Source organism: Schistocerca nitens, chromosome 1 (assembly GCF_023898315.1).
Source record: "Schistocerca nitens isolate TAMUIC-IGC-003100 chromosome 1, iqSchNite1.1, whole genome shotgun sequence".
Lineage (NCBI taxonomy): Eukaryota > Metazoa > Arthropoda > Insecta > Orthoptera > Acrididae > Schistocerca > Schistocerca nitens.
In genome coordinates, this window is record NC_064614.1 from 773,301,274 (window position 1) to 774,454,706 (window position 1,153,433).

General features: G+C 42.6%; 4 protein-coding genes and 4 non-coding genes across 9 annotated transcripts; 7 read left to right on the top strand and 1 right to left on the bottom strand.

Annotated features, from left to right (window-relative positions):
* The first annotated feature begins 60,060 nt into the window (after positions 1–60,060).
* On the top strand, positions 60,061–687,225 carry LOC126261604 (ankyrin repeat domain-containing protein 29-like). The gene is made up of 8 exons (XM_049958554.1): positions 60,061–60,211; positions 238,690–238,800; positions 541,795–541,893; positions 663,866–663,964; positions 664,299–664,397; positions 674,461–674,658; positions 674,913–675,008; positions 684,503–687,225. The coding sequence occupies exons 1-8, from the start codon at positions 60,200–60,202 to the stop codon at positions 684,710–684,712; spliced, it is 924 nt and encodes a 307-aa protein (XP_049814511.1). The 5' UTR covers positions 60,061–60,199; the 3' UTR covers positions 684,713–687,225.
* Positions 554,657–554,729, top strand: Trnaa-cgc (transfer RNA alanine (anticodon CGC)). The gene has a single exon. It is a non-coding gene; the product is annotated as a tRNA-Ala (tRNA).
* Positions 687,226–687,695: 470 nt separating the features above from the next.
* On the top strand, positions 687,696–769,802 carry LOC126261620 (syntaxin-like). Its single transcript, XM_049958555.1, has 9 exons — positions 687,696–688,615; positions 726,969–727,049; positions 744,310–744,409; positions 744,490–744,564; positions 754,293–754,484; positions 754,805–754,878; positions 754,963–755,100; positions 768,224–768,346; positions 769,144–769,802. Exons 1-9 carry the CDS (start codon positions 688,583–688,585, stop codon positions 769,195–769,197), a joined length of 870 nt encoding a protein of 289 aa, XP_049814512.1. The 5' UTR covers positions 687,696–688,582; the 3' UTR covers positions 769,198–769,802.
* Positions 769,803–797,391: 27,589 nt separating this feature from the next.
* Positions 797,392–798,517, top strand: LOC126203146 (protein diaphanous homolog 2-like). Its single transcript, XM_049937421.1, has 4 exons — positions 797,392–797,517; positions 797,689–797,852; positions 798,020–798,099; positions 798,274–798,517. Exons 1-4 carry the CDS (start codon positions 797,394–797,396, stop codon positions 798,515–798,517), a joined length of 612 nt encoding a protein of 203 aa, XP_049793378.1. The 5' UTR covers positions 797,392–797,393.
* Positions 798,518–824,612: 26,095 nt separating this feature from the next.
* LOC126261636 (phosphoenolpyruvate phosphomutase-like) lies at positions 824,613–877,840 on the top strand. 2 transcript variants are annotated; one of them, XM_049958557.1, is made up of 8 exons: positions 824,613–824,704; positions 826,554–826,616; positions 828,349–828,498; positions 828,582–828,794; positions 842,960–843,060; positions 856,750–856,947; positions 862,764–862,940; positions 877,697–877,840. In XM_049958557.1, the coding sequence occupies exons 2-8, from the start codon at positions 826,568–826,570 to the stop codon at positions 877,778–877,780; spliced, it is 972 nt and encodes a 323-aa protein (XP_049814514.1). In that variant the 5' UTR covers positions 824,613–824,704; positions 826,554–826,567; the 3' UTR covers positions 877,781–877,840. The 2 variants fall into 2 exon arrangements, with proteins under 2 accessions (XP_049814514.1, XP_049814515.1); XM_049958558.1 differs by having other exon boundaries at positions 824,674–824,697.
* A 45,527-nt stretch (positions 877,841–923,367) lies between these two features.
* Positions 923,368–923,441, top strand: Trnai-aau (transfer RNA isoleucine (anticodon AAU)). The gene has a single exon. It is a non-coding gene; the product is annotated as a tRNA-Ile (tRNA).
* A 637-nt stretch (positions 923,442–924,078) lies between these two features.
* On the bottom strand, positions 924,079–924,150 carry Trnad-guc (transfer RNA aspartic acid (anticodon GUC)). The gene has a single exon. It is a non-coding gene; the product is annotated as a tRNA-Asp (tRNA).
* Positions 924,151–944,711: 20,561 nt separating this feature from the next.
* Trnae-cuc (transfer RNA glutamic acid (anticodon CUC)) lies at positions 944,712–944,783 on the top strand. Its single transcript has one exon. It is a non-coding gene; the product is annotated as a tRNA-Glu (tRNA).
* The last annotated feature ends 208,650 nt before the right edge of the window (positions 944,784–1,153,433 follow it).

Consider the following 1,153,433-nt stretch of genomic DNA (forward strand, 5'->3'; position numbering starts at 1 on the left):
ACCAGAATTATGGAATAGAAATTTGGGGAGCAACAACCAAAGCAGATCTAAATAAGTTATTGCTACTTCAAAACAGGGTTGTAAGAAACATGTGCATAGTGAAATATAAGGGATCATGCCATGACTTGTTTCCAAAAACTATTGTGCTAACTGTAGTAAACAAGTACATTCTAAAAGCCATATTACTTGTTAAAAGACAGCAGCCCAACATTTGCTCTGATTTGCATCAGTAAAATTGCAGAAATAAAGAAAAAATTTCATAAACAGCCACAGAACAGAACTCTATGAAAAGGATCCACAATATGCAGGTTTAGAATTAGCAAATGCACTGCCCAGTACAGTAATGACCCTTCCTACAATGAAGCTTAAATTTCAGCTGAAGAAACTCCTTTTACAAATTCCCTTTTACCACATCAGAAGAATATCATCCTTTCATGCAAAATAAGAAATGCTTTCAAAAAATATGTTAATAGTGTTAAGCAAACCATTTTATTTTTTGTAATCTAATCATTTTGTTAATCAATGACATATTCAGAAGAATGTATTATTGTATTATGTGTCAAGAATTCTAACCTGTATTTGTACATAACCAATGAATCATATGATGTTAAATAAAGTATTATTATTATTATTACTGAACTTAAAAAGGATCCCATAGCACATTATATTATAAACTACGAAAACAGTTGAAGTAAAAACGTAACTAATGAGCTCAAAGAGGATTCCAAAATCCATGGTACACTACCACCCCACAGTGTAAGATCACTAAGTTGACCAGTGAGATGATGCCAGGAGAACTTCATGATGAGACAGTAACAGGTCAGGAAGCCTGATACTTGGAAGGATGATGATGATGATCTCTGTGTGACTTTCACAGTTACAAAAAATTATCTGTTGTGTAAACAGTCCCTCTGTGTGTAAATATACTGTATCCATCTATGAGAGTTAATTAGAAAGTACTGAAGAGGAATTAATCATTGGTTTTATCTTTATTTACTTCAGTGTATCATCAGTAGTTCCACTGTTAACACATGTGAACTAAAATTCCTTTTCATGAATGTTACATCTGTCTTGTTTAACAATATTCTAATGTGGACTGTTCCTGTTACCACTGTATAGTACATGTCTTGCTTGTTTTGTAATACAGATGCTGGTAATGAAAATGCAATCCTTGGCTACAGTCTGTCATCAGAATTAGATAGTCTCTCTTCCTTGTAAATGTTAACTATATTCACTTGTCTATACTTCTGTTTATTTTTACATTTATATATTTAGCAGAAAAGTCATATATTTAAGACAGGTTTTTTTAGAAATACAGAAACTGCTTTGTTAATCTCTTTCCACTGTTCCTCTCGTAAGTTCTCTCCAAACATAGTCTCATTTTGATTCTTTTGTAGAGCATTTTACTCCTACAATCCTAATTTCATTAGTTTACTGGTTTTATTGGTAATATTTCTTTTGTAAACAATTTTCTAAAGTGATTTCTTATAAATTAATTAAGGCATTTAGTTCTAATAATAATTGTTGTTGCATGCTTGCTGATCATCTGTCCTCATTAGGAATTTTACTATGGTCGATAATCCAGAATTTCATATCAATAGCTCGGCGATTGATCTGTGCCATCTGTCCACAAATTGATAACAGTGTGTTGCGGAAGGAATGGTTAATATTTAGAGATACTTGAACGATCATTTGAAGCAAAAAATTGCAGTAAGCATTGGATCCAAAATGCATAGTTTAAGAACTATGTATGCTTCTTCATCTATGTTACTGTGAAACGAATCTTTTCTACTGCAAGCTCTTTGTTTTCCATGTTTTTAGAAGTGATAATGTGGATCAAAACATAGGCTAATAAACATAGGCTCTAAAGTGCATACCTTAAGAGCTATGAGCACTTGCTCATCTTTGTACTGTGAAATACATCTCTTCTACTGAACCACTACTCTATCTCTTAAGGTTGCATTTTAGGGTCTATGTTTCCTAGACAATTTTTTCTTGTTTTGGCCCATACTACCTCCTCCCCAAATATGAAAAGCAAAGAGATTGCAATAGAAGTTTTGCAGTACTGAATATAAAGACGTGCTCATATGTCTCAAGGTATACAATTTAGATCCCATGTTTACAGAACTTTTCTGCTTAAAATGATCATTTCTGTTGACCATTCCTCCTTGGACACACTGTATAGTTAGCAGAAATAATTAGGTTATTTAAATCACTTGAAGTTACAAAACTTTTCACAACTATTTTATCAAATTTACTGTGAGTGTCAGGGAGTGTATCATTGACAAGCAAGTGTGAATACCCCACTCTCCTGAGGAAGCTTATCATCATGGGCTCAGTCAGGTCTGTTGGTGTACAGTACAGCATGTAAAAAATGCATAACTGCTCCCTTATTGGAATTGGTCAATATTTCCACCACCATCATCATGACAAAGTGTAGTGTGATGCACCATCAACTCTCATATGTAATCAAGAATTCAAGGAGATGGCTGTGATAATCCTAGCAACCAGGTCCATGTGAGTTTAACCATAGTCTTACAATTTAGGCTCTTCATATACACACAAAAGAAGTAGTCCATTGGTGTCAAGTCTGGTGACCAACCTTACCATGGGAAGGAACCACTGCAATGAATCCCTTGTCATCCATAGTGTTTTTAAATGTGGTTCCTGACATCAACTGCAAAGTGTGCTGGCAACCCATCGAGTTGAAACTGCATGCACTAACAAATTACAAGCATGACATCTCCTAGGACCTGAAGGTGGACATTCTGAAGGAATGTTTTGTACATGACTCCATTCAACGTATCAGGAAGTAGGTAAGTTCCAATCACAGAATAGTTGACAACACTAGGCCATACATTCACAGCAAACTCCTGTTGATAGGACTTACACACCAGTGTGTCTCAGTTTTTGTCATCACACACATGGCAGTTCATACTGCTGAACATGCCCTCTCTTGTAAACATGGCCTCATCTGTAAGAAACACAGCCAGGAAAATTGCATTCCCTTGTAGATTTCTGTAGGGACCAAATTGCAAATGCCACTTGAAATGGAAAGTCTGCTTGCTGCAGTGATTGCACCTTCTGTGGGTGACAATTTTTCTTCCTGTGAGACTCTCAAAAAAGTTGATTGGGTTGTTTTCAGAGCTTGTGCAACATGCTGACTACTAGATGCAGGATTGTCACCAACTGTGAGTAACATATTCTCTTTCATACTGGGTGATCTTGCATACCTCACACAGCCAGTATCTTCCATTGTTATGCAGAAGGATCTAGTTTCTCGTAGGCGGCTATGAACAGACGCAAAAGGTGTGTGATGTTGCTGCAGTCAGTACAGAAACAGCTCAGCATAAAGTCATTTTGCCACTCTGCCATCGCAGTCAGTGAACCCATACACAAAGGGCATACTGCCCAACCCTTCACTGCAAACCTATCTATAGTACTGTTACATGTCACTGTTAACGTGTAGCTAACACTGACGGAAAATAATATCCTGGACAGAACCGAGCAGTACAGAATGCAAAATTGGAGTCCACAAGGTAACAAGGGCATTATTGTTGTCAACAGCAGGTACTATGTGATGGAAACAAGACACCCAGTGAATACTGTTGACATCTGCCTTTTGTGCACTATTTTCGGTGCAGTATAGACACAAGGGTAACTGGAGCAAGAAACCACATGAAATGCAATAACTCTGTAACATGCTGCTAAAGGCCATGGGTTCCTTATAGCAAAATATTCAAAAGGTACCACAAAACATAGTTCTTACTTTTACACTAACTGATTGTTGTTATTACCAATGGGCTTGCCGCAGTGGTAACACCGGTCAATGCCAGTTCACCGAAGTTAAGTGCTGTCGGACTGGGCAAGCACTTGGATAGGTGACCATCTGTCTACCGAGCGCTGTTGGCAAGCGAGGCGCACTCACCCCTTTTGAGGTAAACTGAAGAGCTACTTGACCGAGAAGTAGAGGCTACAGTCTCTTAAACTGACCGAATGACTGGGAGAGCAGTGTGCTGATCACATGCCCCTTCATGTCCACATCAAGTGATGCCTGTGGGCTGATGATAATATCGTATCCAGTTGGTACCATTGGGCATTCATTGCCTGTTTGGGTGGTGATTAGTTTTTAGATTGCTGTTATTGTGTTAGCCACATGGATTGTGCTAAGATAGTGTCTGGAACAATGGGCAGAGATGCATATTTGGTTTTGGACTGCTGGAAGGCATATTTCAGTATGTTATGACTTACGTTGTAGAGTGGGCTTTAACATCCACAATGCTTGACAATGACAAATGTTGAAGTTACAATCACAATAAATATTTTTAACAGCAGTATGTAGAATCATTCAATTGAAATATAAAACTGCTGGTGTAACAGGCTCACATGAGAGTGATGTTCCATTCTCATCACTGTTTTCAAAAACAGTACTGCCATAATAGCAAATGTACCAAAATATAATAAAATTCATGACATATTGGAATACGCCACGACTTTTTTCTATTAGGTAGATATGCTGCTACATCAGTAACACTATTTAAATTATCTTGGATATGGATAAACTGCTCCAGCTGTATTTAGTCCTTTATTTTTAGATCACTACTGCTTTCATGGCACTAAGAGCCACATCTTCAGGTGAACATATAACTGAAACATTAGAGTTGAAAAAGCTTGGAACTTTGTACCCAACATTCATTGTCTGTCAGAACAAAATAATGCTAAAAGGCTGTATGTCATTGAATAAAAACAGTCAGATTCCAACCCAATATGGTGGACAAGTCCTAGAGCAAACCTGTTAAGTAAATAGCTACTGACAAAAGTAGAACCTGAAGATCACACTCACTGCTTCTCTGGTCAATACGCAATCGCAAACAGGGGTGCGGCAGCATGCTGTGTCTTACTGATGGCAAGAAAGTAAACAGCTAGCCTACAGATGACATGCACATACACTAACACTGCATGGGCTCAACCGAATGATTGGTAGTCTTTTGAGAGACACCCAAGGTGATTACTCATAGCAAGGTTGCCTGCACTTTTAAATTGTTGATGAATATATGACATTATTTCTCCCCATAGCTAGACAGGACACAGTTATCATGGATGTAGCTGAACGACACATTAGGTTTACAATGTGCCAAGTCCAGCAACTGTCTTTCAAAATTTTTGATGAAGAAATAGCTGTTGTTGCCCTACCTACAAGGTTGCCTGCACTTTTAAATTGTTGATGAATATATGACATTATTTCCCACATAGCTAGACAGGACACAGTTATCATGGATGTAGCTGAACCACACATTAGGTTTACAATGTGCCAAATCCAGCAACTGTCTTTCAAAAGTTTTGATGAAGAAATTGGCAGCCACCAGACTATGTAGACTACCAATGGTGATGCCTTCTAGCTTTTCACAGATCTCTACATGTGTAGTCTAGTTGTTTCACTAGTTGCAGTTTCTTCATGGAGCATTTGGAGACAGATGCTGGACCTGACATCTTGCAAAGCTAAGGAGTGCTACAGGTACATCAATGACATCTGGAGCCGAGGTCAGGAACAACTCAGTGACTTCCTAAGACATCTAAATAATATCTGTGCCAACATTAAATTTACTGTGGAGGTTCTAATGTTCAGGTTAAAATAGTTATCATGTGATACTCATTGTAATGTGAGAGTGATGTACTTTTTGCAGGGTAATACTTAGCTCTGAATCATCAAATCTCCTTCATCAATTAAGTCCATTAGGGGGTTATATTGCAGATTTGCCTGGATTTTGGACATGATGAAAACTTGGATGTTAAAATAATATTTTCCAACACACTGATGGCTCCTACTAACAGCTGATGAATTTTCCCAAAAGCATTTACAAAGACGTTCACAGTTCACAAGTAAACTGTTTTCTACCAACACGACTGACAGAACAGCAGCTGTCCAGGTTTTGCATCATTACATTGGACAAACTGCGACTGACTGCAAGTGCTTTGCACTGCTCAATACATATCCTATCTTAACTATGTAAGTTTTTTGGTTTGTTGTCGAAAACACATTTACTAACTTATAATGAAAAGTTAATGATTTACAACAAACTGTTATTAGAGTTTTAAAGACAATAAATGATTATTCATTCTAAATACATTCCTAAGTACTGATTTTTTGACTTATGTGGAAATTTGTTTATGGGCTTGGCTGTACAATCTCCAGTTACCTGATGGTTAAGCTCTATTCCCAGAATAACACAAGAACCATATTTTACAAACATGTAATAATGTATATCCACAGAATGAACTCGGGATACCTTAAGAGGTGATTTTTGGCCAGTTAGTGAGCTTAACCAGGGACAAGTTTTCAAGGTGACAGGAACAGTGACAGATGCAGTTGCAGACAGCAATGACAAAATTTTGTCTGATCTGTTCATAAGAATAAGGAAGAAGAAAATAGTAAAACAATGCCAATTCCAAATTTATATCCAGAGTTTGCTTATCAGAGGCAGCCGTACTTCACCTTCTCCATCTTGTACATGAGAAATTGGAGCATATGATAGAAAGGTGAGACCATTTCTCTGCTTCCTGAAATAATACTGTTTATTTGTAGTAGTATACATTTGATTTCAGTGGTTTGTGAATTCTGTCGTGTTATTTATGTAAATTAGGCAATTAAAATGACGATTCATGCCAAAATACTCTTATTTATATGGCATGTGTTACAATCCTGCAGTAGTGGAAAGGACTGTTTCGTTTTATTTTGCAGTGCCTTAATAGACTTAACCAAATTGAAGAACCACACCAGTTATGAGTACTATTTTTATTAACAGCTGTTCCAGTTTTAGACACAAACATTTATTTTTCATACAGCAAAATGTTTTGATAAAACTGTAATGTTTCAATTTCATTCAGCCACACCAGTTCAATAGCAGAAAATGTTTTTTGTTCCACTCTGTTTTCTACTAGGAATGACCCTTTTTGTAAGCATCACAGCAGTATCACAGCAACTTTCGCATTTTAGTGAAAATATTAGGCTTACAGGCCCATTAATGCTTGAGAGAAATAAAATTGTCTCCCACCTACCATTATTCACTGAAGCCTGTGAACTACCTGTGCTTACTCAAGCTAAGTTTAATACAGAAAAATAAAAGGAAAGTCAGTTGTTTTAAGAAAGCTGTGGGATATAGCTGTTATGTTTCTCAGTTATTAGTATTAGCCACATAACCACATCTCTGTTTTAACATAAAATAATAGCTACATATGTATGCTATAAGAGCAGAACAGTAGGGCCTAACCTAGTTAATTAATCTATGTAGTTGCAGCATGTGGAAGGGTGACTGGAATGCTATGTTTTTATCTTTCCTTGTATATCAAGTTATTTTCCATGTCCTCTTTTATGTCAGATTGTAGCTATCTGAAGGTAACTTAAACTGAAATATCTTATATTGCACTTCAGTGAAGTACAATTTTTCTGAAATTGATGGCTTATTATGACTGTTTAATGAAACAAAAAGTTTGATAGTATACTAATGTCCAGAGTCCACTCAGCCACATTTATAACAGAAAACATTGTTCACTCTTGTCTCTCACTGGGACAACAACGTTCCATCTTTCATTGAATACTTCAGAGCAAAAAGATTATACATCACCTAGAACTATCCCTACAAAGAATGAATTATTTGCACTTACTCGAGCTACATTTAACACAGTAAAATTAACAGGAAAGTCAGTTTTTTAAAGAAAATTATAGGATATGGCTGTTGTGTCTGTCGATTATTAGCATTATCCACATAACTACATCCATGTATTTATATTACACAGTAATTATCTGTATGTCATAAAAACTTATGTGCTTGTAATTCAGGTAACAGGGAATCTTGAGTTATTGTATCAACATAATCATAACAGTGGAAGGAATGGCTAACAAGTTATGTTTTTAAATCTCTCTTTAACTGTCAAATAAATTGTCTCATATCTTTATTTTTCTTTATTTCAGAACTTACTCTGTTCCACCAATGAAGCAGCTGCTACTAACACCCAAATATTTTGCCTCTAGCGACTTTTTCTGTCCCTTGAACTCTAGTGGTATTGGCAATGGGGTAGCCAGCACGATAATCAAAAGGATGTGTGTGACACTGGACAACCTGAACAAGAGACAGTTTTGTTGATTGGGGCATCATGCCTCCAGTTACATCCCCTGTATAACCCAATATAATTATCAATAATCACATCATAGAGAGGATATTTATATGTGCCTAGTAACTGCAAAAGTGAATGCACAATGTTCAGTATTTCGGCAAAGATACTTTCTGTAGAAACCCCTTACTGCTGTAATGAATGAATCATACAAGAGCAAGCTAGCCAGTAACACCTCTCAGGATTGTCAGTCAAATCAATCTCAATGATGTCTGTGTTGTCACAACTGGAGGCTCTGAAAAGACCAACCATTTCACAAAGCAGCCACATTTCACAGTTGCTTTTATATTATGTCCCTACTTGGACTGTGGCATCCTTCCCTTGACAACTTTATCAAACTGTAAATATTGTACACAACTTGGAACTTACATTCGACATAAGGGGTGCCACTGATCTCTAGCCTCTGCTAACTTTTTTTAGGCATAATATTTATGTTTCTTTCTTGGGAAAAAAGTATGTCTGTTGTAGTTACTCTGTCGATCTGTGTGAAGATGTTTATGAATGGAAACTGTTGGATTTTTCCCCATACTTTATTCAGAAATTTAGGAAGATCTTTTACTGGTCAGACAGCAAATACCTGATCCTTTAACAGACTTTACAATAGATCATCATACTGCTGTACATGTAAGTACCCTACAAACTTAGTTAGCTGAAATGTTTTGCTCTTATGTTTCCACTGAATGAGACCACAGAAGTTTGTGTGTTTCTGCTATTCTCTTGAACTCGTCTACAGTGTCTACCAGCCTCAAAATATCCTCAAACAAACAATTTTGTGATCTGGAATGCTTCTCCCTCATGTTAGACATGTATATTTCTGCAAATGACAAAGGAAATATGAAATGACATATGCATAAATACTCAGTGTGCTCATAAATTGTAGCCAACTGAACTGGATGGGAACACTATTCTGGGAACAACTAACCAGTGAATAATATGGTGTTGTACAATGCACACTCATGGAATTTCAGGTTAAAGTTCTGTATCATAACATCGTGGTATCAAAATGACTGAAAATCATTACTGTTTACATCACAATATTCGAGAATCATTAACGAAAACGTTAATTACAGTTAATTACAACTGCAGAATTGGTTTTTTGTTAATGACATGATACATAAAGTGTGTAAGTCACATGAAGTACATCAGATGAGTGATAAATGTTCCAAAAGTCTGTTTTCGTGTAAACTGAAATTAAGAATTTCGCTGTTTAAATATTGGTTTAATTATGACCTAGATATTTCTCCTAATATTTCAATCGGAATGTAATAATGCATTCATGAGAATGAAATTATAAATTTTGCTGAAACTTATGACAGTATGTTAACTCACATCATCAGGTTTTCTAACTAATTATAACTTTCTGTTAATTACAGTTGAATGATGTGAAGAACAGAATAGATTAGAATAGGCCATTAAGGCAATAGATAAAGTCATACATATAATACAATATAATGCATACAAAATTGTTGAGGCTTTCGTGGCCACTTGTTGACAAACTGCCTATTGGCTTCTGTCTCGGGTTCTTCGGCCGACGTTCATCTAATGATTTTTCTGACGTTTCGCCAGCACGAGTGGCTGGCATTGTCAAAGCTTCACCCTCCATTGCCGGTGGTGAACTGGAGCCGAGCTCGCGGGCGCAGGCTATATGTACCTGGCGCGCCAACGTCCGAGGGCTTCTCCGCGGTCATTTCCGGTGCGGTTCTCCTCTTGCTACCTGCGACGGTCGTTCGCTGCAGTACGGGAAGCCAGGATCCGTTGACCTTAAGGCTTTCCTCTTTCTTGTTCAAACTGTTCGCGTGTTTTTGTATTTCTACAGCTTCTCTGAACAAGCGCGTGTGATAGTGCTTCTCTACAGCCAGAACTTCCGTGTCGGCGAATTTTATTACATGGTCGGTCTCATTCAGTGCGTGCTCTGCCACGGCCGATTTCTCCACCTGCCCCAACCTGCAATGTCGCTTATGCTCTTTGATCCTGGTGTTAATGGATCGTCCAGTCATTCCGACATAAACTTTTCCACATGTGCATGGTATGCGGTATATTCCCGACATTGCAAGTGGGTCTCTTTTCTCCTTCGCCGATCTAAGACACTCTTTGATCTTCCTTGTCGGTTTGAAAATCGTCTTTACGCCATGTTTGCGCAATATACGGCCGATTCTGTCCGTCACTCTGGGAATGTATGGCAGAAAGGCCGTACCCGACAATTCTTTTTCCGGTTCCTTACTTCGCCGAGGTTTGGGCTCTGTTACACTTCTAATATAATTTGTGGAGTAACCATTGCTCCTCAGGACAGTTTCCAGGTGTTGCATTTCTCGTTTGAGGTGTTGCGGCTCACATATTCGTCCTGCTCTCGTTACGAGCGTACTAATCATGCCTCTTTTCTGGCTCGGGTGGTGGTTTGACAGTTTGTGCAGGTATCGGTCCGTGTGAGTCGGTTTTCGATACACGCTGTGTCCCAGATCTTCGCCGTCCCTTGTGACCAGAACATCTAGAAATGGCAGTTTCTTGTCCTTTTCTACTTCCATGGTAAATGTTATGTTGGCATGGAGGCTGTTCAAGTGTCTTAGGAAGTCACTGAGCTGTTCTTCACCATGGCTCCACACCACGAAAGTATCATCGACGTACCTGTACCACACCTTAGGTTTGCAAGTCGCCGAGTCCAGTGCCTGTGCTTCGAATTGTTCCATGAAGAAGTTGGCCACCACTGGACTGAGAGGACTACCCATGGCGACGCCTTCCAGCTGTTCGTAGAAATCGCCATTCCACGTGAAATAGCTCGTGGTGAGACATGCATGGAAGAGCTTTCTGATGTCTAGCGGACATACAGAGAAACCTGCGCAACACAGAATCCCTACCACCTCGGCTGTATGGATTACCCAAGATCCATAAGAACAACGTTCCACTGAGACCGATCGTTAGCGCTCCTGGATCACCGACATATAAACTGGCAAAACACTTGGCCTCTCTGCTCCAGCCACACGTGGGGAAGACCGACACATACATTAAGGACTCAGGACATTTCATTGAGAAGCTGAATAAACTGAAACTTGCACCAAACGACATCCTGGTCAGCTTTGATGTTGTTTCGTTATTTACGAAAGTGCCACTCAGTGACGCTCTGGAGCACATCGGTTCCATTTTTCCGCTAGACATCAGAAAGCTCTTCCATGCATGTCTCACCACGAGCTATTTCACGTGGAATGGCGATTTCTACGAACAGCTGGAAGGCGTCGCCATGGGTAGTCCTCTCAGTCCAGTGGTGGCCAACTTCTTCATGGAACAATTCGAAGCACAGGCACTGGACTCGGCGACTTGCAAACCTAAGGTGTGGTACAGGTACGTCGATGATACTTTCGTGGTGTGGAGCCATGGTGAAGAACAGCTCAGTGACTTCCTAAGACACTTGAACAGCCTCCATGCCAACATAACATTTACCATGGAAGTAGAAAAGGACAAGAAACTGCCATTTCTAGATGTTCTGGTCACAAGGGACGGCGAAGATCTGGGACACAGCGTGTATCGAAAACCGACTCACACGGACCGATACCTGCACAAACTGTCAAACCACCACCCGAGCCAGAAAAGAGGCATGATTAGTACGCTCGTAACGAGAGCAGGACGAATATGTGAGCCGCAACACCTCAAACGAGAAATGCAACACCTGGAAACTGTCCTGAGGAGCAATGGTTACTCCACAAATTATATTAGAAGTGTAACAGAGCCCAAACCTCGGCGAAGTAAGGAACCGGAAAAAGAATTGTCGGGTACGGCCTTTCTGCCATACATTCCCAGAGTGACGGACAGAATCGGCCGTATATTGCGCAAACATGGCGTAAAGACGATTTTCAAACCGACAAGGAAGATCAAAGAGTGTCTTAGATCGGCGAAGGAGAAAAGAGACCCACTTGCAATGTCGGGAATATACCGCATACCATGCACATGTGGAAAAGTTTATGTCGGAATGACTGGACGATCCATTAACACCAGGATCAAAGAGCATAAGCGACATTGCAGGTTGGGGCAGGTGGAGAAATCGGCCGTGGCAGAGCACGCACTGAATGAGACCGACCATGTAATAAAATTCGCCGACACGGAAGTTCTGGCTGTAGAGAAGCACTATCACACGCGCTTGTTCAGAGAAGCTGTAGAAATACAAAAACACGCGAACAGTTTGAACAAGAAAGAGGAAAGCCTTAAGGTCAACGGATCCTGGCTTCCCGTACTGCAGCGAACGACCGTCGCAGGTAGCAAGAGGAGAACCGCACCGGAAATGACCGCGGAGAAGCCCTCGGACGTTGGCGCGCCAGGTACATATAGCCTGCGCCCGCGAGCTCGGCTCCAGTTCACCACCGGCAATGGAGGGTGAAGCTTTGACAATGCCAGCCACTCGTGCTGGCGAAACGTCAGAAAAATCATTAGATGAACGTCGGCCGAAGAACCCGAGACAGAAGCCAATAGGCAGTTTGTCAATATAATGCATGTTGCAATAGGACAATAGGTTTGTCATTACAGTGTAATATTACAATTGATGAAAGCCTACAAAGTCATACAACACAATATAATTCCTGTTGCAAAAGAGTGTTAATGGCATTGATTCGGTCTATATGTGCTGACAGGAATTAAGGGAAACTATATTTATTTTTGCCCATTACATATTGTGGACAAGGTAATATACAAGTTGCTAAACAGTTAGTAGTATCAAAGCATTCATTAACTATCCTATAACTAGTCTTATTACAATGTAGACAAGGACGAGCAGCTACCCTTTCTAGATGTGCTGGTTACGGAGGGTGGTGAGAACCAGGTCATAGTTTCGATTAGATTTACTTTCATTCCAATTGATCCATAGTGAGGAGGTCCTCCAGGATGTGGAACATGTCAGAAAAACAACAATACATGACAAATATTTACTACTAAAACAAATAAGCTAATGTACCATTCGACAGGTCCCAAGTGGAATGATCATCATTTTTTTAATGAACACTACATGAAAGAGTCATTTTACAAATATTAATGCACTGAATTTAAAATTAAAGAGTTTTTTATTTATTTATAAGGTAATAAACATGTAATACAACTACTAAAATACTTATTTACAATGAACACATTACTGCACTGAAATGGTCAGCATTGAAAATTCACACTCGTGGATCGGTATTCGTACAATCTTTCAAATCATCATCCATACCAAAAAACAGAAATGGTTAACACATTCGGAACAGGCGCAGGGCAAATGTGTGAGCCATAGCATCTCTGACGTGAGATGCAACATGGTGTGAGGAACTATGGCTACACCATCATTATACAAGAAACATCACAGAGCATAGCATTTGGCAAAGTGTCACATCAGAGGAAAAAAAGTCGGGTATGACATATCTGCCTTACACCCCTAAGCTGACGCTCAGATTTGGCTGTGTACTCTGCAAACACAGCGTAAAGATGATATAGAAACTGACCAAAAAGATTGGAGAACGTCTCGGATCAGCAAAGGACACATGGGAACCACTCACAATGTTTACAGTACACGGCACCCTGCACGAATGCTCGAGCGATCCATCGATGTCAGGGTCATTGAACATAAATAGTATTGCAGGTTGGACAGGTGAAGGAATCGTCTGTGACAGAGCACACGCTATGGGAGGGGGAACAACTGAAACTCATAAAAATGGCAAGTGTTTTAAGAAGAAAGAAGAAAGCCTCAAAATAACGTATCCTGGATTCCCGTGCTGCAATAAACTGCTGTCGCACGCAGCAACGGAAGAGCTCCACCGACAGTGGAGGATTTAAAAATTTTGCTCCCCTAGGCACACCATATTATATGCGCCTCCCCTCCCCCACCCCTCCCCCCACACATACAAAAAAACATGTTTTAAATAATAACTATTACCCGATCACTTCACAATTGCCGTTTTGGGTGGGAGCGCTGTGAGCTGTTCCCGTACTCTGCTATTCATTGTTCTGAAGGACGCGTCAGCGGTCTAATCACGCTCAATCAAAATGTAATGTGGTTCCTGAACTGTACTTGGTATACGGCAGCGGATAAAACAAACTTAAAACTGCATTGTGTTAACACATTCTTCTGTCAAAAGACAACAGAAACGAACAAAAAGAAAATAACTTTTCTTTTATGGCCTATAAATTCAGCAGAGCATGTAGGAGACAAAGGATTTTTGTTACACATTCACTTTTAATATGTTCTTTTACACGAAACCACTGAAAATTAAAACAAAAAAGTTGTGTTACGATCTAAAAATTGAAGCGAACGTGTCATACATTAGAAATTAATACATACTTTTATAGAGATGCGTTCAAAATTAAAATTAAACTGTCGTTTTACGATCTAATAACTGGAATGTGTATCAGATAATTAAAAAAACACTTTCGGTATTAATACGTAAATCTATAGGAAAACGTAAGAAATGAAAATGAAATAGAGATTTCGGTGCACGAACTAATAGCTAAATACAGACGAACAAACACAGAACTGGATTTGCTATTATATAATTTTACAGACTAGTGTGGAAAAATCAAATTTGTTTTATAATCTAATAGTTAACGTGTAAAGCATTAGAGTCTGTGTAGCAAAATGCTGCATAATAAGCGTACACAATACCTTTAACCCATGTAAGGGATGAACAGTTCTACTGCTGCTACTGCTCTCAACATAGCTCTTTCTCACGGTATTAGCAAAGATTTTACGTATTTATCGACAGACTGAACTACGTTATTACCACTTTTTCATCTGAGCGTACTCTCCGATAACGTATATTTCCGCGATAACTATACATTTCAGCAGACGCCAAGAATACGCATCAGCTGTAATATACTACAGTATCAATATGACTTGACTGTACAACGCCGAGCGGCCTGGCTCATTCGGTATTGTTTAGTATTGTCGGGCGCCTACGGTCACATCTGCACATGAACGAAGTTTAGTTCCATGTTCGGAAATACAGAAGCGTCCGATCTTACCCGTCGGCTTTGACCCATGACGTCACAAATACCGCGGAAACGACCATAAACAACAATTCCAATATGGCGGATATAAAAACATCGAATACGTATTGTAAACACTGAAATACACAAGTTTCACAAAAAGCCTAATGACTGTAACGGGACAAGCGTGGGAAATTGGGGGTTTTTGGGTGGGGAGAAACTAAATATGTCGTTATGCGGTGGGGGGAGTCTGCAGTGCCCCCCCATCCCCCCACAGGCTTCATTAGTGTCAAATCAATATTTTCGAATCATAGGCGGCCGCTGCCGCGGCCGCATTCCAAAAAAAAAACTCCCAACCTAACCTCAAGTGGGCTACGCTACAGATCAATATGTTCATCAAATTGCTTCATATTACGTATACATGTTCTTTAAACAAGAGTACATCAAACCATGTATTAGGTTTTCCGCGCCGTAATGACGTCACACACCACAACACGCTTACGTCACGGGTCAAAGCCGACGAGTAAGATCGGACCTTTCTGTTGACCCCCATGTTCTGCCATCGGCAATTGTAAAATAAACAGGTAATACGTAGTTTGTAAATCCAATGAATGTGCTCTAAGTTATAATAAAAATCACATTACAATTTTAAGTTTTTAAACCGAATATGAATAAATAAACAAACTCACCAGTCATCAAAGTTTGCGACTGGCTTTGACGGCATTAAACTCGTTGACCATATGTTCATAGTTCAGGTGGTTATTAGTTAGGACTTAGGAGGTCGGCTTCATGTGATGAATGGACCAGACGTTCAATCTCGCCTCAAACAACGTAGAACGTAGGTACGATTTCAGTTTTTTAAGAACCGAAAACGAGCCTTCTGCTGAACAATTTGTAAGTGACGTACATAGAAATATTCTAAGAGCAATGTCAACATTCGGAAACACGGACTGTAACCTCTCTTTTCGTAAAAATTTACTTATTTCGACTGGTATATCACTAATCTCAGAAGATTTCAAAAGTTTTGCGAAATGTACACATTCACTAGGGAAGGATGGCTCTAAATCTGTCATATGACACTTGGAGTCGAACCAACACTTTTTTTTGTGAAAAATTTATCTACTCTGCCAAACGTTTTTAGAACATTGGCTTCTCGATCTCGCCTTTCCTTCGATAATTTCCGAAATGCCGTCCCACTAAATTTTGCACGTTTTCTTTTTTCACTGTTATTCATGTTAAGGCACTTACAAAATTGCCAACCAAAAGCCAAAACAAAAGAAAAAATTGTAAAAGGAAAGAAAGAAAGACTGTATTCAGTTCCAATCGAAGTACATCGCAGATGAGCACAAAGCTGTTTACTTCACACACGGCACACGAACAAAAAAATTTTCCTTTACACACGGAGCGATGACCTGACCAACTCAGATGACTCGACGTAACTGTGCTATGAAAGAATGACAATGCAGAATAATTTAATTTCAGTGTCGCCTGTTTCTCTGTTGTTAGTGAACAGTAGAAGCACACCTGCCGACTGGAGTTCGTCTCGTAAAGAAAATGGGACAGTCCCTTTTTTTGTCTTCTGTTTCCCGCGTCCGCGGAGTTTTAGCTGGGACGCACATATGTTCTGAATAATCTTGACACTGTTTTTCTAATTTAAAAAGCAAATAATTTTTGCAGTTTCTTGCAGTGAGGTATGCTGGATCGACTCTTATCCCACTCATTCTTATAACATTTTAGCAGTTTCTGTGGGCAGAGAAGACAAGACTACAAAGTTTAAGTAGTCTTGTTGGCAGTTGTGGTGTGTTGTCATTTGTGTGAACACTGCTGTTATGCGTAAACGCAAATGCTCCTTCTGTCCCAACATAAAATAAAAATAACCTTTCCTCGATGAAAGAAAGCTTAATTAAGAAGTTTAATATAAAATTTGCAATGCCACGTACTCGTACTATTCTATTGCACAGAGTGGGAACTTTGATAGTGTTCAGGCTGCAGCACAATAAACGAGCAAACGATAGTTGATTTCTTCTTCTTTTTTTTTACCAAAATAAGTAACTATGCAAATACATAAATAAAATTTTAAACTGTTATGAAATGTATTTCACACATTATTACACAGTCTGCTTATGTTCTTTTCGTATAAACATGTTGCGGCGGCGCGGTTCTTTCCGTCCCTTTACGACGAACCTGCACCTACCTGTGAACATAGTCTCAGCATTTCATCAGTAGGGAAGCCGAGCGAAACCTACTGTACCTCGACGTGAACCAGGCTGCAATTAAACTCACTAATCTACGTTTCGGGAGAAAGTTTTCACAAGAAATGAAAGGTTGGAAATTTTGTCCTCAATATATTCTGAAGCTTAGGTGAACAAGTATCACTGCCAAGCCCGTGCTAGTCTTAACACAGTCACTCACAATCCCTTTCACTCACGTTAGCAAGTTTATGGTGTTGCATTTCCCGAAAACGTAATAGCTATAAAAATACTGATTGTTTTTAATTGATAATGCTCGCCAAATATTAAGTCTGTCGGTACCAAATGCAGTCACAGCTTTTAGCCAGCGACCTGCTCAATACGCCACGTGGAATATATGTCTTTTCTCGTCACAAAATTCACTTAAAAATTCCAAACTTTCTACACGCCCATCACAATAATTATGCCGTCACTTTACCACACTTTTGATGTATGAAACACTGCTAGATCCGGCAACTAATCGTTTCCATAGGAACTACTACTACACACGTCCGAACTGTTTCATGGCTAGGCTCCGACCCTCCTCTAGAATACTCTGTCTTCTCCACCAGCCGAGAAAGGCGCGCGAAGAATATTGCTTGGTCAGTTTACTCAACAGCCAATAACAAAACAACATTCTCCCGCGTCAATCCGCGCTTTTCATCAATAACCAGTCGCCAAATAGTAAACCTAACGACTGCACTTTTTACCAACGTACTTATCTAATATGCTGAAGTTTTGCTTATGCATAAAGTTATTTACTATTGTTATTTATACCTGAAATAACTTTCCCTTTACCATAAACTTACTTTACAAATTTATTCTACAAAAATCCCCTTTGTCCATATCCATACTTCTTCGAAATGTTCCCACACTAAATCCTACTACATAACTCGTTAAAGAATTATCTTCATATTAACCTTAAACCACAGGCATGCATCATTCATACTGCTGAAACACATTTATAACATTTTACATACACAAGAAGACATAACAACATGAATTTCCCCCTCTGTTTATTGATTGGATAGCCACTGAATTGCTATTTATTTATTTAATGGGATAATAATAATTATTAAAAAGTGGCAATTTTATTTAAGCACTTTTTTTCTCTTTCGATCGTTGCGAGTCAGCGATTAGTGCAATGCTGCTCGCTTTGGAGAATACACATTTTATAAGAATTATTCGGTCCAGGAAACACTTTTGCGATCACGGTTGCGATTTAGATGGTATTCGCGTAATTGTACTGATTAAAAGTTACCGTTTCCGAAAGATGCAGGTTCGTTTAAAGCTGTGTGCACTTTTGCGCGTATAATGAAAATATTCATAACACGTCGCGTAACAAAAAGAAACATGCGAATCACAACCGTGATCAAACGAAGAAAATATATGATAACATAAATGTTCTTCGCTGTTATTCAGGACAGGCTCAGATTAGATCTTGCAAATTTCAGTTATAGGAAATGACAAGACGTTACACTTGGAAGATATTCGTTTTGAATAACTTGTAATTACCTTCTCTCTCTCTCCTTTTTACAGCCTTTATACCTTCACATCGATTAAGGAACTTTTTCTTCTCTACCGACCAGTACGAGAACAAAATTCAAACTCCACAAAATGTCTTACATCGAATTATTACATGCTTAACCCTTAACAATCATATATAGTTTCGTAGTACAAACTATGCTAATTTATTCCGTGCACTAGAAAGTCTTTGATACACTGAGCACAAAAATGAAAATAATAAAATTATAATTACATTTTTAATATCATGAATACTTCTTTAAATCATGAAAATAAGGTTTGACATCGTTGTAATATTAATTTTCATCGTTGTAGCACTACATTGCCCCCTTCGGGTGTACAGTCACACTTGTTTGACTGGACATCCAAGCAGGTTTATTTTCCTTGTCTGTTCTGTTTAAAGGTCACTGTGGTCTTTCACTTGAAAGCATGTGCTTTGTTTACTTTTGAGTCTCAGGGATTTTGAGTTACGCTCCCCCATTCGGGCAAAGGCCAATGGGAAAAATCCCGGAAAAAAACCACGGCGGAGCGAGCACATATTCCATACCCTCTTTTTTAATTTTTACATTTGAATATTCACTTCGTATGATATTTAATAATGGCACAATTTCATGATAGTGCTGCTGGTGAATTTCCCCCTCTGTTTATTGATTGGATAGCCACTGAATTGCTATTTATTTATTTAATGGGATAATAATAATTATTAAAAGGTGGCAATTTTATTTAATCACTTTTTTTCTCTTTCGATTGTTGCGAGTCAGCGATAGTGCAATGCTGCTCGCTTTGGAGAATACACATTTTATAAGAATTATTTGGTCTAGGAAACACTTTTGCGATCACGGTTGCGATTTAGACGGTATTCGCGTAATTGTACTGATTAAAAGTTATCGTTTCCGAAAGACGCAGGTTCGTTTAAAGCTGTGTGCACTTTTGCACGTATAATGAAAATATTGATAACACGTTGCGTAATAAAAAGAAACATGCGAATCACAACCGTGATCATACGAAGAAAATATATGATAACATAAATGATCTTCGCTGTTATTCAGGACAGGCTCAGATTAGATCTTGCAAATTTTAGCTATAGGAAATGACAAGACGTTACACTTGGAAGATATTCGTTTTGAATAACTTGTATTTACCTTTTTTTTTTCTTTATTGAATTTCAATTCCCCCCGAAGGGGGCGGGATGGCAGCAGCTTAGTATGCCGCTCTTCAGCCTACAGACTTTGTTAGAAAGATGAAGAGAATAAATAATAAAAACAGGCGATAAAATCGGAGACTTAAAGAGTAACATGGCGAAAAGAAATCGTGGAACTTAAAACAAAGAACAGAGGGATGATGATGCTAATAAAATACATAGGAAGCAGACAGGTAAAACAATAGACAGACAATTAAAAAACACGGCGACAGTCTGGTTTCTGTTCGCAAAAGACATAAAATTCACACTTAGCGACAGCATGGTTTCTGTTCGCAACACGAGAAAGACGAACAACACTGAACTGTCACTGGAACACTGCACTAAAAAGTTGGCAAATGTGACATACCACAGCCGAGAGCAGGTGGGGGGAAACTGGACAGATTATGGGAAAATAAAAAAGGGGGGAAAGGAGAGCAAAAGCGAAGGGGGGGAGCCGGGAAAGGAGCTGATGGAGGATGAGGACCCATAAGAGGGGTGGGGGGCGCTGGGCAGACACGACAGGGAGTGGGGTAGGCAGAGGAGGGGAATACAAAAGGACTCAGGGGGGGAGAGAAGGGAGGTAGGGAGAGGTTTAGTGGGCAGAAAACAGGACGGAAGGGGGGGAAGAGGGAGCCCAGGGAAAGGACAGAGGAAAGGAGGGGGAGTGAGGATCAGAGTTGATAGGAGGGATAAATGGAGGGAGAGAGGGCATCATCCGGGAGGGGGAGTTGATGGAAGCCACCTTGGGAAGGAGATGTAGGGTGTAGAGATGGAGGGTAGGGGGAACACAACGGTGAAGATGTGGCAGGAGGCGGGGATGGGAGAGGAGAGGAGCAACCAGGGGGTGAGGGGGTTCAAGACAGCGGGAGGTGTAGAGGATGCAGATATGTTCGAGGAATAGGAGCAGATGGGGGAAAGGAATGAGATCATAGAGGATCCACATGGGGGACAGGAGGCGTATACGGAAGGCGAGGCGGAGTGCACGACGCTCAAGGATCTGGAGGGACTAATAGAATTTGGGGGGGGGGGGGGGGCAGATATCCAGGCAGGACTGGCATAACAGAGGATGGGGGGGATTAAGGATTTGTAGGTGTGGAGGATGGTAGAGGGGTGCAACCCCCATGTCCGGCCAGAGAGGAGTTTGAGGAGTCGGAGGCGGTTGTGGGCTTTGGATTGGATGGAGCGGAGATGAGGGATCCAGGTGAGGTGACGGTCAATGGTGAGGCCAAGGTAGGTGTAAGGGAGAAATCCAGGAGCCGGAAGGAACGAGTGGTACGACCTACAATGATTGCCTGGGTCTTGGAAGGGTTGAGTTTCAGGAGCCACTGGTTACACCATGCAGCAAAAAGGTCAAGGTGATTCTGGAGAAGGTGTTGGGACCGTTGGAGGGTAGGAACTAGGGCGAGGAATGCGGTGTCATCAGCATATTGCAAGAGGTGTACTGGAGGGGGGGGAGGGGGTTGGGGCATATCTGCCGTGTACAGGAGGTAGTATTTACCTTCTCTCTCTCTCTCCTTTTTACAGCCTTTATACCTTCACATCGATTAAGGAACTTTTTCTTCTCTACCGACCAGTATGAGAACAAAATTCAGACTCCACAAAATGTCTTACATCGAATTATTACATGCTTAACCCTTAACAATCATATATAGTTTCGTAGTACAAACAATGCTAATTTATTCCGTGCACTAGAAAGTCTTTGATACACTGAGCACAAAAATGAAAATAATAAAATTATAATTACATTTTTAATATCATGAATACTTCTTTAAATCATGAAAATAAGGTTTGACATCGTTGTAATATTAATTTTCATTGTTGTAGCACTACAAACACTTTACGAAAATACTAGAACAGTTTATGAAAAACATTCTATTACTTTAGTGCATTCTAGTGGCCACAATCGAAACTAAAATCACAGTCCCCCTATCCAATATTGTCCTCAATCAGCTGATACATAAACTACGTGCGCGTCCAGTCTCGCGTCACCATCTGTCACTATCCAGCTCTGAGACACATCTCCCACTTAAACCGCCTCCAAGGCAGGATCGTAATACGGCGCTACGGCTCAATGTGTTTAAAAATGTAAAACATTCCAAGTATCAACACGTTTTGTTAAAATAAACGATTTATTGCAGCAAAATAGCCATTATAGATATACATTAAATTACAATCATTTGAGAGTGAATTACAAGGATGTATTGAGTGTCTGCATAAATCTTAGTAGTAGATCACATTCAGTGCAGGTATTATAACAGATTATCATTTGAACCATTTATTGCATAGTCTCTAATTGATATGGTCCTCTTGTTGCATATTTCTATATGGTATCTCTCACAAGACTGTCCACATAGTGTACACTTGCAAAGGTTTGACGGTTCGTGGTATGTTGTATTTGCACAAATTTCATGGTGTAATCCGTGTACTGCGAGTCTTGTAATTACGTGTCTCATCTCAGAATTTGCTGCTGTCCAAGTGCGGTCGATCATGGCCCCGGATCCATAGAATTCCGTTGGTACTTCCTCTCTTTTCTTGAGTAGTGATCTTAGTAGGTTCTCCGATGCTGATGTGTTGGGAAGTAAGAACCTTGTCCTTAGATCCTCTATGAGGAAAGATTCTCGGGCGAGAAGGTAGACTAATCTTGATCTTGTGGATTTTGCTACCCCTAATGCTCTTTTGATATAGGTTGCTTTTACTCTTTCCAATGTTTCTAAGTTCTTTTCATTTAGATGTATCCATATGATTTCTATCCCATAAGTCAGTATCGATATTATTTTTGATTTGAAGAGTGCCATAGCTGTGTCTAGATTTAGTGTTCTGATGGAACTTATTTCGTTTATCGCTCTGATGGCTTGTGTCGCTTTCTCTGTTGTGTGTTTAGTGAAGCACTATGCGGACGGCTGGAGTGTTATCCCTAGATATTTGTAATCTTTTGTGATAGATATTTGCTTTCCTTATAATGCAATTCTTGTCGTTTTTGGGATTTGCCCGCCTGGTCTGAATACCATCATTTCCGTCTTGTCAGTGTTGATTACGAACTTGTGTTTTGTGCACCATTTTTCCACGTCTTCTATAGTCTCCTGTAGTTTCTCTAAGTTTTTTGAGCCTATCACAATGTCCTCCGCGTAGGCATATGCTTCGACATCTTCGTCTTGAGGGATTTCCATAATGTCCTTTGCTGCCAGAATGAAGAGGAGCGGGCTTAGTGGGTCTCCTTGGAGTACTCCGTTTGTTTGCCTTATTGGTTCGGACAGGTCGAGGTTGTCCGAGACCCTTATCTCGTTCCATTCATTTATGGAGTTTATGATCCTCGTCCAGATGCTCTCTCTTCCCAGGGTTTCGTCGAGCATCCTTTTTACGAGGAGGTCGAAGGCCTTTGTGAAGTCTATGAATACAGCATAATATTTTTACTTCTTATCGATGGTTTCCCATATGTTTTTTTAAAAGCAGCTCCACTGCTGTGATAGTGGATCTTTTTTCCCTGAACCCGAACTGAGATTCTGGGAGGTGGTCTCCCAAAGTGTGTCTTATTCTTCCTGTGATTAGTTTTGTGAATACCTTAAAAGGGTTCTTTTCCAAGGCTATTCCTCTGTATTTGTTTGTGTCCTTTGGGTCGCCCTTCCCTTTGTACATTACCCTTACTATTGAATTTCTCCACTGGCCTGGGATTTTTGCTGTTTCAATGCATTTGTTATAAAGTTTTTTCCAGGTTGGTGCTAGCAGATGGGCTGTGTCTTTAAGGTATTCGCTGTAAAGCATGTCCGGTCCCGCTGCTTTTTTCCTTTATGTTGATTCAGTGATGTTTCGGACCTCATTTGGAGTGAGTGGGGACCAGGTTGGCATCTCTTGCAGTGTGAGCTCTTGACTTGCTACCTGTGCTCCTTCTCTACCATCTTTGTTGAGAATGTCTTTGAAATGTCTCGTCCATTCTTCCATGCTTATATAGTGTGACTGTGCCTGCTTTCGGGGGCGGATTGCAATGAATGGGTCTCTCCTGGCTTCTTCAGCTAGTCTTCTTCCCTCTTCTTCCCTGTGTGCCATTCTCTTCTCCCTTGTTAGTGTTTTGTAGGATCTTCTTTTCTCAGTGTATGTTTGTAGTAGTGAGTGATTATCTGTGTCCGTTTTTAGTCGGTGTAAAGCTTGGAGTACTTCTTTTCTTTGCTGATAATACTCCGGTTTAGCTCTTCTCACTTTCCTGGGGGTAGTTGCTTGTTTTAAGAGTTTCTCCAGTTCAAGCGCTGCCTCCTCTACATTTGAGTTGTCGATTAAGGACTCCAGTTGTTCTATCTGGTCGTGGTATTCTTCCACTTTCCTTGGATCCAGTCTCCTCGAGAGCGGTCTCTTCTCTTGGTTCTCTCTTGCCTTCCAATCACTTTGTATGGCTATGTTCATCGTGATGTGTTTCCTTATAGGCGTGTGGTTTGCATTACAAAGGGGGCTTATGTCCCCTTTTATGTTTCCTCTTATGAGGGCGATATCAATAGCACTTTTGCCATTATGGCAGAAGTACGTAGGGACGTTTGTGTCGTTTAGCAGGATGAGGCCTTCTTCTTGTAGTGATTCGATTACTAATTTTGTTTTGTGATTCTGTACATCCAACCAACAGTTTAGATCCCCTGCGATAAGTAAAGGGATGTCTTTCTTGCTCCGTCTTATTTGTTAAACGGGTGTCATTAAATCGAAGCTCAGACACTGAAGACCACAACGCTTTCACATTAATTACAGTAATGGAGGGATGACTTGATACTTCCCCATAATTTCTACAAGAAATTTAAGTAGAGTCGGGTTTTACATACTGAGGTCCACACATGTTACAGTATTTAAGAAACTGCTGATTAGTCCATCACAGATTTTCAGGGGTCCCGGTATTTTCACGGAGAAAATATGGTAGGGTTAAGTAGAAGCCGACAACATTCTCGGAATAATGTTTCAAACTTTGTATTGTAGAGTGCCGTCTTGCAGCTGACTTCAAAATATTTTGAAAAATCATGAAGATGATACCAGACAGAAACCCAATGTTAAATTTCCATTCAGTCGCCAAGTAAACTACGTATGTGTTCAAGCTAGTATCGTCGAATTTCGTTCCTCAGGCTTATTTAAACTAGCAAGTTGTTTAACAACACCGAAATTTTTTGTCGTTTGTAAGCCAGTTATTTTAAAACGTAATAGGTTAAAATGAGTACAGAACAAAAAATGCCGACCCCCCTTTTTGGTGCCGCCCCTAGGCCCGTACCTAGTGGGCCTATATATAAACCCGCCACTGTCCACTTATAACGACCAGGGAAATGCCTCCTGCTGACTTTAGTACATAGAGTACTACACTGACTGAGACAAAATCGCAACTCAAAAAAATAATTGAGGTAGAGTAATGAAATTATGGGGCATATATATGTCTAGGTATCGTCTTTAAGTTTATCATTACAGTTTCACATGTTAATGTACGTGCAACATAAGCCATTACAAATGTGAAATGCTGGTGCATTAATTACCGATGTAATCGCCAGAATGTTGAATGCCAGGCACGCAAACGCGCATGAATTGTGTTGTACAGGTACAAAATGTCAGTCTGTGGGATGGAGTTCCAAGCCTGTTGCACCTGGTCGATCAATACAGGGACAGTTAATGCTGTTAGTGGATGACGCTGGAGTCTTCGTCTCATGATTGGAGACAGATCTGACGATAGAGCAGGCCAAGGCAACATATCAACTCTCTGTAGAGTATGTTGGGTTACAACAGCGTTATGTAGGCAAGCGTTATTATGTTGGTAAACATCCCCAGAATGCTGTCCATGAATGGCAGCACAACAGGTCGACCCGACCAGACTGATGTACAAATTTGCAGTCAACCTACATGGCATAACCATGAGAGCACTCCTGCTGTCATACTAAATCGCGCCCCATGCCATATCTCCACGTGTAGACCCAGTCTGTCTAGCACGCAGACAGGTTTTCTGCAGGCCCTCAACTGACTTCCTCCTAACCAACACATGGTCATCACTGACACCGAGGTAGATCCAGCTTTCATCAAAAAACGCAACAGACCTCTACCCTGCCCTCCAATGAGCTCTCGCTTGACACCACTGAAGTCGCAAATGGTGGTGAATTTGGGTCGGACTACAGGCAGTATGGCTCGGAGCTGTCTTTGAAGTAACTTATTTATAACAGTTCATTGCATCACTGTGGTGCCAACTACTGCTCAAATTGGTACCACAGATGTAGTACGATGTGTCAGAGCCACACGCCGAACGCGATGGCTTCCCTCTCAGTAGCACCTGGTAATCACTGCTACAAACTTACTTATCGCCAAAGTGAAACACAATATTAAACAATTACGACTATAATGTAAGCCACATTGCACACAGTGTCATTTGATCGCCGAAGTTGGCAGCAGTAGCAGTTTCTCTATCGAAGAAACTGTCAGCACACAGTACTGGGATGTAAGATACCAACTGCACTGGCAGAAAGACTGAAGTTGATCCATCTTATTTAATTATATGTAAGCTGAAACAAATTCAAATCACATTTCATTCCATTAATACGAGACCTACGAGTTAAATGAAAAATTGGTTTTCCAACAAAATTCAATTTGATGTTTGAATTCATATTTATTCGTTATAAGTTCTCATAACATGAGTTATTTTTTATAATATTTTCATGGAAAATGTGTGTTTCAAGACGCAGGTAACACTCTGACCAGCGAATACAGAGATCACTTGCCACAGAAACTTCGCAGGAGAATATATAATTTGCAGTATTCTGAGTTTCCTGCAATTACAGCATTTATAAAATTTTCACGTGTCCAACACGTGATAAGGCGACCAGATTTTGCCACCATACATTTAATATTGTTGTAGATTTATATTTATATTAGATCACTGTTTACGATACACAATCGGATTATTAATCTTTTCATCGACTGTTACTGGCTAGCTCACATACTAACCATTTCTGGTGTATTGCATATCTGTGAGTAAGACGTGAGCAAGGACTTCCCTCTGAGAATTGATCGAGAGTACTTACCGGGAGCGATCGAAGACAGTTCCCTCCGTGGATCGAGCTAACGACTTTGCTGGCGTGAGCCACAGTGGAGAATTTGGTGGCTGAACTGTGAGAAGTGTTGCTTCCCGCACAGGGAGCGTGTGAAGTCATTTCTCAATGACAAGGTTGTTATCCTGTTTACTCGAGTGAGATTCTTTAGATCTCTGTGGAGTCTGATAGACACTGAAGTTCTTCTTCACGGTCGAGAATACTTGAGCCGAATTTCTATTCCTGGTTAGTGAGCAAACAAATCTTGACACGTGTTCAGTCTTATACTGAGGTAATTTCAGGCCTAGGAGTTTGCGGGCGGCATACTGCGTCCTCTGTGAAGACATATAACTGCAGGTAGGCCACGACGCCATCTGCACAGTGGGCAACGCCCCAGCGAGTAGATCATTGGTGCAGTACAGCTGCTGTCCGTACTATAGGCGACATGCACACTCCGGTTCGGAGGATACGGAAACACTCAAAGTAAATGTGCTGCGTTCCATTTGCCCGCCCACTGAGTGTTTCCTGAAAAAGCCAACAGAGTGAAGGTCTTCTGTATCAGCCAACTTTGTGTCTGTCTAATATTGGCATGCTTTTGCCAATTCCGAGATTACATGTAGGGTAGAATCATATATTGTGTATTTCATATTCATAAAATTTTTGCACTCTACATGCTTTTTGAGAATAAATAATTTATAGTATCCACGTTGTATTTCGTTCTTGTGGGGTCCCGATAGGAGTGATTGATTTGAAGTGCTAAACTGAAGAGAAGTAAAACCACAACACAAGACTTTGTTTTACGGAAATGCTTAGTTGTAGACTGTCTGTGGTAGGGTCATCTTAATCATTTGTAAGCGTAAGGCGTGAGAATTTGGTAATTTCCAAGGACGCTTGCAAGCGATATACATCGAACGAGTGACTGTCGCGGAGCAAGATGTCTATTTGGTTTATAGTGATGATACATTATCTGCGGCAAAGTATCTCGCTTCGAGCGACAGCATTGACACAATAGTAAGTGGTAAAGAATATTTATTTTCAGTAGTAGCTAAAGTTTGCAATAGTATTAGTCTCTCATGGCGTGATTTGATTCCTAGGTTGAGTAACGTTGAAAATTTTTTAGACCATTTGCTATTGAAACACGACCCTAGAAAGTGCGTGGATTATAATGGGGAGAACTGCGTCAAACTTGGTTCATAAAGTTGCGATTGCGAGTTCCCATTACTGTTATATTGGCCGGCCGGAGTGGCCGTACGGTTCTAGGCGCTACAGTCTGGAGCCGAGTGACCGCTACGGTCGCAGGTTCGAATCCTGCCTCGGGCATGGATGTGTGTGATGTCCTTAGGTTAGTTAGGTTTAATTAGTTCTAAGTTCTAGGCGACTGATGACCTCAGAAGTCGCATAGTGCTCAGAGCCATTTGAACCATTTTTCGAGTGATTCGAAACATACAGGGCGCTATACGGACAAACACACGAAGTCCCGAGAACACGTGACTAGGCCGGCGATGTATGTTGACAACACAAAATCTGTTCTGCGCATGTGAATGCTCACTCCAGAGATATTTACTCTGTGGATATTACCGAGAATTCCATTGCGGGGATGACATAGCAACCAAACATACGTACGCCATATGTTACAAATGTCATAGGGGTTTATAAAGTACTAACCCAAACAAACCTCTATAAACAGTCTGGATGACTGGTTTGCAAAATCAGATTACCCTGAATATAACTGCAGTGTCAAACATATCTACATTCATTAAATATACATGCTTGTGATTATTTAGTTTTACGCGTCTAGCCGGCTGGGGTGGCCTAGGCGCTACAGTATGGAACCGCGCGACCGCTACAGTCGCAGGTTCGAATCCTGCCTCGGGCATGGATGTGTGTGATGTCCTTAGGTTAGTTAGGTTTAAGTAGTTCTAAGTTCTAGGGGACTGATGACCACAGCAGTTAAGTCCCATAGTGCTCAGAGCCATTTGAACCATTTTTTTACACGTCTACAGAAAATCGTTTTAAGCAACGAATTGGTGGAACTCAGATGCTTGTTCATGGCCTACCTTCTGGCTGTTATCTTCGCTCTGCTTTCTTACCCCATTTTACGGTTGTCCTAAGATTTTGCTGGCTGAGGATGGATACATTCATGTCATCCACCAGTCGCCTCGTCTCAAACTAATGCTAAGCAACGATTTGGTCCACTGCGGTGACAACTACATTGTTGAGAACTGCATCGTGTCACATGTCCTCGTAAGACGAATGTGGAAAATAATCATCGCACATTTAAAGAATCTATCCAGCGATAGTACCTAGTGCATAACTACCAGGTAGTATAATTAAAGTACAGCTGCTCACGGAGATCCAGTGTGGGCTGTCATTACCGTATGTCAACGAAACTTTGTAGATATGCCAATGCGTTAGTGCAGAATCGATTTACTCCGGAAAAAAAATAGTTTCAGTTTTGGCCACGAGGTGCAAATCTGCCGCTGTAAAGCATCTCGCTGGCGTCTCTGATGCTCATTCTGAACGAACTGTGTAAGTGGCAGTTAATAATAAAATCAACATTATGCCTTTCTCACTTGTTTGACCTTTTCTGTCCACCTCCCATTCATAATCCGGTACATGTGGAAACATTTCTGTACGTACACTCCTGGAAATTGAAATAAGAACACCGTGAATTCATTGTCCCAGGAAGGGGAAACTTTATTGACACATTCCTGGGGTCAGATACATCACATGATCACACTGACAGAACCACAGGCACATAGACACAGGCAAAAGAGCGTGCACAATGTCGGCACTAGTACAGTGTATATCCACCTTTCGCAGCAATGCAGGCTGCTATTCTCCCATGGAGACGATCGTAGAGATGCTGGATGTAGTCCTGTGGAACGGCTTGCCATGCCATTTCCACCTGGCGCCTCAGTTGGACCAGCGTTCGTGCTGGACGTGCAGACCGCGTGAGACGACGCTTCATCCAGTCCCAAACATGCTCAATGGGGGACAGATCCGGAGATCTGGCTGGCCAGGGTAGTTGACTTACACCTTCTAGAGCACGTTGGGTGGCACGGGATACATGCGGACGTGCATTGTCCTGTTGGAACAGCAAGTTCCCTTGCCGGTCTAGGAATGGTAGAACGATGGGTTCGATGACGGTTTGGATGTACCGTGCACTATTCAGTGTCCCCTCGACGATCACCAGTGGTGTACGGCCAGTGTAGGAGATCGCTTCCCACACCATGATGCCGGGTGTTGGCCCTGTGTGCCTCGGTCGTATGCAGTCCTGATTGTGGCGCTCACCTGCACAGCGCCAAACACGCATACGACCATCATTGGCACCAAGGCAGAAGCGACTCTCATCGCTGAAGACGACACGTCTCCATTCGTCCCTCCATTCACGCCTGTCGCGACACCACTGGAGGCGGGCTGCACGATGTTGGGGCGTGAGCGGAAGACAGCCTAACGGTGTGCGGGACCGTAGCCCAGCTTCATGGAGACGGTTGCGAATGGTCCTCGCCGATACCCCAGGAGCAACAGTGTCCCTAATTTGCTGGGAAGTGGCGGTGCGGTCCCCTACGGCACTGCGTAGGATCCTACGGTCTTGGCGTGCATCCGTGCGTCGCTGCGGTCCGGTCCCAGGTCGACGGGCACGTGCACCTTCCGCCGACCACTGGCGACAACATCGATGTACTGTGGAGACCTCACGCCCCACGTGTTGAGCAATTCGGCGGTACGTCCACCCGGCCTCCCGCATGCCCACTATACGCCCTCGCTCAAAGTCCGTCAACTGCACATACGGTTCACGTCCACGCTGTCGCGGCATGCTACCAGTGTTAAAGACTGCGATGGAGCTCCGTATGCCACGGCAAACTGGCTGACACTGACGGCGGCGGTGCACAAATGCTGCGCAGTTAGCGCCATTCGACGGCCAACACCGCGGTTCCTGGTGTGTCCGCTGTGCCGTGCGTGTGATCATTGCTTGTACAGCCCTCTCGCAGTGTCCGGAGCAAGTATGGTGGGTCTGACACACCGGTGTCAATGTGTTCTTTTTTCCATTTCCAGGAGTGTATTTCTCCCATTCACAACGTCAGATTTGCACCTGATGGCCAAAATTGGACTAATGTTTTACAGCATAAATCGGTTCAGCATTAGAATATCTAACAAATTTCGCTGCTATTCGATAATTACAGCCCACACTGGACCGCTGTGAGCAGTTGCGCTTTAATTATGATCGCCCAGTAGGATGGGGCGACCTGGATAATTCGTCCGAAGATGGGGTGCCTCTGGAAAGAAAAAAGTAAAACTAAGGAAAAATTAAAATAGTAGGAAAAAATGGAAAAATTAATGTAATTAGTCAAGAAAAGTCTTTCACTATGTTAAAATAATCAAAGGTCCTTTTGGTAGTCATTCAGACATAAAGCTATGCGAATCATCTACCTCCTTTACCCAAGTCAAAAGTCTGAGTCCAGTAGGGGTGTGGGGGGGTTGGGTTGTTTGGGGGAAGAGACCAAACAGCGAGGTCATCGGTCTCATCGAATTAGGGAAGGACGGGGAAGGAAGTCGGCCGTGCCCTTTCAGAGGAACCATCGCAGCATTTGCCTGGAGCCATTTAGGGAAATCACGGAAAATCTAAATCAGGATGGGCGGACGCGGAATTGAACCGTTGTCCTCCCGAATGCGAGTCCAGTGTGCTAACCACTGCGCCACCTCGCTCAGTGACTCCATTAGGACTTGAACATCAGTATATGAATGAATCTATAGAGCGAAAGGTATTAGCTGTGAGCAAGTGTTCTGGCCAAGGCTATGATGGAGCATAGACCTTCAGAAACGTTGAAATTATGAACATAAACAGTATTAGTCGGAGATCCCATACTGGTCATTGACTACAAGTAAATAAACTGGCAAAAGCATGATAACCAACATTGTGACCAAAAAGCAATGTAAATGCTCTGCATCATCAGGTAATCTTGTGATTGAGGATAAATCGACAAACATACTAAAAACTTACACCAAGCTTTCAGAAGATATCGTCACCAGGAAGAAAAAGAAACAAGTACAGGTATAGAAGCTGCTGGGCAAGTGAATGCCTTACAAGAAGGTGAAGGTCAAATTAGTGACTCAACAAAATGTGCAGAACAAGTCGATGCCCCACCAAATGCTGCAGAACAAATGGATGCCTTCCGAAATGTGGAGCAGTCAACATTGGAAAAGTCATCAAATGGCCGTGTACTTAGAAAGAGGAAAGCAGCAATTCCATCCCACTTCAGTTATTTTTCCTGGAGAACTACAGGAAAACCACAGTAAGATAAGTACAAGTGTAATGTTTTAACGTATTAACGTGCAGTCTCTAAATAATAAACTTAATGAACTTCAGTACTGACTGGAAAACTGAAACTGCTTTGTGACTTCAATACGTGGACACTGGTTTACCACCGAAGAACTAAAATTAAATGTGCCATTTGGTTATGAGTTGGCATCCAGCTACTGTAGAGGAAGTGTTAAACATCATGGCGTATGTGTATATGTTAAAAATGGTTTAAACCTACTCTACCAAGTTATATATGTAAGCGGGCTATAGATAGAAGCAAAATTTGAAGCTGCAGCCGTAATGTTGTCGAAACAGGAAATTATAGTAGCTTCAGTATACCACCCTCGAAAACACAATGAAAACCTGTTTATGGAGCTTCTGGAGAAATTAATAGTCTTGCTACTCAAGTATAAAGATTACAGAATACTAATATTTGGTGATATGAACATAGACATTAGGCATAACAATAGAAATGTTGATCACTTGCTAAATACATTAAGATCCCTTAACTTCTGTTACATAAATTACAAACCCACAAGCAGGAAGCACGTCTAGATAATACAGGATGTACATAAAGTCCGGGAACACTTTCAATTATTTATTGCACAAGAACCAAACATTGAGCAGATATCATACATACGTCATTTTTAAGAGAAACCCTGACAGGTTTTTTTTATGTATACCGCCACAGCGTAGATTGGTAATTTGCCGATAGTCAGCGCTAGTCGCAAACATGGCGAGTTCAGGTGCGGAGCTACAGAAGGGGACAGCTGTTTCATGAATAGGCCTCATGATCACTAGATCTCACTCTGTGTGACTTTTTTCTGTGGAGGCACATTAAAGATCTTGTGTATGTACGGCCTCTATCACGTGATGTAACAAGATCTTGTGTATGTACTGCCTCTATCACGTGATGTAACAGAGCTCCAAGAGAGGATACGGGAAGCGACTGCCACAGTTGACGATGCTATACTGGGACGGGTAGGGTACCGCACTGACATCTGCTGGGTCACTCATGGTTCGCATATCGAATGTTTGTAAAAAAATAAATAAAAAAACTTTCAGAATTTCTCTTCGAAATGCAGTGTGGATGACATCTGTAGAATGTTTAGTTCCTGTGCAATAAATAATTGAAGGTGTTCCTGGATTTTATGTACACCCTGTATAATATATAATTTTCATCGAAACAAAACAAAATTTGGCACAATCAAACTATGAATTTCTGATCAAAATGGTTCAAATGGCTCTGAGCACTATGGGACTTAACATCTGAGGTCATCAGTCCCAATTTCTGATCATTAGGGACTATGTCTCAGGCAAACTCTTAACAATAAAATGATTGAAACTTGCACTAAATGCAGAAAAATTGTAAGACCAATTAATTAATCAAAACTAAACAACTTGACAAGTAAATAGAATTTAACATAATGGCATAAATTAATAATCACTGCAGATGCAAATGAAACTACCAACAAATTTTTAGAACTGTTAACAGAACATTTTGAAGTAGGTGGCCTAAACGCTACAAGAAAATATCAAAGCAGAATCGCTGCACCAAACTGCAAAGCCTAGAAAACATGGTACACACCACTTCTAAGTAGAATAAGAATCATAATGCTGCTCTGTCATAATAAGTCTAAGCATAATAATGCTGACAAGGAAATGTACGTGGAAGTGAGAAAGATTTACAGGCGTGAAATCAAGGCAGAAAAGTGCAAAGCAAATGATACATATAAACTGAGCTCAGTGAATAAATGCAAAGCTGCAAAGGAAGTTATTGAAACAGACATAAACTTTGATGATAAAGTATACCAGATACCAATTACACCTGATATTCTAAATGTACATTTCGTCCTTCCTCAGTCAGATGTCAGGATCATGGAGGATGTGAGTAAAGCATGGCAGGGACGCTGTTGTGAGAAGTGAACAGTAAGCAGACAGACAGCTTTTGCAGGACTTTTGTAACTGAGAAGATGGTCAATGAATCAGCAGCTAAGCTCAGTAATTCTAGAGCAGAGGATTAGTATGGCCTCTCAAATTATGTTATTAAATAATCAGAAATCAAATAGTAATATCATTGACTAAAATAATCAATAACATTTTAAATCAAAGTATTTATCCAGAAAGTTTAAAAATATCTGTAGTTAAAATAGTACATAAGAAAGGAGAAATAGCATCTCCAGATAACTAGCGATCTATATCACTTATATAACAAAATAATATCAAAATAATAGACTACTGCATGTATAAACAGATGAGTCAATATTTTGAACATAATGATATACTTCAGTAGAGTGCCAGATCCAACCATTCTACAGTCAAAACAGTTGAGGGCATGGTAGCAAAGACATACAACTGTGTTGAAAATAAATATTTTATGTGTGCAACACTACTGGACCTAAGGAAAGGTTTTGATACAGTCTCCCATAATATAATCATAAAAATCTCTCCCATTATGGAGTGAGACAGAATGCTCTGTGCCTAATGTCAGAGTGTCTTCCAGCTGTAAAGTGTGTATCCCAAGGATCTATTCTTTGATCTCTGCTTAGCATCATTTATGTAAATGATTTACCCAGAGTTGTACCATTTGATGCAGTATTATATACAGATGACACAACACTCATCTCATGATTTCATGTGATACCAACTTTGAAAATGTGCAACACACCATGGCAGTAGCAACAGAGAAGTGTATTATATGATTTTAGGCAAATTTACTGCAGAAGAATGATAGTAAAACTAAGACATTGTATTCAGTCTCAAAGCTCACGCCGGCCGTGGTGACCGAGCGGTTCTAGGCGCTTCAGTCCGGAACCGTGCGACTGCTACAGTCACAGGTTCGAATCCTGTATCGGGCATGGATGTGTGTGATGTCCTTAGGTTAGTCAGGTTTAAGTAGTTCTAAGTTCTAGGGGACTGATGACCTCAGATGTTAAGTCCCATAGAGCTCAGAGCCGTTTGAATCATTTTTTCAAAGCTCCCAGTCATGATAACAAAACAGTCAAATTATTAGGATTTCACATAGATCAAAAGCTCAGCTGGGATCCTCACAAAGGGAAATTATGTGCCTGACTAGCACTTGTCATCTATCTGCTGTACAAGCTGAGAATCAGAGTCACTAAAAAAAAACTCTTATATGCACAGTTCACGTTCTTCCATTCCTGATTATGGAATACTATTATGGGGCAACTCTCTAGTCTCAAAATTAGTGTTTAAAGCTATAAGTTGCATTGCAGGGCTTAGCCCATATGGATCATGTGGAGATTATTTTGCGAAACTGAAATAATGACAGTACCTAGCCTGTATATTTACAGGTGCCTTGTCTTTGTTAAAGAGAATCTAAGTAAACTTGATCTAAGAAGTGCAGTTCATTACCATAACATAAACAGTGGACGTATAATTAATGTGCCATACACAATGCTTGCAAAGACTCATGTTGTTGTTGTGGTCTTCAGTCCAGAGACTGGTTTGATGCAGCTCTCCATGCTACTCTATCCTGTGCAAGCTTCTTCATCTCCCAGTACTTACTGCAACCTACATCCTTCTGAATCTGGTTAGTGTATTCATCTCTTGGTCTCCCTCTACGATTTTTACCCTCCACGCTGCCCTCCAATACTAAATTGGTGATCCCTTGATGCCTTAGAACATGTCCTAGCAACCGATCCCTTCTTCTAGTCAAGCTGTGCCACAAATTTCTCTACTCCCCAATTCTATTCAATACCTCCTCATCAGTTATGTGGTGTCCGCAGTTCGTGGTCTTGCGGTAGCGTTCACGCTTGCCGCGCACGGGGTCCCGGGTTCGATTCCCGGCAGAGTCAGGGATTTACTCTGCCTCGTGATGACTGGGTGTTGTGTGTTCTTCATCATCGCCGACATGGCGTCAACTAAAAAGGACATGCAATACGGCGGCCGAACTTCCCCGCATGGGGCCTCCCGGTCAACAATGCCATACGATCATTTCATTTCAGTTATGTGGTCTACCCACCTAACCTTCAGAATTCATCTGTAACACCACATTTCGAAAGCTTCTTTTCTCTTCTTGTCTAAAATATTTATCGTCCACGTTTCACTTCCATACATGGCTACACTCCACACAAATACTTCCAGAAACGACTTCCTGACATTTAACTCTATACTCGATGTTAACAAATTTCTCTTCTTCAGAAACGATTTCCTTGCCATTGCCAGTATACATTTTATATCCTCTCTACTTCGTCCATCATAGCAAAACTCCTTTACTACTTTAAGTGTCTCATTTCCTGATCTAATTCCCTCAGCATCACCCGATTTCATTCGACTATTCCATTATCCTCGTTTTGCTTTTGTTGATGTTCATCTTATATCCTTCTTTCAAGACACTGTCCATTCTGTTCAACTGCTCTTCCACGTCCTTTGCTGTCTCTGACAGAATTACAATGTCATCGGCGAACCTCAAAGTTTTTACTTCTTCTCCATGAATTTTAATACCTACTCCGAATTTTTCTTCTGTTTCCTTTACTGCTTGCTCAATATACAGATTGAATAACATCGGGGAGAGGCTACAACCCTGTCTCACTCCTTTCCCAACCACTGCTTCCCTTTCATGCCCCTAGACTCTTATAACTGCCACCTGGTTTCTGTACAAATTGTAAATAGCCTTTCGCTCCCTGTATTTTACCCCTGCCACTTTCAGAATTTGAAAGAGAGTATTCCATTGTCAAAAGCTTTCTCTAAGTCTACAAATGCTAGAAACGTAGGCTTGCCCTTCCTTAATCCATCTTCTAAGGTAAGTCGTAGGGTCAGTATTGCCTCACGTGTTCGAACATTTCTACGGAAGCCAAACTGATCTTCCCCGAGGTCGGCTTCTACCAGTTTTTCCATTCGTCTGTAAGGAATTCGTGTTAGTATTTTGCAGCCGTGACTTATTAAACTGATAGTTCGGTACTTTTCACATCTGTCAACATCTTCTTTCTTTGGGATTGGAATTATTATATTCTTCTTGAAGTCTGAGGGTACTTCGTCTGTCTCATACATCTTGTTCGCCAGATCGTAGAGTTTTCTCAGGGCTGGCTCTCCCATGGCTATCAGTAGTTCTAATGGAATATTGTCTACTCCCGGGGCCTTGTTTCGACTCAGGTCTTTCAGTGCTCTGCCAACTCTTCATGCAGTATCATATCTCGCCGGTCTGTCTGATGGCAACGTGGTTGATGGCAACGTGGTTGATTGCTGAAATATTGTGTCCTATTCACACTCATACCAGGCTGTTCACCCGAGATTTATTTCGTCGTAAAATACGCCTGGAGAAATTGAAGAATCACATTAGTTTCCTCGTACTTTCAAAAATGTCTTTATGCTGTTCAACTACAAGGTTTTCTAGAACATTGTCTTGTCTTTCATTTCTTTGTCTGCATGCAGTTAAATGGGCATCGGAATTCCTATGTTTATGAATTTTTTATATCTCGGTGACGTTAACAGAGATTGTTTACTTCCACAAAATGGACCCACCGAAATAGTACTCCATTCTTTAAAAATGTACACTCCCTGTGATTTACTCACTCTAATATTCTGCGCATCTTTACACAATGAACAACTCAACCTGCCTTCCCTACACACTAACCACACATGTTTCGTCTTAAATTCTCTCCACATACTGCCGTTCTAACAAAAAGTATAATTAGATACGGGGGAATCCAAATAACAAGGAATTACTTCACATGCTTTGCTTTTATCGCAACAATACCTACTCCGGTGCTACTATTTGTATATGAATTAGATAAGCCATTAGCAGCTTCACGTTTTTTTCGAACCACACTGACCATCTTCTGTAGCTGAAACCTCGGAACTAGATTTACTGAAACAATCTACTATACTGCGTTTCATACTGAAAAATTGCACATTTCAATTATTAGCACAGTTTATATGTATACTTTTCATTTAAAAATGTAATATACCAGACTTTAAAACGGCAAAGTAATTCGTAGAAGCGAAGGAGTCTGTGGGGCGGCGGTTGGGGAAAAATAATGATTGCTGTATAAATGTTTGAATGTTGAATCAGTTTCTGGCTTTTAGAATGTTGTTAATGCTGTCTTTCGCCATTCTCAACACTGGCTATCTATTTACTTTTTAGCACCCAGAAAGTGATTTAACAAAACGTGAAGCCTGTAATTAGAGTTCCTAGTGCCCACTTCATCTGAGAATACAATTATAGCTGCAGCTTATAGCTCTGAGGAATTAGGAGATTGTCCGGGATTTCTAATCAAAAACGATTTTCCATAATAGTTCAGTATATTCTCAAAGTCACAGATAAAAAAAAACACACACACACACAAGTATCCCTACAACCTAACTATCAGAGCAGTTCAGAGTCTAATGCGCTGATGCAACTATAAATGTCCGAATTAAATGTTGAAATGAATGCTCGCCATAATTTGATGAGAATGTTTCATCAAACGCCACGCTAAATAATTGGTAGAATGTCTGTCCTGCGACGGCACGTGAAAATACGACAATACGCAAACTGAAGCTAGATAATGAAAAGTCAACCCAGAATTAACACTTCACTTGAAAATGATTTCCTGGTTACGCGCATCTCGACTAACTGAATACGGCATCCGAGGCTGTTTGTAGCAGTGATACCGATGCGACGCGACTCCCGACACAGATGGTGTGTTATTCAGCGTCTGGAGAGAACTGGGGCCTTGCTTCCTCGCGCAGCGTTCTTATATATAAAGCCGCGGTGCGGACGGCTAAGGGAACGCCTGATCAAATCGGCTCTCCCGACTAGCCGCTGGGCTAGTAACGCACCACTTCAAGTTACATAATAAATTATAGCTTCTTTTGCTGATGGCCGATGAAGCTCTTAATTTAAATGTGCATTCAGCACGCAGGTAAGTATTGATAATAAATTTTTGACGTGGCTAAGTTAAATATTTTGGGCGAGAGAATTAATTAAATTACACTGCACGCAGTAGATGAGCTCTGAACTGGCCCTTTTGAGATCCGCTATCGCTATAATTTTATAGGTATTCAAAAGAAACTTTTCACATCTTCATAGTCATAGCGGACCTCCAACCTATTTAAATGTAAACATCCTAGCCTTATTTATTAGCCTACTTAATCTATCTTGCTTCCTTCAGTTTTGAGACGAAAACCACAAAATCATGAATTTCCACTAAAATCTTAATTTGTGAAATCCAAAGTACTGTTTTTATTAAATCATTATGAAAGATGAATCTAAATATAAATTTTGAAGTCTCTAGCTCTTTTCTGTTGCGCCAATGATTTTTACAGAAAAAGTCCAAATTTCAAAAATGGCTAAAGTTACCGAACTGATATTTAACACACATTAATTTAGTATTATTTCTGACATGCCAGAAAAGTTTTAGGTTATTTGCTTGATTTTTAAAGTATTGCGCAACATTTATGACCGTCAGAGCTAGTTACAGCGGACTGGCTGGCACACAATGGAACGACTGATGTGAGTTTATTTCACAACTAAATTTTACACACTTGGTTGTAGCCGCTTTGGCTGGCGTCCTACACTTCCATTCACAAGGGTAGAGGAGGGGAAGTTGCTATGGTGTGCGCCCTTCACGTTCACTCTAAATTACATGGGGAAAGGGGAGGGGTCACTGCGAGTTGTGTCCAAGTCACTCCACACTTTCACGCAGCGACCAGGCTGCCATTATCTGGTTTGTCCTGTAGAACAAACAAAAAGAGTGCCTCAGAGTCTGTTCACTTAATATCTAAGGGTGGGTCACAATGAAATGGGGATATATACATTTAATCCTTCAATATTTTTCTGGAACAAAGTTAACAGAACTTTTTCAATTTTACTCTTACGGTTACTTAACTGTCATAAAATCGGTAAACAAATGGCTCAAAACGCCTTTAGTCATGTACTAGAGAAAATTTATGCTCTTAAGGCATACAATCATAAATCCCATTTAATCTGAATTTATTATTTCTGGGCCGGAACACTGAACCAATGCTCGGTACATTCCTGATACATTTGTATTTTATTCACATCGCTGAATCTTTGATTACCTTATTCTTAGAGATAGTATGAGTACATTTGATTAGTAGTTTTTTCTCAGCTTCTTTGTACAAGTGAGTAACTTTTGGTAATAGTACAGTTCTGAGTGTTCAAAACACACTACATTTAGTTGACTACTAAATCCACTTATTGGTCCTCTGCTGTTGTGTCAGTTCCACATCTGTAATTGTGTACTTACTTACTTTGAAGTGTATTTATGCTGAGCTAAAATTAATGTTTCACGCCTGTCATTATGTTACTTATTTACGTTGCTAGTGTATGTACTTATTTAACACTTACTCTATTTACATTTAAAGCATAGGGTAGCACATTTATTTCATATCAATAGTGTATTGCAGCTGATCAGCTTGCTCATGTGGCAATCCATTTCCACTCGATCGGACGCTGAAACCACAGGTAGTCTCTCTCGACCTACCACTAATATGCATCAAGTAATTATGGACCAGCGTAATGCTAAATATCTTAAACCTATAGGACACCATGAGCTGCTCTGTCTCATCTAACATAAGGGTACCTATGGTCGCATTCACGCCTCCAACTCATAACCTCAATACGTGTAGGTGTATCCTGTCACACACTACACCAAAATAATGGCCATCTCCAACCTTATAAATATTTCAGGGACGTGTCCTTCACGTCTCAACCACAAACACTGCTCAATTCTATTACACTGCCATTCCTTGCTACACCCGGTGAGCTTATTCTTACAACTTATCTGCATATTTTTCCTAACACTAAGCAATCTCTTTTACTATTTATTAGTTAGCTCTAATGCGTACACTAGGTTTCACTACCACTTCAGATCCTGCTTGTACATGAATTTGTACATCTTTTTAAAATATTATTGTCGGTGGACCATTTCCAATAAAACAACACTTTGTACTTACAATATTACCAAGGTTCTATAAATAATTGTTACTCAAATACATTTTATCTTAATTACGTCATACTTCTCTATTGTTTGTCACTATTAGGTTTGTCACATTAGGTATTTTTCTTTTTTAATCGGTGGATAGAATGGTTCCAGAACTCATGGCTTGATAGCCATGACGAAAATTTTTGTGTTGGAAAGAAGAGGTCGAAATTTTTGTAGACAGGAAAGATGAAGAATGAGTGAGACCTGAAAGGGAAAGAAGATCTCACACAGCTGGGACTGCACAGCTGCCACACTGTGTAGAGGTTACAGAACAACCTCCTCCCTACAGCATTCATTCACTACCTTTGACCATGCCACGTCGATCTGAAAATACTTTATGATGCCTTTTTAGAACCTGTCTCAGTTCTTCCTTCTTATTGGCGGAAATTTTATCGATTTCTTGCAATTTAGCTTCTATTTTGTCCAAAATAATTTTTCTTCTTCTTCTGTGTTTAGCTTACTTGTACTAAGATTAACACCTTCGTCCCAATACCTCCTATTTTTCAGAACTCGTATAGGCAGCTCCCAAGTTACATGTTTACACATGTTTATCACTAAAAGGTACTATAATTACTCCGGTTGTTGGCAAGACCATTTTTAACTGGCTTCTTTCAAAGTCAGCAACACTCTGATATTTTGACAAGAAATCTATGCCAATTAAAACCTCAATACTGAGATTGTTTACAATTAAACATGGATGATCAATTAAATTACCATTAATGTTAAAGGGCAGTAAAGCTTCTTGCTTTACCGTTTTTGACACCTTGCCAGTAGCACCAATTATTCTTAATCCTGATACCCTCATTACTGTAAGCTTGTCTTTACCAGGTAATGCATCAAAGAAGGACTGAGATATTGCACTCACCTCACTTCCACTGTCTAAGAGATACGTACATTGATACCCAACATATTCACTATTATTAGAGGGTGGCTTATTCTAGGTTGTACAGGTGGTTCCTCAAATTCATCTAATAGTTCCTTTTGGATTTGTCTCCAACTAAAGTGATCGACATCTGTCTTCATTACATTTAGGTCACAGTGTGTAGGGGTTTCCTGAATTACATTTTCAGCTGCCTTTTCCAGTCGGTCTATTAATTTTAAATCGAAACACCGCACGACTTCATTACATTTAGTTTGCTGAACATAACCCAAATTACTGTAGTCTGAGCGATTCTGCGCCTCCAGACCGGGCATAACATTAGTTACAGCTAAACCATTTTCACCATTATCGTCGGTTTCCTTCTCAAGTGACAACTGGCCACAGCTACTGGGTTCATCGACCCCCAACAGCCTACCCTCTACATTCTCACTTATCTCCTGTCCTAAATCTATTAGTACATTATCAACATCCTGCACAGGCACTTTAGATAAGAGTACATCATCTTCATCGTAAATATAAGCATGAATTTCTTCTGCTTCTTCACCTGACAATTCAGTATTTTGTAGCTCTTCCCTACCATTAAACTGCTGCGCCTTCTCTTTCTCCTCCCACTTAGAAAGCGTCTCTAACACGGTATCTATCAAATACTGTGAGTGATCTAATATTTCTGTTGTATCCTTAGATGCTACCGACACTTCATCCACTTGTTCAGTTTGAGTATTCTGATCTGTCTTACCAATTATCGTAACTACTGGCTTAGGAAAAGTGACCGCCTGGTGAGCGCCAGTGTCCTCATAGACGGGAACTAGTTTTCCTGCCTTGGCCTACTACTGTTTGCTTTATTTCCATTATAATTAACTGGCACAGCATTGCCTTCCGCACTGTTGTTTACCTGCATAATTTTGTTTGTAACAACATTACTGTCATTTGGATGCCATTGTTGGTTTTGATAATTATTTCCCCAATTCCTACCTCTCTTATGATGGCGAACACCTACTGTTCTGATGTTTACATTGCCATTTTGCTCGTTCCTAAAATTACTACTATTGTTACTGGCATTTCTGTTATTACGTGCTTGCTCCTCATTGGCAGCAACACGTTCTACACGTTCCAAATATTCAATGAAACGATCCAGATTGTCTCTAGGGGCAGATATAATTCTAGTTTGCCAATACCATGGCAGTTTGGCTTCAAGACCTAGTATTATCATTTCAGGTTTCAGCTTTTCGTCCAAAAGTGACAAACGTGAAATCCATGACCTAGCAAACTCTTTGATTCCTTGCCTGCATTGAAGCATTTTCCACTCCAAAATTCTCTCAACACTTCATTTTGCTTGTTACTAGACCAATACTCATTAATGAAAGCTGCTTTAAACTCCGCTAAAGTTTTACACTTCAACATAACATCAGCTGACCAACGCATGGTGTCACCTGCTAAATGGCTTCTAATAAATGAGATTTTCTCTCGTTCAGACCAAGTTGGTGGAATCACATCTTCAAAATTGTTCCAGAAATCTAGTGGGTGGATATTTTTATCTGGATCAAACCGCAAGAACTGCCGACACCCGATAAAAGCGGCGTTTGCAGCTACAACTTGTTGTATACTACCATTACCAGAAGTTACTGAAGCTACTTTACTCTCAATGTTAGTACTTATATATTTTCTACTTTCATTTCAACATTATCTACTCTTTGTACAATATGAGTAGTATCAGTTTTGATTGCATCTATGTCTGCTTGACATATGTTTACTTTTATATTAACATCTTTAAACCTATCTGAGCACAGTTCAGACTCCGCCTCGATCTTTTCTGTTAACTTGTGCTCCAGCTTCGCATCTTCCATTTGGAAGTCTTTGCGAACCTCAGCAACTTCGGATTTTACTGTTTTATACATTTCAGAAAACAGTTGAGCAACCTTTTTCTTAATATCCTCATGATTGTAATCAATTTTATAATTCAAACTGTCTAGATCCTCTTTCAACTTATTGCAACCAGCCTTGAAGGTATCGTCCATTACCTCCAATCGTTTATTAAAATTAGATTGACTGGCCACAATCCTGTTATTTACCTCAATTATATTAGATTTTAATTCAGCATTACTGGCTGACAATTTTGCATTACTGGCAGCTATTGCCTGTAATATAACATTTAAATCAACAGCCCCAGTATCTTTGGGTTGCTCACTAGCCGGCTTTTTATCACACTCAGGTGACGAAAAACTAGCTCCAACACCAGAATCATCAAAACTAAATGAAACTTCTGATTAATCAGTCTTATCTAACTTCTCCTGTTTAAGCTCTACCACCTCTGTTGACTGATTCATTTTTAACTCATCAGATAAACTGTCATCCAATAAATTAACAATTTCTGATTTCTGCTTAACTACAGGGGTCTCTATTATTGAATCATTGCCCCTTTTTAAACTACTGTCAGGAGACAATATTTCATATTCCACCTCAACATTACTACTTTCATGCATATTTACACTTGAATCGTTGTCTGAATTTACAGTTCCCTCAACAGACATAGGTTCTAATTTAAGTTTAAACTCGGTTTCTTTTGGCTGTTCCATCGCCGACAGTCTTTTAGTGCAGGTTAGTAAAAATTTTAACAGCTTTTCACTTAACTTAGTTCCTTCTGCACGACGTATGGCGATGCCGGCGCGGCATACCAGGATTACTGATGCGACGTGGCACGTTGAACTGCAGACGGCACTCCGACGGCTGTTGTGTGTTTGCGTGGCCCGTAACTGCAGGCGCGGCTCCGGCTGCTGCGGCGGATAACTGTGGTGAGGCGAAACTGGCTTCTCTCGATGCCGGCAGCGCCGCTAGACTCAGTGCCAGCTCCGTCAATCCAGATGCGTTGTTAATCCAATTGCGTCGTCCACATGCACACGTAACACTTTCACTGTTCTATTACTCAGCTGCGTGTCGCATTTCACTCGCGAATCCGAATAGTTAAAAATCACTTTCACTTAGTTGGTTTCCCGGCCGATGCACCATATGTGGGGCGGCGGTTGGGGAAAAATAATGATTGCTGTATAAATGTTTGAATGTTGAATCAGTTTCTGGCTTTTAGAATGTTGTTAATGCTGTCTTTCGCCGTTCTCAACACTGGCTATCTATTTACTTTTTAGCACCCAGAAAGTGATTTAACAAAACGTGAAGCCTGTAATTAGAGTTCCTAGTGCCCACTTCATCTGAGAATACAATTATAGCTGCAGCTTATAGCTCTGAGGAATTAGGAGATTGTCCGGGATTTCTAATCAAAAACGATTTTCCAGAATAGTTGAGTATATTCTCAAAGTCACAGATAAAAAAAAACACAAGTATCCCTACAACCTAACTATCAGAGCAGTTCAGAGTCTAATGCGCTGATGCAACTATAAATGTCCGAATTAAATGTTGAAATGAATGCTCGCCATAATTTGATGAGAATATTTCATCAAACGCCACGCTAAATAATTGGTAGAATGTTTGTCCCGCGACGGCACGTGAAAATACGACAATACGCAAACTGAAGCTAGATAATGAAAAGTCAACCCAGAATTAACACTTCACTTGAAAATGATTTCCTGGTTACGCGCATCTCTAGTAACTGAATACGGCATCCGAGGCTGTTTGTAGCAGTGATACCGATGCGACGCGACTCCCGACACAGATGGCGTGTTATTCAGCGTCTGGAGAGAACTGGGGCCTTGCTTCCTCGCGCAGCGTTCTTATATATAAAGCCGCGGTGCGGACGGCTAAGGGAACGCCTGATCAAATCGGCTCTCCCGACTAGCCGCTGGGCTAGTAACGCACCACTTCAAGTTACATAATAAATTATAGCTTCTTTTGCTGATGGCCGATGAAGCTCTTAATTTAAATGTGCATTCAGCACGCAGGTAAGTATTGATAATAAATTTTTGACGTGGCTAAGTTAAATATTTTGGGCGAGAGAATTAATTAAATTACATTGCACGCAGTAGATGAGCTCTGAACTGGCCCTTTTGAGATCCGCTATCGCTATAATTTTATAGGTATTCAAAAGAAACTTTTCACATCTTCATAGTCATAGCGGACCTCCAACCTACTTAAATCTAAACATCCTAGCCTTATTTATTAGCCTACTTAATCTATCTTGCTTCCTTCAGTTTTGAGACGAAAACCACAAAATCATGAATTTCCACTAAAATCTTAATTTGTGAAATCCAAAGTACTGTTTTTATTAAATCATTATGAAAGATGAATCTAAATATAAATTTTGAAGTCTCTAGCTCTTTTCTGTTGCGCCAATGATTTTTACAGAAAAAGTCCAAATTTTAAAAATGGCTAAAGTTACCGAACTGATATTTAACACACATTAATTTAGTATTATTTCTGACATGCCAGAAAAGTTTTAGGTTATTTGCTTGATTTTTAAAGTATTGCGCAACATTTATGACGTCAGAGCTAGTTACAGCGGACTGGCTGGCACACAATGGAACGACTGATGTGAGTTTATTACGGCGTGAGTAGGCTGCTTCCCTACAAGTCTACAGAGCTGTTCACTACAACGCCTATTACTTCACCGAAAATAAAACTGAACAACAACATCCGTGCCGGTTTTGCAGTGGATAACGATTAATGCTGTTAACAGTCGGACTGTAAACGCACAAACGAAAGGCACGACAGTGACTCGAAATAATAAATACGGCGTTTGTAATAATATCATAGCAGATGTTAAAGTCAAGAGCCGACATTCGATACTGTAGTTGGATCACTGAATATTGCAATATCAGCATAAGGAAGCAGGAAATGTTTTTATTTTACTTATATCTTACAGATTAGGTTTCAGATAGGAGTCAGGTTTTGTTGTACTATCAAAGAATACACCATCAGTGTTTTCAGACATTATCATCATGTCACGCGATGTGAGCATCTTCAAGGCAAGTCGACAACGGATGTGTAATGCATCGCAACGCCGCTCAGGCCGGCACAGAACAGTCCAGAACTGCCAAGGATGGACCAGAGGCTTTGTGGGTATAATCCGTTCATCATAAGAACAAACTTATGAGCTGGCCGGAGTGGCCGAGCGGTTCTAGGCGCTACAGTCTGGAACCGCGCGACCGCTACGGTCGCTGTTTCGAATCCTGCCTCGGGTATGGATGTGTGTGATGTCCTTAGGTTAGCTAGGTTTAAGTAGTTCTAAGTTCTAGGGGCTGATGACCTCAGAAGTTAAATAAGTCCCGTAGTGCTCAACACTGGTGTTGTTACGCTCTTGGAAGTAAGTTCTACTTATGTATTAGATATCTTATTACTAAGTTACGTTAAATGAAACTTTAAGACATTCAAATGTATTAACAGTCATCAAAGTTTTTCTTAATCACGCTTGAGCTACGTAGTTTTTTTGTTTCAAAAATCGTGTACCGTCGCAGCCTCTGCAGCGTTGTGCTCTGACTGTCGCGCTGTTAATGCGCAGTATGAAAATGGCTGAGGCTGCATTCTGTTCCGCAGTGAAACACGCGCGTGGAATACGGTTAAAAAGTGCCGAGAAATAGGCTGTTCTTAATGTCTTTCATAAATTTATGGAGGTAATCGGCTCTGAAGTTTTCCCACCGTTATATATACTGCAGTTGAGGAATTAGCTTATGTCGAACGTGTAGCGTAGTCTGTAGCGTAAATGAGTGTGAATTACATGCATTTTTTCATGTGTTGGTTCAAACTTCCTAATTTTCTTTTTTTTTTACTCGTTCAGTTCGAAATCCTTCATCACGTAATTATAAAACTCATCGTCATTTTTTATGAATAATGCACATCTTGTTTCTAATTACATATTGGACGCGAAATTCCTGTTTCCACTTAAAATACATAAATGGTTCAAATGGCTCTGATCACTATGCTACTTAACTTCTGAGGTCATCAGTCGCCTAGAACTTAGAACTAATTAAACCTAACTAACCTAAGGACATCACACACATCCATGCCAGAGGCACCACTTCAAATACAAATTCTTAATTATAGATGTTCTATGAAAGACTGTTCATAAAAGTTGTTTAACTTAAGAAAACATAACAATTTAATTTTTAAGGCAAAAGTGAAAAACCAAATCCCCTTTATTAGGACCATGTCCATCGTTTTACACCACAGAGGTAGATGAGTATCGTAGAAACATGAATGGCAATCATTTTCACAGCATCGAGCACATCATACAAATGCTGCATTTTTACATTTGCTACTGTACCATTATGATATGAACACAACAGAAATGATTTGGAGCCAAGCTGTGCGATTTGGCCCGAGAAGTAACAAGACGGTTAAACTGCCAGACGTACTGAAAGTAACGCACCCAGCTTTTTCACACGTCACTGCCGAACGCTGTGGAATATAGAACAGCTCGCCATAAAAGAAGAAGAGAAAATGCAGTTCCTGGTTGGCTTCGAGGATTCTATTGTTGATAGGCTCGTTATCACCGTAGCATGTGACACTTCCAGAGCATAAATGTATTTCTCGGATAAAGAAGGAACAAAGAGATTACCAGACGACTGACTGTAAGTAATATCTTCAGTGGCTTCAATATTTTACTATACGGTGAAATCCTTCAGTTCTCTCTAACGTTACACCCAGGTTATTGCAGAAAAAATTACCGTGTGGTTAAGTCAGGAATTTTCATCATTCTTGTTTTTTGTTACAATAGTACGTTAGCTAAAAACGATAACGTGTTGCGGTTTTCGTCTAGTCGTCTAAGGAGCGTACTGTGGGAGATTTGCAGTGTATTATTTCATTCTTCTTAAAAATTAAATGACATTAGAAGCTTTATTGCTCCTCTTCTCGTCTCTTTTTACATGTGAACTGTAGCTGACCTCGTCACTGCAGGCTATCTGTACCAGCTGCCCGGCCAGTACTGTCCAAGTTAAATGCGCCGGTGAAGCGCTCAGATGGTTCTAAAATGGTTCAAATGGCTCTGAGCACTATGGGACTTAACATCTGAGGTCATCAGTCCCCTAGAACTTAGAACTACTTAAACCTAACTAACCTAAGGACATCACACACATCCATGCCGAGGCAGGATTCGAACCTGCGACCGTAGCAGTCGCGCGGTTCCAGACTGAAGCGCCTAGAACCGCTCGGGCACCAAGGGCCGGCTTATCGCTCAGATGATGTGCGCGTAACGCACAGCACAAAACGTACCCTTATTATCGTACTAGACAGTACTCCAGACAGCTTGGCTGCAGTCCCACATGAAGCGGAAATCCAATGAGGTTCCAGCAACCACGGAAGAATACTTAGTGCAATGTTTACATCAGGTTTATTCTTATGATGAACGGATTATAGTCAGCAATGCTCGAGCGTGCGCGGGCGTGTCAATAATAATGGAAAGCGTGAAATGCTGTCCAAACAGAGCGCGCATTTCCTTTCGTGTTCAGACACTACTCCGAATTTTCATTGTTGTGCCATCCACACCGGCCGCTCTGCACCAGACCTTGGCTTAGTGCGGATGCTTGACCCCAAGCGCCTGATGTTCATTATCCTTTTTTATTGCGTTGTTTGTTGGGCCATTTATCAATACTCAGTTCATTTCTCAGATACGTTCTATGAGTTATAGCTCAGAATTGATGACAATTTAATTTAGACAGACAGTGAAAGAGAACTATTGTAATAAGAAAATATTCTCCACGTAAAATACACTCCTGGAAATTGAAATAAGAACACCGCGAATTCATTGTCCCAGGAAGGGGAAACTTTATTGACACATTCCTGGGGTCAGATACATCACATGATCACACTGACAGAACCACAGGCACATAGACACAGGCAACAGAGCATGCACAATGTCGGCACTACTACAGTGTATATCCACCTTTCGCAGCAATGCAGGCTGCTATTCTCCCATGGAGACGATCGTAGAGATGCTGGATGTAGTCCTGTGGAACGGCTTGCCATGACATTTCCACCTGGCGCCTCAGTTGGACCAGCGTTCGTGCTGGACGTGCAGACCGCGTGAGACGACGCTTCATCCAGTCCCAAACACGCTCAATGGGGGACAGATCCGGAGATCTTGCTGGCCAGGGTAGTTGACTTACACCTTCTAGAGCACGTTGGGTGGCACGGGATACATGCGGACGTGCATTGTCCTGTTGGAACAGCAAGTTCCCTTGCCGGTCTAGGAATGGTAGAACGATGGGTTCGATGACGGTTTGGATGTACCGTGCACTATTCAGTGTCCCCTCGACGATCACCAGTGGTGTATGGTCAGTGTAGGAGATCGCTCCCCACACCATGATGCCGGGTGTTGGCCCTGTGTGCCTCGGTCGTATGCAGTCCTGATTGTGGCGCTCACCTGCACGGCGCCAAACACGCATACGACCATCATTGGCACCAAGGCAGAAGCGACTCTCATCGCTGAAGACGACACGTCTCCATTCGTCCCTCCATTCACGCCTGTCGCGACACCACTGGAGGCGGGCTGCACGATGTTGGGGCGTGAGCGGAAGGCGGCATAACGGTGTGCGGGACCGTAGCCCAGCTTCATGCAGACGGTTGCGAATGGTCCTCGCCGATACCCCAGGAGCAACAGTGTCCCTAATTTGCTGGTAAGTGGCGGTGCGGTCCCCTACGGCACTGCGTAGGATCCTACGGTCTTGGCGTGCATCCGTGCGTCGCTGCGGTCCGGTCCCAGGTCGACGGGCACGTGCACCGTCCGCCGACCACTGGCGACAACATCGATGTACTGTGGAGACCTCACGCCCCACGTGTTGAGCAATTCGGCGGTACGTCCACCCGGCCTCCCGCATGCCCACTATACGCCCTCGCTCAAAGTCCGTCAACTGCACATACGGTTCACGTCCACGCTGTCGCGGCATGCTACCAGTGTTAAAGACTGCGATGGAGCTCCGTATGCCACGGCAAACTGTCTGACACTGACGGCGGCGGTGCACAAATGCTGCGCAGCTAGCGCCATTCGACGGCCAACACCGCGGTTCCTGGTGTGTCCGCTGTGCCGTGCGTGTGATCATTGCTTGTACAGCCCTCTCGCAGTGTCCGGAGCAAGTATGGTGGGTCTGACACACCGGTGTCAATATGTTCTTTTTTCCATTTCCAGGAGTGTAGTAAGGAGACAGTGCACTCCTCGGAAAAATGGTTCAAATGGCTCTGAGCACTATGGGACTTAACTTCTGAGGTCATCAGTCCCCTAGCACTTAGAACTACTTAAACCTAAGTAACCTAAGGACATCACACAAATCCATGCCCGAGGCAGGATTCGAACCTCCGACCGTAGCGGTCGTGCAGTTCCAGACTGTAGCGCCTAGAACCGCGCGGCCACCCCGGCCAGCTCCTCGGAAAAAAGTGAGGGTTGGGGGGTGTGGAATACGCCTGCTTTCTCCCTCCAAAACGGCCGTGCATTCAGTTCAGTTTACAGTACGATAAAAATGAGTCTGTCGTGCTTTTAGCCATTTGATTTACTTCACTGAGAAATAAAACCGCATTGTGAAGAATTCACAATTGAATCATTTGGTCTTGGAAGTGGTGGCGTAATACTTTTTCAAGTTCAAGTGGTTCAAGTGGCTCTGAGCACTATGGGACTTAACATCTATGGTCATCAGTCCCTTGGAACTTAGAACTACTTAAACCTAACTCACCTAAGGACATCACACAACACCCAGCCATCACGAGGCAGAGTAAATCCCTGACCCCGCCGGGAATCGAACCCGGGAACCCGGGCGTGGGAAGCGAGAACGCTACCGCACGACCACGAGATGCGGGCTAATACTTTTTGTGTGCTTAGTAAGAAATGTGAAACTCGAACAGAAAAGGTAATTAGGCACTTTTGAGTAAACTGGGGAAGTTCGTGGTCTCAAACATCGATGTTCGCAATGAATCCATTTTAATATATACCACAAAACTCCTACAGCCAAGTTATAGTAATAACATGCAGATCGCTGTTATAAGAGAAATTGCCATGGATGCGCGTCGTACAGGTCAAAGCCTGGCTAAAAGATATATTTCTCCACTATCATAAAACTTGTTTCAGTCCTTGCTAGTCCGGTTGGTCTCGGCGGAGGTTCGAGTCCTCCCTCGGGCATGGGTGTGTGTGTTTGTCCTTAGGATAATTTAGGTTAAGTAGTGTGTAAGCTTAGGGACTGATGACCTTAGCAGTTAAGTCCCATAAGATTTCACAAACATTTGAACATTTTTGAGTCCTTGCTAGTCACTTCATGAAATGGAACATTCACGCAGGTTTAGTCACGAGTAAAGCTAGTGGCAGGAATAGATTCATTGATAGAACATTCAAAAACTGGAAGTGGTCTGCCAAATACACTAGCGTGCAAAACTTCAGAACGAAAGCAACTTTTGCATGATGTATCACTGCAAAGAAACGTAGATTGATGAGGGCCATGTGTAGAAGCAACTGCTATAGAATAGTACAGAAGATAAATTGAAGAAATAGGTAATGAGACGAACAGAAATGACACTTTTATTGGAAGACAATTATTGCTCTGAAGTCCCTTGGACACAACAAAAGGCGAAATAAGATTCTTAATACAGTGTGTGATCACCACAGAGAGCAGTACGTGTTCTGCAAAGTACTCCCTTATTGGTGACAAGGCTGGTGACGTCCCATTCCTCCATCAGCTCGGTTAACAACTCCTGGATGGTCGTCGGTTGCAACACGTGTCTCCAACTCACCCCACACGTGGTCAATGGGATTTAAGTTGAGTGAACGGGCAGGCCAGTCCATTCGCCGAACATCCTCTCGTTTCAAGAGCTCCTGCACCTGCATATTTGATATGGTCGTGGGTTGTCATCCATAAAAATGAAAGCTCCTCTGAACAGGCGCACATGAAGAATGAGCACAGTGTACAACAGCGTTGACCAGCACGCTCAAAGATTTGGAGGACAGTACACCCATACTTTATTATGACTCCCCACAACATAACACCTGGGCCACCGAAAAAGTCACGGTTGACAACGTTCCTGGGTGCATACGTTTTCCCGCTTCTTGTCATATAAGAGTACGTCCACAATCATTTAACTCAGACTCGAACTGCTCTCGTCCAGTAAGAGCACGCGACTCCACTTCTTGCTGGTTCAGTCCCTACACTCTTGCCACCATCGCAAATCGCGGATGTCAACGAAACGCAGCCTACTGGCTGTAGTGAGAAAGAGACCAACCTCACCGAGTCGCCGTGCCACTGTGGAACATGTTATTGCGTGCCTTGTAGTCCTGCTTAACGCGGTTGTAATGTCACCCGCTGTTTGACATGAATCCCTTCTTATCTGTAGCACAGTATAGCGGTCATCTGCTGCTCTGGTTGACGTTGGTCGACTACCTCCTCTCCTTAGAGCAGCAATGCGTCTGGTTCGGAACGGTCTCCATGGATGTGAAACAATGCTTTTAGCAGTACCAAACTCCTGGGTAGCACACGACACACATCGTCCTTCTTCCTGGGTCCCGTGATTCCTCTCCGCGTGAAGTCATCCAGATGTTGTGTCCGGGCCATGTTGTAATGAAAAACACCACCACAGTGCACCGTAAGTGCTTGCTGACTAACGTACATTGTTTTTCACCGTTCCTTCAACTGTCTCGTGTTGTGAGGCCTGCCACTTTTGCCGCTATAGTTACGTTGACTTCAAGCCATTTGACATCCAACTTCCTGCGCACGACTGGGAGACCTCTGGCAACATCCTCCTGGACTTTCATCCATTCGTACCGAGCAGTTATTATGTTATGTTACTGCATCTAACTCGTCCTTAAGTTTTGCAGAGCTCAGCGTATCACACATAAAACACTTTTTTAGACTACCTTGAAATATAGATCCATCCGTGGTATCGATGTGGATCAGTCTCAGGTTGGACAGACAATGGACACTGCGATCGTAAAAAGAGTGACAGTGCCTAAAATCAATCGATTCCTCGATTTACTGGACACTGATACTTAAACACTGAGATTTCTGAATGGGCAGTCATTCGCAGAAGAAAACTACTAGGAAAATTTTAGAATTGGGTTTTTATTGGGAAATCGTGGAATATCCTCCATGTCCAAACTTATTACTAGATAGAGACTGTACCACTAGATTAGGCTAATTACTATTGATAGACACTGTCTGTAATAAAATAGAAACAAAGCTAGAGAATAGAATAAAAAGTACTGTGTACAGCGCACATAATGGTGTTTAGTAGACCTTGGAAGTTAATAAAAAAAGGTCACCCATTGATAGGTATGGCAATGGCGTTTCTGCATCATTGATAACAGCAAGAATTGATACGGTTATATGTGTTAGATACATGTACCTAATTCAGCCTGCATCAAGTAGAATCTCTATCGAAAAGTCTCGTTATTAAGACCACGATTCTCTAATGAAGTGGTTGCTCGGTCTACCCTGTGCATACTGATCAATTTTAGCTGGTGATGACAATGCCTAAGTAGGGTTGACTTCAGTTTACATGAGCTGTTCTTCAAGTTACACCTGATCTAATCTACTTCGAAATTTACCACATCTAGATCAAGGATAACTATGTAAATTAGAGGTCGAACTCCAGCTCTCTAAGCTAAGTAAGGTTATCATGCTTCATATCTTGCACAGTAACAATATGGCTACCACACAGCGAGACTAGAATGTAACAGAAAATACTTTCCGATTCTGTGCTCACATGAGCCTATTACATGGCATGGTCCCGATTTCTGCAAAACAACAAGACAGACTGTTTCAAGACTAAAGCAAAAACTGTGACGATTCTGTTGTATCACTTAAAAAGTCTCCTGTTAACCAGACATTGATAGGAGGGTCAGAAAACTCATTCTGATTTATTTCACTTATGTTTAACTCATACATTTCTTTGTAGAGCAAGGAATATTGTGATATCAATAATTTAGCCACAATATTAACCAAACCTCGAAATACATGTAATTCGCAAAATTGAGTGTTGTGATTATAGTTGACATCATTTATTCAGACATACCAATACTAGCAAATATTATGTATGAACAAACAATGTACTTATTAAACATAAACTAATATTAAAATAGGGAATTGCATCTACCTCTCGGACTAAAACGAACACAATTTCACAAACTTTACATCTGAAGTGATGCACAGCCTACTTGCGCTTACGTTACCACTTAATGACTTAGGGACATTACTCTAAATACAACATTTTCCTTCAGCGGGGCTTAAATATCGAGATTTTAGGAAAATTATCTGCATATGTGGGTGACAACAGAGATGCATATACAAGTGACAGATTTCGGAAATAGTATTTTAAATGCTTGTCAGTTTCTTGCACGTAATACATATTAAGCATACAAAGCACACGAAATATATCTAGGGCAGTAAATTTTTTGTTACGATTTGCAGAAACAAAACCACTAGAGATATCGTAAAAATTGATGCATACATCAAGGAAGCAGATGCTGTGGTTATGTAGGCCTCTTCTAGTGAAGTACTGTAATATCCTGCTGATCTGACAATTCTCTGTGTCAGTCACTGTTATAGTCCATGACATAAAGCTTATAATCTGAAACTGAAGATATTCCTCAATGACGGATAGACCAATCGAAATCCCCTGCCCAACCGCAAGACGGCGGATGATCCAAAGCACAGGAGTCAACAAGCACGTAGAAGTTCTGTTATGAGAAACCATAGCAGTACATCCAGGTAGTACAGGGATCGCACAATTCTCAGGAAAACCAAAAAGTTTACATGCCTCATTTGCTGTAAAGTATCTTTGGTTTCTGAGTTGACGTCAGCACGATAATAAGCTACTGTCTGATCAAACGAGAGCTGGATACAATAAATCTGTCTTTGTGGGTAACAACATTGACATGGGAGACTGAAAAGTGGCATAAGTTTAATTTCCACACAGTAACACTTCTGTTCTTTCCAGTACATTTGAGATTTCGTATTCTCTAAAAGACAATTCAGTTACTTTACATTGTTTGTAAATGTAATTTTATAATATTTTATGTATTACTTATATCTATTTATATGAAGAATATTTATTATTTCCCAATGAATTTATGTACTATACATTTACACTATGTGATCACAATTTTGAGTTTCATTCTATGACAACAGTCTCTGGGAAAGTAAAGGAAAAAAGTTCCATACTTATAGCAATGCTAACTACATTCCCTCCATCTCTGTACTAGAATTTATAGCTGTCATCGTATCTGCATACAAATTGTAAACATAATTATTACCACAATTTAGTGTTACTCAAATGTGTCACACATAGTAAAGTTAATGCCCTAATGTGAGAAACTTAAGGACGAACTTAACTTAAGGACATGACTGTCTATTAACAAAGCTCTATGAAACTTGAATCATACACAGAAAGAACAGATCAAGCGCAGTATAGAAGGTAACAGAAAGAAACACGCAATGAGACGAGCAGTTATGACACTTTTAGTGAAAGAAAATAGTTTCACTGAAGTGACTGAGATTTATGATGATCCACCTCACATTACAAAAGGCGAGACATGGTTCTTAATACGTTGTGTAATCACCACGGATGTCAACGTATGATCCGGAACAAAATTCCATGCTGATCTTGTGGTAGGGCGTTCCATTCCTTCATCAGCACGGTTTACAATTGCTGGATGGTCTTTGGAGCATGCGGACGTCTCCCCACACCATCCCATACTTGCTCAATGGAATATAAGTCGGCCAGTTCATCGGCGAATATCCGCTCGTTCCAAGAGGTTCTCCACCTGCGCTGTTCGAAGCGGTCGCACATTGTCATCCAAAAAAATGAAGTCAGCGCCGAATGCGCTTCTGAAAAGATGAACATGAGGCAGGAGTACACTGTCACAATAACGTTGACCGGTCAGTGTACAAAGTTCTGGTGGTCAGTGCAACTATACAACATTATGCCTCCCAGCACCATAACACCTGGACCACCAGAACGATAATGTTCGATAATGTTCCTGGGTGCATTTCGCGTTCCCATCTCTCGCCGAGGGAATCAATACTCAGACTTAATCTACTCACATCCAGTAAGAGCACGTGATCCCACTCCTCTTTGGTCCAGTACCTGTACTCTAGGCACCATTGCAAACGGTGCCGCCGACGTGGAGGTGTCAACGGAACACGTAGGGCAAAGAAATAACGCCTATGCAGTCGTCGTACCACTGTGGGGCGTGATATTGCGTGCCTTGCAGTCCTATAAATGTGATTGCAATTGTACCCGTTATTTGACGTGGATCCCTTCTTGCCTACTGCACAATGTAGGGGTCATCTGCTGCTCTAGTTGAGCGCGATCGACCACCTCCTCTCCTTCCGACAGTAGAGCCTGTGGTTCGGAACGCTCCCCGTGCACTTGATACAAAGCTACGTGCAATACGGAAGGACTTGTCCCATTTCGTCCTTCTCCCAGTTCCTGAAGAAAGTTTCCCGTGTGTGGTCATACAAATGTTGTCTCCGGACCATTTTATAATGAAGAACACATCGCAGGGCATTGTAACAGCTCGCTGATTGACACAACTGCGTTTTCCCATTCCTTCGACTGCCTCTTATTGCGAGACCAGCCCCATCTGGTTCTATAGCCACGCTGACCTCACGCCTTGTGACATCCAACTATCTGTGTACGACTGGGAGACCTCTGGTGACATGCTCGTGCACTTTCATTAGTTTCTAGCGACCACACCGAGTATTTAACATGTCATGTTGCCTTATACAGCTCTTCCTTAAGTTTTGCAGATTAGTGTATTAGAATGTAGCACTGCAGTTAACTAATTGGAAACGGAAGTAGCACTGCGTTGTCCCATGCGACCTTGAAGTTGACTTCCAATATTCATGCAGTGGCACATCAAAGTAGCTGTACGCTAATACATGGTAAGACATTTGTGCTTAAGCCTAGATTACACGACGACATTGGGTTGCGCCACTCGTTGCGTGGAATGAGTTGCACGCAAATGGTATCATATTTGTAGACACGGCGAAACCAGTGTATACTTCAGTTTCGTCGTTTTGTGGGTCCCTGAGTCGTGACTGAAATGAAAGTTTTTGCCGCTGCAGGTCGCACGAGATGTGATGGAGTTAAAGTTTGTTGCGTGGAATCGGTGCATAAGAAAAAAATAAGAAACGTCTTTCGATTCGTGACTGGATGAAGTAAAGACGTCAGCTCGGTTGCTCAGCACCCTTGCTGAAATAATTTATAACGGAAGATCCCAGAAGTTCTTTTAATTATCTTAGAATGTCACCAGAACTGTTCACGTTTCTTCTAGAGTTAATTATGCGATAAGGAATAAAGGTACTGTAATGCATGAAGCACTGTCGGCAGAACTGAAATTATATATCATATTGCGTGCATTACAATCGAGAACACTCCGCATGCTATTAGGTACGGTTTTAGTTGGTGATGACGCTATTTCATTAGCACCAATAATTATTAACATTAACAGTAATAATTATTAACATTAGCAACAATGATTATTCGAAGCAGGCCGCATTAAGAAGAGAATGGTTTGCAAACTACTCACTTTAAGACAGATCTGTACAGTGGCAACATTTCAAAATGCTATCATATGTGATTGGGGAGCACTGCGGCGACGTTTTAAATAGGTGAATATTGAATAAAGAATGCAGCTTCTTGAATTTGTTATAGCCTTCCCTCCTGTCAACAATATTCCTTAACAAAGAGTTGGCTAACTCGAACGACGGGATTCGAACGACGGGATTTTAGTTTTGTAGACGAGAACATTGCCACAGCTAGAATTACACTTGCTTGTATTTTGCTTAATTCAGTTATATATGTGCTCCTGACTCAATAAATTTTGCCCTGCATCCCAGATATTGTCAAATCATCTATGTTATGATCGCACATGACATGGTCTCAGCGGCAGCAATATGTTGCTTATTTTTGTAATCAGCGTCACTGAAATCCCACAAACACCTATGCAAAGCAGAGATATCCAAAAAGCTAACATTGATCTCCGTTCCCCACTTCATATTTCAGCTTGTCTACATTCTACGAACACACATAACCTCAAAACTCATGCAACTAGTGTCGCCAAATTTGGAACACGCCGAAAGTGTTTAGTTTAACTAACTAACGAGTAGCGCAAACGCATGGCGCACATGCGCAGTGGCCGGTAGCGCAGTTGCCTGCAATCCAGTGTCGTCGCCTAAACTACGCTTTAGAACAGTCAGTTAGTAGACAAAGAATTTTTCAAATAATGATTCATGAGAAGATAATTGGGTATGAGCCACAAATTAATAGTTTTGCTGTTGTAGACATAACGAGGGCCTTTGGGCTGGCTCTAGGGTCGCCTACCCAATGAGACCTGAAGGAAACTACGACCCATTGTAAGTACTGGCCAGTTATTTAGATGTAAATTATGATAACTACTTATAAATGAGAAACCATAAGAAGTTGTTTTCAATACGTATCTAGCTATCTGAATATGTACCGGTATTTTTTTTTTTTTTATACATATGTGAAACATTCTTCTAGACCTACAGGTTGCGCGGTACTGTGCTGCTACATGTCCAGAAACAAGTGACGGGCTTTCATATATTCTGGCCATGAGTTTAAACCACCAACAATGGAAACTTAGTATCCCAATGAATGGTATTTTTCTACAGTTCCACTTGAAATGTGGCGCCTCGGCCATGTCTTCAGGTAGGCTGAGCTAATATTCTAAAATTTATGAATATGGATCATCTTTTGTAGCGCGTCACGCGGCAAACGTAATTACGAAACAGCTTCCAGTACCGGCCTGTAGATGGCAGTGCCAGCAAAAGAACGTGACTTTACTCGTTAGTTCGACGTTACCGTAAGAGATGGCAGATGCGGTGCCTGGTACTCGGAACGCTTTTGGATCAGCAGTTGGCGTTCTAGTAACCATGGAGTGCGAGTACTCGACGGCAAGTGGGGGGAGTGTTTCCTAGCAGTCAGTCTGTCGCTTCGATCTGTAGCGCGCGGGAAACTCACGTGTACTTATGTAACAGGTGAGAACGGGCCGGGTATGCGGTGTGACATGCGACTTGCTTCCGTACAAGTGCCAACATATTTGCGAAGATAACAACACGCCGAAAACATCATGTCAATGAAGGTAAGACCTCATTGTACCGGCATCCTGCAATTGTGAAGGGCAGATCCCGCCGTTTGCGAACAGCTGATTGTGACAGAACGTTGACATCACTGACAATGTGATATTTATTCAGCTTATAAATTTCCCAGATTGTATTTGTCAGCTCTTTATTTTGTCGGCTTCCTGTATAGTTCTTGGGAATATGTTTGTTTATTACTTTTTCCATATAGAATGTTGAACCAAGAGCCAACCATTTCTAGAGCGGCGTTCATTAATTGTTGCTGCCTCTCTCAGTGCATATGACGTTGGTGAATGTTGCCGGTACTATACGCAATGCCGACAGTTAATCATGTTTAGTTTCAGCGTTTTGTATATTTGTGCCACGCAGTTTATTTTGGAAAAGTACTCATTTATTCGTAGAGCCGCACTAATACGTGGAACAAGTCTTCTTGTCTACCTTCATTAACATCCGGTACGAAAATACCTTGCTGTGTAGAAGAAGGCACGTTTTACGAAAAGAACATCTACGTGTTTCTATAAGCAATACATATATTTCCCGATCTCGAATAGTATGTCTTGTTAATTAACTATTTTAAAGCCGGTTGTCGTTTTGTGTGCATGGTGTTTCATGAACGAAGATTGGCGCCAGCATTAAACAATGCGGTAATATCTTTGTTCACCTTTGAGAGTAGCATTTCGCTGAGCAACAGTTGTGCGTATGACCACGCTAAAGCATTGTTTCTGCAGTGCTCTGTTGGTTTATCATCGTTATTTTGATGGATTTGCGAACCAGTGGGCATTGATAAAATCCCTTATTTCGCTTGCAACGAATTTTTGTTGTTATAGTTTGCCTGCGACAATCGTGCTGAAGGAAAGCACAACGTACAAAACCAGCGAGATACATGGATGCCGGTTACTATTGTCGCATGAATTTACATGCATTGTGAAAAAGAACACTTCGTGCGATTGCGGTTTCTTGTCAAATACTACTATTGTACGGAAGTCAGGTATTTCAGGTTAATGTTCATAAGACAGGGTGTTGTTACCATTTAGAGAAACAGAATCATCGTAGAATTTGTTTAGAGATTCAGTTGTTCGACGCTAACTAGAATTACGTTATGTATCCTACTCGCAGAAGCAAAAACGCTGCAAAATACTGAGTAAACAAAGGCAACCCAAAATTTGCTGTATCATTGTACGTAAGTTTTCGTAGAAACACATCATATGACTGTGAAGTAGCAAAACATATAACGCAATGCAACGTCGTGTGAAATAGTACTGGATATAACACTGTTTAACGTTAAGTCCTTAGGACGAAGGAAGAAAATACCCAATACGAGACTGCTGATTAAATGTGCACAAATCGCTTAAACAGTGTAACGTTATAATCAATGTAAAACTGGTAACGAACAGCCGATATAACAAGAATAGCCCACAAATAATCTCCGTTCTTTACTATCCTATTACGTTCAGTACCTCACACGTTGCTTATTCTTAACAGTAAGCGTTAACCAGATTAAAGTTACTTACGTGTTCAGAACACTAAGCCCTTCAAGTACTAAGAGGACCAAAAAAATGGACTGTGAATAACAAATTAGAATCGGAAGTGTGTTGTTATATGGGTCGAAATTATTCATTCCTTAGGTGTTGGTGTAAATCAACTGCCAAATAAGTAGAAATATTTTTATTTTTCAAACGTAATTTTGTTGTCACAACGATTTTCGCTACTTTTGCGAAGAATCTTACAGTTATAGACAGTGAATCTGCTGGAAACTCCAGGAGGATGGAAACTTTTCGTTTCAGGAATTATTTCACAAATTTCTTTGAGTGCTTTGACAATTCCGAAACCCAGTAGCTACGGCGGTCTCCGAACTTAGCCATAGCCCGTTAAGTTACGCCCCCACTGCCCCGCACGTGCTCGTTCATCCCAAGTGTGTGCGTTATTATGGCCATTGTTTTCGGCAGCTGTACAGAAAATAATTTCTACCAAAGTTGTTGCTATTTCAGCTGTAACTGTTGATGCAAATTGCTGTTATTACTCGTATAACACACTCTTAAAACATAAAAAACGACGCACCAAGAAGGAATTATCCGAATGGGACAGAAATCGGCAGAAGTTGTGTACATGTACAGACAAGCAAATGATTAAATTCCAATAAAGCTGGATAATTTATTGAAGAGAAAGATATGCACAAATTGAAATGGAAATAATCGTATGGTGTCAGTGGCCGGGAGTTCCCAGGCGGGACGTTTTCACAAATTGAGCAAGTCAATAACGCGTTGGACCACCTCTGCTTGCATAAAGCAGCTATTCAGCGTGGCATTGATTGATACAGTTGTTGTATGCCCCCCTCAGGGATATCGTGCCAAATTCTGTACAGCTGGTGCGTTAGATCGTCAACATCTGTAGCTGGTCAGAGGGGCCCTGTTTCTAATACTTCTCAATAGCGGAGAGATCCGGCGACCATGCTGGCCAAGGTAGGGTTCGTTGAGCACAAAGACAAACAGTAGAAACTCTAAAGTGTGCGGGCGAGCATTATCTTGCTGAAATGTAAGCCCAGGACGCCTTGCCATGAAGGGCGATGAAACGGCCCGTCGAATAACGTAGACATACCTCTGTGCTGTAAGGGTGCCGCGGGTGACAACTAAAGAGGAGTTCGAAGGGACTAATAGGTTGAAGACAATTCAGTAAGTGAGGTTGCAGGTCGAAGGCGTGTGTAGGTAGAGTCATGCCAGACATCGGTGGCACGCCAACCCAACATTCGCCCGTCATACGTCCCGGTCACCAGGACTGGTGGTCTGGGGTGCCTCTTCTTTTCATAGTACGACCCCTTTGTCAACCGTTGTACTCTTAACAGCACAGCGATACGTCGACGATATTCTACACCCTATTTTATTGCCCTTCATGGCGAGCTTTTCGGGGCTTACATTTCAGCAAGATAAAGTCATCCAGCCAGCTCGGGATGTTGGCGATCTAACGCACCAGTTGTACAGAATTTGGCACGATATCCCCAAGAAGGACATCCAGCAACTGTATTAATCAATGGCTAGCGGACTATCTGCTCGTACAGCGGCCAGAGGAGGACCAACGCGTTATTGACTTGCTCAGTTTGTGAATCTCTTTCTCTTGAATATATCATAGAGTTTTTTTGAAATTGTAATCATTTGTTTGTCTGTACATGTACTATACGCGCAAACAATATTTGACACTCGGCGCGGTAGCTGATGAGATCGATTTACAGTAGCTCCCATCGGCCACCGCACCGAGAGTCAACTTTGCGCGAATATTACATCACTTCTGCCGATTTCCGCCCCGATGGGACACTTCATTACGTCGGCCTCGTTAATCTTACAAAAAATTTCTTTTGTGTCAGTGTCTCTCTTAACGCTAATTTTGCTGTTTGTAGAGTGCTCTTGAAAAGTGATCAGGGAACCTAATTTTGTTACATAGCTTGGCTTTTTCTGAAAGTTTTATTGCTATCATAAAGTTTTTGCATATTGTCACCACACTTCTCAGGTAAAACACATTTAAGTGATTGTTAACGGCCGAAACATTCTAAATATTGTAGCGTTGTACTCCATAGGCCCCGCAGGCGAAGGGCGCGTAATTTATTGGCCCCTTTCCTATTTCAGTCGTAGATATCGCGCTGTGAGAACTTTTTTGCCGTTAGAGATGGAGGCAGGACGAAGTTATACCTTGTGTAGTTGAAATCGGCGAAAATTATATTCATCTTAATTTGAAAGTGACTGTAAAGTATTCTAAAATACAGAAAATTTCTTGTGGAGATAGAGGGTTAAAAATTAAACACGGTGAAATGTTTAACTTATTAAACCCGAAACACACAGGATAAACCAACTACAATGAGACACATGAAAGTCTTTTGAACATTATCATTTGCTCTTAAGGCTGTCAACAACAGTTATTTGCTGCAAGCGCATTTCAGGCTTCTTTTTGTTACCTAGTGTACGTAGCGAAAGCTATAGCAAACACTGATAATGCTGTAACTGACGTACAGTGTACGAATTCCAACCTAATGGTGGTCCAGGTAGCTTACTTATTGCATTACCATTGGCTGCTGTAATCCCATTGTGTGTGCTCTGTAGTGCCAATCAGTCGAAATCACAGTTTCAACCAACACCATTTGTCGACAGCCACAAGCGGAAATGATCTTGATCTGATGTTGTATCAGGGCTCTTGTGAAGATAAAGCGTTAAAAATTAATCATGCTGAAATGTTTAACTGATTAAACACGAAACACACAGGTAGGTTCCTGTTATCCTGAATTTTAACTGGTCTATCTCTTCTGCGTGCTCTCACCCCCCCCCCCCCCCCCCCTACAGTTCAGATACCTCAAGTAAATTCTCCTTACCTTCCTGAAGAAGAAATCTTTGGTTGTGAGTAATAGGATAGCTGCTGTTTTCCGTAGTAATGAAAGCTGCGCCTATTGAAGTACTTGCCTCTTCGTAAATTTCCTTCGTCCTCTCACCACCTAAAAAGATTTAAAATAATAACACAATGTTAGTGTAGAAGGGTTTCACCAAAAGCCGTAAGTAACAAGTACACGACAGAAGAATTGTTTGCACTGGAGTACTACCTTAATGGTGTGTCACTGGTGCGCAGACATAATGTTGCAGCAACTTCGTCTCTTTCTTCGCGGCCAGATCATAGTCTTGTGGGCCTTGCGTGGAAGCTTTTTGTCACAAACCCCGAACTGCGTTTTCGCGCTTGACTCAACAGCGTGTTGGGGAACGTCACGTCGGTCTCTGGTTGGCTCCCTGCATTGCCCTACGCCACTTAAAACAGTTATTTAGTTCCTTCGATTCCCACGTTGTCAGGCATCCGCGAATGCTAACACCTTTCGGTAGTACTTTGTTAGATCAAATCGGCACGGGCCTCACACCGACGAACACCACTCAAGTATCGATCGGACGAGAAGATTCCTCCCTAGATGAACCACACTTCCGCGTGATTCCTACGAAGCCTTGTTCTTAGTCTTTTTACTGCGTTCATTGGAATACTAGGGGGCTTGCTGAAAAGTAGTGCCCCCGAATTGTTTATCCTCTTCTCTTTGGTTGAAGTATTACTTGTTATTCGTATTACTTGGTCTAATTTCCCGATTTCCAGACAAATTGCAGCCCTGTGCCGCTAGACAGCTCCGAATTGCAGCGTGTAACATTGCAGTCTGAAACGAAATAATGTCGAGCGTGACAAACCTTCAGAAAACTGAAAGCACGAATACGAAGAATTCGTCCACACATGGAGCACCCTCTCATTCGGCATGCGAGTGCCAGACCACACACGACTGCTGCGACATCTGAAAAAATCCGACGCTTCGGACGTCATTGATTATGTTCTGTATAGTCCCGATTTAGCGCCATCCGAGTTTCAGTACTCTCACATTGTGGCGATTAACCTTTCGAGATAAACGGAAGGTTGATTCTTCGCAGAATATCTGTTTGGACATGAAATGTTCATCGTCAAGTCCTTCCTGCATTGTGATGCAAAACTGAAGGCGCCGGCCATAATCTTCGACTTTTAATTGTTGCACAAGCTGCAGACGGTACGATCTCAAATGTAAACGCCATCACAAATCTTTCGCTCTGTTTGCTACTGTATTCCAAGTTCGTGGCTTCGCAGGCCTATGATTTTCTTGGACTACGTACGAAAATTTCCCGACCTCTCTACGGCTGCATCTGGCACACTCGTTTGACAGGTGCTTTTCTGTTTACAGAGGCACCCAGTGCCACTAAATTATCGATACGTGTGCACAGTGCTCTGTTTATATGGCCCTTCTCTCCCATAATTTCTTCAGAACGCACACTGCGCTGTTGTAGCAGATAAACATCTCGCATGTTCCAGCACACAAAAACTTTTACCTTACTTTGTCGTCATTTTGTCAAGGCACTGCTCTCATGGCACCAACTGGTGTGCACAGTGCAAACTCTGTGTGTTTACGGTTCTATTCATGCTTCAATAATATTTCCAAGTAATCGTTTGGAAAGTATAAGAAACATAGTAGTCCTTAATCGTTTCTGGAGTACCGATGCTACCGCGGTATCTCTGATTTACATATCTGCAATACTGTAATTTACCCCGCTCCTCTTACCACTGCTGTTTGAGGTTCTGTTTTAGTATGACATGACGAGTACTATCGTAATTTTTTAATAACGCTTTCGTCTAATATTGGCGTGACGCCTACTGCCAGTTAGACTGCCCGCCAGGCTGTAACTCTGTACCACGTTACCGCCGTCCGCCCGTGCAGCAGTGTTTTATGTTTTGTCTGGAGAGCATACATCGTCAAACTGTGTTTACGTAAACTCGGAATAAACATTGTGCCAAACTGTACGAAGGTTTTACACACACCTTCCCAACGACAGTACACCGCTCAGATATCGGTCTACGAGTATTGAGTTTCTAGCAGTGAATCCAAAATCTCAGTCGGCCGCTATGGCCGAGCGATGCTAGTCGCTTCCGTCCGGAACCGCGCTGCTGCTACGGTCGCAGGTTCGAATCCTGCCTCGGGCATGGATGTGTGTGATGTCCTTAGGTTAGTTAGGTTTAAGTAGTTCTAAATCTAGGGGACTGATAACCTCAGATGTTAAGTCCCATAGTGCTTAGAGCCATTTGAACCAAAATCTCAACGAATACTCGAAGCTGCCCAAAACATACATTCTCATCGTGCTTTGATGTTACAAATACTACTTCACAGACTACTTATGACCTTGTACCTTTAATGTCCCATTTGTAACCGTATAAAATAATCCATCCACTTTGGGATTCTCACCTTCCGTTTTGCTACGCGAATTGTCTACGGTTAGCGAGGTAGCTGATCTGTCATTGCGATTGTCACCGAGGAGTTATCGGTAAATGCTGCGGCATATTTCGAGACGCTACTCAGAAAGCAGTACATTGTGCAGGACTTTTTTCTTTTATATATATATACTTACATTGCGCTCTTTCAACCCTCCATTACGGTTTATGCATTCAACGCTGAAACGTTCTGGAAAAAAAATTGGTTCAAATTTCCGTCTGGCCAACTTGATTTAGAGTCTCCACGGTAATTTATTCGATCGAAAGATGCCGGCCCTCAATCTGCAACTACATGCAGTTGAAAATGCAACAGTCTACGGGCCTTATGCATACTGTGATCAAATCGTCTTATCCTTTTGTATAGACTACACTGAAAGTGGCTGTTCGCTGAGGTGTGCGAAAGAATGTTTAGCAAATCATGTGGATGGTGGACAATAAAATATGTAGGCAGAGTCGCAGTTGCATTTTTTCTACGGTTAACTGGTACATTACTATTTGACAATACATCACGAAATTGTCAGCTGTCAAAAATCACTAGATGATGACCCACTGAGATACGAACCCGTTTGTAGACATGTGTTGAATCAGCAAAGTGTAAAATCTTGGGTTCACTTTGGACGTTCATAGCTTCATCAGTCCCCAATATACACGCATCAACATAGTTTTCTTCTGTATTGCAACAGAATAGCATATCTGTACGAGACAAATAAGTGATATAAGTGTTTTGTAAGTCTCACAAGAAACTAGAGTGAAATACATTAATTGTAGGCATTTTTATGTTGTTATTTTGACCGTCTGAAAGGCCTTTCATAGAAGATTTTCTTCGTCCACGTTTATGACGGAGTAACTATCAAGTATCGCTTGCCTCGTCGACGCTAGTTTCCGTAGAGCAGGAGTACCCAACCCGCGGGCCGCATGCGGCTCAAAAAGCGAGAATCTATATCACGACCGGAAAAAATAAATAACTAAATAAGTTAGTCTATAAAATTCCGTTTATGGAAAGTTACGATACACACACACACAGCGGTTATTGTTAGTATTGTCAAGTATACTATGTGTGACCCTAAACTACTCATCTTCTTGTAGTGTGGTCTAGAAAAACTGAAAGGTTGTGCACCCCTGCCGTAGAGAGTAGCGTAAACTTTCGGGCGACGCGCCGAGCAGCCCAAACAACAGCAAAAGATCGGCAAATACAGTGTATTTTTTCTCCAGAATATCTTACAAGACCTACAAAAGTTTGCCTCATACAGATCTGTTATTATGGCATAATAATATCACATTTCCATTACAAAGTCCACACCTGTACGTAGGTGATTAATGAATTTGTGAAAAAGCTTTGCTTCATGAACTCATGGTGAAGAGATTACATATATCTTTAACGAATCAAAGGTGAACTGTTGTGAAAAAAATAGACACCTGGCCCTGTATATCTAAATTTCTAGTGTACATCATGTGAATTATCCCAGGTACAACGACTTGAGACGTCACATCCGTGAGACATGCTGAAGGAAGAAAGACAAGGGCTTAATGCCCCGTCAATAAAGAATTCATCAGAGACAGAGTACACGGTCGTCTCGGGGAACGAGATCGCCCATACGCCTTATCAAATGTAAGGAAGGACCACAGTCTTATTCAACAGGTAACTGATTTCGGTCTGTGATGAACATCCGAGACCGAAATTAATTACCTCTGCACATTCCATAACTGGAATGAAGACATAAACGCTTTCCTGTATCGCTGTCAATATTGCTGCATTTCATGAGATGTAAAAAAGGCACGAGAAATCTAAATCTGAATGGCCTGACAGGGATGTTAACCAACGCCACCTAGAGACAAGGCCAAGCAACCGTATCGTGACGTCATAGCCAAGCTACAAACGAAATACACTCCTGGAAATTGAAATAAGAACACCGTGAATTCATTGTCCCAGGAAGGGGAAACTTTATTGACACATTCCTGGGGTCAGATACATCACATGATCACACTGACAGAACCACAGGCACATAGACACAGGCAACAGAGCATGCACAATGTCGGCACTAGTACAGTGTATATCCACCTTTCGCAGCAATGCAGGCTGCTATTCTCCCATGGAGACGATCGTAGAGATGCTGGATGTAGTCCTGTGGAACGGCTTGCCATGCCATTTCCACCTGGCGCCTCAGTTGGACCAGCGTTCGTGCTGGACGTGCAGACCGCGTGAGACGACGCTTCATCCAGTCCCAAACATGCTCAATGGGGGACAGATCCGGAGATCTTGCTGGCCAGGGTAGTTGACTTACACCTTCTAGAGCACGTTGGGTGGCACGGGATACATGCGGACGTGCATTGTCCTGTTGGAACAGCAAGTTCCCTTGCCGGTCTAGGAATGGTAGAACGATGGGTTCGATGACGGTTTGGATGTACCGTGCACTATTCAGTGTCCCCTCGACGATCACCAGTGGTGTACGGCCAGTGTAGGAGATCGCTCCCCACACCATGATGCCGGGTGTTGGCCCTGTGTGCCTCGGTCGTATGCAGTCCTGATTGTGGCGCTCACCTGCACGGCGCCAAACACGCATACGACCATCATTGGCACCAAGGCAGAAGCGACTCTCATCGCTGAAGACGACACGTCTCCATTCGTCCCTCCATTCACGCCTGTCGCGACACCACTGGAGGCGGGCTGCACGATGTTGGGGCGTGAACGGAAGACGGCCTAACGGTGTGCGGGACCGTAACCCAGCTTCATGGAGACGGTTGCGAATGGTCCTCGCCGATACCCCAGGAGCAACAGTGTTCCTAATTTGCTGGGAAGTGGCGGTGCGGTCCCCTACGGCACTGCGTAGGATCCTACGGTCTTGGCGTGCATCCGTGCGTCGCTGCGGTCCGGTCCCAGGTCGACGGGCACGTGCACCGTCCGCCGACCACTGGCGACAACATCGATGTACTGTGGAGACCTCACGCCCCACGTGTTGAGCAATTCGGCGGTACGTCCACCCGGCCTCCCGCATGCCCACTATACGCCCTCGCTCAAAGTCCGTCAACTGCACATACGGTTCACGTCCACGCTGTCGCGGCATGCTACCAGTGTTAAAGACTGCGATGGAGCTCCGTATGCCACGGCAAACTGGCTGACACTGACGGCGGCGGTGCACAAATGCTGCGCAGCTAGCGCCATTCGACGGCCAACACCGCGGTTCCTGGTGTGTCCGCTGTGCCGTGCGTGTGATCATTGCTTGTACAGCCCTCTCGCAGTGTCCGGAGCAAGTATGGTGGGTCTGACACACCGGTGTCAATGTGTTCTTTTTTCCATTTCCAGGAGTGTATAAAGCAACCAGCACAAAAAGAATTTTGTTCGTAATGTTTGCGATCTTTGAGTTGATACTTGAATGTGGTTAGTTAACATTGAAAACGTCTATAGACGTTTATGTGAAAAAAGAGGCAAGAAAAGATTAAGAGCGCCTAACTTAGTCCAGAGCATGTACAACATGACTAGCAAATATGTAAACAAAACTGCTGATGTCTTTGGAAAAATGAGTTGTTTTCGATCACATGAACTGTTAGGAAGATGTGGGGCGTTTTTAAATGCACAGTAGTTATTTAGTAAAACTTTCACGCATTTCCAAACATTTTCGTACAAAAGCACTGAGGTACAGACATCACAGTCGGTTGTATTCCCACAGTTTTATGTTACCGGTACCACTTCAAGAGCAAATTAGGCGACTAAAATTTTGTTTAATGTAACTTCTTTTTGAATACATCACGCTGTTTAAATGATTACCAATCACAACATACACTAAGTAATGGGATTGCACAATAAAACCGATACACACAAAAATATGCACTCTTCGTTCACTATTTTCACTCAGTTCTTCTGTAAGGATAACACGCAACTTTATCTTTCAGTTCCTGAAGGTGTTATATGAAATTATTTTTAAATATTCGTTATGGCTGGTTATACAAATATTGATGCTTTCCTGCAATACTGCCACCTCCAACGTGCTCTATTTTTCTTATGGTACCTCTCTGGATGCACCTGCAACTGAAGATATGTAAGCTGGACAGATCGGACAAATGTCTGGCAAGGCATTTGAATGAAGCAATTATGATTTTTGCGTCTGTGGCAGTTACTTCCCTGATAATGTCGCTTAGAAATGCCTGTGATACACCCGAAAAATGAACAGTGAATTACATTAATCGTAACGTATTCAATTCCGTTGAAAGGCGAACAATAAGATACCTTAATCTAAAGCATGCTTTACTAAATTACATTCAGAACAAAAATTACCACTGAGTAATTAGTAACTTCGAAATCCTGCCTTTGAATTGATTGGGCTTTTTATGCCTCATTGCATCGTCTTTAAGGAACTTGAACACATGAACCTTGTTTCCTGCTGTGTAATTTCCATTACATTTCGATACGCAACACTTCATGACCGAAGATTAAACTGCATGAATATGTATCATTCTGCGTCAAAGTCACACAAACACTACTTAGTAACACAATATGAGTTCTGGGTAGTTAAATAACAATCTCGAAGCAATTACACAGAAAAAAAGAGTTTTTTTATACCCAAAATGTTGTTGATACAAGACAATTGTTGACTTTCGCTGTTTGTCGCAGACGTCACAGCTTCAAATTCTCGCAAGTTGTTCGGTCTTTCCATTTAGCTGGTGGTGTTTGAACCTCCATCCTTCCGAATAAGCGTCCAGTCTTGTGACTGTCCCACCTCGCTCGCTGGTGCTCATAACGATATGATCTGAAAGCGTACTGGAGCTCGAAATCAAGTAGATATATTCTGAATGGGGCGTAGCTGATGTTGCCAAACAAAAGTGCATTACATGTTCACAGCAGTGGAAAATTCGTCGTTTTAGGGTATGGGAGGTTAACAGCGAATTGAATCGAAGACACAAGCCAGGAGTGTGGAAAAATAATAGCCACTGCTTTCATCTTGTTTTCTGGTTGGATCTATTTTTTCTCTCTTCTCTCTCTCTCTCTCTCTCTCTCCCTCCCTCGCAGCCTTTTCATTACAAGTTATTGGAGGAGGTCACGTAAAGGGTAGCGGCAGGCGCAATTAGAGCACAAATTAAAACCACCCCACTCGGAGCGTTTGAACTGGCGTCTGCAGTAGGAGAGGTCTGCGACCCTGACCTTCCGCGGACCGTATTTCAGTGATCTCGCGAGTTAGACGAAGCATCGTTCTGTGCCGTGTAGCTGTGTGTGTGTGGGGAGGGGGGGGGGGGGGGCGAGTCCTACCCGGGAGCCATTAGCAGATTGGTGCGCAAATCTGCAACAGCGGCGGCAGTGGCTAGCGCGGGGTGTGGAGCAAGTCACAGCCACAGCACACCGCGGTTCGTGACCAGCCGCCATCTCAGGGCCCCATTTTGCTACGGGAACTCTAAGTGAGCTCTCTCCCCTGTGTGTTTGTGTGTGTGTGTGTGTGTGTGTGTGTGTGTGTGTGTGTGTGTGTGTGTTCCACCAAACTGTGGCTTAAGAAAAACACCAGAAAAAGACACCCACAGGATACATAACGCGAATATCGTGAAACGCGGCCGTAAGCTGATAAAAGTATCAATACGGCTAGGAAGTGTAGCCACAAGTGTATTCAGGTATTTATTTATCTGCTGTTTAATACAAAATTTCAAATGTATTAGTGTAACTCACCAGTATTGTTCCAAAGGCTTTGCCGCAGTGTTAATGCCGGTTTCCGTCACATCGCCAAAGTAAAGCGCTATCGCTCTTGGCTACGACTCGGATGGGCGATCGTGCGGGTCTGCCCGGCGCTGTTCGCAAGCAGGTTGCTCTCAGTCCTCGTGAAGGCAAGTTGAGGTGCTACTTGACTGAGAAGGAGCGGCTCCGGACACGAAAGCTGACAATAGCTGGGAAAACTGAGTACTGGCCACATGCCCCTCCGCATTCGGGAGGACGACGGTTCAATCCCGCGTCCGGCCATCCTGATTCAGGTTTTCCGTGATTTCCCTACATCGCTCCAGGCAAATGCCAGGATGGTTCCTTTGAAAGGGCACGGCCGACTTCTTTCTCCGTCCTTCCCTAATCCGATGAGACCGACGACCTCGCTGCCTGGTCTCCTTCCCCAAACAACCCAACCCCAACCCAACCACATGCCCCTCCTTACCCGTATCCAGTAACCCCTATCGGCTGTTGATGACCACGTCGATCGGTACCGTTGGGCTTTCCAAGGCCCATTCGCGTAGAGTTCAAGATTCCACTTTATTGTGTTTAAGAGAAAAAGATCGGTATCTACATTACAAAAATCTTCATGCAAGTCTCTGCCAATCTGGCACATATGCTCATCCTGAATCGAGAAGACATACGCTGTTGCCTTGCTATGCTATACCCCATTACTACATAAAGGTTTTGTCATTTATAATATTATCAACTACGCTATATTACGCAACACTGGACTATACTACACAGCAAAAGAAAAAAATTGCACTAATGTGCTTGACATCCCAAGCAAAAGTTTATTTTCTCTTTTTGTCGGGATGGTCAGGCCCTGCTATGTAGACTAGCGACATAAGTCAGAATTCACAGGGGGTGGATTGCCATACCACCAAACGAGTAGAGATTGTGAAATGCCTGTCAGGATTTCAGGAGGTCCTTCCTGGTCTTCCCCGAGGCTAATGTCGCTACTTCCAAAAGGTCGTTGTAGTTGGGTGTTCTGCGATGGTGTGTCTTATGATGTGTGGCCTCTTCTAAGTTGCCTTTCGGCCGTGACCTTCCAGTCTGTAAGTTGATATCTCGGCTGTAGGCTTTTGCCACGGCTCCTCATTCCTTATTGTGCTATAAACTGCTGTATTAGCAATTATTTCTTTGAGATGTCTGTTGGCATACTCCCAGATGATGTGATTCGGTGTGCTATTACTCAGCATTCGCATTTGCCTGCTGTGCGATAGTGTACCTCGGTAAGTAGCTGGGATATGGACGATATCTCAAGATGTAGTGTGTTGCTCCCTTGATCGGGTTGAAGTACGGCATTCTTGATGTTTCTTTTATTTTAATAAGGAACTAGTAGGTTCATTTCTTGCCGTTCTCTCTCAGTGCATGCCTTAATTTCCTTTTTCAATGTGGCCGTTGTGCCCACTGTCTCCGTTATCATATTCGCCCTTTTGAGTGCAGGAGAAAACTTCACTGTGCTCGCCGGAAATTATGTACTGTCTTTATCTTTCTGGCCCTATGACGCCCTGTCGTCTGTCAGTAGCTCACAATAGAGATTGAGAATGCGTTGTGGTGCGTTTTTATTGCAGTTACAGGCAGCTAATAACTTCTTTGACCAGACGTAGCTTTCTGTTCTAGATTTTAATGCTTCTCTGACAAATGATTTCCACGTGTGCATTGAAGTTTTGATTTTCGTAGAAGTTATACAAAGGTAGTCCTTTTTTCTGTTCACAAGTTGGTCATTTATTCTGATAGTGGACTTTCTCGATCTTGACGATGTTCCTTTAGCGTAGCATGCTATATAAACTGATTTGTGTGCTGCTATCGTTAATTTATTTTCTGCACACAAACTATTTTCTGCATACAAACTGCTAAGTGTTTCAGGAATTTCCCTACTATTTTCCTCTAAAAAATGGTTCAAATGGATCTGAGCACTATGGGACTTAACATCTATGGTCAGCAGTCCCCTAGAACTTAGAACTACTTAAACCTAACTAACCTAAGGACATCACACAACACCCAGCCATCACGAGGCAGAGAAAATCCCTGACCCCGCCGGGAATCGAACCCGGGAACCCGGGCGTGGGAAGCGAGAACGCTACCGCACGACCACGAGCTGCGGGCTATTTTCCTCTAAAACAGCCCTTTTGTTGGCAGATACTATAAATAGATCATTCGAGTAAACTGAGATCGGCCTGTCTCGGCACTACTCGTTACGTCTCGAGTATGCTCGATCCTTCTCGTAAATACTCGGTACAGTCCGACCTTTTTTCTTCCGGCATTCGGTGCAGCATTTTTCGGTCGGCATGACTGTCTTCATTTCGGCAGAAATGTTGTGGTATAAATGACGTTCAAAGATCCTATGTCAGTTTACGCAGAAAGAGGCTGTCTCGCAGTCCATTGTCACAAGCCTTGAAAATTCATAATGACTATTATGCAGTTCTATACTCGATGAATACTGCAGGTTTGCAACAAAATGGCATTTAAACACCATGCACAAATAATTTAAAGACTTAGTTGACGATGAAAGAGGAAAAAATACATTTATCAACAATGATTTGTCCGCATCTCGTGGTCGTGCGGTAGCGTTCTCGCTTCCCACGCCCGGGTTCCCGGGTTCGATTCCCGGCGGGGTCAGGGATTTTCTCTGCCTCGTGATGACTGAGTGTTGTGTGATGTCCTTAGGTTAGTTAGGTTTAAGTAGTTCTAAGTTCTAGGGGACTGATGACCATAGATGTTAAGTCCCATAGTGCTCAGAGCCATTTGAACCATTTGAACAATGATTTGTGTGGTATTCACTGCTTAGTAATCATGAAGCTTTTTGAGCTAAATTAGCAGGTATGGAGTACGTGATGAAATGTTCTTAAGCCGCACACATTATTACAGCGATAATTTCGACAATTTTTGCTGGAATCGAAGGAAGAATATGGAGACGTTATACTCCGTGATACGTTATTCCTTAATCGTACCACACTTACACACCACATCTTAAATATCATAAGAGAGGAAGCGGGATAGAATCATGGTTCGTAGTCACAATTTATAATTAAGACAGTTTATTGATATTACCCCTTTAAAACAAAATTGACAAAAATTGTGGACGAGCCACTAGATAAAACTTTGCAAATACAATTAGAAACTCAACGTACTCAGTACTCTAACAAACAATTCCATATTAAGAAAAGGGGCTTACTGACAAACTTGAGAACTTCAAACTCCCATATAGGACTTACCTCAAAATGGGTATAATGAAACAATTACAGGTAAAGGGTGACTTAATAACACTTGAACACTAGTGCCAAACTAAGATGCCATTACATAACATGATAGAATCACTTAATTTAAAAAAAAAACTACAAGAGAGACACTGGTCTTAAAGAAATAAATGTTTACATACTGAGACATGTTAATAAAAGATTGCTAGAAAAAGCTGCGCAAGGAACTCAGTAGGTGCTAGTTTAAGGTTTAGCCAGTTCGTAATATTAAAGAAAACAAGTTTATATACAAACACGTTACATACAAAATATATATCTACCAGCTTAACCCGCCTTGACGGAAGGAAGATAATTACTAAACTTTGGAAAGGGATATTTGACCAACTCCGGTAGTGGCCAGGTTCTTAAACATTGCCAGGCCTAGACCTCGGATGACATTTCACTCCCCGCCAAGGCGCTGGCACAATTAAAAGTTTCTGTCCGAGTCACAAAGACGTCCCAATAACTCTGAAACATAGAAACACTGGGAAGAACCTTTGACTCACTTATACATGGACAATTGTATTAATAGAGTGCAGGCTTTAAAAAGAGCAACATAAAATCATTTGATTGCAAGAGACACAAAAAACTTATGAGAAAAATTTCAAATATCGGCCGCCATTTAACTAGGCCAAGAAAGTCTCCCATAATAATAATGTATAAAATCTCTGGGGCAACGGCCTTGCCGCAGTGGCTACACCGGTTCCCGCCAGATTACCGAAGTTAAGCGCTGTCGGGTGTGGCCGGCACTTGGATGGTTGACCATCCGGGCCGCCATGCGCTGTTGCCATTTTTCGGGGTGCACTCAGCCTCATGACGTCAATTGAGGAGCTACTCGACCGAATAGTAGCGGTCCCAGTCACAGAACACCATCATTACGACTGGGAGAGCGGTGTGCTGACCACACGCCCCTCCTATACGCATCCTCAGCTGAGGATGACACGGCGGTCGGATGGTTCCGATGGGCCACTTGTGGCCTGAAGACGGAGTGTTTTAAAATCTATGAGTGCGTCGGTGAACAAACAATTATGACGACTTACTCCATATCAGGTACATAATACGAGGGAGCGGGTTCCACAGCTTCACCACTTCCCAGCGAAGTCACAGAACTAGTATCTCCAAGCTGTCCATGTCGGCAAAACGCCCAACTAATTTCACACCACAGCGTGTAACGGTCATCACACTCGTTCGGCAGCTGTTGACAGTCGTCTCTCCCACGAATGACACGAGATCTCGAGGGTTACCCGTCGAAGGCTAACAACCAACTCGCTTCACCTGCGAAGCCCCAAGATAAGACACGCGAAAAGCAAAGGTAGTTTACTTCAACCACCATCGATCTCGACGATACATGAACGAAATAAGACTGGCGCCAGCTCGCCACGGCTCACAGCGTCCAGACACATTAATGTGGCCGTTTGTCAGAAGCCTAAATAACCACCTTTTGCAGCGCGGACCAATGCGAGATGTGCAGGACGAGAGTCAGTGAGGCACTGGAAGGTACCGACGAGGATGTGGACCCACGCCGACTCCAGTGCTGTGGCCAGTTGCGAAAGGTGTTCTCGGTGGAAAATCCACGACGTGAACAGCCCATCGAGGTGGTACCACAGATTCGCGATTGGGTTTATATCCGGGGAGTTTGGTGACCAGGGGGATACAGTAAACTCACCCTGGTGCCTTTCGAACCACACAGGTACACCGTGAGTTGCTTGACATGTTGCATTGTCCTGTGGGTGATGTTACGGTGCCGAGGAAAACAAGCTGCATGTAGGGGTGGACGTGGCCACCAAGTTGCATGCTTGTCTTAATCCACTGTGCCTTCCAGAATGATGCGATCACTGAGAGAATAACTCAGAATCATTCTCCAGACCATAAAGCATGTAGGAAACTTGTTTTCAGACATTTCACGCCGTACACGTCCGACAGTGTACGATGGTGCAAGATGCTCGAAATTCTGAGAAAAACAGGGGTAAGCTATAGGGAGAGACGGGTAACATACGACACGTACAAGAGCCAAGACGGAATAATAAGAATGGGCGACCAAGAACGAAGTGCTCGGATTAAGAAGGGTGTAAGACAAGGATGTAGTCTTTCGCCTATATTGTTCATTCTGTACACCGAAGAAAATAAAGACGGAAATAAAAGAAAGGTTCAGAAGTGGAATTAAAATTCAAGGTGAAAGGATATCAGAGATATGATTCGCTGATGACATTGCTATCCAGGGTGAAAGTGAAGAAGAATTACATGATTGCTGAATCTATCCGTTTGGCTTTAGAGAAGGTAAGGGCACCAAAGGCAATTCTGAGATTGCGGTTGATAATGAAAGCAGGACTAGTCAAGACACGTCCGTAGGATTTGTCGACCTGGGAAAAGCGTTCGACAGTGTAAAATGGTGCAATATATTCGAAATTCTGAGTAAAATAGGGGTAAGCTATAGGGAGCGAAGGTAATGTGCAACTTGTACAAGAGCGAAGTCGTAATAAGAGTGAAAGAACAAATAAAAAGGATGCAAGGACGTAGTACGTCTTCCCTACTGTTCAATCTACACATCGAAGAAGCAATGTTGGAAATAAAAGAAAGGTTTAAGTATGGAATTGAAGTTCAAGGTGAAAGGGTATCAGTGACAAGATTTGCTGATGACATTGCTATACTCAGTGAAAGGGAAGAAGAATTACAGGTCCTGTTGAATAGAATCAAGTCTAAAGAGTACAGAGTATGGACTGAGAGGGAATCGAAGAAAGATGGAAGTAATAAGAAGTCTCAGAAATGAGAACAGCGAGAAAGTTATCAGGATTGATGGTCTCGAAGTAGATGAGGTTAAGTAATTCCACTACCTAGGTAGCAAAATAACCAATGACGGACGGAGCAAGGAGGACATCAAACACAGAATGGCACTGGCAAAAAGGGCATTCCTGGCCAAGAAATGTCTAACAGTATCAAACACTGGCATAATGTGAGGAAGAAATTTCTGAGAATGTACGTTTGGAGCACAGCATTCTATGGTAGTGAAACATGGACTATGGGAAAACCGGAACAGAAGATAATCGAAGCATCTGAGGTGTGCTGTTACAGACGAATGTTGTAAATAAGGCTGACTGATTAGGAGGTTCTCTGAAGAATCTGAGAGGAAAGGAAAATGTGGAAAATACTGACTAGGAGAAAGCACAGGATGATAGGACATCTGTTAAAACATCAGGGAATGACTTTCATGGTACTAGAGGGAGCTGTAGAGGGCAAAACCTGTAGAGAAAGACGGAGATTGGAATACATGCAGCAAATAATTGAGGGCGTAGGTTGCAAGTGCTACTCTGAGATGAAGAGATTTGCACAGGAGAGGAATTTCTGGTGGGCCGCATCAAACCAGTCAGGAGACTGGTGACTCAAAAAATCAACGGCATCAGTCTGAAGGAGCATAAAACGTAATTCACCTGAAAAGGCCACCTTTTACCATTCATTGAACGTCCAGTTGCGGTATAAATCTCAACCTTCGTCGCCGTTCAACAGCAGTTAGCATGGGTACATGAACTAGGCGCTTCCTGTGGAGGCCCATACATGCCAACAACGTTCTCTGAACCGCCGTTGAGGACAGTCGGAGCCCCTAGGTTCGCCTGGACAATCAAGTGCTCAACATTTGCACGTCTATTCGCCCGTAAACATCTCAGCAGCCATCGTTCACCCCTGCCTTTGGCCCGTAGTGCATCTCAGTTGCCTCGGCGCCAGTTTTGGTCCGAAAGCCAATGATCAGGCCCCTTAGCACGTCAAGTAAATCACTCCGTTTCTGCATTAGACTGCACTTTTTTCCGTTCACCTCCTCCGACACGCCGTATATACCCTCCACCGGTAGTTCTGCCACCTTCTGCTTGTGAGTGGTTGTTGCACGTTGACGTCGAACATTGACGGTGGTCACGTTAATGTGACTGGACGGTGTGTATTACTGTGAAGTACGTTGATTAACTCTAAGAACATGTCTGGAACTATTTGTCAATTTATGATCCGTTATTGTTGAATTTCAGAAGAAAACGGAAAGCTGGAACCAAAATTGGCCGTAATCGATTCCAGGTGTCGCGTATTGTTCATATTGTTTACCACTCAAAGAGTACAATTGTAACGAGTGAATACTGCACAGTTATTCCGAATCAATAGATTAGTTACAAAAAGTCTTATTTATCGAGAGAATTTGTACCTGTGTGCCCGCGACGAGTGTCAACGCCGAGGAAATCTGAATTTCGCAGTTCCTCAACGAAGGCACTGCCGCCAGGTAATGCGGCCAGGCTGTCAATACGATTTTGGCGCATGCTCGGAATACTCGCAGCGCGCAATGCGTGGTGGTCAGAAAGTCTGCAAAGCTTCTAAGAGCGTTGCATGGGAGTCTGTAGTGAGAAATAATTGTTCAGAAAAAAATTGGATACATTACGCCGTTTCCGAGCTATTTAGCATTGAAGTTAGCCAATCAGGTCGTTGCGCACGCAAATTCAAGCACTTGTGCGCACCAAGATGTGGTATTGCACAATCATCTGTGGGGCCATGAATTATGACTTGTTCATATGCTCATTACCAGTTAAAATGTGCATTTACGGAATCGATAAATTTAAGCCAGGTGAACAAAAGCTACGTTTGTTCGTTTCGAAGAAACCAAATGAAGAAAATGTGTGGCGCCACTGTCTCTGGCAGGCTGCTTGAATGTGTGCGCGACTACCTGATTGGCTAGCTTCAATGCTCCATAAATCGGTAACGGCGCAGCGTATCGATTTTTTTTTTCGTAACTATTATTTATCAGTACAACCTCCCCTGCAACATCTTTACAAGCCTTTCAGACTGTTTCTGACCACACTGCATGTTACGAAAAGGAGGACGTCAGTGTCACTTCGATGGCTCCCCTGCGGATGACTGGCAGGTGCCCAGTCGAAATATCGCGGAGTGTTGTTGACGCCGACCGGCTGCAAGTCCAAAGTTTTTTCGAGAATTTGTACCGGACCATCAACGTGTTTTGGCAGTCGGAAATTTCGGTGATTCCAGTTACGAATTGTTTGAAAATTCCTCGTGTTGAGTACACAGAGCAGTCTCTGACTTCCATTTAGTCCAAATCAAGAAAAATTTCTGGTTTGAAAATGTGTAGACGCCAATGAGAAGGTTATAGGATCCTTAAATTGGCATTTTTCAGACCTTGAGTCCTTGGACGTAGTGTATTTATCTAAAAATAGACAGCGCCGAAAACTTTTGGCACAAGAAATTGTCTTTCAGTGCCACAGCGAAATATTTTCTTGTTTCCCTCGTAAATTGTGTACGCTCATAGGTGTCCTGCGAGTCAGAATATCTATTACAACCGAAGACAAATGCAGAAAAAGTCATTGGATCGTCACTGATTCGTGGCATCGAAATAAGGGCAGTGACTGTGACACATGAGTAGCATTATTCGTGCTGGTATTTACGTAGGGGCTGTCAGCAAGACTCGTCGTTATGGATACATGTGGAGTAGTTTCGGAGTCGCCTAATATAGCAAATTTGTCTGAATATTGAGATAGTATGGTATGTTTTGGATAAAAGTCGTGAAGAAAAAGTTTTTCCATCACTGTAGATAGGTCTGTAGCTGCCTGGCTGTCAAGTATGGAAAAGGAGACATAAAAATTAATGAAATATACCAACGAATCAAATTAGGTCGCAGAATTTAGAAGGCTGTGTCCATATAGGAGGAAAAGTAGCGACAGAATGCTAGACATTAAACTCTACAATGTACGCCCATGGGTATGCGCGGTACGCGTCCTCAGCTAGCCGTTTTCATGTCGCTTGTTCTCAGAGCAACAGGTGTCTAGCGGTTGTGTAGACCGTTAAGGCAGAAACCCCTGTGCCAATAGAGACAGCTAATTGCTGTTCCGGCTAACTCTAAGTGCACAACACATATGCAGAGATCGCAGCTCTGATTCCTTTCTTCCGATTCTCATTGACACATAACAGCATTTCAATCTCACATTTTGTTAAAAAGCTTATACATTAAGAAAGTAAGTTCAAATACGTAATATAAATAGAGTACACTTTTTTTATTGTTGTGCGCGCTTGATTTTAGTCGGTAGGTTTTTCACTTTATATGCATTTTTTAATGTAATTGAATCAAATTTTATTGTGAAGACACTGCACAACTAGTTTCGCGGCCAGGTTACGCGAATCACCAGTGTTTTGGACCTGAGAGTGTGTACAATTAAACATTGTGAGCAATCAGTCGTTTGAGGAACGTGCTAGTACTGAATTTACTGAGACTAGTAGCCAAGAGTAACATTTCATGCTTGGCACAGCAACGTTAGCGACTCCGTAAGCAGAGGCAGAACATGCTGTGAACTGCCCGACTCCTGCGGTACTGACGGATCTCACAAATGCGGCAAGAAGAGTAACAGCTGGCCTTCATACGTTGTGATATCGTCATCCTGTTCGACTTAACATGTCACAGGGCGATGTTCGCTTCTGTTATAAATAGCCGGAAAGTTGAGCCATCGTACATGAATATGAACGGAAACATGGAAACACAGCGAGAAATGTATGCTTGAACATAAAAGCAGATCTAGCCAAGCTTTCAGTTGTGCTTCTATATTTGACTACGAACAGCACCAGTACAGATTCCTCAGTACACTGCAATTGTCAGTCAGTCATAACAGAGTTCAGTGTAGTTGTGAGTGCTTCATGTCGGACCTAAACGAATTTGAAAAAATGGTTCAAATGGCTCTGAGCACTATGGGACTTAACATCTGAGGTCATCAGTCCCCATAGAACTTATAACTACTTAAACCTAACTAACCTAAGGACATCACACACATCCATGTCCGAGGCAGGATTCGAACCTGCGGCCGTAACTGTCGCGCGGTTCCAGACTGAATCGCCTAGAACTGATCGGGCACACCGGCCGGCAAACGAATTTGAACGTGGGCAAATTGTTGGTACTGGAATGGTGGGTGCTTCAGTAACTAATGTAGCCAAAGTCTCAAGAGGTATCGTATCGGAGATTTAGATCGCGTGCAGTGAAAGCGGAAAAACATCATCCGCTAAGTCACGACGCGGACAAAAGCGTGTTGAGTGACGTGGGGGACGAAAAATAAGAGGACCACGTTGCTGAAGTCACTGTAGAACTGAATATCTCATTTCCGAACCCTGTCATCACAAAGAAAACACCAAGGGAGCTCCATAATCAGAGGATTGCAGGGCGAGCTGGAATCCCAAAACCACACAATAGTGATGTAAAAGGCTATAAATCAAAATGTTCAAATGTGTGTGAAATCTTATGGGACTTAACTGCTAAGGTCATCAGTCCCTAAGCTTACACACTACTTAACCTAAATTATCCCAAGGACAAACACACACACCCATGCCCGAGGGGGGACTCGAACCTCCGCTGGGACCAAAAAGACCATAAAAGAGAACGTGATGCCGAAGCCATAAAACTTGGAATGTGGAGAAATGGAAGAAAGTAATTTGGTCGGATGCGTCTTGCTGCGTTCTCTTTCCAACTTCGGGCCGCGTTTGTGTTCCAAAGAGCGAAACATGGCGGGACTGGGTGATGATTTGGGGAGCCATACCGTGGTATTCCATGAGTGCTCTGTAAGGTCGCATTCCTGTCAAGGATTAGATCATTTTGGCTGATCAAGTCCGTGACCGTGATACAGTCTTTGTTCCACAACGGTGATGCTGTGTTAGAAGACAAGATCCCAGTTCACACGGCCCGCAGGACAGGTTTTGTGAGCACGAGGGTGAAGTGTCGCTTCTCCCCTGGCCACCTCAGGCACCAAATCTCAATATTGTTGAGCCTTTGTGGTCTACGTTGGTGTGGGGTGCTTGACTGCTGTCCACCTCCATCACCGTTACCTGAACTTGCCACCATTTAGCAGGAAGAATGATGTATAGACTTCCTTGAAAACCATGCAGAATCTCTATTCATCCATCCCGAGACATATTGATCCTAGAACACTTCTGTCTACTACTGATTCGCACACAGATGAAATTATACATTTACATACTAATTTAAAATGATATTGCAGCAGGATATCAGAAAAGGCGCCATGGACACTGATGTTCTCAGCTTAAATATACACACCATTTTCAGGCAATGTAACACATTTATCATAAAAAATGTAATTATTCATAAAACTACCGCGATCGAGTGCGCGTGCACTCAGAGTATGTACGACCGGACGCCAGAGAATGCTCACGCATAATACAGTAAGTTTGAAGATAAGAAACTCGAGGCCAGCTACACACGTCCCGGTATACTCATCCCGTATACTAATACAATTAAAACTGATCGTGTATTCCTTCAAGACCGTTCAGGAGAACGTTACTGTGAAGCTGACCGGAGAGTAATCGAAATTCAGGTATTTGCTGCTATGCTGGAATACATACCGGAGCGTATATGCGACTGGAGGCTTAAGGTCTCAACCTCTCAGCGCGCTCCTTGTCTTGCTTTCAGCGCATGAGTTCTAAAGTGAATTCTGTTGCTTGCGTACTTTGATTTTGAGATAGGACTCTCTTGTCAGCATGGTACATCGTAAATGGAACAACAACACTGAGTAATTCATTGAAATTTATAAATCGGAACCTTCGTTACGGAACGAAGAAAGATAGTGCAAGAATGACATTTTCACTCTGCAGCAGAGTGTGCGCTGATGTGAAACTTCCTGGCAGATTAAAGCTGTATGCCGGACCGAGACTCGAACTCGGGACTTGCCCGGACAGCCAAAGTCCGGCACACAGTTTTAATCTGCCAGGAAGTTTCAAGAAAGATAGTGATTGGCACTACCGAAGAAAGTGAGAATCTGACTTACGATTCCGACAACAGGGACTCCATCGTTAAATAAAGTTGCAAAGCAATCATTGCAAATAGAGAGGAAAAGATCACGAAGTTTCGCTAAAATATGGAGCATCTACAGACGAGCTGTTGTGATGATAGGCTTATCATCTATTTGATTTTTCGAAGCAAGTAACATGTCTACACGGCCAAAGCATCCTTTTTTTTCCGAAGCCACTGACGTAACTGAAGTTGAAAACCTCTGAGCCGTCTCTTCGCTTGCTGTGTTGATAAACCTGTGCAAGTAAACCGGAACGTGTGCAGGGTACATAAATCTAAGACTGCAGTTTTTATATAAGGAACCACGGAAGTCGACAGATTGGCTACCATTTTTGCTGTTCGTTGTGCTATTTTGACTCAGCGTATAAAGTTCTTCCTTTTCGTGACTACATTGTTACCTAGTGCGGCTCTGTTGCAACTCTCGCCACATATCGCCACATATCATTATGACTGCAGTCATTTGTCTAAACACTACTTGCTTGTATTTTGTCATACATTTTGGCACATATGGAAGCTTCACATCGTTAGGATCGATATACAAGACATTTCGCCTTTTTTGTGGGCTGATGAAACGTGCTTCTTCAACCTACCAATGTTATTTGGAGCCTGGAGACCAAAACTCTGCGGTTTGCGTTATCTCACCTGCTAACGAGAAAGATAAAAAAATCTTCGTAGAAGAGTCCTGGGTCGACTTGTGGTCCAAAGGTCGGAGAGCAGTACCGAATTTTACAGCGTTCGTCCGAGCGAGAAGCGTGTGGCAGGTCTGCCTAGCAAGCTCTGCCGTCGTGGTGCGTCCGTAATGGCGAGCGCGCCCGGCCCTCCGCCACACCGTGAAATGAATGTACAGCCTCCTTCCTGCCAGCGCCAGCTTCTCTATGTGCTGCAGTCGGGCAGCGCTGAATAAAACATCCGCCCGCAACTGGCGACACAGATTTCGTATCGGATACACTCTGCGCCTCCATCTCCTCGACCGCTGCGTCGCAGTGACCGGTCGTGTTGTTGTGGTCTTCAGTCCAAAGTGTGGTTTGATGCAGTTCACGACGCTAGTCTGTCCTCTCACAACTCTGCATCTCTCCATAAATACTGCAGTCCATTCATCCTTTGGTTTCCGCCACAGTTTTTATCTCCCCCTTCTTCACTCCACTACCAAACTGTTGCTTGAGGTATCAACCCAATTCCATTTCAACGGAGACGTAAATAAACTAATGTATTTGAGGTACTGAAAGTCCTAATGTCGTTAAAGCAGCCTTTACATACTCAACGAACAGTCGCGTTTCAGAATGACACTGTTGATGTAGTAACAGGTACTGTAGAACCATAGTGCAGTACGATGATTAAGTATCAGGTGTTATCAAAAGAACGGCATAACCATTCATACTGCACGTGAAAGAGTTGCTTACTTGTTTAGATTTAACACCTTATTTCTGAGAGTGGTCAGAAGTATGTTGTAAGTCTGTTGAAAATTTTGCCGGCCGGTATGGCCGAGCGGTTCTAGGCGCTTCTATATGGAACCGCGCGACCGCTACGGTCGCAGGTTCGAATCCTGCCTCGGGCATGGATGTGTGTGATGTCGTTAGGTTAGTTAGGTTTAAGTAGTTCTAAGTTCTAGGGGACTGATGACCTCAGAAGTTAAGTCCCATAGTGCTCAGAGCCATTTTTTCGTTGAAAATTTTGAAGACACAGATTATACTCGCTATGAGGATTCAACGGAGATGATTGAATGATACAGTACTCCATATTTAACACTACCATAAAATCTGTTACATTTAATAAATAAGATTCTTTTGAAGTCACTAGTGCCTTAAACGTTTTGACACAATCCTCCATTTTTTCATCTGTACAAATCAGTTACATCCAAAATCTTCAATAATGTGTTTTAGACATTGTAATCTTCATGTGCTCCTACTATTATTCCTTCTACTACGCCCCTTGAAGTTCTAGAACTGACAAAACTATTTCTAAACACCATAGAAGATGTCTCACCAACGTGTCCCATCTTACAGTGAGTGTCGTCCATATACTGTACGTCTTGCCTGTTGTAAAACACATTTCAATGGGATTAATATTTACGTTTAACATAAACACGTGTGGTTGGTTGGTTTGGGGGAGAGGACAGCATAGGTTCCATCGGATTACTGAAGGATGGGGAAGCAGTCGGCCGTGCCCTTTCAAAGGAACCATCCAGGCATTTGCCTGAAGCGATTTTGGGAAATCACGGGAAACCTAAATCAGGATGGCCGGACGCGGGTTTGAATCGTCGCCTTCCCGAATGAGAGTCCAGTGTCCTAACTACTGCGCCACTCCGCTCGGCGAAAGCGTTTGTGTAAAATGATAACTATTGTTTCGTATAAATATGTAATTTAACTATCAATCTCTCTAATACAGTAGTTACACAGAATAGTATAGTGGTTACAGAATAGGATCACAAGTTTAATGCATGTACCATCAGACGGCAACACGACGAGATTTGGTGGTCGCTATACGTAATCTCCTGGTGCTGCCACTTTGCCATCGACGTCGGCACTGTCACTCTTATTCATACTGCCTTCCAAAGACGCCTTCACGTGATTCCTACACGTTCGGACTGTGGCTGCAAAACTGATGAGGCGAATATTAGTCAAGTCGACCGCGGAAGATAATAACCAACTGATATGTTGAGAAATCATTACAATTGGCCTAGCACAACAACTGGTTGGCTGCAGATGTTCAAACGAAACTTTTGTGATCTTTTCCTCTCCATTTCCAGCGTCTTTTTAACGGCAGCGTCCTTGTCGCTACAGACGACAAGATCGCTGCCGTTAAAAAGATGTTACAAAGCAATCGTCGCAAATAGAGAGGAAAAGATCACTAACGTTTCGTTTGAACATCTGCAGACAACCTGTTGTGCTAGGCCAATTGTAACGATTTTTCTACATATCAGTTGGTTATTATCTTCCCCGGTCGACTTGACTAATATTCGCCTCATCAGTTTTGAAGGGTGTACGGAGCAACCCGTTTTGTAACTGTAAGCTCTATGGCACTCATCTACAAATGTTTGGATATTTTTGTGATGTACTATGCTGCATGTCCTATGGGCCGGCTACGTATTGACTTTGTGCCTTTTTCTTCCCTCGCAACCGGAAAAGAACCTAAATTCAGTTATCTGCACCTGTGCTGGTGTACAGAACAGGAGCGAGCAAGAGAGTCGAGATTTAAGTTATCTAGCTCTCAGAGCGCTCTTTGTCCTCGTGTCAGCACATGAGAAGGTCAGAAGTGAGTTCTGCTGTATTGCGTTGTACTGTTAGCAGCGTACTTTAGTTTTCGAGGTAGTGTAGTCTTTTGCGAAATTCTTCATTTCGTACTTTCTCTATCTACTTGATTCCTAAAAAGTTTTTCGACATCACCACATTTCATACATCGATAAAACAAAATAAATAAATGAAACATAGTTGACTGCTGTCAATCGCGTCATACAACGCTACCTAGCGACGTTGTGGACATGCTACGCGGAAGAAAGTATATAAGCGCTGCAGAGATGAATGAAAAATTGTTGTAGACACGATACGGGCGGCAGATGGTGAAATCCGCTGACATAAATGACTTTGACAAAGGGCAGACTGTTAAGGTCCGGCGGCTGCCTAGGTGTAAGCAGCGAAGCTGGTCGGCTGTTGGCGCGCTGCTGTCGTCTGCACCTGTGGAAACTGGCTGAAGGACGGTGAACCCACGATTAGGGGACGAGGCGTTAGACTGGCAGGGCTGACGACGGGGTGCGACCCTGGTGCAGGGACAAGTTTTTCGGAGCGCGCCGTTCAGGGTGCGTGTTGAAGATGCGGCTCTGTAACAGGCAGCCCCTGCGTGTTGTCACGTTGTCCCAGCTACACGGTCAGCTAAGATTGCAGGGTTCACGGGATCATCAAGAGTGGACCGTGGATCAATGTAAACGTGTCGCCTGGCCATCCGTTGTAGTGCCGAATGGCACAAGCCCATATCCTGAAATATTTTTATGAAGTAACGTAGCAATGAAGTACAAAGCTTCTTTTGCTTTAAAAAGATTAAAAATTTGTTTTCTATTCCTGTGAAATAACAAGGGGAGGAAACTGTGGTAACAGTACAAATTAAAAACTTAATAATTCGTTCATAGCAGGCAACAAAAATACAAACTAACAAAAAAAAATGGCTCTGAGCACTATGGGGCTCAACATCTTAGGTCATAAGTCCCCTAGAACTTAGAACTACTTAAACCTAACTAACCTAAGGACATCACACAACATCCAGTCATCACGAGGCAGAGAAAATCCCTGACGTCGCCGGGAATCGAACCCGGGAACCCGGGCGTGCGAAGCGAGAACGCTACTACACGACCACGAGCTGCGGACTTTAGCGCTTACTCTCCGTAATGTCCAAGTAGTGTTATAATCCCCAATCAGACACATTGTACGCTACCAAGCGCTAGCTCCATAGCCACAAGCCACCGGCCCGTAATTTACGGGAATTGCGTGACCTATGCGCACACATCTGGTGCCACATACCTGCGGAAACCAACGAAGGACTTGACGAATCCATGCCACGCTGGATCACTGTCGTGTTGCATTCCAAATGTAGATCGACACGCTATTAAGCACGTGCTCGTAATGTTTTGTCGCATCAATGTATGTTTCCAGTTTCTTGTTCTTGGGATTTCCTACGGTCCCCGTTCTGCTGTAACGCAATGTTGTACTCCAGACATACACTTTCAAGAAGTCCTTCCTTATTTCCATATCAATATCTGACAGCAGTAGATGCCTCATAATGAAGAGAGCTTTTTGGCCTGTATCACTCTACTTCCGATGCGTCCGCTGCTTCAGCCATCTTGTGTAATCCTGCTTCCTAACACAATTCTTTTAATGCTTTCATCGTTGTGTCATTTCCAGTTTTGATGTGCTTCAAATACTCATTCTCCTTTGGTACTCTTCATCACCTCCACATTTCTACGACTAAATCCCTACTCCGCAAGCCACATGGCAGTGTGTGACGGAGGGTACTGTCGGTATCATTGAATTCCTCCTCCCTCTTGCCCCTTCAGCCTGCTCTCCCCCCCCCCCCCCCATTCCTTGTTCCGTTCGCTAATGGCAAATAGGAAAAATGATTGTTGCAAACATCCATGTTAGCTCTAATTTCTCAGAATTTCTCGTCATGGTCGTTGTATGTGGGAGGAAGTAATACTCGTATGTTGTCCGACTCTTCTCAGAAAGGACTATCACGAGATTTCAGCAGTAAAGCTCTCCGTGATCCACCACGCCGCTCTTGTAGCGTCTGCCTTTGGAGTTCCTTCGGCATATCGGTTATGCTCTAGAGCCATTGACCCCGTGATCAAACTCGCCGGTCTTCGTTGGCTCTTGTCTATCTTTTCTATCAAAATCTAACACGGAAAGGGTGCCAGGCTGATGAGCAATGCTCAAGAATATGTCGCACAATTGTTTTTAACTCACATCTTTCTTGGCCGAATTACATTTCCTTAAGATACGAGGACTCTCAATTAGCAATGCAAGACCTTTCTTTTTTTACTCAGTTTCGGTTGAAAGAACGCGGAATTTGTATTCCCACTGCAGCTCTATAGTCCTGTGAAGTTCCGATAAATGACGGTGCTATACGTAGACATTCAAAATGGCGTCTGTAACGGAGATGCATTTCAAGCAGAGAGCTGCCGTCGAGTTTATTTTGGAGGAAAACCAGAGATCGCAGCATATTCATAGAACATGCAGAATGTCTACAAAGACATAGCAGTGAACTAATCCACGGTCAGTTGTTGGGCGATGTGCCTTTACTCATCGCAGTAAGGCCATCTGCCCGATCTCCCGCGTACCAGCAAGCCGCACATAGCTATGACTCCTGCAACGCCGGAGCGTGCACTGTTACTCGAGATGATCGACGGATCACAAACAAACACCTTGCTGCTCAGCTGGACGTCTCTGTTGGTGGTACTGACATTGTTGTCCACAAGATGTGTGCCCGCCGGGTTCCTCGCCGCCTACCGGAATACCATCAAGAGCAACTAAGGACCACGTCTGCGGAGTTGCTCGCGCATTACGGGGACCATCATGACAATTTTTTGTCGAACATCGTCACAGTCGATAAAACATGGGTTCATCACTTCGAACCGGAAACAAAACTGCAGTCCATGGCACAATACCACTTCTACTCCGAAGGAAAAGTTCGAAGACGCTACCTCAGCCGGTAATGTCGTGGCGACGCTCGTCTGGGACTCTGAAGGAGTTTTCTGTTTGGTGCCCTCCGTCATGGTGCAACAGTCAGTTCTGAAGTCTGTTGTGCTACCGTCAGAATATCGAAGAAACGACTCAAAGGTCTTCATCGCCACAAAAATGCAAACCAACTTCTCCATCACAGCGCAAGGCCTCTCACAAGTCTGCGCACACGGGAGGAGCTCACAAAACTTCTTTGTTCTTCCTCATCCCCCTACAGCCCGGATCTCGCACCTCTCGACTTCCATCTGTTTGGCGCAGTGAAGGATGCACGCCACGGGAAGATGTATGTGGATGATGGGGAGGTTATTGATGCAGAAAGATGTTGGCTCCCACATCGACCAGTCGAGTGGTATGATGCGGACATACAGGCCCTCCCAGTAAGGTGGTGTAAGGCCGTCACATTGAACGGGTATTATGTCGAAAAACAGGGTTTTGTAGCCAAAGGAGTGGGGTATAATATGGCGTATTGGGATCCTGAATAAATCCGCTTTCAGAAAAAAACGGGCACAATATTTCGGCGATCTGACGTCAGCGTACCTGATGATGGCGACATGTCTGATCGCCGAAATATTGTTACTGTTGGACACTGTGAACGGGCAGTACATCCGTGGACTGTCCGAAAGAAACTAAAGAATGACACCTGAAATGTTAACTTCATTGTGCTGTTGTAAAAAACATTTTTGCTAGACTTAATATTTACGTTTAGAATAAAATTTCATTGAATTATCGATCAACTGAAAATTTCTGTGTGCGCAGTGCGGGTCCGCGCTTCAAGTTTTTCTCGGAAACGTCAGGGTAAAATTAAGTAATATGCAATTTGAATACTAATCACTTTACTGCAATAGACAATACAGAGTAGTATAATGGTTACAGAATAAAATCAAAAGTTTATCGCATTTAGCGTCGGCTGATAACACAACGATATTTGGTGTTCGCGATGCTTAACTCTTATGGCGCTGTCACCTTGCTCGATGTCTATATTATCAGTTATGATGCCTGCACATGATCCGTTGGCGTTTGGACTGTCGGTGCCCGCTGTATGTCCGCAGGGCCAGCCACGTATTCGCTCGGCGTGGGACTTTTTAGGCACTTCGGATTCGTTTCGACTCGAGCTTTCATCTGACTTTTTTTTTTTAATAATTCCTAACTTATTTACCAGTTATATAAGACGGCATCTTGGTAGTTATAATTTACAATGTGATACCGATTTTCACCCATATTCTGGCGAATATTTTCAGTATCTCACTTTGACTCCGCTTCATAAACTTTTCATAATGACACCTGAATCATTTTCGTAGCTAAACACGTTTCCACGCTAAACCAATTTGTAACTTTGCAAAGCCAATTCGTAACAATCATGCGCATGCGTGTACACTAGTATGGTGACGTCAGAAGCAAGACAAATACCGCGCGACAAACAGGTATAGAAATGATCTATCCTTTGCGGGCGGGCTCAACTGTCGTTTACGCATTATTGGTCTCGTAGTTACTAGCGATTCAAATCTAATGGTATTTTGTCATACAAGTAAGTTCAACCGACTACCCCTGTAAGGAGCGTGTAGTTTTCACGTCAAAAACGTGTTGTGTGCCACGTAGTTTCGCTATGACAGTCGCAGCGTACTGGGGCGATAATCGGCGTACTCTGTTTAGCGGTAGTGTGGAGAGTCCTACGCGCTGCTTGCGGGGCATACTGTGGGCGGGCGGGCGCTGGCCAACTCATTTGCAAGTTTGGCGCAGGGAACGTGTCGTCAATCCTCCGTAAATAAGTCAACACACAGACACACACACACAGGAGGGTGCGCCCGCGCGAGGTGCAGGGTCAATGGCACGCTCCGGTTTACCTGCCGCGGCAGGGTGACGGCGGCAGAAGTGTAGGCTTCTGGTTTTGTGGTAACCTTGGACTTTTGGTACGTCGGCACGCTGTGGGCGGAAACGTTCCGACTCTCTGTCTAGCGTGAACCAGTGCCACTGATTTGTCTTCCCTTTCTGCTTTGCTTCTGGAGGCCACAGGGTCTCAGCTGCAAAAACTGATTTTGGATTTTGCTTACGCTAAACAGTGCAGTTTCGTTATCAGGACAAGGTGGAACCTTCGTTAATCCGCATTATCAGAAATGTGAATTATGCGGAAATTCATTAAAAAAAATAAGAATGACGTGTATTAAATGTCATAAACAGAAAGGTTAATTTTTTTTCACGCAAACACACAAACTACACATTATTTTCACACAGATTTTGACAAGATATTAGAAAATAGTGTTTTTATACGCTGAAATAATCAGTAAGTTGCTTTTGAATTAGATTCGTATGTTGTCAACCCTTAACCACCCAGGTATAACTACCCGAATATGGTCTGGGATACCTTAAAAAGTATTTATTACACAGAAAGTAAATAACTGCCATGGAACGCTTAAACATTTTTTTATTAATACCTTCAAATACATACAACATGAATTACAACGTTGAAACTTCAAAAACAAATTAACTGAAAATATTAATGACCATAGAAGACCAAAACTAAGAAGTTGTTTCTTAACCATGTAAAACACCAAATCGTTATGCTTGTAACCCCGTTTTTTTATTCGTTATTCATAGAAACTATTAGTTTAAGAACATGTTTATATAATTCAGATAAGAATTTGAGAATACATACATTTATTCAATAAAACTGCAAACAACAGGTATTAAGGATTTAAATTCAATTAGCACTTTTTAAAAGAGTAAACTCCATTTGACTCTGTATTATTACAGTTGTCTTCTGTACTATCCAAATTTCGGCTTTTATGTCATTATCAAGTACAATGCTAAAAGTCGGTAGACCAGTATTAATAACTCTTTTAAAAGTATTGCATGACTATAGCTCAACACTATCGAAAACTTTTCAGTTAGCGCTGTTTATTACATACTCCCTTTGTACATGATTACAAATCTTCTTTGCATTGCTTGTCGCAATACACAAACAAAGAATATCTTCATGTGGTGCAGTTTTTACTGTATATTCCACATGCCTTCAGTTTTTCTTCTTTTACGGGAAGGACATTATAGCACACTTCACGATTCTGGAGTTTCTCATCAATCCACGGCAGTTACCTTCAATATCTAAAACTCTCCTAAAGCAGGTTCGAGTTTCGATAGACAGCTTAATTATTCAAATTTCCGTGGTCTAACGAGCTCCATTGCATGCACTTTCACGAAATCTATTCTTGAAAATGGCAGATTTTTGTAAGAGCCTTACATCACATAGGCATTTACTGCAGTTATGTCAAGAACTCCGTAGAAAATGGTCACAAATGGCTAAATGGCTCTGAGCACTATGGGACTCAACTGCAGTGGTCATCAGTCCCCTAGAACTTAGAACTACTTAAACCTAACTAACCTAAGGACATCACACACATCCATGCCCGAGGCAGGATTCGAACCTGCTACCGTAGCGGTCGCGCGGTTCCAGACTGTAGCGCCTAGAACCGCTCGGCCACTCCGGCCGGCAAATGGTCACAGAACATTGGAGAGTTCGAAAACCACTTCTAGACTTAGGACATTTTCATCTTCATTGTAATTTCTCTCATCGTCGCTCGACTCTAGTAGAGATGTCAATTTATGATCAGTGCTTAGTAAAAATTCTTCATCAGTCATAGTCACAGTCACATGCTTCCTCCTTTAACCACTGCAATACTGTACTATCAAATTCGGATTCATTCACCTTAATCCCTCGTCAAGGACCCGCCGCCGATGACATAGCTAATAGCCAGATGTGGCCTCTCTGAACAAGCAGAAAAAATCGCAAGCCAGAAAGTTGCACTTACTGCGAAGAATGCAACCAAACATACAAGAACTAGCCCATGACGATAAAGGACTGTGTGTCAGCACGGATGTGTAACTCGACTAGTTTAAAAGAAACAAACAGTACTACCAATCTCTGAGGTACGACAGACCACACCAGGGTGATTAAGGATTAATGTGAGACACGATCACGGAGGCCTTTCACAACATTAAGTTCGGCAGAAGTCGTTCCAGATAAACCATTTTGTCCACCTGCGTGTTGCCTTTGTGTCGTGACGGAGAGAGCTTTTTCAGATAATCCATCATCGTCTCTGCAGATGAGTAAACGTCATGAATCATCATTTCGAAAGAAAAGTCTTCATTTTCCTTCCCGTTATTTCCACAATCTGACGTGCTGAAGTTCGAACACGAAATTCAGTAAAAATTTTGTATCAGTTCTCTGCAGTGCATCTAACTCTTACGCCATGGACACTGCCACCTTCTTTCTCTCTGCTGTCAGTTTACACTCGCAACAAACGGGAAAATACGGCATTGTACACTACTCAACGCAGTGTTGGCTTGTTCGCGAACAGTGTGCCAAGATCGATGTTGTCAGTGTTTTCCGTATATTCTTTTCCTCGCCGGTTCTGCGGGGAACCTTCTCAATCCTTATGTTATCAGTCAACTTAATTTTCAACATTCTTCTGTCGCACCTCATCTCAAATGCTTCGATTCTCTTCTGTTCGTTTTTGTACAGCCCATGTCTCACTACCATAAATACTGTGCAACAAACGTAGTCTCAGAAATTTCTTCCTCAAATCAAGGACGATGTTTGATACTAGGAGATTTCTTTTTGCCAGGAATGCCCTTTTTGCCTGCGCTGGTCTGCATTTTATGTCCTCCTTGCTCCAGCCATCACGGTTATTTTGCTGCCCAGGTTGTAGAGTTCCTTAATTGCGTCTACTTTCTAATCATCAATTATGATACTAAGTTTCTCGCCGTTCTCAGTTATACTGCTTCTCATTATTTTAGTATTTCTTCGTTGTATTCTCAATTCATATTCGTACACGTTAGATTATTCGTTCCCTTCAACAGAACCTGTAATTCTTCTTTACTGTAACTGAAGATAGCAATGTCATCAGCGAATCTTACCATTGATATGCTTTGACTTCGCATTTTAATCCCACTCTTGAACCTTTCTTTTCTTTCCGTCATTGCTTTTTCGATGTGTAGATTGAACCGTAGGGGGCAAGAGCCTACAATCTCTTACTCCCTTTTTAATCCGAGCACTTCGTTCTTGGTCTCCCACTCTCATTGTTCCCTCATGGTTCTTGTACATATTGTATATTATCCATCTTTACCTGTAGCTTACCCCTATTTTTCACAGAATTTCGAACGTCGTTCATCATTTTAGACTGTCGAATGCTTTTTACAGGTCGACAAATCCTATGAACATTTCTTGGTCTTTCTTGTGTGACTTCCATTATTAATCGCGCCAGAGCTGTGTCTTTGGTGGCTTTACCTTTCCGAAAGCGAAACTGATCATCATCTAACAGATCCTGTTTTCTTCTACATTCTTCTGTATATTATTCTTGTCAGCAGCTTGGAGGCATGAGGTGCCAAGCTGATTGTGCGATATTTTAGCACTTGTCGCCTCTTGCTATCTTCGGAATTGTGTGGATGATGTTTCTTCCGAAAGTCTGATGGTATATCACCAGTCTCGCACATCATGACTAGTCGTTTGATTGCCAGTTCCTCCAATGGTTTTAGGAATTCCGATGGAGTGTTCTCTCTCCCTTGTGCTTTATTTGTTATTAAGTCATCCAAACTTCCTTTTAAATTCTTATTCTAATATTGGATCCCCTAAAACTTCGATTACCAACAGCTTCTCAGCTGGCTTTCCTTTTCTGCAGAGGATTTCAGTTATTTATTGCCTCTAAATATTAAGTCAGGTGGATAAACATAGATTTAAAATCAAGTAGTATGAGGCGGGAGAGGATCAAACACATGAGGCTTTTACCAACATGGTTGCCATTTTGGAAGCAACCATCAAGTTGCGAAGCGGGAAATATGGATTTGACTTCAGATCCGGCACAAATTTTCATCTGCCACCGTTGAGTCTGCTTAGTTCCCAACTGCAGCTAAATGTCGGACATTTCTTTCCCTAAAATTCTCATTATTGACGTACGGCTGATCCCAGTGTCCTGCGAGACGCAGTGATTACTGTGGGCAATCACTGAACTATACCGGAACTACGATTGATATTGCTTCATCCGTAGCCGTTTTCGATCATCCAGCTTTCGGTTTGTCTGCTACAGAGTCAGTTCCACAGATTTTCGCGGGATGTTGCACCACCGTCCTGTAGGTAATGTTATGATCTGTCTGGATAGCGTTGCTTGAAACTATCTGCGATAACAATCGTTCTTCTAGTATAAGGACGAGCTTAATGCTTTCGGCTTATGTTCACGCCATCAGCTTTCACGACACCGAAACATGAATCATAACTCTAGGATGAATAAAATAATGCTTCTCTGTTTGACATGTAGCACGGCACTCTCTCGATTTGAAAATCACGAGTTACATCCAGGGTGATGGCTTCCAAAATGGTCTCCTTGTTGGTCGCCCATTTCCTACTACTTGTCTTTCTTTAAAGCCAAACTGATAATCATCAATCATATCCTCAGTTTTCTTTTCCATTCTTCTGTTTATTATTCGTGTCAGCAACTTAGATGCATGAGCTGCCAAGCTGATTTTGCAATAATTCTCCCACTTGTTGACTCTTGCAATTTTGGGAATTGTGTGGATGACGTTTTCCGCAAGTCTGATGGTATATCACCGCAAATTGTAGACAAGCAGCTTCGTCCCGAAATCACATCACTTGCCCGGTCTGATGTTGAGAACGTGCGCAGTAGACCCTGCTCACTCCGTAGATAAACATACTACTCGTATATGGTCGGAGCAGATGTGCCTACAGGAAGTTGGCAGACAAAGTTCATTTAATGAGGTTACAGGCCGCACAGCACGGGAAGCGTCCCCTGTCGTGCAGCAAATCGCAGAGTCGTGCGGCCGCCCGTTGGACCCATCGATCGCTATCGACGGCTGGCCGTCACGGCGGGCGTGCTGTCGGAGTGGCGACGGAACGGACTCGTGTCCGCAGCCCCTGCACCTGCGCGTCGGGTCCCGCTCGTTACGTCGCCGTCCTGCCCGACGGAGGCTGCGCCGAACAATAGGCATCGACGCGGCGGCGAGCCAACGTGCCGCTGCGTCCGTGTCCCCCAGCCGGCGCGCGTGTTCTCCGCGGCGCGGCCGTGTCGCACGTCTGCATCGAATTACTTCGCCGGGTTCGGTGCGTGTCCGAGTTTCCGGACAGAGAAGCAGTGGAATTTTTGTACGAGAAATGCCGTTAGCCGGCCGGAGTGGCCGAGCGGTTCTAGGCGCTACAGTCTGGAACCGACCGACCGCTACGGTCGCAGGTTCGAATCCTGCCTCGGGCATGGATGTGAGTATCGTCCTTAGGTTAGTTAGGTTTAAGTAGTTCTAAGTTCTAGGGGACTGATGACCTCAGCAGTTAAGTCCCGTAGTGCTCAGAACCATCACCACTTTTTGAAATGTCGTTAAGTAACGGGAACTCTGAATCTACAATGCCTGACAAAAAACTAAAGCATCTAGAATGGAGAAGGAAGCGAAATGAAACGGAAAACGTTAGCAAGTGAGGAGGTGGGAGTGTCAACGTGTCAGGCCGCAAAAAACGTAGCACGTCACTCAGAGAAAATAAACCGATTTATTTTACACGTTGTACAAGCTGTTGCTATAATTTTTACACATGAAATTTGACAAACGCAATTACATGCAATTATCTATGACAATCCAAGAAAATGAGCAATAAACATTTAGTATTTCATAATTGATCAATATTCGTTTGAGATTTAAAATCGGGGTATTGCGGAGAGATTCACGTCTCTCAGGTGGTTCTGCCTCAAAATTAATTCTATAAATGAATGTAGGTACTACAAGAACAGACGTAACAAATGGTTCAAATGGCTCTGAGCACTATCGGACTTAACATCTGAGGTCATCAGTCCCCTAGAACTTAGAACTACTTAAACATAACTAACCTAAGGACATCACACACATCCATGTCCGAGGCAGGATTCGAATCTGCGACGGCAGTGGTCGCGCGGTTCCAGACTGAAGCGCCTAGAACCGCTCGGCCACAACAGCCGGCAACAGACGTAACAACTTTTCACTTAACAAATGTTCCAGAAGAACACATCACGCATCTAAAAACAGTTAACACATTAGTTAACAATCGTAAGCACGCCAAGTCACAACAGGCAATGACCAATTACAAAAGCAATGTGACATAACGTTTACATGAATCAAATGAACATTATTCGATCTCTCAAATAGGTTGTTTTGTAAAAAGAGACTGAGCCCGCATCTCGTGGTCGTACGGTAGCGTTCTCGCTTCCCACGCCCGGGTTCCCGGGTTCGATTCCCGGCGGGGTCAGGGATTTTCTCTGCCTCGTGATGGCTGGGTGTTGTGTGATGTCCTTAGGTTAGTTAGGTTTAAGTAGTTCTAAGTTATAGGGGACTGATGACCATAGATGTTAAGTCCCATAGTGCTCAGAGCCATTTGAACCATTAAAAGAGACTGAGGTCAGGAACAAATAGCCAAACATGGAATCATGTTGAATGCAATTCTTTAATTTCTCCAGGCGTATTTTATGACGAAATAAATCGCGGGTGAAAAGCCTAGTATGAGTGTGCTCAGGACACAATATTCCGGCAATCGACCACGTTGCCATCATCACCTGATATTGTCTCCTATGCACACTCATACCAGGCTGTTCACCCGAGATTTTTATCATGTAGAATGCAACTCGCAGCCGAGATACCAATGTATGTAGATTAATTCTGACTTGTGATAACTCGAGCTGGTTCTACAAAATAACTTATAACTAAACTTAAAACAACGACGCACACTATTTACGCAGATAGTAAAATTGAACTTATATCAATCCTGAGTACCAAATAAATTACATGTAACCAGCACATATATGTCAAGGTGACAAAAGTCAGGGGATACTTCCTAATATCGTGTCGGACCTCTTTTTCCCTGCATAGTATAGCAACTCGACGTGCTATGGACTCAACAAGTCGATGGAAGTACCCTGCAGAAATATTGACCCACGCTGCCTCTACAGTCGTCCATAAATGCAAAAGAGTTGCCAGTGCAGGATGTTGTGCACAAACTGACCTCTCGATTACGTTCCATAAATGTTCAATGAGCTTCATGTCGGGCGATCTGAGTGAGCACATCTGTCTCTCGAATTGTCCAGAACCAAACTCGAACAATTGATGCCCGGTGACATGACATAATTGTTTAGGAACAACTTGATCGCTGCAAGGGCTCCCCAGGTTGCCGAACATTACCATTTCCAATCAATGATCGGTTCAGTTGAACTGGGGGACCCAGTCCATTCCAAGTAAACACAACTCACATCATTATGGAGCCACCATCATCTTGCACGGTGGCCTTGTTGATAACTTCGGTCCATGGGTTCGTGAGCTCTGCGCCAGACAGACTCTTAGCAACTGAAACTGGGACTCACCTGACGGTTTTCTATCCCTTTGGGGTCCAACTAATATGACCACGAGCCCGGGAGAGGCGGTGCAGGCGATGTCGTGCTCATAGCAAAGGCGCTCCGTCGGTCTTCCGTTGCCATAACACATTAACGTCAAATTTCGGCGCACTGTTCTAACCGGTACGTTCGTCGCAAGTCCCACATTGATTTTTGCGGTTACTTCACGCAGTGTTGCTTGTCTGTTGGCACTGACTACTCTGCGCAAAAGTCGCTGCTCTCGGCTGTTAAGTGAAGGCCATCGGCCACTGCATTGTCCATAGCGAGACGTAATCCATGAGAGTTGGTATTATCGACACACTTTTGACACTGTGGATCTCGGCATATTTAATTCCTATTTCCGAAATGGAATGTCCCGTGCGTCTACTTCCAACTAAGATTCCGTGTTCAAAGACTGTGAATTCCCGTATACTACCGCCATCTGTATGTGTGCTTATCGCTGTCCGATTACTTTTTCACCTGTGTATGCAGGGCTCAAACCCAACAGACAGGAAATACGCAACCCGCCCCGAATAACTGTGGCATGAAAAATTTTAGCAACAAAGTTCCCAAGCCGTCTTCCACGAAGACCGAGCGATGTGTTTCTTAGGCGTGTTAGTTGGTAGAATAGAGAATCTCACAAACGTTCAAAGTCTCATTCAGGTTCGGCAAACGCTCAGAGATCGATATACCCCATGACTGACAGCACTTGTCCTAGAATGATGGGTCCGGTTGCTTACCTACACAGACAAAGGGGTTATACCGCGTTCTCTATTTCAAATCGAAGCATTTCACGGATCACTGGTTTAGAGGACATGTGATGTAGTTGCAGTGATTCCAAAATCAAGTCAAATGCACAACGATCTTGGCAGTATGAGCCCACTTAGCAGTGTGACGCTGTACCTCCTCTAGCCTGGACGTATGCACTGGTTCGGTTGGAAAAGATGTCATAAAGCTGTTGCATCCTTTTCTGAGGCAACCTGTTCCACAATTGTTGCAACTGATCCTTGATATTCTGGCTATTGGCACTGGGGCGGAGTTATCGTCCAAACTGGTGCTACAAATGTTCTATCGGGCACTGATCCCGGGATTTTGCTGTCCACTGGAATACCCCAACGTCACGCAGACAGTTCGCAGAGGCATGTGCCACGTATGGACGAGTATTGTTCTCTTGAAAAATGTCACAACGATATTGTCGCATGACAGGTAAGACACGAGGACGCAGAGTCTACCATTGTACTGTCAGAGTTCCCTCAGCCACTACCAGCTCTGCCGTGAAGTCATACCTGACTGCTCCCAACACTGTGACGCCAGGAGTTACAATGTTGTTAGTGCACAATTGGAAGATCCTCCCTCACGGTGGTCAGAGGTAGTCGACAGGAACCTTAACGAGGAGTATGCCTGCCCTCACGTTCCCATACAGTCCAGCACTGGACCACAGTAACTTCCTACTGCCCCACAAATCTGCAATATTGCACGATTCGACCAGCCAGCCAAGTGGAGAACCACTGTGAGGCTCCTTTCAAACTGCTAACAATCTCATACGATTTCGCTGCATCTACATGTCCTTCACAGTGAGCATTCAACAGCTGACACGGTTCCCTCATATGCCACATCAGGCCTGATAACAACAGTAAGCACTAACTAACAAACTATCCACTCTGCTGGCTGTTCTACCTACCACAGAGAACTGAAGCTGTAATCATTTACATACCCGCCGATAATGTGTACGCACACGAAATGACATTCATATCCGACCATGTCTTCGGGGTGCTTCACCTTTTTTGGCAAGCCGTGTACATTGTTTTTTTTGCTAAACAGTATACTATTCAGAGTCAGTAATCATGACTTGCAGCAGACCATGCATTTTACTAGAGTAATCATAAAATTGTCCGCCTCCGTAGCAGCCGGTACGTTAGCTCAGCGTGTTCGGTCAGAGGGTTAGCTGCTCTCCGTAATAAAAAACTGAGTCAACGGCTCGACACTGAACGTGAAGGGGTGTCATGGGAACTTCGCAACGAACAAAATCTAAGAAAATGAGAACAATTAAAAAAAAAAAACATAGGGCAGCGGTAGCGTTACCGCCTACCGCGCAAGTGGACCCGGGTTCGATTCCCTGCAGGGGGCAGGAAGTTGTGTGTCCATCATCATCATTGGCACGCAAGTCGCCGAAGTGGGTTCAACTAAAAAGACTTGCAATACGGCGACCGAACCCCGAAGGGGATATCCCGGCCAATTGATGCTACACGATCACTTCATTCTTTTTATCATGAAATTGTAATTACCACCTCAAATATATCCTGCTGCGACTATTGATTTACGTAATATGCTAAGTAACTGTATATTCGACTATCAATGCGACACATTTTTCCCAGCGCTTAATGACTTCTCGGAGATCTTGATTGTAGACTTGTGAAAACGTTCCAAATAGAAAATCACCAGGGGGTCATTCTGAAAATGCCTGGAATGGTTTCTCCATCCGTGGAAAGAGGAAGCGGTCACTGGATGTCATTAGATGCCACGTCAAGAGATTACGAGGGTCGAGGAAAAAATTTGATACTCCAAAGAAGCAGTGAATGTGTGTCATTTGCAGAAAGAGCAGAGGTGTTGTCATGGAGCATTAACATCCTATTAGGCAGCATCGCATGAAGCACCGACATCGGTAGCATACGTAATATTTATGTAATCAAATGGGAAACAAGTATTACATTAGTCCTCTGGATTTCCGCAACTTTAAGGACTCAGTAATTCTAGGCAAATATGCCTCGAATCAGTATTTGTCTATCGCCGCAGGTCCAGGTCCGTGCCCTCCTTGGAGCTGGCCGATGGTACCATCGCAAGCCTTTCAAATTGAAAAATACTCACCCGTTTCGTTGCTTGGTGTTTTTTTTTTCAGCTAGTTTGCTCAACGTAAGTCTACTCATTTCGAAGGAGAGAAAAAAAAAACATAACTGATCCTTTGACCTCTTCAACAGGTTCCAGTATTGCGTGTTGCGCGATAAGATTTAAAGAATGTGTAAAGCATGAGAAACGGGGAGGATTCAAAACAATGGCTCCTTAGTATGGCAGTGATTTTAAATTTGATATTATATTTGGTGATAACAGCCTTTATCCAGTTTGAAATATTTTCTGCAGTGTGTCTTTCTTCACGTTGGAAGCAATCTAGAAGGTACGACTCTGAGCCTTCTCATTTAAGAATGTGGCATGAGTGGATAAAAAAAAAAGTTATTTGTGGGCACCCACCCGTCGATGCTTTTGCAGCGCTGAGATCAAATATCTTTTAATTTTATGAAGTAAATGGTCATTAGACAGTTTGATAACGATTTTAGAATTTGGAAGTTATAATATTGGCCAAGAATATTTAGGTTTTATTGAACTGTTGTGTGTATCCAATACCATAACTTTATTTTATGTGATCGACTTTAATTGACTTTTAGGTTGTTGCAAAGTAAAATAGTTAGAGGGTGAGTTCATCAGAAACGAAACCTAATCGGGATCTGGTCGGGAACCAAATGACAATGGCTGCGTGGATACAGATTAAGACTCAACGCCAACGTCTTGAATAAAATAACTGGTATATATTGTGAAATTTCACCTAATAGTCTGCCTGGGGCTCAATATCTGAGCCACGTTCAGTATCTGCCCATTTCAACCAACAGTGCCTGATGATGATCCGACACCTCACGTATCACTGCACGGACTACTTGGAGTGAAGACGGCAGATCAGTATAATTTACACAACTCTGGAATCTTCTCTGACGCCGTAAGACCGAACTGCGACACCGACACAGGTCTAGATACGAGTGAGACCAGTGTAGCGGGCACAGTGGTAAAGTTTGTAGGAGAAGTGTTTTTATAAGTTACCATCGTATGTTATTCGTAGAAGTTATGACAGTTCCGCAATTCTTTCCTTCTAAATTCAAGAAGTGAACGTCGTCTATAAGCAAATAAATTAGTGGTTCAAATGGCTCTGAGCACTATGGGACTCAACTGCTGTGGTCATAAGTCCCCTAGAACTTAGAACTACTTAAACCTAACTAACCTAAGGACAGCACACAACACCCAGCCATCACGAGGCAGAGAAAATCCCTGACCCCGAATAAATTAGTGAGAGGGAGGAAATACGTTCAAGAAGAGGCGGTGTAGCTATCGGAACGTAGCTTACGATTTCTTTTCTTAGTCTTCCGTAATTCCCTTGAATTGCGTTTGATCCGTTAGATCTAAAAATGTAATTTCAGTTAATTATTTAAGGAAAGTAGCTAGTCAAATAACGCTCTTCCTGCATGGCCTGCTTTCGTACTGCAGTGAAGTGAATTACAGCCACCTGTGACCGGATCAGGATGACGACTCATGACGTATACTTAATGTCCAAGGAAGAAATGTCGGTTGGAGTGTAAACTTGTTCACTCCACAGCTGCTTTCTGTTGACCGCTTACGGCCGCTCGTACCGTTGCATTCGTCGTTCATGTTTGCGCGTGAATTATCTAGAAGACGGCACTTCAGGTGACATCACCGTAGGAGAAACAGCAACGGTTTGCCTTAATGGTGTTAGTTTTCAAGCACATATTTGGCTACGTTACTCGTTCCTGTCTGAGTCGAAGAGGTCCTTTTAAATACAAGATGTGTCTGCGAGTACTAAGAAAGCGCAAACAGAGGTGGGAAATATCTCCACAAGATAACTCAGAAATTGGCTATTACTTCAAATATTGGCAATCATGAATACTGGTTTCGCACCTCTGACGCCGGAATCTTTTGCCTTTAATAGAAGGCAGGTGCAATCCGTTGCCTATCCGCATAGCGGTCATAGACTGTAACATCTATCAAATCTTTCCGTGTTGTCTCACAACCTGAATATTTCAGCTTGATTTATTGTCAAACTGCCAGTGTAACGTCACAAACAGCGGGGTGGAAACAAGTTTTTCCTTGGAGATGTAGCGTGGGTGTCGCCAGAGTATCCCAAACGCACCACAATTGTACTGAATATAGGTAAGGTGGAAGGAAGTATTAAGTGTTGAAGTTTAAAGTCGATTCGAAACTTACGGTGGACGGAGGAAAATTAATTTACCCGTTACCTGAAAATTTACTTACCAACTTTTCACCAAGGAACTTCATGTTTCTCCCAGCAGTTTGCCTCTAAATACATCTCATAAGTCGCATATGCCGAATGAACTGGATTTGGTACCAGTTTCGCGAATCTATATTATAGTTTTAAATCTGACGAGCTCGTCGTACATGCCACGGTAGTTAATCGAGCATTAGTATGAACCCTTCTGCTGATTGAACAAATCCTCTTTATCTTATCCACAAAATGTTGTGCTGGGTGGTTACAAGTAAAGTGCAGCTGCTCGCAGAGGACCGGTGTGGGCTATAATTAGAGTTTGGCAGCGAAAGTTGGTATATATGCTAATGCGTTAATGCGGAACCGATTTGCGTTGGAAAAAAAATAATTTCAATTTTGGCCACCAGTGCAAACGCTTTACAGCTTCTGTCGATATTTTCAATGCTCATATTGAACAAACTGTGTAAGTGGCGGTTAATAAGAAAATCAACATCGTGCCTTTCTCACTTGTTTGACATTTCCCGCCCCCGCCCCCGTCCCGTTCCTAATACGAGCACATTTCACATGAAAACATTTCTATATGCCTCTCTTGCATTCACAGCGCCACATTTGCACCCTGTGCTCAAAACTGGAACTAATTTTCTTCCAGCTTAAATGTCGCTAAGTGTTCGTATGGAAGTGTTATGACGAACGTGTGATTCTGTGTTATCGTGTTGAAAGATCACGTCACAAAGATCTCGACGATAGGACACAACCACCCGCCACATCGTCAGAGATGTTCAAATTATCGGCTATGGCTACCAGAGGTGATAACGTTTTGTACTCGATGGCTTGCACCGTGCCGCGCCCGAATGGCAATGAAGAATGTGTCCATAGTGAAGCAGCACGTCCGGAAAGGGACGAGGTGTCACCTCTGTGTCCAGTGTAGTCGCTGGCCGGATCAGCAGCGTGAAGCGTTAAACCTACAATACGCATCGGCTCCAAACGAAAGTGACTCAGTGCCACAGATGCAATATTTATTTTGCCATATTTAGTTGTTTTGTATTATAACTTGCAGTATGCCGTTTCGTAATGGTGCACTGAACATATAGCACAACCCGTCGTCACGATTATTATTAAATGTCAGTTAACGACGCATCAACGATATAATCATGCAAGAGACGTTATGATATCAAAGACGAAAGACGGAAATCATATGACTACGCTGGAGCTTAATGGATCAGGGCTACGTCGTAGAGTACAGTGGCGAAGGAAGTAGATTCCCATGTTCGCGTCCCAGTGTATGCTTTTTCCGCATGTCAGCGTTGTTAACACATTGGGGAACTTTGTTATGAACGTAATACAAGTATGTTCTGCAGTATTCGATGTTATTTAGATTTCCATCTGAATATAAAACGAAGAATGAAATAAATATTTCGCTCTTTATTTTCGAATTTGCCACTATATCCGGAGGCGTCGTTAGTCAGGAATCCACGAGGACAGTTTAAGTTGCTGCTACTGAAAGGAGCAGAAATAACATACGAGGGTATAATCTTCGTTGTCACAGATATTTAGCTTATGCAGAGAATTAGTAGACATTATGCTGCATGATATTTTAGTTTGTATATAAACTTATTTCGGATTTATTTCCTTTATCAGTTCATCTGCAAACAATAGCATTTAATTATATTTTACAATAATATATAATTTATAATGGTTTTATCATCGGCTATTGTTCTCAAGTCCTGTAAACGGACATACGTCAACTTTCGGTAAAATATTGCAGCTGTTAATAGTTGTTGGATGTAACATTTTTTCAGTAACGTTTTAACGTACACTATGTGATCAAAAGTACCTGGCCACCTACTGCCAGGTACTCCATATCAACGACCTCAGTGGTCATTAGACATAGTGAGGGAGCAGAATGGGGCGCTCCACGGAACTCACGGACTTCGAACATGGTCAGGTGATTTGGTGTCACTTGTGTCATACGTCTGTACGCGAGATTTCCATACTCCTAAACATTCCTAGGTCCACTGTTTCCAATGTGATGGTGAAGTGGAAGCGTGTAGGGACACGTATAGCACAAAAGTGTACAGGCCGACCTCGTCTGTTGACTGTCAGAGACCGGCGACAGTTGAAGAGGGTCGGAATGTATAATAGGCGGACATGTATCCAGACCATCATACAGGAATTCCAAACTGCATCACCATCCACTGCAAGTACTATGACAGTTAGGCAGGAGGTGAGAAAACTTGGATTTCACGGTCGAGCGGCTGCTCATGAGCTACACATCAAGCCGGTAAATGCCAAACGACGCCTCGTTTGGTGTAACGAGCGTAAACATTGGACGATTGAACAGTGGAAAAACGTTGTGTGGAGTGACGAATCACGGTACACAATGTGGCGATCCGATGGCATGGTGTGGGTATGGCGAATGTCTGGTTAACGTCATCTGGTAGAGTGTGTTATGCCAACAGTAAAATTCGTAGGCGCCGGTGTTATGGTGTGGTCGTGTTTTTCATGGAGAGGGCTAGCACCCCTTGTTTTGCGTGGCACTATCACAGCATAGGCCTACATTGATGTTTTAAGCACCTTCTTGCTTCCCACTTTGAAGAGCGGTTCGGGGATGGCGATTGCTTATTTCAACACGATCGAGCACCTGTTCATAATGCACGGCTTGTGGCGGAGTGGTTACACGACAATAACATCCCTGTAATGGAATGGCCTGCACAGCCCTGACCTGAATCCTATAGAACACCTTTGGGATGTTTTGGAACGCCGACTTCGTGCCAGGCCTCACCGACCGACATCGATACCTCTCCTCAACGCTGCACTCCGTGAAGAATGGGCTGCTATTCCCCAAGAAACCTTCCAGCACCTGACTGAACGTATGCGTGCGAGAGTGGAAGCTGCCACCAAGGCTAAGGGTGGGCAAACATCATACTGAATTCCAGCATTACCGATGGAGGGCGCCACAAACTTCTAAGTCATTTTCAGCCAGGTGTCCGGATACTTTTGATCACATAGTGTAGTTCGAAGACTTGATATTGCACTTGTAATACCTTTCTTAATATTTTTACAGTTGTAGAAATTAAAGTTTGACAACTAGTTGTTTACTAAATGATTTTATGTTGTGTTATCACTATCACCCCGTTTACACGGGGCTCCCAAAACCGGATTTCGTAAACCTATTTCCCAATTCCGCTTCTGGTTGGTCATGTAAACACTTAAAAATCTGTCCTGGAAATCCTCTTCTGGTTGCCGGTTTTCCAATTCCATAATCGATTTTCGCTCCCATATAAACCGGTTTTGAGACGTGCTTGGGTTGTCAGTTTTCGTCTTGTTTTTAAACACTTTCGGCTAATATAGACGGAGTGACTTTTACAGTGAAGGATAAGTAGAATTATTAGACTGAAGCTGTTGGCCCTTCGTCTGATTGAAGAGAAGTAGCGATTGCGTTGACTAAATCGTGAACTGTATCAGCCGTTTAACTGGACTAGCAAACCAGCTTCAGACCTTAAACATGTGAACACGACAGCGAATAACGGTTTCTGAAATTGGGTTTTTGTCATCTGGAAGATGTTTCACAAGTAAACGTAGTCTGTGTAAAATTTGAATAAATTTTTTTGCCAACTCTGTGCGCTTGAAATCGTAGTATGTATGTGTATTTCAAATTCCTCCAAAATATTCGTGACTGGACCTTTTCCGATGTTGTGCAGGATTTGTAGTGCTTTTTCATTATTGTCAACTTCGTGTTTCTCATTTTTAATGTATGGAAAGAAGGTGAATTAAGTGTCATTTGTTTTTTCGTGTGTCCTCTGAATCTGGAATTTACAAAATTAACTGCAATAAATGCACAAGATTTTATGTAGGACAGACGAGAAGAAGTTTCATCGTTAATGAAAAACTATTACATCCAACAACAGCGGACAACTAAGTACTTTACTTAAAGTTGACATATGTCCATTTACAATGCCTCGTCGGAGTACAATATCCAATGTAAAAAAATCTTTCTAAATTATGTATTGTGTAAAATATAAAGAAATGCGATTGTCTGCAGGTGTAACTGACAAAGGCAATGAAGCTAAAATAAGGCTATATACAAAAATAAAATATCAAGTCGCATACTGTCTGCTGATTTTCTGCGTAATGTCCTATTGTGACTTAATACAAACTGCAGCTCCCATAATAAAGAAATATTTAGCTGCTTGAGAAGAAGACGGTAGAGCAGGCATTGCTCATGCACAAGATGAGGTGCTTCTTACGTCATAGAAGGGAAGCCGCATGTATGGCTGTACAGTGCTGCACGAGCAAATATTGTGTCTGCCCTCTGTGGCGCTACTCTAGTGGGGCATGGCGTTGAGTATCCTGAATGCACAAAATCCATATTCACATGACTGTTGTGGTATCCCGACCAACGCCAGAAGCAATATCGCGGAATGACAAGCTGAGTTCTCGATAGCCAACAATCCTGCCGTTGTTGAACTCCGACACGTACTAGGAGACGTTTCTCCTTACAGGAGCTACACTACTGGCCATTAAAATTGCTACACCACGAAGATGACGTGCTACAGACGCGAAATTTAACCGACAGGAAGAAGATGCTGTGATATGCAAATGATTAGCTTTTCAGAGCATTCACACAAGGTTGGCGCCGGTGGCGACACCTACAAAGTGCTGACATAAGGAAAGTTTCCAACCGATTTCTCATACATAAACAGCAGTTGAACGGCGTTGCCTGGTGAAACGTTGTTGTGCTGCCTCGTGTAAGGAGGAGAAATGCGTACCATCACGTTTCCTTCTTTGATAAAGGTCGGATTGTAGCCTATCGCGATTGCCGTTTATCGTATCGCGACATTGCTGCTCGCGTTAGTCGAGATCGAATGACTGTTAGCAGAATATGGAATCGATGGGTTCAGGAGGGTAATACGGAACGCCGTGCTGGATCCCAACGGCCTCGTATCAGTAGCAGTCGAGATGACAGGCATCTTATCCGCATGGCAGTAACGAATCGTGCAGCCACGTCTCGATCCCTGAGTCAACAGAAGGGGACGTTTGCAAGACAACAACCATCTGCACGAACAGTTTGACGACGTTTGCAGCAGCATGGACTATCAGCTCGGAGACCATGGCTGCCATTACCCTTGACGCTGCATCACAGACAGGAACGCTTGCGATGGTGTACTCAACGACGAACCTGGGTGCATGACTGGCAAAACGTCATTTTTTCGGATGAATCCAGGTTCTGTTTACAGCATCATGATGGTCGCATCCGTGTTTGGCGACATCGCGGTAAACGCACATTGGAAGCGTGTATTCGTCATCGCCATACTGGCGTATCACCCGGCGTGATGGTATGGGGTGTAATTGGTTACACGCCTCAGTCAGCTCTTGTTCGCATTGACGGCACTTTGAACAGTGGACGCTACATTTCAGATGTGTTACGACCCGTGGCTCTACCCTTCTTTCGATCCCTGCGAAACCCTACATTTCAGCAGGATAATGCACGACCGCTTGTTGCAGGTCCTGTACGGGCCTTTCTGGATACAGAAAATGTTCGATTTCTGCCCTGGCCAGCAAATTCTCCAGATCTCTCACCAATTGACAACGTCTGGTCAATGGTGGCCGAACAACTGGCTGGTCACAATACGCCAGTCACTACTCTTGATGAACTGTGGTATCGTGTTGAAGCTGAATGGGCAGCTGTGCCTGTACACGCCATCCAAGCTGTGTTTGACTCAATGCTGAGGCGTATCAAGGCCGTTATAACGGCCAGATGTGGTTGTTCTGGGTACTGATTTCTCAGGATCTGTGCACCCAAATTGCGTGAAAATGTAATCACATGTCAGTTCTAGTATAATATATTTGTCCAATGAATACCCGTTTATCATTTGCATTTCTTCTTGGTGTAAGTAGTGTGTAACACGATATTCTCAAACAACTAACATCCTTTGCGATTTGTGAATGACAAACGCGGTGCATGATTTTTATTCATATGCAGAATGTAGATGACGTTAACCCATTGCACTTCGTGCATTTGCCCTAAAAGTTAATCTCTTGCATGTTTCACGTTTGTTGCATGCCGCTATTATTGCCTTGCAATTTTAATGGCAACCGTAAACTTGCATACGGGTAATGTTCAAGAGAGACTAGCCGAAAATGCACGCAAATGTCGAACATAAAAATGCGTTCCTTTCAACACAAGTTATTGAGGATATAGTGAGCTTATTAACAGACAGGCCGGATTGACTTGAATTGGTAATATAGTTCTCTCTCCTTTTTCCCGAGCTTATCCTGTGCCTTAACAGGGTGACGCGTTAATCTGCTTTTCACAATGTTAGATACGCTTCCTGTCGCCGCTCTTTCTCTCCCAAGACGACAGTTTAAATATGTTTCTTCCCCAGGATGACATTTTGTATCCAATCTGTCTGCGTCTAATGGGGAAGTCTGACAACGTGTTCGAAAAGTTTATGGATCGTGTAACTGAGACGGGATATGGGTTCCAGCCCGGTATTCACCTTGTCGGATGTAGAAAACCACCGATAAACCACATCGAGGTTGACAATCCGACTGGTGGATTCACTTCGAAGTCAGCACGATTCTTCGAATCCCGGAAGCGGCGTGTTGGCAGGCGATCTATACCGGGCAGGTCAGTATCGTTCTGTATCTAACGTAATACATTTGCATTGCTGGGTGCAAATTACACTTTTTGGACTATATATTTTGAAGCACGTTGAAGGAACTGACCTGTTTATAACGCAAGTTTGAAAGGCTACGACTCAGGACAAAATTGGGCCAGGGATGGCGGTTATCGCTGAAACAACTGGTTTTCGATTATATCTGTATCATTCCAAGCCAATTTATGAATGTCCATCTTATTGCGTGGACGATGAGATTGCGTTGGTGACAACAGATTTCGAGTATAGACTACTGATGAAAGCTAGCCCCCGTGTGCTACTAAGAAGGATCCCACAGCAAATGCGCCAAAGAAATCAAATACTCTTTTGGCAGTGGTGGGGCCTGAAGATGGCGGTAATGTCAGCCGAAACTAGTCGCGTGATAGAATAAAGACGTTCTCAAGATACAGCTGTCGTGGTACTTTTCCTCATACATACTTAGCCAGATTAACCTGCCTGTTAGAACTGCTCAAAATAACCGGTTTCTGAAATAACTGATTTTCAGTTTTTATTTCCAATAATAAACGTAGAAATCGAACACATATTGAACAATTTTAACTCTCTCAGTTCCAAGATTAATAGAATCAAAATATTAAATAAATAAGCAAATAATATAAAACTTAGTCTGTCCACCGTTCGCCGCATTTTTCTAAGTGTGACAAGCGGCTGAATATTAAAAAAATCTTCTATCTCCTGTTGACTGTAATTTTGTGAAACTCTGCTCAAAACTCATGTTGTAGTCGGGGATCACGCCACTATTTGCTCATTACTAATAGTCGGTGCTAAAGGGTGAAAATTGAGGTTGAAGAACTCTTGTTTTTCGTGTTAATTTGTCGGTTTTCAAGGTCTGCAAGCACATAAAGGCATATTATCAATACACAGACAGCTGATCAGCTACTTTCTATTGTTATTGTTTACTCCCAATGAGTTGTTCCTAAGTTTTTATTTTTTACTTTTACCATAACTTCCTTCTTCTTTTACAGTTTCATAGAAATGGCAGACAAATCTTTAATCCTTTAATGCAAATGAAGCAATGTGCATCATTGCTACGTCACATCATAAAAACATTTCAGGACTTGAGTTGGTGTCATTCTGCAATACAACAGATGTCCGGCGATAGCAGCGAGAAACTACCGTATAGACCAGGTGGGGACTAATCTTGTACACTGCTCGTACACGCGTACCTTAATCCATGACGCACGGCAACAGGGACATTATTGTCCCAGCAATTTTGTACCAATGCTCACGCCATGTGCTTGTTGCTCGTTTCTGTCGGCAGTGTTATTCGAATAACACTCATCGCTTTTTCCGCTTTCAATAATGACGCCATATTTCAAATGAATGCAAATTTCACGAATAAAAATTCGTCCTTTTTTTCAATAGCACTAGACTAATTAATATTTCGGTTTTTTACTCGGTTATTAGTAAAAAAAATAAAAACACCCGTTACGACCGAGACCAAACACATACAGAAAAATACCGATTGATCAGATCTGAAATATCTGTATCGGTTTTTTCCATCCCTAAGTTGGGCGTGCTCCGCTCTATATAAGCGCTGTGGCTGGTGTTGTGCCCGGAAGCGCTACGCCGGCCGGATCGCCTGCCGCCGGTTAACCGGCAGCTCCGAGCGATCGTCCGCGACTACCGGGGCAGCTCGTTAAGACGGCGGTAATGAGCCCGCGTGGGTAGCGGGCCGCTTGATGGGCTGGCGATAAGCAAACTCGCTCACCGCTGCTTTCCTGCTTACCAGCACTCCGAATTTCCTCCTCACCCTCCTCCTCCTCCTCCCCCCTCCCCCTTTTGCTCCATTTCTGCGACTTTCCGGACTAGACTGCGCGTTTCCACCACACTCTCTCGCGGAAAACGAATAACCAGAGCGGGAAAGAAAAGACGCGAAAGCTGGTAGCCCCTTAGCTGCCAGCAGTGCATGTTTACGAGCTCGAGCGCGTGTAGAGAGAAAAAAGTATAATTAACTGAGTCGTCTAGTTTTTTTTTCCTGGCGAAACTTAAAAATGATAACCTGCGTTTTAGGCGAGATCAGGAAGATCCCTTCAAATAATGGTCAGGTGGAGAGCAATTATGATTTAACCCCGTCGTGGCCTAAAAATAAACAGAGGCGGAACATTAAAATCTCAGTGGCCGAATAGGGCTCCATTCCAATAATTACTTGTGTCAGTAGAATATACAGGTAATAAAACGGCCGCAGCTCGTGGTCTAGTGGCTAGCTTTGCTATCTCTGGATCACGGGATACCGGGTTCGTGGGTTCGATTCCCGGCCGGGTTGGGGTTTTTCTCTACGCGGAGGCTATATGTTTGTGTTATCATCATTCATGAAAGTGGCGCCGGCCGGTGTGGCCGTGCGGTTCTAAGCGCGTCAGTTTGGAACCGCGTGACCGCTACGGTCGCAGGTTCGAATCCTGCCTCGGGCATGTATGTGTGTGATGTCCTTAGGTTAGTTAGGTTTAAGTAGTTCTAAGCTCTAGGGGACTGATGACCTCAGTAGTTAAGTCCCATAGTGCTCAGAGCCATTTGAACCATTTTTGAACCATGAAAGTGGCTAGATTGGACTGTGTACAGGTTTGGAATGTTTACGGGCGCAGATGACCGCGCAGTTGAGCGCCCGACAAACCAAACATGAGGCGCATTGTCTCGGTTCGCGTGGCTCCACCCGTCGGACCACAAATTACAAAAAATTCAAATGCTTAAAGTCTTTTCTTTTGCGGTTTTCCCACCGTTCATGATTCACTAACATACAACGTTGTGCTCCAAACGTACGTTCTCAGAAATTTCTTCCTCAAATTAAGTTGGGTGTGTGATACTAGTAACCCTCTCTTGGCCAGGGATATCCTCTTTGCCTGTACTAATCCGTTTTTTACGCCACTTGCTGTGCCCCTTATTGATGCCAAGAGAGCAGATTTCCTTTACTTCCGTGTGCTTCGAAGTCCCTACTTTTGGTCGCTAATCTCATTTCTGCTACTGCTCCTTACTTCAGTCTCTTCGATTTACTCTCAGTCCATATTCTGTACTCAGTAGACTGTTCGTTCCATTCGACATGTTCTGTAATTCTTTCTCGATTTCACTGAAGTTAGCGTTGTGATCAAGCGGCCCTTTCTATTAATGTTCTTTTACCTTAACTGTTAATCCTACTCTTGAATCTTTCTTTTATTTCGGTCATTGCTTCTTCGACGTATAGATTGCACCGTGGGGGCGAAATACTGCGTGCCTGTCTTACATAATTTTTAAATTCGAACACTTAGTTCTTAGTCTCCTACTCATTTTTTCTCCTCTTGGATCCTTTACATACTGTATATTACCCGCCTTCCCTTATAGCTTACTTCTATTTTCCTGATAATTTAGAACAACTTGCACCATTTTGTATAGTTGAATGCTTTTTCTTGGTCGACAAATTCTATGAAACTTTTTTAATTTTTCCCAACTCTTGCTTTCGTTACCACGCACGAAGTCATAACGGTTTCTGTGGCACCTTTACCTTTCCTAAGCGAAACTGATCGTCATCTAATAGATCCTCGAATACCTTTTTCGATGTTCTGTATAATATCCATGCTAAAACTTAGTTCCAACGTTATTGCTCCACTTGGAAATGATTTTAGATTTATGGGATTACAACAGCCGTCACCACATTGCAGCACTGTGCGGTATCTACTTCCAGAGTGACAGTTATTAAACTGTATGAAATAAAATCGTCGTAACTTATGAACGGTTAGCGTTAGGACTTCAAACTGCTCGATTAGCCGCGAGGCATGATGGGAATTAGTATGGCATGCGCACGCGCCTTGTTGTCATCGACCATTTATTTGCACATGAAAATGACACGGTGCCTGAGAGTATAGCGCCTGTGAAGTCCCAACGCGCGAGCAATAACAGCCCAACTGCAGCTCAAAGAAAGTTTGCGATCGAGTTCAAGCTGAAGACAACCGGGCCAAGTGTGCTAACAATCAAGAATTTGATTTGCAAGTTTGAGAGATAAAAGTGTTGGCAATGTTGGTCGTCCAATAAGGGTGTAACCCAAACGCCTGAAAACATCGAGAAGACACGCGCTGTGTTTCAAACCAGCTGCAGGAAATCGATCAGACGAGCTGCAAAACAGGTGGGAATCAACCGGGAGCCACTGCGACAAATTGCTGAAGACCTACATCTCTTCCCATACAAAATTTAAACCCATCTGCCATTAAGCCCCAGGGACATTGAACAGCGGTTGTGTTTCGCCAACACTATTGTCCACAGAATTCACTAATACACTCCTGGAAATTGAAATAAGAACACCGTGAATTCATTGTCCCAGGAAGGGGAAACTTTATTGACACATTCCTGGGGTCAGATACATCACATGATCACACTGACAGAACCACAGACACATAGACACAGGCAACAGAGCATGCACAATGTCGGCACTAGTATAGTGTATATCCACCTTTCGCAGCAATGCAGGCTGCTATTCTCCCATGGAGACGATCGTAGAGATGCTGGATGTAGTCCTGTGGAACGGCTTGCCATGCCATTTCCACCTGGCGCCTCAGTTGGACCAGCGTTCGTGCTGGACGTGCAGACCGCGTGAGACGACGCTTCATCCAGTCCCAAACATGCTCAATGGGGGACAGATCCGGAGATCTTGCTGGCCAGGGTAGTTGACTTACACCTTCTAGAGCACGTTGGGTGGCACGGGATACATGCGGACGTGCATTGTCCTGTTGGAACAGCAAGTTCCCTTGCCGGTCTAGGAATGGTAGAACGATGGGTTCGATGACGGTTTGGATGTACCGTGCACTATTCAGTGTCCCCTCGACGATCACCAGTGGTGTACGGCCAGTGTAGGAGATCGCTCCCCACACCATGATGCCGGGTGTTGGCCCTGTGTGCCTCGGTCGTATGCAGTCGTGATTGTGGCGCTCACCTGCACGGCGCCAAACACGCATACGACCATCATTGGCACCAAGGCAGAAGCGACTCTCATCGCTGAAGACGACACGTCTCCATTCGTCCCTCCATTCACGCCTGTCGCGACACCACTGGAGGCGGGCTGCACGATGTTGGGGCGTGAGCGGAAGACGGCCTAACGGTGTGCGGGACCGTAGCCCAGTTTCATGGAGACGGTTGCGAATGGTCCTCGCCGATACCCCAGGAGCAACAGTGTCCCTAATTTGCTGGGAAGTGGCGGTGCGGTCCCCTACGGCACTGCGTAGGATCCTACGGTCTTGGCGTGCATCCGTGCGTCGCTGCGGTCCGGTCCCAGGTCGACGGGCACGTGCACCTTCCGCCGACCACTGGCGACAACATCGATGTACTGTGGAGACCTCACGCCCCACGTGTTGAGCAATTCGGCGGTACGTCCACCCGGCCTCCCGCATGCCCACTATACGCCCTCGCTCAAAGTCCGTCAACTGCACATACGGTTCACGTCCACGCTGTCGCGGCATGCTACCAGTGTTAAAGACAGCGATGGAGCTCCGTATGCCACGGCAATCTGGCTGACACTGACGGCGGCGGTGCACACATGCTGCGCAGCTAGCGCCATTCGACGGCCAACACCGCGGTTCCTGGTGTGTCCGCTGTGCCGTGCGTGTGATCATTGCTTGTACAGCCCTCTCGCAGTGTCCGGAGCAAGTATGGTGGGTCTGACACACCGGTGTCAATGTGTTCTTTTTTCCATTTCCAGGAGTGTATGACTTTGCTGTGAATATTGTTTGGTTTAGCGACGAAGCCGACTTTCACTGAGACAGGTTCGTCATTAAGCAAAACTGGCGCTTTTGGGGCCTGAGAATCCACATTTCGCGATCGAGAAGTCTCTTCACCCTCAGTGGGTGACTATGTGGTGTGCAATGTTCCGTCACGGAATAAACGATGCGGTATTCCTTAAAGACACGGTGACTACCGAACGGCACGTGAAGGTTTTGGAATGTGATTTCATTCCCATTATCCAACGTGACCCTTATTTCGACAAGATGTGGTTCATGCAAGACGGAGCTTGATCCCGTCGAAGCAGGAGAGTGTTTAATGTCGTGCAGGAGCACTTCAGGGTCCGTATTCTGATCGATGCGGTATTCCTTGAAGGCACGGTGACTACCGAACGGTCCATTTTAACACGGGTAATGTATCACGAAGCAAATACCGTCCGCACTGGCGGAATGTTTCGTGATATCACATACTTATACGTTTGTGACTATTACAGCGCCATCTATCACAAAGCGAAAAAAGTGGTCCAACTAAAACATTCATATTTCTTTACGTACTACACGAATATGTAATAGAAATGGGGGTTCCTATTTAAAGAAACGCAGTTGATATCCGTTTGACCAATGGCAGCGCCTTTTAATGGGCCAACCATAGCGCCATATGTTTCTCCCTTCAAGCTAGACGAGTTTCGTTTTTTGTAGTTTTTTCGTTTGATGCTTATTTCGTGAGATATTTGGCCCGGTCACTATCAATGGACCATCCTGTATATATTAGAAACTGAAGTCCTCCGCCTTGTTTTTCCGTTGGTATTTGAAGACTAATAATCTCTGGAAGTTCTGTAGGGGATTTGCTACGGTTCTGCTAATAGATTGATTCACGAGGAAGGTTTCTATATTATTTATTAGCGCTACTGTAGACAAGTCCTCCGCCCGTAGACTCGTGCGACGCTAGTCAGTTACACAGCGCAGATGTTGCCGACACGCATCAGTAGCGCCGCTTCAGAGCCAAGATTGCGCGCAACTCAGCCACGAGCGCCCACGGCGCAGTTACTAGAGCGCAGTGGGAACAGCGAAAGCAGTCCTGGAGTGCATTTCCCTGTAAACGGCCTTTCACCTGCTCTCCTGCTTCGTTCCGCACAGCCTGTGAATGCTCGGCTGTTTTGCTGCTGCCACCTAATTATGTTGTCAGCCAGACACGCTGTTATATTTTTAAACTAGCTTAGTGCTCGCTGCTTTGTTCGGGTAGTCTGTATGGTCTGTACTGGGACTATTGATATTTTTAAAAATATTCGGGAATCCGATATATCTATATTTAGAAAAAATACCGTTAACGGCCGTCGATATTTCTAAAAATTTATCGATATAGCGACGGAAAAAACTGACGTACCGGCCAAAAAGTTTCCGCTGCACATTGTAAATACACTGCCAGTTTTAGAGCTGTACATTAAGTATTGATTTATTATTAGATATTATGTACAGCAACAAGCTAGCTGTCTGCCTATCACACTTAGAGCAAGAATTGAAAGGAAAATGAGATATGTTCACGCTTGGCGATAATCACTTTCCTAACAGTGGTAACTGCAGGTAAAAGGTGCAGTAAAAGGTGTCCGATGGGCCCGTCGTTCGGGTTCGTCACATTTCGGATTTGTCTGCAACACTTCATGTCGACTTCCCTGTTTTATATATATTTCTGCAAACGCCGGTGTCAAACTTGTGTATCTCTGCCCAACGAAGACCAGTCTTTTCACGTAGATTTTTGTTCATCGGTTACAGGAACTGCTCAAAAGAACGCCGATGTGAAGAAATAGCACACTAGTTTGCTGGTTCTTCACATTGGATTTCTTGTTATTACATTCACCCCCCCCCCTTTCTTTTTGTGTCATTTATACATGATTCACACATTCAAAGAGAAAGACTAGACCTGATGAAAGCTCTAAAAGTAGTAGGACTCCTTCACACAGTGAAAGTAATGTTCTACTACACTTTCAAAGAACAATTTCATGTATTTATCGAAAATTGCGGGAAAAAAATTATATAAAAATATCGTCCTAAGTATTGCCATTCGATATTTTATCAACAGCCCTAGTCTGTCCAGATTTTCTTTTAAATTGAATATTTATGTTGTTCACAAATTGCAAGAGCTTCTAAATTTTTCACGCTAATTAAGGCCAGAGAAGTATGGGTTTTTGCGGTTCTGATAGCTGGAGTCCTGCTTTTTGAATTATTGTGATGATATTTCCATAGAAACTTTCACCCCCTAACGCAAATTTCTGTAGAAGTCAAATACCAATTCTTGTAGTTTTAGCTTTTAAATGTGTTTTAATACAGCGAAATATTTTTCATAAAAATTTTCATCTCTTATTTCTCTCCCTTAGGGATTGATTTTCAAAAAACACAGAAAAACCTATGTTTTGTTTCTAACTGAGAAGTTAAATACCAGTGTTAGAAGTTAAATAGCAGTGTACTTGGATATATTTTTAAAAATTCTTCAGTAACACGATGTATTTATTTTCAAAATAAACTTCAGAGATTAAATTTTAAAAAAATGCTGATGCATGTATTCTTTTCCATTTCTGACAGAGAAACGAAATACCAATTTTCGTAGTTATAGCTTCAAGATTGGCTTAATAGCGACATATTTTCAAGAGTCCCTTCAGCCCCTACTTCACTCCTTAGGGATGGAATTTGCTAAAATCCTTTACTAAACGATGCTTATAGTATAACATCAATACTCTCTCCAGATTTCAAGTTTAAATGTTCAATGGTTCGCGTGAGTGATGAGTGAGTCAGTCAGTGAGCACATTTATGTATAGAGATGTATAATTTTGAAACTGTTGAAGATTGTCCTAGAATATTAATGGTATTTTGCTTTCTGTTTTTCAGGTATGTGGAAACCTCGAAGCCGTACTCCCTGTTTTCCCTCCGCCGTACGCTTCCAGATATGTAAGTCCCATGAACGGTGTCCACTAAACTTCCCTTTTAACGCAGAACGTCGATGTCCTTTAATATGGCCGCGTAAACGTTAAATCAGATAAATTGACCTGAGTAATATCATCGACGATTTTCTGGCAAATAGGGCACGGATTGTTAATTTCCAAGGGGAGATGTAGAAATAGGTATGGACTTACTCGAAGGAAGTTTTTGTGCCATTACTGCACGCGTTAATTATGAATGTGGATAATATCTGAAGCAGCATGGGCTGCTTGTGTATAATGCTGTTGCACGTATAGTGGTCGCAATGTCAGAAAGATGTCGAAAAAAAGACGGAAAGAAAAGCAGAATATCAACGTTTGTGGGTGGAAATCGGCAGCTGACATTAAAAAAAAAAAAAAAAAACTGCATATTGTGCGTAAGTAGGTGGAAAGACCCATTAATTTTTGGCTGCACAGTTAGCGATAAATCGCTGGAAGCAATTACACCATTAATTTATCTAAGGAAGGGATTCAAAGCAATGCCAGGGGGAACGACCACTAGTCACTATTGGCAGGAAAAGTAAATGTCAGACTGAAAAATTGGATAAATTCCAAACAGATTTAATTCAGCCAAGAAGGTGGTACATTGCAAAAACCAACGTTGTAGGCTCTGAGCACTATGGGACTTAACATCTTTGGTCATCAGTCCCCTAGAACTTAGAACTACTTAAACCTAACTAACCTAAGGACATCACACACATCCATGCCCGAGGCAGATTTCGAACCTGCGACCGTAGCAGTCTCGCGGTTCCGGACTGAAGCGCCTAGAACCGCACGGCCACCGCGGCCGGCAAAAACCAACATTGTTCAGGTGATTCTTGAGTACTGCGCTTCAGTGATGCCTCCACTACATCGATTTAATAGAGCAGATCTAGAAGATTCAGCTAAGTTGCGTCATGGGTTATTGTAGTCAACGCAGTAGCGTCATGGGTTTTCTCGACAAACTGCAGTGTCAGAATCCGTGTGGCATACCGTTTCCTAGCCGCGTTTGCGTGTTCGTCTTGTGGCTAGCTGAATGCCACAAGTTATTTCCGTTGAAGGAGGCTTTCTCCAGGCTGGAGGTGGTGAGCTAATCCTCCTAAATGGCCTTAGGAGACCTTAAGGGCCCCTATACACAAGTGGACCAGCCCGCGGACTTGTGTGCCGAGTGCGCCTGCCCCGATCCATTCACTTTTGTGTGGGCGATGGGCTCTCATGGGGTCCGTGGTCAGGGTCCGTTGATTCGACCGGCGAACCTCTACCTGCTAGCGCAGCCACTACCTGGAAGCCGAAACTTCATCAATGCAGGCAAGTGGGGTCCACCAAGCAGTCGCTGCTGTCCACCAACAGTCGGACGGATCGGTGAGCGAGTCAGTGCAGCTGTCGGGCTGTGAATGGGCACCTTGAGAGGTTGTGGTTATCCCAGGTTGGCAGGTAATTCCCAGCACCTGTCGGAAATAAACTTTTGGAAAGCTCTGACAGGAAGCAGCAGTTCGCTGGGGTTATCAGGCGTTGGCACAGTTGTTTTATTAATCTCCATTGCATGATGTAATTTTAGATTTTTTACTTCTGATGAAGGTATATTTATATATACCGAAACCTTGGTCAAGAATTTTAATAAATTTTTATCCTGCAACCGTTTTGTCTGTCATCCTTTATCGTGAAGAATTTCAACAGTTGCTGTTGCAGCCATGTTTAAAATCTTGAGATGTTAAAACAATTTCCTGTAGAAGTTTGGAGTTGGAGCTGAAAGTGGCGGAGTCGGCCGGCAGCCCTCTTGGGGTTGAGGTGACCAAGTATTGGGCCTTATAACGTAGGGTTCAAGCAGCTTTTAACAGAAGTTGGGATTTAGTGATCCTTACTGATCAATAAAGTTAACTTTTAAAACACGGAAAGACTACAAGAATCAGAAGGGCGTTCCCGTGCAAAAGCATGGAATTTTTTTTAGTCAAAATGTTCAAATGTTGTGTGTGAAATCTTACGGGACTTAACTGCTAAGGTCATCAGTCCCTAAGCTTACACACTACTTAACCTAAATTATCCTAAGGACAAACACACATACCCATGCCCGAGGGAGGGCTCGAACCTCCGCCGGGATCAGCCGTACAGTCCATGACTTTTGTTTAGTCCTTTTCCGGTTTTTCTATGCGAGAGTTTCCTTAAATAGAATAGGAAGGGACATTAGCGTTCACTAAAGGAATCGCACTTGGTGAGGTTTGTATGAAACAAATAAATTCGATGTGTTCACTTGGAAATTTGACTGGAGAAATTTTACATCTCCTCTGACCTACTGACTTAGACTTGTACCCTTGTTTTGTTGTATAGATTACCATGGCGGCCTAAAGTGGTACAGAGGCTTACAGTTCTTCACAATTAATCATAAAACAAATAAGCATACGACAGAGGAAACAGATCTTAAGTCCAGTTCTGTTCATAGATTGGATAAGCTACAATGAAATAAAATAATGGGTGAAAAGTTGCACTAAATGTTAATACAATTTGTAGTTTCTTCTGTTAGAGATGACTCGAAAATAATACCACCAATCGCTCCCATTTTGTGAGTGAAAAAGGAGGGAAATGATAATGGCACACGATAAACCCCTGTCACACACTGTAAAGTGGCTTGAGGAGTACAGATATAGATTCATGTTGACGACTAAAAAAATAAATGTTGTGTGACTAGGGCCTCCAGTCGGGTAGACCATTCGCCGGGTGCAAGTCTTTCGATTTGACGCCACTTTGGCGATTTGCGCGTCGATGGGGATGAAATGATGATGATTAGGACAACACAACACCCAGGCCCTGAGCGGAGAAAAATCTCCGACCTAGCCGGCAATCGAACCCGGGCCCTTAGGATTGATATTCTGTAGCGCTGACCACTCAGCTACCGGGGGCGGACGTGTAAACGACTAAGACTTCAGGATTAGCGAAAATGTTGACGAATTCGCACTGCATTCGGGAGGACGACATTTTAAATCCGCGTCCGGCCAGTCTGATTTTCCGTTATTTCCATAAATCGCGTCAGGCAAATGCCGGAATGGTTCCTTCGAAAGAGCACGGCTGATTTATTTCCCCATCCTTTTTAATCTGAGCTTGTAGCCCTTCTCTATGACCTCGGTGTCGACAGGACGTTAAACACTAATTTTCTCCTCCTCCTGCTCCTCATCGTCCTTGAGTTTCTTTACTAGGCTTTTTAGTTTCGCTCCCTATTATTCGTGCTGCGTCAAAAGTCTTACACGGCAACGTATTCTTAAGAGAGCCCCATCAATATTGTCCACTCGCCCGGAGAATTTATCGGGAAACACGACAGCATAAAGTAGCTAGTTGGTCCTGTCACGGTCACCAGGTTGAAAGACTATAGCTACCGACCTGCCGTTACGCAAAGCGCGTTGTAACGCGATACAGATATGTTGGGTCTAAGTCACATCAGTTGTAGTGGGCACTTATTTTGGACGTCCTGGGACATTCGTCTGCATAAGTCTGGTAAAACCGAATTGGGATAACATGATGTATAGCATTCCTCACGCATTCCTCACGCATTCCTCACGACGATTAACTGTGTTTAACTCGTTGATGTTCCTGTTAGTCATTGATGGCAGAGGGAATGGACACGAATATAGATATTGTTTTATCGAACACATGGCTATGTAGAATAAAAATATACGAATTTGCTTCGTTTTCATAATCCTAATTTTTGTGAAAATCGAGAGCCTGCTAGATAAACATACGACGAAGGAAACAGAACTTTAGTCGAAGTCAGTTCACACCATAGATAGCCACAACGAAATGAAGTAACAGGTGTGAAGTTGACCTTGTGATGTTAGTTTAAAAAAATAAATAAAATAAAAAAAAAACTTTTTGGCGCCGTATACTTGTGACCTTGTTACCTGCCGGCGGACAGTTCGGCAGCGTGCCTTCCTCTGAACTTGTTTCTTCTACAGGCTATTACTAGTTTATGCATTTGAACCACCCAGTAAAAGTTCCCTCCACCTACTATTGGGCACAAAGTAATAAAAATAATAACAGAACTAAAATAAAAAATCGAGGGACAAGAAGCAAAGTAAAAATGGGAAGGAAAGAGAGAGATCAAAAAATTTTTGACTTTTCAGAGTTCATGATTAATCTGATTTGATGACGGTCATTAAGAGATCGAAACCAGTAGTGATTTGTGATAATTTGCAGCTGAGGCTATTGAAATGCTAGTAAATATATTTTTAAATAGGTTTGCTATTTTTACACACAAATACGACAAGTGCTTTACAACTATTTTTTTAATAATAATGTTAGGTAGAGGGCGGCGCAGATAAAAGTAGCCCGTATCAGCATACAGGAAATGCAGTGAAATAACAGAAAAAGAGCTGAAATGGACTTACCATTTATCTACAGTGAAAAATACACTTGTAGAAGATGCTGAAAAGTGACCGCCTGCAACATCAGTACACAGCTGAGCACGTGTAAGCATATTCTGACACAGGTGGCGTTAAGTTCGGATAGCTAGGCGGTAACTTTACGGCTCACGTTGTCTTTCAGTTCCCGTGTTGTGTGTGGAATTTTTGACCGACCCTGCTCTTCAAGTGTCCCCACAGGAAAAAATGACATGTTAGATCCGGCGGATGCAGTGGCCATAAATATCTGCTGACATTTCCTTCCTCAGTGAGGACATCATGCACTCGTTCCAGAGACACCTTAGACGTGTGGCATGTTGCCCCATCTTGCTGGAAGAAACAATGTTGCCTTCCATATTCAGTGAACTTCAAATTCAAATGGCTCTGAGCACTATGGGACTCAACTGCTGAGGTCATTAGTCCCCTAGAACTTAGAACTAGTTAAACCTAACTAACCTAAGGACATCACAAACATCCATGCCCGAGGCAGGATTCGAACCTGCGACCGTAGCGGCCTTGCGGTTCCAGACTGCAGCGCCTTTAACCGCACGGCCACTTCGGCCGGCTTCAGTGAACTGAGCACAAAATGTATCAAAAATTTTCATATATGCAACCGTGTTGAGGGTAGTGTCAAAACGTAACGGTCCAGTTATACGCCTCGTTTCGCCGCACCAAACGTCGAATTTTTCATCGTGGAGTGGCTGCTGACAGACGGTGTTAGGGCGCTCCGTTGCTCAGTACCTCGTGTGCTGCGAATTCACATGACCGGTAAGATAAATCCATGCTTCGTCTCTCATGAGCTAATGGAAAGGGTCTAACAAACCATCGTTGATGTTATTGAAAATCCACGTGCAGTAATTTGAACATTTCTATCAGCCTCCCGTAATTGGTGAACAATCGTCATACAAATTAAGACTTTTCAGTATCCGCCAGCAACTTCTATTTACTGGCCTGTTGAGCCAATTTACGTGTAGACTTCTTTGGGCTCTGAATAATTCTTCCGCGAATGTCTGCATTAACTTCTGGCGTGCGAACTGGAAGGATTCTTTGTCGTTTTACATTTTGGCAGATCCATAGGTGCGCCAGTTTTTTTTACAGACTGTATTGCTCTCTTTGCTGGTAGTCCTCTATCCGGATACTTGAGCCTGAAAATTTGGCGAGTTTGCTTGATCGAGCCTGTTTTCACATACGATTCCACAATTTCAATTCTTTCATCCATCGTGAAGGTAATTTTGTAGACGTTCACTGGTGAAACTGAAATGCTCACAGGAGAATACTAACAATCGGTTAGTGCATAAAACTGTCCATTGTATGTTTATTTCTCAAGTCGAAATATTGCATTCGTATTCCAAGGGGGGGAGGGGGGGAGGGGTGTTACTTGTAACTGCGTTACTCTGAAGTTCCAGAATCTAGGAGCCGGCCGCGGTGGTCTCGCGGTTCTAGGCGCGCAGTCCGGAACCGTGCGACTGCTACGGTCGCAGGTTCGAATCCTGCCTCGGGCATGGATGTGTGTGATGTCCTTAGGTTAGTTAGGTTTAAGTAGTTCTAAGTTCTAGGGGACTGATGACCACAGCAGTTGAGTCCCATAGTGCTCAGAGCCATTTTGAACCAGAATCTAGGATACTCTACATCCAGCTTCCGTATGTTGGGCTTAAGAGTTTCGTGGATGTAAAAGATAGTCTGCGGTGTAGAGGAGTATTTCCTTTAGTACCACCGGTATGGTAGGTGAGGTAGTGAAGACCCAGGCTCCCTTTCAGACTCGACATCGGATCCGACGGCAACTCGGCTTCGGAAACGAAGACAAGTTGACTGCGACTAAAGCTGCTACCCTCCATTATCATCGTGGTATTTAGCTGTGAGGGCACGGGGTGGGCCCGCCGCTTCCTACGAGGGAGCAGAGGAGAGTCGGTGTGGTGCAGCGCGGCCGGCACGCGGGACCGCCGGAGGCGCGGTACAGTTAGGGCGGCCAACCGGCAGCCGCCACCGCGCAACGGGACCGGGCACCGCCCACGCCGCGCCGCGCCGCGCCACAGCCCGCGGGCCACGGCGGCACTCCGCACCAACCGTCCGCCCGGGGTCGGGGAGCCTGGTCCGAAGAGTCGCGCACTTGAGGTCGCGGGAAACGTAGGCACACACAGGGAACAGCACGCTTACCCGGTACCACCACCTCTAGCCCTGACCTTGTAGAGCTGCCAGACTGCGAGTGTGTTGATCGCTATTTTTCCTCTGCTGATCCAGATAGGCCCAGGGGATTAAGATCGCCAGACTGATAATAAATTAAAGGTGTCATGAGCTTGTGAATAAGCTAACCAAAAGCTTAGTTCTGCTGGCTTTGCGCTGGGGAATGCCTCCGCTGTGTTGACCTGCTAACACTCAATTCATAATCATCTAGGGTATTGCAGCTAAGATGAAAGAAGTGTTCATTAACAGCGTCGTGTGGAGACGACAACCGAACGCTTTGCAGAAACCTCTTCAGAGACCAAGAGATTCTTCACTTTACAAACCAATACACTATTGGTATTTTTGGTTAATAGCAACACTGAATTTAGTATGAACTCAGCTACTCTCAGACATAATACTAGAAGCACAAATAATTTCCATAGAAGAAAATACTTATCTGCCTCTACGATTCAGAATGGTGTTTTAAATTCTACTGCAGGTACAATTTCCGTATGAAGTACGTATCCCCCTCTACGGTTCAGAATGGTGTTTTAATTTTTGATGTAAAAGTGCGTAAGAGGTTGCCAGTGGATATCAGACAGGAAATCGAAAATCTCCAAATATTTAAACACAAAGTAAAAAAAAAAAAAAAAAAAAAAAAAAAAAAGCCCCATTAGCCTTTATTCATACAATATATCCAGATAGTTCGCTGACTTAAGTAAATTCCGTGTATATGTAATATTTTATCAGATAGATCCTGATTTTGCCAGTGTATAGGCAGGTAATACTGACCTCTGTAAAGTTAAAATGCAATGTTCGAAGTGTTAGATATTCAACTTTCTGAGTAACACAGGATCAGCAGTGGCTTTCTTCAAAGTAACTGATTTACTCCTAACATTTATATATAAAGTAATCTACAAGTAAGAAGTGTTAACTCTACGGCGCTCAACCCGTGAGCTGGCTTCTGACCTGACAGCTGGTTGAGTGCAGCCTTGCGTTCGCCCTTAGTTCGCCATGGCGGCGGAGGGAGACGGCGCGGGCCCAGCTTGCCGTTAGCGGCGTAATTACACGAGCCGGAAGTACCAGTAATTGTTTGTAACATGCGAAGTATCTTCTCTCTATGATCTTTGCGTAGGTACGCTAAGCATCGCCCGTTTCACTTGCACCAAGCTGTCCCTTTAGCTTCCTGGCTAACCGCACACTCGGAAATCGCCATACATTCGGAAATAAGGAATCAGATATTTTATTTCATCCTTCGCTTTCCATTGTTACAGACGTCATATATATAAAAAAAAACTCATTCCTCAGAGAGCGCGCATTAATACTACAGAACATACTTGTACTAGATTCGCAAGAAAGATCCACATGTTTTAAAAATGGTTAGGTGAAAACAAAAATTTCATTTAGCTCCAAGGCTTATATCGTTGATGTATCATTAACTTTAATTATAGGGGTGACGTGTTTATGATAAGTCTTGAATGCGCCGTTGTCTTGAAACGGTGTACTGCAAGTTATAATACAAAAAAACACGTGCGGTGGGTCGTCGTGCACATATTTCTTCACCGTCTCCGTCAGTCGACCTTACCACGTAATTCAACAACACGTTTCCAACGATATTTGTAACTCTGATGCTATTCGTTGACCTGTTCGGTCGTTCAATGCTCTTAGCAACGTACTAGTCTTCGCATTAGCTAGTAATCTTATCTAGCTAAGGCCCTAACTTGAAGAGAATGTTGTGAACTGTTCCACTAGTAGTGATTCGGTCGGTATACCGTCGCCTCTTCCGAAGAAATATTTTATCGGAGCTTCTTCTTTAATGTAACTAGCGGGCATTAATTGTGTAACTTAGAGAACCAGCTATTTTAGGAAATGCAATTAATCAGTCGTGAGCGCAACAATGTAACTCGTATCTCTGAGCTAACGTTACCTCATTGTCAAATATTATGGCACCTTTTCACTTTTGAAAACTCTAGATCACTTAAAGAGCATGTAATTGGCTTTCAAAATTGATCTTTTGGATGTTAATACTGCCTACAACACCCAAAGTCACTTCACCGAAAATCATCAGTCTCGAAGATAGTTTACTTCCCTTTTCAATGATTTATCTTCTTGCAATAACATGATCTGGGTAAGATGTAATACGGTGATCATCAAGCACAAACACACTTGCAACAAGTAACTTCTGTACGCAGGTTGTAAGTTTCAAGGTGAGGTACTGGCAGACATAAAGCTGTGAGGACGGGTTGCGAGTCGTGCTTGAGTCCGCGAAAAGTAAGTGCTCGACCGCCAGTCTCGGTCCGGCACACAGTTCATAATCTGCCAGGAAGTTTCATACCGGCGCACATACCGCTGCAGAGTGAAAATCTAATTCTGAATAACATTTTCTGTTCAGTTTTCATTCGTTATTCATAATACAATTGTATCGTTAATGTAATAACACAGACTGTGGTTAACCACGGATATGAGTGTGACTTAATAGCTTGAAAACAACCAGGCAACAACTGATATACGAATTAAGATCATACGAAGCCTATCATCAATTTTTCTTTATACAATACAATACGATATAATTTTTTTTTTTATACTAACCAAAGTCCACTGTCCCAACGACGACGTCTTTCAACTTGGCACGGCCGTCGGCTTCGCGTGTATAATGACCAGCTTTCAGCGCGTATGGTGACCAGCTTTCGACACCCTACGTTGTTGCAGCACGTCCGCCGCCGTTGTCACAGCGTCCTCGAAAGCATATTAACAGAAGGAAACTACAAATCGCAGTCTAAGGCGCTGCAGTATGGACTGTGCGGCTAGACCCCGGGGGAGGTTCGAGTCCTCCCTCGGGCATGGGTGTGTGTGTGTTTGTCCTTAGGATGATTTAGGTCAAGTTGAACAACAACGCGCACTACATGCTATTTCAAACATAAAACTACACATGTCACAGTTATATTCATTTTTTGTATTACGATTCGATACAGCTGAACTACGTTTCCTTTAATATGAATATTAAATACTTTGTATGTCACAAACCATGATTTGGACCGCGTCACTGAAGGAAGGCAGTGCTGGACAAGGATTTGCTATATTCTCTCATGAATATAAGCACATACGCCAAAATCGATATTGCCTATGCCGCACCTAATGATGTCTTTTTGACATCACTTCCGAGTGCGTAATTATTTCAGGCCCTAAACGGAAGTGGTATAGCTCTGCCGTTAATGTATATTGCGAGTACGTCGGCTTTTACTCCCGAGAAAGATCCACGTTACTGAATGTGATAGCAGGCTGAGAGAATATGGTGCTATCCTGTACTGGAACTAGGAAACATCTCAACCTCTCCCCTTTTCTCCATGACTGGAGTCTGGTGTTCTACCACGGCCGCAGTCTAGACGTATTACCATAATTATTAGTTCGAGTAGATTAGTGCTAGTCATAATTTGTCGTTAGTACACTTCACTGAAGTAGTCAGCAGCGCTTCCTTCGGCATATTAATGTGTATCATGATTCGCTCCACGTGCTCCACTTGACGGAACACGACGTGTGAGTGAACCAACGGTCATTTATAGGCCCAGTTGAGGTGCGGTAGATTCTCTGAATATTAATAACGCCACAAACGCACCACCACTGACAATATTAAAATGCACACTAGCTCATGTTCACAGTAAACCGAATGATTGGGCCCAATTCAGTCACCCCAAAAACATCGCAGAACACGTCCGGCCTGAAGTACACCCTACGTATAATGGTTAAAAGCCTCATTGGCGTCGGTGCACTTTAGGCCTTGCTTCACTCGAAATCGTGACTTTTCGAACCATACTACACCCCAGTTGCTCTGTGGTTTGGCCCATTGCAGACGTGCAGCTCTTGTGTACTGCTATGAGCACCGACCTTTTGCGCGGAAATTGACTCGAAATGTCCATTGCATGAAGTTCCCTTCGCAATGTTCGATTGAAAACTGGCCGAGTAGGACACGGAATGTCTTCGGCAATGCGTGTGCCTCGTCAGGATATTTTTACGACCACTTGTCTTACGCCGTGTTACGTGACGACTGCTTCAACGTGCCTTCTGCAGAGGTTGAATAGTCCGCGTTTATACACTAAAAAGTTGTACCAGAACGAGTGTCACGCCTTGTCAGTGAGATTGCGAAGGAAATTGCATGCAGTGGACGTTTGGAGTCGGATATTTCGTAAAAGGCCATTGTTCACAGCGCCACATACAATTCCACGCCTTCAGTGAGGTAGACAATACAGAAACTGGAAAAACTGAAAAATGTTGTCCGACGAGTCGATAACAGTTCGATATGTGATGCAGTTCATTGTTCGCTTCGTAACGGACCCTCACAAAGCCTGTCATGAACAGTGTATACCCCTGCCTTTACATAAATATTAATGTAATTCGACTTTTACACCAGACGAGAATAGAATGAGTGTAGTGCATTGAATCAGGGACGGTCAATAAATGTATTTATTAGTGTGTCTGGTATCAAACTTTATAAAATTAAGCGCTAAATTGTGGCGTCGTCATAAATGTATGTTAACGCACAATCGAACCTGAGAGCTTAAAATTCTCTTAAGGAGGGTGGATGTGAACAACATAAAAGCGTGACGTGCTTTCAGTCAGTGAAATAGTACTCAGAAATTTGGAACTTAACCCAGGACACTGGGGCACAGTCTAATGTTCCGAAATAGTACGCCGTCACCTCCCTATCTCTTGCTGCAAGATAGAGGTGTGAAGGAAATCTCTTCGAAAGTTGGAATTTGAAGCGGGCGCCTTCGGTTCGAGGGCGCCGCATCGGAGACTGTTAGCTAACTAGGCGACGAAGGATGTGCGCTTAGCGATAAGCCGGCCATCAGGAACACTGCCGCGTCCCTCGCAGACTCAAGGCCGGCAGCTCTTAGCCGCAGCTCCTCCGCCCACTACGTGCGACGTGCGCTGCCGATGGAAGCGCGATGAATGCGGTACGATGGTCGCGCGAAAACTTCCTGCAGCCATCCTCCTTCACCGTTAAGACTCTGATCTACATTCTGCTGCTCGGAATGACTGCAAGTGTCAAGTGAATCCAAAGATGAAAACGTGGTTTGTTTCGAGGTATTTAAGCAACATCTATGGTCTCGATGTATCTTTATTGCTTCGTGTTATCATTCGACTCCGCCACATGTAGTGTCGCGAATTTTAAATCTGCTGCTACAATATACTTCTAAAAAAACTTGTAATGTTGTGGAATTAGTTTAAGTAATCGGGCCTCTCTAGTCATTTTGAGCGGTAGCTGCTGGGTCACCGCGACGGATTGCTAACCGAAGGGGCTCGTTCCCGGCCGTTCGTGGAGATTTTCCGCCGCCCGGAGACTGCGTGTTGTGTTGTCCTTATCTTTGTATCGTCATAATTGACACGAAAATTTTCTGTATAGCGTCACATGACAAGTCATGAGAATATATCCTGGTACATCCCGAAACCCAATTTCTCTCTTTGGCCTTTGTCTCGCGTCAGTGCGGGGTCGGCGTTGTTATTATGGATTTGGCAGTGTTAGCTGCAGAGGGTGGCCGGGTGCCGTTCCTGCTGCCAACACAAACCCCCCTGGGACGTAAGTACTGTACCCCAGCTGTCTCCGTCTAGTGTAAGCCATGAAATAGTGTGAACGTTTTCAAATGTCTCTGAGTCGTGTAACTGAGGCGGAATATGAGGACCAGCCCGGTATTCACCTAACGGGATGTGGAAAACCGCCTAAAAACCACTTCCAGGCTGGCCGGCATATGGGCCCCTGTCGTTAATCCGCCGGGCGGATTCGATCCGAGGCCGGAGCGCCTATCCGAGTGTAGGAAGCAGCGCATTAGCGCTGTCGGCTACCCTGACCAGTACATCCCGAAACCTAATAATTATAACAATAGTCCTTTTGAGAGTGATGCTACTCGGGCGGGGAAATAGTCAATATATAGTTTACAGAATGCTGATATGGAAATTTATAAATAAAAAACTAATAATTTACGGTAAAGCAGAGTAGGCGAATAAATAACACATTTTGGAGAAAACTATTGCGGGGAATTCCTGTACAGCATAGGAGTAGCATTCTACAAGGAAATTTTTAACTTGATTTTGAGGGTTATCACTTTGAAATATGCTGAATAGTGCACAGCTTTCTGTACAACGTTTATAGAAGTGTTATGCTCGTGTACATAGCTTCTCCGTCGAGTGTTCAGTGAACGAACTTCGTAGTTTTTTCTAAGTGAGTCAGTATGTCAGCAACAAATCCCATGACGAAATGTATCTACGCACATGGCAGAGTTATAATTCCGAGAAATCTGAACAACGGTTTACACAGAGTCCGCCAACTGACGCTACAGATCAATCTGACAGCCTGCTTCTGGGCCTTGAATACGAGTAGTCTTGATGAGTGCACAGAGTTGCCCCAGAGGCATAATGCCGTACGACACATTTGAGGGAAAGTAAGCCAAGTCTAGTGATAGCGTCTTTGACTAGTTACCAAAATGTCCTTGACCCCGACTTAAATTTTGTATAAAAATCAACAGCAGTGATGACCGAAGACTTCGGCGTAGGCAACGGCTTCGTCAAAGAGGGTGCACGAGCGGACAGAAATTGGGAGTACTCTCTTGCCCTTGGGGTAGGAAACTACATCGAAAAGACGGGGGAATCCACAATGATCAACGGTATGAGAATACAGAAAGCAATGGAAACCACTGAATTAAAGACATAACATGTATCCACAGGACATATGGCCTGTGATTGAAAAAGTGTCGTCGTGATCTCTCCATTGGCAAAAGATGCCGGTCTAGCCCCCCTTTCGGATGTCCTGGAGGGGACTGCCAAGGCGGAGATTACCATGAGAAAAAGACTGAATAACCAATGAAAGAATAACGTTCTATGAGTCGGGGCGTGGAATGTAAGGAGTTTGAACATGGTACGGAAGCCGGAAAATATGAAAAGGGTAATGCTAAGGTTCAGTCTTAGATATTGTGTGATTCAGCGTAGTGAAATGGAAAAAAGACAAGGAGTTCTGGTCAGACGATGTAGGGTAATATCAACAGCAGCAGAAAATGGTATAACGGGAATAGGATTCGTTATGAATAGGAAGGCAGGACAGAGAGTAACTTACTGTGAGGGTTGTTCTCATTATACAGCATGGTCAGGCAGAGATTCGGAAATCAGATGCTAGATTGTAAGGCGTACCCAGGAGCAGATATAGACTGAGATCACAATTTAGTAATTATGGAGAATAGACTGAAGTTTAAGAGACTAATCAGGAAGAAGCAATGCACAAAGAATTTGGATACGGAAGGAATGAAGAGATACACTTGAAGTTCTCTGAGGCTCTAGATACCCCGATGAGGATAGTTCAGTTAAAGACGGAAGGCCATCTCAAAAAGGGCCATCACAGAAGTTGAAAAGGAAATCATAAGTACTAAGAACGTACCCGCGAAGAAACCATGGATAACAAAAGAATTACTTCAGTTGAATGACGAAACAAGGAAAGTGCAAAAATGTTCAGGGAAATTCAGGAATACATAAATAAAAGTCACTTAGGAATGAAATAAGTAGGAAGTATAGGGTAGGTAGCTAAGGTGAAATGGCTGCATGACAAATGTGAAGAAATTGAAAAAGAACTTATTCTCGGAAGGACTGACTCAGCATATAAAAACGTCAAAACAGCATTCCGTGAAATTAAAAGCAAGGATGATAACATTAAGAGTGCAATGGGAATTCCACTGAGAAATACAGAGGAGAGAACAAATAGGTGGATGGAGTCCATTGAAGGCCTCTATGGGGAGGAGGACTTGTCTGATGACGCAACAGAAGAAGCTGGTGTCGATAGGGAAGAGATAGGGGATCCAGTACTGGAATCAGAATTTAAAAAAGCTCTGGAAGACGTAAGATCAAATAAGGCAGAAGGGATAGATAACATTCCATCAGAATTTCAAAATTCGTTGGGGGAAGTGGCAACAAAACGACACCAAACATAGTTGTGTAGCATATTGGCTATATATCATCTGGATTTCGGAAAAACATCATGTACACAGGGCCAAAGAGAACCGAGAAGTGCGAGAATTATCGCACAGGCAGCTTAACAGCTCGTGTATCCGAGTCGCTCACAAGCATAATTTACAGAAGAACTGAAAGAAAACTGAGGATCTGCTAGATGACGATCAGTTTGACTTTTAGGAAGGTTAAAGGCAGTAGAGAGGTAGTTCCTACGTTGAGGTTGATAATGGAAGGCAGACTCTTTCATGTGATTTGTCGACCTGGAAAAAGCGTTAGACAATTTCAAATGGTGCTCGAAACCCTGAGAAGAATGGGGGTGAGCTATAGCGAGGAGATAAGAACCAAAATGGAAAAATAAGCCTGGAAGACCAAGAAAGAAGTGCTCAGATTAGAAAGGATTTAAGACAAACAGGGTGGTCTTTCGCCCCTACTGTTCAGGATACATCGAAGAAGCAATGACGGAAATAAAAGAAAGGTTGAAGAATGGGATTAAAGTTAAAGATGAAAGGATATGAACGATGAAATTTGCAAAATTTGCTGATGGCATTACCAACCCCAGAGAAAAAGAAGAAGAATTAAAGTATGTGTTGAATGAAATCAGCGGTCCAGTGAGTACAGAATATGGACAGAGAGTAAAGCGAAGTAAGACATCAGAATTGGTAATCACGAAGTAGGTGAAGTTAAGGAATTCTACTATCTAGGCAGCAAAATAACCCATAACGAACGGAGCAAGGAGGATATAAAAAGCAGACTAGCACAGGCAGAGAGGGCATTCCTGGCGACGAGAAATATATTAGCATCAAACATAGGCCTTAATTTGAGGAATAAATTTCTGAGAATGTGCGTTTGGAGCACAGCGCTGTATGGTAGTGAACCATGGGCCGTGGAAAACCGGAGCGGAAGAGAATCGAAGCATTTGAGATATGGTGCTAAAGAAGAATGTTGAAAATTAGGTGGATTGATAAAGTACGGAATGGGGAAGTACTTCGTAGAATCGGCGAGGAAGCGAATATATGGTAAACACTGACAAGAAAATGGGATGGGATGGTAAGACATCGTTAGGGTATCAGAGACTAACTTCCATGGCGCTAGACGCAGCTGTATAGGGTAAAAAATGTGGAAGAAGACAGACATTGGAATACATCAAGCAAATAACTGGGAGTGTAGGTTGCAAGTGCTACTCTGAGATGAAAAGGTTGGAACAGGAGGGAAATTCGTGGCGAGTCACATCAAACAAGTCAGAAGAATGATCAAGCCTCGATGTTTCATTGTCAGAGACACTGGAGATCGTTCTTACAGTGAAAACAGCAGCATTCAGTTTCTGCACAAATATTGAAAGTGATGAGAATCCCTTTCATCAACCATCAGTCCTAAGGACTTGAAACGGTCTCATTCACTGACTGTTTGACCATGTTGAGGCAATAAAATCTCCGTTCACAAGAATTTATTATGAGAAACTGTATGCATGGTGTTTTGCTACAGTTGAGGGTTAATCTTTTCTCTGAACACTGACCAGCCTATTAGCTACATTATATACAGGGTGTAATGGTACAAGTGCAGATATTTCTATTAGTGACTGAAAACGATGTAGTGAACATCATTTCAACACTATTTACGTCATTTGCAGACTAATAATAACAGCCATTACAAGCCATGCGTTTTTCCATTGGTTACTACCTCCTAATACATGTGGCAAGATCAAGCCATTAATGCTTATTTTCCCCTGCGCAGCGGGTCAACTATAATTGTGGACGCATGATGGTTAATCTATAGTGCCAGGCGTAGTCCACTTTGTGGTGTAGTACAACCGTGCATCAGTTCGTAAAGTCTGAGACGTATATGTGGGACATCTATTCAGCACAGAGTTAAAAAAACTAACACACTGATGTGTGTACATACTAAGGTGCAACATACAAAAATGTCGGCCTTCATATCCGTTACACCATCTATACTATGGTCCACGTCTTTCACAATAAAACTTGTATCTGCACAGAGAGCAGTCTTGTGTCATCTGCTATGTTTAGTGGTAGATCATTATATATATATATATATATATATATATATATATATATATATATATATATATACCGTAGGCAAATATCCTGCACATAAATTTACCAATAAAAATGGTACAAGGCTCGTCGAACTATGTAAGCAGAATAACCTGAAGATAATGTCAACATCTCTAAGAAAATGTCCAAGAAAACAAAAGACATGGAGATCTCCTATATAACAAATTGGCGAGTTTCAAATAGATCATGTGGCGATTTCATACCCAGTACAAAAAGAAATTTACGACGTCCAAGTACGCAGAGGAGCAAACATTGATTCAGACCATTACCTAACTAGAATTAAAATCAAGTTTACAGCACGAAGAAGTCATCAGAAGAAACTACGGTCGCAGGTTCGAATCCTGCCTCGGGCATGGATGTGTGTGATGTCCTTAGGTTAGTTAGGTTTAAGTAGTTCTAAGTTCTAGGGGACTGATAACCACAGCAGTTTAGTCCCATAGTGCTCAGAGCCATTTGAACCATTTTTTCATCCGAAGAAAACAGAAATACAGAAATATGACACCAAGAAGATTAAAGAATCTAAAGTAAAAGAAGAATGGGAGAAGGAAAAGGCAAACACATGGGAAGAATTTCATTCTAAAATCACGCGAATAGCTAAGGAAACCATTCCCTTGAAAAAGATATTCAAACACCCTTGGTGGGATTCAGACTGTGAAAATGCATTGGAAAGGAGAAAAAAGGCATTTCAAGAATATAACAGTAAAAAAATCACAAGAAAGTCTACATTTATTTAACGAGGTTAGAAAACAGGTTTCAAAATCTATTAGGCAAGCAAAAAGGAAGTACACAAAGGCACAACCGGATGCCATAGAAGAAAATTTCCAAAACTATAATACAAGAGACTTCTACAGAACTTTCGCAGATAAAATACGAGGATATATCCCTCAAAATTTATGTTTCAGAAAACCAGATGGTAAATTAGCCCTAACAAACCAGGAAAACTGTCTAGTATTGGCTCAATATTTTTCTAACCTACTAAATTCCCCAGAACCTAGTTTAAGGTTTCCCAAAGAAATCTGTGCCAACGCTCAACCGGATTCATTACCACCAACACAGGAAGAAATCAAATGTCACATTAAAAACTTAAAAAAAATAATAGAACATCTGGCGAAGATGGCATTGTTGCAGAGCTATTAAAAAACCTAGGACCAAAGACGTTGCAAGAGCTCACAAAAATAATAACAAAAATATGGGAAACAGAAAAATTACCGGAGGAGTGGAAATGTGCCCTTATTCACCCGTTACATAAAAAAGGAGACAGAACAAATGTCAATAACTACAGGGGAATCTCACTTTTACAAGTCACCTACAAAATTCTCTCAACATGCCTGCTGAAAAGAACACAAGAGCAGCTGGAATGCCAAATTGGTGATTATCAAGCAGGCTTCCGCCCCGGTCGCTCATGCATAGAACAAATATTTAATTTAAAGACAATATTAAAACACAAAGCAATTAGAAATGCCCCCATAATTTGTACATTTGTAGATTTTAAGAAAGCCTATGACTCAATTGACCGGCAATCTTTGTTTAACATTTTAGAGGAACTTGGACTTGACTCCAAAACACTAAGGCTTATCAAAGAATCACTGACAGACACTGTATCTAAAGTTAAATTCAGGGGAGAAATCTCTGAACCTTTTCTCATAAAAACTGGAGTACGTCAAGGTGACGGGCTATCTCCACTTTTGTTTAATATAGTCCTGGATAAAGTCATTAAGGAATGGGAAAAAGAATTAAAAAATCAATCCTACTGGAAACCAATCCATCTTGGTAGAACCAAAGACAACGTGGAGATATCTTGTTTAGCATTCGCGGACGACTTGGCCATACTTGCAGATGATGAAGAAATCGCCACCAAACAAATAGAGATCCTTAAGGAATGCGCGGATAAAGTAGGTTTACAAATTTCGTTTCAAAAGACAGAATTTTTCTGTACGAAATTCCATATACACAGTTTGAACACAAAATGTGGAAAAATAAATAGAGTAAAACATTTTAAATACCTAGGTGAAATTTTGGAGCCAACCGGAGGAGAGAAAGTTGCACAGAAGATCAGACAACAGAAAATGAAGAGAGCATATGGTATGACACATGAAATATACAATAAAAAATGCATCTCCTCGAACACAAAAATCAGACACTACTGCGCAGTAATTAAGCCAGCAGCACTATATGCTAGTGAAACGCTCACACTCCACACAAAATGTGATTTAGAAAAAATACTAAAAGAAGAACGAAAAATTATGAGAAAGATTTTAGGTCCAAAATTAACCGAAGAAGGATACCGGATACAATCAAGAAGAACCACAGAAACTATATCAAACCTGGCAGCAGACATAAGAAGGCGAAGATTAAAATTTTATGGACATGTCACTAGACTTCCCCCCACACGACTCACCAACAGAATTCTCACTTACATAGAAAAAGTCAAATCAACAACACCATGGATTAGCCAAGTAAAATTAGATTTACAAAAAGCAAATATTGAACTTAAAGATGTCAAAGATAGAAAAACTTTTAGAAATAAGGTGGAAAAGTGGAATTATTGTCGGAGAAGGAAGCACTAAAGAGACCAGGAACAAAATGGACAGAAGAAAGAAAAAGAAAACATGGAGAACGAATGAAAGAAGTATGGAAGAAACGACGTCAGAAAGCTTTGCGTGATCCTTCTGGGTCCATTCGCGATAAGTATATATATATATATATATATATATATATATATATATATATATATCTCAAGAAAAGCAGTAGATCCAAAACAGAACGCTGTGGCACCCCCACTTTCCATGGTCCTGTCAGTGGACACTGCAGGACAACCTTTTGCTGTCTGTCTCGCACATTTTTCGTATGTGCAGAAGACACTGGGTTTATGGTGTGGAAAGTGTATGGGCATGGAGACTGGAGTAGGGAACCAGCGCATGTACACACTCTTATATGATGATTATCAGGTCATTGCAGCCAATGATGAGTATATTATATTACGAGGGTTGAATGAAAAGTAATGCCTCCCTTCACCTTCGTTAATTGGGTTTGGATGGTAATATTTTAGTAAATCAGACGCAGAAACAATCCTTAGAATGTGATCTTTAATTACCAATATTCACTTTTCGACATAATCACCAGTCAGTTGGATACATTTCCGGCAACGATGAACAAGTTTTCTGAAGCCGTCCCGGAAGAAGTCGACACTCTGTTTCCGCAACCACAGTCTCGCAGTTCTCTCAACGTCTTCATCAGAAGCATTATGATGTCCCCGCAGATCGTATTTTATTATCGGGAACAGATGGAAGTCAGACGGTGCTATATCTGGACTGTATGGAGGATGCTGTACGGTGGTGAGATTCAGTGTCTGAGTTTTGCTGTGGTGCACAGATCTTCCGGTAGCCAAGCAAAGCAATAATGTGACCCACCCGTTCTTGTGAAATGCCGATTGTGCTTGCAATTTCTCTCCAAGTGATACGACGATCGTCCTGAATCAGTCTGTCAGCATTTCGCTTGTGAAACTCGGTGGTTGCTGTCACAGGACGTCTAACACTTTGTTTGTCACGCAGGTTAGATGTTCCTGTCTCAACATCTTTAGACGTACTCGCCCAACGACGCACAGTACTCACATCAACACAATCACCATAAACTGCTTTAATTCTGCGATGAATCTCCTTTGGGGTGACACCTTGTGCTGTCAAGAATTCAGTGACTGCACGTTGCTTAAATCGCATTGACCGACCGTCTGCGCAGGGTTCCACACTTTACACTGTAGCAACACAACGGTTCAATGCTAAGGCTTCCCACCAACCGGAGCTGTAGAGAAGAGGCTACGGAACAAGCCAGTACCTGCCACACACCAAAGCTGCCAACTGTTGAAGAGTTACGAAAGTGGAGGCATTACTTTTCAGTCAACCCTCGTACATGCAAGGAAGTTGTTGGAAGAGTATAAAAAGTAGGGTTTGCAAATTGTGAGAGGACGGAATATCTATGCTGCGGAGACGAGGGAAATAATTTAGACACTGTCGGTCATATTATTTTAGTCTGTCTAAAGAGTTTAAATACCTAGGTAGTATCTTATCACATGATGGAAGATGTGACAGAGGTATCCAACAACGGATGGGGCAGGAGAGGGCGGCTATCTGAAAGATGTCCTTCAGTTTTAGTCCTGAAAAATGAGATTAAAAGTTAAAATTCAATTATACAAATCCATCGTCGTAGCAATAACAGGCTATGGGAGTGAGTGCTGGAGCTCACAGAAAGAAATAAAAAGAAACTAAGAGCTTTATAAATGGACCACTGGAGAAGAGTATCTAGAACTTACGAACTTGACCACTATAAGGAAATAAGAGGAAGGTCGGAGACTCATTATAGTATTACTGACAGAACAGAAGAAAGACAGTTTGGGCATGGAGGGAGATTCATTATAGTATTACAACAGAACAGGAGAAAAACAGCTTGGATGGTTTGGGCATGTCAAATGAATGGTTGAGGAGAGATGGCCCAAGAGAGTAATTTCGCGGCAATTTCCTGAAAGGAGAAGAAAACGAAGAGCACGAAAAGTGTTGCTAAGTGGTATCCAGAAGCGGTGCAGAGTAGAGGAATAGAAGGGATGAAGAAGAACGGTGTGATTGAGGCGTTTAGCAACAAAGATGCGGCGACAGGGGTAGCATCTCCGTGACGAGATGAAGACAAGATCATCACTTGCTTCTACACCATACATACTTATACCTACCAATAATCCTGCCGGGGACAATGGATCTACAGTGAAACATGGAACCCGGATCTCGTGTCGTTCCTATCGAATACATCATTGAGAGGGAACGCCAGATTTAAGATTGAAATGTTGCGGTCTGGTCGGGATTCGATGCCGCGACCTTCGGGTATCCAGGCAAGTACTTTATCGCTAGACCATCAGTCTCGATGATACAGCAGTGAAGAGGATTAAACATACAACAAAATCACGTTTCCTTCTGCGTACTGTCATTTGCTGAAAACCACGTTTCGATACCTTGAACCGCCCACGAAATAAGTGGTGTTTGTGCCATATGCGACTCGCCCCGTGTGTGTTGTGTGTGTGTGTGTGTGTGTGTGTGTGTGTGTGTGTGTGTGTGTGTAGGAGACAGTAGCGTAACCTAAAACTAAATGCCATGCGCCTTAAAGTATGAAAGATAGTAATTTGTCGGCTCTCCTGAGAGGCCACGCTCTCCTTTCGTAGCGGCGCTTTTCTCGATTACTAGAGAGAGGTGACGTATACTCGTATCTGCGAGTAGTTGCCGTACGTGCAGGCCGGTCACTGGCGGGCCTGCGCTTTATAGGCGGAGGTGGGCCGGCGGTAATTGCCGAGCGGCGCTGACCTTTGAGCACAAGGCTGGTCGCCGCAGCCCAGCTGGCATTTGCTGGAAGCCGCGATCCCGGAGCGGTCGGGCCGAATCCGGAGCCCTCGGATTAATGCCAGGCTTGGTCTGCCTTGTAAGGCGCTCCGCCGAGGACGACTGGCCGCGCGCCGGCCGACACCGCAACGTCTGCAGGTCTTATAAAAGGAGCGAAAAAAAGTGTCGCCTATGTTGTAACGTTACTGTCTTTTGTAGCCACGATTGCTTTATGTCATCCAAAACGTTACGTGCTATAGCAGGCAACTGACGCCACACAAAAATGGCCGGTGTTTGTGACCATAGAGGAGACTGACCATAATGTGTAGGTTTGCAGCCGGCCGAAGTGGCCGTGCGGTTAAAGGCGCTGCAGTCTGGAACCGCAAGACCGCTACGGTCGCAGGTTCGAATCCTGCCTCGGGCATGGATGTTTGTGATGTCCTGAGGTTAGTTAGGTTTAACTAGTTCTAAGTTCTAGGGGACTAATGACCTCAGCAGTTGAGTCCCATAGTGCTCAGAGCCATTTTGTAGGTTTTCACACGGCAGTACGGTTTGGTGAGCTGCTGCCTTTAGCTGACGTGGAAGCAATGGAGAACGCTAACAAGAGAGCCGGACGAAATTCCCTCGCCGACTTGATTCATATTGACAGGCCTTGCAGAGCACAAATAGGACTTTAACGTGTGTAAATAGCAAGACGCAACTCTCAACTTTTTCCGAGAAAATCGAATCTGAACGTCTTAAGCGTGCTTAAATACTTCCTATGGTCGCTAGTAATAAACGACTCAGCAGCCAACCACATAAGCGCGGGTCTGTGGAGCGAATCTCTCTTCCCGTACTCTTTTTTACTAGCATTTCATTTCCACGTAATTCTAACAACCGATATGTGTGGTACGCCACGAAATTGTTTGATGACCGAGCACTGCTTACGAATGTAACGCAATTTTGTTTTGCAGCAGACACATTGAAAAAAAAAAAAACAATCGCATGCAAAGATTCGGCGTTCGTTATAATTTCTGTACGTCGCAATAATTATTGTTTCCCTTATTTCTGTTAATATCATCCTGATTCGTACAATGCTCCGTAGACTACACATCATACTTGCCAGTGTAGATAAAATAATATAAATACAATGACTACACTGATTTGTTTGAAAGTTCTTGTGTATCCATTTTTTCAGCCTTATTACGAGAAATTTTTTCTGCTTTTTCCACGATAAATATTTTCAAAATAATAAATGAATCATTCACTAATGATAGCATGCACAGTCATAATTATGTGGGAAGAAAAAAAAAATGGAGGCCGGATCATTGGATACATGGATCTCGTGCTCCTGAAAATAACAGCGTATAACACGCTCTGCTGCCCAGTAGCCAAGCGGGTAGAGGCACCATGTCATGGATTGCGCGGCCCCTCCCTCGAGTCGTCCCTCAGGCATGGTTGTGTGTATTGTTCTTCGCATAAGTTAGTTTAAGTAGTGTGTAAGTCTAGGGACCGATGACCTCAGCAGTGTGGTCCCTTAGAAATTCACACACATTTGAACAATTTTTGCAGAGTTCTTGAGTACTAATGACCTTAGAAAATACATAAGTACGAGTAAAATTTTCAAACTCGATTTTCTCGAAAGCGGTCGAGAGTTGCGTCTTCCTGTTTACATTTGTGGAAGTCTTAATCGTGCCTTACTCATCTTGTCAGTATGAATCAAATCGGTGATTGGAAGTTCGTACGATCCCCGGTAACCTTTGATTAGCTAATGGGCTACGGCTAGCGCGCCAAAATCTGTAACCTCAGCACTATTTATTAATTAAACAAGACGTCACATAATAATTTGCAGAAGAGTGAAATATCTTTCTTCAGTGAACTCATTAGGCAGCACTTACTGAAATGTTGATACTATAGATTTTGTAAAATAAGGTATGAACAGTCCGAATCATTTCGTGCGTCGTCGGCTTGTCTCTAAGAACGCCCCTAGAATTGATCCGCATTGGCAGTTGATCGTGGTGCGCGCGCCTTAACGGCGGCAGTGCGGTTGGCGCGAGTGCGTGAGCAGTGCAGGCTAACTGTTCATTACAAAGGTAATTTATTGCTCATTGTGTCTGACAAGTATTCTTGTAACATTATGGGTTACGTCATGTGTGGATTATAGACCGTTGACCGTTGTGAGGACACGACTTCGTGATCATAGTTCTGTTGACCAGTGCTGTTTAGGCGGTGGTAACATTTGTGGGAGGCTGGTTATCGTCTAACGAAATAAGCTTAAACCTTCGTAATGTTATGCAGCAAGAAACACTGTAGATCGTGGGCGACAAACATGAAAGTTAGCCTTGGAAACCCGTTACTTGAACTCAGGTTTAATAAGAAGTCACTTTTGAATTTTCAATGACACGTGGAAATCGACAACGTTATCTACGAAATAGTATATAAAACAACGTAACCATGAGTATTCGCTTAAGGTACATTGCCCCTGGAAACCAACGATGTCCTGTGCAACTTCGTTGTGAACTTTGTCAAAGAGGACTTCAAAAATGGTTCAAATGGCTCTGAGCACTATGGGACTCAACTTCTGAGGTCATTAGTCCCCTAGAACTTAGAACTAGTTAAACCTAACTAACCTAAGGACATCACAAACATCCATGCCCGAGGCAGGATTCGAACCTGCGACCGTAGCGGTCTTGCGGTTCCAGACTGCAGCGCCTTTAACCGCACGGCCACTTCGGCCGGCCAAAGAGGACTAAATTTGAGCTTAACAAAAGGACTGCATGTATGTATTTCTTCATTGTTGGTTACTTGGGAGCAATGGCCCTGAACTAAGGCCCACAACTAAACACTGGAAGTTCATTGTGCTGTGGATCGAAGGCTCTGAAACGCATCGTAAATGGAAAGAAAATTTAATTTTAATGGTTGGTTACTTTGTGTTTTATTTATATTTTAAACTGTCAACGAAACAGCCTAACAAACAAAAGTACGTGTAAAAAAAGTTGCCTATGCTTTACATAAATGGCGATATCGCTGACATGGTACAAAGTCATCATCTGCAATATAAAAACTGTTCGTCCTCATCCCTAAAAATTTGGTGCCTAATCATAATTTCCTACAGGCTGTCGCTACCTTTTGTAACTACTTGCTGTATTAATTCGAAAGTTTCCTTACCTTCTTTCGCCTGTAATTTCCTCATTAATTGTCAAACACGTAAAGTATAAACAGTCTACAGTTCATAATTCTTCACTTCACAAACAGATCGTCTACTCGGCGTCACGGTTTAAGTTATGTTATAAACACCACGAACCACAGGTGGATGTCTTTCAACAATTAAACATGCCGTTGTAATGAACGTGTGACATATATACTACTGCCAACATGAAACTGCAACAAAATGAAGGAAGCATAAATTATATGTGACTTACAGCACATGGTTTTTGATGTGTTGGTGTTTGTGCCAACACCTTGTAGATAGAGGAGGCCGAAATGCACGCTATCTAACGCAGACGGGCGTGAATTCTGGAACAGGATAAGTAGTGAATTCTAATAAGAAAAGTATGCAGCTCCTCTAATACTTAACTTTTATTTATCCTTGTTGTGAATACAGCATTCTTGATGAGACATTTCATACGATAACTATCAAACTATGTAAGGCTAATGGCGCCTTGCTAAATCGTAGCCATTAACTTAGCTGAAGGCTATTCTGTCTCTCGGCAAATGAGAGCAAAGGCTTCGTCCGTATAGGCGCTAGCAACGTCGTCGTACAACTGGGGCGAGTTCTCGTACGTCTCTCGAGACCTGCCGTGTGGTGGCGCTCGGTCTGCGATCACACAGTGGCGACACGCGGGTCCGACATGTACTAATGGACCGCGGCCGATTTAAGCTACCACCTAGCAAGTGTGGTGTCTGGCAGTGACACCACAGTTTTTATAGATTAATTATAGAAAACTAATGTTTAATTGTGAAAAAGGTAAGTAACTTGCAGAAATGCTAGGCACAGCACTCAGTGAAATATATCTTTAAGTTCTATTTACAAGTGTTCAGTGGGGGTACCTTTTGTAACAAAAATGCCTCACCTGCAATCAGTTTCCTGCCAAATCCTATGAAGCAAGTCTTGATTTTTGGTGGCAACTGCCTTTGTTATCCATTGTCGCAGCTCGTCGACGTTACCCGGAAGAGGATGAATAAACACTCTGTCTCTAATGTAACCCAAAACACAGAACTCCATTGGGGTTAAATCAGGCGATCGTGGTGGCCAGGATATTCTTGCACCACGTCCTATCCAAGTCTGCTCATTCGTACGGATATACACGACAACTTCACGATGATAATGTGGTGGCGCGTCATCTTGCTGGAAAATAAAAAAATTAGATAATATTCAGCCATGTCTAGGTACGATATGCTAGTTACCGACCCTGACCAGGCGTTCTGTGTGATACAAAGCCTGTTTCGGTGTAACGATTGTACCAATTAATAAGTTTTTTTGAGTTGGTGGATTGCGATATTTAATACTGAATTGTCAGTGAACTGTAGTAGCGGATTTAGATACATGAAACCGTAAACAGCGCTGCGCACGCTCTGCACCGTTATACGACTCCATGACGACTTTGGAGTAGCTTATTCGCGCATGCCACGTAGCGGCAACATCGGGAACTAACATTGTTAGACAAAAACAAAAAACGAAAATATACTGCGTTCAGTCCTGTATCATACATTTCTGTAAGGTATTTACCCTCTTCATAATTACATGTTACTTTTGTGTAACTAATTTATAAACACTCTGTATACCTAAAACAGATTATAACTTGTAAGGTATTATAGCTGTACTGTAGTGAAACGTTAATGGAATATATTACACGAGTGAGTTAGAATTTAATTGTTAAGCACGTAAAAGTGTAAACAGTCCACATTTCGTAATTATTCACTCACGTCTTTGAACCGACAACCGAATGGGTGAAGTCATTGCATTATTTTTCCAGAGCTCTGAAAGATTGTTTAGCCGTTCATTTGGTAAAGTTTTCCTTCGTTTTTCCTTCCTTGCACACAATGACACCTGTCCTATGCGAACCGTGTTTCGTGTTACTGTGTGTGCCCAGTGTAAAGGACATTGATCAGTATGCTGGTTATGGTCTGAACCTCAGTGAGAGAGAGAGAGAAATGCGGAAGAGGGTGAAACCTTGTGCCAGCGCATAGGCTGCTCCTATTGAATGACACCATTAGGGCTGCTGAAATTTCGTTGACACCTCCAATAGTTTCACGTACCCTCACTCGTCACTGTGGGGAAGTTTGGATTTCTATCCAGGACATTGGCATAAAATCAGGTGAGAAAGAACCACCTTCTCTTTCCAGTTCTGAAAACCTCTTCTGTCACAAGTATTCGAACCGACTACCGAAACAGTGTCAGATAAATAATATTACAGACTTTAGGGAGGGTTTCCTGAAACCAAAAATGAAAGAAGTTGATGCATACAACATGACCAAAAAATAACTTCTGTATGATGATATTATTTTGCACAGCTAAGATGGCACTGATGCACACCATGAAGCTTTTAAAAAAAACATTTGCAAGCATCAATTAACAAGTAAAGTTCATTTAGAAAGTTCACGACGATGGTCGTTTTTTGACTGAGGCGGACTGAGGTAGCTACTCCAATCAACTGCACGATCTCGCACGGTATTTCGATAAGATTTAATGTGGTTCATAACAGAACAGGCATCAGCCATTTCCTTCGTGATGTGCAACGACACTTATATGTACGTGTTAATGGTACCTCATACAATGCAGCCAAACATTAGGAGTTACTAGCCAGCTTAACAATCTTATTATAGATCGCGTTTCTCTCGGAGGCACTCGAAATATGGTGCACTTAATCGCTCAGTTTAGCTAATCACGAAAAATTCAGCGTTTTACTCAGCCATATTGCTGGAGAGGTTCTGTTGAATTTTTATTTTTACCACTAACTCAAGTCATCTAAGTGTAGACTTCGAAATACTCGTATTAGAACAAATAAGATAGTGGTATCTTCAGAGTATTCATCACTATCTCTCAGCATCTAATAGTAATGTTATATACTGTAACGGCACGCTTAACGACAGTAGAAAATATGAAGAACGCATTTAAAATTACATTGGACCAGTGGTCGTCAAACTTTTTTGCTCAAGAACCAGTACTAGCGTTGTGCGGCGGTACCTCGGACCGTATATGTACCACTCTTACTATTAATTGGTAATCTATATAAATTAGTGTGTTATGAGCCCCTAGTAGACTAGCTATAGCAAGGCCGTCGGCCTCCCTAGTACTGCTCGTTAAAAGTCGGCATCATTCGGAACTCTTCGTTCGACTGTTCACTATTTCAGGTTGCTGCCACCCTTAATTCAACCAAAGCTGAGACACTGTAATTATCTAAGAAGTGTTGTTCTGTGTGAACAGATGATTAATTGATTAACATTTCGATTGGCAGCCAAGTAAAATTTTTTTCTTAAAAATAAAGAACACTAGAGAACATTTAACAGTGGTACTACCCTTTTATGAAATCCCGAAACTACTGCATCTGGAGTACATACAAACTGTTACTTTTCTTGCCATTAACATATTTAGGAGTGATACCACTGTCAGTTTTGACAGTTCCAGTACCTAGCAACAGATGGCAACACTTTCCCTAAGCTTTTACATTGGAGGTTAACCCGTTTTTCCTCACATGTCTTCAGTTTATTAATTTTCTACCGTTTCGGTCAACGACCAATATCTGATGTCTGAACCAGCGTTAGAAAACAGGAATGACAACATAACTTCAATACAAAAAAAGTCATAAATACACGAAATACAGAAAAAGAACTTATGAAAAATTGGCTACTGCAAGTCACATGTCAATGAACTCATGCTATGTCCTAACTACTTATGGCAAGTTTCCCGTTGTATGTGTACAAGGAAGATTACTGATGTGTGAAAATTATTTTCTTTCTGTATCATTACCCATGAAATTGATAGTTAATGCGACTGTATGGTTCAGCATGATCGACCTGTGACTTGCAGTAGCCATTTTTTCGCAAGCTACGTTTTTGTATTTCGTGTCTTTATAGCATTTTGTACATTGAGGTTTTGTTGTCATTTCTGTTTTCTGACGTTGATTCAGGTGTCAGATGATAGTCATTGACCGAAAAATGCAACAATTAATGTATTTTTCTAATCCAGCCAAGTGTCATGAATTTGATGAAACATATCTGCTGCTGATAAATGCCAGAAGAAAACATTTGTTATAATTTTTTCTGTGAAACACTGAAACAAGACGTGTTGCACAAGAATATTCGCACTCACTGGAATGGTGTGTAGTGTTTCTTCTTACAGTGTTTCAAGGTTCAAATAACGAAGAAACATCAGAAAAGAATGCAACGTTTCAACCAACTTTGCTCAAAGTCAATGTCATCGTCGGTATCGTCATCGTCACTGCTATTTTCAATAAAATCTTCCTCCAGCTCACGTAAAATTTCGCCCTCCGTAAGATAACGTGAAGTCATGTCATTTCTTTTCTTACAGAACGAACATCTTCCTCCCTCCACCAGCTTGGCTTCATGCAACAAATGGCGTTTTTAGAAACTGCATGTCCTTTGCAACACAATGAAGATCAGTCGAGCCCGTCATCATATGTGGATCCATATTTAAAAACAGGAGAAGTTCTACGCCGTCACATCTCAGGATCGGCAGTCTACCGAAATTTTCGCGTACCGTCAATTGACGGGGTTGACAGTCAGTGTTAGTAGCAGTAATTGTACGTACATTTAACTGCATTATGCAGTATGAATACGATCTCAAATTGATGAATTCTTCTCGGGTTATCAGCCGAGTGGTGGCGTCGTCTTGTCTCAACGTTTCAATGAGTTTCGTACCCACCATCCTCGCCAGAAGATGATGGGTTCGCCAGAAGATGATGGGTGCGAAACTCATTGAAACGTTTAGACAAGACGACGCCACCACTCGGCTGATAACCCGAGAAGAATTCATCAGTGGAATAAGCCGGGAAAGACTGCAATCGCATAGGATCACAAATGTTTAATAAATTTTGTAAATGTAGCTTTTCTTCTACTCATTGCGTTGTATTACAGCAACCTTGATTTAATTTCAAATTCCTTGCTAAAATATTTACCGTATTTGAAGACGACTATCTATAGAATGCACATTCGCGAATCCATGTTACCAATGTTGTCCTCCGACACGTACCAATGCTTCGGGGTCATCTCTGTTCACCATATGAAGAGACGTGGTCTGAAGACGATTTTTGATAAAACCGAAACCGGTTACCATTATGACGTTGACTTTTAATTTTCAATAAATCATTTCGATCAATACCTATTAGTATTTTAATTATCTATCAAACGATTGTATGGAGTGTAGCCATGTATGGAAGTGAAACATGGAAGATAAATAGTTTAGACAAGTAGAGAATAGAAGCTTTCGAAAATGGTGCTACAGAAGAATGCTGAAGATTAGATGTGTAAATCACGTAAGTAATGAGGAGGTACTGAATATGATTGCGGAGAAGAAGAGTTTGTGGCACTACTTGACTAGAAGAAGGGATCGGTTGGTAGGACACGTTCGGAAGCATCAAGGGATCATCGATTTAGTACTGGAGGGAAGCGCGGAGGGCAAACATCGTAGAGGGAGACCGAGGCATGAATACACTAAACAGATTCAGAAGGATGTAGGTTGCAGTAGCTACTCGGAGATGAAGAGGCTTGCACAGGATGGAGTAGCATGGAGAGCTGCATCAAAACATTCTCTGGACTGAAGACCACAATAAGAACAACACATCAGATCGCTGTTAATTTCCAGTAATGCTTTCAAAATTTATTCATGGTACTTCCGTTTACATATTATACCATAGCAGCTGATCGGTAGGAGGCACATACGCCTGTGAATTGTCAGCGCCGGAATGGCAAACAATGAAACATGCCCCGTCTCACATCCTCCAACTCTGGCGGCACTCTGCATATCCGTCTGCATCTGCCCCTGAGGCAAGCCGCTAACTTTGCTTAGCTCACGGCCGATTCCACCCAAGTGAATTAAAATGAAGCATATCTTAAAATTTATTATTTTCTCTGTAAGTATTTTTGTTTCTTACTGAGGAGGAAAAAAAACCCTTTCCCAAATATCTTAATATTAGCTTTTGTTTTTGGATTCTGCTTTAAGTTGCTAGATTCATACTACTGTAAAATACGGCCGATAACCGCGGGCTGCACGAATCCTTACTCGACTGCGGCCGCATCGGCACTCTGGCAGTGGTTTGACGACCGCTGTACTAGACTGATAATTGCTGTGTACGTGTCCTAAGAGGATGGAACCCAAGAGTTCATACACGATAGGATAGAGTAATGCTCACCGACCACCGAGGAAAGAAATGCGTAGGAAGCGTAAAAATTAAACTGCAGTCGTAAATTAGTGGCGCGCTATAGCAGTTGCAGACAGAAGAGCGAGACATTTTTTACGCGACCTCGTTAACCCCCTTGTTTTTATTCCACTGGGAAGCTGAAGGCCTTTGCAGCTGTTTCCCCTTTGTGCCGCTTCATTAATTTCTTTTCTTTTGTTTTCCCTCTTCCTTCGTTTTAACTCTGTATGAATCCTTGTGGTCGCGTCCATTTTCTCTCCAATATTTAGAAGTTAATATGTTCAAAGCTTCCGCTAGGTCAAATGACTATGAATTTTGTTGTTTACGGTAATTCATTTATGAAACTGCAACTTAAATGTACTACCACTAATATCTGTACTAATAGCACTACTACCCTCACACAGTAATCTTCCATTACACACTTGGAGAGGTCTTTCGGCTCGCATTCATAACATGGGAATGTGCTCACGACTTTAATTTGTTCATTTAGAATAATGTTCATTCAGAAAGCAAACAAATAGCGAAAGTGGTCGCATTTAGAGTTACTGTTACACTCTAGCCCATATCCATTTGACAGCGTTCGATCTTTCACAATCACATCGCGAAATACAAGTCCAATACTCGATCTCCTTATTTACACGAAACGGTAGAGTTCACGCCAGGCGCGCTGCTGCTCACCGCTCAGAGACTGTCCCGTGATGCCACACAATGCGAAATTTTGTTAAGTCGTTTCACTTTCTAGCTACCTAGAGACCGACTGTCCGCTTTCGCGTCTCAGCCCGAACTGTCCGTCTCCCCGTCTCCGGCCGCGTCTCCCGTGTGCCGAACATCGTTGCTCAACTGACTAGTGCAGTACCCTTCCCTGGAGCCGTCCATCTGATTGGCTATAGCTTATTCTATATTCTGCTCGCATTCATAACATGGGAATGTGCTCACGACTTTAATCGCATACACATCGCGAATCTGAGCAAGTCTCTAAAATCAGTAAGAACGAAGTTTTTCACTTATAAAAGTTTTCTAAATGAAAGGTGTTACCACAAGGATTAGTGATTGTTATCAAAGAACTAATTGACTAATATACGCTTCTGTGGCACTGTTTCATTACATGACCATTGATGGCACACAGCTTTCAACTTCGATTATTCGTGGCCTCCGAAGATGCCTGAGGATGGAATTTCAGTACCCTGAAATATTTTGAAACACAACTCTGTGGGCAAATGCATGGAATAAACAAAAGTTATGTGAAACTGCTCTTTTTTTGCATCCTGCTGTTGAATCTGCAAGAGACATTAAATTGTTTGTTCATAGTGATTGATTGGTAGGCTCGTTTCTTGAAACGTACTATGGCACTAGAAATTATTTCTCTCCACGAAGAGTAGCGATTTCCAGCACCTCGCCACGTTCTGCTAACCTCTGTTTGAGGGAAAGAAATTTAATCAACTGACAAATTTATCTCATGTAACTTTAAGTAGTGTATTACAGTAAAATACATATATTCTGAATAGTTGAGCATCGTTTCATTATGATGTTTATTTGAGCTGCGTGTGAGAACTTAAACGTTAATAAATCATTTGTATATAGTTTTACGTTGAGCCATAAAACTCTTTATACATGATCGTTATTTAAAGAGAGCGAAAACGGTGTGCGTACAGTTTTAAAAAGAACATTTGTAATTTTTCATAACAAGCACTTATTTTTTGAAATGCCTGGAAAGAAGTGATCAGCAGTTTAGATTTTCACTAAAATAAAAATATTAGAAATCATTCAAAATATTGTGACTGCAATCTTAAATTTATGATGTACGAAAGTGTATTAGGGCATTGTCGTGAACTTGTGCAGCTAATAAAAGCTACGGGGAAAGTGACTTTTCGTACAGGAAGAAGTTGGCGAACTACTGCATTAGTGGAGTATATTACGATTAGGAATGGTGACTGTTTCCTCGTATTGATTTCAGTCGCAGAGGCTGTGAAATTAAATCAGGACGTTTCGCATAGTTTCAGGTTTCTCAAAATAACAACCGCAGTTTTGGTTGACACTGCAAGCAAGCGCTAAAACATTAACTTGTGCAATCACAAATAAGACTGTAAAGGATTAGGTTTGATGTCTTAGTCATTTACTGAGAAAGTAAACAAAAGGTACTCGTAATACATACATGTATCATTTATACATGTGCATCCACTAGACTGCGAATCATAAAGGTTGTCTGGAACCGATAAATTGCGTTGGCTACATGGGGAGGTAGGAGGTATCTCCCAACGGTGGATTTTTCTGTGAATCGATACGAATGTTTATGTTGGTAATATGTAGAATAACTGTTTAACACGTTCATTTTCTAAAATGATATCGCGGATCAAGAAAATATTTGACGCTGCTAAGTATTGACTACGCACTTCGAATATCACAGTGTGTTATTTCTAGTCAATTATGCGTCGCTCCCCCCCCCCCCCCCCCCTTGTATATTGGGCAGTGCTAATGCGCTCTGTCGGCATTCATTACATCTTCGCCACAGACAGCAGAGTCTGCGATGAATGTTGCAGTTCCTAAAATTTTCGGATTGCATAAATCCCATAATGTCAGCCTACATCTGAGTGCGGTGACCGACCTCATTACCACGAATCTTGACATCCATTACGTGAGGAGGCCGCCAGTATTAAAGTCTTAACGGCATACCGAAGACAGAGAATGCCTCTCGGGCAGCCACGTAACAGCTGCGTGCGGTCTGTTCGCTAACGTTTTTACTGTACGAATTATCCACGCACATAAAAGCTAAGGACTGTCGTGATGGACTTCGCTAGTTACCGACCCAAAGATTCCTTAGAATTTTTTCGATCGGAGCGCCTGAAACGTAATCTAGTCGCCCTTCCTCTTGGTGCCACATAAGAAACTTATTGATTAAATAACTCGTGACACTAACTCAACAGCCGTCCAGGTGCTTTTTAAAAGGCTGAAAACGACACAACATTTACTGAGATCTTCGAGTATCAGAACAGGGTGAGACTAACGTAAATCTCAGACCCAACACCGAATGATGTGTCGCGTTAGTTAAAAAGAACAAACCAGTTTTCTTCGAAACACGGATTCCGGTTCACTGTCCGGCTATCTGCTCTTTTTGCCGAATATCGGAAGGGTTAAATCCTCCCGAATATAGGATAATTATTATAACTATTGACGTTCCACAGCTTACGAAATACTTAGAAATTAATTCGCTGACTTCTTGGCTTCAGCTGCATTAAGTGAAGATATACTACCCAATATTGACATATGAAAATTTGTGCCGAACCAGGACTCCAACCTGTATTTCTCGCTTACCGCGAGCGGTCGCCTTAACCATTTCGGCTATCCGTGCTAACTTCAATAAATTTTCCTATGCCACTGTTGGGTAGTAGATCTATATCTAACACAGCAGATGTCAAGGATTTCGCAGTCAGCGAATAAATTTCGAAGAACATCTTAACTGTATGTCTAACAGCAGTCTGTTCCCCAAGCTGAGTGGTCCGCATGTCTGAATTCGATGCGGAGAGCCCAGTTGGAGTTTCCGGTGCTGTCAAAGAGTTTTTCTTGGTGGGCAGACTGTTATAGGATGATGTCGTTTACAGAGCTACTTCATTTCGGAAGTAATAGCTACAAGGTCTTGGAAGCTGCCATACCGTATCCAAATGGCGCCATTGGCAGACAAGATATGTCAGTTGGTTGATTTGGGGGAGGGGACCAGACATCGAGGTCATCGTTTCCATCGGGTTTCAAAGGAACCATCCCGGCATTTGCCTGAAGCAATTTAGGGAAATCATGGAAAACCTAAATCAGGATGGCCGGACGCGGGATTGAATTGTCGTCCTCCCGAATGCGAGTCCATTGTGGACAGATGAGATGGCGACACTGATGCTCCCTCATAGTTGGAACGTTGAGTTGGTACCTGTAGAAGTACGAATTCAAGCTTAAAACGAGTGAATAAGTCTGCGTTATTGGAAGACTAGAAAGCCGTTTGACTTGTTTTGATATTATGTGGCAGTCAGAGACAGTTCAAAGTCTCACAATATGCATTTATTTTATTTCTTATTTTAATAATCGCGATGGAATCACTTACATTGCTTCTGCAGGATTATGGAAAGTCAAGCAAGATAATCCGAACAGATTTCTTTGTGGAAAATAACAACTTTCCGCACTGCATCCAGTCATTCCTAATCACTTTTGTATAATTCGGACTGCTTGAAAAGTCAGAATTACAGAAGTACCATAGCAAATATATAACAGTATGATTAACTTTCGCCGGTCAGGGTGGCCTAGCGGTTCTAGGCGTTACAGTGTGGAACCGCACGACCGCGACGGTCGCAGGTTCGAATCCTGCTTCGGGCATGGATGTGTGTGATGTCCTTAGGTTAGTTAGGTTTAAGTAGTTCCAAGTTGTAGGGGACTGATGACCTCAGAAGTTAAGTCTCATAGTGCTCAGAGCCATTTTATTTGATTACCTTTCATTTCTTCATTAACATTGTGTCGTAGACTCCATTACTTAACAATTTTCCAAGCAAATGCCAAATTTGCATTGTCTGCGAAACTGATTCGCACTAGTCAAAAGCAATATACAAAGCGTATGTTTTTGAACCACCATTTTAAAAAGTGTTTTAAGCTTATGGTTTGGCACATCATGTTACTGACAAGGGGCGATACATTTTCTTCCAAAAAATTTAAATCAGAGATATAAATTGTGGGATTCGATGATTCGTTAGTTTAGTGGTTGCTTTCACAGTTGCTGAAAGTGGGAATATAATTTCTTATTTAGCAAATTACGAAACCCTGTTTTTAATTTCGGTAATAGCATTTTCACTGGAAACATTTTGTTTTACTTATATATTCTGTGTTGTAAACAGTAGCTGCAGTGTGGCTCTATCGGGTTTGCAGGAAGTTTGTTTCTTGCTTAGCAGGTTGTTTCGAACTCCTTCTTCTTCCTTTACTACCAGCCAGTACCTTCCTTATCCCGTCATCCGTGACTATACTAAAAAGACCCGGGTTCAAAGAGTCATCTTGTCTAATACCACTGTTAACTGCTATGCAGCTATAACCTGTTACCCTGGAACCAATTTTCGCCTGGATGTAGTTATTGAAATAAGTGTCTTCAATTGTTTTTATTAAGTTGGAAGGAATCCTGCGATTTTAGAGCAGGTTTAAAACATCTGTTAACTGAATTTTGTCGAAAGCTTTTGTAAAATAAATTGTATTCAGTATTTTTCTCTACAACATGCCACTTGTGTAAGACTGAATAATGCATCTGTGCATGATCTACCTGAACTAAAGCCATAATGCTCCTCTGTGTTTTTTATTTTACTGCTCATTATTTTTGTTATGAGTTTGAAAACTGAAATCAGTAGATTTATCTCTCAGTAATTGGATGGGTCTTTCTTATCTCCTTTTTAGTACATGAGAATTGTAATGGTAGTTCACCATTCATTTCGAGTTTTATTACGAGTGATAACATTAATAACCAACTTGGATAACTGTTCAGCTAGTGGATATGCTCCATATATTAGTAATTCAATGGAAATCTTTTCTTACCCTACAGACTTCCTGCATTTGACATACAGCAGCTTCTAATTCTGCAAGTGAAAACGTTACACTATACATTACTTTTATATTGATCTCAGCTCTCTTTGTTTTCTGGCGATTTGTTATCTTTATACAACTCTGTTAAATGTTTAATCCATGATCCGTCATTTATGTCGTTCGTATAAACTCGAATATCGCCGTTCCTCGCAACGATAGGATTCCAATGTGCTGCTAGTTCTTTTAAGTTTTGACATTCGTATTTGTTACGCTAACTTTATCTTAGCTATCTCAGGTCTAAGAAAAGGCTCCTTACGAGGTAGTCTCAAGCAAGAACGAAAATAGGCGGATTTGATTCTACAGTGGGTCTTAATATTTCTGTTGCTCATGCAGGCATGCGCCGAAGTTGTGTTACTCAGTTCGACTTTCTTCACGAGGCAAGATCCAAAGGAGACGCGGAGGTTCTGCTACGTATTCAGCTGGTAGTAGGACACGGCACATAAACCCCGGGCCAGTGCTGGGTCCCAACAGCGCCAGCCTTGAAATGTGGCTCAGTGAATGCATTTCGCGGTCCGCGAGTTCCGCGCTTGCCAACAGATCACACGTAAACGTAAAACTGGTGCACAGACTGCAGTTAACCGGGATGCATAGTTAGTGCGCTTCATTTATGCAGTCTACTACAAAGACAGTCTCTTCCAAAATGTCGTCCACTTGTTGTGCGTTGCCAGGGCGACGACTCACATTGCTATGTAGGGAACACAGTTGTGAGCATCACAAAATGTGATCTCTTCCGTTCCATATCCGAATGAAAATTCACGTGAGGCAGAACAGTATACACACACGTGTATTTTACTCATTTTCAGTTTCTAGAAATATTTTTAGTGAAATGGAAGGTCACAGATTTTGATCTCACATAAACCTACACGGATGGAAAGAAAAATATGCAGTGATAATGTTTCAGCTAGCTCTGGTTATCGTAGGCATAAGATCCAGAATACATATTTTAAAAAAACCATAATAACAAATGGAATCTACATTCACACATAGCAAATCAATGACGCCGTATCAACCAGTTACTATTCGCAAGCTGCTACACTGTCGCGAACAGAAAGTGGACCAGGAAGTGTAGCGCATATTTCTTTTGTTTCCGTCTATAATCACAAAGTTGTTAGGTCCTTAGACTACCCGCTTCGGTTAGCGAAGGCTATCTTCAGATCTGTTTTAAAACACTACCGAATGTAATGAAGCCAAACTGGCAGTTTTTTTATGAAGAATAAACACCGGTATTGTTCCTGTGATAGTCCCCATGGCCGGCCGGAGTGGCCGTGCGGTTCTAGGCGCTGCAGTCTCGAACCGAGCGACCGCGACGGTCGCAGGTTCGAATCCTGCTTCGGGCATGGATGTGTGTGATGTCCTTAGGTTTGTTAGGTTTAATTAGTTCTAAGATCTAGGCGACTGATGACCTCAGAAGTTAAGTCGCATAGTGCTGAGAGCCATTTGAACCATTTTTAGTCCCCATGAGTCAGGTAGAAAAGACCAGCACTCTACCCAAAGCCGACATTGGCCATCGGGCGCTGTGCCGTCATCCTCTCGAAGATCCCGAACGATCCGCAGCACGAAATCAGCACCCTGGAGGAGAGGATAGCGAGCTCCCTCACCTTGAATCCTAGCTTCAAGAGGTCGCTCGCGTGACTGTGGCGACCGTGTCCTCCTCCAATTCAACGTGGCCGATGAAAATAGGCATCTGTTATTCCGGGACGCAGGTCGATGATGGCACGCCTGATGGACGGCATGTTTTATTTCGCCGCCATCTCCTTGTGGCACCAGTCGAGCCGAAGGCAGCCGCCAACTATCTGCGCGACGACTGTGCGGATTTCGCCGTCTTTGGCCACGACGGTGTCAGGCTTGCGGACTCCTTCGAAGGTGGGGCTCCACCGAGACGTCGAAGCGCTTTTGTACGAGTCCAAGCGCGAGATACTTGACGACAGCGTCGTGAAGTTTCAAGCGGACCCTTGCGTTTTTGTTTTTTATTGTTATCGTAACTATCTTTTTTTTTTTACAGTTTCATAGAAATGGCAGACAAATCTTTAATCCTGTAATGCAAATGAACATAGTGCTTCATTGCTAAGTCACTTCATAAAAATACACTACAGGCCATTAAAATTGCTACACCACGAAGATGACGTGCTGCAGACGCGAAATTTAACCGACAGGAAGAAGAGGCTGTGATATGCTAATGATTAGCTTTCAAGAGCATTCACACAAGGTTGGCGCCGGTGGCGACACGTAAAACGTGCTGACATGAGGAAAGTTTCCAACCGATTTCTCATACACAAGCAGCAGTTCACCGACGTTGCCTGGTGAAACGTTGTTGTGCTGCCTCGTGTAAGGAGGAGAAATGCGTACCATCACGTTTCCGACTTTGATAAAAGGTCGGATAGTAGCCTATCGCCATTGCGGTTTATCGTATCGCGACATTGCTGCTCGCGTCGGTCGAGATCCAATGACTGTTAGCAGAATATGGAATCGGTGGGTTCAGGAGCGTAATACGGAACGCTGTGTTGGATCCCAACGGCCTCGTATCACTAGCAGTCGAGATGACAGGCATCTTATCCGCATGGCTGTAACGGATCGTGCAGCCACGTCTCGATCCCTGAGTCAACAGATGGGGACGCTTGCAAGACAACAACCATCTGCACGAACAGTTCGACGACGTTTACAGCAGCATGCACTATCAGCTCGGAGACCATGGCTGCGGTTACCCTTGACGCTGCATCACTGACTGGAGCGCCTGCGATTGTGCACTCAACGACGAACCTGGATGCACGAATGGCAAAACGTCATTTTTTCGGATGAATCCAGGTTCTGTTTACAGCATCATGATGATCGCATCCTTGTTTGGCGACATCGCGGTGAACGCATATTGGAAGCGTGTATTCGTCATCGCCATACTGGCGTATCACCCGGCGTGATGGTATGGGGTGCCACTGGTTACACGTCTCGTTCACCTCTTGTTCGCATTGACGGCACTTTGAACAGTGGACGCTACATTTCAGATGTGTTACGACCCGTGGCTCTACCCTTCTTTCGATCCCTGCGAAACCCTACATTTCAGCAGGATAATGCACGACCGCATGTTGCAGGTCCTGTACGGGCCTTTCTGGATACAGAAAATGTTCGACTGCTGCCCTGGCTAGCAAATTCTCCAGATCTCTCACCAATTGACAACGTCTGGTCAATGCTGGCCGAACAACTGGTTCTTCACAATACACCAGTCACTACTCTTGATGAACTGTGGTATCGTGTTGAAGCTGCATGGGCAGCTGTGCCTGTACACGCCATCCAAGCTGTGTTTGACTCAATACCCTGGAGTATCACGACCGTTATTACGGCCAGAGGTGGTTGATCTGGGTACTGATTTCTCAGGATCTGTGCACCCAAATTGCGCGAAAATGTAATAACATGTCAGTTCTAGATTAATATATTTGCCCAATGAATAACTATTTATCATATGCATTTCTTCTCTGTGTAGAAATTTTAATGCCCAGTAGTGTATTTCCAGATTAGGGTTGGTGTCTTTCTGCAATACGACAGACGTCCGCCGGTGGCAGCGAGAAACTACCGTATAGACAAGGTTGGGGCAATTCTTGCTCAGTGCACGTGCACGCGTACCTTATGCCACGACGCAAGGCCATAGGGACGTTATCAGCAGTACTGTACCAATTCTTATTCCATGTGACTGTTGGTCGTTTCTGTAGGCAGTGTTATTCGAATACCACTGGTCGTTTTTCGTATTTTTCTATAATAACGGAAATTTTACGAATAAGTCACTCCTTTTTTTTTTAAAAAAAATCGGTAACTTTTTCCCATCCCTAATAGAGCGTTGAGCGGTTTTACAATCGATAAGCGGGTTTGGGCAGATTTGAGCAACTTAATTTGTGGCGACAGACACCGTCCCACTTGCCCTCCAGCAAGGGCGGTGATGACCATGCTACTGAGCGCCCCATATCCATCTACATACACGTTTACAATGCACAAGGCACCTTATGGTGTGTGGCGGCGTGTACTTTTTGTATCACAACCACTTGTTACTTTTCGTATACCGTTTGCATATGGTTCGCGGATAGGATGATTGCTGGTAAGCCTCCGTGTGGGATCGAATGTCACATCTGTTGTGGCCACATGTAGTAAGCGTTGCTTCACGCAGTGGAGAATGGCAAAACAGAGGCACGCTGGCGACCGAGGCGTTGCGAAGTAGGCAGGCACAGATAGCCTTGCTGACAGCAGCAGTCTACCAGCAGGCTGAGGCAAGGACGCACACAGACTGAGCGCCGAGCGAAGCCTGGAGAGTGCTGAGTAATCCGGAAGTGAGACCAGCACGCTAAGTTACGCTGCAATATACTGCGGGAGTAATAACAAAAAGCTAGCACCGAGGTTAAAAACGTCCTCCTGCCGGATATAAATAGTGGAGCACAGGCAGCAACAGACAGAAGCCATTAGGAAGCAGTTCGGATCTGAGGATGGACATGGTCCGTGTCCGAATGTTCAATCTTCGTAGGTGACGTTTCCGGAAGTCTGTTCCAAAGGAGTCTTCCATTTGCTGCCTGATGTCAACTTCAGCTCTGGAGGTCGGCCCGAGTTCGGTTGGCACCATGGCTGACTAACTACAGCGAGAACTTCCAGCAGGACCGGCCGCAGCTGGTCTTGGTCACAGGCGCCGCTGGGGACTTCACGGCAACCCGGCCCCACGGCGCGTGGTCCGTCCATGATGGGACCTCGCAGACATCGCGACTGACGGCTTTCCAGCTGCTGGTGCAGCAGGCGTCGGCAGCTGACCTCACAGCGGCGAGTTCATCTCAACCACAGGGCATCCTGGCTTCAGCAGAGCGCTGGTGGACTGAGGCTCCCGAATGTGATCAGTGGCGCGCGTTGCGCGCATTGTCGGAGAATCTACAGAGCAGCAGCCAGACAGAGGGATCCACAGGGCTGGGCAGCGACGACGAGGGAAAAATTGTAAAGAAAGTTCAATAAATAATTGTTAAACTCCAAGCCGTTTCAGTCTTTGGCATAGCCACTGTGTCTGCTGCTAACAAGTGGTGCAGAAGTCGTAACACATCACACACTCGCTACACAAGTAAGGGGTAAGGCGAACTCTAGATTTCAGTTTATTGGTAGAATCATTAAACGATGCAGTCCTTCAACCAATTGGGTCTGATTCAAGAGATTGAGAAGGTCCAAAGGAGAGCGGCAAGATTCGTGACTGGTACATTGAGCCATCGCGAGAGCGTTATAAATCTCATACAAAGTATGAAGTGGGACACACTTGCACATAGATGACGCGCTAAACGGAAGGGGCTGCTCGCTAAATTCCAAAATGCGATCATCGCCGAGGATGTAGAGCATATATTATTACCACCAACTTTCAAATTGCGCAATGATCACCATTCAAAGATAAGGGAAATTAGAGCTCGTTCTGAGGCGTTCAGACAGTCACTTTTCCCCACCGCGATCCGCAAGTAAAACAGATGGGAGTAATACGATATGCTGTCCGGAGTGGCCGAGCGGTTCTGGGCGCTACAGTCTGGAACCGCGCGACCGCTAAGGTCGCAGGTTCGAATCCTGCCTCGGGCATGGCTGTGTGTGATGTCCTTAGGTTAGTTAGGCTTCAGTAGTTCTATGTTCTAGGGGACTGACGACCTCAGGCGTTAAGTCCCATAGTGCTCAGAGCCAATTTTAATATGACTTTGGCGCGAATAGTGCTCTCCGCCACACACCGCTTGGTGGCTAGCGGAGTACATATGTAGATATAGAGCATTATCTTGTTGAAAATTACGGGCATATGTGGCATGTTAAAACTGTTGGTCGTAAGTTTTATAATGCCAAATTGGAGAGCAAGTAACAGTGAAACAGAGCGCTCACCTGCAGCCCCCTCCCCGCCCCCTCACCCCCTTCCTCGTCAACCAAACATTTGATCCACGCTTGTGCACAGTGAATGGCGAAGGTATTTATTCGAAGAATTCTTTTTTTTTTTTTTTTTTTTTTTTTTTTTTTTTTCTTTTTTTTTTTTTTTTTATTGGGTGTAGGAAATCCATCCGCGGCAGGCAGCGGGCCTTCGCACGCTGCTCCTGTGAGCGTGCGGTGCCGACGGTCCGCCAGCCATCCGCCGGTGAGAGGCGGCGTAGCGTGTCCTGCTGCGGCCGCGGCTGCCCCCGTGTTTCCGGCCCGTTTGCTGGGCTAAGCGGCGGCCGCCACGGCGGGCGGTTTTTCCGACCTGCCGGCGCCGAGGGCGCAGCAGTGGGGGAGAGGGCCCTGCGCTGGCGCACGACTGCAGGGGCACGGACACGGGACTGCGTTGCCAGCGGCCGCCGGGAACCTGGCGTGGCTGCGCGTTTTTGGCGCAAATGCTCGCTTCCGCCATTTCTTCCCCGCCCTGGTGACACTCTGGGCCCTCTGCCAACGCCGCTGGTAGGTGGTCCGACTTCTTAAAGCTGCCGTTCCTTCACAAATCTCAAATATAAGACGTCACCAGCACGCTTATTACACTGAGCCATCGAATTTGAGCTATGGCTCCAAACATCCGTAGCTTATCGGTCCAAAGTCCTCCACCGTGTAAACTGAAATGGTGAAGGCCACCTACGGCGGTTGGACAGAATTGTGGAAACAGTTAAAACACAACGCATTCCGATCCCTAGTACTCCGGCTTCAGGCCACAAGTGGCCTACCGGGACCATCCGACCGCCGTGTCATCCTCAGAGGAGGATGCGGATAGGAGGGGCGTGGGGTCAGTACACCGCTCTCCCGGTCGTTATGATGGTATTCTTGACAGAAGCCGCTACTATTCGGTCGAGTAGCTCCTCAATTGGCATCACGAGGTTGAGTGCACCCCGAAAAATAACAACAGCGCATGGCGGCCTGGATGGTCACCCATGCAAGTGCCGACCGCCCCGACAGAGCTTAACTTCGGTGATCTCACGGGAACCGGCGTATCCACTGCGGCAAGGCCGTTGCCTATGATCCCTAGTACGGTTAGGAAAACCGTTGGCATTCAAAACAGGTTCCAGTCGTCTATGAACGGTCAACTACAAGTTCTGCAAGGTTTTCAAGACAATCTGATACCATTCTTCCTCCAAAATTGTGGCAAGTTGAGGAAACGATGATGGAGGTGGAACAGCGACCACGCACCCACCTCTCCAAAGTCGACCATAAACAAATAATAATATTGAGATCTGATGACTGTTGGCCAAGGGAGATGCGATAATTCATCCACACGCTCACCAAACCAATCCTGTGAGATGCGATCTGTGTGAACAGGAACCCTGTCATCTTGGAACACATCTTCACCACTGGGGAACAAACTTGTAGCTTGTGACGCAACTGATCAGCCAAAGCGGTCACATAATCGTTGACAGTAATGCGACACTGCAGAGTTATCCAGGAAATTGGAAATTTGTGGTAAGTTCCTATGGGGCCAAACTGATGAGGTCGTCGGTCCCTAGGCTTACACACTACTTAGTCTAACTTACGCTACGAACAACGCACACACCCATGCCCGAGGGAGGACTCTGAACAACCGACGGGGGGAGTCGCGCGAACCGTGCGGCTAGTAACCCTGGGACCCATGGAATAACATAACATGGCTGCCCAAATTATCTCCGAAACCAGGCCATATTTCACTCTTGGGACTTAAACTCGGTCAGTATCTGTAAACAGTATGCAACAAGACTTATCCGATCAAATGACTTTCTGCAACTGGACCGTAGTGCAGGTTTTATGATTTCGCCACCACGCCTTCTTGTTACGGGCATTTACATCATTGATGAGTGTTTTTCAATTACATCTCGCCAAGCAATTCCCTGCTTCTCGAGCTCCCTTCCGTATTGTTTTCGTGCTGACTGGGTTCGCGTTTGCGACATTCAGTTTTGCAATGTCTTTGCAACTGTCGTCGTCTTATTGTTGGTGACAATCTTTTTCAGCAGCCGTCAGTCACGATCACTCAACACACATGTTCGTCCGCCGTATGATTCAGTAGATGATGTTTTTCCGCGTCCCCTGTGAGCGGTATAAATCTTCAATATGCTGCTTCTTGAAACACCAAATACTTCGACTACATTGGTTACAGAAGCACCTACCACACGAACACCGACAGCTTTCCTGTGTTGCATGTCACTCAGCTCCGACATAACGCATTCACAACTACGCAGAACACTGTTCTCAATATGACACACACTTTTAACGTATTGACGACATTCCACGGGTGCCGTTCATAGTCAAATAAACAACGGCATGCTTGGCTAGGACGTGCATTTATGTTCAAGCACGCATTTCCTGCGGTGTTCCCCAGTTTTTGTTCAACCCATGTATTATACATTTGATACCGCAGAAAGGTTCTTACAAAATTCAGAACCACCAAGAAAGTATCTCATATAATTCTTCGCGATCCATTTCTTATTCACTACGTTTAGATGCGAAACAACTACCAGAAGACTAAAACCGAATTTCGGACCCAGTCTTCCATTTTCGTGTTTGCATGTTAAGGTCTGAGGCGGTTTTGCTACACCTGTCGAATACGGTGTCTGAAATCAGCTGTTACGTTTCCTGATTGAGGAAGCACAATGGATCTTTCTCCTGAGTTAATTGTTAAAGAGAGACATTTTCATGATCGGTCTAATTTTTCTGCTTTTCTGTCACTGCATAAAACGTCACTCCGTCCAGATTAGCTGAAAATTTGTAAAACTAAGACGTAACTTGACAAACTAAGAACATTTCAGAAACGGTTGTGCGAGTACATCGAAGCGAAAATTGATCATAGAAGTGGGAAACCGGCAGCTAGAATCGATATTGCTAGTGTTCACACGACCAACCAGATGCGATTAGGAAACCTGGTTTACGTAATCAAGTTTTGGAAGCACCGTATGTAAATAGTGGTTGTTGCCGGATTTGACCGAATTGACCGGACACAGCATACACTTCAGTCTATACCAAAGATGTTGCACGGCCTTCATTCTGCTGTCATGAACGGCCTATTCCATCAGATACAATTGTTTTCTTCTAACCACGACGGAATGGCTCTTTCTTTCTAAACACTATCGTGTTACCTTTATGAATTTTCGCTCTCCAGCTGCCGTGCAAAGCCATTTCTCCGTAATATCATTTCTTCCAAGAGTGCTAGTACCACAAGCTATGCTGCAGAATTTCTGTGAAGTTTGGAAGGTAGCAAAAGAACTGGCGGAAGGGGGGGGGGGGGTGTCAGAGCGGATCTTGAGCCTTGCGTCGATCGCTAAGTCGGTAGATCACTCGCCCGCGAAAGACGAAGGTCCTGGGTTCGAGTCCCGTTCAGGCATACAGTTTGAATGTGCCAGGAAGTTTCAGAAGCATATTACGTTCAATAGGGACGTGAGAGATTCCAAATTGTCCCCACAAAGTGACAAACACGCTGTTGTGTAGAAAGTGTTGGTATATGTAGGGACTGATTTTGCCATCGTTCAAACCTAGTGGTAGTTCACTCGCCACTCAGCCCGGCAACATACAGAAGCTCGTTGGCCACGCATCCGCCACATTCGCAGATACCAGGTGCTGCCTCACGCACCGTGACTGTACTACCCAGTGACAACGTTGTTCTCGCTACTCTTAGATGACGTCTCGCTTTTGTTCTTGTTATCTACCACTTACAGACGGTAATACGACTACTGAAACAATGACACAACTGAATAGAGTTGTTGAATTGAAGAGCAGTAGTAGTCGTATCTCCTGCAAAGTCGATAGCCGATCATGCGGTCGTCGATTTGCGTGTGCCGTCAAAGTACCGTCACGTTTGCGGGAACTGTTGTGAAACGAGCATTACCCCACATCAACGACCAATAACAACGTGGAAAGAGTGAAAGAAATGAGTATAAACCTTCGCCGAATTACAGTCAGAGAAGTTCCTGATATTGTTGGCATATCAGTTAGCTAATGTCTTGAAATACCTTCGGATGTTTTTGGATATGAAACAAGTGACAGCAAAATTTGTGTCAGAGATGTTGAATTGCGAGCAAAATCACCGGTACCTGGAAGTTGCTCAGGAGTCTCTAAATGAAATCAGCAACGTTGTAGAGTTGCTGAAATGTGTCATGACAGGTCACGCTACATGGGAGTAAGAGCACGACGTCGAAACTAAAGCTCAGTCGTGCCGGAGGAGGCATTCTGGATCGCCAAAATAGAAAAAAGCTCGAATGCGAAATTTCTGCTCAGTTTACTTCGATTTTAACGGCATAATGCATCACGAGTTCTTGCCAAAAGATCAAACGACCAATAAGGAGTACTACGTACAAGTTTAACGGCGTTTGCGGGAAGCAATCCGGAAACAACTCCTGGACTTGTGGCGAATCATTTCACGGCTTTTGCACTACGATAATTCACATGCTCACATTTTACTGCTTTTTCGTGAACTTCTGGCGGAAAACAACACTGTAATGACGCCACAGTCTCTATATTCGCCAGATTTACTCTCTGTAACTTTTTCTGTTTCAAAAATAAGGAGAACCTTAAAAGGATCGTCGTTTTACTAGCTTAAATGAGATTAAACGCGCATCACTGAAAGAGCTGAGTGCTATCCCAAAGATGGCATAATATCGGGATTGAAAGAAGTGCTAGCCATTATCTAATGGGAACTATTTTCAAGAAAATAACATTAATGTAGACGAGTAAATAAATTTATTTCCAAAAAATGACAATTCCCTATATTTTTGGAATACACTTCGTATATGCGATGCCATGTGCTACGAAATTTCACCCCTGATGTCGGAATCGGTTACCATCAGGTTATTTCTCTTATTACACTATAAAAAGTGTGCTTCGAAGAATTAAATGATGTTAAATCTCCAGTCGCGTATGATTGCCGACTTCCTACGATCTACCGTTTTGAAAAACACCGAGAACAAATATTCAGTGACAGTGCATAACTCGGAGGTTGAAAGCCTTCAGTGGAAACTGTCGATGGAAATTAGCACCAATACGTCCTAAGCTGCCGTAGTAAGTACTAATTTAACTTTGTACATAACTTGCAGAATAACTCTCACAGAAGATGCTAAATGTACCTTCACTACCTTTTGTCACAGTGTAGTTTCCTCCAGTGCACAGCATGATACTCGCATTCGGGAGGACGACGGTTCAATCCCGTCTCCAGCCATCCTGATTTAGGTTTTCCGTGATTTCCCTAAATCGTTTCAGGCAAATGCCGGGATGGCTCCTTTGAAAGGGCACGGCCGATTTCCTTCCCACTCCTTCCCTAACCCGAGCTTGCGCTCCGTCTCTAATGACCTCGTTGTCGACGGGACGTTAAACACTAACCACCACCACCACCACAGCATGATACTTTAAAAATAACCGTTAGCCTCTGAAATCTTCGTATGAAAACAAGCTTGTAATACCCCCAAACTATTTATAAAAATCAGCTGTTTTGATATGTGACCGCTCACAACTATCTGTAGCTTTAAATCATGTAATATTCGAAGGGCGCTCACTGACTAACGCAAGACTTTTTTCTCGGTCATTTTCGGTTGAAAAATGCAGGATTTGTTGTGGGACACCGTTGAATATTCCCGTTTCAGCCCCTGTAGTTTCATGTCTGGTTAAGGTTAGCCATTAATACGCGCTCATCTGGAGATAGATTGGGTCGAAAGTCGAATGAAGGGTAGCGGTCTGAAGGGCAGTGGAAAAAAAGTGCCAAGGCAAGAGCCAAGGAAAAACAAACCTCTGTGATAGGTTGGGTAGTAAGAGCAGTAGCGGATGTCTTGCTACCTGCGACAGGTCATGCAAGGGTAGGCTCTGTTAGTAGTGGGTATCATGCATGTCGATACCTTTGTATGCGGTGCTGTTACTCGGCGGCTGCCGCTGGATGCCGGTATGGAATTCTCGGCCAGCGTCAGCATACCTGTAACAGGTTCATCATTGTTTTGTGTCCGATAGATCATATGTCAGATGGACAGTGTAGGGTGATGTTGGCGATTTGTTAGTGCGTCAGTTTCCCTGCTGTAGTCTGTTGGTCGGCTTTAATAGCAGCTGGTATACCGAGTCAACGCTGCTGATATGCAGGGGCTTGTCGGCCTTTGTCGCTTGTCAGTGTGTGTTAGCTTGTCATAGGTGCTTATACCCTAGCTAGTAGTGTCTTTGGCAGGTTATGCTTCCACCTATGGTTGTGATAACATATGGCGGTGATATACGTAACCCTAATAAAGGCGTACGTAGCAGAGGTGTGTTGAAAGCAGAGATCCGTCAATTTTTTGCAGAAAGCCAGATCAGCACAGATATTCATAGCCGCTTGCGGAATGTCTACGGAGACCTGGCAGCGAACAAAAGCACGGTGAATCGTTGGTCGAGGCATCTGTCGTCGTAGCAATAAGGTCGCCCATACTTGTGAGATCTCCCGCGTGCTGCCCGGCCGCACATAGCTGTCACTCCTGCAGTACTGGAATGTGCGGACACTCTTGATTCGAGGCGATCGAACACCTCGCTACTCGGCTGGACGTCTCTGTTGGTAGAGCTGACACACTCGTCCACCAGTTGGGCTACTCAAAGGTCTGTGCCCGCTCGCCATCTAACAGAAGACATGTGAAGAGCAACGAAAGACCATCCTTTACGGCTAGTGAAGCACGGGAAGCAGTACGTGCGTGATGGGAAGTTTACTGATGCAGTAAGACTTTGGCCTCGATATCGGCGAGTAAAATGGTACCATGCGGGCATACAGGCCCTCCAAGTGAGGTGGCGCAAGACCGTCGCATTGAGAGGACATTATGTTGAAAAATAGGGTTTGATATCAAAAGAGTGGGTAATAATGTGGTGTATTTAACTACTGAATAACACCAACCTGCTTACAGAAAAAGTGATATGTTGCATTACTTATTGAACGCCCCTCGTAAAATCAAAGCTTTCAAAAATGTCCTTAATCGAATACCCGAATTTACCAAACTGCACTATTAAGTTTTCGCTTACCGCTGGACATTGCAACCGCTTTAGTTAATTGGTTATAAATGCAATCATGCAATGCAGAACGTTACTAACGCTTTTTAACCCAACTCATGCGGGAGAGTGGAATACGTTGTTTCACTTGTTCAAATGTTTCAAATGGCTCTGAGCACTATGAGACTTAACTTCTGAGGTCATCAGTCCCCTAGAACTTAGAACTACTTAAACCTAACTGACCTAAGGCAGGATTCGAACCTGCGACCGTAGTGGTCGTGCGGTTCCAGACTGTAGCGCCTGGAACCGCTCGGCCACCCCGGCCGGCTTCACTTGTTAATCTTGCAGTGTGAAACCGCGCTTCCTGACAGCAGTTGCAATGTAGCCGCACGGGATTAGCCGAGCGGTCTGGGGGGATGCAGTCATGGACTGTGCGGCTGGTCCCGGCGGAGGTTCGAGTCCTCCCTCGGGTGTGGGTGTGTGTGTTTGTCCTTATGATAATTTAGATCAAATAGTGTGTAAGCTTAGGGACTGATGACCTTAGCAGTTAAGTCCCATAAGATTTGACACACATTTGAACATTTGAGTTGCAATGTAAAATATTTATACGGCACTATTTAGAAGCACTGAAAGTATGTAATGGTATTTAAATTTGCAGACTGTTTCTGTCTACTATGTCTGAGAGATTCCATCGGATTTTGCATATCAGAAGACGAGTATCTGGCATTAATCTCGGAATCACAATAGGAAATTTACGAAAGGAATATGAAAATGGGAAGGAAACGTAATGTATCTTGGTCCTTCATGTTACAACTACGCTGGAAGTTTATTGGGCGCAGTGCCTTCTCGACAGCACGATCGATTAAGGGTCTCAGCCGTCGTATACGGTATATGCCTTAAACAAGCTGCGGAATACAATGGAGAGTGGCGCTCCATAATCAATAAAGCTGGCGTGTCGCCCACCTGCCTATTGTGTAGGCGGGCTCGCATCAGTCACGTTAATGTCCCGCCCGTCACAAGCGGAGCTGGACACGCCAGCCGGGCAGTACTGTACGGACGCATCGCACTGCGTGGACGGCACGTCTGAAAGAATTACGGAATGAGGCGAGTCTGTAAAGCGTTGCGGCTGAATCTCGATTAACGGGAGAGACACGGGACAAGGGGAGGCAGAAGGCGAAGCGGGCCGAAGAGACCTGTTGCTGCCGTGTGTATAGTGTAGGCATGCTGAATGCTTAAGAATACCTGTGCTCCGAAGAAGCATACTGGTTTCTCGTTTATATGGATTACACGTGTGGGAGAACCCACGAGATACTGATTGAGATGCGAAGAAATGAGGGAAGTACATCGGTATCGGGACGTCTGCACGTGAGAACAATGCAGAAACAGGATTTAGCACGTATCACGTCAAGAAGTCAAATATTGAGCTGGTGAAGAAGCTCTCGGAAATACACCGACGGAAAAGAAAAAAAACTCTCAGCACCAAGAAATAATTAATGTAGAGTAATGAAATTTCGGGAATACATTTGTCTAGGTAGCATATTTAAGTGATTAACACTGTAAGATCACAGCTTAATGTAAGCGCAGAAAAGCCATTTCACATATGAAATACTGGTACCTTAATAACTATTACAACCGCCAGAATGTTGAATGAAAGCATGCAACATGAATGCATTTCCTTTTAGCAATTTTCGTTTTCACTTACTACAGAAACAGCTGTCTTGGGACACACTTAACGAGGTTTACTGTTTATACTACTGCTGGTTGTATTAGTGCTGGAATTTTCATTCATGTTCAGAACATACAAACAAATGTCGTGTGACTAGGGCCTCGCGTCGCGTAGACCGTTCGCCGGGTGCGTCTTTCGATTTGACGCCACTTCGGCGACTTGCGCGTCGATGGGGATGAAATGATGATGATCAGGACAACACAACACCCAGTCCCGGAGCGGAGAAAATCACCGACCCAGCCGGGAATCGAACCAGGGCCCTTAGGATTGATAGTCTGTCGCGCTGTCCACACAGCTGCCTGGGGCGGACTGTTCAGAACATAAAAGTAATGCAGAGGCGTTACTTCAAATGAAGACAGTAGGCTGCATTAAAATTTAATTTACGCAATTTTTTAAATTAGGTCCAGACATATTTTATCTTTTTATATTCAATTTTTATGTTAATTTCATTGAAAATAAACCGAACTAGGCTCAATATATTGTATTTATCGGTATTTTCATAAAAAGCACAAAAAGGAAAGGCAAAGGAAAAATATAGGCATGCCGTTTTTACTTCATCAAAATCTGGGAAACTTAAAACAGCCTTATATAAATTTTTAGACTGAGAACAGATTCCTTCTGTTAAATGACTCGTGGGGAGGACAAACAAATAAATTATACGACGTGATTTTTCAAGATGAAAAAGGATTACGATCGTGCCCTATTAGTGATTCTACGGTAGTCCGAAACTGCAGTGTCTATTTTTGTCGTCAGGTGAAAAATTTTATCACAGACTTTCAAACCTGCTCTTATCAAGAGAAAAAAAGAAATCACATCCCGAGAACACTGTATCAAAATACATTCAACAACTTCATTGGATATATTCGCCAGTGTTAGGTGAGATGATGAGTTACGTGTGGTTTGCTGCCAGACTGTGCGGTGAGGGATAATATTTTATGAACGTAAGCCAGGTTTGTTTTTCTATAGAAATTTTAAAACAACAACCATGTCACTGGAAAAGCACGACGTTGACAGCGTGTGCAGCACGCCGAGAAAATTACTGCTGCCCTATTTTCGCGATAAATATCACTAGCACATGCAAATCATCAACTGTAAAATAATGATAGCATCTAATTTTATCTACGAAGTTCTCGTGAACAGCTTACAACCGCTTCCTGGGGAGTTACATGCAATCCCAAATTTTACTTTGCCTTTCCTTTTCATGCGTTTTATAAAAATATTAATAAATACGATATATGGAACGTTATATCTGTTTATTTTGCAATGTAAATAACGTAAAAACTGAAAATAAATAATGTAATTTCCACATACAGACTCGAACCCACGACCCTCAGCTTGTTATATCACACTCTGTCCACTGTGCTAAGAACTGCCAAAAAACTGTGCTGTTATAAATTTGCTTATGCCTCTCCCGACCCGCGCCAAACATGCGATTTTTTTTTTAAATGCTTGGCCACCTGGAGCTCCCACTCCGTCACTTTCATTTCTGACGAAGCCCTGCATATACCATAAAAGTTAGAAGAAATCGGTGATGACGAGTGGACGCGGTCCCATAGTGAGCTAAACTTATGTTTTCTCCGTACTGTAGTGAGGTGTGGCTTTCCTTTCAGCTTTCAAAACAATTAGGATATATTAGCTACATTTAATATAAGGCAACGTGTCATCTAAAATGAACCGAACGTAAAGTAGCTAAATTTCGAAAATACAGACACTTCATCTTATAGCTGCGATATGAAACTACTGTTTGATACAGGAAAGAAATCACTTTTATGTGCCTATTAGTTTTCTCGGGATCGAATGTGAGATATTAAACATAGTAGTGAAGAAGTCGTTTTCAGTTTTTTTAGAAAAAGAAGAACCTCTACCGAAAACCTGTCACCAGAAGTTGGTTTAGCTGTACTTCATTTACGTACATCATTTTTTCAGTTAATGAGCGTTCATTGTTCACAGAAAGAAAATCTAATTTCACATTTTTCTCGTGTACTGCTATCAGCCGCTTCGTGGGAACCGCTCGTTACTTTCCTGTGTGGTCTTTACTCTTATTGCTGCTCATTACATATTTATAAATATTACGGTACTTTAAACAACTGTTTACGTGTAAATAAGTCCAGCAGCTAAAATGCACAATTAATAAAATAAACACAAAGTATCGGTTCGCCTTTGTTTTCAAAAACAGCTATTTACTCTGTTTCAACGTAGCAGACTTCACGCATGCCACAAAATTTGGTGCACGGATTGGAGCTGAGATTCCAATCTGTTTGCTATCTATTCTGTGCCTATGGTTTCGTCTACTCCTCCTAATGTTTCTTTACATCTGTATAAAGATGAGTTAGTGGTTCGTTCTAGCTAACTGGGCGTTCAACTTCAAGGAAAGGCTAAATCTGTGAGCAAATATTTCCTTCTATCTACTGTAATGGTTCTCATATTTATGAGAATCTAGCCATACGTCAGCGACCGACAACCCATTTCCGGCAATCAGCTCATTTGCGATTCTCGGCTGATCTATATACAGGGTGTTCGGAAATTTCCGTCACAAACTTCTATTACTTGTAGGGGGGGGGGGGGGATAAGTACACAATATTTTAAACAGGAACACATGTCTGGACGAAGATTTCAATTTAGATTCGTAACGATTCCACATATGCTTATGGAAAGAGAGAACTCTCAGAGCTGCTTGTCTTGGTATGCAGTAGGGCTGACAGGATGACGTGTACAATGTCCGTAACAACGTTGGTTGTCGTCACATCAAGCCGCTGCTCTAATGCATCACAATTGTTCTACACATACCGTATGCTAAGTTCTTTTTGCTGGGATAATGTAAACACGTATTTTTTAAGTCTTAATACAAACAAATGTGCTTAAGTGATAAATGGATGTTCATTATGTTTTCTTTCGTACAAGATTCTCATAAATATGAGAACCATTACAGTAGGTAGAGGGAAAGATTTGCTCAGAGATGTAGTATTTCCTTGTAGTTTAACGCCTAGGCAGCTGGGACGAACCACTGGCTCATCTTTATACACACGTAGAGAAACATTAGGAAGAGTAGAAAAACTATAGGCACAGAACACAGAGCATATAGAATGGAAACAGCTCCAATCCGTGCACCAAAATTTATGCGCATGCGCGTAGTCTGCCATTCTGAAACCGAGTGAATAGCTGCGTTTTTGCACCTGTACGGAAAACATCGAATAACCAACGAATGATAACGTTATACGAGTCGTGGCGTGGAATGTCAGAAGCTAGAACGTGGTAGAAAAGCTAGAAAAACTGAAGAGGAAAACGCAAAGGCTCAATCTAGATGTAGTAGGGGTCAGTTAAATGAAATGGAAATAGGACAAGGATATCTGGTCAAATGAGTACAGAGTAATATCAACAGCAACGGAAAATGGTGTAACGAGAGTAGGATTCTTCATGAATTGGAAGGTAGGGCAGAGAGTGTGTTACTGTGAACAGTTCAGTGATAGGGTTGTTCTTATCAGAACTGACAGCAAACCAATACCGACAACGGTAGTTGTGGTGTACATGACGACGTCGCAAGCTAAAGACGAAGAGATAGAGAAAGTTTATGAGGCTATTGGAGGGGTAATACAGTATGTAAAGGGAGATCAAAATACAATAGTCATGGGGGACTGGAAGGCAGTTGTAGGGGAAGGAGTAGAAGAAAAGGTTACAGGAGAATATGGGTTTGGGACAAGGAATGAGAGAGGAGAAAGATTGACATCTGTAATAAGTTTCAGCTAGTAACTGCGAATACAAGAAGAGGAGGCATTCTTGGAAAAAGGTCATACGAGAAGGTTTCAGTTACATCACTTCATGGACAGACACGGATTCCGAAATCAGTTCCTGGATTATACTGCGTACCCAGGAGCAGATATACACCATGTGATCAAAAGTAACCGGACACCCCAAGAAGTCGGCCTGTGTGGCCGAGCGGTTCTAGGCGCTTCAGTCTGGAACCGTGCTACTGCTACGGTCGCAGGTTCGAATCCTGCCTCGGGCATGGATGTGTGTGATGTCCTTAGGTTAGTTAGGTTTAAGTAGTTCTAAGTTCTAGGGGACTTATGACCTCAGATGTTGAGTCCCATAGTGCTCAGAGCCATTTGAACCATTTGAACACCCCCAAAAACATACGTTTTTCATATTAGGTGCATTCTGCTGCCACTTAATGCCAGGTATTTTATATCAGCGACCTCAGTGGTCATTAGACATCGTGAGGGAGCAGAATGTGGCGCTCCGCGGAACTCACAGACTTCGAACATGGTCAGGTGACTGGGTCTTACTTGTGTAATACGGCTGTACGCGAGATTTCCACATTCCTAAACATCTCTAGGTGCACTGTTTCCGATGTGATAGTGAAGTGGAAACGTGAAGGAATACGTACAGCACAAAAGCTTACAGGCCGACCTCGTCTGTTGACTGACGGAGACCGCCGACAATTGAAGAGGGTGGTAATGTGTAATAGGCAGATATCTATCCAGACCATCAAACAGGAATTCCAAACTGCATCAGGATTCACTGCAAGTACTATGACAGTTAGGCGGCAGGTGAGAAAACTTGGATATCATGGTAGAGCAGCTGCTCATAAGCCACACATCACGCCGGTAAATGCCAAACGACGCCTCGCTTGGTGTAAGGAGCGTAAACATTGGACGATTGGTTGAAAAACGTTGTGTTGAGTGATGAATCGCGGTACACAATGTGGCGAACCGATGGCAGGGTGTGGGTATGGCGAATGCTCGGTGAACGTCATCTGACAGTGTTAACGTCATCTGCCAGCGTGTGTAGTGCCAACAGTAAAATTCTGAGGCAGTGGTGTTATGGTGTAGTCGTATTTTTCATGGAGGGGCTTGCACCCCTTGTTTTTTTGCGTGGCACTATCACAGCACAGACCTACATTGATGGTTTAAGCACTTCCTTACATCCCACTGTTGAAGAGCAATTCGGGGATGGCGATTGCATCTTTCAACACTATCGAGCACCTGTTCATAATTCACGGTCTGTGACGGACTGGTTACACGACAATAACATCCCTGTAATGGACTGGCCTGCACAGAGTCCTGACCTGAATCCTATAGAACACCTTTAGGATGTTTGGGAACGTCGACTTCGTGACAGACCTCACCGACCGACATAGATACGTCTCCTCAGTGCAGCACTCCGTGAAGAATGGGCTGCAATTTCCCAAGAAACCTTCCAGCACCTGATTAAACTTATGCCTGCGAGATGTGGAAGCTGTCATCAAAGTTAAGGGTGGACCAACACCATGTTTAATTCCAGCATTACCGGTGGAGGGCGCCACGAGCTTGTAAGTCATTTTCAGCCAGGTGTCCGGGCACCTTTCGGTCACATACTTTAGACTCAGATCACAATGTAGTAGTGATGAAGAGTAGGCTGATGTTTAAGAGATTAGTCAGGAAGATTCAATACTCAAAGGAGAGGGATACGGAACTAGTAAGGAAGGACGAGAGAGGTTTGAAGTTCTTTAAGGTTGTAGATACAGCAATAAGGAATAGCCCACTACGCAGTGCAGTTGAAGAGGAATCGACATCTCTAAAAAAATCACAGACGTTGGAAAGAAAAAGATAGGTACAAAGAAGGTAACTGCGAAGAAGCCATATGTAACAGAAGAATACTTCAGTTGATCGATGAAACAAGAAAGTACAAAAATGTTCAGGGAAATACAGAAATACAAGTCACTGAGGAATGAAATAAGCCGCGCGGGGTATCCGCGTGGTATGAGGCGCGTTGCCCCCTGTCGGAGGTCCAAGTCCTCCCTTGGGTATGGGAGTGTGCTTTGCCCTTAGCGTAAGTTAGTTTGATTAAGTAGTGTGTAAGCCTAGGAACCGATGACCTCAGCAGTTTGGTCGCATAGGCACTTACCACAAATTTCCAGAAATGAGGGGGGAAGATGTGTCTGATGTGATTGAAGAAAAAACAGTAGTCGATTTATAGGAGATAGGGGATCCAGTATTAGAATAGGAATTTGAGTTTTGTGGCTTTTAAGAACAAATAAGGCAGAAGGGATAGATAAGATTCCAGCAGAATTCCTGAAGTCGTTGGGAGAAGTGGCAACAAAACGATTATTTACGTTGGTGTGTAGAATATATGATTCTGGCGACATACCTTCGAACTCTGGGAAAATATCGCCCACACAATTTCGAAGAATGCAAGAGCTGACAGGTGCGAGAATTATCGCACAATCAGCTTAACAGTTCATGTATCCAAGTTGCTCACAAGAAAAATATACTGAAGAACGGGAAAAAATTTGAGGCCGTGGTAGATGACGATCAGTTTTGCTTTAGGAAAGGTAAAGGCACTAGAGAGGCAATCCTGACGTTGCGATTGCTAATGGAAGCAAGAGTAAAGAAAAATCAAGGATTTCTTGACCTGGGAAAAGCGTTCGACACTAAAAGGGTGCAAGATGTTCGAAATTCATAGAAAAATAAGGGTAAGACGGAGGGAGATACGAATAATATAGAATACGTACAAGAGCCAAGACGGAATAATGAGAGTGGACGACCAAGAACGAAGTGCTCGGGTTAAAAAGGGTGTAAGACAGGGATGTAGTCTTTCGCATCTACTGTTCAATCTGAACATCGAAGAAGCAATGACGGAAGAAAGGTTCAGGAGTGGAATTAAAATTCAAGGTGAAAGGATATCAATGATACGATTCGCTGATGACATTGCTATTCTGAGCGAAAGTGAAGAAGAATTGCTTGATATGCTGAACGGAATGATCTAATGAGTACAGAGAGTAAATAGAAGAAAGACGAAAGTAATGAGAAGTATCACAAATGAGAACAGCGAGAAACTTGACATCAGGATTGATGGTCACGAAGTAGATGAAATTAAGGAATTCTGCTACCTAGGCAGTAAAATAACCAATGACGGACGGAGCAAGCAGGAGATCAGAAGCAGACCAGCAATGGCAAAAAGAGCATTAATGGCCAAGAGAAGTCTACTAGTATCAAACATAGGCCTTAATTTGAGGAAGAAATTTCTGAGAATGTACGTTTGGAGCACAGCATTGAATGGTAGTGAAACATGGACTGTGGGAAACATGCAACAGAAGAGAATCGAAGCGAACGAGAAGTGGTGCTATAGACAAATGTTGAAAATTAGGTGGACTGATAAGGTGAGGAATGAGATGGTTCTGCTCAGAATCGGAGAGGAAAGGAATATGTGGAAAATACTGACAAGGAGAAAGGACAGGATGACAGGATATCTGTTAAGACATCAGGGAATGACTTGCATGGTACTAGAGGGATCTGTAGGTGGCAAAAAGTGTAGAGAGAGACAGAGATTGAAATACTTCTAGCAAATAATTGAGGACATAAGTTACAAGCGCTACTCCGGGATGAAGAGGTTTTCATGGGAGAGCAGTAATTCCTGGCGGGCCGTCAAACCACTAAATATAGAAACTTGAAATTTGCGATGGTATTGATCTTACGCTACTGCAGGCGCCGTTTAAGATGGGATTTTTCGAAACTCTACTCCTAAGGGATTAAAATTTATATTTGGTTTCTCACTCAGAAATAAAGTAATACGTGTTTCAGCATTTTAGGAAGTTCAACCTCTATGGGGGTGAAATAGTGGGTGGACGTTTTGTAAGAGATCATTATTAAAGAACTACTAACTATTTTTAAAGCCGCATCTACGAAAATTTGTATTTGACTTCTCGGTTACAAATAAAAGAATTCGTGTTTCATTGTTTTTCGAAATTCTTCCTCTTAAGTTTTTGGAAAGGGGGTTAAATGTGTTATGAAAATATTTCATTACGACAGCATTTTTATGGATACATCTATGAAACTCTGAATTTGGCTTCTCGGTTAGAAATAAAAAATGTATGTTTCACAGTTTTTCGGAATTCAACACCTATGGGGTTCAAATTGAGAATGAACGTTTTTAGGGAAATATTTCATTACGCAAGCATTTTTTGAAGGTAAAACTGTGAAAATTGATATTTCACTCCTGGTTGGATATAAAGTGGTATGTGTTGAGGGAAGAACATTCCTATGGAAATACTACCAAAATAACGCAAAAAGCATGATTAGTAAAAACCTTGGACCTCAGGTACCAGAGTCGATTTTTGGTAAGCAGTATTTAAATTCGGAAAATACCATGCTTGCATCGGCTTAATTAGCCTGAAAAGCTTAGAAGATGTTGCAATTTGTGAAGAACATAAAAATCCGATTAAATATCTGTGCACATCATAGTCTACGACAACGAAGCAGTGGGCGCTAAGTTAGTTTTCAATATTGCCTCGTGTTCCTTTTTGAATTCGACACCCCAGACACTGATTCGCTACCAACAGTTCCCGAATCTTACTTGTACGAAAGATCCGCTTTATTACGCAGAGGATCTTGAGTGTCCCATATCGTAAATTACAGTGGGGAAATGAAGTGGAGGCAAAAAGCTGCTCTTTACACAGCATTAATAGACACCACGTCGGTACAACGCAACAAAGCGACCAAAATAGTGTGTCTTTGTGTCAGTGACGGCAGGAAGGTGGGCGGCAGCCGTCTACTTTGGGATTCGCTGAGTGACGCGGCCGAAGCCCTCGGAATACCGAAGTCGTTAAAGGGTGCGCGCATCAGCTCGAGCGTAGTGATCGATCTCGTTACGAGCCACTAATCTCATTCATGCCTCCAGCACACTCAGACTAACTTTTTACATTCTCAATTTCGTCTTTCCGTGGTACCAGTCATCAGTAAAATTTGTCTTCTTTTCTTAGCTCTGCAAATTAAATGCATGCCAACGAGCGAGATGACTTTGTGGTTAACTCGCTAGACTCGTGTAGTGTTGGGGAACGCCGGGATGTTTTCCTCCAGCATGGCCCTAACAGATTCGTTTCCCTACCACACTGAAGTGACAAAAGCCATGGCATAGCGATACGCACATATACAAATGGTTCAAATGGCTCTGAGCACTATGGGACTCAACTGCTGAGGTCATTAGTCCCCTAGAACTTAGAACTAGTTAAACCTAACTAACCTAAGGACATCACAAACATCCATGCCCGAGGCAGGATTCGAACCTGCGACCGTAGCGGTCTTGCGGTTCCAGACTGCAGCGCCTTTAACCGCACGGCCACTTCGGCCGGCCGCACATATACAGATGGCGTTAGTATTGCATACGCAAAGTATTAAAGGGCAGTTAATTGGTGGCGGGGCGGGGGGGGGGGGAAGCTCTCATTTGTGCACTAGTGATTCATGATTGTGACCGCAAGACGGGACTTAACAAACCTGGACGGCTTTCACTAACGATCGAGAGCAGTGGCATTTGCGTAGAGTTGTCAGTGCTAACAGACAAGCAACACTGCGTGAAATAACTATAAATTACTGTGGGACGTATGACGAACGTATCCATTAGGAAAGTGTGTCGAAATTTACGTTAATGGGCTTGTGACCATATTCTTTCGACCCGATACAGGATAACCGTGGCCTGGTCAGATGAGACCCAATTTCAGCTGGTGAGTGTGGTGCAAACCCCACGTAGCCATGTATCCAAGCTGTCAACAAGGTATGTGATAGCTCCATAATAATTTGATCTTATAGCCGACGTTCAAGCCAGTGGGACGCGTGAGTTGATCATCGTCTCAAAGGAGGACTTTCGAGACAGTTTCGTATGGTTTGTAAAAAAGAAAGTAATTAAATTAATAAATATTACTAAATATTATTGACTATGCTATGAAGACACATTTGTAGAATCAAATACGATTGCGTAATTAAAAATTTTCTGAGCTTATTTGTATCTTTTGGCGACCGGACTTAGCTTACCTTTTAATTGTAGCTGCAGGCGGCGGACTGAGAACACTGGCGCTTGTCGTAATCAAGAAAATCCTCCATGTATGTTCTTCACTTACTTCAATAAATAATAAAATACTTGATACTGTTGGTCAATATAATATTATTCACGCACACATATGATACATAGAGCTTGCAGCACTTCATCGTCCTTCTACATATTGCGCCTTACCGCGCATTCATAATTAACGTCTTTGCTAACTCTCTGGTCGCTCGGTGTTTCACTTTTTATTTTTTAATAAATCTTAATTTTACGGCATCCTGGAGGTGGGGGTTTCATCATGTACCTACACAATTGCCCCACACTGTACGTTGATACGGTACGGAGACGTACAGTGTTTTTATTTTTGCCGATAGGGGCGATGTCCTTTATTGTCGGCTTCCTTTTTTATTTAATGGAATGGATATGTCAGCTTATCCTATGTATGTTAGAATTCTACAAGAAATGAAAAGACTGTATACATAATATGACAGTCCATTACATATTTGAATGTAGCGCGCCTACAATAATGTTCATTTTGCTTCATTCTCTGGAGGTGGGGGTTTCATCATGTACCTACACAATTGCCCCACACTGTACGTTGATACGGTACGGAGACGTACAGTGTTTTTATTTTTGCCGATAGGGGCGATGTCCTTTATTGTCGGCTTCCTTTTTTATTTAATGGAATGGATATGTCAGCTTATCCTATGTATGTTAGAATTCTACAAGAAATGAAAAGACTGTATACATAATATGACAGTCCATTACATATTTGAATGTAGCGCGCCTACAATAATGTTCATTTTGCTTCATTCTCGCTGCCGGGTTGCGCGTTGGCGCACTGGCCGATTTGGCGGCTAAGAGCTAGACGGTAACGGTCAGCATGCTAGAAGCTACCGTCGCATGTGCGTGCACTCGCTTTCTTAGTGTTGATTTCGCATTGAGTATCACACATTCACCTGTGTGTCACTTATTGAAGAATTGCTGTGGCGTTTATCTTCATTCTGGGTGCAGTGTGTGTGTGTGCTTATTTTTCAAAATCCGATGCTGTGGCAGATCATCTCAATTTTTACGGTCCGGCCGTCATTATTACCCGTCTCGTATAGTTTTTCATAATGCTTTCTTTTGCCTTTCAATACGTTGTATATAGCTTAGTATTTAATTAAATCTCTGTGTATATACACTCCTGGAAATGGAAAAAAGAACACATTGACACCGGTGTGTCAGACCCACCATACTTGCTCCGGACACTGCGAGAGGGCTGTACAAGCAATGATCACACGCACGGCACAGCGGACACACCAGGAACCGCGGTGTTGGCCGTCGAATGGCGCTAGCTGCGCAGCATTTGTGCACCGCCGACGTCAGTGTCAGCCAGTTTGCCGTGGCATACGGAGCTCCATCGCAGTCTTTAACACTGGTAGCATGCCGCGACAGCGTGGACGTGAACCGTATGTGCAGTTGACGGACTTTGAGTGAGGGCGTAGAGTGGGCATGCGGGAGGCCGGGTGGACGTACCGCCGAATTGCTCAACACGTGGGGCGTGAGGTCTCCACAGTACATCGATGTTGTCGCCAGTGGTCGGCGGAAGGTGCACGTGCCCGTCGACCTGGGACCGGACCGCAGCGACGCACGGATGCACGCCAAGACCGTAGGATCCTACGCAGTGCCGTAGGGGACCGCACCGCCACTTCCCAGCAAATTAGGGACACTGTTGCTCCTGGGGTATCGGCGAGGACCATTCGCAACCGTCTCCATGAAGCTGGGCTACGGTCCCGCACACCGTTAGGCCGTCTTCCGCTCACGCCCCAACATCGTGCAGCCCGCCTCCAGAGGTGTCGCGACAGGCGTGAATGGAGGGACGAATGGAGACGTGTCGTCTTCAGCGATGAGAGTCGCTTCTGCCTTGGTGCCAATGATGGTCGTCTGCGTGTTTGGCGCCGTGCAGGTGAGCGCCACAATCAGGACTGCATACGACCGAGGCACACAGGGCCAACACCCGGCATCATGGTGTGGGGAGCGATCTCCTACACTGGCCGTACACCACTGGTGATCGTCGAGGGGACACTGAATAGTGCACGGTACATCCAAACCGTCATCGAACCCATCGTTCTACCATTCCTAGACCGGCAAGGGAACTTGCTGTTCCAACAGGACAATGCACGTCCGCATGTATCCCGTGCCACCCAACGTGCTCTAGAAGGTGTAAGTCAACTACCCTGGCCAGCAAGATCTCCGGATCTGTCCCCCATTGAGCATGTTTGGGACTGGATGAAGCGTCGTCTCACGCGGTCTGCACGTCCAGCACGAACGCTGGTCCAACTGAGGCGCCAGGTGGAAATGGCATGACAAGCCGTTCCACAGGACTACATCCAGCATCTCTACGATCGTCTCCATGGGAGAATAGCAGCCTGCATTGCTGCGAAAGGTGGATATACACAGTACTAGTGCCGACATTGTGCATGCTCTGTTGCCTGTGTCTATGTGCCTGTGGTTCTGTCAGTGTGATCATGTGATGTATCTGACCCCAGGAATGTGTCAATAAAGTTTCCCCTTCCTGGGACAATGAATTCACGGTGTTCTTATTTCAATTTCCAGGAGTGTATATCAATAGGTTCCGTAGTTCTTAGACAGTAGATGTATTAGCGTACTATTTCCGCTTACTTTGTATTTATGTTAGGTACATACTGCATTTCTATTTTGGTTGTGCCTTTCGCCAGTCTGCCGCGCATGTGCACAGGTCAATGTCTCCCCTCCTGCTACTGACGTCAGCGCGTATTGTTGAGCGCGCGACAGCTGAGCGATAAGCTAATTTCGTTTATACGTTCGCTTCGCATGAAGCGGTGTGTTACTTCTCATTACTGTTAATTTTTAAGCTTCACATTACTTTTTTTCAACCTTCGATAGGCTACAAATAAAAGACAAGTTCATAGAAACCAATTATTTTATTACCAAAAGTTTTGTACACTTATGGTTACTTTTCAACATAATCACCGAAAATATTGAAACATTTATCGTACCTGTGGACAAGCTTTGCAATACCCTCTTCAAAAAATGTTGCCGCCAATGGCTTCAAATGATAATTGACGTTGCTTTGAAGATCTTTGTTGGTTTGAAATTGCTGCTCTCCTAGCACGTCTTCAGTTCAGGGAAAAGGTGACGAAAGTGTCCCATTGAAATTGTTCAAGAAGCCGTTGGGTTGTGCCAGCAATGTGTTGACGAGCTTTGTCATGGCTCAACACAATTCCTGAAGTCAGCATTCCTCTTCTTTTGTTTTGAGCGACTCTCCGCAAACGTCGCAAAGTTTCACAATAAGCAGCTGCATTGATAGTGGTTCCGGGCTGCATAAATCTACTGACCATGCTTCTGGATGAAAAAGGCTTACTAATATGTGCTTTATGCCTTGTGATGTCATAAATTGTTCCTACATTTGCCCACCGAAATACGAAGCATTATCATTTAGTAGTACCTTTGGTTTACCTACTCTTCTCAAATTGTCTCCCTCAATTCTCTTTCTGATATTTGTGGCTGTCACATTTTAGTGGCATATATTTTGATGTGTTCCGAGAAAATATCATATAGTGCTACTTTGTATTTCACTCCTCCTTTACTTCTTGGATATGGACCAGATATGTCCAGTCCAGGTATACTATGTCTAAAGTGTTTTTTTGTATTTCACTCCTTTACTTCGTGGATATGGACCAGATATGTCCAGTCCAGGGATACTATGTCTAGAGTGTTTTTTTGTATTTCACTCCTTTACTTCTTGGATATGGACCAGATATGTCCAGTCCAGGTATACTATGTCTAAAGTGTTTTTTTTTTTTTTTTGTATTTCACTCCTTTACTTCGTGGATATGGACCAGATATGTCCAGTCCAGGGATACTATGTCTAGTGTTTTTTGTGAGTGTTGGGTGTATCTCAGTATATTTTGACACATTGGACTGTTTAATTTTTGACATATTACACACTTTCTTAATACCTGTAGGACTCGCCTCAAATTTGGAAAATAACAGTGTTACAATTTTTTCAGTACATTTGCCTACTCCATAATGTCCTCATACTTCATGTGCGTGTCTTATAAATTCGTCGATATAATCTTCAGGGATGCACAAACGCCATTGATAAGATTTTTTATGTTTCCTATGAAACAAAACGCTTAAGATTTTGCATGATTTTACTCCATCTGCGATCTTGCTGTTGTATAATTTTCATTTGCGTACAAAACTTATGGTAATCAGACTCTTGTGCTTTACCCTGCATTAATAACGTTCTAATTTCTGCATCCTCCTCTGTTAATTCACCAAATTCCTCTAAACCTTGTGGTAACGTGGACAAGCCATCTGCAATAACATTCTGACTTCCTTTAATATAAATGTTCTCGAAATTGAATTCTTGTAAATATAGACACCACCTAGCTAATCGATGGTGTAATATTTTAAATGTTAAAAGAAATGACAGTGAGTAATGGTCACAGAACACTTTGGTATTTTTGCCACACAAAAAATATTCAGACGTTTTAAATGTCCATATTACAGCTAAACTTTCCAATTCTGACACAGAGTAAAAAAAAATCTTTCTGCTTCTGATAAAGTGCGACTAGCAAAACTGATGACCTTGGGTATAAAGCCCTCTTGACACTTATCATCCCATAACCGAAGCCAATTTTTTCGTAACAAGTTGAGCAATGCATCACTGTTCTTCAGTTGTTGTGGTACGAACTTACGGAAAAAACGAAACTAGTCCTAAAGAGGCTTTTAGTCGTTTTGTGGTCCTTGGGGCTGGACAATTGCGTATTGAATCAAGTTTTTTCGGATCAGGTAATATATCTTGTTCTGACACATGTCCTAACAGTTTGACCTGCTCCTTACCAAAGGTAGACCTTCTAAAATTGGCTGTTACTCCGTAATCTACAAATCGTTGAAGCACCAGTTCAATGAGCCTGGTATCTTCTAACCAAGTGGGCATGGCTATTAGCTTGTCGTCTACATAAACAGTGACTTTGCTAAGCAATTCTGGTCCTAAAACCTTGTCCAGTGCAGATATAAACACTCCTGCGTTAATGTTCAGTCCAAAAGGTAGAACACGGAATTCGCAACTTTTCCACTACAAACAAATGCTTTGTATTTTCGACTTTCTTCGTGGAGCTTTATTTGCCAGTAGGACAGCTTGAGATCGAGTATACTGAAATATTTTGTATTATAAAACTTCAGAAGCTGTTCGTCCAAGTTGTCTGGTCTTATGCGTACTGGTACTATAATCTTATTGATACTTCTAGCTTCGAGAACTAATCTTACGAAACCATCTGGTTTTCTTACTGGTAATATTGCACTACAATAGGGTGAAGATGAAGGTTGTACAATTCCCCAATTAATCATACGATTGATCCCTTCCGTTACTGCCTCTCGTTTTGCCCATGGAATAGGATATGACATTACATAAAATGTTTCATATGGATAGATTTCAAATTTGTCTTCAAAGTCTTCGATTACTCCTGGCTCCTTACTGAAAACATTGGCATATGTAAATACCAAGTTAGAAAGTTACTGTCGTTGCATCTCATTTAGTACCTGTGATTCATTTAGTTTCTGCGCTACCACTTCGTAACAAACCTCAGTGTTTCCTTCTTGTTCAGTATCAAATTTGTTAGTGAAATATACAACTGGAAAGGAATATTGTGCCACTACATTTGCCTCTGGTTTGTTTTTGTTACTTTCATCAAGCGGTCTGACTAAATCAATAGAAAAAATCTGATCCTTTACATAAAAGTGGCATTTACCATTACCTATGTCAATCTGTGTTTTGTATGTTCTATATGTGTCAATGCCAATAAGACAACTATAAGTTTGTCAATGATAAGAAAGTTGCACTTCACTTTAAAATGTTCAATTTCGTAATGGAATAAGTTTAACCAATCTAATCTTACTGTCTGTAGCAATTTGCACCTTTCAATTTTGGACAGGACATGTTGGGAATTTGCAACTCTTCTTCAATTCACAAAAAAATGCATTTGACATTAGATTGGTAGTTGAATCTATATCTAAAATTAACTGTGTGTCAATGTTAAATATTTTCACCTTAATGGTTGCTTGTATTTGTTCTTCCTTGACTTTATCCACTATATCTAACTCATGCTGCTTCAAATCATCCTTGATGTCACCTTGTTTGTCAAACCTTATCACATCTTATAAAACATGTTTGTAGTTCTGCCTTGCCCCACCCCCCCTCCTTAGAGTTCAAACCGGATGGTCTTTTCCGACGGATTAGTGTGACTTAATTCGTTACCTGGAGAAATTTCAGTTGCACTGTGTGGGTGTGGGTACTTGGCTAATTTGTGTCGTTAGCTGCTGTGCCGCTATTTTGCTGCCCAAAGGTCGGCTGCGGTACAGCGTAAGGCATGGCATTGTTGTCGCGCGTCTGCCACTGCTGCGGCTGTTTCTATTCATGTTCGGCGCAGGGCCTTGTGATGGTGAATTGTAATTCGCTCGTGCGTTGAAATTACCTGTGTTGTTTTGGAAATGTCTTTTAAATCGTTTGTTTCTTCCGTTCCCGTTACCGTACTCATTACCTCTGGGTATGTAATTTTGCTGTAGTTTGTACCATCCTTGCTGTGTGTTTAGATCACATTTTACTGACTGGTTTACATAACTATGTTGTTGTTGTGCCTTCTTTTCTGTTGCTCTATTGGGTACAGGTCTTTCCTCATAGATTAAGTCGATAGAATGAAGCACTGACAAAAAATATTCAGTGTCGTGCTCTGGCGTTGTGACTAATTTTTATTAACTCGTCTGCCTGTGATACTGGGTTCGTCCAGTTGCGTATCTCGTTCAGGTATTTTTCTAAGTATCTCGGTAGACTACCGTATTTGCCATTGTATGGTGCAGGGTTGAAAACCTCGCGTCTGAGTCTCTTGCACTGCCTCAGACCAGTATTTGTCGAGGAAAGCTCGTTCAGATTGTATACAGGGTGTTACAAAAAGATACGGCCAAACTTTCAGGAAACATTCCTCACACACAAATAAAGAAAAGATGTTATGTGGACATGTGTCCGGAAACGCTTAATTTCCATGTTAGAGCTCATTTTAGTTTCGTCAGTATGTACTGTACTTCCTCGGTTCACCGCCAGTTGGCCCAATTGAAGGAAGGTAATGTTGACTTCGGTGCTTGTGTTGACATGAGACTCATTGCTCTACAGTACTAGCATCAAGCACATCAGTACGTAGCAACAACAGGTTTGTGGTTTTGCAGTCAGTGCAATGTTTACAAATGCGGAGTTGGCAGATGCCCATTTGATGTATTGATTAGCACGGGGCAATAGCCGTGGCGCGGTACGTTTGTATCGAGACAGATTTCCAGAACGGTGTCCCGACAGGAAGACGTTCGAAGCAATTGATCGGCATCTTAGGGAGCACGGAACATTCCAGCCTATGACTCACGACTGGGGAAGACCTAGAACGACGAGGACACCTGCAATGGACGAGGCACTTCTTCGTGCAGTTGACGATAACCCTAATGTCAGCGTCAGAGAAGTTGCTCCTTTACAAGGTAACGTTAACCACGTCACTGTATGGAGAGTGCTACGGGAGAACCAATTGTTTCCGTACCATGTACAGCGTGTGCAGGCACTATCAGCAGATGATTGGCCTCCACGGGTACACTTCTGCGAATGGTTCATCCAACAATGTGTCAATCCTCATTTCAGTGCAAATGTTCTCTTTACGGATGAGCTTCATTCCAACGTGATCAAATTGTAAATTTTCAATCAACATGTGTGGCCTGCCGAGAATCCGCACGCAATTGTGCAGTCACGTCATCAACACAGATTTTCTGTGAACGTTTGGCAGGCATTGTTGGTGATGTCTTGATTGGGCCCCATGTTCTTCCACTTACGCTCAATGGAGCACGTTATCATGATTTCATACGGGATACTCTACCTGTGCTGCTAGAAAATGTGCCTTTACAAGTACAACACAACATGTGGTTCATGCACGATGGAGCTCCTGCATATTTCAGTCGAAGTGTTCGTACGTTTCTCAACAACAGATTCGGTGACCGATGGAATGGTAGAGGCGGACCAATTCCATGGCCTCCACGCTGTCCTGACCTCAACCCTCTTGACTTTCATTTATGGGGGCATTTGAAAGCTCTTGTCTACGCAACCCCGGTACCAAATGTAGAGACTTCGTGCTCGTATTGTGGACGGCTGTGATACAATACGCCATTCTCCAAGGCTGCTTCAGCGCATCAGGGATTCCATGCGACGGAGGGTGGATGCATGTATCCTCGCTAACGGAGGACATTTTGAACATTTCCTGTAACAAAGTGTTTGAAGTCACGCTGGTACGTTCTGTTGCTGTGTGTTTCCATTCCATGATTAATGTGATTTGAAGCCGGCCGCGGTGGTCTAGCGGTTCTAGGCGCTCAGTCCGGAACCGCGCGACTGCTCCGGTCGCAGGTTCGAATCCTGCCTCGGGCATGGATGTGTGTGATGTCCTTAGGTTAGTTAGGTTTAAGTAGTTCTAAGTTCTAAGGGACTGATGACCACAGATGTTAAGTCCCATAGTGCTCAGAGCCATTTCAACCATTTTGTGATTTGAAGAGAAGTAATAAAATGAGCTCTAACATGGAAAGTAAGCGTTTCCGGACATATGTCCACATAACATATTTTCTTTCTTTGTGTCTGAGGAATGTTTCCTGAAAGTTTGGCCGTACCTTTTTGTAACACCCTGTATAAGTGCTGCAACGTTGTGCCACTTCAGAAAAAACACAGATTTGTCTGATTTTCCGTGCTTCGTCCAGTTGCGTGGAAATACATAACGAAAAGCACTGATAAATACTACGGGATTCATTCTTTTACCTTCGGTAGTGAATGTAGGAAACTGTCGATGTCTCAGCAAACGTTCATCTGCAAAAATAGTTGTTAGGCACATGGCAATTTCGGTCATATTTAGGTGATTATTGTAGTACCTGTAATCCCGGCTGCCTTTAATCCCGGCTGTTAGTTGTTCAGTTATTGTAATTGTAGGTATGTTTACATTTTGCACTCTACAACTGTCATTGGTATCTGCTGTGGGACTCGTGACAATTCGTGGATAAATACCAACGGGTTGTGGTTTGTTCACTGTAGCCTATGTATTATTTACGAGCATATTTCGAGATCTGGTAATATTTTCTTCTAAAAGATTGCGGATCCTATTTTCCGCGGCTTTTGGATTAATGTTTACCTTACCTTGTTCACTATTTCACAATCTGTTACTAACTTCTGTGCAATGGTATTACCCTTATCTAACGCACCTGCTTCAGTTTGAATAATGATATCGCCCAAATTTTCATTGATCTTCTCTCTCTCTCCTTCTTAGCACATGCTGAGTCAACTTCTAATGTTGTTACCTTTAAAGTAAGCTCTTCTACAGCTAGAGGTACACCTTCGTAGTCTTTATTTAGTTTGTTAACGACAGTGGTTAATCTTTTTTACTGCCGAAACCATCAAGTTTTGTGTGTCTTCAATGTTTGTGTTTGTGTCTGTGACTTTATCTGTTACTCTACTAGATCATTATGGTTGTTAAAAGAATCTACCTTCTGTTTTAACTCCGTAATGTTACTATTAACTTCAGAAAGATCCTCATGCGTTACCTGTGTTTTCATATCATTCACTTTTTCGTCGATTTCAGTGCGAAATTTTTTTACTAAATCATCAAATTTCTGTGAGGCCGTCTTTTTTAAATACTTGAATACTTGTTAAGGTTCTTGTTTCATTGTATTTAGATCTTGTGTGACGGTGTTCAGATTGTTTATTTATTTATTGTTCCGTGGGACCAAATTAAGGAGAAGTCACCATGGTCATGGAACGAATCAATACATGAAATTATAACACGATATTAGAAACAGATAAAATGAAATATAAAAAAACATATTCAGGTGACAAAGTTTAAATGAAGAAAATCAACAATGTAACACTGGAATTTGCTTAATTTTTTAGCTCTTCCAGGAGCTCCTCGACAGAATAGAAGGAGTGAGCCATGAGGAAACTGTTCAGTTTAGACTTAAAAGAGTTTGGGCTACTGCTAAGATTTTTGAGTTCTTGTGGTAGCTTATTGAAAATGGATACAGCAGAATACTGCGCTCCTTTCTGCACAAGAGTCAAGGAAGTGCATTCCACATGCAGATTGGATTTCTGCCTAGTATTAACTGAGTGAAAGCTGCTAACTCTTGGGAATAGGCTAATATTGCTAACAACAAACGACATTAAAGAAAATATATACTGTGAGGGCAATGTCAGCATTCCCAGACTATTGAATAGGAGTCGACAAGAGGTTCTCGAACTTACACCACATATAGTTCGAACAGCCCGTTTTTGAGCCAAAAATACCCTTTTTGAATCAGAAGAATTACCCCAAAAAATAATATCATACGACATAAGCGTATGAAAATATGCGAAGTAGACTACTTTTCGTGTTGAAGTGTCACTTATTTCAGATACTGTTCTAATGGTAAATAAAGCAGCATTTAGTTTCTGAACAAGATCCTGGACATGGGCTTTCCACAACAGTTTACTATCTATCCGAACGCCTAGGAACTTGAACTGTTCCGTCTCGCTTATAATATGCCCATTCTGTCTGATCAAAATATCGGTTCTTGTTTAATTGTGAGTTAGAAACTGTAAAACTTGAGTCTTACTGTGATTTAACATCAAATTATTTTCCACAAGCCACGAACTTATTTCATGAACTACATTATTTGATACTGTTTCAATATTACACACAAGATCCTTCACTACCAAGCTGGTGCCATCAGCAAACAGAAATATTTTTGAATCACCTGTAATACTAGAAGGCATATCATTTATATAAATAAGAAACAGCAGTGGCCCCAGCACCGACCCTTGGGGAACGCCCTACTTAACAATGCCCCATTGGGACTGAACATCACTACCACTCTCAATATTGCGGAGAATTACCTTCTGCTTTCTGTTCTTAAAGTAAGAGGCGAACCCATTGTAAGCTACTCCCCTTACTCCATAATGGTCCAACTTCTGCAGTAATATTTTGTGGTCAACACAGTCAAAAGCCTTTGTTAAATCATAGAAAACACCTACCGTTCGCAACCTTTTATTTAAACCGTCCAAAACCTCACAGAGAAAAGAGAATATAGCATTTTCAGTTGTTAAACCATTTCTAAAACCAAACTGAACATTTGACAGCAAATTATGGGAATTTAAATGCTCCAGTAACCTTGTATATACAACTTTCTCGATAACTTTAGCAAACACCGATGGCATAGAAATAGGTCTATAATTGTCAATATTATCCCTGTCTCCAGTGGCTTCACTACCGAGTACTTTAATCGGCCCGGAAACCGACCACCCCTAAAGGAAAAGTTACAGATATGGCTCAGTACTGGGCTAACATACATAGAACAAGACTTCAGTATTCTGCTAGATACCCCGTCATATCCACGAGAGTTCTTGGTCTTTAGTGATTTAATTATTAACTCAATCTCCCTCTTGTCAGTATCATGGAGGAGCATTTTAGGTAACAGTCTCGGAACACTTTTTTTCTAAGAGCGCTATATGATTCCCTGTTGGGACTAGGTTTCTATTTAGTTTACCTGCTATATTCAGAAAGTGATTATTAAATACTGTACATATATGCGAGTTATCAGTAACACGGACATTCCCACTACGCACTGATTCTATATCCTCGACCTGTCTCTGCAGACCAGCCACTTCCTTTACGACTGACCATATGGTTTTAATTTTATCCTGAGACTTAGCTATTCTATCTGCATACCACATACTTTTTGCCTTCCTAATAACATTTTTAAGTACCTTACAATACTGTTTGTAATGGGCTGCTGCATTTAGATTCTGACTGATTCTAACGTGTGTCAGACTATCAATTTTGGTATCCATATCTTGTTTCATATCACTGAAATTCGTGTTCATATTGTGTTTCATATCATCGAATTTCACGTTTATGTTAGATAATAACTGCCATAGCAGTGCTTCAGTTGTATTACCGTGGTTGCTGTCAGCTGTATTTCCCAAGTTAATGTTTGTGTTGTGACAAAGTGTTATTCGTAACGTGTTGTCAAAATTCATATTGGAATCGCTCTCCAATGTTTCATTCATGAGTGATATGTCGCTCTGGGGGGTGCAAGACATTGTCTCGTCAGTAGTAAACATTGTGTCGTCAATGTTGCTCTGCTGTGCAGTGTCACTATCATTTGTCACTCCTGCGGCACTCATCTCTGACCTACTTAAACCTTCTGCAGTATTCGTGCATGGCGCCTGAACTTGAATTGTTTGATCTCACAATTCTACGCCATCTTGGCAGATTGCGTTTTCGCTATTGTTATCAACAATGGGCATATATTTTTCGGCCGTGTTGTATGTATATGCAAAAAATTAAATTCTCACAAAAATATTAAAATTTTCATATGCCCACCATTCACTTGACAAATGCAGTTCACGTGATGCCAAAGCCTGTTTTACTTCTATTACGGCCGGCTGGAGTGGCCGTGCGGTTCTAGGCGCTACAGTCTGGAACCGCGAGACCGTTACGGCCGCAGGTTGGAATCCTGCCTCGGGCATGGATGTGTGTGATGTCCTTAGGTTAGTTAGGTTTACGTAGTTATAAGTTCTAGGTGACTGATGACCTCTGAGTCCCATAGTGCTCAGAGCCATTTGAACCATTTGAACTTCTGTTATGATACGCAAACTATAGTGTCACAATTCTTTACGTGTTACTGACATTATGTATCACACTGAAAAATTTCAGTACATTTTTCGCAAATCAAGTTCAAGGAAGGGAATAATGAGGAAAAGATTTCTATCTACATCAAAAGAGGCGCTGCAAATGCTTGCAAGCAAACTGCGTAACCGTCCTACCTTTGCTGCGCCGAACAAAACAGCTTACTATGGAAAATTTTACGTGACCTGGGTCCAGTTCATATTCCTTTCAATATTTTTCTCCTCAATATTTGCCTTTTTGTTATACTTGTTCCCAGTCGTGATTCATACAAACAGAAAATACAGGCAATTAGTTTTTATGATTCATAACAGTGTTTTGCTGTAACAATAGTTAACAAACACTACTCACAACCGATGCCATGAAGTCCTAGCACACAGGTCTACAGTTGTAATAAAAAAATAATTAAATTAATAAATATTACTAAATATTATTGACTATGCTATGAAGACACATTTTTGTGGAATATAATGCGATTGTGTTACTAAAAATGTTCTGTGCTTTTGGCGATCGGACTTAGCTTACATTTTAATTGTAGCTGCAGGCGGCGAACCCCGAAAACACCGGCGCTTGTCGTAATCAAGAAAACCCTCCATATGTTCTTCACTTACTTCAATAAATAATAAAATGCTTGGTTCTGTTGGTTAATATACACTCCTGGAAATTGAAATAAGAACACCGTGAATTCATTGTCCCAGGAAGGGGAAACTTTATTGACACATTCCTGGGGTCAGATACATCACATGATCACACTGACAGAACCACAGGCACATAGACACAGGCAACGGAGCATGCACAATGTCGGCACTAGTACAGTGTATATCCACCTTTCGCAGCAATGCAGGCTGCTATTCTCCCATGGAGACGATCGTAGAGATGCTGGATGTAGTCCTGTGGAACGTCTTGCCATGCCATTTCCACCTGGCGCCTCAGTTGGACCAGCGTTCGTGCTGGACGTGCAGACCGCGTGAGACGACGCTTCATCCAGTCCCAAACATGCTCAATGGGGGACAGATCCGGAGATCTTGCTGGCCAGGGTAGTTGACTTACACCTTCTAGAGCACGTTGGGTGGCACGGGATACATGCGGACGTGCATTGTCCTGTTGGAACAGCAAGTTCCCTTGCCGGTCTAGGAATGGTAGAACGATGGGTTCGATGACGGTTTGGATGTACCGTGCACTATTCAGTGTCCCCTCGACGATCACCAGTGGTGTACGGCCAGTGTAGGAGATCGCTCCCCACACCATGATGCCGGGTGTTGGCCCTGTGTGCCTCGGTCGTATGCAGTCCTGATTGTGGCGCTCACCTGCACAGCGCCAAACACGCATACGACCATCATTGGCACCAAGGCAGAAGCGACTCTCATCGCTGAAGACGACACGTCTCCATTCGTCCCTCCATTCACGCCTGTCGCGACACCACTGGAGGCGGGCTGCACGATGTTGGGGCGTGAGCGGAAGACGGCCTAACGGTGTGCGGGACCGTAGCCCAGCTTCATGGAGACGGTTGCGAATGGTCCTCGCCGATACCCCAGGAGCAACAGTGTCCCTAATTTGCTGGGAAGTGGCGGTGCGGTCCCCTACGGCACTGCGTAGGATCCTACGGTCTTGGCGTGCATCCGTGCGTCGCTGCGGTCCGGTCCCAGGTCGATGGGCACGTGCACCTTCCGCCGACCACTGGCGACAACATCGATGTACTGTGGAGACCTCACGCCCCACGTGTTGAGCAATTCAGCGGTACGTCCACCCGGCCTCCCGCATGCCCACTATACGCCCTAGCTCAAAGTCCGTCAACTGCACATACGGTTCACGTCCACGCTGTCGCGGCATGCTACCAGTGTTAAAGACTGCAATGGAGCTCCGTATGCCACGGCAAACTGGCTGACACTGACGGCGGCGGTGCACAAATGCTGCGCAGCTAGCGCCATTCGACGGCCAACACCGCGGTTCCTGGCGTGTCCGCTGTGCCGTGCGTGTGATCATTGCTTGTACAGCCCTCTCGCAGTGTCCGGAGCAAGTATGGTGGGTCTGACACACCGGTGTCAATGTGTTCTTTTTTCCATTTCCAGGAGTGTAATATTATTCACGCACACATGATACATAGAGCTTGCAATACTTCATATCTAATATCGCACATCTTCATCGTCATTCTACATACGTGAGAGTGTAAGAGGCTGTAAAAAAAAAAAAAAAAAGAACTGTACAAAAATTGAATGTTTTACTTTTATTTGTCTGCGCGTTACCACGCTTTCATAATTAACGTCTTTGCTAATTTTTTAATAAATCTTAATTTCACAGTATCCTGGTGGCTTTCATGTTGCATGAACGTTTTGTGGGTTTTACTCAAGTAAGGAGCACTACGCAGCATACTTGAAGCATTAAAAAACACCATCTTATTGTTCTTTTGTTTTTTACTAATCCAGTTACAAAACCTGTTGGAATGATAGTTGCTTCGATATCACTATTTTGCGTGTAACAGTAATTACTCGAAAACTGGATATCGATAGTTTCAACAGTTTGTGATGTTTGTAGGAGTGTTTCGGGAGGAAGTTACTGACTGATTACATTGACTCTGCGACGTGTAACTGTGGAAAGTGTGTTCTGTCTTTGCACTCTTCTTCTAAGCATTTCCTCAAAATTGTTCAAATGGCTCTGAGCACTATGGGACTACTGTGGTCATCAGTCCCCTAGAACTTAGAACTACTTAAACCTAACTAACCTAAGGACATCACACACATCCATGCCCGAGGCAGGGTTCGAACCTGCGACCGTAGCGGTCACGCGGTTCCAGACTGTAGCGCCTAGAACCGCACGGCCACTCCGGCCGGCCAAGCATTTCCTCATCTCGCCTCAGAATCACCCCTCGGACATAAACATCTCATTGAACCGCTAATTCCATCGCTCCGTTTCTGGAACCTCGCCATGAAAAACTCGTAACACCATTGCGGTTTGTGTTTTTCTGTGTGTTTGGCGCGGACAGGAATTCTCCGATCCAGTTTCGGCGAGACAAAAACTGGATATGGCCAAGCACCTGCAGACTAATTTGTCAGCCTCTGCACGCATGATGCGATGTTTTCTTTTCTGCCCTCGCTGATCACGTTCGCTACAGTACGTGAGCCCGATCCAAGTCGCTCTGACAGCGGAGGAATTCATTCTGTTATTGTCATCACCACCCGTAGTCTACCCACCTGCGTAGACGGTCACTGAAAGGCTATCGTGATTTCAATTACTCACAGATTTCAATTACTTATCACAGGCACACTATAAAAGATAGAAAAACATTGCGCCTTTCGCGGGTTCAAAGTTTTGACGCAGCTGCGTTGTTGTTTGTAGCAACATGGCGACTACACCACCAGAGAAATCATTTTGTGTTTTGGAATTTGCGCGAAGTCAATCTGTTTAAGTGCAACGGGCATTTCGCCATCGATTCAGCAAGAAGCTGCCTCTGCACTAGCAGATTTATGACAGGCATAACAAATTCTCGAAAGCTGGTTGCATATGCTTGACGCACGACTGATGAAAATGTGTAGCGTATCCGAGACGCGTTCACAGGGAGCTGGTCCACAAGACGAGCAGACCAGGAACTTCAACTTCCTGATACAACGATGTGCCGTGTTCTGAAACGACGACTGCATATGAAGCGATACAAGTTACAGTTGGTGCAGCAGTTGCGTCCAGGCGACCATAGCAGAAGGTACGAACTTCGCATTTCAGTTCCCCACTGCTTGAATACTGCTCAGCGGTGTGGGATCCGTACCAGATAGGGTTGATAGAAGAGATAGAGAAGGTCCGACGGAGAGCAGCGCCCTTTGTTAGAGGATCATTTAGTTATCGCGAAAGCGTTACGGAGATGATAGATAAACTCCAGTGGAAGACTCTGCAAGAGAGACGCTCAGTGCCTCGGTACGGGCTTTTGTTGAAGTTTCGAGAACATACCTTCAGCGAGGAGTCAAGCAGTATATTGCTCCCTCCTACGTTTATCTCGCGAAGAGACCATGAGGATAAAATCAGAGAGATTAGAGCCCACACAGAGGCATACCGGCAATCTTTCTTCCCACGAACAATACGAGACTGAAATAGGAGGGAGAACCGATAGAGGTACTCAAGGTACCCTCCGCCACACACCGTCAGGTGGCTTGCGGAGTATGGATGTAGATGTAGATATGGCAGAGGACACTTTTTCCGAACGAGTCATCTTTTCGGACGAATCTACATTTTATCTATAAGGTAAAGTAAACAGCCTAAAGTAAGAATTTGGGGGTCACAAAATCCTGGTGTATCGTCGGAAGAGACTCACCAAAATTATTTTTTTGTGTGCTGTTTCTGTTCACTGACTTTATGATCTTTCTTTCTTGCGGAGGAAACTAGGACAGCACTGTCATAGCAGGACGTTTTGTTTCCCTTAACCTCACGAAGATTCCAGTGATTTCATTTTCATGCATGACGGCGCCCCACCTCACTTCCACCAAGCGGGTTGCAAGAGATGGGCAACAAGGAAGCGTTCATTGGTTTCGGCCTCTTATCTTTCAGACCCCACACCCTGCGATATTTATTATTATTATTATTGTTGTTGTTGTGGTCTTCAGTCCTGAGACTGGTTTGATGCAGCTCTCCATGCTACACTATCCTGTGCAAGCTTCACCTCCCACTACCTACTGCAGCCTACATCCTCCTGAATCTGCTTAGTGTATTCATCTCTTGGTCTCCCTCTACGATTTTTACCCTCCACGTTGCCCTCCAGTACCAAATTGGTGATCCCTTGATGCCTCAGAAAATTATTATTATTATTATTATTATTATTATTATTTTGGAGGTACGTTAAAGACAGCCTTTGTCTCAACTACGGCAGCTACTCTTACAGAGCTGAGAAATGGAATTATTGAAGCTGTCGATTCAGTAAACAGGACCCTGTTGATTCATGTGTGGAATGAAATGGTCTACCGTTCCGATGTTTCTCGAGCAACACATGGTACTCATGTTGAGTGTATGGTATAGTGCCTGTGCATACATAAAACTTTGAACCTTCCTCTGACTAGTGACACGGGCAATGTGTTCCTGTCTTTCCTAATTTGTCTGTAATGGACAGTTGAAATCTATTCTTTATTTTGGAATCACCAGTATATGCTATTAGAAAGCTCTGCTCTGAAATTAGGAGCAGCATACTTACTTCTAGAAAGTAAAGCGTAGTGGTGATCGTCTACTGCACTATTTAATTTGGTTATATTATATCACAGAGAAACCTGTTGAATTAAACAGGGCCTTAATTTGATACCAGGGTGTATACGACCCGGGACAACCGGGAGATCCGGGAATATTTTCATCCGAGAGAAAACCGGGAAAAAGCCGGGAATTTTTTTGAATTCCGGGAATTTTTCATTGTTTAAGTTTTCAGTTAAATTTTTGTGATTTTAACTGGTAAGAACCAATACTCTAACAAAGAATATTACTGTATCCCGCTTCTGCAGAATAATACTGCATTAACAAAACATGAACGAGAGAAAAAATGGTTCAATTGGCTCTGAGCACTATGGGACTTAACATCTGTGGTCATCAGTCCCCTAGAACTTAGAACTACTTAAATCTAACTAACCTAAGGACATCACACACATGCATGCCCGAAGCAGGAGTCGAACCTGCAACCGTAGCGGTCGCGCGGTACCAGACTGTAGCACCTAGAACAGCTCGGCCACCCCGGCCGACCTGACGAGAGAAAAAGAAACGAAAATAAAACTTAAGTCGGAAAGAAAATGCGCCATATTCAACAACAAAACACAGTGCTCACACAAGCGTCTGCCAACAGCAAACTGTGTCATAGGCATTAGGAAGACTAGAGAATGCTTCGTAACAACAAATTGCCTCCGATGAGCGTGACGTGACAGCTGTTTACAATAGATTAGTTTTAATGCAAGATCTTTTAATGTTTTACACGTACAAACATACGGGCTTCCTGCGTCGTCGTAGCTGCGCAAGCGCAGTGACGCCTGTTACCTGGCGCTCTCTGGCAACTGCTGAAACGAACATACTTCTTACAGGTGACGGGAAAATATTGCGAATGGTGGTTTGAAAAGCGTTACTTTCACTGTAAATTTCCTTTTATGCAAGATGAACTATAATGCGAGAACGTACGACGAATTTCTTGAATAACAGAGCGTTTGACTCTCATTTAAAAATCAGCTCTTTGGGGACGACCATCTAGAAGTATTTCGAGCCCAGAAGATCTGACATTTACGTCGTTATTAAAAATTTTACTGGCACATTTGTATTATGTATCTTAAAGTGTAACACGCGCAAAAGAGATCAACATTATATGTGGAAGCTTAGCTTCTCTAGCAACTTACTAATCTTAGAGAACAATATTATGTGTGAAAGCTTTGCTTTTCTAATAGCAACAATATGTATATTAATTTAAACCATTAACTTTTCTTATTTGTGTGTTGGCGCTACTTAAGAGTGATCTTGCTATTAGCTGACTACATCACGTTTCCTATGCTGTCATCAGCTGGTGAGATCACGTGACATGAGCTGTGGCTGGCTTACAAAAGCGCGTCGCAATCTCGATTACAATGCTTCGGAAAGTAACATGCGGTGTTTGGTGGAATTCGAATTTATACCTTCGTAACACTAAAATATGCAGTCTAAATGTTGCTTCACATCAAAGATCTTTCCAAAACGTGTTATTTTCCCCTGAGTTTCATTTTCTAAAGTGCCGGGAAATTCTATGTAGGTGTATAAAACCATAAACATTCAAAGGATTGATAAATTTTACAGTGTCGAGGAAAAAAACTGTGACTTGACACGGAAAAAATGTTTTTTCACCCGGGAGAAAGGGTATTTTCAACCGGGAAATCTGGGAATTTTTTTCCATGTACATGTATACACCCTGAATACGTAATTTAACATGTAAGTGTAACAGTGTGGTGAACGACTGGAGCTATGTATTAACATCATAACCTGGTAACATGAAAGACATAACCAACCCCCAAAACTCACGGAACCCTACAAGTGCTGCCGATCAGAACTTTCAGAAAATCTCACAATGGTATCAGAAATCTTCGTTAAGCCTGCATGTGCAGAAGCAAAGCAGTGTAATGAAAACTTAATTTCCGAAGTTAGAAGCCTAATGACGAATCCTGCCAACATAATTTGTTGCAGTTGGCTATGTACGTCTACATCTACATAGATACTCCCCAAGCCACTGTAAGGTGCGTGGCGGAGGGTACCATGTATCACTACTAGTCATTCCATCCCCTGTTCCACTCGCAAAAAGGGCGAGGGAAGAGAGACTGTCCGCATGCCTCGGTACGAGTCCTAATTTCTCGTATCTTACCTTCTCGTTTCCTAAGCGCAGTGTATGTTGGCGGCAGTAGAATCGTTCGGCAGTCAGCTTCAAATTCCGGTTCTCTAAATTTTCTCAATAGTGTTCCTCGAGAAGAAAGTTTCTTCTCCTCCAGAGATCCCATATGAGTTCCCGAAGCGTCCCCATTACACTTACGTGTTGTTCGAACCAACCTGTAACAAATCTTGCACCTCGCCTCCGAGTTACTTCGGTGTCTTCCTTCAATTCGACCTGGTACGGATCCCAAACACTCTAGCAGTACTCAAAGAATAGGTCGCACCAGCGTCCTATATGCGGTCTCCTTTACAGGTGAACCAGCCGGCCTCTGTGGCCGAGCGGTTCTAGGTGCTTCAGTCCGGAACCGTGCTGCTGCTACGGTCGAAGGTTCGAATCCTGTCTCGGGCATGGATGTGTGTGTGATGTCCTTAGGTTAGTTAGGTTTAAGTAGTTCTAAGTGTAGGGGACTGATGACATCAGATGTTAAGTCCCATGGCGCTTAGACCCATTTTGAACAGGTGAACCACTCTTTCCTAAAATTTTTTCAGTAAACCGAAGTCGACCATTAGCCTTCCCTAACATAATTCTCACATGCTCGTTGCATTTCATACCGTTTTGCAACGCTACGCCCAGGTATTTAAACGACTTGACTATGTCAAGCAGGACACTACTAATACTGTATCCGAACGTTACAGATCTGTTCATCCTACCCATCCGGATTAACTTAAAATTTTCTACATTTAGAACTAGCTGCCATTCATCACACCAATTAGAAATTTGGTCTAAATTGTCTTGTATCTTCCTACAGCCACTGAACTTCCACACCTTACTGTGCACTCAAGCATCATCAGTAAACAACTGCAGATTGCTGCCCGCCCTGTTCACCAAATCATTTATATACACTATGTGATTGAAAGTATCCGGATACCCCCAAAAACATACGTTTTTCATATTAGGTGCATTGTGCTGCCACCTGCTGCCAGGTACTCCATCTCAGGACCTCCGTAGTCATTAGACATCGTGGGAGAGCAGAATGGTGCGCTCTGCGGAACTCAAGGCCTTTGAATGTTGTCAGGTGATTGGGTGTCACTTGTGTCATACGTCTGTACGCGAGATTTCCACACTCCTAAACATCCCTAGGTCCACTGTTTCCGATGTGAAGGGGCACGTACAGCACAAAAGCGTACATGCCGACCTCGTCTGTTGACTGACAGTGACGGCTGACAGTTGGAGAGGATCGTAATTGTAATAGGCAGACCTCTATCCAGACCATCACACAGGAATTCCAAACTGCATCAGGATCCACTGCAAGTACTATGATAGTTAGGCGGGAGGTGAGAAAACTTGGATATTACGGTCTAGCGGCTGCTCATAAGCCACACATCACGCCGGTAAATGCCAAACGACGCCTCGCTTGGCATTTACGACCTAAACATTGGACGATTGGTCGATAAACGTTGTGGGGAGTGATGAATCACGGTACACAATGTGGCGATCCGACGGCAGGGTGTGGGTATGGCGAATGCTCGGTGAACGTCATCTGCCAGCGTGTGTAGTGCCAACAGTAAAATTCGGAGGCGGTGGTGTTATGGAGTGGTCGTGTTTTTCATGGATGGGGCTTGCACCCCTTGTTGTTTTGCGTGGCACTATCACAGCACAGGCGTAGGTTGATGGTTTAAGGGGATACGGAATCACCTATCCCCGCAATGTTAATATATGCCTACTATAGGGAACATTTTCTCACAAACTACTGGAGACAGAGAGGTAAAAATTTTACTGTATGTGCATTCATATGTTACAACAATACTGAAACAACAGTTTATTGTCAAAGTATTTTCTTACAGAGATATTGTACATTTATTTTTAAGTAAATTTTTTCCATCGCTTTTTACTAGACTATCACCCCTAAGTCTTTTGTAAATCAAGTAATTAAAAAATCGTTGTTTCAGTATGTAATAGGGACCTATGTCACTACTTCATAAAAATTTCAGACTTCTAGGTTGACCAGTACCTGAGATAATGTTCCTAGATGAAGTAAAAAGTAAACTTACGGGAAACGGAGAAAGAAGATTAAAACATTCCTGATCCGTAGCTAATACCCCCTTCACAGTCTTCATAATCATCTTCAAGTCTTCTTTTGGCACCCCTCTGCACCTGTCTTGCTTTTTTCACTAATGTCTTGATTATATTATCAGCATGCCTTAGTCTGTGCTGATCTAAAAAGAACATAGCACGTACCGTACGGGAACCAACACACATACCCAACTTTTGAAGGACCTGGCATTTAGTTATATTTCCAAGATTGAAGGTTGCCACAGCATCATACACACCAAAATGTAGTGTATTAATTCCGACAAACACTGTTTTTGGGAGACGATGCCATATCACACTATTCAAGCACTCGTTGGGGTTCTGCGTTTTTCCGTGAAGACATTTCATCAGAAGACTTCTGTCAGCCAGATCTCTGAAAATGGGCTTTATTTCTGCCATGATGGCTGATGGTAGACTGTGGTGGTGAATGTATTTCTCTCCTGTTGTTAGTCCCCTATTGTATTTACACCAGCTGTTTTCACCTTTGGGGCACAAACCATGTTGTGGATGCTCATCCGTGGATGCGGTGTGGAAATATAAAGCCCATATAGCTCTCCTCATTTCTTCAAGATTGCCTGTATTTTGCCTGATTGCAAGGGCATAGCAGTTCTGAATGTGGTCTATTATGGAATCAGTCAATCTTCCTCTGCCATCCAAGGTTTTCCCATCATCTAGTTTTTTCCCTTTCATAACTGATTTTAACCTTCTCAGCCTGGCACCCATTCTCTTCTGCACATGTCCTATACATTCAAGTTTGCTTATATTTACACTGTTCCCATGTGGTTTGCTTTCCAAAACTTCTTTGAATGCTTTAGAGTCACCATCTCCCAGATATTTGACATAGCGAACATTATACCACTGTGAAGAGCGCAATACCCGATCTCACAAATATATAAAAATAAAATAGTTATAATTGTAGTAGAGCTATGTATGATACGTCATTTTAAAGAGGAAACATGGCAGAATATAATACGCCAATAAAAAAAATTCGATTTTTTAACCCAAAATCCGATTCCGTATCCCCTTAAGCGCTTTCTTACTTCCCACTGTTGAAGATCATTTCGGGGATGGCGACTGCATCTTTCAACACTATCGAGCACCTGTTCATAACTCACGGCCTGTGACGGACTGGTTACACGACAATAACATCCCTGTAATGGACTGGTCTGCGCAGAGTCCTGACCTGAATCCTATAGAACACCTTTGGGATGTTTTGGAACGCCGACTTCGTGCCAGGCCTCACCGACCGACATCGATGCCTCTTCTATTTGCAGCACTTCTGATCACATAGCGTATATATAGAGAGAGCAACAGCAGTCCTATCAGACTTCCCTGGGACACTCCTGACGATGCCCTTTTCTCCGATGAACTTGCTTTCTTGAAAATATTTTATTTTTGTTGGAGGCCACTTTCCATCCGTATGGAATATAAAATAAACTGTTTTTAATTTCAAAATTAAGAAAAAGAAATATATGCAAACTGCTAGAATTGCAATTGGTCGACATGTAAGAATGTACAAAATGACGCAAACTATATTATCTTATTTGTTCTCACATTTTCGTTGATTTCACTTTCATATCAGAGGTGCTTTCCTTTCTGTTATCGTTTTCAAGGAACACTTTCCAGCATTAGGCGATGCTGTTATTTGTGAAAATATCTCTTCAAAGCTGGTTGACGAAAGCAATAAAAATCGGCGTGTTTAATTTGTTAGGGTTAATAGTGTGACGAGAGGAGTCTACAGAATTTAGAAGTATGAAATACACTCCTGGAAATTGAAATAAGAACACCGTGAATTCATTGTCCCAGGAAGGGGAAACTTTATTGACACATTCCTGGGGTCAGATACATCACATGATCACACTGACAGAACCACAGGCACATAGACACAGGCAACAGAGCATGCACAATGTCGGCACTAGTACAGTGTATATCCACCTTTCGCAGCAATGCAGGCTGCTATTCTCCCATGGAGACGATCGTAGAGATGCTGGATGTAGTCCTGTGGAACGGCTTGCCATGCCATTTCCACCTGGCGCCTCAGTTGGACCAGCGTTCCTGCTGGACGTGCAGACCGCGTGAGACGACGCTTCATCCAGTCCCAAACATGCTCAATGGGGGACAGATCCGGAGATCTTGCTGGCCAGGGTAGTTGACTTACTTACACCTTCTAGAGCACGTTGGGTGGCACGGGATACATGCGGGCGTGCATTGTCCTGTTGGAACAGCAAGTTCCCTTGCCGGTCTAGGAATGGTAGAACGATGGGTTCGATGACGGTTTGGATGTACCGTGCACTATTCAGTGTCCCCTCGACGATCACCAGTGGTGTACGGCCAGTGTAGGAGATCGCTCCCCACACCATGATGCCGGGTGTTGGCCCTGTGTGCCTCGGTCGTATGCAGTCCTGATTGTGGCGCTCACCTGCACGGCGCCAAACACGCATACGACCATCATTGGCACCAAGGCAGAAGCGACTCTCATCGCTGAAGACGACACGTCTCCATTCGTCCCTCCATTCACGCCTGTCGCGACACCACTGGAGGCGGGCTGCACGATGTTGGGTCGTGAGCGGAAGACGGCCTAACGGTGTGCGGGACCGTAGCCCAGCTTCATGGAGACGGTTGCGAATGGTCCTCGCCGATACCCCAGGAGCAACAGTGTCCCTAATTTGCTGGGAAGTGGCGGTGCGGTCCCCTACGGCACTGCGTAGGATCCTACGGTCTTGGCGTGCATCCGTGCGTCGCTGCGGTCCGGTCCCAGGTCGACGGGCACGTGCACCTTCCGCCGACCACTGGCGACAACATCGATGTACTGTGGAGACCTCACGCCCCACGTGTTGAGCAATTCGGCGGTACGTCCACCCGGCCTCCCGCATGCCCACTATACGCCCTCGCTCAAAGTCCGTCAACTGCACATACGGTTCACGTCCACACTGTCGCGGCATGCTACCAGTGTTAAAGACTGCGATGGAGCACCGTATGCCACGGCAAACCGGCTGACACTGACGGCGGCGGTGCACAAATGCTGCGCAGCTAGCGCCATTCGACGGCCAACACCGCGGTTCCTGGTGTGTCCGCTGTGCCGTGCGTGTGATCATTGCTTGTACAGCCCTCTCGCAGTGTCCGGAGCAAGTATGGTGGGTCTGACACACCGGTGTCAATGTGTTCTTTTTTCCATTTCCAGGAGTGTAGATCGGAACTCCGCCTATGTTGTTCAGTGGTTGCAGCGCATTTCTCAGCGCTAGGGATTTCGGCATATTTCCCCATTCATTATAATGTAATTTAATTTTTAGATAAAAGCTTACTATCTTAGCAGTTGATTGAGAGAATTGAAGTACGGTGACAGGCGTAGATGCACCGCTTCTTCTTGCAATCCAGTTTTTAGGAAACGCGTTACTGATGTGGTTGCTGACAAATAAAGTAATTTATCACGCGAGAGCCACGTCTTCTCGCCGACGGCTATATCTACAAACAACTCGCCCGAAGCCTCTTCTTGACATATTTGTAAACAGTACTTCCACTTCATGGAATCGGTAAACGAGTAACATTTTTCGTTCGTCTTCATACCACCTGTGACAGTGTCTTCCAGTGAAGTTCAGTTGTTCATCTGTGGCCCGAGGAATGACGTGTGCACCAGCAGTTCGTGCATCTGAATGTTCGGCTACATCCACAACTGTACTCAGCAAGCGACCTCGCGATGTGTGGCGGAAGGGACTGTGTGAACCACTGTCAATTCCCATTTTTTCTGTTCCTCTCGCGAATAGTTCGCAAGAAGAGTGATTGCCGGTAATCCTGTTACGCGCTCGAATCTCTCTAATTTTACTTTCATGGTCTTTTTGGGAGATGTACGTAGAAGGAAGCAATATATTTGTTGACTCTTCTAGGAACGTGTGCTCTTGGAACTGCAGCAGAAAACCACACCGTGACGCAGAACGCCTCTCTTCCGCTTTGGAGGTAGCTGATCATCTCTGTCTCTCTTTTGTGCGTACTAAATATACCTGTAACGTCCATCGTGTCAACTGTGTTGGGCATGTATTCGCATCTGAGACGTTTTTGATTCTGAGACGAGGATACGAAACAAGTCAGGTAATTGCCCAGCAACCCAGAGTGTCTCGCTCCGGTTAAACTCCATAGAACGCCTGGCCTGATGCTCTCTGACGCCATTGGCTACCACACGTTGCAAGAAGTGTAGCAATAATTACATGTCTGCGAGGTATCTCCTATTGGCATGTCGGTCATTGTCATACCTGGAATTTCATTGGCCGATGACTCGTACGCCAACAAGTTGTTACCCATTAACACTGCCTAAGGATCACGTTCTTTCTCAGCCTTCTTTCTTTACAAAAAGTGGCAAGTTAAAAGTTTTGTGATGATTTTTCCGCACAGAATCAGTAAAAAGCTCAATTCATTGTTAGAAAACTATAGTAGAACCAGGAGCCAATGTAATATTCGTTCAGTTGTGGGAAACGCACACTGAGACGTCAAAATCTAGTTAACAAGTAGTACAATAACACCAAACATCTAAATCTGAAACAGAAACGATACAGTAATTTGTAAAGGGAGAATGTGTGTTCTGTGTGTAAAACTACCGCACCGTTCGATATAACAGTCTTTCTGTGAAAAGACATCAAAAAAAGTTTTGCATCACCTCGGTTCCGAGAGTTCCGGAACCTGTACACAAAATTGGAATAGAAATCATCATAAACATTATTTCCTCCCTTTTTTATTGCCCATGAAAACCACACATTGCATGTTGTACCATCATACAGCGAGACCTTCAGAGGTGGTGGTCCAGATTGCTGTACACAGCGGTACCTCTAATACCCATTAGTATGTCCTCTTGCATTGATGCATGCCTGTATTCGTCGTGGCATACTATCCACAAGTTCATCAACGCACTGTTGGTCCACATTGTCCCACTCCTCAACTGCGATTCGGCGTCGATCCCTCAGAGTGGTTGGTGGCTCACGTCGTCCACAGACAGCCCTTTTGAATCTATCCCAGGCATTTGCGATAGGGTTCATGTCTGGAGAACATGCTGGCCACTGTGGTCGAGCGATGTCGTTATCCTGAAAGAAGTCATTCACAAGATGTGCACGATGGGAGCGCGAATTGTCGTCCATGAAGACGAATCCCTCTCTAACATGCTACCGATATGGTTGCACTATCGGTCGGAGGATGGCTTTCGCGTATCGTACAACCGTTACGGCGCCTTCCATGACCACTAGAGGCGTACGTCGGCCCCACATAATGCCACCCCAAAACAGCAGGGAAGCTGCATTCGCTGGATAGTTAGTCTAAGGTGTTCAGCCTGACCGGGTTGCCTCCAAACATGTCTCCAACGATTGTCTGTTTGAAGGCATATGTGACACTCATCGGTGAATAGAACGTGATGCCAGTCCTCAGTTGTCCATTCGGCATGTTGTTGGGCGCATCTGTACCGCGCTGAATGGTGTTGTGTTGCAAAGATGGATCTCGCCATGGACGTCGAGAGTGAAGTTGCGCATCATGCAGCCTATTGTACACAGTTTGAGTCGTAACACGACGTCCGCTGGCTGCACGAAAACCATTATTCAACATGGTGGTGCTGCTGTCAGGGTTCCTCCGAACCATAATCCGTAGGTGCGGTCATCCACTCCAGTAGTAGCCCTTGGGCGGCCTGAGCGAGGCATGTCATCGACAATTCCTGTCTCTCTGTATCTCTTCAATGTTCGAACAACATCGGTTTGGTTCACTCAGAGACGCCTGGACACTTCGCTTGTTGAGAGCCCGTGCTGGCACAAAGTAACAAAGCGGACGCGATCGAACCGCGGTATTGACCGTCTAGGCATGGCTGAACTACAGACAACACGAGCCGTGTACCTCCTTCCTGGTGGAATCACTGGAACTGATCGGCTGTCGGACCTCCTCCTTCTAATAGGCGCTGTTCATGCATGGTTGTTTACATCTTTGGGCGGGTTTAGAGACATCTCTGAACAGTCAAAGGGACTGTGTCTGTGATACAATATCCACAGTCAACGTCTATCTTCAGTAGTTCTGGGAACTTGGGTGATGCAAAACTTTTTTTTGATGTATGTAAATAATTAATAAAAGTAGGCTAAAAAGAAAGGTGCTACCCAGCAGTCACTAAACATTCTTATATTCGACAGATAGCCACATTACAACTTATGGACTCAGAAATCTCAATAATTGAATCAAGAATCCTAAAATAATTTTCCAGTGACTTACGACACATACATATCTATACTCAATAAAATCCAAATCTTGTTTGAAAAAAAAAATTGCAGTCATGCAATCACTTCATCGCACCTTTTGGAAGTAATATTCCCAGGTATACCACCTGATTTCCTGGGCTGAACTAATGAGGTCATGCCAGTCTGAAGAAGTACGGGTACCGTGATATATTTTAAACATCAATCTCAATTTCCGTTATCAGAAAATTCCTGTGATGTCCTTGGTCTTCGAAATTCCGATCGAGCAGTGTGGCACAAAGGTGGCTACAGAGGAATCGCACTCGGAGGGACTGTCGTTCGATTCTCCATCCGAGTACCACCATTCAGGTAACTCATGGTTTTCTTAAGTAATTTCTGGCAAATACTTGGATTGTTTCTTAAGGAGGACACAGCAGTTTATTTGTACCTCGTATCGCACCTCACGTATACTGAAAATCATGTAAGCAAGTCATCTACTGTATTTTGTTAAACACATGAGGCCTCCATATGTTTGTGTAGGACATAGGTATTTATGAAAGCGAAACCAAAATATCTCCATTGCGCTGGTTCCGACTAAGGCCCATAAGGTTTTTCCGGCTTGGTTGAACGCAATTGCCATAACTGGTAATCACATCTCAAATATTTCCAACTGGAAATGCCCCTTCAAAATGGTTCAAATGGCTCTGAGCACTATGGGACTCGACTGCTGAGGTCATAAGTCCCCTAGAACTTAGAACTACTTAAACCTAACTAACCTAAAGACATCAAACACATCCATGCCCGAGGCAGGATTCGAACCTGCGACCGTAGCGGTCGCGCGGTTCCAGACTGTAGCGCCTAGAACCGCTCGGCCACTCTGGCCGGTGAAATGCCCCACCCCCAGTCCCTGTTCGCTGGGATTATCGTAAAAAGATCCGAGCTGTACGAAGGAGCGGACGTCCAAAAGTCATACATTAGAGAACGAAGGAGAAAAAATCCTTATCCCTCTCACTGAGCTACCGGAAGGGTAAGGTAGCCCAATAGTTACCACACTGTACTCGCACTCCGTATGGCGGTGGGCCGAACCCCCGTTGGGCCATCCAGATTTAGGTCATCACTCGTTTCCCTAAATCGCTTTGCGAAGCTCGAGTATGAGTTCATTGAGAACAACAGTGCGCATTTCTTTCTGTAATCTGTGTCCGCAAGAACATCACTGTAGACGGAGCTTTAAACCCATTTCTTTCTTTTTGTCTTTCTTCGTACTGAACTAGTTCACCGCCTCTAGCAAAATCCGTCAGTGTGTTAAATACACTTCTATATCTACATCATAATCTGGAAAGGATTCCCCATAGTACCAGTTGTTGGGGTTTCTTCCTGTTCTGTTCATGTATCGTTAAACGCAACTATGCGCGCTGTAATTAACCTAATCTTGTCCTCGTGATCCCTACTGGAGCGATACGTAAAGGTTATAATACATTCCTAGACTCTTCATCTCAAACGGGTCCTTGATACTTTGTAAGCAGGGAAAGTTTGCGTCTTTCTTCAGGCGTCGGTTTCTTCGGCATCTCCGTGACTCTCTTCCATGGTTGAAACAAACCCGTGAGCGTTCGTGCTGCCTTTCTTTGTGTACGCTCAATATCCCCTGTTAGTCCTGTTTGGTACGGGCCCCACACACTTGTGCAACAGTTTAGCCTGGGTCGCATGAATGTTTGTAACCAATTTCCTTTTCAAGCTGCGTCCCCTAGTGATCTATCACTGAACCGAAGTCAGCCACGTGCTTTATTGACGAGGGAGGTACTTGACCGTTCCAGTCCACATTCCTACAAAATTTTACATCCAGGTATTAGTATGAGTTGATCGACTCCAAATGGTCAAATGTGTGTGGATTCCTAAGGGACCAAACTGCTGATTTAAGCTAAGAACAAGACACACACCCACGCCCGAGGGAGGACTCTTTTAACATCCCGCGGGAGGGGCCGCACAGCCCGTGACAGGGCGCCTCAAACTGCGCGGCCACACCGCGCGGCCATCGATTCCAACTGTGACTCGTATCGACAAGTGTAATTATAGGTTACTACGTTTTATTCCGTTTTGCGAAATACACAGTTTTACATTTCTTAACATACAAACCAAGTTGCCAGTGTTTGCACAACTTAAAAATATTAAGAAGATCCGATTGTTTATTTGTGCAACTTTTCTTCTAGCTCCCTTCTGGAGCATCATCTGCGAGAAGTCTAATGTTGCTATTATACCATTAACCTTTTCATGGCCAAAATCTATTTTGCGTATATTTGAAAAATGAAGGTCAGAAACTGTCTTCCTTTGTGATAAACAACACACTTTCACAACCAAAAAAATTTTAAGCTGGCTGAGTTTGAAAATCGGCGAAATAGGACGATAGATCCATGTTTTCATGTCCTAGGATTTCCAGAATTAAACTCATAATTTTACAGTGATTTTATCAGGATAGCAACTAGGGATAAAAGTATAACAAATCAGTACCAAAACACATTTATTCTCTTGACAGTGAAAAACATGAAATATCGCACAAAAGTTATCGATATAAAATTTGGAAAAACTTGGAAGTACCAAAAATAGATGTTTTCTACGTTCTGTAGAGCTTTCTGCGGCATATGCGTCCCACTGCATACAGATTATGTACAGACCACATGAATTGCTGAGGAGTGTAGTAGTGTCTTAAAACAATGCCTATGGTGTGTACGAAAACACAGTTACCTCAAACATTCTGTATTGGAGAAGCTGGTGATTTGATTTTTGTGAAACAGGCACATTATGTACACAGCCTCCTACATATCCACTCCGTGGTCTGTAGTATTATTCTCCAAGCTCCGAAAGTATCGCGGTACATGCTACTACTGGACAGATGTGAGATTACTTTAGCGGTACATATCCCGTCAACTTAGAAAACGGTTAATATAGTCTGCAACGTCATTAACATACAATATGAACATTAAGGGCCCCGACACACTTCCCTGCGGAACCTTCTTCTTTTGTCAGTGACTCTGCATCCGAAACAGAATAAATGGCTCAAATGGCTCTGAGCACTATGGGACTGCTGAGGTCATCAGTCCCCTAGAACTTAGAACTACTTAAACCTAACTAACCTAAGAACATCACACACATCCATGCCCGAGGCAGGATCCGAACCTGCGACCGTAGCGGTCGTGCGGTTCCAGACTGAAGCGCCTAGAACCGCTCGGCCACATCGGCCGGCGCATCCGAAACAACATTCTGCGTTCTCAGTCCAGTCACAAATTTCTCTTGGTGCCCGTTACGAACGTACGTTTAGTAATAACGTAGGTGTCGTACCGACTTGAATACTTTTGTATTTTTACTACGTCCTCTGACTGACAGCTAACCGTTGTGGCCGAGCGGTTCTAGGCACTTCAGTCCGGAATCGCGCTGCTGCTACGGTTGCAGGTTCGAATCCTGCCTCGGGCTTGGATGTGTATGATGTCCTTCGGTTAGTTAAGTTTAAGTAGTTCTAAGTCTAGGGGACTGATGACCTCAGATGTTAAGTCCCATTGTGCTTAGAGCAATTTGAACCATTTTTTTAACCTGACTGACACGGTCCGTTCGGTTTCACATGGTTGATGTTATCGGAATCCATACTGTTATCATGCATGAGGTCATTGGGTTCGGAATATCTCATTACATCTGAACTCTTAATGTATTCTAAGGTTCTACAACAATTAGATATCATGATACTGCTCGGTAGTTTTGAGAATGAGTTCTGGTGCTCCTCTTTTAGACAGGTGTGACCTGTACTTCTTCCAGCTACTGGGTACGGTTTTTTTGTTCCAGAGATCTACGGTATATTGTGGTTAAACGAGGGAGTAACTTGGTCGCAGGTTCGGTATAGGAACCTGAGAATTCCATTGAGCCCTGGAGCTTCCTACAATTTAGCGATTTCAGTGGTGCCAAAATTGGGCCAGCACTCATGGTTTTACCTCTGTTAAGGAACATTCATAAATGGAGTTCACTATTTGTGCTTTTTCTTTATTACCTGCAGTTTCAGTTCCTATTTCGTTGATGAGTTTCGTGTCAGTAAGTTGTTTGTCACTAATAGCGTAACAGTCTTTACATGTCACGAGAATTACTTCGGGTTTTGTCAGAGGTCTTTCGAAAATATTCTGTTTCAATGGTTATTCAAGGTTTCTAACATTGATCTTCTGACAGACAAACGCGTTTCATTCAGCATCTTTCTTTCTATAGCACTGTGCCTCGTTTTATGCGTGATATGCACGAGGGACGTTAAATAAGTAATCCAACACTTTTTTTTCACGGCCAATTTCGGCTGAAAATCCGTAATTTTTGTGAGATAACGTGGTACATTCCCGCTTCAGGCCATATAGTTCCGTGAATTTCCGATAAGTGGCGGCTCTATACGCAGCCTTCAGAATGATGTCTATAACGAAGGAGCGTTGATGCAGAGAGCTGCAACTGAGTTCCTTTTGGCGGAAAGCCAGAGCACTACTGATATTCACACGCGTTTGCAGAATATCCACAGAGACCAGACAGCGAACAAAAAAACACGGTGAGTCTTCGGGCGAGGCGTCTGCCATAATCCCAACAAGGTCGACCAAGCCTGTCCGATCTCCCACGTGCAGACCGGCCACACACATGTGTGACTCGTGCAATGTTGGAACGTTCGGACACTCTCATTCCAGGTAATCGACTGATGACAATCAAACACCTCCTCCTTCTCCATGACGACGCAAGGCCTCACACAGTTCTGCGCACCCAAGAGGAGCTCACTAAACTTCATTGGTTGCTTCTTCCTCGTCAACCCTACGGTCCAGATCTTGTACCTTCTGACTTCAGTCTGTTTGGCCCATTGGTCCAATGAAGGATGCACTCCGCGGGAAGCAGTGCGTGGATGATTGGGAGGCTGTTGATGCAGCAAGACGGTGGCTTCGACGTCGACCAGTACAATGGTACCATCCCGGACATACAGGCGCCACCAGCAAGGTGGCGGAAGTCCGTCACATTGAACGGAGATTATGTTGACAAATACGGTTTTGTAGCCAAAAGAGCGGGGAATAATGTAGTGTATTGTAATACTGAATAAAGCCAGCCTGCTTTCAGAACAAAATGTGTTGCATTACGTATTGATGGCCCCTCGTAGTAGTCTATTTCTAAAGAAGCTTCTGTACAGTGACTGTGTATCATAGAGGGTCTACAGTGACTGTGTGTCATAGAGGGTCCTTCCCGTCATGGACTGCTCTACTAGTCACTGTGCCGGCTAGATGAGTCGTCGCGGGAAAAGGGGGGGGGGTGTACTAATATGTTCACCTCTGAACACCTCTGAACACACTGAACAAAGAACAAAGGTGGCAGTACCCTCCGCCCAAAACAATACAAAATGCAGCAAGTGTACGTTTAACCAGTAAATTATTCATAGCTGAAACAACTGCCAGCGTACAAAGCCTGCGTCTTTGTCACAGACTCGGAGAGACCTTCATGGTGTTAGTTCACTATGTGGTGTTGAGAATTCGCTGGTAAGCTCTGTGCATTACCATATTTATGCGCAATAAGTGCTAATATGTGACCTAATACACTGTCTTGTCGCCTATTCATTATTTGCGTCATACTTTATGGCGACGTTCTTTTTGATTTTACTTTCGTTTTGCGGCAGCGACTTTCCAGTTGGTAGCGGGGCGGATCAGGTTCTTCTGCATTCCCACGCGGAGCCAGTTCTGCAGGCGACTTACGCGGGGCAGCCGCCGAGTTACTAACCAGACCCAGACACAGGCCTGTGTTTCGTCCACATGTCATACCTCACTGCTCGAAACCAGGCAAATGTCACTCATTTCGAGGAAAAAAAAGTCATCCCAGGACTAAATGTCCATAGAAGATGCTATTTTCCAGTTCGTTACCATATAAATATCTTCAAATAACAAAATGTTACCACCTAAACTTTTTCGTTGTCGCGTAAAGCATTTGAGTGTGTAAGCTGGAATTATATTTTAGCGAAGCTGAGTTTTAAGTCGACAAAAGGAAGTTACGCCACGGTAGCTGAGCGGTCGGCACGGTTTAGTGCCGCTCGGACGACGAGCGTACGGTTCTTGGTGACGTCAGAATACTTTTTCCTTACTTTTGAAGTGTGGAAGGGAGGGGCTCAGTCTTGTTGGAACAAGTGAAGAGTTAAGAAGGGTCGCATCTCTGTTTCTGATCTCACATTAACAGCCAGAATAGGGTTGTGGTGGGTACATGCCCCTCCTTACTGACGTTCAGAAGACGGTCGGTAGGCATTGCCAAGGCTCCTGCGTCTGCCAATGTCATTCGAAAAATTCTTCTTGAGGGGAACCGACCTCCCGTGGTGTAAATACGTGTCTCGATTTGAAAATATTAGCACATACGTACTGTGTATGACGTAATGGATGTTCTGCCAAACTATATGAACTCTTGTCCGTTCCTGAAGAAAAATGACCTGACCACCTATATGATGCAGTTGTTATGCAAAATGACACGAATTCCCACAATACGAATTGAGCGTGAAATCTGGGACATTGTCTCAGAAAATTCCAAGTTGTCCAGGTTAATCAAGTATGCTCCCTGCTCCAAGCCATTAGCAGTCGCCAGACAAGAGCTAAAGATTCCATTCATCATACATAAAAAGCCGAACAATGCCCATTTATACCAATTCAAAGAACCCTCGAACCATCATTGGCCCACGACGTCATCAACGCATTTATTCCACTCATGTCAGATATTTATTAAGAAACATTCAGGCAAATTATGCACACTAAAGACGAACAAAAAGTATTTGTATTCCATCATTTTGAAAAACTTTCGCTGTGACAGAAGACAACTAAAGAAGTGGCGCACTTAAAAAGGAAAGTTCGCAGGAGGCCAAATGTGCCCGTTTCACATTTATGCTGAGTCTGAATAATGTACAACGGAGATATGACTGAAAATGGAGGCCGAAATATTGTGTGAACTACCAAATTTAATCTGGTGATTTATAAGCTTCAGTTGTCAAACCAGTCATTCGACCGTGGCGTATCCCCATCCAGTCACTCAGATCAGAATGAGGTTGTTCTACAAGTAATCCTTCAATATAATATTTTCTCGACTCTCTTAATTCCTTTGAGCCCTGAAGAGTCATCAAGACGTGATGTCTATGACATCAGTATAGCAATGTGCCACATTTTGATCGGTTGTGCTTTGTATGCATAGGAATGGAGATGATGGTGCGAATCACTCACTCCTGAAATTCTGTCACGAAACAAATTGTTTCGCAAAGTCGTAGAAAGGCTAATATGATTAATGTCTTCGAAAGTAGGTTGTTAACATCCAGGGTAGGTTTCACAGTCATATTTAGTTCTTTATATTATGCTTCGATGTAAAATGTTGTATGTTTCCTATTTCTCAACTAAGCATTTTAAGTGATTAATCGATATTTGGCCCAAGATCCAGTTCAGCATAGAGGCCATAATTCACCCTACGTACTCTTGTATGTAAGACATATTTGCTAAGAGTATTGCTTGAATTGGAATATTATGGTCTACATAAGCATTTTTGTTGCTGACTGGAGTATATATGTAAAATAACTCATATAGTAATCGTTGGCAGCATAAAACGCCACAAAAAGATTGAAACCGTAGCAGACGAGTGCCATTAGAGCTTTCAACTGCAGTATGGACTGATCCGTACATCCCTGATGACGGCATGGGGCGGTGAAACGTCGGTTTTTATCTTGCTGGTTCTGGAAAGCTGCAGCAGTGTTTATGTAGCATCTGACCATCTGCGAGAGTCTAGCGCAATATTGCTGGGAAGAACCGGCTGGAAACCCAAGTAGATAATAAACAACTGATATGTTGAATAATTAGCGTTGTTCTTCGTCGTTTATGAGGAATGATGCATGAAAATAGTCATTATTGATATAGATGATTGTAAATTGAAGAATCATGGAATTCGTTATAAAATTAAGTAGATTCACACTACTGTTTAGCATAACGAGTACCTGCTACTTGAGGGTTTATCGTGTTTATGGAGGTTATGCACGCGAAAAGCCGGTAATCTGATGCTTATTAATTTTCATAGTGCGTCTTGTTTCGTCCAGCACTTTAGGTAATAACAGTTAATATTCCGACAGCGCGTAAAGGGCCCTATTACAAATCACCGCGACTATTTTGATGAACCGTAGCTCTACGATGGTGAATTTCATCAGACAGATAGCAAGAGGGACGACAGGTTTATTGCTATTGCGGTCAGTTAACCCCACTCCAGATATATATTCAACGGCAATAGCGACCTCATTCAGTGGAAATCGAAACAGCAAGCATCAACTAATCTGATATGCATACGAAGTCTTTCGTGATATAATTGTTCTCGGTTAATTTGCCGCGTCAGATTCTGATAGAATCCGAAGCTTTCGATAATTCCACCCTTCTGTCCTTCCAGTTCGCATTTTTCATATAACAGACAAATCATAGTTTTTTTTAAGAGAGACGTTTTTTTGTGAAGATAGTAAGAAAGAGAAATCAATGCAGGTGCTCTTATGAGTAAGGATATTGTACATCAAAGTCATTGTAGGCGTCTCTCTCTCTCTCTCTCTCTCTCTCTCTCTCTCTCTCTCTCTCTCTCTCCCGCCCTCGCTTGCACCCCCTCCCTCCTTCCCAGCGTGGTTCTACAGCAATACTATATACTATTAGACAGGAAGTAGTGCTCGCCTCTCTGTGAAGTATCGTCTGTAATTCTTGTCCTAAACTGTGGAAAGGTAAGGAAAATAGTTTTTCGTTTCCTATATTTCCATAATATTTAATTTTCTTGTTTTAGCTCTTTTTCTTTCCTTTTCCGTTTGCATTTTTTCACTTAATTTATGTTCTAATTCCTCTTTCGTATTTGTGTTTTCACTGACCACGACATTTCAGTTATCTACACAACAGTGGACATACTGTAGATCAATTTGAGCTACACTGTATGTCTTCCAGTCGTACTACTACCTCGCAGCCCTGGATCTACGATATTTCCGAACTGCGGCAAAAGCTTGGTCGTGGCGCCCTCCCCCTCCACTAGAGCATTTCAGATAGACGTCAAAAATTTTTAAAAATCGATTTTTCAAAAATTTGTTCATTTTGTTGCGCACATCTTTCTGAAGAGTTTGATATATAAATCATATTTGTTCAAGGAAATGTAAGACATGTTATTTGGTCCAAGTGGGCCAAAGTGCAGTGCCACACCTCTTCACACAACATTCTTCTACCGCACGTCACTGTATTTCGCTCTGTGGAATTCAAACGTGTCTATTTTGTAATGGAAGCCATCAAATCTATATTGAGAGCAGTGGGAATTAAAATGTCCTGTAATGCCTCTCCTACTCCCAGTCGGCCGGTTTTTACATCCTGCCTCATTTTCTCATTTGTGTGACATAAAATTAAATATAGGAAATATAAAACAAACAAAGGCAAGAGACAAGCAAGGCAGTACACATTTCTTCAATCCTTATGTCCCAGCAATTTTTTCTGTCTAATCTTGCTACAGTTTTACATGGCGAGCTTTCCTTTCTGCAAAAGAATCTATTACGTCGTCAAAGTTCGTCAAACGTTTTGCTACATGAAAAATCAAAATGTTTTTGTCTGATACTGAAAAAGCTGTTAATACGAATAGTACCCAAGGCAGGCTGGTATGGTTTCTCGGTTTGGTTACGTCTATTTTGTCATTGTCTGCTAGATAAAACGAAATAGGCCTTTCTAATATTGCAGCATCTGTAACACATGCTAAATAAGCGAGACGTTTTGACACAGATGGTCATTTTTTCCATCTCATTTACGTAAACAACACAACAGAATATAATCCATGAAGTACCAACATCAAATGCCTATTACGCCTCTTATAAGCAAAAAGTTTTATGTTAGGAAATAGTTTTTACATTTCATTGATATGCTCCAGTTCCTCAAGCATGAGATCGAAAAGTGGTAGTAGTAGTAGTAGTAGTAGTAGTAGTAGTAGTACAAATTTAGATTCGTCATATTCTTCCACATAATTTGTGTGATGTCCCCGTCTCTTCTCTTTCCTCGTTTTAACAAACAATGTTGTCATCACTAATTCTGTAAATATTCTGTCATTGGCTAAACCGGAGGACCAAAGTTAGTCTCGGTCCAGCAACAGTTTTAATCTGCCAAGAAGTTTCATATCAGTGCAGATTGCGTTGCAGGATGAAAAATCCGTTCTGGAAACATCCCCCAGGCTTGGCTAAGCCATGTCTCCACAATATCCTTTCTTCCAGGAATGCTAGTCCTGCAAGTTTCACAGGAAAGCTTCTGTGGACTTTAGGATGTAGGAGATGAGATACTGACGGAATTAAAGCTGTGGGAGCGGGACGTGAGTCATGCTTGGGCAGCTCAGTTGTTAGACCACTCGCCCGCGAAAGGCAAAGGTCCAGAGTTCGAGTCTCAGTGTGACACACAGTTTCAATCTGCCAGAATGTTTCGAATCACCGCACACTTCACTACAGAGTGAAAATTTCATTCTGGACAGTGTTGTTGCCATTTAACGTTAATGAGATCGTACACAAATTTTTGTCCATAGTGGTTTCATTTGTCAAATAACACAGTGAAGAATTTATTATACGAGGCAAGTTAAATGGGCGAATAAACCAACGGTCGTGGCCTCAGTGAGTAACGGGAGATGCTGGACCGGAATGTAAAGATACTTCCTGTTGTACGAGCCTGCGCTGTGCTAAAGGTGTTGAACTCTCGTTCAGGAAGAACTGTATTCCAATCTCCACTGGGCCATTCAGATTTAAGTTTTCCATGTTTTCCGTAAATCGCTTGAGTACTGGGAAGATTCAACCAAATGTTCCCTATGCTGTCTTTCTACTGTTTCAGTCTGTTGACTAGTTCACCGGAGTACCAAGACATTATAATGAGCACTCCAGCATCCAAATGTTTATCGTTACTTTTCCCTCTCTCTACCTCACGATATCTTTCTGTTCCTTCTTTTGGTTTGTACTCCTAATAATTAGACGGCACAAGTTGTCTAGTGTGTTTTTGGAGGATGCTGCCTTTATTGCGAGAGTGAAGCAGGTATAACAGCTCAACTACAAACGCGACTCACTTTCACAAGTATTACTAGACACGTTATTGGCCCGTGTGTAAGATGACTGCTATCTAAAATTTCAGCTCTGGTCATTATTTATAGTGCAAAATGCGTATTCCATGGGTGTCAAGAACTACAAAACAAAATTCTTACGTAGAATAGCACCATCAGCAATCGATACAACGTGATATTCAACAGATTATACACTGATGTGCAAAACTTACGGATGAATGTACGAGGGGTGACTGCAAAGTGATGCGTCCACCTTCGTAACACTTCAACAGTTGCCAGCGTTGGTATGTGGCAGGTACTGGCTTGTTCTAGCCTCTTCTCTACAGCTCCAGGTGGCGTGAAGCCTTAGCATTGAACCGTTGTGTTGTTACAGTATAAAGTATGGAACCCTGCGCAGACGTTCGGTCAATGTGATTTAAGCAACGTGCAAAAAAAAAAAAAAAAAAGGTTCAAATGGCTCTGAGCACTACGGGACTTAACATCTGAAGTTATCAGTCCCCTAGAACTTAGAACTACTTAAACCTAACTAACATAAGGACATCACACACATCCATGCCCGAAGCAGGATTCGAACCTGCGACCGTAGCGGTCGCGCGGTTCCAGAATGAAGCGCCTAGAACCGCTCGGCCACTCAGGCCGGCAGCAACGTGCAGTCATTGAATTCTTGACAGCAGAAGGTGTCACCCCAAAGGAGATTCGTCACGGCCGAAGTGGCCGTGCGGTTAAAGGCGCTGCAGTCTGGAACCGCAAGACCGCTACGGTCGCAGGTTCGAATCCTGCCTCGGGCATGGATGTTTGTGATGTCCTTAGGTTAGTTAGGTTTAACTAGTTCTAAGTTCTAGGGGACTAATGACCTCAGCAGTTGAGTCCCATAGTGCTCAGAGCCATTTGAACCATTTGAGATTCGTCAGAGAATGAAAGCAGTTTATGGTGACTGATGTGACTACTGTGCGTCGTTGGGCGAGAAGTTTGAAGATGTTGAGGCGGGAACAGCTGACCTGCGTGACACAAACAGCGTTGGACGTCCTGTGAAGAAACCAAACCACCGAGTTTCACAAGCGAAGTGTTGACAGATCGATTCAGGACGATCGTCGTATCACTGAGCGAGAAACTGCAAGCGCAATCGGCACTTCACAAGAACGTGTGGGTCACATTTCCTGCAGCATGACAATGCCAAACCACACACTTCACGTGCCACCACTTCAGAGACTTGAATCCCACCACCGTACGGCATCCTCCATACAGTCCAGATTTCGCACCGTCTGATTTCCACCTGTTCCCGATAATGAAAGACGATCTGCGGGGACATCATTATGCTTCTGATGAAGACGTTGAGAGAACCGTGAAACTGAGGTTGCGGAAAGAGAGTGTCGACTTCTTCCGTGACGTCATCAGCCAAAGTGTTCATCGTTGGCAGAAATGTATCCAATTGCCTGGTGATTATGTGGCAAAGTGAATATTGGTAATTAAAGATCACATTGTAAGGATTATTTCTGCGCTTGATTTATTAAAATATTACAATCCAAACCCAATTAACGAAGTAGGAGACATTACTTTTCCTTCAACCCTCGTAACTTTGGTGTGATGTATCACTGTCGAGTAATACAGCTCCATGGAACTTGGACCGTATGCTACGTAGAAACAACTGCCATATTATAGTACAGAAGCTAAATGAAAGAAATACGCAATGAGGCGAAAAGAAATTACATTTTTATTTAAATACAATAATTACACTAAAGCTATCGCAATGCATGACGGCCCCCTCAACATTACAAAAGCGAGTCGTGATTCTTAACAGGGTGTGTGATCGCCACGGACGGGGATGCGAGCCCTGCAACACCGCTCCCACGTTGCCCACAAGGTTGCTGAGGAGTTCTTGTAGTGGGGCATCCCATTCCTCCACCAGCACGGCTCTTTTTTTTTTTTTTTAAAGATCTCGTACTTTCGAGACTAAGCGCTTATTCGCCCTCATTTCTTGTTCACTCACTTACTCACTTTCATGATTATAAAGGAACGCACAAAAAGGTGTGTGTGTGGGGGGCGGGGGGGGGGGGGGGGGTGAGCAGGCCAGTCCATCCGCAGAATATCGTCTCGTTCCAAGAAGTTCTCCACCTGTGCTCTTCGATGTAGTCGCGCATTGGCATCCCTCCGAATGACCCCTGCAAAGAAGCTGTGCTACGAATACATAGAAAGAAAGATCCTTTATCATTTAGCTACAAAATAGCAGGTCAGCAACTGGAAGCAGTTAATTCCATGAATTAACTGGGAGTAGGCATCAGGAGTGATTTAAAATGGAATGACTATATAAAATTAATCGTCGATAAAACAGATGCCAGACTGAGATTCATTGGAAGAAGCCTAAGGAAATGCAGTCCGGAAACAAAGGAAGTAGGTTACAGTACACTTGTTCGCCCACTGCTTGAATACTGCTCACCGGTGTGGGACCCTAGATAAACTCCAGTGGAAGACTCTGCAAGAGAGACGCTCAGTAGCTCGGTACGGGCTTTTGTTGAAGTTTCGAGAACATACCTTCACCGAGGAGTCAAGCAGTACATTGCTCCCTCCTACGTATACCTCGCGAACAGACCATGAGGATAAAATCAGAGAAATAAGAGCCCACACAGAGGCATACCGACAATCTTTATTTCCACGAACAATACTAGACTGGAATAGAAGGGAGAACCAATAGAGGTACTCAAAGTACCCACCGCCATACGCCGTCAGGTGGCTTGCGGAGTATGGATGTAGATGTAGATGTAGAAGAAGCACAGTGTCGACTGGCGGGAGTACCGCGTTCAAAGATCTGGAGCTCAGTACACCCATACAACATTGTGCCTCCGCATATAATAACACGTAGACTACAAAGACGATCACGTTCAACAAAATTCGTGGTCGCATTACGTGTTCCCACCTCAAGCTACAAGAGCGTACGTCCAGCACTGAACAGCGCAAGTGGAGGAGAACTTGGAACGACAGGACATTCGGCGGATGGACTGGCCTGCCCGCTTCCCCGACCCCCACTTAAATCCCATCGAGCAAGTGTGGGGTGCATTGGGGAGACATATTCTGCACCTGCACATGCAGGAGAGATCATCCAGCAGCTGTCAACAGCGCTGGGGGAGAAATAGAGCGCCATACCGCAAAGACTCTTTATTAACCTTGCGGTCAGAATGGGAGGACGTTGCAGAGCATGCACTGCTGCTCTATATGTCATCATTCACCCTATTAAACACAATGCCCCGCCTTTTGTAACGTCCGGGGGACCATAATGTCTGCGGTGACTTAAGTGTCATTACTGTCTTTGACCGAAAGCGTCATTCGTGTTCGTCTCACTGCGTATTTGTTTGTTGTCTTCTGTACGGTCAAAGTTTCATCGAGCTATGTTGCTTGGTACTGGCACATCACGCAAAAGTTAGTTAGTTTTGCAAGCCGGTGTATTTTATACTGAACAGGTTGAGGTCATCGAAGCTAAGTAAAAACACGAAGAGCAACTTCCAGTTGAGAAACCACGGCAGCATTTTGAACATCTGTTTCTGAGAGCCTTCAGAAAGTCATCCTCCAGCTGCTACACTTGTCGCGGTATGAAGCCAGGTGCGCGTGTTGTGGGAGAGCTGTCGTCAACTGGAGCCGCTGGCCAGGTGCTGGGCGCTCCCTCTGCCCTCGCATCAATCAATTTCCCGCGCTGATTGGCTCCTGCCGGCGGGTCCGCCGACCGCACTCGCCAAATAGGTTTTTGCGTCAGCCTCGTTGTCTTTTCAGGCACCAGTACTCCCACACGGCTTTGTTTCTATTCAGCATCGCGCCTGACTCAAACCACTATTCAAACACCGCTCCTTTTTTTAATTTTTGTCCCCTGTGAATTGATTTACTGGTTTAAATAATACGATAACGATTTTACCTCGTAAACGGCAGTGCGTCATCCGACGCTCCTCTCCCTCCACCTCCCCCACCACCGCTCTCTCTCTCTCTCTCTCTCTCTCTCTCTCTCTCTCTCTTTGTATTGCGATTAACATTAATTTTCAGCTTTTCAACGAATCAACGTGCAGCAGTAACGAAACGCAAATATGAACTTTCGCATTGCAGAGAGAGTTAGTTTAAGTCCTCTGTAAAACTGACTTTGTACCAATACTTAAAAGTGACCCTTGTATGTTTATAGACCAGCAGAGGCAAAGAGAGCATTCCTGCCCGTAAGAAGCCTACTAATACCAAAGACAGACCGTAATTTGAGGAAGAAATTTCTAAGAATGTACGTTTGCAGCGCAGCATCGTATTGTAGTGAATCACGGGCTACGGGAACACCTAATAAGAATATCAAAGTGTCAGAGATGTAGCACACAGTGATCCGTGGGTCTTCTACATCTACATCTACACTCCTGGAAATGGAAAAAAGAACACATTGACACCGGTGTGTCAGACCTACCATACTTGCTCCGGACACTGCGAGAGGGCTGTACAAGCAATAATCACACGCACGGCACAGCGGACACACCAGGACCCGCGGTGTTGGCCGTCGAATGGCGCTAGCTGCGCAGCATTTGTGCACCGCCGCCGTCAGTGTCAGCCAGTTTGCCGTGGCATACGGAGCTCCATCGCAGTCTTTAACACTGGTAGCATGCCGCGACAGCGTGGACGTGAACCGTATGTGCAGTTGACGGACTTTGAGCGAGGGCGTATAGTGGGCATGCGGGAGGCCGGGTGGACGTACCGCCGAATTGCTCAACACGTGGGGCGTGAGGTCTCCACAGTACATCGATGTTGTCGCCAGTGGTCGGCGGAAGGTGCACGTGCCCGTCGACCTGGGACCGGACCGCAGCGACGCACGGATGCACGCCAAGACCGTAGGATCCTACGCAGTGCCGTAGGGGACCGCACCGCCACTTCCCAGCAAATTAGGGACACTGTTGCTCCTGGGGTATCGGCGAGGACCATTCGCAACCGTCTCCATGAAGCTGGGCTACGGTCCCGCACACCGTTAGGCCGTCTTCCGCTCACGACCCAACATCGTGCAGCCCGCCTCCAGTGGTGTCGCGACAGGCGTGAATGGAGGGACGAATGGAGACGTGTCGTCTTCAGCGATGAGAGTCGCTTCTGCCTTGGTGCCAATGATGGTCGTATGCGTGTTTGGCGCCGTGCAGGTGAGCGCCACAATCAGGACTGCATACGACCGAGGCACACAGGGCCAACACCCGGCATCATGGTGTGGGGAGCGATCTCCTACACTGGCCGTACACCACTGGTGATCGTCGAGGGGACACTGAATAAGTGCACGGTACATCCAAACCGTCATCGAACCCATCGTTCTACCATTCCTAGACCGGCAAGGGAACTTGCTGTTCCAACAGGACAATGCACGTCCGCATGTATCCCGTGCCACCCAACGTGCTCTAGAAGGTGTAAGTCAACTACCCTGGCCAGCAAGATCTCCGGATCTGTCCCGCATTGAACATGTTTGGGACTGGATGAAGCGTCGTCTCACGCGGTCTGCACGTCCAGCACGAACGCTGGTCCAACTGAGGCGCCAGGTGGAAATGGCATGGCAAGCCGTTCCACAGGACTACATCCAGCATCTCTACGATCGTCTCCATGGGAGAATAGCAGCCTGCATTGCTGCGAAAGGTGGATATACACTGTACTAGTGCCGACATTGTGCATGCTCTGTTGCCTGTGTCTATGTGCCTGTGGTTCTGTCAGTGTGATCATGTGATGTATCTGACCCCAGGAATGTGTCAATAAAGTTTCCCCTTCCTGGGACAATGAATGCACGGTGTTCTTATTTCAATTTCCGGGAGTGTACATCCATACTCCGCAAACCACCTGACGGTGTGTGGCGGAGGGTACCTTGAGTACCTCTATCGGTTCTCCCTTCTATTCCAGCCTCGTATTGTTCGTGGAAAGAAGGATTGTCGGTATGCCTCTGTGTGTTCTCTAATCTCTCTGATTTTATCCTCATGGTCTCTTCGCGAGATATACGTAGGAGGGAGCAATATACTGCTTGACTCTTCGGTGAAGGTATGTTCTCGAAACTTCACCAAAAGCCCGCGGTGGTCTCGCGGTTCTAGGCGCTCAGTCCGGAACTGCGCGACTGCTATGGTCGCAGGTTCGAATCCTGCCTCGGGCATGGATGTGTGTGATGTCCTTAGGTTAGTTAGGTTTAAGTAGTTCTAAGTTCTAGGGGACTGATGACCACAGATGTTAAGTCCCATAGTGCTCAGAGCCATTTGAACCATTTTTGAATTAACTGCTTCCAGTTGCTGACCTGCTATTTTGTAGCTAAATGATAAGGGATCTATCTTTCTATGTATTCGCAGCACATTACACTTGTCTACATTGAGATTCAATTGCCATTCCCTGCACCATGCGTCAATTCGCTGCAGATCCTCCTGCATTTCAGTACAATTTTCCATTGTTACAACCTCTCGATATACCACAGTATCATCCGCAGAAAGCCTCAGTGAACTGGTTGCTTTACTAAGATCTTACTGATTCGTTGTTATAGTTATCCACAGACCTTCACTTTGTGCGGACCCGACGCAATCTACAATCTCTCCATCTTCAACTATCAGTTTTAAGTGAAGCACATTCTATTCAGGAAATATACACATACATTACCCTGTGCAATTAATCATAAGAAATGCTCTTAGTTTTAAGTTAGAATATTACTTTCTTCCTTCCTTATGTACTACAATATTCAGCACAACTCATTTATCGCAATGTCTAGCAACCAGTGATATTAGTAGCTTTGTTGATCAGCTCACCTGTACGCAGTTTCATTATGTTTACGTGGGGCTCCCAAAACTTCATTTCGTAAATAGATTTCCCCATACCGCTTTTGGTTGCTCATTTAAACACTCCAAAACCGATTCTAGAAATGAGCTTCTAGCTGCCGGTTTTCCACTTCCACAATCGATTTTCGCTACCATGTAAACGCACAACCTTTTTTGGCACGAGCTTGGATTGTCAGGTTACGTCCTGTTTTCAAAATATTCGACGAATATAGTGCAGTGAAGGAGAAGCAGAAATTATAGACTGAGCATAAAACTGCCTACCTCTAATATTTAAGTACGAGAAATAGCGACTGTACTGACTAAATCGGAAACTGGAAAAACTGTTTCTCATACGCCACGTTTAACTTGGTTACAAATCCGCTGCAGAACCTTAACATGTAAATACGAAAACGAAAAACGGTTACTGAAATTTGGTTTTCGCTTTCGGAAGTTGTGTCGCATGTAAACACAATGAATGATAATCTTTATTCTTTTAAATCGTAACTGTCACTTCAGTACCTACCCATATTTATTCCCATAGTAATAGATAACCAACCTTTATTTTGGGAAATAACCTCCAAGATCAAAATTTGAGAAATAAGGTCACACACAATTCCATAGCATACTTTCCCTAGTTTCAGAGCTTCTATTCTGAAGACTCCGCTTTTTCGTGTTATACTTCAGAACATCATGACCATCGACCTACTATCGATATAAACCCGTCCAGGCGATAGCAGCGTCACCAAGCGAGGAATGACTGCTAATCAGACTAACGCACGGTGCATGTAGTATCAGTGAGTGTGCTGTCCGTGTGTAGAATGAGGACGGCGCGCGATCTGTGTGAGTTTGACCGAGGGCAAATTGTGGAGGCTCGGCACGAGCATTTCGGAAACTGCACGACTTGTCGGATGTACGAGGAGCGCTATGGTGAGTTTCTTCAACAAATGGCGAAACCAGACTTCGTGGTGTTGGGCGGCCGTCGTCATTACAGATGTCGGCTGTCGTAGGCTGGGCAGACTGGTAAAACAGTACAGGCAGCGAACTGTGGCGAAACTAAAATCAGACTTCAATGCTAAGCAAAGTACAAGTGCGTCTCAACACGCAGCGCACCGAACACTCCTAACGATGGACCTCCGTAGTGGACGATCCGGGCATGTGCCCATGTTAACACCGAATCGGCAACTACGACTGAAATGGTCACTTAACCATTAGCACCATTGGCGCAGTGGCAGAGCGTTGCATGGTCTGATGAATCTTGATAACTTCTTCATTATGCCGATATGAGGGCGCAAAACCACCGTGTTCGCCGGCCGGTGTGGCCGAGCGGTTCTAGGCGCTTCAGTCTGGAACCGCGCGACCGCTACGGTCGCAGGTTCGAATCCTGCCTCGGGCATGTGTGTGATGTCCTTAGGTTGGTTAGGTTTAAGTAGGGGACTGATGACCTCAGATGGTAAGTCCCATAGTGCTCAGAGCCATTTGAACCACCGTGTTCCAAGGTAACAGCTCCTTGACACATGTACTGCGGGACGGAGACAAGCTGGCGGCGGCGCCCTTATGCTCTGGGGAACATTCACATTGGCATCCATGAGTCCATTGGGACTCTTGCAGGGCACCATGACAGCGAAGGAATACCGTCCACTGGTTGCAGATCACGTACACTCTTTCACAACGCTCATGTTTCCCGACGGCAGTAGCATTTTTCAACAAGATAATGCAGCAGGTCACAGGGTCAGGAATACTATGGAGTGGTTCGAGGAACACAGTGGCGAGTTCCAGTTGCTGTGCTGGTCCCCCAACTCGCCAGGTCTGAACCCGATCGGACAAATCTGGGATGTGACTGAATGTGGCGTCAGGGTTCATCGCCCCCCTCCCGGGAATTTACGGAAATTAGGTGACTTACATGTGCAAATGTGGTGCCAAATCCCTCCAGCGACCTACGAAAGGCTCCATTACTTCCCGATGCGTCATCGCCGTTATCAATGCCGAAGTTAGACTTACCGGCTGTTAGGAAGGCGGTCATAACGTTCTTCAAGCAGAAATTAAAATCTTCTGAACAACTTTTCACATTCTTTAAAATATTTATTACGTATACCTTACTACATACTGACGAGTTTGCCATGTCTAAAATGCTACTCAGATTCCTCATTAGTTTACATCTAAGCTTGGCTGAGGATGAACATGAACTTAAAGCTTTTCTACCATGTTTTATTCCCTTGTTTTCATTGTTGGAGCAGGGTTTGCCGAGCTGCTTCGGGATGTCTTCCATGGTAAATGGCTGTCGATTAGGTGTCAGTGGAGTCCGGCGACTGTTGATTTTCGTCTGCTTGCACCTCTGGTAACGCCCCCCCCCCCCCACCCGTGAGGAGCAAAGCGGCGGCACGCAGCGCCGTTGGATAAGCAGCTGCAGCAGCAAGTCGTATACTCCTAGCTCACTCATTTGTTACATAGTTTAATTCTTAATTTCTTTGCGTGTTTTTGGTACTTGAATTGTTTAATTCATAAATTTCGGGCGTATTATAATATTTGAGAGTTGTAGCATCGCGTTTTAGTACCTGAATAGTGTAAAATCGCGTAGTCTCCTTCCGCCGCCGAGCAGCCTGTCAGCAGTGCGCAAGTAGCAGCATTACTGCATTTACTAGGCAATCCTGTATTTTAATAACCGTTTAAATTTTGTCGATTTGTTTGCGCTCTCTGTAGATTAGTTCAGACGTTCTTTGCACAACAGTTTTTAGCATGGATAGGGACTGCAACTGCTGTGTTCGGATGCAGGCTGAGTTGGCATCCCTTCGCCCCCAGCTTCAGGCAGTGTTGGCTTCGGTCACACAGCTTGAGGCTGTTGCCAATGGGCATCACAGTGGGGGTCCGGATGGGGGTTTGTCGGGGACGGCCAGCTCGTCCCACGCATCCCCCGATCGGACTACGACTGTGGTTGCCCGGGATACTGCCCGCATTGAGGCTGATCCCTCACCTGTGATGGAGTGGGAGGTCGTCTCAGGGTGTGGCAGGGGGCGAAAGACATTCTGGAGGGCTGAACGGAAGGCCTCTCCAGTTTGTCTGACGAACCGGTTTCAGGCTCTGTCTCAGGCTGATACTGACCTTCGGCCTGACATGGCTGCTTGTCCTGTTCCAGAGGTTGCCCCTCAGTCTGCAAGATCCGGGCGGTCGCAGAGGGTGGGCTTACTGGTAGTTGGGAGCTCCAACGTCAGGCGCGTAATGGGGCCACTTAGGGAAATGGCAGCAAGAGAGGGGAAGAAAACCAATGTGCACTCCGTGTGCATACCGGGGGGAGTCATTCCAGATGTGGAAAGGGTCCTTCCGGATGCCATGAAGGGTACAGGGTGCACCCATCTGCAGGTGGTCGCTCATGTCGGCACCAATGATGTGTGTCGCTGTGGATCGGAGGAAATCCTCTCTGGCTTCCGGCGGCTATCTGATTTGGTGAAGACTGCCAGTCTCGCTAGCGGGATGAAAGCAGAGCTCACCATCTGCAGCATCGTCGACAGGACTGACTGCGGACCTTTGGTACAGAGCCGAGTGGAGGGTCTGAATCAGAGGCTGAGACGGTTCTGCGACCATGTGGGCTGCAGATTCCTCGACTTGCGCCATAGGGTGGTGGGGTTTCGGGTTCCGCTGGATAGGTCAGGAGTCCACTACACGCAACAAGCGGCTACACGGGTAGCAGGGGTTGTGTGGCGTGGGCTGGGCGGTTTTTTAGGTTAGATGGCCTTGGGCAAGTACAGAAAGGGCAACAGCCTCAACGGGTGCGGGGCAAAGCCAGGACATGCGGGGACCAAGCAGCAATCGGTATTGTAATTGTCAACTGTCGAAGCTGCGTTGGTAGAGTACCGGAACTTCAAGCGCTGATAGAAAGCACCGAAGCTGCAATCGTTATAGGTACAGAAAGCTGGCTGAAGCCAGAGATAAATTCTGCCGAAATTTTTACAAAGGTACAGACGGTGTTTAGAAAGGATAGATTACATGCAACCGGTGGTGGAGTGTTCGTCGCTGTTAGTAGTAGTTTATCCTGTAGTGAAGTAGAAGTGGATAGTACCTGTAAATTATTATGGGTGGAGGTTACACTCAACAACCGAGCTAGGTTAATAATTGGCTCCTTTTACCGACCTCCCGACTCAGCAGCATTAGTGGCAGAACAACTGAGAGAAAATTTGGAGTACATTTCACATAAATTTTCTCAGCATGTTATAGTCTTAGGTGGAGATTTCAATTTACCAGATATAGACTGGGACACTCAGATGTTTAGGACGGGTGGTAGGGACAGAGCATCGAGTGACATTATACTGAGTGCACTATCCGAAAATTACCTCGAGCAATTAAACAGAGAACCGGCTCATGGAGATAACATCTTGGACCTACTGATAACAAACAGACCCGACCTTTTCGACTCTGTATGTGCAGAACAGGGAATCAGTGATCATAAGGCCGTTGCAGCATCCCTGAATATGGAAGTTAATAGGAATATAAAAAAAGGAAGGAAGGTTTATCTGTTTAGCAAGAGTAATAGAAGGCAGATTTCAGACTACCTAACAGATCAAAACGAAAATTTCTGTTCCGACACTGACAATGTTGAGTGTTTATGGACAAAGTTCAAGGCAATCGTAAAATGCGTTTTAGACAGGTACGTGCCGAGTAAAACTGTGAGGGACGGGAAAAACCCACCGTGGTACAACAACAAAGTTAGGAAACTACTGCGAAAGCAAAGAGAGCTTCACTCCAAGTTTAAACGCAGCCAAAACCTGTCAGACAAACAGAAGCTAAACGATGTCAAAGTTAGCGTAAGGAGGGCTATGCGTGAAGCGTTCAGTGAATTCGAAAGTCAAATTCTATGTACCGACTTGACAGAAAATCCTAGGAAGTTCTGGTCTTACGTTAAATCAGTAAGTGGCTCGAAACAGCATATGGTTCAAATGGCTCTGAGCACTATGGGACTCAACTGCTGAGGTCATTAGTCCCCTAGAAATTAGAACTAGTTAAACCTAAGTAACCTAAGGACATCACAAACATCCATGCCCGAGGCAGGATTCGAACCTGCGACCGTAGCGGTCTTGCGGTTCCAGACTGCAGCGCCTTTAACCGCACGGCCACTTCGGGATGCTGATGGCATTGAAACAGAGGATGACACGCGTAAAGCTGAAATACTAAACACCTTTTTCCAAAGCTGTTTCACAGAGGAAGACCGCACTGCAGTTCCTTCTCTAAATCCTCGCACAAACGAAAAAATGGCTGACATCGAAATAAGTGTCCAAGGAATAGAAAAGCAACTGGAATCACTCAACAGAGGAAAGTCCACTGGACCTGACGGGATACCAATTCGATTCTACACAGAGTACGCGAAAGAACTTGCCCCCCTTCTAACAGCCGTGTACCGCAAGTCTCTAGAGGAACGGAGGGTTCCAAATGATTCGAAAAGAGCACAGGTAGTCCCAGTCTTCAAGAAGGGTCGTCGAGCAGATGCGCAAAACTATAGACCTATATCTCTGACGTCGATCTGTTGTAGAATTTTAGAACATGTTTTTTGCTCGAGTATCATGTCGTTTTTGGAAACCCAGAATCTACTATGTAGGAATCAACATGGATTCCGGAAACAGCGATCGTGTGAGACCCAACTCGCTTTATTTGTTCATGAGACCCAGAAAATATTAGATACAGGCTCCCAGGTAGATGCTATTTTTCTTGACTTCCGGAAGGCGTTCGATACAGTTCCGCACTGTCGCCTGATAAAGTAAGAGCCTACGGAATATCAGACCAGCTGTGTGGCTGGATTGAAGAGTTTTTAGCAAACAGAACACAGCATGTTGTTATCAATGGAGAGACGTCTACAGACGTTACAGTAACCTCTGGCGTGCCACAGGGGAGTGTTACGGGACCATTGTTTTTCACAATATATATAAATGACCTAGTAGATAGTGTCGGAAGTTCCATGCGGCTTTTCGCGGATGATGCTGTAGTATACAGAGAAGTTGCAGCATTAGAAAATTGTAGCGAAATGCAGGAAGATCTGCAGCGGATAGGCACTTGGTGCAGGGAGTGGCAACTGTCCCTTAACATAGACAAATGTAATGTATTTCGAATACATAGAAAGAAGGATCCTTTATTGTATGATTATATGATAGCGGAACAAACACTGGTAGCAGTTACTTCTGTAAAATATCTGGGAGTATGCGTGCGGAACGATTTGAAGTGGAATGATCATATAAAATTAATTGTTGGTAAGGCGGGTACCAGGTTGAGATTCATTGGGAGAGTGCTTAGAAAATGTAGTCCATCAACAAAGGAGGTGGCTTACAAAACACTCGTTCGACCTATACTTGAGTATTGCTCATCAGTGTGGGATCCGTACCAGATCGGGTTGACGGAGGAGGTAGAGAAGATCCAAAGAAGAGCGGCACGTTTCGTCACAGGGTTATTTGGTAACCGTGATAGCGTTACGGAGATGTTTAATAAACTCAAGTGGCAGACTCTCCAAGAGAGGCGCTCTGCATCGCGGTGTAGGTTGCTCGCCAGGTTTCGAGAGGGTGCGTTTCTGGATGAGGTATCGAATATATTGCTTCCCCCTACGTATACCTCCCGAGGAGATCACGAATGTAAAATTAGAGCGCGCACGGAGACTTTCAGACAGTCGTTCTTCCCGCGAACCATACGCGACTGGAACAGGAAAGGGAGGTAATGACAGTGGCACGTAAAGTACCCTCCGCCACACACCGTTGGGTGGCTTGCGGAGTATAAATGTAGATGTAGATGTAAATGAAACATATTTTAAAACATCACACATTCATACTGAAAGATACTGATCCTGTTAATACTAGAAAATTCATTAACACCTACTTGTATGTATCGTGTGGCGAAAAATTATTGATAAAGCACGGTATCATCATAGGTGTTATAAAAAAGGATGTTTGGACCAAAAAAATAAGAAATTAAGAGGTTCTACGCGGAATCAGCGAATAGAGTAACAAGCGGAAAACAGTGACAAGAAGAAGGGACAGGATGATAAGACATGTGTTGGAGTAACTTTTGCGGTATTAGAGTGCGTCGTAAAGAATGAAACCGCATGTGAAGGCAGAGATTGGAATCCATCCAACAAATAATTGAGGCGTCATGTAACAGACTGCGTGGCCCCTCCCGCCGGAGGTTCGAGTCCTCCCTCCGGCATGTGTGTGTGTGTGTGTGTTGTTCTTAGCGTAAGTTAGTTTAGTGTGTAAGTCAAGGGTCCGATGACCTAAGCAGTTTGGTCCCTTAGGAATTCACACACATTTGAAATAATTGAGGACGTAATGTGCAAGTGTTACTCCGATATAAAGATCTTGGCACAAAAGGTACCGGCTAGCGGCTAGCGAGTGTTGTGACTGTTTGCAGATGATCCAGAAGTATATTTGCAAACAATTGCAGCGTCTGAATGCAAAAACCTCGATTTAATATGTGTGAACAGTTTGTCACTTACGGTGGGTGCAAACATATAGGTCACGAGACCGCAGTTCACAACTACAGCTAGTTTATCATTTTTTTTTAATGATGCGAAATTTATATAGACTGGGAAAATGAACTGTAGTAACCAAGCGTGGACAAATACAACCCCTCGTGCGATCATGGAAGGAAGGTTTCATATTTCGTTACTAACAATGTATCGGCAGGATTTGTGGGTAACAAACTCAAAGGTCTATACAATTTATCAGACTCATTAATGGGTTCTCTTTACCGACAGTTCCTGCGTGACAAATAACTTCGTCCATTCGACAACTACATCCTTGCAGTACGAAAACATTTTATTTACGGGAGACAGGGCAACACTTAATATCCTAAACCTCTTACCGCAGTACCTACATGAAACACTTAATGAGCGTTGTATTGATTGAGGAGATTCAGCATACCTTCTCCATTCACCTGACCGTAACCCATTCGCTTGCTGGCTATGAAGACGTAAGAGATCATTCGTGTATCCCGCACTCATCGACCATGTGCGCACGTTGTACAACGGGTCTCCCCAGCACCTCACACAATCCGTGGTCGCACAGGTTCCTACTCAGAGGTTCGGATTCTGGTAAGAGATCTGAAGGATGTGTAACCACGAGACGCACTTCATGTAGTGCCAACCCACGGCCATCACAGAGCAAAATAGCCCTTGTATCAATAATTTTTATTTCCGGATATACATTTATTTAGCTTTTTTCTTATTTTGACCAATTATAGCTCCTTCAAGAATAAGCGACACTCTTTGAGCACACTGTGCACGTCTTAATGGAATGTTTACCATCCTGTGCTGATGTGATCCTAATGAATGTATCACGTTGATCCATGTGACGGCTCATAGACCTATCACCTTGTTCAAACAAACATTACAGAGAATTCGAGGTTCAAAACTCGTGCATGTCGTACCCAGTGTCAAACCAGCAGTGAAAGGTCTGCAGAAGACGACGTAAGCTGAGGTGCAGCAATCGTTATATCCTAGTCAGTAGGTAAAGATATCAAGTCTGGAGAGTTACAAAGAAATCCCTCACCTCCTCTGCCACGTAGGAAAAGTTTACAAGTTTCGTGGCGTACCTGTTGCGCTATGTACTTAAAATTCTAAAAGTAAGCTGTTGGCTGCAAGCCACTGATTCACACTGAAAACTGTTTCGAAATCATATGGAAATGCTCGTCAATGGCCGAATTACTGTTCGGATCACAATACCTGACGCTCCTTCACTGCTTCTTGTCGTGGATAAGTTTATAATATAAATCTATTTTACTATTTAGATCGACGATGTAGCAGAGGAAAAGTAGATAATTTACGAAATGGTTATCCTTGACAAGAAGGGACCGGTTGGTAGGACATGTTCTTAGGCATCAAGGGATCACAAATTTAGCATTGGAGGGCAGCGTGGAGGGTAAAAATCGTAGAGGGAGACCACGAGATGAATACACTAAGCAGATTCAGAAGGATGTAGGTTGCAGTAAGTACTGGGAGATGAAGAAGCTTCCACAGGATAGAGTACCATGGAGAGCTGCATCAAACCACTCTCAGGACTGAAGACCACAACAACATCCTTTCTGACATCGTTTACGTATGTCATCCTAGCTAACATGTTATTACCAACGCCTTGAAATAATCTAACACAGTTACATGGCATAATTAGTAAATCTTGCAGATTTGTGGTGGGTATGTATGCTTTTATGCTTTCATTGTTCAGAAGTAATACATGCGTAGTAATATGTCCTGAGACAATTTCACTTTAATTTAACTTTCTTCGTTACAGAAACATTAGGTGATGAGACCGTATTTGTAAGTAGCCACATGTCCTGTGACATGAAAGGTGAACAGTGGCACATTTGGTAACTAGTTGTTGAGTTTAACAGTGTTAGATTTTCTCGCTGCTCGTTGCAGACCAACATCTATTGCTTTAGAGACAGACGAAGAGAGAAGGAGGGGGAAAGGGGGGGGGGGTTGAAGTGGTCTGCCAAAGCATATCAAGTGTCGCATCTTTGGGATCTGCGAATTCGTTGGGTTGTTTCCGCGGTAAAGGGGTTTGAATAAGGCAACAGTCGACTAGACTGTGTATTTCTTTCGCGTCTCTCTCTTCGAAATGAAACGATGGAGTGAAGCTCAGTTATTCCGAAACATACCCTGACAATATCAGCTCTGATGCTGGTGTGTAGTTTGCCAAAATATTTTACATCTGTCTGGCAAACAGAGCTCGTGTGGCTACGGTGGGCGCACACCTATCGGAAACAGTGAAAATTAATCACAGGAACAGTTGGGGTACGCAATGGGTGGCCGAGTGGTTCTAGGCGCTTCAGTCTGGAACCGCGCGACCGCTACGGTCGCAGGTTCGAATCCTACCTCGGGCATGGATGTGTGTGATGTCCTTAGGTTAGTTAGGTTTAAGTAGTTCTAAGTTCTCGGGGACTGATGACCATAGATGTTAAGTGGTGGTGGTGGTGGTGGTTAGTGTTTAACGTCCCGTCGACAACGAGGTCATTAGAGACGGAGCGCAAGCTCGGGTTAGGGAAGGATTGGGAAGGAAGTCGGCCGTGCCCTTTCAAAGGAACCATCCCGGCATTTGCCTGAAACGATTTAGGGAAATCACGGAAAACCTAAATCAGGATGGCTGGAGACGGGATTGAACCGTCGTCCTCCCGAATGCGAGTCCAGTGTGCTAACCACTGCGCCACCTCGCTCGGTAGATGTTAAGTCCCATAGTGCTCAGAGCCATTTGAACCATTTGATTTTTCCATACTACAGCAAACTGTTGCCCAAATTGAAGACAGTTCATGCCAGTATCTTGTATTTTCTATTGTTTACAGTTCTGACGTCAGATTTCCTTCTCTTCTTTTGTTTGCTGTGATATACTTGTAGTGTTCATTTTAAGTTTGAACCATTTCAGAATCGTTGCAAATGTACATATTCTACATATGATTTTCGCAATCATACCAATTTGGAAGTTAAAAAAAAGTGTTGGGTAACGCGTGTGGTGCCGTGTCGTGTTGCAGAAGGAGTCTCCGTGGGACGTGCAGCTGCACCTGGCGGCGCTGCGCGGAGACACGGAGCGCATTACCAGGCTGCTCGACACGGGCCGCGTCCACGTCGACTGCCGCGACAAGGTGAGGCCAGGCCCAGCCCAAGCGGATGCCGCTTAAAATCTGCGTTTCTTTGGGATTATGTTAGCCGCTTTTGTCTCACTCCTTCAAGCGAAGAAGACTTTTTGAGTGACTCATCCGTGAGGGGGGGGGGGTATAGTGGTTCTTCGGACGTGCTCTCACTGCCGTTTCATCTTCTTCTGCAAAACGAGTAGAGAAACTGTGCTTTTCTATGTTGTATCGTGAGTGGAGGCAAAAAGATGTTTTATGTTAGATACCTAAAAGTGTAAATGAGAAATCTAATTGCTACCTATACTCATTATTATTATTGATTCTCGGAGCATTTGGAAAAGTTATCTGTTGCATGGATTGATCGCCGTGGTCTCATTTTGATACGTCGTGGCATGGGAAAACTTAACCAAAACGTAAGGTAGGCAGATCTCAAAGGCTGCAGGGAGTGAAAGCGTAGACCCAAATGAGGTTACAGTTTCAAACACAATTTAATTTTATTAAACATTAAAAAAAACACTTGTACCATAAAATTTCTTAAATTCCAGGCCTGAAGGGCCGCTGAACATTCACAACTGTAATGTCAGAATGACAACCTTAAGATTCAACATAAGGAGATAATCACGATCTGAAGGACCCGACACTTTTGATTAACTATTGACCAATACAATAAGTTACTGAAAGGAATGACTTTAATCATTCGGCCAGAAGGGCCAATCAAATATAACCACAAATGCTGTTTTGATAATGCTACAAGAATGCAAAACCAACAGTTAATTTACTTCGTCCAAAGGAACAGTAAAGACCAAAAGACAAATTCATGTACCAAAGGTTTTTTTTAATGAAGCAAGCTAACAAGATAAAATTAATAACCAAAAAGGGGTAGTGACGTTGCCACTCGGCCTGAAGGGCCTGAATATCAGTAGCGATAAATATTTGAAAATGGTTGAAGTTAGTGACTTAGCACTTAAAACCAGCCGGTGCTCCTCACCACTAGGAAAAAAATTTACAATCAGCTGTGCTAGAACTGCCTGCTTTAGCAATATGGCACAGACCAGCAGAACAACTAGAAACTTGACCAACGTGGCGAATCGTCCACATAGGGCATCACAGCAACTCTCTATAACACATAAAATAAAAATTACTAAACATTGAAACACATGCTTCTAAATTTAACGCGTATCTAGGCAGGAACTGTTAATGACGCCCACTGGCCTTCGTAAATCTTCGACTTAGTAAATGTGACGGACAGTACTAAATAATAATACCACTCAACAAATTGTAAAATACAAGATCGTTATTGCACTTGGGTCAGAATATAATTTCAACCACAGATAATATTTTAGGTTCCGTTATTAAGGCACAGAGAGTTAACACTCTTTTCTAGTGATAGTTACACTTGACAATATAACAGCAGATCATTGAATCGGGATTTCTCGCACGCCAGAGCCTACTAAAATTGCGAAACACCATGGCACACGACCTTAGAGCAAAACACACCCGACGACACGGGCAGAAATTGAGTGAGACACATCAAGTCAAGAAATTCTCATCGTTAGTCCAGAAGGCAGACAAGCATTCGGCGACAGGTAGCAACCTGCACCAATTCGAGTTATGTCAATCGCCCCAGTTTCGCCATAGCAACGCGGACACGCCGCGTCAACAGTTGCCACGCCGAGCTTCCTCATCACACAGCCCGTCCAGAACGACTGCCGCCGTCCCGAGTACACACGCTCGTAGCAATCACGTGCGTTTACAGGAATTATACCACCTTTCCCGCAACATTGCGCTGCCACACAACCGGAAACTAAACTCTCCGTCTCACTCCGGCAGCAGCACTCGATACTCTCGTCGTCAGCAGGTCTCTCCCCAGAACGCAGCGCCCTCCGAAATTTAAAAGCAAACGGACCAATAGCGGCAGAGCAAAGCCAAGGCTGCGGAAGACGACACGTCACACCTAGGCAAAGATGAAGATGATACGGTTCAATTTCATCGACATGCTGTCTGTGGCTCCTGAATAGCTGGCCACATGAGTGGATTTCCGTGACGGGCCAAAACTGCTGGCCGTTTCTGCGGATATCTGTAATGGATAGGGCATGCCGATCTGAAGCCATTCGGTTTCCATTAATGTGCAGGCCGTGCCCGTCAGATCTAGTCTCACCATTCTGCCCGCAGGCGTAGTACAGCAGATTTTCATTGTTTATCCATGGGCCCAGGACTCAGCAGGCCAGGGGCCATGGGCGATGATTTCAGGAATTGCTCACCGCAAGTACATTGACCAATGTGGTGTTTAACAGGCACTTTATTTGCTCTTCGCGCAGTCAGGAACCCCGCGGCTGCTGCGGTCGCAGGTTCGAATCCTGCCTCGGGCATGGATGTGTGTGATGTCCTTAGGTTAGTTAGGTTTAAGTAGTTCTAAGTTCTAGGGGACTTATGACCATAGATGTTGAGTCCCATAGTGCTCAGAGCCATTTGAACCATTTGCTCTAGTACATTTTGGTGCTTCAAAAGCAATTTATATGTTAGAAAGTATGGACCACAAGAAGAAGAAAATTGTATCAGTCGCTGGCAGCTTTTACCATATATATACTCATGTTTCTCGAAAGAAAAATTACACAATACGTGTAAAATAATAGATATAACACAGTAGGTAATTAGCGACAATAACGAACAAGGTAGAACCAACATTTTATTGGCTGTCACCTACAGTGTTGTTTCACACAATTTTTCCCCTCCTTATGCACTTGTTTCAAGAGGCCTACTTTTTTCTGAGGTTATTTCTGAAATCAGTGAAGGTATTTTAAATCTGTCTTGCGACTCCAAGGAAATGCATATTTTTGTCACTAAACGTGTTTCGCTTTATTGAAATAAAATAATATAAGTGGTCTTAACGAAACACATATACCATTCATCTAAAAACAGTTTCTTACAAAATATGTTGGTGTTAGTACTTAAGATTTTTGCTCACATCAGGAAAAGCCATCTGCTTGCAAGTTCTTCTTTTACATATTTCCTCCTTTGCACTATTGTCTCTTGTATCATGAACGCAAATACAGATTGTCAACTTACGTCGTAACTTACTGTTGAGATCTCAAAATCTGTCAGGGAAAAATGCTAAAACTTGTCTGCAAATCAGGGAATTATCAGGGGATTTCACTTGGGGAAACTTGTGGCAGCGCTGATATCTGCTTGAGTGGACTCCATTGCCAAATTGAGTTTTATGCCTAACATTTACACCTAGTCCACTTATGAATGACAGGAGAAGCTTCAACTTGTATGGTTATCTCTATGTAAAGCAGCTACCGTGCAATGACGAAGAATACTTACGTCAAAGGTGAATTATTCTTTTCGCTGCATACATGATGTAGACTATGTCATCAAAAGTATCTGGACACCCCCAAAAAATACGTTTTTCATATTAGGTGCATTCTGCTGCCACTTACTGCCAGGTACTCCATATCAGCGACCTCAGTATTCATCAGACACCGTGAGGGAGCAGAATGGGAGGCTTCGCGGAACTCACGGACTTCGAACGTGGTCAGGTGATCCGGTCTCAATTGTGTCATACGTCTGTACACCAGACTTCCACACATCCCTAGGTCCACTGTTTCCGATGTGATGGTGAAGTGGAAACGTGAGGAGATACGTACAGCACAAAAGCGTACACGCCGACCCAGTCTGTTGACTGACAGAGACCGCCGACAGCTGGAGAGGGTCGTAATGTGTAATAGGCAGACATCTATCCAGACCATCACACAAACTGCACCAGGATCCACTGCAAGTACTATGACAGTTAGGCGGGAGGTGACAAAACTTGGATTTCAGGTCGAGCGGCTGCTCATAAGCCACACATCACGCCGGTAAATGCCAAACGACGCCTAGCTTAATGTAAGGAGCGTGAACATAGGACGATTTAACAGTTGAAAAACGTTGTGTGGAGTGACGAATCACGGTACAAAATGTGGCAATCCGATGGCAGGATGTGAGTATGGCGAATGCTCGGTGAACGTCATCGGTCAGCGTGTGTAGTGCAAAAGTAAAATTTTGAGGCGGTGGTGTTATGGTGTAGTCGTTTTATTCATGGAGGGGCTTGCACCCGTTGTTATTTTGTGTGACACTAACACAGCACAGGCCTTCATTGATGGTTTAAGCACTTTCTTACATCCCACTGTTGAGCAATTCGGGGATGGCGATTGCAGCTTTCAACACTATCGAGCACCTGTTCATAATGCACGGCCTGTGGCGGACTGGTTACACGACAATAACATCCGTGTAATGGTCTGGACTGCACGGAGTCCTGACCTGAAACCTCTAGAAAACATTTGAGGTGTTTTGGAACACCGACTTCCTGCCAGGCCTCACTGATCGACGTCGATACCTCTCCTCAGTGCAGTACTCCGTGAAGATTGGCCTGCGATTCTTCAACAAACCTTCCAGCACCTCATTGAACGTATGCCTGCGTGAGTGGAAGCTGTCATCAAGGCTAAGGGTGGGCCAACACAATATTGATTTCCAGCATTACCGATGAAGGGTGCCACGAACTTTTAAGTCATTTTCAGCCTGGTATCCAGATACTTTCGATCACATAGTGTATGTAATGCGAGTTTTGTGCAACGTATACATTTTCCATTCCAGCTGACAGTTCCTCTGAACTGTTACTACTGTCGACGAAGGAGAGCGGCATCGTAGAGCCTTAACGTCGCTGTATTTTCTTCGTTCATTCGTGTTGAGTGCACCTATCTTCCTCAAAATTAATATTGCCATAATTGAGCAGTAGGTGTGATGCACTGCGTTCCAGGTTACACGCTTTTGTCGCCCTCGCCTGTCGCTCATGGTTCCAGCTGTTGTTAATCTCATTTGGTTTCTGCGGGTAGCCTACGATACCTGGAGGTAGAGTCCGCACAGGACACAGTGACCGATGCACATTGACCAGTTTTCGTCCAAGGCGCTGGGCCAGTTCATTCGTTTGTTCAGAAGGGTGGCTTGACTGTATGCCACCTTTCGGCCGGTCGGCGATGACAGAACGAGGCGCAGCCCTGCAACCTTTCTCAAAGAATTTTACGGAAAGTATTCAGTCAAAACAATAGTTTTCGTTTTACTTGTAGTTTTAAATGTCAGGTTCATTATGAAGTACTTATCATTTAGTTAATGATCACAGTTATTATGATATTTATGAGGAAATAGGAAATTGCATGAAATTCCAAGAAGTTAGCAAAGAAAAATAGGGATCGCTATCAATTGAGTTTTGTGTATATTACATAATGTGTTGCTGCGTATGAAAATTAGCAAATATATCGAATTTTTCTTTAGACTTGGGTGGTGGCTTCTATCTGTCAGCAAGCTCGAGAAAATTGACCTGATGTAGCACACTCATTTGCGATCATGCCTTCCAGAATGAAATATCCACAACATTTCTCATATTTCATGAATGGTTTGAGTTATCGAAAGGAGATTTTGACAGATGATAGTACGCGAAGAGGAAACTATTCTGCCATTTGGTTATTATGCGAAACTCCATTATTTAACGCGTTATTCCACTAACTACATATTTTTTAGATGAAAGAATGTGATTTTAAGGCCCACCAATAGCTGGTGAAACGAGAAATTGTGTGTGTTTTGGAACGACATAAGTGAAGACATTACACTTTTGCTTGTACCAAAGATGTGCTTTTTTATAATCTAATTTTCCTCAGTTCCTTACTTAATAAAATTCATGAACCAGTGTTTCAGAAATCTCTCGCAGTTGGGTCCACACAACGTGGTTGTGGTGTGACATTTTGTAAATTCAGCTGTGAGTTTGCAAAAAAAGCAAATTTTAACATTTCTATAAGAGAAATGTGGGTTTTACTCTAAATTCGTCAGTCATGACGTTTCTCTGTAAGTTAGAAATGTTTACAAGCCATTTTCAGCGGAATTATTTTTAAATGCTAACCAAAGCAGTGTTGACTGTAAATCCTTTTTGAATGGTCACCAAGCAAGCGTGGGCATGTAGGTGCTCCGTTTGATATTTACAAAAAATGTGGGCGTACGCTTCAGCGCCCGCCCCCAACACACCACACCGCTCCCCGCACGCGCGCTCTGCCGATTGCGCATCCACCGGCCACGTTATTCTGCCTGCACTCTACCGTACAGACAAATAAAACAAAAAAAAAGGCTCTTTGTCAAAATCTTGTACGGCAGAAGTTATTAAACGAGATCTCTGAAAACTGAGTTTGCTACTCCACAAGTATGAAGACGTCCTTTAAAAAAATGGTTCAAATGGCTCTGAGCACTATGGGACTTAACATCTGAGGTCATCAGTCCCCTAGAACTCAGAACTACTTAAACCTAACTAACCTAAGGACATCACACGCATCCATGCCCGAGGCAGGATTCGAACCTACGACCGTAGCGGTCGCGCAGTTCCAGACTGAAGCGCCTAGAACCGCTCGGCCACAACGGCCGGACACGTCCTTCAACAGCGATACTCCACCTGTAAACGGATCGTTAAACACGGTGTCGCGGTGGAAGAGGATCTAGCCTGTTTATCCAAAGCGACCCGCACCCACGTCCCACCGACGCTCAATCAACGCCGGCCGTTGGCATCCCTCCGTTGGAAAGGAGGTCAAATGGCCCTCAGCGCCGTCAAGCCGACGTGTGACCTAGAATCTGTGGGCGGATCCATTTTGTTGGGACTGAAATAATCTCGGCGCTGCACGTCACGATATGCTGCATCTTGCCATGAGATTTAATGCATTGTCGTGACGGTCTCTCATTCACTGAACGAGAAATATTCATCTGCGCCGTCTCCCGTTGTGCACATTCGATATCCACGTTTAATACAGCCTAAATTCCACACACTTGGCGAATATTCTGAAAACCTATATGCAAAGAATTTTAAGGCGGTACCTTCTGCAAACAAACTCCTAACATAAGAGAGGAGGAAATGATTTACTTACGCCACAATTGCATTTGCGTAATCGTTCAGTTTCGTAATAATGCGTGTTGCTACCACGATTTGGAGTGACTGACTCTATTTGTTATTCTTTTAGCCAGTAGTACGTCTAAATGCACGGGGTGTCTATGAGGCCAAGTGTTTGGAGATATTTCTCATCATGAAATTTATGAGACACTTGTGATCAGATCGCTAGCTATCGAGATTCGCAATGTGATGGCGAGACTCCCTTCATTGTTTGGCAACATTCAACTTAAGAAGCCATCAGGAAGTAGGTCTGTAGCTGGGCGGAATAATTTAGAGAAGAAACAGAAATTTTAAAACCAGACGGCTAGATTAAGACTGGATGCGACTGTCTGGCAGAGCTATTGTTTGCACCAACAGGAAACTTTGCACTCTGCAACTGCGTAGTCCTGTGAATAAGTATATCGAAAATGGCGAAGGTGGTTGAATGTTCGCGTGTTACTGCCGTGAGGATCTGTGGAAAGAGATAGGCCAGTTAAGCTACCACTTGGCGCTAAAGGATTAGTCGTCCACGACTCTTCTCGGAACGTGGGGTTTGGAGGCTTGTCTGCTCTGTGAAGTAGGATAGGTGGTGATCTGTGGCATCTCTTCCTAAAGAGCACAGTGCTGATGCACGCACGTTTCGGAGCACACTGTTCATCGTACATTGTTGAACACGGAGCATCGCAGCAGACCACCCCCAACGGGTTTACCTGTTGACCCAGAGACATCGTCAGTAGCAGGCGCAGTGGGCACGGGACCATCGTGGTTGACCGTCGATCAATGGAAACGTGTCGGCTCTTCGGGTGAATCACATTTTTGCTACCCGCCCTTTCATGGGACCCACGGTAGTAGTCGAAGACGCGTTGACAGCTGCGAACCACCTGCATCCCTTCATGCTTGATGTCGTCCCCGAGGGCGATGTCATCTTTCAGCGGTGTAATTGTCCGTGTCTCTGAGTAGCTTGAGAAGCACTATAGTGAATGAACACATGTTGCTATCTCGCGAATTATGACTTGTACGTAAATACACTCCTGGAAATTGAAATAACACCGTGAATTCATTGTCCCAGGAAGGGGAAACTTTATTGACACATTCCTGGGGTCAGATACATCACATGATCACACTGACAGAACCACAGGCACATAGACACAGACAACAGAGCATGCACAATGTCGGCACTAGTACAGTGTATATCCACCTTTCGCAGCAATGCAGGCTGCTATTCTCCCATGGAGACGATCGTAGAGATGCTGGATGTAGTCCTGTGGAACGGCTTGCCATGCCATTTCCACCTGGCGCCTCAGTTGGACCAGCGTTCGTGCTGGACGCGCAGACCGCGTGAGACGACGCTTCATCCAGTCCCAAACATGCTCAATGCGGGACAGATCCGGAGATCTTGCTGGCCAGGGTAGCTGACGTACACCTTCTAGAGCACGTTGGGTGGCACGGGATACATGCGGACGTGCATTGTCCTGTTGGAACGGCAAGTTCCCTTGCCGGTCTAGGAATGGTAGAACGATGGGTTCGATGACGGTTTGGATGTACCGTGCACTTATTCAGTGTCCCCTCGACGATCACCAGTGGTGTACGGCCAGTGTAGGAGATCGCTCCCCACACCATGATGCCGGGTGTTGGCCCTGTGTGCCTCGGTCGTATGCAGTCCTGATTGTGGCGCTCACCTGCACGGTGCCAAACACGCATACGACCATCATTGGCACCAAAGCAGAAGCGACTTTCATCGCTGAAGACGACACGTCTCCATTCGTCCCTCCATTCACGCCTGTCGCGACACCACTGGAGGCGGGCTGCACGATGTTGGGGCGTGAGCGGAAGACGGCCTAACGGTGTGCGGGACCGTAGCCCAGCTTCATGGAGACGGTTGCGAATGGTCCTCGCCGATACCCCAGGAGCAACAGTGTCCCTAATTTGCTGGGAAGTGGCGGTGCGGTCCCCTACGGCACTGCGTAGGATCCTACGGTCTTGGCGTGCATCCGTGCGTCGCTGCGGTCCGGTCCCAGGTCGACGGGCACGTGCACCTTCCGCCGACCACTGGCGACAACATCGATGTACTGTGGAGACCTCACGCCCCACGTGTTGAGCAATTCGGCGGTACGTCCACCCGGCCTCCCGCATGCCCACTATACGCCCACGCTCAAAGTCCGTCAACTGCACATACGGTTCACGTCCACGCTGTCGCGGCATGCTACCAGTGTTAAAGACTGCGATGGAGCTCCGTATGCCACGGCAAACTGGCTGACACCGCCGGCGAGGTGCACAAATGCTGCGCAGCTAGCGCCATTCGACGGCCAACACCGCGGGTCCTGGTGTGTCCGCTGTGCCGTGCGTGTGATCATTGCTTGTACAGCCCTCTCGCAGTGTCCGGAGCAAGTATGGTGGGTCTGACACACCGGTGTCAATGTGTTGTTTTTTCCATTTCCAGGAGTGTATCTTATGCCACATACCTCCATAAACCTATTAACAAACTGTCGGATACCTGATATGCAGAATCTGTTATGTATTTCGTTTCAAAGACGAGGAAATAAGCCATTAAGCAGGTGGTCATAATGTTTTGGGTCATCAGTGTATTTGCTGTTATTACTTTATAGTTTGAGCTCGAGTATCACTAACACTTGTGCGAGAAATTAAAGGGAGTAAAATACAAAACCACTGCATATACAAGGATTGTTTTCATAAGTGCGAAATGTGAGTTCGAGAATCAGAGTGGTATACCCGTCGACCAACATTTTTGGCTTTTGCGAATGCCTTCATTCCAAATGACCTAGATTTTGCTGTCTGTCGAACTCTAAAGTAATATGACAGCAAAGTGTAGCCTTCCATTTTTCCCTTCTAAGAATCTAGTAGAAGTGCCCCTTTCCTTTACCGGCAGTGGGAAATCCGTTTCTGATAATTCCCTGTGAAAGTGAATAGACAAATATGAAGGTGAAGATACCCGACTCTCATGATACGTTCCCTTTTCGTGTACGCAGGAAGTATGGATTTTGTGTATTCTAATGTGCCATCTTGTTACTAGAGAAATATGCGTAAGTGGTGAGTCACAAATAACTAGTAAAATATTTCGTGCATCGTTTCAGACTTTGACATACAAACATGAAATGGTTTTTCTCCTGTCCCTACGTCCATAAATGGTCCTGTAACTGAATTTACACTACTGGCCATTAAAATTGCTACACCACGAAAATGACGTGCTACATATGAAATTTAACCGACAGAAGGAAGATGCTGTGATATGCAAATGATAAGCTTATAGAGCATTCACACAAGGTTGGCGCCGGTGGCGACACTTAAAACGTGCTAACATGGGGAACGTTTCAAACCGATTTGTCATACACAAACAGCAATTGACCGGCGTTGCTTGGTGAAATGTTGTCGTGCAAGGAGGAGAAATGCGTACCATCACTTTTTGAATTTGCTAAAGGTCGGATTGTAGCCTATCGCGATTGCGGTTTATCGTATCGCGACATTGCTGCTCGAGTTGGTCGAGATCCAATGACTGTTTGCAGAGTATGGAATCGGTTGGTTCAGGAGGGTAATACGGAACGCCGTGCTGGATCCCAATGGCCTCGTATCACTAGCAGTCGAGATGACAGGCATCCGCATGGCTGTAACGGATCGTGCAGCCACGTCTCGATCCCTGAGTCACCTGATGGGGACGTTTGCAAGACAACAACCATCTGCACGAGCAGTTCGACGACGTTTGCAGCAGCATGGACTATCAGCTCGGAGACCATGGCTGTCATTAGCCTTGACGCTGCATCACAGACAGGAGCGCCTGCGATGGTGTACTCAACCACGAACCTGGATGCACGAATGGCACAACGTCATTTTTTCGGATGAATCCAGGTTCTGTTTACAGCATCTTGATGGTCGCATCCGTGTTTGGCGTCATCGCGGTGAACGCACATTGGAAGCGTGTATTCGTCATCACCATACTGGCGTATCATCTGGCGCGACCTCTTATTCGCATTGGCGGCACTTTGAACAGTTGACGTTACATTTCAGATGTGTTACGACCCGTGACTCTACCCTTCATTCGATCCCATCGAAACCCTACATTTCAGCAGGATAATGCACGACCGCATGTTGCAGGTCCTGTACAGGCCTTTCTGGATACAGAAAATGTTCGACTGCTTCCCTGGCCATCACATTCTCCAGATCTCTCACCAATTGAAAACATCTGGTCAATGGTGGCCGAGCGAATGGCTCGCTACAATACGCCAGTCACTACTCTTGATGAACTGTGTTATCGTGTTGAAGCTGCATGGGCAGCTGTACCTGTACGCGCCGTCCAAGCTCTGTTTGACTCAATGCTGAGGCGTATCAAGGCCGTTATTACGGCCAGAGGTGGTTGTTCTGGGTACTGATTTCTCAGGAATTGCGTGAAAATGTAATCACATGTCAGTTCTAGTATAATATATCTGTCCAATGAATACCCGTTTATCATCTGCATTTTTTCTTGGTGTAGCAATTTTAATGGCCAGTAGTGTAATAAAATCGAGAAAAGTGAAATTGTTGGTTGTTTCTTCAAACCTCCATAAACCAGGGGAAACCAGCGGTAAGACTGCACAACTTGAACGCATTGTAAATACTATTCTTCCAAGGGGCCGCTCTTTCCGTTCATACTGTACTCTGGGATGAGTTTTTGCGGTGTGACTTAGGAAGTCGGGATTAGCATGGAAGGTCAAGGCCCCTATAATGTCACTCCTTAAACACAACAAGTAGGAGATCAATAAATTAACAATTTATTCAAGAACACATTTATAAAACAGCTAACATACAATCAACACGTGGCCGTGTTAAAGACAATATCCAAAATGACAAATTAGTTCTTTCTCAAGCAAGCAGCAAATAGAATTACTCAATGAACAATATATTACAATCTGCAGTAATTTAAAAAAAGTGGCTCAGATAAATGTTATTTAGCAATAACACAACCAGCACAATAGATTACACTTAATATGATTCATTGGCAAGTAAATTAAAAAGTTTTTTTTAATGTACATGAGAGATGTTAAATGTTTATCAAATGAGCAGTGACGCCAGGCTGCCCTGGGCAAAAGATGACTTAACTTCAAATGCCGGAAGCAGCAGACCAGCCGTCCAAAACAATACCTAAACGCCGGCCCCCACGGGAGTCACTTCCCATTAGACGCCACGTCACAGCTTCAGTGCACCGAAGCGGAACGTGGCACCGCTCCCACACTTCCCAACTCGCAGGAAACTGGAACACAAGCAGACCGCAGAAAACACGGCAAACACCAAGCAAACATCAATTAATATAAGTTAAGAGATCGATAAACAACAGTGTAAGTTTGAAAAACCAATAAGTGCTTTCAATGGAAACGACTTAAATTTTGCAGCAATATCAATGCTATAAAACGTTTAAACTAAGACTTATACACAAATGCAATGCTGTAAAATAGTATCAGACTTTTACACTCTCATAGTTTACCAAACAATATTTGCACATACCTTAAGGCCGACAGTGTGTACAAAGACGAAATGGAAATAATTTCAAGATAATATCACGTTATTCAAATGCAATACTTCACAACAAAACTATGTTTTGTGCACTTTAATTCGTTGCATAGGTCTGCAATGTAACTGCCAATTGTGTAAGCTTGGTATGCAGAAAATTACAACTAGACTATGACCTAATATCTTCAATACGTTACAGTTACTACATTTTTTGGGGACGCTGATTTCCTAAAAGGAAGTAGCGACTGCTGGTCTCCATGCGATCACACACCTTGCCGGCTGCTCTTACTTCAACAACACATACATACCAACCAACAAGTGACAGTCGCTACAATGCAAATGGTTCCTCGAAACGAAGGCAACAAAACCACTTACACCTTCGACGGAGAGCGTTGTTCGAGATGGTCTCGAGGAATGGGTCAGTCCGGGAAAACAGGCACCAAAGCAGCAATGCGACGAGCAGCGCCCGGAGTTGACATCAGGCAGGTGCTCCACAAACTCGCGACCGTCCTGCACGGTAGACCGGCCGCGCCGCTGCTGGCCGAGCCCGCGTGTTTGGCTCCTTCGTCCCCTCAAGCACGTCCTAGCGCCTCGTAGCGAGTCCGACGACCAACTCGCCGACCGCAAATACCCACCGCCAGATCACAACAGGGGCAAAGATCGAAGTACAGCCGGGTAATCGATAGTCGTGCCAAAGAGCTGGTGAGTCAGTAAAGGCGCACCACGGCGCTTTCGGTATCTACCCTGCGCCAGCGGATACAAATCCATGCCACCCGATCAATCGGTGGGAGAGAAACATGCCAATATATTGAATTTTGGGGATATTTTTCCTCATTTATGGCTCCCCATGTATGTAAGTTGCGGAAACTGAAAATATCTGACAGTATTCCAACAACAGTCCCATGACTTACAATAAATTAGTACAAACAGCCATTCAGTTGAAGTAAAGGCAGGAGTCCATACCCACTACGTAATGAAACTTCGACTCCATCAATGAGTTCACAGTGGTTGTATATGTCCTACCTCAGTCTGCAGAACTCTCACAGTGCAAGAGATCCTCAGGTAAGGCGTAACAGATGGACTGCTTTTATGCAAAGCTGCTCTTTGTAGGTCTCAACCTTTCCGATGCGTTTCACAGATAATAGCTTACTGGCTGGTAAACAAGAAATTTATTACGTACACGCTACCAGTGATCTAAAAGAGCAAACCAGGAGGATCAAAACTTAACATACCACTGAGAATGATTTAGAAACCGCAGGAAAATCGTGTTGGCCTTCGTAAGGGGATCACCCCTGTATTTGCTTTAATCGATGTAGGGAAACAACGGAAAAGCTAAATCTGGATGTCCTGCATGTTAAACCTGGTGTTAGATGAATACCTCTCCACTTATTTGGTAGTGAAAGACGAAATGGAAGTAGACTTTACGGCGTTACACTCAAATGAATGGACACACCCGATTTTTCCATAAAAAAGATATTTCATTTATATTTTCCTACAAGTCCTGAAGATGACTTTTAATAAAACTCTCGCTTGACCACAAGTGTTCATTATATTTCTTTTATCTTTGTGTGTTTCATCATTATGCTGTTTCCAAAGGAACCAAATGAAAAGAAAAAGCCCACAATGGGAAACATTTGAACAATACCAGTGTAATCCAATACACACAGAGCAGAATTTGCACCTACCGAAATCCTATTGAACACAAAATGTCGCGTCAAAGCTAATCAAATAAAGCTTAAACACAAATTGGCTTGTGTGTGGCCATGGAACGATAAGGAAAGCAGCTCCGCAAGATGGTACTGACGTAGAAAAATGGCATTGCCTTGCAAGGAACACATGTTGTTTGCATTTACAAAAACAATAAGCGAACCGTTTTCTGCTGTATGTTTACTTTGTGTATAAATAACATAAAAATGTAGAGAATGTAAAAACAGCTATAAACGAAGCCGAAGCCAATCTATATATAAAAGTTAATTGGGAGCACGTATAATACGTTGAACATCGGTAGATAGCGTCTTGCGCTACCAGAGCACACACATCGTAACGGCATGAATGGCCTAAAGCAGTGCCTAAAGGTTAAGATGAGCCGTAACAACATTCAAACAGTAGCCGTCTCTGTTTCTAGGTGAAGGAGTCTGAATCATCATTTGGTCGCTGTCTCACTGACATTAGTGTCCTTATATAAGTGTGAATTGTACACATTTCTCTAGATGCAAACAGTGTGTGTTCGTTGAGAGAGAATGCTATTTTTCTACGTTGGCGCTATGGCCACCTATAAGCCAGTCACCGCTTACGCTTTGTCTAATTAACATCGACGCGATGCTTTGTGTCATTAGGATTTTGGTAGTTGCAAGCTCTGCTGGTGCATAATGTTCTCAATTGGTATTGCTTAAACGTATTTAGTTGCTTTGAAAACGGCCTAATGCTGCGATCTGTAACGATATAAGAAATATAATAAATAGTTGTGGTTAAAACTCGAATTTTATTGTAAGAACAGATTATGATCGACATGTCTCAAAGTTTGTAGCAATATGTATCTCAAGATAACCTTTTAATATTGTTGCAACCGATAAATTTGCACAGTTACAGACCTTAACTGTGCATTCTCACCAAAATGATCTTCGGACGGATTATGGTCTCACTTACTTGTACTGCATATTATTTTTTTCCCTTTTGCAGAAGCGGAAATGTTTCTTGTACGTGCTACTCCTTCAGTAACGTGAGATTCAACTTCTTTCATGGACAGAATACATGCCACGAAGGTATTACAATTACAATATTTTGGTTTCTCGAATGTATTCGGAAGTTTTACTTACTGGCATGGCGCACTGTTTAAGGCATTTTACTTCCAGTCAGAAGGAATATTTACGAATCCCGAGATAAACAGTATACTATGAGCTTTTCCGTGACTGCGCTGAAGCAATGAAGCCGAATTATAGGATGGTTCCTTTGGAAAAGACACTGCTGACTTCCTCCCCATCTGCGTCTAATCAGAGCTCTTGCCTCGTCTCCGATGTTTTCCTCGGCGAGAAACGTTAAACTGTATTCTTGCCCTGCTGCCAAAAATACCTGGACAGCTGCTGCGGTCTCATCTAGCTGAAACGTAAAACGTTACTTTCATTATAAATCTGGTGCCTAGATTTTGTTCAAATGGATCTAAGCACTATGGGACTCAACATCTGAGGTCATCAGTCCCCTAGACGTAGAACTACTTAAACGTAACTAACCTAAGGACATCACAAACATCCATGCCCGAGACAGGATTCGAACCTGTAACCGTAGCAGCACCGCGGTTCCGGACTGAAGAGCGTAGAACCACTCGGCCACAGCGGCCGGCCTAGATTTTGTGTTTTCCGTCCAGCACCAGACGCTTCAAATGAGAGAGAGATAGAGATAGAGAGAGAGAGAGAGAGAGAGAGAGAGAGAGAGAGAGAGACGGAACAAGTTGTCGGAATGCATAATCAGTAATTCACAGTGAAACAAAAATAGTAACAAAGCAGCCGCCATCTATGTACATGGTGAATGCTATGCATACGCATACTGTCTACCGATGTCCTCAGTGCCTTTTGTAATTTGCATATCCAATTATTTTGGCCTCGTGAATTCGAAGGTGAGGAAACGCATGGACTCCCATCGCGCCGACAATCGTTAGCTTTAAAAGCAGAACTTCATTCCACGAGCTGAAGAAATACAAGAGCCCGCAGCCGTTGCAGGCAGCGACCGTTCAACGAGCTGGACGCTGGTCCGGTCTGGTGTGGCCGCAGCCATAAACCGCGCTCCCCGATTGCTTTCGTTGCCAGATTTGCAGCGAGCGATGCCGTTACCGCCCGTTGTGCCATTGGCCGGCCGCACTGCGGATATCGTAAAAATCTCTTTATGTGCCACCGCCGATTGAAGCGGCCGTCCGCCTGCTACGTGCTAATTGGCAGCGCTGGTTGTGTGGCATGCTAAAAAGGTAGTTTGATGAACATTTCGTACAGATTGGAATTGAAATAATCACAGAACATTCTTTCCTCGGTTGTTTATTGGACAAGAAATCAGGTCTACGCAACCTAGACAGTTGTGATAGACTTCTATTTAGACTTCTATCCCCGTTCCCCTCCCATGTGTGGTTTTTGTAACATTACAACAACATGTCCTGTCGTAACAGAATGGGGTACCATGTCAAATTACCTTCAAGCGTAGCTTACGCACGTCACCAAAAAATAATAAAAAATCCTTAACTACTATCATCAGTAAACACTTCCGGGCTAAATTGCCGTGGTCGATCTGTAGAACTTCATCTCCCTGACGTTTCGTTCTCAACTACTGAGAACATCTTCCGAGGTGAGTCGACCTCGGAAGATGTTCTCCGTGGTTGAGAACGAAACGTCAGGGAGAAGAAGTTCTACAGATCGACCACGGCAATTTAGCCCGGAAGTGTTTACTGATGAAGACGCCGGCCGTGAAAGCCTACATGGGATGACTTAACTACCATTTTGGTGTTTCCATGTCTAGCCGCTTCAGCGGCAACCTTCTTCATTCTTTTAGAATCCAAAATTTTGTAGCAAAATCAGGTTATTTGAATACTGAACGTGCGTTATACCTTCATGCCGGTAGCACCAATTAATTTCCTAATCGTCTCTCGTAACGTGTGTGTTGTGGTACATTGGTCTTAAAGCGGAGTAACCACAGCGTTGAAATTCGCTAAAAGAATTCTTTCTAATGATATCACGATATTTTGACATTAATATTGCGGTCGGTTCATCGTTACTGTAGGAGTCGTTACTGTTAGAGTCGTTACTGTTAGATCACCAGGTGCTTGTAGATTCAGTTTGGGTGCTCCATGGCGTTATACTGTAGTTGCGAAAATGTCTGAAACAGAGAGAACTTCCGGAAGTGGTTTGATACATTTCCGCTCTGTCACTTAAAGATGGGAATACGAACGTACGGCTTTGTAGTTGGATTGATCACTTCTTAGCAAATAGAACAAAAATTATCAATCTTTACGGAGAAGATTATTCTGACGAAAAATAACGTAGGGCGTACCCCAAGGAAATGGAATGTAGTCGAATTAAGTCGGGAGGTTCTGAGGGAATTAGATTAGGAAATGAGACACTTAAAGTAGTAAAGGAGTTTTGCTATTTGGGGAGCAAAATAACTGATGATGGTCGAAGCAGAGAGGGTATAAAATGTAGACTGGCAATGGCAAGGAAAGCGTTATTGAAGAAGAGAAAGTTGTTAACATCGAGTATAGATTTAAGTGTCAGGAAGTCGTTTCTGAAAGTATTTGTATGGAATGTAGCCATGTATGGAAGTGAAATATGAACGATAAATAGTGTGGACAAGAAGAGAATAGAAGCTTTCGAAATGTGGTGGTACAGAAGAATGCTGAAGATTAGATGCGTATATCACATAACTAATGAGGAGGTATTGAAAAGAATTGGGGTGAAGAGGAGTTTGTGGCACAACTTGACAAGAAGAAGGGACCAGTTGGTAGGACATGTTCTGAAGCATCAAGGGATCGTAAATTTAGTACTGGAGGGAAGCGCGGGGGGCAAAAAATCGTAGAGGGAGACAGAGACATGAATGCAATAAACAGATTCAGAAGGATGTAGATTGCAGTAGTTACTCGGAGATGAAGAAGCTTGCACAGGATAGAGTAGCATGGAGAGCTGCATCAAACCAGTCTCAGGACTGAAGACCACAACAACACAAGCCCAAGGAATTGTTTAAGGACCGTTACTGTCCATGATACGTACAAATGACCTAGTGGATTTCGTTTTAAGTTGCTGCTGTTGTCGACAGTGAATTCGCGACGTTAGGAAATTGTATGAAATGCAGAAAGACCTGCAGAGTAGCTACACTTGGTGCAGAGATTGGCAGTTGACCCTGAGCGTAAACAAATGCAACGTACTGCGCACAAATAAGCGGAAATCACCGTTCTGTATGATTACACAACTGCCAGACAACCGTGGAAACAGTCACATCCGTCAGTTATCTCGGTGTAAACGTACGGAAAGATACAAAATGGAACGACTGCGTAAAACTGAAAGTGGAAATGGCAGATGTCAGGCTGAAGATTTATTGGAAGAAAGCTGAGGGAGTTCAACTTAAGAAGAATGTAGCTTAGGAAACTCTCATTTCACAGTTGTCGAGTATTGATCATCAGTTTGCGATCGATGCCGGATGATATTAATATTGGAAACAGAGAAGATTCGAAGAAGAGGAGCTCGTTTCATCAAAGATTTAGGAAGCGCGAAAGCGTGACGCTACAAGAGATGCGTCGTGCTTCACGGTGTCATTTACGGTTAAAATTCCGACCACGTACATTGCTCGGCGTGCCAGCGAGTATATTCCCTCTTCCTTTCGTAAGTGTAGTGAATCTCGCGTATATCAGTTACAGGCTGCGAATTTGGCTTTCTCGGTGCATATCACTATACGAGTGCATCTGGTCTGATGCAGCGTATGTAGAGCTGCGCTCAACAGAAAGTACGGTTCGGTAGTTTTGGCAATGGTAGGGAAAGAGACATAAATGATTGTGTAAGAGAGAAACTGGGAGTCGACGACTTCTTTTTTTTTCCACATACTTAGAACTCCGCATCATTCAGTGTTGGTCCATTGTGTATTCTATATTCCTAAAGAATATAAATTGCATTTTATAAATAATGAAAATCGGCTGATCGCGTAACTTTGGCATTTGCATGTAACCAAAGCAACTAACTTTTGATGCAAGTACAGTTTACATGCACAAACATAATAAACATCTGCGTAACTAAAACATGTTTCATATAATTCCGACGAAGTATTGAAGCGATATTTGATATATTTTTGTTTTGCGGTTTTTTATTTTACCGTTTTGTTGAGGAAATTCCTTTTCTAGCGCCATATGACATCTGTGTTGATTTCTGTATTTTTACGCGTCCCTTTGTTTCACGTTACAAATCAACCATATTTTCAAATAATACCTGAATTGAACATTCGCCATTTCAATTTTGTTTTTAGCACTGTTTATTTTTAAGTAACAGACAGGAGGATAACTATGTAGAACAAAAGTGTAGAGTAGGTTAGCTAAGCCTTTATATATATCCTCCCTCAGTTTCTAGACACTTCACCGCTTCCGGTGATTAGGGGACTCTGGTAAGACACCGACTACGTACGTAAAGAAAGCAATCATTATGAGGTAACGCTTGATGGGTATACAAAATACCTAACGTACAGGCATTGCGGGTGTGATATTGAGTGACCAAAACAACTAGGAGAACTATCATAGTCTGTGGTTGCTTACACTGATAAGCACGGGCGGCTTCTGAGGTAGTGCCGCTGTGCCGTGGCACGACTTGTATGAAAAAGAAAGAAAGAGGAATCTATGCAAATTGGGCATAAAATATTGTTTAAGAGTATGTATTTTCTTACAATGAAATGAACACCCTTAGCTGCTTACAGGCGTTGACATACGTCAACGGGGACAGACGAAAATGTGTACCCCGACCGGGACTCAAACCTGGGATCTCCTGCTTACATGGCAGACGCTCTATCCATCTGAGCCACCGAGGACACATAGGATAGTGCGACTGCAGGGATTTATCTCTTTCACGCCTCCCGCGAAACCCACATTCTCAACGTATTGTCCCACACTGCATTCGTAGTGACCCCGCCCATTATACTTATTACTCGCGGCGCGTTGCCGATTCCCGTAAGAGTTCGGGCACTGTTTGTGCATTCGCACAGAAGAAGAAGATGGTCAGTTGGCCGGTGAGCCTTAACTATATATATACTAAGATGGTATCTGTTCTTTCGGACATGTGCGGGGGCACTGCGAATGTAGTGCGGGACAATACGTTGAGAATGTAGGTTTCGCGGGAGGCGTGCCAGAGATAAATCCCTGCAGTCGCGCTAACCTCTGTGTCCTCGGTGGCTCAGATGGGTAGAGCGTCTGCCATGTAAGCAGGAGATTCCGGGTTTGGGTCCCGGTCGGGGCACACATTGTCATCTGTCCCCGTTGACGTATGTCAACGCCTGTAAGCAGCTAAGGGTGTTCATTTCATTGTAATTTCATTCTAACGAGCTGCATGGTCACCGATGGTATCTGTTCTTTCGGACATGTCCGAAAGAACAAAAAAAAAAATGGCTCTGGGCACTATGGGACTTAACATCTATGGTCATCAGTCAGTCCCCTAGAACTTAGAACTACTTAAACCTAACTAACGTAAGGACATCACACAACACCCAGTCATCACCCGAAAGAACAGATACCATCTTAGTATATATATGTATTTTCTGATTTGAAGAGGCGCAATTCGCCGCGCGCACTCTCGCGGAAGTTCTATGAAGGTTGGAGCCAACTGCAGATTGGCACCGTCTGCCCTCATAAACACTGTGTCAAAGGCTCGGCCGTCGGTTTCTATACGATTCTTATGGCGGAGGTCGAGCCAAAGCTGCTCTGACTCAGAGCTGTGGGTTCGTTCCGCCAGAGTGCAGAACCTACAGAATCACAATCTGCTATCTAGCGATGATGTTAGAATACATCGGGGCACAAATTTCTTGTAACCCGTTTTACAATCTTTCTGCAAGTTAATGTTAATGCATTTGTAAAGGTAAATTAATGCCTAATTAAATCAAACACAGAAATATATTTAAAATTATAAATAGCTATATATAATTTGAATATAATTATCCCTTTGATTTTGACATCAATTTCAGTATTGGTGTATTTCACAACAGCCGGGCTATCGCTACAGAACAAAAAAACTAACCTGTTTTCCAAACAACAACATAGTATTCCTGTTTATACTCGTTACGTTTGTGTAATACAGATCTGTGCAAATACGGTGTAGTTATTGTGGGGTCAGGTAATTGACCTATATAGCTGTGTGCACACTGTTATGTTTAAGGGAAAATTCACTTGACTGTGAAAATAGCAAACATGAACAAAATAAATGAGTTATTAAAAACGTCATTTAGCGACAGGACTCAAAGTGAAAAATTCGGATAAAAAACACTAGGTAGGCCACTCCCGAATCTGAATCTGCAGCAGCAAACAAAAAATCGATGCTATAAGTTCAGTCCAGAAACTTACCAAAAGAACAAAGAGATTTGTGGCTGTGAAGAAAGCAACACTGTTTTTTGTTTTCCTTGTGAGCTGTTTGGGGGACATGATCATTGGTATAAGACCGGAATAACTGATATTGGGCATACATGGTCTAAAATGAAAGCACATAAAATTTCAAAGCGACACGTGGATAATGTACTTCGTCTTTCATTTCCAGCCTAAACCAACATTCATCAGAAATTAGATATGCAATATAGACAAGAAATTGACAACCACAACAAACGTGTAGAAAAGAATAGAATATATTAAATTTAATTGTAAACTGTATTCGGTTCAGTGGTGCTTTGGAACTGGCTCTCAGGGGTGACGATGAATTTGATGCCTCTCAAAAAAGGTTTTTTTTTTCGTGAGCTAATTCAGTTCAGCGCGGAACTGGATAAAGATCTTCAAGTTCATCTCGGTCAAACATCAGCGTTCAAAGGCATTAGCAAGACTATTCAGAACGAACTACTGCCATGCATGTTGGAAGTATGCCATGATGAAGTTCGTAAAGAAATAAAATATGCCGATTATGTTGCAATAATCGCGGATGAAATCACAGATTTGTTTTGCGAATTCCTGTTGGTTATTGTTTTGCGTTATGTTGTTTGTGGAAAACCTGTTGAAAGATTTTGGAACTTTGTTGATCCAGGAAGTCAGAATGCTCACGCTATAACTGAGAGTATTCTGAAAGAAATTGAACCATTAATTGGCGATGACAGATGAAGATTAATAGCTCAGAGTTACAACGGTGCAAACTTTATGAGCGACAAGTCGAATCGCGTTCAGAAACTACTTAAAGACAAATACCCAAATACAAAATACATCCATTGCTTTGCGCAACAGTTCAACCTTATTATTTCTAGGGTAGCCTCTGTTAATAGCAAAGCCCGCATCTTTTTTGCACATCTTTCAGGTATTTCTTCTTTCTTTTCTAACTCGCCACAGACATCGAAAGTGTTGCACAGGATTATTCAAAAAAGCTTGCCCCATTTGTGTATCATGAGATGGAAGTACCATTCGCGAGTAGTAAAAGATGCTCTTCAAAACAGGGAAAATCTTATTACTGTTATGAAAGCCATAGAAACAAGTGAGAGCATAAAACTATCTTCTGCTATTGAAATAGTTGGTTCATACAGAGACTGCAAGATAACGAATTCATTTTCTGGCTGTCATTTTTCTATAAGATAATGCCTCATGCAGACTTACTTTTTAATCAGTTTCAGAAGAGGATGACCGAATCTACCAAAGAAAAACAAGACATCCAGAACATTCAATAGGTAATGTAAAACATCGGAGATCCATCCTAAACGAGATTAGTTTCGAGGATGACGAAGCGATGCCAAGAAGCCACTGTTCTTGATGGGCATACGAAATGAGGTGCTTTGGAAGTGTACGATGCAATACTTTCTGAAATAAAATTACGTTTTAGCCCACTTACTTGATGTAAATCAGTTTGGCAAACACATCACAAATTTTCCAGACATATACCTTGAAATTGCGAACACACATACATTTCTGGAAAAAAGAAAGTTGAATGGTAGCCTTCAAGTCTTCTATGTTAGGCCTGAGTTGAGAGCAGTTTCTGGCGCAGTTCCGTTTCTTTCGCTGATTATCTAGAGGATGAGCTTTGTGACACTTTGTAAGAGGCTGTTAAAGTTTTAGAACTGCTAATCACGATGCCTCTCACCATATCAGGAGCGGTGCTTTTCAGTGCTCGAGAGAATTAAAGTGTTCCTACGAAACACTATGAAACAAGAACGACTGAGTGCCTTAGGGATGCTGTCCTGTGAAAAGTCATTCGTGTGTAAAATTGAAGATTACGTTTTGAGAGTGACAGCTTTATTTGCCAACAAGAAGGAGCGACGAATGGATTTCCAGTACTGTTCCTACTAATTATTTTGAAGCTCTCTTCCCAAAGCGATGGATTTGCTTCTTTTGGTGAGTACAATGCTTTTAGCTTTATATGTTTGTAATTTGATTAAATCTGCTTCGCAAACTCCAGATTACAAGTTCGAATAATTTATACATGCTCTATTATTTCTCGTACTGGCATTCATGTTGTAGCGAACACATTTCTGGCAGTCGGCCACTAATGTACGACCAACGATGGTCTGGCTGTCGAGAGGAGAAGAGCGGAGTGGGTGGGTGGGTGTGGGGGGGGGGGGGGGGGGGGCAGACAGCCACGCCTCCCCCTCACAGGGCTCGTCCGTGTTCTGTGCTCCTGAGAACGCAGAACCGACGTAATAATGGACACTGGTATTGTGAGAGTCGTATCCGAACCCTGTGACAGAGCAAGATTGCTCACGGTACTCATTTCAAAATCATAAGAGGAAACAACCCGCAAGCACAGCTCAAAGCAAAGCGGAGCACATAAATCACTCGGTAACGACTAGAGCGCAGTTGTTAGCTGAGGTTGGCTGTTTCGTTAACGTGGTAGTTCACACCCGATCTCAACCGGTGCCTTAAGCAACCATACATCAAAGCACCCCCTACTTATGACTGCCACGTAAAAGTGACCGAACATACCCTGTGAACAGTGAAGTGTTGTCCTGTTGATTAGTTTTCACTCTCGTGCATTTGTGTGTGCGAGAGAGATTTTCGGTGGTAGTGTTGTTACGTTTTATATCTCATGCAGACATGCTAAAAAGATAGCTAAAGCAACCATTCTCTCTCTTTCTTTCTTTTACGTAAACGCTTGCTATCATGATGTTCTCCAGGAATATATCAAACTCTTACTGTGCAGAACAAGGGTGCTGTTGTAATAAGTGTTTGTATTTGTTTCGCTATAGGTTTGGTTTGCTAAAATATCTTATGAAATACATGAATTATTGACAAAATTCCGTAATTCGTTCGATGCTACCAAACGTTTTTTGGCACCGCCAATGGAGTGCCTCAGCCAGAACGTTATGACTACTGGCCACGGCAACGTTGAATGCCGCCTGGTGGCGTTGCGGACTCGTGATGCGGTAACAAAAGTATGTAAGCGGAGCACACACGAGCGAAGATATGGGCTGCAAATGAGGAAATCAATTAAGATAAGCGACTTTTCTAACATTCGGCGTGGTGTCTGTTTGTTCTAAGTCGTGTCTCCCTACCACTTTCGCGCAACGACGCTCTGAGCGTGTTTTTTAGGGAATTGACTAGTTTGAACGTGGGACCTGTTGGAGGTAAGCAGACGCCAGACCACACATCACATGTAGAGTTCAGAAGAGGTCAGTGAGACTAGCGATGATATAATCAAATACTTAATTATTTCAGCGTCAGCTCCACTGCACTCCCTGTAAAAGAATCTTAATACTAACTAAATTTAGTGGAAGGGGTTCAAGGCTTTCCTATTTTTAGTTAGCTGGTAAAATAACGTCGAAAAAGTGTTTAAGTTTACCATTGGAATTTTTATTCTAGTCACAAAACATTGTTTATAAATTGCACTATTGATAAAAGGATGCCGGCCGAAGTGGCCGTGCGGTTAAAGGCGCTGCAGTCTGGAACCGCAAGACCGCTACGGTCGCAGGTTCGAATCCTGCCTCGGGCATGGATGTGTGTGATGTCCTTAGGTTAGTTAGGTTTAACTAGTTCTAAGTTCTAGGGGACTAATGACCTCAGCAGTTGAGTCCCATAGTGCTCAGAGCCATTTGAACCATTTGATAAAAGGAAATATTTTAATACAGGATGATAAAAACCAACTGCGTTCAACAAAAATGTGAACGAATATTCCCTGAATGGGTTTCCAAGCTCTACAATGGATCGAAGGATGACCTATGCCACATCACATCTATAATCTAGATTTAAGTTAAGTTTCATAAAAGAGAAAACTATCAAAATGGTCTACAGTGAGCCTCAATTATCTTTAATTACTTATTTAACTTGTTGTAAATTACAGTGGCTGATATAACAGAAAAATCATCGCGTTTCAGATTTTAACTTCTAGTAGCAAATGTGCATACCACGAAGTTTAATTGACGATCGACACTAGTATTACGTAAAAAGGGGATGTAACAGATGAGACTTCTGCAGTTCTGAGTGAAGTCTTATGGCAGCACCGCGTGCGTTCATTACCTTGTCGGTGTTTAGGCAGCGTCAGGGGGCGGCGGGCGGCGCAGCTCCACGCACCTCGCCGTGTCGGAAGCAACTCCCCACTAACTTCACCTTACTACAATTTCCCGAAGTTGGTTTAAGAAAAAGGTATCTGGCTGTGTTTTCAACTGACAAATCAGGGTTTCAATGTTAACCTTAAGCTCCACCTACAAAAATTCTGTCTATCCAATGAGAAACGTTATACTTTTCGTGGTGGGGCAATGTTTTTAACGTTTCCAATGTAACAGAGAAGAACTTTCAGCTGGTGTGGTCCTTTTAGTGTTATCGTAAGATCTAAACTGTTCTTCTGGAGGGCTCTATCTTTTAACTGGGCTGGGGGGTGGTCCTGGCGGTCGGCTGGCCACGTGGGTGTCCGTCCCTTATCGTAGGGCCTCCTAGCCTACACGACTCTGCTCTCGGCTTCTGTTCTCGTTTCTTCCCTCGGAACTGCGTCTGTTTCACGGTGGGAAGGTATGACATGCATTTGGGCGTTCTTGTGTTAGTCTGTGGTATTCCATTTGCTCACTCGTTGATCGTATTACTTTGGTTATTTTAATGTCAGGATTTATTCGGAGCTATGTGACATACTGCCGGATTTGCTATCATGTCAGGGTTTTCATGGAAGGTGTTGAATTTGCCTGACACCTTACCCTTTGACAGAGGGCAGATTATTATTAAGCAGAGCTGGTCGAATGTTCACGTGCTACTGCCGTGAGCATCTACAGAAAGAGGTAGGAGGACAGTGAAATTACCATTAGGTGTTAACTGATTAGATATCAACGATTCTTCACTGAATGTGGGATTTGGAGGCTTGTCTTCTCTGTAAAGTAAGGTAAATAGTGATCTGATGCATATCTGCCGAAAGAGCGCAATGTTGGTGCATGCACAACTGTTTCGGAGCACTCCGTTCATGGTACATTGTTGAACATGGAGCACCGCACAAATCACCCCTACGTGTTCACACGTTGATCTAACGATATCGTCAATTGCGATTGCAGCAGGCACAGGACCATCGGGATTCGACCATCGATCAATCTAAAATTTGTCGGTTTCTCGAGTGAGTCACGTTTTTGCTACACGAGGCCGATGGTCATTACCTCAAACGCCGTCAACGAACTGAAAGAGGACTTGAAACGTGCAGCGCGCCACGAACTCAGGCTGGTGGGAGCAGCATTATGCTATGGAGACATTCTCCTGCGCTTTCACGGGACCTGTGGTAGTAATCAAAGGCGCGCTGACAGCTGCAAACCGCCTGCAGTCCGTAATTATTGATGACTTCCTGGACGGCGATGTTATCTTTCAGCAATATAATTGCCCGTGCCTCGGAGCCAGGACCCTGCTACAGTGGTTTGAGGAGCATTATAGTGATCTCATGTTGATCTCTCGGCGACTAAATTCGCCTGATGTAAATCCTACGGAACACTTGTAGGTCGCTATCGGGTGCCATCACCGCGTACCCTAAACAGCAGCCCGTTCTTTAGGCGAATTACGTGACCTGTGCGTAGATATTTAATATCAAATTCCTTCACAAACCTATCCACAAACTGTCTGATGCATGATGCACATAATCAATGACGCATTTCGTTCCAAAGACGGAGAAACAAAATATTAAGCATTTAATACTTTTTTTTATTTTTTCATAATGAGGGGCCACAGTCATAACATATTTCTTTAAAGTCAGAACAGCCATTAGACTGTTGTTTATTTACAGTGTTACATTTACACTTACAAAATCATGATTTCGGATTTAAAGTGCCATTATCAAATGTTTCAAGTGTTATAAATTGCCTAAGATGGCGTACTGTCGTATTAAATACAATGTGTCTAATAGTGTATTTTGCCGGCCGCGGTGGTCTCGCGGTTCTAGGCGCGCAGTCCGGAACCGCGCGACTGCTACGGTCGCAGGTTCGAATCTTGCCTCGGGCCTGGATGTGTGTGATGTCCTTAGGTTAGTTAGGTTTAAGTAGTTCTAAGTTCTAGGGGACTAATGACCACAGCAGTTGAGTTCCATAGTGCTCAGAGCCATTTGAACCATAGTGCTCAGAGCCAATAGTGGTATTTTAATACGACAGTATGCCATCGTAGGCAATTTATAACACTTAAAACACTTGATAATGGCACTATGAAGCCGAAATTATGATTGTGTATGTGTAAATGTAACAATGTAAATAAACAAGTCTAATGACGCTACTGACTTTAAAGAAACTATTAAGCAGGTGATCATAATGTTTTGGCTCATCATTGTATGATGTTCTACAGTAGCATACGGTAGTTGTACGACTCTAACCTTGTGTGTGACTCCACTATCGCCAGCAGCAGCGGCCGACAACGCCCGCGCAAACCAAAAAACCAGCGACATTCCGCTGCTGGGACCATCTTGCCTTCCCCTGAATTCCCTTTCCTTTCCTTTCCTTTCCTTTGCTTTGCTTTCCTCTCCTAGTTCCGGTTGCACGCAGCCCGGAATCGGCCGCCATATTTCCTCGGCGAGATACACCGGGGATTGCGGCGACGAGAGGCGGCGAGTAAAAGCCGAGGAATGCCGGCACTCCCCGCGATGAAATGGTCACACGCCTCCGCGCATAAAACGCGTCTTGCGTGCCGACTTTGTGCCGCGCCAGCACGGGAACGAGATCTCCGTGCATCAGAGCGAGGGCCGCAGCACAACGGAATATGTAATTGCACACTGAGGGGCTGGAACCGTCCGTTTATGCCCTGATGTGTTTGGCATCTGTACCGGAGCAGCTTCGACAGCGTCCTTAAATATCCAGCATTATTGCTTTTCAGCACTGGAACCTTTTTATACTTCGTTCGATTCGGTAGAGATGTTCGAATCGGACTAATTGCTTCAGACTGAGTGCGTAAAAGGCACATTCGAATACTTACGGACTAGGAGAACTGCGACACCAGTCCTAATTACTTGTATCAAATGTCGAAGACAAGAAACGTCAGTGGAAGAAAGCAAGGAATTTAATAAGGGTCAAGTCATACACCAAACCGCTTACATCAGTTATGATATGAGGATTCTTGAAATATAACTTTGGTCTGATATTTGGAATAAGATGCATCTTGTTGCAGATATTAAAAACAAAGCAAAAAATTGACAGAATATTTCTACTGGAGCAGCGCTAATGTTAAGGAAAAAGAAACCACAGAGATTATAGAAGCAATTGTTGTTGTAGTCTTCAGTCCGACGACTAGTTAGCTGCAGCTGTTCACGTTAGTCAATCCTATTCTAGGAATAACTGCTTCAGGCTACATCCTGAACCTGCTTACTAACGGTATTCATCTCTTGGGTCCCTTCAGCACTTTTTACCCCTCTCCCCCTTCCCTCCCCCGCACCGACACCCCCACACACATCTCCAATATTGAGTTAGTGATTCCTCGAAGTCTATCAGCCGATCCCATCTTCTAGTCAAATTGTGTCACAAGTTTCTTTTCTACCCAGTTCTATTCACTACTCCTCATAAGTTACGCGATTTGCCCACCTAGTCTTTAGCATTCTGCTGCAGCAGCACATTTCAAAGGCAATCTTCGTAGCTTAACGGCTTGTCCTCTACCACCACCAGCTTCTTCCCCCCTGCCCCCCTTTTCCTACTCGATTGTCTAGTTTCTTGATAACTATGCACCACTACTCTGTTCTTGCCAACATTTCTTAGCGTCCTAAACTCTCAAGTGCAGTATTGATAACAAACAAGTAAGGAGAGAGCGCACTTTTTCTGATTAAATTATTGCCATGGCGCTCTCGCCTTGTCGTCCATAAATATATTGTACTAAAGCTAGTCTTACTTAAGGTATTTCTCGTTTAGCCTGAATGAAGACACCAGACGTACAGTATATACTGCAAATACCACCGACACTTATCGAAAAGATGTGAACATATATTTGAGTGGCTGAGACTTTCGTTTTTATTTCGCATTAACGTACTGTGGCAGATCTTTCTCGTGAAACGTATCTCTCTGTATTCTGTAGGAAACTGGATGTACAGTGCTTTTGAATTAAACTAAGTGAAAATAATTGGGATAAATGATGATGAAATAAAGGCAGATGTTTTCACTAGAGATGATAACACTGTGAACGAATCTGAAATACAGATGCGGGAGTGCAGTGAATTTCGTGGCTAATGAACATTTCTGCTGGACTGGGACTCGAACTTTGAATGTGTGCTTCTCACGATGAGCTGCCTTGACCTTTAAGCTGCCTGACCGAGCCTCCCACTCAGATTTCGATTCTCGTTGGTTTTTCCACGTATGATTTCTGAACATTGCTACCAGACGTTCTCCCACGGGATATGTACGAACAGAAGATCGCCATCAGTGAACGTACACTGTCAGATTCAAAGCATCCGAACACATCTCTGTAACGCGGAATTGACCATTAGATGTCACCAGTGTCGCATTCGCCAGTATAAAAGGAGGCGGAGACTATTGCATTATCAGTAGAGAAGCAGTAAGGGTGGGGTGTCAGTCAGCAGAACTTCGAACGTGGGCTAGTCACTGGATATGATCTGAGGAACAAATTTCATCCCATTAAAGTTGCCCAAGTCGACTGTAATGGTGAAGTGAAAAAGCGAAGGAACAACCACAGCTAAACAAAGACCAGACAGGCCTCTTGTACTGACGGACTGGGACAGTGCACTATTGCGGAGGATGGTTGCAAAAAATCGCAAGAAATCAGCTGAAGGAATCTTTCGTGAGTCCCAGAGTGCTACCAACAGTCAGGCTAGAATCATTGTTGTGCGTAGGGGATTAAACAGAATGGTGTACAGTGGTCGGGCTGCTCCCCATAAGCCATACATTTCTGTGGTCAGCATCGCGGCTCGTGGTATTGCGGTAGCGTTCTCGTTTTGCGCGCACGGGGTCCCGGGTTCGATTCCCGGCGGAGTCAGGGATTTTATCTGCCTCGAGATGACTGGATGTTGTGTGTGTCTTTCATCATCAGTTCATCCTCATTCACTCGCAAGTCGCCGTAGTGGCGTTAAATAACTTGAGGAGCTGCGGCCGAACCGCCCCGCGAGGGGTCTCCCGGCCACCAATGCCATACGCTCATTATTATTCTGTGGTCAGCGCTAAGCGACGCTGAAGGTGGACGACTGGAAACGAGTGACATGGAGTGATGAAGCACGGTACATCCCGTGGGAATCCGACTGAAGGGTTTGAGTTTTGCTAATGCCTGGAGATTGCTATTTGCAATTTTCTGTAGTGCCGAAGTGAAGTGCAGGGGAGGTGGTGTTGCAGTATAGACTTCTTTGTGTGGTTAGGTTGTGGTCCTAGTGCTGCGCTTAAGTAAATGTTAAACGCGGAAGGACATAAACACATTTCTCAACATAGTGTGCTGCGTACAGTAGAGGAACAGTTCGGAGACGATGATTGTTTCTATAAGCATGACAGTGCACCCTGTTATAAACAGCAACTATGAGGCAGTGGTTTGTGAACAATAACGTTCCTGAAATGGATAAGCCTGACCAGGTTGCCCTTGAGTCCCGACCTGAACCCAGTGGAACACCTTTGCAGTTGGTTAGAATGTCGACCCCGCTCAAAACCCCTGCTTTCAACACAACTACCTTCTCCGGTTTCGGATCTGTAGGAACAGTGTACTGCCATTCCTCTACACTCTACAGCCATTCAGACACGTCATTGAAAGAGCCCTCAGTAGTGTTCGAGCTCTCAGAAAGGCGAAAGGCGAAAGGTGAACACAGCCCCACATTCATGTTCACTGATAGGCGTCCGGATACTTTTGATCACATTGCATATTTAATGGAGGAGCGTGTCTTACACTGTGACTGTAAGATGTGTAAGTGAATTAAATTCACTGACAGGAAATGTATGGAGTCAGTGAGTTACGTCAAGAAGCTTCAAAACAGCGCTAATTCCGCTTTGGAGTGAAGTATTCAGTCTATAATCGGTTAATCATTGCAGGAATTACTTGCCAACCACGGCTGTGAAACTAATTTGCATCAGTAATGCATAATGATGTTGAAAAAAGAAATGTGAGTGTATTCCATTACTAAGAAGCTGTATGTTGTGGCATATAAGTGCGCGATTGTTATTCCACCTTAATGTCTGCTTATGCATTGACAACTTCTAACGAAATCCATCAACTCAGTGGCTGTGGCATTGGAGCTCGCGTTTCTTCCCTCCACCCGAAATTGGAAACAGCGCAGCTCATGTGTTGTCTCACTAAAAGTCCCATATAGATAAGGTTTTAGCAGTAGAAGGAACAAATGTGACAACCACTAATTGAACATAGTTTTACTAAGTACACAAATTTGCAGTGTCAGCACAGTTCCTTCTGCAACAGATCTACAGTAAACTGTCACAAACGTGCCACGACAAATACGATTTAACGTTAATTTAACGTTATAGATTATTTTTCAGACTTCTTACGATTGTGATAACTGCACAAGAAGTGTCATTACACTCTGAATTCTTATGTTCTTTCTCTGATTTCCGATCGCTCTTCGTGTCAGTAATAGACCTATATAGAATGTTCAACATAGTTACAAGAAAACAGCTCAGCATCCCTCAAATTCGTGTAGTCATCTCTGAATGTTGGTGTTGAAAGACTACGCTCCACTTCACTAATGTTACATAGTCATTAGATGTATCAAGTTCGTTTTCGCAGGTCTAAATTAACGCGACTAACGATGTTTTTTCTTAAATATTTGCTCTTATCTGCATTTTTCTACAAAATAAAGTTTGATTTTTCATCACGAGGAACTCATAATCACTGTTTCGGCCATCCTCGTGTTAGTGGGCAGATTATTTTAGAATATGGCGGTATTTTTACTGGACGTAAGGTTGAGTAGCTGTGATAGCTCCAGATGAAAGAAATCAAAGAATCGTAGGAGCTATGGATACGGTACTAAGGGACGAGTATGTAATACAAGTTAACAAGATCAGAAATATTTTTGTGCTCCAAGAAGCCAGAACAAGTAAACATCGAAATTAGAGAAAGTAAAACAAACAAACCATACAGATATTTAGGAAAAAAGATAACTAAAAATGTCAGAAGCAGAGAAGACATAAAATAAAGAATTAAAGAAGCAAAATCAATGTTCATAAATGAAAGAGAAATTAAATTAAGAAATAGGTGGTAGAGCTCGGCATTTGCACCGTAGCACTGTACTGTTTTGAAACATGGATAATAGGCAAAATTGAAATGAAATTTCTTGAAACATTTTGAGTTGTGCTGCTATGTTAAAGTACCGTTTTTCTTTATTTATACAGGTCTGTCCTGATCACACAAATTTTGCATTTCAGTGTTACCGGTTTTGGCCATTGCCATTTTCAGATACGTTACAAATAAAAAATATTGTTGAAACCACTAAGTTCAATTAGCGCATCCTCGAATCCCGGAATCGGCGTACTAACGCGTGCTGCTGTCCAGGGAGGTCTTGTTAAGGATAAAGTGAACAGATGAAACCATAAAGAGAGAATTTATGCAAAGAATTGGTGTAGAAAGATCTTTTCGGAGATCTGTCGGGCGAAGAGCACACAATACGATACAACCATTTCCTTGTTACAAGGAAAGGTGGCCCAAAGTAGACTACGGATTAGAATTTTTAAAATAAGCTGTAAATAATTCAGGAGTGTCTAATTAAGCAGAAATGGGCTTCTAATGGAGCGAAGTGGAGAGCTGGCAAACAATCGAAAAATTGATGATGAAGAAGAAGCCACTGCTCTTTGACGTTACTGGGATGAAATAATTGATATATTGCATGACATGCAGGGTCCATGGGTTCATGGGGTTGGTTCACGTCCATTCGCTCGATACAATATGAAACGAGACCCGTCGGACCAGTCAACATGTTTCCAGTCATCAGCAGTCCTATGTCGGTGTTGTCGGGCCCAGGCGAGGCGTAAAGCTTTGTGTCGTGCATTCATCAAGAGTACGCGAGTGGGCCCTCGGCTACGAAAGCCCATATCTGTGATGTCTCGTTGAATGGTTTGCACGCTGACACTTGTTGATGGTCCAGCACTGAAATATGCAGCAGTTTGCTGTAGGATTGCACTTCTGTCACGTTGAGCGATTCTCTTCAGTCGTCGTTGGTCCTGTTCTTGCAAGATCTTTTCACGGCCGCACCTCTGTTGGAGATTTAATGTTTTACCAGATTCCTGACACTCACGGTACACTCGTAAAATGGTCGTACGGGAAAGTCTCCAATTCATCACTACCTCGGAGATGCCGTGTTCCATGGCTCGTGCACCGACTACAGCACCACGTTCAAACTCACTTAAATCTTCATAATCTGCCATTGTAGCAGCAGTAACCGATCTAACAACTGCGCCAGACGCTTGTTGTCTTATACAGGCGTTGCCGACCGCAGCTCCATATTCTGTCTGTTTACATATATCTGTATTTGAAAACGCGTGCCTATACCAGTTTCTTTGGCGCTTCATTGTATAATTTACAATGACCCAGTGTGAACTGAAATTGTGAAGTATCAGGTTATTACAGTGAATCTATAGTTTCTGTATAATGAACAATGAGTTGCACCATAGCAGGTGTAACACAGGTAGCACAACTACTACTTACAATCTACTATCTGGTTTAATGTCTCGAAAGAATCTTGTTCTTCCTCTTGTACCTTTATCAAGTATCGGCACAGGGTCGGCATTGTTATTAACGGGTTTCCCATGGTTAGTTTAAGGGGTATATGTGTACCCCAACTGTCTGCGTATAATGTTACTCATATGTAAGTGAGAGAAACTTAAACCCCCCCCGTCTGTAAATGTTTGCGAATGGTATAACTGAGGCGGGACTTCAGTACTATCCAGGCATTCACCTAGCTTAATGTGGGAAACCGACTATAAACGAGAACCAGGCTTCCCGGCACACCGACCCTCACCCTTAATTCTCCGGGCGGATTCGATTCGGGGCCTGTGCGTCTCCACCTCCCGGATGTGGAGCTTTGTCAAGCGTGGCTATACTGGCCAGACAGCATTAATAGAGAATAAATATCGAATGAATATAAGTTGTTGATTTTTCTGCCTATTTCAACACTTATGTTTAAGGAGCGACTGAGAATCACATAAAACTCTTCTGCTGATACCTTTCCGGACATCACCTCCCAGATCTCTTTCACATAATACTGCTGCCTTTTTTGGCATCAAAAATGGAAACAAGTAACAGAAGTAATTATAATATTCTATTACGGCTGAAAGGAAGCACACAATCCTTTTAAGGTTGGTCCTCATGTCTAGAATAGTTCATGCAATACACATAACCAAACAGTGAGGTAATTGAAGATTTCAACCTGGCTGTATGCAGAATAAAACACTTTTGGAAAAGTCACTGAATTGCAGATTTCTCGTGATTTCACTTAACAGTTTCAAACGAATTCCGGGATTCAATAGCCTTCGTCTTCATTTATCCAGTTTTTTTTTTCGTAAAGAATCAGAATATCACTCGTATGGTTAATGACAGTGTACGAATGAGCCCAGAGAAACCGCTGCTTGGCAGTGGAGAAATGGCTCAGCCTTCAAAGAACGCCAGGGCTCGTCACGCAGGAAACAAAAGAAACAGGTACCCTCCACGGTGTGACCCAGCGTCTAGAAAGCAAATGGCACTTTTATAATAGCAAAATGCTGTACTTTTTCGTAGAATGAGGAAAAAGCAATTTCCAGTGCGCTGTCAGCAGTCACCGCAGTACCTGGCGAACTACATAGGGACGGCTCCTATTATACACAGCGTCCCTGACGCAATAACCCTCCCCCCCCCCCCCACACACACACTTACTGATGGCTGACAAGGCTAATTACCCAGTCAGCCGGCCGCCCTGATCCTAATTACCGACTCACGCCTGTCCGCTATTGACTTTCCAAAGGCCAAACCCGCTTACGCCTGTTGCAGAGCAGCCAACGTGCTCTGCGTCGCTACATGCGTCTTTACCGACTGTGTGCTAGTTAGGGAACCATTAATAGCTACCTCCACTTATAATACGAATTACCGGTTCTCTTGCTGCCACTACGACAATTGCCCCACAGATTTGTCTCGTAATTAAAGGTACAGAAGTTCACAGAGTAGTCCGCCGCATTCAGTAAATAATTCTTTTTTTTTTTCGTTTGTCATAGAAAGCAAAATGCTTACTTGTAAGTTAGGAGTTGGTAACATTCTGAATTTATACTGGTAGCTTCTTCGCGTAAAATAAACTCTCATAAATTGTTACAGAAAGACGCAGCATGGAAATTAAAAGCGCATATCAATAAGTATAATGTTTCTGAACGTTATACGCTGAAGCGCCAAAGAAACTGGTATAGGCACACGTAAAGAAGCAGAATACGTTGCTGCAGTAAGTAACGCCTATATAAGAGAACAAGTGTCTGGCGCAGTTGTTAGATCGGTTACTGCTGCTACAATGGCAGGTTATCAAGATTTAAGTGACTTTGAACGTGGTGTTATCGTCAGCCCACGAGCAATGAGACACAGCATCTCCGAGGTAGCGATGAAGTGGGTATTTTCCCGGACGACCATTTCACTAGTGTACCGTGAATATCAGGAATCCGATAAAACATCAAATCCCCTACATCGCTGCGGCCGGAAAAAGATCCCGCAAGAAAAGGACCAACGACGACTGAAGAGAATCGTTCAACGCGACCGAAGTGCAACCCTTCTGCAAGTTGCTGCATGTATCAGTGCTGATCAATCAACAAGTGAGAGTGTGCCAACCATTCAACGAAACTTCATCGACATGGGCTTTCGGAGTCCAAGGCCCACTCGTGTACCATTGATGACTGGACGACACAAGGCTTTACGCCTCGTCTGGGCCTGTCAACACAGGCAGTGGAATGTTGATCTCTGGACACATGCTCCCTGGTCGGACGATTCTTGTTTCAAATTGTATCGAGCGGATGGACGTGTTCAGGTATGGGTCAACCCCATGAATCCATGGACCCTGCATGTCAGCAGGGGACTGTTCAAGCTGGTGGAGTCTCCCTAATGGTGTGGAGCGTGTGCAGTTGAAGTGATATGGGACCCCTTATACGTCTAGATACGACTGTCTGATCTCCTGCATCCATTCGTGTCCATTGTGCATTCCGGCGGACTTAGGGCAATTCCATTAGGACACCCCACATGTCCAGAATTCCTACAGAGCGGCTCCAGGAATACTCTTCTGAGTTCAAACACTTCCGCTGGCCACCAAGCTCCCCAGACATGAACATAATTCAGGATATCTGGGATACCTTGCACCGCACTGTTCAGAAGAGATCTCCACCTCTCGTACTCTTACTGATTTCTAGACAGCCCCGCAGGATTCATGGTGTCAGTTCCCTCCAACACTACTTCCGACCGTAGTAGTCCATGCCACGTCGTGTTGCGGCGCTTGTGCGTGCCCGCACGGGCCCTACACGATATTAGGCAGGTGTACCAGTTTTTAGGCCCTTCAGTGTAGGTTTCGGGATTTTTTATTGACGCCGAAAACATGCGACTCAATACGGGAAAGAAAGATATGATTTTAAAAAGTACAATTGTAATAAATGGATATTAGTTGTCCACAGAAACAGATAATGCACGGCTATTGTTAGCGTGGAACCTATTTGATGTAATTGAAAATCTTTGGCGATCAGCATTCATCTGTGCGTAGTTCATCTGTAAGGTAGCTGACAGATTTGATGATCTGCTTGATAGACACTGGCTATGGTACTTTGCAGGCTGCGCTTTAAATATTGAGGGTTAGTCACTTACGGTGGTTAATGGCACTAGAGATATGTTACGTACCTTTTAGTGGCAGGAACCCTATTTCTTCGACTTACAGACAGTAAATGTCTCAGTCATTATTCCTATCAGTCCCTAAATTCCGTATCAGCCCTAATTTCTGTATCACACTATTCAGGAAGCAGACATTTCTTGGTGACGTGTTCTTCGCTTTTTCAGCCTGACGTCGTAGCATGCGTCTGCATAGCCATCCATCACTCGTTTGATTGCTTGACGTTTGCAAACTCCGTACTATGGTATGCGTTGCCCTTGTTGGCGTAGGGAACATTGTGTACCAATTTGCACAGACGCCTCACCGTACATGCCTGTTCCAAGCGCAAACAGTGCGTGGGATGGAAAGAAAAGTTTGTGGGACAAATTTTGCATGGGACAACGTGGGCCATAATATGATGTTGGTTTTTTTGTTGCTAGGTGGGGTCGTGTCAGAGACATGAAGAACAACTTTTTTTTAGTTTTTTATTTTTTTTTAATGCGATTCTGTAGTTTGGTACTTATTTTCTGATAGCAGCTATCGAAACGAATCCAATTATGTGTAACAGTAACGTCTTTGAAGGTCAACGAAGGTCACAAAGCGGCTTGAACGTCCATTTACGGAAGGTGTTGGAAGTGCTGACCATTGGTATCAATGCAGTGCTGCAATCTTTTTATCATGGATTGAGTGGTATTCCTTGTCACTTGGTCATTTATCGAAGCACTTGCTCTTACAATTCTCTCTCGTTTATCGTGCAAATAGTAAATATTCGGCCGGCCTGGGTGGCAGAGCGGATCTAGGCGCTACAATCTGGAACCGCGCTACCGCTAATGTCGCAGGTTCGAATCCTGCCTCGGGCATGGATGTGTGTGATGTCCTTAGGTTAAATGGTTCAAATGGCTCTGAGCACTATGCGACTTCTGAGGTCATCAGTCGCCTATAACTTAGAACTAATTACACCTAACTAACCTAAGGACACCACACACATCCATGCCCGAGGCAGTATTCGAACCTGCGACCGTAGCGGTCGCTCGGCTCCGGACTGTAGCGCCTAGAACCGCACGGCCTGTCCTTAGGTTAGTTAGGTTTAAGTAGTTCTAAGTTCTATGGACTGATGACCTCAGAAGTTAAGTCCCATAGTGCTCAGAGCCATTTGAGCCAGTAAATATTCGCCGAATACAGTGTCTCTATCTAACGTGCCAATGTAAACACCATTCGACTGTTTCGAAATACAACACTTATAGGTACGGTAAGACTAGTACCGTCGAATCAAGCTAATGTGAATGATGTATCCCTTCGAAGAACAAGCCGATATGCTTCTCATTTATGGAGAATGCCAACGAAATTCAATGAGAGCTAGAGACTTATATACTGAAAGATATCCTCTCCGTACTCACTCTACACGTCGTGCATTTAAATATGTGTATGATAAATTGAGAACAACTGGGTCTTTAACGCATCAGAAACATATCCGGCTAAGGAAAATTAATAACGAGGAAACAGAAATTGGTACTCTTGCCACTGTGTTTCAAGATCCTTGTGTTAGTTCACGACAAATCGCAAGGGAATCTGGCATGAGCCAGAGACAATTCCCAAATCACTGGATTGGATGGAGGAGTCGTGGTCGGCTCGTTCGCCAGACTTGACGCCTCTGGATTTTTTCTTGTGGAGATTCGTAAAAGACTGTTTATAAAGACGTTCCAACTACACCTGAAGATATGCGAGAGAGAATTGTCAGAGCATGTGCTTCGATAAGTGCCGATGTGATAAGGAATACCGTTCAATCCATGACAAGAAGATTGCAGATGCACCAATGGGCATCACTTCGAACAGCTTTTGTAAATGGACGTTCATGCCTCTTTTGTGACCTTTGTTGACCTTCAGAGACCTTACTGTTATACAAAGTTAAGTACCAAACTATAGCAACCCACTTAAAAAAACAAAATTGACCTTCATATCTCTGAAGCGACCCCACCTAGCAACAAAAACCAATGGCATATTATGGCCCCCGTTGTCCCATGCAACTTCTGTCCCATGCAACTTCTGTCCCATGCAACTTCTGTCCCATGCAACTTCTGTTCAAATGGTTCTGAGCACTATGGGACTCAACTGCTGTGGTCATCAGTCCCCTAGAACTTAGAACTACTTAAACCTAACTAACCTAAGGACATCACACACATCCATGCCCGAGGCAGGATTCGAATCTGCGACCGTAGCAGTCGCACGGTTCCGGACTGCGCGCCTAGAACCGCGAGACCACCGCGGCCGGCGCAACTTCTGTCCCATGCAACTTCTGTCCCATGCAATTTTTGTCCCACAAACTTGTTAGCTCCTATCGTGCTTTTGGGAGTTATTCTTGGTGGTAATAGTTAGTGACTCAAGCTGTATATAGTCTCCAACGTTTCCGTCGTGGTCTTTTCTAGGATGTGCTAGGGTATAATATGTTGGTTAAAACTCCTCTTGAACCGTGCGCTTTCAGAATTTAACAGTAATCTTCTCCGTTGTGTACAATGGCTATATTTGTTTTTCTGCTGCAGTAATTAGTTGAACATATCCCTGATATGATTGCGCAGACAAAATGCACTCTTGACGAACCTCGGGATTTATTTTTGAATCTTACACAGTCTCGCATATTAAACCTAGCTGATAATGGTCTCAGACCCACAATCAACAACACTCAGAAGGCACTCAACCCTCTGGTTCTTCCACTGAATCTGAATCTTGCTAATGGCTTTCGTAAAACTAGTTTCAAGTAGTCAGCTCACCTTCATTGGTGTCGTGTGCATATCCTACTCCCAGTTATTTATCAGTTTGATTCATTGTCAATGGTGCATTAATCGAATCAAGGCTTTCTCCTGTTTTTTTTACGAACAACTCATTATATTTATTTATGTTAAACGTCAACTGTCGATCCTTCTAGAAGACGTCAGTCATTCGCTAACATTCCTATATTTCGCTATTTCTCCTTCTACAGCACAGCTCACGGAGACCCTCATGAAGTATTCAGGCTTATCTACCTGGTAGTTTACAATACAGCCCTACTACACGTCCTGTTGACGCGTCTGAAGCATCTGTAATACCGTATGATTCCTTCTGGTTGAAAAGGATGTACTACGTTCTATGTACTAGAAAGTTTTGGAAATCATCTCCCAGTCTCAAAGCTTTTGAACCCATTCCATGTGCTCGTTGTTTGTCCTGTTATCACATTAAAATATTGCTTTAGGATATCTTTACCGTAGTGAAAGTAATTAAAAGAAACCTTTGAATTAGACAAAGTATTTCCTTTTTAAACGAAATAATCTTTGTTTTGCCGAGAAGCGGCCAATGTACATTCTGAACTGAAAGTTTTTAGTTTTTACTATAATATGAAATAAATTAATTTATGCACTTACTAATTATGATTACGTGTCTTTTAAAGCGTCCTTTAATTACAGAACGCAATGAAATTATAATGCAATTATTCCAAGTTCTCTGCCAAGAACGGTCGATTGTTGAAAGAAAAATGCGCAATTAGCATAAAATACATTATATTATTTAAAATTCACAACTTACAATGCGAAATGGCCACCGTAGCGTGCGTATTCTTCAAGGCTAGAACAGAGAGCGTCTGTAACAACGCTGGTCTCTTTTGGTTTCTTGCACCTGCGAGTAAAAGAGCAATTACATTGCTACGTAGAGTCTATACAGTTATCTTATAGAGTCTTTTGCTTCGTTATTATTTCGTTTCATTACAAATTACCGTTCTGACAGTTAATTACACGCGCATTTTCATAGTCCCCGCGTGATATTTTAAATAATTTATTTTACCTCGTTTTGTGACCGACTGGTCGTCGCACGATTACCGCATATTGGTACAAACGCATACAAAATACGCCTAGTGTTGTGCGTAGTGCCCAGTTAAGTGTTCTGGCAGCACAAGTAAGAGAGAGACGTGAGGCTATCAGTGGCACGGTAACGAGCCCTGGCGTGAGAACTGATTGCAACTTCCGCGTCCTAGTTTGAGGTTCAGATTGCCGTCTTTCAGTCCAGCAGATAGCCGGGTACTCATTCCAGTAAGGCGTCATTGGCCTGCTTCATCTGTATACAAGAGAGTACATAATCAAACCGTGCGCGCACAGATATGTTCTACATCGTCTCGTAAACCTGACCGATGACATTAGCAGTCTGGTCCCTTACGAATTCACACACATTTCTCCTAAACCACCTGGAGCGATTCCGACTGAACTTGGTATGCTTGTCCTTCGCTGTCAGGCAACAATCGCCGTGGGGATAAGAACCACGTACCTCAGATGGGAGATATGACGTCATAAATAATGAGATGTGTGAAAAACTGCCGCATTTGTATGACGTATAAATTTGCTGAATGTAATTACACAAACACCTCGTTGTGCGATGCATAGTTCAAGAAATATGACGTCACAAATACTGAGATACATGAAATTGTAATAAATTTATTCTTTATTACTAACATCTTTCTACAGTCGTGCCAATTTAAAGAAATCCATGACACGTGGAACCGCTTTTGAGAGCTTCAAACTGCAAAGCGCGAACTGTTGTAGGCGAAAACAGTAGTCGTCTATAGAGCTGTGAAGAGGCGTTGCCATAAAGATACTTACAAAATTGCTTGTGTACACGCGACGCAGCTGCGCCCGCCGTACAGAAACTATGAGATCATGTTTATTAATTTAGATACGGCGCTCATACATTTGTACATTATGCAAATTTCTTATCAATTGTTTCATAATTTTAAAGGTGTTTTCACGAATACAAGGAATTGAAATTTATCGACACTTTGCTACAAAAATATTTTATTGGCAAACTGAATACCTGGGCTGGGATTGTTAGCTAGTGCTGTATAGAGTGACTCCACATTCCTACACTATGTGATCAAAAGTATCCGGACACCCAAAAAGCATACGTTTTTCATATTAGGTGCATTGTGCTGCCACCTACTGTTATTAGGCATCGTGAGAGAGCAGAATGGGGCACTTCGCGGAACTCACGGACTTCAAAAATGGTCAGGTGATTGCTTGTCACTTGTGCCATTTGAAACTTCCTGGAAGATTAAAACAGTGTGCTGGATCGTGACTCGAACTCGGGACCTTTGCCTTTCGCGGGCAAGTGCTCTACAACTGAGCTACCCAAGCACGATTCACGTCCCGTCCTCACAGCTTCTGCCAGTACCTCGTCCCCTACCTTCCAAACTTAACAGATGCTCTCCAATATCCTTTCTTTCAGGAGTGCTAGTTCTGCATGGTTCGCAGGAGAGCTTCTGTTAAGTTTCGAAGGTAGGAGACGAGGTACTGGCAGAAGTAAAGCTGTGAGGACGGGGCGTGAGTCGTGCCTGTGTAGCTCAGTTGTAGAGCACTTGCCCGCGAAAGGTAACGGTCCCGAGTTCGAGTCACGGTCCGGCACACTGTTTTAATCTGCCAGGAAGTTTCATATCAGCGCACACTCCGCTGCAGAGTGAAAATCTCATTCTGGAAACTTGTGCCATACGTCTGTATGCGAGATTTCCATACTCCTAAACGTTCCTAGGTCCATTGTTTCCGATGTGATAGTGAAGTGGGAACGTGAAGGGACATTTACAGTACAAAAGCGTACATGCCGACCTCGTCTGTTGACTGACAGTGACGGCTGACAGTTGAAGAGGATCGTAATGTGTCATAGGCAGACGTCTATGCAGAACATCAGACAGGAATTTCAAACTGCATCAGGATCCACTGCAAGTACTGTGATAGTTAGGCGGCAGGTGGGAAAACTTGGATTTCATGGTGGAGCGGCTGCTTATAAGTCACACATCACGCCGGTAAATGCCAAACGACGCCTCGCTTAGTGTAAGGAGCGTAAAGATTGGACGATTGAACAGTGGAAAAACGTTGTGTGGAGTGACGTATCAGGGTACACAAGGTGGTGATGTGATGGCAGGGTGTGGGTATGGTGAATGCTCGGTTAACGTCATCTGCCAGCGTGTGTAGTGCCAACAGTAAAATTCAAAGGCGGTGGTGTTATGGTGTGGTCGTGTTTTTGATGGAGGACGCTTGCATCCCTTGTTGATTTACTTGGCACTACCACAGCACAAGCCTACATTGATGTTTTAAGCACCTTACTGCTTCCAAGTGTTGAAGAGGAATTCGGGGATGGCGATTGCATCTTTCAGCACGATCGCGCACATGTTCATAATGCACGACGTGTAGCGGACTGGTTACACGAAAACAACATACCTGTAATAGACTGGCCTGCACAGAGTCCTGACCTGGATCCTATAGGAGACCTTTAGGATGATTTGGAACGCCTACGTTGTGCCACGTGTCACCGACCGACATCGATAGCTCTCCTCAGTGCAGCACTCCGTGATGAATGGGCTGCCATTAGTCTTCGAACTGATTTAAACTGAGAAGGAAGGAAGACTTCGCTTTACCGTACAGAAGAGGACGACATCATTCGAGGCGGCGTACAAGCTTGGATTGGAGAACGCTGAAAGAGAAAATAGGGCCAAACGAGCGTTTGACCTACCATTCTCTTATTCAGTTAGGCACTTTTTTCTCTGTTCGTTATTTATGTAAAGCAGTTGCAAAGTTGGCAAACACTATCAAATCAAAAGGATGCGGACACGCCTCTGTAATGTGAAACTGACCAGTATACGTCACGAGAGCCGGCCCAGCCAGTATAACAGCAGGTGGGCGTATGGTGTTAGCAGTAGAGAAGCAGTAACGGAAGAATGGGTCTGTCAGTAGAGCTCAGTTACTTGGAACGTGGACTAGGCATTGGATGTCACATGAGTAAACAAATCCATCACAGACATGTCTACTCTTCTAAAGCTCCGCTAGTCGACTGTTGGTGATGAGATTGTAAAGTGAAACACGGATAAATCATCTTGTTCTTCAGCCTCTAGATATCCACTCCTGGGCATATCTTCATCCAAATATCTACGTCTGGGTCTTTACTGGGCGGTCTGGATCCACCTTGTCCCACATGTCATTTGTTGTCGTCACAACATCTCGTCATATGACGTCGGAAGGATCTAATGGTTCAAATGGCTTCTGAGATCATCATTCCCCTAGAACTTAGAACTATTTAAACCTAACTAACCTAAGTACATCACACACATCCATGCCCGAGGCAGGATTCGAACCTGCGACCGTAGGGGTCCCGCGGCTCCAGACTGTAGCGCCTAGAACCGCACGGCCACTCCGGCCGGCTCGGAAGGATCAACCACAGCTAAAACAAGACCAGGTATAGCTCATGTACTGAAAGGAAGGAACCGTCGAGCATTACGGAGGGTGGCTGTAAAAAAAAAGCTGGACATTGGATGACTGGAAATGCTTGATGAATGACGCTGCACCGCGTGGCAGTCCGATGAAATGGTTTGTGTTTGGCGAGTGCCTGGAAAGCGCCACCATGTGTAGTCCCAAGAGTGAAGTACGGTGGAGGTGGTATTACTGTGTAAGGATGTTTTTCGTGTTTATCGTCCATTTATTTATAAATGTTAAACGGTATGAACAAATTTTGCAGCATTGTGCACTGCGTACAGTAGAGGAACGGTTGGGAGATGACAATTGATCAATGAAATTAAAATGAAATCCAGACCTTTAGCTGCTTGCAGGCGTTGATAAATATCAATGAGGATAATTGAAAATGTGTGCCACGACCGGGACTCGAACCGGGGATCTCCTGCTTTCATGGGAGACGCTCTATCCGTCTGAGCACCGAGGACACAAAGGATAGTGCGACTGCAGGGACTTACCTCTGGCACGCTCCCCGTGAGGCCCGCTCTTCCAACTTACTGTCCACACACTACATTTGTAGCCCTCCTGCCCACTATACTCATTATTCGCGGCAGTCAATCTACCGATTTCCGTAAGAGTTTGGACAATGTGAGTGCATCCGCACTGAAGAAGCTCATTGGCCGGTAAGCCTTATCTATATGAAGATGGTATCTGTTCTTTCGGACATGCCCAAAAGAACATATACCATCTTCATATTCATATGACAATTGAAGGGCTTATTTCAGTAGTGGTCGTGATGACTGGGTGTTGTGTGATGTCCTTAGGTTAGTTAGGTTTAAGTAGTTCTGAGTTCTAGGGGACTGATGACCATAGATGTTAAGTCCCATAGTGCTCAGAGCCATTTGAACCATCAGTAGTGGTACAAGTCCATTACGTCCACTTTTCTGCCTATAATGCTTCTGAAATTAATGATCCAAACAAACAGAAAGAAAGGTTCATCTCTAGCAAGAAGCCATATGCTTTAATATTTCTGGTATATAAACTGCAGATTTTTCAGCGCTCGTTTAACTTTAGGACTCTGTATATCAAAATGAACAAAAATGGACTTGTACCATTATTGAAATAAGCGCTTGAATTGATCACGTCAGCATAACAACACACCGTGTCATAAAGCGGCGTCTGTGAGGCAATGGTTTGTGGAAAAATGGATTGGCGTGCTTAGAACCCCGATCTGATCCCAATGGAACATTTTTGGGATGAGGTAGAAAATCGACTTCGCTCCAGACCCAGCGTCCAACATTACCTTCTCTGGCTCGGCTCACGACGAAGAATGGCCTTTCATCCCTCCGCACATAGACACACATCACAGAAGGCGTCCCCAGCAGATTTCGAACCGTATTAAATGCGAAGGATACACACACTCCATATCAATGTCCAATAATAGGTGGATATTTTTGTTGAGGTACTTATGCACAAAAAAAATGGTTCAAATGGCTCGGAGCACTATGGGACTTAACTTCTGAGCTCATCAGTCTCCTAGAACTTAGAACTACGTAAACCTAACTAACCTAAGGACATCACACACATCCATGCCCAAGGCAGGTTTCGAACCTGCGACTGTACCGGTCGCGCGGTTCCAGACTGTAGCGCCTAGAAACGCTCGGCCATCACGGCCGGCTCATTGTGCACAAAAACTTAAATCAATATATTTACATGTGTCTTGGGGACAATGTCTAACAATGGGCTATATAATAATAATAATACCCGTGGAGGCCCGGGAAAAGAATAGGCCTCCGGTATGTTCTGCCAGTCGTAAAAGGCGACGAAAAGAACAAACCACTAATAGGGCTAACCCCCCTTTTAGTGTGATTAGTTGGTTCAAGACAGAACTAAAGAAGCCTCGGACAAGCGCCGTCATGGTCGGGGACGACGCTTGAACCCTATGCCCGCCCACAATGGTAACGACACTGCTAGCCAACTGGAAAATGATTTAAATCCAAATAGAGGTGTTTTGCAGGATATGCTTCCTGCAACCACCCTAGAAGGAAAACAAAGACAGAGGATGAGATGGTCAGATGAAGTTAATCGACACTTCATGTTCTGTTATTACCAAGCAACAAACCTAGGAATCAACACAACTGGATACAGATCACAAGTATACACAACATTTATTACCAGATACCCAGAATTAAAATTTTTAACAGAACAACGACTAGCTGATCAAATCCGTGTAATAATCAAAAATAACAGGATACCCCAGTCAGAATTAGAAAACATCAAACAACAAGTACAACAAATACTGGAACAAAATAAAGTGCAATCAGAAGAAGAAGAAAATACAGTAATGGACTCAAACATCCCAGAGCAAACAAACAAAGAACAACACGCATCAATTAAACAATCAGAGGAAAACGAAATCTTAATACAGCCACCAGAACAAGCACATATAGAACTCGAAGTAACACACATGTTAGATATAGAAGAAAAATTTCAGCTGACATATATAGAATACAAAGACACAAATACAGACATTAGACCATTCTTGCATAGACCGCCAAATAACCCACAAGTCGAAACAACAATAAAAACTATCAACACAATCATACACAACAAAATAAATGAAAACACAACTATGGAAGAGTTACAACTACTGGTTGATATAAGAGCACACACTACACTAAATTTACACACTAGGCAGAGATCAGAACCAACCAACACGAGAAGAAACCCACAAAACCAGCATGGCAACACAGGCTACAGATCAGAATAGGAAAACTGAGAAAAGACATCGGGCAGCTAACACAATTTATAAGAAATGAAATGTCAGAAAAAAAATGAAAAAGGTTAGGTAAAATCTCACAACAAGAAGCGATAGAGCAATTAGATCAAAAGAAGCAGAAATTACAAGCATTGGCCAAACGACTTAGAAGATACAAAAAAAAGTGAAAATAGAAGGAAACGGAACCAAACATTCAACACAAACCAAAAGAAATTTTACCAGACAATAGATAACACACACATTAAAATATACAATCCACCAAACATAACAGACATGGAACACTTCTGGAGCAACATATGGTCAAACCCGGTACAACATAACAGGCATGCACGGTGGATACAAGCAGAAACAGACGCATACAAGATGATACCACAAATGCCTGAAGTGATAATTTTTCAACATGAAGTCACCCAAGCAATTAATTCTACTCACAATTGGAAAGCCCCTGGAAAAGATAAAACAGCAAATTTCTGGCTAAAGAAGTTCACCTCAACACATTCACATCTAACTAAATTATTTAACAGTTACATTGCAGACCCAAACACATTCCCTGATACACTTACACATGGAATAACTTATCTGAAACCTAAAGATCAAGCAGACACAGGAAACCCACCTAAATATCGCCCCATAGCATGCCTACCAACAATATACAAAATATTAACTTCAGTCATTACACAGAAATTAATGACACATACAACAGAGAACAAAATTATAGATGAAGAAATAAAAGGCTGTTGCAAAGGAGCACGAGGATGTAAAGAGCAACTGATAATAGATGCAGAGGTGACATATCAAGCTAAAACTAAACAAAGGTCGCTACACTACGCATACATTGATTACCAAAAGGCTTTTGATAGTGTACCCCACTCATGGTTGCTACAAATATTGGTAATATACAAAGTAGATCCTAAATTGATACAGTTCCTAAACATAGTAATGAAAAATTGGAAAACCACACTTAATATCCAAACAAATTCAAATAATATCACATCACAGCCAATACAGATTAAGTGTGGAATATACCAAGGAGACTCATTAAGTCCTTTCTGGTTCTGCCTTGCTCTGAACCCACTATCCAACATGCTAAATAATACAAATTATGGATACAATATTACTGGAACATACCCACACAAAATCACACATTTGCTATACATGGATGATCTAAAACTACTGGCAGCAACAAATCAACAACTCAACCAGTTACTAAAGATAACAGAAGTATTCAGCAATGATATAAATATGGCTTTTGGAACAGACAAATGTAAGAAAAATAGCATTGTCAAGGGAAAACACACTAAACACGAAGATTACATATTGGATAACCACAGCGACTGCATAGAAGCGATGGAAAAAACAGATGCCTATAAATATCTAGGATACAGACAAAAAATAGGAATAGATAATACAAATATTAAAGAAGAACTAAAAGAAAAATATAGACAAAGACAAACAAAAATACTGAAAACAGAATTGACAGCAAGAAACAAGACAAAAGCTATAAATACTTACGCTATACCAATATTGACCTACTCATTTGGAGTAGTGAAATGGAGTAACACAGACCTAGAAGCACTCAATACACTTACACGATCACAATGCCACAAATATAGAATACATCACATACATTCAGCAACAGAAAGATTCACATTAAGCAGAAACGAAGGAGGAAGAGGATTTATCGATATAAAAAACCTACATTATGGACAGGTAGAAAATTTAAGAAAATTCTTTCTAGAACGAGCAGAAACTAGCAAAATACACAAAGCAATCACTCATATAAATACATCGGCTACACCACTGCAATTTCATAACCACTTCTACAACTCTTTAGATCACATAATATCAACAGATACGAAGAAAGTAAATTGGAAAAAGAAAACACTACATGGCAAGCACCCGTATCATCTAACACAGCCACACATCGATCAAGGCGCATCCAACACATGGCTAACAAAAGGCAATATATACAGTGAGACAGAAGGATTCATGATTGCAATACAGGATCAAACAATAAACACCAGATATTACAGCAAGCATATTATTAAAGATCCCAATACCACAACAGATAAATGCAGACTTTGCTAACAACAAATAGAAACAGTAGATCACATCACAAGCGGATGTACAATACTAGCAAATACAGAATACCCCAGAAGACATGACAATGTAGCAAAAATAATACATCAACAGCTTTCCTTACAACATAAACTTATAAAACAACACGTTCCCACATACAAGTATGCACCACAAAATGTACTGGGGAATGATGAATACAAATTATACTGGAACAGAACCATTATAACAGATAAAACAACACCACATAACAAACCTGACGTCATACTCACCAATAAAAAGAAGAAATTAACACAACTAATCGAAATATCCATACGTAATACAACAAATATACAGAAGAAAACAGGTGAAAAAATTGAAAAATACATCCAACTGGCTGAGGAAGTCAAGGACATGTGGCATCAGGATAAAGTTGACATTATACCAATTATACTATCAACTACAGGAGTCATACCACACAATATCCACCAGTACATCAATGCAATACAGCTACATCCAAACTTATATATACAACTACAGAAATCCGTAATTATTGATACATGTTCAATTACCCGAAAGTTCCTAAATGCAATATAACATATACCGTACAGTTAAAAGGAAGTCACGCTTGATCAAGGTCCGCGTGACTTTCCATTTTTGACCAGACATAACGTCTGAGAAAAGAAAGAAAGAATAATAATAATAATAATAATAATAATAATAATAATAGAATCAAATTTTCACTCTGCTGCGGAATGTGCGCTGATATGAAACTTCCTGTCAGATTAAAACTGTGTGCCGGATCGAGACTCGAAGTCGGGGCCTTTGCCTTTCGTGGGTAAGTGCTCTACCATGTGCGCTTCCCAAGCACGACTCAGGACCCGTCATCACAGCTTTACATCCGCCAGTACCTCGTCTCCTACCTTCCAAACTTCACAGAAGCTCTCCTGCGAACATCACATGGTAGAGCACTTTCCCGCCAAAGACAAAGGTCCCGAGTTCGAGTGTCGATCTGGCACACATTTTTAATCTGCCAGGAAGTTTTAACAACAACAATAATAGTAATAATAATAATAATAATGTGTTTCATAGGCGGTTTACGTTAATTCCAAGTACCGATACTTGTTGACGAGAGCGATAAGTACAAATGGTTCCAGATTCATGCTAGAGTGTATGAACGACACAATGACAATCCCTAAATCTCCTACCATCTTTGTCCTGTGTTTCACATGCGTCGTACCTACCGATGATTCTTCAAGGCAGTTACTTCAGGAACCGGCGCTTCCCCCTTTATCGAAAAACGTGGATGTCCGTGGTTCCCTTCACTCACTGAAAACCAAATGCTCTCGTATCAACGGTTGGTTGCAACCGAGTTCCAGCGAAGAATGCAGCACTGCTGTGGTAACAACGAACCCTGGTCTGGAAAGCAGTGTAAGACGCTATGAACAGTAACCATACGTATTGCGCGCCGTCTCTGCAGGAGAATTGATGGGAGAGATCTGGTTTTGTTAAACAGCCCATGTTATTGATAAGTTACTATAGGAGAAAAGAAAATATCACTGATTTGAACAAGAGATTTAAATGGCTTCTTGAGCAAGCATGAAAGAATTAACAGGATGAGAAACTTTGGGAAGTGTTTAGTGGATTACAAGGCTATAAGAATTGTGCTCTTACGTACAATAAAACGGTGAATAAGTGTCACCAACTCGGTCACTAACTCTACTTTCACTGAAGAATGTATTTCATGGCTTCTCTACCTGAACGTTGCGTAGACGCTAAATGATTGCTGTAGAAAAGTTTCTCAGTACTCAAAATCAACTCAAATTGGTCAACAGAAGATATGCTAAAAATCCTGATGGGATTGTACTGGGTGACCAAAATAAAACTGTTCCGCAGAATGTTCGTAACTCTGACAGAAAATAAGCTTTCCTAGTTAACGGACACGAGAACTGGTTTTTCCAGAAGATGCAAATGACCATCGTAGTTCAGTTTACGTTATCATGAAATACCGAAAACAGTTCTGGCGCCAGTTTTATTTTCTGTTTATCATGTACTCGTATGTGAAAGGGAAGCGTTCCAACAGACAACCGATTGTAAATGCGTTACTCTTTTCTGTTACCTGTTAAGGCCGCCGAACGGAAGCACATATACCATAGGCTGGTATGGCGGATTTATGGTACGCACTTTATACTCACATATTACGACGTTTTGGGAAAGGAAAGTTCTCCATTGGAGAAATAAACCGGAAGAAACTATAGTTTGGAAATCAATTCTTTCTATCCTTCCATAATATCGAGAACGTAGAAGATAACGGTACCCAGAAAATCGAATTATTAATAAAAATATCATAGTTACAGCAATAAATTTATAAGCGAAGAAAGTGGAGACAGGAGTGAGGAGAGAATGGAAAGGAGGGGGGGGGGGGGCTCCAACTGATTATACTACAGCGTTAGTGTTCCAATACAAAGTTTAAATAATGTCTTCTGCAACTCTTTATTGCAGGGTTGTAATGACAGACAAAGTGATACCCATTTAATTACAGGATGTATAGCCACCTCGGCTGACAATAATTTTGTGCAACCGAGGTGGCTATAAATACATCCTGTAACTGTTATGTACACTCAAGCTGAAGCACGATAACCCTTGCTGGAATTAGTACTCAGCGAGCTGCTAGACTGAAAGAAGGAAATGCGAGTCTTAAACTAGGACACAAGAGCTGCAATCTGTTCTGGCATCACGCCAGTGCGTGTTCCTACTGATAACTTAACGTCTGTCTCTTGCTTGTATTGCTTGAACGCTTAACTGTTTACTGCGCATTAGAATACAGGCTCTTTCGATTCTATTGCACAGCAGGGTAGAGAATTCTTGAACTCACCTACAGAGATAACTTACGGAAGACATAATTTTCTTGCGGATGTTCATTCGCTTGGCCTGCGAAACGATGCTAGCGATACTGACTATACATTCACTTCCTAGCAAGCACGACAGTTAATATAAAGAGATGCTAGATCCCGTCCCTGTACTGTGTTTCGCGACTTAAATGGTTTCCGCACGCCAAAGCGTGACTGAGCCGGTCGGTAGTACATTCAGTAATAGACCTAAATCCATCTCCCTGTCCGCTTTCACTTTCGACGGCTAAATAAGGGAGCCCAGTCGTACTATCTTAGCGAGACTACGTTAACTTCTTTGTTTCTCCGTTCACGTCCACAGCTTTCGCCCCTGAGATCACTACCTCCGCTATTAACTGCTTAAGTGCCAGTTCACACTGACTGTCACGTCACACTCACGCCAGGGTGTAGTTACAATGTACGTCACGTCATCTCAGTTCGCTTAGAGACCATTACCGAACGGTGAAAGAGAGGCTATGAGTTACCATCCCTGATAGGAAAGTCACAGTATAGTATCGGAACTGCGACACTAACGACGATGGAGTTTATTAATGGTCAAAACAAACTTCATAACGTATGTCTTCGTTAGAACTGCCTTCTTTATTTAAAACATTAATAACCGGAATTGTTTCGTGAACTTCTGTTCTTATTTACGTGCAGTGTGGTTTTTACATGCAATGTGGACGTCATCTGTTGTAAAATCTAAATAATGTTTCCCTTTCAGACATCTGACCTCGCTTGTGGAAGAAAGCTCAATGGAAAAGTACCCATGTCGTCATGGAACATTTGTAATTTGCCACGAACGCAAAGCACAATAATATAATAACGATTAAGAAGACGCAAAAGCACAAAATCCACTTCCTAAAACATGAGAGCACACCCAAATTGGTACACTTACGATTTTAGCAGACGTGAGGTGATGTGACTGCCCGTTGACGGCCTGTGTAAATATCGCTATTTGAAATGCGTTGCGGAATGTTTTTGCGTGACGGTCAGTGTGAATTGGCCTTACGACTGCAGGCTGCTGACTCAGAGCTCCCTGGTTGAATACCTGTTTCCGTGTGTAACTGACTTGTGAGGTCAAATGAGAAACCTCGTGGACAAAATTCGATGTAAGTTCTGAAATAAGATTTTGTGACATACTTAACGCTTCCAAGATTGTGGAACGCTTCTGACATGTTTCACCAAGACACAATACTCTCCTCACAACGAAAGTGCGGAAAGCACGACGGAAACTTAAAACGGTTGTAATACACTATGTTGTCTTTGCTTCATGTGCCAAAACGACGCAAAGAATTTTTTCCCTTCACAAATAGCGGATTACTGTTTGTCTGCAGTCGTCTGCAGTGTTTCCCCATCTCTTTTTTTTCCCATAATTCTCTGTTACCGATTAAGACAGCGATTGACAGTTCGGTAATGACAGTTACGAAACCTGACATGGAGAATCTCGTTCAATGCGATGGCCTTACGTCACCTGTGTAGAGGTATGGTGCCACTCTACTGGTCGACGACGTCGGAGCCAACGTCTTGCTGTGTCAGTAACCTCCCCATCATCCGAGTACTGCTTCCCCGCGGAGTGCGTCCTTAATCGGGACAAACAGATGGAAGTCAGGAGGTGCGAGGTCCGTGATGTAAGGAGGATGAGGAAGAAGAGTCCAGTGAAGTTTTGTGAGCTCCAATTTGGTGCGCAGACTTGTGTGAGGCCTTGTGTTCTTATGGAGAGAGAGAAGTTCGTTTTTACTTTTGTGGCCACGAACACACTCAAGTCGTTTCTTCAATTTCCTAAGGATAGCACAGTATACTTTAGAGTTGATCGTTGCACCACGAGGGAGGACAACAAACAGAATAACCCGTTAAGAGTCCCTGAAGACTGCCGGCATGACTTTACCGGGTGAGGGCGCGGCTTTGAACTTTATCTTGGGAGAAGACATGGTTTAGCACCACTCCATGGACCACCGTTTTCTTTCCGGCTCGAAATGATGACCTTGTCTCATAGCCGCTGACGATATTCGACAAAAGTTGTCGCGACCAGCTTCGTAACGCGCAAGCTGTTCCGGATAGATCGTCTTCCATTGCCCTTTATGGTCTTCCGTTAGGCAGCGAGGAACCCAACGGGCACCCGCGTTTTCAACCCCAATTGGTGGGCGGGAGATCGGATAGGTTTGCGCGGCCTTGCTACGAAGACTACAGACGCCTCGCTTAACGACTCACTTTGCTTGTGAGTTCACTGCCAGTCTCCGTAGACGTTCTGAAAGAGCGTATGAATATCTGCGATGCTCTGGTTTTCCGCCAAAAGAAGCTCAACGACAGCTCTCCGCTTGGTATGCACCTCCGATACGGCTGCCACTTCTAACACTTTGTATAGCGACGCCACCTATCGGAAATTCATGAAATTATAGAGGCTACAGAGGGAACATTCCACGATGTCCAGCAACAAATTCTGCGTTTTTTTCAATCGAAATTGGCCTAGAAAAAGTTCTTTGCATTACTTACTGAACGCCCTTAATAAGTTGGCCATCCTTCAGTAGGAGTTGTATCCCGTTTACGAATTGAAGAGGCTACCTGTTCGACTGGAAACTCTGCCGTGCTTAACGAAGCGTCAGGCAGAGTTTGGACGCTCCGTGGTGCCAGTTAACCAATTATATCAGCCACTTGCGAGACTCGAAGTGAACTTACATCGTGAATGATAATCACGAAATATTCGAGGATTTACAGTGTGAAAAGTTGTATGAAATGCTGTAGTCTCTCGTGATCACTTCCCGCTGAATGTGACTTCAACAGGATGCGACAGCTTCAGGCTGCGACAGCTTCACGTGTCACAGACGCAATGCAGCCGCGAAATGGAAACGACAGTGAATATGAAAAATACGTGTGAAGTCTTCACGCGTTGTCTGCCGAGTAGCGTCGTGGTCTCGTAGCAACGTTTCGATGGAATGCGTCTCCATCATCTTCAGGCTTCAGACGTCGCCTGAAGATGATGGAGACGCATTCCATCGAAACGTTGCTACGAGACGACGACGCTACTCGGCAGACAACCCGTGAAGACCTCATATGTGAAATTCGCCGAGAAAGCCTGCACTCAAATATGAAAAATGTTTTATTTGCAGGTATTAACTACATCATCTACCTACTTCTCTACATAAGCGTTGCTCCGACTTAGACATTTGTAATAGCATTGTACTAACTTTCCAATACAATCAGCCACATATGATTTCCGCCAGTTCTTTACGCTGGTATGCAGCTTGTTCTGTGCATTATCTATGCCAAAATGCCGTCCTCGTAACCTACGGTTCATATGATTAAAGATATACAAATTAGAGGGAGCCATGTGGGTGCTCAAACACTCCCCATCGAAAACACTGCAGAAGCGTCGTTGCTGCAGCTGCAGTTGAGTTCCTGCAACAGTGTCGCACTTTCTTGTCACACATGACAGTTTCGTTATGTTGGGTGCATGAAATCAGGTGGAAACCCTCAGCGAATGACAGCACATATTTCTCACGTGCTGGGAGACACTATTGTTGTGTGTATCTGTATTTGCTCGCTGTGAGCTCAGAACTGAAATGTGCGACGTGACAAAATCGACGGGCGTGCCGTTAGAGACACTGCACAGCACATCTACACAACGCTTCATCAGATTTTTTCTGCAGTTTTACATTCGCGACCGTTCGGAGCCTAAAAAAGCTCTCGTATGATTGGAAAATCTATGTTTTGTCAGCCAGTATTGCTGAGCAAGTCAGACTTATATGGTTTTCAGTGTTTTTTATCGCTTCATCTCCATGAGTACTAAAATAGTTGGCGTATTTGCCTCCAATACAAGCATCACAAAATAACCATAAACCTAGATCTGGCCGACTTAGAACTAAAAAAATGGTTCAAATGGCTCTGAGCACTATGGCACTCAACTGCTGTGGTCATCAGTCCCCTAGAACTTAGAACTACTTAAACCTAACTAACCTAAGGAGATCACACACATCCATGCCCGAGGCAGGATTCGAACCTGCGACCGTAGCAGTCGCACGGTTCCGGACTGCGCGCCTAGAACCGCGAGACCACCGCGGCCGGCCGACTTAGAACTCTCTTGTGGCTGTTGGCAGTGTCAGTACGCATTACGTAACTTACAGGGTACTATCGTGTTTTGCTGAGACCCAGAAACTACGTGGAATGCTAATCACCTGTTTGTTTGACAATGAAACTTTTTACTCCTAGCATTAAATCAGTTCTGTCATACTGTTCACAAAGAAGACCCACCACAAAGGGTTACAGGTGGCAGAATCAACAGTCAGCACAGACATTCATTCTCCTAGCAGTGAACCTGTAACATAAATAAGCAAGGCCTTTGATACAGAGGAACGTCGACAGGTGGTGTCTACGATAGATGGCACGGCTGTTGTCGAAGCGACAAGGAAAGAAGACAGAGGGATAACTTACAATTGAAATATGTTTGACATAATTGATGTTTGACATAATTGTAGTCAGAATATGAACAAAGATTTTGGACCACACTTTCGCCCAGTAATGAGCCTACAGTCGGAGGTCTTGTGGACAAACTATAGTACTAGGACTGAAGAAGAAGAGTGAAAGTAAACCGAAAGATTCATTATTCTAGTTTCTTGTACTTCGTGTTTGTCCCAGTTCCAGATTGCAGCTCAGAAGAACATCCATTCTTGACTTTTGTTTCATCTAGCGGGTTTGCTAACCTACTTCCTTCAGGTAAAGAAATTATAATTTGTTGAATTAGACCGAGAAGGGAGACAATGACATATAGTTCCATATCACGGTATAATCCTATACTGAATTCAGTAATGTTTGAATAACGGTATAACACTGCGAGCGTGTATTATTAAGGTTTTTTTAGTCGGGGCATATTTTGTTGCCGCCAGCATTGTTGCAATGGTATTGAAATACATGGCAATATTGCGGTAAGGCGCGGCAATGTTGCAGATATAGCGGGCTGTTCAGGTGTTTACTGAGGAGTGGTCGAGGTGTTGCCGGCGTTGTCCACCAAGCGTGGAGAAAATCTCGTATGCTCGGGCAACCTCTCTCTCTCTCTCTCTCTCTCTCTCTCTCTCTCTCTCTCTCTCTCCCTCTTTCTGTGTAATATGCCTCCCTCTCACTCTGAATCTTGCTTCTTCTTTCTCATGCCGACAGTGCTGCAGTCCGAAGTCGCGTAATGTGAGCGGTGGAACAGTGTAATTTCGCTTCATTTCGAAAGTTGGTGCCCTTTAAGATATTCACTTTGTTTGTCGTCTACAAGAATACAGAAGTGTGAAAACTAGAGAACCACGAATAAATGTGATTCGTAGCATCTACTGCCAGAGCTATGGAACCCAGTACATAAAAAGATCGCAATCTGAGTAAGGACATATTCGCTGCTCCTCTCGTAGAAAAATAAGATGCGCAGCAGTGAGCCATAATAGTATTCTACAAAGGTTTTTAACACTACTAAACTTCTTTTTAAGCTTCTTCAGTTTTCTTTACGTGTTTGTGGAAAGCAATTTGGCATTTGTCTCTTTTGATTACAGTTTTTGTGTACATAACTTTTCACGTCCCCTAATACTGGTCGTACACTGCGTTTTGTTGGCAGAACATTTAGAAAATGCAACAGGTCGACTAAAGAGACTACCTCTATACGCTAATCTTGTCCGTCCTCTTGTAGATTATTTCTTCGCGGTATGGGATCCTTACCAGATGGGACTGGTGGAGGACATAACCGTGTAACAGCCACTTAAGAGAGTGAATGCAGTGAATTGCAGAGTAGTCAGGTAGATGTAGATCGCGTTTATGAGTCACAGTTCCCTTAGTGTGCTGGTGAATTCATTTAAAATACTAACGTAAACATTTGATTTTTATTTCTCTCTACCTTAATTAAATCGTTGAGACCTCTCACCGAAGCGTTGGAAACGTTTGGTACCAAGAGCCATATCGATGAGAAGTGCAGTTTAAAGAAGTGTATCAAACTTCTGTTAGAACTACCAGTAGGTAAAAACGGAAGGGTTACGGCAATCATGTTGTAAACAGGTATACAGTCTTTCATATTGTTATTGATCTTACAAGTTCTTGGAGCAACGGACGTTACGATATACTCAACATGGTTTTCCAATTTTCTGGAGAATTGAGTATCCAGCATCAGTTCACGAATTAGTTTTGGAAGCAGTCTGCGTAATTAAAAACGAACGCACTCACAAAGATCTATTTTTTCTCCAGCTAACATTTTTCTTTACGAAATGCAAATCACGAGAGTCGAACTTACTTCCACAACCGTAGTTGGCTTTCGTCCATTTAATGGCAATGCTGTGGCCCGTGTAAACGCTTTTAGCCCGGAAATGCTTGCCACAAACATTGGCGAGCAAGAATTGCTCAATACGTGGTTGCAATTACTGTGGTCAGCAATGTTGCTGGGCAAGAGTGATGAGCTGTGCCTTGAGGCGAAGAACTCGTCGAGCCATGTTCGGAGCCATTTTCACCTGAAAAGTAAGTACCTTGAACGTTGTCCGATAGAGAGCGGACAATGTGAAAATCTTGGGGCACAAGATCACGTGAATAAGGTGGGTGCGGAATCACTTTCCAACTCAGCTCCCGTATAGCGTTTTTTGTCAGTCTAGAAGAATGCAGGTGGGCGTTATCGTGGAGTATCTTCCTGGTCGTTCTTCGTGGACTGCCTCTGCAAGTCTCAGTTGTTGACAGTAAATGTCAGCAATGATGGTTACAACTCGTGGAGGCAATTCGTAGTACACTACACTGTCACTTTTGCACCAGATACGTAACATTATCTTTTGTGACTGCGCGCAGATCTTTGTACGGCGAGTTGCTGCTTTATTTATGCTCAACCGTCCCTTTCTAAACCCACGTATTGCCACACGACAATTTTTGTGATATTCGTTTAGAGTATGCAGTACCCATCCATTCAATTTTTGCACCTGTCCCAACGCAAGCAGATGTCGCACGATGGTGCAATGATCACAGTTTATCATATTTTCCGGCTCCCGATTGTGGATTAACGCGTATAGAACGATCTTCATGCAACCCCCAAGGTATTCCTAAACGTGGAGATCACTAATGTCAAAACGATATGGCTTAAAAGGAGAGAACCATTTTTTTTTTTTTTGCCGTGCTCTGTCCAATGGTATTATTCCCATACACGGCGCAAAAGTTTCCTGCTGCCTCCACTTCCGACACCCCTCTGTCGAACTCAAACAGAAGAATATCTTGTTCCGATTTCTCCAGTTGGCACTCCGTTTTCTAAAGTTCACAGCTCCACTCACTATCTCCAGGTGAAAAAAATGGCAATGTGTGAACTCAGATAGCAACAGTGAACTACAAATGAAAAAGTCAATCGATAAATAAACCCACAGCAGCCGGAATTCAAACATGGAAAATAAAAACTCTACGAACTTACGCACCAACCTACTAAGTAGGGGTATCGCCAGTTGTAAACACAACAAAATTAAAAAGAAAATAAATGACTTGCAGCTTTTCTGCTTACAGGAAGTCTATATTGCTTGTAGCTATTTTCATGGTATTCCAATTATCGTAATATATTGACAGTTTTTATAATATTATCCGACTGAATACGAGGGTTGGAAGTTTAATAGTGACAACCAGTTATTGACAGCGTTTACAAAAGAGATAGATGCTTCAACGTTCTACTGTCCTTCTGACTGGTCACTAGCATTTTGTATGGCCTGTTGCCAGCTATATGGAAGCCGTAGGATACCCTCGTTCGAGTGAGCGAAGAATCACTGTAACAATTCTGAAGCGAATGCCGTGAAGTGTTTCCTTCATCAAGGCTGGTCGCAGGCTGTGTTCCAGAAATGAACAGCCTAGGAAAAGAAGTGGCAATATTTTCTGCAGGACCTGCCCATCATTTTCCGGGACAGTGCTCGGGCGCTTATGGTGTAAGTTATGACAGATATGTTCGATTTATGGGACTGTGTAGTACTGCACGCTCCATACTCCCGGGACTTAAGGCCTCGTGAGTTCAGCTTGATTCCCAAGAGGAAGGAAGCAGTTGCTGGCATTCACTTCAGAACTGTTAACTGAGGTGCGTCGGGCAGTAGACCACTGCATTCGAACTATCAACACAATTGACGCTGCATAGGGTATCCTATGGCTTCCACATCGGTGGCGAGGGGTTATACAGAATCTGGTGGTATCTGTTTTGCATACGTTGTAAATATATAGTTTCCACTATCGAAGTCCTAACTGTCGTACTATTTATAAATATATAGAGAATAAAAATAATAAGAGTAGAATCGTTCACCAACCTTCCCAGGAAATAACTATAGCGTAAATAGCACACAATTGTTATTCGGTTTTGTGCCGACAACGGAGGTACCTTGGTCTACATACTCTGTTCGAAATTTCTTCCCGATTTTCAGGGTTCACTAGTTCTTAGATTAACTCAAATGTTGTCATGTAACTCGCCTGAATTACATTTCCCACACCCCATAAGATTTCTCATAAATGTAGTATTCTGAAACGTAGTACTTCAATTTCTACTTCACAGTCTATAAAACTGATCACTTACGAGGAATTCTTTGGGGCCGTTCGGAGTGGCCGTGCGGTTCTGGTCGCAGGTTCGAATCCTGCCTCGGGCATGTATGTGTGTGATGTCCTTAGGTTAGTTAGGTTTAATTAGTTCTAAGTTCTAGGCGACTAATGACCTCAGACGTTAAGTCGCATAGTGCTCAGAGCCATTTGAACCATTTTGAATTCTTTGGGGATCACGGCTGTCCGCGCCGTTTGTGTGGGACTGTGCATTGGCTGTTCCCACAGCCCTAGTTGCGAGAACGCTGCTCACGGCTTCCCACCTGTAACTGTACCTAATTGCTGCTATTTGGCGCTCAGTTTGAGTAACACCGCCGAGAGTTTACTTGCCGACCAAGTGGACCGTGTGCCAGGAACGCCAGCAGCACTTAAGATATTGCTGCTGGAGAAAGCAAGTCACGCAACTTCTAAGCTAGCTCAGCTGTAGAATTACAACTGCGTGCATGCAACAGGAAAGGCGTGGAGCAACGATAGTAGGGACGACGCCGCGGCGACGCACTACATGGACAACGGGGTGACTGCTTCAGATGTTCAAATGTGTGTGAGTTCCTAAGGGACAAAATTTCTGAGGTCATCTGTCCCTAGACTTATGCACTACTTACAGTGACTTATGCTAAGAACCTCACACACACCCATGCCCGAGGAAGGACTCGAACCTCCGGCGGGAGGGGCCGCGCAGCCCGTGACATGGCGCCTCAGACCACGAGGCTGACTGCTTCATTCCGTGTGTGGTCAAGTTTGGCCTCTAACAAATGACACAAGACACGGCTTCAGAGCGTGCCGCAGAGAGCATCCGATTGCACAGGAATAAAGTTTACTATATTAGAAGATAGACTGTAAAAACTGTGTCGTAAAGTAGCAAACAGGAAAACGAATAGCAATTACAGTAAAAAAAGTAGTTATTATTGATTATAATGACTTTTGCATTATTAGACGCAAGTTCCAATCTATAGTGAAATTCGAAAAGAAGCACCGACACTAAAGAAACTGCATAGTGTCTGCAGGAAAGAAATCTTTTTTAGAACAAGGACTCCTTAACGAAAACTGTGAAAGACATTTGTTTCCATCTTAGCAAGAACGGCGCAAAAAATATACTGTGGTACGGATAACATATTACCTCCGATTCGCTTAGTATAACGCGGGCATGACGTATACGTCTGTGAAATATGGGCCCAAACGCACACTGAGGTAGAATGATGTTGCCAGGGAATTGTGTTAAAGCTTATAGATTTTTTGCGAAATGGGCTCAATAATATCAAAGATAATATGACTAGATTAGAAATGATAGATCTCGTTGTGAAACTCAGTCTACTGATTTTTTATAGAGCGAACTTTATCATTGTGGTACCATTCCTTCCATAAAAAAATTTATTTTCTTCAAGACCCCGACATAACCACTGATTATGAACTGAAATATCCATTTGTTTATTATCATTTAACTTGTTGTCCTAGATCTTCTGAAGCAGATTCACGAGTAACTGACTCAGAAATTATGCTGTGATGATCAAAAGTGCTCCTTCCGGATACACGATTATCTGTACTGTCTGTCGGAGTGAGGATGACAACCTGCGCGATATTAGCGTTATTTGTCCTGACAAGATAGTCTATAGTTAACACTGTGTCAGTCCTTCTTATCGGTGTTGCAGCTGAGTCACAAATTACTGTGATCTTAGGGAAATCAACATTAGACGGTCGAAGCAAGAAGAAGGAAGTCGTATGGCATTCTTGTCTAGGAGACCTTCAGGGGGTTTCGCCGCCTAAGCGGTAAGGGCTTCCTTTCTCCGCGCGCAATGGCTCATCTCCTCGCTATGTGTCTAGGTTTCCAGAAGGCTTTTGACACTATACCCCACAAGCGACTAGTAAACAAATTGCATGTTTATGGAATATCATCTCAGTTATGCGACTGAGTCCGTGATTTCCTGTCAGAGAGGTCAGAGTTGATAGTAATGGACGGAAAGTCATCGAGTGAAACATAAGTGATTTCTGGCGTTCCGCAACGTAATGTTATAGGGCCTCAGGTGTTCCTCATCTATATAAACGATTCAGGAGATTGTAGACAGTGCTACGTTTATCGTCTAGTGAAGTCATCAGACGATCAAACGAGTTGCAAAATGATTTAGAAAAGACATCCGTATGTTGCAAAAATTGGCAGTTGACTTAAAAGTCTGACGTCTTCCACGCGAGTGCTAAAAGGAATCCGATAAACTTCGGTTACACCATAAATCAGTCAAATCTAAAAGCCGTAAATTCGACGAAATACCTAAGAATTACAGTTACGAACAACTTAAATTGGAAAGAACATATAGAAAATGTTATGGGGAACACGCAGCAAACATTATGTTTTATTGGCAGAATACTTAGAAGATGCAACAGATCTACTAAACAGATTGCCTACGCTACGCTTGTCCGTCGTCTTTCGGAGTACTGCTCTGCGATGCGGGATCCTTACCAGAAGATGAACGGAGTACATCGAGGAAGTTCAAAGAGGGCAGTACGTTTGTTACTGCAGAGAAATAGGGGACAGAGTGTCAGGGACATAACAGGATTTGGGGCGATCATCGTTAAAACAAAGGCGTTTTTCGTTAGATTGAAATCACCTCATACCTGTGACAACTCAGCTTGGGGAGGGGGGGGGGGGGGATCGAAGAAGGCACTACCCAAAAAGTTGGCTTAGTACGGACGGTATCGCGGGTGATGTACGAGGAAAGTAAAGCGATCTTGCAGGAATGTCCAAAAATCAAGAACACTCTTATCGCCGTCGTGGAACAAACAGGAGATGGAGATGACTTTTATCAAGATCACAGCGTTGGCCTTCGTACGTGGGAAATGTCTCACCTGGGGACAGAAGTGATTTAGGTGTAACGGCATGGGGAGCCGTACGTAGAAGAAAGGCAAGCATCTTCTGAATCAGCTGCCACACGTCTGCAGAAGATCCACATATCAGTCGATGTTCGTCCGTATCAAGCGTGTGACAACAAGGGCACAGCGGCGAATCTGTCATTTTTATGGCATGTAGACGAAGTTGCGTCATGTGTTTTCCATTGACTACCAGATACCATGTCGTACGAGCGCTCGTGTCGAGGAGGACATGGTGCACAGAACTTCAAACCACGGGCCATGCGATCGTAGGATACCAGCTTTCCACAACATTCCGAGTGTGATGTCTCATCATTAGACGGTAAACATCACGTGACGTAGGGTTACTGGTGCTAGGCAATTCGGCTGGGCATAACTGTATTCGATGAAAAAGGTCCTGACATGTGAGAGAGAGGAAGAAATATGGGCTACTGCAACGGGTGCCACTCGAGAGGGAGGGGCCAGTTCGTCAATCAGGCTTCCCGATAATCCGGTTCGGTGGCGGGTTCACGATTTAATCGTCGTACTGACATAAAGGGCAGCTGCTCTCGCTTTGACATAGACAAGGCCGAGGCCCACACCGTGAGGAATAAATGACAGCGTGTCGTAGCGGACTTTGAAGATAAGACTCGCGCTTACAAAGCAGCCGAACGCCGCCTGCAGTCTGTGTGCCATTGCCTTTGGCATCGGTAAAATCTGTGCTAAATGGGGCAGTCGCGAGACTAAATGAGTGTTGACGAAATGCACCCATTGTAACGTGTCCAGTGCTCTCAGGAGGTTGCCACGAACGTTCGTGCGGATAGCTTGAAGCAGGCGTTAATAGTTAAATGAGATCGTGTGCTGTATATCACGCGTGAAGGCGGTCGCCAAACATTTGAGCTTGTCCACTAATGGCAGTGGAGCCACACTCTCTGCTGGAGGACCTCTACCGACGAACATAGCACTTCGTCTGGTTCACACGGCTGCCCGCAGTAGTCCCATGCTGGTTGATCCATGCCAGTGCCTCTCGCACCACATCCTCCGATAGAACCAAGAACACCACGTTATCTGCATAGGCACGGCAGATGAAAGCATGCCCCCTCATTGTGATCCCTGTCAGCCGGTTCCTCAAACCGTGTAACAGTGGCTCAAGGGCGATGGCGAAAAGGACCATCGACAGCGGGCATCCTTGACGGACCGACCGCATAACATTAATAGGGCCCGCCACACGCCCATTGACCAGCACTCGCGACATGGCACCTCGGAGGAGCCGCAAGACGATTTGTATAAATCTGTGGGCGAAGGCCATCCACCGGAGTACGTTTTCTAGAAAGTCATGACTCAATCAAAGACGCGGTCGAAGTCCACTGTCAATAAGACGCTACGACTGCGACAGGTCGTGGCCAGTGCTATTACGTCTCGGTAATCGCTGAGTGCCGTCTGAATGTTACTGTCAGCACCAAAGCACGTTTGATCCAGAGAAATGCTTTGAGGGATGACACGCCGAAGGTGAGCGGCAAGAATCCGGATAAAAATCTTGAAGTCACAATTTAACATGGTCATCGGCCGATATTGTCCAACTCCCCGACCTCCCGATGGCTTGGGGACCCGCATAAGCAAGTCTTCTACGAATTCGGGTGGGAGGGGAAGGTTAGGGTTCATCAGTTCCTCATACATCGCAGTCCAGCTGAGCCGATGATGTTGTGGAATGTGCGGTAAAACTCAAGCGGAAACCCGTCGGGACCTGGGACTTAGTTTGTCGCACCCTTATGAAGAGCATCATTGACGTCATCAGCCGTAATTGACGCTGTGAGAATCTCCGCAGCAGCGCCGTCAAGGGTACTTGCCAAGGAACGGAGGACATGAGTCGTTACCGCCATGTTATGGTCCTCTGCTGCATAGAAATGTTTGTAGTGATCCACAAAGGCGTTCGCGATATCATTCTAGGACGTCAATCAGCGACCATATGCGAAGTCGAGGGTGTTGACCAGCTTTCTCCTACACCGCTTCTTCTCTCGGATAATATGATGCATGGACGGGGGTTCTCCCAGTACACAATCGTGACGTCTTGCGCGTTCTATTGTGCCTTCAAGGCGGTGACGCATAAGACAAATTATCTTCTCCTTAATCCGTTGAATTTCGTCCTGTCGTTGAACAGAGGGGGCATCGTCTGAGAGTTCGCAGAGAATTGTGAAATAGTATTCCATGGTATGTCGTTGCCATAGCGTTTTGTCGCGACCGTAATTCATCAGTGAACGACGTAAAGCAGGCTTAGTGCAGTCGAGCCACTACCGGAGTGTTGAAGAATATGCTGGAAGGCGTCTCACACAGTTATTCCACGTCGTCTCTACGACCTCCCTGTATTTCGGATCCTTGAGATGGGCGACATTCAACTTCCACAGGCCTCGACCGCGCCACACCTTCTGCCTCTGCAGCGAAACAGTGCAGATGTAGGCGATATGGCACTTACAATTCCTTGGGAAACGTAGACAGGGTCAAGACGACTTGCTGAATGGCTGCTGACGTACGTATATCCAAATCGATCACCATTCACGCGGTCCCAAGTATAGGTGAGGTTCAGTTCATGCACAAGCAGCTTGAGTTCTTCGCATGTGGTGAAATGGGGATGTTGGTTCTTCTGGGATAACACACAATTGAAGTCGCTGCCAAGAATAATATGGTCGTAGCGGCCCACAAACAAAGGAGCTATCTGTTCTGAATAGAATCGTGACCGTTCCCCTCGCTTGGCCATGCCCGAGGGAGCGTAAACATTGATGAATCGGACACTGTGGAAAGTCGCAGCAAGACTCCTGGCCCATGGTGGTAAATCACGTCGGCTACCTCAATGCCTTTCTTTAAAAGAATAGCCGTCCCACTGCCACCGTCAGCACACGGCGTGAGTTAAGAAACATAGCCATAGATATTGGGAATCGTCGCTAGGCGAACATCCTACAGAAGGGCAACATAGAGGTCCGACGCCCTCAACATTTGACGAAACAATTGTAGTTTGACACGGGTGCCAATGGTGTTGACATTTATGGAGCCAATCCTGTAAGCTTGTCGCGGAACTGGGACTACTGGGACGCTCATGGAGGCACGAAGAGCAGCAGTTAACAGGAACGTTGTTCCAGCAAGCTACACATCCCCATTCAGTAACCCTGTCGATTAGCAGTCCGGGGCTGGAGCAGCAGCATTCACTGCTGTCACAGCAGTGGGTGTTCCGTCGTCTACATCGTCATAGCACGGAAAGGTGCGTGGATGGTGTGTGTCCAGTGGAGTGTCCGTGGAGTCCGAAGGCGGCGTCTCGTCGGCGATGGAAGTGTGGTGCTGGCCCAGGTGCTGTTCAACGTCCATAAGTGCAGCGTCTGGTGCATGCGAAGATGGTTGTATCTCCGACGGGTGACAAGCTGGTGCTTCCACCACGGAATCATCCATCGGGAGAACATCTTGATAGGTGTGATCCTCATCGTCTTGAGACTGCGTCCTGCAGGTGTCTGACGGGGCGATCTGCCGTTTCCGACGTCTTTTCGGCGACCGTTGCTTGCGCACGTGATCTTCAGTGTCCGAAGACGCCTGGGGATCCGGATGTTCGGGCACAAAAGCATCAGTAGGCAAAACCATGGAGTCAAGGGCTGTCCCCTGTCCTAGAGACTGCTCACCAATGCACATGACGGGAGGAGGAGGCAAAGGCGTCGGTCCGTCCGCAACAGCCCGAGGCATTACCGGAGACGACGGTGAGTCAGTAGTAGGAGCCAGTGGTGATCGCGGTCGGGGGTCGTTATGGAGAACTTTGACAAACGTCAGTGGGAGCGTCGCCGGAGCGGTCGTGGCCTGCAGGTCCCCAGGCGGTAACCGAGTGATTCTGCGGTGCAGACAGCTGGAACGCAGGTGTCCTTCTTTGCCACATCCCGAGCATGTCTTCGGCTGGCCATCATAAATTATATTTGTACGGCAGCCACCGATATACAGGTAGGACGGCACGTGTTTGGTTAACTCTATGCGGATCTGTCGTACTCCATTGAGAACCGGGTATGTAGTGAATTGAACCCACTTTTCAGCTGTATGACTAACCACCTTTCCATATGGCGGAACGCAGATACCACTACCTGTGAAGGCACCTCGAAACGTAGTTGAAATACTCGGATCGTCCTCAATCGAAGTCCCGCATGTTACGCAGTTATGTCACCGATGTGTCCATCAGAGTGACGGAACTTAAGACCACGTCGAGTTGCACTTAGAATTTTGTTACATATGTCTTCGTTAAGCACCGAGCGAGGTGGCGCAGTGGTTAGACACTGGACTCGCATTCGGGAGGACGACAGTTCAATCCCGCGTCCGGCCATCCTGATTTAGGTTTTCCGTGATTTCCCTAAATCACTCCAGGCAAATGCCGGGATGGTTCCTTTCAAAGGGCACGGCCGACTTCCTGCCCTGTCCTTCCCTAATCCGATGAGACCGATGACCTCGCTGTCTGGTCTCCTTCCCCAAACCAACCAACCAACCAATCTTCGTTAAGCAATTCCGCGTATACCACACTGCTGACTAAAGACAGGTGGATGCCAACAAGATCGTTGCAATCAATCTTGACGTCATATCTGATCAACTGTTCGATTTCAAGTGCTTTTGGTCGGGCATATTCAGGTGAAAAGCTAATCTTCAGTGTCGCTTTTCTGTAGGCACAAGCCATTGTCGTTTGAAGGAAGTACAAAACGCGCTAAGACGGCAGAATCACGTAAACAACTCCGTGAGCAGGCTGCGCGGCGAGGACGTAAACAAGACGTCCGTGCCGCCAGCGTGTCGAAAGGCGACTGCCGCTTCGGCTACCCGTGCGCAAGTCACAGCTAGACAGAAACTTCCCTATGTCGTCGTCCACGTGTCACAACCTGCACTCGTAAATTACGTATATTCCTGTCCAGAAAGGATATATTTGTTACTAGTCTAGGGCCTGGTATTGGAGAATAAATACAAAGTAGCAGCGCCTGCGTTTTTAAGAAGTACAATGCAATGCCCTTCCTGAGCGAGAATGTAAGTAACGTACAAGTGCATCTTGTGACACATGGACGACGACGTATGAAAGTTTGGATATGGGTGGGGTTAGTGCTCGGGTGGCCGCTGGCTTAAAGTGGGAAATCCGGGTTCGAGTCTGGCACAAATTTTCGTTGTCTTCATTCCAGTATACATCCCATGGTGGTTCATATTCGCAATTGCGAATGCATTTTTGTGCTACAGAGCAGTTTCTACTTTATTTTGATTCACGTTGCAAACTATTGTACAGTGTGAAGTTAGGGAAACAGTTGGCTCTAAGCACTATGGGACTTAAAATCTGCCCGCATCTCGTGGTCGTGCGGTAGCGTTCTCGCTTCCCACGCCCGGGTTCCCGGGTTCGATTCCCGGCGGGGTCAGGGATTTTCTCTGCCTCGTGATGGCTGGGTGTTGTGTGATGTCCTTAGGTTAGTTAGGTTTAAGTAGCTCTAAGTTCTAGGGGACTGATGACCATAGATGTTAAGTCCCATAGTGCTCAGAGCCAGCCACTTAACATCTAAGGTCATCAGTCCCCTTGGGAAATAGTGTAAAATAGGATTAATACTTACTTCCAGCCATCTCCGCTGCGGTCTTCCCTAAGTTGGTTGATGAGGTTTTGTAAATTAATTAATTTATTTTGAACATATTCTTTTCCAAACCGAGCTCGTGCTCTCTCTAATCGTTCGTCGATTCCTAAGAGGATTTCGCACAGTCTACTTGGACAGCCAAATACTCATCTTTTGCCACTTCTAAATCACTATGTTCTTTTAACAAGAAACTCATAATATCAACAATGTGGACTTCAGTTATGACGCTTCGGGCGCCACGGACATGTCTTCGGTAAAAAGCCGAATTCACGGCTTACTGAAGGGTCTTGTTCTGATGAAAAGCCGGCCACAGTGGCCGAGCGGTTCTAGACGCTACAGTCTGGAACCGCGCGACCGCTACGGTCGCAGGTTCGAACCCTGCCTCTGGCATGGGTGTGTGTGATGTCCTTAGGTTAGTTAGGTTTAAGTAGTTCTAAGTTCTAGGGGACTGATGACCTCAGAAGTTAAGTCCCATAGTGCTCAGAGCCATTTCAACCATTTTTCTCTGATGAAAAAGCTACCACTGTGCGCGCAAGTGAAGTGCGTACTGTAACGTGCTCCTGAACAGTGTCGCTGCCCACGTGACAGGCAGGCGCGTCAACTAGGAAGAGAGCTGGGTCATGACGCCATGACAGCGAAAAGCGTCGCTCATCGCTGCGCGTCGTATTGTGCCGGAGTAGGGTCGGCGCCGTTCCCAGTGGAATACAGCAGCTCGCGCTCCTCGCAATTTATGGCGACCATAAAACAAGCCATTCTTCTTGCAGCCTGCCAGCGCGCTGCTTAGACAGCTCCCGTAGCCTCCCTCACCGCCTCTGACTACTCCACGCTTTCTCTTCCTGCTCCCATTTCCCTTTTTATAATACGACCACGCTCATTTTTGCGGCGCCATGACGTTAGTACGAGGTCGCACTCTAGTTCTGCGCCTCTAGATTGTGGCTACGCAATTGTCTGTCGTACCCTTTCTCCCAGGATTGAACCGAGCGACGTGGGGTAATGGTTAGCACGAGCTAAAACTACTCACATCTGGTGGGTTGGCGCGTGATATCCGCGTCCAGCGATCTAGATTTGGGTTTGCTGTGGTTTTCCCAAATTACTTAAGGCAAATGCTGGCATATTTTCTTTGAAAAAAGGACCACCCGATTTCCTTCCTCATCCTGAGATTTTGCTCCGTCTCTTACTTTCTCGTCGTTCTTTTTTAGTTTTTACTTCACCAAGGTACACACTACAGTTTTCCCGCAGTTGGGGAAATAAGTGGGAGTAATGGCAGTTAAAAGATTGGGTATGGTGCTGAAGTTTGCTAAGTTGAAAGTCACCTGCTATGACGCACACGTCTTAAGCTTATGTGTTCAGTGCAGGTGACTGTGATGGGTGTGGGTATGTGTAGTGTAGTGTCATACGTGTGTTGTTTGAAAGAGAACAGAACGCAATTCCTCTCGAATAGCAGCAGGGGGACCGATGAACTTAACGGATTTTCTTCAACAAAGTCACATGGCCTCATCCAAGAGACATTATTCCAGGAGATTGGCACAAAGTATGGTGATAAAGGTACTTCACGCACCCACCTCTGCTTACCATGCCGAACAAACTCTGTCGGTGAAAATTTTGAAGCGGCTATCTCTTGATTCGAGCGCCACCTCTTAGACGTGCGTTAGCGACGTTGGCTATGGAGTTTTATCCGTGTTCCATCTTTTCATATTCAGATGCTGTTGCTCACAACAGCATAGTCTGAAAAAAAAAATTGGATTGTTACTTTAGCACTTTTATTTCTCATCTTTCGTACGATCTTTTCAAATGAGTAAGGACACGGTTACTTCTGTTTCCTGGCATACCAAAGCACTAAAAATGCGAGTTCTTTTCAGGTACTTTAACATTCAGGCATCAAATTTCAGTTTGCGTTCATGCTTTAAGAGTAAGGAAAATTGAGGGAGAACTAAGGCATGGTTAAGGATAAGGACGTATCGTACTATTTACAAGTTGACTCAAGAATTCAGGTCTTGCACCTCTAACACAGAACAGCATGAGTTATACACGCGGTGCAGTGTTAACACGCTTGTCTTGACTGTTACTACAAGGCACTGACTTGTGTGTTTTATCATGAAATCTGTGGCCCGCACTGTTAGATTCGGTCACTAAAAGCGTTCCGTATATATTCACATAAATTTTTAATAAATAATGAGATGTAAAGCGAGAAATAGAGAGAGAGAGAGAGAGAGAGAGAGAGAGAGAGAGATCTGTTAATTTGTCTGGTTCATGAAATTGATAGCACACTCTTTGATAATTTGATGTATTCTCATAAGTGGTTTGGTACTCAAAAATGGTTCAAATGGCTCTGAGCACTATGGGACTTAACTTCTAAGGTCATCAGTCCCCTAGAACTTAGAACTACTTAAACCTAACTAACCTAAGGACATCACACACATCCATGCCCGAGGCAGGATTCGAACCTGCGACCGTAGCGGCCGCGCGGTTCCAGACTGTAGCGCCTTTAACCGCTTGGCCACCACGGCCGGCGTTTGGTACTCATCAGATACCAAAAGTAGGAGTATGGCTGCATTGTTGAGAAGCGAGGAAATAGGTAGACGAGCAGGAAGAGACGAGAAAAAGAATGAGTCATCCGTCCTCACACACGTCGACGAATAAAAGGTATATTTCGGTTCACTGGACGTAAATAAAAAGTATGATGGTGGGAGAAGGCCTGTGCGCTCGTAAGACGTTGAGTTACCTGGCTCATTCCACCGTTATTTTCACGTAATTTTGTGTACGATCGAAGCAGCCGCCCTAATACTAATCTGTGCGTTGGATTTATTTACGTCTTCTCCCACTTCTTACTAGCTTTACACTTCATCTGAAGTCGACACAGGCTACTCGTCGCAGAACTGCGCTTTTAAACTTCAAGTAGAGTGGATAACAGGTATAAGACTTGGTCGCGTTGCAGGTAGGCCATAAAAGCTCACCCTTTCCGACAAACTTTTCCAACTTTCCAGTCCAGCGGCTTGTATGTGTCTCGTGAGTGTTATGTGAGGACTTTCGAGTCTGTGTGGTGTCACGGACGAAAGACAGGTTGTGCTGTGTAGTGTTCTGTCTCTGTTTCTCTAACCTTGGCAGAATTGCAGAGTACAGATAGGACGAACAGAAAGTAGTCGACAAATGTTTGGAAAGGGAATATTTTGAGTATGATTATACAGTGCGACCAAGTAAAGTGTGTCCCTCGGAATGACAGGAGCAGAACTACGTCTTGTGCTTCGGAGAGAGAGAAAAGATATTATACGAGTAATCTGCGGAAATGATAATAGAGAGGGAGAAAGCTTGTTAGCAGTATAACGTCCCGTTGGGCCTTGACCTTTTCAAATCAGTCATCTCGAGAATCACCTTAATAGATTTGGGAACACCATGGGAAACCTGGCATTGGAGGGTCTGACGGGTGTTTGAACGACACTCTTGTCGGTGCCGTAACCACTGCGCCGATTCGTAAGGAACCCAGAACATTTCGAGTGCTAGCCAAAGACGCTACCCCCAGACGAGGATGGGAGATTTCATAACAACTATTATTCTACTTCAAAGAGAAGGAATACTAATATTCACGGATCAAGGACTACTGACAAGTTCAGAAAATAATTTACAGGCAAAAAACTGAAGGCCAAAAACTTGAGGTCACACTATTGTACTCAAACGTTATGCAGCCAAGACAAGAGTAACTACACACATAAAAAAAGTTTTGCATCACCCCGTTCCCCAGAACTCCGGAAGATAGACGCTGACTATGGATATCGTATCACAGACACAGTCCCTTTGACTGTTCAGAGATGTCACTAAACCCGCCCAAAGATGTAAACAACCATGCATGAACGGTGCCTGTAGACGGAGGGGGTCCGACAGCCAATCAATTCCAGTCTTTCCACCAGGAAGAAGGTACACGTGATGTCTGTAATTCAACCATGCCTATATGGTCAATACCGCTGTTCGATCGCGTTCGCGTTGTTACTTTGTGCCAAGGACTCAACAAGGGAAGTGTTCAGGCGTCTCGGAGTGAACCAAGGCCAAGTTGTTCGAACATGGAGATACAGAGAGACAGGAACTGTCGATGACATGCCTCGCTCAGGCCGCCCAAGGGCTACTACTGCACTGGATGACAGCACCTACGGATTATGGATCGGAGGAATCGTGACAGCAACGCCACCACGTTGAATAATGCTTTTCGTCCAGCCACAGGACGGCGTGTTAGGACTCAAACTGTGCGCAATAGGTTACATGATGCGCAACTTCAGTCCCGACGTCCATGACAAGCCCATCTTTGCAACCACGACACCATGCAGCGCGATACAGATGGTCCCAACAACATGCCGAATGGTCCGCTCAGGGTTGGCGTGACGTTCTCTTCACCGATGAGTGTCGCGTTGCCTTCAACCAGACAATTGTCGGAGACGTGTTTGGAGGCAACCCGGTCAGGCTGAACGCCTTAGACACACTGTCCAGCGAGTACAGCAAGGTGAAGGTTCCTTGATGTTGTGGGGTGGCATTACGTGGGGCTGACGTACACCGCTGGTGGTCATGGAAGGCGCCGTAACGGCTGTACGATACATGAATGCCATCCTCCGACCGGTAGTGCAACCATATCGGCAGAATATTGGCGAGGCATTCGTCTTAATGGATGACAGTTCGCGCCCCCCATCATGCACATCTTGTGAATGATTTCCTTCAGGATAACGACATCGCTCGACTAGAGTGGCCAGCATGTTCTCGAGACATGAACCCTATCGAAGATGCCTGGGATAGATTGAAAAGTGCTGTTTGTGGACGACGTGACTCACCAACCACTCTGAAGGATCTACGCCGAATCTCCGTAGTATGCCACGACGAATACAGGCATGCATCAATGCAAGAGGACGTGCTACTGGGTATTCGAGGTACCGGTGTGTAGAGCAATCTGGACCACCACCTCTGAAAGTCTCGCTGTATGGTGGTACAACGTGCAATGCGTGGTTTTCATCTCTCTTCCAATTTTCTGTACAGGCTCCGGAACTCTCGGAACCGAGGTGATGCAAAACTTTTTTTGATGTTTGTAAATTAGACAAATAATTTCTAATGACGGTGGCGATGCGTGGAGGACATCTCTCTATTAGCCGAAAGATAAAAACAGCCGATTTTCAAACAACATATGGGAATGCAGCCGGCTGACTACTTTGACTACCGCCGGTATTTCGACAGGTGACTACCCACCCCCACCCCCCACCCCTTTCCAACGCACAGTTGCAACGAGAAGCCGCTGTAGAAGTAAATGTAAACCGTAAAAGGCTCTCTACCTGTACTTTGAAAATGATGGGCCATTAAGCTGTCGAAATACCGGCGGTTATTGAAATAGTCAGCCGGATGTATTCCCTTTTGTTGTTTGAACATTTCACACACCAGGAAAAACTCAATAGAAGAGACGTCTCATGAACACCATTTCATGACATGTAACCAACTGTTCACCACGCCAGAATACCACCACGACCTAACAGCTGCCCTGTTTGCAAGCATATCGCATCGTCTCATCGGCTTTTCGATTCGCTCGTACCTGTTGTTAGTGTGTATCTCTGCTTAAGAGTTCAAGCTGTCCGCTTCCATATTTCGATCTTTCAACTGTGTTATGCCTGAACCCGAATCCCGTTTCACGTGACACGCAGTGAGTAAAGGTAGGAGTGAGGGACGGTGGTCTGTTGGTCCACCGGTCGTTGTCCACCACTGATTTGGTGAGTGATCCTCTGCACATTGGGCCATGATTTAGCTTTTCCATTCCGCGGCAGTCGACAGCGAAGCAAGTTAGTTTGCTCTGATGGCGAGAACGAGGGCGACCCTTATCTGCGAATCGCAGTACCTACGGTGCATCCTTGACACAATGGCGGCGATAAGCCCAGTGCCTTCTTGACCTCGGAGTGGCCTCCCGTAGCTGCGATCAGATGCGCTGATAGAGCGCGCCTTCCTCGTTCCGCGATCGACTGTGTCGCCGACAGTCAGCACAGGGACAGACGGCATTCCGGTCATGCGACTCGTCCAAAGTTTTCCGTTCGCCCTCTCCATCACAGTAATGATATGCGATGCAAAGTGGAGTACTTCAGAGAAGTGAATGTGGTCCCGAGGAAATGCACAATGAGGTCGATCTTCTTCGTATGCCAACGAGGAGAAGGTTACTACTGTACGAAGTACAGTCTAGAAGACCACACTGCATTTAAGAAACTTAGTTCTCTGTGGAGAGCACTGTCCCTGGTAGAGAGGCAGATAACAAACTGTTCAATATGGAAAAAATAAATGTTAAAGAAAGTGGAAAGAGTCTTATCGTGCTGTGTTAATAATATTGTTAAAGGCCACAAAACGTATCGATATTACTACAAGGTGTACAACTTTGCTTCCGCCGTTTGCCGATAAGTGGCGACAACGGTAAGTAGCGGTCGAAAGAAATAGATCGCAGACATTAGCCGATTTGTGTCTGCATCATAAAGTTGTTCTTGATTGAAAATTTCAGTTTACGGGAGGTGTTACTGTTTTGTTTCAGTATGAATAAAACAGCGGCTGAGTCTCATCGAATGCTCTCAAGTACGTATGATAAGGACGCTGTTAGTGAAAGAACGTGTCGTGAGTGGTTTCAACAATTCAAGAACGGTGATTTTAACGTCGTAGACCAGCATAGTGGTGGAAGAGAGAATGTTTTCGAAGATGCAGAATTGGAGACATTGCTGAGTGAAGACCCGCGTCAAACTCAAGAAGAATTGGCACGGTTAGTGAGAGTGGCACAGCAAGCCATTTCAAAACGTCTCAAGGCTATGAGCATGATTCAGAAAGAAGAAACTTGGGTCCCGTGTGAGCTGAAACCAAGAGATGTTCAACGGTGTTTGTGTGTTTGTAAACAGTTGCTTCAGAGGCAAAAACGGAAGGGATTTCTGCATCGCATTGTGACCGGGGACAAAAAATGGGTTCATTACGATAACCCTAAACGCAAAAAATCATGGGGATACCCCGGCCATGCTTCCACGTCGACGGCCAAACCGAATATTCACGGCTCCAAGATCATGCTCTGCATTTGGTGGGACCAGCTCGGCGTCGTGTAGTGTGAGGTGTTAAAACCAAGTGAAACAATCGCAGGTGCTCGTTATCGAACGCAATTAATACGTTTGAGCAGAGCATTAAAAGACAAACGGCCGCAATACAGCGAAAGGCACGATAAAGCGATTTTGCAGCACAACAGCGCTCGACCCCACGTTGCAAAAGAGGTCAAAACGTACTCGGAAACGTTAAAATGGTAAGTCCTACCCCACCCGCCGTATTCTCCAGACATTGATCCCTCGGACTATCACCTGTTTAAATCAATGGCGCTTGGCCTGGCTGATCAGCACTTCCGATCTCATGAAGAAGTCACAAATTGGATCGATTCGTGGATCGCAATTTTTTCGACACGGGATTTGTACACCGTCCGAAAGATGGGAGAAAGTAGTGGCCAGCGATGGAAAATACTTTGAATGATACATGTGTTACCAATTTGTTTCATTAAAGCCTCAGATGTTGGGGGGGAAAAGGGCAAAGTTGTACACCTTGTATTTATGCTGCATCCAAGTAGTATAATAAGGAATGGCTGTCCAAAGAGGGGCGGGGGGGGGGGTGGCAGTTGTGCCTCGAAGTACCTTCACTTGTCGTTTAATGTGACGTGATGTGGAATCTTTTTATTGAATGTACTTATGTTATGAATGACCGTGTACCGTCACACCTCCACCACAACATATTTTGATATTTAATTATTTCTGGTTATGTATTGTTAATTCTGTGAAGGTTTAGAGGTTCGGCTCATTCGATTAAGTTGAAAAAGGAAAATTGATTTCTTCATAATCCTTAAAGAAACCGTCGTAATATACTTGTTAATTTGTTCGTTGCTTAGATAGTCAAAGATAATTTAATCCAGCACAAAGCTAAGTCGGCGAATCGCTGGTTTTTTTGCCTTATCAAATCCAGCACAAAGCTAAGTCGGCGAATCGCTGGTTTTTTTGCCTTATCAGATATATTTCATATTAAATGTTCTCCACATTAATAAATTTTGTGGTTACTTTCACGTAATCATGATAAATGTCTTTCTTCGACATACAATTAATAGCTCACTCCTTTCTTAGAAATGTCAGTTATTATGTAGGAAATGCATCTGGCGAAATATTTTAATACCTGAAAAATGTTCAAATGTGTGTGAAATCTTATGGGACTTAACTGCTAAGGTCATCAGTCCCTAAGCTTACACACTACTTAACCTAAATTACCCTAAGGACAAACACACACACCCATGCCCGAGGGAGGACTCGAAGCCGCACCGTCCATAACTGTTAATACCTGATGTGGTGTCACCGCCAGACACCACACTTGCTAGGTGGTAGCTTAAATCGGCCGCGGTCCATTAGTACATGTCGGACCCGCGTGTCGCCACTGTCAGGATCGCAGACCGAGCGCCACCACAAGGCAGGTCTCGAGAGACGGACTAGCACTCGCCCCAGTTGTACGACGACGTTGCTAGCGACTACACGGACGAAGCCTTTCTCTCATTTGCCGAGAGACAGTTAGAATAGCCTTCAGCTAAGTTAATCGCTACGACCTAGCAAGGCGCCATTTGTACCATTGCATGTATCTCAAGATAGTCTCACTTGTATAATCAAGAATGCTGTATACCAAAGGACGATATAAAAGTTAAGTGTTCTAGTAGCTACGTTCTTTTCTTTATCACATTCATTACGAATCTTGTTCCAGACTTATCGCCAGACGGCGTGAGTTGACGCGTGCCCTTTCGGCTACTTCACTGTGGACTGGCTGCCTTAACAGTCCACTACATCTGAAATGTATTCGAAGTTGCGAATGCGAACAACCAAGAGGCGTATAAGGGAATGATGACAATGAAAATTTATGCCGGACCGGGATTCGAACCCGGATGCCCCGCTTTACGCCAGCTGTCGCCTTAATCGCTTCGGCTATCCGTGCACGACCCGCGACCCGCCCCAAGCTTCCGTATGTCATGTCCGAGGGAAGACTGCATCGTTCTTCTCAACAACACAGGCACTGCTGTAACGCAGTCACTGAAATATTTCTACACCACAGATATCATTTTTCACTTCTGCTTCTCACAATTTAAATACTTCTTTCAATATGTGTAGTAATTTGATTATAACTTTCGTATAAAGAAAACTTCAGAATAAACTTCTCCGCAGTCACATCAAGTAAAATGAGTAACCCAATGATTATTAATTATTTCCACAATAACGTCAATTGAGATTTTTCCACCAGAGATTACAATATGATGCCATGTATTAAAAATTTCAATTCATGTAGTAAATATAGAACTCGATTCGATCGTGGCCAGAAAGTCTGTTCTCAACTTCAAGAGCATTCAGTACATTTATTATAATTCATTTATTTTGCCTTGTACAATGATGATCGCCGCAGAAGATGAGGCACAACTTCAGGCTACTTTCTGCATTAGACCCGTTGATGAGGTGAGTACTGAATCCAGCGACGTGATAATCCCCTGCCGTGCTAAGAATAGCGTACAGCTCTTTCCAGACCTATGCAACGTACATGCAACAAAAGAAAAACAAAAATTTTGTACTTTTTCATTAAAAATATTACAATAATACTATCATTAAATTTAATATATATTTTATCTCACAATGTATTGTTTAGGCGGCAGAGTTCTCGGTTGTAGAGCACTCGTTCCGTATCACCACACAAAAAAACAATAGCGGATATTTCTTTCACTTAAGTGGGCGTGTTGGATTGTACGGTGTTTGGCTCAGAGAAAATATTATTCTGGAAAGTGACATGCTGTCCAGAGCCTGCCTCAAGTTTCTGAGACTCTGAAAACCATCCGTCCAAAACCAGACACCCGACAGTTGGTTGTTTTATCACGAAAGCGCTTCGTGATTTGTGTCTACCATTTGTACTGACAACTGAAGAGTAGCTCAAAGTTACTGAGCGTCCACTTATGCTCTATCTTGCCCCAACTTTATTCACTGTGTACCCAGAAGTCTAGACTTCATTCAAGGCACGGCTATTGTCTACAAAGATGTTCAAATGTGTGTGCACTCCTAAGGGACCAAACTGCTGAGGTCATCGGTCCCGAGACTTACACACTACTTAAACTAACTTACGCTAAGAACAACACACACACCCATGCCCGAGGGAGGACTCGAACCTCCGGTTCTGCAAAGAGCTACCATTGACATGAGTTAATGATCGTGTCCAGCTGCCAGAAGACACTTTAAACAAAAGTCGTATTAAACAGACCAAAAAGTCAAGAGGTAAGTGGCTTCTTTTTTTGTTTTTATTGTCCTACCACTCCTTACGTTGACCGTTCTGCCGTTCTAATCATGATAGACTGATTACCACATAAGTCGTTTTTAGGCGACCATCTTTTTAATGGAGCGTTAAAATTTCATGGACAATATGTATTTTCATTTTTTTCCTTGGTCAGTATGTCCTCTTGACATCAGATGGGTCAACCCCCCCATAAACATAAATTAGAATACAGAACACTATACAAATTACATTTTAAGGTCTTTAGGGAACAATGAATGAAGTTAGACGATAGTGTATTCTAAAAGGGAGACAAAAAGAAGACTGTTCTGAGAAGTGTTTTCCGCTTTTATGGCAACGTGGTCTGTACAGTAAACGAATCACTAGAATAGTTATTGAAACTAATCCGTAAACCAGAAAACATCGCACAAGTGAAAGATAACCTGCATAAAAATCCGAAATAAGGACAGTAGTAATCAATTATGCAAATGAAAACTAAAAAGATCATTTCAGAACATTATGGAAAGGGACTTAGAGCTTTTTTACTAATTTTCTGTCGCGCACTGGTTAAAGCTTACTTTTGCTGGCCGATCCTGATGCGGTATCGGTATGTTCGGTCAGCCAGTTCAGCCTTAGCGAGTATCCTAGTCCACCGACACTTTCAACGTTTTGTTTCACAACTACAACAGAACATCCATAGAGCTCTGTCAAGCCCTCTCGTGCTGATTTTCGCTACTGGCTTTTCGCGTGGCTGAGTGCCTAACGCAAACCTTTCGACTGGACGCCATTTTCAACAACGTACGTGTCCGACGTGCCGGCGGTTGTGGTGAGCGTAGCTTTGTGGGTAACGATGCCAGAAATGAGACAGGGTGAAAGCGGATGTCAGCATGTATGCTACTTCTCTCCAACTGCACGGGGGAAGGGGGGGGGGGGGCAGCCGAGCTTAAAGTAGCAATCCGAAGGAAGGTACTCCCTTAACAGTGAATCATAGCTCCGCTCCATGAGACCCTGCGGGGAAGTTTGGAATATAAGTAAGAAAGTTTGCGCAAAATAGGCTAATTAGGAACTCTACGCCTTACCTGACACGTCCTTTCTGCTCAAGTTTTTCATCCGTTACCAGGATTCGCACCAGTTGCCTCCGCATTCAACGCTGTGGCACAAGCGTATGTTAGTGACGTCGGGTACGGCGGCTGACAAGTAAGAGGTTAAGCTTTCACACCGAACAGGCCGTATCACTAACACAAAAACAAGTGTTTTCTAAAGTCATTAAAAGCTGCAACGTAAGCAGTTGTGTATTACAGTAATGTCGCCGTCTCAAGATCTACATGAAACATAATCCCAAAGTAATTCCTTTCGCAGAGTGCCTGATTTAGTCGTTAACTATATATAATATGTGTAACTGCCAGGTACCAATACTGACAAAAATTGAAATGATCGTATGACTTCATGGCCGGAAGTCCACTCGGGCTGCCGGCTGAAGTGGCCGAGCGGTTCTAGGCGCTACAGTCTGGAGCCGAGCGACCGCTACGGTCGCAGGTTCGGATCCTGCCTCGGGCATGGATGTGTGTGATGTCCTTAGGTTAGTTAGGTTTGGCTGGCTCTGAGCACTATGGGACTCAACTGCTGAGGTCATTAGTCCCCTAGAACTTAGAACTAGTTAAACCTAACTAACCTAAGGACATCACACACATCCATGCCCGAGGCAGGATTCGAACCTGCGACCGTAGCGGTCTCGCGGTTCCAGACTGCAGCGCCAGAACCGCGCGGCCACTTCGGCCGGCTTAGTTAGGTTTAAGTAGTTCTTAGTTCTAGTGGACTGATGACCTCAGATGTTAAGTCCCATAGTGCTCAGAGCCATTTGAACCATTTGAGCCATCCACTCGGGCTAGTTCGGACGCCGAATTGCAAATCTTTTTAGTTGACACCTCATTGGGCAACTTCCGTGTCGATGATGATGAAATGACAATGAGGATAACACAACACCAAATCCCCGAGCGGAGAAAGATCTCCGTCCTGGCCACGAATCGAACCTGACTGCTGCATGGCAGGCAGACGCACAGACTACCCAGCTAAGATGGCTGACATTTCCTGAGAAACAATATATAACGCTTTTATACTTATTGGCTGCAACACAAAGGTAGAAGCCAGTGTCGTGGAAACGGTGCACGTCAGCCATTTTGGTCACGTAAAAATACATCTGCTCTAAGCACTCTAAACTTTTGTATATACAATTTTTTGCACCCTGTATACAGGGTATTTAAAAAAGTGAAATCGGTGAGGTGCTTTCGCACGATCCACAAAAATATGAGGTGGTGCTCCATCGTGCATAAACCACAGTCGCTTTTTTTGGCAAGGGTAATGTTCTCCAACGTTGTTGTCGTTGCTATTGTTCTTCTTGTGGTCTTCAGTCCGATGACTGGTTTGCTGCAGCTCTCCACGATATTGTGTTCTGTGCAAGCCTCGTCGTCTCCGAATAACTACTGCAACTTAACATTCTTCTTAATCTGCTTACTGCGTTCATATCGTGGTCACCTTCTACCGATCTTTTCCCCCACACATTTCCCTCCAATACTAAACTGGAGATGCCTTGATGTCTCAGAACATATCATATCAACCGATCCCTTCTTCTAATCAGGTTGTGCCACAGATATTTTTCTCCCTATTTCTATTTATTACCTCCTCATTGAAGGAGGAGGAGATTGGTGTTTAAGATCCCGTCGATAGCGAGGTCATTAGAGACAGCACAAGCTCGGATGAGGGAAGTATGGGGAAGGAAATCGGCCGTGCCCTTTCAAAGGAACCATCCCGGCATTTGCCTGAAGTGATCTAGGGAAATCACGGGAAACCTAAATCAGGATGGGCGGACGTGGGACTGAACCGTCGTCCTCCCGAATGCGAGTTTTTGCTAACAACTGCTCCACCTCGCTCGGTCCCTCGTCATTGGTTATGTGATCTGTCCATCCAATCTCTAGCATTCTTCTGTAGCACCACGTTTCAAAAACTTACATTCTCTTCTTGTATAAACTGTTTATCGTGTACGTTTCACTGAAACATACGACCACACTCCACACAAGTATTTTCAGAAAACGTTTCCTAACAATTAAATCTATATTTATGTCAAAAAATTTCTCTTCATCAGAAACTCTTCACTTGCCTTTGCCAGTATACTTCGGCCATCATAAGTTATTTTACTGCCGAAGCAGCAAAACTCACCTACTACTTTAAGTCTCTTGTTCCCTAATTTAATTCTCTCTCCAGCAGCACTGGTATTTCATCACGTACACTTCTATGATAGGCAGCACCTGTTAATCTGTTTGGTAATGCGTGTGGTACTAAGTGGCTTTCACCGACAATTCCAGCCCGTACACTGATACAGAAGCAGTCTTGATGCCTCGCCTTCATGATTGCTCGAGGATTTGCGTCTCTCCACACGTGCGTATTATGGTAACTTATTGTACCATCTCTCTTGAATCCTGTTTCATCTGTAAATTAAATGCAGGCTGTGAACTCCGGATCTTCAACAGCCCATATCTCAACAGGTATTGGTTTCAGGAACTTCCCTTCTGGTTTTAACCACCCTCAATAAGAATATGTGGAATTTTTTTTAAATGCCCTGTATATAGATTTCATTAGTTCTCTGACATTTAGGCAGAAAGTAAATTCTTTCATCATTACTCATAGTTCCATCCGTACAGTGCTATTTTCCAGTGTGTCACCACTACCTTTGTGAACATTCAGCGGTTAAGTTAACGTGTCTCAGGCATTCTGATAATGTCTCACCTCCGTCCTTGTAAACATGAAACGGGAAAGTTACGTGGCTGAGGTATTACCGAGAGGATTACCACGTGTACGGAGCCGCGCTTAGCAAAGAGAAAGGAAGACGGCCGTCCAGTTAGACAGCGCCTGGCTTGTTTATTACGTCAGGTAATTGCCCGCCAGATCTTGCGGCGCGGTCACGCCATACTTTTGCTTGTTGTGCCGTGTGGCGTGGATAGTAAACAAATCTCGAGTGTGCCTGCCGCTCTCTTGGCGACCTTGACTCAAGGTGAACCCGCAACCTTCGGTGCGCTCTTTAAACGCACTGCAGCATATCGCTCCAGGCATTCAACTTACATCGATACGTTTTGCATGGTAGAAATTGCGTGGTACGAGCGCTGCAAGAGGTATGTTTGCAACTTGGTTGTCGTCGCAATTTCAAGCACCTGTGCCTCTGCTGTCGACGAGAAAATTGCGGTCATGTAATTTAGAGAAAAGCGTTAGTTCTTACAATTAGCGTAAGTAAAATCGTCGTTAGGCAGGGAGACCTCCAGCAGTACATGCAGCTGCCTAATTGTAAAGGTTTTTTATTCCTTCACCCAACAGCACAATAATTTCTCAAAGTGTTAAAGTTGTCTCAAGAATATCGTTTGCCTACAGGTGACTGTAAATGGGTGTGTGTGTATGTACAGGATGGTCAGAAACAGTCTGAAAAGCTTGTAAGGGTGTTCTAGGGTAGGTTGTGCTGAGAAATAATTATTAAGAAATTTGATACGTCCCGCCGTTTCCAAGCTGCTTAGCATTGAAGTCAGCGTCAGACCGTTGCGCTTGCAAATTCAAGCCGCCAGATGCAATTAGTGTCAGTTGTTCTGGTAGCTCATATGATAGCGCACGACACTGCTCAGCCTTTTGTTCGCGTTGAATCCAGTTTTTGTATCGCTCTCTTTTTCGGTTTTAGCGAGATGGCGCAGTGATTAGCACACTGGAGTCGCATTCGGGAGGACGGCGGTTCAATCCCGCGTCCGGCCATCCTGATTTAGGTTTTCCGTGATTTCCCTAAATCGCTTGAGGCAAATTCCGGAATGGTTTCTTTCAAAGGGCACGGCCGACGTCCTTCCCCGTCCTTTTCTAATCCAACGAGACGGATGACCTTGCTGTTTGGTCTCTTCCACCAAATTAACCCCACCTTGTTCGTTTTTAGGAAGCGAAACGAAGAATACGTTTGGCGACTCCGTCTCTGGCGGGCCGCTTGCACTTACGCTCGCAACGCCCTGAATGGCTAACATCAGTGCCAATTAATTAGGAAACGGCGCAACGTGCTGAATATTCCTCTTAATAATTATTTCTCAGCGCAACCTACCATAAACACCCTGATATGCTTTTCAGACAGTCTCTGACCATCTTTACAGTACAGAGTAGCGTCGTCCTTAGGGCGTATGCTACGTAGACTTGGACACAAATGGTCTTGTTGGGTTGTTATTAACATATGATTGCTTGTTTACCACACAAGTCTCAGTATAATCGGAATATATCGTCATCAGTTTCACAATTGATACAACAATTCTGTTACTATTTACATTTCGCTTTTTAGTGTAGAGAGTATTAGGGGGAAAAACATTTTGCAACACAAGAAAAAAGAAAGATTCAACAGGACATATACAATGGAATTAAGATGTTCAGTAATCGAGTTGAAGGGAGGAGGATTAGAATCCACCATCCTTGTTTTTTAGTTATTTGTGTGTTCTATGGATCATTCGTCGGGGCTTCACACAGTATGTTACATTTTTCATCTCACATTATGATCATTGTGCAAAAAAAGTGACGGTTTGTCAGGAGAGAGTACGTGTTAAGAGAGTGCATGTTCCGGGTGTCATGCAGATACAATTGTGCTGCAATACAGACACTGATCAGTTCCCCAGGGTACTCACAATTTTTGGCGAGTTCGTGCTTGGCTATCATGGGGCCCTAGCCTTTCTGTGCTGCATATCTTTCATCTTGCAATTCTTTTTCCCCTCTCTTGGGGAACATGTCTGGGATGATTTTGGGAATATGCTGTGCATTTTCAGTACCCTGACATCAGAACAGTCCCTCAACTGTTGTTTCGTTCTTTTTTTTCTTTCTTTCTTCGTTTCCCTTCTCTTATCCTTCCTCCTCTCCAGCGTTTGAGGTTCCTCTTTTTCTTCTTCCTCCCTGTGCGCTCCTGAAGGCTGGTCCACGTGTTTGACACGTAGCAGATGACTGGGTAACACGTAATTTCCAATCCCTGGTCGACAGATAGAGTTCGCTTGTACCCGCTGGTACAGGCCAGACCCAGGGAGAGGTGATTGCCTGAGCTGTTACGTTCCCAAATTGCTATTTGATCCCTCTGTCAGATGTGTGGCCTGAGGTTTATTTTGAGAGGAATTTCTCAGGTGTCAAGTATGAAGGGGATGCCACCACCTCATGCTTGAGGGACCCGAATGGGCACCTGTGTGTGGCTTGGCAGCTGATGGCTGTGTTACTTCACGTGGGCTGTCTCTAACCTCCTGTGTGGTCCAGTGGACAGGGGACGGCGGGCGGTGCCTGCGTACATTTTTTGCGTGTCTGATGCATTATTTTGTGCACAGGTCTGTAGGTTGTGCTAAGCATTATTTGGACAGTTTACGAGTACTTAGTGTGTCTACACATCAGTGGGCTGCATTATTTAGGAGCAGTTTGCAGGTCTGTGTGCTGCGTACTAAAATTATTTCGGTGTAGTAGTTTGCATGTGAGAAGGCTGTGGAATGCATTATTTCAACAGTTTACAATTGGCAAGAGTGTCTGTTGCATTATTTACGAGTACTTTGCAGGTCTACAGAAGGTGTATTGTGAGCCCAGGCACAACAGGGCGAGTGTTTTGTGTCAGTGTGATAAATATACTATCTCTCAAAATGCGTCCCTAAATAAATTGTTACAAAATAAATAAAACACACTCCTTCCTTTCTCTCTTCAGTAGTCCAGTGCAGGCTGAGTCATTTTCCTCTCCAGACAGTTATCTTGGGTTATGTCATGGATGAGAGCGCTCTCTGGTGGCAGTAGTGTGTACTTGGTCCAGATCTTGTGGCAACCACACTGTTTCCCACCATTTTCCCACCATCTTGGGTTACGTCGCCGAACGGACAACAGTGCTCTCTGCAGTACTGTATACTAGGTCCAGTCCTCGTGGTGGAAACACTGTTTCCCTCCATCTTTGACAACGGTACTTGCATCATCAGCTGACGTCATGGCCGCCATCTTGGATTATGTCACGCAACGGATGACGGCACCCTCTGGTGGTGGTACTGTGCACTAGGTCAGTTGGACTCTGGACCTCGTCGCAAACACACTAGATGGTGGTAGTGCCTCAAATTGGTTAAATAAAGACTAGTGCTTGATGTCGACAGTTGACAATTAGCAAGCATGTTTGCAGAGTCTTTTAGATGGATTATTATTTTGACGATTTAAGACTGGTTTGCAGGTCTGCAAGCTGTGTGGCATGTCAGAGCGTGTGTTCTGTACCACTGTGATCAATATACTATCTTTCAAAATCCATTCCTACATAAATTGTTCCAAAATAAATAAAGTACACTGCTTCCTCTCTCCAGCAATCCAGCTCAGTCTGAGTCATTTCCCCTCCAATCCCTCGGACAATGTGGCGGTTGGGTGACTTAGGTTAGTAGAGATACCCCAAGTGACCTTTCTTTACCACCAAAATTCAAACTACCTGCGAATCCCTAGGTGGAGGTGGCGGTCGGGTGACTTATGTTAGTGGAGGTGACCTTTCTTTCCCGCCATTTTCTTATGTTGGTAGAGATACCCCAGTTGACCTATATTGCCACCAAAGTTCAAACTTGGCGCCAGTTCTTAGGATGAGGTGGCGGTCGGATGACTTAGGTTAGTGGAGGTAGCCCAAGTGACCTATCTTCCCGCGATTTTCTTAGGTTTGTATAGATAACCATGGTGTGATGCATTATCCTGTTGAAATTTGAACTTCCCGCTATTTTTCGGGGGGAGGGGAGGGGGTTAGGTAGTGGAGGTTGCCCAATTGACCTATCTTGCCGCCAAAATCCGCCCAGGCTGATGCCGTGCTCCTCATCTTCCAAAGGCGTTTGATACAGTTCCACACTGTCACCTAATGAACAAAACACGAGCGAACAGAATACGAGAGCGGCCCTTACCCATTGCGTTCCAAAGGGCACTACGGTAACAGGTGCATCCTACGAAAATGTCTTGAAGAACAAATTCCTTCCTACACTGCAACAAAAACGTCCGGGAAGGGCAGTGCGTGTGCTGTTTCACCAAGACAACGCAACCGCACATCGAGCTAACGTTACGCAACACTTTCTTCATTGAAACTTTGAAGTGATTCCTGATGCTCCCTACTCACCTGACCTGGCTCCTAGTGACTTTTGGCTTTTTCCAACAATGAAAGACACTCTCCGTGGCCGCACATTCACCAGCCGTGCTGCTATTGCCTCAGCGATTTTCCAGTGGTCAAAACAGACTCCTAAAGAAGCCTTCGCCGCTGCCAAGGAATCATGGCGTCAGCGTTGTGAAAAATGTGTACGTCTGCAGGGCGATTACGTCGAGAAGTAACGCCAGTTTCATCGATTTCGGGTGAGTAGTTAATTAGAAAAAAAAAACGGAGGCCTTAGAACTTGAATGCACCTCGTAGTTCTTCATTTAAATGCCTCAACGGTGCAGTCGGACCGCACGTGGTAACTGAGGTGGTGGGCCATCTTTCTCAACTGAATGACATGTAGACGAAACTATAGTGGGCATGGGACATCAAGTGATCGGTGAATGACATACGTAATACTCTAATCAGTGGCGCCGAAATTGCGGAAGATCTGAATGTGTGTTGTACAGTTTTCATGCTACACCAGAAATACCACATTTCCGGATAAGAGTTCGTACGCCGTCTTCGTCCCCACTACAAATCTTCAACATCTGTAAAGGGAATTTAGTTACCTTGTATAATCGACGTAGTGGATAACGCCGGGAGTTCTGTGAGACCATGCTGATGTACTTAGAGAAGGCGCAACCCTAGAAAATTATAGCGAAATGCAGGAAGACACACTCATCATAGACCAGTGCAACGCATTGCGGATAAATTCAGATGATTGCGGAACAGTCACTGGAAACAGCTTCTGGTCCATTGGTTAGCGTCACGGCTTGTTAATCACGGGGTCTTGGGTATGATTCTTGGCTAGGTCGGAGAATATCTTCGCTAACGATCCGGGTGTTTCTGTTGTCCTCGTCATCTCATCTCATCATCATCATCATCATTGTCCACGTCGCCAAAGTGGCGTCAAATAGAAAGACTTGTACCAAGCAGCCGAACAACCCTGGCCAATTTCGAGAGCATATGTTCTTAGATGAGTCAACTGAAATATTGCTTCCTCCTACACATATTTCGCCAAAAGAGCATGAAGGGAAAATTAGAGATACACCAGTTTACATCGATACTTGCAAACCTTTGCTGTTCCTGTTGGCTGTTCGTGACTTATTAGCAAAGAGGTTAACGACAGTGGTACACAAAGTGCTCTCCGCCACACACCATAGGGAGTAGAGCTGTAGATTTAGCATATCCCCTACAGTTTTTAATGTTTATATAGATGATATAAAAATGGTTCAAATGGCTCTGAGCACTATGGGACTTAACATCAGAGGTCATCAGTCCCCTAGAACTTAGAACTACTTAAACCTAACTAACCTAAGAACATCACACACATCCATGCCCGAGTCAGGATTCGAACCTGCGACCGTAGCGGTCGTGCGGTTCCAGACCGAAGCGCCTAGAACCGCTCAGCCACTCCGGCCGGCTGTAGATGATATAGTTAAAGAATTTAGTCAAAAGGACGCCCAGGAATTAAAATTCATGAAACAACAAACTTAAATACGATGTTACTAGCTGATGAGCAGTTAATTAAGAAACTGCCGACGCCTTCAGAGATATGTGTATTATCCCCAACAGAAATACCGTGAAAATCTGTGCACAAAGTAGCAAGACTATTCCATTTACAGGCAATGATCCGTTTGCGACAAAAATAACGCTAGATCTTCCTGGTAGTCTGAAACAGTCTTAAATACCGCCCCACGCCCAATTTTTTTGTCGCTCTCTTGTTCGATTTTACGAAACCAGACAAATAACATGTTCGACGGCACCGTCTGTGGCGGGTCGCTTCAATCTGCGCCCACAACGGCCTGATTGGCTAACGAAAGTGCTGATTAACTCGGAACCGGCTCAACGTACAGAATTTTTTTCTGAACAAATATTTCTCAGAACAACCTACTCTGCAGCATCCATATATGCCTTTCAGATTGCTTCCGACCACCCTGTATACTACTGAAGGAGTCTCTCATTTCCAGTTTCTTGGCAGCGATATAAATTAAGACACTGATGGTAATATCGATCACATACGAAATGGATACCAGGTCATATATTCATCTAATTACATGAAGAAAATATCTAAAAGAAGTGTAGAAGAGGCGAGAACGAAGTTTCAGAGATCGAGGGCTGTGTGATCAGAAAGGAGATTCATGAACTCCGTGAATGGATGCACGAGATTGAACGTTTTCAAAATGAATATGCGTAAAAGGAAATAAATAGTTTTGAATCGGAGATCATATATATGCTAAACACCAACCAGCTGCTCTTCAGACATTAATTTGAATTACCATTAACATTCATTTAACATTTTCAGGTGATTTGCATTGTAACTTTTAACTTTGGCCGGACAGGCCAAAGGGGAGGAGCCAGACAAAGTGTGTCCCACAACGATCTAACGATATCATGTATCCTACCCTATCCTATCCTATCCTATCCATATCCTTTTTCCTTATCATTCTCAATCAAAATTGTAGCGTGAAAAGGGCAGCGGCTTGAGGGGTGGAAGAAGATGGGACAGTCATTTCAAAAGAAGATTTGGCGAATCCCAACGGTCATCAAGGTGGGTGAACCTTGTCACAACAGAGTGGCGTCTGTATTCCAGTGGAGCGGACACAAAAGGCGTCTGATTCCAGTGGGACGGCCAAAGTCGAAACTTCGGCCTGTGAAGCAGTCATGAAGCATGTGATAATTACAAATATACCCCAGGGGGCTAATCCCTTTTGACGAAGGTCAACGCAAGCAGGGTTTCGGATTCTGGGGAGCCTGCATCATGTACGAAACAAAACTGCGAACCTACTAGTACCTCAAAATCCAATCTAAATCACGGACTCAAAATCAGACCGAAAAAGACTTTTAAAATGGGGACCATAAACATACACACAATAAACAGAAACGAAAGCACCATGGAATTTGAGGGATATGTAATTCTGAAACGGAAACTCGTATGTAATTCTGAAAGGTAAACTCGGTGTTGGGGGGGCCAAAGCAACGTTTTGTGTTTGGCACAGCTTTTGTAGTAGATCGTAGATACCTGGAAGTATCACTACGTGGAAGGACATAAACGAGAGGCTATCATATCTGACAATGAAAATAGGAAACAGAACCTGTACAATAGTAAGTGCACATGCGCCAACAAATGATAAGAACAAAAAAGACGAAGCAGAAACTGAACATTTTTGATCCACTTTGGATAAGGTAGTGACAGATGTGGACAAAAGAGGTGTCACTATTTTGTTAGGAGATTTTAACGCGCAGATAGGCACGGAAAGGAAGTTTAGAAGTCCTGTGGAAGATTACCCAGCCCACAAGAGAACAAACAAGAATGGTGAGAGATTAGTGGACCTGTGTAGGAGACACGAGATGAGAATAACGACCAACCATTACAAAGCTAAGGCAAGCAAGAAAACAACATGGGTCAGCCGTGGAAACAGGATTGGGGAAAAACAGCTAGACCATGTAGCAATCAGTTCAAAATGGTTCAAATGGCTCTGAGCACTATGGGACTTAACATCTAAGGTCATCAGTCCCCTAGAACTTAGAAATACTTAAACCTAACTAACCTAAGGACATCACACACATCCATGCCCGAGTCAGGATTCGAACCTGCGACCGTAGCAGTCGCGCGGTTCCAGACTGAAGCGCCTAGAACCGCTCGGCCATAGCAATCAGTGAGAAGAATCAGAGAGAGATTATGAACACGAAAGTGAGGAAAAATAACAGGATGGAATCAGATCACTACCTTGTCGAAATAAAATGTAGATGGATACCCAACAGAGCAAGGAAACGTAGGACCATAAACACTCAAGGAATCGACCGAGATCTTCTGAAAAAACGCAGAGTTGAGTATGCAAAGAGAATGGTAGTTCAGAGTGATTGGAAGAGAATGAGAGATATGATGGAAGAAGAGGCAGTGCGACTGGATACTAACAACAAGGAAAGGAAGCCTGATTGGTGGACGGATGAATGCGAGTATGCAGTAGAGACCAGGATGAAAGCATGGATGAATGGCTATCCTGTAAAAAGGAAAAAGACTGGTCGAATTTCCAGAATGTGAGAAAAATTGCTAACAAAACGACCAGAAATGCCAAGAGAAGTAGATGGAATGAGAAACTTGAAGAAGCAAACACAGCCTTCAAGAAACACGAAACACGAATCTTTTTCAGAGAAATGAAGAGCAGAATTAAAGGCTTCGAGGCAAAAGAACCCTTCGGAAAAGGCAAGATGGCACAGTAAAAATTGGCGCTCTAGGGACGAAAGTCAGGATGATCTAGACAATGCACCCACCAGGATAGAAGTAGCAGAGGCAAATAAAAACCTCAAAAAGAACAAGGCATCAGGCACCCATGGGATCTGTGCTGAAGAGATCAAGTGGGGTGCCTGAAATAGAAAGACGTAAGTACAATATAGTAATGGATGTCTGGAGAAATGAGAAAATACCCATAGACTGGAAAGAAGCCATTATATTCTACTACACAAGAAAATGGACAAGAAAGTGTTGGATAACTAGGAGGCATCTCTCTCTTAAACATATGGTACAAGGTTTTGTCGAGAATCTTGCTGAAGAGAGTTAACAACTAGGGCCGACAATAGGGGGGTACTAGAGTGGCTTTAAAAAAGGGAGGAACTGTACAGAACAGATATTTGGAATGAAAAGGATAATAGAACACAGACGCAGGAAACGAGAAAAAATAATAGTGATATTTGTGGACTTCCAAAAGACCTACGATTCAGTTGATAGAAGTACTATGCCTGATTTGTTAGAAGATAGTAATAAAGGAAACGTTAAGCAACACTACTGCCAGGATCAGGCATCGTAGCACGCTGTCAGACAGTTTCGAAATAAAAACAGGAGTTTGGCAATGGGATGTGCTGTCATCAATTTTATTTAAACTGGTTTTGGACGAAGTAGTGAGACAGTGGAGATAACTAAGTAGTAACATGAAGATCAGAGGTGTGCAAATAGGGTTCAAGGTCAAACATAATGCAACAGTGGACTGCCTAGCATTCGCAGATGACATGGCACTCTTAAATGAGACAGAAGAAGAGGCAAAGACGGCACTACAAAATCTAGCCGAAACAGTAGAAAAGGTAGGACTGAAGATAGCATATTAGAAGACCAAGGCATCGAACACTGAGTCTGACTGGAAGATAGAGGGCCAAGTGGTTGAGAAAGTCAACAGTTTTCGTTATTTGCGGGAGAAGATAACTAGTGGCATACAGAGCAACAGTAGCGCAGTTGACAGGGCACAGCTTTTGCAGAAGCTTCGGGCGAAAACAACATATGGCACGAAAAATCTCTCACGGAATGCTAAATTGCGACATTATACAGCAATTGTAAGAAATGCTGCTCTGTATGCTTCAGAAACGATCACACTCGACAAGAGAAGTTGGAGGAGGAGGAGCGGAAAATTTTGAGAGACATATGGGGCACCAAAAAACATGCAGACATCTGGACATACAGAACACGTCAGGAACTGTATAAAATATTGAATCCATATCGAGCGAGATACGGAAGAGCAGGTTACGATTTGTTGGGCACATCATGAGGATGGACGAGGAGAGGTTGACTAAGAAGATATGGAATGCAACATGTCATACGGGAAACAACTGGGCGAAGGAAGTCAGAGATGACTGGTTGGTTGTGGGAATAAAAGAAAGGAATCTGCAGGCAGTAGCAGAGGACAGGGAGAAGTATAAAAGGTTGGTGGATGGTCGCAGGTGGCCGGATACCAAAATCAAAGTTGTCTTAATAGAAGAAGAAAGAAACAGAAGAAGGGAGAGAATGAAGAGGTATTGGGAAGAAAGAAGACGTGCAAAAGAAGCCACACGTGATCCTGAAGGGTGCTAACGAAGCAGAAGAAGAAGAACTTATAATGCAGATCACCTAACAGTGTTCGCTGAAGGTAATTGGTGTTGGAAGTTAACAGGAGCTGAGGTAGTGTTTTGCGTATACCTTAAAAGTATTAATTGCTGAAGAAGCCCATTGGACAACACGCATAAAATTAAATCGGGAGATTTACTCAAAGAGGATAAAGATGGGTCATATCCGAATAGAATGCTATAAGGAAGAATAATGAAAGATGGTTTATCACGTAGAACAAATTGTAAGAAACATGGGAAGACCAAGGAAATGCCCGAAACACCTTGGAGGAGGGGTAGGAGCAGGAAAAATAAGAAGAAAGAAAAGAAAAATTATTATGCTAAAACTGCGAAAGGCTCATTCAGCTATTGTGGGCTCGAGAGATGATGCTTCACGATCTGAACTGATGATACTTACCAAGAAAATAAAAACACTTGCATTGTGTTTCTTGTGTTTGTTGTAACTCTACAGCGTTTCTGCCAGACACACGTTGTTCCTACTATGCTGTTGCAAGTAGTATTCTTAAAATAAGCTCCCATGAGATATTAAGTGTTTCGTGCCGCGCCGCCTCCGACGCTAGCAGCTTGCACACGCTTCAGAGTTTTATGGAACGGAATATTTACTAACTGTGGATGAAGCCGCGAAGCATTTTAAACTGTATCCGCCTCGGCGCATGCAATAGAGCGCGCGCGCGCGAATGTGTGTGTGTGTTGCGACAGCACGGGTGACGCGGCGAGTATTAATACCATGTGAAGCAACGCAGGTGTGGTGGGCCGCCGTTCGCGATCTGCATCACATATTCACGGAACCGGTCGCTTAAACACATGCGAAGCGTTGGGCAAACAGCGCCAGAGATTTTCGACTTTAAGCGTCACGCTCCAGCTCCAGCGGCTGTGCTTGCCGCCGTATGAAAAGCGTCCTGCTGCTTCACTCTGACCCGTTCAGTGGCGATTAGGAATAAAACAGGCGTTTGTGGATTAAAAAGCAAAAATACTGCATCAGATGCTTTTCACGCATGTTAGAAAACGTACAGTACGTCCGAAAAGTCCTCGTGCCCCTAGATCAAAACTATATTGTAGCCGGCCGCGGTGGTCTAGCGGTTCTGGCGCTGCAGTCCGGAACCGCGGGACTGCTACGGTCGCAGGTTCGAATCCTGCCTCGGGCATGGGTGTGTGTGATGTCCTTAGGTTAGTTAGGTTTAAGTAGTACTAAGTTCTAGGGGACTGATGACCACAGATGTTAAGTCCCATAGTGCTCAGAGCCATTTGAACCATTTTTGAGTATATTGTATATTGGAGTACGTACATGCCAAAACTGTATCCAGCGGACTATATGTGCACCATTGTGCTTGCCTCTTTCCTTTCTCTATCTCCCCCTCTATGCTCTCCCTGTGCCTGTCCTCCTCTTCCCTTGCTCTTTCCATCTCCTCCTCCCCTTGTCCATCACTTCCTCTTCCTGTATCCATATCCTCCTCCTCTCTCCTCATCACTCCCATCCCAATAGGAGGCTGGTGGTTCTTACTGCTACAGTATTTCTTTCCAGATATGTCTACCAAGTTTGTTTGAAAGTGTTCCGGGGTTTAGGATGAGCTTTGTTGGCATACACACATGTCAAATGTATTTCATGTATTTTTAACATGTTTCACTCGTGCCTGACACATATTTCACCTGTATCTCTCACGAATTTCGCCCTGCAGTTTCATTTTCACGCAGGTGAATGTTTACGATGCCATATCTACTGAAATGTGTCATACAGTTATATAATTTTGCAGGTAGATCCAGTGATATATATGGCTACCATCTGCGAAATGTGCTGTGAGTAGAGTTAGTAGTAAAGAAGTAATAAATTAAAACGTTATGCTTATGCGGGAGTTTTACTGCACGAATAGCGGAAGTGTAGTAAGCGATAAACATTTTTTCCTTTCATCATTTTGGGGGACTGTCAGCGAGAAAAAGTTTCTTAAAGGTTTGATATTACGTGTAAGGTTTGTTGCAAGTCACTAAGTGCTCTTATCCCGAAATACTGTTTGAATAAAGCATGGGTACTCGTGCGTCATGGCCACGCTTCCTTTTCACCCCCATCCCTTTGGTAAATAGCACATATTAGGTAACCTATCAGTTAATTCCAGATTTCATCCAAATCCGTCCAGCTGTTTTAACGTGAAGGGGTAACAAACGTACACACACTCACAAACTTGAGCGTTTTTAATATGTATAAGATTTCCTTCTGCAGAAAACAATTACTTTATCTGAACAACAGACTTTTTCTACTGGCCTGATGGCGTAATACTGCTATTCAGTCTTCAGCGTTCAGAATGGTTCAAATGGCTCTGAGCACTATGCGACTTAACTGCTGAGGTCATGAGTCGCCTAGAACTTAGAACTAATTAAACCTAACTAACCTAAGGACATCACACACATCCATGCCCGAGGCAGGATTCGAACCTGCGACCGTAGCGGTCACGCGGTTCCAGACTGAAGCGCCTTTAACCGCACGGCCACACCGGCCGGCTTCAGCGTTCAGGTGTGGGATTTCAATGAAGGGGTCAAAGCAGTGGAACAAAGCAATATGCATTGCTGACTGTGGCCGAGCGGTTCTAGGCGCTAAAGTCTGGATCCGCGCGACCGCTAAGGTCGCAGGTTCGAATCCTGCCTCGGGCATGGATGTGTGTGATGTCCTTAGGTTAGTTAGGTTTAAGTAGTTCGAAGTTCTAGGGGACTGATGACCTCAGAAGTTAAGTCCCATAGTGCTCAGAGCCATTTGAACAATAGCTGACTACTGACACCTTTTTAACATTCAGCATCACTTCTGCATTCCAGCAGTCCAATATCAAACGCCGCACAAATTACATTTTCAAACTGTTATATTGGTATATCATTGTCATAAACTGCCCTTTGTCAAGCATATTATAATTTCGGCACAGAAAGTTGATTGTATAGTAAAGAGTGAAGTCCGATGATGAAATGACGACCGTGTAACTTTGTTGTGGTTTTTCACGTTACAGTCTTACAAATTCAGTGATATTTTGTTATTCAGTTAGTGTAATCCTTTTAACCTGAGGGTAATGTAGCAAATGTATAGTTTTTGATCCTATTAAATCGATATTTTGTTTCTTCCAGTTACCACTGCATAGGTGATCATTCAGATGGCTATTGTGGTAACGCGCAGTTTTGTATGCAAACGACTCTTACAAATGTTTTTGGGATGAACGATTTATATTTTAAGCACATTTTCGTGCGTTTCTGAGCCTTCGACCTCACTGATTTTCTTTGTTAGGAAAAGAGTTGGGGTATAGATCACATTTTGGCGTCGTGGTAGACGTAAGTGTGGAGTACTTTTTATTTCTGGTTAATTTGATAAGCGGTTTTAATCAGTGCATTAGTATTCTGAATCCATTTAAATTACAGCCAGTCTGTGTCTATTCATAGCACAGTTCAAATACTGCTCGTCATATCGTTTGTGACTATTGCAACTTTGGTTTACCAGTAGCATAATTTAAAGTGTTTAGATAATCATTGTTTTTAAATATCGATGTCAGTTAAAAACTAGAGTTCGCGCGTCATTGTGTCGCCGAGATGCAAAATTCGATCTCCTCATTTATTATGTAGGTCCAGTTAGTTTTTATCTCTGTAATACAGGGTCTTCATAAAAGAATGGACCAGTTACAGGTTTTAGTAGTATCAACTGTAAGCATTGTAGAGTATTGTTTCGAGGGCACAATGAAAGAGCAACTCAAACATAATAAAGGAGAAAAACCGCGTTCAGCCACAAGCCGTGAATTTATTAAAATGCACGATGCATTTCGAGTCCTGGGAACTCATCTTCAGTGCTTCTACAGTCTACATCAACTTTACATTTCGTTTAGTTCTGGGCCTGGTAAGATCACTATGTTACATTACAAAATGACACATTACGGAACATAAGTTTATTAAGTGTACTGTTCCGGAGAATGTTTATGTAGAAATACATACTTTCTATTAACCAGAACATTTGTGGAAACATTTTGACACAGCACATTTTCAAACACAGTTCAAAACAAGTCAAAGATTTCGACTGTGAAGATGCTGCATTTTTACAAATACACAGAATTATTTACAAGGTGTTACATTATTATTTACGTGGTTGTCTTCAATAATGCACATATTCGTGAACGTGGTAAGTGTGCTTATATCTTATGAAATGATTACATTGTCAAATACTTGTTTCTGTAGCAAAAAGTAAACTTTTAAAATTACTGAAAAAATTGAGACTGTTGAACTCAAAAAATGGTTCAAATGGCTCTGAGCACTATGGGACTCAACATCTTAGGTCATAAGTCCCCTAGAACTTAGAACTACTTAAACCTAACTAACCTAAGGACATCACACACACCCATGCCCGAGGCAGGATTCGAACCTGCGACCGTAGCAGTCCCGCGGTTCCGGACTGCAGCGCCAGAACCGCTAGACCACCGCGGCCGGCTGACTGTTGAACTCTGCTTGTTCATTCAACAAGTTTTCAGAAGCTTATTCTTTATATAACATCATTTCTAATTGCTCAAACAGTTTTAGATAAGCGCATGCGTGAGCACTACTTTGTTTTTTCCCAGCTGGAAATCTACATACGCAAAATGGCGATTCCTGGGCATAATGCGTTTTCTGCAGTTTGCTAAGAGTGAATCTGTAATTTAAGTTGAATGTGCGTTACGTTTAAAGTTTCAAATTCAAGTGTGTGTGAATTCCTAAGAGACAAACTGCTGAGGTCATCAGTCCCTAAACTTACACATGCTAAGAACAACACACACACCCATGCCCGAGTGAGGAGTCGAACCTCCGGCGGGAGGAGTCGCGCAGTGTTTAAAGTTTGTGTGGCAAAAACATTCGGCGATGGCATAGTGAATTTGAAATTATTGGATGTATATGTAAAGGGAAATTTAATACCCATAATGTTTGTATCGGGGGTCGGAACAACCTCATGGTTCAAATGGCTCTGAGCACTATGGGACTTAACATTTGAGGTCATCAGTCCCCTAGAACTTAGAACTACTTAAACCTAACTAACGTAAGGACAGCACACACATCCATGACCGAGGCAGGATTCAAACCTGCGACCGTAGCGGTCGCGCGGTTCCAGATTGAAGCGCCTAGAACCGCTCGGCCACAACGGCCGGGAACAACCTCCTGAACTCGTACAATATGAAAGAGATTCTCCAAACTTAAACGTTTTCTGCTCTGTATTCCGACGCCAAAAGTGTATGGAACAATTTTTTTCGCCGGCCGCGGTGGTCTAGCGGTTCTAGGCGCTCAGTCCGGAACCGCGCGACTGCTACGGTCGCAGATTCGTATCCTGCCTCGGGCATGGATGTGTGTGATGTCCTTAGGTTAGTTATGTTTAAGTAGTACTAAGTTCTAGGGGACTGATGACCACAGATGTTAAGTCCCATAGTGCTCAGAGCCATTTGAACCAATTTTTTTCCGCTAAACCTGTCATTACAGAAGTGGCGTCTCTGAATATCTTGCAGAAATGGCTATTTCCCCTACTTGAAAACCTTATTTAGTAACAAGATGCAGCCCCTCTTCATTGGCATCTCTTTGTCTGAGTCAATACGAAAGAGCTCTTTTTAGCTGGGTTCCGCGTTGACCTAACATCACACCTTGCGATTATTTTCCTTGTGGCCTTACAATAGATCATGTCTTTGTTCCGCTGCTACCTAATGGATTCCCATAGTGGAGATACAGAATGAAGTCCGTTGCTTGATTGGCCCGGACTTATTAAGCATGGTGTGGGAAGAATTTATTTTTAGGTTTATATAACAGAAGGTGCACATACTGAGAATTTGTAAGACAAACTACGTTACTTTACCGTTAATTTGACGTGTGATTCGTTGTACGTAATTTAAATTAAACTGTTGTAATACACTATTGAAAGTGGGACATTCTTTTAAGGACACCCTCTGTTTTTCGAGTGAGATTTGTCGGCAGAGTAACAGCTCTTGGCAGTCGGCCACACGTTAGTCGCCGACATCGTCATCAGCACCCTTCCTGGAAATTCCAAGCCGCTATCTACTGCTCCCTGCTTGCTGCACTCGCCGCCCTGCTGCTGCCACGCTCCCCAAAATTCTATTCCAACACCCCTACGGCCTCGTCTGCATAAGCTAAGAGCCGTCCAGGCTTGTAAACTCGTACGTTAGTGTCGTAAAAAGAGTCAACTGCAGTTTGAAAGTCAAGAAATACTCCTTCCTCCAGATTGTAGGCTTTTAGGATTTCGTGCGAGAAAAGCTGGAATTGGATTTCACATGTCCGATGTTTTCGAAATCCACGCTGGACGCCTCATTGCGTTTGGGCTCAGAAATCGTTACACACAGTTTTGCGGAAGCAAAACAGAGGGGGCGCTGCAGGCGGCAGCCGGCGGGCGCTGCGTGACGTCATCTGCTCGGCTGTATGAGCGACCTTGCCGACGGCCGGCAGCGTTGACCCGACTGGCGCACAGCGCGACCCCCTGCCGGCCACGGAGTTGCGTCAGCGGTGAGCGCACCGCGGCCGGGATGCGGGCCGCGCCTCAATGGCGCTCGTTACGCCCGTGGCCGGCTGACGAGAGAGGCGGCCGCTCGTCGCTACTGATTGGCGAGCTGCCGCGCTCCCTGCTGCCGCTCCTGCGCGGCCGGCCCGTCTGCCCGCTGCTCCGGCCATTTCGAACCTCTGTAGAGCGCGCGCGAAACACATTCGCCCTAGAGAGCCTATATAGGGAGAGAGTGGCCAATCGGTCCGTCGCCGCCATGTTTCTATCAGATTGCGCACGTGCAACTAGGTAAAATAAGGCATGTGTTTGAAGTATGAGACCAAAGCAGATCTTCTCGCTAAATACTCGGCACATGATTAAAACAAATGTCATTCGTCTGTGTTTATATAGGCGTAATAAATTTGTCAGCAAATGGAAGTATCGTGAAGCAGTGTGTATGTCTGCCGAATTTCAAACAGCCGTATTTTATGATGCTATATAAACATTGACAACTGATTAATAAGAAAAAGAAGTTTCGTTTAATGTATCTCAGAGTACATGATGCCATGTCAGATTTTTCCGTACGGATATTCATCGCTGAAATTGGTAAACTCTTGTCTCTTTCCGTCCCCACATAATGCATTTTAAGTGTGTGTCGATCGCCGGCTGGGGTGGCCGAGCGGTTGTAGGCGCTTCTGTCTGCAACCACGCGACCGCTACGGTCGCAGGTTCGAATCCTGCCTCGGGCATGGGTGTGTGTGATGCCCTTAGGTTAAGTTAGGTTTAAGTAGTTTTAAGTTCTAGGGGACTGATGACCTCAGAAATTAAGTCCCATAGTGCTCAGAGTCATTTGAACCATTCTTGTGTCTCGATCTAATAACATTTTCCAATGCTGACAAAACATGTCATTCTGTACACACTTTTAGGAACTCTATGCCACAGAAAATCGGAAAAAGAAAGTAATTCAAAATAGATAACTGAATATCCACACGATAATTATAATTTACAGGAATGTGAATAGCCAAGACTACAGAGCCAAGTGCGAGTCACCAGTCGGAAGTACGTAGACTTAGGGTTCCGTATATATGTTAAAACACATCGTGTAGCATGAATTGTCACCCAAGAACCATTAAAAGTCTAGAAAATAATGTTTAAAAAACTTGATTGGGCAGGATTCGAACTCTCGACCTTCGGATTACGAAGTTAAATATCTACCCCCATGCTACAAGGCCACATTAGTAATGTTGTGCTGTTCATTTAGCTTTTCTTTCGTGGAGGGGATGTATCAGTAAAAAGGTTATTCGATAATTGTTTTTTAATTTTGTTTTGTAGGCATTATAAGTATATAGAAAGAAATTGATTGTTCGATATACAAAGAAACCAAACGAGCTTTCTAACAGTTACAACCAGTGAGTAAAACACAAGTAACATAGGGACATCTCGTGACTGCAAGAGTTCCTTGTACTTACCACAGAACTAAAATAATCCGCATTTCCAATTGCAAACTATACACAAACATTCTGATCTCTGTAAATTGTTATGTACAGCTGTGACGTTCTAAAAGTATCATCATAGATCCGACCAACAGAGTGACTGTAAGGTAATTTACGTAAACAGAACCGACAGAGAACATGCAAAAGTCCTTCAATACCTACTGTGTTACAACCTGTACATAATTTACAATGGAATTGGCGTTCGAAGCGTTGAAGGGAACCAATGGTACAGAACCACACGCAGTATCTATTTATACTCGTACCAAGTCAGCGGCATTTTGGTAAAAACATAGCGTCCTCGGCTCTCAGCCAATCAGCATCTATCACCGTTGGCCACTCTCCCCCTCTATATAGGCTCTCTAATTCGCCCGTGCTTATGCTGATGTAGGGGACGGGACAACGGTAGTGGTGGGGAGCTCCCTTGCATTCAGTCACTGCGCACTAGGGGAGGCGCAGTTGAACAGCCGAAGCCTAATCAGAGGTGGAACTTATAAAATACAGCTAGCGAGTCTGTAGACGATCGTATTATCAACAGCTACCACTGATTCGGCAAGTCTGTACTCTTAGTAGGGTACCGAATAAGAAAATGAGCGCGTAAACATTCGAGGCAGCAGAAGCTAACGGCGACAGCAAACTGAAGCGCCTGCCCCTCATAGGTCTTGCAAGATACGGTGGCTGATGGGCAGTGACCAGTTACCGTCCAAAGCGCTGGGCAAGTTCACTCGTTTGTTCAGAAGGGGAGGTCGACTAGCGTTTGCCACCTTTCAGCCGGCCGACGATGACAGAATCGACGCGCACGCCCTCCAATCGTTCTGAAACGATTTTACAGAAACGCAATATTTACGTGGAAGTAAGACACTGCCCGAAAACTGCAAAAGTTTGCAATGAAACATAGGAATCGCTATGATTTTGCGTTTGGTGCATATTACATAATATGTTGCTGTGTAAGTAATTTAGCTAACCTATTGGATTTTTCTTTAGACTTGCCTGGAGGTCTCTGCTTGTCACCAACCTCGAGAAAATTGATCTGACGTAACGCACCAATCGCACAGTGCCAGCGATAGAGCCAGCATGAAATATCCACAACATTTATCGTGTTTCTAAAACGGTTTGAGATATCGAAATGAGATTTTGATAAATGATAGCACACAAAGAGGAAAGTATTTTTCCGTATGGTTATTATGCAAAACTTCATTATCTGCCATATCATTCCACCAAACTACAGACTTTTCCGATGAAGCTGGTGAAACGAGAAATGCTGTTGATTTTGGAACAACATAAGTGAAGTCATTACAAGTTTACTTTGTACCGATGATGTGCTTTTTCGTAGATGCTGAACTAACCTTTCCTCAGTTCCTCACTTAATAAATTTAATAAACCACTGTTTCAGAATTCTCTCGCAACTGTGTCTGCACATGTTAGTGAGGTGAGACACTGTAAACTCCGCTGAGTTTTGGGAAAGGAAGCAAATTTTAACGTGGCTACGAGAGAAATGTGTAGGTTTTACTCAAAATTCCGCACTCATCACACTTCTCTGAAAATTGCAAATGGTTAACAAACCAGGCGAAAATAAATCGCTGCGTATTCGGCGGAGTTCTTTTTAGATACTAATCAAACAAGAAGTGACAGATCTTTTTGAATGGTCATCATGCAAGTGTGAGCTTGAAGGGGCCCCACTTAATATTTACACAACTTGTGGGTATAGGCTTCCGTTTAGAACAGCATTTCCCCTACGCGTGCACACACTTCATTCAATATTTAAACGTCGCTAGATATTCGGATTTAGGTTATGACATGTTCGATATGCCTGCCATCGTTGGCGATGACGTGGCGCTAGCGAATAGCGGAAGTCTGCATGACCCGCTGTAGTGTCGGAATATCGATACTGTCGACCACCTCCAGTATGGCTGTTTTCAGCTCAGCAATGGTCTTGGAGTAATTGCTGTACAAGTTGTCTTCAATGTAGCCCCACAAAAAGGAGCAGTGCTCTTACAGGACATCAGACACACTCCTGTTTCGATGGGGTCGAGCTCTGTCTTGCATGAAGCACATTTGTGGAAATCAGGGTCACTTTGCATAATGGGGATGAAATCATCTTCCAAAATCTTCACGTACCATTCGGTAGTCACCGTGACATCAAGGAATATCCACCCGTTGAGGATGAAGAGACTTCTCGATCGCGAAATGCGGATTGTTAGTCCCCGAAATGCTCCAAGTTTGCCCATTAACGAACCCATCCAAATGAAAATGGGCTTCATCGCTAAACCAAACCATACTGATCCCCATCATGCCCCGCGGCCAACCGCGCAGTTTCACAGTCCTAACCCAAACTGTTCAGAAGTTACGGCGATTTTATTTCATATAGTTCTATAATTGTCACCCTGTACTTTGTCCCATTGTTACTTCATGTAAAGACTGAGATGAAAAATACGACAGAAACATTAATACTATGATAAATTGTGAATTTCTGTTATTGTTTTTCTATGTACAATACGTCCTCTAATTAAAATAATGATAAAATCGTTTGGGCAGAGACATTAGCTGAAGAGGCCAAGCGGAAACGAAAACTGTATATTTTTGCTGACAGGCCATTTCATTTCTTCTCGCCATTCTGTTGCTTCTTTTCTCGCCTGGCTGTTGCACAGTAAGCACACGTTTCTATGTACTTTGTCTTTAGATAAAATATAAGATACTTTGTTTTGGAACGTGTAAATGGGGTTTAATTATACTATGAAACCTGATAATATCCCACCATAACATCTATAACTTAGTATCAATATTTGCATCTTTCTCGTCAGAGGCAGTATAGAAAGGATTCACGACAAATTGTTCGAGGGTCGAACGAACGAATACGTTACATGTTCTTTCGTTACCTGTTCAGTATGCCTAAGCACATTCACCCTGAGATCGAGATACCGATTATTTCTTTTCTTACGTGTATTCCTTACATATGTCTTTTACCTGAGAATCTTGTTGGTCATTACCTTCGAACAATGTCGTCTGCAGTCGCTTCAATGGCTTGATGTATCGTGCCTCACGTTATTAATAGGCGGTAAACTCATAATTACTCCATTACGTTGTATACATCTATTAACAGTAATCATTAATTCATTTATCAATGTTTTTTGCCCAGGTTTACCAGCTTTGAACATACCAAAACATTATGACCATTGCCCACGCTGGATGCTGCCTGGTGGCTTTGCGGACACGTGACGCACCAACAAAAGTATGTAAGCAGAGCAGGGAAGGATGAGGGATCACCCTAGCGAAGATATGGGCTGCAAATGGGTAAATCCACTGACATAAGCTACTTTGACAAAGGGCAGATTATTATTATATAAAACGGCGAAGCTGGTTGAATGTTCACGTGTTACAGTCGTGAGCGAAACTACCACTAGGCGCTAAAATGTTGGGCGTCCACTACTCTTCACAGAACGTGGGTTCAGAGGCTTGTGTGCTCTGTAAAGCAGGGTAGATTGCGATCTGTGGTATCTCTACAGAAAGAGCTCGATGCTGGTACACGTACAAGTGTTTCGGAGCACACGTCGTACATTGTTCAACATGGAGCTCCGCAACAGACTACGTGTTCACATGTTGACCCAACGGCATCGTCAATTACAAACGTAGTGTGCACCGAACCATCGGGATTCAACCGTCGATCAGTGGAAACGTGTCAGCTCTTCGGGTGAGTCACGTCTTTGCTATACTACGTCGACGGTCGGCAGGTGAACGACGGCTCGAAACGTGCAGCGCGCCACAGACGCAGGCTGGTGGGAACAGTATTATGCTGTGGGAGACATTCTCCTGCGCTTTCATGGGACCCACGGTAGTAATCGAAGACACGCTGACAGCTGCGAACCACCTGCATCCCTTCATGCTTGATGTCTTCCCCGACGGCGATGTCATTTTTCAGCAGTATAACTGTCCGTTTCTCGGAGCCAGAACCGTGCTACAGTAGCTTGAGGAGCTTTATACTGAACTCACGTTGACGTCTCGGCTACCAAATTCGCCTGATGTAAATCCTAGGGAACCCATCAGGGTCCTATGTGTGCCATCAGCGCGTACGCAAATCAGCGACCCGTTATTTACGCGAATTACAAGACCTATGCGTAGACATCTAATGCGACAAACCTACCAACAAACTTTCGGATCCCTTATATGCAGATTCAGTGATGTATCTTCGTTCCAAAGACGGACAACAAAGCTATTACGCCGGTGGTCATACTGTATTGGTTTCTCAGTGTCTAAATTCCAGAGGGACACTTTCACATTGCAGTGCTATTATTCTTGTAATGAGCATTGGCACCGTGTGAGACGTAGTTGCTGGTTCATGGAACGTATTTCGACATTGACTTTGCAGATAAAGCTCACGTCACTGGAGCCATAAGGCCTTGCGGCCAATGCGATATGGAGGGGCAAGGGGCCAGCATATCGCTCTCTCGGTCCTTCTGAGCTCTGTGGACGGTGAGCTGCTGTATCTTATTCAAGTAGCTTCTCAACTGCGTCACAAGCACGCTCCGTTTCAGTCCTTGCACCAAGGAAAAATCCCTGGCAGGAGCGGGTTTTGAGCATCGGTCCTCTGCGTACTGAGTGCACAGCTACGAACATGGGCTGCTCATTTAAATAACAAGTAATCACAAAAATGATGTCATATGTGAAAGATTACACATTGCATCTGGCTGTTTTCTGATGTCGATTATTCATACAGGGGGACTTCAGAAAGTAAGTTAAACATGTAGTCCCAGCGAAGACCATTGCGCGAAAGTGGCGCGTTGTCGGGAGAGAGTTCATGTTCCGAGTTTCCTTCAGATGCAGTTCTTTTACGGTACGGATAACAGGTGCATCACAGAGTACGGGTGAAATGGCGTGGCAACTGGAAACTTACTCCAAAGTCGAAGCACGCAGAACAGTAAGATTCTTGTGTGCATAACATCTTAATTTCACACAGATTCACCGTGGAATTGCGGCGATGTGTGGACAAAATGTAGGGTCGCGGCCAGCAGTGGTGAAATGGTGTCGATAGTGTGGCCAGGAGCACATAGATGTGCTGATTCTGATAGAGAAGAAAGGGTATCAAAATCAACCAGAGACAAAAATGTCCGGGCGATCGTGAAACTGATTTGCAGATTTTCCGGCGGTGAGGATGTACACACAGCGGTTCTCGTACGTCACCGTGACCAAGGGGCGGATTTCCACTGTCGAATAATTAAACGACTGGTAGAACTTTCCAACCGTCGCTGACCATGTTGAAAAATAATGCCATCCCTCTGGATTGCTTTGAAGTGTAATGCAGCGTTCGGTAAAAGTCAAGAAGCTACATGGAGTCTTCCAAAAAATCTGGGAAACGGAAGTTGTACCAGAAGATTGGAAAACAATTCATCCATTCCCCACAAAAATAAGATAAAACTGACCCCACCAAATGCAAAGGAATACCCTCCCCTTTCCGGTACTTACAAAATTCTTTGAAAATCATTACAAACAGCCAACTGGATTAACAATTAGGAGAGTACCAAGGAGGGTTTAGAAAAGGACCAACCTGTGTGAAGTATATTTTAAATTTGAAATTCATAATCAGCTACAGAAAAATGAGATCTAAAAGCATTTATGTAACATTTGTACACTTCAAAAAAAGCATATGATTCAGTTGACTAGGAAAACATTATTCAGTACCTTAAAAGAGTTTGGCGCTGACAGCAATAATAAAAGACACCCTTACAAATACAAAGTGCAAAATTAAATTTCTAAGCGAAACCTCCAAGCCTTTTGAGGTCAAAATTGGCGTAAGGCAGGAAGATGGACTGTCCCCATTGCTGTTCAGTTGTGTGCTAGGAAAGGTAGTCAGGGAATGGAGGGAAAGAACAGAAGAAGATGGAATTCGAAGAATCACTATTGGGAGAAAAGGGGATAATCTGAATTTTGATTATGTGGCTTTTGCTGATGATCTTGCCATCTTTGCCGAATCTGTAGTATAAGGGGCGTTCAAAAAGAAACAAGCCGAAGGCATAACTGCCGACGTCCAGCTATACATGCGGAACTGGTTAACATCGCAGCCCCGGGAATTTTATGAGACAGCAATTCCGCGCCTTGTGTCACAGTGGGACAAGTGTCTCGACAGCCAGGTCAATACTTCTAACATACAGGTATTGGTTTTTGTAATTATGCGTCCGGCTCGTTTCTTATTGAACGCCCCTTACAGATGCAACAATGTGTTACAAGAGACAGCTTCAAAAGCGGCACTACAGTACTGTCATTAAACCAGAGTGCCTTTAAGCATCAGAATGCCTTTCGCTAAATACAGCCAAACAATCACGTGAAATAGAAAAGAAGAAAAGGAAAATAATCTGGAAAATCTTGGGACCAAAATACGAGAATGGGAAATGAAATTAAGGAGTAATAAAGAAGTTTATGAAGAAATAGAACAGATATCAGACACGACAAGGAAGAGAAGAGTTGCATTCTATGGGTACCTAAAAAGACTAGATGAAAACAGGGCAACAAAAAGAATTTTTAACTATTTTAACAGCAACCCGAAAACATCAATGACGTGAATAAAAAGTTACGGTAGATCTGAGGGAAATCGAAATAATAGAGGAAGAAACAGAAGCCAGATAGATTCAGAGCAAAAGTAAAATGTTTCAAGGGCTTCCAGGAGAAAATAGAGAAAAAGACTGGTGCAATATGCGCAGAAGAAAGAAGAGAAAAACACAAGGAAAGAACGAAAAGTTACTGGAAGGAAAGAAAGGAATAAAGAAAAAATACATAAAGTATTTCATGTGGTCGTTAGTAGGCCAAACCAGTTTAAGAAAAGTTACTTGGCCTGCCATAATAATGACTAATTTACTTATTGTAGTCCTCTCGTACAACATATACGACCGATTTCGGAATACTCATTCAAGCATCAGATCCACCTAGGAAACCGATCACAGTTATACCGATTCAGTGGAATACAGTACTTCCATTCACCGATAGCCGCAAACCACTGGCCTGCTGCTATTGGCCGTGCGGTTCTAGGCGCTACAGTCTGGAACCGCGCGACCGCTACGGTCGCAGGTTCGAATCCTGCCTCGGGCATGGATGTGTGTGATGTCCTTAGGTTGGTTAGGTTTAATTAGTTCGAAGTTCTAGGGGACTGATGACCTCAGCAGTTAAGTCCCATAGTGCTCAGAGCCATTTTTGAACCTGCTGGCTATACAACGTTACCGCGTGGGTAAAATTACGCAAAGTTCTACTCGATAATTTATTCAGGGTCACTATAGATTGAAGAATAGTGACGTGAGACTGCACTCCACACTACGCTGTAGCCACCACGTTGTTTTAACCAGTTGTGCTGTGTGGTTTGATGTGCGTTGTGCGTCACACCTGAAGCCTCTTGTCAGCTTGTACCAACTGATATCTAGTTCACCGGTCCATAATGGTCTTCTTCTGGCTTGGAAACTGATTCAGATGGCTTATTATTACAAATGATACACTTCTTTTCTTATAGTGCCATATCCTGCTAACAGTAAATGTCGCCCGCATACCTCCCGTCTCTTCACAACTCCCACAAATGGTATTCAGGAACGTCAATATGCCCGGCACGTATAATGCGTAACAGATACACGCAATACAGCATGAACTTGTCTGCACTACCGATGAAAAGCGAATAAAACCGTTAAGAGAGGAGATCGGCAAGGATATCCATCGAGATACAGCGACGGACATCACCATTTTTGAAAGCTTACCGGCACGGATGCCGAACGTAAACATCTCTCCGGCGCTGTACCTCATAGCTCAAGTTGTTTCCTTTGGTCCAGCGAGCAAGCTAACGCCAGCTGCAGCGTTGCGCCTTCACTCACGCTCTGAAACGTTTAGCCGAAACAGAGGTGGTGAAAGCCGACAGACAGTCACGATTTAAGGAAAGCTGCGCAGAGCACACAAGTTGAATGAAGCTGCTGACTAAATGAGGAATCCCGTTTAGTTTAATGCCTGCATACCAGACAATCCAATTTTTTTTAAACACGTTTTTGTACGTGTATTTCTTATACGCTACGTTCCATAAGGGGTGTCCGATTTATCTTGAGAACCCCAAATCACCTCTTGAGCGGAAACGAAGTAAAAAGAAAGTCAAGTAAATGTAGTTCAGCTACCAGGGGGACATAAACCAGCGTGGTTGCCTATTTTGGTAACTTTGTTAGTTACCAGGATATGAACAGCAGTAGGTCTTTTTAAATGGCACCCCGTACTTTTTATCCGGTAATCCACTTCATCTCCTCAAGACCTGTTCGACAACGTGTCACAATATACCATTCACGTAAACAAGATGTTATTTTAAACGTAACAGAAAACTGACATTGATTCTCCTGTACTAGAGCACATTGCATGTAACAGATTACGTAACTCGTCCACTTACTGGAGTTACAGTAAACAAATGGAAACACAAGAAAAATGGGCATCGGTCATTCAGTCAACTCTCTTCAGTTGAAGTGAGTACAATATACACCGAAGAAGGTAGAAATGCTACTGTATGGAGAACACTACATAATGTTTAAAAGCACTATAGTACTGTATTACACGTACCCATATTGTAAGTAAGGAAATATTATTGCGTCTACTGTTTTGCTAAGCTACATTCTCCGTAGATGAGTAACGTGGCTACCTTCTCGTCTTTGGTATACACTGAGGTGACAAAAGTCGTGGGATGGCGATATGCACGTATACAGTTGGCGGTACTATCATGTATACACGTATACAAGGTAGAAAAGGTCAGTGCATTGGCGGAGCTGTCATTTGTACTCAGGCGGTTCACGTGAAAATGTTTCCGACGTGATTATAGCCACACTACGGGAATTAACAGACTTTGGACGCGGAATGGTATTTAGAGCTAGGCCCTTGGGACATTCCATTTCTGAAACCATTACGGAATTCGATATTCCGCGAAGCACAGTGCCAAGAGTATGCCGAGAATAACAAGTTTCTGGCATTAACTCTCAACACGGAGAACGCACTGGCCGACGATCTTCACTTAACGGCTGATACCTGCTGTGTTTGCATAGAATCGTCAGTGCTAACAGACAAGCAATTCTGCGTGAAATAACCGTAGCGATCAATGCGGGCCGTAGGCTATCGTATCCGTCAGGACAATGCGGCGAAATTTGGCGTTAATGGGTTATGGAAGCAGACGACCGGTGCAAGTGGTTTTGCTAACAGCACGGCATCGCCTCTCCTGGGCTCGTGGCCATTTCGCTTGGACCCTAGACGACTGGAAAACCGTGGCCCGGTCAGGTGAGTCCCGATTTCAGTTGATAAGAGTTGATAGAGTATGGCGCAGATCCCAGTGCCCTGTGCAAGTTGGTGTTGGCTCCATAAAGGTGTGAACTGTGTTTACGTGGAATAGACTGGGTCCTCTGGTCCAACTGAACTACTTGGAGACCATTTGCAGGCATTCATGGATTTCGTGTCACAGACAACGATGGAATTTTGTCGACGACAATGCGCCTTGTCACAAGGCCAAAATTTTTCACGATCGGTTTGAAGAACATTCTGAACAAGTCGAGCGAGTGATTTGGCCCTCCGAATCGCCCGACATGAATCGCATCAAATATTTACGTGACATAATCGAGATGTCAGTTCGTGCGCAAAATCCTGCACGGCAACACTTTCGCAATTATGGGCGCCAAGAGAGGCAGCATGGCTCAATATTTCCACTGGGGACGTCCTGCGCCTTGTTGATTCCATGCCACGTCGAGTTGCAGCAATATGTCCGGCAAAAGGAACTCCAGCACGATATTTGGAGGTATCACATGACTTTTGCCATATCGCTGTGTATTGTATGCTCACACGTGCCTTCAACCAAATGACGGGTGCGCACATTCTCCTTATCTTGTGTATTATCAGCTCCAGCAAGTGGACTTGCCACGCTAGTACAGGAGAGTTAAAAGTCAGTTTTGTGTTCCATTTTAAATAACGTCATGTTTACGTGAATGGTTCGCTGTGATACGTTTTTGAAAAGGTTTTGAGGAGAGGAAGTGATATTTAAAAGATGAGGTGTTGTTCATATCTTCGTAACGAACAGAGTTACGAGAAAGGCTATCATGTATTGAGAACTGTTTCCGTGTCAGGAAACAAAAACACGAAGTACTTTTTTTCATCTTCTACGTCATCTGCAAAATAATGCACAAGTTACTTTACGATGTCTAATAAAGACCACGTGTATCGAAACAGCATTAACAGTACTACCCACATTCTACACAATCCTTTCACAAACGGAAAACCTGTACGTTTCCGTACGCCCCCGTAAATTACCTTACCTTGCGGTCCCCTACCATTGAGGCAGCAGGACTAACAGTGTATCAGAAGAAGAAGCAATTCTTCCTAATTTTCCCATTTAAAATCCCCTTGCATTACCGCCATAGTTTAATATTTCCCATGCCTAGCAGACACGTACATCACATTTGGAGGACACGTTTCTGCAGGATATTGAGATGAACCATGTTGTGCGCACAGTCCGCCACGTCGCTGCACGTTCTTCTGTCTGACTGGATCCATGATCACACAACTGCCCAAAAAGAGCTTGAAATGTTTTTTGGCGTGGTTGGTGTTTGTGACTGTACTTGTTTTGCTATAGCAGTACTGCCTACCGTTTTCATCTGCTTGACCGTAAACGAACACCATCTCAGCTTGTTACCGACATGAATGAATACCGAACCATTCCGCTGCTAACAGCACGCTGCGTCAGTCACACAGCCTGCAACACGTAAGGAACACACAGCACGTGGTCTGAGGAACTGTAATTCGTCAGCACCATCTACCGTGGCAACCGTGCATGTCCGGACGCATGTTCGTAGGATCCAGTCAGGAGACCGTTCCAGCAGTTTGTCGATTTTATTAATATTCACTCTATATAAGTATTCCATTCCTTACACCAGCATTTATTCAATATGTTGCAGGTTCGCGGGAGAGCTTATATGAAGTTTGGAAGGTAGATAGAGAGGTACTCGCAGAATTGAAGCTGTGAGGACGGGTCGTGACTCGTGCTTGGGTAGCTCAGTTGGTAGAGCAATTGCCTGCGAAAGGCAAAGGTCCCGAGTTCGAATCGCGGTCGGGCACATAGTTTTAATCTGCCAGGAAGTTTTATATCAGCGCATACTCCGCTGCAGAGTGAAAATATCATTCTGGAAGCATTATTCATATGTTCATTAAATTTTGTATCACTTCGAAGTATTACTTCTTGATATTGGATGGATCATTTCCTTAGAGTATCCAAGGAGATTATTTTTCTAAAGACAACAAGGTCGTCAGCGAAAACATTTCATGTATTTCATAATAGCTGTAGTCGCCACAGTGCCACATTGCATCGTAATTCGGAATAATACAGACACTGCAATATCGTATAGTCTTTTGGACGTAGTCCATGAATAAATGGACATCCGTGAACAAGTTGTACAAAAGAAAGGGGCCTAAACAGCTTTTCTTACTGCTGAAACATCATTCAGAGGTGCAGTCCGTCTAATGGCCAGTCCATAATAGCTCTGAAGAAAGGCTTTTCGGATTCTGTGACTGTACCTCGGCCAGACGGAATTTTCCGTTACGCAACAACTTTCCCTTCCTTCTTTTGTGTAGCTTTCTCAATCTAGAATGAAATTTTCACTATGCAGCGTAGTGTGAGTTGATATAAAACTTCGTGGCAGATTAAAATCTTGTGCCGGACTGAGCTTCGAACTTGGGACCTTTGCCATTCGCGGGCACGTAGTCTACCACCTCAAGCACGATTCACGACCCGTCCTCACAGCTATAATTCCGCTAGTATCTTTTCCCCTACCTTCCAAAGTTCACAGAAGTTCTCCCGCGAAACTTGCAGGCCTAGCACTCCTGGAATAAAGGATACTGCGGTAACATGGCTTAACCTCAGCCCGGCGGATGTTTCCACAAAGGCGAAGGCAAAGGTCCCGACTTAGAGTCTCGGTCCGGCACAATGTTTTAATCTGCCAGGAAGTTTCCTCAATGCAGCACTCATCCTCTTCTGCATATGCCGACAACACTCCGGTTTCGTTAGCAAAGTATTGCAATAAACATGGAACTCATTTTATTAAAATCTTTCGGGTCTGCTTAGTGTCTGTAACAATATAACGTCCCTCTGACCTTTGAAATATTTTTAGAGCTACATCATACACTGTACATCCACCGTAATCACCAAAATTCTTAGAATACCAATGTTCAATATGTCCTTCAAACCATGACAGATGTGGCTGCACTTACATAACCGCTTTTCCCTTCTCTAGGAAGTAGCGCTTATTACGCCATTCAAGGGACCATGACTTTGACACTGCCATGTCCCATTCATTGCAGCAATAATGTCCTGGTTTCACTAACATTTAAATATTTAAATGCCCTGTATGCAGCATATATCATAGACGCTTTACATTCAGGCATCAAGACACCTAAAAGCAAATTTATGTAATATCGGAAGCTGTTTGGAGCTGGAGTAAAAAAATTGAGCAGTGTTTCTTGCTTCTCTTATTGCATGCACTGCATACACTAACATCCAATCACCGTCATATGACTGCTGCAAAAATTTGTAAGTAATTTTAGGGATAGATTTATTGCAGGATCTGCACAGAAAAATTTATTTGGATGTTAAACCCTTCCTACTACTATTCTCTTCAGTTACTTTCAGGTAGAGCGGACTCGGGTTCGGCAGGACGACGGTTCGAATCCCTGTCTGGTCATCTAGAGTTAGGTTTACTGTGATTTCCATAAATCGCTCCTAGAAAATGTCATGATGATTCCCCACCCTTCCCTAATCCGAGCTTGTGCTCTGTCTCTAATTAACTAGATGTCGACAAGATGTTAAACACACATTTTGCCTCCTCCTTTCTACTTCCAGACTGTGCTGGCGTAAACTGTCGCCAGCACACCGTTCGGCAAAGAAGTTGCAATAAGATCGATAATATGTGCTGAATCAAGCGCACCTATCAGGAGAGAGGCCAAAGACAGACTCGCAAGCAGTGTGCTGACAACGCCCTCTCGACTGCAGTATTTAGATCGCTGCCGCGGACCGGAGGGCCAGTCACTCACAGACAGTCATTCAGTCAGCCGAGTCAGTTGCCGTCAGCTCAGTTACTAGCTCAATTACTATTTTAGTTGGCGTCTGTCAGTTCACATCACCGGCTACGAGATAGTAGTGTTTATAGCAGGACTTACACTTCACCAGCAGTGAGGCTTACGTGGACTGTTATGGAAGATCTAGTACCACAACATACAGACTAGCTTAAAGATAAGTAGCTTTCTGTTCTGGTTAATAAAGAACGCTATTAATACAAGCGTGCAGTTTGTGTTGTAGAAGGAGGATACCGGCCGACAAACAATGTCCTGTTCAAATGTGTGTGAATTCCTAGGAGACCAAACTGCTGAGGTCATCGGTCCCTAGACTTGCACACTACTTAAACTAACTTATACTAAGATCAACAAACACACACACACACACACACACAAACACACACACACACACACACATGCCCAATGGAGGACTCGAACGTCCGGCGGGAGGGGCCGCGCAGTCCGTGACATGGCGCCTCAGACCTCGAGGCACTCCGCGCGGCAGTATCCTCTTCCTTGCTGCCCGTGGTACAAGAGTCTACAGTGACGACGACGACACAAAACAGACAATCTGCACCATCACATTGTTTACATTGCGCCACTGCTTATGTCAGAGAAGATAAAGACGCGAACACCAACAATAACAAGTCCATTACAAACAGCGCTATGGCTAACATAAAACTTTGTATCATCAGGAGGCGAGTTCGTACCAGAAGAGGTGATAATCCTCACAGTAGTGTGGAATGCTTTGTTTGTAAACTGACTACCTATAAATTTTCTTTTTGCGAATTTCTTCATGTGTGGCATTGTTACTATTTATTGCGCACTAAAGAATATCTACACCCACAAACTTAGGCAACAAACTTTCAGTAGGACGTAAACAAAAGCCTTCACCAAAACCTAACAAAATACTGATCGCACACTTTTACTTGGCCCGTGAGCAGAGGCTGCTTAGAGCGGAAGCTTAAGATAGGCTCGTAGCACGTTAGCTGCTGAGACGAGCCCCGCCTCCTCGCCCCAGAGCAGCCAGCTTACCTTCTCTGTATATAAGGGCAATGTCCTGACCGACTCATCATCGCTCAGCCCAAACCGCTAAGCATAGAAATTTGAAGTTTGGAGAGGGTATACGGTGGGCATCGTTTAAGAAGGGAGTGTCCGAAATTTCACGCCTAATGGGATGAAATAGGTAATGAAAGGCATTTTGAAAGTACGTCGCTATTAAGGGAATTCTGAAGCTATGAGTACGAAAACAGGTATTTGGTTTCTCTCTCAGAAAATAAAAAAAACACGTTTTTGGAAATTCAACCAATAAGGGGGTAAAATAGTGAGCGAAACCTTTTTTTAAAAAAATTAAGAAATTCTAAAGAGCTACTAACGGATTTTTAAGGCTACATCTATGAAAATTTGTATTTGACTTCTCGGTTAGAAATGAAAAAAAATGCGTGTTTCAGTGTTTCTGCAAATTCAACCCCTAAGGGAGTGCACCTCTAAGGAAGTGCAATGGGGATGAACATTTTTAAGAGAATATTTTAAGAGAATATTTCGTTACGTTAAAAAAGTCTAAAGCTAAATTTATAAAAATTGGTATTTCACCTTTCGGTTAAATAAGTAGTAGTATTTGTTAGAGGATGAAAGTTGCTATGGAAATATCTCCACAAGAACGCAAAAGGCATTATCAACAAAAACTTGGGACTCCAGCTACCAGAGTGGCATTTCGGTCAGAAGTACATTCGGAAAAGACCATGCTTATATGGTCTTCATTAGCGTGGAAAGCTTAGAACGTGTTGCAATTTGTGGCCGGCCGCTGGTGGCCGAGCGGTTCTGGCGCTACAGTCTGGAACCGCGCGACCGCTACGGTCGCAGGTTCGAATCCTGCCTCGGGCATGGATGTGTGTGTTGTCCTTAGGTTACTTAGGTTTAAGTAGTTCTAAGTTCTAGGGGACTTATGACCTCAGCAGTTGAGTCCCATAGTGCTCAGAGCCATTTTTTGCAATTTGTGAACAACATAACAATTCGATTACGTGAAAACAAAAATATCTCTGCAGGGCACAGTTTACGCGAGCGAAGCAGCGGGCTCTAAGCTAATAGCTTATAAAAGAAGCGAACATGTAATAGACTGATGACAGGTTTTTGGCGAGTCGCTTGAAGGACTAAGTACAGCCTCTTTACTCATTTTTGTTAAGTACTATCATCGATCACTAAACAAAACACAGAAGTAAGATTGGCAACGAAGGTAAACATTCCGAAACAGCACGAAGTAAGGAGACTTCCAACGATCACAGACGGGCGAAGTAGAAGTGTGCGACACAAACATACATTACTAGACTGGCAATACCGCATACGCTATCATTGTGTCGCTGAACACTCGCAGTATGGCGGCGAGCGCAAAGGACGCGTAACAGCTGTTTACTGATAAAACTGACATAACAAATGGGAATGAGCTGTTACAACTACGTTATCTGGTCAAAACATGCGTCGTGTTTTGCTGTAATTTTTCATACAGCAGAAAGAAGATACGAAGAAAGGAACGTGCCTCAATGCAAGTATAACTAGAAACATTTTACGTATTTTCGCTGTTGTGCTGTATGTAAGCTTAAATAATTACATTAGTTTGTCTTATCTGACATATCGACAGTGTTTAAATAGTTTATTTGTATTTTAAGAGATTTAAAAAATCTAGTATTAACAGACGTAGCTTAAAGATGTGTTTTTAACCAGTTTTGAACAACTTCTGCTTTTGTTCTAATAGTATGCTCGGTCATGAAAACTGACAACTGCTGGGAGAGCAGTGCGCTGAGCCCTTACCCCTCCATATCCACATCCAGTGACAGCTCTCGGTGAGGACGACGTGGCGGTCGGACAGTACTGTTGGTCACTTATCACATGTATGTCCATCAGATTTCCTCCCTTAAGTCCGTGTACGTCGCACTCAACTATATGCTGCATGGTTTGACTCTCTCCGCACTCACAATTGGGGTCCTGGGAGAAACCCCACTTTTTCAACAAATATCCGCACCGACCAACACCTGTCCGCAGACGATTTAGAGTTACCCACACTCTACGTTGGAGTTGGAAGCCTGGAACTCGTTGAGATGGGTCCTCAATAAGGAAACTGTTATTCACTTTGCTTTCCTGCCATTGCTGTTTCCACAGGTTATCGATATCAATCTGTTGTTTGAGTTCTTTCCAGAAGGGATTTCTTGACATCAATCTGTCAGGGGGAGGAGGTAGGTCCCTGAACTTTTCTTTGTACCTCTGGATTGCTCTTTCACGTCTAATCGAGGGTGGTTCGATATTGGCAAGGACGGGCAGCCAAGGTTTCGGGGTGGGTCTTACTGTTCCTGTTATGAGCCTCATTGTCTCGTTAAGTTGCACATCAATATATCTGACATGCCTACTGCGGGCCCAGACGGGTGCGCAATATTCCGCTACACTATACAGAAGTGCCAGTGCTGATGTGCGTCGAGTTTCAGTGGAACATCCCCAGGTTGTTCCTGCCAGTTTCATTATGATGTTATTTCTTGTTTTCATTTTTTGGGCGACTTCGTACAGGTGGCTCTTATATGTGAGAGTGCGATCTAGCTTAACACCCAGATATTTTGGCGTTCTATCGTTTTTCAACAATTTATCTTTTATTTGCACTTTTAGCTCACGATTTGCATCTTTGTTACACAAGTGCATTATTGATGCCACGGATTTAGTCGGATTTACTTTGAGGTGCCAGTTGTCATAATATTGTTGTAGTCGTTCCAGATCCCTGTTTAAAATTTCTTCCAGTTCTTCGAAAGTGTTGGCGTGAGCCGCGATAGCGATGTCATCTGCATACATAAAAGAACGAGATTCCAGGTTTGGGATGTCCGCTATGTATAAATTGAAAAGGCATGGAGCCAGCACAGACCCTTGGGGGAGACCATTTTGTAGTGTCCTGTAGCTGCTTGTTTTCCCATTCAGAGATACCTTGAATCTCCTGTTTATCAACATATTTCTGACTAGATCTATGATCTTCTTGCATTTCACGTCTTTTGACAGTTTATACAGTATCCCTTTTGTCCATACGGTGTCGTATGCTGAGGTGAGATCTAATAATACCATGCCCGTTTTCTTTTTGTTTTGGTAACCTCTTTCAATGAAAGTGGTTAGGGCGAGAACTTTGTCGCAACAATCTCTTCCTTTTCGAAAACCGCCTTGCTCTGGGGGAAGAGCAGCTTCTATTTTACTTTCTATTCTGCCTAGGATGACTCGTTCAAACAGCTTGTAAGTGGTGCACAATAAAGATATCGGTCTATAATCTTTAGCATTCTCTCCTGTTTTCCCTGGTTTCTGGATGGCTATGACTTGTGCGTTTTTCCATTGCTTTGGTAACCGGCTGGTATCTATGATATTAGAGAAAAGAGAAGACAGCCATGCTCTTCCCTTTGGCCCGAAGTTCTTCAAGAATTCTGGGAGAAGGCCGTCACAGCCACCTGCTTTACCAGGTGACATTTTCTTTAGTGCTATATTTATCTCTTCTTGTGTTACCCAGTTCGCTAAACCTGCTTCCTCCTCGCTTGCATCTAGCTCTTCGTTCATCAGTTGGTGCAGTTCTTTTTTCTTCGAGGCGGAGGCATGGATTCTGGATGTTTGTAGTATAGAAGAGCATATCTTGTTATGGGTCATTTTATTATTGATGTTCCGTCCCTTGAATTGTGCTCCGCCAAGTTTCCTCAGTAGACTCCAGCTCTTCTGTGAGGAGTGCGTGAAGTCCATTTGTTCCATCCGCTTTTGCCATCTCTGTTTGCGTTCCTCGTCCATAGCTCTTATGAGCTGTTCTCCTAGTTCTGGATTCTCTGTTTTGTTATATTCATCGAGTAGTTGTTCGCACTCCTTTGTCCAGCATGGGATGTATTCTTTCCGCGCTCCTCTTGGTATTGAGTTATGTGCCGCTTTAATAATTAACTTCGTAAATCTGTCGTAATTTTCTGGAATTGGGGGAATTCTGTTTACATTATTTTCAATGGTATCTTTAAACTTAACCCAGTTAGCCTTCCTGAGGTTCCAGCGGGCTATAGGGGGGCTCTTTATTACTGGTATTTGGATCCCAAGGTCTATAATGACTGGTCTGTGTTGGCTCCGAGGAATACGGCTCAGTACAGTTCTCTTAGACGGAAGTGCTATTCCAGTTTCTCCAGATGAGACAAAACAAAGATCGGGCGTTGATGTTGTGCCCCACGCTCCTGAACAGAAGGTGGGGGTATCTTTTGCATCGTATATTAATGTATAATTATTTATATCTGCCCAGTCTGCCAGCATGAGTCCTTCTTTGTCGCAAGACTGATAGCCCCATCTGGGGTGGTGGGAGTTAAAATCACCAATTATGACTGCAGGGTGTTGTGGGTTAGGTAGAACAGGTTGTTACCATTTTTCTGAAGGTGGCTTGTACACGTTATACACAGTCATATCGTTTAGTTTGATTCCCACGGCAAATTCGTGGTGCATAGTTTCCTCAATATTATCAACCAGTTCTTTCTTGATCAGTGTTGCAATACCGTGTTTATTATGGGCTTTGTAGCCCACAATTTCATAGCCTGGTATTAGAAGTCTCGAGATATTTTCTTCTGATAGATGTGTTTCCTGCAAGGTCAGCACATCAATTTTTTCTTGGACGGAGTTTACTTTTAGTTTAGTTCTAATAGTACGCTCGTTATGAAAGTGCTTCTGTAAGTAGGACGTTTTATTTGTCGTTGATAACAAGTGTCTGTATCCATTTGAGTGTTCTTACGAAAACAAGTCTGCTTTAAACGTGTGATCTGTAACATGATGTAGTTATCATAACACGATTCTATAGTGTATTGTTAAACGCAACTAGTACGCAACTATTTGCTCACCCGCAGAACTTGCTTAGGTCACGTCGTAAAACTTACGTCATTTTGTTTCAGAAAATCGTAGTAGTACCATACACAAACTTTCTGACACTGCCATCTCATGTCACCAAACGTCAGGCTTCAGTAAAAGAAGCGCCGTTGCAATTCTAGCAATGTGCGCGACGTGTAGGAACAAGGATGGTAATTCAGCAGCAGTGTTACCAACATATACAGTATATCACAAACAGAATAGTCGGAAGCAAAAATTTTCCACTTGTTTTGCGAAATACTAATGGTTTTCTATAATTGAAATATAGAGGGGGGGGGGTTTGTAACGTCCACGATTCTCTAATATTTAGTATACAGGGTATTAGATAATTCCCGTTACAAATTTGTGACACTTGTAGAGGGGAATGAATAACTGGAACCCATGTCCGGAAACGTAACGTTTCCATGCTAAAACCATTTAAAAACATGTTGGTAACGCGATCACTTTTACAAGTAATTTATTAGGCATGACCCAGTACACCACTTCTTTAACAATTCCGTTCATTAATAGGCAAAGAAATTGCTCATGTACTCGTTGACAGGTTCACTTCGACGTGATGCAGTACGGCCTCATTCGGTTCGTCTTCTTGGAGCGCCACAGACATGGCTGCTGATGGTGAAGGTGTACCCTTTCTCTAAGCCGTTGTGTAAATGTGGCGAAAGGGATATGTGATGGATTCGCACGTTGTGGAGAACGATCTTGATAAAGGCGACGAGCAGCTCTTCCATTATCGTGAGCTTCGTCATTGAGAAGGATCATGTCCGTGCATTCTGCAAACGCGTACTCACCCGTGTTGCTGTAATACTCACAGACACGTGAATGAGGCTCGAAACAGGTCAGGTCAAATTACATCAGCCGATCTGACGTAAGCACCCCCACCATGGCTACCTTGCTGCATAGCTACCAAGCAGACGTGTTATCAAACGGCTGTAGCACGCGAACTGTACGTTTCAGGAGACGGGTTCCCATTCAGAATATGTGTACTCAGTACCCTCTGCAATTCCTAGAAGTTTGTAACCGAAATTTCCGAACACCCTGTAGTTGTTGTGGTCTTCAGTCTTGAGACTGGTTTGATGCAACTCTCCATGCTACTCTATCCTGTGCAAGCCTCTTCATCTCCCAGTACCTACTGCAGCCTACATCCTTCTGAATCTGCTTAGTGTATTCATCTCTTGGTCTCCCTCTACGATTTTTACCGTCCACGCTGCCCTCCAATACTAAATTGGTGATCCCTTGATGCCTCAGAACATGTCCTACCAACCGATGCCTTCTTCTAGTCAAGTTGTGCCACAAACTCCTCTTCTCCCCAATTCTATTCAGTACCTCCTTATTAGTTATGTGATCTGCCCATCTAATCTTCAGCATTCTTCTGTAGCACCACGTTTCGAAAGCTTCTATTCTCTTCTTGTCCAAACTATTTATCGTCCACGTTTCACTTCCATACATGGCTACACTCCATACAAATACTTTCAGAAACGACTTCCAGACACTTAAATCAATACTCGATGTTAACAAATTTCTCTTCTTCAGAAACGCTTTCCGTGCCATTGCCAGTCTACATTTTATATCTTCTCTACTTCGACCATCATCAGTTATTTTGCTCCCCAAATAGCAAAACTCCTTTACTACTTTAACTATCTCATTTCCTAATCTAATTCCCTCAGCATCACCTGATTTCATTAGACTATATTCCATGATCCTCGTTTTGCTTTTGTTGATGTTCATCTCATATCCTCCTTTCAAGACACTGTCCATTCTGTTCAACTGCTCTTCCAAGTCCTTTGCTGTCTCTGACAGAATTACAATGTCATCGGCGAACCTCAGAGTTTTTATTTCTTCTCCATGAATTTTAATACCTACTCTGAACTTTTGTTTCGTTTCCTTTACTGCTTGCTCAATATACGGATTGAATAGCATCGGGGAGAGGCTACAACCCTGTCTCACCCCCTTCCCAACCACTGCTTCCCTTTCATGTCCCTCGACCCTTATAACTGCCATCTGCTTTCTGTTATGGCGGTCATATTTCTTTGTAAACTCAATACGTAATCAGGAAAGACTATAGCATTTAATTAAGTTACAAAAAAAAGGTCGTTTTTTTCCATCATTCACAAGTACACAGTGCCTTTAGGTAAACACCAGGGTGGTTTCATTGAAAAGGCCACGGTATGTTTCCTTCTCCGACCCGAGTGTCTTCTAGTGACGTTAAACAATAAACTTTCTTTACAACTGTCTTTCCACCCTTCCCTGATCTCTTCGCCAATGCTGGGTGAGAAGAATGATTGACGGTAAAGCTCCGCATAAGCCCTGGAGATTATTCCCGTTGCTGTGGTCGTTTCGCGAGACGTGTTTGGAAGAAAGTATTTCTGTCATTTTACTAACAGTATAAGCATCTGAATGAGACACAATGTATGTCTAGAGAGAGAGTGCGGCGCGGCGAGGCGCCGGCTGGTGTGGAGTGGCGAGCGTTGCTCTCGGCGAGGTCAGTGACCCCGGCCGTCATCCTCCGGAGTGGCGCAGCCTCAGCCTCAGCGGCATTCCACGTGTCCTCGCCACGTGTCCGAAGCCGCATTCCCGCCAGCCACTCACCTGGAACCGTATCAGACGCCATCTCGTCCGCGACGTCTGGCTCGCCGCAACGAGTACTGTCGCGTCAGCAGGTCTGCGGCAGTGGAGTGGTGTTGGCGGTTGGGGGGGGGGGGGGGGGGAGTAGCAGGCGAGTGGCCCCTCTCGAGGCAGCGGGCATCGGGACCGGACGCCCACTGGCGCACTCCCATGTTCATTGTGGCTCCTAATCTGTACCAGCACTCGGCCCGCGGAGCAGTGCACCGCGCTGGATATTTCATACAAAACAAAGAATGAAATATCAGAGAAAAAGTATCACCACAGCTGTGTGCTTTGGAGGCAACACAATGTCGAGGAGAGACTTCCTGAGGAAAGCTAGCCCAGGTGTACTTGTAACAAGGATCCAAAATAAAAGCGCCGAGGAACTCTTAATACTCTTTTGGCAATGGTGGGGCTTGAGGATGGGGGTAACGCACCGCCGAGGGGTCTGAGACAACAGACATTCTCAAGATACAGCTGTGGTGGTACTTTTTCTCATATGTCTCGTCAGATGAAGTCCCTCGTTCATGCAGTAGGATGGACATCAGTTTTTAGTTGACGTCACTTAAGCGACTTGGTCGTCGATGGTGATGAAATGATGATAACACACCCAGTCGCGTGCGGAGAAAATCCCGGATACGACCGGGAATCGAACTCAGGTACCCTAGATAGAGATTGAGCAACGCTAACCGAAGGCCACGAGCTGATGACTCATCTGGAAGAGATTTTCTCCAACGAAAATAAACGTATCGAAGTAAGTGAATACACTGCAGGTTCTTTTTCTAATTTGAAACCAAGAAGGATACATGCGACTCAAATGATCTTTATACCATAAATAGATACTAGACACTATACAAATGATTAAAGTTGCAGAGGTGTACATGATCTCTCAAAATAAACTTAGCATCATGCAATTGCTAACAAGAATAATATACATGAGAATGGACAAAGAAAACGATGCGTTGTAGATGATGATCTATTTGGCTTGATGGAAGGTTCAAAAATGGTTCAAATGGCTCTGAGCACTATGGGACTTAACTTCTGAGATCATCAGTCCCATAGAACTTAGAACTACTTAAACCTAATTAACCTAAGGGCATCACGACATCCATGGCCGAGGCAGGATTCGAACCTGCGACCGTAGCGGTCGCGCGGTTCCAGACTGTAGCGCCTAGAACCGCTCGGCCAATCCGGCCGAGGCGCTTGAGGGAAGGCAAAGGCACCATAAAGACAGATCTGCAATAGCACTTGAAAATCAGGACACATCGGTAGCGATTGTCGATCTGGGAATAGCGTTCGACAATGTAAAATGATGAAAATTTTCAAAATCCTCAGACAAACAGGTGTGAATTATATGGAATGAAGGTTAATATACAATACGTACGAAAACCTAGAGAGAACAATAAGATTGGAAAACTAAGAAAGAAGTGCTCGGATTAAAAATGGTGCAGGAAAGGGATACACTTTTTCCACTCTATTATTCAATTTATGTATCGAAAAAGCATTGAAGGAAATAAAAGGTTCAGAGCAGGATTAAAATACAAGGTGGAAGGATATCAATGATAAAATTCGCTTCTGTCTTCTGCCATCCTCAGTGAAAGTGATGAAGAATTTCAGATACGATGAATGGACTGAAGAGTATAATGAGTACAGCATATGGATTGAGAGTAAATCGAAGAAACATGAAAGTAATGAGAATTAGCAGAAATGAGAACAGCGAGAAACCTAACATCAGAATTAGTGGTCACTAAGTAGACGAAGTTAAGGAATTCTGCTATCTAGGCAGAAAAATAATCTATGACGGACGGAGCAAGGAGAACACAAAAGGTAGACTAGCACTGCCAAACAGGGCATTCCCAGCTAAGAGAATTGTACCCGTATCAGACATAGAGCTTAATTTGAGGAAGAAATTTCCGAGAATGTACGTTTGGGGCACAGGATTGTATGAAAGTGAATCGTAGACTGTGGTAAAATCGGGAAAGAAGACAATCGAAACGTTTGATTTGTGGTTCTATAAAAGGATGGTGAAAATTAGGTGCAATGATACATAAGAAATGAGGAGATTCTCAGGAGAATCAGCGAAGAGCGAAACGTGTGAAAAAGATTGACAACAAGAAGGGACTGGATGATAGGACATACGTTAAGACATCAAAGAATAACTTCCAAAATAGTGTAGACGGCGAAAACAATGGGGGAAGACTGAGACTGAAATATATCCAAGAAACAGTTGTGGGCGTTGGGTGTAAGTGCTATTCTGAGATGAAGAGTTTGGCTCAGGAGAGATATTCGTGGCGGGACCCACCATACAAGTAAAAAGAAGGTTGAATGTTATATATTTGTAAAACGAGATCTCATTGAGAAGCCGATAGGATATCGAGCTCTCCCGCCACGCATGCTGCAGTCATTACAGACGTGATACTTGCCAGATATATAGGGCGAACGTGCAGAGCAGGGGAGAAACGGTACCCACTGCCCTACGGTTCAGGCTCTCACATTCCGTGCCACATGTGGCTGGGCCTTGTCCAGCAGAAATGTTGCGCGTGACTGTGCCTGAAGGCGGAGCAACCTCCAGGCTTAGTAGTAGTTGCGGCGTCCGAACCATTGCTCTAGGGATCTGTTCACTATGTCGTTCAACACTGCTGGCTCCTCGCGTCGCGCCTTAATATGTACACTGCCTTCACTCAAGAGCGCGTTGAAGCGAGACTCGCTCAAGAACACAAAACCTTGCAACGGAATTAGTGTCAGCTTGCGTTTTTGGTTTCTGTATAGTGGTAGCTGGCGCAGTGACGTCCGTGTCTCCAATCCAGCTGGCAGCAGACGGCATCGAGCAATCGACAGAGACAGCTCTAGACCATAGAGGCGGTCCAGAGCCACGTAAAAGCTGTGCGTAAAGCACACGTGCTCGACGGGAGTCAGCCTGTGCTGTGATTTGATTTCGTGGCCCAGTCCCCGATCACACTAGAAACTGGTTCAGCACATGCTTGATTGTCTAATTAGCATTCCGTACACAAGCCAAAAGTCGTTTCTCGAAGACCTTTCTCTTCATTCCACCTCCGTCCCGTGCTGATTGCGTCTTCTTTGACGAGACGAGACGAGATATACTGGCACCTGCACCAAATTACTAGTTACTTTTGACAGTAAGTTCGGCGTTATGATCATTTTCAATTGGAACATTTCGTGCCAACACATGTTTAAAAACCATTGAAGGATCAGCTGGTGTAAACAAACAATCCATTCCAGTTAAACGCTTTTCTCTGTTTGTTTGAAAACAGTATGGAATGTTTCTGGATTCCATATATTTTATATTTTTTGGCACTTGCAGAGAAACGAAATTTTCCGCTTTAAAATGATTAACCTCTTCATCTCAGAGTAGCGCTTGCAACCTATGTCCTCAATTATTTGCTGTATGTCTTCCAATCTCTGTCTTCCTCTACAGTTTTTACTCTCTACAGGTCTCTCTAGTACTATGGAATCATTCCCTGATGTCTTACCAAATCGCCTATCATCCTGTCCCTTCTTCTTGTCAGTGTCTTTCATATATTCCTTTCTTCTTCGATTCTGCACAGAACGTCCTCATTTCTTACCTTTTCGGCCGCCCGGAGTGGCCGTGCGGTTCTAGGCGCTACAGTCTGGAACCGCGTGACCGCTACGGTCGCAGGTTCGAATCCTGCCTCGGGCATGGATGTGTGTGATGTCCTTAGGTTTAAGTAGTTGTAAGTTCTAGGGGACTGATGACCACAGCAGTTAAGTCCCATAGTGCTCAGAGCCATATGAACCATTTTTTGAATCTTACCTTTTCAGTCCACCTTACTTTCAACATTCGTCTGTAGCACCACATTTCAAATGCTTCAATTCTCTTCTGTTCCAGTTTTCCCACAGTCTACGTTTCTCTATTGTAAAAAATAGTTCAAATGGCTCTGAGCACTATAGGACTTAACATCTGAGGTCATCAGTCCCCTAGACTTAGAACTACTTAAACCTAACTAACCTAAGGACATCACACACATCCATGCCCGAGGCAAGAATCGAACCTGCGACCGTAGTAGCAGCGCGGTTCCGGACTGAAGCGCCTAGAACCACTCGGTCACAGGGCCGGCATCACTATTGTACAATGCTGTACTCCAAACGTACATTCTCTGAAATTTCTTCCTCAAATCAAGGCCTATGATTGATACTAGTAGGCTTCTCTTGGAAGGAATGTCGTTTTTGTCAATGCTATTCTCCTTTTAATGTTTACCTTGCTCCGTACTTGTTGGTCTGTTTCGCTGTCTGCTTAACAGAATTCCTTGACTTCCTTCGTCACCATGAGTCCTGATGTTAAAGTTTCTCGCTGTTCTGATTTCTGCTAATTCGTCTTCATTCGATTTACTCTCAATGCAGATTCTGTTCTCATTAGACTGTTTATCCCATTCAACAGTTCCTGTAATTCTTTACTCACGCTGAGGTTAGCAAAGACATCAGCGAACCTTATCATTGATTTCCTTTAAGCTTGTATTTTAATCCCACTCTTGAACTTTTCTTTTATTTTCCTTGTTGCCTCTTCGATGTATAGATTGAACAGTGGAGGCGAAAGACTACAGCCCACCCTTACACCCTTTTCAATCCGTAATTTCGTTCTTCGTCTTCCAATACTGTTCCCTCTTCGCTCTATTACATGATGTGTATTACTCCTCTTTCACCATAGCTTACCCCCGTTTTTCACTGAATTTCGAACATCATTTTTTTTTCCATTCTTCTGTATATTATTCTTTTCAGCAACTTGTATGTATGTGCATATGATTGTGCGATAGTTCTCGCACTTGTCAGCTCTTGCAGTCTTCGGAATTTTGTTGATGGTACTTTTCCGAAAGTCAGATGGTATACCGTCAGAGTAATAAATTTTACACACCAACGTGAATAGTCATTATGTTGCCACATAATTTTAGAAATTCTGATGGAATGTTGTTATCCTTTGTGCCTTATTCTGTCTTACGTCTTCCAAGGCTCTTTTAAAATCGAGTCGTTCCATGTCAAGTGTCCCAGTTTAGAAGATAATCCCAGCTCGACCATCTTCAGTTTTGATGAAATTTGTTCAGAATGTGCCTGAGGACCCTACATGAACTTATGCAAAGTTTCAGGCTCACCTGTAACTTGGTCGAGGTGCTAGAGTCATTTTCGTGAAGACCACTTTTACAGAGACCGAAAAGTCGTGAAGAAATCGTCAAGTTTGGCATTCCACTGTTCCTAATGTAAAAGAGCTAGACTCTTGCTTCTGGGTACAGTGGTACAACTTTATGTGCTCTACAAACAAATGTTGCAAGTAGAGTTCAGAAAGCAATGCATTTGGCATAATCTCAGTTCAAAGTGGGCAACAAATCATGTCGCGAGAAATTTGCCCCATAGTTTAATGAGGCATAATTAGTGGAGAAAGTGCGCTATGGACCTGGTCTTTTACCAAACTACTGTCTGTCTGGGTGTTTAGTATATCACAAATTATGGCATGACTTGTGTGTTTAATTACTGTGCTACCATCCCGTAAATTTGCTAAAAAAACATGAATGTATCAAAATATACCCATGTTCAAAGTCATGTAAATCAAAATGGACACCTACCACATTTCATGCTGTTAGAAAACTTATTTTCATTTTGGTGTCTCTTTGGGTAAGGTGCAAAAATGTCGCCTAAAATTTGGAATTTTCTTCATTATGTCTTCATTGTTTAAATATTCATTTTGCTGTTTATTCGGTGATTTTAAGCTTGTTTGTGACAGGTTCATTGCTAGATTTAACGATTTAACTGTACTAGAGACTGCTACATAATTCTGGGGAAGCTGAATGCTTATTAATTTTATTTCTTTCCTTTATTTAGGACTCGACAATTTGATTTTAGTGTCTGAAGCATATCAAGTTGTTGCTAAAATGGAAGAACAAGATCAAGTTAATGTATGCGGTTTTGGAAATACTGATTCCCCATGCCATTTAACGACATACAGTGCCTTAAAAGGACTGAAAGCTGTAAAGCAACTTTCCTTAGAAGAACAAGGCATTTGCCTGAAGCAATATAGGGAAACCACGGGAAACCTAAATCTGGATGGCCGGATGTACTCGCCATCGCCGATTGGTCCAGTTTTGTGGTGTATGCAGGGCTACACCAGAAATGAAAGTGTCAGAAGTGGGAGCTCCCGATGACAAGATATATCTTAGATTAAATACCTTTTTTGGCGCTGGTCAGGTGAGGCAGGCTCATGACTCGCTCGACCCGGGCCAAAAAAGCTTTTTTTGTGCCAAACTCTGCACATACCACAAATTTCGACGAAATCGATGGTGGCGAGTACACGTTGTTCCCTTGTTAGTTTACTTTCTCGCGCGAGTAGAGTCCATCCTTGAAGAATGATTCTGGAAGGTCTGCAGAATGGGTGCTAAGTCTTTTCTGCTTGACATAATACACTTGATCTTTTTATTTATTTTTGGCTTTGAGCTGCAAAGCCAACAATACCTACTGAGGTCTCATATTAACTTAATTGCAGTCTCCACAGTGGAACAATATAAGGAGTTCGATGCACAAACCCAAGCTCTTAATGTAAAACGGAAACACTAAAAAGACGAACACCATACAGCCAGCAGTAATTACAACAGTGCCAAGTTAACATTAGTGCAATTTTCACAATAAAAGAATGATAAGATCGTGAAATACAAAGATAAATTCGTCAAATAGATCATAAAACACACTATTACGACCCAGGGTTTGAACCAGGCAGTTTCCAGAGGAGAATGACATCCACAGCAACTTATAATTCGTTTGGAGAGAGAACTTTTTAATGCAAAATAAAGACACAAACAAACGTCCCAGTTTTCGAACTGAGCTGGTTCCATGGGAGAGCAAGATCTGCGTAACTGGATGTCGGCGTCTTTTAAATGGTTCGCAAGCAAATAATACCTGCTGAGGGAATTAGATTAGGAAATGAGACACTTAAAGTAGTAAAGGAGTTTTGCTATTTGGGGAGCAAAATAACTGATGACAGTCGAAATATAGAGGATATAAAATGTAGACTGGCAATAGCAAGGAAAGCGTTTCTGAAGAAGAAAAATTTGTTAACATCGAGTATAGATTTAAATGTCAGGAAGTCGTTTCTGAAAGTATTTGTATGGAGTGTAGCCATGTATGGAAGTGAAACGTGGACGATAAATAGTTTAGACAAGAAGAGAATAGAAGCTTTCGAAATGTGGTGCTACAGAAGAATGCTGAAGATTAGATGGGTAGATCACATTGAGGAAGTATTGAATAGAATTGGGGAGAAGAGGAGCTTGTGGCACAACTTGACTAGAAGAAGGGATCGGTTGGTAGGTCATGTTCTGAGACATCGAGGGATGACCAATTTAGTATTGGAGGGCAGCGTGGAGGGTAAAAATCGAAGAGGGAGATGGCAAATGGTTCAAATGGCTCTGAGCACTATGGGACTCAACTGCTGTGGTCATAAGTCCCCTAGAACTTAGAACTACTTAAACCTAACTAACCTAAGGACATCACACACACCCATGCCCGAGGCAGGATTCGAACCTGCGACCGTAGCGGTCGTGCGGTTCCAGACTGTAGCGCCTTTAACCGCTCGGCCACTCCGGCCGGCCCGAAGAGGGAGACCAAGAGATGAATACACTAAGCAGATTCAGAAGGATGTAGGCTGCAGTAGATACTGGGAGATGAAGCTTGCACAGGATAGAGTAGCATGGAGAGCTGCATCAGACCAGTCTCAGGACTGAAAAACACAACAACGACATACAGCAAACCGGTGACGTAAAGCAGTTACACTTGTAGCCCCTCGCACCAACCTTTATTATTATTATACAAGACCGCCTGAATGACCGAGTACTTGGTACATGCAATTATGACGTGGTGCCCTGATCACAGTGTTCGAAAGCGATGATTTTGAACCGGTGTGGGTGGACAGTCTAACCCCCGTGTCCCAGTCTCATGATGTGAGAGGTCATATGACGTCTACAAAGGTTCATCGAGGTGAACTATTGCCGCGAAGAGACTTCCGGTTGTGTGGACGCCAGGTGTCCGTCCCTATAGTGCTTAGATACGTGCCATTTACAATTCCAGTCGCGTTAAGCAGCTTCCTTGTCCGTCAAGCTGAAATACGTGTAAGGGATTCGTGATGGGCGGAACTGTCCTTCCAGAACATTCGACAATGAATCTTTTAAGCTCGGTAGTGGTAACAGACAGAAAATTTGTTGTAGATGCAGACGTTCTCCCAGGTTTTTCTTGGAGCGTTGTATTAAATGTTTGTAAATGCCCGACAGTGACACATAGGCCGGAATAATGGCACTTAGACGGAATTTTGAATAGCACAGTTGAAACAGTTTCAACTGAAACCAGAGAATTACGCATTAAAGTATTTACAGAGGCTGCAGAGCCGCATTACAAGACGTTAGTGGAACAAAAACTGTTCAGCATTGCCTCCGTCCCGAAAAATACAGCGCCGAGAATAGAACGGAAATGGCGAAGAAAAAGCGCTGACTCCGATCGGTCCTCCTAAAGCCTTCCGCCTACACACATCGTTACAGAAGAACTGACGTCGGATATCGGAGTATGAAGCACTTGCTAAGATCGAATTAGCTGGCCGACATCCAAGTCGACATGTTCTCGTTTTACGTAGTACGCTTAATGGCATGATTTCCGACGGAGCTGTCGTGGGGAAAGGAAGGAAACATATTTTCCCCGTGTCTCTACTGTGTTCTCTCGAAATGCGTCATTCTCCTGTCCGTCACGTTGCGGTTCTTTGCCCAGTGAAGGTGGCGTTCTTCTTCACTGTTGGTGGATGTCACCATTTTCTTCTTAAGACATAAAGAACGCAACTGTTGGCAACGGTCGCTCGCCGGTTCCTAGAATGTCCTGTGTACCATGGCGACGAGCATTACTGACGAGGTTCACTGGCCTCGTAACCACCACGCTAGAGGCTGTTAACGGCAGGACGGCGGTAACAGCTGTTTTTCTGCAGGTGTTTCTCCACGCCACATCTCTACGCGGAGACAATTAACAACATCCACATGCCCAGCCTAACATCTCATTGTGTGCCGTTGTGCGCAAAACATTCCACGGGGCCAGTTTACGAGCTGGAAGTGCTGAAAGATAATGAATTTATCCTCTATAAACTTCCTCCGTAGTTTGGTTCTAATGGCTCTGAGCACTATGCGACGTAACTTCTGAGGTCATCAGTCGCCTAGAATTTAGAACTACTTAAACGTAACTAACCTAAGGACATCAGGCACAACCATGCCCGAGGCAGGATTCGAACCTGCGACCGTAGCGGTCGCCCGGCTCCAGACTGTAGTGCCTAGAACCGCACGGCCACCTCCGTAGTTTCTCGGTTATCTAAATTGCTGGGGAGTAGAATTGCAACACCAGGTGAGATAAAACGTAATGGAATTTTACCTGGTGTGCAAATACAGTCAAGTAGGGAAGATAGGCGATTTAAATTTGTAGGTGATTTGGCCCATGCAGGGTGTGAAGTTTAGTACACGTAACTGCCACAACTGGCAGCAGCAACGGTTCTGTGCTGCGCAGCGACTGGATGTAGCTCACCTCAGAGCACGGAACTTCGACGTTCCTGGAAATTGTTGTCATGTGCATAGTCTGCCATGTTGTAGTTACGAAAAAGAATTTTCACCTTTCTGTACGCGATAAAGAATTCTTTACTTATTTCTGCTCTTGAACTTAATATGCGGTGAATTAGCTGATGTGGGAACAGAATCGAAAAGTATTTTCACTTCGCGTTCTCGTGACATTTCGTGGCAGCGATGTTGTAATTTGGCAAGAAAAGAAACAAAAGCTTGTTTGGCGGCACGTTCAGACAGCTGGAGCTCGACATCTAGATAGTGTAGAGATCATTGGTACATAATATCTATGACATCCATCACATGGCACTCACAACATAGACATGCATCAATTACTAGGCTGCAGAGGCGTAGCTTTTATTGAAGCCTGACGTTTGGTGAAGTATAGAGGGCGGTGTCAAGAAGTGTGTGATACCAACACGATTTTCTGAAACGAAAAGCGTTGTAAGCCTTACGAGGTGGCTTAAAGAATTTCTGCAGTTGAGCAAATATTTACGTATTAGTTAACACTCACAATGTAGAATCGTATTATGATAAGGGCATCAAGCATATACGCACGTTTAAAGCAAACTAGTTTACTTACGAATACTCAAATGAATAAAGACACTTGTTATCAACGACAAATAGCGTCTTCTACTTATAGGAGCACTTTCATAACGAGCATAGTACTCAAAGAAAAGCCGGAGTTGGTCAAAACTGGTTAAAAGCACACCATTACGCTACATCTGTTAATTCTAGATAATTAAATTCTTTAAAATATGCATAAACTGTTTATATTTTGCCGGTATATCGGATAAGATAAACTGTAATGTAATTATTTAGGCTTATATACAGTGCAAAAGCATTGAGACGTGTTCCGTTCCTTGTATCTTTCTTTTTCTGTACGTGTAGTAAGAGCCGTACACGAAGAATGTATTGTCTGTTATGTCAAAGCACTAAAAGTAACATAGTTGGATGAGTTTATTCCCGTTTCTTACGAATATTTTATCAGTAAATAAACAGCGGTTTATATGTTCTTTGCGCTCGCCGCCGTATTGCTATTCTAAGCTGCTGAATTCAGCGGCTTGCCCGAGATATTTGTTCCGTACGTCAGTTGTCTCTCCCAGATGTTCTGAGCTGTATGAAACGACAGTATACACAAAGAGGCTAGGCGCGTTACTTAGCACTCCTTGCGGTGCCACGTTGTACTATTATGCGTCATCGTTAAGGATGTCATTCTGTGGTTGTTTTAAATGCGAAATAATGCATGTGCGAACTTGTATACGTTATTGCCGAATTGCTTTTAGAAAGCATGATTAACGTTTGCACACACAGAAGCACTAAAACTTTTAATGTATCTCATTTCAAGTGAGTACCGTTTTAATATATTATCTGTTAATGGTTTTATAGGTAACTTCCAAGAATGTTTTCCTATCGAAGCCGCGGGCTGCAAACGATAGATATCGAACGTGCGATTCTAAATCTATCACACGATTGTGGTGGCGGGCGTTATGATGAATTATTTGTAAGATGCTAGGAAAACCCAAACGATTTATGACGGTAGTGAATGGGGTATCTGGTATTGCAGACGTTTCTTCGGCCGATTGCCTCACGTGGAAGAATCTAATTCCATGGTTATGCAATGTAGAAAATGGTTTGAATTTTTGTCGGAAATGTGACAACACTACCCATATTTTTGCGTGACATTGACAGAGTCTACCCATGTTAGGGCAAAAAGGGAATGCTTCCCGTAGCATACACATCAAATGGTCTTTCTTATGACGACAACGTCCACGACGAGTGAGGTAAGTCGTTTCCTTTGTAATTACAACTATTTTAGTAATGCTCTTCTTTTGTCGTTTTTGTAGTGAGTACTATAAGTATGCTCGTGACACCCGCCAGCACAGTCGCGTGACGATTTAGAATCGCAGATTCTATATCCATCGTTTGGTGCCCACGGCTTCGATACGCATGCATTCTTAGAATTTTCCGTTTTATACATTTATGCTATACATCAGCACAGAAAGAACTATCACATGTTTAACTTTACTTGAATGTGTGAATTTATTATTTTACCCCAAGATTTTGTAATTCCTTCACGCACTATCAAATACCATGCCCATTTGTATTGACTTCCAAAAAGGCCAGAGGGTGTTTGTTTGCTTCTCTCTGGTCGCTATGTGCCATTGTATTCTTATCTTTTTGGCTCTAAGTTATTGTAAGTATGATTGTCTCCATACACCACGCTTCGTAGTGTTTTTTCCCCTATTAATGAACACAATACTTGTATTTCATTTAGTGCAACTGAATTTACCATTTAAGAACACTACACAATGCCAGAATCTGTGAAATGTATGCGTTTACTGTAATTTTGATGGCAGGAAGTACAGTACTTCCTACTTGTGACCGTGGCTCAAGCAGTTGTGTTTGGAGGGGGCCAAGCATCTCCTGCTCTTGTTCATATCACAGGAAGGAATGCTGCATGCAAACAAGATATAAAGTGAATGATTATTTTTACTAGCATCTTTTTCTTTTTGTCCAACTAGCCGCACAGATTACGAAAAAATCAGAAAATAACGCAATAACGAGTTAGAAAAGTTAGGATCACTACTTATCTATATTACTATTTAATGACAAGTCATTTTTTAATATCGTTACCAAAAATTTCGAGAAGTTCTTAACTCTTTTGAACGGTTTTCTAACAAACAACTGGTTGGACATATGCTACATATTTTTAAACAAAAATGTATAGATTTTCTGTTAAAACCGACCGCTGAGAGAAAATGTGCTGTGAAAATGTGCGGTTCTATATTCTTGCTTACAGTAAGTTGTAACTATGATGGCAGGATATTTAAACCATTAGACTGAGAGGTTCTTTCGTCTGGCATGTAATTTTTTAAACAAAATTTGTACACTTAACTATGAGCTGTTTTCTTTCCTTCCTCGAAGTCGGACTTGCAGAAAACAGTAAAGTTGTATTTATGGTTTATCGGATTATGATACTATCACGGAATCTGAATCGTCCGAAACTTTGTAATCGTACCCATCTACAGATTAAAAATATACAAAATTCTGTCCTTGAATCTATTATCCTGACAGATTCAGCTGTAGGAGAGGTCTCTCATAAACCGTACTCCAAAGATCCCAACCGATTAATTCATTTATTTTTAGTGTTAATGTGAAAGTGAAGAGTGAAACATGGCGGAGGTTCGGTGGTGATTTGGGCAACTACACTCATGCTCATAAATTAAGGATAATTGCAGAATATGGTGCCACACAACGTGGCACTACACAAAACTGGCGCTAATATCATAGGCACATAGGGAACGCACGACACAGATCTGTAAGTCCACGGTATTTGTGGTAAGTTGAGAAAACCGTTCCGAAACACATGTGCTACAAAACGCCACTGTTTCCTGCGCATGTACCTCGACATCAATATGGGATATGATCACCATGCACATGTACACAGGCCCCACAACGGGTTGGCATACTCTGGATAAGGTGGTCGAGCAGCTGCTGGGGTATAGCCTCCCATTATTGAACCAGTGCCTGTCGGAGCTCCTGAAGTGTCGTAGGGGTTTGAAGACGTGCAGCGATACGTCGACTGAGAGCATCTCAGAGGTGCTCGATGGGGTTTAGGTCTGGAGAACAGGCAGGCCACTACATTCGCCTGATATCTTCTGTTTCAAGGTACTCCTCCAAGATGGCAGCTCGGTGGGGTCGTGCGTTACCATTCATCAGGAGGAAGGTGGGACCAACTGCACTCCTGAAAAGGCGGACATACTGGTGCAAAATGATGTCCCGATACACCTGATCTGTTACAGTTCCTCTGTCAAAGACATGCAGGGGTGTACGTGCACCAATCATAATCCCACCCCAAACCATCAAACCACGACCTCCATACAGGTCCCTTTCAAGGACATTAAGGGGTTGTTGTACGGTTCCTGGTTTACGCCAGATGAAAACCCAGCGAGATCCACTGTTCAGGCTGTACCTGGACTCGTCTGTGAACATAACCTGGGACCACTGTTGCAATGACCATGTACTGTGTTCTTGACACCAGGCTTTACGGGCTCTCCTGTGACGAGGGGTGAGTGGAATGCACCTTGCAGGTCTCTATGCAAATAAACCATGTCTGTTCAGTCGTCTGGAGACTGTTCCAATGGTTGCGGTAAGGTCCCGAGCGAGGCTACGTGCAGTACTCCGTGGCCGTCTGCGTGCGCTGATGGTGAGATATCGGTCTTCTTGTGGTGTTGTACACTGTGAACGTCCCGTGCTGTAGCGCCTGGACACGTTTTCTGTCTGCTGGAATCGTTGCCATAATCTTGAGATCACACTTTGTGGCACACGGAGGGCCCGTGCTAGGACCTGCTGTATTTGACCAGCCTCCAGTCGCCCTAGTATTCTACCTCCCCCTTCCCCCATAACGTCATCAATATGTGTTGTTTGAGCCATTTTCAACACACAGTCACCCTTAGCACATCGGCCGGCCGGGGTGGCCGAGCGATTCTAGGCGCTACAGTCTGGAACCGCGCGACCGCTACGGTCGCAGGTTCGAATCGTGCCTCGGGCATGGATGTGTGTGATGTCCTTAGGTTAGTTAGGTTTAAGTAGTTCTAAGTTCTAGGGGACTGATGACCACAGCAGTTAAGTCCCATAGTGCTCAGAGCCATTTTTGAACCTTAGCACATCTGAAAACGTCTGCACACTTAGTCGCTGCACCGTACTCCGACATGCACCAACACACCTCCGCGTATGTGGACTGCTGCCAGCGCCACCGGGCGACGACCACAGGTCAAATGCACCGCATGGTCATACCCCGAGGTGATTTAAACCCGCAAACCCCCCAACAGAGCGTTGTTTTACCATGTTTATGAGCATGAGTGTACATCGTAACATTCCATGTGCCCTTCGGCTACTGTGGACGTTTCGGCTGCTCAGGTCAAGCCCACAGTACAATTTTTGTTTTTAAACGTGATGCTGGTTCAAATGGCTCTGAGCACTATGGGACTTAACATCTATGGTCATCAGTCCCCTAGAACTTAGAACTACTTAAACCTACCTAACCTAAGGACAGCACACAACACCCAGTCATCACGAGCCAGAGAAAATCCCTGACCCCGCCGGGAATCGAACCCGGGAACCCGGGCGTGGGAAGCGAGAAACGTGATGCTGTGTTCCAACAAGACAGGGCCCCTGTTCACACAGATCGCATCGTCCAGGACTAGCTTTGTGTTTCCATATTTTTTGATGAATGAACAAAGCTTACATTTCATAACCAACACCCCATGTCAATGGTGTACGCCATAGCGGTTGGAGATCGTACGTCTTTAACTGTCCGCGAAGAGGCTGATCTCAACACGACGGTGTGCCATCCCACTTCGAATTAACGTCCGTGAGCACCAGAGCAACAGACATTTTCATCATTGTATTGGAAGGGTCATCGCGATCGCTGGAATACGCTCCTATGGATTATTTCCTGTGGGGTACATGTAGCGGCCAGCTGTTGTAATTCTGTTAAGTGAACTTCGAAGACTTTTAAGCAGTAAAAATATAATTAAATAGGACGAAGTTTTAGTTGCCTCGAGCAAGCCCTGCACCTGAAATACGCTATACACAATATCATTGTAATTCGTCCGGCGAACCATGGGAGGTGGATCGGTGGTTAGCACACTGGACTCTCATTCGGGATGACTACGGTTCAAATCCGCCCCCGGCTATCCTGATTTAGGTTTTCAGTGATTCCCCTAAATAGCTCCAGGCAAATTCTGTGCAGGTTACTTTAAAATGGCACGGCTGGTTTCCTATGCCATACTGTGCTCTTTTTCTAGTAACCGCGCTGTCGACGGTACTTTAAACCATAATCCCCCTTCCTTCGTCCAGTCGAGTTGCATGGTTATTAATTGTTTGACCCTCTCATCTGTAGGACTTCTGGAGGGACTAAGGATTTCTTACACAAACACATCAAGACAAAAACACCACAGTTCTCTCCTTATCCAATTAAATGTTACATGTAGTTGTTAAAATGGAAGGCCAAGCAACCTCACGTCTGTACACAAAACTTGCATTGCTCTTTCCAAGTAACTTATCCAGGCTCTAGGTGCGACCTTGCTGACTGCGAGTAATTCCACTTCCCAGTATCTCCAAACTTTGGAGAGAGACTTATTGTTATTTTGGTGGGAGAGGCGTTCCATAAGTCAGGAAGTTGCATTAAGTTGCATTACGGCGTATACTTCATTGCGGAGTGAAAGATTCAATCTGAGACACAGTTCCTAGAGGCAGGGTGCCGGCCGAAGTGGCCGTGCGGTTAAAGGCGCTGCAGTCTGGAACCGCAAGACCGCTACGGTCGCAGGTTCGAATCCTGCCTCGGGCATGGATGTTTGTGATATCCTTAGGTTAGTTAGGTTTAACTAGTTCTAAGTTCTAGGGGACTAATGACCTCAGCAGTTGAGTCCCATAGTGCTCAGAGCTATTTGAACCACCATTTTTGCCTAGAGGCAGGGTAATTGTATAGCAAGGAAGATGAAATGGCGCACCTAATTCGAAACTTTATTCTGCTTGAAGGAAGATTTTGGAATGAAGTTCTCTCTCCTTAAGGGCTGTCTTTTGCTGGTTCCGTCAAAAAATCCTTCTGTAAGTAACAATTGCTTTCCTCAAAGCTCCGTTTGTCTATGCTTCAAGCTGAATTTATCAATCGAATTCATTGCTCATTGTGCTACATTTCGTTATACAGTGACCAGTATTTTAGCATCACTGACGAACAGACACGAGCCACTTTTCAGTCCACTTGGTTCTCTAGATGTAGGCCAGTAACATAAAGCGATGTTTGTCAGCCACTTTGACTATTTTCACTCACGGCGTACTTCGTAAGTGGAGTTCTTTTCTCCTCTGACATTGTTTTGCGAACCGCAGTGTTAGATTTGTTATGCGAATGACTGTCTCCGAGCAAGAACAGACTCTCTCACACACACTGAGGAGGGAAAGAAAACCACGCACCACGAAAGAATTATCAGAGTGGGACGTAAATCGGTAGATATGATGTACATGTACATACAAACCAATAAGTACAATTTCAGAAAAATTGGATGGTATAGTCAAGAGAGTGTGAGTTTCACAAATTGAGCAAGTCAATAATGCGTTGGTCCACCTCTGTCCTTCATGCAAGAGTTGCCGCGCGGAGTGGCCACGTGGTTTCAGGCGTCATGTCACGGACTGCGCGGTCCCTCCCGCCGGAGGTTCGAGTCCTCCCTCGGGCATGGGTGTGTGTGTTGTTCTTAGCATAAGTTAGTTTAAGTAGTGTGTAAGTCTAGGGACCGATGACCTCAGCGGTTTGGTCCCTTAGGAATTCACGCACATTTGAACATTTGCAAGCAGTTATTTGGCTTTTCACTGATTGATAGAGTTGTTGGTTGTCGTCCTGAGAGATACTCCGCCAAATTTTGTGCAACTGGCGCGTCAGATCGTCAAAGTCCCGAGTTGGTTGGAGGGCCCTGCCATAGCGCTCCACACATTCTCTACTGGGAAGAAATCCGGCGACTTTGCTGGCTAACGTGGGGGTTGGCAAACACGAAGATAAGCAGTTGAAACTCTTGCCGTCTGTTGGATTACCTTGCTGAAATGTAAGCTCAGGATGGCTTGCCATGAAGGGCAACAAAACGGGGCGCAGAGTATCGTCGACGTACAGTTTCCTCTCAGAGCGCCGCGGATAACAGCCAAAGAGGTCCTGCTATGAAAAGAAATGGCATCCCAGACTGTCATGCCTGGTTGTCGCGCCGTATATCGGGCGACAGTAAAGTAGGTATACCGCCGTTGCCCGGGACGTCTCCCAGTGACGAGTGCCTCTTCGAACTGGCAAGTTTATGTCTTGGAGTGTAGTTATTAGAAGCCCAGCAGTGCAACATGCCGTCCGTTGTGGCCGAGCATTTCTAGACGCTTCAGTCCGGAACCGCGCTGCTACTACGGTCGCAGGTTCGAATCCTGCCTCGGGCATGGATGTGTGTGATGTCCATAGGTTAGTTAGGTTTAAGTAGTTCTAAGTTTAAGGGACTGATGACCTCAGATGTTAAGTCCCATAGTGCTCAGAGCCATTTGGACCACTTTTTGCAACACGTAAAAGAATAGTGCAACTTGATTGACTCATATTGGCATTGCCAGAGGTGAAGGTCACATTAACTGCCAGGAAAGATCCTACGACGAAAATGGAATGATGCCTGGACCTTTAGATGCTGTGGGAAGTCGAAAGTTCTTCTTCTTGTTGTAATGAATGGCAACTTTCTTTAAATGTATACAAGTGAAAGATAATGCCCATAACGATGTGAAAGAACCCTATTGCAGCCGATTAGGAGTTTAGTAGTGAACATTTGAAGGACATCACATAAATATTTAGGGCAATACTAAAAAGAGGGATGATCACAAAAATCAGTAGTAGGGAAGGCGAAACATTTTTACTTCTGTGAATGGTTGTGGCAAAGTGCACAGTATTTGTAAAAGAAATTGTATGCAAGACGCTAGTGTGATCATTTCTAGACTACTACTCCTGCGTTTTGAGTCATTACTAAATACGAAACGAATTCGGAGACGCGTTGCTGAAATCGCAACAGGTCATTATAAACCACACCGAAGTGTGAGAGAGATGTCTCGTGATCTTCAGTCAGAATCTTTGAAACAAGGATGACATTGTTTCCATGTAATTCTGTTGGGTAAATTTAGAAAATCGGTGTTAGAAGAAGACTGTAACAGTTCTGGTTCTACGATCGTGTATTTTGCGAGGGTACCGTGGAAGCAGTGTGAGAGAGATTAGGGCTGTTACAGAGTAGTATACGAGGAGACTTCAAAAAGTAAATTATATGTTACTATGGAAGGCCAAGTAGCTTTTATTGAATGCTGCACCACTCCTTAACCGGAAATTCTAGCACTAATTGGGTTGTGGGATCCTGGGGTCTGTGTCGTGTCTAGTAATGATTTTTTGTTGTAGTTTATAGGACGTATACGTAACCAGAGGCGTATAAACAACCAATTTAGAAACACAATAATGCGAAAAGATCTGAAACCTTACATATTACAAAAATAAACCTAATCATTCTGTTATACCTGTGCAAGAAAAATTTAGAGAAACTTTCTGTATACACTATAATAGAGCGTACATTTACTTCTGCAGGAAAACTGTAAAATATTGACAACGGTCGAATCTGTATCTCGTCTTCGTCACCATGTTCATCGGCAAAAAGTTCACGTTCCGATTCGTGATCACTTGGAATAGCAGTTTCAATGGTAATGTTCCTCTTCGGATGGCCACGTTGATCTGAACAGTCAACATCACATTCAATCCACCTTAGTACAAAATCCTTAAAAGTTAGGATCTGTAGCGTTAACCTTTCTGGATTCGCTGATATATTCACTAAACTGAGAATGTTACACTAACTGCGTCGCGGAGTCCCAGGTACTTTTATGTTCGTTGTTTATATTCTTGATAAGACCGCTGTCGCCTGAGCGACCATAGGCACATACTGAACAGGACATGCTCCCTGAACAACATTCACGGAAGTTACTACAACTTCATACTTCCATGATGTCCAGGCACTCCGCGACGTCGGCTAACGGCTACGCATCAGAAGTGACGGTCACATGACAGCAGTCAATAAGTCTCTGTAAACAACGGTCGGAATGTTCTACCAACCGTCAAATTCTACGACGATAGAAATCCGCTTATGTATGACGGGGCCATTCGAGAGCCACTGTTTGAACGTCTTCAACCTGATGATGTCTCTTTCCCGCAGATCTCTCAGCTTGCCGAAAGATATCCTGTACATTGTCATTTGTGCTCGATGTCGATGGCCTTCTTTCCCGATCGGTATCACCCGCGCCTGTGGAGCCTAGCTCAAATGGTTGGCACGACTTCACAGCGGCTGGACGCGGCATTGCACTCGGTTCATATACCGCCACAATTTCACGGTCAATCTGTGTGCAGTTTTACGTTTTGCCCACAAGAATCGTAGTGTCTCGCGTACTTGAAGTTCGGTGTACGTTTCCAGTTGCCACGTCATTTCACTCGCACGCAGTGATGCACATGTTATCAGTACCGCAGGACAACTGTCGCTGAAGAGCTGTCGCTGCAGAACATCCGAAATATGTATTCCCTTCTGGCAGTGCACTACTCTTGTTGAGTAACAGTCTTTGTGTGCTACGACATGGGTAATTTACTTTTTGGAATGCCGACGTTAATAGTCGTTTTCTTCGTCATGCAGTATGACGGAGATACGACAATACTGGCACATCTACAGCTACTAAGCAGATTGGGCCATGCACTGTATAGTGAGACTTGTGAAGTGTATTTAGATTTCTAGTGTTACACGTACCCGCACAGCTACCTAGACAAACTACGTACTGAAACTTGACGGTCAAATAAGTCAAATATTCTGTCGTTAAGCCGCGTCATATTCATACGCTTTTTCAATGCTTGGCATTTCGATCCCGCTGCTGGAACATTCCTCAGGATTGCACTGGTATCCCCGGATGACTGAAAGGCGAAAGACAGTGCTGCGTTCACTTACCAAAGATGTTCCCTCGCTTTGCCGGAGAAGTGGAGTGCGTTGTTGAGTGATCATCTTCTGACTTGTTGATGCGGCCCGCCACGATTTCCTCTCCTTTGCCAATCTTCTCGTCTCAGAGTAGCACTTCGAACCTACGTCCTCAAGTATTTGCGAGCGGTATTCCAATCTCCGTCTCCCTCTAACAGTTTTTAGCCTCTACAGCTTCCTCTAGTACCATGGAGGTTATTCCTTGATGTCTTAACAAATGTCCTATCCTCCTGTCCCTTCTTCTTAGTGTTCTCCGTATATTCCTCTCTTCGCCGATTCTGCGGAGAACCACCTCGTTCCTTACCTTATCAGTCCAGCTAATTTTCATCATCCTTCTGTAGCATCACATCTCAGATACTTCGATTCTCTTCTGTTCCAGTTTTCCCGCAGTCCTTGTTTCACCACCATACAATTTGTGCTCCTAACGTATATTCTCAGAACTTTCTCCCTCAAATTAAGGCGTATGACGTAAGTAGACTCATCCTGGCCACGATGTCCATTCAGCCGGTGCTAGTCTGGTATTTGATGCACTCTTTGCTCCGTCCGTCCCTGCCTTATAACCTTTTGAATACGAGCACTTCGTTTTTGGTCTTCCGCTCTTATTGTTCCGTCTTTGTTATTGTACATACTGCATATTACCCTTCTTTCAAATGGCTCTGAGCACTATGGGACTTACCCTTCTTTCACTATAACCGTATTTTCCTCAGAATTTCGAACACCTTGCAGGATTTTACATCGTCGAACGCTTTTTCCATCTAGACAGATCCTATGAATGCGTCTTGATTTTTCATCAGTCTTGTTTCCTCTACCAATTGGAACGTCAGAACTGCCTCTCTGTACCTTTATATTTACCACTGCCAAACCGATCTTCATGTATCAAACCCTCAATTTTCTTTTCCTTCCTTCTGTATATTATTCTTGTCAGCAACTTGAATGCATAAGCTGTTAAACTGATAGTGCAATAGTTCTCGCATCTTCCAGCTGTTACAATCTTCGGAATTGTGTAGATGGTTTTTTTCCGAATGTCTGATGTATATCTCCAGTGTGGAGTTACTGGATAAAAATCTTGAGGCTGCCACTGGTGGACCGTTGTCACTGGGTAAATACTGAACGCAAATACTGAAAGAGAGGGGGAATCCAAAATATTATTATTCTTGTGCGGCGTCGGTTTTTTTATAGCAGTATTTCATGTTCTTCGCTCGCTTGCCGTGCTTACGTCCTTCATAGCGGATAGCCACGAAGACCAAAGCCTACAGCGTCATATCTATTGAAACTGTACTCATTCTTCGATGTTCCAACTGCTTCGAAAACTTCTCTTCTATAAATATTACTTTCTCTGGCTGGCACTCGCATGTTCTTATAGTCCACATTATTCATAGTGCTCCGCCACCGCTGTATTAAACGTCTCTGGCTTTCGGGGTCTTGAATGTGGTCTTTTTTTGTGCTTCTAGTTTCCCTGATATGTAATTTGCTACAATCACACTTCCGTTCATATACTCCCGCCTTGTGGATGCCGTCAGGCACGTCCGTTGTAGGTCGGAAGAAGTCATTTATTTTGGCTGGAAAAATTCCGCCTACGCGGTGCGTCACTCTAATAACAAATGGCAACCTTCCAGAATGTGCGGCAGCTTCCTCGTCCTTCTTGTTTGCATTATTATTGTTATTAATATCGCTTCTTTTGAACGCCCTATTTATGAAAAGGCCGTCATAGCTCTGGACCATAGGTGTTACTCTCGGGAAACCTAGCTCTGAACGCAAGGCCTCACTGCCACAGAGAATTCAGGGCGGGTTGCTTCTGCGCTGGATGGTGATGCGTAACGGTGTCTAAATACCTGTTTGTTTTGTTAGGCTTTTTACAAACTCTGTACCCAGGTTTCAGGCCTTCTCAGGTCTTCCGTATGTCAACATATCAAAGAACGAGAAACCGACCTCACTCTCCATGGCTGAGCTGATTCTCGGAAGAACGTTGTTCAGAGAATCGTGGAATTCCTGTAGCTCCTCCCTGTTGGGTGGCGTACAACAAACGTGCCATGCGTATAGCAGAGCCAGCAATTTCTTTTTTTTTTTTAATTCCGCAATATGTTTCTTCAATTCCGCTTTACTTAATGCCTTTTTTCTAAAAATAGTCCATATACATGTCAGATGTTACTGGCGGCAAAGGAGAACCGATAGCAACCCCGTCACATTATTCGTAAGAAGATTTTGCTATCATTCACAACGGCCACGAAGTATGCAGACTTAAATACCGAACTGGAACGTCATTCGAATTTGCGTGGAGGCTAAGACGAAGTAAGAAGAGTACATTAATGCGTGGAGGGGGCTTCATTCAGATTTTCGGACGTATATTACTTAGCGTCGTGACTACTATGCCGAAATGGTCGGTGAATAGCTCTGTGGTCCATCGTTGTTTGGAAACTTATAAGGTGATGTAGGCATCAACTGGGAAGTCATATAACGAGAAACGAGGACTTCAGCCGCCTACAGGAATTGAAACAAGTCAGTGTTGTAGGTTGAAAATTTGTGCTGAGGTTGTTTCGGCAGTCGTTCTAGAGAAGTGAAGCACCCGGGTTCGAGCCCCGCTCCAGCACAGATTTTTTCAGCCTTCGTCATTGACTTATTCCAATGCCTGCAGGCGGCTGACGTCCTGATTTCTGTCCGACAGAACAGACACCACATATCAGTGTCAACTGGGAAGGTTCAGCTCTTTCCTAAAGCCGGAGTTCTGTTTGTTTACGTAAGGCGGCTACTGTTGTGGCAGACACGCCCACTGGGCTCAGCGCTGGCATGCTGCCTATCTGCACTCATGCTTTCGCGCCGTGGCGCACATAACCTTGGCACAGTAGCGGTCTGCAAACGGGCCGTTGTCATTGGCCGGTATCCAGCAGGATAATTTTACGTGCTGCAGCTAGATTGCTTACCTTCGGAAATTTCTGCCACCGGCATTGCCGCTGCAGAACTTTGCGCATTAACCTTTACGTGGACACAACCTTGGCACTTTCATTAGTAACCGTGCAGGCGCATGATCGCTGCAGAAAATTCACTGCACAGAGAGGACGTTAGAACACGCACACAAATTCCTCTCGTCGCGTGTTTAATTTTAGTTCTTGTTGCATGCAGTTACCTTAACGCGTCTGACGAATGTTTACTGCTGTTTGCCGAAACACAAATGGAGAGACCGTTGAGGCAGATGGGACAACAAATATACAGTCGACTACGTAACATTGTCACTGACACACCCTCTCCACCTACATTAGTGTGACCAATGTCTATGTTCTACCGAAACATGCATTAACCACTCACAAACGGCAAATGGCACTTCTACCAGAGAGAGGTATATAAAGCGTGTCTGGGAACGCGGAAAACAGTGTAGTCATTGTCGTAATGAGGAAACAGAGTGATTTATCTGATGCCCAGAAGGGCATGGCATTGGCTTTCGGGCCAAGGGTGGAACGGCAAAGTCTGTAAACTATTCGCGTGCCGCCGTGCATGCTAAATGGTAATGTCCAAAACCGGCACCGATGCAAATATCGTCCACCAGGGGTCATAGATGTCAGGGGTGAGAGGGTTGCGCAGATATGTACGGGCGGTTAGACGCGCAACTGTCGAGCAACTGACTGCCTAGACGAACCAAATGGTTACCAACAGTGTCTGCTCAACGACCGTTCAGCGAACGTTGCCACAAATGAGCCTCTGTAGCAGGCGAATGGTTCAGTGGTCGACTTGACTGCAGTTCATCTGGACGTCCACTGAGTGGCGACAGTTGTCCTTTCCAAAGGAATCATGTTTTATAGGCCATCGAACAGAAAGCAAACACCCTGTAGCAATGGTTGGAATGGTTGGAATGGTTCAGGCAGGAGGAGGGAGCGATATGGTTTGGAGAATGTCTTCGTGGCATTCCCTGGATGATCTCGTCATTCTGGAAGACGCAGTGGATCAATACAAGTATGCATCCATCGTTGGTGACCATGTCTACCCCTACATGCAGTTTGCTTTTCCTCGGCACTATGGCATCTACCAGCAGAACAATGAAACGTGTCACACAGCTCTGTGTACAAGGACACCAGAATGAGTGTACCGCACTCCCCAGGCCACCAAACTCCCCGAATTTAAACCAAATCGAGAATCTTTGGGGCCACCTCGATTAGCTCTTCACGCCACGGAACCTCAGCCGAAAAACATTGCGCAGCTGGCCACGTTACTGGAGCCAGCATGGCTCCACATCACTGTCGGTACCTTCCAGTACCTCACTGACCCTCTTACTGCCCGTATCGCAGGGCTGAGGCTGTTCAGACTTTGGACAGGTCGTCACATTAACGTGACAGGACAGTGTACAAGCCTTCAAATATATTACAGTACAAAAGTGGTGACAATAAAATATTAGCCGGCCGCTGGTGGCCGAGCGGTTCTGGCGCTACAGTCTGGAACCGCGCGACCGCTACGGTCGCAGGTTCGAATCCTGCCTCGGGCATGGATGTGTATGTTGTCCTTAGGTTAGTTAGGTTTAAGTAGTTCTAAGTTCTAGGGGACTTACGACCTCAGCAGTTGAGTCCCATAGTGCTCAGAGGCATTTTTGAACAATAAAATATTACGTACAAATGACCCATATGATGTACGCCATACACTCTTAAATTCAACAGTGAACATTAATTCTGTAAAGAGTAATAGGTCTAGTATGTGATAGTACGCACAGAACAGAAGTAACATTATCTGTAAGTGACCTCCACGTTACACTAGTTTCGCGCCTACCGCCGTTATTTCGCATTAATGTCGCTATTATTGGTTTATGAGACGAGTTACATTATCGTATTAGCTGGCTAATGTTATAGAGAATCTTTGCGCTCTCATTAAGGAGAAAACATTGCACTGTTTCAAGCATAAGGCTGAGCTCTATTGTGTGACTTTTACGTAGCGATGGATAGGCAACTTTCCTGTTTCAGTAGCTTTGACTCTCATTTTCCAAACACATTGAGTAAAAAAGTTCACTGCAGTTCTATCAAGTGTTACACCACTACTCCTGTCTCTAAAGTTCTCGTATAATTCTAATTTTTAAACGAACGGAAAACGTATTAGATTAGTTCAGTACGTTGTTAGATGAAAGACTGAATTGTATTAAATTGCAATCCTCGCTCGTAGCGCCCTACTGCTTGTTTTTCACACATTGAGCCGTTTACGAAATATTGGGCACGTAATCATGGAGTCGTCATAACGTTCGATTGTCTGAAGTCAGTGCACTTAACTCTGACAACAATATTTTGTTCAAGCATGTGTGAATAATAAAATGAATGACCTTCTGTATCTTCTCATGTTCTGCAGTAACGACATAATAGTAATAGCAAGTACCGCAGAGGTAAGGCATTGGATTTACTTTCGGAAGGAAAGAAGGAAGGAAGAAACGAACGAACGAACCAACAAATAAACGGAGGTCTAACGTCTTGCCAACAACGAGGTCACTAGAGATGAGACACATACTCGGATTTTGAAAGGCTCGATGCGTCAGGGGTACCAATGACCTAAATTATCCGGCGTTTCGATCACTGAGTTAAATAGTGGGTGATTTTTTTAGTGAAGGAAGTTTTGGTTTGGTTTTAAGGTAGAAAATCACTTGCAAGGACAGAAACGAATCTCGAATTGCCATTTGATGTCCAGTCAATAACTGGAGATCCAGGAGAACAGTCGTTTTGTCACTTTAGTGTGAACCTGTCCAGTACTCACGCCGAAGCAGTGAAGAAGTGGACTGTCACGATGGGGCGTGGTATGATGCCTTGTGTGTGGCCGCTGATAGGAGTCTCTCTGTTTTACACCACATCGGCGACTTGTGCGTCGATGGTGAAGATGAGATGGTATCAGATCATTAGATTCATAATTGTAAGCTGGCATCAGGGACCATACATATCCAAAGCAGCACTGAAAGCTGTACAAAACAGCAACAAAACTCTGAAAGTATAAGGGGCGAAAAAAAAAAAAACTTCCATTCGAAGGCGTACAGCCCTGAATCGCTACGCCAATCGTGCAGAATCGTCGCGAGCATTGAGGCAATCACCGCGACTACGGACGAGGTTGAAGATACGGCGCCTGCCGTGGTGGCCGAGCGGTTTTAGGCGCTTCAGTCCGGAGCCAAGCGACTGCTACGGTCACAGGTTCGAATCCTGCCTCGGGCATGGATGTGTGTGATGTCCTTAGGTTAGTTAGGTTTAAGTAGTTCTAAGTTCTAGGGGACTGATTACCTCAGATGGTATGTCCCATAGTACACCGTGTTTTGCTGCGTGAAGAAGTCCATAACTACTTGCTGCAGATCCTCGTCCGACTGGAATCGCCTTTAAGGTACTGAATGCTTGATAACTGCATGTGGAGATAGATCTTTTTAACAATTAACAGTTTTATAGCACATGCTGGATGCATGCGAAGTTTCGTTATAACTGTGTATGTGCATACGTACTGTGTAAAAGTGAGTGACGTGGTACCAGCTGGTCATCACATGGAAGCAGACAGATGGATACTAACAACAAAGGCCTCCCATACTTTCGCAGTAAATACAAAACTAAATTTGGGATACAAACCGACAGATAAACAATACTCATGACGAAGCATTGAAGCATGTTCCGTCTTCTTGTCAAAGAGCCAGCATGCAGCATTATGCTTGAAATAGCTATGTAACTTCTGAAAAAGCATTTGAAGATGAGCCGGAAAAGGTCTGAAAACTGGTTCATGGTATGAATAAATTACTATTTCAAAACAGTGACTGGTTGCAGTTTTGTATATTTTCATCTAATTTTCAAAATCATCCTAAGCGAATACCAGTACGGTTCCATCGGACAGAGTTCGGCTGATTTCCTTCGTAAATCTTGACCAACTGAACTACAGCAATTAGTGAAATGTGTAGTATATGTATTGATGATGATGCTGTAAATTGCTATATACAGAGACACCGATATGTGAAAGATACGTTATAGATACAGTGTTAAGCCATAATCTGGTTTAACTTTTAATTTTACAAGTTTTAATTTTGAAGTAATTGACCGTTAATGTCAACCTATTTCCTTTACAGGTAACTAAAATGTCGACATAACTTCTCTTGGAAGAGCTAACAACGAATTGCAGCGAGCGACGAAATGTATTTTTCGACGCCTAGTCGAGTTTGTCAACTGAGGAGGTAAGAAATGTATTTACTCACTCCGCAAACCAACGGCAATAGCCGAAATCAGTTAATGGAAGAGGTTGTGTAATGAACTTGGCTCCTTCTTATATTCTAACTGAGTAACAATCTACAGATTATTGATATGCATTCATTCTACACTGATGTAAAAAAATCACAGCACCAAGGAGGAGTTGTGTGACATAAAAGGCAGTTGATAGGCGGGTTTCTACATCTGAAAGATTAATGTCGATTCGCAGAAAGATTTTGCTGGAACGTAGCTACTGTACGGCAGCGATGATCACGAGAATGTACTGTCGCAAGAAGACCGGACTCCGGGCGGCCAAGTGGGACTACCAGGAGGATCTGGCGCATCGTGGTGCAGCAATTTGAGCAGCAGTTGGCATATCACAGTGACACAGCGAACTGTTACAAATCGGTTACTTCAAGGACAGTGCCGAACCAGGCTCCCTGTACGGTGCATTCCACTGACCCCAAGCTACCGCCATTTACGATAGTTCATCGGAGAGCAAGATGGAGGTCTGTTGTGTTTTGTGATGAAAGCCTATTCTGTTTCGGTGCCAGCGATGGTTGTGCGTTGATTAGGAGGAGGCGAGTTAAGGGCCTGCAACCAGCCTGTGTACTAGAAAGACTGGACCTACACTTGCAGTCACGGTTCGAGATGCGATTTTGTGTGACAGCTGGAGCACTCTCGTGGTCATCACATGCATCCTGAGTGCGAATTTGTACTCATGAACAGCATTCCATGGGGTGTTTTCCAACAGGATAAGGTTCGCTCGCATGCCGCTGCTGTAACCCAACATGCTCTACTGAGTCTGACATGTTGGCTTGGCATGCTCGATCACCAGATATGTCTCCAATAGAACAAGTATGGTACATCATCGGCCAACGCCAACGTCATCCACAAACAGCATTAACCATCCCGTTATTGAGCGACCAAGTGCAACAGGCATGGAACTTCATCTCACGAACTGACATCCGGCACCTGTACCGCACCATGCACGCACGTTGGCATGCTTGTATTCAACATTCCGGCGGTTACACCGGTTATTAATGTACGAGCATTTCACATTTTCAGTGGCTTAATCTCGCGCTTACATTAACCTGTGATCTTGCAATGTTAATCACTTAAATATGTTGCCTATCCCGAAATTTCAGTACTCTGCATTAATTAACTTTTGGTGTTGCAATATTTTTCCGTCAGTATGTTTCAGAAGGAAACTTTCTCATTTAATCGTCAGGCGCGAGTGTTCACAAAGTATGACGCTATAGGTTTGTAGGCGAGTCAGACGGACGTAAAAACTAGTTGGGTCGTCATATTAATGAAACTGTACAGAAAAACAAATTTGAGTTTTTCTCATGAAATCTTGTTACTTCGATGTCTTTAGCTACGATTATAGCATTTAAAAAAATATTCTGTAGTGGAATTTGAACAATTATTAAGTGTTCTGTATTGTCCCATGTATTAATAATTTCATGAGTTATTTATTTTAATAGACATAACTGTAGTATTTACGATGTAATACTGATATAGTAATATGTGGAATGGGGCTTCATGTAGTTCCCGGCGTCAAACTAGTCTGACACGGTATTTTTTAGTGTCATACAATTAAGGTCAATGCCGGATAATTGCGTCGGCCGACGTTATTGGGGAATCTCTAAGTAGGAATTGCGGTTATCGCTGAAATAAACGGTTTTCTTTTAGTTGCACCTATTTTTTTCTTCTTCCGTTTTACCTGACAAAACCACCCAAATTACCAGTTGCTGAAATAATAGATTTTCGCTTTATATGTGGTATTTATTTGTAGTAATAAGCCTAGACATCGAATAAAGTTCGAAAAATTCTAAGGCCCCCCTCAGACTTCTGCACTAACATTTCAACGTATCTAGAATCAAAAATCAAATAAAACAGAAAGCAAAAGTTAGTCGTATGCTTTTCGGTGCTTTTCTCGAAAAATAAGGAGGGTTTGAATAGGCCTACTACAAAAAAAAAAAATCACCAGTATTCTCCTGTTGATACTAATCTTTTGAAATTCTGCAAAAAATAAATGTTCTACGTGCTCCGTGGCCAGTGCCTGGCTGCGAAAGTAATTGCCTCTTCGAACACGTAGTGTATCTTCACATGAGAATTTACGAGGCGTAATAGCCTCGCGTGTTACCGCTAGCTTCGTAAGTGGTTCTCGAAGCTTGCTCGCTAACGCGTTTGTTTTCTTTACTGTTGCGTGTGAGGGCGCTTACAAAGTGAAAAGCTCCCAGCTAATAACGTGTGATATTACTAGCGCCAAAGCTCTGTTACGATGACTGTCAGAATTAGCACTTCCTACCCTCACATTACGTCTGTTCGTCCCTTTCTAAACTACTAGGACATAACAACACGCGCATAATATCATGATAGCACTCATCTACATGTACATCTAAACTCCGAAAGCCACCTTTCAAAATGTGGCAGAGAGTACTTACCACTGTCAATAAGCCTCCGTATGAAATCGAATTTTGGTTATTGTATCATCTTGGTCATTTAGGGTGGTACATGCCGGAAGAAGCGATACAGTGATTGACACTTCTAGCAACGTTCGATGCAGTTTGTCAGTGAAACTCTCTTTTACACACAGCGCCTCTTTTTAAGCGGATGGTTCTAGACTTGGTTGACTGTCTCCGTGATGTTGTGCTCTTGGTAAACGACCCACGAGGAAATGTGCTGTTTCTTATTTGGATTTTTTGTAATTCTATTTGATAATGTCCCAGACTTAGCAGCAGTACATTTTCATTCTTTCGAAATACACTGCGCAAAAGAATTAAAGAGTTACTTTTTTGAAACAACGCCATTTTCCACAAGAGTTACTTTTTTTTAAACAACGCCATTTTCCACCATTGAGACACAGAAGTGTGAATTTAATTCAAAGATGCCTACATCTTTCCTCTTTCGTGGTACAAAAGCGTGGCGCCCTGCGATGACACCCTCGGGCTAAGCGACAGCTCAAACAGCAAGATGTCGACACGTGGAAAAAAAGGCCAGAACCCGGCTCTTGTGGGGTGTAAGGTGGTTAATGATATCACATTGACAGCAGATTTCACCGCGGTTTTTTCCAGCGCCACCGTAGACGTGTCATTCGATGGGAAGGTCGTTACACCCTCCCTTAACTTGAAGCCTCTGCGATGGAGGGTGGAACTCCGACGCCCAGAGTTGAAATCACACGTCAGTGAAACCACCTCTTCCATTGGAGTGGTCATTTACACACATTTCTGTGTCGAAAACGACAATTTGCAGTTTGGTGTACTACAGAACGACGATCTTTACAACTTTTGATACTGCTGAAACCGCCAAACGATTAAGCCCTTGTCTAAGGTCACAGGTTTTGCTGCAACCCGATTGAACGTTATCTGATACTTTTTGAGTCTAGTTCTATTATACGAAGTGGAGCCACAAGGAACTGTTCAAAACCATTCAACGGAATTTGAACGCGATCCGAAGCAGCAAAGGGTTTTGCCGCTGTTTCAGCACGCCTATTTCGTGCCCTCCTGTGGTGTGATAATGGGAGGATGTGACATTGACATGTGTGTGAATAAAATGGTGGAGGGTCACTGTAAACACCCCCCCTCCCCAAATTCGGCAAACTCTCTGTGTCACCTGCCCACCTTTGTTGAGTACTTTTAAAATATACTTGTACAGAGACAACGCTCGACTGATTCCTAGGCCCCCACAGCAGGCAGCCCTTTGGCACCCCTCACATTCTGCATGCCCACGCAGGCCCTGTTAGCAGCAGTGTGGCGCCACGTAGCTAAATGGTGTCAACAGGTTGCCTGCCCACAGGCGTCTAGGAAGCGCTAAACTCTTTGTCTCTCAAAGATACATTTTTAATTTTCTTAACAGAGATGTGCAAGTGACACCGTAAATGTTGTCGAACTGAGGGGGATTGTCTTAGAGGGACACTGTGGTTTTATTCATGCGTGCAGCTACAAAATATATTGCTCAATACAAAGTGAACTGCACACAAAACATTTCATGTGACCCATCCTATAATCCTGCTCATACAGAGTTGAACTAACATGGGATATTGAACTTATACAAAGAATAGCACACGAATGTCCGCAGGTTTGTTTGGCTTATGGCAGAGTGTCAAGAAAGAGAAACACCTGAACCTGGAGATGCTTGAAAAGTATGTAAAAAAGCTTTCGAATGATATTTGACGACTATCTTCAAGGAACAACACCAAATGAGGAATTTAGTAGCCTACTACATGTCGCTCCCTTACATTAAACTAATTACAATGTGTGCAGAGACATTTAAACAGTCTTTCTTCCTGTGCCCTATACTTGAACACGACCGCTACGGTCGCAGGTTCGAATCCTGCCTTGGGCATGGATGTGTGTGATGTCCTTAGGTTAGTTAGGTTTAAGTAGTTCTGAGTTCTAGGGGACTTATGACCACAGCAGTTGAGTCCCATAGTGCTCAGAGCCATTATACTTGAAGAAAACGGGAATAAAGCCTAATACGTGGTAAACTGGAAAGTCCTTCCCACCATACGCTTCATACTGGTGGAATAAAGGTAAAGAAGTAGATGCAGATGTAGACTGTCCACCTGCAGTAGCATGCTACTCTTCCGGTACTACAGGAACAAATACAGTCATGTATTTATTTTGGTAAGAACACTCTTAACCATTGCTGTAGCTGTGGAACATGCTAGCGGAGATTCAGGACAAGAAGAGACCCCGAGCTACCGTGTGACATGGGTAAACTCAACGTTTAGTTTCTCAGTTAACGTTTGCAATTGTTACTACTTTAAGTACCATACGTACGATGATACAGTATCGGTTTCTTATCCTGCAGAAGCGGAAGCTGGAAGACATTGTGTAGCGTTCACGAGAACATGAATAAAAATGCAATATAAATATTTTTGAATTAAATAAATTGTTTAAAAAATAATGAAATGTGTTTGAACTTTATATTTTTCCACGTAAAAGAATGTTAATTAGGCCCTGATTTTAATCAAACTCCATCTTAGCTGGTACTGAAATAATAATTACTTTTTTCACCGAAGTTGCATGATTCTCTCTAATTGAAACAAATATTTGACAGCGTCACCTTGATGTAAAAGGACTGCACTAACGTAAATCAAATCTCTGCTACAGGACAGGACAAGTTCATTTTGTTTTATATTTTATTTCTGACCTTTCGTCGACTTTCCCAGCCACAGTTATTTGAAAATGCAATTACGATTTCTATCCAACTGCCGTCATATTTTCTCACTTTTCTGGCACGCCCACGAAATGAAAAACACTGCCTTCATGAAGTGAAAAGCAAATATTTAGAAAGCAGGATTAGCTGTTGTGTATGCAAAGAGTCTCTCTTTTTGCATAATTGCTGTGTTGCCAACAGTGTGCCTGCGCCGAGAACAGATACAAAATGTGCGGGGGAATTTGCATCGCGAATTGCGTAATAAAAGTCAACAGCTACGCCCGAATGGCGAGCCGTTGTGGAAGAAATAACTGTTACGACGAACATTGCAAAACAGAATATGTAACTGGTATTGTTGGTGAGGTATGTGCGCCAAATAAGGCCGCCTTAAGGTTTCATGATTTTTCATCGCCAGACTTCTCAGCTGATTAATATCAAATTTCGCGTGCTTTTAGAATAGCTCTTGAGCTACTAAGAAGAAAAGAATATCCGCTCATTCAAAACAGTTGAAGTATGTCCTAAATTGAAATTTCAAAAACGCAGTAAATTACCTTTTTGGGGTACACAGGTCCCTAATAACGCCACTCTTTGTATCCCAAAAGGGCCATGGGTTGGAGACAGTGAAATGTTGAATAAACAGCAAAAAAAGGCTTATTACATATTAAGAGGAAAGCAGTAAGCAAAATTCATATTTTCAATCTGAGACTTGAAACATACCGTTTTACGGTAGCGGCGCAAGTAGTTCTTAACAATGTCTAACAATGTCTCTCTTCTTAATCCCGACACAAAGATCGTGAACTTACCAAGTAGACAGCGAATCATATCTACTAACAAGTTTTCACTGCAGATTAAAAATTACCTAGATGTACGTGCATCTGGTTTCGAGGTGCTAGGACCTGCTTAAGAGATTTACCCCGAATTGGCCTTTTGGTCTACATCCAACTTTTCTTCCTTTCCGCACAGTTTCTAACAAACCTATCTTAAAATAACTCAGTGGTTTCAAATTTACTACACTCCTGGAAATTGAAATAAGAACACCGTGAATTCATTGTCCCAGGAAGGGGAAACTTTATTGACACATTCCTGGGGTCAGATACATCACATGATCACACTGACAGAACCACAGGCACATAGACACAGGCAACAGAGCATGCACAATGTCGGCACTAGTACGGGCTGCTATTCTCCCATGGAGACGATCGTAGAGATGCTGGATGTAGTCCTGTGGAACGGCTTGCCATGCCATTTTCACCTGGCGCCTCCGTTGGACCAGCGTTCGTGCTCAACGTGCAGACCGCGTGAGACGACGCTTCATCCAGTTCCAAACATGCTCAATGGGGGACAGATCCGGAGATCTTGCTGGCCAGGGTAGTTGACTTACACCTTCTAGAGCACGTTGGGTGGCACGGGATACATGCGGACGTGCATTGTCCTGTTGGAACAGCAAGTTCCCTTGCCGGTCTAGGAATGGTAGAACGATGGGTTCGATGACGGTTTGGATGTACCGTGCACTATTCAGTGTCCCCTCGACGATCACCAGTGGTGTACGGCCAGTGTAGGAGATCGCTCCCCACACCATGATGCCGGGTGTTGGCCCTGTGTGCCTCGGTCGTATGCAGTCCTGATTGTGGCGCTCACCTGCACGGCGCCAAACACGCATACGACCATCATTGGCACCAAGGCAGAAGCGACTCTCATCGCTGAAGACGACACGTCTCCATTCGTCCCTCCATTCACGCCTGTCGCGACACCACTGGAGGCGGGCTGCACGATGTTGGGGCGTGAGCGGAAGACGGCCTAACGGTGTGCGGGACCGTAGCCCAGCTTCATGGAGACGGTTGCGAATGGTCCTCGCCGATACCCCAGGAGCAACAGTGTCCCTAATTTGCTGGGAAGTGGCGGTGCGGTCCCCTACGGCACTGCGTAGGATCCTACGGTCTTGGCGTGCATCCGTGCGTCGCTGCGGTCCGGTCCCAGGTCGACGGGCACGTGCACCTTCCGCCGACCACTGGCGACAACATCGATGTACTGTGGAGACCTCACGCCCCACGTGTTGAGCAATTCGGCGGTACGTCCACCCGGCCTCCCGCATGCCCACTATACGCCCTCGCTCAAAGTCCGTCAACTGCACATACGGTTCACGTCCACGCTGTCGCGGCATGCTACCAGTGTTAAAGACTGCGATGGAGCTCCGTATGCCACGGCAAACTGGCTGACACTGACGGCGGCGGTGCACAAATGCTGCGCAGCTAGCGCCATTCGACGGCCAACACCGCGGTTCCTGGTGTGTCCGCTGTGCCGTGCGTGTGATCATTGCTTGTACAGCCCTCTCGCAGTGTCCGGAGCAAGTATGGTGGGTCTGACACACCGGTGTCAATGTGTTCTTTTTTCCATTTCCAGGAGTGTATAAACATGCTTCAAAAGAATTACCAGTTCATAAAACAGCCACAAAAATTAACTACTCTTGAGCTGAGGGAAAACTTACCTTGCAGCTCAGCAAAAAATCTCTAAAACCAAAGATTTACGTCTACAACTGAATAATGTAAAAAAAAAGGAGCCTCTTGTTCTCTTCTCTCACTAGGACGCCATTTCCGGTCATGTAGGTGCTGCCATTCTACGGGTTTGACAGGAAATCTATAAAATAAAGGGTGGTGGCCTTATTGGGGACTATGGGCTTATTTGGCATATCTACCATGTATATAAATGTTTTCTCCTCAATTTTGGAACTTAATAAACAGATAAATCACCGTAGACTTTGAACAACTTTAGAATATTCTATGCCAAGAATTATACAGCGGTGTCTATGCTGTTTGAAGTGCAGAGGTCTTCAGAGAAATAAATTCATTATAAGTAACGAGGAAATCTACCGGAATGTGCCTGTAGATTGAGAACATCCGTATGTTTCAAATGTATGTCTCTGACAAAGTTAGAGGAATTGAAGCAATGTCTCAAGGTCACAAGATTCTGTTCAGCGTATTGACGACGTCGTTTGAGGTACACTATGTCAGTTAGACTGAAATAGGAAGGACACACGACTACCCAAAAGAATTATCGCAGATCGAAGTGAGGTTCCTGCGCCATATTTCATAAGGCTTCTGCTAAAGAGGTACATTATGCAGCACTTGATACTCCATCCATGCAGCAGGAAAAAAAAAAACGCTTCTCAGTGTATCATCTCAGGAGGCAAGGAGCGCCTGTGCACATTATGCATTTTCTCAGCAATTTGCTGCAATCGCTGTTATTTCGCTATAATTATGTCCTCAGACACACTGTTCCGCAGAATTCTCTATACTGTGTCTAGACGTGTAGTGCGCTAAAATTTCTGTTTACAAGTAACTAAGTTCATTAGAAAAGATATAGAGGTGTAGTCATCTTATGCATATAGCGCTGCTGGTGATGGTTGTGATCAGTTTTACAAAGTTATGTGGGCAGTAATTGATACACCATTCTAAAACGCTGAGTTAAACGTCAGATTCTAAGCATATCTATATTTCAGATATTTTTCCGTACACCTGTCTCGCACAAAACACACTTTATTTCTCATAGTTGACTACCTGAACATGTTTCAGCATATGTGCCACTTACACGAACCTCACTTTGCTCTTTGTTTTATATGTGACACAGTTTTAAACGATTTCGATTATTAATAAATCAACCCTAAAGCATTGTACGTGCGTCTATTCTTGCGGTTATTTACATTCTTCGCTTGTCTTATCCTCGCAGGAGAAATACTAGACAACTACTTACAATTAATGTAAACATTTATCCAGTCAGAATTATCTGCAGACAAATTGTCCCTTGAATGCTCTGAGGGGACACTCAAATGTTGTGTGTCGTACTTCTTTCTCCTGATCTTCCCTGCAGGCACATTCAGGGGAAGACTTCCAGCCGGCCGTTGTGGCCGAGCGGTTCTAGGCGCTTCAGTCTGGAACCGCATGCCCGCTACGGTCGCAGGTTCGAATCCTGCCTCGGGCATGGATGTGTGTGATGTCCTTAGGTTAGTTAGGTTTAAGTAATTCTAAGTTATAGGGAACTGATGACCACAGATGTTAAGTTCCATAGTGCTCAGAGCCATTTTTGAACCCATTGGTGGAGCAGTGCTCCACATCTGCCCCGTTCAGTTCTGATCCGATTCAGTGTCCACCAGTGCCGTCGGGGAAGATGAGAACTTGCTGGTGGTTCTCGGGGAGTTTTAATTAGTTGGTGATGCTTCAAGGAAGATTGCTCCTACCATTGATTGTTCCAGGGTTCTTTAATGTTGAAGTTACTGTGCTGCAGGCTGATTTCTGTGCGCCATTATGGTTTTATAGACCGTAGTCGCTGGGGTTCTTATAATGAAATTTTTGAATGAACTGATAATTCTGTTTTTTTTTTTTTTTTTTTTCGCATCGAGACACTCAGCAATGATTGTGTTCTTCTTGTAAACTTTGGTAGAACATTACTAAGGGCCGATAGCCAGTGCTGATTTGGAGTACGAATAAACGCCGCGATGAGGTACATTACTTGATTGAGCGGTGGTGTCTATTATGTTAGGGTGAGCACTGATTAGCCAGGTGGAACAGCAGTATTTTGGCTGAGGACTGCTGCAGTGGCACCCCACGCGGTTCATGTTAGCTCCTGGAATATATTATTCCTAGTTTTGATTTTAGTTGGCACAGTCCAGAGATGGATGTTTTAAAGTCAAAGACCTGTCCAGGGTCACACCTAGCTATTTTGGAGTGTTGCAATATTAAAGAATCTGATTTCTAAATGTGATGTTTGGTTTGTAGTTTGCTTGTGTATTCTGTAGGTGGCAAGTTGATACAAAAGTCTTTTGGAAATTCGGCCGGGGAGAGTTACGTCTGAAGGATTCATCCATTGCCTTCAGGCCTGGTGTTTGTGTTGCTTCAGCTTCCCTACGGCTTTGATCCTGAGCGTTCAGAGTACTATCATCGCGTAAAGAAATTTCCTGGGCTTTGTTGCTGGAAGGTCGTATGTATACAAATTAAAAAGCAGTGGGGCCAAACAGAACCTTGTAGGATACCATCATTTATTTTTTGAACTCTGTTTTTATAGTTGTCTGAGCACACTCTGAAGTATTTGTTGTTCAACATGTTGCCAATTTTGCGGTGGTTGTTGGTCTTAATATTTCTGATTTTCATCTTAAGTCTACATGTTGACAGTCTTCGGTATACTTGATGAACTGACAACTTTTCACACGCAGAGTGGCAATGTATTATTGTTGGTTTTTCCTTCAGAAACAACTACTTTGCCGTACGATAAACTCAAAGTCAATTTTCATATTACTGCTGCCGCTCTGTTGTTTCGTTTTGCTCGGTCATCGGTCCCACGCCCCCTCTCCCCCTTCTCTCTCTCTCTCTGTCTTTTGCAAGCGCGCGCGCACACACACACACACACACACACACACACACACACACACGAGTGTATCTTCTTTGTGAAAACCCAATTTGCTGCAGGAACACGGACGATTATTCATTTCTTTCTGTGCCTTAGTATTTTTCTTTATTTTCTACTTATTTTGAATAGCCCAGTGAAAGCAACGACGTCAAATGCTTATCAGTAGCTCTTTTTAACATGGATTAAGAAGTGGATAGAATATAGCTCAAACAGCTCTAGCATTCACGTGGAGCTGTATGGGGAAATCGTAAACCTGTTGCAGTGCCTTCGCACGTGTGGTGCTCCTCCGCTGCGCATCTCCGCCGGTAATCGCCTTCACGTGGCAGCACTAACACCGCCAGCTGCTTGCAATCTCATCCAAGGAATTAACAGATCCCGTTGAAAGCCTAGTGTCAGCGCACCGGTGAACGATGTCTTCACTGAGCTGAAAAGGCGTTGAATGTGGAGATGCTATATCACTGTGAGACGTGTGGTAACAATTTCCTGCACAGCGTGAATGGAAACCATGGTACCACTAAACACTCGAAATCCCTGACTTTTTTTTTTAATGTATCGCTGGTGTATTTATCCATCTGTTGTGTTGTCAGTGCAAATAAATATTTGCAAGCGTACAAAATTCTGCCTTTCATTCACTCAAGATTAATAATGAGAAAAAGTAAAGGATAATTGAAACGAGACTGTCTCCAGTCGAGCCAGCGGTTAAATATCAGCCTAGGAGTAAACACTGTGTCTTGACTTTGCAAGGCACTCTTCCGCTCTACATATGTAACATACTACCGTTCCCAATGTGCTGGTAAGACTGGTTTCAGCTGCCCCGTCTTCTGACTGGTGTAGCTAGCATAATACACATCGTACTCAGTCTCCTGCTGTTTTTGGCCTCTGCTTCCCTCTATTACCACGGAAGTTATTCCCTTGTGTCGTAACGCATGCCCTACCACCCTGTTCTTTTTTTCTGCGAGAGATGTTCGGAAAGTAACATATGTTTAGAATAAAAAAATACCAAATGAAAGGAAACAGTTTACGTTACTTATGCTTGAAGGGTACATTGTTCAGCTGTTTTGCAACATAATCTCCACATAAATTAAGACACTTATCATAATGGTACATCAGCTTGTTATTTCCATACTCATAGGGTGTTGCCGCCTGGGACTCTCGGTACCTATCTGGCTCGAAACTTGTGATAGCCTACGTCTCGCGTCACAACACGATACAATCAGGTTTCTTAACTGATCCCTGATATCATCACTTCGGTTGTCCTTTGGTTTATTTTCAATCCACTTTCTGTTTCCGTTTGACTACTAATTAGATTCAACAGATCCTTAAATTCTGCCGCCCTTTCTCACTACATAAGAACACTGTACAAGGGGCCTTTCTAGCCACGTGATTCAACCATGACAAAAGCAGTTTCTCAGTTCCAAAATACCCCAGTTACTGTTTGTGTGCAACTTACCGTCAGTAACTCATAGTCTCCTGATCGAGTGCACAAAGTGCCATTCGAAAGAAGCCATCTGTACTCTGTTTTACAATGTACGGTAGAATCTTTTGAACGCCTTGAAGCTGATCCTATAGTTAGCTGCTTGAAATGTGCCATAACACGTATTTTTCAGTATTTGCGATTGCAAGACCCTTTTATGATAAAAACCAACGATATCTTCTAGACAAATGTTTTTTGCATGCAGCTCACGAGTTGCTGTTGTCTAATAATCTGTCGACCAGAGGTTCATAGCTCTGTTTACCAGACATTCAATAGTGTGTGTCCTGCATATGGTTATGCTCAGCGATTCCGTTTATTGTACACGATTTCCTAGATGTCCCCTACTTCTCCTGACTTTGTACAGCTGGAGAAATAAATTGTTTTATGCGTATCCATTCACAAACGAGCTGCTGAACTCCTCAAGTTCCACCACCACTAATGCATGAACATATTTTAAAAGTTGAACTGCTGACAGAATAACCTCACAACGACCTGAGGCAGCGAATTTCAGCGTCCAGTGCTTCGTTGGCACAACTTACAAATTCCATGTCTCGCATAAGAGCGTTATTTCCCAATAAACATGCGATACATCGCAGTTTATACAGGGTGTTACAAAAAGGTACGGCCAAACTTTCAGGAAACATTCCTCACACACAAATAAAGAAAAGATGTTATGTGGACATGTGTCCGGAAACGCTTAATTTCCATGTTAGACCTCATTTTAGTTTCGTTCCACCTACGGTCAATGGAGCACGTTGTCATGATTTCATACGGGATACTCTACCTGTGCTGCTAGAACATGTGCCTTTACAAGTATGACACAACATGTGCTTTAATGCTCGATAGTGCACATAAAGATCCGCGATATATGTTTTAACATTTAAATACTCCCCTATGTAATCTAATGTTTGGACACACTACATAGTTGCTAACATTAAGATTGGGCCTTGAGTAACGTGATGATCAGGTCCGAATTTCACTGTAGGTTCTAGGATAATTTCAGACCTCTATTCGACAAAAGTACTCGTACTGTCAGAGGGTCGTAGTGGAACCACTAATTTGGCAGTGGGATGAGGAGGCATCGTGTTGTCTGGTCTTAGGCTACTGTTGACGCCCAGAGGTACAAAGAGGAGCTATTGCAACCGGAGGTATGACTTTTCCCTGGTGCCGTCAATCCAGTCGTCCTATTATGGCCCGGTCTCGTGGCTGAAATTCTCGCTGGTGAATTAATCTAAGAACCTGTCTAGCGGGGTCTCCAGGGATTTAAGTCCTCATTGCGAATGCATTTAGGAGGATAATCATAGCCTGTCAGAAGTCACCAAATACCTTGAAGAATTCCAGCCAGGTATTTCTTGGGAGCTGTTGTACCGCTTCAAACACATCATATTAAGTCGGTACCAAACTTGTGTGACACTGTATCCTTTGTTAAGTATATTGTCATTGTAGAAGAGGTGTAATGGATATATTCGTTTTTTTAAAGGTGTTAATGTGGTAACACAACTTCCTTGAAGAAAAATTTTGGACTCCTTTGTTGACCAAATGTGGTGTGATTGAAATTTATTTTGTTCTGTACCATAAGGCATAGAAACGAAACCTGAAAAATATGAACATTAATAAGATGAGCGATAGGCATTGATGTAAGAAAGAAATGTGCAAAATTCTGTGTGGAATTTGGTTACGTATATCTTAGAAACATGATCGTAATTAGTTACAAGAAATATCTGGAAAGCTTTGAAACTGGCTATGGAGAAAAACAGAAAAAATTAAACAGGTAGACAGTGAGCAGCGGTAAAGTGTTCCAAAAGGCAAAGAAAACAAGATCTTTCCTGAAAAAGGAAAGTGATCTGGGATGGACACATTCTTAACATAAAACTGTTCACAAGAAACTATGACCAAAGGAGAAAGATGCTGAATTAGGAGAAAATGTGGGATGCGACAAATTTGAGGGAAGGAGTATCTAATCAGAAACTGAAGGAAATAGCAATGGCCGGCCGAAGTGACCGAGCGGTTCTAGGCGCTTCAGTTTGGAACCGCGCGATCGCTACAATCGCAGTTTCGAATCCTGCCTCGGGCAGGGATGTGTGTGATGTCCTTAGGTTAGTTAGGTTTAAGCAGTTCTAAGTTCTAGGGGACTGATGACCTAAGATATTAAGTCCCATAGTGCTCAGAGCCTTTTTTTTTTTTTTTTTTTTTTTTTTTTTTTTTTTTTTTTTTTTTGAGACAGCAATGAACCTGACGTCGCGGTGGACAAAGTTCAGATGAAACCTGTCTTGACAGATTTACGTATGTTGATGATTGATGGTTTCCGAAAATCTGATTGTTGTTACGACGTGTCGCGCTGCTACCCTAAGTCAAGTGTAACTAAAAGTGTCCAAGTAGTTAATGATGGAGGAGGAGATTATTGTTCAACGTCTCGTCAATAACGAGGTCATTAGAGATAGAGCAGAAGCCCGTATTAGGAAAGGGTAGGGAAGGAAGTACCCTTTCAAAAGAACCATCCCGGCATTTGCCTGAAGCGGTTTAGGGAAGTCACTGAAAACCTAAACTAGGGTGGCCGGACGCGGGTTTGAACCGTCGTCCTCCCGAATACGAGTCCAGTGTGCTAACCACTGCGCCACCTCGCTCGATCAGTTAATGATGGCAGCGTATGTGTATGCATGGGCACACTATATTTACTGCATTATATGTCTGCCAGAACTTGAGCACAGTGGAGCCCGTAACTGGACGGGGTAAACGCTACCGGAAAGAAAGGAAGAACCGCGATGTCAGCGGCGCCTTGTCACTGTCCACGCGACTCCCCCCGTCGGAGGTTAGAGTCCATCCTCGGGCATGGGTGTGTGTGTGTTGTCCTTAGCGTACGTTTAAGTTAGATTACGTAGTGTGTAAGCTTAGGGACCGATGACCTCAGCAGTTTGGTCCCATAGGCTCTTACTACAAATTTGAAAGCAAGGAAAAGTTAGGAAGGAGGCATGGTTGTCTGCAAAATTCTGAATGGGTCGCTGAGGGAAAAGTAATTGACTGAATGTAAAACTACTTTATAAACCAATATTTCGTCGTTTACTATCATCAGATATCCTGGAACTTCAAGTAAGCAGTGGACATAATAGTCAACATGTTGTAGTGCTAACGAACATGTGTCTGCGTGTGCTTATCATTATAACGCGTAACTATTATGTTCACTGCTTACTTGAAGTTCCAGGATATCTAGTGATGACAAACGCCGAAAAACGTAATAGTAATTTTTCACTCAGTCTGTAATTTTTTCCTCGGCGATCTATTCAGCATTTTGCAGTCCACGCATGCCAACTGTATTTACTGCATGACACCTGTTAGACGACAGACTATCTTATTCATGTGACAAAAATTTTTTTTCTCTCCACGCCCTTTTTTGGGGAGGAGGGGTTGGAAGATTAGATCGATGCGGGCGTGGCTCTATTGAGGCGTACACTAGTTGACTTCCTTCAGCCACTAATGATCTCGACGTCGATAGGATGTTAATCCCTAAGCTACCTTCATTTTTTGAGAGACTTTGGGTCGAATTTGGTGAATATTGTACCTGTGTGTGTGTGTGGGGGGGGGGGGGGGGTGTTTCCGCTAGACTTAAATCTTCATAAATTTCATAAAACCGCTCTTCCACTGCTGTTATCTCCAGTGTGTTATCCATCTACAGTCACAGAAGGACGCTAGATGCTAGAATCCCCTAGGACTGCCCTTCAATTTTCCCATAAACGATGTCCATCAAAAAAATGGTTCAAATGGCTCTGAGCACTATGGGACTCAACTGCTGAGGTCATAAGTCCCCTATAACTTAGAACTACTTAAACCTAACTAACCTAAGGACAACACACACATCCATGCCCGAGGCAGGAGTCGAACCTGCGACTGTAGCGGTCGCGCGGTTCCAGACTGTAGCGCCAGAACCGCTCGGCCACCAGCGGCCGGCCGATGCCCATCCTCAAGCGTTTTAGTTTCATCCTAGGTATATCTTCCTTCAGTTTGTTATGCACAAACAAAACTGGCATTCTACAGGTCGGAGCGCGGCATAATATTAGATCCCTCAGTCATTTGGGTTAGCTAACTTGGAAAGGGAAATAGACAGGCTGGAGTTAGATGCGTTGGCTGGAAAAACATGTCTTCCGGTCAGGTCAATACAGGGTTGTCAACACAAAATCAAATTGGGGTACTACAGGAGTAGGCGGTGGTGGTAGTGGTTAGTGTTGAACGTCCCGTCGACAACGAGGTCATTAGAGACGGAGCTCATGCTCGGGTTAGGGTAGGATTGGGAAGGAAATCGGCCGTGCCCTTTCAAAGGAACCATCCCGGCATTTGCCTGAAGCGATTTAGGGAAATCACGGAAAACCTAAATCAGGATGGCTGGAGACGGGATTGAACCGTCGTCTTCCCGAATGCGAGTCCAGTGTGCTACTACAGGAGTAGGCCTAACATTGAGTAAGAAAATGGGAACGTGGGAAAGCTAATATGAACAGCACAAGGAACCAATTATTGTGCCAAGATAGATACGAATCCAGCATGTATCCCAGTATAGTTTATAAGCGAAATACCTCTGCAGATAATGAGGAGTTTAAAATAATTTATGATGAGGTACAGAAAATTATTCATGTAGTTAAAGGTGACGAAAATTTAATTTTGATAGGTTACTGGTATTCGACAATTGGAAAGGGAAGAGAAGGGAAAATAGTAGAACAACACGGACAGGGGCAAAGAAATCAAAGAGGGAGCCACCTGGTAGAATTTTGCACAGAACATACTTGGTTTAATAGTCATGAGGAGAGTGTGCGTGCATGGAGGAAACCTGGGGACAATGGAAGGTTTGAGATAGATTATGTAATGGTAAGACAGGGTTGGGACCAGATTTCAATCTGTAAGACACTTCGAGGGCCAGATGTGGATTCGTACCTAATTTATTGGTTTTGAATTGAGACTAAAAATAAAGAAACTCCAAAAAAAGGTAAAAACTTATGTAAGTGAAACCTGGGTAAATTAAAGGAACGAGATGTTGTCGATAGTTTCAGAGGGAGCAGTAGGCAGCTTTGCACTGAAACGGAGGGAAAGAATGCAAAACACGGTGTTTCCGTAAGAGCGTGCAAAAGTTTAACAGGACGTAGAGGATGCTCCTCTGAACAATTTGAGGCAGGGATGTGGGATCGGAGAAGGAGGTAATAGGTATAAAATAACATTACTGTGCACCTTTATTATTTACGTTAGTTACAGTTAACTGCAAATACCATCATGGACACAATGACTGTACCATTTGTACAGTATCTTATAAAATGTGCTGAAACTGACGGCCATCAACCTCAATGCAAACATGACATTGGTGAACAAGATCCTGACGCACCCTAATAAATATCAGTGGCGTGTTTCGAATCGTACAACAGGCAGCTACAATTCGATCTCCGTATCCACGTATCCACTGGGGTCTCATACATGGTGACTTTAGATATCCCCATAGGAAATAGTCAGGGGGATCCAGGTCAGATGACCTCGCAGGCCATGGAATAGTACCTCCGCTTCCAATCCAGCAATTAGGAAATACTGTGCCGGTAATGCTACTTAGTATTGACTGTACGTCTCTGAATAGCACTGAGTAATGAATGTATCTGTCATTCATTTATAGCACGTTCTGCCATGGGACAATGTAAATGTTATACAAGAGAGCCACCTTGTTGACAAGCGAATTAAACAAAACCTTGCATCATGACTGCCTAATAATGAGGCTCGTCCTTGTTTCCTTGCACGAAGTTAAGAATGTACTCGCAAATAAAGAGCACAGTACATGTAAACTTGTATCCATGTTAGTTGTGTAATGTTAGACAAAGTGGTAGACAGTTTACTGCCATATCTCCTTAAGGTGGCTTCTCCGACTGCTTGTTCCCTACCTCAAATTGTTCAGTGAGGCATTCTCTATGCCCTGTTACATTTTTGCACGCTCTTACGAAAACACCCTGTAGGCGACTAATGGGCAGCTGTGAGAGATGAAATAGGGAAGGCAGCAGAGGATCAAATGTGTGAACAGCACAGCTCCACTAGCTGGCTGAAGCCCAACCGCTGAGGGAAAGATTTCAGCAACATCGCACGTGTTCTATACGAAAACACAAGACTCGCCGACTTTGCCAATTCCACAATTAGGTCACAAGATGCGTAGACTGACCTAAAATTGGTCTGCACTATTGTGTGAATGAGTGCGTGACTGAATGGATAACAGATTGTGTTAATAATACAAAGAAAGAAATCGAAAAATCCCATTTTAAACAACCATGTAATAAGTAAGTCATGTTAATCATTAATTTTATGTATATAATTTGTGAGCCATGTATGTAATTCTCATTATGAAGACGAAACCATAAAACTATAATACTTCTTGAAACGCAGGACATCAAGATGTCCACTCAAAGTACTGCATCAGCGCGTGTGGTGTTTTGTCAGCCTTCGGCGCGTTGGTTTGTCGTTGTTGGTGACTGCGGCTGTGTGACCGAGCAGCCACACGAGTTACATTCTCTAAACATTAGTTGAACTTGTAAAAATTTTGTCATTAGACTTGGAGTAATTTTATGAGCGCGAGTTACAGACTTTAACGTTTCACTGGACTTGGGTTATTTGACTCTGTTTTCGATGATTGATTTTCGTGTGAATATACGAACTTAAATATTGTATACAGGGTTTGAAGCAGCTGCGAATTGTAATTATTGTTGCAGTTGATATCGGTATTTGTGTGTATGCGCGATAAAGAAATTTAATTTTACATCGCGATTGACACTGGGAAGCTGCACATCCGGACTTTTAAGGTTTTCTGTTGATTTTTGTGAACTAATGTGCAGTTACATGAACTGGGCTCACATACATTTCTCTATTGGCACTTACGTGTGAGCATTACTTAATAAAAATGTATGGACAGGTGACGCTTCTTCAGCAGGGTCCGAGCAGGGACACGGGAGGAGGGGTTTACTAGTTACTGGCAACTCCATTCTTAGGCGAATTATGGAGTCCCTTAAGCATATAGCGTTTAGGACTGGAAAGAAAGCCAGTGTACACTCGGTATGTCTGCCGGGGCCTCATCCTAGATGTGAAGGCGGCCTTGCCTGAAGCTATCGAGCGTGCTGGGTGCAGTCGTCTGGACGTTGTGACTCACGTCCGCACCAACAACGCCTGTCGCATGTGTTCGGAGACTATCCGCAGTTCGTACAGGCGGCTGGCGGAGGCGATGAAGACTGCTGGCCTCACGCGTGGGATGCAAGCAGAGCTCGCAATTTGCAGCATCATTCCCAGAGTTGATCGGGGTACTTTGGTTTCGAGCCGAGTGGAGGGTCTCAACCAAAGGCTTCGTCGACTTTGTGACGGTCTTGGCTACAGATTTCTAGACCTGCATTATCGTGTGATGATTTTAAGGACTCCCCCGATACATCAGGGGTGCACTACTCAAAGGGTGTGTGTGTGTGTGTGTGTGTGTGTGTGTGTGTGTGTGTGTGTGTGTGTAAGTTGGGGGCTTACGGGCGCTTAACGTCGAGGTCATCAGCGCCCTGAAACACATTAAAAGAAACGAGTGTGGGCAGACTTAGCAAAATCTAAGCATACACAAAGAAAGAAGGAAAATGCTGTAGAAGAAAGTAAAACGTAAAGAAAGCGAAAACGGGGCGTCAATAATGATACAGGGAATTGTCATTGGCTGGCCACTTACATAAAATATGTGCGAGCGTGTCACCCTGTGAACAAATTAAGACCCTCTCTCTAAAATCTTGGTAAAAACATTGGACAAGTCGTAGAACTTTAAAACTTTAACCACATTCCTGTGAGTATTTCCTAAAAGAGATAGCAGATCCGCCGGCAAGGTAGCCGCGGGCCGCTGGTCAGAAAATAAAACGCAATCCAATAAAACGTGGCGCACAGTGATCTGGACGCCACAGTACTCAAAGGGAGCAGCTACTCGGGTAACAGGGTACTTGCGGAGTGCTAGGGTTTTTTAGGCTAGGTAATAGCCTGAGGGGCTCTGATGAGCACTCACCAATCGATATGCAGCAAGGGAAGTCAAACGGGGTTCAGAATAAAGATACTTCGACTTACAAAATTTTATGAGTAAACTGTGGAAGTATTCGTAACAAAGTTCCCGAATTTACTACCCTCCAGGAAAGTTCTCGCTCCCAGATTATTCTTGAGACCGAAAGCTAGCTAAACCATAAGTGGAAGGCTCTGAGATATTTAGCGAGCCGTGAAACGTATAACGGAAAGACAGATTAGAAGCCATAGGAGGGGGGTGTTCATTGCAGTTCGCAAAAATATTGTCTATTGAGGTCGAAGTTGAGTGTGACTTTGAAGTCATCTGGTCGCGTGTAACAGTTGTAGGTGAAACCAAGTAAATTGTTGGACGTTTTTATCGGCCATCCGATCTAGCCGTGACATTTCTAGTCATTCAGAGAAAGTTATGGTCAATAGCGCGTAAATACCCAGATCATTCAGTACAGGATACAGGCGATTTTAACCTGCCGAGTATAGACTGGGTCTATAGATTCATAGTGGGGGGTATAGACAGACAGTTACGCAAAATACTTTTGAACACTTTTTCAGAAAATTGCCTTGAGCACCTAGCTCGGCAGCCCACACAAAATGGAAAAATCGTGTAGCTACAAATAGGCCGGACCTTATCGACTATCTCAGTATAGAAACGGGCATTAGCGATCATGATGTTATTATAGCAAATATGATTACGAATATTAATAAACCAGTCAAGAAGCTTAGGAGAGTGTTTCTGCTGGATAGAGCTGATAAGCAGTTATGAACATCTCAGACTGTGAAATGGTATCACTTAGTTCCAGTAAGATGGATGTAGAGGAATTATGAGCAAAGTTTAAGCAAATTGTAAACCGTGGTCTAGAAAGTTACGTGCCTAGCAAGTGGATAAAGAATGAGCCGGCCGCTGTGGCCGAGCTGTTCTAGGAGCTTCAGTCCGGAACCGCGCTGCTGCTACGGTCGCAGGTTCGCATCCTGCCTTGGGCATGGATGTGTGATGTCCTTAGTTAGGTTTAAGTAGTTCTAAATCTAGGGGACTGATGACCTCAGATGTTAAATCCCATAGTGCTTGGAGCCATTATAACCATTTTTTGATAAAGGATTGAAAAGACCCACCATGCTTCAATAACGAAATTCGGCGGGTGCTGAGGAAGCAGTGCGTGTGTTGAAATACCTATGCGTGAAGCATACAACTACCATCGTGACACCTTAGAAAATTCTGGTCGTATGTAAAATCGCTAAGCGGGTCTAAGGCTTCCATTGATTCTCTTGTTGACCAGTCTGGTGGCAGTTGAAGATAGCAACACGAAAGCTGAAGTTTAAAATTTTGTGTTCAAGAAATTGTTCACGTAGTAAATCGTACAAACATACCGTCATTTGACCATTGGACAGACTCCCGTATGGACGACATACAATAAGCATAGAGAAAAAATTGAAGGGTCTGAAAGCAAATAAATCGCCAGCTCAGGATGGAATCCCAGTTCGATTTTACAGGGAGTACTCTACGGCATTGGCCCCTCACCTAGTAGCTTGCATTTCTCGTGAATCTCTCACCCATCATAAAGTCCCATGTTACTGGGAGAAAGCGCAGGTGACTCCAGTATGTAAGAAACGTAAAATAACCGACCCGCAAACTACAGACCAATATCCCTAATTTCTGCTTGCTGCAGAGTCCTTGAACTTATTCTCAGTTCGAATATTATAAACTTTCTTGAGACTGAGGAGCTTATGTGTACGAATCAGCACGGTTTCAGAAAGCACAGCTCGTGTGAAACTCAGTTTATCCTTTTCTCAAATGAGACATTGAGAACTCTGTATGAAGGTCAACAGGTAGATTCCATATTTCTAGATTTCCGGAAAGCATTTGACATAGCGGCCCATTGCAGACTGTTAACGAAGGTACGGGCATATGTAATAAGTCCTCAGATATGTGAGTCGCTTGAAGACTTCTTAAATAATAGAGCCCAGTATGTTGTCCACGACGGCGCCAGGAGTGCCCCAGGAAAGTGTGACAGGACCACTGTTGTTCTCGATGTACAAAAATGATTTGGAGGACATGGTGGGCAGCAATCTGCGGTTATCTGCTGATGATGCTGTGCTGTACGGTAAGGTGACGAAGTTGAGTGACTATAAGAAGATACAAGGCGATGTAGACAAACTTTACAGTGGTGTGATGAATGGCAGCTAGCCCTAAATGCGGATGAGTAGGAAGACCAAACCTGTAACGTTCTGGTACAGTATTGCTAGTGCCCTGCTTGACACAGTCAAGTCGTTCAAATGTCTGCGCTTAACGGAGCGGTATGAGGTGCAACGAGCTTGTGAGAACTCTAGTTGGGAAGGTGAACGGTCGACTTCGGTTTATTGGGAAAAATTTTAGGAAAGTGTGGTTCCCCTGTAAAGGAGGCCGCATATAGGACGCTGGCGCGACCTATTCTTGAGTACTGCTCGAGTGTTGGGATCCGTAGCAGATAGTATTGAAGGAAGATATCGAAGCAATTCAGAGGCGGCTTGCTAGATTTGTTACTGGTGGGTTCGAACAACACGTTACGGATATGCTTCGGGAACTCAAATGGAATTCCCTGCAGGGATGGCGACGTTCTTTTCGAGAAACACTATTGAGAAAATTTAGACAATCGGTATTTGAAGCTGACTGCAAAACGATTCTACTGTCGCCAACATACGTTGCGCATAATGACCACGAAGATAAGATTCGAGAAATTAGGGCTCATTCAGGTATGAGCCATACAGACAGCCGTTTTTCCCTCGCTCTATTTGCGAGTGGAACTATATACAAGGGTTGAACTAAAAGTAATGCCTCCACCTTCGTTAATTGGGTTTGGATGGGAATATTTTAATAAATCAAACGCAGAAATAATCCTTAGAATGTGATCTTTAATTACCAATATTCACTTTTCCACTTAATCACCCGCCAATTTGGATACATTTATGCCAACGATGAACAAGTTTTCTGAAGCCGTCACGGAAGAAGTCGACACTCCGTTTGCGCAACCACAGTCTCACAGTTCTCTCATCGTCTTCATCTGAAGCATAATGATGTCCCCGCAGATCGTCTTTCATTATTTGGAACGGAGGGAAGTTAGACGATGCTAAATCTGGACTGTATGGAGGATGCCGTACGGTGGTGAGATTCAGTCTCCGAAGTTCTGCAGTGGTGGCACGTGAAGTGTGTGGTTTGGCATTGTCTTGCTGCATGAAAACATTTCCCTTTTCCTTTCGGACCTTGTCAGCCGTCGTTTCAGAGTTCGCAGCGTTGTGACGTAACAGTCTGAATTTATTGTTGTTCCAGGATCAAGGAAATCAACATGTACAACACCATCTGCGTCCCTGAACACTGTGGCCATGATTTTACCAGTTGAGGGCTGCGTCTTGAATTTCTTTTTCTGGGGCAATTCTTTGTGTCGATATTCCACAGACTGACGTTTCGTCTCCGGGCCGTGATGATGTTCAAATGGCTCTGAGCACTATGGGACTTAACATCTGTGGTCATCAGTCCCCTAGAACTTAGAACTACTTAAACCTAACTAACCTAAGGACATCACACACATCCATGCCCGAGGCAGGATTCGAACCTGCGACCGTAGCAGTCGCGCGGTTCCGGACTGAGCGCCTAGAACCGCTAGACCACCGAAGCCGGCCCGTAATGGTGTACCCACGTTTCGTCTCCTGTCACAATCAGCCAGCAGTAGCTGGCCGCGACACAGACAACAGCTGGGAAGTAACCAATTTTGTGACTTTTACGAGTTCATAACAAGGAGCAAATTTTATAATATCATCTGTCTGATTTAATAGTTAAGTTTCTTGTGTTTTTGCGTGTTTATTTAATATCTAATAACCACAGTTCTCGCGTTTTCGTTTGCTTCGGAAAATAAATCGATTGTGTGACATATTACAAGTTCCTAATCAGGGGCGAATTATTTAGTTTTACCTGAGTGCTTCGGTAGTTAGATTTTTGAAACTCTGGGTGTTAATCTAATTTATTAAACACAGTTCATGCGTTTTCGTTAGTGCCGATAGTCCGTTTATCTACATAGTTTAGTTTTCCACGGTCTTTAGTATGGACAGTGACTGCGATTGTTGTGTGCGGATGCGAGCCGAATACGTGACACTTCGCTAGTTAGGAGCTCCAACGTCAGGCGCGTTATGGAGCCCCTTAGGGACATGGCTGCCAAGAATGGAAAGAAAAACAATGTGCACTCAGTGTGCATACTGGGTGAAGTCATTCCAGATGTGGAATGGGTCCTCCCGGTTGCCATGAAGAGCACAGGGTGCAGCCAACTGCAGGTGTTGCTCACGTCAGTATCAATGAACTGTGTCACTTTGGATCAAAAGATATTTCTCTGGTTTCGAGCTGCTAACAGAAGTGGTAAAGGTTGCCAGTCTTGCTTGCAAGATGAAAGCAGAGCTGACCATTTTAGGTTAAAGGGTCTCGGGAAAACGCAAGAAGGGCTTCAGCCACAAAGGGTGTAGGCCGAACACAGGAAGAATGTAGATACAGGAACCATGGGTATAACAGTTGTAAATTGTCGTAGCCGTGTTCGGAAAGTACCAGAGATCCAAGCGCTAATAGAAAGCACTGATGCGCAAATCCTTATAGGCACTGAAAGCTGGCTAAAGCCGGACATAAGCTCAGCCGAAATTTATGCGGTGTTCCGAAAGGATAGGCTAAACACGGTTGGCGGTGGCGTGTTTGTTGCTGTTAGAAGTAGTTTATCCCGTCGCGAAATTGAAGTAGATAGTTCCTGTGAGTTAGTATTGGCAGAGGTCATCGTTGGTAAACGGAATAAAATAATAATTGGATCCTTTTACCGACCTCCCAATTCAGACGATACAGTTGCTGAAAGGTTCAAAGAAAACTTGAGTTTGATTTCAAACATGTGCCCGACTCATACGATTATAGTTGGTGGTGACTTTAATTTACCCTCGATACGTTGGCGAAAATACATGTTTAATTCTTGGCGAAAATACATGTTTAATTCTTGGCGAAAATACATGCTTAATTCCGGAGCTAGGCATAAAACATCCGAAATTGTGCTAAACGCATTCTGTGAAAATTATTTCGAGCAGTTAGTTCGTGAGCCCACGCGAATAGTAAACGGTTGTGAAAACACACTTGTCCTCTTAGCAACAAATAATCCTGAGTTAATAACGAGCATCAAAACGGATACAGGGATTAGTGAACACAGGGTTGTCGTAGCGAGACTGAATATTGTAATCCCCAAATCCTCCAAAAATAAACGAAAAATATACCTATTCAAAAAAAGCAGACAAAAGTTCACTTCACACCTTCCTGAGAGGAAATCTCCACTCCTTCCAAATTAATGATATAAGTGTAGACCAGATGTGGCTTGAGTTAAGAGAGATAGTATCTGAGGCAATTGAGAGATTTATACCAAATAAATTAACAAACGATGGAGCTGGTCCTCCTTGGTACACAAAACGGGTCAGAACATTGTTGCAGAAACAACGAAACAAACATGCCAAATTTAAACAGACGCAAAATCCCCAAGATTGGCGATATTTTACAGAAGCTCGAAATTTAATGCGGACTTCAATGCGAGATGCTTATAACAGTTTCCACAACGAAACTTTGTCTCTAAACCCGGCAGAAAATCCAAAGAGATTCTGATCGTATGTGAAGTATGTTAGCGGCAAGAAACAATCATTGCCTTTTCTGCTCGATAGCAATGGAGATACTATCGAAGACAGTGCTGCCAAAGGAGAGTTTCTAAACACAGCCTTCCGAAATGGCTTCACAAAAGATGACGAAGTAAATATTCCAGAATTCGAATCAAGAACAGCTGACAACATGAGTAACGTAAAAGTAAATATCCTCGTAGTAGTGAAGAAACTTAAATCGCTTAATAAAAGCAAGTCTTCTGGTGCAGACTGTTCCCTTCAGAGTATTCTGATGCGTTAGCTCCATACTTGACAATCATATACAATCGTTCGCTCGATGAAAGATGCGTACCGAAAGACTGGAAAGTTGCACAGGTCACACCAATATTCAAGAAAGGTAGTAGGAGTAATCCACTAAATTACAGGCCCGTATCATTAACGTCGATATGCAGCAGGATTCTGGAACATATATTGTGTCCAAACATTATGAATTACCTCGGAGGGAAAAAAAACGGTCTATCGACACACAGTCAGCATGGGTTTAGAAAACATCTTTCTTGTGAAACATAACTAGCTCTTTATTCGCATGAAGTGTTGAGTGCTATTGACAAGCTATTTCAGATCGATTCTATAGTTTGGATTTCTGGAAGGCTTTTGGCACTGTACCATACAAGCGACTTATAGTGAAATTGCGTCTTATGGAATATCGTCTCAGTTATGTGACTGGATTTGTGACTTCCTGTCAGAGAGGTCACAGTTCGTTGTAATTGACGGAAAGTCATCGAGTAAAACAGAAGTGATTTCTGGCGTTCCCCGAGGTAGTGTTAGAGGCCCTTTGTTGTATCTTATCCATATAAACTATTTGTTGTATCTTATCTATTGTATCTATTTGTTGTATCTTATCCATATAAACTATTTGGGAGACAATCTGAGCAGCCGTCTTAGGTTGTTCACAGATGATGTTGTCGTTTATCAACTAATAAAGTCACCAGAAGATCAAAACAAATTGCAAAACGATTTAGAAAATATATTTGAATGGTGCGAAAATTGGCAGTTGACCCTAAATAACGAAAAGTGTGAGGTACTCACATGCATGCTAGAAAGGAATCCGTTAAACTTCGGTTACAAGATAAATCAGCCAAATGTAAAGGCTGTAAATTCAACTAAATACCTAGGAATTACAATTACAAACAACTTAAATTGGAAAGAGCACATGGAAAATGTTGTGGGGAAGGCTGATCAAAGACTGCGTTTTATTGGCAGGATACTTAGAAAATGTAAACAGATCTGCTAAGGAGACTGCCTACACTACGCTTGCCTGTTCTCTTTTAGAATACTGCTGCGCGGTGTGGGATCCTTACCAGATAGGACTGACGGAGTATATCGAAAAAGTTCAAAGAAGGGCAGCACGTTTTATATTATCGCGAAATATGGGAGAGAGTGTCACTGAAATGATACAGGATTTGAGCTGTACATCATTAAAAGAAAGGCGTTTTTTGTTGCGACGGTATATTCTCACGAAATTCCGATCACCAACTTTTCTGCTCTGAATGAGAAAATATTTTGTTGACGCCGACCTACATAGGGAGAAACGATCACCACGATAAAATAAGGGAAATCAGAGCTCGTACGGAAAGATATAGGAGTTCGTTCTTTCCGCGCGCTGTACGAGATTGGAATAATAGAGAATTGTGAAGGTGGTTCGATAAACTCTCTGCCAGGCACTTAAAAGTTCCTGGTAAATTTCAAGTCTGTGCGCTTTCACTTCAGGAGTCAGGATCCGGGGTACGCATCGTGCACAGATCTTCCGATAGGCAAGCAAAGTAATAATGTCATCTTTAAACTTACTCGCCTAACGACACTATCACCATAAAGTGCTTTCATTCTCTGATGAATCTCCTTTGGGGTGACACCTTCTGCTGTCAAGAATTTAGAGACTGCACGTTGCTTAAATCGCATTGACCGACCGTCTCCGCAGGCTTCCATACTTTACACTGTAACGACACAACCGTTCAATGCTAAGGCTTCCCGCCATTTGGAGCTGTAGAGAAGAGGCTACGGAACAAGCTAGTAAACCTGCCGCATACTAATGTGCCAACTGTTGAAGAGTTAAACGATGGTGGAGGCATTACTTTTCAGTCAACCCTCGTACGTGAGAGACTTGTAAGGCGTCACAAGTAAAAAAAGTATAAACTTCCGATCTGCGTCATTACCAATAAATGACCTACGCTTTCTTTGCTAAATGCCTAATATCTATAAACAAAAAAACGAAGGAAGAAAAGTGTTCGAAATTTGCACCGTTTGCTTGAATGCAAGTATTGCATCACTCAATCATTACTTCAAGGACGCGGTCGAAAATACCTTCCGTTTTTTGGATGTGACACACATGTTCAGCTTTTGTCATCGACTCTTAGGGTATTTCCCGACACTTACAGCCCTGTGTCTCTTATATTAAGTTATTTTTCTTAGTACCATCTACGTCGCTACGGGTTTTTATTCGCTGACTTGTCGATTTGCTTAAATGGTTAAGAATTGATGGTTTACTACATGCATGGACTTATAAAGCAACGTTACGCGATTGACCCCGCCGATAATGACTCAACCTAACAAATTAGGTCGTGCATTACGTACACCGATAGCGGACAGTAAAACTGTCTTTGTGCTCGTAAGTGTAGCCTCGGACAGAAGTGAAACGTCGGCGATAAGCAGCGCAGGCAAGAAAGGAATAGAAGCTTTTTATGTGTGGTGCTACAGAACAATACAGTAGAGTAGATCGAGTAACTAATGATGAGGTTCTGAAGCGAAATTGGGAAATAAGTGGCCCAACTTTACTACAAGAAGGTATCTGTTGATAAGACACATCCTGAGCCATTACGGTAACATTCCGTCAAGGAATAGCCAGTTTGGTAATGGAAGCAAGTGCGAGGAGAAGAAATTTTAGCTGGGTACCAAGGCCTGAATTCACTGACCAGGCTCAAAAGGATGTAGGTTGCAGTTGCTATTTGGAGATGGAGAGGTTTGCACACGACTGTACGTGGAGAACTCCGTCAACCCATCTTCGGACAGGAGACCACAACAATAAAAACACATACACTTTCATATCAAATGCATACCGTCACACCTCGTGGAGCGTAATACGCTTGCATGAAACGTCTTTAGAAGAAATCTGCTGGAATGTGGCAAATATACAGTGTTTGTAGAAGAGTGCTTACATTAGTTTACCTTGCTGTAAACAGTCTTGATTGCTGTTGCAGATTCATTAATGTCTTAAATAAAAATATTTGCTCACTGCACGATGCTAGGTTTTATCCATTCCTACAAAATGTATGACCATTGTATGTAGGTGATGACGAATAACTGCGCGGTGTATCAGTTAAAAGTTTCAGACAAAACCGTTACAAGAATCACATATGTAAAAGGATATGACGCTTCATAAATTTTGCTAAATTTCTTAGAAATATACTGATTTACCACCGTACGTGGAAGATTGGTTTTATTTAGTAGATATATCGCTTTATGTGCCTGTTATTTGCTATGTAAATGTATTTACAGACATGAATCGAAATGAGTGGCGTACTTCAGAATTGGCTGAGACGGAGAATCCACCGTTCCTCGAATGAAAGTCCGCAGCTGTATTTTTGTTACACGTTTCTAGCAATGTCACTTATTTTTTTCGGTTTGACTAAAGGTAAAGTATGCTCTAGTATTTGTTTAAATAATGCACAGTCAGTGGATGATTATCGATAAGAATAACCCTGAAGTACCTACGATATGGACCTAAAACTCGTCTATAGTGGCTGCAACGTTGCGAGCTATTCTTCTAGTTTGCCCAACGCGTAAGAAATGGACGTTCAAAAAGGCTCTGGCGTTGAAGAGGTTTTTTCGATGAGCTGTGGCTACAAGTGCGCACCCAAGCGCAGCATACATGGAGCGTTGAAAGCGTGGAGGCCAACTTGCGAACTGGGTTTCTCCATTGTTCGGGCTTCCCTTTGTGAGGCCCCTTGTCGACACTAACGATTTGATATTCCATTTCAGCGAGAGTCTTAATTCTCCTTCTGAAAGCCAACAGCCCGTGAAACTGGAATATTAAATTTCTTTGGGGCGGAGAATCCACTTAGGAAACGAACTTGCGGAGAGAACGCTGAGGGAAGGGAAAGAAACCGCAGCTAAACAAGGCGTGAAAGAGAAACGAGCGAGGACGGCTAAGCTTTTATCACACGTCTTGTTATCGTGCTTCTGCATGTTACGTCACTACAACATTAAAATAGGCGTTCTTATAGAAAAATGTGGCGTGGAGATGATCGGATATTTAAATTGTGACAGTAAATAATATATATTACAACAAATCCATACATAGTGTTAAAATGTGCGTGTGTGTGTGTGTGTGTGTGTGCGTGTGCGTGCGTGCGTGCGCGAGATTGTGCGTGTGTTCCACATCTCCTCCTAAACCACTGGGCCAATTTAAACCAAACCTATTACGCATATCCCTTACTGTCAGGCAACATCAGCTGTCGGAGTAAGAACCATCTACCTATCATAGTCATGAGATAAAGTCGTCATAATCAGTGAGGTGCGTGAAAAACTGCCGCAGTATGCATGACGTTTGAATTGATTACTTCTTTGCTACTAACTCCTTTCGCAGTAAATTTTGCAAACCGTTTAGAGGCGGGAGGTTGTTTTACTGGCGAACAGGATGTAGAGCGTACACCGCCACCTATCCACTAATGGTAAAATCCTGGTAACGAAAAGTTAGTTCCACCATCTAGATTCGAACAGGCTATGCGTGGGTGCAGCTGGGATGCCCCACTATCGTACGTTAACGACCTCAGATGCAGAGGAGGCAAGTAACGGAAGTCTGTGTGTGTGTGTCGCCATTTTTACGCGGTCACTGCAAACTGTCGTTGGAATGTACCGTTAACAAATTATGGCCTCACTGAAAGAGCTGTTATTAGCATACATCAGGCGGCCGATGGGAAAGAGGATGGGAGGACTCTTAAACTTGTAACGGTGAGAGATGACACGCAGAGAGGAAGGCAGTGGGGATCGAGACACGCAGAGAGGAAGGCAGTGGGGATCGAAAGACGGATGGGCTTATTCGTGGAACGCCAGCGCCAACCCGAAGTAAACCATGTTACGCTGAAACGCTGGTGATTTGTAAGGTGTCAATTTTACTTTTGCTGGCTCTAAAGTAGTCTGCAGAAGTGTTAAACTTCAACGCAGCAATGACGGAAGTAATCTTTTGGCATACAGTAAATGAAAATCTAGAATAAACAATGCTTTTTGTAGGATACTTACGTTATAATGAAATACCAACTGAAGTATTTGCTTGTACCTTTTGTTTTATCGAAAGGAATATTATTATTTCTCGCATTCCATCTCTCCCAGTTCTTAGTTCTTCACTGCCTACTTCACAGCCTACGAATACTGTCACTGCATTACATCTGCTTTTCTGTCTTCCCGTTGAACATGCACCCAGGACATGGCTGCCAGCGAATTTGTCATTTGGTTATCAGTCTCTCCGTGAAGCACTATTTCGCGTACCTGTTCGCACCATGTCGCATCTTTCTCAGTACTGTATGGAAACGAGAAACGTTTCTAATCCTTATTTAACATGCTTAAATTATTTAATTTGGAAACCTGGAGAAGAGTCACATATTTTTTTGTAAAATACTACAGTGTCGTCAAATGAGGATATAAGATGAACATCAACAAAAGCAAAACGAGGATAATGGAATGTAGTCGAATTAAGTCGGTTGATGCTGAGGGAATTAGATTAGGAAATGAGACACTTAAAGTAGTAAATGTGTTTTGCTATTTAGGAGCAAAATAATTGATGATGGTCGAAGTAGAGAGGATATAAAATGTAGACTGGCAATGGCAAGGAAAGAGTTTCTGAAGAACAGAAATTTGATAACATCGAGTATAGATTTAGGTGTCAGGAAGTCGTTTCTGAAAGTATTTGTATGGAGTGTAGCCTTGTATGGAAGTGAAACATGGACGATAAATAGTTTGGACAAGAAGAGAATAGAAACTTTCGAAATGTGGTGTTACAGAAGAATGCTGAAGATTAGATGGGTAGATCACATAACTAATGAGGAGGTATTGGACAGAATTGGGGAGGAGTTCGTGGCACAACTTGACTAGATGAAGGACATGTTCTGAGGCATCAAGGGATCACCAATTTAGTATTGGAGGGCAGCGTGGAGGGTAAAAATCGTAGAGGGAGACCAAGAGATGAATACACTAAGCAGATTCAGAAGGATGTAGGTTGCAGTAGGTACTGGGAGGTGAAGCTTGCGTGGGATAGAGTAGCATGGAGAAATGCATCAAACCAGTCTTAGGACTGAAGACCACAACAACAATAACAACTACTAAGTGAATCCCTTCCCCCAGAGAAACGTTTAATTAATTATTTAACCTTTAGCTAGTTTTCTTCAGACAGCTCATTTTCTCCGTCCGTGTTTGTTTGAACATAAATATTTTGAGCTTTCGGTCCATATCAGAACAATTCCTTGCTTTCAGTTTACCTATAAGTATGTCGGTGAAATTACACGTCATCACTCAGTTCCATTTTATTTTACTTAACAGAACATTAGTTTGTATATATCACTGTTTCGTGCAGTATAGCCTTTTAAACAACTTGTTACCTGCAGTTTTGCTGTTACAGATAGTGATTTTCAAGTTATTACAACTCAATAAATTTATTCGCAACGGTACTGTTCACAGTATATTCATACGTGTCATACTACCACTAACAAAACTGCAAATGACAAACTTTGTAACAATACCGCAGGTGCATTGCCAAGTAAGACGAAACATCAACATTCAAACGTGCTGTTGGATAGAATAAAGCTAAATCCATTGTTGTGGTGTAACGAAACTGAACCGCGTATGAGATAAGAAAAGCAAGAAAACAACAAATTGTGTTTGGCGCAAGGCAGAGTTCTCATAGTCAACTTTCCTTTCCAGAAATGATCACAACAGGCGAACGTCGGACGTCGTAGCTTTCAAAGCTCTTTCCTGTCATCGTGATCGAATTGTTCAACTGTTTCCCTAAATCGCTTCAAAAATGTGCCCCATACGTGTCTTCGACCTAAATATTTCGCTAAGCGTTAACTTCCCTTATTTTGTTAAGGTGAGTTTTTAGGCGCAGTACTTGTGCTTCTATTGAGTATTCTAAGTAGGGATAGTGGTCAGGTCTGTCGTTAATGATAGATTAATCTATTTATGGAATAGCTAACATATTGAATGTGTAAGTGAACACATTTATATGAGAATTGAAATTGGCTCATTTTTATGCTGTATTATAAAATAAGAAATATAATGCACATAATTTTAAGTGCATAAGCAATAGTGTAACCTGTTGGCGTGATCGAATCAGTGGAGTAGTGGTAACATGGTACATAGCGTGAAATGGTTGGAATGGTGGTTGTATGTACGTCAGTAAGAGGAGGTAGAGACGTCACAAAAAGATGCTCTATTAGGTACTTGCTGAGAAACCCGACATTGCCCGCGTATTCGGTTTGTTAATTTTTTTGAGAAACGTAAAACAAAAATTAACTGTTTTCGTAGTGTTATATCAAAGAAATTTCGTTTCAGTGTTTTGATGAAGACACCTTTGAAGTTATGAAACAGTCGTACAAAGAAATATGCATAATGTACAGCTACTTCGCGTGCGTGCAACGCGATTTTGTTAAACTATGGCGACGCCTCTCACAGCTCTATGGGTAGCTATTGTTTTCGCCTGCAGCAGTTTGCGCTGTTGAATGTTGTCAAAAGTGCTGCCACGTGTCAGAAATTTCCTAATGTTGACCTGACTGTAGGAGTGCCCTAATAGTACAGAATAAATGTATCAAAACTTTATGCATGATGTGGCATTTTTTGCATATCTTAGTGTTTATGGGGTCATATGTCTTGTACTATATGCCGTACAATGTTTTATTTGTTGTAAATTATATGGAATTCTTCGTTTTTATCTCTCTCTCTCTCTCTCTCTCTCTCTCTCTGTGTGTGTGTGTGTGTGTGTGTGTGTGTGTGTGTGTGTGAAAGAGAGAATGAATACGTAAATAGTCTCATGATATTTTGATAGTCAAACTCTAGCGTCGGGTCTGTTTCATCAGAAACTAAAACACAAAGAGGAACACAGTAATCCAACATCCCCGCAGGTCTTTGAAATTGCGATAGGAGGCTTTGGAAGTTCCTACATATGGCAGGAGAGAAAAAAAAATGTTCAAATGTGTGTGAAATGTTATGGGACTTCACTGCTAAGGTCATCAGTCCCTAAGCTTACACACTACTTAACCTAAATTAGCCTACGGACAAACACACACACACACACCCATGCCCGAGGGAGGACTCGAACCTCCGCCGGAACCAGCCGCACAGTCTATGACTGCAGCGGCCTCAGACCGCTCGGCTTATCCCGCGCGGCAGGAGAGACAGAAAAGCATTGATCTATACAATTTGTGTATCTTGCGCGTCACGAGATCTGCCAAACTGTCCACGGATGTTTATCACGTGCCTATTGCTGCACATAACTATGTCACCCAATAATTTATCATCAAAATAAAAATAAAAGATTTTCTTTGAAATATGCTGCTGTAGTAGTGCCTGGCCAGTGAGAAATGTGAGAAATGTTATGGCTTTTTTGTCACTAACTGGTTTCATCTGATCCCCCTTCTTTATTCATATAGCAAACTTTAGAATTCGAAGGTTTGGGGCCTGACGAGTTATCCACATCCGAATCCGTGTCGTGCTCCTTTCCATCGTCTAAACTGTGCTCAGAGAGACTGTTCGTCATTTGTTCGTAGCAGATATAATTTCCTGATCGTGAGAAACATGGACTTTTCTAAAAGGACGTGAGAAACAAATTTCTAACCAACTATGTGTAGTCTACTGGTTGAGTCCGTGAAGATGTTACAGACTTTTAGGAGTAATGGAGAAGGTTGAATGTAACAGTTCGACTGATCCAGAAACAACAGAGTCGAATATTATAAGCGAAAATCTTTCCGATACTTCTGACAGTGGAGTAGATGCACCGATTCCGTTTTTCCTAAGACTGCAGGTTACCCAGGTTCCTGGAACCTATGTCACTTGTTTTTCCTCAACGGATGTGGTTCCAGCATGATAGAGCCAAACCTCACTTTGGACTGAAGGTTCGTAAACACTTGGGTCAAACATTCTCTGAAAAGTGGATAGGCAGAGGAGCTCCGATTTTGTGACCCACACGTTCATCTAACCTCACCCTACTTGATTGCTTCTACAGGACCATCTGAAAAGTGTTGTGTACGAGACGCCTGTTGAGACAGAAGGGGGGGGGGGGGATTCCTGTCGCTGCCTGTGAACACTGTGCTGACGAGACCGGTGATACTAGAACGGGCACGGTGCAGATGATGCTCTGCCTGCATTGACGATGAGGGATGCCATTTTAAACAACTGTTGTAAAAGTAGCTGCTTCTGAAACTCGTGCTGATAAATGAGAGGGTTGAATGTATCAGTTTGGAACTCATTATTACTGACCGTAGGCTTATTTTTTTCGTTCTCTCTGACACCAAATTATGTGCGCCGTTACTATCCAATCAACAGGGTAAATTATGTGAGGCTCTTGGGGAATACTGAGCGGGAGCTCTGTACGTCATAATCAGACTTCGGCAGTTGGGACCCGTAGCTCGAGAGCAGTGCGAGGCTAAGGCGGAAGTGAAGTAGGTTTCCGCTTATAACTCTAGACTCTATCGTTTCCGAAATTGGGCCCCTTCCCCTGATTGACACATTTAGCATTCTTTATCATCACAGAAATATTGTAACATAATCACTGAATCACCCGATACAATGAGCACTAACTGAAACATGTAACGGGTCAGTTAAGCGATGATAAATTTTACTTACGAGCTGACATACACGAAAGACAATAAAAGGACGTGAGCTTAAACTTAAAGGTTCGCTTTGGGTCTCTTGACCGAAATACGAAGCGACACAAGAAGGCGCGTCGGGTTCAAACTAGAGCTGTCAGATTTTATTAACAAAATTACTGAACGTTGCCTGGCGAAAGGACATTAAAAATTATATTTATTATCGCTAGTTATAGTTTTCAACATAATTTTTTGAAAAGCCGTTGCAGATTGCAAACTTCAAAATAACAACGAATGCATAATTCTGCTTTTATCATATCGACACTGTTCATTTCTAGCATCAGCCCATATTTGATTGTACGGAACAGTTCAATAAAAAACCGAACATCTGGAACCCATACAGAAACCCGCAGTACAAGGAAAGAATGAGGGCGACAATTGTTTTAAATAGTGCTCAAGAAACTGTCGCTCAGCACAGGAAAATTTTGGAAATTTGTGGTAAGATCTTATAGAATCAAACTGCTGAGGTCATCGGTCCCTAAGCTTACACACAACTTAATCTAACTTACGCTAAGGACAACACACACGCACGCACGCGCACACGCGCACACACACACACACACACACACACACACACACACACACACACACATGCCTGAGGGTGGACTCGAGCCTCCGATGAAGGGGCTTTTTTCGTAGCTTTCTTCTCTTTGGCTAAGGAAAGCATTAAAATCCATATTGTTTAAAGGAAAATTATTTGCATTGGCCTAAGATTTCAAAATATGTCTTAATATCCCATAAAAATGTATTATTAGATTGAATTGAAAAGCAGAACAAAGCAAGCTAAAGCTGAATTGGTATGCGTTCCCTGCTTCCCAGAATACATATAAGCAAGAGCGAAGACGTAAATACAAAATGTAAACAGTTGAGGGCGTTACAGGAAACGCTGTTTCAGCATAGCTGGTGTCAGTATCTCAACATCATAATAATGAAGGAAGCTGTTCTTATCTAAGCAGGCTTTGATTTATACAGGATGAATCAAAAGTCGTACGCTTGACAGTTGCGATAATCAATGTGCCAACGATTGTACTGCGGAGAGGAAAAGAACGCATCTATTCAGTGCAGTAGTTTTCTAAGATGTCAGCCTCGCTAGAATGCACAGATGATGTGGATGAAGCAGTACTAAGTGTAGGTTTCATGGATACAAATTAATGTTTGAATTAACTTGTATAGTGATGCATATTATCCGTTTTGGACTTTTAAAAATGCATGTGTGCTGTTCCCGTATTATCAAGGATAAGTAATTCAAATAATGTTAGACATTCACAGCTAATTGTCTGTGTTACTTTAATGTAGGCCTATAGCAGTTTCCAAATCATGAAAATAAATATAAATGCACGGCGTAATTATCGCAAAAATAAAACTTCATATAAAACATTTTATTTTATTTCAGCTCTTTTCTGGTTTCTTTTGGTAGACGTATTTAGTTTATTTCGTTTTCGAGAGTTGGCAACACTACGTAGGACAGGCTACCTTTCTTCCTCGCCAGGTCAAATACCCGCAACTGAAGAAAACCCCCATTGACCCGACCCATATATCTAAGGGCTCTTAACAGGGAAGTATCCCATGGTTTACATTAGTTACTTCAGATGAATTCTGGGGTGGTTTCTTAGACAAGACTACGAGCCATTCGTCTCCCGCCCTTTTCCATGTGTGCTACAGCCCTGTCTCTAATGACCTCGCTGCAGTCGAGACGATCTCTGACCTACCTCTCTGGAAGCGCCGCCGCTTCTCTGTGAGAAAATCGCTCTTTATAAAATGATACACGCCTAGCGTACGGCCGGCGGCCGAGCCTGCGGGCCCCCTTCGGGGCTCTCCACTGCACCCGCCTCGACCTTTTTCCTGGGTGGGCGACAGCTCGGCTCTTCTCCCAGGCGTGGGCCGCCCTACCGTATCACCCCGCTGCCCGCGCCGCCCACGCGCCGCCTCCGCAGGCGCGGGATGAGACCTGCCCTGCCCTACCCTGCTCGTAGAGGAGATTTCCTCCTCCGAGACCACTCCGACCAGTTCGTAGCTCTCTGCAGAGTCCTCGTCGCTCGTACGTTACATAGCTGCTTCGTAAAAAGCACGGCACTCATGATGGGCGGCAGTGCCTAGTAAAATATAAAGCGACGCGTTATTCGCCTGTTCCGCCCACTAGCGTCGCCACATTCGGATGTTTGTCTAGTGACGAGCCTGCTGGCCTCAGACGCGCCCCTCGATTGCACAATCATTCAGCATCTCATGTTCCGGCTCCTTCCAGGACCTAACTTGCCGACATACATTGCCTCAGTTTGGCGTTTGTGACCCGTAAAATGGTTTAAACTCGTGTGAACTTCAAATTTGTTATTCTATAGCCTTCAAGACGACAGTGAAAAGCCGCGCGGGATTAGCCGAGCAGTCTAAGCGCTGCAGTCATGGACTGTGCGGTTGATCCCGGCGGAGGTTCGAGTCCTCCCTCGGGCATGGGTGTGTGTGTTTGTCCTTAGGATAATTTAGGTTAAGTAGTGTGTAAGCTTAGGGACTGATGACCTTAGCAGTTAAGTCCCATAAGATTTCACACACATTTGAACATTTTTTTGACATGGGCTAGTCCCGTTAGCGAGATAACTTGACGGAGTCGTTTACTGTTAAAATTTCTAGAGCGTGCATTCCAAGAAGAATTACGTAACATGTCCCTTCCGCCCACATACATCTCCAGAAACACCGATGACGGGGAAATAACGGAAAGTAGAGCTCGTACGGACGCTCCGGGCAATCTTTTTTGCCCGTGTACCATCCGCGAATGCAGTAGCAGGAATGGGGGATATGCCAGTGGTACCAGATCTAACCTCCGCCATATTCCGTGAAGTGGCTTGCAGAATGTATGTGTAAATGGAGACGTATCAAAAAGTGACTTGGCTGACACTATCCTGCCACTTTATTAGGTTTTTTTGGCGCATTATGGCAGTGCATTAAGCGCGTTTCTCGATCGCTGTAATACCTTGCTTTACTTTCATTTACATAATAGCTGAATTTTGTAACATTTAAAAGAGAGAAGTGAGATTCACCGAAAATTGTTCTCAATACAAAATGACTCACATCGTAATGGGGCATCCAGATAACCAAATAGCCTAAACTGGAGTGTACATTCACACGTACACTCAGGTTCAAAGTGACAGATGCAAACTCACAAATAATTCATCGTCTATTTAGTCAAGAAGGGTGTAGTGAGAGCAGATTTTAGGCCAGTCCTAAGCCTTGCAAAGAGCGTTTTGCGAGAGGCAATGGTCTTTTTTCGACGCCCGATCCGCTGCTAACTTAATTTTAGCTCTCAGAATGAAGGTTCAAAATGGTTCAAATGGCTCTGAGCATTATGGGACTTAACAGCTGAGGTCATCAGTCCCGTAGAACTTAGAACTACCTAAACCTAACTAACCTAAGAACATCACACACACCCAAGCCCGAGGCAGGATTCGAACCAGCGACCGTAGCGGTCGCGCGGTTCCAGACTGAAGCGCCTAGAACCGCTCGGCCACCCCGGTCGGCTCAGAATGAAGGTAAATGAACATGTGTGACAAGTTAAAATTGTTTGGCGGATCGGCATTGTAACCTGACGGCACTAACAACAGCGCTGTAGAAGCGCATCGAAAGGATCTGACTGTTTCAACGTGTCTTTCGCTTCCCTCACTACGCCCGCGTTATCGAGACCCAGTCCGGTACACAGCTTTAGCTCGAGCTAAGGATCGTCTGGTTGCTAATGATTTACACACATGTTGGACGGAAGACTCGATTCTAGCACTTGGCCTGTGTATTGGACAATAACACGTTTGTTGTAAGTCTACTCTGCGCTGAAAAATTCTTGAAACTTTTCATGAACTAGCGAAATGTTCCTTGATGTTAAGCCAGTCGATTTTGAGACGGAACTCGTGCACATCTTTCAGTCAATAACGTCTAATGTCAGCTGGCGACACTCTTCAATTATTTGAGTAAGTTACACGATTTGATTATTCTGCTGAATGTCACACATGCATATCGCCAGTAGTTTCCTAACAGTGTCTGCAATGAAATAATTATTTTTCAGTCCTATAACTCAAGGAAGGAAATAGAATGAACTACATTGCTGAAGGTCTTACGCGCGAAGTACATCACAGACGCTGTTAAGGATCGCAGAAATGCTGGTGAGTTAGTGTACGTCGTAACCCTTTTTTATTTTCATTTGTTGGTTTATATATTTATTTTTGCTACGTTTTATCGTAAGAGAAAAGTTTCCAGCCCTTCAGCTGCTGTTACATCTCACATAGACAACTTACAGTCTGTAGCACATGAAAAGAAGATTTAAACCATTACTTTCTGCTGTTTTAGTAACGCTGTCGTAGCTGCCAGCGTTTACCTGCTGTGTAATGGCAGAGACTATAAAGATGTCGGCGTAATGTGCAGTTACAACTCTCCATCGTGGTAAAAGTACAGCTCCAAGCCGTTTAGCACGTCAACAGATGTACGTTGCGGCAAAGGACTGTAGTCTCTCACGTGTCGTGCGTTATTTGCTGTAATATATTCGACGGCCGTACTTGAGAGTGGACTTTCGAGCCGAGCTCGTCTTCCGAAGACGCCCAGTCCGAAAAATCGCAAGATTATCCGACACTAACTTTAAGACAGACGTTTCGAATGGCGGCGTGGCTTGTCTGTGAGCATGGTGGTTCCTAGGACTAAAATTAGATCACATGATATTCCACCGTAGATGACACTGGCTATTGTAGCTTCAAAATTTCAACGACATTGGAGTTGTATTCGGGAAGACAGCTGTTCGGGTCGACATCCTGGTTTAGGTTTTCCGAGATTTCTCTCAATCCAAGAAAGTGAATGCCGACATGCTTGTCACCACGCAATTTTTACTGTTGCCACAAGCAACTGAAGAGAGTAGATAGCATAAGAGCGAACAGCTTGTCCATTATACAGAGATTCCGCTTTCTCGTAGAATGTATTATTCTGTTAACCCTTCAGTACCAGTGGTTTCTGCCTGAAACCACGGTTATATTAACTTTGTTTTGAAGTGCCATTGCCTATAGCATAAAACAAGCGCTGCTGTGCAAGACAAACGTCTGGTGGTACACTGAGGTACTTCTACGAATGTAGTGCGTTGTAGCGGCCACAGCGTTCAAAACAACGATCGGCGCGAAGATTGTGCTACGTGATTGTAAGAGATTGTGACCTGCGAGTTTTTTATATTGACTATATCGAGAAGAGCATTGACTGTGAAAGTAAGTACACTTAAGTTATTGTAACGTAAATTTAAGCGTGTACTACTGTTTTTAGAGTGGTTTCGAAATGAAACCACCTGAGCAGTAAGTACTTTTAACACAAAATTTACTAAATTTTAGACCCATTCTCCTTGTTGCTTAGGACTATAATTTGTTTTGGGAGTTACGAGTTCCTGGAAGTTTCGAGATTGGGATTTTGTCCAGGAAAAATGCGAGTTGCCTTAAAAATATCACATGAAATGATTGGTAGTTTAAAACTGTATGTCCCAGTGGTTCCGAAGTGAAGCCACCTCTTAAAATAACTGATTGTTAACTTTTTGCCAGTTTCTTCTTGTATTCGTTGCTGCAATGTGAAAATTTCAAAATAATATTTTTTCGTACTGTTGGGACTCCAAGGGTTAACAGGCAGAAGTATGAAGCTTGCCATTAAATTTGCAGCACCACGAAGGCGACATGCAACAGACCTCACATTTGAATGAAGTGTACTTCATGGTTTTATATGCAAATGATAAGTATTTCATCATAGCTGCAGTAGGTAGGTGTAACGCCATCTGTGTTCTGTATATAAGAAAAGCGCTTTTCCGATTCAGAAGTAGCACCTGAATGTTTGTTGTTTGTGAGACGTTCGTGTCATGCCTTGTGTAAGTCAAACTTCTCCCCTCACATGTTGGAATTCAACAGCGGAAAGACTGTGGCCTATCTAAACTGTGATTTATCGTAGCTGCTCGAGTTGGTGGGGATCCTACGACTACCATCGATGCGTTCAGGATGGCCATACTCAACATCATGCAGGATCTCGATGGCCACACGTGACTAGCGCCCGATCGGCCGTGCAAGATCATATAGCCACGTAACATACCTTGAGCCAGAAATGGACTTGGTTGCAGCAACACAAATAACTGATAGCTGCAATTAATCTGGCTGTGTTCCAAGTACTGAGTTGCGGGCTGTATACTCCGCAGGGAGCTGAAACATCGTAGGTATACAGTGTTAAATTTCCATTCAGTCACCAAGTAAACTATGTATATTTCCAAGTTCGTACTGTCGAATTTCGTTCTTAAGGCTTATTTAAACTGTTAATTTGTTTAACAATATTAAAAGCTTTTGTCGTTTGTAAACGCAGTTATTTTAAAACGTAATAGGTTAAAATGAGTACAGACCAAAAAATACCGCCCACCTTAAGGTGCCGCCCCTAGGCCCTTGCCTAGTGGGGCTATATGTAAATCCGCCACTGACCCAATGAGCCCAGATTTACACCAACCATTCTTAAGCAACATGTTCACCATTACGTCTAACCTAAAAGCGTATGTAACGTAAAACGTGCATCTAAAAATAGCTTAGGATTCCGTTATCCTTGATAGCACTGAGATATTGTTTTAAACTAATCAGAAGGATATAAAAAGAAAACTATTTCACGTACTTGCCAAGCGTTTGCAGTCCTGGGCAAACACCAATTCACCGACGCTGTAACTACACTGTTAGAAACAATGCTTCCAACTGTTCACTGCTACAGTCTATCAATAACAGGCACCGTTTTCAGTCCTGGTCGACAGACTGCAGCGCTTTCCATACCCTCTTCGTGAGGGATGCCCATAACTACACCTTTTCCTCTATATATTGCTTTATTGTCAGTACTGAACATAACAGGAAACACAATTAATTTTGTTATGTCAGGTACAGTCATATGAAAACAAAAATAAAGAAGACAAACGCATTTCCAACCTGATAAACACACTGACAAAACTCTACCATCTGGTGAGCAAGTTGTATGAAACAGGCGAAACACCCTTAGACTGCAAGAAGAATATAATAATTCCAATCCCAAAGAAAGCAGGTGTAGACAGATGTGAAAATTACCGAACTATCAGTTTAATAAGTCACAGCTGCAAAATACTAACGCGAATTCTTTACAGACGAATGGAAAAACTAGTAGAAGCCGACCTCGGGGAAGATCAGTTTGGATTCCGTAGAAATGTTGGAACACGTGAGGCAATACTGACCCTACGACTTATCTTAGAAGCTAGATTAAGGAAGGGCAAACCTAAGTTTCTAGCATTTGTAGACTTAGAGAAAGCTTTTGACAATGTTGACTGGAATACTCTCTTTCAAATTCTGAAGGTGGCAGGGGTAAAATACAAGGAGCGAAAGGCTATTTACAATTTGTACAGAAACCAGATGGCAGTTATAAGAGTTGAGGGACATGAAAGGGAAGCAGTGGTTGGGAAGGGAGTGAGACAGGGTTGTAGCCTCTCCCCAATGTTATTCTATCTGTATATTGAGCAAGCAGTAAAGGAAACAAAAGAAAAATTCGGAGTAGGTATTAAAATCCATGGAGAAGAAATAAAAACTTTGAGGTTCGCCGATGACATCGTAATTCTGTCAGAGACAGCAAAGGACTTGGAAGAGCAGTTGAACGGAATGAATAGTGTCTTGAAAGGAGGATATAAGATGAACATCAACAAAAGCAAAACGAGTATAATGGAATGTAGTCGAATTAAGTCGGGTGATGCTGAGGGAATTAGATTAGGAAATGAGACACTTAAAGTAGTAAAGGAGTTTTGCTATTTGGGGAGCAAAATAACTGATGATGGTCAAAGTAGAGAAGATATAAAATGTAGACTGGCAATGGCAAGGAAAGCGTTTCTGAAGAAGAGAAATTTGTTAACATCGAGTATAGATTTAAGTGTCAGGAAGTCGTTTCTGAAAGTATTTGTATGGAGTGTAGCCATGCATGGAAGTGAAACATGGACGATAAATAGTTTCGACAGGAAGGGAATAGAAGCTTTCGAAATGTGGTGCTACAGAAGAATGCTGAAGATTAGATGGGTAGATCACATAACTAATGAGGAGGTATTGAATAGAATTGGGGAGAAGAGGAGTTTGTGGCACAACTTGACGGGAAGAAGAGACCGGTTGGTAGGACATGTTCTGAGGCATCAAGGGATCACAAATTTAGCATTGGAGGGCAGCGTGGTGGGTAAAAATCGTAGAGGGAGACCAAGAGATGAATACACTAAGCAGATTCAGAAGGATGTAGGTTGCAGTGGGTACTGGGAGATGAAGAAGCTTGCACAGGATAGAGTAGCATGGAGAGCTGCATTAAACCAGTCTCAGGACTGAAGACCACAACAACAACAACAACAACAACAAACACACAAAAAAACCCTTACAAAAGGTTCCACTGATAACACCACAGTTTCTTCTCACTGTCAAATTGCATAACACATTATTTATGAACCAGTTGACCCTCCTTGTATTTAGAGAAACTTTGATATGGGATTAGGCATACTCGTTACCAAATTAGTCGGATAATGTTGCGGGAAATTGTCTCATTCCTCCACACTGGCTTCTACTATGATGCTCCGTAAGGTCTCCAGCGGTACAGGACGATTACAAACCACTCGTGTTAGCTTGGCCCGTGTATTCTAATGCAACTGAGATCTGGAGAATGTGGAGGACATTCCATTCGACTGATTCTATGCACCACTAAGAAGCTGTTCACAAGACCGTGATGATGGGAGCGTGCATTGTTGCCATCAGCATGAATCCCGCTCCATTAGGTTGACCAAATGGAACCACAATGCGTGCAAGGATGTCGTCTCGGTACCTCACACCAGCCCTCTTCCATGTACCGTCACGAAGGGTGACCTGCAGCCATATATGATTCAACCTCAAAACATGACTGAACCACCTTGATGAGGGTGCGGTCTACGATGCAGTTGGGGAGTAAACTTTCACCGGGATGTGAACATTGCCCTAGTTGCCTCCATACACGAATATCACTATTGCCATGGTGGACGCCGTATTACGTGTGTTAGGAAAGAGCATTGTGTCCCACTACTGCATATTCCACAAAGAGCGGTTTCGTGACCGTGCCACACGAGCCCCTGTTCGAATCCTATTTATAGGTGGAGCTTTGAGAGTTGTTCTGGCACGTAATCCCTGCTTACGGACCCTATTTCGTAATGTTTGTGTTCACACTTCCACTCCAGTAGGTGTTCGGAACTGCCGCCGTGGACATGCGGCATTGTGCTGAGGGTTTCTGTTTGCTGATATCGGTCCTGCGTGTCTGTTGTTTTTCTTCCGTGGGCACTTCTGTGACGATTCACAATTGTCGCTTGAAACTTGTTCCAAATTCTAGACATCGCTTTGGCTCACAGCGGCATTCGCTACGACGTCCACTGTCTAATACCCTACTCCATTATGGTGACAATACTGAACATCTGATCGCACGTTATTGTCCTCCGAACAACCCTGAAGCAACACAACTCTCGCAATGGCACGCTGCACAAGTATTGCATTGTTTACAGGTTACATGGTTGCCATAGACAGCACATATTGCCCCTCGAGGTAGAAACATGTTACGTTTGCACTACAATTAAATTATAAACAAATCAGTGTCTTGATATCATAACGTATATTTGGCTCACGATATTCCGTATTAAAGTTTCGGCAATATGAAACATTTATTTTGACCATTGTACACGAAGTTGTTTTGCGCAGAATTTGTAAATATCGCGTTCTATTTAAATGCTGTATAATACAGGGTGATCAAAAAGTCAGTATAAATTTGAAAACTTAATAAACCACGGAATAATGTAGATAGAGAGGTAAAAATTGACTCACATGCTTGGAATGACATGGCGTTTTATTAGAACAAAAAAAAAAAAAGTTCACAAAATGTCCTACAGATGGCGCTGGACAGCAAAACTGCTACCGTGACGGGTGAGAGGTACGCCGATATGTTACAGAATCGCATCATCCCCAGCCTGGCTGATAAACACCTGCTGGAACGTACGATGTTTATGCAGTATGGCGCTCCACCCCATATTGCTAGACTCGTGAAAGATCTCTTGCGAGCGTCGTTTGGTGCTGGTCGAGTGCTCAGCCGCCACTTTCGTCATGCTTGGACTCTCAGGTCCCCAGACCTCAGTCCGTGCAATTATTGGCTTTGGGGTTACCTGAAGTCGGAAGTGTATCGTGATCGACCGACATCTTGAGGGATGCTGAAAGGCAATATCCGACGCCAATGCCTCACCATAACTCCGGACATGCTTTACAGTGCTGTTCACAACATTATTCCTCGACTACAGCTATTGTTGAAGAATGATGGTGGACATATTGAGCATTTCCTGTAAAGAACATCATCTTTGCTTTGTCTTACTTTGTTATGCTAATTATTGCTATTCTGATCAGATGAAGCGCCATCTGTCGGACATTTTTTGAACGTTTGTATTTTTTTGGCTAATAAAACCCCATGTCATTCCAAGCATGTGTGTCAATTTGTAGCTCTCTATCTACATTATTCCGTGATTTATTCAGTTTTCAAATTTATACTGACTTTTTGATCACCCGGTATATTAAAGCTATTTGGAATACACTTAACTCTTCAGGTACAGATTTTTATGGGGAGTGAAATGCTATGTATCTGTAGAAATTTATGTAAGACATGGACAGTTATCCATACTTCGTCGGTTGTGCACCGTCTTGCACCTTGAAACAAAAGGGCTTTTACCGTCGAATTAAAGTCTTAACCGTTTTATCTTTCTTGAAAATGGAAATTTGTGTAACTTTCCAATAGTTTCTATTTCAGAATGTTTTCCACTTGTAATTGGTTTTTGATAATACTTCTGCTTAATCTAATTTCACTTACTGATTATTAGTGTGTAGTAAAGTAATAGTGTAACAGACTATTAAATGCAGTATTGACAAGTTTTTCTCGATTGCAACGCTATTAAATTTCAATCGAATATTTGTTTCTAGGGACATGAGCTTTTTTTTTTTACTTTGGGACATTTTACCACATTTGGATAAACCTTAAATCCGTACTAATTTTTGTGAAAAATAATGCAGCACATAAAAAGTGAATGCTATCGTTCGAAAATAGAATAAGGAAGTATGTTACACTTCTACTGCAGGTTTGGCTAAAGGTCAAAGTCTGAAAAGAATACCAAAGTTCAACCCAAAATATTGTACAGCTCTCCTCAAGACCGCAAAGAAGAGCAGAGATGAGGTCCACTAATATTAGATTTCGTCCGTGACCCGTATTTTTACATTCTGGAAACGGGCTAAGAGAATATCCTTTTTATAAGTCCGCAGATTTCCGCCTGCATACCACCGTATCCTTTCTCACAAGTAACTGATATGTGCAGTCATAAAAATCTTGGCGTTGATATTATAGTATTTTACTCCGCTCCTAAACCCTTGTTTTGCTGACAAAAGACTCACCAAAAGTATTATACAACATTTCTGAAACGTTACTACACTCTATTCTGTTTTTGAAGTAAATTAATGCAAATAGTCTGATCCATTTTTATACGAAGTAAATAATCCTTACTACTAACAAAACACCCGTAACTTCTTTGACTGCTGAAAACAGACTATCTCATATAGCTAATACTGTACAAATACTTTTCAGACGTGTTTATCAGCACAACAAAAAAACACGCAAATCGGACTACTACAACCCATGACATAACAAAATTCCCGTTACTTTTCGAATACACTTCGTAGACTGCAGCTCGTCCAGTATGTTCTAATCTTTTTTCCGTGACAAATGCGCCTTCTTTAGACGTTTGAGGTTCTGACTCTTTTACTGTCAGGCTCGGAATAAAACCGCTGAGATTCATTACCCTTGTCGACTCTTAAGTCGAATGTCAATAACCGTGAAAACAGCGACTACGACATACGTTTTCCCTTTGTAACTATCAAAGGACTCCTCTTATTTACGTGCTTCTACACTTCTAATCAGCTTACTTCATTACTGGTATCCAATAACAAATTAAAACTGCGGCACACCTGCAGTGGTGTGTGTGTGTGTGTGTGTGTGTGTGTGTGTGTGTGTGTGTGTTGGCTTCCCAGCAACGAGCGTTGGTGCTGATGGCACGGCTGTTTGTACTGGCACAGCAGACATCGTCAGACCTTGACTTAACTGTAATTGCATTGACATTAACAGCTCCCAGCGTGTTGACACGTCGACCAGTCGCCGCTTTGAACACGCGCCGAGAGCCAGAGCTTAAATGAATGCCATGACGTCGTGGAACATCCTTGAGCATTCTGAGTAGATACAACAAACCGCAGGACAGGATGCGTTTGAGTTTATTTCGTAGTATCTTTTCACAATAAACAGGCACATGCACAGGTGGAGGATATTAATGATTACGATAATGGTAAATTACACTATCGAACTATGGAAAATACAGGATGGAATGTATCAGTGACATCTTTGCTATCTGGATCGAAGGTGATGACTCCCTGTCCACATTCCTCCAGAACCTGCTGCCACCCGTTTCATAACAAGAAGTCCCTTCCATACAGCCTAGCCACCTGTGGTCGTCGCCTTTGCAGTGACGAGCAGTCCCTCTCGAAATATACCGAGGGTCTCTCTGAAGCATTCATTGACTGTAGTTATCCTCCCAACCTTGTACAAAAACAGATCTCCCGTGCCTTATCTTTCCAGCCTCCCACCACCTCCCAAATCCCACTGTCCAGCCACAGAGGAGCACTCCGCTCATAACTCAGTACAACCAGGACTGGAGCAACTGAATTACATTTTCCGCCAGGGTTTCGATTACCTCTCGTCATGTCCTGAAATAAGAAATGACCTGCCCACTATCCTTCTTACCCCTCCCACAGTGGTATTCCGCCGTCCACTGAACCTACTTAATATTCATCCCTACACTATCACTGCTCCCAATCCCTTATCTCATCGCGCATCTCCCTGTAATGGACCTAGATGCAAGAGCTGTCCCTTACATATTCTCACCACAACCTACTGCAGTCTGGTCACTAACCTCACCTATCCCATCAAGCGCAGTGCTACAACCACTTATGTGGTCTACAAGCTAAGCTGCAACCACTGCGCTGCATTGTATGTAGGCATGACAATCAACAAGCTGTCTGTCGCCATGAATGGCCACCGACAAACTGTGGCCAAGAAACAAATGGACCACCCTGTTGCTGAACACACTGCCAACAAGATATCCTTCATTTCAATGACTGCTTCACAGCCTTTGCCATATGGATCCTTCCCACCACCACCACCACCTTTTCTGAATTGTGCTTGTGGGAACTTTCCCTGCAATACATCCTACATTCCAAACCCTCCTGGACTCAACCTTCATTAGTCTCTATCCTCACCCGTCCAACTCCTTCCCTGTTCCCATTCCAGCACTACGCAACTGTCATTCCACCACCACCCCCAGTCTTTTTATTTCTCTCCCTTTCTGTTACTCCCCCCCCCACTCCCTACCTCTTCCCTGCCCGCAGTCCAACCTGCAGCACTTGGCTGTCCGCCACCCCCACCATACCATCCCTCCTCCTCCCCACTCCAGCCTGCTCCTTACCCCCATCCAGTCGCAACTCCCATCATGCACTGGTGCTGCTGCTCGCAGTGTGGTTTCAGTTGCCTGAGACTACAGTTGTGTGTGTGAGTTGTGTGGTGTCACAGCCAGACACCACACGTACTAGGTGGTAGCTTAAATCGGCCGCGGTCCTGTAGTACATGTCGGACCCGCATGTCGCCACTGTGTGATCGCAAACCTAGCGCCACCACAAGGCAGGTCTCGAGAGACTGACTCGAACTCAGCCCAGTTGTACGGACGACAGTGCTAGCGACTAGACGTACGAAGCCTTTCTCTCTCATTAGCCGAGAGACAGAATAGCCTTCAGCTAAGTTAATGGCTACGAACTAGCAAGGCGCCATTAGCCTTACAGTGATTGTAATTAGAGTCTCACTTGTGTTCACCATAGAGATGTACAAGAAGACATTAAAGATAAGTATATGAGAAGCTCCGTTCTTTTCTTCATAGCATCAATTACGTATCCTGTTCCAGTACTTCACGCCCGTCTGCGTTAGTCTCGCGTGCTTTTTTAAGCCACCTCTATCTACAAGGTGTTGGCCCAGCTGCCGACACATCAAGTTGTGTGTGTGTGTGTGTGTGTGTGTCTATTGTTGTTGAAGGTCTTAACGGCCGAAAGCTATAATTGTCTTTTTGTTGCGCCTATCTGCGACTCAGCATCTCCGCTACATGGTGAATTGTGAAATTACACGTATCTACAGGGTGAGCACAAAGCCTGATTATAAAAATTTATAACAGAATAACCGTTTGACATAACAAATTACATAGGTTAGTGTTACTGGTTGTTGTGACCAATAGATGCCGCTAGTGCTCCACAACACCGATGCAGTCTGTTAGGTCACGTTAGTTGCTGGCGAAATGGCGTCGAAGCAGCAGAAAGAGCAATGTGTGCTTTGGTTTCACGAAACGTAATCGCCCATCAGTGTTCAGCGTAAATTTCGTACTTCTTATGGAGAGCCCTCCTGCCATTAAATGAATAAAGCGATGGTATGCAAAGTTTAACGAAACAGGCAGCGTTGAAGATCGTCCTCGAAGTGGCAGGCCTCATGTGAGTGACGCAGCTGTTGATCTTGTTCAGCAGTCATGTCAACGGAGTCCATCTAAATCAACTCGTCAAGCATCACGTGAACTTCAAATACCGCAAGCAAGTGTGGTGAAGATTCTTCATGAAAGGCTTAGGTTGCATGCTTAAAAAGTGGAAATTATGCAGGCCTTGCAACCGAAGGATTTGCTGACACGGGCTGAGTTTGCAGTTGAGATTCTCAACGGAACTGATGGCGCTAACGATTACTTAAATCGCATATGCTTTACCGATGAATCCACCTTTCATGTCAGTGGAATGGTAAATAGGCATAATGTCCGTATATGTGGCTCAGAGTCTCCACATGCTACGTTACAGTTACAGCGAGACAGCGAAAAAATGAATGTTTGATGTGGCCTCATGCATTAACAAGGTTTTTGGACCGTTTTTCTTCACAGGAAAATCCATTACCGCTAACATTTACTTAGACATTTACAACAGTTCTTTGCCCCACTGTTAGAAGAATGTCAACCATGGATACGTTTCCAGCAAGATGGAGCACCCCCCCACCCCCCTGTGTGATTTCCTGGATGAAACATTTCCGGATCGGTGGATTGGAAGGAACGGTCCCACACCCTGGCCACCCCGCTCTCCAGGCATTACGGCCCTTGACTTTTTTGGGGGGGCTATATCACACCAGTTGCTGACGTCGACGAACGTCAAGCTGCTGTGGGTACTGTGACAGAACACATGGTACTAAACACCTCGCGGGAACTGGAATACCGCCTCGACATTCTCCGAGCTACCAAGGGAGCACAAATTGAGGTTTACTAACGTAAGTGGTCTTAGTAACACTAACCTATGTAACGGTGTCAAATGTAAATTATTATGTCAAATGGTTATTATGTAAAAAATTGTTATAATCATGGCAAGAGTTTGTGCCCGCTCTGTATTACCAACGCTACTCTCAACAGCTGAAGCTCCGAGTTAGATCGGACTCAACACGAAGAAGCACGAAGTTTAAATATCTAATACTTACAGAAATAGGCACGTACAGTTAAAATGAAAATTAGCGTCCTACTAATATAAGATGGAAGTACTAAGGAATGAAAAGACTCTCTTGAAAGTTGTCTGAGGCTATAGACACTGCGATAATGAATAGCTTGTAAGCTCCCAACAGATAAATTCTTTCAATAACCTCAGAATAAAAAGTTACTAACCTCCCAATAAAAATGTGACTCATATATAACCTTTCAATAATTAACTGACTGTGAACCTAAACTGGTAAATCTGGACGTCAGCAATGCTGCATCATGGCCCTGAAAAATCATTCTGAATAATTTGAAAATTCTTACCTCAATGAAGTCGCCGGATAACGCGTACATATCTGCTCCTATAAGAAATTTTTCTGGCACAGCCCAGTGCAATGGTTCAAATGGCTGTGAGCACTATGGGACTTAACTTCTGAGGTCATAAATTCCTTAGAACTTAGAACTACTTAAACCTATCTAACCTAAAGACAACACACACATCCATGCCCGAAGCAGGATTCGAACCTGCGATCGTAGCAGTCGCGCGGTTCCAGACTGTAGCGCCTAGAACCGCTCGGCCACTCCGGCCGGCCCCAGTGCAATGCTGGCCGCTAGATTTGTCATGTATAAAAGGAAACAACTGATTTTTCTTTACGATAATCGGGATGACCACGGACAAGAGAAATTAACAAAATCTTTAGATTCAGATGAATGATTGTCAAAAGTTATTTTGTAAAAAAGATTATTATTAAAAGATTTTTTAAAACATTTACATGGGACTTGATATAACAATAGTACAAAATCAGTTGTTACAAATTACATATGCGTGCGGCTATGAATAGTAATTCTTGGTTTTACCTTATACTACATCGTTCAGGCACCGCCATCGCCCTCCACGACCGGCCAAGCCGCCCGACTGCGATCTACTACTACTACTGCCGACACTGCTCTCTGGTCTGAGATTCTATTGTAGCATACAATCGCAGGCAGCGCGTGACCAATCCATCGAAATGACATCTGCTCGAGTGCACTAGCAATAAATTCCTTAGTCATGGAGCTCTTACAAGCTCATTAGGCACTTAAGTTAAAGAGGATTAGCAATCAGGGAAGTGGGAAAGAAAACCGTAGGTACAAGACATATAACTGCGAAGAAACCATGGACAACAGAAGTAATGCTTCACTTGATCGACGAAAGAAAGAGTACAAAAATGTTCAGCGAAATTCAAGAATACAGAAATACAAGTCACTTAGGAACGAAAAAAAAACAGGAAGTGCATCGAAACTAAGGCGAAATTGCTACACGAAAAATGTAAAGAAATCGAAAAAGAAATGATTGTCAGAAGGAAGGACTCAGCATATAAAAAATCAAATTAATCTTCGGTGAAATTAAAAACAAGTGCTGTGACATAAAGAGTGCAATGGGAATTCCACTGTTTAATGCAAAGGGGGGAGAGCGGATAGGTGAAAGGAGTACAGTGAAGGCCTCTAGTGACAGAAAAAGAAGCAGGAGTCGACAGGGAAGAGATAGGGGATTCAATGTCAGAATCAGAATTTAAGTGAGCTTTGGACTACCTAAGATCGAATGCGGCAGGAAGATTACGTTTCATGGAATTTCTAAAATCATTGGAGACAAGTAGCAACAAAACGGCTATTGAAGTGGGGGTACAGAATGTATGAGACTGGCGGTGTACCATCACACTTTCGGAAAAACATCGTCTACACAGTACCGAAGGTAGCAAGAGAGAACAACTGCGAGAATTATTGCAGAATCAGCTTAACAGCTCAAGCATCCAAGTTACTGACAAGAATAATATACAGAAAAATGGAAAAGAAAAATGAGCATTTGTCCACCTGGAAAAAGCGTTCGACGATGTAAAATGTTTGAAGATGATCGAAATGGAAAGACGAATAATATACAGTATGTACAAGAACCAAGATAACAATAAGGCTTGAAGACTAAGAATGAAGAGCACGGATTGCAAAAGAGTGTAAGACAGGGGTGCACTCTTTTCACCCCTAGTATTAAATAAATACACTACTGGCCATTAAAATTGCTACACCAGGAAGAAATGCAGGTGATAAACCGGTATTCATTGGACAAATATATTATACTAGAACTGACATGTGATTACATTTTCACGCAGTCAGTACCCAGAACAACCACCTCTGGCCGTAATAACGGCTTTGATACGCCTGGGCATTGAGTCAAACAGAGCTTTGATGGCGTGTACAGGTACAGCTGCCCATCCAGCTTCAACACGATACCACAGTTCATCAAGAGTGGTGACTGGCGTCTTGTGACGAGCCAGTTGCTCGGCTACCATTGACCAGACGTTTTCAATTGGTGAGAGATCTGGAGAATGTGGTGGCCAGGGCAGCAGTCGAACATTTCCTGTATCCAGAAAGGCCCCTACAGAACCAGCAACATGCGGACGTGCATTATCCTGCTGAAATGTAGGGTTTCACAGAGATCGAATGAAGGGTAGAGCCACGGGTCGTAACACATCTGAAATGTAACGTCCACTGTTGAAAGTGCTGTCAATGCGAACAAGAGGTGACCGAGACGTGTAACCAATAGTATCTCATACCATCACGCCGGGTGATACGCCAGTTATGGCAATGACGAATTCACGCTTCCAATGTGCGTTCACCGCGATGTCGCCAAACACGGATGCGACCATCATGATGCTGTATACAGAACCTGGATTCTTCCGAAAAAATGAGGTTTTGCCATTCGAGCACCCAGGTTCGTCGTTGAGTACACCATCGCAGGCGCTCCCGTCTGTTATGCAGCGTCAAGCGTACTGCAGCCATGGTCTCCGAGCTTATAGTCCATGCTGCTGCAAACGTCGTCGAACTGTTCGTGCAGATGGTTGTTGTCTTGCAAACGTGCCCCTGTGTTGATTCAGGGATCGAGACGTGGCTGCACGATCCGTTACAGCCGTGCGGATAAGATGCCTGTCCTCTCGACTGCTAGTGATACGAGGCCGTTGGGATCCAGCACGGCGTTCCGTATTACCCTCCTGAACCCACCGATTCCATATTCTGCTAACAGTCATTGGCCCGCATCTCGTGGTCGTGCGGTAGCGTTCTCGCTTCCCACGCCCGGGTTCCCGGGTTCGATTCCCGGCGGGGTCAGGGATTTTCTCTGCCTCGTGATGGTTGGGTGTTGTGTGCTGTCCTTAGGTTAGTTAGGTTTAAGTAGTTCTAAGTTGTAGGGGACTGATGACCATCGATGTTAAGTCCCATAGTGCTCAGAGCCATAAACAGTCATTGGATCGCGACCAACGCGAGCAGCAGTGTCGCGATACGATAAACCTCAATGGCGATAGGCTACAATCCGACCTTTATCAAAGTCGGGAACGCGATGGTAAGCATTTCTCCTCCTTACAAGAGGCATCACAACAACGTTTCACCAGGCAACGCCGGTCAACTGCTGTTTGTGTATGAGAAATCGGTTGGAAACTTTCCTCATGTCAGCACGTTGTAGGTGTCGCCACCGGCGCCGACCTTGTGTGAATGCTCTGAAAAGCTAATCATTTGCATATCACAGCATCTTCTTCCTGTCGGTAAAATTTCGCGTCTGTAGCACGTCATCTTCGTGGTATAGCAATTTTAATGGCTAGTAGTGTACATCTAAGAAGAAGTAACAGAAAGGCTCAAGAGTGGGGTGAAAATTAGGGTGAGAGAATATAAGTGATAGGATTCACTTATGATATTGGTATCCTTAGTGAAAGTGAAGAATAATTACAGGACCTGTGAGTAGAGTGAACTGTCTAATGAGCACAGAATATGGATTGAGAGTGAATCGAGGAAAGAAGAAACTAATAAGTGCTAGCGGAAGGGAGTATTGCGAGAAACTTAACATCAGAACTGTGGTTCACGAAGTGACGAATTAAGGAATTCTGCTACACCGGTGGCAAAGTAATCCATGACGGACGGAGCAAGGGGGACATAAGAAGGAGACTAGCCCTGGCAAAAGGGGCGTTCCCGTCCGAGAGAAGTCTACTAGTATCAAACATAGGCCTTAATTTGAGGAAGAAATTTCTGAGCACCTACATTTGGAGCACGTCATATTATGCTAGTGAAACAGGCACTGTGGGAAAACCGGAAAAGAACAGAATTGAAGCATTTGAGATTTAGTGGTACAGAAGAACGTTGAAAATTAGGTGGGCTGATAAGGCATGGAATGAGGAGGTCCTGCGCAGAATCGGCTGGGGAAGGAATGAGGAAGTTCTCTGCATAATCGGCGAGGAAAGAAATATATAGGATGTTTAAATGTGTGTGAAATCTTATGGGACTTAACTGCTAAATGTCATTAGTCCCTAAGCTTACACACTACTTAACCTAAAGTATCCTATGGACAAACACACACACACACACACACACACACACACACACACACACACACACACACACACATATGCCTGAGGGAGGACTCGAACCTCCGCCGCGACCAGCCGCACAGTCCATGACTGCAGAGAATTAGACCGCTCGGCTAATCGCATGCGGCAAATACATAGGAAATAATGACAAAGAAAAGGGGCAGGATGATAAGACATCAGTTATCAGGGAGTAAAATCCATGATATTAGATAGAGCTGTAGATGGTAGAAACCGTAAAGGAAAACAGAGATTGGAATGTACCCAGCAGATAATTGAGAATGTAGGTTGCAGTTGCTACTCTGAGATGAAACGGTTGGCACAGGAGAGGAATTCGTGGCGGGCTGCATAAAACTATCAGAGGGCGAGTCATCTGAAGCAGCTGTCCTCAGAGCACAAATCTTGCCAATTTTCAGAGTGTCAGCTTCGCCATTTTCGTCGTCCTGTGTACTGACAGCTGAAAAAGATTCGCACCAGTCATGAAGTAGCTACATTGCATCTGCTACATTTTTAGATCATTGGGAGACTAAGGAAGATGCAGTTTTCCGTAGTTACTTACATGATTTCACCATCAGTAAGGCGTTGATGTGTCGGATACAGAAACGAAGAGGAGAAGATATAAAGTGATTTCTCTCTTGAGACCTCTCGCTCAGACCGCGATCGCTGTTGAAAGAATCTGTAACCGGTTGCAACATGGTTTTTCAGGATAAGCCACAGAACCTGTTACGATGCAATTTGCCAATTGTAGAGTATGGCGTAACCTAATACTTCAATTATCCACAACGCGTGCTACACGCGAACATGTTGGAGAACTTTTAGCAACTACAGACGACTTCCATTCCATCTTGAACCACAGATGAGGCACGTACGTACATTAGATGACCTTAGGAGACGTTGAGAGCGACACGCTTGAGAATTCAAGGAAGATGGAAGCATATTGCAGTGCACAGGTGGAGCTACAGCACAGTCGATATCACCAAACAACAGTTTTTAATTTCACTGATGTACAAAAGTGTGCACTTTTTAACAGGCTGTTGTTTTGTCGTTGTCTGATAATAAAGCTATTCATTTAGTTTCGTGAAGTATGTTCTTTCACTCCCTGCTCCCATGGAATCCAAGGCCTCACGCTCTCAAAGATACCTATGTGATACATTTCTTTGAGTAGTGTATTACTTCCAGCTATATTCTTGACGTCACAACACCACCACGACTAATTTTCTTCACACGCATCATATGTGAGTAACATTGTAAGGTTGACCAACTGAAACACTAGCTGCTCCCCGTCATAAATTGTACGAAGGCATGCTGAGTACAAATGCTATTTCAAGAATGAATTTACACTCTGTGCCAGAGTGTGCGCTGATTGAAACTTCCTGTCATATTAAAATGGGTGCCGGATCGAGACTTGGACCCGGAACATTTGCCTTTCGCGGTCAAGTGTTCTACCAGCTGAACTACCCGAGCATGACTCACTCTCCGTATTCGCAGCTTTACTTCCACCAGTACCCCAGGTGCAGCGTGAAAATTCATTCTGGGAGCTATCCCGCAAGCTGTGGGCGAGTCTATGATGATTAGAAGATAGAGAAGACGAGGAAGTGGAGGAAGCCGTGACAACGGGTCGTAGAACACTTAATCGCAGTCGGGGATTTTCTCCGCTCAGGGACTGGGTGTTGTGTTGCCTTCATCATCAACTGTGTACAAATTTTGCCGGCACGGTAGCTGAGCGTGTTCGGTCAGCGAGCCCATGGCCCTCTGTAATAAAAAAACTGAGTAAAGGAATCAACGATCAACTTCACCGGATGTCATGTGACGTCCGCCCAGACCAAACCCAACGAACAATACCGAACAAAATGAAGAGAATAGAAAAATACCGCCAAAGGCAAAGGTCCCTGGTTCCAGTCCTGGTCCAGCAAATGTTTTTAATATTCCAGGCAGTTACAAATTTTGTTGTGCAAGCCAGACCTGATTTTTCCTCGTTCCTGGTAAGTTTACGAGTGCTTATAAGCCTCTGTGTGACCTCTGATTTCTCCGTTTCGCTCGTTGTCGTGATTTTGCAAAAAGTGTATGGGAAACAGTAATATTATAAGACATTCATCTCGGAACGTACGCTCTCCCAATTTCAACAGCTAGCTGCTCCGTCATGCACAATGATCCTTTCGTGGTGTTTGCCAGTGGAATTGATAACCATTCCGTAACTCTCTCGCTCAAGCTTCCAGAGAGTCTAAGCCTCGCATCTGCTTTTTCAACTGGGTTTTGAATGGTTTGCCGGTCCGATCGGTTCTCCTACGTTTTTTACGGTAGTGACTTTTCGCAGTGATTTTATATAAACCTCTATTTATGCGCAGTGCATTACCCCCATTTATACCGAGGTTCCACTGCCACTCCCCGTACCATTCATCGATCCTCCGCAGGTTTTCCCGCATATCAGAGCAGTCCCTACAGCAGCTACCTTCCCGTACTCCCGAAGTTAAGTTTTACGCTTGTAGATTTCACTTGTTAAGAATGATGAGTTCTGTGTTGTCCACACAGATCATACTTTAGCGGAAAATGTGTTCCATAATTGTATCGGGTTGGTGCAAAAGTTCTCTAAGCGTTTTTCCATAAGTATAATAAACACAACATTTGCACATAAGTAGAAATCACGTGGTTTTGGGGCAGAGAACTCGTCGAGCCATGTTCGGAGCGCATTTTCATCGGGAAAGGAAGTTCCTTGAAGGTTTTGCGATAGAGAGCGGAAAATGTAAACATCTGAGAGAGCGCAAGAACAGGCGACTGAAGTGGGTGCGGAATGACTTCCCAATCTAACTCTTGTGTAGCGTCTTTTGTTAGTCTAGCAGAATCCTGGCCTTCGCTATCGTGGAATAACAATCACTTCAAGCAGTCTTCCTGGTCGTTATTCTGGGATAACTTTTGCAAGACGTATCAGCTGTTGACAGTAAATGTCGAAATATCTCATAGCACACCTCACCGTCGCTGTTCCACCAGATGCGTAACACTGTCGTTTGTGGATGCTTGCAAGCCTTTGTACGATGGATACATGCAGGTGTTTGTACGGTAAGCTACTGCTTTCTTTGGGCCCAACCAATTCTTTCTTTCCCTTACGTCAGCATCAAGACACCATTTCTAGTCACCCGTAACGATACATGATAGGAATGGCCAGTGTTGTTCACGAGCTAATTGATGACGAGCGAACAGATATGCACATACGGCCACCCGCTGATTTTTGCTATTTTGGCTTAGGACATGCAACTCCCATACAACCGATTTTTGAACTTTCTCATTACATGCAAATGTCACAGGATGGTGGAATGATCACGGTTCATCGCTTTTGCCAGTTCTCAGGTACACTGACGTGGATTGTTGTGAATTAATGCATTTAAATGATGATGTTCACCAAACGCCGAAAGTCTTCCCGGACATGAAGAGTCACTAAGTCACTAATACCAAAATGATCCTCGTTATAACAGGAGAGCCATTTTCTTGCCGTGCTCTGTCCAATGACACTATCCCCATACACAATGTAAATGTTCCTGGCTGCCTCCGCTGCTGTCTCCCCTCTGTTGAACTCAAACAGAAGAATACATCAGAAATGTTCCGATTTCTCCACTTGGCACCCCATTTTCTATCGTCCACAGCTCTACTCTCTATCTCCAAATGAAAGTATTTAAATTCAAACAGCAACAGTGAACTAGAAACAAAAAATGACAATCGATGAATAAACCATGGCAACCGGCATACCAAAATGCAAAACAAAAACGCTACGAGCTTATGCACCAACCTAATGCAACAGTTTGATTCAGCGATATAGTCCTACAACAAACGGAAATTATATGCATTTTTATTTTTCACTAACTTTTCATCCCTCATTGCTATAGCGTATTGCTGGAGATCTCCGTTGTCGGAACAGAGACCGCGAAAATCATAGATCCTGTTTCATATCCTGTTCCACACTTTATTAAGCCGTTACGGACGTCAGAAACGGATGTTGTAGATCGTCCGGTTGTGATGAAGTATTTGATCGACGACGTCAGGCAGGCGGACTGCCTGTTATTCCGCCAATTATCTCCTCCCGGCGCCATGTTTCCGGCCCGACGCAGTCACTGATCCTCTTACTGCAAACATGTAAAATTGGGCGGGGCATTTCCTGTTTGGAAGATGCAGCTCATGGATCCTGTACCATTTGCAACTAAATTGGTCGTAAGTGTCTTGCGTCGCACAAGTACGTCCATAACCATAGGTGGACCCAAGTTTTTTCCCTTGTTACCTGACCGATTCTCTTCGTGCAAATTAACCGCCTTTCTGTGTAGTTAATTTTGTGAGTAGTCTAAGGCTGGATGCATACCTCTTTCCCTAGATTTTTCATTTTAAATACTGCCAACCAATCCCCCCTCCCCACTTTGGCTTTTTAAGAAAATGATGCAATATTCTCTATAGTTTCCAACGGTTCGTTACAGCTTCTGATCCTTTGATATTTACCACAGACAGAAGTAAACTGCTTGATACAAAGTCATTCATACAGTATGGGTCGCCAATTACCGCCTTTTTCAATACGAATCGAAAGGACGTTTTTTACGAATGAATATATAAGTGGCGGGGCTGGGGTGGGGGGACAACTGCACTGTGTCTCATTAGTACGGAACTAATGGCAAAAGTGGATTTTTCTGTTTCTAGTTTCATTAGTATCTGTTGCGAAGTACATTAGATCCTCCATCATGAAGATGCTACATGGTAATTCTAAGACTACAAACGAAGTACAGTATTGAAACATCAGAGCGGGGAACGTAACTTGTTGCTCTGTAGTTCAAATGGTTAAGAAACCGACTGAAAACCCAAAGGTTCAGAAGTTATTCCATTTCTATTAATTAAGGAATGTAATTCGCGCCAAGGTCTGAATTATATGTTATATCTTCCCCGTCCCCCCTCCTCCAAAAAAATTATATAATTGCTAGTCCTGTCAGGATTGGCTGAAATAAGTTCTTAGGCTACCACGGCCGCTGTCATTTATTTTAGTATCTTACAATGAAGCGCCTGATACCCAGAATCTTATCCCGTGACCCTTTGTCTCATTGGATACGCCTCAAGATAGTGTGAAACGGCGACCACCCCGATTTTCGTTAATGAGGCATCACGATTTTCATATCCCTTTTTGGTTCCAGAAATTTCAGATGCATGCTTACTATTACGAAATACATAATTTTCCATGCCACTGACTGAAAAGCGGCACATTCTTTTGGCTACACAAGACAGTCGAAAGATGTTCAGAGCTTAAGCTGTAAACGAGAGTAAAACTGAGGTCCTCTTCTCTTCGTTTTTCTTTTCCATCAGGCGCTTTGTTCTCTCCAGGACGTTGGCAATAGCTCCACAGATTGTACTGCTATACTGCCCAGGGAATAAATCTTGTTTGGAGAAACTGTGAATGAAGCAAAAATTTAAAGTTTTTTCGAGGTTCCAAACGTCAAACCTGATTTCGCTAGCAATTGTAGTACAACCGTCCCTAGCAACTTTTCTCACTGTTCGGTTATGAGCCACTTGAAAGAATGTCGCCAATGTCTTCAAGATGAAAACCCATGAAAATCCAATAAGTCAGCACTTAAGCCCATAAAATTATTTCTCTGCCATCACAATCTTCAGTCACATCATTGTGTGCAAAGAAATAAATAAGGTATGCTTGCGAAGAAGGTAAGAAAAGTTAAACATTTCTCCGATAGCATGATTGTAGACTCGAAGCAATGAGTTGCTCAGTACAGGGAGGACGTCAGCCACGGTCTTTTTGATGGAACTGTTGACTGTTGACTGAAAATATTTTTGAATTAATGCAAACCCTAAATCAGGGTGGATGTGTGAACATTAGAATCCTGCTGCCCTCGAATGACGGTTCAAACCCAAGCGTCCACCCGCTCGTAACTCGTGTAAACACGCAAGCAGCCGACGCTTGAAATCGACGACACATTGACTGATTCACAAAATACTGTACGTACAGCTTCTCTGTCACCTTGACCATATAAAATATTGTACACCGCTGTAATTTTCTCTCAGTTATATTGCATATACAAATTTCACCTTGTCTATCAACGTGATACCAGTTACATGAAATCCTTGTTCCGCAGTAGGGACAGTTGGTCTGATTCAGCAGTTAGCCAGGATATGCTTTCTAATCGATATAGATGGCGTGCGCAGGTCTCCCTTTAATCTTAATACATTTATTTATTTTGAACCATCAATCTTCTAGTGTTTTTGTTGCTGCCCACCACTGTGAGGTGTGAGTTGAGCTGTTTAGCACACCCCTAAACTGCTACAGATCATAGCCTCAGTGAGCTACATGGAAGGAAAACAGCACACAACATCATGCACATTTAAAGGAAACAACGCCGCTAAATAGATAATACCTTATTAAATCAAAATTACTAGGGGTGTGTCCCAGTTAAACGTCAACATATGGGTACTGGACCTCACCTGAACATATTAATGAAGGGACCCATCGAGCTACTAAAGAAAACTATGGGCCACTGTAACAATCTGCTTTGAGGAAATTTGATCTCAGTTGCATGAACATACAATTTTTGCTGCAGTGGTTACTGGTTTCGGGCTGCCACGCTCATTCCTCAACCACACACCTTGTTATTAAAAGTACTTGGTCATACAGTATGGTGCCAAAATGCACAAATAATTCCTGTACACAAAGTCAGACTGTTGGTGACAAGTAATCTTATTGATATTAGTCTGTGTGAGCCGGCCGCTGTGGACGAGCTGTTCTAGGCGCTTCAGTCCGGAAACACGCGGCTGCTATGGTCGCAGGTTCGAACCCTGCCTCGGGCATGGATGTGTGTGATGTCCTTAAGTTAGTTAGGTTTAAGTAGTTCTAAGCCTAGGGGACTGATGACCTCCGATGTTAAGTCCCTTAGTGCTTAGAGCCTTTTGAACCATTTTTAGTCTATGTGTCTTAGTGTTGCACCTGACTGACATACACTAATATCAGTGAGAGTACTTCTTGCCCACTGATAAATATTCCTCAGCAGTGAACAGTTACAGACCTACCATCCCCTGCCAGCACTCCTGGGATCAGCAACAATCTGGTTTATTACCAAAAGACATCATAAATGCTTTACCGCTGAATCAAAAATACAAACATATAACAAGCGGACAAGGATTGTCAAATATGAAGAATAACATTGGCACAGGTGTGTGGATACATAAAGCAGTAATAGAAAACAATCGTAAATACGGTAGTTGCTTGAGGGAAATGTTAGTGATTTAAGGAAACGTCCCGGAAAAGCATCAACGAACACCAGTACTTTTCACCAAGCACATGACGAGTGCAACTACCTGGCTATGAAAATCAGTTCTGCGAAATGAAATCCTGACGCAAATTGACTTCACCCTCGCGTCATCTCGGCGACTGTAACGACGGTTTGTGCTTACCACTCTCAAGCTGTGCGAGGGTAGAAGGTGGATGCAGTAGTGGATGAAAGTTCTAACTACAGCCTGTCCTCTGTTCTGAGTTGGAGATATCTCTCTTTGCAACGATCTGGAGCAAGTCTCTTCTGTGGCTATCTCGAAGCAAACGTGTAATCGACGGTATCCCTGAAGCAAGTTTCTTTGTATCTTCACTCTTAGCTCGTTGTCCCAGCATCGGAATCTCACCAGCTAATTGCAACTTAAAGTCCTTAAGATTTTCGACAACTGATAATTTAATAAACAGGTTCAACAATTTTCTACTCTTGGTTAACCAGCACAGTGTATGTCTCCCATGACGTGGAGAAGAAGGCAGAAAAACTCTCCCACAACATGACAGATTTTCAGTTCTGGCCAACCCAAAGGCGTTTACGTACGTATGCATTGGAACTCGCTCCTACTACCCAAATAATTTCTATGAGCCAACTAGAGAACTCCTTACTAGAATTTGAACAAACATTCCAGCACAACGTGCCTGAGATTAACGGCTGCTCTGATGCTTCGTAGCCTCATGTTTTCTCCTGCCTTTCAGATTCTTATCTTGGCTAAGAGGGATTCTTTGCGCGTTTCACACAGTCCAGTTTCATGGCACGCCGCCCGAGATCCCCAACAATCCTGCTGGGCTTGGACGGCAGACTTTGCTCCTCTGTTCTCTACCAGCACAGAAAACGGATTTCAACACAAAACAACTATGTAATTTTTCTGTTCCCCTAAGTGAAAGATTTCGTGAGCCATCTAAACGCCATAAAGCTGGCGAAATGACAAGGCTCCCCCACCGTACAAAGAGGAAAGGAGATACAGAAATAATTAGAAATTTAGTCTTTGGTGCAGTTTTCATTCAGCCTTACTGATTTAACTTGACTGACTACTGGGAACTGCAAACTCAGTTATAAAATTGATTATGGAACAGTTTGTGAGTAAATTGCCACGTAACACCACGACTTCCCCTCGTGTGCCAACCTCATCATCTCAGAGTAGCACTTGCAATTATACACTCAATTATTCGTTGAATGTTTTCCAGTCTCTGTCTCCATATAGTTTTAACCTTGTACAGATTTCTCTACCGCCACGGAAGCTTGCGGTTTGTGCTTACCACTTTCAAATTTTGCATGAGAACCAGATATACGCTCGACCCTCTCCTTACCTACCACTTAATTAATTATGCCGGCCGGTGTGGCCGAGCGGTTCTAGGCGCTTTAGTCCGGAACCGCGCTGCTGCTACGGTCGCAGGTTCGAATTCTGCCTCGGGCATGGATGTGTGTGATGTCCTAAGGTTAGTTAGGTTTAAGTAGTTCTAAGTTTAGGGAACTGATGACCTCAGATGGTAAGTCCCATATTGCTTCAAGCCATTTGAACCATTTAATTAATTATGTTCAAAAAATGTTGAAATGTGTGTGAAATCTTATGGGACTTAACTGCTAAGGTCATCAGTCCCTAAGCTTACACACTACTTAACCTAAATTATCCTAAGGACAAACACACACACCCATGCCCGAGGGAGGACTCGAACCTCCGCCGGGACCAGCCGCACAGCCCATGACTGCAGCGCCTAGGCCGCTCGGCTAATCCCGCGCGGCAATTAATTACGTGCACAACGGTAACAAAAGGGATTGATGGTGTATCCTGCCAGTTGGTAAAATAAGGAGCGCACGCTCACAATAATTTAATAAAAATCGTAATCTACTCAGTGAAAAAAAGGGAATTTTATCATAATAAACTACAGGAAATAGGATTCTGCATACATCTACGAAATGGTATGCGGATTAAATATTACAATGAGATTTATTGTAAATCAGAACACAAAGGTATTTGATTGTCGATACACACAGTAGGCTAAAGGATAGGGTATACTGAACTGTTATGAGAATAAGAGTTCGCTCGAGAACAAGGGGCTCCTGCTCTCTGTGATGCAATAGATTGACGATAATGACTAGAGGTCTTAATGAATAAAATATTACTCCCCCAATTATAATGCAGTATCGCGATTAGTAGCGAGAGCTCAAATGGGAACACATGGAGAAACAAAGAAGAGAGACTTTTAGCAAAGTAAGCGCGCGTGCTGCTGAGGACTCCAGTATAAAAGTGATAGGTCCTACAATGCCGAAGCTGCAAAATACTTTACCAATCCTAAAACCTGCAGTATGTTGTCTGTAGGCAGTGTTCTGATGTAAGCGCCGATTCCTGCCGTGCAGCACCTGTGTTTCAACCCGTGACATCGAATGCTGTCCGGGAATTCTAAGTTTTTCTCGCGTGGCTGAAGCAGGGAAACTCCTGGATCCACGAATATGTATCTTCAGCAAGAGACACGGCATAACCGTCTAAACTCGTCCTGTCACAGGTGCGAAAATGCAGAGTAAGAATATGGGTAGTCGCAGATTGAAACTGGAGTATGACCGAAATCATGCTCCACTACGATTCCGAAAAAGTGCGACCAAGTCGGAAGACCGTCTGATTCTGACCAAGATCAGATCCCGATTGCCCTGCGCCAGCACAAAGCAAGAGCGAAGCCAACGTTACTCAGGTCCCCACTACTCTCGAAAAGCTGCGAGTGAGCATTCAGCGCTGATTCCAAAATTCCCTCACACTATCTCAAAACATCATTCGCACCAATAACGACCGTTCCCTCCAGTTTCGTGCAGGATTTTATGACGTCAGCTCGCCTCAGTTTAGGTTGGCCAATCATGCCTCTGCTATTTAGCTGGGGGCACTGAATTTGCCGTTTGCCGGCTACGAAAACAGCATGCCAAGACCACTGGTCATCTGGCGCTAGACAGTCGTACCCTGCAGGGCACTGTTCACAAGAATTCTCAGAATCATGAAGACAATACAGTCAGTCGCCGCCAGCAGTCTTCTTTCCACACGCACCGATTTGCACACCTAGTGTTGATGCTTTTGCATTCGATTTCACCTGGTTTTGACTTTTCTGTGTGTTAAATCAGTCATCAGACTACATTTTTTCCGACTTATTCACATTTTTCCTTAAGCCATTCCGCCTTGGTATTTCATTTCATTCTTGCTTACGGGTCCGTTAATTGATATTCCGACACCAAGCCTACCTATAAATTACGTAAACTTGCACGTAGTATAGGTCAGCCTTCAGTAGGCAAGCCAGTGAAATAAGAATGTGCGAAGAGAATAAAATACTGGCTTTGCATTTACTTTTTGTTGGTGGGTTCACTTTTATTACACAAGACGCCTAAACAATTAGTATATTTCACGATTCTTTCGTTCGTAGTCAAGGCCAAAGCTGGTGCATCAAACTTGGATCTAAAATATTGTAAATACTGACACTGTAATAAAATAAACTCTTTGCTGTGCAAGCTGTTATTAAATGAAATTCTTCAAACTGCTTTATGGCTGCTGCTGTGGGAAAATACATGAAATATTTTGTAATATTTGAAATTGCAGCGTAATGGCGGCTGATTGTTGCATGCCAGCGACATTCTGTTTCCTGGCGGCGCTGCAGCTATAAATTGCTAGATATTGTTTAAATGTTCAAAACATTGATATGGGGGATCCGAAGGTTACCTTCAATAATAACAAGACTAAAATTTCACACATATATTAACGTTGTAATAAGTACACACCTCCTCAACGTAAATGACAGCTAAAATAAAAGTAAGACAGACAGAAGAACAGATATTATTATCTGTAACTGAAATTATTAGGGATGTTAGCTGTGTTGTTCAGACTAAGTCTCTGATACAAAATAATTACTGAACACGTCAGACATTTTAATAACAAATTACAAAAATCACGCAGTCTTTAATGTCCAAATTTGGGGACTTTATGATGGCTTCGATGCTCCTTCTATTTATTCCATTCCTAAGTGACTGTTATTGCTGTTTCTCTGTATTTCCCTGTGTGTGTTTGTACTTTCTTCTTTCATCGATCACTTGAACTATTTCATCGGTTACCCATGGTTTCTATGCTGTTGCCTTCTTTGTACCTCTGCTGATCTATCCAACTTTTCTGATCGTTGGTTTTAGAGACTTTTATTCCTCTTCAATTGAGCTGTATATTGTGGTACTCATTGTCGCACTGTATCCAGCATTAGAGATCCTCAAACGTATTTTATCATTCTTCAGTATCATACTTCTTTCCACACTGATTCCTTGAAACGATCCGAGTTAATTTCTGCCCCTGGGTATGCCTTACAGTCCAATAGGCTACCTGATTTCGGAATCTGTGTCTGATCATGATGAAATCCAACTGTAACCTTCTCTTGTCTCTGGTCCTTTTCCAAGTATATGTCTACTCCTCCTCCTCGCCGGCCGAAGTGGCCGTGCGGTTAAAGGCGCTGCAGTCTGGAACCGCAAGACCGCTACGGTCGCAGGTTCGAATCCTGCCTCGGGCATGGATGTTTGTGATGTCCTTAGGTTAGTTAGGTTTAACTAGTTCTAAGTTCTAGGGGACTAATAACCTCAGCAGTTGAGTCCCATAGTGCTCAGAGCCATTTTTTTCCTCCTCCTCCTCCTCCTCCTCCTTTGTTTACCGCCTCATCTTGTGATTTGTGAACAGTATCTTCCGTGTTTACTAACTGGAATTTATTGCAGGATTCAGTTAGTTTTTCTCCTCTCTCATTTCTACTATCAAGCCCAGATTCTCCCGTAAGTGTGTCTTCTATTCCTTCCACTGCTACCGCATTCCAATCCAAAGTTATTAAATTTCCCTCTCCCTTAAGCCGTTCAGTATCCTCTTATAATTTCATCTCTCGCTTTTCAAGTCGGCGAGGATTGTCGTTGGTTTGCTGTCGAGTCTGATGAGGACAACTCTATCACTGAACTGCTCGCAGCAAATCACTCTGTGCCCTACTTGTCCTATTCATAACGAATCCTACTCCTGTTATTCCATTTGCGTTGCTGTTGATAGTAGCCAATATCCGTAGAGAAATCCTAACCCATTTCTCTTCACTGACCCGCTTTATGTAGACTGAGCCTCAGCATTTCCATTTTTAGATTTTCTAGCTTCCCTGCCACGTTCAAACTTGACATCCCATGCCCCAACTCGTACAACGTTATCCTTCCTTTCACTACTCAATCTTTTTCTGATAGTTGGGTGCTTAACCCGTAATCTTTTGCCAGACGAGAGATCGTGGTGACGTTATTCAGCTGCAGACCATTGTCTTGTGGATACGCGTTATGTGGCTTTACTGCAATGGCTTCCATTGCCTTTTGCATTTTCATGCCATTCATCATTCCTGATTATTCCACATGAGCCAGTGATGTGTTGCCATACAATACCACACCATACATTAACACTCCACTGACGTAGTACGTGAATCACATTACGATTACCTGCAACGTCGGGTGCACGCTTGAGTCTCAAGACTTGCACTATCTGTGCGCTTCATTTATTTCAAGCGTCAACTTCGCTTCGCAGTTTCTCGGGATGTAATTGACGTATTACGATGCAGCTAACGCCATTATTTTTGTTATTTTTCATGCCATTTATTGTGTACGAAATAATTGGGGGTATCTATTTAAAAATACACAGGTTTGTGTTGAAAGTAGTATTTGTTTACGTTTTAAAATTTCTCATAGTATTTGGCTTCCTAAGCCCCTGCCGTGCGTTCATGCTGGTGAAAACTGTTCTTGAATATCTATTGTTCCAGAGATATTTGAGGTGGCAGAGTTAGGTGAGACACCCTGTACATGAAAAATAGGTGTATGAAAACGCGCTTATTCGAATGCAACGTTACTTCAAAGTATCGAAGAAGTGAGTGAAGAACGTTCGGTGATTAAAAATTTTGTTTTATATAATTTCCCTTATAATTATTGCATATATATTTATATGTCATATGTGACACCTTTATAGGCATATAAAAACGTGCGCGTTGAATGCAACTCTGTCAAAATTTCATAGTAATCGGTGAAGAACTTTGGGAGATTTACGATTTTGAACAAAAGGACATTTACATTTTTATTTATACAGATTTAAGCAGTGGTTGTGTTCAAACCCGGGATCCTGGACGTATTGATTTAGTCAAAGACGTCACCTCTAGACACACTAAGTTAGCCGGGTTCAAAATGATTCAGATAGCTCTAAGCACTATGGGACTTAACATCTGAGGTCATCAGACTTAGAACTACTTACACCTAACCAACCTAAGGACATCACACACACCCATTCCCGAGTCATGATTCGAACCTGCGACCGTAGCAGCAGCTCGGTTCCGGACTGAAGCGCCTAGAACCGCTCGGCCACAGCGGCCGGCTTAGCCGAGTTCCTCGGATCTGGAATGTGGAGAAGGGTCAAGCATTAACTTTTTCTTGAAGTGTAACACAATGAAGTCGAGTTAAAGTTATTAAAGATTATTGTATTGTACCCTGAAGAGAAACAATTTTAAGAGTTTCTTTGAAGATATGCTTTAATGGAAAAGAGTTGCGCAGCGGAAATGTCTTAATTCATTTTTAAATCAACAACATTACCCATGAGACAATAAACACACTGAGGTGACAAAAGTCGTGGGATAACGATATGCACATATACAAATGGCGCTAGTATCGCGTACACAAGGTGCTGTTTGTGCTGAAGTGATTCGTGTGGAAAGGTTTCCGACGTGATTACGGCCGCACGACGGGAATTAACAGACTTTGAAGCGGAATATTAATTGGAGCTAGACACATGGGACATTCCATTTCATAAATAATTAGGGAATCCAACCTCGGGATCCATAGTGTCAAGAGTGTGTAGAAGCAAATTTCAGGCGTTACCTGTCACCAGGGACAACACAGTGGCCGACGTCGCGCCCGTACCGTTCGTCGATTCTCCGCAGGTTTTCCTGCATATCAGAGCAGTCCCTACAGCAATTTTCTTGCGTACTCCCGAAGTGAAGTTTTACGCTTGTCGATTTCCACCCGTTAAGAATGACGAGTTCTGTGTTCTCCACACAGATCATACTTTAGCGGAAAAGGTGTTCCATAATTGTATCAGGTTGGTGCAAAAGTTCTGTAAGAGTTTTTCCATAAGTATAATAAACACAAAGCCGGCCGGTGTGGCGTTAATAGGCTATGGAAGCAGACAACCGACATGAGTGCCTTTGCTAATAGCACAGCATTACCTGCAGCGTCTCTCCTAGGCTCGTGACCATATCGGTTGGACCCTAGATAACTGGGAAATCATGGCCTGATCCGAAGAGCCCAAATTTCGGTTGATAAGAACTGATAGTAGGGTTCCAGTGTGGCGTAGACACCACGCAAGCATGGATGCACGTTGTCAACAAGCCAGTGTGCAAGCTGATTAGTGGCTCGATAATGGTGTGGGCTGTGTTTACATGGAATGAACTGGATCTTGTGGTCCAACTGAACAGATAATTTAGTGGAAATTGTCATGTTCTTGGACGTGATGTTCCAAAAGATGTCATCGGGCCAGAATTTTTCGCGATTGGTCTGAGAAACGTTCTGGACAATTCGAGCGAATGATTTGGCCAGCCAGGCTATCTAACATTTATGGCATGTAATTGAAAGGTCAGTTCGTGCACAACATCCTAGCCGGCAACACTTTCACCATCATGGATGGCTATAGAAGGAGCATGGATCAATATTTCTGCTGTGGGCTTCCAACGACACTTTTGAGTCCATATCACGTCGAGATGCTGCTCTACGTCGGGCAAAAATAGGTCCGACGCTATATTAACGAGGTATCCCGTAACTTTTTTCACCTCAGTGTATGCTCTGATAGGTTGCTTTCGTGTGTACCTGCGTGTCCGAGTCGTTTATGCAGTAATATTAAGCCTTTGTAGAGTTAGCTTTCGGCCTTTGTAATGTCGCAGAAATAAGTACTTGCCGAAATCTGGATGGGCGATTGCTCCAAGAACTTCAATCTGCATGTTTGCGGGAAAAGAATGAGGAAATGGGCAGGTGTCTTTGTCATACAGGAACGTGCGTTTGAGCAATCGATGTCCGTGTTTACCAAGCCTGGCGGCGCTCGCAGGAGCCGTTCGAGTTGGTGCGCCGCATGCCGACGGGGAACGGGGCCGCGGAGCCGCGAGGCGTGCGCCGGCGCGCCTTATCTGCGCGGCTGAAAGCGAAAGGCGGCGGCCCCGCCCCCGCGCGGCGCAGATAAAACGAGCAGCAAGTGTGCGGCAAGGACGCGCCGCGGCCGAGCCGCCGGCGGTCGTGACCCACGCCGCACAGTGCCGAAACACGCCGTCAGAATAGCAGCGCTTGCCAAACACCACGGCGGTGCCGGATCTTGCGACAGCACTGCACAGAGCAGTGCGGCACGGCACCTCACCGTCGGAGAGACTAGCGCACCCAGCAGGCTGGCGTGCTGCTTACGAATTACGGAATTATGGGAGCGTAATGAATTCACTGTGCCCCATAAGGATCAATACTGGGTCCAATTTTTTTCCTCTTTCGTACCAATTAATGGAAAGGCCACTTTACACCTGCAAAGCAGAAAATGTACAGACTTAATGTTTTTGGTCTGTGTATTAGGGCGATTCACGTACTTCATTTCCAGAATGAATCTTTCACTCGAAGTAGAGTTGCGCTCAACCGAAACCATGGTGCGATAGTTTTGTACACTACATAAATGACATAGCAAATGATACCATTCATTACCTGTAATGTGTGGCTAGGGCCTCCCGTCGGGTAGACCGTTCGCCTGGTGCAGGTCTTTCGATTTGACGCCACTTCGGCGACCTGCGTGTCGATGGGGATGGAATGATGATGATTAGGACAACACAACACCCAGTCCCTGAGCGGAGAAAATTTCCGATCCAGCCGGGAATCGAACCCGGGCCCTTAGGATTGACAGTCTGTCACGCTGACCATTTTTTTTTTTTTTTTACTGACTAGTGGGAGTCGATCCAGCGACCCGGTGATTACAGGACTTGAACGCTAACCACTTTTTTTTTTTTTACAAATACTAAATGAAATGCATCCTCTGCCAAAAAGAAAGAAAACAAAAGATTTTAAAACAAATCACAAATTGAAAGGAACAGGGATGTTGTTTTTATTTATGTATTTATTTATTTTCAAGAAGGATCACTCTGTTAAAAGGAACATATAGACCATTTCATCGTATAGTATGTGCATTACATAGTGAGTGGTGAGAGAAGCGTGAGGTTCATCATCAGCTGTCAAATGTGCACACCGACTGCACCCGGCACATTCCAATTGCGTGGGGGGTCAAGGAAGACTGCCTGAAGATAATTGGCAAGGTTTTCCGATAGTGGGACCATCTATGAACCTCACTGTGGGCTTGCTGCAAGAAATACCAAAAGTCAAGTCGCGACGTGGCAGTATCCCCATAGAGGTACGCGATCGTCCAACCTTTGATCCAGATGATCGACTGTGATTTAGTCGCCGGAAAGTAGTCACTCTCCGGATGTAAGAAGGAAGCAGGTGTAATATGTTGCGGGGTCACACGGAGGTAGCAAGCCACCATCTGTCTTCCTAGGAGCCAGACGTCCTCCACCGTGATACAAGTTAAGCGGTGATGGTCGTCATCCACTTGGTGACATTTCGGGCATAATGGAGTGTCCACTAGTCCAATTGCATGGAGCCGTTGGTGGGTGTTGAACTTGCCACAGGCGACAGAGAACCACAGTGCCCGAACGAAGGTAGGAAAGAATTTTTGGTGCACATGTCTCCAAATCTTCGGCCAATGCAACCTGGGGTGTTTCAGTTCAATTACATTACAACTTATCCGTCGTAGCAGCCAAACATAAAAATCCTTCGCGCATGGCGGTCTCGTGCGCGGAAGCTCGTCTCTGATATAACTAAGTTCCACGATAAATGTTGAGACATGCGCAAAATGTGGCGTAATGTTGCCCACCGCCACCGGAGGTGTGAGGGACGCTGGAACCAGGAGATCCAGTAGGCGGGATGTAAGGGAATCACGCCCGCTACGCCATTGCTTATACATTGTGGCTAGAAGGAGCGCCGTCGCACGACAGTGAACATTCGTAAGTCCGAGTCCCCCCTTGTCCGTAGGGAGAGTGAGCGTTTCGTATCGCACCTTGAGGGGCGATCCAATCATCACGAAATAGCCTAGTGCTGATTGAAGTCGACGTCCGAGCGTGAGTGGTAGGGGCAGGATCTGCGAAATATGCACCATTCGAGAAACCACATAAGTGTTCAGGTACTCGACTCGCTGCAAAGGATCAAGGCGCCGTAGGAGATGTTGTCGGACCATGGTACGTGTTGTCTGTAACATACGTCGGTAGTTAACTGCTGCAGTATGTTTTACAGATGAGGTAAAGTCTATGCCGAGATAGCGGAATCACTGCACATAAGGAAACGGACTGATTTCTTCCGGCGTAAGGCCCCGTCCCACCGGCATTGCCGCCGATTTGTTCATGTTCACTGCACTACCCGCCGTCACACTGTGGTCCAACAACAGTTCAAGGACCGTCTTCACCTCTTCCTCAGAACGAACGAGCAGCAGGAGGTCGTCCGCATAAGCACGACATTTGAAGATGTAGCCCCCTAGTTCCACCCCAGAAAGAGAATTGGTGAGCCTCCCAATTAATGATTCCAACGCTATCGCGACCAGCAGCATCGAAAGAGGGCAGCCCTGGCGAATGGATCATCGAATTTGAATGGGCCCTGCTATACGCCCATTAACCTGTACCAAGGATTGTGCGCCCCCGTAAATCCTTCTAATGAGACCAGTAAAACGGTCTGGAAAACCCATTTGTTCCAGTACAGCATACAGATAGCTGTGGCGCACCTTATCAAAAGCACTGTCAAAATCAACCGCCGCCATCGCCGCTTTAAGCCGGCACTCCTCCGCCAGCGCTATCACATCACGGCATTCGCCAGTAGCTGTTTGCACATTCACCGATCCACCCGGTGTCGTCTGTTCCGGAGAGAGAACGCTAAGAATTAACATACGACATCGGGACGCTAGCAACCGTGCAAAGATCTTATAGTCGGCATTAAGCAGGGTGATGGGGCGATAATGTGTGACCGTAATTCCTGGCTTCGGTTTATGTACTGGCACCAGGAGGCCTTCCATAAAAGCTGGTGGAATAGGCGCATCGGAATTTAACATCTCGTTGTACATTTCCGTCCATCGCGGTGCCATTTCGTTGCGAAATTCGCGATAGAATTCAGCAGGAAGCCCATCAATGCCTGGGGACCGATTCAACGCACCTTGTGCGATCGCATCATGTACTTCCTCACAGCTAATGGCTTCCAGTAAGGTTAACGCGGCTTCCACCGTCAGTGTACGGGAGACGGACGTGGCTATACGGTCGAGGTCATCGAAAGAGGCTGCTTCTTCCCGATAGATGTGTTGGTAATGGTCGACGAATGCAGAGACAATGTCCGCTTGACGCGTCACTATTCGGTCTTCGTGGGTGATTAACTCCCGTACCAAAACGCGTCGTCGGTGCTTTCGTTCATTCACGACGTGATGCATGGAAGGAATCTCGTGCCTTACCGTATCGTGACATCTGGCGCGCACCATGGTTCCCTGAAGATGTTTCCGAGCTAAAGCCACTAGTTTAGCTTTTATCCTTTTGCGTTCGATCCAGATGTCCTGTCCCGGCGGGCCATCATCCAGGTCACGCAGTGCTGCAAAATAAAAGTCGGTGGTACGGCGGCGCCATTCTGCCATTTCCCTGCTATATGAGATGAACGTACGGCGAAGCGCCGGTTTAGCACAAGTCAGCCACCAATCAAGCTTCGTCGCATACCTTCCAACCCTTCGCTCGCACAACGTCCATGTCTCAAGGATCCGTTGACGGCATTCAGGATCATGGAGATGTTGAATGTTTAGTTTCCACGGGGCCTTACTGTTCCACACCTCTCTACGGGGAAGAAGCACCGTACAGATGTAAGCGCTGTGATCGGAAAATGCCAATGGCCAGCGTTCCGCGTCCTGGACATAATTTGCATGAGCCCGTGAGATATAAATGCGATCTACTCTGCTCGCCGAATGACTTGTCACATAGGTGTATCCCGGTGCAGCTCCATGTCGTAATTCCCACGTGTCACTAAGTACAAGGTCGTTGACAACGATTCGCAACTCCTGGCTGATGTTTGCTTGCGGCCATTGGTCTTTCTGGCTGAGAACACAGTTGAAATCTCCACCAATTATTACACATTCAGAACGTCCATGGAATAGTGGAGCAATGTCTTCTGCATAAAATCGCGCCCTTTCCCGCCGCCGAGTGTTTCCCGACGGTGCATAAAGATTGATGATGCGTGTCCCAAACGTCGTGAAAGCCATTACCCTGGCCGACGGAAGATAACACACGTTTTCCACTGGGAAGCCATCTCGCACGTAAACTGCCACCCCACTCCCATTGTGATCTCCATGTGACGAATAGGATTGGTAGGCTGCGATGTATGGGAGTGCAGCTATGTGGACTTCCTGCAGCAAAGCAATATCCACATCAGATGCCCAAACCGTTTCCTTCAATAGGTGTATTTTGGCCGGTGAACGCACATCATTGATATTTAATGTCGCAATACGGTTCGCATGGCGTTGAATCCCACTCTGTCGAGGCGCAAAAACATCTACCTGCACCGGCGCCGGGGGTTGGGTTAGAAGTTCTCTCGCCCCTCTCCCTTCACCTTCAGCAATTATTAGTCCGTCTTCGTGAGTGCCGGCTGCCTCTGTATGAGGTCCGGCGCCTCCTCAATATCGTCATACCACATCTTTTCAGGCTGTGATATATTCGTGTCCATAGCCACAGCATCTGCGTCTGGAGAGCCAACTGGCTGTGATTTCTCTTCAGCATCACCACGTACCGGTACCGTCAATGTGACAGACCGCTGTGGGTCGGATCGAACAGTTCCCAGTGCCTCATCCTGTTTCGTAGAGGCTGTTGTGTCGTCTTGGTCCACAGGCACATCGTCGTCGGGGCAAGGGGAGTCATCCCGAGGAGATGTCGTGCGACGCCGCCGTTTCCTCCTTTTCGGGGAACGCTGCTTGCGTGATCTTCCGTCCGTGTCCTCAGATTGCAGGGAATCACGGCTGCCCGAAAGAAAAGCATCCGTAGGAACTGGAAGTGTTTCGAGTCCCATCGTTGAACTTGGCGGGAGTTCGGTCAAAACTAATGACGTCGTCTCAGAGTGCGTTTCAGACGGAACAGCATCCGTAGTGGCTGGAACTGCTTCTTGTACTATCGGTGTGCTTGGTGGGAGTTCGGTCTCATCTGATGTTGTCGCCGTAGATTGTATGCTCGACGGAGCAGCATGCTCTGTCATCCCGACGTCTGCGACAAGGTTTCGGAGAGTGCCATCTTGATCTTCCACCGGGGCTGTGTCCTTTCGGTCATCAGCGGACGCAGTGAGGGCTTTGGCATAGGTGATCGGTAGTACTGTCATCGCCGGCGACGGCTCCCGGACATTTGAAGGCAGTTGCGTAATCCGCCGTTGCATACAGTTCGACCTGAGGTGTCCCTCCTGGCCACATCCAGAACATGTACGTGGTTGACCATCGTAAATCACCACCGCCCGACAACCACCAATTGTCAGATAGGACGGTACATGCTTCTGAAGATCAATAGTGATCTGCCGCACTCCGTTAAGAACGGGGTATGTGGCGAATTGTGTCCAGCGTTCTGCTGTGTGACCATGTACTGTGCCATATGGCTTAAAAGCCTCGATAACTTCGTCAGCCGGGAGCTCAAATGGCAGCTCAAAAACACGTATTGTCCGTATACCCAGACCAGCATGTTCTACAGTTACCGTGCCGACATTCCCGTCACTATGGCAAAATCGGAGACCTGCTTTTGTCGCCTGTAGAATTCTCTCACACGCCGCGTCATTTACCATCTTAACATACACCGTGGGACTAACGATGGATAGGTGAATTCCGATAATATCGTTTGGCGGTATCTTGACGTCCTCTCGAATGAATCGTTCCACTGCTAAAGCCTTTGGTCGTTCGTAGTCTTTGCAGAAATTGAATCGTAATGTAGTTTTCCTGTACTTGTTCGCCATGATCGTTGTTACTAGCCCGCGTGCAGACTAAGTCCACAAGTAAACAAACACTCGCACACGCCGCACAGGCGGAAGTATCGGACCTCCGCTTCGCACGGCTGCTAGCGCCGAACTGCGGCACGGCACCTCACCGTCGGAGAGACTAGCGCACCGAGCAGGCTGGCGTGCTGCTTACGAATTACGGAATTATGGGAGCGTAATGAATTCACTGTGCCCCATAAGGATCAATATTGGGTCCAATTTTTTTCCTCTTTCGTACCAATTAATGGAAAGGCCACTTTACACCTGCAAAGCAGAAAATGTACAGACTTAATGTTTTTGGTCTGTGTATTAGGGCGATTCACGTACTTCATTTCCAGAATGAATCTTTCACTCGAAGTAGAGTTGCGCTCAACCGAAACCATGGTGCGATAGTTTTGTACACTACATAAATGACATAGCAAATGATACCATTCATTACCTGTAATGTCGTGTGGTTAGGGCCTCCCGTCGGGTAGACCGTTCGCCTGGTGCAGGTCTTTCGATTTGACGCCACTTCGGCGACCTGCGTGTCGATGGGGATGAAATGATGATGATTAGGACAACACAACACCCAGTCCCTGAGCTGAGATAATTTCCGACCCAGCCGGGAATCGAACCCGGGCCCTTAGGATTGACAGTCTGTCACGCTGACCACTCAGCTACCGGGGCGGACTCATTACCTGTAGTATTGGTAGAAGTGGTAGGGAGAAGCATGAACGAATGTGTAAGAGAGAATTGCGGAATCGACGAATTCTCTTTGTTTAGTTATTTGTTTTGCACATAATTAGAATCGAACATAAAGTGTGTATTTTACATGCTTGCAGTAAGTTTAGAAGTAATAAAAATTAGTGGGCCCGTAACACCTGCCTTCTTATGTAACCAAAGCAGTTACGTTTGATGCAAGTACAGTTTACGTGCACCAATATAAAAATATGTATACAATTATTGTTGTTATTTTGTAACCGGCCGCTGTGGCCGAGCGGTTCTAGGCGCTTCAGTCCGGAACCGCGCTGCTGCTACGGTCGCAGGTTCGAATGCTGCCTCGGGCATGGATGTGTGTGATGTCCTTAGGTTTAAGTAGTTCTAAGTCTAGGGGACTGATGACCTCAGATGCAAAGTCCCATAGTGCTTCAAATTCAAATTCAAATTGTTCTGAGCACTATGGGACTTAACTTCTGATGTCATCAGTCCCCTAGAACTTAGAACTACTTAAACCTAGCTAACCTAAGGACAACACACACATCCATGCCCGAGGTAGGAGTCGAACCTGCTACCGTTGCGGTTGCGCGGTTCCAGACTGAAGCGCCTAGAAGCGCTCGGCCACGCCGCTCATAGTGCTCAGAGCCATTTGAACCGTTTGTTATTTTGTAATCAATAGAACGCCCTTCAGCATCATCAAACGCAAGAGCTTCCTGGTATTATTGATAAACACGAAACTTGTTTGTGAATAACATAAACACATTTTATGTAAGTTCGACGAAATATTGAAGCGACGTTTATATATTTTTGTTTTGCGGTTCTTCATTTTACCTTTTTGTTGAGGAAATAGCATTAGTTTCCTCATTTTTACTACAACATCCCTCTGTTTCACGTTCCAAATCAACAATTTTCGAATAAAACCTGAATTAAACATTGACAGTTTCAGTTCTACTATAAATACTGTTTACTCTCAAGTAACATACACAAGGATAACTACATAGAACAAAAAGTTCCGCAGGTTACCTGGCCCTTTATATACCCTCACTCAGTTCGTAGACGGTTCGCCGCTTCCATTTCTTAGCAGAATCTAGCAAAACCACTGATCGCAAACAGGTATGTAACACGCCCGATGTGCAGGTAATGCAGGTACAACGACAACTGACCAAAGCTACCAGAAAAACTGTCGTACAAAAATGTGTGATTTTTTTCACCAGGCGCATTTCGCATTAATGAGGTAAAGCATTATCAGTGGTTTGTAATTAAGTTATTTACATTTATATTTGCTTTTAGATCAAAAACAGTTCGTTAAGAATAAGTTGATTTGTAGTTACGGTGATTTTTCGGCTGATTTCTTGGTTACGTTGGGAAATGCCGTCTGCTAGCACATCGTTGTTCTTCTGTGTTAGACACTGATAATCTTTAGATGTCCTGCACCACTATGCATTTCTTATATTTTTCACAGCACACTTTTATGCACACCAATGTATTCTGTTTGTTTCTGTACTTCTAATGGTTCAAATGGCTCTGAGCACTATGAGACGTAACATCTTAGGTCATCAGCCCCCTAGAACTTAGAACTACTCAAACCTAACTAACCTAAGGACATCACACACATCCATGCCCGAGGCAGAATTCGAACCTGCGACCGTAGCAGTCGCGCGGTTCCGGATTGAAGCACCTAGAACTGCTCGGCCACCGGGGCTGCCTTTCTGTACTTCAAGTATGTGTTGTTTGTGTTTTGTAGTGTTGACAACGTAACCTTTCCACTACTTTGTCTTTGACCTACAACTTTAAAAAAAATTAGATTATTGTATGTGTGTAAATCTATTTAACTACGTTTGTGCATATGTATGTACTGTGTAAGAGTAGAGAAGGAATAGCGATGGAGGGATCCTTCTTTTTTTTTGGGGGGGGGGGGGGAACTATGATGAGTGGACATAAGTATACAGCAGTGTGAGGGATAGTGACTTAGAGAAGAAGGTGAGGAGCGAGAAGTAAAATGAAACTGTGAGGAGGGTGGGGGGGGGGAGGTTGGGAGAGGGGGAGGGGTGAACGATGGATAAGGCTCTTTTCTTTTTCATGTAATTTCATCCATTATTCTATATACAGTCTGCTTTCCACTATTTATCTGGCCATTGAGCAACTTGGGCCAAGCAATATTGAAAACGATATGAATATCATAAAAATCAGTAAAGACAGACACCTCCTCTCTCGCTAAGAAAATTTCCACATACAAAAAGCATCAACACAAAATAAACAGTTGCTCAATGACCAGATAAATATTGGAAACGAGACTCTATATGGAATTATTGATGAAATTATATGAAAAAGAAAAGAACCTTTTCCATCGTTCATCCCCTCCCCCTCTTACAACCGCCCCCCCCCCCTCACAGTTTCATTTTACTTCTCGCTCCTCACCTTCTTCTCTAACTCACTCTCCCTCACACTGCTATATACTTATGTCCACTCATCACAGTTCCCCCCCCCCCCAAAAAAAAAAAAAAAAAAAATCCCTCCATCACTATTCCTTCTCTACTCTTACACAGTATATACATACGCAGAAACATAATTAAATAAAATTACACACAATAATCTAATTTTAACAAAATGTTGTAGGTCAACGACAAAGTAGTGGAAAGGTTACGTTGGCAACACTACAAAACACAAACAGCAACACATACTTGAAGTACAGAAACAAACAAAAAACAGTGGTTTTCATGAAAGTGTGTTGTGAAAAACATAAGAAATGCATAGTGCTGCAGAACATCCAAAAATTAGACCAAAATTATCCGTGTCTAACACAGAAAAACAACGATGTACTAGCAGACGGCATTTCCCGACGTAACCGAGAAATCAGCCGAAAAATCACCGTAACTACAAATCAACCCATTCTTAAGGAACTGTTTTTCGATCTAAAAGCATATCAGCATGTAAATAACTTAATTACAGACCACTGATGATGCTTTACTTCAATAAAGCGAAAAGCGTCTAGTGAAAAATCACGCAATTTTTGTAGTTGCAACGACAGAACAAAAATACCCTCAAGAGTTACCGAAAAATTTTATAGCGCATGCAGCAGTAGAAATGACAAGTCCGTGCTGTAAGTAGAAAGGAGGACAAGAAAAAGAACAAGACGGACAGATAGTGGCTCTGCTGCCTGAATGCAACCGGCTTTGCTTGCAGTGTGCTATTCATGCATATCTCTTGCTACATGAGCCTTATAAGGCAGCACCTCGTCTCAGCACCGGCAACGTTGCTGACGCAGCAGCCATTGCGCCGGATGAGTAATACTTAGTGCCACATGGCGTACCGGATTACTTTCTCCTGTGGTCACTCCACTTGATGACGATATACGTACGGCATAAATGATACACGCTGCCTAACAATAACCATATTGGTGCTTTACATAACCGGCTCTAAAGTGAGTTTCACTGATTACACTGTCCTTATGCGATTCGGATTTGCCTTTACAGGTTATGAACAAAGACCACCGTGTTTGTAAAGTATCTTCTTCGACATGAAATTTTAAATGAAGAGCGTAATTGTAAAGGAGAATTTTGTTCATTTCTTCAAATGCTATTTAAGATACATGTACAAAAGTAAGGCGTCAAAGATACTAGGGCTACCACATATCTGGCGAACATGAACGCTGCTGACAGGAATGCCAACGTGGTCAGTGTCGGTAAGCTGGTTGCCTTCATGAGACAGTCAAAAGGAATCGAGGGCATAGAGCAACAATTTGTTAGATTACTGGTGAGCTTCCTGGTGTTTAGCCGAGTTGTTGTTTCCATTTATGCACAGTGTTTTACGGCCAACCCATTCGTTTTCTTCAGACGCTGCAAGTTTTGCTGTTACGTGAATTCTCTGCCTGGACTCCAACCAGACTGTGAACTGTCGTTGGTCTCGTGCCGCGATTCATAGCTGAGTTCAACTCCCGACACCCGGTACGTCGTTGGATGCTCTTCCGTTTTTCAGTGCCCGCGCTGATATTCCGTGAAACACGCCTTCTCGCAGCATTTCTCGGCTATGGTGGATGTGACGGCCGGCGAGATCTCAGTAAATTAAGCGCTGGTTCCCCAGCCTTGTTTAAATTGAAACTTCTGTCCCTGTGTTTAAGAAGTCTTCCGACATAGTTATTTCGATAGAGTTGCGTCATCATTTCTATGGTACACAAGCAAGACATTCCTCTAAGCCCCGTAGTAATATTGGCACGTCTACATACCACATGGAAAAATACCTGAAACACGAATATGTTGGAAAGCGTGAACGCCACATTCGCAACTCAGTTCATTTTGTACACCATCTCAGTCAATTGCGGATCCGGGAACCGATACTATAATGAATTTCGATGTAATCACCCTCCTTAAGAGAGTCTCACTGAACCCTTACAAATAATAGCGGAAAAATTCGACGATCGTTTCACTGAAATATTTAGGCACGTTCTGAGGTCAGCTTATTTCCTTTTCGACGGGAAATAATAATAGGAACAAACCGACGGCGTGGTGACGCGTAGCCCGATATCGCCCGTCGTGGCGAACATGTACATCGAACACTTTGAAGCAAAGGCACTAGGATCCGCCTAGTTCAGATTAACCTGATTATCTCGATATGCGGACTATACGTTTGTGGTGTGACCACATGGAACAAAAATACTGCTAGAGTTCCTGTCCATCCTAGCATAATTCACGATGGAACCTGAAAAGAAAACCAATTACCTTTCCTCCCGTAAAGAAAAACTAAAAAAATCTTCTTTTTATCACTGAAGACGATCTACGCCCCCGAAAGCCGGATGTATACCACATTCCAAGCGAATGGGGCATGTCTTACGTGTGGCGGATCATTAGAATAGTCGGGCAAAAACGCAAAGAACACTCAAACGAAACAGCTGTCGCCGAACACTGCCTCGAATATAATCATGGAATCAAATACAGTGAGACTAATAACGTGGTGGCCAAGTTTCTGGGACAGCGTAATTAAACGGTCTATCGAAATAAGTCAGGAAACTGAATAAACCTGGTCGGATGTTTTAATGTAGAAAAGGCTTCGAGTCTGGTACTCAATTCAATGACATCTTGCTGGCCATCACATCCACCATAGCCAGGAAAGGCTAAGACAATGTGCGTTTCCCGGAGTATCAGTGCGGGCTCTGAAAAGCAGAAAAGCACCAAAGGACGTAGTGGGCCTCGGGAGTATAACTCAGCTATGAATAGCGGCGCGAGACCAACACACTACTGTGTGGCTGGAGTCCAGACACCGAGTACACTTAAACACAACTTGCAGCACCTCAAGAAGACGACTGGGTTGGCCGGAAAAAAATATTGTACATAAAACAACAACTCGGTTGGAAAGCACACTACTAATCAACCACGTAAAGAAAACCCGGAGATCACAATTCTTTCGAAGATTTTAGTAGTCCCTATTTCCGTAGCTTGGTGTGTATAAAACACTAAATTTCGAGTTTGCTCCAACGGCAGTCTCACATATTTTGTGCTGATCTGCTGCAAACTTAGAGATAGAGAAGGGGGGGGCGGGGAGGAGAATATAAGTGTTAAAGATCCCTCACAATCAGTCCGTGTAAAGCTTTCTAGCTGCGATCAGTGAACTTCAACATATACTCCCTATACATCGCCCCTGTTAAGTAGAAGATGCTTCTTTCCTACAGTTCCCATTCCCTTCTTCGTCTTCGGTTCTTATAGGCGGTCTGCAACAATGAAAAGGCCATGGCCCTTCTCAATCATTTGGAAGAGTCTTGGAATGAAATTTGAAAAGGTGATTTGACTCACAGAGTAAGCAATTTTTATCCAAAGACGTGGGAGTGGAAAGTATTTTGTCGTATAAAAAGTATCTGCTATTAGCCATAGATTTACGTATTTACCTCTTAAGAAAAAACAACATAATAGCTGCGTTATTAGACTGATGATCAGTCTCCGAACATTCTATGTAGCAGAAATGAGGTGTACTTGTAAGAGGAAGTTCCTCGGCGGGTAGCCTACATTGCAGGCGAGTCAAACCGGAATCTCATTATATAGCTGCATTTGTACCACTGAGGCTACTTGGTATTATGCTTGGTTTAGATGGGAACTCTTGCTGTTGTCAGAATCATCTGACAAGTGTATTTCAATAATTCATTTATCAATCGCTTCACAGAAACCCACTTTCGTAGGCGTGTATGGGAACTTAAGTAAGGAAAAGACAGAAACAAGCGCAGAGAAACAATGAAGACTTTTGCAATTTATGCAGGAAGATATGGCGCAGAATAGCTACTATTAACTGTGCCTAGCAACATACCTATTGCAACCATCACACGATTCATGGACTCATAGTAGAATCCAAGAGTAGAGAATTTACACACCGCCTACCTGTGAGTGCAAAAGGTACGCTTTTGAACACTACAGTAAAAGGCTGGTAAGTGTAGTGTTGGTTATCAATAAAGAAAGGAATATAAGAAAAGGACAAGAACACGAAACTAGCACCACTTTCATTGTTATTGCCCTATCGAGTAATCTGTCGGTAGCACTAAGCTATGTGTAGTGTCGTCAGCTGTCGATCTATGCATCTACTTCCACGACACATAGTGACGGGAATTCGAATTTGGTACTCGGGGAAGCGCAGTTCAAATTCCCGTCTAACCATCCCCCTGGTTTTCCGTGGTTATCGTAAATCACTTAAGAGTACGGCTGGGACGGAGACTTTCCGAAGGACGTGGTCAATTCCATCTTCCATCTGTGTCCGTTCCGAGTATAAGCTCCGTCTCGGATGATCTCGTCTTCGAGGGACGTACGGCTATTTAATCTTCTTCCCCACCTTTTTTTTTTTCTTGGAATGAGACACATCTTTGTCCGCAGCTCGTGGTCGTGCGGTAGCGTTCTCGCTTCCCACGCCCGGGTTCCCGGGTTCGATTCCCGGCGGGGTCAGGGATTTTCTCTACCTCGTGATGACTGGGTGTTGTGTGATGTCCTTAGGTTAGTTAGGTTTAAGTAGTTCTAAGTTCTAGGGGACTGATGACCATAGATGTTAAGTCCCATAGTGCTCAGAGCCATTTGAACCATTTTTTTTGAGACACATCTTCGACTAAGTGTTATGTAAATAAAGATGCTTAGACAGACAGCTAGCGATTCTAGGGTGCATGATGTTTCAAATCACGGCAGTAGGGAACATTTCTGTATTGAGCCGAGTCAGAAAAAAAATCTAGGAGAACAGTGTACGTCTCCTTATTTACTGTGTAATGCTCATCACAGCTTAGCCGTTTTATTCGAGATCAACACGACAGTAGAACGAAATAAAACGAACATACATAATAGGCTTTTTTATGTAACTAAAAAGTGGAAAATACCCAGACCAATGTAGCGTTTCCTTGACACAATAACGCGATTCCTCAGAACAGTAAATGTGAAATATATTCTCTGCATTTCCGTTGGTGTAACGAGAGTGACCCCATATAGTAACTGAACGCGACAAAAAAAAAAATCACTTTGCCAGGGAAAGGTAAGTTTTACGGAACTGTTGCTCAATACAGTCCAGTCCGAAACTCCTCAAGATTTCGTTTCATATATCCAAACCTTCTTTCTCCTTCTCTTCATCTTTTCTTTTAGCCATCCTCTTGGGGTAGTTATATATATCTTCTGGCCCTTATGCAAATAGTTATTCGGCTTACATTGATTCACGGCGTTGCTGGATGCCCTCCTGAGTCATATCGTGCCGAATTCGGTGTCCCCCGCTCCGTATTTTGAGTCATCGGTCTTCTGACTGGTTGGATGCGGTCCGCCACGGATTCCTCTCCAGTGCCAACCTCCTCACCTCAGAGTAGCACTTGCAACATACGTCCTCAATTATTTGCTGGATGTATTCCAATCTGTCATTTTCTACAGTTTTTGCCCCCTACAGCTCCCTCTGATACCATGGGAGTCATTCCCTGATACCTTAACAGGTGCCTTACCATCCTGTCCTTTCTCGTTGTCAGTGTTTTCCACGAACTCCTGTCCTCTGAGTCTGCGCAGAACCTTCTTATTCCTTACTCTATCAGTCCACCTAATTGTTAACATTCGTCTATTGCACCACATGTCAAATGCTTCGATTCTCTTCTGTTTCGGTTTTCCTACAGTCGATATTTCCACTACCATACACTGCTGCTCTCCAAAGTACATTCTCAGAAATTTCTTCCCCAAATCAAGACCTATTTTTGATACTAGTAGACTTCTGTTGGCCAGAAATGCCCTTTTTGCCAATGCTAGTCTGCTTTTGATGTCCACCTTGCTCCGTCCGTCATTGATTATTTTGCTGCCTAGGTTGTAGAATTCCTTACCTTTATCTACTTCGCAACCATCAATCCTGATGTTAAGTTTCTCGCTGTTCTCATTTCTGCTACTTCACATTACTTTCGTCTTTCTTTGATTTACTCTCAATCCCTCTTCTGTACTTAACTAGACTGTTCATTCCATTTAGCAGATCACGTAATTGTCCTTCACTTTCACTCTGGATAGCAATGTAATCAGCGAATCGTATCATTAATATCTTTTCACCTTGAATTTTAATCCCACTCCTGAAACCTTCTTTTATTTCCCTCACTGCTTCGTCGATATACAGATTGAACATTAGGAACGAAAGACTACATGCCTCTCTTACACTCTTTTTAATCCCAGCACTTCGATCTTCGTCGTCCACTCTTATTATTCCCTCTTGGCTCTTATTGAATATCACTCATCTCTCCCTATAGCTTACTCCTATTTTTCTCACAATTTCGAACATCTTGCATCATTTTACATGGTCGAAAGCTTTTCCAGGTGGACAAATCCTATGAACGTGTGAACGTGTCTTGATTTTTCTTTAGTCTTGCTTCCATTATGAACCGCAACATTAGAATTGCCTCTCTGCTGCCTTTATCTTTCCTAAAGCCAAACCGTCATGCAATACATTCTCAGTTTTCTTTTCCAGTCTTCTGTATATTATTATTCTTGTCAGCAATTTGGATGCAAGAACTGGTCAGCTGATTGTTCGATAATTCTCGCACTTGTCAGCTCTTGCAGTCTTCTGACCTATTGGCACGTGAGCCGGCCGCGGTGGTCTAGCGGTTCTAGGCGCTCAGTCCGGAACCGCGCGGCTGATACGGTCGCAGGTTCGAATCCTGCCTCGGGCTTGGATGTGTGTGATGTCCTTAGGTTAGTTAGGTTTAACTAGTTCTAAGTTCTAGGGGACTAATGACCTCAGAAGTTGAGTCCCATAGTGTTCAGAGCCATTTGAACCATTTTTTTTATTGGCACGTGAGATCATCAGAATCCATAGCTGCTTGTAAAGGCCAGGCACTAATTCTTCGAACGTTTTCAGTTGGAAAGATATCCGGCGACCTTGAGCGCAAGCACGAAGACAAGCAGTAGAAACTCGCCGTGTGCGGGCTGGCATTATCTCATCGGAATGTAAGCCGAGGATGGCCTGCCACGAAGGGCAACAAAACGGGGCGCAAAATGTCGTCGACGTACGGCTGTGCCGTGAGAGGTCCTGCTATGAAAAGAAATGGCAACCCAGACCATCACCTGGCGGACGACTGTCATGTTGCTACCTCATCACCATCCAATTTTTTCTGAAATTGTATTCATTTGCTTGTCTGTACATGTACGACGAATTTACTGATTACCATCCCATTCATATAATTCCTTCACAGTGCGTCTTTTTCTCTTTTTTTTTTTTTTTGTCCTCGCTGCCATACCTCGTATTCGCCGTCGCACACAGGGGATCTGCCACAAAGTACCACGTACATAAGAAGAAGATGTGGGAGACTACGCAGAGAAAGACAGACGCAGAACGATGAGCGGGCGACGGTATGGGAAGGTAAGACCTGTGCTGTCCACTCCCTTGGCCCGGGGCGCTGCGGCCGTCGACTTGTTAATTCAGCAGGCAGCCCGGCCTCTTTGACCGCCGCTATGATTCTATTCTGTGTCGGCGCCGCAGCAGCAGAAAGGAACTGAACGGATCGCGTGACCCACCACCGCGCCACTCGTTGTCAAAGGAAGTGCCGCAGTATTGACGAAGAACGCAGTGCCGCTGGCACAGTCGCTGCAGACCGGCTCCCTGTTCTCTCTGCACCTTTATTTGTTCTGTTTCACAATATACGAGAGTTTCAGGGAAAAAACAAAGTTACAAACTTCGGTTCTGCCCAGTATGTTCTCACCGTGTATATATCTACTAAAGGTGGCCACATATTACATAAATAATTCAACGCACAGGAATAAAGTATTTTGGCATTTGCCGATAGAGTAACAGGTGTATAAGACTTTTAGTTCCATAGATCCATGGTGAGAAGATTCCTAGAACATGACATAAAACAAAAATGCATAATACATATTTATTAAAGATTATGTTTATTCCATAGTCTAAGTGAAATGGTAAATATGATTGTCATTTCATACATGCTGGCTCTTGTTCAACTCTGCGACTGTTAGTGAAGATCGCAAAGAGCCACAAATTCTTTTAAAACACTTAATTTAAAACAGTTATTGGTTCGGACCGTCATGCCCGAATTCAGATCGATAATATTCCAGGTTATAGTAATGTGTTAATCAGCAGCATGCCGTCAGATCCTGTACTACACAAGAATAATTCAGCATTTAGCAGTGTAATGCTGGAGTTTTAACAGACTGCAGATTAATGTATTACTGTAACTAGGAATAATATTGGGATACTGATAAAATCGACGTTGACCGAGCGATGTGGCGCAATGGTTAGCACACTGGAGTCCCATTCAGGAGGACGACAGTCCAAACCCACGTCGAGCCATCCAGATTTAGGTTTTCCGTGATTTCCCTAAATCGCTCCAGGCAAATGCCGGGATGTTTCCTCTTAAAGGGCACAACTGACTCCCTTCCCCATCCTTGACACAATCCGAGCATGTGCCTGTCACTAATGACATCATGTCGACGACATGTCTTCCTTCCTTCCTTCCTTTAACATCGATTTTGAGCGCACGTAAGCTCCATGAAATTGGGTGTGATAGCCTGAAATAGGCAATGGTACAAAATGAAACCTTTGAAAAGTGTTTGTAACTGGTTGTGTTCTTCGCTAGCAAACATGGATATTGTGTTCAAATTCCTTCTTCTGAACAAACGCACTCACGCGAATGAGTTACTCTACTATGGGGAGCCTTTGGAGTTTTGAATTGAGGGGTATCGAATGAGATCAATTTCTAAAGAACTATTTCATGATCCTTCTCACATGCTTTCAGTAAATCGTAACCTAAACCTGGAAGATGATATGTGATATGAGCATTCAGTTGATTGTTCATTGCACATTTGCTGTTGAGTCGTGTTATGTCAAATTGTGAATGGAATTGTTGCAGCACTTACATTTTAATTTGGGAAACGGCTTAAGAAACATTCTCTTGTGTTTGTAACTTTTGCAATTTCATAAAAACGGAAAAACTGCGTTAATAATTAATAAGCAAAGATAATTGAAGTAAAGATAATTGTTTTCCTTTTCCCTTTCCGACGATCTTACAGTTTTTCAATTGTTGATGTCTTTGAATTGCAAAGAAAATAAATTTTGTTGATGCTTCAAAGTGGAAAGTATAGGACCATTGAGACACATAGTGTTCCGAGACAAGTAGAAAGACAGCTTCACATCTCTTCGACGTCGATGTCAGCAAAGATTGAGCGCGGACAAGAATAATAGAGTGTTGGTTGCGCCCCTGTTGATATCACCATCTGGTGGTATACGTCTCAGGTCATTTAGGGAAAGTACGGCAACCTTAAATGAAAATAAACATACATGCATTTGAACCATATATCCGCGAATCCTTATCAATCATAACCAGGGCAGTCGTTCTGCTTTAAGTGCATTTTTTGGATAGTGAAACGAAATCCAAGTGGTGCTTCAAATGGTTCAAATGGCTCTGAGCACTATGGGACTTAACATCGAAGGTCATCAGTCCCCTAGAATTTAGAACTACTTAAACCTAACTAACCTAAGGACATCACACACATCCATGCACGAGGCAGTATTCGAACCTGCGACCGTAGCGGTCGCGCGTTTCCAGACTGCAGCGCCTAGAACCGCTCGGCCACACCGGCCTGCTCCAAGTGGTGTCTCGAAGCGTTTGGCGCGTTTGGCCGTTAACTGTGTTATGTAGTAATTAGACAAAATTAACATGCACTTTAACAATAGGCAACATCGATGATGCCTGCCTAAACCTACAATAACAATGGAAAAAGGGGATAAAAGAAAGACAGTTGATCAAAATAAGTACTGCCCGGTGGCACTAGGTCTGGCACAATATCGAAAAATGTAAAGATACTAAATACGCAATAAAACTAATAATACCGACATTTGTGTCGATGTTAGCTGCAGTACGATACTGAAACAGTGTAGAAACCGACGGCAGGGATGTTGTAAAACGCCAAAGTTGCCTTGATTGGCTACGCGACTTGTCTGCTCAATGCCGATTTGAATACACCTTTGTACTTGTCAATTATGAAATATTGTTAGTGGCGCGTGACGCTTGTTGCGATCGATCTCTTCCCAGTCAATGTGTGCCACGAGAGAGAGAGAGAGAGAGAGAGAGAGAGAGAGAGAGAGAGAGAGATTATCTAAATGCAGTGTGAGTAGTTTTTTGCCTCAAATGTAGTATCTTGATCGTACCCCACATTCGATGTTAACAGCCATGTTACGAGTGATTCAGACTTTAAAGAAAATAGAAGTGTCGCAAAATAAACAGGATGGTTTAATAATGATGCGGAATCCACTTTCGGCGAGTGATATCAAATCTTGTAGCCCATGGCTGTTTGACGTCTGTGCAAGTGAACCTCGAGACTTGGAAAAGTGCGCAGTTCTTTTCTCTTCCTTCCTGAGGGTGTGCAAATCTAGTTAGTTGCATATCTTTTGAGTTTTATTTTGTTACTTTTTTGTATTCGAGTTCCCATTACATGTTTGATCACTTGGTTTGGTATTCATTCTTTTTTTTCCCGAGGGATAAGGCCCTACCCCTGCACGGTATTGGAGTTTCCTACACGGTCTTATAGTGAGCAGTACTTCACTGTATATAGGGACCTCACCTCTACTGCAAGGATCGTAGAGAGATGATCCCGGTAGAGTAGCTCCACTTGAAGGACGACCAACATTTAACAGGCGACGCCTGCTGTTTGTCCCAAATCGTCCATCTGTTGGTGTTACACAAGCTCACGTCCTGACTCCATTGTTATTCCTCTTCCTCCTTTTTAACTTCCAACTTCAGGTGCTTCACTCAGGGAACAGAAGGTGTTTCTATTGTGAGAGCTGCAAACTGCCGACGTTAACATGGTTGCTAGCGTGAAGGGCGTGACGGACGTCAGATTGCCGTCTAGTTGCATCGCGAAAGCCAGGAGCGGTTCGCTGCTGCCAAATGTCCTGACTCACTCTCATCATCGCCCAGCCCATACCGCTAATGGTAGAAACTTGAAATTGGGAGAGGGTGTTGAGATCTTACTCTGTAGACATCGTTTAGTAAGGGAATATTCGAAATTCCACCCTTAAGGGGATGAAATAGGGGATGGAAAGCTTTTTGAGAAGATGCCGCTAACAAGGCAATTTGAAGCTAGACCTACGAGAATTGGTATTTTCTTTCTCGGTAAAAAAAGGGGTGCTTCAGCATTTCTGGAAATTCAACCACCAAGGCAGTAAAATAGTGGGCGAAATTTTTTTGAAATAAATCATTATTAAAGAACCGCTAAAACATAGCTACATCTGCGAAAATTCGTATTTGACTTCTTGTTTAGAAATTTAAAAAAATGTGATCAGCGCTTTTGAAAATTCAACCCTTAGGTGGTTGAAATAGGGGATGAAAATTTTTATAAAAATGTTTCGTTGCATTAAAACGTTTTTAAGCTAAATCTGTGAAGAGTGGATACTGACTTCCAAAGAAATGTTTGTTAGGGAATGAAAGTTTCTGTGGAGACATAATCACAAGAGGCAAAACGCAGGATTAATAAGGAACTGCGACTCCAGCTGCCAGAATCGCTTTTTGGTCGGAAGTACATTCGGAAAAGACTATACTTCTATGACCTTAATTAGCGCGAAAAGCTTACAAGACGTGGCAGTTTGAGAACAGCATAAAAATTCGATGAAAGAGAAACAAAAAAAATCTGTGCGGACCATACAGCCCATGCGAGCGAAGCAGCGGGCGCTAAGGTAGTTTCTTTTTTTATACAAAAGATCGCTAATTAAGAATGTACATTTGTAATGAAAACAAGATTTTTGTGTGCGACACATAATTAAAATAAGACGACGTGAATTGTTCATAAAATAGCAATTAGATGTCTGTTTGGTAGCTATATTTGATGTATTTTATATTTAAATGACGTAAGAATTCGAACTGGATGAAAAAAGACTCAGTTAGATGAGACTCCAACCCGCAACAACCAGTCTCAAGCGCTACTGATTTTTTCCACCTTTATCTATTTTAATTTCACACAATTGCTGTCCGAAATTTGCATCAAGCCACCGTCGAACCTAAAACCCGTAAGAGGCAGGCGAACATTCTACCACACATCCACATGGTCTGTTGAGAAAAACCGAGCTTCCTTTAGCATATTAAAGACGGTCGGAAAAATTCAAAGTCGCTTTTGTCGAGAGTCTTTGAGACTTGCATTGAATTACTTTGAGGGATTTATATTTCATTTACGAACTTGACGTACCACAAACACAAAACATTACGAAAATCCTATAGTGATATGCTCCCCTTGTGAACTACCCAGACACAATTCACAGCCCACTGCCACATGTTCAGTTCTGCTGATACCTCTCTCCCAGTCTTCAAGCTTGACACCGAGCAAGATTCCTTCCTTCCTTCCAAACATCTTGCTCACGAGGTAACTCGTAAAACAACGCCTACTAGAAGCTGCCTTTGCCATCTTTGTCCAGTGCAGCTGGAATCTCTCTTCGACGCCGCCGGCTGTTATGGCCGAGCGGTTCTAGGCGCTTCAGTCCGGGACCGCGCTACTGCTACGGTCGCAGGTTGGAATCCTGCCTCGGGCATGGATGTGTGTGATGTCTTTAGGTTAGTTAGGTTTAAGTAGTTCTAAGTCAAGGGGACTGATGACCTCAGATGTTAAGTCCCATAGTGCTCAGAGCCATTTCTTCGTCGCTTTGCTTTCCGTGTTTCGCTTGGACGACCTGTGATGCTACATTGAGTGTTGCAAGCGATGGTCTCCTGATACCTCGATTATTAATAACCGTCTGGTATGTGAGTTAGAAACACTGTATATTTCGCCTCCATAGACGAGCCGGTTAAACGAAGTGTGAAAAGCTTCAGCCTCTAGGCTAAGTTGGCTCCAATGACTGTCTGTAGAGTCAATGTTTTTCAGCCAAATACTAGGCGAGCTGGTAGTGGGAAATTTCCAATTGCAAATATCTGGGAGGGGAATTTCGACTACGAAATTTGCCTTACAATTAAACGTTGATCAGAACTGAAAGATGGGAAATATCTTTGATGTAATTCTGATAGAATTTGTAATAGAACTAAATTTAGAGCCTGTACTAGGATCAGAATAAAAAAGTGATTGACAGTTGAGTATACGAAATGGAAGAGGGCAGGTTCGATGTTGTCACATTGTCGCGGGAGCGCACTGTGTCTCTGGTAGCAGCAGCTGTTCAATACCGCACTGCGTAGATTCATATGTTCACCATTAAAGTGTAATATTGACTTCACTTCCTTCTTTTGCTTGTTCCTTTGTCCGACATCGGTGTTGTTTCGGCATGACTGTTAACAGCGTGGCTAATTTAAGAGGTGACCCGACGCCCTCTCTGTCGCGATTACGTTATTTTCGAGGACGGAATATGTGTACCCCAACTGTCTGCGTGCAGTGTTATCGTGTGAAAGTGAGCGAACATTTTTCTAAATTACCAACCCTGTATTCACCTCGTGGGACGTGGGAAACCGCCTAAAAACTGCATACAGGCTGGCCGCCAAACCGATCCTCGATCAGCCGGACGGCTTCGACCCGGGGCCGACGCACTTCCCCGTCCCGGAAGCGGCGCTTTAACAAGCGCGGCTATCCGGACCGGTAGCATAGACTTCGCTTTGCTAGATCAGAATAATTTTATCACTGTTAATTTCTTAATTACACACATTCCGTAAAAGAAAAGTATCATTGCGAGATCCTCGGGCATGTATGTGTGTGGTGTCCTTAGGTTAGTTAGGTTTAAGTAGTTCTAAGTTCTAGGGGACTGATGACCTCAGAAGTTAAGTCCCATAGTGCTCAGAGCCACTTGAACCACTGTGAGGTGAGATGCAAGTAACAACAACAAGTTACAGATTACAGCTGTCGTCCGCAACTGACTGGTAACCGGTAGCAGTGTTCCACGGCAGCTGTGCACAGGCGAGAAGGGGTGACCAAACTCGTGCTCCGTTGGTTGTTGCTTTGATAGCTGCCCTGTAAACAGCTAATTGTCAATCACTGTGTTATGTTGCTCCAGATATAGTGCATGTGGATGGGTGTTTGTGTATGTACAGGAGGAAGTCGACGACTTGTTCCGCATGTACCAATGCAGCACTATATCTGAACATCCAACAACTGAGGAGCTGTTTCGAAAAGAGGCTGCAACGGCAGCATAGTAACTCAGCCCTGCCATGGTCCGACGTATGTGGCAACTCGGCTATACAGCCAGTTCAGTAGCTGTACGACTATTCAGAAATTGGATAAAAACAGTAACCTGTCACCGGTAGAGAAGTGATTTACTGCGCAACGTTAGCAATAGTCGATCCTCAGGTTAGTGGCAGAACGCCACCGACTCATAGAAGGCCAGTAGTGGATGGCAGCCCTCAGGAGGGGAGGGGCTTAATAGTTGGGCGGGAAGGAGAGGGGGAGGGCCAAGGGGGTGAGGGTGAGGGCGAGGCACTGCAGTGGCTGCTGCTGCTGCGACTGCGGCCCCCGATTCGTATCCAGGCCACGCCGGCCTGCGTCACCCTGCGGCACCTCTGCGCCACACCACGTATGCGCCCGTCGCCGACTCACTGGGCGAAACATTCGTGTTTGCCACGTGGAGCGTTAGGGCAAGGCTTCAGCGTACCAGGATGAACATTTCACTCCGCAACGGAGTGTGAGCTGTTTGGAACTCCGTGAAAGATTAAAGCTATGCTGCACCGAGATTCAAACGCGGAACCTTACCCCTTGCGAGTAACAATCTCTTCTAGGAATGTTTCTGTGAACTTTGGAAGGAACGAAGGGAGATTGTCAGCGATGAAATTGTTAGAGAGGGACAGCAATATAGAATTGCGGAAATATGGGGAAGGAAATTGGTTATACTCCTTCAAAGGGACCATCCCAGCATTCGCCTTGAGAGGGTAAGAGAAATCACAGAAAACGTACGTCTGGATGGCCGGACGAGGATTTGAACCACATTCGTCCCAAATACGGGACCAGTGTCTCACCGTTGCATCTGGATGGTGATACTCCCGAATAAAAGTCCAGTCTCTACGCCACCACGTCACCTCGCTCAGGCTGAATCTTACAGTGTTGCCTCGAAAACGTTGCACCGTCGGCAAAATATGGATCTCGGGTCGAGCACGTTGTCACAGTGCTGAGACACTAATCTCACATTCTTGAGTAACAAAGAGTCAAAATTTCCATCCCATCGCCCTGCTAAGCGGTTTTATGTAGTCCTGGGAATCCATTCAGGTTAATGCGGAATATTTCCATAATATAGCCTCTGCGCCACACGACGTATGCGCCTGTGGCCGACTCACTAGGCGAAACATTCGTGTTTGCCACGTGGAGCGTTAGGGCAAGGCTTCAGCGTACCAGGATGAAATTTATTCCTTTCGTAATTCTTCTTGGTAAAATAATTTCACATTTAAGGTTGCAAAACAAAGCAAAGAAACTTCCGTTTTGTTCTGCTATATTTGTTTATTTAGAACCGGTTTTTTGCTTATTTCAGCCATCCTTAGAAACAACAGACTAGCGTCTACAACAAACACTAGTGTGTAGGAAACTAGACATTAGAAACAAAGATACCATCGGCACACACAGAATCTTTGGTCACAACATTAGGTGAGAAACGTCAAATCGAGTGCTCATCACTCGCATTGTGCACCAAAAATGTTAATTACGGTACTAAATTACAAATTACGAGATCGGTAGTACGTTTGAACGTAGTAGATAACGAAAACACAACTTGTATAAATTTTGTACTAAAGGTTGCAACGAGAAACAAAGTAAGGTAAACGAGTCCGTTGTGGAGCAAGTTTGTGAAGTTCATTGTGATCCGATTGAGGTCTAGGAGTTTGTGGGTGTTTCATTGTATCATGTGAAGCTTACAGTGACCGATCGTTAAGAACCAGTCAGGGGTTTTCAACTAAATTCTTAAACGCCAAGTACTTCTATAGGTTAAGTTTTTCTTCCTTTGGCTATACAAGTAAGTGACATTTTTGTGTCCACTGTATATTTATGATCTTGTTTTATCACGTATTCAGCGAAAGTGGAGTGTGACTTGTCTAAAGTGGATCTGCGTTCTACATTCCTGACATTGTCAGTATGGCGGCGACTTGCTGTTTTGCTGACTGAAGAAAATTTCATAAGCCGCGATCGATAAAAAAAAACCATTTTATTGGATCCCGGTTTCGGTAGCACTATGCTGTCATAATCGGATGTTATGTTTTAAAATAGTACAACATATAATCCATTAGTGTTTTAAGTCGTATATTCAATGAGAAACTACTTTTAACACTGATGGACAATATGTTTTAATATTTTAAAGCGCAAGATCTGTCGAAATTGGTCACCTAATAAAATGTATTTTAGAGATATTTTCTCCACTTACTTTCAGCTACATTCATATTCAGTCTTGACCGATCCCAGTTGGCATTTTTTGATAGATCTTTATCTAAAACTGAAAATTCGAACTTTCATAAATAACGTTAATAGTTGTATCATGGTCGGCGTACAAGTTTCAAAAATGCGTATCTAAATACGACGTTTCTTTGCATAACACTTTTACTCGAATCTTCCAATAAAGGAGGACACTAAATGATCAATCATTAAATAATGTTAATGGAATATTCCGTCGGTACTTCGAGACGTAAAGACAAATAAAAAAACTTGGATACATATTAGTGATGTTCGACAATAACATTATTTTATAGTTCGTTGTGAACCGGCCTTAGGCTTTGTAGGCGATTATCAGACAACTCACGACTATGCAGACAGTCCACACAATGTCAGCGAGAGATCATAGCTGTACGAAGATTATTATCTGCAGAGATATTTGATTATTTTATAGCTATATATCTATACGAAAAACATAGCCATGATGAAACACGAAAAGAAGACATCAATAAATGAACAAACCGTATGTTACATTGTACACAATGATTAATGTTTACAAAATAGCTAATGAATATGATGAACAGATAAAAGGGGTCACTGCAATGTGGGGAAGTGGGTAACAGTTGTGTTTACAACAAGCATATTATCTTACAGTGGGAAAAAATGTTAACTGGCTGGTGGTACTTTTGCAAAGGTATTTGGTGATGAAGAATTAAGTCAAGTTTCTGTGGTTGGTGTTTACTGATAGAATTTCAGATCATGTTACTTTTCTGTCTTCATGTACTCCATGGAGAACATGACATTTCATAAATATTGTTGTGGGACATTTGTATTGCGTATTTCAGTTTTTAATCAGTTATTAATCTATTAAAGGGATAGATCACGTTGCTCTTGCTGCGATTTGTAAGCAAAGTGACAAGAGTGTTTCCAGTGCTTGATTTGTTAAAAAAAGTTCTGGTGTTGTGATCTTCCAGGGGGTGTTTTTGATATTTAGACTTTTTAAAACGTTATTTTAACGCTTTCCAGAGTATTCTAAAGTGTAAATACACATTTGTTCTAAATCGTTCACAAGTTCTATTGTACCACATCTCAGAATATGCGGTTCCGATTTTTTTTTCCCCAGAGGTTCCGGTACGACTTACCGGTGCGTACCGTCTCAAATCAAGTACTGACTGTATCTGTATAGTGTCGAAGAGTGATGATAAAAAAGAAAGGAAAATAAGGGTTTCTCCTATCGCTGACGGTCTCAGTAGAGACAGAGTACAGCTCATGACCCAACATCAGGCTTCAGTGAGTAAGGAAAACCAATGAAAAACAAAAGCTGGATAGCTGTACCAAGATTTCGAGTCCACTACGCCGTCCTAATTAAAGCACCGCGAGTGTGAGTGAATGTTTGCGTTTTTTTGTTTCCTTATGGAGATGTATGTGGTGGAAGGAAGAGAGAAAATGAAATCGCGTGCCGTCGACACGTAACCTACTCCTCCCGAATAGCACGTCGCCCGTTCATCTGGCGGATCGCCAATTATGCCGTCACGGCGCCGCCATTGCTGCTTGGCGCTCGGTCTGTTGATCAGTAACGGTACGCAGCTTGTCTCACCGTAGCTGATGTAAGCTGTCAGCTGGAACTTCTCTCACCAACAGGACTCAACATGGTTATCTCACACTTCGGCGCCCTTGCGTTACCATCCTCAGCTGCAGAACTGGGTCCAGTAATCGTTAATATCGGAAATTTTGGGCAGGTGGCACAGTGATGTAAGACACTGGACACGCATTCAGTTTGTGAGGTTTCAGACGTCCATTCGGCCGTCCAGATTTAGCTATTCTGGCAGTTCTTTTGTAAACGACGCGAACGATTTCCTTGCCCATTCTTGTCCTTACTCCGCTGTCGATGATGCGTTAAACTCTAACCTTGTTGCTGGATGTTTTCTTCAAACGATACGGCCGATTCGCTTCACCAATCCGACTATGTGCTTCGTGTGTAATGACCAAGTCGTCGACGGGACCTTAAATCCTAATCTTACTTTCATCATTTTTGTAATCTATCTTTCTGTATTAGAGTTTTTCGGGAGCAATGAAGTCAGCAGAATCCAGGGTTATTGCATATGGAACCACGTCAGCATTTCGACCAACGAAACGCATTATGCCGCCTGGAACGCTATTTTCGGAAGGAATAACAAAACTAACAATTTCATGGATTTTAGATGTTGATGTTTGTTAACGCTTTCAGACCTGAATTTTTTCTGTACGAAGAAATTTTTTCTTTACGGAGAAATTTTTTCTTTACGGAGAAATTTTTTCTTTATGCTGTAATGCTCTTAGGGAATTTTTTGTGATTTTAGACGCAAGATTTATGCAAAAATATGTACCCGTTTACAAAATTATAATATTTACTCTCGTCTTCTATTTATGGACCAAACTAACTTATTTTGAAATATCTTGTGTTCTAATAAATTAAGTGATCATTCACTATCACGCAAAATAACAACAATATTGTTCGAGCATACAGCGGACTCTAACTAACCAACCACTTCCGTCTCTTCCGGCCGTCACAAGCTGCTGCGTACTGCTGTATTGACTTGTTGACATATTTTTATAATGGTGCCCAATAGCTGGCAACACTTGTACATGATGAAAAGATTGAACATTCACGAACGTGTATATGAGGTTTCCATTGGGGAAAAATATTACACTTGCAGCTAAGACACATTAAAACATAATATACACAATTATAGCCAGAGTTTCTGAAAGGGTTAATATGAATGTGTTAGTTACTAGTTGTCCGCACGAACAGGTTGCTTTTGTTGTTGTTGTTGGTGGTGGTGGTGGTGGCGGGGGGGGGGGGGGGGGGGTTCAAAAATGGCTCTGAGCACTATGGGACTCAACTGCTGTGGTCATTAGTCCCCTAGAACTTAGAACTACTTAAACCTAAGGACATCACACACATCCATGCCCGAGGCAGGATTCGAACCTGCGACCGTAGCAGTCGCACGGTTCCGGACTGCGCGCCTAGAACCGCGAGACCACCGCGGCCGGCGGTGGTGGTGGGGGTGGGGGTAGGGGTAGGGGTAGTGTTAGGTTGCTAGCATAGGTAACATTTCTTATATTGTAAAAGAAGTCGACCTTCGAGTCATTCTGCTACGGGACCTATGAGAAGCGCGTTTCACCGTCTTGCTGCTAGATCTATACGATGTGCGTTGTGACGTAAAGCCAGACTGCGGAACACCTGTTGCTCGCTTTGGTGGGAATTCTACGTGCTACTTTCTCGCACTCGCACGTGAAAGAGACATCCGCCAACGTAGCGTTCTCCTCCGGCAGAGATAGTTCCTGTTACTTCAAATGAAGGCGCTGTTAAACGTAATACGTTCCATGTTTGGTATCCTCTATGGAGGTGGCGGGGAAACAAAGGACTATTAGTTCTTCAATTCCGATTGCTATCATTACCAGGCATTGACGTAAAATTTTATTTTTAAATAACTTCCCAATTAAGTTTACTTCGAACCATTGGACACTCTCACATTCTTATCTGGCTGTAGACAAAATGTGTTGAGAAACCTAGTAAACGTTTACGTATCAGAGTAAACTTTGCTTTCCGTAGCAAGAACCAGAGTCTCGAAATGATATCGCCCAGAATATCAGGGATCTGACTCACATCTCTTAACTTTCAAAGACAACTAACGACTTATTTCTTAACCTATATTTTGCGCCCATGCAAGCGTGATGACACTGTCTAAAACCCAGCATTCGGGAGGAACAGGGTTTAAATGCCCGTCCGCCTTCCTATAGTTAGTTTTTCAGTGATTTTCCTCCATCGCTTAAGGTGAATGCAGGGATATTCCTTCATTCCCTCCCCACCATTCTTATTTGAACTTCTGTACACCCTCTAGTGGCCTCATTGTCGACAGGACGTTAAACCATAATCATTTTATATGAATTGAGGTGTCTAACAACCCTACCACAACAAAGGTCAAAAATTAATTATGATTGTAGTGTTGCTCACGCTGCTAAATATTGCATTTTCGGGCAACAACAAAGTTATATTATGTGGCAGGTGTCGTTAGAGCACAGTTAATAAAGTCATTTCTTGAAATAGTGGATAAACTAGGCGTTCATCTTTTCGTGTTTCCCACGCTGGTCTGGTTGTGAACTCGTGGCTCAGTCGTCGAAAATCTAGGTGGTGATGATTCCAAGCTCAGATGCAAAGAGGCCTAGGTGTTATTCTGCGATATTTAAAAGTTTTATAGATGTGTTTCATAAACCATTCTTGAAGATTAAACTTTTGCAAGTTAGGACAATGGTGATGTAAAAAAGTAATCAGCACTCCGAATTTAAGTTACACTTCTTTTTTTATTATTTTTGTTGTAATATCACATAACTCGTTCCAAAACGTCGCTTCACAATATAAAACATACTTGAAAATATCTTCCTCACTGTTAAAGTTCACATTTCATAAACTGACTACAATTTGCGTCTTTTTAACATGACGACCAAAGCTTGACTCTCTAATAACCGCTTACGCGCCCAAAAATCACAGTTACAAGTACGTCAAAGATCATAGTGACAAAAGAAAGAATACACATGAGAATAATATCATTGCAATATATACATATCGATGTATCGAAGTACCTCTACATTAACGAAATCAAATCTGAATGTTGTCACGGAAATATGTTAACTATTTTACAGAAACACAGTAGAATATTGCTGGTATCGAGAGGATGAGGTGAGGTGCCGTAATGGTTACGTAATTCAAGTACCATTACAGGTGGAGGGAGGAAAAAAGAAAGGAAAGAAACTATTGATGTCAGTCGCATCGGGACTTTTATGCGGAATCAGCGGCGACGAGTGGAAATGTGTGCTGGACTGAGAGCTGAACCCGGGCTCTCCTGCTTACTAAGCAGTTGCGTCAGACACTGCGTCACTCGGACAGTGTTTTATCGGCCTCTCGGCGGACCCCCACCCCCACCCAGCGCCACATATCCGCGGTGCCTGTCCATGCCCTCCATGCCCTCTCCAGAGATTCCCGCAGGAGGTCGGACGTAAGTGTGCATCCGCACTGAAAGTGGCGGATTCGAAGCCCATAGAGGCCATCAGTGTGTGAATGCCTGGTTTCTGCCCCCTCAGACACTTTTGAACGAACAGACACCACGTATTCATATAACACAATCATTTTTCCTCTTTCCTTCCTTTCTTTTTGAACGAACCGCATTACCACATTACAACTGTTACCTTCCCTTCCTATGATATCTATAGCGAATCCTAAATTCCCTAACTGAAACAGTCTCCTGCTCTTCTCATGCTTAGCGTTCACAATGCCACAACTTTATTACTTGTGTATGGAAGCGTTTACAGGATGCCATTATTGGGCAGCGGTTGACCAACGGATGGTGTTTCACTGTCCTTTATTTTTAAACTTATATTTCCTGATGTTACTGCCATTACAGTAATTATTATCACTGTTGTTACCTCTTCTGTCGTTATTTACAACGGAGTTAATTAGTGCTCTAAGAGGTGATATATTAGACTATCCTTTGTCTTACAAACAGCTAAAACTATTTCAAATAATCCATTTTCTACTATTAGTATTATTTCTGCTTATAACAGTCACAATTATTACTAACTAAACTGTGATGCACAAAAAATTTCTTTCTGTTCTCAAAGAGGAGACTCCCATATGACTGATCAATTCCAGTAAACGAATAAATCAGTAAAATCAATATAATTTATAGTGTTGCGATAAAAGACAGTCTCTTTCGTCCGGAAATTTACGAGATCGCCATCACCGGAAAACACTGGATAAACAGTTTTTATTACCAAATCATAAGAAAGCTTAGAGATCCTTAAACTGAAATAATGAAGGAATACAGTCCAATGGAACATACCTAATTACATCGATCTATTTGCTTCTAGTGCAGATAAATTTAATCAACGAATGGGGAAACTTAATAGAGCAAAACAGAATGTCTAAACATAAAGTAATAATACTGAAGTAATATATAGACGAAACATCGAAAATAAAACAGTAGGTACAAATTAACAACTGAGTCATAGAACCAGGTGAATTCGTATGGGAACACTAAAAGACAATGACTGTATGAGCAGTAAAGAAATAAACGAAGAATACTAAATAGGAAACACTTCTAAAAGTACTGCAAAATTGATCCTCCCCGGTAGCTGAGTGGTCAGTTCGGCGCTAGCGGCCGTGCGAAGCGGAGGTCCGATACTTCCGCCTGTGCGGCGTGAGCGAGTGTTTGTTTACTTGTGGACTGAGTCTGCGCGCGGGCTAGTAACAACGATCATGGCGAACAAGTACAGGAAAACTACATTACGATTCAATTTCTGCAAAGACTACGAACGACCAAAGGCCTTAGCAGTGGAACGCTTCATTCGAGAGGACGTCAAGATACCGCCAAACGATATTGTCGGAATTCACCTGTCCATCGTTAGTCCCACGGTGTATGTTAAGATGGTAAATGATGCGGCGTGTGAGAGAATTCTACAGGCGACAAAAGCTGGTCTCCGATTTTGCCATAGTGACGGGAATGTCGGCACGGTAACTGTAGAACATGCTGGTCTGGGTGTACGGACGATACGTGTTTTTGAGCTGCCATTTGAGCTCCCGGCTGACGAAGTTATCGAGGCTTTTAAGCCATACGGCACGGTACATGGTCACACAGCAGAACGCTGGACACAATTCGCCACGTACCCCGTTCTTAACGGAGTGCGACAGGTCAATATTGATCTTCAGAAGCATGTACCGTCCTATCTGACAATTGGTGGTTGTCGGGCGGTGGTGATTTACGATGGTCAACCACGTACATGTTCTGGCTGTGGCCAGGAGGGACACCTCAGGTCGAACTGTATGCAACGGCGGATTACGCAACTGCCTTCAAATGTCCGGGAGCCGTCGCCGGCGATGACAGTACTACCGATCACCTATGCCAAAGCCCTCACTGCGTCCGCTGATGACCGAAAGGACACAGCCCCGGTGGAAGATCAAGATGGCACTCTCCGAAACTTTGTCGCAGACGTCGGGATGACAGAGCATGCTGCTCCGTCGGGCATACAACCTACGGCGACAACATCAGATGAGACCGAACTCCCACCAAGCACACCGATAGTACAAGAAGCAGTTCCAGCCACTACGGATGCTGTTCCGTCTGAAACGCACTCTGAGACGACATCATTAGTTTCGACCGAACTCCCGCGAAGTTCAACGATGGGACTCGAAACACTTCCAGTTCCTACGGATGCTTTTCTTTCGGGCAGCCGTGATTCCCTGCAATCTGAGGACACGGACGGAAGATCACGCAAACAGCGTTCCCCGAAAAGGAGGAAACGGCGGCGTCGCACGACATCTCTTCGGGATTACTCCCCTTGCCCCGACGACGATGGCCTGTGGACCAAGACGACACAACAGCCTCTACGAAACAGGATGAGGCACTGGGAACTGTTCGATCCGACCCACAGCGGTCTGTCACATTGACGGTACCGGTACGTGGTGATGCTGAAGAGAAATCACAGCCAGTTGGCTCTCCAGACGCAGATGCTGTGGCTATGGACACAAATATATCACAGCCTGAAAAGATGTGGTATGACGATATTGAGGATGCGCCGGACGTCATACAGAGGCAGCCGGCACTCACGAAAACGGACTAATAATTGCTGAAGGTGAAGGGAGAGGGGCGAGAGAACGTCTTCTAACTCAGCCCCCGGCGCCGGTGCAGGGAGATGTTGCGCCTCGACAGAGTGGGATTCAACGCCATGCGAACCGTATTGCGACATTAAATATCAATGACGTGCGTTCACCGGCCAAAATACACCTACTGAAGGAAACGATTTGGGCATCTGATGTGGATATTGCTTTGCTGCAGGAAGTCCACATAGCTGCACTCCCATACATCGCAGGCTACCAATCCTATTCGTCACATGGAGATCACAATGGGAGTGGGGTGGCAGTTTACGTGCGAGATGGCTTCCCAGTGGAAAACGTGTGTTATCTTCCGTCGGCCAGGGTAATGGCTTTCACGACGTTTGGGACACGCATCATCAATCTTTATGCACCGTCGGGAAACACTCGGCGGCGGGAAAGGGCGCGATTTTATGCAGAAGACATTGCTCCACTATTCCATGGACGTTCTGAATGTGTAATAATTGGTGGAGATTTCAACTGTGTTCCCAGCCAGAAAGACCAATGGCCGCAAGCAAACATCAGCCAGGAGTTGCGAATCGTTGTCAACGACCTTGTACTTAGTGACACGTGGGAATTACGACATGGAGCTGCACCGGGATACACCTATGTGACAAGTCATTCGGCGAGCAGATTAGATCGCATTTATATCTCACGGGCTCATGCAAATTATGTCCAGGACGCGGAACGCTGGCCATTGGCATTTTCCGATCACAGCGCTTACATCTGTACGGTGCTTCTTCCCCGTAGAGAGGTGTGGAACAGTAAGGCCCCGTGGAAACTAAACATTCAACATCTCCATGATCCTGAATGCCGTCAACGGATCCTTGAGACATGGACGTTGTGCGAGCGAAGGGTTGGAAGGTATGCGACGAAGCTTGATTGGTGGCTGACTTGTGCTAAACCGGCGCTTCGCCGTACGTTCATCTCATATAGCAGGGAAATGGCAGAATGGCGCCGCCGTACCACCGACTTTTATTTTGCAGCACTGCGTGACCTGGATGATGGCCCGCCGGGACAGGACATCTGGATCGAACGCAAAAGGATAAAAGCTAAACTAGTGGCTTTAGCTCGGAAACATCTTCAGGGAACCATGGTGCGCGCCAGATGTCACGATACGATAAGGCACGAGATTCCTTCCATGCACCACGTCGTGAATGAACGAAAGCACCGACGACGCGTTTTGGTACGGGAGTTAATCACCCGCGAAGACCGAAGAGTGACGCGTCAAGCGGACATTGTCTCTGCATTCGTCGACCATTACCAACACATCTATCGGGAAGAAGCAGCCTCTTTCGATGACCTCGACCGTATAGCCACGTCCGTCTCCCGTACACTGACGGTGGAAGCCGCGGGAACCTTACTGGAAGCCATTAGCTGTGAGGAAGTACATGATGCGATCGCACAAGGTGCGTTGAATCGGTCCCCAGGCATTGATGGGCTTCCTGCTGAATTCTATCGCGAATTTCGCAACGAAATGGCACCGCGATGGACGGAAATGTACAACGAGATGTTAAATTCCGATGCGCCTATTCCACCGGCTTTTATGGAAGGCCTCCTGGTGCCAGTACATAAACCGAAGCCAGGAATTACGGTCACACATTATCGCCCCATCACCCTGCTTAATGCCGACTATAAGATCTTTGCACGGTTGCTAGCGTCCCGATGTCGTATGTTAATTCTTAGCGTTCTCTCTCCGGAACAGACGACACCGGGTGGATCGGTGAATGTGCAAACAGCTACTGGCGAATGCCGTGATGTGATAGCGCTGGCGGAGGAGTGCCGGCTTAAAGCGGCGATGGTGGCGGTTGATTTTGACAGTGCTTTTGATAAGGTGCGCCACAACTATCTGTATGCTGTACTGGAACAAATGGGTTTTCCAGACCGTTTTACTGGTCTCATTAGAAGGATTTACGGGGGCGCATAATCCTTGGTACAACAGGTTAATGGGCGTATAACAGGGCCCATTCAAATTCGACGATCCATTCGCCAGGGCTGCCCACTTTCGATGCTGCTGTTCGCGATAGCGTTGGAACCATTAATTGGGAGGCTCACCAATTCTCTTTCTGGGATGGAACTACGGGGCTACACCTTCAAATGTCGTGCCTATGCGGACGACCTCCTGCTGCTCGTTCGTTCTGAGGAAGAGGTGAAGACGGCCCTTGAACTGTTGTTGGACCACAGTGTGACGGCGGGTAGTGCAGTGAACATGAACAAATCGGCGGCAATGCCGGTGGGAAGGGGCCTTACGCCGGAAGAAATCAGTCCGTTTCCTTATGTGCAACGATTCCGCTATCTCGGCATCGACTTTACCTCATCTGTAAAACATACTGCAGCAGTTAACTACCGACGTATTTTACAGACAACACGTACCATGGTCCGACAACATCTCCTACGGCGCCTTGATCCTTTGCAGCGAGTCGAGTACCTGAACACTTATGTGGTTTCTCGAATGGTGCATATTTCGCAGATCCTGCCCCTACCACTCACGCTCGGACGTCGACTTCAATCAGCACTAGGCTATTTCGTGATGATTGGATCGCCCCTCAAGGTGCGATACGAAACGCTCACTCTCCTTACGGACAAGGGGGGACTCGGACTTACGAATGTTCACTGCCGTGCGACGGCGCTCCTTCTAGCCACAATGTATAAGCAATGGCGTAGCGGGCGTGATTCCCTTACATCCCGCCTACTGGATCTCCTGGTTCCAGCGTCCCTCACACCTCCGGTGGCGGTGGGCAACATTACGCCACATTTTGCGCATGTCTCAACATTTATCGTGGAACTTAGTTATATCAGAGACGAGCTTCCGCGCACGAGACCGCCATGCGCGAAGGATTTTTATGTTTGGCTGCTACGACGGATAAGTTGTAATGTAATTGAACTGAAACACCCCAGGTTGCATTGGCCGAAGATTTGGAGACATGTGCACCAAAAATTCTTTCCTACCTTCGTTCGGGCACTGTGGTTCTCTGTCGCCTGTGGCAAGTTCAACACCCACCAACGGCTCCATGCAATTGGACTAGTGGACACTCCATTATGCCCGAAATGTCACCAAGTGGATGACGACCATCACCGCTTAACTTGTATCACGGTGGAGGACGTCTGGCTCCTAGGAAGACAGATGGTGGCTTGCTACCTCCGTGTGACCCCGCAACATATTACACCTGCTTCCTTCTTACATCCGGAGAGTGACTACTTTCCGGCGACTAAATCACAGTCGATCATCTGGATCAAAGGTTGGACGATCGCGTACCTCTATGGGGATACTGCCACGTCGCGACTTGACTTTTGGTATTTCTTGCAGCAAGCCCACAATGAGGTTCATAGATGGTCACACTATCGGAAAACCTTGGCCAACTATCTTCAGGCAGTCTTCCTCGACCCCCCACGCAGTTGGAATGTGCCGGGTGCAGTCGGTGTGGACATTTGACGGCTGATGATGAACCTCACGCTTCTCTCACCACTCACTATGTAATGCACATACTATACGATGAAATGGTCTATATGTTCCTTTTAACAGAGTGATCCTTATTGAAAATAAATAAATAAATAAATAAATAAATAAAAAGTGGTCAGCGTGACAGACTGTCAATCCTAAGGGCTCAGGTTCGATTCCCGGCTGGGTCGGAGATTTTCTCCGCTCAGGGACTGGGTGTTGTGTTGTCCTAATCATCATCATTTCATCCCCATCGACGCGCAGGTCGCCGAAGTGGCGTCAAATCGAAAGACCTGCACCAGGCGAACGGTCTACCCGACGGGAGGCCCTAGCCACACGACATTTCCATTACTGCAAAATTTTATTTATCTGGTCACGAACGGGCTTTCGTCTTCATAGGCCATCGTGAGGCGCCTACTGAAAATGCCCTAAGAAGCCGAAAGCCGGTACTTGACGAAATAAATAACATTTTGCAGAACATTTGGAAGTGTTTACTATATAATATTGTTACCATGTTCTGGCAAGCACCGATGGAAAACTGAGTTACTGTCAAATAAACAAGGAGTAAAAATGGCTTGGAGTGCTTTTGGTAAACTAAATAGAGTTTACGAAACTAAGTTTCGTATGGGTCCGGAACACAAAGTTCAAAATCGGTGTGTATCGATGGTTTTCACTTACGGTGGGAAGGCGTCTTTAAATCAATTTGAGATCTGATCACACGCTCAGAATAACGTCAAAATGAGGAATCCCGTTACAAAAGTGTGATATGTAAAGGCTTCAGTTAGCACATTGTATCGCAGATAACATTACGTAGCTTTACAGTGATGCAACGTTGCGCGGACCAAACACACTGTCTTAGGAAATTTATTAAAAACCATATATTTCAGCCTCAGATCAGACAAACAGGCCGTGATACCATTTATGTAATCTGAGGCTGAATACATAATTAATAAAGAAGCAGCCGTGCTTCGCTCTTTTTTTTTCTATTGTAAGGGCTGTAATCGCCGCTTGCACCTCACAAAAAAGAACCTTGATCTAGTTATGATTTTTGTATGACAGTAACTAACTTAACTGGTGGACTCTGTTTGGAGCAATAGCCCAATGTCTGTTTGTGGAGTAATTAATTTTGCGCATTCGGTGTGTGCTCATTATGTATGCCCACTTCATTACCAAATTCTGTGGAGCAGTCATTTAGTGCCGGTAACTGTAGGACTGATGGGTGAGAGATTATTGACTTGATGTGCAAGTATCAGCGGCAGTTGCATACATAGCATACGCGATGTCTTCTTTCGTTCGTGTACCCCTTTATGTGCTAAATGCATTTATTGGAGTAGGTTGGACATTTGCATACGTACTCCAAAGCTCACTCGCGGCCAACCAGGCCATTGTTAAGGCTAGAAGGAAAACTTTGTGTTCTCTTTTACTTAGAGAACAATATATAATTCAGGAAACTGTTCCAAATCCCACAACTACTAGTACATTACGCAATAAACTGATATAAAATTACGACATTAGAGATACATGTATATCTGACAACCGCTTGCGATGGATGTATGCGAGTGTAGGTAGTTTCGCAGATATTACATCATTATTTACTGCATCACTTGATCCACGAGCTTCTGCCACTGCGAATATTAGAATTCGTAGTATCGGTCCACTGTAAATTAACGACCTCCGTGAACTAGACGGCTTTGTAGCGGTAACGGTATGGAGTTCGAGCCGTTAGGAGCCAGTACGAATCTAGATGGTGGAAGAAATTATCAGTGGCAGAACGTGGGTTGAAACAACCCCTCATTTCAGTAAATGTGTGTAACGCACTCCTATTAGAGGCAACTGACGCTAAGGAATTATCATAGTCAGCATTTGGCCAAGGGAAGAAAAGGTAAAGACTACAGATTGTCTGGGATCTCTCGTCGTGTGGTGGCGTACGACGTTCTTACACGAGTTCTGTGGCAGATGGCAGACATACTATGCTCGACAGATCCCTTCATATTATTCGCGAATAATTAAAATATTGAATATACTCCCTTCCATTCGTTCCATTTTCATCCGCAACAACAACATTAGATTAGCAGCCATCACATTCGTACTTCGTACAATGTTGGAAGAAGGCAGGAAAACCATCTCCAAGTCTTCGCTGAGGGCATCAGTGCTGGATTCCCGCATTGTTCCCAGCGTTCATTGAAGAGCTTTAGATTGGAATATGAAAGAAAGGAAGTATGGTGTGTAATTATCGATCTACAGCCTACGCTTTGCCAAGATAAACAGCGATAATTTTTTGTTTATTTTTTTGTTCGTTTTGACACATCCGACATGAACCTTATATTTCGATGCTTCGTAAGATGTGCAGATTGCGCGCAGACAATGGATTTTACTATCGCCCTCTCTCGAAACATTCATGTCAATGGTGGAACTGAGATAAAACTCAATTCGAAAGCGGTAAGATAATATTTTTAACGTCTCGTCGACGCCGCAGTCATCAGGACAGAAACAGCGCAGTTGAAAGAGAATGCTGTAGAAAAGAGGCTGTTTTACTTTTTTAAAATGTTTTTAGGACCAATTTCGCGTTTGCCTGAATCTGGGTGAACCATCGGGAATTTGAACATCACTGCCCTCGAACCCATTCGCAGTTTCAACTCCAAGAGGCACGCAACACGGACATAACTGAACTGTACCCATTTCAGTCAGTGCGCTAGTTACTAACCAGAAACTGTATTGTTCAAATGGTTCAAATGGGTCTGAGCACTATGGGACTTAACTTCTGAGGTTATCAGTCCCCTAGAACTTAGAACTACTTAAACCTAACTAGCCTAAGGACATCACACACTGAAAAGTCTCTGCTGGATTCCTTACATGTTAATTTCTTAAATCTGTTGTCATTTACGGCATAAATTCCTCTTCTAAATTTACTGTGGCGTTTCTGACTATCTGGGAGGGGACTGAGTACTGTCACACTACTAAACTTTAAAACACAGTTTATATGTAATTCATGTCACACAGTCTCATACGGAACCTACATCCGCTTTCTTTTATATACTGTATATGATAAGATACTGTCATCCCCCTTCCCTTCTGTGTGAGAGGATGAATGAGCAAATGTATTTCTAGTTGCATGCTTGAGGGTAGCAGACAAGCCTGTCTGCTAGAGAACAGTAGGACCAACCTCGGAACAGGTAGCTACGCTTTCTAAAAGCAGAGAGGTTTCTATTCTTAGTATGGTCCTGTCCGTTCCTTGTCATGTTGGTATAGGAAGCTGCCCCTGTGGCCACTTCCGTTTGTATTTGTGAGCCACCCTCAGGAAGGGACCAGGGCAGTCTGTCCGTGGCGAGCGTCTGAAGTGGTAAGATCTCCGGCTAAGCGCGTGTCTGCTAAGTCCGTAGGACAATGGATTTCTTAAGTCCAGCCTAACTGAAAATTTAATCACCTTTATTTCAGGTTTAGCTCTAAAATATCTAATGTTATCTTAAATTGCAATGCAGTGTAATTCGCGTGTGAAGTCCAGAATATCTTCCGGTAGTTGCTTTGTCACTACTTTGTGAGTAAAGTGGAACCACGTGTTGATCAGTAACCCTAACTAAGATCATGAATCTTAAATGCGAATGCTCGTGTGATTATAATGTCTTGACAATGTTTTTCAATATAGCAACTTTTCTTTATGTTCAACCCACGTGGGGTGTACTTTGTGAGACCAGTACCACGTGCTTATACAATTGTTTGACCCATCAGGTTAATAGTAAGACGTTAGTAACCAGTTCGAGGTTTTTCTTTTGTAAATTGCTTTTCGATCTAATTTATTTTAATTATCAAAATTATTGTGGAGTTACACTCTTTGTGTAAACCAAGTTGACCACGTGAAGCATGTGGTGTAATCATCAAAGTAGCCCTCAGCTATTCTTTACGGGAAGATTTCACAGAGAGTTAGTATGAATTTAGTATACCAGTGTGTGGTAATTACATGACGGACAGGATTGCGCTACGAACGTAACTTCTTTGGGTGAAAATTGAATCGGTTGGTTGTGGTTAATTTCCTCTTGCATATGTTTCAACGTTCTTCGTGTGTTATTTTATGAATGCAGTGTTGTATGCAGTCTCCCAATCTTGGTTCCATATTTGATGTGTTCCGTAAGATTACAATCTCACATTTTCACAATCCTAAATAAGGCACCAGCTTAGTTATGAATCGAGTTTAATATGCTGAAATTTCAATGATCAACGTTAAAATAAATTTCCAAATATAAACTGATTTATTTCTTTTTATTTAAATTCTCTTTTATATATAATTATAATTAATGTTGGTCTGGTTGGGGATTTGGTAAGCTAGACTAGATACCTGGTGAAACAGTTGCTCGCCAGACAGCTCACAGCTTTTAACCCGCTTTTATTGTCCATCAGCACCGCTTTCATAGCAAATTAAAGTAACAACATTACAACACATCCATGCCCGAGGCAGGATTCGAACCTGCGACCGTAGCGGTCGCGCTTCCAGACTGTAGCGCCTAGAACCGCTCGGCCACTCCGGCCGGCAACTATATTGTATTCGGTGCGATACTGTATCGTAGATAGTATAGTGCGCGATGGGGAAAGTCCTTGCCTGGCTGCATTCAGGTCGCGCTGCGCCATTCGCCATCCGGGAGCGCATATTTTAGCGGTCAGGCTGCAGCCTTGCAAGGCAGCGGGCCGTTACGGCTGCGCGCTATGGCCGCCGCGATAGTGCTAAGGTCGGCGGTCTAGGCTGGCTTTATAGCACTGCGGCCGCACATCGTGATGTCGGGCTATCGTCGCTACCTCGTGAATAGTGCTTGCAGTACTTGAGCGGAAGTGGGATGACAACTGTAAACGAAATAAATTGGATTGAATAAGATTAAAGTGTGCTTAGAACAATAAGATGAACGAGTCTTCCAGATAACTAATGAGGCCCAGAGTGAATTTTCACTTTGCAGCGGAGCATGCGCTGATTCAAAATCCTTGCAGATTAAAACTCTGTACTGGACATGGACTCGAACCAAGAACTTTCACCTTCCACGTGCAAACGCTGTAATGATTTGCAGGATTGGTCGTCCTGCAATGTATGCAGGAGAGTTTCTTTGAAAGAAGGTAGGAGACGAGGCACTGAGGGAAGTAAAGGTATGATGTTGAATCGTGAGGCGTGTTTGGGTAGCTCAGTTGGTAGAGCACCCCTCCGAAAGGCAAAGATCCCAGTTTAGAGTCCGGGACCGGTAGTTTTAATCTGCGAGAAAGTTTCAGTTAATGAGTTGACTGTACAGCTGATTAGACGAATGATACTTAATTGCCAAAACAGTATGAACACCTTTCACAACCGACGCAAGAAAAGAGGGAAGGTAAGGTAAAAAAGACCCGCGGACTATGAAGAAACGGAGTTCAATTCGAAAGAGTGTGGAAACCATGCAGTCATTTTCAGGTGTAAAAGAACTGTGAGAAACCACGCTCTGAATGACCAGACTGAGATTCGAACCCAGCCGCTCCTCAATGAGGGCCCAGTGCCACCTTATTCCGTACAGGTACAGGTCATCAAAAATAGGTCCTTATCAAATGGCAAGGTGGACTAACATCTTCTTGTTTAGGCAATTCTCGTATCTCTCTTAGCTTCTGATAAATTTGTAAGTTTTTTAACTGAAAAATGTACACCTTCAGACATTAGCGGATAGCCATTGAATTGAGAAGTGTACCGGGTTTCAGTTGTTTATTACAGACAAACTATAAAACATAGAAACATATTTCACATGTCACTGGATAGAGGAAGCTTCAAAGTTTTTGCACGCTGCGCCAACAGCGTTGCAACATGGTGACTACACCACCAGAGAAATAATTTTCTGTGTTGGACCTTGCGCGAAGTCAATCCATTGTTCAAGTGCAGCATGCATTCCAGCGTTGATTTAGCAAGAAGCCGTCTTTGCACAAGGAGATTTATGACTGGCACCCAAAATTCTTGGAGTTGGTTGCATACACAAAAGGAAGAGCGCTGGTCGGCCACGCACGTCTGAAGAGAATATCGAGCGTATCGGAGATGCTTTCACAGGGAGTGCTTGGAAGACCACAAGACAACTTCTTCAAACAACGGCGTGGCGTGTTGTGAAGCAACGCCTGCTTATGAAGCCTTACAAATTGCAGTTAATGCAGCAATTACGACCATAGCAATGGTTCTAACAAGGGACCCCCCCCCTCCCATCGCACCCCCTCAGATTTAGTTATAAGTTTGCACAGTGGATAGGCCTTGAAAAACTGAACACAGATCAATCGAGAAAACAGGAAGAAGTTGTGTGGAACTATGAAAAAATAAACAAAATATACAAACTAAGTAGTCCATGCGCAACATTAGCAACATCAAGGATAGTGTTGGGTCAGGAGCGCCTTGGTCCCGTGGTTAGCGTGAGCAGCTTTGGAACGAGAGGTCCTTGGTTCAAGTCTTCTATCGAGTGAAAAGTTTGTTTATGCGGTTCAAGTCTTCCCTCGAGTGAAAAGTTCACTTTCTTTATTTTTGCGGCTCAAGTCTTCCCTCGAGTGAAAAGTTCGCTTTCTTTATTTTTGCGGCGCAAGTCTTCCCTAGAGTGAAAAGTTTACTTTCTTTATTTTCGCAAAGTTATGATCTGTCCGTTCGTTCATTGACGTCTCTGTTCACTGTAATAAGTATAGTGTCTGTGTTTTGCGACCGCACCGCAAAACCGTGCGATTAGTAGACGAAAGGACGTGCCTCTCCAATTGGAACCGAAAACATTTGATCGCAAGGTCATAGGTCAACCGATTCCTCCGCAGGAAAACACGTCTGTTATATTCTATACGACACAGGTGACGGCATGTGCGTCACATCACAGGAATATGTTGTCGACCCACCAGTTATCTCGCATCGGACGGACGGACAGATAGGTAATAATTGTCTGAAAATAAAAAATTAAACTTTTCACTCGAGGGAAGATTTGAACCAAGGACCTCTAGTTCCGCAGCTGCTCACGCTAACCACGGGACCACAGCGCTCTTGCACTCAGATTATCCTTGATGTTTCCTATCTTGCGCATGGACTACTCAGTTTGCATATTTTGCTTATCTTTTTCATAGTTCCACACAACTTCTTCCAGTTTTCTCGATTGGTCTGTGTTCAGTTTTTCAAGGCCTATCCACTGTGCCAACTTATAACTAAATCTGAGGGGGGTGCGATGGGGAGGTTCCCTTGTAAGCACTATGGGACTTACCATGTGAGGTCATCAGTTCCCTAGACTTAGAACTACTTAAACCTAACTAACCTAAGGACATCACACACATGCATGCCCGAGGCAGGATTCGAACCTGCGACCATAGCAGCAGCGATGCTCCTGACTGAAGCGCCAAGAACCGCTCGGGCACAACAGCCGGCCGACCATAACAGAAGATACGAATTTTGCATTTCAGTTTCTAGGATATGGCAGAGTATAGCTAGATCAAATGAAAAAAGTAATTAGATTTTAAAAATAATAAGTAACAAAGAAACGTTACATAATTATATAAATGAGAGTATGTGTCTATATTTAAATGTGTTGAATTGGAGGTTGTGATACCTACAGATACAGTCCTACAGTATCATGATTTAGTTCCTAATCGCGGTCGCACTTCAAGACTCATCTTTCTGGACGAATCGACATTTCCTCTATCTGCTAAAGTAAACCGTCATAATTTAAGAATTTGTGGGTCGTAAAATTCTTCCGGCGTCGTCGCCGCTGAAAATGAGACACTGGCCGAAACTGAAACTATAACTCTGCCAGGAATGTCATACTGGGCATGCTGCAAAATTGGTTGTTTCCCTCAGCTTCACGAAGATTCCAATGATTTCATTTTCATACATGAAAGCGCCTCGCTTCACTTTCACTTTGCGGGCCTCCCAGGTCACCAGACCTCATACCTTGCAATTTTTTTGTCTGGGAGTCCGTAAATGACAGCTACTCTCCAAGAGCTGAGAAATCGAAATATTGGTGCTAACTATTAACTAAACAGGGACCTGTTGATTCGTTTGTGGAATGAAATGGAGTACCGTTTCGATGTTTCTCGAGCATCACATGGTGCTCCTGTTCACTGGGTGGTATAGTGTCTGTGCGAACTTAAGACTTTGAACCTTCCTCTAACCAGCGACACTTGCAATGGGTTTCTTTCATAGTTTCTGTCTAATAAACAACTGAAAGCTGTTTTTCCCGTGTATTCCAACGTCTTTTTTGAGGTTTTCAAATGGTTCAAATGGCTCTGAGCACTATGGGACTTAACGTCTGACGTCATCAGTCCCCTAGAACTTAGAACTACTTAAACCTAACTAACCTAAGGACATCACACACATCCATGCCCGAGGCAGGATTCGAACCAGCGACCGTAGCGGTCTCGCGGTTCCAGACTGTAGGACCTAGAACCGCTCGGCCACTCCGGCCGGCATTTGAGGTTTTCGTGAAATGTTAAGCAGCAGCAACAACAACAACAACAACTACAACAACGTTAAACTGCTACATAACGGCAGTTTTGTCCTGATTTAGCGCATTTTCAGTATTTATGAACTGGGAAGCTAAAAGCGTTGTATCGCAGTGTTCAAATGTCGTTAACTATCTAAATAGTTCCATTAGAAAACAGTGTTCTTAGGTATCTCGATAAATGAAAATGTATCGAGCATTAACAGCACAACAAAATCCTGGTTTGTTTGCGTCCTGTCGTTTGTCTTAAATCTTAATTCGATGTCTTAAAACAATCTGATATATCTAACGCGCGTGCGTAATATTATAATGTTATCGCAAACATCAAATTAATTCAATAGATGACAGTAATTTAATCGAAAACGACTGTCACTGAATAAATTGTAACTTTTTATGTATCTTGTGCAAAACTGTCCTCATTTCTCAGCAGAGCGAGAGTACAAAAAATGGTTCAAATGGCTCTGAGCACTATGGGACTAAACATCTGTGGTCATCAGTCCCCTAGAACTTAGAACTACTTAAGCCTAACTAACCTAAGGACATCACACACATCCATGCCCGAGGCAGGATTCCAACCTGCGACCGTAGCAGTCGCACGGTTCCGGACTGAGCCCCTAGAACCGATAGACCACCGCGGCCGGCAGAGCGAGAGTACAGGAAACACTTTTACGTTTGCATGTCAGACGCACGGCAGCATACTCTTCATCTCCAAACAGTACCTCGTAAAACGTAAAATTAAGATGTGTTAGTTATTACATAAGCGTTCATTACGCTAAGCCACATATTCCAGTTGTATTAAACCACACAGTACAGTTGTATTGAACAGATGCACGGCTTGGAGACTTATTGGGTAGATACGGATCCAGAGTTTCGGGGTTCCGTCCCAAGTCGGCCCCTGGGTTAATACGGTTCTAGCCACTGACAATAATTTGTGTATGGGAAAAATGCCATCTTGCCCCGTGCTTTGCAGCGCTCGTTAAGCTGTAGATCCTCCTATAACTGGATAAGTAAGCCAGTTCAAAGTTCGGATGTAAGCAACGGCATATCTTCCTCTAATATGACAGTACCCTATACAGCAGATACATCCAGAAGAACAGTTTTAGGTGTTAGTTTGGTTTCTTTTTCTTCAACAGAGTGTAATTTGTGTTCGAAAAATTAAAAATTCAATGGGAAAATGTTAGTTTTGGGGCTAGTCATAAAGCGAAGTACTTGCGCTTGTAACGAATTGACCACTTGAAAATTTTATTTTTTCGACATGACAGCAACAATTAGAAGTCGCTATAATGTCTTGGTTGTCTTAGACAAAATGTGGGTGTATGCTCTTTTCACAAAGGTTTGCGTCGCTACGTTTCTGCATTATGTATAGTGGCACTTGAGTTGGCTACTCACATTGTGCTGCTGTTCTCCTTCGTATGTGATTATGTGGGGAGAGGGAGTGTGGCGAAAAACGCACGCTGAATGAACGTTGGCTCGCGTACCGAGTGTCACCTGTATCTCCCGGAACCGGAGTCCTTTTTTCCAAACCACAGGCCTCGTCTTCATACAGTAATGGAAAAGTTTTTTCATGCGCTTTTTCTACGGCAGTGATTAATGTGCAAGCCCGGCAACAGGCCTTACCTTTTACGCAGCTGCGATAGCGGACGGACTCAGGAGCACCGCGTCTTTGGCAGGTGACATATCCAAGCGCTCTGCGGTGATTTGCATAGCCGGTCGCAACCAGAGTTCTTCTAGGCATCGCAGGAATTTATCGATTGCATAGAGCTATCAGATACCTCGCGCGTCTTTTATCTGTAAATAACATAAGTTACGACTGTCACCAATAACACTGTAAAACGTAACGCACTGGAGAGCGAAAATGTGCGTGAGTATGACTAGAACAGCCGTTATGAGTTTAGTGTGGTATCGTCCAGAGTTCGAGGTGCCACACCACAGTCGGCAACGCTTAGCAACTACAGACGTTAGCGACGGCTCGCTGCAATCAGCAGCGACGTATGGGAAGCGCTCCAGAAGAGAACGCCTGCCTCTCGGCAACGGCAGTGTCGTTGCACCGAGGTCAGTATAGTGTCGAGCATGCAAGAGCTCAACCCAGTTCGTGACCTCAACTGACGGAGTCAGCATCATACTGTAGGACCAATCAGTATTAGTGTTCCAAACGAACTTGTACTATTGTAAATGTCAAACATTGTACCTCAAGACAATAATTTGTTACTTAGTGCATCTTGATACTTACAAAGTTAATGACATTTGTAAATTATCCAGTACTCTTGTGGCAAAGAAGTGTAAGTTAAGTAAACCTTTTATTTCTTTATGTAATAAAGTAAACTAATATTTCATGTGTTATAGCTTGATGAGCCTTCTCCCAGAGCAATCAAAGAACTCACAGTTATGGCCAGACGAAAGTGGTTTCGTCTGGTTACAACACGTAGTATACAGAGGGACGGTTTTTTAACTAAATGAAAAAAACGTAAATTAGTTACAAACAACGGTGTGCACACAACTTTATTCAGCATGTAAACGTCACCACAGGTATTCGGATTTAGGGTATGACATGTTCGATATGCTTGCCATCATTGCCGATGATATGGCGCAGAAGAAAGCGAAATTCTGCAAGACCCACTGAAGTATCGGAACACCGATGCTGTCGATGACCTCCTGAAGGGCTGTTTCAGCCTCAGCAATGGTTTTGGGGTTATTTCTGTACACCTTGTCTTTAATATGGGTCCACAAAAAGGAGCCACATGTGTTCAGATCCGGAGAATATGGCGGCCAATCGAGGCCCATGCCAGTAGCCTCTGGGCACCACAGATCCAGAATGCTCCTCCAGCACATCAAACACTCTCCTGCTTCGATGGGGTCGAGCTCAGTCTTGTATCAACCACATCTTGTCGAAATCAAGGTGACTTTGGATAATGGGGATGAAATCATCTTCCAAAACCTTCACGTACCATTCGGTAGTCACCATACCATCAAGAAAATCGCACCGATTATTCCGTGACTGGACATTGCATACCACATAGTCACTCGTTGAAGGTGAAGAGACTTCGATAGCGAAATGCGGATTGTCAGTCCCCAAAATGCGCCAGTTTTGCTTATTGACGAACCCATCCAAATGAAAGTCGCTAAGCCAGGCATGCATTCCCATCATGCCCCGCGTCGAATCGTGTAGTTTTAACGTCCTAATGCCAACAGTTCAAAAGTTATGACGATTTTATTTCATTTAGTTCAGTAATTGTAACCCTTTACAAGAAATTTACCTAGCACAAGAAAGCGCGTTTAGATTAATTGTGGCACTTCCAATCGTGCAAAGAAGGTGCCTCTTCAAAGATTGTTCCGCTGACAATGTGATAACACGGTCGATCGGTCTTACCTGGGGCCACGTTAGCAGTTATATCTAGCAGCGGAGATTCCAGCACCATGAGTCCCCCCCTCCCCCCCCCATGTTTATATCCTAACAGGGTGTCACTTGTACTCTCAATGATTAAAGTGCATAGTAACTACCTCAATCGATACCTGTTGTGACAGGTCCTGTCGCAGGGCGGATGTGGTGAAAAGTCTGACGCGACATTGCAAGCCATGAAAACATGATCCAAAACCTTATCACACAATATCCGATCACGTGACGTTTAAGATACAGTATAATGTTGAATGGTATTGCTGGAGGCTGAAGTAAGTTCAGTCGCCTACCTGCAAAGAGTTTCTTGTCGCACAATGGTACCTTTCGTTCGTGAAGTGTGCGTGTCATGCCCTAGTGTTTCTATCCAGTGTAGGTGACTGTGACGACTGCGTGTAGAATTTCTCCACGTTGTTGACGAGGATGAGAGAGAAAAGAGAGGAGATGAGATCCGATGCCGGCACACAGCCCACTCCTCTGGTATAGCACCAGGGACCCGCTGGGATTATAGTCTCCATTTGGTGGGCGGATCACCGTCAGCAGTGACAATATGGAGAGGTTTGGAATCTGTTCCAGGAAGCAGGCACAAAAGTCTAATAAACTTGACGCCACCACAGTGCTTCTCCAAGCCTTCAGCGCCACAATATTAGCGTGTTCTAGCAACACCAGCTATGTCTGCGGTGGACGTGTTAAGTGAATATAATGTCTTAGTTGCCATGGAAACGTAAGGCGATGACATGGTACTGTGACATTGAAAAATAGTTCCAGACGTTCTGTAACACAGAATCTTCACATGTGGCGTTGAGTACCTGTGCACCAATCCAAGGCTATTAACAAAGAGAGAGACAGCTATTAATTTTATTTTGAGTTTTCTAACGTTTCAATTCTTGATAGAAGTTCCAAGTAAAAGGAGACCTGAGGCACTGAAATCCGAAAGCGGATTTCATATGCGGTCATTCAGAGAGAACTTGATAATTTGTTCAAAATGGCGACGAAGTTTCAAACAGCCCCTTCTCCGAGTTATGGGAGTGCAGGGTGAGGAGGTCAATTTTTTGATGGCTGGAACTGAGGCAGAATGTGGAACTTTTACGTCCAAGACACGTGGTGAGTTCCTTATGTCACAGCAGGTAGTCCTTGGCTTCTGATCCTCCCCATGGTGGCAGCTACCCTTTTTTAAGGGTTGGAATTTCACTGAAGTGCCGTGACTCCGGGGCTGTAAAAGCCCGGATCACAGCCACCCAGCCAACTATGTTAGCTTATGTCCGAACTCAGGGCAGCCTCCACGACGCCTGTGCGAACGCACTTTGCTCCAGGCATTTGCCGCCGTGCAGACAGTCACAGTTTACCTGCTCATTGAGCAGAACGTCGTAATGTCATTCGCACACAGACGTCACGGTTTTTACTCAGCGTGCGTTAACTGCGCCGTGCCTCAACCTAACACCGACAGTACTAGCCATGTGGTGAGAAATTCCCGCAACGACGCCCCTTGTCAACCTGATCATAACCTCGTGGATTCAGCTAGCTCTCTCTCTCTCTCTCTCTCACGCATGGTAGAAACTATTCACGCACTCTTTCGCTGGCCCAACACCTTATAGGTTAGTATAATAACCTTTTTGCATGTTTTTAATTTGATACTATTTGAAGTCCCTAATGATGTACCTTGTAATTCTACTCTCAGAATATATCCCACTGTTAATGCTTAACCTACCTTTAAATTCGAGTTGCAGCCGCTATCCATCTAGCTGTCTATTCTTTCTAATCGAGAACCCCCTTCAGAAAGATAAGAAGTCGAAACTTTCCTCTATCGGTACTGAGCAATAAGTTTAAATCCCAGCGGCGCGTTAATGTTCTATGCTTCGTAGGTCAAGGCAAGCTCTTTAGAAATTGCCGTCTGAGGGTGGTCGCTAACAATTCGAGGGTGATAACAGTTCGTGGGAGTGAACCAGATTTCATAACGACGCGCTTGCACTTTAAGCAAATGCAACTATTTATGATCCAGTAGTAACTGTTAATAACAAATTACGGTGTGGCATAAAGTCACATAGGAAGCTAGCTACCGTTCTAAGGGGTGGAACAGATAAAGTGACCCGCATGAGTGGACACGACTGGACGTGAATGTGTGCGTATAGCCTCACCCTGTAGGCGCACACCACGTGTACGCTCGCCACATCATCCACACCGTTTCAGGGCGTAGTGCTGGCTGTGCCAGTGTGATTGGAGCAGTGCAAAGGGGACGATGCTCCTCACAGTGGAGCGCGCGTGTTCGTTGTGGAAAGTTAAGTGACAATAAAGTCGCAGGAACGGTGTGGTCAGTGGTTTGCTGAGAAGTTTTGTGGTGTGCCATAATTAGTCCGGAAATGACGTCAGACAGGACGTGTTTTGAACAGTGAAAGAAAGAAAGCACAATAATGCACTGAAAGACTGAGTGAAAGAGAAACAAAGCACAATAGTGCTTCTGTAATTTCTATCTGTTAGTACGTGTGCCTTTGTAGTAGTATATGGTTTACAGATCCTTCAGATTTCAGGATCTGTTTCCACTTGCAATTACCTTCCGGTAATTTTCTTTTGTGGGTAATTCTTTCACCGGAATAAACGATTGTCAGAATTTTCGTATTTTCTGTTGGTCTGTCCTTGGGCCACTTGGTTCTTTTCTGGTCCGTGTTACGTTTATCAGAATTTCTGTGCGTTATTGAGTCTCTGTTTCCGATCTGAATAATAATTTCGTGTCGTAATTTGCTTTCAGTTCTACGGTATAAATTATCGGTGTTCATCGTTCAAGTGTGAGGTCGGTGGAGCAAACCTTTGGCGACTATATGTGTTCGTGGTGCATCTTGTAATTTTTCTAGTTCGTTTTCCTCCTTCTGCATGGTGTTAAGGTGGGTGTGAGGGGCGTGTGTATTTTCCTTAGAATAGAAATTATTCCTCTTTTACGAGTATCCAATGATTTACATGCCCAACAGACTAGATATTTGGATACATTTTGCACTGGCTTGGTTATGTAAATGTGTAATGTTTATTTTAATTGTCTGCATTGAATAAATGACAAGTTCAGTTTGAACTGAATTTCACTGGTACTGCTCGTGATTTATCCCACACCACCCATTTTCTGTTTGATAGGATACATCCTGCAGCATCTTCCCTTGTGGAATGTGTACGGACCCATTCATTTCTTTTCTTATTGCGTGAAGATTTATTACATAAACTGCTCAACCTAAGAACAGGTTGACTTTGATTTATGATAGATGTAAGATGTGAGTCGTCGGTTCTCAGCCTACTATACGTACAAAGAACCAGTATTTCGATGTGCACTATCCGTTGATGATAGAGGCTTATCCTTGGCTTGTTAAATTTAGACTAATTATTGTCGAGCTAGGAGAATCATGTGATACTGAGGATAGTTTAATTAATTTTGAGATGCCGACAACAATTGCACCACTGGCTCAGTTCAGTCGATTATTCTGAATTAAATCAACTGATCAGTCGATTATTGTGCAAACAAATATTCTACATCAAAGGCTATTTTTTATAGCGATCCTGAATTATATCTTGTAGAAGAATTAAATTTTTATTGGATGTATCCTCATAATGTACATATAACTGTATCCATATACATAACGTTCATTAATATACACACATAGTTCAGTGCAGCCCTCTTCTGAGATATGTGTAGTCAATAGCTTCTATTCCAAACTGCGGACGCTTCCTTGGGTTGGTTTTCGGTTGTGCAAAAATCTGCTTGTTCCACATTTTATGTTAATTATTTCGCTCATTTCATGAAGACGGATAAAAGTTCCCCGAAATAAGCAAGCGAATGCTGTAGCCGCTTCCGCCAGAATTAGTGCTAATGGGATGGCGCTTCTTTAATTACGCTGTCGTTGACTTGACGACAAAAAGGTGCTTGAGCTTTTCCTTCCACAGTTAGTAAGCTTGTTCTGCGTAACAAGGCGCGCAAGAAACCGCGACTGTTCTAGCAGGGAGAGGCCAAGACCCGGACTGCCGCTGCACTCCTCGGGCGTGCAGGCCTTTCTGGGTAGCCGCAGCCCTCGTTAAACCGCCCGCCTTCTTTGAAAGCGAGTTGCCTTTCTTACCGTCCCGTTTCGGAGGAACGGACTCGCCAGCTCTCCGTCGCTTATAACGAGACAGGGCACCTAAAGAGCGCTGGCCACAGAAGCAGAAAACGGCGAGTGCGATCCGAATTAGAGGCGTATGGAGTTGGACCCGTAGCTGAAAGCAGCGAAAACTAGGGCGACGAATAGTGCGCAATTTCGCGCAAACGCGAGCCATAGAGGATGAGAGCTTCAAACAAATTCTCTGGTCTTTAGTGCAGCTCGTTAGTAGCTCTCACTTCCATACGTAAGACAATGAATATCACCCTCCCAAAATGATGATTACCTACACACAAATACACAAGTAAAAGGTGAAGTCTGTGACCGGCTGACTACCTGAATGCCGGTAGAGTGAGGCCCTTCTATCCGCCGCGGCGCTAGGAGGAGGGGAGGGTGGCGAGCCTCTCTCCCCGGGCGCCTTTTGCCCCTCCGTCGACTTTGTGACTGCAAGTTGAGTGGGCCAGGGGTCGTCCTGGAGGTTCTGGAACGAGGAAAAGTCCCCGTCCCTACCCAGGACTGAGCCCGCGACCTCCAGGGCCGTAGTCGAGCGCTTTATGCATTAGGCCAAACCGGCTCCAATATACAGGGTGGTACATTGATCGTGGCCGGGCCAAATATCTCACGAAATAAGCGTGGATTTTCCGTTGCCCAATAGTGCATATTATGCCGGTTTACGTTACCGCTGTTGGTGAATGACGCTTCGTCGCTATATAGAACGCGTGCAAAAAATCTGTCATGGTCCCGTAATTTCTCTTGTGCCCAGTGGCAGAACCATACGCGACGTTCAAAGTCGTCGCCCTTCAATTCCTGGTGCATATAAATATGGTACAGGTGCAATCGATGTTGATGTAGCATTCTCAACCAACACACACGTTTTTGAGATTCCGCGCAATTTGTGCCGGCCGAAGTGGCCGTGCGGTTCTAGGCGCTGCAGTCTAGAACCGCGAGACCGCTACGGTCGCAGGTTCGAATCCTGCCTCGGGCGTGGATGTGTGTGATGTCCTTAGGTCAGTTGGGTTTAACTAGTTCTAAGTTCTAGGGGACTAATGACCTCAGAAGTTGAGTCCCATAGTGCTCAGAGCCATTTCAACCATTTTTTTTTTTTTCGCGCAATTTGTCTGCTACTGATGTGCGGATTAGCCGCGACAGCAGTAAAACACCTACTTGGGCATCATCATTCGTTGCAGGTCGTGGTTGACGTTTCACATGTGGCTGAACGTTTCCTGTTTCCTTAAATAACGTAACTATCCGGCGAACGGTCCGGACACTTGGATGATGTCGTCCAGGATACCGAGCAGCATACACAGTACACGCCCGTTGGGCATTTTGATCACAATAGCCATACATCAACACGATATTGACTTTTTCCGCAATTGGTAAAAGGTCCATTTTAACACGGTTAGTGTATCACAAAGCAAATACCGTCCTCACTGGCGGAATGCTACGTGATACCACGTACTTATACGTTTGTCACTGTTACAGTGCCATCTATCACAAAGCAAAGAAAGTGGTCCAACTAAAACATTCATATTTCTTTACGTACTACACGAATATGTAATAAAAAGTGGGGGTTCCTATTTTTTTAAAAACGCAGTTGGTATTCGTTTGACCTATGGCAGCGCCATCTAGCGGGCCAACCATAGCGCCATCTGGTTTCCCCCTTCAAGCTAGACGAGTTCCGTTCTTTCGTTTGATGCCTATTTCGTGAGATACTTGGCCCGGTCACTATCAGTGGACCACCCTGTATAATAAAAATGAACAACATGAAGATGTGGTCCTATATCAACACAGCTTCATGCGCATGTTACACTCTGTGATCAAAAGTATCCGGACACCCTCAAAAGCATAAGTATATCATATTAGGTTCATTGTGCTGCCACCTACTGCCAGGTTCCCATATCAGCGACCTCAGTAGTCATTAGACATCGCAGTTGAGCGCGCGATGCCGAAGAGTGCGGACAACGGAACGCGCGCGTCCGAGCCAGCCGGCTCGGTCGCGTCGGGGCCGGCCGCTGGCCGGTCGGTGGGGCCTGCCCCGCTCCCCACAGGACGGATACAACGGCGACGACCCCTGCAACGACAACGGATTCTGACAGGCAAGATAATGAGGACAGGACCACGACGAGCGATATGCGAATGCAGAGCGGAGGACACCGTACGTCAAACCCCTGTGATGAGAGAAATCAGCTAACACAGAACGATCGGCAACAACGGGAACTAAGACGTGAGATACAGCACATGATTCTGCAAAGTGAGGAAGTATACGACAACCGGACTAGTACGGTTCCCACTTCACAGCCTGAAGAACAAGTAGGCGACGTGGAACAATTTTCTCCACCGGAAGACGACGACGAAATGGAGGGAGTCTCCTCTGAAGAAGTTTGGACCATGCAGCCCACCGACGGAGAGGGCGATTTTACACTAGTTCGCCAAAGAAAACGACTCAACGCTTCTCCTAAGCAGAACAACTCTCGGAAGCGACAACGTCCGGAAGAACTGAAAACTTCCAACCGTTATGCGGCTATTGCGACGGAAGATACTACGGATGCTCCAGAGCGTATGGACCAGACGCGTGGCGTCAATCTCGAAGCAGATAAAGAGGGGACAGATGGCTCTGGCCGTAACTTACTACGCAAAGTCCCGCCCGTTACTATTTACCATACCAAGAACTACATGGAACTCAACAAGGCGCTGAAAGCGAATATTGACGGCAGTCTTAAGGCCATCTACCAACGGGACAGGATCAAATATCATTTTGACTCCTACGAAGATCAACGGCGAGCCATCAATTTCTTTGTGTCGAATGACATCCACTTTTTTACACATCAGGCCGCAGAGGACAAGGACCTCAAAGTGGTTGTCAAACGTCTACCTGCCGAAGTTACGGAAGAAGAACTGAAAGACGCACTGATAGAGAAGGGTTTTCCTGTCATCAACGTCCACCAGTTTAAAAATCGAGACGACAACACGAAGGAATTACGACCTCAAGATGCTTACTGTGTCACGTTGCCAGCCCAAAAGGAAAACTACAAGATTTACGACATCAAATACCTTCTATATACTAAAGTCGTTATTGAAACCTACAACAGACAGGAAGGACCTGTTCAATGTCGCCACTGCCAGCGATTCGAACATACGGCTAATTATTGCAGCTTGCCTGCTCGCTGCGTTCGCTGTGGAGGGCAACACCGATCTTCAGCCTGTACTCATCCCCGAGGGGCTCCGCCTAAATGTGCTAACTGTGAAAAGGACCATCCTGCCACATGGCGTGGCTGCCAGAAGTACCAGGAACTTCTCAGGAAATACAGACAACGGTCTCCCCCGCAGCCCTCTCAACGGAGGACTCGTGTAATACGAAACTCCAACCTGACGCCACACCCTCCGCCACATCGTCAGCAACCGCCACAAGAACAGCCGGCGGCGACACGGCAGCCAGTAACACAGCCTCCTCCTGAAGCACTTCCACCTCGACAGCACCACCAGCATTATTCATACGCCCACGCAGCATCACTACGCCGACCGGAACCGGAAACCTACGTCTCACCAGCTCATTTGATGGAATCCATAGCTCCAGCGCTCTCTGATGTCGCGAAACTTCTCACCGCCGTGCAGCAACAACTAGTGGGGATACTTTCTTTAATCGAAAGGGTATTGACGGCCTTTGGAACACCTTAAGATGGATCGCCCTGGGACCACGAGAAACCTGAAAATCTGTATATGGAACGCCAACGGAATGAAACACAAGAAAACAGAATTCACTGAATTTTTACAACGTCACAAAATCGACATCGCACTTGTATCGGAGACGCACCTTCGTCCAACAACTGAGCTCAGATTTCGTAACATGTACGTCTATAGAACGGACAGACAAGGCCAACGAGGTGGAGGGACCGCAGTTCTGCTTAAAAGGGAACTGCGGCACCATCATGAAACACTACCACACCTCCAACATCTGGAGGCAACAGCAGTAACGGTTCGATCGGCGACAGGCAACATCACTTTCATTGCGGCGTACAACAGCCCCGGTAAAAACCTGGTGCCAGACGACCTAAGGAGTATCTTCACCAATTTTGACAAAATATTCCTCGGAGGTGACCTCAACAGCAAGCACGTCGCTTGGAATTCCCGGCGTACGAACCCTCGTGGACGAACTTTGATTGCCATGGAAGAAGAACTGGGCATCACAGTCCATGGCCCACGAGAGCCGACACGGATTCCTTACGTCGATCGGCAAGAAGCAGACGTCCTAGATATTGCTATCATCAAAAATATTGAGACGAACCTCCAGCTCCGCACCGTCGACGATCTTTCGTCTGACCACCGACCTGTTATCAGTATAGTGGAACACGCAACGGCCAACCTTCCGCCCCCAACCTTCCGCCCCCAACCTCACAAACTCTGAACTGGGGTCAATTTCGGACATATCGTGATAACAATATCTGCCCGACGCAGGACGTTTCAACACCGGAAGCCATCGACATCGCGGTACAAACTTTGACGCAGAAGATAAAGGCAGCCAAACGGAGGGCAACTACTCACACGGTCTACCCTTTAGTAGCTTTCGATGAGTTCCCGCCTCTACTCCAAGAACTGAAGACACAGAGAAACAGGAGTAGGCGACGTTGGCTCCGCTATAGAAACCCGATCGATCGACGAGAAACACACGTCTTAACACGAGAACTGCACAGGAGAGTGGCCGAGTGGCGACAGCAGGTCTGGGAAGATAAGATGGATGAGTTCTTACTTCGAACCCCCGTAGTCAAGAACATACGACACCAGCGGCCACCTAAACGAGCCATCAGAGGACCAGATGGCCTCCTCTATGACGAACTCGCCCAGGCGGAGCTGTATGCTACGACTTACCAAGAACAGATGTCTACACCAGCGACCCCCGTGAACGACGTCCGCCTGCAAGAACAGGAAGCCGTCGTTACAGCAGAATGGACTGCTTTTCGTGCTGCGCCTGTGCAGAGCCGCCCACAACTCACCACACCAGCAGAGATCCGTAAAATTATCCGGAAGACTCGGAATAATGCGCCGGGCAACGACTCCATAAGCAACACCGATTTGAAACAGTTGCCCAGGAAGCCAACTGTGCTCCTTACCCGAATTCTCAACAGCTGTCTTCTGCAGGGATATTTTCCTACGGCATGGAAGACGGCTCGAGTAGTACCAGTACCCAAGCCAGGTAAAGACCCAGCAGAACCCAACAGTTACCGGCCAATTAGCCTCTTGCCGACCCTTGGCAAGGTGCTCGAGAGAGTGCTGTTGAAGAGGCTCCATGACACGCTTACAGCGCATGATGTTATACGACCCGAACAATTCGGTTTCAACGACAAGTTATCTGCCGAACTTCAACTTTTACGGATCACCGAACGGATACAAGAAGGATACAACAAGCAGCACTTCACGATTGGTGTCTTCCTTGACATCGAAAAAGCTTACGATAAGGTGTGGCGGCCCAACCTTATCGTCAAACTGCATCACACTACCCCTATTGCGGATTGTTACATTAGACTCATAGACAGCTTTCTGCAGGACAGGAAACTGTATGTCCGAGTCGACGACAAAAACTCCGAAATGAAACTGATCTCCGCAGGAATTCCGCAGGGCTCTGTCATTTCGCCTCTGCTTTTCAACTTATATATAAATGACATCCCAACAGTCCCCCTTGTTACGGCGAGTTTTTATGCGGACGATACGCCTTTTCTGACAACTGGACGACACTTGGACCAGCTAATCGCTAGGATGCAACGGCAACTTGCTGTAATGGAACGCTGGGCGCTGCAAAATAAGATAACGATCAACCCGACGAAGACGGCAGCCGTTCTGTTCACACGGAGGAAACCAGTTCTGAACGACAGACTCCAAATAGCTGACCAATTTATCCCATGGTCGCCGGGAGTGAAGTATCTGGGTGTCTACCTTGACAAAAAATTACTCTTTACGCAGCATATTGACGACAAGAAGACGGCAGCCCAGAAGATGGCCAGGTCATTGATTCCGTTCCTGAAGAGTAAGGATCTCAACCCTAAGACTAAACTCCAATTGTATAAGGCAACAGTGGAACCCACAATGTTGTATGGCTCCACCTCGTGGGGAGCTACATGCGTCTCCAACTACAACAAACTCCAAGCGCTGCAAAACATTTGCTATCGATGGATCACAGGAGCTCCATGGTGGACAAGAAACGTCGACATCCGCACCGCACTCCACGATACCACTATACAAGAGAAGGTCCATGACAAGGCTCTACGAGTTTTTGACAAGATCGATGCCCTTAGGGACGAAGTTCGACAATTAGAATCGGTAGGAACGGTAAACCCTGCAAGATGGCACAAGTATCGAGTACCGAAGTCAATAACGTTTCACCCCCCATAGGAAATCTGTCATAACACGAGGAAGCAGTCACACATAACAGTCTTGACACATTTCACCCTCCACAGGAGATAGACATCACCAAAGACAGCAGGCTAAAGGACCCATTGCGTGCCCAAGCCTAACTGAATGTGTAATAAATAAAGTGTTTTCCTTTTATCCTTACATCCCATCCTAGAAGAATAAGTCATCAAGGATGATCTCTTCAGTCCACACCAAACACAAAAAAAAAAAAAAATAGACATCGTGAGAGAACAGAATGGGGCGCTCTGATGAACTCACGGACTTCGAACGTGGTCAGGTGATTGGGTGTCACTTGTGTCCTCCGTCTGCACGCGGGATTTCCACACTCCTAAACCTCCCTAGGTCCACTGTTTCCGATGCGATAGCGAAGTGGAAACTTAAAGGAACACGTATATCACACATCACGCCGGTAAAAGGCAAACGACGCCTCGCTTGGTGTAAGGAGCTTAAGCATTGGACGATTGAACAGTGGGTAAACTTGCGTGGAGTGACGAATCACGGCGCACAATGTGGCGATCCGATGGCAGGGTGTGGGTACAGCGAATGCCCGGTGAAAGTCATATGCCAGCGTGTGTAGTGCCAATAGTAAAATCCGGGGCGGTGGTGTTATGGTGTGGTCGTGTTTTTCGTGTAGGGGGCTTGCACCTCTTGTTGTTTTGCGTGGCACTATTACAGCACGGGCCTACATTGATGTTTTAAGCACCTTCTTGCTTCCCACTGTTGAAGAACAATTCCAGAATGGCGATTGCAGCTTTCAACACGGTCGAGCACCTTTTCATAATGCACAGCCTGTGGTGGAGTGGTTCCAGGACAATAACATCCCTGCAATGGACTGGCCTGCACAGAGTCCTGACCTGAACCCTACAGAACACCCTTGGGATGTTTTGGGAGGCCAACTTCGTGCCAGGCCCCACCAGCCGACACCGATACCTCTCCTCAGTGCATCACTCCCTGAAGAATGGGCACCCATTCCCCAAGAAACCTTCCAACACCTGACTGAACGTATGCCTGCGAGAGTGGAAGCTGTCATCAAACCGAAGGATGGGCCAGCACCATTTTGAATTCCAGTATTTCCGATAGCGAGCGCCACAAACTTGTCAGTCATTTTCAGCCAGGTGTCCGGATACTTTTGATCACATTGTATATATGCGTTAGACTGTACAGAAACCAAATTGTAGTTATTGGAGTTGAAGGATATGAAAGGGAAGCTGTAGGTGAGAAGCGTGTGGGACAGGGTAGTAGCCTGTTCCCGTATTATTTAAGAGGATGTAAGTAAAACTGGTCAAACAAGTTGAATTTTTTTTCGCCAACAAGTAGTTCTGTAGCATGTTGGAAACATTGTCTTCAGTTTTCAGAGTTTAATTCGTGCTACAAGCGATGCAAAAGCCATCTCGTTTCAACTAATGCTCAGTGTCACGCCCCCTTTTCTACGCGACTCTCCCCTTTTTCGCGATATTTCATTATTTTCTGCCATTATAGAAGATGTCTGTAGAGTAGAGAACGCTGTGAGCCCGTTTACCATGCGATTGATTATGATTTACTAAAGAAAGGGAACACAAAACTCGAACGAAAGCTGCAACAGTCTCATTTAGAAGAGACCCCCAAACGCAACATTTTGTTCATTCCCTCACGTTATGCTTGTGTCGTGTTCAATGATGGTAATACTGGAATAACCAGGATCATCATGGGACTAGTCTCTGATGCAAGTTGCTTCAATGAAAATCTATCGAAGAAGGTTCATGATGTGCGTATCGCTAGTTCTGAAAAGTCAGTTAAGGATATAGTTAAAAGGGCACGCCAAGAAGGATCAGAGTAGAAAAAAAAGACCTACATGAAGACGAAAGGTACCAAATGTATGGTTATGGCCAACATTAAGAAACTCGTTTCTGGCATAAATACTAATAAAATGTTTTTTTCTGTTTGCCCTGCAACTTCCATTTTTCAATGTATAAGGAACGTTTTCTGGTGAACCATTAGTTAAAAGGGTGACATTTGCTAGAGACGTAGTTTATACTATATTACAACTGTGGTACAAAATTTTTCAAAGTACGTTACTGTTGAATTTGTTTAAATTTTTGTGAAATATAAACTGCAATATATCATATACATAAATTTTAAAATTTTTACGAGAGTTCTATGACTGGTATTAAAAAACTGTTACACAGATTTCATTTATCTAATTACTAAGAATAACCTACCTCATTTTGAAAGCGAAAAGTACCCTTTGAGAAAATACTCTTCGTGAGGTAGTATGTGTTCTAAAAGTCAAATTATTTGACAAAATACGAGGATTGACTGAAAAGTAATGCCTCCACCTTCGTAACTCTTTAACAGTTGGCAGCATTGGTATGCGGCAGGTACTGGCTTGTTCCGTAGCCTCTTCTCTACAGCTCCAGTTGGCGGGAAGCCTTAGCATTGAACGGTTGTGTTGTTACAGTGTAAAGTATGGAACCCTGCGCAGACGGTCGGCCAATACGATTTAAGCAACATGCAGTCACTGAATTCTTGACAGCAGAAGGTGTCACCCCAAAGGAGATTCATCAGAGAATGAAACCAGTTTATGGTGATTCTACTGATTTGATTTACTGTGCGTCATTAGGCGAGCAAGTTTAAAGATGTTCAGGCGGCAACATCTGACCACCGTGACAAATAGAGTTGGACGCCCTGTGACAGCAACCACCGAGTTTCACAAGCAAAATGGTGACATATTGATTTAGGACGATCGTCGTATCACTCACAGAGAAACTGCAAGCACAATCGGCATTTCACAAGAACGTGTGGGTAACGTTATTGCTTTGCTTGGCTATCGGAAGATTTGTGCACGATGGGTACCCCGGATGTTGACTCCTGAAATGAAAGCGCACAGGCTTGAAATTTGTCAGGAACGCCTCTTGCGTTACGAGAATGAAGGTGACACCTTTCTCCATTCAATTGTGACAGGAGACGGAACGTGGGTACACCATTACGACCCGGTACGAAACTTCAGTCTACGGAATATCGATACAATCGCCCCAGAAAAAGAAATTCAAGACGCAGCCCTCAACTGGAAAACTCATGGCCACAGTGTTCTGGGACGCAGATGGTGTTATCGATGTTGATTTCCTTGATCGTGGAACAACAATAAATTCAGAGCGTTACATCACAACACTGCGAACTCTGAAACGACGGCTAACAAGGGTCCGAAAGGTAAAGGGAAATGTTCTCCTGCAGCATGACAATGCCAAACCACACACTTCAAATGGTTCAAATGGGTCTGAGCACTATGGGACTTAACAGCTGTGGTCATCAGTCCCCTAGAACTTAGAACTACTTAAACCTAACTAACCTAAGGGCATCACACACATCCATGCCCGAGGCAGGTTTCGAACCTGCGACCGTAGCAGTCGCGCGGTGCCGGACTGCGCGCCTAGAACCGCGAGACCACCGCGGCCGGCAAACCACACACTTCACGTGCCACCACAGCTGAACTTCAGCACCACCGTACGGCATCCTCCATACAGTCCAGATTTAGCACCGTCTGACTTTCATCTGTTCCCGATAATGAAAGATGATCCGCGACGACATCATTGTGCTTCTGATGAAGACGTTGAGAGAACTGTGAGACTGTGGTTGCCGAAACAGGGTGTCGACATCTTCCGTGACGGCTTCAGAAAACTTGTTCATCGCTGGCGGTAATGTATCCAATTGGCTGGTGATCATGTAGAAATGTGAATATTGGTAATTAAAGATCATATTCTAAAGATTATTTCTGCGTCTGATTTATTAAAGTATTCCCATCCAAACCCAGTTAACGAAGGTGGAGGCATTACTTTTCTTTCAACCATCGTAATATAATGACATCATATGCAAAATGTGGTTGAATTGCGTCTCAAAGAGTGAAATGTACTTGAAATAAATGGTTGTAGCTCCGTCATAAGTAGCATTGAGAAGTTACTTTTTTTTTTATTTCTTGATGTTGATTAGTTTCGGACACGTGTCCATTTTCATACCATCCGTATTGTTAAGTGTGGCAAATGCAGGCGATAGCTTATGTACAAAAACTGTCCTGCAGTGATAATCAAAGCGGCACTGTAGCAGACTCAACAGAGTATACACACCACATAGGACGGACTTGTCTCAATTTTCACTTCTCTAATGTCCGCCCTATGCGGTGCATCTACTTTTGTTTAGTCGGCCGTAGTGCCGCTTTGATTGTCACTGCAGGGGCAGTCTTTGTACATAGGGTATCGCCTGTATTTGTCACGCTTAACGATACGGATGGTTTGAAAATGGACACAGGTGTCCGAAACTAGTCACCATCAAGAAAGAAATTTCTCAAATGAACGTATGATGGAGTTAAGACCCTTCATTTCCCACCTACAGTTCGTAAAGTAAAATTTACCTCAACCTATACGTACCTATGGATTTTCTCATAAGTCCACACTTTATCTGTTCACTTAGGGGCAGTCTTTGTACATAGGGTATCGCCTGTATTTGTCACGCTTAACGATACGGATGGTTTGAAAATGGACACAGGTGTCCGAAACTAGTCACCATCAAGAAAGAAATTTCTCAAATGAACGTATGATGGAGTTAAGACCCTTCATTTCCCACCTACAGTTCGTAAAGTAAAATTTACCTCAACCTATACGTACCTATGGATTTTCTCATAAGTCCACACTTTATCTGTTCACTTAGCAAGCAATAAAGAAAACCAAATATTTTGAAAGGGTATTGAAGTTCAAGGTGAAGAAATAAAAACTTTACGTTTGTAGATGATATTGCAATTCTGTCGGATACGGCAGATGACATGAACGGAACGTATAGCATTGCTGCCAACCTTGAGAAGAAGGGGGACGGAGCCTGATTTAGGCCATTAAACGCTGTATTTCAGACTATTCCGATCCTAAACAAAGAAGACTTTCCAGTAATAGTAAATGAAAGTTAGGTCCAATAGGCTACAAATTAGTTTATCTAACATCAAGGATGCTTTAAAAACATTTCTGTAATTCACAAATGCTGCAAAATCTATACACATACGAGTACATCTCGCAAAAACTCAATGAAAGTGGAAGTAAACCATGGAAAGAAATTCACTTGAGTTATTAAATGAGAGGCCTGCATTCAGTGTTTTGTGCAAAAATATTCACAACCCCTCCTCATCCACTGTCTCTTCTTCTTCCTGGATCTGCCCATACTTGTGTAACACAGAATTTGGATTTTGATTGGTAACTAAAGATATTACTATAACAGCGCAGTGTGTATTATTAAGTATAGATAAGTATGTGAATTGCGCTCATTGTAACGTTGCCAGGTTAGAAAAGCCGTTACAGCGTACAGACGAATGCCTTGAACCTTGGTTCGAAAGCAATTTTATTCCTATCCTTTAAGCTGACGTGTGCAGAAAGAAAAATTTTCATCCTCATAACCTATTTAGTAAGCAGTGGTGACGAAATCATTGGTAGACAGGTGTTCTGCGTACTCGTAATTGAATCCATTACAAATATTTTAGCAGCATATGACTAGCGAAGTATAAACACTACGTTCTCCGATCTTTTTCAGACATCAAATTATAAAATGTCTATTTCCGTAATTTGTTAGCAACGCCCTGTAACTTCGTAATTAAGGTGATAAATCGGTATGATAAATCGCTAACAGCCTCTGACGATCCGTGGTAGGTGTTGCCATGGTATATTATCTTGAAAAGATCCTAAAACAAAAGTACAGCAAGGGTAATGGAATGTAGTCAAATTATATCTGCTGATGCTAAGCGAATTAGTTTGAGAAATGGGGCATCAACAGTAGTAGAAAAGTTTTGCAATTTGGGCAGCAGAACAGCTGATGGCTGAAGTACAGAGGATATAAAATTCAGAGAGACAATAGCAAGTAAAGCGTTTCCGAAAAAACAAATATGTTCAGATCTAAGTATTTTCTGAAATAATTTTTTCTCGAACGTAGGCTTATGTGGGAGGAGCTTGGACTGTAAATAGTATAGGCAAGGACAAAATCTTTTGAGGTGTGGTGCTTGTGATGTACCTTCTTCATTTCTTGCTTTTATGTTTTCGTTTTCTTTAAAGTCAAAGAGAAAAGGTGAAGCGGTAGCACAGCGTAGAGCCTGCGCCTACTGACAAATATTTTTGATTTTCAGATGTTAAAAAACATAAGATGTTTTTCCTGTTCCTCGATAAGAGGAAGCACTCGCTCTCTGCTAATGAACGAAGGCAGACGCACGTTATTTTAGATCGTAATGGGCGGTAACCTTTTGGTTACGAGAATAAATGAAAAGTCTGTATTGTTTATGTGTGTGGAAGAAATAATACATTCGTGTTTCGTTAGTGAAAAATTGAGCTATTGTTCCAAGTAGTACTGTAATACAGAAGAACTGAAGAAGCCCACCTGTGTACTTCGAAGGTATCACGAAGATCCAAATACCATATCACGGACACAGTCAAGATTTTGTAGGTGGATACGGCGATCGGACGTAGTATTTTTAATTGGTAAGTATTAATCTATAACAAGAGAAAGACCATTTCTTCCATGCAGAACTAATGTGAACACATTTACTTGCATGGCCCAGGTTATTGTGCTTGTCCGAGCGCCGAAAAATTAATTTCATTATTTCCGTATATATTTTTTATTATATTATATGCTGCAGAAGACTAGATGAGTAGAATGAATAACTACTGTACAAGGGGTGAATAAAATTGTAGACGGGACCAAAACTTGACTACAGTATGCAGTTTGAAATGGATGCAAATTTTCAAGAGTTACGGAGAAATGAAGAGGCATGCACAGGATAGACTAGCGTGGAGAGCTACGTCAAATCAGTTGTCGAACTGAGGATGACGACGGTGACGATGTCAACAACAACAAATGCAAGTACTACTACTACTACTACTACTACTACTACTACTACGGTTCCCTTATCACCAAAGTTAAGCGCTGTCGTGCTTGGCCAGCACTTGGACGGGTGACCGTCCGGTCTGCCGAGCGTTGTTGGCAAGGGGGGTGCACTCAGTCCTTGTGAGGCAAACTGAATAGCTACGTGACTGAGAAGTAGCGGTTGCGGTCTTGTAAACTGATAACGGCCGGGAGAGCGGTGCGCTGACCACACGCCCCTCCATTTCCGCATCCAGTGACTCCTATGAACTGAGGATGACACGGCGGTCGGTCGGAACCGTTGGGTCTTCAAGGCCTGCTAGGACGGAATTAAGTTACTGTTGCTGCAATTGTATATAATATTGAACATCCAAGACAGTAATTCCCATTGCATGCAGTCTGTCGGAAGCGCATACCATGGAATGGGTCTGCAGAAGTGTAGGCCATTCAAATTACCAACAGACCGAAATACTATGACTATGGAACTTCTTGTGATGCAAGCAGCACATCATTTTCTGCTCGCGGATGACAGCATCTCTATATTTCCTATACAGTAACTCTTTATCTGCTTAAAAGTTGCAGCGCCTGTTTCATTGAAAACCGCACGGTACACATGATTGTCGATGTGCTGGAATCGAGGCGTGAAGGAGGTCATTCCGTTAATTTCGATTGGGTGCAATCACACTGTGTGATGTGGCAATGAAGTTGTCGATCTCCTAGCTAAAGAGCCTGCTGCGACGAGACATACCACCTGGACTGAAATCCCAAGTACATTACCAATATGTTCTGAATGGGCACCTGGTAGAAGACAGACAATGGAAGTTGGAGGAAATAACAAAATACAAAGGCAAGAAGTACGGAACGGTTCACCTGCGGTCCTGTTCCACAAAATCTCATATAAATTCAGTGCCTAGGCACCTCGCTTTTCTGTTTTAGCCAAACTCAAATTTAGCCTCGTATGTTTCCGTAAACATCTTCACAGGCTTCACATTGAAGAGACCTTCCTGCTCTTAGGGATGACAAGAGGACGCAGATCACCTTCTCTTTGGGTGTCGCAGACTGCATGGAAGGCCCACAATCCTGTTACAAGAGCTTGTGAAGCGTGACCATCCGTTGCCAACCTGCGTGGAGTCTTAATTAGCAACATGGATCATAGACTTTTCCATGCAGCGTACAGATTCATCATAGCCTTACATATACACATCTTAGACCAACATATTACTGACAAAATTGTTCCATACGTCATTTTTATGTTTACCGTTGATCCTTAGCTTTTTCTATATTTTTGAAGATACGGTTGGTCCAGTGCAACTAAATGAGAGGCAGTATCGTGCCATACGCGTTTCGCTTCTTTCTGTTTGCGAAGCATCTCCAGTGATCCGTAATACATGTCTGTTTCTGTATGTAATGAGTGCCTTATATAATAAAGATTTGTTACAATATTACAGTTTTCCTTATTTTCTTGTTAGGTGAGAGGCAACTTTTTCAAGCACAAGTTTATGGAGAGTGAACTACTATTTATTTCTGTTTACTGTTGTGATCGTATTAGTGGATTTGTTCTCAGTTGGCCAGCGTACCCAGATGTCCAGTTTTACACTGATATGTTTGTTGTGTCTACAATGCGTGTGTGCGCGCAAGCATATTCTGACACTAATTTTCTATCAATACCTATATATTTTATGCATGAGCTGGCTGTATGATGTATGCTAAAGGCCAATAAATCCACTTAAAAAAAACATTTCTTAAGTAGGCTCCTGTAGATACAGTGGAATCCTGTAGTAGCGTATAGAGACGTTGTCGTCGACAGCACGTTAAACCTCAGTATTGACTCCTGCTTCAAACATGCTCAATGTGGGACGAACGTTTTGGAGAGAGTGTGGCCTATAAGGGCAGAGCCCTGCTGGAAGAGCACATTTCTGGCAAAATGCAAGCAGTGTGGGCTGACAAACAGCTGTTGCGTACCTTATGGCGACAGTTGGATTTTTATGTCGCAGCTTAATACATTCCGGCAGTCGCTACTATCCTGGTAAACGCCGCACTCTCGGATGACTATTGCTAACTACACGGCTACCAACAGATAAACAATATTTGTGCCATCACTACATCTGCCCCTTTGTCTACACTACCGGTGGCCGCCAGCACATTTGTGCCACCACTCCATCTGCCCCTTTATCTAGAACAACTGGAGCTGCTAGCACGATGGTATGGCGTGGAGGGGGACGTGATGAATGGTATCATATTCCAGACTGCAGCAAGCGACTTTTGCAACGTCTGCACTGGTTTGCTGTAGTTGTGCCTGACGTAGTAATGTCGTCGTCAGTCAGTAAGCGGCCTTCATCCGAAACCAGGGCGCCCATCTTTGAACGGCCAGCATCTCACGTCTACCGTCTTTCCAAATTGTTAGCTAGAATCATCCAGCCTCTCTCAGACTTGCAGTAAGATCTCAAAGTTGCTCAGTTTATTGCACTACGCTGCTTGTCGAGGACATTCTGTTTTGTCTAAAACATAGTGGTATATTCGAAGCAATGCGGCTCTTTCAGTAAGTCAGATAACAGTTGTTGTGAGCTCTTCTCTTTCAATGAATCGTTTGTTTGCAACACGATCGCTCCTCAAATCATTGGCCTCTATCTGTGCCCCGTTCAAACATGTATGTACGTCACTGCTACATCAGCGTTCTTCTTTATTTTCCGCTGGTGTAGTTATCCCTTATGCTTTATTATTGTACTGTGCTCTCCACTCCTTTCAGATATTATCAGAATAAGCTTGTGCCTTCTTTCCTTTTAAAATACAAAACGAGACTACAGATATGAATTAACTTTGCACAGGGTGGGGGAAATAAAAGCGGCCTGGAGAACAGTTCCAGGGCGGAAAAAAATTAAAAAACAGTAGAGGAAAGGAAATACGGTACTAACCTGACTATAACAGATGTTGAAAGTGAGCACCGTTCGTCTGTTGGTACTTTGGGCCCTGGTCAACATTTTGCCAGACCGATGCTGGACTGCTGGAATTGCTGCGGTCTCATCCGAAATGCTGGAGTTTTTGAAGACTGCGAGGGTTGTTGCGATACACATTAGATTTGAGGCTCCCCACACAAAGTGATCGCACACTGAAAGATCAGGTGACCTGGTTGGTCAGCTAAGGGCCGCCACCAGACTGACATGTGCTAAAAACTCTGTCAGGCGTGAAGATTAACTGTGTGCTCCAGGGTTCGGCCGGCTGTACGGGTGCTGGAAGTAACTGCAGGTGTTTTCCACCTCCATTACTGCTGCCATAAATGGTTTCAAAATGTTGGCAATGTAACGCGCCGAAGTCAGTGTCTGATGAAAGAAGATGGGACCAATAATGCAGTGTACAGACACCCATCTGCAGGTGGTCGCTCATGTCGGCACCAATGATGTGTGTCGCTATGGATCGGAGGAAATCCTCTCTGGCTTCCGGCGGCTATCTGATTTGATGAAGACTGCCAGTCTCGCTAGCGGGATGAAAGCAGAGTTCACCATCTGCAGCATCGTCGACAGGACTGACTGCAGACCTTTGGTACAGAGCCGAGTGGAGGCTCTGAATCAGAGGCTGAGACGGTTCTGCGACCGTGTGGGCTGCAGATTCCTCGACTTGCGCCATAGGGTGGTGGGGTTTCGGGTTCCGCTGGATAGGTCAGGAGTCCACTACATACAGCAGGCTGCTATACGGGTAGCAGGGGTTGTGTGGCGTGAACTGGGCGGTTTTTTAGGTTAGATGGCCTCGGGCAAGTACAGAAAGGGCAACAGCCTCAAAGGGTGCGGGGTAAAGTCAGGACATGCGGGGACCAAGCAGCAATCGGTATTGTAATGGTCAACTGTCGAAGCTGCGTTGGTAAATTACCGGAATTTCAAGCGCTAATAGAAAGCACCGAAGCTGAAATCGTTATAGGTACGGATAGCTGGCTGAAGCCAGAGAGAAATTCTGCCGAAATTTTACAAAGGCACAGACGGTGTTTAGAAAGGATAGATTGCATGCAACCAGTGGTGGGGTGTTCGTCGCTGTTAGTAGTAGTTTATCCTGTAGTGAAGTAGAAGTGGATAGTTCCTGTGAATTATTATGGGTGGAAGTTCTACTCAACAACCGAGCTAGGTTAATAATTGGCTCCTTTTACGACCTCCCGACTCAGCAGCATTAGTGGCAGAACAACTGAGAGAAAATCTGGGGTACATTTCGCATAAATTTCCTCAGCATGTTATAGTCTTAGGTGGAGATTTCAATTTACCAGATATAGACTGGGACACTCAGATGTTTAAGACGGGTGGTAGGGACAGAGCATCGAGTGACATTATACTGAGTGCACTATCCGAAAATTACCTCGAGCAATTAAACAGAGAACCGACTCGTGGAGATAAAATCTTCGACCTACTGATAACAAAAAGACCCGAACTTTTCGATTCTGTAAGCGCAGAACAGGGAATCAGTGATCATAAGGCCGTTGCAGCATCCCTGAATATGGAAGTAAATAGGAATATAAAAAAAGGAAGGAAGGTTTATCTGTTTAGCAAGAGTAATAGAAGGCAGATTTCAGACTACCTAACAGATCAAAACGAAAATTTATGTTCCAACACTGACAATGTTGAGTATTTATGGAAAAAGTTCAAGGCATCGTAAAATGCGTTTTAGACAGGTACGTGCCGAGTAAAACTGTGAGGGACGGGAAAAACCCACCGTGGTTCAACAACAAAGTTAGGAAACTACTGCGAAAGCAAAGAGAGCTTCACTGCAAAATTTAAACGCAGCCAAAACCTCTCAGACAAACAGAAGCTAAACAATGTGCAAGTTAGCGTAAGGAGGGTTATGCGTGCAGCGTTCAGTGAATTCGAAAGTAAAATTCTATGTACCGACTTGACAGAAAATCCTAGGAAGTTCTGGTCTTACGTTAAATCAGTAAGTGGCTCGAAACAGCATATCCAGACACTCCGGGATGATAATGGCATTGAAACAGAGGATGACCCGCGTAAAGCTGAAATACTAAACACCTTTTTCCAAAGCTGTTTCACAGAGGAAGACCGCATTGCAGTTCCTTCTCTAAATCCTCGCACGGACGAAAAAATGGCTGACATCGAAATAAGTGTCCAAGGAATGGAAAAGCAACTGAAATCGCTCAACAGAGGAAAGTCCACTGGACCTGACGGGATACCAATTCGATTCTACACAGAGTACGCGAAAGAACTTGTCCCCCTCCTAACAGCCGTGTACTGCAAGTCTCTAGAGGAATGGAAGGTTCAAAATGATTGGAAAAGAGCACAGGTAGTTCCCGTTTTCATGAAGGGTTGTCGAGCACATGCACAAAAAAGTATAAGCCTCTATCTCTGACATCGATCTGTTGTAGAATTTTAGAACATGTTTTTTGCTCGCGTATCATGTCATTTCTGAAAACCCAGAATCTACTCTGTAGGAATCAACATGGATTCCGGAAACAGCGATCGTGTGAGACCCAGAAAATATTAGATACAGGCTCCCAGCATTTTCCTTGACTTCTGGAAGGCATTCGATACAGTTGGTGCACTGTCACCTGATAAACAAAGTAAGAACCTACGCAATATCAGACCAGCTGTGTGGCTGGATTGAAGAGTTTTTAGCAAACAGAACACATCATGTTGTTCTCAATGGAGAGACATCTACAGACGTTAAAGTAACCTCTGGCGTGCCACAGGGGAGTGTTATGGGACCATTGCTTTCACAATATATATAAATGACCTAGCAGATAGTGTCAGAAGTTCCATGCGGCGTTTTGCGGATGATGCTGTAGTATACAGAGAAGTTTCAGCATTAGAAAATTGCAGCGAAATGCAGGAAGATCTGCAGCGGATAGGCACTTGGTGCAGGGAGTGGCAACTGTCCCTTAACATAGACAAATGTAATGTATTGCGAATACATAGAAAGAAGGATCCTTTATTGTATGATTATATGATAGCGGAACAAACACTGGTAGCAGTTACTTCTGTAAAATATCTGGGAGTATGCGTGCGGAACGATTTGAAGTGGAATGATCATATAAAATTAATTGTTGGTAAGGCGGGTACCAGGTTGAGATTCATTGGGAGAGTGCTTAGAAAATGTAGTCCATCAACAAAGGAGGTGGCTTACAAAACACTCGTTCGACCTATACTTGAGTATTGCTCATCAGTGTGGGATCCGTACCAGATCGGGTTGGCGGAGGAGATAGAGAAGATCCAAAGAAGAGCGGCGCGTTTCGTCACAGGGTTATTTGGTAACCGCGATAGCATTACAGAGATGTTTAGCAAACTCAAGTAGCAGGCTCTGCAAGAGAGGCGCTCTGTATCACGGTGTAGCTTGCTGTCCAGGTTTCGAGAGGTGCGTTTCTGGATATATTGCTTCCCCCTACTTACACCTCCCGATGAGATCACGAATGTAAAATTAGAGAGATTCGAGCGCGCACGGAGGCTTTCCGGCAGTCGTTCTTCCCACGAGCCATACTCGCCTGGGACAGGAAAGGGAGGTAATGACAGTGGCACGTAAAGTGCCCTCCGCCACACACCGTTGGGTGGCTTGCGGAGTATAAATGTGGATGTAGATGTATAACCCCAACCTTCTAATGATGCAGCGATGTTGTGTGGAATTTGTGCGGATTCTCTGCTACTTGTAACCTGCGATTCTGTGAGTTCAGCATAACTACTCAGGTGAAACCAGGTTTCATCAGATATAAAGAACAGATCCATGTCCAAACCACAGATTGTTACCTCAGTGAAATGGAGACATTGTGGAGCATACGGTGTTTTCAATGCTTGAACGAACACACAGTCGGTAGGACAGCGTGTGCAGGTCCAGGTGGAGCATTCGTCCGTATCATCGCCGTGTGATCTCTAGCAACAAGCGTCGAGTTGTTTTGGTAGGACTCTTGAAGCATTTTCTGATGAACTGCAGTCACATTTTCTGATGTGCGGACACGTTTGAAAATGTGTTTTGACTTGTTCAAAACAGATCTTGTCTGATGCCAATTCCGGGATAATTATGGCGCACCATAAAACTTCTCAGCAGACAACTGACCACGCCGTTTCCGTGACTTTGTCACTTACATTTCCACAACGAACACGCACTGTCCCACTGTGAGTACCATCGCCATTTTGCATTGCTCCACTTCCACTGACACAGCTCGCACGACGGTTTGTACATGGCGTACATGTCACGGGGTGTGGTTATATGCAGTCATTTACGTCCAATTTATCTACTCGTCCGAGCCACTTTTATTTGCCCATCCTCTACCATGTTCATTGTTTCTCAGTGCTTTCTCACTTCCTGCATGTTTATGGTTCAAATCACTCTAAGCATTATGGGACCTAACATTTGAGGTCATTAGTCCCCTAGTCTTAGAACTACTTAAACCTAACTAAGCTAAGGACATCACACGCATCCATGCCCGAGGCAGGATTCGAACCTGCGACCGTAGCAGCAGCGACCTATATGTCTACTGTTAATCTCTGTATTCAGGTTGATTCACTAACTATTGCCACCTAGAATAACTCCGAAAGTATGATAGCTGAAAAGTTTTTGGGACAAATGTTGCATTTGACAACGGAGGCCATAATATGACATTGGTTTCTTGTTGCTAGGTGGGGTCGCGTCAGAGATATTAAGGTCAACTTTGTTTTTTTTAAATGCGATTCTATAATTTGGTACTAATTTTCTGATAGTGGCTATCGAGACGAATCCAGTGACGTGTAACAGTAAGGTCTTTGAAGGTCAACGAAGGTTACAAAGGTGGCAAACTTCTTATCATGGATTGAGTGGTATTCGGTATCACATTGGCACTTATCGAAGCACATGCCCTGACAATTCTCTCTCGCATATCTTCAGGTGTAGCTGAAACGTCTTTAGAAACAATGTCTATTACGAATCCGCACAAGAAAAAAATCCAGAGGCCTCAAGTCTGGCGAACGAGACGGCCACGATTTGGAAATTGTCTCTGCAACTCATTTCTAGCCATCAGCAAAAAATGCGCCGGACACGCATCGTGTTGATACCACATTCTGTTCCTTGTTCCTAAAGGTATTTCTTTCAGTAAGAGACCTAATGTTTCTTGCGGGAATGTGGTGTACTTTCTACCATTAAGATTTCCTTCGATGAAACAGGGGCTTATAATTCTGTCCTCAAGAATCCCACACCATACATTCACCGACCACAGTTTTTGGTGTGCAAATTGCCGCAGCCAACATGGATTTTCAGTTGCCCAATACTGCATGGTATGCTAATTAATATTTCCGTGATTCGTGAATGTAGCCTCGTCAGTAAATAAAGTAAAATTAATAAATGTGTCATCCCTCTGAGGATTGGCGCCATCAGCCTGCAGTGACTTGCTTGGCTTCACGGTTTTTGTATAGGTGCCACAAAGACACATTTACGTGTCGAGGGCCTCAGGAGGTTACGCTGCGTCCGCAATTAGCAAGCACAGCTGCGTAATTAGTGGCGCTGGCCCGAGGCAACTTCCGTTGTTGTTGAGTGTCGTTTTCGACTTCGCGCTTCCCCTCTCGTTTCACTTTATTTCTACTTGTTTATGCTGTGTTTACGAGCGCTCTCTCTCTCTCTCTCTCTCTCTCTCTCTCTTTCTCATACAAAAAAACACACACGTACAGTTTTAAGACATTACTGGCTTTCTTGTCCGGATACTGCACTGTCACCGTTAATAATAAGCAACATAAATCTGTTGCATCTGCGACGATGTCTTGCAGCAAAGTAGGCTCCGTGTTATCGTAAGGTTCCATTCTCCTCAGTCAGTGTAAAATAAGCGATTTGTACGATTTTGAAAACTTAATGAAGCAATCATGATTTTTGAAAACCTAATGAAGCAATCATGATTTTAGCCAACATGGTTAGGAGTGTCAGCCATCTTACTTGTGCTAATTACCTATCAAGAAACAGAAAAGATCGCAAAGTATCATTTACTTAAAATTATCAGTTTCGGCACATACAGTAGGCCATCTTCAGATAAGTTGTACTATGTGCTGGAACTGCCCAGCACTTCGCCACTGTGCCGGCCGCGGTGGTCTCGCGGTTCTAGGCGCGCAGTCCGGAACCGTGCGACTGCTACGGTCGCAGGTTCGAATCCTGCCTCGGGCATGGATGTTTGTGATGTCCTTAGGTTAGTTAGGTTTAAGTAGTTCTAAGTTCTACGGGACTAATGACCACAGCAGTTGAGTCCCATAGTGCTCAGAGCCATTTGAACCATTTTTGAACTTCGCCACTGTATGTGCCCAAACCGCTCACTTTAAGTAAATGATACTTTGCGATCGTGCCTGTTTATTCATAAGTAATAAGGAAGCAATCACCGTAAATCTTTTTGCACATTATTAATTGATCCTTGGACAAAATTTTCTAATTTTTTTTTTCCAGTCGTCATTAAGCTTCCGATCCTAGGAGTTACTGTTGCTCTGTCCAAAATGAGGTGTGCAGTCTGCAAATTTGACCTCAAATCAGGAAACGAACAATTTTGTTAATCTATAAGATACTGCGCACTAAGTAAAAAAACAGTCTTTTTGGAATTTGAAAAAAGTAATAAAATAGGGGACGTTTGAAACGAAGGTGGAATGCATTTCAAGCTGGCGGAATGGATTGCGAGCACACTAATATAGATATCTTTCTGTCAGTTGGTTGAATTACTCCACGGGCATGCCCGCGAGGAGTAATAGCCTATTTTTTTAAATTTCAGAGCATATTACAAAAGACATGATCACAAACACACGACAAAACAACATTTCAAACAAAGTCCTCAATTTTATTTCTTTTTCAAATTTAAGAAAACGGTGCTAGTACTCCGTGCACAGTATCCTATTGATTAAGAAAATTGTTTGTTTCTTGATTTCAGATAATATTTACTTACTGCAGGACTTCCGTCACGGACACACCTAATTTTGAACAGAACAGCTTTAACTCCTCTGACGGGAGCTTGATGATGACTAAATTTCTTTAAAAAATTAAGAAAATGTTGTCCAAAAATAAATAATTTGCAAAAAGATTTACGTTGATTGCTACATTAGTTTCTTCAAAAAATCATAAAAATCGTTATTTTATAGGGCGACTGAGGAGAATGGTCTCTTAATAGCTTGGGAGGTTCAGCGGTCCGTGCCCCCACCCCCGGTCGGAGGTTCGAGTCCTCCCTTGGGCATGGGTGCGTGTGTTGTCCACAGTGTAAGTTAGATTAAGTAGTGTGTAGGCTTAGGGACCGATGACCTCTGCAGTTTGGTCCCATAAGACCTTACCACAAATTTCCAATTTCCACTCTCATGTACATAATCAATAATAAAGATAACGAAATTAACAGGCGCCTAATTACTAGTCTTCCACAATGATAATCATGACCACTCCTTGCATCTACCCTCCAACAGAATAACTCACTGTGAGGAAGAATATCCTACTAGAGCTGAATTCTTGTACAGTCTACTTGGACCACCTCTCATAGACGGATGTAACAGATTTTTTCTCGTTAGGGAGTTCTGATAGCGCTGTTTGGTGTACCACTGGGACAGACTACTACTTCGTGGTGTCTACCACAAGTTTAACTAGATATATCCGGAAATATCTGTCACTTAACAATTGTAGAAATGTGTAGATGTATTATGTTGTTTATTAAGAATAGGTTCTACATAAAACATCTTCACAGATTTTTTTTTATTTTTCTTGCGCAAACTGGCGATGATCCGGGTTAATGCAGGCGCGAGACTGTACAGATAAGCGAAAAATACGGATAATCCAAAATACATGTGAGTTTACAAAAAAAAAAAAAAAAAAAACCACGTGTCTCACCAGATGGCCCACTGCATTTCTGACGCTCTACTTGCTGGAAGCAACGGACTTGAGATTAACAAACCTTAGCTCTTAAACAAAGGGCTAGGCAAAGATAACTAAACGAAATCTGCCACGGACATTTTACGACGGTTGTCTCTCCTCATTATGAGGAAAGTCAAACGGGAAACAATTATCATCATTATCTTCTTGTACAGTTTCCAGCCCCTCTCCATCTTTTTCGTGTCCTCCTACCTCTTTCTCTCTTCACTGTCCCAGTTTTCTCGTCTCTTTTTCACACATTCCTTCACTCCAACGATACATCTGCCTCTCGGTCTTCCGCTAGATGTCTCGCCTCCTATTGTCATTTGATTACCTTGTCTTGGTATCCTGCCAACTCTCATGCCTTACGTATCCATACCATCATAACCTTTTCTTTCCTACAGTGTCTTGCATGGGCTTGTCTTTCACTGCTTCTCTCACTTCCTGGTTCCATCCATTCAAGTTACTCCTATTCTGCTTTTTTGAAACTACACCTAGCAAGCCTATATCCTGCCCAGCTTCCTTTTCTTCATTAGCCACGTCAGTATTGGAGCGTAATATTCTCGGTATAATATTTCTTCACTTTTAGCTGGTACATCCGATCTGCAGACCAGTATTCTTACTCTGCAGGAATCCATGTGCTTGCCTTCGCCATTCACTAATCTTCGTGCCATTCCTCTCAGTGTCTTCTACTGCACTCCCAGGTGCCTGAAACTTTCTTCTCCAAGTAATCCTTTCAGTTTCCCTTTCCTGGAGAGTTCCCACATCTCGCCTTCTCAATGCCAGGACCACCATCTTCTTTTTCTTCCGCCTTCGTCGTGCATCAGAGTAAGGTCAGCGTGGTTATTGAAGGATTTGGGACAGCTAGTTTAATGCATTGCTGGATGCCCTTCCTGTAATTATCCCATAAGTCTCCAGGATGGAATGTGTGTACCCGAACTGTCTGTGTGCAGTGTTATTCATGTGCAAGTGAGCGAAATTTTTCTAAATCTTCGAGAATTGTGTAACTGAGGCGAGACTTGGGTACCAACCCAGTATTCACCCAGTGGGATGAGGGAAACATCCAAGCTGGCCGACAGACTGAGCCCCATTGTTAATCTGCCGAGCGGAGTCTATCTGGGGCCTGCACTCCTCCCTATCCTGGAAGTTGCACTTTTACAGGCGTGGCTATCTGGATGGTGGAACACCATTAATAGAGGCTTTTCAAATTTGTAGTCACTCTCTCAGAACTGCCTTACACTAAAACATGAATCCTGGTGTAAACCCACATTGCTCCTCCCTGTCCTACTATCTTCTGTACACTCTTTTTCCAGGATCTTCTCAAACAGTTTGGCCACATGACGCATACAAGCAAATCCCCTATAATTTTGACATAGTTTCTCACGACTATTCTCAAAAATTGATACTTGATTCACTTCTTAACTCCTTTTTGTTGGTTCGCTTTCGTATCTGTCTGTCTGTCTGTAGTGTTCAAGTTTTGCAGTTGACTTTAAACTAACTTCTTGATGAGCTAGATACTTGAAATTTCAAACATACGTCAGAACTGCATAACACGTTTCATTGTGTGTCTTATCCATCCACCTTCCTCAGGGTGGCGTGAAAAGGGTTGGTACCGCCCGACATTTCGACTGCCCCGCAGGACCAGCATTTTGTGGGGGTAGTATTGGAATGCATTTTAGGCGGTATGTGTGTAACCCGATAAAGGTCGCTAGACGACATTGCTACATCTACGAGCGCTGGTATCGCCTCTTCAGCACTTACTTCACGACGCTGTACGGCCACGCTCACCTTGTCCGCCTGCTTGTGCTGCACTTGTACTAAACTGCTAGCCGAGCCGCGGCTCTACCTTCAGTTGTGTATTTGCTGCGCTACTGTATCTTTATCATTATACAATCTTAGTTTGATCTTAAATTTTGCTACGCCTTAGATTGTCACTCTTGAATTACTGTTTCGACTTTGTTGTTGTGCCGTAGCGCATCCGTTGATGACTGTAAAGCAGAAAATATTTAAATAACACGTTTTTAAATTGGATAAAACATATGAAATAATTTGTCTTAGTTCCATACAGATAACTAGCCCCAGACAGTTCTTAAAACAGCCAGTTGTGAATCTTTAATTGCTATTAAAATACTTGTAAGCTTTATAACGAGAAACGTGGAGCACATGCAATAGATAATACAATACAGGGTGTTTCAAAATGAATATGCCGGTTTTAATACTTTTTAGCATTTATTGTATTTCACTTAGAATTATAAATAGTACGTCAAATGAAAGAGCAGCTTAGATATTTTTATTTGTAAACCTTTTACAAGCTCCGCAGACTACGAACTATGCAAACAAAATGTTGGTGCATGACGATGAAGCCGGCCGGGATGGCCGAGCGGCTCTAGGCGCTACAGTCTGGAACCGCGCGACCGCTACTGTCGCAGCTTCGAATCCTGCCTCGGGCATGGATGTGTGTGATGTCCTTAGGTTAGTTAGGTTTAAGTAGTTCTAAGCTCTAGGGGACTGATGACCTCAGCAGTTAAGTCCCATAGTGCTCAGAGCCATTTGAACCATTTTTGAATTGAACTACTAACACATCAATTCTATACTGTATGCACCCCACGATTTTCGTTATAAACGTTGTAAGTACACAATGTGATGCAAAGTATCCCGACACCTGCCTTAAAATGACTTATAAGTTAGTGGCGCCCTCCATCACTTATGCTGGAATTCAATATGGTATTGGCCCACACTTATCCTTGACAACAGCTTCCAGTCTCGCAGGCATACGTTCAGTCAGGTGCTGCAAGGTTTCTTGGGGAATGGTAGCCCATTCTTCACGGAGTGCAGCACTGAGGAGAGGTATCGATGTCGGTGGGTGAGACCTGGCATGAAGTCGGCTTTCCGAAATATCGTAAAGGTGTTCTGTAGGATTTAGGTCACGACTCTGTGCTGGCCAGTCCATTATAGGGATGTTATTGTCGTGTAACCACTCCGGCACAGGCCGTGCTTTATGAACAGGTTCTCGATCGTGTTGAAAGATGCAATCGCGATCCCCGAATTGCTCTTCAACAGTGGGAAGCAGCAAGGTGCTGAAAACATCAATGTAGGCCTGTGCTGTGATAGTGCCACGCAAAACAACAAGGGGTGCAAACACCTTCCATGAAATACACGACCACACCATAACACCACTGCCTCCGAATTTTACTGTTGGCACTACACAAGCTGACAGATGACGTTCACCGGGCATTTGCCATACCCCACCCTGCCGTCGGATCGCCTCATTCTGTACCATGACTCGTCACTCCATAGAACGTTTTCCACTGTTCAGTCGTCCAATGTTTACGCTCATTACACCAAGCGAGGCGTCGTTTGGCACTTACCGGCGTGATGTGTGGCTTATGAGCAGCCGCTCGACCATGAAATCCAAGTTTTCTCACCTCCCACCTGTCATAGCACTTGCAGTGGATCTTGATGCCTTTTGGAATACCTGTGTGATGGTCTGGACAGATGTCTGCCTATTACACATAACGACTCTCTTCAACTGTCGGCGGTCTCTGTCAGTCAACAGACGAGGTCGGCCTGTACGCTTTTGTGCTGTACGTGTCCCTTCACGTTTCCACTTCGCTATCACATCGGAAACAGTGGAACTAGGGATGTTTAGGAGTGTGAAAATCTCGTGCACAGACGTATGGCACAAGTGGGGCCAATCACCTGACCACGTTCGAAGTCCGTGAGTTCCGCGGAGCGCCCCATTCTGCTCTCTCACGATTCCTACTGACTACTGAGGTCGCCGATGTGAAGTACCTAGCAGTGAGTGGTAGCACAATGCGCCTAATATGAAAAACGTATGTTTTTGAGGGTGTCCGAATACTTTTGATGACATAGTATACTTTTATAGCTATTAAAAATTCAGAATCACATATTTTCTGAACTACCTGTTATGGGGCTAGAAGAAATTTGTACCTGCCAGTCTGATTTATAAACGTGTTCTATTAAATTTTTTTGTCTTATTTAAGGGGTGTAGGACGTCAAATGGGGTGATTTGGAGCAGGAGAGGCACCAGAGGACATTTTAATTTCCACTGTCTATACTTTTACAAGTAAATTCATAAAACTTTGTCAGTACGACCAGGAAGGATTCAGGATTCACACATGTAGCAGCGGAAGTTCAAAAACAACAAAATAATTTTTTTACATGTGAAATTTCATCATTTTTTCACTTACTATTGGCTGCATTTGTTGCTATAGGTACATTTCCCTTCACAAGTAGGAGAGATTCTTTGATGAATTTTGCACAGCATACAAACCATACTTACAAGTGTCTGAAACTCTAGAATCTATTTAATTTATGAAAAATGAATGAGCTGTTACGTTTTAAACTTTATGTTTAGAAAAAATCAAATTTTGTAGTTAATTATCTGAATTTTTACCACAGTTTTTAATAGATTTGGAAAATTCTAGAGTTTCATACACCTGTAAGTATGGTTTGTATGCTGTGCAAAATTCATCAAAGAATCTCTCTTACTTGTGAAGAAAAATGTACCTATAGCAACAAATGCAGCCAATAGTAAGTGAAAAAATGATGAAATTTCATATCTAAAAAAATTATTTTGTTATGTTTTTGCACTTCCACTTCTATGAGTGTGAATCCTGAATCCTTCCTGGTCATGCTGACAAAGTTTTGTGAATTTATTTGTAAAGGTATAGACAGTAGAAAATAAAATGTCCTGTGGTGCCTCCCCTGCTTCAAGTCGGCCCGTTTGACGTCCTACCCCCCTTAAGTAATTGTTTCGTTCTTGAAGAAGCAAGGAGAAGTCCGATCGTGTCTTCGGTAATGGCATTGTCTTCCAGTGCTAACACCGAAGTCACTCGCATAATAGTGTCTTCTAATCGAAAATATTCGTTCTAATTACACCAGAATAGTTATATTGTTTTTTTTTTCTTTGTATGTCAAAAATCACCGCACTGTGCATGCAGGCCGGATAACCCGTATGTATTGTGCGACAGCCGTAAGCAGAACGCGCGCGTGTCTGACGGCGGTGTGCCGGCTTGTTGCAGGACGGGACGACGCCGCTGATCCTGGCGGCTGCCGGCGGCTTCGTGGACTGCGTGCGGGAGCTGCTGCAGCAGGGCGCCGACCCCAAGGCCCGCCGCACGGTGAGTCCGCCGCCACCACCTCACCCAGGCTTACCGAAGCCACCGTCAACATTCCCGTGCGATTCTGTACTGCGTAACGCAAAAGTCACGTAGTTGTTCACAGAGTACTGGCTCGGTGCGTGAATTCATGCTGTTCATATTGTTGGTGCCACTGCATCGTGAAGCATGATTTTGTTCGTTAACAAGTCTGTATGCGTGGCCATCATCTGCAGCAAGCACAGAAATACTCGTTCTATAAAAAAAAATATAAATCGCCTTTTCTTGCTACAATGTATTTAATTTGTTTCAGTCGCGTTTCGCCTTTTACTTAAGGCATCTTGAGTGGAATCCGGAATGATACAGTTTCGTACTGATATGCAATATTTGTAGATCATAAAACAGTTCGCGTCTTATTTTTTACGTAAACAACGGATTACTTACAGTTATTCCAGTTTTTGGATGGCATCTGCGTTTCCATTGCCCAGCTAGGCGTATCAATTATACGAGTGAGTAGTGTCCGTTCATTCGGACATGTCCGGAAGATCAGACACCATGCATTCATATACTTGAATATTGTTCATCAGTCTGGGATCCATACCAGATACGATTGAGAGAGGAAATAGAGGAGATCCAAAGAAGAGCAGCACGTTCCGTTACAGGTCAGTCAGTGAGTGCAAAGGCATCGGGCGAATGTTCCACCAGCTCCAGTGGCAGACGTTACAAGAGAGGCGTTCTGCATCATGGTGTGCCTTAATGTTAAAAGTTCCGAGAGCGTATGTTTCTAGGAGAGCCAGAATACGCTTCTTCCTCCTTAGTATATCTCGTGAAAAGACCATGAAGATAAAATTTGAGAAGTTTGGATCCACACGAGGCTTAGAACAATCGTTCTTTGCGTGGACCGTTCACGATAGGAAAGGAAAAGTGGCAAGTGAGACTGGTACACGAAGTACCCTCCGCTACTCCGTGTAAGGTGGCCTTCGGGGTATCGGTGTCGATGTAGAAGCTTCGAAACTCCCATGTTAGTAGACAGACTCAACATTCTGGCATTGCAATTGATATTTTAAGTTAGCTAAATTACGAAAATTGAGAAACTTATTGCAATGACTTGCTAATAATCTGTTTATTGCAAATCGAGCTGTGTCGCTATAATCAGTGCTAAAACTATATAAGAATACATTACAATTAAGACACATGCATTAGTCAAAATGTATTATAGTTGTAAACGTTTTGTACAAGACTAGATGATAAAAGTAATACACTGAAAAGATCATTATCACACATACAGGTAGCTCCTACTAGAACTAGACTGTCGATGTCAGTATTTCAGTTCACACTGAGTCCACTGTTTACAGTTATTACACAACTAACCTCGGTGTATGTCATAATGATTTGCAGACCACTCAGTACATATACAGTTTAGATTACAGAATTCCCTGGCCTTCTTGATACAATATTGGTTAAAATTTGTGAAACATCAAACACAGTAGATACAAACGTACCTAAAAATTGCTAAGAAATTGTTATTCAAAAGGCAGTCGCTACTCATTTGTCGATAGACCTGCGTAATTGTTAATTTGTGAAAAATAGAGTACCCTCATTAAAATATAGTCATTCTTTTCCTACGTCAGCCACACGTAGGTCAACTCTTAATGTGGTAGCTATAATTACATCATGGTCTTATCACATCCTCCAGAAAACTGATTAGCGTTGAACAACCATGAATTTAGTGTCAGAACATAGAATTGTCAGATAACGGTCTGTAGAGTACTGCCATTTGTCGCCATAGATAGTCTTCCACAAGGTTATAAAACATAATTTTATCCCCTGCAGAGTACTATTGTTAGACATTTAGGCCTGTACTATATTGTTCCGTATCATCTGTTAACAACTGCTTTGGTGTGTGAAAATAAAGCACCAACCAAATCCAATTAAAGCTTTTCAAAAAGAGCTGGCCCACACTTGAAAAAGCAGTATGCAGAGCACATAATCGGAATTTGTGGCAGAAGCAGTGATCACTAGATATAAGAGTGGGATGTCACAACGTATGTGTACTTCAATAGAGGACATTTCAGAAACCAGATATCATGATGAAATTACCATAGATGACACCATATACATGTACTTTAATAGAGGTAAATCTGAGACATAAATATGAAACTACGATTTCTCTTACAGGGAAGCAACATTGTGACAGGTAGAAGTACATTGGTAAAACTTGCGAAGGAAGCGCTGGAAAAAATTTCGTTGAAATATAAAAATCACATGGTTAAACATATAAAGTGGAATTGGCCGATGTTAATTTGGATGTTCTAATTCACCAGCTTCCTGGGCTATTGCAACAGCTTCGTGTAGACAACTACTAGCTTATGGATGTAGATATAATGCAAGCTTCTGCTGGGATTTTTAACGAAATGAATATGTGTGACTACCTAACATTGAAGCACCACTTCTGCGTACGACAAGGGGACTACTAAGGAAACGGTAATGTTACTCCGTACATAACTGTAAGAACGTCAACGTGGACATGCTCCAGCTGTAAAGATATGTAACAAATTTATAATTGTGCCAGATCACAAGCCCATAAAATAAGAAAGTTATCGGTAACCATTTTATCAATTTTACAAAGTGCCGTCACAGATGTCTACTGCAAATTTTTACATCTTCCCTGGCTAAAAAACATGGTACTACCAATCTACAAGTTATGACATATAACTATCTGCCTATTGTTTTCATTATTTACCTATAAACTACATGTGATTCTTAACAAAGATTCCACGAATGTTATGTGGAAGTGCTATATTAAAGCAGGAGAAACCTATTTTTCGTATTTCGGAACACTGTTCGCCACAAATATAGATATTAACAAATTAGGATTGGCGCCTATAAACAGGTTTTACGGAAAAGGACCAATTTGTCAAACAGACTTAATCATTCCGTATTACAGATTTTGAGTATAAAAACGACGTATGTAGCGCTACTGTCGTAATTTAATTGTTCTATATTGATAAATTAATGTATCGCTCACTTATTGATACCACTAGTGTAGCGAGTGACAGTGTAGATACAATGGACAGTATAGTGTAGGAATTCTCTTATTAATAGGTTTGTTACATCTTTTACGTGTTCAGGTAATGAAATGTGGTACTACTGTGACATGCAGCAATTCACTTTAGTTTACATGATACTTTGGATATGAAGTACGTAGAAAATGAGTAGACTTTTGTATATTCTGCATATTTTGCATTGTGTAAGAGATACACAGTGATAATAGACTTAGCAGAAAAGGCTGTTAATTATATACGTCCAAGGGCTGTAGCTGTTTTTTGTTTAACACAGACGTCACACATCATCATTCCATAATGAGGCAGTTAATATCTATAGAGATAAACTCTTAGTATGATGTCTATGACTACATCATGATCGTAACACTTCCTTTGGAAAAATAACGTATGCTACACGGTTTCTTATCATTTGTTAACATGATCTTCACAATGTGGGAATAGCACTTCAGAGGGAGCTCACACTCCTCTAACTTAGTAGTGACTAATGCTGTATCGAGACGTATTGCTCTGTAAAATAATAATAATTATTATTATTATAATTATAATTCATTTAATTACTACCCATAAAATAGCAGTTATACTTCATTGCGTACACTCATGTCCTATTACAGTGATTTATAGGTCCACTTAGAAAAGGCAGTATAGGTGGGAAGTAATCATAATTTATAGTAGAAGCTGGTGAGTTTTAATGTAAGTACTAGAGATAAGAGGGAGATGACACCACATGTTGTCGCTGTGGTCTTCACTCCGAAGACTGGTTTGATGCAATTCTCCATGCCACGCAACCCAGTGCAAGCCCCATCATCTCCAAACAACTACTTTTGAACGTGCTTAACTGTGTTCATATCTTGGTCTCCGTCTATCATTTTTATGCTCCCTCCCCTGCTCATCGCCCCTTACAAACTTCTCTCTAATATTAGATTCCATGATGTCTCAGAATGTGTCCTATCAGTCTACCCCTCATTTTAGCTACGTTGTGCTACAGATTTCTTATCTCCCCAATTCTGCTCAGTACATCCTCGTTTGTTACATGATCTAGCCATCTAATCTTGAGAATTCTTCTGTGGAACCACATTTTATCTGAACTGTTTATCGTCCATTTTTCGCTTCCATACAATGCTACAATCTAGACAAATACCTTCAGAAAAGGCATACAAGCACTTAGATGTACATTCGATGTTAACAAATTTTGCTTTTTCAGAAATACTTTTCTTGCCATTACCAATCCACATTTTAAACTATATTCTCTGTACTTCAGCCATCATGTTATCTTGCTGCCCAAATAGCAGACCTGCTCTACTACTTTTACTGTCTCGTTTTGTAATCTGATTCTCCGAGCCTCGCCAGATTAATTCGACTGCATCCCGTTACCCTTGCTCCATCCCGTTACCCTTATTTCGCCTTTGTTGACGTTCATCTTATATCTTCCTTCCAAGGAGTTTGCTGTGTCTGACAGAATTACAACGTCATTAGCGAACCTCGCAGTTTTTTTACTTCTATCTTATCTTTAATTCTTTCTCCAAAATTTTCTTTGGTTCCCTTTACTGATTGCTCAACGCACACATTGAACAATATCGGGGATAGGCTACAACCCCGTCTCACTCCCTTCTCAACCATTACTTCACGTTTATGCTCCTCGACTCTTAAAACTGCCGTCTGCTTTCTGTACAAATTGTAGATTCTTTTGCGCTTCCTGTGTTTTACCCCTGTTACCCTCACAGCTTCAAAGAGTGTATTCCAGTCAGCATTGTCAAAAGTTTACCCGAATCTACAAACGTTGTAAAGGTAGGTTTGCCTTCCCTTAGCCCATCCTCTAAGATAAGTAGTAGGGTCAGTATTGCCTCGCATGTTCCTACATTTCTCCAGAATCCAAACTTCTCTCTCCCTAGGTCGATTTCTACCAGTTTTTCCATTATTCTTTAAATAATTCGTGTTAGCATGTTGCAACCAAGACTTATCAAGCCGACAGCTCGGTAATATTCACACCTGTCAGGTCCTGCTTTCCTTGGACTTGGCATTCTTACATTCTTCTGGAAGTCGGAGGGTATTGCAGTTGTCTTACACATATTGCACAGTAGGTGGAATAGTTTCTCAGAGTTGGCTCTCCAAGGATGTCAGTAGTTCTGTGGGAATATCGTCCAATCAAGGGGCCTTGTTTCGACTTAGGTCTTTCAGTGCTCTGTAAAATCCTCGCAGTATCACATCTCCAATTTCGTCTTCATCTGTGTACTCTTTTCTTTCTAGAATAATGCCTTCAAGTTCGTTTCCCTCGTATAGCCCCCTGCATCTTTGCGTAGTACTGGCTTTGCGTCTGAGCTCTTGATATTCATACAGCTGTTTTTTTTTTCTTCTCCAAACGTCTCTTTAATTTTCCTATAGTCGGTATCTATCTTTATGCTAGTTACATATGCTTGTGTATCCTTACATTCGGTTCTAGGCGCTTCAGTCTGGAACCGCGTGACCGCTACAGTCGCAGGTTCGAATCCTGCCTCGGGCATGGATGTGTGTGATGTCCTTAGGTTAGTTAGGTTTAAGTTGTTCTACGTTCTAGGGGACTGATGACCGCAGATGTTAAGTCCCATAGTGCTCAGAGCCATTTGAACCATTTTTGTATCCTTACATTAGCCTCTGTCCGTTCCTGCTTAGCCATTTAGCACTTCCTGTCGGTTTCATTTTTTGGACGTTTGTATTCTCTTTCATCTGATGCATTTGATGCATTTTTATTTTTTCTCCTTTGATCAATTAAAGTCCATATCTGGTGTGACAGCCAACGATTCCTACTATGCCGTGTCCTTATATCTACATGATCATTTGCTGCCTGTAGCTCTCAAAGCTGCCCATTCGCCCTCTTCTGTATTGCTTTCCCCTGTTCAATTACCTAATTCTCCCTCTGATATATTCAACACCCTCTGATTATTTCAACTTATCCATGACCTGTCTTTTTCCTACATTATGCCTATTTGTTCACATTATGCCTATTTGTTCAGTTTTAATCTTCAGTTCACAAAAAATAAATAAAGGTCAGACCCATATCTGCTCCTACAGTTTGAAATTTGAATCCAAAATCTGCCTTACGATTATTTAATCAATATAAAATTTTCCGATGTCACCAGGTCTCTTCGACGGATACAGTCTTCTTCCACGATTCTTAAGCCAAATACTAGCGATGATTAATTTATACTTTGTGTAAAATTCTATCAGGCCGCTTTCTTTTTAATTTCTTCACACTGGTCCATATTCATCCACAATTTTTCCTTCTCTTCCTTTTCCTACTATCGAATTCCAGTTCCCCGTCACAACTGAATTTTCCTCTCCCGTAACTATCTGAATAATTTCTTTTATCTGATAATACATTTTTCAGTCTCTCAATCATCTGCCGAGTTTGTTGGCATATAAACTTGTGCTTCTGTGATAGGTGTTGTCTTTATGTTTATCTTAGCTACAATAGTGCATCCAATATGCTGTTTTTAGAAGCTGACCCACATTCCTACTTTCTTATTCATTATTAGACCTACTCCTGCATTATCCCTATCTGATTTTGTATTTACCACCCTGTACTCAGCTGACCAGAAGTCCTATTCCTCCTGTCACTGGACTTCAGTAATTCCCACTATATCTAAATTCAACCTATCTATATCCTTTTTTAAATTTCCTAACATTCCTTTCCAATAAAGGGTTCTAACATTCCAGGCTTCATTCCGTAGATTGCCAATTTTGCTTTTCCTGGTGACGACATTCTCCTTAGTAGTCCCTCCTGAAGATCTGAAGGGGGGACTATTTTACTTCCGGAATATTTTACCAAAGAGGATGCCATCGTCGTTGAACCATACAATAGAGTCGTATGCCCTCGAAAAAAATAACGGTGTAATTTCCGCTTGCTTTCATATGTGCACTCTGGTAGAGGGAAGAAAAAGCATTCTGAATTATTCATCAAATTACATAGAGCATAGGTCGAATAAACTGTGTAAGCACGTGCGGTCAAATAAGATCGTACAGCAATATAGGAGGGATATGACAACACGTCAGAAGGTGCAAGTGTGGATTAGGTAGAGCTATGCTTCTCTAAGAACCCATCAGAATGCTTCTTCAATCGGTCTTTGACTCCTTTGTGGGGTCCCAATCATCGAAAACGTTGCAGATAGATAAGATTTTATGTATCCCTTTACTGGGCAAGAATGTAGTATAATTGTCAAGTTAGGAAATAAGCGTGGCTTTAATACATATACATCACTAAATTTCCTTCTTAGGTAGTTGTTTTTGTGTAGGGAGTAACTGTATGAGTGCAAAGCATATAAGGTCGCTTATCGTAATACTTGTGGCTTTGCTCACATAAAGAAAACGGAAGCTCGTTTCCAACAAATCTGTTTAATGCATTTGTATCAACACTTTTTATTGATGGCTTTCTGCATTTCAGCACTGCAGGGTCTTCGTTATTAACGCTTAAAAACCGCCGAAGCGACGTAGATGACGCTGAGACAAGTAATTGAATGCAAGACACATGGGGCCTCAAATGTCGCTAAATCCCCCAAAAGTGAACGACAAATGTTGAAAATGTGACATCACCAGATGACGTACCTCGCCGTACGTGCAGCGGTGGAGCCTATCGGTCTGCGTACCTGATCATCCTAACTTGCCGAATGAAGCAATTATTGACGTCGGTATGGCTCTGGGCCTACGTGCGCGACTTCTGTGCGTCAAAGTCTTGCGTCTGGCTGGCAGTATTATTTTGCTTTGCAGTAGACAGTTACGTGTGTAGATTGAGGTAGGATTTATTTTTGTATTTAACCGTATCGCGGTCTCCGCTGGTTAATTGCAAGGTACAGTACAACAAAAATCCTATTGTGTTGCGTTACCAGTGACTAAGTATAATTTTCTGAATTGCATCGTTAGCAGTAAATGACCTACGTGTTGTTTACTAAATAAAGTGTGTAAACAAAAAAAGAAGGGACAAAAAGAAAGAAATACAAAACTAGAACAGCTTTTGCTTGGCAACAACGAGGACAATAATTATTTAACCTCTACGTTTACAAACGTCACATTTACAAAAGACGTTTGTAAACGGGACCGACTTGTAGCACTGCCTCTTACTGGCGAGGGTAGAATCGTTGTGCCCAATCGCTACATATGCGGTGAGGTACATCTGGTGACGTCAGGTGTTCAGCATTTGTCATCCACTTCTGGAATATTTTCCGGAACTTGCGGCCCCATTTGTTAAGTAAAATCACGTTTTTAAGCGTCACCTCGGTGTGTATGTGTGTGTGTGTGTGGGGGGGGGGGGGGGGTTAAATGTTAATAAGAAACACTCTGTGCATTACGGCTACGCAATTATCTCCTGCCAGTTGTAAGTGAAGACAAACACTTTGAACTATCAGCTATTGAATTAATAGGGCTTGATATCACCAAGAAATTAGTCATTTTGTGCGTGTATGGATCTCCCAGTGGTAGCGTGGACACTTTTTTCAATAAATTAACAGAAGTTCTAGATAAAGTCTCAAGTACAAAGGTCAACATAATTCTGTGTGGGGTCGTTAGCATCAACGCTAATATCATAAATGAATTGAGCAGCATCCTCATAAATGTCCTTCAAAGTTTTGGCATATCCATAATGGTCAATAGTGCAACAAGGGTTACTACAATGACTGCATCAGTAATTGACCATGTGGCCATAAATATGGACAGGGAAAAATGTGATGTAGCTGTAAAAGATCTAGGACTATCAAACCATCTCTGTCAAATAACAACAGTAAAATCAGGCATCGAATCATTCCCTAAGCTGCAAGCCTACAAACGACATTGATCAGAAATCACAATAAAAGATTTTTCAAAATAACTAGCAAAACAAAGCTTGAATGAAGTGTATAAGGAAACCAATGTGAATGTGAAATTCTCTAAATTCTCCACATCATTTAAAGTGAACTATGAAAAGGTTTTTCCAAAAGTATGGATGTCTGTATCGACATCTCACAAAACAGATGGATAACAGCAGGTATTAAGAAGTGCTCCCAAACACTTAAACACCTCAGTTCCATGAAAAAGAGTCGCAATGACCCAGAATTCTTAAATTTCTGTCGTAGATACAAAAAGATCTATAGGAAGGTGCTGATTGCTGCAAAAAAGTCATTTAATGACAAAATCATATATAATGCAGAGAATAAAAGCAAATCAGTCTGAGTTGTTATAAAAAAGGAAACGGAGATAGGCAAACAAACGCAGAAATACGTACTGCTAAGGGAGGGGGATAAGGTAATAAATATTCCACAACACTTAGCAAACTATGTAAACGAGTATTTTTAAATATTGCAGAGCAGAGAAGTTGCAGCAAAAATTCGTCAAAACAAATATAACACCTATAAATAATGTTGCACTAAATACAATGACGTTACTTCCAACTACAGAGAATGAAGTCAATAAAACTGTTCAAAAACTAAAAAATAAAAGATCAGTAGGCTTTGATGAAGTACCAGTGCCTGTACTGAAACAATGCATAGAGATTTTACAAGGTCCCTTAACAAATACAATAAATGACTCCTTCACATCAGGGACATTTCCAGAGCAGTTAAAACTGGCAAGATTTGTACTTTTGATTAAGAAAGGTAATGCAGAAGACATAGAAAATTACCACCCCATTTCCATGCTGCCACCATTCCTCAAAATAATAGAAGAAATCATGAAAGATTAATGAATTACCGAAATAAATACAATCTTTTAAGCGAATAACAGTTTGGTTTCCGAAGTGGCAAAAATACTGAGTCAGCCATAGTAGAATTAACAAAAGTTGTTCTTGATGCTCTTGACAAAGATGAGTGTGTCACGGGCATATTTTTGGACCTTTCTAAGGCCTTTGATACAGTCGACCACCAGATTCTGTTAAATAAATTAGAAGCATTAGGAATAAGAGAGGTAGCTAATGACTGGTTTCGATCATACTTAGCAGATAGGGTACAAAGAGTAAAGGTAACACATATTTCAAATAGATCTAACCATTTAGTAAAACACTTATCAGAACCAAAATAGGTTATAAAGGGCTTCCGCAAGGTAGCATATTATGACCAATACTATTCCTGATATACATCAATGACTTTCCCAGCAGTGTTACTCATGGTGAAAAATTTTCTTCGCTGATGATAGCAATAACATAGTCACTGAGGCAACAAGAGAATTTCTTGCAGAGAAAGCAAATGAACCTCTCAAGGAAGCTCACGATTGGTCAATAAGCAATAAAGTGACATTGAACATAAAGAAAACTAATGCCATGAATTTCAGTTTGAAGAGGGAAGATTACAAATTAAATGTAGATGGCACCTATATAGACTGCGTAAGAAATGCAAAATTTCTAGGAATGAATATTGATTCTCAGTTGAAGTGGTGTGAACACACAAAGGTACTTGCAAGCAGAATGTCATCAACATGTTATGCCCTTAGAATCGTATCATCAGTGTGTAACATGCAGTGTCTTTTAGTTACATACTATTCATATGTACACTCAATTCTTAGCTATGGCATTCTTTTTTGGAAAACAAATGCACGAAATATAAACACAATTTTTAAACTCCAGAAAAGAGCCAGTAGTCGAGCTCATTGGAAAGACGTGTTCAAAACACTGGGGATTTTAACTACTCCATGTGAATACGTTTACCAGTCGGTTGTACACATCAAAAATAACATTGGTGATTACTGCACAGACAGCTCTGTCCATGACCACGGAACAAGAGCTAGACTCAACTTACATTTACCGAGGAAAAATAAACATAAAAAACTCAAAACAGCATTTTCTACCAAGGAATAAAACTGTACAATAAATTACCAAAAGAGATGAAAGAAATTGCAAAAATATACTTATTTAAAAAGGCAGCTGAAAACTACATACATTTTATACATTGAAGGATTACTTAGGTAAAACAGAGTAGGGTTTGGTAAAAGTTATACAAATAAATAATAGTGATTATAAAACATCCACATAACACCTTCACACTGTGTTTTTTCCTTTTCTGGAAAAGCTTACCCCTAAACTATGCATAGCATAATACTAACACCTCTTGCTCTTTCTGAGCTCAATATCTAAATGGTTCAAATGGCTCTGAGCGCTATGGGACTTAACTACTAAGGTCATCAGTCTGCTAGAACTTAGAACTACTTAACCCTAACTAACCCAAGGACAGCACACAGATCCATGCCCGAGACAGGATTCGAACCTGCGACCGTAGCGGTCGCGCGGTTCCAGACTGTAGCGCCTAGAACCGCTCGGCCACCCCGGCCGCGGCCGCTCAATATCTCTCTCATTATAGAGTGATACTGATTCTGTTTTTCAGGATAGTAAATGGGAGGTTGCGGTACAGAAAATGGCCCAGAGATCACCAGTGTGTGTGTGTGTGTGTGTGTGTGTAGTGAGCGAAGTGAAACAGTGTGTATAGTGTGTGCAGTGACTGATAGTGAGATATGAGTGAACAGTGTGGCATTAAATTATTCAGTAAGTTATTTGTAAAAGAAGTATTGTACACCAGGAGTAAATCTAATGAATGTCTCTAACTAGAAGTCTGTGAATGTATGTGGATACGAATTAGCTTATTTTAAATTGGTCTAAACTTGTAAATATTTTGACATGTCCTATATCCTTGTAAAAATTGGTCTACTGATGAATAAAGCTGATACTACTACTACTACTACTACTCTTATTACTACTACTAGACAAACGGCACACACAGCATTCATTAGAATGCCAGCAGTCTATTGGAAAGAAACGTCGGCCCTCTTTCTGAGAAGCGGCGAGAGGCGGAGCTACGAGAAACCTGTACGCTCTCGAGCTGCTGCAGGGGACTCGTTCGCTGCTGTTAAAGTTTTAACTGCCTATACGGAATAAAGCCCATCTTCGACGACAAAGGCACTTCCCAGAGGGTGGAAAGATAAAAGAAAGGGGAGGTCAGTTCGGTCGGCTCTTCCGCAAGCACTCCTCTGTGGAAACACGTGTCGCAGCATTAAGCAGGCACTGCAGCAGTGAGCTCGCGCTCTCGCCTGCTAGATTGTATACGTGATCAGAGCGGTATGCTCTGTCTTGCACGTGCCGGAAAAGGTAAAGCTCCGTCCGTTCAGTTTTTGTCGACACGTGTACATTCGTAGGTCCATCTGCTCCTGCCCCCTCCCCCTCCCTCTACCACGTGGACAACTGAAGGGTGCGGCGAAACTTCCATTTGTGTCCCATTATCAAAGGCAAAGACGATTAGATCAATGACTTAAAGGAGACTGCATACACGAAGAAGAAACAAACGAGACTGTCCGCGTTACTTATTTCTACTGGTAGGTTATCGACGTTGCACTATGTCCTTATTGTGCTGTAAGAGCCATCGAATTCGATTGATTCGGTGCTAGTAGTCGATAAGTTTGCGAGGTGCCGGGGCTAGCAATGTATTTAATAGCCGACCGCGGTGGTCTAGCGGTTCTGGCGCTGCAGTCCGGAACCGCGGGACTGCTACGGTCGCAGGTTCGAATCTTGCCTCGGGCATGGGTGTGTGTGATGTCCTTAGGTTAGTTAGGTTTAAGTAGTTCCAAGTTCTAGGGGACTTATGACCTAAGATGTTGAGTCCCATAGTGCTCAGAGCCATTTGAACCATTTGTATTTAATACTAAATTCTTCTAGAATCTTCATATATATATATATATATATATATATATATATATATATATATATATATATATATATATATATATATATATATATGATGCTACCGAGCTAGGTGGCGCAGTGGTTAGCGCACTGGACTCGCATTCGGGAGGACGATGGTTCAATCCCGTCTCCAGCCATCCTGATTTAGGTTTTCCGTGCTTTCCCTAAATCGTTTCAGGCAAATGCCGGGATGGTTCCATTGAAAGGGCACGGCCGATTTCCTTCCCCATCCTTCCCTAACCCGAGCTTGCGCTCCGTCTCTAATGACCTCGTTGTCGACGGGACGTTAAACAACACTAACGTAACCTATATGGTGCTCTAAGCTCCCCCCCCCCCCCCTATTCTAACTCCGACTTTTGCTGTTGCACATGGATTAAAAAGAAATGCGAACTGACTGTAATCGACCCTGCAAGTGGAGTAGAAAAGAGTTTGGCACATGAAAATAATTTAATTTGAAAGATAAGTTAAATAAAGGAAAGTTTCATTAACGTAGTGAGAAATGAAAGGGTTGCTCTACCGATTAACAGAATGAAAGTTCTGTCCAAAATAACAACATCATTTATTATGACTGAAATCGAAATAATAAACAAAACACATGAAACAGATTGGATACTCAAATAAATGCTGTGAAGGTGAAGTTGTCCCTAAACTAGATTGTGACATTTATGGCGAAGTGGTATGTGGAGCCAATTCCTTGCAACTCAAACCTTAAGAGAAACACACACAACCCAACATTAATTACTGCTACAGTAGTGAGAACTCAGACAATGAACACCCAAGACAGAACAAAGTTAGAAAAAGACGGACAGGCGCGCTCTGCTGAGCTCTGATTATCACCTGGGAAAATCCCTATCTGCTGGTGCTGCGGACATACATTACCAAACTGTCTTCTTAACTGCAAGAACACGATCTGGCGTCCCGCAGGCGATGGCTGGTTGCTTCGACGTCCCGTCGTGGTGACGATAATGTCGCGAGTATAGCCCGAAACAAATTATCCTGGTCTGGTTGTTCCAGACTAAAGACTTCCTAGCAATACAAATGCGCCTCTGAGGGAGACGAAGAAGGCTCGCCACACAATCACTGACGGTACAGTGATTGAATTTAACAAGTGAAGTCACACAGTAACTCCGATACAATCAACTTTAGCCAAAACTGCTCAAGACAGACAACATAGGCTGCTTGTACACAGAACGCTCAATTGCCAACTGTACTCGGAAAGTTACGTTAAAGTCGAAACTTCAGCAACTTCGTCAAACAGTTACAATTAAATAAACGTATATTAGACAGCCAACGGAAGGCAGGCTGTCCAGAGCAGCGAGAGCTCAGTCTTGTAACCTACTCCGACCGAAAGGCGAGAGCCGACCCTCTAAAGAGCACCCGTACAAGCCGAACACAGAACATTCCCGCCCCCACGACAGTGGCCTTGGTTAAACGTTCCAATCAGCAACTCGAAAACCGGCGGAAAATTCCACTCTATTGCTGAAGCACTACCATTCCGCCAATGGAGATTCTTGGCGCCAATTTCTGCGCCGATTTTGCTACGTCACGGAGCTATGCCCTGAGCAAGCCAATCACAGTTACGATTTTGCAGAAAACGCGGGAATTTGCGCGCCAAGACTGCCTGGGAACACAAGTCATTCCCACGCCTCGCTGGTAGCCCGCCAGAAAGTGTTTTCTCTAAGTTTCTGCGAAGAAACGGAATCTCTAGCCCAGCCGCTCCTTCAGGCCCCTGCGGGCGTGTCTCTGCCGCTCTTACGACAATGTCGGCGTCTGGAAAGCATTCACTAGACTCCCTCACACCCGTCGGCTTAACCCTTTCAAGATCAGCAGTGCCCGCCTGTCACCGGACCACCCGGGTTACGAGAGACGCTGCACGGGAAGTCCGCGTGTGAAGGAATAGCGACTTTTCACCGCATGCAATTAGAGAGGAAGATCGAATTACTCAGACTAAGATAGAAATATGAGAGGGGGCTCATGCCACCTCTCAAGTTCACTGCAGACGTGTTCGTGTTCTCTGCTGGAACGTAAAAAGTGCGGAGCTACTGCGTAGCCTCACGGAAAATGACAAGCCTTAAAGTTTTGAAGGTGGAAGGAACGGGACCAGACGCGTGTAGACTTAAAAGGGTCCCGTTTTGAAGATAATCAGCACGAAATGAACATAGCTGTCTGGCCAAAGACATCCGGACATCCCCATGTAATGCGAATTGACTCTAGATGTCAACGATAGGCGGACCCACCTAAAAGGAGTCAGGGTGTATTGTGTTGTCAATAGAGTACCAGAGAATGGGTCGGCCTGGAGAGCCCAGTGACTTCGAAGGTGGACTAGTCATTGGATATCATCCGAGTAACAAATCAATCAGGGACAAATGGTTCAAATGGCTCTGAGCACTATGGGACTTAACATCTATGGTCATCAGTCCCCTAGAACTTAGAACTACTTAAACCTAACTAACCTAAGGACATCACACTACACCCAGTCATCACGAGGCAGAGATAATCCCTGACCCCGCCGGGAATCGAACGCGGGAACCCGGGCGCGGGAAATCAGGGACATTTCAACACTTCTAAAGCTCCCCAGATGGACTGTTGTGAGGTGGAAACGCGCACGAACATCTACTATTAGAACAACCTACTAGAACAAGACCAGGTAGGCTTCCGTGTGCTGACGGACAGGGCCCGTCGAGTATTGCGGAAAGTAGCCATAAAATGGCATGAAATCAGCGGAAGGAATCATTCCTCAGCTCCACAGTGCTACCAGCAATCCAACTGGCTCAGTCAGTGTGCGTAAAAATAATGGAGTGCAATGGGCGAGCAGCTGCTCATAATCCACACAATCCTGTAGCCCAGTGTTTCTCAAACCGCCACTGGTGTCTCACGAATGCATGTCAGATGTGTAGCCAGATTTTTAATGTCTTTTAATCAGCCGCAGATAAAATGTCTAGAACATAAAAAAATTTCTTGCCAAATCGCGTTTTGGAGTAGTCCAAACTGCGAGAAATCGCCCATCATTATACATGAGTTTACGCATTTAAACATATATTCTATCATAATAATTGTTATTTGCATTTAACTCTACAACGAACGATCCCCCATTCCGTGGACAATCTTCACAAAAAATGTCCCATTTTTTGCGGCGGGCAACATCCTTTGATCCTTTGACGATGCGTTCGCCGTTATCATTGAATTTTTGCCAACTGCGTCAGTAAAAATAGTCAGTGGACACTCAGAATGAATTTCTGGATTATTCCTCTTTCACTTCAGTGTATGCATACCATGGCCGACATCAGCGTCTCAGTTGTTTTATTTTTTGGTAATTAGTCGCCACATGTCTTTTGTTTCACTGCTCTGTACAATTTTATTCTAGTTTGCTCGGTATAGTTTTATTCTAGTTTCAGTAGTTTCGTGCGTTTGCTAGATGCTAGTGCGGTCTTTTCATCGTGGTCGGATTTGTAATCGGGGAAAAAGAAAATCTTCAAACGTCGATAGCTCTTCTGCATCTGAGGGTGGAGATGAATATACTAATATTCGAAAGAAAACAAAAATAGTGTCGTCTTCGTCATGTATTAAACAGAAAACATAAAACCAGGATCAAGCAAGGTCCAATACAAGTGTCTCTGTGACAAAGAATATATAAATTTCGGATTTATGTGGAAGGCGGGGAGGGCAATCATACACCGAAATGTCTGATGTGTGGGCACAATGTTGTCGAATGAGTCTGTGGTACGTAACAGATCTCAGTAGTCCCTCTGTCAAATTTTACAATTTATGGGCGCATTATGGGCATGTCAGCAGATCCTCAAAGTAATCTAAAGTCAATTTTTTATTTTATGTTTAATCTAACATAATACAACGCGTTTCGAACATGTTCTGTTCATCTTCAGGCGTTTGTACATACATACATAAGAGAAATTTTACTTAAAAATAAACTTTCTTAAACTAGATTAATCTGGAACTCTTTGTCCATTGCTTGGTACTGTAGCGGCTGGTGTGGCATTTGGGGGGAGGAGGGGGGCAGTGGATGGTATAGCCATTATGGCCGAGAATGATACATATCTTGTCGAGATCTGGAGACAAGAAGCGTTGGAGCCGATATATTTGCTGCTGTTGCTGAGAGTTTCTTTCAGGATAACGGACGGACTCAAGTAGACGGATTGCGTTGCTATATGTACTGACGGGGCTGCCGCAGTGACAGTACCAATATAAAGGTATTTCTAACTTAAGTGCGCAATAAAGAATCCGCCAGAGTAACTACTCATTCCTTTTTACATAGAGAGGCTTTAACGGTGAAGACTAGCGACGGAAATAGTTGGGTGACGTCACTCAAACGGTTGCTTCAGTGGTAAACTAGATACGAACTCGTTATGTACATTCTTTAAAGAAATGGATGCAGATCATAAATATTGTTATTCGACAGCAAAACCTGTTGGCTTTCCAAAGGAAGAATAATAACCCAGAGTTCTAGAACTGAAATATGAACTACTTGTGTTTTTTTTGAAACTAATGTGCCGAGCTTGCATACCTTTCCGATATTTTCTACAAACTTAATGCTTTGAATATAAGTTTTCAGGGATGGCATGAAACAATCATATCATCAAACCATAAAATCAGCTCATTTTAGGAAAAAAAAACCGCCCTTTGGATCTCAACCATAGGAGAGAACTATCTGTTTTCCAGCTACGGCTATCTCATGAAGTGAGTGAATGCAGAAGAAAAAAAATCAGATGGGCAACTATGTGAGTTGCAAGAAGAGATACCCAAACACTCTCGTCGCTCTCGACTACTGGCTGGAAGTGGTTCATTGCACCTGACGAGGAAAACGTATACGAAGCAAAATTAAAGTTCTGAAAAAGAGCAACTTATCGAAATACCATCGAATACAGTCCTGAGATTGAAATTTATCGAAAATGTTCCCAATGTTTTTGGATCGCAACCAAAAGTGATATCCCCTTATCGCGAATAAAGCAATATGTCTTTTACAGTCCGCCGGCCGTGGTGGCCGAGCGGTTCTAGGCGCTAGAGTCTAGAACCGCGCGACCGCTACGGTCGCAGGTTCGAATCCTGCCTCGGGCATGGATGTGTGTGATGTCCTTAGGTTAGTTAGGTTTAAGTAGTTCTAAGTTCTACGGGACTGATGACCTTAGAAGTTAAGTCCCATAGTGCTCAGAGCCATTTGAGCCTCTTTTACAGTCCTTTTGAACGCCATACTTGTGCTAGTCTGGATTCCCTACATTGAAGAATATACACTGAAGAGCCTGCCTAACATCGTGTAGGGCCCCCGCGAGCACGCAGAAATGCCTCAACACGACTAACGTGTGAAGTAGTGCTGGAGGGAACTGACACCATAAATCCGTAAGAGTACGAGGGGGTGGAGGTCTCTTCTGAACAGCACGTTGCAAGGCATCCCAGATATGCTCAATAATGTTCATGTGTGGGAAGTTTGGTGGCCAGCGGAAGTGTTTAAACTCAGAAGAGCGTTCCTGGAGCCACTCTGTAGCAATTCTGGACGTGTGAGATATCACATTGTCCTGCCGGAATTTCCCAGATACGTCGAAATAAACAATAGACATGAACGGATGAGGTGATCAGACAGAATGCTTACGTACGTGTCACCTATCTGAGTTGTAACTAGACGTATCAGAGATCCCATATCACTCCAACAGCACACGCCCACACCACTACAGACCCTCCACCAGCTTGAACAGTCCCCTGCTGACATGCAGGGTCCATGGATTCATGAGGTTCTCTCCATACCTGTATACGTCCATCCTTTCGATACAATTTGAAACGAGACTCGTCCTACCAGACAACGTGTTTCCAGTCATCAACAGTCCATTGTCGTTGTTGATGGCCCAGGCGAGGTGTAAAGCTTTGTGCCGTGCAGTCATCAAAGGTACATTAGTGGGCCTTCGGTTCCGAAAGCCCATATCAATGATGTTTCGTTGAATGGTTCGCACGCTCACACTTGAAGGCCCGGCACTGAAATCTGCAGCAGTTTGCGGAAGGGTTGCGCTTCTGTCACACTGAATGAATCTGTACAATCCTCATTGGTTCCGTTCTTGCAGGATCTTTTTCCGGCCGTAGCTGTGTCGGAGATTTGATGTTTTACCGGTTTCCTGATATTCACGGTAGACTCGTGAAATGGTGGTACGGGATAATATCCACATCGTCGCTATCTCGGAGATGCTGTGTCCCTTCGCTCGTGCGCCGACTATACGTTCAAACTCACTTAAATCTTGATAATCTGCAGTTGTAGCTGCAGTGGCCGATTTAACAAGTACGCCAGACGCGTGTTGTCTTATATAGGCGTTACCCATCGCAGCGCCGTATTCTGCCTGTTTACATATCTCTGTTTTCGAATACGCATGCCTATACTAGTTTCTTTGGCGCTTCAGTGTAAAACGTGACCTCAGGTCTCGCCTCCTTGATACGGACGGCGAGATGAAAGAGAGTCTGAAGAGTTCATCCACGCATAAATCTACGTTGCAAAAATCGCCAGGGACAAGTATCTCAATAGTTTTAAGTTTGGTGTGCTTTAATATTTCTGGTGTTAATGTTCATTTTTTTATGTTTTTACTTAAGAGTCAAAGTTTCTTGTATGTATTATTACTTTGTGAGATTTGTTTCCTCTAGTCGTCTATAATAACAAAATATTTACTCTATATGCGGTATGTGTCTGCTGTTTTTTGGCTGGCTCTGAGCACTATGCGACTTAACTTCTGAGGTCATCAGTCCCGTAGAACTTAGAACTACTTAAACCTAACTAGCCTAAGGACATCACACATATCCATGCCCGAGGCAGGATTCGAACCTGCGATCGTAGCGGTCGCGCGGTTCCAGACTGTAGCGCCTAGAACCGCACGGCCACTCAGGCCGGCTGCTATTTTTTTATGTTCCTACTTAACAGAGAGAATTGGAGTGATTTGGAGTGATGAATCACGCTATTCCCTGAGGCAGTCAGATAGAAGGGTTTGGATGTAGCGAATGCTTTGTATCTTAATTCATAATGGCTGCTAGTTCAAAATAATATAATTAAGGTGAAGACGGCCAGTGATTTCTTCAGTGCAGATACACACCAGTCGAACTATTACTGGAAATGTCGCGAGTAATGGGACTAATGGGCAGGGACACTACAATGGTAGTGTGTGGACAAGTTGAGAATTTGGGTCCGACGGGAGGCAAGCGAGGATAGTCCGTGCAGTTGCGACGATCACTGTGTCCGGATGGCTTAGTGGTCAGAGCATTTGCCTGGTAAGAAGGAGATTCGGTTTCGAATCCCAGTCGGAGACAAATTTTCAACTTTTCCCATTGATTTAAAACAATGCCCACTCGCAGCCAATGTCCGTAATTCCTTTGTGACTTTAGGCAAAGACCGAGATGATGATTAATTGAAACCATCAGCTGCCGACAGGTGTTGTTGATATACCTCGATGGGGACAGCTGAAAGTGTGTGCTCCGACCGGGACTCGAACCCGGATCTCCTGCTTACATGGCAGACGCTCTATCGATCTGAGCTACCGAGGACACAGATGAATAGCGCGACTGCAGGGACTTATCCCTTGCACGCTTCCCGCGAGACCCACATTCCTAACTGTCCACAATCTACGTACGTAATTTACCTAACAGATATTTGCCCATCCACTCATTACTCGCGCACACTAAGGTGACGATTCCCGTAAGAGTTCGGGCAACCTGTGCGCATTCGCACTGACGAAGGTCAATGGATGGGTAGCCTTTAACTATATACATGAAGATAGTAAATGTTCTCGAAAGAACAGATACCATTGATGACCGTGTCCCAGTCGGGGCACATGTTTTCAGCTGTCTCCATTGAGGTACATCAACACTACCTGTCGGCAGCTGAGGGTTTCAATTAATTACCATTTATTCTTGAGAAGCTGCACGGTCATTAATGGTATATGTTCTTTCGAGAACATTTACTATGTTCATATGTAAAGAACGAGATGGCTACTAGACAAGGGCACAGCTGATTTTCCGCAGCATTGTTGCGGATATTAGTAGGTGGGAAAAACAGAACTGGTCCGTAAAATATTCGTCAGGCAGGCACAGACTGTCGCTTGTCGTTGCACAGGAGAACTGCCCATCGCAGAACATGCTGAGAACAGTGATGTCGATGCACCAATCGGTGCTGTCTCACATCTCTCTGCATGTGCATCACCTCCGTGATCTGTCCCGAGTACTTCGCTGTGTCACTACGTCTCAGTAAGTGAGAGGAGCAGATGTGTTTATTGGCCAGTTGAATGCACCAGATTGGTGCTCACGATATAACAGCACGTGTTACTTGTCGAGTGTGATGCGAAGCACAATTCGTGTAGAACGCGCGCAAAACTGTTAGCACAGCGTCTGAGATTGAAAGTGTTTTGGAAAATCCTTCAGAATAGTCTGCAGTGCAAAACTTACTGCCGAACTGGCTCGTAAAGGGCTCTATAGCGAATAATATTCTGTGATTTTCATTAACAAGGATCAATCTCACGTCACTGTCATTGCAAATATGTTCCGGGCTAGTTTAAACTTGGTTTCCAATTGTTTATATTAATGGAAAGAACATTAAAAGTAGTTTAATTATGAGAGAGCAAGATATTCAAGCATAAAAAGACGTTGTGGTTGAGAGTATTCAAAAGTTCGTTTCCGAGAAAACACAACGAATGATTTATCGATAAGTGCCTTGTTTAGGCTGAAATGGCTCTGAACACCATGGGACTTAACATATGAGGTCATCAGTTCCCTAGAACTTAGAACTACTTAAACCTAACTAACCTAAGGACATCACACACATCCATGCCCGAGGCAGTATTCGAACCTGCGATCGTAGCGGTCCCAGACTGAAGCGCCTAGAACCGCTCGACCACTGCGGCCGGCTCTTGTTTAGCAAGTATCGGGGAACTTCTGCGCAGACTAAGCTTTTATCGACCACTATCAACTGAACGGAGTTCCTTCATCAGCTCGCTTTCGCACTGAACCGTAAACAAGCAGTTGCCTGAAAGAACGCACTCTCTCCTCTAGAGACAAGAGTTCCGCTGATACTGCACTGAGGCTGTTCCTGTTCAACCGTCGCTGTGATCACTTTTAACCTTGTGCTCGTAAAGCAGATGAAAGCCATGAAATAGCGGTGCAACGAACACAAAACTACGACTACCAACACGAAAGCAAGATAATTCTGCTTCAACGCTATTCGACGTTGCAACAAACGTTACTGCATCGAGAACACCAGCAAACCGCAAAATAAGAGTGTATCATACTGCAGTTTTCACTCAATGAAAGTGAAAGGAAAGGTAATGGTTACGTGCTATGATACAGTGATTATAGTCATGCATTGGCGTTGCACCATCCTCAGAGGAGTTGAAAATTAACGTGTAGTGATTCACAGTATTCACTCAAGCTATACCACATGTAACTCTACGCTATATAAGGTTAATGGCCATGTTTTGGGTATCCCATGTACATCTGTACAAAGCACATTTAGAAACCCGTAGGTCATAATTTTCTTTGAATAATAGGGCCTGTATGGCGACACGCGACTGCAAGCTGCTACATCACAAATTAAACGATTGGAAGGAGGCGGTGACAACTGTTCAAAATCTGTATGTGCTGCGAACCTCAATTGTACATACAGACTCCGCAAGCCACCATACGGTGCATGGCGGCGAGTACCTCGTACCACAACTATTCATTTCCCTGTACTGTTCCATTCACAAATGGAGCTAGGTAAAAACGACTGTCTGTACGCCTCCGTACGGACCCTAATATCTGTTGTTTTCGTGGTCACTAAGCGAAAAGTATGTTGGTGACAGAAGGTTCTGCAATCTATCGCAAATGCCGCTTCTCCAACAGTGTTTCGCTAAAAGAACATTGCCTCCCCTGTATGTATCCCTTTTGAGTTCACGAAGCATCTCCAAACACTCGGCTTTGATCTAACCGACCGGTAACAAACCTAGCAGCCGCCTCCGAATTTCTTCGATGAGTTCCTTTAATCCAACTTGGTGGCGACCACAGAAACCCAAGCAGTAAGTCTCACTGTGTTCTATATACGCTCTCATTTATAAATGAGCCACACTGTCCTAAAATTCCCGCGTTAAACTGAAGTCGACAATTCGCCTTCCCTGCTACGAGCTTTCCTTGCTCGTTCAATTTCGTGTCGCTTTGCAACGTTATGCCGAGATATTTGACATGACTGTGTCAGGCAGCACACTAGTAATGCTGTAGTCTACCACTAAAGGATTATTTTTCATACTCATCTACATTACCTTACATTTCTCTACATTTAGATGAAACTCCTATCCATCACCCAACTAGAAATTCTCTCTAAGTCCTCTTTTATTCTCCTACAGTCACCCAACGATGACACCTCCCCGTACACCACAGCGTCATCAGCAAACAGCAGCAGACTGTTGCTCATCATGTCAGTCACATCATTTTTAACGTACCGGAGATTGAGAGAGGTTGTATTACACTTCCCTGGAGCGCTCCTAACGATACCGATGTCTTTGATGAACACTTACCTTCGAGTGCAACGTACTATGTTCTATTACTTAAGAAGTCTTCGAGCCACTCATGTATTTGGGATCCAATTTCATATGCTCGGACCTTCGTTAACAATTGGGGCACCGTGTCAAACTGTCCCGGAAATGTAGGAATATGAAATCGGCCTTTCCCTTCATCGATGGTTCGGAGAAACGTCAAACTGAGTTTCACATGATCGATGCTTTATAAATGAGTGCTGATTTGTGAGCAGAAGCTGTTCTGTCTCGAGGATATTTATTGTATTCGAAATTAGAGTATGCTCAAGAATTCTGTAGTCAACCCATGTTGAGGATATTTGTTTTTAATATTGCGGGTCCGTTTTTTCACCCATCTTCGCTGTAGAACCGAATTGGGATTCTATCCGGTCCTGTTGACTTTTTTATTTTCAAATCTTTCAGTCGCTTCTCGACATCAGTGGTTCCTATTTCTATGTTCTCCATACGAGAGTCTCCTTCGAGCCTAGTTGTTCCAAACTGCGAGACGTCGACTTCATTGACGTTGTTAGTGGTCACGGACTAGAAATTTGAACTGCCTGCAGAATTTAGTTTTTTCGGACTGTGATTGCAGAAGTAGGTTTTTCGAGATATTGATTGAGCTTTTTCGTCACGTGTTATCACATAAAATACTTTATAAAATATGTTAGTACTCATTTGTGTAAAGTATGTGTAGGTGGTGAAGCTCCTTTTTGATATAGAAGTGTAAAAATAACCCTCCCAGTCTCGGACGATACAATTTTCCTCCCTAGTCCGGACAAAATGGTTCAAATAGCTCTAACAAGGGGAAGGCCTCAGACACGGCCAACCGATTCGGCTCAAATTTGGCAGGTCGCTTGTGTACAACTTAAAACGAAGGAATCTAAGATATTTTGGGTCAAACCCCCGCGTTTTTTAGAAAATCCCCCCTAAAGGTTACGACGAGCAGTTGACTCAAAATTGGCGGGATCGATAGATAATTGTAAATAGAGCATTTTTCATCATCAGGTATGGGTCCGCAAACGCATACTTTTCCAGAAATCGAGGTAAGAAAATGTTACAACTGCCGTTCTGTAACATGGTAAACGCTTCTCGTCGACAGCACCGGTATCTCCGGCACGGTAGCTCAGCGTGTTTGGTCAGAGGGTTAGCTGCCCTCTGCAATAAAAAAATCTGACTTAATCGATCAACAACGAACTTAAACGGATGTCTTACGACGTCCATCCCGAGCAGATGCAACGAATGAAAGCGAGAAAAATGAGATTAAAAAAAAAAAAAAAAAAAAAAAAAAGATAGCGGAGCGGTCAAGGTAAGTGGCTGGGAATTGGAGAACCCGCGCTCGAATCTCGAAGAACCTAGCAGATGTTCTTCTTTTCGTTTGTATTTTTCCATATCTTAATTGATAGGGATAGGAGGGTTAATAAGATAAGTAAATCAATAAGAAATGATAATAATAAGGTAGGCAAATAAATTTATCAAATCTCTTGGGATAGTCAAAAACTAAAATGTTACTCCAGATCACTTTACAATGACTGTTGCGTGTCCTCACTTTTCTTCGAACAACTAGATGGATGGGATTTGTCATATAAACATTCGAAACAAATAAAATCACTACCAAGTACATCTAATGAATGCAATCTTTCGACAGCTACACTGCTTCCGAAGAGTCGGCGAAAAGCGTTTACCTTGTGGGTACAGAATCGGCAGTTGTAAAAGTTTCTTTCCTCGATTTCTGGAAAAGTTTGCGTTTGCGGACCCCATACCTGATACTGAAAAATGCACTATTTACAATTATCTATCGATCCCTCCAGTTTTGAGTCGATTGCTCGTCATAACCTTTAGGGGTGATTTCCTCAAAACTGCGGGGTTGTTGACCCAAAATATCTTAGAGTCCTTCGTTTTAGGTTGCACACAAACGACCTGCCAAATTTGAGCCGAATTGGTTGGCCGTGTCTGAGGCCTTCCCCTTGTAAGCATTATGGGACTTAACATCTGAGCCCATCAGTCCTCTAGACTTAGAACTACTTAAACCTAACTAATCTAAGGAGATCACACACATCCATTCCAGAGGCAGGATATGAACCTGCGACCGTAGCTGTAGCGCGGTTTCCGACTGAAGCGCCTAGAACCTCTCGGCCACAAGGGCCAAGTCCGGACAAGCACAGGGGCTAGGTATGCTAGTCATTGGGAGCTCCAATGTTAGGCGGGTGATGGAGTCCCTCAGGGAGATAGCAATCAAGACGAGAAAGAATTCCAGTGTGCATTCGGTATGTTTGCCGGGAGGTCTCATCCCTGATGTGGAGGAGGCCCTGCCGGCGGCTATCGAGCGCACTGGGTGCAACCGGCTGCATGGAATGGCGCATGTCGGCACGAATACGCCTGCCGCTTTTTTTTTTTTTTTTGAGCTTGTCAGAATTATATTAGAACAAAGAAACTACTCATTAATATAAACCCTCAGCCCCCTAAACTTCGGTCCCAGTTAAAAATTCATAAACCTAATCATCCAGTACGTCCAATTTCCAATAGCATGAATAGCGCATATCACGATTTGGCCCGATTTCTACGCGAAACTTTGAAAAAATCTTTCGTTTTCGAAAATAATTATTCCGTTCCCGACAGCTACGTTTTGGTCCAAAATATTAAAAACTTAGTATACGGTTCAGACACCAAGCTTTTTTCCTTAGATATTAAAAATCTTTATATCAATGTCCCGATACATGAGACGCTCATCATCGTGGAAGAAAATTTACGTCAATTTAAAAAAGATCTATCAGATGAACAGATTACCGATTTTATGAATCTCATTAATGTCGTTGTCAAGTACATCTACTTTAAATTCAACGGACAACTGTACCAGCAATGTGATGGGCTCGCTATGGGCAACCCTTTAGCCGGCATCCTTGCCGACATCTTTATCAATTCCTTGGAGAAAAAGCTGTTTAACCGTTTCTCAGCCGCTTCACTAGGTATCCTTTCTTACACAAGATACGTTGATGATATTCTAGTCATCTATAACGGACCCGCCGATAGCACTGATCATATATTTAAACTTTTTAACGACTTCCATGAAAAAATTTCTTTCGCTATTGAACTCGAAAACGAAAACCGCCAATTACATTATTTAGACTTGACGCTCACAATAAAAGACAATAACATCACTTTCAATATTTTTCGAAAAGAAAAGTATACTGACCAAATCGTGCCTGCTTCCTCTTTTCATCCACAATCTCAAAAAATTGCCTTTTTTCACTCCGCTGTCCACCGAGCCACCTCTATACCACTTTCAACAGAAAAGTTTAATGAGGAGATTAATTTACTTAAAACCATAGCAGTCAATAATGAATATACGCCTAACATAGTGGACGATATCCTAAAAAAGAAAACTGCAAGAACTACCACGCTCAACACCTCATGCACTGAAATTAACCCCAAAAAACGTTTTTCTATTCGTTTCGTAGGACCCATTTCCTATCAGATTCAGCGCATGCTTTTTTTTTAATAAAGTAAGAAAATTACCTCTTCCACTTCAGGCGTTGGCCCCTATCACCCATACTACCCCCAAAAACCTATCTAGCCTAAAAACAAAAACAAAGCTAGTGCCACCGCCACTTTCATCCTAAAGCTAACTAGGACGGCCGTTCGCCGCCACTTCAGGTTCCGCCAACGAACAAAAATTAAATTGCCTCTGAACTTTGTAGAAAAAAATAAAATAAAAGAAGAATGGAAAGGGTATAATACTTTATTAAATTTTATTTGTTGTTCATTTTGTTCTTATTTTGTTCTTGTGTATTTATTTGGATTTGAACGCAGGTCTCCTGCCCACGTTTTTTTTTTTTTTTTTTTTTTTTTTTTTTTTTTTTTTTTTTTTTTTTTTTAAATCAATGTGCGAACAGTCACCGTTAACCAAGCCTGGAAAACTAAAACAGAATGAAGACGCCATCGAAGATATGAAACATAAATAGCATGAAAAGAAAGCTACCACGTCGTAGTGAGGCTTCCCAGCGACTGCGCCCACTGATAAGATTGTTCAATATATGGTCGTTTGCAGTTCGTTCTGACCTCATCTGCCACTGCCTGGAACATTCCAGCTACACGGCGGGCTGTGAAAGGCACTCCATAGGTAGTTTGCGAAGCACTGTCGATATCTGGTATGCCCGGAAATAGCATGATGTCTTTCTTGCAAATAGAGCCAGAAGTCAAGGAAATCCTTGTGTCCGTCACGACAGAGGTAATGGACTGCATGTCCACGTATCCAGGTGACAGAGTTGGTTCGAGTCTTGGGGTAAAATGTCTCATCCGGAAACAATAACGTGCGTGCAGATATATGCTCCGGCCTAACTCGCAAGAGATAAGCCAGCATCTGCCGCACTAGGTGCCAAACCGGTTCCGCCTCTCCACAGCTGAGGCGGTGCTCGTCAGAATCTATTGTATTACAACCCACACAATTGGGAGATTCTGTCATGTGGATATTGTAGAGACGTTCTTGCGTCACGAGCTTCCCATTAACGACGACGTACCATTGAGAAACAACATCGGAATCGAGCATGGCATCGTGTACAGTCTTCCACACCACGCGCCACCGTACGTCAGGATATTTTAGTTCGACCACATTTAGGGGGCGGCGTTGCAGCATGTCATGATATAGGCGTCGAGTTGTGGCCATTTGTGGTGTCGTGAGCGCGACACTGCAATAACTTTGTTCCAAATAGAAACGCCCTATATAAAAGAGGGGCGCTGGGATGTCCTGTAGTGGCACCGGCGCTCTTAGTGAAGCAGGACGTAGCGCCGTCAGAAGCAAACTCGTGAGGCTCGTAGGACAACGGCGCAGCAGACATAAATGTGAGCTAACATAGAGGGCAATGGCCCTATCATGGACGTTAACTAGGCCGAGACCACCTTTTTCCTTGGGGAGGGTAAGAGACACGTATCTGATCTTCAGTAACATACCAGCGGTGACGAAGTATCCCAGCGCTGCCATAATGCTACGAGCCAAGGGCTTCGGAATGGGTAGCGTTTGGGCGACATGCGGTATGCGGGACGCAAGGTATACATTGGCATAATACGCCCGCTGAACGATGTTGAGGGATCGCAAGCGCTGATTTGCAATTCCGGCCCTAATTTGGTTAAGAAGGCGTCGATAATTGAGCGTCGTCGCGCGTCGCATGTCGTTCATGAAATCTAAGCCCAAGCAGCGTACAGTATCACTGAAGCGTAAGGGGGCAATGTGTTCCTGCGGTAGCCCAATCCCGATGCTCAAGGCGACGGACTTGTCAACGTTGATTTGGCTACCAGAAGCTGTACCGTAGGTTGCAATCCAGTCCAAAGCCGCGGCCATATCGTCAGCTCCTCGTATGACGATCATCAAATCATCCGCATATGCGGTGCAGCGATAGATGGAGCCGCCGAACTGTATCCCAGTGAGCCTGTCTCGGAGACCACGCAACAAGGGTTCTAAGGCCAATGCAAATAACAATGTTGATAATGGACATCCCTGTCGTACTGATCGGCGGATCGGCATGGGTGCCGTCAGTCTTCCATTGACAAGAACTCGAGAAGTTGCACCATGTAGTAGGCGTGTCAACACTGTGATAAAGGGGTCGGGGTATTCCATGCGCCGTAGAACGGCCGTGAGGAAAGTGTGGCCCACACGGTCAAAAGCCTGGCTAAAGTCGATAGACGCGAGGGCTGCCGGCAAACGTCTCACCCGTGCAAGGGAGATGAGATCTCTGTAACGACATAACGCAGTTCTGATGTTGTTGGGTCCCCCCAAGGACGTCTGATCGCCGGACAAGACGTGCAATAGTGTGCCGCGAATACGTTCTGATAGCAGCCTCGAAAAGATCTTGAAGTCGCTGTTCAATAACGTTAAGGGACGATAGTCGCGGACATGATTCCGTCCCTTCGGCTTATGGATGGGGACAATCAGACCTTCCAAGAATGGTGCAGGCAATGTTATACCCGGGGACATCAATTCCTGGCAAATTTCAATCAAACACGGTAGCAACAGTTGTTTAAAGGCTCGATAGAACTCTAATGGTAACCCATCGATTCCTGGTGATTTATGGGGAGCACCTTTACCAATGGCGTCGAGCACTTCCTCTTCTGTCACTGCTCCCAGTAAAGTCGGTACCATGTCTGGTGGAACTGTACCGTGGACATGTGCTGAAACGGTGTCTACCGTAGCCATATCAGGGAGCACTGCTGAATAAAGTTGAGCGTAATGCCCATAGAAGGCTTCTGCTATATCTGCTTGTTCTACCACATGTCGACCGTCGTCGGTTATCATGTCGGTTACCAGTGCCCTACGGCGCCTCCTGCGTTCTATGAGCACGTGGTGCATAGATGGCCTTTCTGATTGTATCATGTCTGGAGCACGCCTTGTAAATGATGGCGTGCTAAGGAGACGAGCCGCGCTTTCGCGCGATTGACTGTGATCTGCCTGTCAGGTGAGGGCTCCATAGCAAGACATTCCCGTAGGACGGTGTAATAAAAGTTTTCCGTGCTCCTCCTCCATGCCGCTGCTTCCCGGCCGTAAGCCATGAAGGTGCGTCTAAGAGCAGGCTTCGCACATTCAATCCACCAACTGAGGGTCGATCGGTAACGACCACGACGCCGTAAGGACGCGTTCCACGACTCTTCAAAAAATGGTTCAAATGGCTCTGAGCACTATGGGATTTAACATCTATGGTCATCAGTCCCCGAGAACTTAGAACTACTTAAACCTAACTAACCTAAGGACAGCACACAACACCCAGCCATCACGAGGCAGAGAAAATCCCTGACCCCGCCGGGAATCGAACCCGGGAACCCGGGCGTGGGAAGCGAGAACGCTACCGCACGACCACGAGATGCGGGCTACGACTCTTCGACAGCATCTTTACATGCCGGCTCGTCCAGATGGGCGACGTTCAGTTTCCAGGGGGGCCTACTGCGCCACACACGTGCAGGTTTGAGGGCAATGGTGCAAATATAGGCTGTGTGGTCGGTGAAAGCAGTGGGCCAGAGCTCTGCTCCTCTCGTCGCCGTCGAAAGGGTTCTTGTGACGTAAATCCTGTCCAACCGACTTGATGAATGGCTTGTATAATGGGTGTAACCAGGAGCTGGGCCATGGATGTGGCGCCACGTGTCAATCAGGTGGAGGTCACGCACTAGCATTTCCAATTCCGCACACGGGACGTGACGTGGCAGCTGATCAGATGGAGATAATGTACAGTTAAAATCTCCTCCGATCACCATATCGTCTATGTGGCCCATAAATAGACGCGTAATATCTTCCGAAAAAAAGCGGGCCCGATCTCTCCGTCTCCCTGATCCTGAAGGGGCATATACATTGATGAGTCGTACACCGTTGACAGTTACTGCCATGGCTCTTGCACTCGGTAAGTACAGTACGTCCGTAGCCGCCAAACCGTCCCGTAGCAGAACAGCCACACCACAATCGGTAGAAGAGGCGTGGGAGATGTGGGCGGTATATCCGTAGAAGTCAGGGAAACTAGCGACACATACTTCCTGTAAGAGGGCCACGTCGATGTCCGCCGCATCAAGCATGCGTTGTAGCATTGTCAGTTTGTGTGGTGCCCTTATCGCGGTGATATTGATTGTGGCAAGGCGAAAGGTGTGCTGCCTAGCATCTTCACCTAGGGTAGACGCCATGGCAATAAAAGCTAACCGCAAGAGATGCCGGACCCACCAAACCCGTTACAAATTATGAGTCTTTCACGCTAGTAGTGGCATCCCCAATGCCGCCCCCTCCCCTGTCACCCGTGCCCTCTTTAGGAAGTTCCTCAACATCGTCCGACCACAGTGGGTGCAACACGATGCTGTGTGGCTGATCGGCACCTAAATCTCTCTCACGTACGTCGTCTTTGGTAGAGGTAGACGGATCGCCATCCATCGACGCGACCTGCCGCGTTTGTGGTGCAAGAAGTAACTGGGCACTCGTAGTATGGGCAAGTGAACCGTCTACACCACTTAGATCCTCAGCAGGCGCAGCATCCATGCTGTCTGATGAGATGTCACCTTCTTGACCGGCCGTGTGTAGGAGGCAATCGTCAGAAGGGGTCCGCCGACGTCGCTTGCGTCGTCGGGGCGAACGTTGCTTTCGAACGTGGACATCCGTATCCGAATGTGGGAGGCAATCCAGCGTCGTATCACCTTCCGCTAGGAAAGCCGCGGTCGGGACAATGTTCGCGTCCACGTCCATCGCGTTCTTAATGTGATGTTGCGTCTGGAGTCCGTGGGACTGTTGCTGCTGTTGTTGCTGTGGAGGGGGCGACATATGGGTTGGCACCGAGTGTCCTTCCTCTTCCTCCCTTGGTACTTCTGGCGTCGATGGATGTGTCTGATCGCCCGTTTCGTCCTCAACTATGGTGCGCATCGTCGTCTGAGCGTACGTGAGGGGCAGGATTGTCGTCCCCGTCGGGGAAACGGAGTCTCCCACTGGTATCTGCGTAATTCTACGTTGTAAGCAGCTCGATCGAACATGGCCTTCCTGCCCACATCCGGAACAGGTACGCGGTTGACCGTCGTACATGATGATTGCACGACAGCCACCGATGTTCAAATAGGACGGCACATGTTTCTTGAGCTCAAGTTTAATTTGGCGCACACCATTGTAGACCTTATACGTCGAGAAAGTTTGCCACTTTTCTGCAACGTGGCTGATAACATTGCCATATGGTCGGAAGGCGTCCTTGACAACTTCCTCTGGGACCTCGAAGGGGAGCTCAAAAACTCTTACAGTCCTTAGGCCCATGCCTGCATGATCCACCGTCACTGCACCGATATGCCCGTCAGAATGTTGGAATCGGAGAGAGTTCGAGTATTTAGAAACCACTGTCGCGCAGACCTCTGCACTGGTCATTTTAACATAAACCACGCTCGCCGTTATAGAAAAATGTATTCCGACGACAGTCGCCGGATCTAAACGTAGATCGTCGCGTATGAACTTTTCTATTTCATAGGCTCGAGGACGCGCGTGATCTGGTTGGAAAGTAATTTTGATCGTATCGTGGCGCCATGTGTGTGCCATAATCGCACTGAACTTGGAACAAATACAACTCGCGCCGCGAGAAGGTAAACACAAGCAAGCGCTCACGGTCGCGCACGGCGGGGCGCAGCGGACGTCCTCGCCTCACCGCAGCCGAAAGCAGACTGTACCGCTTGGGTTCTGAGGCCCTCCTCGGCTCCTTTCGGCGCCTGACTGATTTGGTGAAGCCAACTTATAAGACTGTTACTGGCGTTACCTGTGCGTGTGCTACACTATTTCCAAATAACGCAGCTCACAAATTTGCAGCGGTAGTGTTATACTTGGCTTCCTTGTGACAGTTTGCCTAAATATGCCTTAAACGCGAGGTAGGTATTACCCTCTGAGAGGATTTTGAAAGTTTTGACCATGTGTTATCTATCACACAGAGGGAATCGAACGTGAATTTCGTAACTATGGCTGTCGGTAGAAATTAAAAGGACTTGAATCTTAGTAAGAAATTACAGTAACAGATTTAACGTAAATGAAATAATAAACGATCGCCAGCCTAATTAGGCATAATTTTGAAAACATTATTTCCAGTAGATATGTCTTTACTCTTGCAAAAGGGAACTTCCATAAGTACTTTCTTTGTATAGTGCAATGAACACCTGTTACAACTAGACGAACAGCACAGTGAGTATCAGTAGTTACAAGTAGCATATGTAAGTAATCATAGAAACAAATAAAAAATATATTGACTTTATCCCTATTGACCATAATTTTCACTTTTACCTTTCACTACCTTAGCGCAGGAATTGTTCCCAAAAAGACTTACCCAAGATTAAGTGACATCTGATAAGAATTAAAGTTTGGACAACACACATATGCACATCATAAATGCAATAAAATAACACTAAACACATACCTTTTATATATATTCTTTTAAATGATTACTTCAGGTGTTTTCAGCTAGAAAACAACTATTCAGTTTGGTTTCTTCCTGATATGAAAGAATGAAATGGCGAGCCCACAAACTATACTTTCTTTATATATGCAAACTATACACACTTTTCAGAAACATTTTGCATTATGATCAAAACTGGATTACTGCCCCACTTAAAATCATTTATCTTGCAAAGTTTTAACGTTATTTGAGCTGAAAGTACTCTCTACAACTACAGAAATGACTTCAAGTAAAAATTCAACTTCAGTTAACTTCAAGACCAAATGCTTTATAACACCAGTTGTGAAGCAAGTGATTTTCACTGATAATTTTTATACTGCAGAACATTAAAACACTGATATTTGTAAAATGGAAGCAAACCGAAACACATTCGAGATTTTCATGGATTCGGTAATTAATGTCTCCCTTTATATCACTGAAATTAATAATCTTAACTACTCACTTGTATATATTTTTACATTCAGAACAATGCGTTGTTAAATAACACAGATGATTATCATTTTTCCACACACAGGGTACTCGTATATTGGTCATTATGAGGTGAGGACCCTGATAGGTACCATGAAAGGAAACAATTCATGGTTCTAACACAAAGTTTAATATTATTTGCATTATTATTGTAAATTAATTCACACAAATACTCTGGTTCATACTGTTATACAGTTCTAACCTCTGGAATCTGATGAAGTGGTGGCGCAATAGTGGTGGCGAGCACGTGGCGGCTACCTGGTCTCCCCTTTAGCATGTAAGGGGTCTGTAGGCCCTTACTATAAATTTGCACTCGGCACAGGTCGATAGGGCGAACAATCGACTGTGTCGTGTTGCGAGAGCGAGTGTGGAGTTGAGCGAGTGCCATGTTGCGGGTAGAGGTGTGTGGAGGCAGTTGTTGAGATGCAAGGCTTTAACGGAGAAGGGAGTCGCCATCGCCGTGGTTAGACCCCTTTGTACTAGAAATAATACCGGGAAAGTGAAGAAGTATCATTACGGAAGTGGTCAGTGACATTTCGAGTGCCGATATTTTGGTTTCGCGTCTACCGCGCCGGCATCACCTTGGATTGCAGTGTTGGATTGCAGTGTTGGATGCAGTGATGGATTAGCGTGTGATGATAATGGAAAATGAAGAAGCCTGTGCTGAGATTAGCCGTAATTAGATATGTATGACGAAGGCAGTGGCTGTCTCCTCCTTTTTGTGTTTTTGAGACGAATATACAGGTAGGTTCGTAATTAGTGAAACTGTGTTGATGTTTTTCTTGTTACCAGACATTTCATTATTACAGTATTGAGAAGGACGAACTGGAAAGTAACAACTTCCGTAGCAGTCAATTCCGATTGCCAGTCCCATTAGGTACACGGTCACATTAATAATAATTATTGGGCTGCTATTCGATCAGATCAGGTCGGGATAAATAAACGGAGGTGTTACAAGCAGTAATATTATTTAGTTCTTCTTGGCGACGTGAATATCATTCTTGTAGCCATTTACAACGCGAGAGCACCATTTACAGCCACAATTACACCCGAGGCCATTCCATCTCAAACAAGATACTGGATGCCTCGCTCGGCACCTGCGCTGTTGACTCATCGGATGCTGGATACTGACTCCTACTGTCCTCTCTCGCTTGCCACCCAGATAGAGCGCCAATTCCATCTTTTGGCACGCGCCAACTCACTTCCGTTTTTTGGGGAAGTGCTATGTGTTTTTCATTATACAATGCAAGTTCCTAAGTATCGACCAGTTTTTTACATTATAATTTCCTTTACATAAACAAACATATTTTAGAAAGTCTCATTATTTAAATACACAGTTACAATTCTACAAAACATATTTCGTAAAAAACTATTTCTTTACGGTAAATCAATGCCATTAAGCATTAAAGAGAAAACACTTTAACAATTCACACCATTAATTACACTGAATAACTACTCCCTATCGATCATGGTGTTACAAACTAGCAACGCACACGGGTCGCAGGCTAAGCGGTCTGTTTGTAGCATCGTACCCAGGGTTGATCGCGGTCCTCTGGTTTGCAGCAGAGCGCAAAGAGGCTCAGACGGCTCTGCGACGGTTGTTGTTGTGGTCTTCAGTCCTGAGACTGGTTTCATGCAGCTCTCCATGCTACTCTATCCTGTGCAAGCTTCTTAATCTCCAGTACCTACTGCAACCTACATCCTTCTGAATCTGCTTAGTGTATTGATCGCTTGGTCTCCCTCTACGATTTTTACCCTCCACGCTGCCCTCCAATGCTAAATTTGTGATACCTTGATGCCTCAAAACATGTCCTACCAACCGATCCCTTCTTCTAGTCAAGTTGTGCCACAAACTTCTCTTCTCCCCAATCCTATTCAATACCTCCTCATTAGTTACGTGATCTACCCACCTTATCTTCAGCATTCTTCTGTAGCACCACATTTCGAAAGTTTCTATTCTCTTCTTGTCCAAACTGGTTATCGTCCATGTTTCACTTCCATACATGGCTACACTCCATACAAATACTTTCAGAAACGACTTCCTGACACTTAAATCTATACTCGATGTTAACAAATTTCTGTTCTTCAGAAATGATTTCCTTGCCATTGCCAGTCTACATTTTATATCCTCTCTACTTCGACCATCATCAGTTATTTTAATCCCTAAATAGCAAAACTCCTTTACTACTTTAAGTGTCTCATTTCCTAATCTAATCCCCTCAGCATCACCAGATTTAATTTGACTACATTCCATTATCCTCGTTTTGCTTTTGTTGATGTTCATCTTATATCTTCCTTTCAAGACACTGTCCATTCCGTTCAACTGCTCTTCCAAGTCCTTTGATGTCTCTGACAGAATTACAATGTCATCGGCGAACCTCAAAGTTTTTACTTCTTCTCCATGAATTTTAATACCTACTCCGAATTTTTCTTTTGTTTCCTTTACTGCTTGCTCAATATACAGATTGAATAACATCGGGGAGAGGCTACAACCCTGTCTCACTCCTTTCCCAACCACTGCTTCCCTTTCATGCCCCTCGACTCTTATAACTGCCATCTGGTTTCTGTACAAATTGTAAATAGCCTTTCGCTCCCTGCGACGGTATCGGATGCGAATTTCTCGACCTCCGCTATCGAGTGCAGAATTGTAGGGTTCCTCTTAATATGTCAGGCGTGCACAACACGCAGGAAGTGGCTACTAGGGTAGCGGAGTGCGTGTGGCGTGCACATGGGGCTTCTTTAGGTTAGAGGACCCTACCTCGGGAGCAAGTACGATTTGCCTGTTAAATCAGCCACAGCGACCTCAGAGAACCTTGGTCCCCGCAGATCAAAGATAGAAAAGATTAATATGATTTTAGTAAACTACAGGAGCATCCAAGGAGAGGTCCCAGAATTAGTATCGCTTATTGAAGGTTACAATGCACAGATAGTATTGGGAACAGTAAGCTGGTTGAGGCCAGACGTCAGTGACAACGAAATCCTGAGTTCAGACTGGAATGTTTATCGTAACGGTAGGTTAGTCGTCAATGGTTCAAAAATGGTTCAAATGGCTCTGAGCACTATGGGACTTAACATCTGTGGTCATCAGTCCCCTAGAACTTAGAACTACTTAAACCTAACTAACCTAAGGACATCACAGACATCCATGCCCGAGGCAGGATTCGAACCTGCGACCGTAGCAGTCGCGCGGTTCCGGACTGCGCGCCTAGAACCGCTAGACCACCGCGGCCGGCGAGCGACCACACCGGCACAGAAACGGAAGATAACACAGAGAAGGCCGAAATACTGAATTCGGTCTTCCGAAGTTGTTTCACCGCGGAAGATAGTAATACTGTCCCTCCTTTCAATTGTCGTGCGAACGACGAAATGGCAGATTGAGACAACCGCTTAGCAGTGGAAAAGCGCAGGACCAGATGAGATACCTATAAGATTCTATAAAGATTATGCGAAAGAACTTGCTCCCTTTCTAGCAGTAATTAATGGTAGATCGCTTGAGCAACGAAAGGCGACTAGCGACTGGAAAAAAAAAAGCGCAGGTCATTCCCGTTTTTAAGAAAGGCTGCAAGACAGATCCACACAATTATAGACGTATATCGTTGACGTCAATCTGTTGTAGAATTTTGGAACATGTTTTACGCTAAAGAATTATGACGTTTTTGGAGTAGGAACAGCTCCTCTATATAAATCAGCATGGATTCCGCAAACAGAGATCCTGCGACACTCAGCTCGCTCCGTTCCTCCAGGAGATACACAGCGCAGTGGACAACGGCGCTCAGGCTGATGCTGTGTTCCTTGACTTATGTGAGGCATTTGACACCGTCCCGCATTGCCGTTTAGTGAAAAAAAAATAGACGAGCTTACGGAGTGTTGGAGCAGGCCTGCAATTTGATTCAAGACTTTCTTGCAGATAGAACTCAACACGTCGCTCTTAACGGAACTAAATCGACAGATGTAAAGGTAATATCCAGAGTACCACAGGGAAGCGTGATAGGACCTTTGCTGTTCACAGTATATATAAATGATCTAGTAGAAAGCGTCGGATGCTCTCTTTAAGGCTGTTCGCAGATGATGCAGTTCTTTATACCAAAGTAGCAACCCCAGAAGATAGTAAGAATTTGCAGAACGACCTGCAGAGAATTGATGAGTGGTGTAGAGTCTGGCAGTTGACCTTGAACGGAAATAAATGTAACATATTGCGCACACATAGGAAAAGAAATCCACTGCTGTACAGTAACACAATTGATGACAAACAGCTGGAGACAGCGTCTGCCGTAAAATATCTAGGCGTAACTATTCAGAGCGACCTTAAGTGGAATGACCATATAAAACAGATAGTGGGAAAAGCAGACACCAGACTCAGATTCATCGGAAGAATCTTAAGGAAATGTAACTCATCCACGTAAGAAGTGGCTTATAAGACGCTTGTTCGCCCGATTCTTGAGTATTGTTCATCTATCTGGGATCCCCATCAGGTCGGACTGATAGAGGAGACAGGGAAGATCCAACTAAGAGCGGCGAGTTTCCTCACGGGATGGTTTAGCTGGTGAGGAAGCTTTACCGAGATGCTAAACAAACTCTACTGGCAGACGTTACAAAAGGGGCGTTGTGCATTACGGATGGATTTTTTTATTGAAATTTCGGGACAGCACTTTTCAGGAGGAGCCAGACAACATATTACTTCTCCCCACATACATCTCGCGTATTGACCACGAGGACAAAATTCGAGAAATTAGAGCCAATACATAGGCTTACCGACAATCATTCTTCCCACGCACTATTCGTGAGTGGAACAAGGTTGGAGGAATCAGATAGGGGTACCGAAAGTAACCTCCACCACACACCATTAGTTGGCTTGCGGAGTATGATGTAGATGTAGATGAACTGTCCTTTTTCGATCTGTTAAATATTCGATCAGTGCTGAGGTTTCCAAGTAGGATACTAATAGGTTGTGATGAGATTTAAAAAAAGAGACATTCAGTGCATTTCCTCAATTAGTTCATTGCTATGGGTTTGGGCTATCTTAGGTAGGCTGCAGTTTAAGACATTAGTCACGAAGAATCAATACGCAAAGAAGTGGGATACGGAAGTACTAAGGAATGACGAGATACGCTTGAAGTTCTCTAAGGCTGTAGATACAGCAATAGCGTATAGCGCAGTAGGCAGTACAGTTGAAGAGGAATGGACATCTCTAAAAAGGGCCGTCACAGAAGTTCGGAAGGAAAACATAGGTACAATGAAGATAGCTGCGAAGAAACCATGGGTAACAGAAGAAATACTTCAGTTGATTGATGAAAGGAGGAAGTACAAACATGTTTCGGTAAAATCAGGAATACAGAAATACAAGTCGCTGAGGAATGAAATAAATAGGAAGTGCAGGGAAGCTAAGAGGAAATGGCTGCATGAAAAATGTGAAGAAATCGAAAAAGATATGATTGTCGGAAGGACAGACTCAGCATACAGGAAAGTCAAAACAACCTTTGGTGACATTAAAAGCAAGGACGATAACATTAAGAGTGCAACGGGAATTCCACTGTTAAACGCAGACGAAAGAGCGGATAGGTAGAAAGAATACACTGAAAGCCTCTGTGAGGGGGAAGATTTGTCTGATGTGATAGAAGAAGGAACAGGAGTCGATTTAGAAGAGATAGGAGACCCGGTATTAGAATCAGAATTTAAAAGAGCTTTGGAGGACTTAAGATCAAATAAGGCAGAAGGGATAGATAACATTCCATCAGAATTTCTAAAATCGTTGAGGGAAGTGGCGACAAAACGACTATTCACTTTGGTGTGTAGAACGTATGAGTCTGGCGACATACCCTTTCACCTTCGGAAAAACATCATCCACACAATTCCGAAGACGGCAAGAGCTGACAAGTGCGAGAATTATTGCACGATCAGCTTAACAGCTCATGCATCCAAGTTGCTTACAAGAATAATATACAGAAGACAACATTCCATTAGAACTACTGACGGCCTTGGGAGAGCCAGTCCTGACAAAACTCTACCATCTGGTGAGCAAGATGTATGAGACAGGCGAAATACCCTCAGACTTCAAGAAGAATATAATAATTCCAATCCCAAAGAGAGCAGGTGTTGACAGATAATTACTCTCTTTCAAATTCTAAAGGTGGCAAGGGTAAAATACAGGGAGCGAAAGGCTATTTACAATTTGCACAGAAACCACATGCCAGTTATAAGAGTCGAGGGGCATGAAAGGCTCTGAGCACTATGGGACTCAACTGCTGAGGTCATTAGTCCCGGCATGAAAGGGAAGCAGTGGTTGGGAAGGGAGTGAGACAGGGTTGTAGCCTCTCCCCAATGTTATTCTATCTGTATATTGAGCAAGCAGTAAAGGAAACAAAACAAAAATTCGGAGTAGGTATTAAAATCCACGGAGAAGAAATAAAAACTTTGAGGTTCGCCGATGACATTGTAATTCTGTCAGAGACAGCAAAGGACTTGGAAGAGCAGTTGAACGGAATGGACAGTGTCTTGAAAGGAGGATATAAGATGAACATCGACAAAAGCAAAACAAGGATAATGGTGTGTAGTCGAATTAAATCGGGTGATGCTGAGGGAATTACATTAAGAAATGACGCACTTAAAGTAGTAAAGGAGTTTTGCTGTTTGGGGAGCAAAATAACTGATTATGGTCGAAATAGAGAAGATATAAAATGTAGACTGGCAATGGCAAGGAAACCGTTTCTGAAGAAGAGAAATTTGTTAACATCGAGTATAGATTTAAGTGTCAGGAAGTCGTTTCTGAAAGTATTCGTATGGAGTGTAGCCATGTATGGAAGTGAAACATGGACGATAAATAGTTTGGACAAGAAGAGAATAGAAACTTTCGAAGTGTGGTGCTACAGAAGAATGCTGAAGATTAGATGGGTAGATCACATAACTAATGAGGAGGTATTGAATAGAATTGGGGAGAAGAGGAGTTTGTGGCACAACTTGACGAAAAGAAGGGATCGGTTGGTAGGACATGTTCTGAGGCATCAAGGGATCACAAATTTAGCATTGGAGGGCAGCGTGGGGGGTAAAAATCGTAGAGGGAGACCAAGAGATGAATACACTAAGCAGATTCAGAAGGATGGGGTAGCATGGAGAGCTGCATCAAACCAGTCTCAGGACTGAAGACCACAACAACAACAACAACAGGCAGTAAAATAACCAATGACGGACGGAGCAAGGACGACATCAAAAGCAAACTAACAATGCCGAAAAGAGAAGTCAACTAATGTCAAATATCGGCCTTAATTTGAGGAAGAAATTTCTGAGAATGTACGTCTGAAGTACAGCATTCTATGGTAATCAAACATGGACTGTGGGAAAACCGGAATAGAAGAGTATCGAAGCTTTTGAGATGTTGTGCTACAGACGAATATTGAAAATTAGGTGGACTGCTGTGTAGAATCGGAGAGGAAAGGGATATGTGGAAAACACTGATAAGGAGAAGGGACAGGATGATAGGACATATGTTAACTGATAAGACATGAGGGAATGACTTTCATGGTACTAGAGGGAGCCGTAGAAGGCAAAAACTGTAGAGGAAGACAGAGATTGGAATACATCCAGCAAATAAGATGACGTAGGTTGCAAGTGGTCCTCTGAGATGAAGAGGTTGGCACAGCCGAGGAATTGGTGGTGGTCAGTCAGAAGACTGATGACCCAAAAAAATATCCTAATATGTAGTTGTAGAAGAGAGCTTAAATTCACCTACCTTACGACAATGTAATAGTAAACTTGTAGCCGGTAGTAGATCTAGTGAACTACGTTAGTCTGGTTATGATTTGAATATTCGAAAACATTAAAAGCAGTGAAGTTTTATTACCTCGGAACGTTGCATAATTTCTGTGCATAGAGTCATCCAGTTTTGTCTGCTAGCTGGGCCACAATTTGGGCCTGAAATCGCCGTGTATGTCATACGAGCTGAGTTCCCCGCGAGCGCCGGCGCTTTCTCGGTAACCTACAGCTACCTGTTGAGTTGAGTGGCTGTTTCGCTCCTCGCTTCGAGACCGACCGGCCGCCCACGCGCCCACACCACTAATGTCAGATCACCGTACTCTGGCAAACCCGTGACTAGGTTGCTAACCTCAAGGACGACTATAAGAATACTGCTACCCTTCTACTTGGAACAATCCTCTCATGCATAAACATGAGAGCTGCTGTCGAGCTAATCAATTCAGATCGCGTTGGACACAATAAATACGCTATTTCATAGGTGCTTCATATGTCTTCAAGAATATGCCGTTATAAGGCTACAGTTCTTCCGTGTGCGGCTGAAAAGAGGTTTTCTTACCAATGGCGTGCAAGTTATTTCACTATTATGTGGCTTTGAATACATTTTCCCACTTAATAGGTTAAAAACAACCCCGTCCACTTCCCTAGGCACACAAGCTGCATAGATAGAGTAAATGCGTGGTTTTGCGTGTAAATAGTGTTTGCGTTGGGGTGGGTGATAGTTCTTTCTCAAATAAAATACCAAACTTTGGTATATCTTACGACATAAAATTTCGGTGGTTTCGTTGATACTTTTCAAATAAGCTATAACGGATGTAACATTACTCTCCAAAACCACTGATGGCATTCCTACTCTAAACAGCACTGAACATATCATTCAGATATGTAACTTTAAAACGAATGAACGTTTCGGCACATATACGAAGTTCGCTTTAATGAAATGCAGTAATAGGGAAATTATGAGGAGCGAAGTTGCAGCCCAGAAGTCATCAGCAACTACCACAGGTATTCTACAAGAAATTGTTTGCAATGTGCCTGATAATGTTGAACCCGCTGTACAGACTCAGACGTATGAGAATAAACATTATCACCAACATAACGAAAAATGCGGAAAATAAGAAAACGCAGAGGACGTACCTATCAGGAGCAAAGCAGAAATATATCTTTAAGATCGTAACGTCGACTGTAGAAATATTTAGTGATAAAAGTAACATCTATTTTCGATTTGAAGTCTTCAATGTGGTTACAAATGCATCACACAACTTTGATGGACGATAAAGAAGCATTTCAGTAGTCACTGAGAATTTCGCAGACCCATTTGAAATACGAGGTCACCAATTGTGGACTGTTCCATTCCAAACCTGACGTAGAATGAGAATATTGACCTGGTATTTCTATTAAATTATTAATAATTTTTACGTGTATCAATAATTGTAAAAGAAAAAAAGAATTTCACCAAGTTATCTCTTAAATGTTTACTAGTTTTAGAGTTAACTAAATTTTGCGCAATTTTCCAGTTGCGACAATTTGTGTGCCTTGTAACTTAAAAACCTTGAATACTATTTCTGCGACCTATGATTCATTTTGAAGTTGAATGTCTGTTCTGGGTGAAGCTATATAACACATCACAGTAATTAATATAATTTTACAAAAACCTTTTATTCATGCATTAAGCATTAACAATATTTTCATAAAAATTAAACTTCCGTAGTTTTGATCCTCTTTTTATTAAACGTTGATTTCAGTTTTAACACTCATGGAGCATTTTGCCTGAAATGCCTGTAAAATTTGATTTGATCAGTTAGAAATGGTTGGGGAAAGCCAATGGATTTTCTCTATATTTATGTTTCAGGAAATGGTTCTCACTGCCAAACGTATTTCTGTGTGCTATGCTACTTTATCGTGATTTTTTCCATGTGTAAGGTGCTCAGTTGTCCTGTTGTCTTCATTGTAATGTATAAAACCAAGGGATGGTTTAGCCCGCTCTTAGTTGGATCTTCCCTGTCTCCTCTATCAGTCCCACCTGATGGGGATCCCAGATAGATGAACAGTACTCAAGAATCGGGCGAACAAGCGTCTTATAAGCCACTTCTTACGTGGATGAGTTACATTTCCTTAAGATTCTTCCGATGAATCTGAGTCTGGTGTCTGCTTTTCCCACTATCTGTTTTATATGGTCATTCCACTTAAGGGCGCTCTGAATAGTTACGCCTAGATATTTTACGGCAGATGGTCATCAGTCCCCTAGAACTTAGAACTACTTAAATGTAACTAACCTCAGGACATCACATACATCCATGCCCGAGGCAGTATTAGAACCTGTGACCATAGCGGTCGCGCAGTTCCAGACTGTAGCGCCTAGAACCGCTCGGCCACTCTGGCCTGAAATGTGGAAAATAATAAATATTGAGGCTCATGCTGTGCTTAGATCACAGGGGCTACTGTTAAATATAAACAGCAGGCGATTTACGACGGTAACAATAATTTGGGTTTTGCAAAAGGAGGCAGAACCCATTCCTGTAACATATCGCTTTTGCCGTAATGCACAACGCCTCTCTTGTAACGTCTGCCAGTAGAGTTTGTTTAGCATCTCGGTAAAGCTTTCTCGCCAGCTAAAGAAGACAGTGTGCAGATAGTTAACGAATTGGTGACTGCTGACAGACGCATCACAGTGAACGAATTGTCACGCTACGATGGGATAGGGGAAGGAAGTGTTTGCAGAATACTGAAAGTGTTGGCGTTTAAAAAAGTTTTGTGGCTGGTGGGTTTCCAGGATGTTGACAGTGGCCCACAAAGAAACAAGAAAAACGGTATGCAGCGAACTTTTGGAACAGTACGAGAATGGTGGAGATGAATTTCTTGGAAGATTTATGACAGGTGATGATGCATAGCTCCATCATTTTTCACCAGAGACGAAGAGGCAATCAATGGAGTGGCGGCCGGCCAGAGTGGCCGAGCGGTTCTAGGCGCTACAGTCTGGAACTGCGCGACCGCTATGGTCACAGGTTCTAATACTGCCTCGGGCATGGATTTATGTGATGTCCTTAGGTTAGTTACATTTAAGTAGTTCTAAGTTCTAGGGAACTGATGACCTCAGAAGTTAAGTCCCATAGTGCTCAGAGCCATTTGAACCATTTTTGAATGGAGTGGCACCATGCAAATTCACCCAAGAAAAAAAATTCAAAACCACACATTCTGCTGGAAAAGTTATGGCTACAGTGTTTTTCGATTCCGAAGGACTCCTGGTTGTTTACATCGTGCCAAGTGGAACCACCATAAATTCTGATGCACTTGTGACGACAGTGAAGAAACTTCAAGCTCGACTGAGTCGTGTTCGACCACATCGGCAAAAGCACGATGTTTTGCTGTTGCACGGCCACATGTCAGTAAAAGAAATCATGGAAACGGTCACAGAACTCGGATGGACAACACTGAAACACCCGCCTTACAGTCCTGACCTGGCTCCATGTGACTATCATCTCTGTGGGAAACCGAAAGACTCTCTTCGTGGAACAAGGTTTCAAGATGGTGACTCCCTTGTGCACGCTGCCAAACAGTGGCTCCAACAGGTTGGTGCAGAATTTTACCGTCTGGGTATAAAGGCGCTGGTTCCAAGATGGCGTAAGGCAGTTGAGAGGGATGGAAATTATGTGGAGAAATAAAAATATTGTTCCTAAATGATGTATCTATACACTATTGGTCAAAAACAGTCTTGGTTGTAAATTTAGTTTTTTTTATTTTACATGCTTATAGGTTATCCAAGTCTGCACAACGCGATCACGATTCTTAAATAGATGTATTTGTTCTCTGTTTTCTGTGTAGATAACCTGAAGATGCCAAAATAAGGCGGAACTCATCGTTGAAAAATAAAAAAACTAAAATTACAACCAAGACTGTTTTTAACCAATACTGTTAAGCCCCGGTTTGCTGTATGCCACATATGGATTGGAAGAATTTCTATCTACACACTGTAAAACTTTCAAACCTGTAGAATAAAAGACGTATTTAAAAAAAATAGTATGAATTTGTTTTGGAGTGAACCCCGTTCATTCGTAATTTCATTTGAGAATTTTACTTTGAATAGTTACTGAACTGCGAGTCGCAGAATCACGTGATTTTATTAAATTATGGTAATTCTGACTCCTAAAAAATCCCTTTCACCTTAAAAAATCACGGAAGCCCTTGTTCCATCACAGCTGCGTGTTTGCAAAAGACATTAACGTACCGTATATGTGAGATGACAGAAAACTGAACCTGCACAAAAACGTGTAACTTTTCCTGTTGTCCGAATGTACTGTTGCGAAACTGCATTCCTCTTCTCGATCTCGAGCGAGTGAAACTTGACCGCTCCATCTCCGTGGACTGTGGCGACAGGCGTAAATACCTCTCCGGTAGGAATTCACGTAGTGGTCGAGGGGCCATAAAGAGCGCTGACATTCCGCGGACAAGCGAGCGCTCGCCGGGAGCGCGGGTTTATTTATCCGGAGTCCCCGGGGGTGCGTCCTCCGTGCGTGGGTGGGGAGGGGTGGGGTGAGGGGTGTGCCGCCGCCGTGGCGGCCACCATCGATCTGCCCTGCGTGCCCAGGAGCTGAGGCGGCGCTACCCAACTGGGTCACCTCGCCACGTGGTCGCCGGCCGGAGGCAAGAGGGGCCGCTCCCTCATCGAACTCCTCTCAGTGGCGCGTGGGGAATGGGGACGACGCCCCCTCGCATTGCCCGCCCTCGTGGCTCTACACGTGTATGGCAACTACTACGGTATGTGCTCCTCAATAAGACTGCTTTCTCCATTGTGTCGTAGAAGCCCTCTTGCAAGTAGCTCAGAACACTTATGTTGTACATTGGAGAAATTACAGATAAAATCTGTGTATCCATCTGACTAGTATGTGCACAATCGTGCCTTACACGCGCAATACATCTTTAGCTCCAGTCAGTAATTCTAAAGTAAATGGAACTATTAGCTAGAATCGAATACAACCTACGATTACGTAGGCCACATATCAAAATACACTACTGGCAATTAAAATTGCTACACCACGAAGATGACGTGCTACAGACGCGAAAGTTAACCGACAGGAAGAATGTGCTGTGATATGCAAATAATTAGCTTTTCAGAGCATTCACACAACGTTGGCGCCGGTGGCGACACCTACAACGTGCTGACATGAGGAAGGTTTCCAACCAGTTTCTCATACACAAACGGCAGTTGACCGGCGTTGCCTGGTGAAACGTTGTTGTGATGCGTCGTGTAAGGAGGAGAAATGCGTACCATCACGTTTCCTTCTTTGATAAAGGTCAGAATGTGCCCTATCGCAATTGCGGTTTATCGTATCGCGACATTGCTGCTCGCGTTGGTCGAGATTCAATGACTGTTAGCAGAATATGGAATCGGTGGATTCAGGAGCGTAATACGGAACGTCGTGCTGGATCCCAACGGCCTCGTATCACTAGCAGTCGAGATGACAGGCATCTTATCTGCATGGCTGTAACGGATCGTGCAGCCACGTCTCGATCCCTGAGTCAACAGATGGAGACGTATGAAAGACAACAACCATCTGAACGAACAGTTCGACGACGTTTGCAGCAGCATGGACTATCAGCTCGGAGACCATGACTGCCGTTACCCTTGACGCTGCATCACAGACAGGAGCGCCTGTGGTGGTGTACTCAACGACGAACCTGGGTGCGCGAATGGCAAAACGTCATTTTTTCCGATGAATCCAGGTTCTGTTTACAGCAGCATGATGGTCGCATGCGTGTTTGGCGACATCGCGGTGAACGCACATTGAAAGCGAGTATTCGTCATCGAAATACTGGCGTATCACACCGGCGTGATGGTATGGGGTGCCATTGGTTACGCGTCTCGTTCACCTCTTGTTCACATTGACGGCACTTTGAACAGTGGACGTTACATCAGATGTGTTACGACCCGTGGCTCTACCCTTCATTCGATACCTGCGAAACCCGACATTTCAGCAGGATAATGCTCGGTCGCATGTTGCAGCTCCTGTACGGGCCTTTCTGGATACAGAAAATGTTCGACTGCTGCCCTGGCCAGCACATTCTCCAGATCTCTCACCAATTGCAAACGTCTGGTTAATGGTGGCCGAGCAACTGGCTCGTCACAATACGCCAGTCACTACTCTTGATGAACTGTAGTATCGTGTTGAAGCTGCATCGGCAGCTGCACATGTATAGCCGTCCAAGCTCTGTTTGACTCAACGCCCAGGCGTATCAAGGCCGTTATTACGGCGAGAGTTGGTTGTTCTGGGTACTGATTTGTCAGGATCTCTGCACCCAAACTGCGCGAAAATGTAATCACATGTCAGTTCTAGTATAATATATTTGTCCAACGAATACCCGTTTATCATTTGCATTTCTTCGTGGTGTAGCAATTGTAGTGGCCAGTAGTGTATATTGGAGAAATTACAGATAAAATCTGTGTGTCCATCTGACTAGTACGTCCACAATCATGCCTTACACGCGCAGTATATCTTTAGCTTCAATCAGTAATTCTAAAATAAATGAAGCTATTAACTAGAAGCGAATACAGCTTACGATTACGTAGGCCACACCAAAACAATAGTGATAACTTACGGTCCAGTCACACTAATGCGACCACCGCAAACATTCAACGTCAGCTTGCATTTACCAGTCATATGCGGCTGGTGGCAGTACCAGCGGCTGAGGTTACAGAAAGCGTTCCGCAGGGAAGCGGGAAACAGTGCGTAGTTGTCGTCGTGCGGGAGCAGACGGTACATCTGACATCCAAAATGCGGTAATCATTGGCTTTCGGGCGAAAGGTTGAAGCATTCCCGAAACGGCTAAGTTTGTAAACTATTCGCGTGCCGCCGTGGTTAAAGTACACCGGGATGGCGAAATGGCACTATGCAAAACGGCTGTCGAGGCAACTGCGGAGCACCACTGGGCGTAGATGACAAAGGCTAATGAGGGCTGCGGAGATGTTTACAGACGAACAGATGTCCAGCTGTTGAGCAACTGACCGCCCAGGTGAACAAAGGGGCTACCAAGAGTGTCTCCTCAACGAGCGTTCAGCGAACGTTGCCGCATATCGATGTCCGCCGCAGGCGCCTGATTCGTGCAGGCGTGCCAACTGCTGTTCATCGGCGACGAAGGTTGGAATTTTCACGCCAGTACTGCAACTAGATATCCACTGCGTGTTGGCTGGTGGCCTTTTCAGGTCAATCACGCTTTGTGCTCCATCGGATAGAGCGTCGTTGGCGTGTATGGTGCGAAACGTTTGAAAGCAAACACTCCGCAACAATCGTCGGAAACGGCCGGGCTGGAGAAGGGAGTGCTGTTGTGTGGGGAATGTTTTCATGACATTCGCTCGATGATCTCGTCATTCTGGAAGGCACAACCGATCAACACAAGTATGCATCCATCCATGGCAATAAGTCCAGCTGTACATGCAGTTTAGCACGATGGCATCTACCAGCTACACATGGGCAGGGAAGGGGGTAGTACATTGTTGCATCCGACTTGCGGCGACAACGCACAGGAAGTTTAGCGGTCAGGACTTGTGACTGGGCATCCAGGGCTGCCGTTAAGTGACAGAACAGGAAATTAGGTAAAATAAGGAGAATATATTTCAGTTTACGTACACGAAGGGCACGCCTAGGGTCGGAAGTTATCAGGTTTAGACCAGTCTAGGGGGCCAAACAATTAATTGAAGTGGGCAACGGAAGGGGAGGCGGTTCACATTAACTTACGTCGGTGGTCGGTCGTGAAACGTAGAGCTATCTGTAATCACCTCGGTTCTGAAAGACAGGCAACTTGTGTCACTTAGGCACAGCCGATGTTGCTCTGGGACACAAGTTAATGTGTGTGCGTGGGGGGGGGGGGGGGGGTGCGTATGTGAATTCCTAAGGGACCAAACTGCTCAGGTCATCGGTACCTAGACTTACACACTGCTTAAACTAACTTAATCTAACTTACGCTAACAACAACACACATACTCATGCCCAAGGGAGGACTCGAACCTCCAGCGGGAGGGGTCACGCAATCCGTGACATGACGTCTCAAACCGCGCTGCCACTCATGGCTAAAGATCTGACTGGAGCCTTTGAAATAAAAATTTTTAAACCAGTTTGCTACAATAGTCCTTGGTTGGCTGCCACCCTGTACACAGCAAGACAGTGCAATGTGTCACCAGCTCCGAGTGTGCTTCTTTCTGCGTCGCGCCGGCCGGTTGATATTCATACAGCTGATTTTTTTTCTCCAAACGTCTCTTTAATTTTCCTATAGTCGGTATCTATCTTTCCCCTAGTTACATATGCTTGTGTATCCTTACATTCGGTTCTAGGCGCTTCAGTCTGGAACCGGGCGACCGCTACGGTCGCAGGTTTGAATCCTGCCTGAAGACCTCAGATGTTAAGTCCCATAGTGCTTAGAGCCTTTCTGCGTCGCCACCTCTCCGGATTTAATCGACAATCTATGGGACCAGCACGACAGTTGTTCGTGCCTGGACCCTCAACCGAGAAACACCCCAGCTACCCACGGAATGGCTCTCCATGCCTGTCGGTACATTTCAGAACCTCTTTGACTATATTCCTGCTCCTCTCGCAGCAGTCCACGCTGCAAAAGGTTTTTGAGAGATGGTCAAATTAATCTGTCTGGAAAATCTAATTCATCTGCAGATTGCTTTCTTTTGCCTGCCTCTTTCGGAAGAGGAAGAATGATCAAAGATACCTAGTTTCAGTGCGCAACGTAAACCGATCGACGCACTCCCTACTTGTCCGCCATTAGCTTTTATTTAATGAATGGAAATCAACACTGCCTCACAAAACGATCCAGCATCCAGAAAACATGGTCGGATATCAAAGTAACTTCGTACACGCACACTCCATCGGCGAGTATGCAAGCGATTAGAGTTGCTGTTCTCCGTGACACACAGAATAGCTACCGGAGTACATTAGTCTTATTCGTGTCTAGTGCTGTTACCCGGCCTGGAATGGTAAATAGGGTCAGAGAACAGCGTCAGAAGGTGACTGATCGCTGTGAAGAACACTAACATGCCGCGTAAGTATGTGAGACAGCATTATCAGGACCTGACAGTTTTGAAGGGACCTCTTCTTCGGTCTCCCATTTTGGCCGGCTGGTCGAATCGAGGACTATCCAGATTTTGGGGGCATTCGGATGTGACAGTCGCCCTATATTGTTTTGCGCGGGAACGTGAGGGCAGATACAAGGTTCCTGGCGAATACGTCTGACCACCCCAAGGGAGGATCGTCGTGTTGCGCACTAAGCACATTGTAAGCCTTTCACGTCTGGACTCCCTGCAACATTCTGTGTCATCCCGCACTGTGCCAAAGCCAGCAACATCGTGTCTAGGAAATTACCGTCACAGGCGTAGGTAGCCGTTAACAACGCCACTTACGGCTGGGTTTGGAGTGGTACCTAGTCTGGGAAGCATGAACTGCTCATGGAAAAGCGGTGCAAAATGTTCAGCGATGAATCGTAGTTCTGCATTACACCGAATGTCTATCGTTATCGAGTTTTGGAGAGGCATACCGTTGTTACTCCTGGCTCATTGTGTGGGGAGCCACCAGATGTTCAGGTCACGGCTGCCGCGCGGGGTAGCCGCACGCTCTAGGGCGTCCTGTCACGGTTCGTGCGGTTTCTCCCGTCGGAGATTCGAGTCCTCCCTCGGGCATGGGTGTGTGTGTTGTCCTCTGCGTAAGTTAGTTAAAGTTAGATTAAGTAGTGTGTAAGTCTAGGGACCGATGACCTGAGCAGTTAGATCCCATAAGAGCTTACCACAAATTTCCAAAAATTCAGGTCACGACACAACGGTGCGCCACACACGTTCTGCGTCCTCGTGTGTTACTTCTCGTGCGACGTACAAGCTTATGTATATGCTTGCTTACGAAATATTAATATTTAGATGAAATTGGTATTATATGGTGGCATATCAGCTAGGAAAGTCCTGTACTCAACAAACGCTAATAATTAATACTACTCAGAGTCTTCTGTACTTCATTAAACATATCGAGCTTTTTCCCCATATTATCCTCGATGACATAAACTTGTTTATAATCTTCCCCATGCAAAATCAGACAAATAAAGGCTATATTATCATACAAAATAAAAAAAAATGTTTTAAGCCACAGAATTAAAAGACAAATATTAAAGTAATAAGGAAAGAAAGAAGGAATACTATACACAGACATCTATGCATCTCCATACCATCCTCGAGATTTTACAGCGTTTCTCAGGAGATATGCTTTGAAAGGGCTCAGCAACACTTTTGCACAAGTTTTCATTTGTCTTGTACAGACGTCAGTCTACATGTGACTGATGATTCCGCTCTTCGTGGTGGCCATTTGAATCGGGCTGTAGATGCTGCTGAACCACTCTCAATTCAGAGCCCTCGAAATCGTTCTTTGAGGAACTCACACACCCAAGTAGCAGTGTAATGGAGCTCTGTCCCTTGTCTTCGAGTTGAGATATTAACTACGTCCGCAATATGTACAATTAAGAATTTCCATAAATGTTCCCCCTTAAACAAGTATGTTCGGGACAGGGGCTATCATGATTACTTCTCGGGCTGTAGCATAACTTGATTCCATTAGAACTCTTGCACGTGATGGGTTCATCGGAAAACACCCTCCTTGAGCGAGAACGGCGTTTGGAAATTGTGCAAATAAAGCACAGCAGGCTGCAACTCGCTGCTCATGCTGTTGCTAGATAATTCATTCATAAACGTAGGATTTCATTTTCAATTTTTTTTCTAATGTGGTAATACATTGTTCACCCTCGAATTCAGCTGTTGTTTTGCGAACGGATTTCATCCCAGACAGCACAGTTGACTTACCTATTGCGGCACACCTTACGTCCGCACAAAAGCAGGTGTCTCCCAATCAAGCAGACTTGGTTTACGAAGTGTGGCCTTGCCAGAGCGGTCTCTAAACGCACTCACTACAGGGTGTCAGAGTTAAGCATATAATAATATAAAATGTAATAATTTCAGAAGTAAATGAAATAGATGTTTATTGGCGGTTTACTTCTACAAGCAGGGTAACTCAAAATGTTTGCTTGCTGCTGTTGGTACCACTCGCGTATGCGCGTAGTTGCTTTTTTCACACAAACGCGCGTCAGTAACCATGTGGACTAAAAATCTGGTGTTGTGTATACTCTCTCGCGGTGATAAAATCTGTTACGTCTCTTGATTTTTTCTGTGGTAGTTTATCAAGAATCAAGTATAGCAGCACCATTTCGTGATCTACCAGATTTGCGCCATCGCATTCGTACAGCTATAGCACATGTTACGCCTGCATTGCTGAGAAGCACTTGAGAGAAACAGACTATAGATTAGATGTCTGTCGCACCAATAATGGTGCTCATATCGAGGTGTATTAGTAGTGTACAAAAAAGTTTTAAGTTACCATACTTCTAGAAACATATCATCAATAACACTGTCATATGTTAAACACTGACACTCTGTACTTTCGTCCGACCTGTCGAGCAGCCACCCACCCCTCACACCGTCTCTCCCACCCACACATACCGGAAATTGCTTTGCAACATTGTAACTGTGTCCTCTCACGTCGGCCATCTCTTCACAGTTGAAAGAATGCAACACTCAAACAAATCAGTACAATTTAGACAACACTTTTCGTCAGCTCCAAAGCAGGGATATCAATAAAACAAATATCTATTACCCGCAACTACACAAAGGCAGTAGGATTACAGGACTTAACGGACACCCTGTACAACGTCCATACAAAGTCTGACTCAGAGGAAGTCGGGAGATTATTTGCTCTCATGTCTAGGTTTTTTTGGTGCAGCTACAAATACTGTGTATAATGAAGGGTACTGTCTTTCTTGTGTTTTCACATCACGTAAAGTGTTATCCTCCTACTCCATCATCACTTCCATCATCTGATTTTTGTCCTTCCTTTGCTCGCTGCTCTTTCTTTTTCGGTATTTGCAATTCCTATGTTTGTTCCTCCTTCACGCTTAAACAGCTGGACAGATTTAGAAGAAATTAGGAATTGAATTAGCTTATATCCTAATTTAACACATAGGCTACTTTTAAACTGTGTAGTACAAGATATTTATATGATTTGAAGAATATAACGTGAAATGCGATACAATAATTACTCTTAGAAAAAGTTATTTATTGTCTTATGAAAAGTATCGTATTTGTGAAAAAGCTTTTATTGTTTAATATGTTCTACGTAAGAAGGCAGATGACATTGTTGTGCGTATAAATATTGTATTATAAAATTTGTGCCCGAACTAGAAATTGCTTATTTTCTTTCTTCGTTGATTTAGTATGTTTGTCACTCCTTCAAGCTGAAGCAGCTGGGCAGATTTAAATGAACTTTGTAATGGTAATAGCCTGTACCCTTTACCATGAATTAACACATAGGCTATCTTTTATTCCGAAAAAAAAAATCACTGTTCGTGGGATAGCCAAGGTGACTGCCGTAGCTCTCAGATGGGTAATGTGCCTAAAAAGTCATCCATGAAAATTAACTATTAAATGAATGCTTTGAGTTTAGCATAGAAAATAGTTTTTAACTGTTTTGACAAATGAATTAAGTGCATACGTAAACCTAGGACATCAGAAATTTTTCTGTAGGATAAAACCATCATTAAACTTCGTAACACTGTAAAGTACGTGCATGAAAATATTTTGCTTGCAGTTCCCTTTGAAAGTGGCCTTCTTGATCACTATAAATAGGAGTCAAGGACAAACGTTAAAATTGGCAGGCATTCATCTGGGCACCCCATGCTTTTAGCACAGACAGCTCTGCTTTGGTTGCTTGCGTGTACCTAGAGCCAGAAATCTACATACACGCAGAGAACAAGAAGTCTCAGAACATTGTTTACGGAGATGTATTACAGTAGATTTCTGGCTCTCCATACACACGAAGATAATTACGGCTTACAACATTTTTGCCGTTCATGCAATTAAACTCCAGTCAGGTACAGTGTTTTAATTTATTACTTCTTTCCAACTAACTCTATTCGTAACACATACTGTAGACAGTATTCACATGTGCCATTGAATATACCTGCAAAATTGTATCGTTGCGACACACAGTTCAGGAAGCAAGACGTCTAAGCATTGAGGTGATTGAAAAATTAAATTAGCTGCAGCCTAGAATGTAAGTTATCCAGACTATACTCATCCACTGTTTGATAATGAGAGCACTCAGCGACTGCCAACAAACTGTAAACACAATTTCAGGTATTTTTTAAAAATTTTCTCGCTTACATGCTTGATGTCAAATATTTAACACATTAACTCATATCTCATTTGCAAAGTAATCAAAAGTTTGAAACAATAGAGAGTTTGATTCTTTAAAGAATCCGGGGGGGGGGGGGGCGGCTTTACGGTAGAGTTATATTTGGAGAGCAAAAGCTGTCACCACCTCTGCACAGTGCGGTAGTGCCTTCCGCACCTTGGTTTATAGTGCACATGTGGCCTCTGATCCCAACAGCCTACCAAGTGAGATGCACCGTCTAAGAATGGCGTTCCGACAGAAACGTTACTTTGAAAAACTTATTTATAATACTTCCTGGTCAAAGCGAGTTGAGTCCTGGGAGATAAATCAGGGCACGCCTTCTTGGCGTGTATTGGCGACATGTATTCAAGAATCGATAGTTTCTTCAAGAGATAGGACATTAAGTGCTTGCTTCATCCACCGCCAAAATTGAGCAATCTCTTATGCTTGGTCAAATACATCTTGGCCATAAAAAATGTGTCATGTGTAAGGTTCCATGCGAATGCGTAAGTCTAATTGGAAAAATATTATTATGCCCTGGTCGAATGGATTTCACTTGGAAACCCGACGTTTCGTCCCCATCTGCGGAGGACATTTTCAAGGGGGATCATAGCTTTGTTAAATGTCCGATTCACACCCTGGCTCGCTACTGACTACAGCAAAGTACAGCTTCCGCGCAGTGGCGTGACGTCACATGGGTTGACGACGAGAGCGCAATTGGCCGTTGTCGACTGCCGTCGTCCGCCGTTACTATCATCCCATGGTTGAAGACTGGCACGCATCTTCTTCAGCGCCGGAATCCAAAATTTGATTCAATTTCACACCCTGAAGGGAAGAGGAATGTCCACAACATTCCTCATATTTCAGAAATGTTTGAGATATCGAAATAAGATTTTGGAAAATAATAGTCTGCAAAGAAGAGAGTATTTTGCCATGTGGTTATTATGCACAACTGTGTTCCTCCACGAACTAAAGAGTGTTCCAATGAAAGAATGTAATTTTTAGGGTCATCGATAGCTGGTGAAACGAGAAATGCTGTAAGTGAATACATTACACGTTTATTTTCTATCGAGGATGTGCTTTTACATAAGCTACAGACCTTATTTTTACTCAGTTCCTCAGTTAATAAACTTCATAAACCATTGCTTCAGATTACTCTCGCAAATGCGTCTGCACAACGTTAGTGAGGTGACACTGTGCAAACTCAATTCTGTTCTGGAAAAAGAAGCAAATTTTAACGTGGGGTCAAGAGAAATGTGTAGGCTTCACTCGAAATTCGCCGCCCATGACGCTTCTCTGAAAGTAACAAATGGTTAACAATCCAAGCGAAAAAAATGGTTCAGATGACTCTAAGCACTATGGGACTTAACATCTGAGGTCACCAGTCCTCTAGACTTAGAACTACTTAAACCTAACTAACCTAAGGACATCACACACATCCATGCCCGAGGCAGGATTCGAACCTGCGACCGTAGCAGCAACGTGGTTCCGGACTGAAGCGCCTAGAACCGCACGGTCACACCGGCCAGCGCCAAGCCAAAACAAATCGCTGCATCTTCAGCGGAATTCTTTCAACATGCTAGTTAAAGCAGAGGTGATAGATCTTTTTGAATGGTGACCATGCAAGTGTGGGCGGGGGAAGGCTCCACTGAATATTCACAAAAAAATGTGAGCGTAGGTTTCAGTTTAGAACGGCACTTGCCCTTCATAGCTCGGCTTTCCCCTACCGTGTCTGCCCGTAACACTCACCACTACTGCTGGCCTTCCCACGCGTGGCTTGCACACTGCGCATGTACCGGCCATGTTATTCTGCACGGTCTCTTATCACTGCTCGGTTTTTTTTAAACACCCGTAACTTATCGATGATTTCAAACAGTTGCTTCGAAGAAATATTATGGGTCTTACGCAAGTGTTTTTCTGTCGGCAAACCCGTAAACTGTACAGACTTACTCGCTGGAGTTGCTTTGTCAAAGAGGTGGGAAGAAAGGTGGAGATTTACCTACAGGAAACGAGTTATGCATAACACAGGCTAAAGACAGTTTAAAAAAAAATTAAAGTAACTTATTCTTGTTGTTTTTAGTGTGCTCAAGACAAACATGACAACAAAACGCAGTATCAGCTGCCATTTATGTATGTGTGGTGGGTTTGTGATTAAGAAACGTCAGAGGAACAACACAGATTTTGTGTAGAAAGTATGCTTCCCGTACTTAGGGAACAAAGTTGGTAATAGGGATAAGTCGTGGGAGCGGAATAAGATATGCTATGCTGAACCTGGTCGAAGAACAACAGCAAGACTTAAGATTTTCTGTTCTAGTACTATACACACTGTTTCAGCTATCGCTGCGAGAAGTTTGCCTATCCATCACGAGTCTGACCGAGCGAGGTGGCGCAGTGGCTAGCACATTGGACTCGCATTCGGGAGGACGACGGTTCAATCCCGCGTCCGGCCATCCTGATTTAGGTTTTCCGTGATTTCCCTAAATCGCTCCAGGCAAATGCCAAGATGTTTCCTTTGAAAGGGTACGGCTGACTTCCTTCCCCATCCTTCCCTAATCCGGTGAGACCGATGAACTCGCTGTCTGGTCTCCTTCCCCAAACAACCCAACCCAATCACGAGTGAAAATGAAAGAAGGCGTGTTTGTTGGAACTGACATTCGAGAAATGATGTTCTATTTCAAATTTTAGTAAAACACCGAATGTGACTGAGCGAGAGTCATGACCAACATCCAAGGAAGTTGTTGCTGAGTTCTTAGGCAAAAAAAGGATCCACATTATATTTCTTTTGTAGCTAATTTTGCTGGAAAAGTTCAAGAGCCTCAGGATTCACTCTCTGAACAGTCAGCTGATGTAACCGAGGAACAAGGCGAGGGTTTTCATCAAGGCACCAGAGTGAAGGGAAGACGGTTCATGGCTGATGAAATATCTATATGATAGACTACTGTTGGTCACTTCACTGAGTCGTACAATGTGCTGTTCATCGGAGGAAAGCCTTGTTAGGTGCTTTAAGGAAAAAATAGAGAAAGGCTATATAAGCCAAAGCACATCAACTCTTTTGTAATAAAGAGGGAACTTCAATCAAACCTTTGTTAATAGTTTAAAAATTAAAATACTTTTCATTTTATTTACATGTGCTTTTATAATTTTCTAGTTCATGAAGAAGTCAGATTGTGACAAAATTGTATGCGATAGGGGTAAAAACAGAGATCAAATGTGGATTCGAAGTCCAAAAACCAGTGTCATTATCTATTACACCACCATCACCACCAAAAAACAAGAAATTCATTGCCCTGTGCTGACTGCGATCAATAGAGAACCAACGATTCATTCAGAAGACAGCCATTTTGTGCTAATATACGATCGTAAAAGTTTCTTTCAGGTAGCACATTCTAAATACTATCGTTAAGATTATAAATAGGAAAAAAAATATTTAATGGAATACTGCTGCAAGAACACGTTAAAAGTGCAAACAACATATTACTTGAGAGCTGCGTTTTACGTGAGAGTTGGCATAGGTAACCGCGAGGGATGTTGAGAAAGAAAGCGATGTGGAGACGGCAGATATACCGTGAAGAGAATAGAGTGCTGCGCGTAATGAGACTATAGTATTGCATTACTGAAAAATTAAGCATGTCTTTGCATACAATACTGGGAAAGCTCTGAAAAGTAAATAAAATGAAAACTTATTTATTTAGGAAAACCTCTGAAATATGTTTCCCGCGTTATGGATTTTGTTCTGCACCGAACGATCTGATGGAGCGTGGTATCACAATCCGGAATCTCGTGTGCGAACGAATTCATCTGTTGCGCTTTTTGCTCGGGTTTGCGTCGTCTCTCTGCTTAGCATATAAATTGAAATTTCTTGTTTGTGCCTAACTGTGAGCAGCATTCCTGTTTAGCATACTTTCCTCTTCTGCATACGCTGTCCTAATCAAGCGTTCAACTGAACTTGCTACATGCTGAGTTCGATTCCATAACATTCTGTATAATTAAGGCTCCGTCAGACCGTCGTTATTTGTGTGAATGACAGAATGACAGTGCGATCAGACAGATCAACCACATTATTCCCAGAGAACTGCAGGAGCATCCATGGTAAGGCCCCTGAATAAGGATCTCTTATTAAGGGTATTAACACCCAGATACTATTGGGAGCTGAAAACTGGTTTAAACCGGAACTGAATAGCAACGAAACTTCGAAATACTGATTGAAATGTACGTAGTGGCTTATTTATTGCAGTGAAGCATTCGACGATATGTAGTGAGGTTATTACGGATTCAGAATGTGAAATAATCTGGTTGAAGTTAAGCGTCAAAACTGGGTCAAATGTGGTAATCGGATGCCTATATAGTCCGCATGCGTCAGGAGCTGTAAGGCGGAGCGCTTGCTAGAGATCTTGCAGAATGTCGTGAATGGATTTCCTTATCACTCTTCTGTAAAAAGGCGAGACTTCAGTTTGTCCGCTATAGAATGAGAGAGTCGCGCAAATGAGAAAACGAAAAAATAAAATGTAAGACCAACAGAAAATCAACAGCTGATGAAAATGATGAAGAAGTGGAGGCAAAACTGACAAATTGAGAACTCCAAATCAAACCTATGAGTGATCATTCCTCCGCGGTCAAGCTAGTTATTATTCGTCAGTTTCTTACCTGCATACAGATCTAAAGCAAGCAAATTCATCCGGAAAATTCCGAATATGTGTGACGCATTTTACTGTCACAGCTCTTTGCAATACCGCCTCGCCTTCCGCATCTGCCTACCTACCCCAACCCGCGCCCTGTAAGAACTCATCCACCTCCTACGTCTTATTCTCTTCTTCGGACATCTTTGAATTCAATACGTTAGCCGCAAATCCTAGTATCGGCATCCAATATCCTATCCACTAATCGCCAATCCAGGTATCCTGCGACACTAAATCCAGAGCCCACATTCCATGCATCTGCATGCTTTATCCATCCTCTCAACTTCACCTGTCTCCCACTATCCGAGATACACCACTCTTTCCAGTCCTAGTCGCAACGCTCCATCTCACACCATCCATTTTCCTCCCTCATAATTCCACCTCCATCATGCACCACCAGCGTCAACATATTATTAGCCGCGCGGTCTAAGGCGTCTTGTCACGGTCCGGGCGGCTTCCCCCGTCGGAGGTTCGAGTCCTCCCTCGGGCATGGGTGTATGTGTTGTCCTTAGCGTAAGTTATTTTAAGTTAGATTAAGTAGTTCGTAAGTCTAGGCACCGACGACCTCAGAAGTTTGGTCCCATAAGACCTTACCACAAATTTCCAAAACATTTTATTGTAGCAGCATTAACAATGCAATCAGCTATTATATTTTTATTGTAAGATAAAACCGTCTAAAAGGTTTTAAAAATCATAAAACCCGTCCTCCAAAGTATATTTAAAAAATTATTTTCATCTATTTTTGTTTAAACTATTTGTTAAATATGTAAAACGGCTGAAGAGCGGTGTTATCTGCCGGCAGCGCACCCCTTGGTAGGAAATTGAAAGAGCAGCAAAAAAAAGTAAAAAAATAGTGTCGTCACGCCTCTGTGATCGATAGTGACGTAGGTACAGTCTCATGTCAAACAAGTCATCGACTTTACATTGTATCCTTATAAACAAACACACGTTCACATCGCTAGGCTTTTATTTCTATCCCATACCAAGATTTACATGAGGTTTCTCTTTGTAATGAGGCAAATTCTGGAACTGGAAAGCCCCTTCCAAATATTTCTAGTTGGAATTCTCTCTAGAATCAAAAGTATATACACAGTTACCACATAAGCCAGTCCTACCTGTTATGGAATAAGCCATGGTAGGTGTGCAGTTCCGCTGGACGACCACCTGAAAGTGCTGTAGTAGGAATTGCCCTTCAAGTGAACAGCCAGACGTTTCTTTTTAAGTTCAGAATTGGAAATTTACCAGTCTTTAATCACGTCTGTAAGAGCCTTCCGATGAGGACCAGATCTCTTACAGTCTCTAACATTTACAAACAGATAGTAATTTGGACATGGGTGTAGCGTGATAGCTCTTATTCTTCAGAAGTAAAATTTCACCCTGTACAGATGAAGCGAACATACTTTGCTTCACATGCAATTAAGAAAAAAAATCACAGAACTGTATTAGTCACAAACATTGCTCAAATGATCCAACACATGTTTTGATTGTCTATTGCTCATTATTCTAGAAGACGTTCTCGCAGCCCGTTTTCCACGAACGGCGATGCAACTCAGAACGTTGCCGAGGCAGGGCTGAAGAGCAGACGGATGCAAGATTAGCTCTGTATTTAGTCGGTTACAAACCTGAACAAAAACTAGTGTAAGAGTGACTGAAATGGCGCGATTGTTGACCTTATAAAGATTCGCTCCAGAATATTACTCATTTTCTTTAATTTATAATAGTTTACAAATTCTGTGGGTCAGAGAATTGGTGGTGAATTCACAGTGAATTTTGTCATCATATTTTCTTTGTACATTATTTATCATGAACAGCATTTACTAAAATACGCAGTACTAATTTATGCCAACGCAATGAGAATCCCTAGTTTATGACCATGGAATTTATGTTGGATGTTAAAATTTAGTTACTGAAAATTTATACACAAAGGAACTACACACTTTGGCTGTAAGCGGGCATTGTTTGACGTCAGTAGGGAAAGTTGAAAGTTTGTGGCGGACTGGAATTTTCAACTTCCCCCACTGATATCAATCAACGTCCGCTTGCAGCCAAGGTATGTAATTCCTTTATGTATTAATTCATATATACATATACTGAACATTAGTAAGTTATAATTAAGGATTTTCGCTCCTTAATATGGGTGTCACTGGATGCAGAAAATTCAAGCCATTAAAGGTATATCAACAGATTGCTGAAATTTGGCTACAACTGCACTGAAACTTAGGACCAGGTGATATTTTTAAACAACAATGTCTTTTAAGCCTATTAAGTTTCGTTTAATTTAAACACTTTAGTGAAAAGAGAAAAATCAGCTCATTAATTTGGAAATGGCCTTTCCTTCCTGTTGCTCATAAGATTTTTCCTATGGATGGATGTACGAAATTTTATAACTGCACTAACTTTCGATTGCCATCATAATCTGTGACGAAACTAATTAGCTCAGTGCAATCAGGATAACAAACTGAATGATCTTAATAATAAAGGTTTGTGGGTGGAATTTGTTTCTATCATTTGGTGATTTGCATACTCTGTGCTCAAGGTAGGAACTTTTAAAAAGAAAGTTACCGGAAATTTTATGTAGACCTTAGTACATGAAATCGGAGTACATACAAAGTACAATTGAGGGCGTCAGCCTGCTTGCTCACACGATCCAGTCACATTAATGTGACCACTGCCTATGCTAGACGTCAATGTGCAGTAACCATTCACAGACGACAGTTCGCAGCACTAGCAGTGGAATGTATATAAAGCGTGTTGGAGGACGTGGAAAACAGTGCAGTCGTTGTCGTACTGCGGAAACTGATTGATTTATCTGACGCCCAAAGGGGCATGATTATTGACTTCCGGGCCAGGGGTGGAAGTATTTCGGAAACGGCTAAGCCTATAAACTGCTCGGATGCCGGCGTGGTTAAAGTGTACCCTAAATGGCAAAATGGCGCTGTCTGAAACCAGCGCCGAGGCAACGGTAGAGCACCAAGGACCATAGATGATAGGTGTGAACGACATCTACGAAGATGTGTTCAGGGAATAGATGAGTAACTGTTGAGCAGCTGACCGCCCAGATGAAAGAAGGGGCTACCGACAGTGTCTCCTCAAGACTGTCCGGCGAACGTTGTTGACTATAGGCCTTCGCAGCATGCGCGTGGTTTATGCACCCATGCTGACTGTTGTTCATCGGCGATAAATGCTGGAATCCACACGCCAAACCGCAACTGGACTTCCACTGAATGGCGACAGGTGGATCTTTCAGATGGATCACGTTTCATGCTCCATCAGACAGATGGCCTTTGACGTGTACGGCGTGAAACGTCCGAAAGCAAACACTCTGCAACAATCGGGGATGCAGGCCGGAGAACGGTCGTGATGGTATGGGGAACACTTTCGTGGCATTTGCTGGATGATACTGTCATTCTGTAAGGCACAATGGATGAGCACAAGTATTCATCTGTCCTTGGGACCATGTCTACCTCTTTTTCCTCAGACGATGTCATCCACCAGCAGGGCAATGGAACGTGTTACATAGTTACAGAGCACCACGATGAGTTTACAGTACTCTCCCTGCCACCGAACTCCCCGGATTTAATCCCAGTTGAGGGTCTTGGGGCCAGCCGCTGTGGCCGAGCGGTTCTAGGCACTTCAGTCTGGAACCGCGCGACCTCTACGGTCGCAGGTTCAAATCCTGCCTCGGGCATGGATGTGTGTGATGTCATTAGGTTAGTTAGGTTTAAGTAGTTCTAAATTCTAGAGGACTGATGACCTCAGATGGTAAGTCCCATAGTGCTCAGAGCCATTTTTTGAGGGAACCTCACCTACCTCATATCTTGCGTACCAGGAAAAAAGTCCGATAGTGTTCAGAGCCATTTGAACCATTTGAGGATCTTGGGACCACCTCGATCGGGCTGCTCGCGTCATGGATCTCCAACCGAGAAACTTAGCGCAGCTGGCCACGGCGCTGTAGTCAGCGTGGCTCCACATTCCTGTCGGTACCTTCCAGAACCTCACTGACTCTGTACCTGTGCGTCTCGCAGCGGTCTGCGCACCAGTATTCAGGCTTTTGGCAGATGGTCTCATTACTGTGACTGTACGGTGTTTTAACAAACAGAGCTGTCAGTCTCTTGGCTCACTTAGAGGATGGCTGGAAGAAACACTTAAGAAATATCACTGGAAGAGTGGAAATTTTCTCCGCTGCAGGAACGATGTTTAACGGAAGGATCAATTAAATTGTGTTCCTTATCAAGAACGTGAATTACAGACACGGCTCCAAACTTTGAAACATGTAAACAAATTCCAATCTATTCTCAATTGGAAAGGGTCGAGAGGTTAGTGTGACAACGAGGCGAATCTTATTCCGATTAACAACAAACATCCAACTCCCTGAGGTCTGAGACACATTGTGTCGTAATGACTTGCATCACTGTATACTAAATAGGATTGGATGTTAAAATGATCCCCAACAATCTTACCGCAAAAGGAACAAAATATATACCTCTGGAGTGTTACTGTGTCGCCCAGGACCTCAACTTGATGTGGCCAGAATTGCTGACAGTGCTCTCAGAGATCGTCAAACGCTCCTGTTGGCGAAGTACTTCGTAAAAATTTAACTTAATCAACGAGTACTACTCTTCCTGATCAGATAGGAGAAAGAAACGTAAGATACTGGGTAGATAACATACTTTATCACCAATGTCCGACCCCGGTAGCTGAGTGGTGCCGGCACGGTAACTCAGCGTGTTCGGTCAGAGGGTTAGCTGCCCTCTGTAATAAAAAAAAAACTGAGTTAATGGATCAACGACGAACTGAAACGGGTGTCTTGCGACGTCCGCCCCGAGCGGATACAACGAACGAAAAACGAACAAAATGAGATTATGTGAACTGACTTACCCAGCTTGGCACATACGGACCTGTAGTTTAACGTGTAGTCAGAAACATTGCATGTGTACAGATCGTTGCCAGGGTGAAAGAGGTGAAGAGCGCCTAAGTGAATTTTTTCCATAGTGGATGCTGTTGAACTCCGTGACTGTTTCTTTATAGGTACCGGAAGTTTTTCTACACCCTGAAGAGCGACTGTATGAAAACGAAATGGCCGGGTTACTTCTCCATCCTTTTCTTATCCGAACTTGTCACTCCTTCTCTAACTACTTCGCCGTCGACGAAACACTAAAATACCAACCTTACTTCTTTCCTTTCTTCCTCCTTGCGCAGTTATGGAAACATGTAAAGCAGTGCGCACTATCAAGGTGCACGTTTGGAACTCACTGTGGCAGCGAACTGAAGTATTTTAATGAGCGGAGAGGTGAATATTTTGATCACATTTTGTATGTATTGTGAACTATTATAAAAAAGGACAAATTATGTTTAGTGAACAGTTGCTTCAACTGATGCACGCTCTTAAGACAAAAACGACGAACCACGAAGGAATTATCCAAAAGGGACGGGAATCAGTAGATGATAATGTACATGAACAGACAAACAAATGCATTATAATTTCAGAAAAATTGGAAGATTTATTCAAGAAAACAGCTTCACAAACTGAGAAAGTCATAATGTGTTGGTCTGCCACTGGCCCTTATCCAATTGCCGCGTTATATCGTCAATCTTTCGAGACGATTGTAGGGCCCCTCCCATAATGCTCCAAATGTTCTCCGGTAGGGAGAGATCCAGTGACCTTACTGGCCAAGGTAGGGTTTGGAAAGCAAGAAGACAAGCAGAAGCAGCTCTCGCCGTGTGCGAACGGACGTTATCTTGCTGAAATGTAAGCCCAAGAGGGTATGCCATGAAGGGCAAGAAAACGAGGCGAAGAATATCTTTGATATACCGCTGTGCTGTTTCACTGGGGCGTCTCCAGACACTTCTTCTCTGTTCATCGGGACTCAGTTCGAAGTGGGACTCATCACTGAAGGCAATTCCACACTAGTCAATAAGATTCCAAGTCGAAGACGTGTCTGGAGAAGCCCCGGATAGTGGTGGGATACCAAACTGTCGCCCGCCATACGGTCTGACAACAAGGAGTGATGGTGTGGGATGTCATTTCTTTTCACAATAGGACGCCTTTAGTTGTCATCCGCGGCACTCTTGCAGCACAGCGGCATGTGTACTATATTCTACGCCCTGTTTTGTTGCCCTTCATGGGCACCCAACCTGGGCTTACATTTCAGCATGATAATGCCTGCCCACAGACGGCGAGAATTTCTATGTTTTGTCTTCGTGCTTTCCAAACATTACCTTGGTCAGCAAGGTTGTCGGATCTCTCCCAAATTGACAGTGTTTGGAGCATTACATCTCGAAAGTTTGACGATCTAACTCGCCAATTGGACAAATTTTGGCAGGATATCCTTCAGGAGGACATCTAACAATTCTGTCAAGCAATGCCAAGCCGAACAACAGCTTGCTGCATAACGGCCAGAGGTGGACCAACGCGTTACTGACCTGCTCAACTTGTGAAACTCTTTCGGTTGCATGAAACGTCGAATTTTTCAGAAATTATAATGATTTATTTGTTTGTACATGTACACCAGCTCCACCGATTTTCGTTTCGTTTGAATGATACCTTCCTGATGTGTCGTGGGTTGTGTGTGTGTGTGTGTGTGTGTGTGTGTGTGTGTGTGTGTGTGTGTGTGTGTGCGAGAGAGAAAACTGAAACGAGTATATGTTTGACCTAAAATTTCCTTATTTTTACCTGAGGAACCTGATCGTCCATCATTTGCGGTATACACTATGTACAAGTTGTTTTTGCCTGCCTCCTGCTCTGTTCACGGATTATAAAAGCTACAATTGACTCTCAACTCTTTACTTGCTCGTGCCTGTACTGTGTACCGTCGTCATTCGCACATGATGATTAGGAGATAGAAACAGTATATTATTATGCAGTCACTTCCTATGGATTTGAAAAAGTACTCCTAGAGACATGTTTGAAGTAGGCTCGCTGAAGCTCATTTAATATTGTGGGTAACACGTACATGTTAAATGCAAGCCATCGGCAATAGCGCAGTTCGTTGCCAGTATCCTTTATCATTCCTATCGAACAAGCTGACTCATAATTACAATAAAGCTAAAATTGGTAGCTGGAATATATTCGTGGAACAACTTTAACAATCCAAATATTTTCGGGAGGCATATAATCAATTCAGCTTCGTGGCTGTGCCCTTTAGAAATTGTTTTGCCTTACGTTATTTTGACTGTCATTCAATGCTATTAATAAACATCACTAAGTAGGATCATTCACGATTTTGCTGTACTCAAACAATATGGCAGATCATTCTCTAGTTGTGCCGACAATACCTGCGAGTTAAGACAGCAGGTGTTGATTCTTAGTTGATAACAATGGATTTCGGAACAGTTTTCTGGAGAACACATATCTAAGTCAATGGCAGCAAATCTCTACATAACCCTAAAATACTACCGACGCTGTTTAATTAATGGTTTGTCTACAGGGGAAATATATGTTCCACAATTATTCTATGAAGCCCACACGATGTGAATTCGTTTTTGATAAAATGGTTCAAATGGCTCTGAGCACTATGGGACTTAACACTGAAGCTCCTAGAACCGCTCGGCCACCGTGGCAGGCCGTTTTTGATACTGTACTGCATTGTCGCAATTCGAGGCATTCGCAAGCCACCTTCAGTCACATGCCTTATACACTAACAAAAATGGTAGCAAATTGAAGGTAAAAATTAAAGGTGAATAATATTTCTATGAACACAATTTAGGTTCTGCCTGTTGGTTGGCTCTATGAACACCATCAGCGGGGATAAAACTACTTCATTTAGCTAGATGAACATATATACCCTAAAAAATTTATATGGGATCACTGCGTGGAAGACTTTGGTCTACCGGAGCAGTGACGGCTTCGGACAGTGCTCTTTCGTGGAGCGAGTTTTGGTGGCCAGCCTTGCTCGCTGGGTGTGGCGTTCCGAGTGCGGTTAACCACGCGCCGCAGAAGCCAAGGCGACCCGTTCCGGAGGGAGACGCGGCGGTTTCTGGGAGTCACCCGATGCGCCCGCCCAAGCGTGACTCGGAAAATCCGATTAGGCCGGCAGTCTGCGACACGTCCAGCCGCGTGGATTATTCCGCCACGGCCGTCTCCTCCGCTCATCTCAGCTGCCGGCCGTCGCCTGCCTTCCGTCACTTCGGGCGTCAGCACCACTCTGCTGCTGCTGCGTGCTGACTCGCCTTCTCTGAGCTCCCTACTCCGTGTCTAGTTTGAGCGGTCTTGACAGTGCTGTTGAATCACTGTTCCACAAAGCTTGTTTCGTTTAGACACAACACGCCAGAGTACAGCGAGGTACACTGCAACGCTGTTGTGCTATTTCCACATCTGCAGGAGTTTGTTCCGTATTAACGGGATATGCTACTTGGACTTGCAAGTAAGAAAGAGGTATGTCACATTTATTGCTTTAGAAATAAAGTATTCAATGGCAGAAGAAATTATCAGAGGATCGACAGTGAATCCATTTGAAATACTGAATTTAGTATTAGGCGAATGACAACTAGGTGGAATTCCTCAGAGTCAGGAATAACTTTTCACTTTCATCCTCGTGTAAACTAACAATGTACATGACGGATTTTCTGTAACACCAAAGGTAGGCGATATCATACACAGAAATGGTATGAAGTAAACGATAAGTTGTGACCAACGCGAACTGGATACGCCAGATCATGATCTATGTGAGTGTCGCCTAGTTCGAAACGTAGCATGTATCACGAGGCAGACTCAAAGAACCACAGAGTCTAAGGCACAATAAGAGATTATTGATTAAATCGTCTAACTGACGTCTCAGAAAAAGCAGGGCGTAACTAAACTAGTCAATCACCACAGCGAACATGAAGGAGGCCAATAGGCAACCCCAGGGATCGAGAAGTAAGACCAATAGCTCTAAGGTCTCTTGGTCCAGTTATGGAACAGTGAAAGGAAGCGGGCACATCAGCGATGAGAGGGATGAGTGATACTCGGTGAGTAAAATGTGAAGTGTGATTGATTGTGAGTCATCGCCACGCAGCCTGTAAAGCGTCAAAGATTTGCTGGAACCGACAGTGAGACCGAGCTGATACTGACATACAGAGTAACTAAAACAGTATAAAGTGTACGCTTCCAACACATTAATGTGAGCACAAAAGGAATGTAGCGGGGTCAATACAACATGTCATTTTATTTCGAGTCATTTGTCCCTCGAGTTCCATGTCTTTGATTCACGTTCGAGATAGATTCCAGAAACCCTTGACGCGTATTTCAAACATCGGCGTAGTCGTTTTCGTTGTACTGACTGACTATTACTAAATACACTGATAAGCCGAAACATTATGACCACTGCCCACCACGAGGTTGGATGCGGTCTGGTGACGTTGTGGGCACGTGACGCGCTAAGTAAGCGCACCAGACACGGACGGGGGATCGCCCTAGCGAAGATGGGGAAATCCACTGAGATAAGCTACTTTCTCAAGGGACGGATAGTTATCAGTTAAAGCCTGTGAACGGGTTTCCCCCAAACGGCGAAGCTGTGCGAATGTCCTCGTGCTACTGTCGTGAGCATCTACGGAAAGATGTAAGTCACTGAACCTACCACTAGGCGCTAAATCGTTGGACGCCCACGACTCTTTAACACAACGTGTGGTTCGAAGGTCTGTATGTTCTTTAAAGTAAAATACATGGTAATCTGTGGCATCTCTGCCGAAAGAGCACAATGCTGGTTCACGTACAAATGTTTCGGAGCACACCGTTCATTGTAAAGGGTGACAATTATTGAACTATATGAAATAAAATCGCCATAACTTCTGAACGGTTTGCGTTAGGACGTTCATACTGCGTGGTTGGCCGCGCGGCGTGATGGGAAGTAGTATGCGGTGTATGGGTTGGTTTAGCGACGAAGTCCACTTTCATTTCGATGGTTCATCAATAAGCAAAATTGGCGCTTTTGTGGGAATAACAACCCGCATTTCGCGATTGAGAAGTCTCTTCACCCTCAACGGGTAACTGTGATGTGCAATGTCCAGTCTCGGTATAATCGGTGCGATATTCCTTGATGGCACGGTTTTGGAAGATGATTTCATCCCCACTATCCAAAGTAGCATGATATTGTTCATGCAAGACCGAGCTCTACCCCATCGAAGCAGGAGAGTGTTTGATGTCCTGCAGGAGCACTTTGGGGACCGCATTGTGGCTCTGGGGTACCCAGAGGCCACTGGCATGGGCCTCGGTTAGCCGCCATATTCTCCGGATCTGAACACATGCGACTCCTTTTTGGGGGCTATAGTAAAGACAAGGTATACAGCAATAACCTCAAAACCATTGTTGAGCTGAGAACAGCCATTCAGGAGGTCATCGACAGCATCAATGTTCCGACACTTCAGCGGGTTATACGGAATGAATTTCGCTATTCACGTGCGCCACATCATCGCCATTGATGGCAGGCATATCGAACATGTCATAACGTAATTCCGAATATCTGTAGTGACCTTTACATATTGAATAAAGTGTGTACACGCCTAGTTTGTAACTAATTTACGTTTTTTTTCATGTAGTTGAATAATTGTCACCCTGAAGATGACATATTGGTAGTATTGGCACCCTGTACATAGTTGAACACGGAGCTCCACAGCAGACCACCCCTACGTGATCACATGTTGACCCAACGTCGTCGTCAATCACAATTGCAGTGGGCACGAGACCATCGGGGTTCGACTGTTGATCAATGGAAACATGTCGGCTCTTCGGGTAATCACATTTTTTCTATACTTGGTCGCTGGTTGTCTCCAGAAACGCCATCGTCGAGGTGAACGGCGGCTCGAAACGTGCAATGCGCCACGGACGCGGGCTGGAGGGACCTGTGGTAGTAATCGAAGACTTGCTGATAGCTGCGAACCATCTGCATCCCTTCATGCTTGATGTCTTACCCTACGTCAGTGTAATCTTTCAACAGTATAATTGTCCATGTCTCGGAGCCAGAGGAGTGCTACAGTGGTTTGAGAAACATGGTAAATTTACGTTGATGTCTCGGCGACCAAAGTCATCTGGGTCGCTATAAGGCGCCATCACACCCGTTATTTACGTGAATTACATAACCTATGCGTAGACATCTAATGCGACATACCTCCACAAACCCACCAACAAACTTTCAGATTCGTTACATGCAGGGTCAGTGATGTATTTCTTTCCAAAGATGGACAAACAAGCTATTAAGCAGGTGGTCATAATGTTTTGGCTCATAGTACATAAAAGACACAAACGCCAGTTTATCCAGACGGGTATTCTATCGTTCTGAATATTACCACTCGAAACTGAAATACAATCACGGCTACTATCGTAGCAGTGGAATATTTATGATAGTGGCAGGAAAGTGCGACCATAACAGTACACAACTTAATCTAATCGTTCGTACAGGGCTACTCATTGAAGCAATATCAAAATAAAGTAAGGTGTAGTAAGGTAAAATACTTTTGAACGGTATATAGCGTTAGCATGAGTATTCGAAGTATTAATAGTAATTCTCGATATAATAATTGCAAGGTAGTGGTGATATAATAAGACATTCTACAATAATATTGTAGTAAAAGTAGTCGTCGTTACGGGCGCAGAAAAAATCCACAGTCCTTTTTCTGTGACAAGTAAGGACACCTTCTAGAAACAGAAAAATCATAGAAATTAACAAAATATTGGAATGTTACATGTATAAGAAAAGAAATACGTCAGTTATACTTCAAAAAATATTTTAAATTTAGGTCAAGATTTGTTGTTGTTGTTGTGGTCTTCAGTCCTGAGACTGGTTTGATGCAGCTCTCCATGCTACTCTATCCTGTGCAAGCTTCTTCATCTCCCAGTACCTACTGCAACCTACATCCTTCTGAATCTGCTTAGTGTATTGATCTCTTGGTCTCCCTCTACGATTTTTACCCTCCACGCTGCCCTCCAATGCTAAATTTGTGATCCCTTGATGCCTCAAAACATGTCCTACCAACCGATCCCTTCTTCTAGTCAAGTTGTGCCACAAACTTCTCTTCTCCCCAATCCTATTCAATACCTCCTCATTAGTTACGTGATCTACCCACCTTATCTTCAGCATTCTTCTGTAGCACCACATTTCGAAAGCTTCTATTCTCTTCTTGTCCAAACTGGTTATCGTCCATGTTTCACTTCCATACATGGCTACACTCCATACAAATACTTTCAGAAACGACTTCCTGACACTTAAATCTATACTCGATGTTAACAAATTTCTCTTCTTCAGAAACGATTTCCTTGCCATTGCCAGTCTACATTTTAGCACAGAATAATCTACATTAAACAGCAAAAGTAGTATTAAATCGTTATACAAGTTAAAATTGAATTATAACAGTCCATTATACACTCCTGGAAATTGAAATAAGAACACCGTGAATTCATTGTCCCAGGAAGGGGAAACTTTATTGACACATTCCTGGGGTCAGATACATCACATGATCACACTGACAGAACCACAGGCACATAGACACAGGCAACAGAGCATGCACAATGTCGGCACTAGTACAGTGTATATCCACCTTTCGCAGCAATGCAGGCTGCTATTCTCCCATGGAGACGATCGTAGAGATGCTGGATGTAGTCCTGTGGAACGGCTTGCCATGCCATTTCCACCTGGCGCCTCAGTTGGACCAGCGTTCGTGCTGGACGTGCAGACCGCGTGAGACGACGCTTCATCCAGTCCCAAACATGCTCAATGGGGGACAGATCCGGAGATCTTGCTGGCCAGGGTAGTTGACTTACACCTTCTAGAGCACGTTGGGTGGCACAGGATACATGCGGACGTGCATTGTCCTGTTGGAACAGCAAGTTCCCTTGCCGGTCTAGGAATGGTAGAACGATGGGTTCGATGACGGTTTGGATGTACCGTGCACTATTCAGTGTCCCCTCGACGATCACCAGTGGTGTACGGCCAGTGTAGGAGATCGCTCCCCACACCATGATGCCGGGTGTTGGCCCTGTGTGCCTCGGTCGTATGCAGTCCTGATTGTGGCGCTCACCTGCACGGCGCCAAACACGCATACGACCATTGGCACCAAGGCAGAAGCGACTCTCATCGCTGAAGACGACACGTCTCCATTCGTCCCTCCATTCACACCTGTCGCGACACCACTGGAGGCGGGCTGCACGATGTTGGGGCGTGAGCGGAAGACGGCCTAACGGTGTGCGGGACCGTAGCCCAGCTTCATGGAGACGGTTGCGAATGGTCCTCGCCGATACCCCAGGAGCAACAGTGTCCCTAATTTGCTGGGAAGTGGCGGTGCGGTCCCCTACGGCACTGCGTAGGATCCTACGGTCTTGGCGTGCATCCGTGCGTCGCTGCGGTCCGGTCCCAGGTCGACGGGCACGTGCACCTTCCGCCGACCACTGGCGACAACATCGATGTACTGTGGAGACCTCACGCCCCACGTGTTGAGCAATTCGGCGGTACGTCCACCCGGCCTCCCGCATGCCCACTATACGCCCTCGCTCAAAGTCCGTCAACTGCACATACGGTTCACGTCCACGCTGTCGCGGCATGCTACAAGTGTTAAAGACTGCGATGGAGCTCCGTATGCCACGGCAAACTGGCTGACACTGACGGCGGCGGTGCACAAATGCTGCGCAGCTAGCGCCATTCGACGGCCAACACCGCGGTTCCTGGTGTGTCCGCTGTGCCGTGCGTGTGATCATTGTTTGTACAGCCCTCTCGCAGTGTCCGGAGCAAGTATGGTGGGTCTGACACACCGGTGTCAATGTGGTTTTTTTTCCATTTCCAGGAGTGTAGTTTTTGAGACATTGGAATGTAATGAATGAACGCATGAGTAAAAAATGAGCACAGCTTTTCCCATGGGACTGCCCTCGAAAAACCACGCGGCTGATAGATCGCGACAGAACTGTCGCAGGGGCTAATAGACAGGCATTGCATTAAGGACGTGCAGAGGTCAGATCCAGCGCTGTCATGATACTTTGAGTTTTCCGTCGTTCTCGTAAGTTAATCAATAACCATCATTTTCTGTTATATCATAGCTTTCCCGCTGAGACGTCTGTAAGTGCTTCACAGAAGAAAGAGTCCACAAGGCTGTTATATCCATGGCTACAAGTATTAAGAGCAAAGTTAAGAAGTAACTTTTAATAGCCAAGATCACATTCAATACTATTCCTTCTTCATGCTGGTTTCAACAGTTTTGACTGTCTTCTTCTGATCTTAAATAAAAAAAAAGCAGCCTTGTTGTTACACGTCCTGTTCCATTATGACTGTACCACAAATGCAATGTTGCCATTATAATGGATGGTATGTAGCACATTCTACACTGGTTTGTTTAAAATAAAAACAGGTTTGTCTTAAGTAATAAACCTGTTGTTATTTTTAAGAAACCTGCATGGAATGTGCTACATACTGTCCACTACAGTGTCAACATAGCATGTGTGGTGTAGTCATAATGGAACAGGACGTATAATAATAAGTTTTTTTGAAGATCAGAAGACGGTCTTAACTGTTGAAACCGGTCATCAAGAATAAATAGTACTCAGTGCGATCTTGGCTTCTAAATGTTTCTTGAACGTTAAGAAAGTTAGGAAAATACTTTCGCTTAACTGGTATGATAGGAAGCAGATTGCAGACTATGTGAGCAGTCAACATAAAAACATTCATAGCTGAGAACGAATTCAAAAGCATTTCACATTACGTGTTAGACCTGCCGAACAACTTTGTGGAGGATGGTGAAGACCAGCCATGGTTCAATAACTGTGTTACGAAGTTGATGCTGAAGTAAAGTATCTCATCACAGAGCTGAACGAAGTAGGTTTGTTGACAAACACGAGCTAAACAAAGCAGGAATGAGGGTAAGTAGAACAATGCAAGAAGCATTCAGTGAATTACATATCAAAATTTTGCCGGCCGCTATGACGAATAAGTCCGATACGTAAAATCAAGTATTTCATCATTTAGTGAACATATGTGCATCGAAATGGAAAATGTAGAGAGATGGCCGAAATACCCAATTCGGTTTTCCGAAATCGTTTCACTTGTGAAATTCGTAATGCGGATCTCCATTTATCGCACGAACGCCGAAATGACAGATGACTTAAGTGACCGTGGAATAGAAAATAAACTAAAGTCGTTCAACCGAGGACATGCTACTTACTGATCCTGATGATATAACTGTACGATTCTGTTCTGGCGTAACCACAAGCGCCGGAACAAAGAGGAAGAACGCAAGACCAGAGAAGGCGGCGAGGAAACGTCAGCTAGTAGGCCCCTGGCAATGACCGCGCCGCGCCAGGAGCGACCTCTGCAAGAAGTGACAGCCAGACTGCCAGCCTGGGCCGGACATAGTGCCGAGTATTCGGACATCAGTAGAAAGCAGTAACACGACCTAGTAGAGAGTGCTACGATTTTCAGATTGTAGTGATCCATATCCATTGCTTGTTTGAACATTGTGTATAGCCAGGACTCGGATTTGTGTTGCATGTCGCCGATCGTTTGCGACACCTTTGTACATTAAAGTTAAGTATTGTAGATCTGCTTTATAAAAATAAAACTATTGATGTTATTTGCTTGAATTGTTGTACAGCATTCCGAGAACGCAGCTTCCCTTAGGTGCCTTTATACATGACGAGTTGGCAAGATCCTACAGATTCTATACAGATTATACGAAGTAATTTGCTCTCCCTCTTGCATCAGTTTATCGTAGGACGCTGGAACACTGAAGGTTTGGATCGATTGGGGAAAGGCACACGTCATTTCCGTTTACCAAGAGGGTCATCGTACAGATGCACATCAGTCTGTTGTAAAATTATGGAACACGCCTTATGCACGCATGTTATGACATTTTTGGAGAAGTATATTCTTCTCTATAACGAACTTGTGAAACTCGACACGCTCTGTTCGTTCTTAATTTATAAAGAGCCACAGATGCTACTAGTTGATGCCGTGTTCCTTGAGTTCAGAAGGCATTCGATATGTCCACACTGCAGGTTAGTGAAAAAATACGAGCTTACCTTGTATAGTATCAGATTTCTAGCTGAATTCAGGATATCCTAGCCGACAGAACTCAACATTTCTTAATGACGTGAAATATTAGGGCATAAACGTTCGTGAGTACTCCAAGGCAGTGTTTTAAGGCTGTTACTGATCTCGACATGTGTAACTTATATGGGGATAACGTTAGAAGTTCTGTGTGGCTCCTCTAACGGATGTTACTCTTGTAGACATAAAAGTTGGGAAGAAAAGTAGCGAAATCCAGGAAGAGCTGTAGAGGACCGACTGTATGTGCAGGGGCTGATAATTGACCCATAATATACGCACATCAAAAAAAGTTTTGCATCACCCTAGTTTCCAGAACTCCTGAAGATAGAAGTTGACTGTGGATATTGCATCACAGACACAGTCACTTTGACAGTTCAGGGATGTCACTAAATCCGCCCAAAGATATAAACCACCACACATGAGCAGCTCCTATTAGACAGAGGGGGTCCGACAGCTGATCAGTTCAAGTCATTCCACCAGGAGGTCGTGTTACGATTGAAACTGTGCGCAATTAGGCTTCACGATGCGCAACTTCACTCCCGACGTCCACGGCGAGGTCCACCTTTGCAACCACGACACCATGCAGCGCGGTACAGTTGGGCCCAACAAATGCCAAATGGACCGCTCAGGATTAGCGACACATTCTCTTCACCGATGAGTGTCGCGTATACCTTCAGCCAGACAATCGTCGGAGACGTGTTTGGAGGCAACCCAGTCAGGCTGAACGCCTTAAACACACTGTCCAGCGAGTGCAGCAAGGTGGAGGTTCCCTGCTGTTTTGGGTTGGCATTATGTGGGGCCTATGTACGCCGCTGGTGGTCATGGAAGGCGCCGTAAGGCTACGGCCACACGAGCGTTTTTTCACGCGCGTTTCTGCCGGCGTTCACGTCGACATTATAGACCACTGCGTGTTGAATGGGGCTGGCCACACGAGGCTTTTTCGCACGCCGCGGGCCCGCAAACTTTGGCGTTCACGCTGAGCGAACGCTCTCGGGTGCATTCGTTCTGCGTGTTTTTCACGCTGGGCGCTGGCCACACGGGCGGGAGACGCTGCGCCCAAGTCCGGAACCTCAGCCCTTTCCTCCGATGCTTACCGACAGTTACCGAACTGAAATCGTAGCGATGCCAACATATGCAACAATGCGTGGAGCGCTATTATTTCAATAGGTATTTCATAATAAAGAACATATGCAGTCTAACAATGCGTGGTACGATATTATAAAAAGTAGGTATTTCATAATGAAGTAGCCACACATGTCTAATTTTTGGTTTTATAACATGTCAAATGCATGATAAATGTACGTGGTTTGAAAGCCAAAGTACGAGATTTTAGTTGTTTATGTACGAGGAAAAAAGTTCTATGGTTGGCAACCCTGCTCGGCAGCTCGCTGTTCAGTTTACGGACAGACTTTACCGTCCTCGCTTCGTTGTCATTGTAGCAGTCTTCTTGTATTTTATAAAGTGCCAGAATGGAGCGTCTGGACAGTGAAATCATTATTATGGAAGTGCAGAAACATCCATGGCTGTACAATACAAGGGATCCGGAATACAAAATTAGGGAAAGAAAAAGAGAATCGTGGCGAGTAGTTACAGCGGCCGTTCTGGGAGAAAAATGGGATGGAATGGATAACAAGCAAAAATCATATCTAGGTAATTACAGACATTAAATATTTTATTAATTGCTATAAACAGTGTACAATGAAATTTATACATGAATAAAATGTTAACAAGCCAATACAAAAATTAGTCTTCATCCGAAGAAGTTTGCATAATGATCTTGCCATGGTACAGATCCTTGAGGGGAACAGAAGTAATCAGCAAAAATGATCTCTGATACTTTTGCCACTGACCGTTCCTTTTGTCCCATGTGCCGGAATACTTTCCATTGTGCGAGTCAGTGTGTCTTCAAAATTGTAACCATCACGTTGTCTCACAAAATTGTGAAGTACACAACATGCTTAAACAATAGTATCCGCCACATCCACGTTGACATCGATTGGACGATGGAAAATTCTCCATTTATTGGATTAAATGCCAAATGCACATTCCACATAACGTCGTGCTCGTGACAGTCTGTAGTTAAACACTTTTTGTTTATTCGTAAGGTTTTTTGCGGGATATGGTCTCATTAAATGGTCACTAATCGCAAAAGCCTCATCAGCCACAAACACAAGGAATTTTCAGTCCACAGGGATCATTCGGAAGTGGCGCAGCTTCTGGCAAATTCAAGGCTTGTTGGTAAAGTTTTTTACCCAATTCAGTTGCTTTGAATATATTGGAGTCTCCTTGATGACCAAATGCCCCTACATCTATGAATCTGAAACAATATTTGCTGTCTACTATGGCCATCAATACAATAGAAAAATACTTTTTGTAGTTATAAAATTCGCTGCCTGATGTCCATGGTTTAACGATTCTATGGTGTTTTCCATCTATGGATCCCACTCAATGAGGAAAGTCTGCTGTCTTCTCATAGGTCGCTGATATTCTTCCACTCTTCTGTAGTCGGGGGTTTCATATACTCCACTTTCAGCATCTCCCATGTGGAAGTGCAAGTATCTCTAATAATATCAGCAATTGTGGATCGGCCGAGAATAAACTCAACATGCAAAGAACGCATCGAATTTCCAGTCCCCAGATGCCTGTAAAATTTAATTTGATCAGTTAGAAATGGTTGGGGAAAGCCAATGGATTTTCTCTTTATTTATGTTTCAGGAAATGGTTCTCACTGCCAAACGTATTTTTGTGTGCTATGCTACTTTATCGTGATTTTTTCCATGTGTAAGGTGCTACGTTGTCCTGTTGTCTTCATTGTAATATATAAAACCAAGAGGAATGTTGAAATAATTGTCTGTCTTTATATATAGTTAATGGTGAAAGTCTGCAAAAACGTCGATCATTAGTTAAAAACTGCACATGGATTTATACATTATACTAAAGTCAACACAAGCCTGCAGTACCGGATAGCACGCAGAAATTCACTTGAAAATGGGAACCATTTCATAAAACACGTTGTGGAAAATCTTAATGGAAAAAATCGTTCTTGGTAGTAGAAAAATTGTTTCATACACAAACCTGTTGAATGATTTCATTTTAAGTAGGAGAAATTAAATGAGCTCCAGGTAATTACATAAATCTACAATACTTTTATTCGTTATCTTTTAGGGATAGAAGTTCAGAAACGGTGGAAAAGTATGAGAGATTCCGATACAAAATATATGAAAAGCAAAGGAAGAAGTGGTGATGCTGCTACGTCCAGCAAACCATATATATTTTATAAGCAAATGACGTTCCTTGAAGGAGTGCTGCAACAAAGGACGTAAGTGACAATTACCCCTTACTGTCTGTGGATTATAAGGTCACTTGTTGAACATAGTAGCTGTTTCAGTAGGTTTATTATGAAAGGATACTGTTTTAAATTATAAAAAAGGTAATTTTTTCAGAAATTTTTTCATTGAGAATGACGACAGAACAGAGAGCGTACTAGCACCAGAACCTCGAAGTGCAGAAAATATTTCAAGGCCAAAACCAAAAAAGCGGAAACAACGTTCGAGGACGAAATTGTGAGGGTCTTAAAAGGGCATTTGGAACAACCTGCACGTCACGTGCCTGATGCGGATGAGATGTTCCTCATGTCGCAACTTCCTGTTATTAGGAAGCTTAAAACGGAGGACAAATTAGATTTTCAACTGAAATTCCTTCAACTTTTAAGGTCTTACACAATTCCGACGTCTTCACCTTCACCATCTTCACCAACTGGCAGCGCAATTAATGTCTTTTGTACGTCACTACGAAAGCTATTCGTCACAGTCCACAGAAGAAAGAGAAGATGCTTTTGTGACACTTTTTGACTTGTAATTAAAAACTATGTCAGGTCTTTCAGATCTAGATTTTTTTCCTTGGCATAAACATTTTAAATTAATATTAATGTCTAAACAGAGAGAGAATTAAAAAATAAAATCTACCTTAAGGTTACTGCGAGTTTTTCTTCTGCACTGATACATTCCCTCATGTTCGTGTTCTTTTAGAAATTTTCTCTCCAATATTATTCAGAAGCATTTCAAATGAGTTAACCGACATCCTGTAGTATTCAAAGAACTTGTCTGGATTTGCCTTCAGTTTGTTGTGTAGAAGCACGAACTTTCCTTTAGTTGATCTGTCGCTTAATATGGGATGAATCTAGTATTTCTTTTTTTTTTTTCTCCTGCCGTCGTTTCCGACGCCTATGTACAACTAACGCAGCACACATTTACTGCAAGAACCGCGTTCTTGTTTGACGTATTTCCGCTCATAGTTGATACTAAACTGCGCACAGTAGATGTTGTCACAGCTTGTACCAAAGCACTACTGGCGTTTCGCTGGGCTTCACGCCGCGTGAGAGAGGCGGCAATGTGGCCGCGCGTGTTGCGTGAATTCTGGCAGAAACGCGCGTGGAAAAAATGCTCGTGTGGCCGTAGCCTAAAGCCGGCGTGAACGCCGGCAGAAACGCGCGTGAAAAAAACGCTCTTGTGGCCGTGGCCTAACGGCTGTACGATACGTGAATGCCATCCTCCGACCGATAGTGCAACCATGTCGGCAGCATATTGGCGAGGCATTCGTCTTCATGTACGACACTCCATTGTACAGATCTTGTGAATTACTTCCTTCAGGACAACGAAATCGCTCGACTAGAGTGGCCAGCATGTTCTGCAGACATGAACCCTATCGAACATGCCTGGGATAGACTGGAAAGGGCTGTTTATGGACGACGTGACCCACCAACCACTCTGTGGGATCTACGCCGAATCCCCGTTGAGGAGTGGGACAATATGGATCAACAGTGCCTTAATGAACTTGTGGATAGTATGCCACGACGAATACAGGCATGCATCGGTGCAAGAAGACGTGCTACTGGGTGTTGGAGGTACCGGTGTGTACAGCAATCTTGACCACCACCATTGAAGGTCTCGCTGTATGGTGGTACAGCATGCAATGTGTGGTTTTCATGAGCAATAAAAAGGGCGGAAATGATGTTTATGTTGGTCTCTATTCCTATTTTCTGTACAGGTTCCGGAACTCTCGGAACCGTGGTGATGCAAAACTTTTTTTTGAAGTATCTACATTGCTGTAATGTATTGTAACAGGCGGAAAGACCTACTAGTGTTTGACTGTACCATTAGCGGTCTATCATTCAAACAATAATTACAGTAAAATAGGCGGGATTCTCCGATTGAAACGACGTAGAGCGGAATGGTTTCATAAAACAAGTTCTAGCAAAAACCGGTGCGGACTGAGATTTACCGGAAGACATTTACGGAAATGTAGCTCGCTGACGGAGAAACTGGCTTATAAAACACTTTTGTGGTCTATTTTTGTGTATTACTTGCCGCTCTGGGTACTTTATACCAGAAGAAAAGATTGCGAAGATCAATATAAAAGCAACAAGTTTCGCCACGAGTTTCTCTAGCTCAGACAAACTTGGGCGGCAGAAGCTATAGGAGAAGCGTTGTGCATCACGGAGAATTTTACTGCTAAAATTCCAATAGCCAAGTTTCAAGTTCATACACGTGCTTAACGAAAGTCTTTCTTTCAACGCACCATTCGCGAATTTAAAAGAAAAGGTAGGAAATGATTGTCGTACCACACATCGCTTGTGTGTGTATTATTTTCAGTGGGTGCATTGAATTTAATATTACCTCTACTTGAGAACTGGTGTGTTCTGATAGGCGAGTCGTAATGCTAAAGTTAAACACACTGAATGTTTGTATTATCAAGTAATGCTGCTTTCAAACAATCCTCAACTTAGCAGGGAGCTTCCTGTCAACTCAGCTGCAGCTACGGCGTATGTCTTCCGGCAAATATGGTAGTCAGCGCTTCCATTGTTCGTTCGGCGTGATGCTGATGTGTCCAGTTCTTTCACCTTTCATCATTGTGAACGTTCACCACATGACGCCCCTGATTCATTTTACCCTTTCTGTTCCCAATATGGCCGGTTAATTTTAATGCTACTACCCAATCAGGTAAGAGCATGAAGCCCTACCGATTATCCCCGAGCCGTGCTGCGCGTAATAACAGAGCCTCTGTCCCCTACGTAACGTGGTATCACAAGACGGTATCACGCAGACGGTATCATGAGATATACATTGCATGTGTTTAGGAAGGTTGCGAGGACTGGTCTATAGGCCTTTAAACCGCTCTCATGTAAAATGTTTTGTGTATTAATTTATTTTAGTTATGGTAATGAACTTGGTTTCTTGTCGGTTTTTCTTGTGGTTTCGATGACTTGACATTACAGTATTGCAGCGTCCCGACATCGAGCGCCCTATGAAACGTGGTAAATACAAGTACACTGCTGTGTGGCTGTATGCCACTAGCTTGTGTCACTTGCTTTGTCTGTTACGTTAGACATTTCCCAGTCACACACTTCGTCCTAACAACATGAGTCGAATTAATACGTTCAATTACATTTGCACGTCATACAACGGTAATACTGAAGTGAAATTAAACAATGAGAAACAGTGAGCGCTAAGTAAAAAATGTGCCAATCGACAGGTAATAGGCAAATTATCGATCATCCACATTCTGGCACTCAGTAACTTTCGCGCTTCCTATAAGGTCTTACGTCGTCTCGAAGTCGGAATCTGATCTGTTTTTCTTTTCGGTGACAGCAACTAAGTTCGAGGGGGAGTTGGAAAATAAGTTTCCCCTGAGGACTGTGGTCAGAGGTGTGTGTGAAAGGAAAAAAAGAGAATGAGACATTAAAGCTAAGACATATCTTTATTTTTGTACATAATTTCCATGTACATTGAGACATTTGTCATACCGCTTTATAAGCTTCAAAAAGCCTTCTAGGAAAAAATCAGGTCGTTGCATATGGAAGAAGCGTTGAACGGCTTGTTTGACGTCAGCATTGCTGCCAAAGTACCTTCCGCCGAGAGTCTTCTTCAAAGCAGGAAACAGATGGAAGTCACTTGGTATGAGATCCGGACTGTAAGGCGGATGGTGTAGGCGCTCTGAACTAAGAGTTGCAATATGGTTTTGCGTTGCCGTCGCCGTGTGTGGTCTCGCATTGTCATCCAACAGCAGATCGCCAGATCTGAGATGGCCAAGCCGCTTTTTCCGAATCACCTCTTTCAGTTTCGACAGAATGGCACAGTACCGCGCAGCATTGATGGTTGCATCCTCCACAAAGTCCAGCGGCAAATCTCCTTTGGCGTCCCAGAAAACGGTGAGTAGCACTTTACCCGATGCGGCCTTCGATTCAGGCGTGTAGTGGTGGACCCACGTTTCATCCCCCGTAACAATCCGAAACAGAAGATCATTGTCAGATTCATGGTAACGCACGAGCTGTTCCAGGCTGAACGCCATGCGTTGTTCCATGTGTGTCGGGGTCAGTTGGCGGGGCACCCATCGTGCTGACACCTTCCTGAATCGAAGAATGTCGTGGATGATCTTGTGAGCTCACTCATGTCCGATTCCAAGTTCTGCCGCTACTCCATCGATGGTGATACGCCGGTTCACTTTAATCGTGTCATCCACCTTCCTGACATTTGCATCTGTAGTGGCCGCGCGCGTCCGTCCAGGTCTCCGTATGTCCTGCACTTGCTGACGTCCATCGCTGAAGTGCTGGTACCATCACCGCACCATTTGCCTCGACATCACACCTGACCCACACACCTCAACAAGCCGGTTATGAATTTCTGCGCCTCATACTCCACGTGCCCATTCATAGCGGATAACAGCTCTCACTTCCGCCTTTGACCACCACTCCAAAACGCACCTTCTCTCCATAACTCCAGGAAAAGACTGAGCGGCTGGCCTCCGCTTTGCGCAGGCACTGCGACAGCGCCCTCTGCTTGATCGCGGTCGGCCTCTACCCGATGGTGTATCGGTGTCTAGCACGTGCGCGTTCACCTGCCTTGTCTTTCGCCCACATGACACAACTCTGCCCACAGTCGACAGGGGAAACTTATTTTCCAACTCCCCTCGTAACACCATTTAGATGTAATGTACGAGGTGCCTTCAATAAGTAGTGCAACATTTTTTTTCTGAAAGCAGGTTGGTTTCATTCAGGATTCCATTTGCACCATGTTATTCTCCACTCTTTTGGCTACAAACACCTGTTTTTCAACATAATCTCCGTTCATTGCGACCGTCTTACGCCACCTTTCTGGGAGGGCCTGTATGCCCGCAAGATACCAGTCTACTGGTCGACGACGGAGCCAACGTCTTGCTGCATCAAGAACCTCTCAATCATCCAGGCACTGCTTCCCGCAAAGTGCATCATTCATTGGGCCAAACAGATGGAAGTCAGAACGTGCGAGGTCCGGGCTGTAGGGAGGATGAGAAACAGCAGTTCAATGAAGTTTAGTGAGCTGCTCTCTGCTGCCCAGACTGGAGCGAGGCCTTGCATTGTCGTGGAGAAGCGGTCGCTTCTGAAGACCTTTCTTCTATTTCCTGAGGGTATCACAATACACTTCAGAGTTTATCGATGCACCTTGAGGGAGGAAATCAAACAGAATAACGCCTTCAGAGTTCCAGTCGACATTCGCCATAACTTGAGGGTGTGGCTTTGAACTTTTTCTTCGAAGAAGAGGTGAGAGGTGCCACACCATGGATTGCCGTTTTGTTTCTGGTTCGAAATAATTAATCCATGTTTCATTGCCTGTGCCGATTTTCCACAACAATTGTCACTCTCAGCCTCGTAAAGCGCAAGCAATTCCGCGCAGATTGTGCTTAGCCGCTCTTAATGGTCTTCTGTTAGACGGCGAGCAATCCAGCGGGCATACACTTTAAGAGTATCCCAACTGGTGGACGAGTGTGTCAGCAGTACTACCGGAGACATTCAGTTGGGCAGCAAGGTGTTTGATTGTGACCCGACGACCACCTCGAAATCAGTGACCGCACGTTCCAACACTGCAGGAGTCAACTGCTGGGTGCGGCTGACTGGGATGTGGGAGATCGGACAAGTTTGCGTGACCTTGTTGCGATGGTGACAAGACAACTCGCCCAATGACTGGTTGTGCTTTTGTTCACTGCCAGGTCTCCGTAGACATTCTGCAAATGTCTACGAATATCTGCGATGCCTCAGTTTTCCGCCGAAAGAAACTCAATGACTGCCGTCTGCTTGGAACGCCCCTCCGTTACTGACGCAGTTTTGAGATCTACATATAGCGCCATAACCTGTCGGAACTTCATGGAACCTTAGAAGCTGAAGCGGTAATATTCCATGACATCCCACAACAAATTCTGCATTTTTATTGGACGAGAAAGAAAGTGTTGCGTTACTTATTTAACACCCCTGGTATCTTGGACTATTAAGTTACTGATGCCTCAAACAATTTTGTCCCCTTGTTTGACAGCATAGATAAGTAATAAGTTCACAGGACAAATTAGTCGCTTTAGAGCATTATAGGTGGTATAAAGTTGGTACCAGCCAATGATATCTCTCCACCTCTGACGAAAGGTTCGGCAGTGAAATAATGTGGATGTCCCAGTCACATATATGGAATCAGCGTAGTTAGATGAGTCGACATGACAGAATGGCAGGAAGGAGCTATCGTGTTTTAACTTGCCCATGACCGATGTGTTCATGGAACAACAGGGACTGTCCAACTTGTCTACAAGGAATGATGTACAACTCGCAGGCAAGTCACGTGGCGTAAGAACAGCGGCCATTAAAAGATCCTAACCGAGAAGAACCGGAGAGGAATGCCCAGAACAGACTATTTCAAACCCGACTGGAATTGTTGTTGTCACTGAATGCAGATCAATCTCGGACAGTTTCCGAACGAATATTGTGAAGCCGATATTCATATCGGGTACCTCGCAAAAGGTCATAACTCACATCGTCACATAAATCCGTACAGCACAGAAACTGAACAAAACCCGGCTGCAAGCGTGTAACGTGTTTGGACGAGTCGCAACTTCGCTTCTTTCCAAATGATGAAAGGCGTCGAGAGCACTTACAGGCCAGTAAAGCGTTTAACCCGCAGTGTGTGGGAAGCGTGGTTGAATTCTGAGGTGATTCTGCGATGTTTATGGGATGTTTCTCGTACCATGGCTTGTTCCCATTCATTTATACTGGGGTGAATGTTTCAGCAGTGTTTGTGACCAAGCGTTACTTTTTCTTGTACATCTTCATAATGAGTATGCTTCCAAGATGAGAACAGCTGAATTTTTTAGACTGTGTCGGAAAAGGTAGAAAATTTTAGTGAAGGGGGTGGAAAAAAACCGCAAAGGAGTCCCAACGGGTTTCAATTTTGGGTCCACTCCTATTCCTTATACATTGAATGACCTTCCATTTAAGATTCAACAAGTAAAACTGGTATCTTTTCCAGGCGATATTAGTGTGATAATAAATCTCATTAGATAGAAAGCAACAAAATAGATGGTAAGTGACATTTTCCAAAGAGTTATTACGTAGTTCTCTCAAAATGAACACTCAAAATTTTGGAAAAAAAACTACATTCAATTCTGTACAACAAGTACTCTTACCAAAAATTGATGCCTCACATGAGCAGGAATCAGTCTGGAGGGTAGGATGCTCCAAATGTTTGGCAGTACACATTGCTGAAAACTTTTACTGGAAGAAGTAAACAGGGGGTGTCACAAAGAATCATCCAATTTGACACGTCTATATTTCTGAAACTAATGAACATATGAAATTTTCGTTCTGATGGACAGGAAACTCAAAAAGTTTCTTTTCATTCCTTTTCACAGGTGTTCAATATGCCCCCTTGAGATGCACTGCATAAGTCAATGCGATATTCAAATTGTTCCCAAACTGCAGCGAGCATGTCTTGAGTTACAGTTCCACAGCTGCTGTCACGCTATGTCTCAGTTCATTCATTGTTGTTGGTAACGGTGGCATATAAAGTCTTTTATAAATCCCCACAAGACATAATCACATACAGTCAAGACCTTGGAGGCCAGTAATGTAAGTCTTAAAAAAGAATCATTTGGTCCAGTTCGACCGGTCCATTGTTAAGTAACCCTTTGATTTAAAAATTCCCGCACTTCCAGATGCAGTCGCCAACAGTGGGAAAAGAAAAATTCTCAAGCATATCGAGATATGCGCTTCCTGTAACAGTATTCTTGGCAAAGGAAAATGGACCATACACCTTTCCCTGTAAAACTGCACAAAACACATTAAATTGGGAAGAGTCCCTCTCATATTGCACAACTTCATGTGATTGTTCCGTACCCCATATTTTCACATTATGATGGTTCACCTTCCCATTTAAATGGAATGTTGCATCACCTCGAAACACTAAGCGTGGAAGAAAGCTGTCATCCTCCATCTTGCCAAGACTGAAATTACATATCTCCACACGTTGTTCTTTGTCACCTTCGCGAAGAGCTTGTAGTAGCTGAGTTCTGTATGGTTTAATGTGTAAACGTCGACGCAACACACGGCAGACAGACTCGGGGGCATATTGATCTGTTGAGTTGCACTGCGAACGGATTTCAGCGGAATTCTTGTGAACCTATGGCGGATGCGTTCGGCGTCTGTGTGAGACACTCGGGGACGGCCTGGCGATTTGCCTGTACACAAACAACCTCTAGCTCGGAATTGTTCATGCCATCGTGTAATGCTCCGTGCTGCAGGAGGATCCACACCATACCTAGTATGAAAGTCATGCTGAACAGTTATAACTGACCTTCACTGCGCAAAACGTAGAACACAAAACGCTTTCTGTTGTTCCGACACCATTTTTACCAGAACTGACGTGGATGCACACTGCTGCTACCTAGTGGGAACAGTGTAAAACTCGGGAGATTGCTTTTTCCAATAGTAGGCCTACGTACTTCAAGCACATATCTCAAACGACATAATAGTTACAAAATTTTTAAATCTGGTGATTCTTTTTGATACACCCTGTATTACTGAGCATTTCTAGCAATTAAATTCAGCTACTTTTGCGCTTCATATAATTGCTAATCCTGGAAACAAACTTATCAATCTCCTGACATATCTTGTAAATTATCACTCAATAATGTTGCACGGAATAGTTTTCTGTGGTAACTCATCACTTAGAATCAATTGACTGAAAAAAAGCGAGCAATAAGAATAACTAACAGTTGTGTTCACAGTGATGGAAGCATATCTTTAGCACACAGGCATCCGAACGTATCATACCTGGTCTGGCCCACTAAATCATTCGACCTTAACGCTACAGAAAATGTTTGAGACTATTTGGATCAGCGCGTGAAACGTACCAACCAACATCACCACTATTCCTGAGTTCTGCGAGATTTAACGTTCAATGAGAGGCGTCAGTTGGATACTTCAAGATACTTATGAAATCTCTTCTTCGTCGAATTGAGGGCTTTATCAAGGATAATTTCTGTGTTACACGATATTAGTATGACGGCACCTGGGGATGATTAATTTTTTTGTTCTGTGTGCTAATAAACACACTCGAATTACTTGAACAAGTCTGTACACCAACGCAGTAATTAGTTACGGCTCTTTACGCTGGAATTTAGTTAATCGTTATTATTTAAATAAGTTTCACCTCTGAAAACATTTAAAATATGTGTTGTTATTTAACTTGATCTGATTATGGTCATCAAGTCCTCTCTTACAACAGACCAGGTTTCGCACATACATTACCTTTTTTACATCATAGTTTTCTAAGAAATAACTATTTTAATATCACAAGCAGTACTAAAATGATTGGAGTGTCTGAAGTGGCAATGTGAATAAGTAGTACTAACTATAAGATTAAACAGTTAATACTGCCAGTACTTGTGCTGCTGCATCTGTTGCCAATAATAATAATAATAATGATAATGACAGTAATAACAATAATGATAGTGGCAGACATAGAAAGGGTTTATAGGTGCACAAGATAGATGTTCTCTGATATAGCGAGGTCTGGGGATAGGAAATTTAAGGAGACTGTATCAGCTAAGAATACTGCGAAAACAGGAAGGTTTGGTTGGGAAGAAAGATATACGAGGGTAAGGAGTGCATACACGTACAATGTTTATGTTACTGTTGTACTGAAAGAGAACTGACAGGATGAAAGCAGGCGGTAGACCCGTAGCCTACTATCGAATAGCACGAGCCTTCGTCCCTATGCGACAAACGGATCACCACAAAATTTTTTAAATACCTTCACTCTGTAAGGCGCTACAGAGAAGTTTGAAATTTAAGCCAGAACAACGAGGCTTGGTCTTTGCGCCACTGTATCCCTTCTCCTTGCCGGCAGTAGGATTTCTTCCACCACCAGGTTTCGAACCGGCTACCCCGGCTCACGCTCTGCGGCAGAAGCGTGCGTTGACAGCCTCTGCCACGGATGCGGGGTCATAATGATTGACAGTGAGAGACTGGTTATTAGTATTAATGCTATACTTAACGCCTTCCAGTTGTTTCTGAATTTTTTTCTTCGTTGCAGTCAAGTTTCTTTTTAATGTAGATAAGATGCTGAGTTCGTGTCTATTTACATCGAAGAACATAACGAGTTTGTCTTTCTTACCTGATCTTCGATTCAGCATGAAGACGTTGCCATTGCTTCTATGGTTTGTGCCACCATCTTGAAGTAATTTTTAATTAAAATACTTAATTTGACCATTACTGCAGATGTTGAAGAATACAGAATGAGAATTTAAAATCAAAATATGAAGTGTAGAACGATTTTCTTTCGACGAGAGGCGGGAATTTAAGCTACCCACATATTTTTCGACCGTTCCGCAAACAGCAAGAGCTCTTAAGTTGGTATTCCTTGCACTGGAAACAAAATCCAGAAAATGTCTCACGACACCATACATTTACGATGAATACTATATTAAAAACTGCTGTTGCACAATCTTATATGACGGACTTTTGTACTTCGTGGAGGAAATTGTAAATAATAGCTTTATTTTGAGATTAAGTAATTATTTAGTTTGGTTATGTTCTACATTTTATGTATACGAGTCAGAATTTCAAGATTGCAAGTCAGTGTATCTGGGGATGACAGACTAGATACAAAGAACACAGAGAAACTGGGATCTTTGACAACAACCATTCTACCTTTGCTGAACATATGATAAAGCATGGGCACTAACCATGTAACATGGAACAGCATATGAAAATTATTAGAATAATCGATCACAACAGGAAACACTTAACACCACATACAAAGATTCCCTGCAATGAACAAGATGTAGTAAATGACCAAATCATTATAGATAACAACTTACTGAACATTTTAGCCACTCAACCAATAACAAACAGAGATCTAGAATATAAGCAGACTAAATAATAACTTAATCTTAAAAAATGGATCGTAAGTAGAACCAAATAGTGATGTAACCTTACGAAACTAGCGCTTCAAAAAGTTGTCACTTACCCAACTATAAGAGAATAATAAGAAACTGAAATATATAAGGGACAGTCAAATGAAAACCAAACACCACCACAACGGAAACATGGCATGGTTCCATTGAAAAGTAATCATCACACGCGTTACGATATTTGTTCCGTTGGGAGAGGAGGACGATCCATTCCCGTTTCCCAGAACGCCGTCATCCGCTGACGGATCCACAACCGCATCCATTCTTGCACTTCACGGCAGACTGAAACCAATGTCCACGCATGTCTTTTTTCAGGTCACCAAAGATGTGAAAATCACACCCTGAAGGATCCGGGCCGTACGGAGGACGCTGCGGTGTTTCGCTGCCAAATAGCTGAAGCGTACCCGTCGTCCGATTGACAGTGTGGGGACGGGCGTTATCGTGCAACTGGATGAGCCCATCCGACAGCATTCCTGGGCGTTTTGACTTTACGGCGCGTCGCAGCTTCTGCGAAGTGTCTTCATAGCGCTGCGTGATTACTTTTGAATGTAACCATTCCGTGGTCCCGTTGTGGTGGGTGTTCGGTTTTCATTTGACTGCTCCTCACAGTGAGATACTTAGTTGGAATCATTATATAATGCAGGTATTTTATACACAAAACAAATATTTATTACAGGCCACTGAAGAAGCTTCATCATTAATAACAAGCGAAACACATATGCCAAAAGAGAAACAGGCTTTCATTTAGTTGCAGAGACAGACCATATCTCCCAAGAATAAATAAGCAGCTAAGGAATGAAGAAAACTCACCTCATTGAAGTTCCTTTGGCTATCACGATGTGAAAAATCGTACAAAATCGAGATAACATTCTTATTAGCCGAAGTACTGTGTCGGGGTACGATGCAAGCGCCACGATGAAATCAATTTCTGAGGAACGACGCACGCTTTCCACCTGTTAGACATGAAATGCAAATTGAAGGATAAGTTGGATACAGTAAACCACTGCTATTAATTCACATTTAGTTCATTAACTGGAACGACGAAAGGTAGTTTATTATGAATTTGACCGCCACCACGAAAGTTTGTTCTGTATACAAAACTTTTATCATTGATGGTTGTATGTGCTACCGACGAGACGCATGCATCGTTGGTCTATATAGCTGGCCACCATCCCAAGGACAGGAAGGGAGAGCTGCGTTGAACAAGGATGAAAGAGACGGTTTATACAGCTCAGTCGTAATGTTAACACCTTAGGCCTTTCGAAACGAAGAAAGAATGCAAACACTCCACTTACTAATTGTGACGAATTTCGTTTCTGGTTACAAGATCATTTAGCAGCATACATTCAACTATTTGAAAGAAAATGTAAGGGATATTTGCCACAATGTCAAAGTATTCTAGGATATGCATCAGATAAATTTACGTTGTTCAAGATAGTGTTCTCCCTGTTTCCGTAATAGCTTTCGAACGTAGCTAGCAGTGAAAGGTGTGCTGTTGACAGGTTGATCGAAGCAAGCTCCTCACATATCATTTCCGTTACTCCTGTTCATATTACTTTTTTCGTAATCGACGAATCACACAATAGACTGTTGTTTGTGTTCTACAAACGTAGTTAAAGCCATTGGGAAACAGAAAAACTTGACATATCCTGTTTTACGACCTGCTAAAGGCTCGTGTATCGCCATGAAGAATTGCCATTACGCCAGCCGTTGTAGACGAGCGGTTCTAGGCGCTTCAGTCTGGAACCGCGCGGCCGCTACGGTCGCAGGTTCGAATCCTGCCTCGGGCATGGATGTGTCTGATGTCCTTAGGTTAGTTAGGTTTAAGTAGTTCTAGGGGATTGATGACCTCAGATGTTAAGTCTCATAGTGCTCACAGCCATTTGAACTATTTTTTGAATTGCCAGTGCCATTGTCTTCTTAGAGTGAGACGGTGAGTGAAAACGAATACTGTGACGAGCATGTGGAAATCAGACAGTGAAATACGCTTGCCAATTGGTGTCAAGAGGATTTTTATGCTCTGGGTCATGATGTGAAATTATCGAACCAGCAGGCTGTTTTCAACCTTGAGGTTACATGGATCTAACCTGCTCCTTCGCGTTACCATAGTGAATGTTTTTCGTTACAACTTTGCTTGTTTTTACGAATAGTTCTCGAAGAAAGGTGACATGAACATCGGATCCTAAGATTGCTGTGATTTGAGTTTAGCGTACATAGGTAGCGTCTGTTCACAGATTCCAGCGCTGCTAGTCTACAGAGCTGTACGTCTTCACAACAAGAGTAAATTTTCTCTGATTAGATACCTCGTCTCTTTAGCTAGGAGGAGACATTAGAGAAATGGTTCAAATGGTTCTGAGCACTATGGGACTCAACTGCTGTGGTCATCAGTCCCTTAGAACTTAGAACTACTTAAACTAACTAACCTAAGGACATCACACACATCCATGCCCGAGGCAGGATTCGAACCTGCGACCGTAGCGGTCGCGCGCTTCCAGACTGTAGCGCCTAGAACCGCTCGGCCACTTCGGCCGACAGACATTAGAGAACTAAGAGCTGTTTCTCACAGACGTTCAATATGAAAAATATAAATGGCATATTTATTATGGAGATCTTATGGTAACATGAATTTTCATTGCCATGCATCTTGAATAGAGAGGGCACTGTTGCCCTCTATTCGACTAGGACAGTAAAGACAAAAAAATCACTATTGCATGAAAAATGGCCACCTTGCAAAGCCATGAGCAAAGCATCACGTAGACTCATGTAGTTTCGAGACAAGTTACCAAGAATCAGTGAAACAAAATTAAAGGAAGGAATATTTTTACGACTTCAGTTTAGGGAAGTAATGTGGGGATCAACATTTTCTTGATTTTCTGACTGGCTTTGTTTCACACACGTTCGCAAGAACGTTTAAGGTAATCATGAAGCAGAGCCCTATCGCCATACTGTGCCGAACATTGAGATGGAAGTGAACGGCACTTAAACTACATTTCTCGGCCAAACATTTCTGCTTCTTCTCGGTTAACTTCGGCAGCGTTTATGACGATTATTGTGAAATGTTCCACCACGACATTGCGCTAATGGAAAAGCGTTATCAGAGCAAATGGATTCCGAAAATGTTGTTCGACTACTGCTGGACCATAAGAAGATATGATTCTGGGGATACGTTTAGCAGGAAGTAGAGAAGGAAACATTTTTTAAGTAAGGTTTCCATGTTTCTATTCTATTATGTTGCTCGTTGTTTTAATTGCTTTTTCTATGGGCACAGGTTTTCCTGTTTACGTTTGAAACTCACGTTGCGAGAACATAAAACTGTCCAGTTATATTACAGATATGCATATATTATATTACAGATGTCATTATAGCATTAAAATTGAGTACGGTACAGTCCGCAGCTCGTGGTCGTGCGGTAGCGTTCTCGCTTCCCACGCACGGGTTCCCGGGTTCGATTCCCGGCGGGGTCAGGGATTTTCTCTGCCTCGTGATGACTGGGTGTTGTGTGCTGTCCTTAGGTTAGTTAGGTTTAAGTAGTTCTAAGTTCTAGGGGACTGATGACCATAGATGTTAAGTCCCATAGTGCTCAGAGCCATTTTTTGAGTACGGTACAAAAATTCTGAAAATGAAATCACGTGAATAATTGAAACATGGGCGACTGGAGTCATAGTATTGCATGTACTTATACCTAATAATATCTCTGACGAATCACGTTCCTGTCAATATCATTAATCGAGATCATTTATAAGTTTGGGACAGACGTATAAAATAGACGTTGAAAGGACGAAACTTTCGGTAAACATCTTTCACTTCTTTTTGATTGTCTCATCTGCCTAGCTTTGAAGGCATGTTTGAGTCATCAGAAATAAGGAGTTCTATCTGAAGAATGAGATAAAAATTCGGAAATACTTGGCACCCTGTATATACAGAATTTTCTAATTGGCGGGGAATTTCAGGGGTTTAGTTCTGGAGAGAGACCCTTGGTTCAATATTAGCAAGGGGGCGACTCCTTTGTTCCTTTGCAGATCCCTCCAAACGGTTCTCAGGTGTGCTCAGACTGCATTCTAGTGAGCACTAAGGCTTCCCTGAAAGATTCATTGTGCGTGATCGTGATGGGGGCCCTTTAACACCAGTATGGCACCCAGCGTACGTATATTACCGCAAGTACAAAGCAGGTCTGTTATAGCCCCGTTCCATGTCAGATCTGATGTTCGGTTTGCCTCCCTATTTTTAGATTTTGTCATCTGATTTCTAGATGTTTTGTGTTTATTTCCTTTTTTCTCTTTTCTTTAAATCACTTCTTTTCTCAGGTTAAATTTCAATGGCTGAACAAAGAGGGAATATGTTTCCTACAATCGTTTTCCCATGAAGCAGAAACACCACCAAGAAAAGTCTCAATCAGGTTCAGCAATGGCCAGGCAATGATGTGATGCGAAATATGACACTTCAGTGGCGTATGATGAATTGCTGAAACTTTGTGTGAACTGTTCTGTGCAAATGATGCTGGCCTCCCCAATATCAGATGAACGTTTAATTACGATTTTCTTACAGGCAACAGTAAGCCGCCATTATGCAATGACGATATGCGCAAGCATTTAAAAGTAACCTCCTGGCAGATTGAAACTTTATGTAGCATCAGGACGTGAACCCGTAACCAGGCCTTTTGTGGGCAGTGCTCTTATCTGCTTAACATCCAGGTAAGATTCAGGTCTTACCCTAGCAGCTTTCCTTTCGCAAGGGCCTCAATCCTACCTTCCAGGATTATCAGAATTTCCTCTGCATGCCCTGCGGAACCAGCACTCTAGAGGAAAGTCGTCCGGCACCCAGTTTTAATCTTCCAGGAAGTTTCAAAACACAACACACTCCGCTGGCATCCAAAAGTAGTGTAGTGCCCAGTGGACAACAGCAAGAAGCATTTTGGCAATAACAAGGAAAAGGATGACAAATGTGCATGCGAAACTTCTAGAATTCGTGGTGCCACCGCGGTTTCATTGAAGTGGCCTAAGTAAAACGTTTTCTCAGCATTTCGTGACAATGTAATCTAAACAACGAAGAGGTGATAAAAAGCAAAGAGATAATTAAAAGCTATCCGAAACTAATCGGAAAATCCGACAAAATCGCAAAGCCCATTAGTTGTGCGAATGGGGCCTACATCTTACATTAAGAATATTTTTGTTTTACAGGAGTTAAAACTTCCGTGACAGCCTGAATGTGTTTTTTATAATTAAGTTTTGGTAGAGGTACATTTGGGTCTTAAATTTTTCACTTCCTCCTTAGAGATCCCCTTCAGCCTGCCCCAGTATGTGAACTCACAGAACACGCATTATGCGTCACATTAACCTCATCAGTACATTAAACAGCTGGTGCGTGTTAAGATTAATGTTCGGTGCGCAATTTCGGGCCAGTTTTATTTTAGCTATCCTGTAGATGGGTATATGACGAACAATGAGTTAAGGAATCTATGTGCAAGATTCCTCTCCGTAGGAAACTATCTAAAGAGTGACTTAGTGGAAAGTGGAGAGTCAGAAAACTTGAGACAAATCTTGACGCGCAGTGGAAAGTGGAGAATCAGAAAACTTGAGACAAATCTGGACGCGCAAAACTGAGTACTGTAATTGCGGAAACGTCTGGAAAAGGCAGTGGATGAATACAGACTAATATAATCAATAGGACGGGAAAGTAGTATCCTCCACCACTCTTTAGCTGGACATACCGGCTTTGGCTCGTTGCTTGCTGACTCAGGTCGTGTATTCATTCATGGCAGCTCACTTATCAGCATGCTCAGTGTCGAGTCGACTTTTTAGTGTGTCGTGTACGAACGCTTGGAAATGGTGCTCGACTCCGAAGTATCCGGTTGGAATCCGTAAGATGGAAGAATTATCCATTATCAGTACTCAGTGCCAACTTACTGAGTTTTATTGCACACCTCTCAGCACTACCAGGGGAGTGTCGGAATATGACGCTATTAGCAGTTACATAGGTGACGGCAAGATTTCCACGTCTCCTTTCCTTTCAACGAGGCGGACACGCGGTTGGTACCCTGCACTGGGAAAGAGAACCACCAATATGTGTCCCGGCTTTCGATTTCTAATAATAAGCCGGAATTACAGCTGCATTTTTATTGCACTGAGAAAAAAACTTAAATTGTGGAATGATAAATAAGACGACCCCCAAATTACTGTAGCCGCTGAGCTAAATATGTCTTTGTTTTTGGGTAATACTTGTATGCGAGCAAAGACAGAGAAGGTATCACAAGAAAATTGAGAAAGCGCCTATGTTCGCGAAAGTTAGATGCATGTTATAAAAAGTAGGAGGCAGAACCATCACTGCCTAACCGAAAACTGCACCGCTATTACGTAAAGAACTGAGAACCGCGGTGAGAACGTAACCCTCTGCTCGTCATTCGTCCCTAGGAGTGAGGTTCACGTCGCATCATTCGATCCGCTGCAGACTTTTCTGCGGTCGATGCTGTCAACCACTAGAGACGTTTCCAGATCGAGTGCTCATACATATTTAATTAGACAGCGGTGAACCAGTAGACTGAAGTCATTAGACGTTGCCACTCGTCTCCCCTTGTCTTGAGCATAGTGGCGTCACTGTCCTCTCATGAAAGTGACGGGCCTTAACGAAACTGACAGTGTCTGTGGAGGACCTTACCGTTACTTTCACACTTCACAGAAATCCACTATAGGTGCTTCGTCTAAGGACATTCTCTTTAACGTTGTTGCCTATTTCTTAGAAATTCTCGTTGCCACCGATTGCTAAAATATAGTGGACTCTCTAATTGAGCTCATCTGAAACGATTCTGAGTTAGCATTATTATTAGATGACATTCCTTAGATCATTCCAGTTTCCGTACATCGTGGTTTCTCTACATTACACCAAGAAATAAAATAAAATCTTGTCAGGGTTCCTGTTCATATAATGGTTGTGGATTAATCTTTATTACCACGAGTATAGAAATTCTGTCTGAGAAGAATAAAATATTTTGCATAAATTGCTCCTGTAATGTGTCAGACAACATCCACGCTTCAAGTATTACTACGTCACGGTTGGGTCCTTACATTGCCTTTTGAATCCATCTGGTTCCCTACCCGGTTACTAAAAAGCTTCTCGTAGCACACTCATACCTTTTTCGCAAACTTAAAACAGCACCCTAAAGTGGTAACACTTTTAGGGTACGCGGCAAATTTCAATTACGATGACAAAAGAATTTGACGAGTTATTGTAACAATCAGAGCTATAGATCCTGGAACTTCTCTCCATTCTGTAAAACCTCTCAAGTAGGACAAAGACAATGGAAATCGTGAATTTACCCTGCCCTTTCCAGAAGGGAGAGAGAGTGAGAGGGAGAGAGTCGGACTTACATAAGGGAAGATGGTGACTCAAATCCACGTCGTACCATCTAGATTTAAGCTTTCTATAGTTCCCGTAAATCGATTAATGAAAATACCAAGATGGCTCCTTTCAAAAGGACGCACATCATTTCCACGCTAATCCAAGCTTGTGTTCCGTCTCTAATTTCTTCATTTTTAATAATAATAATAATAATAATAAGTAACACTTGTATTTTCAGTGTGTCAGCTCGAATCAGCGTCTTTTTACAATCAATATATTACTAACGAAAAAGACATCGTTTTGGCCGCCATTAGTTTTAATTTATTTAGTTTTCTCCCTGCAGCCAGTCTCAAGTGGAGTTAGTCATCAAATGGTACACATTTTTGAAAATTAAACTGCCAGGAAAGGGTTCATATTACCTCAAATCACCTATTATAATTAGTAACTTGAAGGTATTGTGAGCACGGGTTCCTGTCCTCGATTTACTCCTAAAGACACTCTCTAAAACACCTCAAAATTAGTCGCAACATTTCTGGGACATTCTGTATGAAGCGCTGCAACAAAATTGTGTGAAAAGTCAGCGCGTCGTGCTCGGTTCCTGTTTCAAATAGGAACATGGGGGTAGAAAGTTTTTGATTTAGCCCCGACCAGCGGTCATTCGTATAGCTTTTCGAACGTCTGTCTTACTGTAGCTATATTACAGTATATTAAGCAATATTTGAACAACGAACCGGAGCTGCGCCGAGGCAAACTGCAAATCGCTTAATTCCTTTTGCAAACGATTGTAATTGGGCTTAAATTAATGCTCAGCTAATGGCACCATTTGTATGTGCACCGTTCGGATTTTACGTGTAAAAAACACGTTTCTGTGAGTTTCTTCATGCGCGGCAGTTCTGTATTTCGAACTTGGGCGAATCGGTTCAAATTTTGTAACAAGGTAGATAAATAAACGTAATTATTGGTCGTCCTGTTGTTTCGTGAGAGCGTTATCCGTTGCCGCGATATAAGAAACATGGTTCAAAAGGCAATAAAAAACCTATACCGTATCAGTCGTCGCCCGAATCAATAAAAATGTACGTCGGTTGCCAAGCTATGGCGGCTAATGTCAAAATTATGGTTGAGTAAAGGTTGGGAACTAGAATGAGAAATTTCCCACCATAACATAAAAAAGACGAATTTGTCCTGGACAAAGTTAGGAAGGTAAAAGAAGGAAACCAGATTTTGACTTATCTGGCAGCTTACTACACTTTTAAATCCAAACGTCTTGACATATTTGCGTTTTTTTACGAATTAACCTTATTTCCCCAGCGCAGGTAGCGCTCTTAGCTGCAAGGGGTGGGCAGACCTGCATCTTGAAATTTATAGGCTGAAGTCCAAAAAAATCCAGAAGATTCGCCAGCCATAGTAAACAATATATATCATATAGCTGAAGATCATATATGGTATAGCTAAAAAAAGCCACCCGTATTAAACAATATATAATATCATACGACTGAAGATAATAAATGTAATAGCTAAAAAGTTTTTTTCTAGGGGTATAAAATTTCTGGGGGTGGATTTGTTCCTGGAGGATGCTAAAACATTTTTTTTTTAATTTCTGATTTGGGGGAGTTGATTTTTTTCCCCGAGCGGACTATTTCTTCCCCAAACCCACCATTGTCACATGTATAGTGAGGAGTGTAAGAACTAATAGAGATAAATTTATGTGCTTCTAGAGGGAGTAGAATGCATCTACAGTAGGAAGTATCAAAGAGTGGAGTGGGGGTGTATCTATCTATCTGGTACCAATACACGCATGCGTACTTTCATACAAACCTTTAGTTCAGAATATTTGACGTTTATTGTGCCGTGCAGCGAGAGCAGTTGTGACTTTCGCTGTAAAGCTCACGACACTAGAGGCAACAATATAAATAAAATATACGAGAGTTGTTTGAAAATTATGGTAAAAAAATCATGAAAATGCTCGTTGCCTTCAACCATCACTTCCACATTTGATGAAAATTTCTTCCTAGCAAGCCAAAATTTCGAGTTACGGAACAGGAAAAGTCACTTGCGGCTAAGAGTGGTGAACAAGGTAGATCAGGAACCAGTTAAAATTCTAGTTTATGCACTATCACCATTGTTATAGCTGATGTGTGAGATGGTGCATTACCGTGGCGAAAGAGCACTTTTTTGCGTGCCAACCTTGGTCTGTTTTCAGCCACTCCAAGTTTCAGAGGATCCATCAGCGAAGCATAATGGGGTCCATTTATGGTTCTGCCTTTTTACAAGTAATCTATGAGGATTACTAATTGGGAATCCCAACAAACAATGGCCATCACCTTACCAGCTGACAAAATTATCTTTGCCTTCTTCGGTCCACTATCACCAGCCTTTTCCATTGTTTTGACGACCGTTTGGACACTGTTGGATCCAGATCTCATCAACAGCCATAAATCAGCGTAAAATTTCTTGTGGATTGCGATTAAACACCGCCAGACATTGTGTTGAGCCGTATGCGCGTTTGGTCGACTGCGAGCAATTGCAGCACCCACCTCACACACAGCTTCTTCATAGCCTCTGTGCAGGATATTATGCACTCGCTCAGTTGAGATGCCTGTAGTCTCATGAAGTTTCATACGGCGGTGTTGACAATGGTTTCCTTTCAGGTTACCTCAATTGGGCGGCTGGAGCCCGTTTCGTCTTCGGTCCGACCACGCTTAAATTCATTAATGCAAAAGTAAATTGCATTCAGTGAAGGTGCAGGGTCCGCCTGAGTTTCATCCAATTCGGTTTTGATTTGTGCGGTAGTCCAACCTTTCAAACAGCACGAAACTCTTGTTTTCTCCATTTTCAATCGCAATCGACACACTGACCAATTCAGACGGCTTTCAACAATGAACGAACTGTACCCTGTACGTTGTTGAAATTTTTTATACGATCCTTGGAATAATAAAGCTTACCAATCATGAAGACACAACAAAAGTGTTCCATTCTTTCACAGAAATTTACCATACTTATCATACAAATTGTTCAGAAAACAATTTTCAGTTCAACACAAGGTACCATAATTTGCAAATACGGACACTTTTGGCCCCACTGTCTTACCTTCTGGATATTTTTAAGTATTTGGGATCCAACCTGCAGTCAGATATAACGTCTTATGTACTGAGAAAAGACGAAACTTATAAGTTATGCAACGGAGAACATGGCGTAATGTAACTCGGACAGATTATAACCGAATGCTGGACTGGCGCTCGAGCCGGAATTGACAAATCGAGTCTGCACATACGTCTTATGGACTGACTCGCTTGGTCTGTCGGTGTTTGCGGAAACTAGGCCATGGAATCAATTCACTTTCCAACACGCTGTTTGGATATGTCAGGAAGTTTCCGTATACATCAAGTTCTACTTTGTAAGTGAAGCCGGCCGCGGTGGTCTAGCGGTTCTGGCGCTGCAGTCCGGAACCGCGGGACTGCTACGGTCGCAGGTTCGAATCCTGCCTCGGGCATGGGTGTGTGTGATGTCCTTAGGTTAGTTAGGTTTAAGTAGTTCTAAGTTCTAGGGGACTTATGACCTAAGATGTTGAGTCACATAGTGCTCAGAGCCATTGGAACCATTGTAAGTGAAACATGAAAATAAAAAATGCTTATTTGTTTTAGTCCGTTCCCATAGCTGAGTGGTCAGTGCAAAGGGATCCGGCTTCGATTTTCCGTTCTGCCAGGGACTTTTCCTTGGTGAAGGGGACTCGTATGGGGTGCACTCAGCCTAGTGATGCCAACTGAAGAGATACTTGATTGAAAAGTAGCGGCTATAGGGTCTTGGTAGGTCGGCGACACTGCCGGGAGAGCGGTGTGCTGACTACGTGCCCCTACGTACCCCATATGCATGACGCCGAATGTCAGAAGATGACACGGAGGCCGGTCGACATCCCTTGGACCTTCAGGTCCTGGACGAGGAACTCGTTACGTGTTTCAGTCAACAAAGACAAGCGACTGTTGAAAAATATGAGATATGTAATGGCTGAATTCTTATTGCGTTCTTGCTTTATGTAAGACGAATCATCTATTCTTAATCTAGCGAGAAGTTGTAGTTTTCCAGAGTTTGTGCCTATGATCAGAGAAATTGTATGGCTTGCTGCGTCGGCATGTGCATATGGTTTCGTGAGGTACTTGTTGCTGATTTCCATTCGACGGTATGATAATCCACGACTATACCGTACTGGCGTACCCTCGTGAACGAATACTTGCAACACGAAGACATCCCACAGTCTACAGTGACTAGCCGTTTCCTCGTACTTGAATCTAATTGAACATGCATGAACACTGTCAGCAAGGATCATAGCTTAACTGTAGAGGGCTATGGGTCTGGAAGAGAAGAATCGAAAGAAGGAATCTACCTATCTCCAGACTGATCAACGAGGCTACCGTTGATAAGGACTCATACCCTTGGACTAACGTCATCGTCAGCGTCAAATGCGCCGAGTGCACGATCCGCTGATGGATTGCCAACTAACTCGGGAAACTATTGCTCATTCTGCTGACCAGAAAGTACGTATCGTCATTTTTCTTCCTATCTGCGATAAATTCTGGTGATGAATATGTCTTCGAACACAAGGGTTCAAACTACAACTGGTCGAGCGTTGTGAGGCGTCTGGGAGTCCCGGACTTCCTTCATGATTTTGGTTGCTGGTCTGCATGAATTTGAGTGGCCGCGCATTTTGAGAAATTGCTACGAAACTTCACATTGACAAATGTTTGAAGCTTCAGGATGTAATTCTGAGCCTATTCTTTACGAAAAATGAAAGAGAAAATCGAAAGTAAGATTCCTTATTGAAAGAAGGGTATGGAAAGTAGAGTAATCACCCACAAGAAACAACCAAAATCTCAAAAAAATGGTTCAAATGGCTCTGAGCACTATGGGACTTAACATCTGTGGTCATCAGTCCCCTAGAACTTAGAACTACTTAAACCTAACTAACCTAAGGACAGCACACAACACCCAGTCATCACGAGACAGAGAAAAAACCAAAATCGCAGAAACAGCAGCATGTCTGATACTGAAGTAAAATCGATAACAATTAAAACCAGCGAGGTCGCCGAAGAAACATTTGAATGCGATAAATGCGGGGAAACAGACTAAAACAGGAATAGGTGGATGTAGAGGGCGAAGACGTATGAAATCATTTGCGTGGCAGAACTTGACGCCTTTAGATTGGTTTTATTTAAAAGAAGAAGATAAAGCTCGTTCAGTATTCAGTATCATAATTCACTAAAGGGTTTGGAAGAAAGGCTGAAGGTGTTATTTCAAAGGTTCTCACGCCCAGAATAACACTTCCTGTCGTTCGAGGCACGTTATTGACGTCTTGAATTTCTTAAGCGGAAATCTCGATATATCATGGTCGGATGACAAACAGTTTCGAAATTAGTATGTCGATCGCACCTTCGACGAAATTGCATTAGCGGTGATAGCGCTTCCGCCTACGGAAAACACGTTTATTGCGAAATATCCGTCTTCTCCCGATAACGAAATCTTAGCTTGCGATTCAGTGGACATCCTGCTACTCTTTGACACCATTACGTGGTCGCTCCGGTAAATTTACGAAATTCCTATTTATAACTGTGCTGAAGGAACGGATAGAAAGTACGTGCCGGCCGGAGTGGCCGAGCGTTTCTAGGCGCTACAGTCTGAAACCGAGCGACCGCTACGGTCACAGGTTCGAATCCTGCCTCGGGCATGGATGTGTGTGATGTCCTTAGGTTAGTTAGATTACGTAGTTCTAAGTTCTAGGGGACTGATGACCTCAGAAGTTAAGTCCCATAGTGCTCAGAGCCATTTGAACCATTTGAGAAAGTACGTATATAATCAGGAGTCGCAATGCCTTATGATAACGTTGTCGATATATAGTATATTGAAACTGTGGATTTATTTATTGTTATGTTCTTTCAATTTGGCTTGTTATGTTCCCTAAATTTGGCTTAAGACCATCGTTCACTGGGCCAGCGTCATCATGTGAGCTTCGATTTCGGATCCAGCACACAGCAGGTTTCCTGTTTTGGAATTTGATTCTCCATTTTTCTAGGACGGACACACATCTCTCTGTGTCCGTCCGTCCATCCTAGAAAAATGGAATATATATATATATATATATATATATATATATATATATATATATATATATATATATATATATTCCTGGAAATGGAAAAAAGAACACATTGACACCGGTGTGTCAGACCCACCATACTTGCTCCGGACACTGCGAGAGGGCTGTACAAGCAATGATCACACGCACGGCACAGCGGACACACCAGGAACCGCGGTGTTGGCCGTCGAATGGCGCTAGCTGCGCAGCATTTGTGCACCGCCGCCGTCAGTGTCAGCCAGTTTGCCGTGGCATACGGAGCTCCATCGCAGTCTTTAACACTGGTAGCATGCCGCGACAGCGTGGACGTGAACCGTATGTGCAGTTGACGGACTTTGAGCGAGGGCGTATAGTGGGCATGCGGGAGGCCGGGTGGACGTACCGCCGAATTGCTCAACACGTGGGGCGTGAGGTCTCCACAGTACATCGATGTTGTCGCCAGTGGTCGGCGGAAGGTGCACGTGCCCGTCGACCTGGGACCGGACCGCAGCGACGCACGGATGCACGCCAAGACCGTAGGATCCTGCGCAGTGCCGTAGGGGACCGCACCGCCACTTCCCAGCAAATTAGGGACACTGTTGCTCCTGGGGTATCGGCGAGGACCATTCGCAACCGTCTCCATGAAGCTGGGCTACGGTCCCGCACACCGTTAGGCCGTCTTCCGCTCACGCCCCAACATCGTGCAGCCCGCCTCCAGTGGTGTCGCGACAGGCGTGAATGGAGGGACGAATGGAGACGTGTCGTCTTCAGCGATGCGAGTCGCTTCTGCCTTGGTGCCAATGGTGGTCGTATGCGTGTTTGGCGCCGTGCAGGTGAGCGCCACAATCAGGACTGCATACGACCGAGGCACACAGGGCCAACACCCGGCATCATGGTGTGGGGAGCGATCTCCTACACTGGCCGTACACCACTGGTGATCGTCGAGGGGACACTGAATAGTGCACGGTACATCCAAACCGTCATCGAACCCATCGTTCTACCATTCCTAGACCGGCAAGGGAACTTGCTGTTCCAACAGGACAATGCACGTCCGCATGTATCCCGTGCCACCCAACGTGTTCTAGAAGGTGTAAGTCAACTACCCTGGCCAGCTAGATCTCCGGATCTGTCCCCCATTGAGCATGTTTGGGACTGGATGAAGCGTCGTCTCACGCGGTCTGCACGTCCAGCACGAACGCTGGTCCAACTGAGGCGCCAGGTGGAAATGGCATGGCAAGCCGTTCCACAGGACTACATCCAGCATCTCTACGATCGTCTCCATGGGAGAATAGCAGCCTGCATTGCTGCGAAAGGTGGATATACACTGTACTAGTGCCGACATTGTGCATGCTCTGTTGCCTGTGTCTATGTGCCTGTGGTTCTGTCAGTGTGATCATGTGATGTATCTGACCCCAGGAATGTGTCAATAAAGTTTCCCCTTCCTGGGACAATGAATTCACGGTGTTCTTATTTCAGGACTACATCCAGCATCTCTACGATCGTCTCCATGGGAGAATAGCAGCCTGCATTGCTGCGAAAGGTGGATATACACTGTACTAGTGCCGACATTGTGCATGCTCTGTTGCCTGTGTCTATGTGCCTGTGGTTCTGTCAGTGTGATCATGTGATGTATCTGACCCCAGGAATGTGTCAATAAAGTTTCCCCTTCCTGGGACAATGAATTCACGGTGTTCTTATTTCAATTTCCAGGAGTATATATATATATATATATATATATATATATATATATATATATATATATATATATATATATATATTTGGATAGCGTCAACGGGAATACGTGGGCTTTAAAATGTGACGTGCCCCCCCCCCCCTCTCTCTCTCTCTCTCTCTATATATATATATATATATATTTTAAAGCCCACGTATTCCCGTTGACGCTATCCAAGTATCACTGAGAATGGCACACTCAAATTTTTAGCCGACATGGAAGATAAACTGTTGTAAAATGGAAGACCCGAAAATGAATTCCCTGATCATCTTAACATAATGGAGTATAATACATACGGAGCCTACACGTCTTACAGTTCCTCAACATGTGCTTCCACCTATTGTGGTTCAAATACAACACAGAGTACTTAAGTGTTTTCAACAAGCAGCTGAATGACTACGAACATGAATCTGGGACCTCCGTTTCCCGCGGGCAATGGACTTTCCGGCTGACTCAACCCCAAATACTTTGTAGTTCAATTCAGTCTGCCTTTATCTCCCCCCTACTTTTCCACGCTGCACTAACCTGTCTCCTACGTCTTTTATGGACTAACATCCGACGGACAAAAGATATGGCGTAAAACTGCTTAACCACTTCCTGGGGATTAGTTACACAACGAATCATTACGTTGCAGGGGAGTGAGCATCTAATCATCCTGGTAAGTTCATTTTTTTTTTTTTTACTAGACTTTAGCGGTTCAGAGTTAAATTAACTCGGGTCTGTCATACAGACCTTAGGTAGTTACTTAGAACTTTCGAAAGTAAGTTTAAAAGTTGGTTTACATTACCGTTTATTTACGTATTGGTACAGGCTACGAAACTTCAATGGTCTGTGCCAAGTTATTATCTGCTTGTGTAAATTTTTCTATCAAACCATGTGTGACAAATGTGGTGGTTGCCGTAGAAATCTGAAGGAGGGTGTGTTCTGTGAAGACTTTACGGTTTCATTGGGGCGAATATATCGGCGAGGAAACGGGGGTAGATAATGAGGCTCCTCCATGGCACATTAGTTACGTAGAAAGGACAGAAAAATCGCTGAACAGGAGACAATGACTTGTGCCGTTAAGGCTGAATTAGAAAACGTGAATTTGGAATTATGTAGGCTAAGGGAGGAAAAAGAGATGGGGTATTGAGAAAAGATAGCAAGCAAAGGGCGAAAAATGGAAACTGTTGAAAAACTTTAGAAATTCCGTTAATAAGTCAGTTTGGCTTGCTATCTGAAGTAGTGGAGGAAGGGCCTCATATAGTAGCTGAATGTAGGTTGAAGCAGAATAGTAGCTAAAGACAAAAGACAGGTCAGGATCAAATCAGAATAGGAAAAGAAGAATTCTGCTTCTAGGTAGCAGTCATGGGAGGGTGTAGGCCAGCAGCTTCAGGAGAAATTAGGTGAAGGGTACCAGGTCACAAGTTTTGTGAAACCAAGTTATAGCCTTGGACAGGTATCAGAAAACTTAGGTCAGGTATGCGGGGACTTTGAGAAGGAAGATCAGGTAATTGTAGTTGGGAGAGTAGGAAACAGCCTGGCTATGAATCCAAGATAAAGTATTAGGAATGACATGGTCAAAATAGGGGCAAAAATTGGACACATAAATGTGGGGTTTGTGGAGGTCTTTCAGTGACACGATTGGCCCTGAGTAAACACTCCTGTAAGGCATGTTAACACTGAGCTTAGCAGAACACTCCAGACAACAGAAAATCTCACGTGATTGTTGTTCCAGTTGATGCTATTGGTAGGTGGGCTATACACTACACTTGGCGAGCACCTAAATAGGAAGGGGAAATATAAGTTAGCTACTCTATTAGCAGATACTGTATGGGGGGCCACAGTCACAAAAGGGATGATCCCTACAGTTAATGGGACCAGGCAGACAGGTTTTTTTTTAGGTTAAAGTCAAAGTCCAGGCAGACAATAATCAAGAAAAAATAGAACTGTGGGGATGGAAAGCGTCAGTATAAATGGGTATAATTTAGCATCTTACAATTTCAGATCTAGCATGGATAAAGGAGGAGTTGCCATTTACACAAAACGAGGGTATAAGTACAAAAGCAAATTTTGTGTCGATCAGCACTTTGAAGTTTGTGCATGTGAACTACAGCTAGATAATGTAGTGTTGATATTAGCAACAGTGTACAGGTCCTCATTAGGAGATTGGGAGCTACTTAGAAAAAACTTTGACTTCCTATTATGCTGTCTGTCAAACAAAAAGAAGTTATTAATCTGTGGCGATTTCAGTGTAAACTTTCTAAACAATTATGATAGGAAAAGTGAACTAGAATTGTTATTACTGACACACAACTTAGACTCAGTGATAAATTTTGCTACATGTATAGCTCAAGACAGTAGCACTCTAATAGATTATGTATTTGTGCAGCAAGAGGATGTAAAACTAACACATGCTTTCCCTGTGATAAATGGAGTATCAGACCATGAAGCACAACTGATTAACTTACAAAACTTAGCAGGGTGTACAGTTCAGAAACCATTAAATAAAAGTGTAAGGCTGGACAGCCTGTATCTATAGAACTCTTCAGAGAAAGTTTAAGAAATGTTAATTGGGGAGATGAATGTAATGAGTCAAATGCCGATGATAAAAGCAACGTATTTCTTGATAAATTTATATCCCATTTTGAATACTGTTGCCCCCAAAAATTAATAAACGTAACACCGAACAGGTTTCAAAGAAACCTTGGATCACTACAGGTATTAAAGTGTCTTCAGAAAGGAAAGAAAAATTTTATGAAGCAGCAAGAATTAGTAAAGCCCCAGAAGTAATTTTACACAATAAAAATTATTGTAACATACTGAGGAAAGTTATTATAAAACAAAAAAATATGTATATTAGAGATGAAATTAACAACTCAGCCAATAAAATCAAATCAGTATGGGATATTGTTAGAAGAGAGACAGGAAAAGTAACCACTGGAGTAGAAAGTATTACTATTAAAGAGAATGAGCCCATCTTAACCAACAGTACACAAGTAGCTAATGTATTTAACAACTATTTTTAAGTGTAGGTGAAAAAATTGGTGAGAATAGTTCAAAAGAAAAAGCCATTCAGTACATGGAAGAGTCAGTTTCGAGAAATCCTAGTCAGATTAATTCTCATCTAACAACCAGTTGTGAAATAAGTAAAATCATTAAACCTTCGAAAAGTAAATGTTCTGTTGGAGTAGACGACATCTGTAACAAGATATTAAAACCATGTGGAGCAGTTACAGCTGATGCTCTAAGTCTCATTTGTAATGCATCACTAAATCAACGTATATTCCCAGGCAGATTAAAATATGCCATTGTCAAACCTCTCTACAAAAAAGGAGATAATATGCTATTGTCAAACCTCTCTACAAAATAGGAGACACCACAGATGTCAATAATTACGAGCCAATATCCTTGCTCACAGGATTTTCAAAAATTATCGAGAAAGTAATGTACTCGAGTGGTTAGTCATCTCAGCAGTAATGGCATACTTAGTAAATCACAGTTTGGATTTCAAAGATGCTGTTCCGCTGAGACAGCAATATGCAATTTCGCTGCTCACATAATAGAGTCTTTAAATAGTAAAATGTCACCAATAGGCATTTTCTGTGATTTATCTAAAGCGTTTAAGTGTGTGAACCATAACCTTGTTACAGAAATAAGTCATATCTACAGAACAGGAAGCAAACAAATTTTTTTATATGGTTTAAGTGATTTGAAGAAGTTTCCCAGTTCATCTAACTGGGCTGAAATTACATTAGGTGTTCTACAGGGTTCGATCATGGGTCCCCTTGTGTTCTTTATATATGTGAATGATCTCCCTTTTTATCTGTAACAAGAAGCTAAACTGACACCATTTGCTGATGATACGAGCATCATTATTAATCCAGTAAAAGAAACTCCAATAGAAAGGGATACAAATAATGTCTTTGGAAAAGCTATTGATTGTTTTTCTGCGAATGGGCTTGCTCTGAACTTCGAAAAAAAACCAGTACATCCAATTTTCTTCTGCAAGGAGTACAGTGCCTTTAGTAAATACACTCCTGGAAATGGAAAAAAGAACACATTGACACCGGTGTGTCAGACCCACCATACTTGCTCCGGACACTGCGAGAGGGCTGTACAAGCAATGATCACACGCACGGCACAGCGGACACACCAGGACCCGCGGTGTTGGCCGTCGAATGGCGCTAGCTGCGCAGCATTTGTGCACCGCCGCCGTCAGTGTCAGCCAGTTTGCCGTGGCATACGGAGCTCCATCGCAGTCTTTAACACTGGTAGCATGCCGCGACAGCGTGGACGTGAACCGTATGTGCAGTTGACGGACTTTGAGCGAGGGCGTATAGTGGGCATGCGGGAGGCCGGGTGGACGTACCGCCGAATTGCTCAACACGTGGGGCGTGAGGTCTCCACAGTACATCAATGTTGTCGCCAGTGGTCGGCGGAAGGTGCACGTGCCCGTCGACCTGGGACCGGACCGCAGCGACGCACGGATGCACGCCAAGACCGTAGGATCCTACGCAGTGCCGTAGGGGACCGCACCGCCACTTCCCAGCAAATTAGGGACACTGTTGCTCCTGGGGTATCGGCGAGGATCATTCGCAACCGTCTCCATGAAGCTGGGCTACGGTCCCGCACACCGTTAGGCCGTCTTCCGCTCACGCCCCAACATCGTGCAGCCCGCCTCCAGTGGTGTCGCGACAGGCGTGAATGGAGGGACGAATGGAGACGTGTCGTCTTCAGCGATGAGAGTCGCTTCTGCCTTGGTGCCAATGATGGTCGTATGCGTGTTTGGCGCCGTGCAGGTGAGCGCCACAATCAGGACTGCATACGACCGAGGCACACAGGGCCAACACCCGGCATCATGGTGTGGGGAGCGATCTCCTACACTGGCCGTACACCACTGGTGATCGTCGAGGGGACACTGAATAGTGCACGGTACATCCAAACCGTCATCGAACCCATCGTTCTACCATTCCTAGACCGGCAAGGGAACTTGCTGTTCCAACAGGACAATGCACGTCCGCATGTATCCCGTGCCACCCAACGTGCTCTAGAAGGTGTAAGTCAACTACCCTGGCCAGCAAGATCTCCGGATCTGTCCCCCATTGAGCATGTTTGGGACTGGATGAAGCGTCGTCTCACGCGGTCTGCACGTCCAGCACGAACGCTGGTCCAACTGAGGCGCCAGGTGGAAATGGCATGGCAAGCCGTTCCACAGGACTACATCCAGCATCTCTACTATCGTCTCCATGGGAGAATAGCAGCCTGCATTGCTGCGAAAGATGGATATACACTGTACTAGTGCCGACATTGTGCATGCTCTGTTGCCTGTGTCTATGTGCCTGTGGTTCTGTCAGTGTGATCATGTGATGTTTCTGACCCCAGGAATGTGTCAATAAAGTTTCCCCTTCCTGGGACAATGAATTCACAGTGTTCTTATTTCAATTTCCAGGAGTGTATAACACATCAACGGAAGTCAGTAACCAGGGTAGAGCATACTAAGTTTTTGGGTGCACATGTAGATGATACTCTTAATTGGAAAACTCATATTTTGGATCTCCTAAAGCGACTAAGTTCAGCAGCTTTTCAATCAGAATAATTGCTAGTTTTGAGAATGTAGAAATTAGCAACCTAACATGCTTTGCATACTTTCACTCTCTGATATACGGAATAATATTTCGAATACGGAATAATGTGTGGCTCATAGTCGCAAATATTATAGGCATCTCTTTAAAAGGTTAGAAATTCTTACATCGGCCTCACAGTACATTTACCCAATAATGAAATTTGTTCTCAACAACATGGACCAGTTTAAAAACAACAGTGACATTCATGGTTATAATACAGAAGAAAGAAAGACATACACTATCCTCTACTTAACCTATCTTTGGCACAGAAAGGGGTAAAACACTCTGCTGTAAAACTTTCAATGGAACACGAAAATAATTAAACTCTTCTTATCCATACATTATGACCCAGGAATTTTACTATGTTTCGGTAATCGCTCTCTTTTTCTATCCCGTGAGCGACGCCAAATCGCCATGATCAGACATGACTCGACAGCAGGCACTGGCTAAAATTCCAGTGCCGGAAGAAATTTACATGATAGCCATTTGACTATCAAAGAGAAAAGAAGTAGCGTTGTACTATTTTGGATCGCCAATCATTGTCCTTCTACATTCACCAGTTGAATAAGGGCAATGGTCACCGGCGCGTGCCTTTGTGTTCTTTGTAGGAAGTAGACAGTACATTGTCACCAGGTACCGCACTCTCTCTTGCATTTCCTTCTACATTTCATTTGTAAAGACGCAAACACAATGCTGAATTTCACGAGCAATGTGCTGCGTCCACATTCCTGCTGCCTCGTTATTCACGTAGAAGGGAGGCGATAGAAATTTTACTACGATCTTGCAATGAATTCTATAGTAATTTCGAAATTGACAGAATGATCATCGTCTGAGCATCACAGTTCAAACCATTTTAGTATATCATAAAACGTGGTTTACACCAGAGCGAACTCAAGCGAGCGAGAAATACCGGTATCTCTGGTGCAAACGAAAGTAGTATGTACGAGAGCAAACAGCATTCGATCGTGTTCGGTTCGTATTCGCTAGTGTTCATTCGTTTTCCGCTGGTCGTCGGTCTTTTGGCGAACCATAAAAAAAAGTGGCGCCTCTCCGCTTCAGTGCTGACAGTATAAAAATTTCCTATGCTACAGGGTAGGTCTATCTTGTCTACTCTGGTTGTTGACGTAATTTGCCTGAGCGATGGAGTAGTCTGGAGAGAATGCAGTGTTGCTGATAGAAGAACTTAGATATCGTGGGTACTTCTGGGGTTCAAGAGATCCACAGCACAAAGTCCGAAGGAAAAGAAATGTGACTGGTAGAAAATTTCACTCAAAGAAACAAGAGAGGACGTTAGAAAGACTGTAAATTCAATAGATGTTTGCACCAGTCGGGAACGGGGTGAATAAGCACAAACTTTGTATTTCTTTTTATTGAAAAGGAAAATCACAATCAGTTTCAATGAACGTAAACAAGTGTCAAACTAAAACTTCCTGGTATATCAAAACTGTGTGCCGGATTGAGACTCGAACTCGGGACCTATGCCTTTCGCGGGCTACTCCCCTACCAACCTTTTTTTTTATCTTATTTTGTTTTATATTGTTCGTTGAATTGTTCGGGGCCCCGTCCGATGACACCCGTTTAGATTCTTCGTTGATTCATTCACTCAGGTTTGATGTTGTAGGGGGGTAGCTAACCCCATGGCCGAACAGGCTAAGCTACCGTGCCGGCACCAACTGAGCTACCCAAGCACGACTCACAGCCCATCCTCACAGCTTTACTTCTGCCACTACCTCGTCTCGCAACTTGTAAACTTCACAGAAGCAGGAGAGATTCGGTGAAAATTTGGAAGGTGGGAGACGAGGAACTCGCAGAAGTAAAGCTGTGAGGGCGGGCCGTGAGTGGTGCTTGGGTAGCTCAGTTGGTAGAGCACTTGCCCGCGAAAGGCAAAGGTCCCGAGTTAGAGACTCGGTCCGGCACACAGTTTTGATCTGCGAGAAGTTTATAGCAGCGCACACTCCGATGCCGAGTGAAAAATCTCATTCTGAAGCGTCAAACTAAATCTGTTATGCTAATTAAAATTAAAAATATTAGAAAGACCTGATCATTCTCGTTGCTTACTTTCATGGTAGCTGTAATTACATGGATAGTGTATCACTGTTAGAGTTTTCATGATAAATTAAAATGGTTTACTTGGGATCACGCTGTCAGTCCTCTGAGAAACTATATAGCACATTTTATCAAGTAGCCTATGTGACAGGTTGTATGTATATTTTAATTTCATTTAATTTCATTAATCAAATGTTGATGATAACTTTCTTATACGTACTTTAAAGAAGTCCTTGATGGGCTTCGCATATGTTGCTGAAGATTTCAGAAATTATCTGAGATACAGTACTACTGAAACGCGAAACCATTACTAACGTAAAGGCGTCCAACTGATAAGCAGAGTGCAAATGCTAAACTTCCTTCAGATTATTTTACTCGTCGGTAATTAATGTTCTACTTTTAATATTTTTCTTTTCGATGAGAAGTCAGAGAAAAGAGCCAACCGACGTATGTGCAAAGTTCTCGAAAGAGCTAAGAGAAGCTGAAGTTGCAGTTCAGTGTTAAGTGTATTACCTCCACGCATTTCAAGCTTACCTACAAATTGACACACTTAAATTCTATTTTTCCTACGCCGTTTTGCTTACTTTGTCGAAAACTGTGCACTCGCTACGCAAAATAATCCTCACCAAATATCAAAGATTTGTGTAGTGGCTCGAACTATCTAGGCTGATTTCGTGAGGATGTTACAGACTTTCAGAGATAATGGAGAAAGGTAAATGTATCAATTTGAGGTACTGCATCCTGGTCTGGAAACGGCAGATTCGAAAGTTACAATCGTTCTCATACCTCTGACAACTGAATACATACACCGCTATTGTTGTTGCTAAGATTGTACGTTCCTGGAACATATCCTACTTGTTATTCGTCAACGAATGTGGTCCCAACATGACGGAGCCCACTTCACTTTGTACTCAGGTTTGTTAACATCTGATTAGACATACACTGAAAAACGGATGGGCAGAGGAGGCCCTGTTTTGTGACCAGCACGTTCACCCGATTTCACCGCACTCGATTTCTTTTTGTGGCGCCATATGAAACGTCTTGTGTGCGAGACGCCTGTTCAGACTGAAGAGGATCTCCTGGCACGAGTTCCCGCTGCCTGCCACACTATGCGAACGACGCCGTGGTATAAGAACAGTTACGATAGAACCTTGTGTGGCGACGCCATGCCTGCATTGTCGCTGGTGGGCGCCTGTGGTAAATGTAGCAACTTGTGCACTTATATGGAATTCACTGTTAGTAGACCGTGGTTTTTTAGGTCGTAAAAAGTAAATTTTAGCCGTCTAAAATAGTCGCTTTCAGTACCGCGTTTAGGCTACGTAAAGCTAAAAATAGGCCTTCAAAAGTATTATTCTGAAAAACTAAACTAAATGTAAAATACAGTGTTGACGTAATGAGCCATATTATTATTCATTAAAAACAAGTAAAATAAAATACGCAGTCGCACAACACAGCAAACATTATACTACTTTAATATTTAGACTCGTCCGAAAATTTTTAGTTTTTCCAAGATAAAAAAATACAGTGTAAAGCAAATACACACAACAAAAAAACTTTTGCATCACCCCGGTTCCCAGAACTCCTGAAGATAGACGTTGAATATAGATATTGTATCACAGACACAGTCCCTTTGACTGTTCAGAAACGTCATTAAACCCATCCAAAGATGTAAACAACCATGCATGAGCAACGCCTATACGTGAAGGGGGTCCGATAGCCGATGAGTTCTAGTCATTCGACCAGGAAAGAGGTACACGTCTCGTATTGTTTGTAGTTCAACCATGCCTAGACGGTCAATACAGCGGTTCGATCGCGTCCGCATTGTTACTTTGTGCCAGGAAGGGCTCGCAACAAGGGAAGTGTCCAGGCGTCTCGGAGTAAACTAAAGCGATGTTGTTCAGACATGGAGGAGATACAGACAGACAGGAACTATCGATGACATGCCTCGCTCAGGCCGCCCAAGGGCTGCTACTGCAGTGGATGACCGCTACGTACGGATTATGACTTGGAGGAACCCTGACAGCAACGCCACCATGTTGAATAACGTTTTTCGTGCAGCCACAGGACGCCGTGTTACGACTTAAACCGTTCGCAGTAGGCTGCATGATGGGCAACTTCACTCCCGACGGGCATGGCGAGGTCCATCTTTGCAACCACGACACCATGCAGCGCGGTACAGATGGGCCCAACAACATGCCAAATGGACCGCTCAGGATTGGCATTACGTTGTCTTCACCGATGAGTGTCGCATATGCCTTCAGCCAGACAATCGTAGGAGACGTATTTGGGGGCAACTCGGTCAGGCTGAACGCCTTAGACACACTGTCCAGCGACTGCAGGATGGTGGAGGTACCCTGCTGTTTCGAGGTGCTGTACGATACGTGAATGCCATCCTCCGACCGATAGTGCAACCATGTCGGCAGCATATTGGCGAGGCATTCGTCTTCCTGGACGACAATTCGCGCCCCCTTCGTGCAGACCTTGTGAATGACTTCCTTCAGGATAACGACATAGCTCGACTAGAGTGGCCAGCATGTTCTTCAGACATGAACCCTATCGAAGATGCCTGGGATGGACTGAACGAGGGCTGTTTATGGACGACGTGACCCACCAACCACTCTGCGGGATCTACGCCGAATCACCGTTGAGGAGTGGGACAATCTGGACCAACGGTGCCTTGATGAACTTGAGGATTGTATGCCACGACGAATACAGGGACGCATCAATGCAAGAGGACGTGCTACTGATTATTCTGATTATTAGAGGTACCGGTGTGTACAGCAATCTTGACCAAAACCTCGGAAGGTCTCGCTGTATGGTGGTACACCATGCATTGTGTGGTTTTCATGAGCTATAAAAAGGGCGGAAATGATGTGATCTACACTATTGGCCATTAAAATTGCTACACCACGAAGATGACGTGCTACAGACGCGAAATTTAACCGACAGGGAGAAGATGCTGTGATATGCAAATTATTAGCTTTTCAGGGCATTCACACAAGGTTGGTGCCGGTGGCGACACCTACAACGTGCTGACATGAAGAAAGTTTCCAACCGATTTCTCATACACAAACAATAGTTGACCGGCGTCGCCTGGTGAAACGTTGTTGTGATGCGTCGTGTAAGGAGGAGAAATACGTACCATCACGTTTCCGACTTTGATAAAGGTCGGATTGTAGCGTATCGCGATTGCGGTTTATCGTATCGCGACATTGCTGCTCGCGTTGGTCGAGGTCCAATGACTGTTAGCAGGATATGGAATCGGTGGGTTCAGGAAGGTAATACGGAACGTCGTGCTGGATCCCAACGGCCTCGTATCACTAGCAGTCGAGATGACGGGCATCTTATCCGCATGGCTGTAACGGATCGTGCAGCCTCGTCTCGATCCCTGAGTCAATAGATGGGGACGTTTGCAAGACAACAACCGTCTGCACGAACAGTTAGATGACGTTTGCAGCAGCATGGACTATCAGCTCGGAGACCATGGCTACGGTTATCCTTGACGCTGCATCACAGACAGGAACGTCTGCGATGGTGTACTCAAAGACGAACCTGGGTGCACGAATGGCAAAACGTCATTTTTTTGGGTGAATCCAGGTTCTGTTTACAGCATCATGATGGTCGCATCCGTGTCTGGCGACATCACGGTGAACGCACACTGGAAGCGTGTATTCGTCATCGCCATACTGGCGTATCACCCGGCGTAATGGTATGGGATACTATTGGTTACACGTCCGGTTACCTCTTGTTCGCATTGACGGCACTTTGAGCAGTGGACGTTACATTTGAGATGTGCTACGACCCGTGGCTCTTCCCTTCATTCGATCCCTTCGAAATCCTACATTTCAGCAGGATAATGCACGACCGCATGTTGCAGGTCCTGTACGGGCTTTCTGGATACAGAAAATGTTCGACTGTTGCCCTGGCCAGCACATTCTCCAGATGTCTCACCAACTGAAAACGTCTGGTCAATGGTGGCCGAGCAACTAGCTCGTCACAATACGCCAGTCACTACTCCTGATGAACTGTGGTATCGTGTTCAAGCTGCATTTTTTGGATGTGTGTATATCCATATGTTGAAATATCTGTAATACGAAATTTAATAAATGCCGGATGGTGCGTTTCAAACTTTCGGACCATAGTTGGCTTCACAGTAAATAACTGAAACCTTTCTAGGTTTCCCAGAAAAAAATCTTATCCCCTGTCAGTCTTAATTTGAACTCCGAAAAAAGAACGCTGCACAACAACGGATGTGACAGGGGCGTACTTTACTTCCGTGAAGTGTTGGACGGGAAGCATGCAACCAGGGCAGTTGGATTTTGCGCTGGTATGTAATGCTGCTTCGCACAAGTCCATCAGACCGGTGTTTTTGTGCAAAATACTTCACCTGTCGCTTCATTAATTTTTTTTTAACTCCCTCCAGTAAAGAAATGTTCTTGTAGATAGAGCTACCTGAACCTCCTGTCACTGAATAGATTTTTGTTACAACTCGAAACTTTAAAAAAAATCTAAACTATGCATAATTTAAAAAACATTTGTGCTTTGTGCTACGGGTATCGCATTTTCACATTGCTTACTTTTCCTTTATGTCGCAATTGAATTCATAAACGTGAAAATTATGACCATTTGAGTCCCGGTGTCTCAGCATAATTTTAAGTAATGTTCATAAAATAATCTGCTTACAAATGCTCTGGAGTCAAAAGATGTGAGAAGAAATACGCAATTCCGAAAAAAGCTGGAAAAATATAGAAGCATAGAAACAAAACAACTAGCCTATTTTTTTTTGCATGCTTGGTAGGATACAATTTTTTCATCTTCCGTATAGTGCTGGAACTCTGGCAGCCACAGTCCTATACGACTAAACTTTGAACTGGCTGGTCTCGATGTGTTCTCTGGAGCTTTTCGCGGACTGAAACTAGAACAGATTTTGAACAATGAATATGTTACACTTTATACTCCATCAGTACACTACGTATTAGTTTAATTTACGGGTAGGTAACAAAAGTTCGACAGTGACAGTGACCTCACTTTCATACAACGATAGGCCGTGTACAACCTTAACCAAGGGGGGAGGGGTGATTTTTTACTACAGTGGACAGGCAGCTTTAACTCTCCTCTTGCGTACGTGTTATTTTCATCAGATGTCAGTTCAAACCCTGCGAATATTTTTCTTTGTGGAAATAGTTTTCTTTGAGCTAAAGATTCTTTTTTGTTTTCAAATATCGAATTTTCTTCTCCCACCTTCGATTCTTGCAAACAGTTCTAATCTTTTGAAAACACAGAAACTTTATGTTACATTGAAGATATAGGTACCTTTTACAATTTTAAAGCTGGAGTAGGCCAAAATAGACGTTAAAATCGACATAGGCTCCTTTAAGTGCTTTAAAATTAACGGTTTCGTGTTCCATTAGTCATGAAACACGTAAGTACGAGTTTATTTGCAACTAGGAACTCTGGGAAAGAATATGTTTTAACCTAAAGGTCTGCGGTCTAATTATTTTTATGCTATACACTTAGGACATTCGGCCTCTCTGACAGCAGGTTAGGTGCGTCGTTAGTAGTCCATCAGCAGGGGGCATTTTCTGAGGGTATTGGGGAGTATTCAGCGGGAGAACAAACATTGCAAGATTGCGCTAGTCGGCATCATACGGGCCCAGTTCCTCACATCATGGTATGGGATGCATTGGGGTACACAATACTATTACCTCTGTTTCGCATAGCCAGTAATTTGGACAGCCAAATTTTGCTGCAGATCTGAAGATGATCATTATAGACCGTAACCGGTAGTCTGATGACATAAAAATTTGTGACCATAGACATGAAGCAAAGAAAATTTGCTATCCTTCTTGGTGTTTCAGTTTTATCGGCCAGCAGTAGAGTTGTGTAACTGCCTGAGCCTATCGTACACTATCATAAATAAGCGTAGAATATAGTAGTTTTCCTATTAGTTTTGGTCATTTAAGGTTGTACTAGTGTTACCTGTACGTATTGGGCATTATGTCATAACGATCGCGTTTTTTACGCATGCGATCAGTGTCTCGCTCGATTCCTCTAAAAACTGGAAGCGGTGAACCGCCTAGAAACTGAATGAGGATATATAAAGGGCCACGTGACCTTCGGAATATTTTTATTCTATTTAGTTATCCTCCTGACTGCTACGTAAAATAAACAGTATTTATAGCGAAATTGAATTCAGATTTTATTTAAAAAATTGTTGATTTGTAACATGAAACAAAGGGATGTTGTAGTAAAATTAAACAATAGAAGATTTATCATATAGAGCTAGAAAACGCAATTTCCTCAACAAAAAAGTAAAATTTTAAAAACTGCAAAACAAAAATATATCAAACATCGCCCCAGTACTACTTCGTCTAACTTATACTAAACAAGGTTCTTTTTTTCATAAACAAACTCTGTATTTATCAAAAAACAGGAAACTCTTGCCTTTGCTCCTGATGAAGAACGTTATATTGAGTACAAAATAACAGCTATAATTGTATATACTTTTTATGTTTGTGCATGTAAACTGTACTTGCATCAGATTATTGCTTTGGTTACATAAACACGCAGAAGTCACGCGAACAAGTAATTTTTATTACTTACAAACTTATTGTAAAAATATAAAATACACAGGAGACTAACACTGAATGATGTGCGGTTCTCATTATTTGCGAAATAAACACCCATCAACCAAACAAACAAAGAACAAAGAGAAATCGTCGGCTCCGGCTCAATTAATTAAGAACGATGAGGTTTATCGTGGTGAAGGTGTCAGCTATCCACAAGTCCGACCGTTTGCGTCTCAGTAATTCATGAAGGCGACGCAAAACCTCTTCATAGTACTCCTTGCTAACATAAGTATTTTCTGGGGGGCGTATTCGTGGTCGGACGTCGTGGAGTCAAGAAAGAGTCAGCATGACTTTCACATGCACTATTTTTATATGCGATACATCTCCGAAAGACGAATACCGAATTTCGGAAACCGTTTTTCGCTGTCGTGTTTACATGTTAAGGTCTGAAAAGGATTTGCTTGCACATTTAAATATGACGCCTGGAAAAAAGCTGGTACAGTTGATGATTTAGTCAGCACAGTCGCTATTTCTCTGCAGCTAGACGAGGTATAAGCAGATGCAGTCTAATATTTCTACTTGTCCTTCACTGTACAAAAAGTCATTCCGTCCACATTAGCTGAAAGTTTTTGAAAACAAGATGAAACCTGACAGCCCACACACGTTTCAAAACTGGTTACGTTTACATGGGAGAAAAAATCGATTGTGGAATAGGAAAACCGGCAACCAGAAACGGATTTCCAGAATCGATTTTGAAGTGTTTACATGACCACCCAGAAGCGGTATTGGGAAATAGGTTTATGAAATCCGGTTTTGGGAGCCCTTGTAAACGGGGTGAGGGTTGCGTACCTGCCTCGCTGTTTTGGTTGTCGGAGATGATGGATGTCTCCTTTGAGACGACTGGATCTTTGTTTCTGGGTCATAATCATAACCCCAGGATTCATCACTAGTGATCACTGTGTTAGAAAGTTGGGATTCCTGTTCACAGTATGCAGCATGTCCTGTACATCTCCGATGTTGCTTCTGCTCAGTTGTTAGATGCTTTTGGACACATTTTGCTGAGATCCTACTCAGGTCCAGATGTTCAATTGAAATGGAATAAATTGATCCAATATTAATTTTAACCTTGTCCATACGTGATCAATAACAATCTGAATTTGAGGATGTTGAAGGCCTACCTGAACGTGATTCACTCTTCACTGATGAGCGGTCGTCTTTGAAGCTGTTGTACCACCCCTTTATCTTTATGGTATCGATTTCCGCGTCCCCAGACACTTTCACATGCACTATCTTGCGGAGTGTTTCAACTTCAGGATCGTCAAGCTTAAATCAAAATTCCATAGGTAACATATTTAAGTGATTAACATTTCAAAAGCACAGTTTAATGTAAGCGCAAGATAAGCCATTGCAAATGTGAAATGCCAACACATTAAAAATCGTGTAGCAGCCAGAATGTTGAATGCAAACATGCAAATGTGCATGTATTGCGCTGTGCAGGCGCCGGATGTCAGTCTGTAGGGTGGATAAAAAAGGTTCAAATGGCTCTGAGCACTACGGGACCTAACATCTCATGTCATCAGCCCCCTAGAACTTAGAACTACTTAAACCTATCTAACCTAAGGACATCACACACATCCACGCCCAAGGCAGGATTCGAACCTGCGACCGTAGCGGTCGCACGGTTCCAGACTGAAGCGCCTAGAACCGCTCGGCCACCAGCGGCCGGCTGTAGGGTGGAGTTCCATATCTGTTGCACTTGTTCGGTCAATAGAGAGACGGTTAATGCTATTTGTAGATGGCTTTTAAATTGTCATGCGATGATGTCCCATACATGCTCGAATGGAGACAGATCTAGTCATTGAACAGGTCAAGGCAACATGTTGACACTCTGTAGAGCATGTTGGGTTACCACAGCGGTATGTGGGCGAGCGTTATCCTGTTGGAAAACACCCTGTGGAATGCTGTTTCTGAATGGCAGCACAAAAGGTCGAATCACCAGATTGATGTACATATTTGTAGTCAGGGTGCGTGGGATAACCAGAGAGCGCTCCTGCTGTCATACATAATTGCATCCTTGACCATAACACTACGTGTCGATCAAGACGTGTCTAGCAGGCAGACAGGTTGGGTGCAGTCCTCAACTAGCCTCTTCCTAACACGCGGCCATCACTGGCACTGAGGCAGAACCAGCTTTCATCAGAAAACACAACAGTCCTCTACCCTCCCCTTCAGTGAGCTGTTGCTTGACACCACGGACGTCGCAGGTCAGGGCGTCTGGCTTGGAGCTATCCTTAAAGTAATTGATTTGTAATAGTTTGTCGCGTGACTGTGGTGCCAACTGCTGCTCGCATTGCTGCTGGACATACAGTACGATGCAACAAAGCCATACACCGATCACGATGGTCTTACCTCTCTGTAGTGCCACGTGGCTGTCCGGAACATGGGCGTCTTACAACAGTACGTTCCAGTGACCACCGCTGCCATTAGCCATGTATAGTAGCTACATTCCTGCAAGTCTTTCTCCAATATTGCAGAGACGACATCCGACTTCCCGTAGCCCTGTTACACAGCCTCATTCAAACTCAGTGAGATGTTATTAATAGCGTCTTTTTCACCCTGAAGATGTTTTTGACTAACACCAACTCACCCCGTCTAGTCTCAAAGGTAACTAACACTCACGATCACAACAGCATGTATTTACAGCAAACCTGATTTGCGTCCTCATGTTGGCACTACTCTGATGTGACTAGTGCGAAATTTGAATAGATATCATCTTTCAGATGTAGAAACACACCTGCCAAGTTTCATTTACGTTGCACCAACTCCTTCTATTAGTGTATTTGTTGATAGTTGATTCATAAAGTAGATGTCATATAAAACGCCAATTATCAATAATAATAGTGGTACTTGTACGGTGATCCTAATGTTAAAGATGGTGTGCGTTCCTTGCTTTCTTGTAGTCGGTATTTTAAGTTGGGAACTTACTTGGCCCGTTATGAATTAATAAGAGTTTATTTTTTTCATTTCTTGCAGACTGGAACGACAGCGTTGTTCTTCGCTGCACAGGGTGGCTTCCTGGATGTTGCACAGGTTCTTCTGGACAACGGTGCACCTGTTGACTCAGCCAGTGTGGTTAGTACAAAATAAACCATGGAACAGGGCGTTAAATGTCTGGCCAGTTACTCTTAGGTCATTGCATGAACACTATATTCCTTTATCCTGTTAATGTTCCAGTTGACATAGTGCATTTATTGATCCAAAAATGGTTAAGCAGTAAGGTAAAGAAAATGATTAACCAATAAGACATCCAACTGTACAATGAATCTTTCATGGCATCACTTTTGCCTATACACAATTTGTGTTCAACTTACAGGACCTAAATTATCATACACGTCTTTAAAGCTGTTGAGCTATGGCCGTGAAAGAGTTGCGAAAACGTAACTGTACTTTTTTATTTTTATTTTAGGATGGAGGCACGCCACTTTTTGTTGCGTGTCAATGTGGTCATCTAGATGTCGTCAAGGAACTGGTGAACAGAGGAGCCAAAGTTAATACATTTATGAAGGTAAAGTGGTTAGATAAAATTTCATGTGGAGGCATGAAAAGTATGGGCTAAATATTGCTGTACGTCGTATAAATTACAGTAATGTGTATTTATATTTAAACAAATGCCTGTTTGTTGCCGTTATGTTTCATTCTGTTCGTTAAGACTTGGAGAGAAGACATTAAGTCTTAATCATGTATTAGTGAAAGTATTATCAGCTGTAGTTTCAAAACTGACAGAGGTTTCTTTGTGGTAACAGATGTCTATGCCTCAAAGCACGAAAATCTAGAGAATGTCCATGACTTTTACGAACATACGTAGATGCCACCGAAAACACAAACAATAACTACTACAGGTATGTCATAATCGCCGGAGACATTAATGTTCGGATAGGAAACACACCAATAAATGGAATTCTGGGTCAGTGTGGCAAACTATCTGTGAATCTTTGACGGAAGAACATTGAAAGTCCTCACAAGTTTCAATAAACCTCTAGTTGAGTGCTCATTTCATAGGATGTGACCACTATTGGGCTGAAAGTAGATGTAGCACTGAAAAGTAAGTGGTACAAAACCAAGCCAGTAGTTACTGGAGAAACTACTGAATAAAGATAAAGAACTAATCTTCCAGCAGATCAGTCCATCAGAAACCTGTATGTCAATGGGATGAGAATCTGATTACAACAGGGCGAGGTAACGAAAGAAATTGAAGCAGAATGGTCCATGTTTAAATCTACCATCGATAAGATAGCTGGCGAAGTTTTACGACTCATAAGCACAAGAAGAAAGGCTAGGAAACTAACGATGTTTCTATATAAAATGGAGGTCAACACAAGGACAACTGGTTTGGGAGAAATACCAGCCACAAGCAAGTGTAGTGAAAAGATTTATGAGGTAAGCACAAAGAGAATCATAGGGCCTATATGTCTCAAACATGAAGCACAATGTATTAAATGAAAATAGTAGTAGAAAAGCAATCCTAACATGCAACTGTTGTAGTAAGCATCTGAGGTACCAGTAGCAAAAGAATAGCTCCTAAAAAACCTCAACCAATGCTGGAAGAAAGCGAAAATATCAAACCAATGGGAGAAAACTATTGTTGTTCCAATTTAGATGGTGTCTGGGAAGAGAAGACGAATATTGGAAGTGCTATAGAACATAAATTTATTGAAAATTATTTTTTCCCTTTTAGTCGGTGTATTGTATGTGGTTTAACATAATTGTATAGGCTTCCGCGGCCAGAGCCAGTTGACATAGAAGTTTTCTGGCTATGGTACTGCGCCATAATGTATAAAGTATAAAACTATTGCTGCAACGTTTCGGCAATGGTTACAGCGGCCTTCTTCTGGATCTACTGGTCTGAAGGCCGCTGCAACCGTGGCCGAAATGTTGGTTTTTCTCCAGCAGCAGTAGTTTTATACATTATGACGCAGTACCGTACCCAGAAAACTTCTATTTCGACTGTTTGTGGTTTGTTCACGTACAATCTTGATTTCACAATTCCCCATACAAGAAGTTACAAGGCATAAGATTGGATGATCTGGCAGTCCATCCCTGTCTGCCACATAAAGAGATAATTTTTTGAGGAAACTTTTCATTCAGCAGAGCAGTCATTTCATGGGATGTGTGGTATGTTGCACCATCTTGATAAAATCAAAACTCCTCGTTTTCAGCAATAAGAGAGGAAAACAATCAGCAGGTTTCGATAATGGTCGCCTTTTACAGTGAGTGCTTTTTAAAAAAAAAGCGGGCCAATCACTCTTCCTGTCCAGAACCCACACCACACAGTCGTGCATTGTGGATACATCTCATCGTCCATAATCACTCGCGGATTCTCTTCACCCCAAATTATGCAGTTCTGCTTACTGGTATACCCATTGATGTAGGAGTGCGCCTGATCTGAGAAAATTATTCTTTTTGTGAAGTTTTCATTCTCCACTTCACGAGCCAAGACCCATGGAGCAAATCGATGTCTCTTTCCATAATCTGTAGGCTTTAACTTTAGTGTAAGTTGAAGTTTGTACGCAAGCATTTTCAGATCTTTTGAAGGGATTTAATGCAGTGTGAACTTGGCGATAAATTCAATTGCTAAGCTTGTCGACAAACCGATTTTCTTTGGCTTACAGTCATATTGTCACACACAACAGCCATGTTTTCTTGTGTTCAAACAGAACGCAGTCGTCCTCTGTTTCTTAATGTTTGAAATGGAACCCATGGTCTCAAATTTCCAGATCAATTTCCAAACTGATGATTCGGTTGGAGCAGCATTACGTCATATCACTTGGGTATGTTGCTCATTTGTCATCTGCTACCTGGCGAAAATATACATCAAACAACAATGCTCACCACACACAAATCACACTACTAATGGGAAGGATCGCAGATAACAAACACGAAAAAACCACGGCCGCCAACCATCATATGACAAAATGATGCAAAATTCAAATTCCTCCTTACTTCCTGGAGATCCTGTACAAGAAGGGAGATACGACTGATGTTCATAATGCCAGAGGAATCAACCTTTCGAGCTCTGGATATACCTAAGCATTATATTTGAATATTCACATCTCTCACCTGCCAAATCATCGACACACTCTTGCAGGATGAACAGGAAGGATATCACAAAGGTATATCCTGCATTTACAATGTTTTCCTCAGGAAAAACATAACTGAGAAGACAGAAGAACCGCACCACCTACATTGTCTGAATGGTCTTTGATGGGGCTCTGAGGTAAAAGCTGTGGTATGCGAGGTAAAAGCTGTGGTATGGGATTACATAGACAGGAGGGGAAGCCCTCAAACATTATAAAAAAGTGTCACAATGCACAGATGTGTTCCAAGAAGAGGCTGCATCTACATTTACATTTATACTCTACAAGCCACCCAACGGTGTGTGGCGGAGGGCACTTTACGTGCCACTGTCATTACCTCCCTTTCCTGTTCCAGTCGCGTATGGTTCGCGGGAAGAACGACTGTCGGCAAGTCTCCGTGCGCGCTCGAATCTCTCTAATTTTACATTCGTGATCTCCTCGGGAGGTATAAGTAGGGGGAAGCAATATATTCGATACCTCATCCAGAAACGCACCCTCTCGAAATCTGGACAGCAAGCTACACCGCAATGCAGAGTGCCTCTCTTGCAGAGTCTGCCACTTGAGTTTGCTAAACATCTCCGTAACGCTATCACACTTACCAAATAACCCTGTGACGAAACGCGCCGCTCTTCTTTGGATCTTCTCTATCTCCTCTGTAAACCCGACCTGGTACGTATCCCACACAGATGAGCAATACTCAAGTATAGGTCGAACGAGTGTTTTGTAAGCACCTCCTTTGTTGATGGACTACATTTTCTAAGGACTCTCCCAATGAGTCTCAACCTGGCACCCGCCTTACCAACAATTAATTTTATATGATCATTCCACTTCAAATCGTTCCGCACGCATACTCCCAGATATTTTACAGAAGTAACTGCTATCAGTGTTTGTTCCGCTATCATATAATCATACAATAAAGGATCCTTCTTTCTATGTATTCACAATACATCACATTTGTCTATGTTAGCCCGCATCTCGTGGTCGTGCGGTAGCGTTCTCGCTTCCCACGCCCGGGTTCCAGGGTTCGATTCCCGGCGGGGTCAGGGATTTTCTCTGCCTCGTGATGGCTGGGTGTTGTGTGATGTCCTTAGGTTAGTTAGGTTTAAGTAGTTCTAAGTTCTAGGGGACTGATGACCATAGCTGTTAAGTCCCATAGGGCTCAGAGCCAGCCACATTTGTCTATGTTAAGGGTCAGTTGCCACTCACTGCACCAAGTGCCTATCCGCTGCAGATCTTCCTGCATTTCGCTGCAATTTTCTAATGCTGCAACTTCTCTGTATACTTCAGCATCATCCGCGAAAAGCCGCATGGAACTTCCGACACTATCTACTAGGTCATTTATATATATTGTGAAAAGTAGTGGTCCCATAACAATCCCCTGTGGCACGCCAGAGGTTACTTTAACGTCTGTAGACGTCTCTCCATTGAGAACAACATGCTGTGTTCTGTTTGCTAAAAACTCTTCAATCCAGCCACACAGCTGGTCCGATATTCCGTAGGCTCTTACTTTGTTTATCAGGCGACAGTGCGGAACTGTATCGAACGCCTTCCGGAAGTCAAGGAAAATGGCATCTACCTGGGAGCCTGTATCTAATATTTTCTGGGTCTCATGAACAAATAAAGTGAGTTGGGTCTCACACGATTGCTGTTTCCGGAATCCATGTTGATTCCTACAGAGTAGATTCTGGGTTTCCAGAAATGACATGATACGTGAGGAAAAAACATGTTCTAAAATTCTACAACAGATCGATGTCAGAGATACAGATCTATAGTTTTGCTTATCTGCTCGAAGACCCTTCTTGAAGACTGGGCTACCTGTGCTCTTTTCCAATCATTTGGAACCTTCCGTTCCTCTAGAGACTTGCGGTACACGGCTGTTAGAAGGGGGGCAAGTTCTTTCGCGTACTCGATGTAGGATCGAATTGGTATCCCGTCAGGTCCAGTGGACTTTCCTCTGTTGAGTGATTTCAGTTGTTTTTCTATTCCTTGGACACTTATTTCGATGTCAGCCATTTTTTCGTTTGTGCAATGATTTAGAGAAGGAACTGCAGTGCGGTCTTCCTCTGTGAAACAGCTTTGGAAAAAGGTGTTTAGTATTTCAGCTTTTACGTGTGTCATCCTGTGTTTCAATGCCATCATCATCCCAAAGTGTCTGGATATGCTGCTTCGAGCCACTTACTGATTTAACGTAAGACCGGAACTACCTAGGATTTTCGGCCAAGTCGGTACATAGAATTTTACTTTCGAAGGCTAGGGGAATTAATTTCAGTATACTGTACTTTGTCGCTGATTTGATTTAATTTATAGCTACGCATACCTTTTGAGAAAGGGAAACTTCTATAGTTATGGCCTGTTATGAAATGACATAAATAGCGATAGCTCTTGTCTTGATGCAATAAGGAAGCGGAACAGAACAATTTCAAAATTTCTCTGCTTAAAACATAAACCATGGCACTTTCTGGTCCATCTCGTGTCCTCTGCATGTTGGCAGTTCATAAAAAATACATTAAAATGGTCAGCCAATTTACTTTGATTGTGAGACCTTGCTTTGTCAAGAACTTAATATTGGCAGGAAAACTGAGAAAATGCGATAGAAGCCTGGTTCATTAAGAAGAATGCTAAGCAACAAAGTAAAGAAGAAACTCTGCTGCACGTCTGCAGAAGAGTCTACATCTGCATCTACGTGTATACTCCGCTAGCCACCAAGCGGTGTGTGGCGGAAGGCAGAATTCGCGCCAAAGTCATATCCCCCCCCCCCCTTCCACTCGCGGATCGCACGAGGGAAAAACGACTATCTGAACGCCTCAGTACGATCTCTAATTTCCCTTATCTTTGAATGGTGATCATTTCGCGGTTTGGAAGTTGGTGGTAATAATATATGCTCTACATCCTCGGTGAAGATCGTTTTTCGGAATATAGTGAGCAGCCCCTTCCGTTTAGCGCGCTGTCTATTTGCAAGTGTGTCCCACTTCAAATTTTCTATGAGATCTGTAACGCTCTCGCAATGGCTAAATGTACCAATCACGAATCTTGCCTCTCTTCTTTGGACCTTCTCAGTCTCTTGAATCAGACCCAACTGGTAAGGGTCCCATACAGACGAACAATATTGGACGAACTAACGTATTGTAAGCTATTTCCTTTGTTGAAGGTCTGCATCGCTTCAGGATTCTACCGATAAACCACAATCTAGAATTCGCGTTGCCTGTTACTTGTGTAATCTGATCATCCCTTTTGAGATCATTTCGAATAGTCACACCCAGATACTTGACGGATGTTACCGCTTCCGAAGACTGGTCATTTATTTTGTACTCCTACATTAATGGGGATTTTCGCCTTGTTATACGCATTAGGTTACACTTACTAATATTGAGAGATAACTGCCAGTCATTACACCACGCATTTATTTTCTACAAATCCTCATTGATTTGTTCACAACTTTCGTGTGATACTACTTTCCTGTAGATTACAGCATCATCGACAAACAGTCTAATGCTACTGTCAATACCATCAACCAGATCGTTTATACACTCCTGGAAATGGAAAAAAGAACACATTGACACCGGTGTGTCAGACCCACCATACTTGCTCCGGACACTGCGAGAGGGCTGTACAAGCAATGATCACACGCACGGCACAGCGGACACACCAGGAACCGCGGTGTTGGCCGTCGAATGGCGCAAGCTGCGCAGCATTTGTGCACCGCCGCCGTCAGTGTCAGCCAGTTTGCCGTGGCATACGGAGCTCCATCGCAGTCTTTAACACTGGTAGCATGCCGCGACAGCGTGGACGTGAACCGTATGTGCAGTTGACGGACTTTGAGCGAGGGCGTATAGTGGGCATGCGGGAGGCCGGGTGGACGTACCGCCGAATTGCTCAACACGTGGGGCGTGAGGTCTCCACAGTACATCGATGTTGTCGCCAGTGGTCTGCGGAAGGTGCACGTGCCCGTCGACCTGGGACCGGACCGCAGCGACGCACGGATGCACGCCAAGACCGTAGGATCCTACGCAGTGCCGTAGGGGACCGCACCGCCACTTCCCAGCAAATTAGGGACACTGTTGCTCCTGGGGTATCGGCGAGGACCATTCGCAACCGTCTCCATGAAGCTGGGCTACGGTCCCGCACACCGTTAGGCCGTCTTCCGCTCACGCCCCAACATCGTGCAGCCCGCCTCCGGTGGTGTCGCGACAGGCGTGAATGGAGGGACGAATGGAGACGTGTCGTCTTCAGCGATGAGAGTCGCTTCTGCCTTGGTGCCAATGATGGTCGTATGCGTGTTTGGCGCCGTGCAGGTGAGCGCCACAATCAGGACTGCATACGACCGAGGCACACAGGGCCAACACCCGGCATCATGGTGTGGGGAGCGATCTCCTACACTGGCCGTACACCACTGGTGATCGTCGAGGGGACACTGAATAGTGCACGGTACATCCAAACCGTCATCGAACCCATCGTTCTACCATTCCTAGACCGGCAAGGGAACTTGCTGTTCCAACAGGACAATGCACGTCCGCATGTATCCCGTGCCACCCAACGTGCTCTAGAAGGTGTAAGTCAACTACCCTGGCCAGCAAGATCTCCGGATCTGTCCCCCATTGAGCATGTTTGGGACTGGATGAAGCGTCGTCTCACGCGGTCTGCACATCCAGCACGAACGCTGGTCCAACTGAGACGCCAGGTGGAAATGGCATGGCAAGCCGTTCCACAGGACTACATCCAGCATCTCTACGATCGTCTCCATGGGAGAATAGCAGCCTGCATTGCTGCGAAAGGTGGATATACACTGTACTAGTGCCGACATTGTGCATGCTCTGTTGCCTGTGTCTATGTGCCTGTGGTTCTGTCAGTGTGATCATGTGATGTATCTGACCCCAGGAATGTGTCAATAAAGTTTCCCCTTCCTGGGACAATGAATTCACGGTGTTGTTATTTCAATTTCCAGGAGTGTATAAATCGTAAAGAGCAGCGGACCTATTACGCTGCCCTGGGGCACACCTGAAGTTAGGGTTCTGTTGAAGTCGCCCCGTTCATGACGACATACTGCTCACTGTCTGTTAGAAAACTTTCTATACAACTGCGTATGTCATCAGATAGACCGTAAGCGCACACTTTTTGGAGCAAGCGACAGTGCGGAACCGAGTTGAACGCCTTTCGAAAGTCGATAAATAGGGCATCAACCTGGGGGTCGGTATCTAGAGCCTGTTGTCTGTCATGCACAAAGAAATGGTTGAAATGGCTCCGAGCACTATGGGTCTTAACATCTCAGGTCATCAGTCCCCTAGAACTTAGAACTACTTAAACCTAACTAACCTAAGGACATCACACACATCCATGCCCGAGGCAGGATTCGAACCTGCGACCGTAGCGGTCGCGCGGTTCCAGACTGAAGCGCCTAGAACCGCACGGCCACCAGCGGCCGGCTTCATGCACAAAGAGGGCCAGCGGTGCCTCGCATAACCGCTGTTTCCTAAAACCATGCTGGTTTCTGCAGGTGAGCTCAGAGTCATGATGTCTGAACACAAAATATGTTCCATGATTCTACAACAAAGTGGTGTCAGTGAAATTGGCTGGAAATTATGTGCACCCGATTTTCTCCCTTTTTTTGTAGATTGCTATGACCTACACCTTCTTCCAGTCCCGTGGAACTTTCTGCTGTTTCATTGATCTCTGATAGATGATGGATAAGAATGGTGCTATATTTGTAGCATAGTCAACATATAATCTTACGGGGATACCGTCTGGGCCAGATACCTTCCTGGCGTCTAAGGCTCTTAACTTTTTTACAATAACAGATGCACTAAACACCATGTCAGCTATCCTTGCATTTGTTCGATAATTGATAGGGGGAATGGTGCTGCAGTCCTCTACCGTAAACGAGTTTTTGAAAGCTAGATTTAGAATTTCGGCCTTCTGTTTATCATTATCAGTTACATTACCCATACTGTCAGCAAGGGAAGGAATTGAATTTTTGTAGTGTTCATAGATTTTACGTATGACCAAAATTTTTTGGGGTTGTTTTTAGAATACCAGGAAAGACAAACAGTGTTGTGGAGCTGTTAGAGGTAGTGTACCTTTAATTTTGTTATTTAATTTTCCTCTCCTAATAGGAGAATAATGTGGCCATGGTGCTTTAGTGGTTAGAGCACTAGACTACGATCCTTGATGTCCCAGTTCAATCCCTTCGTTTCAGTCCATCAAGGATAGCCCCCAGTCCACTCAGGCTGCTGTCAAAATGAGTACTGGGAATCTTTCCCAGGAATAACAGGTAGCCAAAGGAGGAGCCCATCACCCCTTAGTGCTTCTGTGAATAAAAAGGCTGCACTCTACCTGCAGTAAGGCTGATGGTGCAGTCACGGACTTTTGCTGCAGACTTTGCCATAACTTTACCTTTTAACAGAAAAATAAAACACTGCAGAAAGGTTGCACTTTCTAAATTAGTTTCTTATTCTCACAACGTTCTCATAGTTTTGCTCATTTACTTGTGCGTGTGCACACTATTTGCCATGATTGTTGATTGATTGTAGATTGGGCAACTGATAATGTCAGCAAATGAATTAGCCATAAATTACTCTGATATTCACCATGTTGATTAGTCTCTCTCTCTCTCTCTCTCTCTCTCTCTCTCTCTCTCTCTCTCTCTCTCTCTCTCTCACACACACACACACACACACACACACACACACAGATGATGTAACTTACCAAACGAAAGTGCTGGCATGTTGATAGACACATACAAATGTCTGCTTGTGTCTGTGTATGTGCGGATGGATATACGCGTGTGTGCGAGTGTATACCTGTCATTTTTTCCCCCTAAGGTAAGTCTTTCTGCTCCTGGGATTGGAATGACTCCTTACCCTCTCCCTTAAAACCTACATCCTTTCGTCTTTCCCTCTCCTTCCCTCTTTCCTGATGAAGCAACCATTGGTTGCGTAAGTCTGAATTTTGTGTGTATGTTTGTGTTTGTTTGTGTGTCTATCAACATGCGAGCGCTTTCGTTTGGTAAGTTATATCATCTTTGTGTGTGTGTGTGTGTGTGTGTGTGTGTGTGTTACCTCTGTACCATCAAATACAAAGCTGCTTTATCCTTCAAAATTTACACCATGAAATCTGTGCCTGTCAGCTGCAGATGTGAGCTCTACATCATATACAACAATACAGTATGTATACCACAATCTTTTTATCATCTGGGACTGCTTGTGGTTAAATGTGAGAATTTATTTATGATATTTTCATAGCATAGGAGAAATGCTAATTTTTTAAAAATTAAAGCATCATTAACATATAGTAAGATACTGGCTCATATTTAAAACTGGAAAAGTGGAAAAAATGACTTTATTACTTGAGGGAGGTGAATGTCATACACTTTATAGCTGCTATTTTTGATGGAGGGTGGCAATATATTTCTTATGGTTGAACCTGAAACAGCAGAGTTCCTTCATGCAAAATTTGTGCCATAGCATGAATTAACTGAGGAAACTTTCTTTTTATTCTCAGGACAGGGCAACACCACTATTCATTGCTGCCCAGAATGGTCACTTAAAAGTGCTGCTCTTCCTTTTGACTCAAGGAGCTGATCCAGAGCCAAGGCGCACTGATGGTGCTACTCCACTATGGATAGCCGCACAAATGGGTCACGATCATATTGTGCGGCAACTTCTAAAAGTGGGGGCTAAAGTTGATGCTACGCGACATGTGAGTTTCATAATTTCACCACAGTTTTATTTTATAAGAAGATATATTATTTATCTTATGTACCAAAGTGAAATTAGTCTGTTTATTAGAATAACATGACATAAACTGAAGACATAAAGTCTCTATCAAGTGTATGATCATATGAAATTTTAAAATAAATATGACAGTGTCACTAATTAGTGTTTTTACATTTAAATTTAGTGTATTCTGCTACAAGAGGATAAGTTACATATTTGTTGTCATCTTGATTTCAGGATGGGGCTACACCATTGTTCAAAGCTGCTCATAAGGGCCATACAGCTGTAATAGAAGAACTCCTTAAATTCAAACCCAATCTTGGACTTCTTCCTGTAAGTACATTGATAGTAAAAAAGTCTATTTTCTGTTGTAGTCAAATACACAAATGATATTTCAGTCAAAAATTTTGACAAGAGATATTACCAGTTAAACAATATTATGATGGGGTTTTACTATACACATGTGTGTAAATACATATAAGTGTTTATAAACACACACGTATGCACGTACATGCCGCCCCCCCCCCTCCCCAAAACACACACACACACACACACACACACACACACACACACACACACACACACACACACACACACACACACACACACTCTCTCTCTCTCTCTCTCTCTCTCTCTCTGAGAGAGAGAGAGAGAGAGATAGAAGGGGGGTTTCTGACTACGAATTTAATTATACATGTAGCATTTATTAAAAAGATATTCAAATGCTATAAGAAAGAAAACTTCACTGTGTCTGCTTGTCGACTGAATGGTGTTTCTTTGCTGCCAAAATTGTCTTCAACAAAATATCAGAACTTCCATTGTGTATGCATTTCGTTGATGCTCCACATAACTGAACGCCATCTCCTCTGTGGTTATTAATTCAATGACAGTCATCTTTCACTCATTTTGTACTGTAATACTGTGCTCTTCTACATCATTAATTTTATTACCATAAAGAAAATTGTGATCATTTTGTTGAAACACTGTTGATCTAGTGCACACTTGTTACTCACATCTTTAGTTGTAGCATCCTTACAGCCAGTAGCACATTTCAAACCAGGAACAATTTCAGTCTTTTTGTGAACTTTGGTTTTGATTTTTATCTTCTTTTAACAACGTGTTCACAGACTTTTTTGGTTTCTTCCCAAACCTAAGCCACGCAGAACACTGCTTCCCTGAGTTTGACTACTTTCAACTTTTCTGTCATGTTCTTGTCACTGTCCATTTCCTTTATAAGGATGTAAGAAATTGTCATAGATATTTTCTCTTAAGTGTTTCCAGCATACCTTAGCCCACTGGCAGGCACAGTGGTGATAATTTTAATAGTAGTAGAAAGGCTTTCTTTTGGGGTGCTATCCAATAGAAGAAGACCTTCTCTTGGTATATTATTCAAAACTGGAAACTTCTCTACAAATGTTAAAATCTACGTAAAAACCAGTCCTCAAATGTGGTGACAGAAATCAAAACATAATTCTGGATTGCATAATGTACAGGACATGTATTAACAGATACAGGGGTAGACAAAAGTGCAGAAACACCAAATAAACAATACATTGCCATGCCTAATATGGTGTAGGAAAACTATTGGAATTCAAAACACCTTTCAGTAATTTCAAAATAGATAAATACACATACTGTATAGTTTTCATTGGAATTTTATGCCATCCTTCAGTTACAGAAGTGGTATGAACAGGTAATGATAATGCAGGTGGATGGTGATCATACTCCCTTTTCTCCAACACAGACCACAGACATGCAATAATATCGAGATCTAATGATTTGCGACTAGGGTATACTTGACAGTTCATTCTCATGCTCACAGAACCAGTCTAGAATGAAGTAAGCTGTAGGAATAGGGGCTGTTTTCTTGGAACACAGCATTACCATTGGTGAACAGACATAGAATCATGGGATGGACCTGATCAGCCAAAACAGTCACATAATGTGACTGCAGAATCCATAGTGCAGCAGTAACATTACTGCTACCATGCAAGGGGGCCCAGGGTTTGATTCCTGGCAGGGGACTGGGTGTTGTGTGTCCTTCGTCATCATTGACATGCAAGTCGCCGAAGTGGTGTCAACTAAAAAGACTTGTGATATTATTAATAACGTACACACATCATTTGGTTCTACTAAGAAATTCATCAGTGGAGTAGAAGGAGTTGGCCACCAGGAAATCCTTTAGAATATTTTCAAACTGAACAACATTATTAGTTCAACTCTTTATGGATGCTAGCATTTTATTGATAATGTGTATATTGCTGAGTAATGGACACCTTTCTGAACCAAAGTAAGTGAATTTAAATCTTTGTGAAGATTATTGTTATTTCTAGTGTTGATTCCTAGAACTGAGCTGTTGGTTTGGCAAAAGGTATATTGTTAATGATATGTTTCATTAAGGAATAAATATATTCAGAAACAGTAATTAGTATCCCCAGTTTCTTAAACAGCCCTCTGCAGGATATTCTTTAGTTTACAGTACAGATAATTTACTGTATATTGCACATTCTTGGGATTGGGAAACTTTAGTTTAGCTTGATGAGTTACCCCAGAAAATAATCCCATAAGACATTACAGAATGAAAGCACAGTACACTAGCTTTTTTATTGCTATGTCAACTGTGTCTGACAACATTTGCACAGAAAATAAGAGATTTGTTTAGGCACTGTCAATGTCTTCTATCTACTTGTCATAATATTTTAGGCATATACAGGCAGGAAACCTTTTACAGATTCCGATGTGCATATAGTATGTTTTTTCGAACTTTAAAAATCCAAAGTGTGACATAGATAATATTTTATTTGTGATCAGATGGTTATGAGGTCAACTGTATGTTATCTTTTCTAAAAATTTTCAGAATGGGAGCAAAAGTGACACTGGATGGTGATGTGATGATATTTCTTTATTTCCCTTCGTATAAAAAGGCTTAACTTTGGCAATTTCAGCAATTCAGGAAATATTCCACTGATAAAACCTGCAAACAAAATGACATTGGCATCTGGTAATTTCACTGATGAAAGTTCATTGATACACACAAGAAAAAGCAAGAGCCCTAAGATGGAACCTTGGGGCTCTAAGATGATTCCCACTTGGATGACGCCTGATATCTTAATATGTATCTCTTTCTTTTGACACCCTTTGTTTTCTGTCAGAGATTAAGATTTGAACCATTTTGCAGCTTTTTCTGTTATGCCGTAATATTCTAATTTACTTAAAAGGCTATTATGATTTAAGCAGTCAAATGCTTTTGACAGATCACGAAATATACCAGAAGCCTGTAATTTATTGTCTAATGAATTAAGTACATTCTCACTGTATGGGTAGATAGCCTTCTCAATATAGGAACCCTTTAGAAATCCAAATTGTGACTTGGATAATATTTCATTTGTGGTCAGATGGTTATGAGATCAAATGTGTATTATCTTTTCTAAAATTTTGGAGATGTGGGCCAAAGTGAAATTGGATGGTGATTTGGTGGTATTTCTTTTTATCTCTCTTCTTATAAAAAGCCTTAACTTAAGCAATTTCAGCCATTCAGGAAATATTCCACTGGTTGATTACACAAATAACTTAAATGTCACTAAACTCAGAGGCAAACTGTTTAATCAACTCCATTGATATATTGCCATACCCACTAGAATTTTTTTTTATTTTAAGGACTTAGTGGTGGACGTTACTTCTGCTGCTGCTGTGAGGATCATACTCATTTTTATTGTAGTGCCTGGTCTGAGATATCCCTTGGAAGCATTTACTGAACCTGACAACCCCATCTCTTCAGTAACAGTTATGAAGTACTAATTGAAAAGTTCAGCAACACTCCACACATCTCTTACCACGTATTATTTACTCTTAATGCTATGTGGTCCTCTTCATCTCTCATTCTGCCGAGCGTCTTCCGTCACTATTTCCCATATTCCCTTTATTTTGTTATCTGGTGTGAGTTCCTTTTCTGATAATGCATTTGTTTTGATGTCTGTATTACTATCTTCAATATTTTGCATCAGTTTTTGTAATGATCTATAGCACTTACATCAGAGCTGTTTCTGACTGATAGACATAGTTTCCATGGATTTGTGTAGACTAAGGTTGCAGTAGGTACTGGGAGATGAAGACGCTTGCACAGGATAGAGTAGTATGGAGAGCTGCATCAAACCAGTCTCAGGACTGAAGACCACAACAACAACAACAAGGTCAAATCTGGGTTAGTTTTGGGAGAAAACAATTTTCAAATAAGTTAAGGATATTATTAATATAAGTTTGTATTTCTCATTTATGCTGTGAGCATTATACACATCACTCCAGTTCATCTCTTTGAGGAGTTTCCTACAACAATCAATTTTTGACTTACTGACTTCCATCTTGAACTCAGATTTAGTAGATTTTATATCTGATCAGTATTAACATTTAACAAAAGGAGATGTATGTCATTATCTGAGACTCTAATTATTATTGGTTTTATAATATGATTTTGTTCAGTATATATTTCTATAATGATATAATCAATGGCCATCTTTGAGGCCTTAACTATCCTAGTTGGAAAGTTAACAATATGAATCAAGTTGAATGACAATCCTACTGAGTGTAATAAGTTCTTGCGGAAGGGTTTTTCGAGAAAATATGCATTAAAATCACCAGAAACCATTAATTCTTTCTTTTTGCTGTTAAATAGACCAATAGGGCTTCAAAGTTATTTATGAACAGATTAAAATTACCTTCTGGCACTCGGTATACACTTACTATCATTATGATTTATTGTGAAATTCTACTTCTGTTGCACATGCCTCCATATGCTGTTCTAGGCAAGCTTTATGGATTTCTATCTTATTAAATTTATGTCAGTTCCTGATGAATGTTGCAACTTCTCCATCCTCCATTTCTCCACTACAAAAGTGAGAAGATAATCTAAATCCTGCAACCTTAACACATACAGTGGTCATATGATGTTCAGAGAGGCGAATTATGTCAACTGAGTCGGATGACTTAATTCATCAATGCAGATAAGTAGTTCATTAATTTTACTTCTTATCCCTCAAATACTTTCATATACTAAAGATAGTTGGCATGTTACATTGACTAAGATCAAAGTGTGTGGAAATAAAATTTCTGATAATTGGTGAAAATTTTTAACCAACATCTATGTTTGCTGATCAGTGTGCCAGAATTAAGTTCTATAGTTTCTTTCTCAAACTGAATGTTTGTTTCAATCCTGACCTCTCTTAGAAATTGGCTTCTTTTTATGCTACCTGTCCTAAAAATGGTGCTTCCCCAACACCTGTAACCACTGGTATTCTATCACTCATGGCAATGCCCCCCCCCCCTCCCCCCCTTAATTTACTACTATTAGTCCAGCCAGTTTACCCTTCCCTTTCCTGATGAGGTGTAGGCCATGCCTAATATAATCTCACCTATTGAGAGAAACAACAAGCACCTGACCCAAGCAGCCATTCCAACTCCAAATTAACTCTCCTGATAGAAGAGTTCAGACAAGGTCGGTCATGGCATCTCAGAACAGACACAAACTTCACACTGATATATCTTGATGCAGATGCAGTCTTTACCCAGTCACACTCTATATTGTACCCAGAATCTTTGTCAATAGTGTTGTCCGGGCCAATTACAATATCAATGTCTTCTTTGGTAAAATCTTTACTGAGTGAACCTAAATCTCGTGTCACTTGACCCAGACCAGCTCTAGTTTTATAGTTTTAAAAAAATTGGTGACCTGGTATTCTGATCCTAATTCATCCTGCAGAAGTTGGCCTACACTTCTTGCATGAGAACTACGTAACAACAAAATTTTCTTTCTCTTTGCTGACTTACCACAATTCTTATTCAACTTTCTATTTAAGTTTGTTGTGCCTTGCCTACACCTACCTCTGCCTGAGGCTCATCAGTTTCTAACTGAAGCAACAGACCAAACTTACTTTTTACATTCATCTTAAAGCTGTCTGACGAAGTCCTTAGTATGTTCCTTCTATTACCTGTTGCCACTTCCCAGCTCTCTTTACCCTGCCTGATTATCTCGCCTGAAAGGTAACAATTTTTCCCTCCCATTCCACGATCTTCCTATCTCTACTGCATATCTTAAAGAACCACTGATGAGTCTGATTCACTTTTGCAGTTTCCATGCCACTACAAAAAAAAAAAAAAAAAATGGTGCATCCATCACGCCAAACCAAAGAGTTATCAATTCTACAGCAAGTCAGGCACTTTTCACCCATGGTAAAAATAATACAGTTGTGAGAATAAGTCAATTAAATTACTGAAAAACAAGAAAACACGTTTACTAAAATTAGGCTTACATGCAACTTTATGTAAACAAAGCTACTATGTGCGAAGTTTCTGTATCCAGAAAATTAAATTTACAGTGTGTTTTGCAAATAATGATTAAAACAATGGGGGATACACTGTACTTCACTTGCTACAAAGAAAAAAATGAACAGTTAAATGAGATTCTTTAAGCTTACTGTGCCACACTGAAACAAAAATACAACTATAACTGTACATCATGATCTTTTTGCTTTTTCTCAAATAATACACAAAACTTGAAAAATACTAATAAATGTATTTAATTAGTTATTGGTATTTAACTAAGTTTTATTTGAGTCTAAATCACTTATCTGTACAAGAGCACAAAACTTGTGTGTGTCACCTTTTTCCATGATCAAATACAATAGTGCAACCTGTGTTTATGTTCAAGCATGCACTACTCATGGTGTATACATATTTTTGTCCAACCCCTATATATTTTAAAATGTTATAAGCTTCTTTATTTACCTGTCAAAGGCAGTTTTGCTTTGAAGTTCCCAGCAATATTACTATGAGGAAGAACAGTAATTCTTTTCTTTCTAAGCATGTATCCAGGTTCAGATGTTTCAGCTCAGGCTGCAAGAGTTTTTGATGGCAGCCTCCTTAAAATTCAGTTTCGTCACAATTAAAAATAATTATCAGTTAATCATTTAGTGCTAATTAATATCTTCAACTTCCTTTTTAAATTTCAAATCATCATTATAATTAGCTGCCAATTTTCACCACTGACATTCAGCTGTTCAATGCCATACCATATTTCTCTTCAGATCAAATAAATAAAAAATGAACCAAGGAAACAGTGATATGTTATCTGTTTTGTAATCATGTTTTTGCATTGTTTCTCTAGTTTTGGTTTTATGTGTATGTGACTACTTAGAAATGATATTACCTCAAATTGACACCTAGAACATAAAAACGTATACTTTTTAAGAGAGTATGAAATGTATGCATTACAGAGATGGTTGGTAATTTCTTTGTAATCCACTTTCATATCTTCTACTTCTATCATCTTTATCATTTATTCACTCACTCATTTTACACGGTATTGATATAATGACAATAGTTTAAAAATAATGAGTTATTGCTAAGTTAATGATTTTTTCTAAGAATCCAATACAGGTATCCTTGGTGACACTGTTTGTGGGCATTAGCCCCTGGTCTAATGCATGTTTTTGTGCCCTCAGATAACAGCCTGATGCTCATTAAAGCAATATTACCAAGGATATATACCAGCTGTGAAAGCCTCCATTATATTATGCAGGTTTTAGTACAGTTGCATACTGCAGTTCCCAACAGAGTATAGGATGCAATTTTAAGTTCTGTAGGCACTTTGCATTCTTTTTTGTGGTAATTTTGGTGGCTGACTTTGCACCCCGACTTCAGTTTCTGCATAGCTTTTATATCATCTGCCAGGTCTTCGTATTTGGCCACCTTTTCACTACAGATGCTTTGCAAATTGAATGTTGGGAAAAATGTCTATTAAGAAGGTCACTTGTTCAACTTTTTGATCATTATTTCTAGTTGACTGCATCAGATAATTTTATCAGTTACTAGTGAACCTGGCAATGCTTCACAATTGCTAAATATGTATTGGAATTGGATATACTTCCAAATCTTCTTCTCTCCTCTCTCCCCCCCCCCCCCCCCCTCTCTCTCTCTCTCTCTCTCTCTCTCTCTCTCTCTCTCTCTCTCTCTCTCTCTCTCTCTCTCTCTCTGTGTCCATAGTCCATCTTTCCCCCTCACTGTCCATCTACCCACCCCCACCCCCACCCCCTCCATCCCCGTTTCTGACCTTGAGGCTTGTTTATTATTATTGCAAAAAGATGTATTACCTATGTTCCTCTCAATGTTTATTATTTTAGTGTGTAAAAAATTGGAGTAAATTGGTCAGAAACTTTTGAGTTTTTTGCTAACAACTTTTCCCCTTTACACATGGTAGCCTAAATGATTCATCAGGTTTGTGATTATATTATGTACAAAGATGAGTGATACATGAAAGACACACTCACCAAGTTTTAGGTACATTCTACAAATGTTCATTGTATGCAGTTCTGTCCATATGTCCACAAGCATGATTCAATCATTGTCTGTCACAGCAGCAGTGATGCATTAGTTTCTACAGCATTGTTGGTATTGGGGTACATAAACTTTGTTCCTAGCATAACTCCAAGGAAGAAATCATACGACATGAGATCTGGCAACCTGGGGACATAACAACATAGGAACATCACCCAGACCAGTGCACCTTATCCAGTGATGTGGCAGTTTTCTGTTGAGAAACTAGAAGATGGCTGATCTCCAGTGAGGTGTAGCCTCATCCTTTGAAAGATGAAAGCCAAGGAGTCAGGTGTGGTAACAGCCACATTTCCAGGTACATGGAACGTGTCACAATCTGCTCAATGAGGAAAAAGGGGTGATATACTGTACCTTGGTCTTGGATATGGCACAGAAGATATTCACTTTTGGCGAATCCCTTTCCAGCTCCATGTGGACATGAGGCAATTCAGTATCCCACACTCACTTCTGATGATTTATGTTTCACTACAGATGAAAAGTCACCTCATCGCTGAATATCAATGTTCCCACAAAGCCATCCTGATCTTCCCAAGCTTGTTGCACTCTGACAGAAAACTCGTATCAATGGACAGAAACTTTTGGAGGCAGATGTTGTAACGGTTGCAAACAGTAGGATAAAAATGCAAATGCCAGTGCAAACATTCCAAGCTGTTTTCTATGGAATGCCCAGTTCACAGCTTGTACAAATGGTTGATTTTTGTGGGCTGCACACAAAGTTCTGTCTCCTGTGCTTGATGGTTTCTTCTGAGACAAGTGGTCACCACGTGCTTTTCTGTTGACACAGACAAGCAGTATCATGAAACTGGCGAAACAAATGCAAAATGCTCTGCTGATCAGTGCAGCTTTTCCATATTGGTTTATGAATGCACACTGAATGCTCTCAGTTGATATTCTTACACACAAATACTCTTCTCTTCTGACACCAACTATAAGATTGCTGTTACAGGCCAGTCATCTAGTATGCAAGTGAGCCATGAGGTGGGCTTTTCAAACTTCGTGAGTGTATCTTTTCGCATGTCACCTATTTGCCAATTTACAGTGTTTTGAAACCCAATAAATCATTTAGGCTAATCCCATATATTATATATTTAAAAAGTATGTACATCCAAGTATTTATTGGAGCATTGTGTAAAAATTCGAAATGACTCGGCCAAGATATTTTCAAGACTTTTGGTACCACTATTAAACAGTGACTTGTTATATAGTAGTATAGATTACGCTGTGTTCCTGCAAATTTGGAATATTTATTTTCTGAGAGGATGTTTTTGTAATATGGAGGTCTCCCATAAACTGATTCTGTTGTCCCAACTTCTGGTGGGTTATTCTGACAACTTCATTATAATTTTTCAAATATTTTGTCAGTGACAAGGCTTTACAGCCGGATCTAATGTTCATAGAGGTCTTCTTGTTTTCCTTTACAGTATGTTAATTTTTATTTTCAGAATGGAGAGAGTGCTCTGCATGCAGCAGCACTCTTTGGTCAGGTGGCAGTGGTGAAACAGTTGCTAGCAGCAGGTGCAGATCCCAACCTACATAACCAAGAAGGTGCAACACCCCTGCAACTCGCAAAAGAAGCTAAGCACACTTCTGTTGTGGAGTACTTGTCCAGTCGTTGGGCAAGTGCCAATGGCGCAGCTACTCCTGCGCAATGATAGTCTGATCTGAGCACAAATAGAGCAATGTCAATTTGGTGAAGGATTTGACATGCCTAGGTCTCTAAGGATATGAAACTGGAAAACTTAACACTGGTACTTCCATTTTTGGGAGCTGTTCCACTTGAGTTTTTTGCTGCATTGTAATTCAGGATTACTGATAAACCAGGAACAGTACAGTAATAGACTGCAAAAAATTAATAACAATTTTCAACATAGCTCAGTGTTACGGCATTCCATTTACTAGTTTTTAATTTTTATTATGTATGGAAAAAAGCTGAAATCATCTACAGTTTGTAATATATGCTCAGTACTTACTTGAATTCCATTTTGCCTATTTATTTTGATGTAAAAATAAAACTTCAAAAGTCTATCATAAACAATTATTTTTGGAATACAGTGGAATGCAGTTACTGGATATTTTGAAACTTTTTCGTTAGTATCAATAAGTACATTTTGAGATCACCAGAAGAGATATGAAACACTTGATCTGTGTGTCATGGAACTTGTTTGTTCATCAAAGAACTTCACTTTATTTTGTTAGTTGCGTACAGCCTAAGCCAGTTGTTAATTGTGTACAGACTGAACCATTGGTCAAGCATCAGTGCTTACTATTTACAACAATATTGCAATTATCACAAATCTTTTATCAGTTGAGACTAGAGCATTAGCTCCTAAGTATGTAACTAGGCATGATCATATAATGAATCTCTGTACTCAGCATTTCAGGGAAGGGAAAGTTCGCAGTACCTTGAAAAATGATATTAAATGCTGAACTTTACTGTCAATAAGTGAGAAAGAGAATCTCATTTGTACGCATAACTAGCAAGTAATGTGGAGTCAGACATGTATATTTTTTAACATGTTCAATTTTTGTAAATGCATATATAATTTTAAGAAAGTGTGTTAATCAGTATTGGCAGAATGTATAAATTAATTTGTTGAACTAGAACTGTAAATACTAGTTATATTTTGTTAAATGAGTACCTATCATTGTAATGATTAACCTGTTTGTTAATCATTACATTAAATAGAGAGATTTTATTGTGAACATTTATTACCTTAATGCATTGATGCATCAGACATGTCAGGTAGTAAGTCACATTGCTCTGTGCAGCTGGAGATTATAAAATGACCTTCAGAGAAAACAGAAATTTGAAGGAATTTATTTTCTGGCTTATACTGAATCAAGAGTGGACTGACAGCAATATCTCTTTATCGAAAAATAATAAATTGGTTTTTCTGTAGCTATTTATACAATGAATAAATGATTATTATTGAGGACAAGCTGAAAATCACTGATGGTAATAGTATTCAGCAGGTTTTTTTATTATTTTTGTTTGAAAATAAGACTCAGATGTGTACCAACTCATGAGCTATAGGAGCATTTCTGCCAGATAGCCAAAATGAGTGAGTGATGTTTGAGTGACATTATTGTGTATTCATTGTCAACAGTTAAGAGAAACTGTTTGGAAAACTAGCGTTTCACTAATGTCCATTTCTATGATGGGAAGTTTAGTCATTCTATTAATTATATTCTATACATATTACATCATTATTGGGCACAGAAAATCATCTTGAAAAATAGATGAATTTCCATGTGTTTTTTATTAATAAAATGATTCTCCAGGAGCTGTGAAGAATACTGAGCTTCCCCTTTGTAATAAATAAAGAATAAATTTGCAGAAGATTACAATGAAACTAAGATAAAGATCAGCACTGGTGAAGCAGAAAGAAAGGTTTTGTTCTTTTATTTACTATTATCACTGTCGATAACATCTGTCAACAGTGGATATTGAAGGAGAAAATATTGGAAGGCAACTAGGTATAGAAAAATTGGTATGGAACTCAGAATCAACAGATATATACAAGGGAAAAAACTGCAGAATGAGAAGCAAAATCAGTTAAATACTTGGTCAGTTAATACTGTTAACTATTGTACCATAGTTTCACTGATTTGTTTGCCATCATTCCAACTGCTGTGTCTTTCCTAGCAATCAATCACCCTTAAGATCTTATACTTCCTACCCTCACTCCATTCTTTTCCTCCTTTCTTCCTGTTTTTCATTGGAGCCAGTTGCTGGCTCTGAAAGATGAAACACTCTTGACAGTATTTCATTGTAACTTCAATCATCATTGATTATGATTTTCTTTACCTACGATTACTTTAACAGTAGTATTTAACATTATTTCTATTCATGTTACTGTGTATCCTCAGAGAAAGTGCATATGTGGGATGTGAAGACATTTGGCCAATTTTATGTAGCATAAATGGGATGGCTGCCACAGGATCCCTACAATTATGCTTTATAAATCCAAGACGCTCACAAGAAAAGAAATTGTTGCCTATGATATTACATTACACAATAAATTATGTAAGTATTATTGTAAGTCTGTTGAAATTTGCTACAAATGTATTCAATATTTTGTTAATACCTGAATTTGTGTGTATCAGTACCAGAAGTTGAATAATTTGTTATGCTTAAATTTTGAAATATATAACACAATGTGCATGTTCAGATGTTTTTTTACATACTCCCTGTAAATCTATTTTCATCAATGTGCTCAGTATGCGTAATCCAATCAGTTCACACATGTAATGTATTTTTTTTTTTAATTACAAGGGCATGACAAACAGAATTTAAAAAAGTTTCATGACCATCACAGTTGTGAAGCTATTGCAAATGTGAAACTTGCCATTGTAATCAATGAGTATCTATAATTTATATTTTGGGAAATTACATACTTTTTTAAATATAAATTGTGCAGTCATGGTATGCAGAATCACACATTTGCAAAATGGAAACAGTTTGAGGAAAGAGAAGTAGTAGGATATGAATCAAACAAGCAATAATTTTTTAAGATTATATCTTTTTTATGTGCAGCCTCTTTAAATACAAATGGTGCAAATATTCCCTTCATTTATTCTAAAAAGTCAGAACTATTGTTTAAGAAATAAGGTGAAAAACACCAAAGGATTTGTTTATGAAGAATTACGATACGTTTGTGCCAAGACTCAATTTCAGGGAAAAGGGAAGCTGCAATAAAACATTTCAAACACAGAATATTTCATTTGCTAGATACTTCAGATTTATTTTTTTATTAAAATTTAATAATCTTGTTATTCTGAGTATTGGTTAATATGCATGAAAAACACAGTCAACAAAACCATCAATACTGCTTGCATATGAGTACTGTCTATTTCGGTCATGTCATGTTCCTGACAAGACATTTGACATCCAAACAATTAATTTTTGCTCTGTAAATGCACACCAAACTGTAAATGTCTGTACCCATCTAATTATATTAATTAATAGTATTGACAACATGAGACTAAGAAATCAAAATTTTTGGAATCTATATATAGTAGCAACTTTTAAAATCATGTTTTCCTTTTCTATTTTGATACAACATACAACCCATTCAACACTCTTTCACTCTCTTGCCCTTGTTCACGATCAGAAACTTATTATCCTTCATCATTTATAAACTACAGTGACAGTACAATGGTATTAAGTGAATTATAAGAAATGGATCCTTTGCTCACATATCTTGTTATGGCCAGTGTGTGTCACAAATGAGGGAATTGCTCAACACTATAATTTTTCAGGAGGGTACACTCATTGTAAAATCTGTATAAATATTCACTACCTTTGCATTACTTGAAGGCTTCAAATACAGAGAACAAAAACCCCATTCAGTTTGACAGAAAGACTTCATTAGCTAACATTCAGTAGAAGTGGCATTGCTGCAACACATTTAGCTGGTGAAGATAATTCTATTTAATCTGGTTCAGGTAAGATAAGTTTTTATCTCTTTAGCCACAAGAATGTTATTCATCATAGCCACACCTGATGTGTGCACTGCAGCATGGTGAAAGACAGGATAAAAGATCTCAAATCTGTGAGTGTTTAACACACACTGTTTTCATGTGGAAATTAATACAACTTGTAAGATTGCCAAACTTGTATTTATTGTGATTGCATTCATGTTATTGCCAAAAAATTATGACACATATACAAGGAGAAGCTTTGCGGCTGAATTTAAGTTCAGATTAGTTGTACAACAAAACAATCATAACATATTTTCTCATGTTTTTTTTTATATTAATGTTGTAGTTACAAATACGGCCTTTTTCACCAATTATGTCAATTTGATATAGGCATCAGCAGCAGCACCACCACTATTTGTGAATACTGTGAAACTTTGAAATTATAATTGGATTTATTTCAAAACAAAAAGTTAATACCTTCTTTCATTTCCATTTATGTCACAGCAAGACAGTCTTCTTCATACTTCTGTTGCTAAAACTTGATTCTTTTTAAATATCAGGCAAGGTTTGGAAAGTAGAAATTTCTTTTTTAGTTACTGTTAGTTTTACTGTGCAAAGTCCTCACCAATACTGATATATTTACTTCGCTGTTTTAGCAATCTGGTCATGCGAAGCTAGTATGAAAAGGAAATCTTGTCACTAAAGGGGATATATTTCATGACTACAATGCTAATAGGCAGAATTTCTTTGGATCTGATTGGTGATTAAAAGGATTCTTCTAAAAGCTAGCAAAATTCTCAGTCTTGTTTTTGTACCTGTTGATGACACACACATTTGGTGTTAAATGATTTATTACCTTTCATATCAAATTATTTGCAATTATAACATTCTCAAACACACATCAGACACGAATAAATAAAACTTGCGCAACAGACTTGTCAGTCACAGGACACAATACTGTAGATACAGTGGGTAAATTCATCACTGGTGCCAAATCTTAAACTAAATATACTAACAGTTTAAAGTTAATGAACAAGAAAATATTGTACTGCCACAACCTGACACACTGTGAGGGAGTGAGAGTCTGTTTGTGTAGTGTTATATTGCACACAGCAGTGATATTTCATTACGTTTTGTAAAATTCTTTCATCAACTGTGTACAGCTACATTCAAACAACCAATTATTTCTGTTTATTAGGTTACAGTTTCATCTACTTCAGATAGAATAGCAGACAAGAATGTATAATGATTTCTTGTTATAAAGTTGTGTTGCTTGCTGAGCTACTTAGACAACCAGTGATGACATATAATAGAGTGCGGACCTAAATATCTCTGGATTTTGTGCTGTTATTCCACATTAAACTTTAATACGTCCCACGTTTCATATTTATAGCTATTTTTAATTACATTAAAATTAATTACTTTCCTTCATCTAGTTGTAGTAGATTAAACCATTAATTAAAATCACTTATTCCTCGGTCAAAATGGAGAGGTATTTCAGGTTTAACACCTTCTGTAATCTTCACCATTCCTATCGTTTTCAGAACAGTAATCATTATTTTAAATATTCATGAAGACAAACATGTAAAATAATATTTTTCATATATACTTTCAGAAACATTCACAACTCCATGAAGACACTATCTTCACAAACACTTCAAGCTGCTTTCTTTGTTTGCTCAGAGTACAAAATAATGCCACTTATTTAAAAACTTGAAGTGATGTATGACATGTATGTTGACTGCATCACAGCAAAATAATGTAAAAACATTGAAGGTGACTTCAGTTCTTATGAAAGGTAGCAAATCTTAACCTGGTATTTATAAACCAGTTTCACTAGTTTAGTAACTTCTCAATAAGATGAATCCCAAAAAGATTTCAGTTTACAGGAAGAATCTAGTTTTCAAGAGGATCTTAGTTTTCAAAGAGATTTTAATTTCTATCAAGGATTTTAGCTGGAGGAAAGTTTTAAGTTTCAGGCTGATATTATTTAATAAGAGGATTTTAGTTCTGAATGAGAGATTGGTTTTTATTGTATTATGATTCTTTGTTACATGTAGAAGATAAGTTGGTTATATTACATTTCATTACTACTACTTCAGAGAAAAAGTTCATAGGAAGAAATTTATTTTCACCATTTGGTAGTGTTGACGAATGCAAGGGGGATAAAACAGATAAAAATCTTTAAAAATGAGAAAACAAATAGTGAACACAAAGCAGGAGACACGGCTTTATATTCTGTCCAGGAAAAAATTTGCAATCCTCTCATACTGTGAAACACAATTTTCTAGAAAATACTGAAGATCATGTCAATTTTTGCTCACATTACTTGTAACTTGATTAGCACTGTCCCAAGTGTGAAAGCCTAATACAGCTTTTCTTTTATGATCAATAAATACTTTATGAAAAACCGAGATAAAGTTTTGGTCCATTATCGAAAGTTCCCATATAAACCACTGACCTCGCGAAGGTGGAATGGCGTGTGTGCCTCAACAGTATAGAAAGCTGTATTGCAGATACGACCTTAATGGAAAAGTATCTGTGGAGAGGCACAACAAACACATAGTTCCCTCTCAGCAGTTGCAGGGACAACAGTGTAAATGAATGGCTCTTGTGGCCTTATAAAATTAGTTATCATGGCCTTGTTGTGCTGTTACAGCAGAGAGCTGAAAGCAAGGGGAAAATACAGCCAACAATTACATTTTATGTAGACATTCAGTGCTACTGTTTGGTTTAACAATGATGGCCTACTCTGGGTAAAATATTCCAGAGGTAAGAGATATCCCCAATTTGGATCTCCGGGTGGGGGCTACTCAGAAGGATGTTGTGATTAGGGAAACAGAACCTGGCATTCAATGGGGCCAGAATGTTATATCTCTTAATTGGGTAGGTAGGTTAGGGATGTAAAAAACAGAAAAAGAGAGAAGAGATTGTAGTTAGATGCAGTGGGAGATTATGAACCGCAGTGGCAGGAAGATCACAATGGGGCCAGAATGTTATATCTCTTAATTGGGTAGGTAGGTTAGGGATGCAAAAAACAGAAAAAGAGAGAAGAGATTGTAGTTAGATGCAGTGGGAGATTATGAACCACAGTGGCAGGAAGATCACAACTTCTTGTCAGGTTGTTTCAATGTTATCAACAAAAAATTAAATAGAGCTAATGCAGTGGTAGGTCTAATACTGAATAACAAAGAAGGAATATGAGTAAGCAACTATGAACAGCTTAGTGAGCACATTATAGTAGCCATGATAGATACAAAGGTAACAACTACTGCAGTATGTGACAACTAGTTCTGCAGATGAAAGAGATTGAAATATATTATAATGAAATAAAAGAAACTATTCAGATATAGAGTTGTGCTCTACCAACCTACAGTTCTGTAGTTTTGGTGCAGTACATAGATAGTGCAGTAAATGGTATGATTACTGGTAATATTAGTAACACTGGTAGGGAGAGAAATATAAATACATATTTGAGAGAGGTACAAGGAGCTGAGATTTCTCTTTGTTTTTTTTATTATTATTTGTTTTTTTGCTCATAATTAGAACCACACATCAGAATGAGATTTTCACTCTGCAGCAGAGTGTGTGCTGATATGAAACTCCCTGGCAAATTAAAACTGTGTGCCGGACCGAGTCTCGGTCCAGCACACAGCTTTAATCTGCCAGGGAGTTTCAGAACCACACATCATTTAGTGTTAGCCCACTGCGTATTTTATATCCTTACAAAATACAAATTGCATTGTGGAAGTAACAAAAATTAACTGCTCACATAACTTCTGCACTTTTATCCAACCAAAATAATTACTTTTGATGCAAGTACAGTTTACATCCACAACCATACAAAAATCAATATAATTATTGTTGTTATTTTGTATTCAGTACAACATTCTTCATCATGATCAAAGACAATAGTTTCCTGTTATAACTGACAAGTGCAAAAGTTGTTTGGCAATAACAGAAACATGTTTCATATAAGCTCATCGAAGTACTGAAGCGATGTTTGATACATTTTTGTTTTGCATTTTTTTTAAATTTCACCTTTTTTTAAAAATTCCACCTTTTTTGAGGAAATGACATTTTCTAGTGCTATATGTTAAATCTGTAGTTTCTTTTAAATTTATACTATTAACATCCCTGTGTTCCAAGTTACAAATCAACAATTTTCAAATAAAACTTGAGTTAAATATTTGCTGCAAATACTGTCCACATACACAAACAAAGTAACCGAAATGAGATTTGAAGTACATGAGAAGGAAGCAGTGGTTGAGAAGGGATTGAGACATAGTTGTAGCCTCTCCAAATGTTACTCAGTCTGTACATTGAACAAGCAGAAAAACAAACCAAGGAGAAATTTCGAAGGAAATTAAAATTCAAGGACAAGAAATACAACACTTAGAGGTTTGCCAGTGATATTCAATTGTGTCAGAGACAGTAAAGGATCAGGTCTAGAAATATATCATAAGATAAAAGAACATCAACAAATGTAAAGGAAGGGTAACCAAATGTAGTTGTATTAAATTAGGTGATGTTGACAGAATTAGATTGGGAAATGAGACACTGAAGGTAGCGAATGAATTTTTCTATTTGGGCAACAAAATAGCTAATGACTCGTGAAGAGAAAAAGTGAAATTTGTTACCATAAAACATAAGTTTAAGTGTTAGGAAGTCGTTTTTGAAGGAATTTGTGTGAGGCACCTCATGGAAGTGAAATGTGAAAGATAATGAGTTCAGAAAAGAAAAGAATGCAAGCTTTAAAAATGTGATGCTACAGGAGAATGCCGAAGATTGAATGGGTACATCAAATAACTAATGAGGAGGTACTGAATCAAATTTTGGGGGGGGGGGGGGGGTGATATGACACAAACTGACAAAAAGGTGGGATTGATTGATAGGTCACATCCTGAGGCATTAAGGAATTGTCAATTTGGTAATGAAGGGATGTGGTTTGGTAATGAAGGGAAATGTTGGGAGCAAAAATCTTAGAGGGAGATCATGACCCAACTACAGTAAGCAGGTTCAAATTGATGTAGGTTGCAGAATTTTGCAAATGGAGAGATGCAACAAAACTGATGATAACATCAATGACTACAACATCAACAAGATAAACATTTAGAAATCAGACTTTGAACTGCAAAACCTCTCCAGAAGAGATGTGGACTCTGTAATCTATTGGTTGTGAAATCCTGATTAAAGCTGAAGAAACTGAGTAAAGGTGTCAGTATTTTGCAAATATTTGAAAATACATTTTTATGTAAATTATTTATCACTTCGAATGCTTTAAATAGTGTATGATTATGGCATATAATCAGAAAAAGTATTATTGTCTTCAATTCTAAACTGCAACAGATAATTTTCTCCCATGAAACAAGACAACAGAACCCAATGTAAGCCTTTGTTCATTAAATATAAGATCTTAACAATATTTTATATATTGTTGACATATCAGTTACATATATGCATATATGAACCATGGACCTTGCCGTTGGTGAATATCTGTTGAGAGGATAGGCAAATGTGTGGTTCCTGAGGAGGAGGAGGAGGAGATTAGTGTTTAACGTCCCGTCGACAACGAGGTCGTTAGAGACGGAGCGCAAGCTCGGGTTAGGGAAGGATGGGGAAGGAAATCGGCTGTGCCCTTTGAAAGGAACCATCCCGGCATTTGCCTGAAAGGATTTAGGGAAATCACGGAAAACCTAAATCAGGATGGCCGGAGACGGGATTGAACCGTCGTCCTCCCGAATGCGAGTCCAGTGTGCTAACCACTGTGCCACCTCGCTCGGTTGTGGTTCCTGAAGAGGGGCAGCAGCCTTTTCAGTAGATGCAGGGGCAACAGTCTGAATGATTGACTGATCTGGCCTTGTAACACTAACCAAAACGGCCTTGCTGTGCTGGTACTGCAAACGGCTGAAAGCAAGGGGAAACTACGGCCGTAATTTTTCCCGAGGGCATGCAGCTTTACTGTATGGTTAAATGATGATGGCGTCCTCTTGGGTAAAACATTCCGGAGGTAAAATAGTCCCCCATTCGGATCTCCGGGCGGGGATTACTCGAGAGGATGTCGTTATCAGGAGAAAGAAAACTGGCGTTCTACGGATCGGAGCGTGGAATGTCAGATCCCTTAATCGGGCAGGTAGGTTAGAAAATTTAAAAAGGGAAATGGATAGGTTAAAGTTAGATATAGCGGGAATTAGTGAAGTTCAGTGGCAGGAGGAACAAGACTTCTGGTCAGGTGACTACAGGGTTATAAACACAAAATCAAATAGGGGTAATGCAGGAATAGGTTTAATAATGAATAGGAAAATAGGAATGCGGGTAAGCTACTACAAACAGCATAGTGAACACATTATTGTGGCCAAGATAGATACGAAGCCCATGCCTACCACAGTAGTACAAGTTTATATGCCAACTAGCTCTGCAGATGACGAAGAAATTGAAGAAATGTATGATGAAATAAAAGAAATTATTCACCTAGTGAAGGGAGATAAAAATTTAATAGTCATGGGTGACTGGAATTCGTCGGTAGGAAAAGGGAGGGAAGGAAACGTAGTAGGTGAATATGGATTGGGGGTAAGAAACGAAAGAGGAAGCCGCCTGGTAGAATTTTGCACAGAGGACAACCTAATCATAGCTAACACTTGGTTCAAGAATCATAAAAGAAGATTGTATACATGGAAGAAGCCTGGAGATACTGACAGGTTTCAGATAGATTATATAATGGTAAGGCACAGATTTAGGAACCAGATTTTAAATTGTAAGACATTTCCAGGGGCAGATGTGGACTCTGACCACAATCTATTGGTTATGAACTGTAGATTAAAACTGAAGAAACTGCAAAAAGGGGGGAATTTAAGGAGATGGGACCTGGATAAACTGACTAAACCAGAGGTTGTACAGAGTTTCAGGGAGAGCATAAGGGAACAATTGACAAGAATGGGGGAAAGAAATACAGTAGAAGAAGAATGGGTAGCTTTGAGGGATGAAGTGGTGAAGGCAGCAGAGGATCAAGTAGGTAAAAAGATGAGGGCTAGTAGAAATCCTTGGGTAACAGAAGAAATATTGAATTTAATTGATGAAAGGAGAAAATATAAAAATGCATTAAATGAAGCAGGCAAAAAGGAATACAAACGTCTCAAAAATAAGATCAACACGAAGTGCAAAATGGCTAAGCAGGCATGGCTAGAGGACAAATGGAAGGATGTAGAGGCTTATCTCACTAGGAGTAAGATAGATACTGCCTACAGGAAAATTAAAGAGACCTTTGAGGAAAAGAGAGCCACTTGTATGAATATCAAGAGCTCAGATGGAAACCCAGTTCTAAGCAAAGAAGGGAAAGCAGAAAGGTGGAAGGAGTATATAGAGGGTCTATACAAGGGCGATGTTCTTGAGGACAATATTATGGAAATGGAAGAGGATGTAGATGAAGATGAAATGGGAGATATGATACTGCGTGAAGAGTTTGACAGAACACTGAAAGACCTGAATCACAACAAAGCTCCTGGAGTAGACAACATTCCATTAGAACTACTGACAGCCTTGGGAGAGCCAGTCCTGACAAAACTCTACCATCTGGTGAGCAAGATGTATGAGACAGGCAAAATACCTTCAGACTTCAAGAAGAATATAATAATTCCAATCCCAAAGAAAGCAGGTGTTGACAGATGTGAAAATTACGGAACTATCAGTTTAATAAGTCACGGCTGCAAAACACTAACACGAATTCTTTACAAACGAATGGAAAAACTAGTAGAAGCCGACCTCGGGGAAGATCAGTTTGGATTCCGTAGAAATATTGGAACACGTGAGGCAATACTGACCCTACGACTTATCTTAGAAGCTAGATTAAGGAAAGGCAAACATACATTCCTAGCATTTGTAGACTTAGAGAAAGCTTTTGACAATGTTGACTGGAAAACTCTCTTTCAAATTCTGAAGGTAGCAGGTGTAAAATACAGGGAGCGAAAAGCTATTTACAATTTGTATAGAAACCAGATGGCAGTTATAAGAGTCGAGGGACATGAAAGGGAAGCAGTGGTTGAGATGGAAGTGAGACAGGGTTGTAGCCTCTCCCCGATGTTGTTCAATCTGTATATTGAACAAGCAGTAAAGGAAACAAAAGAAAAATTCGGAGTAGGTATTAAAATCCATGGAGAAGAAATAAAAACTTTAAGGTTCGCCGATGACATTGTAATTCTGTCAGAGACAGCAAAGGACTTGGAAGAGCAGTTGAACGGAATGGATAGTGTCTTGAAAGGAGGATATAAGATGAACATCAACAAAAGCAAAACAAGGATAATGGGATGTAGTCGAATTAAGTCGGGTGATGCTGAGGGAATTAGATTAGGAAATGAGACACTTAAAGTAGTAAAGGATTTCTGCTATTTGGGGAGCAAAATAACTGATGATTGTCGAAGTAGAGAGGATATAAAATATAGACTGGCAATGTCAAGGAAAGCATTTCTGAAGAAGAGAAATTTGTTAACATCAAGTATAGGTTTAAGTGTCAGGAAGACGTTTCTGAAAGTATTTGTATGGAGTGTAGCCATGTTTGGATGTGAAACATGGACGACAAATAGTTTGGACAAGAAGAGAATAGAAGCTTTCGAAATGTGGTGCTACAGAAGAATGCTGAAGATTAGATGGGTAGATCACATAACTAATGAGGAAGTATTGAATAGGATTGGGGAGAAGAGAAGTTTGTGGCACAACTCGACTAGAAGAAGGGATCGGTTGGTATGACATGTTCTGAGGCATCAAGGGATCACCAGTTTAGTATTGGAGGGCAGTGTGGAGGGTAAAAATCGTAGAGGGAGACCAAGAGATGAATACACTAAGCAGATTCAGAAGGATGTAGGTTGCAGTAGGTACTGGGAGATGAAGAAGCTTGCACAGGATAGAGTAGCATGGAGAGCTGCATTAAACCAGTCTCAGGACTGAAGACCGCAACAACAACAACAACAATATTTGCAGAGTAATCTAACATAACAGTAACTGTCAAACAATGGAAAATCCAGGATGGAATGTTACAATAGTAAGGAAAGGAAAGTTGCTACTCACCTAATAGTGGAGATGCTGAGTTGCAGATGGGCACAACAAAAAGATTTTCACACTTAAAGTTTTCGGCCAATGGTCTTTGTCAACAATAGACAAGCACGCGCGCATGCAAACGTAACTCAAACCACACTGCGAGCACCAGTGCATGATGGGAGTGGCGACTGGGTGCGGGAAAAGGAGGAGGCTGGGGCAGGGAGGGGTAGGGATAGTATGGTGGGGATGGCTGACAGTGAAGTGCTGCAGGTTGGGCGGTGGGCAGGGCAGTGGAGAGGTAGCGGTGTGTGTGTGTGTGTCTGTGGGGGGGGGGGGGGGGGGGGGAAGTAGCAGAATAGGGGATAAATAGAGAGAACTAAATAAAAAATAAATAACTGTAGGAGACTCAAATTATTAGTGTAAGATCTAAAGAGATATCTCTACAGATGATACCATTAAAATCATAGTGATCAACTGGCCACAATTTACAGCAAAGTCCCAGAATTTGAAGCACTTCTAAAAAACAATGGGGTTCAATGGCTAAAACTGGACTTCTTTTATGCTTTTGCAGTTTGATAAATTTACAAAGTTGGGCAATAACAATCCAAAACACACTGAGAGAAGCATGCCTGAACAAAAATGCAGATGATAGCCAAACCTGCAGGTTGTGCAGTCGTACTTGTCCATGAATGGTACCTTTGCAATGTCCTCAATATGTTGCAGGTGTCAGCTGCAGCCAGAACATTGTTCTGTGTGTTTGTGAGTGTACTGTGACAGAGCTAAGTGAAATCAAATGTGAGGAAATTGTTGGTGCTTCCATAACAAATGGAGCATAAGTATTTGGTTTTTCAAAAGACACCATTTCAGATGATCAGGTCCATCCCACAGTTCAGCGTTTGCTTCCCTGTGGTGATGCTGTGTTCCAAGATGACAGGGACCTTGTTCAGACAGTTTGCAACACCCAGCAGTAATTTTGTGAGCATGAGACTGAACTTTCACCCCTCCCCTAGCCACAACAGTCACCAGATCTCAATGTTTATTGAGGTTTCCTGGGTTTCCTGTCAAAGATTTATACCAGTAAACAAGGAAAGTGGATAAACATCATCTGCTAAGTCACAGTGTTTACTGAGTGATTAGTGTGACAGATGGTCACTGAAGAAGATTGTGATTGAAAAAAAGGGGGATGACAGCTGCAAAGGTCACTGCAGAACTGAATGTCTTGCTAGTAAACTCTGCCAGCAATAAAACAATGTGGATGGAACTCCAGAAGCAGGACATTGCAGGGTGAGCTGGAATTTCCAAAACAGCTCATTAGGGATGCAAATCCCTGTAACAGAAAAACGTGCTGCCATAGCCATAAAACCTGAGCTATGGAGCAATGGAAGAAATTCATTTGATTGTATGAGTCTTGTTTCATACTATTTTCAACTTCTGGCCAAGTTTACATCCCAAGAGTGAAACATGACTGTGCTTTGGTGATGATTTAAGTAGTCATATTGCCGGCCAGTGTGGCCATGCGGTTCTAGGTGCTTCAGTCTGGAACCGCGTGACCGCTACGGTCGCAGGTTCGAATCCTGCCTCGGGCATGGATGTTTGTGATGTCCTTAGGTTAGTTAGGTTTAAGTAGTTCTAAGTTTTAGGGGACTGATGACCACAGATGTTAAGTCCCATAGTGCTCAGAGCCAAATAGTCATATTGTGGTATTCCATACCATTTCAGATGATCAGGTCCATGCCACAGTTCAGTGTTTGCTTCCCTGTGGTGATGCTGTGTTCCAAGATGATGTGGTGATGCTGTGTTCCAAGATGACAGGGACCTCATTCACACAGCTTGCATCACCCAGCAGTAATTTTGTGAGCATGAGACTGAACTTCCACACCTCCCCTAGCCACAACAGTCACCAGATCTCAATGTTCATTGAGCCTTTGTGGTCTACTTTGGAAAGAAGGGTGTGTGATTGCTATCCAACACCATCATCAATACCTGCACTTGCCACTGTTTTACAGGAAGAAGGGTATAGGATTCCCTTGAAAATTCTACAGGACCTGTATATATCCCCCCCATGAAAACTAGAAGTTGTGTTGAATGCCAGTGGGTTTCCTACACCATTAGGCATGTTAAAGTGTAGATTTTTTGGTTTTCCATACTTTCGTCCACCCCCTGTAGCTGTGTGTTGTAAGGATGGACCATTGGAAATTGAACATGATGTATCTGTCACAGTAGACAAAAAACTCAAATCCATCAGATGATAATTGGAACTGCATGTGAAATGGTTTGGCAAGAATCAGTATCTAGGCTTGGCATAAAATTATAATTCTACATCTACATCTACATTTATACTCTGCAAGCCACCCAACGGTGTGTGGCGGAGGACACATTACGTGCCAGTGTCATTACCTCCCTTTCCTGTTCCAGTCGTGTATGGTTCGCGGGAAGAACGACTGCCGGAAAGCCGCCGTGTGTGCTCGTATCTCTCTAATTTTACACTCGTGATCTCCTCGGGAGGTGTAAGTAGGGGGAAGCAATATATTCGATACCTCATCCAGAAACGCACCCTCTTGAAACCTGGACAGCAAGCTACACTGCGATGCAGAGTGCCTCTCTTGCAGAGTCTGCCACTTGAGTTTGCTAAACATCTCCATAACGCTATCATGCTTATCAAATAACCCTGTGATGAAACACGCCGCTCTTCTTTGTATCTTCTCTATCTCCTCTGTCAACCCAACCTGTTACGGGTCCCACACTGATGAGCAATACTCAAGTATAGGTCGAACGAGTGTTTTGTAAGCCACCTTCTTTGTTGATGTACTACATTTTCTAAGGACTCTCCCAATGAATCTCAACCTGGCATCCGCCTTACCAATAATTAATTTTATATGATCACTCCACTTCAAACCGTTCCGTACGCATACTCCCAGATATTTTACAGATGTAACTGCTATCAGTGTTTGTTCTGCTATCATATAATCATACAATGAAGGATCCTTCTTTCTATGTATTCGCAATACATTACATCTGTCTATGTTAAGTGTCAGTTGCCACTCACTGCACCAAGTGCCTATCCACTGCAGATCTTCCTGCATTTCGCTGCAATTTTCTAATGCTGCAACTTCTCTGTATACTACAGCACCATCTGTGAAAAGCCGCATGGAACTTCTGACACTATCCACTAGATCGTTTATATATATTGTGAAAAGCAATGCTCCCATAACAATACCCTGTGCCACGCCAGAGGTTACTTTAACGTCCGTATACATCTCTCCATTGAGAACTACATGCTGTGTTCTGTTTGCTAAAAACTCTTCAATCCAGCCACACAGCTGGTCTGATATTCCATAGGCTCTTACTTTGTTTAACAGGCGACAGTGCGGAACTGTATCGAACGCTTTCCAGAAGTCAAGGAAAATGGCATCTACCTGGGAGCCTGTATCTAAGATTTTTCTCGGTCTCATGAACAAATAGAGCGAGTTGGGTCTCACACGATTGCTGTTTCCGGAATCCATGTTGATCCCTACAGAGTAGATTCTGTGTTTCCAGAAATGACATGATTGTGTCTCACCTTCAGATGTAACGGATAACTTTCAGGAAAACATCGGCTCTCAAGTACATATTGTATGTACTGTTGTAGCTGTCTATGTATACCAGTTCCTTCTATGTATACCAGTTCCTTCTATGTATACCAGTTCCTTTTTTTTATTCTTAAACAAACTGTTAGCAATGATTAAATTAAGCTCTGTACAAAATTTTTCTTTCATTCCTGTCTCCTAGTCCATGTTCTACAATTTTTCCTTGTCTCCCTTTTCCTGCTACTGAATTACAGTCACGCATCTCAACTAAATTTCCATCCACTTTAAGTATCTGAATAATTTCCTTCATCTCATCATATATTAATTCACTCTCTCTATTATCTACATGGCTGGTTGGCATATAAACTTGTACTACTGAGGTGGGGGTGGCTTCATGCATATCTTGGCTACAAGAATGCATTCACTATGCTGTTAATAGCAGCTTAACTGTATTCCTTGTTTGAGAAGGAAAGTTGCTATTCACCTTATAGCAGAGATGGTGAATCACAGGTACAAAAAGACAACCACTATGTCAGTTGCCTGAGACTGCAGTCATGCGTGGGTGTTGCGTTAGCGTGTGTGTGTGTGTGTGTGTGTGTGTGTGTGTCTATTGTTGATGGAGGGTGGGTGTTGCGTTAGCATGTGTGTGTGTGTGTGTGTGTGTGTGTGTGTGTGTGTGTGTGTGTGTGTGTGTGTGTGTGTGTGTCTATTGTTGATGGAGGCCAATTTTAATTGTGAGAGTCTTTTTGTTGAGCCTATCTGCGACTCAGCAACTCCGCTGTATGGTGAGTGGCAATTTTCCTTCTCATAATCTTGTTACATTCCATCCTGGATTTTCCATTATTTGATTGTATTCCTGTTTTGTTGTCATTCATTAGGCCTACTCCTGCATTGCCCCTACACGATTTTGTGGTGATGTCCTTGCTGACCTAACCAGAAGTCCTGTTCTTCCTGCCACTGCACTTCACTAACACCCACTAAATTTAGTTTCAGCCTATCCATTTCCCTTTCCACATTGTCTAACTTTTGTATTTGATTAAGGGAACTAACATTCCACTTTCTAATCCACTGAATTTCACACTTGTTTTTCCTAATGATGACATCCTCCTGAGTATTTCACAACTGGAGATCAAAATGGGGACTATTTTACATTCAGAATATTTTACCTAGCAGGATGCCATATGACATCTTGAGTTTCCGGGTACTGTGCCAGGTATTAGCATCATTGATGCACAATATTTCATTAATGTGACTTGTTATTTTCGTCAGGTGCTACCTGAGAGTGCTGGTCAAGTGGAACGGGTCCAGTATCTGTACTTGTGGGTGCCTTTAACCTCCATGATTGGTTCCAGGCATTCTGTCTGAGGTCCACTCCCACTAGAATTTGCCTCAGGCATCCTCTCTTCAGTCTGTCGCACCAGGCCAAGAGTTTACATTCCATCTTCTGTCTGTTGTGCCTGTCAACACTCTTGTATTCTGTTTTCAGCCTGGTGCAGTTCTAGGTGTTTCTTCTGAAGTCCACTCCCACTACAAACATTCTTAGGTGCTCCCTCTTCTGTCTGGTGTATCAGGCCAAGTGCTGGCATTCCATCTTTGGTCCAGTGCTCCTGTCCATATCTAGCTCTCTCTAATGTTTCTTTCTCAAATCTCTCCATGAATGTATTGACAATACCTGGAGACAGAGGGCTGCCCATGCCTACACTTGTCTGTTCCTAATATTGGCCCCCATAAAGAAAATAAGTTGAGGTCAGGATGTACCGGAACAAGTCCCACAGAGCATTGTCAAATTTATCTGTAATCAGTTCCAGAGAGTCTTTCAGTGCCACCCTGGTGAACAGGGATACCACATGAAAACTGGACATTATATCAGATTCTGTGACATGTACTTGCTTGCTGTGAGATATTTGCACAACTTTACTTCTTTCCAGACATAGATTACAATTTGATGCTGTGATTTTATGAATGATATTCTACATTTATAAGCCTACCAGCACTGTCCTTTAATCTCCTTTTCTTAGTTTGACAGGAGGGGAAAGGGGGGGAGGGAGGGGTGTCATTTCCACTTATTGCTGATGATTGACCATTTAAAGCCAAAATGTGTGACATCACTCCTCAAGCTCATCTGACAAACTTGTGTGCCTGACTACTGTTTTTATATCTTCTTTGTAGCTGCGATATGAACATGAGACATAGGTGTCCACAGAGATATGTACTGAACTTTTGGTAATGCTCAAAATTGTAAGATGTGTGGTTACTGGCGAAGTAGTGGTGTAATTCTTCCCAAGGCAGTAAATTGCAAAATGAGTAAAGTAGTAGTCACTATTTTGGGTTCTTCTTTCAATATACACCACCCACTATGTCCCACGACCTCCTTCAACATGTTAATTTACAATTTCACACTCATTAGATTTCTACACAGTCCTGAGTATTGTTTTCCACATGAAAACTCCATTAAATAATGCGACAGAGAATTTTTGATGGATTTAAGCAAATTGATACTTGTAAGTGGTCTGTCAAGTAGTACAGCTAATAGCTATAGCTTTTTTTTCTTCTTCTTCTTCTTCTTCTTCTTCTTCTTCTTCTTCTTCCTCTCTCTCTCCTTTTTAACTGTGTTGTTTTGAGTAAAGTCCTTTCCAAATAGCCACAGATTACATGAAGATATTATGTCTTTTGGCCTCGTTAAGCTGCTGCTGTGTGTCTTCTGCACTTTTCATTGTTCTAGCGATAACTGCCACACCACTGGCTAAAGAACCAATCACTGAAAGCCCCACTAAGGCTGGAATATATGAGCGGAAGGATTCCACCTGATGTGCTTGGCACTACGGATTCTAGGCATTTTAATCATTTTTCCTTTTGAGGCTTTTTTTGGCTATGATAACTGAAATCATTTTTTTTAAACAGACTTACATGCCCTTTTTCCACTTCTTTTTCTTTGGTGGACGATGAGTTGCATTCATAATTTAACTGTAATTTAGCCCCAAGCCTAATTTAAATTTTGCACACACTGTTTTATACAATAAAAGTGTGGTGATACATTGACCAATATCACTATCCCTTCTTGATCATATTTCCTTAACTTGGTCAGTCAATATTCTGTCTGCAGGGTGAATCCTGGCAGATCCTTATTTGCTGTGTGCTGTGTACTCAATGTACATCTGCATGCCTCATCTAAAAGACAGATTACCTTGTCATCACTCTCAACCCCTTTTTTTACCCTCTCAGTCATTGACGTGTCTGTTCTCCTTCTGTAGACTTATCAGTTGTCATACTATACATTGGTTATAGAACATGAGTCAAATGGTAAGAATATAATACCATTGCAAGTAAATTTGATGAATCGTGAGAGCAGGCAGATGTCACACAGACATCTCACAGAAATGAAAACAACAAATAAATGGGTGTGAACTATGTTACAACAAGGGAATTCAAGAGTCAAAACTTCCAAAATGGAATGCAAGAGTCATAACATGTGGTACTTGTGTAGAACAAATAGGAGTTATGTATCTCTGCAGGTCCCTTTCTTACACCTTGCTGTTGCAAATGGATATTACTCCATAACAAAGACATGTATCTGAAAACAGCGAACAGACATGTCAATGACTTGACGTATAGTTAACAATTTTGTCAGAAAAAAAAGATGATATATGAGGGAGATTGGAACACAGATCTTCCCCTTCACAGTCCAACCCCATGACCACATAAACTGTTCAGCACATCTTTTTTCTGTTTTCATGCTAGGTCTGTCACCAGTTTTAGAGGGGCTGTCCACTGGGCCACCTTATCACTAAATCTGGGAGGGTTTATGAGAGTACCACTACCTGTGTTCATGGGCTTTGTATTATGCATGTTATGCTGCTGCACTGTTTAAGGTTTGCTAGCCTTGTTAAATAGCAGATCATCTGCATCCACCCATCCGATATGCAATGAAGCGGAGTCGAGCTACTTCACGAGAGCCTTTTTCCCATGTCCTCTTATGACACATTCTATGGGCCTGGTTCACTGCTTCTCTGTAATTCTTCTGTGTAAAAACTACCAGCAGGTTCACTACCACTGCTATTCTTTAATATGTGAGTTCTACATCTCGCTTGTTGCACCTTGGAATCTGTAAATATATCTATTGACCAATTTGGGAGATACAATTTCTCAAATGTTGTATTGTGTATCTTGTGTTATGACATATTCACAACATCACAGTCACTAAATTTCTGTTTGAATGGATCTACCATTTTAATATGACTGTACATGATATTTAGGAGCTCCTTAACACTTACATCAATACGTCTCATTTTTATTGTCTTGTGGATAGCCCAGTCTTGCAGCTCAATGATTTGTGCAAGGATATCAGTCCATCTATAAAAGCCATGAAGGTTAGAACACATCCACATTTGCACTTTCATTGTCTGGTTCAAAAGCTCCACAACACATGCTTTCATCTGAGAGAATGTCGACTAGTGAAGTATTCCAAACCCTCCCGTTATTGTCTTAAAATATCTATATCACGACTCACCACCTTGATATGTTTGAAGATTATGAGGGATGGTATTGGTTCCTGTCTGCGGCAGTTAATTAAATTCCTGTGCAACTGATTTCCTCTTTTTTGCTTTCAAAGTTTGAGCTCAGGCAAATTTGGAGTATGCATCAACAACCATTAAAATTTATTTGAAACGTTTATTTTCCCAGAATACTGCTTCATGCCTACAAGATTTGCTGCCATAAGTCATCCAAATCTTGAATTATAACTTGCCTACATGAGAATGTCTTGCACACCAGTTTATGGAGCTCCTGAAAAACCACCTCCATAATTATACAGTGATATATCTTTCTCTAAGCTCTGAAATTACTAAAAACGATTTCATCTGAATGTGCCATATACCCTACTGCAGACATTCTGTGAGCAGCCATAATCATTCAATTTTTTCGATGAGGTGATCATAATAATTATATTGGGGAGATCTGTTTTTAATTTTCTTATTCTAAATGCTGATAATGCCAGTGGCAGGTACACTACTGACGCAGGTTCAACATCATTTTTTTATTTCAAACTTTTTGCTCCTAGTCTGTTGGCTTTCTTATATGCTTCCATCATACGTATTATTTGACCACAATTTTGTCCCTCTTGAGTGAACAGATGTCTAGTGTCATAGTTTTTAAGAATATTAAGATTCATAAACCAGATTTTCTTTCAGATTGTGTATCACTAAACGCCCCCCCCCCCCCCCCCCCCCCCCCCCCGGTGACACAGATAGCCATACTGTAGTTGCAGCCACAATGGAGGGGTATCTGATGAGAGGCCAGTCAAATGAGTAGTTCCTCAAGAGGGGCAGCAGCCTTTTCAGTAGTTACAGGGGCAACAGTCTGGATGATTGACTGATCTCGGCATTGTAACATCAACCCAAGCAGCTTTGCTGTGCTGGTACTGCAAACAGCTGGAAACAAGGGGAAATTACAGCCCTAATTCTTCCCGAGGGCATGTAGCTCTACTGTATGGTTAAATGATAATGACATCCTCTTGGGTAAAATATTCCAGAGGTAAAATAGTCCCTCATTCAGATCTCTGGACTGGGACTACTCAGGAGGACGTCGTTATCAGGAGAAACAAAACTGGCATTCTACGGATCGGAGTGTGGAATATCAGATCCCTTAATCAGGCAGGTAGGTTAGAAAATTTAAAAAGGGAAATGGATACGTTAAAGTTAGATATAGTGGGAAATAGTGAAGTTCAGTGGCAGGAGGAGGATCACTCCTTGTCAGGTGAATACATGGTTATAAATAGAAAATCAAATAGAGAGAATGCAGGAATAGGTTTAATAATGAGTAAAAAAATATGAACATGGATAAGCTACTGTGAACAGCATAGTGAACATATTATTGTAGCCAAGACACATGAAGGCCACACACACCACAGTAGTACAAGTTTATATGCCAACTAGCTCCACATATGAGGAGGAAATTGAGGAAATTTATGATGAGATAAAAGAAATTATTAATATGGTTTAGGAAGCCAAAAATTTAATAGTCAACGGGAACTGGAATTTGAATAGTAGGAAAAGGAAGTGAAGGACAAGTAGTAGAGGAATATGGACTGGGGAAAAGGAATGAAAGAGGAAGCTGCCTGGTAGAATTTTGCACAGAGCTTAATTTAATCATAGCTAACACTTGGTTTAAGAATTAGGACTGAAGATTGTTTACATGGAAGATACCTGGAGACACCGGAAGGTTTCAGATTGATTATATACTGGTTAGACAGAGATTTAGGAACCAAGTTTTAAATTGTAAGACATTTCCAGGGGCAAATGTGGACTCTGACCACAATTTATCAGTTATGAACTGCAGATTAAAACTGAAGAAACTGCAAAACGGCAGGAATTTAAGGAGATGGGACCTGGATAAACCTGGAAGAACCAGAAGTTGCAGAGGGTTTCAGAGGGAGCATTAGGGAACGATTAACAAGAACAGGGGAAAGGAATACAATAGATAAAGAGATGAAATAGTGAACACAGCAGAGGATAAAGTAGGTAAAAAGACGGGGGCTGGTAGAAATCCTTGGGTAACACAAGAGGTATTGAATTTAATCAAGGAAAGGAGAAAATATAAAAATGCAATAAATGAAGCAGGCGAAAGGGAATACAAACGTCTCAAAAAATGAGATCGACAGGAAGTGCTAAATGTCTAAGCAGGAATGGCAAGAGGACAAGTGTAAGGATTGAGAAGCATATATCACTAGGGGTAAGATAGATACTGCCTACAGGAAAATTAAAGAGACCTTTGGAGAAAAGAGAACCACCTGAAATGGGAAACCAGTCCTAAGCAAAGAAGGGAAAGCAGAAAGGTGGAAGGTGTATAGGGAGGGGCTATACAAGGGAGATGTACTTACAAGCAGTGTTATGGAAATGGAAGAGGACGTTGATGGAAATGAGAAGGGAGATGTGCTACTGCATGAAGAATTTGCACTGAAAGACTTAATCAAAACAAGGCCCCGGGAGTAGACAACATTCCATTGGGACTACTGATAGCCTTGGGAGAGTCAGTCATGACAAAACTCTTCCATCTGGTGAGCAAGATGTATGAGACTGGCAAAATAGCCTCAGACTTCAAGAAGAATATAATAAACCCAATCCCAAGGAAAGCAGGTGCTGACAAGTGTGAAAATTACCGAACCATCAGTTTAATAAGTCATGGCTGCAAAATACTAACACAAATCCTTTACAGAAGAATGGAAAAACTGGTAGAAGCTAACCATGGGGAAGATCAGTTTGGATTCTGGGGAAATGTAGGAGCACGTAAGGCAATACCACTCTATGACTTTTCATAGAACATAGGCTGAGGAAAGGCAAACCTACATTTATAGCATTTGTAGATCTAGGGAAACCTTTTGACAATGTTGACTGGAATACTCTCTTTCAAATTCTAAATGTGGCAGCAGTAAAGTACAGTGAGCGAGAGGTTATTTACAATTTATACAGAAGCAATATGACAGTTACAAGAGTTGAGGGGCACGAAAGGAAAGCAATGGTTCCCGATGTCATTCAGTCTGTATATTGAGCAAGCAGTAAAGGAAACAAAAGGAAAATTTGGAATAGGAATTAAAGTCCAGGAGGAAGAAATAAAAACTTTGAGGTTTGCCAATGACGTTGTAATTCTGTCATAGACAGAAAAGGACTTGGGATATCAGTTGAACAGAATGGACAGTATCTTGAAAGGAGCATATGAAATGAACATCAACAAAAGCAAAACAAGGACAATGGAATGTAGTTGAATTAAATTAAGTGATGCTGGGGACTAGTTTAGGAAAATGAGACACTTAAAGTAGTAAATGAGTTTTGCTATTTCGGGAGCAAGTAGAGAAGATATAAAATGTAGACTATCAATGGCAAGAAAAGCGTTTCTGAAGAAGAGGAATTTCTTAACGTTGAGTATAGATTTAAGTGTTAGGAAGTTCTCTCTGAAAGTGTTTGTATGGAGTGTAGCCATAAATGGAAGTGAAACATGGAAAATAAACAGTTTAGACAAGAAGAGAATAGAAACTTTTGAAATGTGGTAATTCTGAAGATTAAATGGGTAAACCACATAACTATTGAGGAGCTACGGAATAGAATTGGGGAGAAGAGAAATTTGTGGTACAACCTGACTAAAAGAAGGGATCGGTTAGTAGGACACATTCTGAGGCATTAAGGGATCACCAATTTAGTACTGGAGGGAAGCGAGAGGAGTAAAAATTGTGAACAAAAACAGTAGCAGAATCAGAGGAATGTAGGTTGCAGTAGTTACTCGGAGATGAAGAGGCTTGCACAGGATAGCGTAGCATGGAGAGCTGTAACAAACCATTCTCTGGACTGAAGACAACAACTACAACAATATCACCAACTTTTACTGTATTCTCTGTTAAACTTATAGGTGGAGTACCCAGCATATGCAGTTTTTCCTTGCTTACTCTGTAAGTTCCATATATCAGATTATCACTGTGATGCTTAATGAAATCACCAATAGCATCTTCTTCTTTAGCCTCTTCTGTGACAGGCTTAAATGTGTCTCTGAGTGACTGGTCTCTATTTAAATGCCCTAATTTCACCAAATGCAATTTCTAGTGGAGAGCCTTCAATGACTTTATGCTTTGTTAACACACTTACACATTAAGCAGACTTTGGAACAGTATGTAACTTATAAACAATTGTTTTTGCCTTTGTTTCAAGTACATCAACCTGTTTAGTTAACTCATTTGTCTTTTTTTCAGTTACACCAAACCTTGTGCTTAGCTTGCTGATTAATCTCAAAATAGTCTGAGAAAAAATTTTAATTCCTTGAAATTTTTGGTCTTGCCTTGCCCTGTGAGACTGACTGAGGTGGATGATCATGCAAACTTGTCCATATCGGAAAGTATAATGATGTAATCACCTTGTTGTTTTACCTCCCCCCCCCCCCCCCCCACACACACACATTGCTAAATTGCCAAAATTTACTCATTATGTGGTGAAGAATATGTTTATGTGTCCTGGAAATACCCATCAGGGAATGGCAAAGATAGGCTTTGTGTTGTAACAATCATTCTAAGTGTATTTTCATGTTGGAATAAGGTACAGGTATGGGGGTACCTGGATGCTCACACTGGAAGGAGAAAAACACCACCTAACAGGCAAGTTTCAACCTGTATGGGGCACAAACATCTCTTTTGCACCTATGAATGACAGCCCATTCAGTTATGGACATGTCTACTTTTGTCCCAACTAGGAATGGAACAGATCTGGTCCCAATGGCAGTCACACTGAGACTGAATGCAGTTCAGGGTGCTCTGTATTTGGAGGAGCAGGGCAAGGGGTGTGGGGAAACACCAGCTGCCAACCAGCAGTGGGGTGGAAGTAGTGGCTTTTAATGTAACATCTTGTGCTGGGCTAGTAGCAGACTGGTGGTTGGAGTGACTAACCCGCAGTTGGGCTTCAGCATTACCCTGGAGGGGACGGATTTACCAACAGCTTGTAGATGGTGATGGCAGTAATGGTGCAGCAGTAGTGCTTCACTCCATGTGTTGAACCAGTAGGACCTCACTACTCAGCATAGTGGTGGCAGCCACAGCCCTCCCTGGGGAAGCCCTACCAAGTAAGACTAGCAGAGGTACTGAACTCTTATAAAGAAAGGCAGCACAAATGGTAACAGGTTTGTTTGAATCATGAGAGAGCATCATAAAATGCTGAAAAGCCTGAACTAGTAGACACTTGAAGAAAGATTCCACCCATTCCACAAAAGCCAACTTACAGAGACTCAAGAACCAGAATTAGGTGAAGAATCTAGGAATACATTACAACCCCCTATTTGCAACTGCTGTAGGGGCCACAAAGACAAGATTAAACCAATTACAGTGGACACGGGGCATTTAAGCACTTATTCTTCCCATGCTCCACATTTGAGTGGAATGGGCATGAACTCTAATATTTGGTGCAACATTGGAAGTATCTCTTCCCATGCACTTCAGTGTGGTTTGCAGAATATTGATGTAGATATAGATCAGTCAGAAACAGACCTGAGTAAGCAAAGCAAGGTCTTGTTGCTATAGTTGAGCTGATGTGACAGGGTCCCTGATAGCTGTGCTGTGTGGACTGGGCACAGCTGCTTCATGCACCTACTCAGCCAACCACACTACGAGATTTTGTCAGCATATCTATGGTGGTGGCTCAGTGTTGCTGAAGCTCTATAGAGAGCTATGATTTTCATCTGCAGCCCCTTGTGCTTAGCACTGCCAGTTATCAGAGGTAATTTTACACCAACTTGACTATAGGTAGCAGTCATGGGAGGTGTGTAGACCAATAGCATCCAGGAAAAACTGTGCCAGGGTATCAAGTACTGTAAAACCTACCCTTGACAGGGTAGCATAAGATTTTGATGCACTACTTATGGTTCTGAGTAAAGAGGATCAGATACTGATACTTGAGGGAGCAGACAATGGCATGGCCAAGAATAGAGTGTTCTGGATACGCTGTGTGCAGCAAACAGACTACACCATAACAGGAGAAGGGTTGAGGAAAATTATCTGAAGTGACAGCTGAAAATATGGGAATAGGGAGGTGGGGGGGTTGCTGTCTCTGATAGCAGAATCCCTGGAAGAGGGGTGAAATGTAACATTTTTTAGGATAAATATCTCATTCAGATAGCCTGCTTTCAAAGAAGGCCAGATAAAGAAGTGTCCAGGTGCAGAATCAAAAAGGAGGGCAGGGCAGGGGGCGACTGTCAAATTTTGCTATAAGAGTTTTTATTTTGACATATATCAATTGTCAAATGTCTCTGATAATTTTAAGAAAATAAAATAGCATGAAAAAAGCTTTTTAAAAAGGCAAAGAAGTTTAATATAGGATTTATTCAGTTACTTGTGCAACATCCTAGTTGCCTGTGGAGAACATTGCAGTCAGGTAAAGGCCCACTTTAAAGGCTGACCAGGATTGCTGCCAACAACAAATGTCTCACAAGTTCACAGGTAGAACTGACAAACCACAGAAAATTGAATAAACCAAGACAGAAACGGAAAGATCCTCCATCAAGCCAAAAAAGGTAAACAACACAAAGACTCATCTTTCAAATGGAAGCACAAACAACTGAAACAAATAGTATTCCTAAGCTTCAATGCATTACGGAGAACAGCCAACCAGTTGCAAAAAACAGGTTTGTTAAACCCTGACCATGGTTTCAACAGTTTTAAAATTGTCTTCTTCAGAAGATGTAGGACCTATTAACAATGTTACAACATTGTATATGGAACAAAGATAGTAACATTACAATAAGCAAACTTACAGGAAATAATACATTTTTTTAAAAAAGCCTACTCATGTAAAATCACATTATCTATAGTCAAAGTGAGAGTCGTTGACTTTGTCTAGTACATGCCACCCACTTAATCACCATGTGCCACTGTTGCCGATCAGTGTGTCAGCAGTGCTCAAGTAGCAGCAAGTGGCTTATTTAGCGTCCACATAAGTGTTGTAGTCAGGTTGAAAATTTGTTTGAGTGTTCTTAGCGCACTTGTTTAGTTAAATCCGCCAAATCATTGTGTAGTTTTGTATTTAGCAGGGGCAGATTTGCATTTTAATATCTGTGATGTGTAAAGTTGCGTAGTCATATGTCATTTGTTTATTTCTTTCAAATAGTCTTTGTATGTTACTGACAGTATAGTTAGCCCTCTGCCGCCAAGCACTGTGTCAGAAGTGCGCAAGTAGCAGAATTACTGCATTTACTAGGCAGTCTTGTATTTCAATAACCGTTTAAATTTTGTGTTCAATTGTTTGTGCTCTCTGTAGATTAGTTCAGACATTCTTTGCACAACAGTATTTAGCATGGATAGGGACTGCTACTGCTGTGTTCGGATGCGGGCTGAGTTGGCATCCCTTCACTCCCAGCTTCAGGCAGTCTTGGCTTCGGTCACACAGCTTGAGGCTGTTGCCAATGGGCATCACTGTGGGGGTCCGGACAGGGGTTTGTTGGGGATGGCCAGCTCGTCCCACGCATCCCCCGATCGGACTACAGCTGTGGCTGGTCGGGGTACTGCCCGCATTGAGGCTGACCCCTCACCCGTGGTAGAGTGGGAGGTCGTCTCGAGGTGTGTCAGGGGGTGAAAGACATTCTGGAGGGCTGAATGGAAGGCCTCTCCAGTTTGTCTGATGAACCAGTTTCAGGCTCTCTCTCCGGCTGATACTGATCTTCGGCTGGACATGGCTGCTTGTCCTGTGCAAGGAGGGGGAAGAAAACCAATTTGCACTCCGTTTGCATACCGGGGAGAGTCATTCCAGAATGAAAGGGTCCTTCTGGATGCCATGAAGGGTACAGGGTGCACCCACCTGCAGGTGGTCGCTCATGTCGGCACCAATGATGTGTCGCTATGGATTGCAGGAAATCCTCTCTGGCTTCCAGTGGCTATCTGAGTTGGTGAAGACTGCCAGTCTCACTAGCAGGATGAAAGCAGAGCTCACCATCTGCAGTATCGTTGACAGGACTGATTGCGGACCTTTGGTGCAGAGCCGAGTGGAGGGTCGGAAACGGTTCTGCAACCATATGGGCTGCAGAGTCCTCGACTTGCACCATAGGGTGGTGGGGTTTCGAGTTCCACTGGATAGGTCAGGAGTCCACTACACAAAGCAGGTGGCTACAGGGGTAGCAGGGGTTGTGTGGCAGGGACTGGGCGGTTTTTTAGGTTAGATGGCCTTGGGCAAGTACAGAAAGGGCAACAGCCTCAAAGGGTGTGGGGCAAAGTCAGGACATGCGGGGACCAAGCAGCAATTGGTATTGTAATTGTAAACTGTCGATGCTGCATTGGTAAAGTACCGGAACTTCATAGAAAGCACTTAAGCTGAAATCGTTATAGGTATGGAAAGCTGACTGAAGCCAGAGATAAATTCTGAGAAAAGTTTTACAAAGGCACAGATGGTGTTTAGAAAGGATAGATTGTATGCAACTGGTGGTGGCATGCTTGTCGCTGTTAGTAGCAGTTTACCCTGTAGTGAAATAGAAGTGGATAGTTCCTATGAACTATTATGGGTGTAGGTTATACTGAACAACCGAGCTAGGTTAATAATTGGCTCCTTTTACCGACCTCACGACTCAGCAGCATTAGTGGCAGAACAACTGAGAGAAAATCTGCAATACATTTCACATAAATTTCCTCAGCATGTTATAGTCTTAGGTGGAGATTTCAATTTACCATATATAGACTGGGACACACAGATGTTTAGGACGGATGGTAGGGACAGAGCATCAAGTGCCATTATACTGAGTGCACTATCCGAAAATTACCTCGAGCAATTAAACAGAGAACCGACTCGTGGAGATAACATCTTGGACCTACTGATAACAAACAGACCCAAACTTTTTGACTCTGTAAGTGCAGAACAGGGAATCAATGATCACAAGGCCATTGCAGCATCCCTGAATATGGAAGTAAATAGGAATATCAAAAAAAAAAAAAAAAAAAAAAAAAAGGGAGGAAGCTTTATCTGTTTAGCAAGAGTAATAGGAGGCAGATTTCAGACTACCTAACAGATTGAAACAAAAATTTCTGTTCCAACACTGACAATGTTGAGTGTTTATGGAAAAAGTTCAAGGCAATTGTAAAATGCGTTTTATACAGGTACGTGCCGAGTAAAACTGTGAGGGACGGGAAAAACCCACCGTGGTTAGGAAACTTCTGCAAAAGCAAAGAGAGCTTCACTGCAAATTTAAATGCAGCCAAAACTTCTCAGACAAACACAAGCTAAACGATGTTAAAAGTTAGCGTAAGGAGGGCAATGCGTGAAGCGTTCAGTGAATTCAAAAGTAAAATTCTATGTACCGACTTGACAGAAAATCCTAGGAAGTTCTGGTCTTACATTAAATCAGTAAGTGGATCGAAACAGCATATCCAGACACTCTGGGATGATAATGGCATTGAAACAGAGGATGACACACATAAAGCTGAAATACTAAACACCTTTTTCCAAAGCTGTTTCACAGAGGAAGACCGCACTGCAGTTCCTTCTCTAAATCCTCACACGAACGAAAAAATGACTGACATCGAAATAAGTGTCCAAGGAATAGAAAAGCAACTGGAATCACTCAACAGAGGAAAGTCCTATGGACCTGATGGGATACCAGTTTGATTCTACACAGAGTATGTGAAAGAACTTGCCCCCCTTCTAACAGCTATGTACCGCAAGTCTCTAGAGGAATGGAAGGTTCCAAATGATTGGAAAAGAGCACAGGTAGTTCCAGTTTTCAAGAAGAGTCGTCGAGCAGATGCACAGAACTACAGGCCTATATCTCTGACATCGATCTGTTGTAGAATTTTAGAACATGTTTTTTGCTCGCATATCATGTCATTTCTGGAAACCCATAATCTACTCTGTAGGAATCAACGGAAACCGGAAACAACGGTTATGTGAGACCCAACTCGCTTTATTTGTTCATGAGATCCAGAAAATATTAGATACAGGCTCCAAGGTAGATGCCATTTTCCTTGACTTCCAGAAGGCATTCGATACAGTTCCGCACTGTCGCCTGATAAACAAAGTAAGAGCCTACGGAATATCAGACCAGCTGTGTGGCTGGATTGAAAAGAGTTTTTAGCAAACAGAACACATGTTGTTCTCAATGGAGAGACATTTACATACGTTAAAGTAACCTCTGGCATACCACAGGGGAGTTTTATGGGAGCATTGCTTTTCACAGTATATATAAACGACCTAGTGGATAGTGTTAGAAGTTCCATGCGGCTTTTCGTGGATGATACTGTAGTATACAGAGAAGTTGCAGCATTAGAAAATTGCAGCGAAATGCAGGAAGATCTGCAGCGGATAGGCACTTGGTGCAGGGAGTGGCAACTGAAACTTAACATAGACAAATGTAATGTATTGCAAATACATAGAAAGAAGGATCATTTATTGTATGATTATATGATAGTGGAACAAACACTGGTAGCAGTTACTTCTGTAAAATATCTGGGAGTATGCATACGGAACGATTTGAAGTGGAGTGATCATAGAAAATTAATTGTTGGTAAGGCGGGTGCCAGGTTGAGATTCATTGGGAGAGTCCTTAGAAAATTTAGTCCATCAACAAAGGAGGTGGCTTACAAAACACTCGTTCAACCTATACTTGAGTATTGCTCATCAGTATGGGATCCATACCAGGCTGGGTTGACAGAGGAGATAGAGAAGATCCAAAGAAGAGCGGTGCATTTTGTCACAGGGTTATTTGGTAAGCATGATAGCATTACGGAGATGTTTAGCAAACTCAAGTGGCAGACTCTGCAAGAGAGGCACTCTGCATCGCGGTGTAGCTTGCTGTCCAGCTTTCGAGGGGTGCATTTCTGGATGAGGTATCGAATATATTGCTTCCCCCTACTTATATCTCCCGAGGAGATCATGAGTGTAAAATTAGAGACATTCGAGCATGCACGGATGCTTTCCGGCAGTCGCTCTTCCTGCGAACCATACGCGACTGGAACAGGAAAGGGAGGTAATGACAGTGGCACGTAAAGTGCCCTCCGCCACACACCATTGTGTGGCTTACGGAGTATAAATGTAGATGTAAATGTAGATGTAAATACATTATATTAAAGTAGTAGCCATCTGCTGTAGGGCTTTTCTTAAAACTTTTTTTAAATTTGTTTGTAAAATATCACATATTTGTCACAGGATATACTGTATGGCACTTGAAAGATTTGTATAAATCTGCTGCTTAAATATATTTTACAAATGATGAATAAATAAGAACTGTCTTTCTCTCCTGGTATCTCTCAAATGTAAAAGCAGTGCAGGAGTACATGTTACGATCTATTGTGTGCTGTATCATGTACAACTGTAAAAGTGATTGTACAGTGGAGACACTTTGATTAGAACACAGAAGAGATGTCACAAAATTATTTACATCAGTTAGTGGTTTGAACAGATTGGACCCCTCTCTCAGCATCCATCCTAATTGCAAAGTGTGAAGAAGTGACATGGCAAGGGCTGGTGTCACTCCATTACAGATTCACTACAGCAGTTAACTTCAAGAATGGTGACCACAAAAACATATGAAAACTAAAAGTTTGCACACTTGTCCACTATATTACAGATCATATATGGATTGGAGGACATTATAAGAGAAGCCACGCAACCTGTAACATTCCTATAGGTAACGGGTTCTTAATTACCAGTAATGACTTTGGAGTCGGGAAAAGTTTAACCCTGTTTCACAGATCAAAGCAAAGTTGGTGACCCTTATTTAGACTGATTTTTCCATGTGTAGCAGTGCAGCGAACTGATCTGGGCCCACCAACAAACATTTCTGATTAAATCATGGAGCAGTATGTCATGTAATGACTTGTGTGCTGCACTTTGCCAAGAGTGCATACATTTTGGACCACAGCCATGAGTATTATTTTGCATGATGACGTGGATGCTTTGAGGCACAAATGAAAGGAAAGTTTCTATAACCATAGCTACAAACCTAAGTACACAATCGTAATGCTAATAACAGTGAATGCACACACTGATTTTCGACTGTCTAAATTATTTTGTCAAAGTTGTAAGAATTTGTTGCTTTCATAGTTCCTAAATCATTTGCATGAACTTTTCAAAGTTTTGGACAAATGCTTTAAAAATTATGTATTGAATTGCAATCTATAGTAAAGTGATGTGCTGAGCATTAATGCTGGAAAATTATTTTTAATTGAAACATTTTATTTATTATATTGCTGTTACTGATGATATTTCCATACTAGACAACTGTGGTATGTTAAAAGTAGGAGAAGAAGGTGTGGAAGGGGGTGGAGAGGGGAGTGTTTGACATGGTGTCCCACAGCAGACTGTTGATGCAGGTCTGAGCATATGGATTAGGTTCCCAGATATGTGGGTGGCTCAAAAAGAACCCAGAAAGTTGTTTGCAATGGTGCATGTTCATGTCAAACAAGGGTACATCAGGAGTGCTCCGGAGAAGTGTGATAGGACCACACTTATTCTCTGTATACATAGATGATCTGATGGATAGAGTGAGCAGCAGTTTATGGGTGTTTGTTGATTACATTGTGTAGTGTGCTGGAAGGTTTCATTACAAGTGAATGTAGGAGTATACAGGATGACTTCGACAAAATTTATTGATGGGGTGATGAATGGCAGTTTGCTCTGAACGTAGAAAAATGTAAGTTAATGAGGATAGGTAGTAAAATAATCATGTGATGCTTGAATAGAGCATTAATGTGCTACATGATACAGCCACATTGATTGAATACCTAGGCATAACGTTGCAAAATGATACGACATGGAACAAGCACGAAAGGCTGGTAGTAGGGAAGGCAAACAGTTGACTTTGTTTTATAGTGTGACCTTTGGGAAAGTGAAACTCATTTACAAAGGAGACTGTGTGTAGAACCCCAGTGCAACCCATTCTTGAGTAATGCTCAATGTTTGAGATCCCCGCCAGTTTGGATTAAAGGAAGGCATTGAAGCAGTTCAGATGTGTGCTGCTAGATTTGTTACCAATAGGTTCAATCAGCCTGGAAGAATTGCAAAGATGTTTCGTGAACTCTAATAGGAATTGCTGGACAGAAGACGATGCTCTTTTTGTGAGGCACCATTAAGGAAATTTAGAGAACCAACATTTGAGGCTGACTGCAGAACGATTCTACTGATTCCATTATACATTGTACACAAGGACCTCAGAGATAATATAAGATAAATTAGGGTTTGTACAAAGGTTTATAGACAGTCATTTCCAAGTGGGACAAGAAAGGAAATAACTAAAGTGGTACGTGGTACCCTCTGTAATGCACTGTATGGTGGCTTGTGGAGTATGTAGATGTATGTAGGCAAAGGGAGCAGAGCAGAGGGGAGTGGAGAGAAGACAGTAACAAACTGTGAACCTCCATAGTAATCAACCCTGGATTTGCATATGAAAGTATTACACATAAAAAGAAACTTGTGTGAATAAGCTTATTGTGATGCATCAAAAAGTGAGAAAATGAATGCTGAAACACTGAAAGTGGCAACTCAGGAGGCAGAGTATCTGTGGAGTACATGTGGTTTTTGTTTATTTTTATTTTTTTAAATTATATGATATTCAAAAACTATGAGAGGAAAAATCAGTATCAAATAACACAGTTATTTCAGCAGGCCAGACTGCAAATACATTGATTATTTCAAATTATTAGTTGTTAACTGACGGAACCCAGTCTCTAATAGAAAGCAGTAGCCTCGACAGACTATTGATACTCAAAATATCCAGTAGGGAAATTTCTGGAAACATATGGAATGTATATTGGAATGATAGATTAGCCTCTGCAGGAGGAGGAGAGTTTATGGTGACAAGCACAAGCATTAGACCTAGCAAGATCTGAAATTAATCTGAATGCAAACTAATATGGACAAGTTTAGCTGTGGTGGACATAATTATGTTTCCCAGATTTAGTCATCTCAGTTTTAGAGTCATTCAAAGATATCCTAAACATAATAGTACAGAAATACTCAGAGCATAAAGTAGTATGTTCTGGCTTTAACCTGCTAAGTATCAATCAGGAAAACTATGTACATAGGTACATTAACAGCAGTAAACACAAACAAACCTGTGAAGTAATGCTGTAAATGTTGTCTGGCAACTACCTTGAACAACTAGTCTGACAACACAGATGAAAAATGAATATTTTAAACCTAGCTACAAACAGGTCCAATTTTATTAACAGTGTCACCAATGAGACACAAATTAGCACCTCTGATGCTATGACAGGAAAAATGGTCACCATTAGCAAAAAGGACATCAAGTGAGCTAGGACAGTATTTTTTTTTTTGGTCAAATTGATAAGGAGGCAAAAGCAGAAGAATTGTTGTTAAAGCTGAAAGATGTTATGAATTGTGGTCTGGATATGTACATTACAAGTAAAGTAATAAAAGATGACAAAGACCTTCCCTAGCTTTATGGTTCCATTCAAAGAACATTGTAAAAACAGAGACTACTACACTAGTGCTACAAAAGAGGTTACAGGAAAAGCTGATAGACAAAAGTTAATGGCAACTCATGCAGCTTAAAGAATTGCCATCTGTGAAGCCTAAGATAATTATCACATTCAGAGTCTGGAAAAAGGTGTATCATAAAGTTTTAGGAAGTTCTGGTTATGTATAAAGCAAATGAATGGGTCCAAATTTTTTCACTCAGTTTCTTGTGCATCTGTCTGGTGTTGGAATAAAAGAAAGTAACTTCCGCCACCGAATGTATCAAGATGACCAAATGAAGCAGGGAGAGGCAAAAGGCACCATATAAAGACTTGTTCAAGCTTTCCAAGTTATTTATTGTTTCCAACTACAGTTCCATGTTCCCCATGTTCCCCTCAGTCTGTGTCACCGGGTCCCGCAATGCTGAGGTCACCACTTCACTGTCTGTGAAACGGCTTGGTGCGGAATGGCTGCCTCGGTGACACATGCACACACTGTGTGTCGGCCTTGTACACCAGCGGAGTTGCAGCATCTTTAGGGTGCTGGTAGTTGACTTGGCGGTCTGTGTCCCTGCCGACTCAGTGTCGCTCGGTGTGAGCCGCAGGTGGCCAGCTGTAAGCTCCTCGCCGGCGTGGCTGAGATCGCGGCAACAATTCTCCAGCGTGTGTTGGAAGCCAGGATGACTGCCCGTGGTAGCAAGCCATGGAGTGGCCTGCCACTGGCTGCTACGGACCCCTTGTTAACCTCAGAGGGTCGAACCAGCAACCCGCCGTGGACTGTAACACTGGCGCCCCATCTGCTGCTATGTGTAGCTGGTGGTGTGACACACCCCACCGTCCAGGAGAGCTGCCACGCTTGAATGAATCTCGTTAGAAACCCGCACCTATTTATACACTGCTGTGCGCCTCTGTTTTGCCATACGCGTCACTTCGCATCACATACTCGTTACACGCTAGGTTGGACAGTGGACCCCATCTGCCTGTGATTTGCGACATGCAAAACTGCTATGCATATTCTTTCAGCAATTTGATGGTCCTGTGGCCTCTATTCTACTTCGCAACTGTTGCTATGCGTAACTCATTGCAATCTGGCCCACACCTGGCTGTAACTTGTGCTCAGAATATTGCACAAAACTTACTTTCCCTATCCTAAATGGTGGAGCCGCTGCATTACTCCCCTCTTCAGAAAGACCCGGTCCCCGGGTTGACCCTTAACTAGCTCTTAGCTTGTTTGGGTCAGCACCTATGGCGTATTTCCTTACTATTAGAAGACTTAAATGTGGTCTAGTGCCCCTTAAAACCATGACATGGAACAAAATGTAAAAATTCCTTACTGGACAACCACTGCTCGATCAACCCCTTACCTACTCGTCTCACGTCCTCGACATCCAATCCACTGGGACTTGGACTACCCTTGGTTCCCTCTTGGAATTAGCTCTGTGCCTGATCAGAAAGACAACAACACATAACAAAGTTAAGGCTGTGATGACACTTGGCACAGAGGTGCTCAAAATGATTGTTATTTGCCATTGCCTTTACCTACACTGAGCAACAACCTGTTTGGCTGATATGCGCCCCTCTTGCTCTAAAATGAACTGGTTTATGGATCTCAACAGACCTAGGTCCAGAGTTTGAATTAACAAGGTCAGATTCTGCCTTGGTACAACTCTAAAGTGGCTTCTAGCCAGTGTAGCTGTGGCTGCGTAACATTCAATTGCGTGACTCCTGAAGTTGAAGCTGGCAGGTGGAAGGGTGGTTATTTATGTTACACTTAGTTCTATTGATTAAAATTCCGCTCCCCTTGAGCTCTATATGTTCTGCTTCTGCAAATACTCCCTGCTCCAAACAACTTCCTACTACTACAAAATTCTCTTAGGTGGAGAAGATCCAATGCATCTCGACCCATTGCAAGCTCAATTTCAGCTCCACGATATCCCTTGAACAGTCTATTCCTTTCCCCCTCGCTAAAAATAACTGCACCATGCACGTGTCCCATATTTGTAGCTTCACGGATTTTCCTCCAACATTCACTATTTTTGATTCAAACTCAACACCAATTGTGACTACTTTCATCCTTAAATTACATTATATGAACTGGTGTAATAAACACGACTTTCCTGACCCAGCACTGTCGATAACAAAAAATTTAAACAGGAAATCGTACATCTCTTACATTGTTCAACACATATTTACTACGGCTTTGCCGCAAAATTTACTCCGACGCATTTATTTCTCCAGAACTGCATTTGATTTCTCCTCCCACAACACTCCACATACGTCAGACGCTACACTTCCCTTTTCAGTAACCAGAAGACAGGGATCACCATCACCCTTCTTCCCTCTTCAAAAGGACTGCTGTCCGCAGCAGGCTATATTCGAAAATACATACAACATATGCAAACACAATGATACATGACAAAAACAAAAAAACTACAAATACTGTACTACTTTCTGGATTGCAAAGCATACAGTACTTCTCCTTCCAATGCGCCTATCTGAGTTGCATGCAAAGCTTCCGTTGCCCTACTCTCCTCTGCGAGTTGCCTCACCACTTCCACCGTGTTGTTCAGTTCTTTTATATCACTTTCGTCTGCGGTTCCAAAAACTGTCTTCAAAATTTTTAACCCTTCGTTCAGCCATCATTGTTTCTGTCTTACCCATGGCACTGCTTCCTCCATCTGTCCTACCTGCTTCCGTAGCATCTTATAAGTCTCATGCAATTTCTTATGCTTCCCTGCAACTTCCTTCAGCATTCCCTTGCCCTCTGCACATTGCCTAAGCTCTTCAAACACTTCCCCAAGCCCCTTACTTCATTCAAAATTTCCCATACATTCCATACCAACCTTAATGCCCACTGGTGACTCGACACCACCACATCTTCCTACTTTGAGTACAGCACACCTCCATCCAGGTGTTGCACCCATAAGGCGTCCACCCCAATGATGAAGAGATGAATCACCACCAATGCTCCCTATGTCATTGGTTATGGGTGGACCATGTAACATTGAAAGCCTGCGTTCTTCCCCATAACCAGGAATTTGGCTAAAATATACATTCGTGCGCGGTCGGTTGTTACCCTTACTGTTGCAACATGGTAGAAAAATGGCAAATTTTGCTCACTGGGCTGCATTATTAAATATAACTCTGATGGTTGTTCCTTCTGTGCCTTGCGCAACCTGCATAAATATTGGTCTGGTGGTAACAAATCGGTACTTATCTGGCCTTGCTATGCGTGATGCAGCGCTTCTTGCAGATTTGTTATTACTCCCTGCACATCCCATGCACTGTTAGCTGCTCCTTGCAAAAGTCTGGTTAACACCACCCTGCTATCTAGTACTTCTAGATGCCCCAGTAGGGTTCCCAGGTTACGATTTATTACGTCTTCCGATGCCTTAGCGTATTCCCCAACCTGCCCTGCTAATGTGCGGAGCAACCGTGTGTTATTCAGGACTTCCCCTTCCATATGTTTTCACTTCACCTGTTAATCTAATCTTGGCTATATGTAACAACTGCTCATCAGACCAAACCATTCATCACCACTGAAGTCTCCAAGTCCTCCACAAATGAATACACATCCTCAGATGCCTTGCCAGAAAATGGAATAATCAAACTCGCGGCAGCTGGATCAATCTCCTGCATCCTAGGCAACAATGACTGATTAGATGTGGTTTCCCACTCACTTCTAGGTATTAATTTATTTCTCAACTGCGTATTGTATGCTGTCAATTGTGCTAATTTTTCAAACAAAATCCTTACAGCTTCTGGTTCCGACATACCTTGTGTCCCTGACTCCGCCATTGTTTTGCTTTCATTCCCAGTTAGTCCCGAAACAAAACATTGAAGTACAAGAATAACCTGACTCCCTACACCTCAGTATCATCATACACAGTAACATCATACTCAAACCAATACAAAAGTAATTAAATGCCACAAAAAAAGAATAATATATCTTACTGCCCCAAATACACTAACACTTATTCTGACAAAAGAAAAAAAATAATAATATGCCTACGTGAAAAATTTAAAATGGCCTACCATGAGCCATACTCAAAAACACAAAAAGGCAAGAAAATGTCCAACACTCAAAAGAAAACTGGTCAAAACTCACCACATCTTGTGAATGTAATGCAGGCGGCGGGCTGGAATGTCGTACTGGACAGCTGGCGTCTGCTATTCTGACACCTAATGTAGTGGCAACTTCTGCCACCGAATGTATCGGGATGACCAAATGTAGTGGGGAGAGGCAAAAGGCACTGTATTAAGACTCGTCTGAGCTTTCCAAGTGATTTATTGTTTCAAACTACAGTACCATGTTCCCCTCAGTCTGCATCACTGGGTCCCGCAATGCTGAGGTCACACTTCGCTGTCTGCAAAATGGCTTGGCACAGAATGGATGCCTCAGAGACCCGTGCACGCACTCTGTGTCAGCCTTGTATGCCACTGGAGTTGCAGTGTTGCCAAAGTGTCAGCAGTTGACTCAGCAGTCTGCGTCCCTGCCGACTCAGCAGTCTGCGTCCCTGCCGACTCAGTGCTGCTCGGTGTGAGCCGCAGGCGGCCTGCTGCGTGCTCCTCGCCAGCGTGGCTGAGATCAGGGCAACAACAAGCGCCTGTGATCCGGTGTCCAAATCTGTGGCCCTTGCCTTGGGATGCCTCTGGTGGGTGTTGGAAGCCAGGATGACTGCCCATGGTAGCGAGCCGTGGAGTGGCCCACTGCTGGCTGGCTACGGACCCCACGTTGGCCTCAGAGGGTCGAAACAGTGACCCGCCGTGGACTGTAATGCTGGCACCCCATCTGCTGCTGCATGTAGCTGGTGGTGTGACACTCTCTGCCGTCCAGGAGAACTGCCACATTTGAATGAATCTCATTAGAAACCCGCACCTATTTATATACAGCTGTACGCCTCTGTTTTGCCGTATGTGCCGCTTCATGTAATGTACTCATAACTTGCTATGTTGGCCAGTGGCCCCCTTCTGCCTGTATTTGCGACATACAAAACTGCTTTGTATACTCTTTCAGCAATTTGACGGCTCTGTGGCCTCTACTCTACTTCGCAACTGTTGCTACGCATAATTCACTGCAATCCAGCCCACATCTGGCAGTAACTTGTGCTGAGAATATTGCACAAAACTAACTTTCCCTATCCTAAATGGTGCTGCTGCTTCAATAGCAAAGAGAAAGCAGAAATATTAAAGTCACTATTTAGGAGTTTATTTATAATGAGAACGCTACCAAACTGGTGTTTCACTGCCATGCTCACTTACAAATGACTGACATCGACATTAGCACCCCCTGTATCGCAAAGCAATTAAGACTATGAAGTGTTATTCTTGTTGATTTAGAATTTTTTGTAGCTGCTGGCTCACTCCTCGTACTTGAAGCAGAGTTAGAACACTTCATGAGATCTGTCACACAACTAATGTCTGATGTATTTATTTCTTTTTTAGTTTGGTTGCCACAGTTGATTCTCATGAAGTAGAGGTCCTGCTAATCGGCAGCTCTGCAATACCATGTATCACTGAGGAAAGGCTTGACTTCTTCACATTCTGTAGCAGTTACTGGAGCAAAAGAAGATAACTTCTACTCATAACATGGAAAAGCATGTCCACTACTTCCCTTTTACAAACATATATTTCCTTGAATGGATGTACAGATCATTAGTGTGACTTGTGGATTAGAGTAGAATGTCTTTCAATAGTTCCACAAATGAATTTTCCAAAAAATGCAGGAACCTCTCTTCTGTCAGTTGCTGATTGATAATAAATGGACCTATCAAAAGGTTACTGATCATGCCGCACCAAACATTTATGGCAAAACAAACTTGGAAATTGCTATACACTGAAGCGTGTATATTTTCCCGAGACCACAGATGATTATTGCGTGTGTTGTTTATTCCATGTTGTGAAAACTGGGCTTCATTAGTGAATAGTATGTATGGAAGCAAATGAAGATTCTCAATTACCCAGTGACAGAATTGAAGTCATTGAGCATTGTCACCAACATGGAGATTTTGGCCATACTGTATGTGAAATGGATACAGGTTCTCCGCAAGTAATGTTTCCTAAACAAGTGTCTGTGGGACATTCATACACAGGGACATTCGTTGTATGCTTGTACTGGGACTTTGCTCAACATTTGCGGTAATTTCTTCCTGTTGTTGCAAAGTTTGTTGATGTGCATGGTCAGACAAAAATGTCTACTTGGAAAAGAGCCTGTTGCATGCAAAGTGATAAACAATTTGGTAAACAACCTGCGATCAGGTAATCGTCGAGTCAGAAAGTGCCTGTAGTATTTGTCTCTTGCAGCAGTAGCACTATCATCACAGAAGCCATAAACGTACACCATATCTGCGTATTCCTCATTACTGCAGGTGTGTGGCATTGTTAGCAGAACTTGTACGAACACAGTTAACACCATACAGTACACAGCTAATTGATCTGTCGCCGGTACACTACACAATGCAGCTATCATGGGCACAACTGTGCAAACTACAGGTGATCGTACTACGTACGTTACATGACCACCATACGTGGTCGGTTGCATAGCATAAACATGGTATGTACCCGTGCGTTGTTTACAAGACAATCACGTTACAGTCCAATTGTATTGCATATACGTTCACATTGTACACATCAGTTTTGCAGAGTTAAAGTTCCTTTGAGAACAAGATTGGATAGGGTATCTTATAATTCTTTGATTAGATTAGATTGTTCTGATTTATGACCTGACATTTGATTATCATTCTTTAATATTATAGATGACATGAGTGTTTCTGCTGTGTAGACAATAATTCCATTAAAATTCTGATTTCATTTCCTGCACTACAGACAAATGAACCAAGAGTGTTCTAAAACTTATTTACATTTTGTAGCCATCATATGAAACTATAATATGAAATAATAACTGTCAAGGCATCATGAATTGTTTTAAATTTAGCTCAATAAATAAAAAATTGTAACCCATTTGTTTCATACTTACAGGTTCAACAAGGCAAGGATTATGGCACAGTCATTGTGCACATTGATGACAAGATCCAACATGTGGATGCTTTCCTCGAAAAGGTTTGTCATGGGCCTCAATACTAAAAAAACTGATTAGATCTAATTGTGATTTTTCTAATTCAGTAATGCATTAAAACAAGGGAAAGCCCAGGCTGAAATAACAACAATGTGGAAAGGGTAGGTTGCTACTCAGCAGATAAAGGAGGCATGAGTCACAGACAGGCAACATGAAAAAGAGAAAACACAAACAAATTCTCACAAGCCCAACTTAGACACACATACACACACACATGGTCACTGTCCCCAGCGCCCAAAGACGGTGGTCATTTGTGTGTGAGTTGTGCCTGCATAAATGTGTGTCTGTTTTCTGTTTCAAAAGGAGGAATTTGTCCGAAAGCTTTAATATTTCAGCAATCTTTCTCATTGTGGCTGTCTGGGACTCAATGACTTAACATAATACCACCAGCCTTAACAGTGGTTCACTTCAGATTTCAAGAAAGTACCCAATTTCATCACTACAGCCTTCTGACAGGTAGTGAGAACATGTTAGTATATGTTTGTAATTAAAGTTATGATACGGTTTTATATGTAATATTACACAGTAACAGTTGAACATCAGCATTCACTATTAGGAGCACACAGAAAATCCTGTGGTCATGTGGGCATCGACATCGGAGTGAGTAGTGCGAGGCGGCAGGTGCATGACTGGAAGCTCCATCTCTGTCAGGGTGGCGTGCGAAGGCGTGGTGACGGGCTGCAGGTCCACATTATAATCAGACAGCCAGCGGGGGTATATGATGCATCGACCGGCGCTGGTGTAGAGGTGTGGGGAGGGGTGTGGCGTGCGAGCATGCCTGCCCCTAATGCAGATTGAGCCATCGGAGGAGGTGAATGCACGGACTCTTGATGGATCGCACTCTCGGGGGATGGACAGGCTATGCACTATCTTGACATCTGGTTCCTCATTGAGTGTTGAGTCTGCAGTGCCTGTAAGGAGCACAAGCACACTGTCATCGAAAGTGACAATCGACACATTGTCAACGTGGTTAGGTGGTACGTTGCAGTGCAAGTTGAAAGTCAGGGAGCAAGTCTCTCCAGTAGATGAAACGTCATCAAAACCTGCACATGGGGTTGATGACGACATGCTCGGGAAACCCACGAACTGCGGTTACGAATCATCAGGAGGAGAAGACCCTACCATGGGATGAGCTAACTCATTATCGGGCTCAGCAATGGAAAATTCGTCCGAATGGCCCGACTAGGATGGCAGAGGGGTGTCAGAGTTCACGAAAAGCAGGCTTGAGCCTGTGTAGCGAAATGGTCTGCGGGCGATCTTTAACCATTACGTCAAACGTCGTCTTGCACCTCCAGAGTACTTCAAAGGGGCCTAGGTAAGGGGGTTGCAGGGGTTGTCTAATGGAATCCTGAGCATAACATGGGAGCACGTGTTAAGTGCAGTTGGCAAGTAAGTGTCCGGCAGGGAATGACTTATGGGCGGGTGTAGCCGTGCGTGTCTAAAGTGGGTGTGCATTCTACTAATAAAGTCTGGGGAGGTGGGGAAATCCACAGGTGCTTGAGGTAGGATAAGTTCCCCAGGTAGAACTGGGTTTTTGCCAAAAATGAATTCGGATATGATTCCGTAAGGTTGAATGGAGACCAAGTAACACCAAAGGAGACACCTCAGACCAGACGCAGTCATGGCAACTGACTGCTGTCTTAAGGGTGCAGTGCCATCATTCCACTAACCCGTTGCTTTGTGGGTGGTAGGCTGTTTTATGAATTTTTTTAATGCCACAAAGGTTACATAGAATCGTGGAAAGTGCAGACTCGAACTGTCAACCCTGGTCAGTGGTGATGGTGGATGGGCAGCCGAACCTAGCGATACGTGATGAGACAAATCCCTTGGCCACGGTTTCTGCTGTGATGTTGGGTAAAGGAACAGCTTCCACCCAATGAGACATGTGGTCGATTGTGGAGAGGAATCTGTGGCCCTCTGACAGTAGCAGAGGGCCAAAAAGGTTGATATGTACATGATGAAAACGTCCTTGCGGAATGTAAAACTTGAAAAATGGGGGGTGTCTGATTTTGTTGTGTTGGCAGGAAATTCAGCTGGGTGCCCAGGTTTGACAGTCCTGCTTAACATTTTTCCAAACAAAACACTCAGTGACAAGGCATGTGGTGGTGTGGACGCCAGGGTGGGCAAGGTTATGCAAGGCTCAAAGGCTTGTTGGCACAACGTGAGAGGGAGAAATGGCCGCAGAGTGCCAGTAGAAGAGTCGCACCACACTTTGTCCAAAACGCCGGGGAACTTGACTTTGGTAAACACAAGCGATGTCTGAGGATCCTCATCAGAGGCCTGGAGAGCGGCGAGGTCAGATAAATCGACGATGCATGAGACAATATTGATCCGCAAAAAGAAATCAGTGGGGATGTTTTCTGTGCCTCTGATGTAGCATACGTCTGTAGTAAATTGAGAGACCAGGTTAAAATGGCGGAAACACAGAAGGGGTGGGTCCTCGGGAGGGTTGCAGAAGTTGTCCACCAGTGGTTTGTGGTTGGTAAGGATGAAGAAAGAACAGCCCTTGATGTCAAGGCGAAAATGTTTGACGGCTTCATAGACTACCAGAAGTTCTCTATAAAAAGTGGAATATTTCTTCTGTGCTGTAGACTGTCTTTTAGAGAAGAAATGAAGTGGTGAAACCGTGTCGCCTTTGCATTGCTGTAATACTGCCCTGACCGTGATGTTGCTGGCATCCGTACAGATGAACAACTCGGCAGACGGATCGGGGTGTGCGAGTATGATGGCGTGAGCTAATGCTGTCTTTAGAGCCCTGAAGGCTCTAGGATAAGTTCAGTCCAACAGATTGGCTTCAGGCACGAAGTCTGTTTGCCAGACAGCGAGTGCGTCAGCGGGGAAGCATGGCGGCTGCAGAAGGTAGATGTCGGTGATAGTAATTTATAGCACCCAGGAAACATTGGAGCTCTTTGCATGTAGCCGGGAAGGCAATTATGTGATAGCCTGCATGCAGGATTTGGGAGGCTGTATTCCATCTGCGGAGACTGCGTAACCCAAAAATGTCACAGAAGACTGGCGCAATTGGAATTTATCTTTGTTGACCTCGACACCATTGGAGTTTGAGGTCTGGAGGACCTGGGATAAATGACCTTCGTGGTCCTCAGTCGACTTGCTGAAAATGAGGATGTCATTCATGTATGCAAAGCAGAGCTCGAACTGTCATAAGATTGAGTCAATGAAAGGTTGCCATGTTGGTGCTGCAATCTTTAAGCCGAATGGCATGAAGTTGTATTAGAACAAACCAAGCAGCATGATGGTACCAGTCTTTGGAATGTCTTCCAGTACTACAGGAATCTGGTGATAGGCACGTTTTTACAGTCAATCACACTGAAGATTGTGGCGCCCGATAACATATAAGTGAAATCGTTTATGTTCGGCACTGGGTAATTGTCCATGATGGTACGAGTGTTTAAGCATCTGTAATCACCACACATTCGAAAAGAACCATCATGTTTGGTGACGAGGTGAATCGGTGAAGACCAATTTCTGTCTGATGGCTGTAGAATGCCTGCCTCCAGAAGTTCGTTAATTTGTGCCGCGCCATGTGCAGCTTAATGGGGTTGAGGCGTCTAACCTGTGTCTGATAGGAGGGCTGGCAGTGGTAATTATCTTGTGTGGTGTTCCGCCAGTGACGGAAGAGACTGAGAACTGCACACGAGGCTGAGTAATGTCCTGACGTGAAGTTTTGGGACGAGTGAGGTGCGATGAGGCATAGCCATTAGCGCAATTGGGAAAAGGCAGCACGAAAGTCACATGCCTATTACGTGAGTGCGGCATGTGCTTGTTTGGAGAGGTCAGCTGTGCATGCAGCATGGAGCAGATTGGGGCACGCAGCGACTGTCTGTTGTTAGCTTTGCCTTGAGTAAACAGCGCGAGGCATTGGTGTCATGCAGGGAATGGCGATGGCTCCTGAAACACGTGGTTGTTGCACAAGAGAGGGGGAATGTTTACTAACACATGGGGTGGCTGCCACATTGGGGTCACCAATATGGGAAACAGGAATATGGATAACTGTATACACAACAAACTGTTCCCATAAATGTTTATACATACATATATTTCAGCACAAAGAAAGATACACGTGTACAGTGTACAAGGTACAAAGGTTGACTAAAACATTAACATGGCGGCTCATCAGAGCAGTTAGAGTTCAAAGAACATGCTTTACGTGGTCGATGTGACCTATCGATGCCACAATGTAAAAGTATAGCTGTAGAGAGCACAAATATTTCGTGCAGATCAAATAAAGAAAATGTAAGTAATATTACTGGTAAAATCTGGTAAGGGGTATGAGGACGTACTGCTGATAATAGCAACAACAACAATAATGACAACAACAACAACTCAACAGAGAAATTATGTTATATTAATACCGAAGGATATTATAGTGATTCAGAAATGCAACTAACTGATGATGGCATTCCTTGGCTGAGATGGTGAGAGACAATAAAGGGTACCAACTAAACTCTTGGCACCAGCGTATAGTCCAAGGTGAGTTGATACAGATTTAATATTACCAAAATAGAAATAATGGTGTGATGTTAATTTCAAAATATAAAGTTTTGGGAGAATCCTTTATATTGTTCTGGAAATTGAAGTTAATTTCTTAGAAATGAGGATTATTCTCTAACAAGGAGTTTGTCAGTGCACATTGCAAGTAGAAGAAGAGAGGCTGGAACAAAAAGTAAAATCTTCTGCCAGAATAAATGCATTCTCATCATTAATATTACACATGCTGAGGAAAACTTGCAATTTGCTTGCTGGGTATGGAATATCAGGCCTCTTAAAGATACCATCCTAGAATTGGATAGGAAAATCACAGAAAATATGCCAGCCGTGGAGGCCGAGCAGTTCTAGACTTCAGTATGGAACCACGCGGCTGCTACAGTCGCAGGTTCGAATCCTGCCTCGGGCATGGATGTGTGTGATGTCCTTACGTTAGTTAGGTTTAAGTAGTTCTAAGTTTATGGGACTGATGACCTCAGCTGTTAAGTCCCATAGTGCTTAGAGCCATTTGAACAGAAAATATAAACATCCTCCCAACAGCCGTCCACTGTGCCAACTAATTTGGTTTATAACTGCAAAGCGTCACTTTAAGATCGGTAATGGGACAAGAAATATCAAATTGATTCATGAAAAATAAGGACTGGTGTAAGGTCTGTATTATCAATGATGTATGAATGATTACTGTATTAAAATTACCAATTTATAAAAATAAATGCGACACATTTCCTAGTTTTCAGAACTACAAGTTCCTTCTTTGGGGTGGGGAGGTTAAAAAGGAAGGGCAGAGTACTCAGATCATTGGTTGAGAGGGGCCCACAAACATTGAGGAAGAGGATAGACAAAGATCATACAATGAAGGCTTTCACAAATGGATGTCATAGTCGTTGATGAATCTTCTGGGCTGTTCAGCTAAGGTAAAAAAAAATTTTTGTTTCTGACATTTTGTCCACAACTGTGTTGGACATCTTTGGAGGTCCTCCTGGATGGACATCTTTGGAGGTCCTCCTGGAAATGCTAAGTCTTGTCAACTGAAAAGACAGACATCAGGAGTGATATAAACACTATGTAACGTGGGTGTAGTAAAGTTTACACATGATCAGCAGAGGCAATTTTTGTCAGAGATAAAACTTAACTATTGATTGTCACCTGCCAAGTATAAAAACTTATCTATTAATTCTGCAGAGCCACAGTCCATATACCATCAAGTTTTTTGACTTCTTTTTTTCTGTTAAAATCATCAGAATGCTTATATATTCTGACGCTTTTCTATACAGTCATGGATAACAGGAATCTCTACACTTATCTTGCTTCGTCACTGTGCTAATCTTTCTTGTACTTTTTTAAAATTGTGGAATTCCCCCAAAAAAGAATTCCATACATCAGTACCAACTGTTTATTGCCATGTTACATTGTCTCTACTGATGAGCAACTTGTATTTTTAGTGTTTTTAGTGAGAATTATAACAGCATACATAAATGTATTCAGTGGTTAATTTAGATTATTAGGGTGCACCTCCCACTACAAACTGTCCTTAATATGTAGGCCTAATAATTTTATATTACTCACATTTGAACATCTTTTTCTCCTCAATGATTAAAACAGGATTTGCAGGGTGGAAGATTTATGGTGAGCCCATTGGTTCTGAGCCATTGTGCTAAACTTTGCATTGCCGATGTTACTGTTTCCTGCAGATTTTCATCAATGTGTGATTTAATTACAATATTAGTGTCATCTGCAAAAGAGTACTATGGTTCCATCACTTATTTCTTTGCCCGTGTCATACACAGCAGAAATAGAACAGACCCTTGCGGGATTACATACTTTATTGTTTTGCATATTACTGTAAAAACTAGAAATTGTGTGTGTGATCTTTGTATTTAATTTCTGGATACTCTCGTGATGATCATCAAGGTATGATTGGATCTATCTTTTAGAGTGTCATTTAATTTCACAATTACTTTCATTATGCAAAAGAATCTCATGCTTCTGGTATATTTCTTGACATAATGAAGCCTGTTACCAATTATGTTGTTTATCATCCAATACTGTTATCATTTCATTTAAAAAAGCAAAAAATGCTGACTTGGTTTATTTGCCAACTCTGAACACATTGGTCAGCTATTTATCAGCATTTCTTTATTTAAGATGACTTTTTTTCCATAATAGTGCTGAAACCTGGCAAAACTGATACTGGCATACAATAAACAATTTCTCATTTGTTGCCCTTCTTACACAGTCTTGCTTCTTTTGAAGTTTTTAGTCTATTTGGAAATACTTCAATCCCGAATGATGAGGAGTTTACAATATTTACTGGTTGTTCTTCCATAAATATTGCACTACCTTGATCATTGCATCTGGTATCCCATCAGCACCTGATGAATATTTATTAGTTCTTATTAGTTCTTGTACACCCTCAGGTGTTGCTGGATACATAAATAATAATTTTGCATGAATTTTTTTCTTCTGATTGTTTTCTCTTACTGTCTACCTGCTTGCCATGATGGTTGTATTTATCAACTGCTGTGCTATGTATCAGATATTAGAGTTGAGAACACTAGCGACTTGTCTGGGATGAAATAGTTTATTGTTATTCTTAATAGGTACTATATTACTGTGATTACCTAACTTTTACTTAAGATGGCTGTTAAGAAACATCACTCATTTTTTATAAATTATCAGATAGTTTTATTCCTGGAATTAAATTTTATTTTATTTTTTTTCTTGGGAAAGCTTATGAAAAAAGAACAGAAAAAAGGAAGCTCATATGTGTCCATTGAGTTCCACTCTCTTATTTTGAGGGTTAAGTGTCAGCTTTTGCACAAAATGCTATTTTATGCAGTGTTTCATGCATTTTACAAACATATACAACTGTGGCACCTATGAATAGCATCACAAATTGATGACAGTAGAAGAAAATTTGTGGTCCGACATGGAAGACTGTTTTTAGCTAAAAAAAGTAACAGTCATAATTTTTTGTTAGGTTGATGTACTTTGTTCAATCTCTTCCATGTAGACATATTCAACACCTGAAGTATGGTAGAAGATGATCTGCAAAATAATCAACTATGACTGCAAACAATCCTGTTGGCGTAACATCCACAGCCAGAGACTGAAAATACCGCAACAGTTGTAAGCTTCTTTTATTTAGAACACGACTGGTTTCGGCTCTTATACACCCATCTTCAGGTGTCATCCTGAAAATAGCAAGAGACAGGAGATAATTTTTACAAACAGCAATACACATAAAAAACAAAAACAAATATTCCACCGTGTCTTGTACTCGTCCACCATGGTGCTCGGGGTCACAGCACCAAGCATTAGTGTCCTGGTATTTTTTGCATATTTCTTTACCCAGGCAGTCGTCTGTAGTACTGTCTGGCATCACTTTGTGTTGACTTAGGTTTTACAGCACCTGATTGGTGGCTTTTAAATTTTTTATGGAATTTTTTGTTTTGTTTTTTATGTGTATGGCTGCTTGTATAAAGGGTGTTCAAAAAGTTTTCCACAGTTGTCTCTAATTTTTTTATTTTTTGCAGGAGGAGAATGAAATTTTTTGTGAACATACTTGGAACATTAAGCTATAGAATGAGACTACTCAGTGTAGCCTCCAGCAGCTTTGTCACATCTGGCCCAACATTCTTTCCATGATGTAAATGAACTTTGGTAAAATTCTGCGGATTCTTTTACACCATCACTTGACACAGGAAATAAGGTCTTTCTCCCTACCAAATGTTTTACTGTGCGGGTGGGCCTGCAGATGACAAAAAAGAGGTAAAAATCAGATGGAGCCACGTCTGGACTGTAGGGAGGATGAGGAACAATTTTCCAACCCATTTTCCTGATTTTCTCTTGTGTCATAAGGGCTGTATGGGTTTTGGCATTGTCATGGTGTAGTCTGATGAGCTGACCCTGAAGCTGTGGTCTGTGCATCTTGATGGCATGTTGCAGCTTGTTCAGTGACAAACAGTAATGGTCCCAGTTAATTGTGGAGCCACGTCTCCTTATTCACATCACTCACTGCCATTGATGGTCTACTGCATTATGGATTGTCCAGTAGAGAGAAATCACCTTCTTTAAACCTCTGCAACCACCACTGAATACTGCTGCAATCCACTGTGTCCTCCCCATAAACATGGAGCAACTCCCTGTGAATCGATGTGGCAGAGTCATCGCTGGACTTGAAGAGGAACTCCATCACCGACCATTGTCGCAACCTGACATCTACTTCACAGTCCATTATGGCACACCTGTAAATAAGAGAAAATACTTTTATATACCAAGTATGTTCACAAAAAATGTCATTCTCCTCCTGCAAAAAATAAAAAAAATTTGATACGACTGTGCAAAACTTTTTGAATGCCCTTTGTAAAAAGATTATCTCCCGTCTCCTGCTATTTTCAGAATGACACCTGAAGATGGGCGTGTAAGAGCCCGAGAAACTGGTTGTGTTCTAAATAGAAGAACCTTGCAACTGTAGCAGTATTTTCAACCTCTGGCAACTATGACTTCAATGAGCTCTTTTATTGGTCATAAAATATTTTCAAGCCACAAATTTTTGAGAACAGGTGAAAGTTGCAGAGTGCCTAAATTCATGAACAAGATGAATGTTCCAAGATTTGTCCTTCAAATCTTTCATGTCTTCCCACAGCCAAAGCATGTTTGTCAGCAGGTGCATCTTGTCAATGAGTGATGATTTTTTTCCCATTCTGCAGACTAGGCCTGTTTTCATATATTTTTTCATCCAGTTGTTATGAAGACTTTTGCATTAGTCTCCAACTATTGTTGCCCTCTTTACAATGCCTAATGCCTCCCAGAAAATACAAATCATAATCTGTCCAGCAGGTTAAACTGCCATTGCCTTCTCTGGTGCAAGGCTATTGCCTTCCAACCACTGTTTCATGTCTGCCATGACATGATGGTTCCATACCATCTGCTATAACAGTTGTATTCTTTGTTAAACAGCCCAACACTTCCAAGAAATTTGTATTCACTTTTCTTTTGGTCAGACTTCAATATATGTGGTATCCAGTTTGCGTGAACCTTTTTCATAGTGTTAATACCAAAACTTTCTGAAAGTTCTTTTATGTAAACAGCAAACTGTAATGGTCTCAACACACTTTCTTACATTGTGTCGAGTGTTAGTTACGCTAACTGTATTTCTCCATTCAGAACAACACAATGAATATTGTTTGCTCATATTTCTTCTAACTGTATATTTGATTTGATGAGCTGTAAGCATGCATTTTGTTTACATATGGGCATTGACAAGCTACTACTAGAAAAAGTTCAGTCATTTTGCATTACTACATTTATAATTTTACAGGCACCCAATCAGGTTCAGTGGCCTTCCTTCTATTACTTTCGTTTCTTTCAACATTCCCTTGTTTATACTGATAAATATAAAAAAATGACAAACAAAGGAATGACTGGTAATGGAATCTACTTTTGGAGGCAACATGTAATGTTGCAGCTGCTGTGTTCGATTTCAGTGCCTGTATGATAGATCAGTTAATACTAGTAAGTTAACTGACTTGATGTGGGGAACAAATATGGATCCACTGTACACCAAATTGCACTGCAGACATTGTGGTAAATCAATGTATGACATCCTTTTGACTGGAGTGCTTTGTGAACTACACACAGACTGACTGACTGGCTGACTGCTAATTGACAGTACTGGCTTGAGACTTGAGGACTCTGCTCGTACATCCTCATCATGCAAACTGGTCATGTTGATGAAATGATCACATTAGTGCAGAAACTGCTGTGAACATAATTACGTCAAGGCTTACAAGAGGACTGTGTTGTGGACTGACAAGAGCAGCCAGTCCACAATGAAGTAGCCGATAGGGCACGCGTCAAATCACGCCATCTTGCGTTAAATCTGAAACAGGATATGTAGTAAAAGCTATAAGGAAAAGAACGGAGCTTCTCATATACTTATCTTTAATTTCTTCTTGTACATCTCTATGGTGAACACAAGTGAGACTCTCTCCAGATATGGATAACTGCGCCTTGCTAGGTCGTCCGTACTACTGGGGCCGAGTTCTAGTCAGTCTCTCGAGACCTGCCATGTGGTGGCGCTCGGTCTGCGATAACACAGTGGTGACACGCGGGTCCGACATGTACTAGAGGACCGCGGCCGATTAAAGCTACCACCTAGCAAGTGTGGTGTCTGACGGTGACACCACATTCCTCCCCCGCAAATCGGCGAACAGTCGTGTTATAAGGCTTCCGTCCGCTGTGGGGAGGACCCCATGTTGACATAGGCGATGAGGTGGGGAGCCTAACAACAGGCGAGGCTGTGCCACCCGCACCCTGCCATTCGGTCCGAGGGGAGCTAGGAAACGCCTGAAAACCTAGTCCAGGGTGCACGTCAACATGCGGTGTATGCGCCCGTAATGAGACAGGAGGGGCCGAAGGGTCGACCTCCATGGCGTCGGGGAATCCGACGCGCGATGACGACATCTGGTCCGGAGCGGGCAATAGTTCCATGGTGGAGGACGGCTGGTCACGGGAAGCAAGCGGCGGCGCGTGACCCAGGGAGGCGCGTGGCGGTTGCAGCGTCGCGTCCACCACGGGCGGCGCCGGAGGCGGCTGCGGCGGCGCGGCGCCATGAGGCAAAATGGAAGGCAGCGTCGGGAACACCTGGGGATGAGGCGAGTCAGTAGATGGGTCCCCAGGGCGCTGACCGGACGGCCCCATCGCTGAAAGCAGACGGGGAGCGGCAGAACCCAGGCGACGACAGAGGCGCAGCTGATTGAGATGCCGACGCACCTCACCAGAGGCCCCCAAAACCAAATACATCGCGCGGCCGAGGCAGCGAAGAATGCGCCCTGCGAGCCAACGCCGTGAACCGCGATAGTTGCGATAATAGACGACGTCGCCAGGAGCAAAAGCAGGAGTCTGGCGCAGCACAGGAACCTGATGCGGCGGATGCAGCAAAGACATCAAGGTTCGATGAGAACGACCATGGAGCAGCTCAGCCGGCGAGCGACCATCGCGGGGCTGAGAGCGATACGAGGACAAAAAGAGCAACAATGCGTCTTCTCGAGAATGCGACTCTTTCAACTTCAACATCTGTGACTTGAAAGTCCGGACCAATCGTTCAGCGGCACCGTTTGACTGAGGCGAAAACGGCGCGGATGTCAGATGTTGAATACATTGGCCTTGCAGAAAGACTGAAATTCTGCAGACATGAATTGTGGGCCATTGTCGGAAACAATAGTCTGTGGTAGACCTTCAATGCAAAAAATAGCGGACAACGCTTGGATGGTGGCAGATGACGTCGTTGAAGACATCCGGACAACAAACAGAAAATGACTGAAAGAATCGACGACAACCAACCATCGAGCATTCCAGAATGGACCAGCAAAATCGATGTGCAAGTGTTGCCAAGGGGAAGTGGTTGTCGGCCATGCAAAGAATTTCCGCGGCGGGGCGGCCTGGTGTTCGGCACACGCCACGCAAGAAGAGCACATATGCGTAATCGCAGCATCGATTCCGAACCAAGTACAGTGCTGACGAGCAAGTTGTTTCGTTCGCACTATACCCCAATGTCCTTGGTGGAGAAGCTTTAAGACAGAGGACTGTAACGAACGTGGGACCACAACCCAAGACTGATCATTATCAGAACGCAACAACAAAACACCACGTCGTACAAAAAGTCTCTCCTTGTGAGCAAAAAATCGGCGAACCAACGGATCCTCGATCCGTGACTTTGACAAGGGCCAGTGCGTAGCAACAAAACGCAAAACAGTAGCAAGGACAGGGTCAACAGCTGTGGCCGTAGCTACACGACGAAAATCAATCGGAAACGATTCGACCACGTCATCGGTTTCCGCATCAATGAACATGAAAGCAAGTTCGGAAGAATCGAATGCTTTATCCTCGGCAACAGGCAAACGGGACAACGCATCAGCGTTTCCGTGCTTAGCAGTGGACCGATACAAGATATCGTAGCGGTACTGCGAGAGAAAAATAGACCAGCGAATGAATTTCTGCGCTGTACGTGGAGGTACAGGCGTGTTCGGATGAAAAAGCGATGTCAAAAGTTTGTGGTCTGTGAGGATGGTAAAGTGACGACCATACAAGAAATCATGAAACTTTGTAACACCAAATACGAGAGCCAAAGCTTCTTTCTCTATCTGGGAATAATTTCTTTGCGCAGATGAGAGCAATTTTGACGCAAAGGCAATAGGGCGATCATGCGATCCATCTTTGTGCGCAAGCACAGCACCAATCCCGAAATCCGATGCATCTACCATCAACAAAAGGGGTTTTCGGGGATCGAATGGCGTAAGGCAAGTATGTGAAAGCAACGCCGATTTCAACTGGCGAAAGGCGCGTTCGCATTCCGTCGTCCAGATGAACGGAACACCTTTACGGTGTAAGCGATGAAGCGGAGCTGAAATGGAAGAGGCATGGGGAACATATTTATGGTAGTAATTAAGTTTCCCCAACACACTCTGCAGCTGTTTCAAGTTCTGTGGTGACGGCAAATCCTGTATGGCACGGAGGTGCTCTGGACTCGGATGTATTCCTTGGGCATTGAGGACATGGCCCAGGTAGGATAAATCCCGAGCAAAAAACACACATTTGTCCTTCCTCAAGCGAAGACCATTTTGTCGCAAGACCTGAAATAACGTTCGGAGATTTTGCAAATGTTCGGCTTCTGTCTTTCCGGAGATCACAATATCGTCCAGATAGTTCGCAGCAGTAGGGACCGACGCACAAACAGTTTGTAAATATTGCTGAAACAATGCAGGTGCGGATGCACACCCGAATGGCAGTCTGTTGAAGCGATACAAACCAAGATGCGTGTTTACCACCAAGACGCGCTGGGATTCTTCGTCCACCGGTATTTGCAAGTACGCAACTGCTAGGTCCAACTTTGAAAAATATGTTCCCGGGCACAGTTTGTCAAAAAGATCTTCCGGGCGGGGCAAAGGAAAAGTTGCAGTCACAAGTTGTGGATTCACAGTTGCCTTGAAGTCCACACAAAGTCTCAATTTTCCGGAAGGTTTTGGCAAAATTACTAAGGGTGAGGCCCAGAGAGAAGCCTGCACACGTTCAATTACACCTTGAGATTCCAAATCGTGTAATGTTCTTGCGACCTCATCACGCAATGCGTGGGGAACATTGCGCGCTCTGAAAAACTTCGGTTGCGCGTTTGCTTTCAGTTCCAAATGCGCTGCATAATTCTTAGCGCAACCAAGGCCCGGTGCAAAAATGTCTGCAAATTCTTCACATAGACGAGAAACACTGGCGGAAGGCACAGTCTGATTCACTGATAGGACCTGATTTACGACAGACAAATTAAACAACTGAAATAAATCTAAGCCAAACAAGTTCACTGCCGTAGAAGAACGAAGAACGTAAAATGACACAAGTTTTGTTTGTCCTTTGTAAGTTGCAAGAAGGCTGCACTGTCCTAACACAGGTATCCGCTGCCCTGAGTAACTATTGAGCTGAACATCCGCGGCACACAACGGAGGGGCGCCCAGTTGTTCGTACGTGGCGTGATTGAGCAATGAAACTGCAGCTCCGGTATCGAGCTGGAATGGGATCACTTTGCCTTCAAAGTCTAAGTCCACAAAAAGTTTATTGTCCTGCGGACGACAAGAACGACGTTCACGTGCAATTTGAACTGATACAGGTACAGAAGCACTTGCGACTGTACGGGATTTCTGGCGACGTCGACGCACACTTTTTGTGGGACGAACACAGTCACTGTTAGATAAAGTGGCACAGGACGGGGTGGAATGAACGACATGAATGTCCATGGGCAAAGGTCCACGAGCCTGAGTGTCCTCGGTTTGATTCCGGCGCGAAGCAAAGGGCCGGGAATTGTTGTGATTGTCCGATCTAAGCCTTTTCTGGCAAACACTTTGTACATGTCCTTTCTTATGACAGTAAAAGCAAATAGCTTGGCGGGACGGGCAATTTTCACGCGAATGTCTAGTTGCACACCGCGGGCATGATTTTAGAACTTCATTTGCTTGCTTACGCGGCGCACGTGTGTGCGAGCTAGGCTGCCGCTGCGCTGACGGGCGCGAGGGCCGCCTAGCGTCCCGTGCAGCGGGCCCGGCGGGCCGGTTAATGTGACACACTGCTGGCGAAGTTGCAAACGAGTCCTGAGCAAAGTCAAGTGTGTCTTGCCTGTCCAATATGTCTATCACTTGTTGAAGGGAGGGATTAACTAGTTTCAAAATCTGTTCCCGTATGCGAACATCAGAAACGTTCTGTGCAATTGCATCACGCACCATAGTATCTGAATAAGGGAGGCCACATTCACACTGAAATTCACAATCCCTAGTAAGTCCTTGCAATGTCGCAACCCACTCCCTATTAGTCTGACCGGCCGTACGTTTTGTACGAAAGAACGTATACCGTTTGGCAACGACATTTACTGTTTCCTTGAAATAGGCATCTAACGCCGACAAAATTTCTTTGTAGGACAGAGTTGCTACGTCGCGTCGGGGAAACAATTTCACTATCACACGGTAGGTGCACACACCGACAGAAGAAAGCAAAAACGGCTGCCGCTCATTACCTGGAATTCTGTAGGCGGCGAGATGAAAGCCGAACTGGCGGGACCATTCCGGCCAGGACTCGTGGGTTGAATCAAAATTACAGAAGGGCGGTGCAACGGCGTGTTGTGGCTGTGGTAGCGATGAAGCGGCGGCTGCCGCATCGTGTTGCAGCACACGTTGACCCTGGACGAGCTGTCCAAGGGCATCCAATAACGCCTGCGTCTGCTGATTCTGCAAGCGAAAAAATTCGGACAGTACATCCGGAGAATGTGGCGAAGCCATGACACAAGCAATTCAGAGCAAAGCAAGGGAAAAAAGAACAATCCTTCAATCCTAGTCGCCAATGTTGTGGACTGACAAGAGCAGCCAGTCCACAATGAAGTAGCCGATAGGGCACGCGTCAAATCACGCCGTCTTGCGTTAAATCTGAAACAGGATATGTGGTAAAAGCTATAAGGAAAAGAACGGAGCTTCTCATATACTTATCTTTAATTTCTTCTTGTACATCTCTATGGTGAACACAAGTGAGACTCTCTCCAGATATGGATAACTGCGCCTTGCTAGGTCGTCCGTACTACTGGGGCCGAGTTCTAGTCAGTCTCTCGAGACCTGCCATGTGGTGGCGCTCGGTCTGCGATAACACAGTGGCGACACGCGGGTCCGACATGTACTAGAGGACCGCGGCCGATTGAAGCTACCACCTAGCAAGTGTGGTGTCTGACGGTGACACCACAGACTGTATGAACTTCCTTTCACTGATTTGATTCACATTGACAGGATCTGTAGGGCTCCACTGGGACTTCAGCATACGTAAACAGTATGACACAAGTCTCAGCCATTTTGAGGAAATCGATTTTGGAAATTTTAGGCATCCTAATATATTTTTTACTATCATTAATACAACAATTTGAAGGATTCTGATCTAAGGATTCTGCAGTTGAATGAGTAAGTGCTTAGCTCCATAAGCATGACACCTCTGGATCGAATCTCACTGCCAGTACTTTTTTGTTTCATTCCCATGTAATTCTATCGAGTGAGGTGGCACAGTGGTTGGTACACTGGACTAACTTTCGAGGGGATGGTGGTTCAGAACCCATGTCCGGCCACCCTGATTTAGGTTTCCTTACCTAAATAGCTTCAGGCCCTTTGAAAGGGCACAGCTGACTTCCTTCCTCATCCTTCCCTAATCACAGAACCGATGACCTCGCTGTTTGGTCCCCTCTCCCAAATCAACCACCTAATCAACCAAGTAATTCTAACAACAGATATGCATGGTACACCACAAAATTTTGCAATAATGACCAAGAACAATTTATTATGAAACTAAGCACTTACTCTCTCAGCTGCGGCATCTTTGAATACTAGCAACCATACAAAGCATACAAGTGAACCTAAAATTTTTAAACTTGACCTTCCTGAAAATGGTTGAGAGTTGTGTCTTCTTGTTTACACAAGTGGAAGTCTTAATTTGGAAGTCCTCATTCTGCCCTAGACACCTTGTCAATATGAATCAAATCATTGAAGCAAAGTTGACACACTCCTCTTGTTAGCAAAGGTGTGGCAAAAAGCAGCAACACAGCATCCCCATCAATGAAGTTAACTAACAAGGAAGGTACACTATGTTGAACAGCTAAAAACTAAAAAAATTATTTTAAAATATGGAGATGTGTGTGTTCTACGGTCTATGAAAGTTATTTATCTGAAAATTGATGTCTGAAGGTTAATGAACTGAAATACTAAATAAGCACAAGTCACTGACAAAATAACATAAGGTCATAAATATGGTGATATTCGACTAAAACTAAAAATCTCATTTGCATAAGATTTCCTCTTCACTTTTATAGCCTGCATTCCTTCCATGTGAACTTTGAAATACCACAAACTGGTTCAATTAGTTATTCTTACTAAATATCATTATTTTCTATTCTCTGCTTTATTTGTGCACTAGTTCCTGATATATATTATAACAAAAGAAAATTATACGACATTGAAAAGTAACTCATCTGGTGTAAAACAGGTCACATTATACTACAATGAATACATAGTTATTATAATAACAAGTAAAATGAGCTATTCATAGCAGTTACAAACACTCTTAAGAACAAATGTGATATTTATTAAGTAAAATTACAAAGAAAGTACTTAAGGTAAACTCAACAAAATTATGGTTTTCCCTTCTTGTAAAAAATTTCCTCTTTTGCAGGTGTCTCAGATTCAGAAGCTAATAGAAAACATCAAAACAAAGATTGATGAGCTTAAAAATATACAGAAGGAGCTTTTAGGTATTCCAAAGGATCAAGCAAGTAAGCCAATTGCAATGTCTATTTCTGTTTAACTGGTAGTAGAAATGTACTACAAAATTTGTTTTGTCCTCTCTTGGCAGAACTAAGGCAGGATATGGATGCTTGTACCGCTTCAATTCAGAGAATGATAACCCTGACAAATGCTAGACTGAAAGGTATGTGATGTTATGTAGAAAAAGTTTTAGTTTTACACAATATAACCTGAAAAATTAAAAGTAATATCCTTCACATTTAAGTTTTAATTATTTTATTCACTTTATTACCAAATGTGATTCATTTATCAATCATAACTGGATAGACCGCATCAAAATTACATATACACATAGAAATGAGTTATTTACAATTTTTCATATAACATATAAAGAAACTCTTCACAATGAGACATATATAACAAATGAAAGCAATATTATTTTGGCCAATCACTTTGGTCACTGTGTCCCCAATAGCCTGCTGAAAAAAATTCCAATAAAGTAAAATGGATGCTGTTTCAAGTCCTGTGCAATTTTCCTTTTGAATAATACTGGTGTCAGATCTTGTGTTCTAGACAGTAGACAGCTTGGTATTTCAATGTTCTCCTCATTGCAGTTGTGATAAGTATGTGTTTCTTGCCTCAAACTGAAAGCTCCCTGGTTTTCTTTTATACTGATGAGACATAAAACACATAATACCCAAAAACTGTCATTATTCCTAACCAGGTGAATACAGCTTTACAGTGCTCCAGTCTTTTGCTCGCAGTGATAATCCTGACAGCTTCTTTTTGTATCATTAACATGTCCCTACAGCTGAAGAGTGTTGGAATAGCAGGTCATAATTAATTTTGCTGTGAAATAGTGCATAACATGCTGTTATGATTACTTTCAGTGAGGTATGTTACACGGGAGGGCTTGGAGTACACACAGACTGTGTGCTCATTCATTGATAGTTTGCTAAACCAGTTGATTGACAGCCTCCAGTTATCCTGGCATCCATCCCTGCTGAGGCTGCACATCAGATGATGTGCTTTTTCTTCATTCTTTTTCATTTTATTTTGAACAAACCACTCTTTGATGTTTTCAAAGAACAAATCTGTTGTGCAGCAGTTTGCCCTTGGCAAAAATGGTGGTGTCATACTTTGTAGGTGGCACAAATTCAGTATTACTACAATTATATCAACAATTAAGTCTCACAAGTAGCACCTCAGCATGCAGCCTTGATTATCCATGGTTCAAGACCTACTGGTACCACATTAGTTAATATAGTTCTTGGAGTTTACAGAACATTACAGAGTAATTCAGAAATGAGTAAATTTGTACTATCATTAGAAGTTTCTATGTTTCCATAAATTTTTATAACTTAAGAGGCATTTACACTGGTGGTTTAAAACATTAATTGCATTTTAGTACTAAAATATGGTTTCTATCTTACATATTTATGATCCTGTCCTATTAACAACTTAGTGATTTGAAACAGTGCAGTGTACCGTGTTACACACAAAACAATCATAAAATAATACAAACAGCATACTTTTATCACCTTTGACTGAGGCAAATATGATCAGATCTATTCAAAGAAAATATGGTTGTGGTCCTCAGTCATTCCATATCACCAATTCATCTACTTAGTTACTGTCATTTCGCATGCAGCTCATTTTTCTGCTCTCTTGTTGTCAACATTAAGTCATTTGCAAGTTTTGTTTAAAACACACACTCTCTCTCTCTCTCTCTGCACAATTATGCATGATTCAGAGATGTGTTCACTTGCATTGCCAGTTCCACTTCATCAGTCCACCTCTTTCTTGGTCACCCTACACCCTTCTTATTACCTCTGGTAGGAACAGAAAAGCTAAATTTAGCAGCTATCTTCTAGATTAATATATTCAACATACAACTACCAGGATGATGGGGTGGACAGGTTTAGGACTGGGAGGTTATGGGAGCAAAGGATGTGCTGGAAGGATAGCCCACCTGCGCAGCTCAGAAAAAGCTGCTGGTGTTGGGAAGGATCCAGATGGCACAGGTAGTGAAGTAGCCCTTGAACTCTTAGATGTTGTGCTCTGCTGCTTGTTGCCACACTAGGTGGTCCACCTTGTTTCTGGCAACAGATTAGCAGTGGCCATTCATTCTGGTGACAGATTCCAGTCCTGGATGACAAGGGGGTCACTTCTTTGTGGATGGTTCTTGGGATGGATGTGAGTATCAGGTCTGTGTGAGGATATGGCATGGGAGTTCTGTTTGTGTAGTAGGTCAAAGGGTGGGGGGTGGGAAGGGGTGGGGGGGTACTGCCTGCCTGTGAAGGCCTTTGTGAGGCCTTCAGCATACTGGGTGAGAGAGTTCTCATCAGTGCAGATGCATCTTCCACAGGTGGCCAGGCAATATGGGAGGGATTTTTGGTATGGAAGGGGTGGCAGCTGTCAAAGTGCAGGTGCTGTCAGTGATTGGTGGATCTGATGTGCACAGAGGCGTGGATGGAGCCACCTGAGAGGAGGAGATCAACATCTAGGAAGATGGCATTATGAGTGGAGGAGGGCACTTCCACACTCCCGCCTAATCATTCCCTGGTCACCTTCCAGGAATTCCTAACTTCCAACTTGGCCTCACCATCCCTCCTCAGGTCCCTTCCTAAGAACAATAACCTTTCAGCAGAAGAAAGGGCTGCCCTACACAACATAAAAACAGATCTTGACCTGATCATACTCAAAGCAGACAAAAGTTCCTCCGTTATTATGATGACTACCTGGCAGATGGCCTCCGCCAGTTGTCCGACACCTCCATCATCAATCTCTGCCAAATTGATCCCATCCCAGAAGTCCAATATAACCTCCAATCCATGCTGAAATCCTTAGGCCCTTGCCAGAACCTCTTCCCTGAATCCAACTCCCTGCTCACCCCAACAACAGCCTGCACACCCACCTGCAACATGCTCCCTAAACTCCAAAAACCTAACAATCCTGGGTGCCCCATTGTGGCTAGTTACAGTGCCCCCACCGAAAGAATCTAAGCCCTTGTTGACCAATGTCTGCAACCAATTGTCCAAAACCCAGCCTCCCACATAAAGATACACTCCTGGAAATTGAAATAAGAACACCGTGAATTCATTGTCCCAGGAAGGGGAAACTTTATTGACACATTCCTGGGGTCAGATACATCACATGATCACACTGACAGAACCACAGGCACATAGACACAGGCAACAGAGCATGCACAATGTCGGCACTAGTACAGTGTATATCCACCTTTCGCAGCAATACAGGCTGCTATTCTCCCATGGAGACGATCGTAGAGATGCTGGATGTAGTCCTGTGGAATGGCTTGCCATGCCATTTCCACCTGGCGCCTCAGTTTGACCAGCGTTCGTGCTGGACGTGCAGACCGCGTGAGACGACGCTTCATCCAGTCCCAAACATGCTCAATGGGGGACAGATCTGGAGATCTTGCTGGCCAGGGTAGTTGACTTACACCTTCTAGAGCACGTTGGGTGGTACGGGATACATGCGGACGTGCATTGTCCTGTTGGAACAGCAAGTTCCCTTGCCGGTCTAGGAATGGTAGAACGATGGGTTCGATGACGGTTTGGATGTACCGTGCACTATTCAGTGTCCCCTCGACGATCACCAGTGGTGTACGGCCAGTGTAGGAGATCGCTCCACACACCATGATGCCGGGTGTTGGCCCTGTGTGCCTCGGTCGTATGCAGTCCTGATTGTGGCGCTCACCTGCACGGCGCCAAACACGCATACGACCATCATTGGCACCAAGGCAGAAGCGACTCTCATCGCTGAAGACGACACGTCTCCATTCGTCCCTCCATTCACGCCTGTCGCGACACCACTGGAGGCGGGCTGCACGATGTTGGGGCGTGAGCGGAAGACGGGCTAACGGTGTGCGGGACCGTAGCCCAGCTTCATGGAGACGGTTGCGAATGGTCCTCGCCGATACCCCAGGAGCAACAGTGTCCCTAATTTGCTGGGAAGTGGCGGTGCGGTCCCCTACGGCACTGCGTAGGATCCTACGGTCTTGGCGTGCATCCGTGCGTCGCTGCGGTCCGGTCCCAGGTCGACGGGCACATGCACCTTCCGCCGACCACTGGCGACAACATCGATGTACTGTGGAGACCTCACGCCCCACGTGTTGAGCAATTCGGCGGTACGTCCACCCGGCCTCCCGCATGCCCACTATACGCCCTCGCTCAAAGTCCGTCAACTGCACATACGGTTCACGTCCACGCTGTCGCGGCATGCTACCAGTGTTAAAGACTGCGATGGAGCTCCGTATGCCACGGCAAACTGGCTGACACTGACGGCGGCGGTGCACAAATGCTGCGCAGCTAGCGCCATTCGACGGCCAACACCGCGGTTCCTGGTGTGTCCGCTGTGCCGTGCGTGTGATCATTGCTTGTACAGCCCTCTCGCAGTGTTCGGAGCAAGTATGGTGGGTCTGACACACCGGTGTCAATGTGTTCTTTTTTCCATTTCCAGGAGTGTATGAACCACTACTGCACCAGCTCTCCACCATTTCCAAACCTATACATTCTGGGTCCCTACTCATCATTATAGATGCAACCTCCTTATATACCAACATCCCTCATGCCCATGGCCTTGCTGCAATTGAACTACCTCTCCCAATGCCCTTCAGATTCCAAACCCATGACTTCATTACTCATACACCTAACCAACTACATCCTAACCCATCACCTTTGAAGAGAAGGTATACAAACAAATTAGTGGCACAGCCATGGATGCCCCCATGGCATCCGTCTATGCTAACCTCTTCATGGGTCACCCAGAGGAAACATTCCTAGCTTTCCAAAATTCCAAACCCCTGGTCTGGTTCAGGTTTATTGATGACATATTTATAATCTGGACCCAAGGCCTTATCATCATTCCTCCACAATCTCAACAGCTTCCCTTCCATTCACTTCACCTGGTCCTTCTCCACCCATCGTACCACCTTCCTAGAAGTCGATCTCCTCCTCTTAGATGGCTCCATCCAGGCCTCAGTCCACATCAAACCCACCAACCACCAAAAGTACCTGCACTTTGACAGTTGCCACCCCATCCGCACCAAAAAGTCCTCCCATACAGCCTGGCTACCCGTGGCAGACGCATCTGTAGTTTGAGAACTCCCTCGCGTAGTATGCTGAAGATCTCACAAAGGCTTTCACAGAAAGGCAATACGTTCAGACCTAATACACTAACAGATATGCTGTGCCATATCCCCACACACTCCTGATCCTTTGTCAGGGCTTTGATTATGTATCATCATGCCCTGAAATGGAGGACATCCTACCCAAGATACTTCCATCGCCTCCCAAAGTGCTGAGGCCAGGCCACTTGTGTAAGCAGCCATGTTGTATATCAGCTCTGCTGCAACCACAGCACAGGGTTTTAGATTGGTATGACAACCAAGCAGCTATCAGTGGTGCAACATGCAGCAGAGCACAACATGCAAGATTTTAATGACTGCTTCACAACCTCTGCCACATGGATCCTCCCCTTCACCACCAGCTTTTCTGAGCTGACTTGAGCATTGGCATTCCAGGACCTCAGTCATAATGAAAATTATAGAGCCATGCATCAGTATGTTATTCTTTATCAGAAAGTTTATCCTTTCAAAATGGATGATACCTTTGATTACTGGCTAGTGTATGTGTGACAATAGCTAATCTTGTAAATTTTTGTAAAAAATAATGAAAAATTTTGTTGCTGATATTAATGTGTAGATACAGGGACAAAATAAAGAGTTAACAACTTTTGGTGATTTGACTTCGTATAACTGATTGTACTACTATTACTTTCTTCTACATAATCTCTTGTTAATCTAAACTTGCAATGTGACAGACTAATAAATGTTACATTATCCCACCCTCACACATATAAAAAGTTTTCCTGGTGTTGGAAAAACAAAATTCACTGCTGGCAGTTAGCTGCTCCATTTGGGAATTGCCAGTTACCTCCATTGGGCGTGACCCCCACTGGAATTGGGGAACACTCTGCCACCAGCAGAGTTGGAGGGTAGTGAGAAAATATACTTACCATGAAAAAAATAACTGATCCTCCAGGTTGGGCACTGGGCTATCAACCTGTCCCATAAAAAAAAATCTTATTACGGAACATCAAGAAAATGCCTCAGAGGGAAATAGAAACAAGGAATATAGAAAATGGCTTATGAACAAGGACTTATGATTTGGGACGTGGCACATTAGGACTTTGGCAAACCTGGAGCTCACAATATTCTGTCAGAAAAACTTGACAGATACGAATTGGATCTTGTAGCACTGCAAGAAATTAGATAGCCAGGAACAGGAAAAATGGAAATGGACAGGCACATTTTATACTATAGTGGATCGAAAGATGGAAAGTACCAGAAGGGAGTAGGTTTTATGGTCAACAAAAGTTTGATTTTCAACCGACTGATGATAGAATACCTGTCATGACTCTAAAAGGAAGATTCACAAATATAACAATAGTTACACTACGTGCTCTGACCGAGGAAGCGGAGGCCGAAAAGACAGACAGTTTTATGAAATTCTCAAAGAGGTAATTAGGAATAGCTGGGATTGAAAGCCCCTACACGTAATGGAGTGAGACTACTAAGCTGTGCAAGTGCAGCCAACTTAAGTGTTATGAACTCACACTTTCCTTGAAAGTACATTCACAAGGCAACTTGAGTATCAGCAGATGGAAGAACTAAAAACCAAACAGACCATGTCCTGGTAGATCAACAACATAAAAGCAGCATAATGAATGTGAAAACCATAAGGGGAGCCAAGGCAGGGACAGACCATTATTGTAACAGAGATACGCCAAAGAACAGCCATAGAAAAGCCAAGGAGAGGGGAGGGGGAGGAAAGAGCACAAATGTCCATAACATTGACATAGACAGATTGAAGGCTAACGACAGGAGTTTCTCATTAAGTTGCAAAACAAATTTGATGTTCGAACAATAGAAGACAACCATGACATCGAAGATCATTGGGAAATGATAAAAACAAATATCGAACAAGCAGCACTAGAAGTATGCAAATAAAGAAAAAGAAGGAAGAAAAATTTGTGGTTTTCAAAAGAAGTGAAATAAAGAACAGCAGCAAAGGAAAACCACCTACAAGAGGATTCCAATGACAGTAAAGAAGCACATTAAAATTTTAAAAGATAAACTAAAAATCTTCTCAGAAGGAAAAAGAGAGAACATGTGGATAGTCTAATCGAAAGAGCAGAGGAGGATAAAAGTGCAGGGAATGCAAGAGAGTTTTACAGATAGATCAGATTTTTCAGAAAAAGATATATACAGTGGATGTGTGGCAATAAAGATAAAGGTGGTAATACAGTTCTGGAAAGATCCAAAGGTATGGAACTTTGGATGGAATATTTTGAGGAGCTTCTAAATGTTGGAGATAGAAGTACAGAAACAGAACTACAACATGAGTATCAGAGAGTAGAAACCTTCATGGATCTGCCGACAATGAAAGAGACAACAGACTCAACCAAAATACTAAAACACAACAAAGTTCCAGAGAGAGATGGTGTAACAGCTGATCTGTTTAAAAAGGGAGGAATAAAAATTGAAAAACAAATAAGACAAACTTGCTATGACCATCTGAAATGAAGGAAGAATGCCAGAGGAGTGAACAAGACTGATAATAATACAATTCACAAAAAGGGTGACAAACAACAATGCAGGAACTACTGAGGCATCTCAGTAATTGGCACCACCTGTAAAATATTCTCCAAGATGTTCCAGTCAAAATTAGAGCCGCATTTCCAAAAGATAACAAATGACAAACAAGTGGGATTTATTAAGAATTGATCAACTACTGATGAGATATTCATATTGAAAGAAGACATATCAAAATATTGGGAGTATAACAAAACAATGGCAATACAATTTGTTGATTTCAAGAAAACCCATGACAGCATATCCAGAGATAAGTTGTGGGAGAAAATGTAGAGATTCAGAATACCAAAGAAGATCATATATCTTGTGCAAGTGACACTGAAGGGCTCAAAAGGGGCAGTGAAAATGGATGGAGAATAATCCAAGGCATATGACATAAAAACAGGAGTCAGGCAAGGAGAAGGGATATCACCCCTCTTGTCCAACATTGTAATACAGAAAGTGCTGGACACAGCAAGTGAAGCAAAGTGAAGCAGAAGAAGGAATTAAAAGAGGAATAAAAATAAATGTACTGGCCTTTGCAGATGGTGTAGCACTAATCACTGAAAATCCAAGTGATCTTAAAATACTGGCAAAAAGGCTCTTTCACAAGGCACAGGAATCTGGATTAGAAGTAACTGATGAGAAAATTAAATTCACGAGGGTAGAAAGAAATTACAGAACAAAAAGACAGGAAACTCTGCAGATCGATAACCATATGTTTGAAGAAGTAGATGAGTTTAAATATCTGTGGATAGTAGTAAACAATAAAAATGATGAGAAGCAAGAAATAGAGGTGAGGATCAAAGCTGCAGCCAGAGCATCAAACTCCCACAACAAACTACCGTCATCTAAAATTTTTTCAAGAGGAACCAAAATAAGAATGTGTAAAACCATAATAAGATAAGTATTACTATATGGGGCAGAAATATGGAGAATAAATAAATAAAAGTAAAATCCTGCCAAAGATATTTGGACCAATCAAAGGAGAAGAGAATGGCGAAGAAGAAAGAATAAGGAGCTCACAGAGCTATACAATGAATCATATGTAGTTGCAGAAGCATAAAACAAGAAGTCTAAGATGGGCGAGCCATGTCTGTAGGAGAGAGCAGGGATCTTTACTGAGCAAAGTCTCAGAGAATAAACCAGAAGGATGAAGATCTCTAGGCAGGCTGAAAATGAGATGGAGAGACCAGGTTGCCAAGGATCTCCAGGTAGTGGGAGCAAGGAAAGATGTGGAAGACAGAATACTGCAGAAGAGGCTACTTGATGAGGCCAAAAACCTGCTGTGGTTTGTGGAGCCAGGAGAGTAAGAGTATTTAACTGCAAAGTGTAGGAGTAGTGGCATCAAGTTCCTGATCACTAGACTTTGCACCAATGTCTTGTTTTACACAAGTTTGACTGAAAGCATGAGGTGAGGGCATGTGGCACTGTTGATAGAAGCCGTCTGTTGGATGGTGACATTAAGCTTGGCGGCCCCTTTGGTGCTAGTCGTGAGTAGTAAAAATGTGCTGGCACTGCGTTTCATCCTCTCCCTTCTCTCATCATCATCATCATAATAATCATACAAAAAACACACACACACACACACACACACACACACACACACACACACACACACACACACACACACACACACACCATTAAAAATACTGCAGTGGAGGCATATTGCAAATACATAAAAAATAAATAGATGAATGTGACTCAATGAAATTAATTGAATTAGAAATCAACAACTGACAGCATTGTAGCATTTCATTCCATGCATACAGCAGTAGCTTATAATATCAAAAACAAGTTGTGACATTTCAGTACTTATGACTAATTCTGAGTACTCTATTATTTTCATGTTCAGGAAAATAAAATAAAATTATGGTCAGAGAAGGAATGAAGTTACATGATTGAAATTTCAACTTCATTTTTTATATCCAGACTGTGCCAATATTGCGCGTGCTACAGTTTTAGAGATAAAACTAGTTTTAAGTGGAAGTGCCACTGTTTACTGCAATTTTATATTAAATATAAACTTTTTTCACTTTATTGCTTAGTTTCACTGTCAAGATTTGCTGATAATAGCCCATACTGGAACAGAACAAAACTTCAAATTTTTAATATTCTTAGCACCTGACAGAGTTTGTCTTTTGTAACAGTGGATGGAGCTTACTGTCAATGGTGAGGTTATCACCATTTTGTAACAGTGGTTTGTAAGTATTTACTAATGCAAAGTTGTTCAAAAAATGTTATCCTCATTTCAGAAATGGAAGAAGATATAAAGAAAGATCAAACTGAAGATTCTAAGCCCAAGTCAGTTGTCTTGAGAAATATAGAAAAGGTTCAATACTCATCTTTAGTGCATATGTTTTCTGCTGTATATGAAAGCTATGCTATCCTGATATCAAATTATAAGGACAAATCTGCTGCTCTGCTTAAGCAACAACTGAGGATAAGTAAGGACAGTCTCTGTTTTGTCATTCATTACCATCAGACTTCTCAAACATACACAGTTTAAGTACACAGATGGCAATAACGTAAAAAGTAAAGCTTTAATGGAAATGTAGTAATTTATTTCTAATTATGAAGATATAATACAAAATTATACTTTGAAGATACCAATTTGTTGTAGATAAAAGAAGTGGCTCAACCACAATACATTACAATACTATTTTTTTACATACACGTATAAAACTAATGTGGCTTATAACCACAAATAATGTAAATAAATTACTACTTGATCACCTTTAAACACCTTGTATTTTTACCCCTGTAGAGAATGTTATAGTTCCACATGAAGAATTAGAGGAATTACTGACAGAAGAAAATACAGCATTATTTTCAAACAATGTAAGCAAAAACATCATGTTTTACTGACATAAACTGAGTGGTTTGGTACTTACTAATGGACAAAACAAAGCATTTTTCCAAAAGATTTTAGCTCTTACTGCTGAAGCAAAGATGGCAATAGATCCTTTGCAGTCAAGGCATAGAGAGCTTCTCAAGATTGAGAAATCTGTCCGTGAGATGAGGGATCAGTTTGTTGAACTTGGAACATTGATTGAGAGGCAGGTACGTACATAAAAAGTATTAGCTCAGTACACAAATTTTATTATAGAAAATACACATTAAATTTTGGCTGTAATCTTTGGGTGGCTCTTCTTTATTTTCTGAGATAAGGAAATGTTGGAATAAGAAGCAGCCTCAGAGAATAATCATCAAGATGTATACAGAGTTATGTTCAAGAGCAATGGTCTTTTTTCTCAGAATTCATTTCATAACAGTGCAAAATCTTCTTACGTACAACTTGTATATAAAATATTATTTATAAACATTTGGTTTGAGTTTTTCTGTTGATCAAAGACATTAGATGAATCACTGGGATTTGCAACACACTTTTTATGTTAAAATTCAACTGTTAAAGATTCAATTTTAGTGTGCCATTATTTATGAGTAGGTTTGTAACAAATTTCTTTATCAACCACAGAAGTGAAATTATTTATTAGAAGGTTCATAATACAAATTGAAAGATTTTTGGAATAAAAAAAATTTGAAATTTTGGATAAAACTTATTATGGCTCTTCCTAATGATGTGGTAAGAGTATGACCAAATCAGAATAATGAAGAAGAGAATTACACACATTATCTGTTCTTACCTGTATCAAAGACAAAAATGCCAAACTTGAAATGAGTGAAATATAGAAATTGTAAAGTTTGGTTGTTGGCATCAGTCTGTAAGACAGAAAAAACTAAGAGTACCTTCCTAACAATTCATACAGGAGATTGGATGTTATGCAAAACTTTGTAACACATATTACACTGTTTGTGCCATTTCTCAAAATGGACAGCTGAGGGTCTCTACCCACATTTTTTGCTGCCAACATGTGAATACTGGACACATCCTTCCAAAATGGTAGCCACAGATGTTCATAAACCATAAATACTGCATGGAGGTGAGTCCTCTTGTGAGAGAAGGAATTCATATGTTAAAGGGTAGTGCTTGATAAGGATGTAAATGAGAAGGGCTCAGTTTTCCCACTTGTCAGGTGAAGCTTGTCCCATGCTTCCAGTCACTTGTCATCCCAATTATACATGGGCCTCTGCCTTTCAGATCACAGTATATAAGAGCACTATCCATTGTGCACCTGCAGTTATTGCGCAGGCCTCCTTAGCTACCTAGTTTGTTCTCCATAATTCTTTTACTGACTGGTACCCAACAGGATATCACCTCGTACATTACAAACAAATTAAGGTACTTTGGATGAGAGGAGAAACAAAGAATTACTTACTGGATTGTAATTTTATGGATCACTTGTGCTTCCCTTCTTGTGGACAGTTGTGTTCTGTGCTTTTCTTCAACTACTTGGCACAGTTTCTTTTGTTTGAGTTATATGCCATATTTTATGATTAACCCCGTAACACAGACACTAATATCTATCAATACCGCAATTCATCGCTGAACACAATTTGATGCAATTCATCAGCAATGCACGCTTTCTGGTCATGGCACCATTCCAAATTCAGATATTTGTGTTGTGCTGGTTATGGCAGCCTACACATGGGATGGTAATTCCATAGTCTGGCTGCTGCTAGTATCCAACCAGTGGTGTGAGATGACACAGAATGTTGCAGGTAGTCCATTATTTGGATGGTATGTACATATGGGAATGGGCTAGGAGGTGCTAGGTGCACAATTTGGTGATCCTCCCATGGTAAGCAGACATGGTCGACCGAAACCTTTATGGTGAGTATTCCAAAAGCCTCAAAAATGTGGGTATTGCACAATCTGACTACCCAGCCAAATGGAGACCCGCAATGAGGGGCCTCCTCTTTCAAACATTGTCAGGTACTGATCATACTCTATCACATGATTATGCAGTATTTTCATGTCCTTCACAGTGATCACTCAACATCTGAAGCTGTTCATGGCCCTAATATACTCTGCCATGCCTTGTAACAACACTAAAACTGTCTGGTGGTAGTACTACCTGTCACAGAGAATTGCAACTCTAATAATCACTCTCATACCTACCAATGGCGCTTATGTGTATGAAGTTACATTGATGTCTGACTACGTCATTTGGGTACTTAAATTTTTTTCAGACAGTATATATCACTCTTCTTTGCAGTGTGAGTATTCAACTGAGACTATATTCCTGTGTCTTTCTTTGTAAATGAACATCTGAAAACAGATCTTACCATTTCTGCTTTTGCTTAGGATATTAACTTTGGTATCACTGGCGATTCTTACATGTGATCAAACTTTCTTATTATTTTGTGACACATCTTTCAGTAACATTCTGCTACACTAGTGACTGAAGGCTTTATGCATTGCCCTTTTGACAGCCAAATGTGTTACATTCTGCATCTCTCTACCTATAGGCCCATGCTTTGTTTCATGCCTCTTCTGTGTTAGTCAATGTTTCTTTGTAAGTCTCCTTACAATGTATACCATGGGGTATCTCATCCAATATGAACTGATCTTCGTGTACATACCTATCTATTATTTAGTCAACTATTCTTCTAAATTTGAGCCACAGTTCCTCCACATTCTCAAGTCTAGAGCTACAGGTTTGTATGATGCCACTTCCTCCTTATACAGTGTTCTGAATATATAAATGTTTCTACTTGTTTCAGTTGCCCTTTGTGATTTGGTAATCATGCTTGCTGCAGCTGTTCCATGGTCAGGGTGGGTATCCTCCAAGAGGTTATGTCAATTTGGCGTTATTAATGCCAATAGGTTAGGTTAGGTTAGGTTAGGTTAGTGATCAACGTCCCGTCGACAACGAGGTCATTAGAGACGGAGCGCAAGCTCGGGTTAGGGAAGGATTGGGAAGGAAATCGGCTGTGCCCTTTCAAAGGAATCATCCTGGCATTTGCCTGAAATGATTTAGGAAAATCACGGAAAACCTAAATCAGGATGGGTGGAGACGGGATTGAACCGGCGTCCTCCCGAATGCGAGTCCAGTGTGCTACCACTGCGCCACCTCGCTCGGTATTATTAATGCCAATATATTTCTCTCATGAGTAGGTGTCCAAATTATCTATTCTAGGTAGTTTTCAAACAAAGTATTTAACATTGTTTTGTAGGATGTGTCATCACACTTACCATTCATAAAACTGTATGTATTCCAAACAATTGTTGGATGAGTTAAGTCTCATTCAATGATGACAATGCGATTACAGAACATACATACTAGCAAGCCGAGGTTTCCTCTTAGTTTTCAGCTAAATTGGGGAATGGATCTGGTGGCTGGTAGAAGGATCCAATCACAAATTTATACTCACCCTTGATACTGAGTCTTGCCCAAACCATCTTGCATGCAGCTTCAGTGTCTATATTCCTTAAATTGAGCTACTTTTCTATTGCAAGAAATATTCCACCCCCATTTCTCATTTAAAATGAGCACCTCATCCATGCCCTAAATGCCCAAGGGATGTTGACCAGCTGTCGTGTCACCCTTTGCCATGTCAATGTGGTATGGATGGGTATGAGTCAGCAAACCAGTCTCCCAGCCATTTTGCCAAATTTTCAGACCTTGGAGATGCTTCTTCTTAATCAAGTAGCTCTTCAATTGTCATCATGAGCTTGAGTGCATCCTTATCAGTCTTTCCATCAAAGAAAAATCCTTGGCAGTACTGAGAATCAAACCCAAGTCCTCCCCCTGACAGCTAACTTTGCTGACCACTCATCTACAGAGGGACTCCATTTACAATTAGTTTATCCTTTTGTATGCCTTTAGACTTGCCCTAAAAATTTCACTGCTCTCAATTATTTTTAGTCATGTTTCTGTATCTAGCATTATATAAGCTCCACTGCTACTTAGAAATGGTTCAAATTCTGTCACTTTGTTGTGAATGCTTCATTAGTTAACCATTAGTACTTCAATAGTCTCACGTGTTTGGGAGTGGGGTGGGGGGGGGGGGGGAGGGGAGGGGTGCATTTCTTTGGACCTTAGATGAATACTTCAGGGTCTCATATAGCTATCACTGTCTTGACAGGAACAAATATTATGTAACCTAAAAATTCCCTTTATGCACCCCACACACAGTTACCTGGGCAGCAGCCTTTGATGTGCACTGCTCCTTAGCCATTTATTGGGAACTCTACAGGGTGTTCCACAAGTCACAATCAGAAATGTTTAATGTTATTGTATTGAAACAAGAAGCAACATGAAAGCAAACAGGAACATGAAACAACTCCCCATCTCTAGCGGAAATTGTATTTAACAGAATATGATACATGCAAGAACGGAGTAACACAGAAACAAGTGCTCTTACATATTTCAAATTCTCTCTGTATACTGATAACCATTCTCAGCACAGAGTTGGATTTGATGCCATGTGCTCCTGCATACTCAGTGCAACATTTTGGGAAGGATCATTCTCTGGGGAACTGGTAATCTTTCCTTTCATCTCTTCAGCAGAAGCCATTGAATTGCACAAATCTTTTTTATTGCTGCACATTGTTAAGTGTGGCCTTCTAGGTGGCCATATGAGAGGCCTTCCGCAACCAATCCATAATGGAAACTGGTTGTTCAACTAGTCTCAAACAGGAGCTCAATAGTGTCCAGGCACATCATCACGTTGCATAACAATATCATCCAGCATGCTAACTTTGTTGAGTTCAAGTAACAGCCAATGAGGTTATGTCTGGAGGTACACTGCCCTTCACAGACCTATCACAGAAATAAAGCCCAATGGTAAGGTCACTGGAAACATTGGCCCATAGCACAACATTACGAGGATGTTGGTAAATTTCTTCATAATAAGTGTTGTCTTTTGCCCAGAGTTAAACATTTCAAGACTGGGAGCTAAGATACAAATCACATTTATCTGTCATCATAACCTTACAGCAAACCACTAACGTTGGGGAAGTTGGAATGTAACCTTGAGGTTGGTTATCATGTGGTGCACTCATTACGAAATTTGTCAAGTGTGTCAACTTTACCTTTGAAATAATTTTCGGTTACCGTTCTTGAAGTTAATTGCTGTAGTGGACCTGCTATTCAGTGCCACTAAACCACGCCACGTGATTTCCTCTACTTTTGCAGTTGGGGCAAATGCTGAAAGACAGCTATGATCTCTTTGAGCTACTGAAATGCTGTAATCAGGTTTGTGAGAATTCTACTGTGCTGAAATGACGTAATTAGGTTTTTGAGAATCCTTCTGTATTATTATGGCAATGTTTCTGCAGTACATTTACTTTTACAATGACAGGTGACACATATCATTCATAAGTTGTAGTTCACAATAGGCTGCAACATGTATATGTTAAGTTTCGCCTTGTCAGTGTGTGGAGCCGCTGGCTTGTGCACCCCATTGCACATTATGTTCATTCAATTCATTTCAGTTATTGTTATTTCATTATTTTCTCTCAAAAGTCATTTAAGACAGAATCCAATCTTATTTTTAAAATAAGTCTTCATTGAGTAATTCTATTTGTTTTCACAAAGGATAGAAGTACATCTAACAAACTTTGTTCAAAATATTTGTCTCCAACTGATCATTTATTTGCTTATTACATTCTATTATATATTAAATAATTTTTCCATTTTGCGCTTTATTGCTCCCTTTGTATGGGATTACTATGGATATTGTTTCCTTTTTATGCAGAAGAGCACAGTAAATAGTTGAACTGCTTAATCAGGCTGTATCGTGGTTACTGAAATGTAACTTTCTTCCTTTTCACTCTTAAATTATTTATCACAGGAGCAAACGTTTCTCAAATCTATTGAGACTGAAAAATGATTAGGTTTACTTTTACCACAAGGAGTTACATGCTGACATTTAAATTCACAACATTCTCTCCAAGCTCAAATCTCAGATTTCTGATAAGTCAGACTCGTGCAGAAATGTGAATGCATAGAATCATCAGTGCCTGGATAAGTCTATTAGCCTTTAACTGTTTTGGAGAACAATCCAACAATGTGACTAACAGTTACTGTAAGAGCAGTGCTTACATCTCATTGTGTGGGCACATACAGTGTACATATTTTTCCACTCTTCTAAGCGAGTGTCCCTATATTCATGTCTTTATGTAAAAAAAGAAAATTAAAAAAATTAATGGTTCAGGTCATTCCTTTCCAGCAGTTCTAATTGTAGGCCACCACTTCTAAGAGTCCACCTACCCTTGACCTCACCAATACCTACACAAAATCGTGTACACCCCTGCTTAAATCTTTAACAGCATGCACAGCGTCCGACACTTATTCTCACAATTACAAAGTTTCTCTATTAACATATCATCTCTACCCAGTTATTCCAACACATGTTTCCTGACTTCACCTTTTGTAGCTTCTACTTATGTTTCTTGCGATGTTATAAATTATCTTCCTATAAATATTATCTGTTAATTATAGTTTTCTTGGGATATACTTACTTTTACATTTCTTTACTATCAAAGCGGTCAATTCCACCAACGCAAAACACCATGCAAAAGAGCAATTTGAAATACATGAATGCATTTATTTTTCATTCCTTAAGTTGCATACTTGCAGTATAAGCTGGAAGTTCTCCCGCAATTTCTCAATTTCTATAGAGAGTAACTCTTTGTTCTTATACTGTATTTACTCTTCTCCACAATTATATGACACATCTACTTAATGTCTCATCAATGCTTTAATAACTGTTGCCTTTTTACTGGATTATTAAGTCATTTATCCAATAGTACTTGCTCTTCAGAGATAACTTGAGTCTTCTATATTAGTTTTGCTCCTCATCTGTCAAATGCTTCAGCAGCTATGACAGCGAGATAATTTGCTCCGCAAACTATCTGTTTTGTTTTTTTTTTTTTTGTTTTTTTTTTTTTTTTTTTTTTTTTTTTTTTTGCTTGCATGTTAGCACATCATACTTGCCTTAAATTTTTTTCAATGTCCATCCACTCTCCCCTTTTCATTATGTGGCTAACATATGTATTTCCACAAACATTTTGTCTTCATCAATGTATTGTGTATTTGTTTTGTCACCATATGTACGTTGCTGCAATTAGCGCAGAGTGGTCTGTAGAAAGGTAGGGTTTCAGCAATATAAATGTCTGAATGTAGAAAGATGGATGATACAATAAATTTCTTTAAGATGGACAACACTGTATAACATTTCTCATAATCCATTCCATGATCTGCAAGAAATAAAGCTTTGACAAAATAATTGTTTGTCTCTTTCTTCATATTTAAACTGAAATAATATGATGTAATTAATACACTCCAGAGATAACACAGTGTTCATGTGTTATGCTCGCAGCTCCGGAAATTGACTTTAATTCATTTACTCTAACAGCTGACTCTTAATGCCTGAAGGTGCTGCTTACTTTACTCATCACTTATTTTTTTAAAAAAAGTCTCCTTTAGCTTTGACTAAATGTTAAACAAAGAAGTAATAATGCCAGAGAGCCTCAAGTAAGTAATGAAATTAAAGCAATATGAAAATAAAGTATTTCCATAACGAACAACGGAAACTCCAGGTATCAACAATGTAGGAAAAGATATATTGCTTCTTACCATAAAGATAACAAACTAAGTTGCAGACAGGCACAACTAAAAAACACATACACATACGCTTTAGGCCTCAGCATTCATTGGAGAAAGATGAAGGCTGAGGCTGAAAGCTTATGTATTGTGTCTTTTAATTGTGCCTAACTACAACTTAGTTTGTTATCTTTATGGTAAGTAGCAATCAGTCTTTTCCTACATTGTTGATTTTTCCCATGACACTCAAAAAAGAAATGAATTCTTTACTTTTTGAGTGGCATGGTGATATTGCATCTGTAATGGTCAATATGTCTCTTAGATTAATTACTACAACCTCTTTCTGGGTTGGGAGAATAGAACATCTTAGATCTTTATCTTTACATGTTGCATTAAACAATACGCGTATTATTAGCACATACTGCACATCTATGTAATATAGAATACCTAATCCAACACTGAGTCCATTAGCAACAAACTCAGCTGTTTCAACAGACAGTGAAAGACATGACAACTACATGTATTCATAACTAACATTCCATTAATATATGCGTTCATATTCATACGCTGACTGGACTCAAACTTATGATCAGTACATACTGCAGTATTTCCACTTGTAATCCAACTTTCCTGAAGCACATTGTAATTTAAACCCAAATCTGTTGAGAGTACTCATTACAGATTAATTTTTTTTTTGACATTTTATACTCTAATATATTCCCTAGAACAACAAATTTCAGTATTCCCCAAAGAATTGATGGTAGCAATAGTAAACTCAACCTTCTCATGTACCTTTTATAGGCTCTTGTAAAGATTCTTCCAAACTAGTTAAAATGTTCAGGGCACCAATCACTTCATAAAATTCTTTATTTTGTTCTTGTATTTCTATCCATTCTTCTGTATCTGAGATTTAATTACTTAACATCTTAGGTTCTTAGTATACCCCTTTAAACTGCATTCACTTCATTTCATATCAGCTTACAGTGTTCATTTACATTGTCTGTAAATCCACACGCAAATTTAATATTATTGTTTCTAAACTAGAAATCCTGTCTACTTTTGTAGTTACCTCCTCCTCCCCTTGTCTGTTTAAATTTGACAGTGATTGACCTTTGGTTGTAATGCTATTAGAGAACTCATCTAACTTCTCTATTTTTTTAATTTCCCTAAAATTTCTAATAAATTACGTTCCATGTTGTGGGCAGTAACTGCCATACAGTATGGACAATAATGCCTTTATTTAGTAATGAGTAAATACTGCCAACAGGCCACTGCACTGAATAAGTGTGTTGTTGTATCGGTTGGCTGCTGCAGGGATGCCATCAGAGATTGCTGCTGCAACTTTAGTCTCAAAATCACAACGTTGAATTCTTCCAAATTCTCGATGAAATTTTTCTCTAGCCACTTGCTGGTGGTTATTTAAGCACATGAATATCTTTGTTATGGTCAACTAATGTTCTTTCTTGAACTATTGAGGTCAGTCAACACTCATTTGGTTTTAATCAAATTAAATTTATTTCACCTCGATTAATCAAATCAATTTAAGCAGCACCACTCTGTGTGCCTACTTATATCTTTTTTTATTACTGACTTATGTTGCTCTAGGCATTGTGTTTCTTATTCTGTCAAAATTCATGATAAATCTTGTTTATTATCATGAATGCTCTCTTCTTTTAGCACTTCTAATTTGTGTCCTGCAATAGGATGTCAAAATAGAATGTAACCTTGTGGTTGGTTACAGTGAGATGCACTCCATACACAGTCTGTCATTTGATTGAATGTGTGACAATTTTACCACCTAAGTAAGTTTTGGCCACTGTTCTTAAAGTTAACTGCACTAGTGGAGCTGCTGCGCAGTGCCACTAAACCATGTCATGTTACTTCTTTTCCTTTTGCAGTTGGGGGAGGTGCTGAAAGAGACTCTGGTGTATTTAAGCTATTGAAATTGTGTTATCAGATATGAGATAATTCTTCTCTACTATAATAGCAATATTCATTTTTACAATGATGAGCGATGAAGATCATTCACAACAGATCGTAACACATATATGTTATGTTTTGACATTCGACAGCCAAGTCAGAATGACAGTTCTCAAGTATAATCCTTTAACTGTTTGGTCTTTTACATTCTTGCCAGCACCCTTTATCTCTGCGGCTTCCAAGGCACCACCGAGCTCCAACACCAAAACATAAGCAAGCCATCCCCATAACTGGAGACGTGGAATCGCCATTGTGCGTTGTCGATGTCTGGAGCTGGTGGTTTTTGCACCCCATCTGCACATGTGTTAAACTAAAGTGTGCATAGTGGGATGTTCCACACTTAAAAAATAATGTGTTATTCTGTAGAATCCCATGTTACACCAACTATTTGCACAAATAACATCACATACTGATATTATAATCACTTAATTCATTGGTGCTGCCACATAGAAACGGACAGTAACTTCCCTTCTGAAGAATGACACATTGAGGTTCTGAGAATGTTCATCTCCAATTCCTTGTCGATTTTTCTGGTGAACAAAGCAATGATGCATTTAAGTATTCAGTGACCTCAATATCACTGTCATATTTCTTGGGTTTTTCACTGTGTAGTACATTTGCCACCAATCCAGTTGCAAATGCCTTTCTTTCCCATTTCTGAAGATTAGCCTCCACTGGGACATCTTCCTTGAAGCAAGTGACAGCAACATTGTAATTTGATGCATGGGAACTGAGTGACCTCTATCAGAAAACATACATACTATGGGCAGGCTACATTATTTTCAATTTAGAACACATTTCCAGGTCCATGTAACTGCAAAACTATATGTTACATTCATTGAATAGTTTCCAATTGTGACTCTGCTCAACCTCGGACAATTCTCAACCTTATGATACAAGTCAAGAAAGTTACAACCTAGCTTTTCACTGAACCTTCCAAGTATCTGGTCATAGCTTCCTATTCCACTCAGAAACTGTGTGGCCACAATCAATTCTCAGGACAATGCTGCAGATTATGAGTGTTATTTAAATTCTATGAGGAAAGCTGATTTTCTCAACCTTCTCTGCCATTTGATGGAATGAGGGAAGTACAACTGCAGAGCCAAGATGACATGCATAATTCATCCAACCATGTGTCATGAGCTACAGCTGGTTGCATTCTGCTCTTTCAATGGCTGCTGGCACTGCTTTTTCGACATGATGAATGGGGACCTCAGCCATGCAAACTGAGCAAACTTGTTCCTTTCATTCCTAGGTGCCATTTCCGTAATGTTTACTGTTGTTTTCTGCATGTTTAAACTACCAATGATGAACTGATTTCCACCCTTTTTCATTGGCTTCATCCTCCACTCCCCCCAACAACGTGGAATACAACAGGTGTCCCTACAGATGAAGTGTGTTGCACTGGCTCAGTATCAATTTCAGGTGGAGACAGCACATCAAACCCCTTACATTACCACTGATTCACCACTCACAGTCTCATTGTTGAGTTGTGATGGATCCTGTATTTCCTGGGGAGGAGACAGTATCCACAGGAGAGAACAGCACTTGAGTCACGTTTGGCATCTCCCGTACATGAATCCTGGTAGTTTGCAAAAGCATTATTCAATCACTGACAGCATGCAATGCAATTTCCAGCTGCTTATGAAGAGTAACTAACTGATGAGGTCATTGCAAAAGAGCTGCTGGCACTCAGACTTCAAAATAGAGCTCTCTGGCATAAAGAATTAATTGTAGATACACTGTCATCCCCTTTAGGACATAGAGAATTCGAATATCATTTTTAACCAAATTTTTTACTGCTAAAATTTGATCGACTTTCTTTAGAAATATAGCTCTCCTCTAGCCATTTTTACTAGCTACTAACTGCTCTTCCCAAAGCACAAATATAGAGAGCTGTGTATTACACTGAAATCAGTGTAGTTATTATTATGTTTCTGTCAAATGGTTTGCAAGTTTACGTCACCATTTTGAACTGCAATTACATACATTATACACACATCAAAAAAAGTATTGCATCATCTTGCTACCAATAGTTCCAGAACCTGTACATAACATTGGAATAGAGATCAACATAAACATCATTTCCACCCTTGTTATTACTCATTAAATCCACACACTGCATGTTGTACCACCATACAGCAAGACCTTCAGAGGTGGTGGTCCAGATTGCTGCACACACCAGTACCTCTAATACCCAGTGGCATGTCCTCTTGCATTGATGCATGCCTGTAATCATCGTGGCATACTATCCACAAGTTCATCAACGCACTGTTGGTCCAGATTGTACCACTACTCAACGGCGATTAGGCATAGATCCCTCAGAGTGGCTAGTGGGTAACATCATCCATAAACAGCCCTTCCATGAAGATGAATGCCTGGCCAATATGCTGCCAATGTGGTTGCATTATTGGTCAGAGGATGGCCTTCACATATCGTACAGCCATTATGGCACCTTCCATGACCACCAGCGGTGGCCATCGGCCCCACATAATGCCATCCCAAAACATCAGGGAACCTCCAGCATGCTGCACTTGCTGGACCGTGTGTCTCAGGCATTGAGCCTGACTGGGCTGCCTCCAAACATGTCTCCAATGATTGTCTGGTTGAAGGCAAATGTGACACTCATCAGGGAAGAGAATATGATGCCAATCCTGAGCAGTCCATTGGACATGTTTTTGGGCCCATCTGTTCTGTGCTGCATGGTGTCATGGTTGTAAAGATGGACCTCGCCATGGACATTGGGAGTGAAGTTGGGCATCATGCAGCCTATTGCGCACAGTTTGAGTCATGGCACAATGTCCTGTGGCTGCACGAAAAGCATTATTCAACACGGTGACAATGCTGTCAGGGTACCTTTGAGCCATAATCTGTAGGTAGTGGTCATCCACTGCAGTAGTAACCCTTGGGCAGCCTGAGCAAGGCATGTCATCGACAGTTCCTGTCTCTCTGTGTATCCTCCATGTCTGAACAACATCGATTTAGTTCACTCTGAGATGCCTGGACACTTCCCTCATTGAGAGCCCTTCCTGGCACTAAGTAACAATGCGGATGCAATCAAACTGCAGTATTGATTGTCTAGGCATGGTTGAACTACAGAAAACATGAGCCGTGTACCTCCTTCCTGGTGGAATAACTGGAACTGATCAGCTGACGGACCCCCTCCGTCTAATAGGCACTGTTCGTGCATGGTTGTTTGTGTCTTTGGGCTGGTTTCGTGCTATCTCTGAACAGTCAAAGGGACTGTGTCTATGATACGATATCCACAGTCAACATCTACCTTCAGGAGTTCTGGGAACCAGAGTGATGCAAAACTTTTTTTGGGGTGTATATATCTCACTATATTCAAGTTTTCCCCCCTTAAGTGATCTTACTCTTGTTTCAAGTATGTACTGTATAATTTCCATTCAGTTATATTTCACAGCAAGGAGTTTTTCTTAATGATTGTTTTCAGGGACAATTGTTTCCCTTTTAACAAATACCTATTTTATCCTATTAGCATAACTGTGTGGTTTTTTCTCCTCTGTATTTTTATCCTATGATAAATTTTGGAATTGTTCTGGTATTTTATATGTCTTTTTTCTCCTCTGTATTTTTATCCTATGATAAATTTTGGAACTGTTCTGGTATTTTATATGTCTTCAATATTTTGAGCAGAGCAGTGCCCCAAGCAGACTCGTAACAGATAAGAAACATTTAAAGAAAATAGTTTCCTTTCCATATGAACTAATAATAATTTGTAATTTCAGGGTGCAACTATTGACTGTATTGAATACTTCGTGTTGCACGCAGAGGACAATACTGAGAACGCAAAGCGAAGAATGCAGAAATTAAAGAAAAAAAAGAAAAAAAGAAGAAACTTAATGTACAAGGTATTTATTATAGTGCTGTTTCCTCATTTTCAAATACTTGTAGTAATTTTTTAAACTGTGAGGAGGTAATATCATCATCCATTTTCCACATGAACTCCCAAGTAACTGAACAAAAGTTGTTAAATAATTGACTGAAAGTAAGCAGTTTAATTCTACTACTGAAAAGAAGATTACACACTTCTTGTAATTATATCTTTCTCTCTGTTAGCTTGTGCTGAGCGTCTGATGTGAACTGCATCAGCACATACTAAAGATTAGACAGAGGTGAGGACAAGGTCTTCATATACTGGATACCTCCAAGAATTCAAACTACAGATTTTCTTTGTTACAATTAATTTCATCAAAATTCAAACTGTAAAAGATTGTAATCTATTAGATCATTTAAATACTCAGAGCTTTCTTTCCAATGTGAAAGCATTACAAGAGCAAAAACAGACACATATTATAAAGTAAAAAAATGGAACACAACAGAGTGTATTTTTAAGTTATAAGAGCAAGTGTTGATTTTAATGTCTTGTCAACAGTGCAGTTATTAGAAATGGTGCACTTTCTTAATAAGACAAGGATGGGGAAAAACATCAGCCATGCCACACTCAAGGAAAACATGCGGGCACATTCACTAAAAAGGTTTAGCCAAATTTAAATCTGAACCTTATTCTTCCTGAATACTTCTGTAAAGTTCTAACTCCAAGGCATTTATAACCTGGTGTTGAAAGTAATATGTTATTTTCACTGATTTGAATATTTACAATGTCTTATTCTCTAATGATAACTGAATTCAAGAACTTTTGTTACAGGTTATAGCTGGAGCAATAATAGTCTTCATCATCATCATACTGATACTAGTATGATACCAGAGGTCTCACTGCCAAGATTCTCATAATAATCTCTATCAGTAGTTTACACGAAACAATGGAAAAGCCAGGATGGAATAATGACAGTATTATCAAAAGGATAGATTGCTACTCACTGTACAGCAGAGATGCTGAGTTGCAGACAGGCACAACAAAAAGACTATTAAACATTTAAGCTTTCAGCCAGAAGGCTTTATTTTTGGGGGAAAACACACACACACACACACACACACACACACACACACACACACACACACACACACACACACACACACGCGCAAATGGAACTCAAACACACATAACCACTGTCTCTGGGTGCAGGGCCAGTCTGGCACAGGCAGCCAGAAGCCAGAGCCAGTGGTGTGTGTGTGTGTGTGTGTGTGTGTGTGTGAATGTTTATATGTGTGTTGTCTTTTTAGAAGGAGGCCTCCTGGCCAAAAGCTTACATGTTTAGCAATCTTTTTGTCGTGCCTGTCTTTGAATCAATGTCGCTGCTATATGATGAGTAGCAATCCATCCTTTTCATAAATTTATCAACAGTTTTATAAATAAATGTTCACGCCTACCTGTGATAAATTTCCACCTATGTAAAAGAACTTGAATTTGGCAAATAAAAATTACTTATTTAGTTTTGTTGTTTGGAATGTTTATAGAATAAATAATAACGATTTATTGAACATCATCTAGTTTCACTTATGCCCAAAAGTGCCAAATACGAAAGTTTTTAGATAAATAGCCTAGTTATTGTGAATCTTCAGGTTTTGGTGGCGCAAAGACTGTTCCATTAAGTTTTGGGTGTGCAGCCGCACCCTTCTTCTTCTAATATTTTGGCTGTAAAACGTTCAGCCATCTTCAGAGTGAGCCGCAAGACTGCCGCTTCAGTGCTTGCTTCGTCCCTTTATACTGTTGTACCGAGCGACTGCGCATGCGGCCACAGATGCAAATGCGCCAGAGCCGTTGGTCGGCGGCAGAGACGTGCATAATGCGCGAGTTGTATTTATGACTCCGCAGTTGATCTTTGTTGGCATATCGATATATCATTGTGAGCTGCACTGTGACGACGTCTTTGCGAGTTTATTACAGCAAGTGCCGGATTCCAGGATTTATCAAGATTGAAACCACTGTCTCTATTAATTAAGTTCGTCGTCAAGCGAATTTCAATTGCCTCCTTTACTATCGAGTCCCAAAATGACGATGTAGTTGCCAAAATTTCTACGTTGTCATACAACATACTGTGACAATTATCAATACAGTGCTCTGCCACGGCCGACTTGTTAGGTTGTAAAAGTCGTGTGTACCTCTGGTGTTCTGTACATCTTTCTTGGACATTACGAGTTGTTTGTCTGATGGAAGAAAGGCCACATTCACAGTGAATTTTGTAAACTCCAGATTTTCGGAGCAGCAAATCATCTTTGACAGAGCCCACGAGTGCAGCTGTCTTAGGTGGAGGACGAAAAATCACTTTTATTTTGTGTCTGCCGAGAATGCGTCCTATTTTTGATGAGAGACTACCCACATATGGCAGGAAGGCCATCGATTTAAAGGTTTCTTCATCTTCTTCTGCTTTCTTTGTGGCCTCTTTCGGTTTCATTTTCAGTGCCCTCTGTATTTGTTGTGGAGAGTACCCATTGTCTTCAAACACTCTTTGTATGTGGGAAAGTTCATCTTGCAGACTGCTTTTGTCAGAAATAATATGCGCTCTGCGAGTCAAAGTTCGGAGAACACTCATTGTCTGGGCAGGATGGTGGTAGCTATTTGCACGTAAATACAGATCGGTGTGTGTCGGCTTCCTATACACTTCATGTCCCAAAGTGCCATCCTCTCTGCGGCGAACCAGAACATCCAAGAATGGAAGGCATTCCGCCTTTTCAATTTCCATTGTGAACTTTATTTGATCGTGGAGGGAGTTCAGATGTCTTAAAAAGTCTTGCAAGTTGTCTTCACCTTGGGGCCAAACTACAAAGGTGTCATCAACATACCTCCAGAATACTGTGGGTTTCAAGTCAGCAGATTCAAGCGCCTTCTCCTCGAAGTCCTCCATAAATAAATTGGCCACCAGAGGGGATAAGGGACTACCCATGGCGACTCTGTCCGTCTGTTCAAAAAATTCGTTGTTAAATAAGAAATATGTGGAGGTCAGAACATGTTTACATAAAGCTGAAATCTCTTTGTCAAAACTTCTTTCAATAAGTTGTAGAGATTCTGGAAGGGGAACCTTTGTAAATAAAGCCACCACATCAAAACTAACTAATATATCAGACGAGTTCATTTTCAATGATTTCAGTTTACTAATGGTGTCAGCCGAGTTTCTTATGTGGTGAGTACATTTTCCCACAAGAGGCCTCAACAATGATGCCAGATGTTTGGCAACGTCCACAAGAAAGATGTTCCTCTACGCCCCATAGTTAGTAACATAGGCTGTCCGACCTATCTGGCAGGTCTTCCGTACTGGTACCTTACATATTTCTCTGGTCCAGAATATGAACTCCAAATTGAGCGGAACTGTAGCAGTTCACAGTTTCAGGGAGTTTTTTATGTGGTTCTTGGTTCACTGTGACTCACTGATACATTGTGCTCATTGAAGAACACTTTTCTTGGTCTTCCCCTCGTACAAAGTAATTGTTGTGTCACCACATATGTATAAGATAGGATCATACAATGATCCATTAGTAGACTTAGCTGATGGAAGGACTTCTGTTTGGGTTTTCTTTAATGTACCCACTTCAACTGCTCTGCAAGATGTTCAGCTGTGAAGAAAGTTGTCACAGTCACAATTTTTCCTTTTGAAGTGTAATGTTGCATGAGATGTGTAACAACACACTCTGCAATAATAATAATAATATACAGTGAGACGGAAGGATTCATGATTGCAATACAGGATCAAACAATAAACACCAGATATTACAGCAAGCATATTATTAAAGATCCCAATACCACAACAGATAAAGGCAGATTTTGAAAACAATAAATAGAAACAGTAGATCACATCACAAGCGGATGTACAATACTAGCAAATACAGAATACCCCAGAAGACATGACAATGTACCATACCAATTATACTATCAACTACAGGAGTCATACCACACAATATCCACCAATACATCAATGCAATACAGCTACATCCAAACATATATATACAATTACAGAAATCCGTAATTATTGATACATGTTCAATTACCCGAAAGTTCCTAAATGCAATATAACATATACCGTACAGCAAAAAGGAAGTGACGCTTGATAAAGGTCCGCGTCACTCCATTCCTCACCAGACTTAACGTCTGAGAAAGTAAAGATAATAATAATAATAATAATAATAATGTTTATTTGTCCATGTTAACTTTACAGTCTTGGACATCGTCATTTTTTGTACAATTATATCAATATCTTGTCATTCCAAGAATGAATATATACATCAAGTAGCACATTGTATATCATTCCATGCAATAATGTTATAAACACATTAGCACATTATATATCACTCCATACATATAATGATTATATGCATCAATTAGCCAATAATAACAATACCACCACTAATATACTGCAGTATGTAAAAGAATGAACTAACAGTACCGCAGCTCAGAATTATTTTAATGAGTATAAACATCTTTCTATTAACAAATTTTTCAACTTGCCCTTGAAAAGATTGCCTTGGGGTTGCTTTATATTTTTGGCAACTTATTATAGAATTGTCTCTCACTTACATATGGACTGTGGTCTGTAGCTCTCTTGTTAGTCCATATCCTATGATAGTCACTTTTGGCTCGAGTATTGTAATTATGGGTATCACTGTTCTTTACATTATTTTTCTCATTTTCTTTTACAAACATTATGGTCCTAAATACATACAATGAGTAAACAGTCAGTAATTTATAATTTTTGTAATAGTACCTGAAGGACTGGCTTTTGCTTACATTAGCGATTATCCTAACTGCTCTCTTTTGAAGCCTGATAATGCGATCCATATAGACTGTGGGTGCCCCACCCCAGACCTTGATCCCATATTGCAGATGTGATTGTATTAACCCATAATACACTTGTTTAAGGACAAGGGGAGCTATTATATTTGCAAGACGTTTTAGTAAGTAAATATTACTAGAAACCTTTTTACAGGTGGAGCCGATATACTCTTTCCAAGTGAGATGTTCATCAACCAATATGCCTAAAAACTTATGTTTGTCAGATGTTTCAACTGTAGAAAGTGATTGAGTATGAGTATTATTAAAATGTAGCAAGAACTTTGTTACTACAGTCTGTCCTTATTCAGTGTAAGCTTATTCACTGTTAGATATTCTGTGATCATTTCAAAGTTCTCTTTGTTGCTTTGGAATGCTGCCCACTCTGTACAGCCCCAGCTAATAAAAGATGTATCATCAGCATAGTTCACTAGTTTATTGTTTTTCATTAATATATACTATAAACAAGAATGGTCCAAGTATACTTCCTTGGGGAACTCCACAATTGAGAGTTCTGTATGCTGACTTTACTGTTTGGATCTTACTTTCATTCTTATAATTTAGTTTTGTGCACTGTCTCCTATCACGGAGATAAGAACTTAGTAATTTTAGAGCTACTCCTCTTATCCCGTAATTTTCTAACTTGGATAACAGTACTGCATGATTCACAGAATTGAATGCTTTACACAGATCTAGGAAAGTCCCAATAACTTTGTTTCCTTCATCCAGCCTGTTTAGTAGTTCATGGAAAGAAGTTGCTAATGCTGTTACTGCGGATCGTCCTTTCCGAAACCCATGTTGTGTTTTGTTTAATAGTTTGTATTTACAGAAGAAGGATTCCATTTGATCTAAACTTATTCTTTCAAGCAGCTTGCCAAATGTTGAAGTCAAAGAGATTAGCCTGCAGTTATGTCTGTCATAGCCCCCTTTTTATAAACTGGTTGTATCTCAATGATTTTTAAAAGCTCTGGAATGGTCCCCTGGCCAATTGAACTGTTAATTAGATGTGTTATTGGTTTTATTAACTCATTTTTGCATTCTTTAAATAGTGTGGATGATATGTCATCACAGCCACTAGATGATTTTACTTTGAGTTTTGAGATTATATTCATGACCTCAAACTCTGTTACACTCCTTAGGAAAAATGAATTACTCATTTTAACTTTGTTTATTTTCAGGGCTGATTCATCTTTTTCTTCTCTGCATGCCTTATTAAAATCTTTAACGAAGGCCTCACATACAGACTTTGGTTCATTCAAAAGTATTACATTTTCTTCTAATGCAATGTTGCTGCAGCCTGGTTTTTCTCTATGTTCACATTCTTTGTTTACAATGTGCCAGGCTGTTTTGCTAATGTTACTAGTTTTTCTTATCTGTTCAGCATAGTGAAGTGCTTTTAGTCTCTTCAAGGATTCCCTGTGTGTCTTTCTGGTGCTATTGTACTTTGTTAGGAAGTACTGCAATTTTGTTTCTGAGAACAGCACATAAAGGGCCTTCATATTTTCCTTTAGTTTATGTATTTCTGGTGGAATTTTAAGTTTCTTTGTGGAATCCGATTTCTCTAGTACTTTTTTTACTATTGGACATGCCTGATTAAAGCTATGATTAAATATTTAATAGGAAAGGCCCTACTTTTCATTAATACCTTGTGATCTATATACCGTATCCCACTCTCTCTCAGCAAGCTCCTTCCTAAGTAAGCAATGGTATGTTGGTGGGTCTTTCACCTTGTTTACACAAGTACTCATCACCCCCATTCCCAGAACTCCTGAAGACAGATGTTGAATGTGGATATTGTATCATAGACATAGTCCCTTTGACTGTTCAGAGATGTAACTAAACCCGCCCAAAGACGTAAACAACCATGCATGAGCAGCGCCTATTAGATGGAGGGCGTCCGACAGCTGATCAGTTCCAGTTATTCCACCAGGAAGGAGGTACACGGCTCGTGTTTACTGTAGTTCAACCATGCCTAGATGGTCAATACTGCAATTTGATTGCATCCGCATTGTTACTTAGTTCCAGGAAGGGCTCTCAATGAAGGAAGTGTCCAAGCATCTCGGAGTAAACTAAATCGATGTTGTTCGGACATGGAGGAGACACAGAGAGACAGGAACTGTCGATGACATGCCTTGCTCAGGCTGCCCAAGGGTTACTACTGCAGTGGATGACCACTACCTACAGATTATGGCTCAAAGGTACCCTGACAGCATTGTCACCATGTTGAATAATGCTTTTTGTGCAGCCACAGGACATTGTGCCATGACTCAAACTGTGCGCAATAGGCTGCATGATGCCCAACTTCACTCCCAATGTCCATGGCGAGGTCCATCTTTGCAACCATGACACCATGCAGCTCAGTACAAATGGGCCCAAAAACATGTGCAATAGACTGCTCAGGATTGGCATCATATTCTCTTCCCTGATGAGTGTCACATATGCCTTCAACCAGACAATCGTTGGAGACATGTTTGGAGGCAACCCGGTCAGGCCCAATGCCTGAGACACACGGTCCAGCAAGTGCAGCATGCTGGAGGTTCCCTGATGTTTTGGGGTGGCATTATGTGGTGCCTATGTACACCGCTGGTGGTCATGGAAGGTGCCACAATGGCTGCATGATATTTGAAGGCCATCCTCTGACCAATAATGCAACCACATTGGCAGCATATTGGCGAGGCATTCGTCTTCATGGATGACAATTCGTGACCCCATCATGCTCATCTTGTGAAATACTTCCTTCAGGATAATGACATCGCTTGACTAGAGTGGCCAGCATTTTCTCCAGACATGAATCCTGTCAAGCGTGCCTGGGATAGATTGAAAAGGGTTGTTAATGGACGATGTGACCCACCAACCACTCTGAAGGATCTATGCCGAATCGCCGTTGAGGAGTGGGACAATCTGGACCAACAGTGCCTTGATGAACTTGTGGATAGTATGCCCCAATGAACACAGATATGCATCAATGCAAGAGGACGTGCTACTGGATATCGGAGGTATATGTCTACAGAAATGTGGACCACCACCTCTGAAGGTCTCACTGTATGGTGGTACAACATGCAGTGTGTGGTTTTCATGAACAATAAAAAGGGTGGAAATGATGTTTATGTTGATCTCTATTCCAATTTTATGTACAGGTTCTGGAACTCTCAGAACCTAGGTGATGCAGAACTTTTTTTGATGTGTGTAAATGCACCTGGTTTGTGGTTCAAGATACAGTTGTGTTCAAATTGGTGCCAGACTGGGGCAGCTGCTGTAAAGTCCTCGGTCTTGAGTCTTTCACCATGAGCTTGCTTGTCATCGCAACTTAAACATTGTATGGCTTCTATGAACTTATCCTTCCCACAGTGTGAGAAAAACATGGCAGTCCCCACACATGAGACCAAAGAAGTTTGAGGGGGAAATTCTCTCCTTGATACACTCCACATGCATACATTATGCTATGCAGCTTCTAATTGGTCAATATCATATATGCATGTGTCATCCTAGAGAGCTTCTCGGGCTTTAATTTCTGTAAAGGTTTTTATGTTCTGTAAAATGTTATTGTTTATCAACACTGGCCATGCAGTCAAGTTGCTCCTTCTCACTATGAGTTTCTTACAGTTACATGTTTGCCTTGGAGTTTTCACCAACACTCTGTGGCACTCTAGTCTTCCACGTGCATATTCTCCAAATGAGAACACCAACACCCCATAATAATGGGGAGCATTAAACTTCTGCAGAGCACAACAAGGTACTGACAGAACAGCAACAAAAGTATGCCCACTCTATTATTAAATAAAGTAAAATGGAAAGTAAGAGAGGAAACTAGATCACAACAATCCAAAAGGTCAAAATGACTGAGTGCATTCCTTTACAGTAAAAATGTTTATAATTCATTCTGTTTTTGTAAAAGATTTTTGTCTTGGATAGAATTTATAAACCACCAATGTACATTAAAAGTAATGAAATATAAGCCCCTTAAATTAAAATACACACTTTTTATTAAAGGTTTAAACAATGCTCACCAGTCAGATTTACTGATATGGTTCTTCCATTGTTAAAATATCTGTCTCAACTTCAGCAACACTGTTCAGGTCTGACCTCTCAGATGATAGTGAATTGTAGTTCAGTCATCTCGTCATATACATTCGGAATCCATTTGGTTTCCACACAAGGGACATGGCAGAAATTTACATTAGTTACAATAATTTTTACAATAACAAATTATAATACATCATATAAGCGGTATTTGTATGAAAAACTGCATCCAGTAACTGTGTTTTAAGACTTGTAATTGCTCTATCTTGTAAATAAAGTTTTTGATGGTGGTACTTCCCTCAATGCCTTACAATTACAGTTACACTTCCAGTATACAAAAGGGTAATACAAACATACTACATAACTATGGTATAAATCAATATCAGTTGTCCCTATACAGGGTGGTCCATTGATAGTGACTGGGCCAAATACGTCACGAAATAAGCATCAAACGAAAAAACTACAAAGAACGAAACTCTTCTAGCTTGAAGGGGGAAACCAGATGGCGCTACGGTTGGCTGGCTAGATGGTGCTGCCAAAGGTCAAACGGATATCAACTGCATTTTTTAAAAATAGTAACCCCCATTTTTATTACATATTTGTGTAGTACGTAAAAAATATGAATGTTTTAGTTGGATCACTTTTTTCGCTTTGTGATAGATGGCACTGTAATAGTCACAAACATATAAGTACGTGGCATCATGCAACATTCTGTCAGTGTGGACGGTATTTGCTTCATGATACATTACCCATATTAAAATGAACCATTTACCAATTGTGGAAAAGGTCAATATCATGTTGATGTATGGCTATTGTGATCAAACTGCTCAACGGCCGTGTGCTATGTATGCTGCTCGGTAGCCTGGACGACATCATCCAAGTGTCCAGACCGTTCACCGGATAGTTACATTAATTAAGGAAACAGGAAGTGTTCAGCCACATGTGAAACATCAACCATGACCTGCAACAAATGATGATGCCCAAGTAGGTGTTTTATCTGCTGTTGCTGCTAATCCGCACATCACAAATTGTGCGAGAATCGGGAATCTCAAAAACGTCGTTGTTGAGAATGCTACATAAACATCGATTGCACTAGTATCATATTTCTATGCACCAGGAATTGCATGCCGACGACTTTGAACGTTGTGTACAGTTCTGCCGCTGGGCACAATAGAAATTACGAGGCGATGACAGATTTTTTGCACGCGTTCTATTTAGTGACCAATCATCAGTCACCAAGAGTGGTGACGTAAACCGGCATTATATGCACTATTGGGCAACGGAAAATCCATGATGGCTGCGACAAGTGGAACATCAGCGACCTTGGCGAGTTAATGTATGGTGCAGCATTATGGGAGGAAGGATAATTGGTCCCCATTTTATCAATGGCAATCTAAATGGTGCAATGTATGCTGATTTCCTACGTAATGTTCTACCGATGTTACTACAAGATGTTTCACTGCATGACAGAATGGCGATGTACTTCCAACATGATGGATGTCCGGCACATAGCTCGCGTGTGGTTGAAGCGGTATTGAATAGCATATTTCATGACAGGTGGATTGGTCGTCGAAGCACCTTACCATTGCCCGCACGTTTACCGGATCTGATGTCCTCGGATTTCTTTCTGTGGGGAAAGCTGAAAGATATTTGCTATCACATCACGATCCACTGACAACGCCTGACAACATGCGTCAGCACATTGGCAATGCATGTGCGAACATTACGGAAGGAGAACTACTCGCTGTTGAGAGGAATGTCGTTACACGTATTGCCAAATGCATTGAGGTTGACGGACATCATTTTGAGCATTTATTGCATTAATGTCATATTTACAGGTAATCACACTCTAACAGCATGCATTCTCAGAAATGATAAGTTCACAAAGGTACATGTATCACATTGGAACAACCGAAATAAAATGTTCAAACGTACCTACATTCTGTATTTTAATTTAAAAAACATACCTTGTACCAACTGTGTGTCTAAAATTATGAAACATATGTTTGTGACTATTACAGCGCCATCTATCACAAAGCAAAAAAAGTGGTCCATCTAAAACATTCATATTTCTTTACGTACTACATGAATATGTAATAAAAAATGGGGGGCCCTATTTTAAAAAATGCAGTTGATATCCGTTTGACCTACGGCAGCGCCATCTAGCAGGCCAACCATAGTGCCATCTGGTTTCCCCCTCCAAGCTAGACAAGTTTCGTTCTTTGTAGTTTTTTCGTTTGATGCTTATTTCGTGAGATATTTCGCCCAGTTACGATCAACGGACCACCTTGTATATATAAAATCACAGAGACCTGCATACATACACAGGTTTGCATGTATTTTGAGAACAATGAGTTACTGAATGGAGGACAGTTTGGATTTAGACCAAACGTATCAACCACAAAAACTGTTGAAAGCCTGCTAACTGCAATTGACAATGATTATGACACCTGTTCCAAAGTTACAGCCTTAAGTAAAGCTTTTGATTCTGTATAACATGAGATTATTGCAACGAATCTAGAATACTATGATATTGTAGATGAACCACTGAATTTAATTAGGTCTTACTGAAGCAACATGCAACAATTAGTATATGTCAATTAGAGGAGCTGAAAATAAATAGAGAAATCTCACAAGGCTCTGTTCTTGGACCAGTCTTCTTTCTTGTCTATGTTAATTATTTGTAATATGGCCTACAAAACTGTCCCATATGCTGACGACATGACTATTATTTCATCCACTAAGGATATGAAGGTAGTGATGGACTATTCAAAAAGACACCATAGTGTTAAATTTTGCCTCTAGTGACAAAAAGAGAATTTTTCATGGCCTTTTTTTGGGCCATCATCACTTTTTTCCTCCAACCACGTCCATGAGCACTTTTCTCTTTTACTGTTGCTTTTCAGTAATCTTCTTGACAGTATTTTATTATTTATATGGGAAATAACTTTCAAGTTTAATTCCATTTGTGTATAATTTTGAATCAATGTCTCTTGATGTGACTTTTCATGCTTTCCTGGCGGATCTGTCGCAAATAGGCTTCTCGGGTTTGCTGTCACATTGTATTGGTAATAACAAATCCTTCGCCTCTCACTTTACTTCTATAAATAGTGTGCAACGAGGTAAATCACAATGAGTGAATTTTATTCTCTACTTTTAATTTCACAAGAATCAGTAGCCTGCTGTTCATGAATGTAAGTTTACTACTAAATGAATATATTACTAGACTTTACCATGCCTATGGGGCAGAAACATATGGAATATCTCTTTAAGAACTGACTTACTTACTCACTTTCAGTAGCTAATGTCACAGTAAGGCACATCTGTTTTAAATAGACTGTCATGAGAAACGAGATCTGTCCACCCATCATTATAATTGAAGCAGTGTATCAAAACCAGTTGGTGTAAAACGCAGAAGAATTACTGCTAAGCTGTTTATGTTATTTAGCAGCTTGGACAGATTACAGTCCTTTTCCAGCACCAATACAATACCACAAAGTGAAGTCTGAGAGAATGGTCATGTGGTGCTGCACAGCAGGAACAATCAGGTAATTTACTTATGAGGTAAATTGACATACATGTATTCTGGGCGACAGATCATACTCGAGAGCACAACATGAGGTAAAACCACAAAACACCTCATTTAGCTTAGTCCCGCAACAGAACTGCCTGGCCATTACAACTCAATGATGATGTACTATTTGCAACTCAGGAATTTTGTTAGATGAAAAACACCAGTGAGGACACACAAAACAACACATTTCTAGCCACAAGCATCAAAAGAACAAGACTTGTCACACAAACAAATCACAGCAACCTTTATTATGAAATGCTTTTGAATAGTGTTCCTCACAAAGCCAAAATTTAAAGGAAATCAGCTTTGGTTTGTATGCAGCTTTGACAAAAACAGAAATTTCATTCAATAACATGAACCATCCAGCCTTCAAGACACTCTTCAAAAAGATGTCAATGCTTGATTAAAGTACTTTAAGAAAATACTACACTCATGTTCAGAAAATCAGAACACCTTGAATGACTAGAGATAGGACATTCATATTCATATGCACAGGACGTGTATGGGGGTAATCCCAAAAGTAAGGTCTCCTATTTTTTTTATAGGTACATAGAACTGTTTATTTCTACAATGGTTTACAGCTTGAACATTTAGCTATTTTTTGACATAATCACCATTTCTATCGAGGCATTTTTGTTGACGCTGTGGCAGTTTTTGTATGCCCATGTCATACCAGCACGCCACCATGCTGTTCAAAAAGTTATGAACCTCTTCTTTCACCTCGTTGTTGGAGCTGAATCGCTGGGACCCCAATTAATGCTGACAGGTACTGTGAGACTCTGAAAAAAACTCAAATAGGCAATTCAGAACCAGAGAAGAGGAGTGTTGAGCAAGGGCATACACATGCTCCATGACAACGCTGACCCACACATCGCTCGGCAAACCGTTGCTCTCCTGCAACAGTTTCAGTGGAACATAATCACCCACCCACCCACCCACCCACCCACCCTATAGTCCTGACTTGGTGCCCAGTGACTATCACCTGTTCCTTAGGTTAAAAGAACATTTGGCCAGAAAGCGATTCAGCTCAGACAACGAAGTGAAAGAAGAGGTTATTAACTTTCTGAACAGCATGGCGGCGAGCTGGTATGACATGGGCATACAAAAACTGCCACAGTGTCAACAGAAATGGTGATTATGTCGAAAAATAGCTAAATGTTCAAGCTGCAAACTGATATAACCATTGTAGAAATAAACAGGTCTATGTACTTATAAAAAATAGGAGACCTTACTTTGGGATTACCCTCGTACATTAGTATGTTCCGCAGAAACGATTAGCATTTGAACCATTTTGGCCCGCAGGTTAAAGGCCAACATCGATCTCCCAGAGCAACATCATCTACCAGTAAAATGTGTCTGCGGCTCTTGTTGTTGCTATAAACCGAAGATAATGGATCTTGTGACTTGAGCAGACATGCAGGATGCCTCGCAGATGTATACACAAACCGTACATCAAATCAGTGAGTTTGAAAGAGGGACCATTATTGGCATCAGAAATGTGATGCATCCATCTGGAAACAGCTGTTTGTGTGGGACAAAGTGTTTTTGCAGTGCAACAAGTGTGTGCAGAATGGTTCATGGAAGGCTGTACAACGTGACAAGATGGGTCAGGTCACACAATCCAGACCATCCCCCTGAGAAGATCAACACTTCATCCGAGTGGCATTGCAAGACAGATCTGTGTCCTCCTTGGTTCTAGTGCATCAGTGGAACAATGGAACACGTCGTACACTACCAGGGGCAACAGCCAATCACCTTTTTTTATGCCAAGGGTTAAGTGCACTCATCCACTTCTCCGCCTACCTTTGACAAATGTGCAGATTCATGATAGATGACAATGGTGTTTGGAACGAGACAACTGGGGACAGGAATAGCATCAGATAGTATTTTCAGATGAATCCAGGTTCTGTTTGTGTGAAAATGATGGCCGAATTTTGGTTCGTTGAAGACAGAGGGAGTGGCACCACAGTGATTGCATCCAACCAAGACAAACAGCAACAACTCGTGGCCTTATGGTGTGGGGTGCTATTGGGTACAACCCAAATTGCAACTGGTGCATGTCCAGGGCACTGTGACCAGTATGACCTGTGTGAATGACATCCTGTGAATCGTAGCCACATCATTTCTGCACAACACCCCAGATGCCATTTTTCAGTAAGACAATGCATGACCACATGTTGCTGCATGAACATTTGGTGTCTTGGTGTGACAGGATGTCAGCTTTTTCCCCTGGCCCACCAGATCACCAGACTTATCACCAATGGAAAATGTGTGGGATATGGTGAAACAACAGGTGCAGCACTCTGACCCAATGCCGACCACCACAGGTGAACTTTGCAACAAACTGCCAAGATGAGCTACTAAAATTCAAGCTCTCATTAAAAAAAATAGTCATTCACCAGCTGTTGATGAGATCCATGATAAAATGATAAAACTATCTGCAAACCTTACTCTCACACCCTTATTAGACATATGCAATTCTTCGCTGTCTGAGTGCATTTTACCAGATCTTCTAAAAACTGCTCAGCATTACCTCTCTATATGAGTGGAGACTCCTAGCAAATGTAAAATTATACACCTGTAGCACTAGTATCTGGCTTTTCAAAAATTGTTGAATGACATTTTCTAACTAACAAAATTTTTAACTCAGAATAATATACACTGACAGAACAATAAACCCTAAGACCATGAAGGAATTGTGTAAGATAAATAAAAGTTGCTAGGCATCTTTCTACGTCTGAAAGTTGACATCTATTCAAATTTTGCACCAGTCGCATAAGAGAGGCCCTAGTAGCACCACCATGAGGATGCAAATCTGGTTTGCTTTAAATACATGCTGTAATGGTTTGAGAGTGAGTTACTTCTGAGTTACTTACTTCTGAGAATAGACCTATTGAGTTGACATCAGTGAAGAATGCCTTTAAGATGATGAAAACACCATTATCAAAAGCTCACTCATTTTGAATGGGGTCATGCAACGGGCTACAAGAAGCTGGAAGTTCATTCCATGATATTAGCAGGGATGTAGCTACTGTACATGATTGCTGGCAGCAGTGGTCACAAAAAGACACGGTCACAAGATGACCAGACTCCAGATGGCCATGTGGCACTACTGACAGGGAAGACTGTTGTATTTGGCATATGACTGTAGCACATCAGACTGCACCCGCTTTAGCAATTCAAGTAGCAGTTGGCACCACAGTGACACAACAAATTTTTACAAGTCAGTTACTTCAAGGATAGCTCCGAGTCAGAAATTCTGTACTGTACATTCTGCTGACCCCAAATCACTGCCTTTTGTGTGTCTTGATTGGTGTCAAGTGAGAGTTCATTGGGGGAGGGGTGGGGGGGACAGAGTAGAGGTCTCCCGAGTTTTCTGATGAAATCAGGTTCTGCCTCAGTGCCAGTTTGTTGGTTAGGGGGAGGTCAGATCAGCACCATCAACCAGCCTGTCTGTGCGCTAGACACACTAGTCCTACATCTGGAGGTAGGGTCTGGGGTGTGATTTCGTATGTCAGCAGGAGCGCTAGCAACACACCACGGCAGCAAATTTGTACCTCAGTCTGGTGATTTGACCTGTTGTAGTGCCATTTATGACCAGCATTCCAATGGGTGTTTTCAAAAGAATAATGCTCGCCCACATACCAATGTTATAACCCAACATGTTCTACAGATTGTTGACATGTTGCCTTGGCCTGCTCAGTCACCAGATCTGTCTAAAATCGAGCATGTATGGGACATCATCAGACGACAACTCCAGACTCATCCACAACCAGCATTAACCATCATTGTATTACTGATATTCGGCATCTTTATGACACAATGCATGCATGTTTACAAGCTTGAATTTTAACATTCTGACAGTTTCACCAGTTATTGATGTACCAGCAATAGATATTTGCAATGGCTTTTCTTGTGTTTACATTAATCCATGAACTTGCAACATTAATCACTTGATTATGTTAATCAGAAAAAACAAACTGTGGAAAATTAAATATGTTGCTAGAAAAAACAAACAATGGAGAATCCAGGATGGTATAATTTCAATATTATGAAAAGGATAGATTGCTACTCACCATAAAGTGGAGACACTGAGTCAACAACAGGCTAAGGCACAACAGCAAACACAAACACACACACACACACACACACACACACACACACACACACACACACACACACACACACACACACACACACACACACACAAAATCCTTCCTGCCAACACTAATTTTTCTGAACTGCGCAGGTGGAACTCTCCCTGCAATACATCCTACGTTCCCTAACATTCCTGGCCTCAACATTCATTAGTCACTGTCCTTCACCAATTTGTCCCCTTCCCCATTCCCACTCCAGCACTACACAGTTTTCTATTCCACCAACACACCTACCGTCTTTTTATTTATCTCCTTTTCTGCTTCCTCCCCTCCCCCTCAGTCTAACTGCCCAACTGCACCATGCCACCCTACACTCTTCCCCACTATGTCCCCGTATTGTCCCACAAGAAGCACCTCACAGTCCCCCATCCCTACCCTGCTATCCCTCTCCCTCCCTTCCAAAGCCTCCCACCACTCAGACTGCTTCTCCCATCTTGCGCTGTTGCTAACAGGCTGGCCTTGGCACCCAGAGACAGTAGTCATGTGTGTGTTCATGTGAATATATATGTATGTATGTGTTGACTATTTCTGAAGAAGGTCTTTTTGCAAAAAGCTTACTTGTTTAGCAGTCTTTTTGTTGTGCCTGTCTGCAATTCAACATCTTCATTATATGTCGAGTAGCATTTTTATTTTTTTCATATTATTATATAGAAAAACCTATTTCCAAAATTCCATTACTTGACATTAGTTATTTCTTGGTGGCAAGATTATCAGTATACCAACATGGTTTCAGAGCACAGCATTCTAGTGAGACTGATACTTTTAATCTTATAAACCACATCTTAAATGCAGTTGACAAACACTCCAAAATCTCACCTATTTTCTTAAACTTGACAAAGGTTTTTCTGTTATGCATCATTCAGTTCTCGTAAACAAACCTGACTGTTATGGTGTGCAAGATGTGCCACGTGAGAGGCTGAAATCTTACTTAAGTTATTGATCTCATATTACAGAGTTCAAACAGAGGTATGGTGACATTACACAGAGCCATGTTTCAGAGCCATGCTTACTGTCACAGGGTGTATCACAGGACTCTGTCTTAGGACCATTTCTTTTTCTAGTGTACATTAATGACCTGCCACCATGAGTACAGCATGCAGCAGCACTACTATCTGCAGATGATACTAGACTGCTTACTGAAGCAAAAATAGAGAAGATCTTACCACTTATTGAGGTGTCATCACAGATGATGTTTCCCAGTGACTCTATAGAAACCACTCAGTATCCTTGACGTCAACTTATTGTAGAATCTTAGAACATATTCTGAGCTCAAACATAATGTGGTATCTCGAATAGGATGATGTCATCAGTGCCACACAACAAGGATTTCGAAAACATCAATCATGTGAAACCAAACTTGAATGTCATACTGAATGCCTTGGATCGAGGCAGTCAGATGCTGTGTTTCTTGATTTCTAAAAAGCATTTGCCATAGCACCAAACCTACATTTATTGTCAAAAGTATTATCATATAGGGTATCAAGTGGAATTTGTGACTGGACTGAGGACTTTTTGGCAGGGAGGATACAGCATGTTATTTTGGATGGAGAGTCATAATCAGATGTAGAAGTAACTTCGGGTGTGCACTAGGGAAGTGTGTTGTAATCCTTGTTGTTCATGCTGTATATTAATGACCTAGCACACAATGTTAATAGTAAATTCGGGTTATTTGTAGATGGTGCTGCTATCTACAATGAAGCACTATCTGAAAGAAGCTGCACAAATATTTGGACATATCTCAATAAGATTTCAAAGTGGTGCAGAGACTGGCGACCTGCTTTAAATGTTCATAAATGTCAAATTTTGCACTTAATGTCCTATGACTATAATATCAATAAGTTACTGTTGGAATGAGCTAACTGATACAAATACCAGGGTGTAACGATTTGCAGGGATATGAAATGGGATGACCACATAAGTTCAATAATGGGTAAAGCAGGTGGTAGACTTTGGTTTATTGGTAGAATATTGGGAAACTGCAATCAATCTACAAAGGAGCTTGCTTACAAATCACTCATGAGAATGGTTCTAGAATACTGCTCGAGTGTGTGGGACCCGTACCAGATAGGACTAACAGGGGATATTGTATGTGTACAGAGGAGGACAGCATGAACAGTCAAAGGTTTGTTCATTCCATGGGAGAGAGTCACAAAAATACTGAAGGAACTAAACTGGAAGACTCTTGAAGATATACATAAACAATCCTGAGAAAGTCTGTTAACAAAGTTTCAAGAACCTGCTTTAAATGATGACTTTAGGAATTACTACAACATTCTACGTATCACTCGCACAGGGACTGTGAGAATAAGATTAGAATATTTACTGCATGCCCAGAGGCGTTCAAACAAAAATTCTTCCTGTACTCCATATGGAATTGGAACAGGAAAAAAGACCAGTGACTGGTACAATGGGACATACGCTCTGCCATACACCTCACAGTGGTTTGCATAGTATAGATGTAAGTGCAGAGACCCGTCTTAAGCCCACAAAAACTGTTACTTTACACAGTGTGGCAATAGTTGCCTGAGACTGCAGTATGTGTGTGTGAGTTGCATTTGTGCGAGTGTGTCTCGTCTATTTTTGATGAAGGCCTTACTTGCTGAAAGCTTTATTTGTGAAGGTCTTCTTTTGTGCCTATCTGCAACTCAGAATGTCTGCTATATGGTGAGTGGCAACTTTCCCTTTCATGATGTTGCTTTACACTTTTAGACCCAGCAAAGTAAAAATGAAGAAAAACCAATAATTCATATGAACAACCAGGAAATTCAAAATATCAGTGAGACAAAGTTTCTAAGCCTTTGTCTACAAGAAAATCTAATATGAAACTCTCTCATACTTTCCTTAAACTCAAAACTCTATACGTTAACATATGAAATCAGAGACCTATGCGGCAACACAACTTATGAAATTGTAAAAACTGTGTATTTTCTCAGATACACTCACTGGTAAGTTAAGGTGTTTATCTTTCAAAGCAATTCTCCTCGCACCTTAACAACACACAATTAGTAAAAGAGAATCATCAGAACAATAAAAAAAATTCATGACGACTTTTTTTAGATGTTTAAATATTCTTCCTCTTCCCTGCATTTACATTTTAGAAACTGTGGTATTTGTAAGGGAAAATATGGTGAGGAAGGGGAGCATCTTTATCCCAAGTACTGCTGCACGAGAGTACCAAGCTAGGTTAAGAAAAAATACTAATGTAAACTGTTCCTCACACCTATATGTCAAAAGGGGCTTATCACTCGCATGTAGCATTCTACAATAACCTGCTGGAAATTATATATCAAGTAAACACATTCAAAAAAAGCTGTCAAATCCTTTTTATTAAAAAAAACTATTTTTCCAGTTTGTCTGATTGTATGGGTAGCAGTCTAGGATAATTGTCTACTATTGCTATACTCTATAATACTGTCCAACAGGTGTCACACACTGATTTCACAAGATGAATAAATAAATCATTTGCCTTCTCTTTTTAAGTAGTTTTCTGGTAGCAAAATACCACTTTTTCTTGACAACAATTATGTTAAAAATACAGTACTACAGATCTCATTAGCAGAAAATGACCAAGACACTAGCTTGCGGAATAATACAAATATATGAGCTACGTAGCAGAGGCTGTTAATAGTTGGACAGAACTGAAAAAGTTCCGAAATGTTTTAGGTTGTATAAAATGCGCTAACAAATTTGACACTCTGCGGCTGGCTGATGGGACCGGCTGTAAATGGAAAATGCCTTTGCAGTCGCTCGCATCGGCCACCACGCCGGGTGTCAACTTTGTTTACGAGTACAATAGACAGGATTGAAGCCTTTTTCAACGTTGGAGCAACATAATCACTGTAGGGGAAAAGTAGTCCCGTTTTATGGTTTATAAAAATGTGCAAAGGAATGAGTTGTGGTTGATGCAATAAAAGATGGTGGATAAAGCAACTTAACGGTAATATCTGCCTAATAGCAACTTAATAAAAAGTTACAGCAGTTCCCCCGCAAAAAAGATAAAGTACGGATTTATGTGATGGAGAAAGGAGACTCAAGATGGCGTCGCGCGTGGCATTGGTGGTGAATCCGTATTAAATTCCCGAATCTAATTAATTTACTGTATCGTGTCTGGAAAAAACAGTTACCGTATAAAAGGTGTTCGAATATTCTCAGTGACGAATGTGTGGGCTCATCTTTATTGTTTAGCGAATTTAAATTCGTCGTGCAAATGGTTTAGCATAGACCTAGGCTACTGCAATCAATGAAAAATGCGAACACGGAATTTAGAGCTTGGTTGAAAGAATGCGTGGCAGAAGCACTCAGAAATGAGGTTTCAGCAACAGAAAACTGCGGAATGTATAACCAGTGTTGGCACAACTTATCATGGAAACTACGTGCAAGACAAAAACGAGCAAGAGATATACACCTATATTATGTCAAAAAATACAGTTCGTTTGTTGCAAAGAACAAAGAAATTTGTATTGCATCGGGAGAACAAAATCGATTCGCTTGATCATGAAACATGTAAATTCACAGGAAAAAGCAACAAAAAACTTGTTACCAGGAAAATAGCGATAAACCTCCGACATAAATGAATGAAAAGGTGCCGGAGTTGTACACATAAACGGCTACAGAATAAAACTCGCAAAATAAGTGTTTTTCGGATGGCCATGGAAGACGAATTGCCGAAAGTTTACGTAATATTCAAGAGAGACCTGAAAATTGTTGGCTGAAGTTCTAAAAACCACTGAAAGATCTTTACGATTTGGAAGCCACTGTGCTGTAATATAGGATGAACATGCATTCGTTGCAATGTGGGTTTTATATTACACTACTACTAAAAACCTGTAATTTCATGGAGCGACCAGCAAAACCATAAAACGTTCCACACAGTGAAGGAATTTGAAGGATGTACACTAGATGACGTAAGTGTTTTAAGATTGGAATACAAAAAAATTATAATATTTTATGAAACTACCAATTCACTACAGTGCTGCATTGTATAGGGCAATACAGAGACATAGCTTACGATTATTATAATTATTGACAGATTATGACTCATTGTGGCATACTGTATTAGATTTACAGAAAAGTGGTCAGTTTGTATAATAATGTACGGTGCTTTCATAAAGTAGTTACTCATATAAAACCCTTCTTACAACATAATTAGATAAGAGTCCAAGTAAAATCACTATAATATTGTAACCATGAAATATTCTATTCTATTCAATATTTTTCTGCAGCTAGCTCGGGCATTCCTGACACATCGGTGGGACGTCGAAGAATATTATCTGTGCTAGTAATTCTCATTTAGTGAAGAAATATTTCACAAATCCTCTAGAATTTAGTGCAGGGAATGAATTGCGAACAGTATTTTTGTCGCTTTTATGCTTGAGATCTAAGCATTTGTTCAAGATTATACCACTGAGAAAAATAAAACCTGCAGCCAGACGTAATTTACGTAAATGAATCATTATTTTCCAGAACTACCAGCACACGCAAGCATGGGAAGACTTTATCCAAACTAAAACAAGTATTGCTTGCATTTCTACTCTAATAACACTTTTTCTCTGTGAGGCATATATACAGTTAATATAAGCATGTACGGGTACATTGCAGACTGGTGATCCGAGACTGGTTACGGCGAAATTAATACTTATTTCAACGACTTTTTAAAATTTTTCATCAGTGGCCTAAATTGTGCAAATGCAGCCTGACACTAGCACTAGAAGCTGTGGGATATTCCACATGAACCTGCGTAATAACAATTCACTTCTGCCCTACGCAGTACGCGGAAGGGAGGTGGTGTCAATCATTTGGTGCGACTTAAGAGTGGGGGAGGGGATAACCGGTGCCATAGCCGCTCCAGTCTTCAGTCTGTGATCGGCGACCACGCGTGCAGTGTACAATGGACCAGCAGCCGGTGATGCTCTGCCGTTTAGCGCGCAGCGTAGACAGACTCAGGAAGTTGACCAGGGATGGATGCAGTGCACAAGGTGAACACTACCGTTCAATCGCATTAGTCAAGTTTTTATGCAACAAGTTTTCGGGATCGGATCTCTTTGGAAGTTTTAGTCAGGGATTCTGGAAACTTATTTCGTCGCGAACAGAATGACGAGTGTTTTCTGTCTGGCTTTGGCTGGCGAAACTTTTCACTGATTTTTTTTTGCAAAGTGCATGAACCACTTAAGAAGATGCGGGGTTTCATACGGGTAGAGCAACAGGTGATTGTGATTTTTACTGGGCCCGTAAATTACCTTTTGTTGATGTATGCATTGTAACATAGGACATGTCGTTACGCTTTGAATCTGGACAATATACATATAATAGGTTACACAGTAAAAACATACAATAGCTTGCACAGTATATACATAATACTAAACGATTTGAAATACATATACCACAGTTAAAAAATACATTTTTGTGAATCTTATATAGCACATGAGTAGTTCTGAATACTAATTTGTAATTCTGGTTTCTCTTAATGTGGTAGCACATAACATTTCTCACTCACTTTTCCTCACGTACTCAGCCACACTGTAGAATTCTTCCTCTATTAGAAATTTTTAGGGGTGCAGGGAACATGTCAGTTTTGAGGTTTTTTTAAGTCTCTTGGTAATGCTTGTATTAACGTTATAATATTATACAGTGTCGTTGGTCTCCAGTTTAGTGGGATTTCGTAATGCAGTCACAATGGTCTCGAATATATATAGCGATAGAGACGTCAAAATATTGAGGTGACACACTACATAAAAATTGGCATATTCGAATGCAATTCTGGCAGAATAATTTATACACAAGCCTCCCAGAGATTTTCGTTCTCTCCACGAACTCTCACGCATTATTCATTTCAAGATAATACAATTGCTGCAGGCATGGCGATGGAGGTAGGGCATCAAGAATCTTTAAAGACTATTGCCCATTTGAAATGAGACAGAATAAATGTAGTTACTATGCAAACAGTTACCAATTACAATCATTCCTAAATCAGCGGACATAGTCATTAAAATATTCATTGGTTTCGGCCGATAAGAATCACTGTCGCTTACTGTCAATGGAACTGATACACGGGAAGAAATATTAACCAGTGAATAGGATCCACAATAAGAAATATCAGTGAGTAGGATACACAGCAAGATATATTAATCAGTGAATAGGCCTCATATCGGCAGAGTTCAATCCATAGTATTCTTTTGCACCATAAAACAGGTTGTCTGTTAATTACTGGTACATTCTTATTCGAGATATTTTAATGGTATGGGTGGAGCCGAATGTAGCATTTTGAGAGAATTCGTGGCACCAGGGCCCCAATCTTTGTAGGTTTATGCAATGAAATATAGCAAGCTGCCATCTTAAATTTGTTGCAATCGTGAATTACGATGCCAACTTCGGGAAGGTAAGATATTCAGTGACACAATACTGCATCTTTACATGTGTAAGTCATCAAACTTTTTCTTTCCTCTGTAAATGGTGTAGTCTTCTTAGCACTACTAGCATTACAAGAAAGTAGTTTTATCTTCCGTTTTAGCCATGGAGCAGTACGCCATTGTTGATCGCTGTGCTTCTTAGGCGATCGAGGCTGATGCCTTCGTGGCCTCTAGCGGAATGATTTATATTTTTCTGATTTATTTGGGTAATTTTTTCTGTAGTTACAGATAACACATGGAACCACAAATCATGGCGACCTAAGAGACTGTCTAGTTCGTCTACACAGTAGCAGTTTATTCCCGTTCCATTCACAGGCCAAGTGTGGAAGAATGACTTTCACTCACACTTATACGCAAACTCGTATCATATATTATATTGTATAGTCAAACTTAATAGTCACAATCGCTACAAGTACGATGTGCAGGTGTCGGACAGCTTTAATAAATTTGACACTGAATACGGTTCTCAGATGTAATTTTATTGTCTTGTTGAAGTTTACGCCAGTATTTTAAGATGAATTCAATTACGACAGCTTGCTTCGAGAATGAAAATAATAATGCAGCCATGGAGAAGTATTTTATTTATCACGCTGTATTTTGCAAAGCATGAAGTATGTGCAGACATGCTATTGCACGTCATGAATGAATGAATGAATGAAATTTTATTGTCGTTTAGCTATTACAGCAATTGACAAAGTCAAGTTACACATATACAAGTTATACAGCATATATACATGGGTTAAAGATCAATATGTGACATAAGTTTTACATAAAATACAATATTTAAAATGAAATAATATGAAAACATTGCATCATAACTGATTCAGTTAAAGAAATTATGCTACACTCTCCAAATCGGTACCACTATGATATTTTACAGTCGTAAAATTCCTGAAGTGAGTAGTATGGGTTTGCAGCTAACCAACTGAACAATTTGTCTTTAAATACATCAAATGGAGCTTCTACCCATTCTAGTCGCAAGTTATTAAACATCTTCATACCCACCACTTCGTAGCTGTTCAATGACTTGGATAATCTGTAGTAAGGTATGTCAAGATTGCTACTATTCCTGGTTCCATGAAAGTGTACATCTCTTCTACGCTGGTATTCTGATAAGTTGCTCTTTATATGCAGTAGGGCAGTGTAAATATACATGTTTATCACAGTTAATATTTTTAAGTTGATAAACAGTGGTTTGCAATGGGCCAGTTTATCACTGTTTGTGATAATTCGAATTACTTTCTTCTGAAGTACCAGAATGTCCTGAAGGTGTGAGCTATTGCCCCATATTAAAAGCCCATAAGATATAATACTTTGAAAAAAAGCAAAGTAGGCTGATCTTACATAGGCCGCAGGTACATGGTTTATTAAATTCTTTAACAAATACATCACTCTAGACAGCCTTGCACTAATGTATTTAATATGTGGCTCCCAAGTCAGTTTAGTATCTATAACAATACCTAAGAACTTAACACTATTCTTGAAGTCTTCTGCTGGCGGATCTCTCCAACTAAATACAATCTTTTGAGTTTTACTTTCATTAAGCAGGAACCCATTAGCTCGGAACCAGAATGATGCCTGTGATATTGTGTCATTTGCCACAGTTTGGAGCATATCAATGTCTGAGCTGATATTGAAAAAAGTGGTATCATCTGCATAGAGAATGGAGTGAGTATTTATGTAGGATGGTAGATCATTTGTCATTAGGATAAATAGCAGAGGTCCTAATACTGAGCCTTGTGGCACACCGCACTTAACTTCAGCTAGCTGTGATCTCTGTTTACCAATACAAACAATTTGTCTACGGTTGCTGAGGAAAGATTCAAAAATGTTGTCGACTTCACTGTTTGTGATTCCGTAATAGACTAGTTTGTTGAGGAGTGAAATATGCTCCACAGAATCGAAGGCTTTGCTCAGATCACAAAATGTAGCCTGAGCAAAATTTTTTCTTTCATAAGCATTAAGCACTTTTTTAATCAGGGAGTCAATGGCATGGACTGTGGATTTGCCCTTCCTAAAGCCAAATTGTACCGGAGTAATAATGTTATTACATGTCAGATAATCACACAACTGGGAGTAGATGATGGATTCCAAAACTTTAGATAAAATAGGTGTCATGGATATTGAGCGATAGCTAGATGGTCAATTTTTGTCTCCTTTCTTGTAAATGGGCACTACCCTGGATAATTTTAATACTTCTGGGAATACTCCTTCAATTAGACTGCCAGGTTTCTGTACAGTCATAACGTTCTCTCCTTGTTTGCTTGTCCATTTATTCTTGAAATGAAAAATCGTTTCAGTGGTACTTGTTTGGCCAATTTCGTTGTTATTGTTAGTCGAAGCCGTGAACTGATCAAGCTATATATCATTGTGGTACATAAGTACGAATACACTCCAATATGGCGCTTTAGCGTCACAAACATGTAAATGAACATGGCTCCTTCGTGATTTGCTTCTTAAGCTTGTGTAGTTCCGATGAGTTTAACGATTATTTTATTGGCATTGTGGGAAACACTATAATTGCAATGCCAGACTTAGATACAGCCCCTGCATCTGCTGTAACAAATGATGTGTGTGATGAACTATCATGAGTCATATACCTCCTGAGAAAACTGAAGCATGTGACAACTTTTCAGTACATGCAAATACTGTGTTATTCATTATTTCACAGCCATATCAGCTATAGACTGTTAAGATGCTTCACTCTATAGGTAGTGAGAAAGTGCTATTACTCCAAACAAAATGCAATAAAGATAATAGTTGCACTGCGGGCTGTTATTTACAAAACTGGGAATACTCGCTATTTATAACCATTATTTATTTTGTGGTCCTTCATGTTAAGCAAAATCTACATTTCTTTAGCAAGAGGCAGGGGATACACGACCACAACACTCAGAAAAAGGAAACATAAATGTACCTGCATGTCGACTGTGTGTAACAAGACTCATGTTTCCACGAATTGCCGTGAGAATGTTCACGTCACTACCCATGTAGTGCAGGTCCTGCCACTGGACAGATTGAAGAATAAGATTTCAAAAGACTTAAAATTATGTCAAAGAATTTTTGGACTGTGGAGAAAGTGACAGGATTTACTGAACTTTCTCCAAAACTAGAAAATCTATCAGAGAACTAAAAATGTCAATGATCGATGAAATACATCTATAGTAAAATGCTTTATCTGTTGAAAGTTTTTGTGATGATACATATTATTTGTCTTCTAATATATCAATTTTGTAATTAGCTATGATGGTGAATGACACAGACTTGGTAGTAAATGGTATGAGCCAGTCACAACACGGGACAAGTGACACCATGCAAATGTTTCCAGTAGTACAACAGAACACTGAGGATGTTTATCTAAGAACTTCCCCAATACAATTTTGCTATTTTTTAAAATAAAATCAGTTGTGTCAATCTGATCTGTGATATATGCCTAGGTCTGACGGGCTGTTAGAAGGAAACCAAATAGGCCCTAGGTGCAATGTCAATTTCCACGCTTGAGAAGCTTAACTGTTGTATTTGCTTAACTTCATATTTCTCCTTAGTATTATGGAAATATGCAGTTTAATTGACTCATTGCATTAAATACCCATCCAGAACACATTTTCTTTGCTATAATTTGTTGCACAAAAGACTTGGGGAACTGGGCATCAACAGGTAAACTGTTAATGCCTGACGCCACATCTAGGACATCAGTGTGGGACTTGTATGGCAAATATTTTATGGTTACTTGTTCCTCGGCCTTGGAGACAAAAAGGTAAAATCCATTTTAACATTAAATAACTATTAGTTAACAATATTAGTAAGCTACTGCCTTCAGATGCACAACATTATTGATATGGAGATAATAACACATTTTGAAAAAAACACACACACACACACACACACACACACACACACACACACACACACACACACACACACACACACACACACACACACACACACACACACACACCTGTCATTCAACAACATCTTTGCCTCTGCACTTCTGCCTCGACTGACATCTCTGCCCAAAACTCTTTGTCTTTAAATATGTCTGCTTGTGTCTGTATGTGTGTGTGTGTGTGTGTGTGTGTGTGTGTGTGTGTGTGTGTGTGTGTGTGTGTGTGTATACCCGTCCTTTTTTCCCCCTAAGGTAAGTCTTTCCGCTCCCGGGATTGGAATGACTCCTTATCCTCTCCCTTAAAACCCACATCCTTTCGTCTTTCCCTCTCCTTCCCTCTTTCCTGATGAGGCAACAGTTTGTTGTGAAAGCTTGAATTTTGTGTGTTTGTTTGTGTGTCTGTCGACCTGCCAGCACTTTCATTTGGTAAGTCACATCATTCGGGTTATGTTGGCAAAAACAGCCAATTACATGTTATTTGTCATGTTATCATTTACAGGAAATTTTCTTGTCACGTCAGTAGTGTGCAGTTGCTGGTCAACACTGTTACTATATACCCTAAACAGTATTATCAGTTTATTGCTACTTCTGAGTGAAACTCCTTTTGGGAGGTGCTACAGTAGTGGTATTTTCAATTCCACAACTGTTGTACAAATAAATGAACATGGTTTTGCTACAAAGTAGTCACAATTACAGAATCATACAGCACTGGGAGCAGATGTTGACTTCAGGTGGAACTGTTTGTAATTTGACTCACCTTACCAGTAATTACCTTTCAGTCATTTGTACTGTGTGATTTGAAAATGGTTTCAAATGTGGCTTCTTTCAATTTTTACAGTGTTGGAGTCTCAAAAAATCACAGTGAAGATCCTAGTTTTAGAACTTCTGTGTGCTTTGTGCACATTCTCTTCCAAAGGGTGTTTAATGGCTCTTGATGTTCTCCAGCACTTTAAGGTAAATAATTTTATTCCTCCCTGTAGGCAATTCCTAAACACAAAATTAGAAAGTAAGTCAATCATAAATGACATGACCTCTATTCATTACAATGAGGTCATTTTCAGAGCAAATGGTATAACTTATTAGATAACAATTGTTTTGATGCTGCTTAGTAAATGCAATGATTCATGGCTGAAGCTAATTTATTCTTCCATGCATAGGCCACTCGTGCTCAGCTCTATGGGTGCAATTTAATAATGTATGAACTTCGTAATACAGTAAATGTTACATACAAGACAAGACTTCTTTCTTTCATCAACTGCCTCATTCTGGGCTGCAGTGATCTCCAGAGACGTGTATGCACCAGGAATAAATTCCTTCGTAAGTAGTTATTCAGTCATACATATAGTTAGTTGCCTTTGATGTATAGTGGAAATATGGTACTTTAAAATAATGTGAAACTTTTGTAAGGAAAATTGATATTTTATGAGTTATTAGTAGCTTCAAAACAGAAAATGTTTAATTTAAAACAAATATGATTTATATTCTTAGGTTGTGGACTTGGACCATTAATGTGTTCGCTACGTGCAATTCACGATAAAGAACTACAGGTCCAAGTTTCAGCATTCACTAGTCATCAGCACAGAGATGAGATGGAATTAGAATTAACAAAGCAGCCAACACCTCATCAGTTGTTTGAAACTATACTCAAAAAGGTAAACGTTAGTGTTCTTGTTAACATGAATGCAAGGTATCCTATTCAGTGCTACTGATGAATTACAATATCTTTCCTCTGTGTCTGTCCATTTCATTATAACAAGGTAGCATTTATTTATACAACAAAAAGAATGGCAATAAATTATTTTTTTCTACCTTCCAACAGACAGCAGATACGCCACAAGCTGTCTGGTTCATCTCCATGCTACGAAATCTTGCACAGCTAGATGTGACAAATCCAAATGAGTAAGTTAGCACTCCTTATATTTCACAAATGAATATCTTTGTGTGATAGTTACTATATACTAAATATTAATATGTATGCAAATGTCTAAGAACTTTTGCAGCACACTGAAGTGTAAAAACAGTATACTAGCACATTCTTACAGCACACTAATAAGGAATTTTATATGATTTCAGGGACAATATTTGGAAAGCTCTTGATGCACTTTCATATGAAGCTACATTGCCTGTATTCTCAGTCTACAAAAAACATGAACACACTCAACAAAAATTTAAAAAATGTGTTGAGAACTGTTGTAGTATGAATGTGCGACAATCTCATGATATCTGTGAGTCATGGATGGTGTCTACCAAGGCTGAAGCGGAAGATGACAGAAAAATAAAGCAACTCAGTCATCAAGATAAACAGCACCAATTATGACCACCAAAATATGCAGTGTCTTTACTAACACATCAACTCCCTCTACCCCCACTACCACCTCTTGTTCTTCCTCTGGAGGTATCACCTGACATTCCATCAACTTTGGGTATTCCATCACCTTTGCCACCTGCAGGTTCTAGTTCTGAACAAGAAAATCAAGTTCCTCAATCTGTTCCAATCCCTAACAATACCACTTTTGAAACGCAACTGTCACACAATATCTCATCGGGTTATTTTACATTGCCAACAAGGCATTCACTTCCATCAGATTTAATGGATTCTGTAAGTTTGTGGACACTAGAAAAAGGCAAGTGTAACACACCACTGTCGTCCAAGTGGGAGATGAAGACTCTACAGTGGACACAGATTCCAATCTCTATCATAGGTAAGCAAGATGAATAAGAAATAATCTACTTCTTATATAGGTAATAAAGTCTGAACACACAAGCAAATGCACATTCTATGAATATACAAAATAATTTTGATTATCTGCTGCTAAAATGCTGTTTTGAAAGGAATATAATTTTTGGCAGGTGAATCAGTATGGAAAGAAATGCTGCGCAAAACTTCAAATCTGACAGTTGATTTCAAACAAATGCAAGCACTGTTCTGCCAGAATAAATCTCGTGTGAAACATGCTGAGTCTTTTCCATTAACACTTCCATCTCCAGTAAATCAGAAGATTATTTTACTGGAAACCAAGAGTGATCTGGCAGAGAACATTTATCGAAAACAGTTCAGATCAAGAGGAAAACCAGTCATAGAAGCTATAAAGAATCTTAATGGAGTTGATATAGGCACTGAGAAACTCTGAGCTCTCTTATCGTTACTTCCAACAGAAAATGAGGTAATGTATAGACATAAACATCTTGCACAATTTCACGCTGTCAAATGTTTTTTCTAGATTGACAAATCCTATGAGTGTGTTATGATTATTTTTTAGTTTTGTTTCCATTATCAACTTCAAATTCTGTTTGAGTGCCATTTCTCCCAACAATTTTTGGAAGTCTGATGGGATGTTATCTATCACTTCTGCTTTAGATCTCAAATCTTCCAGACCTCTTTTGAATTCTGACTAATACTTGATCCCTATGTTTCCCTTATTGATTCCAGTTTCTTCTTCTATCCATGTTTATAAATGATTAATTGGATGTACCTATTAAACAGAATGTCTGCAATGTAAATTTTTATTATTTTAGGATATAATTAGATGTCCATCAGGAAGGAGTGATGAAACTTATTAGTGACATAAGATGTGCTGAATTACATCTTAAGGAAGATGAATCTGAACTCATGTCATAATTCAAAGTACTGAACACATTGATTACTACATGCTTAAAAGATATACCGCAAAAAAACTGCACCCTCCATAGTTTCTGTGAAACTATGATGCGTAACTACAATTTGTTCTCACTTCACAATTTGTGCTTGCTATTGTTAATGGCAGTTTTGCTCCTTTCTGCACATATTTTTTGAAGAACCCTGAAGGAGATATCAAGGTGGTAAAGTAATGACCATGGTTCTCTCTTCTAATCATCAATACTTTTATTACACAACAAATGTACAGGTCGAAGACTAGGCAGGAATTGAGGTCCCAGAAGTATACAAAACAAAGATCAACTTGAAGACATAATTCACATATGATGTTCTGGTCTATCGATCCGTGGATCGACACCACATAGCCAGACACCCCCCCCCCCCCCTGCAGTATGGAGTACGTACCCCGAAGGCGAGAGTTGAAGTGGGTTACAGTGAGTTCCTCCGCATCTAATGGCACAGGCCATGTGGGAGGAGAGGGTGGAGCAAATCCTGGAATGCTGATGCTGAAGTCTTGAAGCGATGTCAGCGGTCGTAGTCGTCGGCCGGTGCGGAAGCGCTGGTATGGAAGGGTGTCGTCAGCAGGGAACCTAATGATCACCTTTCCACTTGGCCTAACGTAAGCACGTAGGTTGCCACACGTAGCACTTTGAGAGATTTTGAAACACTTCACTACACATTGTGACACACCACCTAACGAGTCACACGAATTGTCACACGCAAGCAGCACTAATGTGGTATCACCACTAACGACAACAGATAAACCACAAATGTCATTCGGATGAACGTGGGTAGATAGCTCGTAAGTGGCGCCTGCTAACGGAGAGGTATGATGAGACGATGGGGTGGGGAAACTGTAGCACAGTGAGGCTGCGAGTAGAGGAGAGTGTCAGACGGTGAGGTCTGAGTGGGCATGGCAGGAACCTGCGGGCTGCACCGGTTAGAAGAGTGGCACGGTGTGCTGTCGCACGAAGATGGAACTGTTATATTAGAGTCCTGGGAGCTGGGGCCTCTGCTATGGGAGTTGGGATGCGGAAAACCCCGGAATGAGTGAGGGCTCATTGACGGGGCTGGTGTAGGCTTGAGTTTACTCGAATCATGAGCAGAGGAAGAAGGCCAAGGGTGGCCAGAGAGCGTGGTCTCTTCAATGCTGGGTGAGGTAGGGGAAAACTCGACGTGAGCAGGTTTAACCCTGTTGAGGGAGACAGTAGTTACTGAGCCCTTAATTACGATGTCCATTGTGTTACTGGTTCGTTTGACAACTCTGGGGGCTGTAACGAGGCTTTTACAGTGTCGTCGCAAAGGAGTACAAATACGCAAGAATTGAGTGCCTTGGGAACATATATGTGTGGCGGAGTGTGGCTGGAAGGGTGTTGGGGTTGAAGCTTGTTACAGTGTAACCTCACTTGTTCTACCAAGGACGGCAGTTTGGACGGTTTGGCGACTGGAGTAGGAGCAACAAATTCGCCTGGCAGTGTAAGGGACTGGCCATAGACGAACTCGGCCATTGAGCCTTTAAGGTCTTCCTTGAAAGTGGTCCGCAAACCGAGTAAGATGAATGGCAGGGCTTTCGTCCAAAGGAGGCCATGGCAATGTAGAGCCGTCTTAAGTGTCCTATGCCAACATTCCACGAGGCCGTTGCTTTGGGGATGGTATGCTGTTGAATGAATTTTCTTGATGCCACACAGCCTACATAGTTCAGAGAACAAAGCAGCTCAAATTGACGTCCTTGGTCAGTCGTCAAGTTAACAGGGCAGCCAAAGCGTGCAATCCAAGTGTCTATGTAGGAACGTGCCACTGATTCGCATGTAATATTGGGTAGCAGGGCAGCTTCCACCAACGAGAGGTTCTGTCTATAATAGATAGCACGTATCTGTAACCCTCGGAGGGGGTGAGGGGGCCCACCAAGTCGATGTGAATGTGCTGGAAGCGACTGGGAGGAGCAGTGAAGCTGCCTAGTGGGGGCGATGTGTGCCGCGAAACTTTATTTTGCTGGCACGGAATGCAGGCACGGGCCCAGGCTTGGAAGTCTCGGCGCATGTCGTGCCAGACGAAGCGCTCTGAAATAAGTCTGGTAGAGGCTCTCACACCCGGATGGTGTAATTTGTCGAACAGTTGTCTCTGTAGAGGTTTGGGTATGAAGGGACGCAGCGTACCAGTTGATTTGTCACACCAAACCTCGCCTATGATACTGGGAAAGGTGGATCGCACAGGTTTGAGTGACAGGCTGTGATCGGAAATAAGGTCCATACTGTCCGTGTCGGCAGACTGCAGCTGAGGCAAGTTAGAGAGGTCTATCAGAGTTGTGAGAGTGCCGACACGAGACCAAAAATCTGTGATCACATTATCTGCACCCTTGATGTATCATATGTCAGAGGTAAATTGCAATATAAAGTCCAAATGACGGAAGCATCTAGGTGGAGGGTCAGTCGGGGGGTTCTTTACAGCAGCAACCAAAGGTTTATGGTCGGTTAAAATGTAGAAGTCCCTACCCTCAACTTCGGTGCGAAAGTGTTTCACAGCCTTGTAAACTGCCAAGAGCTCCCTATCAAAGGCTGAGTACTTTTTTTGAGCACCATTGAGCTTCTTAGAAAAGAATTGCAAAGGAGAGGTAGTATCTCTGACAGTTTGGCTGAGGACAGCACCTACTGCAATATCACAATATCACTGGCATCCGCGGTAATAAAAAATGTAGCATCCGGATGCGGGTGGGCAACAGTCACTGTGTTTGCTAGTAGGTGCTTCAGTTTGTCAAAAGCTTGTTCCATGGCAGGGGTCCAGGGGACCGGGCGGATACCGGTCGTATTTTTGGCAGCAAGGGCATCTGTTAGGGGAACCTGAACCTCGGCTGCGGCAGGCAAGTGCTTCCTCTAATAGTTAACTGTTCCGATGAACCTGCGCAGCTCCTTAAACGAGTGAGGGCATGGCAAATCCTAAACAGGTTTGATTTTTTTCTCGGGAGGAGCTGACACGATGTAGCCTAAGAATCTTACCAAAGTCTGGTGCAACTGGAGCTTCTTATTATTCAGTTCAACACCAGCAGTGGTAAGAGTGTCTAACAATCTGCAAATGTTCCTTGTTCTTTTGCAAAGTAGGAATGAAAATAAGAATGTTGTCCAAGTAAACAAAACAAAAATCCAGATGAAACAACACCTTGTTTATGAATCTCTGCCAAGTTTGTGCAGCGTTGCGGAGGCCAAAGGGCATGAACCGGTACTGGAAAAGGCCGAAAGGTGTTGTAAAGCCGTCTTTTCAATATCCTCTAGTGCCATCGGAATTTGATGATAGGCCCTCCTACAGTCCACTACCGAGAAATATTTGGCACCTGCAAGGGCATGGTTATAATCCACGACATTAGAAACAGGGTACTTGTCTATGATAGTACAAGAGTGCCGTCGCTTTTTGTGATGAAGTGGTTAGGCGAGGCCCAGCATCTGGCAGATGGTTCGATGATGCCGGCTGTTAAGAGATCGTCTATTTGTTCGCGAGCCACTTTCATAAGTTCTGGCTTGAAACAGCATGGTCAGCAGAGATAGGCGGTCCGTCTTGCAAGTGAAGTTTGTGGGCGGTGCCGTCTGTAACCACGGAAACACATGACACGGTACATGAGGCGACTGTCTGTGGTATAGTCTGCGCGGTGGCCGCCAGGTTGGGTTGTGGCGCGGATGACGAAAGTTTGCATAAGTGCCAACTGTTAGGTGGCTGGGAGTGACAAACAAGTGAGCTACGCGAAACAATGTTGGTACACTGTTTATTAGAAACCGAAGGCACCGCTGTCGAGCTTGGTGGTGGTAGCAGGCGCGAATGAACAGCTGATGGCGGTAAATCAAAAACATTAACCTGCACCTGGGAAGTTAGCTGCCCAAGCGAGGAGGGGGATGAATGTGCGCTCGAATTAACACAGAGTTGGCGGGAGTGCAAACACTGTACAGTTTATGTGGCACACGGTCACAAATGCACTTGGGCGCAAGAACACTGTAGTGGCACCGACTAACCTTGTGTGTTGCCAAGGCGTCGTCTGCTGCAAGCTGCTGCCGTGCCGAAGATAACTCATTACTTAAGTCACTGAGGCGACGGCATAGCTCAAGTTGTTCCAAGCGCAGGTGTGTAGACTCGACACGCTCCGTGAGCTACTTATTTGTCCATGAACAGAGCTCAGAGGAGGGGTTATTACACTTCTTAGCCAGGTGGACCTGTTTAACAGTACAATTGACACTCGACGAAGCACACAGGATGTGCTCCTGCGTAGGGTGGTAGAACACTGTATTCTTGACAAGGTCAGGCCACAATTTGTGGTGTCATAGAAAGTCGATGCCCAAAATGGGATCATCGATGTCAGCCACCAGGAAGGACCACTTCAGGTTGCACTCAGGCAAGAGGGACACTGCATATGAAGTAGAACCTAAGCATGACAAACTAGATGACTTTACAGCATGTAGGACAGTTTTGTGTAGTCGGATCTTTTCGGTAGCAAGACGAGATGGAAGTAGGGAAACATCTGCACCTGTGTCGATGAGAAAGTTTGTGCCAGAGTTCAAGTCGCGGGCGTACACTTGTCCATTCAAAGCATTAGTGTTGGACACAGAATGGAGCATGGGACGGCGCTTGTTGTTTACGTCGTAGGAGGTGGCGCCGCTGCCTACCTGCAGGTTGAAGTTTGAGTAGGAGCACAGCGGTTTACAATTGCGTGCTTGTTTCCAAAATTTTGCATGGAAGAAACAGTATTTATGGGCAGACGTCTGCTGCTGCGAGTGGTCAGACGGCGTAGGCCCAGAATCTTCCACGGAGTCAGATGTGCTGTGGTTGTGCGGATGTGAAGGTGCCAGTAGTGCGGCAAGCTTGACAGACTTAGGTTTAGTGGGGCATCAACGTTGGGGCCATGGTTGTGGTTGGAAACTGGCGTAACTGCTGGGCACGGTGTTCATGTAGTAGGGCGGAGTAAGCTCGGTCGGCGGCGCGCAAGCGTTCGCTATTTGGTATATCTTCGTAGGCAGAGATGGCTGTTTGGACAGACAGAGGCAGCTATTCCGTCAAACTCTCAGTGAGCGTGGCGTCTGGCATATTGCATTCGCCGACCAGAAGGCATCACCACAGCTGGGACGGTGAGCTGTCACCAAGGCGTTCTTCATAGACGAGCTGTCAAACGTTTTCTCTTCTTGTCTTGGAGACACGTTCCAGTATTGCTTGTTTAGCGATAGCGTGCTTCTCGTTTGGAGGAGATGACTTAACCAGGTCATAAATTAAGTCAACACGGTTGTGGAGGTGGTTCATGAAGCATGTGAAACGAGCATTGTCATCAAGTGCACGGACACTGAAAGTTTGCTCGACCAGGTTGAACCAGAATTCCGGATGGGTAGGTTTGAATGCCGGAAGTTTTGGTAGATTCAACGAACTGGCGGTCGAAGAATGCAGGCAGCCGCTCGCGGACGCAGGAGTAGGCAAGTCAAAGCTAACTCTGAGTTGTGAGAGCAGTAGAGAGGAAGCAGACGTGCCGGCTATGTTCATAGTAGCTGGAGGGGAAGCGAAATCCATTAGCAGGCAGTCCAGTGTGGAGCGAAGCAGGGCCGGTTGTTGCGGCAGAAGATCAAAGTGGTCACAGCAGTTGCTCGTCAGGTTATTATGCAATTGGTCCATCACAGACTCACCTATGAGCTTGGTGAAACCTGACGCACTCAGATTACTGCACTGATGAACACTCGGAGCCACAGGCTGGTGAAAGCACATTATGAAAACTATGCTCCCCACTATTTACAGTACTTGCATTAGAGTTCGGTATCAGTGTGTAGTGGTTTCTTGTACTGCTGTGTGGCGAAAACTGAAGCACTTCGGTCTGACAAAGCCGGAGTCAGAGACCGCTGGCGTCATGTTCAAAACCACTACACCTGACGAGGTCCCTGAGTTCTCGAGGCTATGGGACTGCGGAAATTCACGTCGGGCACCGACTACAGCTGGCATGCTTGAATTTAGTTTCTGTTGCTGGTGAAAACCGGGTGGCGGCGGCGTGTTGTAGAAGGCCATTGTGTAGCAGACAAAGGTCCATGCAGAATGCGGAAGCCGGCGCGGTAGTCACTTTGTACTCAGTTCGACGGATTATTCGAACTTCGGGGTCACCACTGAAGGAGATATCAAGGTGGTAAGGTAATGACCATGGTTCTCTCTTCTAATCATCAATACTTTTATTACACAACAGACGTACAGGTCGAAGACTAGGCACGAACTGAGGTCTGGGAAGTATACAAAACAAAGATCAACTCGAAGACATAATACACATATGATGTTCTGGCCTATCGATCCGTGGATCGATGCCACAACCCTTTAAAACAAAGTACTAAAATTCAGCAAGGGATCAAAAATGCAAAGGCTTGTGCTCATGATGTAGCCAAACATTTCTGCAAAGATCCAAAAAAATTCCAGCCTGTAGATTGTTTCAGTTTGTTTGCTGAACATTCTTAACATGATTCAGAAAGCATGACTGGTGAGTTTTTGATAATTAATTTGGACAATAAACTTTATTATCATTCATATCTCCCCTAAATATTTAGACTGCATATGCCCATACTTGTAAACAACAAAAACTGTAATCTGTTGTTGTTGTTGTTGTTGTTGTTGTTGTTGTTGTTGTCTTCAGTCCTGAGACTGGTTTGATGCAGCTCTCCATGCTACTCTATCCTGTGCAAGCTTCTTCATCTCCCAGTATTTACTGCACCTTACGTCTTTCTGAATCTGCTTAGTGTATTCATCTCTTGGTCTCCCTCTACAATTTTTACCCTCCACGCTGCCCTCCAATGCTAAATTTGTGATCCCTTGATGCCTCAGAACATGTCCTACCAACCGGTCCCTTCTTCTTGTCAAGTTGTGCCACAAACTCCTCTTCTCCCCAATTCTATTCAATACCTCCTCATTAGTTATGTGATCTACCCATCTAATCTGCAGCATTCTTCTGTAGCACCACATTTCAAAAGCTTTTATTCTCTTCTTGTCCAAACTATTTATCGTCCATGTTTCACTCCCATATATGACTACACTCCATACAAATACTTTCAGAAACGACTTCCTGACACTTGAATCTATATTCGATATTAACAAATTCCTCATCTTCATAAACGCTTTCCTTGCCATTGCCAGCATGTATTTTATATCCTCTCTACTTCGACCATCATCAGTTATTTTGCTCCTCAAATAGCAAAACTCCTTTACTACTTTAAGTGCTCATTTCCTAATCTAATTCCCTCAGCATCACCCGACTTAATTCGACTACATTCCATTATCCTCGTTTTGCTTTTGTTGATGTTCATCTTATATTCTCCTTTCAAGACACTGTCCATTCCGTTCAACAGCTCTTCCAAGTCCATTGCTGTCTCTGACAGAATTACAATGTCATCGGCGATTCTCAACGTTTTTATTTCTTCTCCATGGACTTTAATACCTACTCCGAATTTTTCTATTGTTTCCTTCACTGCTTGCTCAATATACAGATTGAATAACATTGGGGATAGGATACAACCCTGTCTTACTCCCTTCCCAACCACTGCTTCCCTTTCATGCCCCTTGACTCTTACAACTGCCATCTGGTTTCTGTACAAATTGTAAATAGCCTTTCGCTCCCTGTATTTTACCCCTTCCACCTTTAGTATTTGAAAGAGAGTATTCTAGTCAACATTGTCAAATGGTCTCTCTAAGTCTACAAATACTAGAAATGTAGGTTTGCCTTTCCTTAATCTATTTTCTAAGATAAGTCATAGGGTCAGTATTGCCTCACGAGTTCCAACATTTCTGTGGAATCCAAACTGATCTTCGCCGAGGTCAGCTTCTACCAGTTTTTCCATTCGTCTGTAAAGAATTCGCGTTAGTATTTTGCAACTGTGACTTATTAAACTGATAGTTCCGTAATTTTCACATCTGTCAACACCTGCTTTCTTTGGGATTGGAATTATTATATTCTTCTTGAAGTCTGAGGGTATTTCGCCTGTCTCATACATCTTGTTCACCAGATGGTAGAGTTTTGTCAGGACTGGGTCTCCCAAGGCTGTCAGTAGTTCTAATGGAATGTTGTCTACTCCCGGGGCCTTGTTTTGGCTCAGGTCTTTCAGTGCTCTGTCAAACTCTTCACGCAGTATCGTATCTCCCATTTCATCTTCATCTACATCCTCTTCCATTTCCATAATATTGTCCTCAAGCACATCGCCCTTGTATAGACCCTCTATATACTCCTTCCACCTTTCTGCTTTCCCTTCTTTGCTTAGAACTGGGTTGCCATCTGAGCTCTTGATATTCATACAAGTGGCTCTCTTTTCTCCAATGGTCTCTTTAATTTTCCTGTAGGCAGTATCTATCTTACCCCTAGTGAGATAAGCCTCTACATCCTTACATTTGTCCTCTAGCCATCCCTGCTTAGCCATTTTGCACTTCCTGTCGATCTCATTTTTGAGACGTTTGTATTCCTTTTTGCCTGCTTCATTTACTGCGTTTTTATATTTTCTCCTTTCATCAATTAAATTCAATATTTCTTCTGTTACCCACGGATTTCTACTAGCCCTCGTCTTTTTACCTACTTGATCCTCTGCTGCCTTCACTACTTCATCCCTGAGAGCTACCCATTCTTCTTCTACTGTATTTCTTTCCCCCATTCCTGTCAATTGTTCCCTTATGCTCTCCCTGAAACTCTGTACAACCTCTGGTTTAGTCAGTTTAAGGAGATGGGACCTGGATAAATTCCCACCTTTTTGCAGTTTCTTCAGTTTTAATCTACAGTTCATAACCAATAGGTTGTGGTCAGAGTCCACATCTGTCCCTGGAAATGTCTTACAATTTAAAACCTGGTTCCTAAATCTCTGTCTTACCATTATATAATCTATCTGATACCTTCTAGTATCTCCAGGATTCTTCCATGTATACAACCTTCTTTTATGAATCTTGAACCAAGTGTTAGCTATAATTAAGTTGTGCTCTGTGCAAAATTCTACCAGACGGCTTCCTCTTTCATTTCTCTCCCCCAATCCATATTCACCCATGTTTCCTTCTCTCCCTTTTCCTACTCTCGAATTCCAGTCACTCACTCATGACTATTAAATTTTCGTCTCCCTTCACTACCTGAATAATTTCTTTTATCTCATCATACATTTCATCAATTTCTTCATCTGTAGAGCTAGTTGGCATATAAACTAGTACTACTGTAGTAGGCATGGACTTCGTGTCTAGATGATAATTTAGCAGTTTGAAAATCACTATGGTATGTTGACAGTATTACATCAAAAGCTCAATTACGTATTAAAATCTCGCTGCTCTCAGGATCAGCATTTTCTGTTACTAGCCAATATTATTGTTCTCTACAATTTTTTATTTGTTACCTATCACATTTCTGTATTGAAAATGTACATTTTTACAACAGGAAACTGAAGAGAAAATGAAAACGAAGACACACAAATTCTTGACGAGAGTAAATGAAAAAACAATTGGGACCTGAGGCAGAGCAGGGGTTTCATCAGATAAGCAAAGCTCTGCATTTGAACTTGTTCTACGGGATATTTGCAGTAAGAATTTCAAGTTGCATGCAACTGAATCTTAATTAGAAACCTGTAACACATTTGTCTGTTTAACAGTACTACAGTGAAGTGAAAATTTTATCAGGTTCATTGTGAGAATGCTGTGTAAATTAAGTTTACTTATATGTTAGTTAAATGTATGAACTTTTAAATACAAGACATATCTAATGCGTTGGTTAATGGCCTTCTATTGCCAGTGATTCACAATCTGTAGCTTCTATTTTGTAAATATGACTGCATCACTAGATGTAAATAATTTTTATATGCTCTTTATAATAAAACATTTGGACAGAGATTCATCTATTTGTTTTAAGCTACAATTTCAAAACAGTTCACCATATCCTTTTCCCCTCCTGTCATGTAAACACACACACACACACACACACACACACACACACACACACACACATAATATAATTGTATTGTCATTAGGCCATTACAATAATATACAGTTTTTTATACATTTAACATAATCATTACATTACCAAATAGAACTCTTGGCCATGTCACTTGCTAGCTTACAATCCCACGTTGCAGTCAAACAATTATTTTAATTCATAGAAGGGTCTGGCAACAAGCCATTTATGTAATGTTTTCCTAAATTCACACTCTGGGAGGTCTTGTACCCCTGCGGAAGCTTATTAAATAGTCTGTGGCCCACTAGCTCATAGCTACTGATTGACTTTGATAATCTATGGTATGACATATGTATGTAATTATTATTTCTTATGTTGTGACCATGAATATTATTTCTACATATTACTTCATGTAGTTTTTTTTTAATAGGTTAACACTTTGTGTACATACAGATTTATAACAATCATTATTTTATACTCAGAGAACAAGGGCTTACAATGGGCTTTATGCTGCAAACAAGTAATGATTCCGATTGCTTTCTTCTGCAGAAGTAATATGTTTTGAACACGGCTGAGTTTCCCCAGAGAATAAGTCCATGTGACATAGTACTTTGAAAAAGTGCAAAATAAGATGTTTTAATGTAAGCTTGTGGTACACATTTCATAAGACATCTTAATAACTAAATTATTCTGGATAATTTAACACTAATGTATTTATCTGTTGCTCCCAGAACAATTTGTCCTCTAGGTATACCCTCAAGAACTTTATATAACAGGGATCATTAAAAGGATTACAAGTGTTACAATTAATGAACCTATTTTTAGTCCTACTCATGCAACTATGCTTAAAAACTAGATTCTTTTACAGGCCACCAGTTTTTAAATAGAAATTAATCCTTGGAATAAAAGGAGTTATCCACGAGAATTTAATTTAGGTTAGACATAAAACATGCTTTGCTATCTGTAAGACATTTTATTTTATTGGACAAATGATCAACATTTTTGTTGCTGCATATTGAACTCCTTTCCAAGCCATCGAGAGCTTTAATGATGGGTTATAAATATCATTTTTCCTCTATTGTTTTAGATATGGTCATCACTATTCTTCTCAAATTGTGAAGGATTATTTATGACAAATTTCATTAGCGAATATGTTTATTGTGACAGTGCAGTTAAAATACACAGCTCCTTGAAGAAGTACCTACATGACGACCACGGATGAACAGCACATATTATTCTTATTGGTCGTTTCTGTGCAGTCAGTACTTTCTTTCTAAGTGGAGAGTTACCCCAGAAAATTATTCCATAAGGCATTATTGAGTGGGAATGTGCATAATGTGTCAAGAGATTCAAAAGGGAGATTGTGTTAGTTGTTGGTTCCTGTCTCACTGGAGACGTATTTTTACCTCTTCTGTGACAGAAATCTTAAGAAAACTTCTCCCCTGTAAGTTTTCTTGCTATCTCGTTTCAATATACTGCAGATCAAAAGATGAAACACTCCAAAAAAGCACACTTTTTAATGCCTGTTTTTTTCTGCTTCTCCAGTGATAATTTTTAGTTTTTTGTGAACATACAATCATATTAACTTAATTGTGGCACTGAATAATTTGTTGAATGGATTTTGTTATGTCTCCCCCTCCACTGCTACATTCCGCCACTTTCACAGTAGTCTTACAGTACTAATGCGTTTATGCACCGACTGTTTTGAGGTCAAAATTATGTAGTATCTTGCTGATTCATGACAGTTTGGGCACACTTGTGTTACTTTGTTTTATTAAAAAGTACTTTGGCCATAAGGTTATCATACAAGTTTTAATTCATTTATGTTAATATTGTGCTTACTTCATAGCATTTTTTTGGGAATACAACAGATAAATGTGAGAGATAAATTAATAAGCAGCAATACAGTCTGTATTTAAAACAGCCTGATACTTTTTAAACTTCACACCTGTAGAACTTATAATTTTGAGTTAAAGAGGTCATCACGGCAAGTTTGAAGCATATTCCATTGATGGCTGCTCAGTAAGGACAGTAATACACAGACAGTTGAGTGTGATAGATCACAATAGCAACATTTGAAGCAGTCTTCTTGTTTTTCTTATACTGCAATCACAAGGAGTCTCAGTTGCCAGGAACAAATGTAAACTGCAGTGGATATGCCTATTGAAGCAGCAGTTCATAGTCCAAAACACCGTCTTTGTGCCACGAGATGCATAACATTAACTTTCTGGAGTCACGCAGGCTGTTAAGATATTTTGGTAAGGACTCATCCAATAATTCATTTCAATTCAGTTAACATAAAGGTACCCTGTCTTCTCACCAGTTAAGATCTTCGATAGACAATAGAGTTTCAATGAAGGAGTCACTGATTTCAAAATTAAATATCCCGAAAACTAAGATCGGCTGGTGAGTGCAAAAACTGATGTGTTTATTGTGAAAGTTGTAAGAATTTTATACAGAAGTTGTACAGAAGTTTGGAAATTGTTCAAAAAGCTGCTAATGGATGGCACTCTAATTGAAATATGTAGTGTCTATAAATAGTGTGTTGCAGCTAAGAGCAATCACTTTCACAGCTGAAATGTGAAATGAGGCTAGTGTACCAGAGGAAGAAGTTGAAATCATGTATTCCATTGATCAACAAGTTTTTCTGGTGCTGGAATACCACAGATTAGAACACAGTCCTATGAAAACAAGGCATAGTTTTCAAAGGACCTAATGTGAATACCATTTGCAAGCTCCTTGGCAAATTCGAATGGACATGCAACATGGCCCATGATCTAGTCAATGTTGGCCCCATGCAAACTGCAGTTACTCCTGCAAATGTCACCATAGTTTCTGGAATTATTCAGCAAAATCCGAGGAAATCTGTCCAAAGAACTGCAGATTAGTCTGAAGTGTTCCAGCACGCAGAAAATATTGAGACTGAGCTTACACGTTTCCAATTTTGGAACAATTTGTTGCCATACAGCTAGCGTTGGAGGATCAACCAGGCACCAAGTGGTTCATGCAAGTTGAGCCAGACCACATTGCACCAAACAGGTGTTTCACTTCCATAAAGAATAATTCAGGAACAGAGCCACTGCACTGCTTCAGCACAAGGATGGATTGCTCTTCATATTTGTCCAAAAACCTGACTCTTTACTTACTTACTCCATGGTGCTACAGCCCATGTAGGGCCTTGGCCTCTCTGATGATCAATCTTGACAATCTTCTGCTCATTTCCTTCATCTTCTTACTCCCATCTTTCTCAGATTATTTTCCACGTCTTCCAGCCATCACTTGCAGGGCCTCCCCTTGCACCTTCTGCCACCTGGGTTCCCTCTGTAGTCCTTCTTGACATTCACTCTAAATGCCCCAGCCATCTCAGTCTGTTACACTTGATTTCCGCAACTAAGCCACTATTACTGTACAGTTCTTTCTATTCTTTGTTTCTCCATATTCTCCATTGCCCCGACTCATCAAAGCTTCAAAAATCTTTATAATATTTTCCTTTCCCATCTTTTCAAGAAATCCTCTTCTTCTACCATTATTGTCCATGTTTCTGAGCCATACATTACTACTGGCCTTATGACTGAGTGATAGAAAGTCACTTTTGATTTTCTGCTCATGCTGTGCGACTGAAAGATCTTAATCAGGGCTCAGCAAGCTAGTTCCCACCAAAATCCTTGCTTTTATCTCTTCTCTTATACTGTTATCCCCTGTAACCAGCACTCCCAGGTGTTGGAATTTCACACATTTCTCATAATTTCCTCCACTGAGCTTAATATATTTTTCTTTAACAACAGTATTTTTCCTGGAAGCAGAGATACTGTTTTTTGGTATTATTTACTTCGAGTGACAACTGCTCTGCCTCCTTTTCTAGTCTACAAATCCTTCTCACAATTCTTTCAATCTTCTAGACAGCAAACAAACATCATCACCATATGCTAGATTTTGTTTAAACAGAGTGCCACCTGGGTTATCAGTCTCCACTTTTCATGTCACCCTCTCCAACACTATGTTGAAGAGTAGTGTGTATAATACATCACCCTGTCATAATCCTTGGCTGACCACAAATTCTTTAGAGAATTTTCCTTCTACTTTTACTTGGCATTTTGTGCTGGTTAAGGGTCATTCATACCAGTCTGATTAGCTTGTAAGGAAATTCCATCTCCATTAGGGTTTGATACAGCTTTCTCCTGTTAACACCATAGGCCTGTTTGACACCTGCAAAAAGCTGATTTACATCCACCTTATAATCATAACACTTTTCCATTATTTGCCTTATAGTGAAGATCTGGTCAGTTGTTGATCTGCCCCGTTAAAACCCACACTGATTGTCTCCAACTCCAAATACTTCTTCTGTAAGTGGAGCAAGTCTCATACCAATGACTTTGGCTCATACTTTGTACACAATACTGAATAAAGTGAGACTACAGTGATTTTCACAATTTGCTTTATCCTTCTTCTTATGAATCGGACAAAAACTGACCAAGCAAATACAGAAGAATTCATGAAGAAAAGGAAAAAGATAGACAGAATTTGTAGAAGAAAGAAACAAGAATTAGAGAAGAAATGGATTATGGAGTTAGAAGAATATATTAGCCAAGTAAGGAAATTTTACAAGAGAGTTCAGGAACTGAAGAAAGGTGTTCAGTCTTGTACTGTATTCCATAGAGATAAAGAAGGAAATTTTACAGGAGGAGAGGAACAGATTTTTAGATCGGTGGGCTTAATATTTCAGTGAACTGCTGAACGTCACTACAGAGAGAGAAATACTGGAAGAAAATGAAACAGAGAGCAACAAACAATGGCCAAATGTTAGTCAGGATGAAATACCTGTACCCACACCTACACCTTGACTACTAGGGGCTACTTTTTGTGGGGCACATTGAAAGACACACTACCAGAACCATCCCACCATGCAGGATGAGCTTTAATTGGCCATCTACGTGGCATCTGAATCCATTTCTGTTGAATGTGATGGCAAATTTCATTGTTTGTTTGCACAACCTACAGACTACGAATGGCAGACACTTAGAAAATATTGTGACACAACTGCAAAGGACTGCTTGCAGAGGACTCAAGTTTAATTATGCATGCCGATACTGTACAAGCTGCACAGCATACAGCAGCATCTGTTATCAGATTATTAACTATCTTGAAACTTCTATACACCTGCTGCACAACATTCTTATAGCTTTCACTATAATTGTACAATTTGTTGCACTCGTCTGTCAACCTTAGTGTTTGAGATACTTAATTTTGAAATTAGGGACTCCTTCACTGGGCACCATGTGTGACTGATGAAGCTGGCAATAGTTTTCATCAAAAATGCATAGGTGGCATATCGAAATGAGCTTTTCATGATTGCACATTTTTCTGACAATGTTAATTACAAACCCAATGTGGCTGCCTGAAAGTAGACCTCTGTGCCCATTCCCACTAACATGAAGGGAACAATTACTGGCTGCCATCTTTCTTAAATTGCACAGAGACTAATAGAAAGTATCTAAAAGGAATGGACTGTTTTAACTAAAAAAGTAGTTCTCAGCTAGGCAGTGTAATAGGCACTGCTCTGAGTGCTTATGACTCTCTTAAGCAGTAATTAAGAAGTGTCAAAGGCAGAGGCTTAAATAATACCAATAGAAGGATTCAGAAATAATTGACACTAGAACTGTAAATAGGTCCCCAGGTATGTGGGTGGTGACCGCGGGGACCCGAGCTGAGTCTGACATTGCTTCCACTTACTTGTGTCAGACTCCTCCTTTCTCCTTCCCTGTCAGCCTCCCTTGGCCAACTCTTGCTTTTTTGACCCCAACGGTATTAGGATTCGAGGCCCAAGGGCATCTTTCCAATTTTCTTATTCCTACTTATAACCCAACTCCTTAGGGGAGCCCACCCCTTAAGAAAAGCCAGCAGTCCTGTGAGCTGTGAGGGTAACACCGCAGGTTGGACGGGAGGCCAGCACAGCACCCTCTCTCCGTAAAAAATTAAACATGCTTTCAAGACTACAAGTAAGCCTCGGAACATTACTGACAAAAATAGACGACGTCAATGGCAAAGAAACAGTATACAGTTTGGAACGTGGAATGTAAGGAGCCTATACAAGACAGGAGCTGCAATCAGTGTGGTCAAGGAAATTCAGACGTATGAACTAGACCTAGTTGCACTGCAAGAAATCCAGTGGGACGATGCTGGGAGCATTGATGTTGAAAACTGTACAATTCTGTATGGAGCCTGTGAACGAGGTCATCTGTTAGGCACTGGTTTCTGTGTCAGTAAGACGTTGGCCACTAATGTTTCAGAATTCGTTTCAGTCAACACAAGAATATCTGTTCTAACACTGGACGTAAAGCATATTAAGGCGACTTTTGTGAACTGTCATGCTCCCACGGAGGAGCGCGAATGTGAAGTGAAAGACGAGTTCTATGCACAGCTAGAGGCAGTGATGGACGCTATACCAAATGGACACCTGAGGATCCTCCTTGGTGATATGAATGCCAAGGTTGGGAAAGAACAAATATTCCAAGACACAACAGGTAGACACAGTCTACACAACCTAAGCAATGACAATGGAGTTAGGTTCATCAGCTTCGCTACATCATTAGAGTTGTTCATCTCCAGCACAAACTTCCAGCAGAAAAACATACATAAAGGAACCTGGGTATCACCAGATGGGAGAACTGTAAATCAAATAGACCATGTTGCCGTTGATCTCGGAGCCAAGAGATGGGTGTTAAACGTTAAGACAGTGCGGGGTGCCGAAGGTGGGAGTGATCATTTCCTGGTCAGAGGCCATTTAAACATACAGTGTAAAGGAAGAATGGGGCCTAAGTTAAAAAGAGTGGAAAGCTACCATGTGGAGAAACTGAAAGATGAGGCAACAAAGACCAGATACCAGTTGCTACTTAGTAACCGCTTCGAAGCACTCAGTGAAATGGACGCAAATCAGGACCTCGAACTAATGTGGGGAAACATCCAAAGCTCAGTTAGGGATACAGCAAAGGAAACACTCATGGGAAACCCAGTGGGCAAGAAGATCTGGTTTGGAAAGGAATGTGCAGATGCCCTGGAAAGGAGAAAGGAAGCCAGGAACAAATGGCTGAAGGGGACAAATCTGGCACAGGCCAAAGCACAATTTGAGGAGGCCCGAAAGACTACACAAGCAATTCTGAGAAGAGCAAAGAGGAAATACATTAGGAATATCATCACTGAAGCAGAAACAAACTTCAGAGGACAAAAGGCTAGGGACATGTTTCTGAGGGTGAATTACCTCTGCAAAGGTCACCAGGCCAAGCAGAAATTTGTCAAAGATTCCATGATGAGATCCTGATGAACGATAGGGACATAGCTGAGAGATGGAAAGAGTACTTTCGACAGCTGCTAAATTGTGATGAACCCGAACTGCAGTTTGATTTCCAGTACCCAATTACAGCTGATGCAGACTATCCCCCACCTACCCTGGATGAGATAAAAACCAGAATCAGACACCTTAAACAGAATAAGAGTCCAGGTGAAGATGGAATACAGGCTTAAATGATCCTGGCAGGAGGAGAGAAACTTGCAGAAAAAATACACCGACTGATACAGGCAATATGGACCAAAGAAGAACTACCAGGAGAATGGAAAACAGGTCTGATTTGTCCAATACATAAGAAGGGTGACAAACTGAAATGTGACAACTATTGAGGAATCGCCCTGCTTAACGTCTGCTATAAGATGCTGTCCAATTACCTCATACATAGATTTCAGCCAGTGGCAGAATCGGTGATTGGGGAGTACCAGGGAGGTTTCCGGCCAGGACGGTCAACAGTAGATCACATCTTTAGTCTCCGGCAGCTCACTGAGAAACTGGGTGAATATGGTAAAGATTTGTATATTTTATTCGTTGATTTTAAGAAGGCCTATGATTGCATACATCACAAAAGCCTCCTCAACTGTTTAAGGGAGTTTGGCATAGCAGAGAAACTCACCAATCTGATAAAGATCTGTCTGAATGAAACACGTGCAAAGGTGAAGATGGGAAATCGCGTAACTGAGGAGTTGAAAGTGTGACAGGACTCAGGCAAGGAGATGGGTTGTCCCCTATCCTGTTCAACTTTGCCCTCGAGAAGATCGTACGCGAGACCTTCCAAGAGAACGAAGGGATTGAAATCGAAGGAAAGAGACTGGCATACTTAGCCTATGCAGATGACATCTGTTTATTCTCTAGGCCGGAAGAGTTGCAGCAAATGACCAAAGCACTAAAGGAGGCTGCCAGCAAATTTGGGCTAAACATAAACGAAGCCAAGATAGAGTACCTTGTTATGACACGTGGTCATTGTCAGATTGCTTATCATCTACAATCACTGCAGTTTGGGGACCATTCCTACAAAAGAGTGCAAGAATTCAAATACCTAAGGGCACTTTTCACTGAGAACTCGTCATGTGAAGCAGAGATCAATGCCAGAATACAAGCAGGAAACCAATCTTACCACAGCCTAGCACAACTGCTTCGGTCCAAATCTCTCTCCAGACAGTTCAAGATTCGACTGTACAAAACCCTGATCCAGCCTGTTGTTCTATATGGCTGTGAGACATGGAGTATCCGGAAACAGGACTTCCATAAGCTCCTTGTTTTTGAGAGAAAAGTGCTTCAGAAGATCTTTGGTCCAGTTCTGGATGCAGATACAGGGGAATGGAGGATCAGATACAACCAAGAGCTTGAGGAACTATACCAGCAGCCCAAACGAATGCAGTGGGCCGGCCATCTGGCCCGGATGGAGGATCACAGATGGCCTCGGAAGCTCCTGGATTTTACACCTACAGGGAAGAGACCACCAAGGAGACCCAAGAAGCATTGGAGGAATGGACTCCATGAAGATTTAAACCAAGTGTCAATAGATGTGGACAAATGGCGGATAGCAGCAATGGACAGAATACAGTGGAGGAGGAAACTTGTAGATGTGTGCGGTCCACTGGGCCTGATCACGTAGTAGTAGTAGTAGTAGTAGTAGTAGTAGTAGAACTGTAAATACCTGCTAGAAGAGGTAAACCAAGTAAAAGTATAAATTAACTTGTGTGCACTCTGTAACCAATGGTGTACTAGCCCTGCCGACATTGTTCCCAATCTTTGTTGAGCTCATATCCATTGTTACTCTTTAAAGCTGATTGTCTTATGTAATGTTAATGCTCATCATATGCTTTACTATGGTGGAATACATTCAACAAACAAATGATTTCCCACACTAACAAGTATCTTGTTCTAACATCTTCCTCCTGAAGTCAGACATTATTGAACCCAAGGAAGATCGAAATCGCCTTGAAAGACAGAAGACATATTCCACTGAGTATTTCTTAGCACTGGCCATGATGTCTAATGTGTGTAGGTCAAAATTCACACCAAATTTGTTTCTCAGAACCCACACTACATGAATACAGAGGGGGGTGTAGCCAAGTTCTACTGATATGACATCAGGACCTGATATAGCTTTTGTTTCTAAGAAAAAATGGTCAACGATTACTTGTAGATTGAGATGATGGCCATGATAATAGAGGTAACTCATTAACACAGGTCAGTTTGCAATACACAATGATTCAAGGAGTCATTATCTTTTTTTGTGAACTGTGACACTCAGAAAATGAAATTCTGAATTTTTTTCCAATTTCAATAGTGCAAAGATAGCAGATGTTTAGCTTTTAGTGTTGCAGCCCCATGTGACCTCAGTAAAAATGTATCATCTATAAGGGACAGTCAAATGAAAATCAAACACCTGCCACAATGGGACCGTGTAATGGTTCCATTTGAAAGTAATCACCACACGTGTTAAGACATTTGTCCCACTGAGAGATGAGACGATAAATTCCTGTTCCACAGATTATGATCAGTTGCTGGTGGATCTGCAACCGCAGCCATTCTTGCACTTCCTCATCCAACTGAATCTGACATCCATACGTCTTTCTTCAGGTCACCAAGATGTGAAAATCTCACAGTGAAAGATCTGGGATGCACAGAGGACATTGCAGTGTTTCCCAACTAAACTGCTGATGCACAGCCTTTGTCCGATTGGCAGTGCAAGGCTGGGCATTATCCTGCTACTGGATGATTCCGCCCAACAGCATTCCTGGGTCTTTTGACTTCATGGTGCATCACAGTTTCTGCACAGTGTCATCATAGAACTGTGCATTGATTGTGGTTCCATGCTCAATGACCCTGCAGTCAAAGGAGGAGGTCATTATGACCTTACCACAACTTGTGTAAACAGCTTTGGGTTTCTTTGGCAGGGGAGATGTGGGATGTTTCAACTGCTGGCTTTGCTGTTTGCCCCTCAGGCTGTTGGAATGCTATCAGATGAAATCATCTAGTTGCAGAATGATGTCCACCCTCACACTGCCAATCGGCCAAAGTCTATGCTTCAGCGATTTGGTTGGGAAACACTGCAACATCCTCCATATCTTACACTGTGTGATTTTCACATCTTTGGTGACCTGAAGATATACATGTGTGGACATCAGTTTCAACCAGACGAGGAAGTCCAAGAATAGGTGCCGTTGTGGATACATCAGCAACCAGCTGCATTCTATGAAACAGAAACTGATGATCTCATCTCCCAGTGGGATAAAGGTCCCAAGTATGGTGATCACTTTTGAATGGAACCATTAAGTGGCCCTATTGTGGAGTGTGTATGGTTTCCATGTGTCTGTGCCTCATGTATATCTCCAAAAACAAGTATGGTTTAGCTCCACTGACTTTTTACAAACACAAAAAAGGCATATATATGAACCGAGAGTCTGTTTCAAAACTCACAAATTTCCCAGTCAGCTTGCGATGAAAATTCTTGACTCAGTATATGAAGTCTTGTGATTAATAATTGTAGTATTCACTTTTTCCTATGAAAGAGCTCAAATGAGAAGCTAGACAACCTCCAAGGTAGTGGGCTACAGTGCTAACATTGTTAAAACAGGGAAAAGCAAAAATCCATCTTCATGTACCTTTGATAGGCCAAAAAGTCTCAGTGGGACTTTTGGTTACACTCTTACATTCTCCATAAGATGGTAAGAAAACTGGTCCTATATGATGTGGCTTGGTAGCTCAGTGGGTTGGTCAGATTACGAATCCAAAGGCCTGCAGTTTGATCCCCATCAGTTCTGGGATTTTTTCCTGTCTCCTATCAACTCCAATCTCTGGCAACAAATTGACAATGTGAGAAATGACAATAGGTATCATAGTTCAGAATTCATTGTAAATTGTAAATCCCTTAAGCCATAAATCTCCTTACATAACTAGCTAGTAAACTCAGTTCAAAGATTAGAGGAAGACACATTCCAAATACAAAACTATGACTAGTAAAGTACTGTGGTGTTCAAACCAACTTTCACTCACTATAGTTGCATCTTCCTTGTAGAAATATTCTGCAGTTGTTATGATAACATCCAATGATATGTCTGATAACCATTTAAAAAGCGTTATTACATTTGAAAAGCTGCAAACAGCACATTTTCATTCTGCATAGTCAATCACTAGACACAACAACAACACCAGTAGGTAAGTTTTATGATTTGTACTAGTACCTGCGTGTGTAAATTTTATGATTTGTAGTAGTACCTGCATGTGTAAATAAAGACATTATTGCTAAAAAAAAGAATGAGCCATTATGAAGTTAAGTCTGTAGTAAATTACTGATAAAAGTCACAATAAGAGCAAACTAGAGAGGGATCATTAATGAGATACCATTAAGTTCAACTTTACACAATAATTAACCTTTGAAATGTGTATGAACTATCATTTGATAGACAACAAACAGCTGTTACTTTTCCAGTATATAAAACTGGTGTCAGTTCTAACAGGCATTTATGAAACAGGCGTTTATACAAACTAAAATATTGTAAGCCATTGTATTGTACATGCCTGCATGGAGTATTCTGCAATACAGAAATAGGACACTTCTCCTATCCTGAGCATAACATAGTGTTGGCTTTCAGTGTCACAAATACTATAAAATAGAATGATGGATGCGAGTAAAGCTTGGTGCCTAAAAAATGGTCTACTCCTCTCAAATGAAAGAAAAAAGACTCCTGAGCTTAATCTTTACAAATGAAAGAATACAATGAACAGTATCACAAATCCTCACTAAAAAGAGTAGTAGTTTAGAGTTTATCTCAGATGCTACACATATAGTTCAGACCAGCTCCTCAGAAAAAAGAGATTTTGTTTTTAGCACTGTGTTTACATATTGCATAAGTTTCTCATTCCCCTCCTCATTTTTTGTTCTTATTAACATATAAAAAAAAGCACATGGGGCTAAAATCAAGGATTCTGTGGGTAGGGAATTACTTTGAAGCCAAGCTTATCAATACCACTATTTCTTTTGCTAACTGAACTTCTGTTACGACAAACATGCCAACGACTCATAATGCTGGACAGAAAAACTCAACTTTTCAACCAAAAATATCGAAGACAGGTTGCACCTGTCTGGGGACTTACTTGCTGAATGCCTGTATCTATACTCATACCTTTCAGAGAATATTCTACATCATGCTGATTCTAAAAACTTTTTGTTTGCAATAGTTCACTTAAACAAGTTAGCAGTTTGAATATAGAACAGAAAACTAAAATTTTATGTACAGTGATAACAAAGTGAGGAATGTTCTAAAAGTGAGTTTCGTCATCATTTTTCACATGGAAACTTTACTGCTAAAAAACAAATACACCATGGCATCATGAACTGCACACTGTGCCCTACTTTTTTTTAACATAGTCATCACTGATATTGAGGCATTTGATGTAGCGTGAAATCAGTTTGATGAAAGCAGTCTGATAAAAACTCGGTGCCTTGTGATGCAAAGAATTATTTCACAGTCTGCTACAACTCAGCATTTTTTTGGAGGCATTCTGAAAGTGCAGCTTTTGATGTAGGGATAAAGTGAAAGTCCTTCTCTAAACATGCAAAATCAGCAACCAACCATTTTATGAGACATAAATTCTTCACCATACACAGTCTGCAGGCATTCACAGATGACAGACACCCTAGTCCCATATGCCCATTCATACCAGACAACATCAGGCGCTTGCACTGGTGACCATGCACTCTGTGCATGCATCATTCCTCCTCTACTGACACTTGTTCTGTCACTGAACTAGAACCAGATGTGGATTCTTATGGTATTTGTTTGTGTCACCTGGTGAACCACCTTCTCTTTCAAAAACAATGACTAAACTTACTTTCAGAATATCCCTTGTGTGCAAAATATTTTTAGTAGTAGTCCTCCCATGACTTGATGAAATTTATGAAAAAATCACATAGCACCGTCAACTTCTTCAAAAATCTTTATTTATGTTACCAGTTTCAGTTGTTGCTAATCACATTAGGTACTAGAAATTTTTAGTTATAGTAGCTTTGTTGATACATATACATTCCATTTCACTTTATGTAATGTCAAAAAACATGACCTGAACAACAGAACTTAGTACACAGAATTTCTGAGGAATATTTAAATTCTATGTATTGAGTTTTGGTGATCAGTTCCTGGTTTTGACATTATCTAGAGTGAGATGGAATGTCATGTATGTATCTACACGGGTACTGGAACTGAAAATTTATAGTACCTTAAATGATTAGCAACAGTCAAAACTGAAAGCAATCGAAGATCTGCATAGCAGTTGATGGTGGTACAAACATGACTTGTGATTTAAAAAATAAATAAATAAATTTGCACATGATTGTTCTTATAGTGAATTGCATCTTAGTGTTTATTCACCTACACTTAAAATATGTAAGATAAAGAGCATGGTATAGGACTTGCATCATAATTATATGAATAGAACAACAAGAATGGGAAAAACAACATGAATTTAGAGAAAAGAAGATTTTAGGTCAAGCCTGTCAAGGTAAGTTCAAATTAGGGCATGATCAAACATATGAAAGTATAAAATACCGAAAAAAAATACACAAAAAGTTATCTAATGCCTTTTTTTTAGATGAGACTTCAAAGAAATTGTGTGCAACTTGTCAATGACCTCGCTGTTAATCAAGACACTTAGTTTACCTTTCAATCTGGCATTCAGTCTGATCCCTGATTTCAGAAATGTTTTTCTCCAAGTACCCAACATGGAGAAGCACAGTTGGTCACTATTTAAAAAAAAAACTTATTCTTCAACTTTTATTCTACAGCTTACCAAATGTACTTTCAACTTTATGATGCTGTCTTAAAATGCCTGCACATAGTTTGGGGATTTCACTGGTGACACAATTGTTATGTGGGCTTCAATGTCCTCCTCCATCTTAAATGCTGTGAAACAAACCTCTTCTACTACCAGCTCTATGCTTTCCATATTTTGGAAGGAAGTAGTATTGACAGACAATAAAAAATTGTCTAGTTAACATGGGCTCCAAACTGCATACCTTAAGAGTTACAAGCACTTGTTTAGTAGAAGAGATGTGTTTCATAGTAACGAAGATGAACAAGTGCTTATAGCTCTTAAGGTGTGTATTTTAGAGTCCATGTTTATTTGATTTTTTTGCTCTGAATTTTTGTTCCTGTCATATTTCTGAATACTGACCACTCCTCCTCAGATACCCCGTATAAAAGAGCCCACAAGGAGAAAAGTTATAGTACCGGTACCTTGATTAGACATTTAACAAGTGCCTTTTCAAGGAGAGAGAAATAGTTTGGTTTCATTTATGGCTACAATAAGCAGCACTCAACAGTAAATTACCATAACTGCTTTTTTTGTGGTAGTGATCTATAACAGTTTTGAATTTTCATCTATGAATCCAGGTTTTAGATAAGCACTGTGTATTTTTCACAGTATTACTTCTGGAAGAACAGTTAATTTTCTTTTTAAACAGAAGTTATTATAAGCAACAGTTTTACATTCAGTCAGCCTCATCTGATTAGATAAAGGTGACCTCAGGTCAAGCATGTCTCTGAGGGTAGTGACACACACAATAAAAACAAACTTGTCTGGGCAGTGAGATCCATCAGACCTAACAGTTAACTGCTGGTAAGAGGTAAGTTCAATTTTTCTATAAGTGGCTACCAAAATATAACATACTGCTGCAAAATGTACCACCTCAAGAGTACACTGATTATTATTATTATTATTATTATTATTATTATTATTATGTCCTACAGCTGAAAGTAATAAAGCCTGAATATTCTCTATTGAAGTTATCTGACAGAAATACTGCATAATTCATTATTAAGAAATGATGCACATGTGTTCTCAAAATATAGTAGGCATTAATTTTTCTTGAAAGTGTAAGGGAATATCTGATGTTTTTTCTTTGTATTACAGAAGTGCACTCATCACATTATCCTCCTCCAATGCCCTCAGATTACTAATGCCATATTATAATTTAACTATAAACTACATGACAAAAAGTCTTGTAAAAATATACAGTAACAGATATTTAACCAAAGAGCTTGCAGCATTTGGAACATTTTTTGAGTATTATTTGGTCTTCAGTTTTTACTTGCAGTCTATGGCAGTTGTCAGAACAATCTTATATACCTATAATTAAAGTCAATTTATTTTCAACTACAACTTTATATCAATTCCTTCTTAGTCCATCATAAGCACTAGGAGCTGTGGATATTCAGCTGGTGATTAGAAAATGTGTGTTACATCACAAAAGTGTCTTTTGCACCAATGTTATCTTAAGACACTTTTGGTTATTTTATCTTAATCTCAGCCATATTTGTGTACTGTTGTTTGCTTTATTTTTCTTACCAATTCTGAAAACAGGATACTACACTCCATAAAAATTTATTCAATACTTCACTTAGGAACATAAACCAAATACTAGTGAGTACCGTGTGGCATATCCATAACAGGATATTTTCTTAAATTAAAGATTTTGGTCTCACATATGCCTCTTTCCTAACAGTATGGCTCAAACTACATTTTCTGAAGTTAAACTATGAGTCTAACGGCTATGCCAGATTACCTAACTTCTAAGCATATTACTTTGTAGTTTCCCAACTTTTCATGGCTTCTTGTTATTTTTGTAGTTTTTTTTCGCTGTTCAAGACAGTAACCACTACTGTCAATGGCTTACTGTCTCATTTAGCAAATTTTCCATGTCATGATTAAAATAATTCTTCACTAACATCAAACTGATATTTGGGAGACGCTGTATTTAAAGCTCAATTTGACAATACCAATGCCAATCTGAGAGACATCTCAAAGAGATTATTAAGGTGAACATGATGCTGATCTGCTAGTTACACACACTATTCTATTACATATTCTCTGTTGGATACCACAATGAGTGGAGAACAAAGGAGAGAAAAAAACCTGCAAAATACAAAAGAATAATATGATCAACAAATAAGAATATTTATGTGGTCAATTCTGTACTCCACAACAATAATCTGTTGACAAATGGATATAAACATTGTTCCACCTAGGCTGTAAATTACTACACAGTAGAAGGAAAATAACAGCTATATCCTCCACAAACAACTAACCTCAAGATGATACAAACATTTGAAAAAATGATTCCTATCCTCTGTTGCCTCTTTCTTTCCTACCAGCCACCCTCCTTGCCACCATTTCAATTTCTTTATCACTTTTTCCTATGCACACACAGTACTATTCACTAAGCATACCTATCCCATGGAATGCAGTTGAGCATAAGCCAGATAAAAAGAGGACAGTGCAGGGAATGGGAGGGTATGGGAAAGGATGGCAAAAAGACAGTTTCTAAAATGTTTTTCAACATGATCCGGGCATATATCTTATTATTGCATAATAGGCTCCTTCATCCATCAGTATACTCATGTTTCATGTGTCTATATGTCATTAGATTATCTTTAAGTAAAAGCATTAAAACTTCCATTTTTCTTGTTTTACAGCTTGTACTCTCATAATGACTTCACGAGCTATGCAGTTCACAACTTTACATTTTAAAAGTTTGGGTGAGTTCCAATGAATAAAATTTTCCAACTGTTATGCTTTAATTGAGAGGATGTTTCAGCTTTAGTTAAGGATCTTATGAACTAAACAAATTTATACTGCCACTTATCTAAATTTAATTTTACACAGATAACAGCTGGAATTGTCGCAGACTCTGAGATAACTGTTACAATACAGCTGAAATTGTCACTGGGGTGACAACCTCTTTGGAGGCTGGATGCAATACTTTATCACAGATGGCAAACATCTACAGACACAGATATAACATTCTATTATGTGTGCCATCATTTACACATACAGTAATGACTAAATGAACAACATATCCCTTGAGCAGGGAAACATCTAGTGACTGGAAAACTTTACAGGTCATACTAATGTGTGTGTGTGTGTGTGTGTGTGTGTGTGTGTGTGTAAAACATTATTTTGCTACAATTCTTGTTCAACATTGTGCATTTGGAACACACTTGTGCCAAATATAAACACTGTGAAACCATCCATGGTGACACAGTTTACCTCACTGTGCAACTGCCTGCCAGCCCCAAATAGGAACATTTCAAATGCCATCACTTGCAGAAGTTCACTAAAATCAGGTGGTATTCATTCACAAATCGCTGTAGTCTGTTTTACTCAATACACACTCTGCACATATCCTGTTTCTTTACCAGCTGGCATCTTTCGCATCACTGTTAATTACACCACACACTACACTAACATCCCAAATCCCATGGCCTTGACACTATTGAACACTACGTTTCGCAACACCCAACTGACTCCCAACCTATAAACTCCTTCCTGTTTGTGATAACCAACTATATCCTCATCCACAATTACTTGTCCTTTGAAGACGTCATATGAAAACTGATCCATGCCATAGTGATGGGCACCTGCATGGCACCATCCTATGCCAACCTACTCATGGGCCATACAGAGGGATCACCCTTAAGCACCCACAAACCTGAACTCCTTACCTGGTTGATTCATTCATAACATCTTTGCGTTTGGGCCAAGAGTGAATAATTATCTACATTCCACGATTGAAGTAATAGTGTTCATTTTAGTATGCGAGACCTCTATTTTTATGGTACAGAGATAATTGTTGTTCCATAATAAATATGAATGTGGGGTGTATTACACTAGCAGCAGGAGATAAAAAGGAGCTATTTAAAATAACTGTGGAAGTGACAGCTTTCCAAAGTAGACGCAGCTCTACTAATATAACTATATTTATGTAGTCAAAGAAAGTCTGAATAGTTTATACCAGTTTAATGGTAGTTAATAAATAATGCACTTTCTAAAATCTACTCCTCATGCTAAAGCAAAACATAACACATTCCACATATATGAAGGTTCTCTTTCTTGTTGGGATGTACAGAATATGAACCGATGATATTAGTGTCTAAGGTACAAGATAAATATTTAAAAAAAAAAGTGTGGTTTGAATCCTTGCCTGGCCATCATCAAGTAATCTTTCCAAAGTTTTTACCTGCATCAGTTCTGTCAAGTATACTATGTTTCCTTAAATATACCTATAACTTACTATCTCTTCCATTTTTGTCCATCAACTTAGATCCACCTCTGCAATAACTTCAGTGTATGTCTCGTTGAATTATATCACTCTTCGTTGTCTTGAAATCTAACAAAATAAAAAGTATTTTCTTTAATTTATGAAAAGGGATAAGTATGGATTCCTGGCAACTCATTTGTGTTTTAATTTGTCTTTATATTTTTGTGTAGCTAACATGCAGAAAATTATCATCAGAGAAGCAAGTGCAGCCACCACTTCTAGGAAATCAACACAGTTAAAGAATCTCCTGCAGTCTTCAGAGTTATCATTTCTTATGGAAGCTCATTCAGGTCTAAGCGCACGCATTGTGGAAGAAACAGGTAACAGAAAGTTATATAAAATTTTAAATAGTGACAACTTTGTTTTCATTCTGATACTCTGTTATCATACCCTATTTCTCAAGGCTTTTCAGGAATATGGGGAAGTGGACTTTCAATTTCTGCACAGCTTGGTGTAAGGGACAGCAATGAAGCTTCTTGGACACAGATTCTAGATGTTGTAGAGTTCATGGCTGATGCTACTAGTATTCCTATTCTTCTTGATGCAGATACAGGATATGGAAATTTCAATAATGCAAGGCGATTGGTCCGTAAACTTGAAGAAAGGGGAGTTGCAGGTATTTTTACATTTGTTTTATGAGTAAAATATATCACTGGGGTTAAAACTTAGAGTGACTGATCCTACACAGTCACAAACTGGTAGCCTTAATACATTTTTTCTGTACATAGTGCTACTTTATCTGAGTATGCAGGAATGATGTGAACAGTTCCCAAGTAAACACAAAGTACGTGTGACTCACAGTGTGTGCATTAGCATGGGAAGAACTGAGTGGCTTAAACAGTTATTTTGTATTTGACTCATGGTGCAGTAGTGCACAACTGAATAATAGAATTTCTTGTCCAGGAATTGTGTACATGAAGCACACTTGTGTATAAATGGTCATTACTCTGAATTTGAGAAGCAGCAATTTTAAAAGCACAGTTAAAAGTGCTGCTTATCATTAAGTGGTGAAGTTGTGAAACCAGTGAATTTAATTCCATGCAGCACAGTATTCATCTATTTCAAATACAACTGAAAAACAGATAGTTTGTCTTTTCTTTATCTTCTATTGCAGTGCTTCATTCCAAAAACCATACTGCTATGAATTTCAAACACTGACTTAACTTGTGGTTGAAAATAATAATTTCAAATATTTTTAAAATGCTGGCAAAATGAATACTGTTTCCTTCCACTTGTCATAAAACCTTAATCCAAATTTCCTCCTAAATAAATAACGAAAATTAAATTGGATTACTATTAATCCAATTAGGTTACTATTACAAAAATACACTGGTGTACAAAACTTAAGGACTTTCACATGACATGTTAGTGCCAAGAAACAAAGCTCAATGAAAATGTGAACATACACAGAAAGATGTGCTACAGTGTAATACAGAAGATAACTGAAAGAAATACACAATAAGATGATGAACAGAAATGATACTTTTATTCAAAGATAATAATTACATTGAAGTCACTGCAATTTATTGTGGTTCCCTCGAAATTACATGGAAAAAAAAATGAAACAGTGTCCTTAATAGAGTGTATTATCACTGTGGGCAACAATGCATAATCTGTGATGTGTCCAATGCTGGTCACAAGGTTGGTAAGGACTTCTAATGGTAGTTCATTCCATTCCTCCTACAGCATAGTTTACAACTGCTGGATGGTACATGTGGACATGCTGCAATACACTGCATGATGGGATATAAGCTGGAGGGGGGATGGGCTGGCCAGTCCATTTGCCGAACATCCTCTCATTCCAGGTGCTCCTCCACCTGCACTGTTCACTGCAGTCACGCACTGTCATCCAAAAAAATGATGTCAGGGCTGAATGCACCCCTGAAAAGATCCACTTTGGGAAGAAGTCAGTGTCATAATAATGTTGGCCAGTGTATGTACTGTGTTCAAAGATTTGGAGGTCAGTGCACCTATGTAACATAACACATGGACGCCAAAACATTCATCTTTGACGATGTTTCTGGGCGCATAATACATTTTCTCACCTCTCACAATATCACAGTACATCCTGAATCATTACTCACACTGAATCTGCTCTCATCCAAGAGGAGCACCATTTCAAATGGTGCTGCCGATGTGCTGGTGTCAACATACTGGCCCTCTGCCAGAGGGCCCACTCCCATGCAGTCACCATGTAGAGTGTGAGATTTTGTGTCTTCCAGTCCTGTTAAATGTGGTTGCAACTGCACCGACTATTTGTTATAGGTCCCTTCTTGCCTGTTGCACAATGTGGTGGTCAATTGCTGCTGTAGATGACCATGGTCAACAACTGCCTCTTCTTTGGACAGCACTGCCTGCAGTTTGGAACACTACCCACACATGAGAGACAATGCTGTGAGCAATACCAAACTCCTGGACTATGATTTTCACACTTTGTCCACCTTCCAGTTTTCCATAATTCTTCCCTGTGTGAAGTCAACCAAATGTTGTCTCTGCATCATCTCTGCACTGCAACCGCTTGCTAATTGCCACTCACTGTCTCTTCCTGTTCCTTCAACTGCCTCCTGTTGCGGGGCCAGCCCCATCTGTGGCATACAATTACCCTGATCTCACACTACGTAACATTCAACTTTATGTGCATGACTGGGAGATCTATAGCAACATGCTCCCACTCTTCCATTCATTGCCACCAAGAAGTTAACACATTACATTACTTTATCTATCTTGTCCTTACCTTTTGCAGAATAGTGTTCATAAAAGCTATGAAAGTTCTGCAAAGGATTACTGTTGCATTATATACTTTAAATTTATACATTAAAGTCACTGACTAACACAGTATTCCTAGGCAATAGATTTGATTACAAAAGCAATGGGTAAATTTATTCCTCAATTTCTATAACCACAGAAATATAATTTGTAGCATAAATGTTACAATAACCTGGTTTGATCGGTCATGGACAATCCCTCCTCCATTATTGTGGATAGCTTTTCTCCAGTGGAAAAAAGCTATCAGAGCACAAAAAATGCAAATATGTTCCTGTTTATTTAAAAGACAATGACTGAAAAGTAGGGTACCAGCTGCCTCTTTCTACCTTCCTCAGCACCTATAAAAAATTTGCCAAAAATTTTCACATGTTAACATACTTGCATTTTTTTTTAACATGCAACTCACCTAAAACTCCCACAAGTGCCCCTAACTGTAACTCACTCACACCCCCAAGTCCATTGCTCATACCAATCTACTTCCAGTTGTCTTTTCTCACTCTTTCATTCAAGCCCAACTCATTGTTATTCTCTCTTTGTGTGACCCTGACATTGTCTCCTGTGTCACAACTACAGTCCCCTTCATTCTGTCCTACAGTCTCTTCTCATTGTCACCATTTCCCTGTTGCTCTCTCTTTCTGCTAATATCTCATTCCTTCCTTCCTTCCTACTGCTGCTATCTCTTCTCATTGTCACTATCTCACATGTCCTCATTGTCGTTTATTCTGGCTCTAATCCACTTTCACTTCCTCTTTATTTCCTCCCCCCCCCCCCCCTCCACAACTATGTTCCACAGCAACTGTGTCCCTCTTTCTCTCTCACACTACTACTGTCTTCTTCACTCCTCCTACAACACAACTACTGTCTACTATCTTCCAGTATTTATTATTTTTCTGTCTCTTTGTCACTGCCACTGTCTCCTCCTCTCTTAGCATAAAAAACTGCAAACATGTTAGTATGCGACAATTTTTGGGAAAATGTTGAAGGTGCTGAGGAATGTAGAATGAGACTACTGGTACTCCACTTTTCAGTCAGAATCTTTTGAATAAACTGGAACATATTTGCATTTTTTGTGCTCTGTTCTGACAGGAGCAATTTTCCACTGGTTGCCTTCTTTATCCTGCTGCAGCAGGGCATGTAACTCTCATGGAAGAAAGTATTTTGGTCAGCAAAATTGAGATAGTTTACTTATGTGAAAATGAAATAAAGCGGAACTAATTTTACATCTCAGACTGAATTATTTGTGCAAAAAATTTTGTATATGCTTCATTACTGCAACATGGGATTCCCAGATGATAAAAGATCACACTAGATTTATTTGTGTATTTTACATGTACCAGTAAGGTAATTTTAAATCTCTGTATCTCGTAAAGGAATAATGATACGAGGAAAATTTTCAAGGTTGTTCAAGAACAAGATCTTAGGAATACATTGTAAAAATTACTGCGATTTGCTGTGCATAGCTGTCTTGGATCCTTGGGAAGGGGCGGGGGGGGGGGGGGGGTGGTTTGGTCTGCTGGTAATGGCGAAAATACAGTTAAAAAAAACCTTTTTTTGGGGGGGGGGAGGGGGGTTCTGAAGAACAGCCCATAAACTATTGGTGCCTCCATAAGTCCCGTCAAGCCCACTGCAGACCACATCAAATGCAAAAAGAACCGACCAATTTGCTCCATTTGACTATGCAGGAGGAAGTGTATAATATTCATACTTTCAGACTGTAGTGAAGGGTATTTACACTAAGACAATCCTTTTTTTGGATATACAAATGGTTCCTATCCCAAGTGCTATCCAAAACATTTGACCCTATCTTTTTATCACCAATACAATACGAGGAACAAACACCCGAAAATCCCATTTTTATGCATGGAGTTTCGGAACATATTAGGTATACATGCCTACACATGCATACTGATTAAGGGGCAAAAGTGTTGTCCATTACTTCCCTTCAGGATGTCAAATACTTAGCAGAGGTCATGCAAGGTAAACTTGGCCCATGTGCAGAAATGTAGTCTCATTCTTAGTGCTGGGCAAGTTCAGCCCTTTAGGAAGTAACCACTTCAGTTGCCTGTTGGCTACTGAGCCAAGTGCTTTGTCCTCTATGGTCAATTTGTTCTCTGCCCACATAGCAAAAATAGCGATGTGCACATGGCCAGCTGCAGTGCAACCTTTCTCCAATTATTCTTAAGAAATCATTTGGTAAAAAAATTGATTCTTGTGCATCTCATAGCCTCATTTGTGAGTTTCATGATCAACTGCCTCTCATTTCATTAATGGTCACAGTTATTTTGATATTAGGAAAGGTCTGCACAAAATACGAATTCTTTGCAATGAAAAATAGATGATGATGATTTGAGGTGAGGAGCGCTCGACATCGTGGTCATCAGCGCCCTGATGAAAAGTCAGCATGCTAATCTCATGGATGGGGACAAACGCTGTCCCCACAGGTGGAAGAGTTTATAATGTATTCAAGTCTGCCTCCCTTCCCCTCCAATCTAGGGATGAGGCTTGACAGTTCACAACATTTCACCACCGTTGTAACACTGGAATCAGTATGTGCGAGGATAGTGGGCAGATCTCCATCGAGTCTGAGGGGTGCCCTAATATCAGTATACAGAACACATGTTGCCAAAATATGCTGAACTGAAAGTGGCACATCACAAACTTCACATAATGGTGGGTCTTCCTGCCAGAGGAGAAAGCCATGTGTTAATGGGCTATGTCTGATGCACAGTCTGGTAAGCAGAACCTCCTTTCAGCAGTGAGGCTGACACGAAGTCTGTCATGCCTTTGTAGTCAATTTGAGTGACCACAGTTTGTTTTCTGTCACCTGCAACCATTCAGTCTCCCAATGACGCATGATGCATCTGTCAGAAAATGATAGGATGGTGTGCAGTCGGATGTATCATTAATGGAAAGCACCATCCCAACATGCCTCCTTGGCGGCTTTGTTGTCCATTTCGTTTCCCTATATCCCAATGTGGCCAGGTGCCCAGCAATAGATCACCTCCTTGCCATGGTGTTGGAGCTGCTGTAAGGATTCGTGGGTGAGCTGAATCAGCTGGTCTACTGGATACATTTGGTGAAGTGCTTGCAGTGCACTAAGCGAGTCAGAACAGACAAGAAACCTTGTAAAGTGATGTCTGTGAACACTCTCCAGTGCCATTACAATGCCATATAATTCCACATCATAATTTGTAAATTGTTCTGGAAGATGCACTTTAAAAACTCTACCAGGGAAAACAGCAGAACAACCAAGGGCAGTCTCTTGCTGGGATCCATCTGTATAAACAATGATAAAATTATGGTGCATACTTAAAACGGACAAGAAAAATGTTGTAAATACATAATCTGGAACATAAGTTTAAAATCACTTTGGGCCTCTGAAGACACCAAGGCGGCAATGCATTCCATCCCTCACTGTGCATTTTGATGCCTGATAGATCCAGATCCTTGAGATAGTCTGTAGCACATACCCAAATGGCTTGGTCACATGGGGCTGTTCAAAGGTGGGTTGGACCACTGAACTAAATGCCAATGACTAAGATGATGCTGACATTTTCAATGCCAGTTGAGCCAAAAGGATGTTGCCGAATCCAGAGTGGTGGTTCACCAGCCTCTGCACAAAGAATTGGAACTGGGCTACAGTCGATATTCGAATGCCTTCATGACGGACAGCATCTAACATCTTGACATATGGTGTATGGGCTGACCATAGGCCATGCTGCCACAATCTAAACGTGAGTGAACAAATTCCCTATAAAACTTCAGGAGGCGGGACCTGTCTGCTCCCCATGTTTCTCCACTAAAGCATTTCAAAATATTCAATGACTGGAAGCCCTTTGTTCGTCAATGTCCCAGGTGTGGGAGCCAAGTTAATTTCAAGTCAAATAATAAAACCAAAAAGCACATAGTTTCTTGCAAATGTAAAATACTGTCCCCCATTGTGAGCTCTGGTTGGTTAAAACTTCGGCAAGCACAGCTAAAATCGAGACATGTAGTCTTCTCTGGTAAGAACTGAAAACCAGTTGCCCTGGACCAGGTTTCCAGCCTCCTCATGGTCAGATGCAACTGCCCCATTGTCGTTGTCATTGTAAGATCAGAGGAAGAGAAGAAGATTGCAAAGTCATCCACAAACAAAGAGCATTTGAAGGGCTCCTGACTGTGCAGGAAATGCCATTGATAGTGATGACAAACAATGTGACATTGAGCACATTGCCTTGGGGGACCCCATTCATAGCAGTCAGATAAGGCATTGCCAACGTGATATGCTTTTTCAACAAGGTCATAAAACACACAAACCAAATGGCTTCAGCAAAAGAAGAATTCTTGTATCACCATCTCCAGTAGAATTAAGTTGTCAAGGGTGGAATGGTAGCACTTGAAACCACGCTGCAAACGGCTCAGGTGACCTCAGGATTCGAGCAACCAGATGAGGCAGCAGTTGATAATACGTTGAAGAGTTTTACCCATACAACAGGGATGGGCTACACTCCAGTAATGTTAGTAATGCTAAAGGGACACTAAGGTCCTTGTCTGGTTTCCAGAATGGAATTAATATTGCCTCCTTCCAAGCTGTGGGGTATTGAGAGCTCAGACCTCCTGAAAATAAGTCTCAGAATCATAGTACCAAGGCATAGTGGGCCATAACACCATCATTGTAATCAAACGAACAGGGGGAACCTATGAGAAAGTCTCCCCTTTCTATATTCACAAGACGTTGGAAGGTATTGATAGGTCTCTAAAAAGTGTCACATGACTTTATAATGGAACACTTCTAGTTGAAACTGGTAATTCAAACCAAATATCTAAGCTCATGGGATGTAAGGCTTTGGGTGACTACCTAGTTGAGACTGAGTTGTATAACACCCTTAATTTTAGTAAGGGTGTGTTACATGCTCTGGTATAATGGAGGTGGACCCCAGGGAGTTACATGAAGAATGCAAAAATATGGGCATCACTGAAGAGCAGAACTATATGAAGAGAGTCAATGGCAAACTGAAAAAAATCGACAACATTTATTCTAATGTTCAGTACTCCAGAATTACCTGAACGTATCTGTAGTGTCGGCAGACTTGCCAACACTACGCACACTAATTGAAAGAGGCGGCCAAGATGCACGCGCTAACTCACGAAGGATGGAGTGAGGTCTGAAACAGGATACGTAATGAATGCTATAAAGAAAAGTACGTAGCTTCTCGAATACTTAACTTTTAATCCATCCTTTGTATACATCGTTCTTGATGAGACATCTGGAGATTGTGGTGATACAAGTGAGACTCTTTAGATACAAGCTATCTAAGGCTAATGGCGCCTTGCTAGGTCGTAGACATGGGCTTAGCTGAAGGCTATTCTAACTGTCTCTCGGCAAATGAGAGAAAGGCTTATCAGTGTAGTCGCTAGCAAAGTCGTCGTACAACTTGGGCGAGTGTCTCTCAAGACCTGCCGTGTGGTGGCGCTCGGTCTGCGATCACTGCCAGTGGCGACACGCGGGTCCGACATGTACTAATGGACCGCGGACGATTTAAGCTACCACCTAGCAAGTGTGGTGTCTGGCGGTGACACCACAGTATCCTTGCAGACTACATACATCTTAAGGTTCACCAATTTGTTTCTAACTCAGTGTGATGCTACAAATGTCAAAAGATTTGGCTGTACCACAATGGGATGTAATGGGAGGGCTGCATGTGGCAATTGTGGAGGCTCAGCTCACAAATCAGGCAATTATTTTACACTTCTTCCGGATCACCCAGTGTGGAGCAGAAAGTGCGAGGTTTACAATGAGGAAAGGAAAAGTCAGGAATTGAAAGACAAGAGGCACATACCCCATGGTGAGGCTAAAAAGCTTTCAAAGTTATGCAACCTCGAGTTTTTACTACTTCTTTTGCATCAACCCTTAATATGTCATTTGCTAAGTGTAATGCCTTCATACAAACTCAGACCACAGAATCGAGTACGAGTACATGCACCTGTCAGTGTACCTGTGGGAGAAATACTCCACTTGAAACTGAAGCCGTTCAGAAGCTGTCAACAATGGGCTTACCACTACACACCAGCAGAAGCCAACTAAACTGTCCCCACAACCCAAGCAACCACCTCCTCCCATAAGCAAAGAAAAAAGTCCTTCGAAAAATAGTTACAAGTCCAAAAAGTGGTGGTTAGACTTTCAGATCAGTGATCTCGCTCCCTCCTTGATGGGGATTATGTCCTTGAGGATATGGACTTCCAATCAGAGGAACCAGAGAGCTGGGAACTGGCTAACATTCCCTCTGACCTCTCCGAGGGAGAAAGACAAGAACAACCTTCACTAAACAATGGCTTCCACAGGGAAGTCTATGTTGCAATGGAATTTAAATGGATATCGCTCACATTTGGAAGAATTACAGCTCCTGGTCCAGGAGAAACCATTCTGCATCTGCTTAGAAGAAACGCATCTTAAAGTCACTGAAATTCTTGCATTACAGGATTACCACCCACACAGGAAAGATGATACTATGGAGACAGGGCTAAAGGTGGAGTGGCTGTTTTCACTGATGACTGATGCCACTCCACTCCTGTCCCTCTTACCATGACCATGGAAGCAACTGCTATGGAAGTTCTTGCACCCTTTAATATCAAAGTATGTTCTTTTGTACCTTCCACCTAATGATGCTTTGGATGCAGATGCACTGGCAGAACTCTTCCAGTCTCTCCCATGCCCATTACTCCTTGTGGGGGACTTCAGTGCACACAATGTGCTGTGGGGCTCGGCTACCACTTGCTCCAGGGGTCGGATGATTGAGTGACTCATCCATTCTGAGAATATCTGCCTGCTGATGACACAATTTTCTACAGCTACAGGGTCTTTCTCAGCCACTGACCTTCGTTTTTGTTCCCCAGCTATTGCAGACTCAGTTCAGTAGGAAGTGGCTACAGATTTACATTCTAGCAACCAATTCCCAGTGTGGATCCATCTGCTGACTAGGACAGTGGCTGACAGGAGACCACACAGGTGGATGATACATGGGGCAAATTGGTTGCAGTACAGTCAACAGGTTATCTTTGAACAAAAGTATTGTGCACAGGAGACTGTGGTCCATATTGCTTGTGAGATTCTACAGGCTGCCACAGAGTCCATCCCTTGATCCAGTAACCATCTCATATGATGGCCTGTACCTTGGTGGAATGATGACTGTTGATTGGCAATTGGGGCCAGATGAAAAGATCTGTGGAACTTTAAACACTGTTCAACTACAGAAAAGCTTTATGTCTTCAGATCTGCAAGAGCACATATGAGTTGAGCAATAAAAGAATTGAAGAGGGCTTCCTGGAAGGATTCACAACTTCCATTAATCAATCCACTTCCACTGCACAAATTTGGACTCAATCCAATGGATTTCTATCAAAGGCAATACACATCCCTTTATGGACTTGTCAAGTAATGGGGTCTTGGTGGACACACCAGAAGACATGGCTCAAGTTTTAGCTGAACACTTCTTTATTGTCACTTCGTCATCCAGGCAAGTTCCTGCTTTTCAGGTGTTCCATAGGATCCATTCTCCATGTGGAACTGGAATCAGCTTTGTCTGCAGCCAGAGACACTGCTCCAGGACCTGATGAGATCCATTATGCCATGCTGCTTCATCTGTGTCATGAAGCGGAAGGACAGCTCCTCTCTTGTTTCAATCAGATCTGGTTTGATGGAGCTCACTTTGATGAGTGGGTGTAGGTACTACCTGATGGTACACCCATTACGTCAGGAGTAGTAGTTTGATGAGACCGTTCCACAATGAGATGCTAGGGAAACAACTGTTGACCCTGGAAGAGCCATGCATGCCTAAGCAAGCCTTATACAACTGGGGGATGGCAGGTGCCCCAGAGGTTGCGTGCTACAGACTGCTTTACCTCAACAGCCATATATAAGGGGATGAAAAGTAGAGGTAGTTATGAATTTGCGTTTGGTACACATTGGACCACAAATTGCTGCATACAAAATGGTGCTAAGATACGGTGGTTTTCTTTCAACTTGATACAAGATTTATATCTTTCACCAATCTCAAGAAAATGGATTGTATGTAGTGCACTCACTTCTGATCATGTGCAAGTAATGGAGTGCAAATGAATTATTCATGATACTCCTCATATCTCATAAAAGGTTTAACAGCATTAATTGAATCTTGGGCAAAGCATGCAAAGTGGAGAGTATTTTGCTATATACCTAAAATGCAAAGCTTTCTTTCTTACTGTGATAAAAGAGTGACTACAGATTTTTTCAATGAAATACTGTAAATATTTTAAGAGCCATCAGTAGCTTGTGAAATGAGAATTAGTATAGGTCTGTAGCTGCTGCTACGGTTGCAGTTTCGAATCCTGCCTTGGGCATGGATGTGTGTGATGTCCCTAGGTTAGTTAGGTTTAAGTAGTTCTAAGTCTAGGGGACTGATGACCTCAGATTTTAAGTCCCATAGGGCTTAGAGCCATTTGAACCATTTTTTTTTTTTTTTGTTTGTGTAAAGGTTCAGCTGTGCTATATAACTACACCTCTCTCACCATGCAGCCACATCTGCAGGGAAGCCACAACCACTACTGTTGTTCTGGCCCCTACCCTGCCTTCTGCGCAGCTGGGGGCCAAATAACAATGCATGCAATCTAAAGTTGATAGAAACACAAAAAGGAATAGTGATATTTATGAACAATTAGTTCTTTGTCTACTCTTGTCCTCAGTATGTAGGGGTCCTTTCATCCTCTGGTCTGAGTAACCTGCCCTTCGTTTTTAACCTTGCCCAAGCTATCTCTCTCTCTCCTTCCCGGGAAAGGTGCTAACAGTACTGCAATTTAGAATAGTTTTGTCACGTATTTTGATAGGTGGTACATGTAATGGAGGAGTAGACTCAGAGGGGCTAATAGAAAGAAACTGGGAGAACTGAGGAATCAAAGAATGTGTTGTAAGGAGATTTCACATTTATGTAATTCAGAGAGATGGCATTTGGGATGGAAGGCAGGAGGGGGTTCAGATGACTAAGATAAAGAAGCAGCCACAGAAGCACAGCACATTGTGCTCAGCAACACTTCTGCACTGGGCTGTAAATTCAGCTGTTGGCAGCAGTATGGTAGTGAGCAATCATTTAGGGAGGGCAATTTTGAGATACAATATGACTGTTACAATATGAATTACAAGCTACTGTTACCGCATTAGGATAGGGTAGAGAGCTTTAGAGGGTACATTTTCCATTGGGATCTTCTACAGCCATAGGACTGATGTAGGCCTGCATATATGACCTGTATTAGTTAGCTCTGAAAGAGGACACTCTGTGAAAACTGAACAACATTTGCAGTCATATTTAAATGTTTATCTACCTCTCAGTGCCTCAACCTTTACTCCTTCCTGTATTAATAAGACCCACTTTTACATTAATTTTTAATATTTTTTGAGATTTCAAATTTCCCACTTGATGGTTCCGGCAGCCTATTACGTATCCTTGCACCAAAATATAGAACTCTTATCAGTCCTAGATTGTAAAGCACAGCCTCCATGAAAAAAAAAAAGAGCTTTTCATTCAATATACTGTGATTGTGAATTTCATGGACCATCAAAAATTTGCTCTTCTTATTAATGACAAACAGCATTAATGAGTAAAAGTACTGGCATATAAGCATAAGAACTTCAAAATCTTCACAATCACTTCAGCTATTTGTTCATGAATCTTGCCCAGTTTACTCTCATCTGAACCTGAGATTAGCATATACATTTTTATCACTGTCTCCTTGCAGACAATACCACTCTTTGACTTGGTGATACTGTGTCAGCCAAGGAAAAGCAGTATTAAACTGTTGAAACATCGTAGTGTTGTACTGTTTAGGTTCCACAAAAGGGAATTTGTATGATGAAGTAAGTAATCAGAATTTGCAGTTGTTCCATTAGTGTCTGCAATTGTTTGGAAACTCTATGCATAATTTGCGGAGATCACAAAAAAAAGTAATAAATTTTTGTGTTATACACACATTCTATGCCAAGAAGGCAAAATACTTTGGCCACATGATTAACAGTGGGTTGATCCAGCTTCAAAATGTAATACAGTAGCAATTCTGTGTGATACGAGCTCAAAAATACCTTGGTAGGTTTCTGGAGGTGTGTGGCAATGTATGTCTGTGTGCAGGTCATGCAATTACCATAAATTATTGGCCAGAATTTTAAGGGTGCAGAATTGGCACCAGATATAGTCCCACTTGAGTTTCATTGTGTTCAGATCTGGCAAATTTGGTAGCCAAGACATCCGTGTGCCTTCACTATCTTGCTCCTCAAACCACTGCAGTATGTTCTAGTCTTCTGCCACAGTCATTTATCCCACTGGGAGATGCCGTTGTTACCGGTGAAGACTGTATACATACATGTGCAGTGAAAGGGTTAAGGGATGCAAGTGGTCTGAAATAATGTGTTCATGTAGTAGTCCACAGATGTCATGGTGTCACATAATATGTGACTAATGTCCTCCATATCATAATACTGACACCACTGGCCTGCACCAATGGCACAATGCATATTTCAAGCAGCCATTTTACTGGGTGATGATGTATCCAGACATGACCACCGATTAGTTCTAACAAGTAAATTGATTCATTCAACCAAGTGATGCATTTCCAATGATACACAGGCCAACCTTGGTGATGTCATGTCCAAGTCAATTAATAGTGAGTACATCATTGGGAACCCATAGGGTTCATCTGCTGCCCTATGTATGTTGAATGCTGTGCTCTGAAACATTTGTGACTACACCAACACTGTACTCTATTGTCAGATCACCACCTATCCTACTTCACAAAGTGAGGCATGGACTTCCAACACCTTGTCACCTGCATGTGGTTTCACCGCCCTTCAATCATTTTTCATAGTTGCTCACGATAGAACCACGCAAAAAAATAGCTGACCGCTTTATCATTTCTGAGCTGTTTATTCACAAGAACTGCACATAATATTCTGCCTTTTATTGAAGTTACTTATGAAAGTAGATTTCAGCATTTGTGGTCTGTATTACTGCTAGAATAATTCACCATTTGTTTCTGCTCAGCTCACCCATACCACATCATGTGGGCACAATGAGACTAGGTGGCATTCTGTTTTGCAAAGCTCAACAGCCATAATGTTTTGGCTCATCATTGTACATTGTGTGTGACATCATAGATAGCCAACTTGAATGAATAACTTGTGTGGTCATATTGGGAACTTAAGCCAGAAACCATCCTTTCTGAAGGCAGTGTACCACTAATTATACTATCCACGCATTTATGCCCCATGGAATGGCTATTGGTTTCAACTTGTCACTTGCTTTCCTCATTAGGTAGCAAGATCCTCAAGAAGAAAAACACGGCAAGTTTAAATTAACTTAATCTGTGATGGAAGCACAGATTGTGAAACTGATAGAATAGTGTGCAAAAAAAGGCAGGGCTTCCACTTTGGATTCCAAGACTGGCACACAATTTTAACTTGCTGCAAAAATCTTAGTTAAAGTCCATTCTATGCAGAAACAAATCATCATCTCACCAGTGAGTTTCTACTATTGCAAAGTCTGCCCACAAATATTTTCCTACTGTACAGATTCATTTAAATTCATTGAGATGTAACTTAAAAATTAATGACACAATGTCCCTAAGCCTCAATCTACTATTTAACTTATTCCTATACCAATTGTTGTCTGCTAATAGAATTAGCAAATGCATAATTAATAATAAAATTAGAGACAATTTGTTGAGGTGTCAACCAAGTTTCTCATTCTTTTTTAACCAAAAAAGTGTAAGCCTATCCTAATTGAATAAATTCAGTGATAATTTGAGTGTTTTTTTTTTAATGAAAACATATTGAAGATTCATAATCTTTTATAGTGACATTTCACAGCAATATTAAATATGACTGCAAATACCTGACAATACATGAAATTCATAGTAAAGATATCCAAATCACAATTGCAGTCCTAGAAAGCTTACCCATTTTTCAGTATATTCTAGGCTTCAACAATTTTAAATTTTATTGACTTAATGTGTTCGCAGGCTGTTGCATCGAAGATAAATGTTTTCCAAAAACAAATTCATTACTTGATGGAAGACAACAACCACTGGCAGATGTGGAAGAATTTGCTTTGAAAATTAAGGTACTTTAATTACCAACTTGGAGTCATTCTCTGAAATCATGATTTTTGTGTAAGTATTTTACAGAGGGTCTGTATCTGACATATGGAACAAAGCAATAGTACACTGAATATGGTGAAAGAGCATTGTCACTATCTTCTGCACCCACAAACTACCGGCAATCACATGCAGTGTATATATCAATTAAGATGCTCAGAAGCCAATGAAGGTGAGTACAGTTTCAGGGTATATGGAGAGGTGAACAGCACTGAATGGATATGACTGTCTTCTGTTCAGAGGACAAGAAATGTAACTTGTGAATCCATAAGATTCTGAGATCTAGCAAGAGAAATAAATATTAAGTCAGATTTAAACTGTACAGTTTGGTGACCAAAGAAGATAACTGTGAAGTTCAATTTTTCTCCACTAGTTCCAACCATCAGAGTGTGTGTGTCATGATTCAAAAGTGGTACCTATGGATGCTGTTACAGGTTATGAGCCTCAAAGTGTTTTGGAAAGTTATATTTTCACGTATAATTCAGAGAAAAATCACAAAAATCTGAATCATGTGAGGGTATTTAAGAGTATGAATATGTTTTAATGACAATAAGCTCTGACGTCAGTTCCTCTGCTAATAGTTATTTCCCACTCTACATGTAACACTAATTTGCTTGATCTTTTTCTATAGCTTCTTAACACTGATTCATGTGCTAAAGCTAAATTCTAAGGCTGTTTTGACATAAAAGCAAAGTAAATATTCAGATATAGTGGATCATATACACATTTCAGTGTTATCACTTCTGCTCAGCATCAGTAAATGTTAGTAAAATGTTGTACAGAAATAAACAGAAAATTCTGTGAAAGCAATATTATTTTGTTTTGAAACAAAATAGAAACACTGGAAGCAGCTTATACTTCTCCTCTGGCATTACACTGTTGTACTTTTCATTGCCCATGCCTACAGTATTCAAAAATCTTAGTGTAAAGGACAATATGAAATGATGACAGTATATCGAACATGGGAAACCATCAGCTTCATAGGCAGTAATAATTGAGGCAGGTTGCATCTCTGAAAAAGTGAAATACGAGGGCGGTTCAGAAAGTAACCTCTGATTGGTCACAGTGCGGGTTGTGGGGGGAGTAGCGACGCCATCTGTGCGTTCACGCACTCAACAGGTCAGTCGGCATCAAGCCGTGGTCGAGTGAACGTCGTACCTGCGCTAGTTTAGTTTTTGTGGCAGTTTGAAATGTGTCATGCAATAGAAAACCCCGCCAAATGTGAAGTGCGTGCTGTCATAAGGTTTTTAACAGCCAAAGGATATTCTGCAGCAGCTATTCATCGTGAGCTTTGTGCCGTGTACGGACCAAGAGTTATGAGTGAAGGAGTTGTCCGTGAATGGGTACGTTTATTTAAAAGTGGATGAGAAAACGTTCATGATGAAGAGAGGAGTGGTAGACCATCATTGGTGACTGATGAACTCGTTCAGACAGTTGATGCAAAAGTTCGTGAAAATCGACGTTTCTCAATGTCGGAGTTGTCTACTGGTTTTCCACAGATTTCTAAGACTCTCTAAGCTCAAAGATGCAGTCACAGGCTGGCTCCAGGCACAAGCAGGTGATTTTTATGCAGAAGGAATTTCAAAGCTTGTGAAGAGATACGATAAGTGCCTCAATCGCTATGGAGACTATGTAGAAAAATAGTGCAAAGATGTAGTTGTAAGATGTATATATTAAAATATTTTTATTTAACTTGGTGTATTTTTTTAAATCAACCGGAGGTTACTTTCTGAACGGCCCTCGTAGATTAAGAACAATTCAGATGAGAAGGCAGAAAATGATCACTCGTTGTTTCAATTGTTTTCAGACTCTTGAAATTTTTTTCCCCCACACTAACACTCACCTGGATGAAAGTGTATTATGTATGGCAACTATGGACCTAAAAATTTTTTCATACATGTTCTAAGAGAAGGTATAGTAACAACGTACTTGTGGGATGAGAGTACTGCTGTAATGGGCTTCCTAGAAATAATTTACTGTTTACTGAAGTTTCTCAAACATTACTTATCGCCACCCCCCATCAACTGTGAAGCACACTGCACACTGAAGATTTTGATGACAACTGTGGGTTGGGGTGGACAGCTGGCACAGGGAGGAGTGGAGGGAGTGGGGGGGGGGGGTGCATGTGCAAAACAGAAGTTCTGTCACTTCTTGCACATTTTGTGAAGTTCTGGGCTGTAGGTCATGGACAATACAGACACTGAATTAGTCAGCCACAATGGGACAGTATTTTAGACTCATCATGTTTCAGGGTCTTTGAAACAACTAAACATCACTGTCAATGAATGATGTATGTTGCAGAATAATGGCAACAGGCAGTTGCTAAGGTTTCCAAAAGGTTTACTGCTGTAAGTAGGGAAGAGGTAGACTTCAAAGCAATGAAACCCATGAAATAGCAAATTAAAAAACACAGTGAAAGGCATATGTTGCACCGAAATAATGCTTTTCATAAAAGGAGAATCAAACTGTTTTATATGTAGACACCAAATGTAACACTAAATTTCAAAGAATTACAATCTGAATCTACAGTCACTGGTGAAGTATAAACAAAGTTGTGCTTCCAAAGGAACTCCCTTGAAGTCACCTTTAGCTGAAGATAAAGCACATTAAATACAACAACCTTAGGGGTTTACTGTGCTTCATCAGAATAATCTAGCATCAATTTTACATAAATTTATGCCATGATAATGAGAGCCAAAGTGCTCACCAAAGATATAGCAGTTCCAGCAAGGAGAATTTGATGGGCAGCTGTGTGTGGTTTCTGAGACCAAATAAATCTGAATGGTAGCTGTTTCACTGATGTAGAGCTTATATACTTACTTTGTATTGCCCAAGTGTGATTTGGAACACACGAGACATAGGATTAAGTGCAATATCCTATCAAGTATTGTCTACTGATAGTACAAGTAGTATATATTTAATGGACTTCATCCTTTCACATAAATAATCAATGTATAGGTAAAATTAAATAATGGAAAATCCAGGTTGAAATAATGGTAACATTATGAAAATGGTAGATTGCTACTCACCATATAGAGGAGACCTTGTGTTGCGGACAGGCACAACAAAAATATTGCTACACATTTGAGCTTTTGAGATGGTGAGGAGGAGAGATAGTGTAGTGTGGGTGGGAGAAGATGTAGTTCTGTTTGTAGGAGCATGCTGGGACATGGTGGGGACAGTATAGGGCTGCTAGGTGCAGCTGGACAGTTTCAGGTTGGGCTGGGGAAAGGAGTGAAGTAGAGGAAGGGTAGAAGATTACTGTGTGCATTAGTGGAACAAAAGGTTGTATAGTGCTTGAGTGGAAGCAGGGAAGGGGATAGGTATGTGAAGAAAAGGGACTAGCAAAGGTTGAGGCTAGGGCGGGAGGGGGAGGAGGGGTTATGGGAATGCAGGATATATGGCAAAGCTAGTGATGGTAGGAAGGATCCAGATGGTACAGTCTGTGAAGCAATCGCCAAAGTGAAACACATTGTGCTGGGCAGCATGTTCTGCAACTGGTGATTCATGTGTCTTGGTTACAGTTTGTCAGTGTCTGTTCATGCAGAGCTTACCATGCCCACATAGAAAGCTTGTGGATTACATGACTGCTTGCACAGGTAGCACTGTCTTTGATGGGATAAGAGACGCCTGCGAGTGGACTGGTATAGGTGGTGGATAGAGTATGTATGGGGCAGGTCTTGCATCTAGGTCAATTGCATGTTGCAGGGATATGACCTATGAGGCAAGGGGTTGGCAGCAGGGGTGGAACAAAGAAGGACAAGGACACCATATAGGTTCGGTAGGCAGTGGAATACCACTGGGAAGGATATTCCTCATTTCAAAACACAATGAGAGGTAGCCAACACACTGGTGGAGAATATGATTCAGTCGCTCCAGTTCTGTGTGGTACTGAGCAGCAGGGGAGTACTTCTTTGAGATCAGACAATGGGAATGTGGGAGGCTGTGGGTGACTGGAGAGACAAGACACAGGAGATATGTTTCTGTACAGAGTTGGTAGAGTAATTTCGGTCTGAGATGACCTTAGTAAGACCCTTGGTGTATTGGGAGAGGGAGTGCTTGTCACTACAGATCTATATGGAGAAGAGAGTAAATTACATTGCATATCGTATTAAACACAGAGTGCTACTCCCTCAATGCTGCATTTCGTTTTCTCAAAATGTGTGTAGGTAATGCAGTGTGAAGAGAAAACCCAGTCTAAGTATTTTTGATGATGTATTATTAATTCCATGCCCCAAAGGTTATTTTTGTACTCAAAGTATGACTTGTGTTTGTATGTAGGCTATGGTTACCAATGATTTTCTTTTTGAAATATGGCCTCCTGTCAAGGCATACAGTCACCACTATTTATTCATACACAAGTCCATGGCTTAATCCAAGAAAAAAGGAGAAAAATACCAATGCCATTAATAGCTTTAATACCTTATCGTGCAGCTTAATAAGTAGCATTAATAAATATGATTATAAATGCTATTATGTGTGCTACCTGAAAGTTCTCTAGCACTTTTCTCAATTAAAATAATATGGAAAGGACAAATTGCTACTGAACACTTACATGAGGCAGTAGGTCACAAGACAGGAGCCACGTGAGTGAGGGTTTTCCTTTTTTTTTTTTTTTTTACACTTCTGAAGAAGGAAAATGTGAAAAACTGAAATATTTCTAGCATTTTTTCATACTGTGCCTGTCTGTGACTAAACATTTCCACAATGTGATGAGTAACAATTTGTCCTTTCTATTTTGTTGTTATTTCATCCTGGACTTCTCATTATTTTATTTTGCTTCTCTCAGTCAGAATTTTTCAGACGTAGTTTGATTTCTGTTGAATGAGTTTCAGTAACTTTTAAACATTGGTTGTTTTTATGAAATTTGTTAATTGTTAAACATGCCTATTTTTCCTGTTTGCAATACAGTAAAATCTGGTACTTGTATAATTAAAATTAGTGCATGGTCTAATTCTCTTTCTGAGCACCAAATGTTGGTATAAAGAGAAGCAGTATTAGATAATGCTATATGTTATTGTGTAGAAGGTATTCTAAATATGTAATCATCACTGTGTGTGTCAGTCCAAAGTTAAGATAGATGAAACAACTCTTTAAAACTGAAATAAAATTTAATTTTTACGTTGCAATGTCATCTGGTAAGTGCTCTACACTGTCTCCTGGATGGCCTGGTAAAGTCTGTGGTAAAATACATTAACAATTATAGGTCTCTGACCTTTTTCTATAATAATCGTACACATAAGTGAATGGGTTGTATGTCATGATTTACTGAATATTTGTCCTTTCTTGTTACATTTAATACCTTGATTGCTTTTTGTGGATTGAAGGCAGATCTGTAGTATACGTTCTCAGGTGGATTACTCCTGTACTGCAAGCATTTTATCTTTAGCCAAGAGACTGACTCTCTCAATATATTTTGCTGTCTATAAACATTACACTGACAAATAACTTCGGCCGGCCAGAGTGGCCGTGTAGTTCTAGGCACTACAGTCTGGATCCGAGCGACCACTACGGTCGCAGGTTCGAATCCTAGCTCGGGCATGGATGTGTGTGATGTCCTTAGGTTATTTAGGCTTAATTAGTTCTAAGTTCTAGGTGACTGATGACCTCAGAAGTTAAGCCGCGTAGTGCTCAGAGCCATTTGAACAAATAACTTCAGTGAAATTGCACTGTTCAAGTTCAGCTATATCTGGGGTTTCCTAGGAACTAATCTGATCAAATTATCTTGATTCCTAGGAGCATAAATTCTTGCAGTTTTATTGATAGCTGCATGAATGCAGCCAGACTCCATGTATATGTGATCATATTCAAGGAACTTATGATTAATACTACTACAGCATTTTTCCTCACAAAATGCATTCACAACCATGACTGAGAAAATGATATTCCTGTTCTGGTCACTGCTGGAGTTGTTACACATGTTAACCTCAATGACTTCTTCCAGTAATGATAGCATTTGTTTGTGTGTTAAGAATCTGTTTCACTTCCTCCACAGTCAGCAGTACTTTCATCCCACATATAACACTCTGTGGATTTCTGTTGGTTGGTTACATAAAAATAGAGTATCCACAGCAACAGTTTAAACAAAGCTATCCGTCTGTATAAAATTGTGTTGGGAAACACTTTTGCAAACTGAAGCAAAGGAAATAAAATTAATAAAGTTTTGATTTTCCCTACTTCTCTCTTTGATGACATTCTTCTGCTCATAATAATGCACAGAAAGTTCTGGCTGAGAATAATGGATTATTAAGGAATAAAGGAGGTGACTCTTCAAAAGGCAGAAGTGCTGGAAGAGCTAGCAAATCAAAGTTCTGAATATTTTGTTTGTATACCTGTCAACAACGCAACACTTCTGCCTCAGTGAGTTGCCTCCTTTATTCCTAAATAATTCTTCTGCTCATAGCTAGAGTCTGCTAAATTTAGATGAACTTTCGTTTCTTCTTCTACTTTAATTTTTGCTCCCTCATTAGCAATTATTTTCAGCTGAAGCAGAGGGACAAGCTAAAATTTTTGACAAATATTGTAGGGTAAATGGCCTCCGAAACATAACATAAATGCTGTTCTTCACAAAGTGTCATATAATCTACACATATTAGTTGTCGGGAAGTAAGAGTTTAAGTATTTATTTTCTCTGTATGATCTGTAATGATGGTTACAGAAAGCAGGAAATATAGCAATGTGATTCATAATACTTTGTTCTGCTTCATTTGGTGTATGTTTTTCCCTCTACCATCTTCATAAGAAATGCCACCATTGTTATATTTCTCTAGAGTATACAGATACATTATTTGGCATACCTGTATTGTTCCCACATTAGATTTTTTCAGGAAGTATTTTCTTGAAAAGTGGTGTTTACTAGTAGCTGCTGTGTTCCCTTCTCTTCAGCGGAGAGTTTTCTTAGTGTATTCCCATAATTGTTGATTTTGTGCCTAGCTCAATACCACAGTTTATAAAACTCCAGAAAATTATTTTCCCATTCTTGGTTGGTTGGTTTAAAGGCAGGAGAAGGAACCAAACTACAGGGCCATTGGTCCCTTGTTCCTAATAAAACAATGCCACAAGGGAGAATAAAACGGATGAAACATACAACACAAAACGGAAAGAAAGGAAAAGCCACAAGAATGAAGGGAAGGCAACGAATACTAAAAGGAACAAAAGAGGACAAGAAAACGACAGAGAGATGCTAGAAACAGAAGGGAGTAAAATATGAAAGCAGATTACAGTGGCTGGCCAACCACGAGAATAAAAAGGGAAAGTCAGCCACTCTGCAACACATTAAAACCTCCACCCTAAAAGCACTAGGGTGGAGGACATGGAGGGACAAAGGACATGCATTAAAACCTACATAGAAGTATAAAATCCACTCTCACAGATAAAACATAAAACTAAAGCTGCTGTGGAGGCATTGTCACCCAACACCGAAGGCAGGGTGCTGGAAAAGTTAAAAGTCTGCCGCAGATCAGCTAAAAGTGGGCAGTCCAGCAAGAGGTGGACGACTGTCATTTGGGAGCCACAGCGACACTGAGGTGGGTCCTCACGACAGAGTAGATAACTATGCGTTAGCCACGTATGGCCAATGCAGAGCCGGCAGAGGACAACTGATTCCCTGCAAGAGGCCTGCATGGAAAACTTCCACACATTCATAGTCTCCTTAATGACATGCAGTTTTTTGTGTGTGCTGTTATGCCATTCCGTCTCCCAAAGCTGGAAAACCCTGTGGTGTAAGACAGAACGTAGGTCAGCTTCAGGGATGCTTATCTCCAGAAGCGGTTTCCGCATCACCTGTTTGGCCAGCCTGTCGGCAAGTTCGTTGCCTGGAATTCCCACGTGTATTGGGGTCCACACAAACACCACGGAACAGCGGGACTGTTCCAGGGCATAGATGGACTCCTGAATGGACACTACCAGAGGGTGGCAAGCGTAGCACTGGTCGATAGCTTGTAGGCTGCTCAATGAGTCGTTACACGGGAGAAATGACTCGCCAGGGCATGAGCAGATATACTCAACACGTCCTCCATGAACATATGCAAAGCCTATGTGACCATCAGCCATTGAGCTGTTGGTGTAAACCACTTCAGAGACCCAGAACACGTCAAGAATTGAGAGGAAGTGACAGCGGAGAGCAGTGGGATTAATGGAGTCCTTATGGCTTTACAAAAGGTCCAGACAAAGCTGCAGCCGAGGTGTACACCATGGAGGCATATGTGAACAGACTGCCCGCAAGTAGGGGTGGTAAAGGGAAGGACTCCAGTTCGGAGTGAAGGGACCGCACGTGAACCGCAATCGTTTGCCCCAATCTGGGCTGCCAATGTGGGAGATGGACTGCCATGGGTTGGAAAAGGAGATGGTTATTCGGATGCTCAGGGGAACTATGAATGTGTGCTGCATAACTGGCGAGCAGTTGTGCACGTCTGATCTGCAGTGGAGGGCCACCAGCCTCCACCAGTACACTGGTCACTGGACTCGTCTTAAAAGCTCCTGTCGCTAATCGAACCCCACAGTGGTGTACAGGGTCGAGTAAATGCAATACTGAAGGCGCTGCTGAACCATAAACCACATTCCCATAGTCAATTCGGGATTGGACAAGGGCTCTGTAGAGCTTCAGCAGCGTACAGCGATCTGCAGCCCAAATGGTGTTGCTTGGGCAATGGAGGGCATTGAGGTGCTGCCAGCACTTCTGCTTAAGCTGAAGAAGATGAGGGAGCCAAGTCAATCGAGCGTCGAAAACCAGTCCTAGGAATTGGTATGTCTCCACTACAGTGAGTGGGTCATCATTAAGGTAAAGTGTGGGATCCGGGTGAACGGTACGACACTGACAGAAGTGCATGACACACGACTTTGTGGCTGAAACTGGAAGCCATGGGCTAGAGTCCATGACTGCGCCTTGTGGATGGCTTCCTGGAGGTGCTGCTCAGCAACAACAGTACTAGAGGAGCAGTACGAAATGCAGAAGTCGTCTGCATACAGAGAAGGTGAGACGGAGGGCCTGACAGCTGCTGCTAGGCCGTTAATGGCCGCTAAAAATAGAGAGACACTCTATACAGAGCCCTGCGGGACTCCATTCTCCTGGATATGGATGGAACTATGGGAGTCACCAACCTGGACACGGAAAGTACGGAGCGACAAGAAGTTTTGGATAAAAATCTGGAGTGGTCCCCGTACACAATGTGGCAAGGATAAGACGTCGCCAAGTCGTGTCGTATGCTTTACGTAAGTCAAAAAAGACAGCAATCAGGTGTTGCCGTCTGGAAAAGGCTGTTCGGATGGCAGAATCAATGGACACAAGATTATCAGTGGTAGAGCAACCCTGGCAAAAGCTGCCCTGACATGGAGCCAGCAAGCCATGTGACTCCAGGACCCGACCCAACCCAACCACCAAAATACCATATGTTCCAGCAGCTTACAAAGAACGTTGTTGAGGCTGATGGACTGATAGCTATCCACATCATATCGTAGCAGTTTTGCGCCCCCCAACCAAAAAAACAAACTGTCCACATCAAGCGGGTTTTTACTGGGTTTGAGTACCGGAATGATGGTGCTCTCCCGTCATCACGATGGAAAGACGCCATCGCAGCAGATCCAGGTGAAGATGACAAGAAAATGTCGCTTGTAGTCAGATGAGAGATGTTTAGTCATCTGGCTGTGGATGCGATTAGGCTCAGGAGCTGTGTCGGAGCGATGTGCAATGGCTCCCACTCTGTAAATGGGGCGTTACAGGATTCACTGCAGTGTGTGGTGAATGAGAGGACGATCCCTTCCAGCCGCCATTTCAGTGTGTGATAGGCTGGGGGGTAATTCTCCGACGCAGAGTCTCGAGAAAAGTGCTCAGCAATCGCGTTTGCATCGGTACATAACTCGCCATTTATGGTAACACCGGGCTCAGCTTTTGGGGCCTGGTATCCGAAAAGACGTTTTATCTTTGTCCAGACTTGGGAAGGTGACGTGTGGCACCCAATGGTGGAGACGTATCTCTCCCAACACTCCTCCTTCCGTTGTTTCATAAGGTAGCAAACACGGGCACAGAGCTGTTTAAAGGCTATGAGGTGTTCCAAGAAAGGGTGCCACTTATGCCGCTGTAGAGATTGCCGACGCTCCTTAATTGCTTCAGCGACTTCCAGCGACCACCAAGGGACTGTCTTATGCCTCGGGCACCCTAAAGAGCGAAGGATTGCGTTTTCTGCCACAGAAACAATTGTGCTAGTCACCTGCCCAACCATCACATCGATGTTACCGTATGGGATAGATTCAGCGGTGACAGCAGATGTGAAAGTTCCCCAGTCCGCCTTGTTCAAAGCCCATCTGGGCAGGCGTCCGTGTGCCTGACAAAAATGGTTCAAATGGCTCTGAGCACTATGGGACTTAACATCTGAGGTCATAAGTCCCCTAGAACTTAAAACTACTTAAACCTAACTAACCTAAGGACATCACACACATCCATGCCCAAGGCAGGATTCAAACCTGCGACCGTAGCACCAGCGCGGTTCCGGACTGAAGCGCCTAGAACCGCTCAGCCACCGCGGCCGCCTGCAAACTGATATATCAGTGGCTGAGTAACTACCATGAGCCACACTGAAATGTGTGGCAGCCCCAGTATTTAAGAGGCAGAGGTCAAATTGCAACAGTAAAGTTTCGACATCTCTGCCTTGGCCAGTAAGCATGGTACCACCCCACAATCGGTTATGGGCATTAAAATCTCCCGGTAGTAGGAAAGGTTTAGGGAATTGATCAATCAAGTGCAGCTAATACATTCAGGAGTGCTGCACCACCTGGAGAAAGATATACATTGCAGCGAGTTATTTCCTGCGTCGTCCTTATTCTGACAGCCACAGCTTCAAGAAGGGTTTGAAGAGGCACATTTCACTACAGACCAAGTTTAGGACATAAACGCAAACTCCACCTGACACTCTTATTATATTCGCTACGGTTCCTGTAATATCCGTTATAGCCGCGGAGAGCAGGGGTCTGCATTGCTGGGAACCAGGTTTCCTGGAGGGCAATGCAGATAGCAGGTTAAAGATTAACAGTTGTCGTAGCTCAGCCAGGCAGTGGAAAAAACCGCCGCATTTTACACTGGAGGATGACATTGTGAGACTGGGAAGGCATGGAACATTCAATGAGGCACTTTACGAATCAGTCACCTGCTTCCACCAATTTATTGCCTGAGCAGCCTATATCCGTTGTATCTGAGGGTCTGGCGAGATCTAGGTCCTCAGCAGATGCCAAAACCTCCACCCCATCCTCAGTCACAGAGTTTGTAGGTAGTGGTGGTGTTGGTGCCACCGCAATTTCCTTCGTCTTAGGGGTTTTCTTTTTGGATTTCTCTCGCAGCTCCTTGGGTTTCCCTGGCTGGGAGGACTTCATTGGCTCAGTTTCTGGGACTGAGGATGAGCGTGAAGCCGTATGACCAGCTGCTTTTGGGCTCTTCAGCCACTGGCGGGTGTCATCTTTCCCACTAGAAGGAGGGAGTGACCCAAGGTACCCCTTCCTAGCGAGAGAAACCAAAGAAGACTTACGCTTCTCTGGCTTAGAATTGGGGATGCCAGAACTGTTGTAGCAGCGGCATAAGACGATGTCATACGCACAGGATGCAGGTGTTCAAATTCTCTCTTAGCCTCAGTGTAGGTCAGTCTGTCCAGGGTCTTTTACTCCATGATTTTCCTTTGTTTCTGAAGAATCCTGCAGTTAGGCGAGCAAGGCGAATGGTGCTCTCTACAGTTGACACAGATGGGAGGCAGGGCACATGGAGTATTGGGATGTGATGGGCATCCACAATCTTGGCATGCGACACTGGAAGTACAGCAGGAAGACATATGGCTGAACTTCCAGCACTTAAAGCACTGCACCGGGGGAGGGATATAGGGCTTGACGTCACACCAATAGACCATCACCTCGACTTTCTCGGGTAATGTATCACCCTCAAAGGCCAAGATGAAAGCACCAGTGGCAACCTGATTATCCTTCAGACCCCAGTGGACACGCCGGACGAAATGTACACCTCGCCGCTCTAAATTGGCGCACAGCTCATTGTCGGACTGCAAAAGAAGGTCTCTGTGAAATATGATACCCTGGACCATATTTAAGTTCTTATGGGGCGTGATGGTTACAGAAACATCCCCCAGCTTTTCACAAGTGAGTAACTCCCGACTGGGCAGAGGATGCTGTTTTGATCAAGACTGACCCAGATCTCATTTTGGACAAGCCCTCCACCTCCCCGAACTTGTCCTCTAAATGCTCAACAAAAAACTGAGGTTTCATTGTCATGAAAGATTCCCCATCACCTCTCGAACATACAAGGTACTGGGGCGAATAAGATCCGCTGCCCTCCTTAACCTGACATTCCTCCCATGGTGTGGCCAGGGAGGGGAATGATTTGGGGGTCATACTTCTGTGCGTTGAATTGAGCTCGTGATCGCTTAGAGACTGCTGGTGTTTCACCATCAGCAAGAGATGATGCACTACACTTCATCGTGTGTCATCCGCCCTGATGCCACCCACTCTGACCAGGGTCCCTCCCCACGAGCGCCACCCAGCTGCAGCAAAGGCAACCTGGCAGGATGGCCATTCCCGAGAGTCCTAATGCCACAAGGGGATGGGCATCTACCCCTTGGCATACTTGGGGAGTTAACGGTGCAGGCATTAGCAGAGTGATCCCTGTGTGGTCAGGGGGCTACAACCAACAGGGTACATGGCAGCCCCACCACAATGGACTGGCTACCGTGCTGGATATCAGGTGCAAAGAAGTCCATGGTCATCATTGATGCAGAAATCGACACCGCGTAGTGCACAGTGGAAAACGCACCCAGGAAGGTGTCCTCGTCCAAGAGATGGAGAATGGGCAGGACTGCAATGTGACGATGAGAAAGTGGGGTAAGATCTCAATGCACGATGGACATGATGCACCTTGTAAGGCGCCCTTCCCCAACTGGCTTGCTCTTCTGGAAAATTTTGAAGAATGGAGGTCTTTTTTCTTTTGACAACTTCATTACTATCAGAATCTAGAGAGATTTCTTCAATAACATTTTACATTTCTTTCTGAAATACTGTTCACATTTCACTTTATTACATTATTAGTGTGAGGCAGATGATACTTCTGTTACTCCATTGTCCCCCCCCCCCCCCCCCCTCACTTATTCCAAATGCAAATCAGACAAAAATGATGTGTTCTGTCCAGTTTTAAGACTGTGGGTACATTGTAGCTTTCTGCTTTTATCTTCCGGATAATTTGTATTATTGCTGCTCTACTTTAAAAGAATTTTGGCTACATTGTTTTTCTACACCATTATGTGTTATAATTTTTTCACTGAGCTATTTAATTTCACTAATTTACTGTAAATTTTCTGTAATGGTGTAAAAAATTAGTCAACGTGAGTCCATAAATTATAATTTGGGTATGAATTTTAGAATGACAAATTTACTGACCAGATGTCAATGAAGTGACACTTGCAACAATTTTCTGCAATAGTTCAGTAAATTTTCAAAATAATATATTTTGTCAAAACAGCATTTCGTGGCATCAAAAGCACTGAGATTCACATTCACATAAAGCAGTTCTTCGGTCCACCTCAGAATCACTTGACAAGTCTTTCTCCATTTTATGTACAACTGTGATTTAAATGTGTAGCCCAGTTATTTAATTAAATAAATCTACATTTTAGGCCTGCAAGGACCACCAAAAAGATCCAGATTTCTGTGTTGTGGCAAGAGTTGAAGCATTTATTGCTGGATGGGGACTTGATGAAGCACTGCAAAGAGCTGAAGCCTACAAGGAAGCAGGAGCGGATGCCATTCTCATTCATAGCAAAAAGACTGATCCCTCTGATATAGAAGCGTTCATGAAGAAATGGCAAAACAAGGTATTCAGCCAGTGCAATTGATATATGCACTAGACAAGTGCAACTGATAAATATGAAAGACGTACACAGCTCCCAAACCTAAACTATTCTTCCTGTTGGCAGTCAGTAGGTATACAGAAACAGGGAGCATATCTAAGAACAGATTACTGTAGTGAAATATACTTAACATTAAGCCTTTGTGTATTAATGAATGAGGCACACAGGAACATTGGAAGTAAGAGTTTTCTTGCACTATATTCCATTATGGCAACCTGTTGGCATACTCTCATGATTTCATGTTATTTATGGAAGCCCTTATTTAATTAAATTTAACAATCTTAAAATTAAATTACTTCAATCTAGACATAGCACCATTACAGCAATAACTGAGCAATACCTTTGTACGCATACATTTCTCTCTCTCATTTTTGAAATTATCTGTCAGTGTTATCTTTTCTGCATAAGTAAATGTTGTTAGCTCATTACTAATATCTCCAATACACAATATACCAAATTAGAACTTGCAGCAACTTATTTATGAATAACAAACCTATTTAATTCTATTGTCTAACATACGAGGGTTCCTGCAGAAAGTTCGAACTAACATCTTACACTTGCAGGCAGACAGACTAACAGTAGTATGTGTGGGTGTGGAAAGAATAATACTCTGTGACTTCAATGGTTAACATATCCTCTACATTCTGAAAAAGTACATAAGCAGAGCAGATATGGATGGAGGATCACCATAGTGAAAATATGGCTGCAAATGGTGAAATCCATTGAGATAAGAGACTTTGAGAAAGGGCAGATTATTTTTACACAGTGTCTGTGAATGAATATCCAAAACAGTAAAGCTCGTTGAATGTTCACCTGCTACTGTTGTGAGCATCTATGGACTGTGAAACTACCTCTAGGCACTGAATGGTTGAATGTGTACAACACTTCACAGAACATGGGGTTCAGAGGCTTGTCTGCTATGTAAAATACAATAGACAGTGATCTGTGCCAACTCTACCAAAAGAACACAATGTTGGTGCACGCACAAGTGTTTCAGAGCACTTCGTTCATTGTACATTTATTCACATGAAGTGCTGAGTACTATTTACGAGGGATTTAAGATTGATTCCGTATTTCTAGATTTCCAGAAGGCTTTTGACACTATACCACACAAGCGGCTCGTAGTGAAATTGCGTGCTTATGGAATATCATCTCAGTTATGTGACTGGATCTGTGATATCCTGTCAGAGAGGTCATAGTTCATTGTAATTGATGGAAAGTCATCGAGTAAAACAGAAGTGATTTCAGGCATTCCCCAAGGTAGTGTTATAGGCCCTTTGCTGTTCCTTACCTTTATAAACGATTTGGGAGACAATCTGAGCAGCCGTCTTCGTTTGTTTGCAGATGATGCTGTTGTTTATCGACTAATAAAGTCATTAGAAGATCAAAACAAACTGCAAAATGATTTAGAAGAAATAATGGAATGGTGCGAAAAGTGGCAGTTGACCTTAAATAATGAAAAGTGTGAGGTCATCCACATGAGTGCTAAAAGGAACACGTTAAACTTTGGTTACAAGATAAACCAGTCTAATCTAAAAGCCGTAAATTCAACTAAATACCTAGGTATTACAATTACGAACAATTTAAATTGGAAGGAACACACAGAAAATGTTGTGGGGAAGGCTAACCAAAGACTTCATTTTATTGGCAGGACACTTAGAAAATGTAACAGACCTACTAAGGAGACTGCCTACACTACGCTTGTCCATACACTTTTAGAATACTGTTGCATGGTGTGGGATCCTTACCAGATAGGACTGACTGAGTACATCGAAAAAGTTCAAAGAAAGGCAGCACGTTTTGTATTATCGCGAAATATCAGAGAGAGTGTCACTGAAATGATACAGGATTTGGGATGGACATCATTAAAAGAAGGCGTTTTTCGTTGCGATGAAATCTTCTCAAGAAATTCCAATCACCAACTTGCTCCTCCGAATGCAAAAATATTTAGTCGACACCGACTTACATAGGAAGGAACGACCACCAAGATAAAATAAGGGAAATCAGAGCTCTTACAGAAAGATGCAGGTGTTCATTCTTCCCTTGTGCTATACGAGATTGGAATAATAGAGAATTGTGAAGGTGGTTTGATGAACCTTCTGCCAGGCACTTAAATGTGATTTGCAGAGTATCCATGTAGATGTAGATGTACATTGTTGAACACTGAGCTCCGCAGCAGACCTCTTCTACATGTTCAGATGTTGACCCAATGTCATCATCAATTATGATTGCAGTGGGCATGAGGCCACCTGGGTTTGATCATCGATCTGTGGAAATGTGTTAGCTCTTTGGGTGAGTCACATTTTTGCTACACTAGGTTGACAATTGTCTTCACAAATGCCATCATTGAGGTGAATGGTGGTTCAAAATGTGCAGCATTCTGTGGACTCAGGCTGGTGAGAGCAGTATTATGCTGTGGGAGACATTATCCTCCACTTGAATGGAACCTGTGGTAGTAATTGAAGACATACTGACAGCTGCAAACCACCTACATCCCTTCATACTTGATGTCTTCCCTGATGGCGACGTCATCTTTCAGGCGTATAATTGTGCATGTATCATAGCCAGAACTGTGCTGCTGTGATTTGAGGACATTACACTGAGCTCCCTTTGATGTTTCAGCAACCAAATTTTGCCTGATGGAAATCTTATGGAATCCATCTGGGCTGCTATCGAGCGCCATCACTGCGTACGCAATTTGACCCATTATTTACGTGAATTACATGACCTGTGTGTAAACACCTAATCCACATACCTCCACAAACCTACCAACAAACTGTTGGATACCTGATACACAGAATCAGTGCTGTATTTCATTCCAAAGACAGACAAACAAGCTATTAAGTAGGTGGTGCTCTGAAGATCATTTTAAGAAGTAAAGTCTTCAGGAATATGAAAAGAAGTGGAAATAAAATCATTAGTAAAGAGATGTAACTATGTGAATCAGCTTATGCAGACTATGTCAAGATGATCAGTACTCTTGTTTTTACAGTGTGAGTTTTAAAGCCATATCAAGTATGTGAGCAGTTTTATTCTGCTTGTACACAAGACAGATACTTTTTCAGAATGTAGAGGATATGTTAACCATTGAAGTCACAGAGTATTATTCTTCTCACACCCACACATATTACTGTTAATCTGTCTGCCTGCAAATGTAAGATGTTAGTTTGAACTTTCTGCAGGAACCCTCATATGTGGCAGATGTACACAGATCCCCCATTCATGAAGCTCGTGGGGTATCAGAAGACAGCTGTAATTATTAATGAAAGGTTTTGCTTACAGAGAATCATGCAGAGATATTTTTAAAGAATTAAAAATCTTAACTCTGACAGCTGTATTTATACTTTAAAGTATCTGTTTCATTAAGACTCATTGATTCTGAATAGCAAGTTCAAATTGTGAAACAAGAATAAGGATGACTTTCATATTGATGTTACACACAAAAACAATACATCAAGACAGTGATTACATAAAGCAAAAATTCTCTTCAATACATTTCCACACAATACCAATAGAATACAAAACTTTAAAACTCTTAAAAGAGAGCAAAATGATGATCTAATGATCCACAGCTTCTCCACTCTTAATGAGTATTTGGAATAATGCCCCAATCTGTAGGTTCTGGTTCATAATCTCTCTACTTAGTAATTTATAAATTATTTCTATTTATAACTAAACTCTCTTTTCTAATGTACTCCTGTTAATTAGTGTGTATAGTGAGTGTGTATTTAGCTAGAACAATGCTTACTTTAGTGCAATCAATCAAGATTTATCTTGAACTTTTCAGCTGTGTCTCTTGTGTCTATAAATGTGTACATAAAATTCTATTTCCTTATACTTATTACAATCAATCGCGATGTATTATAAGGAAGCTCTGGAATATAGACATAATATTACAACTTATATGTGCCTGTATTTTGTACATAGCCTATGTAAAGTTTTACACTGTCTTCTATTTTGACGAGTCCTACATCATGACTTGATAAAACGGGCACTAAATAAACAAATTCATCACACGTACACTCCATGATAATGTAGCAGTAATTCACAAGAACTGCTGAATGTTACTTAAACATGTCTGAACAGAAATTCTTAATAAATGTTACAAATTAGATTAGATGGATGAAATTTATTATATTTACATCTCCTTTTTGTGTTGTAAGTAAAATCTCTTAGTTAAGAAACTGCTACAGTTGATGTCAAGTTTTCCTTGTTAAGAATGTTAGATATTTTTCTCGTCATCTGTAATCCTTGGCTACACACATTTGTAAACACACATTCATATGCAGAAATTTCTTACAGAATGTACCGTATTTACTCGAATCTAGGCCGCACCTGAGAAATGGAACTCGAAATCAAGGAAAAAAATTTTCCCGAATCTAAGCCGCACCTGAAATTTGAGACTCGAAATTCAAGGGGAGAGAAAAATTTTAGGCCGCACCTCCAAATCGAAACAAAGTTGGTCCATTGTAATATGAAACAATTTAGGTCGAATGAATGACGATACAGCTACAGTTGTTTGATTCGAGTCGTAAGTTTAGCAGTTAGCTTTACCAGGTAGCCATTGCTATGCGTCAGGCGCTTCGTCTGTATTGATACGGGTACCCTTCCTTTTTCGCGTGCTTCGTCTGGTTTGAATTGATTGCTTATTTTTCTTTGATCTGATAAGTGCCGTTCTCTTTGTTATACGTGTTTACATCACTCGAATCTGAAAATGCATTACTGTGCTGTGTCATGCATTGTTTGTCGCATTCTGATAATGAGTGTTTACGACCTTTCACCGCTCGCGGCATGGCTTGCTCTTGTGCACGCTACCGCCCGCTTTTTTAAGGAATCGTCTTATTGGCGAAACAATGGCAAGAGGCTGCTATTTGCTGTTACTTACAATACTGCTTTCTTTGATAATGATCAACAAGAACCAAATAATAGACTGCATATGAGAGAAGATGTTCTGAACGAGAGTTTAGCGGAAATTTTTCTCCATTTGAAAATCTTTGCAGACGCCTCTTTAGTACATTAAATTCTGCACAGAACTTAGAGTCATCTTAGATTTAAAAATCTAGTCAATTGCCGTGCTTCATTTCAGACTGTATCACTATGAGGCACAAGAATAATACGAATATAAACATGACATGATATGTATATTCTTCCGCCTTTGCTGTTGTCTCACTCTAGTTTCGTAGTTTATTAGGCAGAGGATTTAAATGAGATAGCAGCAAACACGAAAGAATACATGGCAAAATGTTTATATTCGTATTATTCTTATGGTAAAGAGAATACTGCATGTGATTCACAATTTATAATAGTTCCTATTAGCAACCATCTCTTCTCACAGGTAGCAAAAAAATTCAGAAATCAGAATGTAGAGTTGGCCATATTGACAAACATCCCAAACAGTCTTGCCAGTCAGATTTTCGTAGTACATTGACATGCTGCTGCATTCGAAGATGAACAAAACGGAATTTGTATTTACTTCGTTGGATAATGTATGAAAATGCAGTGGTCGAAACTCGTGACGCAGAAGTTTTGGCGCCAGTATTTATCTTTGTGCCTGCAAAGCATGCCTGTGTAGCGCTACATATAATCGACGGTAGAAGTTAGTTTTGGCGGCACCTACCAACATTTTTCAGAACTTCCGCTTACTTTGCACTCGATTCTAAGCCGCAGGCAGTTTTTTGGATTACAAAAACTGGAAAAAAGTGCGGCTTAGATTCGAGTAAATATGGTAATATCTTCTACTTAAAAAAGCAAAGGATGATAGTGATTACAGAAATTTTCAGGGTCCTGTTGTAATTGTACCAACCAAATACTATACAACCCCAACAAAGAAGTTTGAAGAAATGGGAATCTCAACAGTAATATGGGCTAACCATAATTTGAGGGCATCAGTGCAAGCAATGCAAAGTACTAGCAAACAAATTTTTGAAGAAAAATCACTGGCTGGTGTGGAAATGAAGGTAACATGATCTTTCAAATACTGTTAAAAATAATAATTCAGAACCACACACGTAAAAATATGCATTTTACATATTTCAAGTTATATACAATACTTAAGAAATGAATTTCATAATCTGAAGTGTCATGCAAACATAGCCCCTACTAACGGACCATGAAGTGAGCATCATCACTGGTAAGTGGTATATGCAAATGGAGAATATTTTTTTAAATTTCTTCACTTAATTAACTAACCTTTCCCTGTGGCTTCGCTCACATGCACATTCAATACATACATTGCATGTCTCCTCTACCTCCTCCCTTTCTCAGTTCTCCTCTTCCTCCTCCTCATGGTCCATTTATTCCTCGCCCCCCTTACTCTCTCTGCTTATCTCTCACTCCCCCTCTTTGCCTATCTCTTACTCTCACCCTTTCTGTTCATCCCTCTGCCCTGTCTCTCTCTGCCCATCTACATCTACATACATACATACTCTGCAAAGCAATGTATAGTGTGTGGTGGAGGGTACCTGTACCACTACTAGTCATTTCCCTTCCTGTTCCACTCACAAATGGAATGAGGAAAAATGGACTGTCTAAATGCTTCGACACAAGTCCTAATTTCTTTTCTGTTATCTGCATGGTCCTCATGGTTTATTTTTGGGGGGAGGGGGGAGGAGTAGAATGGTTCTGCAGTCAGCTTCAAATGATGATCTTTTTAAATTTTCTTGGTTGTGTTGCTCAAAAAGAACATTGTATTCCCTCCAAGGATTACCATTTCAGTTCCCAAAGTATCTCCAGAATACTTGCACATTGTTTATACAAATGAAACGACACAATTTCAGAGATTTTCCTGGTCTCATACAGTCCATATACATCTAAATAACTTGCATGTTGTTTGAAAGGCTTCATAAATAGATGTGTCTGACACATCATGAATATCTGGTGGCCAGAAAAAATATGTAATACGGAGCTCTGGTGAATAACAAACCAGATTCCTATAGAAGACCGGATACCAGTGAGAAAGTGGGGGTGGCTGGAGCACACATTGAGAAAACCACTTGGACCATCAAGAAAAAAGCATTGGAATGGAATCCCCAGGGAACAAATAAGAGAGGAAGACCTAGGGGCACATAGAAAAGGACAGTGGAAGGGGAAGCAAAAAGAGTTGGCAAGATCTGGGAAGAAGTAAGCCGCATAACAGTAGAAAAGTTCCCTAAAATCCCACTCCAAATGAGGACAGAAGCAGAAGAAATGAAAACCTTAACAAGAGCAACATTTGCTGAAGCACTAAAAACATCATCATCTGCTATTGTAAATATTAAAATGTCATCAGCTGCCACAGCTAGTATAAACAATCAATCAGCATCATCCACTTCAAGTAGGAAAAGCAACAGAAACAAGAAACCTGTGGTACAACAGGATTTTTGGTATCCAGCCATAATGAAAACTCCAAGATAACAGTGTTAAACGAAAGGAGAAATACCACCAGTGCTCACTTCCCTGTTCTAAAGATTATGACTCTAAATGTGCAGTGCCTCAAGAACAAATATTGTGAACTTGAAATAGCAGTAAGTAACACCCAACCTGATGTCTTGTGTATTACAGAACATTGGTGTAAGGACCAAGAAATTAGTAGTATTCATATTAATCCATTTAAAATGGCAAATAATTATAGTAGGAAATCTGCAAAAGGTGGTGTAGTCGGTATTTACCTTAGACAAGAGTTAGAATTTAAAAAGAGATGTGAAGCAGAGAACTTAAGTATTGAAAAGTTTTTTGAAGCAGGTGCTGTCCAGCTATATGGCCTGATGAAAAAAGTCATAGTCATAACAGTGTATAGGTCACCATGTGGAAACATAGAAGTCTTTTTTGATAAATTAGAATTGTTGCTAAATACTATTTACAAAAAAGAAACTGTGATTATTCTTTGTGGTGATTTCAATATTAATCTTCTAGTTGAAAGTCAACAAAAAAGGCAATTTTTGGACATATTAAAGAGTTTCAACATGTCACCACACATAAACAATTCAACTAGAATAACAAACACCTCCAATAGCCTCATAGATAACATTTTCTCAAATATGTCAGAAACTGACATAGAGGTAACAAACATAGATTTAGGATTGTCTGACCACAATGCTCTCACCATTGAAATCCCTTTAAAGTAAAAGGAAGATAAAGGTGTAAATAATATTTACAAAAGAAACTTCTCTGTGGACAGCTGTCATCAGTTCATAAGTATCTTAGAAAATGAAAATTGGTTAGATGTTATGAAACAGTCAAGTACAGATGAGGCATCGATTTATATGATGAACTTGGAGATGTGTTTTCCAAAGAAACTGACCAGAGTCAAGTCTACTGGATACATAAAGTCAAGTTCTTGGATGACTCTTGGAATTAAGAAATCATGTGAAAACATGAAAAAACTGAATTCAGAGTTGAGGAAGTGTACAAATATTGATTTTATAGAATATGTAAAGAGGTATAGGAAAATATACCGCAGAGTAATTGCAAATGCAAAGTTATTAAGTAATAATATGGAAATAAAACAGTCCAGAAATAAAACTAAAATAGCATGGGAAATTGTGAGGAAAGAAACCGGGGTACCTACCAAAGACAAGGAAATTATTCTAAAAGATGAGGAGAATAAAATGGTAGATAAATATGCCACGCCTAATTATATAAATAATTACTTTTTAAATGTACCCCAGACATTAAGCAGGAATCTTGGGGAGCAGATTAAGATGGAAGCACCCAAGGCAGCCAGCAGTATGATGGCAGTTCCAACAAACGAAAAGGAAGTTTTAAAAGTGATTAAAAGTCTGAAGTCCAAGATGTCAGCTGGAGTAGATGAAGTGCCAATAATATTAGTAAAGAAAACAGCTAATCAGATAGCGAAACCAATGGCGCACATAGCAAACTTGTCAATGGCTGAGGGCGTGTTTCCACAAAAACTGAAAATTTCTAAAGTCATTCCCCTGTTGAAAAAGGGTGATAAACTTAAAATAGAAAACTACAGACCTGTCTCACTCCTCCCAACTTTCTCTAAAGTTTTAGAGATACTAAGGAAATATAGAGTCACACATTATCTTAATATGCACAATCTGATAAACAGTAATCAGCATGGATTTCAAGCTGGGAGAAGTACCGAAACAGCTGTATTAGAATACACAAAAAAAAATAATCACTAAATTGGAAGAGGGAAATAGTGTAGTTGGGATAAATCTAGATTTGTCAAAAGCCTTTGACACTGTTGACCACAGCATACTTTTGAAAAAGCTTGAAGCTATAGGTATCAGAGGACCGGTAAAAAAGTGGTTTGAGTCTTATCTGGAAAAGAGGATGCAAGTGGTTGAAATTACAGCACCAAATATTAATCAAAAAATTAAACTAAGATCAGATCCAAGGGAGGTCACAGTAGGAGTACCCCAAGGAAGTGTATTAGGCCCCTTGCTGTTCCTCATTTACATTAATGATATTCAGGTGTCAGAGAGAAAAGCTAGAATCATGTTATTTGCTGATGATACTAGTTTAATAGTTAGTGATATGAAGCAGTCATTGCACAGTACTGTGGACCATGTCCTACAAGATATACAAAAATGGTTTAGTGCTAACAAGCTAACACTGAATGCAAAAAAAAAAAAAAAAAAAAAAAAAAAAAAAAAAAAAAAAAAAAAACTAATTATGTGCAATATGGAAAAATAAGTGAACAGGACGACCTAAATCCCACCATGGAGGGCAAACAACTTGAAAGAGTACAGTGTGCAAAATTCCTGGGTATGCACATTGATGATAAGATTAATTGGAAGGACCATGTGGTGAACTTAGCACTAAAACTAAATTCAGCATGTTTTGTGCTTGGAATAATTTCAAGAGTTTGTAGTAATGACTGTACCAGATTAGTATATTTTGGCTATTTTCAGTCCACTGCATCCTATGGAATAGTATTCTGGGGAAAAACAAGTTGTCGTCTAAATGAGATTTTCAAATTGCAAAAACGTGCTATTCGGATAATGACCCACAGCCCACCTCAAACACATTGTAGACCCCTTTTTAAAGCATTGAAAATTTTAACAATTCCATCATTATACATACTGAAATGACTGTTGGTGATCAAAAGAAATCAGGACAAAATGAAAACCAATACAGACTTCCATAATTACGACACACGGCAATGTAAAGATCTCCACATACAAGCTGTAACAAGACCCGAAACCAGAAACATGTACGTAATCAAGGCATCAAACTTTTTAATGCACTACCAAAATATATCAAAGAGCTGGAAAATGAGGATAAATTTAAAACTGTTCTAAAGAACCACATGCTTGACAAATGCTATTACAGCATAAGTGAATATCTCTGCGTAACTGTATAAAATATATGTTTAAGTTAATGTGACAAATGAAATTACATCAGTGCATAATAAATTATGTTATAAAAACACTTATTAGTTGTATATTGTATTAAACATAAGACAGATTAATATGAATTCAGCACAGGTACAAATTTTGTAAAGATATTATGTAGTTGTTAAAATGTACCCTGACAAATCCTATATCACAAATGTGATCATTGGGATGATAATAAATAAATAAATAAAAAACTGTGGCAAATGGCCAAAGACAGAGACAGATGGCGAATTCTCCTGGATGTCCTATGCCCCCATAGCGGCCAAACGAATTAAGTCAAGTCCAGTAAGTCATGTTGTTTGAACCCACTGGTAATGAACCAAGCAGCACACAATGTCTTCCCTTGCTCTGATGTCATCCTTTAATCTGACCTGGTGGGTGTCGGAACCACTCGAGCAGCACTCAAAAATGGGTCACATTAGTGTTCTATATGCAGTCTCCTTTACAAATGGACCAACTCTCCTAAAATTCTCCCAATAAACCCAAGTTGACCATTCACCTTCCCTACTACAGTCCTTCCATGCTCGTTCCATTTCACATCACTCTGCAATGTTACCCTACATATTCAAGTGATGTGACTGTTTCAAGCAGCACTCTATTAATGCTGAATTCGAGCACTATGGGGTTGTTCTTTCCACTCATCTGCATTAACTTACATTTTTCTACATCTAGTGCCAGTTGCCATTTATCACAACAACCATAAATTTTGTTTAAGTGATCTTGCAGCATCCTACAGTCACTCAATGACATCAGGTTCTTGTACACCACAGCATCGTCAGCAAACAGCAGCAGACTGCTGCTTGCCCTGTCCATCAGATCATTTATGAATATAGAGAATAATAGCAGTTCTATCACACTTCCCTGGCCACTCTGACATTACCCTTGTCGCTGATAAACACTCACCATTGAGGACAATGTACTGGGCTCTATTACATAAAAAGCCTTAGAGCCACTTCCATATCTGGGAATCTATGTAGTATGCTCATACCGCCATTAACAGTCTGCAGTGGGACTCCACATCAAATGCTTTTCAGAAATCTAGCAATACGGAATCTGCCTTTAGCCCTTTATCCATAGTTTATAGGATATCATGTGAGAACAGGGAAAGCTGGGTTTTTGCACGAGTTATTCTGATTTGTGGATAAAAAGCTTTTTCATCTCAATGAAATTTATTGTACTCAAACAAGAATATGTTCGAGAATTCTGCAGCAAACTGATGTTAAGGATTTTGGTCTGTAATTTTGCGGGTCCGTTCTTTTGCCCTTCTTATAGACAAGAGTCACTTGCACTTTTTTCCAGTCACTAAGGATTTCATTCTGTGCAAGAGATTCATGACAAATGCAAGCTTAGTAAGGGGCCAATTCCATAGGGTACTCTTTGTAGAATTGAATTCAGATCCCCTTTGGACATGGCGATGTATTTGTTTTCAATTCTTTCAGTTCAAATTCTATTCCACGGGTGCCTATTACTATGCCCTCCTTAAGAGAGTCTATGTGTTGGTCAAATGATGGTACATTTGTACAATTCTCCTGTGTGAAAGATTTCCTACACTGAAATTTAAAACTCCAGCTTTCCTTTTGTCATCTCCGCCTGCCACCTACCTGCCCATCTACTCCTCCTCCTCAAATCTCTCTGTCCATCTTCGCCTCCTGCCCCAGCCTCTGTGTTTCTCCTCTTCCCTACACTACCTCCCCACTTCACTCCATTCATCTCGTCCTCATCTTCCTATCCATCACTTCATCCACTTTCCTCATCCACTTTCTTGTGTCCCTCCCCCTGACCATTCCCTCCTACTCTCTGTCCATTCCCCCTGACCCATCCTCTTACTGTTTATGGCTTCCTGCCCCCCCCCCACCCCACCTCTTGCTCCCCCTCTTTTTCAATCCCCTCATTTATCCATCCCAATCTTCAATAGCCATGCCTATCAGCACGTGTAGCCCCTGCGAAGCTGGTAAATGAGGTAGGCCTATACTCTTTCTGCACAACACACCTGTCGTGCAGGGCAGCCTATGTGCAAGTGCTGGAAAATACGTTTTCGCCATATCTCCACCCCTAATGCAGCTACAAGGTTGCAGACTCTAAAGTTTTGATTCTCTTAATGTCTTCAGTTTGTGTGCCAAATATGTTTGAAATCGATAAAGGGGTTTGAGAGGAGATCCCAGACATACATTCAATCCAATTATTTTACTTGCAGCTTAATACTTTGAATGTGAGAATTTGTTGTACAGGAGTATTTGGATAATATTTTTAGAAACACCTTTTACAGTTATGTCCTGAGTAAATTTTATACATATCTCAAGTCTGATTTTTACTTTGCATGAACAAATATCTTCTAAGTTACTCACTAGCATGTAAGTGCATTGTTTGTAACCCGAAAACATTATTTGCCTGTTTATACTGTTATTTTTGAATTGTCCTTTCTTTTGAGGACAAAATAACGTGCACGAAATCGATGCAGTGATTGAAGTCATGAAGTGGTATTTTCCTGTTTGAACACAACTGTGCTGGTTTGTGCACTTTATGTGAACAAAGTGAACATAAGTCGATTTTCTACATTCCTTGCTCTCTTCACTTTCACTACATGATTATGATCAAATAAGATGCTGACTAAGTTTTTAAGGATATCAACCTGCTAAGGTCATCATTCTCCTATTCATCTCCCAGAACAGAAGGAATGTGTACCATCTGTCTGCATCCGGAGTAGATTCTGTGCACACATGTGAAAAAGTGTTCTAAATGTTTGCATAGCATGTATCTGTGGAGAACTATTCACCTAATGAGATGTGAGAAACTGTCTAAAAACCATACCCAGACTGACCAGCACACAGACCCTCATTGTTAATCTGCCAGGCAAATTCAATTTGGGGCCAGCTTAGCTCCCCATCTCTGAAGTAGTCACATTAACATGTGCAGCTATATGTTTGGTTGGTTGAATGATTAAAGAAACCAAACTATAAGATCATTAGTCTCTCCTACCTGGAACAGGCAAGTCAACAAAACTGCATCCCAAAGATGACACTAGTCCACAAAACCCAAAGAAACAAAACCCCAAGGTGTACCAAAGGACAATGAAGTCTAGAGAAAGCAACAAGGAAGAAGAAAAGGGGAGAAACATAGAAAGAGGGGGGGAGGGGGAGGTGCCCCAACCAGGAGCAGCTGGAGAACCCCACATGCAGGAAGTGTGATGGGGGACATACTTTCCACAACTTATCAGAGGCACATCCCACCCAACAACACCCAGAAAAGACTAGTGACATTGGAAGAGTGAAAGAAGCACAGGAAAACAGAAGAGCACCAACTCAAACAGAATATGCAACAATGGGGAATAAGAGCAAGAGAGTAGGCAGGGTAACGACTGGGGTGAACCACAAAGCCCAGACAGCCACTGCCTATTGGAAGCGGAGTGACAAAAGGGCATTCTGCCAACCCCTCAATGGGCCAATAAGGCTGAGGTGCACTCCCTTAGAGAGAATGATAAAAAACCCCTCCATGAATGAACCATAAAACCAGGTCAGCTGGAGAGGCATCATCTGCTAGCACTAGGGGTACCGAGTCAGGAAGATTAATGTGTCAGCTGGGTTTGGACAGTCCTGTCAAATGTTAACCAATGCCAAATGGGCACCATGATGACAACAGAGCAGATCCTCAGGATGGAGGTGATGGTGAGTCAGCCAAGAATGGCTGATGTGGAGCTGCCAAGGGACTATAAAGTCCTTGAGACAGGCCCACATGGAGGACCTGCACAAATTTGTGCTCTCCTTTATTGGCTGTAGTTTGTTCGGTCAAGTCAGAGTATGCCATTCCATATTCCAAATCCTTAGAACTAGATTGTGTAATACCGATCAGATACCAATCTCAGGCTGTGGCTTGCCAATAGCCAATTTAGCCAGCATGCCAGGGAGTTCATTCACTGGCATCCCAATGTGATCTGGGGTCCAGACAAAGACCACCAAGCTTCCACATTGTTCGAGGGCAAAAATGTAATCCTAGAGAGTCAGGACCAAGGGATGGCAAGGGTAACTGGTTAAGAGCTTGTAAACTTCTTGAAGAGTCGTTTCAAATGAGGAAGAACTCACTGGTGCAGGAATGGATGTGCTCAAGAGCACAAGGTGTCTACCAACTCTACAGTGAAAACACTGCAGCCATCTGGTAAGGAGCAGAGATAATTACATCCCCCATAAACAAAAGCAAAGCCCGGGCACCTTTGAGCCACCAGTATAGTCTACTTCTGAACCCCAAAACGCACCACCAATGGGGAAGACTTGGCTATGCAGGGTCTCAGGATCACCCAAGTCTTTCAGACCTTGTGATAGGTGAAGACAGAGCTGTGGACATGGTACACACCATGAAAGTGTGCTTGTGCAGGCCTGGAGGTGAGGTGGTAGATGGGGAAAATTGGACTTCTGAAAAAAAGGACCAGATGCAGATGGCAATCTTAACCCCAGACCTGGGCTGCCATTACAGGAGGTGGATCTCCATATGTGGAAAGAAGATACAGTGGTTCGGGTGCTCTGAGGAGCAGTGGTTGTGTAACGTGTAAGCAATCAACTGTTTTGGTGCAGAACCAACAATAATGGAACCCCTGTCTCCACCAGAAGGCTAATCGTTGGGATAGGCTTGACAGCACCAGTTGCCAATCATAACCCACAGTGGTGTATGGGGTCAGGCATCTGAAATGTCAAAGGTGATGCAAAGCTGTGTGTTAGACTCCTGTAATCTAGATGGGAGTGGGCCACCACTTTGTAGAGCAGTAGCAGAGTAGAGCAGTCCACACCAGTCTATGTTGCTGAGGCATCAGTGAGTGTTGAGGTGCAACTAACATGTCTGCTTTAGTGGATAAAGATGGGGAAGCCACATCAACCGGGCATCAAAGTCTAGTCCTGGAAAACAATAAGAGTCCACCACATTGGAGGACTCACCATCAAGATACAGATCTGGATGGGGATGGACTGTAAGGTGACGACAGAAATGCATAAAACAAGTCTTGGCAGCCAAGAACCCATGATTGCACTCTGTGTATAGCTCCCTGCAGTCTACTTTCAGTGACACCCATTATGAACACATAAATAAACGCAAAAATCATCAGCATACAAAGAGGATAAAACTATAGGCCTCACAGCCATCACCAGACCGTTGATAGCCAGTAAAAAGAGAGGGACACTCAAAACAGGACCCTGTGAAACCGCATTCTCTTGTGTATGGGAGGTGTTATGGGAGGCTTCAACCTGTACCTGAAAAGTATACCATCAAAGTTCTGTATAAAATTTGGGGCTGGCCACAGAGGCCCCATAGGATATCATGAACTTTATGAAGAACGAAGAAGACTGTGACACAGTGTTAAATCCAGGCAAAATCTATTTGCATAGCTGACTCCAGGTGGACAAAATTATATGCAGTTGAGTGGTCTTGGCAAAAAGTGCCCTGGGTCAAAACCAAAACGTCTCAGGAATCATGCATCCAATATGGCGTTAGACTCACCACAGTTTCAAGTACCTTGCAGAGGGCTGGTTAAACTGATCAGACAACAGCTATCCATCTGAAGAAGCAATTTACTCGATTTTGAAACTAAAATTATAGTACTTTCTAGCCACTGAGAAGGTAATTCCCCCATCACTTCAGAGACCGTTAAAAAGGACAAATATAAGAGTTTGGCTAGCTGCTGATTAGTGATGAAGCATTTGATTGTCTTCCCAGTCCAGTCCAGCAGCTGTATTGGTTTAGAGAGCAAGGGCACTGAATTCCCACTCACTAAATGGGCATTATAAGGCTCCATGGGATGGGAACAAAATATACAGGGAATCATTCCAGAGAGAGTGTGAGAAGATGGGTAGCAAGCAGATAGTGGACCGAAGCTGAAGCATGGGCGAAATGGCTCACAAAATGCTCAGTGATAAGAGTCTGCGCTGGTGAGGATAGCACCATTCAGGGAAATTCATGGTAGACCTGTAAGAGGACGGCAGCCAAATATGAACTTGATCTTTGCTCAAACCTGCAAAGAGGGAGCATGCTGCTCTATGGCATCCCCAAAAAATCCATTTCTGGCATTTAAGAAGATAATGGGCCCAAGAACAGAGATGTTTAATGGCCAGGAGTTTGTCGAGAGATGCATGCTATTTGCGCATTGGAGGGTAAAATGGTGTTCTTTAATAGTCACAGCATTAGGGAAAACCCGAGGAAGAGTAAATCACTGAAGCAGCTACTGAAAGGATGGCATTAGTCAAACTCCATGCAGACTCATCAGTGCTATCATGTGATGGAGCCATTGGGATGTCAGCCAAAGTGAAGGCATCCCAATCTGCATTAATAAAGGCCAACCATGGAGGGTGTCCAGCCAAGTGATCCTGAAGAGAAAGTAAGGTGATTGGAAAATGATTGGTTCACACAAATCATCATGAAATGCTCATTGAACATAAGGAAAGAATTCAGGGCTACAGATGAAAGATCTATGGCTGAGAAAGTGTCTAGTGCCACACTAAAGGATGTGGGAGCTCCAGTACTGATGTGGTGCAGAGACCAAGCCCTGCAGCAGGTCTTCAAAAACCCTACCCTAGGTCAGTGATTGCAGTGCCACCCCACAGAGGATTCTGAGCATTAAAATCCTCAGGGTGAAAGGAACCTGTTGAAGGAGGTATAGGAAGCCCAGTCCTGGGGGAGATACAGATTTCATATCATTATCACAGAGTTTATTGTGTCTGAATGGCTGCCACTTCCAGTGCAGTATCAAGTGGAACCCTGGAGCTAACAATGTCCATGCTGACCACCACCAAAGCCTCAAAAAGGGCCAAACCAGTTCAGGCAGACGGCTTGGGAACAACAAAGCATTGGCAAATAAGTATCCATGAAATGAGATTCCTGCAATATAACATGAGCTACAGAGTACAGAGAAAGAAGAGACTACAATTCCAGAAGGTGATGATAGTAATTATTACAGTTTCATTGAAGAAGAGTAGTTCAAGAATCTGTATGGACATCAAACAGGCCTGAATTGATGATTGTGCTGAGTCCGCATCCCTCACTGGTACAGATGTAGTGACATCCATGAACATAAGATAGGACCCAGATTGAGAAGGAGGGGATGACACCCCACTGAGATATCAGGAGCAGGGTGTGGCCTCATCCTGAGACTTACCCATCATTTCCTCCACCTCTTCCTCCTCCTCCTCCTCCTCCTCCTCCTCCTCATGGCGAGAGGTGGTGTAGTTGGAAAGAGAGCAAGATGTAGCAACATCAGGATCAGAAAGAGAACTAGTAGCCTTGAAGCATACAGAGTGTGGGTCCCGGATCAGACTCAAACTAATTGACTTCTTGTCCTGGAGACACCAGGGAGGTGGGGGGGCTCCTTGAGCGAGCCCCCATCGCTGGCACATGCCAGAGAAGAGAATTTCTTCTCCAGCAGAGGGGAAGGTGCAATTCTGTGAGGTGAAGGACTGATAACTTCCAAGGAGAAGGAAAGGGAACTGGGATAGGACGTAGGTATGGAGGGAGGGGGAGGGTGGAGGAAAGGGAAGAGGAACTAAGGTAAGGAGGGAGAGGGAGGTGGAGGTGGGAAGGGAAGAGGAACGAAGGTAAGGTGGGAGGGGGAGGGGGAGGAGGAAAGGTAAGAGGACCAAAGGTAAGGAGGGAGGGGGGAGAGGGAGGGGGGGAGGGAGGGAGGGAGGAGGAGGAGGAGGAGGGGAAAAGAACACAACAAAAGCAAAGGTAAAATGTTAAAAATACCAGGTGGAGAGTCAAATTTTTCAGGCCTCAGGATAGGATGGGTGAGAATTTGGAAATTCTGAATGATCTTTTCCTTTATATAGAATGTGCAATCTAGCCAGTGAGGATAGTGTGGACCATAACAGTTCTCACACTTTGGTGGTGGGGTGGGGTGCAAGGACTCTTCACATGGAGAGGTCAGCAAATGGGATTTGTTTCACATCACAAAGCGTGATCAAAATGAAGTTACCAGAAACAGCTTATAGGAGGGGAGTATAGTGTTTTACGTTGCAATAGTAAACCATAACTGACATTTTCTAGAAGGGTACCCCCTCAAAAGCCAGGGTGAAATGCCAGTATCAATGCCATTGTCCTTAGAACCTCTCTGGACTCGGCAGAAGAAATGAATGCAACACCATGCCAGATTAGTCCTGAGTTCCTCATCAGATTGCAGGAGGAGGTCCCTGTGGAAAACAATGCCCATAGGTATGGGTTGGTACGGAGTAACTGTCACCAGGACATCTCCTAAATGCTCACAAGCACAGAGGGAAGACGACTGACTGCCAGAAGAGGTTTTAATCAGTAGGGAACCCGATCACATCTTGCTTAAATGAATCAATTTCAGCAAACTTATTTTTGATATGTTCTTAAAAAAAAGAGTGGTTTGATAGTGGTGAAAATCTCACCATCCTCACCATCTATCCTGGAACAAATAAAGTAAAACAGAGAAAGTATTTCGCCTCTACCCGGCAGAACTGGCCCTCCTCCAAGAGGGTGGCCATGGATGGGATGGCCAAGGATGCAAAAGTAGGAGTGGAGAGAGAACCTTACCTGTCTGAAGAGACAGCCACAGATAAGGGGCCAGAAATATGTTCAGAGCATCCACCCTGATACCACCCATTCTGGCCAGGGGCTCACCCTGAGGGTTCCACCCACCCTGGTATGGTGGTCATTGCTGGGAGTTTCAATGCCTCAAAAAGATGAACACCCAGTCCCAGCCATACACGATTGGTGACAAGTCAGGTACAAGAAGTGTGATCCCTGTGTTGTGAAAGGGATCAGCCATGTGAGTACATAACAGTCCCACCATATGGACTAGTTACCATGCTGGTGACCTAAAAAGTGGGTGAGGTGGTGGGGGGTGGGGGGGGGGGTTGCAAGGTGGAGACGCTAGGGAGAAAGTTCTTCCCCACATATTAATTTGGAAAGGGAAGTCAAACCCCAAGGTGGGAAAAAAAAGAAGAAGAAGGGAAAAAACGAGAGGGGCGAGGGGGGGGGGGGGACAGAAGACAGAGAAGGAATAAGGAATAGTGGAGCCAAGGGAACAGATGGATCATCACAAGGGGAAACACCGAGAGAGAAACAGGGAAGTACAAGAGGGATGAGATTCAAAAGACAGGGTGAATATGAGGAAGGGAATGCTGTCCAGAAAACAAGAAAGCCTGCAATAGCTTGAGGCCCTATGTGCATCACACACACACCCATGAAAGTGCTGTGGTCCCCTTGGGCCATCCCCTATGGCTACCAAGGCATGTATCTAACATGATCTAGTCTACTACTTCTGCCTTACTAGTTCAACATCTAATGTACACATATTTATCAGCTGCCTCATTTCTTCAACATAAGCTTCTTTTCATTATTCATGCAGTCATACTGAATAAAATCACCTTTCTTTCTTCATTCTAAGTTGAAAAAATCCCAATGTGAATCCTCTGTTATTTCTCCCTCAGAACCAGGTCACCATATTAATATGCACCTATCTGATTGGTTTAGCTTTAGTTAATATGGTCTGGATACATGGAAAATGCTGTTTGTGTATCATTGTGCCATTCATTAAATGTAACACAGCTGCTGAAATAAATGATTTTTTAACTCATTACTGAACTGTGTACTGCCAGTTATATCTTTTTGTCAAAAAGTGTGAGAAAATACTGCACTGATTATAATCAATAACATTGTAAGGACAAATAGGAAAAAGAGTTGGTTATTTCAGCATATTTAGCCTGGTAACTGGTACCTTTGCATGACAATATTACAGTTTGAAGGAGTAATGATAGTCACATAATGTTACTACAAGCAAGTACTTTATCCACAAGATGAAACGTCTGAAATGTCACCCATGTACATGAATATGTTAACCGATTTAGTAATTTTCTTGACTTACAACAGTGGAATAAATTTAAATTCCTAGTTAATTTACTAGTACAAATAGTCAAATTTAAGCTATGCCTGGCTTCCATAAAACGCGCTACACAAATCTTTCCTCTGTCTATTTGTGAAGATATTGATGATAACAGACCATGTAAGACCTATCATAAATACTACTCATATAACACGTAATACTGGGTGATCAAAAAGTCAGTATAAATTTGAAAACTTAATAAGCCACAGAATAATACGATATTGAAATTATAAAATGTTAATTGTACTGGGATATTTGAGTCATAAGATATTGTTTTTACTTAGCAAAATCCCAGAAGGCTTTTATCCAGAATATTATGATTTTTCACTTTGCTAAAATGTCAATCCAGATGTGTAACTCATAAAACATACAGATTTATTACTTTAGAGCTACTCTTTAACAAACACAATTACAAGAACAACACAAATTATCATGAGCAACAATAAAAAACTAATATGAATGTTTAGTAGTTATTACAACTATCACTTTTCAGGTTGTTCCAGTCAAAGAAGTGTTCAGACTACAGCACGACAGTGAACTAAAAGCTGCTGAAGATCGTTACCTGCCAAAGAAATAGGTTCAAACAATACTTACGTAAAAAATTAAGTGTGCAATAAAGAAAATGATACAAGTCAAACTCACTTATTTGCTTACTTTGTATGGGCATCCTGTAGCCAAGTAACAGAGAGAGAGAGAGAGAGAGAGAGAGAGTATATATATATATATATAAAACAAAGATGATGTGACTTACCGAACGAAAGCGCTGGCAGGTCGATAGACAAACAGCAAACCTCAACCTCCTATCATTGCACACAAACCCAGTCTCTCCCATCCACTCAATCTCCCACTTCCAGCTCCACTCCCTCCAAAACCTCAAAATTCCAATCTACACAATCTGGAACCACAACACCCCAATTCAGTAGTTAACCTTTCCTCCAAACCTCTCTCCCAATCCGAAACCTCTGTCCTATCCAAAGGCCTCACCTTCAGCACCACTCCCAGATTCAACCAAACAGCCCTCATCAAAGATTTACTGTCCTTCACTCGTACTCTCTGCTGGAAATATCACTTTGCCACGAAGAAAAATGATCCTAATCCTACTCCTAATGACCCAACTCCCCAAGACACTATCCAAATTGAACCCTGCCTGGTACAGTTCCGTCCTCCGTCACAGCGGGACCCACCTCCTCTTCCTCAAAATCACCCTCTCCAAACCTTCCAGGAATTTCTGACTTCCAGCCTTGCTTCTCAATCCTTCTTAAAAAACCTTAATCCTACTCTCAACATCACCACTGCTGAAGCCCAAGCTATCCGTGATCTGAAGGCTGACCGATCCATCGTCATTCTTCCGGCGGACAAGGGTTCCACGACCGTGGTACTTGATCGTCGGGAGTATGTGGCTGAGGGACTGCATCAGCTTTCAGACAACACCACATACAAAGTTTGCCAAGGTAATCCCATTCCTGATGTCCAGGCGGAGCTTCAAGGAATCCTCAGAACCTTAGGCCCCCTACAAAACCTTTCACCTGACTCCATCAACCTCCTGACCCCACCGACACCCCGCACCCCTACCTTCTACCTTCTTCCTAAAATTCACAAACCCAATCATCCCGACCGCCCCATTGTGGCTGGTTACCAAGCCCCCACAGAGCGTATCTCTGCCTACGTAGATCAACACCTTCAACCCATTACATGCAATCTCCCATCCTTCATCAAAGACACCAACCACTTTCTCGAACGCCTGGAATCCTTACCCAATCTATTGCCCCCAGAAACCATCCTTGTAACCATTGATGCCACTTCCTTATACACAAATATTCCGCACGTCCAGGGCCTCGCTGCGATGGAGCACTTTCTTTCACGCCGATCACCTGCCACCCTACCTAAAACCTATTCCCTCATTACCTTAGCCAGCTTCATCCTGACCCACAACTTCCTCACTTTTGAAGGCCAGACATACCAACAATTGAAGTGAACAGCCATGGGTACCAGGATGGCCCCCTTGTACGCCAACCTATTCATGGTTCGCTTAGAGGAAGCCTTCTTGGTTACCCAGGCCTGCCAACCCAAAGTTTGGTACAGATTTATTGATGACATCTTCACGATCTGGGCTCACAGTGAAGAAGAACTCCATAATTTCCTCTCCAACCTCAACTCCTTTGGTTCCATCAGATTCACCTGGTCCTACTCCAAATCCCATGCCACTTTCCTTGACATTGACCTCCATCTGTCCAATGGCCAGATTCACACGTCCGTTCACATCAAACCCACCAACAAGCAACAGTACCTCCATTATGACAGCTGCCACCCATTCCACATCAAACAGTCCCTTCCCTACAGCCTAGGTCTTCGTGGCAAACGAATCTGCTCCAGTCCGGAATCCCTGAACCATTACACCAACAACCTGAAAACAACTTTCACATCCCGCAACTACCCTCCCGACCTGGTACAGAAGCAAATAACCAGAGCCACTTCCTCATTCCCTCAAACCCAGAACCTCCCACAGAAGAACCACAAAAGTGCCCCACTTGTGACAGGATACTTTCCGGGACTGGATCAGACTCTGAATGTGGCTCTCCAGCAGGGATACGACTTCCTCAAATCCTGCCCTGAAACGAGATCCATCCTTCATGAAATCCTCCCCACTCCACCAAGAGTGTCTTTCCGCCGTCCACCTAACCTTCGTAACCTCTTAGTTCATCCCTATGAAATCCCCAAACCACCTTCCTTACCCTCTGGCTCCTACCCTTGTAACCGCCCCCGGTGTAAAACCTGTCCAATGCACCCTCCCACCACCACCTACTCCAGTCCTGTAACCCGGAAGGTGTACACGATCAAAGGCAGAGCCACGTGTGAAAGTACCCACGTGATTTACCAACTGACCTGCCTACACTGTGAAGCTTTCTACGTGGGAATGACCAGCAACAAACTGTCAATTCGCATGAATGGCCACAGGCAGACAGTGGTTGTTGGTAATGAGGATCACCCTGTGGCTAAACATGCCTTGGTGCACGGCCAGCACATCTTGGCACAGTGTTACACTGTCCGGGTTATCTGGATACTTCCCACTAACACCAACCTGTCAGAACTCCGGAGATGGGAACTAGCCCTTCAGTATATCCTCTCTTCTCGTTATCCGCCAGGCCTCAACCTCCACTAATTTCAAGTTGCTGCCGCTCATACCTCACCTGTCTTTCAACAACATCTTTGCCTCTTTACTTCCACCTCAACTGACATCTCTACCCAAACTCTTTGCCCTTACAAATGTCTGCTTGTGTCTGTGTATGTGCGGATGGATGTGTGTGTGTGTGTGTGTGTGTGTATATATATATATATATATATATATATATATATATATATATATATATATATATATATCTTTTTTTTCCCCCTAAGGTAAGTCTTTCCGCTCCCGGGATTGGAATGACTCCTTACCCTCTCCCTTAAAACCCACATCCTTTTGTCTTTACCTCTCCTTCCCTCTTTCCTGACGAAGCAACCATTGGTTGCGAAAGCTAGAATTTTGTGTGTATGTATGTGTTTCTATCGACCTGCTAGTGCTTTCGTATGGTGAGTCACATCATCTTTGTTTTTTAAATATATTTTTTCCCGCGTGGAATGTTTACACACACACACACACACACACACACACACACACACACACACACACACTCTCTCTCTCTCTCTCTCTCTCTCTCTCTCTCCGTTAGACATTTTAGCGTATTTTCTCCTATTATACGCAAGTAGTTCATATTTGCAAGGAAAGAAGGCTACGGAGAATGTGCTAACATGCTCTGCCTCTCAAACCATAAAGCATACCAAAACAAGATGGATATTCAGTTGAGCTTAAAAAGCAGTTTGTTGTATTACATTTTTAATGAGAACTTCAATTCAGCTTCAGCATACTATGATGTATTAGGCATCTAATTCTATGTGCTGTTTGACATTTTCCTGACAATAACTGCTCCTATGGTTCATGGATATCGCATTGGATCATATTGTGAAAGCCGTACAATATTTTAACAAAACAGTTGCTTACTAACATATTGCTACTGTTGCTCACCAATACATGCACTAGTTTGCTAGAAACGTGCAAGTACCAAGGGATGGGGCTACAATGTCATCACAGACAAAGCAGAGGATGTTGACATACAAAGCCACCTGCTGGAGAAATGGACCACAGTCTTTGCATGCATGATCCAGGGAAAGTGCAGCTGCAAATTGTGGCTCATTGGGTGCATGGGCAGAGTGTTGGCACAGCTCACTTAAACTCTGTCTTTGATTCCCCACCTGTGTAGAGTCCTCCATTTCTTGTGGCTGTTCTTGAGGTTTAGAACATGCTGGTTGACTTGCATTTTGAATCTGCTGATGAGTAGAGAGTACAGCAACACTTCCTTCATTTCTGGAACACCATAGCTCCCCTAAACCAAGCATTTGTCTCACCACAGAAGTGGAGAAGTATGGAGACCTCCTGTTTTGAAATGTCCTGGTCCATTGAAACGAAGCCAGTTTCTTGGGTCACAGTGTGTTCCGTAAAGCAACTCTCACTGACCTATAGCTATGAGTTGCCATCACCCATTCCAATGCAGTGGTGAATTATGTGGGCTCTCATTAACAGGCCTAGAGTTAGCTGAGATCCAGAGAGCATATCAGCAGAGCTTAGCTATCTTTCGTCTGTGTTTGTCCAGAACAAGTACTCTGATAAGCAGATTCGAAATGCATTTTAACCTGCACATACTAAACCTCAAGAACAGCCAGAAGAAATGGATAACTCAACAAGATTGATTTTTCTACCTTCTGCTGGTGGCAGGTCCTTTAAGATCTGCAGGCTAGTCAAGAAACATTAAATAAAGTGTGTCTTCCACCCATCAGCGTGAGTGTGAATAATGCTGGGTTCTCTTAAAGACAGCCTGGATCAAAACAGATCAGGAATAAACAAAATTCCATGTTAGTGCAGGCCTGTTACAGATAGGTGCGATGAACATAGACATCACTCCAGATCTGGCCAGCTAGAAAAGTCTGCTGTTGCTGAACAGTGCCTTCACACAGGTCATAGTGTGAACTACAGACAGAGAAAGTTCCTTTTGTCTGCCTCTATACTCCGGGACATCAACACTAAGAAGCAGATGTAATATGTATAACAAATGACCAGATTAACAGAGACATGGGATTTCAATTTCCAAGGGATGGGCACCAGCACTGGTGGTACTAAGGCCACAGGTGAATGAATCCAATGAGTCAACACAGACAGAGAATCAAAGTCAGGACACTTAAACTACACACCAACACATTTCTTGACCTCATGCTGGACCACAACTTGCAGCCACACTTTACCTACATCATACATGCGAAGACTGGCCTGTTTCTCTGCAGGGGGCTCTGGGCGTTTATGTTCACTATGATTCATTTGTGGTGATGTTTTAGTCCTACCCCTTGGCAGCTGCACTTCTCTGGCAAGCCACCACATATATTGGTTTGTTAGTTGGTCAGTATATGTTCCATAGATCATATGAATGATTCTTTTATTGGAATATTTGGGGAATGAGTCAGCTTACAGCAAATGTACACATGGTTAGTGGTATTATTAATGACCACAAAATTATTTTTAGTCCTACTCATGCAACTGTAACTACATGTCAGTAAGTACTTTAAGACAAACAGCTGTCTTGCTGAAGTATTGTGCAGCTTTTACAACATTATCTGATGTAACATCCATGAACCACGGAAGCATCTAATTTTATAACAAATCAAACTATGGAAACTCCAGGTCCGCCAACTCCAGTGTCTCCGTGGATGCAAGCAGAAATCTGGAGCAGGTGGGGAAAGGGAAGGGGAAGGAATAGTAGTGAAAATCTCATTCTGGAAACCTCCCCCAGACTGTGGCTAAGCCATGTCTCCGCAATATCCTTTCTTTCAGGAGTGCTAGTTCTGCAAGGTTCGCAGGAGAGCTTCTGTAAAGTTTGGAAGGTAGGAGACGAGATCCTGGCAGAAGTAAAGCTGTGAGTACCGGGCGTGAGTTGTGCTTCAGTAGCTCAGATGGTAGAGCACTTGCCCGCGAAAGGCAAAGGTCCCTAGTTCGAGTCTCGGTCGGGCACACAGTTTTAATCTGCCAGGAAGTTTCAGTAGTTACTGTAGGTTGAGGCCACAGGGTAATTACGGGAGTGGAGAATGTATTGTAAGACTAACTCCCATCTGTGCAGTTCACGAAAGCTGGTGGCGGAGGGAATGTTCCACATGGCTTAGATAGTGATGTAGCCATTGAAATCAAGTGTGTTATGTTCAGCTGCATCTTAGGCCAGTGACAGAATCCAACTTCAGGAAGGGTGGGAACTATCTCGGATAGGACGTTCCTCATTTCAGGGAACAACTATAGGGAATCAATTCTGATTTAATGCTGCTAAGTATTTAGAATGCTTAAAAGTGCTGTGGTGAACAAACATTAATGTGTACCTATTATGCATTTATGCATAGTCTATTGGGATATGTTGTTTTATTTTTGGGTAATTCTATTCTGGCAAAATGCTCATTTACTATACAGAAATTTAAAATTATGAAAGTATCTGCTTTTTGAAATCTCATCCCCAGTTTTTTTCTTTACACAACTAAAAAGAAACATTGATATACATAAGTAACTACTGAAAATTAAAATCATTTTATGCTTTCTGAAAGTTCTTACGTATTTGCACAGTTACATATGAAACAAATAATTTTTTGCTGCAAGGTATTCGTGCCCATTGCATGGACAAGTTTTAATCAAGTGACATTTTAGTTTGTTTCTGAAAACAAAGTTTTCTATTATTTTTATATAGTTTGGCAAACTGTTGTATTGAAGGCATCCTGCTTTTAGAGGCTCTTTGTGGGTTAATTTCAGCTTCAATATGATAATCATTTTTATTTCTTGTGTTATAGTTATGGATGACTGTTTAACAATGCAGCATGGTAACATTTTACATAGATAACTTATTCACAAATGTATAGTGATGTTACCATTAATTGTTCACCTCCCTGAATTTATTTCTGCAGGAATCAGTAGTAGATAATTTTGTGATACATCTTACAGCCTCCTTTTGTAGCTTCAGTACTCTTTAGATGTGCAAATTCGCAGAATTTCCCCAGACCAGGATACCATATAAAATATGTGAACAAATTATGAGAGGCTCTAAATTATGGGAAACGGGAATATGGATAACTATATATGCAACAAACTGTTCCCATAAATGTTTATACATACATATATTTCGGCACAAAGGCTGACTGCAACATTAACATGGCAGCTCGTCAGAGCAGTCAAGAGTTCAGAGGTTATGCTTTATGTGGTCGATGTGACCTATCAACGACACACAGGCCCCCCGCAGTAAGGAGTACAGCTTGTGAGGCAAGAGGGGAGGTGTATGGGTGTCGGCATCAGAGTGAGTAGTATGAGGTGGAAGGCACACAACTGGAAGCTCCATCTCAGTCAGGGTGGTGTGCAAAGGCGCGGTGACGGGCTGCAGGTCCACAACATAATCAGACAGCCAGCGGGAGTGGACCATGCATCGGTGGCCTGGGAGTAGAGGTGTGGGGAGGGATGCGGCTTGCGAGCATGCCTGCCCCTAAGGCAGATCAAGCCATCCAAGGAGATGAACGCATAAACTCTTGATGGATCACACTCTCAGGGGATGGACAGGCTATGTACTATCTTGACATTTAGTTCCTCATTGAGTGTCGAGTCTGCAGTGTCTGTAAGTAGAACGAACACACGGTAGTCGAAAGCGACAATCGACAAGTCGTTGACGTGGTTAGGTGGTACATTGCAGCGCAAGTTGAAAGTCGGAGAACAAGTCTCTCCAGTAGATGAAACAACATCAAAACCTGTGCATGCGGTTAATGACGACATGCTTGGGAAACCCACAAACTGCGGTGACGAATCATCAGAAGGAGAAGACCCTGCCATTGGATGAGCTAACTCATTATCGGGCTCGGCAATGGAAAATTCGTCCGAATGGTCCGACTAGGATGGCAGAGGGGTGTCAGAGTCCACGAAAGCAGACTTGAGCCTGTGTAGTGAAATGGTCTGCGGGCAATCTTTAACCATAACGTCAAACGTCGTCTTGCACCTCCGGAGTACTTCAAAGGGGCCTAGGTAAGGGGGTTACAGGGGTTGTCTAATGGAATCGTCCCTGAGCATAATGTGGGAGCATGTGTTGAGGGCGGTTGGCATGTAAGTGTCTGGCAGGGAATGGCTTATGGGCAGCTGCAGCCGTGCATCTCTAAAGTGGGTGCGCATTCTACTAATAAAGTCTGGGGAGGTGGGGAAATCCTTGGGTGCTTGAGGCAGGGTAAGTTCCCCAGGTAGAACTGGGTTATCGCCGAAAATGAATTCGAAGATGGTTCCCTGTAAGTCAGGTTTAAAGGTTGAACGGAGACTGAGTAACACCCAAGGAAGCATCTCAGACCAGAGGCAGTCACGGCACCTGAGTGCTGTTTTAAGGGTGTGGTGCCATTGTTCCACTAAACCGTTGCTTTGCTGGTGGTAGGCTGTTGTATGAATTTTTTTAATACTGCAAAGGTTACATAAAATTGTGAAAAGTGTTGACTCGAACTGTCAACCTTGGTTGGTGGTGACGGTGGACAGGCAACCGAACCTAGTGATTAATGATGAGACGAATCCCTTGGCTACGGTTTCTGCTGTGATGTTGGGTAAAGGAACAGCTTCCACCCAACGCGACATGTGGTAGATTGTGGAGAGGATATATCTGTGGCCCTCTGACGGTGGCAGAGGGCTGATAAGGTCGATATGTACATGACAAAAACGTCATTGCAGAATGTAAAAGTTGCAAAGGGAGGAGAGGTGTGGCGTCCAATTTTGTTATGTTAGCAGGAAATGCTGCTGCGTGCCCAGGTTTGACAGTCCTGCTTAAAATTTTTCCAAACAAAACGCCTGGTGACAAGGTGTGTAGTGGCGTGGACACCAGGGCGGGCGAGGTTATGCAAGGTGTTGAAGGCTTGTCGGCGCAACGTGGGAGGGAGCAACGGCCGCAGAGTGCCAGTAGAAGAGTCGCACCACAATTTGTCCGAAACGCCATGGAACGTGGCTTTGGTAAACACAAGCGATGTCTGGGGATCCATAAGGAGAGCTTGAGATTCATCGTCATAGGCCTGGAGAGCAGGGAGGTCAGACACATCGACTATATGAGAGACAGTATTGATGCACGAAAAGAAATCAGCAGGTATGTTTTCCGTGCCTTTGACGTAGCGTACATCTGTAGTAAATTGGGAGACAAGGTCAAAGTGGCGGAAATGCCGACGGGGTGAGTCCTTGGGAGGGTTGCAGAAGGTGTCCGCCAGTGATTTGTGGTCAGTTAGGATAAAGAAAGAACAGCCCTCGATGTTAGGGCGAAAGTGTTTTAACACCTTCACAGACCACCAGAAGTTCTCTAGCAAAAGCAGAATATTTCTTCTGTGCTGTAGACAGTTTTTTAGAGAAAAAATGAAGGAGTGAAACCGTGTCGCCCTTGCGTTGCTGTAATACTGCCCCGACTGCGATGTCGCTGGTGTTCGAAGCGATGACCAACTCGGGCAGACAGATTGGGGTGGGCGACTCGGGCAGACAGATTGGGGTGGGCGAGTACGATGGCATGAGTTAATGCTGTCTTTAGAGCCCTGAAGGCCTCTAGGATAGGTTCAATCCAACCAACTGGCTTAAGGCCCGAAGTCTGTTTGCCGGATAGTAAGTCCGTCAGAGGGGCTTGCACGGTGGCGGCAGAAGGTAGTTGTCGGCGGTAGTAATTTATAGTACCCAGGAAATGTTGGAGTTCTTTGTACGTAGCTGGGGGTGCCAATGACGTAATAGCTTGCATGCGGGATTTGGGAGGCTGTGTTCTGTCTGTGGAGACAGTGTAACCCAAAAATATCACAGAAGGCTGGTGCAATTGGAATTTATTTTTGTTGACCTCGACACCGTTGGAGTTCAAGGTCTGGAGGACCTGGGATAAATGATCTTCGTCAACTTGCTGAAAATGGGGATGTCATCCAGGTATGCAAAGCAGAACTCGAGCTGTCTTAAGATTGAGTCAATGAAACGTTGCCACGTTTGTGCTGCATTCTTTAAGCTGAATGGCATGAAGTTGTATTGGAACAAACCGAGTGATGTGATGATAGCAGTCTTTGTAATGTCTTCCGGCGCTAAGGGAGTCTGGTGATGGCACGTTTACAGTCAATCACATTGAAGATTGTGGCGCCCAATAACAATGGATGAAATCGTTTATGTTCGGCACTGGGTAATAGTCCATGACGGTAGAAGTGTTTAAGCGTCTGTAATCACCACATATTCGAAAAGAACCGACGTGTTTGGTGACGAGGTGAATCGGTGAAGACCAATTGCTGTCTGATGGCTGTAGAATGCCTGCCTCCAGAAGTTCGTTAACTTGCTGCTGGGCTGCGCGCAACTTAATGGGATTGAGGCGTCTAACCTTGTGCCTAATAGGAGGGCGGGTAGTTGCAATTATCTTGTGTGTCATTCCGTCAATGACGGAAGAGACCGAGAACTACACTGCTGAATAAGGTCCTGACGTGAAGTTTTGGGTCAAGTGGGGAACGATGAGGTGTAGCTGTTAGTATGAGTGGGAAAAGGCAGCACGAAAGTCACATGCCTATTATGTGAGGACGGCGTGCACTTGTTTGGTGAGGTTGCTCTGTGCACACAACACAGACTGGATCGGGGCGACAGTCTGTTGTTAGTTTTACCTTGAGTAACCAGTGCGGGCAAGAGACGTGTTGGTGCCGCCCAGGGAATGGCGATGGCCGCCGAATCTCGTGGTTGGCGCGCGAGAGATGGGCAATGTTTACCAACATGTGGGGCAGCTGCCTGAGCAGTGGGCGTGTTCGCATTGTGAACACAACTGTCATTAGAAGCATTGTTTGAAACACATGGCACTGCACGTAGCAGGCATGTGGTAGGTGCAGAGATCACTGAACGCGAATCGTCACACGCAGTGAATGTTTTTGAACTAACCTGAGTGTCTGTGCTGGTGTCTGCTGATGAAGGTCGATCAGGTGAAGGAACTGTGGATTGCAGTTGCAGCAGTGAGGTACGAGCTGCAGTGAGCTCATCGAAAGAGTAGGCAATGCATTGTTTCAACTCGTCGTTTTGCCGACAGAGTTGCGCTGCTGCATCATACTCTGACAGTAGATTAGTGATGCAGGCCACAATTTTTTCCGCGAGGGTGGAGCACTTGTGAACCAAATCACGTCACGACAGAAACAGAACAATGAGCATAAGTGCCTGAGCACGGTATCTGAGTGTCAGAAGGGTGGTGTAGCACTGAACCTTGGGTTATGTTCGGGGAGAGTTTGTAATGGGAAAATAAATCTGTACCGAGAATTGGTTCGTCAATGTCGGCAATGTAAAAAGTCCACAGGAAACGTAGAGAAGGAGATAGATGCACCATAACTTTAGCAGAGCCAACAGTTTGTAATGTTGAGTCGTTGACAGTGCGTAGAAGCGACTTTGTCCGTGAAATAACTGGAGGAGCCAACGATGTAAGTATGATCGACATGTCAGTGCCTGTGTCAAGTAGGAAAACAAGTCGTGAAGAAATGTCAGTCACGTATAAATGACCGCTCAGCCGAGAGGACGACCGGACGAAGTGCAATGTTTGAGGACGCCTGTGAAGTTCCCCGCAGGACTCGGTGTCTTTTAGATCCTGCGGTCAGCGTTTGGGTGCTGGCAAGGTAATCTGCACTTCTTGGCCTCATCCCCAAAATCTTGTGGTACCAACAGTACTGATGAGCTGAATGTGGCGGTGACGGTGATTGTGACAATGGAGGAGGTTTGTCCTCATTGATCTGTTCCGGAATGTAACCTGGGATGTATGGCGCATGTGCGATTCTTGAGTGCTCGGAAAGAGGGGAGAGCAAACGAGTACTACCTGGTGGTGTGGATGGCATGGAGGCGGAACAAGCCCTGCCTCTGCCCAAAGATGGCCGGTAAACAGGCGGTGTAGTGCCAACAAGCGGTAAGAGGTGTGCTGGTTGTTTTTGTTGCAGTAGTGCATACAGCTGATCTGTGATGCGAAGGCGAGAGCCGATAGACTCAAACGAGTGCGGTAGCAGGTGTATCTGGAGGTTGGTAGGTAACTTGGCAGACCAAATCTCCCACAGGGTAATTTCTGGCATCGTGTGTTACTCACAAGTAGTCGAAGGTGCCGCCAAAGTTGTGATGGAGTGCAGTTCCCCAGGTGTTCCTCGTACAGGATCTTGATTATTAATTCCTGTGGAGAGCAGGTGTGTCGGTCCAATATTGTCTTCTTGGCGAACTCGTATTTTGGGGGCGTCGGTGGCGAAAGGAGGTGGTCACAAATAAAATCTGAGTGGTCATGGAGGTGCGTGACGAGGCATAGAAATTTAGAGTTGTCGTCGGCTACCTGATGTAACTAGAAAAGGTGCTACACAAGCTTGAACCATGAAATGGGGTTGTCCTCGTATAAAGGAGGTAGCTTCAGCAGATGGCCAGGGTCAGGGGGGGAAGACGAGGATGGTAGCTGTGGCATATCTTGGGAGGCCGCTGTCCCGTGGTAGGATAGGCTGTCCTGTAACCTGGCACTACTGGTGTGGGCGTGCTACTGGCAAACACGTCCCGAACAACAGCTGGGTGCAATGTCCATGATGAGTCACGCAAGCACGATGCGAAAGGCACGGTCAGTACCGTGGGAACAAACACATGAGCGGCGCGTGAGGTAGGCCTGTAAACTGGACCGGAGGTTAAAGGCACAGTACTCTGAAATGACGAGGAAGGCCAGCGCAGCAGGCACAGACATGGTACTGCGGAAGGAGCGAGTTGCTGTATGGCCAGAATTGAGGCTCCCGTGAGAGGAGGGGAGGGGTGGGGGTAAGGGAGTTGGTTTGGTACTTGGTGTGGCAAGAGCGAGTTTCCTGTGCACATTGGAAATGCACCCCGTGTGGTAGGACCATAAATCACTGGTGAAACCTGCTGGCAGTCACATTGTCGTGGTACAACATTCCTGGATGGCGAAGCGCAGTCGGGTGTGCTCGAACCCACGTGGTCGAGAAACTGGGCGACAGATCAGGTGGTTGAGCCTGGCGAACTTTATGTATAAAAATGTCCATTATTAAATTGTGAGGAAGGCAAAACTAGCATAGCTTGATAGCAGTTGTCTGTGTGTGCGGTTTGCTCGAATGGCGGCGTTGCACACGACACTACTGTAACCGACATTGCGGCGTGTACAGGATCAAAGCATGTGTGTGAATTTGGGTCCCTTTGAACACTACACGAGCGATCGATCGATCGCTCGATCATTACACGATTCTGGAAATCCTCCACTTTACCTTTCACATGCTGGCATGCAGAGTCTGGCGACACGAAACCTGAGTCCATTGTTTGAGGTAACAGCGTAACACTCGACCATTGTAGAGCTACAAAGTTTGAGGTTAACTTCGTTGGAGATCGTGAATCACTGTCCGTTAGTGGTGCAACAATCATTGGCAGGGGATTGGAGTGGCCTGGTAGTAGTAGCTGAGCCTCCAAATCCTCGTATAAAATGTTGGGTGAGGCAGCCATGGCGTCGGACATAAAACTTGTTGATTCCACACAGCCGGCGCAGATGTCCCGGAAGACATAGAAACTTGAGGGTCACCAATATGGGAAAAGGGAATACGGATAACTGTATACGCAACAAACTGTTCCCATAAATGTCTATACATACATATATTTCATCACAAAGAAAGAAACACGTGTACACTGTACAAGGTACAAAGGCTGACTGGAACATTAACATGGCGGCTTGTCGGAGCAGTTAGAGTTCAAAGATCATGCTTTACGAGGTCGATGTGACCTATCGACACCACAACCTTCTTAGTTGTGTGTCTGAAGTTCATTCATAATGTTTTGTTTTTTTTTCTCATTTAAAATAAACTGTTCCTCCTAAACCATTTATTTGAGTCTTCTGTTTCTTATTTTTTTTGTTCAAGTCAGTCTCATTCTGAGCTTTAATGAAGAGAATTGTATCACAAGCGAAAAGTACGGCATCAGCTCGTGTTAAGTATCTTGTCATTTCATTTATGAATATCAACAACAACAGGTGTCCCTGCACTGAACCTTGAGGTAATTCATAACTCACTTTCTTATATCCAGAAAATAATCACTTTAATTTGAGAACTATTTCTGGTATCTGTCATAAGAATGATTTAAACCACATCAGAGCAGCACCACAACTCCATATCAGTATAATTTTCAAGCAGTAGTTTATGATTGGTATCATTTAATACCTTGGACAATGGACACAACCCCAGATCTTACAATATTTCCGAACTGGAATAAAAATTGACAGTGGCAAACCACCACAACCCCCACCCCCACTCCCCCTCGAGCGTTTGAGATGGGACATCAAATATTTTTTAAAAAAATCGATTTTTAATTTTGTAGCGCACATCTTTCTGAACAGTGTTATATATAACACATATATTACAGGAAATGTAAGATGTGTTATTTGGTCTTCAGTGTGCCAAAGTGCAGTGCCACGCCTCTTTATACAGCATTCATTTATCGCACGTCACTGTATTTCGCTCTGTGGAATTAAAACGTGTATATTTTGTAATAGAAGCCATCCAACCTTTATTCAGGATTGTGGAAATTAAAATGTCCTGTGGTTCCTCTGCTGCTCCCAGTTGGCCGGTTCGACATCGTACCCCTCTTAAAAAGCTCACAATTAATGCTGGGTGGGATTATTTGTCACCAGGAGAATAAGAACTATTCATGAAATTTGCACTCTTTATTGCCTATTAGCTAATAACTTCCTCTTTTGTGTGCCACAAAACTAAATATAGGAAACATAAGAACAGTAAAGACAAGAGACAAGCAAGACAGTACGCATTTCTTCAATCCTTAGGTCCTAGAATCGTTTTGTCTCTAATGTTGCTACAACTTTACACAGCGTGCTTTCCTTTCTGAGAAAGAGTCTATTACCACATCAAAGTTCATCAAACGTTTTGCTACATGACAAATCAAATTGTCGTTGTCTAACACTGAAAACGTGTTAACACGAATAGTACCCAAGACTGGTGTGGTTTCTCGATTTGATTACGTCTATTTTGTCACTGTCTGCTATATAAAATGAATCTGATCTTTCTAATATTGCTGCACTTGTAACACACGCCAAATAAGCGAGTCTGTTTTGGCACAAATGGTCACTTTTATGTACCTCCTTTACATTATCATGATAGAATATACGAGGGTTCACTGAAAAGTAATGCCTCCACCTTCGTAACTTTTCAACAGTTGGCAGCACTGGTATGCGGCAGGTACTGGATTATTCCGTATCCTCTTCTCTACATCTCCATTGGCGGAAAGCCTTTACCATTGAACGGTTGTGTTGTAGTGTAAAGTATGGAACCCTGCACAGATGGTCGGCCAATGCGATTTATGCAAAGTGCAGTCATTGAATTGTTGACAGCAGAATGTGTCACCCCAAAGGAGATTCATCAATATGGGATTCTGTTATGGGGTAATTCACCAGACACAAACTGTGTATTCAATTGGCAAAAAAAAAAGGCAATTAGATGTTTACAAGGATTAGGTCCAAGAGAAAGCTGTAAGGAGCACTTCAGTATATTAAACATAATGACACTCCCTAGTCTCTATATGTATAACTGCTTAATAAACGTACAATTCAACGATATATGCTATAAGTTCCTGAGAAAATGGCTTCTTAATAGTCGGACAGACAACAGAAAAGTGCTTATATAAGGGTTCCGTTTTAACCGATTGAGATACGGAACTCTAAAAAGTAGCAACTTTAAAATACTGAGCCCTCTTGGAAAAAATTATGGGGCGCCAATGCTTGCTGCAGTATAAATTGTCATTGCTATTGGAAAATTTCTCTTCAGCTACAAGATGTGGAATGTTTCTTCAGCGTGCCTACCTAAACATTCTACCTGTCGTGTGCCCAAATGGTACTCTTCCTTATCTGTGAACAGGCTGCATTGATCATTTTCGATGCTAACCTAAAATATGTCAAAATGTCCTCTGAAGAGCCTCATGTAATGTCAATAAAACAAATGAAAAGTTAAATTAAATAGCTGGTGGGATTTTATATCTTATTTAAATGATTGCAAATTAAACGGAGGTTTTCTGATGGGTAAAATACTTCAATAAGTTAAGTGTGTGTTCGTCGTTATTTTGTGAGGTTGCTTTTACGCAGAACATTCAATTACGTTTCTACTATTATCAAAAGACAATACAGATTTACATTTCAAACCCGTTTCGGTTTTTCATGAGGCGCGCTGAGATTCGTATGCTATCCCAATATCTCTTTTCTTATTTGGTCAATGCTGTAACATTACTTTATCAGCCTTGCTCGTTCATCTGCTGCACGTGCTGTCCATCCTACCAACTCCTATTCTTTACAAAACACTGCCCAACAACTGTATTTTGCTGACTGTATGGCGATTTAAAAACTCTTATGAATACTCATATCTTCCTTTTACATTAAGAATCTTCTCACTTTCCAAACATGTAAGAGAATGTGGAAGGTATGAATGTGGAAGGTATGGCGGAGAGGTTGGCCCTGCCGTCATGGACAGCTACGGATGCCTAGCCGAAAGAAGTAGGCCGGTATTTGCGTTGCGGCTCCAAGGGCGAGTGAGAGCGAATTTCACCCCCAAGTAAAAGTGGTGGTTCTGCCACTCGCCAACGCGGGGTGGACGGGCCAAACAGTGAGTTGCACACAACGCCAGCGGACATGGGATCACTCGTCCGGTAAGCACAACGGCGGTCCTGCTAACACTAATGTTCATTATTGTGTTAATTTCGAGTTGCGGGGCGTGAGATTTGCTCTACCACCGCTTGACTTTGGGGTACTGCCAATTCGGAATCCGTCACTGTATGGCTCCGATAAGATTCTGGAGAAATCGTCCCAGCGCCAAAATGAAAATTCGTTAGTTTACATTTTCGGAGATTGGGTTTAAGTATCCGTATACATTTCTGTCAACGGGTATATTATGTAAATTGCTTGGCATTTGCAACATCGTTTACAGAATGTATAAAAAGCTTGTCATTTTTTGAAGCCAAATGCGAGTATTGAATGTTGAAAAAATGGGAATTTCGAACTTGACTCACCCAAAACATCGAGGCCATTAGGGAAAAATGATAATAACAATCTCGAAGGACCCATTGTTTTGGTAGTGAACAGAAAGTTGTGATAAGCAATGTTAAACGTAGAAATCAATACCGAAAATGAATGGCGTTTCCTTATAAACAGTGCTGGCCGCGGTAGCCGTGCGGTTCTAGGCGCTGCAGTCCGGAACCGCGGGATTGCTACGGTCGCAGGTTCGAATCCTGCCTCGGGCATGGATGTGTGTGATGTCCTTGGGTTAGTTAGGTTTAAGTAGTTCTAAGTTCTAGGGGGCTGATGACCTAAGATGTTAAGTCCCATAGTGCTCAGAGCCATTTGAATCTTGTTAACACTTAGATTTTCCCTGTAGACACTGTTCCACAGTATTACGAAAATTCATGGTGAACTACTACTGCCGGTATTAACAACTTTTAGGGTGTTTAAAATAAAATTCGGGACGTTTGCAGGCATTCTGAATCGCATAAAACATTAACAGATTTAGACAATGTTTATTCAAAGCATTTTCTTCATCTTGCGCGCTGCTACTGTTTATAATGGCAAACTTATAACGTACAAGAAATTCCATAATACAGTGAGAAACGTAAATAAAAATTAAAAATAATATTAAATAAAATACTTCAACTGCTAACAACGGAAAAAAAACGAGACAAATCACGTTTAGTAGAATGACATAGTCCTTATAGGAGGCAGAATAATACGAAAATTACATACATCAATATATACAACCTGCGGAATACAAATTGGATTCGCCAGAGAAAAAGTTTGTTATTAAGTTAATTCTATATTTAGTGGTGAACAAATAAATATAACGCCGTGCTGACAACGGCGAATCACAGTGTATAACGTCTATAGCCATGAAGTCAATCGTAACTTTACACTATCAAAATTTCTGAATTACCTCTTTACCTGTCAAATTTCTGTGACTGATCTTAAAATAATGATGATGATGTCAACAATAGTAATAATAAATGTCTGCAATGTAACGCTCTGACAGAGCATTCGCATAAGAGTTCCAACATGTAACGCGTTTATCAAAAGCAAATGTAACATCGGAATTAAAATGAAATCTCCAACGACTCCTTCCTCCTTTCACACGGGACTTCTTTTTATCCTGACGATAGCTCCGTAACAAAAACAGTTTAAAAACTAACACGTATTAACAAATTTGTAAACTTCCTTTCTGTTAAAGTTGAAGAAAGTAAAGAAGAGTGGACTTGGATGTCCCGTCTACGACAAAGAGCGACATTGTACTCTGTGTTTATTTGGCTGCTATATAACATTTATAGGAGGGCACATACTATTAATTTTATGTCTCTGCCATTGTGTTGAGTCTAGGAACATCGTCAGAAAACATTTGCAACGAGATAGATTTTTGCAAAGATTCCCAAATTATTGATAAACGCCTTAACATATAATACTGTACTGCATCACTGACTTCAAGATGACGCACAGACCATTACCGACTTAGTTTCCATCTGTAGTCGATATCCACAAGTATATTTATTTCTATCACTGATCCTCGTCTACGTGTAGGTTACCAACACAACGGCATCTTTAAAGCCAATGCCCATTCCCAATGCAAGATTCGAATCTGTAACCTACGCTTGAGCAAGCAGCGACACTACTTAGCATACTTCGAGGTTACATAAACTACACTTGGCGTGTCTTCTCTTGCTGTATGAAAAATTAGCCATTTTTAATAGTCATTATTTTCGCCGGTGAATAGATGGGCACTCGTATTAAACAGAAAACTAGTTTATAAACTAACCAGTAACAGGTCTGAACGCAATGTATAGAGCAAACTGACATGAAAATCATCATCGTACAATTGCAAGTATACTCAAATCGTATGGTACGTACCAACACTGGTCCTGAATTTATGGTGATGGATGTGAATTCGACTCACAGCAGCTTGTTATGTAATGTTATAACAGTACCATAAACAATTGGTTATTGTAATTCGCCTGTTTAGTAGTAATCACTTCACACATACATAATTTATACCATTGTTTAAGGTCTCATTATGAACCTAAAACCTGCGTTAGACTAAGAAAAGGGCACACCGACAGATTTCAAGCAAAGCAACGTAAAAATGTAGTTGGTCAAACATGAAATCTTTCATTCTTTTAACGGTAGTTAAAATACAATATCATACTTCGACAATTCTACATACTATTACCAAATGTGTACGTTAGTGACTGAATGTGACAATCACTAAAATCGAGGAGCTGCTAATACTCCTATGCACTCTACTTTCTCTTGAACCCTTTCCCTCTGGGACGGATCGGAATTCCATAACAGGTCGCGGATGATACCTCTACTAACGGGCCTCAACGTTTATTTTAACGCAAAGAGTTACAAGAAATAATATACTGCCGGACTTCATATCAAATATTGTTAAACTGTGTGTAGGTCTGTTACATCAGCGAGAGAAAGTAGATTAAGAAAACGGTTTCAAATATAATAAAATCAATAATACCTCTGTCAAAGATTCCTAGTAAGAGGAAAGTAGGGGATGAACGACAGAAAGAGAAGAACATTTTTTTGCCGGCCGGAGTGGCCGAGCGGTTCTAGGCGCTACAGTCTGGAACCGCGCGACCGCTACGGTTGCAGGTTCGAATCCTGCCTCGGGCATGGATGTGTGTGATGTCCTTAGGTTAGTTAGGTTTAAGTAGTTCTAAGTTCTAGGGGACTGATGACCTCAGACGATAAGTCCCATAGTGCTCAGAGCCATTTGAACCATTTTTGAACATGTTTTGTGCAACTTAAGAATAACCCAAACTGATTAATCTGTAGAAGAAGTGTGCCTATTTATGAAAAATTATTTAAAGAGACATTACGAATGACGGCGTATGAAGAAGGTACAAGCTCAAGCATGCCACTGACCAACTCTCAAATTATCTGTCGTTATAAAACTGTAACCTGCCAGTGTGAGAGATTTCACATTTTTTTTATAAAAAAAGCGTAGGTACAGAATGCTATGTTTCAGTGCAGAGAGTTGTAAAAAAAATTATTTTTCGTATTTTATTATAAGAGTGGGAGAAAATTTGTTATAAAGCAAGTTTACCTATTTCTGTCATTACTGTGACGGATGCACAAATTGAACTACATACGATTATTTCTGGCGAAAACCTACGAGAGATAATTCGCCTATGAAAGCCTCTTTTGAAGTTAACTTTACCGCATTAAGAGCTGTAGATGTGGAAATAAGAGACAGTAAAGAAGAGTGGAAGGTCCGAACAATAAGGTGGATGCATCGTCATGAGAAATAAGTTCTACTTTTGACGGTTTGCCATAAATGTGTGGGGGTACTGTTGGTGAAATAGAAGGTGCCTCTCGTACCGGTACGTTTTGGCCGATTTTCCCCAAACTGACTGGTGCGATCTTTTCAGCCGTTGGCAACGGAGTACAGAATCAACGTTAATTGGAGAAATCTGCATCAAATCCACCTCCCCGCCTCCGTACACAACAGCAGCACATTTCTTGCGTGAATTCTAGCCTTACCTCAGTTGACAGAGCACCTTACTTCTAAACCGTCGTTTCCATGCATCAGTATTGTGAGTGACTAACTTTTTACACCCATAATGAGCATTTTAAAAAATTATGAAAATTCGTTGAGCTTCAAAAATTTTTCGCAAATGGAATATCTATTCACCAGCAAAGCATGTTACACCGATTATCTACTATACAATAATATTTAAATCGTTAACAACTGTTTCGCTATCGATGTTTAATTCCGTGCAGAGATCGTGGCCGCTTATGTGTTGGTATTGCCCACTTTTTCACTACTTTCAGATGATTAAGGCACAACTTTGACGACAAAAATCTACAAACACCAGATGCTTTAATCAGTTTCGTACCTAACGAACTGAAACTTTGTTCAGTACCCCTACAAATCATTTTTGGCAACTTGAACCATTCATCCCTTTCCGTAGGCAAATTTCAAAATGTACCTATTTATTCCGTGTTTCCTCTCAGATTCAAGAGTCTTTTCTAGGTTGTGCTGAGTTTACGTAATGACGGATTCAAATAATATTTCCAGAATTGTGTGTTTGCAAAGCCACCTAGTGAAGAAAATAAATCAACTTTCTCTCCAATCACATATATTGCCTTTTTTTAAATTGCAGTAATTATGATTTTTTTACATGATTCTTTTTTCAGCACCTTTAAAACAGTAAATTCGAAACTTCTGTGGCAGACAGGATATTCAAGTTGTGACAATGCAGCCTGCAAGTTCTAAACGATTGCCGAATCCTCCGCAGGTTCTAAAAGATTACCGATCCCTGTCTTAAACTATACAAATGCTGTTATGCTTGCACAATTTTCTCTCTTGTTATTTACTATGATGTGTGCCATCTCAATTGATGAAATGTGATCCCACGATGACCCCGAAAAAGAAGATGAAGACCAAAATACTAACTTCTGTCTTCAGGAATTGACTCGTAAAGGTTACAAAGCATATTTCCTATTTGATCGCCGCAGGGATCCGAAAATAAATCAGAAACAAGTAATCTAAAAATTAAAAATACAGCTCAAATCACTATGGGCCGCAGGACCTAAAGGTGTGCACATTTGTTTTTATATCGCACGTGAGGAGGAACCATCTTCTCTTTTACCATTAGTTTACGGTGTATCGCTGAATAAACGGAACATGCCGCGTGATCGCTAACAGGAGCAGGTCGCTACAGTCCACAAAATAGGTAGTAAAACCGAAGGCAGAATTATAGGAGTCTCACTAACGTCAATTTCTTGCAGAATTACGGAGTATAATTTGTGCTCACGTGTGATGACTTTTCTGAAAGACAGAAGTACTCTTAAGTAGGAATCAACGTGGTTCCTGGAAGTACTGATGGTGTGAAACCATGTGCGCTCTATTCATTCATGGAATGAAGAAGGCAGCAGATGACGTATCTCTCGTTAATGACTTCTTGCTTAACTTCCAGAAAACTTTCATTACAATTCCTCCTTATCGCTTAGCAAACTAAATACGTTCATACGGAATACCCGAACAGATAAACGATTGAGAACTTCCAAGAGAACATATCTCAAAACGTCGTTCTTAATAGAAATTCGTCGTTTTTAGGGGAGGGAGCGTCTGTACGCATTGCATATTACCGGAACAATAATTAGTACATCCTTGTCGAGGTTCCCAGTTCACTTAAAATTTATTTTCGCAACAATGCGTATGGAGTAGATGAAATTATTACGTTTACAGATCAATAGCAGAATCTGTTCTGAGGTAACAGGTATCGATCAATGCTGAAACAACCGTATTAGTACGTGGTTTAGCCTCACAGGCGGTTAAGCAGGTACTCATAGTTCTGTAAGAGTTGTTGGTTAACGAGTCATGGGAGTCACTCCTCGTCCCATCACAACCCACATGTGCTCGATTGGTGCCAAGTCTGGAGATCGTGCTGGCCAGTGAAGTTACTGCACGTCTTGAACACAGACGAGTTTCATGGACAGTGTCTGGGCGAGCATTATGCTGGTGGAACAACACATCACTTTACTGTTGCAAGAACTGCAAAACAATGACCATAAGGCCTGGGCTTGGGCCAATGTGTGCACTCTACCAGACAGTGCACAACAGGTCCACGTCGTACGCGCAAACGACCGTCACTTGTGTGGAAGTAACATGTATTTTCATCGCTGAAGACCGGCACGCCATTCCATCTTGCATGTTATCCTCTGACAGCACCAGTCCAGCTAATCAGGTAGATGCTGTGGAGTGAGCGGTAGATGGGCCCGAGGTCTGTGCGCCCATAGTCCCACTGCTAACAACCTGTTCGCGACAGTTCGTGTTGACGGTCTGGTGTCACTAGCCCTCTTATCTGCGCTACGTTGCTGTACAATCTGCCACTGCAGCTCTTAAAATACGACGATCATAGCGAGTCTGTACTGTATGGACGTCCAGATCCACGTTTACGAGTGTGAGAATGTTGAGGTGACCACTGACACCAGCATCGTTGCACTACTGACGTAGCACGTCCGACTTGAGCGGCTGTTCTCCGAAAGGGCAATCCCGTCACTCGGAGGGCCACAATTTGATCCCTCTCAAACTCACTCACTTGGCTTTAGGAATAACGAGTGCGTCTCCATGGAATGGCAGCCTTCTTGCTTCACACGCTTCCACCACACTGAGCCTTCTGGCTGCGAGCGTTTCCTGTTAAAGGATGCCGCTCTGATAGCTGTGCCACAACACTATCTGTTGGCGGACGATGTTGAAACCATTATCAGTAGATCTACTATCCCCAGTGGCATACGCCGTCATCGGATGGAAATCAATGTCGTCTTTCAAGGTGCACTTTTTTTTCCCTTCACGGCGGTGTATAACGTGAGTCGCCATTGTGGTGTAAGTGAACGAGTGCGCTAGAACATGATATGTTTTATATTTGTGGTACTTTACATACGAAACGCTTATGCATCATGCTACCTTTTATTGTAAAAGGACGCACCATCACTATGTAACTTGCAAGTTTGTAAAGATCATGAAATTCTGTTTATGTATTACAAGATCCAATGACGTCAGCACTGACCTGTCGGAGCCAGTAATCAATAAAAAATTTCACAAGTGATCTAGTGTACATGGTATTTCAGAATTATACAACAATTCAGATCGCCCACAGCTATTGAAACAATATCAAATATTGGTGGACCGAAACTTTCTCACCACTGCCCACCGCTACACACAATGCCTCCTGGTAGCTTTGCAAGCATGTGACGCGGTTAAGAAAGGTGTATATGCGGAGAAGGAAACAATGGGGGACACATTCTAGCAAGAATACGGGACGAAACTGGGGAAATCCACCGACATATACGATTCTGACAATAGGTTGTTGTTACGGCTCGGCGCCTGTGGATGAGCATCTCGGAAACGGCGAAGATGGTCGACTGTTCATGTGTTACTGTTGTAAGCGTCTATGGCACGTGGTTGAAGGACGTCGGTACCACAAGTCGGAAACAAGGTGTTGGACGACTACGTCTTAATCATAAAACGTGGAAGTCGGAGGCTTGCCACCTCTGTAAAGGACAGTCGACTATCTGTGACAGATCTGTATGTTCCCATGATGACCCACCGACATTGTCCATTACGATCGTTAGTGGGCACGGGAATATCAAGAGTGAACCGTGGATTAATGGAAATGGAATGAGACTAACAGATCAACTCGGTGGCTGATTCCAGATACGCTGTCATCCACTCAAACGTCTGCTCGAAACACGCAGTGTGTCACGAACCCAAGCCGGTACTGGTAGTTTTATGTACCGGAGTTCATCTACCTGGACTTCCTAGACACCTGTAGTAGTAATCAAAGGCACAATGACAGCAGTGGACTACGTGAAAACTATTATGGACCACCTGAATCTCTTCATGCTTAATGTCTTTCCCGACGGTGGTGTCATCTTCCAGTAGCGTAAGTGTCCGCGTCACAAGGCTGAATGAAATTGTGGTACAGCGATTTGAGGAGAATGGTAATGAACGCACAAATTCGTCTGATTTGAACACGGAAGAATACATCGGGGGGCGCCATCGGGCGCCATGTACGCGTCCACAAACCACCGGACAATACATGGGAATTTTGTGACCAGTGCGTAGGGATCTGGTGCCATATAGCTTCGGAAATCTACCAAGGACTTGTCTGATCCATTGCATCCAGAATAGCTGCTATACTGCGTTCCAATGGTGAGCCAACACAATATTATGCATGTCGTCGTAATATCTTGGTTCATCAGTGTGTAAATGATCTGACAGATAACGTCAGCCCTATGGGGCTATGCGCAGACGACTCAGCTGTGAACATGGGGACTTGTTACTGGATATGCAAAGATTTGCATATGATCAGTGCCTGGTGCGAAGTCTGGAATCTGATCTTAACATAAATAAAAATAATGTAAAACGCCTTAATACGCGGAAGTTCCATCGTTTGGCTGCGCTACTGGCCATCAATCACGTGAATCAGTCGCACCCTAGCATTATCTGAGTTGTTCCTAACTGGTGTGATGTAAGGGAGGGGCAATCACCAAAAATCTAGCCATGGTGGAAGAACAGGCCACACTCGGACCTACTGGAAGAATCCCTGAGTGTTATTAATCTGTTGGGACCCATACCATTGTAAGTAGGCTGTTTATGTTTTCTTATTGGCAACGTTACGTAGCGCTCTGTATGAAAATCACTGGCTGTGCTGTGTGCAGTCTGTGGCTAGTTTGCATTGTTGCCTGCCATTGTAGTGTTGGGCAGCGGCAGCTGGATGTGAACAGCGCGTAGCGTTGCGCAGTTGGAGGTGAGCCGCCAGCAGTGGTGGATGTGGGGAGAGAAATGGCAGAGTTTGGAAATTTTTAACACTGGATGTCATGAACTCCTATGTATATTATGATTTTTCAACACTATTAAGGTAAATACATTGTTTGTTCTCTATTAAAATCTTTCATTTGCTAACTATGCCTATTAGTAGTTAGTGCCTTCCGTAGTTTGAATCTTTTATTTAGCTGGCAGTAGTGGCGCTCGCTGTATTGCAGTAGTTCCAGTAACGAAGATATTTGTGAGGTAAGTGATTTGTGAAAGGTATAGGTTAATGTTAGTCAGGGCCATTCTTTCGTAGGGATTTTTTTGAAAGTCAGATTGCGTTGCGCTAAAAATATTGTGTGTCAGTTTAAGCACAGTCAGGTATAATTTTTCTAAGGGGACGTTTCACCATGTTAGAATGACGGGAGAGGAAAGATTCAAAGACGAGTCGGTGTGGCAACTTTGAATCAGTGAAATACATGCCTGGAAATTCCAGGCTTTTCCCAGGCTGAAATTCAAATTTCCCTGAACCAATTTTGGTTGTACCTGAGAGGAGGTTTGATTTTACTGGTTTTTACGACCGCGACGAGATTTTTCGCGTTGGTGCGTCACTTATTAGTGATGATTCCCAGTTCAGCAAGTATTTAGTCATATCTTTTTTTAAAGTTATGAGCTCTTGTCGCCCCAAACTGCGTTACCGTTATCAGTCACAATTCTGTCCTGTACTGTATCATTATGTACTGGACTCAAACCGACGAGAAATTTTCGCAGAAACATACTTCTAAGTATCGTCAGGGAAATGCAATATTAATTTGCTTTGACAGACAGCATCGACGTGTCTTGTTTCAACACCGGACACTCTTCACATTATGGTTATTAAGTTGAGGCACGAGGCTGAGATAAAGCTAGGAAAATTCAACTCTGTACTCGAAGAACCGAAAGCTGAACAGTGTTGATCTACAAAACACACGTGTTTGTTTTACTTTTAAATTTAATAAGACAGCTTTGCTACTGTGAGAATAACGAATTCAAAGGTGCATGACAAATTCTCATGTCCACATGACACTCCGTCGCACTCTGTCATGCCATGGGAAACCAACCTGTGGAGTCGAGAATCCACGGAGGAAGCAACGAACACTGCAACAACGTAATGCTTTCCTTAACCTTTCCTTATGTGACTTCACAACATATCGTTGTCGAAGAGTGATCGCAACAAAGTACTCATAATACCTCTTTGCACCAGCGAATATTCAAGCCGCTCTCGGGTCTCTCAGAGTTCCCTAAGCTTTTTAAGGATTCCATGACTGCACCAGTACATTCAATTCCCCTGCGATTTGCAGAATTTCCATGTTTTCCAGACAAGCGGCCACTCTGACACCTGCACGATTCATCAAGCGTGTCATGGAAATACTCCAAAAACTATAGTGGGACATGTTGCAAGAAAGACACTGTGTGTCACGGAGAGCTTGACTCACAAAATTCCAAGGGTCCAAGTTCCTAAATGAGCCATGAAACGTTACTTTGTATCCCGCATAATTACCAAGACGCGAAAAAAGAGAGATTTTTATCCCTGCAGAACGGAACCGACAATCTTATCGCATACTATCAACGAATGGAACCGTAAGGAGGAACACGTTATTCGTATGCAGTATGTACCCTCCGGGACACGCAGTACGGTAGCTTGCGGAGTACAAATGAGCAAGTGCAATCGCATTTGCTGTTTCTTTGTGCTAGTAGTATGGTGTGTGACTGATTTTACTCGTAGCATAGTAAAAGGTCCATGCTGCGCAGAAAGGAGCATTATCAAGCTGATAAAGAAAAGGCCACACTCGCAACTGTCGGGAGCATGATATCGGTTAAACATTTACAGACGCTTACATTCATGTTGAGTTTGACCAAAAGTAACTCATCGAGCCAACACCATTAACAGCAGCTCCAGATTATTACGTCACCACGACTCATTCTCGCTTTCGCCACATTATCGCCAGGCATTCACATGTAAATACCGTTCGCCAGGCATCCGATATGTCCACGTGCCCCTTTCTTTGTGCCACTGCAGTATTCTGCGCTACACAATTGTATTGGTCCAGTGTCTTCGCTCCTTGTCGTAATCAACACATTCTAAGCGGCAACAGTAGCAGCATAACACTTTAAGCTAAGTTCTGCCGCTTCTTGACGAAGCCCTCTGCAGTAAGTGACAGGACATCCATCCCTGTCTGAAAGTTTGTTGCCCCACTGTGATAAAAAAGAACAATAATTTTGATGATTGCGCCTGCACTTTCATAATCTCCGATGCGCGACCTAACATATCACAAAGAGAATTCAGTGTGTCTCCGAAGACTGTCACATAATGAATTATATCAGCTCTTAATCGCACCTCGCATTTACGTCGTTTGACATTTTAATCTAACATGTAAGCTAGATATGTTTTTACCGACTGTGACAAATTATTGGCTTCTCCAGAACCCGTTCACTTTTTGCGTAGATGAACAGCCTAGAGCGGTCGTCTATGTTATCAATTTTTGCCTCAGGGAACAAAAAATTAGCCCCGGCGACGCAATAGTAGAACTCTTTAACGGATATACCAAATCAATCCTTATCTCCTTACGTTACACACGTTAAAACTGATTTTTCAGGATTTAAATATTCCTTCTAGATAGATAAACGCCAAAAATGTGGGGAACAATGCTTGAAGCTCGCCTGGCGCCGATTAAGTTTCACGAGAATCATTACGATATAACGTATGCCCATGAAGCAAAGAATATGAAAATCTAGCTCCTATAACAGAACCACTGTAACATCTAAACGTTCCGTTACAAACGAAGGAAAATTTGTATTTGTCACTTCTGGCGGTTTTAAGGGAAAGACGTGATAATATTTTTATATTATTCGTAATTAAGTACGTAACCTCCAGCGTGTACTTTAAACTACAGAGAAATAACTTATATTTATTCATGCAATATAATTCATTTGATCTTTCTTACGAACGTAAGAGCTAAGACACGCTTTTTGTTCGGCGTAAGATCTCCTATAACCTCACTGTAACGGAATTGTTCTCTCTAACAGGGTTTCTCTGGTGTCTGCGAAAGTCGCGCGTTGGTATTGCGATAGTGTAAAAGGTGATTTCGCTGCATTTATGACGCTCCGCGTAAACATAATAGAAAGCTCGGAATCCGCAGCTCGAAGGTGCCATTCTCGAGAACTTTAGCAGCACCGTGTCGTTTGAACGGAGAAAGGAAGAAGCAGGTACATTTCGTTTTAATGAATTGAAGTGGTCATACTACTATAGCGAGGTTGGCTGGAAACGATAGGTACCTGGAACGGGATGGCACACTTGCCGGCGCATATTTACTGCAAACGGACGTACTCGTGAAACGTTAGTCGTCCACGTAATTGGATATTTAATTTAAATACACAAATTTTATTTCAGTGCTGCATATGAGCAGTGTCAGGACTGTTTAATACTGTATTGTATCGTTCATCTCGCGTCAATCTGTTGAACTAAAATAGAGTAATTTATAATGGAAACAATTTTGTTAAAAGAAGAAGTCATTTTCTACTTTTGTTGCAATAATTTTATTTGTTCACATTTTCTACTGGGCTTGTCGGAAGCATTAAGCAGATCCACTAAACATGCCATGAATACTAGCTAGATTCAAGCCAACTCTAAAACTGGCTAGTGTTACTCGTTGTCAAGTCTCATGAACAATGGGAAAATTTTTGCCAACACACGGTTTAGTTTTATGTCTCCTTGATCATAATCATGAGCTTCCAGTAATATCAGATACGGCCTTTCATGCAATTCTCCCGAATTTAGGTTACATAAATAATCTCGTTAGGGTTCCGTGCCTCAATCGGTCGGGACGGATCTTTCGATCGCTTTGTTGTCCTTCCGTCAGACTTTAAAACCCTGTTTCTGACGAAGGGGTGATGTATCAAGTTGAAATTTATGTCAGATACTCAGGTCTATGGTCCCTTGGCAGTGTAGAAAAGGGAAGCTTTTAAGTCAACGCAGTCAATAGATACGGCTGCTTCTGTCACATTTCTAATATTCGCGAACTCACCCGTCAAAATCTATTGGGTACTTCCCATTGGCCTAGAATCTTTAAATTTGGCAAGAAACAAGGTGTCACTTGACTATACACCCAAAGGAAAAAATCCGAAAACTGTAAAGTTCTAATTACATCACACGGCAAAATATTTATCATTTCTTATCTGGCGGACTGTTCGTCCGTCTGTTAAGACTTTTTCCCAGGGACGGGTAGAAATATCAAGTGGAAATTTATGACACATATTAAGATCTATAGGCTCTTGGCGGTGTAATAAATGTAAATTTCTAAGTCAATGCAACCAAGAGTTACGCACATTTAGGTCACGTATTTTGATACTCGCAAACTCACTCATCAAAAGCAAAGGGTACTTCTCGTTGGTCTAGAATCATGACATTTGGCAAGAAGCGAGGTTTCACTGCACAACCAAAGGTAAAAATCCGATAACAGTAAATTTGTAATTATGTCACACGAAAAATATTTCTTTCGTCATTTATTATCCGACGTTAATCTGTAGTTATGCGAACAGGCTCACGGGGTCGCAATGGTGAAAGCCAAACACCACGCATGGAATAACTACTATGCAAATGTTCATTTCACATTCAATTTGAAATGCCGTTACTATGTGCTATAACCGCTCCTAGATACCTGATGATGGATAAATTTCGTCACATGTAACATAATAAATAAAGTCATTCCTTGACTAATGTTTGACATTAACCATTGCGACCTAGTCAGCCTGAAGGCAGAGCTGCTGATTATTGTTAACAGTAATGGTCGCCTGTCTCCTGCATGCGTGATATTTGTCCCATTTATATTATTGAAATTAAAACAGCCACGAAAATCTTGGAATCCCTGGGACTGATACCTTGCCAATATCAATGTCGACAACAGGCAAAAAATGGCGGAGATTATTTCCAGAACGGATGAACTTCCTATATACAAAGTAGCTCTAGCTCGTACAGAACCCTCAGTGTGCGAGTCCTACTCGCACACGGCCAATTTTTATGTATGGGTCCATAACCTCTGTAAATTTGTTAAAGGAAGTCATCTTCATGTGTAGGTTTTTACTTCGAAATAGAACTTTTATTTCGTTATTTACAATTAGCGAACCTCAGCGTCTAAGGCCCTGCAAGCTTAATCACAATATAAATTGTTATGCTTACAGCATCTTATATTCCACAACAATGCTGGTAAGTTTCTTGAAATGCATCGAAGTTTGTTTTATGGCACGCCTAGTCTGTTTTCGTTTCACTGTTAAACTATGGTATTTTTGTGTGTTACGTGTGCTTGCACAGACACATGCTGTAATGATAACCAATTTTATTATGATGTAGCTTGGTAATGTTCAAGCTAATTGCTAAATAATGAAATAAAGTTTTTATTTCAAAACAAAGGAACAGTCTAAGCAGGAAAATGACTCATTTAAGAAATTTCCTTACTATGTTGTGTTCTTTTCGAGTTCCATATGTTAGTAACGGAGAGCAGCATCGAGCACATTACTTTTAACAAATTTTATAGCCGTCAAAAATTCGCCAGTAATCTTCAATGGTAAACCGGTTTCATTCTCAATAGTTCTTCGATACTTCTGGCCCGAGGTATTTTTTGAATGCCAACTTTAATATTCAAGAGTTATGTACTGTTTTATGTAACTGTAAAGTTTGTGTCATTTTTTACGCTTTCCATCCTTCCTTAGTTGCTTCTATATTTTTGGAGATGTTGTCCGTCTTCTATGAAACTAAATGAAAGCCTCTTTGTATTGTGCTATACACGTTTCGCACTGATAGTGCTTCATAAATAAAAAGAAACACGAGTTTCACAGAATAAACAACCTTTCATATAGTTGCATAGGCGGACCGCATCTACAAGGATAAAATTTGCGTTCAGATGCATTTGTGAAGTGTATAAAATATATGGCAGACGTAATAGAATAATACTTTTTTTTAAATCGAATTCCATTATAAAAAATGGCGTTCCGGTGGAAAGTAGCGAGTGGGGTGACGCAGTGGTTAAGGCACTGGACATTCATTCATTCATTCATTCATTCAGTCATTCATTCATTCATGAAGAGCATGCTCATAATCAACGTTCGGCCGTCCAATTTAGTGTGGTCCGTGACTCCACAGATCGATTAAGCTGTTGCCATAGTAGCTTACTTCAAATTGACAGGGTCGATTTCCTCACCCGTCCTTGTTCAAATCCGAGCTACTTATCTCGCCGTCGATGCCAGAAACTAATTGATTTGAAATGTCAAGGCGCATTTTCACCTGTATTTCGCAGGTATTTGCAACGTGTAGCTGGTGTTAGCCAAAACAAATTCTGCTCATCACGTCTTCTAATACAGCGCACAGCGTCGACCAAATACGCCCCTCGTACGTTGGTCTGTTTTCCATAACAGGTAAAATGATTTTTAAATCGGAATTTTACGTGCCCATTCGATAGAACGCTACCAGATTAGGCTAGTTCTATATTCATTTTACGAATATGTATTAATAGGAACAATAAAACACTAAGAATAATCAGTCCTTCAGCAGGGACTGAGCAACATTTCTGCTTGGCGGTAGCAGTCAGCGCGGGCCAGGGCGGTGCTATCGCTTTAGAACTACTGCTGGTTATTCCTCGTGGTTTACTATCCCTGTTAATACATATCGGCAAAACGAATATCGCGCGAGACTAACTTGCGACCGCTCTGTCGAATGGGAACATAAAATTCCACTTTAAAAATAATTTCGTTTGTAACGGGAAACAAACCGATGCTTTTCCATCGACGCTGAGCGTCGTACGAAAGACGCGATGAGCAGAAGTTCTATGGGCTGACTACTGCTGCACTTTGTAAAAATAAAATTGCAAGTATATGCAAAAACATCAGAGAAAACATGCCTGACGACTCTTTGGTAACACACCCTAGATTCGTGTGCAAGCTCTTCAGGTGACATTAGTATTTTTTGGTTAGTTTATTGTTTTTGAGTGTCGTCAAAAGCAAACTGTCATAATTTTCAACCTTTAGGCCTATAGGAACGGAGCTGAGTGGTTATTAGAGAGACCTCTCGAATATGGTGGTTCCTGAACAGAGTGCTCTAAATGTGAAAAAGCACTGTCGAAATACGCTATTTATCCTGGTGTTCTCGGGATTAGACTATATGTTCTATTTACAACATTTTGGCAGGTTTCTATCTGTTTTAGCGGTATGAAATCTGTAGTATTACGTCTTATGAGGGCATCCGAAGATTTGCACATTTATATTACGCCCGAACGTTTTTCCTCAACTGTCGAAACCACCACACTATACGATGGAATTCTTGCTTCGTCAGCGACCCGACAACTTATATACTCTTGCATCGAAAGTGAAAGGGGGACAAGGACCCCGAATGCTGGAATATCCGTATTCCTCAGTCATTTTCAGTATGTTAGTGTTATCGTGGTTTTTATTCTTTTTCTCAGCATTCAAGTTCACCTGTAAGGTCATTACGCTGACACTACCAAAACTGTTATATACCACATACCAATAAATACACAACTGTTTTTATACATTCTTTTTGATCAAGTTCTGAATATAGTTTTCCATTTAGTTTTCAGTATCTCTAAATAGAGAAATTTTCTCTTAAAGTAACTGTAGTATAACATCCCTACCCACGTGAACCATGGACCTTGCCGTTCGTGGGGAGGCTTGCGTGCCTCAGCGATACAGATAGCTGTATCGTAGGTACAACCACAAATGAGGGATATCTGTTGAGGGGCCAGACAAACGTGTGGTTTCTGAAGAGGGGAAGCTGCCTTTTCAGTAGTTGCAGGGGCAAGAGTCTGGATAATTGATCTGGCCCTGTAACATCAACCAAAAAGATCTTGCTGTGCTGGTACTGCGAACGGCTGAAAGCAAGGGGGAAACTACAGCCGCAATTTTCCTGAGGGCATGCAGCCTTACTATATGGTTAAATGATGATGGTGTCTTCTAGAGTAAAATATTCCTGAGGTAAAATAGTCCCCAATTCGGATCTCTGAGCGCGGACTACCCAGAAGGACTTCGTCATCAGGAGAAAGAAAAACTGGCGTTCTACGGATCGGAGCGTGGAATGTCAGATCCCTTAATCGGGCAGGTAGGTTAGAAAATTAAAAAGGGAAATGTGTAGGTTAAAGTTAGATATAGTGGGAATTAGTGAAGTTTGGTGGCAGGAGGAACAAGACTTTTGGTCAGGTGAATACAGGGTAATAAATACAAAATTAAATAGGAGTAATGCAGGATGGGGTTTAATAATGAATAAAAAATAGAAGGGCCGGTCAGCTATTGCGAACAGCCTAGTGAATGCATTATTGCAGCCACGATAGACACGAACCCCACACCTAACACAGTAGTACAAGTTTATATGACAACTAGCTCCGCAAATGACGAAGAGATTGAAGAAATGTATGATGCGATAAAAGAAATTATTCAGATAGTGAACGGAGACGAAAATTTAATAGTCATGGGGGACTGGAATTCGATAGTAGGAGAAGGAAGAGAAGGAAACGTAGTACGTGAATATGGAATGGGGGTAAGGAATGAAAGAGAAAGCCGCTTGGTAGAATTTTGCACAGCGCATAACTTAATCATAGCTAACACTTGGTTTAAGAATCAAGAAAGAAGGTTGTACACATGGAAGAAGACTGGAGATACTGGATGGTTTCAGACAGATTATATGACGGTAAGACAGAGATTTAGGAACCAGATTTTAAATTGTAAGACATTTCGAGGTGCAGATGTAGATTGAGACCACAATCTATTGGTTATGAACTGCAGATTAAAACTGAAGAAACTTAAAAAACGTGGGAATTTAAGGAGATGGGACCTGGATAAAATGAAAGAACCAGAGGTTGTACAGAGTTCCAGAGAGAGTATTAGGGAACGATTGTTATGAACGGGGGAAAGAAATACAGTAAAAGAAAAATGAGTAGCTTTGAGAGATGAAGTAGTGACGGCAGCAGGCAAAACGATAAGGACTAGTAGAAATCTTTGAGTAACAGAAGAGATATTGAAGTTAACTAATGAAAGGAGAAAATATAAAAATGCAGTAAAAGAAGCAGGCCAAAATGAACACAAATGTCTCAAAAATGAGATCGACAGGAAGTGCAAAATGGCTAAGCAGGGATGGCTAGAGGACAAATGTAAGGATGTAGAGGCTTATCTCACTAGGGGTAAGATGGATACTGCCTACACGAAAATTAAAGAGACCTTTGGAGAAAAGAGAGCCACTTGTATGAATATGAAGAGCTCAGATGGAAACCCAGTTCTAAGCAAAGAAGGAAAAGCAGAAAGGTGGAAGGCGTATATATAGAGGGTCTATACAAGGGCAATATCCTTGAGGTCACTATTATTTAGATGAAGATGACGTGGGAGATATGATACTGCATGAAGAATTTGACAGAGCACTGAAAGACCTAAATTAAAAAAAGGCCCTGGGAGTAGACAACATTCCATTAGAACTACTGCTAGCCTTAGGAGAGCCAGCCATGACAAAACTCTTCCATCTGGTGAACAAGATGTAGGAGACAGGAAAAATACCTTCAGGCTTCAAGAAGAATATAATAATGCCAATCCCAAAGAAAGTTGGTGTTGACAGGTGTGAAAATTACTGCACTACATACAACGCCCTCAACGAAATTCTAGCGAGAAGGAAATAGTTTTCTGGGTGGTATCACTAACCTGGTGTCTTGCTGCTTCGGTAGGTCCCTGGTAGCACAGTAGTAGCTCAGTCGCCAGGTTCCATGTAGGTGGTGATCCTGCTGAAGTGGAGTGTTTAGGGATGCCAGTTGTTAATTGTCAACAACGTTGCTGCTGCTGCTGCTCACATCTATTACTTTCCCCTCTTTGGGGAAGTGTGAGGGGGAGTTTGTAGCCTTTCGGCTTTTACTCCCCTGTGAACGTGTGTGTGTGATTTTTCTATAGTTTTTTGGTGTCTGTGACTTGTGATGTTTGTTGTGAGTGAGTCTGGTACTTGCCTGAGGTAGGCGAAAAGATTGGTGTTATATGGGAAGGAACTGGATTAGGGATTGGATATTGGGATTTTCTCTTCGACTTAATCGTCGAAGATCGTCATAGGGCGCTTATGCTTATCGCGGGACATGTCATACCGACCTAGGGAGTGGATGAGCGCGCTACCGGATCTGGAAGAACCCTCATAGAAGGCCCTTGCCAGATCCTGGAAACGCTCTCTCAGGAGTGGGATTTCGGCTGCGGCGTGCAAGTCGTCCGTGGGGAATCCATAAGGTAGACGCAGCGCCCTTCTGAGGGCGCGGTTCTGCAGCCTCTGGAGTTTGTCCAGGTGCTGCTTTGCCGCGTATCCCCAGACGGGGCACGCATACTCCATTACCGGCCGGATCGGGGCCTGGTATACATTTACTGCTACTGGGCAAGGAAGGGAGCTGGTTGTGTTCAGGATAGGGTATAGGATGGACATTCTGGCGCAGACCTTCCTGTGGACCTCGTCTATGTGGGGTTTCCACGTAAGACGAGAGTCCAGGGTTACACCAAGGTACTTGGCGGTTCTGCGCCAGGGGAGTTGGGTTCCATTTAGGTGAAGGTGGAGGGGGGAACGTTGAGGAGGTTCGCGCCTTCCGAGCCTGCGGGTAATCAGCATTGCCTGTGTCTTCTCCGAGTTGATGGTGATGCGCCAGCGACGGGCCCAGGTTTCTGTGTCATCTAAAACCCTTTGTAGCCTACGAATGACCAGGTCCTTGTTCGCGTTTCTCGTGTAGAAGGCTGTATCGTCAGCGTACTGTGCAGTGTGCACCAGGGGGGCCGTCGGAGTGTCCGCAGTGTACAAACTGTACAATACGGGCCCCAGGACCGATCCCTGTGGCACCCCAGCACGAATACGCCTTCTGGTGGAGGTGGCATTTTCTACTTTGACGGAGAAAGTCCTATTGGTGAGGTAGCTCTTGATCAGCTGAACTATACTCCCAGGAAACCCTTGTGTGTACAACTTGTAGAGTAGCCCTCTATGCCATACTGAATCAAAGGCTTTGGCTACGTCTAGTAGCACTATCCCGCAGTAGCCTCTGTGGTTGAAGCCCTCCGTGGCTGCTTCAACCACTCTCATGACCTGCTGTGGGGCAGAGTGGTTCTGCCGGAATCCGAATTGGAAATCCGGCAGAATTTGCTCTCTGGTAATATGTTCTTGTATGGGTCTTAGCAGGAGGCGCTCATAGATCTTGCTGAGAGTTGGCAAGAGGCTAATCGGCCTGTAGTGCTGCGGGAATGGAGGGTCTTGCCCTGGTTTGTGTATCGCGACCACTTCCGCATGTTTCCAGCAAGCTGGGAAAATACGGGAACGAGTAATCTCGTTGAGGACGTTCGCGAGGTGTGTGATCGCTGTGGGTGGGAGTTTTTTGACTAACTGGTTTGTGACACTATCGTGCCCTGGCGCCTTTTTTGTAGGGAGGGACCTGATTACTCTTGCCACGTCCTCGGGGGCAAAAAGTATGGGTTCGTCCTCTGGGTCCTCCTCAGCATTGAGGAAGACGGCCAGTTGACGACTGACTACCTCTTCATGCTCTTCATCCTGGGGTTCTGCCGTTTGAAACTGCTTCTCGAAGGAGTCGGCGAGGGCGTTGGCCTTTCCAGCATGGCTGTAGACCAGTCCACGCTCGCCATGCAGTGGCGGCATCCTAGCGCGTCGTTTTGTAAACTGTTTGGTCGCTTGCCATAGTGTATGATCGTCTACTTTGAGAGCTGTGAGGCGGTTTTGCCATTGCTGGTTTCTGTGCTCATTGAGCGCTACCTTCAGTTCTCTGTAGACGATTGAGCAGCCTCCTGGTGGCCTGATTTCTGGTGATCTTCCACTCTTTTGCCACTCTGTTCTTATGTCGAATTTGAGCTAGCAAGTGTTCCGGGAGCTGTATTTGCGGCGGAGGGCCATCCCTTTGTGGAGGGGTGGCTTCTTCCGCTGTCTGCAAGATGGTGCCTGTTAGGTCTTGTAGCGCTTGTTCTACTGTTTCGGCAGTAGGTGGCGGAGCGCGAGCGATACCAGAGGCGACAGTTTCTTGGTATCGCTCCCAGTCTGTACGTTTGTACGACATCTGGTACCGTGGGAGTGCTACCCATTCTCCCACATTGACCTCCAGAATCACTGGGTTGTGGTCGGAGGACATTCTGTTGATTGTCCTTGCGGCCACAAACCCTGCGATCCTCCTAGTGAGAGCTATGTCTAACACGTCGGGCCTGCCTCCATTTTTTGGAAAATGTGTGGGCTCGACTGGACCCCATGTTTCGAAGTGGTGGGTGCGCGCTAGTTGTTGCAGTTTGGCGCCTGCTCTGGAGGTTACTCTAGAATTCCAATCAGAATGTTTGGCATTGAAGTCTCCCCCTATTATGAGTTTGCCTTCAATTTGCCCTAGAGCAGCTATGTCTCCCTCATCTATCTGGTCATGTGGGGGTCGGTAGACTGCAACAATTGTTAGGGGTCCGGTGGCAGTGGTTACTTCCACCGCCACTGCTTCGATTTTGTTGGTAGCTGGTAAGAATACCTGGTGGTGGGGGATCCCTCTTTTTACATATATGGCCACTCCTCCGCCTTGGGTTGGCCTGTCTTTACGGTAGGTAACGTAGTTGGGAACTGTCGCTTTTATTCCCGGCTTTAGGTGGGTTTCCCCCATCATGCATATGTCGATGGAGAACTCCTTCATGAGTTCTCGGAACTCGACCTCTTGATTAACAATGCCGTCTGCGTTAAAGGCGCACATTGTCAGGCCTTGAATATTCGGTCGTCTATTCATGATGGGGTTTTGATACTAATGAGGAAGTCGCAGAGGGGAGCGACTGCTGGACTGTTGCCTGAAGGGCGACGAGGATCTGTGTGTTCTGCTTCTGGGCTTCCCTGAATTCCTTCATTTCCATGACGAGGTTCATGGTCTGCACCATGACGCCTAACAACTGATCCATGGGGGGGGGAGTGTGTGTGGGGTTCCCTAGATCTTCCTCCGTCATGGTGGACCTGGTCGTTGTTGCTGTGTGTTTCCCGGTGTTGTTCTTGTGATAGTGTCTGGTGTTATGGTGATTGGGCCACGCTTTCATGGTTCCTCGGAGGAGAAACCACTTCCGCATATGTCGCCCTCGGTGTGTCCGGCCTTGGTTTTCCCCAGGCCTTGTCTGTGTGTGTTGTAATGTTTTGGTTTCTTGTGTGTCTGGATGGGTTCGTGGTGTTTTCTTTTCGTGTGTGGGGGGGCGGCCTTTGCCTGCTGTGTGTGTCTTTTATGGACCTCACAACCTTGGTAGCCCGCTGTGTGGTTTTTGCCACACAGCGCGCACCTTATTTGCGGGTCCGTGTGTTTTATGTTGCACGTTCGTGTGTCATGGGCCTCGGCGCATTTTCTGCACCTCACTGCCATCGAGCAGTGTGCCGCAATGTGGTTGAGGCCCTGACATCTGAAGCACTGCACCGTCTTGTTTTTGCGGCGCAGTGGTTCAGTGGTCACAGGGACCGCCGTGATCGTCTTAATGTCCCTTTTGTTCTGTGGGACGTCTGGCAGTGTGACCTGATACAGGGGCCATTTGCTGCCTATGTTTCCCATCTGTTGGACCGCCTTGACGATGTACCCCTGGGCAGTCAGGTCTGTTTTGATCGCCTGGGGGGCCACTCGTCTCGGTAGGTCTCTGATGACTATGTTTCTGTTACGTGTTTTTGTTGTGGGGAAAGTGTAGTGGGGTATGTTTTTGCTGTTGAGAAGTGTTTTTATTGTGTTGTAGTGCTCGAGTGTGAGTAATGTTATTTTTATTTTGTCACCACCAGCAGGTTTTGCTTTGAAATTGCCTCCCCCGATTGCTGTTTTTAACATTTCGAAGAGTTCCTCGTAGTTCCGAGTGAACTCCGCGACGATCGGAGGGAGGTGGTGGGTGACGTGGTTTTGTGTTTGTGTTGTTTCTTGCGGTGTCTCTGGCTCATTGGCCACCGCCTGGAACCTGTTCGGGGTGGGTTCCACTCCCCGGGCCGGCGGGAGCCTCGGCTGGCGAAACGTTTTCTTCGCCAGCACGAAAACATCCGCATCCTGCCCGGTTTCGTGGTTCCCTTCCAGTGCCGGTGTTTCCTGGTCCCCTCCTAGGACGACGACAGGTGCTGTCGGGGGCGCTGGTTCCTCAGAGGGTGTGGAAGTGGTTGGGGTGGTGGTGGTGGTGGAGTGTTTTTTCCCCTTGGAGTGCTTCTCCTTCTTGTCCTTCCTTACACGCCGTTGCTTGGATGTGGTGGACTTGAGTGGGGGGGATTTGAGGAACTGGGATCGGGTAGGGTGTTGGGTGGCAGTTGCGGGTTTGGGAAGGATTTTAGCCGGCTGACTGGACTTCTGCTTGCCATTCAGGTTGCGGATGTGGTCAGCAAGGAGGCCACAGCTGTTGGCAAGCAGGAGAGGGCTGAGGAGAGGGGAGGGAGGGGCGGGATCGCAAATCCTGACGATGTATTTGTCTGTCTGCGTTTTGTGTAGTTTTGCCATGTCGGTAGCGGAAAGGGGGCTTGCTGCCAGGTTATTGTCAGTTGCAACTTTTGTTGGCACCGTTGGGTTTTCCGGTTGCAGAGCTGACCCTAATAGCACGATGGCAGACGCGGAATTCTGGACGGGGGCGGCGGAAAACCTCTCTGTGGTTCCGCGGCCCGCTTCCAGGTCCTGGCCTACTTTCTCCCTATTCTTGGGGGGGGGGGGGGGGCAGAGACTGACTCTGCGGCAGCTGAAGTGCTCGAGACGGCCGGCCGCGCGGCCCGCGGCAACAAGAAGGCGCGCCTCGTGTCATCGGCGGAAAGAGACCGCCGCGACCCCAAGGCGCCACCCAAGCTCGGCATACCACAACGACGAGAAGACACGACAACCCTGCCAGGCGACGCCATGCAAAATTTTATCCCAGTGCCGTCCGTGCTAAGACCTCGACGCAAGTGCCCGTCAATGTTTTAATAAAAACAAAGCCGGAGATCACTCCTGTTTGTACTCCCGTGCAAGCGGGGGCCTATGGCTGACAGTACGCGAGTGAGAGGAGCGATGCTCAACCCTCGACTGCTACTCAGCGAGTGTCAACAACGTTTGTACTATACGTGTTTTAATACAGAAATTGCTTTGTTACACACGTCACAGAATCAGAATTTGCAATATGGCGGCTCTGGGCTACGCCGTTATCTCGACCCTTTACAACACTAACAGTTTTCTGACTTTACATAATGACAGACACTGCCCACGACACGTGGCGTTCTGACAACTAATAACTTCACTTTATATCTTGTTTAACAGCTGAAATATGCACTCGCGACCATTCTTTTAGAGCCGCCCTCGTTACTCGACTGTACGTTTTGAGTGGCTCCTCACGACTAACTCACCCTGTCTTTCCGACGGACAAGAAGACCTCACCTTTCTCCTGCAGCCAATAGGGACACTTCGCTCGTTCCATCTCTAATGCTCCTGGCCGACGCTTAATTGTTAAATGTACATGTAGCCTGGCTGCTACTGAGCATTCCCGATCGCATACATATGCATAATCTTGTCTTAAACACGTGAAGGGAATGCACATATGCTTTACACATCCCCCATTTTATTTTCAAAATTCAATATGCTCGAAGACCTTGTTTAATTTTGAAATATCGGTTGGATTCTCTTGTCCTCGGTTTACATCTTTAATCGTTGGTATTATTTAATCTGGCACATACTCTACTATCATTGCTAATGGATTACTGTGCTCATTATTACACTATCTTTAACATGATATAGCTATACAGATATATATCCTATTAAATTTGAATACATATTCTATCTTCACAATTACTTCTGATCTTTATCTGATGCCTTCATAGTGGCACCTTTCTAGCTTTAATTCTCTTCTGAATATGCGATGAACATTATCATTATCTAACATGTACCTTATTTAAAATTTAACCTTTATTCATATGTACTTTACCTTATTTAAAATGCATCGAGATCTGCATCAAACCAATATCTGGACTGAAGGCAGCAACAACAACAGTATAATATCAAACTGTTTGAAATATAACAACTGTTCTTCGAATTAGAAAATTTTGTGATACCCATGAATTACTGAGCGAATTATTTGATGAACTACTGCAGTAATAATGGCTGTAAAATTCACACCCTTGTTTTCTGCGTGTGCTTTGTGTCAGGAGTAGCTGCGACGTTCTTTGTTCCTTGGTAACGACCAACTATTTGTCATAAAAATATGACATTCAGTCGGAGTCGTAACCGAGGAAGACTGATTACCATTACTAACAGACAATGCCCATGATGACACCAGTAATTGGCAACACAGCAAACAATGCGCTGCTGCAGTGCTTGAGAACCTAACGCATTGGCCTTGTGCAGTAAGGAGCTATACTGCAGTACTAAAGCGGGTGGAAGAACATTTTACCACACAAGCAACATTTGGTGCCATGATTAGTATGCACTTACTTAGTATGGGAGGTTTTGTGTTGGGCTTGAAATCCGGAAAGATCTTTTCAGTCTGAATACCCTGATATACCTGCAAGATTATAGTTTTGGAAATGAAAAGTTGTCAAAAAGGGAATAAATTTAAAGAAAGATTAACTAATCTTCTGAAACAATAAATGTGCCAATCCCTGTGAATTTCTTCACAGGTAATTTCCTTTTGCTGTTTGCTGGAGTAAATCTTCTGCACCTCTTCACAATTAAGATAGTAGCAGTTGTTTGTGAAGGGCCTTTTTCTACAAGAGTCCATCGCGTGACTTCAGTCATTTTATTTGGTCTTTCTCCTTTGGCGCGCCAACTGGCAAATTTGTATGGAGGGCGTATCATAACTAGTAGAGAAAACTGATACAGGCTGAAGTATTCGATACCTGGAGCAAAACGTTCTATTACACATGTGTACACTACTGAGACCTTTGTATGATAACTGCAAAATGCGTGGTATATGAGCTACCACTGATTGTAGGATTAAATTTTGTCCTAATTAGTACAGATTTGAAACGTAAACTTTTCTATTAAGTTCCCAAGTAATTGGGCTCTGGTCGAGCAGTTCTAGGTGCTTCAGTCTGGAACCATGTGGCTGCTACGGTCGCAGGTTCTAACCCTGACCCGTGCATGGATGTGTGATGTCCTTAGGTTATTTAATTTTAAGTAGTTCTAAGTCTAGGGGACTGATGACCTCAGACGTTAAGTCCCACAGTGCTTGGAGCCATTTTTTTAATTCTGCTCAAATTTCATCTATAACCCACCCTAAAGTTGCGTAATGGGGAATGAGGTACATGCACACACGCACAATTTGTTGCCGCGTCAGTGTGATCCTAGATCAGCGCTTAACCACTGGCCGGTTTTGAGCGCGAGTATTCGCGTCTGCTCAGGCACGTGCTCACAAGCAGGTGTAAGGTCGCCGAGTAGGGAGGGAGGGGAAATGCGCGCGCACGTTTGAATAGGGCCGCTGCGTGCCTATTGAATTCGCGCCGACTGTGTAACGTTTAAAGTACTACGATCAGCTCTAACAGTCACTTCGCTGGTTAAGAATCATGTCAAGTCGCCGTTGTGTAACCCCAACCATGCTTTCGCAGTTGGAAGGAATTGTATCTGTCTACAGAAAAAGATGGTGTTGGAAAATGTTTAGTATGTCATAAAACGCTGAATTCTTTTAGGAAATTTAATTTGCAGCGACATTATATGTCGTACCACACGAAAGACTACGGAAGTGGAAAATGTGATGGACCAGATCGTGCACAGGAAGTTATTTAACTTAAAAGGAAGCTATCCGAAGAGGATCTGGACGACGAAGAAAAATCAACTGAGGCTGCTCTCCGAGTGAGTTACAAAATTGCTTTGCTTTTAGCAAAATCCCTGCGCCCCTTCACTGATGGCGATTTAATGAAAGAATGTTTGGTAGTTGCAGCGAAACATTTGTGTCCATCTCAAGTTGAACAGTTTCGGATTGTGCCATTTTCTAACATGACCATTATGCGTCGCATACAGGACATGGCAGACGACGTCCAGAGCCAGCTTGCAAATATCTGTAAAGATTTTATGGCGTATTCTCTATCTCTGGACGAAAGTGTTGATATCACTGGAACAGCGCAGCTTGCCATATTTATTAGAGGTGTTAAAAGAGATCTTCAATGTGAGGGAGGAGCTCCTCGATGTAGTAGCCATGAAGAACACTACAACCGGAGGTGATATGTAGTATTGAAGAAAGTGTTGAAAATATAGGATTGTCGTGGAGTTCTTTAGTTTCAGTGTGTACAGACGGTGCACCAGCGATGACAGGGAAAAAAAATCAGGTTTCGTTGCGCTGTTGAAGGAGAAAATGCAAAAACTGACCGTGCCGAATGAAATATGGGGCGTTTACTGTGTGATCCACCAGGAAAACTTATGTGCAAAGAGTATCACTTTAAAAAATGTGATGAGTGTTGTTGTTCGTACAACCAATTATATAAGGAAGCATGGGCTACAACACAGGCAATTTAAAAGCTTTCTTGAGGATGTAGAAAGTCAGTGTGGTAGCCTGCCTTATTACAGCGAGGTCCGCTGGCTTAGTCGTGGCGAATTATTAAATCGACTTTTTTGCCTATTAGATGAGATAAATATGTTCATGGAAATAAATAACATGTGTGTTCCTGAATTGAAAGAGCCTTCATGGAAATGTGATCTCGCATTCTTTGCAGATTTAACTAGCCATCTGAATGCTTTGAACATTTCACTACAAGGTAAGGATCTGCTAATTACTTATTTCATAGATCGAGTACGAGCTTTTAAAATGAAATTGACACCTTGGGTGAGCCAGCTGGAAACAGGAAATCTAGCTCATTTTCCTAAATTATCATCCATGCAAGATGTTCACAAAGACTGTGAACGTTATTCACATAGTTTAGTTGCCCTTAAGGAAGAATTTGATCAACGTTTTTCAAGATCTGACAGCACTAGACAGTGATTTTGATCAGTTCTCCTCTCCATATTCAGCGAATATTGAAGAGATTCGTCCAGAGCTGCAACTAGAAATTATTGACCTGCAGTGTGACAGAGAATACAGAGATAAATTTCAGAACAAGAAAACATTTTGGAATTCTACAGACACTTCCCACAGGATAGATTTCCTCGTTTGCACAAACTGGCGGCTATAATAATATCAATGTTCACTTCCACGTATGTTTGTGAACAACTGTTCTCTGCAATGAAATGTAACAAGACGCGCCTGAGAAACGCATTGTCTGATCGAAATTTAAACTGCACGCTGCGCCTACGATGCACAAGAACAATTACTCCGAACATAGGCGCAATTATAAATGGCAAAAAGTACAAGATAACCGAGAATCCCACACTTCAGTGACACCTTTTATTGTGTAATACTTCACAAATTAATACGAATGTAGAGGCATACACTAAGCTAATAAAATTATGTCGCAGTGTACATTATCCTTTATTTGTTTCATTTGTCGCAGTAATAATTCGTGAGTGATATCCCTGCAGGAGGCCGCGGATTTACATTGACTGGCGGCAGCTGTTGTGTGCACCACGTGACTCTCCCCACTCTCCGCTCTGGTCCGGTAGTGGGGGTAGGTGCTCGCGCTGCTCCGTGGTCGCGGTTTGCTGCTCACAGCTTGCTTCGCGAGCACGTATGTTGTGAAGCCCTGTCCTAGATGTATAAGTCGCCCACGGCCTGTACCTTGGCCACTTACACCACCTGCCCTCACTTCCTCGGATTATTCTGTTTGGTGGTCATATCGAAAGTGAATTGTACTCCTATTGACACTATTGAAGAAATGCACCAGCGAAATGCACAGCGTGGTCAACATTTACGAAATGATCAAGGGGTGTTTGAAATAATTCGTAACTCACCGAAGAGACAAGTGCAGCACCGCTTCCAAACGTGAAGACGAGACATTGAACAACTGCGTTAAATTGTACGAATAACGAATGTACAATAGCGTGGAACCTGTAATGAGCTGAAGGTAGGCCTTGAGAGAAACGTGAGCCTAATTAGATGGGGATTTAATCTAGAAGTTTATATTTCAAATACATTTATACTAACGACGACATATTTTTTGACACTAAGGCCAGTGACAAGTCGCAACTACGCACTGGCACTGCGTCGGTTTTCGCTGGAATTGACGTCTTATTTTGCTTCTGGGCGCCTGCCTCCAAGTGGCCACTTGCGTCGCTTTTATGTTATATCACTACCTGCTCTTTACACTACGTTAACTGAAAAAGTTGTGGCAAAACCGATAGCATTACGGCATTGAATGTGTGAAAAGCATAAACACGAAACTGTTCTGACGTAACACCCGGGAGATTTACGTAACATAACTGTCGCAGCCTTTATTACATAACTTTCTCTTATGTTAAAACTTTGTGCCGGACAGGGTTCGAATCCAATATGTAGTCTACCTCTCCTGCACTGATCTACTAGCTGAGTTGTAACGAACTTTGACCTTTTGATTACACACCGACGACAATCCGACTGATCATTAAAACGTATTGGCTTTGGCTAATTGATAGTCATAGCATTTCTTTAGTTCATTTACCAATGGTTACAAATTTTTAAACTTTTCAAATATGTACACATACAGTCAGCTTAATTCAGCCTTTAAACGATTTTTGTTAACTGCCTCCTTTTACTACAAGCCCTGTTGGTTCATTACTGTATAGTGTATACAGTGACATCTGTGTCCATCAATTACGTATCCTCAGTTTCTATAGATTAAACTACTCTCATGTTCAATAGAGTGAAAGCGGTTCATCGTTAGTATCGTCCGGCCCGTTAGCTCAGTTGGTTAGAGCGTCGTGCTAATAACGCGAAGGTCGTGGGTTCGATCCCCCCACGGGCCAACATTTTTCTGTTAAAAATTTTGGACCCAATAGCCTTCGCAGTTCATTGCAGATTGGACACACATGATTCATACGCCAGATGGTGATACTTATGTCCCTATGGTCGCTTAATAACTTTAACGCAGTGCAGGAAACAAGTGAAATTGGATGCTACCACCGGTAGAGTTTATTTTCGAAGTTTTTATATTCAGTCTTCCATGTTTGGTTTGAGCCTATCCAAAGCTTGTTTGCAAAGAACCTTCTGCAGAACTTTTGTAACTGGAAATATATAAAATTGTATTTTATTTGGGTTTTCCTTGAAATTCAGCATTTTATAATCGATATTCCAGCTGTGATAAAACCGTAGTTGTTTTTCTTGTCAACGGTAATACGGCGCCTCAAGGACTACCTCATAGGGCTGACTAAACAGTAACTAAGATCTGGAAATCGTTGAGCGGTTTTTCTATATCAAAATTCGTGCTTCATGTTATTAGCCCGATTCACGTGGACAGACATATATATGACTTGTGTGTACTCCTTCATGAGTTTCAAGAGCGAGCCTTTCAAACTTTCTATGAAGAATTTTGAATCCACTTTTGCAAGAAAATGATACAAGATGAAAACTTCCTACCTAGACAAAATAGTAAAAATGGTGTTTCTCCCCGGCGGGGAATCGAACCCCGGTCTCCCGCGTGACAGGCGGGGATACTGACCACTATACCACCGAGGAACACATTACACGACTTCATCCATAATGTTTATTAGGTGCGCAAAACGCAGCGCCCGCTGATATAGTTCTATGTCGATTTATGAAATAAACATGCAGAGCACGCAAGCAAATAACTTACAAACATATTTCACGACTCAAGATATTGTAACCAAACAGTCTGCCTTTTCTGCTTATCTGATAAGACCAGATAATTCCAAATTAATTGCTAGCACTGAAAACAAATAGCTGGAGTAATGGGAATGAAACAACCGAAGATGTAATGACATGAAATGATAAGCGTATACTTCTTTCTGTGTGTGATTTGGCCCCGAGATTAAACGAGACTTAAATGTTTGCCAAAAACGTATATTGAAGCTCTATTTTAAAGTATGCCACATGAATGCTTGAAAGATAATAACGAATAAAGACGACATGCAGCAAACATAAGAGTAATATTTTATATTCGCAGGGAAAGAACATATACAAAGTAAAACACAACAGAATGTCACGTTTAAACGTAGTTGTTCGTTACTACTATTTTTTTACTGGATACAGTTCACTGAATTGTTTGTGTTTGACATACAGAGTAGTTAATTCTGGAATACTATACAACATTTAGCAGTGTTGCGCACATTTAATTACCATAGATTTGTTACTCTTTCAACAATAGTTTTTCTGGTCTTTTCCTGTCATATCCACAGTGCTGCTAAAATCATTTCCCAGTGAGCAACTTTCACTTCCATACAGAAGTGAGCCAGCAGATTTTGCAAGGAATTTCAATTTTTCTAAACAGATGTACTAACTTGCAGAAATAATTTCTTTGGACATGTATACTCATTTTGTTAATGTTAACCTTTTCATGTATTTCAAATATCTACTATCTTCTGAAAGCCTACTGTAATTTTAACTGCTTTACCAGATTAATTTTAATATCTCTTATTTTCTTGTTGTCTCAGTAATACTTTTCCTATAATAAATTTAGTTCCAGTTTTCAATGTTTACTTAATAAGATCAGACCTAAAAAAATAGTTCAAATGGCTCTGAGCACTATGGGACTTCGTGCTGTTACCGACTGCAGCGCCTAGAACCGCTCGGCCAGCTCGGCCGGCGATCAGACCTACAACACTCATTCGATATTCGGCTCTGAATCTGCAACTAATACTACAGTATATCATGACCAAATTTGGTGAAGGGTATTTTTTCATTACTGAATTTCTTTTATTTCCTCTTTTTTCCTGTAATATGTTCTCTTCACTTTATATAATAAGCAGACAGAAGTGTAAAGACATACCGAAAATAATACTTTTCCTTCTGTAAGCCCTGCATTGGAGGACCTTGTCAACATTACAATGTTATTGAAATAAAGTCTAGACCTAAATCTATTGCAAATGGTTTACTACGTTTAAAAAAAAAAAAAAAAGAAAGAAAGACTGCATCTGTTGTCCAGTCCATCAGACTGTCAATAAATACAAAGTAAATGTAAATTCTTTAGTAATAATACTTGTCAACAAACTATCCTGGAACACTCATTTAGAACACACAACAGTTAGGTACTTATGAGTGATTTATTATTATTTTTTTTTATTTTATTACAGATTCCTTTAATCTGTATTGTGATAAATTACAAGGATGTGGAATGAGTCATGATTACACAACACAGATATAATACATGTATATAAAATGACAAAAATGCACCATAAAATTATGAGTAAGAATCACTGATTACCTTTGTAACTTTTGTATAGGTATCTGTTCAGCTAGGAATTAGCCACTGGGGGTAAACTAGGAAAGTAAATGACATTAATGTAATTCAATAGAAGGCAGAGTAATGGCAAGGATAGATAACTAAACACATTGTAAGCCTTTGCTTATTAAATAAAAGATCTTAACAGTAATTATTTGTATATTTTAGACACAGCTTATTAATGGAAAACATTTTATTTACAAGGCAAATTATATTCACTTTATGTTAACATCTCCCCTTCCCTAAGCCTGCCACCCACTCCCAGCCTTCTCTTCCCCCTCATAAATGCCACTAAACACGACCCCCTCACCACAGTTGTGCTGCTGTGCCACCAGGAATAGAAGGTTCATCTTTGAATATGCCAGTAACTAGTATTGGAGAAACATCAGGGGAAAAAAAAAAAAACCTAGGCTAAGGATACTGAGACACAAGCCAACGGTCAGTAAATCAACAAATGACCCTGAAAGCCTCGACAGTTTTGTACAATACAGTCAGCCTGAACATTGCAGCTGTGTAGATATTTCAAGCTCTTATGGCAAATGACAAAAACAATAAAAAATAATTAAATACTTATTCCTACAAACAGCAGAAGATGAGAGTTGACAGGCACACACGTAAAAGAAAGACAGCTTGTTAGCATTCAGTGTAATCTTTTTCGAGCAAGAGTTAAACAAAAAATTATTTTAAAGAGTATAGCACCATCATCAGAACTTGTATGACATGATGACCAAAATGTACAGAAAAAATAAGGACATCTTAGGCCACAATACAGCAGCTACACCCAGTATTATGGAATAATGGTGTCTCAAAAGTTACAGAGAATCCACTACACAAGAGTTTGTATGGAAAGCATAGTGTCATATGGTGTACATGTGTGGATACTGAGGAAGAAAGTAAAAGAAAGATTCCTCAAGATGTAAATGGTATAATGAGGAATGTGGTAAAGAATGAAGACACTAATGACAACAGTAGATGCATTGGAATAGTGGACTACAAGGAAAATACTTTGATGTTATGCCAATTTTGGATATGGGGACAGTAATAAAATACCTCACAAAGTGTAGGCAGACAGAAAAGACTGCAGTGCAGAAATTGTAGAAGTTATTTAAAAATACAAATAGCAGGCAAAAGATTTCTAAAAAATAGTACTAACAAAAAGTGCAAAATGCCTAAGCAGGAATACTTAGAAGACAAATGCAAGGCTGTAGAAACATATATAACTATGGAAAGAGTGGTGCCATCTATAGAGAGACCTTTGGAGAAGAGAGAAGCATCAGTATTAATCAAAGAATAACATTAAAAGATAAAGCAATAGACACAAGGACTACACAAGGAAAATTAAGACAGTTTATAGAACGGGAAAATAAAGTGGATGAAGATGAGGTGGCTGTTATGATATTGTGAGAAGAATTTGCCTAAGCTCTGAAAAAGATCTAAATGGAGAAGTGAACCAATGGCACACAACATTTACTCACAGCTTGTGAGAGCCAGTCAAGGCTAAACTATTCCCTCTGATGAATCAAATACCAGACTGAGGGACTATACCTAAGTCATCAAGAAGAATGCAATAATTCCAGTACCAAAGATGGAATTATTAACAGCTTTCAATATTACAGAACTATCAACTTTAAGATTAATGCTTGCAGATTACTGACACGAATTGTTTAACAAAGAATGGAAACATTTGTAGAAGCCAACTTTCAGGAAGATGACTTAGAGTTCCACAAAAATCTAGGAATATGTGAGGCAAAAATAAAGTTTTGGCTTATATTAGAAAACAGACCAAGGGCAAAAGCATTCATCACTTTAGAGAAAACCTTTAATAACACTGAAATTTCAGGAAAGCAAGGTTAAAATGTACGAGTGAATGTTATTTACAACTTGTATAGAAACCAGACTGCCATTTCAGGGGTAGAAGACATGGAAGGGAATCAGTAATTGAGAAGAGAGTGGGATGTGATTGTAACCTATCTGCATGTTGTTCAATCTATACACTGAGCAAGCAGTAGGAAAAACCATGGAGTCAATCTGGTAATGGAGGAACTATGGGAAAGCTTGAAATCAGTAAGCAGATTAAAATACAGTAATTATGCAGAGGTGAAGGTATTTGCGTGGAGAGCAGCAGCAACTCAGTCTTCCGACTGAAGACCACAACAACATCACCAACACAGAAGAATTAAAAAATCAAATCACAGCATAATTAAATGTAGACAAAAGAATAGCACAGAATCTATTATTTTATTTTATTGAGAGTTCTGTTGATCCTGACAGCAATGGAGTTGCAAGAATACGAAATGAGTCAGTAATTTTACAATTTTAACAATACAGCAGCACACAATGTGATTAATTTATGACAAGACTCACAGTACCAGCATGGGACACTAGAAGAAATAAAAACATATTACATACATCAGAATTAACACTTAAATGTAAACATTCAGATTAACCAAATCAAAGTATTTGAGTAAAAACATTTATTTATTTATTTCTTAATCCATCGATCCAACTGTGATAAACTCACAAGGATATACAGCAAACAATACACATAGAAAGTGAAAACAAATTAAAAAATAGTGAAAATGACCATGAATGTTACATGGGTATGGTACCTACACCATTACTCAAACTTAAACTATGGTATGTCACACTCAAAATATCTGGTGCACAGACCTAGGTGGTTTTTTCATTGTGGCTAAAACACTCTTCTAAACTGTAAAATGACCTTTCCAGTAGAAATTGCTTCAGATGCTCCTTAAAAGAGGAATGGTTATAAAATTTGTTTTAATATCTGGAGGGAGAGAATTAAAAACTTTTGCAACAGAGAACTGTACACCCTTTTGCACCATAGTCATGTTTTTACATTCATTGTGGAAATTGTGCTTTCACCTAGTATCATATCCACGGTATTCACTATTTCTTTTATGAAACTCAGTATTTTTGCTGATGAAACCCATAAGAGAAAATATTTACTGGGACGTGTTAGTAAGAATTATTAGTTTCTGGAAAAGGTTTCTACAAGTACATCTTGAGTTTACACTGCTCATTATTTTTATAGCATGTTTCTGGGCCAAGAGTATTTTCTTTGCTAGTGTTTAGTTTCCCCAGAATATAATACCATATGTTATAAGAGAATGCAAATATACATAATATGATACTTTCATTGTGTGTAAGTTTCTGCTCTCTGAGAGAATTGCGTAGGGCAAAAATCGATGAGCTGAGTTTCTTCTGAAGATTTATTATATGATGAGACCAGTTTACTCTGGAGTCAATTAAAATGCCTAAAAACTTTGTTGTTTCAACTCTTTCTATTGAATCTGTTGAACATTTCACAGTTAATTCATCCTCCATTTCAGAATTTGCAGTGAAATGAATATAATTAGTCTCATTAAAGTTCAGTAAGAGTCCACTGAAGCTAAACCATTTCACTAAATAAATAAGAATATTCTTAACATGTCCTTGATCTTCAAATGTGTGACCATCAATCACACTGTTTGTGTCATTTGCAAAAATGGTAAAAAAGCACTGTGACATTGTACATTGAGGTAGGTCACTTATAATTATGAGGAATAGTAGAGGACCAAGAATGGATCCTTGGGGTACTCCACATTTAATGGTTCTCTATTCAGATGAAACTAGGCTGCTATGGATCTCATTGGTACTATCTATTACTGCTTTCTGCTTCCTATCTTTGAGATATGATTCTAACCACTTATTTGCCAAGCCACTTATTCCTAACAGGTCTGCTTTCTGTAATAGGATTTGGTGGTTCACAGTGTCAAACACTTTTGATAAGTCACAAAATAATCCAGTTGTTACCATTTTGTCATTAATTGATTCCATAACTTTATTTGTGGAAGCATAAATTGCTTATTCAGTTGACCGTCCCTTCTGGAATCCAAATTGACTTTTGATGAGAATGTTGTATTTATTTAGATGTTCCAAAATTCTCTTATACATAAACTTTTCCAGTGTCTTAGAAGAGGCCGTTAGAAGGGGAACTGGCCTGTAATTTGTGACTTCGGCTTTGTCACATTCCTTGAAAAGTGGTTGCACATCTGCATATTTGCATGTGTCAGGCACAGTTCGTTGTAAGGATTCACTGAAAAAGATATTATCTATCCCAGTGGAGTGAGAATTCTTGAGGAAGATGATTTTTCTTTTAATTTCAGATGCTGTGACAGGTCTAATGTGAATTTTACCTGTATGTTGGAGTATAGTCTTTTGCATATGAGTCAAAGCCCTTGCATCCTATTTGTTCTGAAACTGACAAGAAGTGGTTGTTGAAAATATTGGCTATGTTGTTAGGATTGTGTACTAGATTACCTTCATGTTTAATTCTGAGTTCTTAAGAAGTTCTTATGACTTTCCCTGTCTCCCTTCTAACAATGTTCCAGATAGTCTTAATTTTGTTGTGAGAGTTATCAATTTCTTGATCATAATAGAATGCTTTTGATTTCTGTATTACCTTTTTTAGTATCTTACATTAAATTTTGTAATGGCTAGTTTTTGTAGTGTCCTTAGACATTCTAGTTGCAATGTAAAGTTCCCTCTTTGTTTTACATGATTGTTTAATTCCCTTTGTGATCCAGAGTTTGTTCTGTGATGTACCACTTTTACTTCTAACAAGCTTTTTTGGGAATACCTCTTCAAATAAGGCTGAGAACTCATTTATGAATATATTAAATTTGGCATCATCATCATCCACCCTGTATACTAGGCACCAGTCCATCTGTTGCAGTATGCGTTTAAAGACTTCAAGTGAATCACTAGCCCATCATGGTCAGACAGACCATTCAAGATAGGGCTGACAGTGCAGCAATGGTGCCTACTTAAATCTATAAAAATATTGTCTATCAAAGACTGACTCCCAGGTGTGATTCTGGTGGGAAAGTCAACTAATGGAGTAAGATAACATGAAATCGTCAGATGTTGGAGCTCTACTTTCTTCTTGTTTTCAATTAAAAAGTCTACATTAAAATCCCCAAGAATGATTATTTCCTTATTTTTAGAAAACAGAATACATAACAATAATTATATTTGCACCAGAGAGGCCCTAAAGTTAGTTCCAGGTACCCTGTAAAATGCCACTATTAATAATTGGGAGCTATCTACTGTAACTTCTATTGCACACACTCCAAATAGTTGTTCTAAACAGTATTTACTTCTATCTATAGATGTAAATATGACAATATTTTTAACAGAAAAGCTACACCACCTCTTTCCTTGTTGTCTCTAGAGTAGTAACTTGCAATGTTGTAGTTAGAATCTAAATGTAATAAGTTAGTGCCATTTGTGATATGTTCTGTGAAGCCTCCTGTATACCAGTTTCTCAAGAACCTTTGAAAAACTTGTTAGCAGGGATATTGGGTGGTAGTTTGTTACACCAGATTTTTCACCTTTCTTGAAAAGTGGTTTCACACAGGCATATTTTAATCTAAGTGGAAAAATGCCTTGTTTTAAGGCTTCTATGGGAAAGCTAGAGCTCTTCAACAGCAATCAAGCTTAATGGATATAAACTGAACATACAAACATTATTGATCGTTAACACTAGAGTGGCTGCTTAATGAAAACTGCACATACACCACGTCCACAGCAAACAGATATCAATGAGAAAAACAAATGGGGTATTCAAATTTGCTGAAGAACCAAGAATTTCAATGACTTAAGGCTGAAAATGTACTAACAAGGGAACCTCCCCATCGCACCCCCTCAGATTTAGTTATAAGTTGGCACAGTGGATAGGCCTTGATAAACTGAACACAGATCAATTGACAAAACAGGAAGAAGTTGTGTGGAACTGTGAAAAAATAAGCAAAATATACAAACTGAGTAGTCCACGGGACACATAGGCAACATAATGGACAAAGTCAGCTCAGGAGCGTCATGGTCCCGTGGTGGCGTGAGCAGCTGCTGAACGAGAGGTCCTTGGTTCAAGTATTCCCTCGATTGAAAATTTTATATTCTTTATTTTTGCATAGTTATTATCTGTCCGTTTGTTCATTGACATCTTTGTTCACTGTAATAAGTTTAGTGTCTGTGTTTTGTGACCGCAACGCAAAACCGTGCGATTAGTAGACGAAAGGACGTGCCTCTCCAATGGGAACCGAAAACATTTGATCGCAAGGTCATAGGTCAACCGATTCCTCCACAGGAAAACACATCTGATATATTCTATACGACACCGGTGACGGCATGTGCGTCACATGACAGGAATATGTTGTCGACCCACCTAACTTGTACACTTGGGGTAAAAAGATTCTTCTACCTTGCCCGATTTAGGTTTTCTTGTGGATGTGATAATCACTCCCAAAAAAGTGATGAAAACATAAGAGTTTGTCACATAAACTGGAAATAAAAAATTAAACTTTTCACTCGATGGAAGATTTGAAGCAAGGACCGTTTGTTCCGCAGCTGCTCACGTTACCACGAGACCACGGCGCTCCTGCGTTCCCAGTGTCCTTGACGTTGTCTATCTTCCCATGAACTACTCAGTTTGTATATTTTGCTTATTTTTTCACAGTTCCACACAGCTTCTTCTTGTTTTCTCAATTGATCTGTTTTCAGTTTTTCTAGGCCTATCCACTGTGCCAACTTATAACTTAATCTGAGGGGGGTGCGATGGGGAGGTTCCCTTGTAAGTACTAATAGTACGACTGCAGACAAACATAGGGGAAAGAAATAACGTAACAGAGGAAACAGTTCAATTCATTATTTGTGAGTACTATAAAATTGCAGATTTACCTCCAGTTTAATGGAAACCAGAACACTAACAATACACAAACAGCAGAGGCAGTTGACTGGACACATTACAGTAGCATACACTATCCTTGTTATCCCACATGTTTAGGATAATAATGGATACAGCAAAAAGGTGTAAGAGGTAGAATGAAGCAAACTCACTGGGATTTAGAGCAATAAGTGCAGCCTTTTGTATGTTGTTGGAGATAAGACCACAATGAAGTAAGAGGATGTATGTCGCATTATTTGATTTACAAAAACTTTCTCTTTCATGACCTGGGAATAGTCCTACCTTTTTACCAGTAAGAAGAGACATGTGTTACAGTGGAAGGATAGAAGACTTGATTTATCGAGTAGACATATCAGAGTGCATTACAGATTAGGAACCTGAAATTTTACAATTGTTTGTATACAATGGCATTGTCTAGGTAACTAATGACAAATATCTTTGTAATACCGAGTCCCACTAAAGAATTTTTGCATTCAAATTAAGTCTAAGTTGAATACAAACTGTAGTGCAAAATGTATAAGTACAAACTTTAGTTATCATGAAGCTCGAAGCTGTTACCCTCCAAAGCTACTTGCTGCCCATCCAAAACTAAAAAAGAACTGTAACAGCAAGAAGTTTCAATACACATAATATAGAAACATTCAATTCCCTATTATCAGAAGAAAGGTGTGAACAAGTTTTGCAAATAGATCACACAAACAAAAGTTCGAGGAAGTCTCTAGCAGATTCAATGATTACTTTGAAATTTCATTCCATCTCAAAATGCAAGTAATGAGAGAACTACAAAAGCAAATAGCTGGATAACAACAGGTATCGGAATCTTAAGTGTGTGGAAAAGAGAACTATGCAGAAAGAGGAAAAACAATAATATACCCACTTCTAAATAGCTACATTCAGAAATACATTCAAATCTATGAACAGTGATATGCTACACAAAAAATGGCCAATGATAAGTTCATAACAGTCAGAAAATAAAACAAAAGCAGCATGGGAAGTAACAAAGAAGGAAGCAAATAAAGAATCCCCTAAAATGGAAAATAACACTCAAAACCATGATAACAAGAATGTAACTAATCCCCAAAACATTGCAGATCTCTTTAGGTGCTATTACACAAATATCACAAATAATTTATTGGTCAGTGACAAAACAGATACTAGAGAGAAAAAAAAAGTAAAACAAAGGACAGTTATGTTCCTCTTTACAATGTTTATGCAACAACTCAAGATGAAATCTTTTGTGTTACATCAGCTATACTACATACAGAGCTCTCAAGGAAGAGAACATTGAAATGATTAGAAATGAACTGACTAGAACAGAATGGGCTAGAATACTAACCATCGACAAGGATATAAATGAAAGCTTCTCTGCATTCATGTTGTTGTTGTTGGTCTTCAGTCCTGAGACTGGTTTGATGCAGCTCTCCATGCTACTGTATCCTGTGCAAGCTTCTTCATCTCCCAGTACCTACTGCAGCCTACATCCTTCTGAATCTGCTTAGTGTATTCATCTCTTGGTCTCCCTCTACGATTTTTACCCTCCACCCTGCCCTCCAATGCTAAATTTGTGATCCCTTGATGCCTCAAAACATGTCCTACCAACCGATCCCTTCTTCTAGTCAAGTTGTGCCACAAACTTCTCTTCTCCCCAATCCTATTCAGTACCTCATTAATTATGTGATCTACCCATCTAATCTTCAGCATTCTTCTGTAGCACCAGATTTCGAAAGCTTCTATTCTCCTCTTAGCGGAGGTTGAAGCCTGGGGGATAACGAGAAGAGAGGATATACTGAAGGGCAAGTTCCCATCTCCGGAGTTCTGACAGGTTGGTGTTAGTGGGAAGTATCCAGATAACCCGGACGGTGTAACACTGTGCCAAGATGTGCTGGCCGTGCACCAAGGCATGTTTAGCCACAGGGTGATCCTCATTACCAACAAACACTGTCTGCCTGTGTCCATTCATGCGAATTGACAGTTTGTTGCTGGTCATTCCCACGTAGAAAGCTTCACAGTGTAGGCAGGTCAGTTGGTAAATCACGTGGGTACTTTCACACGTGGCTCTGCCTTTGATAGTGTACACCTTCCGGGTTACAGGACTGGAGTAGGTGGTGGTGGGAGGGTGCATTGGACAGGTTTTACACCGGGGGCGGTTACAAGGGTACGAGCCAGAGGGTAAGGAAGGTGGTTTGGGGATTTCATAGGGATGAACTAAGAGGTTACAAAGGTTAGGTGGACGGCAGAAAGACACTCTTGGTGGAGTGGGGAGGATTTCGTGAAGGATGGATCTCATTTCAGGGCAGGATTTGAGGAAGTCGTATCCCTGCTGGAGAGCCACATTCAGAGTCTGATCCAGTCCCAGAAAGTATCCAGTCACAAGTGGGGCACTTTTGGGGTTCTTCTGTGGGAGGTTCTGGTTTTGAGGAGATGAGGAACTGGCTCTGGTTATTTGCTTCTGTACCAGGTCGGGAGGGTAGTTGTGGGATGCAAAAGCTGTTTTCAGGTTGTTGGTGTAATGGTTCAGGGATTCCGGACTGGAGCAGATTCGTATGCCACGAAGACCTAGGCTGTAGGGAAGGGACCGTTTGATGTGGAATGGGTGGCAGCTGTAATAATGGAGGTACTGTTGCTTGTTGGTGGGTTTGATGTGGACGGACGTGTGAAGCTGTCGATTGGACAGGTGGAGGTCAACGTCAAGGAAAGTGGCATGGGATCTGGAGCAGGACCAGGTGAATCTGATGGAACCAAAGGAGTTGAGGTTGGAGAGGAAATTATGGAGTTCTTCTTCACTGTGAGCCCAGATCGTGAAGATGTCATCAATAAATCTGTACCAAACTTTGGGTTGGCAGGCCTGGGTAACCAAGAAGGCTTCCTCTAAGCGAACCATGAATAGGTTGGCGTACAAGGGGGCCATCCTGGTACCCATGGCTGTTCCCTTTAATTGTTGGTACGTCTGTCCTTCAAAAGTGAAGAAGTTGTGGGTCAGGATGAAGCTGGCTAAGGTGATGAGGAAAGAGGTTTTAGGTAGGGTGGCAGGTGATCGGCGTGAAAGGAAATGCTCCATCGCAGCGAGGCCCTGGACGTGCGGAATATTTGTGTATAAGGAAGTGGCATCAATGGTTACAAGGATGGTTTCTGGGGGTAACAGATTGGGTAAGGATTCCAGCGTTCGAGAAAGTGGTTGGTGTCTTTGATGAAGGATGGGAGATTGCATGTAATGGGTTGAAGGTGTTGATCTACGTAGGCAGAGATACATTCTGTAGGGGCTTGGTAACCAGCTACAATGGGGCGGCCGGGATGATTGGGTTTGTGGATTTTAGGAAGAAGGTAGAAGGTAGGGGTGCGGGGTGTCGGTGGGGTCAGGAGGTTGATGGAGTCAGGTGAAAGGTTTTGTAGGGTGCCTAAGGTTCTGAGGATTCCTTGAAGCTCCGTCTGGACATCAGGAATGGGATTACCTTGGCAAACTTTGTATGTGGTGTTGTCTGAAAGCTGATGCAGTCCCTCAGCCACATACTCCCGACGATCAAGTACCACGGTCGTGGAACCCTTGTCCGCCGGAAGAATTACGATGGATCGGTCAGCCTTCAGATCACAGATAGCCTGGGTTTCAAGCAGTGGTGATGTTGGGAGTAGGATTAAAGTGTTTTAAGGAGGATTAAGATGCAAGGCTGGAAGTCAGAAATTCCTGGAAGGTTTCGAGGGGGTGATTTTGAGGAAGAGGATGTGGGTCCCGCTGCGACGGAGGACGGAACTGTTCCAGGCAGGGTTCAATTTGGATGGTGTCTTGGGGAGTTGGATCATTAGGAGTAGGATTAGGATCATTTTTCTTCGTGGCAAAGTGATATTTCCAGCAGATACTTGAACTCTTGCACTTACCCGCGAAAGGCAAAGGTCCCGAGTTCGAGTCTCGGTCGGGCACACAGTTTTAATCTGCCAGGAAGTTTCATGTAAAATGTATTTTGATGAAGCCAATTGTATGGTAAACAACATTTCACTGCTTCTTGTAGATTTCTCATTGATACCCAGCATTGTTTCAGGGAAAATAAATTGACAACTAGTGCCCTCCATGAATTTATACACAATATCATGTGAGCAATGGACAAAAAATAGTGCCACTGGCATTGTTTTTGACTTACTTACAGCTTTTGATATACTGCACTATAAAATATTCTTGGACAAGCTCGAAGTATATGACATTAGAGGCAGTGCACTAAAATGGTTCACATTGTACTTGACAAAGAGGAAACACAGAATGCAAGTAATACATGAACTTAACGATCAGTCTTTACAAATAAGTTCAGTAAAATGGAAATGAAACTCGCGTCTCCCAAAGAGGTATTATCCACCATAAAATCCTTGAAATCTAAGTATTCTAGTGGTTATGGAAATATAAACAAAGTTAATCAAAGAGTGGTCATGCTAGTTGCATTCTATCTTAGGCTACTTGTGTAATTAATTAAAATACACTGAAGTTAAGCCTGTCTACAAAACGGAAGATAAAGAGAAACCATCCAACTATCGTCCAATTTCACTTTTGCTAGCTTGTTCAAAAATATTTGGGTTCCTGCAGGGTTCTGATACAGAGACAGCTATTTACACATATTGCGAGATTGTATTTAATTCATTAGATAACAAATTAGAGGCTACTGGCATTTTCTTTGAACTGTCAAACGCCTTTGACAGTGTGAATCACAGAATTCTCTTAAGTAAATTAGAATATTATGGTATCACTGGTAGTGCTACGAAATGATTTTAGTCTTATCTAACCAACAGGAAACAAAGGCAGTCATTGGAAAATATCAGTGCAGTAAGCAGTCAGTTTTCATAAAAAAAAAAAAAAAGGTTCAAATTACTCTGAGCACTGTGGGACTTAACTTCTGAGGTCATCGGTCCCCTAGAACTTAGGACTACTTAAACCTAACTAACCTAAAGACATCACACACATCCATACCTGAGGCAGGATTCGAACCTGCGACCGTAGCGGTCGTGCGGTTCCAGACTGTAGCGCCTAGAACCGCTCGGCCACCCCAGCCGGCAGTTTTCATCTGATTAGGAATTAATTACATGTGGTGTTCCTCGAGGTTCCATCTTGGGCCATTGCTTTTTCTTGTGTACATTACTGACCTCTCATCTATTACATTGCCAGCTGCTCAGTTTGTTTTGTTAGCAGATGGAACAAACATTGCAATAAGTAGCAAGTGAAGTAAAGATCTAGGAATGGTTGCTAATCAAATTTTCAATAAATGGTTTAAACCTAATTCACTGTTATTAAAATTTGAAAAAACCACTATATGCAGTTCAAAATCTGTAAGAGATTTCCTTCCAGCATGCGAATATCATATTAAGACATGCAGATCGAAGAGGCTCACAGTGTTAAATTTCTGTGATTAGAAATTGATAATGAAAATAGGAAGGGCATACCACAGAACTGCTGAAGCACCGAAACAAATCTGTGTTTTCAGTTAGAATGATATCAGATGTAGGCATACAAATATAAAAAACCTTGCATACTTGGCTTACTTTCAATCTATTATATCATACTGGATCATATTCTGGGATAACTCACGAAACCGAGCAAAAGCTTTTAGCTTGCAAAAGCTTTTAGCTTGCAAAAGCTTTTAGCTTGCAAAAGCTTTTAGCTTGCAAAAGCTTTTAGCTTGCAAAAGCTTTTAGCTTGCAAAAGCTTTTAGCTTGCAAAAGCTTTTAGCTTGCAAAAGCTTTTAGCTTGCAAAAGCTTTTAGCTTGCAAAAGCTTTTAGCTTGCAAAAGCTTTTAGCTTGCAAAAGCTTTTAGCTTGCAAAAGCTTTTAGCATGCAAAAGCTTTTAGCATGCAAAAGTTTTTAGCATGCAAAAGTGTGTAATAAGACCCATTTCTAGTGTAAATTCAAAAACATCAGGTAGAAACCTATTCAAGAAACTTTGTATTCTAACCACTGCTTCTCAGTATTTTTATTCTTTACCAAAATTTGTTGAAAGTAATATATATACATATATTTCTAACCAATACCTCAATACAAAGTATCACTACTAGGAATACGAAAATCTAATAAACGAACTAAAACCACTTACCTTGGTCCACAAAGAGGTCCAATATTCTGGAACACACATTTTCAGATTTCAGTTTTGAAAACACTTGTGTATGATAAATTTATTAGAAGTTCATAACAATGTTTCATTCTAACAGGATATTAATTCTGTAAATGTCACAGTACTGTAATGTATTCACCTGTTTAGACAGTCTCCAGAAAAATGATCAGGTTAGTGAGTATTATGTTCAGCTGTTTTATGCTTTTTATATTACACTTCCTGACTTGTTCCACATTCAAGAGAATCATCTCAATTTTGGGTCTATTGGATTAAAACAAACTAATCTAGGATATGTTTTTCATGTGAAGAAATCCTAAAAAGAAGTGTCTCAGGGATCCATTCTTGGGTCAATCCTCCTACTGTATATAAATGATTTAAACCTACACAAGCATCTTTTCTACAGGAAACACTCGAAGTCGGTTACAAGCAACCGTAAATGAAACTAGAGCACATCTAATAAATAATTTGATTGGAATAAACTACTGAAACACACACAAAAAGAAAACACACATTTCCAAATTTCCATTTAAAAGGTGATGCATGCAACACCAGGATGACAATAAACTCAAAAAAAAATTTAACCTTCCCTGGAGTTTTTTAAGGCATATGGCTTCAAAATAACTTCAAATTGCATGTACACATAAAACAATAAATGGAACAGTAAATAAAATGTGTTACAGTCTACAACTGCTTTCTGTTAAAGCAAGTCTTAGCACTGTCCAAAATGCCTGCTTTGTGAACAAACATTCTACTGTATGGAATTACATTTTGGGTCATGCGCCACCTAGTTTACTCTTTTTTCCTAACCCAGGAAAGAATTCAACATGCTTGACAAACAGCTTCTTGAAAACCCTCATTCAAAACTTGTCAATCCTCCTCCCCTGCATGTACATACTAGAAATCCATGAGTGCATGAGGAAGAATTTAGAAGACATACATAAAATATTCCAGAGGTAAAATAGTCCCCCCTTTAGAACTCCAGGTGGGAATCACTCAGGAGGATGTCGTTATAAGGAGGAACCTGGCATTCTACGGATCTAAGGGTGGAATATCAGATCCCTTAACTGGGCAGGTACGTCAGGAAATTTTAGAAGGGAAATGGATAGGTTAACATTAGATATAGTGGGAATTAGTGACGTTTGGTGACAGGAGGACCAAGACTTCTGGTCACATTAGTACAGGGTTATAAATACAAAATCAATTTTGCACAGAGCGTAACTTAATCATAGCTAACGCATGTTTTAAGTCACGAAAGAAAGTTGTAAACATGGAAGAGCCCTGGAGACACTGGAAGGTACAGATAAGATTATATAATGGTAAGACAGATATAGGGACTAAGTTTTAATTTGTAAGACATTTACAGGGGCAGATGAGGACTCCGACCAAAACTTATTGGTTATGAACCTTACATTAAAACTGAAGGAACTGCAAAAAGGTAGAAATTTAAGAAGATGGGACCAAGAAACTGAAAGAACCAGAGGTTGCAGAGTTCCAGAGAGAGTATTAGGGAATGTTTGAAAGGACAGTGGAAAGAAATACCGTAAAAGATAAAATGTGTAGCTTTGAGAGATGGAATAGCAAAGGTAGCAGAGGATCAAGTAGGTAAACTGATGAGGGCTGGTAGAAATCCTTGGGTAACAGAAGAGATACTGAATTTAACTAATAAAAGGAGAAAATACACTCCTGGAAATGGAAAAAAGAACACATTGACACCGGTGTGTCAGACCCACCATACTTGCTCCGGACACTGCGAGAGGGCTGTACAAGCAATGATCACACGCACGGCACAGTGGACACACCAGGAACCGCTGTGTTGGCCGTCGAATGGCGCTAGCTGCGCAGCATTTGTGCACCGCCGCCGACAGTGTCAGCCAGTTTGCCGTGGCATACGGAGCTCCATCGCAGTCTTTAACACTGGTAGCATGCCGCGACAGCGTGGACGTGGACCGTATGTGCAGTTGACGGACTTTGAGCGAGGGCGTATAGTGGGCATGCGGGAGGCCGGGTGGACGTACTGCCGAATTGCTCAACACGTGGGGCGTGAGGTCTCCACAGTACATCGATGTTGTCGCCAGTGGTCGGCGGAAGGTGCACGTGCCCATCGACCTGGGACCGGACCGCAGCGACGCACGGATGCACGCCAAGACCGTAGGATTCTACGCAGCGACGTAGGGGACCGCACCGCCACTTCCCAGCAAATTAGGGACACTGTTGCTCCTGGGGTATCGGCGAGGACCATTCGCAACCGTCTCCATGAAGCTGGGCTACGGTCCCGCACACCGTTAGGCCGTCTTCCGCTCACGCCCCAACATCGTGCAGCCCGCCTCCAGTGGTGTCGCGACAGGCGTGAATGGAGGGACGAATGGAGACGTGTCGTCTTCAGCGATGAGAGTCGCTTCTGCCTTGGTGCCAATGATGGTCGTATGCGTGTTTGGTGCTGTGCAGGTGAGCGCCACAATCAGGACTGCATACGACCAAGGAACACAGGGCCAATACCCGGCATCATGGTGTGGGGAGCGATCTCCTACACTGGCCGTACACCACTGGTGCTCGTCGAGGGGACACTGAATAGTGCACGGTACATCCAAACCGTCATCGAACCCATCGTTCTACCATTCCTAGACCGGCAAGGGAACTTTCTGTTCCAACAGGACAATGCACGTCCGCATGTATCCCGTGCCACCCAACGTGCTCTAGAAGGTGTAAGTCAACTACCCTGGCCAGCAAGATCTCCGGATCTGTCCCCCATTGAGCATGTTTGGGACTGGATGAAGCGTCGTCTCACGCGGTCTGCACGTCCAGCACGAACGCTGGTCCAACTGAGGCGCCAGGTGGAAATGGCATGGCAAGCCGTTCCACAGGACTACATCCAGCATCTCTACGATCGTCTCCATGGGAGAATAGCAGCCTGCATTGCTGCGAAAGGTGGATATACACTGTACTAGTGCCGACATTGTGCATGCTCTGTTGCCTGTGTCTATGTGCCTGTGGTTCTGTCAGTGTGATCATGTGATGTATCTGACCCCAGGAATGTGTCAATAAAGTTTCCCCTTCCTGGGACAATGAATTCACGGTGTTCTTATTTCAATTTCCAGGAGTGTATAAAAATGCAGTAAAAGAAGCAGGCAAAAAGGAATGCAAATGTCTCAAAAATGAGATCGTCAGTAAGTGCCAAATGGCTAAGCAGGAATGGCTAGAGGACAAAAGTAAGGATATGAAAGCATGTACCACTAGTGGTAACATAGATACTGCCTACGGAAAAGTTAGAGAGGCATTTGGAGAAAAGAGAACCACTCATATGACTATCAAGAGCTCAGATGGAAAACCTGTCCTAAACAAAGAAGGGAAAGCAGAAAGCTGGAAGGAGTATATAGAGGGTCTATACAAGGGCAATGTACTTGAGGTCAATATTATGGAGATGAAGATAACATGGGAGATATGGTACTGCATGAAGAATTTGACAGAGCACTGAAAGACCTAAATTAAAAAAAAGGCCCTGGGAGTAGACAACATTCCATTAGAACTACTGCTAGCCTCAGGAGAGCCAGCCATGACAAAACTCTTCCACCTGGTGAGCAAGATGTATCAGACAGGTGAAATACCCTTGGGATTCAATAAGAATATAATAATTCCAATCCCAAAGAAAGTTGGTGTTGACAGGTGTGAAAATAACTGCAGTATCAGTTAAAAAGTCATGGTTGCAGAATACTCACATGAATTCTTTACAAACAAATGGAAAAATTGGTAGGAGCTGACCTCGGGGAAGATCAGTTTGGATTCCGTAGAAATGTTGGAACACGTGATGCAATACTGACCCTACGACTTATCTTAGAAAATAGATTAAGGAAAGGCAAACCTACATGTCTAGCATTTGCAGACTTAGAAAAATCTTTTGACAATGTTGACTGGAATACTGTCTTTCAAAATCTGAAGCTGGCAGGGGTACTTTACAGGGAGCGAAAGGCTATTTACAAGTTGTATGGAAACCAAATGGCAGTTATAAGGGTCGAGAGGCATCAAAGGGAAGCAGTGGTTGGGAAGGGAGTGAGACAGGGTTGTAGCCTATCCCCAATATTATTCAATCTGTATATTGAACAAGTAGTAAAGGAAACAAAAGAAAAATTTGGAGTAGGAGAAGAAAAAAAAAGCTTTGAGGTTTGCTGATGACATTTTTATTCTGTCAGAGACAGCAAAAGACCTGGAAGAGCAGCTGAACAGAATGGACAGTGTTGTGAAAGGAGGATATAAGATGAACATCAACAAAAGAAAAACGAGGATAATGGAATGTAGTTGCATTAAATCTGGTGATGCTTACGGAGATAGATTAGGGAATGAGACACTAAGTAGTAGATGAGTTTTGCTATTTGGGGAGAAAAATAACTCATTATGATCGAAGCAGAGGGAATATAAAATGTAGATTGGCAATGGGAATAAAAGTGTTTCTGAAGATAAATTTATTAACATGGAGTATAGATTTAAGTGTGAGGAAGTCTTTTCTAAAAGTATTTGTATTGAGTGTAGCCATGTATGAATGTGAAACATAGACAATAAATAGTTTTGACAAGAAGAGAAGAGAAGAGAAGCTTTCGAAATATGGTGCTGCAGAAGAGTTCTGAAGATTAGATTGGTAGATCATGTAACTAATGAGGAGGTACTGAATAGAATTGGGGAGAAGAGGAATTTGTGGCACAGCTTGACTAGCAGAAGGGATCGGTCGGTAGGAGACATTCTGAGGCATCAAGGGATCACCAATTTAGCACTGGAGAGAAGCGTGGAAAATAAAAATCGTAGATGGAGAGATATGAATACAGGAAACAGATTCATAACACTGTAGATTCCAGTAGTTATTAGGTGATTAAGAGGCTCACATCGGTAAGGGTAGAATGGATAGCTGCATCAAACTAGTCTCTTGAATGAAGACAACAACAATAACAACAAATGATGAACTTTATCGTATCATTCACACACCTTCGTAAAACCGTAAGGGCATTCTTATTAAATCATTGCTTCTATTCAGTAGCCGATTTTTTCGATTATAGAGATACAAGGCGACTTTAAACAAGCCAGTGCAGCAACTGCTAGTAGTGCAAAGCTCTTTTTGTGTATATAGTTAAAATGTATCTGTCTTGTGTTCCAGAATATGGATAGATCTTCTGGATGGATGAATGAATAAATAAATAAATTAACCAATTTGTCGTGTGTGGTTGATTGCAAGTATTCCGCTAGTTAAGAGTGAGGACAGGACATGTTAACACCGAAAATTTGAAGTCTACGTTTATGTATCTACAAGCATTTTCAATGCCCAATGCATAAATTAAAAATTTTTGTGTAATTGGACACCGAAGAGTGCGGTACCAGCATTTCATTTGTTAGCTGTAAATTTTATATTTAATGTAACCTGTATGTTTGTTTTTAGCAGTCTGTGTTATGTTTATCCGAAGTCGTTATTGAATAAAGTATTAAGACTACCTACAGAACCAAATAATCGGGATTACGAATAAAAATTGATTTATTTACCTCGAAAACATTAAGTGTACAGTACGTAAGCAGTTTTAAGAAAGATATTTCCCTGAAATTACACTAATAACGCGCCCTTAAATCGTACTTGAGTATATAAAATAAATAAATAACGAGAAGTTAGCAAAAAAGCATAAAACAATGATTCCATACTATTCACATTGCATTTTCAAATTATGATTGTATGATATAACATTTATTATCGCACATATTTCAACACACTGTATCCCACACTTTTTAGACACACATCACGTTAAATGCTAGTGCGCTATTGCATTCCAATTTTTATTATTCAGTTTAATTCAGTATTAGAACTCGATATCAAATATTAAGGCCATCTGGGGTTCCTGCCAGTACCAAGTCGCAATGCACGGACATTCTGGACCATTTGAGGCTGATACGCCAACTATTGAACTATTTAAAATACTAAATATTTATCATTTCACTAATTTTACAAATGTTATATTTTGTCATCATTTATTAACATGCATCGTCCGGCATGGTCTAGTGGCTAGGATACCTGGCTCTCACCCAGGAGGCCCGGGTTCGATTCCCGGTGCCGGAATTTTTTTCTATTCTTTTTTTAACTATTCCTTGTTTGTACTTCACTAATTTATTATGGATTTTAAGGGAAGCAAAATATTTAGTACAATGCACTTGTCTGTTATCCAATTTATCTGTAATTCGTTTTCACATGCTACTTTATTGATCCATGAACATACGCTCTTCATTTCGAGGTCTGGGTGTCCACAAGAACATTTTATACTGTCGTCACATCCGTGTACATTACAGCTATTTTTTCCTATATATTATATCAAACTCCTGTTTAACAACAAGAACTGCCATTTTTTCCAACTTCTGGATGCAGTTTTCATCAAGATCCTCTGAAATTCAATCCACTTCACATGTGGACAGAGCGAGTAGCTTGCATTTTAAAAGAAAAACTATTGTGATCTGAAGATTTTTCACAGACTCCAGCTTCTACATTTATATTCTGCAAACCATGGCAGAGAGTACGTTCTCACTGTACTAGTTACAATGTGGGCGATACGTAGGAGATTGTAGTACATTCCTACAGTAATCATTTATAGCTGGTTTTTGAAATATTATTAATAGACTTTCTTGTGACAGTTCAAGCCTTCAGGAGTCTTCCAGTTCAATTTCTGAAGTATCTCTGTGAACTCTCCCACGGATTAAACAAACCTACGTGTTGCCCTTCTTTGTATACGTTCAATCTCCCCTGTTAGCGGTATTTGGTACGGATCCGCTATTCTTGAGCAATATTTTTGAAACCGGTCGCACGAGTGATTGATAAGCAGTCTCCTTTGTAGATTGATTGCATTTCCCCGGTATTCTACAAATAAACCGGCTTTACTCACGATTGAACCTATGTGATCATTCCATTTCGTATTTCTACAAAGTGTTTGCTATTTGTGTGAGTTGGCCAATTCCAATAGTGACTCAATGATATTACACTCATAGGATACTACCTTTTTTTCGTTTTATGCAGTGCACAATTTTACATTTCTGTACATTTAAATCACGTTGCCAATCTCTGCACCATTTTGAAACTGCATCATCTGCAAAAAAGCTCATTTTACTATTGTCTGCGAGGTCATTAATACACAACATGAACAGCAATGGTCCCAGCACACTTCCCTGGGGCACACCCGAAGTTACTCCTAGATCTGACGATCGCTCTACATCCAAGATAACATGCAGCTCCCTCCCTGCCGGAAAGTGCTCAAGCCAGTCGCAAATTTCTTTTGACACCCCACACGATCGCACTTTTGTCAATAAGCGTAGGTGTGGTACTGAGTCAAATGCTTTTCGGAAATCAAGAAATATAGCATCTACCTGACAGCCTTGATCCAAAGCTTCCAGTATGTAATGTGAAAATAGTGCGAGTTGAGTTTCACACGATCGATGTTTTCTAAATCCATGCTAGTTGGCAATGAGGAGGTCATTCTGTTTAAAACACTTCAAGCTCTTAGTAATCACAGAGGTGATGTACAAAGGATGGGATATTTAATCTGTCCCCTCGACGACGTGGTCTTAAAAAAACAAACTGACTACAAAATCGGGATGGACAAGGATGAGGAAGGAAATTCGCTGTGCACTTTACGAAGGAAGCAGTCGGGCATTCGCAGTCAATGGGATTTGAATCTACTCAGCAATTAGATTCCAGAATGCTTACCAGTGCACAACTCACTCCGCTGCTCTAATGTGTTTTGATGAGCGACGCTTAAAATTGTTCGTACACTATATGATCAAAAGTATCCGGAAACCTGGCTGAAAATGATTTAAAAATTCGTGGCGCCCTCCATCGGTAATGCTGGATTTCAGTATGGTGTTGGCTCACCATTATCCTTGATGACAGCTTCCACTCTCGCAGGCAAACGTTCAGTCAGGTGCTGGAAGGTTTCTTGGGAGACAGTAGCCCATTCTTCACGAACTGCTGCACTGAGGAGAGGTATCAATGTCGATCGGTGAGGCCTGGCACGAAGTAGGCATTCCAAAACATCCCAAAGGTGTTCTGTGTGGTTCAGGTCGTGACTCTGTGCAGGCCAGTCCATTACAGGGATGTTACTGTCGTGTAACCACTCCGGTACAGGCCGTGTATTATAAACAGGTGATCGATTGTGTTGAAAGATGCAGTCGGTATACCCGATTTGCTCTTCAACACTGGGAAGCAAGAAGGTGCTTAAAACATCAGTGTAGGCCTGCGCTGTGATTGTGCTCTGCAAAACAACGGGTGCAAGCCTCCTCCATGAAAAACAAAACTACATCATAATACCACCGCCTCCGAATTTAATTGTTGGCACTACAAACGCTGGCAGATGACGTTCACCAGGCATTCGCCACATCCACACTCTACCATCGGATCACCGCAATGTGTAACGTGATTCGTCACTCCACAAAACATTTTTCCACTGCTCAATCGTCCAATGTTTACGCTCCTTACACCAAGCGAGGCGTTGTTTGGCATTTACCGGTGTGATGTGTGATTTAGGACCACCCGCTCGACCAATGAAATCCAAGTTTTCTCACCCTCCCGCCTATCTGTCTTAGTGGTTGCAGTGGATCCTGATGCAGTTTGGAATTCCCGTGTGATGGTCTGGATAGATGTATGCCTATTACACATTACGACCCTCTTCAACTGTCGGCGGTGTCATAAGCCTGCACGCGAGATTTCCACACTCCTAAACGTCTCTAGGTCCACTGTTTCTGATGTGATAGTGAAGTGGAATCGTGAAGGGACACGAACAGCTTAAAAGCGTACAGGCCGACCTCTTCTGTTGACTGACAAACTGCGACAGTTGAAGAGGGTCGTAATGTGTAATATCATACATCAATCCAGACCACCACACAGGAATTTCAAAACGCATCAGGATCCACTGCAAATGCTATGACACATAGGTGGGAGGTGAGAATACTTGGATTTCATGGTCAAGCGGCTGCTCATGAATCACTCATCAGGCCGGCAAATACCAAACGACGCCTCGCTTGGTGTAAGGAGCGTAAACACTGGACGATTGAACAGAGGAAAAATGTGGTGTGGAGCGACGAATTACGGTATACAATGTGGCGATCCGCTGGCAGGGTGTGCGTATGGCGAATGCCCGGTGTACATCATCTGCCAGCCTATGTAGTTTGGAGGCGGTGGTGTTCTGGTGTGGTCGTATCTTTCATGGAGGGGGCTTGTACTTGCACCCCTTTTTGTTTTGCGTGGCACTATCACAGCACAGGCCTACACGGATGTTTTAAGCACCTTGCTTCCCACAGTTGAAGAGCAATTCGGGGATGGCGTTTGCATCTTTCAACATGATTGATCACCTGTTCATAATGAACGGCCTCTGGCGGACTGGTTACAGGACAATAACATCCCTGTAATGGACTGGCCTGCACAGAGTCCTGACCTGAATCCTATAGAACTACTTCGGGATGTTTTGGACCGCCGACTTCATGCCAGACCTCACCGACTGACACTGATACCTCTCCTCAGTGCAGCACTCCTAAAAGAATGGGCCAACACCATACTGAATTCCAACATTACCGATGGAGGGCGCCACGAACTTTTAAGTCATTTTCAGCCAGGTGTCCAGATAATTTTGATCACATAGTGTGTATCGGGCGACAGCTGTAAACGGGCGCGTTGCGGATTAAAATAGGGGCACTAAAGTAAAAGGTGTCGCACCGTCCACGATTGAGAGCAGTGGGAACAAAGCAGGGGAGGATTGCCACTTAATAGATGCCGATGGCCAAAAAGACAGGGCCTAATCCGAAGTTTAGTTAAAATTACTTCCTCCCGACGACGTGGCCGGGAGGAAGAGATCCACGCACAGGGAAGAGGTTTTATAAGAGGTTTTGTGTCCAGTAATTTATTATCCTGGAGTGCAGACCAATGGAGGCACTCCTGATCCGGTGGACCAGAAGGTGGATGGGATAAATAGGCTGGAGGTTTAGAAGAGCGCTGAGCGAATCTGAGCATATAATATACCATTTCCGCTGATGGCGATGGATGTATTGGACAGCCTGGAGAACAGCGTAAAGCTCTGCAGTAAAACCGAACACTGGTCGTGAAGCCAAATCTAATAGGGGTGTCGTCGATAATATAGGCACTCCCAACATTAAAGGTGGTCTTGGAGCCTCAGTGTAAATAAATGTGGCATCCTCCATGTGTGCGCATAGAGCAGCAAATGCCCGAAAAACTATAGGGAAGGTACTATCCTTGGGAAGCTGGCAAAGGTCATGGAGAAGGCAGGTCCAGGGGCGAAGCCACCGTGGTGTTGTACCCCCATTTGACAAAGTTTTAGATAACTGGAAACAAAGTGAATGTATCAATTGACACAGTGGACTCCCAGTAGCAGTAGTAGTAGTAGTAGTAGAGAGGAAGAGCTGCCTGCATATCCTAAATCCAAGGAGGCGTTGAAGGAAAGGACATAGGTCGGATGAGCCGGCATGGATGACAGATGACTAGCTTAACGACACAGAAGAACAGCTTGCCAATTGGACAGCAGCGATTCAGCAGTCTCAGCATAAAGGCTCTCCATGGGGGTAGTGTAAAAAGCTCCAGATGGTGAACGGAATCTAGAGCCGAAGAATAGATGGCCGTGCAGAGGAGTTAACTATACTTCCACAGTCCAATTTCTAGCGCACTAAGGCGCAATATAGGCAGAGGATGACCACTCGGTCCACTCCCCAGGAAGTACCACTCAGATCATGAAATGTATTGAGGTATCACAGACAGCGAGCCGAAAGATATTAAATGTGAGTGACCAGCACAGTTTTCAGTCACACGTAAGTTCCAAGAATGTGGCGACTTCCACGAATGGAAGACCAACAGGGCCTATATGTAGGAAAGGCAGATAAAACTCTGTACAATTCCAAAAATTTACACAGACGGTCTTACTGGGAGAAAATCTGAAGCCAGTTTCGATGCTCCATGAGTGGATGTGATTGAGACATCCTTGAAGACTTCGTTCAAGAAGGCTGGTCCACTGAAAGCTGTAGTAAATAGCAAAATCGTCGACAAAGAGGGAGCCAGAGACATCTGGAAGGAGGCAATCTACAATGGGATTTATGTCGATAGCAAACAGTACAACACTTAGCACAGAGCCCTGGAACACCCCGTTTTCTTGGGAGAAAGCACGGGATAGTGTTCACCCGCATCTGCCGTAAATTCATGGATGGAATGGGGTAGCCAACCTCGAAATCCCAAAGAGAACAGTGTGCAGAGGATGCCTGTCCTCGAACAGGTATCATACACCCTCTCCAGATTAAAAAATACAGCTACCATTTGGGGTTTTCTGAGAAAATTGTTCATGATATAAGTGGAGAGAGCAATGAGATGATCAACTGCAGAACGGTGCTTTCAGAAACCGCATTGGGCAGTTGTTCAAAGGTTTCGGGACCCAGCCACCAGCCTAAACAGCAATTTACCATACACTCCAAAACCTCACAGACACTACTCGTGAGAGAGATCAGGCGATAGCTGGAGGGGAGATGTTTGTCCTTTCCAGGTATTGGAACAGGAATGACGATAACTTCCCGCCATCTTCTGGGAAAGATACTGTCGACCCAAAGTCGATTATAAAGGCAAAGGACGTAGCACATACTCGGGTACGATAGATGCAGCAACATTAGGACGTGGACACCATCCAGTCCCAGAGCAGAAAAGCGAGAGAAGGAGAGTGCATGTCTAAGTTCCCAAATAGAGTAATCGGCATTATAGCTTTCGCGATTCTCAGAGGAAAAAGCAAGAGGTCGCTCTTCCGCTACCCGAGGAGAAAGGGTGGTGGGTAATTAAAAGATCTCGAAATATCAGCAAAATGGATTTAGAGATTGCGACTGGATCCACTAAGGTATCCTGTGCGACAATTAGCCCGAAGGTGAGGGAAATACTGGGCATGACGGATAGCCATTGGATTCGACTCCAAAGAACTGATGTGGGAGTGAAGGTATTAAAGGAGTTGGTAAAGAATTACCAGTTTGCCTTCTTGCTATCGCATATGATGCGACGACACCGTGCACGTAACTGCTTATAGAAGATACAGTTGGCCAACATAGCATGATGGCGAGAAACGTGAAGAGCACATCTCCGCTAGTGTATTGCGAAAAGGCATGCTTCATTCCACCAAGGAACTGGGGGGCGCCAGGGCAAAGGGGAGGTATGAGGTATTGAACGTTCCACGGCTGTAAGAAAAACTTCCGTAACGTAAGTGACCTGAACGTCGGTATTAGGAAATTGGTGGTCATCAAATGTCGCTAGACAGGAGAAAAGTATTCAATCACCTTGGGAAAACTTCCAGCATCTTTGGCGCATAGATGACATTTGTGGCTGTAATCGAAGGACACATGGAAAATGGTCACTCGAGTGTGTATCAGAAAGAGTAAACCATTCAAAGCAACGAGCTAGCCGAACAGTACTGACCGAAAGGTTCAAATGAGAATAGGTTGACGTGGAGGCAGCCCAAAACGTAGGTTCCACAGTGCTGAGGCAAACAAGATCCGCTTGGTGGATGAGGTCAATCAAGGGAGCCTCTCAGACAAGGACATGGAGATCCCTGAAGTGGGTGTGGGTGTTGAAGTCCCCAACCAGCAAATAAGGGGGTGGGAGCTGACCTAGGAGATGAAGGAGATCGGCTCTTGCCATTGGTGTGGACGATGGAATGTATATGGTACAAATAGAGAAGGTGAATCTAGAAAGGGAAAGATGTACAGTGACAGCTTGGAACAAAATGTGGAAGTGGACTGGGTATTAACGGACAGTATCAGGGAGAAGGGTCACAAGTCCCCCATGTGCCAGAACACCAGCAACAGATGGGAGATAAAACCAGACTGATTGGAAATGAGGGAAGAAAAAGTGATCATAGTGATTTAGCTTATTTTCCTGAAGACAGAAAATGACTGGGGAGTAGGATCATAAGAGGATCGACAGTTCATCCCGATTGGAGCGAATTCCGCGAATATTCCAATGGGTAACTGACATAGTACAGATAAAAAAGGAAAAATCTCACTACTGTAGCCATCAACTCGGCGATTACTGAGAGCCAGTGGCCTACGGCGTGAAATGGCATTCAGCCAGAGGCAGAAGATCCTGATACATAGGTTGTTTGGTGTAGAAGAGAGACGCTGTGGCAGAGAAGGAGAGGAACTTCTCATGAGCCTTCTTGGAAATAGGATGTTGAGATGGAGGAGTTGATGGTTTGGAAGTCTGGGTATGTAAGAAATCTTCATGAGTAGGCTCTTTTTTGGAAGACCAGGTGTCCAATTTTGGGATCCGTGATTTAGCAGGAGCCAATGAAGGTTGCGCCTTAGAGTGAGCAGGTGATACTGAGGAGGTTGACCAGGAATCTTTGGGCCAGCCTATCTGACGACCGTGGCGCTAAGGGTGAGATCGCAAGTCTGCATGGCTACCTCCTTAGTAGGTTGAGGAGAGGCGAAGACAGTGCTATATTTACCCGCTGGGAGCACAGTGGGCTTTCTAACGGCGAATAACTTACGACAAGCAAAGGTAGACACTTTTTCCTTCACTCAGATTTCCTTAATAATTCATTCCTCTTTAAAAATAGGGCAATATTTAGAGGAAGCAGTGTGGTCGCCCATACAGTTGATGCAACAAGGGGATGGACAATCCACCATCGTGGGCATCCCTTCCACAGGTAACGCTTTTGGCTGTATTGGAACATGACTGACAGGTATGATTAAACCTCTGACACTAATAGCAACGCGTATGGTTGGGGATGTAAGGACGAAATAAAATTACCTAATATACCACTTTAATGTTCAAAGGAAGATGAACTCTGTCAAACACAAAGAAGAGATGCGGGTCCATACCAATTCCTTTTCAACCCTTTTCATTACTCGATGTGCGGCCGTTACTCCCTGATCAGACAGGTAATTTTGAATGTCCTCATTTGATAAACTGTGGATTGATCTTGTATAAACCAACCCACGCAATGAGTTTAAAGTATGGTGTGCTTCCGCCGGACAGGGAAGGTGTCTAGCAGCGTAGTTCGAAGCAGTTTTTGTGCCTGGAGGGCACTGTTTCTAACAACAAGGTGTCATTTCGTAACCAGGAACAAGACTTTACAGGACTTGCAATTGCGTCGACACATTTCTGAATAATGAAAGGGTTTACTGTTGAGAAGTCTTGACCTTCGTCAGACCGAGTAACAGCTAGGAACTTTGGCAATGATGGAAGAATTTTCTGTGGCTGAGACTCATCTAGCTTTCTCTTGTGGGCAGAAGTTGTAGAAACCATTGAGAAAGTATCCCCCATGATCACTGGCGTCTCTGATGGTGCGCCGCTTCCTAGTGGGGGCCCTATCTGAGGGCACTCCAACCTTAGGTGACAGTCTACACCTCAGTTCACACCTCCCGAGAAACGGACGGAGGGAAAATCGACATATTCAGAAGGTACCATCTCGTGTAATCACTCCTCCCTGGGCCTGGTCTTTACCACGGTATACGTACGTGTCCTACTTGTCTACTCGGGAGCGGGGAATTACGCGTTACCCCGTCACCAGCTACGTGTGTGAAGGCACACACAGAGAGGAAAGAAAGAGAAAGGGAGCACCAAAGAAAAGGAAAGAAGAGGATTCTCAAACGTCGCAGCAGTGAAGAAGGTAAAGGTAAGAATCAAGAAAATATAAGGGCAAAGTAAGGACAGATACTTTACACTGTAGAGAGAAAAGAAAAACTACTTCATTCGTTCACAAGCGTCCGTCTCCGGACGTAGGCGCAAAACACATTCCCAAAGAGAAGGAGGAGGGGAAGGGGAAGATCGGGGAGGGGGAGGGATGTGGAAAGGGAAGTTACGGAGCCCCGAAAGGAAAGAGCTGCACGATCTCGCCACGCACGTATCCACAAAAAAGTTATGGACCCCCTGGGAGGACGATGCCACGTTAGCGAATATGAAGTGTGGGGCATCTTTATAGTATTTTGCCAAAAACTAACGAATGTTGAGCAAGTGCATTATCGTGGTGCAAAAGCTAATAAAATATTTCGAGACAAAGCAGGCTGTTTTATTCGGATTGCTTCATGCAAACGGCGCTGAATTTTTACGTAGTAATCCTTGTTAATCGTACGACCTTGTGGCAAGAACTCACGGCACGCTTCACCGTTAAAACCTAAGAATACAGTGTTTAACCTGTCGAGCATCATGGTTGCACTGTGACGGTTGAGCCTTACAGTTTCGACGTTTTATTCATGAACTCAGGTTTCATTGCCATTACGACACGTTTCAGCAGTTCTGTATCGCTTTAACTTCATTTAGTGATCTCTGAGCAACTTGCATTTGCCTCTGTTTCTGTTCAAAATTCAACTACTTTGGATAAGTTTTGTTGCCATCCATTTCATACCCAAACATTCGAAAAAGTTTCATGCCTTGAGTCAACTGATATACCAACATCATCGACTTCTCTGACTATGATTCGGTGCTCGTTCGTAAAGCTGATACGAGCGAAACTGATAGTAAGGAGAGCAACGAGAGAGGTATTCAGTGATTTTGAAAGTAAAATTTTGTGAACTGATCTGAGTAGAAACCCTAAGAGGTTGCCATCTTACGTAAAATCTGTAAATAGTTTCGAAATCGTCCATTCATTCACTCAGTGACCATACTGGCAGCGAAACGTAAGGTAACGGAGGTAAGGAAAGCTGCTTTCCGGTCCAGATTTGCGACTGGATTCAAGACTTCTTTGCAGATAGAACTCAACAGGTCACTCTTAAAGGAACGAAATCGAAAGATGACAATGTAATTTCCGGAGTACGCCAAGGAAGTGTGATAGGACCGTTGCTGTTTACAATGCATTTATTGATTGATCTAGTAGAAAACACGGGAAGCTCTTTAAGACTTCCCCCATGATGAGGAACGCCTGATGATGGTATCGATTTGCAGAACGACCTGCAGGGGCTTATGAGTGGTGCAGGCTCTGGCAGTTGACCCTGTACGTGGATAAATATAAAATATTGCACATGCATAGGAAATGAAATACACTGCTGCACAACCGCATTACTGATGACAAATTGCTGGAAACAGTATCTATAGTAAAATATCTACGAGTAACGACCTTAAGTGGAATGATCACATAAAAAAATAGTGCGAAAAGCAGATGCCAGACAGACTCATAGAAAGAAATTAAGGAAGTGTAACTCATCCACGAAGGAAATGCCCTATAAGGCGATTGTTCGACCGATTCTTGAGAATTGTTCATCTATCTGGAATCTTTGCCAGGTAGGACAGAGGAGAGGGAGAGAAGATCCAACGGAGAGCGGCGTGTTTCGTCACGGGATCATTTAGTCGTCGCTCGTGTGTTACAGAGACGCTCAATAAACCCCAGTGGCAGACGTTACAAGAGATGCGTTTAGCACGACAGAGGTTTATTATTGACATTTCGCGAGAGCACTTTCCGGGAAGAGTCAGACAATATATCTTACACGCATATACATCTCCCGAAATGACCATATCGACCAAATTCGAGAAAATAGAGCTAATAAAGTAGTTAACCGACAATCTCTTCCCAGAAGCAATTCGCGAGTGGAACAGGAAAGGAAGGATCAATTAGTGGTACTAGATGTACCCCCGCCAAACACCGTTAAGCGGTTTGCTGAATATGGTGCAGACGTAGACGTCTTTTCCATTTTTTCCAAGATTTTATCGGTTCAATACAGTGCTGGGGCGTCCAAGGTTCTCGTCATCAGCAACATCAACACAACCTTCTTCGAAACGCTTCTACCACCATTCGCAAACCAGATGCGGATTCAGAGTTCGCTTCTGGGAGGCCGTTACAGCTTTTTACTATCTGCCGCCCTCCTACCCACCTAATCGCCACCATACAGAAAATACGGTCACACCCACAATTAACGTACCACAGATGACTAGGATTCTCATAATAAAATTAAATATAAAAAAATTCTTTATATAAACGATTTAGGAGACAATCTGAGCACTATCTTAGGTTGTTTGCAGATAATACTGCCGTTTATCGTTTAGTAAAGTCATCAGAATATTAAAACAGATTGTAAAACGATTTAGAAGGGATATTTTTATGGTGTGAATATTGGCATTTGACCCTAAATAATGAAATGTAAGAGGTCATCCACATGAGTGCTAAAAGAAATTCATCAAACTTCGGGTTGGACGTTAAAATCAAATCTAAAGGCCGCAAATTCAGCATTAATGTAGGCATTGAAATTACGAACAACTTAAATTGAAAAGACCACTTAGAAAAATCTAGGGGGTAAGGATTGCCAAAGACTACGTTTTAGTGACAATATTTAGAAAATCTACGCTTGTCCGTCCTCTCTGGAGTACTGCTGTGTGCGATCTTTATCAGATAGGATTAACGGAATACATCGAGAAAGTTCAAAGAAGGGCAGCACGTTTTGTATTATCGAGAAATGGCGGAGAGTGTCACCGACATGATACAGGACTTTGTGTGGACATCATGAAAACAAACGCGTTTCTCGTTGCGGCGGGATCTTCTTACGAAATTTCAATCAGAAACTTTCTCCTCCGAATACGGCACTATTTTGTTGACGCCGACCTATATTGGGAGACACGATTATCAAAATAAAATAAAGGAAATCAAGGTTCGCACGAAAAGATATAGGTGTTCGTTTTTCCTGCACGCTGTTGGAGAGTGAACTAATAGAGACTTATTACGAATGTTGTTCGATGAAACCTGTGCCACGCACTTTCATGTAGAGGTTTTAATATAATAATATCTTTATAGCAGTGGATTATACAGTGCTTTTGCTTTGAGGGTAAGGGAGTCTGAGTCAGACCCGACTCTCCTCCCCCCCCCCCTCCTTAACCCGTACCTCTTTAACCTTCCTACTATTTACTCATGCTAGACTCACCAAATCGATATTTAACATTTCTGAAGCTTTGCTGAACTTCATTCTGTTCTTATAACAAAATGTCAATACAAACTCTCTGATCCATTTTTATACAAAATGAATAATAGCCGATACTACCCACAAAATTTAACCTTTCGGACAGCTGTCAGACTGAATACCCGATATGGCAATACAGACACTTTTCACACATGTGCACCCACACAACAAGGAAAAAAAAAAAACATTCTAATCGGAATGATAGAATATACAAAACTACAAATCTACCATCACTTTTTGAAAACAACTCGTATAACATGGCTGTCGTAATGAATGTAATGTAAATATGTAGAATAACTGCGTGTGCTTCTTGCTCTAGAACACTTTGTGCATCACCCTGAAAAGCCTAACGACCAAAACAAGACGAAAAGTTGTCCACTGGCACATATCTACTTTTAAGTGTATATAACTGTTCACTTTATATCTTACCAGATGCAGGCACATTATGTTTTTGCTATCCACAAAATGTCAAGTGGCGTAAATACTGTTCCGCAGACCACGAGCTGACGGCATGCTACTGAAGAAAATTTATTTAAACTGGAATGGGTAGCAGTCTGAATATGGGCACTGATAGCCCGAAAATGGCATTTACATAGTTTTTTTAAAAGTGTGTGTGGTTGGTTGGTTTGTGGGATTGAAGGGACCAGACTGCTAGGGCCATCGGTCGCAGAGTATGTGGCTGGTTGCGCTCTTCTCCAGCAATTTTGAAAACAGTTGAAAATGGAATCTCTTCTGCACAGAATGTTGCCTTTCTTAATTACCTATTTTTCGTAATCCATGCTGTTAAGCATGGAGTAAGTAGATAAGTGAGCTGGCAGGCCACTTTGTTTTACACAGTTTTCCTATGGATAGAGATGCATGCAGAAACGAATGTCTGTTGCCTTCAATCAGTTTCTTAATTAACCCATTTCTTGGGTCTCACATGGTTAACAACATCAAGCACAAGAGAATACTGGAAGATGTAACAGTCTGACAGCACTGTTCTGGTTCTAAAACATATGCAAGTCTGTCTGGCGTGTGCAGTGATATTTAGTGACTAAATGAACAATGCATAATCATTTTTCATGTTATCAAGCAACATTTTCTTAATTATATACAATGACAGAGCACTGCACACTAAGTTAGTATAAACCGAACTAGGAAATGCGTTTGTTAAAACGCTGGCCTCAAATTCGACAGAATAGCAGTGCATCCTCTATCCTGATATGCTATTTAAGTTTTCTGGGGTTTTCCTAATTAATTTCAGACAAATTCCTGAATGGTCCCTTCAAGAGGATTACGCCCAATAACAAGTTCTATCCTTGTTGACATATCTGTGCATATTTTGTGTCTGTAAACATGACACGTTTTTTCCTTGTATGAATCTGACAAAGCGTAAAATGACCCCTAGGCAAATAAATTACTATATTACACTAAACGAACGAGGAAGCTAAGAAAAATAACATACCGGTATAAGAACAGGAGATTCATTAGTTGAAAAACCCAAATTTACAATTAGTCCTTACTAAAAAGTAGATATACGTAAACTTAAGTCATTCACACATATTTCTTTGACGTGATTTTGTAGAAATAGCTTTTATTACTAACACGATTCGGACAACAAAATTTAGTCTACTTACTACAGCGCATATTTCCAAGAAATTCGTCTTACATATCAGATAAAAATAAGAACACGGCACGCCAATAGAATTTCATGTAATCGGCACATCCAGGTAACAGCATGTATTTAATCTAGAATTAAATTGGATACCAAACGCGACACGTCCATCAATACGTAACAACTCCATAAATATTATTATAATAAATAACGTGTGAAACAACTGCACGAACAATTTTCACACGCAACAGCATGTGCGCATCGTACCATAATAAAGGCACCTGACTAGACCCATGTTCAGACAGAGAATGCGCTTCCCCGCCATCATGACTGAAATCATTTGTGATCAAAGGTCGGAATTAGAAACTTCAGAGCGGCCTCCTTTCCCTACCATTAAACTGAGCCAACCATTAAACGTAGCACAATTATAAAATCCAAACGAGACCAAATTTAATTACGACACACTCCACAATACCTGTAATACTGTAATCTACTGCATATTAACTTTAATAACAGGATCATTACAAATACAAACCACATAAACTACTGTAACAGGAATTTAGATACCCACTATCAAAGAAAATTCCGAATATAAAGAAACACATTACAATTCTTACAATAAAGACAAAAATGCTTAAAAACGTACTTACCACCCACACCAAAAGAACCAATATGAAAGACTGAAAACACCAGGACATACATTAGTCCCCGTTTGAGAAGCGAAGACTTTGCTCAATTTCATAAATTCCGAGAACTGCTGACTCTTCACACATTCGGCTAAGAGGCCACATAACTGGAGAAATTTAAATGTAAATTCCATGCTGTATAGCCCATAGCAGCAATCAACGAACGACTCGTGAATTTCGTTGTAAAATCCACACACTGTACCAAACGAAATACTAAAAAAATAACTTTCAAACCATTAACAACACGACGAACTAACAATTTCAAAACCTAAAACAAATCAGTAGCCAATACCTAACAACAAAAACAAACTTCTAAAAACCCAGTAACGTACTGTACTAAAGTACAATGTCGCACTAACATCACTCACAAATAATTCAAAAACAAACTTCCCACACTGGAGTGCGCCACCGCTTACTTCAACACCGCTTCTCAATGACATCACGCAACACAAGTCACGTGACGGGTCAAAGCAGACGGGTGTAATCGGACCCTGAATTGCTTGGGGTTTATGTCACTTCTTCTCACACCTCAGGTGAACGTCAGTGCGTGCAACTCACAGGTATATTTTGACGAGAAAGTCCGTCAATACTGTCGACTCTAACCCCCACCGCTCGTACACTTATACACCAGCGAACTTCACTTTACTTCTATGTCAAAACTTTTTTTTTTTTTTTTTTTTTTTTTTTTTGCAGGTTTCTGCTCCCGTATACGACTATACATCCCCTGACCGTAGAATCAATGGAGGAACTCAAATTTGGCTGCATTTCATTCCTTTACAAAAACATTTTTAACCATTTTTCACTTAAAACTTCCCGTGAGAGGCCGTGGTCCACGTATATAGGGGGCCACACACGTAACTCCATGCTTGACAAGCACGCTTGCATGCAAGCGTGCACAAATTACTGGCGGCTACACACGGTTCAAGCATGCTTCTACAAGCGTTAATTTGTTTACCAGAAAATGTAGATCTCAGAAGACGATGTTCTGGCTTTGACAATATTTTTGCTTGCGTTACGAAAAAAATAAAACGTTTTATGTAGGGTAAAGAGTGGTTAAAGAAACGAAAACACTTTTCTCTATTAACTATTCGTGGTAGACATGCAATGAAAACTATCTCGCAGTACTGTTGATTTTTCTTCTCTCTTTCTCCATGTAATATTGTATTCTTTGGCTTGACTTACAGTACTGTACGACCTTTGCACAGGTTGTAATTTAACACGACCAAACAAAAATTAAGCAAACCAAATCAATGACAAATGCTTGCACGAGCGTCCCTACTCTTGGGAGGTACGCTTGAACGCTTGCACATGCACGCATGTTTCAAATTTAGTCAAGCACCATGCTGCTTGCAGAGTGACGATGATTGCGCAAATTTATCCTGCACACACTGAAGCATGGGAAAGCGTGCCTGTCAAACGTGTGGGTCCGTTGAGAGGAAGGACTGGTCCCAGGGCAAGATGTGTGACTGGGCCACATCTCCAAATATAACAACCCTTTTATTGTTTCTTTTTTAGAAAGTCTGAAATTATCTAAACATAATGCAATTCGGGGAATACTTGACATACACAAAGAATTCCACTGGGATGAAATACAAAATAAATATAATTTCTAATTAAATATTAAGCATATCTTCAGAAACACAATTGGTCCAGACACTTGTTCCAAAAAGCCGCACGCAAAAACGGGATTTTTAGGGGGTTTCATCTCACGTTCTATTAATCACAAAGGTAAGGGGTCAACTGTTTTGGTTACCCTTGTACCCTTGGGCTAGTGACCATTTGTGTACCTATACGAAGAATTGGCATACTGTAGCTATCCTCCAGTATAGAGTCACAATTTAAACATAACATACTTTCTGCAGCCCTGGCAAATTGAGTAAATCGCTTGGCTCTTTTGCGTTAGGTGTGGTCTAAGGTCAACCTTAGGATGCTAATAAAATCACCATTTGTACACGGGCAATTCCTGCAAAACTATGAAAAACCACCAGTTTTGGGTATGAAAAGTAACAGTTGTGAGGATGGCCCTTTCTGTAATCGCTCTCCATGGTAGATCGTCGAAAATTTTGCCATATTTTCTTAAGATGATATTCTCGGGAAACCGCGAAATCTTTTTCGATATCATTAGGGCTTACCAAGATCCTGAGGTTCAAATTTGCCGTACTTATGCAGAAAATATGTACGTAATATCCAGTCTGGCGCGTAAATGTAGTTTTAACAGATATTGTGGACACATGGCAAGGGTTCGAAGGTTATCACAAGGGTTCTAAGGTCACCAAACTGTCTTTACCGGCAGCATTTTTTGACCAATGAAGTTTTATGACGCACTGTCTTTGTATAATTGACATTTCACGGCTATACAAATATACGCCAAAAGTGGTTGTGCAGTATCATAAAATTGGGCTGTCAAGGGTCTTAACATGTCTTAAAAGAACTCAAGATCACTGTCAAAAATTTGTAAAACTGTAAATTTGAACTGCAATCGATGGGCAAAGTGTTGAGAAAAACGCAAAGAAAACGATTTTGTATCAACCTTATATTATACGCACTCATTTGATGTTTATAATATGTCAACGTATATAAATGAGTGAAGTATATTTATTAACTGTAAAAACTTTACCGACCTACAGAATGTGTTTTATATAAGCTGCATATGCTGCTGTAACAGGAAAAAGAGGGAAGTAGCGGTGAAACATTCCGAGCACAAGTGGACGAACGTATCACGCTTGAAAAGAATGTGACAGAAGGCTGGGGAACCGGCTGCCTCTATCCTCATTCCGCCTTCTTCACCCAACATTTCGGCATGTGAACATATTTTCGCTCTTTTGTCTGAAAGAGAATAGCAGAGAGACAGTGACGGTGGAAGATAGAGGAGATAGTGCCAGTGGGAGAGAATCAGAGAGGACACAGTGATGGTAGTACAGACAGAAAGTCTCAGTGAAAGTGAGATGGATGAAGACAGTAGCAGTGGCAGCTAAAGAGGAAGGAGACATTGATGGTCAGTGACATGAACTGGCAGTAAAAAATAAAGCGAGGTGCATGAAAATAGGAGTGGGAGGAAAAGAGAGAGGAGACAGCGGAAATGAATATAGAGATTAGTGAATATCATACATAGACTTGGGGTGGAGGGCAAGGGGGGGGGGGGGGGGCTCTGGACCCTGCCAGACTGACGAACTTTGACACTTAGGTATAGGGAGGGTGCATTTTGGACTGAAGTTTTAAGCTTGTGGGTATAGTGTTAAAGTCAAGTTAGACCCTCAGCTCCCCCTCCTCAATCCGTCCCCAGAATTATGGTGGAGACACTAGTAGTGGCAAGGAAAGACAAAAAGAGTGTAGGTGATAGAGGAGACAGTGGCAGTGGAATATACCGTAAATCAATGAGGAAGAAATGAGAGAGTAGGGGAGAGAGACAGTGACAGTGAGATGCTCAGTCTGAAGGCCTCACTGCAATAAAGAGACCGGATAAAAGGCTTTAGAATGTTCTCTATTAAAAGAGTGCGAAAGTGCTCATTGTCCAAATTTTTGGTGGGGAAGGCTGAGTGACGATTGAGGCAGCTGGTTCGTAACTTTTCTGAAGTCTCTTCAAGAGGTACATATTCGCCTTTTCGTGCTCGAACAAGAGCATTTTTTCCGCTAGTTTATACTATGGTACTATATGCTGCACGAGATACTGCTGGCGGAATTCGAGCGAATTAACAGTTGTTCAAAGTGCACTAAGTTGAATCAGAGCGTGCGGGAGTGTACACACGTGTTATCATGGAGCCACCATAAAAAGTACTAACTTCGGTTGCATGTTGGATGCAGGGTAATCCTGTAATACAGAACATGTTAACATTCGAGGGAATCAAACAGACTGTGACATCTCAATGCACTATGTTTAGAAAGCGGATGCCTTCGAATAAGTGTTCCGACGCAGAGCAGTTCAGTTTATATACAAGTGCATCAGAGTAACTGTTCCTAATTCTCTGATGTCTTACAGGACAAGAATGTAAACGTTACTTATCACTAACACAGTCTCTGCAATCGCTTAATTTTCCATGCAAAAGCCAGTGCCCGTCTCTCTGTGTTTAGATGCATTTGTGTGTTTAGATGCATTTGTTTCAACTGTTACTCTTACAACGGGAACTATGAACAGCTGAGGTTAGTTTGTTACTATTGGCCACAGATATATTCTATGAAATTTGTTTACTTAGTTTCTGGTGTTAAAATACCGAACATTGTTTTTCAACGAAAGTGGGGAAAGACAGGCTTCCTAATCACGGGGCTGACATTGAAATTTAAATTAACTGCCTCCAGTACCTATTTTTTCCGTGCGCATTCTCTACATTCACATTTCTGATTTTCACGCATATTTTCAATTATAATTAGAGTAGACTGCGGTATCTATAAATTTAAATAAAATTTATAAATATAATCACAATTTTCATTGTTTTTAATTATAATAATTTCACAAAAAACGGATAGTACAACACTTGCGTGATGTGCGCTTACTAATACGATGCTCTAAATTTCGCACTCGTTTTGCAGTGTCCCAGCACTTTTATTACAATATGAGTTTCCTTCATCCCAGTACAAGTTCAAATCGATGCGTTACAGGACACCGCTTTATTAAGAAAAATGTTTAATTTTATGCCATCTATTGTTTAAGAAGACTAACAAAAGCTACAATTGTGGAGGCTCAATTGGTACGTTACATTCCATACAGGTTTCCTATGTTCCACATTCACTCATTTTGCTGAAAGTGTGAGACCAAAACTCCACTTTGTTGGGTAGATTTACCACGTCTTTCCGCAAAAGGTCAGGTCTTCCGATCATTAGTAGCAATTTTTTCTTAATAAAAGAAAGCGATATTGTTCTGTAAATCTCTGTATGTTAGAAGATAATAGTAAATAAACACTCCTGTAATTTATCGTTTCCTACCTTTTACTTAACTAAATATTTGCAAATGTGGTGTCATTTTTTAGTGATTGTCGATTTTTACGGAACTACACTCCCCCATAGCTTTTAACACGAGCGCTGGAAGACATCTCTGCTTCAGCTACAGTCACCGGAAAAGTAAAAGATACGCATTTACACACATACATTCGGAAACACTGTGACATCATAATGACATTCATTGATAAATAACTCGCATGTCTCACCGATATGCTCGTCAGTCATCTTTAAGTATTTCTATAAAACCCAAATGTTTCATCGAAAATTTTCACTGTTTCAAAAACTATATTTATCTTGAATAAATCTTCTGAAATCAGAAATGCCACTTCATTCCTGATTTCAATATGAAATAATTTCCTCTTATTGGGGCGCACCTCCGGAAATTATGGATCGATATTGATTGTACTGGCAACAACTTTAATCAGGATGAAGGGCGTCCAAATTTTCACTAAGATATGTCATTTAATAAGCTCTCAGAGTGTCTCGCCTCAACATCAATGGTAGTACTTCGAGCTTACAGTAATTTGCTTCTTAGTCAACTGATACCAACAACTTTACATAGATTGAACCACGATTAAACACTTGGATGAAATAACATAATCCAGAATATCCCGCACCAGAGAACGTGGTCAGCTGACGAACTTAACGTACTGAGAGTTTCAACAGGAATGGCACTCTTATCCAAATGATTTGCAATTGGTATTCCAGCATTCAAGCCGAGCACTCCAACGGTTATCAGAAATGGAATATAAAGAACTTCCAACACTGTTTTAGAATTTCCCATCTTTGTGGGCTGCTACTGAAAAGGTTGTAAAGAGACTGGATCACTCAAAAAAAAAATAAATAAATAAATAAATAAATGTGCTGCATGTATTCCACATAAGGCCACAGCAAGCACACGGAGAAAATTTTTGCAACAGGATTTTGCTGAAGACAATGTGCGTGAGCTCCTTTATAAGATAGTCTTACATTGCTTCCGTTATCACAAACTTGTCCGCGGCATTCACTGACTGGAAATGAGTGTTTCACAAGTGTTGATCGAAATATGTTTGCAATAGTAAATCTCGTTTTCTGATTACAGTGAATCTCGTTTTCTGATTACAATCTACGAATTCCGCAAAGTGTTCATTTATTTAATACTTATCAATGACCTTCTTGAAGTAAATATAACTCAGGAAGAATGTTGCTTGTTCTGTGTATGATTTAAATCAGGAGTGTATCAACAATAATTAAAAAATACTTCTAATTTTCTCTCGGTTCCAAGATGGCACCCCTGACATGATGGGCACAATTAGAAATAGATTCATTCTGAGTATCACTTGACAAATACTGCACGTGTAAACGCTTTCCAAATTCTTATCGGTCTCGGACCTTGCTAATGCCTTTTGCATGAACTGAATCGTAGTGACTCAACAGGTCTAATATCCGGCGGAAAATTTCATAATTTGTATCGAATTTTCTGCGCTGAACTTCCGAAGGCCATGCTCCTTTGACCAAGAAATAATGTCGCATCTAGTCAACTGAGAGTTCCCATGTAAGCTGGCTGTTGTAGGTACGAACAAAACAGATTACCGGTACCTCTTTTCTACCTAGCATCACCATGGCCAATGTACATCTTTCATTGATTTCATTTCTGTTTCACGATTCTTCCTGGACAATTGGAAAGGTTTTACGTTGTGTTTACTCTGAATGCAAAATATTTCCTAAACACTCGTTGTTTGTGTAAAATGGAATCGGAATTGCCTTACCTTTGAATGTTGTTGGTAAACCCATCAGATTATAACGACGTTTTACAACTGTTGCTGGCACATTTGTTGAAGAAAAGCTTTGGTAGGATTTCGAATGACATTTAAAGAAGGCGCAATTTCGAATCTGTCGCAATATACTTGGGATCCGAACCCTTGAGACACTTGAGCAGCCCCCCCCCCCCCCCCCCCCAATATCAGGGAGCAGTTCGATACATCGACCACGCCCTCTCTGTCCGCAATTTTTAACTGGTCACTATGCTGGCCGTGAAAGCCTACATTGTATTTTTAACTACTGTTTTCTTACCCGGAAATTCTTCACTGGATAGACGTCAAATTAATCACAATGTATCACTACAAAATAGTGGCGCAGTAAGAAACACACACAAATTTAACCCATTACATTAGAATATGCTTTTGGAATTATTATCTTTACAGGTTTCCGAACGACTGGTATTCGATATTTACCCTGAATAAATATTTTGGAATCCAAGTTGCTTTGTTAGGGAGTAAGACTACTTAGAAATAAAGCCATGTTTCCCATAACGTAATATGGGCTACACACTCATCTACTCAAAACTCTATTTACGAAAATGGGTCTAGTTTAGCAGGGGATACAACCCGTCGGCTTTGACCAATGACGTCAGAATTCGCCAGAGAGCATAAATAGTTGTAGTACAAAGAATTTCGTCTGTCAGTATGTCCTGTGAATAAGCACTGAACAAGAGACTGTTTCACGTTAAAAATTGCTAGAAGCTGCTTAATAACACAGCTCTTCCTTTAACAGAAATGTTATGAGCGATACAAGATGATGCTTCGTTTGGATATCAACCCAAAAATAAATATCCACCAAATATATCTTCATTAAAGCAATAACTGTGAGAGCAACAACTGTCACATCAAACTAGCTGCAAAAAGAATGAAGTACATGAAAACTGCAATAATGCTGTGCAAAATTCGTATAACTTACCCTCCAGTTTTCTCGGTTTCTATTCGGCAAAATCATCACTAACAAACATAGGCTAAAAGGCTAAATTACAGTCTGGGGGCTGCAACACGAAAACACAATCTCACATATTTTCTTTCCTTCGTCATAATTTTCCAGCACAATCCCATCAGCGGTGGCAATAATAACAAACAACAGACTGCACCAACCCAGTATTGCCAACGTATGTGGATAAAGTATCGATATTTTCGAAAAATAATCGGTATGAATTTCCATATAAAGAAGTAAGACTGCGGTAATATTACGTATTTCTGAAACTGACGCCATAAATATAGCGTGACATGAACAATTATTCAAGGAAAATATTTGTATATATGCGTTAAACAACGCCGGCACTAAACCGACCTACATGTCGCCATTCAACCGATACTACTAGTAGTATTCTAGAATGCTTCACAAAGGATTGGCTAATCTTACCCGAGTAACCGCTGAAAATCTATGTTTCTTTACCAGTGCTACCTTGCTGAAGCATACTGGCCACAAATTCCCTATGGTTTGGCAGAGGATCGGAGACATTTCACACCACCAATTAAATAGAGATTAATACAACGCTGAACCCTTGAAAGTTTATAATATTCGCTAAACTAGTCTTTTTGTCTCACTCTGTTCCCGAAATTAAACGATTCGTAACAACGCACCAAATGTAAGGTGCCGAGACCTATGCGCTGCACAAAGCTAGCGCTCTGGTTCTTACGTTTTCCGTCTCCTAGCTATGAAGCTACTGTGGCCAGATGGAAGCCACTGTCTACCACAGATTAAGCCGGTAGACAACTCGAAAGCTAAATGCGCCCGGCAGCAACATTCGGCTCGTACAGGGTGTTTCAAAAATGACCGGTATATTTGAAACGGCAATAAAAACTAAACGAGCAGCGATAGAAATACACCGTTTGTTGCAATATGCTTGGGACAACAGTACATTTTCAGGCAGACAAACTTTCGAAATTACAGTAGTTACAATTTTCAACAACAGATGGCGCTGCGGTCTGGGAAACTCTATAGTACGATATTTTCCACATATCCACCATGCGTAGCAATAATATGGCGTAGTCTCTGAATGAAATTACCCGAAACCTTGACAACGTGTCTGGCGGAATGGCTTCACATGCAGATGAGATGTACTGCTTCAGCTGTTCAATTGTTTCTGGATTCTGGCGGTACACCTGGTCTTTCAAGTGTCTCCACAGAAAGAAGTCACAGGGGTTCATGTCTGGCGAATAGGGAGGCCAATCCACGCCGCCTCCTGTATGTTTCGGATAGCCCTAAGCAATCACATGATCATCGAAATATTCATTCAGGAAATTAAAGACGTCGGCCGTGCGATGTGGCCGGGCACCATCTTGCATAAACCACGAGGTGTTCGCAGTGTCGTCTAAGGCAGTTTGTACCGCCACAAATTCACGAAGAATGTCCAGATAGCGTGATGCAGTAATCGTTTCGGATCTGAAAAATGGGCCAATGATTCCTTTGGAAGAAATGGCGGCCCAGACCAGTACTTTTTGAGGATGCAGGGACGACGGGACTGCAACATGGGGCTTTTCGGTTCCCCATATGCGCCAGTTCTGTTTATTGACGAAGCCGTCCAGGTAAAAATAAGCTTCGTCAGTAAACCAAATGCTGCCCACATGCATATCGCCGTCATCAATCCTGTGCACTATATCGTTAGCGAATGTCTCTCGTGCAACAATGGTAGCGGCGCTGAGGGGTTGCCGCGTTTGAATTTTGTATGGATAGAGGTGTAAACTCTGGCGCATGAGACGATACGTGGACGTTGGCGTCATTTGGACCGCAGCTGCAACACGGCGAACGGAAACCCGAGGCCGCTGTTGGATCACCTGCTGCACTAGCTGCGCGTTGCCCTCTGTGGTTGCCGTACGCGGTCGCTCTACCTTTCCAGCACGTTCATCCGTCACGTTCCCAGTCCGTTGAAATTTTTCAAACAGATCCTTTAGTGTATCGCTTTTCGGTCCTTTGGTTACATTAAACCTCCGTTGAAAACTTCGTCTTGTTGCAACAACACTGTGTTCTAGGCGGTGGAATTCCAACACCAGAAAAATCCTCTGTTCTAAGGAATAAACCATGTTGTCTACAGCACACTTGCACGTTGTGAACAGCACACGCTTACAGCAGAAAGACGACGTACAGAATGGCGCACCCACAGACTGCGTTGTCTTCTATATCGTTCACATCACTTGCAGCGCCATCTGTTGTTGAAAATTGTAACTACTGTAATTTCGAAAGTTTGTCCGCCTGAAAATGTACTGTTGTCCCAAGCATATTGCAACAAACGGTGTATTTCTATCGCTGCTCGTTTAGTTTTTATTGCCGTTTCAAATATACCGGTCATTTTTGAAACACCCTGTATATTCGATGTAGATTGAAACCACTTGCTACACACCCATAGTTCCTTACAACCGCTCCAATGGCGCAGGCAGATACTACAGTTATAAGACGAAGACCTTTGTACAGTGTGTCCGAACATTTGGCATCTTTGGTTCTAATTCGGTTTAGAATTATACACGACTTTCATTGGAAGTCAAAGCCAGTGGGTTTCTCTGACATACAACGGAATTTCTTGAGTTCTATGGTTACAGTATTTTCGCGGCCTTTTCCTCTGGTAGGCACAATATCAAAGTTGTTACAGAATTTTCGAAGTTCAGAGCTCCCGCAAACGATAGTTTTTTAGAGCGAAGTCGTTTAATGTTTATGTAATCAGTGAACGACTGAAAACGAAGTTGTTGATTGTTTTAATAATAATAAGTTTATTGCAGGCAAATAGCCATACAAATTCAATGTACAGTGATAATAATAAGATAAATTTGAAATTTCATGTATTATGATTTGCATAGTCACTTATTGTACGTGTCCTTTCGGTACAGAGCTCTATATGGTAACGTTTGCAAATTTGGTGACACAGTTTACACTCACACATTTCGTTTGGTTCATGATATGACGTGTTGTTGCAAAGAAGGTGGTGGAAACCATGGACTGCCAATCTGGTGATCACGTGTCTCATTTCGAAGTTTTCCTTTGTCCATGTTCGGTCAATCATGGCACCTGTGCTGTTAAATTGTGGAGATATGTCTTCCCTTTTTTTCCTTCAATGTTTTAAGTAGACTTTCCAAGGCGCTGCTATTGGGTAGCATCAGGATTGTCCAAAGGTCTTCAATGAGGTAGGGTTCCCTCACCAGCAGGTATACAAGTCTCGATCGTGTTGTTTTGGACACTCCTATTGCTTTCTTTATATAGGTCGCCTTCACTCTTTCTAGTGTTGTTATATTGTTCACTGTAAGATGTCGTCCAATAATTTCTATGCCGTACGTCAGTATTGGGAAGATTTTGTCTCTGAATAGTGCCTTTTCTGTCTCTAAGCTAAGGGATCTGATGTATTGTATTTCATGTATTGCCATTATTGCTTGGATTGCTTTCTCTGTTACATGTTTTGTGAAACAGTTTGCAGTTGTTTGTATTGTGACCCCCAGGTACTTGTAGTCCGGTACAATCTTCAGTTTTCTCTCTCGTATGAAGATCTCAGCTGATGCAGGTGTTCTTCCTCCATATCTAACTACCATCATTTCTGTTTTCGCCACATTTATTTCGAAGCCGTGTTCGAAACACCAGTCTTCCATATCGTTTATCGCTTCTTGTAACTTTGCAGTATTCTTTGCTCCACAATTTCTTCCTCTGCAAGGATAAATAACAGAGGACTCAGTGGGTCTCCCTGTAGTACTCCGTTTGATTGGAGTATCGGCTCCGATAGGGAGAGATTGTCTGATATCCTTACTTCGTTCCATTGCTGTATTGCGCTTATAATTCGTGTCCAGATGTTGTTTTTCCCAGGGTTTCCTCTAGTTTTTTTGGTCATTAATTTTCTGTTTATAAAGTGAAGGCTCTTGTAAAATCTATGAATACTACATAGAACTTTTCTCTTTCTTCAAGGGCTTCCCATACGCTCTTTAGCAGGAGTTCTATTGCTGTCAGAGTTGATCTTCCCTTCCTGAATCCCATTTGGCTTTCGGGGAGGTGTTCGTCGATTATTTGCTTTATTCTTTCTGTTATTATTTTTGTGAACACTTTGAAAGGTAAGTTTTCTAGGACTATGCCTCTGTATTTGCTGCGGTCCTTTGGGTCTCCTTTCCCTTTATAAAGCACTTTTACTGTTGACTGTCTCCACTGTTCCGGAATGGAGGCTGTTTCTATACACTTATTGTAGAGTTTTGTCCACATTGGCGTTAGTATTTGGGCAGTGTCTTTCAGATATTCGCTATAAAGTCTGTCAGGGCCTGCAGCTTTTTTACTCTTGGTGCTGTTAATGGCATCTTTGATCTCTTGTTGATTGTTTTGTATTGTTTTAAAATCTCTAAGAAGTGCTTGTTGTCTTTGCGGTTGTGTTGTTAGTATATGATTTAGGATTGGAGCCAGAAGGTCGGAGTACTCACTCAATCACCCCGTTTACATCGGGCTCCCAAATCCGGATTTCGTAAACCGATTTCCCAATACCGCTTCTGGGTGGTTATGTAGAAACTTCAAAAATGACTTTGGAAATCCGCTTAGGGTTGCCGGTTTTCCAATTCTGAAATCGATTTTCGGTCCTATGTGAACACAGCCGGTTTTAAACGTGCTTGGGCTGTCAGGTTTAATCTTGTTTTTAAAACATTTCCGCTAATGTGGACGGAGTGGCTTTTCGTACTTAATTGTGCCCAGATCATATGCGTTGTCCGATTCAGATCGTGTATTTTCTTGGTGTGGTGGCTGTTAAGCCGGATGGGGCAGCAGTATTTGTTACTGAAACTGCAGCTCGTAACGTAGATGCCGATGAGCCCCATGTGCTGTCACATAACTTCTGTGTGATGTTATTCCTTGGGCGGAGCTTCGCAGCTGTCTTTATCAGGTTCCTTACAACTTACCGTTCTGTCTAAAGTTTTACTGTGGGTAGAAGTTCTAAGATCCGTATTCGAAAGTTTATTGTTCAGATGAGAGCATGTGACCTGCATTTTACGAGGAGAACACCAGCAAGCGCCATAACCCGATTTTCCAGCAACGACGCTCAGTGGAAGAGAAGTCAAAATAAACAAACATGTGTCTCGGCTTATCTGTAGATACTCGACCTTTTCTGAGAAGAAGTTGGTTACAGCTTTCAACGTACGTTAGATGCAATTTAGAGCGCGATAATCTCAGCCGAAATGGTGGCATAGTGACTAACTTCGCAGTCTCTCCCTTTTTGCACCTGCTTTCTAAATCCGATTACTGCTTTAACCTATTTTATTTTATTTCTTCATTTATCTGTCCATATCCATAGAAGGTTACAACAGAATGTTTCTCTGAAGACAGGGAATACAAGCGTGTTATATTAATTGGAAAATTACAACTGTATTTCATAATAAGTATCATACCTTTACTATACAGGGTGTTACAAAAAGGTACGGCCAAACTTTCAGGAAACATTCCTCACACACAAATAAAGAAATGTTATGTGGACATGTGTCCGGAAACGCTTTATTTCCATGTTAGAGCTCATTTTAGTTTCGTCAGTATGTACTGTACTTCCTCGATTCACCGCCATGATTTCATACGGGATACTCTACCTGTGCTGATAGAACATGTACCTTTACAAGTACGACACAACATGTGGTTCATGCACGATGGAGCTCCTGCACATTTCAGTCGAAGTGTTCGTACGCTTCTCAACAACAGATTCGGTGACCGATGGATTGGTAGAGGCGGACCAATTCAATTCCATGGCCTCCACGCTCTCCTGACCTCAACCCTCTTGACTTTCATTTATGGGGGCATTTGAAAGCTCTTGTCTACGCAACCCTGGTACCAAATGTAGAGACTCTTCGTGCTCGTATTGTGGACGGCTGTGATACAATACGACATTCTCCAGGGCTGCATCAGCGCATCAGGGATTCCATGCGACGGAGGGTGGATGCATGTATCCTCGCTAACGGAGGACATTTTGAACATTTCCTGTAACAAAGTGTTTGAAGTCACGCTGGTACGTTCTGTTGCTGTGTGTTTCCATTCCATGATTAATGTGATTTGAAGAGAAGTAATAAAATGAGCTCTAACATGGAAAGTAAGCGTTTCCGGACACATGTCCACATAACATATTTTCTTTCTTTGTGTGTGAGGAATGTTTCCTGAAAGTTCGGCCGTACCTTTTTGTAACACCCTGTGTGTGTGTGTGTGTGTGTGTGTGTGTGTGTAACCCTGGATGAACCGATCTAGTATAATTCGAAACATAGAAACGAACACCACAAGCGAAGGCAGTTTTGCCACTGTGACTTTACTTGGTATGAATTTCACTTGTGAAAGACCCATTGTTAACATTGCTGAAGATTTCACGTGTGGGTAATAATTTCGTGGTAGACTACACATAACGGATTACTGTACTAAAAACTGGCGCTTGCAGTTGAATGTGACTCAAGGTACACTAGACGAATATCACCGAAAACATTCGCAATATAAATATGTAAATATCACAACATTAACATACCTCGACACTTCTCGTCCAAAAGTCGGAGTATTTTAAAACTGTCAGCTGGCTGAAAACCTGATAGCTTTTCAACAGTATATGCCGGGAACGCCTACATTCACAGATTTCAAATAATTTTCTCATTCATTTACTGTTCTTTTTAATTCGTTCACCAGACATAAATTAGTAAACGAATAAGGGCAACATTATTTTAATACACATTCATGTAGTAATCTTCTATGGACATGAGTAGATAAACAAAAAACAAAAATAACAATAATAATCGGGTTTCGAACAAGGAGCGCAGAAGTTTGAAGCCGCGACGCTACCCACTGCAACACCGTTTCGGTTGAACGAGTTACTCATTAAAAAGCAAATACAGTGCCTCCAAAACTTTGTCCGTCCAGTTCTCAGAAATGGTTGAGTATCTACAGATAAGCTGAGACACGTTTTCGCTTATTTTGATCCATCTTCCACTGATCGAAGTGTGTGTCTTGACTTATTTTGGAACATCTTTCTCGTAAACAAAAACAGACCTGCAGTCCGTCTGAAAGGAATACTTCGTAATTTGTGTACATTGCCAGTTTTGACCTGTGACAGAGTGACGTGCGAAAACTATTCTCCACTCGACAAGCAGTGGAGATATAAATGTTGGGGATAAAAAAATAACGAATGATCAGGAAACAGAATGTCGTTCAACATTTAATCATGACTCCAACAGAAATGGAAATAACCTGGGCGAGACATATAAGTAGTCGAACAGTCGGCAGATAGACTAAGGAAGCGTATTGCAGTTTGCTGAGTGTTTCTGTGACACACTTGCGCTGTATGAAGTATCTCCTATAGAATTCTTCCAATAAATCGGAGTCAGAGAGCCACCTTCCCCACGCCTAGATTACTGCGTTCGCGTAGTTCAACGATGTCGGATCTAATTTCATGCATTACATTACATGCATTGCATTGCATTATGTTCAGGGTCCGATGCCAATCATTGCGCTAGGCACTGATCATATTGATGCCCCTCTGCATTTAGTATCAAGTCTGTAGTGACGTCATCTCCCTGGACGCCACCGTGTCATCTTCGAACGTGCCATTCGTGTATATGTCATTCAGTCTGTAGAAAAGTCATAAAACGGGACCGTAACATAATGTTCAGCCAAGTGAAAAATGCGAATATGCTCCTCTTTAAAGTGCTATTGACAGAAAGTGGGGAACCGACTGCCTATTCTATCTTCCTCACCGAAAATATTAGCATGTGAACGTATTCGCGCTCTTTTAAAACAAAACCTTCTAAATTCCTTTCCCCTTGTCTCTCTTTGTAGTGAAGCCTTTGTACTTGGCAGCTCCCTCTCACTGCCACTGTCTATATATATATCTCTCTCCCACTGTGCCCTTTTCTTCCACCACTGGCACTTTCTCTTGCCTCTCCCCCCCTCCCCCCCTGTTGCCACTGTGTTCGTCTCCTTCTCTGTCATTTTCACTGTGTGTCCCACTACCATTGTCTTTGTGCCATTCTTTATCTCTCCCATTGCCACTATGTCTTTCTTTCCTGCTTACAGACTGCTGTCTTTCTTTTCAGCCACCATTGTCTGCTCTCCTCACATATCCTTAACCTCTCCACATGTATCCTTGGGTAAAATTTGTTTGGGGTTTTGACCCCTAGATGAAGAAAATTTAACAGGTGTATATAGGGGTTGGGAGTTCGCCGATCTGTAGGAGTCCAGACTCCCCACAACCCCCCCCCCCCTTTCCCTCCCAAACCAAACCTCTACGTACAGTCTCCATTCACCTATATTTTTCATTTCCATTCCCTCCCCCCTCTTCTGCTCCCACGGCTACAGTCTCCACCCACCTCTCTTCCTTTTTACTGCCACTGTCTCTCACTGACCATCACAAACTCCTCTCTCTTTAGCTTCCACTGCTATTGTCTTCACCCTCTCTCTTTTTCTTTCACTACCCGTTTCTGTCTCCCATTCATCACATCACTGTCTCCTCTTCCCTTCTCTCCCACTGGCTCTGTCTCCTCTCTTCAGCACAAAAAACGTCGAATGTGTTCGATGCCAAACGTTTTGGTGGGAATGGGGGTTGGGGCAGCTGGTTCCCCAGTTTTCTGTCGGAATCTTTTAAAGAGAAGCATATTCGACTATTTTGAGCCCTGATTCGAGCATTTTTCACTTTGTTCTCTTCTTTTCCCTAATAGAACAAGGTTGTTATATAAAACAAACTCTATAGGTCAGTAAAGTTTTCACAGTTGATTTATATACATCGACTCATTTACATACTTCGAGACATATAAAAAACAAATACGTATGTATAATATAGGTTAACACAAAATTGTCTACCATCAGATGTAAGTTCAGTTTACACTACTTTCCACAAAAATACAAAAGTTTTTTGGCTACACGTATAGTATGCCAAAAAATGTCGTGTTTGATTTGCAGGTGCAAAGGTTTTCTTATTTTTGTAAGGTGTTTGCACTGGCTAGTGGCACCATCGAATAATGTCCATCGAATAATTTCCACGCCTAAATAGGCGTGAAATGCACATGTGTAATGTGCCCATTGCAGAGAGACAGGGTCTCAAAATTTTACTGGCGAAAATATGGCGACTAGAAACGTCTGATAATCTTAGCACCCTTGCCATGTGTCCAGTACGTCACTTAAAAACTACATTTACATCTCAGACCGGTAATTACTAGCATATTTTACAGGCATAAGTGCGGAAAATTTGAGCCTCTAAATCTCGGTAATGGATAATGATATCGAAAAAAGTTTCAAGGTGCTTCGAGAACATCATCTTAAGAACAAATGGTAAATATTTTGAAGATTTGCCATGAACAGAAATGATTGAAGTGACCATTATCACAAAAGATACTTTTGATATCCAAAAATCATGGGATTTAGGAATTTCCCAAGACTCGCCCATAAACAAATGTTGCAATTACAAGACGCCGAAGGCCCAGCCAAGATCGCACCGATTGCAAAAGAACCAACCAGTTTGCTCATTTTGCCTGGACTGGAGGAAGTGTATAACGTTTAAATTTTGATCCTGTATTATAGGACAAGTACAGTATGCCCGTTCTTTTGATAGGTACACAAATCGTCGCTAGGCCAAGGAACTTGACCTCTTTCGTACCTCTGTGATCAATAGGACCCGACGTATGACTCCCTGAAAAATCGCATTTCCGCCTGTGGCTTTTTGGAAGACACTTGTAGCGTGCTTTGTCGCTCACGGACCGATAAATCGTTAAGAAATTAGCCGCTCGTATAGCGTACCGCCCAGTGCGCTAGCCTGTGAGACAGGCGTATTAACGAACGTGCGCTGTATACCGGCCAGGCTGTGAGTGAATTTTAGGTGCCTTCCCACTCTCCTTTAGGCGAATGCTGCTCTGTTTCTCAGAACAGTTAAAATACGATGAAAAACAGAGCAAAGTTGACAAGATTAACAGAGAGATGGAACACACGACTTTGCTACCTAAGGTTACCGACACGAATGTGGCATCAAGAAGTACATCCGGCTACAAAGTTACATAAAGGAATAAGATTTGCCAGTTCCTGAAAAAGCAGTCCCTCTACTATCATTGTTCTTAAGCGTATAATTCAGTACACCACCACGAAACACTGAAGGCTCATGCAAAATAACTTGTGCACCTACATAGCTCTCGGTATTAATAATAATATTATCGATTGCTTTATACACTGTAGGGCGGGTACGTCTTCTCCTATAATGTCGTGGCATCTTCTGTGTGAGCGGTCCAATGCTGTTGCTCGAGCGGCTGCACGGAGACTGAAGCCTTCTTAACAAAATCATTACTTATATAGAAAGCTAAATGAAAGAAATACCCAATGAGACGAACAGAAATGACATTTTTATTCAAAGACAATATCTACACTAAAGTCATCGCAATTCTTGACGGTCTCCTGAACATTACAAACGGCGGGACATGATTCTCAATAGGATGGGTGAGCATCACGGACTCCATTGCATTTTCTGCAACTTGCAACAAGGTTGGTAAGAAGTTCTTGTGCCAGGCCGTTCAAGTCCGCGACCAGAGCGATTGACAAGAGATGGACGTGCTGCAGTGTGCCTTCCAAATGCACCGCACATGTCCCCGATGGAAATTAAGTCGCGAGAACTGGCAGGCCATTCGCGGAATATCCTCTCGTTCGAAGAGCTCCTCGACCTGTGCTGTTCAATGAGGTCGCGCACTGTATCCATAAAAATGCCATGGCCGAACGCACCGCTGAAAAGACTCACAAGCCTAAGTAGTTCAGTGTCACAATAACGCTGAGTCAGAATGTCCTTACAGTATTACCCTCCCAACAGCGTAACACCAGGAGAAGCAAAACGATCATTTTCGACAATGTTCCCGGGTGAATTATGTGTTTCCTTCTCATATAATAAGAGCGTACATCTAGCGTTGTCGAACAAGATCGTTCTGGTGTTCCTGGTATTATGCTGTGTGGAGGAATAATAACCTCCAAATCTTTGAAAGCGGTACACTGACCGGTCAGCGTTATTGTGACACTGTAGTCCTGTCCGTCCCCTCGACTTAAATGTAGTGTGATGCGTTGGGGAGTCGTATTCCAGCTCGTCCTCATGCACCACCGACCATCCACCAGTCGACAGCCGAGGTGGTGGAGGAATGGAACGCCCTACCGCAACAACCCTTTATCAACCTTGTTGCAAGCTTGGGAGCAGGTAGCAGAGCATGCATTGCCGTTCGTGGTGATCACACAACCTATTAAGAACAATTCCCTGCATTTTCTAATGTCCGGGGACCATCATAATTCGCAGTGCCTTCAGCGTAATAATTGCCTTTAAATAAAAATATCATTTCGTCTGATTGCGTATTTCTTTCATATAGCTTCTGTACTATATTGTAGAAGTTCTCTATGTGTATTGTCCAAGTTTCATCGAGCTATGCTACTTGGCAGTGACACATCTTGCGAAAGTTACTTTATTTTCTCATCCGTGCGACGGTCGAACGTAGGAAAGCATTGTGATGTTCTTCGTTGAAACAGTTTCGGAAGACAGATGTTAGTATTTCGGACTTGATTTTATCATATTCCTTTTTGATGTCATCATGGTCAACCATGGTGAACCATGGACCTTGGCGTTGGTGGGGAGACTTGCATGCCTCAGCGGTACAGATAGCCGTACCGTAGGTGTAACCACAACAGAGGGGTCTCTGCTGAGAGGCCAGACAAACGTGTGGTTCCTGAAGAGGGGCAGCAGCCTTTTCAGTAGTTGCAGGGGCAACAGTTTGGATGATTGACTAATCTCGCCTTGTAACACTAACCAAAACGGCCTTGCTGTGCTGGTACTCCGAACGGCTGAAAGCAAGGGGAAACTACAGCCGTAATTTTTCCCGAGGGCATGCAGCTTTACTATATGGTTAAATGATGAATATTTTACCAAAACAATATTACAGCTGAATGTGAAAAATATTATCACTTTTACCTTCAGCAATTACAGCAAAAGGAAACACGAACAGGAAAGGAAATCATATAGTTACTAGATCTGATAAGCTTCTCACCGATGGCCCCTATACTGTGTATTGTCTTTGTCAAGAGTATTGCCGTAAACTTTAAGTATCAAACCACAGAATTCTGGATGTTACTGAACAAATATTGCGAGCTCCTCGTCCATGTTTACGAAAAACACGCAGAGCCCAGTACGAGGTCAAGACACGGCACGTGTGTTCGAGAGAGACTCGTAGCAGTTCGGGCAGAGCCGGAAAGAGCCGAACACCGAACGACCGGAAACGGCGACGTACCGGCCCCTTGCTGTAGCTTCCATATGAGATACAATATTATCGCTGCGCACCCGTCATCTGTAGTGGAATCGCTCTCTCGACTGACAGATTACAGCACGACAGGTGCATTGCGTTGACCCAGCAGCGACACAGCACACTGTATGGAAATGAGGTATTTGACGCCTGCGCAAAGTGAACAGGACGAGTTCAATCGCGACCCCATGCTTCATGACACAGCCCGAGCACAGTCGAAACAGTCTGAAAACGATACCCTATGTAGAACCGGCCCTAACCCGTTCACTACAGCCCGCTTAGTGACGGATGTTTCACTGTCGGTTTGGTAAAGTATTAAAGAGGTCCATAGACAGTCAATAACATTCACAATATCTCCTGAATGCGCAATAATATCGACCTTCTAGGAGGAAGACAAAGAGATTGCGCAACAATATTGAGAACATCAAAATCTCTGGAAATATATTGCGCTGCCTGGAAATAATGTGCAGTCTGCTGGTAGTATTGACAATATCTTTGACAGTTGACACACTCTCGCGTGCTACACAGACCGAGGAGGTTAGGTTAGATCAGATTTGTTGTTGTGTGGAAAATGAGTACAAAAAAAGAAGACCAAAGAGCATTATTAATACAGCTCGTCTCATTGCCGGCGTTATGAGATGTTAGGATAGGTGATTGCAAAAACAGAAGTGTTAAAATGACGTATTATATGTTTTGTTGCTAAGGAAATATAGGGAACGGCCAAGAAGGAAGATGTTTTAAAAAAATTAATTAATCCAAAGTTATGAACAAAAGTATATATAGATTTTTATTCCGGGTATAAATTAATTACCTGAATATAATCCTTTACTGCACGTATTATAGGATGACACCTTTCCAGAACTATATCTCAGATATTTTAAGGTGAAACTGCACTTGTAAATTTCAAGTCTTCGAAAGAACTGCCAGCAGCAAGGTATCGTAGCGTATCAGATAGGCACTGACTCGGTAGACCAGCCTCTCTCATTGCATTATTCTCTTTTTTGATGATGAGAATATGGGCGTTGTAATAACTCTTTTATTTAGACGAAAGATGCAGTGCTATGATTCTTAGCGATTAGTAAACATAAGGAAATCATATTTTAAAATATACATATATTTAAATAATACTGAGATCGAAAAGGTCAATAGAACTACGAATTAGAGTTGTGGCGATTCGTGAATGAGTCGTTCATTTGAACGACTCTAAATAAAGAATGGTAGGAATCGAATCGTGATACGGACGAATCGTCGTTCAAAAGAATCGTAAGAACGATTGCGTGTTTCCGAGTCGTGACGATTCCAAGTTCCGACGATTCATCGATTCTAAGTAGGCTATGCTTCGAAGGCAACTTCCGAATCATGCCGAGTCGTGCCGAATGATTACGACCGCCAGATGGCAGTCAAGTGGAGGATGCGAGTGAACAAAGGAAGCTCGGAACGAACAAACGAAGTTCGTGGGCCGTAATATTACCATAGAGTAATTATCTCTGGAGTGAGCATTCACATGCGCAGAACCTTATACCTCCATGCGCAGAACAGATTTTGTGTTGTCATCATGTGATCTCGGGATGTCGTGTGTTTGTCCGTATAGCGCCCTGTATATTTAGAATGTCACTACATCCGTAGTACAGACGGATTCTTTTCGTACGTGTCGTGGATTATTTATATATGTTGCGCAGACATTTTATCAGTATCCATTTGATACCGGGAATAAACCAGCTACGTAACTTTTAAGGGCACAGTTCAGATGCACTCGATTTTTGGTAGTTTTCGGTATAATACGGCACTTTATAGTATTACAGAGCCTGACGTACATTTTTGCAGTGATAGTCCTGCAAAACGTCTTGACAGTACGCTAGTACTTTTGCAAGTGTCCGAAAAACACCGAATTTGCCACACATTAGCGATTATAACCCTGCTAATTCGTCCTTTTTTCTTGTATTTCTGCATATTTATTTTCTCGTTTTTGCGACCTAAAGCACAATTTTTCTTACTGGTGGCACTTTGAGGTATTTATTTAACACATTTTAAGTACTTGCTCTCAGTTTATTAAATAAATAGTAGACTGAGTAATCTATATACATAATCGACAAGTCACTGATAAATGCATGGACGATAGTATTTACTGAAACCACTAACCATACCCTTTCCTGTTCCACTAGCAAGTTTACGAGAGGAAGCGATTGTTTGTAAGCTTTTGTACAAGCCGTAATATCTGTTATATAGTCATAAAATCGTAGAAAAATAGGTCTACAGAGTCAAGCCTTAATTATAAGGCGTCTCGAAATTTTTAAACATATACAGAGTCTCTTACTAATATGATAACTATAATTAGAGCTACATGGTTTGTACCCATGAAAAGTTACTATCCCTCCTTTCACATATTTTTCTTTGCATCCGTAGCAACAACAGTAATTCACCCTCGCTATTACACTATCTACAAACGGTAAAACACAAAAAAAGCTCTTGATATTATAAACTTCAAACGCTGCAGAAAGCACACACGCACAACGAAGTCCCGAAAACACGTAACAATCCTGGTTTAATGTTGACAACATGCGCAGAACGCAATGCTCACTCCAGAGATATTTACTCTATGAATATTACTCGTGAAAACCAACCTGCCACGTGGCGGTGGCTGACGGGATCGAGCGTAAAGGCATTTCCCATTTACTATCGCTACCATCAGCCACTGCGCCGACGTCAGCTTAGTTTGCGCGAGTAATGCACGAACTAGTGATGACAGAAACGATACACAGCGAGTACATAGCTCCCAATACACACGATTAAAATCGAGAAATCCAAGTATGATGAATAAATCGTACCTCTTATTTGTTGCAGATGCAATGCAAAACACACACACCTCCTTTACACACGAGCAATAGCACTTGGATTATGTATTATATTTCGCGTATCTCGAAAACGGCCCTAACTGAAATAAAACAATAGATGCAATCAAATCAAACGTGACCTTTCATCAATTAAGGCATTACATGTGTAAATCGAGAATCACACTTGTAACGTCATATGCATGTTTACTCGTAAATAAACTATTTCTGGCATATCTTATCATGACACAGTTCGATTCTAAGCCCACTGACAATTTCTGACATGTCCTGCCATGTGTGAGTAAGATGTAGAACATTTTGCATTCCGTAAGAATCGTGCCATTGCAGACTAGAATGAATCGAGAACGAATCGTAGGAATCGATTCGCAATGTGAGATTGACTCGCAGGAATCGAATCGGGAAAAATAATCGTGTTGCCCAACTGTACTACGAATTATGTAGAATAAGAAACATGAAGTCATCGGTTGTGTGTTGTTTCATTGTATCACTCTTTCTGCTCTTCAGTTCTTCAACATTTAAGCTTCGCTCCCGTTTTTTTATGCTCGTGTATTGTGATAAGAGAAAAATATAACTCTTTTAAAGGAAAAGTTAGTTTTTACCCTGATTAATCAAAAACAAAAGTATTAGGAAAATACGAGGGTGGTTAAGAAAGTAACCTCCGATTGGTCACAGTGCGGGTTGTGGGGGGAATAGCGACGCCATCTGTGCGTTCACGCACTCAACAGGTCAGTCGGCATCAAGCCGTGGTCGAGTGACCGTCGTACCTGAGCTAGTTTAGTTTTTGTGGCAGTGCCGGCCGAAGTGGCCGTGCGGTTAAAGGCGCTGCAGTCTGGAACCGCAAGACCGCTACGGTCGCAGGTTCGAATCCTGCCTCGGGCATGGATGTTTGTGATGTCCTTAGGTTAGTTAGGTTTAACTAGTTCTAAGTTCTAGGGGACTAATGACCTCAGCAGTTGAGTCCCATAGTGCTCAGAGCCATCTGAACCATTTTTTTGTGGTAGTTTGAAATGTGTGCTGCAATAGAAAACCCCGCCAAATGTGAAGTGCATGCTGTCATAAGGTTTTTTACAGCCAAAGGATATTCTGCAGCAGCTATTCATCGTGAGCTTTGTGCCGTGTACGGACCAAGAGTTATGAATGAAGGAGTTGTCCGTGAATGGGTACGTTTATTTAAAAGTGGACGAGAAAACGTTCATGATGAAGAGAGGAGTGGTAGACCTCATTGGTGACTGACGAACTCGTTCAGACAGTTGATGCAAAAGTTCATGAAAATCGACGTTTCTCAATGTCGGAGTTGTCTACTGGTTTTCCACAGATTTCTAAGACTCTCTTGTACGAGATAGTGACAGCAAGATTGGGTTACCGTAAGTTCTGTGCACGATGGGTGCCCAAAATTCTTACCGACCACCACAAAACTCAAAGAATGGCCTCTGCATTAGTCTTTCTGTCACGTTATGAGGACGAAGGAGAACCATTGTTAAACAGAATCGTGACCGGTGACGAAACCTGGATTAAGTACGTGAACCCTGAGACAAAAGAACAATCAAAGATGTGGGCACATTCAAATTCGCCTACCAAACCAAGAAAAGCCTCGCAAGATTTTTCTGCCAGAAAACTGATGGCAACGGTGTTTTGGGATGCCAAAGGGGTGTTGTTGGTTGAATTCATGGAACGTGGTACGACCATTAATCAAGACGTGTACTGTGAAACAATAAAAAAGTTACGACGGGCTATACAGAACAAACGCCGTGGTATGCTGACTGCCGGTATCGTTTTTTTGCACGATAACGCCCGTCCTCACTCTGCTCGCAGAACAACGGCCCTTCTTGAGTCCTTCAAGTGGGACGTTATCAACCATCCACCTTACAGCCCAGACCTGGCGCCAAGTGATTATCACCTCTTCATGCATTTGAAGAAATGGCTCGGGTCACAGCGGTTTGATGACGACGAAGAGCTCAAAGATGCGGTCACAGGCTGGCTCCAGGCACAAGCGGGTGATTTTTATGCAGAAGGAATTTCAAAGCTTGTGAAGAGATACGATAAGTGCCTCAATCGCTATGGAGACTATGTAGAAAAATAGTGCAAAGATGTAGTTGTAAGATGTATATATTAAAATATTTTTATTTAACTTGGTGTATTTTTTTAAATCAACCGGAGGTTACTTTCTGAACGGCCCTCGTAGTAACAGAAAAAGAAGTTTGGCGTATTAACAAGTTACTGTTTCTGCGAGTAACAATTAATACCTCTGGTTGCGTTTACGTGCTAGTCGGCAATTTTTGTTATAAATACTGAGTTTTACGGAATTCTTGTTTAACTTGTGGAAAGACTCAAAAATATCTCCAAAATATCTTGAAAACTAATTTCGATTCCGGTACAGCTTCTTCCGTAGCACTATAACGTGTGTTTCATAGCAAATACACGCATGCTACGAATCTTACCTACGATTCATTTAAAAAGCTAAATAATAAAGACTACACCATTCTTGTGCTGTTCTTGTTACCGAATACCAGCGATAGGCTCGCCTAAGAAATAACGGGCGTATTTAATTCGCACGCACATACAACGAAGGAGACGACGCAGTCTACGCAGAAATTTATCCAGAGGCGCGGGTAGAGGGGGGGGGGGGGGAGGCGTGGCAAGTTTTGGAAGGATCCTTCCAGTAATGTATCAAATTCTGGACCATCAACACGCAAAAAGTTACGATGATCTTTAGTTTTTCGTTCAGTTTCAACACTCTCAGCAAGTTTACTTGGCTGATGCTGGACGCTCCTTATGGAAATTTTTCGTCCACATTTATCTCCTTGCACAGAGTAGAGCAATTATCATAGCAGCAGCGTCTCTACCGTCCAACACTTCGAACCACAGTATTATCACACACTATCATTGACACTAATATTTAGGCTGAACATCAATAATATTGCACAATATCATTACTGCCCAACCGAGGTCGCGCAGAGATGTGGCACAGGGCATATTCGAGAGGACGGCGGTTCAGATTCCTGTCCGGTCATCTAGATTTAGATTTTCCGTGATTTTCCTAAATCGCTCCAGGCAAATGACAGTATGGTTCCTTTGAAAGGGCACGGCCGATTTCTTTCCCCATTCTTGAAACAGTCTGAGCTTGTGTTCCGTTTCCAATGACCTCGATATCGATGGGAAGCGTAACCAAAAGGTTCCTTCACTTTTTTATAGCGCTTAGTATCTGCCACAACTCCAAAATATTGCGTGTTGCAGTTTTCAAGTTACAGAGCGTATTTAACTATTTCTACGTTTTATAGCCAGCGTACGGTGAGCTGACAAATGTGATGGGACCTACATCTACAACTACGTGATTACTCTGCTGTTCACAATAAAATGCCTGGCAGAGGGTTCAGTGCACCACCTTGAAGCTGTCTCTCTACCGTTCCACTCTCGAACGGCGCGCGGGAAAAATGAGCACTTAAGTTTTTCTGTGCGAACCCTGATTTCTCTTATTTTATCGTAATGATCATTTTTTCCTATGTTGGTGGGTGCTAACAGAATGTTTTCGAAGTCGGAGGAGAAAACTGGTGACTGAAATTTCATGAGAAGATGCCGTCGCAACGAAAAACGCCTTTGTTTAAATGAATGCCACTCCAATTCACGCATCACATCTGTGGCAATATCTCCTCTATTTCGCGATAGTACAAAACAAGCCGCCCTACCTTGACCTTTTTCGATGTCATCCGTCAGTCCCGCCTGATGCTGATCCCACACCGCACAGCAATACTCCAGAATAGGGCGGACAACCGTGGTTTAAGCAGTCTCTTTAGTAGACCTGTTGCACCTTCTAAGTGTTCTGCCAATGAATCGCAGTCTTTGGTTTGCTCCACCCACATTATCTATGTGATCGTTCCAATTTAGGTTCTCTGTAATGGCAATCCCTAACTATTTAGTTGAATTTACAGTCTTAAGATTTGCGTGACTTATCGCGTAATCGAAATTTAGAAGTTTTGTTTCAGTACTCGTGTGAATAACTTCACACTTTTCTTATTTAGGGTCAATTGCCACTTTTCGCATCATGCAGATAGCTTATCTAAATCATTTTACATTTCGTTTTGGTCATCTGATGACTTTGTAAGACGGTAAGTGACAGCATCATCTGCAAACAATCTAATAGCGCTACTCAGATTGTCTCCTATGTCGTTAATATAGATAAGGAACAATATAGCGCCTATGACACTTCCTTGGGGAACGCCGGATATTACTTCTGTTTTACTCGATGACTTTCCGTCTATTACTACGAACTGTGACCTTTTTGACAGGCAATCACGAATCCAGTCACACAACTAAGGCGATATTCCACAGGCACGCAGTTTAGTTAGAAGACGCTTGTGAGGAACGGTGTCGAAAGCCTTCTGGAAATCTAAAAATTTGGAATCAATTTGACATCCCCTGTCGATAGCACTCGTTACTTCATGGTTATAAGGAGCCAGTTGTGTTTCACAAGAACAATGTTTTCTGAATCTGTACTGACTATGTGTCAGTAAATTGTTTTCGTCCAGGTAATTCATAATGTTCGAACACAGTACATGTTCCAAAACCCTACTGCAAATCGACGTTAGTGATATGGGCCTGTAATTCAGTGGATTAGCCCTATTTCCCTTTTTGAGTATTGGTGTGACTTGAGCAATTTTCCAATCTTTAGGGATGGAACTTTCTGTGAGTGAGTGGTTGTATATAATTGCTAAATATGGCGCTATTGCGTCAGCATACTCTGAAAGGAACCTGACTGGTATACAGTCCGGACCGGAGACTTTGCCTTTAAGTCAAACAAAAGTTTTCAGAGTCCAAAAGCGTGTAATGCGTATTATTTGTGGAGTAAATTCAATGACGTCATGTAGAAACCTCTTCAAAGAACAGGGTATACTAACCACTGCCTCTCAGTATATTTACTCCAACAAACAGCTCAGTTCATACATACAATACCAGGAACAAAAATGATCTGCACAAAGACTTAAAAGCACTTACTTTAGTTCAAAGGGGTCCATTACTCAAGAACACTCATCTTCAATAATTTGCCAGCAAACATAAAAAATTTAGTTACAAATAAAGATCAATTTAAAAGGAGTCTGAAAGACTTAGTAGTGGCCAACTCCTTCTACTCCATTGACGAATTTTTTAATAGAAACAAATTATGTATTGTGTATATTCATACTATTAGTATTGTTATTTCAGCTAAAAAAAAAAAAGAAAAGTTGACATGTTCCACATCCACGAGGATCTCCTCAGCATGGATCTATGGAACGAAAAACTAATCTAATCTAATCTAATCATTAAGTGCTTTAAGCTGCTTTACTACACCGAGGATATCTACTTCTATGTTTCTCATCTTGGCAGTTGTTCTTGATTGGAATTCAGGAATATTTACTTCGTCTTCTTTGGTGAAGGAGTTTCGGAAAACCGTGTTAATACCTCCTAATATAGTGCTGGACTTGCTTTTGTCGTTCAGTGTTTTGTTTAATAAACATTATATATACACTCCTGGAAATTGAAATAAGAACACCGTGAATTCATTGTCCCAGGAAGGGGAAACTTTATTGACACATTCCTGGGGTCAGATACATCACATGATCACACTGACAGAACCACAGGCACATAGACACAGGCAACAGAGCATGCACAATGTCGGCACTAGTACAGTGTATATCCACCTTTCGCAGCAATGCAGGCTGCTATTCTCCCATGGAGACGTTCGTAGAGATGCTGGATGTAGTCCTGTGGAACGGCTTGCCATGCCATTTCCACCTGGCGCCTCAGTTGGACCAGCGTTCGTGCTGGACGTGCAGACCGCGTGAGACGACGCTTCATCCAGTCCCAAACATGCTCAATGGGGGACAGATCCGGAGATCTTGCTGGCCAGGGTAGTTGACTTACACCTTCTAGAGCACGTTGGGTGGCACGGGATACATGCGGACGTGCATTGTCCTGTTGGAACAGCAAGTTCCCTTGCCGGTCTAGGAATGGTAGAACGATGGGTTCGATGACGGTTTGGATGTACCGTGCACTATTCAGTGTCCCCTCGACGATCACCAGTGGTGTACGGCCAGTGTAGGAGATCGCTCCCCACACCATGATGCCGGGTGTTGGCCCTGTGTGCCTCGGTCGTATGCAGTCCTGATTGTGGCGCTCACCTGCACGGCGCCAAACACGCATACGACCATCATTGGCACCAAGGCAGAAGCGACTCTCATCGCTGAAGACGACACGTCTCCATTCGTCCCTCCATTCACGCCTGTCGCGACACCACTGGAGGCGGGCTGCACGATGTTGGGGCGTGAGCGGAAGACGGCCTAACGGTGTGCGGGACCGTAGCCCAGCTTCATGGAGACGGTTGCGAATGGTCCTCGCCGATACCCCAGGAGCAACAGTGTCCCTAATTTGCTGGGAAGTGGCGGTGCGGTCCCCTACGGCACTGCGTAGGATCCTACGGTCTTGGCGTGCATCCGTGCGTCGCTGCGGTCCGGTCCCAGGTCGACGGGCACGTGCACCTTCCGCCGACCACTGGCGACAACATCGATGTACTGTGGAGACCTCACGCCCCACGTGTTGAGCAATTCGGCGGTACGTCCACCCGGCCTCCCGCATGCCCACTATACGCCCTCGCTCAAAGTCCGTCAACTGCACATACGGTTCACGTCCACGCTGTCGCGGCATGCTACCAGTGTTAAAGACTGCGATGGAGCTCCGTATGCCACGGCAAACTGGCTGACACTGACGGCGGCGGTGCACAAATGCTGCGCAGCTAGCGCCTTTCGACGGCCAACACCGCGGTTCCTGGTGTGTCCGCTGTGCCGTGCGTGTGATCATTGCTTGTACAGCCCTCTCGCAGTGTCCGGAGCAAGTATGGTGGGTCTGACACACCGGTGTCAATGTGTTCTTTTTTCCATTTCCAGGAGTGTATGTTTATTAAACAAAACACTGAACAACATAGTTTGCAAAAATAAAGTAGCGAAAATATCAGCTTAATTAACTATAGAATAGATACAAAATAATAATAACAGTTTTCTTATAAAGTAACGAGGAAAATGACGAAGACGACTCATATATAAGCGCATTCAGTAATTGGTCTCTTGCATACCTGTAAAACAACTAACGCTTCTTCGGACATGAGTCACAATTATAGTTCTCAGGACTGTCCCATCCACTGCATTCAGAATGACACAAAAAGCACAAGAAATACACCGGTACCATTCCTCGCCATCTTTGCTGAATTCACCACATACTGCGCACAGATCTCTGCAGCTGGTGTGTTCTGTTGGATGGCGCTCTTTCTAATAGAAGTACCATTATGGACAGCACTTAATTTTTGCGCCAATTTACCCCACTTACTGCTCCATTTTACCCGATCTGTCGGGTAAAATGCCACGTTGCAATGGTGTCATAATTTTCAGTTTTTTTCTTAACTTGTAGCTGTATATTTATGATTTTAAGTTTTGTTACAGTAGACACATGCAGTTAATGCTGTACAAAAATTGAAGCCTCTGGAGATTATAGAATAAAGGTTATATTCAAAATGCTTTAGATGCGCCAAATTCCCCCACTTTCCCCTATATTCCCGCACGCCACCATACGGTTCATGTCGGAGGGTACCTTGTACCACTATTGGCCATTCCATATTCCTGTTCCGCTCGCAAAGGATCCTACCTGCAACAATTACTTTCACTTATGACAAGAAAAGGAAAAGGGGGGTAACGTTAGCTGCAAACAAATCGAACGACTTGTAGGCGACGCCTTCCAACTTCTACCAATGCGTTACTAGGAGACGATCGGCTAACTTAGTGTAACTTTCGTACGTACCTGACAGTAGAAATGTCACAAATGGAGAGCTAACGTTCTTGTCTAACAATGTAAATGCTCTCTAACAATGTTGCATCTTCTGTTGCCAGCTCCCTGCTGTTTCTGTTGGTGGCCGCGTGTGGCGCCACCGCAGACTGGATACTACACACGCCAGGTGGCGGGCCAATCGACAGCAGCTGCCCCTGCGTGCCGGCGGCTTCCTGCCCGCGCCGCTTCGGCGAATCTGCACAAGATTTTCAGGTGTTCGGCCATCTGCCAACTTGCGCGGACTACCGACTGGTGCGCTGCTGCGGTGTCTCCTTCAGTGTGGTGACCAGCGCCAGCAGGGTGCCAAACCAACCTGGACACTCGATTCGACCTGTTTCGCCCAGTGTAGACACACCCGGGTTTAACAATGCGCCGTTAAGATCATGGGAATCTTACCAGACACCGTGGAACACGAACAGACAATCAGTTCAGTCTTGGCGGCCAGAGTCACAACAGCCACCATATCCTCCCGCTATTGCTATACACCCATACGAGACGGATTTCAAGTCGATACAAAGTGGAGCTGTGCTCGCGGATGTCACAAGCTCGATTAGTAGTAACAACGAAAATGCAGCAGCTGGTTCTATCGATTTTGAATCTAAACGTTTACACAACCTAGAAGAAAAACTATTTTTTCGCCCTGTAATCTCATCTTCAGAAGATCTCGACGATAGAACTATAGATGGAGGTAATTTAAGACAGTTTACTCTGGGTGAAGGTAACAGCGAGCCTGGAACGATTAGTTCTGTTGACAAAGAATCGGATCGTTTACATAACCTAAAAGAGCAATTGTTTCTTCTACCTGGTATCGAACCTTCTGAGGACGTTGGTAACAAAGTCATAGATGGAGGTGGTTCAGAACAATTCGTATTATCTGAAGGCAGTGTCACTGTCCAGCCACAAGCAACCTCTGACACATCGACTACACCAGTAGCAACAACTGAAAGTGGATTTGTGAGTGTCGGGAAGACGACGCCGATTGAAAATGGAACTACCACAGTGGTGCCTTTTACGGTAGAAGCAGATATTCATCAGCTGCAGTCAGTGCGTACCTCATCTGGCGAGGATCCCATAGAAGCAAAAACCGATCCTGTAAATGGAACAACAGAAGTAGAAAGCCACCGAGAAATATTAACCGAAACAGTTGATGAACAGTCCTTGCAAGTGACAAATGGCAGCTTGGATGTAAAAGATCCTGAAAGTGGAATTGGCTCTATCGACACTGCAAATGTTGCCATGTTTGACAACGAAACTGAAACCGGCTTACGTGATATCAATAAGTCATTAGCAGAAATTTCATCAATTTTATCAACAGAAATCAAAGATTTGGAAAGAGGGAATAACGTTCCCAGTAAACAGTCTTCAGAAAAAGTATTTGGTAACGAAGGCGATGAAGTACAGGAGAGAGAGAATGAAAAACTATTTTTGACAGCTAATACTACAGCCACTGACGCATCGCGGGTGCAAACTGGCAACACCCAGAATGATGTACTAAAGACCGCTGCAGAACCTTCCGCTGAAGATTCTGGCAAAACTAATCCTCGTCCCATTGGAACTGAAGAGACACTCAGCAGCAATGACAGTGTCTGTCAAGACCAAATTTCTAAATGCTCCAATAATCCTATAGGAGGTACCAGTGACATCAACACATCACTAGACGCAGAAACAGCTGTACTAAATAACACTTCTGAGGACACTGAAATCTTGCAGGAAGACGACCATGCCCTCTCTGACGATACAGTCTTCGAAAACTCTCAGGGAGTTGACAATGACTATGATGGCTCAGAGATTGTTGAGTACTCAGATTACGCTGACGGTCCAGAGCCTCGCATGATTCACAGTGAGGACACTGGTTACGTTGAAACTGAAATCGATACTAGCAAATCAACTACAGATGGCTACCTCACTTCCATCACTGAAACGACTGACCCCAGTCTCCCTGGTACCACTGTAGAGGCGAAAGTGACAAGAGAACTAAGCTGCCAGGAGCTTCTATCTGCGATGAAGAGACAGAAATTCTCTGAGGGATTACTTACGCTGAATGACGAATCAGAAATTGTCTCCACTACGTCGTTGCCTGAGGAGGAAAGCAGCACAAAACAAGCTGTAATGTACGTTTACCCAGAAAACAGCCGCAGAGGTAGAAGGGGAGGTAGTAGCACCGTAGCATCGCCTGCTGTAACGATAGTTTACCCTATGAATTCTCCGTGTGGAACGGCATCTGGTGAACTGGCAGACTGGTTCACTAATGCAGGCTACGAAGTGGACAACCGCCTGGAAGATTTGGCAGACGGTGAGACAGCCACAGACCAACTGGAATCGACCACTCACAGCTGGACAGACAATTTGCTAGGCGATGAATTACTCGCTATTACCGGGGAAACTACAACCACTGAATGGCCCGGAGATAATTCTTTTGTAATGCCGAGACAGGATTTACCTCGTAATAGGCTAAAAGAAGATAGCGTGGAGCAAAGTGTTTATCACGATCAGACGAATCTTTTTGATCAGAAAGGATCACTTTTGTCTGATGATATCGGATGGAACCAAGTGTCTGCGAAAAAGGTGCAGCAGTTGGTGCCCGAAACAAACAGTACAGTGATGTCCTTGAGTTCTGTCAGTGAGTTTCAGCAAATGGCACATAAACCAAATAATGTCTTACAAGACAGCCGCCAGCTATTGGCACAGAATAACAAGATGCATGCGCAATCTGCAGAAGAGACAATTCGACCACCGTCATCATCGTCTCCGACTCTGCGCCGCCCACCGACGTTGCAGCAACTCTTCTCGCGCAGAGGTCGTCCCGCACCAGATGCGGAGAGACTGCACGTTGAAACAGATGCTGTCAATGGGAGTGTGGCTGAGGCGGGAGCAAAGTCCCTCTCTATAGTCCAGGAGAAGACCAGTGACAGATCAGTAATGCCAGAAAATCTGCTGGCCAGGCTCGAGGAAGAGGGCAAGGAGGAGATCCCCTATATTACTTTACACCCATCCCTGAGAAATGGTCTTGTTGACCTGCAACGCACGGACTCCCGTACAGTGAGACACAGCAGCACAGCTCATGAGGAAGCACGGTCTAATGGCGGACCCTCTGATATGATAAATGCTGCGAGTAATGGAACGGGACACACTACTCGTTTGACCGACACTCCTACTGGAGTAATAGACACTGAGGTCTCTGTATCGGCAGAACAGGAGACGCGCAAACACCGCAACAGAATGGTGCTCAGAGAGCGCCCTATTCGTCTTGAAAACTCCGGTCGTGGCAGCAGGAGAAGGCTGTCAGTAAAGCAGAGTGACGGCCTAGAAACCTCAGCACACTCAAATAACCCCGAAGGTATCTCAAATCAAAGTCGATATACGGAAGACCCCATGAAGGTTGTGATTCGCAAACTACGGACGAAACAAATGGCGGGCCGGCGTTCGCTAACAGCCAATTCTCCAGTTAACCCTCATGACGCTGAGTTGTCGGAAACGAGGGTAGAAGTACCAATGAGTGAAGCGGAGGATGCGACTAATAAAATGAATATGCAAATTGTGCCTATTTCAAATAGTAAAGCTGACAGTGACAACAACCAAATGTTACATGGCAGACAGAAACAGGTTGGGACGAGCCAACTTTCTGACAAACTACAGAAAGTGATAATAAGGAAGCTACCTTCCACAACGTTGACATATTCGTCGAAGAACCACACATCACCTGTAGTCAAATCATCGATAGACAAGACGGAGACAAGAGATTCTGGTAGCAACACGAGTGGAGACAGCATCGTGAAGACGACAGAGGTTCTGACACACACGACCAGCTCAGAAGCTGCAGAGGAAGAAACACATGTTGAGAAAATACCAACGCAACAAGGAAGATTACCTATGACGAATGCGAAGAAAGGAAAACGAAGGAGAAGAATATTTAAGGCTGTTGAGGCAGGGTATGGGAAACAGCATAAAACTTCAAATGTTGCTGAATCGATGGCAAACAAAACGAGTGATGTTAATCAGGAAGTGAAAGAAAAAACTCAGGCACTAAATGGGACGGTATCAAATGTTGACGACAGCAATGGCATCGACACAAAGACAATACAAGACGAATCTGCAACTTCAACAAAATTAAGACTCAGGTCAAGGAAACCAGCACAACAGAGAAGTCGCGGTATTACGACACGAAACAGGCTTCAGCTCTCAAGCAAGAGTAATTTAGCCATGAAAATGAATGTCACAGAACAGCCGGTTGACAAGTTAGTAGTTACAAATCCTCAACTAGATATACATAACGAACCGGCTCCTTCGAACGACGAACACACTGCGAAAGGAATTCGACTATTGGAAAAGGAGATATTTCAAGAAGATTCTTCTCAAATGTCAAGCATACGGGATCAGCGAGCTGTATTCAAACCACCAAAACACATGGAAGGTGGGTTTGTACCAATGACAAACATTGACAGGCCAATACGAGTGACACTTGAGTCTGAAGGACCGGCTAAAATCAAATTCCCTCTTCCAACAAAGACTGCAGCAGGAGCATTGCGGAAGCCGCAAAAGACTGAGAAACAACGGAACCAGGTCAGACAACCACCGCCGGTATCTACTCCTCGAAGACCAGATGTACCACTAAGCCAACCTCAGATATCACCATCATCGCAGAGACCACCATTACCACTCTTCGCATCAAATCATATCGCACACACTCCTCAGACACCACCAACACCGCAGAGACCAACGTTACCGCTCTCTATGTCAAATCAGATCCCACAGACTCCTCAGAATCCATCAGCACCACAGAGACCAGCGTTACTGCTGTCTGCATCAAATCGAGTCCCACAGACTCTTCAGAAACCATCACCACCTCAGAGACCAATGTTACCACTCTCTACGTCAAATAAGAGCCCACAGATTCCTCAGAAACCATCAACACTACAGAGACCAACGCTACCGCCCTCTGCAACAAATCAAATGTCACAGACTTCTCAGAAACCATCAACACTGCAAAGAACAACGTCACTGCTCTCCGCGACAAATCAGAGCCCACAGATTCTACGTGTAACCAGACATCCAGAGGTGAATACCAGGGTAGTACAGTCAGCTGCAGTTCAACAACCAGGGAAGGTGATAAACCAGTTTTCGCATCAGACACACCATCATTTTGGAGAGACAGACGTGGGTGTATCAGGAAATAGCCTGCATGGAATACGTGGGCATCCAGGCAGTGATCAGTCTAGTCTGACAAACATACTTGGCTCTCTTCAACATAATCCAGCTTTCCCACTGAACCCACATAACGTGGACATAATTCAGCAGCAGGTGATTCCTCCTAACACTATACATGAGCCTGGGTTTGTCCATTCAGAAATTGGCCAGACATTGCATTCCAACAATCCTCTATTCCATCGGCACAATCCAGTGTTTCCAAAAGGCGTACAGAACACTCGCATTAATCAATTCAGCCAAAGTTTTGCTGAAATACCACTTAACTCTCACCATCGACCCACCCAGCCAACAAATGTACATCCAAGCAACGACCAAATAAGTCATATTACCACTCAAGCATTTCTTCAACCCAGTGTAGGATTTCCACCAAATGTACATCATGCAGACACAGCACAGCAACAACTGAGTGTTGCTAACTTTCCGACAAACAGCAATTCTCAGGCTATGCACTTACTTAACGCACACTCGACTGTCTCACAGCCAGACGATCTGAATGTGCAAAATCGATTTCAGCAGCCACAACAAAGCCATAGAATCTCACACAGTGTACCACAGTCAATAGTAAACAATGGGGAACCAACACTTGGAGAACTTGCAGCGTTATTGCCAGAAGTGTTTTATCAGCAGGTTCCACGCAGCCGTTTACCATCCACTTCAGGTGACAAAGAAGGCAACCTTCAGCACCAAGCAGAGCCGACGAAACACGAGATACAGGGAGGTGGCAGCGATGAGCACCAGCTGCAAGACGCGTCTAGTAGTTCACAAGTCTCGCTGAAAACTTCCAAACAAAAGTTGAAGGCCCAGGCTACCACAGATGACCTACGTCAGCAGTTCAGAGCAATGAAATTCATCCAGGGACTCCTGAAACGTCACCAAAAAGAGCTGGCACAGTCTACACCACTCCCATTCCTCACCACCGCCAGTCCGATTTCGAATGAGACGAAACCGTTAGCGGGTAGGTTGACAGGCAGGCCCAGTCAGCAGCCGCATGACGTCGTCGACACTGAGCCGCAGCTGCTTCCTGACGTCAGCCCCAGCGCCTACCAGCAGCAGCTGCTGCTGTACCATAAACAACAGCTCGCCTACCTCCAACACCTGCATCAGCTGCTCTCATCTACCAACACTGTTGGTGACACGAGCTAGAAGTGTTAAATCTGTTGGTGTGTCATCGAGCTTCGGCAGACCCCATCTTTCCATTAGTCTCATTCATTATTCCACGTGTATATAACACATTATAATTTTCCCTAATCGTGAGTTCACCAGTGATGAAGAAGCGCAAAAATTTCATCTTACCTCTAAAAAAAAAAAAAAAAAAGATTTATTTTAATTCTGTGCCACTCTTTAGTGATTAAATTTACAGTGCTTTACGTTTATCTGTGTCTCGCATTCTTTTTTAAATAAATTAAGCCACAAGTTAAGAAACGAAATAAATTCTTGTAATAAAGAATAGTGTTTTCAAACCAGATTTAAGTTTATATCTCTTATAACGGAAATGTGAACTACTTAATGATACAGCTTTCCTTTAAAAATTGCGCTACAACTTCATTAGTTTGTCACGAGCTAAACGTATTTACAACTGTATTGTATTTCTTGTTGTGATTTAGTATATTTCTTCATTGAAATACATGTAATGTGTTGAAACTGTTGTACGTGCTCTTATTTTATTGACTATGCTGCAATGAAAATAAAATATCCTCTCCAAGAGTTTTGTTTATTGAGCTAAAAATAAAAAACTCAGAGTATTAACTGAAATTTAATAAATTATAATTGAAACTCTTCATAAACCAAAAGACTCGGTTGTTTAAAGATCCGCTGAATCTACAGGAGCTGGACAGCCAAGAGTACTACGACATGTTAAACTACGTTTATTTATGGCAACTGAAGAAAACATCACAAGCCAAGATCGCTAACAAGCGCTTTGCTGGTGGTCTGCTTTCAACAGGGTTTTAATATGATCATCGGATATTATGCTTTTGAATTTTTACGACATATCATCCATCAGTGTTACAAGTTGCTTCATATTGCATATGTAAGACCCCTACCATGAAGACTGCTGCATATCGGCATGTCAAATGTACAAGTATTTTGTACAAACATAAACATAACTTATTGCACCGATTGCAAGTGTTCATGTTCACTGTCAGCTGGCAGCTGACAGAAGTGGCGTAAACACCCCACCCTAACGCCTTTTTAGCGGTCTTGGCTTGTGAAGTTTTTTCCAGTTACCATACACTGCAGATTGTCCACAGACTGACTATGTCAGGAATATTACCTAGTATTTAGTTCGTAATAACTGCTATGCGAGACTTGCTTCTGATGAAAAATGATCGATGTTATATGGCGTCCTTGCTATAGAGAAGTGGTTGCCAAACTTCTTGGTAACACGAACCACTATCTTTCTGGAAACATTTTCGCGATGCAGTATATATATGTGTATACCAGTACAGTCACTACGCGGTAGTTAATAGCAGTTTAAAAACTATATATACAATATGAAACCGAACTTAATATTGTGTGAAAAAATGCTTTGCTGAGTAATAATTGTGAAAATGATGAAGGGAACATAATTAAAAAAAAAAGAAACAATATTTTGGCCCATAATACTTTTATTTCATGCAAATTAAATGGTGAACTTAATGAGATTTGCCGTATTGTTTAGTCTTGGTGTTAGTGTCACTTTCTATATCTGGACTGAAGCTTGTTAGTTTTAGTCGTAAATCGTTTTCCACCCCAAGTTTATTTCCATACCTGTTTTTTTTTTTTTTTTTTTAAAGAAGAACCAGGCTAGAAAAAGCACGTTCACATAAGTAAGTAGTTGTGAATTCCATTACTTCCTTCAAAACTATGTTTGCAAGCACTCGATACTCTCCCTTTAATTTGATCCAAAATGGGATTAGGTTTCATCCTTGAAATAAAGTTTTCAAAGAAGAATCACACGATAGTTCTATCAGGGAGTCTTCCACAGATGTTGGCAGTTTTAACGTTTTAAGGTCGACCTCTTCAAACGGATTTCTTATCCATATCACTTCATCAAGAATTCTTGGAAAGTAATACCTACAACAAGAAATCAATATTAAGAAACACTCTTGAATAAGCGAACAGCTATCGGTGGGATTAACGTGAAACTATCAGATTCTTTTGAGTTCGCTATGTGGGGGCAGCCTAACTATCATTTTGAAAATGGAGGTGGTTGAATTTAATTGTTACTTTTCTGTATTGGGTGAAAAACAATAACATGATAATATAAACATGTTTAATAAGGAATGCTTCAAATGTAAGTGATTACAAATAAAATTATTTCAGAATAAGTGCCTCAAACTAGAGACCAGTGCTTCAAGATGGTCCTTCACGACAGTTGCTGGTTCCTCGTTAACTTTGGTTCCATATGTTTCTAAGAAATCATTGAGGACTGGGAATGCATCAAAACAGGTCTCTTTCACTTTATTGGACCATTTTTCAAGTTCTTTAAAAGTTGTTTCTATTTTATCTTGAACATAGAACTTGTGGATATTCTTCCCTTGCAGCGATAAATTGAGGCTATTAAGAGCACTGAATATCTCGCCCAGATATGAATGATATATCAGCCAGTTTTCTTCATTTAAACCGTCCAAGAAACTGCTCACAGATTTCGCATCACCTTTGCGCTCCAACAAGAAGATTCTCAGCTCATCTCCAAGCTCAAATAATCTTGATAGCATTTTATCTCTTGACAACCAGCGTACTTCAGAGTGCAGGAGAAGTGTTTTGTGCTCACTGCCCATCTCATCGCACAGTATGGCAAACAATCTTGAATTTTTAGGTCTAGATTTTCACTACGTCATTAATGATTTTCTTTAGGCTTTCAGACAGACCTTTACATACAAGGACCTCTTGGTGCAGTTTACAGTGAGTACACTGAATAGAAGGGGCAACTGCAGTAACTTTGGCAATCAAACCAGAGTAAACGCCAGTCATAGAACGGGCACCATCAGTCGTCAGTCGAACACATTTTGTCCCCTCTATTTCATTTTCTACCATAAAGCCATCAAGACATTTAAATATTTCTTCCCCTGTTGTTGTCATTGGCAAACATTTACAAAAGAATATTTCTGCTTCTACACTCCCATCAAAGTCAAACCTAACAAAAACTAAAAGAACAGCCTCACCGGCTATGTTTGTGCTTTCATCAAGCTGAAGTGAAGAGTAGTCACTTTGCTTGAAAACTGTGATCATGGACTGTTTTACAAACTTTTGACATTTAGTCGATTCTTCTCTTTACCGTTGTGTTTTAAAGGGATATGTCGTCAGTCTTGTGTTCTTTTCGCTAAGTAAAGCATCAGATATTATTTTGGCCGCTGGTAAAGTAAAGTAACCTGCCGCGCTGGGTAGCCGCGCGGTCTTAGGCGTCTTGCACGGTCCGCGCGGCTCCGCCCGTCGGAAGTTCGAGTCCTCCCTCGGGCATGGGTGTGTGTGTTGTCCATACCGTAAGTTAGTTTAAGTTAGATTAAGTAGTGCGTAAGCTTAGGGACCGATGACGTGAGCAGTTTGGTCTCATAAGATCTTACCATAAATTTACAAATTTTACAAAGTAATACCTTCTCCTACGGTGTGACTGCCCCCTTTCTGGCTATCAATAATGACAGTCGATATGAAGCGATTGTAACTTGCTTATTTTGTTCCTCAAAAGTCGATTTTGTCATCACTGATTTTGACTTTAAAAATTCTCTTCTTTTGTTTCGGAAAAAATCGATTGACTTACTTGCGTATCCTGGATGTTTCTTTGATACATGTCTTTTCAGTTTCGAGGGTTTCATACTCTCGTTAGCAAGTACTTCAAAGCACACAACATACTGAGGAAACGGTTCTTGATCTGTGCCAGAAAACGCAAACCCATATTTCAAATAATCATCCTTGTATTTACGAAAACAAAATTTTGTCTTCTTCTGGAAGGAATTCAGTTCACTAACTTCACTAACACAGTCACCTTTGTATTACATAATGCACTGGTACCGGATGTGGAAGATTTGTCGTAATTACATGAAGTGTGTCGTATATGGCACGTTCCTGTTTTAATCCACGTGTCCATAGTGAAATAAAATGAAACAAGCCGACGCAAGAAACACGCATGCGCACACCATACCAACGAACAAAGAAAGCACTATCTGACAGTCATGAGCCACATTGTCGCAAGTGGAAGGAAAAGCGGTGTTGCATTATCGCAATTACCGATGAGTCCTGCGCCTGCGCTGTTCTCGTTTCGCTTAGAGCACGTTATTAAGCCACAAAAGTTTCTTGCTTAGAATGATTTTGTACATAGCTGTTCAGATTATAAAACTTTCCCACAGTTTGGGAAGCACTGCTATAGAGGATCCTGTGGTAATGGTAGAAATGCAAATGAGCGTATGGCATCGTTGGCCGGGAGGCCCCAGTCGGGCAAGTTCGACTGCCAAGCGCAAATCTTATTTCATTCGACGCCACACCAGTGTTGCCAATTTAGCGACTTTGTCGCTAGAAATGGCGACTTTCGCCTTCGTCTTAGCGACAAAAAAACCTTTTTAGCGACAAAAATTATTTAGCGACTTATCTGGCGACTTTTGGAGTACTGACGACTTTTGAAGTACAAATCAAAACTATTTTGGGCCAGTATTTTCATTAACAACACTAAGATTTTAACTATAGAATGGATACTACACTGACTTTGTTCTACATTACTAAGTTAAATTAAGTTCTTAGCAGATCATGTAGCATTGTTCAGCATTTAGTAAACCTGAATGTGGGAATTACTTACAGAGTAAGAAAACCTTGACTATAGAACAATTCATTATTCATTACCCACTAGCCTGTTGTCGTCGATAGCGTATCGATCTATAATTCTTCAAATTTTGAACTCCCTTTATTTTTCGAATTGACAAAAAACATACGTAATATTAAGTATAATAAAATAATCCTGTCTAGCAACCTCTAATTTTTCGAAATGTTAACTCGCAGTCAAATTATTACCACATGCACAGTGGTAACGCAAGAACAATTCGGTGGGGGTATCTCAGACATTATTACGTTTTAAACAATGAACAATAGGACTGATATCGAGTTACCGAATGAGTAGATTGTTTCATGACCTCTAGTTCGCCTGAGTTTTAATGTATTTTCAGTGATTATAAATTGGTAAAACTTATGTTGTGGTGGCTTACATAATGGATTTACCGCAGAAGAAGAAGCAGTACGCTCAAAAATATCGGGATGCGTGGGAAGCAGAACCTGAATTCAATGGGTGGCTGAAACCAGTCGTGGAGACTTATCCAAGGCAAGATGCCAAGTATGTGCAACAGAGTTTTATGCTAAATTGTGTGATACTAGAAAGCATTCGGAAACTATTAAGCATAAACAAAAAATGATTTTAAAAAAAAACACAAACCACCTTACCTGAAAAAAAGGTCAATGCTGAATGTTGAAGAAACACTAAAAGTGAATAAAAATAATGCTGTAGCGGGTGTAGCCAAAGAATTTGGTTCTAGTGGCGATTTCATAGACGGTATGCTGCAAGAATGGCATAATATCAACTTCATTAGGTGGAATAACATTACTAACACTGTTCGATTTTTGAGTGAGGTTTTGCAGTATAAAAATGCCGCAGGGGAAAATCCTTTTTCTTTGATTTCACAGCTAGCAATGACTGTTTTATGCCTACCGCATTCAAATACAGAAGTGGAAAGAATATTCAGTTCTATGAACATTATAAAAACCAAACAACGTAACAGATTATCGTTAAAGACAATTAATGCTTTGATCATATTGAGAGACCAGCTGAAGAAACAAAATAAAGATTGTGCACCTTTTGACATACCGTCAGACGTATTGCAGCTTTTTGGAACGAACAAAAGTTACTCTTTTGCGACAAAACCAGTCGAACTGCAACATCATGTTTTCAGCGACGTTCAGCCCTCTACATCAACTACAGTTCTGTCAGATCATGAAACAGAAGAGTTATTCGATCTTCTGAGTGACGACGATGAATAGCACACATACCGGTATGTATATATTTTGTTACCTAATTTGATTTCTTGCTTCCTTTTGTTGGAAATATAGTTGTATATTTCTAGTATATTTGACTACTGTGATTGAAACAACAATTTATGTGTTGCGTCAATTATGATAACATGTTTAATTAAACGTTAGCGTATTTTATATGTATGTTGTTGCAAGCTATGGGTCATTTAACTAAGACAATATAGCAATTACGTATGAGACAATTTTTATTAATATTTTAGTAACCCCCCACTGGCTTATTGCACTATTCACAGCACGAAATTTTCAGTATACTACTAGTAAATTCAGTTTTAGCGACTTTCTAGCCACTTTTGATATTGAATCTAGCGACTCGGGTTTTTTAGAGTTGGCAACACTGCGCCACACTGTACGACTCGTGCGCCAGTGATGAGGATGAAATGATAATGAGGACAGGACAACACCCAGACCACGAGCGGAGAAAATCTCCGAACCGGCTGGGAATCGAACTCGGGTTCGTTTGCATGGAAGGCGGGCACGTTACCACCCAGATAAGCAGGCGGACTGCTTTAATGGTTGTTCCACGGCACATGATAAGTATCCGATAGGCATCAAATTTTAATCTGTCATACACACACAACGCAGCGAAGTCTTCAACAGAAGCAGTAGACTGCAATCCATTATTAACATAGGGCTACAGAGAAGCTGGTGGCTTCAGAATAATCTGAATCCAATGAAGTTTGTAATCGATAGGAACAGTAAGCAGTAAGCCTGTTCGTGAGAAGTTTCCGTATTACTGAATAGGAAGAGCACTGATGTTTAAGTAACGTTTATGATGTTAGGTTAATTTATTTGTTGCTTTTTCCTGAAATGAAAATAAGCAAAGAAGTAAATTTATTGGGCAGCGGCACACTCCTATGTGAGCTCAGCAAACCATCGATTTCTCTCTTTAACGTACGCAACTGCGACAGTTACTTCATTATTTCAATGCATCACACTTCCTGATGGTCCTGTTAATACCATCAGATGGGGTAATTCTTTTTCTGAGATTCTAATTTGTAATAATGGTATTCAGGAAAAATGTACCTTCGACAGAAAGCGAGGTAACGAAAAGGTTAAACGAGGAAGACGTCGCTCAACTGTTTCTACTTATCACTGATGAAAAAAAACATGGCGATTTCCCTTCTTTCACCTTTAGCATCGATTGGTATACGCGAAAACTGTCAAGTTGCAGCGTAGTTCCGACTCCACATTAAACCGTGGGGCACCCTACAACTGACTGGGCAAGTTAGTTCAAAGGCGGCAGGAATGTAAGGGCATTCATGTGTTTACGGTCTCCAATAATACCATGCTTAGTAAAGCAATGTTCTGTTGAAATGAGTTATTGGGCAGGGAATTTACCACACAGTCTTTTAGCAATGCGTATTTGCACTTAATTGTTGTCGTTGCAGGATTGAAGTAAACTTTATCTCATTCGACGAAATAAAATCTGTGGTTCAATTCTCTGAATTGGAGAAGTGTATTTTATTCGTACACATAGGGGTACCTTTCTGCTCCAAAGTGTATTGTGTCTTAACTGTTTCCTATAAAGGACTGATTAAATATTAAAATAACTGATTTACTATAAAAAACTTAAGGAAACCTACTGCCACACAATATTAACAGCTACTTTCTAGTTGGCTGAAAGGACACTCAATAATGAAAATAAAAATTTATGGTAGAAGCGAGATCTGGTGCTTATTTTCCTGCTAGGGGCTATTAAGTGAATACTAAATAATAAGACAGTGACCTACAGTAAACTGCTAGGGCCTGTCTGGTGAATATAATAAACGAATTAAACAGTGACCTACGGTAAGCTGCACCTACTGATTATTCCTCGTATTTGTAATTTAAACAAGCATTTACGTACACACGAAAGCGACATAATAAAACTATAAAAACTGCTACCTTAAATGTACCGAGTCTAAATGACACTAATAAACGTAAACACTGGGTATTGTACACTGACAGATGCAGGTACAAAACAAAACCTTTAGCTAACAATAAGAGTTCAGAATGTAAAGCACAAATACGAATTCTACTTTATAGGAACCGATGGGCTTACAGTACACGATCACTAAAGCCCACAAAAACCTAAGGAATTTAAGCAGATTGTCCCACTCCTCAACGGCGGTTCGGCATAGATCCCTTCGGATGGTCGGTGAGTCACGTCGTCCATAAACAGCCCTTTTCAGTCTGTCCCAGGCATGTTCGATAGGGTTCATGTCTGGAGAACATGCTGGCTACTCTAGTCCAGCGATGTCGTTATCCTGAAGGATGTCATTCACAAGATGTTCACGATGGGGGCGCGAATTGGCGTCCATTGAGGACGAATGCCTCGTCAATATGCTGCCGATATGGCTGACTATCGGTCGGAGGATGGCATTCACGTATCGTTCAGCTGTTACGTCGCCTTCCATGATCACCAGCGGCGTACGTCGGCCCTACATAATGCCACCCCAAAACAGCAGGGAACCTCCACCTTGCTGCACTCGCTGGACAGCGTGTCTAAGGCGTTCAGCCTGACCGGGTTGCCTTCAAACGCGTCTCCGACGATTGTCTGGTTGAAGACATATGCGACACTCATCGATGAAGAGAACGTAATGTCAATCCTGAGCGGTCCATTCGGCATGTTGTTGGGCCTATCTGTACCGCGCTGCATAGTGTCGTGGTTCCAAAGATGGACCTCGCCATGGACGTCGGGAGTGAAGTTGCGCATCAGGCAGCCTATTGCGCACAGTTTGAATCGTAACACGACGTCCTGTAGCTGCACGAAAAGCATTATTCAACATGGTGGCGTTGCTGTTAGGGTCCCTCCGAGCCATAATCCGTAGGTAGCGGTCATCCACTGCAGTAGTAGCCCTTGGGCGGCTTGAGCAAGGCATGTCATTGACAATATTCCTGTCTCTCTGTATATCCTCCATGTCCGAACAACATCACTTTGGTTCAATCCGAGACACCTGGACACTTTCCTTGTTGAGAGCACTTTCTGGCACAAAGTAACAATGCGGACGCGATCGAACCGCGGTATTGACCGGCTAGGCATGGTTAAACTACAGACAACACGAGCCGTGTACCTCCTTCCTGGTGGAATGACTGGAACTGATCAGCTGTCGAATCCCCTCCGTCTAATAGGCGCTGCTGAAGCATGGTTGTTTACATCTTTGGGTGGGTTTAGTGACATCTCTGAACAGTCAAAGGGACTGTGTCTGTGATACAAGACTACGTCTATCTTCAGTTCTGGGAACGTGGGTGATTCAAAATTCTTTTTGATGTATGCATGATGTTTCTATGGCATGCTTTTTAAAGTCTTCATTTTTCATTTTCTAGTAAGGTTTCTGTCCTAGCAGCAAAAAAAATAAATAAATAAATTCTTTTAGTGTTTCATCACTACATCTTATTCCCTCAGAACAGTCTGACTTAATTCAACTACAGTCTATTACTTTTTTTTTTTTTTGCTTTTGCTGAAGTTCGTCTTACAATCTCTTTCCAAGACACTACACATTTCGTTAAATTGCTCTTCCAGGTCCTTTGCAGTCGCTCACAGAATAACATCACCAGCAAACCTCACAGTTTCTTGTTTATTATCCTTCCTTTTTAATTCGCTTTGCTAATTACTAGGCTATGACTGAATAAAACTATCACTTCATAAGAATAAAAATGCTTATGCATATTTTGTCTGGATACTGAACCTCTTATTATTCGTTTTAAACGTTCGAGCATGATCGCCGTCCTCTGTGATCTACTTGGGTTGAGTATTGAGACAGTCTTCCTTCAACGTCCCTTCTGAAGAAAATTCTTGTTTTCACTATTCTTATTTTAAGTAGTAATGGCCATATGCGTACTATATTTTCCATTTATTGCTCAGCATTGTTTTGTAAGAATGTCTACTGACCCCCAGTATTCACTATCTTTATGCAAACACTCTTCTAAAGAATCTGATATCTGTGATTAGACACCGCACTAGATATAAAAGTAAATTCACTCACCCCAGCTGAGAAAACGCAACCGTCGTTACGATCTCCTCACCACGTTTTACTGTGATCTGGAAATTTTCTTCGTGCAGTAAAATATGGACATTCTATCTCATTCACAGACCAAAGTGCGATTACACCCGTCTGATTATCCACGTCACTGTCGCTGTAGTCACTGTGATTTCAGTGTTTTGATTTTTAAGTGCGTAGCTTCGACAATTGAACGTACAACACGACAACATTGCGATAGTGCGCTATTCTGGGCCAATATGAAACCCAAGTAACGCCAAGCATTTATTTTTCTTGAAAAAAAAAATCTTCCATAAACTTTTTGTAAACAACAGCACAGAAGTTTGTTTTGATGAATACATCACAGCATTGTGAGTTTCGGTTCGCACGAAGTTGTTCCCCCACCGAAAAATAAGAAATCATTTCTTTCGCTGCATGAATGTACATCCACACTGAACGAGTGGCAACGGTAGTCGTTTTCACTGAGGTTATGTGACAATTGAAACGTCAGGAAAAATCTCTAAATGTGCATAAAGAACATTCTGCACAACATTTTGAGAAACTAGATCCAAACTAGCGCATTTTGCTGAGGTCTATACGTTGCATGTGAAAGTTTCATGAGCATTTGCTTGGATATTGGAGTCTCTCTGCTACTTTGCTCCTTGAACAGATAACGAGTTTTCTTAATTTTCCGGTTCAGGTTGTGGAATGAGGGCCTTGTGTATGGTTAGTTACGAATTTGTGTTCTATAACCCTTTAGTAAGGCAACAAGAACACTTGCTTTTGCAAAATCAATCACGCGAAAAGCATAGTCCATCCAAGTGATGGACGTACTACTCGACTTACACAATGGGCGCTCAAGTGCTGCTTACGTCATGACAAGAAACATAAAACGGAGGTCGTAAAATTCAGAATTTGTGGTATGGGGCAGTAACAAAGAAATTAAAAAATCGTTTAAAATATATCTTTCAAACTAACTGTTAGCCGCTCCAGCCGAAGAAGTGCTTTGTTAGTGTTCCACAATTTTCACAAGTTTTATTGAGATAAATTGACGCTGGAGTGTAGAGGATGTCACAAATTCAGATAAGTAAAACATCCTTGCAATTCACACTTAAGTTTACATTTGTAAGCCGACTTCCGAATTTTCCTCTGTTTGGCACCACGTGTGTCACATAGATCCGATTCAAAATTCTAGATTACAATACTTTACTGTTCCTGACGTTTTACCATAATCTTTTGATGACTACGTCATCAATGTTCCTGTTTAACGTGATATAGTGTAGTTTCGAAGGTTTGCAAGTGCCTCTAAAATCTCGTACTACATCGTCAATTGTAAACTTACTTCGTGGCTTTTTGAAACGTTAGGCAACGATATCTCGTTCAGAAACGATCGTTCTCTAATTTGTCTATATAGTTACGTGAAAAGAGGTACATTTTTGAAAATTGACGTAACTTACGGGTGTTGTGCGTAACTTATTTCGGGATTTACACTTAATGTAAATAACTAACATATCGTGTCACATTAGTTTTCTCTTTTAAAAGAACTATAAATTGTCTGTATTTACCGTAAACTAACGCTGTTATCGAGGTTGTTAGTGATGATAACCTTAAAAACATTTCAGAGTAACAGTGTCAGACTCATAAATCAAAAGAGACTCAGCAAGTTTAGTTTAAAGTTCTTTGTTAACTATTCTGTGAAATACTGCACCAGCCACAATGCAGCCCCATTGTGTAAGGTTGCTGTTTAGTTCCAGCAAGCAGCTGTAAATCGCTCTGACTACTGTCAAGCGATTGGAAGCTTATGCAAATGGGTGTAATGGAGCTGGGGGCTATTTGGAGTCATGTACTAGAGATACCAGAGGTACCTCCAGTACGATACTCTCCTGCACGTACTGTTTCTTCTGTAGGAAGTACAGGCTTTATCACTACACGACCCCTTTGAATGGCGTGTCGACGGTAGGTCGAGGTGCCCTGTGTCTCGGAGACAGGAACCAGGGAGTACTCGGGATGTTACACTCATCCCCTCTATCCGACATGTTCGAGGTGCCGTTTTGTACTGAAACTGAAGCTGAGCCTGTGATACTCACTTCAACCTTTGGCAAACCTATTGCGTCCCGTGTCACGGGGGACGGAGAGGGGTGGGGCACAAGGTGCAAATGCAGAAGGGCCGAGTCTATTAATCATCGACAGCTCAAACACGCAGCGAAAAATGGTCCTCGTTTTGTATCCCTACGGGACTTCCGTCAACCTGTTGAAGTGACTATTCAAGCAGTCATTGAGAGAATAGGGTACAACCAACTGCACTTAGCGAGGCACATGTGACACACCAGTTCTGTCCTTTGGGCTCAGAGGTCGTACTTGGTTCTTTCCACGACTGGTAGGAAAGTTGGGAAGTCCAGCCTTGTTCATGGAGATCCAGCCCGCAGTATTGTTCTCAAAACAGATTATGCCCCCCTCCCTCCCATGGGTTCAAAGTCGAGAGTAGGGCTTTAACCGTAAACTGCAAGGATTCTATGACACTTGAGGCTGCAAGTTCCTGGGCCGCTCAAGCCTCATAGGGTCGAGATCTGTAAGGTTGCCCTAAATAGGTCAAGTGTGCATTACACAACAGAGGCTGCTACCCAGATAATTTCAATGTGACTTTTAGATTAGGGTACTCTTGATCCAGTCCAGATAATAATACCAGAAGGAGACCGGCAATATGAGTGTAAGATCCAAACAAAAGCTCCCCATGGACGAGAGTTTCATAAGCCTAGTGATTAACTGTCAAAGCATTCGCAATAAGTGCTCCTGAAATGCTTAGATACAGAAAGATGGTTAAAACCCGAAGTCGACTACAGTGAGATGTCTGTGGAAAGTTTAAGCGTATATCGAAAGGATGGGCAAATAGGAAATGGAAGCAGTGTATTTATGGTAATAGACAAGAAACTCAAGTCCAACTAGATAGAAATTCAAGCTGCATGGAAGACTGTTTAGGCAAGAGTCGGTATCAGGAGAGGACATGAATTACAACTGAGTACTTACCTCCTTACGTAATCGAAAAATTTAGAGAAAATGTCAGATCGTTAGTACATTAGTACTCTAATCATACGCTAATCGAAGGAGGCTTAAATTATGCCGAAATCAATGGGGATACTTAGAATTTTGTTAGTGGTGAACGTGACAAAAAATCCTAGTAAACATTACTAAATGCCTTCTCTGAAAACTACCTAGAATACGTAGTTCGACACTACACTCATGAGGAAAATAGGCCTGACGTTTTCGAGGATGCTTACATTGCACTGGTATCATTGATCATGAGGCCGCTGTAGCAACAATGATGACCAAAGCACAAAGGGCATCTAAACAAGTAGTAAGATTTATATGTTATGTAAACTAGACAAAGAAGCATTAATGTCATCTCAAGTTAAAAGTTGAAAATAGCAGTTGATCGTGCCATTGAGAATTATCTATGCAGTAGAACGTTCATGTGTAAGGGACCCTCCGTGGTATACAGTCACTGTAAAGAAACTTCTAAAGAAACAGACACTGCTGCATAATAGGCGAAAAGCAAAGCATAGGACGATAGGTAGAGAGATGCTGAATGAAACGCTTTTGGCTGTCGAGAGGGCTATGCATTGATACCTTCTATGACCCGTAGAAGAATATTATCGAAGAATCTGTCCGCGGCCCGTCGTCTAGTCACTAGACTCTAGTGGTTTACATCACTATCTCTTTATTGCGGGGTCCCGGATTCGATTCCCGGCAGGGACGGGGTCTTTTTCTTGCTTGGGGACTGGGTGTCTGTACTGTCCTAATCATTTCATCTTACCTTAACCGACGTGCAAGTCGCCGAAGTGGGATCGAATAGAAACACTTGCACTAGGCTGTCGAACAGCCCCAGATAGGGTTTCCGGCCAATAATGCCATAAGATCATTTTTTATCGCTCAATCATCACCGCTGCATTAATGATATATCACGTTTTAGTGCAGAACAATCCTCACAACATTATCTACGAAATATAAAATTTAGCTTTGTTTCCATTTGTTCCGATATTTGTTCATTTGAGCTTTGTGTATATCGTAAACCTTTACTTAGTATAATCTCATAAAGCCCAAACTATGGTGGTAAATTGTGTCAAAAGAATGTTAAAATAACTTAGCCAAGCATCAAAAATTCTCTGTTCTCATTTAATTGCAAAAAGGTCGCTAGGACGAGTGGCTCCACCTATAAAGACAATTGTACTTTACACCAGTTTCACATTATTGTAATTATAGCACTAGATACTCAGTGCACTGCATAAAATTTAAATATTTTAATGTCAAGGGCGGATGTATGAGGGTGTGTTGAAAAGTATATATGTATCCACAGGATATGTGGCCCGTAATCGAAAAAATTATGACCGGCAAAAGATTACAGACTAGACCCCAGTTCTGATCTCCAGGAGTGGACTGCCAAGAGGAAAGTGACCATGAGAAAGATTGAATAACCGATGAAAGAACAACATTCTGCGAGTCGGGGCCTGGAATGTCTGAACTTTGAACGTGGTAGGCACGTTAAGAAAATCCGAAGAGGGAAATGCTAAGGCTCAATCAACCTAGTTACAGCAGGGGGTCACTGAAGTGAAACGGAAAGATAGGATTTCTGGTCGGATGTGTATAGGGTAATATCAACAGCAGCAGAAAATTGTATAACGGGAGTAGGATTCGTTATGAATAGAAAACTAGAGCAGAAAGTGTGTTACTGTGAACAGTTCAGTGGTAGGTTTCGACATCGAACCAATACCAACAACAATAGTTGACATATAAATGCCGACGTCGCAGCAGAAGATGAAGAGATAAAGTATATGAGGATACTGAAAGGGTAATTCAGTAGGTAAAGGGAGATGAGAACCTAATAGTCATGAGTGACTGAAATGTGGTTGTAGGGGAAAGAGTAGAAGAAAAGGTTAGGAAAGAATATCGGCTAGGTATTAGGAATGAGAGAAGAGAAAGACTAATTGGGTTCGGCTTTAAATTTCAGTTAGTAATTGCGAATACTCTGTTCAAGAAACACAAGAGGAGGAGGTATTCTTGGAAAACGAAGAGACAGGAACATTCCAGTTAGACTACACAATGGTCATACAGAGATTCAGAAATCTGGTGTTGAATTGTAAGGCTACACAGAAGCAGATATAGACTCATATCACAATTTGTAATGATGAAGAGTAGGCTGAAGTTTCTATTTAGCAAGCGTCGATGAGCAAAGAAGTTGAATACAAAAGTACTGAGGAATGAAGAAATCAGCCGGCCGCAGTGGTCTCGCGGTTCTAGGCGCGCAGTCCGGAACCGTGCGACTGCTACGGTCGCAGGTTCGAATCCTGCCTCGGGCATGGATGTGTGTGATGTCCTTAGGTTAGTTAGGTTTAATTAGTTCTAAGTTCTAGGGGACTAATGACCACAGCAGTTGAGTCCCATAGTGCTCAGAGCCATTTTTGAGCCATTTGAATGAAGAAATACGTTTGAAGTTCTGTAAGGCTATAGACACGACGATAATAAATAGGTCAGTAGGCAGTTCAGTTGAAGAGGAATCAACTCTCTAAAAAGGGAAGTCAGAGAAATTGGAAAGACTAACATAGGTACAATGAAGGCAACGGCAAAAAAGAAAAAAAAGGGCAGCAGAAGGAATACTTCAGTTTACCGACGAACGGAGTACAGAAATGTTCGGGGAAATTCGGGAATACACAAATACAGGTCACTTAGCAATGAAATAAATAGGAAGTGCAGGGAAGCTATGGCGGGCTGCGTTAAAGAAATAGAAAATGCATGAAAGGTTAGGGGAAATAGCTACATGAAAAATTTGAAGAAACCGAAGAAATGATTTCTGGAGGGACTGACTCAGCATACAGAAACGTCAAAACAATCTTCGGTGAAATTAATAGCAAGGGCGGTAACATTAAGAGTGCAATGGGAATTCCATTGTTAAATGCAGAGAAGAGGGCGGATAGGTGAAAAATGTACACCGGATGTCTTTGCGATGGGGAGGACTTGTCCGACGCCGTGATAGAAGAAACAAGAGTCGATAGTGAAGAGGTACAACCAGAATTTAAAAGAACTTTGGACGACGTAAGATCAAATAAGGCGTAGGGATAGATAACATTCCATCGTAGCTTCTAAAAATATTAGGGAAAGTGGCAACAATATGACTGCTGAGGTCGGTGAGTAGAACGTATGAGACAGGAGATATACCGTCAGACTTTCAGAAAAAAAGCATCCACACAATTCCGAAGACAGTAAGAGCCGAAAAATGAAAGAATTATCACAAAATCAGCTTAACAGCTTATTCATCCAAGTTGCTGACTGGTAAAGAAAATTGAGGATGTGTTGGATTACCTTTACAAACGGTAAAGGCACCAGAGGCAGCTCTGACACTGCGGTTGATAATGGAAGCAAGACTGAAGAAAAACAAAGATACAGTCACAGTATTTGTCGAACTGAAAAAAGCGTTCGACAGTGTCAAATGATTTAAGATGTTTGAAATTTTGAGAAAAATATGGGTAAGGTATAGGGAAGCCCATCCGGCTAGCCGCCCGGTCTGACGCACTGCTTCCCGAGAGGGAAGGCGTGCCAGTCCCCGGCACGAATCTGCCCGGCGGATCAGTGTCGAGGTCCGGCGTGCCGACCACCCTTTGGATGGTTCTTAAGGCGGTTTTCCATCTACCTAGGTGAATGTGGGCAGATTCCCTTTATTCCGCCTCAGTTACACTATGTCGGCGATTACTGCGCAAACACTGTCTCCAAGTACGCGTACACCATGTAAACATTTGGGGTTACATTCGTCTAGTATGAGATGTTCCCAGGGGGTCCACTGGGGGCCGAACCGTACAATAACCCATGGTTCGGTGTGGGGCGGCGGTAGGGTGGGTGGACTGCTGTGGCCTGTTGTGGGGTTGTGTACCACTGCGGGTTACGGCGCGGACTTAGCCTCTCCGTCGTTTCTAGGTCACGGTTAAATACACAATACACAGTCTATAGGGAAAGACGGGTGGTATACAATATGTACAAGAACCAAGAGTGAAAATAGGACTGGAAGACCAAGAACGAAGAGCTTGTTTTAAACAGGTGTAAGACAGGGATGTAGCTTTTCGCCCCTAATGTTCAATTTATACATCGAAGAAGCAACGAAGGAAAAGGTTGAAAAGTGTGATTAAAATTCAAGAGGAAACGATGTTAATGAGAAGAATCGCGTATTAAGAAAAAGAAGAAATACGGGATTATGTTGAATGGAATGAACAGTCTAATGAGTAGAGAATATGGACTGAGAGTAAATAGAAGAAAGACGAAAATAATGAGAAATAGCAGAAATCTGAACACGGGAAAACATCATAATTGACAATCGTGAAGTAGACCAAGTCATGGAATTCTGCCACCTAGGCAGTAAAATGACACATGATGGGTGCGCAGCAGGCACATATAAAGGCACAGTATCACTGGCAAAGAGGGCATTCCTGGCCTAGAGAAACCTACTAATATCAAACATAGAACTTAATTTGAGGAAGCACATCTGTTTACATACGCTGGACACAGCATATGTAAACAGATGACTAGTTTATACTGTGTTTGTATCCTGTAACAAGCATCTGTGGACAATATGTATATGGACATGGTCTTCTCATCAAGGTACAGTGTGTTCTTAAATATTGTAGGGATGATAAACGTTTATAATGTGCTGAGTTTTATCCACTTGACATCTTGTGCACGAGGTTCAGAGTAAAATGAGCCTGTTTTGCTAAAAAAATGTTTAAGACCTGAAGATGACACCTAAGACTGTTGAAACCGGTTGTTTTGAATAAAACATATTTTGTGCGATCTTGGCTTTTAACGGTTTTTAACAGATAACATTGCGAGAAATTCCGGCTACGGTCCGTCGGCGTACAAAGTCTTTTTCGCTGCCAAAGGGATAGCCTAGTGGCAGATGCCAGCGCCTACAACTTCGACGTTTCCAGACACGGGTCCCTGTCCTCGATTTCTTTCTCAAAACATTACAGCCCATCGAAGTTAGTCGCAAAATTTCTGGGACACCCTGTATATACAGGGCGAATCACCTTACAACTTGCACGGCAAACGTTGCGGAAACAGAAACTGCGATTGATGTGCGGTTTTCACAGAGCGGATTGGTAGTTAGGGGCTCACATTATTATCCAATAAACACATTGTAATAATACTTAGAAAGCGTATTTTTGTGCAAACATTCACTTTTTTGATGGAACAATGCCTATTGACAATAATAAACTAAAAGTAAATTAGAATATCAGTGGTGTTTGTTGCAGGATTCTGCTGCGAGTCGTTTACGCGATATCGTATTTTGAAAAGTTCCCACACAGACATTTGTTCGTGACATTCAGTGCGCGTAGTTGGTAGGTACGACGTTGCTATGCTTGCTTATAGTGTACTTGTGTGTCCCTTGAGTGCACTGCGACTTGCTAGTCAGGTAATGTGTGGCTGACCACGCAGTATAGGTCCTGAGTGGACGATGGGAGGTACCAGTGCAGAAATACCGACATGCTCATGAGGTATGGAGAGTACAGGAAGAATGCAGTTCATTCTTGTACGGTGTATGCGGCGAGATATCCCAATAGACGTCAACCATCTTGGCAGTTATCAAGCTCTTCAAGCAGTTATGTGGAAGTGTTAGTGTAACACCTAGACAACGTAACAGAATGGAAAAAGTGACACCAGCAGGGTGGCAATTTCTTGCTGCTGCTGCAGTTGGTCCGCACGTTAGTTCCCGCGCAATCACACGAGGAAGTGGCATGAATAAGCCAAGTGTCCTACACATTATCCATCGACACAGGTTCCACCATTTCCATCACTGTCACGTGTCCCTCCATCAAGAGCTGCATGGGAACGATTATGAGAATCGTGTTAACTTCTGGGCATTAAGACACGATATTCCATGTGTATCATGTACCTTGTTTAGTGATGAAGCCACATTTACCCACTACGGCCAGGTAAACCGCCGGAACATGCATTATTGGTCTGTTGACATTCCCGTTAGCTTCAGCAGGTGGAACGTCAACGACTATGGAGTATAAACGTACATTGTGTGATAGTGAACCGTCAGCTCATAGGCCCGTGTTTCTTAGATAGAGCACTGAACGCGCACAGTATCGCAGCCTTCTAAAAGACCATCTTCCACGGATGCTAGAAGACGTTCCTCTGCAGACTAGGAGGAACCTGTGGTAAGACTATCTAGCCCAAAGTACACGAGGTACTGCAGAATGTCTTCACGAACTGTTCGCAAATCGTTGGGTTGGACGCAGAGGACCTGTACCTTGGTCGGTCCGTTTGACGTCTGTAGACGTTTTTCTTTGGTGAAAGCTGAAAGACGCTGTCTGCAAGGACATAACAACTACACGCGATGCCTGCTCGGACATATACGCTGAAATGCTAGCACGTGTGCAGAGGTCGTCCCATACCAGTCTGGAGGCGTGTAGGCGTGTATTGCCGCAGCCGATGGTCGTTTCGAACTAAACCTGTGGTGCTCAGTTGTCTCGTTACTAGTCAGAATCCATATCAGTAGTGTACGCACTTGTGTTCTTCAGAGATATTGTGCAATTGTCGGTGTGGGAACTTTTCAAAATACGGTACCTCGTAAACGACTCTCACTAGGATCCTGCAACAAATACCACTGAAATTCTAATTGACTCTACTCTTAGTTTGTTAATGTTAGTAGGCATTCCTCCATTTAAAAAGTGTATGTTTACACAACAATACACTTTCTAAGCATTATTACTAGCAGTTTGTTGGCTAAAAATACGAATCCATGACTACCAATCCATTCTGTGAAAACCGCACATCAACAGCGCTTTTCATTTCCGTAATATTTGCGATGCAAGTTTTAGGTGATTGACCGTGCACACAGGGTGCTCTAAAATTTCCCTTACAAACTTCTAGGACTTGAGGAACCATCAGAGTAGGCAATATTTTGATTTGGAATCCATGTCCGTAACTGACCTGGTTCGTATCTCCATCACGTGTCTGTGAGTGTTAGAGCAATATGGCTGAGTTCACGTTTGCAGAAAACACCGATATGATTCTCTGTGTGAAAGAGCTGCTCGTCACATTAATAAAGGTCGTTATCCACAATGTCCGACTCCATCACGTAGCCTTTTCGCCAGTTACGCAACGGTTTAGAGGAACGGGTGCCTTCACCGCCAATATGAGTGACTGTGGTGTACGAAGCAGAGGATGTCATTTAAAGATTAACTGTAAACAGAAGTGTTTGTAGAAACTGATCAAGTTTCCTTTTTATTTCTTTGGTTATTATAGAGTGGAGTTGGAAAATAAGTGATGTATTGGCTCACCCCCAATAAATTACTTGTAGAAATGGTCGCGTTATCAATATGCTTTCAAATGTCTGTAGCACGTCAACAGTATGATCCAAGTCAAAATATCATATTCGACACCAACAGATGACATGCAAATGACTTTGTGACTAAGTCAAAACACTGCACAATTTCACGCAGTCTTGCAAAAATATGACAAAGAAATAGTTAAAAACTATTACTACTAATGTGCAGTGTGCTGTACTGTTCGTACATATTCCAACTGACTGTCATTCTTGTAGTGAAAAGTCACACTTGTGGAGACATTCTCGAGAACGCTTCTAAATTTATGGTGCGGTTTGATCGATAATCAATTAATTAGAATTGTTGTTTTAGCGCGTCTTCTTACTTGGTTCCGTTTCTAGAGTTTCTTGAAAACGAATTTATTTTTACCTTCTGTCTTCTATTGTAACTACAATCTGAACTGAACACTCCAAACTGCTTTTATGTTTAGAATATTATGTAGCTTTGAACTTCCTTTAGACAGAAATTAAGTAACATCTTAATAAGATATACCATATCTATAGGACTCACACACTTGGGACAAGAGACGTTGAAATACACGGGACTTGTCTGAGTAACAAAGTCTAAATCACAATGTTATTCATTTTCGATGACTAGTTTCAGCTAGTAAGGCCATCCTCGGATCCAAAAAATCGTCGCAGCAATTGCTGCGCGTCGTCAACTGAACTCATTGTAGTACATCGTCTCTCCGTTGCGATACTAGAGAACCTGTTCCATCAGCAATGACATCTTACGCACTAGATATTAAAATGTCAGGCATTAAACGATTCCTGTTGCATTTTCCTCGGTATCCACAAAATATATTCAGGCAACTCGAGAGATGGCTGTAGCAAAAGACTGCTACTGGTTTCTTGGTCGAACCTTTCAAACTAAGCTTGCTCTCCTGAGACTAAGCCGTAGACGGACACGAATGCGCCTCGTTCATTACAATAAAGACATCACACAATTCATTTCTTTGTTCTCGCCTATTTCGCTTTAATGGCCTCTCCTCCATCTTTCTATTGTTTCTCCTCGATTGTGTCATCACAAAGAAAACTTTTGTTGCAGTAAAACAGCCGTTCATCTGTCAATCACACAGAAGCAACGCACAACTGCTAGGACCTGAAACAATGACTACAACGGTCGGTTATTGACGTCACTTGGAGAGAGGTAAGAATCAAAGCGGTGTTGTAACAGTAGAAAACAGAAAGACGGTAGCCTGTGTAAAGCCTGCAGTAGCCTCGGACGCTGTCGGGTACACATCAGCTTCGCCTGCTGTTAGCGGAGAGCTTTTTAATCTTTTTTTAACGAGGTCCTGAAATACAGTTAACAAAGGCACAGCCTGCTCAAAGATAACGACGACTAAACGCTGACGGCGGAAAAGCGTGCAGCGGTGCGCTCATCAAGTACGGTCGTACCGGTGTGTGGTCAGACATCCAAGACACTTTTGGCAGTGCTAGCGGAAGGAACCGCGCGATGGTCTTTCACAAGTGAAGTTAGAAACAGACTGTTTTGCCACTAGTTAGCAATTCATGTCTGCGATACCACAGCTTATTCACACGGATATACTTAAGGACACGAAATTCTGAACGATATTTTCACTCTCAGCAGAGTGTGTGATGATATAAAGCTTCCTGTAAGATTAAAACTGTGTTCCGGGCCAAGACTCGAACTTGTGACCTTTGCTTTTCGCCAGTAAGTGCACTACCATGAGTTACGCAAGCACGACTCGCGACCCCTTCTCACGGTTATACTTCCTCCGGTATCTCGTCTCCTACCGTCCAGTCTCCACAGTTCTCCCGCGAATTGTGAGTGGTGCTTGAGTACCTCATCTGGTAGAGCACTTGCCTAGACAGGCAAAGGCCCCGAGTTCGAGTCTCGGCCCAGTACACCGTTTTAATCTGCCAGAAAATTTCATATCAGCGCACACCCTGCTGCAGAGTTAAAATTTCATTCTGGAAACATCCTCAAGGCTGTGACTAAGCCATGTCTTCGCACTATCCTTTCTTCCAGGAGTGCTAGTCCCGGAAGATTCGCAGGAGAACGTCTACAAAGTCTGGAAGATAGGAGACGAGATACTGGCGGAAGTAAAGCGGTGAGGGAGGGCCGTGTGTCGGTTGGTGGAGCATTGCCCGCGAGAGGCAAACGTCCCCAGTTCCATTTTTGGACCAGCACAGTGTTTTAATCTGTCAAAAACTTTCACAAGAAGTTGTGTCCAGTCGACACTCTGTAGTTTTTGATGAAACTGACGTAAAAGTTTTCCTACCGAGCAAGACGGCACGTCGGTAGCATAATGGGCTCACATTCAGGAAGATAAAAATTCCAGTCTCCGTCCAGATATCCAGAATAAAGTTTTCCATGTTTTCTCTAAACCTTTTAAGGTGAATTCTCGGATGGCTTCTTTGGCAGTTCCAAGAATGATTTTCTTCTCCTACTTCCCATACCCAAGCTTGCGTTCTGTGTCTAATGAATTCGTTGTCAGAGGGATTCTTCCTTTTTTTATATAAAGTGTTAGGGGTAGATCTGGTACCGCGTGCCGCGGAATGTGAATCCTCGCCAGACGTCGAAGACTCCTAGAGGTCTCTGCACCATCGCGCCGTAGGCCGTGGCGGCTCGCGCCTCCTGGCCAGCATTTAGTGTGAGAGCGCCACAGTGGAACACGTGCTGTAAGTGGGCTGTTTAGGTTTTTTATATTGGTAACGCCACGTAGCGCTCTGATGTAAATCACTGGCTGTGCTGTGTGCAGTCTGTGGCTAGTTTGCATTGTTGTCTGCCATTGTAGTGTTGGACAGTTGGATGTTAACAGCGCGTAGCGCTGTGCAGTTGGAGGTGAGCCGCCAGCAGTGGTGGATGTGGGGAGAGAAATGGCGGAGTTTTGAAATTTGTAAGACTGGATGTCATGAACTGCTATGTATATTGTGATTTTTCAACACTATTAAGGTAAATACATTGTTTGCTCTCTATTAAAATCTTTCATTTGCTAACTATGCCTATCAGTAGTTAGTGCCTTCCGTAGTTTGAATCTTTTATTTAGCTGGCTGTAGTGGCGCTCGCTGTATTGCAGTAGTTCGAGTAACGAAGATTTTTGTGAGGTAAGTGATTTGTGAAAGGTATAGGTTAATGTTAGTCAGGGCCATTCTTTTGTAGGGATTATTGAAAGTCAGATTGCGTTGCGCTAAAAATATTGTGTGTCAGTTTAAGGACAGTCATGTATAATTGTTCAAAGGGGACGTTTCAGTGCTTCCAGCGGCCAATATCGGCGCCACCGAAAGAGTGTTTAAGCGCCTGCCTCTCGCTCAGCCAGCGAGTCTAATCTTGCGTACGTCTCAGGACACATCGCCTGGCCTTAGACGGCTCGTTCTGTGTACGAGTGGTCGTGGTTGTTAGGTTTTTCTTGTGACTCCGTTGTTTCGATCTTGTTGTTGTTCGTTCTGTCCCGTTGTGCTGTTGTTCGCGGGCCGTTCCGCGGGTCCCGCCGCGCTTTCCGTTACTTCAACCCCGCGACCGTTCCGGTCGCCGTTACAACAGTAGAAATGCAGATATCTCTACTGGTGACAGAACAGTGTACTGAACAACATTACGTCAGTATCTACTTCATTTGCAGACTAATAATTGTAGCTATTAGGGGTAGTATGTTATTAGGTTGGTTAATATGTGGCAGGAGCAAGCCATTAATGTTTATTTTCCCCTGGGCAGCAGCTCAAGAGTTGAAGTGTGGATGCGTGGACGCAAAACGATTAATTTATACTGAAAGGCGTAGTCCACCTAGTGGTGCAGTTAGGAGTGTGCAGAAAATATCAGGTGGTATGTTGTGACGTGTTTGTGGGAAGACAGATAGACCCAAAAAAAAATAAAAAAAAATAATGTTCACTCTGAAGTGGGTACACATTAAGGTACCATTGCCACTGACGTACTGATGGCTTTCGTCAGTTGCTGGGAAATGTTGGAGGGTAACTGTTGAAGTCATCGTCACAGGATATCCGGATATCACTTATCTGGGCAAACTTCTCCCCCTTAGCAGAATTTCATCTCCTGAATAGAAATTTGCATGACTTCCAGACGAATAAGAGAATTGATCACAATCCACACACTCGTTCATAATCACTTTTCCGTATTAACTACAAACTGTTATTTGCTAGTGAATGATCCAGGGAACTTTTGGTTCCTGACGTTTCGTGCAGAGTTGCTTAGGACTTCAGAAGCGTTCCTGGCTCTGCTGAGGCTTTCCGACTACTGCACTGGACGTCAGAGAGCGACATAAATACCGTGAAAAGGGGAGCTTGGTAGAAATTTATACATTTTCGTCGTCAAAGATAAAACTTTGAAAGTTAACACTAGTGGGACTATATAAATGATTGATTGTGTAGGCAAAATCTTAGTGTTCTAACAACATTTATTTGTCTTTAAAACAGACATAAATTATGCTAAACAAGTTACTGATTGAATACCGTAAAAACTAACAGGTGATTCAAGACTACACTGGACAAGGATCCTGGGTGGTGGAGACAGTTCAACTAGTGGAGTGAGTCAAGTACTCTGGCCCTAAAACTGTGGATAACGCAATCTGAATTGATCTGACGCTGAGCAGACTTTGATTGATCAAATCTACTGTAGTTTCTCATCACAGGTGCAACTGAGAGCAAGTGGCGATTGAGATATGTACGCCCTGACAATGCCGGAGCGGCAGTACGTTACCCTGTCTGCTTTGTGCGGCTATGTAACTTGCAGCTGGCGAGATGTGTGCGGCGGAGGTGAGACGTGGAGGCGGCACCTGTGAATCGATCGCGGCCATGAAAGAAATGCAAAAATCTCACGGTCTAGCGATCAGGCAGACGGATCGCAATTTACTCTCTACCTGAGCCCTGAAATCACAGTTGATTTCAGTGTGTGACACACCCGTTTGCAGGTCATACCAAGGACCAATTTGGCTCACTTATACAACAGAGCACACAAGGATACCAAACGTCAAGACTGGTAAACCAAAAACGAATAAGTGTGCCCTCAGCAAACGAGTAGTCCGAGATGTCTGAAGTCAGACTGCCGGTACAGTAAGAACTTCACCACAGGCTCCCCAGTCTAAACTACTCGCAAGTGAAGTCAGTCTCAGGACAGGTCCCAAGCACCAACCACACATGTCAGAGCTTCGACCAGAAGTTCAAAAAATGGCTCTGAGCACTATGGGACTCAACTGCTGAGGTCATTAGTCCCCTAGAACTCAGAACTAGTTAAACCTAACTAACCTAAGGACATCACAAACATCCATGCCCGAGGCAGGATTCGAACCTGCGACCGTAGCGGTCTTGCGGTTCCAGACTGCAGCGCCTTTAACCGCACGGCCACTTCGGCCGGCGACCAGAAGTCCTTACCAGACCAAAGTCCAGCAACTGAGTGCTTCGTCCCTCTCCAGAAAAAAAAAAAATCCGTTTTCCCGCAAAGTGCATGAACGACCCCGCCTTCACCACATCTTGAGCAAATCACAGGGCTCTAGAGGCGTTAAATCACCCCTCCCACACGACAGCACAAACTCATGTCGAACCAGGGAAAGAGTTAAGAAACCTGCATCTCTGGAAAAAAAGAAACCGCCAATTACTTGCTTTTTAAGGTTTTTGCAGAGGAGGAAGAGACGATTTTCTCCAAAGTCGTGTTGCTTCCCATGGCAACAAGCGAACACTTACAATCTTAAAGATCTTTATGAAAATTACCTTTTCCTATGAGCTTGCTAGTCCTAGCTATGAGATGTAATAAAGATTCTATCTCTAAACATATCTCAGACGCCGGATGTTTTCTTATACAACCGAGGCAGCCAGAGAGTGGCTCACTGGCCTGTTTGCACTATCGGTGAACATGAAAACTTGTGAATTTTTATTACGCGTGGCTCTGCACGCAATGCCTGGTTCAGTCCACTGTGTAGATGCGTTCCTTTAGGCTGTCGCTCCAGCCCAGGCTACTGCTGGCACTGTGGTAGGTATCGCAGCATTGTTCTGCTGGAGACCTGTCTCAGCGATGGGCTGCCCTGTCTGCCCTGTACCGCTGTGAACTTGTCTGGCAAGATTTACTAAGGCATGGGCTCGCTGACAATCGCTTTCAACACCCAACAAGCCATTTCTACGAGCTAAGAACCATAAAAATACCTCATGCTTTTAGCACCCTACCAGGCTCTATCAACATCTGCTCACGCTGTTAACTTTCTAGAGTCTCACTCAAGGTGCGTCAGGTTGTAACAAAATCTTTAACTATTTTTCCATATGCGAAAAATACGTGAGAGAGTAACTTGTCCTCTCTCAACTTCACTATCAAACTGTCGTCTGGCAAAGATAAGTCTGATCTTTGGAAGCAATTTTAACAGAAAATAATCAGTCATCAAACGTAGAATTGATAGATAAGTTTTAAGGTTGACAGATGACAGTTCTATAGTTAATTTTTACCTTTGGCACAGATTATTTCTGTACATCATTTGTAAACTACTACCACACTTTCTTAGAGGTATTTATGTCGCTCTCCGACGTCTGACCTTCCAGAGGAACAGGAGACAGCATAGTGATGTCGCAGCAAGAGTACGTTTTCCCGGCGATGGAGCTTTGGCTCCACACGCTGGTGGAGCTTGCGTTGCGATATCGAAGCAAACGAGTATGTTGCGGACGTGAGTTCAGCCAGGGACCCACTGGTGTCGACGACACTGCAAGTGGCGGGTCTCGGCCTATCGGTAGTCGAAGTCTGCCGCCCCACTACGACGACCTTTCGGAAGAACAATGACGCTGAAATGGACGTCACTACTGATCAGCCTGGGGCCCACGGGACATACATGCCGCAACGAGCATGCCCGACAATCGTCGACGACGATCAGCTACGTCCGAGGCCAGGCGGAAAATCAGTATGTAAATGAAAACGTACCCAACAACACTCTTAACTTTGTCATATGTTATCGAGAGCGTGGGTCTATTTAAACGTGCAGCTATGAAGTTGTGGTGTCACCGCCAGACACCACACTTGCTAGGTGGTAGCTTAAATCGGCCGCGGTCCATTAGTACATGTCGGACCCGCGTGTCGCCACTGTCAGGATCGCAGACCGAGCGCCACCACAAGGCAGGTCTCGAGAGACGTACTAGCACTCGCCCCAGTTGTACGACGACGTTGCTAGCGACTACACTGACGAAGCCTTTCTCTCATTTGCCGAGAGACAGTTAGAGTAGCCTTCAGCTAAGTCCATGGCTACGACCTAGCAAGGCGCCATTAGCCTTAGATAGCTTGTATCTAAAGAGTCTCACTTGTATCGCCACAATCTACAGATGTCTCATCAAGAACGATGTATACAAGGATGTATTAAAAGTTGAGTATTCAAGGAGCTACGTACTTTTCTTTATAACATTCATTACGTATCCTGTTTCAGACCTCACTCCATCCTTCGTGAGTTAGCGCGTGCATCTTGGACGCCTCTTTCAATTAGTGTGCGTAGTGTTGGCAAGTCTGCCGACACTACAGAAGTATTAAAGTACACTCAGATAGTAACTCGCTTCCTGCTGGAGACAGTTAAAAAAAATGGCTCTGAGCACTATGGGACTTAACATCTATGGTCATCAGTCCCCTAGAACTTAGAACTACTTAAACCTAACTAACCTAAGGACAGCACACAACACCCAGTCATCACGAGGCAGAGAAAATCCCTGACCCCGCCGGGAATCGAACCCGGGAACCCGGGCATGGGAAGCGAGAACGCTACCGCACGACCACGAGCTGCGGACTGGAGACAGTTGCTGCAAGTCGTAAGACCTATAGTGTCACATGCTGTGACGTACTCCACAGAGCTAGTATATCTCGGTGGCCTTGTGATTGGGCGTTTGACGAACTTGCCAGTTTAGTGGGTCTGATTCCTGCCCACTCCACCACTCACGTGGAAGCAGAAGAAATACCAGCGGGAAAAGGCCTGCTACTGAAAAGGACCAGCACAGCTACAGGAAAGAAATCAGCCACCGCCTCTAGCAACAGGGGTGCACTCTTTGGGTAAGAAAGCTGGCCTCCAAGTAAGGGATCAAATTTACTTGTCCACCAACTGAGGATGAAGAAGGTTTTACGCAACCTTACAGTACAGCCCGCGCTGCGAAGCTCACGGCCGCAGACCCTGCAACAAAGAATAAGAGGTTGATGACAGTGATGAATCATCATGCAGCACTGTGCCCCTGGACCGAGGCACAGCACCACCAACGATTGTCGTGTAGTTCTCGAAAGACTACATGACACTCTGCCAGCATCTGAAGCAAGTGGCAAAAGGGCACCCGTTTTCCGTCAAAACGGGTGGAAAAGTATATAAAATAGTGAAACTTGCAATAGTAAAACTTGCAATGAGAAATATTCTTTATTTGGAATACACAACGCCCAGTATCAAACCACCGCCTTCATTCTAAGTATTCCTTAATAGAAGTACATTTGCAGATAGCCATAATCGGTATCATAAGTAACACGTACAAAATCAACAACAACAACATACACTCTAAGACAAAGAAAAGACGCACTACGAAGGAATTATCCGAATGGGACGGATATCGGTAGATTTGATATACATATGCAGACAAACAAATGATTACAGCTTAAGAAAAAAAATGGATGATTTGTCCAAAAGAACGAGCTTCACAAATTGAGCAAGTCAATAACATTTCTGCTTTCGTATCTTTGGTTCGCTGGTGCGCGGTGTGGCTAGATGGCGTTCCGGGGCCGGTAGGGAAGCTAGGCGAGGGGGAATTGGCGTAATAGCAGTGAGGTGAGTGTACCCAGCTTGGCAAGACAGTTTACAAGCATATGTGTGCTATTGGACGTGCTGCACGCCGCTGGTAGTTTCGCTTACTGTCGGGGCAGGCAGTATTTGCAGTGGTCATTATCGTAATGATCCTACCGTATTTCGGTTGCACGTTGGCCGACGGAAAGAACTAATTTTTGGCGCCTTCCTTTTGTCTATTACAGCCATATTTGCTGAGAAGGAAGCAATCTTCTAGAAGCGAAGGTATTACTGTTCTGAACTCTGGATCCTAGCTTTGTAACTGCTTCCTTCTGCATTTGTACTGCCAGCATAGCTGAGAGCTGACTTTTACATAACTACCTTCACCTGCTTTGGCTCTAGCTATTCTGATGTAAGGAAATATTATTATTATTATTAAGCATCAGATTGAGAAGGGGAAGCAACATATACTTGCGTGGCTCCCTTTCCCGTTTAGAAAGTGCCGCGTACGACTGTGCAACAGTGAGGCTTTGTGCGAGCGAGGTGCGATCTGAGAAGTGAAGGTTGATAAGAAACTCCCGGACATCACTCGCACTGAGAATGTACCTAATGGCCAGTTTAAAACTGAGTTTGAAGAATATTACAAGGGGGGAATATAAGTAGTATGTTAACGTCGGCCTCGACTGTTCTGTCCGCACAATGACACGTCGGACACGGTTGGCTCTGAATGATTAAGCAAACACAAATTTGGAGTAATTGACACTATAATTACGAACTTGGACGTTAAGTCCATAGAAAATGTTAACACTTACGTCAATAACAATGACAGAGCTTGAGTGGTTTGAAAAGTTTAGATATCACGTAGAAATGTCCATTCATTAACCACTCTGCGTTTTTTACACATGCTAGTCCCACATGCTACAAAGTAACTGTATTTCTCAATGGATTTAAACAAATTACAAATCTTATAATGACCCTATGTAATGTTGCGTCCGTATTATACAGGAGATAAAAAGAGAGTTATGTCGTCTGGCAGTGGACGATGGGTTGCGCGCTTTTTTTTGTTTGTAAAATTCAAATGTCTTGAGAGACTGTCTTTAATATCGATGTTTTTACATGCGCGCTGAATTAGTCTATGTCTCTTAGGCGCGTCAGTGGCGCTGGATTCACCTCTCCTTGTAAATCGTCAAAATGCATCATTACAATGCGTAGTTAAATATAATACATTGGCAAATAAAAGGCTCTGGGCCTCTTTCATTATTCAAATCAGTGTTTTATGTGACGAGATGTGGCGGTGTGAAAATACATCTCACTATGTGTAATGCGACATTCTTTAAGATTGCATGTGAGCAATTCATTTTAAATCCAAGCGTTTATTTATATTGAAAATTGATGGAAATCTTGGCATGTTTTAATGTCGCTCATATGGAATGGTAAGTATAGATTACAGTTACTTCACTGGGCGGTGTGTATGACCTGTTATTTACTCGTGCTTTCATTGCTGGAACTGTGGTAAACTGTAAGCTATTGAAGCCAAATTTTCCTTGTTTTCAGTTCCGGAATTTTGCTTATGGGATCATTCTGCACAGAATTGCAGGCCTTGGTGATGTAAATTGGTGACGTACCTAATATTTTATTGCAAATTATATATTTTAGAAGACAATAAGACTGGAAGACAGAGAATAAAGTGCTAGGATTAAAAAGGGTGAGAGACAAGGATGTAGTCTTTCGCCCCTACTGTTCAATCTAAACATCGAAGAAGCAATGACGGAAATGAAACGCTCAAGGGTGTGTTTAAAATACAGGGTGATAGGATGTCAGTGATATGATACAATAATGAAGAATTGCATGATTTGTTGAATGGAATGAACAGTCTAATGGGTACAGAATAGGGACTGAGAGTAAATCCAAGAAAAATGAAAGTAACGAGAAGTAGCAGAAATGAGAGTAGCGCGAGACTTAAAATCAGAATTGGTGATAACGTAGTAGATGTAATGAAGGAATTCAGCTAGCTCAGCAGCAAAATAAGCTATGACGGAAGGATAAAGGAGGACATAAAAAGCAGACTAGCACTGGCAAAAAGGTAACTCCTGGACAAAGAAGTCTACTAGTACCAAACATAGGCCTTAACTTGAGAAAGAAATTTCTGAGAATGTATATTTGGAGCACAGAATTGTATGGTAGTGGAGCATGGGTTGTGCAAAAACCGATAAAGAGGAGAATAGAAGATTTTGAGATGTGATGTTACAGAAGTTCGTTAAAAATTAGTGAACGGTTAAGGTAGGGAATGAGGAGGTTCTCCGGAGCGTCGGTGAGGAAAGCAACATATGGAAGACACCGACAAGAAGGGACAGCATGGTGGGATATCTGTCAAGACATCAGGGAATAACTTCCACGGTAATAGAGAAATGAAAGAGTTAAAAAATCACACTTCTCTATTAATTTCATTTCAGTTCTCTTAAAGTAGTAAGTACGTCACATTAAGGTTATACAGTATGTGAGTGTAGATCCTAGAAATGTAATTCTTAAAATAGGAAGCCATTATACTGTCTTTTGCAATATAAAATTGTCACAGTCACTCATTTTGTAACATACTATGCCACTAAACATCAGTGATACGACAGCAAGACATGCAGAAGACATTGCTACTGACAACACCAGGATCGAAATGTCGATAGTCAAATCGAAACTAATCTTGTTTTGACTGCCATCTTGTTTTCTGCACTGCTGGTTAGTCTTCCGTTATCGCATTTTAAAGTTATCCTTGTGGAGTTTCTGAACAATGGTGGAGACGTTCAAGAGAGCTATGGAAATAGTGATACCTCAGCAAAACTGCAACGCCCCAAGAACAACGTGAGTGATTGTTTTATAAAAAATTTCATGTGAACATCAGACCAATATAGGAAGTGACCGCCTCTTACTGGATTATCCTTCTCTCTCTCTCGCTCCACAGGACGATCACAGCAGTCATGTAAAACAACTTCAGTATCTGTATACACTTACATTAAATATTTTTGTAATGCTACTATAGCCTGATGATGAGGTATCACTTCGAAACATGTCGCTAAATAAATACTCTAGCAATCAACAAAATTTGTGACTGGTGGCGGTATTTGAAAAGATTTTCATATCTTGCAATTTTACTTCAATCAGTAGTAAATTTTGTGATTGTAAGAACTCTTTGGCTTGTAGCCGCAATAATTTTCTGACGTTCAGAGTTAATTGCGCGTTTCAGGGTCCAAACGAGAAGTTGCGATTGAGTTTTCTTCTGTAATGTTTTCTTGTTTAAGTCAAAAATGACTCTGAGCACTATGGGAATTAACTTCTAAGCTCATCAGTCCCCTAGAACTTAGAACTACTTAAACCTAATTAACCTAAGGAGATCACACACATCCATGCCCGAGGTAGGATTCGAACCTGCGACCTTAGCGGCCGCGCGGTTCCAGACTGAAGCGCCCAGAACCGCTCGGCCACCCCGGCCGGCCAGTTTAAGTCCAGTGTGGTCGTGATCAATTAAAGGTGCAATTAAGATAAGGTGCAATTAAGATCCCGTTTATTCTCTGGGAATTTTATTTGTAATAAATGTACTTTAAAGTATGTGTTTACAAACTAACCCACCCCCTAACCACTCCACCACATAGCTTCTGGTTATCGTGGCGAAGTCTGCAACAAAATCAGAACAGGACTCTGCGACTGGCTCTCATCGGGATTATTCATCGCGAGAACTGCACCTACAGACTGACGTACCTGAGTGAAAGAACGGTTTCGAGAAACTACAAGTAAGTTCTGCCAAGAGACTGCTAACTCTACAAATGTACATATCAGAAAGATGGGGAACAAAAGCCTTATGTACAAAGGCACCGGCTCATTCTGTAACGGCCACTGCACCTTCGGGACTAACATGGAGCGTTAATTAAAAAAAGAAAAATCAGTAATATAAAATATAACAAAACTGCAACTTAGATAGCAGTAACAGAATCCACTAAATTTGCTACAAGTAATGGCAACCGTACGTAAGGACTAGATATGAAACCACGCAAGAAGATTGAAAGTAAAAAACAGAATGTTAATACTTGATCTTAAACGGGAATTTAAGAGTTTCCAGTACTCAAACCCGTGTCGCTGTCGCCGACCGGCCCGTCAGTCAACAAGACTCAGCGGAACCAGAAGAATCTCTGAAGACATCAAACGCAGCTCTGGACGAAACGCCAGGAACGAAAAAGTTTCATGGCTTTGGAGATTGACTAACGACTAAGACAACCCGCCCGGAAAATCTTCAATTTATGAGCTGTTGTGCGTTCGACATCAAAGTTAACAGGCGAAAGATGCGCTTCAGGTGGTGTCAGTAAGTTCTGCTTTTCGCGCAGTGTACTTCAGAACAGTTATGAATGCTAGTCAGTCATATCCATGTGCTCTTGCATTATAGAACACAAATATAATCTGCAACTGGGATAATGTTACACAATAATCAAGTTTAAATTTTTTGTGATGTGCTAATTCTGGTTTATTACGTTATTATATAATCATTTATAATGACGGGAGATATATATTAGTTGGTAATGAGGTGAACATGCAGACTTCGATAATATTCCAGAGTTATTCGAAATCTACACTTTATACTGAACTGCTGGTACTGATTCTGCGAAAAAGACGTATCTTAAACAAAACTCATGTTTTGTCAAAATCGGATTGCGGACCCCATCCAGAGCCCGTGAATCAGTAACATCCCCTCTTCATTAAGCGCTCACCGCGTCTCTCCGTCAAGTTGTCTATATGGCTTCAGCAACAACGAAAAGTCTTTCGTGTTTTCTCAATAAGGAACATTTGTGCGAAATTGGTTACAAACGTGTCACGTACAATTGCTTCTCTCGTCAGTGACAAGTTTTCAGTTAGTGAAAGCCACACTTGGAGTGCATGAAATGACAAACTCATTCGCATAAAAACTTACGGCGCTGCACAAAAGCGCCAAAGACGAAAAATGAGTTTGTATGAGTAATTTGATTTTTTAAGAGAAATAACGACAAATTACTAAATACATAAATTGAAACTGGAGCTTCTGCACTTTCTGAATTTTTAAAAATATTTTTAAGCTAAAATTTTCTCTCATCAGTGAACATTAGCGCCATTATAATCCATAAAAGTCTGCAACTTTCTTCATACGCATAATTTTGGCCAAATAATATTCTGACACAAACAATAAAGTGAAGATAGTAGGTGTGACGTGCCTTGCTTCGAAATTTGATCGATGAGAAACAAGAGTTAATTCGCTAAATCTCAGATGCGTACATTATATCATGAAACGAGATACATTTTGATTTGTGTGTGATAACAGTAATTAGAATTTCGAATAATACGATCTCACACAGTATCATATTCCAAATGATGAAAAATACGAAATAATCCGCTCTGGATATGAAACTGAGGTCTTTGAAACTCGTCTATAAACAGGTGAATGGCAGGGTATTTATTGTGAAGCAGTATACACGAGTACTTAACAGGTACACAAATCTGTCCTTAAGAACTGGACAAAGAATGGAAAAAATTGAAACAAATTAACAGACCTAATTGGAAATTCGTAATGCAGTTACATGAGTTGCTAGATCAAATTATTTTTAGAAGAATTTTATGCCAATTTTATGCCACTCGTCATCACTGGAAGCATTTACTTCAATTTTTACAGGCTGAATGGAGAAGACCACGACGAGTATTAGGGCTCGAACTCAGTGACCAGTCTTCTTATATCTGTATGTAATGAAGGGTCGGTGAGATGCCCCCTTAATTTTCATCATGGGTTTATCTAGCCCCAAATGTCACCCAAGAAAAAATCCACCCAATACCGAGAAACTGCGCCGACACTTTCCTTGGGGAGGCAAATTTTTAATTTTCTATCATAAAGACTGAGATAACAATGGAGTCCTTTATCAAAATAGTGCCCTAATTTGTTCACCAGCGAGAAGCCTCTGTCTGACACCGTCTATATCTGAATCCTGATCTTGTTTTTCCGTTAAATAACCGAATAGAGAATGTATTGCAGGCTGTTAGCAAAAGTACGAGCATATGGAATAAGTTCACAGATATGTGAGTGGCCGAAGACTTGTTAAATAATAGAACCCAGAATGTTGTCCTCGACGTCGAGTGTTCATCAGAGAGGGTATCACCAGGAGTGCCCCAGGGAAGTAGTATAGGATCGCTGTTATTCGCTATATTGTATGTATTGTATGTTAACCGGGGACCTAGAAACGACGGGGAGGCTCCGTCCCCGCCGCAGCCGCAGTGGTCCACAACCCCATGACAACTACCGCAGTCCACTTCACCCCTCCGCCGCCCCACAACGAACTCAGGGTTATTGTGCGGTTCGACCCCCGGTGGACACCCCCCACCCCCCTCTCTCCCCCAGGGAACGTCTCACACCAGACGAGTGTAACCCCTATGTTTGCGTGGTAGGGTAATAGTGGTGTACATGTACGTGGAGAACTTGTTTGCGCAGCAATCGCCAACATAGTGTAACTGAGGCGGAATAAGGGGAACCAGCCCGCATTCACCGAGGCAGTTGGAAAACCGCCTAAAAACCATCCACAGACTGGCCGGCCCACCGGACTTCGACACAAGTCCGCCGGGCGGGTTCGCGCCGCGGACCTGGCGCTCCTCCCCACTCCGGAAAGCCGTGCGTTAGACCGCACGGCCAACCGGGCGGGCTTTATTCGCTATATACATCAATGATTTGGCGGACGGGTGGGCAGCACTCTGCGGTTGTTTGCTGATGATGCCGTGGTGCACGGTAAGATGTCGAAGTTAAGAGACTGTAGGAAGATACAAGACGACTTAGACAACATTTCCAGTTGGTGGGGTGAATGGCAACTAGCCCTGAATGTGAAATAATTTAAATTAATGCGGATGAGTAGGAGGATCAAAGATGTAATGCTCGGATACTGTATTATTGCTAGTGTCCAAGTGTGTGTGTGTGTGTGTGTGTGTGTGTGTGTGAGAGAGAGAGAGAGAGAGAGAGAGAGAGAGAGAGGGGGGGGGGGGTAACTTGTTCAAAATTATGGCTTCAGGACAAGCGTTTTTAAACCCTAGACCGCAAAAGCTGATTTAGGTTCTCCAAAGTTTTCGTAAATAACAGACGTAAAATTTTTTCAAGAATGCTCAAATCTGCTAACTTATTAGTTATTTCCCAGCTGAGCAAAATCGTAAATATACTAGGCCTGCATTCCGGAGTAGCGCAGTTTAAGGGAAGTACTTGACTGGAAAAGGACACGACTGATTTCTGTCTTCAGTGTTGTCTAATCTAATCTTGTGCACTTTCTGTAATGACATCGTCGTAAAGTCTGAAAATAGAAGTTAAGCATTGTACTTGTCTTCTAAACATAAATTTAGGTGGTTTTCTCTGTTCGATTTATTAAAAAATTCAGCCCCGCAGCCACGAGGAATGCATGTAAACTTCAAGGCTTTTCATCCCTCACCACATAAACTTTGCTAAAATACTGAATTTTCTGGTCTCAAATAAGTCTTCAAATATGAGATTTCAAAGAATATGTTTCTAATGATAGCTCCTGGAGGATGGCGTTTCATGTGGAAAGTTACATTGACGCTTCGACTATAAGTCGTTTTCTTGTACTAGAGGCAGCTGCCTGTAACATTTGTACTGTTTAAAATAAGACAATGATTGGTTCTTGTAAACAGGGTCACACTGCTAAGACTGACGAGTCACGTACGGTTCTGGAAGACCATCAAGCTTCTGATGTGCTGAATTGTGACCACTGTGCAGTATTAATATCAGATAGTCTGAAGTGCATGTACATACCTCGTCCTTCAATTAAGGAACAACGAAACTATCGGGTTCTTGTACTACGAATTGCTTCCTAGGAACTGCACTTGGTACCTTTAAATGGCTGCAACAGAAGGAAATCTGTCAAAAAGGCTACAGAAATTGCTTTTACACATGGTAAAGTACTCACACTCAACTCGAATGTAATGAAAACAGCTACTCAGGATCTTGTTTGAGAGATGATTTTGTATTTCCCAGTATTATCCTTATCTTGTTGGTTCAGATTTTTTCCGGTCCCTATCTGACAGTTCTCGAGGGAACTCCATCGACAGTGAAGATGTTGCTAAGCTTAACTGACCAACGTTAAGAGAGAGCCGTAAGGTAATCTATAAGCATGTACACTATGTATATGTGAAGGAGGTATCTCATCCCGAAAGAACAGATACCACTGATGACCGTGCAGCTTCTCTAGATTGAAATCATAATTAAATCGACACACTAGCTGCAAACAGGCGTTGATATACATCATTGGGGACACGTTGAAAGTGTGTTCCCCGACCGGGACTCGAACCCAGGATCTCATTTTCAACGTGTACCCAATGATGTATAAAAACGTCTGTTTGCAGCTAGGGTGTCGATTTAATTATCGTTTTATGTACACTATGTGATAAAAAGTATCCGGACACTCCTAAGAACATACGTTTTTCATATTAGGTGCATTGTGCTGCCACCTACTGCCATCTGCGACATCAGTAGTTATTAGACATCGTGAGAGAGCAGAATGGGGCACTCCGCGGAACTCACGGACTTCGAACGAGGTCAGGTGATTGGGTGTCACTTGTGTCATACGTCTGAACGCGAGATATTCAAACTTCTAAATATCCCTAGGTCCACTATTTCCGATGCGATAATGAAGTGGAAACGTGAAGGGAAACGTACAGTACAAAAGTGCACAGGCCGATCTCGTCTGTTCACTGACAGAGACCGCCGACAGTTGAAGAGGGTCATAATGTGCAATAGGTAGACATCTAACTAGACCATCACACAGGAATTCCAAACTGCATCAAGATCCACTGCAAGTACTATGACAGTTAGGCGGGAGAAGAGAAAACTTGGATTTAATGGTCGAGCGACTGCTCATAAGCCACACAACACCCCGGTAAATGCCAAACAACGCCTCGCTTGGTGTAAGGAGCGTAAACATTGGACGATTGAGCAGTGGAAAAACTTTGTGTGGAGTGATACAATGTGGCGATCCGATGGTAGTGTGTGGGTATGGCGAATGCCCGGTGAACGTCATCTACCAGCGTGTGTGTTGCCAGCAGTAAAATGCAGAGGCGGTGGTGTTACGGTTTGGTCGTGTTTTTCATGGAGGGGGCTTGCACTCCTTGTTGTTTTGTGTGGCACTATGGTTACATTGATGTTTTAAGCACTTTCTTGCTTCCAACGGTTGAAGAGCAATCGGGGATGGCGATTGCATCTTTCAACACGCTCGATTACCTATTCATAATGCACGGCCTGTGGCTGAGTGGTTACACGACAGTAACGTCCCTGTAATGGACTGACCTGCACAGGGTCCTCACCTGAATCCTACAGAACACCTTTGAGATGTTTTGGAACGCCGACTTCGTGCCAGGCCTCACCGACCGACATAGATACCTCTCCTCAGTGCAGCACTCCGTGAAGAATGGGCTGCCATTCCCCAAGAAACCTTCCAGCACCTAATTGAACGTATGCCTGCGAGAATGGAAGCTGTCATCAAGGCTAAGGGTGGGCCAACACCATATTGAATTCCAACATTACCGATGGAGGGCGCCACGAACTTGTAAGTCATTTTCAGCCAGGTGTCCGAATACGTTTGATCACATAGTGTATTTTTGATTGAGTTTGTGTACTGTTCTTATAAAACATTTAAAGTTGTTTGTTTCAAAGCAATATTTTACCAGCACTTCGATCTAAATATCAACTTTTGCAACTCGCTTGAGCTCGGTGTCCGTTTGCCACACATTTTCCACCACGCAAATGTTCATCGCATGCCCTTAAATTGGTAATACACTGGTAGGACGCACCGCAGTGATCCTGTTAAATTTGTCATTGTCAACCGCAAATGGAAATGCTACAATTTGCATTCAGAGGGCTCATTTAGCTGCATTTGTGCGTTACCCGCAGTCAATATGTGCCCATAAGAATTTAACTGACTACTGCGCACGGACGAGAATATAATGTTGATACTGATTTTCTGCAGCAGTTTCGTAAATAGCGAAGACAACTATGATTTTGAAATCTGCTCGTTTCGCTTACTTGATATCACACCAGAGGACTGGTGGAAAACATCGCTACTCTCAGTAAGAGGCGATACCAAAAGTACCGTCAGCCACACATCGTCAAGTTGCTTGCGGAGTATAGATTTACAAGAGAAGTTGCGATCTTGTGTTAATGGTTAAGAATGAATAAAGGTAGTCTGAAAAGATAGCACCGAGTGACTGCTGTATTGCATTCATTCGTAGACACACTGAGCATAACTCGATCTTTCAGTGAATGGTACAGAATATTTCAAACTCGTACCGATCTCCATTACTCCTTTCCTTCTTCCAGTTGGGAAGGAAACGAAAAATATGTAGACTTCTTGAATTCTTTTATGTTACCCGACACCTCGCATTTTCATCAGCGGAAGTATGCAGTGCTGTCAGCGAAACTAAGTTTCAGTGCCTTGTGACACCTGTCTTCTAAATGTTCCCAACCGTAATTCATGTGAGAGACGACGTTCTCTCCTCCAGCGCTTCCCCTTTAAGCGCGCTGAGTGAGCAAAAATCCTCTTACACACAGCAGCGCTTCGTTATCGTGGTCATGCGGTTGCCGGGAAACCAGTGCTAACGTCTAAAAACACCCATCGTCGCGTTTAGTTTGCTACAAAATTGTAAGTTTCTGATGCTGTCTTGGTATATTTGAAATCTTCATATTAGTTCAAACCGAATTACTGATGAATTCTGTCACGACCTCTGAACATTTTCAAGTACATTGGTCTCCCCCCTGTCGCTACGTCCACGCTACAATTCAAGGATGTGGTACCGTTAACTTTCTTTTGTATAAGATATCGTAGTTGACGTTAAGACGGTAAGCTTTGCTGTATTGCGAGATCCATTTCTTTTCTGAGGGTGTTTTTCTTCTAGTTCTCTTTACGAGATCTGCTGTGTGTCTCCCGAGGTGCAGAGCGCTAGGCTACAAGTTCCAACCTACTTTTTTCCTCTCGCACAATGCTGATTTCGCCTTTCAAAAAATCTTTATGTGTGTGACGCTAGGATAAAAATACATACACGCCAATTCATCAAAGAGTACTACATTGAAGCGCCAAAGAAACTGGTATAGGCGTGAGTAATCAAATACAGAGATATGTAAACAGCAGAATACGGCGCTACGGTCGGCAACGCCTATATAAAACAAGTGTCTGGCGCAGTTGTTGGATCGGTTACTATTGCTACAATGGCAGGTTATCAAGATTTAAGTGAGTTTGAACTTGGTGTTATGGTCGGCGCACGGGACACAGCATCTCCGAGGTAGCGATGAAGTGGGGATTTTCCCGTACGATCATTTCACGAGTGTACCGTGAATATCAGGAATCCGGTAAAATATCAAATCTCCGACATCGTTGCGGCCGGAAATAGATCCTGCAAGAACTGGACCAACGACGACTGAAGAGAATCGTTCAACGTGACAGAAGTGCAACCCTTCCGCAAATTGCTGCAGATTTCAATGCTGGGCCAGCAACAAGAGCCAGTGTGTGAACCATTCAACGAAACATCATCGATATGGTCTTTCGGAGCCGAAGGCCCATTCGTGTATCCTTGACGACTGAACGACACATTGCTTTACGCCTCGCCTGGGCCCGTCAACACCGACATTGGAATGTTGATGATTGGAAACATGTTGCCTGGTCGGACGAGTCTAGTTTCATATTGTATCGAGCGAATGGACGTGTACGGGTATGGAGACAACCTCATGAATCCATGGACCCTGCATGTCAGCAGGGGACTGCTCAAGCTGGTGGAGGTTTTGTAATGGTGTAGAGCGTGTGCAGTTGGAGTGATATCGGACTCCTGATAGGTCTAGATACGAATCTGACAGGTGATACGTAAGTATGCATCCTGTCTGATCACCTGCATCCGTTCATGTCCATTGTGCCTTACGACTGACTAGGGCAATTACAGCAGGACAATGTGACACCCCACACGTCCACAATTGCTACAGAGTGGCTCCAGGAACACTCCTCTGAGTTTAAACACTTTCGCTGGCCACCAAACTCTGCAAACATAAACATTATTGAGCATATCTCGGACGCCTTGAAACGTTCTGTTCAAAAGAATCTCCAACCCCCTCGCACTCTTACGGATTTATGGATAGCCCTGCATGATTCATGGTGTCAGTTCCCCCCACCACTACTTCAGCCATTACTGGAGTCCATGCCACGTCCTGTTGCGGCACTTCTGCACGCTCGCCGGGGCGCTACACGATATTAGGCAGGTGTACCAGTTTCTTTGGCTCTTCAGTGTAGTAGGGATCAGTGAAGTGAAATGGGAAAAAAGACAAGGATTTCGGGTCAGACGAGTATAGGGTAATACTAACATCAACAGGAAATGGTATAACGGAAGTAGGATTCATTATGAATAGGAAGATAGGGCAGAGAGTGTGTTACTGTGAACAGTTACGTAACAGGTTGTTATTATGGGAATCGACAGCAAACCATTACCGATATCGATAGTTCAGGTGTACATGCCGACGTTGGACGCTGAAGATGAATTAAGGAAAGTATATGAGGACATTGAAAGGGCAGTACATACCTAAGAGAGATGAAAATCTAATGGTCATGGGTGGGACTGAAATGCAGTTGTAGGAGTAGAAGAAAAGGTTACGGGAGAATATGGGCTTGGGACAAGGAATGAGTGGGAGGAAATTGTGTGATAAATTTCAGCTACTAATAGCGAATACTCTGATCAAGAATAACAAGAGGAGGGATATACTTGGAAAAGGCCGTGTGATACGGGTAGATTTCAGTTAGATTACATCATGATCAGACAGATTTCAAAATCAGATACTGAATTGCAAGGCGTACCCAGAGCAGATGTAGACTGAGATTATAATGTAGTAATGATGATGAGAAGGCTGAAGCTTAAGAAATTAGAATCAATACTCAAAGAAGTGGTATACAATAGTACTAAGGAATGACGGGACAGACTTAAAGTTCCGCTACGCTATAGGTACAGCAATAAGGAAAAGCGCAGTAGGCAGTACAGTTGAAGGGGAATGGACGTCTATAAAAAGGGCAATCACAGAAGTTGGAAAGAAAAACATAGGTACAAAGAAAGTAACTGCGAAGAAACCATAGGTAATAGAAGAAATACTAAGGAATGAAGAGAGCCGGCCGCTGTGGCCGAGCGGTTCTAGGCTCTTCAGTCCGGAACCATGCTACTGCTGTGGTCGCAGGTCCGAATTCTGCCTAGGGCATGGATGTGTGTGATGGCGTTAGGTTAGTTAGGTTTAAGTAGTTCTAAGTCTAGGGGACTGCTGACCTCAGATGTTAAGTACCATAGTGCTCAGAGCCATTTGAACCATTTCTGAATGAAGATATGCGCTTGATTTTCTCTAAGGCTATAAATACTGCCATAACAACTCAGTAGGCAGTTAAGTTGAAGAGGAATGGACATTTCTAAAAAGGGCAATCACAGAAAATGGAAAAGAAAACATAGGTACAAAGAAGGTGACTGCCAAGAACCCGTGGGTAACAGAAGAAATACTTCAGTTGATCGATGAAAGAAGGAAGTACAAAAATGTTCAGGGAAGTTCAGGAGTATAGAAATAGAAGTCGCTCAGGAATGAAATAAATAGGAAGTGCAGCGAAGCTAAGACAAAATGGCTGCATGACAAATGTGAAGAAATCGAAAAAGAAATGATTGTCGGACGCACTGACTCAGCATATAGAAAAGTCAAAAGAACATTCCGTGAAATTGAAATCAAGAATGACAACGTTAAGAGAGCAACGGGAATTACACTGTTAAATGCAGAGGAGAGAGTGGACATGTGTAAAGAGTATATTAAAGGCCTCTATGACGGGAAAGATTTATGTGATGTGATGGAAGAAGAAACAGGAGTCGATTTAGAAGAAATAGGGGTTCAGCATTAGAATCAGAATTTAAGAGAGATTTGGAGGACTTAGGATCAAATAAGGCACGAGGGATGCATAACATTTCGTCAGAATTTCTAAAATCATTGAGGGGAAGTGGCAACAAAACAACTATTCACGTTGGTGTGTAGCATATATGAGTCTGGTGACATACCATCTGACTTTCGGAAAAATATCATCCACACAATTCTGAAGACTGCAAGAGCTGACAACTATCGCACAGTCAGCTTTTAGTTCATCAATCATAGTTACTTACTATAATAATATACAAAAGAATGGAAAAGAAAACTGAGAGTGTGTTAGATGAAAATTAGTTTGGGTTTAGGAAAGGTAAAGACACCAGAGAAGCATCTCTGACGTTGTCTTTGATAATAGAAGCAAGGCTAAAGAAAAATGAAGATACGTTCATAGGATTTGTAGACCTGGAAAAAGCGTTCGACAATGTAAAATGGTGCAGGGGTAAACTATAGGGAGAGATGGATACAATATGTACAAGAGCCAAGAGAAAATAAGAGTGGACGACCGAAAACGAAGTGCTCTGATTAAAAAGGGTGTAAGACAGGGATGTAGTCTTTCGCCCCTGCTGTTCAATCTGTACCTAGAAGAAACAATGACGGAAATAAAAGAAAGGTTGAAGATTGGAATTAAGATTCAAGGCGAAAGGATATCAACGATGAGATTCGCTGATGATAGTGCTATCCTGAGTGAAAGTGGGGAAGAATTCCTTTATCTGCTAAATCTAATGAACAGTCTAATGAGTACAGAATGTGGATTGAGAGTAAATCGAAAAAAGACAAAAATGGTAAGTAGCAGAAACAAGAACAGTGAGAGACGTAGCATCATAATGGTGGATCACGCAGTAGATGAAGTTAAGAGAAGGCAGCAAAATAATCCATGTCGGAAGCAGCAACGAGGACGTCAAAAGCAGACTAGGCCTGGAAAAAAGGGCATTCCCGTTTAAGAGGAGTCTACTAGCATCAGACATAGGCATCAATTTGAGGAAGAAATTTCTGAGAATATACGTTTGGAGCCTAGCATTGTATGATAGTGAAACATGGACTGTGGGAAAACCGGAAAAGACGAGAATCGAAGCATTTGAGATGAGGTGCTATACACGAATGTTGAAAATTAGATGGATTGATAAGGTAAGGAATGAGGAGGTTCTGCGCAGAATCGGAGGGGAAAGGAATATGCGGAAAACTCTGACAAGGAGGAGGGACAGGATGATAGGACATCTTTTAAGACATGAGGGAATGACTCTCATAGTACTAGAGGGAACTGTAGAAGTAAAAAAAAACTGTAGAGGAGGAAGATAGAGATTGGAACACATCCAGCAAATAATGGGGACAATGGTTGCAAGTGCTACTATGAGATGACAAAGTGGGCACAGGATTCTGCGCAGAACCTCCTTATTCCTTACCGTATAAGTCCACCCAATTTTTAACATTCGTCTGTAGCAAACATTTCAAACTCAAATTCTTCGATTTTCTTCTGTTCTGGTTTTCCGACGGTCCACGTTTCACATCCATACAATGCTGTGCTCCAAACGTACATTCTCAGAAATTTCTTCCTTAAATAAAGGCCTATGTTTTATACTAGTAGAGTTCTCTTGGCCAGGAATGCTCTTTTCGCCATTCATTACTAGTCTGTTTTTGATGTCTTCCTTGCTCGGTCCGTCACTGATTATTTTACTGATTAGGTAGCAATGTTCCTTAACTTCATCTATTTCGTGACCATCAATCCTAATGTTCAGTTTCTCGTTGTTCTCATTTCTGCTACTTCTCATTACTTTCGTCTTCCTTCGATTTATTCTCAATCCATATTCTATACTCATTGGACTGTTCATTCCATTCAGCAGATCATGTAATTTTTCTTCACTTTCACTCAGGATCGCAAAGTCATCAGCGAATCCTATCATTGATATCCTTTCACCTTGAATTTTAATTCCATCAACCTTTCTTTTATTTCCATCACTGCTTTTTCGAGGTACAGATTGAATAGTAGGGGCGAAAGACTGCATCTCTGCGTTACGCCGTTTTTAATCCGAGCGCTTCGTCCTTGGTCGTCCATTCTTATTATTCCCTCTTGGGGCTTGTACATATTGTATCCATCTCTCCCTATAGCTTACTCCTATTTTTTGGTCAAACGGCCGTGATAGCTTGATAGTGGTCATTTCTTGTGTATTTCTTTATTATTACGTTTCGGCCGCTGTCGCCAACCATATTTTTCTTTCTGTTCTCTTTCGTGCAGCACCCCAACACACACGATAGTATGTGATATCCAATTATATGATCGCTCGCAATGTGTTTTTCCTGCATTGGTCTCATCATTGTCAGGCCAACTTTCTAGAAATTCTTCGGAAACGTCCCAAAAGAACGTTCTACCAACGTCTTCCTTCTCATTTTCGTGAGACACTTTTTCCATTTGCTCACTAAAAGACTCTGGTGTACAGCAAATTACTCTTAACAACAGTTACAGTTTAACCAGCGCCACAAACGCAAGGTGCAGCTCATACGCAAGGATCGGTTGATTACAAAAGATGCAGGTCATCAACATCATCATCATCATCATTTTGTTCCGTCCCACGGTGCCCCTCTCCTCTTTGACTACTCTGAATCTTTTATGGTCGGCCGGGGTGGCCGTGCGGTTCTAGGCGCTACAGTCTGGAGCCGAGCGACCGCTACGGTCGCAGGTTCGAATCCTGCCTCGGGCATGGATGTGTGTGATGTCCTTAGGTTAGTTAGGTTTAATTAGTTCTAAGTTCTAGGCGACTGATGACCTCAGAAGTTAAGTCGCATAGTGCTCAGAGCCATTTGAACCATTTGAATCTTTTATGCTTTCGTAGAGAGGCGGCCAAAGACGGATACTACAACGTTTTTCGCTCGCATTACGCTTCAGTCGAATAAATGGGGTTCAGATCTCTCGCCGCGCGGGATTAGCCGAGCGGTCTGGGGCGCTGCAGTCATTGATTGTATGGCTGGTCCCGGCGGAGGTTCGAGTCCTCCCTCGGGCATGGGTGTGTGTGTTTGTCCTTAGGATAATTTAGGTTAAGTAGTGTGTAAGATCAGGGACTGATGACCTTAGCAGTTAAGTCCCATAAGACTTTCACATACATTTTTTTGAACATCAAATCTCTCAGCACTTCGCTTCTTTTAGTGACACATGCACGCACGTACACACAAACACACACACAACACACACGTAAACGCACAAAACAGTAACAACATAAATAAATCTTAAACGTATACAACTTTGTAATTTTTGACTAGGACAAGTTTCTGAACGAAGGAAAACGTCCTAGTAAGAAATTAATATGATTTCAACTATAATAAATTAATATTGTGCCAATTCTGCGGTTCCTTCCACGGTTTCCCTTGGTTGCTAGGCGAATGCCGGAACTGATAAGCGTCCCCATCTATCAGACAATAAGAAATTCAGCCTTCAGTTGCAAGGTACATTTTTTTTTAGTTTTCCTAGTTTTCGATGCCAATAATGGTATCTTCTTCAGAACAACCTTACGTGTGACCGTTATTCCTGGCCCGGCGTAGTTCCGTCTACGTTTTTTTATTGTTTTTAGTATGGCAAACAAAATCTCATGATTATGCGTCTTTATTCTGTATTAGTTTTATTCTGTGACATGGCCACGTTTGGTCCTCAAAATAATTTAATTTTTGTTCTGAAGAAGATACCATTATTGGCATCGAAACCAAGCTAAACTAAAAAAAAAATTACCTTGCAACTGAAGGCTGAATTTCTTATTGTCCTAACAATTCACTGTTGCTGAAGCGCTGCATTACGTTGAAGATTTGTCGCCATTTATTCATAATTGCGATCCCCCATCTGCCCCTCCATCAGCTTGTCCGATAATTGGCTGAAGAAACCTCGACCCTTTAATGGGACGGATCTGGAACATCATCTCCCACTCCCAGGAGTGGCCATCTAGCTTTATGTTTACCTTCCTTCCCCTTTGCCAACGGCACGGCCGATATCCTTCCCAACCCCACCTTTTATTTGAGCTTTTCCGCTCACTCTAAGGACCATTTCATTGAAGGAACAATCGTTCTTAATCTTCGTTGCTTGGAAAACATTAGTTTCGGTGAATTGCGCCATTGAGTCTTTTCTTGAATGTGTAAGTTTCGCTCCTGTCTACAAAAAGATAGGAATAGCCGCTGTTTTAAAAAACTTTACCCTCGTTTTCGTTCTTCAAGGATTTTTGTATTGCTCCACATCTCTGACTGTAGGTACTGTATAACGGTGCCGTACCTAAGTCGGTAAAAACGGAACTTTGTTGTCCGTCTGTCTGTCTGTCCAGCTGTTGAAATCCTTTTTTTCTGGAACGGGTAGACGAATCAAGCTGATATTTACGTAACATTTTAAGGTCTATGGTTACTTGGCGATGTAAAAAGGTGAAGTATGTCATTGCAATGGAACGATACGCCCATTTATGTCACATATTTTGGTACTCGCAAACACTCTCATCAAAACCTATTGGTTACTTCCAGTTACACTAAAAGCAAGAAATCTGGCAAGAAAAAGGTTTCATAGTACAAGTAAAGGGAAAATCAGAAATTGTTAATTTTTAATTCCATGTCACAGAAAAATTTTAGTTGTTTATTATCCGACTGTATCTGTTTCTCCATCTGTTAAAACCCCTTTTTCTCAGGCACGGGTAGATGTATCAAGTCGAAATGTATGTCACATACCTTTTGGTGGTGTAAAAATTTTGATACCCGCAAACTCAATCGCTAAATTTGATAAGAAGAAATATTTCGAAGTACAAGTAAAGGAAAAAAAATCAAAAAATTGTTGATTTGTAATTATATCACACGAAGGAAATGTATGTTTAGTCATTTCTTATCCGACTTCAAACTGGAAGTCACATTCTCCAAAGTCTTGAAATCCGTGGAACCGATATCTTGCCAGTAGCAGTGTCGTTAACAGGTAAAAGCCGTCGAGATGCTCTATTCTCTGGATGAATGAACTGTCTGTATTCACAATTAAGTTTGTACGGAACCCTCAGTGTGCGAGTACTACTCGCAAATGGCCAATTTTTTTCACGTCGTCGGTGTCCCTATTGTTACTTAAATTCTGTGATAGATATTTGAGGCACATCAACACTTGATCGGGCACTGTTTTACAGCGGCGTTTGTCGTGGGCATTTCACTCCACTTAAAGTATGGAAATGGGAGTGGGTTAAAGCTGGTCCGAGCGTTTACAAAGCATCCGTACAGCGGCTTTCAGATGCGGAATAATTACATTGAGCAGTTTACACTCCCTGAAATGAGACTTCTGCAGAGTCAGCTCAATAAATGACAGTATGATACCAAAACGTGTCCTCCCAAACTACTTTTTGTTAAAAATGTGACAGACGCAGAACAACGTGTGATCTCCGTAAAATAGTCGCTGAACGTAGATGTTTCCATTATAATGTAGATGATTTAAACACACACACACACACACACACACACACAAATGGCTCTGAGCACTATGGGACTCAACATCTATGGTCATCAGTCCCCTAGAACTTAGAACTACTCAAACCTAACTAACCTAAGCACAGCACACAACACCCAGCCATCACGAGGCAGAGAAAATCCCTGACCCCGCCGGGAATCGAACCCGGGAACACACACACACACACACACACACGCACACACACACACACACACACACACACACACACACACACACGACAAAACTCTGCAGATTGTTTAGCTCCTTGCAGAATAATTGCTTCTCGCCGCTATTACCTTTCTGTCTGTATTGCACCGAAAATATCTGCACATCATAGTAAATGTCGACGGTACGCACCTTATGCCTTGTTTGTAAACAAACTCGTTCCATTCGCCCACTGTTCTTGATGTTGGCAACAGTAATGCCCACTTTACTCTTCGGCCTCAAAAATGGTTCAAATGGCTCTAAGCACTATGGGACTTAACATCTGAGGTCATCAGTCCCCTAGACTTAGAACTACTTAAACCTAACTAACGACATCACACACATCCATGCCCGAGGCAGGATTCGAACCTGCGACCGTAGCAGCAGCGCTGTTCCGGACTGAAGCGCCTAGAACCGCTCGGCCACCGCGGCTGGCTCTTCGGCCTCAAGCTTGCATTCAGAACCGCTTCATATTGTCTCTGATTTGTTTTCTGGAAGTATCGGTGCACAGCGGTATAGATAGGATTGCTGATGGAAACCTCATGTATGATTCACTGAAAGCAATGAAACACGTGATTGTATATTACAGGGTTGTTCACTCTTGTAAAGGTATTTATACCGAAACAAAGGTAACCGTAGTAACAAACCGAATAGATTGTTCTCACTAAAATCATTTTCGGCGCACAGCCGCCTCATTTTATAAATAATACTTAAAATAGTACAATAAACTTACGTTTCGGACGCGTTGCCCCTCGGGAAGTTCTAAAAGACGCTGTCTGATGTGAAGGTCGATGGCAGCATGTCATGACCTCATACAAATGCAGGATGCTTTTCGATCGTTAGCCCTGGGATTTGCAGTGGGATGATAGAGGCTAGCACGAGTGGGGTGGTTGTAGGAATCTGGAACATTCTATAATAATTAGTACTGGAATACTTTAGTAAAAACTTTTACTTAACTTTGTCCTGCTACTGCACTCCAGGAACATAACTAATAATAACTATCTTTCTTGAATACAAACGACTCATTAACAAACATTAACTGGATAATACAACAAGCAAGATAACACAACTTTTTGTTAAAAAAGTTTTTCATATCTAGCATTTCTACTTTATTCTTGTTTTGTTACGTTGTTGTTGTTGTTGTTGTCACTGTTGTTGTTGTCGCTGTTGTTGTCGTGGTCTCCATTAGGAAAACTGGTTTAATACACATCTCCACACTACTCTAATCTGTGCAAGCCTCTTCATCTCCGAATAATTACTCCAACCTATACCACTTTGTTGCTGCCTACTGTATTCATCTCTTAATTTACCTCTACAACTCCCCCCCCAACCCCTCCCACTCTCTCTCTCTCTCCCCCCCCCCCTCTCTCTCTCTCCCTGTGTGTGTGTGTGTGTGTGTGTGTGTGTGTGTCTCTCTTCCCTCCAATACTAAATCGGTGATCCCTTGATGTCTCAGAATGTCTCCTGTGAGCCAGTCGCATCTTTTAGTCAAGTTATGCCACGAATTTCCTTTCTTCACATTTCGATTCAGTACGTCCTCATTGGTTACATTACCCACCCATCTTATGTCCAACATTCGTCTTGAGTACCTCATGTCCAAAGTTTCTATTCTCTCCCTGTCTGAACCGTTTATCGCCCACGTTTCACTTGCCTACATTCCACACAAATATCTCCAGAAAAGCCTTCGTAACACTTCAATCTATATTCGATGTTAACAAATTTATCTTCTCCAGAAATCCTTTTTTTGCCATTGCCGGTTTACATTTTGTATCCGCTCTACTTCGGCCAAAATTAGTTATTTTACTGCCCAAATAATAAAAATCATATAATACTGTTAGTGTCTCATTTTGTAATCCGATTCCCTCAGCATCGCCTGATTTAACACGACTACATTCCTTTACCTTTGCATTGACTTTGTTGATGGTTATCTGATACCCTCCTCCTAAGACACTGTCCAGTCTGTTCAATTGCCCTTCAAAGTCTTTTACTGTCTCCGACACAATTAAAAGTCATTGGCAAACCTGAAAGTTTTTATTACTTCTCCCAGAATTTCAGTTCCGTCTCGAAATTTTTCTTTGGTTTGTTTTACCGTCTGCTCAGTGTACAGATTGAATAACATCGAGGATTGGCTACAGTTCTGTCTCACTTCCTTCTCAATCCGTACTTCCCTTTCACGCGCCACAACTCTTATAACTGCTGTCTGGTTTCTGTAAGAGTTGTAAATAAACTTTTTCTCCCTGTATTTTACCCTTGTTACATTCAGAATTTCAAAGAGTATATCGAGGCGACACTCAAAGTCTACAAAAGCTATAAACGTAGTTTTGCCTTTCCCTAACCTATCTTATGTATTGCCTAGTTTGTTCCTACATTTATCCAGAATCCAAAATATTCTTCCTCGAGGTCAGCTTCTACCGGTTTTTCCATTCTTCTGTAAAAAATTCGTGTTAGTAATTTGCACTTATATGAGTTGATAGTTTGTTAATATTCACACCTGTCAGGACGTGCTTGCTTTGGAATTGGAATTACTACATTCTTGTTGAAGTCGACGGCATTTTGACTGTCTCATAAATGTTGCACGCCCGGTGGAATACTTCTGTTATAGGCGAGCTCTCCCAATGATATCAGTATTTCTCAAAGAAGGTCGTCTTTTCCAGGGGATTTATTTCAACTTAGATATTTCAGTGCTCTCTTAGATCCTCCCCACAGTATCATATCTTCTATCTCATTTTAACCTACGTCGTCTTCTTTCTCTGTAATACTGTCTTCAAGTTCTTCTCCCCTGTATCTATAGATCTACATTCTCTTTTCACCTTTCAGCTTTCCCTTCTCTGCTTAGGACTAGTTTTCCATCTGAGCTCTTGATATTCATACAGCTGCATCTCTTTCCACTAAAGACAGCTTTAACTTACCAGTAGTCGGTATCTCTCTTTATCCTTGTGGTACTTATATATCTTTACAGTTGTCTTCTAACCATTTTTACTTAGCCATTTTGCACTTGCTGTCATTCCAGTTTTTAGACATTTATATTACTTTTCGCCTGCTTCATTTATTGCATTTTTATATTTTCTCTGTTCATCAGATAAATTCAACGTCTCTTGTAATATCCAAGAATTCCTACTACGCCTTTTTTCTTTTACTTACTTGACACTCTGCCGCCTTCTGTATTTCATCTGCCAAAGCTACCCATTCATCTTCTACTGCATTCTTTTTCCATGTTTCAATCAGTTGGTACCTAACACTGCCTCTGAAACTCTCAGTAACCTCTGGTTCTTTCCACTGATCTAGTCCCCAACTCCTTAATTTCTTACCTTTTCGCAATTTATTCAGTTTTGATCTACAGCTCGTAACCAATAAACTGTTGTCAGAGTCAGCATCTGCCTCTGGAAATGTCGTTTTAAACCTGGTTCCCAACTCTCTATCCTACCATTATGTAATCACTTATAACTAAATGAAATGTGTGTACGGTGTGTACGACGCATTTAGACAGGAGTCCATTTCCGGGAAGTTCGGCCGCCTGGTGCAAGACATTTTATTAGACGCGACTTCGACGATAATTTTGATGAGATAACGATGAAGATGTTGGATCCGTTAGAGGTGGGTGCCGAGGAATTGATAAGTGATTAGATAGAGAGCAGAAATAATTAGAAGTTCACATAATCTGAGTGGTACTGGTGTTTACTTAACTTTAATCTTTAATGCAGCAAGTCCAATTGCAATCAATAGTTTTGCATTAGGGCTTACTGGATCGCAAAGGTAAAAGCCAGACATCAGTCAAGGAAAGAGTTTGCTCAGTGGCATGTTTCGGATTTTATCCATCATCAGATATCCAGGAGTGATTACTGCACGTAGATAAAGCGTTTCAAATTGTATGGAAATGTAAGCTAATGTTAGTTTCCCATTCGATTTAAAACGACATTTCTACATGGAGCAATCACTCCTGGATATCTGATGATGGATAAATTCCGAAACGAGTCATGTCAGTAACGAATTCATTGCTTGGCTGATGTCTGACTTTTAACTTTGCGATCCAGTAAGCCCAAATGCAAAACTGCTGACTGTTATAATAATGATCGCCTGCCTCCTGCATAGCTTTCTGTCTCATTCATATTCAGTCCAATCGTATTCCAGAAATCTGTTAGTCAAAGCCTAGTGGTGGTAAACAATGACAGTAGATAGAAACCGCGAATTAGGCTGCTAGTGCACTCGAGGAACTCCGCTATGAAACTGAGCGACATCGGTGTTGCGTCCTCCTTACGCTGTCTCCCTGGTGGCTCTGCTCGCGCGTCCAGCAGGAGGTGTGGCTACAAGCCGGCCACGGCTTGGCGAGGCCATCTCATTGGTTACTGCCAACGTTACCAGTCATTCTCAACAGTGCGGTATCGATAATGTACGACACCACAGAAAACAACACAACACCCAGTCGCAGAGCGGTGAAAATCTCCTAGCCTGCACGGAATCGAACTCGGGACCCTCCCATGGCATTCAGGCACACTTGCCATGCAGCTACGGACGCGGACCTCTCGTAGATAACAATACCTTCCTCTCTTTGTCCTAAGTAACACTGCACCGACACAGCCGAAAAGCCTGTTTATTTTCGTATGTTAAGTATTGTGTAGGATGACACGGCAGACACCCAGAAAGATCGTAATAGCACACCAGCCAGAAGCTTACATATTTGTCTGGAATAATTTTTAATTACATTAATATTCGGTTAAGAGCCATTATACACCACTGGCTATTTAACTAAAATACTCAGAAAATATCTCTGAATAATCTCTGAATTTTTGGCGGCAGTGTTCGCTTTCACTTTGTACATAGAGCCCACTTTTTGACAGTCCAGCCGCTCACAATTTTCGATAATTCAGCTTCTCACAGTAGATTCCCTTGTAAATTGAGATATTGTGAAGCAGTGGTTTTCCAGCTCATTTTCTAGTGCTCATAGTGCACATCCGTATGCCGCTCTTTGATGTACGTCATTGCCTTGCTTTTCTTCCGCTCATTATTACACACTTCACCATGCAGATTAAAACGGTTTCTTTGAGAAATGGAATCACGGTAAATCGCAGTCAGCGGGACCGGTAGTTTCAACAGGCATTTTATCTATCACTCAAAGAGGAACCAAACGCAATTTGAGCAATTAGCTTCCTTGCGCACGAGGCATGTGTGCTCGTATTTTCCAACTGGTCCACCGTTACTACGGAGACGCTCCTTGTGGGGACTGACTCCGGCTGTGAGTGAGTGGGCGCGAGCCAGGTGCGGACCCTCCCCGGCTAAGGTGTCGATTGCAGCCGCGCGTCGGGCGGCGCTGCACAATGGCTGCCAGTGCCACGCGACATCGCCACCAAGCTTCCGCCACTCCCCTCTGTCTACCAGCTGGCAAGCGCTCCCTCCTACCGTCCGTAGACGGTGTGGACGTTAGGCTAGAGTTAGACTGCTCACGCCCCTTTCTCTGCCGTATTAACATTAGCAACCAATGGCGAAGACACGAGGTGGAGGACAAAAAGAAAAGTTTTTGTAATATATACTACTATATAAAGACAAGTTGTTACCAAAAATCTCGAAACATTCTTGACCAGCTTACTTCACATTTTTATACGATGCTCCAATCAACATTCAGATGGACCATAATATATACAGGGTGGTCTATTATAGTGACCGGGCCAAATATCTCACGAAATAAGCGTCAAACGAAAAAACTACAAAGGACGAAACTTGTCTAGCTTGAAGGGGCAAACCAGATGGCGCTATGGTTGGCCCGCTAGATGGCGCTGCCGTAGGTCAAACGGATATCAACTGCGTTTTTTTTTTAATAGGAACCCCCATTTTTTATTACATATTCGTGTAGTACGTAAAGAAATATGAATGTTTTAGTTGGACCACTTTCTTCGCTATGTGACAGATGGCACTGTAATAGACACAAACGTATAAGTACGTGGTATCACGTAACATTCCACCAGTGTGGACGGTACTTGCTTTGTGGTACATTACCCGTGTTAAAATGGACCGTTTACCAATTGCGGAAAAGGTCGATATCGTGTTGATGTATGGCTATTGTCATCAAAATGACCAAAGGGCGTGCGCTATGTATGCTGCTCGGTATCCTGGACGACATCATCCAAGTGTCCGGACCGTTCGCCGGATGGTTACGTTATTTAAGGAAACAGAAACTGTTCAGCCACATGTGAAACGTCAACCACGACCTGCAACAAATGATGTCGCGGCTAATCCGCACATCAGTGGCAGACAAATTGCGCGAGAATCGGGGATCTCAAAAAACGTCGGTGTTGAGAATGCTACATCAACATCGAGTGCATCCGTACCATAGTTCTATGCACCAGGAATGGCATGGTGACAACTTTGAACGCAGTGTACAGTTCTGCCACTGGGCACAAGAGAAATTACGGGACGATGACAGATTTTTTGCACGCGTTCTATTTAGCGACGAAGCGTCATTCACCAACAGCGGTAACATAATCAGGCATTATATGCACTATTGGGCAACGGAAAATCCACGATGGCTGCGACAAGTGGAACATCGGCGACCTTGGCGGGTTAATGTATGGTGAGGCATTATGGGACGAAGGATAATTGGCCCCCATTTTATCGATGGCGATCTGAATGGTGCAATGTATGCTGATATCCTGCGTAATGTTCTACCGATGTTACTACAAGATGTTTCACTGCATGACAGAATGGCGATGTACTTCCAACATGATGGATGTCCGGCACATAGCTCGCGTGCGGTTGAAGCGGTACTGAATAGCATAATTCATGACAGGTGGAGTGGTCGTCGAAGCACGTTCGCCGGATCTGACGTCCCCGGATTTCTTTCTGTGGGTAAAGTTGAAGGATATTTGCTATCGTGGTCCACCGACAACGCCTGACAACGTGCGAACATTACGGAAGGAGAACTACTCGCTGTTGAGAGGAATGTCGTTACACGTATTGCCAAATGCATTCAGGTTGACGGACATCATTTTGAGCATTCATTGCATTAATGTGGTATTTACAGGCAATCACGCTGTAACAGCATGCGTTCTCAGAAATGATAAGTTCACAGAGGTACATATATCACATTGGAACAACCGAAATAAAATGTTCAAACGTACCTACGTTCTGTATTTCGATTTAAAAACCCTACCTGTTATCAACTGTTCGTCTAAAATTGTGAGCCAAATGTTTGTGACTATTACAGCGCCATCTATCACAAAGCGACAAAAGTGGTCCAACTAAAACATTCATATTTCTTTACGTACTACACGAATATGTAATAAAAATCGGGGTTCCTATTTAAAATAACGCAGTTGATATCCGTTTGACCTATGGTAGCGCCATCTAGCGGGCCAACCATAGCGCCATCTGGTTTCCCCCTTCAAGCTAGACGAGTTTCGTTCTTTGTAGTTTTTTCGTTTGACGCTTATTTCGTGAGATATTTGGCCCGGTCACGATCAATGGACCAACCTGTATACTCGCAATATATATACTCTCTCTCTCTCTCTCTTTCCCCGATTTACTTCGAATTTTTACAGAATATTCCAATAAACATTTGGTTAGACATTGGCATATATTTTTCATTTTCAATATGCTGGGTCCCCAGTAGAGAAAAAAATTCGAGGTGACTCAGTGACAATGTTCTGGGATATTCTTGGTGTGTTACATGTGGCCTTTGCTGAACACGGGACCACTGTGAATTCTGAAGCCTAGATTAAAACTTTGGTTAAGTTGCGTCATGCCCTTTGTGACATGTTGCTGCTCCTGTTCGTGGGAAAATCACCAAATTTTGGTGGGAGGTGCTTCAGCATCCACCGTACAGTCCAGACCTTGCACCGTCTGACTTTCATGTATTTGGTCCATGAAGAGATTCTTGGTCGGTCAACGATTTGCGACAGATTCTGGAGTGACATCAGCAGTCCGCAAGTGGCCAACCAAACGCGTTTCTACGAATATGGCATATTAAAACTAGTACCAGATGGGAGAAATGTGTTGAAAACGTTGGTGACTAAAAGAACTAAGTTTATTTGTGATTTTTTTCCCTTTGTTACCTAGTAAACCTTTTGGTGATAAAATTCTTGTGCGTCAATTTCCGTTCTTCCCTCGAATAAAAATACGAATATGTCATACAATAAATAGCGAAAAATTGTTGGTAAAACTTTTGAAAAATTCTGTACCGATTTACATCAAATTTTTACGTGATACTCTAATAAACGGACGGCCATATGCTACATTTTTTTAAAAATATGTAGGGTATATGAGCATGAATGTATAATACGAACATGTTAGCAAATATCTCTAAAAGTTCCTGACTTCAAATTTTGGATCAATTACCCATCTAGGCGAATCAGTTATAAGAATGTGTGGTGTCTGTTCTTTCACATATGTTCGACAGAAGCAATGATCAAGATCTCCAGTGCCATCTTGCAGCAGATAAGCGATTCTCGAGAACTGCAGAGTACATCCTTCACGGCAGCGGAGACAAGTTAGGCAAGCGAGTATATCTGCTACTTCAAACGAGACATCATACAACAACAGAATCATTATCCTAATAACAGATAAACTCAGAAGAATTTCATAGAAATTGATAGTGATTTAAGAAAGAATTAGGGTAATTCTTCTGATTCAAAAAGGGTATTTTTGGCTCAAAAACGGGCTGTTCGAGCTATATGTGGTGTAAGTTGGAGAACCTCTTGTCGACCCCTATTCAATAGTCTGGGAATTCTGACATTGCCCTCACAGTATATATTTTCTTTAATTTTGTTTGTTGTTATTCCCAGGAGTTAGCAGCTTTCACTCAGTTAATACTAGGCAGAAATAAAATCTGCATGTGGAATGCACTTCCTTGACTCTTGTGCAGAAAGGAGTGCAGTATTCTGCTGCATTCATTTTCAATAAGCTACCACAAGAACTCAAAAATCTTAGCAGTAGCCCAAACACTTTTAAGTCTAAACTGAAGAGTTTCCTCATGGCTCATTCCTTCTATTCTGTCGAGGAGCTCCTGGAAGAGCTGAAAAATTAACCAAATTCCAGTGTAACACTGTTGATTTTCTTTATTTAAACTTACGACTTGTCGCCTGAATATGTTTCTTATATTTCATTTTATCTGTTTCTACTATCGTATTGTATTTTCATGTATTGACTCGTTCCATGACCATGGAGACTTCTCCTTAATTTGGTTCCACGGAACAATAAATAAATAAATAAATACAAATAAAAGAAACAAAGTTAATCCGAAACTTAAGCTGTATTGCATTAGTAGTACATAATTTTTCCTCGGAATGAGAACTTCATAATCAGATGATATAATCGGAGTTTACCTGAGAGATAATACATTGAATAATATTTTCCTCCTGCTTGCCTGTCACACCTAGACAGTTGGAGAGTTATTTATCTAAATACATTTTGAAAGAGCTTAAGATGAGATTAAAGACTACAGTAATTTATCCGAATTCGCAAAATTAAAGCTGCATTTTGCGGGGAAACGTAAGAGAAGATTTCGTTTGGTTGACAGCTACTTTGAGTTGAGACTACATATATAGGTGGCATTATCTCGCACTGCATTCAAGTACAAGTCAGTATTATGATTAATGTAGCTCCAGTTAGGACTCAGAACATCGGATGCCACGAGTACACATAATAATAGACACTTCCTTACCACGACCGACCTGAACTTTTGCTACATTAATCTGCGACTCAGCGACAGAAACTTATCCAGTTCACTTGTTTTCTGAATAATCATTCCAGAAATTCTCCAAAACATCGATTTTCACATTTTGTATTAACTGACAGTAACTTTTTCCCGACCTTTTTCAGTTGGAAAGAATGCGGAATTTGTTGTGGGACATCGTAGAATATTCTCGCTTCAGGCCCTATAGTTTCATGAAGTTCCGATAGGTGGTAGCTCTATACGTAGCCTTCAAAATAGCGTTTGTAACTGTGGTGCGTTGCTAACAGAGCTGTCACTGAGTTACTTTTGGCGGAAAGTTACTGGACGAGGCGTCTGTCACCATCGCAACAAGATCGCGCAAACCTGTCCGATTTCCCGCGTGCCGGCCGGCCGCACACAGCTGTGACTCCTGCAGTGTTGGAACGTGCAGACACTCTCATTCGAGGTGACAGGCGGACCACAAGCAAACACTGCCCTGCATAAGTGGACGTCTCGGAGAATGCTGACATACTCGTCCAGCAGTTCGGGCACTCAAAGGTATACACCCGCTGGGTTCATCGCCGCCTAAGAGACCATAAAGAGGAATGAAAGACCGACTGTGCGTAAATGCTTGCGCGTTACGAGGCTGATCGTGATAATTTTTTGTCGAACATCGTTTTCCCTCATTCACCCGGATCTCGCAGCTTCCGACTTCCGTTTGGCCCTTTGAAGGATGCACTCCGCGGGAGGCAGTACCCTGATGATGGGGAGGTTATTGACGCAGCAAGACGTTGGCTCCGACGTCGACCAGCAGAGTGGTACCACGCGGGCATACAACAGCCCCTAGTAAGGTGGCGTAAGACCGTCGCATTGAACGGAGATTATGTTGAAAAATAGGATTTTGTAGCCAAAATAGTGGGAAATATTATGGTGTATTGGAATCCTGACTAAAACCAACTTGATTTTAGCAAAAAATAAGTGTTGCATTACTTATTGAACATCCCTCGTGTAAAACTGTGTAATTTATATGTTATATGTTTTGTGGTACTTTTTGTAAGTGTGTGCGCGTGAATAAGTATGTGTGTGTGTGTGTGTGTGTGTGTGTGTAACTGTTTATCGTTTGGATCATACCAGTCAGGAGTAAAGAGATAAGCTAGCTGCCATTTATTTGAATGAATACATCAGTTCAAGTTGGAAGTTTTTCGTTACAAATGGAATTTAACAGATGAGCCGCAGCATTTCAAGTGAAATTAGCCAACGAGGTATTGTGGAGTATGCATTATGTGCTGAGCTATTACATGTTAGTGGCAGTATAGCGTGTTCAGGGAATCTAAATTTATATACAATGTGAGAAGAATAGAGTATATGTACACATTCGTTGATTACGGTGGGAGCACATTGTAAATCAGTGACTGGTAACAATAATCTTGTTGTTTTGTATGATTGTAAAGAATGCCCTTGTTTACACGCTCTACAAAATTGCATGAAATTGTCCTACCCGAGTCGCGGTAGCAAAGACCGAAGCCATAGACCATAGTAACAGGGCTGTTTTAGCCTGAGGTACGGAAGGTGTTCTGGCTAACAGTCTTCACGGGCGACGTACCTTAAATACCGCGTGCTAGAGGGCAGATAGAGAATTGTGAATAGCTGCTACACGAAAACTGCGAAAACGGAGTTCCTGTACGTAAGCAGATCGACCGACGACATTTCTGTGGATTTCTGCCATTGCTATCCGAGTCTCTACTGCTATGTGTAGGTAACTGTTCTCCAGTTCGGGCGGTTTTGTTGGCATTTCAGAAATCAGGTGTTGGCCAGGATGGAAAAGGAAGAACAGAATAACTGAGGAAAAATACGAGCAAGGTCTATTTGATGGAAACGACTAGCAAAACATTGCACAATGCATTTCAAATCGAGGCATTCGACGGACGGAACGCGACGTCAAGGTCAAGATAAGTCAGGGATGAAGTTATGATGTTGTTATGATGTTGTTGGGGGAGGAGGTGGGTAGTGGAATTGTCTATTCACATCAAGGGCTACCCTATTCTCGCCGCTTTCACTCATGTCCACTCATGTTACAGAAGATGGTTTTATGCTGTTCTGTCTATATAAGTTTTCGTCACAAATTGCAAACATTCGACGATGACTCTGATATTTATTCCCATGCGTGATCTCCCGCAAAAGAGACTAAATGCCTGGAAAAGTATATTTATTTAGATTTTACAATACATGGGCTAAGAAGAAGCCTACACTAATGCATAAATAATAACATACAAGGTGACAATTATTGAACTGTATGAAAAAACCGTAAATTAGCTACAAACTACGGCCTGCACACACTTTATTCAACACGTAAACGCCACTAAAGACATTAGGATTTACGTTATGACATGTTCAACATGCCTGACATCATTGGCGATGATATGGCGCAGACGAATAGCGAAATTCTGCATGACCCGTTGAGGTGTCGGAACATATACGCTGTCGATGACCTCCTGAATGGCTGTTTTCAGCTGAGCAATGGTTTTGGGTTTATTGCTGTACACCTTGTCTGTAATATAGCCCCACAAAAAGGAGTCGCATGTGTCCAGGTCCGGAGAATATGAGGGGCAATCGGGACCCATGCCAGTGGCCTCTGTGTACCCCAGAGCCACAATGCGGTCCCCAGAGTGCTCCTCCAGCACATCAAACACTCTCCTACTTCGATGGGGTCGAGCTCTGTCTTGCATGAACCACATCTTATCGAAATTAGGGTCACTTTGGATAATGGGGATGAAATCATCTTCCAAACCATCACATATCGTTCGGTAGTCACTGTACCACCAGTGAACATCACACTGATTATTCCGTGACTGGACATTGCACACCACTCAGTCACCCGCTGAAGACGAAGAACTCGATAGCGAAAAGTGGATTCCCAGTCCCCCAAATGCGCCAATTTTGCTTACTGATGAACCATCCAAATCAAAGTGGCCCGACAACAATAAGGTGCGTGCGCATGCGCATACTAATTTCTATCATGCCCCGTGGCCAACCGCACTGTTTGAACGCAAACCTTTCAAAAGTTATGACGATACTCTTTCATAGAGTTCAATAATCGTCACCCTGTAAATTGATGAAACATTTTTAATTAAATAACTTTTTAACAGTAAGCAAGACATTTCTGTTTATGGAGAAACATACAGGGTGAACATAAAGTTGTAAAATGACTTTTTTTTAATAATAATATCAATACTTATATATGTGTTTGGAGAGAGAGAGAGAGAGAGAGAGAAAGAGAAAGATTGATTTTTGAATGAGATTTTTACTTTAAGTCGTAACTGGTACCTGAATTTTGGTCGCTGCCTCCTTGAATGATCAGCTTCTGCACCAGTTGTTGACGTATTGCAATTTGGAGGAAGTTATTGTTCTTTAAGGTATAAAATACGACTCTGTTAGTTACTTGGCCGTATTGCGGATAGCTTTGAGCCCAAGTTTTCGTAGCTTTTCATACCTAAGGGACCACTGTCGTAAGTAAGTAAGATCAAACAGCAGTCTGCTTTTCGTGAGAAAAGGAGATTGCTTGACACACAAACTTCCTTCAAATTACACGTCCTGCTACATCAAAATTGGTCAGTGGAGTTCAGCACCATACTATTGTACAAGAACATAATCCATTTACTGTAATTAAGAAATTATGAGAGGTTGTTACTTATTGAATGGAAACTATAGAGAATGCATTTCTTTTCCTGTATTTTAGTGAACTTTGAACACTTACAATTCTGTCGATTGACAGACGGCAACGACAATGAAGTTCACCTCCTTTTCCAAAAACAAGATATTTCTAGTCTTCACTTCCAAAAAATTTGTACACATAAATGTTTGGCAACTCTTACACATACTTCACTCGGTTTTATCACTAGAATATCAATTTTCATTAAATGTAACAATACGTTCTGAGCGACGGCCTAGCAACACGCCCTCTTTCAACAAGATACAGAGGAACAGGCTTTTTACTTAATCAAATCAGTTGCCTTTTTTTTAGAGTCTATACTCAAAGATCGTTGCGGGGATTGCGCGCTAAAGAGTTTCTTGTTGTCCTGCTGCGCTTCACTTCACTTCAAGTACTTTTTGAATCACATTTACATTTACGGTATTTACATACATTACTGAGCTTCTCAGAATAAAATCAGGCACAAATTAGTTAAAGAAAAAAAGCAGTGAGGCACACATAACATTACAAAAATGTTACTTACGAAAATTTGTTTCTAAAGAACTACGCTAGTCAAAGCTGTGTGGTTTGTTACAAATGGTAGCTTAACTCATGAAGTTTTTCATGCTTCGTTTATGCCCGCAGCATAAGAAGGATGAAAGGTGTTCTGCTGTAATTTGTAAGTGCGAGTTGTATTCATTGTTCACGAGGTGCATGAAATGAGATGAACTTTTAAAGCGAAACGTTTATTTACTGAACTGCAAAATCTAAACCATTCCTACTGAGGCAGTGCATTCTGTACGGAGTATGATCAGTGATGTGACCTACGTAGTCATTTGGTTCATGTTGGGGTACATTAATAGGCTATCCTAAAGCCAAACTGATTGATAGATTCAATTTTTTCCTCATTCTATATAAGTAATGCAACAATTTTTTTCTAAAAGCAGGATGGCTTTATTCAGGATTCTAATACATCTTATTATTACTCACTCTTTTAGCTACGAAACCGTAAAATCTCCCTTCAATACGACGGTCTTACGGCATCTTACTGACAGGGCTTGCATGCCCGCATGATATCACTTTACTCGGAGCCTACGTCTTGCTACATCCCTGTCATCCATTTACTGCTTCCTGCGCAGTGCATCCTTCGTTAAACAGAAATGGATGTCAGAAGGTGAGAGATCCGGGCTGTACGGAGGGCGAGGAAGAAAAGAGAATAGTCCAACGAAGTTTCGCGACCTCCTATCGGTGCGCACACTTGCGTTGTCATGGAGAAGGAGATGTTTGATTGTGATCCGTCGATCACCCCCGATGGATGCGTCTGCACATTGCAACATTACAGCGGTGTGGGGCCGGCTGGCAGGCGGGAGGTCGGACAGGTTTGCGCGACCTTGGTGCCATGAAGTAAGACGACTCGTCCAGCGACTTACCGTGCTTTTGTTCATTGCCAGGTCTCCGTAGACATTCCGGAAGTGGCTATGAATACCTGCGATACTGTGGTTTTTCGCCAAAAGAAACTCAATGATAGCTGTCTGCTTGACGCGTACGCCATTTTGAAGACTATGTATAGCGCCACCACCTATCGGTAGGCCTACTTCATGAAAATGCAGAGGCTGAAGCGGGAATGTTCGACGATATCTCCAGAATATTTCTAATTTTTTCAACTGATATTGGTGGGGATAAAAGTGAGTTGCATTACTGATTTAACGCCCCTCGTAATAATTCTTGTGAGGAACTTGGATGCATAAGGTTTTAAGCTGGTTGCGCAATATTTCTTACTGTCTTTGTGGTCTTCGGGACTGCGTGGATGTTATTAACCTGAAACTCCAATAGTATATCTTAAAGCCTTACAGATTCTACACACTAACTTAAATGATACGTTGGTAGCCACTTCTCGCAATGATTTATGGAATTCCGGAGGAATGATATCTTTGTCTTCTAACTTGTTTGTATGCAAGTCTTTTAACGCTCCGTCACACCCTATCTTCCAAACAGACTCCCTTTTGGGCTTCTGTCACTCACCTATCCGGTATCTCCTCTGCGATTAAGAGTGGAAATTCTTTTTTCAATCCTATTGTTACGCCTTTTTTTTGTATTCTTCATTAATAAGTAGATAAAGTTACGCCGAAACCAAAGATTATGATAATTTGAATTAAATATTTGATAACAGAGATGGGATTGAAGAATATTACAATTCTGCCTGATGTAGTTTTAAATTTGTAAGAATCAATTATTCAGCGTTTCAGTAAAAGATTAGTTAACTGACAGCTTCATGTACAAGAACAGAATGGTTTTCTCCTTTTAATTATAATCTTTCGCGTTGTTTACTGTTCTCAAGAGCAACACAGAAGTCAACTACCAAGCTAGATGGTTAACTAAAGTGATATATTTATGAAATCTTCATAAGAAATAGACACTTCTAATTAGTAGGACTCTGACTGGCAAAATGTCGTGGAAAAGCGATTGGGAATCCTTTCATAACATTTTTCAGAGAAGTCAGCCAACAGAAAAATACAAATGTTTACACAATAAATAGAGAAGGTGGCGGGAAAACGTTGTCATCTGTGTACCGCTATCGGACGTCCAGGAACTGAGCATTTCAAGGAATTAGACTATCGATCGACGGGAGTCTGCAATTTTTGTTAATTAGCTTTGGTGTGAACACCAGGGAGACGCCCCTATTTCGACAGTGTTCCGCAATTACTTAATTACGGCACGAGCAGTATGTTAGCAGCGGGGGACTCTCAAACGGAGCAGCATCGACCTGCAAGGTGAAAAACCAGGTCCCTCGATCCGGAAACTACGCCGTTGCTACAGTCTTACTTAACGGAAATTACAATGGTTGATACTTTTGAATGTTATAAAGTAGTACATACACGGATCAGCCAGAACATTGTGACCACCTACATAATAGAAGGTATGTTCACATTTAGCACGGATAACAGCCTCGTGGAATAGAAGCAATGACGACTTGTTGGGGGCTGTGGGGAGTTGGCATCAACTCTGCACACGCAAGTCACGTCATTCCCGTAAATTCATGGGAGGGGGGTGATGCGCTCTGACGTCACGTTCAATCACATCCCAGATGTGGGTTCAGATCTGGCGAGTTGGGGGGCCAGCACATCAACTGGAACTCGCCACTGTGTACCTCGAAGTACTCCATCACACTCCTGGCCTTGTGACTTGGTGCATTACCTTGTTGCAAAATGCCACTGCTGTCGGGAAACATAATCGTCATGAAGGGGCGTACGTGGTCTGCAACCAGTGCACGATATTCATTGGGCTCACGGTGCCTTGCACAGGCTCCACGAGACCCATGGACACCCACGTGAATGTTCCCCACAGCGTAATGAAGCCGCCGCTACCGCAGTACAGGTGTCGAGGAGCTGTTCTCCTGGAAGACGACCGATTCGCGCCCTTTCATGGTCATGATGAGGAAGGTATCGGGATTCATCAGCCCATGCAACGCTCTGCCACCGCGCCCAAGTCCAGAGCCGATGGTCAGGTGCCCAGTAAAAGTTTGATGGCGAAGAAGTCAGCGTGGTGTGGGATGTGTATAATATGACAAACATTGGAGATTATGCCAAAAGTTTCGCGGCCACAATGAGCCTTCACCAGTTGAGATCCCACTATGTCAACGAATTGATTGACCTGAAAAATGCAGAACTGTTCATTAATTTAGAGCTGAAATGTTGTTACCAAAAATGTTCGTGAAATTTACATTATTTGTGCACTCCTGGCCATTAAAATTGCTTCACCTAGAAGAAATGCAGATGATAAACTGGTATTCATAATATTTTATACTAGGACTGCCGGCCGGGGTGGCCGAGCGGTTCTAGGAGCTACAAACTGGAACCGCGCGACCGCTACGGTCGCAGGTCCGAATCCTGCCTCGGGCATGGGTGTGTGTGATGTCGTTAGGTTAGTTAGGTTTAAGTAGTTCTAAGTTCTAGGGGACTGATGACCGCAGAAGTTAAGTCCCATAGTGCTCAGAGCCATATTATACTAGGACTGACATGTGATTACATTTTCACCCAATTTGGGTGCATAGATCCTGAGAAATCAGTACCCAGAAGAACCACCTCTGGCCGTAATAACGGCCGTGATACACCTGGGCATTGAGACAAACAGAGCTTGGATGGCGTGTACAGGTACTGCTGCCATGTAGCTTCAACACGATACCACAGTTCATCAAGAGTAGTTACTGGCGTATTGTGACGAGCCGGTTGCTCGGCCACCATTGACCAGATGTTTTCAATTGGTGAGAGATCTGGAGAATGTGCTGGCCAGGGCAGCATTCCAACATTTCCTGTATCCAGAAAGGCCCGTACAGGACCTGCAACATGCGGTCGTGAATTATCCTGCTGAAATCTAGGGTTTCGCTCTGATCGAATGAAGGGTAGAGCCACGGGTCGTAACACATCTGAAATGTAACGTCCACTGTTCAAAGTGCCGTCAATGCGAACAAGAGGTGACCGAGAAGTGTAACCAATGGCACCCATACCATCACGCCGGGTGATACGCCAATATGGCGACGACGAATACACACTTCCAATGTGCGTTTACCGCGATGTCGCCAAACACGGATGCGACCATCATGATGCTGTAAAGAGAACCTGGGTTCATCCGAAAAAATGACGTTTTGCCAATCGTGCACCCAGGTTCGTCGTTGAGTACACCATCGCAGGCGCTCCTGTCTGTGATGCAGCGTCAAGGGTAACCGCAGCCAATGTCTCCGACGTGATAGTCCATGTTGTTGCAAACGTCGTCGAACTGTTCGTGCAGATGGTTGTTGTCTTGCAAACGTCCTCATCTGTTGACTCAGGGATCGAGACGTGGCTGCACGATCCGTTGCAGCCATGCGGATAAGATGCCTGTCATCTCGACTGCTAGTGATACGAGGCCGTTGGGATCCAACACAGCGTTCCGTATTACCCTCCTGAACCCACCGATTCCATATTCTTCCAACACTCATTGGATCTCGACAACGCGAGCAGCAATGTCGCGATACGATGCACCGCAATCGCGATAGGCTACAATCCGACCTTTATCAAAGTCGGAAACGTGATAGTACGCATTTCTCCTCCTTACAAGAGGCATCACAAAATTTTTCACCAGGCATCGCCGGTCAACTGCTGTTTGTGTATGAGAAATCGGTTGGAAACTTTCGTCATGTGAGCACGTTGTAGGTGTCGCCACCGGCGCCAACCTTGTGTGAATGCTCTGAAAAGCTAATCATTTGCATATCACAGCATCTTCTTCCTGTCGGTTAAATTTCGCGTCTGTAGCACATCATCTTCGTGGTGTAGCAATTTTAATGGCCAGTAGTGTAGATCTTCATTCTTCAGGTGTAACTTCGCAGCAAATATTCCTTAGCTCTTCTGCTCTTTTGCTGTTCAAAACTCATCGTGTAATGCACGAAATAAATTCCAGGCACAGAGTTTCCACAAAATTGCTTTATTCGCACGCAAGCTGTCAGGCGGCGAAAAATGTGTAAAGTTCTGCATGCTGTCCGCCGTGAAGTACGCAAACTGCTGGAATATATGTATGATTTCGAACAATCACTGACAGTCAGAATTTACAAATTTTAAGAAATGATAGTTAAATGTGTGTAACAAAGTTAATGCACATACATAGAAAAAATAGTGCTTTACATTTTGTGTGGATGTGGACATAATTTTGTTAAGAGTCCGCCTGCTTAACTGAGTAGTAACGTGCTTGCCTCCCACGCAGCGGGCCGGGTTGGAGATTTTCTCCCGTCGTGGGCTGGGTGTTGTGCTATCATCATTTCATCCTCATCACCGGCGCGCAAGTCGCCCAATGTGGCGTCAAGTGAAATAAGAGTTGCACTGGGCGGCCCAACTTCCCCGGATGGGGCCTCCCGGCCAACGATGCCACACGCTCATTTCATTTTTTTTTCGTTAAGAATTTCGAAGTAATTTACAAGTTTCCGGAAGATAACAGATGTTGCATTTTGGTTAATTACAGCAGAAAAGAAGAACTAAAAGAATTCATACCTGCGTATGAATTCCAAATAATATGTTTGTCAAAAGTAGCTAGCCGATTTGCCAAAAATAAATTTGAAAGCTGCAAAATACGCTTTGTACTCATCGGCGTAGCAATATTACATCATATACTTAGTAACTATTGAAAACAAAATTTAACAAATAAGTTGCCTGAAACTGGCAGAGGTGCATTGCAGCATTGTATATTAAACAATTAATTAAGCATAAAGTAAATGTAGTCTCTTCATGGGGTGGCAAAATATGTCTAAGGGGCTGTTTCATACACCATTTCAGTCGTAAGTACCGATCTCGTGGTATTAACATTGGCACATGCATGGATAGTCTGCCGTACAGGCCCTTCTTTTGGAGTGTCCGATGCACTCTGTGTTCAGACACACTTGTATCCTGCCGACTATTGAAGCCTGATGGGCCGCCACAATTCACCGCCTGTCCTGTTTTACCACTTCGTTGAGCCCACGACATTTTTAATAAGAGGTGGCGTCCAACCCCACGACGTCTGGAGGTGGTTTCACCTTCGTTTCACCGAGCGAGGTGGCGCAGTGGTTAGAGACTGGACTCGTATTCGGGAGGACGACGGTTCAATCCCGCGTCCGGCCATCCTGATTTAGGTTTTCCGTGATTTCCCTAAATCACTCCAGGCAAATGTCGGGATGGTTCCTCTGAAAGGGCACGGCCGACTTTCTTCCCCATCCATCCCTAATCCGATGAGATCGATGACCTCGCTGTCTGGTCTCCTTCTCCAAAGCAACCCAACTTACCTTCGTTTCGCCACGTGCTGAAGACACTACCACAACACTACTCGAACACCCAACAAATCGTGTAGGTTCATAAATGCTCGTGCCGAACCTCCGGACCCTCACAATCTTTCCTCGGTCCAACTTAGATAGATCTCGCGCCTTCCCTTTTCAACACACGGACAGAACGCTGACTTGTACTACATGCACCGTGCGTGTGTCTGACTAGCAGTCATTCCTCACTAGGTGACGGATTTACATCGATAATAGATCGGTGATAATAATGTTCTGGTTAATCAGTGTAGATTCATTGTATCCTTAACAGTACAATATTTCACTTCGTCGGTAAAAGGAAACCAGTATTTGCTTAATTAATTAGATATTCAATTTGCGTTAAGTTAAACTAATCTCTGAAACCATGTTCCCGGCAGAACGTGTCACCATACTCAATTGCCATCAACAGAAACAGACGAGTGCTCTTATATTTCTAACGAGCTGACACAACAGAGGAGAAATGACGCTTCCAAATTTCAGTACCCGACCCTATCTCTTATAACAGATACATGTAAACTTAACAAGCTCTCTCATAATGTTAAAAATATTTGTAGAATATGCAAAACTTATGATCCATATTTCGTTCTGATTTTGTTTAAAAAACAATTACTGAATCTAGATCAGCTTATTCTTCACTTTTTCTCGTTGGCCATCTCTATCTGAACTTCTGGCATAAGATATTCTCGTGTATTAATTATACTAATAATATTTATTTGAAAGATGCGATCTTTCTAATTAGTGTTACTATTATTTCTTGTCATAACTTTGATTTCTCAATGTTGTTACGACCTCTTTTAACGATGAGCGTCGAGTTAAGTCGGGCGTTACTAATATGGTGATGCGATTGACCGGCCGCCATTGCTGCAGCCTTGAATGCACACTGTATGGTCAATGAGAGAGTCTCCATGTACTCTAAATTCATGTTACGAAGTCTGAAACCTTTTAAAGAAGCATTGCAATGCAAAGTAAATTCCGTCATTGAATTAATGATATCTATTCTCACGGTCATACATCATCCTGTTAGTAACGAACCAACAATCACTGATTACGCTGATTTTTCCCCCTCAGCTTCCATCTTTAAGACAATTCCGCTTTATCTTCTTACAAGTAATCAAATACAGTCGACCATTAATATCCAGTTCAGTTCAAGAGAAAGAGGAATCATAATCTCTGTGTTTCTAGTTAGGTGAATGTACGTCTTTGACATCAGACTAACTTGATGATGACATTACCAATGAGATTCATCTTTTACACACAGTTATGCAGGACAATTGAAATGTCAAGTGCATCACAGAAAGCAACTCTCGATCACATGTACACATCTTATTACCCAATTAATGCAACAAAACACCATCACAATATGTTACAGAAAAGCCAGCCCTGTAAAAGAAAACTACATTTTAGATCATACCTCAAACATTTTCTTCGAGTGCAAATTAAATAAATAAAAATTGTGAATGATAGCAGAACTGGTTAAAAATAGTTGGTAATTAATTACGTCATTTGATTGAATTTATGACAGTTGTGACAAGTGAAACTTCATAGCAATAACGATATATTTCTACATGCACAATAAATTGATTAAATGCACTAATGGTGAGTAAAACATGAACATGCTGAAGAAAAGGTCCCATACGTTTTGTAAAAGCTGTACTCTGTAGGTGACCATAATGACTAACTCAGGCAGACTGCTATAGGTAGACTACTATAGGCAGACTGCTTTGGAGAACAGTTCCAATATTTGACGTAGACACTTGCAGCAACAATTCTGTCGAGCATAGAAAAGGTCAAAATGTAGTAGGTTAAGAAACAATACTCCAAGCCGCTTCCCCTTGTTGCAGCGACTTCTGAAGGAGTCTTACTAGTTATGTAAACCTGATCGGACGCCATTTCATCGTGACTGAACGTGCCATTCATCTCAAAACTAATCTCCAAAAGTGTAATGAAGATTTAAATTAGCGGTATTGATGATATTTCATACCAGTAGGAATTGTTGAGGACTTAACTGAATTGTATAACGGACGTATTTCCTTACAATTGTAACCTATCCACCACAGAATTTGCATGCTCTGTCTAATGGTAATTAAAACCGATATGAAAACGAACTGCCCCGAAATTTAGGTATTGTTCTGTAATACATATTGTTAATGTTAAGACCCGATGGAGAGACGAAAGTAGAACAGTGGGGGACCAGACCGGTGGAAAGGGGAGGGTAGATATTAAGAAGTCATCTTAGCATCTTATTGTGCAGTATAAGACTGAAGACGTATTTGAAAATTGTTATTGGGCATAAGCTTCTTAATAACAAAAGTCCTTATTGAACATTTTGCAGTATGTAATGGTAAATGTTTTTGTTTTAAACTCATTTGCTTAAAGACAATTCCAGCTGGATTTTTTTAAAAAGGGTGGATAAATCCGTTTAACACTCGACATGTTGGACGTGGCCCTCCGGCAAGCAAACAGACGCTGGTCTTCCGTCCCGACCTGCCCACTATTTTCCTAAAGGGCTCCATCATCCGCACAAAGCAGATATCCCAGTGCCAGGTAATCCCACCCTCTGCACTCACTTGTCCAGACCTTTCAGGGAAATCGGCCCCAGTCCCAACAGAAGAGGAGTCTCGTACTGGCTCAGATTTATTTTCAGCAGTGGGCAGTATCTCAAACCTCCTTTTAACGCGTAGTGGGGACAGTCGTGTGGCCAGGATCCAATTTCCCCTTCGTACCAGAGATCGTTCGCCATTGACAGATGCATGTCGGCCGGGTAGAACGAGCAAACTGGATGGTGCTGTGACATCAGGCATCCCAGAGAATGCAGTAGGCGCCAGAAGTGCCCAGATATTCCTCTCAGGTGTTCCAACGCCACTCCCAGGTCAACAGCCTGAAGCCAGTCGATGTGGCCGATACAGCTTCCGGCTGTCTAAAGTTAGTGACCAATTTCACCTGCATCCATACCTAACGGGTGCAGTCCCTAGCCATGTTTAATCAACGTTCGTCTGCAAAACGGCAAGGAATATAAAAGTAACCCAAACAGTCGCTGGATGTAATTTAAATATTGCTGCTAGGTATGCCAGTTTTTACTATACTCCAAAGTCAGCTCACAGAATTAAAATGTACTAAAGTTAAAGCAGGAACTTAGAATATGTTATTACATAGTAAAATACTCACTTGCAATGCATTTCTTCGTATAACCACTTGATAACAAAAACTAAACGAAATCCAACGTAAAAACAAAAATTCCTGTTGTTCCTGGCGCGCGAGCTTGACATCCAGGTTGTAGCTACAGTCAAAATAAACGAAATATGCCTTCTTTTAATAGAAGGTGTCAATGAAAACATTCTCGAAATAACGGTCACTTCATCGCACATATTCTGTGGCACAAGTTCCTTGCATATTAACGCCTTTTTGAGACATTTTTCTACTTCCTCGTTAATAGATTTCCAGCCGGAGTTTTATTGCAAGACAACTTTCGTAAAAGCATTTCGAGTAGCGATACAACACAGCTGTGTATAACGATTCTTCAAAACTGTACATCGCTATCTGGTCACAAAGCTACAGATCGTGTGATGAACAAGTACATAACATGTCCCGATCATGTGATGATATCATGTGAGAATTATGATGTCTTATGGCCACTGCACCCGTGGTCTAGGTCACCTGCTAGGTAGCTCAGTGGGTTCGGTCAGAGAGCTGGCTACCCTCTGTAAAAATAAAGTACGAGAATCTATGTCAAGGGGTCAACGATGGTCTTGAACGGGTGTCTTGTGACGTCCGCATCGACCAAATGCAACCAACAATAGCGAACGAAGAAATGGGAGAGGTAGCGTCTTTGGCTGGTAATCAAAATATCCTTCGTCCCGGGTTCGAATATTGCCACCGCTTACATTTTGAATAAAAATCATTACCATTGGCGGCCGAAGAAGTCACTCTTATTCAGCCAACGGTCTTGTCAAAGACGGCGTCGTAGCGGACAGAGGTCCAGGGCACTCTCTTGTCCTTGGGGTGGGAAACAGCACCTAAAGGATGAAGGATCAGCAATGATCCACGGCACAAAAATGCAGAAGGCAGTGGAAACCACCGCATTAAGACACAGAAAGTATAGTCATAGGACATGTGGCCTATAACTGAAAAAGTGTGATGATTTTTTCATTCGGATCTCTGGGTGAAGGAAGTGACCATGAGGAAAAGACTGAGTAACCAATAAAAGGATAACCTGCTACGAATCGGTGTCTGAAACGTCAGACGTCTGAAAGTAAAAGCGAAGCTAGCAAATCCGAAAAGAGAAACGCAAAGACTCAATCTAGATATAGTGGGGGTCACTGAAGTGAAATGGGAGGAAGACAAGGATTCCTGATCAGATGACTGTAGGGTAATATCGACACCAGCAGAAAATGGTATAACGGGAGTAGGAATCGTTAAGAATATGACGGCAGGGCAGAGAGTAAGTTACTGTGAAAAGTTCAGTGGTATTGTTGTTCTCATCAAAATGGACAGAAACCAACAGCGACAACGATATTTCAGGTATAAATGCTGAGGTCGCAAGCTGTAGATAAAGTATGTGAAGATACTATTCAGAACCTAAAGGGAGATGAAAATCTAATAGTCATAGGGGACTGAAATGCGGTTGTACGGGAAGGAGTAGAGGAAAGGGTTACGGGAGAGTTTAGGGTTGGCAATAAGAACGGGAGAGGAGAAAGACTTATTGAGTTCTGCAATAAATTTCAGGTAGTAATAGCGAATACTCTGTTCAGGAATAACAAGAGGAGGAGGTATACTTTTAAAAGACCAGATGATCCATCTAACGGATCACTGCGTCAAAGATCTAAGGATACCAGTCATTGGATACTGGCCCCTATTTTGACTGGACCAGAGGTGAGAATCTTCTTACACGTCGGTCAGTGTGTCTGGAGATGGTGTAATAAATCGCCGAAACTATTTGCTCAACAAAATAGCAAGTGGAAATTTAGGAGGCAGAAAAGTGTTTTGATTTCACTGAACTGCTCACAGTAACTCACTCTCTACTGTACCTACCTAGCCATAACGAATCATTTTCTGCTGCTGTTGATATAATCCTATGCTCGACTGAGCTGATGTATTCTTCACTGAGCCTTAGAATTTTCATTTCATGTTTTCTAGATTCCCTACCATATTTAAACTTTTGACATTCTACGCCCCAATTCATAGAATGTTATCCTTTTATCGGTTATCCAATTTCTTCTCATGGTCATCTTCCTTTGGCAGACTACTCCCAGTGATCCGAATGTGGAATGTGCTACATAATATCGAGTAGAATGTCAACATGGTATGTGTGACACAGTCGCAATGGAATAGGACGTACAGCAACAACTTTTTTAAAGATCATAAGACAGACTACTGTTGAAACTGGTAATCAGGAATGAATAGTACTGAAGACATTCTTGGCTACTAAATATTCTCCAAAGATTTCCATTACCTTTTGCATCCTCGTGCAGTTGATCACTACGCTTAGTTGGTTTAGTTATTAAGTGTCTATTTTTCTGGCCTCTGAATCTCATTGTAGGGAAAGGTTTGGGCGCTGGTCAGTTGCTGGGCTGTGATTTTGTTCGGAATACAGGCATAGTCTTGAATTACGCTAATATGCAAGTTCATTTTAAGTTCCGTCTGCTGCAAAAATTTAGGCATTCTAATGTATTGGCTGCGTGATTTTGGCTACAGAGACAGGAGCGTTTACGCACATACACTGAAGAGCGAAAGAAACTGGTACACCTGCCTAATATCGTGTAGGGTCCCCGCGAGAACAAGGCAGTGCCGCAACACGACGTGGCATGGACTCGACTAATGTCTGAAGTAGGGCTGTAGAGAATTGATACCATGAATCCTGCAGGGCTGTCCATAACTCCGTAATCGTACGAGGAGGTGGCGATCTCTTCTGAACAGCACGTTGCAAGGCATCCCAGATATGCTCAATAATGTTAATGTCTGGGGGGTTTGGTGGCCAGTGTGTTTAAACTCAGAAGAGTGTTCATGGAGCCACTCTGCACAAATTGTGGACGAGTGGGGTGTCACACTGTGCTGCTGGAATTGCCCAAGTCCGTCGGAATGCACAATGGACACGAATGGATGCAGGTGATTAGGCAGGATGTTTACGAACGTGTCACCTGTCAGAGTCGTATCTAGACGTATCAGGGGTCTCATATCACTCCAACTGCACACGCCCCTCACCATTATAGAGCCTCCACCAGCTTGAACATTCCCCTGATGGCATGCACGGTCCGTGGATTCACGATGTTACCTCCACACAAATACACGTCCTTACACTCGATACAATTTGAGACGAGACTCGTCTGACCAGGCAACATTGGCTCCTCCCAAGATGAAAATCCTACATCAGCTTGTGGAGTTAACGTTGCGGGGCAGAGGGATTAGGCCGTCCTCTTTGCCATTCACCTCTGCCTTTTAGTAGCTAAGGGGAACGGGTTAGGCTATAGGCTAGTCGTGGACTACCGTACCTTACCTACAAGGTCATTTTGGAGTCAGTCCCTCTGCTTGAGCTGTACAGTTCTTTTATTTGGTTCGCCGGCCGAAGTGGCCGTGCGGTTAAAGGCGCTGCAGTCTGGAACCGCAAGACCGCTACGGTCGCAGGTTCGAATCCTGCCTCGGGCATGGATGTTTGTGATGTTCTTAGGTTAGTTAGGTTTAACTAGTTCTAAGTTCTAGGGGACTAATGACCTCAGCAGTTGAGTCCCATAGTGCTCAGAGCCATTTGAACCATTTTTTTTTATTTGGTTCGTGGGGCACAGTATTTTACCGTGCGTGATTTAAATCATGCATATCATTAGATACCAACTACAGACGTCTCGAAGGTGATAAGGACTATTTTGACTGACTAGAATTTGTACAGATGTTATAGAGTGCTATTCGGATTATCTACAAGACCCACCCAGGCCCCTGGAGATTGTTTTGGGTGATGCAAAGCTTAAGTTTTTTATAACTATCTCGATTATATCATCTAGAGTAGGTCGTTCTCTGAATAACTTCAACATATGTGACAAGACTGCGAGAGGCCAGACTCACCATCAAGCGCTCTGAGGTCAATATGGCTCATCAGGAAATTTCTTTCTTAGATAACGTAGGAAAATTAAAAAAAATTTTGGAGAAATGACAACCACCTGTGTGAATATCAAGAACTCAGCGGAAAACCAGTCCTAAGCAAAGAAGGGAAAGCAGAAACGTGGATGGGTATGTAGAGGGTCCATGCAAGGGAGATATGTTGTTGTTGTTGTGGTCTTCAGTCCTGAGACTGGTTTGATGCAGCTCTCCATGCTACTCTATCCTGTGCAAGCTTCTTCATCTCCCAGTACCTACTGCAACCTACATCCTTCTGAATCTGCTTAGTGTATTGATCTCTTGGTCTCCCTCTACGATTTTTACCCTCCCCGCTGCCCTCCAATGCTAAATTTGTGATCCCTTGATGCCTCAAAACATGTCCTACCAACCGATCCCTTCTTCTAGTCAAGTTGTGCCACAAACTTCTCTTCTCCCCAATCCTATTCAATACATCCTCATTAGTTACGTGATCTACCCACCTTATCTTCAGCATTCTTCTGTAGCACCACATTTCGAAAGCTTCTATTCTCTTCTTGTCCAAACTGGTTATCGTCCATGTTTCACTTCCATACATGGCTACACTCCATACAAATACTTTCAGAAACGACTTCCTGACACTTAAATCTATACTCGATGTTAACAAATGTCTCTTCTTCAGAAACGATTTCCTTGCCATTGCCAGTCTACATTTTATATCCTCTCTACTTCGACCATCATCAGTTATTTTACTCCCTAAATAGCAAAACTCCTTTACTACTTTAAGTGTCTCATTTCCTAATCTAATCCCCTCAGCATCACCCGATTTAATCTGACTACATTCCATTATCCTCGTTTTGCTTTTGTTGATGTTCATCTTATATCCTCCTTTCAAGACACTGTCCATTCCGTTCAACTGCTCTTCCAAGTCCTTTGCTGTCTCTGACAGAATTACAATGTCATCGGCGAACCTCAAAGTTTTTACTTCTTCTCCATGAATTTTAATACCTACTCCGAATTTTTCTTTTGTTTCCTTTACTGCTTGCTCAATATACAGATTGAATAACATCGGGGAGAGGCTACAACCCTGTCTCACTCCTTTCCCAACCACTGCTTCCCTTTCATGCCCCTCGACTCTTATAACTGCCATCTGGTTTCTGTACAAATTGTAAATAACCTTTCGCTCCCTGTATTTTACTCCTGCCACCTTCAGAATTTGAAAGAGAGTATTCCAGTTAACGTTGTCAAAAGCTTTCTCTAAGTCTACAAATGCTAGAAACGTACGTTTGCCTTTTCTTAATCTTTCTTCTAAGATAAGTCGTAAGGTTAGTATTGCCTCACGTGTTCCAACATTTCTACGGAATCCAAACTGATCTTCCCCGAGGTCCGCTTATACCAGTTTTTCCATTCGTCTGTAAAGAATTCGCGTTAGTATTTTGCAGCTGTGACTTATTAAACTGATAGTTCGGTAATTTTCACATCTGTCAACACCTGCTTTCTTTGGTATTGGAATTATTATATTCCTCTTGAAGTCTGTGGGTGTTTCGCCTGTCTCATACATCTTGGTCACCAGATGGTAGAGTTTTGTCATGACTGGCTCTCCCAAGGCCATCAGTAGTTCTAATGGAATGTTGTCTACTCCCGGGGCCTTGTTTCGACTCAGGTCTTTCAGTGCTCTGTCAAACTCTTCACGCAGTATCTTATCTCCCATTTCATCTTCATCTACATCCTCTTCCATTTCCATAATATTGTCCTCAAGTACATCGCCCTTGTATAAACCCTCTATATACTCCTTCCACCTTTCTGCCTTCCCTTCTTTGCTTAGAACTGGGTTGCCATCTGAGCTCTTGATATTCATACAAGTGGTTCTCTTCTCTCCAAAGGTCTCTTTAATTTTCCTGTAGGCAGTATCTATCTTACCCCTAGTGAGACAAGCCTCTACATCCTTACATTTGTCCTCTAGCCATCCCTGCTTAGCCATTTTGCACTTTCTGTCGATCTCATTTTTGAGACGTTTGTATTCCTTTTTGCCTGCTTCATTTACTGCATTTTTATATTTTCTCCTTTCATCAATTAAATTCAATATTTCTTCTGTTACCCAAGGATTTCTATTAGCCCTCGTCTTTTTACCTACTTGATCCTCTGCTGCCTTCACTACTTCATCCCTCAGAGCTACCCATTCTTCTTCTACTGTATTTCTTTCCCCCATTCCTGTCAATTGTTCCCTTATGCTCTCCCTGAAACTCTCTACAACCTCTCGTTCTTTCAGTTTATCCAGGTCCCATCTCCTTAAATTCCCACCTTTTTGCAGTTTCTTCAGTTTCAATCTGCAGTTCATAACCAATAGATTGTGGTCAGAATCCACATCTGCCCCTGGAAATGTCTTACAATTTAAAACCTGGTTCCTAAATCTCTGTCTTACCATTATATAATCTATCTGATACCTATTAGTATCTCCAGGATTCTTCCAGGTATACAACCTTCTTTTATGATTCTTGAACCAAGTGTTAGCTATGATTAAGTTATGCACTGTGCAAAATTCTACAAGGCGGCTTCCTCTTTCATTTCTTCCCCCCAATCCATATTCACCTACTATGTTTCCTTCTCTCCCTTTTCCTACTGACGTATTCCAGTCACCCATGACTATTAAATTTTCGTCTCCCTTCACTACCTGAATAATTTCTTTTATCTCGTCATACATTTCATCAATTTCTTCATCATCTGCAGAGCTAGTTGGCATATAAACTTGTACTACTGTAGTAGGCATGGGCTTTGTGTCTATCTTGGCAACAATAATGCGTTCACAATGCTGTTTGTAGTAGCTAACCCGCACTCCTATTTTTTTATTCATTATTAAACCTACTCCTGCATTACCCCTATTTGATTTTGTATTTATAACCCTGTAATCACCTGACCAAAAGTCTTGTTCCTCCTGCCAGCGAACTTCACTAATTCCCACTATATCTAACTTTAACCTATCCATTTCCCTTTTTAAATTTTCTAACCTACCTGCCCGATTAAGGGATCTGACATTCCACGCTCCGATCCGTAGAATGCCAGTTTTCTTTCTCCTGATAACGACGTCCTCTTGAGTAGTCCCCGCCCGGAGATCCGAATGGGGGACTATTTTACCTCCGGAATATTTTACCCAAGAGGACGCCATCGTCATTTAATCATACAGTAAAGCTGCATGTCCTCGGGAAAAATTACGGCTGTAGTTTCCCCTTGCTTTCAGCCGTTCGCAGTACCAGCACAGCAAGGCCGTTTTGGTTAATGTTACAAGGCCAGATCAGTCAATCATCCAGACTGTTGCCCCTGCAACTACTGAAAAGGCTGCTGCCCCTCTTCAGGAACCACATGTTTGTCTGGCCTCTCAACAGATACCCCTCCGTTGTGGTTGCACCTACGGTACGGCCATCTGTATCGCTGAGGCACGCAAGCCTCCCCACCAACGGCAAGGTCCATGGTTCATGGGGGAAGAAGGGAGATATACTTGAGGGCAATATTATGGAAATGGAAGAGGACGTACAATATGTGATCACAAGTATCCGGACAGCCCCGAAAACATACGTTTTTCATATTAGGTGCATTGTGCTGCCACCTACTGCCAGGTACTCCATATCAGCGACCTCAGTAGTCATTAGACATCGTGAGGGAACAGAATGGGGCGCTCCACGGCACTCACGAACTTCGAACGTGGTCAGGTGATTGGGTGTCACTTGTCTGTACGCGAGATTTCCACACTCCTAAACATCTCTAGGTCCACTGTTTCCGTTGTGATAGTGATGTGGAAACGTACAGCACAAAAGCGTACAGTTCGACTTGGGCTGTTGACTGACAGAGCCCGCCGACAGTTGAAGAGGATCGTAATGTGTAATAGGCAGATATCTATCCAGACCATCACACAAGAATTCCAAACTGCATCAGTATCCACTGCAAGTACTATGACAGTTAGGCACGAGGTGAGAAAACTTGGATTTAATGACCGAGAGGCTGCTCATAAACCACAAATCACGCCTGAAATGCTAAACGACACCTTGCTTGGTGTAAGGATCGAAAACATTGGACGATTGAAAAGTGAAAAAACGTTGTATGGAGTGACGAATCACGATACACAATGTGGCGATCCCGTGGTAGGGTGCGGATATGGCGAATACCCAGAGAACGTCATCTGCCAGCGTGTGTAATGCCAACAGTAAAATTCGGAGGCGGTGGTGTTATGGCGTGGTCGTGTTTTTCATGTAGGAGGCTTGCACCCCTTGTTGTTTTGTGTGGCAATATCACAGCACAGGCCTACATTGATGTTTTAAGTACCTTATAGGTTCCCAGTGCTGAAGAGCAATTCGGGGATGACGACTGCATCTTTCAACACGATCGAGCACCGGTTCATAATGCAGACCTGTGGTGGAGTGGTTACACGACAATAACATCCCTGTAATGGACAGCCCAGGACAGAGTCCTGACCTGAATCCTATAGAAAACCTTTGGGATGTTTTTGAACGACGACTTCGTGCCAGGCCTCACCGACCGACATCGACATCTCTCCTCCGTGCAGCTCATTGTGAAGAATGGGCTGCCATTCCCCAAGAAACCTTCCAGCAGCTGATTGAAATATGCCTGCGAGAGTGGAAGCTGTCATCAAGGCTACGGGTGGGCCAACACTATACTGAATTCCAGCATTACCGATGGAGGGTACCAGGAACTTGTATGTCATTTTCAGCCAGGTTGTAAGTAGACTGTTTAGGTTTTTATGTTGGTAACGCTACATAGCGCTCTATATGAAAATCACAGACTGTGTTGTGTGAAGTGTGTGGCTGGTTGACATTGTTGGAATATTCGCTATGGTAGTGTTGGGCAGTTGGATGTTAACAGCGCGTAGCGTTGCGCAGTTGGTGAGCCGCCAGCAGTGGTGGATGTGGGGAGAGAGATGGCAGAATTTTAAGAGCGGACGATGTGGACTTGTGTCCGCCAGAAAGAGTAAATTTGTAATACTGGATATCATGAACTGATATATATTTTATGACTTTTGAACACTATTAAGGTAAATACATTGTTTGTTCTCTATCAAACTCTTTCATTTGCTAACTATGCCTATCAGTTGTTAGTGCCTTCAGTAGTTAGAATCTCTTATTTAGCTGGCAGTAGTGGCGCTCGCTGCGTTGCAATAGTTCGAGTAACGAAGATTTTTGTGAGGTAAGTGATTCATGAAAGGTATAGGTTATTGTTAGTCAGGGCCATTCTTTTGTAGGGATTTTTGAAAGTCGGATGCGTTGCGCTAAAAACATTGTGTGTCAGTTTAGTGTTGATCAGAATAAGTAAAGAGAGTAATGTCTGAGTACGTTCAGTTTTACTCAGCTGTTGAAAATCAAATAACGTAGAGGTTTATAAGCACAGTAATTAATTAATTTTTCTAAGGGGAGGTTTCAAAGTGTCCGGATACTTTTGATCACATAGTATAGATGAAGATGAGAAGGGCGATATGATACTGCGCGAAGAATTTTACAGAACACTGAAAGATCTAAGTAGAAACAAGGCCCGGTGAGTACATAACATTCCATTAGAACTACTGATAGCCTTGGGGGAGCCAGCCATGACAAAACTCATCCATCTGGTGCGCAAGATGTATGAGACAGGCGAAATACCCTCAGACCTCCAGAAGAATATAACAACTCCAGTTCCAAAGAAATCAGGGTACGACATATTTGAAAATTGCCGAACTATCAGTTTAATAAGTCACTGTTGCAAAATACCAACACCAATCCTTTACAGAAGAATGGAAAAAAGGGTAGACGCTGACCTTGTGGAAGATCAGTTTGGATTCAGGAGGAATGCAGGAAGACGTGAGACAATACGGACCCTACGACTTTTCATAGAAGATAGTTTAAGGAAAAGTAAACCTACGTTTATAGCATTTGTAGATTTAGAGGAAGCTTTTGACAATGTTGACTAGAATACTTTCTTTCAAATTCTGAAGGTGGCAGGGGTAAAATACGGGGAGCGGAAGACTATTTAAAATTTGTACAGAACCCAGATGGTGGTTATAAGAATCGAGGGTCACAAAAGGGAAGCAGTGGTTGAGAAGGGAGTGAGACAGGGTTGTAGCCTATCCTCGATGTTATTCAGTCTGTTTATTGAGCAAGCAGTAGAGGAAACAAAATAAAAATTTGGAGTAGGAATTAAAATCCACGGAGAAGAAATAAAAACTTTGAGTTTTGCTGAAGACATTGTAATTTTGTCATAGACAACAAAGGACTTGTAAGAGTAGTTGAACGGAATGGACAGTGTCTGGAAAAGTGGATGTAAGCAAAAGCAAATCGAGGATAATGGAATGAAGTCGAATTAAATCAGGTGATGCCAAAGGAACTAGATTAGAAGAGGTGACTTTTAAAGTAGTAGATGAGTTTTGCTATTTGAGACACAAAATAACTGATGACGGTCGAAGTAGGGAAGATATAAAATGTAGACGGGCAATGGCAAGCAAAGCGTTTCTGAAGAAAAGTTTGTTAACATCGAGTATAGACTTACGTATCAGGAAATTCTTTCTGAAAATATTTGCATGGAGTGTAGCCAAGCCAGGAAGTGATTCATGGACGATAAACAGTTTAGACAAGAAGACAATAGAAGCTTTTGAAATGTGGTGCTACAGAAGAATGCTTAAGATTAGGTAGGTAGATTATGTAACTGATGAGGAAGTACTGAACAGAATTGGGAAGAAGAAAAATTTGTGCACGACCTGATTAGAAACAGGGCTCAGTTGGTAGGAAACATTCTGAGGCATCAAGGGATCACCAATTTAGTACTGGAGGGAAGCTTGGAGGGCAAAAATCGTAGAGGGAGGCCAAGAGATGAATACAGTTAGCAGATTCAGAAGGATGTAGGTTGAAGTTGTTACTCGGAGATGAACAGGGTTGCACAGGATAGAGTAGCATGGAGAGCAGCATGGAGAGCAGCATCACACCAGTCTTTGGACTGAAGACCACAACAGCAACAACAACAACAACAACAACAAGTCACCTAGTCTCTCCTGTTGGCAGTAAGACTGATCACTAAGGCAAGCAGGCCATTCACAGATTCAGACCACCCAAGACCAAGAAGGGTATAGCACGCTTTTTCGGTGTGCCAAACTTCTTCAGGAAGTTCATCTCCAAGTTTGCAGAACTTGGTGATTCATTAAACCAGTTGTGCAACAAGGGTGAGCCATTTAGATGGAACAGCAGCCAACAAGCTGCTTTCGACCCCTTGAAGTCAGCACTGAGTAGCGCCCGTCTTAGGGTTGTGGCGATTTATTGGTCAGATTGACGCTTCAAACGCTGGTGTCGCGGCCGTACTGCTGCAGGAGCAGGACGGTGATCGTCGCCCATTTATGTTCGCATCGAGGTCCCTGTTCCTAGCAGATGCTAGGTGTTCGATCTAAGAGTTGTAGGTCTCGCTGTGTTTTTTGCAGCCGAGAAATTTAAATTATTCTTAGAACACCGGGAGTTTATGCTCGAAACGGACAATCAGGCTCTTAGTTGGGGCTTATCGCGTCTTCGCTAGATGGCCGGATCATCCACTGGGTGGTGCAAGTCTCGGCATTCCGGTTTTCTGTCAGGCACATTAGGGCTGAAGAAAAGTACTCGCCGACGCACTTAGTCGGAGGTTTGAAAAGGAAATGGAAGAACCCATTCACTTTGAAGAAATGGGAGGGATGTGTGGTGTATTCACAGTGTTAACTGAAATAGACTTCCTGTTCAGCGATTTGCAAGAACGACAGGCGCAAGACTAACTTTGGGCCGATTAAGCAAAGGATGGCAGTAGATGAGGAAGTACTGGACTACGAGCTGCGGAAGAGATGGTTCTGGTGTTGTACACGGTAGGACAGAAGGTTAAAAATTTGCCTTTCTTGCTATTTGATTCCGGTGGTGTTCAGATATTACCACGAGTCTGTAGCAGGGGACGCGTGGGAGGCTATAAAACCATCGATAAGATTAAAGAGATCATTACGTGGCCATTCTTAAATAAGGATATCCAGAGGTTGGTCGACAAATGCAAGGCTTGCAATATCACCAAACCGAATTCTAACGGCTGTACAGGGCTTCTCCAGTCCACCTGTGCCGAACATTCGATTGACCACCTATTCACTGATTATGCTCGACCACTGCCTCGTACTCATGGAGATAACAAGTATATTTTTGTAGTTGATGACTCCTTTTCGTGTTTTATCTGGGTAACGCCCCATTGAGGTGATCTGAAGGCGCACCATTTGGCATTTGACGAGAATTCTCTGTTTGTACCTCCCAACATACTAGTTGGTGATAGCATTCTGGCGTTTGTATCAAGGGAATTTCGCAGAGTTCGTTTCCAACACGGCATAATTCATACTACACCCACACCATATTAGCTGTCTTTGACTGAGAGGCTTAACCGAGATTTAAAGGCTGCAGTGACCATCTTCCATGCCATCGCTCAGACTCTAATGGGTCGCTCCTTGCACTGGTTGGACTTAGCCTTCAACATAGCTAATCACGAACCTCGTAAGTCAACTCCAACTGCCCTAATGTTTTCGTATTCATCACTGTCCTACCTCTGGTCGGTCGTTCTATTTCCAGAAAACGTTACTCTAGAAGCTAGTCAGGACAACTTGAGAAGTGTCAAGTTAATATAGAGAGTCCCATCTGGGGAGAAGTCTTGAAGACCGGCTCCGGTAGAATTTTAAGGTTGATGACTTTATTTCATTAGAGTTTTCGGGGTCATGGTGAGCCTGATAGAAAGTTGAGTGGGAAATAACAGCTCTGCTTTAAAGGGCGAGCTGCATGTTCGAAGTTATGCCCCTCATCACTCTCCTGTTCGAGAATGCTTCTGGACAGAACAACTGAGCGCATCAGATTAAGGCTGTTGGTGCTGATTAGAAATGGTCCCTGCTGCAACTTGTAAACTTCACCTCAGAGATTTGATTTTACGGGGGCCTAAGCCCTGCTGCAAGAATAAATAGGTAGCGGCATGCTTCTGGGTTCCAAAGATTCCACCCTTGAGAGCGTGCACCGACGTCTTTTAGCATGACAAGATACTGAGGATGGAGTCAGTTTGGAGTAGGACATGCCCGTCTGAAGAAGAGAGACTGCCATAGTTCGCTTCGTCTGGCTGAGTCCGCGATTCACTGTCCATATTCCGCTAGCACTCTGGGCATGTGAAACGAGAGGGTAGAGTGCTGTCAGCAGAGGACAGCAATACCGGGCTGACCAGAACCAGCGTCCGCCTTTGGCAGCCGAGGCAGGAGGTCCCTCGTCTGGGTAATGGACATGCAGTCTGTCACCCGAGGTGTGTCCAGGAGGTCGTGTGGAGAGCAGCTCATGGAGGAGCGGACGGTCGACCGTGGGAGTACGGCCACAAATAGCAAGAAAGGCAAATTTTTAACCTTCTGTGTCTGCTAGCACTGTCCAGGACCCTGCCGAACGACTACACTGACAGAACTCGTTTTTGGTTTTAAATTGTGGTTGCTTGTGTGAACTGCAATGAAATGATTACTCCTCGGCATCTAGTTTTGGTGGTCATGTTGTGCAACTGACGCGACAGTCAGAGTAGTGTAGAATCGTCAGACACGTTTAAGCTTCGACTCTATGTGCTATTTTGATAAACCAGTATTAATTTGAAAGGTTCAAAGCTGTAATGTTTTGATTAGTGGTACAGCTCAGTCTCTCGTGGTGCATATTTAATTTTCTGCGTTTAACAATAAGCTTTCGAGGATTACTTAAATTGCACTTTTAATGTCTGCCAAATGTTAACTTTATTTTCTGTCGTAATTTTACTTGCAGGTCGAGATTAATTTGTTCGGTATTAGTAATTTGTTCTGTTCATTATATTTGGCTTGTTGCTAAGCAAATTCCGTTAGCATTAAGAAATTTTTTCGTATTTGGAACTGTCTCGAATCTTACTGAACTGTTATTGTTCATTCACTGAATTGTGGAGTGGGGTGTTATATTGCACACTCGACACCTGCCTATCATTTGAGTTCTGTTGTATAGTCTTATTCCGAGGAAGGGGATTTGGATTTTATTTTGTGCCATCATCTTAATTCTGGAATGTAAAAGAAGTGCCGTTTGATCTGTATGTGTTCTAAAAGTGTGTTCTCCGACCAGTGCGTGCCGTAGTGCGTCCAGATTGGTGGGCAATGCTGGGGTTTCAATCCTCTCTCCCTATGTGTTACTGGGGGAGCAAGCTGTGTTGTGTTGAAGCAGCTGGTCCTTGTCATTCCATTGTTAAAATTACTTGTTTGTCATTTTACAACATAACTGTGTTATTGCTACGAATGATGTTCAGTTTCCCATTGCCCAGTCCTTCCACTCCCTATGTAACCACCGATGACTACATCACACGCCACAGAATTTTCATGGATGCCATCGCTATGGCCTAAGCGTTTTGGTATGGTCAGGCATTCAGCACAATGCCTAGACATTGCTGCAGAGTTTTGCGCGAGGTATCGTTACAGCACAGCAGTATTGCAGGGAGATTACTCATAATCATGTCCATCTGTTTAGGAGTTGTGATGTTACAAAATAAAAGTGAAGTTGTTATTCAATGGAAAGTTGGAAATTGAAATTTAGCTTACTGTTTTATCAATCACAGTTGGCGTAAGAATCATGGATTGACCATTGTCATAAAATATTGCATTATGAGATGTGAATAGTTTCTACTTGCAGTTTCGCGTGGCTTGAGGCAGTCACAACTAGCGTGCTATTGACTAAGAAATTGCGTTATCGTCTTTCTAATTACTTCATGATCGTAGATACGATCATACCCGGTTGTGAAGTTATTGTTATGACAAAAAACAATTTCCTAAGGGACCAGAAAGTTCTTAAGGGCGCAAAAACAACTGTAACATCACACAAAAGGGAAATTCAGTATTAAAGCTGATGCAAGAAGACGATAAAACAGTTTTCTTTTTATCAATGTAACACGCACATTGGACTGCTGATCTCCGTGTCTGTAATCTTAGCAAAATGCATAATTAAAATGAAAATAATACTGAGGAGATAATAGGAATGAGCACTGCTAAATGATTTAGTATTCCCAGAACAAATATTTATTATAAACTAAAACATATATCGTACCTTAAGCTTAGTACTACAATGACGGTAGATTTTTATGTCCGTATCATGTCCATTGAGCGCTCTTTTATATGGCCATTGTCTTCTTTGAGTCGCTCGTGCGTCGTCACGGTAAGTTATAACAGTTCTTTACACTTCACTCAAACTTAGACATAACACATTTTTATACGTTTAGTAAAAAATTAGATCAGACCGCCACAAATCTGCGTCCGTATTACTCAAGAAAAACAGTAGAATTCTTTTTAGCGCTCTAGGCTTCATTTGTTCTCCAGCGAACAAAATAGTGAAGGATCGCATATCTACCCGTATTTTTCTGTTTATATTGCCGCCCAAAGACGACAAATTACATTATTTAGAAAATTCCACCGTCGCCATGCGACCGACGCCTCATTATACATTAATCATTATTTACAAACAAGTACGAGGGTCAGTCAAAAAGTAATGCCTCCTATTTTTTTTTCTACGTTTAATTGTCAGGAAATTTAAATGCAATTACATAGGTTGAAAACCACAACATTGAGGATCATTTTGTCATTTTTCAATGTAATCTCCGCCCATCTCTACAGTTTTGGTCCATCTTTGAACAAGGGCATGTATCCCAGCACGGTAAAAATCACAGCTCTGCTTCCTAAGCCATTGACGCACGGATGTTTTGACGGCCTCCTCATCTTCAAAATGAATCCCACGATGAGCTTCTTTTAGTGGCCCGAACAGATGGAAGTCTGATGGTGCCAGGTCAGGGCTGTATGGGGGATGAGGCAAAACTTCCCATCCAATTTTGACAATCTCGTCAGAGGTGTGACGACTGGTGTGTGGTCTTGCATTGTCATGCAAAAGAAGAACATCTGCCATTGATTTTGTTGGGCGAACTCGCTGAAGACGTGCTTTAAGTTTTTTGAGGGTTGTGACGTATTGAACAGAATTTATTGTGCATCCCTGCTCCAAAAAATCAACCAGAATCACACCCTCTGTATCCCAGAAAACTGTTGCCATAACTTTCCCTGCCGATCGCACAGTTTTGAATTTTTTCTTCCTCGGCGAGCTTGTGTGACGCCACTCCATTGACTGCCTCTTTGATTCGGGTTCAAAAAAATGCACCCATGTTTCGTCCCCGGTCACAATTTTTTTCAGAAACTCATCTCCCTCCAAACGGAAGCGCTGCAAGTGTTGGGAGGCTATTGTTTTCCTTGCCTCTTTATTCTGATCGGTTAACATTCTTGGAACCCACCGTGCACAAACTTTTGAGTACCCCAATTGTTTAATAATCGTGATCACACTGCCTTTACTAAGAGAAATAATGCGACACACTTCATCTGCAGTCACCCGACGGTCACCACGAATGATGTCATCAACTTGCTGAATGTTGTGTGGAGTCACTGCACTCACCGGCCTGCCGCTCCGCTTTTCGTCAGTCAACGGTGTTTGCCCTTCAGCTTCCTTACAACGACGAACCCATCGTCTAACAGTGCTGACATCCACTGTCACAACACCATACACGTTCTTCAGTCTTTCATGAATGCGTATGGGCGTTTCACCTTCTGCATTCAAGAATTCAATCACACAACGCTGTCTCAAACGAACATCGATGTCGCCCATCTTACAAACTTCTGCTGTGCTGCCACCTGTTGACACAGAAAGTTACTACTGCAGTGGATTGCAGAAGAAGGTTTGAGGAATGGCGCCAAATTCAAATTTTTCACTTAACTTAATTTCTTTAAGTAGAAAAAAAATGGGAGGCATTACTTTTTGACCGACCCTCGTATTTGCCTTCTGGCTGAAAGTATTAACTACTCGTATTTGCTGTTTTAATTAAGTCAAAAATAGCGAATATCACATTGCCTCCCATGAGGAGAGAGGGAATGCCGAAGGATTACCTCGATCCTCATGTCCTCATGAGATATTCGTGATTTTTGGTGTGACATTTACATCATGTTACTGGCGTACTATGTACATAAATTGAAATTACGGTTATAAACATATATCAGATATTTATCATTTTTCAAAATAAAGTTTTTCATTCTTTGTTCATCAGTCACTTCATTCCATAATACCAAGATTAACATTTATGAACATATTTAAGTTTGGTCCATATTTGCTTATAACAATAAGTGAACGTTCGTTTCGCTCTTCAGGGGATAGAATTCAGAAATTACTTTCTCTTGAGCTTAACAACTAATACATGAGTACAGTGAGTGCTTATTTTCACTAAACTAGAGTGGACAATGTTCGAGCATCTGTTGACTCATTGTGGTTCAATTACAGTTTAATAGCGTAGCACTACACTTCGTGATGCTTTCACTTTCTGTGTTAGCTTCTACGGCGTTCATCATGCAGTACATCTGTCCTTTCCACTGTGGTGCCAGGAATTCAAGTGGCTTCCCGGGTTTTTATTTACAATATGAAACAGAAGAAGTGGAAAATTATTAGTATAACTTACAACCTATTGGATACATTTGTTAAGGATCGGGACTGGTCTGGAGTTTAGGGTCTTCCTATAGTGCACATTCATTTTCTTTGTCCATCAAGAGACAGGATTATAATTCATTTTAGCAGTGTTCAGGAGTGCCGGTATTAATGGCTTTAAGGCCTGAGTAATCTAACAATCTACTTCTCACTCATCTTAACTTCAACTCAAGAAAATGGCTTAATTTACGTATGTAAATGTAGTCACACAAGTGTACAAATGTCTTTCCTCCAGTATGTACGATGGAAGTCATGGCGGTTAGCAGTTTAAAGTTTGGATTGTTTCGTCACCCACACGTCAGCCACTCACAGCGGCTGCACAGTGTTGCGTGAGCTCCAATACTCAGTATCCGTTCGCGCTCAGGCTGTAACAGAGCTGCTGGTCGTCGATTGCTCCTTTTTTTTTTTTTTTTTTTTTTTGTGAACTTCGTATCACACGAGTGCATCGCTACAAACACCTCGCGCGCGTTTTCCATCGGAGGAGCCGGACACTGAAGCTGCCTCCATACTTCTCTGTCAACTGCCTCCCATGAGGCCCACAGGTAAGTGACGACGAATGTTTTAGCTGTCGCTGCACTTAGAACAACACTGAACTTTGCGTTGCACCTATTGTCGTAGCCTTGACTTCTTTTTACACTTGCAGTACAACACTACCACTAATATACAGTGAACAGTTATTTTTATTATGCACGTCGCACTTTAGTGTGCATCTTCACACAGCATTCGTGCTTAGTTCCTTCGCCGATAGAGTTCATTTACAAAACAATCAATTTTGCAGGTTTCCCCCATTGGTACAGAAAGACTTATATTCTACTATTTACAAAAGATCACTTACGAGCTAATATTTACAATTAATGGTCACTCCTTTTGTTAAGTTCAGTGAACAACTGCTTTGTGAATGGACTCTTTATATCTCAAGGTTTACTTTCACTAGTGAACCTAAAAATATTCTTTCAAACTTTCTTTTAAGCGAATCCTGCCTCGGGCATGGATGTTTGTGTGTCATTAGGTTAGTTAGGTTTAACTAGTTCTAAGTTCTAGGGGACTAATGACCTCAGCAGTTGAGTCCCATAGTGCTCAGAACCATTTGAACCATTTTTTTTCTTTTAAGGGCTCATCTCCTCATTATGAAAACTACAGATTTCGCAACACTCATTGCATTTATTCTTTAGTGCACCCAAGATCATTTTCTACTGCCACGCAGCGTATCTACTACTTAACGAGTACGCATTTAACGCTGAATCTTTTTTTTTTTGTGCTTGCCAAATTTTTTTTTATATTTGAGGGCAGACTGGATAACAATAGGTCTCCCTCTTCGCTTCATGTACTCAGCAATCGTTCTCTGTTGAAAAAAAAATAGGTTAACGCGTGTCTACTATTTTTCGCATGAATGGAATTACCGACAATTCACTGGGTTTTCGCAACCGGTCCATAACAAACATTACCAAAGCTAGCGAAGTTCATCACGCTACGTGTCTCATTTCTCATAAGCACTGCTTTGCCTCGAAGCACACGTGCCTTTTACAAGTCGACCCTTGGTCTGGGTTAATGAACCAGGATCAAAAGGAACGGGCACAAGGAAAATGGATTTCATAAGAGGAGTGTCTTAGGAGACATTTTTGCAATAAAATCTGCATGTAAATAAAATTATCATAATAAACATAGGCACATATATAAATTTCTACCTCTTTCATTACAGCATGCTTTGCTACTTCTACGTCTTACTCTTGTTATAGTCAGTATTAATTTAAATATCACTGCATTGCTTGTTCTTTAGATTAGCCTTCAGTTAGGGTATTGAATGGTCGCTAGATTACACTACAAATCTTCTGAAGATCTTTACTTGGCCTTACTTATGATACAGGGGGCTTGCTGTGTGGTTATTTAGTACCTTGATTCTACTGAAATCAATTCGTCAGCTAACATTCCTCATATACTCTTTACATTGGGCTCAGATCACAGGGAAATAGTTTACTTTCATAACAATTAATGGCCTCGTGGAGTACTTACGCTACATTATTGATGCTTCATGGTTTGCCTCTATTTGTACTGTATTTCACCTAACTTAGTTTACTACAGCTTATTGTCTCCTTGCGTGAACACATGTGGGTTACCACTTGTTTTTCCATTTAACAGCACGCTTTAACTGAACTTTAAGCTATTTCTTCTATTCCTGTCCACTGTCTGGAGTGCTTGAACATGTACTTTTTTTTTTTTAGGCAGGTAATTTGGGCTTTTACAACAGAACTTCAAGTACTTACATTACTAAAAATAAATCTATAAATCTTCTTGTACCTTGAGAGAAGTGCTTATTTACGCATCCTCCTCCATTTCTCACCTTTACATATTTATATAGCTCCGGACAATCACATCGCAAGCACATTTCTTTTATACTAACTTAAAGCTAAATTGAAATTCTTTCTGCAATCTTAATTTCCTGCTTCAGCTTGTTGAAGAAATATCAGTTCATGTCCATCACTATAAACAATTTTTCCATACATAGCATTTAATACTTAAAGTTTACATGTAGTAGCCGTTACCATGTAGTCAGTGCGCTGTTCAACACAATACTTATCATTAACAGTTCACACAAGGAAATTTCCAATACGCAAGAGGTAAGAAACCAAAACAGATTCTATCTGCAGTTGAGGCTGTGTCTGTAAACTAACTATCTGTTTCAATGGACCAATTACTCCCGATATGGAGCAACCCTGAATCGGCAATGATAAAACTTTTGAAACAGAAGACACCTGTCTGAAGAGACATGATGACATGACATTGATGTTTGCTCCTGTATCAACAATGGCTGTGACAGGAACGTTGGCAATAGAAATCTTAACCGAAGCCTGGACCTGTTCATCATAAATGTCATTAATGTCTTGAGCTTCTTTGTCACGTACAAGGTCATCTCGTAAGTCGGTCTCATGGTCGTACCGTATCGCATTAACATACTCAGAATCAGAGTATTCGTTAGTGCCCCCACTCAAAATCCGCAGCGACCTCTAGGAGGCTGAAAGGCGCTGCCTCTAATTTTCCGCAGGATGTTTAACCTGTTTGTCATTCATGGCCTTAAGTGTTTGTTCCGTTTCATATTGGTGCTGGTTATGTGGTACAATGCCGGTGTAAAGGGGTAAAATCCACTGGGTGCATTCACTTGTGAATAAAATACTTGAGACGGCTGCTGTCGCCCAATCTTTTGGTTGCCGGCGGAACCATTTCCTTGTGAAGGAAAGTTCGCATTTGGTACCGTTTGAAAATTGTTCCGCGGTCCTCTATTCTGTGAAAAGTTGTTCTGATGTGCTGGGTGGCCTCCGCCTTGCCCATGCCACTTGCTATTTTTCGACCTATAACTTTGATTGTACACTGGCCCATTTGAAAAATTACCACTAGTTTGTGGAGAATTTCCATGCTGCTCAGGCGCAGAATTAAAGGGTGGGTTTCCGTACTGATGTTGTACCTGGTGGTTGTAAATTGGGTGGTATCTCTGCTGATTGCTGTAATTGGTTTTCTGCTTCCGTTTAAAGTTATTGCCGTTTGCGTTTTCATAACGGCTGACAGGTTGGCAACAGCGGTCGCAGTAGCTCGCTCTCTCCTTCGGCGCATTGTTGTCCGCGTGCGATGCATTCTGCTGGCTGCCAGGGAAGAATTTGCCGCTGCCAACCTTGGAGCGCACATCCTCGCTAATTAAATCTAAGGAATCCAGCACAGAAAGGAATGCATCCGTGTCTTCTTCGGACACATTTACTAGTTTCTCTCTAATAGACACAGGGAGTTTGCTTTTGAGATTCATAATTACGTCCTTGGAAGAAATCGGAGAATCCCAGAATTTAATTTTTGCTAGATACTTCTCGAAGTATCGCCGGAGACTTCCATGCTTCTCATTGAAAATTTCCGCACCATACACCTCCTTCCTTAATCTTTGCTGTACCCCATTACTCCAAAATTTTGCCAAGAACATTTTCTCAAACTCTTCATAATTCCTACACGTGTCTACCATTTCCGTTCCCCATAATGCTGCATCACCAGAAATAAAGCCAGTGACGAACTGAATACGCTGTCTGTCTGTCCAGCTCCTGGGAAATATGCCGGAAAAATTCTTTAGGAACAGGATGGGGTGTATTTCTCGCTTCTGCGGATGAAAAACAGGAAAAGTGCGATGCTTAATCACACTTTCCTCTTGCATTAAACTCACGATTGTGGGCGGATCATTTATTTTCCCTACTCGGGGCTCAACAGGACTGTTGTTTTGAATGTAATCAGGCGGTGAATGATAAGGAGTTGACTGACATTCGTCACCGTCTGTAGAGTTGTTCCCTATAGTTTGCGTATGCGTGTGCGGATTTTCTACCCAGTTTCTCAGCATTCTGACTTCGTCCACTACTTGCTGCTTCCACTCGGGAAGATCCCGTGTAAGTGTTCTCCGAATCTGTCCCAATTCAGAAACCACTGTGTCTCCCGACTTACCAGGAGCAGCTAAGATTTCATAAGTTACATCCTTGACAGTCTCCCTAAGCTCCTCCCTGACCTTCTTTTCGATAAAAATATCTTTACCCTTTATCCATTCACCGTAGTGTTCCGAAAATGCCTCCGCATGTGCTTTCACGGTGCTCTTAACCTGTTCTTCAATATTGATTGAGTCTATCTGCCTCGACAGATCCTCCACTACACCTTCAATGTCAGATACTGCATTTCTAACTGAGTTTATTTCTTTGGTAGCTGCCTGAATTTTTGTGTTTAATGTTCCAGATACTTCAGCTATTTCACTTTTCACCTGTTTCTGCATTTTCTGAATTTGATCACTGATCTTAGTTTGCACCTCACCCAAATGGGTATTTAATTCAGCCGTAATTTCTTTATGCAGATCTGTTTTGATTGTGCCTAGCTGTGTTTTTAATGATTCGCTTACAGCATCTAATCGGGCGTTAACAGTCTCATTTTGTGTTTTTATAGTCTCATTTTGTGTTTTTACTGATTCGCTTACAGCATCTAATCGGGCGTTAACAGTCTCATTTTGTGTTTTTACTGATTCGCTTACAGCATCTAATCGGGCGTTAACAGTCTGATTTTGTGTTTTTACTGATTCGCTTACAGCATCTAATCGGGCGTTAACAGTCTCATTTTGTGTTTTTACTGATTCGCTTACAGCATCTAATCGGGCGTTAACAGTCTCATTTTGTGTTTTTATAGTCTCATTTACTGCGTCAAACTGTTGTTTCAGCATTTCCATTAACGCACCGAGGTCATTTGTAGCTGCAGCGGGAAGAATTTGGACTTTAGGGTCACTTTCCCCTGTTACAGACATGGTTAGTTCAGTTTCCACACGGGAACCTACCGTTCACGATCGTAAAGGGTATGGAATACTATTAACGTCTTCACTCCCGTCTCCTGTTGTCACCTGTCTGTGTTTACTATCTGCCATTTTCGTCAGTAAACCACGTGCTACGCAAGGCTTTCGTCGTTTGTCAGTGACGTGGTGAGTCCGCTAAGAGCAACGCTCTCGCGTGAGCAACAAATGAAATTCTATCTAGCGAGAAGACAAGATGGAACCTAAACGTTTCAGACAAATGAATGAAGATGCTCTTCACTGCAAATTGCACACACTATCCACCATGTTGAAAATGTAATACAGCTATACTAACAATGGGGAGAAATAATTTCTATCATCAAACTACGAAGAATTTGACTTTGAACGATGAAATAAAGCAGATTTTCTATAGCGGGAAGGAGATAGAAAGGATATGGATCGACTTGGAAAAGCAACGTTGCTACTGAAGCACTACACTGCGTATGCAAAATTCTGACTTACTTTTTGATGGCTTGGTTTGCACTATGTTGTCTCAGCAAATTAGCGTCTCTTTTCTTTTCCTCGATAATTAAACTGCATTCTTGACCAGCATATTTTCCGTCATTCTCACAGAGAGATGATGTGTACATGAAACGACAGAACATTTATTGACACAAGCACATAGAAAATTTTCCAAGTATATGAACTAATTTTTGGTCAAGTCCCTGTTCGGGCGCCAAGTGTGATGTTACAAAATAAAAGTGAAGTTGTTATTCAATGGAAAGTTGGAAATTGAAATTTAGCTTACTGTTTTATCAATCACAGTTGGCGTAAGAATCATGGATTGACCATTGTCATAAAATATTGCATTATGAGATGTGAATAGTTTCTACTTGCAGTTTCGCGTGGCTTGAGGCAGTCACAACTAGCGTGCTATTGACTAAGAAATTGCGTTATCGTCTTTCTAATTACTTCATGATCGTAGATACGATCATACCCGGTTGTGAAGTTATTGTTATGACAAAAAACAATTTCCTAAGGGACCAGAAAGTTCTTAAGGGCGCAAAAACAACTGTAACATCACACAAAAGGGAAATTCAGTATTAAAGCTGATGCAAGAAGACGATAAAACAGTTTTCTTTTTATCAATGTAACACGCACATTGGACTGCTGATCTCCGTGTCTGTAATCTTAGCAAAATGCATAATTAAAATGAAAATAATACTGAGGAGATAATAGGAATGAGCACTGCTAAATGATTTAGTATTCCCAGAACAAATATTTATTATAAACTAAAACATATATCGTACCTTAAGCTTAGTACTACAATGACGGTAGATTTTTATGTCCGTATCATGTCCATTGAGCGCTCTTTTATATGGCCATTGTCTTCTTTGAGTCGCTCGTGCGTCGTCACGGTAAGTTATAACAGTTCTTTACACTTCACTCAAACTTAGACATAACACATTTTTATACGTTTAGTAAAAAATTAGATCAGACCGCCACAAATCTGCGTCCGTATTACTCAAGAAAAACAGTAGAATTCTTTTTAGCGCTCTAGGCTTCATTTGTTCTCCAGCGAACAAAATAGTGAAGGATCGCATATCTACCCGTATTTTTCTGTTTATATTGCCGCCCAAAGACGACAAATTACATTATTTAGAAAATTCCACCGTCGCCATGCGACCGACGCCTCATTATACATTAATCATTATTTACAAACAAGTATTTGCCTTCTGGCTGAAAGTATTAACTACTCGTATTTGCTGTTTTAATTAAGTCAAAAATAGCGAATATCACAGACTTACCTGTTCATGAACTTCAGTGTCTGCGCACACAGGAACGCTGAGGTGCCGGACACACTAGAAAGTAAAGATATTCAGCTCATACAATGGCCTGCATACTCGCCGGACCTAAACCGTTTAGAGAATGCCTGGGATGCCCCTGGCGGATGTGTTTTTCAATGAACACCCCCATCGCGAATTGTCTAAGAACTGAAAACCACCTTGAAGCAGGAGTGGGGCAATATTCCGCAAGGACTCCTGCGCGACATTTTGATAGACTTGCCTTACTGTTTCAATTTGTGAATGAGCAAAGTAACAATAGACTTAAAATCGGCTCATTACCTATAGACACACAGCACTGCTAGGATTAAAGTGGTCCTATGCGGTCGCCTAATAGCAAAGCCCACCGATGCAGCCTTTCACAGCTGTTTGATAGCCAACATGATTAACAGGTGCAAAATGTGCTACAGTGCCTGAGAACATACTGCTTATGAGAGTCCGATATCTGCTTTTAAATGTGAGAGGCTGATCTGTGTCAGACGCGAACGTTATTTATGTCTGTTATCCTGGTATCTCATGTCATGATATATGCACAATTTTTCGTTATAAATACACCACTCCACCTCTATTACGTATGAACTGTGTTTCACGTCATCCATCATTGCCTGTGATAATTCCTGTCTAACAATGTCTCTGTTACTCAGCAGTTGTCAAACAGTGCATTTCCGTGCATCAAGCGTGATGTTCTTAAAGTAATTACCTGAAAAAACTTAAGGAAAATTATGTTGTACAATACTATATTTCTTGGAAAATATTTTTGCAGTTTCCTCAAAAATTTCTGGAATTAAAATTTTATTGTAAAATTATGTTTCAATTTACACATTAAGGCCGTCGTCCTTTCACAATAACGGTAGTAATGATTCTGCATGACTACATTTATCGCGTCGGCCGTAACAGGATGCTCTGGTGTAGGGTTATTGAGTGCTCCGGTTTTATTTACCATTCAGTCCCCTAAAGCCTCCTCGAGCATGAGGCAGCGAAGTTACACTGCTGGTCGGTGCTACAGCCGCCCCGCTGTGCTGCGTGGGCGTGCTGGGATTGCCCCCCAGAAGCCAGCGGCCCTTACCGGACGTTAAGCCGCCCTGCGACGTGCCGGTGACGTCGGCGCTGCCTGGGCTCCTCTGAGCCGTAGCCGTACGGACAGATCCAAGTGCCTCCTGTGTTGGTTTAATGCCCTGATGCCAGACGAAAAACTCGACGTTGTTAAGAGCTCTATACTGACGATTCGTGCATTTCTTCTGCGGTCTGGTGTTCTCTGCAAAAAAAGAATAAAACATTTCGAGGCTGGGGGTGGGGGGAGAAGGGGAGGGGGGGGGGGAAGTACGGGCACAGCGGGTAAGGCACTGGAATTGTTTTCAGGAGGAGTGGATTCCAATACCTGCAGGGTCATCCAGATTTAGGTTTTTCCTGATTTCACCAAGCGAATACCACCACGATTCCTTTGAATATGTCACAGCTGTTTTCCACCTCCTCCCTAGTTTAAAAGACTTGGGCTCCAATGATCTCAACTTCGACGGATTGGGGTTCATCTATGACTTATCTGCCCGCCCCCCTCACGCCCCCTCCTAGCACCTCCCCCCCCCCCCCCTCCCTTGGAAATGTCACCTATTCACTATTACTGTGTGCAGATATTTAGTTCAATATAACCCACTGCTTAATGTGTTTTAAATAGGTGACGTAAAAAATTGATTTTAAGATGATAAGGGCCCTAGCCGCACGATATTTTGATGAACTTGCTGTACTGTCTTAATTTGTGAATGAGCAAAGTAACAATAGACTTAAAATCGGCTCATTACCTATAGACACACAGCACTGCTAGGATTAACGTGGTCCTATGCGGTCGCCTGATATCAAAGCCCACCGAAGCAGCCTTTCACAACTGCACGTTACCTACACGGGGTGGTACCGGCAACCATGCCTGGTCGATGAGCTGGGACACGGCGTGGAGAAAGCGCGTTGCAGAGCTCCAGCATGTACGTGGGCACTGCTAAGACAAACATGAAACTGGAGAATGGCCAAAGACCGTCAACTGCCAAAGTACGTCACTTTTCCTCTGAACTCTTAATTTCTTTACAATAAAATTTAATTTTGTACATTTATTATGTAGCGCTATTATTACAACAACACTTGCTTAATTTAAAGATTAATGATGAGATCGATATTTTATAGTGGTGAACCATGGGACTACCCAGTTCTTTAGAAAATCAAAATTACAGTCTCACTACAGTTATTTAAAGGAAATAGGAAGCCCGGGATCACTGATGATGGATAAGCTTGTGACTGTTTTACAATTTTAATTTGACTCAAAACAGACTTTACTACGAGCTTCAGTTTGGACATTTGCCCTCTTACTGATGCAATATACAAATCTTCGCTTCGACCGAATTACATATACACGAATAAGAATAATATTGTTTTGCGTCCGCAACCAAAATTATTGATAGTAGGCACGGTGAATAATCAATCACAAACAATAGTTCTTGTTTAACCATGTCTCAAGAGACTAATAACACTATACATTTCAAACCAAAGTTACACAGCCACATAACACCACAACTTCATAAAGAACAAAGAGATCTTAAATCTTAATAAAACTGAACTGCCCACATAAAGGTCCACAGTGAAACATGCTTATACTAAAAATACAAAGTGGGCCAACCAAGGTCGCAAAACTTGCACACAAGAATAATAACAAGTTGTACATTCATTAAAGATTAACATAAGTGTTAAATAAGAAGGACTAGTAATAACTCAACCAATAAAATGACTTACAGAAACGCCAGTATTAACAAGGTGGCCTCACTTAACTAACGGACAAAATGACTTAGAATGATTACCAAATTGCACTTAACTTTAGATAACTGCGTTAAGGCCCTCAGCAGTGTTTGGAAGGAATAACGCTACGGCCGGCAGGCGATACGAGCGTTCACTCCCCACGGCTTGTGCACAGGGTCACATAGCAGGCGGAATATATTTATATATAATCCGACCGGCCCCACAATGAACGGTCCTAACAAGAATCCGTAGCCGCGCCGACGCAGGGAACGACCAATCTTAACAAATGGCCTGCAGCACAAATAGACTGCAATGAAAACAAGGTCAAATCACAGCCACACTGGAATATACAATAAGCACGCCCCAAATTCTTAAGGAGCAATACTCTAACATTACCCGTCTGCCAGTAAATTAGCAGGAAACTTAGAGATCACTTCCAGTTGCCTAAAGGCACTTTCAACATTAAATGAACATGTCAAATGCTGACGTGACATATGATTAAACCATTAACTCTACGGCTGCCGCGCACGTACACAACCGCAGTCAGTCCCAAAACAGACAATATGTCCTAAAACAAAATTAAAATGTGCATGAAAACCACTTAGAACACACACTTCACGGATGATCAAAAACGGAATGAGGAACATCAGCCTCCTTAAAATAGTCACTGTGGAACCAAAGTTCAGAATCATCTCCGGCAGCTACCCATGCAACAATAAGTTTCAACGATCTTCTTAGTTAAACACAGAATAAAAGTCATACGTAACTTGGAGCTTGCAAATTACGAGCTGGGAAGCAGTTCAGCGTGAGACGACGAACCAACCACAATTTTGCACGTCAAGGCGCCCAATGATCGGCAGCGTACATCCGACGCCCGCCAAAAGACAAGAGCGGCGAGCACGGCGAGTCCCATGCACCACGGTTACTGACGTGGGCTTGTTTTCAACACAAGTTGGCTCGTTGAACGCCGACCGGAGACTCCCCAGTCACACGTTCACCCGGGAAACCCGCCGGGGAAGCAGTCAAAAATAGCAGGACAGCCGAATATCGATATAAGCGACGCAAGTCGAATACCCTAGCGCCAGCCGCCACGGCTCAAGTGGTATAAACAGTGTATAATGGAAAAAATATAAACTTCACTAAACACATTTGCTATTTTCCTTTTATTATTTTATTACAAATGGGACTATTTTGTTATGTAATTTCCCATTTCAAATTTTTTGGTATTTTTAGATATATTTTTACTTTGTGACTTTTTAAGAGGTGAAAATAATAATAGTAATAAATAACAAACTTTCTACCTAGGGGTCACTCTTATCACTTCTGGTCGCAGTTTAAAGTCCAATATTGACTTTTTCTTTTGGTATTTGATACACATACTTGCGAAGCAAGCGTGATGACAGTGTGCCAATAGAAGAGGCTACCTACACATTTTAAGGTTCACTGTATACCATACATTTGTGGTCATATTTTGTAAATCGCATTTTTACTACTCATCTAACTGTTTAACGGTATTTTTTAATCATAGGATGGCCTGAGGATGGTACTGTGTACCGCAACCAGTAGCTAGTAGGGAAATCAAATAAACAGTGGTTGTAGATCAAACATACTGTCAAGGCCCTTGATTGTGTCAACCATAACATTCTATTCAACAAATTAAGGTTTCGATGATACACCGTTCAGCACTTGCCTGGCTTACTTTCTATTTCTTAGACTGAGGAAAGCTGCAGTAGGATAGTTGAGTTATACAAACAGGGTCGCCATATAATCCTCATGAGGAAATATAACGGTGGATGTTCTGCAGGTTTTAATCATGGGCTCATTACTCTCCAGGTTTCGATTTTCTCTGATTTCCCTAAGCGAATACCACGATGATTCCTTTGAATAAGTCACAGCTGTTTTTTACACTCAAACTAGGTTACAAAGCTGGGGCTCCAATGAACTTAACTTTGACGCATTGGGATCATCTGTGACTCATCAAAGACATGTGACTGTGTCAACCATAACATTCTATTCAACAAGTTGAGGTTTTATTGGTATATCGTTTATCACAAGCCTGGTTTACTTTGTGTTTAAGAAACAGTATGGAGAAAGCTGCAGCAGGATAGTTGAGTCATACAAACAGGGACGCTACATCATCTTCATGTGGAAATATCACAGGGGGTGGTCTGCAGGGTTTAATCACTGGTCTATTACTACTCTTGCTCTATGTTAGTGATCTACTACTTTCCAGAATGAAATTTTCACTCTGCAGTGGTGTGTGCCGATATGAAACTTCCTGGCAAATTAAAACTGTGTGCCGGACCGAGACTCGAACTCGGGACCTTTGCCTTTCGCGGGCAAATGCTCTACCAGCTGAGCAACCCAAGCAAGACTCACGCCCCGTCCTCACAGTTTCAATTGCTTGCCCGCGAAAAGCAAAGGTCCCGAGTTCGAGTCTCGGTCCGGCACACACTTTTAATCTGCCAGGAAGTTTCATCTACTACTTTATTTGAATCAGGAGGAAAAAGTAGTCTTTTTGCAGATGATACAAGCATTTTTGCCTAGACGATTAAAGAAGCATCCATAGGCAAAACAGTGAACGATGCTTTATTAAATGTACAAATGGACAAGTTTTAAATTTAAAACCATCTGCTGTGAGTGTGGTTTATCAACAAAACATACTAAACAGGGCGGAATCTTGAAAGTTCTAAGTTGTTAGGTGTGCAAATTCAGGAAAACGTAATTCAGAAAGATCATTTACTAGACAATCTACGTTTGCTATAACTTTTATTGCCAACTTTGCAGGTATAGAAATGAGAAAGTTAAAGTATCTTGCGCATTTATCCAGTGATCTCCTACAGCATATTATTCTAGGGTAATTTCTCATTTAGGCGAAAAATATTCTATCATGGGCAGCTTGTGGACTGCAAATACGTCTTCTGAAAATTTAACAGGAATTTGTTGAAGTATATGGAGTATCATGGGTCTACTCAGCTGTTTGAATTTGCATTCAAGCATTTGTCTTGCTGCCTTAATAAGTCTCTCTTGAGAATTAAATCAGCAGACAGATGGTGGACCAGTGAAGGATCTCAGCAGCCTGATCACTGAGTAGTCATGTGTCAGACTTTGAACACTCACTCATTCGAAGATTTGTTTAAATATTTTGGTAGGAATAATCAGCAACGTGCTCGTAACAGCAAATTTATTTCTTTACCGGTTTCAGGAACCTCTTAAGGAATGAAACTGCTTTTACGCGACCGCTTGCTAATTATTTTAAAAAAACAGAAATACAGTTGCTGAAGATGGGTAAAGTACGACATTTTGGAAGGACATCACATAGCTTGCGAGGTTCGCACAGCGCAGATGACTGTAAACAGAGGCATGCGGGGAATAACCACAATTGCATCATACACTTGGAATGAATTAAGATGGAGGGCCCAGTTAATTCGAATATGGAAAGGGAAATATAACATTTAGTTCAATTGCGTAAAATGCCTTACAGAAATTTCACGAAAAAACTAAACACAGCTTATGAATCGCGGCAGCTAGACGAGTTCATCACAAACGAAACCATGTGGTTCTAAATATGTATGAGGACAGCTTGCGCTGTTCTGAGATTTCCTCCCTCCACTCTCTGATTTCATGCACTATTGCCAGATTTCCTTCTTCCCCGTCTGATATCATAGGTCAATTGCCCTACGTAGAAAATGGTGGGGATTGGCGGGGAATTTAAAATAGCCCATTTGTACTAGATACTTGCTCTGCACCCTTATGGTATCACTTTATTTATTTATTTACACGTATAGTTCCGTAAGACCAAACTGAGGAGCAAATCTCTAAGGTCATGGACCGTGTTAGTACATGAAATTACAACATAAAAGTAATAACCCAAAAAAGTCGAGCAATACGTTTAAGTAAACACAGTCAGCGATATAAGAATCATGTTAAATTTTCAAGGAACTCCTCAACAGAATAGAAGGGGTGACCCAAGAGGAAACCCTTCAGTTTGTATTTGAAAGCGCATGGATTACTGCTAAGATTTTTGATTCTTGTGGTAACTTATTGAAAATGGATGCAGCAGTATACTGCACACCTTTCTGTACAGGGGTTAAGGAAGTGTGATCCAAATGCAAATTGGATTTCTGCCTAACATTAACTGAGTGAAAGCTGCTAATTCTTAGGAATAAGCTGATATCGTTAACAAGAAACGATAGTAAAGAATATACATATTGAGAGGCCGATGTCAAAATACCCAAACTAGTGAATAGAGGCCGACAAGAGTATTACGAACTTACGCCATTCATTGCCCGGAACTGCCCGTTTCTGAGCCAAATATATCCTTTTAGAATGGGAAGAGTTACCCCAAAATATAATACTGTACGACATTAGCGAACGAAAATGAGCAAAGTAGACTACTGTTCTTGTCGAACGATCACTTTTTTCAAATACTGTTAGAATAGTAAAAATGGTAGCATTAAATCTTTGAACAAGATCGTGAACGTGGGTGTTCCACGACAGTTTACTATGTATCTGAACACTTAGAAATCTGAACTGTTCAGTTTCACTAATCATATGCCTATTCTGTGTAATTAAAACGTCGGGTTTTGTTGAATTGTGTGTTAGAAACTGTAAAAACTGAGTCTTACTGTGATTTAGCGTTAGTTTTATTTTCCAAGCCATGAACTTATGTCTTGAACTGCGCTATTTGAAACCGCGCCAATGTTGCACACAACATCCTTTACTACCAACCTAGTGTCATCAGGAAACAGGAATATTTTAGAATTACCTGTAATACTAGAGGGCATATCATTTATATAAGTAAGGAACAACAGTGGCCCCAATACAGATCCCTGGGCACCCCCAATTTGACCGTCCCCCCCCCCCCCCCACCTCATGAATCCCACATCAAAGCCATTCTCAACACTGTGAATAATGACCTTTTACTGTCTGTTGTTAAAGTAAAAGGTGAACCAGTTGTGAGCTACTCCCCGTATTCTGTAATGGTCTGACCTCTGGAACAATATTTCGTGATCGACACAATCAAACGCCTTAGTTAAATCAAAAAAATATGCTTTGCGTTCGAAACCTTTTGTTTAACCGATCCGGTAAGTTACAGAGAAAGTTTCAGTTATTAAAACACTTCTAAAGCCGAACTGTACATTTGATAGCAAATTATGTGAAATAATTACATAAACAGCCTTTTTAATAATTTTAGCAAACACTGATGGCACTGAAATAGGTCTAAAACTGTCTACATTATCCCTTTCTCCTTTTTTATAAAGCAGCTATACTACTGAGCATTTTAATCGTTCAGGGAACTGACCATTCTTAAAGAAAAAGTTACAAATATGTCTAAGTACAGGGCTAACATGTGCAGCCCATCACTTTAATATTCCGCTAGGCACTCCGTCGTATCCATGAGAGTGATTTAATTATTCACTCAATCTTCCCCTTGTCAGTGTCACAGAGGAGTATTTCAGACCAGTCACGGAAAGGCATTTGCTAAGAGAGCTATATTATTTCCTGTAGGAACAAAATTTTTATTTAATTCACCAGCAATGCTCAGAAAATGATTTGTAAAGACTGTACATATATCTGATTTATCTGTAACGGAAATATTTTTACCACGAACTGACTTTACATCGTCGACCATGTGCTGCTGACCAGACTCTTCCTTCACAACTGACCATGTGGTTTTAATTTTATACTGTGAATTAGCTATTCTATTTGCGTACCACATACTCTTTGCCTTCCTAATAACATTTTAAGCACCTTAAAATACTGTCTGTAATGGGCTACTATAGCTTGATTGTGACTAATTCTAAAATTTTGGTATAGTCCCCGCTTTGTTCCACACGATATCCTTATCCCACTAGTCAGCCACCCAGGCTGCCTTTTACGCTTAGTACCTCGTTTAAAAGGTTCTAATGATAAGCAACTCTCAATGAACATGAGAAATGTATTAAGGAAAGCATTATATTTGTCATCCATGTTATCAGTATTATAAACATCCTGCTTCTCTTGTTCCTTAACGAGGTTTAAGAAACTCTCTATTGCTGTTGGATTAGGTTTCCAACATATTCTGTAATTATATATGACATTTGTTTGCGTACAAATGCCTTTTAGTGTTAAAATAGGTGCATCATGGTCCGAAAGTCCGTTCACTCTTTTACTAACAAAATGCCCATCTAGTAATGAAGAATGATTAAAAATATTGTCTATGGCTGTGCTACTGTTCGCCTGCACCCTAGTTGAAAAAAAAAAAAAACGGTCTGCATCAGATAATATGAATTTAGGAGATCTACTAACATCCTTTTTTTTGCATAATGATACACAAAATTAATACTGAAGTCACTACATACAACTAATTTTTGGTACTTCCTATAAAGGGAACGAAGAACCCTCTTTAACTTCAGCAGAAATGCTCTGAAGTCAGAGTTACGGGACCTATAATCAGCAACAATTAGAAGTTTAGTTTCACTAAATTCAGCTGCCCCTGCACAACATTCAAACATCTGTTCAGTGCAGTACCGTGATATGTCTATGGCCCGAACGGAATACTGTTTTTTACGTACATGGCCACTTCCCTCCACTTCGCTAGGAATTCCTTGAGAAACAGACAGCTAATCTGTATCCTGGTAAAGGAAGCCTCTGGACTGTGAGATTGTTTAAGTGGTGCTCAGATATACCAGTAATGTCCGATTCAACCTCTTATATTTTGAGGAAATACGCTAATTCCTTCTATACTTGGAAATATGATGTCCTCTGAAGGTGATTCCTTTGTTAGAGGGACTTCCTTTATGCAGGTACAACTATCAGCTGACTTCAGTCTCAAAAAGGTGCAGCTCTAACACCAATTCCTACAGGAATCTTTCCATGAGTGATCCCACCACCATCTACTACACTGTCACCCATAAGTTTTGTCAGTCTGCCCTTCCTATATCTATTGAGCTGCAGGTCATGCGTAGTGAAACCTGGTTTACTGATAGACTTAACTGGCACCACCTCGATGTGACCCATGCCCTCTGCCATCAATGCCTTCTCCAACCTCGTGTTAATGCGCCTAACAGCCGCAGTAAGATGAGGCCGAGCTTGACGCTGAAACAGTTGCACAAAACGCACATTAGTGCCACCAGTTTGGGTAGCTATCTTTACCTGGTCACCATCTACATCATATTCCTCGTCCCTATTAAGGCTATTGCCTGCTCTACCCACTATCACTACCTAATACTCTTCTGTGATACTCCTGCATAACTCCCCTATACTGTCAGCCACCTGGGCCAACCCTGCACTAGGCTTCACAATGCTGGTACCCTGGTATTCACTCCCCAACACTTCCTGGAACTGCTGGCCCCACAACTCTACCATGCGAACTACCTGGCAGCAGAACCTTCTTCTTTGTGTTAGACTTTGCAACTGTCTTAAGCCTTCTAGCTGCTGAGGACTGCTTCATGTTTCCTACACCTACAGCTGCAAGAGGCTCTTCTGCACTCGTCTCTGACAGTTGGTCAAATGTATTGCATATACGCAAACTACGTCTGTCTGAATACCTCCTCCTCCTAGCTGCCTTCGTGCTAGTTGCCAGCTTTCATTCCCCAGCACCCTTCACTCTCCACAACCTATCTAGTTCCTCCTTTTTCGCGTTGTAGCTGCACCTGAAGGGCACTGATCTTACGCTCCTGCTCCTCTATCAACTTATATCTACTACATTTCCTGCATTCCCAGGAGAGGACCTCGCTAGAATGCCAACTGGCTTCCCCACTGCACTCGCCCCCAATGAAAATACTTTGAACAAATCCCACACCGTAATCCACTGCTCACAAACCTACAACAAAGTCCACACTTCTCACTCATGGCAAAATTTTACAGTTACTGAAAAAAAACTAAACGTCTACGTTACCTAAGTTGAATTACACCAGTAGAATTATTTACAGAACTAACAATAGTGGTCTCGAAAGTCTTTCTCTACTAAGAAAGCAACAACTTTTATTAATACTACTAAACCACAACTAATACCAAACCAACAAAACTTCACAAAATTTATTAGCTAAAACCAAAAATTCAAGCGGTCACTGGAACACTCAACGAAGTTAAAACAGTGAATGAAAATTTTACTGAAATATTTTGCTAGAAATAAGAAAGGTCAGCTGAAAACTATCGCACAAAATTTACTAAACGACTTCATCGTACAGAAAATTCTAAAAAACACAGCGAGCGAACGTTTTAAAACGTTTATTAAATCGTTATTTCATCACAAACAGGACGAGACACCGTTGAAAACTATTAAATTTAATAACTGTATAACAGTGCACAAACAACTTTGTCAGAATAGCTGCTGCAGCTGCAACTGCACGCCGCGAAATGTAAACACACTGCTAATATTTGGACGAACGATTGAAAACTACTAAATTTAATATTCTAATACAGTGCACAAAACTTTGACAGTACGTAGCTCACTGTAGGAGTACAGTAGTTCACCAGAGTGTAAAATGGCGGAACATAAAAAAAAATCTTGGAGGGTATTAGACTGTTGCTGTGTACATAAAAAAATGCCAAGATGACGACGAGATATGAGGACGGTCTACGTGTTTGGCAGGTCCCTAAAATTGGCATGAGGATAGCCTGCATGGTTGTCACATTTCATGTGCTTTATATTTAGAACCATATCGTAAGTATAAATTGGCGAAAAATTAAAAAAAAATATTAGCTTTCCCCAATCTTATGACGTCACAGATAGGAGTCCACTTATCCCAAGTTAAATCCACTTGTACTGTACTTATATTTAACATCTAAATTACTGTCATCACCCTGCACAAGACAGGAATGTTTATGTCTTTATTTAAAGAAAAGCTACACCGGGTGTGATCCCACACCGTCCCTCGAGTCTCACAAGCGCAGCCAAGTCATTTGAACTGCTGGTCAGACTACGAGCACCGAGTTCCACCTGCCAAGCTCACGCAGCCAGTGTTGGGACCACTCAGGCAACGCCACCGGCCACAAGCCACCAGCAAGCTCGCTGCTCTGTAGCGAACCACACAGGGACATCGCACTCGTGCTGCTCATTCGGTTGGATAACTTTGGTGTATCACTTCTTCAATACGGGTTTCGTTATTTTAAATTTGTTCGCGAGGGTAAAATGTTTTCGAAGAAAGAATGCGCCAGATGGCTGATAAGAGAAGGAAACATGTAGTTATAAAATTGTCAAGAATGTATTGCTTTTCATTATCATGCAAAAATTATCTTCAGGCCAAGAACTCGTTGGAAAGCAGTGAGTTTGGTGATGATGATGTTTGTTTTGTGGGTCGCTCAACTGCGCTGTCATCAGCGCCCGTAGGAAGTCCCAATATTTACGCAGTTCACTTTTTACACAGTCCAACTAGTCACTGCCACCAGTGATGATGATGAAATGATGAGGACAACACAAACACCGAGTCCACGGGTACAAACTGAGCTTGGTGAGGCGAAATCACGTTGTCCTCAATGTTACTGCAAAAGTTAGTATTTCATGATGATAATAATCACAATCGGATGTCGTTAGAAACATAGTCTGCAGGCTCAACTTACTAATGTTGGAATGGGAAGAGGATAGTACACACGATGGTCGCGTCACTGAACTGACGACTTTCACCTAATTCACAGGCTAATAATTATACAAAACCGACTTCTTAACTAGGGAATCGCAGGGTATCATATATACTACCAAAATGAAGAGGAAATAATTTAAACACCATTATTATTTAACATAAAATTCAAGTTACAGGAATGGTAAAACATTATATTGCCGACGCTCAAATAAGAAGAAGGAAGGAATGTCAGTTCTATTAGTTTAACAAAAAAAAAAGGATCGAAAAATCTCCTTCACTGATAATTGAGATACAAAGACGAAGTTGATTTTCTGAGATATACTCTTACAACTAATATCATGGAAGTAAAAAAAGATTGGAGGTGGCATTACGTCACAGATTTGAAGCCGATGGCCGCCATCTTAACTAGCCCAAAACACTAGGTTCACCGCATCCCTACCCCCACAGTTCACCGCGGTGACGCTTTTCTGTTACGTCACTCTGACTGTGTCGTATTACTAGAGCAAATACGCATTCAAGAACAGGAAAACGTTCGAAATTATCTTCCTGACACTATTTTATTCACGGTAGCTCCATAATTTTTAGTATTTAAAACAGTTATTGCGTGCCCACGACAGAAATAATGAAAAATAAGCAAGGGTAAACAGTAATCTGCTAATATTTTAAGCTACTTAAAATGGCACGCACTCTGGCTTCAAAACGACGTACAGAGTAAGTCTGTAGTGCCACCTCCCTTCTTTTTCTGCCTCCATGACTAATATCTAAATATGACTTTCAGTCATGTTTGCAGCGTTGCCAGCCTTTCAGTGTTACTGGATCGCATAATTGTTACGAAATTATCGTGTATTTCGTTAAGGGATCGTACATATTTACAATTTACAACATAAAATCCGTTTATGGGTGTCTGTCATGGATTTTCGGGTGCAGGTGGCCTATCTAATGGCTTGTTGGAGCAACAAAAAGTTCATTTCCAATATTTCGCGAAATTATTGACCGAATGTAAAAATTTAACATACTGTTATAATCTAACTCGCCCGGTTAGCCGTGTGGTCTAACGCACTGCTTTCCGGGCAGGAAGGTGTGCCCGTCCCCGGCGCGAATCCGCCCGGGCGGACTAGTGTCGATGTCCGGTGTGCCTGCCAGTCTGTGGATGGGTTTTCCATCTCCTGCCTAGGCGATTGTGAGCTGGTTCCCTTATTCCGCCTCAGTTACACTATGTCGGCGACTGCTGCGCAAACACTTTCTCCACGTACGCGTACATTATAATTACTGTAACATGCAAACATTGGCGTTACACTCGTCTGGTGCGTGACGTTCCCATGGGGGGGGGGGGGGGGGACGGAGGGGGGTTCGCTGTTCATGTGGTGAAACTTCAGCATCTGCCAAGACGGTTACTTCTTTACTACTAATGCTATTCACAACACACATACAAACATTATCTTCTTATATCAATGAATGCACTTGAAAACATGGATCACTGTGCGGCACATAGTTCAGGGGAGGGGGGAGGAAGGGAGGTTTGACGTGATGGACACGTCAAAGTGTCAAAAACTAACTTCCGCTTCCACGGGCGTGTAGTAAAACTTCAAGATCAGGCGTCGCGTTTTATCACTTTTTACTACTAACACCATTCGCAACACATTTTGCATATAGTATCTATATAGAGCACGGAATGCACCTGCAACATAGTATCACTGCACATTGTACAGCGTGTAGTTAAGGAAATATGTCGTCAGAAATAATGAGACATGTCAAAAATGCGCTTCAGCTTAAAATGGACCCCAAATTACCTGTCCTAGTCATCCAGTATTTCATAATGACAGCACTTGTGCGACTTGCAACAAAGTTTAAGCATAATTTCAATCATTTTTCTAATCTTTTTCTACACTTTTTCTCACTTACATGATTATCGTCAAGAATAACGGAATTAGAGCGCTATTATGATTGTTGCAGTATATGGGAACAGCTCAAGGCCGGCGTCGGTAGGGGGCTTCACACAGGTACCACATTAAGATAGGAGTGTCCGATTATTTCACGCAACTTCTCCACACTTTAATGCACTTATTTTTCATTTTTTTAGGAAGCAATTTATAAAAATTAAATATGTTTCATAAAATTGTATTGTATTTACTTACTTTGGAAGAAAAGTTAAAAATAGAATGCATTATTATTATTATTATTTTACTGTTTCTCTGGAGGGTCAGGAACAGAGAAACTGGAAGCGTATGGCTGCGTTATCTTCATGCTACGGAGCATATTTTCAGTAGGAATAAAATTTAGGCATAAGCTGCTGCTGGCCGGCCGGTGTGGCCGTGCGGTTCTAGGCGCTTCAGTCTGGAACCGCGTGTCCGCTATGGTCGCAGGTTCGAATCTTGCCTCGGACATGGATGTGTGTGATGTCCTTAGGTTAGTTAGGTTTAAGTAGTTCTAAGTTCTAAGGGACTGATGACCACAGATGTTAAGTCCCATAGTGCTCAGAGCCATTTGAACCATTTGATTTTTGAGCTGTTATTCCTCACACATTGGCTGGTAAGCAAATATCCACTCACTGTGGAAGTAATGAGCTTATTCCTATTTCTCACTTTATAAGATTCATCTTACTAAAAAATTCTTTCGCAGCCAGCATTTGAATGTGGAAGGGATAAACGTGAGAGCGGAAACTCTGGTGGGGCTGGGATTCTCACTCGACAAATAAAGTTTTCATGTTGAGTGTGTTCCCACAAAATGCGTTCACTTATCAACAGTTCTTAATAGTTTAGTCTACTTTTACAGAAGGAATTTTCATCCAGTTATCATCGATTTGTTGTAGATACTTATAGTCATCTGGAGAGACTACGCTGGGCAATTTTGACATAAGAGGTATAAGAGAGGGATTTCTTTTGCTCTGTTGGTTTGAAGGAGCCCTTTTAGGCCACAAAATTGCGAGCAGTGGCAATAAATCATCAACAAAGTTATTTCTCTTTTTCAGTTCTGAACACCGCTTCTGCATAAAATCCCTACATCTGCAATCAAAGTCTATCACGACATCCCTTTCATTATATATTTCTGTTTTCTGAATTTTCTTCAGAACTTCAGCTTCTAAGTACATTTAACTGTCAGGAAGAAACTTTGACTTGTTGTTGGGGTCAGTGTGAATCAGTTTATTGGTTACAACATACTACCAGGCCTTGTAGCAAAGCACCACTTCATTGTATTCTTCTAAAGTCTCTTCTTGTAAGTCAAAAGCAACAAATTTACAACGCTGCAAATATTTATTGAAATCTGTGAATTTCGATAAAATATAGGTCAAAAATAAATAAAATAATTTCAAAAAATTGAGGGACCGGTCAATTTCTTCTGCTGCAACCAGCCTTTCCTCAAGGTATTTAGAAACAAACAGAGGCTCAAAGCATTCAACTGCTCTAAAACTCTAAGAGAAAGATACCCATCTTGTCTGTGATGTATGCAACAATTTATGAATTTTGATATCGAAACACTTTTGAAATTCATGCTGTTGTGCCTGTGCCGGCCGGGGTGTCCGAGCGGTTCTAGGCGCCACTGTCTGGAACCGCGCGACCGCTACGGTCGCAGGTTCGAATCCTGCCTCGGGCATGGATGTGTGTGATGTCCTTAGGTTTAAGTAATTGTAAGTGCTAGAGGACTGATGACCTCAGCAGTTAAGTCCAATAGTGCTCAGAGCCATTTGAACCATTTTGTTGTGCCTGTCTCTTAACACTAGTTTTAAAATGGCTATGTATGTTCCTAGCTAGGCCTTTACAACATCTTGGAAGACATTAAAGAGCTTCACTGGCACATACGTGAAGGTAGTGACATATCCATTTGAGAATTAATAGTGCAAGACATTTTTCAGTTAACCAATTAGCAACAGAGTTTCTTGCCTCCGTCATAGAATTACAACCATCAGGAACAAATTCTACAATACTATTTTTAGAAACATTGTACTGAGAAAATGAAAGCATTAGATTATAAAAAAATGGCTCTGAGCACTATGGGACTCAACTTCTCAGGTCATTAGTCCCCTAGAACTTAGAACTACTTAAACCTAACTAACCTAAGGACATCACACACATCCATGCCCGAGGCAGGATTCTAACCTGCGACCGTAGCAGCCTCCCGGTTCCGGACTGCGCGCCTAGAACCGCGAGACCACCGCGGCCGGCATATTAGATTATAACGTAGGTTTTTACTTGTTGCACCTTCGTTTAAGGCATCATATCTAACCTACTTGAAAATTTCACAATGATTACAAAATTTACTTTCAATTTTATTTGTGTCTTTACCAAAATATCTAACCAAGAAACACGACGTTTTTACAGATCCTACGCCTGTTGACTCAACACTAAGAGCAGTGATTTATGTATGTCCTAGTTTTTCTGCAAGTTCGTTCTCATGACTCTCTCCTATCACTTTCTTTACGCTCTGGGAACATTTAGTGTGACCCAAATGTATAGCGTCGGCGATTTAGAATCAGGAAAGCAACTCTTAAATACTCTCTCCAGTTGACATGTAACATAGAAAGGAAAATTGTGTTCTGCCACGAATCCTGCCAATTTAATTTCAGCAAGGTGAGCCTGATTATTTGAAGACGTATCAGCTAAGCTGGTTTCACAAATGTATTCAAAACTGTTTGGCTTTTAGACGTCAACACCTTAGCTTTTTTGACATGAATTTCACTTTTAGAATGTTTTTTAACGCATCCCAGTTCAGACACAAAAGTTTTGTTACTGATTCTACATCTAGCCCTTTCAGACCAACCTCTAAATACATGATTAATTTCCCAGACTTTCATATCTTTTTCTTTTCGCTTCTTACATTTAAACATGCCCACTGTAAATTTCTTGGGTGTACTAGGAGCACTATCACTGTCTTCTGTCTCCATTGACACATCATAAATCGCTCACTGTCCTAACTTGAGCCAAGAAATGTACTATAACCGTTTTCACTTATGTATGGGCACCGCGCAGGATGCAGAGCAGTCAGTACCGTGAATTCCCTACGGGACTCGTCGTGGGGAATAACGTGACTTATGCAACTGCATCATAATGGAATTGGGGAATCCCACGGGTGGACAGGCTGACATGTAGGCTGCTTATAATCGTATTTGTGAAATAAATTGTAAAAAATTGAATAAACCGTAAAACTGTAACCTCCCAACTGTTTGAATTATCTCCGTAACCTCCCAATAAAAATGTGAGTAATCTCCCAATGAAAATGTGACTCATATATAACCTTTTAATAATTAACTGACTGAGAATATAAACTGGTAAATTTGGACGTCAGCAATGCTGCGTCATGGCCCTGAAAAGTCATTCTGAATAAACTGAAAATTCTTACCTTAATTATGTCGCCGGATAACGCGTATATTTCTGGTCCTATAAGAAATGTTTCTGGCACAGCCCAGTGCAATGCTGGCCGCTAGATTTGTCATGTATAAAAAGAAACAACAGATTTTTCTTTACGATAATCCGGATGACCATGGATAGGAGAAATTAATAAAATCTTTAAATTCAGATGAATGATTGTCAAAAGTTAATTTTATAGAAAGATTATTATTAAAAGATTGTTTTAGAAACATTTACTTGGGACTTGATATAACAATAGTACGAAATCAGTTGTTACAAATTACATATGCGCGTGGCTATAAATAGTAGTTTTGGGTTTTACCTTATACTACATCGCTCAGGCACCGCCATCGCTCTCCACGACCGGCCCCCGCAATTCCATACAAGACACAAGTGCTCTCTGTAAGCTATACAGCTAGACAACTGCTCTCTACGAGCGAAATGACTCAACTGCCCGACTACGAGATACCACTCCTACTACTGCCGACACTGCTCTCTGGTCTGCGATTCTATGGTTCAAATGGTTCAAATGGCTCTGAGCACTATGGGACTTAACATCTATGGTCATCAGTCCCCTAGAACTTAGAACTACTTAAACGTAACTAACCTAAGGACATCACTCAACACCCAGCCATCACGAGGCAGAGAAAATCCCTGACCCCGCCGGGAATCGAACCCGGGAACCCGGGCGTGAGAAGCGAGAACGCTACCGCACGACCACGAGATGCGGGCTGCGATTCTATTGTAGCATACATATCGCAGGCAGCGCATGAGCAATTCATAGAAGTTACATCTGCTCGAGTGCGCTAGCAATAAATTCCTTAGTCATGGACCTCTTACACTCTTAACCAAGTACATAGACTGAACGATTTTGGCCATTATCTCACACAGTCATTAAAACATCAGTGGTTGGAGGAGAGCTAGCCATTTGACAAAGCCATAACACCCTTACCTATGTACTTTATAACAACCGGAATAAATGGAGTGGTTCTATTAATTTAGAACTTAGTTTTCGTGTAGCGTTGTGTAAATGGTGTCAGAGGAGTCCAAAAAGGGCAGTATTGTGGTTGTTTTGCACTTTTAAGAATAAATTTTATTTTTGCCTATTACATTTTATAATCTTTAAATGGACAATACCAAACAGCTAAAGCAGTGTGGTGACTGTCTAGAGGAAAGAATATTAATGAATTTTACACAGATAAATATCGAAAAGAGGGGCTATGTTGGATTTGTAAAGAATGTAAAAAAACTGAAGTTATTTGTGAATACGGTGGAACTGTATGTAAGAATTCTCTCAGAAAATGTTTACAATCGACAGTACATATAAATCTTATGGCTGGGAAAATTTTAGGTAGAGAATAGATTTCTTACATTCACCATAATTCATTTAATTTATTTTCTTATGTTTACCTTTTATAAAACAGTATTAATTTTTATTTGCTTACATTCATCTTTTATAAAAAAATATTGAATTTTATTTTCTGACATTCACCTTTGTATGAAAAAAATAATTATTTTTGAAATTTGCTGAATGTTATACGAAAAATATTCCTTTTTATTAATTTCTCTAAGTAATTTAAATGAAATTAAGTAAGTTACACCTGAAAAGTGGATTAAAGTGGATAAAAAGTGTAGGTTCTGGGTAAATTTTCATTGAAACTGAGCCAGAACCTAGACTTTGTATCATGTGGGATGTTGCATGTGTTGGTAACCACCAAACTGAAATTATGAGCGGCACTGTGAGAATATGCATGGATGCAGCATCGCACAGTCCTGTCCTCATAAAAATGATACATCAAGACAAATATTACTAAGTTTTCAATTATAGATCCTGGTAGTCCTTTGACAGTCACATCAAACACTGGAACAAATTGTGGGAAATCTTCACGAATCTTGAGATCTGGGGAAATATAGCGGGCACAAAGACAGAATTGGTCGATTCCAGCAACATTAGCAGTCTCATTCGCAAGGACCTTGAAACATTTGGTATAATCGATGTACTGAACAATCCTTCTGAGGAATTTATTATTGATGCAACTGATGGTCTGATTTTGGTTTGGGGCACTAATGCACTTGTCGTGTTTACCAGTTCCTTTCAAACGTGTTCCTCGATTTTCGATAACTTTCAAGCGATATTTCAGAATGGTGTGAATGTTACCCATGTTCTTGTCATCTTGTTTGTTAACTTCAATAGATCGAAGGCCCCGTGTCCCATTAATGCAATATCCTGACATCCACAGAGTGTCACTGCCTAAAATTTGCATTCTCTATTTTTTTCCACTTGCTCCACCAAGCCTTGCTCCAGAATTGTTTTATATCTTTTGTGTTATTCATTACCATATGAAAAAAATTGTAGTAATCGGCTACAGCAGCCTTGTCGTAAGCGTTACTCAATTGGCTGTCGAAATATTCAAGGGCTTGCTACTACTTCGAAAACTTGAAGGCTACCTTGCCTCCAGCATTTTTATGACTACGTTTACCCGAACTTCACTTAGCGGAAAACGCAGAGTACCTCCAGCAGGCATCATCCTCTCGGTACGCTAACCAGAGGTATTTGTCCATCGCCGGCCGCGGTGGCCGAGCGGTTCTAGGCTCTTCAGTCCGGAACCGCGCGACTGCTACGGTCGCAGGTTCGAATCCTGCATCGGGCATGGATGTGTTGATATCCTTAGGTTAGTTAGGTTTAAGTAGTTCTAAGTTCTAGGGGACTGATGACCTCCGATGTTAAGTCCCATAGTGCTCAGAGCCATTTGAAGCCATTTATTTCTCCATCCATCTTAGATGACCTTACTATTCTGGCCACTTTGCAAAGTGAGGGGAAGTTAATAAGTTGAGTGGGGACACAACAGATTTAGGAAATGTTGTGGGTTAATGCGCTCTACAGTATTTTCGTTATTTGATAGCAGACATCACTTATGTCGTATTTACATCCTGGCGGTGGAATGTCAGAGCTTTATGCACCATTAAAAAAATGTTCATTTTGCTTCAGGAGCCGACAAAGGTGATTTTGGATTTTCAATAATGCTTATATCGTTTGAAAACAGCAGCGTCGGCAGCCGGGGTGGATGGTCCATTTTCATGGCCTGAGAGAACAGTTTCTTTTGGTCGTAATATTTTGGAGACGTAATTCAAAATGTTTCCACTTCTTGTTTTGCGATGCACTGTCTAAGCTTACAAAATCCAGATTTCACTAGAATAGCTTCAATAACACTGGTTTTCACAAAACTGTCATATCAACAGTTTAACAACTGGTAACGCAGATAGTTGTGTAAGAAACGAAGTACAACATTTGCTAGTCAGGACATGCTCCAACAATGTGTCCACTACGTCTTCACTGAAGAGCCAAAGAAACTGGTACACCTGCCTAATATCTATAGAGCCCCCGCGAGTACGCAGATGTGCCGCAACATGACGTAACATGGACTCGACTAATGTCTGAATTAGTGCTGGAGGGAGCTGACACCATGAATCGTGCAGGGCTCTCCGTAATTCCGTAAGAGTATGAGGGAGTGGAGATCTCTTCTAAACAACTCGTCGTTAGGAATGCCAGACGCGCTCAATAATGTTCATGTCTGCGGAGTTTTACACTCAGAAGAGTGTTAACTCTTCCGAGTGTAAACTCAGAAGAGTATTCCGGAGCAATTGTAGACGTGTGGGGTGTCATATAGTCATACTGGAATCGCCCAAGTACGTCAGAATGCACAATGGACATGAATGGATGCAGGTGATCAGACAGGATGCTTACTTAGTAGTCACTTGTCAGAGTCGTATCTAGACTTATCAGGAGCCCCATATCACTTCAGATGCACACGCTCCACACCATTATAGATCCTCCACTAGCTTGAACAGTTCCCTGCTGACATGCAGGTTCCATGGTTCAAAATGGTTCAAATGGCTCTGAGCACTATGGGACATAACATCTGGGGTCATCAGTCCCCTAAAACTTAGAACTACTTAAACGTAACTAACCTAAGGACATCACACCCATACATGCCCGAGGCAGGCTTCGAGCCTGCGACCGTAGCGGTCGCACGGTTCCAGACTAAAGCGCCTAGAACCGCTCGGCTACACCGGCCGGCTGCTGGGTCTATGGATTCATGAGGTTGTCTCCGTACTCCTACACGTCCATCTGCAGGATACAATTTGAAACGAGACTCGTCCGACCAAGCAAGATGTTTCCAGCTATCAACAGTCCAATGCTGTTTCGAGCCCAGGCGAGGAGTAAAGCTTTGTGTCGGGCAGTCATCAAGGATACATGAGTGGCCTTCGGCTCCGAAAACCCATATCGATGATGTTTCGTTGAATAGTTCGCATTCTGACACTTTTTGATGACCCAGCAGTGAAATCTGCAGCAATTTGTTGAAGGGGTGCACTTCCGTCACGTTGAACGATTCTCTTCAGTCGTCGTTGGTCCCGTTCTTGCAGGATCTTTTTCCGGCCGCAGCGATATCGGAGATTTGATGTTTTACTGAATTCCTGATATTCACGGTACACGCGTGAAATGGTCGTATGGGAAAATCACCACTTCATCGCTAACTCGCAGAAGCTGCGTCCCATTGCTCGTGCCTGTTTACATATTCTTGTATTTGAATTTTTTTTTTTTTTTGGTCATCAGTCTACTGACTGGTTTGATGCGGCCCGCCACGAATTCCTTTCCTGTGCTAACCTCTTCATCTCAGAGTAGCACTTGCAACCTACGTCCTCAATTATTTGCTTGACGTATTCCAATATCTGTCTTCCTCTACAGTTTTAGCCCTCTACAGCTCCCTCTAGTACCATGGAAGTCATTCCCTCATGTCTTAGCAGACGTCCTATCATCCTGTCCCTTCTCCTTATCAGTGTTTTCCACATATTCCTTTCCTCTCCGATTCTGCGTAGAACCTCCTCATTCCTTACCTTATCAGTCCACCTAATTTTCAACATTCGTCTATAGCACCACATCTCAAATGCTTCGATTCTCTTCTGTTCCGGTTTTCCCACAGTCCATGTTTCACTACAATACAATGCTGTACTCCAGACGCACATCCTCAGAAATTTCTTCCTCAAATTAAGGCCGGTATTTGATATTAGTAGACTTCTCTTGGCCAGAAATGCCTTTTTTGCCATAGCGAGTCTGCTTTTGATGTCCTCCTTGCTCCGTCCGTCATTGGTTATTTTACTGCCTAGGTAGCAGAAATCCTTAACTTCATTGACTTCGTGACCATCAATGCTGATGTTAAGTTTGTAAGTAGGCTGTTTAGGTTTTTATATTGGTAACGCCACGTAGCGCTCTGTATGAAAATCACTGGCTGTGCTGTGTGCAGTCTGTGGCTAGTTTGCATTGTTGTCTGCCATTGTAGTGTTGGGCAGCTGGATGTTAACAGCGCGTAGCGTTGCACAGTTGGAGGTGAGCCGCCAGCAGTGGTGGATGTGGGGGGAGAGATGGCGGAGTTTTGAAATTTGTAAGACTGGATGTCATCAACTGCTATATACGAGGGCTATTCCGAAAGTAAGGTCCGATCGGTCACGAAATGGAAACGACTATGAAAATCCGATAAAGCTTTGCACAGATGTGTTGGGTAGTGTCTCTAGTATAACCCCAGTTAGCATCACGTCGCTCTTCTCATTTCTGAGCTCGCAGTGAGTGCGTAAAGATGTCTAGAAAATAGTGTCTGCCGCCAAGTACGGGGGCCTGGTGAGAAATTTCCCCTGAAGCTATGCAGCCAACATTACATAACTGTCGTGCTGTTTCGTCTTCAAGACAATTCTCAGCCGCATTCTGCAGGGGCAATGAAGATGCTCCTGCATCGTTTTCAAATGGAAATGTGAGATTACCCACAATACAGCCCGTAATTGTCTCCCTCTGAGTTTCAGCTCAGGTCACATGAACCGCTGGTTATGAAGACAACATTTCGGCACAAGACAACGAGCCGTAGGCCAGCGTAGAGAATTGGCGGAGAGCACTGGCGGCTGCCTTCTATAGCGAGGGTATGGGAAAGTTGGTACAACGCTACGATACACGTCTAAGTCGGGTCGGCGACTATGGAGATAAGTAGCTGCAAGGTGTATCTAACTGTTGCAAATAAAACATTTTTGATTTTTACCGTGGTTTCCATTTCGCGACCTATCGGACCTTACTTTCGGAATAGCCCTCGTATATTATGACTATTAAGGTAAATACATTGTTTGTTCTCTATTAAAATCTTTCATTTGCTAACTATGCCTATCAGTAGTTAGTGCCTTCCGTAGTTTGAATCTTTTATTTAGCTGGCAGTAGTGGCGCTCGCTGCTCGCTGTATTGCTGTAGTTCGAGTAACGAAGATTTTTGTGAGGTAAGTGATTTGTGAAAGGTATAGGTTAATGTTAGTCAGGGCCATTCTTTTGTAGGGATTATTGAAAGTCAGATTGCGTTGCGCTAAAAATATTGTGTGTCAGTTTAAGCACAGTCATGTATAATTGTTCAAAGGGGACGTTTCATATGTCGACCCTTAGCCGAGGATACCTCACTGGAATCTTCTGAATTTTTCTTGTAGTTTGTGTAATTAGTGTAGATTTTGTTTATTGCTAGCGCGTAATTGTAGAGAGAATCTCCTTTGTGGTTGCAGTCTTTCATTGTTGTACAGTAAAACTGGTGTGGCACACATGTAAGTTTGCACCAAGTATTTCGCAGCTGCGCTTGCAATTAACTAGATATTATTTTCAGTGCTATGTTAATGTGTTCTCTTATTTTTGATCTTCAAATTGTGTTTTTCTGTGTTGTCGTGTGAAATACTGTGACAATAATGGCGTGTGAAAAACGTAATACTAGGCTCCAAAGTAAACTGAGAAATGACAGTGAAGACGAAAGCAGTGTGTTAGCGCCACCATGTAATGAATTAACTAATGTTCAAAGTAGTAATTTGGTAATTGTGCATAGGGAAATGGAGCGGGCTGCAAATAATGATGTAGGCAGTGAAACAATTAGAGAACAGGGAAGCATTATCAATCGATCGGTCGGCAACATCTCGCCTCAGGATTCCGAAATGATAGGACACAATCTTGCAAATACTGTAGATTCAGGTTTTGGGTCCTCACCGATTTCTCAAATAAGTCAAGACACATTTTCTGCTGGTCAAAATGTGAATGTTGGCGGTGCAAATTCACTGCCGAAAAGCATAGAGGAACAGATTCCAGACACAAAAACATTATTATTGCAATTAATGCAACAAATGAAACAAAATCAGAGACAAACACAGCAACAGTTAGACACAATGGAACATAATCTTCAAAAGTTAGACACAATAGAAGAAAATCTTCGAAAGTTAGATACCATACTTGAACAAACACGTGAAGGTTTAACTGCTGCGTTACTTAAAATCGAATCGAAATGTCAAAAAGTCTGTAATGACGTAAAAACACAAATTTGTGAGCATTTCCAACCTATTTTTTCGCCTCATGAAAATGCATTACAGAATCACGAAGCAGCCATAAAAGAACTGCAAACTATTGTTCATGAAAATCACGACACCTTGCAAGCTAAAATTGGCTCAGTTGCATCTACTGATTCGGTTACGCAACTTGCAAAAACTCAGGAAAACTTAAAGGACACAGTAGATACGATTTCAACACAAATGGACACTCTGAAACTTGGTTCAGGAAAACACACAGAGGAAATAATTTCACTATCGGATAAAGTAGCCGAACTTTCAGATCAGTTCACTAACTTATCTACAAAGGTAGATGATGATCTGAATGACACAAGACCTGTAGCCTTCACGGACACTGAAGAGTATGAACAAATTAGAAAATTCAAACAAAATCAAAATCAAATCAATACACAGTACAAAAGAGAAATCCGGGAAGTACAAGATCAGTTGGCACAAGTAATACAAGAATTACATATTTCAGAGGACACTCGCGCTCCAGTACGGGAAGAGGGACATAGAAATACGGAACAACCACAAAATAACACAGGACACTTCGGAAATTATGAAAGAAATTGGCAAGGCACATTGGATTTTGAGATGGGACCGCTGAAACGAAGTAACAATGAGCGATGTGCGACTCGCCGACACGATGATTTTGACTATAAGCTGTTCATTACTACACGTAAATTCAAAACATTTAAGAATTCTGACAACGACATTCATCCACAAGCATGGCTTCATCAAATCTCTCATTGTTTTCCTCCCAACTGGTCATTGGAGCACAGGTTAGAATTTATGTGTGGCTACTTGGAGAATGAACCAGCTCTAAGAATGCGATCGGTCATTCACGATTGTCACAGTGAAGGAGAATTTTATCATGCCTTCCTCTCAGCGTATTGGTCTCAAGCTACACAAGACCGAGTAAAACATAGCATCATAATGATGAAACGTTTCGAACAATCTGAATTTTCCAGTCTTATGAAATATTTTGAAGACATGTTGCATAAGAATCAGTATCTTTCAAACCCATACAGCCCCTCAGAACTCATCCGCATTTGCTTAATCAAATTGCCTGAACATTTACGACATATTATTTTAGCAGGACGTTGCAAAGACGACATTGAAGCTTTTCAGGGACTGTTACAAGAACTGGAAATTGACACTGACAATCGCGGAACGCGAAAACAGGAGCACAAGAATTACAGGTCACATCTGTCACAATTCCGCGATGACAGAAATAATACACGACAAGGCTATTCTTGCAACGTAAATCATGACCAAAACAGACACCACCCGTATGACAACCGTTGGCAGAGTAGTAATAATTACAGGGAAAGATCACCTCTCCGCGGTAATGACTATCACAGAGACAATCAGACAAACAGACAATATAGGAACCAAAATAATTATTATCAAGGGCGACACAATAACTTTAGACGCAACGGTCCAGCGCGCAGTTATGATTCAGGGAGAAATTCTCCACCACGTGACCGACAAGAAAGAAACTATGGAATCTACCGACATGACGACAGACGATATGATCGTAACGACAGACCTGAATTGCATCAGAACTGGCGGGATTCAAACAGAGCAGGGCCCTCTCGACAAGGTGAATTTGTAGAAGTTAGGTTTCCAAATCCCAATAACGACGCGCGCCAACAAAGAGACAATAGGCAATGACTCATACCGCTGGCAGCCACAAAACGTACGTATGAAACTGACGACGCAGCTGCCGTAGATAGTAATTACGTAAAAATGGAAGACATTAGGGACATCTTACTCCAGGAACACGACGTAAAACATAACAATATTGCATATCCTGTGATTCACATTACAGTAAATGACGTAAAATTTACGGCAGTACTTGACTGGCAGTCCCATTTCAGTAATTAGTGAAACAGCCTTTAGCAAATGTAACAAATCGAACGATTGCCCCACACTTCCGTTACGTAAGATTAAATTACAAGGTGCAATCTTTGGAAAAAGTGTAGATGTACGCCAACAAACCAACTTAGAATTCTTTCGTCAAAGCCACAGCTTCTCTATGAACTTTCTTATTGTTCCATTATTGTCGACGGAAATTATACTGGGAGTAGACTTTTTGAATGAATACAAAGCAATCATAAACTCTCACGATGCTGAAATAAGTTTAGAGAAAGAAGGTAAGTCAATAGCTTTGAAATTTGAAGATTGGCTCTCAAACCATGACGAGGAAATTAATCGGCTTTACCTTCTGTTAGACAACAGTTCAGAATTTTCGACGGAACTTGGCACTAACAATCACTCTGCAAGTAATGACAGGGATGATATCGACGGCATATTTGAAACGAATGAGTTAATTCAGAACAAAATTCAAACAATTGACAATTGTAATGACAGTGATAGGCAGGACGTTTTTGAGATTTTACAAGCACATTCCACAGTTTTTACTAACAAAACAGGAACAATCAAGGGATTTCAATACCAATTTCGTGTTCGTGAGCATACTAAATTTTGTGTTAGACCATACGTAATTCCAGCACATTATAGGGACCGTGTTAGAACAGAAATACAATCTATGCTTGACGAAGGCATTATTGAGCCTGCAGTACCTCATACAACAATCCATTACATGTTGTTGAGAAGAAAAATGGATCGATCAGACTTGTCTTAGATTCGAGACAAATCAATACTATCATTATTCCTGAAACAGACAGGCCGCAAACGTTGGAAGAACTTCTTCAAAATTTTAATGGTGTAAAAGTGTTGTCTTCCATTGATCTCAAATCCAGCTTTTATCAGATCGAACTTCATCCAGAATGTAGAAAATACACAGCTTTCCTTTGTTTCGGCGTTTGTTATCAGTTTCGGAAACTTCCTTTTGGTTTGAACATTTATTCGGCAGCATTCATTCGCGGGCTAAATTCCATATTACCTGAGTTCTTAAAACGTCACGTCATCTTATATGTGGACGATATTCTAATAGCAGAAGCTTCATGGGAACAACATAATCGCATCCTCAACAGTTTGTTACGTATTTTTGCAGAATCTGGAATTACAGTTAACTTGGAAAAATCTGAGTTCGGTAGGACTTCTGAAGGCATTATGTCGGATCCTGAAAAGTTAGAAGCAATCAGAGCCATTCCAGTTCCATCCACAAAACAACATGTCCGCAGTTTTCTAGGTCTCGTAAATTTTTACCGTCGTTTTCTGAATATGCAAATTTTACACCAAAACTTTGTTCTCTCACTGGAAAAAATACTATTTGGAACTGGGACGAACAAGCACAGTTGGAATTCAATTCTTTGAAAGAATCGCTACTTAACGCGCCAATACTAGCTCATCCAGATCTGTCACAAGATTTCTGCCTTAGCACGGATTCTTCTAAAGTTGGTCTTGGTGCCCATTTATTTCAAGAAGCCACAGAAAATGACACTACTGTTCAGAAAACCATTGCTTTTGCTAGCCAAGTGCTAACAAAATCTGAAAAAAATTATTCCGTTACTGAATTAGAAGCTTTAGCTATCGTTTGGGCATTTAACAAATTCCGTTTCTTTCTTTCTGGTAAGCACGTAAAAGTATACAGTGATCATCGTGCATTACAATTTCTTATGTCTTCAAAATTAAATCATGACAGGTTAAAACGTTGGGCATTGTTTCTGCAAGAATTCCACTTCACAATAGTCTACATTCCCGGCAAGGAGAACATTGTTGCGGACGCACTGTCACGCGCACCGGCTGGGCTTGAGAAAAGTAACACAGAAGGCAACCTAGAGAAAAATTTCAGTATTCTTTACATTCAGAAAGTCGCCTTTGAAAACTTCATCACCACATCTTTAAAGGACATTGCTCATGAACAAGATAAAGATCCGATTTGGAAAGACAACAAAAGTAAATGGCATGAAAAGACACACACTCAGATTCGGCATTATTACCTGGTTAGAAACAACATACTCTTCAAACGCTGCACTGTTGATGACAAGCTATGCGTACTTTGCATTCCAGACGATTTTGTTAATAAGCTCATTTGGTACATTCATTTCAGCTACGTACATTTTGGTCCACGAAAATGTTATCATATTCTTCGAACGACTTGTTATTTTAACAATATGGAAAAGAGAATTCGAAGAGTCTTGTCTGTTTGTAAACTTTGTCAAAAGGCGAAACCATCTACTATCTCACATCGTGCTCCATTGTTTCTTATTATTACTTCTAAATTAAAAGAATTTGCTGCTGTTGATCTCTTGGGACCGCTTGTCAGAACATCTAATGGATTTTCGTACGTTCTAGTCGCTGTTGAACTTACTTCAAAATTTGTATCTTTAACTCCATTACGTAAAGCCACTGGACGATCTGTATCCAACGCCTTTGTTAAAAATTTCTTATGTTAAGTTGGACACGTTAGTAAAGTCATTTCAGATAACGGACCGCAATTCAGATCTGCTGTTTGGTCACGCATGCTTCGGAATCATAAAATCAAACCTGTTTTTATTTCATTGTACTCACCACATTGTAACCCGTCTGAATGGATTATGAAAGAAATCAATAAGCTTTGCAGACTTTATTGTCACAGAAAGCATCAGCATTGGGACAGATATTTACACTTATTTCAAAATGTGCTGAATGAAATGCCTCATGATTCCACTGCTTTACGACCTACTCTTCTACTGAAGAATGAAGAACCACCGAACAGAATCAGAGAGCTTGTACCTTTCCCGAATACACGTAAACTTCGACACAAAGACATAATTGATTTGGCTATTATAAATATAAAATCTGCAGCAGACAAAAGGAGAAAACTACACGGTAAAGCAAATGCAAAGAAATTATATATTGGTCAGAAAGTTCTCATTAAAGCTCATTCATTGTCACATAAGAAGAAACACTTGAGTCACAAATTCTTTCTAGTTTACAATGGACCTTACAGAATCCGACGTATACCACATGATAATTGCGTTGAAGTTGAAACTTTGCGTACTAGGAAGAGTAAAGGTTTACACCACATTTCACATGTAAAACCGTTTATTGAAAGATAATCTGCTTTTTAACTTTGTCTTTGCCATAAAAATTTTCACTTTACATTACTAGTATGCTTTGTCAGACTTAGAATCTGTTAACATGCAACAATGTTTGAAGTTAAATATCCAGTCAAGAACCAAGAGAACTTATTTAAACAGAAATTACGAATGCATTGTTATTGCGAACAGACGACACAGTGTTATTGTGTGTGTACATTCTTGCTTGTTAGTTGCACGATTACGTAACGACTAAAAGGCTCACACACTTAGAACATTTACCAGTACTGCTAATGAGATTTTAACGCAACATTTTGGTTAACTTGAAAATACATTCTGGATTTAAAGTACTTTCTGTGAGATACCAGGTGACACAGTGGTTAGTTTATGTGACAGCTACACGATTTTATCACGAAGCTACTAATGAGTGACAATTTACAATGTTGCTTTTGCGGTGTATCTGTTTTATATCTGCACAGTTTTTCTGAATTCTTCTGGAAAGTAAAACATGTTTTAGTAGTAACTTTTGTGGTATAGCTACAATGAGACAGCCTTTTCCGTAGGACAACAAGACGTTACAGCACAGTACTTTCTTCATCACGGCAATAAGCGTAATAATTAAGATATCTATACGCAAAGCATTTCACTTTTGTTTATCATGAGGTAAGTACATTGACTTCTGCAGAACTTAGCTTTCGGAGGACGATAACTACGAGAATTCCACAGAGATTATCTTACAACATGACGCACAGTTTAGCGCTACAGTACACGTATTTGAGTGATTAATTTTGAACTTAAAACATTTATTTTTAAATATATTTGAAGTACAATGATACAAAGGTTTTCCGTGATACATTTCATTCCATTGCTGTAATCTGTAACACCTGAGGGTATAATTACATTAATCCTCAGGGGGTACACATTTACTTTGTGTACCATGTGTCTAGCAAGCACAAGGAGCCCTAGATGATATGGTATTTCCTTATACAACTTTACACATCAGTACCATATTTCTCTAACACACAAATTACACAGCTATCTGATCATTTAACTGAGAGATAAACATTTTTTTTACTACATCAGTGACACATGTTTACGCAATTACAGAGTTGGGTAACTTCACACTTATGAACTTGTATTTTGTCTGTACTTTGTAAACTGTTCATATTTTTTCAGAACCATTGTGATACTATGAGAGCTTTGAATGATGTGTTTGGTATGGGGTCATGATTTTTAAAGTACGTTTTTTTGAGGTAGATGACACTATTGAAATGAACAAAGAATTTTTCAGGTTTTGAAATTATTGCAGAAAGCTACGACGTTTTTGAGATTTGACTGAGGTGTTATGATGTTATTTTTACGACGACGATGTGTATTATGCTGTTGAGGTACGTTTATGATCAATAAGCTGATGCTATGTGAGGAATTTGATTATGCTACGTGTTTATTGTGATTAAATATTGAAGAAGTGTTGACGAATATGTATATGTGTAATAAGGTAAGGAATAATGAGTAGTGGTTAGGGACTCTGACTTGTGAAAAAGGATGTTGGAAACCAAAAATCGTACTTTAAGAGTTATGAAATGTGTGTAAATGCGTGAATGTATCACAATGCCAGCGAAAATTTTTTGGACACTGTTATATTCATAACATTTTGTTTCTACACATTTGCAACGCAAATTCTCGACCTGTGAAATTTTGTATATGAGACTGCCACTGTAGTGCAAACTGGTGTTGTAAATATTTCAGTAAGAAAGTTAAGAGACCTTCACGTAATGCGTCGTGGGCATGACACATTACGTGGGCAGCTGCGCGACAGTCGCCTGGAAAAAAGCCATTAGTGTGTGCCTTTCAGAGGCACAAGTGGAGAAAAAAGGAGCCCATTATCCTCGCTATTGACATTCCTTTGTAGAAAGCATCGCAAATACGACACGCTCATTACTTGGAAAGATACTTACATCTGCACACCTGATTATGACAAGCGTCTTTCTACAAGAGTTGAGAGAATTTCTACTAATTTATGAAATGTCACATGACTATTGAATGATATTTTTATGCTTTGGTTTGCGTAATTGCTTCTTTCATTTGATATCTGGTTTCCAGCTACGTTCATTGGTTTTATAAAATAAAATAAAATGCATTTGCTAATGTGAACACTTTCTGTCAACAGATCTATTAAATAATTATTTTATGACCCACATTCTTCGAAAAAGGAGCTCTTGGAATGGAAAGAACAATAAGAAGGGTCTAATAACAGTAACTGCATATATAATTTTCTTTTCAAGTACTTGGTAATTTCTTTTGTAGAAATAGTTGTGGTGCACCGTTTTAATTACATAGACATTAAGATGTGATTATACATTTCCTTTAGCTGCATTGTTGTCTTTAGTGTACTATTTTTTCTGCTTGAGCTTTGTCATGCTTAGGTATAAGTTATAGCATTTACTGCTGCTGTTTGCCAGGCATAGTGCTACTAAATTTCACTTTGTATTACTCTGTTAAGCCAGTTTTACTACGAATTTATTTCTCTTGTTTGCTGCGCATTGCCTTATATTAGTTGTAATATTGCATTTGCTTTGCTGATTTATGCTGCTTGCATTGCCTTTTGTATTTTTTATCATTGCTGTTTGTGTTAATTGTTTTGTGCTGCTGCATTGCCTCGTTCCTTAGTTTAGCATCTGAGCTCAGTAGATTTAAGTTAGCTTAAGATGGGGTAGGCTATATGAGAGAACGAGTTGCGATGAATTGGAAGAAATGCATTGAGAAGCTATAAGAAAATGGTTTGGCCAAAAAAGTATTTTGAAGGAGGATATGAACCAAAAAAGTAGGGTTTAGGGACAACAGGTTTAGGTAGGATTTTCATGGAAATAAATGATGAGGTAAGATAATGGAAAATAAATAATGAGGTAAGAAATGTGTGAACATATAAATACAGAAAGCATGCTTGGATAGAATTTTTTTGGTGGAAACAAATGTTGAAATAAGAGGAAAGATATATGGAATAAAGTTTTGGGGTGGACTGCAGTACCCAATTGTCACACTGAAAACAAACCCTGTCCTGTATTTTTGTGTTATTACACTGTGTGAATTTGTGTTTTTCCTGTCTTTATGTGTTTAGCTGATGAGAGCTATGTTGTAGACTTTTTCTAAGACTATGTTATTTTCTTTGTAAAGATGTTTAGACATTATTTATTGTGTTTTGTTTTAATGCTCATGTGTGAAGTTGATGTTTCAAAAGTTATTCTGATCTTTTATATATGAACTTATGTCATAATTCCTGTAACACTGATGGATATGTTATTTCGATTCTTTTGTAAAGCCTGTACTGCAAATATTATCTGTATTGTTATGTTCTTTAATGATGTATTTTGTACCTTTGTAATTGTATTCTTATGTTGTAAATTTATAATTGTATAGACACCAGTTCTTCAAATTAAGTTACATTTCACTGCACACGTTTCTGTTGGTCATAGTATACGGACAATATGTGAGAAGTAGGGGCTGTTAGTGTTTGCACGTGTGTTGATAATTCAGCAAGGGACTGGATAACAGCATTGCTGGTTCTAAGGACAATTCCAGAAACTTTGTGAGTTCACAAGTGGTGGTTATGGACTTGCTATATTATCCGCAAGACTCTTCGATGGTGATTGTGCACCTGTACTGTCGCAACAGATGGCTGCTGGCTGTCTCTACAAGGACTGACGTGGGTCTGCACCTTCGATGACTCACCAATACAATTATAGAACAAGGACTGCAGTGGGTCTGCACCTCTGGTGGCCCACCAATACCATAATCTCTACCCGGACTACAGTGGGTCTACTCTGTGATGACCTACCTACCAATATTCTTCAAAACTTCGACTGACTCTGCTGTGGGTTTGCTCTGTTGTGGCTCATTACCTGTCTGCATGTCAAGAGTCAGCACTGTCTTTCCGTTGGAAGGACAACACTACTTCTTCAAGACTGCATGGAAATCCACTACTTCCGTGTGCATTTTCTTTTACTACTCACACTTTGAGAAAAACACTGCAATTTGACTGTGATGAATGATCAGGACTGTCTTTATGGACTGTGAGACAATTTTAGCTTTTGACCAACATTGTATTGATAAGTGTGTGCATTTGATTGCTTTGTTATTGTAATTATGAAAATTTTTTTCAAATCATTATTGGCCACTGCCCAAAACAATTTGTAAAATTTTTTGTGGGGAGCATGGGGGCTATGTAAGTAGGCTGTTTAGGTTTTTATATTGGTAACGCCACGTAGCGCTCTGTATGAAAATCACTGACTGTGCTGTGTGCAATCTGTGGCTAGTTTGCATTGTTGTCTGCCATTGTAGTGTTGGGCAGCTGGATGTTAACAGCGCGTAGCGTTGCACAGTTGGAGGTGAGCCACCAGCAGTGGTGGATGTGGGGAGAGAGATGGCGGAGTTTTGAAATTTGTAAGACTGGATGTCATCAACTGCTATATATATTATGACTTTTAAGGTAAATACATTGTTTGTTCTCTATTAAAATCTTTCATTTGCTAACTATGCCTATCAGTAATTGGTGCCTTCCGTAGTTTGAATCTTTTATTTAGCTGGCAGTAGTGGCGCTCGCTGCTCGCTGTATTGCTGTAGTTCGAGTAACGAAGATTTTTGTGAGGTAAGTGATTTGTGAAAGGTATAGGTTAATGTTAGTCAGGGCCATTCCTTTGTAGGGATTATTGAAAGTCAGATTGCGTTGCGCTAAAAATATTGTGTGTCAGTTTAAGCATTGTCATGTATAAATTTTTCTAAGGGGACGTTTCAAGTTCCTCGCTGTTCTCATTTCTACTACTTCTCATTACCTTCGTCTTTCTCCGATTTACTCTCAAACCATACGGTGTACTCATTAGACTGTTCATTCCGTTCAGCAGATCATTTAATTCTTCTTCACTTTCACTCAGGATAGCAATGTCATCAGCGAATCTTATCATTATCCTTTCACCTTGTATTTTAATTCCACTCCTGAACTTTTCTTTTATTTCCATCATTGCTTCCTCGATGTACAGATTGAAGAGTTGGGGCGAAAGGCTACAGCCTTGTCTTACACCCTTCTTAATACGAGCACTTCGTTCTTGATCGTCCACTCTTATTATTCCCTCTTGGTTGTTGTACATATTGTATATGACCCGTCTCTCCCTATAGCTTACCCATACTTTTTTCAGAATCTCGAACAGCTTGCACCATTTTATACTGTCGAACGCTTTTTCCAGGTCGACAAATCCTATGAAAGTGTCTTGATTTTTCTTTAGCCTTGCTTCCATTATTAGCCGTAACGTCAGAATTGCCTCTCTCGTCCCTTTACTTTTCCTAAAGCCAAACTGATCGTCACCTAGCGCATTCTCAATTTTCTTTTCCATTCTTCTGTATATTATTCTTGTAAGCAGCTTCGATGCATGAGCTGTTAAGCCGATTGTGCGATAATTCTCGCACTTGTCAGCTCTTGCCGTCTTCAGAATTGTGTGGATGATGCTTTTCCGAAAGTCGGATGGTATATCGCCAGACTCATATATTCTACACACCAACGTGAATAGTCGTTTTATTGCCACTTCCGCCAATAATTTTAGAAATTCTGATGGAATGTTATCTATCCCTTCTGCCTTATTTGACCGTAAGTCCTCCAAAGCTCTTTTAAATTCCGATTCTAATACTGGATCCCCTATCTCTTCTAAATCGACTCCTGTTTCTTCTTCTATCACATCAGAGAAATCTTCACCCTCATAGAGGCTTTCAATGTATTCTTTCCACCTATCTGCTCTCTCCTCTGCATTTAACAGTGGGATTTCCGTTGCACTCTTCATGTTACCACCGTTGCTTTTAATGTCACCAAAGGTTGTTTTGACTTTCCTGTATGCTGAGTCTGTCCTTCCGACAATCATATCTTTTTCGATGTCTTCACATTTTTCCTGCAGCCATTTCGTCTTAGCTTCCCTGCACTTCCTATTTATTTCATTCCTCAATGACTTGTATTTCTGTATTCCTGATTTTCCCGAAACATGTTTGTACTTCCTCTTTTCATCAGTCAACTGAAGTATTTCTTCTGTTACCCATGGTTTCTTCGCAGCTACCTTCTTTGTACCTATGTTTTCCTTCCCAACTTCTGTGATGGCCCTTTTTAGAGGTGTCCATTCCTCTTCAACTGTACTGCCTACTGCGCTATTCCTTATTTCTGTATCTATAGCTTTAGAGAACTTCAAACGTATCTCGTCATTCCTTAGTACTTCCGTATCCCACTTCTTTGCGTATTGATTCTTCCTGACTAATGTCTTGAACTTCAGCCTACTCTTCATCACTACTATATTGTGATCTGAGTCTATATCTGCTGCTGGGTACGCCTTACAATCCAGTATCTGATTTCGGAATCTCTGTCTGACCATGATGTAATCTAATCGAAATCTTCCCGTATCTCGCGGCCTTTCCCAAGTATACCCCCTCCTCTTGTGATTCTTGAACAGGGTATTCGCTATTACTAGCTGAAACTTGTTACAGAACTCAATTAGTCTTTCTCCTCTTTCATTCCTTGTCCCAAGCCCATATTCTCCTGTAACCTTTTCTTCTACTCCTTCCCCTACAACTGCATTCCAGTCGCCCATGACTATTAGATTTTCGTCCCCCTTTACATACTGCATTACCCTTTCAATATCTTCGTACACTTTCTCTATCTGTTCATCTTCAGCTTGCGACGTCGGCATGTATACCTGAACTATCGTTGTCGGTGTTGGTCTGCAGTCGATTCTGATTAGAACAACCCGGTCACTGAACTGTTCACAGTAACACACCCTCTGCCCTACCTTCCTATTCATAACGAATCCTACACCTGTTATACCATTTTCTGCTGCTGTTGATATTACCCGATACTCATCTGACCAGAAATCCTTGTCTTCCTTCCACTTCACTTCACTGACCCCTACTATATCTATTTGAATACGCATGCCTATACCAGTTTCTTTGGCGCTTGAGTGTATAATGTGCATTGTTTCTGTATTCATTAACGTTCATTTAACCTTTAATACAAATTGATACGTGTTATTGAAGGAAAACTTAAAACATGTGACGTTACTATGTAATTCAGCATGATGATGTTTAAAAAAATAAGCTTTAATGCTTGGAAAAGAAAACTGTATTTACTGCTAACCAATCACAGCGTACAATCACGCCAGTTATCGGCGATTCTCTTTTGAACGGAGATTCGTTCGGTAATAACCTATCGTTGGCATATTGCAGCATCGTAAAAGTCCTTTCTTCACATACTGAAGTAGAGGTGTTTCTAACCCTTGTTTTTACCCATAGTATTCCGATATTGCGTGGAGTTGTGTAAGAAAAACATGTCCATATTTTCACATTTAGGTGGTGGGGAGAGGGGTTGGAGGCTTAAGTTAGGAAGGCCCCCCCCACTCTTAAATACTACTGGCTTTACTAGTCATGGTTCTATTGCAAGTGTTATGCCCTTGCCTTCCTCAGATTTTTAAACTGACTTATGCAGCATGATGTAGAAGCGCTTTCAGTTAAACGTGCAATCCGTGTCAGGGTACTAATTTGTAATTTTGACATATACAACTCACTTTCAGAGGACAATGAAATGTGAAGTGACGGGAATAAATTCTGAGAATGACTGAGTATTAAGTCGTGAATTGTTTCCTTTGCAGCTTGACCGTTGTCACCTTGCGCACTTACCAGCGAGCCACACATTGACTATGGACTGTGGCCAACGTCACTAACAGTGTGTTTTGGCGGTCTCGAGCGCGCTATGTTTCTCGGTAACTGAGGCGGGTTTCAGAGTCAGGAGACGAAATCTGAGGTGGCCACCAGATGGGCCGTTGTGTTAGCTATAGAGCACTTTCCGACATTCTGTTGAAAGTGGTGATGATTAGTCATGACTTGACAAGGTGTTATTAACGTAATAAACTATTGTCTAAATTCAAAGAACGGTAGTCGTAGAGACCCCGACGCCGGTGGTGGGGTTTTGTGGTACCAGCAGAGGGAAGTATAATCTCCAATGACTCAACAAATTCCGCTCCAGAGCATCGATCTCAAAGTTGAGACAAACAGTTCTCAGTGTTTGAATGAGGCACCGGGTCATTCAGTCTGTGGAGAAGTAGGAAGGCTGACGAATGTTCCTGTATCTTCTTATCTCATCGTATGTACGAGGGGTGTTCAATAAGTCATGCAACAAATTCTTTCTGGAACCAGGTTGGTTTTATCCTGGATTCCAATACTCCATATTATTACCCAGTCCTTTGGCTACAAAACCCTATTTTTCAACAAAGTCTCCGTTCAATGTGACAGCTCTACGCCTCCTTACTGAAAGGGCCTGTATGCCCGCACGATACCACTCTACTGGTCGACGTAGGAGCTAACATCTTGTTCCATTTTTAATCTCATCATCATCCACGCACTGCTTTCTGCGAAATGCATCCTTCATTCAGCCAACAGATGGAAGTCGGACGGTGCGAGTTCTGGGCTGTAGGGTGGACGAGGAAGAAAACTCCAATGAAGTATGTGAGCTCCTCTCGGATACGCAGACTAGCGTGAGGCCTTACATCATCATGGGAAAGGACAAGTTGGTTTACATTTTCGTGGCTATGAACGTGCTACATTCGTTCCTTCAGTTTCCTGATGGTAGCACAATACATTTCACTGTTAATCGTTGCACGGAGAGGGAGGACAACAAACAGAATACCCACTTATTATGTTTGTTGGTGCATTCATACAGTATTCATTAGTCGTAACTATCCAGGATGCTACTCCAGGTGGCTGTAAAAATGAATGTGTGCAATGGAAAACACTGAACGCAAAAATGAAGATTTGGCCCTGTCTGACTACCCCCTGAAGCTAATCTTCGTATCTCTTAATGGTGATATTATTTCCTCCTTACTCTTCAACATATCAATTACAACATAAAACATAAATGAATGATTAAGAAACTAGAAACTAAAATGATAAATGTAGTTTCAGCTTGTACATTTATTGTAGATTAAAACCCATATATATATTACAAATGTTTATATATCAATGTCCAATGGACATAAAGAGATAAAATGAATTCCCTATATAATATTACTCATCAGTTGCCCAAATTTGCCCTTTTTGTGGCTACGTGATCTGATATAAATAACACGAGACGAATGGTACCATCTAGGTACAGTGACGTCTCCTGTCAAGACATTCACAAAATCGTTGTAAAATTTGAAAAAAAGGAAACATTTATATGTATAATTATTGTTACTTCATTTCTGTATGAACGGTTATCGATTATGTAGACTCTGTAAGAAAAGAAATGATCTTTTTTCATTTTTATGTTTGTGCAATAATTATGGATCTATATTTTGCAAATAACGTCTGTGGTCGGTGAGTGTAGAAATCAAAGCAGACAGTGATAATTAAAAAAGATAAAGATGGATATTAAATTGCCTATAAATAGTGGAGATTAAAACATTACTCACTCTGTCTTCTTGTAGCCGTCAAAGTTGTAAGAGCCTGTAACGCTCGACCGAATGCTTGGTTAGCTTTCGTTTGTTCCTTGTTCGAAAAAGACGCCATTGGAGGCTGATGAATGTAAAAGGTGTGTACTTCAAATTTATGTTGATTTATGAATATAGAGATTGTTAAAAATACTTGTAATAATTTATTGCTAGCTTGTCCAGTATTTCATTCTACATTTTTAGCTGTTTTCAGTATATTTAGGATTTTTCAAGACGCAGAGCTGTGCAGCGATCGCAGGAGATGCTGCCGCAGCAAATTCAAATTAAATTGAATGAAAACAGTTTTCCCACAATAAAGCGGGCAGGTAACGGTGCATTAAAATTATTTCTTTCAGCTTCCCAGAGACCACAGAGGTGAATGGTGGATTTTATTATGTCATTTTCAGGTGGAGATGGGCAACTGCTATTACAATATATGTGACGAAAATAATTTAAGTAAATCAGAGCAATAAAATTTTATTTGTGTGATATCAAAGACTGCTGTGATGAAACCTGTTCTGGCTAGTAATACAAAAACCAAATTTCATTTTTAGTTTCATGCTCTCGTGTCAGTCGCGGCAATCAATAATGTTCATATATTAAAAAATCCACTGCAACTTTTACGTTTAGCGAACATAGCATACTGTAACTTCTATACGTTTAATAAGAGTAATTTTCGGTGCATTTCAGAGATGAAAGTAGCGAAGGACATGTTTAATTTCATAATTAGTTACAGTAATGATACCGTGTTCTATTTCTAACAAGCCAGATCAGGCTTATATAAAAATAGTTTGCAAATTAAAGACCATACGTGCACAGCAGGAAATCTTTTAGTGTTGTGCGAATCCCCACGTAATAGATCAAGGAGCACAAAGTTAAATATTTTCAACTGCAGAGACTAATAGTGAGAATCGCATTTTATCTGTTGTGCTCGCAACAATAAGCAATATACAGTTAATTAAATTATTATGCCATATAAACTGCATATAAAGTCAAAAGCGCGGTGGGTATTACGCGACAATTTGGTGCCCAGATGCACGGGGCCCGAATGAGCAGTGGCCACAAAAATGTATTAACAATTTTGTGTTTTTCTTTCAGAATAGTTTGTGTATATATGTTTACTGATAAATGTGCATATGTATTTTGTAACAAATGCTATGTATTAATGCATGTAAAGTTCTTTCATGAAAACTACACCACTGCGCGCAAACCGAACGAGTAAAACCAGATTCTACAGAGAAACTGTAACAACAACATAGTATAGTCCTGGGGCAGCCGAACTCAGAACCACACAAATTAACGGTAAGACTACAGTGTAGTTGTCAGTAGAGTGTGAATTTCAGTGGAGTCATCTCATGTCACTAGTGGTGCTTGTGTAGTTTAGGGATAGCTGTTTGCGACAGGACAGAGTTAAATGTAGATAGAATTTTTCATTGTGTGATGTGCTGTGTACAAGTTTATATATTTTCTGTGCAACGAGTAAATCAAAAGCTATTGTATTTAAGTTCGTAAACCATAGATATGGTCAAACTGAGTAGGCAACGCATAGGCAACATGGATACTGAGGAACATCAACCAACCAGTGCATTAAATGTAGAATGGAGTGCTTTAGACAGCACAGGCAATCTGTTTGAGGAAATACCCTGTGAAGCTGTGGGGGCGGGGGCACAGGAAATGGTGCCACTGTCCACCAGTGCCCAAGCAGACGTAGAAAAAGAAGTAGTACAACTACCAGGAACCAGATATTGGTAATCTGCCTGGTGGATATTCGATTGAGGCTATGTTAGAGCGCATGCTAAATTATCAGGCGAAGTTAGCGCAACATCAAACGGAAAAGGACAAGCAATTGGAAGCTTTTTTCTGCCAACAAGCTGAGCGCGACCGCCAGGAGTCGGAAAAGGATGAAAAAATCAGTTTCCTTGCATAGCGAGCTAAGCGGGAGCGCCAGCAAGCTGAGCGTGACGAACAAGTAGTACAGTCCTTAGAATCCGTGCAAAAGGAGATCGTAAATATGAAACAAACATATGAGTCAATACCTAAAGCTGTACAGGAGTTAACTACGCAGGTAAATAATCTGCAGTTCGCGAATACCACAATTGTAGATGAAATGGGCATTTTAGCTAATCGAATCGAAAAATTAGAACAAGATTCTACACAGCTTGTTGAACACAAACTGAACGAACAAGCTACTAAAATTGAGACTCAATTTAATTCTTGGTTACAATTGAAAGACAGTGAAATCGAGAAAAGGTTTGATTCAAAGGTGAAAGCAGCTTTTGACGATGAGGACTCTGAATCTTTTAGTGCTGTAATAAACAGCCTGGAACAGAGTGATGTTCAGACTATCAAACAAATACTAAGTGATGATATTCCGCATTGGCAGATGAATATAGCTAAGCGGCTATCAGACTTGGAAAAATGTTTAGCTGATAGTAGCAAACGTGCAGAAAATGAAAGTGTGTCGCCAGTAACCAATGTTGGAAACGCACAGACATATGCCCGACTTAATAATGAGGAGTCTTCGTGCGATAATGCGAAAAGCTGCAGCTCCTGCTCAGAGCAGGCAGCCTATGCACCAGGCGCGAATGCGTACAATTCAAAATTATTAGTCGAGGAAAGTCTAATTAAGAATAGACAGTTCCAGACTTTCGCTACCGAACGAAAGTCAGTACATCCGGTCGTGTTTATTAAAAGTTTCAGAAATATCTTGCCAAGTACATGGAATGAAGCGCAGGATGACGCAGCCGTACTACTGAAGTAGCGGACAGCTGCATGACATACGCGCAATTTGAGAAGGCATTTTTAGCGAAATATTGGTCGCCTTGCATCCAAGAGCGGTTTAGGAAAGAGGTCTATAATCCTGAACCTTATTCGGTTCGTCTGGGAAACCTAAGAAGATATTTTGAAAAATACATTAACAAGACGCGCTATTGGGACGAGCCTATATCGTCGAGAGACATTATTAGGTTACTTAAGTCTCATTTACCTACCCACAATAAGGAAAATCTAATATACGTTCCCGAAAATGACATGGAACATTTCCCGTCCCTACTTTAGATCGACCTAATGCAGGAAGCCGTAAAGTCAGCGTGTGAACACGCAAGAAACAATGGCTCAGGATGCCCAAACGGTAGAAATAGTAATGCACCGAAACAAAACCATGGAAATGGACGGGGGGGGGGGGGGGGGCGATGGTAAACGGCATGAATATCCACCGAGTAGTAGCAACAACCAAAAATCAAAATGGTTATAGTCACCCGTCAAATAATAATAAAAAACGTATATTTGACGATCGATATGATTCCGAACCAGCCGGGGACAATCGCTGGAAAAATGCACGAGGTCAATGGTACGATAATTACAATGAAAACACCCGCAGATGGAATCATAATCATCGACCGAACCAAGACCGGCAAAATAATGAGTGGTATGATAACAGCAGACCACCGCAGCAAAACGTGCGCTCGCACAGGAAAATTTAAGTGCTCGTTTTTCCCGCGTGCTGTTCGAGAGTGGAACCGTAGAGAGACAAATTGAAGATGGTTCATTGAACCCTCTGCCAGGCGCTTTATTGTGAATAGCAGAGTAATCACGTAGATGTAGATGAGATGCATATTATAGAGGTCACGTATAACAACCGTCCAATCACCTCGCACGAAAATAGTTGATGGCTGTGTGGTGGAGTGAGAGCACCACAAATGATAGTACCCCTGGAATCAACATGCTGCGTTACAATGACAGAATCAGTATGGAGCATGACCTCCTAACAGAACCACACGAATGTGCAAAGAATAATAATGAAGGCATACAAGCAATCCTAGAAGCAAAAATCTGTGATATTACTGTAAATATGATCATTGACACAGGTGCCTCGGTCACTGTGATGAGTGCAGAACTGTTCAAAGCACTTGGGAAGGGACGAAGTATACCGACCTTCCCAGTAAACAACTGCAATGTTTCTGGAGGTACAAGCGCACAGAGCCAGTTAATTAAGCACCAGGTGCTGGTAGCAGTTTGTAATGAGGGCGAAGCCATAGTGAGCTCGTTCCTCGTTGTTAAGGGGTTAAGGGTAGCCTGCATTCTGGGAGTAGATTTTCTCCGGGAGAGGGACGCAGTAATCGACCTCTCTGCAGGAAAGCTAAGCATAATTAATAAGGGCAGAAGAGTTGAACTGTCAATGATGAGATCGAAAGAGGAACTAGTGCCATGTTGTAACAGTATAAATATCAGGTGTAGGAATCCGTGTGTACTGGATTTAGATAATAATTCCCCAACAACGGATCTTTACTATCTCAACACGGAAAGTAATGATTTTGTAGTAAATGTAGATGCATTCCGAAATAAAGTTAAGGAATCTGAAGGTTTATGTCCGACACAAAAACATCAGCTACCGCAGCTGCTGTCAGAATATACAATGATATTTTCTGAACGACCGGGAGTAATTAAGGGTTACAACTATCATATAGAGGTGACGACCCACAAATCTTATTGTCGAGCGTCTTACCCCATTCCATGGTCAAGAAGGGAGGCAGTGGCGAAAGAGATCCGAAGAATGTTAGAGTAGGATATCATCGAATCCTCTCTCTCTCCGTATAGCAACCCTATTGTAGCAGTGGCGAAAGCCAGTGGAAAAATTCGTCTGGTTTTAGACGCAAGAGACATCAACAAAATTATTGTACCCGTAAGAATACGCCCGGAAAATCTAGATGAGCAAATACAAAAATTTTTACGGAGTGCAGTACTTAACCTCAATTGACTTGCGAAGTTCATACTGGCAGATCCCACTTACGCCAGAATCCAGAAAGTACACAGCATTTATATTCGGAGGGCGAAGTTATCAGTTCAAAGTACTTTCCTTCGGATTGAATATAAGTGCCGGAGAGTTTATTACCGTACTAGACACAGTACTAGGACCAGACCTATTAGAAAGAGTATTTTAAACATAGCTGCACAACAGCAACGGTTCCACGTATTAAAATTATTAACAGCCGACCAGTTGCAATGGATAAAGAATTCTTTACCTAGACAATATTACTAAATGATAATCACTGTTAAATTTACTGCGGAAAAATGTGCGGTAGGTCTGGACTGACAAGTGCCAGCAAGCTTTTGAAGCTATCAAAACAGCCCTGGTAAATGCAAATATTCTGCAACACCCGGACATGTCTTATGGTTTGGGCGCGTGTCTGTTTCAATGGGAGGAGCGCAGAGATCCGGCTGCAATAAAAATTATCGGATTTGCTAATAGAATATTAACGCTGCGAGAGAGCTTACTCGGCGACAGAACTGGAAGCGCTCGCAGTAGTCTGGGCTGTCAAAAAGTTCAATTATTATTTATACGGAAAGGAAATCAAAGTTTACAGTGATCACCAAGTATTAAGTTTTTTAATGTCCTGCAAGTTATTTCATACAAGATTACAGAGATGGATGCTGACCTTACATGAATATTAGATAAAAATAATGTATATAAAAGGTCAAGACAATATACACTGCTGGAAATGGAAAATAGAACACATTGACACCGGTGTGTCAGACCCACCATACTTGCTCCGGACACTGCGAGAGGGCTGTACAAGCAATGATCACACGCACGGCACAGCGGACACACCAGGAACCGCGGTGTTGGCCGTCGAATGGCGCTAGCTGCGAAGCATTTGTGCACCGCCGCCGTCAGTGTCAGCCAGTTTGCCGTGGCATACGGAGCTCCATCGCACTCTTTAACACTGGTAGCATGCCGCGACAGCGTGGACGTGAACCGTATGTGCAGTTGACGGACTTTGAGCGAGGGCGTATAGTGGGCATGCGGGAGGCCGGGTGGACGTACCGCCGAATTGCTCAACACGTGGGGCGTGAGGTCTCCACAGTACATCTATGTTGTCGCCAGTGGTTGGCGGAAGGTGCACGTGCCCGTCGACCTAGGACCGGACCGCAGCGACGCACGGATGCACGCCAAGACCGTAGGATCCTACGCAGTGCCGTAGGGGACCGCACCGCCACTTCCCAGCAAATTAGGGACACTGTTGCTCCTGGGGTATCGGCGAGGACCATTCGCAACCGTCTCCATGAAGCTGGGCTACGGTCCCGCACACCGTTAGGCCGTCTTCCGCTCACGCCCCAACATCGTGCAGCCCGCCTCCAGTGGTGTCGCGACAGGCGTGAATGGAGGGACGAATGGAGACGTGTCGTCTTCAGCGATGAGAGTCGCTTCTGCCTTGGTGCCAATGATGGTCGTATGCGTGTTTGGCGTCGTGCAGGTGAGCGCCACAATCAGGACTGCATACGACCGAGGCACACAGGGCCAACATCCGGCATCATGGTGTGGGGAGCGATCTCCTACACTGGCCGTACACCACTGGTGATCGTCGAGGGGACACTGAATAGTGCACGGTACATCCAAACCGTCATCGAACCCATCGTTCTACCATTCCTAGACCGGCAAGGGAACTTGCTGTTCCAACAGGACAATGCACGTCCGCATGTATCCCGTGTCACCCAACGTGCTCTAGAAGGTGTAAGTCAACTACCCTGGCCAGCAAGATCTCCGGATCTGTCCCCCATTGAGCATGTTTGGGACTGGATGAAGCGTCGTCTCACGCGGTCTGCACGTCCAGCGCGAACGCTGGTCCAACTGAGGCGCCAGGTGGAAATGGCATGGCAAGCCGTTCCACAGGACTACATCCAGCATCTCTACGATCGTCTCCATGGGAGAATAGCAGCCTGCATTGCTGCGAAAGGTGGATATACACTGTACTAGTGCCGACATTGTGCATGCTCTGTTGCCTGTGTCTATGTGCCTGTGGTTCTGTCAGTGTGATCATGTGATGTATCTGACCCCAGGAATGTGTCAATAAAGTTTCCCCTTCCTGGGACAATGAATTCACGGTGTTCTTATTTCAATTTCCAGGAGTGTAGTAACAGATGCTTTGTAGCGACTGCCGGTGGGCTTACCGGGGTTAGCTGAGATGTTAGAGCAAACAGCTGAGTACAAAGTACCGGGTGATTAAAAAGTCAGTATAAATTTGAAAACTTAATAAACCACGGAATAATGTAGACAGAGAGGTAAAAATTGACACACATGCTTGGAATGACATGGGGTTTTATTAGAACAAACAAAAAGTATTGCTAGACACGTGAAAGATCTCTTGCGCGCGTCGTTTGGTGATGATCGTGTGCTCAGCCGCCACTTTCGTCATGCTTGGCCTTCCAGGTCCCCAGACCTCAGTCCATGCGATTATTGGCTTTGGGGTTACCTGAAGTCGCAAGAGTATCGTGATCGACCGACATCTCTAGGGATGCTGAAAGACAACATCCGACGCCAATGCCTCACAATTACTCCGGACATGCTTTACAGTGCTGTTCACAACATTATTCCTCGACTACAGCTATTGTTGAGAAATGATGGTGGATATATTGAGCATTTCCTGTAAAGAACATCATCTTTGCTTTGTCTTACTTTGTTATTATAATTATTGCTATTCTGATCAGGTGAAGCGCCATCTGTCGGACATTTTTTGAACGTTTGTATTTTTTTGGTTCTAATAAAACCCCATGTCATTCCAAGCATGTGTGTCAATTTGTACCTCTCTATCTACATTATTTCGTGTTTTATTCAGTTTGCAAATCTATACTGACTTTTTGATCATCTGGTACTTCTAGTGCAGGACCACATGCATATGAAGGATTTTCTATGTATGTGCAAGAAAATGAAGGAATTACAAAGATATGACCCTACGTGGGGAGAAATTATTAACAATATCGAAACCGGGATCAACGATAGAGGCCAACGAAGTTACAAAATTGTGGATAACATTTTGTATCATAAACGCAATGCATTAGAAGACTCCAGGGCAGTATGTATACCCAGTCAGTCGGTCAGAGCAATAATGGCACAGGTATTTGGTATGGGGCCACGCAAGAATTGGAAAGCGTGCGGAGCTCATAGCGAGATACTACTACTTTCCGAAAACAAAACGTCAAGTACAGGCAATAATTAGGACTTACGTTATTTGCCAGAAAGCAAAACGCCATAACACATCCAGAAAATTTGAACTGCATCCTATCGTCCCGCAACGACCACTCCAATTAATATCCTTTGATATAGCAGGTTCATATCCCATGGCTAGGGGAGGGATGAAATACATACTAGCAGATACGATATTTTTTCCAAGTATCTGGAAATTTTTCCAATGAAATCAGCTGTGGCAAAGAGCATAGTCAGAAGGATTAATCAAGAATACATAGCTCAGTTAGGAAAACCCGAAGCCACGATTACTGATAATGCTACCTACTTCACTGGCCATACGTGGAAGAATTACTTAAGGGAACAAGATATACAACATTTCCTTGTGGCCAGATTCCATCCCGAAGCAAGTTTAGTGGAAAGAACCTTTAGCGAATTAAATAAGCTCCTCAGAATCTACATTTCAAACCGACTCTCAAAATGGGTCGAGTTGGTACCGAAATTCGTAGAATTACAGAATCTAATACCCCACTCCAGTACAGGATACCTACCTATAGAAATTGTAAAGGGAGATGATAAGGCGCGGAATGAATGGCTCGAGTCTCTTCCGAAACTAGCCTCCAAAGTGGAGACAAAAGAGGAGAAAGTAAGAAAGGTATGGGACAACCTAAATAGCTGTGCTGCCAAGAGAAAGCAAAAATACGATTGGGGTGTGAGGAACACACAGAAATACAACTTAGGGGGCTTGGTACTAAGGACCCTTTGTAGTGGTTAAGGTACCACATGGATATAGTTACCTGTTGGCACATCCTCAAACTGGAAAACTCAAAGAACTATACCCACGCAAAGACGTAAAACTATTTGTACAATAATTTTTAGATAGTAGGCGATAGGAAATTTCGTATTTGTGTCTTACAATGTAAGTATATTCAGTTTTGAAGGTCAAGATAGTTAAGGAATATTTACTCTGTGAGCAAAGACTCAATAGAAAGTGTAATAACGTGCTAGATGGAGACTTCCTTACAGACAGATTAGTGCCAGTAAAAAATATTTCATGCTCATCATGCAGTGAACAATTTCTTGTTTAAAAAGCACAGGGTCATTCCATGTCAAATCAACCAATTATACTACATGATTTGAACCATGACCTCTCAGATTTGGATGAACTTTTTTTCAGTTAACGTACCCACTAACACTAGTTTAAATTTGAAATTTCAAATTTTTCTGACCTTTCTTTTATGAGTTTCAAGGGTTTAAAAATAAAAAACCTCTGTTTTTGATCAATCGATGTTGTTTTAAAATGCTGTAGCTCAAAAACTATACAACCTAGAGAGCTCAAACTTGCACCATTGTTTTCCTCTGAAAATTCCCTTCAATTTGATATGTAACATGACTATGCTACCTAAATCTGAAAATTTTAAACTATTCCAAAAAAAACATTTTTTTAAATTTCCAAAATACGAACACTCGGATTTTTTTATAAAAATTATATGTGTTGTCCAGTCTAACTGACTACATGTATGCAAAATTTCAAGATGGGATCTGAATTGGTTCTTGTATAAAATAATATTTTACTACCGCAATACACACTAGTGAGGCGAAAAGCAGACTATTTCTAGGCTATGAATACTAAGGTAGGCCTATGTAATTCTAACAAACTTAAATTATTATGTTAGTCTTTTTATGTAACATTACCCTCTTATTGTTTGTTAATTCATTAAATGGTACAGTGTTGTTTTAATTTAAGGAAGTGAACCCATTTTAATTGGTAATATACGAGCTACAAGTTAAAATTTTGAATAAAGCCACTCACCTTCATCCTTAGCTGTAAATGGCAGAGATTATCTCTTTCTTGGTTTTCCAGTGTTATTTGTAATCATTTACAACAAGTTCCTTACATTAGAAATTGGCATATAAGTAATTTCACTTACGAAAAAGATTAAATTATTGATATTTGCATGGATAGAACTGTATTTCTAATACTAATTGGTATTTACAAAGTTAATACACGTGGTATTTATACAACTTAGTGTTTAGTGAGGGTAGGTGTAACATAATTTAAACATGCTTCTTTTATGATCTTTTAAGATATTTTTAAAACAAGAGAAGACAACTTCATTTCTTTAGCACTTAAAGTGTAAGTTCTTCCCGTAGCTGTTGTTGGATTCGCTGTTTGTAAAAGAGTATTCCCTGGGATATCTAATATATCTCTTGGTTGTGCATAGTAAAAAGACTGGGCTGGACCCTTTTGGTGTAAAAAATTTATTCGGTACATGTCATTGTATTTTTCTTCAATGCACCCTAGCCACCATGAGTCATCATATGCTACTGTCACAAAACCAGCAGCAATATTTTGCATATGTGTCGGTGAACGAGCCATGTAGCTTGTCACTCTAAATTCTTATTCTAGTTTCTGACAGCTGCAACTCATAGGTAAGATAGACAAAATCATCATGTTTTCACTTCTTTTTGTCGTTTGAGCAAACTTTTCCTTTAACTGTTGGATAATCTCCGATTAATCTTCGGAATATTCAGTAATAACTTCTTCAGGGCTCGATTCTGGTAGTTAGTTCTTTTCTAAGCTAGACTTCATTTTATCAAGTTTTTTCTTTGTATAGGTAGGCAAAGCAAACTTTTTCTTCTTTAGTGGTGACTCACCAATGGGTTCCAGTGACTTGTTCAAATAGTCTACGTAAGATTGAGGATCAATAAAAGAATCGTTTCCGTTTTCGCTACTGTAAGGTAAAACTTCTTCTTCTGTTTTGTCTTTGTCATTAACCTTTTTACTACATACATCAGATATTTTTATGTCACTAGTGATTCCTAAGTCCAGAGAGCACATCCTGTCTGTTACAGGTCTTAGTGATTGTACACGGACTTTCTTATGTTGTTCTACTTTAAAAGGGTTACAACATTTAGCAGCAATAATCGCCCAATTCTTCTGAGATGCCATTTCTGTACGGTAACAAATTCTACAATCAAATAGTAAATATATATATACAACTTAAATAACTACATTTCTATTATTTGGAACATTCTAGAAAAATAAATATAGTAAATAATCGTATTTTATGATTTTGATGTATTTCCACATACATGGCATGGCATACACTAAGACTACACCGCTCTATACTAGACCACTTAGACAACTTAACACTAAAACACGGTACAATATAGAGCACTCATAAGTTTTTTTGCTAAGATTATTTCATACACATTTTAATGTAGGATTGAGGCCCCAATTATGGCCACATTAATGACATTTTTTAGGTTTTATCATGTTTAACTTGTAGCAAATGAAAATATAATACTTAATCTTACAGCTCAATAAATTAAGTTTCTTCTGATGCTTTATACAACATGTAGAATACAAAAAAAACAGATTGTATGTTGCTTAAAGATAAACACTGCGTAACTCAACTCCTGCACACAGATCTTTTCATTAAATGGTGACTTCAAACAAGACCCAACAAAGAAATGTTTCTATAGACAATTGAATAGCACATTTCATATTGCTTATTATAATCAATGTTAGGAGTGGCTGGTATTCCAAAGGAGCTTAAAATTGCACCCGTTACATCGAGGTGGCCATAAGTGGAGTAGTGGCCAAAACTAGAGCCTTGACCCAATATGAAATTCTCACGTTTTTTTATAATAAAAAGTGAATGTCGTATAAAATCGTAAGATTCTTAAGTTATTATATATATATATATATATATATATATATATATATATATATATATATATGTATTATTCTCGCATTAAAATATCATTGAATGAATTAACAAACGATAAGAGGGTAATGTTGCATAAAAGGGCTAACATAATAATTTAAGTTTGTTAGAATTACATAGGCCTACCTTAGTATTCATAGCCTAGAAATAGTCTGCTTTTCACCTCACTAGTGTGTATTGCGGTAGTAAAATATTATTTTGTACACGAATCCATTGAGATATCATCTTGAAATTTTGCATGCATGTTGTCAGTTAGACTGGATAACACATGTAATTTTTATAAAAAAATCCAAGGGTACGTGTTTTGGAAATTTAAAAAAATGTTTTTTTGGAATAGTTTAAAATTTTCAGATTTAGGTAGCATAGTCATGTTACATATCAAATTGAAGGGAATTTTTAGAGGAAAACAATGGTGCAAGTTTGAGCTCTCGAGGTTGTATAGTTTTTGAGCTACAACATTTAAAAGCAATCATCGATTAATCAAAAACAGAGTTTTTTTTCTATTTTTAAACCCTTGAAACACAAAAACCAAAGTTCAGAAAAATCTGAAATTTCAAATTTAAACTAGTGTTACTGGGTGCATTACCTGAAAAAAAAATTCATCCAAATCTGAGATATCAAGGTACAGACTGTTAGTTGATTTGAGATGGAATGACCTCACAAATCAATTTCTTGAGTCATTTTTCATTACTGTGTGTATAGATAATTGATGATTAATTTGCATATAATACTATAATCGATTTTATTGTGTTGGGTTAAAGTAAGCCCTGAGAGGGTCTATATTCAGAAGAAAGTAACTTTGATTCATAGGATGATTATGTATACCAGTGTCACCACCAACAGTGATACGAGAGCGACACTTGAATAAATTCAGTCTGAACCGAACCCATTTTATATGACGTACACTTTGTGTGTACCATTGCTTCAATTGAAGCCAGTGTATTTCGTACACGTCTTTGAACAATAACTGCGCGTTATGCGAATTAATTCATTCTACTCGGAAACTACACTGTAGTCCCGTAGAACAGATTATTCATGCAAATTTCTGTCAACAATGAAGTATTTATTGAACAATATGCCCAAGTCCAGCTGAGATGCACATGACAAGATCTGTTCACTGGAGGAGTGATAACTTGGCAAGCTATACACACGCACAAAAGAATGTTTAAAGTCACACACCTCCACATAACTGTAAAAGAGGTTATTTGTGCATTCTAACAATATTATGGAAAGTGCAATGGACAGTGTAAATGTAATAGACTCACCACAAGTGAAGGTAATTGTGTAAAGAAGGGACAACATGCTTTCCTGTTAAACTGTGTGTACATACGCAATCTTGTAGACAGATGAAATATTGTGTGTAGAAAGGACAGACTGACTCATGGAACTGCACCAATATACAGGGTAAGTCACCTAACATTATCGCTGGATATATTTCGTAAACCACATCAAGTACTGACGAATCGATTCCACAGACCGAACGTGAGGAGAGGGGCTAGTGTAATTGGTTAATACAAACCATACAAAAATGCACGGAAGTACGTTTTTTAACACAAACCTACGTTTTTTTTAAATGGAACCCCGTTAGTTTTGTTAGCACATCTGAACATATAGACAAATACGTAATCAGTGCCGTTTGTTGCATTGTAAAATGTTAATTACATCCGGAGATATTGTAACCTAAAGTTGACGCTTGAGTACCACTCCTCCGTTGTTCGATCGTGTGTATCGGAGAGCACCGAATTACGTAGGGATCCAAAGGGAACGGTGATGGACTTTAGGTACAAAAGAGACTGGAACAACACATTACGTCCATATGCTAACACCTTTTTATTGGTCTTTTTCACTGACGCACATGTACCTTACCATGAGGAGTGAGGTACACGTTCGACGGGCGTTTCATAGGACGTGGAGGACGCATAAATTGGCCAGCCCGTTCTCTTGATCTTACACCTCTGGACTTCTTTCTGTGGGGTACGTTAAAGGAGAATGTGTACCGTGATGTGCCTACAACCCCAGAGGATATGAAACAACGTATTGTGGCAGCCTGCGGCGACATTACACCAGATGTACTGCGGCGTGTACGACGTTCATTACGCCAGAGATTGCAATTGTGTGCAGCAAATGATGGCCATCACATTGAACATCTATTGGCCTGACATGTCGGGACACACTCTATTCCACTCCGTAATTGAAAACGGAAGCCACGTGTGTACGTGTAACTCACCCGTCATGGTAATGTACATGTGCGTCAGTGAAAAAAACCAACAAAAAGGTGTTAGCATGTGGACGTAATGTGTTGTTCCAGTCTCTTCTGTAGCTAAGGTCCATCACCGTTCCCTTTGGATCCCTACGTAATTCGGTGCTCTCCGATATACACGATCGAACAGCGGAGGAGTGGTACTCAAGCGTCAACTTTAGGTTACAATATCTCCGGATGTAATTAATATTTTACAATGCAACAAACGGCACTGATTACGTATTTGTCTATATGTTCAGATGTGCTAACAAAACTAACGGGATTCCATTTAAAAAAACGTAGGTTTGTGTTAAAAAACATACTTCCGTGCATTTTTGTATGGTTTGTATTAACCAATTACACTAGCCCCTCTCCTCAAGTTCGGTCTGTGGAATCGATTCGTCAGTATTTGATGTGGTTTACGAAATATATCCAGCGGTAACGTTAGGTGACTCACCCTGTACACGTCGAAGTAAATTGAATGCTGAGATACAAACTGTCACAACGCAGTGCTCAAACAATAACAGACTTACCGTGTGTAAGGGAGTAGGTAATAATCCGTTCGGAGACGATAACAATAAACATCGCTCGACGGAATCAATGAGTGTGTGTGTGAACTAAAATCATTTCACGTGTTGAGAGACGCTCTGACAACGCATCGACCGCGAGAACGAAGCAAAAATGCGTAGTGCAACTTGCGCGTGATAAACTCTTATAGCAGTGTCACGATGCAATTCTGTTACCAGGCCATGAAAACCGTTATCACGCCAACATGTTATGTGCAAATCAGCGAAACGACGGCTTACTGGACAATAAACGCTGATTAACCAAATTGCATTCTATTCCCACAGCTTATAATGGGTACCCTTAAAGATAGTATACTGTGGTGGAATGTTTGTTACATGTATTTTGACGGAGATCCGTGCGGAGGAGCAGCAAAGGAGCGAAATGCCGCCTCCAATCAGCTGATCGCGGCCTAAATGACTGCAAGACGCCACCCCAACGCCACGGTTCAGCTCAGCTCGCGACTGCGCAGGTGCCACAAACAGCCGTACCGTCGCTACTTCTTCGGGCACGAGGCGTCGATCCTGATGGTCGCTGAGACTGCCTGTTCCAGCCGACGCTCCGGGACACGACACTGACCTCACCCAACCGCACGCACCGTCCAACGTCATCGTGAACATTTCGTCGAACATGAACCTCAAAGTTTTTGAACTAAGCATCAGAATGATTTTTGTGAGACGAACTTACATCAAATGACGAACACTTTAATTCGTTCGAGTAATGAACTCAAACTATGAACCTATTGGACACTATATGGTAGATGTTTTCCTCATATTAGCAATATAAACTAACATGAGTAAATTGCCCTGGTAGAATGTCTACAGGGTGTTACAAGAAGGTACGGCCAAACTTTCAGGAAACATTCCTCACACACACAGAAAGAAAATATGTTATGTGGACATGTGTCCGGAAACGCTTACTTTCCATGTTAGAGCTCATTTTATTACTTGTCTTCAAATCACATTAATCATGGAATGGAAACACACAGCAATAGAACGCACCAGCGTGACTTCAAACAGGAAATGTTCAAAATGTCCTCCGTTAGCGAGGATACATGCATCCACCCTCCGTCGCATGGAATCCCTGATGCGCTGATGCAGCCCTGGAGAATGTCGTATTGTATCACAGCCGTCCACAATACGAGCACGAAGAGTCTCTACATTTGGTACCCACCGAATCTGTTGTTGAGAAGCGTAGGAACACTTCGACTGAAATGTGCAGGAGCTCCATCGTGCATGAACCACATGTTGTGTCGTACTTGTAAAGGCACATGTTCTAGCAGCACAGGTAGAGTATCCCGTATGAAATCATGATAACGTGCTCCATTGAGCGTAGGTGGAAGAACATGGAGCCCAATCAAGACATCACCAACAATGCCTGCCCAAACGTTCACAGAAAATCTGTGTTGATGACGTGATTGCACAACTGCGTGCGGATTCCTGTCAGCCCACACATGTTGATTGTGAAAATTTACAATTTGATCACGTTGGAATGAAGCATCATCCGTAAAGAGAACATTTGCACTGAAATGAGGATTGACACATTGTTGGATGAACCATTCGCAGAAGTGTACCCGTGGAGGCCAATCAGCTGGTGATAGTGCCTGCACACGCTGTATATGGTACGGAAACAACTGGTTCTCCCGTAGCACTCTCCATACAGTGACGCGGTCAACGTTACCTTGTACAGCAGCAACTTCTCTGACGCTGACATTAGGGTTATCGTCAACTGCACGAAGAATTGCCTCGTCCATTGCAGGTGTCCACGTCGTTCTAAGTCTTCCCCAGTCGCGAGTCATAGGCTGGAATGTTCCGTGCTCCCTAAGACGCCGATCAATTCTTTCGACCGTCTTCCTGTCGGGACACCTTCGTTCTGGAAATCTGTCTCGATACAAACGTACCGCGACACGGCTATTGCCCCGTGCTAATCCATACATCAAATGGGCATCTGCCAACTCCGCATTTGTAAACATTGCACTGACTGCAAAACCACGTTCGTGATGAACACTAACCTGTTGATGTTACGTACTGAAGTGCTTGATGCTGGTACTGTAGAGCAATGAGTCGCATGTCAACACAAGCACTGAAGTCAACATTACCTTTCTTCAACTGGGCCAACTGGCGATGAATCGAGGAAGTACAGTACATACTGACGAAACTAAAATGAGCTCTAACATGGAAATTAAGCGTTTCCGGACACATGTCCACATAACATCTTTTCTTTATTTGTGTGTGACGAATGTTTCCTGAAAGTTTGGCCATACCTTTTTGTAACACCCTGTATAATGAACACTTACGAGGCAAACGCTACTTTCAATTATTTAATGAACAATATTGTACTTCCCCTAAAACATAAACGTGAACATTTCCAATTTTAACATTTTTGACACGTAACTCTCGTATTTTGAGCTTCAATTGTGAACACTTGACAAGTGTCGAACTTCGTTCGTGAACCTAGAGATGACTGGCTCTGGCGCAGTTTTCCCAGGTTTCATGACGCACATAGCCAGAATGGGGGAGCCAAAAATTGCAATGATCCAGGGACTAGGTATACGGTCAGCTCGCAAAGTGGAGGAGCGACATACACTCCTCGAGAAAGCATTGAATAGTGTAAACAAACTACCGTGAGACGTAGTGAACAAAATGAGCTTTATATTCAAAACATAAGGTGATATACAGTGACTGTGTTGACGTCAGTGGCAACATATTGACAAACATTTGCCAGTGTTAGTCATATGCTACCAGGGGGCATTGTGACGTCTCCTGGCAAGACATTCACAAAATATGAAAAAAAGGAAACATTTATCTGTATTATTATTATTTCATTTCTGTATGAACGGTTATCGATTATGTAGACTCTGTAAGAAAAGAAATAATCTTTTTTCATTTTTATGTTTGTGCAATAATTATGGATCTATATTTTGTAAAATACGTCTGTGGTCGGCGAGTGTAGAAATCAAAGTAGACAGTGATAATTAGAAAAGATAAGAAAGGGGGATATTAAATTGCCTATAAATAGTGGAGGTTAAAACATTACTCTCTTTGTCTTCTTGTAGCCGTCAAAGTTCTAAGACCCTGAACGCTTGGATACCTTCCTTTTGTTTCTTGTTCGAGAAAGACGCCATTGGAGGTGTGTCCTTTAAATTTATGTTGATTTTTGAATATAGAGATTGTTAAAAATACTTCTAATAATTTATTTCTAGCTTTCTCAGTATTTCATTCCACATTTTTAGCCGTTTATAGTATATTTAAGATTTTTCATGACGCAGAGCTGTGCAGCCATCGCGGGAGACGCTGCTGCGGCAAATTCAAATTAAATTGAATGAAAACAGTTTTCCCACAATAAAGCGGGCAGGTAACGGTGCATTAAAATTATTTCTTTCAGCTTCCCAGAGACCTCAGAGGTGAATGGTGGATTTTATTATGTCATTTTCAAGTGGAGATGGGCAACTGCTATTACAATATCAGTGACGTAAATAATTTAAGTAAATCAGAGCAAAAAATTTTATTTGTGTGATATCAAAGACTGCTGTGATGAAACCTGTTCTGGCTGATAACACAAAAACCAAATTTCATTTTTAGTTTCATGCTCTCGTGTTAGTCGTGGCAATTAATAGTGTTCATATATTAAAAAATCCACTGCAGCTTTTACGTTTAGCGAACATAGCACACTGTAACTTCTGTACGTATAATAAGAGGAATTTTCGGTGCATTTCAGAGATGAAAGTAGCGAAGGACATCTTTAATTTCATAATTATTTCCAGTAATGATACCGTGTTCCATTTCTACCAAGCCAGATAAGGCTTATATAAAAATAGTTTGCAAATTAAAGATCATACGTGCACAGCAGGAAATCTTTCAGTGTTGTGCGAATCCTCACGTAATAGATCAAGGGGCACAAAGTTAAAATATTTTCAGCTGCAGGAACTAATAGTGAGAATCGCATATTATCTGTTGTGCTCGCAATAATAAGCAATATACAGTTAATTAAAATATTATGCCATATAAACTGCATATAAAGTCAAAAGTGCGGTAGGGATTACGCGACAGTACCAAATTCGAGAAGACACCACTTTCAAAGATGATATACAGTGGTGTGCAATTCAATGGATACAAAGATACGTGATCACAGCTATTTAGCTCTACAGCCCCAATAAGCCGAAGCGATTAGCAGTATCAACATATGTACTGCATCCATTGCGTCAGACTGATGGTTCTCATACACGTCTGCGACGACGAAGGAACTCCAGCCACAAAATATAAAAAAAACCTCATTCAAAAAACTAGGACGGCAGAAGGCGGTCCTCTGACTATTATAATCTAGTACTATCTTCTCCTCTCTGTGTTCTACAGACGAGAAACGCGAACTCCCAGCCACAACGACGGAATTCATATAACGTCTCAATGTGAGTATATACAGTAGAAGTGCTCTCTGTCACTGAACACTGTGTTCTTAACGATGACTCCCTACCCGGAAGCGAAGTCAGAATCGTGTAAGTTCGCAACATTACAATGCCTAACCATTCACTAAGTATAAAATCTCTGAGAGCAAAGGCAGCAAGTCCATCTGTACCAACAAAAGCTGATACTGAACGACCGTCAAACACGGACACTCTTTCTCTCCACCACTGGCTTCCCAGCAAAGCTCGGCTCCCCTCCATCGTAATTGCAGAAGGCGAATCATATTCTCGAAACCACAGAATATTTTCCCTCCATACAGATTATTCCGAACGCCGACCAACCATATTTTAGTCTTTTGTCGTCCAGCGCGTAAAAATTTGCGAAGAAATACCTGTTCCCATTCATTAGGAATTAATACAATGGTACACTTGTCAGAGTATGGTTAAAATGGCTCTGAGCACTATGGGACTCAACTGCTGTGGTCATCAGTCCCCTAGAACTTAGAACTACTTAAACCTAACTAACCTAAGTACATCACACACAGCCATGCCCGAGGCAGGATTCGAACCTGCGACCGTAGCAGTCGCACGGTTCCGGACTGCGCGCCTAGAACCGCGAGACCACCGCGGCCGGCACTTGTCAGAGTAAAAATCGTCGAAAATAACCCAGCCTGCATGTATTTCCGAGATAACGTTTCCTCGCTCATCTCTGTCGCGTCCAAGATTTTCAGAGTTTCAGAGGTTTTATCCGGTTATCCTTCCGGCCTCGCTCCAAAATCGACCGGCCGCCGCTCTATTGTGCTTCAGTGCTCAGGTGGCCAGACTGTCCGTCTTGGGCTACTTCTGTGTTACGCAGGACCAACACACCTGGGAGGGCTTTTCCACCCAGGGCCTGAATTACACCTACTGTTTCGTTTCCACTGGGGTTCCAACCTCTACTGGTATAAGCAATCATTCGTTACGCTGTTTTGATAGTAAAGACAATCCATCACCTTTATGCAATAAGCGTTAAAAACTATTTACAAGGTGTATGTGACATATCAGTTTTCTTTAAATATTCATTTATAAGATGTGCAACCTATCAAATGATGCCTAATTCCTATTGTAAGTCACGGCAAAGTATGTAGATGAGTCCTTGTAAGATGCGAAATTATAGCCACCTTACAACTAAGGTGCTAGCACATTCTTGTGTACGTTAAGAAACGTGGTGAAGAGTTGTGCTGTGTTTAATTGGACGAATAAATTCGGGAAAACAACCAGTATTATTTTTCACAGATGCGTGCATTTTTTAGATGTATTATATTATGGACATTCAGTTATGGTACTTACATTTTCAGCAGGGATACATACTGGTTTTAAATTCTTGTTTAACAATTGCTGCTATGTTTGAGATCATTGGTGGATACAAGGCTCGAAACTAAATACATTTCAATCGAAAAAAAAAATTGCAGCACTAAACGACGACGTGTTACAATTTGCGCTCTTTCTTCCGCAATAAGCTGCATTTGGTTCTGAATAAACAGTTACGGAAAATTTATTGTAGTACGTCAAACATAGGGCCTAAATCGGTAAACTGTGATTGGTTACCATTTGTTCATAAATTAGTTGCTGTCTTTTAGTTACATACTTACATGACACATTATGTTTATGACATAAACCAGGGGAAGATGTGATACAAAGCCTCGTAAGCTTACAATCACAATGGTCACCTTTCACATCATCCACTTTTCACAGCAGATCACTTACCGAATTTTGGGGCCTTGTCTATATACTTTATACCAAAGTCTTTACCTGTTGATACATTTTTTCTCGCTAACTGTTTCATCTGATACCGATTTAATCATCCCTGGGTAGCTCACCGTATGTTATACCAACTGTCCGTTTTTTCGGTAAGGATTTTCCGGAAGTTCGTGCCCAACTGATGTTACCTCATTGCTACATAACGACTTATAGGAAACCAGTCATACGCAGAATCTCGTCGGCAGCGCAGAGCTCAACACCTACGAAAGAAGGGAAATTGCAGCGACCAGTTAAAAAAAAGCCTTCACATTTGAGATGAAGCAGGAAAATAAATGGTACGTACACACAATGCTATTTGAATACAATAGGTAGCAGGTTCATTAACAGGTAGACCTATCCACGTCACATATGATATTCAAACGTGCTTGTGGAGTTACAAAGCGTGGTATTAAATGTTTAGGGAGTGTACTGGATATAGGGACGCTACTGCTCGTGTTACACATCTCTCCACAAGGGGGGACGGCTGGCATTAACCCTAGCTACAGACTATACACGTGTTACACGCTGTGAACATTGAAAGACCGCACAAGGCCGAACACAGCGGGCGTGAGTGGAGCAGCGCTGTGGATAGAGTGCGGATCGATTGCCATCAGTACTTCTGAGGGCTGAGCTACCTCACATCACCAGGGGATCACTAACCTGTTTATTCCCTGGGTGGATCAGATCACCGCCTGGCCTAACGGGTTTATGTTTTGCGTGGTCTCCCTGCCTGCGCTGTGCGAGCGAAACAAGGACTAATGTTTCGAGGTTGTAGGTTATGCATTCGACATTGTAAAATGCTGCAAGATATACGAAATTCTCAAGAAAGTAGGTGTAAGCTATGGGTAAAGGCGGATGTTATATAGTATGCACAAGAACCAAAAGAGAACAATTAGAACGGGACACGAAGGAGAAAGAGCT

Excerpts from the sequence above, each read along its gene's own strand:
- LOC126261604 (XM_049958554.1), top strand. Across the intron at positions 238,801-541,794 it reads ACGTCGACTGCCGCGACAAG|GACGGGACGACGCCGCTGAT; the intron begins GTGAGGCCAGGC and ends GGCTTGTTGCAG. Across the intron at positions 674,659-674,912 it reads AAGTTGATGCTACGCGACAT|GATGGGGCTACACCATTGTT; the intron begins GTGAGTTTCATA and ends TCTTGATTTCAG.
- LOC126261620 (XM_049958555.1), top strand. The coding sequence starts at position 688,583 with ATGGTGAAAGACAGGATAAAAGATCTCAAATCT. Across the intron at positions 744,410-744,489 it reads TATTCCAAAGGATCAAGCAA|AACTAAGGCAGGATATGGAT; the intron begins GTAAGCCAATTG and ends CTCTCTTGGCAG. Across the intron at positions 768,347-769,143 it reads GAAGAAACTTAATGTACAAG|GTTATAGCTGGAGCAATAAT; the intron begins GTATTTATTATA and ends CTTTTGTTACAG.
- LOC126203146 (XM_049937421.1), top strand. The coding sequence starts at position 797,394 with ATGTATGAACTTCGTAATACAGTAAATGTTACATACAAGACAAGACTT. Across the intron at positions 797,518-797,688 it reads CACCAGGAATAAATTCCTTC|GTTGTGGACTTGGACCATTA; the intron begins GTAAGTAGTTAT and ends TTATATTCTTAG. Across the intron at positions 798,100-798,273 it reads GATGTGACAAATCCAAATGA|GGACAATATTTGGAAAGCTC; the intron begins GTAAGTTAGCAC and ends ATATGATTTCAG.
- LOC126261636 (XM_049958557.1), top strand. The coding sequence starts at position 826,568 with ATGACTTCACGAGCTATGCAGTTCACAACTTTACATTTTAAAAGTTTG. Across the intron at positions 826,617-828,348 it reads TTTACATTTTAAAAGTTTGG|CTAACATGCAGAAAATTATC; the intron begins GTGAGTTCCAAT and ends ATTTTTGTGTAG. Across the intron at positions 862,941-877,696 it reads TGGCTGGTGTGGAAATGAAG|GTTGTTCCAGTCAAAGAAGT; the intron begins GTAACATGATCT and ends ATCACTTTTCAG.